This window comes from Camponotus floridanus, unplaced genomic scaffold (assembly GCF_003227725.1).
Source record: "Camponotus floridanus strain SB8 unplaced genomic scaffold, Cflo_v7.5 scaffold49, whole genome shotgun sequence".
Classification (NCBI taxonomy): domain Eukaryota; kingdom Metazoa; phylum Arthropoda; class Insecta; order Hymenoptera; family Formicidae; genus Camponotus; species Camponotus floridanus.
The window spans coordinates 1,261-1,111,421 of NW_020229647.1; the positions used below are offsets into that span (position 1 = coordinate 1,261).

At 35.5% G+C, this 1,110,161-nt stretch overlaps 27 protein-coding genes across 69 annotated transcripts; 13 read left to right on the forward strand and 14 right to left on the reverse strand.

Moving 5' to 3' along the window:
- Positions 1–11,573: 11,573 nt before the first annotated feature.
- Positions 11,574–14,556, forward strand: LOC105251432 (membrane-bound transcription factor site-2 protease). Of its 3 annotated transcripts, XM_020027598.1 has the most exons (7): positions 11,698–11,715; positions 11,862–12,272; positions 12,521–12,796; positions 13,055–13,405; positions 13,486–13,644; positions 13,829–14,086; positions 14,179–14,556. In XM_020027598.1, the coding sequence occupies exons 2-7, from the start codon at positions 12,198–12,200 to the stop codon at positions 14,545–14,547; spliced, it is 1,488 nt and encodes a 495-aa protein (XP_019883157.1). In that variant the 5' UTR covers positions 11,698–11,715; positions 11,862–12,197; the 3' UTR covers positions 14,548–14,556. The 3 variants fall into 3 exon arrangements, with proteins under 3 accessions (XP_025268008.1, XP_019883157.1, XP_011256557.1); XM_025412223.1 differs by lacking the exon at positions 11,862–12,272 and having other exon boundaries at positions 11,574–11,715; XM_011258255.3 differs by lacking the exon at positions 11,698–11,715 and having other exon boundaries at positions 11,816–12,272.
- Positions 14,557–14,856: 300 nt separating this feature from the next.
- On the reverse strand, positions 14,857–16,129 carry LOC105251436 (transcription initiation factor IIA subunit 2). 2 transcript variants are annotated; one of them, XM_011258269.3, is made up of 5 exons: positions 16,068–16,129; positions 15,885–15,962; positions 15,439–15,543; positions 15,232–15,361; positions 14,857–15,032 (listed from the first exon to the last, which is right to left on the reverse strand). In XM_011258269.3, exons 2-5 carry the CDS (start codon positions 15,954–15,956, stop codon positions 15,001–15,003), a joined length of 339 nt encoding a protein of 112 aa, XP_011256571.1. In that variant the 5' UTR covers positions 15,957–15,962; positions 16,068–16,129; the 3' UTR covers positions 14,857–15,000. The 2 variants fall into 2 exon arrangements, with proteins under 2 accessions (XP_011256571.1, XP_019883145.1); XM_020027586.2 differs by having other exon boundaries at positions 15,885–16,073.
- Positions 16,130–16,564: 435 nt separating this feature from the next.
- Positions 16,565–299,952, forward strand: LOC105251450 (mucin-5AC). 5 transcript variants are annotated; one of them, XM_025412181.1, is made up of 21 exons: positions 16,565–17,089; positions 17,284–17,324; positions 17,593–17,686; positions 34,148–34,322; positions 180,786–180,876; positions 233,694–233,740; positions 256,971–257,071; positions 270,211–272,168; positions 280,490–280,562; positions 280,890–280,930; positions 282,595–282,753; positions 283,496–284,566; positions 284,645–284,763; positions 284,849–285,009; positions 285,243–285,514; positions 287,224–287,464; positions 292,366–292,560; positions 293,257–293,406; positions 293,794–294,062; positions 296,072–296,289; positions 296,865–299,952. In XM_025412181.1, the coding sequence occupies exons 3-21, from the start codon at positions 17,658–17,660 to the stop codon at positions 297,138–297,140; spliced, it is 5,646 nt and encodes a 1,881-aa protein (XP_025267966.1). In that variant the 5' UTR covers positions 16,565–17,089; positions 17,284–17,324; positions 17,593–17,657; the 3' UTR covers positions 297,141–299,952. The 5 variants fall into 5 exon arrangements, with proteins under 5 accessions (XP_025267966.1, XP_025267967.1, XP_025267969.1 ...); XM_025412182.1 differs by lacking the exon at positions 293,257–293,406 and having other exon boundaries at positions 283,496–284,763; XM_025412184.1 differs by lacking the exons at positions 16,565–17,089; positions 17,284–17,324; positions 17,593–17,686; positions 34,148–34,322 and adding exons at positions 132,379–132,658; positions 142,921–143,002 and having other exon boundaries at positions 283,496–284,763.
- Positions 299,953–300,251: 299 nt separating this feature from the next.
- On the reverse strand, positions 300,252–315,112 carry LOC105251478. 3 transcript variants are annotated; one of them, XM_011258342.3, is made up of 4 exons: positions 314,909–315,112; positions 306,628–306,878; positions 302,029–302,270; positions 300,252–301,684 (listed from the first exon to the last, which is right to left on the reverse strand). In XM_011258342.3, the coding sequence occupies exons 2-4, from the start codon at positions 306,874–306,876 to the stop codon at positions 301,681–301,683; spliced, it is 495 nt and encodes a 164-aa protein (XP_011256644.1). In that variant the 5' UTR covers positions 306,877–306,878; positions 314,909–315,112; the 3' UTR covers positions 300,252–301,680. The 3 variants fall into 3 exon arrangements, with proteins under 3 accessions (XP_011256644.1, XP_011256635.1, XP_011256651.1); XM_011258333.3 differs by lacking the exon at positions 314,909–315,112 and adding an exon at positions 308,952–309,047; XM_011258349.3 differs by lacking the exon at positions 314,909–315,112 and adding an exon at positions 308,938–309,034.
- Positions 315,113–320,882: 5,770 nt separating this feature from the next.
- On the reverse strand, positions 320,883–322,213 carry LOC105249002 (charged multivesicular body protein 6). Its single transcript, XM_011254128.3, has 3 exons — positions 322,022–322,213; positions 321,685–321,794; positions 320,883–321,435 (listed from the first exon to the last, which is right to left on the reverse strand). Exons 1-3 carry the CDS (start codon positions 322,085–322,087, stop codon positions 320,973–320,975), a joined length of 639 nt encoding a protein of 212 aa, XP_011252430.1. The 5' UTR covers positions 322,088–322,213; the 3' UTR covers positions 320,883–320,972.
- Positions 322,214–336,980: 14,767 nt separating this feature from the next.
- LOC105251501 (RNA-binding protein Musashi homolog Rbp6) lies at positions 336,981–928,623 on the reverse strand. 6 transcript variants are annotated; one of them, XM_025412214.1, is made up of 16 exons: positions 927,618–928,623; positions 923,610–923,650; positions 696,746–696,827; positions 582,126–582,210; positions 561,277–561,318; positions 511,438–511,530; positions 445,111–445,159; positions 378,301–378,383; positions 377,506–377,590; positions 371,441–371,473; positions 370,459–370,542; positions 344,323–344,427; positions 343,227–343,292; positions 339,255–339,532; positions 338,006–338,070; positions 336,981–337,552 (listed from the first exon to the last, which is right to left on the reverse strand). In XM_025412214.1, exons 1-15 carry the CDS (start codon positions 927,680–927,682, stop codon positions 338,029–338,031), a joined length of 1,233 nt encoding a protein of 410 aa, XP_025267999.1. In that variant the 5' UTR covers positions 927,683–928,623; the 3' UTR covers positions 336,981–337,552; positions 338,006–338,028. The 6 variants fall into 6 exon arrangements, with proteins under 6 accessions (XP_025267999.1, XP_025268000.1, XP_025268002.1 ...); XM_025412215.1 differs by lacking the exon at positions 344,323–344,427 and adding an exon at positions 353,274–353,345; XM_025412217.1 differs by lacking the exon at positions 344,323–344,427.
- Positions 928,624–957,034: 28,411 nt separating this feature from the next.
- On the reverse strand, positions 957,035–966,090 carry LOC105252056 (mediator of RNA polymerase II transcription subunit 12). Its single transcript, XM_011259249.3, has 12 exons — positions 965,547–966,090; positions 964,586–965,310; positions 963,634–964,414; positions 962,975–963,300; positions 962,140–962,671; positions 961,436–962,029; positions 959,617–961,331; positions 959,087–959,515; positions 958,505–958,985; positions 957,989–958,260; positions 957,683–957,844; positions 957,035–957,593 (listed from the first exon to the last, which is right to left on the reverse strand). The coding sequence occupies exons 1-12, from the start codon at positions 966,088–966,090 to the stop codon at positions 957,378–957,380; spliced, it is 6,777 nt and encodes a 2,258-aa protein (XP_011257551.1). The 3' UTR covers positions 957,035–957,377.
- Positions 966,091–966,960: 870 nt separating this feature from the next.
- Positions 966,961–973,156, forward strand: LOC105252048 (transmembrane 9 superfamily member 2). 2 transcript variants are annotated; one of them, XM_025412186.1, is made up of 15 exons: positions 966,961–967,358; positions 967,695–967,762; positions 967,871–967,964; positions 968,045–968,180; positions 968,764–968,885; positions 968,965–969,088; positions 969,250–969,383; positions 969,517–969,693; positions 970,479–970,635; positions 970,803–970,980; positions 971,107–971,266; positions 971,341–971,492; positions 971,588–971,699; positions 971,815–971,986; positions 972,056–973,156. In XM_025412186.1, exons 1-15 carry the CDS (start codon positions 967,212–967,214, stop codon positions 972,121–972,123), a joined length of 2,001 nt encoding a protein of 666 aa, XP_025267971.1. In that variant the 5' UTR covers positions 966,961–967,211; the 3' UTR covers positions 972,124–973,156. The 2 variants fall into 2 exon arrangements, with proteins under 2 accessions (XP_025267971.1, XP_025267972.1); XM_025412187.1 differs by having other exon boundaries at positions 970,491–970,635.
- Positions 973,157–973,242: 86 nt separating this feature from the next.
- Positions 973,243–978,837, reverse strand: LOC105252039 (apoptotic chromatin condensation inducer in the nucleus). Of its 2 annotated transcripts, none has more exons than XM_011259222.3 (10): positions 978,645–978,837; positions 976,699–978,079; positions 976,365–976,452; positions 976,156–976,266; positions 975,836–976,037; positions 975,544–975,752; positions 975,232–975,456; positions 974,866–975,126; positions 974,326–974,456; positions 973,243–973,909 (listed from the first exon to the last, which is right to left on the reverse strand). In XM_011259222.3, exons 2-9 carry the CDS (start codon positions 978,075–978,077, stop codon positions 974,337–974,339), a joined length of 2,595 nt encoding a protein of 864 aa, XP_011257524.1. In that variant the 5' UTR covers positions 978,078–978,079; positions 978,645–978,837; the 3' UTR covers positions 973,243–973,909; positions 974,326–974,336. The 2 variants fall into 2 exon arrangements, with proteins under 2 accessions (XP_011257524.1, XP_011257514.1); XM_011259212.3 differs by having other exon boundaries at positions 974,305–974,456.
- A 2,773-nt stretch (positions 978,838–981,610) lies between these two features.
- LOC105252029 (NADH dehydrogenase [ubiquinone] 1 beta subcomplex subunit 11, mitochondrial) lies at positions 981,611–982,339 on the forward strand. Its single transcript, XM_011259202.3, has one exon. The coding sequence runs from the start codon at positions 981,781–981,783 to the stop codon at positions 982,210–982,212; it is 432 nt and encodes a 143-aa protein (XP_011257504.1). The 5' UTR covers positions 981,611–981,780; the 3' UTR covers positions 982,213–982,339.
- A 353-nt stretch (positions 982,340–982,692) lies between these two features.
- Positions 982,693–985,850, reverse strand: LOC105252019 (Golgi reassembly-stacking protein 2). Its single transcript, XM_011259191.3, has 7 exons — positions 985,676–985,850; positions 984,897–984,977; positions 984,580–984,783; positions 984,279–984,496; positions 984,105–984,189; positions 983,608–983,929; positions 982,693–983,276 (listed from the first exon to the last, which is right to left on the reverse strand). Exons 1-7 carry the CDS (start codon positions 985,736–985,738, stop codon positions 982,834–982,836), a joined length of 1,416 nt encoding a protein of 471 aa, XP_011257493.2. The 5' UTR covers positions 985,739–985,850; the 3' UTR covers positions 982,693–982,833.
- Positions 985,814–988,514, forward strand: LOC105252074 (probable kinetochore protein NUF2). Of its 2 annotated transcripts, none has more exons than XM_025412212.1 (10): positions 985,814–985,902; positions 985,963–986,163; positions 986,400–986,592; positions 986,690–986,831; positions 986,922–987,130; positions 987,221–987,367; positions 987,472–987,707; positions 987,787–987,969; positions 988,098–988,260; positions 988,440–988,514. In XM_025412212.1, the coding sequence occupies exons 3-10, from the start codon at positions 986,437–986,439 to the stop codon at positions 988,464–988,466; spliced, it is 1,263 nt and encodes a 420-aa protein (XP_025267997.1). In that variant the 5' UTR covers positions 985,814–985,902; positions 985,963–986,163; positions 986,400–986,436; the 3' UTR covers positions 988,467–988,514. The 2 variants fall into 2 exon arrangements, with proteins under 2 accessions (XP_025267997.1, XP_025267998.1); XM_025412213.1 differs by having other exon boundaries at positions 986,417–986,592.
- A 766-nt stretch (positions 988,515–989,280) lies between these two features.
- LOC105251987 lies at positions 989,281–1,001,049 on the forward strand. Of its 5 annotated transcripts, none has more exons than XR_889256.2 (10): positions 989,281–989,365; positions 990,545–990,679; positions 990,739–990,897; positions 991,300–991,516; positions 998,989–999,065; positions 999,154–999,354; positions 999,813–1,000,021; positions 1,000,291–1,000,519; positions 1,000,614–1,000,713; positions 1,000,888–1,000,994. XR_889256.2 is itself a non-coding variant. In XM_025412199.1 (10 exons), the coding sequence occupies exons 4-10, from the start codon at positions 991,494–991,496 to the stop codon at positions 1,000,977–1,000,979; spliced, it is 843 nt and encodes a 280-aa protein (XP_025267984.1). In that variant the 5' UTR covers positions 989,281–989,365; positions 990,545–990,679; positions 990,739–990,897; positions 991,300–991,493; the 3' UTR covers positions 1,000,980–1,001,049. The 5 variants fall into 5 exon arrangements, 3 of the variants coding, with proteins under 3 accessions (XP_025267984.1, XP_011257445.1, XP_025267985.1); XR_003123314.1 differs by having other exon boundaries at positions 1,000,291–1,000,554; positions 1,000,888–1,000,905; XM_025412199.1 differs by having other exon boundaries at positions 1,000,291–1,000,431; positions 1,000,888–1,001,049.
- On the reverse strand, positions 996,469–998,773 carry LOC105251980. The gene is made up of 2 exons (XM_011259131.3): positions 998,622–998,773; positions 996,469–998,366 (listed from the first exon to the last, which is right to left on the reverse strand). Exons 1-2 carry the CDS (start codon positions 998,771–998,773, stop codon positions 996,572–996,574), a joined length of 1,947 nt encoding a protein of 648 aa, XP_011257433.1. The 3' UTR covers positions 996,469–996,571.
- A 920-nt stretch (positions 1,001,050–1,001,969) lies between the features above and the next one.
- Positions 1,001,970–1,004,202, reverse strand: LOC105251947 (cytoplasmic phosphatidylinositol transfer protein 1). The gene is made up of 8 exons (XM_011259086.3): positions 1,003,992–1,004,202; positions 1,003,665–1,003,813; positions 1,003,444–1,003,532; positions 1,003,227–1,003,234; positions 1,003,085–1,003,156; positions 1,002,866–1,002,964; positions 1,002,626–1,002,781; positions 1,001,970–1,002,414 (listed from the first exon to the last, which is right to left on the reverse strand). Exons 1-8 carry the CDS (start codon positions 1,004,040–1,004,042, stop codon positions 1,002,169–1,002,171), a joined length of 870 nt encoding a protein of 289 aa, XP_011257388.1. The 5' UTR covers positions 1,004,043–1,004,202; the 3' UTR covers positions 1,001,970–1,002,168.
- A 194-nt stretch (positions 1,004,203–1,004,396) lies between these two features.
- LOC105251956 (derlin-2) lies at positions 1,004,397–1,006,927 on the forward strand. Its single transcript, XM_025412195.1, has 6 exons — positions 1,004,397–1,004,584; positions 1,005,172–1,005,237; positions 1,005,489–1,005,656; positions 1,005,777–1,005,899; positions 1,006,082–1,006,245; positions 1,006,480–1,006,927. Exons 1-6 carry the CDS (start codon positions 1,004,486–1,004,488, stop codon positions 1,006,580–1,006,582), a joined length of 723 nt encoding a protein of 240 aa, XP_025267980.1. The 5' UTR covers positions 1,004,397–1,004,485; the 3' UTR covers positions 1,006,583–1,006,927.
- Positions 1,006,928–1,009,336: 2,409 nt separating this feature from the next.
- On the reverse strand, positions 1,009,337–1,012,086 carry LOC105251941 (protein phosphatase PTC7 homolog). Its single transcript, XM_011259073.3, has 5 exons — positions 1,011,484–1,012,086; positions 1,010,387–1,010,566; positions 1,010,066–1,010,264; positions 1,009,688–1,009,944; positions 1,009,337–1,009,391 (listed from the first exon to the last, which is right to left on the reverse strand). The coding sequence occupies exons 1-5, from the start codon at positions 1,011,734–1,011,736 to the stop codon at positions 1,009,342–1,009,344; spliced, it is 939 nt and encodes a 312-aa protein (XP_011257375.1). The 5' UTR covers positions 1,011,737–1,012,086; the 3' UTR covers positions 1,009,337–1,009,341.
- Positions 1,012,087–1,012,669: 583 nt separating this feature from the next.
- Positions 1,012,670–1,014,954, forward strand: LOC105251935 (GTP-binding protein 128up). Its single transcript, XM_011259058.3, has 8 exons — positions 1,012,670–1,012,867; positions 1,012,951–1,013,116; positions 1,013,394–1,013,524; positions 1,013,714–1,013,953; positions 1,014,053–1,014,221; positions 1,014,318–1,014,447; positions 1,014,546–1,014,668; positions 1,014,748–1,014,954. Exons 1-8 carry the CDS (start codon positions 1,012,826–1,012,828, stop codon positions 1,014,848–1,014,850), a joined length of 1,104 nt encoding a protein of 367 aa, XP_011257360.1. The 5' UTR covers positions 1,012,670–1,012,825; the 3' UTR covers positions 1,014,851–1,014,954.
- A 448-nt stretch (positions 1,014,955–1,015,402) lies between these two features.
- Positions 1,015,403–1,018,395, reverse strand: LOC105251925 (centrosomal protein of 131 kDa). The gene is made up of 10 exons (XM_025412206.1): positions 1,018,174–1,018,395; positions 1,017,939–1,018,032; positions 1,017,736–1,017,802; positions 1,017,202–1,017,643; positions 1,016,746–1,016,963; positions 1,016,498–1,016,657; positions 1,016,169–1,016,425; positions 1,015,918–1,016,089; positions 1,015,655–1,015,818; positions 1,015,403–1,015,541 (listed from the first exon to the last, which is right to left on the reverse strand). Exons 1-10 carry the CDS (start codon positions 1,018,393–1,018,395, stop codon positions 1,015,403–1,015,405), a joined length of 1,935 nt encoding a protein of 644 aa, XP_025267991.1.
- A 570-nt stretch (positions 1,018,396–1,018,965) lies between these two features.
- Positions 1,018,966–1,029,469, forward strand: LOC105251915. Of its 2 annotated transcripts, XM_011259027.3 has the most exons (5): positions 1,018,966–1,020,102; positions 1,025,482–1,025,578; positions 1,026,400–1,026,573; positions 1,027,340–1,027,704; positions 1,028,259–1,029,469. In XM_011259027.3, the coding sequence occupies exons 1-5, from the start codon at positions 1,020,091–1,020,093 to the stop codon at positions 1,029,111–1,029,113; spliced, it is 1,503 nt and encodes a 500-aa protein (XP_011257329.1). In that variant the 5' UTR covers positions 1,018,966–1,020,090; the 3' UTR covers positions 1,029,114–1,029,469. The 2 variants fall into 2 exon arrangements, with proteins under 2 accessions (XP_011257329.1, XP_011257338.1); XM_011259036.3 differs by lacking the exons at positions 1,018,966–1,020,102; positions 1,025,482–1,025,578 and adding an exon at positions 1,026,905–1,027,089 and having other exon boundaries at positions 1,026,447–1,026,573.
- Positions 1,029,470–1,041,284: 11,815 nt separating this feature from the next.
- On the forward strand, positions 1,041,285–1,080,894 carry LOC105251842 (disintegrin and metalloproteinase domain-containing protein 11). Of its 19 annotated transcripts, none has more exons than XM_011259009.3 (26): positions 1,041,290–1,042,145; positions 1,055,747–1,055,800; positions 1,057,806–1,057,954; positions 1,058,247–1,058,303; positions 1,058,425–1,058,504; positions 1,058,666–1,058,732; positions 1,059,235–1,059,381; positions 1,059,897–1,060,100; positions 1,060,271–1,060,345; positions 1,060,414–1,060,586; positions 1,060,739–1,060,908; positions 1,061,028–1,061,191; positions 1,061,296–1,061,460; positions 1,061,788–1,062,092; positions 1,062,337–1,062,456; positions 1,062,608–1,062,689; positions 1,062,904–1,062,999; positions 1,063,472–1,063,634; positions 1,068,395–1,068,533; positions 1,070,871–1,071,023; positions 1,073,380–1,073,451; positions 1,075,092–1,075,237; positions 1,076,279–1,076,621; positions 1,076,894–1,077,010; positions 1,078,473–1,078,682; positions 1,080,362–1,080,492. In XM_011259009.3, the coding sequence occupies exons 1-26, from the start codon at positions 1,042,058–1,042,060 to the stop codon at positions 1,080,387–1,080,389; spliced, it is 3,567 nt and encodes a 1,188-aa protein (XP_011257311.2). In that variant the 5' UTR covers positions 1,041,290–1,042,057; the 3' UTR covers positions 1,080,390–1,080,492. The 19 variants fall into 19 exon arrangements, with proteins under 19 accessions (XP_011257316.2, XP_011257311.2, XP_011257303.2 ...); XM_011258926.3 differs by having other exon boundaries at positions 1,041,296–1,042,145; positions 1,078,479–1,078,682; positions 1,080,345–1,080,894; XM_011258950.3 differs by lacking the exon at positions 1,068,395–1,068,533 and adding an exon at positions 1,065,622–1,065,724 and having other exon boundaries at positions 1,041,296–1,042,145; positions 1,080,345–1,080,893.
- An 856-nt stretch (positions 1,080,895–1,081,750) lies between these two features.
- On the forward strand, positions 1,081,751–1,084,089 carry LOC105251820 (sin3 histone deacetylase corepressor complex component SDS3). Of its 2 annotated transcripts, none has more exons than XM_011258867.3 (8): positions 1,081,751–1,081,966; positions 1,082,091–1,082,160; positions 1,082,242–1,082,355; positions 1,082,453–1,082,654; positions 1,082,718–1,082,898; positions 1,083,248–1,083,362; positions 1,083,459–1,083,543; positions 1,083,604–1,084,089. In XM_011258867.3, exons 1-8 carry the CDS (start codon positions 1,081,834–1,081,836, stop codon positions 1,083,697–1,083,699), a joined length of 996 nt encoding a protein of 331 aa, XP_011257169.1. In that variant the 5' UTR covers positions 1,081,751–1,081,833; the 3' UTR covers positions 1,083,700–1,084,089. The 2 variants fall into 2 exon arrangements, with proteins under 2 accessions (XP_011257169.1, XP_011257159.1); XM_011258857.3 differs by having other exon boundaries at positions 1,081,754–1,081,966; positions 1,083,245–1,083,362.
- On the reverse strand, positions 1,083,730–1,084,698 carry LOC105251832 (E3 ubiquitin-protein ligase MARCH3). Its single transcript, XM_020027665.2, has 2 exons — positions 1,084,441–1,084,698; positions 1,083,730–1,084,233 (listed from the first exon to the last, which is right to left on the reverse strand). Exons 1-2 carry the CDS (start codon positions 1,084,675–1,084,677, stop codon positions 1,083,730–1,083,732), a joined length of 741 nt encoding a protein of 246 aa, XP_019883224.2. The 5' UTR covers positions 1,084,678–1,084,698.
- Positions 1,084,699–1,084,803: 105 nt separating this feature from the next.
- Positions 1,084,804–1,086,667, reverse strand: LOC105251807. Of its 2 annotated transcripts, none has more exons than XM_011258845.3 (6): positions 1,086,538–1,086,667; positions 1,086,019–1,086,178; positions 1,085,764–1,085,945; positions 1,085,378–1,085,504; positions 1,085,117–1,085,289; positions 1,084,804–1,085,039 (listed from the first exon to the last, which is right to left on the reverse strand). In XM_011258845.3, the coding sequence occupies exons 2-6, from the start codon at positions 1,086,163–1,086,165 to the stop codon at positions 1,084,955–1,084,957; spliced, it is 714 nt and encodes a 237-aa protein (XP_011257147.1). In that variant the 5' UTR covers positions 1,086,166–1,086,178; positions 1,086,538–1,086,667; the 3' UTR covers positions 1,084,804–1,084,954. The 2 variants fall into 2 exon arrangements, with proteins under 2 accessions (XP_011257147.1, XP_011257138.1); XM_011258836.3 differs by having other exon boundaries at positions 1,086,403–1,086,658.
- Positions 1,086,668–1,089,373: 2,706 nt separating this feature from the next.
- Positions 1,089,374–1,092,313, forward strand: LOC105251799 (popeye domain-containing protein 3). The gene is made up of 7 exons (XM_011258824.3): positions 1,089,374–1,089,543; positions 1,089,829–1,089,963; positions 1,090,166–1,090,347; positions 1,090,437–1,090,676; positions 1,090,739–1,090,891; positions 1,091,183–1,091,327; positions 1,091,471–1,092,313. The coding sequence occupies exons 1-7, from the start codon at positions 1,089,489–1,089,491 to the stop codon at positions 1,091,641–1,091,643; spliced, it is 1,083 nt and encodes a 360-aa protein (XP_011257126.1). The 5' UTR covers positions 1,089,374–1,089,488; the 3' UTR covers positions 1,091,644–1,092,313.
- A 461-nt stretch (positions 1,092,314–1,092,774) lies between these two features.
- On the forward strand, positions 1,092,775–1,106,690 carry LOC105251783 (blood vessel epicardial substance). The gene is made up of 7 exons (XM_011258812.3): positions 1,092,775–1,093,504; positions 1,095,045–1,095,348; positions 1,101,790–1,102,140; positions 1,102,356–1,102,753; positions 1,103,098–1,103,519; positions 1,103,822–1,104,087; positions 1,104,972–1,106,690. Exons 3-7 carry the CDS (start codon positions 1,101,796–1,101,798, stop codon positions 1,104,993–1,104,995), a joined length of 1,455 nt encoding a protein of 484 aa, XP_011257114.1. The 5' UTR covers positions 1,092,775–1,093,504; positions 1,095,045–1,095,348; positions 1,101,790–1,101,795; the 3' UTR covers positions 1,104,996–1,106,690.
- A 794-nt stretch (positions 1,106,691–1,107,484) lies between these two features.
- On the reverse strand, positions 1,107,485–1,108,251 carry LOC112639148. Its single transcript, XM_025412196.1, has 3 exons — positions 1,108,183–1,108,251; positions 1,107,886–1,108,094; positions 1,107,485–1,107,719 (listed from the first exon to the last, which is right to left on the reverse strand). The coding sequence occupies exons 1-3, from the start codon at positions 1,108,186–1,108,188 to the stop codon at positions 1,107,485–1,107,487; spliced, it is 450 nt and encodes a 149-aa protein (XP_025267981.1). The 5' UTR covers positions 1,108,189–1,108,251.
- Positions 1,108,252–1,110,161: the final 1,910 nt, after the last annotated feature.

The following is a 1,110,161-nucleotide window of genomic DNA, read 5'->3' on the forward strand; positions in this document are numbered from 1 at the left end:
TTAAAAAATTTTCTGTTTTGTCGCGCGATGTATATATTTAATATATATATACTTTAAACGGCACTCCCGGTTTCGGTACGAGCGAAAATCCCGTTTCACTTTTACAAGAGTCATCTTCGAGTCAACAGGTCGGGAATTCAACGCATCTTACCTCCGAACAAAAGTTAAGTCCGAAACGGAAGAAAACTATCGATTGATGGAATCAACGCGAATGGAGTTCACTCGACTCTTGTCCGCGCCTAATATCCTATCTCAGACGGAACAAGAGAAGGGATCCATTAACGATGATTCCAAGCAATCGATCGAATCCTAACCGATCCGTACCGAACTGGAGCCAGAAGCAGAGCGTGACCTCAATCAGCCGGACTTTTGAGCAAAAGCTCAAAATCGCGCGCCCACATACACAGTACTGGCATCCGCATGCGCGCCGGCATCACCTAAATGCCGCGTTGCACCAGGCGTGAGACAAAGATCGTTGCAGCAACGACTCAATGAACATCCCAGTTAATTGACGTCGGAAGATGACAACTCGATGACATATAAATGAAATTGGGATTGCGAGAAAGTCCAACGCGAAAACGCGATGACGCGATGACACGAAAAAGCTAAACGCGAAAACGCGGTAACGAGACGCCGCCATCCGCGACACGTTGACGGCACCGACGACGCGAAAGGGTACTTAGCTTCCTCTTCAGGCTCCTTGAGATTTATTCTAAATTAAAAAATTTAAAATAAACTTCAAGGCACCATCCAAGTACTAAGCCCTCCCACCGCGACAAGGTGTACCCCGTGGGAGGGTTATATTATATATAATTTTATATATAATATAATATATAATTAATAGATATATAATTATAAATCTTCTTGATAAAACTCAAAATAATTCATTTTGTAAAACTAATTATTACGCGTAATGAATTTGTTGTTTTCATTATTGATATGCATATATATGCAATACATGTATATTAATACGATTATAGTCGAAAGTTTAATATAATTGAAAGTCATGATACAATAATCGTTTAATTAATAATTAATTTAAGAATATACGACGTATTTCGCACTACGATCTTTATTGCTCGAGTGTCGCTTTATGAATGATACGAAGGCCGTACGTTGTACGACTAGCGCGCTATTGTTTACGTCAAGGCCGAATGCCGTGTTATTGTTCGTTCGTCATATCGAAATATATTGTATTACATTGTATTATATTTTATATTACAATATAAGGTAATATAAATATGTTAACGTACGTAAGATATTTCGATGACAAACAGATAATAATATCAATCTTGGCGTAAACAATACGTATTTTTATTATATTATATCATATTATATTATATTATATTATATTATATTTTACATATTTTAATACAACAAATAATTTTTCGATATTGATCGCGATCGCGTCTAGAAAAGAATTTAACGGAGCGTCTTGTACTACTACTTTACTCTTTGAGTGTCATCGCGCGAATGATAATAGAACCGAACAAATTAATCCAAAAGACCGTGTTATTATTATTTTTGTACCGAAACATTTTTCAAGACTATGGCATATAAACATATAAGAATATACGACATATTTCGCACTACGATCTTTACTGTTTGAATGTCGCTTTCTGAATGATACTAAGACCGTATGACTAACGCGCTATTGTTTACGTTAAGATCGAACGCCGTGTTATTGTTCGTTCGTCATATCGAAATATTGTATTATATTATATTATATTATATATTATAATATAATATAATAAATACAACAAATAATTTTTCGATATTGATCGCGATCGCGTCTAGAAAAGGATTTAACGGAGCGTCTTGTATACCACTACTTTACTCTTTGAGTGTCGACGCGCGAATAATAATAGAATCGAAAAAGTTAGTCCGAAAGACCGTGTTATTATTATTTTTGTACCGAAACATTTTTCAAGACTATGGCATATAAACATATAAGAATATACGACATATTTCGCACTACGATCTTTACTGCTTGAATGTCGCTTTCTGAATGATACTAAGACCGTATGACTAGCGCGCTATTGTTTACGTCAAGATCGAACGCCGTGTTATTGTTCGTTTGTCATATCGAAATATTGTATTATATTATATTATATTATATATTATAATATAATATAATAAATACAGCAAATAATTTTTCGATATTGATCGCGATCGCGTCTAGAAAAGGATTTAACGGAGCGTCTTGTATACCACTACTTTACTCTTTGAGTGTCGACGCGCGAATAATAATAGAATCGAAAAAGTTAGTCCGAAAGACCGTGTTATTATTATTTTTTTATCGAAACATTTTTCAAGACTATAGCATATAAACATTAGCGCACTATTGGGCACCATGGTCGGTTATTGTTTGTTCGTCATCGAAATATTTTACGTATTTTAATATATACATATATGTATATATGGAATATATTTAAGTATATAAAAGTATTTTAGATTACATAGATTTTTTAATTATAGGATTATTTATTAAAAGATTGATGTATGGAGTCTTTCATTATGTTTAGATTCATGATTCAATTATTTTATTGTGCGTTCTCACAATTCAAAATATTTCAATGATTGAAAAATAAAGCATCGCAGATATATTGTATTTGACTCTATAAATATCTATAAATACTAAAGAAATAATTTCTGCTCGTAAAAATCGATTTCATATCGAAATAATAATTTATTATTTTAGATTTCTGTTACTATAATTCTTAGTTGATTAAATGAATAAATTACGATTAAATGCGGTAGAGAATTTTTGTCGCGATTTGTATATAGATATTAATTATGTGTTATTTATAAAAGTTAATTAATCATATAGTTATAATAAATAATTTTCAGTGTTGATCGCGATCGCATCTAGAAAAGAAATTTAACGGCGTATCATTATATTATTCATTAAAAAATATTAGACAATAACATATAAAATTATATAAATATGAATAAATATGAAATTATATAAATCGTTTCATAATCGACATGCAGATATTACAAATGCTATCTGCATCTGATTTATATAATTTTTCATATGTCATTGTCTAATATTTTCGAATGTGTAATAATATTAATATCACGTTGAAGGTAGATTAAAAGATAATCCGAAACGTTCGTATTTATTGTATGTATTGTGACGAGTAATTTGAAATATACTAATAATTTGAAATATATTAATAATTAAAAGCGAAAGGATTTTTCTTGTGCTCCAGTTATCGCGCTTTTTATTGACTCTTAGTTATCAATTGTTTAGTTAATTTTTAATTATTATTATTTGAGCCAATTTTTTATTTTAATTTTAATACTTATATTATTTAATATTTAAAAATAATATTTAAAAATAAACTAGAATATTTTTTGTGTTATAATTTATTTTCAATGATGAACCGTTGTGATAAAGACTATATTAAATTACATATAATAATGGCGATTGTGGTGATAGATAATGTGTGATTAATATATAATATAATATAATATCGGGTAATATATTTTAATAATCAATTATACTTGATAGATAGATAGATAGATAGATAAATAGATAGAGAGAGAGAGAGAGATCACAAAACTTAATTACATTACAAATTTATTTAATATATACAAACGTTTTGCGTTACTTATGTTATCGACATTTCGTGTACGAGGCATGGAATACAATCCGAAATTATGTTACCCATTGAAAACATTCGTAGATTTGACTACGTAGTTCATGTTTATATTTTTTTGTTTATAGGATGCATCGCTTTCAGAGATCGCCTAAAAGCAGACTATGACAAAACAGAGTGAAAACTATGAACAATTTTGTTGTTTGTTTTATAGATTTTAAAAATGGCTTGTCGTATGCTACATATTTGTAGAGTTGTAAATAATTTGATAAAAATGTTCAATCTGTAAACAATGGTAACGCAAATGAAATATATCATTGTCTCTAAATCATTATATGTAATTAACATATAATATGTATTTAAAATTAATTTATCAATTTAATTCTAATAAAATTATGAAATTTTTTTCAGGTATATATTATTGTTTAATATTGTTTAATTTATTGCTTGTCAGTCATTCATATTTATTAAAAATAGTCACTTTATTAAATAATGTGAGAAACTCTATGTTCTTTGCGAATAGTAAGTAGAACTTTTATGGATATAGCATTTTGATAATAGTTTATATTTACAGTAGAAAATAGTTTGTATTTCACTGTGCTTTTGTTCTATAGGACCTGAAGATGAATTATGAAAGGGTGTGACAAGTATCAGTAATGCAGGAAGACGCAGAGGTAGAGCAAGAAGAGTAATGAAAAGAGAGACCTAAATAAGGAGCAAATTATTGGCATGGGAAAAATTCCGATACAATTTCCTGGTCTGAACACTTCTGTGTTTAGAGGAAAAGAATTAATTCAACAGCTAAAACTGCTTGTAAATCTTGAAAGAAAGCAAAAACTTATGGAATTACCACAAAGTAAGACCAGACCAATGCAAATAAAATTATCGCCATTGGAATGTGGTTGGAGGAGTGTTACAATGGATGGCAGAAGCATTGAATCAGATCTTATTGGAAAAGGTTAATATTTATGCTATTATTGGATTATAATGGTTAAATTACATACATACAAAAATCATGTGATACGATGTCTATTTTCAATTTTTTTTTTTTTTTGATGTTTCAGTTCTAAATATTAGAATCTTATATAATTAATATCTTTGTTTTCTGCAGATACATTTGAAAGTTTTGAAACCTGGATTTTGGAAAACAAAATGATAACTTGTATGACCAGTAATTTAGCACGTAAGACTAGAATCAATTCATTTATAGTAACTGGGAATGGAAATGGATTGGCTGGATTTGCATTATCAAAAGCCAAAGTATCCCTAAAGATGATTAAAAATAGAGCTGGTCAAAGATTAATGTATATTCCTACATATAAGGAACACACTGGTAAGAAAATACTTGTCAATACTATATAATATAAAATTTATTTCTTCTCTTTTAATATCACTTTGTATTTTTCAGTGTTACATGATTTCTTTACACAGTTTGAGAATATAAAAATATTTGTAAAGAAAATTCATGAAGGATAATGGGCTTGTTTGTCATCATGCGATAAAAGCGTGTTGCGAGATAATTGGCATAAAGGATATGTATGCCGAAGTACAAGGAGGAATGTAAAAACATTCTTTACTGGTTTATTGCAACAGGTATATATATAAAGTATTTAAAGGCATATTATACTTTTTATTTAATTTATATGAATTTAATTTATATTTAATTTAATTTAATTTATATGAATTTAATTTATATTTAATTTATTAGAAAGAAACATTTTTTATTTATAAAAATATATTAAAAATGATAGATCTATATTTAGTAGTTGGAAAGAAAGAGAGGAGAAATGAAAAGTGCATCTAGTTAATTTAAAAGAATAAAAATCTAAAAATAATACATAAAAATTAATATTATGTATTTTTTTCATGAGGAATGTGGGGCGCACATTTATGCATTTATTTATTTAGATGAGATTTACTTTAGAGCACATTCAGTATTCAACTTTAATTTTATTTTCTCTTTCTTATGATATATAAGTATAACATAATTACCTGCAAATGCTATCATTTTTGTGTGCTTACAGTGATACAGAAGCAACATTACAAGTACTATATTTACAGATAACATCTGTATAATAAAAAAAGCAAAAATCTAATGATGAAAAAAGGATAAATATTGTAGACCAGCATAAGTATCAACCAATTATTCCACCGCTCTGTTTCATTAGAGTTGCAATTTTCTTTTATATCATAAATATTATAAATAAGATAAAGATTTCTGTACGTTTCAAATAAATTTATATATTTTATGTATGTAATACTGCGCACACATATTAAAAGGTGATAATATCACAGTTATAATAAGATACAATCCTGGCAATGTAGTGATTTTTGGATCCTACTTAAAATAATTTAATTTGATTTATTTTTTAGAAATGCGCACAATACTTGAGAACAAATTATTTTTGTGCCATGTATTACCTGTGTAAAATTGCACACACAGTATCATATTGTCTGCGATATATGAAAAGCTTCATCGATAAAATATGATTGAGATATAAGAAAAGTAATATAGTACTTGTAATGAATAACGTTAATGTGGAATACATAAATATTTTATATTTTAATTTCATATAATCAAGATGAGATAAGACACTCATGATTACTTTAAAAATGTGTCCACAAATATCATGTAACTTCAATAGCTGCACATTCGTCAAATTAATCCTATTACGTTAAATGAATCACAGCAGCTTGTTTTAATTTAATCTAACCTAACCAATTATATTATATGCTCCTCATTAAAATGTGTAAAACTGTACGTCGCACATTTAATGCGATTAATATACTACGTAATAAAATGTAATACATTAGTGAAATAATTAAATATTATTTTTGAAAGTATGATACAATCCAGGCAGCATACGCTTGTATTTACATTCGATATCCAAAGCCACTGAGAGATTAGGTTAGGTTAGGTTAGGTTAGGTTAGATCAAACAAATTTATCGTTTAACAGTTGGCAGCCCTACGAGATAGGCTGTACAGTACTGCGCGCGCGTACAAAATAAATTTGAAATCGCTTCTAGCATAACCATCTTCACGCGATCGACTTTATTTGAATTGTACCGAATCGAATTATGATGCCGATTTGTCCGAATGTAATTCGGGACATCGCGATGCTGTATAAGCGTCGAATGAGCACAAATTATCACGCAAATATGATAAATCAAATCTACTCACCGGCTGTTCCACAGGCCGCTCCTCCTCGGGACAGTTCGCTCGCCTCGGGACGTCCCATTCCGATCTTGATGCACACAAATCCACACGATATCATCAACGCGAACGCGCGACACTTTATTCGGCACTCCCGATACTCGCTCGCATCCGATAATCATCATCAAGGGCCCGAATAACGCGACGCAATTTCGCTCCATCTTCGCAATGACGCCATCACTGAATATCGTCAAAAATCGCTGTCGCGCGTTTCCATCGACACACTATAAAAGTCGCGCGATCATCCTTGGACACTCTCGGCGCTCGTTCACTCGCGATATTCGTTTAAAAACGGTTAAAAGATGCGAAAAATGTAGATGTACGACGATCCGTGTAACTGCGTGTGACTCCGATTCACGTATGACGCGTATGACGTAGCAGTGACGTAGCAGTCACGCGCTAACATGGCGGCCGAACCACTGCGCATTCGTTTCTGCGCATGGCCATTCCTGTGCTCAACGTTCGCGCAACTTTGATTTCTGAAAGCACATAATGATAAATATATAAAGATAGAATCAATTAATCATATTGGTCATATATGTAGACTTGCCCGAAGAAACAGAGAAAAAATTGAGAGATATTTTTAATTTCTTTTTCTTTTAGTAAAGGATGGAAATGTCTATTCATAGGCTTGTTCTTTTTTTCCTCTTTCGCGTAATTTCGATTCAATATATAACGTAAAAAATTCATAGTATATTATGCTAATGATATGAATTACGAATGATTCGATTGTTTTATCGCGCTTTTCCGATGTCAAATCTTATAATATTTATTTTTGCATTTTAAAAGACTGAGAGCGATTCATATACAGAGTTTGAAGAGATATCCAATGCACGACAAATTATACTTGCGTTGATTAGTATTCATCAATACCGAACTGTTAATCGCGAATACGTGCAACACTTTCACACATTTTTTTCGCAAAGAACGATATACGAAATGCAATATTTCGCGCCTCGCGTTTCACTCATGCGGCCATCTTTCTTTGCTGTTTAGTATTGCCATCTGCATTCGCGTTAAACGCCAGAATTACGTAGTCAAAATACTTTTCGAGTGCCGGTAAAGTCATCATTTTGTGCATGTCGGTAAATTGTTAAAATCACGTCGCGCAAGCATAATTTTTTTATTTGTAGTATAACAAAATATGTAATTAAAAATTCATGTAAGAAACGTATTTTTAATCAAATTACATATACTTATTCCGTTACTCTAATACTTGTACGTTAACAGATTTAGGTTACACACATTGCATAAAGCTTCCAGAGAAAAATATCCAGAGGCACAAATATTTTATAAACGAAAATCATGCGAAGATGAAACAATAGATTAAAGAAGCCGTATAATCATTGTACTTTTATGTATAAACGTTTCACAAAATAAAATCTTTATAAATGAAGTGTTACATTAAAAATATTAATATAAAATTAAATATCGATGTGAGATTTAAAATTTTTTGTCCTTTTTTTTCTTTAGAATTTTTTTACTTTTTTTTCTAAAGATTCTTTAAGCGAGAACTGCTTCTTTCGCAAGACTATTGAACAATTTGAATGTTTGATATTTTCTTAGTAGTTTAAATTTCGTGAAAAAATTCGAGAGAAAATTAGATTTTATCGTATTACTGCACATATCGATTAAATGCTACATCAAATATGTAGTGTAAATATTTTAATTTTTTTGTATACGATCTACTTTTTATTCTATCTATGTTTTCATAGTGATGCACCTTGAACACTTTGCTTCATATATGTTTGCAATAAAAATATATTAAAGCAAATTATTTTGCAAATTTATTATTCTAATTTTTATTTAGAAAGATTAAGATTAAAAAAGACGTATGAATTTTTTCAGATATTTCTATTGAAAAAAACGCATCAGATAAAATTGACTTTCCTGTACATTTTAAATGTGCCAAAAGATTTGCTCTTTATTCCATTTACTGCAATAATGTACACTAAAAATAACAGATCTATATTAAAAATGATAGATCTATATTTAGTAGTTGGAAAGAAAGATAGCAGAAATGAAAAGTGCATCTAGAGAATTTAAAAGAATAAAAAACAAATCTAAAAATAATAATACATAAAGATTATGTATTTTAATATTATGTATTTTTTTCATGAGGAATATTGGGTGCACATTTATGCATTTATTTATTTAGATGAGGTTTACTTTAGAGCACATTCAGTATTCAACTTTAATTTTATTTTCTCTTTCTTATGATATAAGTATAACATAATTACCTGCAAATGCTATCATTTTTGTGTGCTTACAGTGATACAGAAACAACATTAGTACGAGTACTTACAGATAACATCTGTATAATAAAAAAAAGCACCAAAAGTCTAATAGTGAAAAAAGGGTAAATATTGTAGACCAGCATAAGTATCAACCAATTATTCCACTGCTTTGTTTCATTAGAGTTGCAATTTTCTTTTATAATATCATAAATATTATAAATAAGATCAAGATTTCAGTACGTATCAAATAAATTTATATATTTTATGTATGTAATACTGCGCACACATATTAAAAGGTGATTGCAGTTATAATAAGATACAATCCTGACAATGTAGTGATTTTTGGATCCTGTAAATAATTTAATTTGATTTATTTTTGAGAAATGCATACAATACTTGAGAGCAAATTATTTTTGTGCCACGTATTACCTGTGTAAAATTCCACACACAGTATCATATTGTCTGCGGTATATGAAAAGCTTCATCGATGAAATATGATTGAGATATAAGAAAAGTAATATAGTACTTGTAATGAATAACATTAATGTGGAATACATAAATATTTTATATTTTAATTTCATATAATCGAGATGAGATAAGACACTCATGATTACTTTAAAAATGTGTCCACAAATATCATGTAACTTCAATAGCTGCACATTCGTCAAATTAATCCTATTACGTTAAATGAATCACAGCAGCTTGTTTTAATTTAATCTAACCTAACCAATTATATTATATGTTCCTCATTAAAATGTGTAAAACTGTACGTCGCACATTTAATACGATTAATATAAAAATAATTAAATATTATTTAATATTAATATAAAAATTATTAAATATTATTTTTGAGAGCATGATAAAATCCAGGCAGCATACGCTTGTGTTTACATTCGACATCCAAAGACACTGAGAGATTAGGTTAGGTTAGGTTAGGTTAGATCGAAAAATTTATCGTTTGACTGTTGGCAGCCCTACGAGATAGGCTGATCAGCACTGCGCGCTCATATACAAAATAAATTTGAAATCGCTTCTAGCCTAACCATCTTCACGCGATCGACTTTATTTGAATTGCACGGCATCGCATCGAATTATGATGGGCGCCGATTTGTCCGAACGTAATTCGGGACATCGCGATGCTGTATAAGCGTCGAATGAGCACGAATTGTCACGCAAATATGATAAATCAAATCTACTCACCGTTCACTGGCTGTTCCACAGGCCGCTCCATTCGCTTGCCTCGGGACGTCCCATTCCGATCTTGATGCACACAAATTCACACGAAATCATCAACGCGAACGCGCGACACTTTATTCGGCACTCCCGATACTCGCTCGCATCCGATAATCATCATCAAGGGCCCGAATAACGCGACGCAATTTCGCTCCATCTTCGCAATGACGCCATCACTGAATATCGTCAAAAATCGCTGTCGCGCGTTTCCATCGACACACTATAACAGTCGCGCGATCATCCTTGGACACTCTCGGCGCTCTTTCACTCGCGATATTCGTTTAAAAACGGTTAAAAGACGCGAAAAATGCGGACGTACGACGATCCGTGTAACTGCGTATGACTCCATATCACGTATGACGCGTATGACGTAGCTATGACGCGTATGACGTAGCAGTCACGCGCTAACATGGCGGCCGAACCACTGCGCATGGCCATTCCTGCGCGCAACGTTCGCACAACTTTGATTTCTGAATATTGTCTACGGCTTTAATTAATAGCACATAATAATAAATATATAAAGATGGAATCAATTAATCATATTGGTCATATATGTAGACTTGCCCGAAGAAAGAGAGAAAAAATTGAGATATTTTTAATTTTTTTTTTTTTAATAAAGGATGGAAATGTCTATTCATAGGCTTGTTCTTCTTGTTCTCTTTTGTGCAATTTCGATTCAATATATAACGTAGAAAATTCATAGTATATTATGCTAATGATTTGAATTACGAATGATTTGATTGTTTTATCGCGTTTTTCCAAAGTCAAATCTTATAATATTTAGTTTTACATTTTAAAAGACTAAAAGCAAACTAAATAAATAAATAAATAAATAAATGATGTTGAGAAAAAGAAAAAGAAGACTCATAAATAAATAAATATATAATATAAGTATATAATATAAATATATAATATAAATAATAGCGTGAAAAGAGAGACATACTAATATTTTTATATAATAATTTATATAATAATTTTTTATATAATAATTTTTATATAATAAATTATTATTAATTAAACTATTTATATTTTTATTTATATTATTTATATTATCAGAGGGACATATATGTTACCCTCTGAGAACATTCGTGGACATTTGTTTTGTAGTTTATGGCCGGTATTCATAGTCCGATCTTATATTTAAGATCGTCTTAAGTCTGCTTGGAGGTTGACTTAAGACCTCATTCAACCAATCAAATAGCTGCATAGCATTTCAAGCTCGAACTTAAGACGATCTCAAATATAAGATCGGACTATGAATACCGGCCTATGTCCTCGTTTTTAATGTCCATAGAGGAAGTATCGCTTCTAGGGATCATCTAAAAGCTGGCCATGACATCTCTCAGCCTTCTCTCTGCAGTTATCCGAAAGGTTCTCTCTGTATTTCGTAAGAGAGCGTTAGTGCATAACAAATTTTTAAACTATGTGAGTACTTGTAACCTATAATCCTCGAGGCTGGCTGTTTTTAACACTACCTCGCAATTTTACATATTTACATCAAAAGTAAAATTTAAAGAAATACTTTCTGTTCAAGAGACATTAAAAAGATAATTTTTTTTAAATTTTTACAGAAGTTGAAGTGCAGTTACAAGCGCATCTATTAAATTAAAATATATTCAAACTAAATAAACATTGATATTGGCAACGTTTCTGTTTATAAAGTTTGTAAAAAGAAACAGAACTTGCAACGTTTTGTTTTTCCAAAAATATTGTACATAACGTAATGTTGAAGCTACATTGTTGACTGTTATGGAAATGACATCAGTTTACAATATGATCTAGGGATGGTCATCAAATATTTTTCTATAGCTAAGCATTGTGCATGATCCTCAATTAATTCAGCAAAATATAGTGATGTAGTTGTGAAAGAAATTACATTCAAAATCTAAATAAAAATAAATTGGAAGATGGATGCTTTAAACATATTGATTATTGTGACTTTGATACATTGTTCATTATTCTTTTTTGATATATTTTTTAAGGTACATTACATAATTTTCATATAATGTTTCTACTTTAATTTTATGTTAAAAAATGTTAATATAAAAAATTCATTACAGTAGAATCATTTAATTTGATATATAATATAAGTGAGCATTTTTTATGTTGATAAATTATTATTTGTTACTAAGTTTTCTATTATAGGATTTTATACACATATTCTTGTTCTTTTAAGATAAATTTATTATAGATGTAAGTAAATGAGATTAATTCTTATCTTATTTTTCAGTCTTGTTCACATTTCCCATATCTCTATTTTTTGGAGAACACTGGCTTAGAAATTCAGATTTTGAGAGTGAAATGGTTCACAACTGCTTTTAATCGTAAAATTATAAAATGGGGAATGGATCGTTCCAGATTCTGGACTGCTTGGTTCAATGCTGGTGTTATTATAAGCATTATACTCTTACCAATAGCTACTATCATTATATTAAAGATGACATTTAATCTATGGCTGTCTGGATCTTCAAGTGATAGTAGTACAGGAGTTATATTGGAACCAATGGTATATTATAAAGAGAAATAAAAATATGTTTAAGAATAGGACATTTATCAATAATTTTCAACATACGTAGAAAAAATTTTATAATATTATCAAACTTAATTTTGCCAATAATTTTTTTTATTTTGTATGTAATATATTAAAATTTTCACATGATATATAATAATTTATTTGAGCCAAAATAACAGATCAGAAGTTTTTCACATTTTTAATATATTTTTTTTTTATATGCACATTTTCATAATTTTATAAATATTTTAGTTACCAGGTGTGGATGTTCCATTCAATGAAATGGGCTATTATACAATAACACTAGCAATATGTAGTATAGTTCACGAATTAGGACATGCCCTTGCTGCTGCGAGAGAAGATGTACAGCTGTTTGGTTTAGGAATGTTAATTGTTTTTACAATTCCTATAGCTTATGTACAGATAAACAATGAACAATTATTTTCATTGCCATTGAGGAATCAATTGCGCATTACATGTGCAGGAATTTGGCACAATATTATTCTTGCTACAGTAGCAGCAGCAATTCTTGTATTTTCTACATGGCTATGGGCACCACTTTATAGTCTTGGCACTGGGATTTATGTGAAAACTATTTTACCAGTAAGTAATGAATATTATATCATATAATTATGTATTTTGTCTAAATATCATTACTTGTATCTATTTTATTATTTTTGTAGAATTCACCAGTATTAGGACCAAGTGGTCTTTTGGAACGTGATATAATATATAAATTAAACAATTGTCCTATAAAGAATAGTGAAGATTGGTATGATTGTATATTACATGCAGTGCAACATTCAACTCCTGGCTATTGCGTTAAACAATCATTTATCCAAGTAATATATATATATGTATAGTAATATATACATATTAGAAGATTATTTATCATTAGAAGATTTTTTTTATCAATAATCATTCATCATTTAACATTCTTATGCTGTATATATTAATTTTTACAGATTATATCAATATTTCACGCAATTTTTGACTCTATGTTTAAAATCTGATAATACATTCTAGGATTATGACGAGTCAGTGCCAGCTAAGCAGAAAGCAAATGGAGCTGTGAATTGTTGCACAACTGACAGTGAAATGGGTGGTAGTTTGTGTTTTGAATATATTGAAGGGCCGCAAGCTGCTCCTCTTCATTTACCACCACATTCTTGTCTTCCAGTGAGGACAATGATTAATCAGTCACAAAATTTCTGTCAAGCTAGTCACGAATGTTTATCTCAAGATACTCATTGTATGAAACCTTCTTTAGATAATGTAACAAAGGTGAATAACAGAAAATGTATTAAATAGGACTCCAAAATTATCTTTAAAAAAATTTGTATAACTACTATTTAAATAATTTTTTTATGCTGCAGATTGTACAAATAAAGAGGAAAATCGGTAAAGATGTTCTATATTTTGGACATCCAGCAGATATCTATAGGACTGTTGATATATCAGATTGGATACCAAAGTATTCTTTTCTATATCCCAAATTGCCTGAATCAATGGCACTACTTTGTAAATACATCACAGTATTCTCAGCAGGGCTGGCAATTATTAATGTTGTACCTTGCTTCTTTCTGGATGGTCAATATATTATAAATATAGTTGTACTTTATTTATTGAATTCAATGCCACACAATAAAAATATCAGAGAAGCCACAATACTTACAATTACAAGCATAGGTACATTACTTCTTATAATAAACTTAATGTATTTGCTTATTAATAAATTACTATGAATAATCATACATTTTTACTTTTGTCATTTACATCTTTTGATATTGTTAGTAAATAATTCCTATCATATAATAATAATGCCCTTAAGTATTCACAAAAAAAGAAAAAGATTTATAAAATTTTTTAATATATCTTTTGATGCAGTTCAATATTTTAATTCAAACATTTAAAAAAATATTAAAGTCTAATATACTTTTAAATTAGAAAAATATGTAAGCAATAATATATTTTGAATGTTTTAATATAAAATTATAAATATATATTTTCTAAAATTATACTAATACATTTTAACTGACAATACTTATATTTATGGAGAAGTAGTGGGAAATATATATATATATATATATATATATATATATATTTATTGTATTTTGTTTATACTATGTGTTATTTATATACCCCATGAAAATCGTTATATTTTTTACAGTAAAAATTTTTGCAAAATGCTAAATTTGTTATCGCTTTGCAGCTCCATCTGTATCTAATGCTAAAAAAAAAAATTTGTATTGTGAATAGTAATGAAAATAATTGATCATAAATAAAATATTAAAAAACTGTACATAATTATATATAAATCTTGGATAGCTGATTTGAATCAGTTGAAACATTTATAGTTAATTTCAAAATATCTAATATATCATGAGCTATATTTAGTATTTATCTATTAGTTGTTCACTTATACTCACTTTTTCCATCGCAGGCAACAATTTTTACTTTATCTACTATTGCAACCTCTTGAACTTCACGAAATTCAACATCATTTAGCATAAAAGTCCATACATTATCACAAAATCTATAAGTATTTAATTTGCCAGCCTGTAATAAAGCAGTTTTAAACTCTAAATGTAATAAAGATTTTGCAAAGAGAAGATTACACAACTAAAGAAAATCACCTTAAATGTAAGTCTCGATTTAACTCTTGTTGCAAGGGCTTGATTAATAGCTTTATCAAATTGTAACAATACTTTTATCGCAAGTTGTGGTGTTATTTGTCCATACTGTAACATATATACACACATATATATTTTTTTATCAGTAAAATATAATAAAATATTATACAATTTATATAAAAATATTTTAAATTTTAATATTGCATTGCTAGTAAAGATATATTAAATCTATATTATTTTAGATAAAATTTTATTTTATGTCTCTTTTTTTCAATTTTATAGAAAACATTTTACAAGAGAAATAGTTTAATTTTTTTTATTTAATATGGTAATAAACTACAGCGTATCATAAATTTTTAATTAACCATATTATTTGCTATAAATTGATGAGTGTTATATACAATCTAAATGCCAGCTAACCTAACCTATCTCTATTATTGTACACTTACCTGTATGAGTTCGTCGAGACTTTCTTGAAGCGTATTTCCCAATGTAGTATTCCTATATAATTGGTAAGACATTTTTTCCTAAAATATTATATAATAATTCCAAACTACACAAAGTATGTCTACCATCAACAAATAATAGCAATGTTTTTTCGCATAACTAGATGTATATACTAGTGTACGTACGTCAATGGAGCCTGTGCTTGTGTGCGTACATACGTAACGTCATACGTCGCGACATGGAAGGTCGCGCATGCGCGACAGTGTAAGCGTAGCAGACGTCGCGTATCTGCGCGAGTCGAGTTTCGTTAAGTTAGTCACATGACCTCGTTCACGTGATCGCATGCATACGAAATGTTCCCGTCTGAAGTGAATTGTCTTTTCATCACGCAACGTTCGACAAAATGTTACCTGCACATCGTATAACAATTCGTCAAGGTAACACTCAATCTAATATAAGATATAAAGAGGTAATGTAGCATTTTTTGTATGCGCCATTCTTTGATTCTGATGCTATCTTTACAAATCCATCTGTTTTTATATGCGTAGCAAAAGTGTAATAACCAATCTCTCTTAATCTGATGTTATCGCATCATATTCGTATTTCAATCGAGAAAGATGATCTAATATATATTTCTAGGCCGATACTCATAGTTTGTTTTTATATTTAAGATTATCTTAAATAACGTCTAAAAAATTATACAATCATTTCATTGGCTGAATGGAATCTTAACGGAAGGAAATTTTAAAACGATCTAAGGCCATAAACCTTAAGATGATACAAAAACAGACCATAAATAATAAACGACTCTACTATATAAATCAGTAGGTGTGTTCAAATATTTAACAACAATCGAACGTGATTGGTTTCCCTTTGGCAAATCAGATTCTCCGTCTAATATTTGCGTTTATGACGACAGGGGGCGCGCAATCTATATATTTGTTGCTTTAGTGCAACTATGTAATTTGAGCTGTGCCTTAGTTTGAATATTTCGAATCGCTGTTGCGCCGTTTCGGTCTTTCGACAATCTCAGTAAATCACGCGAAATTTTTGATAGAATTTACATCGTAGTGAGTTATCGTAATCATAGCAAGGTCATAGATTCGTATACATATTTCTTACGAGTGTTATTGTCAAGTGAATGCCGCGTACGGGAAATCGCGAGTGTCTCTCGTAAAGTATCGGACGAGCGCCATCATATACATATGTGTGTATAATCGTTATCATATACATATATACGATGGCGTTTGCTGGTTACGACGATATTGGAATAATATCAAAATAACCGCTTGAATTATGCGAGGATTTCGATCAATTTCGTACACGCAGGATCACTGGATCCTGCATGTGCGAAATTGATCGAAATCCTCGCATAATTCAAGCGGTTATTTTCTCGTATAGTGGAAAGTGCAATTAATGCACAATGTCGTCGTATATACGAGGTACGTATATGCATGACGTCATTTCAGAATTGGATGCGTCCATTGCATTGGCATAATAATTCAATATTTTAACGATTATTATTAATTACAAGCGATTATTATTACATCGCCAGTAATAGTTTCGTGAAATGATGTAACTCGAGTGCTTAAATACTTAAGATTGCGGTTGGAATTTTGCCGCGTGACTTTGCACCATCGAAAAGTACGATCCTTATCACTCACTATTGCTCGTTCTCTTCCTTGCATTTTAAATTTGAAATAATTTTAGGTTAACGCATGGGAGAAAATTGAATCGGCGGGGGAAGGAACGAGAGAGAAAGAGAGAGGGGAGAGATGACTACACAACGGGGTAATTCGACTCGGTGAGTCTTGTTTACACTCTCTCAATGTTTACACTTCTGCTGTTCGTTCGACTGCTTTCGTGGCGCGCTGTTTTATTAAAAAAATCAAGGTCGCTCTAATTCACGCGTCTATAGAGAATGGATTAACAGGTAAAATTTATCAAAATTGTTTCGATATTTTTTTCTTATTGCGAAATTATTTTCGTATTGCGAAATTATTTTCCTCGCAATCGTTAGATCTGTTTCCAGTTAAAAAGTTAATTATTTAAAAATAATCTTCTACACGCATCAACATTTTTTAATACAATCATATACAGAAAATTTTTATTTTAATAACTTTATTTTAATCACTCTATGTAATTATTATCGATGTTATTAGTGTCAAAAGATATCACAAGGATTTTTTCATTCAAATATTTTTGTAATAGTTTTGATAATGATTTTTTTATGGATTAATTGGAATAGAAGATTTTACATAAATTGGTTTTATATTGCATTTGTTTTAATATTAATGAGAATTGATTTTGTATTAAAGAATATTGTGCGTAAAATATGCAATACGTTTTACAATAATAATGTCAAGAATTAATTATTAGTTATATAGTATTATTTATATATTTATATTTAATATTAATGAAGAAAAAATGCTATATTATGTAAATATACGAATATAATAACTGAATATAATAACTAAACATGTTAACTAAAAAATAAAAAGTTATATACAATAATATATATTTGTATATTTATAATTAATATTACAAAAGACAAAAAAAGTAAAACGAAGAGAGAAAATATAAATATAAATGAAATAAATTATTGTTTCCGGAATATATTACTTTTTAATAAAAAATAATTTTTGCATTAAAAAGTTTTTTAACTAACATTATTTTTTTGTTGATACTATATACATATAAATTAAAAATAAATATTGTTAGTATTTTAAAAAGATTCAAATATCCTAGGAATAATCATAATTTAATTATAATCTAATTATAATTTAAAAAATATATGATAATAAATTGTAAATATTATGATAATTTTATATTATAAATTATATAAATATATTTTTAATAATATTACGTTATATTAGTACAAAATTTCGTAATATTAAAAGAGCACATATTGCATTATAATATACAGTATTATAATATAATATAAAAATGAACTAAAAAAAAGTTTTAATACATTTTACACTATGATAATATATATGCACAACCGATATTATCGCAAAATAAAAGTAGAAGTTTTTCGTATAAAAAAAATTTAATTAAAATTAATTACGCAATATTTTTTAAATAATTTTTACACTGTAATTCTGCGCCGGTATTCTGAACCTGATAGGACATAAATGCGGAAAGTCTTTTAACTATCCGTTCGGTTTAGATGTTCGTAATTGCCGGCGGGAAGTTCGGTTTACATGCAAAACTTTTCTCGGCAAACCAAAGGATGCACACATAGCCTCTCGAGCCGGAAATGAATAACCGTCTTCTATGAACTTGGTGCACGAAAGTGTTTCTATCTTTCTGTGTACCAGGTGTTTCGCGAGATTTATTACTATTGATCATTATATTTAACTGATTTATAAATCAAAGTTTGCACGATTATTTCATATAAATTGGTAGTCATTTTTAATCGTCACGAAAAACAGTTTGGAATTTTTTTTTTAATTAAAAATATCGATAAAGGGAAATAGTCAAATAATTTTATTAATTACATAATAACTCTAAAAATGTGATAACTTAAAAAAAAAACGCGGTATCATATCGAAATCTAGCAAATAAAAAATAACTTTTATTTGATTAATAATAAATTAATAGCCAATAATTAAAGATTTTCGTTAAAACGAATTTGAAAAAGATTTTCTTTAAAAGAAATTTGTTTGAAATAAAGACGGAAGCGATGTAATATTAGAATTATCTAAAAATAGATATGGCTATATCCAAATAGAAGAAAGATAGTTTGAGCTTTTATAAAGGAAAAATTATAGATAGTTTCGTGAGTTCCTTTTCGGTTGCGAAAAAAAGTGAGATAAAGTTTGAAACGACATTGCGCGTGTAGAATCCATAGGTGCTGGCGTGTTATCGTAGAATGAGAATAAGAAGTTAAAGAAGGAGTAGGATAAAAGAGATTTTCGTAAGGAAAGGTAGCGGGAAAACGAGTATTGTTCGTTCTGGAAGATCCTGTTTGTAGAGGAGAAAATGCGAAAAGGGATGGCTTTTCGGCGGGGATGTGAGCGAAACAGTCGCATCGATCGGATTCTGTGCGTACAAGTGCAATGAAAAACATCTTTAAGAGTAGTATAGCGGGTTCTATGACGGGGGTGGATATGGACGTCGGCAAAAGACGGAGAAAGGAGCGCACGCGGGGTAGAAACTGTCCGCGCGACTATTTATGTAGCTCGCCTTTCAGAAACTTTGCAAGAACAATTTATTACGAATATAGGTGCCATTTGGAGAGTCAGAACTTTATTATGACATCGAGAACTTTATCTACGACCAAGGAGAACTAGTTTCCTTTATCGATGATAGCGGAACGTAGTAGTTAAATCGGATATAACCCGCAAATCGAAATGGAAACATTTTTCGTGAAATTTATAAAGAATGTGACAAACGCTTATGCTCGCATTGCTAGATTTTTATCAACGACATGTCCAATATAATATAAAAATATAAAGATAGAAAATTTATATGTAAAATCAGAGATTTGTTTTGAATCAATATTGTTATCGATTAAAAATCGGTTTTAAAAATTAATAATTTTATTAAACAATTGATTATAAAAAATCAATGAATATATTGGTCCTAAAAACAAGCTCTTGATTTTATGTACAAATTAACTCTGTATTTATGTTCTTATATTATATTGGATATATCGATTATGATAATACTTTTAATAAATTATTGATTATTAATATTGACGGATGAAAGATACATAATACTTTTTTAGAAATAATTGTAATATTCATTGTTTAATGTAAAAAATATCGCTGTATTAAAATTTTAATTAATTATTTATACGAAAATACTATTAAAGTAAATAGACTTTGAAAATCAAAATCATACAGAGAAATAAATTAATTATTTCATTAAAATTCTTGATTTTAATTAAAATTAAAAATAATTTTAATTTAAAAATATTATATAATGTCCATTTTTAAATTTTTGCTGGAATTTTAAAAAGAGACTTTCGAGAGACAGAGAGTTCTCTCTCTTCTTTCATTTCTTGTAAAATTAATTTTATATTAGTGAAATGTGTTGTCACATTTCACTAATATAAACCGGGGCAACAGGTCAATGCTTTTAGGAGTTAGATCAGATCTATCTAAATCTAATCTTAGTGAGAAAATTGATGATAGCATAACATGTATGTATACATATGTAGGATAGGTTGTTGAATAAACTTCCAACAGTAATCATTAAATAGATTACAATCCATTGCATACTAAATAAAAATCTTTTAGAGCATAATTTTGTATGCTACATTAATAAAAAATATTTATTAATTTTGCTATATAATATCTATCTTAAATTGAAAGTAATATTGAGAAAATTATTTTATTGATATAGTGAATCGGATAATCATTTCTATTCTCATATAATAACTCGAAAAGGAATCGTTATCGTTAGTGATTGTTTTCTGTCGCTCGAATTAGAAGTGCCAATGATAGCGGAAATGACAAAATCCACTTGTTACATTGCCGACTTTCTTGAAGCTGTGCCCATTTCTATGATATAACGATATCAGAAACAAAGGAATAGAAAGAAAGGAAGGACGGAAAAAGAAATTCGTATAAGAAGGAAAAGAAGATTTCCGAGTGATATAAAAATAAAAGATTGAGAAAGAGCAAGTGGATGAATAAAGATATATATATATATATATATATATATATATATATATATATATGTAAAGTGTGTACATGTTTAAACTGATCATATCACATAGCAAAATTGTGCTTTCTGACAAATTTTTATTGCAATTTTTTAGAATAAAAATTAAATTAACTTACCTTTTCGTTACACTTAAACTTTCAAATGTAGTAACTCACTTAATATGTTGTTAAATAATGATTTGAGAAGTGAGATTCTATTATATTAATTTTCTTAAAATAGTAAAAAAATGATTATTTGTGTTTTCTAAAATTTGTCTCTTTCTCACTATGCGAGAGAAATATATACATAACAATTAATTATTTTTGATTAATTATGTTTAATTATTATAATAATTCGAAAATTATCGTCTCGAAATTTTGAAATCAAATCTTTTCAAATAAAAATCCCACTACAAACGATTACGCGTTAGAATTAGAACACCCTGTAGGGAGAACAGCGGTTGCCAGGGCAATGAATCGCAGATTGACGCAGGCGTCGCGACGTCCGGCCGCGCGCTCATCCCCGTTTTCCATCCTTCTCTCCCCCGCGTTGAAGCGTGCCGCTGCTTAAAGCGCGCACCTCGCCCGGTCCACCCACCCCTTTCCTCTTTTCCATGACACAGACGGTTAAACTCGCGAAGTTTGCCGCATTATGATTTATACGGGAAAATTCCGTCGGAGGTGTTGGCTTTGTGGCCTAGAGTTTAAATATCTCTCTCGATTGATTTTAGAATCGCTATCCAATTATATCTCCTATTTAGATTTTATTATGGATGAATATGTATGCTTTGTGTCGCGATATTTTTTGCAATATTTCACCTCGCATAATCGTCAATATTTACTGAAGAATGCTCGAGATCAACGCAATTATTTTACAATGGTGTCGTATCTCATAGCAAGATTGTCGCGTCTGTTTTAATTGGTAATAATTATATTTTCTCTTTGAAATCGTTTCAACGTACACTTGATTTGCCAATTTTAAAATTGAAAGTCGTATTATTAGAGATCGATTGGCGAATCGGTTTTATATGTTGCATATGACTGCAGGCCATATACTTTAGAAACCTCGGCGCATAAAGCTCTTACGTAACTATTGCGATCAATATTAGTTCGAATTAATTTATTTGGCAAAAGTTTCTTTTTACTTAAATAATTCTTATCAAATTTAATCGGATTTTAAAAAGTTTGGAAAGTCAGTTTCTAAAAGCTTAAGAACTAAGCAGAATCGAAGTTCACTTCAATCTCTGACTGTATAAATCTATAATTATATAGCATTTGCAAGGCAATCATGTTGTGATATTCGAATTTAAAATTTAAAGTAGAGAGTAATAAGATGTTACATAAATAGGAGTAATCATGCTATTTGCACTTATACTATAATTATCTTTGACTTTCTTTTTTCTCTCCCTTTTCTCTCGTACATATAATAATTATTAATGTTTGTTTGTAATGTGTATTATTTTTATAGGGATTTATATATATATATATATATATATATATATATATATATATATGAAGAGCTATATATAAATATAATATTTTTATAAAAAGTTTTATAAAAGTTTGATGAAATCAATCATTTTTCGTTGCTATTAAAATTGCATGTAATCAATGGATCAACGAAATAATACATTAAAAAAAAGTTGGTTCAAACTAATAATTCATTCCGTTTAAATCGTAACCATTCTTTTTCAATATTGTTAATCTTCAAATAACTATGTATGTGTGTATGTATGCGGAAAAACAAGTTTTAAAAGTTGAATATTTGAAGTGATTGTATCTTAATACGTATATTATTAGATATTTTATAGTGTACTACAGAGAACACATACGAGGTCCATTAAAGTCAAAGCGTGTCAGCGCTGAGCTGTATTCTTGTTAGCTATCGGATTGCGTCGCGAGCGTGTCGCGCTACCAAAGTTTGCCTCGCGGCTCACGAGTTGCGTATGTTAGTACATAGTGTGCATCCCCAGGGCAAGAAGCGAGCAAGAGAAAGAGAGAGAGAAAGAGAGAGAGAGAGAGAGAGAAGAATGGTTGATAGGAGGGTGGAAAGAGCCGCGCGCGCGGGATATATACAGCTTATGTCGCGGTAGCGTCGTCGTCGACTCGAGCGGCGGTGGGGTTGGGTGGAAAAAGTTGGACGAAACTTGAAGGAGAAGCGGAGAAGGAAGCGCGCACAGGATATACGCGGAGGAAAGGGTGGCACGCTCCGCGCGGGCGAGGGGAGGGAATTGGAATGAAAGGAGGAAAATGGGGGAGAAAGAGGGGCTCTCGGATCTGGAAAGAAGAGGGAAGTTCGGCGGAGACGCGCCGTAGGCAACACATCGTCGGGTCGCTACTGGTAAAACGTGGAAGCGCCGAAGGTGATCGCGGCGGATAGTGGTAGTGGTAGCGGGAAACGACGGCATCCATCGGCGACGGCGATGGTAGTGGTGGAGAGCGGCGTGTCCCGACGCGCCGGGAAAGTTTCGTCGAGAAACGCGCGGTGTGCGCGCGGAGTGTGAGAACGCGCGGCGAGCGAGAAAGAGGGCCAGGGAGAAAGTTGGGGGTGAATCGAGCGCGGAGGGTGAGAGCAGCGGGATAGAGAGAGAGTTTGGAGCGAGAGTCCGGAGGACGGCAACGCGATGCGGAGGCAAGGTTTTCGTCTCCAGTTCCCGCTAAGCGGCCGACAGGTTTGGAACGAGCGCGGGCCACCCGGGTGCACGCTCGCGTGACACGCGGGCTAACGTGTGTACCTCTATGCTCCGTCCTACGTAAGGGGTACGCGCGCAAGAGGGTACATAAGAGCGTGCGCGTAGTGGCGTAGTGTCCCGCTGAAGGAGGACGACACACGTGGGCGCGCGCTATCAACGGCAGAAGCCTGACCGCCGTGACTCGTCACTACTGACCGGTACGCGAGGGGGTGGTCGGGATCGCTGGCGCGGGTTCACGCGTGCTACCGCGGCGGTCGAGTTCACGCGTGGCACTACGGCCGCGGAGGGTCGCGAGCGAGCGAGCGAGGTCGACGAGCGCGCGACCACCCTCCACCGCGTCCTCGTCTCCTCTTCTCCTTCTTCGGTCGCGCGCGTCCTCCGCCTTCTCCTCATCTTCCTTCTCCACCTTTACCGGCTCCTACTCTCGTTGCTCCTACTCCTCATCTCTCTCTTCCTCGTGTTCTCTACCCCTAGTGAGATATTGATTTCCCTTAGCTGACTCCCACGAGGGCAGGCGGCAGGCAACCAGGTACGGCTACCGTACCACGAGTAGACAGTTTCCGACAATCGGAAAGAAACTATCGTATATGCGCTTGTCGCTCCATGTTCAGCGGACCGACCGTTTCGTTCTCCTTGGTTCGCCCATCGAATGCGACTCGCGCGCGTGCTTCCGCTCCATTACTACGATAGCACTTTTCTAAACATCCGCCACGTGCTTCATGCGCGAGCGCTATTGTCTCTCAAGATTCCCGATTAAATTCTTAATAGCGGAAAAATAGTCGAATGCGCTTATCGTTATGATTCTCCACATATATAATCGGTCTTCCTGTATAATTTCTGTATAATTTACTCATTATAATTACGCATCAATAATTTGACAATTATAAATTTTATTAATTATTGATAATCAAATATATGGCAAACTGTTTGCGCGATATTCGCGTAACATACATGTGCATTAAACTATATGTCAAAATAGTATTGCGCAATTGTATTATATAATTGGCAGGAGCAATTAACTATTATTTCAAAAATGTACTTTTCAAACGAACACTTTGACGATTAATAAGGGGAACGCGCTTAGTATTCTCTGCAATTCGCTCTTCATCCGAGAATATTAGTTTCTTCCCAACTATCCTCGCTGCTTCGTGAGTAAACGCTCTTTCGTAGCTGTTGTTTGATAATCTGTAGGTGTTTCGACAAAGTTTCGCGAAGTGCGCGACCATGTTGGTGCCTGCGCATTGCCGACGAATTCGCGAGAGAGTGACATGAAACTTTTTTATTTACCGCGTTCATGCTTACACACAGAGGCAGATAAAGGATGGACGGGGGGTATGAGGGGGTGGCTCGGCGGCACGGAGAGAACGGCGTTTCCCCTACCTACCCCGTATGTATTCGCCAACCCCCACCCGGCCGCTGCCGCCTGCCGCTTTCCAGCAAAGTTTTCCGGAGATCCTGGAAACTGCGAGAAACGACAAGAGGGTGAAGAGGGGTCGCGCGCGCCCAACGGAGGGGAGAAGCGACGATCGCTCATCACCCCTGTGCGCTTTCGCTAGCATCCCTTTTCAGTAGAACCTAGTAACGAGTTTGCTCTGTCGGTAACGCCAGAGAACGCGTGCCAGCGATAAACGTGTCGCGTGCTGGGTTGAAGGGATGAGTAAAGTGGAGCACGACGCGAGATACGATTGTCGTGAGATGACTTGTTGTAGTCGCGTGGATCCTCCGATAGTTCGGAGATGTGCGAGACGTGATAACGTGTAAATCGCGCGGATACTTTGGCGCATCGCGAAATTTAATCAAGGTATGAATGCTCGAGATATGAATTATTCGTTTTTATTATTAGAAGTAAAACGCTAGTCGGTGATGGGTAGAGGAGTTGCGAATTAACATTTTTTGCGTCGTGTATCGCATGCTGTGGATCTTATCGTCCAACTTGATGATTGTTCTCCTATGTCACGTGTCTTTCTATTGATAACTGTTTGAACAATTTGAAAACTGATTGTAGTTTTACCAGTGTCTTGCACGTTTTTTAGCATACATATTTTATTTCTTTTTTTAGAGAGAGATAATAGATTTTTGACAATATATTGTATCTGCGCACTTAAACATTTATGCTAATCACTATTGGTATGAAAGTTGACAACTTTGTATCTTGTCAATTTTTAAATTACTCTTGATCTCACTTTGCACAAATATTCTGTTTTTGTCAAATTGAAATATGTTTGCGTAGTAATTAATGCAATTGTATGGAAATCGGCAAAATGCTATATCTATGCCGGAGTAAAGCCAGGTCAGCTGATCGTCTGCTGGCCCGACTATATAATGCTTGTTGTGAGAGTATCAACGCTTTTGATTATCGGGATTCCGTGCGCGCAGACTCAATGCGAGATTAATCCTCTGCGAGGGAACCCCTTTCACTTACCAATACCAACCCGTCGCACGTTCGAAAGTTTTGCGAGCGTCGAAAACTTTTGCGCTTCTCTTTTAGCTGAGCGAATCTATCGGAAACCGAAACCCCCTCATCCTGATCTCTAATTCACACCACACACGTTGCATGCTTGACGTAAAAAGCAGACATAAATGGACCATTAATTTACGTAATAACCATCATAATCAAGATCCATATACGATTATATACTTTTATAATTTATAGAACTTTTATATACTTTTATAATTTATAGAATTTTTATGTGATCTTTTATATAATATTCTCTTATCACACACATGATTCTATATAAAATATTTGATGTTTTATTATATTTAATGCGTTTACTTATAAGTTCAACTGTCATATTTATTTTATATTTTTATATTTCATATGATATAATATATCGCATATACTTTCATAAATAAGCTTTTTAATCATTTTTAGTTTCTCTTTTTTTTCTATTTTTATTTCAATACATTTTTATTTCTATTTTATTTCAATATACTTTTAATGTTAATTTAATCTTTTTATCTCTGCATATACTCTACATTGAAAAAATAATTAACCGAATAAATATCTTTATTTTTAATATTTTATTTAATATTTTATTTTAAAATATTTTAATTTTTATATAAAGAAAAAGAATTATAGTTTTATGTCGAATTATATCATTTCAATTATATCACCGACATCTTTTCAATCTTATTTTGCTTGCTTTACATTTACGTGTTAGACATTTATCTTCGCGCGCAAAATACCATAAAAAGAGTCCGCGCTTTCTTTACTTTCGCGTATGAAATGTCACAAATGATAATTCCGGTTTAGTACACATGTGACAGCGGCCGATGCAGAGAGGTACTAATTAAGCCGCTATCGTTCCGACTCCCGCGGTGTAATTCCGCGTTGTTGGCATTGTGCTTCGAATTCCACCAAGTGGCTGTTGGCCGCTTTTGGAGATCCTCGGAGCGTGGTCCGAGGCCTTTCAACCCTGATTCCACGCGCGTGCGTCTCGTTGTCGTCATCATCGTCGTCGTCGTCGACATTGTCGTTGATAGTTACGTCGTAATCCTTGTCGTTTCCTGTTGTCTCTCTTCTTCGTCGTGTTTCAGGAAAGCACAAACCGTAAATTAATTTCATTTTGCTTTGTATCTTTTTACATAAACATTGGCGTACTGTCACGGGCAAACTTTGTACATCATAATTTTGTCGCTCTTTCCATGATGTAGTCATTAAAGAAATACAATAATGCGTCATAGAAACGAAAATCATTAATTGCATGTAAACATTTTGATACATATTTTTTTTATTTATGTTGAAAGCTTAAAAGTAATAAGTGCATAGGTTTTGTATAGGAATGCAAATGATTGTATCTTTCATTAAAAATGCAAAAAAGAGAAGCAGTCTTTTCATTATCTATTAATATTAATATTTTGCACACACAAATTAACTTAATTATTTTATTATTTATCAACAAATTAAACTTTAATTTATGTTATATTGATATCGATCCTCAAAAACTCTCTATCTTTAAATGTATTTAATATATTCTTGAAAATATATACATACATGGAACACGATTTTTATATATATATATATATATATATATATATGTATATATATATATATATATATATATATATATATTATTGATATTTGAGATTTTCATTAATATTTATACGAACTAATAGTTTATTTAAATTAATGCTATATATTAAACAAATAATGGAAACGAAAATTGTATGATTAAAAAATTTATATATATTTTGAAGTTTATTATATAACAGTTTATAAATTTATATACGTATAAATTTATTACAAAATAATATATATACATTTACTGAAAAAACGTGAAACAGAACGGTGAAAATAACAAGTAGCTTTTTTCTATTTCCATAAAAGCTATTTTGCATATAAGTCATATTTCTCTTCTTATTTCATTTTAGTTCACCGCACAATAACATGTTACGCATACATATGTAACAATAATATAAGATGGTAAGAGAAATGTGAAATTAATAAGATTTAAATATAATACATTTGATAATAGATAAGAAATTTAAATAATATATTTTCTCCCTTATTTTATAATTGAACATTTTTAAAAGATTTATATTAACTAAAAATTTTTTAAATATAAAATATGAAGTCTCTTATTTAAAAACATTAATATGCATTAATTAAAGATGATAACGTGTGATATATATTTCAATAACGATAATAATTAATGATACAGTTTGGAAAGTTTAACATCAAAATTGATTCGAAAATGAAAATTCGTATGAAAGTTTTTAATGAAGGATAAATTTGATCTTCGTAATTCTTTTGAAAATTTTTATATCACATATACTTTTATATCACAAGTTTATGAAGAAGTTGCGAAACGGATACTTGTAATAAAAGATGAAATCGTTGAATCAATACATTTTTTTCTTTTATGAGCCGTCAGTCACAACTATCTCGATTTTATAGTTCTCATTTTTTCTTCTAATCTTTTTTTTTTTGTATTCCATAAATATTGTTCAGAAGTTCGGAATGCCGAAACTTTATTACAATGTAACTTTCCGTGTCGTATATTTCTCCATCGCGATAGATGGTATGAATCTGTCATAGTTATCCGTATATTTTGCACAGTTTCTTGTTTTCAATAATGCGTTCATACATGCTTTTCATGAGCAGTATTTTTGTGGCGAATTTTACTAAAAATGCGAGTGGAAAATCTAGGTCGTTAAAGGTCTTTGTTTGCCGGAAGAACTGACATTTTAGAATGAACGATAGCGACGATATCTCAAGCTTCGGTATCCGCTCGGTGGTCGTCGTCGTGCTGACTCTCGGCGAAAAGATTCGAGAGATCGTCGAGAAGTTGCGGATGTCGGGGATGGGAAGTAACGGAGAGCCAATCGTGCGGCTATAATAGCCACGCAAAACTAGTTGAAGAAGTATTGGCATGAGACATCGAATGCCCGATCAACTAAGACTCTTAGTTTGCGTTAAAGAAAAAGAGAGAGAAAGAGTTGAACATCATCTCGATATATCCAGTTATTCGATTAATCGTGTTTCGGTAACATGATTTATAAATGCAATAAGGATTTGCATAAAGAGAAATCGTAAGAATAAATTATACATTCCAAAGTATTTTCTGGTAGAAAATAAAAGAGAAAACATTTGCTTTAAAGTTACAGCATAAAATAAAAACACATTTCGCGCATGAATAATTTTGCACTTTTATTATTACGTTTTGTTCTTATTAATTTGTTTGTAAGCCTTGATTTGTTACGTTTTGCATTATAGCTGCCAATAATCTCATCATATGAGCATGTATAGAATTATAATATACAATTTCTAACTTATATAATGTTGTAGCTCCTACATATAGTATAAAATGCTTGTTTCTTACTCTTATATTTTTATAAAATAACTTGTTCCAATCTCTCGTAGATTGCTATGTTATTATAAAATGTGCATGTGTAAATTGAATAGCGTTTAAACAAAAAATTTTATTTAATCATTATTCTGTTTAATGAGATGTATAAAAAAGGTGTTAATTTTGAAAACGCGCATGCAAGTTTTAATTGTCATGAATTTTAGACGGTTCGATACGAGCGTTCGGCTAAGACGATGATTTTGGTACCATTCTTAGTCTCGGCCTCTCACTCTCAAACTTTCAGCATCGGCATCAGCCCTCTCGCAGCAGCGAGAGTGGGGAAGTTTACGTCGTAAACTTCAGGTCTTAAGGGTGGAATTATAGTTCGGCGGAGCGAGCGCCGCGCAACGCAGTTGTTACCACGACGAGCGCTTTAAAAGTTGGTTCCGGGTCTTCGTGTTGGTTCGAGGGGGAGTAGGGAAGTGGATTCCGGGAGGATGGAAAGCGCGGGACGACGTGAAAGGAACGAGAAGGGGATGGAGACGCGGTTAAGTTGCCAGGAAACTTTGGTAAAACTGAAAAGTTAATTTCGTCGTGTTAAATTACTCGAGCGCCCGGGCATTAAACTTGCAAAAGTTGGTCGGATGACTGAAATACGTATCCTCCCGTCTCTCTCCTCCTCCCTTGTCTCTCTTCTTTTCCTCTTTACTTTTACCCCTGCTAATTGATCTAAGACGCGAGAATATAGCAAAATCTGATTACTTATTCCGAATTGAAACAGAAATGTGTAAACAGAAATGTTACAAAATAGGGGCTAATTAATAATTTAAACATTTGTTTGCTTATATTATATTATTCGTTAATTGAGAGATTTTTGTAATGGATATCCTGTGATAGATTTATTGATTTTTATATTATCTTCAAAAGTTTCATACAAAAAAACCTTTTGCTTTAATTAGTTAATATATAATATATAAATCATTGCTCAATTAGTTAATATTTTTTATTATTATCTATATTTTATTTAATATAATGTCTCTTTCTCTCTTTTTTAATAAATTTTACTCAAGATTAAATGCATTTATCTCATACATTTATGAGTCGAGTTATTCTATTATTATACTTCGCTGTATAATTCATCTGTATTCATGCTGTATGATATCTGGGATTATATAATAATATCACACAAATGTTTTAAGCTTTTCCTTTCTTTCTTGTCATTGAATCCTTTTTTATCTACAGATGATTTGACTAATAAAATTAATTTATATAATTAATTTTTTTTAATTACATTTCTTTAGAAAAATTAGATAATATTCAAATTATAATATCAGTTACAAAACATAAGGAGAATTAAACTTTTAGGAATTAAACTTTGAAAACTTTCAAAGGGACAATAAAATTTTACTTTTTGTTTATTTTTCTTTCAAAATTGAATAATAAAATCCACAAACAAAAAGTTCGCTCGCTTGCTTGCAGATATGTTTTATATAAAACATTTAAAGTTTAATATATCTATAAAATATTTCATGTTTAAATATTTGCTAAAATAGACCGTTAGTGAATTGTCTTGTGAAATCTGTTAAACGAATCTATCGGATGTAATCGATCACACTTTATTTAATTCTCGGGTCGTGTTTCAAATCGGTCGAAGTTCAGAAGAGCGTGCTCGTAACGGGCGGTGCACGTTTATGGCGAATCGATTGAGGAGAAATAGGAAGGAAGTAGGAAAAGGTTGAGAGATATTGTCTTGCAAAAATCTATTTATCCGCGTGATTTATCATAGAATCGATGATTTAACGTATATACGATTTTTCATCAAAAGATTATAGATAATTTATCGATATGTGAATCGAAACGTAGAGTCACATGCAATAATGTAATCAGATATGCAGGTCCTGTGAAGTACCTAAAGTATATTTGACTAATAGGAGAACAAATTATAAAAAAATATTAAATTACAATTATATAAAAATTTTTCTTTAAAATCAACATTAACTTAATTTAAAAAATTTATTATATTTAAAATATTTAATTAAAATATCATTAACATATTCTTAATATTAAATATTTTTTTAATATTAATTTTTTTCAATAATGAATATAATACTTTCAATATTAAATTTTTAATATTAAATATTGTAAAGAGAAAAGATCTTTATGTGTCAAAAGGCTATGTATGTGAATGATTTTCGGATATTAATGACTTTTAAAAGCATATATGTTGTAAAAGTTAATATTCAAAATTTTTTACAAGCATTGTCGGATATCAGCGACTAATTAGAGATGTATGTATATATATATGTATGCATTATGGCTGAATGCGTCCAATCGATCGGCACGAACAGTCGTTGCAACTGGGTGATCAAAGCTGGTTATATTTGCAGCATATCTACTGTGAATTGCATCAGAATTAATCTCAATGAATTGCATTAGTTTTTTACACAAAACTTGACATCTTATTATATAAATTCTTATTTATTATTTAATTAAAAGAAGACTGAAACATACAGATCATTTTTAAAGTATTGTTTTAAATACTTTAATATACTTTAAATACTTTAATATATTTGTAAACTAGATTCTATATCAATAGAAAATGAATCGATGATTATGTATTTATGAAACAAAATTGTTTTAAATAACTAATTTTTTAAATTTATATCACTGATGTATATATTATATACATATATATATATATATATATATATATATATATAATAGAAAAAAAGAAAGAGAGGGAAAAAGTAAAAAAGATGCACATATGTATAAAAAGATTTGTATAAAGAGTGAGAGATATTCTTAACTTTTGTAGATTTGTTATTGATAGTTAAAAAAAACATTCTTGTTTCTTTTTTCGTTGATGATTCGGTAAGGTCACGGTCGTAATCCTCGCCGATGTATGTACACATGCTTCCAATTTACAAGCCAGTTAAAGAATGTGTTTTTGCGCACACGCGCGATATGACGCGTACATAAACACGTGAGAGAGACAAACTTTCGACAGTATTAGGGGAGTTTTTGCACAGGTATGTGAGAGCGGAGATGTGTTTCATAAGTAGATTTTATGGAAGTCGTATTAATCTATGTTGAAAAGAGATTCTTTTACGGATCGTTACCAATTTTTGATACATGTACGTTTTCAAGAATTAAAACTGTAAACTTTAATAAAATTCGTTTAGCTCGTATTGTTTAGAAAAATCTGTAAATAACAAAAATTGTTTCAAAACAAATGAAAATATATACATATATAATTAATAGCTGTATGTGCTATTATGTGGCTATGCTATAATTATCAATGCACTCTTATTCTTTCTCATTAATTATAGGTGATTTCGATTGCATTAATATGGAGCTATCTTCTATATAGCGATAGATATTTTATTCTATTTATATAGATATTTTATACTATTTTTTTTATTTCTATTTTTTCCGATATATTTTTTCGTATACTATAGAATCATCAACACACAATTTCATAGTTTATCCAGTAAATATCAGAGTCTGGACGTTCGATATTTGGATAGTCTGTGAGTTCGGATGTTGGCGAAATCACGGTCGCGACTACGTTATGGTGAGAGCATGCGCGCCCGTTTCTATCTCCCTCTCACCTATCCTTGTCTCGGAAAACTTTCCGGTGATGAGCTTTGTTGGTCGTTTCCCCAGCAGGACGGAAAAGTTAAATGCGAAAGTTTTATCCGATATCCAGTACCTCTGCGCCCCTGGAAAAAGGTGTCTACGCACATGGTACATTCGGATTGTTCGCGTGATTATAGTAATATGTTTCACCATATTTTCGTTATAAATAAAATTTGCATATTAAAAGTAAAATAAGATTTAATTTATTTTTTGACATATTTAACATTACACATTATGAACTAAAATTTTATATTCCTTCTGGATATTTTTCTAATTTAATAAAGGATAACAACAGACTAAATTCAGGTTGGATTTTGAAATTAAAGAAAAGCAACAAATATATATATACTAAATTATGAATGACAAACGTTTCGCAGAGGTAACTGCAGAGAATAATACTAGATTCGTGTTTAATTATTTGAGACATGGGAGATATTTTACTTTAAAAGTTGTTGAATCATTATTAAAGTGCGGATTTATTTGTCGACAGAATGGCGTCCAGGAAAACAAGACAGAATCACTCGATACAACATCTGCTCGAGTTACCTTCAAACCGAGAGTCGAAATTACCACGATTTCCCGCGAAGGAGCACACCCAATCGCCACCGTCCATGCCAACCCTCCGCCAAGTCCCGGTGACCGTGTTGCATCCCTCCCCGAAAAAGGTAAGTGGAACACGAATAACTCTTGGATAATCCGCGACAGACATACGAGTAATACAATCTCAATCAAATTGCGTAAACCTTGCGTATAATTCGCATGCACCCAACGTTATTTTTGACAATGTATCGAAACGATTTATTGAAATTATTAAAATCCTAAAATTATATAATCGAATAATCGAGTTTAACACGAAATTGAAAAGAAAGATTGTTCTATTTTTTAAGGACAATATGACATATTTTATTTTTGCGCACAGAATAATCGCATTAGCTTGTCAGCCATATATGTCAAATTGAGAATTAGTAATTTTGCCAAAAATATTTCTTGTTGCAGTACTGAGGTGTTTTTCATCCATAATCTTAAAATTGATTCGTTTTATATTCTTTAATTGTTCACATTGCTTGGAATTAAAATAGAAAATTAAATGTTTTTTTAATTGATTACTAATTGTATTTGTATTGTGATCTAAAGAATTTTGACAAAGTTAAAATCATGATGAGAAAAACAAGATAATTTTAGCGGGTTTTAAAATTATTATTTATCAACAAGACATTAATATTACCTATATCCTTGGACTTTTATACCTGACAAATTTAAATAGAAATTTGCAAGGATACCTCAAATTTGCCGCAACATGAAAAGATCTATGAGGAACGTAAAACGAAATGATTGTAACGACATAAAGCGCTGACGTTTCACATTGTCACGCAGTAGCTGTTTTTATCGATCATTTCATACATGGGACATTGTTATTACTCGTATAAATGTCGACGCAAGCTTGAATCCGTGCTGCACAGCGGAAGAGATTATTTTCAGATTTGCTTTCATTATTGACGATCTTGTATTCTTATTAATAGCGTTTTGGTCTTATTATATGATTCGTGTTAAACAAGACTAAATTGATTATGGAAAGAGTATACGAGTGAAATTATGCATTATGTATAACATTACCAAATTATTTTTTAAAATATAATGTCTTTAATGAGATCTCAATTTATGATCTAAATTAAAATAACATTTTTCATTTAATATATTGACAACAAGTTTATATATTATTTTGCAAGAAAAAAGCGCATACATTTAAAAGAAATTTCAAAATTTATAGTAGATACAGTATACTAGATTATAGTATATATATAGTAGTTATATATACTTGATTCAATACTCAAAAAGATGTTTCTACAATTTCTGTTTCTAATTTTTGTAATCGATATTTAATTAAATATGATTATGATTCTAAAACACAAATAATTATATATGAGACGTATGGTTTTGACTCAACAGATCATTAGTATATTTATACTTAAAAATTTTCATTGATGCATAATGCAAATTTTGTGATATATTATTAATTACGTTTAATTGAAATTAGACTAAGATCGTTGTTCCATAAATGTCTCAGTTGAACATATTTAATATAATTATCGTTTTAGTATAATTTAATCGGATTACTATCGGATGATGATATATAAAATTTTTCAAATTTATCATTTATTTTAATGGCTCTTTATTAATAATAATTGTTTATGTTTAATAGCTGAGTAGTTTTTATATTTTATTGTTAAATTAATTAAGAGAAAAATGTATTATTATCTTGAGTGATTATCTTATCGACTTGCTATTGCATTATCGGCCGATAAACGAGATATCTTCGCTTATTCTATGAAGCTGAGGGAATTTCTCGACGTCGTTTCAATCGATACGACAAAGGCAGTTGCCGAGGAAGTAGAGCTCTTCTTTAGCGTCATAAGGAATGGGAATTCTTTTTTTAAAAATAGAAAATATATAATTGCAATAGAAGCTTTTCAAACCTTGCATAATTATTTATTATAATTATTTCAAATTAAATACATTAATATTTTATCAATACAAATAGAAAACAAATTATCGATTTTTGAGGTATTTTCTTTGAGTATTATTACAGAAATTATATTATCATAATTTAAACTTAACATTATAAACGATTTACTTGTCAATAAACGAAAACTCTTATTTTTTTTCTTCATAAAATGTATGTTTAAGTTATAATTAAAGAAAGGAATATGCAACGTATGAAAAGAACGGAGGACAGGATAAATGTAATTGCAAAAGATATCTTTCGTAAAAGTAGAGATGGGCACTTTACAGGGATATAATTTGCTATTGAAATCTTGTGAATGGAACTACAGCAGAAGCGTCTTGAACATACGCAAGATGGTAGGCAGGGGGAGGTGAATTTATGATAATTGCATAAATCAGAGCTTTCCTCCACAATAATCATAATCTATTGGGATAGTTGTGCGAAGTTAGCTATTTAGCCGTCGGCAAGGATCAGGGGAAGGAGTTCGAGGGGTTGTTCTGCACGGTCCTGAATAAGATAAAGTCCTTGCTGAGATTGAAGCTAGGAGGATGATCATGTTCATTCTTGAATTATCATAGATGCATTACTATAATTTGCTTAATGAAAATTAATATTTTTGACAGCTTGTATAGAATAATTTAAAAACTATAATTTGTGAAATAATTTTTTATCAAAATTTGAGACATAATCATCAAAATATATAAAATTAGCAAAAAATGTATACATAAGAAAGAAAAAATATATTTTTAGAAATATATTTTTAAAAATCAATAAGAGAAGCTTCAGTAGAGATGAAGTTAAAAGCTAGTAGAATAGAGGGTGCCACCAGAGCAATCCCCTGGAATTTAAATGTTATATCTTGCTTAAGATTGTTTCAATCTTTTACAATATTTCAGTAAACATTTAGATATAATAGTAAAATGTGTATGTGTCTATAATATATATTAAAATATTATTATGATGTTTTATTATCGCGAAGTAGCAAAATTAAATTTTTAAAGACATGGAATTTTTAAAACTGTTTTTTAATGTAAAGAATAATGTAAAGAATTTTAAATTAAATATTATTTTTTAGCAAAATTTATAGAAGTTACTAACAAATATGAGAGATTATATTTTTTTATATAACATGTATATTATATAAGTATTTACTTTATTAAAATTTCAATTTTATAAATCTTTAAAATCTTAAAAGCATTTAATTTAAAATATTTATTTATTCGCAAGAATAGAAAAATCATAATATTTTTTTATTATATTTTTTATTATATTATAAGCATTTGATTTGAAACAATTATCTTTATATTTGACATTACCTGCTTTCTCTCATCAAATGTAAATTTTATTTATTGCAAAAGTACATGATCATATTCAATATGACTTGCGTTATTGCCAAAAGTTTAATCACATGTTCAGTCTTATAATAGCGTGTCATGGAAAGCGCGATTAGGGATCATATATTGTTTAGTACTTTCATAAGAACGAGTGTCACCCTAAAGTTATCGAAATTGACCCTAATACTCCCAACTTTAGTAGCCAGTAACGTTAAAACGCCATCAACCCGGCTTCTTGGCTATGGGAAATCGACGGCTGACTGTCATTTCGGAATCGTTGGTGATTTCTTTATTAACGGCATGGGTCTTCGCCCAGGCATCGCTCGAATATTAATGTCGAAATCTGCGCCTCAACTTTCATGATCGTTATGGTTACGATTACGATTACGAGCAGCCGTTTCTCTTAAAGGGGAACCCTTATCCTGGCTCTATAATATTCTTTCGACGTACGAGATAATCTTTTATATTCTCGATACGATGATGGTGAACATTAGAATTAAGAAAGCAAGGAAAAGATGAACAGTACCCTTATTTTAATTAAAAATCAACGATATTTAGTAGATTTTTAAATAAATTAAATTAAAAGTAACAAATATTTTCTTGATTTGTTAAATTAATTGACAATATCGTAATAAAAACTATTGATTGATTAACTATATTTTTTTATGATGATGAAAATATATAGTTAAAAAATTGACTACTTACTAGAAGTTTATAGAAAGCTAAACAAATCTGTTTGGGCATGTGCTAATCTCACGGTAGGTTGGAAAACGCAGCGTTAAAATACCGGAAAGCCAGCCCCAAATCCGCTTAAGGACGCGTATTTATTACTTACGGCCGTCTGCCTCGCTTCGACCTCTGATTCGTATCTTTTATACCTGCCGTATTATAGTAAAAACAATATTCGGTTATATTTCCTACAACCGTAAATCGATTGATAACATATGGCATTTTTATTGACGAAAAATTAATTCTATTCCCTCTCTTTCTGTTTTTCTCTCTTTCTTTCCCTATTTTTCTCAAATTAGATGAAAAGATTAATTTATGAAATAATCAAATATATCTTCAGTTAAGTTATATCGAATTTTTGGACGTACATTTCCGAGTTCTTGTATTTTTCATTACGATTGTCATTCATCATGATTGCCATTCGACCTATTCCCTAGGAAACTTATTTTTTTATATTTTGCAAGACACTGTTAGCGATTCTCTCCAGGGAACCTGAAAAGATGAACAGTACCCTTTAACTTTGTCGAGCTGGCTGTCACGTTGATCGGGGTTGGAACGAACCCTCCAATTCACTCGGTGGGAGTAGCCACGCGGTTGAGTGAATTTTTATGAATGAATGCGCGAGGATACGCAGAGATCCAAGGCTTTGGAATGTGCACCCTGTTTTCACCCCTGTACCTATATTTACGACAGTGACTCTCAGTTAAAAATTTTATCAAGCGTTTATAACGGAGCGATCGAGCGAGACAATTTTTTAAATTAGTCGCGCTACTTTAAGGGACGAAATTCCATGTTAAAAATAGAAGCTTCCGGAATATTATTTCGATCACTGATACTATTTAGCAACGTACCCTTTTTTATTACCTTTCAGGGCAAACTTTTTCTGTAAAAAGATTATTTAACAGAATTTGACAGATTTTTTTATTGTTTATATATATATATATATATATATATATATATATATTTATTTATTTATTTATTTATTTGAGTTGATTTTTTTACGCGTCCATAGTATATTTTTTACGCACTTCTAATATTTTCCGCAGTATGAAAACAATAATTGTGCACCAACATCGTTGTACTCTTTAGCCACAGAGCGATTCTCATTCGCAAAAGGGTCTGAGGTTGAAGGTGTTAGCGGTAGTACAAAAGAAGACTTCACCCTTCATAGCTAGAGGGGAGTTTATAAAAATCGTGTCAATTAGTCCTCGAGAAAAGAAGACAAGCCGGGATACAGTGCTTGACGAGTAAGGGCTTTTAATTCCCATTATAAAAAGATCACTAGCGGACAATTTATTTTTCAAGTACTGTCACAGATGACATTTTATAAAAGATTAAATAGATAAAAAAACTTTTTTGTTTATTTTATTCTATTTTTAAAAATACGTTAATTTTTATTTAAAAAATTGATACTTTAACAACAAATAACAATTTATATTTTATATAATTGTTATTGCATAGAAAATTGTTTGTGAATATATCGAGCACAATATTTGGCAAACGTATTCTTCAGTTAAAATAAAACTAACATTTCAGCATAAATTTAATTGGACTACATCTTTTTTTACAATTCTCTAATTTTCAATATTTAATATTTTAGTACAATAAAATTTTATATTAAAATTGTGTGTATTTAAATAAAATTCATTCGAATTTTAAGTGGAAATGATTTATTAATTTTAAAGCTTAATATCGGTAAAAATTTTTTTGCTTATTAATCAAATATTTTTGCCGTTTTTATATTTTTAATAAGAAAATAGATTTTAAATTAATCTGAGAATATGTGTGACGAAAGTTCCACAGATTTAAATAACATTATATATTTTAAATCTTCATACATTATATATTTTAAATCTTCATAAAAGATGATGAAGATTATATTTCTTATATCTAACAAGTATAAATTAAGTCTGGTGTCTAATTTTAACAGATTTATTTAATTTTAGAAAATTAATTTATATCCGTTATGCATCGAATACGTGTATCTTAAATGTTAAAACGCAGAAACGACGTTAATATTACATTCAATGTTTGTAACGTTGTTAATACTGAGCGTACGCGATTATTACCTCCTTTTTGTGCTTTAATTCTCGCTTGATTGCGCAAGGAAGAGAAATGGTTTTACTTCGGGCGGATTTCTCTGTACTTGAATGAAGGTTGTGATTGCGTTCGGTGAAGAAGGGAGAAGCGTCGATCGGCCTAGGTACTACTTCGGGTGAGGATTAGCCCGTAGGGTATTGTAACGTCGTAAATACACCCCCTTTTTACCCCTCGAGCTTTAAACCCCCTTGCCTCCGTTTGCCTCTCTACAATCGCTAAGGTTGCCGGATATTTCCCTCGACATGGTTTTTCATTCAAAATATGAAATAATTGTTCTTGGGATGATTCTCCTTTTTTCAATCAATTAGTAATCCTTCATACTTCGATTTTTAAATAAAAATAAGAAAAATGAAAAGTTTATGTGAAAATTTATTTTATTCGATATTATTGATTAATAATTGAATAATAATAGAATAATAGAATAATAAATAATTTAGAATAAGAAGAGAAGAGATGGGGCAAATAGAACGGTTGTTAAAAAATTTAATATTAACATTATAAATAAAAATATCGCTAATTAAATATTTTCTACAATTACTTTAGATCCTACATTTTTCTATTTTAATATTTTATTTTTATATATTTTATTACATTTTAAAATAATAATTTAAATAGCATTGGTGCAAATTATTTTAATCAGCAATAAGAAAGCAAAATTATAATTATACTATATATATAACCATATCTATGTTTTTTTCTCAATTTCCTTGATGGAAGTGCTCCATTGTATTTTATACTCAATATATTTGAATGATTTCCGCATAGAAAATGATGGCTCGTTTATCGATCATAAAATTTCCCTTCGCATCTCATGCCATCACTATTATCCAACGCGATCACGGATTATAATTCCAACAGCGTGCTTACAGGGGAGTTCTGTAGTTTTTCAAAGAGACCGAGAAAAGATTAGAGAAGGTACGTTTTGAAGAGGCACTTTAGCCCATGTTGTCGTCTCGATACTTATTCCCCCCAGTTCTACGTCGCAAACGACATCTCGGAGCAAAATCCCGGTCGCTGCGCGCCGCTTATAGCCAGTAGAAATAGAAAGGGTTCACGAAGGGCCCCGGAAGAACTGCGGGGTTATAATGAAATATAGCCTCGTTCCGCCTCGTATAAGACTGCATTAAGATTATACGTTGGCGCGCTCCTTGGCGACCGAAGACGGTCGAAATAAACGGGACGGCGCGGCGGTAGGGCCGCGGTGGCTGGTGGCTAAGGGTAAAAGGGGTAAGGGATTCCTCCTACGGTGTTTTAATCAAGCCGGATTTGCTGCGGCAAGCCGTGGCTCCAACTTTCATTTTAGCGAACCCCGCCCTGACAAGCCGTGCACGAACGTTTTCGTCTACTTCCCTTCGTCCTTTCTCTCTCTCCCTCTCTCTCTGTCTCTCTCTCTCTTTCTAGCTGAAGTTCTCTCTCGTTCGGCAGCTCGAGATCTATATGTGTGTTTGCCCGGCATTAAAACACTATCCCCGTTTTACAGGGACGCGTGATCCTGATCCCGTTCGTCTCCTTAAGAAGCTGCGTGATCGGAAAGGGTTGTGTTATGTGGAATTACGTGCTTTCGTCGAGGACGCCCTATTGATAAAGAGAACTTTATTGCTTTTTTCTGATATGATAACATTTTATTGCATCTTATTTAATCTTTTTAAACAAACTTTACGATGCATTAGTTTAATAAAATAAAATAAGAGAAATTTGCAGTTATTTGACAATAATACATCAATTTGCATAATGAGAGATATAAAATCAGATTCACTAAATGAGTTAATGAATTTTTATACACAAACTAAATCGCATCTTAAATGCATCCCTATGTAGACTTCGCCGCACGTGTTATATGCGTACGTCATGCGCATCATCGCAGTAACGGATGGGTTAGCAAGTATGCCACGGGATTCGCAATAGTACATTATCGGAAAACGGTAGGGTATCCTCTATTTCTGTCCCTTTCTCGCATAACGCTTTTGCATCGCAACCGTTTCTAGTTCGCCTAGCGGAATTGTTTGCCGATCTCATCTCTCCCGCATCTCTCAACTAACTCTCTTTCCTTCTGACACGGAGAAGCTTCGTTTATCTAAGCAATCGATGCAATTACGTGTGCTTTCTCTGTTGTTTCTATCACCGACCTTTGTTTCAACGGCTGTAAAATCGTGATGAATTTATTCCATCTGCACACAAATCTTTAGATAGTGTTAGTTTTACGCGAATCTATTGGATGGAATAGAGATAAAAATCTGTAAAACTATAATTTTGTTTCAATGTTTTATATGAATCTGTGATCTCGTGCAAAAATTATATATATATTAAAATTACATATATACATTAAATTTTTTAATGAATTTTTATATAATATAATATATATAATTTAAATAAATTGAAAGAGAAAGGAATCTCTATTCTAACAAAATTTTCCGAATTTACATCATGTTTCTTTTAATGAATAATTTGTATATCATTATTTCAGTGCGATCAATGGAATTCAAATTATATTACATTTTATATTATATTCATACTTTTTCTTGCATAAGATATATATAATGCTTATAAAAACTTGCTTTACAACTGATATTCCGTAAGATCAAACTTTTCAGATTGTGAATAATATTCCGTGCGTTTATTACTTCTATTTATAACTCGTATCGGAAATATATAAGATTTTAGCTTACGTTTCTAGTACAGATTATTGCGCCCACCCTTTCTCGGAGATAAGAGTGTTCTCTTCTTTTAGCTCGAGGCTGATACTAAGCCTCGGGGATCTGCCGAGACTTTATATTTCGACGCTTATTCCAATCTGCCACCCCTGTATTTGTCTTTTGTGTAACCGATACTTTTAGTTGAATCTTGTGCTATCACCTATAAACTTTAATATTAGTCACGCTATCTTCTCTAGAGAATAATCCTTTTGATTATTATTTTGATTAGTATAGAACTCGTCCCATATTGATACTATAGAACTCCCGACTGATAATGTCTGATAAATGCTGATCACTTAAACGATTATATATAACAGTATGCTAATAAATATTGATTTTTGCTCTTAATAAATTGCCAAACAAATTTAAAGTCGAAAGATGTTGTTTTTTGTGCAATATCTGTTAGATCCTTAAACAAAGTATCATACTATGTGTGCTTAGGTCTCGCTTTTAAAAAAAAGATTAATCCGAGGCTCATTATTCTTTAACTTTTCCGATGAAGATATATTGTGCAGGTGGAATTTGTTTCATCTTGACATGCGAGGTGGGCGCTCGGAAAGGAAGGAAGGTAGGAAGGAACATACGGCAAACAATATGGCATCTGCCGCGAGAAAGCCTGGAGCGTTCCGGACCGGTCAGTATGCAATATGCTAAGGTTCTGCCAGGCTTCTACCCCCTTGTCTGACGCCGTCCCACGTCCCTTCCTCTCATTCCCTCTCAGCCTCTCTTTCGCTCCATCCTTCCTTCTGGTCCTCTATAACCTCCGAATCCTTGGGTTTGGGAATTTAATTACAGTATAGTGCCTACATTGTAGCCCCAGCCGGCCCGGAAATAAACTCCCCATTGTCGCGGCACAAAGCTTCTATTTGTCACGAGACCTGGGCGTTCGACACCCTTGCGAGAGGCGCACCTCTCCCGCCACCTGCCCTTCGATATCGACCTTTGTACCGGGGCTTTGACTTACGTCGTTTTGACCGAACAAGATCGACTTCGTCGGCCATTCGAATACTAATCTGATTATAAGCGCTTTTCCGCTGATATTCCGTTTGTCAATTTTCAAATAACTCCCTCGAATATCTTTATTATTTTTGTAATATATTAAATACTTGTTTGATTTATTTTTCACAAATAAATCCAATACTGCGATAATAAGAACAATCTTATAATAACCGCTAATTTCATAGCAATATTATCTTTTATTAATTATTATATTGTGACGTGAATATATTTTATCACGAGCTTTGGTATCTTTCTTGTTGTAATGCATAATCAATTAGGAACAATCATTTTGCTTTATTGTTAGAATTTCGAATTTATGCTTATAACAACGTTTCTTCAACATGTTTTCATGATACTTCTCCTATTTTTACTCGAAACCCCGTTAACTATAAGTATACGTTTCCTCGAACGCATAAGCTAGAACCCGTCCAAGCGCGCTCCATTCACCGTCTTATATTATAGAGGAGATTATCCGAGTAACCACAGCCTACCTTCTCTAACAATCTCCCTATTCTGCTTCTTCGCGAACTTCCATGTAATAAGTAACAACGCCATTTAATTATAAATGTTCCCTGGAACGAACTTACCTGGCTCCTACCTCAGTTTAATCTTGATCATGATGAGAGGCATTCGTATCCGAGGAACTTACATTTTATATGATCGAAAGAATTATCATATCATAATTCGAATACCTTCCCATGAACGCATAAACAGTTGGCATTATCATAATTTATATATATCTTTAATACATATAATATAAAAATTATTAAGCAAGAGGGAAAAAGAAAATTTCTGTTTAATAATATTTATCTGAAATATATAAAAAAAAGCAAGCTGAAAATGTATATACACACACACACATGGGAATTATATACATAATTCCTATATAGAAAAAAGAAATCAATTTAAGTGCTACATTTAAGTGCTTAAGATTCAACTAATTTATAAAATATAGGAGAAGTATGGAGCCTATAATTAAGCGGCAATAATTTAGGCAATTACCCATTTAAATTATCCGAGTTTTATTGTCAAGACTGTTTTTGACAACTGATATTGTGTCATGGCACGTATCTTCGTGCGCGATTAAACGATGGTATGATAAAGAAATAATTTTGTCACGGAACCGCTGTCGTTTAATATTGGATATGCAGCGTAAATGCGAGCTAATGAGATTTATCTCGTCGATGCATCGGATGTGCTCTCGTTGCTATTGTCACGGAGACAGCGGTTCACGATGCAACAAAACGACGCCAGATGCGTTCAGCAACAGTTTCACCGTCGATTCCTCGACCGAAATTGCCGTCATCGTCGGCCCATAAATATAACGAGCATGGTGGTGTTTCTCCATTCGCCGAAGGCTCTCCTGCATCGGACCGTAAAGCCCCCATAATTATTCACTCGTCGTTAAATCGGCCGCCTACGCGGCAGTTACGGCTTTCCGTTGGCCATAGTATACCGTGCATACTGACTACTGGCGTTTCCACAATGCATGCGTGTGTTATTGTGTATTAACGTTTGTTCCGATATCATAAGTTTCGAGAAGCGAAGTTCTTAAATTATGTCTCTGCGAGTAAAAAATATTTATCCATTATATAAAATATTTACCAATTTATTATGCTGCAATACATTTAATTGTTTGTTGTATATAATCACATATTTAAATAAAAAGGATTGTAAGTTCCATATTTATAAGTTTTATGGAAAATTATGTAAGACGTAATATGCACAAATGAGAGTATTTTTTTCTGAAAAATTAGAATATTTTTTTCTCTCGTTTTTTCTCTTTAAAGTTATTTCTAATAACTAAGAAATGTTGGAGAAATAAATTTCCCTAATTTTTATTCTTGATAATTATAGTTTTACTTATAAAACATCTTTACTGTTTGGTTTATTAATTATTTCATTGTTCTGTAAAAGTTTGAAATGATATATATGATAAATCTAATATTTCTAATTAAGATTTAAATTAAACCAGTTTACGGATGAAGTCGAAACTAATATCAGAGAATTTTATAGAAGAAATAGCTATTGGGATTATAAGTAATTAAAACGTTGCATTTATCCGATTCTTTTAATTAGCTAGCACATTATCTTCTCGATTTCCGGTACGTATGTGCTTGTATTTCAATCTTCTTTGGCAGATCGTTAGAAACGAAAAGATTGGGGATGATATGAAAGAGTAAAAAAAAAAAGAAGCGATCGAGGGGCGCAAAAGTTTTCGATGAAATCGCGAGTACCCTCGAAACTTGCCGCTCGAAACGGTCGAGCTGGCGGATGCACGAGATTCGACGGAAAGCGAAAACCGTTTCGTTATAGGTGGATGGTGTCGGCTCTTCTGGGATGCGGATGAGGTGGTGAGAGGGGGAGGATCGGGACGCGCGGCGGAACGGGCCTTAATTGCCCGCGAGTTAATTAAACTGTAATTCAATCGCGCGAATTCGCCGATGTTTTATCGCGGCGCGACGCGCCGTTAAGTTCGCGCGCTCGGCGATACGCTCGTTACGGAAAGTATATGAGACCGATGCGTTTTGCGTACACTGAGCGGAGAGACGATGGTAATTCGCATAGGGTGTGAATTAAGTCTGAGTGCCGTACATTAATGGAAACTCAAATTAACTGGAGTTTAACGTAACGTTTCAAAGTAAGAGTGATATTTTCTCAAGCTTAACTTTTCTTCTCGTGTCTCGTTCTCTTTCCATTACGACATTTAGATCACAAATATTAAATGCAATAAACAATATTAATTTTTTCACAACAATTTTAACCCATTTAGTTTATATTAATGATAGTTTTATAATCATTTCAAAACTTTACTGTAGTATTTATTTTAGTCTTAGACCTCTCTGAAAGATCAATGAAAATATTTTTTTAAAAGTAAATAGTTAAATAGAAAAAAGTACATATATATTTAGTTAATGTTTTTAAATTTATTTACGATTAATTCGAAATTAGCCCGTGACAGAAATCATCGGCGAATATAAATACAATGTCGCGCATGAATTTAGGCAGATTACGCCAGTGGATTTCTTAGACCAGTGGCGAAGTGAGGGCAGCGAGGGCTGCTTATTGTAATTATCCCTTCGAAGTACGTACAACCTACCCTTGGCCAAGGCCCCCTTTCGCACACGCTCCCGGGCTCGATTGTTCTTGCTCGTATGGCAACGTGCGCCACGTCTATGAAATTAAGCGTACCACCCTTCTTGCCGAAAACGCGCCTGTTCCGTCAAGATCTCTCTTCTCCTCTTCTCCCCTCGGTCCGCCACTTCTCCTCCCGCTCGCATATCCCAGCGCCCTTAATTTCTCGAAGATAATTGCCGCCTCGTCTCTCCGCTAAACCGTCGCGATAATCGAGGCGTCGCGCAGCATCGCACCACCGGCGATTGATGACTTCGCGCTCGCGCGCGAAACGCAAAACGAAATTACATTCTTTCGAAAGTCCTGTCTCATCCTTGGCAATTACCCAGTCAGGGAACCTTCTCTTTTCTCTCCCTCCAGAGTAGTCTCGTTACTCGATCCGTAATTTGTTACTTATCTCGAACGAAACTTTCGATCGCCACGTCTCCCACGGGATATGTAGACAAAGTTTCGTCGTCTTTAACAATAAATGAGAAATTTAAAATCAGCTATTCAGCCGCATAAGGAAATATTATACTTGATTGCGTTTCATTGATAATAAATAATAAAGTAGACAAATGAATTTAACTTTTTAATTGTGATATTTAAAATAATTTCGTGCCATTACACAATTTATTTAATGATTTATTTATGTTGCTGAAATAAAATAAACTTTTAAAATGAAATTTTGATATATATATTTAGGATAGAATCATTGTACATACTTTTTAAAAAGCTTCGTGATTACTTCGTAGCTATTTTCTTAAATATGTTTTGGTACGCACGTAGCGCACGTCGCGTTGGAATTTATCGGCAGACTTGCATATGCAACGGAGGATGGAACTTCGGTGAAGCGTACATGTCCCTTCTCTTTTTTTCACCGGATATGTAGATCACGTACATTTTTCGCGAAAATCATGCGGCGAATTCGCGCCACGTACCGGGTCATGCACTTTGTCGGAATGTTTGACTTCGCGTCGGATACATATTTCAATCATCGTGGCCGAAGAAGCAAGGGGACGAAGGGTGGTTGTTTGCCGGTGACCAGAATTTAATATTCATCCAATCAGGGGGGCAAACCCACCGCGCCTGAGGGTGTCGCTTCTACCTCTCCTTCTCTCCCATCTACCTTTCGTTTCCTTCCGAATCGCATATTTGTTCTTTTAAAAAAGACAGAATAGAAAAATTTATGATATCTGTGATGGATCTGTTTCAGCGCATATCAAGTGAATATTTAAAAAAAATTGAAAAACAGAAACAAATTCAAATTAAAATTTTTCTCCATCTTTTTCTCTCTTTCTCTCTCTCTCTCTCTCTCTCTCATTAAATGTATTTATAATACTTATAATAATAAAAATATAATTGTATGATAATATACAATTATTTTTACGTATTTCTCATATATATACTTTCTATTTTTGTGTGCTTATATAGCGATCGTATTCATATATTGTAATTATGCTTACAATTTTGATCTATTGAAATTTATTAATCTTGATACTTGGGAAAATTGGAAAGATCTTTCAAATTCGATTTATGCAACTATATAAATAAAAGACACATATGACGGTATACTAGCATTTTCTTGTTCTGACTATTAAATTATATCGGCGATACACTCGGATGAGACGGAGAAAGAGAGCACGCGAAGTGCACGTCAATAGAATGCTTGGCTAGCCGACATAAAGGGTAATATAATTTGCATTATGCTCGCGGTAGGGCGTACCCTTGTTTCGTAAGCATTGCGGAGCAAACTCAGTAACAAACCCGCGGATTCGTTCGATCAAACTTAATTAGCGCCGAATTCCAGACATAATTAAATCCGACCGCCGTGTAATTTTGCGTAGGTAGGTAGCTCATGAGAGATAGCGTAGAGGGGAACGAAATGTAAAAGAGAGGAAAAGGAATTATAAATATAGAAAAAATAGGAATTTTATTAAAAAATCCTAATATATCTTTACATAATATTTAAAAAATCTGAAAAATCCTAATCTTTATATAATATTTTTTCTATTTTTAGCTTGCAAATTTTAATAATTTTTAAATTTTAATTAATTTTAATTTCTTGAAACTTATTTTTCTTTTTTTTAATTGCGAATATAATTGCAGTTATCCGAAAGTAACGTCTTTTTATAAATTATCGCATTAAATTATTTACGCTAAGATTTCATGCATATCTTACAAGTAGGATAATAAATGTAGCTGACAATGCCACAACATTCCGGTAAAGCATGGAGAAGAGGTAGAGAGAAAGAGTGAGAGAAAGATAGAGAAATTCCTTGAATGCTTTCATAGTTTACAAGGTAACCCTAATGTTCTTCGTTACACCCTTTCTCTTTTGAGATGATATGCCGGTCCATTCACCACATTCTATTCATTAATTATAAAAAAATATTATCCTGCAGTTGTCCACGTAAAAAATAATATTTTAAAATAATAAAAGATTTTTATATAGAAAAGTGATAATTTTTCTTAAATAATTCTGATTTTAAATGTCTGTATTTTTTATTTTTTGACTTAAAAAATTTTCACATTTAATTATTTTTTATACATTTTTCTTTTCTGAATTAATTTCTAGAGAACAATATATACAATATATAATATATTATATAAAAATTTTATCATAACATTGATTTGTAAAATATTAATTATATATGTAAAGCATTTAATTTAATTATTTAAATTATTTTATTAATATTAAAATTAATTATTACTATTTTAAAATTAATTACTGTATATAATTAAAAGAAAATTTAATTTTTGTATAATTATGAAGTTTGAAAAATGATCGCTGTTACATATCGTATCAGCGCATTTTTTAGTATTATGTGTATCAATGCATTTAGTATATACATATTTAGTGTGTCTATATATATACATATATATATATATATATATATATATATATATATATGTGTGTATTATGGAAATTAATTACTGCAGAGAAAGAAAGTTAAGAAAATAATTATGATCAATGCTAACATTTTTATTAAAATAACAAATTAAATAAAAAATTAAATAATCTCTTGAAATAAAAAAATGTATGTTGTATATAAATATGTAATATCTAAAATTACTATTCATATATGATTAAATATTTTGATGGTTATATTTTTCTGTTTTTTAAATTGAAACTTTTGTTCTTCAACAAAGTCTTTATCCTAATAACAAGCAACATTAATCACTATAGCGCTACGTTGCAATTACCATGATGGTGCTGGTTTAGCATTAAAGGCAAAGTAGGGGACTTTGTGGGACATAAAGTCAGAATCAAGGGGAATCCGCTTTCCTATAGCAACTATAGTTATATTCTTGCAAATGGTTTTATTATTTTCATTATATCTAATGCGAATGCAAAGTCATATGTATTTAATATTTTATCTATTTTATTTAATCACTCTTTTCTTTATATTAATCATTGCTTTTTCTACACTTTATAGATTATTTTAGATACAAACGTGTGAAATTTATTGATTACTTTTCGTCGTTCTACTTTAACGAAAAAACTGTAACTAACTCTTTTCAGCTAATTTGCTACGAAAGAAATCACGCGACGAAACTTTGCTCCGTGACTCAGAGAAGTTGAAGGGTAGTTAGAGTACAAAAAAGCAACAAACATATCCATGCTGCATAAAACAATCTGGAGTATATAGAACGGATTTGAAAATTGGAAAGGACGTTTCGTTGTCGCTTTTCTATTTTCTTTTTCAGCGAAAGCGAATTTTACGCGTAACTGTCTTTCCCATTTCGTAATTTCATTATCGTCCTTTCCGCTTCATCCTCGAATGTGATCAATGAACGGCGCAGATGCCGTTCCGGATTGTTTCGAAGTATTGTGCACCTAATCGCCCACCCTGTCACTTTGACCGCATCCCGGGGACTAGTCCTGGAATCTCTCGGGACACGACGTCCCATAAATCGAAAGTTCGAGCTTTCCCTCGACGGGTACCGCGTGTCTCGACCGTCCTTATCGACGTATTCTTGCGTTAACGTAAGATCGAGCGGTGATTCGCCTCTGGCTAGTCTTCGCCAGATGCGAGATTACCGCTGGACCATCGAAGATCGAACTTCCTCGGGGCATTAAATCATTATAATATATTAGCATGTTTACATCTCTAGAGAATTATATACGCTATTGCGTGTTAAATCCTTGATCATTAATTATATGCCAATTACTTTGAAGATTAATATTTTCTTATGACTTGATGACAAAACGAAAAAGATGATGATAGGTATAGATGCAAAGTATTTTTTCTTCTTTTAAATCTCGAAATGAGAACAATAGTATTATTTTTGTTTCGAGGTATTAACAAATTGAGTAATTTGAAGTAGAAAAACTTGGATTCTTGATTGATAAGTCGTACAATATTTTTAAATGGAAATATCTACATCGGCGATCCAAGAATCTCGGAGAATCACGAGGGTGTTCGACCCCTCTTTTCGTCAGCCATAATAGTTGTAGGGGCCAGGTGATGGGAGGAAGCTGGGATGGAGGTGGCATGCGCTCGCCGTCGCAGAATCCACCTCCTGTCAAGTTTAAACCCGCTACGTGACTAAGTTGCAAGCGGCCTGCTAAGATGTCCTGCTAATTTATATGTTCGCGTTAACTCGCGCCATCCCCCTTGTACACCGCTACATCCCGCGTCCTCTTTCACATCCCAGCGAGGGGGAGGTGAGGAAGGGATTCGCGGAGGAAGCTTCTGTGAGAGAGGGCACGGGACGCATAAGTAATCGCCGCTATCGTGCCCGGCAGATGCGCCAAAGATTCGTTGTTCCTGGTCGTGCAACCGCACACATAATAGGGTCGATCTTGTTATGTTCTAAAAATTATTGAAGAATTTTGAATATTGCTTATACATACTTCTTTGACTTAATAATTATATTTTTCCAACATTATTCGAAGCGCAGAGAATATATTTAAATCATATTTACAACAAAACTAAGTTAATAAACATTCTATTAGAAACTTATTGTTAGTACTTTTTACAGTCAATTAAGTTATTGTGTAAATAATATTAATTCTTTAAAAAATAATTTATTACCTGAATAATGAAAATAAAATCTTTTTTTTTTTTGATTTTATTTATTTTCTTTTTACTACTTTTATATTTCTCTAAAATCTAATCTCTCTTGTGATTTAAGTGTATATAATTTTCAGGCTTAATCATTTACTTTTCAAAATATTACCAAGAATTATAAAAGTAAAATGGAGATGGAATAGATTAGGATCAACAAAAGAAGCAAAAATTGAAAAATTCATTAAATTTATTTAGTAATAATAAATCATTTTGATATCATAAAAAGAAAGAAAGAAATTTTTCATTCTATTCAATATTAAATGGAAAAATCACTTTGTTTATTCTTACATGTAAGAATAAACAAAGTGATTTTAATGCCGAGATAAGTTATATTATAATTTGAAAATGCATACATAAAGAATAAACGTTAAAAACAATATCTGTTAAAATCATTCGATATCTATAAATCTTATTTTTGATTAAAAGGATTCGTTTAAACTCTGTGAGATCCTTTCTCATGCGCAAAGGAATTAGAGATCGTCAAAGGAATCACGTTTACTTACCTGACAGGGTTAGGTTTATGGAGCAAGGATGGTGGTCCTTAGGGCGAACTTTACGGTCGAACCTCGAGGAGGTAGAACCGCAGAAGCTTCGAGGTTTGAGCCTTACGTATCCTGATGAATCGTTTGGTGCGCAGAACTCCTTTGAAACGTTCTCTAGACGACCATCCTTCATTAGGCTTAATCGGAGAGAAACTTTGCAACATCTTGTTTGAAAGCTTAAAAAAATAGTCTTCTCTTGGTACAATTAAACATTGTCCTGCTATTTATTTTCATATATATTCTAGCTCCATCATGATACATTTATCAAAGTTGTTTTGTTCAGAATTTTATATTTTATTTCCTTTTTACTTTTTCACAAAGAACGGCAGGTATTACGGACAGAATACAGTGATGGTTGCATTTCAGTTAGAAGCCCCTATGCTCCATACGTCTTCGTGGTTACTCATATCGAATGTAACAGCCCACATGCTGAACATGCATCCGCGCGTGAATATTTGCCTAAGTGATTGCTCGCCTTGAGACGACGGCAGTGACGGCGGCGACGACGAGTACGAAGACGTTCGTTCCGATCGGGTGTCCACACGTCTGTCTGACCATGCCTGTATCTCCTCTACTCGCGGATCCTCCCAGCACGTAGCACACGAACAACTTTGTACTCAAAGTTCTCGCTCGCGGACGGCTTGGGGAAACTTAGAACGGCCTTTTCGAGCAGTGAGAACGAAGGGTGAGGATGTTCTCTCTTTTTATCTATCCTTCCTGCGTTTCGTTTCTTCTCTTCTCTGGTTAGTTGCCAACGATGTCGGCATGTGACGTTTACAGACGTTCCCGACAGTTTTCTTTATTTTTCACTCTCGTGAGTGTGAATTACGTCGTAATTGAATGTGAAAATTTAGCAAAGTATTTTTTTTACGTTATAGGAAAATTGAAATATTATTTGCGTTAAATAAATGAGAATACTGCATTTATATTACTTACGTCTATAATATATTTAAAATTTAACACTTATATATTTATTTTTATTTATATTTTTTAGACGTGTCTGATTCTTACATTAATTTATGCCTCACATACTTATTAATAAAGTATTTATTAGAAGAATGCAGTATTTCTCCTGCTTATATTATTAGATTTAACGCACAAATGCAACCAATTTGCATTAATTTCTAGCTTAATTAAATACGCATTTTAACGTGGAAAAAAAACTGTACAGAACGAATCGTTCTTTTATTATCATAGCAAGTAGAAACTTTCGACTTTTTAAGTAATCTTCCATCTCAAGGACCGAATTTCATTCGATGCGTAAGCCGTATGTCCAGTTCTTCGTGTAGGATCGCGCGATTCGTAAACCCTTATCAAAATCGAGTCCCGTCGAAGCTTCGGTGGATCTCGAAGGCATCGATCCCCTTCGCCCGCGCTTTTCGCCTCCTTCTCCTTGTTATAAATCATGAAAGCTGCAGGGTAGTGGTGGTAGTTCACCCTTGTGTATACTAGCGCCGCCGGGTGGGCTCCGTATCCAGATCGTAGGGTGGCTTCTTTTGGTCCAGACGGGATTCAGGGACAGGAGCGACGTCGGCAGCAAGAAGGGGCGCCTCCGTCGATGGAGGGCAAGATCAGTACATTACAGATAAAGCGAACGACTTCGGTAGTCCGGGACTTTTTTAAGCCATAAATTTGGCGAGCGGGCAAGAACGAGGAAGGGAGGGGGTGGAAGGGAAGGACGGCATTGCGAGAGAAGTGTTTGCCGAACTGGTTCCTTCCTTCCTAACTCAATTGCTACGACGCGGTGATCTATGATGGTCGGGGAGCAGTGAAATCACGGACCCGCGTCCTCGTGCCCCGGATTTCTGCCACTCCAACAGGAGGGTTTCCTTACTTCTTTTCCCGATGCCGCGCCGATCTTGCGCTACCGCACATGTTGCGTTTTCCTTTTTGCATTATGCTTCGATTGATCAGAACGAAGGAAGTAGGTTGATTTAAGAAAACAAATGTTATTTCGTATCTTTTTCTTGAGCAGATTGTTGTGTGGATATCTCGAGACTTATTTGTAGTTTTGATTGAATTTGAAGAATTTATGTTCGAAAAAATCATGATCAAAAAAATTTAATATATAAAAAATTGCACAATAGGAATACGTAAAAAAAAGAGAAGTAGAATTTTTTGTCAAGTTTTTATTTGGTATAACATATCTAGCAATTTCGTTACGTACAACATATAATGCACATACATATACAATATAGTTTAATTATTTTTTTATATAAATGAAAATCACTCTTAATGGAGATTTGTATATGATATTTTTATATTAATATTTAAAAAATTAGCACATTAATTAGTATTATTTTTTTAACAGATCTTTTGCGGGATCAGATATCTGTATTGGAATTAATTTTTGATTCTATTTATTCTACTTCTATTAAGAAATATGTTGATATAATAATTATTCTGAATTTCTTATGAGATGATTGAAAGGATTATTTTCAGCACGATTTTGATATCAATTTCGCGATTTATAGTTTATGTTAAGTTATAAAAAGTACAATTTATTGCAATTATTTATTAATTGTTATTTAATTTTAATCATTGTATTTAACAAGAAATGTTATCGTTAATAATGCTATTTCTTTCGTTTTTATGTTTTTTACTTATTTATATAAAGTGTCATCTCAGCAGAAATGTTTCCAGTTGTAAATCTTCTTAAATCAAAGTCGAGAACCTCTCGAGAACGACGCGATTTCCGTCGCGTTATGAAACGGAAGAGAAATTTAAAGAATGAGTGGGATGTTTAGGATGGGGTGCAGAAAAAACGTGGGATCCTGTAACGAAACGGTTTAATGATTGGGAATCCTCTTTATGGTTTTACAAGAATTTTGACCCCTTGGACAAGAGACGACCTGGGGAGACGTCGTTTAGTTCGACCTCCGTATCTCCGTCTCCGTTTGTCAGAGGGTGACACCCTTCCTTTTTTAAGTCATAAATTGTTCACAGTAAGACTTCTATACCGAGGTGACTCGAGACAAGAGAAAAATCTTTCCAGAATTATATAACGTGCTTAATTCAAGTATCTTGTCTGGATTATCTCTCGTCAAAAATATTATTCTTAATGAGAACGAATATTTGATATTCTTGTTGTTCGCCATCCAAACATTTTTTATGATTATATGCGCGTGCACGCATGTTAAATTTTGCTATCAATTTTCTTAAAAATATAGATAATATATAAAAAAATAAAAATATATATACAAAAAAAGGAAAATATAGATTGCTGACATTTAGCTAATACCTATTGTATTATTTAAATAAATTCAGTAAAACTTGCAGTTTAAAGTTTTGTAATAATAAATAAAAAAAATAAACATTTATATTATATTAATTAAAATATGATACTTGAAAAATAATTAGACAGAACGCATATATATTGTCTACATTTTATTAAATTAATATTAGCGATCTACGTTTAATTAAAACAATATATAATTTTAATATTAGAAAAGCATATAAGAATACATAGAGCATATAAGAAAGCATAGAAACAAGAAATTGCATTTTATGTTTATGATGCTTGCGAACTTCTCGAAGGAATGGATATATTTTATCTCGTACGTTTTGAGAGACTCGACGAAAACATACAGGCAGCAATTGAAACGCACACGGGGCAATAATGCGGGAGACTCCCCCTTTCCGTCCTCGTATTTTATATGTGCACGTGCCTTCCATTTCCATCAGACATAATTGCATGTCTGAAAACGGATCCAAAGCAAGCAGGCAGGTAGGCATCAGGCAAACGAGCGGAAGGCGGAAGGTAATATGATAGCTAATTACTTTCCGGCGTTACCTAGGCGCACCAAAAGATTGGAAGACACACAAGTGTTTTTTCGCGTATTAGTTTAATATTTTCTTCAATACGTGTACGATTTTATGAGTAGAAACGTTATTACATACGTTATTTTTATTTCTACATTTATTATGTACCGCAAATAACATATAAATAAGCAAATGTATAAAAAGAACGATACTTGTCGTAAAAAATATGTTAAATTATATTAATATAATTCGCGGTATATCAAAATTACACTTTTATATTATGCAATAATGCACGATATTTCTTTGAAATCAAATATGAATAATGATATTTTTAAGAAGCAAAAGAAAGGCTAGGAATCAAAGACGCAGGCAATGATGCGTGATAGTAATAATATATTATAATAGAAATTTGGTAAAGTTATTTATCTTACATACAATAAGAAGCGCAAAAATATATGTTTAAAATGTACTATCGACGATGTTTCGACTTTGGTTTGGATCAAATAGGAAAATTATAATATTATTTAAATACGACTGAATAATAAAAGAAACGAGTCAATGTAATAAAATAAAAAGAATTGACAGTACATTTTGAACATATTTTTACACTTCTTATTGTATGTATATATAAGATAAATAACTTTACAAAGGTTCTCTATCATATTATTACTATCACCATTACCTGCGTCTTTGATTCCTAGCCTTTCTTTTGCTTCTTATTTGATTTGTATCATTTGAACCATTTTTATATTTTTACTTTTTTGATATTTTTAAAAGTCAATTTTGCCAATTTTTTAATAATATAAAATTTCGCTCTCTAATGATAGCGTTATGAGAGCATAAAAGTAACATTTTCGTAACATCTCATCGACTCGACGTAACTCGTTGCTTCTAAGAAAAACGAAACATATTGTCGCGATCCGGAGTATTCCGTGCTTTGCGGAATTTCTCTCTCATCCCGAAGGAATTTGCAAGGTTGGAGTTCGGAGATCGTTGACGAGCGAACTTTTTCTCACTCGCGAACTGCGTCGCGTCACCGCTTCTGTCGCACTCTATCGTGCTCTATCGTCCGATATTCCGTCGATGGAATCCAGACTCGACGAACGTGGCGGGTGTGAAAAGTTAAAATCACATCAGTGAGCCATTATTGTATCGTCGGTGTCGTCCGTCACCCCGCAAAAGTTAAACAATTTACAGGGCCTTACACCGACGATGTCACGTTCTCTCTCTCTCTCTCCCTCCCCCTTCCCCCCTCTCTCTCCCTCCCTTCCCTTTCCTCTCTCTCTCTCTCTCTCTTTCTTTACACCCTCGCCAATCCTGTTCCTTCTCCCCGTCATTGCGGCGGATTCTCGCGGGCACACGTGTCGCCAAAGGTGGCTCTGCTCTAAAACTTTCGACGAGGTAGAATAGCGATTTGTCGTCTTGCGCGACGTGTACTTCCGGCAAGATCGAGACTATCGTCGCGAGCACATAATAATTAAACATGAATTTAATTAATTGCATCTTAGCTGTATTAAAATTCTTAATTTATAATATCATATCTTGGTACAAAAGAGGATTATTCATTATATCTAAAAGGAATAAAAAATATCTGCTTAAAGTTTATATTAGCTTGAATATTTTTTTGACAAACACACATACGTACACACACACACACAAACATATATGATAATATTGTGGGAATTATTACTCGATGCGCTTATTATCGAGAGGCATCGAAGGAACCAAGAGAATTCGCTCAAAACAGAAGTTATGCGAGAAGGAAGCTTTCCTCTATCGGGAATTACTTAAACCGGCTTTACGACTACCGGAAACTACCGCCCCTGTTGAGGGGATTCCGATGCATTACCGTATTAGTCGCCGCGCTTAGAAAGGGTTGCTGCAAATGTAAAGTAGATTATAGACACCATTTTAATCCTTTCCACCCTTTTTGCATACATCTGCTTATCTATGTCTATACGTCGACAAACTCGCGAACAACTCGACAACACCTGGTGTAGAATCTACCAACAGAATCGATAAATTCGATAACATCGGTACATCAATATATGCGTTTGCAATTTATTTATTTATCCTTATATAGATATGAAATATAAATTATACGCTAATTTTGCAAAGTTTCTGTACAAAATAGCAATATTCTCCCCTTATCTTCCCCTAGTTTCATAATCGCACAACAATGTATAGTCAGCATAACAATATCGATCGCGCTTCTCTCTTTCTCTCTCTCTTTTTTTTAAACCCCGCCTGTGGTATATAAAACGCAGTAGCGGTATAAGCGTATACCGTTTTTCAGCGATAAAATGTCTTCGTATCTTGGCGGTATAGCGCGAGAAAGTTTTCTAAGTAGCAGTGTTTGCGTTCTTGCCCGGCGCGTTTCGACGCGCGTACACGCCGCACGCGAATTATCGCACACGTGTCGCATTCCCATATTAGGGAAACTTTCGTCGCGTACTTTGTTACGTTACGTGCATCAGACCAGAAGAAGACCCACGTTGAATTTAGCCAACGTAATGCTACCATTAGTATTACGTTACATTCGCCATTACGAATGTATTATTACGAAAAATTGCATTCGCGTTGCTATCGGAAAATGTCATTTTATTACGAGTTATAACGATATAAGAATCGCGATATTTATCATCGTTATATAAAAATGATCTGCATTATTTACGCGTCATCTGTGAAATCTCATCGAATCTCTCGTGTTTTCTTATTTTTATCAAAACGTATATTGTTCGTATCTTCAGATTTTGGTCGGACTTGTCGCACGTCGTTCGTGGAAATCGTAAAAGTTTCACGGGATACGATGAATTATTCCTACCATGGAGACGCAAAATTGCGGGAAACTTTCCTCTGGCGAGGCGAATCGCTCCTTGTATATGTGTATGTATGTGTGTGTGTATACGCGAGGCGTGTGGTGTACTCGTGTGTCGATGTCGCAAGAGTCGGAGGGGTAAGAAGGGCCAGATCGCGGAATGAATGCGGGAAAGCGTAGGATCATCGAGCAGGCCGGAGGCAACTTTGTAAGAAAAGTAGGAAGGGTTAAACTCGAGGCGAGGGGAGCATGCTTCTTAATGCAATGGGTGAATTTTATAGTCTCTCGAGCTGAGATATAGTTGAAAAAATACGCCGCAAATGTGCACTTTGCAATTCTTTTGCGAGCTGTATCTCAGTAACTATCTCACGTGCCGTGTATCCTTGAATAACGTTAAATTATAATATAATATGAATATATATGAATATATTATACAATAATAGTAATAATATTCTTATAACGCATTTGAAATTATTATACAGTTATATAATAATTTGACAAAGTTTAATATTTGCTGATTGAAAAAGAGAAATTTGATAAATATTTCGAGGTGAAAAATTTTTTCGTTGAAATTGCAATTGCCATTGCAAAAATATTCATGTCTACCCATCAAGTTCATTTTCACCCAACCGATGAAAATGTCGCGATTTCACCTGCCCCGTTGTTGGCGCATAACACTTCGGTTTTGCTCGCTTCGGCCGTTCGGTGCCGACATCAAGTTCAATATCACTTAGGTTTACGGCGGCAATTATCATTTTACGATCGGCCCTGTATTCTTAGGGCTTTATTATCGCGTCCCAACCCGGTTTGGCGCGAGGCGTTAACACCGGTAAGAGCCATAATGTAACGACCGAAAGAAACACCCTTTCTCTCTTCGAGACGCGAAACGATAAATGCAGTTTTGTAGTTTCCATAAAGCGTACTCTTGTCTCCTCCACGCTTTCACTCGCTTTCAGGAGTTCCTCAATTTTATATATAATGTACTATATATCTTTGGGCAATTAATGTGTCTTTGTGACGTCAACGACGTTTTAATGCATTGAAAAGAGGTCCCATGTAATTTTACTCCGACTTACGTTCTTAAAATAGTTTAGATTCCGACCGGATGCATTGTTCTGTTCAACAAATTTCCCTCTCTCTCTTTCTGTTTATTTCTTTTTCCATGAACCCTCCGTCGCGAGAGTAAATTTATTTAAATTCGCAATCGATTAGATTTGAAATTGTTAAGTAGAAGTGGGAGCGGCCATCAACGGCAGATCCCGAAGGGAGAGAGCGAATGGATTTCTCCGGGCACATTTTTTTCTCGACATGTTCGGGATTCGATGTGTAATGGAAAATTTAGGGCTGCTGCGAACGATAAATTTGCGGCTGTCCACTCGAATATTTTCCGTGTTTTAGGTGCCCAGGGGTCCAGGGACTATCTTGACCGTCGCGCTCCCGAAGGAGACGTCCCATTGCCCTTGCATATTCACAAATCATTCGTAGATAGGGCAACGAATCTCTACCCCACGGGACACCGTCTCCTTGTTTTTTTTTTCTTTCTTCTTTCGTGTTTATTCAAATCGTGCTCACAAATAATAGCTCACAGATATAGTTTGATGCGTATGACATTCAGCATATTTCTTTTCCTAATATCTTCTTTTATTAATATTTATTCAACTTTGAAATATTGCACTGGTTAAGCTTTCAATTTATAATTTTTAAATTTAAAAATAATGTTTTTAATTATTTAGAAAAGAAATAGGAATATTCTGTTTCTCTGTTTTCTTTAATCGTAAAATTTTAACTTTAGATAGTTAGATCATTAAATGCGAAAAGGGAGGGACGCATTCACGATCTCGTTTATCGGAACAGCTTGTTCTGTCGCGGCCGTAACATTAATAGTATCCAATTGTCGATGCAATCTTCGATGGCCAGTGTCTGAACTTCGATTGTGGCTGGCTGACGTAGGCTGTCGCGTGAACTAGAGCTAACTGTTAGCATGTAGATATGTCGAGAGCAGTCGATACGTTACATCGTGTGACATCGTGGACGTCGGTGTGAACCCGCCAGAAACGACGGCCCGCTCCCATGTGACAGGCCAGTAATAGGAGTTGGCGAAACCTGTCAAACTTTTCAAAGAGATACGAGTCAAATTTCTCCCAGTCGACATGATAAATATGAGATAAATTAAAAGCGCGCTTCCTCTCGTCACTTACCGCGGATGTGAATTTGCTTTATTTTGCAAGAGCTATTAATAATTTTTTTTAAATATACCTTATCCAACGCGAGATAAAGCTCGGTTATAAAATGCGGAATAAAGAATTAATATTAGTTAAAAAAAATTATGTCTGCGATACATTTATCGTGCGGTGTGTTTTTATATACCGGAATGAAAGATATTTGCATTAGCGAGAGGAAAGTCGAGGAACTACTTGGAAAGCGATTGAGCGCGATGCGGCGACTGTTTTCGATTCACTGTACGGCGTGAGAAGTTCTTCTTTGACGAGTCGGTTGGGAAGGGACAAAAAGAACGGTGGGCAGAACAACTTGTTACTTAAACCGCTACGAAGCCAGGGGAGCTCTCTCGTCATCGCGGCAAAACCCCTCCTTTGTTCCTCGTAGAAAAGTCGACGGGTATGCGCGTCTCCGGCTTTGTTTCGGCATTTCTTAATGTACCGTAACCCGGGCGAGTCAAAGGATGGCAAAGACTCGTCATATTTCTATCCTTCTTTCTTTTTCTTTTGCTTGCAGCTCTTTCATGTCTTTAGATACTGTTTTTCTAATTCCATTCTCTTCTTCGTTCCAAATTGTTTTCTTCCTTTTTTGTACAAAGAAAGGAAGAGCAAGTTTATATTTGTTCGTCTATTTTTCAAATAACGCAATACCTGGATAATTAAATTTCTCAGTTTGCAGATGAATTATCTGCAAAAGAGACCTATCACAAAATCATTTTTTAAAGATAACTTCGCCACTATTGAAAAGTTATAGTATTATATAGCGGATGTATGTGATAATTGCATCGATCAGTGGTTAAAAGAACAGGAAATTCCTTGTTTCAAGAAATTAATATAATCATTAATATTGTAATATATAGAAATTATTAGGAAAATTTATTTTATATAAATGCAATCTCTTCTCTAATATAAATGTAACTTTTCGCGAGTTTTTTTCACCGAAACTTTTCAAATTCAGTTCAAAATGTATGACAATAATATCCTCTGAGAGAGAATATTGTCTCCCATGGATTTTCTTCTCATCAAATGAGTTTTCCTTGCCCGGCTAATTCCTCTCTCTCTCTCTCTCTTTGTCTTTTGCCGGCTATCCTGCATCTCGCGGCAGGACGTAATTAAAATTGCAAATCCGAGTTAACCAGTATACTCAGGCGTCTCGCTCTAGTCAAAGGACCTTTCGCGGACCGCGCGCATTTGCGATACAAACAAATTTGTTTATTTTTATTTGGCTTTCACGAACCTCGGAAAAAGGAGATTGCCGGTCACCCAGGAGTGGAGAGGGACCAGACGGGCGAGCGAGAGGGAGCGGTCTAAGGACGGGGAGGAGACGAATGGAGACCGAGGAGAAGCTTGGAAAAAGTTACATTCGCCCGCGCCACGAGGCGGTTCATTAGGTATTGTAATCCGCGCCGGTTCCGCCGCTAATGAAGATAATGGCATTAAAGCATTTGGCAGGTACCAAACGGAGTGCACAAAGCCGATCGTTAATTCAATCACGGCAATATCGGTGGACGAAAGAAAAAGACTCGACGAGTTGCTCGTAAACTCTGCACCCAACGGTTAATGACACCGAGTGTTCCGCTGGCTCAAGATGGTGAGACGGGGTGCGTTGAGAGAGCCTTTGAAATATAAGATCTTGATTGACTTGTCCCCAGATGCATTAACAACAATTCGATTAATTCCTACCGAACCGCAATACTACATTTCTCTTAAGCTATTTTGTCTCAATTACTGAAGTTTGATAATGAACATTAATTCGCAATTAAAGACTCGACGATAAAAGTGGCTTAAAGCTAAAATTTTCAGGGATATACGTGTATATATTCGACATATAAATTTTTCTTTCTAGTAAGGAAATAATTTTGTAATTTTAGAGGGTAGGTTAAGTTATCACAAATTTCTCTTTATTGAAGAATCTTTGTAACAAATAACTTTTTGCTTTAATCCACGTTAAGGAAAGTGCACGAAATTAGTAAAAGTTTATCGAGAAATTTCGCGCGCGCGCACGACATTTCTCTTATTAATATTAATTTGTAGCTAATTGCAGAAAGTGGACTAAATTATTAGAAATTTGTTGAGAAATTTCCGTCTAACGATGATAGCTAATAATGAGCATCAGTTTGCAGTAGATTAATACGGAAATGGGCTAAATTATTGGATGTCCAGATCGAAATTATGATACGTTTCAGTCGAAATAATTGCCGTTTCGTAATGTGTAATTGTAATTCCTCATGATAGGTATCCTCGAGGGGGTCGATCCACTTAAATGACACACCGTTAATGGAAAACCGAGGCATTACGGGGAAAGGGTAGTTCGTGTGGGCAGCAGATGCGAGACTCGCGTCGGTGTGTGTCTTAGAAAGTAAACAAGTTGCTGGTCGCCCGGTAAATATAGCGTTAATAAAATATACGCACTCGGCGACCATCGCTAGCGCTCTTCTAACGTTTACTCCTCCGCTATCAAGCGGCCTTAATTCCCGTTGAACTCTTGGTAATTATGGTAGTTTAGTGCCGCACGGCGCTACGAAGAAAAAGAGAGACGGCGATAGAGAGAGAACCCAAGTACGAGACGTTAAATATTCAAATTGTATTTAAATTGTTACCGTTACTTCGGCGTTATTCGTTCGTCTCATTTGCTTCCATCTTTTATCGAGGTCCTCTTTCCATGTCTTTTTTTTTATTTATAACTTACTCAATTTCGCGAGCTTTAAATATTTTGTTGCACGAAAAAAATACTGATTTTTCATGTCAAATAATATTCTCGATGATATTACATATATGTATATTCGATATCATTAAGTATCGTATTTAATATCAAGAATATTTGATATGCATTTGATAAACGAATTGATTATACTATCATATATTCGATTCCATTAAATATCATATTTAATATCAAGAATATTTGATATGCATTTGATAAACGGGGGGGGAGGATAGATTATACTATCATAGAAATTTAGTGATATTTCTCGAGGCATTTGAATACATAGCTCTCTCAAAACTCATCCCTTTTATATCATACTTTGGTCTCTCATTCGTTTCGAGAGTTCACCAACTCGCGGCTCGCGATCTTTACATCCGCGAGATTGCCGGACGGAAGGTAAAAGGCGGCTTTCGGTAGGTTTTAACGTTCTCGGGACGAAGGGTGCCGTGAAGAGGAGAAGAGAGATGCGTGGCCGGCAGGCTTTCGAAGAGCGGAAGGGCCGAGAGATGGCCAAGGTGGTTTCCCGTAGGTGATGTTGTAACCCCGGGGTGGTCGAAAGACGGGTTGTTCGGCGTGCCCGCGTTGGGAAGGGGGGCCAGAGGGCGTGCGGGCGAAATGAAGCATTCCTTTACGAGGGCTCTTACTGCTCGTAAAGTCGACTTTATGATGATAATTACAGGAGAGGGTAGTAAATCTGGTTGGCGGTCTCTCGTCGCTCGGCCAGCCAGCCTGTATAACCCACGGTTCGGCCAACGCGCGTCTTTCCAACACACGCATAATCCCTCAGCGCGTAAACGCACGTTCCTGCGAACTTTCCCGTAACGCGCAGAGTTCTAGGTGCACTAGGTGGAAATAACACCGCCGCGGATTCACGTAGCATCGACGGGAATTCTTCAATGAAACGATCACTGACGGTCGTATTTAGCCTCAAGTAAAGCGATCAATCTGGCCTTACGGCAAAACGGATGTTTCTTTTACATATGGAAACGCAATTCCGCAATTATTACTCGTATAATTCGAGTTATTAATCAATCGTATTTTAATTTTGTGATGATATAACAAATTTGCAATGAACTTTGGAAAGACTTCATAACTGAAAGAAAATTTAATAATTTTATATATTTATAGTCTTGAATAGACATAATCATTCTATTATCATTAAATAATATATTTCGTGTCTTATTCGAGTGATTGCTGTCGCGATATAAAGCGAAGTAAAATTCTGAGGCAATGTGTGAAGAGTAAAGCCACGTCTGTAACAAATTTCTGCGAGCCAGCTATGAGACCTTCACAAAGTAGTTAATAATTACTACTAATTGCCATGTGAAACGGTGCAGCATCCCGCTTGGCATTGCACAATTATGAACTTTGTTGCGGCTAAATTTCCTTCTATCGTTTTATTCATGCTGGCAGAAACTTTGCAACTTGCACTATTGCATATCTCAGATACATGGCTAAGTAAAGAAAAGTATTTTGTATCGTATTTATTAATATAATCATTTCTACTTCGTTTTATATATACTACTCTTTTTCGATTCTTATACCTACAATTTATTAGAAACTGTGTACAGTTTTTTTGCATGAACTCGTGGAAGAATTTGTAGTCGATATTTTATTGGCAAAAAGTTTCGACCATCTTGTTTACTAATTATATAACTAGATAACTAAATCTTAAATTATTATGTTAAAGAGAGTTATATTTGAGAAAATATTTCTCTCTTCTTCCCCTTTCTAAAAGCAACTTTACAATAAAGTTTAGTTTGATTTGTTGCAGTAATTCTTTAAATTGCACATCATTTATATGTAATTCGAGAATTTGCCAATATCTTGACAATTGAAATTGTTATTTTCTTTAGTTTGACTTTCAACTTAATTTCCGAACAACATTTTTAAGATTGCTCATATATGAATAGATTATCTTTAACATTTGATCAACAAATAATAAATAAAATTTACGCGTATCTTTATGAAAAAAAAATTGTGTGAAACATTAGAAAACGTCTTCTATTAAGTCCCGCGTTTCCGATAATTTCGTGCATAAACAGACGATTTGGCGAAAGGATTACGATGAGTTGGCGAGATTTTCAGTTCTTCGTGAATCTCTCGCGTGTATCTAGAAGCAGTTATCGGCGGGTGCAATCAAGCAAATCATGAAGTTGTTTGGAGAATCCGGCCGGCGGGGTCGACAGGGTCGCACAAGGATGCCCTTAAGTGCCCTAAGGAGACTCCTTTTCGTTCCAACCCCACCGGTCTGACGCCCTTACGTTCACGAGCTGGTGTACGAGCAGCGAACGAGGGTGGCTCGGCGGAGTGGTCGTTCGGATACGAGCATCGGCATCCTAGGAACTATGTTGAGTTCGTTGACGCACTTTAGGTCTGTAGCATTCATGTTCTATTTATGTCAAGAAGATTTAGGCTTTGATCGATATAATACGATAAGAAACGACAATTTTTTTTAAGTCGACGGACTTGCAAATTATTTTGTTTTAATTACTTAATTGTGATAATTAATATTGATAGTTTTTACAATATATTCAATAATAGTAAATGTTCTTTCTTTTTTTAATTAATTTAAAAATTTATTTCCAAATGAATTTCTAAAAAAAAAGATTTTCTCTATTGATCTTTATGTTTATTTTTATTACAAATTTTATTTAATTGTATTTATTCTTAAATTTGTATATTTTTATATGTATTCTCTATTATATACATAGCAGTTATATAATTTTTGTGAATTATCTAATCATATACGGATAAATATACGTGAACATTTTCATGCAAAATCGATATTTTTATTCTTTGCGTAGTCAGGAAACTTTAAATGCGTCGCGAAGTGTTCGTTTCTCAGGGATTTTGAAATCGGGGCATGGGTTATGGATCTCAGTGTGAACGTTTTGCGTCCCCGTCGCTCTTCGTTGGCTGCAAGGTACCTTCCAGCTTCGTTTCCATATCGAATTACATACGAGAAAAAGTTTCAGGTCTGGTTTGGAAGGGGTGGGGTACAAGTTTGATATGGATATGGGGAGTCGAATATCTCCGCCTATCTCTCGTTTCCTCGTCTTTTTCATGGCATATGCCCTGGCAACCGACGCTCCGGCGTTTCCCAATACTTTTTCAGGTGATAGGACGGTCTCTGATTTGTCCCTCGCTTTAATCTCAAGATTGTCCGACGCTCAAAGCAATATACGAGCTAGCCCTCGCTACTGCACAAATCCTCTTTTCAAAAGGATAATATAAAATCTAGATGCGCTGAACGTTTTTTTTAACCAATATAATATAAAGGAAAAGCAGGGATTGTTTATTGTAAATTATTCATTATTAAATTATTATTTTATTAAAAAATATATTATTATTAACAAAACAAGATTGGTAATAGATTACATGATTACGTGTTCTCATCTTAATACAACTATACAGACGTGGTCGCAAAGGTTCAGCTAACAGTCAACGGTTTGCGTGCAGAGTGTCCGAGCAACTGGCCGAGAGTTAATTTGTCAATATTGCTAATCATGCGCACCGTAATCAAATAAATCGACCAAGTTCTGGCGACGGTCCGTGCAGAATCAATTTGCTTCCTCCTGGCCTTCCAGTCGTCTGGGTTTGCGCAAGGAATTGGCCACTCTGAATTCAGGCGGTGGTCCATTCATCTGGAAACACGATACAAACTGCGGGAATGTGCGCCAAGGAAGGACGATTTATTGTTCTCCGTCGCGCACTATTTTAGTTTTGGCGGACATTTTGTAACTTTAAATATTTGAAAATTGATAATGCTAAATCTTAAATATAAATAATTAATAACGAAATTTGAGAGAGAAGTAGACAAATATCGTATTTGATTAGAATATAAATTTAATCTGCGAATTATAATAATAAATTTTTTGAGATATATAATTTTTGTTAAACTTTATAAATAGTTTGACTAAAAAATACTTTTCGTAGCGATAGCAGTTAAGTTACGGGGCGTGTTTGTTAATGATAAAATTCAAATTCAAAGACAAATATATTTGATTAGAATAAAAATTTAATTCGCGAATTATGATAATATATCTTTCGAGATATATAATTTTTGTTAAACTTTATAAATAATTCGAATAAAAAATACTTTTCGTAGCGATAGCAGTTAAGTTACGGGGCGTGTTTGCTGATGATAAAATTCAATCAACATCTTGACAAATGTCAGAGACATCGCAAGTAGTCCAAATTTGAATTAGATGTCTGCGTGAGAAACGGAGAAGACGGCTGCCGCCAGAAAAGGGCATCGGTAAAGGGAGGGTGAAGGTGGTAGCATTTGTAATTCCGATTAGTCGAGACCTGGTGCAGTCGCCAAGGAGAAGACACGAAACTTACTTCCAGGGAACTTACATGCAGCGCGCGGCACTTTTAGCTCGCACGTTTCGACAGTAGGGGATAGGGGAAGAGGTTAGAGAGCCTTGCGGCACTCGCGAGACGGGAATATCCCAGACTAGTACTACTGCCACTCCTATACATGACGTCGTGATGTACGGTCCTCTCTTTCCTCCTCTGTCCTCTCATGTCTCTCCCTTTCATCCTTTTCTTCCTAGTCTCCTCTCCTCTCCTCTCTCCACCATTCTTCTCTCTATTTCTCCTTCTGTTCCCTTTTCTCTCTCTCTCTTTCAGTCTCTCCCTCTCACTCGCTCTCTATCTCTCATGAATAGCATTGCGATAAATTCGATTAAAACTTCCGTGGTCCTCGGTGGCTTCCATCCTACCCCCACGCGTCGCATGAGGGAAGGGGAAAAGGACAGGGGACACAAGAAGTCGCGGAAAATCCAGTAAACAGTCGTCATGGTTCGATCGATGAATGTAGTATACTACTGAAAGCCAGCCGACTGAATCCGTCTCTGATCGGTATTATCAGTAATTTAAAGTTGGCACGGAGTGGGGTAGGTAGCATTTCGAAGCCGAATGACATCGGTATCGCCCGCGATTCCGGCGTATGCAAGTAGTTAGAACGCACCGTTGCGATTTACGACATATGTCGGCTACTACACGTATTTAGCAACGTTTCTAGAAAACTGCAATGCGTTCAATTTGCACGGAAGAATTTTTTTCTTTATGATTAAATAATGACAAAAAAAACAATCAAGCGGATAAAGCTATTAGAAAGTTACAGAAAAATTATACAAATACATTTTAAGTTTAGATAATTTTTATGCTTAATAGTAAAAATAGTATTATGCAGATATATATCTGCATGTCATTAATGTACAAGTGTATTATCGAAATGACTGAAAAATAATATATATATATATAATATATAATATATAAATCTAAAAATATAAGGATATTAAAAAAAACGTAAGATTCTTATATTTAAAAATTTCAGATTTTTCCAAATATATTATATCTTTAATAACTAAACTTTTTAATTACGAGTATTTTCTGAAAATTATTCGAATAAGTAGGTTTGTTTATGTATCATTCTCTGAAGTATTTAATTGATGATGGATAAAAATGTATCTTTCTCATCTCTATTAACATTAAGTAGCCAATATACTTTCGCAAAGTCGTGCGCTTAATTCTTTTAACGCTTCTGTTTTTTCATTACCGTTCTTAATTACTGCTTGTTCTTCGTTGTGAGCACCGAGTTGGATGAGGAAGCAGGTTCCGAACCTGGTGGTTCATAACTCATCTTCAGGAGCAATGGAAAAAACCTCCGACCTTTCTAGGCGAAGCTGAGCGGATGGTGAAAGCAAAGCCCTTCGAGGAAGAGCACGTTGCTCGCTCCTACGGCACATACTTGAGAAAGTTTCGGACTCGCGGCAGGATAGCGGACGTAGCAGGGGGTGCGAAACAGTTTTGAAGTGCTTGCTAAATGTTGCGGAAAATAATGACTGATGGTAGTTGCGCCCCAAGCGAGACTGGTCTGCCTTCGGCCACCGACAGCATGATAACCATCGTTACCGATAACATCGACATTTCCTTTTATTGAATGTTATACGCTTATTATTAATTAGATCGCGCATTCATATGAACTTTTATTTATATGCGATTTTTACTTAAAGATTTTGAAATAAAAAATTTGAAATTAGCTTAAATTATCTATCTTTTGGAAATGAAACCTAAATGATTAAAATTGAAAATTTTTCAAAGATTTTTTTTTAAATCAAGCTTCGAAAATCTTTACGTTTAAGTTCACAGTTTGATTCGCAACTAATCAGACTTCACATCGTGAAAAGTTCTGTGAACGTAATCTCTACATTGCACGAATGAGAGGCAATTGAGGAGCAAGAAAGTAATAAGACCGTGTTTTCGAGTTTTACGATTTCTCTCTGACATAATGTCGCGATTGCTTCGCGAGTGTCTTAAAAATTTTAGAGTCGCGTAATCGTGAAAGACGTTCGTTACAAAGAGAATAAAAATTTATATATTACACAATTTGAGGAAAGTTTACATCACATATTCTAGTCGAAGACAGGAGATTTCCAAAATTTAAAATGTTAATCATTGTATGTGATAGATAGTATGTAAAATAAATTATCGCATCTGTATAATAATTTATTTTATTATTAACATTGGCGATTACGAATATTATGTAAAAAACTCTTATCTTTTGCTTACTCGATTTTCTTTAAATTTGCTGAAATATATATATATATATATATATATATATATATATATATATATATATTTGGCTGTCGGTGGCAAAGAGGTTGTTGTTGTGACTTTGAGTACGCGTACCCAGAACCGAGTTCGAAACGGAGGCGTATTGTCCAAGAGTTCGGAGTAGGTATTGTCGACCCTTCCAATATATCATCGTGCCAGGACACCAACTTTGGCCAATAATCCCCTAAACATACTTAGGCCAGCTGAATGCCACTGACGCCCTGTGGCATCTAAGCCGAATTGAAAATGAATCATGTCGATCGGACCTTTCCTGCCTAATGTTCCAACAACTACTTCCAATTTTGTCCGAATAGTTACATCTTACAATAATATCTCGAAATGCTTGTCAACATTAATTACGTTCGATCTACATGTTCTCTGAACTCTTTAAATATAAAACAAAAATTAGAAACGAAAAAGTAAAATTAACACATGTACATTCAGATGCAAGAATCGGATATAATCTTTATTATTTCCAGAAACATTTTATTTAGAAAAATACGCTGTAAATATTAAAAGAAAATTATTCCTATTATATTATATTTTGTTACGTGTAATGAAATAAGATATATAAAAATCACAAGTGATATATAAGTGATGATAATATTTCTCTTTAGAATTGTTCCAATAATTCGAATATTCGATATTTAAAGCTAAAAAAATAATCATTACGAAATAATTTCTCGAGATATCCGAACAAATAAAAAAGAAGTTATAGTTGTCAGACATGTATTTACATATCGTATGTTAGTGCAATGCATTCAAAGATGCGAATTTCTACTGTACCTCTTTCCCGCGTCTTAAGTTTTCGACTCTAGTAGTGTCAGTGGTTTACGAGTTCCAGTTTTCCCGGACATCTTGTATGCCCGGTACGTATACATGCACAGATAGCACGCGCACAGACGCGAACATAGTCTGCCAGAACGTTTCTAGAGTAGGTAACTACTTGTTGTTTACGGGGAAGTAACTTTCCTGCGAACGAATCGGCTCGCGCGAGAACTTTCCAGGATGTATGCTCTTCAAAGTTAATGCTCCGGTAACGGCACTGCCTGGTGTAGTGTCCTCAAGGGCTTTTCGTCCTCCTTCGACACTGGGTCTCGGTTAATAATTCTTCGCTGCCTGCGTTTGAAAAGACGAACATCGAAAGAGGAAACAAACGAGGCGGTGTTGTCTTTAAGTTTTAGTGTCCTAAATCGTGCTTTTTGCAGCTACAAGCTGGGAATTCTGTCTGTGAGAACTAGGAAATACGGTATCTTTCGATAACTAGATTATCTGCTATTTAGTGTTCCATAAATGGGAGATCATTGATTGATACGAGAAATATATAATATTTGGATTATGCATGAATAATATGATAAAGAAATGAAATAAATTTAATAAAATCAATTATAAGGAGAATATAAGGTGCACAAAGGATATTAATTTTATTATTATTTATTTTATCTCTTAGATTAAAAATCAAATAATCAAATAAATTTTATCAAATATTATTTACTAAATTTTATCAAAATATGTAATCAATCATTTTTTATAAATTTATTAGATATACTTGATCTCAACTAAATATAATTAATTAATATTTATTATTAATTTAATTTAAAAATATATTAATGACTCGACATTTTCTGTTAAGGAATAATTAAGTGAAAATATCTATAGATGAGAGAAATTCTTCCAAGAATATTTTTCCAAGAATCTCTTCTATAATTATAGAAAGTGGATATATGTAAGCGAAAAAAAAAATATATAAATCTTGATGTTAGAAAGAACTTATTTTCAAATCTGTCACATTTCAAGCATGTCGCATGCGATAACACGTGGCAGCGCATTTAGTTCGCATGTAACATTTCCCTCAGAAATACTAGTATACCAGCGATATCGAAGTGGAAGAATCGAGATGTTAAGGCTGGGCATTCGGTATGGGCCGAGACCATGCGTGTGTAGACGGCTGGCGAGAATTAGAACGAAAAGCGGGGGGGTGGTGGGTGAACAAACGGGTGGCCGGGAGGTGGCGGAGTTGGGGTGTGGGTTGAGGGGGGTGTAAATCGGACGAGATGGAGGTGGTATCGAGGTCAGTTGAGTTTTTCGCCTGCGCGTCGCGATGCGCGTTACAACCCCTGCACAAGGTGGGTCGAGAGGACGGTGGGCGTCTGCGTCCTCAGTGCGCCGGCCGGGTTTCGAACCTCAAACCCACGATTGGGCTTCCACCATGGTACCAGGAACGCCCAGGATCCGCCAAAACCCACGGGATGGTATGTACGTGGGCGGCAGATACGCCTCCGTACCTCTTCTTCTTCCTCTTCTTCTGCTTGCTACCTTATTCCACTTCCTTTTTCTTCCACCCCCGTTTTCTCCTCTTGCTTCTCGTCCTCCTCCATCTCTTTCTCACCCTGCTTTTCTTTCGTTCTCTCCCTTTTTTTCGTTGCCGACGCAGCTGAGCGGCTTGTTCCACTATGGTGCACCTATGTGCCCAGATGTTGCGGTGACGTTTTTTCTCTTCTTGTCTTATTGCTCAAGCTTTCACGATGGCATCGCGCGACATGCTTTACGACAATATTTTTATTGTATTTTATTTTTTTTTGTTAAATGAATATTGCTGTTTCATGTAGTGCTAGCTACGTGAATATTAGTATTTGAAAGTCTTGAAACTATGAAGTAGTAGTTTAAGAATCATAAAAATCAATATTAATTTTCTTAAGTCTTTATCGAATTTATTTGTTTTGTTCTTCTGCCTCTTTTAATCAGTAGCTATCGAGTTGAAAAAACTACGATGTTGCGGATAGCAGTCAGTCGTAAAGACTTGTCGGTCTGTTTGCCAATCACTTACGGTAGCTCGTATAGCTCATTCGATCCTGGTTCCCTTATATCGCGGTGCTGAAACGAAGAAGTAGATTTAGTCCTTACGTGTATTTAGCTTGGAATCCATAAAACTGAATGGCTCGAACTTTGTCCGATAAAATGCGTATTCCCTTCTTGCTGTACGCCTGTTCTGAAATATTTCCGATTCGGCCGCTGATGTCTCATATAATACCGAATTTCGGGCCGATTTTCTTTTGAATAAAAATTTATGGAGATATTAAATATTATAAATTAAAGAGATGTCTGAATTTAAATCTCTAAAATATATACAATTAAATTTTATTTTTAGTTAATATTAAATATATTGCATCTAATACAAAAGAATTTGAGGGAGTTTTAAAGATTAATATAATTTTTTAATATTGTAGCATATATTATATATTCTATCAAATTTTTATTACTAATTACTTGTGAGAGAGAAAAAGAAAAAAAGTCACATATAGTTTGATGTACATAACTATATTACATAATTAAGAAAAGAATTGCAGCGAATCGTTTCTATATTTTCTAAAAGTTCTTCTAAAAGATACAGAAATTCCATGATTTTTGAATTTTGGAAAGTGTCTGGTCGTGATGCATCAGCGGTATTCAACTTCTAGATGTATCCATGATCATGGTCGGTCGACGAGTGAAACGGACTAAGAAGGGGCGGTAAAAGGTCGTCTCTCAGCGGATGCGAAAGCCGTTAATACCAAGAGAGAACCGGGAGGTAGTAGGTTTCTCCCTTCGGTAAACCGAGTTACGCGACTCGGAGAACCCTTTGCTTCTTTCCGGATCTAATTAGGGGCCCTTTGGAGCGGTGTAATGCGCCTTTAATCCAGTGGAGGCATCGCCCATAGACGGTGTATCTCCGCTGCCTTCTCCGTCCTTCCCTTCGCGAATTACTTTCCTGCCTTCGACCAGCGATATCGGTTCCACTGACGATCCATAGAGCGGCATCAACTAATGATTCCCAACGGTACATGATATACTGGATTAATCGTCGTCAGCCTCGATAGTTTAGATAGCCTGATCATCAGGGCGAGGACTTTCGCATACCTAAATTATTTAGCAGAAGGGAAATAAACTTATGGTTTGCTAAGAGAAATTGTATCTTCGCTGCACTCAGCATCTCATTCGATTCGTATTAATAAACCGCTATTATACAATGATTCATTAATGTGAAAATATATTTTCAAGGTAGACATTAGAAAATAATGAAGTATTATCTTTTCAATATTATTTTAGTACCGAGATATATCATCAATTAATTTTTGCATTTAAATATTAGGAAATTAAAAGATTTAGCACATTAAGTTTCAAAAATAAATTTAAAATTACATTTTTCAAGTTCTCATTTTTGTTTTGTCGAAAAATGTAATTGTAATATGTATAAATGATTATAAAATAAATAAGTTCCATGATCTAAGACATTCAATAATCCTGCAATATTAAAATTGAAATATTTTAGATTGAAAATCGTGAATTACATAGATATACATTTTATCTCCAATAATATCTAAAGTTTTGTTTTGATAACCGCTTCGACGCGCACTGCATATTATGCAAAATCGATACGTTCCTTTTTGGCGAAGTGACTTCTTTGTCGGCGACTTTCAGGATGATTTCCAGAGACATCCGCTATTTAAGGACAATTTAATAGCGTGGACACGTCGTTTTATTGACTTATTTGTTTGCGTGAATTTCGAACGGGTTGTTTTCGCCGGCCACGGCACATTCGATGGTCGAACGCGCGAAGACACTCCATTACTTACGTTTCTTACGAGGGACGTTTGTACGATTTTGCCGTTCTCAATCGATTCATTGCCATTTGTCATCCAAATTCCGTTCTGAAATTAATTTTCTAAGAATATTTGTAATGTGAAAATATAATAACATTTGCAGAATTGAAAGCAATTTACAATTTTTGAGAGTAATATATCGAATCTCATTACAATTTTAAGCAAGATTAATTCTTCTCCAAGAAAATAATGTATTACACGTTATCCTTAATATCCAATATTACTATGAAAATAATTTTGATAGAATAAGAATTTTTATGTGAAATAAATATTTATCGGAAAAAATTTAAATTCTCTGATCAATAATTTCTTCAGAACAATTAATTTATTATATATCTATTAATAAAGGGATATAGTTATTATCAGTAGACATAAATATTTATTACAATTGTGTTTAGCGTAATAAAAAAATTAAATTTTCTCTTATACGTCTTTTATGTGCATTTGAAGATTCGCGCTTTGCATACGGTAGACAGTCTTCTGAAATCGTGTTTGTCGATTAAGAGACGCAAGGAAAGGTATGGAGGTCGTTTGGCTTCTGCATCGTCCGATGTAGGAAAGAGGGAAGAGATCGGGGACTACCCCCTCGAGACGTATAACAGGCTTAGAGGGGAACCGAGTAACTCCGTATTTAACCCTCTCGCACGGCGGAGAAACGTGCACCACACGAGTTAAAAGACGACCGAGCTTGAGTGCCTTGCCGTGTTGATGCCGCGAGGGATGCGGTCACCCTCTCGGACCTTTCGTTGGACGACAATTAGCCTTCCACTCTAGAAGTAACGTCTCCCTTCATCCCTGAAAACGTCTCTAGTGATAATTAGAGCGATACATTGACGAAAGGTGTCTATGGGAGTCTCTTCTGTCGAGATCATTAAAAATTTACAATTGTGGACGCAGGAGAAATGAAATATACATATAACGAACATAAACAGTGTGATTCCACGATAGAAGTTCTAAAGTATCAAGAAATACGAAAAGATATATGAAACTGAAAGAGAACTATATGTGATCATCGTGATGCACGTAAAACGTAACGCGTACAATATTTATAGTATAAAGGAACCGGTGCATTATAACAACGTAACCGTATGAAACATACGGTGCCCCTTTGCCTCGATATTTTATCTTAGATACTCAGGAACACACAATCTTTTTATCGCCGTCCAAGAAGCTCCCTATGCTTTTATCAAAGAATGCCGGACGACTTGCCGTTCTCCGGCAAATCTAACCGGACAGCGAAAGATAAACTTCCCAGTCGTGAGCAAAATGATAAGTTGGAAAGACTTATTTGGAATTCTCCGAGAATATTTTCATTTTACTGCAGGATTACTAAACATCTTAGATCATGTCTTATTTACTTTATGATCATTTAAGTATTATGTGGCAAAGGCATTTAAGTGAACGCATATGAAAATTTTTACGACAATAATCAAGTGTAATTATTGAGTAAATATTTGCATTGTCATTACAAATTTATATTATTATTGTTGGATAAATATTGCATTTATCATCGTTATTGCAATGGATCGTTTAAGCAAAATTAAATATAATATATATGCGAATCTTGATCAAATAACATATTTTTACAATGCTCTACTTTTGATTGGTATTTCACAGTTAGCATGGTCGATTTAGCAATTACATAAATTGTCAGGTGATTAACTTGGTATGAATTTTACAAGAGGTTGAAACGTCGACCCGTAAGAATGGATTCCACAACCGTTACCGGAAACTGCGGTCGATTCCGAGGTCCGTAGAATCAGTCCGGAGAACGAAAGTAGGGTCGGGTTTCCGGGCAAAAAGGGGGTGGAGCGGGGGTGAGAAGAAAATATTCAGAATTTAGCACGCTTATTTCACGGTCGCGGACGGCACGCGGACGAAAGTGTTTCGAACAAAGTTTTAACCGTGTCTAATGGCGAAACTTGGCGAACTCGGCCCCAGAGTTCGACTGCCGGTAACCGCGGACGTAGGATGGCGGGGAAGGGAAATGCGAGCTGGGAAAGTGTCGTAAAAAATATTTTAACGGGAGTCCACTTCCAGGAAACTTCCCTATAGCTGCCTGCTCCCCCCTCGACTATCTGTCTTTTGTATTTATTTGGTGCAATACCCCCGCCCCTCGTCACGCCTCGCCTCGTCTCGTTTCCGTTTCGTTCCCATCGCGAACCTTGACCTATCCGTGCAGCGAGGTAACATGACCTTAGTAGGAACTCGTGACCTTGAATATTACCGGGCGAAGACTCCCCCGCGACTCGATACCGAAGTTCCGAGACTTTTGCGGCGCGAAAGCGAAGAGTCTCGTTGTCCTGAGCGCAGACTCCGTAAAGTTCGGCTACCTGGTCGAGTTTTGTAACCTGTGTTACGGACGGATCTAATTCCAACTTTGTCGAGTACTTTTACAATTTCTCTAAATCTCTCTCTCTTTTTCTCTTGTCGAGACTCAGTAAATTTCTCACCCGCAAGTGAACTAACACGGAGAAGATAAAAATCTTATTATAATTGACTCTATGTTTTGTCGAAGATTTATATCGTCAATATGCCTTCTTTCTTTTATAGCATTTTGACGTTTATTAATTACAGTAAAACATACTTATTATCTCTCACATATTTCCACAAATATCGATTACATGTAATTTAATTCAAAATTAATAGCATCTAATTAAATTAATTCATTATCGAAATATCACACGATTTTTTGCTCGGCTTAATTTTCGGAATACCACGTAACGCAACGAGTGTTTCCAGAGGTTCTAGAAGGAGAATGAAGAGAATAGTTGCGGAAAGGGTTGGGCGAACCTTCGGTGGTTTCTCGTAGGGTGCAAGCATATCCCCAGGAGGTGGCGGTACAACGGTACCGTTGAACTTACTGTTTAGCCCGGTTCTGCGTCAGTGCCATTGGTAGAGAGGGTCGGTGGTAGCAATGGTTAGTGCACGGCCAAGTAAGTTTGGCGTTATAGTCAACGGAATAAAATGGTTCCGCCTGTAGGTGGGAGCCAAGCTGCGCTTTCGTGAAGGTCCGGGACCGCTGTTCTGGCCCCGGGCGCTTCGAGCCAGTCTGCAGAGCCCCTAGAAACAAGCGGGATACGAAGAGAAGCAGGGGAGGGTGTGGACTGCGTCCTAGAAATACAAGCTTCACCAGGGGAACCAGCATCCCAAGGCCTTTCTACCCGTTACGAACGGATAGGCAATTAATCTATCTTTCTCTTTTTCCTTATCTCTCTCTTCCTAATTTTTAAAGAGACAATTAAAATGTTAATGGAGAATAGTTGAAATAATATTAATATAAATATTACATAGACGTTGACGAAATTTTTTATCAAAAAATATTTATCTCTTTTAAACGAGTATTTACAATCAACATTGTATTTGTAACAATATTGAATTATCATATAAAATTAACATAGCATAAACTTTTGAACTAAAGCTCTTTTAAATATTTGTAACATATAGACAATTTCGTCACGAGTAAAGCAAGTGCTTTAATATCAGATTTCTTTATGCATTTATTTATTTTCTCTTCAAACTGAAGATAGATATTTCAAAGAGAAGTTGCGTGATACCATTTACATATTTTGTTCCCACGCGAATAATGCTGTAAGCACAATATGCGTTGTTATCGCATCTAAAAAGGACTCAAGGACGAGCCTTATGTATACGCTATCGTGCGTGCGCGCCCTTAAGAGACAACACGCGTGTCTATAGATATCTCGCGCATATCGGTCACGTACGTGTTGTATCTCAGACGGGGTGCAAGGTCCCCGTGTCGGCCATATATCAGTGACGAACAGACAGGATACCGCATGTGCTCTAGCCCGTTTGTCGTATATCCATCCTTCTCTCGTCCCATTCCCTGGATGTTCGTCCTCCTTTTACTCTCGAGGCTCTCCGGTCAGCCTGTCCGTACCATTGCTGTCTGCCCGGAGGTGGCACCACCCGGGGGAGAGGAAGGGAGCAGGTGGAGGAGACGGGCGGCGGGTCGCTGGAAGTGTCGCTAACTATTTTACGTAACTTTGCCGACAGTTTGGCCCGCGTTGACCACGTACGTCCGGTTCTGCGCTCCCACGGGAGCCGCCGCGAGGGGGGAAAACGGGTTTTCGCGTGGGAGCGAAGGGTCTAAAGGAGGATCGGATGAGAGAGGCGAACAGGGCCCGGTTGAGACGCGGCCACGGAGGGGCGAGCGCCAAGGGTAGTTTCATCACGGTGTCCCAAGATATGCATACGTGACGGATACGCGGACTGGAAACGTGACGGTCGTCGCGCATCCCGAAATATCCTTTTCCCCGCGGTAGATCCTTGCTCTACGATTCCCCTAGCGAGATCGTGTAGGATATAAGGGATGCTTCGATTTAAATTGTAAAATTTATCTCCTTGTTCGAAATTATTGCTGCGCAAACGAGGGACGAATTTTTTTATACTATTTTTTCTGGTATTTTTATCTTGTATCGCACATATATATATATATATTTTGTCGTGATATTTGTTTTAATATGTTTATCAAAACATATATTATATGGATTAACGCGTATTCTTAAAAAAACATAACGATTTAAATTTTTATATCATTCTTGAATGAAAGATTGTATGAAAGATTCAAATAATAGCAGTAAAGATTATTCGTAGGAATCTGAGAAATCCTTCTATAAAAATTTCTTATATCATTAATTCTTTTTTCAACGCAAGAAAACAAATGACAAATATTTTAATTATGTCTTAAGTAAAGAAATTATGAAATCAAAAAAGCTAGTTGGGAAATTGTTAGAAATTTGGAAATATTTTTAAATTTCTATGTATTTTTTTATCATTTAATTGTAAATATTCTCATGAAAATAATGTATTCGTTTTACATTTTACAAAACGTATTCTGTCGTCAATTACTTATTAAAGTTCTTGAAAATTCTAAAAAATTCCAAAACTTTTATCTTATTGTAAAATTATTTTTAATTTTACAATTTAACATCTTATGATATATATATATATATATATATATATATATATATATATATATATTCATATCTTTATATAAATTTTCAATTGCTTTTACGAATAAAGAACTCAGTAATCATTTTGTTTATTATTTTACGAAACAATATCTCTTGCTTATCTATGAAAGAAAGTATGCTCGTTCCGGAGATTCCAGCATTGAATCACGACTATGAAATGTATCGGCTAGCAATATAAGTAAATTATCGATGGTGCTGGCTAGAGAACAATCGAGGGCTGTCGTGAGAAGGCACGATTCCGACAATAAATGTCGGCGAAGTAATTCGACGCTAATAAAAATCGTTTTGTCGACGTGTAGGGCGGTCGTAGCCAAACGTTAATGACCATCGGATACAATCTCATAATTACCTCGATAAATCGCAATCGTGCTATAATCCATTCTTCACATCGCGTTATAACTTCCTATCTTTTTATCCTTCCTTATAATCCGCTTTTTAGCAGAGAATATTCTTTTATAAATACGTATCCTTATTTGAAAATATTTTCAACATGTTTAATTTTCAACATGTTTTTTTTATTCAACAATATTATATTCCGCAATTCGAATTCTGAAATCTTCGTCATTATTCTTAAAATCCGCAAAGTATATTTTAATGGTGTATTTCGGTTATTTATTGGAACTGATAATAATATTTTATTATTTCCCTTGTATTTATATATGTATGAACATGTATTTAATTATATATATTTAATCTCTCGTAAAATTTTAAAATTAAAATACATAAAGATTGCACCTTAAAAATTAATAATATCTATTATGACATTTTCTTGCGTATGTGCATTTAAACAATGTTCTTTTATATCGTGTTTAATAAAACGGAATATTCTATTAATTTTATTCCCAATTTTAATTACTTTTGAAACGTAAAAATATTATTCAATTTGTGAGATGAACGAAAAGCATCTCACAAATTCTCGTGTTCTCGCTATCTCCCTCAGAGCTGGCTGGTCAATGGGGGAGAGATGGGGATGAAATGCCTGGAAACGTTTGCTCTCAACAGAGACAAAGGTGTCAGTTCTCTCGAGGATATCTCGGAAGCGTCAATCCTTTCGATCGGACAGTTCAAAATGGAAGGGGCCATTGTTTTTGTCTTTGGTCTTCATTCCGCCCTCTTACATCCCCGTTTTCAACCTCCGATCAGCCTTTGCCGAGTTCGTCTCTCGCCTTCGATTCGAAGGGGAAAAGGTAGAAGCTACGAGGAATCAATTATGGAACTTTTCAAATTTGTCAGTAATATTGAGATTTCTTTTATGCCCGGGGAGCTCATAATTGAAGTCTATCGGAGGACGAGGAGAAGACTTCGTATGCCCGGAATAGTACGGGCGCGAAATGGAAGGAGAGGAAAGTGAACTTTTTGTTTTTCGCTCGACTATTGTTTCCTATTGCCCGAGCCCATCAGCATTCCTCCTTCCTCTCTTTCGCGCTTGTTCATTTCGCCGCGAGGGAACGAGGACGTCTTTTCCGCGTCGCGTAGACGGTTTCCGTTCAATTTCTCGCGTAGTCGCGAAGTCCCGACTCCGGTGGGAATGGCCCACGAATCGAAAGAAAACTGTCGCCTGAAAAAGGAACCTAGTTCGTAAAATCTTATCGTCTTATTTGAAGCGTTTGTCGCGTGCCAAAAGCAAATAAATGTTTATCAGGTTAATCGATATACGTGAATCGAACGAAAAGATGGATATATTAGATGCTTCTTTGAAACGGATTTCGTTTGGAAAATTTTTCTGCTTAAATTATTTTTGAATTTATTTTATATGATGAGATATTGGCTTTTAGATTGATCTTTAATAAATGTTCTAATTTATTGTCATTTTTCTCTGAAAATGAGTTATTATTTTTTTCTAAAGCTACGGTTATAAAGATTACTTTGTTTTCTCAGAATAAAACATATATTTTTTGAGATTTCTAAATATGTATTAAAATTATTAAAAACAATTTAAAAAATATAAAAAATAATACATCATATTTGAGATTATGATATTAATTGAAAAAAATTTATTTATACACATATTACAAGTTATGATAGCTGACTGGTGGATCCATTATCTCGTAAGAGAATATAAAAAGTTATATAATTTAAATATAATTTAAATATATATAGTTTAATATATTAATTTAAATATACATATATAATTAAATATATTTAAATATATATAATTTAAATATTCAATTTTTCTCTTTATAATTTCTTCAATGTTTTACAAGCGATAGGATCACGATGAGTTTGCTTCAAGTCTGCTTTCGTTGCATTTCTTTTAATGTAAATATTTGGATTGGAATTCACAGGTTACGCTTGTGCGCTTATGAACGATTGTTTTCAATCGTCAAAAAATTCGAATAAAAGTTCGTCGGATCCCTGGTAAGACGAGCAGGTTTAATTACCCGGTTGTTCGGACCAGTGGCTCGTTGTAACCGTGTTAAGGAAATTAATACGCCGTGTTAAGGAAATTAATACGCCGTCGTCGTATCGCGCTCATTTTCATTAAAATAAAATTAAAATAAAATTTCCATCGACTTGGGGAAGGTTGGTTCGCCGGTGAATTTCAATGTCGCACAATCGAGAGAAATTAGGCTGTTGAAGAGCCCGTAAGTTTTGGCACTGCGTTTACAACGTCTAATGGATACAACGTCTCTGTCGAGAAATCGTGTCGTCCTTAATTCTGTAACGCGAGTATAATAACGCGATACCCGAGCGAATTAATAAACATTACTAATTGGAATAATGAATCGCGACGCACACAGATACATTATTAATTCGTGATCTAAAATAATGTAACGTGCTTTCCATGCTCGCGCTCATGTATTTGTCTCGCTTTTATATCCCAACAACTTTTGTCCGCGGCGTACGATTCACGCTCCGGTGGACATGTCCTCCTCCGTTTTCTACCTGTTCGTTTCGAAAGTTACCTGAATGATGCTCCGCGCTTGCAGAACGCTCTCGGTGTGTTTCAAGGGAGAGGGTGCCGGCTCGGGGGTCGGCGAGGGTAGGACGTAAAAAGGATTGGGGCACATTGAGGGCAGCGTGTGCGGTCGGATTGTTACAAGGAAACAATAATAAAAGTTGCATTAATTAAGAGGGTAGTTGCGCAGCGGAGGTGCTCGTTAGACGGAAACCTTCCGTTCCGTCGGTTTATCGACACGCGCGGCTCTTGTATTTTTGTTGTTTTGCTTATTGATAACGACTACTGCCGGTAAGCTCATCGTCATAACAACATCAGGCTGTAATAAAGTCAAACATTGTGGTACGATCTGTACAAAGTGCTACTCTCTCAGTAAACGCAAATTTATAATATTAAAATAACAGATGTTAATTGCAGATTTTATAATTAACATATCTACCTTTCATGAGGATATAAATTATATAATCTTTATCAATGTGTACGTGAACATGTCAGAGGTTTTGAAGAGATTTTTAAATTGTAATAAATTTACCTTTATCTGTATATTATGAGAAAATTTTTGAAATCATAGTTATTTGAAAAGAATTGATTATATAATCGGAGTAATATTTAATTGTTTGTTTTTTGTAGAAATGGTTAAAATTTTGATGAATTAATAAATTGCACGATTTTGTGCAACTTATTTTTCATTTCTCAATTGCCTTTTTCATCTCACTACCATTGAAGTAGGTTTATGAACTTAATTAAGTCCAAGATTTGGAGATTTATTTTACTGAAAATTGGAGTTTTACGCAAATTTCTCATTCGAAGCGTTCACAGCTCGTTATCATTGTACCTTCGAAACGATATTATCCTATTTCTCTGCACCCTTATCGGCCTCACGACTCTCGCTCGATTATCTCATCAATTTTCATTATGTATTACGCCACATCGTGGCGGCACATCGACGCTGATTAAAGTCGCATCAGGTTTACTATGTTTTCTTGCCGATGTGTGTGTGTATGCACGAGTGGCTCGTTCGCGGTCGTGATGACTATACGCAGTAATTAAGAACCGCGTTTTGAAAGCCTCGGCTATTATTCGCACTCGTTGGGTAATTGATCGATCGCGCCTCGAAGTTACATCGGGCGTATTCGACGATGAATGAGCGACGGTTGATATTTGGGGCAAGATGGGGTAATTATGACATGGGGTGAGTTAGATGGGCGGAGAGAAAGAAAGTCGGAAACATTTCGAGGCCATCGTTACGTCATGATATCGACATAACGTCACGACGGAAAAATTGATAGAATTTTATAAATGTGTATATGAGGTGAACTAAAGATGGGAGGGGGTGATCGAGAATATAAGTCAAATTTTTAATATATCCAATCTAATAAAAAAATTAAGTCGCCGAGAGGCACATTTGATGATTCGTAAACACATTTCTAACTTTTCTCGAGCAATATTATTTCGTTGCATTGCGCAGGAAATTATCGAGAGGATATAGAACGGAGAAAGCCAGACGGTGGATGGTTAAATCCCCTTAATTGTCGGAGTTAAATAATTCACTGTCAATCTTTTCACCCTTCTCGTAACGATTTGTAGCGCACCGGCGAGCGAAAAGGAACGCGCTGGGCGTCATACCGTCTTTTAATTATTCTACCCCGAATGGCAAATAATATAATTCATTTCACTGTTTGGAGCACCGTCGAAGGGCGGTGGATTAGTGATTTCTTTCGCCCTCGTTTTCTATGATGGAAGGTTCTCCTAAACACTTTACCTCGAACTTTTAATACTCGCTTCGGATACAATAGTAAACGTCTCAAAAATTATTTTAGTCTTTTCCACAATTAAAATTAATTAAGCGGTGTAAATATATATAAATATGTGACAAAATTTGTGTAAATGGATAAAGAAATGATTTTTGAAATCTTGTCAAGATTAACTTATATTTATATCCCGCAGATTTTTAAACTTTGTATTAATCGATAGATTGTTAACTGCATATTATTGACAATCAAATAAGTATATAACTGTATATTTGAAAATAAAACTAAAAATATCAGTGTTTATATCATCAGCTTTTATTGAAGTGTTAATTGCTACTGTAATACAATCTTCGATCTTTCCCGCTGACAGTTACAGATACCAAGTCGAATATCATGAATCGACTAATAAGAGGCTCGCTAAGGGATAGTAGCAGTAGTAGAAGGAAGTAGAATACCTGAGTCGCGCCCTACGTAGAGTAACCCTATAGAAATTCGTACCGCAATTACGTGGTGTGGTCGCGTTCACGCGAATCCTGGCTAATCCTATGAATGTGACCACCGAACCGTGGCTGGACGACTCTGGATGTTCGTCGAAAACGACAATGGACGAATCGCGCTCAGGGACAAAGATCTCAGGCACCAATTAATGTCCAACGATGTCCTTTGAAAGGTGCCCTGGGTGATGATGCAACGCAAAACACTTGTTTCCAAGCACTTTTGATAAAAACGGATGCATACGCGATGATAATTAAAAAACAGCTAATTAAAATTGACGGTAGCAAATGGTGGAAAGATATCGGCCAATATTTGATAAAATATCAATAACCTTTTTTTTCGATGCATCATTATAATGATGTATTCAGACTTATCATTTTAATTTAGTAAAAAATATAAAAGATATAAAAATAATGTTGTTATATAATTATAATTAAATGTAATTTCTTTCATTTACTTATCAATTCTCTTATCTATTAGATATTGTCGTCTTTGGAATGAACAAACATTTATCGTGTCAACAAGTGAATTTGTACGTATTTTACGGAGGTGTAGGAAGACTGTTGTAAAAGCTCGTGTGGATTTATGTCATGTATCGCTATCCATTGCGATATTAGCAGGTGTCGCGCGAACGTTCGCACGACTATTCACAGTCTCGGTGGCAATCGGTCGCGGGGCGCACAGTAGACACCGACTTGCCGTAGAAGCGGACGACAATATGGGGGTGGTGGTGGTGGTGATTGTTGGCTGGCGGGCGCGAGCGCGAGCGCGCGGCGCATAAGGTGAATTTGAGAGCGGCAAGACTAGATATCTAATTAACAGCCAGCCGACAATGGGAGAGCCATTCGTCGTAGCGTCGTGTGAATCGTATCTGCCTTTAGGCCCCGTTCCGCTCGTTCGTTCGCGCGTGTATCACGCGCGGCGAAAAGGACGCGAGTCGAGAGGGTGGCTTCCCTGAGAGTGGCGTGCGCTATTCATCCGTGATGTGAGAGGCGACGTTTTCTCTATCCTCCTCCATCCGGAATGTTCGTTATTCGTTGCACCTCCCTTTCTACGCCGGTTTAGTAAAATCCCGTCAGCGAATATCATCTCGCCATGATTTTTGTGTTCCCTCTTACTTTATACTCGCCAGAAACGTGGAAAAATTGTTTCTCGAAATTTTGCAATCCCAGTTCGGTCTCCTTTAAGTTGCGATCAAGCATCGCTGGACTCTTCGATCTATTATAGTTGCATTTCCGGCTTTTGAAAAGTAGTAGCGTTCTTTTTTTTCGCTTTGTCGGAGCAAACTTTGGTCTGTACTACTTCTGCATTTTTAAATAATCTCTCTTATACACGATAGGAATGAATAAGATCTACAAAGAAGATAAAAGAATAATTTTGAGACAAAGAGCTCATAGACTATTAAAATTGAAACATAAAAAATGCAATAAACAACATAATAAATAATATTCTTTAATTTAATATTTAGTGCGTAAGTAAGAGTTATATTTTATCTAAATTATACCAAATTCTTCTTCTCTTCACATTTTCTTATTTCGAAAATTATTTTCCTATAAATCTATAACGTTCTCAGAGCTTTTTGTATTTTTATTTGGCTAAAAAATGTATAAATTTTATTACATTTTACAATCATTTGCGTTAATGCATCTTAACGATGAGTTCGTCGTGACGCTTAACGGTAACCCATTCTGCGTAGCAACTGTTTTTGACGAAATACAGGCAAAGTTGTAATCCGACACTTCGATGGTCCTGGCAGTACTGGTCGACCGCCTAATCGCCTACACGCGCTATTACATATCTAAAGTTGTAACTAGTTCGCCGGGTTGTGTGAGCGGCATTATGCTCGCACGTACACGCGTATGCGCGCGATCTGTGCACGCGTGCGAGAAGGATACGAACAATCCCTGTCGACGACGTGCCAGACGGTAAACAGCTAAGCAGCCGCCAACGAGCTTCGAGCGCGCGTATGTGCGCGTGGTATTAAAAGTTCTCCCCGAGAACATCGCGCGTTGCATGAAAAGCTGCGGCTCGTATGGACCGTCATTATTTGCGCAAGCTGTTATTATTCGGGAATTTCGAATTCGCCCACCATTCTGAAAGCACGCTTAGGGAACTTGCGAGCTCGCTGCGCTGCGTTTCATTTCAGCTAACTTGTATTATGTCCGATCGTGTGCTTGCATCCGCATGCAGATTCGCGATGGAAAATAATTTTGCGTAATGCGTATGTGTGGATAAAACTGGCGCTTTACGATAATCGCGACAAGAATGGACAATTTTCTTATAGATCGCGCCGATTTGATACAATATATTCATCTATACGTATACATATTGAGGCGATTCGCGAGATTTGTCATTCCCGAAATATTTCCCCTCGGAGAAAAAGAGAGAGATATCGCTCGGGGAAGTTTGCCGACAATTAGAATCACTAAGGATGGCCATGACGAGAGACAGAGACGAGGGAAGGTTAGAAGGGGGAAAAAAGTTTAATTATAAACACGGAAGGGCAGGAGAGACGAGGAGCACGGTGTTCAGGGAAAGGACGAGGACGAGGACGAGGACGAGAACGAGGACGATGACGAGGAGACGAGAGGACGACTACGACGTAGCCGGCCAAATGGTCACGGCTTAGCGCCGGGGAAAACTCTTTCAGCCAAACGAAGGGAATCCGTCCAGAGATTATCCCTTGGCTTCAAAAAGTTGTTAATTACTTGGATTTTCTCCTCCGTCCCGCCGCGTTAACTCCCTCGTGCGTTCTTGCAGGCGCGGCCGCGGCGCCGCTCCTGCTTTTATATCGGAACATTTTTTAATCTCTCCTCGTCTTCGGCGTAGTTCGGCGAGCCGACACAATCGCAATTAGCCGCGGATCGTTAATCGGTTGTTATGCCCGAGATTTTCACGGCGTAATTCGACGATCGGGATGAGCCTTCGCCTTTGTACTTTGCATCAAATTAAAACCAGGGAGACGCTCTCTATTTTTCAGCCTGCAATCAATTCGCTGTTTGCGCTGATCGCTTTATTGCATCTGACTCCGCTCATACGAGCAACAGAAATCAATGACGGGACAATAAAGGAGCAGTTTATCTTTGTCATTTGAGTTTTGTTATTTACAACACGTGTCTCTCGCTCGCTGCTATCCTCTATTGTCTCGTCCAGCCATTCACGTTGGAAATATCCTACGTGAAGTCGGGAAGTGAGGAAGGCGATCACTTTGTGGTCATGCAGGTCGCGGTGACTTGACCATTAGCCGTGGCGCGTCCTTTGCCGCCGTAGACGACGGTAGGGGTGAGGGTTACACCAAGAACTTCACGACCGGTCCAGCTGCAAATATCGTTAACGTTGGCCACGGTCAGCGCAGAGGCGGCCGGCTAGTAATTTTGCAGCAGTTTGTCGAACAACAACAACAACAAGAACAAACCACGCCAAGGCGGTCCCTCAACGCTAGGGCCAGAGTGCAGCCAATATCGCGACACCGAACATATCGCCTCGTAGCGAGAAACGCGACACCGCGTTACGTTCCTTTCTTTTTCGGATAAATAAATATAGTCGAGCGTTCATTGCACATTCGTTAACTTCCCGCGTGTATCGTTTATCTTAATTACGAAGAGAAACAGCGCAATTTCGTAAAGAGTAAATACGGTTGTATTTATAGCTTTATAGTAGTGATCCTGGTAATAGCAATTTATTACAAACCTAGGATAAACTTTTTTTTTCTGTTTCAATTCAACTAAGAAAATATAATAAATATATCTTTTTATTACTAAAATCTTCAAAATATTTAAGAATAATCATTAGAATAATCATTCTTTGACTTGCTGATTTTTCGACTAATCTTAAATCATTTCTTCTTTAAAAGTGTCAAAGTATTTATAGATTTTATTTAAAAATGATATAAATTAAAACTAATTAATAATCCAGTAAACTAGAAAATAATTCAGTAAAACAAACTAGGTAATCTACTAACTGTTTTATTAATATAATAATCTACGTTTCAAAATTAATTTAGAAATAACCGTAGTTATGAACTAGTAAATTATTAAAACTTGAATTTTTTTTCTTTAATAAAGACTTGATTAAACAAGATTAAATATATATTTTAGAAGGATTAAATATATTCTAAAGTATTTTTAAAATTTGTATGAAATACGCAAATAAATAACTAAGTAAATTAGTAAATGATAATAAATAAAATATAAGAAATTCTAATAAGTAAAGTACGAGAAACATATAATTAAATATAAATTTAGCAACAACCTGACATAACAAAGTGGGTTGTATGATAATGAAATGTATAATTCCATTTCATATACGATGTGTTTAATTATGCGTATGCACTCGTAAAGTTTGGAGATAATTATACCAACGTTTCTACTCTCTTAATCGAGGAAAATATTTATACATCTACGGAGCGATAACGTGAATAAATATGAAGATTATGTGTGTAAATACTGGAACACACGTACGTAGGAAAGAAAATAATGTACGAGAGAGAACTCTCGTGTCGATTTCGCAGCTCTAAGTTGTTACGGGATCGGAGATATTTCCGAAGAGGAAATATGAAATTTGTTGGAGGGTGTGACACAGCCCATGGTCAATATCATCCGCAAATATGATCGAGCTGTTCTCCTGCTGGTGCGATATATGACGTGATGTTTCATCTTTAAAACTTTTGCCGCAAGTATTTTCGCAATGTTTATGCGAGCATATAAGGAAAAATTGTTGTATTTCTTACACTTTTCAGATATATATATATATATATATATAATTTGCTATGTAACACACACATGTATGAATAAGTGTATTGCACATGTATATGTGATAGAATCAAACTTTGACTTATGATTGAGCCACGCAACGTGATTCGCGACGTACATTGTACGTGTAATTCATCCAAATATTTGCAAGATTGCTATATTCCCATAGGATATAAGATCGTGCCTGTTCCTCGTATTTGTATGTATACCCGATGTACCGCTCAGTCGGTCGGGGAAATCTAAACTTGCCAGTTTCAGCAATTTCTCTCCTTGTTGTAAGCACCATCGTGGTTAGACATTTGTTATTGGCATCGCGTGCGAGTTAATTAACATACGAATTTTCCCTGCGCGCCCCTTCATATATTTTTTCGCATATTGTTATTCGAATTTTATCTCATGTCAACACAATTTTAATACAATCGCATCGAATAACGCGCGAATACGTCTCAGCATCCGTTTTCCTTCGTCTTTCATTTGCATCGTTGTAAATCTCGCGTACGCGGGGTTAATAACCTGTATTTTCGACAGTCGAAAAAATCCACCATCGCACAGAATGTGTTTACCGCCCGACTTGTCCCGCGGCCACGTAGGATCGTAAAACCCGGCGTGGAAAACCGGTCGCACGTATTTTTCGCCGTAGGCGAAATCTCGCGCCCGCAGTTCCCTCCCTCGCGATAGGGGTTGTTCATAAATTTTCCCGCAGACGCTGTGGTATATTCGGCTTCGCGAAAATGAAATGCACTCGCCGAGAGATGGATGATAAGTGAACGATGCCCGGCTTCCGGGAAGGGCGAGGGAAGGAATCGTCGATTTCGGCAAGGATGGGAAAAGAGAGCCCGGCGGATCGTAAAACTGTTGACAGCTAAAGTTATACGCGCAACAATACCCGCCGATATTCGCTTATATGTCGCGATCCGACAGTTTGCGCGACTCGCGTCGCGAAAATGGAATTTTTCTGCGACGCGAAAACGTGCTCGTAAAACCATACATTTTATCGTGTTCGAATCACACGGCTGATTTCTAGTCTCTTATGTAGTAATGATGAACGGGGGTTGAGCATCATTTCTTTTTAAAGAAATATAAAATATCAAATATGGATTGTAGATACTGAATATTAAAATATATATATAAAATATATATATAAAATATATATTTAATATGAAAAAGATATGTATAGGAAAAAAATATTAGATATTAAATATTTTCTCCCTCTCCTATTTCTTTCTCTATCACTATAACTTTTTATTTTATGATATTTTCTAAATTATTGGGGTACACACACTGCGGCGATTAACCTCTAGCAATATCGGCCGGGGTAGCGCCAATACTGTACGCCTGTACTGTATATCGGAATTCTCTTCCGGACGAGATCTCTTGTTTCACCTGCAAAGTGCGGCGAGCGAAGCGAGAGCGAGGCAAACTTTTGCGCCCGATCCGCGGTCAGGCGCAGGGTTGGGCGGGTTGCGGGTGGCAGATCTGCAATCCGGAATGGGATCTGTCCGCTCCAGACGTTACTACCCCGCTTATTTCGTCCGAAAAGCACTATACGAGTCGCCTCTACCGCCCACGAAGAGGAGGAAACGGGGCGCCGTCGACGTCGTCGTCGTCGTCGCCGACGCCGACGAGTAATCTCGTCGTGAGCAGTCGAGCAGAGCCGGCTTCCAACACACGCGGAAAATTCACATTGAAACTGCATTTCCATCGTCAGAGCTTGCGGCCTCGCGTCCGAGATTGCTCCGTTTTCTCCTTCTGTCGCTTGCATGATTGCTATTTTAGAATGTGTGCTTCGATCGGATATATATTTTCCCGAAAGAGAGAGAGAAAGAGAGAGAGAGATGACTGTATTCAGATTCGTTGCAAGGAAAAAAATGTTAGGGAAAAAACATTAGGGAATAGGTCGATCAGTTTGATGTATATTTTATTGCATTTGCCTACATTTTATTAATATAATTTATTTTTTAAATTGTATTCTAAAGTATAAATTATTTAATCAAATTATATAAGATAGACAAATTATTATGTTTTATTTAATAATCTTTTTTCTCATTTATAATTAAAATTATCTATAATTAAATTTTTATGAAATATCCCCTATAGGCTTCTCTCTTAACAAATTTACATTCGTTCAAATCAAGTCGCAATAGTAATCAAGAGGCGTCGCTATTTACGCTATACATATGGAAATTTATTCAATATAAAGACTTTCATACGGTAATAAAAATGATACCTCAGCAAATCATCCCGAGGGTTGGCCGCCGATATTTTCTATCGTCAAATGGTTGTTTTATAACTCGCGTTATGGATTTATGAAAAAAAGATACGTCGCGTTTTCTCTCTCTCTCTCTTTCTCTCTCCATCTTCCCGTCTGGCTTCGATCGCGAAATACATGGGGAGACGATTTGAATACAGTCGTCCCTCCTATGATCAGCGAGGCAATGGTTTTATAGTGGCTGCTCGTCTCCTTCTCGCGCGAGATCCTTATGTCTCTTCGGCGTTGCCTGCCTCGACAATCGACATCGCGCACGCGGAACACGTAGCGGCACGATATTAGCCTTTCATACGGAGTAGACTCCGATGCCCGATCTACATATCCGGTCCTTTGTGTAGAAAGGACTAGCAAACAGAATTTAAGGTTATTTCGCGGGAATAAGAATGGGCGAGCGCGCGAAACGCAGAAACCAAGTTTCGCATCCGGTCCACGCAATTTCGAACAGCGACAGTCTAGCTGCTAAAAATATTTTTGTCACGCATCAGAGCAATCATGATTACGCATTCGTACATTTTCTCCTCTTTCTCTTATTCTTATTTATCTAATATTTTCGGGAAAAATGTGCGTACGACAAAAATTGTCTTTACCAGTCGATGATTTCCTTATTATTAGAAGGCCAGATTTGTTTACCAAGACTCAAAACTAAATCATTTATATGAAAATGAACTCAAATGACTCAAAACTAAATCATTTATATGAAAATGAAAGACAAAACAAAGTTTGCATTTTCAAATTTTGTTTTGAATGTTAAATTAAAGATTTTTTTATTATATATTTTTGTGTGCATTATTTTCCAAGTAAAAATATATATAATTAAAAGTGAATATTTTTAAGCAAATCTTTACAAATTAAAAGGAATTCAGCAATTTTTCTATTATTTTTTATAATGTGGATTTTATAATATAAGAAATTACAAGTTTTCTACATATATGATACAACAATAATTTATATAATATAATAAGAAGCAATATACATATATATAGCATAATATATACATAATATAATATAATAAGAAGCAATGTACATATATATAGAAAATATTTTATAGAGAGAGTCGGAATAATTTTTGAATGATATAATTTGCATTAGATTTGTAAAAAAGCGAGCTCTTTTTTCTTTCGGAAAATAAAACTAAATGTATCAGAATTTTTTTCAATCACAGTTCGACACAATTAGCGTTAAGTATTCTTTTTCCGCTATTACGGTGCGACGATAATTAAATTGACGTCCGGCACGATACCGCACATTCCCGTGTAGCAAATTAAGTCCGGCTAATCTACGAACATGCGAAATGTATCTCGGAAAAGGATTAAAATGCCGGTCGCTCTGATTTTCGTGAGAGCAGACACCTCGGCGATGTTATTAATTAAAAAGTTCGAGACAGACAAATGGTGCGGTCCGACTAGAATCGTCTCCGCGTTTATACTTGCGTTTTTTTATGATTTTTTTATTTTTTATTTTTTTTCCGTTCCTTCACTCTTGCGTCCCCTTCGTGGTGTGCAGTTAGGTAATTGATACGAGCGAGTGTGTCGGATCCCTCGCTCCAAACTATTTTCCACACTAACGAAATCCGAAATCACGTATATACATTAAATATTCGAGTAATTCGTTATGTTCAGAACTTTCGACCGCCTCGTACGTTTCCACTCTTTCCTGCAGACAGCTGGAATTTATCCTAACAAATGTTTCCACCGCGCTTAACCCCCATCACCCGTAATATACGATAAACATTTCCCTCTTGGTCGCGAGAGGGGTGAAAAACTGTGATGAAAAATATTATAACGGTGGAATTGCTACCACACTCGACGATGATATTCCTTTCAGTATCCTTGCTTTTGCGTAACGAGATGGTAAAGGAAAAGTGTTCGAGAGATTGCAATAAATCGTTATTTGCTTTTTCTTTTGATATTTGCAGTTTTTACACAAGTCTAGAAATTAGAAGCAAAAATGAAGACATCATTCATTATTTCATTCGAAAATTCTAAAATGACTGCTTTGATATTATAATTGACGCGAATCAATTTTAAGGGATATCTGGGCTACGTGTGAGGGATGCGTGTGGATGCGTGAGGCGCACGCAGATCATACGCATCGTCGATTTTAGTGCGTTATAAATCGGCGTGCCGGCCTTCCTGGCGCCTCTCTCTTCGTCGACGTCGTCGTCATCGTCGGACGCGATCGATGAGGATTTCATGGTGCTTACTCGGCGTTTAGACCCGCATGTCGGGACCCCGATATATATAAGGATACTCTTCTCATATATTTGCTTAATAAACATGTAAACATTTTAATCCTTAGTATCAGCAAGCTTTTTTTAAGCATTTTTCCATATCTTTTTGAATTCTTGAAAAGAGACCATAATCAATGTTTAATTAAATACTATATAGATTTTGTTTGCATCTGATTCGTGCCGTGATTATTATCCCATTTTTACAATTCCTCATAATTATAAAAAAATTCTTGCTAAAATATATTTGATTGCTCTTAAATAAATTATTTACAAAAATATCTAAAATTATTATGTTTTCAATATTTGCAAGAATTATTATTCTCTCTCTCTCTCTCGTTGATTGAATTTATTATGCTTATTTTAAATAATATAGTTTTTTAAAGTACCGATTTATTATTGGTTTTATTTCAATGTTGAACTATTTCAAAATAGTTGAAATGCATTGTGTCGCAAATATTACACGTATTGTAGAAATTTCCAAGGCTCATGACTCGACTGCGTAATCCTTATCTGAATATGTAGATGCTACTCTTACGATCGGCATTGATCATTACTAGCGCGTTCGCGTCAATTCTCATTCCTTGTACAACGGATCGGTTCGTTGTGCCTGGCTCTCACATATCCGGAATACCAAATCGATCCTCGAATAGCCAGTCGAGTTCTGGTCGGGTAGTTTAAGTCAAAGTTTTAATCACTATCGACTTCGGGACATCTCGCATCCCCCGAGACTTACGGATCCGTTGGAATGAGATCGAGAAAATGAACCGAAGCCAGAATTATCACTTGAGCTATTAGTATCGCATCTGCTTATTATTAAATCGTTCAATGTTCCTTCTTTAAAAGCATTATTTTATTATTAAATATTATAATATAATCGTTTTTTCAATAATTTCAGATATTTGTCTGAATTTTTTTGATTATTCTAAAAAATATACAAACAAAATATAAATTAAAATTAGACTTTTTAAATTTAAATAAATTTTTACATGTAGGAGAAAGAATAGCTGAAGAAGAGAAATGTTATATTAGTTAATAAATAGATATTTTATTTAGAACGTATATTTAAATATCGCGAACTTTGTTTTCGTGTCGTGTTAGATATACATATATATCGGCAATTCTTTTACTTCCTGTACGTGTAATTTCCGCTGTCTAGGCGAGAGAGAAATTATAATAATTGATACGCGTTAGAGGAGACCGGCCACAATGTAAGTCCATACAATCCCTTGGGCGCGAAACGAAAATGCGAAACGAGGGTGGGAACCTCGGCGCGTAGACTAGGAAACGAAGTTTCAGCCGGAAATACCGACATGCGCCGGGTGAACGCTCGGCGTGAGCAGGGTCGGTTGGCGGGCCAGATTAATTGATACCGCTAGAGAAACCGAGAAGGAAAGATAGAGAGAGAGGAAGAGACAGACAGAGTGAGAAAGAGAGAGAGAAAAAGAGAGTCACGCAGAGGGTTGCGGAGGAAGCGAAAGAGCGAGGTATCAACGGAGGTATCAAAAAGTAGACGCAGAGGGGTGATGGAATCAAAGTTGTTGGGCCACTGCTGGAGAGATGCAGTTGTAATGTCTGCGATGTGAGCGAGATTGCTGGGCCCGAAGCATGTCGGTTCGCAGCGGCAATAGAACATTTGGTTAATGCGCTTTTCCATTCAGAAAATTAGACATTTCAAGCGACCAGGATGTATGTTGCTAGCTCGGACTTTCGATACGCCGAATTAATTAAATTTGCTTGTCAAACTCGACATCCGCGATCTCTCCTGGCCGCAAATTTATTAATCGTTTTCCATACGGGGATTTGCCGAAGATGAATGTTTAACAACGTGAGTTAAAGTTAGTTACTAACGCGGATGAAATTGCGCTTACCAAGATAGACATTAGTAAGTGTAATATAATTACTAGAAGGAATTTTCAAATTACCGAAATATCTTTGAAATATATCTTTTCTTTACAACTATAATATATAATGTATGTGCGTATAAATATATAAAGGAATTTATGAAATTATAAAAATAAAAAAAAATCAAATAATAAAATTAACAGATAGATATAGATGAAGGTTTATTTGATAACCGCGTCAATTAAATTTGCTAATCTTAAAATGTTAGAAATATAATCTATCATATCTTTATTAATTGTCTTCTTTAGATAATATATTTCTAAAATGTTCAAAGATTATTTTGACAAATGTACGACAAATGTACGACAAATGTACATATTCCCTTAAATTCACGTAACACCTTTAGCGAAAATATGTTCACTATCAAACGAGCAATTCGTTACAACACGCTATATGGACCTTACAAGTCCACGTATCACGCCGTCGCGCTTCGTATCTTTCGCGCGAAGGGTATCCTTCGTAGGATTTCGCACGTTTTGGCCGCGTGCCATCGTTTCCGTTTCCAACCTCGGACATCTTTCCGGCTGCGGTCCTTGCCGGTCGTATGGAACGCCACTTCCCCGACGTTGGCGCGTGGAACGAGTTTAATTCGACCGCTCTAAGAAACTGGCTGCGGTCGCATTCCTCAGACAAGTTCCTGATTGTGTGTCCAGCACCATCGGGGGGAGTTCGCGCGTTTCCGCCATCCACGGGGATGGTCACTGCTCTCCTACGGCGGGCTGACCACCAGTATTTATGTCCAGGACACAACCGGGGTATCCCGAGTGTTCCGGGTAGTTTCTCGGACCCGCGTCCCGCTGGCCCGCTAATGGTTATGGTAATTACCGGCTCTAATTGCGAGCAATGGAATTACGAAATATCAAAGTTTGCCGCGACAGTGCTCGCATCTACTCACGCCAGTTCCTTTTGCGACGATTCGCTGTTCCAGCATTGCCTGCAATCGGCAAGAAGAAAGATTAAATTTTAATGTTCGAGACTTGCAATTTTAGAGTTTGCAAGATAATAATAAAATTTTAGACAAGAATAGAAGGATTATATTCATTTTCTTCATAGTGTTATATAATATTTTTTTTTAATTTGATCTTTAAATTATTTCTTTCGATACATCTCGTCTGCGAAGCTGTTTAGTAGAGAAAGCAACAATGCGCCAGACACGAATTATTCTGACTCGTTAATCGGCCACTCCGCTACTCATTGTAATCACGTTCGTTGATTTCGAGGCTGTTTCGAGGCGCGTGTATCCCGTATTTTCGTTACGGTTCTTTCTTCAGGCGATGCGCGCGGACTGACCGGCGTAAAGGTAAAAGTTGAACCGGAGGCGCCTTGATGTGGTTTATCGCGCCCGGGGAAATCCGGCTCTTTACCTCCCGGAGGCCAGCTAAATTGGCAAATATTAAAATTCTTTCGATGCGGAAGGAGCGTGTACAATGGTTCGTGAAACGTAGGAACTCTCGACGTTCCCTCGCCCTGTACCGGGGGTGGTTGCCCGCATTTAAAACCTCCGCCGAGTTTTTCCATGTTTTCCTCCACGCTTGATCTGAAAATCTCGTCTGATTACTTTATTGTTCTTCGAACGAATCTATTCTTGTTCGTTCTGTTTTATATTTAACAGAAAATCAATCTCTTAGGTTTTACAAATACGTTTTTATCTTTATTGTCATAATCGATGTGAAAAGAAAGATGTGTCATTAAATTTGAAATTTTTCAATTAAAAGTGTTGTGATATTATACGCGTAAAATGTTAAGGAATTTAGGCAATACCAAAAAAGGCACATGCCACAATTTTGATTTATTATTTAACAGTTTGTATTTTGATTTTATTGAAATTAAATCGCCTGTATTTAGGCCTATTCATGTTCACATTTATGTTTATATTACAAATATATATATATATATATATATATATATATATATTAAATATACATAACTTTTCTTGATGCAAAAGTAATTGAAAGTACAATTGATTAATAAAAATTAATATTGAAGAAGTAATACAGATCTTTTGAAAATATTGCTTTTGGAAGATGATACGTTCGCAAATAGATTAATTTTCATGAATTTTTAACGTTAACTCGAGCTGAAAATGAAAAAAGTTTCTTGCCAGTCGCTATAATTAAAACGCCTTATACGAGGCAAGGAGACCTTACAGACAGCTTTGTTAATCGAGCTGGAGGTGTTCCCGCGTCATTCGCTCGCCTAATAAAAATTAACGGCGAGCAGGTGCAGGGGTTGTGTGAGGGGTTGGGCAGCCTCGTTTCGAGGCGGTTAAAGGGTTGCTCTCACGGCGAGAGGGCGGGCGCCAAGAAAAATTATAAAAATAATCTGGCCGAGAGGAGAGGGGGAGGGGCAGTCAATTGGGGTGGAAAACTTGCGTAACAAGCAGTCCCGAGGAAATTGCGGGAAAAACCGTTTGCCACGAACGGACGACAGCGGCAGCGGAGAGGCCGAGTACTAGCTCGGTTGAACCCTCTTCCATTCCTGACGGGGAAAGCGAAGAAAAATAAACGAGTCGGCTCGACAGGAGTCAACCGTGGAAATAATAATATTAACGTTACATAAGAAAGGCAGAGCACCGTCTTTGAAGTTTCGCGATTTCGAAGACAAGAGTATCATTGTTTCTACTCGAGTTGTTCGTAAAATTGTATATAGAAAAAAAATATGCATATTATATAATTACGTGTACATTTTTGTATTTTCGATTTGATATTGTTTCAAAGTTTTTTAATTATCGTATAATATAATATTCAGTAATAATGTAATAATATGTAAATCATAACATTTTTTTAAAAGTTAATTAAGTTTATTTAAACCGAAATGGCACATAATTTGTTTTATTATAATATTATAATATATTAATTTTATTATAGTATATTATAATTTCTCTTATTATAATATATAATTTATTAAAAATTTTTGTTGACAGATACTTCTTATTTGATTCAACAATATGTTTAAAAAGTTTATACATTAATTCAGACTATCTAATTTGTTCTTTATATGTCTTGGAAAATAAGACAATTTCGAATCGATTAGTGCACAACTCGTCTTTCACATTATACCTCGGAAATCAACTGGGTCAGTAGAACGTATAAGCGCGCCGTGTGACACGTCGCGCTTCCGGATTCGTCATGCGTGCAAGCCTCGCGTGAAGTCGCTATCGATTTTATCTTCGGCCTCGCGCGCCGTAAGGCCACGCTATGAAATACCTAATTCGGTCGAGCCGGAAGCGCGAGTTCCCGGAACGATCCGACAAGTAGCTATTTACGTGCACCATCGTGCCTAGTGAGATTGGTGCCGAGAGGGGGAGAGAGAGAGGGCGCACAGGGGGTGACGGCGGGCAAAAGGAGGAACAGGAGAGACGTCAGCCACCCCAATTCGTACGCTGCCTGGCTTAAACGGTCCTCGTTTAATACGACACAAGAGGCTAATCTTAAAAAATTCTGGCCGAGATAAGTCCTTCTAGGGAGGAGGTTTCGAAACTCTCGCCCTTCGTCTCTAACCTTCCAGGCAGTTTCAAAGCTCCTGAGTGGAACAGATTGAGCCGACGCTCTTCTTTTCATTAGCTGATAACTGGATTCCGGGATACGCTTGGCCTACGAACGACACGTTAACCTTTCGCATAACTATCGCCGGAAATATTACCTATGCCGACGTTCGATTCATCTTGATAAGGCCGCCTGGATGTTAATATAAATTTGCCTAAACTTTGAACGAGATGGCGAGTGATAAATCGCGAGGTTGTTTCATTAATCTCGAGATATCGAGTTCAAATAAATGGGATCTTCTTCTCGAAAATGTGTCTGCCTTTTTTATCTTTTTTCTATTTTCAAGTGTATTTACTCGTGTGTAATAATTTTATAATTACGTAACATTTAGAATATGTTAAAGGGAAAATTAGAATATGCAATTGAAGATTAATCAAATTGATTAAGTAAATATATAAGCATGTGAATTAACGATAGTTTTAGGTCAACATTTTAGAATTAATTTTTTCTTTCAAGATAGAGTCTCCAATTTTTTCTCGCTTTTCTTCGTCTCTCATTTATTTTCGTAATGTTCCGTTTTGCTCGAACGAGGTGTCGGTGACCGACTGACGCAATATCAGCCGGTTGGTCCCCGTCATCTGCGAGAAGTGCTCAAAGAGATATCCGCGAAACAAGTTTTTTCGCAATTTCCTTCGTATACTCGCGAGGACCCCCTGGGAGAATCTCTTCTTCTCTCGCTCTCTTTTCTTATCTTGCTCTCTCTTTTTTCTCTCCCTCTCAGCTTCTCCCGTTCTTACGACCTGAGTAGGAAGTCAAGGCATCCAGAGAGAGATACAAGAGATGAAGGCACCCCTGAAAAGATGACCGTGCCGCGCCGCTGGCTATAATTTCATTAGCTACCACGAGACAAATGAGCGACTATTGTGAGATGCGCCGGTTGGTCGAAAGATTTTCTCCGTTTTCCTACTCGTGCAGTTACGGAAATAACAACTATGTCGGGTGAGAGCACAATAAACTATCCCAGAGAAAACATATGTCCCTTCGAAATTAATTAGAATCATTCGTGAAGGAGACGAGTACGAAGACAAAACATGCTACAATTCATGTCGTATCTAAATAATATATTAATCATAATTTTTATAATAATATTTATATTTTAATAATATTTATATTTTAATATTATTTATATTTTTATAATAATATTTATAATTAAATATTTACAATTGTATTATAATCGATTATATTATATATATATTATACGAGTAAATCGATCATTATATTAAGAAAAATTGAAAATGTTAAGAAAAATATGTAATTGCTCCGACATTATTAATCACACCTCAACGAGATGAACTAATTGATAGCACAATTTTTCTTCGTGCGCGTTAATGCAGGGCTTGCAAAACACGGACTCGTTACTTGTACTCCTTCATTCCGCTCTTTCGTTTCTTTCTTCTTTTTTTCTTTCTTCCTCGTGCCGGCTGTTTGCACTGGTAATTACTGGCGCACGAAATACGTCGCAAGAAAAACATTAATATCAAACGACGTGGCTGCCGACAGTGCAAATAGAAGATCTTAATGGTGAGCCAACTTTCGAGCAGACTCGAAGAGGAAGGTAGGCGTGGGGAAGTACAAGATAGAAGATGTGAAGGGACACCTTCTCACCACTCCTTTCAACCCCTTACTATCGTCGACTATATCGCATTCGCCTTCATCGAGGCTTTCTTCGTAACTAACGATACTTCCTTGCGGTTTAAGGAGACGTTTCATCGCGTTCCTGGTCCTCTGTCGAATTCCGCTTCTTTGCTAGAAGATTTTGAGATTAAAATTTATTATTAATAAAGATTTCCGGAAGAGGTTTACTCGACAGGAATGTATTAAATTGGCTGTAATTCTTACAAGTGAATTTTATACCGTCTCGTCTAGAGTTTCACTCTTTGACTACGTTGATAATTTCTTTTCCTTTTTGCCTCTCGCGCACTGTCCTCCACTCATACGCACCCCCCGTTTCTGTGAGAAGTGATTCATATTTTTTTTCGGCATATTGCGACCGAGGCTGAGTGCCTGGCCCTCGCTAAAGAAGGTTGGGGCTTTGTCCAATTAAGCGTCCGAGCTTTTCGACTGACGGCGCGCGAGCGGCTTCGCATATTTTCGTCTGGAGAGGAGAGAAAGAGAGAGAGAAAGAGGGAGACAATTTTACCCCGTCGCTGGAAAAGAGAAATAATTCTTCTTCTCGATGATTGCTGCCGCGATACACTTTAAGCCCTCTTTTAGTGTCCTTTTTTCTCTTCAGTCCCCTCTAACGTTATCCACCTTCAGTACGAATATTTTATTGGACGTTCCAAGTTATCAGCAATTAGCTCAATAATTTTCTTCTACGCCCCACGGTTGACAGCTCGTCACTTTGACGGCCCTTCAACGGCCCTCTGCAAAATTTCGATCTGGATTTCATATTCTTCATTTTTATCCATCGCTCTCTTGATAATTTTTTTAAGGATAATTTCAAACGCGCGCGAGAATATATTATATTTCGAGAATACTTTGAAATAATGATTTCTCATATTTTAATTACGCTTTATCTCTCGCAGAAAAGTGTATGCTCGAATTATTATACATTTCTATCATCGTATCGTCTCGTTTGATATTTTTATTATTCACAGATACTTTTATGCGATTTTTAATCTTCATTTATGATGGTTCGATGATAAAGTTTTAATCCTCTCGCATTTACGCATCGAGCGCGAGTGTGGAAAGGACAAAGGAATTGTCAGAATGAGCGAGGAGCTCTTTATTTCATCGAGTTTAGGAAAGGAGAGTCACGGAACTGCCGTCTGCCGAGGTATTAAAACTCCTCGAAAGTTTCGCGACGCGCGCCAGGTGATGTCATTATCGACTCCTGTGTCTTTCGCGTCATCGTCGTCGCGCCGTCTCTACCTATTTCGCTATCTTGGTCCCAGGTCGTGGGACTTTCGGCGGCGTTAGCGCTTGGATAGGTAATGTGACGCATGTCTTCCCAGCACTCAAGTTAGACTCACCGCGGCGGGCTCTGAACTTGGCCTGAGTGCCAAGTTGCCTCGGGTATTAAGCGTATTAGGTACAAGTGGTTTCTGACTGGAGAGGGCATCGGTCATTAGCATGGATAGATTCGAAGGTTATTAGCCATTACCGCCATTAGGCGGTTCTCCTCGGACGTCCTCCTCGTTGTCATCATCGTCGACATTATCTAGCATTGTCAGTTTCTATCAAAATCATTGGAAACTTCGCCATGATCATTTTCGCTGGTCTCGAGACATTAAGAATACGCTCGTGCCATTTCCTCGCAATTAATCTATGAAACATTGGTAACTATTTGTGTGCATTGCTCTTTATTTAACATATTTTAAGTATTCTGAGATGTACATCATTTCTATTTTAATGAAATAAGAGAAACATCAGCTATCGTTTCCAATATAATTCGACGTTATTAAATCAATGAGAGTAGAAGATAATTATTTTTTCTCTCTCTAACGCGTCTTTTATATTCTCTTGTCTTTTTTTCACGATTAAAGTCTCTCGCGTGAAACTCAATCCATTTCCGCGAACTGATGTTTGCCGGATGGAAAACTTTGTCATCAAAGACCGTGTGTCTGACATCGCGTCGTTCACCGCGTGCCGGCGTGGCTGCGGATGTCTTCTATAACAGCGACATAGGTCTTCGGCGTAGGAAACGGAGAAGATGAGGACCGACGGATGTTTGGTACGTTGCGGTGTTGCCTCATATTGGATTCTGCCGCTTTCTCCTCCTCTCCCCCGTTCCTCGTACCTTCTTCTCATCTCCCCGCCGTTCTCGAAGATGAAGGTGAGGTATCGTCCTCCGTAGCAGCGAGTCCGGAATTAACCGCAAGGGAGATACTCCTCCGGGACTAATCACGCGCAAGTTCTCTTGTCATTCGCCAAGATTGATTTTAGGATTCTGACGCGGAAAATAGTTCGTCGTCGCCCGGGATAGTACCGTGTAATTTAACCCTTTCGTGGTTTACGAAGATCCACTTTCTCAATGTCGGCATTAAAATATCTTACTTTGTACATACGATTCGATTTGAATTATTTTTTATTATTTTTGTCAGGTATTATCTCAGAAAACAATTACAATTTATTACAATTTATTATCGTACCTCATACAAATGCTTAGTTTCATCTTTCCAAAAATTATTTTGCTCCGATATACTATATTCAATTACAATAATCGCGTTGTAACATATATATGCATACATTTATAAATGAAATACATCAATAAATGATACACGATATAAATAAAAATACAAAAACTTATATAATCATAAATTAAATGTGAACATTCAGAATAATTATATATACATAAATTAATTATTTACTTTAACCCTCAATTTCGATAATAATTTAAGCACTGATATAAAATTTACATGCGACGTTTTAGTACGTTCACATTGAGACTGGCTTCCGATTTATGTGGTCCCAGAAATAGACAAGAATACGCGAGCTTCTCCGGTGAAATACCGAGGTTATACGTGCGGCCCATGTTCCCATAGGAATTCGTCATCCTCCATGGAGTTTGTCCATCGAGCGGATACCGTCGGAACGTTCCCGCCAAATGCTCGGTTATTTGTGTGACAAACGAGAGACGTCAGGGTCGCGCCACCCCCGGCCGGCCGTTCCCCGTCCAGCCCCTCGTCCCCCTCGTCCTCCATCCCGCCCCACGTGCTCTACGTAGTTCGCGTTTAATCCATTGATTAATTCACTTCGTTACCGCGTCCTTTATGATTAGTTGGCCCTTTACTGCCATTTTCTCTCCTGTACATACGAGCTGGAACTAATGCGGTCAGTCTCTCTTGCGCGCGCGAGCTTTCGCCCCCTTCTTGATACGATCCCGCGCTGCCCCGGACTAATCTTGGTACTTGCCGTTAAGAGTAGCTGGCATGAGAAACACGGATGATAAATGGGATACCGATTAGAGAGGAAGGAAGGTAGAGCGAATTAGCAACACGATATTTACTTCGACATTATTTTATTATTCACTTTGCAAAGTCTATGTGTGATAAAATTTATGGGATAGTAACTTTATATTAATAGCTTCGGCATTCTTCTAATAACGATGTAAAAATGAATACACATTTGTAGCGTGTACATTTCTCGAAATGTAGCATTGCAAGAGTTGCAAATAATACAAGAGAGAGAGAATTCATTTCGGAGATGGTCTCCAAAAAGAAGTTTGTGATGAAATCTGGGATTATTAAGTTCTCAATTTTTCATACAGAAACGATTCGTAAACTGCCACAACCTGACGTTCTCACAAGCCATTTTTCTAACGGCTGCGTTATAAAACCGTTCTGTCTTCCGTTTTACGAGCAGTTTTTCGCGACGTTAAAGAGATATTCGATTTATATAGCCATCCGTATTGTTCGCCCGTTATTTCTTATGATTCGCGTATAACACTTGCACGAGATTAACTTCGTTTCGCGATTACTCACGGAAGTCTGTCCAATACGTAAACGATTTTATTATCTGATATTGATGGAAATTCTAGTGAGACGAGAGTAATTACATTTGTTGTTCCTGTGCAACTATGACTTTGTTTTACCTCGATACTTGAAACTCTCGCGGTTCGGTGTTCATAGGAATAATCCACCGTTTTGAAAGCAGTTTGCTACGATTATATTCTTCAAAGTGCTGAACTATGAGAGAAGTTTGCAAACGGACGAGTTTCTCGACTATTATGCCATTGCTCGAGAATCTTTACTATTATTTTGCAATTAAAACATAGCGCGTTCCGCAAGTTTAGACAAAAATCTTTAAATTGTTCCCAACCACGTTACTCTAGAATTAGCGGCGAGCGAGTTTTGACCGTCGCACGAACTTGTTTAACGGGGCCAAAGAAACTGGGGGCGAACTTTCGTAGTTTTTACGCCACGGGGCTCAGTCCGACTTATCGAGCTTGAAGCAGAACAAAGTTCAAAGCTACGTTATCTCGGTGGGTATTGTTTTGAGCCCGTTCGCGACCGGTTCGTTCTCGATTCTAAATGCTCGTCGTCATCCTCGCGCACTTTGTCCGATAATTTTGAAAACTTTGGGATTCCTTTAATGTCGCTTCTCGTCGGTATCATTTTTTTGCGTCTTGCCATCGTGGAAACAACCATCCTTCCATTTTCAGGCTATGCTATTTTTGTGACTTAAAAATAGAGAGAGAGAGAGAGAGAGAAAAAGAGAGATCAGTATCAGAAATAATCATGAATTCATGAATGTATTTAATATCAAATATTATTGCACAAGTTGTCAATGATCTATCCAAAAGATATAAAACATGATTTAAACATTTTAAACATTTTAAAGGGAAAAAGATTTATTAAATGTGAATATATAATGATTAAAGACAGATTATAGAGTATAATTATAATACACATATATTAAGATATATTATAGAATAGGAGGGGGGATATATTTTTGAAAATTAATTAAATTTCTTGTTTTGATTCTAATGAAATTCTAAATGCATGTGTAAGATGTAAATTAACTTTAGAATTCTAGAGATTGATAAAACTCTGGAGTTTCTAATTATATATATTTTTTAAAATAAATTTCATAAATTTCTTTCATATCTACAAATTACATCTTGCACAAATCAGATTCATGTATTTAGGAACGCTTTTATTATATATCAGAGATTAATAAATTATTTTTTATATAGTAGAATTTTAGTATTATTGAATCTTAAGACTGACGTAACGCTTTTGCGCAATTCAAATCTAATATCACACTTGGCTTAATTTTATTACTATAACAATCCATTACACTAGATCCGGTTACGATGGCTACTTTGTAAAAACAAGATAAATCACAGTTCTCCTCGGATATCTTTATAAGCTACCAAGGGATCAGTATCGATAACTTCGCCGCCATCGATCATTTCGAGACCGTATTTCAGATTGCGCGATCATAATGCAACGGGAGAAACACTTTGCGGAGTAAAATTACCATTGTAGAGTGACGTCTCCCTCTATCTCTCTCTACCTCTTCCGACGCGGCATCGCTCTCCTGAATTGCTTCTCTCTTTTTTTTCTCGCGGCGTCTGTCGTCATATGAGACACGAGGATGCATCCAGAAGGCGGACATCCCGCGGGACATTTCGCGTGATGCGAATACATATCGGTTGTTTACGCGCCGCGTTATTTTCGAAGCGATACGTCAATCCGATATTTGGGAAACTTTTGTATCCCGTCGCGCGTACCGCACAAGCTTCGTGTTTGGGACGCGAAAAGGCGAAGAGAGATACCTCCCCGACTTTCCGTCCTTCCTGCAAGGCGAGCTTCTCTCCTCGAGCGAAATCGATTCTGATGCGAAGCAAGCACAGGAAGCACAAGCGATAAATCTCAATGGACCGTGGAAGCATTTATTTCTTCTTGCTCCCCGCACAATTTCGATGTCGAAGGATCAATCGAAGAGATGCAAATGCGAAATGCAAGTCTGAACGCAACAACTGCGGGCAATGTTATTGGTAAATTTAAGTAAACAAAATTCGATACCATGACCGATATTCATAATAAATGTTTTAACTGGAACTTTAGAAATACAAATTGCGAAAATTAACGGCATTAATACGTAAGTTTTATAAATTTATTTTAGATAATTTTGTTTTTATAGTTTTAAATATACACAAAGATTATAATTTACAATTTATAATTACATATATCAAATTACATATATCATATATGTAATCTGTATAATTAAAAAAACAATTAATTGGAAATTTTTATGATTGTTATTCTGTTCAATGTAACAAAAATATGAATAAAATAGCCAAGCTGTTATATCCAAAGCAATTACCTTTTTTCAGTGATGTTTTGATTTTATAAAATTCTCATTCCATTAATTGCTCAGAATAACAATATTTTTATTCTCTGCAACATGTTAACGTTACATTTTATACGCAATTTAATCTTCTGGATTGAGATACAATTATATTGGAAATTTCAATATTCGATATATTGAATCTCTATATACATATCTACCTTCTATAAATATTTAGTTATCTCTACCTTTATATAAATACATAATTATTTCTATTATTTTTTCTATCTTTATATAAAATATACTGATATTCGTAAGGAAATTGCAGAATACAAAAATCTAAACGTCTAGACATTTTGGACATCGACTGTGCGCGCAATCGACAAAAACGTCGACAATGAAATTGTCATGGAATGCCAACGGAACTATTAAGGAATCCCGAAAAATCCTGTGTCAGATCCCAGGAAGTAGATCGTTAAGCTGCGCTTTCGAGAGGATTCGCGCACATGAATAAGCCGTTATGCCAGTGCAAGCTTGATAAATCGTTTTGTATGTGATGGAGAGGGATGTAGAGGGTGGAAAGATACATGGTTGATGAGAAAGATGGAGGTAGAATTCGAGAACGTGCGTGCGGCGACTACCGTCGGCTTAGTCGCGATAGAAGTCTCTCTCTCTCTCTCTCTTTTCTCGTCCATTTTCTCCTCTCTCGTCACCGTTATCCATGACGATGTGGGCTGGCTTTAATCGTTTCTCGTAAATGCCTGACGAGTTTATAATTTCCAAGTTTCTCCAACGTCCTGAATATCCCGCGGAAATTTCGACGCGAAGAGCCACCATGAAGATGAAAATCCTTCGTAACGGGTTGATGCGAAAATTGTGATTGTAAATTTATTTCAAGAAAAATCGGCGTTTTAGAAAAAAGTGTAATAAATAATTATATCGCCGTAAAAATATATTTTCATTTAGACAAATTGAACAATCTTTAAAATAGGTATTTGATGTAATTAAAGAAAAAATATATTGTACAATTTTTTTCTATATGAATTTATATAAAACATATGTGACAGAAGAATATATATAAAGACGCGAATATATATCTATACTTTTTAGTTTCGCACTTTTGTCTTCTGAAAATGTCTCACATCTCGAAGAGATTTCGTACCGTCTGCACCGTAAAAATTAATTTTCCGTGATGAGAATGTGGATTGAATGTGGATTGAATAGTTAAGAAATTTTACGCGATAAATTATAGAGGAAGATCTGAAACTAAAGCAGTAAGTGAATTCGAGGGATTTTCACCCTGGCCATAAACTCACGTGTCTTTAGCGAGTCGGTATAGCCAGTAGGATTTCGTTGGATTCTGCGCCATTATTCGGACCCTTACAAATTGCTCAGCCAATAAATTATCTATAAAACGGCCAGACCATCCGCTGCGCGAGATAACGGCGTATCTTTGCAGTTGTTATCGATGGCGATCGCTCGATTTATTATTACACGAGCGTGGACGGGGTTTAGCGATGGTACGGCCAAAAAGCTTGCCGCTCGTGTATGTTCTTCTCGTTCCAAACTGTATCACGTACAGTATTGCCATTTTCCACGAGGATGCCTGCGATAGTCTCATGAGACATAACTTGAAAAATTACCAGACATATTTCTTGTCTTTAAGGTAGTACAAGCACGTTTCATTAAATAGTTCTATGAAAAAAAGAATTGAGAAAGCTCTCTTGGAATTCTTCTTTCAAATATTACTCGCGGGTTGTAATCATCGTACATAGGAAATATCCTTGTAAGGAATATTATGTTTGACCTATCATTTTTATTTAAGATTAAATAAGAAAAAGTATATTTTTATATTTCTCTATTTATCTATAATGGATAGAATTTTTAAATATTAACAATATAGACGCGAGAAATTCTAGCAGTCATTTTATAAAATTAGAGTTACTTACACGTAAAAATTTTAAAATAACACAATAATATGACACATTCTTCATATGTCCTCCGTAAATTTTTTATCTGCGCAAATTATGTGTGCGTTAATCAGAGAATAAACAATATTCTCGGAGCATGGTAAACGGATAACTGCGCGACGAAATGAGGACAGGAGGATTCCGATCGTGTTCGACGGGAATTTATTAGCCGCGCGCGGTCGCACGCAACGGATGATACATCGCGGTGCTTTATCGCTGTTCGGGAAATACTTTCGGGGGTGAACGAGCGCGGTAATGCCATCCCTTCGCGCTCGTAGGCCATCGAATGGGTTGAAACGGACGGCGAGAAGAGAAGAGACAGACGCATCCGGGGGAGACGAAGGTCCGCTAATGTCTCGATACGTATGTTCTTCGTGTTCTTCGTTTCGCGGCTGGTATGCAGTACGACAACTCGGCGGAAGGAAGGTGTTCCTGCCGGGCGAGCACGAAGGGCGGCGGCGGTCCCGATGGCGCGGGTGGAGGGCTCTGATTTACCGAGGCAATCGCTCTTTATTTCTCTCCAGGCGGCCCTCCCGTCCGCCCCACCTCGATAGATATCGCCTTGTAATAGCTTTCCGTTACCTGAATATATCCACCCAGTGAAATTTATCAGACGAAATCGGTGGAATCTACGGGAAGCAGAAGGCATCTTGTGCCAATGATGCTTAACGTGGCGTCGTATATATACGTTATTATGTGTTCTTTCGTGATGTAATACACAGATGCACCGTCACAGATGTAATATTTCAGAGAGAGAAAGAGAGAGAGAATGTAGATATCAATATATAATTATTTCCATATATTTATGTGTAAAAAAAATTGAGTTTCATATAAAATTTAGCACAGAGATATTTTGCAATATATTTATTCATGTCTATTTTTATATCCAGATATTTTCGTGAGATGAAGAATTTTTTCTCAAATATTTTCTTTAATGTTTTATCTAATTTATTAATCTCAATTTTACCCTTTCTTTTAAGTAAAATTTTTGCTTAAATTAATTATCAGAATTTTGAATAAACTTTGATCTTTACGATTCTTGAGATTTGCATAAAATACAATATTCTTTCTAAAGTTATGTTTTACACGTGCAGTAGGAACACTATTCATGAATGAAGTTTTAAAAATATAAGTTGAAAAATATTCTTAGTTTCAAAAGCAGAAAAGAAAAATAAATCATTGGACCTTATTAATTATATAGCAGATAGACTACTTGACTTCGATCCATCGTCGTCCGAGGGCAGCACGCTGCAGAATCCTGAATCCTTCGCTTTAAAGCTCCTTGTACCTGGATTTAAGTCATTCTGCTCCTATGTTAAGCATATATAGCTACAGCCTTTAATTTCTCTATTATTACATCAGTTTAGTACCTTGCCATTATTTTATCTCACAGTAGAATCGTCGTTGAAAATTACTTAAACATTGTATTTTTTACAAGGACATAGTATTTTGTGGAAGGAGAAACTATTTTATATTTTATACCAAAAATATTATCGCTCGGGTACAGCTACGATTAATGTCTCAATCGCTAAGATGATAGAAAAAGTAGAGTGGGACGAACGCAGTATAGAGAAGAGAGGATGAGATCTATTCGAGTTATCGCTCGTGAATGGATTTATGGACTCTCCGGCATCAAGAGCCAAAGTCCGTTTCCCTTCGTCTCCTTTCTTTTTCCGTTCACGGGGCAGCCCCATTTCTTTCTTCCTGCACCCTGGTCTGTTCGCCCGAGCATCTCTCGGGCTCTCGATGCAGCCCAGATGCGGCCGCAGCTGCCATTGTTCCGGCGATCGTTATCCGAGCTCGCGGCTCCGAGCAAAAGTTACCACACTCTATCTGGAATCTCAATTAATGCCACCGCCCTTATCGCGAGATCATCCCCTTATTATCGACGAGCCGCCCTCCGCCCCCGTTCTTACGCAGCTCTTGCGGAATTTATCGCTGCCCCCTCCCCCCCTCTTTCCTCCCCGCCGTTCGCCGTCCCTCTGAGAGTGCTTGAAGAAGAAGCACGCACTTATGGAAAACCGAAATCGGTGATCCCGATAACGAGAATGATTTATCGATCGTGCGACGTGCTCGTTAGTTATTTCGATTGGTCAGCGATATAATCATCTCTTTTTTCAAACTATACATCGTTTGAATTTTTTTTTTCATCCGCTGCATGATATCAACGGTCCAGAAATTTTTTCAGAGAAAAATTCGTAAGCAAATGTCGACTTGTGCTTGCTACGATCGACATAATTGTTTCCACTGATCAAATAACCGTGGTATAATAAAGCATAGCCTCGGCAAAAATTGGGATAATAATTATTCATCGGAACGCGAGTCTCGGTATGTCGTATTCCGCGCAGCGGAAAGGGATCATTAATTTTTTTCGCTATACGGATGAATAAAACAAAAATGTGAATGTGGAAAGGAGGCGGAATTTCTGCGGGAATTCGCTCCACGACAAAGCGACCGCGGCGTATTCGCGTCTGCAGGGCGTCGAACACGTAGCGTTTCCACCAGCGTTTCCCTGAATGAAACTAATAACTGAATAACTGACAAAAATCGCTGCCGGCTGTTCGGGCCGGGCTGCATTTTTCGGGGCGCGTTTTCGTACTCACAATGACCAACGATCCGGTCTCCGCTCGTTGTAACGATTTCCTGCTTTTAGCCGACTCCGACATATTGCATTCGTTAGCCCGCTAGTTAACCCCCTTCAGCATTGCCGAAACTCGTCGAACCAGTGTTGAGCTGGTCAGTGCCGAATATTTACTCGTTCTCGACATATCGCGCACATGGACCGGCAGAAAAACAGCCACTGTTTCAATACAAATAAGCTTTGAATCACGATATACAGAGTGCTTTGCAAATTGGCATCGAGCTTTGAAAAGTTACGGGATTAAATTTTTGAGACTAATCTTTTTCCAATGATATTAATGTTAATATTTATACTGTTTTTGATTAAAAGTTTTCGTGATTTAATTATAAAAATTGAAATTCTATTAATTATATCTTTTATTTCTTCAAAGCCTATTAATTTTAAGTGTATTTGTTAAAAATTTCTCTCCGCCATAGATTTTTGAAGCGATTTTTCCAGAACGTCTCATATATTCCGATGTGAAAGACACTTTTGTTAATCTGCTGAAAAAAATTGAGTGTCCAGCAAGCGTATGGTACGGATTATATGATAGGACAACCCTTTAGCGTTTATTTGCGCGTGTTAATTTTGCCCGTTGCTACTCATTGTGCTTCGCATCAAGTTTGCGCGAACTTTCATAAACCTTGAAAAATATAAATATCTCTCGCTATATCTCGTTATTACACAATTATATTTTCACGTTGCATATTCGTTGCACGCGGTACCTTTCGCGGACCGTGATGCAATCGTCAGCTGCACGTGGTCGGGAACGGTAAGTTTCTCACATTTTTCACTTCGCGCCTTCCAACGGCACGCTCTCCAGACTCGTCAGAGTTGGCATGAGTTAAGTCGGTGCAGCACGCTCGTAAAATTTGAAATAAACCCCACCCTCGCTCCTTTTTATACTTCCGCGTAGCATCAAATATTCAAGTCAATATGTAAGTTAATAATGAAATAAGAAAGTAGAGAGAAATCAGCTGATGACTGATCGCTATTATTTATCGAATATTAACATTTAAATTTCGGAAACCAATTCTATAAGTGACGTCGTATAAATTTCTCCTCATATCATAGAAACACGTCTTACAACGTGTGTGCGATATGGCCGATAAAACGAACGACCGATAGTCCGTGAGCGTTAATCTTGGGTCAAGCCCGCAGCAAACAATGGATAATGGGAGATGGCGAATTGCGTGCGCGTCTCTCCCCCGTAACGCATCGCCGACCTTTCGACAAAATTTATATTCTCGTCGGTAGATAAGGCACACTTGTGCGAAGCGATTCGCGGCAGCCGAACGGAATCAACCCCCGGACGTATCTTCTCCCCATCTTTCGCGAAATGTTTACTCTCCGGTATCGCGACATTTTGCTGAGTCTCTGGAAAAGGGATGATCTCCTACTAATCTGCGCTTCCGCGTCCGCGTTCATTATATCGATTGTTCGAACGCATCGTATAAACATTTTTTGTTAACATAATTTGACTATATTTTTAAAAGTTTTTATATAAATGTTTTTTTACAGTTGTGGAAAATATAATTCCTCTTGAAGAAATTTAGAAGAAACAATAAATAGTTATGTTTAATTAATTATATTTATAACTTTTATATTAATTATCTATTCTATATTAATTTCTCTTACTTTTAAAATTTATATTATTTTCTACTATTATAAACTCTATTTCTTAATATTATCATTGCATTTGTACATTTAGTATTTAACCATATGGAATGCAAAGACTGTGGTCTTCGAAGTTTATCTATATCGCGAAGGGGGTTAATTGATCAAGTCCCTTCGTCGCATCCATATCTCTGACGAAGGGCTGACGTCACCTCGTCCGCAGCCCTGGCGATCCTGATTAGCATTAACGATTCATAGACCCGGGACTAACTAGGGTCGTCCTACGACCTCTCGCCATCTTCACCGTCTCCTTCTCGTACTCCTAGATCTCTACCTATCTACCACTAGTTATCACGCCTGCCAACAAGGAGGTTATCTTTCAAGTTCGACGATTGACTCAATTTGCATAATGTTTGTCCTCTATAAACTATTAGTCTGAGTTGTCTTGACCGTAGCAACGCGATCGTTTATAACGTTTCCTACTGTCATTTTAGAGACGCCGTTTTTTCATTAAAAAGAGAGAGATTAATTTAATTCAAAATACACTAATTATATAAGTTTGATCATATTTAGATCAATTTTCAGAACATTGCAAATATAACTAAAAAATACAAGAAGTAATTAAAAACGACCACACTGGCAAATTTTAATATAAATAAAATATTAATATATATAAAATATTATAATTATATATTTTTTTTATTTTTAAAGACTTCTTTCTCTGTGTGTTGATGGAGACGGTTGACATGACAATCTTGACGAAGTGATTTCCTTATTTCTCACGATGGAATAGTTAACTAAATTATTTTCACTCGAAAAGGACCAAAACCCTGGTCGAAACGTCGTGATTCACTTTAATAAAATTTGCCAGTGTGGTCGTTTTTAATTACTTCTTGTATTTTATTTACTGGCGATCTTCAAGAGAGTTTAATGTTATAACTAAAAAATATTTCAGTTAGAGAGAGAAAGAGAAAGATGTTCTTTGTCTCCATAAGACAGCATATCAAGCAATAGCGCTTTTCGACGAAGGGCACGTTATTACAGGAGACTGGGGGCTCTCGAGGTCTTTCGATGTCCTGCAACGGTCAGCCGGATCTCTGGGGAGGTCCTTCGAATTTTCCAGTCGACGGAGGGAAGCTTGTCGGCCAAGTTGCATATTACCATTTCTCGATTCGACGTGCGAGAGGTCGATGCGTGCATGCGTGTGGACACGTCGCACGCTCGCGCACTCCCGTGTCACTGCGTACACTCGGTGTTGGTCCCTTTGGCATTAGACAAGGGTATCGGGGATGTTCGGGGGTGCTCGTTGTGATTGGTGTGGGTCGGACTGACCATTTGAATACACGGCACTGTAATCACGACCATGCTCCCTCTCTCTTTCTAACTCACTTTCTCGCAGCCGTCCTCCCCGCAGGCCTGACACTCCTTGCCCGTCGTATAGTCATCGCACTTCCTCCCCGTCCCCCCTACTCCTCCCGTCCTGACGCGCGTGGCTGTCCGGGGAATACCTCCAGATTACTACCACCGGTGAGTGTCCTCCCATTCGTTTCCATCGTCGCCTGACCAGACCTCCTGGATGAGAACGGTATTGTGCCGAGTATCCAGATTGAAGTTAGGGGGATATATCGGCGAATACGAGGATGTCCATTTCAGAAGCGACTCTCTCCATCTTTCGCAAAGTTTACTCGACTAACGGTTAAAGTTATACTAGTATATATTATTTCTATAGTAAAAGATAAATTTCAACGACCATCTTTATTTAGAAAAATAAAGTGAAGAGTGAAAGTGCTCTTTTTTTTTTCTGCAGTTTAATCATCAAGTACTTTTGAAATATCATGCCAATGAAAAATGAAGATTACACTTGAAAAAAGATTTTAAATTTTCTCTTATAGACAACGTTCATTTATAGACGACGAACGGCACGTGTTCGCCCTTTCGTTACGCCGATAATCGAGTATGCGTAGGACACTTTCGTGTGCCCTAGGAGGGAAATTATCCAGGAGACGTCTCGTCGGATTTCTCTCGTTACCGCCTCGTTCCGGACGTGAAAACGCTCGCGTAACCGGTTCCGCATTTGCATGTTCACCGCTCGGAGGCAGAGAGCGAGGTAGATGGGTTGGCTGGTGGCGCGGGTGCTGCGAGCCAGCACTATCACCGTCGTCAAAAAGCGTCTCACATCCATTTTAATGGATCCTTCTCGAGGATAAAGGAAAAGAGGGCGCGAGGGATACACGTGGAGAGATAGATACGGGACAATGCAGTTTTTATTGATATGAGATGAATTGAGATTCATTATTATTCCTTACAAACATATACAAATTATATAATACAATATTTTAATGCGAGATGGAATTAATTTTGGTGTACAAATTGCGAATTAAAAAACATAATATATATATATATATATATATATATATATATATGTGTGTGTGTGTGTGTGTGTGTGTGTGTGTGTGTGTGCAAATTAATAAAGATATATACACATCACAATTAATTCTTTTCAATTTTTAAAGTATTTTTGTGTTTTTATTCTCAATTATTAATGTATATATCAAAGTAATATTTTATGACAGTATTTTTTCATATTAGATAATAGTCTATTACACTACCATGTTATGCAAAGAAAGTAAATACGAGTTGCATAAACCAGGAAGTAAGCGCGAGAAGAGAAGCGCAAAATACATAAGGATATTCTCAAATCCATGAATACGTTGCACAACTACTACACCTGCGTATTCGTCATGTACCTGGGTTACTTTGCCTAAACATTTGCTCGGCGCTTCACCTGCTAGAAGCCTATCCCTTCGCTATTTCATTAAATTACGAGAAGCTTGTCTGGTCGGTTAGTTGGTTGGTTCGTTCGCCGCCGCGATCTCTGTCTCACTCTCCCGCCCTCCTCTCCTCGCATGCTGCTGGATTCGCGAAACCACTGGAAACTTTCGCTTTTACCGTCATTTTATAATTCATGATATCGTCCTGTCGCTTGGATGTAATGCGGGTCTCGTTTCGTACCGTCGGCGGCGAGTAAAGAGGGTCTCTTGGTTCGTCGTGCTCATCCTGTTGGCAGGTCCTTGCACTCACCTCGCGCGATCAGGCGCTTCTCATCTTGAAATGCTCATATGAATCACATATTTTATTATCGGTAGCGAAAAAATCGACGTAATAGAAGAAGGCTTATTTTACCGCATTTAAAAATTTAATGAAATAAAATATAAACGTTTGAATTTCGGAGGATTAGAGAAGAATTTTAGGGAAGGATACAAATTAATTAATTAATTAATGATTTCATATCTATATATATATATGGTTCTTTTATTGATATCATATCTATATTGACTGAATTATCGATTTTTTGTTGATTAACTTTGAATTTGATATAAAAAATTTAAAATAAAAAAGTATATTCTTACATATATTTATTAATAATTGATTGAAAAATAGTTTCTAAAATGTAACACGTTAGGTCGAGCATTTGCTGTTGCACGCTCAATATCTTAATTGGAATAAGTCCAAAGTATCCCATTACGTCTAAGTATGCTGTCCCTCTATCCCCATCTTTGCTTCACTATAATACATACTCTATCACGTTGCCTGCCTTATGTGCGGTGTACTTTCAGCTTCTGTCTCTCTTTCTCACTTTTCCGCCATAAAGCGTCCCTTGGACCACCCCTTGATTATTCTTCATTGGCGTAGAAACTAATTAAAATGACATTTTTATTCTTTATGTTAATTATATCATTGTTACTGGATAATTGTAATGAAGTCTACCTCTAAAGTTATCTTTAAAATTATCAATAATCGGCGATACGACAAATTCTTCTAAGGAAAGTCTATTTTTACTACAATTATTATACATTTATGTTTTATTAATTTTACTACGCAGAGCGTAATAATTTTTAACAGCTTCCTTATTTTAATAAATATCACCTTTGTTTTGAGAAAGCGAGAAAGAGATTTGTATAATTTAAATTCTAAGTATTGATATATAATTTTAATCTAACACTCATCGAGTTGATCGTCTTAAGACGACGGATGTTACGCCACTGGCGAAGGGTTGAGATCGACCGTCGGTGGGTGTCTCCTCTCTTTATCTCCTTGCACAGATTTTAATATAAATTATAATCTAATGTCGTTTCTTAATACCTTTCCACCCCCGACCATCGTCGTCGCCGCCGCTACCACCACGGTTTCTCCGGACCCCAAAACGTCGAGGTCATTATTAGGGATTTCTCATTATGCGATCAATCATTCTCAGGGATCGCGAAGCTAATTTCTTGCGTCAATTAATATTGCGATAGCGGCCATCGACGGAGAAAACGTCGACGGCATTCCTTTCCTGCTTTACGACCGGCATCGTTCCTCATTTTCGTATCATTTAACATTCAATAGGACATCTCGTTGAATGTTGCAATCATGCTTGCTTTTCGCAAGTCGTCAAGAAACTGCCAAATAATTGCGAAATAATATATCATGTATACTGCGCTTATTTTAAAATACAATTATTACTTAGATAATGATGATATTTATTATAAAGACTTTAATTTTTAAATATTTTATGCTCTTTAATATATAAAAAGTAAGCTTTAATTATATATAAATTAAAAAATTACATTCTGAATAGAATATGGTAATAAATCTTATATAAAGATTTTAAGAAAAATATTATAATTTACTTAAACTTTCTAATCGTGCGTAAAAATAAACTATCGTAATTACGTTTTAAAATAAATATTTTTAAATAAATTTTTGAATAAATGAACGGAAATATCAGTTGATTAAAAGTGCGACGAGGGCTAGATACATTGATCGAATTGGACTGACACATGCGACTGGCGGCGCCTCTGAGACAATAAAAATTGCAGACGAGATCGCAGAGGTTGATCTCAGAGAAAGCCTCCTCGATGCCTCGAGGTGGTACGTAGAGTGAGAGTTAAGATAGAGAGCAAACCGATGGATTTATGCCTCGGACCACGAGGCATCATCGTTCTCCTTCGGATGGATATATGGTATACGCGCTTCTCTGCGCGCATTTTTTTCCTCTTTTTCTTTTCTTCCTTTCTTTCTCCCCCTCTCTTTCTCTCTATTTCTTCCCCTGTCAATATTTACCCTCGTACGCAACGCCTTGGGTTCTCGTATTTACGAACAAATACGCATATATAGATATATAAACGTGTCGTCTGTATTTGCCTTCTTATATCTGCCTGTATCTTGTGCTGGTCGCCCCTAAAAGCTACCGTCGAACGCCCCCAAAATCAGATCAGTAACCCCTTTGGCAAACTTCAACCTCGATGAGCCCGTTGTAAGATATCTTGCTCCGATGACTTCATCATGCTTTACCAAAGTAATTATTTTTATTTTGTCGATAACAGCTTGGAAGATAATAATAAAAGCAAAGCATAGTCATATATTCCTGGCAACAAATAATATAAATAACTATTAGCAACTCAAACAACAATAATTCGGCGATCATTTAAAGAATATTTAAAGAAGAGAGGAAGCGTCATGTTTATTATTCATTTCTTTAACAGCAAATTCTCTAGTAGAATACCCCAATGATTCCACTTTTGCGGGGAGGTTCGGAAAGTCTGGGAGTTGCGTCTCCGAGGAAAGGGGTCTGAGGGGCGGCAACCGAACTTTGGACTTTGAACTTTGCCGCTCGAGTGACCTCGCGGCTGTTTTATTTCACTTTCGGCCATTAACATACTTTGCTTCAGGATTTTTCCTACTTCCGCGCAAAGTACTAGTGCCTGCATAATTACCGTTTCACCGTCGTCTTGCGGTTTTTCTTTTCCCAACAATCGGTTAGGGTGCAAAAACACGGTTCCAAATCTTCACTTTTAAGATTAAGTATTTTGTTTTTATTACATGTCTTCATCAAATTATTTGAAAAATCGGATATTACATAATATCCGTTAATGTAATAAGCATTATATACAATATTCCCATTTTGATCGTTATGTATTAAATAAATTTTATGTGATGTGCGCCAAAGGAAAATCGATTCATCTTTAAACTATCGTGATGTACTATTAAGGGCAGATTGCGAATCGTTCTCTCAAATGGTGGATTATCGGCAGCAATTACATGTCAGACAAATACTCTACTTTCGACTCGGAGTGGATCCCTTCTGGCTGTCGTTCCGGTGTCGGCTATAATTCCGGAGAGTACCGTCGTTTATTGTTCGCGATAGCTCGGAAACAGAAGCGGGGCGCAAAAAGACGAAACGGGAATCGGCGGTACCCTGAAGAAAGGACGGCGGTCGCGCGAAACGGAGAGAAAGAGCAAAAAGAGAAAGCAGCCAGCGCGGCTTGTAGGAAAGCTCTTTCCTGGACGACGACGACGGGGAAGAGAGCTTTTTCCTCCTGGGCGCGGGGCCATGTATGGATTCCACGACCACCTACGAGACGACGCCGGCGTCGTCCTCTTCGTCGGCAAAAAGTAACGCGAAAGTAAGCCTATCGTGGGAGGCGTGGAACGCGGAGCTTTTCCCGAGTGTGTCTCGCCGACGAGCTTTCAGCGAGAGTGGGGCCACGCTTGCGCGTGGATGTTTCCGGCGAGAGGAGGAACGATAAAGAGGCCGCGGGAAGAGGAAGAGAGACGAGAGAGCTCTCTAGAATTTCGAGGGTAGGACGCGAACGCGGAGAGGGATGAAAACGTCGTCGGGGCAGGACATTCCAACACTCCTCTTCGAGGCCTGCGAAAGCGAGGATGTCTCATACGTGATCGTCGCTGTCGCGCGTTCGAAATATATTTTAGGTATTATTCATACAGCGATGTAAAAATTGCGCGCATCCCTTCGTATTACATCGTGTCGGATATATCGAGGCTGCTCTGTTTTTTTAATATTATATAATTATGGAATTATAAAAATCAATGGATATTGATGCTTTATGGATATGTATATCATAATATATTATGAAGCATCATATATAATAACAATTATACATTATTCTAATAATTAATAATTAATTTATACAAGAATAACAAGAAAGAATTATAGCCTAGACAAATTATTCATTATTTATCGTTATTAATGGTTGGATATTAATTCTCAATTTTTAATTAAATTCTTATAATACTAATTCTTTAATTTATTCAGCTTCTTCATTTATATACACCTTTAAAGGATTAATCTCATCGAGAGAGAGTTAATGAGATAGCCGGTTGCAAGTTAAATCATTAGGAAGCTTCGATCACACACAGTCGATTATCTTATACCGCGTCAAAATAAATATCGCAATTGTTCAAGGTAAAAAGAGCATCGCATTGAATACAGATCGTCCGTCAACATTATCCGTTATTTAAAGCGAATGATTTATGAAATTGATTGGAATCAAACAAAAGTCGCGTGGGCGTCGCGTGGAATGATCAAAGTGAGTAAGAGATTAATTTCATCGAAAGAGAGTTGTACATTTACTTTTACTTTTGTTTCGCTAGCCAATATAGGTTCAAAAATATTGATAACTACTGTTGGACGACAATAGAACGACAGCAAATCTGCTTGTGAAGGGAAAAAGTTGACGTGAATTAAAGAATTTATCGAATAATGCATTCGTCTTTTATTCCGCGATTTTTTTCAAATACGTTGATGAACCGTGTTTAGATATTAATGCAAAATTTCGAGTTATCGTCATAATATGAAGTATGTGTTATACAGTACGTATACATTAATAAATGGTTAGGCACTACAATTCTCACGCTAATTACAAAATCCGGATTTATATTGTGATAAATGGAAGGGAAATATATAAAATATATATGACGACGGAAAATTACTTATTTATTTTGATAGTATTATAATATACAATATACAGCTATAATTGACTGAACTATCTTTTAGTATCGGTTGTTGATATTTTTCTTTAATTACACGACCATATCAATATATGATTTAAATATGTTTGGCAAACGATAGTTTTTAATATTAATGCTTATTCTGATACTGATTTTTCTATGTCTCTATTGAGACAAAAAATATAAATATGCATGTATATTTTGGGATTAGGATGACCTACATCTTCTTATGGCTTGAAAAGAAAGGAAGTATCGTATGTTTGTATACAGGACACTCATTCTGCTCTTTATCTTTACATTGTGAAGCGGCATTTAATTGTCTCAGTTGCAAGGTACCGATACATTATTTCCGGATTACAAGACAGTTTTAGATTTCGCTTAAACGTGCTCGATTTTACCGCCATGTTTTCCTTTAGTTACGCTCGCGTCTATTCTCGCATTATTCGGTGTGAATTTGAGAGTAAATTTTCGATTTTTGCCTCCCTCTCTCATCATTTCGCATCTGGCCGACGCTCTATTCTCGGACAACTTTGGAAGGAAGCTGGAAGGAGTAAAAGTTGCCGACGGTTGGCGGAAAGAAAGATAGAGAGGCGAAGCGAGAAGAACTACTTCATTGGTGGAACTTAATTCACTTAATAGATTCTAAATGGAGTAACTCCGATCTGGCAAGACTCGGCCGTTTCTTAAGCGTCGGAATAAAAAGTTCTTGTCCCGGTGAGAACGGAGACAGCCGACGTACTTTAAAGATAGGCTACGATCAGCAAAGTGAAAGTGACCAACGGAAACAACTTTGAAAACGCGTCAAAAATAATTGGCATGATTATGACGGTTAAACAACTTGATTTTAGAGAGAATTCAGTTTAATATATATTTGAAATATTTTCGCGTATACTATAACAATCATATTTTTTTATCGTGAATTTTATTTCCAATTAAGATTTCATTCACATGACATGTAATGAGAGATAAATGGACCAGTATAGAAAGAAAAAGATCGCTATTAAATAAATTTAAATTTTATACATTATACAACTTTCCATCAGAACCATGCGTATGATGAACTACGAAGTTATGTGACATTCATACAAAATCGTTATAATCGCCACGGTCAGACAAGCAACAAAAAATGTATTTCACTTTAGTGTAAAGGACGAGGTATGTTAAAAAAATTAGGTGACAAACTAGATCGAATATTTGTTATATTACATACTTCCATAATTCCTGGCATCGGCAAACCGGCGAGGTTTGTCCGACGTTTGCTTTTGATGCTTTTGAGCTCGTTGAAGTGCCGGCTCGTGGTATTGGTGCAGGTTCGAGGGAGCTGGCCAAAGAGAAACGCATCGGTCTCCGGTAGCTAATTTATGACTTCGGAGGTGAATTTTGTGCAGGAAACACATCAAAGTTCAGTAGCGGTCAATGCAACTCACGCACATATACACGCGCGTGTACGGGGTGAGAAGAGGGTGGTATGTCTGCGCGAGAGAGAAAGAGAGATAGGTTAAAAGATGAGGGGGAGGTAGAAGAGAGAGGGAGAGGGAGCGAGAGAGAGAGAGAGAGAGAGAGCGAGTATGGAGCTTCACGGACGGTAAAGCAACCACGGGCCGCGCTCTAACTACGTTAAAAGTTTTAATATTAGTTTAGTCGACGGCCACGGTAGATTGAGACGTAATTCCAGGTAATACCACGGTTCTACGAGCTACTTCCAGCTAATACCGAACGAAACGCGTTCTACAAAGGACCCTCTAGTCCCTCCCCGCGCTCCTTAATCTGCATTAAACTCGACGTTCGGTAGCCCGCCGTCTACTCGTCGGCTGCGAACGAGTCCGCCATTCACGATCGTATGGTATCTTCGGTTTTTACGCGAGAGATCCAAAGAGCCGTCGATTCTCTCTCCCTCTGCCTCTCGATCGGCGGAATTCCGCGTTTTGGTAGCAGCGATTTCAGTAACACCATTGGAGAACACATTCGCTTTTTCAGTTGAACATTTCGTCACGTCGTTTGAAGCAAAAGCTATAAGATTTAAGGATATATAGTCAGCGCAATGCGGAGTATTTTTCGCTATAAAGTGAAATGAAAAGATAATAGATTAATGTTGAGATGTCCTCCTTCTCTTCTCTTTATTCTCTTCTCTCTCTAAAATCTCGTATTTTTCCTGGTTGCAAATCTTTATTTGTGAGATATTACGAAATAACGTTAGTGTGTTAAATCAGTACAGACAGCGATAATCATGTATATATATGAATAATTTACAATTTGCAACGAAATAGTTGAGATCAGTTACATTATATTTTATATTTGACAAGATAACTTTGGAACAGCTGATTTGAAAGCTCGCACGCTAGCGTAGCTTATTTAATTTGTTGGAAAAAACGAGGTTACGCGAGCTTGCAGTTAACGGACGACCAAAGAATATATTTTTGTGACTAGCACTAAAATTCTAATCGTATATAATTTTATATTTTTTTGTGAATTGTGTGTTGTTCTATTTGCCTGAAGAGATCACGGTAGCTTTCGTGATAAGTTGCATGATATCTTTTTATTATTTTTCTTTTTTTATCGATTATATGTGTCTATTTAACATCGCTAAACATCGCTCATTTTGACTGCGTACGTCGTGATTCTTTCCAAGATCACGGCGCGCCTGGTGCTGCAGTTTACGTGCACCTCCAGCAGAGAGATTTACCCTCGTTGCCGGTAATTGAGCGAGGCAAAGGGTCGCGCTTCCGAGTTCTCGTAATTTCTTGTCACACGACGGACGTTTTGGAGTGAAACGCGGGAAGGCGCACAGGGCGAGCGAGCGAGGGAATAGGAAAAAATGCACCTGCGACGGGTAATAATTTGTGCCGTCCAAGCTGCGACGGTGGTCCCTGGGTGAGGGATGACAGGGGCGGCGGGGGGAATGGCGCAGGGGGAGGGAGATTTGTGGAGAAAGGGGAAGAGGATGGAAAAGGAAATAACTCGGAGGTGGACCACGCGTTTTGCTTGGAACCTCGTCTCCGTACTAGCAAAATCGTACTACGCCCTATCTTTCTCCCCCCTTGCCCCCTTTTCCCCTTCTTCTTCTCTCTCCTCTCTTCCATTCTCGGTTGCTCTCCCTCCCCCTCGTCTCTCCTCGTTCTCTCCTCATCTCTCTATCTCTCTCTTTCTCTCTCTTTCCCTCAGAGACGAGTCGATGCGTGCGTACAAACACAAGCGAGAAAAGTTTTACTCTCACCAATACTGATGCACGTCCAACGTCGCACACCCAACCTTGTCTCTCTTTCGCTCTCCTCTCTTCTCACACTCGCTTCTCTCCTCCTCTCTAATCTAACTCCTCGCAAACGCGCACACAACCGCGTATCGGTGCTGTTCAACGTCGGCGGTCTCCTCCTCACCAATACCAGTTTGAAATCCTCCTCCGGCTCCTTCCACCTACCCCTCTTTCTGCTTCCTCCTCCTCCTCTTTCTCTTCCACCGCTGTCCTCCTCTTGACGGTGGTGTTGTACGACCTCTCGGGGTTGCTCGTGGAAAATCGGCGCTCTTCGTCGACGTCGCGGCGCGGACGGTTCGGACGGGCCTCGTAGGGCTGCCTAACGTCGATCACGGGTCTACGTCTTCTCTTTTGAGCTTCCTCGACGTGTCTTCCGGCTTCAGGATCGCGGAAAACCGAGAAGAGATCAAACGGTGAATTGTACGAGAGAAGTAATCTTTTGCGGTAATCACCAGCCCCCAGGAGGCTCCCGAAATTTGTACGATCATCGATTGACGTGCGAGATCTCCCGCTCATCAACGCAGAGTGAGTACTAAGAATCACTGTAAGTCTCTCTTGAACTTGGCGCAATCTCGAATCTCTCGCGAATTTCGGTAAAATTTCGAATTTATGTTTATCTTTCCGAGGAAATGTCGGGAAAGTCTCTTTTGAAATTTGTCAAATATTTTCATACTTTTGTAAATATTTAACAAATTGATAATGATAGAAAGAAATCTTCGTTTTATGCATATATATTTATATACGACGGAGGGAGATATAACACACACAAATTATAATTTTCCTTAATAATAAATATTTTTTTTTATCGTCAGCATAAAGTTTAAATTTAACTAATAACTTTATTTTTCATTTTTGTCTACGCAATATTTATAATATCAGGATACCGATTGCCGATTTACCACGTTAATACTTCTTCAATTTAGTCGACTCGCGATACTGTTTCTTTTGTATGAATATCAATTATTTTCTTTCTACTCCCCCTATAAAATAACGCAATCTCTGTGCTTTATGCTTTCTTCAATCAATTACTCGATATGTACTCGCACTGATCCTAATTCGCGTTGCTTCACCGACGCGTCTGGAAAACGAGAACGGCGTGACTTCGCGGCCTCGGCGGCAAATTTACAGGTAGGCTCGGAGGGGTGTGCGGGCGTGCACTTGGAATTTGGTTTTAGTCAAAGTTTCCAAGGTGAACCGGTTGTGCGCGAAGTACGCGCATCTGCGAGGGTATACACCTTACAAGGGGGGTGAAAGAGGATCGAGAGAGCGGAGGGGGTCTCTGTCGGGAACTTTGTTCTTGTTCTTGCGAGGAACTTCGGCCCACCTTCCTATGTTTCCCCTTGTCCCCCTTCCGTGCCCTCTCGCGTCTTCGTGCCATTGAACAAACTAGTCCGCTTCAACGATAGTTACTTCTTTCTTGTTACGCGGCTACCGAGTTTCGCGCCGACACGCCGCTTACGGAAGGTTGTGGTGAACTTGGTACCCTCCACGCTCTCTCTCTCTCTCTCTCTCACTCTCCATTTCGGCCGCGGGGGATCATCGGGATTCGGGGTTAACGACAGTTGGCTTGTCCGCATCGTCTTTCCGACGATGCAATTGACAAAGGCCAAGATATCAACGAATGTAGAGTTTGCCGATACAGCGGAATCAATGCTGTTTTCGGGCAATCATGGCGGAAATTTCTGTTAGATATCCGTGAAGGGTACTATAATAGTTTGTACCCTTTGTAATGAAAGTGATTGATAACTGGATATATCTTGGTGGACGCTTTATTTCCGAATCGTTACAAGAATTTTAGTTGCATTTTTCCATCACTTGGTAAATTTATATAACTTATAGCTAAATATCATAAAGAAAGATTTGAATTTTTTTAGCTTTAAAAAGGAATAAGATATAATTTATATATATTTAAAATATTGATTCTCTATTAAATTATTTCATAATCATTATTAATTAAAGATTCTTTCTGTATGCTATAACATTTATTATTTGTATTATTTTTCCAAGATATATAATTGTGTATATCAACAAAAAAGTTAAGAGAGCAAAAAATGTCCTTTAAAATTAATTTGTAGCAAGTCATGCGAAAATAGTCAATTGTTGTTATTCCTGATCTTTATATATTGGTTTCAAATCTTTAAGATTTTACACAGAATTTCCTGATATTATATAGCTATGCTGACGAAGACAAACATCTTAGCATTTATAAGAGAATCAAGCAACATGCTGTTCCTCCAGTCAGCCAGTTATCGTTACGGTATCAAAGAGAAACATTTATTGGCGAGCAGTTACTTAGTTCATCTCGAGAAAGTCATCAGAGAGTTTTGACGATTAAATTAGTTTTTAAGAATTCTTCGAGAAAGAGTGTCACTTTCGCGGTGAATGAGAGAGAAAGAGACAAAGGGGGAGAGATCGAGCTAAACGGGAAGGGGGAGAGGACACGAGAGGAGAAGAGAGAGAGAGAGAGAGAGAGAGAGAGAGAGAGAGAGAGAATGAGTGAGTTGGTAGGGGAATTGTTACCCGAAGTTTAAACTTGGTTGTCGACTGCCGTTAACAAGGTTTGCCATGGGGCTGGTTCAGTAGTGTCTAGGTCTCGGGGTGTGCCACATCTCGCGCCCAGAGACGCTCGTCTTCGTCGTATTCGAAATCGGTAAACCGGTCGATCACGCGATTTCGTTATTTTTCCGCTCGAGTATCGCGATACCGTCCTCGAACAAACGATTTCGCCGATAGCAGCGGCAATCGTTTCTGTTGACCTGGTCAAGAGACTCTCAGAGTGTGGAAAGATTGAAATTATAGTGATCGCGAAAGACTTATAAAGGAAACAAGCGTGAGATTCTGTTCAGATGCTGTACCAGAATCCATCTACAAATCGTGTATCATGTAGGTATTTTATAAATATTTAACATTATTTATATTTAAAAATATCTTATAAAAGTATCTAAATATTTAATCTACAGATTTGATTTGGAAATTTTTGAACATTGTTACTTTTGAATATTGTTAAAAGCATTAAAAGCACAGAAACACATCGTGAGAATAGTGATTGACAGACGCAGACGCAAGTGAATAATCAAAGCAAAGAATCAATTCGAAATATTTTATCTGATTTACACATTTTTATATTTTCTAATTTTATATTATTTTTTAATTATCCAATTTCCGCTATTTAAAAATAATTTAGATTTGAAATATATATTCGCAATTTTTACATTTAAGTAAATCATTTCTCGTTTATACTTGATATTATTATCAAAATTTTCCTTTCGATTTCGATATTTTGAGTTTTGTACATAATAGGGGTATAAAAATAAAAATAAAATATTCCCCAATACACATCGTATCGTAAACCCTTTTCGATCAAAGGATGAACCGGATATCACGATATCGAAACAATGCACTCGTTTCGATAATAAAGGTCGGTTAGAAGAAGATTCTAAAGTTAGATGCAGGGGTAGAATTTGGGCGGAAGAGTCGTAGCCCAGCGCGGCCACCGTGGTTAAAGCAACCCCGCGTTCGCTGATTATATCGATTTGAAGCCCACACCTAACGGAATTACGTCGAAAATTGCCTTAACCTCGCACAACCTTAAAGCCACACGGGAAGAGATTCGGCTGTTGCCGATTGAAGACACTTTGCGGTTTGCAAAATGATTAATTTATATATTATGATATTCTAAAAGATCAGCACAGATTTCTCTTTATTCTCTAATGTATAATAATTTATATTAAGAGACGAGAGAATTAAACATGTCAGGTTGAATGATTTGGCAATTATAAAGTAAATTATCAGCAGTTCAATTCTTGGTCTTAATTAGCCGAGGGAAATAAGAAGACAATTTAAATGACAATCAACGCGTTATATATTCACTTCTTCACTTTTCTATTACATTTATGATCAAGTAACGCAAGTTGGCGTGTGCATTACAACGCTAGCGCATATGACATTTATCATAAGCAACGTGTCACGGACGTGATTAATTGCTTAACGTCAGCAAGTTGAACCACGTACAGACGATGGCTTAATTAATGAATAATTAATTATACGTATATTTAGGTAATTTTCCCGCGGTCAATTATTTTAACTTTCTATTCACTTTACTTTTCATGACGATCATGATTGCAACTAGTTAGTTTTCAATTAAACCGCATAGAATATAAATCTTTTGCAGAATCGATGTAAAATTGAAGACAGATAATTTTAAACGATTCGTGCTATGGCGATGCCATTCTAACAATAATAACTCGCAATAATCTTTTTATCGTTGAGGTAAATGCACGTCGAAAATAATAATCGGTGCCGTCGGACGCTTAAATATTTAACCGCGACAATAATAAATAATTGAGACATTATCGAGAAAAAAAAGAGCAAACTCTTTTTTTATATATTTGCTGTGTTATTATGTCAACAACAATGAATGGCTGGTCAATTTATCAGTTTATCATGTTATTAATGTGAATAAATAACATATAATAATTATCACATAATTAACACGCAATAATTATCACAATTGTATTATAAAAATTTTATATTAAAATTTCATGTTATAGTTTGTGAGGGAATCTCTTCTAATGTATACATGTATTAATAATTTGTATATGATATTATAAGAGATAAATTTATGATGTTCTAAATTAAGTTTTTAGAAATAATAATTGTCTATGCATTTCTTCTCTTTTGAATTAAAACTTCTACCATTATAGACACTTTTGCGGCTCGATTTTGGCATTTTGCCCTGAAAACTGGTAGTATGACATATTCAATAAGTTTCTCAAGGTTTTATACAAGAAGAGTAATACTGAAATTGCTTCTTGATTTCAAATTTTATTGTAACATTTTCTCATATGAATTCCGTGCATCTCGCAATTCTTAAATTATTATTCTGAGATGATGAAAATATTAGTTCAATGATTATGTTTTCGATTTGAAGCTCAATTTCTTTGACAATTTTCGGTTATCCTGGCGAGTCCTCGGCGATATAAACCGTAGCCGGTGCTCGCACGCTAGCGTGATCCAATTTGTCGAAGAATGCGCTATCGCGGGTAACTGCGAGACGGTGCAAGAAGACGATGGAAAGGGTTAGATGGGGCCCGGGAGGGAGGAGCAGGGGGTGACAGAAGGACGACGGTGGCGATGAGGGACGCGAGATGCGGAGGGGGCAGGCAATTAATACGACGCGGAGGCATGCACGTCGGCAGGCAACGCCGAAGGCTCGCTTCATTAGGGCCCGAACGAAGGGTAGAAGGGTTGATTTTTACCTCGAAAATCTTCCTACCGTCGGCTCATTGGTTTCCAATTATCGAAATGCCGTCGCCTTAGGGCATTCTTGTCTTGCTCCCTTGTCTTCCATTTTCCCTTCTCAACGTTCGTTAAACCTTTATGATAATCGTTTGCAAGAGTGCGGTTCCATTTATTGAACAAACACGCCACCGATACTTGCATGTGTATGCAACAGAGTCATTTTACCTCGAGTTTGTTTGACTGCATCGCTCAATTGCAATCGATTGTACAGAGGCAGAAGGTTGATAGGTACATTGATGAAATCTGTTGCGAAATGTTTAGATATTGAGACATAATTTAGAGCGATTGAAAATTTTGGCGCATTACAAAAGAATATACAATTTTCCTCAGATATTATTCTTCTTAATTTACTGATCCTTGATTATTAAAAATGCTGCATGGCTTTTTTCACCGCTTCCTTTTTCTTTCATGTATTATTATCGATGAAATATAGCTACAGTTTACTGGGAATATATGTTGGTCATAGATTGTGATTTATGAGCAGATTATTTTGATTTAAGTTTTTAATCAATTTCCGCAAGAATAATGAAAGGCGAATGCACTTTGAAATAGCAAATATTTGATGAAGCTCGTTTTGAGTTGCTCAGCTTTAGAAACTTTATGGAAATTAAATTTTATCGCGAAAATATCATAATATACACACACATTTCATTTCATCAAATTAAATTTCATTATATTTACAAATATAGCTTTTGAAGCTCTATTGAATTACTTCTGCATTTATGCAAGGAAAAGTAGATTCTTCCATTTGATGGCTATCGTTATCTATTCTCGTTTCTCTTTTCTGCCTTGTCAATTCCGCGAGTGTAGAAAATAGCGTCGGTTCAATGACATCTCGCGAGAATCGGGCATTCTGCAGGGTCTGCGTTATTAAAGCCGTTGTACGTTCGAAACGAGAGGGAACCGAAAGCAGCTAAATGCCACATCGAGCATGGATCCCGGCATAGAAGACTCTTGCAGAATTTTCAAAATTCAACGCAGCCGAGACGAGGGGGGGGAAGGAAGGGAGAGAGTCCTCTACGTATGGAAAAAGGGGTTGGGGGAACGGGTGGGACTAGCGAGCCTGGGAATAAAGTCTCGAGATCAGAGTCACTGACGGCTCCAGGAGCCAGTAGGAATCTCGGAATCCCCACGTCGAGCTTCCGCACCTGTTTTCCGGTGCATCGAAAAAGAGGCGGGCGTTCTTACACGCGGCGACGGACCAGAGGTGAGGTAGCGCGAACGAGAAGAAGAAGAAGCGGCGTGGCGGAGAAGGCGGAAGAGAAGGTAGCCGCGAGGGTGTCGGGCGGAGGAAGATGAGGGAGAAGGAGGATGATGGAACAGGAGAAGGAGCGTGAGAAGCAAGAGGTAGAGGAGGAGGAACGGGAGGAGGACGACGACAACGACGAGGAGGATGACGAAGAAGAAGGACGAGGAGGAAAAGGAGAAGGAGGAGGAGGTAGAAGAGGACGAGAGGGATGGCCGGGGGTGACTAAGCGGGGATAGTCCAATCAGAGCCGAGTACGGGTGGGGCGGAACACTTGCACCCTCTCCCGCGCGTTACCTCCTGCGACCCTCCGCGGCCCTCCTGGTCCTCGGAATGCGCCGGAACCAGCGCTACCTCCGAGCAGGACCACCACCATCCCTATTCAACCCCCCTGCGACTCCTACTCCACCTTCACCTCCTCCCACGTAACCCTAGCCTTCTCCGGAACCCCCGCGGCTCCTCCTGGCGGCTGCCCAAGACAAGTGCCCGCGAGAGATTCTCACGGCATGAGCGGGGATCGTTACGTACCACCGACGGCGAGGATATCCACGGCCGAGAGGATCTCCACGACGATTTCCGCGCGTACGCGACCCTAAACGCTCTTTACGCACGCCACGCACGCATTCACGCACTCACGCAATGCCCGCCGCGGCTGGGAACGGCTGCGCTCGTTCGCCCTGTCATCAGGCCGCGATCGCCGAAGCGCTGTGATTAAGCGTCTTCGTTTTGGAAGAGACGATAACTCGTACCCTCAGACTCGCCGCAGTAAGTACACTTATCGGATACTTCACTTTCGATGCATCGATCACTAAGCATTTGTGACTGTTACTGTCTTCCTTTGATAATTCTTGTATTGCAAATTTTTTTAACTCTCTCTTACCATGTTTCAGTCTTAGTTCGAATTAAGAGATTTTAATAAATTCTCGGGAATAATATTTTTTTATAAGAAATTATCTTGTATACGTGATGCTATAAAATAACTATAAAATAATGATAAAAATATATTTATATATTCAATTGATTAAGTTTTAACATTATATTTTTTGTTCCATCAAGCAGTTGAAGTATACTTATGATGATTGAAATTTAGAAGAAACAATATTTAAGAGTAATCTGCTTATTTATCAAGTCTTAACTTACCTGGTTTCTTCGCAATTACTAATAATCTGAAAGAAATATATTATAATTGTGTATTACAGAATAAAATTATGGTATTTATAATATTTAAATTAAATCTGAACCGCGCCGTTAGTGCATTATTTTTAATGTAAAGAAACATGAATGAAATGTGTGGAGGATGGGTTGGAATAGTAAAGACGATTGTTTTGATTGTTTTTTTTTTATTTGGAGCTTCGATTTGTGTGGATTATTTCTTTTCACTACGTGGAATCAATCTGGAGGTGCTCGGCTGCGAAGGGTGGAAATAGTGTTTGCGCGTACGGTCGGATAAACACCTGTCTGCTGGTAGAAAGAGAGTAATCGGGTAGGGCCATAGATCGAGAAGGGAAGCGGCAACTGCGTGTGCACGGATTGCTCGACCGAAACGCGAGTGATTCGATCCTTTCTGAACCATTGCGTTCGATTTGTTTCGCTGAAATATCGTCGTTCAATTCCCGTCTAAGCAATACCATGAGATCTTGGATCGCCGATTTATGTCTCGTCAATAGTTTCCCAAATTAAATAGATCGTTCTTGCATCGTTTGTTTATCCCTGAACATCAAGAAGTATTCTCAGTGATTCTTCGCGAAAAATCAATTTAATATTAATTAAATAACAATACGTGGAGTCTTATTTCATATTAAGTGCTTTATTATTATCATTTTTCCGAAATAGAGATTTTATTTTAAAAAATGATTATATGCATAATTACTAATAACAATGAAAAATAAACTATTTAAGTGATTTGAATTAAACACCGGGGTTTTTTAAAACAGTACAAGATGCTTACGTATTGATATTGTTTTCTAATTTACATAAATTCACAAAAGAGTTTAAATATTTTTATAAGAGTAAATTTACATGATATTTAGAATTTCACGTTATTTTTATTAATTATACATAATAAAGGCATACAATATATGAAATATATGGTATATGTACACTAATACGTGTACATGCATTCGTGATAACATTCTTCGCGCTTTCGCATGGACAGAATATTCTTGTCAAAGTTAGTTACGTATCACGTAGGAGGACAAAATGGATAGAACGTGGAAATAGGGCGATGAGATTATCTCGACTAATATAGCGAATGGTTCGGAATGACTGCAATTATTTCGCGGCGCGTGTTCTCGGTACCGATTGGTCGAAACCATCTCGCAATAAAGGGAGCCAAAGATCTCGTTAGATACACATACCGTTTGTCATATTTCTGTACGTTGAAATAAATGAGAAGAGAAGCTTTACTAATGTTAGATTGCACAAAAATGTCGTAAACTTTTTAACATTTTAGACATGATATTTCTGTTTAAAGTTGCATAATAATTTCTGTTTTAAAGTTGCATAATAAACAGTTGCGCGTCCACAAGAAATTAATAAAACTTTTGAATCTTAATAAAGCAAATACGGTATAATAAACAAGGAAGACGTGTCAAGAAAGATTTGCAAAATGTTAAATATTTAATTATAACAAAAGATGACCGAGGAATGTAATTATTATAAGAGATAATCGATGTATATGTGCACATTTCAAAAATAATTATCCGTGACAATTTAAATCACATGGATTATATCGGTGGAAACGTTTCGAGTTCGCACGTCCCTTTATGCAACATTGTAGTGTCGGTTCTTAATGGCTCTTTATGGATCACGACGGACAGGCGTGTGTGTACATTTTCACGAGACAATGTAGACTATAGCTACGCAGAACTTACCAGAGAAGACGCTTTATCGTGCCGGCTCGCACGTATACATTTATATTTAAGAGGGAGGACGAAACTTTGCTGACAACATGGCCGACACGACTCTGAGCTTTTCTACTCGCCACTCCGTCTCTGTCCCTCTTTCTCTCTCTTTCTTTTTCTTTCTCTCTCTCTCTCTCGCTCTCTATTTCTCCTTTCGTCGCTTCTCTCTCGCAAGGACAGCCTTTATTCTATTCTCACCGTTTCTACGTCAGCAAGAACCGCCCACTTGCAACATGCTCCGCGAAGTAATTTTCGAGAAGAAAAAAATCGAGATCCGTATAAAAAGTCTAACTACTGCGACAACGTGTTCGTGGATTTTTCTCGGCGAAGAAATGCGATTTTGTACTTAAAATATACCTCTATCTAAAATATCTTGCGATATTATTTTGGAGTCATCGGATCTACAAATTTCTCATATGAAAATTTTTTAAATCGAAGAGCTTAAATAATGGCAATACAAGTAACGAGGAGTGGAATTACACAAAAAATAAGTTTAATGATTAAAGTCTTATATTACAGAGAAAGTACAGCGATCGTACATGAATATAAATACTTTTTAATGAGTAAGTCATTACATAAGAGTCATTATAAGTAAGTTGAAAGTAGAAGAATAAATTAGCTAGCAAAACTTCATTTAATATTCTATTTTATCAATTTAATTATCGTTAGATAAACATATTAAAGAAATTATTAGAAAGCCATTCAATCTTTATCACTTTAATAATATTTCTACATTTTTTTTAGAAATGCAGTGCTATTTATATTTTTTGCAGTATCTTAAGCAGTAATAGGAAAGAAAGATAGCTTTATACGAGATGCCGATTTGTAAATTGTGTTCTTTAGGGACGAGTTGCGAATCAACGAGTCGGCGATCGGCAGACTCGTGTCAAGCACGTCAAGCCATTTAAGCGCAAAGTCACGCGAAGGTGCGACCACGAAGCACGCAAACACGTCAACGCGGCATTTCCACGAGCTTTCGCTCGTATACCAGGTATTTGGTTAATCGGGAACGCGAAGGGATTACGCTGTTTGGGCGGCCGGCAAGAATAACAGTCCGTAGCCTCGATCCGACCAAATAGAATCGTATACACACACATACATGCACATTTCGTATGATGAGTTAAATTGAATCACGATCATCGCTCTCTAGTTTCTCCAAACGAATTTGCTGAAAAAAAAATGATACACGCATGTGATTTTTAATTAATTCTTATTATCGAGCATAAAATATATTTTTTACGGTTACACAAAAGAAAATATTATATTAATGATAGGAAGAATTATGTATAAAGAAGAGAATGAAATATAGAGGGATTAAAACTATCCGCAAAATAATTTACACGCATTTCTTTAATATTTTCTTTAACGTAACAATATAATTGTACAGTAAAAATGTATGATGGAAAACAAGGAGACGGCAAAAAATCGCGGATGTCTAGAACGAGCTTCTTACTACTCATCATTTTAAACGATATTATGATCTAAGGCGTCTTCGCTCAATCTCCCGCGGGTCTAATGTACGCAAAGCGGATTGGAGAATCAGAAGAGACTAGATCGCGAGAACCAGCGTCGTCTTAACGTTACCTTACAATGATCCGCTGCACATACCGGGCTCTCCATCCTCTTTCTTCCCGAGCCATCTTTGGCCTTTCTCGAAAGTGCCGCGAGAAAGCTACGAGGGCGAGAAAGAGAGAAGAGAAGGAGCGAGCGGAAACTTTTCTTGTGCAAAGTACCACGCGGACTGGCTCGAGGTTATGAAATTCTGATGGCTCATAAAATGTAAGAAAATTTACAGACTTTGCCATCTCTCTCTTCCTCTCTCTCTCTCTCTCTCTCTCTCTCTCTCTCTCTCTCTCTCTCTCTCTCTGTCTCTTTTCCTTTCTTGCTCTCTCTCTCTCTCGTCTTCTGCTTCTCTGTCTTCTAGCCTGCCGTCCTTTCGCGTTTTCCGTCGCTTCTCTCCTCGACCTGCCGTCGTCGGCGGCTTCGCGAGATGAACGGAAGAGAGCGAACGGAGGGAACGAGACGGCGTAAAGTTTAAAACTCGCGGCAATCGATTAGGAGTCTGGCAAAGGAGACCTCGCCAGAGGTTCGCCTTCGCTACCTTTCTCTCTTTCTATTTAAATCAACGCTTGTTTTTCAACGTTTTTTAATAAAATTGAACAACAAATGCTTCTTGTTGTTTGAGTTAAAATGTCAAATCTTAAAAAATGATTGATAACAAAATATCTGCTTTATATTTAAAAATACCTGTGAATTTTACGTACAAAGATAGTATGCAATTTATCTCAAGATATTGTTATTTTTTAAGCAAACATAAATTTACAAACTATTACTGAAAATCCTAGATAAACGACTAAAAATCGTTTTAAAGGAAGAATTACCAGGTCAATCTATAGCGATATTTCTGCTAACGGAAAGTTTAGAGATAAAATCAATATTTATTCGTAGGGAATGAGAGTCGCAATATAAATATACGATACTCGAGAGAACTTTACGGCGTTCGTAGCAAAAATGGCTGTATCCCTTCCGGAAACTACTTTCTCATCTATTAGAATGTTCTCTCACTCGTAGTCTGGACTGTAGGCAAAGCTTAATTAACAGCAAGCAAATGAATACATCCTGATCACTCGAAATTACGCTTTCAATCGTCCACAGGACGACTTTGAAACTATTTTCGTCAATCTTTATTCGTCTTTCATTTAACTGTAGAGATTGAGATGAACATAATTTTGCCCTCTTTCGGATGTATTCGTTCCCTTTAGAAGAAAATTTGATCAACATTCATAGACTATATTTTTGGAAAAATGTGTAAACACAGAAATAATTTGACGTATATTGATAGAGAACTTGAATTATACTTTATGGATCGGATTTTTATCGTATTTTATGTGCAATAATTAATTCAGAAAGCGACTGGAAATTTTCCAGCGGGGAGTTTCAAGGCAACGAGGCTCGCTCAGCGCTCGCCAATCTCGCGCGAATAATTATGTATAAAGGCGGCGACGACGGCGGCTGGCGTTAGCAATGTGGTAGTGACTCGCCGCTCAAAATACGTCTAAATATTAATGAGCTGTCCCTGCCTACGGCATAGCACCTTCGTCTGGGCCACGTTCACGCTCTCTTCAGATAGTGTCTACGAGCGCCGAACATGTCGAGAAGTGTATAAGCGTGAGCACAATGTGACACAAGTTTATAATTTTGTATCGGGACTATGCAAGAATTAGCGATCGATGCTCTCTTGCTTATGCGTTGCGAACAAAAGATGAGAAATATATTTTTTAGGGGTAGAATAATTTACTCATATTTGTATTCAGAAATTTTATTTTTGTCGAATTGCAATAACTTTGATATTTATTTTCTAAATCTTATCTCTTAAATACTTTAATTGCGATTATCCAAATAATTGCTAGAATGGACATTTTACTGTGATACAAGTGCTACACCTAGTGTATTCCTGTGTTGCATTCGGAGGCATTTTACAGGATTAGCACTTACTCCGACAGTGCTAATTCGCTTCTATCTTTCTTCGTCTCCCTTCTTTCTTCGCCTCGTTATTCTCGTTGTACCCTCTCTCTCTTTCTCACTCTCTTTCCTTATTCGGTACAGAATGGTCGGGGAGTAAAGAGGCTCTCGGCATAGGAACAACGAGATGAGGGCGCAAAAGGGTTGACAGGAAGAAGTTACCTGATAGTTAATACAAAGACTGTCATGTAAGATGCGCCGTCAAGCGGTAGTCGCCTTCTCCCTCCGCTCCTGCTATCTTACCTTCTCCCGCTCTTTATTTTGTTCTCTTCTATTTTCCCAGGGCTCCTTCTCTTCCTAGCTGGCAGATCCTTCGGGACGGCTAATTGTGAGTGACAGTCGCAACGGGTAACGGGAGAGGGATCAACGTCACTCTTGAGAACTTCTCAAAAGCCCCGTTGACGCTTCTTCTCATTTTCAAAGATCGCTATAGCGGTTGCATCCAAAAATTCTGCAGTTCTTATAATTTATGTAATTACTTGTGACAAGTATGATATGAAAATCGACGATGAAATAATTGTACGCTAAAGCAACTAGCAAGAATACTTGACTGAATGATAGAGGATTTATTTTTAAACATTAATGAGAGAAAAAGGAAGATTTTTTTGAAATTTTTAAAATTATTCTTTATACATTTTTATGCGTTTATGAATAAATTAATAAGATTTTTTAGTAGGAAATTTAATTCTTTTATTTTTTTTTATTAATTCTATGACTTTATTCTTAACATATTATATCAACTTTCATTTGCAATTTGAATATGATTGCGATCATATAATTACTGAAATATTCTAATTCTCTATTACGTCTTCATTTCTATCACATCTCAACTTAACAAGAAAGGCATTTCGTGAAACACGCATCTGGTCCCCCCATCGAAGTGAGATGCGACCAATCTCGAGTTTATCTACCTCGAGAAATACGCCGGTGACTATATTTACCATCTCTCGTAGGTACTTAATTTTGCTTTTGGAATGAAGTCCGGGGGGAGACGCTGTTGGATGGTGCCGGAAGGTGGGAAATGGCGTAGGTGTTACCGAAAGGTAAGAGTTGGTGCGGCCGGGACGTTGGTGTTGGTAGCACATTGAAATACCGGCGATATGCTCGAGGAGCGAGGCTGCAAGAAACTTCCGCCGAGTATTTTCCCGGGACTGTCTCTCACAATTAGAATACTCGGGGGGGAAAGCCAGCCTCGTAGTCGTAGATGTGAAATAACGTGCAGATAGATGCCTATTACCTTCGTCGATTTTTCGACAGAGAGGAGACGAAACTAAATGCAACCAAAATTTATCGCGCATGTAAACTTTGTAACTTTGAAAATCAGAAACTTAATGGATGCATGTAGGATTCAAATTCGATTCCGAATATGCCTTTTGACGCTTTTAAAACGTGTACGGCCTTGAGGGAAGTTACATATTTCTACGAATTATTAGAAACTTGTCAGCCTAATTTAAAATATAAAGTTATGCAGAATTTAATACATAATTCGAGGAAGGTCTTACATAATTTTATCTCCTAAATTCTTTTTACCGCAACGGTTGCCAATCAAGTCGACAGAGGAAAGTGCATTGCGATCGCGAAGGAATCGCGTGACGTGCAATTCGATGGTTCCGACCGACAGCTCTCTCGGAATAGTTGCTTATCGGCCGAGTGGTGAGCCGGTTGGGTGTGTGTCTTTAGAAAAGCATTAGTGTCCGGAATTAATTGATCGCGGAGAAGGGAAGCGGATACCTACGAGCTTACATACTCCTATCTCTCTCCCTCTCCTTCTCTTTCTCTTCGTCTCTCTTTCTCTCTCTTTCTCACTTCCCTGCTTCCTTGCCGTGCAGGGTGCAGGGTAATATCGGTACTAGTCTGTACCAGTCGATGAGCCACTCGCCGCGCTTCCCCTCTTCAGGGCTCCTCTTGCATCGTTCGTACACACGAGCGCGGCGCAACGATATAATCTGCTACTTCGTTCCTCGTGACTTTCCTCGCGAATTTTTCGCTATCAAAGTACCTTACAGCACGTATGAATTTCCTTAACATATTATCTATGATCTACGAACTCAGATATTAGGCAGAGAAATCTTTGATATAGTGGATTTAATTAAAAATACGAAATCTACGATGATGTGAAAACTAAAGACCTCAGATGCTGTAGTTTAGAAGAGATGTAGAATCTGTGAAATCTCTAATCTCTGAAATTCAGAATATCCAGTTGTTGAAATGAGTAGGAAACATGGCATTTTTACACCTGAATTTTTATATATTAAACAAATTCGTCCTAGTTTTTCCCTGATGCAAATTTTCAAAATCCGTTCAGTAGGACTAATTGAACATTGCGCAACTCTATTTCGATTATTTTTACGTATAAGAGACTCGCAGTATATTCTCTCTTGACGTCATTCTCGCGTTATCGCTGAGAATTCTCAATGCCAGAGGCGAACAGGCCGGTTAGAAGCGCTTGTTTGACGAGGTCGAGGGTTATTAAGCCGAGACTGCAGACCACATCAGAGCCAGCCAGAAAGGCCCTTTGGCATGTTTACCTAACCTGCAACCTTTTCCTATCCGCACATCTTATTTGTCTATTAAAATTTATGATGATCTAGAGAGACAACGATTCCATTAATCACATTTTTACATATTTCTATTGTACAAACGCGCGCAGAAGTTTCCTAGTGTTTGAATAATATATGTAAATATTATATTTAAATAGCACAAGAAGTCTTATCTATTATCAAGTATACGATCTAACATGCATTTATTAAAAGTTATAATTACAGTAATAAAAATGTGTTTGCTACACATATTAATTATTACTTGTACACTTTTGCATCGTGCATTCTCCCAATTATATTACAAGATCGGTACTTAATTGCAACTCTTATGTGCAGATCAATTAAAAGTTTTGTAACATTGCCTCAATACTTTAGCGTTATGTTACGGGGGAATTATTTCATCCTTGCGTACGTTAATAGAATTCATAGCTCATCAGAGCGACGATTTCTCTCATCATCGTTTACCATCTCAATCAGCAGAATCATTATTCGCTTGTATCGTTCGGAATCTACGCATCTGAACTTATTTAAAATTGCGCATCTCTCCGTCCGTCTAATTCAGCAATGGCCACCAACTATCCGAACATTTAGGCGCAATCACGAAACCAATTGGAATCGGTAAATATCGTCGGCGGCTGCAAAGGCAAGATTGCCGGTCGGGTGAGGGGTGGCCGGATATCGAGGTTCGCGGGGTTCGGGTGTGCAAGCGCTTAGGACTCTCGTAGTCGAGTTGATATCCGGCAGATATGTCCTTGAAGCATGCGAGCGTAATCGCGATCAGCCGCGACGCGGGGGTGGCAGATGTAAGACGGATAACGACGGATACGTTATATGCTTATACACGCTCACGTAAACGTTTCCACGCGCTTAGCGTAATGGATATGCGCGTTAGTATCACCCTCTCTCACCCCTTTCCCACCGACCCTTCTCCTCTCGTTCCCCCGCTCCGTCTTCCTCTCCCGCTCTTGCTTTCTCGTCGTGGATCTGTACGCGATCCGTCCCTCTGTACTCCGCGAATCTGCCTTTGGGCGCGATGCAGAAGCCGCGGGTTCCAAGATCCGACGTGATAAGTGGTTAAACGGCAGTAAGTAAATGTTATAACCATGCCGCGCACTGGTACGCTCCTCTCTCAAAGCCGGGATCGCGGAGGTTGAGTTACGAGGCCCCGAAACGGTAATACGCGGTACACCCAAGTGGCAGGGCGCATTATGAGATTGAGATTAAGCGCGATACGACGCTTGTCTCACGGATTCCTCGTTAACAAAAAAGGATCTTCGTCGCGATATCCTCGCTTCAATTTTATCGCGTATAATCAACGAGTAATAATGACGAAGGAATAAATTTCTCTCGCTTCTCTCGTCGTCCCGGACGAATATGATAAACCGTACCATCCAGGTCGACGGTGGATGCAAAATGACGCCAACGAAACGGCACGTGACTCGAAGATGCAAATTAGCTCGGGACCGTAAATGAAGTCGTTAGGAGATGTTGCTGTAAAACGTTGTTTGCCCGTCGTCTCGTTTTAGTTTTGTTCCGGCCACGGGGCGCACGCTATCGCGAACTGCATACTTACGATAATACGTGAAATTAATGATTATCGCGAGTCAACTGCGAAAGTTTTCCCGCGTTAATTTATAAACGTAATATATCGTTGGACCGCCGTGCTCCGCGTTATGGCTATTGCTGATGTCGCCGCGCGGTTATGAATCACGTCCTTTGACAGAACTAAACGGTACAGAGTCGCGTCCCCTTCTGCCTACCGCCTTTAACCGACGAAGGGGGTCTTCACCACCTAGACGAACTCCGGAACGCGAACGATATTGTTAACAACTCTGCTCGCCTTAAATTATGCCCGTCGGGTAATTACAGGGAGGCGCATGACATTCGTGCATGGGAATAATTAATTCTCGCGATTACGTTCGCCTTCTCTTCCTCTGTATCTCAACGCGTTCCACCGTATCCTCTGCGTATCGCAACTCGAGAAATATGAGAGAAACAAAGATTCTCAACGATACTTTCTCACTATTATTATTCTCTGTATTATTTTTTTTTCTGATTACAGGTAAATAACACGTCGTTTCAACAGAGTCGCATTTGGCAGAATACTTACTTACAACTTTCGAGCATTTTTCTGTCGACGAGTGGTAAGTCAAAAAAACACAATATCTATCTCGAATATAGTTATGCTAGCGAGACATTAATCAAATGTACTAATGCAATTAAAGAGCTCCGAAAATGAAATTAATTCAGGAGTTTATATTACTTTGGTATTAATTTTTTTTCGGATTTTTTAATATCAAATTTCAATATCAAAGGAGAGAATTGTTCTCTTTTATCTTCTTTAAAATTAGATTTATTCATAGTTTATTATACATATTTTTTTTTTCGTGCTATTAGTTGCACAAATTTTTCGATTAGTCTCACTAGCACAATCATTCTATTCATAAACAGAAAAGCGAACCTATTATGTAGAGAATTTAAACAGCGTCAATCGGGAGACCGTGAAAACGTGCGTTTTATCGATCGAAGATCCGTCAAAGTCCGATCATAATCTCGGCCTCGCGCGAGACGACGTCGATGCCCGTTCGCTTTTAAGGAGCACGAAAGTGGTCTCCGCTGTAAAGCCGACGGAAGGGCCAGGAGCCCGGGTCGGGAGTAAATTAGTAATTAGAAATCTGATACAGGTAAGGTAAGTCGGTGTTGTTTCGGCATCGCGTGGCTCTCTCCGCGTCGCGTGGACTCCTGGCGACAGGCACGGCCTCGCGTGACCCGACGCCCCCCATCGGGGCAGCTTTGGCCGCGGGGGCGAGCACACGGGCAATCGTTGTCAGGTGGGGGGGAGAGGGAGGGAGGGGAATGAGCAAAGGGGACGCCGTCTTGGAAAACGTAAGGGATGACAATTATGCCCTACAGGTAATTGCCGGGTTGCAGCTAAACGGAACGCACGCCCCGGCTCGCCCTTCCGCGCCACCTGAAACGCGAGCTTTCGCTAGAAAATCATGGGCTTTAAAAAGCGTCACGCTCCTCTCCAATTTATCGCGGTTTTCGCCCCTTCGCGATCTTTCCCTGCGGCCGAGTGCAGCAAAAATGCGTCGCGTCCGACGCATTAATTATTTCACTTTCGTGCATCGTTTGTCATTGGATTTCTATTATGTCTGTTGTCGCGTATGTATTTTAAATACTTGTCAATCTTTTCTTTTTCTACTTAGTCTTACTTTCTTTTTATTTAGACATTTTTAAAACACATCGAGAAAAAAGTTAGTCTCATTACGCTAATAAAATGAGATGTTTTTTACATTATCGTGAATAGATTATGAATGTATAAATCATGTATATGTAGAATACGGAGTGCATATTATCGCTAGAATTTGAAAATAATTGAATATAACCGGTGCAAAGTAAACAGTAGTTTTCTTATGTGTGTAACTTTATTTTTTTCAGTAGTTAAGCATTTCTTTTCTGTATTTGTAAAATTTAGTTAAAGTTATTTCTTTGCATGCGTGTTATATTTACATTGGTCATATGGTATAAAAATATTATAAATATTAAAATTTCGCGGAGCGAATTGAAGCGTTAGAACTATTATATGTTTCTATAATATTTTCTTTTTATTGTCCCGTGGATGTGTTTGAAACTATAGAAGCATTCTGAGGCTAATATTATGACGTAGTGCGTTCACGTTATGCTTATATACATATGCATTAGCGCAACTCTTACATGTGTGCATAAACCTCGCAGAAATATTAATAAGGAAGCAGGTCAAGGAAATTGCAACTTATGGCCCAACATCGTTCATTCAACCTGAACTTTCTTGTCACTTACGTTGCGAAAGAATATCCATCAATGGTCTCGAAATTAAACTGCAAAGAAAAATAGCGCATTAAGTATAACCAACTTGCTCCATATCGTAATCATCTATCGAGAATTGTTTCAGTCGCTCTAGTTGTGTAACAAAAAGTTTCACTCTTTAGTTAGAATTGATGATTTAAAATTAGATGATGGATTAAAAAGAAATTGATTTAAAATTAGATGATGGATTAAAAAAAATTGATTTAAAATTAGACGATGGATAAAAAAAATTGTAACGAAACAACATATTTTATATTAAAATTCTACCGATAAATATTAAATTATCAGTACACACGCAGATTTTTCGTGCAATGTGCACTGTATCTGTCATTGTGTATTTTTTTTGGAAAACAGAATCTCTTACAGTCGCAAATTTCCGTCGAGTGCGCTTTCACCAACATAAGGAAACGTACGACTCTCGACATTCTATCGTCACTCAGGCGAAACGGCACAAGAGTCTGAGAAAAGACGAGGGGTCAGAGGTTGCGGAGCATCGGGGCGTGTCGCGACGACAATATCGCGAGTCTTTCTCGTATCTTTGTTCCCTTCAACGACGACGACGACGACGTCGATGACGATCGTTCGGAAAATTGGCTACAAATGTGTGTTATTTTGCCAGGTAGAGCGGCGTACTACAGGCGCATACGCCCGACATCCATTATGCACGCGGTCCCTGTAGAAGCCGCCGGCCGGTCGACGCTTGTTTCGCACGCGCTTTTTCCCACGTGCTTGTAAGCCACGTAGCCCGATCGGGCTATGCCTTTACCTAGGCTAGTGTACGTCTATGAATGTCTACGTGGTGTGGCGGATGCGGGTCTCTACACATCTATTCTGTCACCTTTATCAGCTTGACGCAGCCGATTCTACGTCTTGGCCACGTGGCTCGTAAAGACGGACGTAGGTCTGCGTCGTCGCATACCGAGCTCCCTCGTCGCCGTATGTCGCGATCAGTGTATTTTAAACCTTGGCACGCTTTGTTTTGGCTTACGTGTTCGACAATTTTCGCGCTTAATCTTCGCAACTGACTTACGCGTCTTTCGAGTATCAAAGAAGGAAATTAAAAGAGGTTTCTCTATTAATTTATGATGATTAGAACGGGAGCGTTTCTTGATTATAGTTGCAGTTGCAGTGATTCAATTGTATTTATAATGTGTTAATTTTCCGGACAATACTACTCGGACGGATGTGATTGCTACGATTTTAATTAAAACCACAGACAGTTGAATTTTACTGCATCTCATTATTCCTAGTGTATCGTCCAATTTAATTACGTACTATCGCGATGTAAGTATTAAATGAAAAACATATATATATATATTAATTTAAAGAATTCAAAAAATATGATAAAGTATCAATTAAAGAAAGAGGCACAGCAACATAATAAGTTTTGAAAACAAACAATCGAAAAATATAATGATTCATTACTAATACTATGATTAAATGCAATATATTACATATTTTTTCGAAAATATTAGAGCGTCTGATTTCGACTATAATTGTATTTATATATAAATATATATGAAGCGAAAAAGTCCTCGCACGGTTCTAGCGCCTTAGCGTGTTGCTGCTCCAAGACCTGCAATTAATTTTGTATTTTGTTGCTGCGCACCAAGTTCGTGGACATTTAAAAGGGCTTCATGTCTCGCTCTTTCCATTCGTGCACACGTCGGTCTCGCGAGGGGAGCCCTGAAAAAAATGGGAAAAAATGGCGCGACGCTCGACAGTGTGATATCGTGTCGTTCGAGTGGCGGTCGCATGCCAACCGGAGAATTACCGTCGAGTGGCTAGAGTTACCGTTAGGAGAACACGTATAGAGTCTGACGCGCTCGCATGACGAATGTCGATTCGATAGCTCGATTTCACCTGGCTCGCAATTCCGATGCCACTCCGACACCCCCGAGAAATTTTACACCGATCGATCGCGATTATCCTTTCCTGGCCGTCGGAAATTCAGTGCAAATCGACGACAGAATCCGGATATTTTAATTCGATTCAATCGTCTAGAATATCTTTAAAACAAGAGAATCGATAACAATTAAAGCTCTGAATGTTACATCTTGTTCAATTTATATTCACGATAATGTAAGATCCCTTCTTCAATTTTTTGCTATTAGTAAGATTTATGCAGAAATTTAATTATATTCACGTTTTCAGTAAAGTTGTGTTTCTAAAAGAAGAACAGATGCAAATATAACATAAATATCATATAATATGAAGCTCAATAATCGAGCAGGAGATAATGGGAGGTTTATGCGTTTTTAAACCGCGATTGTACAACACGGACGATGCAGTATTCATTAAAATGAAACCAGAAGCTCTATTATTATGACGATTATATGCGTTTTTGCGAGCGCCCTTCGGCAAGACGGCGAATAATTCTTTTGCGTGAACGTCGCTACTGGCAAGATAGGGTTACTCTGTCCTGCGCGTGGAATCGTAAGCTTGCATGGTCATTATAAAGCCATTAATCATATAAATAGGGCGAAGGAGGCAGGACCGTGGAGGGTGGTTCGAGTGAGAGGACGGTCAAGTCGAGTGAATTATCGATAACTCAGACCTTCGAGTTTCCTGCAGCGAGACCGACGATACGCTTGCGCCTATCAATTAATCGATCTGTGCACTCGTGCTCGTCCTTGGAAAACCTTCGTCATGTACTACTTATATTTCGGCTTTTGTCTCCGAAATCGTGCTATTCGGTAGATATATTGTTTAGATTGTAGAATTATAATTCGTCGATTTAATTGATCCTCACATGCGATTCGGTAAAATAATATTACACATTTGACATTACGAACAACTTGAACTTAAAATTCGGTCAAATGAGTAATCAGAGATTTGTTTTACATGAAAAGTGTGATATGATTAAAATTAGAATTAAGCTAAAAATATCATACCTATTCGTAAGATTGAATTTTTCACAAGTTCGAAGGTTTTTTCACATATTTCTAAGCGCATGTTTATTACGGAAATATTCGGGAATGCACGACTATATTACGGGATAAAGTGAATCATTAAGTCAGCGACGTGGACTCTCTTCTTCGGCGTTATACGAAGATGTTCTACTCTCAGACGACTCTTAGACGAGGGATGAGGAACGCTGCGGCGAAAATCGTGGGCTGGAGCGAGGATTACTCATCCGACCGAAAGGAGATTCCACTAAGCTTTCAGATTTTACCCTCTTAGTCGACCAAGGATTATAAAACGCAAATACGTCCCGTGATTAGTGAGGATAAAGTAAACATCGGCCCTTCATCGCGGCTGTTGCTCGTGCGAAATATTCTAGAGAAAGCGACGACTTTCCGAAGAAGTCAAGGAAAACAGCGCGACGTCCTTAGCAATTCTTGATTTACCTGAAATAGGAATATACGAATTTCGCACGTGCGTTTAATCATTATGATTAGCACAAGGAATTCAAATTAGACTCAAATAAAAGAGATTTTAGTAATAATTTTTAATAAATATTGAGAAATAAATATTGATAATTTTTAATATTTTTTAAATTAAAATATAATAGTAACGAAAATTTTGTTACTTACTTGTTCTTTGGCAAAATAAATTTGAAAAGTATTGCAATTATATATTTAGGTAGAGTGTTGGAGTTTACATTAGTAGCAGAAAATTAAAGAATAATTTAAGATACTTATCGCATCAATCTACGTCTCTGTACGATATGATCGATTATTTTTTCCATCATGTTGACGATCATTTTTGATGGATCGGAGATTCAGAGAGATCTCGAGAGATTATCGATATCTTAGATATTCGTATCGAAGACACGGTAGGCCGAGCGGGACCGAGTCCGAAATTCGATATAATTTCGAGGGTAATTTCGAGATAGCCACTTTACGCGGATAAACTGTGGGAAGATAGAACTTTAGAGCGCGGGGAAGCCTCAAGCATCCTACGGAAGTCTGGCTCTAATTAAGCGGCCCCTACTCCTGCCACGGCTCCTTCACTCATCATCTTTCATCTCGCTCTGCTTGCCCCGCCGTCATCCTCTTCGGCTCCTCGGCATCCTCGCCAAAGTCTGAGGTGAAAGTAAGCATCCGTCCCGCGTGTTATCATATTCCTGATTGTTATGTCTTCGCTGACGATATCCTACTGCTCTCGTGTTTTCTCTCTTCGCTTCTCCTATTTCATCTACTTCTCGCAAATCACGGTCTCTCTCTCTCTCTCTTTCTTCCACTCTGTCTCTCTCTTGAATTATTCGGCTCAATAATTTCTATTCTGCAACGGTTTTTCTCTCGATCTCTTTCTACGTATCCGCTTCGTTCGCGCTGTTTCGCTTCTTTATGGCTGCCTGGCAATACAAGAGAGTACAAGTTCCTAATTAAATTCCACTCTTTTCTAGCGAACCTTTTTTTAGGTTTTCTCAACCGCACCTTAATTGCGCGGGAATCGAGATGGCTGTTGTCCTCATCAGCCACTCGGCCACCGATCCTCCGGTCGCGTCTTCCTTTTCTCTCTTTCTCTCCTGCCTCCTGTAGTCTGCTCTCTTAATTGGCGCATAATTATGTAAACAATTTCGACGTCGCGCTTCCCGACTCTGACGCTTAGCCACGAAGTTAGAGCTACCCCTGTTCTCCAATGCTGCAAGTCTCAAAATTATCTCGAAATAAAGTTCCAAATATAATTCAAGTATATAATTCAGGAAGACAAGTTTATATGAACTTTAAAAATTGATCAATATCAGCGAGATATATCTATTTGGTTGTCGTATATTTGACAATATTGATTAATTAAAAGTAAAAGTGATTACATATGCGTAAATAAAATTGGAAATCTAGCCAAAAGGAAAATTTGTAACTCGTAGTAAATGCGTTATATTATATGGGAACTTATTATAGTGAGATAATTTGCAGCATATGACAATTAATGTATGTCTTTGTTCAATATATTGTGGATTATCAGTAATACCTGTTACATTCTTGACAGAAAATTGATAAATATTATAAAATGCTTAATAATTCATTAATAATATTTATTTTTTGTCCGTACTATTTAATGACAATATACGATAGAAAGAGTTGTCTCTTTAATCATGCTGATATTTTACGAGTTTACCGCTCGCGACGGAAAACTGCGGATTAACAAAAATCCAACGGAGCAACGATCTATTTACAGCGGATCGGGGGTTGGTTGAGCGAGAGGCGGATGGTTTGGCAGAGTAGGCAGGTGGAAAGGGGAGAGGGTGAGCCGTGCTTGCGGCAACATTATCTAAAATTCAAGCTGTAATTACTTTGCTGGGCGGCGCTCCGCTTGATTTATAGTCATCGCGCGATGCAGCTGCGTGGGTGTAAGTAATTAAAAATGTACCATCGCGTGGAACGGCACCCTCCCCCACCTCGTAGGAAGACGGTTTAGAGCGGGAACCCGAGGAGGTGTGGGAATTAGGGGTTGCTGCTTTTCTCAAACCCCGTGTATCGTACTGCGCGACGAATGAAGATAATCGATCGGGAATTTTGGTTATGATTTTCTAGTCGAAGTTAAGGCGGAAAGCGAAAAAGATACTATATATATTCAATATTTCAAGATAATCATCTTTTAAGTTTGCTCTTAATATTCACGTTAGTTTAATATACATAGGCATTAATTTTACAAGACACACTACTTGCATTACCAAATTTGTTATATATGATACGAGGAAAATAATAATCTATTTCCCAAAATTAATATTCGTAAAAAAATCTCATATTTCTTTGTCGTATAATTTCCTTTTCTATTTCTAAAATATATTTCATATTTTGGAAATAATTTATCGTTTTGTAAACAGAAAGAAGAAATTTCTTTTATATCTCGAGAAAACCTTATTCATCTGATTTTAAATTATTAAGTACGAATATAAAATAATGCTATAGCATCATTAGACGTTGTCTTTTGAAACATTGCTCTTGTTCAAAAAAGTATCGATAAAATAATTATTTAAAAATAATTAAAATTTTAAATAATTAAAAATAATTATTTATTTCATGTTTATGTAAGTAAAAATAGTTATTTCTTCTTCGTTTTTATGTAAGGTACAAAAAATCAGATAACACTTCACGACCACTTTATAGACTATTATAGACGGAATTGAATCTCGGATTTGATGGCCGCTTGCCAGAAATCGACCGCGACCAGCAGTTTGCGCTCACGTGATCATATTTTTCGAAATGCGATTATCATTTCTTATGCAATCGGTAACGATTAAATGTCCGGATATGGCGACGATCAATTTGGTCGGAGACCAAAGACAGTCATGGCGGTTTAGTTGGCACAGTCTCCAGGTTAATTGGCCATTCATGGTTAATTTAGTCCGGCGTAAGCCCGACTATAGGCGATGGAAACGACCCTTTCGACCCTCGGGAGACCGACTCGTCGATTTCGTATTCGTCTCGTGATGGACTGGGTGAGTCCCGTCAATCGTCGGTACCGATTCGATTTCAGGATCTTCCCCCTCCTTCCCTTCCTCCGCGAGTTTCTCGGTCGCGGAGTATGATGCGCTCGCAAAAACGCGGATGCGCTCGCGGCGCGTATTAATTAGCCGGAGTCTACTAACGAGTGTGCGAATAAACGGTTCGTGACCGGAAGGGGGAATGAAAGGGGGAGGGAGAGGGTGGGGCAGACTTGCGAATCGTAACAGTTGTTACGATGATAGCGGCTGCGAACGAGGTAAGAGGGTGGAATGCAGATTGGAGAAAAACGTTACCCGGGACTGACGAGGGGGACCGGGCGGGGTCGGGCGCGATTTCGATTCGAAAGTTCGGTACTTTCGTGCTCGTGTGCGTTCCGCCGCGCGATCTGTTTTCGCGGGTAATTAAGAGAGCTCTAATGAATGGCCGCGTTTTTAACGACCGCCGCGCTGCGCGCGCTTCCGCCTAACTCTATGTATTTTCGCGAGGAACTTTCTCTCAGGATAATTTGCACGGGAGATATTTGTGCGTCACGCTGAGTTATATCAATGTCTTAAATTGTAGCGACGTTATTCCGTGATTTAATTGACGTACAGCGAATGAGCACAGTATAGAACAAGGTGAATGCTTTGCATATGTTATATTAAATTATTCATGTCGATAATAATGACTATTCTCTCGTTGATTGTCAATTGTATTTGAAAAGTAGATGTAGGAATCAACGATTGAAAAATTATGACATAAATTATAAGTAATATTTGCTTTCAATCTCCCCAACTTTTCTCTATTAATGCATAAAAAGAAATAACGCAATTGATAATATGCGAAACACCGCGATAACTCCTCGAGATTCGAATTTGAATCCGCAATGGTTGGTCGGGGAGAGGAGGAAGAGGGAGGATTGTTCGCTTTGGCGACATAGAATTCAAGAATACCTCGGGGAGATTACTAATGCGGGCTAACTACGGCCAGGACCTCTAAGACGATGTCTGAGGATCTCCCAAGGAAACTTCCAGTCGTTATTGCATTCTCGTATGAGGGTGGCTGCGAGATAGGGCGAGAAAGAGGGAGGGGAAAGGGAGTTAGACAGTAGAATGTACGTGGTGTTCGCGTTACCTATAACCTATTCCGGACGCGTCAGCGCATGAATGAACTTCTCCCAGCGGTTGCTTATCCACTTTCGTACGTGTTCCTCTAAACGCGACCTGCGACGGACTCGCGCAGCCGTCTTCCAAGTTATTACTTCGTCGGCGAATCCGCGATTCCGTGGACTGCATGCTCGCCCGTTCCGCGTACTCTTCTATAGCTCGTCGCTTGGAAGACGAGCTTCCGGGACTTTGAATCGACAGAGGCAACTTCGTTGCTTCACCGAGGATATAGTTGAAATCTATGCATTCCTAAGTTAGGAGACACGAAATTTGGAAATATCGGACGCATTAAGCATATCATTATCATGATGAGAATAATCTCCCGAGAACAATTCGATTTTATTGGAAATTCAAAGATATAATATATATGTCTTTTACATGAATTTATAGACTTCTACATTTCATGTTTTAAACTTACAAGTCATGCTATAAATTTATTTGAGAAGATTTATATGTTATGTATGAGATTAAAAGTATTAAATTTATTATTAAATATCAGAATGTTGCATTTATATAATGTTTGCATGAATGCAATTGATTAAATGCTGCTAATAATTGATAATATATTAAATGCTGTTAATAATTGATAATATAAAGGTATAAATTTCAACGTAAACACACATTAACATTGATTAATGCATCACAATTCAACACACGCTAAAGTGTTTGTGCTTGCGTAACGCGAACTAACTTAATCATTTATATTGCTCGAGTCAGAGTGGTCAGAGTGTAATTCGGGTTAATGATTGAATGGTCAGGCAAACCGAGTCTATCCTTATGCGAGGTCTTGCGCGTGTCTGACCAGGTCTAAAATCGGAATGGGACAGGCGACCCTAGACGCCGCAATTCACACATTGAATGCCATCCGGATCCTCGACGTCTATACCCACTTCTAGACCCTCGTCCATGGTTTCCTCGTCGGCCACGTTATCTCGTATCGGGAGAGAGCGGGTAGTCGGTGGGGAAACCACTTTGGTAATCTTCGAGTTTACAAGACGCAAACAGCTTAGGTGGTAACGCACCGATAAGATCTGAGTTTCTCCTTTCCCGATATACCACTGATAGCCGTCGTTAGGCCGCGGTTAGGACTTCAGCAAACCTCTATAGAGACTACCCTTTGGCCCAGTCCGTTCGATGTTTTGCTATCTAGCATCTTGTGTACCTTTGTCAGTGATAAGAAATCTCCAGATTCAATACTAAGCTTGCTCTTCGGGCTTTCGTACTCTAGGAGAGGTTTAACAATAATCTAATAGTGACGATTTAATAGAGCATGTGTAGTTTTTCTCGATGGGCGAAACTTTGATTTTAAAATTTTGGATTAATTGCAGGCACGTATATAAATAAAAATTAAATTTTAAGTTTTTTTTTAAATTTAACAGAAAAAGCGAAGAAAAATATTTTCTCAAATTTTTACAATTAATTGCATTGTAAAATGGCTGATTTTTTTGACGCCGTGGAGCAAAGGGATGCCTTTGCGAGCGAGTCGCTTGGGAAAAACAGGCCATTTCACAGGTCTTTGCTTCTAAACCTATCTTCGATGGCTTCTTTGACGGAAATCCTTTTGTCATTCTTCAACGCCTTTAAAGTTTTTAAGAAAGCTTCTAAAAAATTTCAACCTAATATAATATTTGATATATTTTAATAAGATATTAAGTTTTTAATGTATTTTATACACAAGTTTTGAATTATTTTTTAGAATAATTTAATATTTTGTTTGTTACTTATAAATACTTTGTCATACAATGACAGTTTAATATTATTTATTCTAAACAGGATTTATAAAGGTTTACATTTTTAAAAGTAATCATATCGCGCATGTAATTCGCCCTAATCGCCGGGACAAGCTTACCAAACCACGTAACGTTGCCGGCTTTGAGTTTAATATATGCCGTAAGCCGTAAGCAAGAAACCTCCTCGGTATGTCTCGCGGCGTGTGCGAGAATTTATCCCACGGTGGTGTTCTTTTTCCCATTACCAAATGCAAATATGGGTCTAATTTTAATTTTACGTGTATTAAAATCCGGAATCTCTTGGTTACCCAGCTGACGGAGGAGGAAGAGAAGAAGAAGAAGAAGAAGAAGCTCGCCTTCAGGATAAGAAAGGCGGATCGTGCAGGGTGAGGAGTGGGACGGGGGTTTCCGTTGGGATTAGTTGGAAAGCGATTTCATCCTCGTGGGTGGTTGCAGCGAAGAAAATGTTCCCTCTCTCCACTCTCGCCTCGCTTTGGTGGAAAGCCGGGTGAAAACCAAAGCGCGAAATTAGAATACAAACCCATCAGTGGCGGTGTTGGTAATGTTAGGTGCTCTCGTGAGGAGAAGGATAGGAGAAACGAACGACGAAGGAGGGAGAGAAAGAGAGGAGTCAAACTGAGACAACAGACAGATTTCGAAGGAAGCCGCGCTTTCGACGAGATTCTAATTTACATACGCTCCATAAGATAGCGTAAGAGAATCTACGCCATTCTCCCGGAAAATACTGTAATTGGTTAAGTCGCTTGTGATGGAAAACACGACGCGAATTGTGGGATGTATGTGTTATTGAAATTGACTCTCATGTGTCTTTCTCTTTCATGATTTTAATTTTTAATTAAAATAAATATAGATTTATACTCTCCACATTTCAGAAAAGAAAACTCTACGTCGTGTAGTAGAAAGGGAAATAAAGTTAATTTACCGTACGATCATTGTAATTCACGTTGAACTAGCAAGTCTTCCTGATACTAATGGACGTTTATTGCAACGGCTGTGTTCGCTCGACCGGTGGTCCGGGAGCCAGGTGGGCGGACAAAGAAGCCCGATCCTCTGGCCATTGAGAGTAGGTTCGGACGGAAAGTTTCTACGAGCTTGGAAACCTAGACCGACCGACGGGAACTTTGGTTCCCGATGGTTGCTTGGTTAGCTAGAAACTCGGTGAAGCCCAGTCAGCGTCCTGGCGGACCGCGTCCTCTCGATGTAGCTCTACATCGTCGACGGCGTTCACGTGGACACGATTCTCCTCCTTGTTCTCGCCAGTGTCGACGATAATTACCGCGGTGACTGCTTTTATCCGGTTCGAATCATCAGGGTTTCCTTCTACACTCCTCGACGCCTTTGTTGAACTCGATAATCGGTATTCCCTGCGAATTACATTCACCAGATGAGAGGAAAATTTCTTGGCCAAACGCAAACTTGGAACAAAAATTTCTTCTAAAAGATTGAAATCGATAATGCATGAAAGTTACAAGCTGACGAAAAATTTTATTATAATAAATCTGTCTAAGACTTTAAACTAAATTTACTATTAAAATTTTAATATACTGTTTAATAGGAATAAGCAAAATTGAAGATGCATAATTAAATATGAAAAAATATATTTTTTTCATGTGTATTTACAAGACACATTTATATATTTTATAATATACTTTTGTGATATGTAGATTTTTTTCAAGATGATTAATAATCTCAGACTCTCTATATTATCATCAAATATATATTTTTGTATGATTTTGCTAAGAAATGATAATTATTTCGTAATAAAGTGATTGCTTCGCTTTTTCGTCGAATCTTACATGCAAAATTTTATCGGATCTGACATACTGACGCGAAATATGCGATACATCCCGCGAGTGCGGTGTACGCGCAGCATAAAGTATGCATCTAGAAATATATTTCGGGGGAAACGGCTTTCTTCCCTCCAGTTTATCGAATAGACCGGGGGTATGAGATAATAGTCGCTTACCCCGTAAATATTCTTCTACGCGTATATGGGTCTGTATCTTATAAATAAAATAGTGACTCTTAAAAAATAGGGGAGTATTATTAACTCGCATTAGAGGGTGGTCCTTCACTGACAGCACGAGGCGCTTGGTTGCTTTTCTTCGCCTTCTTCCTTTGCTATTCTATCGAGGGTCGGGGTCACGTCGAAGACGCAGCTGATGCTATGGCACCACAACTTCATAAAATAATCCTCCGCTGCGGCGCAACGGATTAAGAAAATGGAGAGACAGTGTGTGTGCGAGCGAAGAAAAAGAAAAACGCTTGCAGTGAGAAAAGACGGCAGAGAACCGGCAGCCTCATAAGTCGTAATGTAACGATATGGTTCAAAAGTTTCAACGCGTAAGCTCTATTATTTAGTTGAATCGTTTAGTTTCTCGAGAAATTTGAGAAATTTTATTACCCAAAATTTTATTGATCGGAAAAATGATATTTTCTGTGCATTTATTTCAAATTTTAAATATTTTTGAAGGAAAATTGTCATAAAACTCTTAAAATTCAATATTTCAGAATCATTCAAATTTTTATTATTACATATATTACATATTTAATTGAAATTGCATATTTTTATTTTCTCTTAGCATTTATTTTTTTAATAATCTATACGTGCAAGGATATACATGTAGTAATAAATATATAAATACGACGAAGACTAGGATTGTTTCGTTCAATAAGTGCCGATATCAGCAGGAAAGGACGTTCTTCCTTTTTAAGCTTTAGTGATTGCCGAGATATTTCGTCGTTGAATCTCTAAAGTCGCGACGCTGCGTGATATGATCTTTTAATGGTCGCTTTGTGGCTCGATCCATCGAGATCTAAGAAGGTTGGCGGTTGGCTGGCGCAAGCTTCTCTACCTCGTCGTCTTTGTCGTGCAAGCACCAGAAACGTGACTCCTTCCCTTTACATGATGTCCTCTCCCTCGCTCTTTGGTCCTAACCTCATGCCTCCCTCTCGTTAACGAAGCGAGAGGACCGTCCGACCGACCGGCGGCTGTGTTGGTGCTTAATTTTCCCCTCGTAATTACGCGGGTAGAGTGCGCAAGACGAAGACCAAGTATTGTACGAAGGAGGGTGCAGGCCGTGGGGACTAGCTCGTATATCCGACGTAGTTACATGCCTACCCGATGTGTAGAACTCCTGTCGAATCTCCTCCGGTGCAGAGTAAGACGCGACAAATTTTGAAGACACGATTACCGCCTTTTCGATGTTCTGGATTTTTTATACAAGGAACTCTCATCTTATTCGAGGAACATAAAATTTCAAACAAGTAAATGTAAATAATATTATTAATAATATTAGCTGAAAAATATTATATACTCCAGAGATATTTTTTATACTTATAGAAAATTTAATCGATTGTCAATGAGAGATCGATAATATGTATAAAGGTAAATTCAAAGGTATATTTATATGGTACGACAATCTTAACCCTGGCGACTACAGAGAAGGAAAGCAGACTGGCAGCCCGAGTTCGGGCTGGGCGGTCGCATGAATTGGCTATTAGTAGTTCGAAACAGTATGCTCTAATGGCGACCTGTTGGCCTTTGCTCGCGTCGTTGGATTCACCCATACCCATTCTCTCGCTCGTCCTTCATTAGTGCGAGGCCTTGTCTGACAGAGCGCGATGGCGAATAGCACTGAGGCTGAGTTTAAAAGCCATCTTCAGTTTGACGAAATGGACAAAGTGTTCGACTGGAACTATTACTGGAAAATTGTTATCTTTGATGGCTCTATTGTTGCCGATGACGATACCGAGTTTTGAATTTCGAGTCTGTATTCTATAAGTTATCAAGTGGTTCTTAACCAATCGCCTAATCGGAAGCAGAAGCAGGAAGAGACAAGGAGCTGTCTTTCATATTCTCGTTGCAAATTTCTTTATTCGACGCGAATGCAGTTTCCTCTGCGACGCTGCGAATTCCCCGAATTGTTCGTGCTACTTCAGCTATTTTTGCAGACTGGCGCGAGACGTTAACCAGAGCGGAAGAATCTTTTTAAAAGAATGCAGGCAGAGAGCAGCAATACAATCCCACCCACGAGCTAAGAAAAGATAGGACGGGGAGTTGAGGATTTTCTCAAAGGGTTCCGTTCACTCGTTCGCCCTTTGTTTCGTGATGCCAGCTTCGTAGCGGCGAAGCTATTGACTCGTTCTGCCCGGTATTTCCCTCTTTTCTTTGATTTTCCCTTTGTAGGAAGACACGCGGAGACTCGATAATGGCGTTGAAATATTACACTGCGAATCCGTTTTCTGCGCGATTCGAATTCCGTTTATGCAATTCTTCTAATATGCTTTAGGAAATAGAAATTATGATACCTCTGTGATAATTATATCACTAAATCGTTTAACAAGATGCGATTAAATCTCTTTACATTATTTTAAAATTTATAATATTTCTTTGTATAAAATGGCCTATAAAAGACGAATTAACAGAAGTGCTCGGTCCGTTTGTAACTCCATAAGATAATGGACTAAAGTATACGTATATAGTTATCATGTATTACATTGACATCTCTCTCGGCATACAGCTATTTCTCTATTCCTCTAGATCAATGTTTCGCAAATGATGTCGCTTGCGAATGACGTGGAGTTTCACTACCGACGTTCCACGGATGTACGTCGGTCATTTTCCGAAGCGCGATCGCGGATTTCCATTCGCGCGATATTTCCTCGAGCGAATCTCGTTTACACAAATATCCCAAGTCGTATGATTTCACGGAAGGGATGAAAGCATTTTGTTGCTCTTCCTTGCTCTCTCTTTTTCTCCCTTTCTCTCTTTACTCCCGGTCGTTACTCCGATAGAATCCAAAATCCTAGCGTTTCCACCGCCCTGCCGTGAGCCTGGCACTCCTTAAATCGAAGCGATGTCTAAGAGATCCCTGCAGCGCCGCCCTACAGAGCTCCCTACGCCACCTCGGGGACGCTCGGCACGGAGTCTTTACAATACGTCCTCGGCACAGCCAGCTACCCTTTCTCTTAACGTCCAAAGTTTTCAAAGTACGACGTTCAATGGGGGCCGTCGTATATATGGCTATCACCCCTTAACGTCCCGCACGCCCTTCGTCTCGTCCGCTCGTTCGTTTTCCCTGCCTTCCCGTACTTCCTCCTTCTTTTTCGTCGTCCTACGCCTCGACCGACCGAAGCTCATGCTTCGAAAAGTGCCGGAATCGTACCCCGAGAATTGGCTGCGCGCGGAGACCAAAACAATTTTATGGGAACGTAATGGTCTTGAAAAATTTCATTTGTCCGCGCGGTATGATACATGGCGATCATCATTCGTGACGTTCCTAGGACGGTGGAAATCGCAGCACTTTTCGGAATCCTAGGTTTCTTGTCGATATAAGATCATTGATCAAATTAATTTGTTTTTCCTCGCGAGATAATCCGTGATTTTTATCAAAATTTGCTGAATTCAAAGTTAGAATAACGTTACATACGTTCTCAAAATAGCCAGCTATTTAACGTTCAAAAGTTTTCGCAAAAAAATCACTTTATAACAAATTATTTGCGTCTTATATTTCTTTTTATCTGTTCATCTCATCAATGTTAATATGTAATTTATTTATTATTTATAATTTGTTTATATATTTTTCGTTGTAATTTTCGTACGATTTTTTAAGATGATTTTTGTCGATAAGACGATCTAGAAACTCTTATAGAAATTCACAGAGTTTGTTTTGGCCGTCCAAGAAGGACTTGCGTGATATGGTTACGCAGAGATACGACGAGACGGGTCTTCCTTTCCTCGTTGGGTGGCTGGCCGTCCTTTGTTGACGGCCTCCACCGTTCCACGGAAACAGTCGCCAGGAAGCGAGCTAGCGCAACGAAGAGGACGCCCACCACCGTGACGTCATACACCACTGACTTCATCTCGTTATGTTACGTTCCTCGACGAGATGTCGGATGCAGGAAGCCTACCATTTCTCTCTATTTCTCTCTCTTTCTCTATTGCCTTATCTCCTCCGTCTTCTCTTACCTCTCATACGTCTTTATCATTTCTGTTGGCTACTTGTACTATTATTCTGTATATTCCCGTTTGTACACCCAACTTAATTGAATTATTCAATAAATTCTACCTTAATTTTGCGTGAAATAAAAAAAATTAAAGAAGTTTCAAGCAAAACAAGATAATTAATTTCATTAATAAAATTGTATTTTCTTTCTTCTCTTACAATTAGTTACTTTATTTTTAACTTTTTAACTTTAACTGTATATATTTTCTCTCTTCATTTCATTTTTAGAAAGAAAATTGATCGTAAAAAAGTTTATTAATAAAAAAATAAGAAAAATTTATTAATAAAATTGAGTAATCTCATTTCTTTAAATTTTTCTATTATATCGCACAAAATTAAAGTTTAATTTATTATTGAATAATTGAATTAAATTGTATAAACGGAAAGAGAATAATAATAGAAATAGCCAACAAAAGTGACAAAGATATAAAAGATAAGAGAAGGTGGAGGAAGTAAGATAGAGAGAAATAGATAAATAAAGAGAAAAGAAGAGGGAATCATATATTGTACTTTTAATGTATTCAAGTTAGGAAAAGATAAACGTTAGATAAGACTTGTTAGAACAGCTATACAGAACACTTAATGTCAAGACACAGGTGAAGGGAGGAGCATGTTGATTTCGATTAAGAACTTCGTGATCTTACAAGTCCGGGGTTCCAACTAAGTAAGTAGGTGTCCGAACACGAGCAATCTAGACAAGGGGAGGAAGACGGAGGAGGGGAAGCGAGAGTGTGACTCAGGTCGTCGCTGTTGTCGGCGGCACCGTGAATTTATGGGGCTGTAACAGCGACAAGTGGTTCACAAGTCGCCGGTGGCATCACCGTTTGGCGCCCACCCCGAGAAGAAGGGCTTTCTCGTTTCGCTCTCACCTCCCTTGCCCGGAACGAAATAAATTGGGTTTACCGAGGAGGAGACATCTCGTTGCCTCCTCTAGTCTGCGCGCGGACGTCGCTGCACGGATTTGCCGGTAACGTCGCCGACTTTATACGGCTCTGCGTCGCACGCTGTGTCACCGGAGATAATTACGCACCCTTGAATAATTACACATTTCCACGTGAGCGCGCAGTACATCGAGATTGCACGGTAATTCCCTGTTGTTACGATCTGCAATCAATTTATATTTTTATTCGTCTATATTTTTAAATATTATATAACATTCTTTTAGAGTAGATGAATATCTTTGCTGAGCCTTTTTTAATTTATCGATTTCTAAAATTGTCGCTTTAGAGTTATAAGATGTAAGAGAGGGTTACTTAATCAATCACTATTAACGATGATTAATTAACGAATCTTAATGCTATCTCCAAGCTACTACTTGAAGGATGGAGGAGCGCGTTTTTACGTTCCTTTATTTTTTATTTTCTTGACTCTATCTCTCCTCGTCTTGCACCATCGCAAAAGGGGATTCACGCGATAACGCCTGGCGATTCGATTTGATCCGAGGCGGTGTGAAAGTGACGGCCGTCCGCCTCTTTCTCTCTCATCTGGCGCTTTGTAGGTCGCGCCGCACCCCGGCTACCCCTTTCGAGAGCGACGGTTTAAAGCGTATTAATTAACCCTTTATTAGACCCGAGCGCAAACCGCCGCGCGCTGGCGCGAGATGAGCCTGATTCAGGGGTGCTACCGGCGCGTCTGGATTCGCCCTGGGTATCGTTCAGTATTTATGAAAAGCTTCCAGAAGAGGATATTTCTAGGCACCTCTCTCGCGCTCGTGTTCTCGCTACTTAATTCGCGATAAACTTGTGATAAACTAAATTCTCCCGTTGTTGCAATATATGCAGGTACGACGTTATTACAGAATTTTCACTGGCTTCTCAGGGAAATGTCGCAGTAATTTAGTTGCAAAAATGTTCATACACCGAATGCTGACGGCGAGAATATTTCTTTTGTTTTCTTTTTCCAGAATTACTTTTTATTCTTTTTGGCTTTTTATATATTCGCAACATGGATTTTATTTCGAGAAAGAGATTTCTATTGAATTTTATATTTATTTTATTACTATTTAATCCGGACAAATTATCTGTCGCAAAATGTAGAGATTTACATGAAAAGAAACGAGTCTCTTATCGGAAATAATGCTCGTTTCCTATTAAGCTAACATTCATTTTCCGATTTCACGAGCTATCGAAATATTCGAACGGATACTTTTGTATCTTTAGCGAGCTAAACTTTTAACGATTATTTCATTCCAACAAATGCTTTTCCTTCACGACTGAAATTGAGATGTTCCTTGCGATCGTCATTATCTGTTTACCTCGCTGTTCCGGCAAATAGGAAATCGCAGAAAAGGAGGAAGGAGGAAAAAAAGCAGAGTACAGGAGTTTGAAAGAGAGAGAGAGGGTCGTTTGTCTGTCGAATAGTCCACATATATCGCTCGTAACGCAACTCCCTCTCTCTTCCTTCTTCGGAGTGAGGGGTGAGTGTGCTCAATTTGCCACGTCGAGGGTCGCAGGACCCGATGTACCTACGCGATGGTGGGTGGATGGGGGAGGCAGAGTCGTCGGAGGGTGTACGGGTCCCTTAGAGGGACGTAGGACGAGGTCGGAGATGTAGGGCCTCGGGTGGCACGATGTACGACGGGATCGAGATGAGATTGTCCCGCTAGGCTTCTCCGTCTCGCTTCTACTGTACTCACAAACCACCCTTTACCCTTAACGGCTTTCTTCTTCGATAAACTCTTTACACGGTACGAGTCATCGATGCCTTACTACTTTCGGGATCATCGTAAAATACGTGGCTTGCTTTAAAACATCTTCAAGGGGAGTCTGCTACAGCTCCTGTTATATATTTCATTGATTCACGGTATAAATTATATAACTTGTATATTTATAATTATTACTTTTTTTAATTATATTTAATAATCAGTATATTTCAGACTTTTCAAACTTTCTTATATAGAAAAGATATTAATCTTTATATTAATTGTAATTTATAATCAATGTTTATTAATTTTGTATACACTTATAATATGGGAATATATCATGAGAAATTATAGTATATTGATAAATTAGATATAAAATTATGTTATCCAATAACTATTAATTGCCTTTTAGCGACAACTTAACATGATATCTTTTCAAAACCCAAAAATGCAATATATATCATAAGCTTATCAGTTATAGTAGCCATTTTTATAAAACGCGCATACAGAAACTGCGTTTAAACGAGATTTATTGGCCCAGGATCATAAGCGATGTCTTGGCTCAGTCAGAAGACGCAACGTGCATTTGATAGCCCTATCCTGGGGCAAAGACCTGTCAGTAGGCAAGGGTGGAGACTGATTTTCGGGCGCAAACTCGAGTAAGGAGGCGACTGAGGAGTAACATAGAGAGGAAGACGGTAACAGGGAACGCAATGGAGTGGGATTTCACGAGATGAGTTTAGACACACATGGAGACTTAGACGAGACGGGACGAGACGAGACAATGCGGATATTGGACCGGGGAAATATGGAGGCAAAGTAAGTAAGACGAGTTGTCGATATCGAGAGAGGAGACGGCGAAGATGGCGACGGCGCAAGATAACACCGGTAGACAAACTTTCGGGGTGAGGTGGATTCCTTGGCAGTTATCAGAGCCCGCCGCAAAGGTAAACGTAAGCCTTTAGTTTGGAAGTCCGGAGAGAGTTTCTTGTCATAGGATAGGCGAGGTAACAAGCGGCAAAGTATCGTCGTTGATACCCGAGATTGCGGATTAGTAGTAAGACATAATATGTTCTACCAAGATATAACGTTGCATCGTCATATATTATAATAAATTCATCGTGCGGATCATAGAAAATTCTATTATTCGATCGATTAATTTCTAGATAATAGGATGCGTGCCATGAGGAGATAATAGAGTCGCTAAAAACGCGTTCGAATTTCGTATTTTGGCAATCGATGTTGTTGAGACGAACAGATGAAAAGGGAAAGGATCGAGTTCAATCGTGCGAGATCCGCAGATCGATTTTTCGCGAAAAGCTGAAGGAAAACTGGAGGGAATTGTCTGCCCCTGTAGACTCATTCACGAGGAGCATTCGTCGAACGTTTTGCGACGGGTTAGTCGAGCTTGCCCGCTGCAGGAGCGAAAGTAGGACCTGTTTAATGGAGCTCGAGCCATTCTGGAAATTTGATCGGCGAGAACAGCAAGCCAGCCAGCCAGCCAGCCGTTCTTTCATTCCCTCTCTACATCTCCTGGCCGTCGTCTTTTGCTCTTATTTCCTCTTTTTCTCCGCTCCGAGCGAGAGTCCTATCTTCTTTCCTCGCATTCCACTCCGGATTCGAGCTGCTTTCCCAACTTTGATTTGATTTCGTGTCCTGTTCTTTTTCTCAATTGCATACCCGGTGCAACGATTGAGAGCAGCGATTTTAGAAGATTTCTTAGCGCATAATATTGTCACTCTAGATACGAGATTTAAAAGAAATAATTAGTTTTGTTATATTTGTAATTTGTATAGACTATATACGCGCATATACATATGAATTATTGAAAATATTATTGATTAAAATAATACAGATTACAGTGAACAAAATTACATTGAAAATCAGTGAAAATACTCACAGTTTGTTCCTCCATCCTATGTTTCACTGAATGATAGCAAGATCTCATTGAAAAATTAATCAATCCTCATGAATTCTTTTCAATAAGATTTTTAATATTATATTTATAATTAAAATTACGTATTAATAATAATGTATTGACTCCATTTAAGAGAGCACATAAATAAAATTTGAATATTAATTTATATATTTACATAAAAAAAACTTCGTGAAAGACATATATTAATATTATTAATTCACACATTTTACAATCTATATTATAAATAGTATTATTCGTTAAGAAAATTAACTTACACAAATTATTTTACACAAATAGATAACTATAACACTTAAAAAATCGATTTTACTTGTTGTTGAAGTTCTTAGTTATTAATGTAGATTTTCTGCTCTTTGTTCGACTTTGACCGAATAGTGATGAATGTAAAGAAGGAGGACAAAGGCGAATCAAAGATAAGGTCTTGGTCTGGCGTCGGCAGTTTTGAAAATTTACTGTCTCCTCGACTGTGGCAGCCAGGCAGATGTAACGCTTTCTGTTTGCATGTAAAGTATCGCCAGTCGACTGACCATAGAGGCCATTGTACCGACATACTAATGTAGATGTATGCGGGGCATTGCCGTGCTCTCTTCGAGAGACGATACGATCTCCGACAGGAAGTGACGTGCTCGCGAAATGGAGTGAAAATTCTACGGCAGGAAAAAGCCACGAGCAGTATTATGTAGGGAACTCTTGCATATAGAACTATCATCATGCTCTTTATTTTCGAATGATTTAATCTATTTAGAATAATTTTTAAAAAATTTAATTATTGCTACATATTTGTGATATTTTTTTATCTTTATCAATATTATTCTTATTTTTTTATGTCTTATATTATAAAATTAAAAATATCTATTATCAAAATTCTTTGACCTGTGACATTATTTGTAATTTTATAAGTAATTGACTGGAGAAATAAGAAAATATGATTAGAATATTCCATAGAGAAGGCTTATATCTTTCAATGAAGAGTTGTTTGCTCGACCATTCTCTAGGCATCCATCTTTAGCTGACCCTGTCCACGGAGAACCAAGGACCCTCCATGGTCATTGCTTGACTAGCAAACACACTTCGACCGTTGGTCCTTCCATTCTGTCGTACCCCAACCTGTCTGTATCGGCGGGAGATTTCTATTTAAATGAGAATCCATTAGAATCTCGAGACAGACGCGCACGGCATCGATTCTGAAAGTTTGCTCCTACCGGATGCTAATCAGCATTTCCTGTTGGAGACAGTATTCAGTCTGGCCCCCATCTTTTTAACAAGCAAGCCTTTTTCCAGAGCATTCACGTCAAATTATTTTGAAGTACAATTGTATACTGTAATTTTTCTAATGAAATGCGAATTTATAATTTATTATAATATATTTAATTATAAAGGAAATTCTTTAAATAATAGTATATTTTTGCGAGCTAAGATTAATAGAATAAATTAATTTATATTCTAATTTGACATAATGATATAAGGAAAATTAAAATTATTTTTATAATCCTATGTTATAATTTTAATTCTTCCCGACAAGCGAGCGTGTGATTAAATCTATACATACTGAAGCTCCGCCAAATTGTCAAGGCTCTCGCCGCAAGCTTTGATGTTAATGCGGAGGTTCTACTCTTTCCTAAAATTAGCGCTAATACGCATTCAAAGTGTCCGCGGATAAACCGACACGTGTGAATGCGAATGAGGTCTTGAGGGCGTAACGATAGTAAACGAGCGTGTAGCCGTGCTTGTACCGCATGCACGCGAGCGGCCCATGCCTATTTACGTGTTCCAGTATTGGCAACCATCATTAAGAGAAAGCATCGAATGGAGAAGGCGCGAATAAGAGCAAGACGGGACATATAGAAATGACAAAGCCGCTCGTTAGGCCCTCCGAGGGTCCTCACGAACGATGCCAAGGGTGAGAACGTGCTTAGACCTCGATCTATCCCTTCGACCTCTGCCTTTCCATCCGTCCCGTCCCTCTACGGCTCGCTCCGTCGCGTATTCTTGAACACCCTTTTCGCAATGGTCACTTGTGGGTTTCGAAGAAGAAGCCCCGAAAACGGCTTCTGACCATTGATGGTCATTGGAGTGGAATAAGAATTTTGTTATCGCATTTCTCAAATATTTGCGAACTTGCCAAATGGCTCGCATCTTCTTGAGATTGCCAGGGAACGCAAGAATTTTTGAGATCGTGGCTTACGCGCAACATCTGAATATTAATAAAAATTTCGTATTTGTTTCATGATAAAATTTGACAAGTATGTAACTATATATTTATTTCATGTAATTATAGTAAGACATAATTAGCAGTGTTAGGATGACATTTATGCGATATATTTTAAACGAATCTTGGAAGCAAGGATCGCTGATTAGTGTAGCCATTCGTTGGAACAAATGTTAGCACCGGTAGCTCCGAGATGCAGGAAGTGAGTTGCCGCATCGGTAGCAATTACGCGTTGACTACATCCATCTAATGCCGCTTCGCTCGTAAACACTCCATCGTCTTCTCTGTTACTACCTTCCGCCTCTTTGCTTACGGGAGCGTCGTGTTCTACGAGGACGTTTTGACGCAGTTATGTTGAGATACACAGGGGATTGCGAATCATGATATTTCAGCATTAATTAATCAGTATTATTCATTAGAAAATTATCATTGAGAATAAAATACATGTTTTATTTGATGCATCACAAAAACACATTGCTACATCTCTTTCCACGATCTCTTTTTCATATCTGATTTTTTAGCTTTTTTTTAAAACGATATAATTATAAGTAATATATATAGTATTTTACATTTTATTTTATTCTTTATATTTAAAAGGGATTTAATACACTTATTTTATATCATAATACAATTGATGGTACATACATACATACATACATACAATAATATACTTGACTTAAATTATATATAATCACCTTGCGATTTATTTTCTTATTAATTATTCTATGTTTCATATAAATTATATTATATATATTACAGAATATTATTGCTATTTTTTGGACTTACACACTTTTATACAATTCATAACAGGGACATAAATATACGAGGCCAGTTCCGAGGGCCGTTCCGGTTGTCATTAATCTTCAACGTGATCTAGTCTCATGATTTACGGAGCACCTTCCGCGTTTCTGAAACCGCGACAATGTGACGGGGCGACGGCGGTTGAGAGAAGTCGACCTCTTCGTTGCCGTCATCGCCGTCGTCGCAGTCTACCGTGGGAGTTGGCAATCAGTCAGGTTGACGGTCTCACAGCGTAGGTGACCCAGGGTGCCGCGGGTGCGTTCCATCACTTTCTACCCGTGATGTATGCATGAGGTCGCGGTCGGTGGCAATCGCGACACACACTCACACACACACACACATACACACACGCATGGATCCACATGCTGCCCCCAAGTAGCAGACTCCTCCATCTCGCCTTGCTATTTCCCTATGAATATATGAATCGAACTGACGGAGTTATATGACGGTGCGCACTCATGGGGGCTCGTAGGCGCGTTTGCGAGAGGCGGGGAAGTCCTGGTTTCCATGCCCCTCTAGGTACTATACTAATACGGATATGTATCATGCCGGACATGATGGGTCATTGATTTGCGAGGATAGGGATGTTTCGCAATTTATTTGCAAAGTGCAATGTAACTGTTCAAAAAAATTTCGGTATTTTGTACATTCGTTTCTTGTGTATGATTTCGTGCAAAACGCTATACATTAATTTAGTTTAATTAACTTCATTTTTTTCGTAGAGTTGAGATTCATTTCGGTTGCTTTTTATTTTGGTTAGATTAGTGCTAATTAATTTTAGATTAATATCTTTACTTTGTAAATCTTCAAACCGAGTAGAATTTTTTATTATCGATATATTTTTCGTTAATAATTTTCTAGAGTCGATTTTAAAGTTATCTGCGGATTTAAATATTATATTTTTTATCAAATTCTTATATTTTTTATCAAGTACTTTCTTCCGTCGAGTATGAGAAAATGCAAAGCCAAAGTTATGATTGTATTGACATCTTGAAATAAATCTTGTTAGTGCAATATAACGCGAGCGTTGTTGCAGGATCTTATCCTGTGTCCCTTCGGACTCCAAAAGGCCTAAGACCAGAGCTTAACAAGTTGCGCGCACTTCGCGTGGCAAACAACCCAGCCTACAATGTTACAGAGTGGTAATGGAGTTAATTGCTGGCAGAGGACGAAACCGAGGGCTTACGAGTTAAGATAGCCCACGCACCTGATACCAACAAATTGCTTGGTTCTTACATTACCGCGTGATGTAGTGTCGCCTTCCACTGATCGCTGTATCACTAGGCGTCGAACGACTGTCGCAATCAAAGCCTTTAATCTTCAAAAGTCACATAAGAAATCATTAGCACCATCGTTAATTTTACAATTATTTTATAATAATACGAATGCTGAAGTGAGTCTGCTTTTTAAATTTTTTTTCTCTATTCTTATAAGATTTCTAAGAAAAATGCTAAAGAGCAACATAAAATTATCAATTTATAGGAACTTTAAATTTTAAAAATCTACCTTGCTTTTTACAAGATTTAATCTAACTGAGAGAAATTCTATATTATTTAACAATAAATCTTCTATCGTCATTTTTAAGTTTCTTAAAAGCTCTTGAAATAAATCAAATTGAATCAAACGTATAAGAGAGCGAGGAAAAAAATTCTTACAGTTAATTTTTACAATCAATTACTATACTCCTAATATACTATTATAATATGAAAAAATATATATATTAATAGATAGAAATTATATATATATAATTTCTATTATTCTTAAAGAATAGTATGCAATATGGCAGTTTTGTGTTTCCAAAAACCGCGAAATGAATGACGAAATAACAAGAACGGATATGATTATGCGCGCCATGCAATGCACCTCGTATAACAATTAACAGATTCTCGCTAGTTTCATACTAGAAGTTTCCGAATTCGAGCGCTGCCGTGAATGTTCATGAACGAAGGTCAAATTGTGCGGGTTTCGTTGTTAAGCGTGGATATGTTCTGATAGTATCTCGAAGCTCAAGGGCGAATTCCACGGTGGAGAGACTGCGATGGTAGCTTACTCGTTACTCGTTACTCGCGCGGACACGACGACATCGACGGCAGAGTATGGCTCGCGAAATAGGATAATGCCACGACAGGACGTTCCGCCGACATTGCCGAGGGACGACGACTAGCGCGACACAGAAAAGACATTAGCCGCGAGAAAGGCGAGCCAGAGGGGCTTAGGGTCTCGGAGGCAATAGGATGATGATGGTGGAACTGCGAGAAACTCATTGCCCGACTCGAAAGTCTCGGACCACAGAAAATTACGGAGATGTTTCGCTCGTGCTTTTTTTAGATCCTCAGTGGATGCTACTTGACGATATAATTTATTGTTTTTTGCAATAAATATTTTGATATATATTATATATATATATATATATATATATATATATATTTAGATTATATATATAATACATTGTGATCGTGCAGATGTAAAAATGAATAATTTGACAGTGAATGTAAGATAAATCATAAGAATATTTATATATCTTATTGAATGTTCTATATTTGATGCTTTAATAGTTTATTTTTAAGTATTACAGTTATATAGTTACTCTGAAATTTTAAGGAATAATGCAAAATATGTTATTTATAGACCAATTTATAGGTCAATTTTTAAAATTAACTTATAAGAGATTTTCAAATATCTATTCCTTTTTATAAGATCAGAGAAATCGGAATGATTTGATATAACGTGCAAAATGTTCAAAGCATTGTCACTAGACTGTAATTAATATGCCAGGTATAGACATGTTAATTAGGCGCATAACTTGCTGTTAGACGTATTATTTCCAGCAGTATGTGGTTAGAATTTGATTAACTATTCGTGCTATACCTTCAGTTATTAACGTCATCGGTTTTGCCGGTTCAATTAAAAATCAATTTCGTAGGGTCCACTTAATTGGTTCGTTTCGCAACGCGACGTTGAATATTACCTTACCACCTATATAACCTTTTGTCTCATGGCATCGTCTTATCGGGGCCGTGCAGGATTAATCGCTTATCAGGCTCAAGACTCACGTGCAGGCGGGGATTTAATCGAAGCAGGAATATTAATTAAATTATATAGTCTACGAAGCCATTTCTCGAGCTATCGGGACTTGTACAGGATTGATTAAATATTTTAATAATAAATATTGACATTTATAAAATGTTTGAGAGCTTTACAAAATAAATGATACAAACAAAATAAACAAAGATACGCTATTACAGTATTTCTTTTCTAAGAAACATTAATCATTTTAAAAAAATATTATATTTAAAAAAATAATAAATGGCAAAATGAGAAATTTTATTGTCATTCAATGCCTTTTCTGCATTTTTGTTTCTGTTTTTCTTCCATGAATTTAAAAAAGCTCGTTTACAATAGCAGTAATATTTGCAAGAAGTTGTCTTAATAACACATTGTTATAACATGTTAAGTAACATCTGTGATTAATATATTTTCCGTTCAATAATGTAACATTGTCAGGAATGCTGGACGAGACACAAAATGATGTCATGATAAAAGCGGAAGTGGAGATTATTCCCCAATTAAGCGGCTAACGAGCGCTTACTTTGCCTAAGTCCAGTCTTTCTGAGCCCTTTTGAACGAAATAATAGTTACTCGAAATCAGTCCCCTTGTGTGGCCGATAAGAGCACGAGCTTTATAAGGTACGAGTTTGGCGGAAATCGTAATCGGCACGAGTGGACGGCCTCTCCGACCGCTGGAAAATCAAAGTTTCGCCAGCATTAAATGCTAATGAGAACCGGCCACATAATGGTTCGTGTGTGCAGCCTGACGAACGCTCGAATTAGAGGCGAGAGTTGGCAGCGAGAAAGGGATATGCCAATCCTCAGCATCATGGAGATTGGGGTAGATTGTAGATGAGTGCAGAGAGAGAGAGAAAGGGAGGGGAGGGGAAAGACTAGAGAATTCTCTCGCCTGGAAATGCTCGTTGGTCCTTGAGCTGATTAAATTCTTTCCGCCGTGATTGCTGGTCCCTGACGTTTTCATAGGTCGAAGATTTGACAGGTTTACAGTGAATCATATTGCAAAAATTATGCATACGTATTAACATTATTTTTAGTTATTGTTTTTTATAAAATAAATTTATCATAAAATTGTTAACATCTCAAAATAAATCAAAATCTATTCAATTAATAAGTTTCTAAATATAATTAATTATAATACATATATACAAATATTTATTCGTAAAATTGCAAATATATACAATTATTCGATTCTTCCGTGACTTATTTAATGTAAATTAAAGAAAAATACAAAAATGCCTTATGTAAGAAATATTTGGATTTTTCTAAAGATGTTTTCGGAAGCTAACATTTTCTCTCGCAAGGATGTGTCCGTATACGAACTTTCGGAACTTAATATATTTTTGATCGCGATTCTTTTGCATGTACGGAGTATACGTGCCGGGGTTCGTCCGAGGCTCGGTCGACGGAACTTTAAATTCTCGTGCCGCCTCGCTTAATCCGCGGCTTAAAGAGCTTAACCCCACGAATACCTCGTCAGAGCCTCCCTCGACGGCGGTCGTCGCGGTGCCAGAGAGCAGGTTTATTAGCGCGCGGATTTTGAAATTCTTTTCATCCCTAGTCGGGACACGGGGCCACCCACGCCGTTTACATAAGCGAGTTCCCCGGATTGCCTTTTTGATATGTAGATAAGGGGGTGGTGCCGCTTTTACGCCGTTTACGCCCCGCCGCGGGTTAAAGAGAAGGTCGGAATCCCGTTCCCAATACGCTCGCAACAGCTTCAGTTAGCGCCGTCGTACGACCTGACAAGCGTCTTCGTCTTTGCGAAAGCGTTGCGACTTGGCGCAAATGTATTCTGACGCGACAATGCGCAATAACTCTGACGACTTCAAGTAAATATACGAAGTTTTTGGAGATGAAAGGAAAACACGTAAATATTTTTCAACGATAAATGAAGACAACGTTAAGATTCGATAATGTTTAAGTTTTATTTATCGATTTATATGAATGTAAAATATAAAAAATGTTATTTATTGTACATGAAGATGTTATATAGATTTTGAAATGATTTTTATGATAATTATGCTTGCGTGAATGTAAACCCGTGCAAAATGCTATAATTTTGATTTCCTCAAAGGAAATCTTAGGGCAGACGCGATAATCGACGAAATTCTGGCGCCGCACGTAAACGTTTCGCAGAGCAAAGGGCCGAATAGGGTCGAGGAATTATGGCTGAGTGAGTATATATGGTCGGGATATAAACAAATTACACGCGAACGGTTTCTTGACGGTGATTAGCGGTAAACCTTGTTAAGGAAGTCCACGCGAAGTTTATAATGCAAGAATATCGAAGAAAAGGAAAATTAACAGCAACATTACGATGCAGGAACGATAATCGAATATATAAAAAAAATTATATTTATATTTATTATTACATATTACTATACATTTATTAATATATCTGAAGAAATGTATATATAAAATTTATATATTTATATAATGTATATATACATGTCTTGTTGCTACTTTTTATATTAGTTGATTACTTAATTTTTGTGATAAGGCAAAATCATGCAAGAAAATCTTTGCGTTAATTTCTTCTCGTTTATCTGCCAACGAGACGTCGTCGCTCGTTAAAGTCTGTCGTCCGGCAGAAATAGGGAGCTCGATAAAAGGATAAATGACTGGTCCGTTCACGAGATAGTTCTTCGTTGGTGTTGAATCCTCATGGGACTTAATCGCGGAGAAGCGTGATCAGCTGGCGCGTTCAAGGAAAAGAGAAGAAAGAAGGAACGAGGGATTGATGCTCTTCTCTGTCCCCCGTTGCTTCTCAATTATTGGCCTGCTTCATTCTATACAGAGCCGTTCATTTACTTCTATTATTCAAGATAAACAGATTTGCTTCATACTTTGCTTCTTTTTAGTCAACAACCACATGTGAATTCACGCAATTTTGTGATTTCGCTCTGCCATTCTTCTCGATTCGTAATTATATTTTGGCAATATCGAAATTTTTTTTGGAAAAAATATATCCTGATATTAAAGTAACTTTATACGAGGTTAATTCGGTATTTGAAATAGCCATATAATGTATTTAGAAAAAAATAATTTTTACACACAACATTTCTGCTTCATGGAAATTGCAGAATCGCATATTCGGTTTCGCATGATTTTCACTTTGCGACTTTCGCAAGCCGATTGCGATGGGGTTTCCGCAATTAGAATGGCAGTGACGGGCATCAAAGGCGGCTCATGTGGAAGACGCCAAATTTCATCGGAAGCCACGCGACGACGGCGAGAGAAATACGCGGAGGCGGACAGAGAGAGGGCCGCTCGCAGTCCGAGTTTGTGAGTTTCAAGCCAAGGGGATTGCTGTATATTAAAGTACTTTTTGGCTACCCTTCTCTCATTACTCCCCGATCTGCACCTAGATCTCTGCCTCTTGCTTTTTCCTTCTCGTGTGGGATTTCTCGTGGTGTTCTCCTCGTTAACCATGCGGTCCACGAGCAATCGTAAGCTCCGGCTAAGCTCGCTGCCTATTTCGCACGATGTTTCGTGACCGCTCATAATACTTGAGTAAAGTCTAACTTTTTGCCGACGAGACTACTGATAATATCCGACGCGTGTGAAACTTGCAAGATGCCGAAAATATTGTATTTGATTTCAAGTAAAGTAAAAAGAAATTGAAATTAAAGTATAAATATGTAAAAAAGATGATTGAATTATAGAATGATTGAAGTACGATCCTCTCAAAATTTACATTTAATGTGATATTTCTGAGATATATGAAACTGATACTTTATTTTTAAGTTATTATTGAAGATATATCTGATTTGTGTTTGATATTTTTTAAATATTTTTAAAAGAATGTTATCATTTTACTATAAATGACGTATTTAATTCGAAATTATAGTAACTTTGTCTAATTATTATTTAAAAATATTTTATTTTAATGTTGAATGATACATCAAATATGAAATGAAATATTCTGCACGAAAGAGTATAGCGTCAGCAAGCCACGTTCTTAGACATGGCGAGATCAGAAATTTCGTGGTAAAATCACACGAAACGCTAATCCGTGAACCGAGGCAACATCCATCGGGGGGGCTCCTTTTGGTGCCATTAGTCATTAGCGATTCTAAAAGCTCCCAGGGTAGAATATTACGGCGGTAGCCACGGCGGCTTTTACCATACTTCAGCTTTATGTGAGGCTCATTCATCAAAACCCAACAAGCCCAACGGCTTCGTGGGTACGAAGGACGGCAATGGCTCGTACATTGCGGCGGGCTACTTATGATTTGCGATCTTGCGGCATCAGATATTTTGAAAATGGCTGAGCCCGAGTATATACTTTGCTACATCATAAAATTATTTGCACTTTTTCTTGTAAGCATACAAGAAAAAGTTCCGATTTTATTGTAAAAAGTTTATCATATTATTTTAAATAAAAGTGCTCTTAAGAATTTCTATATACTATATTGTTATATTAAAGTAAAAAGGGTTGTTAGGGATATATATGCGCGAACGAGATCATTTTTAAAAAAATATTAACACTTTCAATGAAGCTTAACTAATTTAATATCTTAATCTTAAATCTAATTTGTATAGTAATATCTTAAAGTATATAATTTGTATAATATCTTAAATCTATTTTGTAAGAATGGACATAAAAAGTATTAAAGATAAAAATAAAAATATTGTATAATCAAAGTTTTTTAGAGCTGATATAATATAAAAAGAAGTCATCTAGATGCCAGTGGCATGGCCTGTCCTCACGCCCGCGTCGCAGGAAATCGGCGTTTCCTGAAAGACGTAGAAAAGGTGAGAAGCTGTCAACTCTGTCACGTGTCCAATGGACCATATAGGCGCCCCATTACTCCGGGACTCCAGAGAGAAATAATAAAAATGCCATTAGTGTCTCGCCGTTCCATGATGCTCGACGATGTGAGCGTTCCACCCCAGATTTCGGAACGATATATCTCATCCCCTTCTCGACCACTTTAACGTCTTTGTCACGGACTCTCCCACTTGACGAGGTTAATCCTTCTTTCTGGTCTTCAGCCTTCTTTTTCCTCCTCGGTCCAGCGACCGGGGCCGGACGGCCTTAAAATCCGTTCACGAGCTGGAACGAAAATAATTGCATCGTGATTCTTCCTACTCCTTCGTCGTCTTCTCTTCCTCTCCCCTCTCTCTCTCTCTCTCTCTCTTTCTCTCTCGCCATCCCTTGTTTTCTTCTGTCGCTCGCACACCCTCCTTTTCAATCCAGAGCTAAAAGTATATAAATCCCCAGGCGGTATCGTCGTCGAAAAATAAGATAAAAATCTCATGGCATCCGGGTCGAGCGGGGGAAACGGTGGAAAAAGGCAAATTCCCGAATAAACACATCCGCGCCTCTTTATGATGGCACTTTGTGGATCCACCCCCGCTCGACGCGCCTTGTGTACCGCGCGTATTATTAACTCAACCACCGGAAAATGTCAACGTAGGCAGTTCTTTTCTTATCTGCTTGCTTTTCTTTTACCGACGCCTTTTCCCTCTTATCTTTCATCTCTATTGTTTTGTCTGACTTCGTGCAGCTTGGCGAATCCAATCTGGAAATGACACCTTCCGTTGATTATCTTTGTAAAATCTGTTACGTTTGCGCATCTTCATTGTTCTTTTCGGTGATATTTTTCTAGTTACGTTATATATGTGGAAAATATTAAGCATTTTTATATATCTATTACAATAATTTCGCAAAGAGAGAGCTTTCCTAAAAGTATTATTTATTAAAAAATAGATATATGCAGATTATATGTATATTGCTCGCTTAAATATATGAATAGCTATCTGCTTTAAAATCTTATATATCATATTATCGAGCTTTCTTCTTTAAGGGAACGGAAATCGCGAAATCAGTTTGTGTACGCACGATTCTGAATGGACGACTCGGCACACGAAGATACGATATCGGATTTTCAAACGTTTTAATCACCGTTTTTCTTTTCCCCTGCCGCGATTTCCTTTCTCTTCTCCAACGGGGAGAATCTTCTCGCGGAAAGGAGTTATCACCGAAGGAACCTACCAGCAACCAACGGTTGGCGTAGACCCGGAAAGGGGCTGGAGGCGCCCAGCGGGGGTTAAAACGACCCCCGCAGCCGAGGCTGAAGTCTGAAAGATAAGGTGCCCCTCTTCTCTTCTCTCGGCCTCCTAGATTATGGAATGGCACTTTAATTACACTAATGGGAGAACCAAATGTTAATTACAATTCGAAGTCTAAAAGAGAGACGATTCGCGAGACTAAAAGAGAGAAAGGAGCTTCGCACAAGATGGAGTGAAAGAAAGACAGAAGGAGGTTGCACGAGGAGGGATGGTCCAGGGAAAGAACGAGATGAGATTTGCCTGCGTAGGAGGGTTACCTTCTGTGATTAGTATTATTTAATTAAAAATGCCCAATCTCTCACTATCGTTCCTTTTTAATGTCACGCGACAAGATTTGGAAACTAGTTGAGAGGAAGGCGATTTTTTTCATATTATTATGTCGATTTTCACAATTTAAGGAATTGTGTCTATCTTTATGATTTACTTTACATCGTATGGAAAGTACAAGCCATAATTTTGTGATGTCTCGATATTATAGCTTCCGGATCTTTTTAATTTACATAAACAAATCATAATTATTTTACAGAAATTATTATTTTACTACTTTACTTAATATTACATCATCAATATGATATCTCTCTTGTTTTTCTACAACGTTTTTCCTTATTATTTTTTTCTTTAATCCCATCTTCCATGCATCATTAAGTCACAGTTTCTATTTTATTTCTTCTTCGTTATAATTTTATAATTGATTTTTTAAATTAACATTTTACTGTAAGATAAAAAGAAGATTCCGATAATGTAAAAATCAGATACATCTGTGTAAGTCGAAATATTACAAATTGCTTTGATATTCTGAATTTTTCTCATATATTTTGTTTTATTTTCTAATAGAAAAATAAGTAATAAAGTAAATTTTAATTTATAACATTTTAATTGTACAATTAATCCTAAATTTGATTAAATAATTTTTTGAAAGAATAGGATTTACTAGATTTTTTTCATACTTTTTAATATTTTTTCGATTTTTAACTATAATCTCCTTCATTGTTGATGTGACGACATTCTGCGAGACGATGGGGACGACTATCGACGGCGGGGAGACGACGCGCGTCGGGCGAGTTTCAATTTAAAGTTGGACGAACGTGTCGAGATTTCAATGTACAAAATGCGTATGCTAAACTCTTCGCACCCCTCGTGGCGCGCTCCCGCTTCTCTCCGTCTTTTCGAGGCTGAGAGCTTCGACAGCCGGGGCCCTTGACGGTCGTCGATGGACAAGGTCCACGCCGACGTTGCGACGGCAAAAATCAGCAAGTCTGATCAGTGGCGCCAAGTAGAAAGGGGCGCAAGTAGAATGATGCTTGTTGTAGCAAGCCCGCACGCGGGACATTCGTCCCGCGTGCACTTTGAAGTTCGCGCCCCCAAAGGACAAATTACTTTTTCGAGGCGGTCACCCGGCCTTGAAACCCTTACAGAGCGCCCTTAGACCCCTTTAATGATCGCGGCTGTCGATCGAAAGTAATGCATATCAATGGACGGGGGACGGCGAAACAAACGTCCGATAGTTCCTAATGACTTTCTGAATTTTACTTTTTAAAATGTCTTTCTCCACGTCGCGGCCTGCCTTTTGAGCATACACCCGCGACGATATTATTACCATGATTCAAAGGCTCAATATAAACTTTATATCGTTGACAAAATTACCAGTGCATCTCGATGCAGCTTCAAAGGTTGTTATTCTTTCGTTGATATATGTACATATTTTTTGCTGCTGTGATGTTCATAATATATGTATTATTATTAAAATTTATATATATTACTTCTAATCGATCATTATATATTATTATTTATTCTGAGATGTTTGTGACACTATTCTTAGATGTTAATTAGCCATCCATTCTATCGACAAATTTTTTTTTAGAAATTAAAAAAACAGGAAAATGTTCTTAGGAATTATAAAATAGTCTTGTGCGTTATGCGAAAAAAAAAACACAAGTTTGATTTTTCAAATGTTAGGTTTATTTATTTACATCGTCGATTGATATGATTGATATATAAATAAATATAACTAAATATTAATCTGCATTTATTCACACATGGCACATGTATTAGATATCGTCTGAAAGATGACATAGATCGAGAAAAGATGCTTCGATAGCAGAACTCTGTCTTAGATCGGCGAGAAGTTTTGCCTCAGGAGCTAGATTACCGCGTGGCTACGGGTAGATTTGAAAATTGTGGGGCCCTGAGGGCTGCCCGAGAGAGTGGTATGGCAGGGTAGAGCGTGATTGATTTTGCATACGACACAGATTGGACAGGTTTGAGAAATTGGACTGGCTTTCTGCTTGGTTTAGCCTCTTCGTCTCTCTCTCCCTCTTGAAAGGTTCTCGCCTTTCTACTTTCATTTCTTTTCTCTTTCTCTCTCTCTCCTTCTCCGTCATCTTCCTTTTTTTTAGCCTGATACGTTCGGACCGCGCGTTCGTGTACGTCACATGCGTGCGTGCATGTAATTCGCATATACTTGCCATATCGCCGTGCGTATTTCTACGCGAGTCGAAGAAGAAAGGTTCCCTCTCGTATCTCTTGCAGGGAACGTCGAAGGGGATTGGCCTTGAACGAGCGATTTGTGCGATCTTCGAGGATATATTTATGAGCATTCTAGCTACCCTTGCCTGAACTTTCATATTGCGCTCGCCATTTTAGATAGTCAGCTTTGCGCGTAGTAAGTTACCGTGCAGATTACATGCAACATTTCTGTGTTAAATTATTCCTTAATTATTATAAGTATTTCTCTCGTAATTTTATATCAAGTAAATATCGATAACACATTAATGAAAAAATTGAATTTTCCTTCTTAAGAGATTCAATTTTAAATTCAAGATGTGTAGAACTAAAAGATAGTGTATACAAATCTCTTTGTAGACTTTAAGGGGCTTTTCATTATTTATTCTCATTTCGATGAATATTTTACGCATATTTCGGCATAGAATGTATGATGACGTATTAATGAAACTTGGAGTTTCATGTGCGATGGGTGGAAAACGCATCTCAAAGCGGTACAACGTGTGATCATGCGGGAAGGCTGAGGAGGAATTGTTGAGCCATCCGGGGTCGCTCTCGTCTGCCGTTATCCGCCGACGTCGGAGTGGATAACAGGCCGAACGATTTATTCTAAACCTTTATCCGAGGGCGCCCTCCAAATTTATGAAAGAAGACGCCCGTTTAACCGACTCGCTCAGTCATCCCTCACCGCGGTGGTGAAGCCACCCTTCCATGCCTGTCTTCCACGCCTTTCTCCGTTACTCTCTCGCGCGCGCGAAACTCCCTTCCCGCTTCGGCTTCTCCCTCGGCTTGGCTTGCCTCGGCTCTCCCGCCGTGCTCGCATGTCAGCCCTTTATTTTATACCGGAGCGAGTCGGTCCGATTTGGTCCTAATATTAAAGGGGATGGCTTGCCCTTAGTGCGTGATCGGGATGCCAAATCTCTTCGATCCCAGTTGCGATTCCGGAGTCTTCCTTATACACGAATGAAACGAACAAGCGACTGGGAATTTCTCCTATTATGATTAACTCGTTAAATGGAGACAACTACTGTTACTTCATTAATTACAGATTGAATATAATAAGTATAAATGGAGATTTTTATGAATGTAACATTATTTGGAATATTTTTATTAAATAGATGAATAAAATTCGAATTAAATACCATGGAAAATGGAATTTTTATTCCATTTTCTTGTTTTTATTCTACGATTTGATTTATTGTATATTGAATTAAACATCAATAGGCTAAATTTATATATTTTCATCAGTTGTATTTCTCTCATAATACGTATAAGTAATATTATGCTTATAAAGTTCTTTTTCATGATAGCTATTAAAATAAATGATTAAAATAAACGTTATTGTTTGCTACTTACAAGTGAATTATTCGCTCGTCTTATAATTTAAAATAGTGCACGATTTGATTTAGTCACGACACATCTGTCTTCTCACATTACTTAAATTCATTCTTAATGTAGTACATGTAATTAAAAGTATGCTTCGCTTATAAATTAGAATTGACGTCGAAGGAATAATTTCACGTAATTCATTTCTTTTTTGCAGTTATACCTGAGCAAAACACGGCAGGCTGCCTTTTCGGCCGATTTGCAGCAGACTCTCTCACGAACAGTCAGTCCAACCGCACGCCAGCAAGGTAAGTTTTTATCTTACTATTTTTGCAGCACGCAACCCTTCTCTCTTTTTCTTTTCTCTCTCGTATTTTTTCAACTAAACGAAGAGTGATTTATCGCGCGCAACTTTCGGTTTACGTCACAATAGTCCCCGTCGTTTCCTCGTCGCTCTCGAGAAACTTTCGGTGCACATGCAATTTTATTGCTTAATATCCTAATGGCCTATTTTTCACTTTACAGAGAATATATCCTTGTATTGAGGAAACATTAATTATGCTCAAGCTTTGATAAGAACTTTGATTTATGCATATTATATAATAATAAAATTCTCTCTTTATTACGACTTTATAATTTCGAATTAAATTATCTCAACAACTTAATGTCTAATTAAATTTTTATTAAATCTGCTCGAAGGAAGGGTTCTTATATATTCTTTACTTATCAGTTTGCTAAAATTGTTTGATCTTTTCTTCAGTAGTTTACAAGTTAAAAATTTCTATATCAAATTTATTTCCTTGACATTTAATATTTTTCATTAAAATCAAAGTTCCGGAATGCCTAGAATTATCTATGCTTCATCAATAAATGATTATTCTTTGACAGTTTTTATGTTTTACGATTTTCATGAGTTCTATTACGACAGTAAGAACAATGATTGAAGGAAGCCGCGGCACAAAGCATTTTTACCGTGTATAGAGTCCCTCGATAGCAGATGGCATAAATAATCTAACGACTTGGGAAACTAACATGATTACGTTTCCTAAGAATAATGTCCTGCTTCTAGCAAACACGACATGCGTGGAATTTAGGAACATGACATCACGACAATGATCGGAGCTTTCATCCAGAGCAAAAATCGCGTCGAAAGTGATCTCTCGTGATAGCGGCACTTACTGCGATCAAACTTTCTTCTTTCCCCTTCATAGAAAATAGTTGTGGACGAGCACGAAGTCGGCTATATCCACGTCACGATTATAAGCGATCTCGATATCGCTTTTATTTATGAATCATGACTCGATTTGTCGCGTTTTATTTTTGTTTAGTCAAATAGTAAAAAATCTACGAATTAAAATTTCTTAACTTCAGTTACCTCGATAATCGATTTTATCTTTGTAAGTAATATTATATTATACCGAATACGTTTTCGAATTATAATAGATCTTAGCTTCCAGTCAAAATATTACCGATCTTTTTTCGCAAATTCATAGTTTACTAATAAATTCCGATCTGCGTTGGAGTCTCTAGAACCGGTCAAACTCCCGAGCGCTTTCGGAAAGGCGAACAGTTCTCAAGTGCTTGAAACAAAAGCCCGGCGTTTCAATTAAACCCTTTATTAGTTAGCGATAATGGGGCCAGCAAAGCGGGTCGGACATCGCCTGGCCGGCCGTCGCTTAATCGGAGGTTATAGGGTTGTTTGCGCGGATCTCTCCGGCTCTCACGGATATTGAGGGCTGACTAGGCAGTCTTTACCTCCTTGATGTTTAGAATCGCCCTGCCTCTCGTCTGTCCTTTCTCGAGTCCAAACTGCGAGAAAGGCCTCGAGAATCCTCGCGCCTTGCCGGACCACGCCGATTGATTTTCTTGCGCGTTGTGCAAGTTCAAGGAGGATAAGCGGAGAAATCGGGAAACGCGCAACTCTCTCGGATGGCAGCATCGGGCGGGATGAAACGAGGAGGCGCGCAAGAGCGAGGAGAGACGGGCCGAAGCGGTCGAGCCGGGAGGAGGAATTTGTCGCTGAGGAGAGCAGGTCGCAGCAGTCGCCTGCGGCGAGCCGCAACGATCCTCTCGTTCTCCCACCCATTGCACGCTACCGCACGATACGGAGAGAATGAAAGAGAGACAAGGAGAAAAGAGAGAGAGAGAGAAGGCTTGTCGCTGCTACTGCTATTGCTCCATGGGACCGTTCGAAACTAACTTAGGGCCGGCGAAACTACACTCGCTTCCCGCGCCGCAAAACGAACGGCACGGATAACAAGGCGGGCACACGAAATACATTGGATATTGATTCGCGAGGGAGAAACGACAGGGTGAAGCGCCGGTGAATATTTCTTGGACGTTCGGCGTGGATGCGCGATAAATGGCAAAGAGCAGGATTCGCGGCTCCACGAGATACGACACCTAATGTCATTTTGTGGTTTCGAGTTAGAACGACAATGCACGTTACCTATTGTACGTGAATCATGTCATCTCACGTGATGCTTTCGTTTTAGTTTTAATACAATGTTGATTGTAATCTATCTTTGCGAATATGATTCTTTAAAAGTCTCATTTTTTATTTATTGAGACGTCGTTAATTATTTTGTTAGTAACTATTTGCTCTTTACTTAATAATTTGAGATAAATCAATTGCGATGATATCTGTCGATGGGAATTTTGCAATAATAACTGGCGTTCTTCATATCGCCGTGCGATCGCCCACGTGGCCTAGTAAATTACATTTATGTCACGTCGTCTCGATCCATATAGTCCACGAAATCGGTTTTAGTATAAACGAGGAAAGCCGGGCTAAGGGTCTCAAGCTGGGTTCGGTGGCTTCGGCTGGGTGGGAAGGTGCGGCAGGAGAATGGCTGCGACATCTTGTATTGTCAGATCCCAACGCGACAAATTCATAATTGCGTTAATGCGGGTACGGCGAGGGTTCTTGCCGCAACCACCGCAAGGCGCGCCATGGCGTCTTGCGGCTATAAGAGAGGACGATATAGCGCATGAGAGGCGGCGAGAAGAGAGAATTCGGGGCGGCAGGAGACGGTGGAGAACGGTCCCTTCTGGTACGGGCTCGTTAATCTTCGGAGGATTACGCCAGAAGGAAGTATCGCCATTGTGCAGGACGCTACTCCTCGAGTCGATAATTATTAATTAAATTGGCCGAACAGGCCACTCTGCGATTTATCGACTTATCGAACGCTGTAAACGATATTGCGGCAATATTGCCCCAAAAATCTGCGACAAATTTTTTAACAATTTCTGAATGTGTGCCAATTTTTATATCAACTATATGCGTATGGAAAATTACGTGTTTTATTAATTATGCATATACGATGAAGTTGAAAGAGAGATCCTTATCGATGAATGTTTTAAATACTTTTTCTCCATGTATGTAATTTGCTTTACTACTATTATATTATTAAAATTAATTAATTTATCTAAACTTTTCGATTGTGTAGTAATATTTATCTCGATTAAATACGACATTGAATGAAACGCAGACATTTTACGATATTTTAATCAGACAGAAGTTCGCGTTTGCATTCCCCGTACCTGGCCGGGTTAAATCAATAGAACGGTCATTCTGAACCGTCGGCCGTCCAATACTAAATAAAAGGCCGGCGCGGTGAAAAAGCTCAACTTGCAGGTGCTTCATTTCAGTTGGTCGTAGACAATTGAATCATCGTCAGATCGTGGCGGGAGGGTCATCAAATCTGCACGAACGGGCGCGAGAGCGCGACGAGAGAAAGGGTTGCGCCCGCCTGTCGGCCTGGTCGGTTCGCTCGATAAACGAGAGTAAAAAGGACGGAATTGCAGAAACGGGAGAGAACGGGCGACGAACGGGCGGGCCGAAATAAAACAGTGATATCGAGGCATTTCACGCACGAGCGAGAGCGTTTAGCAGATTCAACGTGCGTGCCGGCACTCCGCCGTTTTCCTGCCGCGGTGAAACGTCCCTCTCTCCTTTTCCCGTTCTCTCCTTGATGGCTCTCTCTCTCTCATTCTCTCCGTTTCTCTCCCGCTCGCACCTCGGCATCTCGCGCTCTTTACCCTTTTTCTCTCTCTCTCGCTCTATCACCTACACCCTCGCCGGGTTTCGCTGAAAAATACTGCTCTCGCTGACACCTGTAGCTTCGACGTTCTACATATGTGCGCACGTAGCACGTCGAGTTGCCGCCATCGACGAGTGGAAGAAACGAGGGACGACGAAATTGATAGTTGACGATGTCGAAAATCGTCATAAAATTTATCGAGCGTAATGCAATCTACGGTCGGGCAATGTAACCTGTTTCCATCAATGCGTCAAGTTTTTTTAACGAGAATTGAGAATTAATCGCATTATATTAATAGACAAATTTATTTTTGCAAACATTGCAAATATAAAATAACTGTATTGATACGAGCTTTGTACAATTTTAATTCCTAAACTGCTCTAATCAAAAGTGAGAAAATTGTAGGTGCAAGCTTATTTAGAAACGCAATCATTTAATTGACATCAATTTTTGTAAAACTTCTTTAATCGTATACTCTACTGTAAAGATATAATTTTCGGCCTTAGTATAAAATTTCATAGTATTATCGCGGTACATTCGAGCACTGTGATAAAAGGGGAACAAGCTCCACAAGTGGCGGACTTTACGGGACTTAAGTCTAATCCTTGTAATTACTCGATTCCATTCTTTTTATTGCCACTGTCGACCTTGATTTTACATGTCATCTTATATAGCTGAATGGCCCTCTGAATCTATGTGGCGATTCGCGATCGTATGTACATGAAGATATTTATCAGGTGACAATCATAGTGATCTTTTAAATTAAGTCTTTCCTCCTTCAAATCTTTTCACTATCATATTTTCTATAATTTGATGACTTTTGAAAAAAGCACTTAATTATTGTATTTGCGACTATATTTTCCGAATTTGAAAATAAATATAATAGTATTAAATATAGATGTAAAAATAGATATAAAAGTATTGCTATTTTTGGAAATAACATTGAGATTATTTACTTATAAGAATTATTACATCATTTCTTCAAAATTGCAAAATTGATTGTTTTATTTTTATATATATTATATGCAAAATCTCTCTCTTCATTGTACAAAGATTTAATAATAAATTTATCCTTTATCACTCTCGTACGTAGAACATATAATATGTTCCATCGACGACAATTTGCTGACTGTTTTTAATAGTTAAGAATTAACGAGATGTGAAACATGGACACGCGATGCATTGTCATTTAACGCATAAGGAAACGAAGGCGAATCCGCTATGTTGGACAATTAATCGATACGACACGCTGCGAAATCGCGAATCTACCACGAGGTGACAAAAGCGCGCAAATAGAGGGGTTGCCTCGTCGCGGGTGACCGACAACGTGCGCACACGAGCAACCCCTAACGCGGGCGTGAAATCAGGCGCCGGCCAGGACGTCCGCTCGACTCGGCGGCCGACGGACAATAAGAATCGATATCTTAATTAACGAACGCCGGTGGGTCCGATGAGCGAACTTCTCGTCAGGCAGAAAGGGAGAGTCAGAGAGTGCGATGAAGGGGACCAGAGGGGGTGGGTGGGAGCGGGAAGGAGGGAGGACGAACGCAGGGAGGATCCGGTCTCGCGTTTTCGATGGGGTAGCAACGGCGGACGCCTGACCGGAAGCGAGAGTCTGCGGAGCCCTGCGGACCTCGTTCTACCGGAAGCGCCATTCACGCGGCCCTCTCGCTCTCGTCCGCCTCTTCGTCGACACGGTCGTTCGTCGTGGTCGTCGTCGTCGCCGCCGTAGTCGCCGACGCTGATACGTTTCTGAATAAACAATACACCTTCCCCACGGCCGCAACCCTCGAAAAAGTTTGGCCGATGGTGCCGCCAAAAAAAGATCCGCGTCGATGGTGAACTGAATTTTTTGTGCGATATTGTTCGTGCTTGCGATATTTTTCGAACATCTCGGTAGTTAGTAGAAAAAGAATATTAAAAGTTTTTTAACAGAGATAAAAAAATTAATAGAAATTTAGTACGAAATTAAAAATTTAATATTACAGGTAACGTAAGATTTAATTTTTTTTTCAAATAGCCAGAAGATTTTTAATGAAGTCTAGATATTTTTCCATGATCTGTACATTTCTTTAAAAAATATCTAGTTAATAATGATGAATTGTTTCATACATTTTTAATGTTTTTATGGATATTATAAATTTTTAACATAGATTATCACAAATTTATTATGATACTCTAATAAGTTAAATATTTGATTAATATATAAGAAATTTCCTTGTCTAGGACATAAATAATACTTTATCAAGTTATCAGTACGAAAGGAAATACAGATTTCCTTCCGATATGACAAGCGTTTCTCGTCTATGACGAACTGCTTTGGCGGCGCCATAACCTCGGAGATTGAGATATCCCCGAGAACGTCCGGCCCGATTAATATCGCCGCGAAGGAAACGAGCGAGTCTGGGCAAATTAACGAATTGGAGGGTGCTCTTTCCAGGACGCTTTTACCGCGACTGGCTAATCCGATAAAGTGGCAGCTTCGCACGAACCTCTTCCTTCTCACTGACATTCCTTTCGATGGAATATGACACTAAGTATTCTATATTGACTAATAAACTCCTATTCTGCGGCTTCCTCGTTAACGAAGCCTCGCTGCTTACTCTCGTTTGTTCGTGATCGCGCTTCCTCTCGGGTCTTCCTTCGTGTTTGACAGATGTGCAATGTATTTCGACCGAAAAGGGCCGAATACTTGAAGCCGTTCGTGCGTACTTCAAATACGAGACTCGCGTGAATTTTCCCCCTTTCTTCTCCTCGCGATCTTCGTTCACACTCTCGGCGTTTTCGCTTCGCTCGCTCAGGAATATCCCGACGTAGGACATAGCCGGAGAAACCTCGTCAAGGCCGCATTGGTGGGCACCTCAATCAGAACTCGCTTTGGAACCCAATTTCACGAGAGAGAGACTATTTGCGCGTGCTTTGGCCGGCAGTAGGTTTGACCTCTCGTTAATCACCAAAGGACCCGAAGCACGAAGGCGAGTCGGACAAGCTGTGTAGTTGACCGCAATGGCTGACCGTTGGGCCGATGGACAAACCTTTAAGGTTACCGAGACATAGGGTGGTATCGATACCTATTTTCTAAAAGTAGAAGCGTTCGTTTATTTTTCTCAAATCTTCATGAAATGAAAATTAATTATTGCGAAATTGGGTCTTAATAATCTACCTGTTTAGCGTCATGTTAAAAAATGATACTTTTTACGTTAAAATTCTATTTAAAAGCCGGAATATATTGTCCCGTTAATCGAATCTATTGAATGAGTCAATGTTTGGACCGTAAGCAATACATTTGTCGCTGTAAGCGATACGTAGTGCAATGATTTCACACAGGTTGAGGCATTGCCTCGAGCAGTCCTCGTTGGCTTGTACACGACGCCTAATCGCTGTATTAGCTGGCTTTGTGGTTAAGCTATGCTATTGCCGAATTAGGGGTGATTCGCTTCGAAACACACCCTCCTACGTATATGCCATCTAGGTAAGCATAACGCATGGCATATTTCTGTATTTTTTTCTTGCAACAACCTAGCTTAAGAATCGTTTGCAATATTTTACATATTTATGAAAAATTAAAGCTTTTTTGATATTTTGACGTATTACGCACACATTGAGAAAAACTTATAATCACTAGTCTTCTAAAAAGATTTACATTTGGTAATTAAGTGTATTTAATTGAAATGTTTATCGATAAAATATGTTAGAGTTCTACACAATACTTAAATATATTAGAAACATGGTGCAAAATTTCATCTTTATTTTACCAATTAATTGTGTGTCTTCTCTGTCGTTTTATTGTATATGTAATCTTGAACATGGAAAAATAATATATATGCATAATTATATGCATAATTATACGTTTAATTAAGAAAAATTTGATGAATAGTGAAAATATTTATTTTTTCTTATAGAAATTTTATTTTGCAGAAATTGTAGAATCTCTTGAGTTATTCTGAAACCTGACGATATACGGTTTAGACAGATTTGCATAGCTCGCTATATGTCAGACCGCCATAGTCTCTTGGCGCATATCGTTTGTTGGTTTTGCGGTGTACCATAACGCTGCCTTCCTCGTAACCTCTTTCCCTCCTCTTGGGAAAAGCGAGCTTTCGGCAACATCGTTCAGCAAAGAGCTCCTTCCACCTCGTATTAGACACGAATAAAATCTGATCACGAGATTTACAAGAATTACAGATCCTATAAATCGACATTCATGAGAAAATATAAAGATATTTATGTATTTAAAAATATTTTATAATATTATTTCATCTATAAATTCGCATGTTTTCTCTGATGATACAATTTTTATGAACATTTTATCTAATATGTCACATCAAAACCTGAAATTAAGTATAAAAAGAATTGAGGAATTTAAAGTCGCAAATCTGTGAAAATTGCTTCAAAGTATCATTATATTTCCTTATACATTAAATTGAGTTATTTTCCTTTGATTTCGCTGGTGTCTCCATGCATCAACACCTTGAAATTATTGCTTGATTACGTTGGAGATGGTTAAAAAGCCCGTCGTCCCCTTCAGTGCAGCTTTTGACCTCGGTGAGAGTATTCCTGGAGATGGTTCGACCGCAGGATCCACCGGAGAACGAGACGAATGAAGATGGTAGGAGGTGGAAGGGGTGCGAGAAAGGACAAGCGGAAGCACACCGCGGGGGATAAACAGAGGTGACGTAATTACCGAGATTAATGCGGCCTTGAGCTTTCGGTGGCAACCGAAGCTCCCGGTGCTTGCTTTTATCTCGTGAGCTATCATCCGGTCCCGCTTCTCTCGCTCCTTCCTCTCCCCCTTCGCCTCCGGAAAGTAATTTGAGGACGAGAGGGAACGGTTTTAAATTTTACTTATCCGTGAGACTTAGATTTACTTGCACCAGTGGTGCCGCGGGCGACCCCATTTTTGCAGATCTGTCACGCTACGAGAGAAAGAGAGTTTAGCCTTCGAAGATAATATTATTTTCATATTTGTTGCGTCAATATTTTGTACATAACAAATATCAATATCTTTAACTCGTATGATTGTAAAAATTAGTATGATTGTAAAAATAGAATAGAAATGAGAGAAACGCTTAAAATTCTTCATTTCCAAAATTGTATATTTTAGATTTCCATTTCATTTAGCAATATCTGATATTGATATATTTTCTTCTCCACATTACACAATTAATTAATTAATACACAATTAATTAATAGTGTGAACATTCTAACTACATATTTTGAATGATACAAATATAAATTAAGCATTAATGGTAGCTATATTTCTCTATATCGAATAAAAGAGATTTATTATATAACAATATAATGAATCAATAATTAGAATGATTGAAATTTGCGAATTTTCGCGGAAATTTTAGACGATAACTGAGAAGAATTTTCCAACACTCGCGGCGCGATTTTCTGCAGCAATTCTCTCTGGACGTTGTGAGATTTTCCACGAGACGACACCCATAGTGGTGGTCGGGTGTCGAGATTTCTTCATCTCTCTCTGTAGGTAATCTGAGAGAAAGAGAAAGAGAGAAGGAGAGAGAACGAGGGGTTCCTCTTTTCACCAAAAACACCGGGTGCGGCTGCTCTTCCTCCCGCACTTCATAGAAGAGAGCCACTATTCACGTCGCCTCACGACGACCCCTTTCTTTCCAACCCTCGCCACCCCTCGCCATCGTACTTCGCGTTGTCGTCGTCGTCGTCGTACACCGTTGCCTGCTTGAGACAATGATATCGCAGGAAAAGAGGAGAGCGTCTCGGCCCGCTTTACAACTCCCGGCGGGGCCGACGTTACCGGGGCGAAATTAATATCATAAATAATATCGTAAAAAAAAATACAACCCGCAGAGCCCGCCGCCGTCACGCCGGCGTTACCGCGAAACGTTTCTCTCGCGTCTTGATAAAGGAAGCGAGAAGCGGGAGGAACGGATGAAAAAGAGAGAAAGAGAGAAGAAGAAAGCAAGGAAGGGATCTGCGAGAAGGCGTCTCCTTCTTAGGGGAAGTCAAAGTGCCGGTAAGATCTCGGATTAAGCCGAGCAACGTACCAAGCGCTTTCCCAGAGCACATAATCTCGAAATGCGACAGCTTTATTTTGAGAGAATTTGAATTCATTTTTATGCCACTTTTAGTGAGATACAGTGACTTGAAATAATGCTTGAAAAGGAGCATATGATACCCTTTCGACATAATATCGTCGTCGCGCACAAAAATAATAATTAATCTAACAAATGACAATCTTTTTCAAAATTGCTCGAATAGTACAAAGAAGTGAATTGTTATTTTTGATTTTCCGAGAAAATTAATAACATATTAATAACTCATTATCTCATTTAAAAAACAAATCAAATGTGTATCAAATGTGTATCCAGATATATTGCATTTAATAATATTGCCATTGAATCGCATTGTTTTTTACAATTAATTAATTGCAACGTAATTACTATTAAGCTCTACTATTCGTTGTATTAATTTCACGCTTTATGGCTCTCGATGGCACATATTATGCATCGTTTGCTACGCATAGCATTAGAACTCGTCTTCCTCCGCCTCTCCCATCCATTTCCTCCTTCGTATCTTCTAACTAACAAAAGCTCCGTATCCCACTTCGCGCTCGGTACAACTGGCTGCGATACACGACGACGAATATATATCGTCGGCGCGTGTAACGGTCGGAGCCACCCTCCTCCTCGCTCATGTGGCTTGATGTTTCTCGCCGAGCAGCAATATAATCACCCTGATGGCACAAAGCGGCTACCCCTACGGCGGCAGCCTCGCCGCGCCTTCCACGCCATCAAACGCTGATGATACAGACGATACGACGTATGTATACGCGACGACGCTAATTCGCGTTCATTGTCGCCGTTTCTTGCGTGAAACTAGGCGAAGCCACAGGTAGCTGAGACTCATCCTTGCACAATTCGCGTATCGTTGCCTCTCGAAGGCAAGTAGCAAGCGCAAGATATTGTCCAGATGGACTAATAATTATGTTCGATAAACGATGATGGTCGAAACATTGTTTCGTTAAGGGAGGAAGAAGAAAACGGAAGATAGAAAACGAGATAATATATACATAGTATGAAAAATTCGGAATTATTTTGAATTCCGTCAAACTTTATATATAATTTTTGATTTAATAATTGCGATAATGTAGTGCTGTTTTCTTATAATGTCGAAATAATTTTTCATGACAACAGAGAGAGAAACATTGCGTTTCAGCTGCTTTGTAAATTGGATTAAAACAAGATTTTCAATTTTATGTAATATAACTTTCATGGATTGTATACAAAAATATTAATATTCTTTTACGACTGTTAACAGAATTTGCTTTTTTATTATATCATTATATATTTCATATTATGTTTGTATTAGACTCGTATTCTTTCCTAAATTAAATAAAAAAAATGTCACTGATTAAAACAGTAAAACTCTATTGTAGATTAATATTTCACGTTTTTAATTATTTTGCTATACTTATAACTGTGAAATCACTACTTATCATTGATTTTATAAGAGAGTACATCAAAGCGCGCAACGATTGCCGACAAATGATTTGAAAATCCATTTCAAACACTTTAATATCAAATACTTCAGTAGTGAAGCTTTAATAGTGAGGTTGCTCGAAAGAGTAGCCGCTCATTAAGATTCTGGTTATTTGCCAGGATGTTGGACTTCGAAGATCTCTTCCGCGAATAATTGCGCTCTCAAAGGGTTAATCATTGGACTGTAGCTCGCGGCAAACCTAAGAACCTTAAATCTCCAGGGAGCATCGCGCCTTTTCGTCTTTTTGAGAGGAGACGTCTTTTCCTCGAGAAGTAGGGTTGCCGTTTAATGGAATTAAAATTAAGTCTATACAGATAGCGAAAGAGCTCGTTTATCATGATAAATATCTCGTTAGATTCTCCCGTACCTGTTGATAAGTGCGTATCCCGTCATTAGAATTTTTTCTCATCTTGCGTTGCATTTTTAGTTGATTTTTATGCCAAAGTAATATTTTTATTTATTTATACTGGTTAAATGAGCAAAATGTTTTTTGCTTGCCATTAAATCTGTGCCGTTTTTACTTTCTGCGAAATTCGCTTTTTCTATTGAGACTCGTTCAAGCAATTCAGTTGAATATATGAACGATTATTGCATCTGGGTAAATGGGTCAGAAACTATCGCCGTGCACTTCCAAGCCATCTAACACGATGCCAGATTAAATTGGCCCTGGCCAGCAAATAATTCTCTATGTGATATACTTTATAACATCTTTTTTTCTTTTTCATACATGCCATGATTTATAGCATATTATTTTTTACGATTTAAATTATTTTTAAGTCTTTTCTAATCTATAAAAAAAAAAAGAAGTTTATATATAAAAAAAATTAGAAATGAAAGGATTAGTACGATAACTAAAATAGTTTCTTTAATTTCGCGAAAAATGTATTCGTTTGCAATTCAGTAAAAAACATTCATCGCGTTTCCCAGATAGCACATTGATTGCCATCTTGAAAATTATATGGAGATATTCAGCGGCTATCGGGAATACGCGACATTTTATTTTTAACCGTCCGGCTTCGGGTATCTTATCGTAACTTTAGTAGCATCGTAAACCGTGAGTACATAAACGAACTAAGTCAATAACCGGCGGAGAAGTTCCCGCGGGCAAGACTTTACTACAATTCGCATTTTCATAGCGGATAAAGTTACGGTTTATTAAAGGGAAAGAAGGCATTTGTGAACGGCTGCTTTTCGTAGGAGGTGTCGCGCATTGTAGTGATACTTATTGATGAAGAGACTAAAAATATATACATTTATTTATATAATATAAATTTCAAAGTATGCAGGCTGTTAATTAATTTTTTTTCAAGAAAATTAGTTGTGTTTTTATATTGACATTAAATAACTGTTAAATTTTAAGAAAAATTTTCTTTCGAAACATACGTAAGCGAGTGAAACTCTCATCTAATTTTCTTCGTCCAATAGAAAAGCTATTTGAAAGCAAATCTGCGTTAGAAACCGCTTGGACGCGATTAATTATGTTGGTGAAGTTGACCCTCATCTTCGCATATCCCACATTTTATTGCCTTCTACAGGCTGTCGCACGTGGTTGCGCCTAGGAGACCCGACAGTTTTCGGTAATACCGAAACGGTAATGCGAATGCGGGGAATGCAGGAAGGTACCCGGTCCCTCGGCTGGATCTTGGTGGTGAATTTGCGCCATAGAATTCGCGAGCTATTCGTGGAGCGCGAATTTTCCTCGATAGGTCGCTAGGTTGGCCGGTTAACATCCGGCTAGGATAGCGAGAGATAACTGGGCCGGCACACCGAGAACGGGATGAATAATGAAGTGAATCGCGCTTTGCCCGGAAGGCCAGAGATTCACCCGGGCCCGGTCTAGACCTCGAGATTAGCTCTGAGTTATGGCGTTAAGATCACATCTAATTGTATCAGTTCGGGCCACCCGAACCGAGGCCTCTATCTACCTATCCATCTGTAGCAGCTCACGCGCGCCGCTATAACCTGCTTACTTGGTCCTCCTTCCGCGTCTCTTCCGCGCCATTGACCGGGACCTTAAACGCCGGTCGACCATCGATTTGCTTAATCTTGCGCTTTGCGAGGAGGACTTTATCAACTCGTGGTTCTCTCACTCTGTTACGACTTTGCTCGACACGCTTTACCGCGAATCGCCTCGGTTACTTATCAGTAGGTTTCTCCTTCCTCTCCTCTCGTATTTGTGTTATTAATTGAATTTTAATGTTTGCGCCCTAGTGCGAGTTTCGAGTCGCGCATGAGAGATGAAGATCATCGGCTTGCATTAAGCGAACGAACATTGAGCTTTGTAAATTGCGGTCACGATATGGCGTAGCACATTCTCGTTAAGAGGACTTTTATTCGATCGTATTTCGGGACTTACCGGCAAAATAGAGAAGTCCTTAGGCATTTCTGATCTTCCTTTCTTCCTGCTAAATATCTAACGTCGCTCTGGGTTATCTCCCGGTAAGAGAGTGCTAGGAGCGAGAGCGGAGCAGAACGAGAGAGAACGCAAGTCTATAATGGTTTCCTCGAGGCTCATCCGCGTTCTAGGACGTTGCTACGAACACACCATCCTCTACCTCGCATATAGCTTCTCCATCGATTCAAACACGTACAGGGTATACCGATTATTTTATCCTTAAACTCCGTCAAATGTCTGCCAAAATCGCGTGAACATGCAAGATTTATGACTTTGAGAAATTATTAGTATTAGATTAACTGGGATACAACTTCAATTAATAAAAGCAGGTTCAATTTAAATTATGCATTATAAATTACATTATTTAGAGAAAAAGATTGAATTTTTTAAAAATATATATATCTTCCAAACTTCATATATTACAAATGTTTTTTATTATAATTCTTTAAATAATATTATACAATTTTTAATATTCTCGTTTCTTTAGAGAGATGTAAATTTGACGAATATGGTAAATTTAATCACTTCTGGGCGTCGACTTTATGTAGAACAGCACGATGCTTTCGAGTCACCTGATAAGAGCGGTTGGGTCAGAGATATTAGTAAGTTTGCGTCGAGAAGGAGGCAAGGACTAGAGAGGACTAGGCGCGAGAAGCAGAGAGGCATTAGAGGTCGGGGATGATCACTGAGTGCACGGCACTAATCAAGACGCATGATTATAGGCCCCGGAGAAACCCTCGAGTATCCGAGCTACCGTCATTCCTTGCCAAGAAGAGACTCCCGATGCGTTTCTCGTACGTTTATGGCCATTGTTGCCGAAATGTAGATTACAAGCCGCCCCTTTTTCACATCCTTCTCAATATTCTTGTCTCATTATATCTTTGAACAATATCTTTGAACAATACAAATAACGTTACGAAACACGTATTTGATATGTTTAAAATAGTTAATCAATAAAGAATATTTTCTGTATAATCGGATCTTTTATAAAGTCATAATTTATATGGAAATTATAATTATAGCTGGAGTAACGTATACGCTTATCAACATTTGGCAAATGTCATCAGACGATAAACGTCAATGATAATGAGCTAATAAACGGACAGTGGATACGCATTAAATCGTGTGTAATCCCGTTAATGGATCGTTACTCGCCGCTCGATCAATCGTTAAGCACTGTTCGTGTAATTATAGCCATCGGTATCAAACTGTCGCTGCTACGTTTCATGGTTATTGTATCGCTGTCGAATAGTTCTCTAATCGATCGCGCTGTTCTCCTTTTAGCGCCGTTTAACCATTTCCAAGAGTGACAATTTGTCGAGCACAGCACCTTACGTATAATCATTCTGTATCCGAATGCTTGGGTCTAAAGTACTTTTTTTATATTATATAACATGCATACTTGCAATTTTAAAATTCTATATAACTTTTATGTACATATATAAATATTAAAATTTACAATCATATTCAGAAAATTTTTTCAATAAATTTTCTGAACATAATCGTAATAAATTTTAATTATCTTTCTACAATGATACGGCTCAAAATTTTTTCTGGTTCTTAATTATTTATTCCTCAAAGATAATTAATATGAATGTACATATTTTAAATTCCAAACTACACGTAAATAATTTTCTAATAATAATTGCAGTTTATTGTAGTATTATCCGAGCGATCTGCGCCACTTTAGTTAGCAACAGCTCATTAGATCGGAGACGACTGTCGAAGCAATTAGGATCCTCCTCGCGATTCTCCTCGGGGAGGTGGTGCTCCTGTTGATCTGGTCGCAGCGCCAGAGGAAATTTCCCAACCTACGGTTCTATTTGAGGTTGCGCTAAGCAAGTTAGCACAACCCCAACGTATCGCGTTAAATTATGCTCAGAAGCGCCGTGGCTGCCGCGGATATATACGTGCGTACACGCGCGCGCGCGTAATCATGGTAAGCGGCGTGCATTTGCCGGGGAAACCGCGTTTCAGGAAGCCCACGGTGTTGTCACGCGACGCCCTGCGTTAGGTCTCGGGAAAAGGGAAATCATCCGTCTCCATTTTCTTCAGCTGTCGGATCACGCAGCGACGTCTCGAACGCCGCAGCGGGACGTGAAGAGGACGCGCGTGTGGCAATGAGGACGGAAAATACTCCACATGTATAAAGTAGATGTTATCCTACAAAGTTGCACGCCAGAATTACTAGCGGTATACTCGGGAGGTTGGCTGATAAAATAATTATTTTCTAACTAGCATCTCTCTCAAAAACTTTCTGTGCTACTTTTTTATTTACACGCTACGGAAAAGTAAATAAAATATTTTATTAAACAATTCAGAATTGCTTTAATTAGAAAGCAACACCGAAAATAAAAGCATATTGTCACAAAGTTTATATTTATTTCTGACTTGGATGAAAAGGTTGACGAAATGATTATTTTGGATAGTTTATCTACTTAGATTATGTCAAATATTATATTTTCTGCATACGATTTTACGCATTCAACATTGCTTTATATATTGAAATTAGATATCGAATGGACAGTCAATCTTGAGGCATGTGCTGGCCAATCTATGGTTTATTCGCAGAATTCCCGATTGCGTTGTACAAAGAGTTCTCGAATAGTTGTCGGGCTATATCAAACGTACAAAGGAGGAATCTGACGTTTGTAGACAGAGAAAGAAGGAGAAAGCTGTGGTAATGAAGGGACAAAGGACGGAAACGGAGAGATGGAGTCTGACAGGGATAGTTGGTTCGTTAATCTTAAGAGCGTCGGATTCGCGATTTGAGCAATCGCATGCCATAGTGATCCCTAGGCGCATACAGAAGCAAAGGGTCAAGCAAGATTGGTCCTTTTCATCTTATCAGGATAAAGGCATAGGATATTGAATCTACTTAAATGGATGATATGTTGCGTCATCAAAGAATCACTATTTTGTCAGAAATATTTATGATAAATCTCAAATACATTATCAAAAAATAAATTTTAATTTTAAATTTTTTCTATTACAGAGTTGAAAAAATTTAATTTTTAAAAATATTAGAAAATAATTAAAAAAACAAATTTTTTAAAGTGTTTTTTTACTAAAAAAGATGCAGCAAAATGTTGATTATCAAAATAAAAATTTAGTTTTATTTATAGAAATTATTCTAAATTTATATAACAATTGAAAGAAGAAAACATTAAAAAATTTGTTATATTCAATTGTATAAATAGATAATATTTCTCTTCATTTTTTCTTTGAGATATATAAGTCGGAGATTAATAATTCAAATTATAATAGGATATTGGTTCTGAATGCTCGATGCACTTTAAGACGTCAGAACCGTGATCCTGCGAGTAAGAAAGAGTTGGCAGAGTTCCGAGGTTAAGGGGTATTCATCACACCCTCCGATCTCTGTCGGAGACATCTTTCGTCCTGAAATCCATTGAAAGTTCTCTCGCATCGGGATATAGGTGCCCGAAGAGTGTACAAAGTAACGTCATACGATGGCAGCTGAAGGGTGACTTGGCGCGCGTACGTGTGTTTGCTTTTATTTAAATTGTAAGTTAGATGCCATTCGAGAGATGAGAGAGAAAGAGAGAAAGAGAAAGAAGCGACACGCGACGAGGCTTTTAGTGAATGGAAAGAAATGTTTGCGCTAAATGGTTCGATCCCATATGGAAATGAAATCTGCGGCAGCCATCGGTCCGCACGACCGATCTTCAAAGTATCTGTCTTAGTCTTCGCTGCGATTCCAAGTTTTTAGGACAAGAAGGCGATATTTACGTATGTATGAGGGAGAGAACGGAAATGGAGTGTACGCTTTGAGCTTTTAAAGTCGAGTCTAAAATACGTAACTATCAAAATTGAAACTTTCACGTATCGCAAAATCTCTCTGATACAAAAAATAACATTTAATCTGAGTGACGAGAAAGCAAAAAATATATTAGAAATATTTTAACAGGGGATTTATCACATTTAATGAATATTAATAACGGATGGTCATTAAAATTATACTATTTTATACAAATTTAATGGTTAGCACACACACAGTGCATAATAATCTTAAAATATATAAATTGATAAATATAAATTGATTTAAATTCTTTACGTGTATTAGATAAAATTGTATAAATTATTGTAACAAATAGATATTTAAAATAAACTTTTACATCAATCGATGACCATCGATCTCTATTGTATCTCTCGCGTTGAGAAAGTTGCTAATACGAAGCTACACATAGGGATTGTGCAATGTTCCGTCGGAAGCTGGGACGCAGGAACAGGAACCATCCGGATTTGCATACTCGTCAGCTGTGCTTCCTTCAACTTTTCCTGCGGCACACCCTCTCCGTGGAACTCTACGAGAACTCCGTGGTGCGGGTATGCACTCACGTCGGATAGCGCCACAGAGAGAAGGGGCGGGAAGGGAAGGTGCAGGTGTCGAGGACAGCCGTGTATTTCTAGTCCCGATTCATAATTGCAAATTTCCTTCGCCTTATTTATGCAGCCCGGTCTCATGCTGCCTCACGTTCGGCTTGCAGATTCGCTAATACGGGTCTGTCAGCCACGAACTCTGCTTCGAGCTCGGAAGACAAAGTCGGAAAATAATGTATTTTTCTGCGATAGAACTTTCCATTGCTCTATTTAAGAGAAGGAAGTTTTGAAAGATATTAGATAAAAATATCTAATAAAAGCATAAAAGAAACATATATTTTTCACAAGAGAAACTAATTTTTACTATAAAAAATTTTATTAAATATTTAAAAAAAATTTCCTTTTTCTAATAATCGAGTAGAAAATATTAACTGTTTTCATTTACAAAATCAATTTTATATTCGATTCATATATTATATATTTGACTTTTGAATATTAAATAAAAAATGAAATTTGGAATGAAATTAAATATGAAATTAAATGTGAAATTATATGAAATTTGATATAAAATTCATGAATGAAAAATAGTAATATCAATTGTCATTAATGAGCGATAATAAAAGATTGATTATTATTACAATGGAGAGAATATTACTAAATTAATCTCTCAGATTGAAAAATTTTCGCGACCCATGTACTTTTACACATAACACGCAATGCCTTAGTAATGATCCATTGTCACCTAAGGAAAGGCAGCGTGTCACTCGATGCTTTACAAAGTGGCATCGAGAAGAGATTAGCGGCCCTCCTGCGTCCCTCCACCGATCACATATCGAGTTATGAGAATCTCTTTCACGAGTGTGTTGCACGTGGGGGAGTCGACTCACGTGCTCGCGGAGCCATACATTTTCACTTTGGCACACGTGTCGTCACCTTCGTCGCCTTCTTGCAGCCGTTGTCGATGTCGATGTCGATTCGGGGCGAGGGAAAAGCGCCGAGGCTTGGCAAAAGAAAAAAAATAAGGCCTCTCTCGCCTGCTCGATACAAAAGCTCTTCTCTGCCGCATGCAGAAAGAAGAAATGGAGATACGATGATGCGCTCCGTTATGCATTATGCATACGCAAAGACGAGCTAAAAAGAGAAGGTCGCTAACTGAAAACCGATTTCTAGTATCGTAGATTCGAGAGTGATGGCTCTTCCCGCTTACGAAGGTACTTTGGATTGTAAAGCGATCAATTTGCTCAAAAGAATAGAAAACGCTAGAATAAAAAAACGCGAAATATTTTCTTCATTTCGATGGACAACACAGAAAAGAATAATTAATCTCCATGTGAAAAAATTAATAGAGAGAAAATTTTTGGCATATTTATTACACATTTATGACACATAATTCTACAATTCTCTCTATTTATAATTTCGTTGAATAAATGTGGATAAGGGATTAACAGATTTAATAACAAAATTACATATTTTTAAATATTCTCGGATTTAATAACAAAATTACATATTTTTAAATATTCTCGGATTTAATAATAAAATTACATATTTTTAAATATTCTCGATTCTTAAATATTAACCTGCAATTGACTAACTTTTTTTTACATGAATATGTTTTTAGGGATGTATTATATCGTTAAAAAATATATAAAAATTATTATTTCAGTTTTTTTAATTATTATTTTTACATATTCTACTATAATATCATAAAAAATTGTTATCGTTGAAAAATTCTTTATGCAAAAAGCGATATTTAATATTTCGATAAAACCTTACAGCTTTAGCAAAAAATTGCGATCGCAATCATCTTGATGTCATTAATTCGCGCGTTTGGATTAACTTCGATGTCATTTACGCGAAATCATAGACTTAGACAAGATCATTCGAGTTTGCTCGAATACAACGGTTTTCTTCGAAGCGGAAATGCGATTTTCTGTGGGTAATGCATAATACAGAAGAACGAAGGGTACATCCTCGCAGCATACGCCTAAAGAATGCTAAAATTCCGATGATGGCGTCGAATAACCTCGCTCAAATATCGCTTTAGCACTGTTGCGCCAGAGATTTGAACGAGCGATTCATCGTTTACGTTTTCTTGAAATATTTATCAAGTCGCTCTCTTTCTTTTCGTATCAAACACCATCAAGTAAACGATGTGGGAAAAATTATTGAATTGAATAAATTTATCATATCTTTCAGATTCTGACAATGAGATGATTTACAAACTAATTGTAATAGTTATTGAATCTGATTTCTCTTCGAGATAATTATAATTGTAATTTTTGTACCGATAATATATGATTATTTTGAGAATGATACTCGTATTATGGCAGCATTGATGATGCTGGCTGAATATTATTTATAGATAGGAAGGATGAGAACTGTGATTCTCTTTACATCCCGTTATCAATGGTAATTTGTTCACATAATCACGTTTGTTTTATGGGCCGTTACGTAGCCAGATACTTTAACTAATTGTATAATTGCCTCCAAGCTGGCCGGCGGTGGCGGCGTCGCGTCGCCATCATGTCGTTTCCTACACTCGTTCTCTTTCGCTGCAGAAAGGGACAGCAAAAAGATCGTATCCGTAAATACGAGCGTCGTCCACGTCCGTCCTCACTTAATTGCACGGTGTTTAATTAGCGAAATGTCGACAAAACGGGAACAAATAGTCGTATAGTCTGAAGTTCTCGCAATAACTGAATTTTTTTCAAATATTAGTTCTATCGTGTAAAATATCGACTTTTTCAGATCCTTCTTATATTTAGCACGTTGAAATAAAGTTGCTTTTAAAGTCGTTTGGACTCACGAATTTCTGCGTTCTCCAATACTCACCCGGCAGAATCTTAAGATCGTTCTATCCCTTGAGGCAGACCGAGAGGGCTCGTCGGCTTCGTCAAATATTTGCCCAATCACCGCGAAGACATTTCAGTAACTCGACTGCCATGGATCGCCCTTCTTCATGGTCTTATTTCTCATCTACTAAACTGCCGCTAACTTTTCGCATGAAAAGCTGACGTATCAACACGGATTGTTGATTTATATCCATACATCTATGCTTGCAAGTGTGTTGCATTAAATTTAGTAGCTTTGCGATATTTAATGAATTTTATTCCGATTAAAGAAAATATTTTTGTATTATTATTTGCTTTTACAATAGCGTAAAGTAATATTGTTTTAGTTAAGTTTAAAATATGTCAATTGACGTCAGGAAATATAATATATAAATTACTATACCATTGTTAGTTATTTTATGAAGTTCATGATTCTTGTCGAACGCAAAAAGAAAGACGAAGGTCTAAAGAGCAAGCGACATTCCGCCGGTCGCTTAATCAGAGCGAAGGTTTTTAGAGCCCCTTAAATCACGTAATGCGAGACGTCGCGCGGGGTGAGAAGGCGGTGGCGGCCGGATTGAAGGTTGGTCGTGGTCTCGGCGGGTGGGAATTAGCTCAGCTGAATTGATCAAAGCTGTTTAAACGCGGCCTCTTATTAAAGAAATCCATAATCGTCCTGCCGCCTGAAAAGCGGTGCTCCCTCTTCTCCCCTTCCTTCCTCTTCCCCTCTATGTGTGTGTGGGTATTGGCTGTGAAAAACCAAATCAGAATTTCCACTCCCTTACCCCTAATTCCTTCGTTCTGTCGCTATACTCCGTCTTTTTGCGGACATCCAATGCTGCCAAAAGGACGACAAGAAGGCAAATAAAGTTACTTGGAAGATAATTGCACAGTGTATATTTGTCGATATTACGAACTGTCTCAAAACTAATGAAAAATATTATGAATATAATAAGTTTTGACTTTGTTGAAGATATTTTCTACTGTAATTTTGCATTACGAAAATTTGATTTGTTCTAATACTTTTTTATAAGTGCAATTAATCATCTTATAATGCCACTAAAATTTAATAAAATTTTTTAGACGTTTCGTTTAATTTTTATCATAGTGAGATTTTATCCTTTACATTAAATATTAATAACTTTTTTGTATTAAATATTATTGGATGGGCTTCTAATTTATTTCGCATTTTTTATATGGAATTGTGTTTTTCATTAATTATATATTAAAATATTTCTGCTTTGAAATTATCCACACACTTTTCATTATTAAGAAATATCATTTTTTAGCATATGATCATAAAGTTTATCTCGTGTTTGTTCTCCAGAGAGAAGAGCAATCAGCTCGGGCACAATCAGCTTCACGCTTATAACGTTTTATGATTACGAGCCTCGGTCGTGCGAGGGCGCGTGGACAATATTTCGTACTTTCATTAGAAGAAAACGCAAAAGTACGCCAAGCGAGTCTCCTCCGTCATCAAGCGCGCCAAGAGCTGCCGCTCGAGATTAGCAATTCATAGCTGAGTGTGGTTATTATTGTCACGGTGGCGAGGGCTTACGCACACGCTTAGCGTGAATGGCAGCGCGATGGTAATAATGATAATTAAGAAACATTGTAACGGCGGCATATTTGGAGAAACTGGCCCAACGACTTTACGCTCTCTTTCTCTTCTGTCATCCCCTCATGTCTTATTTCCTCTCGCTCTATTTCTCCGCTCACCTAATCTCGAGACCGACGCTTGTTAAAAATGCCCGTGAATATAAAGAGTTGCATTATTAAAGAAGTTCGCACGACTATAACAAAAAGTTTCGGCCGGCCTGTGTCGGGGGGTAGAGGCGAAAAAAGCAACAAGCCAGGCGACGCGGGGATGGTCGAATCGAAGGGAGAAACAGAAGGGAGAAACAGAAGGGAGAAGCAGAGAGGATAACAGAGGGAAAACGCGAGAGTGCGTAGCTTCTGGACGCGATCGAATTGTTCGGGGCGAGAACTTTTCTCCACTAATCAAATCTGTCGATAACAATACACGCTGGACGTACAAATCTTATTTAATGATCTACGCCACTGACATACTGAGCGATACGAGCGCGGGAAGCCTTCGTTAAAAAATCTCTAAAAAATGAGTTAGGTGTTTCGTATATACTTCATCGGCTCATTTTTAATAAATAATTATATCAGATGAGATTATCACTTGATTCGACTGTCAAAATTAATTAATTTTAATAAACTTTTTTTTATATCGCGATTAATCGCAAAGATAATTGTGTAAGATATTTCGTTTTTATTGCCGGACACGCTGGCGTCTTTTTTCACGCAAAATTGGCAGTCGGAGAGGAACGGGAAAACAAAAACGTTGGGGGACAAGAAGCAACGGCGCATAATTAGCATAACGACACTAATTAAAATACAAATGAAGCATCTTAAGACGGTTCGCACCAAGTGACTCATTATCACCGAGCTGTCGGCCCGTTTTTGGTTCTACGGGAAAGCCCTCTTTCTTCCAATTCTCTTCTCTCGTTTCTCAATCTCTCCACATTTTACTGACACTCGCAAACCTAATTATATTTAATCGCAGCCTCGTATCGTTCGTGACCATTTTAGGATAGTGCTTCGATTTCATTCTTATTTAGCCTTCTAGCTGTATACTGATGTCAGGTAATCTTTGACAGTCTCTAAAATATTTTTATCATTAAAAATTATATCTCTTTAATTTTATTAAATTTTATAATTTAATTTTTTTTATACTTAAGTTAAAAATAATAAAAGTAGGAAACAATTCTTTGTTACTTCATTAAAAACATTTTCTTATCATTTTATATTATTTTCCAGAACCCAATTTGGATTAATCTTGAATATATTTTACTATTTTTAATTTGCATATTATAAATTAATTTTTTTAATTACTTTAACTTCTCTCAAGACATTTTTGTTCAAAATTTCTCCAATTAAGATAGTTTCAAGAAACAATTTAATAATATCAGTCTGTACAGTTTCGACATGAAGAAATAAGAGTTACAGCAATAGAGACTCAAGAAATAAATTAAAACTCTGCAACCCGAACGCGCGGGTATTTTTTTCCATTACACTCGAATAGCTATCTCGACAAATAAGCTTGGCGTGGGCGAATAGTCCTTCTCCTTCTTTATGACAATCGCGAGCGGAGAAGGCAGCCGTCTTATGATTTTCTATTTGGCCACGTAATCCACGGTTCACGGTGAGACACGCACGGATCCATGCTTAGGAGCCACGGCGACCATAAATATGATTGGAGCATCGACATCGCCCTCATGGAGCCTGACCCTTCGAGCCATTCACATAGGATTACAGTACGTTGTCTCGTCTGCTCCCTTTACGACGATCTTATTGGATTTCAATCGAAGACTATAGTCAACCCCTTCGATTATCATAGATCCCCCAGAAATCTTAGATCTTTTATACACAAGTTTCATCGTCGTTTCTTGTGGATTCTAAGATCGAGTAAATTTAGCTTACGATTTATTGTTGAAGGATACTTGTTTCGATATGTTGATGTGTACAAATATATGATTGGAAATGAAGATTCAATTGGAATAAAAAATTAGTAAGTAGAGTAAATTGTTAAAATCAATAATATTTTGCATTCACAATCAGATCAATTTAAAAAAATCGGACAATTAATTTTCTCTCATCGAGATTAACGTATAAACACAAATATATAAGTAACTTTTCTCACTAAAATCGATTTATACTTAATGATTGATTTATGATGGGATCTATATTCCATTTTTTTCCTGGCAGTTAAACAAATGTGTATATGTCAAGTTGATTGAGCACTCAAGGTGGAGGCACATGATGTATTAAGCCGTCGCGTTACATGGGTGAAAGCTGAAAAAGCAGGTACGGTCACTAACTCATTCTCATGTTAACTCCTCGACGATTCGGACGTCCCGAAACAACGTGGAGGATAATAATGACCTCCGTGCTGCAGTTCAGGGGTGACTTCGTGCCGGCGATTCGCGCTAACATAATGCGAGGTGTTGTTAAAATCCCATAAACGACCGAAGGAAACGACTGTTGGCGGAAGGGTAGTTCTGGCGGTTTTAGGCTTGTCGTGCACGTAGAGTTAGTCTTGCACGGATGCCTATATATCTCCCTTTTAGTTTCTTTCTCGGCCTCCCTTTTCTCTTTCTTTCTCTCTCTATCTCTCTTGTATTCTGATATTTTCTCACTCATGAGCTACTTGCTCTCTTTAAAAGGAGAACGAGACGAGAGGAGATTGGTACAGGAGAGAAGGGAAAGGGAGACTCGACTCTCCTCTCTTTCGGTTGACACTTAATTTCCGTTATTCGTACGCAATCCTCAGTACACCGGCTTTATGTCACCTATCCCCTTTTCCCGCTCGATCCCCTTTACCCCCTTCCCCCTCCTCTCTTCCTATACCACTCTTCCTTTGCGCAACCCTCAACACTGTCTCCTTCATTCTCTTAGTTAACCATCCGATCCCCCCAAATACAAATTCGCGCCACTCGTTCTTAGACGATGATGCTTGCTATCTCAAATTCACAACGTTATAATGGTATTGAAACTGATCCTATTGCGCTGATGTGGATTATAACATTATCTCGATGAAATTATCTTATGATTGCAATGTCCGCGATTAATTTATATATATGATAAAGTTAAATAAATGATAAAGTTGAAATTGCAATTCGAGGAAATAATTCTGTACTGAAACTGATCATATCATTTCTATTAGAACATGCTTTACTTGGAATGCTTTGTATAATTAAAGATTATCTTAATTACATTTATACGAAAGATAATCATTGGAAAGAAAAAAAAAAGAAGAAAATGACACGAGATGAAAATCTCTATTCGTCGTTCATCAGTCGAACATTCTTGCAAACTGCTTGTGTCTGAAGGCGTCGTCGTTGTCGCCCCACGATTGTGAGGATTACATTGTCGTAAAATCTACGGGAATTTACATGAGGAATGCTCGCAATAAAATATTGATGCGACGCATTTGAATGCGTCGATGTTCGAGAAGGGACTGCTCGTCTGGCTGACCTCCCATTCAGGATCTCTTCTCCTTCTTGCCGTCTTTTCGTCGGCAGATCATGCGACTTTCGCTTCGTCGAGTGAACCTCGTAACTCTTACATTTCCTTCTTTCTTCACGGTCATAGAATACATAATGAGTTATTTTATAACTTTTGCAAGAAACGGAATGGATAAATTTTGATTTAAAAATTGAAGAGATACACATTGCAATAGAAAGAATTTAACTCGCAAAATATTGCCATTTTTAAATCAATATTCTATGTTTTTTTTTGCATTTATCGCGTAGATATCTGGAGCGTGATGGCTGCTTGACAGCAATCTGGTCTCAAAAGACAATTAAGAGTAGGAGGTCGGTAAGCATCGACGGTTTCCTCGCACAACCCGGGTCGCTACGAACCGCTGCCTAAAACTATTGCCAGCTGGCATAATGCCGCGGCACGTTACGGCCACATCTTGTCGCCTGGTCCCTCTCAACCGCCAAACCTCTTGCGAAATATTAATTAATGTTATTAACGTCTCACCTTTCAAATTCACGGGTAAAGGAACGCACATGGGAGCTCTCTCTGTCTCTTCCATTGCTCTTTTCTACCACTTTCTTCGCTTGCTCTCGACGAGGGAGGAAAAGCTCCCTATTATCGTAAATCATCGTTTTCCAATAACGCTACCGAGGCTCTTCATGCACCTCCGCGCTTCCCTTCCATTCGCTCCCTTTCTTATAGCTTTTCTTCATCTTTTCTTTCGTTAGACGCGACAAGGAGAACTGAAGTTTGAAGTTGCGATAGCACGTATGCGAAGCTCAACTTTTGACATGCAAGTAGAATTTTTCATACGCCGCGATCTAACTAAAAATGATTCTACGATACGTCGTATGACGTCGTTTCATAAGAGATTATTTCTTCCAGGACTTAGTGTTTCGTGCACAACATATATTGTTTGACGAGGATTTTTGTGTTTAAAGTATGGCGCACACTTGATGGATTTTCGTTGAATAAATAATACTTGTCAATCTACGAATCGGAGAACGTTCTATCCACTAGATAGATTCAATTCGCACAGCGCCAGAGTGCTGCGAGTAATTTCAGGACGCCTCGAAGCGAGACGGTCGAGGTTCGTGGATCAGATAGTGTCTACGTGCCGAAGGTGTCGATCAGGATTTCCGAGCACGCGGGCCAATGCTAACAGCATCGTGGCCGGTAGCAAAAGCTACCTTTCGAGGATATACCCCTAGACTGAGCCGGACGATGTGCGGGGGAGAGGAAACGCAATCACCCCCGGGGCTAATGCCATCAGGAGCAAACAAAGTATAAAGTAGGCACCTGAGTAAAGTAGCCCTTGGGCGGCTATTGGTCGGGCAGACTCGACGCGTTTCAGGCATATTAAGGTACGGCCCGAGCCTCCTGAATGTCGTGGGCGCTAAGAAAATTATTTAACAGATGTCAATATTCCGCGAGATGAGAGAACGATAACTAGTGTAGTTTCTGCTAAGAAAAAAAATGTTTTACTTTGCTCTCCAATAAACTTTCACTGATATTAATTCTTTCTCGTGTCCGAACTTCCGGATACGCGCGCGCGAACTTGAACTTCACGAAAGTTTCCCACGATATAATGACGAACCAAACTTTCGAAAAGTTATGCAGTAACGGGAACTTCTTCAATGGGCCTTCCGTGATACACTTTTGCGAATCCTCCCACAGACTTTCACCAAACTAAAGCGATATTGTACTCCGTAATAACTTGTTGACAGCAGAGAGCGCGCTCATTTCCCTCTCGATAACGCACGCTACATTTGTTTGGCATTTCACACCTTGTAGTTTCCATAGATATATTTTTCATATGAATGTAAGAAATTTTTATTTTAAATATATAGCAAGCTTTTAAGTATTTTGCCACATAACTTTATGTATGCGTGTTATTGATTATTTATTTAATTAACAGCTCATTATTTTTTGGAAAGAGTTATTGCAAGAAGATTATTTTTGTTACACTCGAAGCCTCAATTCATAAGTTCTAAAGAACTTTGCTATATTACTGTTTCACGAAAGTCAGTATATCGAAGAATAGAAAGAGCGCCAAAAACGAAAGGCTAGACGAAGAGGTAAGAGAAATAGAACTAAAGATGGATAAAGAAAAGAGACGAGGGTTTAGAAGGAATCGAGCGAAAATAAACGTAAGAGAAGAAAATCTTATCCGGGCTTCCAGTCTCGTGGACTTGTTCCTTCCCTCTTTTTGTCCTTCCTCTCCTTTTCTCCCGGCGATCTCGACGGCTCAGCCGACGTCTCCTTCCATAATTTGATTGTTTTAATTAAATTTCGTCGGAGAATCGCTTTACGTTGGGCATACCGGCCTGGCGGGCACAATGCAAACCGTGACGTGTACCGAATGAATCGAGAATGGAACAGCAAATAGGTCCGCCCCGTGACGTTCTACGTCAGAAGAATATGTTCCATTATTCCTTCTTAGCTTATTGTTGTAGCACTAAGTCGTAAATTGAAATATTTATCGATTAAAATCAGTTGTCCTGTTTTAAATATGTATAATTATTTCAATTGCTTAAAAAAATTATTAGATTCTTAATTACATTACGTATATATTTATAATATTGTAAAATCTGTTTAATAGAGCTTTGCTTTAATCTCTTGAAAATTATCTGCCTGTAATGCCTGGAATGTTTTGTCTTTCCAATTTGTAATAAATTTCGTTAGCACGCGTTCTCGGTTCTATTCGCGTGTTTCGATACGAGAAAGAAAGAAAGAAGGTAAAAAAGTAAAACCGCCCGACCGCATGTTCCTCTCGTAATAAGACGAAGGTTAGACATGACCGCGAGGAACGCCATGGCGGCTGGTAGCGACGCGCAACCCCGCATATTTCTCTAGATATTGGAATTTGTCGCGGTTACTTCGAATTATCTTCCGCTCTAGCTATTCCGGCATGGTCTACCCTTTCTGCTATGCGCGTGTCAGTCAATAACCGACGCCTTCGCGAACGTTAGTATCAAAACTAAAAGATTACTCGATGTTGCTGCTCAATTCTGTGGTCGCTGCTGACCTTATATAATGCTCTCCGACCGATAGTTCCAAAATCAATTTCGTTATCAAAAGATATTTACAAGTTTCTACAAACTTGAATAAATGCATAGGATGTCTATATCTATAATTTGCTTGTGAAGAAAATACATAATATTTTATGTTTTTATATCTCAAAGTATACATTATAATGTACGCAATAGTTTACTCAAATAATTACACAAACAAAAATTATAAAATAAGTAATCCGACATTTTTTACATATATTAATGATAAGAATTATTTTTATTTTATTATTCATTTATATTTTATTGAACTATTAGAAATTTAAACAACACAACATATTTTTCTTAATTTTTCTCTTTAGAATTTAATTAATATATATAGTTTGAGATATGTTAGATTCCATTTAGCATAAAGAATAGAGAAAAAATATAGAAAAAATAATAAAATACAAAGTAAGATAAATCAATGTTAATTACATCTTTCGCGAATGGGTAATTCATATCTTGGTGTCCTTTCTCTCTGCGATGAAGGGCGAATCTATTCATATTTGAAGACTATCGTCAGATTGCTAGTCGCCCTTCCATAAACTGAAATACTCGTCTGCAGCTTGAATGTGCATTTTTAGTAAATTAAAAAGTATCGTGTGACTGCGCTGGAATGCTGGAACTGCTTCTGTAATGTTTCCAATCCCCGTCGAAGAGTCCCTTAACCCTCTCGGTTCTGGTCCCTCGCACTTTGCTTTTCCTCTTTCTTTTTATTCGATGGAGTCGGCTGATCTTCTCTTTGTCGCTTTCAAAACGTACTCTCTTTTCCTCTCCGTTACTTCAACTGTTTCGCGACTTCTCGACTCTTTGTGCCCCTCTCGAAATTGCTACCCTTGTTTGCGTTTAATGCTTTCGCCATTTTTTTCTTGCTCCTTTTCTCGGATTCTCCTCAATTACCACTTTAAAACGAGCAACGCGTGCGATCTTTAGAATACAAATCTTTAGTTAAACACTAAATTATTTTTAAAATATTTATTTGAGATTAAAAATAAAATATATCAGCTGTATTTGTTTTATCTATTAAAATATATATTAAATAAAATAATTTTAATCAGCTTTTTTAAGTTTAGAACAATAAAGATAATTACTAAAAAATTAGTGTGTTATTTTAAGTTACTCATCTTTAGTTTAAATAAACCGAATTTATTTTAACTCCTCTGGAGAGAGAAAAAAGACTCCGGCGTCTTCCGAAAATCCGGACGGTGGACGATGGCTCGAAAGGGCTTCCCGCCCTTTGTCAGGAATACTTTGTCGGGAGACTGCGGTCTGATGGAACTCAGCTTCGCTAAACCTCCCCCGTATGACTACGTGTATTTAATTTGTAAAAGTATTTCGTAATTCGCGTGGCTAAAGGCTCGTCCGTTACTTTCGGCGCAGCCCTTGCGAACCCTCGAAAACGAAAGCGGCCCGTACAAACTCTAAATCGTCTGTACAACGGGTGTCTTTGTAAAAATGTATTACATGTCCCTTTAAAAAATCACGGTCTCATAGGATGTAATATAACCGTTATCGGTATATATCACAAATATTTACATTACATGTCTTTGTTAATATATGTATTAATGATATTTGTTATTATCAAATTTTGTATTAAAATTTACTTTAAAATTTTAATTAAAAATCTAACTCTCTTTACTTGATTAATTATCTAAAATTATCTTTAAACTGTCTATATTGCATATTATACTATAACTTAACTTTCGAAATTTATGTATATTAAAAAATATGTAATGATCGATATTATTTTCGTAAATTCATAAATGCAAAATCTCGGAGAATTTTTATAAATGACAAAACTTTTGTTTAATAGATGGAAATTTGTGGTAGCGTAAAGATAAATTCAAACGATGCAAAATAGATGTGGCGGGAACACGTGGCAAAGTATCTTCGGAATCTTCAATAAATATAGGAAATCAATTTAGTGCGACTGCGGGATTGGGTTGACTCGGGAGAGCTGGATGCGTTCGGGGACTCTCTCTGCCTTTGCCCGTGTGAGGGTACCTTAACTCCTTCGCTCAGCAGCCTTTTTCCACGCTTAATGCCGAACAATGCGCGGTCGGGGGCTAAACGCGTGCTCCGTCGTAATAAAAAAATATCGGACTGTGTGTTGCTCGGTAAAAACCAATAAAGGTCGGCTGGTTCGCGCAGCCGGCGGTTGCGGTGAAGGTTTCGGTGCTTGCGAGAGCGGTTGTCGATGTGCAGGTGTGTGTACGCGCGTATCCAAAAACCGGGGGCGAGTTCTTGCTAAAACAAACCTCCGGCGGAGAAAGAGTGGTAGGAGCCTCCGGCGCGGCGACGCGGTGGCCGTGGTGGGCTATAGAGAAGTGGTAAAGAGGGAATTTGCAAGGGAAAACCCATCCCCCTTTAGGCCCTCGTCGGGTGTCAGAGGGTCTTCGTCCGTCAGTTTATATCGGCCCAGAAACAGACTGGGCGCAGAACAAAATGCTTTTGATATTCGTTCGCAACTGAAAAGACATGTCGTGTGATGCACATTATAATCCGTCATATAAAAACCGATATATTAATATCTGTGTTCGATATCGAAAAATAGAAAGAATAATATATGAGATAAAAAATAGAAATAGAATAAGAATTTCGTATGAAATGTTTATATTTTTACTGTAATAACATTATTGATTCATTTTTGCAAAGAGAGATACTCGAATTTATAATATAAAATATATTTATCTAATGCATGTTACACATCTTTGATTATACAAACATAGTATCATCAATAGTAATCATTTTATTGACGCAACACAGTTAATATTCACCAAATGACATTCCTAAACATACACTTTTAAAAACTCAGAGTTATAAAAATATAGAATACTTATTAATTTAATTACAATCTTCTGCGATTTTAATGCAAAGAGTATACTTGTTGATCATTTATTAAAAAGTACAATCTATAAAAAGGGGATGATATATTAATCATTTTTATTTCGACTTCGCGTTATTGATTTGTCCGCACTTTCTGCGAGATATTGTTAGTCGATTGTAGATTCAAGGCGATCACATGCTACCAAATTAGCGTGCTATCGAAAGCCGACAGAGATGAAATTGTTGTCGGAATTTCCTCGGTCAAGAACCGATAACGGCCGTAAAATATTTAGGAAAACATGCATCGCCACCACGCAACCCTCCTGCCGAACGCCCTCCGTTATTTCTCCACCTCCAACTTTCTCCCTGCTCCTTTTTCTTCTCCTCCTCCTTCTCTGGGCTTGTTGTAGCATAAAGGGGACGGGGAGAAAGAAAAAGAACGGAGATGGGCTGCTTTGCGATACGCGTCTGCCCGCGAATCCCCGAGCGCAGATTAAGTCCGCTCCCCTTAAATATTCATCCCCTCGGAAAACCTGATAAAAATAAGGAAAAGACTTGGCCGACCATTCCACCTCGTCCCCTGCCACCTTGCCAAGATATAGGTTCGAAGTACGGCCCGCAACATGTGGGCGATCTCATCTTCAACTTTAATATACTTTTGTTGTATCTTATTTAATAAGATTCGAGATACTTTGAAATTTTATTATTATTATAATTTCTTCGAAGGAGAAATTTTTAATAATATTAAAGTTACATCACAATTATAGAACATACGTGTTTTTAAATCTTATATGTGTGTCAATTTTTCATTTCTTTCAATTAATATACAATATTGAACATGAATTACAGTATTGAAATAATCAGATCATTCTTTCTCAATTTGATTTTTATTATTTGAAATAAATTAAAAATCAATGGTATTGATAATTGTCACGAGAATGATATTATTTTCATTCCATTATTGCTTTCGAGATCTGACATTTCAAAGAACTGGTATTATTTGACCAGTCAAAGAAGATACATTGATGCGCATTGACACGCAGGACAACATTGAGATTTAATGAGAATAAACAGCGACGAGACAGACCCTACGGTATTTAATGTCGACTTTTAACCGATCCTAAGCCTCTTAAACGCTTCTGAGATTCTTAAGTCGAACAAAGAGCCGGCACTTTTTTCCTTTCGTTGAGGATCCTCAACGGAAGTCCTCGAGGGAGTCGCGAGATGCCCCTGATAATTGAATCAAACGATTTATTCTCCCGATTAAAAATGATAGACCGTCTAAGGAGGTTTCCGGTTACAAAGCTGCTTTGCTCCCTTCTGCTACTCGTCCGCTCTTGACTCGCGAGTGGAAAAAAAAGTGCCGGCACGAGCGGACGATTCTCACCGAGAGTGATGTCGAGGGTGGCAGAGAATGAAACGCGATATCTGGAGGATACTCTACCTATAGAAGAGATCGCGAATGTTTGCATTGACCTGTGCGCTTAATTATCTGTGAATTTCTTAAATTTATTAATCATTATTTTGCAATATCCAATTTATTATAATCCAGTAGTTAAAAAAGTTTAATATATATGATTTATCATTACGACATATTTTACGAGGTTGTCCATATTTTGCGAAATAATTTCTTTCGTGGTTCATTGGTGCGTGCATTTCGCGTACTTTAATGTCGATAAGATTTGACTTTCAGAATAATTGAACGCAAATGGACAGAAACAATATTATTGCACGACTGCGGACTTATACATAGTTATATACCGTGTCGAATGAATATGCACGCTGATCGTGGAAATCTCCTTCCTTCGTCCTGCTCTCGAAGTGAACGTTTGACAACCTTCGAGATTGGTCTGAGACGTGGTAAACTCTTGGCATGTATCACGATGGGGAATTGAATTCGCATACACACATCGGACCGATCTTCGCGCCGAAGAAGAAAAAAATACGGAAAAGGAGACGCAACGTGCGAATGTCAGAAAGAGACAGGCGGAAAACGATCAACCGTACCGACAAACGGTTGGTAGATTGATTTTGCCGGGTGTGCACACTCCCACCCCTTCGATACGACGATTGAGAGGGATGCGTTCGATCCCATCTTGGGTTATTAATAATATCTGGAGGTTAGTATTTCCGAGAGGAGCGAGTCGGTATTGCGACGGGGGTGGCGCGAGGAAGGTAAGAGTCTGGGGCTAAGAGGAAATGGGAGATCTCTTCATTTCTGTATCACGCGAACGAACGAATCGACCCAGCGCTGCGCGGAGCGCCGAGGCCACAGATGGAAATACCCGATTTATATGCAAATTCCATATTTGTCGCCGCGAGAGGCGTCGGTCGCGTCGCATCAACCGCGTCCGTTCTCTTCCGAAAGAAATGGAGAAGGTGCAAGTCCTACGCAAATGGATACGTGTGGACGAAAAGTAATTAGTTGGAGTGAGATCTATCTTAAAACAGATTATTATCTCTCTTGATATATAGAAAGAAGATATTGTATATTGTAAAGATGCATTTTTAATATACGTTTTTTCATATTTATTTATATTTAATTAATTGTAAGGAGAATATAATCATTGTTTTCTTTTTCATTCATTAATTCATAATTATTATTCTCATTATTTTCGTTAGAGAAGAAGATGTATGTTTTAAAAATACACACAATTTTAAATTATTTTTGTATTTTAAAGGAGTTTGTTTTTAAATAAATGAGTTTATTTATCTCTATTTTATTATTTAAAAAAAATATTTTATTATAGTTAGGCAATCTATCTACGAATGTCTTTGATTAGTAATAGCGACTGTCATTTATGAAATCTTTATTTAAAAAAATATTTAATAATATTATTAAACATTATTAAAAAAATAATATTATTAAACATTATTAAAAAAAATATTTTATTATAGTTGGGCAATTTATTTATGAATATCTTTGATTAGTAATAGCGACTGTCATTTATGAAATCTCGTTAATGTCAGAATATGGATTTCCTTTCAAGGATGTAGGGGGCAACAAATTATCGAGCGGCTTTTCTTCCACCCTCATGGGCCCGCGATATCGTTAATAAACCCAACATCCCCAGGTCTTTTCCGTCTAATCACCTCGCGTCTTTTTTTCCTTCGACCTCTCCCTTCTTATTTTCTCCTCTTCTTTAACTTTTTTTTCCTCTTTCTCTCTCTACAATATCCAAGCGACACCTGCATATTTGATATGCCGTGTAAACGGCCGACGTTTACTGAATAAATGCGCGCTGCTCATGTATTATTAATGCACGCATGCTATATTAAAAATCAGCAGCTTGTTATTCGATCTACAAAGAACGACGAGAAGATTACAAAAAGATTTGCATGAATTGTAAAGGTACAATGTCTTATAAGTCATTTTCTTCGTCCATGAGAAAACTACAAGATACGTTTTCTTATCTCACGTGTATGCGTACTTTTCTTTTCACTTTTTCTTGCGCTCATTATTATTTCTTTTAAATTAAAATATATTTTTATTTTTGCGCGCGAAAACTGTGAATTCTCTCGAATAAAATAATCTTGCAGAAGACAAGTTCCAATAAAATTTGTTCGCAATCTTATTGCTCTCGCGATACAGTCCGTGGTTTCTTTGAAGTATGAGATTCGCGCGAGAGAGCGTGAGAACGCAAAGAAAAAGCACGCCGTCATTTGAGATTTTTCGGGAGCAGAATTAAAATTCTTCTGCGTCGATGAGCCTGGAAACGGATGAGGGAGGAAGCGCGCGCTCGGCTGTGTTCTCGAGAGGAAACCGCGAAAAGAATTTTCCCGAGATAAGCGACGCGCCGAGGAGGGAGTGGGAAAGCACCGTCGGGACATTCCGGGAAAAATGATTATACGAAGTTGGAAAAACTTTGGTACATTGGGAGGAAGGAAATGGAAAAGAGAGAGAGAAAGAGAGAAAGACGGAGAGTGAAGCAGCAGTTTCTTGCGATGTCACCGTTGCGTGCTCATTTATCGTAGAACCGTTTCCGCGGGAAACTGTTTCTACAACATCAAATTGTTGGATTTGCGTCAAAGTCTTGGGTGCCTTACATTTAAGTCATAGAATAATTCTGGTTGCACTCGTAACGAAACATTGATGTTGTATGTGTTTTTAAGAAATTCTAAAACAACTAATTCCTGCTTGTGCTTCATCAGCGCTTTGCTCATTTCTGAAGATTTTACAAAATGTTAAAACAAGCAAGATATAAAATCAAAAATTAACATGAATAAAGATAAAAATATACGAAATATATATTGTATAATTTTCTTTTAGAAATTAATGTTTTTTATTAATATATAAGCATATCATGATATACTATTGACAGAGAAATAAGAGATTTGCATATACATTTATATACGACAGTCTAATACTATTCAATGCTTCTGTTACGAGAAAGTTTTAACAGATATGACTACAAATGTTTCAAAGAGAGACGAATTTCTCACTTTCCTCTCTGCCATTTTCGGAGGAAAGACTAATCTTGCAGAATTTTTCACGCGGAGTTACCGCGATAACCCGTGTCTTCCAACGAATTGTCAGATGTACGCGTATATTCCCAGGGGATTATTTAACGAGATCCGTTAAGCCGCGATTACATCTGTTCACGAATCTCATCTGTGGAAAACTGGAGGGCGGAGGGTTCTCAATTGCCTTATTTATATTTGTCCCAATCACCGTCGTCTTTTTCGCTCAGCCCTCTCGCGAATGTCCCCGTCGCCGTAGACGTCGCGGAAGGGTAAGACAGAACGGCGTGATAAATTACCGCGTGTCAAAGCCTCGGCGTGCATTCATTTGCACGGCGTTAGCACTGTCATTGGCACCATTCCTCATTCACGCGCTCGTAACGAGCGAATACTTCCTCGAAACGTCGCAAAGTCGCAAGATAATTTTGGAATATTAGATAAATTTGCTCGAAGAGAAGTTTGTCACATTAATATAGTTTGTCTATATTTATTTTTTTTTAATAATATTCGATATACTATTAATTTTGAAACCGGTCGCAATCTCTACTTTTGCTTACAAAATTTACATTAACGAAGTCGCGTTGTCTATTTTTAAGGGAGCATAATAAATTTCTCTCATTATTTTATTTCTAATTGAAATCATTCTTTTAAAAAAACACTAGAGATTTTAAAGAATCTTGCATAATTGAAAGTAATATAACAGAAAGATGGCAGGGGGGGGGAGGAGGAAGTTAACGCATTTAATATGAAACGATAATTGTGCGCTTTGATTGTGTCATTTGCGACATTAAGACGAACGTCAGTTTCGTGCGCTTGCCATTCCTCTTTCAACTTTGCCGAACAATTCTCTGCCCAGACGATAGGACGCAAAAGGTGGGGTATTTAGAGATCGGGGTATACCGGACAACTCCCTTGATGCCGGACCGTGGTCTCGTCGGAGATAATAGGAGCTCGAAAGTTTTCGAGTTTGCAACTTTCTCCTCTCCCACGCAATCTCGCCGGTTTTTTTCTCTCTTCAGCTCCGCCGACGTCGAATAAAATTCGTGAGGGTTATTTCCCTCTATTCGCACGATTTTCCTTCTTCTCCTTCCTCTCTTTCGTATGGCTGATCCCTCTTTCTCTTTCTCTCTCCCTCCCTCCCTCTCTCTCTCTCTCTCTTTCTCTCTCTCTCTTCCTCTCTTTCTTTTCGCGCGAGTCCGTCAGCTTCTTTACATCTGTGGTCCTTTACATCTCTACATACTGTGTGCTCTCGCAAGTATAAGATATACGGTTGTAGATACTGCGAGATTTGTGGTCGCTGTGGCGCACGGCCGAAGGCAGGCCGCTTTCAGGTGGAGATTGCGTTTTGACGTCTGATAGATTCATGGTTATTGGAATCAGAGTGGTACTATTACGATGCGAGGTATGGGACGAGAGGCGATGCTAGTCGCCCCGAGCGAAGTCGCGTAAATCAACCTGCTACTAGGATTCTGTTTGGGGAGTCTTACGACACATGGGACTCCTTTTTTTCGTCTCGATACATACCTATCTAAATTTCTAAATTTCAAAGTTGGACTTTATCACTGTCGCTTTACGGATTTAACGAAGTTTTTTGAATCTGGAATATATCGTCTATATATGTGCGTTCTCAATATTTAACGATTTTCCTCGCAAGAAATACTAATTAAACATTATTTATTTTTATGTATATTAACTAGCAGTAAATTGTTTATTCAGGACATAAATGTTTGCTAGGTGAAATAATAACCGTAGGGATACAACTTATGTAGGAAAATATAATTGTGTTTCTGTATCGTTACGTAAACGTTAAAACTTTATTCCGCGGAAAAGTCGCTTGCGAACGAGGAAGGGTGGGGTGAGGTTGTGCTTTGACATTGACGAAGTAGATCCGTAGACGGTGTGGGAAACGTCGCTAATGTCGTAACCGAGTGTCATCGTGCACCCTCCTGGAGCATCGGAACTCTGCAAGGAGCGAATGGAGGAGGGTGACGGGGACGTCGAAAGGGGATGCTGGGAGATATATCGTCGCTCGGGACAACCGAGGAAGAACAGGAGGTTGATGGCTCGAGGACAGGCTGGTTATCTTTTGCCTGTAGGTGCAACGATGTAGCTAGTGCCATAGAGAAGACGAGCTTTAGCGTCTACAAGAAAGACTGGTGTCTATCCTTAACGACAACGCCTTAGACAAGAACTGTCACTTACCGATGTTCTTTTCAACAAACAAAACTTTATATAGTCAATCATGAGAAGAAAAATAATTGTCTTGTTTCATTCCGCAAGTTTTAGAGTTATATGATCAAATAAATATAAAAATATAAGAAAAATGACTCGCTCGTCCTTTCCATACAAATCTATCAAATTAATAATCGAATAGTTTGCTAAATTCCTTATAAAATGACTCGATTTTTTATAGATTAGATATTTAAGATACATTTTGTGTGTGTGATAAATAAATTTTGCGGTGAAATTTAAAAAGGAACAAATGTTTCTACGTTTCCCAAAGACTAAGACAATTTTCCAAGTATTATTCTTCGATTCCTAGTGTCCCAAAGGGTGGCCGAAGGGGGACGGTTAACAGGGTCGGGGAGTCCCCGGACTATATTCTCTGCAAACACGAAACCAATCGCGACACCTTCGATGACCGAACGAACGATTCGGTGGCAATAACGGGCGGTGGACGAGGGGGTTAAGGGCCGCGAGGCGAACGACGGTTCCAGGATGAAACGGTCCAGGAATCGAGGGGACAGTTGTTGCGGAGTACGACCATCGTCCCAGCCTCACCGGGACATCTTTCCTTTTATTGGCCATAAAAGCAATAATGCAACGCCATACGATACGCATGCCGACGCTGAAGTACGACAAAACGATACAAATGCCTGGATTCCTTAGTCCCTCTCTTCCTAACTTCAACCCTCTATCCCTTCTCGATATGATTTCGACAAGTAAAGGAAAATCGGTTATCGTTTCTCACAAATCTTTATATTAAATAAATATGATTTTTCTTATCATTTTTCAATTATCATAAGAATTTATCTATGATATTTATTATAAGAAAACGTAACAAACATTAGTATTTATAAACGCGTATTACGGAATGTGACTCTATCGCAGAAACCTTCTTTTTAATTTTATCAGGAAGAGCGAGGGAATTAAAGCAACGACGGATGAAACGATAATCGTTCGAGACTCGTTGTCCCGATTCTACGGTCTGCGAAGCTCATTTCGCGCTGTTTAAAAATCTCATGAAGACGAGACAAAGGATGAGGCGCGAGGCGTTTGGTATTAAACAGCTCTCGAAGGACGTTGCGACGGGGAACGAAGTGGAAGGCGCAAACCCAAACGAGGAAGAGCGTCGTGATGACGTCTCAATTCCCTCGGAGTCAGCCTTTAAAAAAGCCGAGGGAAAGATTCTTATCAGAACGTTTTTCGCCTCGACCGGCCTAATTTACTTATGCTCCTCCCTTCGGGACCTATTTACAAGTGCAAAATTGCCTACGTCCCTCTTTCCCTCGACTGGTCTCGGAAACTCGTTCCTTATTTGTCGCAAGTACGCATATTTTCAGTATGCATGTAATATGCTGGTCGTTAATAACTAGTTTGTCCCTATTAAGGAAAAATAAAAGATTTTGCTTACAAAAGAAAATATTACTCTCTTGCATATGTAGATTTCATTTGAAGTTTCCTCTATGATTAGTTTGAAGCTGATCTTTTCTTCTTGGAAACTAAAATCAAGATATGTATAATATTACATACGCAGAAAATTAAAATTTGATGTAAATGAGATGTATTTTAGGATAAACTTTAAATTAATTATTTAAATTATATTATATATCTTTTCAATATTTTTCCAGACTCTTAACAATTTCCTTATTTAACCTTTAAAATAAGAGAAAAATATATAATCTTCCTTTGTTTATGATACTAAAATAATTTTTTAATTTGCTAGAATATTTAATAAAATTAGACTATTTGATAAAATTCAAATAAAAACAATAATGGAAAAAAATTATTTATTTAATTAACATGTAAACATGTAAACACACAGCCGATAAGCGGCGTGCAAAGGGATCTTAAGCTTTCTCTTTGCTCGCATCTCGATGTCCAGTGGGACGCTGAGAAGCAAAACGACACCTTGAGCCGAGATTACAACCGTCCGAATCCTCTTTTCTGGCCCTTCTGAGCGGCATCCCCCGTGTCTTTACATCTGTTTTTGCACCTCTTTGTAAGACTAGTCGTCTTCTTACGTCACCTTCTTCCCCTGATTCTGCCCCCTTTCCACGCTATATGTTTCTCACACACACACGTAGAATACTTCGTATATATGCGTATGCAAAATCCAACATATACACATTATATCCACATTATATCTATATTTCTCGAGGGCGTAGCGAATACATTTCAAGCGGGAATACGATTATCTACATATTGGGGGAAGATTCTTGTTGCACTCGTAGATTTATTAGCGGAAATTAGACCCGTTATGGTAGATTCTTACGAAACTTAGAGAAACGGAAGAGGTTGAGCAACAAAGACGCCGTTCATAAAAACAAATCGCGTCTAGATGGTTGTGATGGTTGCGCGAGGGAGACTGTTTTTTTTTATTTCAGCCTACATATTTCAATATTCAATAACAATATTTAAGAAACTGAGAGTAAGGGAATGATTCTTTATGCATCTAGATTATTTTCCTATTTTTCACAGAAATATTATCATTGAAATTTTCGTTATTATTTATTATATTTATACTATTTTACTAAGTTTTTTTGAATTTAGATGCAACTTTAAATTTTTAAACTGAATTTTTTTGTTTATTTATTTGTGACAATTGTGCGAGAATTATTTTTCACTTTCTAATTTTTTCTTTATCTGAGAAGAATATATGTATGTCTAAAATCGTCGACAGCGAAAATGTTAGGGAAGATTTTTCATCAGTTATCGTCAAAAGTATGATATTCGACAATAAAATTATAGTAATAATCGAGTGAAAAATGCTCGATGATGCGTGAAACGACATAACTTTGTCTTCAAAACTGTGACAATGTATAATTTTGCTCGCACAAGAGCGATATGCGCCCTAAAAGCGTTTTTACGAGCGATTATCGTCGCAGAATCTTTGGAGAAGCATCTCCGAAATGAACGCTAAAAAAGTTGAGATTTGCCAATGACAGACACATTATAAAGAGAATCGCATTATCAAAATAAACTAACCATCTTCCTGACAGAAGAGAGAAAAACCGACTGTTAAGGATTTCCAATGACATTTTCAAAAACATTAAACTATCCGATCTATTCCGATTTGCAATCATTTTTTTTTATCATTTTCTTATCTCTTCTCGCGATGTTATAGAAAAGAATCTGTGTAACACATTCGATAACTCTTATTCTTTTAATATTATTAAGGATGAATAGTCGAGTATCATGAATTTTGTTTTAAAATAATGTTTCGTTGATACACGTATAATACATCTGTTATTTTATTTTAGAAATGCAGCAAACATCGATGATATAAAATGAAATTATTGAACGATATATCTATAATTTATTCTGCAATTATACTTTAAGTAGGCAGTTTACATAATGGATCAGACTATGGATGTTAAGATAAAATAATTATCTTTATGATAACGCAGTCTCGGTGTAATGTCTTTACATATTCCACTCGGACGAATATTTCACTCTAATGTTTTCACCCTTTTCGGGATCCCCCTTCGCGAGAAATCGCAACTTTCAACCTCTGGAGTACGGATTCTTTGCCACCTTTGTTCTCCCGAATTTTTCACACGCTCTCTTTTTCTCTCTTTGTCTCATACTTTCTACCCTTCCGTCCCTGTTTCCCTCGCGCCTTATCCTTTCCTCAGAAGCAAGACTAAGACTTTTTTTCACTTTCCACACATGTTTCATGGGTATCAGCCGACTCGGTAGGAAGATTTGCAAGTTAAATGGCATAAACGAGAAGGCTGAACTGCTATTTTTTAACTCTCTGTCTGCTTTCCCGGTCCGCTCGACAGAAAAGATATATCGTCATTTCTATCGAAATTTCTTTTAACATCCCATATATATATAAAAGTGAATATTAAAATCTTTAGGCTCCTGAGGATATATAATATTAATAATATGAATTCATTTCCTTCCATTACATTATTTCTAACTTATTAAAATGTGGATGAAAATGATTATACTAATTTATCTAATTATTCAAATAGTCGTTCGCGCAAATGTTAAAGACTCGCGCGATTTGTGTCATACGCAGCGAATAGAACCTGCTCGCGAATAACATCCACCGCAAGAAAATAGATATCAATAATAGTCCCCTCGTGACGCGCGTGCCTGCTAATTTATTTCTCTATGAATATCCGAAAAGGCACCCTTTCCTTCCATACACCCGAAGACTACCGGAGCCGTTGTCTTCTGACTCGGGTGGGCGTTGTATGACCGGGACATTAAGACATTGTTCGCATGATTTACACGCCGATTTGCATTCACGCGTCGGCCATATATCAGACGAATGCTATGCGTGAACTTGCGCGCTAGCCTGCTCGCACCTTTGCCACTCACTAAACTCTATTGTGAATTCATTACTTTGAGGAAACACCGCGTCTAGAGTAGATTCGGGATTCATATGCGTGAAATGAGATTTTGAAAATCTTACTACCGAATATATAATCAAAAGATGTTTCATAAAATAATTTTTATCAAAACAATTGACTTTTAAGAATTTATTTTTTTTATTCTTTCCTACATTCTAAAAATTCCTTTACTTTCTCTTTCTAATTTTATTTAAAAAATATTTAAGTTACTTTCTTAGATATTCCTGAATGTTAAAGATTCTGCAGAAAAATTTGATGATTAAATTAATTGATAATGATAATGAGAAATTATATTGATAATGAGAAACAATCATCTTCAAATTCTTCAGAAAAACTATTTCATTATTTGTATTGAGCAAATACTTATAACATTCTTCATATGGTATAATTCGACACTAAAATTAATTATAAGATGAGAAAAATATAATATTTCACTATTCTTTGCGGTATCGTTCGCACATTCTGGCGAGATCGTAAACTTATGGAAGAATGTAATTTAACAAGAGACAGAGTGGTGAGAGAGAAACGCAGTGATCCTGAAGAATATTAACCCAGACTTGTTTCAAGAGATGTAACGTTAAACCTGTTCTTCTCGCGTTTATATACACACGTACATACATCGCAAATTCGTACATACACGCTTACATCTTGCGAGGGTGACTGGGTGCTCACGTGCGAACGAAGCATCCTTCGCCAGGAGCTGAACAGCCACTGATGAACTTGAGTCATCGATCATCCAATTAGCCGGGCGATCAATCATCCCGCTGCCATTTGCCCCGAGCCTACGGCCCTCGAACGGGTTACCGCTTGCTTACAAGCATGGTCCAGCAGCATCCTTCCGGCGTGGCCCGGCGGCGCGTTTTACCCGCTGGACGCGCCGGGCTCGTGTAATCAACCCTTTTCAACGCGCTCACCTTCGACGTAACATTAACTGCTCCGCCTCCTCTGCTTCGTCGCGACGCGACTTTTTCGTCTCATCTCGAGCTTCCTGGCGATCAATATTTTCAGTGACATCACGACAAACAGTAATTATGTATCATAGGAGAAGTTCGTCTTTGTATAACTGTTAATTCGAATGCTTGAACTAACGAGAACTTATTATAGAAATAATTTTCAAACAATATAAATTGAACCGACAGAGTTTAACTTATGTAATAATTAACGATCTTTATAAATTACAGATTCTAAGTTAAAAATATAAAATTATAAAAAATATAAAATTATAAAAGTGCTTATAAGATAACAATCAAAATGAATAGAGGAAAACAGGCAAAAAACCACAGCGCTAGGTTAATGATAGCTACAATTAAAAGAAAATTTTAATATATAATAAGTCAACACATGTTCATATAAAAATAATCAGTTGACGCTTAATTAAAACGACGATTCTAAGTTAAACACACGAATGTATTATAAAGTCGCTCTAATAAACTTAAATCTAATTGCAATATCTCTGTGTGAGAAAAGAAAAGTTTAACGTGTTTTTAAGATTTTATCTTTACTTATTTTATTTTTTATTTTTTATTTTATCTCTAATTATTTTATTTTTAATTCATGAGAGGCAAACTAAATGAAATTCGATAGAAATGTGAATATTCTGAATGAATTTTAAATAATCTCATTTATAAATAATAGAATAATATATTATCTAGTTAATTCGCGCAATATTGTATCAAGAATGACATATATATCGAATATATAACACGTCGATATCTTGCGCTTCGAAGAAACGGCACCGTAGGCGATCGACGAAATACATTAACGACTCAAGATACACGAGAGTGAACACATCGGAATCGGTGTCTTCGCCTTCGTCTGGCGGCGATAGTCCTCTTCTCCTACCCCCTTCCCCCAACATCCTGCTCGTTACCGTGTTAGCACGGTAACGCACTCCGCGTAAACTAGGGACGCCTTTGCTTCTTCGTTCGCGATCGGAGGGGAATGAAGACGCGTCGATATATCGGATAATAATGCGCGCGATATGACGCGTGAGTTGTTAATTCGCGCGTCGCGTCCGATGCACATGACGCGAACTCGCGAATCTTCCGCCCTACACATCCCTCCATCCCTCGCGTTCCACGCTCTCGTTTCTCGTTCGTCTCTCCGATGTTTCCGCGCGACTTGCCACCAATAGCTCGATCCCTCCCTTACGTTTTTCCGCGGAACAAAAAAATTTCCCGCTAAATCGACCGCACTTGACCCGAGATATTGCCGAGCAGTTGCCTTGATGCGATTAAAATCGAGATGCGGTGCGTTATCCCTTTGGAAAGATCTCGAGACACAAAGTCAAATTTTTTAATGTAATTATTTAAAATTGAAATTTCTCTTGCAATGGAAAATTAAATTTTTTATGAATTAAATGTTTTCTATTAACAACATTTTCATAATTGGAAGATTACAACGAATTTGCAGAGCATTTAAGAGTTTGTATGTATTTAAGGATTTAATGAAAAAGTGATGATGTTATGTGCGCAATGATATACTGAAGATCGTAAGATGCAAATTGTTAGTCTTGAGGATGGATAACGGGATGAACTGGCCCCAAAAATTGGAGGACGAGCCTCACACTCTCCGTATAGCCGCGCCATGTTTAATTTATGCTGATAGATCTTTACATTCCAAATTGGCTTTTAAGCTCCATTTATTTAAAGGCACATCGAGCTCTACGTAGGTAGCGACTCGCTTATTGGCTGCCTAGCTGCGTCTACCTGCGAGCAGCCGCGCCGGCGCGGCTCTCTCTTCTTCTCGATTTATATCTATTTCCATAATTTCCTCTTAGCTGATAATTCACCACCGTCGACGCAACGTTTCCTCCCTCTCTTTCAGAATGCTCACCTCGGAGCGTTGTTACGATAGATGCAGGAACTAGTGCGACCCTCCCATCGCGATTGCCTGTTTCTTCGTCGTGCTCTGAATTGTAATATTGGCAGCGCAACATTACATAATAATAGTTGCATTTTTATGTTTGCTTTAATAAAAGAAATATTGGACAGAATTTACAGATTAGAAGATTTTAAAATTAGAAAGATATATTATCTTAAAATTAATGAGAAGGAATAAATTAATAATATAAGATTGGCTAATATTTTGATTATGAATTGAAATAAATATATTATTATTAAGGGAGAAGAATGAAAAAGTATACACGAATATTGTAATAAATTACGATGTCGATCTATTATAACAGAAACGTGAGATGCTAACTTTCGAAGACTCATTACGCACGTGTTATATATTTCTTTGGTAAGGAAAGATATCCCATAGACTTTGTTCATCAAGGTGTCTCGTCACGTGTATGCGTCTCGAGTACTTAAGTTCTTACGCTTACGAAAATATTTCCCGAGAAGAGCAGTGCGATAACCAGAGCCGCGTTTCTGGCTGACTGCTGCTACCTTGAGGTGCCGAGCGGAAGACGATGCTGGGCGGAAGCCAAGGGTGGCTCGAGACCACCCGCCGCGCGCTAAGCCGATAGGCCGTGAATCTATGGGGTGGGCGCGGGAACGAAAACCTAAGTGTTGGGCGGAAAACGTCTCTTTAATGCTCTTAGCGTCGTCACGCTACTTCTGCGAGCTCCCGCTTTCTTCGCGACTCCTCTTCCTGCGACGTCGAATAAATATACGTTCGGCGTTCAAATTACAGCAAACGTCCGAGTGAGAGATCCCGGTGGTTGCTCTCTATTCATCCTAATAAGATATTTCTAGAATTAGGAAAATAATAAATTTTTCTATAGTAGGTGAACTCTTCAAACTTTTTCCAGAAATATCGCATAATTTTTTTAATAAAAATAATTACATAAAAGACAACAAAATGTGGCAAATTTGTAAACAAATTTTTGGTCACTTTTTAAATAAAATATGTAGATTCTGCATATAAATTAAGGAGAAATATTCGCAATTTGTGTATTTTAATCACAAAAGCTATCTTTCGCCGACTCAATCTCTACCTTGCTTCACTTCTCTTTTCCTCTCTCTTTCTCTTCCGTTAGAGTTATCTCCCATGAGTGAGTCCATCGCGGTAGTGCATTCACACGTTTTGAAAGGAGAGTTTAGCGGCGCTTTCGCATCGACTTCGACGAGGCAATCCCTCGTCGACGATGGTCCCTGTCACTGCGTGCCCGTGACAGCCGGCAATTAACAGCTCGGGACTCTCTTTCTCTCTCTCTATCGACGTGCCCTCGCCAGGCGCTAACGTGGAGCGCTAGAGCGCCACGCTAGACGTTCGCTTAAATAATTGTCCCCCGTCGGACGGTTAAGACACCGATTTGCTGTCGACATGTTTTCTCTTTCCCATGCCCATCGTTTTCTCATCCTCCTTCGCTCTTTCGATCTACCGGGCGAGTTCTCGTCACCACCCGCGACGCCAGTCGATAACAGTCGTCAATTTGGCCGTCGTGTTTTCCGATTATTCCCGATTTATTCCAGACTCCCACGGGATGCTCTCTCGCCTCTACGATTTATCTTGCGCGCCTCAAGAGCACCATCAAGAGGATGGCGATAACTAATGCCCGGTCGTGCTCAATGTACAGTGGCAAACGTGCTCTCCATGATGATCAGCTGTTCCATTCGTATCAATTTTCTTTCGTATTGAAAATTTCTTATCGATTCATCTCAATTACGAGAGAATTAGGCGGCTCGAGGACGTCTTCTCGTCTCGGTGCCTGTGATGATGGCGTTTAAAATGATTACCACTCCATTTAACTTCCTCGCTACCTTACCAAGTATAGCACATTATTCCCAGGAGCGAAGAGAAGAATCATTGTTAGACAAATGGGATGTTTTATCTGCCATTATGACTTTTTATTTGAGCTCCGATTACAGCGGATATAGGGATACCTTTCGCAAAGAAACGATCTCGTGTGCCTTCAGATCAACGTCAGACAATCTACACTGTAATGTAACAAGTTACACGAGCAAACGTTATTCTCGAAAGTTTTTTGTCGAGAAATGACAGTTCAGAATAGAGAAAATTTTTCGATTAATGAAAACAAATAGAATTTATTTTATCATGAATGATGGAAAGGCTCATTTGCGAAGAGTTGTGCGTTAAAACGATATTAAATAAAATAAAATATGGCATATATGAAGTAGACATAAAACATTTTTATAAAATTTTCCTCTCTATATCTCTTTTTGTGTCTGCGTCGAAACTGTAAAATCTATATTTTATTATGCGATTATGAGAACTAGCTACAACTTCTGACGACGATATTAAAGTTGCATCCTCGTATTCGAATCGGGGGTAACTTTGAACGATGGTTCAGCGTCGTGATGGAGATATTACGTCGTGAGGCACGAAGCGAGACGTGGCGTTCTGATGACGGGGTGAAAAACGAATAAACGAACGAGCGTTGCTCCCCTTCTCCTCAACCTAACACGGTCATCCTAACTTCGTTAACCGGTAGTACACTGTTTGTACGGTAATCGTACGCGAAGCGAGAGGAACGGACAGAGGGAAAAAGAAGGGTGGGCTGCCGTTATATCACGTCTGGACCTCTTACGCGCTGTTTAACTTATCCATTTAAAACTCAAACACGCGAAACAATTAATTAGTAATTAACGCTGCTCGAAGCAAAGAGGATAGAGAGAGAGAGGGACAGGTCAAGAGAAAGACAGGTGGACGGTTCTGCAGGTGGATAGGGCGTTCTTAAAGGGTGGCTGTTCTACCACCCTCAAAAAGGAAGTATTGAATGGGTAACAAGAGGCTTCCGCGCGAGTGCAAGAAACTTTAAAGTTCGAAACTTTAGTTCTGCTGTTAGCTTCTAATTAGCGGACAAACAACCGGCCTCTGGCATCGTCTATTGGTAGCCTGTAGAAAAGAAATTGTAAACTAAATGCCTACTTACACGTTAATTTTTTATCTGATTTTATCTACTTAAACTGCAAAATTAAGGATAGATATATACATCAAGAGTTGTTAATTTAAACGTATTGTCCATAATTTTGTTATTAGAGGATCAATAAAAATTTCAATATAAATAAAGAATATTTTCTGCACGAAGAAACAATGCAAGAATGTATTTTATAATATATATAAGACGAATTATTGATTTTTTGTTTGAAACTCTTGTTGCACGAATAATATTTCATTTCACTGTCTTTATATTTTTTTCTTGCATCCAGTAACCGTGTCATACCAATCATATTATTACTTATTCTTGTTGTTCGTACGGTACTTTATAATGTTCCGCTTACCGTAATATGATCGACTTTGGAATCGCTGCTTTCGCAATCTTTGTTCCTTTTCCCTCTTCACGCAGTCCTCTTGCAGATTACCTGTCACTCTACAGGCAGATTAACCGCTACTTGCGACATTATGAAAACGTTGGTGCTACCGCTTGCGTTAGTAACGTTTACTCACGAAACGACAAACGCACTCATGCCGCAGGTTTTGCATGGACGGCAGCCTTGTATCGGTCTTGAACGACGGATCGCGGGTTGGCGAAGGGTGGGGATTGCCTGGGGTGGCGAGTCAGGTCACCGTTGGTGCGAGGGTTTCAATATGCTTCGACGGTAGTTACAGTACCCTCTCCGGACCACCGCAGATCGGTCTAGGCGGTGAACGGGTGGATGGCGGGGGTTGGGAAGGGTGGAGGAAGAGGAGGACTATCGTGCTGCGGTATCGGTCGCCTTGGTTATTTAGGAAACCATATCAAAGTTTGAGTTGGCTGCCTGCCGCTGCTGCGCACCCTCCTATCGGCGCCCCCGCCTCTGGACAATGAGGTCTCTTCCGGTCTCGTCGAGGTCGCCCTTGACGTTCGTTACAACGTTGAATAACGGTATCTGAAGCCACTGGAATGGCGACCGAGTGTATGAGAAAATGCTGTAGAAATTTGCCGCTTCGAGCGAATTGCTTTCGTGGATATCGAGAATATTGAGAATTTATGGAACAGTAATAATTTGTCTACCAAAACTTTCTCTTTGCATAAAGTAAATCACCTTTGCATAAATTAAATCACCATAGAAACGTTTACATTATCGCATGAATTAATTTACAATTTTTTTCTATTTAATTGATGAAGCTTTTTATTTTACACAGGATAATATTTTATTGTTTACTTTTAAATTGATGTAATTAAATGTAATTAAAAATCGCTTTGTATAATATATTACAAGTTTATTTTTTCGAAAAACCAGCAATGTTATCTTATTTCCAGTAATAATATTTTTAACATATAATGAAAAATACAATCTATCACATTTATATTTATTATTTATTATAAAAATAAAATAATTTATTAGAGAAATAAAAATAATGTGTAAAAAATAAGCGAAAATAATAGCGAAAACGAGCTGATAAAATAAGTAGATAGATGAAAAGTCAGTATATATCGTACGTAGTTTGCGCATTTCTCGCGGCAACGTAAGGAGGACCAATGGAAGACGACGTGTTACCGCAGTGAATTGTAGAGCGAGAGGAGAAGGCGGTTCTTCTAGTTTCCTGCCAGGTCCGCGGGTTCTTCAGGAAGGGTCTAGAGATTTAATTAAGGCAAGGCGACGGGTAGAAAGACGAGTCGCTACGTCGTGTAAACTCGAGCTCACCCGTTGGCCCCCTAGTCTCCCTTGGCCCTTCCCCCTACCTCGTTTTCTATCCTCGTTTCTGAAACGAGTCAAGTCGGTCTTCCCTTCTCTACACCATTCGAGAGGATCTCTCTCGAAAACTCGTGAGAACGCTGCACACGTCTAGAACGTAGATCTTGTTCGGCCGAGCGTGTGCGTCAAAGTTCGTCAGGCTACTCGGATTTCCAGCGCCAGAAATTCCCTTCAAGAGGGCCATGTCTTATTGCGACTTTCGTAAACCTTGTCACGACGTGGAGACATTTCCAAGTTAGCGAGACGTATGATTAAATGGCATAGAGATGAAAGACTCATCGTATACTATATGAATTTATTATAACACAAAATGTTGAGAAGAATTTATATAAGCAATATTTTTACACTTAAATATTATAACGAAAGCATTACATGCCGCGTTTGATCCAACGGAATAATTATCTGTAAAATTATAAGTTTCTTCTTAAAAGCTCTTTTACCTTATCAGCGTTGGACTTACTGACTCTCTTTATTCAAAGTCCACTTCGAAACAGTGTGCAGGCATCATATACCTCGCGGTTTCAGCGTCAATAATTTGCAAAGGCTGCGGGGCAAATTCTAACCGACTGATTTCACGCATCTGGCGTTTGGTGGTTTAGTCTGGCCCGGTCCGTGCCGTCTTCAAAACGAGAGGATCAGCGAAAGATGTCGGAAACAAGAGAGAAGGTGAGAGACATATAAGTTGGTGGAACAGAGAGAGAGAGAGAGAGAGAAAGAGAGAAAAGGGGAAAGAGGGAGAGAGAGAGAGATGAGAGAAAGCTGGAGCTGGATGGCGAGGGGATGGGCGGATGAAAGCAGAGGGCGAGTGCGGGCAGTCCCTGCCTCGCCGCCGTGGTGGTCCCGTGATCAATATTCCTTACCCCCTTTGCCTTGGCTTACCCCTCCGGCACGATACGGGTGCCCCTTACCTCGGGAAAACCCTCCTTCCATCCATACACCCGCTACCTACGCCCCCGCCCCCTCGGGGGAGAACCCAGCAGAACCTCTAAAACCCCTCTCGCACCCTCGTCTTAATTAGGAGTCTGAATCTGCGGCGGACACGCGTATAAGGGTAGGTCGGAGGAGGTCGAAAGGGGGAGTGTAGGGTGGATGGTTGGGCGATGGAGGCCAGAGCAAATCCACAGACGAGCCTGGTGTCCGAGACATTATTCCCGACTTCGTTGCGATCGCTCGGCGTCACGAATGTCGGAGCCACCCTTTTTATTATTCCCCGAGATAAACACATTTGCGCGTCTTTACTCCTCCGCGCGGGAATCAACGCCGGCTTGCGTCCGGTCCATTTTCTGGACGAAAGAATTTCGCCGTCGACTTCGTCCCTATTTAACGCGCAATTAGCAACATCGCGAGCCCTCGTTCATATTTCTTCGTTCATACGCCTTGGAAATTATTTCTTCCGCAAATAGTTTTTATTCGTTTCCGCGAAAATCCAGTTTGGCGTTTCTCAAAAATATTCTAGATTATTAATTTCCACGAATTTTCTCATGTTAATTTACACTTTTTCTCGTCGCATCTATTCAAGATTTTTAATAAACTTTTGTAGCTGCTTTTACATAAATTTGATATTATTTTATATTAATTTAATGCCGACTATGTAATTTATGATAATAAAATTATCAATTCGATTTCGTTGAGTTTTATTTATGATATTCACCGCGGAATTTTTTTCTATGCGATGTAAAAATCGTGCTAAGTATAATTTGAAGAATGCCGAAAATTATCCTGACAAAGTTTAAGAGAAAATTATGAGTGAAAATGGTAGTGTGATTGTTGTATAGTCGTGATTGCTTCGAAATCATTAATTATAGCGGACACAGAATTTTAAGCAACTTAAATTTGCACGCACGGGCAGCAAGAATATTTACATGCGTGATATATAATATATATAGAATAGTATATGGAGGGTAAGCGGCGGTGGGGCTGAACCGAGAGGATATTGGGGTTAGGCCATTCATTAGATTATGGGAATTCGGTGGTACTCGTCGAAGGGTAAGGAGAGGAAGGGCTGGAGCTCGGCTGCACGATCGAGGACCACCCTACGTGCATTAGTTTAGGTCACAAGGCGCGCCGATGAGATTCAAAACGCACACGCCCAGCGCAAAAAAAAATAAATATCTTCAGCATTATATTCGCGTTGAAATATTTTTTATTTTTATCTAACATTGTATACAACACAATTGAATAAAAAAATCACATTTGCCGAATATAATCTCTCTTATAATATTCGTGATATGTCAAAAAATATATGCAAATAGAATTTACGTTGAATTTACGTTGAAAAAAGCAAAAAGGAAATATATAGTACATGCAAAATAACACACACACATGCGATAAAGTGTATTAGTTTAACTATAAATTTTACAAATATTTAATACATTTTGTAATTTTAGAAAAGTAACTAGTATCTTTTTCTTTTGTTACAGAGCCGTCCCTTGCGAGGCGGGAATATCCCCGCCAAATCATGAACAAGGTAAGTTATATGATTTGAATACGTATTTAATATCCTTTTTTGTTTGAGCATAAAAGGATTATTATAATTATAGCAAAGCATACATGCAAGTGATATGTAATATCGAGAGAATCATTGATGATTTAATAATTATCTCAATTAATAATTATCTCAAATCGTTTTAATATGAAATATCTCGCTTTAATACGAAGTAATTGGATAAAGGAACATATAGCATCATAAGCGAGGATTTGCATCTTTCATCGAAGTGCCTAGCAAGTCAGTTACTAGGGAGGATCGATCTAACACCTTTAATTGGTTTTCGTGCGCCACGACTCTAACATTGCGTGTTCATATCTTTAGTTAACGTCTGTACTCACCGATCAAGGAAATCTTATACGAGCACTTTATGCTATTGCGTACCGAGAATCATGATATACTTGAGAATATGTATTACATTTTATTATGCGCACATCTTGCTTTTTTCGAATTAATTACTATTTAAACGCTAAATTTTAAATCTTCAATTTTAAAATGTATTTTTTCACATATGTATGCTTTCAAATTTTTATTTACTAAGATATTATTAAATAACTTTACTCATAAATAATAAAAACAAAATAATATTAAATCGAAGAAGTGTAAAATTATTATTAGATAACGTTGATTTTTCAATTTTGAGTCGATTATTCAATTTTGACAAAATATTAATATCGTTCCAATTATGCAACTTACAAATTAATAATTATATTGGCTTATTATTAAGATATTTTGTTCTTTTTTAAAGATAAATAATACAACGTAATTTTTAAAAAAACATTTGTCGAGATTGATTGATCTCGTCGAGAGAGTCATTTACATCGACGTGTAAGTTACATATATTTACTTATATATATATATATATATATATATATATATATATATATAACTTAAGCCTCATTTGTAGGCCTTTTATGCGCCGTCTGGCTTTCCTCATTATGCATTGCACATGAGAAAACTTGCTTGGAGAGAATCTCTCTTCATCCCTCCTTCTCTATCTTTCTCTTTCCCATTTACCTTCTCTTTTGCTCCGTGCTGGTTTCTCTCTACCATCTTCGTTCTGGGGGTGCTGAACCATCACCTACCACCTTCTTCGTCTCACCCGTACATCGTTGCCCGTTTCGTACCTCAGCTTCTTTATAAACTTTTAATGACGGCAAAGCCTAATCGAGAGAACGAACAAGCATGCCCGGCCTCGCGAAACTACTAGAGAAAATTGACGTTGGATCTCAATGTTCGATACTCAACCAGCCAACCGTCACTTCGAACGAAAAAAATGTTCAAACAGTCTGCGATAATTGCTGTGCACTTCTCTAATTATTAATTAATTTATTAATATATTATATAGACGAAAAACGCGAGTATGGTATTATAGTGATTTTTAGATAATTTCGAGTAACTTTCTTTATTACATATTCATTATTATATATTATATATTTTATAATGTTATCATAATGTGTTCAATAATAGAACAAGTCTATTCTCAATGAAAAATAAAACTTAGCAAGCACTAAGAATAGAGTAGATTACTCGGCTGTATAAAACTTTACTTCTAAGTATGAGAAAAGACTATATTTATATCTCGTGTATAACTCTTCGCAAATGTCAATTCAATTGAATCAGATTATAAAAAGATATTTTAATTAAAGAAAATATCACATCATACATAAAAGAGAGATTGCATTTATATACTTCTCGGCATTTCCTCCTTCTAAAATATTAATATATTGATACCCGCTCGATAATCGATACAGCCACGATACAATATTACATAAAATATACCGTGATAAGTGCAAGCAGGAAGTTGAAGTTCGAGCTCGAGTTCGAGCGCGCGGGGTGAGGTGCTTTCGATTTGCAACAAATCATTCAGCGTTTACACCCGGCTGCCCGTCCAGTTGAATTAAACTTCCACCGAGAACTTCGTTCTCTGCTTACCCCGGCTCGGAGGTATACATATACACTGGGTATAGCTAACGGTCTGTACCTGCGAACTGCTTCTCGAAGTTCGCTCCCGGTGCCTTCGTGCGAAAGCAGTTAGCTGTTTGACGTAGCGCTCTGCTCGTTACGGACATGTCGGAATTAACATGCCCACATACGATGTATGAGAATCGAAGAGATTAAAGCGATACACAATACTCAGAAATTTAATATTTTTCTATGCTTGTTTCTGAAATTTATTTTTATAGTACGCTAGAATTATTATAGTAATATTAATTATATAAAAATATTATGTTATGAATTTTGAGAAAGACTAACAATTAGAATTATCTATTTTTAAAGAATGAGATAATGAATAACTACTTAAAATTATAAATTATATCCACTTAAAATTTATTAGCGAGGGTGAATTTATATATAGGAAAAGTATATGCTTTGATATGTCAATTGAATTTCTTTACGCACTATCGCTGGTTCGTAAATTTGCTCGTATACGAGCTATAGCTTTTTCTTACCCTCGAAAAAGGGAACAGTGACATAAACTCGTAACGTTCGACTCCTAAAACACTATTAAACTAATCCTTACTTATTTGTTCCTTAGTGCGTACGTCCTACTGCTATTAGATATATCTCCTGATCGTTGCTTACGGCTTCTTTGGGGATGGTCCTGCGGAAATTTGGCGTCCAAAGTTTCTTTCGGATCGTTGCTTTCCGTATTTCACAATTACTGCAATGTTACAAAAATTATTAAATATCCCATGTATTCTATTCTTGTTAAAAATCTTTAAATACAGGAAAAAATTCACTTTACACTTTTAAAATCTGTTGAGAAAGATTGTAGTTGAATACAGTTTGTCAGTAATTCAATAGCTTAATATATTTATATGTATAATAATACGCACCGTTAAAAATTATACATTAATTGAGTGTTAAAATATAGTTTCATAAAAAATATCTGACAAACGTGATTTTTAAATTTCATTGTCACAAGCACTACTCATGAAATAAACGTATCAAGGGTTTTTTCCAGAGGCGTTTAAAGGAGTACCAGTGTCGGAGTGTATACCGTGCGCCATTTAGTGGCGGCACTCTTTCATAAAAGACCTTAATAAAAATCCCAATCTAAACAAGCTTAATTTACGTCCGCCACATAATTACCTACCCCAAGGCACGACTCCCCTTCGCTCACCTCCTCTGCCGCTCGTCGCGAACTACCTCCGGCTCACTCTCCACGGGAGAAAAGGAGAAGCAGGAGAAGGAGGATGGAAGCGAAGGAAGCGCGCACGTCGAGAGCGCACTGAAAAATCTAAGAGGCTTAAAGCATTAAAAGGGTTATATAACATTCATTACCAGCGGGTCAGCCTTTGTGAAATTTCCCTTGGAAGCGCCTTCACTCGGTGGACACAACCTTCTCGCCCCCTTGATTTCTCTCCCATCCAACCCTCTCCCTTACAGCCCTTACGGTCGCCATCTTCTTCTAGTCGATCCGCGTTCTCGCTCTTCCGCAGCATCCAGCATCCCTCGTCTCTGGGGGTGCAGAGTAGTCACGTGACCGCGCCATCGTCCGGCACAAGGGGAGACGGGATGGAAAGTGGCGGAGAAAGGAGAAGAGAGAGGAGGGTCCGCCTCCCTGATGAAGATGTCGCACACGCCGGGGACCCCGGCGAGATTACTCGGGTTAGAACCTGCGGACCCTGGTCAGGGCACATGCTAATTGCTTTATTTGACATCAAGAAATAATGTACTGCTGTTTCCTGGTATGCCGTACTGGGAACTACGCGAGGAAACCAATGGTCCTCCGTTTTCATCTGGCCTCGTCCATTTTCTCTCAATGTCGTTTCTTCGATTATTCCTATAAGTTTCGATGCCTTCCATGACATAGCACTTTCTCTCAAAATCATTACATCTCGCTCAGTATAAGTGTAGACATTAGAACATGCACTAAATTCTTTATTTAAAAATGTCATAATAATAATAGACTGAAAGAATGCACATAAATTAAATACAGGATTCTTAATTATTTATAAAAATATTTTTTTATTTCATGTCGAGTTATGTGTGTTTTATTAAAATCGAGTGTATTTTATTAAAGTAATAATTTTTGATCGTAACTTTTCAAAGAAAACATAATGCTTCCACGCTGCGCCATGTGGAATGCAAAGTACAGAATAGTCGGTTGTAAAAAAGACTTATGCTTTCACTTTCGACTATGCGACTCGATGGATCCAATTCATGGAGCTACGTGAGGCGACTGGTTACGTCAGGGAGGTCAACTAAAGGCCGGACCTAATAACCTTTAGTCAGGCCAATAAACATTTTTCCGGGTTACATATGACGGAATTTGTATGCCAAATCGCGTATATTCAGTAGACGGCGGTACGTTCCGACGCGGGGCACGCGCTTCTCTCGTAAATATGCCTTCGGTTGGCAAAGTGTTATGGAGCGCGGAGGTAAGGGGTGAAAAACGGGGGGGAGGCTTAGAGTGTTAGGGTCGATTCTGGGGTCGCCAAGGGTGCATTTCATCTTCGGAGGCGTCAGCTCGGAGACCGATCGACTATACGGCCGACGTTGGATCATCCATCTTTTATCGAATCGGACCTGATGGCCAGGTTCGCCGCCAACATCGCGGACTCGCAACTTTTGCCTCTCCGAAGACTCCGCGCATCGCCTAAGCGTATACGTCCACATGTAAATAATGGACAGCTGTTTCGATGCGGCAGCTTGTCAAACTTTCTTCTCGCTTCGCGACGCGAAGCTACTTTTCCATTTATTAATCGAGTATCGTATCAGCAATGAAAGCGTTTTCACGAAATACAGTTCGATGTTGATTAGCTAAGTCTGAAGATCGTACTTGCGATATGTTCGACCGCCGTAATACGTTTCCACCGGTATATGCGATTTAATAGTGATCAATGTTCCGTAGACTGGACCATCCATCTCTCGTCGAATGGAAATCCGACATTCGGTGCCAGAAGCCGTTACAGCCACCTCAACTTTCGTCTCCGGTAGCGTCCATCATGTCAGAATAGGATACGCTCTCCAAACCAAACATACATTAATATACATATATACCAGCATCTGTGAAAAAAGTTGAGTCAATGATTGATGTGTGTACCGTTCATAATAATTCTTTCTACTGCTAATCATCCAAATAAGCCGTACAGAAGAATAGTTTTTTCTCGTCTAACAAATATATGAATGGAATTTTTTACCACTTTATAGTTTATTCTTGCAAATTAAAACGTCAGAAAATCAATTTATTAAATTCGTAAGATTTATTTTAATCTTAAAAATTAATAAATATAATTTAATATTTCTAATATAATTTTTTTTTCTTTCTTAGCGTTGTGGATATACAAATAAAATTGTTCGGCGATCAATCAATCGGTTTATTTTTCTATTCAGTTTCTATTGCTCAATTTTTCAAACTAAAAATTTTTACAAGTTATAATATTGAAAAAAGAAAATTTCGCATTAACTTACTTTATTAATGACAATTCAGTATACTCGTGATGCGGTTGAAACAATGAGTCGCATGACGCGTTTAACCGAGGAAATGTAGCGATGCAGAAAACCGAGGGAGTCTTGCGGAGGGGAGGGAGGAGACGTGGGGCTATTTTTGCGGTTAGCGGGGAATAATTTAGGGACGGATAATACGCCGAGGTCGTGCAATTTGGTCGCGACGCCGACGACGGAGAGTGCGTGCTCGTTTTCATACACTTTCTCGCGGGAGGGGTCGAGATCAACGTGTAACGGAGAACGGGGCTCAGGTGTTCCATGGGATAATAGGCGACATCATCCTTGCTTCCCCGATCTCCCCCCGGTACTTGTACCACATCGTCAAACCCTGATCGATGTAATATTCACGCTCGATACACGTCCCAGCTTCTGTAACTTGCTACGCTCCGTACCTGCAAGTTTTCCCTCGAATCTCATCAGCGCCCTTTCGCGTCTTCTCGATGCCTTCGCCGTCGATAATGCCATGACAGTAACACGTCCGTTATACTTCTTATCATTCATCATATTAGATTGATAAGAAAGTATAACACTATCATCCTCCTCAAAATAATTTTAAAATAAAGCTATTATAATTGCAATACTTTTTTTCTACTTGTTTCTTGTACATGTAATATAATGTTAATGATATATTCTAGTGGAAAACGCGAGGAAAAAACGTAGAATTAATTTTTCAAAGAATTACATATCATGTACTCATTTAAAGAGATATATTTTCTCGGAAGAGACGAGTCGTTGTGCTCGTATTTTTCACGAAGAACGTTTTAACTCAGGTTTCCGGTCTCGTCCGTCGGTCAACTAATGTCAGGCTCTTTTCGCGTTTGTAACAAGCATAGGCGGCGGGGTGTCGGTTACTACCCCCGCGTGGCCGTATACTCATTGCGCGTGGTAAACACCCCTCTTTTGTTGGCGGTAGGTCGGAGTTAAGCCGAGGTCTCCCATTAGCGCCGCTTGGAATTACAAAAATAACACTTGTCCCTGCAGCCGAGCGCCCACGGGCAGTCCAGTGTAGTTAAGTAAAATTAAGCTAAAATTTCCGACGAGCCGCGATGTACATTCAACCCCTTTTCCGTCAGCTCGTGGCGGCCGCGCTTACAGAGCTGGCCAACCCTCCGCCGGCCAACCCCCTTCCAGCATCCTCCACTCCTCCACGAACTCACCGGTTTCTCTTTCCACGTATACGTTACACTTCACGCTGCCCCTTTATGCTCGGTGAGCATTAAATATTTACCTTTCGATGAATATGCAAATATAATTATTTACGCGCAATTTAGACGTTTTTACGCGTCCTGCTTGACACTCGACTCCGTCGCTTATCGATGCATTGGCTACTTAAAAAAGTATAATCTTGCGATCTATATCTTTTTCAATCTAATAAGATATATCGCGTTAAAGTCTTCTAAAATTAAATTTCCTTTTCGAGCCACAATTTTTAGGAGAAATAAAACTATGTCGAGATGATCTAAAGGAGGAGGAATTTTCAAATTAAAGATAGAAAATATTCTTTAAATATTTCTGAAAAATATGAATATTTTTAATACTTCAAATTATTTTTTTAGCTTCAATTTTTATTTTGTTATTTATATTATCATTATTTAACGTATATAGGATTGTTAAATTTTGATTGTTAAATTTTGATTTTCAAATCCAAAAGACTCAATTTGAGTATACCATTTTCAAGGTTTCAATCAAATTATATCTGCCAGAGGAACAGGAGCCTAGAAGTTGCTGTCAGCCCGTTCTTATCCCGCCGTCTTTCTCCGCAGGATTAACCTTTAACGTTAATTATCCGCCAACGTACCCGGGGATAGAGATCCCAGACTAGGGCGGCATCAAAGAACCGAGTGTTTAGCTGCAATATCTTTCCGCCGGGCTGCACATTGGGTGACCAGAAAAGAGGGCCAAGAGATTCAAAAGGTGATGTCGGCGGAGATGATTCGCGGTTAGCGAAGGAACTGAAGAAGTCACCTTCAAGTTCTCCATTTTGAGACCATATCTACTTCTCATACATTAATTCAGATTGAGACACACATAAGAAGATATAAAATTTGTTTAAATTATTAACATAATTTTAAAGAAATTTTATTACTGTCTGCGAACTTTTAAGCCCAATAGAGAATTAGAAAGTATACTTAACTTTGAAGACAAGAAACAGCTGATTTCAATTATCAGTCTTAAACCAGATTATCTCATTGTTACGAGATATATCAGTGATCTCTTCTCTTCATAAATTATTTCCATTCCTAAATATAAATTATTCAACAATACATTTGATAAAATTTGCTCGCGTAGAAATCATACTATCGTAATAATAATCAAATTTGTATTGATTGCCTTAAATCATACATTAGAAACTTCATTCAATCATGTTTCGAATTTCTGGTGAACGGGCCAATGTCTGAAAGCCTAAACGCATATTGTTTAAGTAGTGCCATAATTACTCCGACGACTAGTGTCAGACAGGATGCAGCTACGCAGACAAATTGTATCTAATGACCATACGTCGATCATCCTCGAGTTGAGCAAGCGTTCCATGACTGCGTATTCGCGCTGCTGTCGTTAGCATCCTTCCGACTCGACGGCCGACGTCCTAGGGCGAACAATTTCGAGCGCGGCGAGCGAGCGAGCGAGCGACGAAGGGAAAATGTATTCGAGAGTTTCCAATTTGCGGTTGCGGCCTGGTACAGAATAGGGAGCGCGGGTGGGATTGGTCGGCACTGGCACTGGAGTGTGCGGCGCGGAGCTCTATTATGGTAATTATATGATAAATACAACAAGGCCTTGGGCGCTGTCTTCTCCTCCTCGGTCCTCTTTTCAGTCACGCTCAGTCGGCTCAGTTCCTCTCCTCCATCAGCGGCAGGAATCTCGCTCCTCTCTCGCGACTACGTCTCCGCGTCTTTCTACTCGGGGTATTGTCGCTCTTCTCATCCACCTTCTTCTCATTCCCCGCCACTCGTTCGTTCAGCCCCGTCGACGTTTCCACGAGCGAGCATTGGCGGTTTGCCTTAAAATACGCCTTCTCTCTCCTTGCGCGGAATGCAATTAATCTTATTCCCTTTCGATCTCGCCTTCTCCCGCGGCGCCTGTCGCAAAGGGATGAGTAACGTCTCTGGAAGAAGTGTTACCGACTTAATGAAGTACGACTTCTAATGCGTGCCTCGGCGTCGATGTACTCGACTGAGGGAGATTAAGAAAGGCGCGAAGAAAGTCATCCGGAAATCCTAGCTAACACTCGTTTTCATTATCATGGTACGTTTACTAATCGTCTCTTTACAGCGATAAAAAGAGCGGATTAAATAAGCGAAATACTATTAGAAATCAAACACTTTCGAAGGCTCATGATTTCCTTTTTAAACGCGATCGAAATTGAGAGGTGACATGATTCATTCTTGTTGTATAATTTTAAAATTAAGATGATTTCGTGATTTAAAAAATAGAGAAGATCGTTGTATAATTTTTGTCTTCTCTTAAAAATCGCAGAATTAAGAGTTAATTGTTTGAATCTTAAAATATCGAATTAAATTAAATTTATTATAGGATATTAATTAATTTAGGATTTAATGTAATTTGTTCACTCTTTAATGTCCCCATCTAGTCTGTTTTTGGTAAACAAGAAACTATCGTTAACCTTCAACGATACCGCTGCTGCTGTTTCGGTTGCCGCGACGGCAATGGCTTATCTTTCCACTTTAGACGATTGTTCGAAACTCCATGTATCGCCGTGCTCGGTTGGCTCCCCGCTAACAAGCAACAGCGACGACGTCGAGCATTAAACGCGACGCGTTCGCGGCGTAAACTAATATTCCTCTCGGGCACAGAGGGGTGAATCGCGGCGCTCGCGCGCGCGCAGGCAGGATCATTATAAATAGTCATAATTACAACAGTCGCGCGTGCTTAATTCAATTAGGCTGATTAACGTTGTACGTTGCAACCCCGTCTCTCGCGCCTCCTCTCTCGGCAGCGCAACGGCAGTCGAAGTTCGGGTCTGGCTGGTCCTAAGGGCAGAGCACAGCAGTAAAATATACGCGGTATCCTGGCCAGGATCCCGGGACTGCGGCGCCACGATATTATGCTTATGCATAGACAAGTTATAGCCTGGCTAATATGATTATCTCTTCGACGGAAGGCAGAGCGAACGTGGAAGAGGGACCAGTTGCAGCAGCGTCTGCAACCTTCTTCTCGGAGTTCGATTATCGAGGAAATGAAAATGGAACAGTATTTTCGCGTATTTAGCTAACATTTTCTAAGTAAACAGTTTATCGTAACCAATTTTGAATTCCCCAGATGCAACACTTTATTGATATTTTAAAGTTTTGCAGACCAAAGTTGTTTCTATAAAAGAAAAAATATATGGCTAGATATAAAACATTTATACTTTTATTTATAATTTTTCTCTCTCTGATATTGATTGCTTCAATTCAAAGATATAATTGAGTACGATACTTGCTCATAATTAAAAATTAATCTTTGTAAAAGATATGAAATGGAATATATATTTTAAAATTCGCATTATTATTTTAGATTAAAAATAAGATTAATTGTGTATTTTCACAATGTGTTAAAATTTAAAACATTTAATTAAAATTTTGTCGGTTAATAATTAAAAGCTGAAAAAAATTCTGAACATTCTTTTCGACAATCATGTTATCTGTGTAACATGAATGTTCTTCGATATTATCTCAAAAGACACTTTTGTTTTCTCCCAATTGGAAATCTAATAAGAAAAAATTAGAACGAGAAAATGGCAAGATTATTAATGATCGTGGAGTTGGAGGGTTACGAAGTAAGAATGCGAAGGGTGCGTCGTTTGGATTTGTCGTGGGCGGGATCGAAGCCGAATAAATTAGCCCCTCCGCGAGAGCGCGGCCGAGATATAAAATTTTGAATATGAATGGACGGTTTTGCATCCGTGATGAGCTCTTATTCGAGAAACAAAGCGCAGCTGACGAGAACATATGTAGATGAAGGCGGGCGCGAGAAATCCATAATCCGCCGGATCCTTCGGCTTCTTAAACGCAGCCGCGTCCTTCGACGTCGTTATGACAACCTAACTCGATTAATCTAATCGTGCCTCAATACGAGAAGGAACACGCGAGATCTCTTTATGTAGATTTTATGTAACTTGTGCATTTTAAATCGTAACAAGCTATTCCAAGAGTCTATTGCAGCTTCTCGAGTCATGCGTCTTGCGCTATAAATGCGGGATATCATATTATAATTAAAATGATCGAATGAACATTGGCCGAACGAAGCCTACGTTGACGTGGCTCATCGTTTCCCATCGAAGCCTAGGATGCCTCAGCATCGCAAAGGGGATAAAGAGAGAAGAAGGTAGGGATGAAGAAGGAGAAACCTCTCTCATCTCGTCTATCCCTTTCGCTAAACTCATCACCCACCGGTAATTCCATCGATGCTTTAAGCATGAAGGGTCTCTTCAAGGGATGTAGTCGTGGTTGTAACCTACTAAAACGAGCTTAACGAAGAAATAGTTCGACTTTCGATTCGATCGTGATGCACAAATATATTGCCACGTACAATTTTCTATGCAAGAAACATTTTTTTTCAAAAAAATACATAATTAATAAATATATATTCTTTTTTAAATCAATCTAGAATAAATATATTATAATTTATACACACATAAGTGCATACGTCTATGCAGTATATAATATTTTATAGACATATTAGGCTTTATTTAAGATGATTCATAGCAAAAATTAAACTTTATGAGAATGCAATGAAAATCTATGTAACGATACTAGTAGAGGGACGAATATTGTGTTACAAGTGCGAGATGTACCTTAATGCCCATTACCTTCTCCTGATCTTCTTTGACTTCCAGTCATTCATACGAATGTTACGCGTAATGCGGGCGCCGATAACGCCGATCCGTCCTCATAGAAACGGGCCAGCATTTAATACCATCCCGTTGAATATTCCCTCGAATGGCCCTCGATATTGAATTGGCTTCTGCCTAATTGTAACCTCGCTCGTCGCGAGGGTCCCATTCACTTGTAAACGACATTTGCATAATTTTTACATTGCCTCTCGTGTAATCGATTTGAACACCGACGGTGATCTCTCTCTTCCGTTTCTTTTTTTCTCTTCTGTCATTTGAATTCGTGTAAGCCTTGTCCCTCTTCGTCGATCATCGAAGTTAGAATTGCTAAGTAATTATGCTAAATTTGTGCTGTTGCGTATCTCGCTAAAACATACTTAAAACGTATAAATTAATTTATTGTCTTTTATTATATATCCTTAATTTATATTTTCAAAAGTGATTTAAAAGCTGTTATTTTCCAAGGTTAATTTAGAAATTCTCGAAATACTTATACAAATATATATAATATTTAAAGTAAACCAATTTTTTATTTGATCAAGTCACAATTCTCTTTCCAAATCCAAGGAGGCATAAAAATTACTTCCCATGCGTTTAAGCGAGTTTCAAAGTTTCATCAAGCATAAATGCAGCGAAAGCAGTGAGCAGTGATTCGAGTAAAACGTTAAATATCACGATAAATGTATAAGTGGTATGAAGATTTCTATATGGATCCTTCATAAAGTTACATCGCCGGCCAGCGATTAATAAATTTTTTTTCTGCGCCGCGAAAAGAAGAGGAGGGAGATAGGCGAATGCGAAGGGAGACAGCGAAAAAGTTGTACACCAATTAACGGATTGAAGTGCCATCAGATGCAGGCCGACTTCGAGAGGGTTCGGGTCGCGAAGTCCTCGAAGGGTTGGACTATCATTAGCGAGCCGCCACTTTAAGCGGCGGTTCGCCCTCACTGCCAAAAGAAAGAAGTTGAAAAGACTCGACTGGCCGACGATCGTTTGACTCGTACCACTTCCGCCATAGATTGCCTTTTGCTGCGGCTATTCCTCCTTGGCAATGCATTTTTACTCACTGTGTCCGGCAGTAAATTTTAGTACAAACCTTGTACAAACTTGTGTCGGATAGAGAGATACATATTACGAGATGAAAAAATTTTCATATCCCCATGTTAATAGATTAAAATTAAATGTAACTTTAATGTAACTTTAATTTTAAAATTATGAAAAATCTTAGAGAATATACATATTATGTTTACATATCAGCTTAATGAAAGTAATCTTGTTGTTATTGAAATTTAGTTATTGAAATGCGCTATTTTATTATACTTCTTTAATTTTTAATTTTAAGCTTTATAAAATTATTAACTTTATTAAGCTTTCTAAAATTATTAACAATATCCAATATCAATCATAGGCGTTATTATAATATCATTGTTTGCGATATTTTTAGAACATCTTGAAATTATATATATTAAATTATATATATTATTATTATATATATTATATATATTATATATATTATATATATTATAATATGAAATTAAATATATTAAATTGCATTATTATTAAATCCATTTATTAAATTGAGAAATATATTTAAGTAAATATAAATATATAGAAAGAATATTTAAGAAAATTAGAAATGTTAATGTTTTTAATTGCCCGTATAATTTGTATTAAACGTTTGTAAAATCATCGCTGAATGCGAAATGTTCAAATTTCTGTGTTGATAAGATAGTTCAGATGATGACGGATTATTAAGGAATCTGTAAGGTGACGTGGTTAGAGGGCTTAGAGCAACTTCGAGGGAGTTAACGCGGAATCGGAATGCGTAATGGACGGTACGATATTGGATTACCAATGAGCATCTGTCAAGATAACTCGGCCATTTCGATCTTTCATAGAATTTTATTCCTTCTTTAAAATTTAAATATTTTTTAAAATATATTTTTAAATTAATTTTGTGCCTAATTAAAATACTTTTTGCAACTTGACAATACTAAATTTGTTGAAAAAAAAAACATTATCTCTGACGATAAATTTAATAAGCTGGTTTGTCATGCGTTGAATAAATAAAATTGTATTACATGACATTTTATGGATGAGATGTTTTTTATTTAATACAACTATCTTTTCCTTTTGGAATAAATATCTATGTCAAAAGTCACGCACACACATATTATTATTTATTGAATTTTATTTTCTATTTTTGTTAATTAAATTATGTATCGTTAATCAAAAATTGGCGTACTTGTTATGAGTCTCATATATAATAACACTTGAAAAATTGCCTTCTTACATTTATTAACATTGAAAAATGATGTAAAGTACCCTAAAATATTATCTAAATTATATCCATAATTTTTGCCTTCACGCTCTCAATTGATCTTTACCCATGTTAAATTTTCTCTTTAAAAAAGCGGAATTTGTTTCGCGAATTGCTGGCGAGAAATCATGCGAACAACACGGTATTCAGACTAGTAGCGTGCGATGTGGCGCGTCATTCGTCAAAATGGGGAAAGTACGCCGGTGAATAAATACGTCTGCGTCGCGCATTAAACGCGTACTCGCGGATACGTCGAGATAACGTCGAGTCGATTCGTCCACCGCTCGGATCTGCCATGAAGAGCAAGGGTGACAGAGAGGAAGGGAGAAAAAGAGAGGCAGTGGGTAGCAGATAAATAGAGAAGGTGGGAGGGAAAGCTCGTCGCCGCGAGGCATGCAATGCCGGCTGCGAAACAAATGGAACGATCGCAACGGGGGTGGAAATAAAGCATCCCCGTCGCGTTCTACGGCTGTAACTGAAGCGGGGTTGAATCCGAGAGGAGAGAGAGAGAGAGAGAGAGAGAGAGAGAGAGAAAATAAGAATAAAAAACACGCACATACATATACATGCGCTTGCTCTCGATCTCCGGATTGACGAGCGCTCGACCGTGCAAAAAAGCCGAAGCACTTTTCCGTGTTCGGAGCTGCGTCCGAGCTCTTCAATGTCGCGTCGACGTAGATTGTTTCGGCGAACCTGATTCACCACGACAGATAGAAATACAATTGGAAGATATTAATCGCACTGCTGCAGTCTGAGGAAAAATATAAAAAATAAAAAGTGCTTCGTTTATTGTATACTTAAATGTTAAGGGCTAAATTCTCATTTTTTAGCCATACATACGATTTAGTTGGAGAAATATTAAAACTGTTACTCACCTTTTATTTTTACTTTATGTTGAGCAAATTTATTTTTGCATATTTATAGATTTTATTTGCTCATCGTTTTAAATAGTCCATGCTCCAAAGTTGACGCGTATTATTTCGGGCCATTTCTTGGGTCGCCACAGAGATGGAAATGCCGTCTATGTGGTGTTCGCGGAGAGAATGAGTCGTGTGTGCGTACACAGGTGCGTACAGGACCCTCAACAGGTGGTCACTCGTAATCGTGGGGGTTACGCCGCAGCCCGGTGGCTACCCATCCGTCAAGGGCTTTGTGTGCCCTTGCGCGCACCACCACCGATGGTCGTGGCGCCCATCGTCCTCGGGAAAAACGCCGTTTTTCCTCTCCTCTCATTCCCATGGCCTGAAACGATCATCCCTCGACTGCCATGCCGAAAGCCCGATCCTCGTGGCTAGGTCTCCGATGACTTTTCGCGACTGGAACAATGCTCTCGTTAATTAAGATTTCTTTCTGCAGGTTCCCTCATCCCATTCTTGTAACCGTTGAGTACCCTTCTCGCAAGAGCTTCCTTCCTGGCAAAAGTACAGACCGCCTTTAGATGGCAAAAAGACAACTTATTTCAGGAATTTTTTACTCGCTCTTTCTCTCTCTCTGTCTTTGTTTTAGAAGGCATTCGTTCAGATTATTGATTAAACTGGTAGGACGAGCATATATATTTTAACATTTTATAATTCTCAAATGATTTTTATCCTTTAAGTGTTATTTGATCCATAGAGAGAAGCAACAAACTAGATGCTAAAATTACATAATTAAGAATAGCAAAATAGCAGTAATAAAAATTTTAATTCTGAGCTTTTTAAGCAAGAATGAAATTTTCGTGAAGGTGCTTTCTGCAGAGAAAATTTTCGCGGTGGCTTCAAGGTCTGAAGACGCGGGCTTCTAGGTTGACGAGAGGTGGTCCGGAGGGGGAGGGGGCAAAGGCGCACAGAGATCCGGATTTAAGGCGTCGTCCGTGAAAGCCCTCTGGAGGCACCGGAGACTTGAGTCGGGGGTAGTTTAAGAGAAAGAGAAAATGGCTGGGGATGGAAAAGCAGGCAGGAGAACGACAACGACGAGGACGGGCGTGTTGGAGTGTAAGTGCTAAGATCTCGGAGTGCATTAACATGCCCCGGAGGCAAGCTGAATACAACCCTTCTTACATCCAGATCTCAAACCGAGACCACCGTCAACCGTGGCGGGGGAGGGAGAGGAGGAGGAAGAAGAGGGAGTTGGTAACGATGACGTCGGAAAACGGGGCAGAACACCGCAGAGATTCCCACTTAATTACATTAAAAATGTTTTATCCTTCGGCCTTTTCTTCCCTGTCTCTTGAGACTCGAGACAGCGATATTTTTTCATGGACGGATTGGAGAATATTATTAATCTTTTTTATAATCCGTAAATCTGAAATTAATAAGATACGTTAGTTTAAAAATGCATGACATTATTAATCTTTTTTATAATCCATAAATCTAAAATTAATAAGATATGTTACTTTTAAAATATACCTGATATAAATTATACAGAAATTATATAGAAATTAATTATTATACAAAATAATTATTATTACTGAAAATAGAAAATGAAAATAGAAAAAATTTATATTTTAATATTGAATATTTATATATATATGTAACATATTTTTATTCAAAATATATATTTAGAGAAAAAGATTATCCGTGACTAAGGATCCATAATTTGGAAATAATATTCAAGACGATGCTTTAGAAAAGTCAGAGAACCATCACAAGATTGGTGGGCTAGCAGGTCCTTGCGGCGCGCCTTACATTATTTAGAAGGATCCGAGGACTCTAAGACGTCGGCCGCTGGCGCATGCTAATCACTCGACCCAGATTGAATAATGAATCAGTATTCTTTCCCTTCTTTCTAGCTACCCACCTCCTCTTCGCGGTCGTCCTCAGCGGAGTCGCCGCTACGTGACAGGCTTTTTATTACCTGGTAAAGAATGCCTCTTTATTCCTTTTCGTTACAGTCAGTCGATGGCCATTATTCATATATGTATATATATATATATATATATATATATATATATATATACAATCTATATTATGCAAACATTCGCCAGTAATGTCATTGTATTCGAATTACTGAAACAGAAGAAATTCCTTAATGAGAGATTGACAGAATAATAAAAAATAAAAAGACTTATTATTGGCATTTATTAATCGATGAAATATATTGTATTTTATATTCATGCTAATTTACAACTAAATATATGTTTATCGATTTACAAAATATATTTAAAATATTGATATGTTATATGTTATATGTGTATAATATAATGGAAAAAAATCTCACGAAATATTTTGTAAACATAAAAAATTAAGATTTTGCAGTTATTAATTATCTTAAAGAAATTATTAATTAACTTAACTTTTGCATTGATTATTCGCATTGATTATTAGAAACGAAAACCTAAGGCAGACGCATCAGGTAGAGGCCCATTGCGTGGAAGAGAGCGTTAGCATAATGTCTTTGGGTTCGGTACATACATAACGCCCACACATGGATACGTATAACGTGGTGCTGGAACCCCGCATAGTACTTTACTCCTTGGTACTTTGTGTGCAAATTATGCCCAAGACGAGACAGAATGGAGAAGAGCCTGGGTTTTGCCTGCGAGGATGAAGCGAGCCCTCGATGTAACCTCTTCGTACAAGATTCAAATGAAAATTTAAGAGAAAGAGTTTGCTCCGTGCGTGCTTCCTGCTTTACAATATTTGGAAATGTCATTATTAAAAGTGAAATTTTCAAAATTATTCAAAATAAAATAATTATATATATCGGTTTATATTAATTTATAATAAATGTAAAATCAAGATAATAATGAGGTAAATGCGAAAAATCTATGACAAATTTAATCGTAATTTTAAATTTATTAGATATGGTTACTATTATATATTATTTTTATTTATAATTTGTTTTATATTTTAAATTCTTTTATCTAATTTTTTTTATTCTGAATTCTTTTTTTCTATTTTGCCTGACATATTATTAATGCAACAGACATGAAAAGATAAAACTTTTGGTTATAAAAAGAATCATATAATAAACAAAAAATTACGAATGAAAGCAATTATAAATTTATTAAAATTAGACTTAGACGTTTTTTTAGATTATAAAATAGATTAATGAAACGCATAAATGAAAGTAACATTGCAAAATCTTAAAGAAGATCGAGAGAAAGATTATATCTATCTTAAAGCCCTACCATAAAAGGTTGAATTAACTTTTGAATTAACTTTTATGCGCGCCTTGACAATTTTAATGATAACTGCAAGATAGAAAGAGAGAGACAGAGAAAGAGAGAGAGAAGGAAAGAGATGAAGAAAGGATTCATATTATTGCTCTTTAGGGATTAGGGTCTCTAGTTCTGCGACAAGCTGTACTCTCCATCTTATAATAACAGAAGCCTACCCTGCCTTGAATGCCAACGTTGTGTTCTCCACGTTCTCGTCTAAAGACTCCGATTAACCAGGAATCCTAGTTGGTTCATACCACATTATATACCTAATTTCTTACGTTTTATTGCTATTAAATACTATGTCTTATTCCAAAAACATAATTTAAAAAATAATAGCTACAAAAATGCTTTTCTTTAGTTTATCAAATAAAGGAAAATAGAAAAAAGAATATGTTTCATAGAATTTCAATGCATATTTCAAAAAATTGATAAGCATATGAGCTACCAAAATCATCCTAAGTAATTGTTAAATAATTTTAACATCGTAATAGATGCTAAATAATTCTAATTATTGTTTATAATAAATTAATCTAATAGCATCTATATTTGTGCAAAGGTTGCTTCTCACGAACCTTTACGGGCAATAAAGGGATAGTAGATGTAATCTGTAGAGTCTCTCTCGTCTCTCTCCTCGTCAGTCCTTACAGTCGTTTTGGGGGAAAACAAGACATTTATAAACACCACCACCACACTCACGCGCGAGATTAGATTTGTTAAGATAATGAGGCGCCCGGTTTAGCGAAGCGCCTCCAGCGTGCCTGCAACCATCATCATGAAGAGCCTGCAACCGCCGTCTCCTTAATCCCGGATATGACTTTGCATGGCGAGACCATTGCAGGATGCAGACTTGCGGAAGGATATGTGTTTACGAGCCTTCCTAGCAAATTTGCCGAGACAAAAATTCTTTATACTATCACAAATATTTCAAATATTATTCACGTATACGGAAAATAAAGTCTAACGTACTCCCAATATATATTTGTTAAACGCAAAGTTCTTATATAAGTCTAGAAAACAATTTTTTGCAATACATAAAATATATCCTTATCAACTGTGTCTTGCATATATAAAAAATTAGAAAATTTTCATTATAAATAATACAAAATTTAAAATTAGTATTATAACATAAATTTTATTATGCTATAATCGTCTCACTTGATACCTTGGGTAAATTGAATTTTGTTCCCCAGCTCTACACAGAGAGAAACAAGGCAATTCGAGAGTGTGGGGATAAGGCAAGAGCTCGTGAGTCTATGGCTCTTGAGAAAAATGTCGATGTCGAGATCCGCAGTCGATCAGGATTTATCCTTACTGCAATGCAGACTATATCTGGCGACGCGTTATTTCGACATCGGTGAAAAAAACATAATAAAATTTAACGGTCCGTCAGGCTGCGGCATTTCTACTCCCGGGGAGCAGCCAATAAATACCGGGGACAAGGCGGCTACAAATCTCAAGATAAACAGGAGCCCGTATTTTTCTACCCCCTTGACTTCCGCCGCGTTTCTCCGCGCTTCTCCGCACTTTCTCCGAGCTCGTGGAAAAGGGCGCTCTGCCCTTTTTACATTCCACGTATGAATTATTAGGTGGCCGGACCTAAGGGGTGGACACCGCGGTATTTAATTTTCACTCCCCATTAAAACAGGACGAATTTTTCCCTAATCGCATCCCTGAAACGATGAAAGTGCGGTCGGCAGTTTGTCACCGACCCTTCGTTCTATTATCAATGTATTACCGCGCCTTACTCCTCTCTTGCTCTCTTTGTTCCTCTTTCCCTCTGTAAGTCGTATATTAATTTAAAGTTTGGCTTTTCGACGTGATTGCATATCGAGAACACATTCGGATGCGCGTATTAACGAGGTGAGAAATCTTCCATGTTGCCGACACAGGTAGACATCAGCGTGGGCGATGCCAATTAAGGAGGAGATGGCGAGCACTGAAACAGAACTAAAGTCTGGCGGCTGCCTATGATGTATGTGGTGGAAAATATTGGAGGCAATCTGTCACGCCATCGACGTTCCATAGGCGCCTGTTTCCCTCCTTCTCCGATCCCCTTCGCTTTTTTTCCTTGGTTCAGAATCGTACGAATATCGTACTAGAAATTTAAATAATCTTGTTCACTGATCATCACAAAGAAACGAGAAAAAAATAAGTGTATTTTGCAACTTTTATTAATTTGTTAATGTAACTATTTTGTTTAGTATTTTAATATTTATTATAAATACGAAAAAATATTTATCATTTATTTTTAATAAAATTGATCAATGTTTAATATCTGAAAAAGTATTTATATATTTACTAATTTATTCTGGTAATATATCTTATTCTCTTTTTCTGCTTTTATGTACCTGCTATACTCGTAAAAAATTTAAATATCTATCGTATGTATATACAAGTGATCAAAAAACAAGATCCTTTTAATTCTCTCTAAAGACGCAACTGGCATCTTCTCTCTTCTTTCAATACACGAACGCACGAGTGTCGTTCTCATCTCACACAGTCTTTTTCCTTCTTGAACGAGCTCCTTTCGGGTATACGGTTGATTAAACGCGCAACTATGTAATGCAACGCAAATATACTGGCCTCGAGCTCGTTTTCCTTTTCGGCGTTCCTCATCCCCGAAGACAGACCGGAGTCGTTCCGCACTCGATTCCACCTTTCGACTCTCTTTGAATTCCTACCCCGGTCACTTGACGGAAATATTTATCGAGGGTCTCCGGCGAGGCCCCCTCGTTGCCCTACTCCTTCGGGCTAGACAGAACGACGACAAGGCGAGACGCGGTTCCTCGTAGTTCACCCCGATATCTTTCGTCAATGCGTCCCCTTCGTCCCTTTCTCCTCGACTATCGTGTTCGCTCTCGTTCGCGAGTTCTTTGATCCATTTTACGGAGTCCGTTCGGTACGGATTATTTGCTCTCTTAATTACATTTCGATTTTACCTCGTCTCGTCTCTAACGCTCTCTCGTCGTTGAACTGATCAGTTCTGCTCGTCTTTCAAACATTGATACTGCTAAACTATATATTCTATAGAACATATTCCATATTAATATGTATTAGCATAACTTCATGCAAATCGCAGGCCTAATAAGAATGAAAAACTGTTGAAAAACTAACATATATAATGCCATTTAATGATGTCATTTACCGAATTAAATTTCAATTTCATTATAAATAAATGAAGATTATAAATAAATGTCTATATTCGAACTTTAATATTGATGTACTTTTTACAGTTATATACAGAGATACAGATATTAATTTCGATGTGCAGGGATTTCGATATTTCGACAAGATTGAGACACTTTTAAATTCTTTAGCTTTTTATCTTTTCCCGGTCTACAACGGCGGAGAGTGAGAACATCAGGAACCTGATTTACATTTCTTTCTCTCGTCGGCATAAAAATTCCGCGGCGATAACTTCCTTTGTTCCACCCTCTGTGGTCGCAGAAACGACCGACCCCTGTGGCTCAAAAGCCGTGGGGGTGCCGTCGTAACTTCGTCTAGTTTCTCGTGCATATTACATTTTTCCTTAATTAAAGGCAATACACCTTTCGGTGGTAAACGCGAGTCACTTTCTGTCGTCGGCTGTGACCAAAAAACTGTCGATTAAAATTGCAACATTGGCAATAGCATTTTGTTTAATATACAGGGACATCAATTATTGAATGTAGTATATAATCACTGCACAATATGTTACTTTATATTATATAGAAGATGAAAACTTATTATATTATGTACAAATCTACATTTTAAAATTATTTTGTTAATATTTTTAAAGAATCTAAACTAATTATAGAAAGAGTTTTATGTGAAAAAATTATCTCTTTGCTATAATATTTTATTATATAAATTTCTTGAAATTAGTTATATATAATGCAATAAAATAAAAATAAAAAAGCAAGTAAAGTAAAGCATACATTAGTAAATAACGGTTGATATTAACACCTGATTAAACAATAATTCATTCTCAAATATATTTAAAAAAATTAAAACATATTATATATAGATTCTATCTATACACTATATCCATGCCATGTAAAATTCAGACGCAAACAAATAATAAGGACAATGAATTCATTAGACTCTATTATTTTTCTATGCGATGAACATAAAAAGTTTAGAAGTTGGTATAAAATGCCAATAGTCTGAACAGCTTGATCGCTTTTTAAGTCGGACGATAATTAGCATTATATTTTCGTGAAAGTTTTCGCGCAATCATACTCGAGAATTGCTTCAAAAGCGTCCAGAAACGATCGAGCGAGCCGTAACCGTGCGACGTTTCGCAACTTTATACGTTCCTGATAATCTCTCACACAGCTCCCGGTTATTCGTCTGGATTTATGAAATGGCAATAAAATTTATATGACTCGGTGGATCGTTAGGGGTGCGGGCCTGCGCTCGTTCAGATTGATGTCGGTTGTGCCGCGAGTCTGGTCCACTTGCCGGAGGCTACGTTTATTTCTCTCTGCGATCGTCGTAGAGCGGTCCATGCTCGTTATTAATCTTTTGGAAATCGCGACAGTCAGGTTAATCATCGTGTAAAACAAAAAAAAAGCGAGTTCTATTTAATATATCGTTGCGAATCATTTTTGAAAACTTTGTAGATTAAATAATATAATAATTCTCTCTCATCAATTTATTATCTTTGAAATTCAATTCTCCAATTATCACATAAATATGTCATTCACAAAATTTACATTAAATGTATAAATTTAATATATATGTGCTAATTAATTACATGTATTAATTTAATTTCCTCGTATTAAATTGTGTATTTAATTATGAATCTCTTAACAATTTTATGTGTTAGCAATATGCAAAGATAAAATTATATTATCTGTAAATTGATAACTCCAAGAAAATTTGTGTTTAATTTAGAAATCAATGAAGCGAAATAAATCAATTATTTTTAGAATTATTTTCGCAAAAGTATATATGCATTTTTAAAATGTATAATTTTATTTAAATGTATAATATCTGATAAAAAAGCATGAAAACATTAATATTTTTAATGTTATATATTCAGCGCAAAGAGTTAATCAATCTTCAAGAAATATATTTAATATGTATCTCATTCACACACGCGATATGTCTGGATAATCTTACTTTCTTATCATTTGATCTCGAGTACCAGAAATAAGAAAAAAGGTGCTTTTGATAACTCACTTATGCAGTGAATCACGCGTGTGCTTTGCCGAGCATGATGCCTCGAGGACATGTCTGTTCTACCTGTTGCTCGATTCCCCATCGACGGTAGCAAGTATCGCGCGAAGAATTCGACGGGCTCTCTCTCCTTCTCCATATCTTCTTGTGCCGATTGCGAACAATTTGTAAATCGCTGCAGCAAAATTTCAGAAATTACAATATGCGACTCAAATCGACGTCAAAAGACCGGCAAGATAGATAGACCAACTTCAATTTTGTGTATAACCGTATCGCTTTCCTCTTGTTGCAGGTGGACGATCGAGTCAGGTCTCCGGGAACATCACGATGCCTGACCGCTACTACCATGTCGCTCTCCATCTCGCCTTCTAGCCCCGAAGAACCTGTTACGCTGTAAGTAATATGTACATTTAAATTTTTCTGAAGCTATTTTTGTGACATTTAAGCTTGCCGATGTTATTATCAAAATGAACGATATATATAAAATTTCCACAATTTTCATCATGTAGAATAAGTGTTTTTTTTTTCCTCAAGATGATAAATTAGAACTAAAAAAATGTATGCTGAAATGTAATTCATACATTTATGATATGATAAGTAAAATTATATAAAATAAAATATTCATTAAGCTTTACTAAAACATCTTGTAAAACAATAATATAATAATATTTTCAATAAAGATATTAATTTATAATCTCTATTAAACAGATGAAACAAATTAAATGTGAAATATTTAACTTAAATAAAATTACATAATAATCAATGCGATAATTAAAAAAAATTCGGAAAAAATACGATACATAATAATAACAGAAAACATAAGATATAATCATCTTTCACTTGAAACTAAACATTACATGTACATTATCGTATGGGTATATGTAACATGAAATATTCCATAAAAGCCTCTAGAAGAAATATTGAAATCAATGAATATATAACAGAATATATAACAGAAAGGAATTTTTTTAAATATGATTTAGACTATACACCTAATAGAGAAAACAATAGGGATAATTAACGCTATTCCATATTTATAATATATAAGAAAATTAAATCTCTTTCTCTCTTTCTTTCTCGCGGAAAACACAGACGAGACTGCGAGCTTTGTAGTTTCCTTTCTGCGGTCCAAAAAGCCACTCAGATAAATTAGTAGTCCCCATTGCCGCATTGCAAGTAATACAGTTTCTCGTGTGGTTATATACCGGGCGTTTCTCTGTTGTTGTCGGCTCGGTTTCGCAGAATATCGTGTAGCTCGCTACGCAGGAAAGCGAAGAGGGGGAAGGAAGGAGAGGCGATATTTATGCCAGTTTTTTATTGCGCTTTAGCCTGAGAGAGCAGAATGGAAACAATATGTCACCCAGTAGGGAAAGCAGCCTGGTAGCAAGACGGGAGGAAGAAGAAGGGAGCTACGCGAACTTCTTGTAGGTGGCCCGACCGGTGTGGTACCTAACGTTAATACTAACGCCTCCGCCGTGCCAGCGCCCTCCGGCCGACGTCATGATTTTAAATGAACAACCCCCGTTTCTCCCTTTCAGCCCGAAAACACGGGCGAGATTGCCGCCGTGCGTTTCGTGATACCGCCTACTAAACGATTTTTGAATTTGTTCCCTTTGTACCTTTATTTTCATCTCGAATTATTTAGTATGAGATCGATTGCCGTAGAATACACGAAAAACAGAGAATGAGAGAGAAAGAGTGGATATTTTTTCATGAATATTGCTCTTTATACTTGCGTACATATTTGTGAATTCTGTGCAGAATGGATTACCTCATTTGCACAACGCGAAAAGCTCTCAAGATGTAAAAAAAGTAAAAAAGTAAAGGCTAAAAAAAGTTACCGCGATATATAAAAATGTTGTGTATGTTAACAGTTTGTTGATTGCCTTTCTGGATACAAATAATTTAAAAACCTTTTTTGAAGAGATAATCAGATAGCTTCCTACTAATTTCATAATTTTTAAATCTTCTCATATTCTAAATAATTTCATCGCAGTTTACATAAAAATACTAAAATATAAATGTATTCTCACTGGGTGCGGATAATCGGTAATGGAAATAGGAGATGGACTTGCGCATGTATTCTTTAAATATAGATAAATATAGATAAATATATCCAAACTATATAAATATAAATCCGGCAATCTCGCGGTGAGTTTAAAATATTCGAGATCAGACGATTTCCTGCAGTTCTGCTTATCGTTCGGAAGTACGCAAAAAAAAAAGAAAAAAAGGGGAAAGACTCGTTATTCGGAGTCTCAAGAGTCATCGGATAAGTGCATATCGATTTCTCCCTATTGGCGAGGGTCGGGCCGTTGGTAAGATCGAGGCGAATGGGAAAAAAGAAGGCGGTAAAAAGGGCAAAGGCTATAAGTAACGGACCGTCTGGTGGAAAGCGCTCGAGGGCGAACAGTGATTTAGAGAAATTAAAACTTTAATTCATGTTCGGGTTCATGGGGGGGTTGTGTCCTCTACCCCCTCCCACCTTCTTCTCTCTGCCCAACCACTATTCCACCCTGTGGCATTCTGTACCCTCGATCAACCGAAATACCGCTCTGCGTAAATTGGCAAGCACAACTAGTGTTGGGTTTGCTATTCTCGAGACCTTCTCACATTTTCATGAAAATACTAATCCTCTATTACACAAGCTTAAATACTATAAAGTAATACACAAACTTAAAATAATACTATAAAATAATACATTTATTAGTAAATGCATATGTACGAAATCGTTAATTAAATAATTTTTTACAACATTATATAATTATTAGAAAACATTATTAACATGACATATTTATTATATAATACAATCTAGCAAATATAAAGAAATATTTTAACATTGCAGCTGCGTGTTTGTCATCGAAGAATCTCTTTAATAATGGATGATTTATAAGAAGAGGGCGAACGAACAAACGTTTCGGAGTCGACCATCCGTATCTACTAGACACAATTATTGTCATCTTGATTTAAGTCGCACATGCATTTTAAAGTACAATGCAGGCTAGCTCAATGTGGCCGGCAGTCACAGGAAACCAATAAAAATTCAATGTTGTCAGATAAAGAAGCAGTATGTATGTTTTATCATCGATTTAATAGATTTTCTTATATATAATGGTTTTTTTTTTAAAGAATATAAGTTGTATATAAATATTTCTTTTGTATAAATATTTTTTTCTAAAATGTGTTGTACCTTTGTTTATTGCTAATTTTATGACAATAATTGCAACTCAAAAAGATTATGATAATAATAATATGTATAAAATTCGTTCATATTTTTTTACACCTTATTTTTACGATAATTTTAGAAGGATCAATTTTAAATGTAATTGCAATCATATTAATATATACATATTAATATACACATATATATCAAAAATTAGGAATAATAAAAATTGATGATATTTAATTAAATTTCCGCTAAAAAATTAATTTAAACTTATTGAAAAAAATTGCGCGGTTTTTGCGATGTCTCTGCATGTTATTGCATCTCTGCATTTTATGTAGTAATAATGTTAATCAATTGTGAAGAATTCTAAAAAAACAATGACTCGCGAGACAGAAGCGTCGCGATAAATCTGCATTTCGGAAGACGTCCTTACAAACTTTTATGAGCCATACAGGATACATAATATGAGGAAAGGACGTACCCTTTATCTTCTCTTTCTCTGGTCTGCTGTCCTTCTTGTAGTTTCTTTCCTTGTTCTACCTTCGCTTTCCGCATTTTTCTTTCGTCTCTCCGTCTCTAGATATCGCGCTCCGGCTTTTAGGGGGCAACCTCTGCCTTCAATAAATTCCCATCACCAGCTTCCAGGTACGCCTTCAGTAAGTAAATCATATCGTAAGTGAAACTGAATTGAATACAATGAATAAATATGGCTTTCGTATAATAAAAGGTAATCACGAGGAATCACAAAACTAATTTTTAATCCAAAAGAAAAATTTCTTTTTCGATATCTTTTAAATTTAAATATATTCGGCAACATTTTAAATATATATTTTATGCAATTTGTTGATTATAGTTTTTATATTTTATTTGGTCTCTTTAAAATAATTACGTTTTTCGCGTCTATATTCATCATAGCATTTTTTTCTTTATTGTACAAAGCGAATATGGGCGATTTACGCTTGTTCGCGACGCAGTTTTGCCCGCATGTATGCGTGAATGCGAATCAAGAAGCCAGTCGGTGGAAATGCATAAATACATGAATCGCGAGGCAACGAGCGAAAGAGGGAGACAAGCTTGGCCCGCATATGTAGCGAGCGACTCGTAATAACGTGTGGATAGCCGTTTTCTCTCGTCATGAAAATACGGTCTTTCAAAAGCCTGTACTTTCCCCTCGAAAACGGACGAGGTTTCGCTCGTTACTAAAAAGGACATATGAGTAGTGACAATCTTATTCCACGATTTCCTGCCATTCATTATGTCTCGCCACAACCTTCTTTCTCGTTATTCGTTGTTAATAAAAATGCATTGTTATTATACATATTATTATATATATGTACACATAATATTTTATTACTAAATTTGTGCAAAAATTTTTGAAAAACTGCAGTTCAATTTGTATAGATATTTTATGAACTGAAAGATTATAACGTAAAAATGGTTTGTTTTTCACAATTATTGAGATGGAAAAAAAACTGTAAGTAAAGTAAAAATTATTGTCTAACTAAAAGTATTAATTGTTAATTGTTTCTGAATTATTTCAAATAATCAATCAGAAACATAATACAAATCAGAAATATAATAAAATTTGGTAGGCAATCGACTGATTAATAAGTTTCTTACCAAGTCTGCGAGCGAACTGTCTTTCTAATCTACGATCCTTTCATTAATTTATTACATAAGGCAAAATTTTCTCACTAATATCTTCAATCTGTTGTAACACAATTGGCGTCGGCTTCATGAAAGAATAACGATTCGATATGGTGATTCTCGTGACTCTCAAGATTCTCTTTTAATCTCTCAACAATCAACCGAATTAAAAGTCGAAGGAAACGCAACCAAGGGATGACTGTGCCACAACGAGCGCAGGAAGTAAATATAAAGGGGAGGGATGACTCTGCAGGCATTAGAGAGGCGAGATTCGCATTCCCGCATTACTGTCACGCGAGTAATTACGCACCGTCGAAAGCAACGGTGCGACGGTTAGAGATGGGGCGAAGGAGTGGGTGGTGGATGTAAGGGACGATGGGACGGAAGGAGTTAGAAGGGTTGCTGTCGCTGCGCTGCTGGCTCGGCGTCTCCCGCGTTGCGCGATTCGCAGCCAACGGGAGAAACCAGAGCTAATAAAAGCCCACAATTACCTCCGGTTCGAGCCATTTGTCTTGACGGGCGTCTCATGCCCGATATAATTCACCGTGGCAACAACACATTGTTGCCTAATGAGGTGTAAAACATTCCGAGATATCTGGCTGTCTCGAGCTGCGAGGGCGGTTTCCGTAGCGCCGATTCACGATATCGCGGTCCTTCTCCCCGACTGCTCTTACACAGACCAGATTCTTCTTTCGTCAAGAACGAGAGTCCTCGTCTTAATTTCGATGGATTGCTCGCCCATCAGTCTGTCCCTCGAAAAGTTACGGTGAGAAATAATTTACTTCTGTGATTTTTAGAGGCGGACACAAAAATTGATTGACAAATGGTTTATAAATTTTAAAGGAATCTATAGAAAAATTCGCCGAAATATAGGCGAAATTTATAGAGAGAGAGAAACTTTATTTTTTTATATAAAATATCCCTAGACTTGCGTCATGTGCTTTCAAGTAAAAAGTTTTTGATGAAATTGAAATTAATCTCATAAAAACCCATCGCATATATGTCGCAACTTTTTTAAGATCTCAGATAAATGAGCATTATAACATTATAATTAGATTAAATATTCTGTTTCAAAAATTATTTATTATTCTCAAATACATTAACATTTTATCATCAAAAATTAATTTGCTAAAACTCTTTAGTTTTACTGTAAAATATGTCGTTCAATTTGTAATAGCTAAATCAATAATTGAAATAATATTTTGTAAATTGAAAAATTTTATATAATAAAGAAAAAGTTCGATAAGTATACGTTTTTATCGTATACAAATAATTCGCAAACAATTGTCCCAAGATTTTCAGACTTAATTCTTGCCATTCGGTTTCACAAGTTATATTGAGATCTACCGATTTGGAGCGTGCTGGGCGTTTTTACTCCTTTTCATCCCGAAAAGTTTGTAGCTCCCTCTCCCCTCCCGTTAGCACAAATCATACAGTTTTCTGGACAATGTTTGTTCGTTGCGGCGCGTATCCTTTCAAGGTTCTTTTTTTCCGGCGCAGTATGGAAGAAACGTGCTTCGTCAATTCGATTTAGCCGGATGTACTACGTGCCTTTTCCACTAACTCGCACCCTATCTTTCTCAAAGAGCTCATTCGCTTCTCTTTGTCTTTATTTCACCGGTGCGGCAGTGATTTGCTGCGATAAAGCCGCATCGACAGGCGACGCACGTGTATCGCGTGTCGAAGGACACCCACCTCCTTTTCCAGCACGGATTCTTTACTCTCCCGAGCTTTTTGCCCTTCGCGCTCAAGGTTGGAGGAGCTTATGATATATTTCTAATCATATTACTCGCGATACGTGCCCTTCTATTACAACTGTCTCTCGTAACAAACGGTCGCGAACTTTTTTTTCACTTTATGGCCGTGCACGTCTTCGCGTATTCTCCGACATTTTGGGGCTTAGCACTTTTGTATACATTTTATATGTTCGATTGAAAAGAGATCGCAAATTATTACGTATGCACAACAGTTTATAAATTTCTATGTAAATAATCGAAATCGAATCTTTATTTTATTATAAGAATCTCATAATATATTTTTCAAATTTTCTTAAAATAAATCAAGCTTAAAAAAATTTTCATTTCCACATTTATCTTTAAATATTTTTTATTTACTTTAATATTTATTATTTACTTTACTTGTAATTATCAGAACCGATGTGTCGTGGCGTTACAATATTCTTGCCTCATTCCTTTATTCGCTATATAATTTTAGCGATATGTTGAATACGTTCGTAAGGATATTCATTGGCATGCATTGCTATACATTATGTACACATAATGTGTCGCGAGGCGATCCACAGTGAGAGGGCTCTCGAGTTTTAAGGGCCGTCATCAGAGCGAGGCTCGAGAAATTGCATCGTAATCCAAGAACAGCGCGAGGAGAACCGCTTTTCGGAGAGGTAATTCCAGCTACCCATAACAATCTGGTGGCGGCGGGAAGCATATTATTATAGCCATAGCCCCGCGGACAGTTTATTCCAGGTTCGTTTCCAGATTTACTGCTCTCCTCATTTCGTAAAAAAGATTCGCGATTCGTCAGCTCTAAAATCGGACTGCTTGGGTTCGCGCAAACTTTCTATTAACATTTTGTAGAGAAATTTTAAAATATACTCTGTAATACACACTTATGTCAGAAATGTAATATTGTTTAAACTTTATAATTTTATATATTTAAATATGTGCATAAAGATAAAATCGCAAATGGCACAAAATAAAAATTGTATTATAATTTTCTTATTATAAACATGCATTTATTTATTTCCATAGCAGAAATAGTAGCTGTATAATGTAGTAGTATAATTTTTCCCTACTATCATTTATTAAAATAAAGATTTATTATAAAATAAGATAATATTGTTGTTATAAAAAAAATAATTAGTTGTATAAAAAGAATTACTAAGAGATAATAATTTTTATAGTAAGATTTTAGATATATTGAATATACTTTAACATCCCCCTAAACTAATATAAATAATGTTGAAGAGTAAGAAGTGTATATACATACATACTAGTACTTGTCACTATGACGTTATCGATCCGATGACATGGTCGGACGTCGGTTGGTCCGAGCACAGTCGCTTCTTACTCCCCCTCACTCCTTTATCCCTTTCTGTATATATCCCATCTTTGCCGCTTCCTCGATGCAACCCTTTAAGGTCGCTTTTCCAGCGGATATCAGCATTAAACCCCTGGGAGACGTGACGTCCTTTTCAATTTATCCGCCGTTCGAGATGAGGATATTCGAGAATGTAAAGTACGATTTTAAAGTTCGCAAACTCTATTATACTTCCGCGTTTTCGCATATGATGGGAGATTGCGCATTTTTGCTATCAAATACGCGATATAAGAATCGTCCAACCGAGTACTCGATCTGAAAATAAATTTGTCGGACGTTAGACGCATTAGTGTATGTGTAATCTTCTCTACAATCTTTTTCTAGAAACACATTAAACTCGTAAAGGCGCAATTTATAAATACAGGAAGATGTAAGGACCCGTTTCGCAACAGCGCATTCGCCGGCTTTCGTAACTGCGAAAATTTGCGGCCTCCCACCGCCAACGGTCTCACTATAAATCAGTTGAAATTTGTTATGCGCGGCACGCAGATGGTTTTGTTATATGAAAATATGTGCCGCGCGGGGATGGCGTGTAAGTATCCCTCGGTAAAACACATCCCTTATATCCCGCGCGTACCCTCGGCCCCGGTCGCCTCGCCCCGCTTCTTACACCACCCCCCCCAGACAGGCCCGAGGCGTCATGCTGTTCTGCGCTCTCTTTAATTACACCCCGAAAACGGGACGCGTGACGTATTGCCATGTGGCGAAAGGGACAAAAAAACGACCTCCACTCCGGATTGAAATCGCCTCGCGATCTGTAGCTTGGTCGTTAATCAACGCCGCAGCGATACTTCACATTTGAAGAAACATTTCGCGCATACGAATAAAAATTATCGAGAAATCTTAATTTTCTTTCTTCCTCTCTCTCTCTCTGTATTGTAATAATATAGCAATTCTTATAAAACTGTTTTGTATGTTTGCATGTTTACAGATTAAATATTTTTTAAACAGTCTATGTTTTTGACGACAAATTTATTTATCGATATTTATGAATCTAGAAATTTTCTCAAAACGAATATACCACCTTAAAATTTGTCGATTTGCTGAAATTTTAGAAGAAGTAATATGAGGGATTTATTGGAAAGAAGTAAAGTTCGACGATGGAGGAGTCACTTAAAGCGTTGGCCCGGTTAGTGCTAAATATTTGATCAGAATCCGATTGGTTTAAGACGTCAGCCGGTAAGCGAGGGTATACTCATGGGACGGACGAAAAAACAGGAAGAAGGAGAAAGCTCAACGAATGGACGGACAGTTAGTAGCTAGACGACGGAGTATTCCCTCGAGTCGAACGGCAAAATGATGTCAAACGGACAGCTCAGCTGTCCTGGTCACAGCATTCTCTTTTTAGTATATCTACAATTCGCTTTAAAATTTTTCTTTCACTATCTCTCTTTCTCTTTATCTTTCTTTGTTTCTCTTTTGCTCCCTCTTTTTTTGCACGCCCAATGACAGCTATAGAAAGCAAATAACGATGGCATCTTGAAGCAGTACAGAAATAAAGATCAATTCTGCTATTGTTAGTTTTAAACGAGATTCGTAGAGATGATATAACTTGAAAGGAACATCGTTATAATGTCATTTGTGAACTTTTTTCCAATAAAATATACACGCCAAGACATTATCGCTATTTCATTTAATTATATAAATATAATTAATTAAATTATATATTTAATATTAAATTATAAATTAATTATATAAATTAGTAGATAAAATAATAAAGTGATCCTCTTTAGAATTTTAAAAAAGTGGTTAAATAATCGCTATTACTCGTAATATAACATTTTAATATATCACATTTAATATATATATATAATTAAAGAAAATTTCATGACTTATTAATTGTATCAATATATATTGATAAGTAATATTAATAAGTCATGAAATTTTCTTTAATTGTGACGAGTTTCTTTAATTGTTAAGCCTACACTTGTTCTTGTTTTCTTAACGTGAATCAGCAGCGGCAAAGAACATGGAAAGCACAAAGGTCGAATCGCGCAAAATTCATGCGAATCTACGTAGTGCCAAGTGGGGTGCATTAGCCAAGTTCCCCATTATCCACGCGTGAGAGACCCCTAAATTATCCGGTGCTCGCCTAGCGCCGATCTTGCCCACCCTTGCACGTCGGCGAGAAAAAGACGTATGACCGTCTTTTTTCGAGAACCCTCGACAGGCTCCGGAATGAAGTTACCAAAGCGTGATTTTTGCAATTGCAAGAAATTCATTAGATATCAAAACGTTTACAAGGAAATTATTTAAATTATCATTTGTGTCAGATCTCATTTATTTTTGTTGAGATTTATCTTTGTATATTATTCCTTCAATTAATAATTTAGAGTTAGTCTCTCACATGCGTGGATGAGGAAATTGGTTATTTATGTTATTAATCTAATATTATTAGCAGACTTAGTGTTTTCTGACCAAAGTTAATACTAATATTTTGAAAGCCAATTTAACACAAATTCGCAACCGATGAAATTTATCTTCAATATAACCGGAATTCTAATTTGTTATCTAATTGTTGAAAATTGTAAAGAGAATATTAATACTCGTAAAAAATAGTAAAGAAGGAGAGAAAGAAGGAGGGGAAAAAAGAAGGATAGAGAAATTGAAAGTAAAAAAGAAAGAGAAAGAAAGAGAAAGCATTTGCACGTACGTACATATGAATAGAGGAAGTAAGATAAAAGAGCGAGAGGATAAAACGAAGGCAGAAAGGCAGAGAAATAGAAGAGGAGGGAAAGAGTCACAATGAGAAAGAGAGAGCGAGAGGCATAAGAACCGTCAGGAAGATAGAGAACGCAAGTTTGGGCTATCTCTCCGAGCACAGTTCCAAGGAGCTTCCTTTAGACTTTAGTGACGTGACGTCGCCTTAATACTCTAATCCCTGCAATGGAAGCACCATCGTCCGCCTTGCGTCGTCGTGTTCTGTCTAACCGTCCTCTTACCCCATGCCACGCCATGCTCGGCACATGTTAATTAATTGAATACAGATTTTCAGATATTCAAATCTCTCGCGTCCATTTCTAAAACATAATAAATGTTTGTTAAATATTGTGATATTTATCAAGTATCCAAATGTACAAAAATGCCTTAAAGATTTAGTGTAAAAAAATTATAATAATTGAAATAAAATAATTATATATTGCTTAATTTTTTTTAGTTTTAAATAAAAAGTAAAATTTATTTAATGTATCAAACGATATTAAAAATGTTTATAGATGTTTCTAATGGAGACTTCGACGATATCAACAATGTCTCTTTTTTTTGCGAGAATTTAAAGTCAACCTTTACGTAATACATCTGCATAGCTATTCACCCATACTAGGACTATACGCTTGCTTTCTAATTATTCCCCACAGACCGTAAGGGATGACACGTAATTGGAGGGTGGACCAGGACGCATCGATCCCCGACTCGAAGGGATTCTAGCTCTTTCTTGTGTCGTATCTCCCCTTCCCCTCCCTTTTTCTCTCTGCCCATTTCATCCTTACGCAGTTTCTCCGTCGAAGGCCAGTTTCAAGAGCATTGATTCGCAAAGAAAAGTGATAATGTCTTAAGCCGTTGGTGCGATTTAACTTCCGATTTTGGACGAGGGTACTCCCGTCCTTCCATCCCTAGCAAGAGTTCGTCGCTCTAAACTCCCGACTACGTGGTCTGAGGAGGGTTTAAGGTTTAAGGGAAGCTCTCTCATTCCTTGGGATCCTAGGGAGCTCCGCTAAGCGCTGACGCTGATCCCGTTCTTCTTCTGACTCCGCTACCTCCAGGAGCTCGGGTTTATCTAATTCCAGTTGTAGGTTCCTCCTATCGCTGTAAACCTTACGAGCATACCAAAGGGCAAGCGTCGTGCAGTTAGGTCTAAAGTCTTACAAGTCATCTGAAAGACAGATAACTTATTAATTTGAAATAATGTATAATTGTTAAAGATTATGTATTTTAAAATTCTGAAATATATCTGAATATTTTAAATATCAAATTTCACGTATAAAATCTAGTTATGACAAGGGGTGAGGCAAATAATATTAATAAATCTTTATTTTTAATTATGGAATCAACTGAGCTCTCTCTCTCTCTCTCTCTCTCTCTCTTACGACAGTTTCAATTATAATAACTTTTTAGCCTCTTTTTTGCTGTAAAATAAAAATAATTATAAATTAATTTTATGAGTACCGTGAATATCATGTAATGGACATATATATATATATATATATATATATATATATATATATATATATTAATACAAATTATCGTTTATGTTCGCGGGATTATGTATACTGTAAATTAATCATAAATCCTAATATGTAATAATTTTTGGTTTGTTCAAATAGTCATTTTATATTTATCATTAGTCAGAAATTTACGAAGAGAAAATTACAAATTTGCTAGGAAGAAAGTTATTTCTGTTCAGACTAGCAAAGATTTGACTTTTCCTTTGAAAATCCAGCTACGCAAAGAACTCGCGAGTTGCAAAAGGGAGTAGATCCGCGAGGTCGCTGGCCGGGACCAATGTTGCTCGGATTCCTAAAGCAGCAAAGAGAGAACCAAGTAGTACGTACATACATATAGTAACGCGAGGCAGCTCGAAGGATGGCGGAGGGATGGTAGTATAGACGCGGGTGGATATAAGCGAGAGAGGTGTACGGAGAGCACGTACCTCAACACACTGAGAGAGAAAGAGAGATCTAGAAGGAGAGAATCCTAGGTGTGCACCCAGGAATCGTGTCCCCTTCTACAATATCCGTGGCGGGGGGGTCGAGGTGAGCAAAAGGGATGTGCAGAGGGGCTGGGAATCGTGCTCCAGCCAAGCTCAAGGGGGTGGACAGTGCGCAGAACCCGCCCCCACCTTTCGCGACGAAGCAGAAGCCGCCGGCTGCCCGCGCAAGTCTTCATCCCCTCCGTGCGCGACGGAAGATCGCCACCCCCGAACGAACTTAAACATAGCACAGTAGCTCGCGAGCACGCCGTCTGAAAGGGCCATCGCGCACACCGACCCGGACTTGTTACCTACATATATATATGTGTGTATACATATATATATACATATATGTATATATAGATATCGGCGGTTTGTGTCGAGCACGCGTGTCCTCGCTGTATGCATGCGCGCGTGCGTGTCACGCAGTGCCTCTCGGAACATCTCGAATCCGCCGCAAGGACGAAACAAGATAGAGTGTGTGGCTTGCTAGAAAAAATAATACGAGAATCCAAGCGATCCTTCATCAGGACAAAGAAAGAAAGACAGAGAGAAAAAAGGGAGATATACGGACACTTCTCGGCACAGAATGACACTTCGGATTCGTGGCGCACTCGACGATCCTCTGCGGATGTCAGGTGAATTCTCTTGAGAGACGCACAGTCTCTTAAACTTTGAATGTGCTGTTAAGTAGATGATGGAGGGAGAGAGAGAAGAGGCCTATGGGGCAGGCGCTGAGGATCTACCGCAACGAAAGAGCGGCAAGGATCCTAAGCGAAGTGGCCTCTTTCGTTAGATCGCGCCGCCCTCGAAATCGACGAAATCAATCTTGCACTCGTGTACCGAACGCACCGCGTCCCTTGCGCCCGCATGGCAGAGCAGATTTGCTGATCCTCTGGAATTTTTGTGTTCCAGGGTGGAACTGACCAGCGTGCCAGGCGGACAGAATGCGATGGCTCATCTCAAAAAGCGGAAGCTGGAAGCAGAATCGGTTACGCAGAATCCTAAACAGACGCAGCAGCCGTTGCAGCAGCAATTGTTAATCAACAAGAAGGGCCTGCAGACGAACACGCCGCAAGAGATGGAGCCGACTGATGCCGCCGTGAAGCGAAGGAGGAAAAGTGTTCGCGACGACGACGCACGAAAGACGATCGACATCGTTGATCCTAACAAAAACATACCGCTGCCCCAAAAGAAACGCGCCTTTGCATCGGGTAATTCAGGTAGTCCTGCTAGAAAATCCAGCAAACACTGCGAAGAACCCGAAGATGACGAGACTTTAATAAGAGAAACCGAAGCCGCCCTGAAGAGTTTGTCAGGTAGCTGGCCCGGACCTAGAGGATCTCTATATCAAAGAGGCAATTCGGACGAAGATAGATACGAGTCTAACTTTGAGAATCTTTTCGAAGAGAAGAAAGAAAATCCTAAATTATCGCCCTCATCAACATCTTCGAATACAAGCAACGATACTGGTTGTTCATTGAAGGACGTGATAACTTTCCGCGGACAACAGGATCGATCTGGTAAAATGCAACAGCAAAATAGACAAGATTCGAAACAACAACAACATCCGATTAAAACTAAGAAAGACTTGGATAATCTTCTGAAGATAGAGAACGAATGTGCGAATATTCAGTCTCAAGTCAATAATGTCAATCAGAACGAATTGCCGAAAATTAGACCGATTTCCGTTCGATCATTATCGAACAAGGATAGAAACGATAGGAACATGGTGAGTACACATATTGACTCTCAAGGAAGACAATCAGACAAGTATTCCCGATACGATCCGCCAGATTTCAACGAGTTGGTCGATGATTCGTCCAACGAACTTGAAATCGACATGTCCGATCCAACAACTGACAAAGATGAAAACGATCGAGATAAATCGAACGATAGAGAGCGAGATCGAACATGCAAAAATGGTCAATCACCACAGAGTATTGGCAGACAACAGCAACAGCATCATCAACAGCATCAGGCGCTTTATTCAAATTATCAGAGACAGTACGAGAGCAACATAAAAGTTTCACCTACGGGAACTCCGTCATCCTCGTCACCGCCAACGAGTTCGCCATTCTCAGCAACATCCGCATTCAGGCCACCTAACACGGACCATTCGAAAGTTCCATGTCGCAGCGCTCCATCAGTTCCGGTAGCCTCTTCGGCGATTCCGCCAATCGGTCCATATCCAGCTGCCGCTACATTTGTGGGATATCCAACGCCTGGACCGACGATGCCATCACCGCAGCCCGTGGCCGGCATATCGCCCGTGTCGGAGGACAAGCATTCGTCTACGGTGTCTCTGTTGCAGCTTAAATCCTCGAAAGAAGAGAGTCATCACGTGACGGCTCACAATGTAGCCTCCAATTCTGTGTCTCCCAGCAAGAGCCCTCCTGGCAATTTACCTGCCGTTACCAGTCCCGATTCTTCGAAACAGTACACAATCTTACAACCTGCGGGAGTGGGCTCCAGAGCGGCCAGTGCGATCCAAGATATCACGAGGGATGGAGTGGTCAGTGTCGCTGCCGTGAGCAGCTGCACCACGGCAAGCAACGGCGGTACGAACAATGTCAATGCCGCGAATGTAAACGGCAACGGAGTCGGCAATAAAGCAACGACCAACGGCAGTAACAGTGCCAATGATAATGGCAATACCGCGAATCCTGCCGGAAATCCTAATGCGAACAGCATCGCCAGCATAACCATTACGACGGCATCAACGACCACTACTACATCCAGTCCGGCAATTGCTGCCGATGTGCCCGCAGCGAGCGGCCAGCAGGACAATGTCATGAAAATGCCAGAGAGACCCGGCACCTTCGATAGTAGCAGACCGGGAATGTCCATGTCTCCGTCCAGTCTCGGCAGAGGTGAGGATTTCGATGTCTTGTCTGTCGAATTATAAATATATTGCATAGAAACGACAATCAAATTGATATTAATATTGAAACTGTATATTATCGGGCGATTTATTCAATTATTTGCAGACAGAATCTTTCGATTTATCAAGATCAAGATATACACATAAAAAAAAGTTAAATTTATGTAGAAACTAATATTGTTACTGATAAATTTTCAGTCAAATAAAATATAATATCGTGTTCTAAAAATATTGTTATCTGATACCGATATATCAGTAATAGAATCATTAAAAAAAAAAGTACATTATGTATAATTTTTAATTTATAGAAATTATTAATTTATAGTTGTGAATAACGTAGTACTATTAAATCTTATAATAGATGTGAATAACATAATATTATTACGTTATAATATTATTAAATTGTAATATTATTAAATCTTATAATATACTATACTTTGCAACTTCTGAAAATTAAAGATATTTTTTTAATTTTTATAAAACGCGCCCAAATGCAAACATGTGTTCGAAATTCTTTAAATTATTGACAAAGATAGTAATCGTAAGTAGTAGTGGAGTTATACCGGTCGTATGTTATGCGTTACGAGAGGGGACAAAAGGCATTTTCGACTCTCTCGCTTACGCCGTTCCTCGCCTTCTCTCAATCTCTCTCTCTTTCTCTTTCTCTCTCACTTTCTCTGTCTTGCTCTCTATAAAGTTAGGGGAGTTAGGGCAGCACGGAAAATCAATAATTACGAAGCGAGGGGTGATGACTCAAATGCTGAAATCAAGGTCTCTTCGAGCAAAATTATTCTCCCGTATCCTATGATATAGGCATTCTATCTTTATCCCTGTCGTTGCTTCTCTCTTCTTCTTCTTTCTTATCCAGCTGTTGTTGTATCTCTTTTCGATTTTACGAAACACATCGCGTATTTAAGAAAGTAAGCTTCCAATTAGCAGGAATAGTACTTTGTAAAGTAACAGCATCTTAATCGCGTTCAAATATTGTCGATCATTTTTCATGGGGCAAGCGTTAATGAAATTATTTTTCCTTCCATGGTTTGACGCATTAATATACACGATAAAAGAGATGAACGCAATCTTTTTTTCGAGAAGAATCAAAAAGCTATCTTCACGCACTGTAGATGCGCCATGGTGTGACAGGTGGAGGCTCGAGTGCATTCCAGGGTCTTAGGGCAGCGAAGACACGACGTGTCTAGTCGGGGAAATTTGGGGTTGATACCACGTCATACGTATAAGCCGCAGCTGTCAGCGGCTGGAAACGTGACTAGCATCCCAGCCGCTCCAAGCCACCTTATTACCACCCTGCGCCTGGCTGCCTGTCCTCATTATCCCCTTAACGTTTTCTCCGACCGATGGCTGCGAAGATGATCGCTTTCAAGAATTCAATCTTCCGCGTTTGATTTCTCGTCTGCCGCAAATTAAGCGAATTAATATTAACGATTAAAAAAAACATTATAAATTATTATTATTTCCAAAGAAATTTTTCAAGTTAAATAGGCCGATAGGCATTAAAGTAACAACAATTTGCTTGTTGCGAAATCTCAGATAAGACTACGACATGATAAATGGGTCCGATTAAACGCGTACTTATCAGCGTGACAGCAATACAACCGTACTATAGTCGGTCAAGCGAGGGGCGGTTTTAATCGAAAATCCGTCTCTTTTTCTCTTCCTATCTATCTTTCATTCTATCCCTTTCTCTCTCGCCGCCGAGAGTTGCTCTTGATCTCTTCGATTTAGCGTGACGATCGCGTGCGCCCTTTTTTTTATTCGCCAGGCGCGCACATGCAGGCGCGTAAGAGCGTGTTGACACGCCATAAAACCGCTATCGGGAAATCCGTCGGCCGCAAAAACCACCCTTTCCGCGTCGAGAAAGACCGGCCGCGCGCGCGACCGGGGTCGAGCCGGCTAATAAAAAAATAAACTGCCCTGTAACTCAATTTTACGCTGCCTTTGCGACCGCACGCATAAAAAGGACCTTTACTCGCGCGCGAGGGCTCTACCCTCCCTTTAAGGGCGCCGCGCGCCTCCGTGTGTAAATACCTACTTTGTGATTGTTCCTCGCGCTGTTCTCTCTTTTTTTAGAACCTCCGACTTTTCCTTATCCAGCATGCGATTCAATACAGGGAAGCCACTGGGAGGCTATTACATGCATCGACTATTCTATATGGTTGAGAATGTGTAGCTTCATACATATTGGTTTTACCCGAGATTCTTATATCGCAATCTTGTACGGTTGAATTTGTTACACATATTATGTTGTACCGAGTTATACTCATCGCATGCTACAAAATAAGTATTTACTTTTGCTACTAATTAAAATTCATTTTAAAATATAGCGCTGTTTTGTCGAAAATTTAACGTCCAAATAATGCTCTCAAGAGAAAATGCGGTATCATGTTAATGGCATTTAGTATATCCGCATTTTCAAGTTCGCCTCATGACACGCGATTTACCGATTTTTTTTTCATTCTTTAAAAATAAACTTGAAGAAATTGAATCATGCAATTAATGCAAACGAAAAGATACGATTCTAAGTATTGCAGAGAAATTAATTGTTTAAATTCAGACGAGTTTCATTTAAACCTGTATAATATATTGCGCATTGAATTTTAATTATATTTATTACGTTCTAGTATCTTTACTTTTTTCTGTCAAAATAATGATCATTGACTGATCATCAACAAAGATAAAGTGTGGAAAATACGAAAATTTCGATTTCAATTAAATAACGTGCAAATAAATTCAATTTATAATCTAAAGCAATCAAATTTAGACATTATTATCAATGTACACTTCTACTGTGGAATTAATTTGGCTTGCTCGAATATTCATCCGTTGCACGCGCATACTCAATTGCGTTGATTAACGACTTTTGACAGCGAATTAATAATTAGCAAGCAGCGGGCGCTCAATTCTCTCCGATTATCTTGACGACGACGATGATTTTTCGCAGTCGAACGAAAGTCTCGGCGCGTGTCGCGTAGGCTGACCGAATGAAACAATCCCGGTGTTTATATACACGTCTACCCCTTCCGCGGACCCTCACGTGAAATGGCTACAAAATAACACAATTACAACGCGACCACGGGCTCACCCTCGGTGACCGACGCTCGTCCTCGTTCTCACCCCTTGATTCCGCTCTTTTCCCTTTTCCCTCTGACTCTCGCTGCTCCATTACAACATGCTGTAGGGAAAAAGAAACCAAAAGAGAGGGACTGAGGTAGAGAGAACAGGAGGATAAGATTTAAGGGAAAAAGATAGAAATAGATAAATATAAAGAGAGAGGAAGAAAATGGCGAAAGAGAGTGAGAAAAGATAAGAGAAAAATAAGGGTGAAGGCAGGTCTGACCGACTCGTTACAAGTCTATTCAGACATCCGGAAAGAACAGCGCGTGCCGGTATTCATTTTGTTGACCGGAACCATTATCTGCCCCTTCGTTCGTTTTTTCTCTCTCATTCTCTCTATTTCTCTCTTTCTCTCTCTCTCTCTTTTTCTATCTCTTTTTTTCTCTCGTTCTTTCTTTTCATCCCCGAGTTTAGCCACCGACGTGGCCGTTTTAAAACCTTACGGCTAATTTATTAATCCTACAAGGGCAACCGCTCGCCCTCAGTTATCCGGTGAACCTTTTTTACCCGGCGCTAATTAAAAACCAGGAAGCTTCAGCGATCCTTCCTCAAAATAAAAATAACACCGATTTTCTCTATCACGAATTTTCTAATATTCGTAACGTATTATTCTGACATTTATTACGTATTTTCCATATATCATAACGATATTTCTTTTTATTCGAATAAAAATTGAGCACATTTCAACTTTAATCTTTGGCAAACTTTTTAATTTTGAAACAAAATTAAGCCGTCTAGTTTCTTTTCGTAGAATTACGCTGTTTCAAACAGTGTGTCCTGACAGTGTGTCCCATCGTTCAACTTCGAAACTTGGAGAGCATCGTGGTCCGCAAATAAAGCATGCCGCTAATGACGTCACGTATCGTAATCCAATTTATAGGGAGGGCGATGCCATCCGCGCCTTAAGAAAAAGGCGAACATCTAAGTAGGGATCGACTTTCTTTCCTTCCGTCGGTTCTCGCTCTCCTGAAACGCGAAATGACGACCTGATGAAGTTTCTCGGCGTCACGGCGCTCGATTGGAGAGCCCCAACGTAGTTGCTAGGGGATCAGGCCCGGGCGAAGGATTAGTACACGACAAAGTTTATAAAAGTGCGCTCACTTCAAGAGAACTCCCGTCAACTAACCTAAAGCTGGCCACCCCTTAAGGGGCTCCTCCGGAATCTCTTTCCGAACCCTCCAACACACGTGACAAACTTACCTATGTTCCGTCGCGACCATGATGTACTTGCGATGATTGCGACACTGAAGTAGCGAGATCTGTGCTCTTTAACAGACGAATCGGTAGAAAATTTTAGTTACGCAATCTAGAAATAAAAAATTATTACGATAAATTATTATGCAAAGATATATTATATATTCCTTTCTGCTATATATATGTATTTAAAAATATTTATTATTACTACCTCTCTCTCTCTCTTTCTTTTGCTCTGATATTGCATAATTATAAAAAATTAGATATTTGGTAAAATAATTTACAAAATTTTGTAAAAATTATATATAAATCTAGTAATTATAAACAAATAGTACTTTTTTAAATAGATATTTTTTATGGATGTTTAAAGTTACAGCTATATGTGAATGGAATTTACAATAGTATTAGTTAATATAGCTTTCAGAGCCGATCATACAGTCTGATTTTAAGGATTGGGTAGGAACCTTTAGTCGCATTTATCCTTCACGATTGAAATAAAGAGAACCTTGCCGAAGGGGCTCATATTAACCGATTGGTACTTCTCGGCTACCTGCAGTGTACTAGAAACCTGTAATTGTCTGGTCACGCGAGGTCGCCCCGGGAATACGAACGCGATCATACGTGACGTGCGCTATACCTACCATTATAATACAGCTAGTGCACGACAGATGTTACAATTGGTCGTTTGGGCATACTCGTCTAGCACCAATAGTTTGCAGTTTCGTATCTCTGTTGTAAGCATACAAAGTGGACTAGCTCTAAAAAAAATTTAGAAATTATCGACACAAATTATCGGTTGATGCAGACGTCTGCAATATAGCACACAAGGATCATACATCTTTAAATAAATCATAATGAAACCATGACGAAGTATCGTGCTGTCTGCAAAGACTCATTTACGTCTATAAATATTTGCAATTCGTAACAAATAGAAATCTACTTGTTATAAAGAATATAGATATATTCTTCTAGATATCCTTCTTTTATTCGATCGTGTGTAATATTGATAAACGATGTATAATATAAAAAAAGTGTATTAATAAATAGATATAGGAGAAACGAAATATCATGTAGCGAAACTTTTTCCCGATCGCTAAAACTTTCGTTCTGTTACACGAGAATGAGGTATCTATCTCTTCTTTGTTTCGCGGACAGTTGTAGGCCGGCCACATACCCCGTGCTAATCCCGAAGGCTTAGTCACGGGACAGAGAAATCCCAGAGGCTATTCACAAATGCGTAACTCGTGCGACGAGATCCGAGCTGACCACACGCGAGGCCATTTCTCCCCTTCTGGACCGTCCTTTCAACTTTCACTTGGGGCCTCTCGCCAGGATTGGGGAAACTCATTCTGAAAAATGCTATTAAATAACATGCACGCTCGAGGAAACTGTACAAATTTTTTGAAACTTCTTTCCGAAATATCTGAAAGATTGTTATAGACAAATAAATTGAGAGAGAGAAAGAGAGAGAAAGTACAATTTATCATAAATTATTTTTACATTAGAAAAAAATATAATCTTGCACGAGTAATATTATATTTTATTTTATATATGTACACTGTATACGTAATATTTTCATACAACCTATATTTATTTCTCTTTACTTTACACTCATTTAATTGATAATTCATCATCAAAAAAGAACATAATCTAAATAGAAAAATTTAAAAGTCTTTAAAATCGATTGGGTTAATGAGTTTCCTCATCTTACGCGTAAATTTTATGTGAGGCATCTCTTTTAAATATATATTTTACGAAAAACATATCTACAGTAATGAAAAAAAAATTATTATTATTTGCTTCTGCAGGCTTCAGTAAAATCATGAAATAATTAATTTATCATGAAATTTATCATGAAATAATTAATCTATTTTTTTAACATAAATAAATTTGTACGTGAATTAATAAAGAGATAAAGTTATTATAAAATAAATTTCAATATGAAATAAAATAGAGATGTGATATTTTTCGTTACACTGGCTCGCAGAGTCCTTCGCCCTGACTGTTCAACGTTCCCTGTGAAGGATAAGAGGTATACGTGATATATTGGCAAACGGGGAGTAAGCTGTATGCTGGTTCGATGTGCAGAATGAAACTACGCGACGATATCGAACACGTCGGCTGTCAGCCATTCAATAGTTAATTTCCATTCAACAGCACGCGTTGCTAACAGTATACAACATGCAAGCATACCCAAGAGAGAGAAGAAAAATACACATTATTTTTCATATATTTTCCAATTCATATTTTTTCTCCTATATTCTTTCGAAATTATATAATAATATTAAGATTTATTATTAGTGCGCGCACGCCCATGTTTTCTATATATTATTTAGTTCCATGTAACATTAGTGAACATAATTATTATTACAAAAAGACATTTGCGGACCCGAGTGAAAGAACACTGTAACAATATAAAATTACATGAGTCTAATCACTCCGCTATCAGCAAACATAGATTAGAATCCGGACACGATTTCGATTGGTCGAAACCGAATATCTTGCACAATGAAAAGTACGTTCGCAAAAGAGAGATAGCTGAAATGTTCTTTATCAAGAGATCTAAAAATCTAATCAACTTACAGACTGACACAGATAACTTGAATAATATTTACGACAAAATTATTAAGATCACTTAGTACCGTTTTTCTTCCTGTTATGTTTAGTTTATTGACGAAGTCTCACATGGACGCATCAGCTTCTCTCAAATTTGAATTTAATTAAATAACGTTTTTTGTATTATGTGATTACGTGTTTTACATGTTCACCAGTTATGGTGCCTTTTGATTATTATTACATCGGTAAAAATCTTTTACACTTTAATTCTCTGTGCGTTGCTATGTAATCAAACCGTTAATTTATGTATTTATAAATCTTTTTTAGTGTATACTTGATAAGGACCACAACCACATGGTCGAAACGTCGTAATAAACTAATAATTTTTTGGCTAGTTTGGTCGACTACAGTTTTTCTATTGATCCTTTGATTACTCGACTAGCGACATTAAATTATTTACAATTATAATTATTATTCTTTCAAAAATCGATTTAAAAAGATATAATATTTTGACATGAATTTTTATACGATAATTAATTAATATTGACAATGGAATCTGTTAATTATACACTAATCTTTTTATAAATTAATATTACTGAGAGAAAAAGATTTTTTTACAACATAATATGCTTATTGTTTATGAGAAAGCGTTTTAGGAACATAGTGGATAAAGATTATTATGAAATGAACATGAAGATTTCATAAAATTGTCATTTAGCGGTAATATCTCCGCTTAAAGTATCATACGTGTATTCAGGAAAAGTGGATTGCGCGCATATTCTCGTGTCAATTGGTTGCGAGTGCAAGATTATGAAACCAAATGCAATAATAACACATTAAGCGCATTAAGCCGCATTCCGACCGACACGTTTTTGCCGCGAATAACACTCGTCGACAGTGTAACTATCCAATTTATTCAGAATTACAGTCCGCTTGTGTGAGGTTCATAAATTTCGATACAGAAATAACGCGATGCAGGGATAGTGTGATGTCGTGCGCTTGGTATTATTATAGTATATAATTAATATTGGAATGCAATGAGTTCAAAGCGGAAAAATAGCCTTCCTATTCTATTTTCGGAACATATATTTGACTTAAGATTTGCAAGAATTGTTTGTGACAGCTAATAATACTCAAATAAATTTGTATTCTCTATTTTTTGCGTACAAAATATGTATATATCTCTTTTGGATTTATAAATCTGAAATTGTTCTGAAATTATAATTCGCAGTTTTTTGTAAAGTGACAATCTCTATAATGATGCCCATATATTTTTGGATAAAATTTAATCAGCTTAAGTCGGAGCAGAGCTATCTCACAAGCTTATAATCGCCAAGCTCGACTAAAAACTAGCGTATCTCATGAATATCCGAAGTAGCACTTAATAGACTAACATCTGGCTCTACGTGGCGGTTTGATTTGTTACAGAGGGCAACAAGTGCCCGACCCCAGGCTGTACGGGGCAGGGTCACGTGACCGGACTCTACTCTCACCACCGCAGGTAAGCAATTATCGGTAATTAACCTGCGCTCCGCGCTCAGCCACGGCCGATTACTCACCTACGCGGTTTTACGGGAGAATCGAGCGGGGCGTCACATAGAGGCTGATATCAATAAGCCAATTTGTGATGCATATGTCAAGTTCTGTGCAACGTTAAAATATTAAATTATTTGCATGCGTGTATGTCAAATGTTCCATATTTAATAAAAAAAATAAAGCAATTTTATGCCCACGATTTAAACGTGTGTGTTGCACATAATCTTTAGGAAAAGAATCGAATAGCTAAAATATTAAATCTTATTAATTAATTTTTTCTATGTACTTACAGCCTTTCTGGATGTCCACAAAAGGATAAGTTAACTCCGGAAAGTAAGTGCATCTCTCTTCTTAAATTACTTCTTATTGTAGCTGTATAGTGCATCTTCTTTTTGCGAGAGTGTCTTTTTCTCACAACGAGGCGAGGAAGTGAAGAGTGAATCATCGGTGAAAATCATTTTAAATTATTCGATTAAATAATCTCTAGTCATCGCATAACTGAAAAAAAATAATTTCGAAATTAGTTCAAAAATTTTCAAATATAACTCTGGTAAACATCTTTGCATTTTCCAAGCATTTTTTAAATAATGTTAGTAAAAGTCTAATACTTTTATACTTCACAAATTAATTATTTATAAATTTTTATCATAACTGCGTGGACTATAAGAAAAAATTTTAAAATTACGCTTTTCGTGAGGCAATTATTTAGTTTTGCTTTTTCTTCAAACCATTTCCAATTAGCCTCATCCATAAAAGATCATTGTTCTCCGCGGCTTCCTCGCCTCATTAAACGCAACAAAAAAAGTATCTTCGATACACGAGATCAAATTAGAAGGAGAAAATGGATATTTTCCAGCGATGAGCGCGGTGCACGCGTCGCGTATGCGTGTGTGCGTGTGCGTATGTGTATTCTGTCTGTTGTATTCTTTGCGCTTTTCATTTTGCGGGGTAGAGAGCTTTATTTATTGCGTTCCTTTCTGTTTCAATTTATCATTCTGTTTCGTAGTTCATTATAGTAGAGTATTATCACCACACTCGAGAACTTGATTATATTGGTCGTGGCCTATATGAACTCTCTGGAGAACTCGAGACACGGGCGGCGCGCGACGAGCCGGTGTGCGCGCACACGCCGGACATTTCACACGGAGGACGCTTGTGCGATTGAGTATAATTACGCAACGATCGGTGGGATGATCGATGTAGCAGTTTCCGCACCGGCGGATCCCGACAATTAACGACAAATCAAGTCGTTGCGCAGAGGATACGACGTGGCCCATCTGCATAACATTGTGTACATACGTGTAACAATTGTACAATTTTTATTTCCACCTGTGGTAAGCTTGTCCCGATTCCTTCATCGAGAACGTTGAATCTTCTCCGAGGCATCGACAGAATCAAGTGCGTTCGCTTGCGTCACGGATGGATAAACGCTCTCATCGACGTTGCACACTCCCTCACACAGATTGCAAGTTGTTGTGTTATAATTTTCTATCGATTAATTCATTGTCTTTACTTGTGTTTTTCTCTCTACCCGCTCGGTATACTTGATTGTAACTGTTACACGTTAACTTGCGTTTCACACGTGGTGTGCGACGCCGTGTACTTTGCCTCTTATCGTTTTCTGACCTCTTTTCGTTTCTCGTCTTGTTTCTCTTTCACAACGTGTACTACATACGTGTACCACATACTTCCTCTCTACTCTCTCTCTATTGAAACTCTTCCATTCCGCTCACTCGTGAATCGAGGGATGTAAAGTACGTCACGTTCAGAGATTCCATCTTTCTCTCGTGAAATTTTCTCGTCTCTCTTGGGAAACGTATGGTGCGCAACAGAGATAATTATACTCAATGCATAAAGAGACAGCTCGTCTTATGAACACATACACCACCTGCCGCGTGCGTGTGCGCCGCGTCTCTCTCTCTAATTGTGTATACGTAACGCGTGAACGTGCCAAGACGTCATCTGTAATTACGCCACGTGTCTCTGGGTTCTCGCAGTTCTGGCGATGCATGAGACTATATTGAAATGCCCGACGCCTGGTTGCAACGGCCGCGGTCATGTCAGCTCTAATCGGAACACGCACAGAAGTCTGTCCGGATGTCCCATCGCCGCGGCCAATAAACAGGCCGCACGCGAGGCCCGACAAAAGGCTCAAGGTAAGAATGGTATAGGAACTCGTCGTGCGTGTCCAGGATGCGACGTACATGAGAATCCACGCCGTTCCATCCGACGAGATTAACGCTTAAATGCCGGAGACAGGATAGAGACTGTAATCTTGCGCGTAAGGCACGCATCTCGTGCTTCGCAGTTCGTTGCGCTTGTGTCTTGATTGCTCCGGCTGATGTAATTGCGAGAATAATCGCTACCATGTGTTTTCCACGCGAATTTATTCGACATAATTGCATTTATTAGGAAAACATTATTAATATATATGCAACTTATTTACATTTATTTTTTTAATAAGCATCTTAGCTTTATGTAGATTTTGATTTGATTCGTTTGGATATAGATTAAAGAGATATAACGCCTTATAATACAATTTTTAAATCTCTCTTACTATTTTGTATAAACATATAATATAAATTTAATTATTAAATATCAATAATCAAATATACAAAAAAAATTTTATAAATATTACACGTAGATAAAATAATTGATAATATAAAAAGAGTTACTAACAATAAGACTATTATTGGGTTATTATTTGCTTGGATTGAGCGATTAAAATATTTCACACAATCACATAGCTGCATGCTTATTAGTGAGCATTATACAATGCTTCTGTAGGAAAAAAATATAATGCTTATTATTATTTTATATCCTTTATACACTAATTCATGAAATCTGTCATTTTGTGCAACTAACTATGGAACTAAGTACATTAATTTCTCGCGATAGTGCCAGGGATACCTCCAGAGTACATCAGCACGAATCTATTACCGCCATCAATGGACACAAAGAGTTATTCGCAGTACGGCTCCGCAACGCAAGACACGAAGCCCGTACTTAGTAGTTTGACCTACGATTATTATTCAACGACGAAGAACACCGGTATCAATGTGAAGCCTCCGAAAACGCCGGAGGACAATAATACACCGCGTCCCGCGAAAGTACCCAAGACGGAGAATATGACTCTGAGCAGCAGTTGTTGCAATACATTATCCATGAGGAACCAAAACACGGGTGAGCTGCTAGTCCCGAAGACGGAGGACGCCACGTCATGTAGAGTAAACTCACCCCCGCCACCACCACCCCCCGCAGTACGACAGACGTACGATTCTTACATGAGTCAAGACTCGAATTCCTCGTCCATGTCGTCCATGGACGCGATGGGCACGAGACCATCCATAGGAGCGACGATTCATCATCCCAGCCAGCATCCGACGCATCATGTCCTACCCATGCAGCCGGTCGCCTATCCAATGTCGATGGTAGAGGACACTAGAATGAGTCACCAAATGTCTCAAAGATCTCCTTACGAACCCACCGCCATGATGGCCGCGGCGGCGGCCGCGGCGGCTGCTGCAACCACCACGGAAGAGCTCTATCATCATAGATCTGCCGAACACGCGAGGGCGTATATGCATCCCGGGGCGAGCAATATAGCGCGGCCAGTTGTAACGTATTCCAATGATATAGCAGCTGGTAGAGGCTACGAGAACGCAGTGGTCACCGCAGCTAATCATCGACCCTATGATCCCGGTACCACCGCGACTTACGAGAGATACGATACGCAATCGTGCGCGCCTATCCCGTCTCAACAGCAGCAGCAGCAACAGCAGCAGCAGCAGCAACAACAACAACAGCAGCAGCTTCACTCGAGAGCGAATATGTATTACCTGGGTCAAACCGGTATGACACCCGAGGAGCAGGAGCGGGTTTACCATCAAGAAGCCGCGGCGGCCGCGCAACAGCATCAGATGGCGATGGCGGCCGCCACGGCGGCCGGGATGATCAAGACTGAAGATGGTAATTTGTTCGAAATCGTCTCTGCAAACATTGAAGATTCATCTGTAACTAAACGTTGCGTCTCCGTGGATGTTGCAGTGAAATGCGTTACGGTTGCGCAGATACAGCAGATGCAGAAACCTGGCGGGCCGCCAACTTCACCTGGAGGATCGGTGATGGATCTCTCTACCTCCAGCGTCACCTCTACTAGTCCGCAGGTCAGTCGATAGTGGATGTGCGCTAGAAATAAAGAAATCTATCGCGACAGATTTTTGCATTCATTAATGACGATTTAATTTACAGGCGCCTCCTTACGGTTCAAACAGTCTCAGTCCGCAATACGGAGGAGGACAAACGGTGGGCAGTAGTCCTCAAGCTGCAGCGAGTCCCCACTTGACGGCTAGTCCACAAGTTCCTAGTCCTCAGGGTCAGACTCTCGATCTTAGCGTCAATAGACTTCATAGGTATCGTCATCAATCTTTAATATTAATATCATAAATAATAATAAAACTTTGAAGTCTCCGAAAATATTTTAAAATATTCCTGTTTTCTTTTACCAGATACTTTTCTAAATCAAATATTTCTGTTTTTTTAATATTTCTAAATTATATAAAATGTTTAAGAAAATTTTAAAAATCATGTTTCTTACATATATAATACTAGCAAAATAAGGGAAATATATTTACTTCTACTGCAGCGGTGCCCCGAGTCCGCAGTATTCCACCGGCCACGGAGAAGCCGTCGCGGTTCCAGTAGGGCCGGGTTTCCCCGCGCCACGACCGATCGAAGAGCAGACCGAGCCCGTTGATTTCTCAACTGCGAACGAGCCGGTCAATTTCAGCGGGGGTCCGGGGATCAGGCCTGTACCCGGGTTTCCGCCGCCTGGAGTGCACGTCACGGCGTATAGTCGCGAAAGCACGCCCGACAGCGGGGGTTCCCACTACATAGATGCCTACCGAGATCCCACTGGTGAGTTATCATCGTTTATCCGCGGATAATCCGCTTTCCGAAGACACTTTATGACCCGCGACTGCTCTCTCTTTGCGGTCACATTCAATAATATGCGATTTATTTTGAGAAATGATAAAAATCCGTAACTTTTGCGATATTTTTCTAAGATATATTTTTCGCTCGTTGAAATGGCTAAACTATCGTAGCAATTTCTGTTTCAAAGTAACGTGAAATTTGAAAAAGCTTCTTTTTGCAATATTTCCTCAAGAGAAGCATTACGTGTTCGTAGGAAATGCATAATCTTTGATTACATTTTTACGTATAATTATGCATAATGTTAAACTATAATTCGCTTCGAGAATTCAGCGACGAATACGAACAGCCGTACAATGTCCAGCGAAAATGAAATAGGGCAAAAAAAAACAAACATACGCAGGAAGGGCGCGACAGCGTGTCCTTAACACTATAAATTTTAGTCAGCGCATACGGCAGGAGATACACGCGAAGCGTTAATGTGTCCTTACACGGGCGTCGTGTAACGTCAGGCGATAGCAGCGGCGACGAGGAGGAGGTTACCGTGGATGAGGGATTCGGAAGAGAACAAAGAGCCCGACGCCCCCGGGGGTCGGCAAGGGTGGCGAGGGACGAAGATGGGGGTGAGGGACGATACGCGGTTACAACCGTCGAATAAAAATTCACCAGAACAGTACATGACTGCCATAATAGGCACCTATGGCCGAACTCTCATTTTCCTCGGTCTCTCTGTGCCTTGGCATTCCAAACCCGCGGTCCATTCTGCCCCTCTCATCTCTTCCTCCTTCTCTCTCCCTCTGATCATCCCCCCGTTTTCTCCATTTCTCTCTCTCTCTCTTTCTCCCCGTCCTACGGCCTGAATGTGCACCGTGCGCACCCCTTCCCGTCGAACCACCCCCTGTGACGGTACACGGCCATTGTTAATTATCAATATTTCGCGTACACGTAGCGGCGGCAAAAGTCCGGCGCGGCCGATATTGTGCGGACTCTGACGCTGGGGAGTAGTTATTGAAATTGAAACATTCGAGCACACACAGCTCCGTGTTCCCCGGCCTCGACGCATACACGTGCGTGTCCGCGCGACGTTGCGCGCGCGCACAGTCGGCCTTCCGTCCGTCGGCTATTTGCACTGTGTGCTCTCTCAACAAAATGAATTCTTGCCAGTAAATAAACGTGTAGATTTTACAACAGTTAATCAAGCAGCGGGCTGCTCCTGTAGCGCGCTTGTGTTAGCGCTATTTCCGTGGCTCCCGTTCGAGCGCGATTACATGGCACGCATGAACGTATTTAAACCAAGTGTCCCAAAAATCGTACGCTTTCTCTATATCATAAGAATCAAACTTATATTTTTAGTTTGTAATAATACCCTTGATCATTATTGTTATATTAATTTTTGAGTTACGTTATAATAATTGATAGAAGAATTAATAATACTTTATAGATTGATTTTAATATTTAAAATAAGCATTGAACATAGAAGAAATAAAGAGTATTAATTAAAATTGTTTTAATCAAAATAATTGACTCGAAAATTATTGAAAAATGTGTTAAGTTTTGAAATTCTATAAAACAATGTAATGTAAGAACTTGATAGACAATTCATTTTACAGCAAGATATTTAGTACTTGTCATCTAATTACTTTTAAGAAATTATTACTTTTATTACTTTACTTATATAATTTCTTGTATACTAGGTTACGGACCAATGAGTCCTCATCCAGGCTACGGGATGACCGGCGTTCAACCCGAATATCCCGGAAACACGTACACTCCCTATCCTACTGCAGGTTACAATTGCGGTGGAACTTACCCGGGTGGTCCAGTGACTTCCGGTTATCAGATTCCAGCGGGTTATACTCCGGCACCCTGCTACAGCATGCCACCCCCACAGCACACGGTTGGACCCCTTGATAAACCATCCGGCAAGGATGACAGGTAGGATATTTTTTTCTCTCCTTTGGGTGGAATAATTATGAGCAATATTTGTCCGATTTATAACTGTTATTTTCGTCCTGTAAATATAATTTTGTATTCGTTAAATCGAAAAAAACATCGGAAATAATTTTAAATTAACTGAGGTCACAGAATATAGAGTTTTATTTAAAAATATTTTTACTCGGTAGATCTCGATTAAAAATACTATAAATTGATTGACATTCTCACCGCATATTTAACATTTCACGCAACTCTTTGATTATAAGCTTATGCTTAGATTGAATTTATATATATATTTGACATTTATTTTAATATAAATCTTAAGAATAATATAAGAAAGTTGACCTATCATTAGGTAATCATTTTTTAAATGATAAATATGAGATGAGAATACAAACATTTATAGCATAAAGTAGCATTTAGAGAATACGTCCACTCGTCGTACAGGCGAGCATCGCGAGTTCTCGCCTTGATATTTACTTGCCTTGCGGAAAGGATCGCACGAATCCTTCGCGATAGATTCGTGGCCGAAACTCGAAAAGGCGTGGAGGCGGTGGCGGCGGCGGCTAACATCAGCGGCGGAGGGCGAGAGGAAAAGGGGGCAAAACTCTCGCGCATACCCACCTCCATTTTGTTAATTAAAGTAATTACTCTTCGTACCAAAAGTGCCAACCTTATTCTAATTGACGTGAAGCTCGGCGCGGTATGGAGAAGGCGCGGTTGGGCGTATAAGAAGAGAATGAGGATGAGGCTTGAGTGGAAAACGTGCGCGCGCGCGCGCGGACTCGGGGGCCGAAAGGGGTTGAGAGAGCGTGGAGGCGAGGCAGGATAAGGTTAAAATGAGAGGTGGGGTATAATCAGTTGCCACCGCACTGGATTATGGACCGAGACCCTGCATCGTCTCCCGCCGTGGGTTAGAACCCCTGGAACACTTCCTCGGCTACCTCGAGGCAAAGTTGCTCTCGTCCCTTTTGTAACTTTACCGCGGTCCAAAATTCGATACGTCGCGTTTCGTAGATCTCACGAATGTCTCCTCGATGGACAAAAGTGCGAAAATTACGAATCTTTATTCTGTCAATAGTTAAAAAATATTTATTATTAGTAACTTACTTTTATTTGCATCAGAGTATCGTAAATCATTATATATAATAGTCAAAAGAAAAATTACTTTTTCCTCAGATTTATTTCATTATAACAAATTTTTTAAATCGTTTGACAAGAGAGGAAGAAATCTATCTATCCCTCTTTTGATTATAATATATCTCATATTTTTTAATTGTCTTAAAAATTAAATGATTTAGTAATTTTACTTTTGTGTAATACTACTTATACAATTTTATTCCATTTTATGATATAGAAGTTTTCATAATATCCGTTTCTTAATAATAATGACAAACACACATCTAATGAAATATGCTCATATTTGTCCTGTTACGCGCAATTTGGAATTTTATGAAATAAAAAGTACATTCAATCATTTCACGATATTAATCTTTCCACGTCTGTCCTCCAATCGTTGGCTGCATCTTTATTGAAACTATATAACGTAGAACACGTTACCGCCAGCTGTAACCTCGGTAAAACCAATCTATATCCGAACTTCAACTTTATTAATGGTGGCGGGCAATATAACTACGGCCCTTCATGTCCTAACTATATTATCGGTATTCTCTCTCAAACATTTATTAGTATACCTTGATTCAGATCGATGGCCTAAATATATGAAAACATTAAATACGTAAGCTAGATGTCATGAAAAGATCAAAAAATCTTTATCTTTCTCGAAATAAAATCTTTTTAAACTTACATTTAATTTAAAAAATATTCAAAACTCTATTCGTCAAAATAGAAGCGATTAAATTTTTGAAGATTGATTTTAGCGTGATCATTCGTATATATTTTTATATTAACGTACCAAATATTACGTTCCGTTTAAAGCCACAAAATTCTATAAAAAAACTAGTTATATAAATTACCTTTTTTGTGGCAAAAAATATTAAAATGTAGAAAAATATTTGCGAAAAAGATTAAATGTAGAAAAATATTTCAAAAAGCAATTTATAAAATATTTCCCTCACACACATGTATTATATTTCGATTGTAAAGTATTTGAAATATAAATTTAATCGCAATCACACAATTAGATTCAACGTTCAAGACGAAGATTGCAAAAACGCGAAAATAGATAAATAGTCCGACAACGTACCAGTGAATTGCACTTAAGTCCGCATCCGTCGGCTTTCGGTTGCCCGGCAATATCGCGGCCACTCGAGGGCCATCGAGATTTCCGAGGCTTTCTCATAGCCGATGGGGATGATTTGCCCATCTACGAGACTGCGATGAGACCGGAAACAAGAACGAGACGCCCACCCTTCGTTTCAGACCTGCTGATATTCCTTCGGCTTGCTCCTCCGCTTCCTCTTTCGCCTTCTCTCTTGCCCCTTTTCATTCGCTTCTCGACATTTTTTCATATCATATCATACACCGATCTTCCACTCGCGCTTGAAAAGTTACGAAACGCGATATTAGTTTGCGCTAATTTTTTACTATAGACAATTCGTATTTGCGTTTATATAAGAAAGCGATTTATGGAATCGCTCAGAATGCTCGGATATTGAATTATGTTAGATCTGCTCGAGCGCTTGCAAGTTATATTTAATCGCTGTATAAATTAGTAGCATTAATAAAAGAAAGAAATAGACCGGCAGAAAGAAATTTATACTCACCGTGTTAGCTCTCGCGCTCGAGCAGCAACAATTAGAGAATTATCGATGATTCGGCACTTAGTTAGGGGATCTCGATTTGACGATTAATGTTATTCGATGCAGTATGAATGTGAGGAGGTACTCGTTGAATTTCGCACCTCGTCCCACCCCTCGTGGTCGCGATGGCAAGGAGCTGATACAGTGTCCCACGTCGTCCTGTGATGGCATGGGTCATGTTTCAGGGAACTACGCTACCCACAGAAGGCAAGGCATCGACATTTACACCAAGACTTTGACGTGAACGCTCGATTATGTATATATCGATATGGCGATGCAGCACGCACGCACGCACGCTACAGACACGCACACGCATCTATACATCTATACGTACAGATAATTAAAAAATTTAATTAAATTTATATCTGAGTTTACTGGTTTTCTTTGATTCAGCAAGGGACCCTTAATCAACGTTTTTATTTTAAAACAGTAGATGTCCTGAAACAAACACACACACACACACACACACACACACACACACATATATATATATATATATATACATACATATACGCAACTATATATATAAATACAAATGACATCAAGTAAATTTGCGAATTACATTTACATGGATGGTTCTTGCATCGATGCATATTGATGGTCCGTGGCGTAGTTGCTTCTTAAGTGTATTGCGATACGAAATATACATCTAGAAATTCTATCTTCTTCTAGTTGAACGGTTGAGTTGTACACTTGTTCGATATTATGTTGCTACATATATCTATATTTAACATACGTGTGAATATCTCCAGTGGTATCATAGCTCTATCTTGCATATAAGTATATACGATATATAGTCTTTATTTTTCTCTATTACACAATTCACCTCTCTTTCTCTTTCCTCCTCATTTTATTCTCCTACGTATCTACGTTACATTATGCGATACCAAAAGTGTGTAGATGAGCCTCGTAATTGAATGAACTCTCTTTCTTTTTCTCCTCGCTGTTTTTACCCGACCCCTACGAAAAGGGATGGCAAAATCAAAGTCCGGCATTGCGAAGAAATCGGCATTGTGAAAGATCGACCTGCTTTCGATCGCGAGACTCATTCGCTTTCGTGCGCATACGTAGTGATTAATCAAACCGACTAAGCCGTCCGTTGAAAGCCGCTTTCGCCAGCCTCGTGTGGGCAGCTTCGTAGCGAACTGTTGCCGATGACCATGTCATAGCAGAACCGTAACGATCAAAGGTACCACGAAGCGATGTGACGCATTTCGTGCAAAGTCAATTGGCAATTGGCGAGTTTCATTGGGGTCAGGTGTGAGTGTGCTCCCCGCTCTCCCTTTCGATGTTCTTAGAGTAAGACCGATCTTGGATCAGTGCGAGTCCGAAGCGCGATTGATCTTACGAGCGACACCTCATGAGTGATCCAACTGGAACACGGCGTTGCCATTTGCATGCTATCAACACGATCCGCCCCCATCATCGATCATAATCCGCGCGACATTCGAGGGCGTCCTCGGAGAGCGTAAGACTCGGAGCTTCGATCGAGATCGATAATCGAACAATGCGAGTCTTAAGTCTCCCTTTCCCTGAATGTCTTCGTTCGAACTGGACGCAAGGCAAGTCGTCCGAAACTGAATCGTATTGAAACCAGTGCTGATTCGCTGCACTGATCTCGGTGAGCCAACGTCTCTCTTGACGCTTCACAATGATATATATAAACATATATACACGTATTTTTTATAGATCATAGCGATGATTAATTATTAATAGCAATATATTAAACCGGTATGTTGTATCACTCGTATGATACGTAACCGATTCCGATCGCTTCAGCGAACGAGATGTTCGTTACTCATCGAGATCTAATTGCCGAGACGTGTTTGATCGTCTTCAAGTTCAACAGCTTAGATCATCATCAAGTGAGTACTCACGACATCGTGGCAACGTCGCGTAAATTGCATGCGATGTGTTGCTGAAACGATGGTTGGACGTTTCTGAGGTGTGCGTTCGTGAACCGAAGCCATGAGGATTAGCGCGTTGCAAAACTTTATAATAACTGTAACATTATGTAATTATAGTAGTAATCGAATTTTCGAAATGGTAATTTTTTGTGAATCCTCAAAACATGCAGCGCGCGATCTTCATGGGGTTTTTGCAACGCGTTAAAATAGAAGACTCTTCTTTCCTTTACAGCCTCTCTGGATGTCCACGAGCCGATCGCTCGCAAATCCAGGCGCATTCCCAGGAGCTCAAGTGTCCTACACCAGGATGCGATGGTTCTGGACATGTCACGGGAAATTACTCGTCGCACAGAAGTTTATCCGGCTGTCCACGAGCCAACAAGCCGAAGAGTAAGCCTCGAGATGGTCAAGATTCTGAACCCTTGAGGTCAGTTGGTGCGAATTTTAATTATACATTCTCCATTGTACTTTTTTTTTTCTGGGCAACTAACACGAATCAACTATGTTTTCCATTTTTCCTATTAAGAGATATCCTGAATCATACAAGATCCTTCTTAATTGTGTTGGTTTTTAATGAGCGATACTAATTGAATAACCAAAAAAATATGTCGTCGATATCTTCTTAATTATATTATACAAAATCAATATCTCAAAATATATTTGGCGAATCAAAATTAAATTTTTTATCAGTTTATTTTTAATTCTTGAGAAATTATTCCGAGATTTTTTATTATCACGAGATTTTTTTTCTTTATTATTCTTGTAATATTAAAAAAAGCGTGATAAATTAAATGACAAACATAAATTAATATGATAAAGGCGTGAGTTTCGAAAAGAGCGAGGGCTATCGCGAGCTCGATATAGGATTTGGTTCACGATGCGATTACATCTCGCAAGTTCTGCAATTTGAGGGTGCGGTAGTAATCGCGATCTCAATTTGCGTTTTCGTCGCGTTCGCACGTTGCACGTAGCAACTAACGCAGGTATCTTCTCGACCGCATTGCACGTACCGGGAGGCTGTCGCTTTAGACCGGGAAAAGGGGAAATCCCGTTCCCTTCTAACCGCATCCTAACTCCTTCTCCCCACACTTCGCGCAAAGGCGAAGACGCTGACTAATAACAGGCGGTTTCCGCTCGTTTCACGCTCGCTCTGTGCGGATGGATTATGTGGTGTTGGTGACGTTGGTGGTGTTGGCATTTTGGACTACAGATGTCCAATCCCGGGTTGCGACGGGTCCGGCCATGCCACCGGCAAATTCTTGTCGCACCGCAGGTAAGGCTCGCAGGAACGTTTCACGTTAGCGTGAATCTTGTCGTAGGATAATCGCACGCAATCCTTCTGACAATTAAACTTGTCTAGTTACGATAGTTATGATTGAATACTTTTGTTAACGTTATTTTTTACGTATATTGTCAATTTATATATTCAAGTTTCAATCGTAGCTTATTAAAGGCATCGATCTATATTCGATAAATATCAATTAAATCAATATAAATTAAATTATATGCATATATCTTATGAAATAAAACGATCGTGGTTATCATTCGCATTTGTTACATTATTCAATCTTGGTAACACATAATTGAATTTAACAATCTGTCTAATGTTTATCTATACATATTACGTGTAATCATTATACATTTTATATCTTTATTGCAGTGCATCTGGATGCCCAATCGCAAATAGGAATAAGATGCGAGTACTGGAATCCGGTGGTACGGTTGAGCAACACAAGGCGGCCGTAGCTGCCGCAACGGCCATGAAATTTGAAGGTGTCAATTGCCCCACACCCGGATGCGATGGACTCGGTCACATAAACGGATCTTTCCATAGCCATAGGTCCTTGTCGGGCTGCCCGATAGCCAGCCACGCCGTGAAGAAACCAAAACCAGAGGATAATATGAGCATGTACAGCAGAGGAATCACCGGTGAGGATCGAGTTGCCTCTGATGATGACGCCACCGGTTGTCGATACTTAACGATCGAAGAATAAAATTGTCAGAATACGCTGTGCGTGAGACCAATCGTATTACGAGAAATTTAATCGAACTTTAATCAAAGAGCGTTCGTAAGCTCTCTCTTCTCATGCGCAGCTGCCAAAATTTGAAACCGCGAAGATGCGCATTTTCTTATCAACGCGCGATAGAAAGAGAAAATGTTATAGAGTAGATAAGGCAGTTTAAATTCGCTCTGTTCTTTTCTATATGCTTGCGCTCGTTCAGGGTTAATCGTCTCGTTAACATTCACTTTTATTTCAAAGTTGTAGAAGAAAATGACACCGCTATCGCTGTGTAAAGAAAGTAACATCGCTACCGCTTTCCGTAGATTGATTGACGTCTGGACGAGCGCGATGCTAAAACATACGGAATTATGTATCTTTCTTTGTAAACTTGTGCATATCTAACCTTGTACTTGATCCCGTGCTATGCCATACTCTGCTCTTCACGCAATGATGTGCTGTCATACCAATGAGGGTCCTTTTTCCTCATCCTTCCGTTTTTCTTGACCATCAAAAGAAAAAAAAATTCGTTCCCTTTTATTTTTTTTTTTTCTCTTTAAATATTACTTTCCCGTTTCGACCTCTTTTTTATTCTCAATAATAAATGTTTCTGGTTTTCGAATAAAATATCGCGACTGATTAGATATAACAAATAAATAAAGAAGAAATAATTTATGAAAAAATGAAGAAAATAGAAAGATAGGGAGCACTAGAATCGCGAATATAACGGCGTTAATTTACGTCTCATTTTTTTTCCTTCCTTTCTCGATTCGGTCCCGCGCAGGAACCTCTTCCTTCGTTATGTACAAGACATGTAAAATCAAAAACAACCTATGTCTTAATGATGAAAAATAATATATTCTGATTTATTCTGGGATCAGCTCCTTTCATGTTGAGCTTGGAGCACGGTTACTTTTGAAGGTAAGGGACTGACGTATTCGCCACTTGTTTCCTATGTGTTTTCGGTGTTACATACAGAATCCACACACCAGTATGTTTACTTTTACGAGATGACGTCCGAGTGTTGGCAATATTTGTAAAAATGTATATACCTCTCTGGCACAATAAATAATTATAAGCTTCTATCTCTCGTCCATCCGCAATAAAATAAATATCAACGCCAGCACTCGGTGTCTTCTATATTTTTTTTTTCTTCTATCTGGTATGATGGCACCTCACGCTAATTCCCAAAACACCCCGACATTGTCCCGATCATCCCACGGCACTCCTGTCAGGTTCGTGCGTCTCTTACCGAGTCGGAGCACACGCTTGATCGAACGAGTCTCAAAATGTCTCTCGCTTTTCTGCCGAGATGCGTATATCACTTTGGCACGAACCGTAAGCAGAAGAAACCGTACCGTCCCATTATCTCAAGACAAGCTACATTGCAGTGACTTGGGCCGAGCGAAGTGAAAGGGTGGAAAATATGTATAGCGGATTTTTCGGCCACTTTATTCCGATCTAAGATCGCAATTTTCACAAATCGCATCGCCTAAGTCGCTGCCTGAATTGATCCTTGACATAATGTAAATGCTCGCTACATCTCCACATGTATCGCGTAAAAATCCCGCAGATCTATTCGAAATTTTTCAATCTGATGCTTCTTAATCGTCATTGTTTAAAACAAAAAAAAAATAAGGAACGCCAAAATGCTTCTATCTAAATACGTAGAGTTATACGAGCTTTCGTCGAATTAGGGGATTCGAATCGTGCCGGTTTCCAGTAGTTTTCCCAACTGTTGAGCCCGACAGGGCTGTTACGTGTGTTATCGCATTGTGATGATGTTTCCGCGAGACTAAAGAGATCAAATAGAGATGTAATAAGTCGTCTGCTTAACCGTGGGAAAATAACTTTTTGGAAACCGGGAAATACGATTCGTTTTCGATCGTAACGTGACGGGCACCTTATCAAACTGGACCCTGTCTGTCCTGTCCTCAGGGTTGGAAGCCGGTGGTCCGGCTCACGGGGGTGCGGTAGGCACGGGTCAGGGTAACTCGAGCGGTAGCGGGACCGCCGGTGCCGGGGGCGAGGATCTCTACACACTGGAGGCTGAGATCACGGAGCTCCAGAGAGAGAACGCCCGGGTCGAATCGCAAGTCTTGCGCTTGCGCTCGGATATTACCGCCATGGAGAATCAGCTCAAACACGGTGATAAGGTCAGTCTTTGCTCAGTCGGCAGCGTACCGTGTGTCGAATAGATACCTGACAAATTATTAAATGTAAAAAATAGATATTGTTTAAATATTTGTATATTGATTGATTGATCGTCAATTAATTCGCAATCATCGCGCTCATGCCATCATATCTTTCCTAAAGTTTAATTATACTACATATTATGCAATTATTACTTATTATAATATTATTATAACAATATAATTATGCATTAATGAAATGTTTCTTTTCAGAAATCATCTCTGTTTTGTTTATAAAATGATATGTTGTGATATGTTCTATTAACCATATGTTGATATCACATATCTGAAATAATTTGCGGTCAATCAATCAATTTCACGTGACGTATGTTACAGAAAAAATTTTTGCATTTTTAACTAACGAGTTTACTGTAAATTTTTCAAATGCAAATACTTTTACTGCATCTATATCAAAGAAATAATCTACTATAAATTACTTGTCAGTCTCGTTAGTAAGTACGGTTTCTTCGAAACCGCGCGTTTTCGCAGACGCTATCATGCGTGCGCTCTGGCATATGATAAATACATTTTGTTTGCAGGAAACGTCATCGATAAGCCAACGCAACAATAATCTGACCGAATACTATCAGTCGCTGCGCGACAACATGATCACCCTGCTGGAGCAAGTGCGAATACCGAACGCCCCGGGCGGGCCGCAAGAGAAGATAGGCCACGAGAACTTCGACAGTTACCTGACGAAGCTACAGACTCTGTGCACCGCCGACGGCTACTGCGCCGACGAGAGCAACCGGCCGATTTACGAGACGGTGAAGACCGCATTGCAGGACTTCACGGTTCTGCCGACACCCATCTGAGACCATCCTTAAAGACCGACGATCAGATACTGAACGTCGCTCGGAACTCGCGCGAAGAAACCGATTCGACGACGGTACCCTTCGTGACGATACTCTTCGTGGGGATCGCAGTCATTCCTTCCTCCCGTTCACACCGGATGCGAATGAACGATGCCCAGCAGCCCTTTCCCTTCCCACCCGAAGGAAAAACTGCGTCGATGACTGAGCTCCGCGGATCGGCCTACGGACTTGGGAGAAACCCGACTTCGTGATGCGCGATTCTTATCCGGACGCTGAGAAATCTGCCAGCGTGCGTCATACATCGTCTGCGTGAATTCCGGACTATGACGTCATGCGACGTCAACCGCGATCACGTGTGACGTAGGTGAAAGTCGTCGTGGCCGGTCGAACATGATCGACCGGCGTATCGTATGGGGCTGTTAACGCTAGTAAAAAAAAAAAAAAAAAACGCTACAATAACGGCATCTAAATCGGATAAGAGCTCCACGAGCGTTCATCCGAGCTAAGCTTAACGGACTATTATTACGGGGGCGACGTTGCTCATATAGCGCGATATCTTTTGTACATAATGAATCTGCGTCAAGAATCACACGGCGGCCGCTACCGCCACGCATATGTACATACACACAACGGGAGAAATGCATTTATATATTATTCGACAGGTTGGTGGTTATATTGCTCTAAGTCGTGTAAAAAAAAATGATTAATTTAGCTGTATATCGGACTCTTGCTACACACTTATCGCTGTGTAACTGTGTTATTACCGTTTAAGCGATCAGCGCGCGATTTACGAGGACCGGTTCACGGTCCACCAATGACGCTTTTGCTGAACCCTGAAGATTACTTATAAATCAATTTATCGGCTAACTATTTACCAGCTAGTCACACTATTATTATTATTATTATTATCATTATTATTATTATCATTATTATTATTATTCTCATTAATACTACTACTATTATTACTACTACTGTAACTGTTACAACCAGCTGGATCGTTTTTAGCGACTAATCCAATCGTCATTATCGCTACCACTACTCTTACTACTGTTAATAAAGTATAGTCACGAGTGTATACCAACGTATTTATATAATATTAACGAGTCTACGAGAGAAATGTGCGACGCGTTGTCCATATAGGCTGTACATAGTCACAGAGATATACAATTACTATAAGAACAAGAATCGCTGGCGATAATGAGCTGCGATTTCAGAGGGACGACGAGAAAAACAGAGGGAAAGAGATGTTCGCGAGGTCGTGCGTGGCTTCTTCATCAACAGATGTCAATCCTAAATATTGTCGAATTTATGGCTGTCCGAGGTGGATGATCGAGCCTCGATCGTTTTGCCAAAGAGGCAAAGAAGGATCGAGCTTCGCGTTCCTTCAGTATACAATGCGACCAATTCGGTCGGAGAATATTCGTTCGTACGTGCAATAATTTCCGAATGCGTCGCATTCTCTCCTGTATATTCGCGGTTACTTACATACGTCGTGTACATTTGCATCGGCGCATTAATTGTTATTGTTTCGTTAATCTATTTCTGTTCCTGTTTATTATATATGTTTGTTTTGCTATTGAAACGAGAAATGCGGGGAAATTACAAGAATTTGTAAATATATCGAAAATTCTTCGCTTTGAGTCATACGAGTCACCGCTTCTCGTTCAAACTGCATTAAAATAATTTTATTATTATTATTGTTATTATTATGGTATAAGTCAGAAACATCTCCGTTTTGTCGCTGGTTGACTTTTTACACCTAGGTGTAAATCGATCGACATAAATGCAGAAAAATTTTAATACCATTAACAGTACAATGCATAAAAAATGAAGAACATGATTATAGATTCCTTGAAAGAAATATAAATATAAAAAAGTATCTGTTAATGGTGTGCTTGCGAATTATTAAAAGATCTACCACATGTATTTATTAATAATCAACATCAGTTGTCCTGCGGAGGACAAGTGCTCCCTATCAATATATCATAACATATCTCAGATATATTTTTAATATTTATTTCTTACACATTCTTATTTCCTTTCACTAAACTCATCATCATAAAATAGCAGACATGTCGATCGAATAATCAATGATTGCTGACATAAAACTATATTATGTTAAAATTATATTACGTTCGCTATACAATTATAGATGATGTATATAAAAAAGAGAAGCAGTTACGAAAGATTAATTAATTGTTTGTCTGAGAGGCTAATGAGATGGGGAAAGCAAGAAGGAGTAAATATACTTTAACCAAACCACCGTGTAGTGAGAGTAATAACAAATTAAAGATAGTCGATCGACAAGTACGAATAATCTTGACGTTATAATTATTCTTGTCATTATCATTGTCGTTATAATTACCATTGTCATTATTATCATCAAGCAATTTTTTTATTTCGCGTTAGCATAATTGGCAAGTAGGAAGGAGGGAGCGAGAATGAGAAAAAAAACAGATAATCAACAATCAACACTTATTACATTTTAACTATCTTACCTCTTGTTCCGTTCTAATACGAGTAATATATTGTGCAATATTTATTATTGAATCGTCATTATCATCTACTAGTCCCGATCATTAATGCTATTATTATTATTTCTGTTATTATATAATATTATTGTTTTATTACTATTATTATGATTGCTATTATTATGATTACAACTTATTGTCACTACTCTCATTATGTTTCTGTTACTATTTCAATTATAATTGTTGCCGTTAATGAAAATCTACAAGTATATAAGTTCAATAACATGCTTTAAGTAAGTATAAATGTTACTCCGATTGAATAAAGGGTATTTATCGATGAATATTGATCATTTCTCCCTCATATATTCCTTGCATATACATAAAAAATATACGTTTTCTGTGCATTTGATAATAAAATGCTTGAAAATAAAATATTACGCGAAAAAATAATATGCAAAGAAAATGAAAGTTTAATAAAAACACAATAACTTTATCAATATACTTTACAAAACGCATACTTTATATTTGCATTATTAAAGTATGTAAAATAGTAAATAATAAGTTTTCCTTGTACGATTTGAGATCAGTAGAAAACAATCGTAAAAGGAGGATGTGTGAAATAAAAAAGATTCACATAGAAAAATCTCATATTCTCTATTTGCATTTTTGTTATAAAAAAGTCTTATTTATAATACAAGCATCGTCATTATATTCGACAGTGTTCCTTCATATTATCTATACGTATATACGTATAATATAGTATAATATATCACAATAAAATGGACGTGCGAATGGTTTTCGCAAGAGTGTACTGTGCACGTGTGTGCGTATTTATAAAGAAACAAGATACTGAGATGATATGACAGAAGATCGTTTTATCAGTAAATTATACGCAGCTGAATTTGCAACGCGCTAAATGCTCTATTATTATGATCTCTTTTCGGACCATAAGATGCGTTGAATACTCATCGTATTTATAATAGATTTCGACAATGCAACAATTCATTAGAGCTTTTTCATTCATCGTATATATAAAAGTGGATTTAATAATTAAGCTATTTATTCGGAAAATAACATAAATTTATAAACAACAATCTTTAATGTTGACATAAATTGATGCAATTTATGTATTTTAGCGACACATTTCCTCAATTTTATTTATATTATTTTTCAAGAACAATCATACATCAAATATATATATATATATATTGTAGAAATTGCATGATTGTTCCGTCAATTAATTTTAAGAGTACGTCATCAATCAGGTCGTGAGTCGAATCATTAAATTAAATGAACAATGGACCGTCAGCCGAATGTAACGAGTATTAAAAGTTGTTACTTTATTACCTGTTATAAAACGGCCAAACGTATCGACAGAAGTCGCGCGGACATTATGATATAATACATCGAGGAATATTCTCGTTGAGATTATCGAATTATATCAAAAATGAAAAAATATAATATATATATACCTCTAGCTTTGCAGTTGTGCATCGTGTGCTAGTACGTCAAGTATCATTTTCACCTTCTTACACACACATTATGAGAGATCAACAAATGAAAAAATGATGGGATTTGATGATGTTCACAATTCTTTAGGCCGTCGAGTAAATTCAGATATCGTCGTGATTGGTGAAGTTTGTTTAATAATTATCAGTTTCTTCCTAAATCATAGAAGTTATAACGTAGTTGTAAAGGAAGAATTAATCGTTCGAATAACGTTGGTACCAGCAACGTTCCACAATTGTTCACAATTAATAATCTAAATAATCGAGATGTCAAAAAAGAGATCCTTATTCAAATGTTGCTTGTGGAAATGTCGAACGATTTTCGGACGGCTCGAATCCCCCTTCTTCTCTTCGGCAAGATCATATTGTGCTATACAGTATTACGTATATGCTTTTTACAGCTATGTATCACGCATTTCGCAACGACGAAAGCAAGCAACGAAATCGTCATACGATAGTATTGTTTGCAATCTGCAACTTGATCGTTCTTTGTAATTGACGTCGGTTCTCACGTCGTAAACCTTCGTATTTATTGGTCTCTCTATTCCTAGCATCATAATCTCACCTGGAACAAAGAAAGATCGATTTGAAAAGTCTGACTTTTTAAAAAATTTACAGAAATATGTCATAAGTATTTGATAGATAATATTATTTTATTAACATAATAATTAATAAAACCTAGTATAATCTCATAATAAATATTCATAAATAGTTATAAAATAAAAATTAGTGCATCAACATTTTAGGACAAGGACAATTAATTTCATTGTATGTGATTTGAAGAACAAAAATATGTTTTACGTATAGACTTCGGATTCGATTAGAGACGTTTTTTCGTTATAAGACAACATTGATTATTCATGTTCCAAGATGTTAATACAGCATTCAGGAATTTACAAGTGGTCTTACCTCGCGTATGGCGGTGGCGGTGTTAGCGTAGGAGAAACGATACTGATGGTCGTTGGAATAATTTGTCCCGAGGATAACGGCGGCGTACTACCATTGCTCAACCTGATTAATTGACTAGGATTTAGCTTGATCGCATCGTCGTAGCTCGGCGGTGCGTCCGTCACTGCTTCGTAATCAGGCGGCTTCTGTCTCGACATACCCGAAGGCTCTTCGATGGAAATCACGTGAATTGGATCGTCGATCTTTAAGAGAGAAAAATAATCGATTGAATTAATTTCGAAATATTAATGGTATATAACTTTGCGTTAAAAACTTTGCTGCTTCAAGAATTTTTGAACATTAATTAATTTTGATCACTTGCCATTTAATTTAAGAGATAGTCTCACTAATTGGTTCCAAAAATTTTTGAGAGATTGCTAGTTTTTTAAAGATTAATGAATCATTGCGTCCTTCAATTAAGAATCTTCTGCTGTCTTATGACTTATATTTTGCAACTTAACTTCAAAAATTGTTTATAAAGTTTTAATTGAATAATTGAAATGTGAACGTGCAAGTTTGCCATTGTATTTTTAAAATTTGATGCGTCGTTTCTCAGCTTCGCTGATTGAAGGAGGAGAGCATTTAACTTCACGACTTCTCACGCAAAATTATATAAGTTAACAATCTTGGGAATTCCAAAGCCTTATATATAACTTCAATTTAAATCCGTTACGATTCAAAATACGCATCCACGGAAAAAGAACATATCGCATAGTTAATCGTTGTGGAAATATATCATCACCGGAGTCTATTTAAAGTATCCGGATCGACGTGCCGACCCCGCACAGTTCCCGCGATATTCTACGTGCCACGTTATAAGGATATTCACCCGGAAGTGCACATCGCGCTATATTCGTCGTAGGTCGTCTATAGATATCTATCTATATATTCCCAGCTTTCTCGCTACTCTTCGGAACATTGTGGCTGGCTTGAATGTAAGTCGCGAAAGGGCGCGCGCAAGATACATATAGGGTGACGCACGAACGCGCACGGTCGACGAAAATAAACGTGGCTATTTGTGGCGATAAAGAAAGCTTTGCTGGAAAATTGCATAATGAGTCTAAGTGGGAACGCGAGGTGAACGACTGTGACTCCGAAAGGCTCTGGTTGCACCAAATTCCTTCCTGGTAAAGCGTGCTCTGTTCAATTATCGCTGATTAATAAACGCAAGCATGACTTCGAAGATTCGGAGAATTGACACCAATCACATCCTATGCTTGTGTTTAATCAAACATATTAAATAACATGAAAATAATTTTCTTTGATGACACATATCATTTCATGTATCATTTACGTCATGATTGGAGCCTGAGAATAATGTGATGTCAAGTATGAGATCATCGCATCGTATGTCATCATATTTAATAATATTTCTATAATAATTAATTGATGTAACTAAATATGAAAGTAAATATTCAACAATAATGAATCTTGATTTGAGAGAGACTTTTGAATTCATGCGGAGAACTCTTCAGATATACGTTATTTAAAAATATGCTAAAAACTACATCTGTCATAGATAACATTTCAAATCTTTATTGCTCGAGTTCCAAAAATTTCTCAAATAATATGTCCATCGACTTCCTTCTCTAGAAATAACCTCACGATAAATTGATATGTTAAAGGTTATCTTGCTTCAAAGGGAAGATAAATTAATTATTAAACTAATTGATTTAATTGGATGTCCGAGAATAACACTATGTTTGTTGACTTGAGAAAGTCTACTTTGTAAAAATAGAACAGTTTTGTATGATAACAGAGTATAGTGGATATAATAGACACAATACGATGTCTGCTTAACAAACATACGTATTAAGATGTTTCTTTCAAGCAAGAAATAAACGTGTGTATAGTGAATTTAACTATAATTAATAGTTACAAACCGACACTTCAAAGTTCAAAACATTGTTATTTTGCGTCGAAACAAACTTCTTTCACGTCAATGTAAGAACTGCTATTAAAATTATAAGAGAGTAGAACAAATCCAAGGATAAGTAATAATAAAAATAGCTCAGTATATGCTTCCAGATAAATATTCTTACAATAGCAATCAACATTAGAGACTGTCATTATCTTTTTTACACGAAAGAACATATTCTTTTTTTGCATAAATAAATTATTTCGAAATTAGGTAGTTTTTTCAATAAAAGATCTTTGATTAATTTAGAATCAAAGTTTTCTTAATAAAAATGTCAATAATTTTCAAATTGTTAAATAAAGATTTCGACTTAAGACTTAAACTTCGAGCGTACAATCAAATGGATCATCAAAACTGCATTTTTTACTTTCTCAAAAATTCATTCTAAGGAAATTTTAACTCAAGATTCTTTTACAATATATAGTGTAAAATATTAAGAAACTACAATGACTTTCTGTAATTTCTTTTTTAAGAAGAAATATACTTCAAATTATAATCAAAGATTCTTATTAAAACCATATCTGGTAATTTAAGGTCGTTTTATATAGGTCATTCAACATGACAAAACATGAAGACCAAACAGATAGACATTTAAAAATGGATAGTTCGTTTATTTTACATGAAGAACATTTGTCGAGACAATTTTTTTTCTACGAAGAAAAATACCTTATATGGATTTAAAATAGTACGAACTAGAAAGGTAAGGAAGTAGAAAAAGAGAAATCGAGACGTTGCATACATAGAGCAAAAAAAAAAGATTAAAAACATTTACGATAAAGTTTTCCTTATACATGTTATACGACCATTAATTACTGTCAATATTGTGCACATTAAATATTAACGAGTATGTAAAATTCGCGCGCCAATAAACAAAAGAAAATAGCATGTAGTAGTCATAGCATGTCATGAAATTACTTTTAATGATAGTAATACCAATGCCAAGATATTATAGGTTGATTACGTAACAGTATGAATCATTCATTTCGATAGTATTTATTGTTGTAGCGATATGATACTAACTTACGAAAAGAATATGTTTTCGCTTCGAAGAAAGGAGAAGTTTTCTGTGAAGACATTCCGCAATATTTCCGTCACTCAAAACCGAAAGGAGGAAATTATAGTACTATGATGCAATCATGACTTCGCACCATTTTATAGATGACGTGACAGTAGTTCCGCGATGAGGATTTCTGCCTGCTTGAAATTTTTATGATATTCGCAAACATTAGGCGCATTTTGCCAGCGAAGAAATGCACGACGAATGCAGAAAGAGAGAGGGCGTATTTATCATACGTTGATGATTTATGAACATGCCACGATATATTATCTGATATGTATGAAAATATACTCTCTTTATCTTTCTTCTCCTATCTTGAGTTTTATTCCAGGAGAAAAAGTATAAGCTATACATATACACACATCGCGGACGGGGTATATTATTAAGCTTCTTCTTATTCTGCCCACCGCCGCTAGTAATTGTGGCTTATACTGCTAGGGTATATCTATAGATAATACGCGTTCTTTTGTAGTCTATAATAGGGGGTTGACCCGGATCGATCTAAAAACGTTTTAGACCAATCTCCGGGGGCCTTCAACCATACCGACGACCTGCATCTTTTCAAATCGCTAAAGAGACTTTGTAGAATCAATATTAATCGCCAATAAATCGTCCTAATATTAGCAATATTTAATAGAACAATATTTCACTCTTTCCAAGAATATTAAAATATAATTGTGCGAAATGTGTTGGTAAATTGACATCTTATTAAGACGATTAAATTCGCAGGAAATATGTGTTAATAATAAATAAATAAAGGAGAGATAAATATCTTATTGGCAAGTAAGAAATCAGAAGAAATAAATATTGCTTCTACGCGCGAAGGAAAATTATACATTTCTTTGAATCTTCTTTAAAGATTCTCTAAAAAAATAAACTTTTATTTTTACACGTAATTATCTTTAATCTTCTTTTAAGCTCCTTTTCTATTAATCAAATATGTTTATAACGATAAAAATAAGAATATTAATATAATTAGTTTAAAGATTATCTATATTTTATTTGTAAATATGTTATAACAATAAAAATAAGAAATAAATATCAATATAATTAGTTTACAGATTATCTATATTTTATTTGATCTATATTTTATTATCTTATATACATTCGAAAATGTAGTTTAGCTTGAAAGAGATTTGAATATCTAAAATAAAATTTATACTATTATATCTTGTAATTTTTACACACAAGTTGAACAACTAAAACAATGAATTATAAATAATTCGAGAACACTTTTTATTCCACTAAATTCAATGATTCTTCTCAGAATTACTTTAATAATCAGAAAATATGAAACACAAATATTAATCACTTTAAACATATGAAGTTTCATGTAATAAGGATAATTAAGGATAATTAATGAAGTCTTTCTACAGATTTGTAGAAAACAAGATTAATAGTCTAGGAAACCGACAAAACAAAAAAAAAAGAGTGAATTTGTGGTGAGTCTATATGTGTATGAGTCATAGTTACAATTCTTTGTGCTGACATAATTTTCCTTCGAATTCGTTTCAAGTCAAGCGCGAATTTTGTTCGCACGAATAAATTCGTTATCTCTCCACAGGTAGACAAATACGATAGTTACCTGTGCCGTGATCGGATGATTCGTGTGTTGCGTATGCGTGCTCGTCCTAGTTGGCGGTGCGTGTAGCCAACAGCACATCGCAGCGCAAATGAGGAGAGCCCCGGCAACTATGCAGGCGACACCGACGTAACGCACCGGTTCAACATAGTTCTCCGCCAAACCCAACCAGTTTATGAGAGCTCCGACGCATAGGAGAACCATACCGTATCGGTACGGGCGCTGCGATCTCCGAGATTCCTCCAAAGACATAGCTAAAAAAACATAAAATTGCTTATATACAAAAAATTCCTTCATACGCGTCATTTCGCAAAGATTTCTCGAAAAAAAAAAGAATAAATATTAATAAAACAGGTTAAGATAAGAGATGAAAAAAAATGTTTATACAGTATCGGAAAAAAACTCGATTGATTAGACATTATGATAAATAGCCTACGATAGGCAAAGTAACAGCGCTATCCATCACTTTATTCAAAGATAATGATATTTATGAATATGAATTGAATGTGGTTTCATTGAATATTGAATGATGTTAGCATAACAGCTGTCGAATGCTGGTGACGGCCTGGAAATTCAATAGCGCCTAAGTAATATTTAATCGAACGTGCGTTCCAATGCTGTGTAGAATTACAATTAAAACTATAAATTAACATAATTATCACACGACAATTAAAATATAATTGAATAGTGTAAATTTCCGAATAGTGTAAATTTTTACTATAAAATTTTAAGTTCTAAAGATAAAACAAAATAGAAACAGTTATTTAGCCTGATTCCACGATATTTAATATATAAATTGTTCTCTTCTATTACTTCTGATTCAACGATTTATAAAGTTCAAGATCAGTTATTATTTCTAGTTGAGTATTAAGCTTTCGAACCCATATATCTTTAAAGCCTGAAATGTCCGTTAGAAATTAGAGAAAGAAGATTATCGAAGATTTGTATGATTAATAACTCAATCGATAGGCGATCGATATATTTCATGGAATAACAGTAAATCATTTCTGTACGAAAGACTTACGCGTGTTTCTCGTTCGAAAGATGAGTCAACCATGTCACGTTAAGTTTTATTGACGCAAATTGCAATTTTATTAAGCAATGTTTGTGCTCATAATATCGACGAAAACAAAAAATTTTGTTGCAAGCATCTCGATAAAAGACATGCCACTTTCCAAAGTAGGCTTATATAAAATTTCATTACTTCACTTGACTTTGTGAATATCAGAAAGAGTGATAAATATAATGTCAAAAGAGTTAAGCGAGTGATAAATAAAGTCTTTGAGTTAAAATTAGCGAGTCGGCGCATTCCGATACATTTTTAACTTGTGAATATTTACTATTTTATTACTAGTATGACGTATTATGTACTTAGCAAAGGCACTGGCAATTGAAACTGTTAAATATAGAAAACGATAGAAACACACATTACACCTTTAAAATTTAGTAAGCTCACGTTGCTTGGTATAATAAATTTAAATTTTTTTTCTAAAAATAAAATATAAATTCATATATGTATGAGAATTTTATTTAAAAAACGAAGACACTCGCACTTCAACAATTCCAGAATTATAGTAAGATTTTATTACTTTAGCGTTGAAAATTGCTTTTTCACGAATCGATATTCGTACATAATGTCATGAAAAATACATAAATGACAATTGTTGACATATAATCCAAATTCTCATCATCGAATTAATAAGTTATTCAGGAACTCAATTCATCAGCTGTGCTTATTATTCTTAAATAATTTATCGGCTAGGCAGCTATAAATATTCTTCGATTATCTACAAAGTAGGCTACATGCAAATGATTATAACGCGCAGATAAGCTGTGTCAGCATTATGGAATGATCGATATTTGTCATATATATATTATTTTAGCAACAAACATAGTTAAATTATTAAAAGCATCATTTCGTTTTATACATTGTAAAAATAAAACGCGGAAATTTATTTTTGAAGCAAAGTGTTTTAAAAAATAACGTAATTACTTTAGATATCGCAGCCATAATTATTGCGGGTTAATTTTACTTTAATATCAATAATATTTAATATTTAATTTCACACATGATCATCAGTAACATTAATATTAATGTTATTAAAATTGTACTTAATTAATATGGATAATGCACTTTTAAAGTTGCCCGATTATGTGAATTAATTCAATGTTATCTCTGCCAATCGAATAGTTTATTTAATAACGCGATTTAAAATATCACTTCTTTTAGAAATATTTCTCTGCCATGCCACATTCTTCTGTCAAGAAGCTTTTAGTCTTCAAAACCGCGCAAGTTTGATTAATATAACATACTGTAATTAGTTTACCGAGGGACTCGTCCATGTTGTCGGTTACGAGAAATAATATGCCAATAACACAGCCGTTGTCTTTCGACTAGCAAATTTTCTTGACGACTAACATATCGCGCTACAGACCGCAGTATATAAAGCGACACGAATATAATAGAGAGAGATCGCTCAATTCCGAGCTGAGACGTATGATTGTACGATCTGTTTTTGAGTACGTCATTGAAATCGTAAAGATAAAGTCTTATTTTCGAATCGTTATCATCTCTGATCAGCTCGTCTTTAAACACATACATAAGAAGATACCGTAAAATTGTCTCATCGCCATGATACGAGTCTAAATGCGTTATGTGTGCAAAGAAGATACATGGCATTAGCTAGACTCCGTATGCGTGTACAAACCAACGCAATGACGCGGTCGTGAAATTAATTCCAATTTACATATATATTCGAAGCGACATTCAAGGACGTGACTTGTACTACGAACCTCCTCAAATAGCTAGACTACATTCAATAAAGTGCAGGATATTACTTAAACACAGTTTGTCCTGACGTAGATATGCTATATCTTGTTTCTTCTAAGAACAGAAGATTGTAGCACAGGTAATGTTGCACACTCTAAGATTTCAGAATCATCAAGAAAATTAATCAAAAATATGAATAAAAAGTGTGAATTATAGGCAGAGAAAAAGAGGAAATGCAATTAAATCTCATTTAATTTAGTCAAAGAAAAATGGATTTTTTTATGTTAATCGAAGAATTTTATAAATAAAAAGACTGTATAATTAACTTCGATCCTTGCAGTTTTAATTTTATTACAAAAGCAAAACAATGTTGCATATCACGGGTGTTGTCAGCAATTTTTTGCCTCTTACAAGTATATCGATTTTTAACCGCATAATATATGTAGTTATAGTGAGAATATGCAGAGTATTCCAAGGCTATTGGAATATGCTTTAACACACACTAGATAATAAAACTAAGAATATCGTGCATTATATAATAAACGTAACAAAAAAAACTTAAAAAATAAAAGCGTTAAAAAAATTATCACAAATACAGATAATAAAATATTTTTTTATTTAAAGCTTACAATTACTGTAAAAAGCTGTAGAAAGCTTATGTTAATAGAAAATGTACTGTAAAAAGCTGTAGAAAACTTATGTTAATAGAAAATTGATTACAAAAATTGTTTAGAAAGCTTCATTATTAATATATATTCGTAATTTGAAAATTCTTTGTTCAATGTACATATTTCATGTATTATAATTGTAATATTACATTATAACACAACAAATTCATACAACTCATTGTCATTTTACAGTAGACATGAAAATTGCATTTAAAAATGATAATATGTCACTAGAACAGCTGAATGTCTGTTTTCTATCAATGCTTAGATAGCATATGTTTTAAAAGACATTGAAAAAAGACAATTTAACGATAGTTTATCGTTCTTTAGGCATTTTTAAAATATTCTTTATTGCCTGGATATTTCATTTTATTAAAACATATTTCTTAACATATTTTTTGTCACACATACTGTCTTAAAATTTTTTGTCACACATACTGTCTTAAAATTTATTATAATATGCTAAGATAGTATTAATTATAAATAAGTTATATCAAGTGTAATACTTCTACACACAGATTTTAATCATTCTTTTTACTTAAAATGTATATCTGTGTTTATACGTGTCATAAGACTAAGTATGTAAGAATACATGATAGCAGAAATGGGGGAGCATGCAACGGTCAGACAGGTTTTTTGCTATATATGATATCTCTATCTCACTTGTATACGTGATACAGTTGCCTTGCTATTTTTGGAATAAACCGGTTGGTAATTTACAGCAGGAAGAACGGCTAGTCGTGAATATTATATATTTCAATCAGAATTATCAATGTAATAATGTATAGATTAGAAAATATTAATCTAATAACTAATAGCTTATAGATTTAGAAAATATTCATACATTATAATATGGCTTAATTTTGCTTAATTCGATTTATACTTGTTTTGATTATTACTTGTTTATCGTCTTGGTTATGAAACTGTAATTTTTTTTAATTGCAGTCTAATATTTATATTGTACTTTGAGAGAAAAGTTCGATTTAAATATAAATTCTATTAATTTTTATCCAAATCTAAATTCTATTGATATTTATTTTATTATATTTTTCACCAATGTGATATCTAAATTCTTATAATGAATAAATCATTGTAAAGATTTGAGAGTACATTAATATTAATCAAGATAAATTTTTATCGCGTTCAGTTTTTTAAGGTATTACAATTATTACAATTTTATTATTCAACCGAAGAATAGATTCGCTGATGCGGTCGAAGTTCTCTGACAATGCGCGGTTTTGACACTTTATTTTCTTAGTTTTTTTCTTGACAGTCGTAGATAATGATAACCAAAAGAGAAGATAACAAACAATGTTATTGCAATTATCAGCAAGTGGCTGTAGATTTGCATCGACGTAATGCTTCGCGTAAAATTATTATCTCGAATACGATGATCAAATATATTATCACACGATTTACATACAATGCATCGAATAAAATGTACAGAGCCGAGTGCATCTTACGTATAAAAATGCATGCTAATCAAATCTCAAAAAGATCAAAATATCATGCATTAAATATCATATAAACGTTAAAAAATTTAATAGCATTATTTGTACGTTTGTATTATTTATATTTGATTTTTGTTTAGACTTATATTTTATTTGTGTGAATAATAATATTGGATTTTATGTAAAATCTGAAAAATATTTATACATGAAATAGAAAAAAAAGAAATAGCATTTATATTAAAATATCAGAAAATATTATACATTGAGGAACAAGATATCCAAATTGCTGTACGATTCTAAAATTGAATTTAAATATACCTTTAAAAATGTACTTTATAACATATATTAAATATGAAAGAGTTAAACAAACAGCTTTTTCTTTTTTTGCTGGTTTATTGCTATCTATTCTTAAACTTATCACATGAAAGAAGAAAAGTACTTTATCATAAAGATTACATCTCACGTTCGTTCACATCACGAGGCATACAACGCCATATTTAGAGTAACATTAATAGAAATGACGAATATCAAAGACACATGATAACGCGCTTATCTAATTATTTATAGTGTGCAATCATAGCACATGAAAACATTTAACTGATAACAAGTTAGCATTTTTATTCTACAATAATTAAAAATGTATTATTTGATAATCATAATATAATTAAACCGAAATAAATATAGCAAAACAAACACAAATCAAAAAACGATAATATTAGTAACATAGCATTTATATATTATTAAAATTATATTATTGGTCATTATTAAAATTATATTATTATAAATAGTAAATAATATTTATATTATTATTCGATCGATTTAAATTAATAACAATAACTTAAACAATCGCTTTTCGCCAACGCAAAGCATCGTATTTCAAAATAAAGATATTTTTATCTATCTAGATAAAAAAATTCACTGATATATTTTTCATTTTTGCCATATGCAAGAAGTCAATGTACAGTCATAGTCGGTAGGTAACGTACTTCCCGGTGGTAAATCGATCCGCCTATACTTTCGTGCATTTTACATTTTATCGAAATGGCTTCCTAGACCGTGTGTGTGACGCCCGGATCTCTTCTATATTTACACGTGCGTATGTCACGTTTCGCATGTCGGTCCCCCATAAGCCACAAGAAAATCAATATAGGCGCGACTCTTGCATCAACGACTAGCCGACAGCATATGGCAATGCAATTGTTAGATGATTACCTGTCGCTTACATGGTTTGACCTTAACCCGGTTTCGCACCTTGCACACTTCGAATACGGTAGCAGTAGATAAGTAAATGATAAATTGACTTCACGCTTACGAAGCTGTCGCATAAAGGCAGCTAAAATATCCGTAAGACTAACTTTATTTTTACTACTGTCGTCGCCTACATTTGCATTCTGGCATGATTGATTCGAGACGCGATTTACGTAATTTCTTTTCTCATTTTTCTTTCTTTTAATATCATATGTATAAAAAGAAAACAATTATATCTGTCATTCTTGCTAAGATAGTACTAAACGCGTACGCGTTATATATAAGGTTTGAAAAATTTAAAAATAAAAAGATACAAAAAATATAAATAACATATTTCTGATTTTTAATTTTTCTGAAATTATTTATAAACAAATGTGTGATAAATGTTTGATAAATCTTTTTTATTATTTTTTGCACATTTTATGTATATCTAACTCCTGTAATTTTTACAAGAGAATTATTAAAATAATTCAAATATAATTAAATAAATATTTCTGAGTTCTATAAATACATTTCTTTTTGCACAAATAACAGTAGAAAAGCATATATCATTTAAGGGACTGAAAGTCACTATAAATATGATTTCTCGATAGCATTCAAATTATCATATGATAAAAAGTTTTTATCATATTCCGTATTTAATTACATTACGCGAAGCTGATCAATTACAAAAAAATTCAATAAAAAAGAGATATAGACATTCATCATGGACTGCGTCATTGATATAATGTAAGTTATCGCGTCTGCATAGACTTAACATACTCGTGTCATAATTGCAAATCTTTTCAGTTATTTTACTGTTAAATTATTCATATTTCAAACGAAATCATAAACTGAACCGTGGAGTTAAGAAGATAAAAATAATAGGAGACGACATTTGAAGATATTCACTTCTAAGAATCTATTTAGTTAAAACAAATTTTTGCACTTCTATTCTATTCTAGTGACATAATCTTTATTTAATCATGCGCGCGAATTATATTTAATTTACAAATAAAATTATCAAGAGTATCGAACAAGCATTATTCAAATGAGCAATTACAAAAGAAATTTATAAATATATAAAAATTATATTAAAATATTGTATTAAATGTATTAGTAATATTACTTAAAGATAAATTTAGTATGTAATCTTCCCAATGGAAAATAGATACATCTGCGATGTGCAGATGTCATGCGCTACATATGTTTACAATTCGCGTGTTATTACATTTGTAAAGCATAAACGTTATGATAAGAAGATTGCAAACATTTTTTTCTTCATGAACACATCCATATTTTTTACACTTTAGGATTCTTACGTGCGTTCATGTCATATTATATATCAATATTTTATAATTAATATGAGATTTTATATATATATATATATATATATATATATATATATATCGATAATACACCTCCACGTGATTATTCAATTAGCAAGAATTTTGAAGAACTCATTTATAAGTCGATCAATATCGATATATTGTACTATATATTCATGCAAGTTATAAACATATCTAAATTTTTATCATAAAATATTTAATATGATAATATTAATTTATATCTAAATAAATTAATATAATTAAAATAAATAATTTTGCATAATATAAATTTACAAAGTTTTCCGAAAAATATTATATTCTTTAAAAAATATGATACACTTTAATTTCATCATTAATGCTCATTTATCATACAAAGATTATAAAACTTGTACAATCTATTCTGTTCTGATAAGACTTCTGATAAGATATGTAATTTTTATGTGCGGACGAAGAAAGCATTTAAAAAAAGATAAACAAAGAGAATGAATGACATAACGATAAAAGTGGAAGTGGATTAGTTCTCTGTGTGTATGTTTTATTAAAAAATATTTTCTCAACTTTTTATTACAATTACATTTTCGCTTTTCTTGCTTTCTTTCTCGTATAATTTTTTTAAGATCGTGTTATTAAATTTTCAATAAACAATCCATATTCAAGATTATAATCTTCTAATAGAAGATATAAGAGTATAATTATTTATTTTGATAATTTTAATTATCATCAATAGAAATATACGTTTTTCAAAATGACGAAAAATACAAATAACGTATATTGACATAACAAGATTCCAGTATTTATCGTCATCAAGATCGCTAAAATCGAGAAAGTATTTTCTCTTACTTGATCTAATCTCCGTAGTGCTGTGAAACTGTTCGTTGCCGAAACTATTGGCACGCACTAATCAAACTCACTGAGTCCTTGATTGTTCGTAGATCGGTTGTCGTTACTCTTCTGTGCATTGAAAGAGCTCTATAGCTGCTCTATTGACGCACCAAGAGAACGCAACTTCCACGTAGAGGACTCGACGCAGACTGACGCAGCGACCGTCCTCGCGGTCTGCCTAACCCACGTTGCCTGTTTACGCAGTCAGGCGCAGGCGCAGACTCAGGTATACGGCAGGTATACGTATCATTGTGATGTCAACATAGCTTACAGCAGTTTTTCAAACATATAAAATAAGTTGTTTTGTACAAGCAGTGTTTACTTTTTTTTAGGCAACTCAATAACTTTCTATATAACGTTTAAATATTTAAAATTGATTATTTCTTTTCAGGCACGTACATAATAAGGAAAGTGATATGAATTTAATTAAATATATAGCTAATTTTAATAAATAATAGTATTATTTTATATGTTATGTCAAATAAAAGTGTTAAAAAATGTAATACAAAATAATAATATAATGCAAAATAAAACAAATAATTTTATCGATCCCTAGATTTAAAAGGATAAAGTAAAATTATTAAATACATATATAATCCAAACATTTTCTCTTATATATCTTCTATCAAATATGAGAAACTATGAGCTGAATGGATTTCCATATCAATACATACAATTATTGCACATATATCAATATATACACAATAATATATATTTCTTATGTAATTGAATTATTTTACAAGCAATTTATGGCCATTCGTTGAAATTAATCAAGAATTATTTAATCAAAATGAATTTCCTTATTGGTCTTTCGTCAGAACATATTTTCCGAGGATAAAAGTCTTATTACATACAATCTTGACTTATTGCTTAAGATACACCAAAGTTATGGAAAATTTCTATAACGATGCGCAACAAACTGGAAAATGAATAATTAATTCAATACCGAGAATTGACAGCATCTTGCGTTGCAATCGAAAATATTGCAAATTTCTCTTTTATATCTAAACAATGTACAATTAGCGCATTTGCGCTGAGACAGATCTCGAAACTGGATTTATTTATATATCAAATAATACACTTATACCTAGCTCAATTCATAGGCTTTGAATCATTTATATGATTAATACCAATATTAATACCAATATTAACAAATTAATGTGAAAGGTAAAAATTAATGTGAAAGGTAAAAATAAGAGTATTTTAATTAGTAATAAAATTAAGGTGGAAAACAAGTTATTAATAAAATCTTAGTGAAAACACATACGGTGTTATATCGTGTGTTTTTATATGACGAAAGTGAAAAGATACGTAACGAGAAAAATATAACAGGTAAGTCTTTAAAAAACCAATTCTAATCTATTTGTAATCTATTCATAATTGATCGATAAACTGATTTTGTGAACCGATAGATAAAATGTTTCTTTATCTAATATCTGTATCATTAATCGCTTGTGACGGAAATCAAAATAAGAATAGATTCATAAAAATTGGACTCTTACCTAAATGTAATTCCCTATTATTCAGAGAAGAGATAACGATTTATGTCTCACCTGTGATAATTAAAATTGAATAGCTAAATTAATGTATTCATTTCTTCAAAACATTTCTGGTATATTAAAATCGTAATATAAAATATTGTATATGTTGAAAAAAGTTTTAAAGATCCATACATAATGTAATTTCATAAAAGATCTTGCTATGGAAAATGCAAAGATGTCAATAATTTTGCAATATACAATTAATATTATTATTGATCAAGAATAACATTTATGTGGAATATAAAATTATAATATAAAATTTGTAATGTACTAAATTATAAAAAGAAATAAATATTAAATTATATAAAAAATAATAATAATAAATAATCTCTATGCTTACAGTATCTCTAATATATACTTACAAGTTTTCAGCGTTATTCTTATATAATATTATGTACTTATATTTTGTTTGTACGATATTATGTATAAATTTATGAAAAAAAAAACAGAAATAATGAATTTCAGAGATCAAAGAATAAATTTAAAAAATGTTTTTAAAAAATTTGGCTTAAAAATAATATAAAAATAAATCATTATTTCGGCAATTAAGAAATAAAATATTTCAAATAATTTTAAGATTATATTTTAAGATTATATTGACGATAATATTTTGGCAATAAAAATTATGAAGTGGTTTGATAATATTTCAATCTGTATATAAATACTTCAATTATTTATATAAAATGGGTCACAATTTTAAATTGTTTACCTGTAGATAAAGAATAGATTATGAAAAAGAGGGATTATGTATATACATATAATGTTAATGCTATTATCTCTATTTTTTCCAAGTGGCTTTCTGATACAAGAGATATCATCAATATATCTTCGGCCAATGATATCATAACTGATTCTGGAAACTACGGTGACTAATACAGAAAAATTAAGAAACTACACAATTCTTATACGATATTTATAGAAAATGTGCGTTTTTAGATCAGACGCTTGATTGCATAAATAACTTTTATAACTAGAAAGAAAAAAATACTTTTTCAATAAATTAATTAAAATTGTGAAACATTTGATGATACTCTTTCATACTTTTCTTGTTTTATAAATTTTTACAATTTGCAAAATTTTTATTATTCGCACGTTTTATACAATTTATTACAAATTAGACAAAACATACATAACGTCATAGAAAAAAATTAATATGTTTTTTATATAAATACTCTGTATAAATCACTGAGAGAAGTATCTTTAGTGTTTTCAAACATTTCTCTTGTTTAATAAATTAATTGGTTTAATATTATCATTTAATATTATCGTTCAATTATATCTTCTGTTTACAGAATTTATTTTCTACATTCGCGCCACATAATATATTGTTATTCATATGTAAAATATTAGATTAACAAGTAGCAGAAAAGAAGTAAGAACAGTGAACACCGATTGCCAAACAAATTGTGCGTAAAATTGTCATTCTTCACACATTCCCCCTTTCTCTTAATCTCATTCATCTACCAAGGCCATCCAGTTTTAAATGCAGAATCATTCATCTTCTTATAGACGTCATTTAAATACTTATAGATCTTCGTACTTCCTGCTGGTTCGTAATATGTTCTAAATAATCATTTCTTTCATTATTCATTCTTACATCGCTTTCCAAATATAATCACGTATGCATTAGTTTGACGCAATCAGTATCGCTAGTGTAATTTTTTATAATTACAATTTAGCTCGTCGACTTTGATGTATAAAAAATATTTCGTATGAATATTAACTAGATATAAAATTGTTAGACCGAAAAGTACATAAAGAATACATTTTTCAATATTTGGAACATAGAGTCTTTGATTTATATACATAAAAATAAGATTTTTTTAGAAAATAATTAAATTTTATTTAACATACTCTCTTCTAAACAATGTAATAACTTGATTAACATTGAAAAGTATTATTACTTTATGTTAATGATAGAAGTCGGTTTTGCGACACCTAGGCGCCACAACGTTTATGAAAAAAATTAGAATGTGTTATCCATGTCTTGTAATTGTCTCGACTTTAAAAGACGTTTCCTAGCATGCAATTGGTAATCATTGTGGATACAAAGATATATTAAGTGTCTTCTATCTTGACAAAACCCTCACGTCTCTATATACGTATAACATTGTACGCATTTTAATAAAACTGTTAGCGCAACAAATGCGCAATACAATAGCAAAATTTTTTGTTCGGTATAAAATCATGCATGTACAAAATAAATAATAATAAATAACAATAAAATAAAAGATACTTGACTTTACTTCATAGAATCAATAATATAAATAAATCCAGCCATATATAATCCATTATGATGTTAATATTATTAAAAAATTATTATTTTATAATTAAAAAGCTTTATGATGAGAAATTTGACTGAATTATTAAAATAATATAAAATATAGATGGGAAAATATCATACTAATTATTAACATATAAAAAAAGAAACAAAAGGAATTTTGAAATAAAAAAACACGTTAAACTCTTTAAAATATTATTAAGTAATTCCGCAATTTTCCCGCATAATTTACCAAATCTTCATACATTTAAAACTTAAGCTTATAATATTTATAAATATTTATAAAAATGGTTAAGATATCTTATACTCATATTGTTATTAGGAAGGAGGCCGATACAACAGCCTTGTAATGGCGATACCTTATCACCTGTCTAAAATGTCTCAGCTGGAAATCACGTATACATATTATAAAAAAATATAATTATATCTAAATAGATCAATCTCTCACTTCACAAAACAATATTATGTTTGTAGATCTTTATCACGAATCCGAATTTAGCATAAGATAAAAATGGCATATATATATAATTTAGCCTTAATCATGCAGATATAATAATAAAAATAGTACTGTATTGTAATAATGTTAAATTAATGCAACTTGTTGAGTTCACATATACAATTTGTAAATTATGTTAGCAATATGTTATAATGACCCGAAAAGAAAATTGCATAGATGTCAGATATTAAATAAATTTTTAAATTGATCATAATTAGATCATAATAGCTTATATTATGTAAAATTAAGATCATTATAATGCATTAAATATTTTTATATATTTTGAAAAAAAATTACATCCATATAATAAAACTCATATTTAAAAAAAAAACAAATTTTTAAGTGTGTAATATATTAACAAAAACATAAAAATTAATAGCAAATAAAAAATATAATTAATATAAACATATAATATAAATAAATGATGTAATTTTTGCGATTTTATATAATTAGATATCTTAAAATATATATCTTTAATAAAGTCGATTTTGTACATGAGATAAATTATGAAATGATATAATCACATAAGATAAAAAAATAAAACAAATTGACACATAAAACCAATATATTTTTAGATAAATCATGACATTATTATAATATAATTTAATTTGTTAAATCGAACCAATAATACATATAATTTGTATGTATTATGCTAGCCCATTGTTTCATAAATGCTCATAAATAATTAAAGTACTAGTTTCATAAATAATATTAGAATTTTTAATAATCTAATTTAATTGCTAATAGTTTTAAAGTTTTTAATAATTTAAATAATTTTTTCTAATTGTAACTAAAGAAAATGCCTCATAAAATAACTTTATCTACTACTACTTTATGAACTTTATAAATATGATCAAAACTATTTTATATCAACTGTCTTAAAATATATAACTCTCTTGAAAATTTTAACAATATCTTTCGAGAAAAACATGTTAATAAAAAATTGTTTAACACTATTATTAATTATACTCTATAGAAAATAAAAATATATGATTAATATTATACAGGAACTGTTTTAAAATATACATAATAATTCGTTAAAATCGACCATTTGATTCAGGACCCCTATTCTGTAACTTTCAACGCTTGCATTAAGTATGTTGCACAGTTATTTTATGGTATAAAAATCCTGCGCAATGATATATAACGCAAGCGTTAAAAGTTATAGAATAAGATTATCGGTACGTAACAATATGCCTCTCTGTAAAATTAATTGATTAATAAACTATTTAATATTACTAACAATTAACTGTTTAAAAAATGTATGTATATGCTCAAAACATATATATATACATATATATATATATATATATATATATATATATATATATGCGACAATTATTTCAGAATAAATAGAAATCGACCAGTGTCTCACTTTCATTTATAAAAATATATCCTTTTGTAATATATATATATATTACTCATTTATACAAGAAAGAATAATATAATTAATGTATTCTTAATCAAAGCATGTGGAAAAATTACATTTATTTACATGATTTATCTCATTTATGTAGTTAAAATATATATTGGAAAATGAACATTATTTAATGCTTTAAGTTATCAGAATTGACATTTTGATTTTAATTAAAAATATGTGATGACTCTGATAGATAAATTATAAATTATTATACATTTTATTTATTGTACATATATACATAGTCTTAAATTTTCAGTAAAAACCTGTCAAAATTCCTCAAATCTTCATGCTGTTATCGCAATGGGTTCCTGAATTTTTTCTTTTGTACGATCTTTATTCTTTTCTGGCAAATCTGTTGGCACATCTGGTAGTATAACATTCTGTGGTATTTCAGGAGCCTTCTCATTGATCTCGGTTTCCAACAATGCATCCAATTCTGTTTCGATTTCACTTTCATCGATATTATCTTCTGCAGCAAGTGTCGATGACAATATTTCATCTATTTCTCTCTGCTTTTCAATACCTTCTCTTGTTTCATCCATAATTTTTTCAATTTCATCAATAGATAGCAAATCGTGTAGCTGTTTTAATGTAGTATTACCGATTCTTAGGCCATCGACAACTTTCATTTCAATTTGAGCAAATTCTAAATCATGGACCATACGCTCAAGATTCTCTAACTGACCGTCTGCACGTGATAAAACTTGTTCCTGATACTTCTTTTTGCGCAACAAAAGCAATGCACGACTGCAAGAATAATAAATTACAAAATAATTTTGATAAAGTATACAAAGCTTGATTCTGTCATTAATTCATGTAATAATAATCGAGCAAAGTGTGCAAATAAGATTAATTCTCACAAGAAACAATTATATAGGTATATGTTATAATCAAACATAAAACTTATAATAAACAATTACAAAATATATTAAGCTTGTATACAATGTATTATAAATAAATAAATCCAAGAAAAGTATAATATTCAAAAATACTTACTCTTTCTTTCCATTTTTCAACAGTTCTTTTGCCAGTGATCGTTCTTTCTCTAAACATTGTTCAATTTTTCTCTGGTACTGTTTAATTTTATCTCTCGCTTGTTTTACTTGCTACATAAACATTAAGAGAGAAATTAAATGACAGTGCGCGTCTTTGATGATTTCAAGGTTATAATATATACTATGTAAATATTACATTTATATTTCATTTGTATTGCTTCACAAATCAAACAACCGTTAATAAATCGCAAGCTAAGACAAATTCGATCATTAATAAAAAATAATTTGGCAAATTTATATGTAACGTTATGAGATAAAGGAATTAAGATGATTCATACCAGGATCGCTTTGTCCTGTTCAGTAACACGACTCGGTTGCTTCTTCTTTGCGAAGAAGATTCCCATTTTGATTTAGGCGATAGCACGGAATCGCGAGTTGAATATTCAGTTTACTCGCCAGTCACGTTGCGTTACGTTTCGTTTGACAGATACTGAAAAGATACCGAGATAACCTCGCTCCGAGCCAGTCGACGGCCATGTTGGACTAATCGAGATAGACGCTTCGATTCTCGATGAGTTGCTACGTCACTTCTGATTCAAGTTCAGAAGGAACTGTAGAGGTGAAGCGGCAGTGTCTTTTCGTTCTTAAATTACATTAAATTTCGCGTATTTCGCGAGTATTTATTATATAAAGTGCGCGAAAAGTGTTCATGGATAATAGATGTACAGTTTTTGAGTATCATAGTGACAGAAAGTAGTTTTTAAGTGATAAGAAACTAGAAATAATTCTGTGAACCGATAGCTTCAGCAAATGCGTCCATGATGACGTCATTTGAACGCGAGGTAAGTTGAGAAACAATTAGAAAAAAATTATCTCAATATATAATCTTCTCTTAGTTCCAATCTAATTATGATTACATTTCGGGATTGCAATTTGCATTCTTTAATTTAACTTAAAGATTGATATTAAATAATTTTTCTGAATTAATATCGAATACGCGCGATAATAATCCTCATCTTTATTTTTTTTTCCGAATAAAAGAGACTGGTATCAAATTCGTTTGCTGTAAGATCCTTTATCGCATATATAAAGTCGAGAATTGAATTAATTAATTTTAATCAATCTAATTATAGTAATAAATAATTACTCCAATTTTTAAATAAATTTTTATAGATTTATATCTCAGTAGATTTTTCATTAAATTTTTAAATATATATATCATATTTACAGATATATATTGATACTTGTATTTTCGGATTGAATGTACATAAATATATATACGCTATATTAGTTATAAATCGAAACAAAATTTTATACAAAATAAAATCTTACAAGAAATATATGTGTAATTTATAATAATTAATTAAGAGGGAAGTAGGAATTAATAAACCACAAAGACATTAGATTGAATTGAACAATGTCCATTATATTATATATTTTATTCCCACATACACACGGCACGTTGTGAACCTTTTCTTAAATATTAATAATATTATCATAATAATAATAATAATAATAATCGTCATCATCATCATCTTCATCATCATTATCCTCGTCATCGTCGCAATGATAATAATTTCAATAATCATAAGTAAACAATAATAAACATAATAATGTGAATTCATGAGTTATATTTATATTTATGTATATATATATTTATAATAAATCATATCGCAATATAATCATCGCATATCATATAATATATATTTATATGTACAGAGGGGTATAATATTGTTATTCTTTATTAGTTTAATATTTATAATCGCAATATTATATTTATTTTTGTTTGTATACATACACAATTAATTAGATTATCGGCCCTCGCTCGCGCCTCATGGCGGATAATTTCTCACTTTCTATCTTTTGTTCCTATCTCGCTTTTCCCACTTAAATATCTCGGGACCGAGTATTCTCTCATAATCGCTCGAGTATCGCGCAATCGACCGATCTCAGTATCTCTTTTCCCATTTGAGAAAAGTATCGTCGACGCAAGCGATGAAATTTTTTTAATCGATCAGGCTAATCGATCGATTCGCTTCCTCGAACGCAATCTCGGCGCTCCGCGATCGTTTTGTGTTTATCTTACAAAACATCCATTATAGTCTGGCCGCTTTTGGACAGAGAATCGATCTTTTCTTCACTTCTGACTTTCGTTCCCAAATCTTGCTCGAATGATTGAACAGGTGTACCGATTTCTCATAACAATCGCGATCGCGATTTAACATCCGTGAAAAAGAGAATCGCTCGATTCTCCCCCCAGTAGCGCGCCTTTCATAAATATTCTGTACAATGTTATAATTATTATAAATCATCAATATATCTTATATAGTCTTATCATTATGTCATTATTATCGGTAGTGTAAAATTGAAACTTTTACGTACTCTTACGTAGATTAGATTAGCGTCTGCTCGCCCACTCGCTAGCAGGCGGCCTATTGTTATGTGTATATATATCATTTTTTGTTCTTTTTCTTTTAAGTCGATACATAATCGTATAATTTAGTATGTCACTATATGTACTGTAATCGTTTACGATTAGTAAGAATATGTAAAATTGGTATTTCATCTTATCCCTTGGCTTGCTCGTATAATTCAATAAATCTCGTTTAAGCATCCACATAATCATTTAATATACATGGAATTAAAAGGGGCTTAGTTATTGCTTGTTATATTGCAAGTTTCTCCTCATTGCAAGCTATATGCCATGCCATCGAGCTTTTTCGCCGTTGCTCTTCTTTACCGCTATTGCGATCCTTTCGCTGCGAATCACAGAAAGTATGCCCGAAAGTTTGGTTTTCCTCTCGTTCGCTACATGTCCGATATGAATAATAAGATGATTAAACCTAACGTACAATATTTGTCGAATTATTATAATTTGTAGCCGTAGAAACAAATCGGAACTTGTTTAAAATGTCTAAACGACGATGGTATTCTTAATTCATCAATTGGCGTCGTCGGTGTGTATGTGTGTATGTATTATGTGATAAAATGATAATCTTTAAAAATTTATATATCATTCAGCTCTCAATAACAATATAATGCGAACAAATTGCTAGTATGATTATGAATCATTCATTATATAAGTTTCTGAAAAATATACAGCATTATAACATTGCACATGAATATATCGAATAATACGCGTTTGTAATTTCTGAAATAATATATTTACACGTAATTTTAAAAATATTAAAAATCTAAAAAAGATATTAGAAAGCTAAAAAAGATTATTTTAGCACCGTAATTATTGTAATTCCTCATAAATAATAATTTTATAGATTGCTATTTATTGCACAAGAAAATAAAATAATTTTTTTTGAATAATAAATTATTTATAATAATAAATTACTGTCTGAGCCATGTTATATATGTTACAAATCCATTTAACGTATAAATTCTAATATATGCCAAAAATTAACTTTCCTTGTTTTGTGATTTTATAATTAATATAATGTCATTGCATATAAATCTTATTTTCATTTATTTTCATTATTATATATTAATTTTATGTGTATTATTAAATGACGACAATAAATTATTAATAAACGAGAAAAATAAATATCGAAATGTAATCGTAAATCATATTCATATTTTTTGAAATTTAAGCTAGTTGCACATGAGTATGAGCACTGCATTAATTTGACGCATTTTTAAACAAGACATAATATCAAAACGATAACAATACAATGTGTTACATGTACATGTACACCCACATTGCTTCATTATCTTCCATATATTGTTTAAAATTTTTATTTATTGCGCAGTAAATTGACGCAATATTCATACATCTTCTATTGCTTGTGTGCAGCTTGTGTGCAACGTAAATGGATACTGATATAACACGGCTATTAAGATATTGCAAAATGAAAGATTGTTCTAATGACATAAAAACTTGTGTTATATTAATTCATATAATGCAATATAACCAGGGTCTGTATGAGAGAGTGTATATTCCAAATTATTAAACGATCCTTCCGAGTAGCATCAATTGAATTACAGTCTTGCAGACGATTCGATATATATCTTATGTGATAAATGAAGAGATTATATATAAAACAGAAACTATATATATATATATATATATATATATATATATATATATCTAAAGATATAAATTCAAATATTTAGTTGATTCAAAGACCAACTAATTGAAGAACTGATAATACTTCGCAATAATAATACCGCATTTATCAAATAATGAATCTTTTGAAAAAAATGATTAGCAGATTCGAAAATTATAATGCTACGAGATATTATAGGCTAACTGACTCGGAAGTAACATCTCAAAAGATTCATTTTTTGTCAAATCGTTCCGTTTCTGTAATTACTACCGCTGCGCACGTGTGTGTATCGATAAAAATTGATAAGAATTACATAACGTACGAATAACTAGTAATGACAATTTTGTTAAAATCTTATAACATTGATTAGTTCAACGGTTAGCAAATTCTTACTGAAGTTCGTACTTTGCACGCAGGAAGAATATTAATAGTTGTCAGTTTACGTGTAACGGCACATATGAACGTACGCCAAGAGTGTAATTACATCATATACTTAGAATATAGCATGATGCCTTGTGAGTGTATATATAACTTATATACATATTTTGTATATGGGGTTATATTTATATCATGTTCGTGCGTATCCCCCAAAATGGATCGTCGTCGTCCACTACTTCAATAATATATCGAACGTATTTATTATTTAGCAAGCCTCTATTAACATAAGTAACTTAGGAACGACCACTGTCCCTCAGAACACGTGTCGGATATCTGATAAGGAAGTTGAACTCATTCACTGCCGGTTCTTATTTGTACGAGCAATTCACTGATAGCCTGATTATTCAGAACTTGCATAGACAACAGTGCACTATGATCGGCAGTGAACAAGTTAATGTAAACGCAATTAAATTGTAACGAAAAAGAGCGTAGACACACAACACAGAACTCAAAAAATAACAGAAAAAATAATCAATTTCTTATGATAAAAATGATTAAACTTCAAATAAGACTCTCGTCCTACTTGGCTCCACGATTCAAACTTAAGACTAGATTCACGCAATGCCAAACAGTCAATTACCTAACTTGAAATTCTTTCTACTTGAGGTTCAACCGATTGTGCTTCTTTTTTTCTGTCCGAAGTGTTTTTAAGATAACTGCCGACAGAGAGTCGGCAAAGTTATTAATTTGCATGTATGTTCTGTAAATGAGAAGTGAATTTACGCTTACGGTGATTTATTCATTAGAAATTATATTAAATTTGACTTAAAAAAAACATAGAAGTCTTTCGTTCCATCTATCATACTTATAGCATGATTTTTAATAAAACTTTTTATCGCGCTTGCGCGTGAATTAGAAGTGACTTTACACGACTGACACTTTATATCAATCTTTGATGATATTCAATTTGTAATAATTAACTTGTAACTTTTCTAAAGTGGCAATATATATTTTAATTGTCTATATATAATAAATACATAATATTAAAAATTATTCTCAATCCATCTAAATCACCAATTAATGTATTCTTATTTAATATTTTGAAAATGATTTTTTTTGTTTTTATAAAGAGATTTATAGTTCATACTTTGAGTTATTCATACATAAACGTAGGAAATTCTTAAATAAATAATTCACAATCTTTCTTGGATCGAATATACATGTCTCTCTGAAAGCGAAGCACGTCATTTCGGGAACCACTGTTAGTGCTACTGCATGAAATATTTATTTCATAATTGCTATCTATCTACGAGTTCTATTGTATTTTTTTGATATTTTCGGAGCTATTCACATTGTCGGAAAAACTATAGGAATTCACGTGATCGCACTTTTTTTTATAAACTATCTTGACAAGCGAAACTTTCGAGGAAACCAAAATCAAGCGCGTAATTTCGTGTCGCGCAGCAAAGACACGCTAAACCATCTGTTTTAAAAAAACCTATCTTAGAGGAGGAATTAGAGAGTGCGTGAAAAGTGATCGAAGAATCGATATCGACAATTCTGTGAGAAAAAGTGCAATCTGATTTCTCAATGTGTGCTACGTTTGTGTGAATGTGTTCCTGGTGAACGCACGCGCATGTCAGCGAATGTATCGTATTTATTTATCGTGTAGCAAATGCGTGTATAATTATTACAATATATCCTGATCGCAGTTTTTTATGAAATTGTGTTGTGTAAAGATCTCCAACGAGAAAGAGTTCTATTAGATCGGAATGATCTTAAATGTTGACGATGGCGTGAAATTGCGATTGTGTGTGCGAAGAAGATCATGTTTAAATATTATATCTGCTATTATGAAAAGCTGCGTGTGACTTTGAATGTTTGAGCTTGAACGAGTGTAGCATTTTGCATAGTTCAACGGTGAACCCGTTGCGTGGGCAATTATTGCCGCGCAATTAGGCAGAAACGCGAAAAAGTTTCGCGTAAACTTCATAATGGATTGTATACGCGCTCGCGTATAGTGCGCTGTAATACTTCATCTGCCATGTAGGCAATAACAACAATTAATCACGAAGGATTCGCGCGTGCGACCTCCTACTGCGCTTCGTTTAAATTATTACTCGATATTGCTTTTTTCCATATGAAGTAATGTGTGCTTCAACGATACTCGCTTGTTTCTTCATTCTTTTCACTTGGCAGCGCCTTAAATTAACGTGATTCTCAATGCGAGAAACGAGGGGGGAAAAAGAAATCGCTTAACTCGATCAAAGGACCATTGTAAAGTCAAAATTTAGTATTAATCTTTTTTTTTTAATTTCATTCATTCATTTGCTGATACCCGAATACCACGAAGGAAACGATAATTGATCATAATTGTTAAGTTAATAGTGCTTTGATTTCATCTATAGAATATTTTCTTATGTTATACATGCGGCTTACAATATTTCATGATTAAATTTATTCAAGTTCCTTGATAATACTCTGATATCATCATATGTATATTTGTTTATATATAATACATTTCCTTCTTTTTCCTCTTCTCGTTTGTACCCGGACGTTAAATAATTCTTACTGATTCGCAATGAGAATTTATGTTGCGACGCAAACTCGGGATCATTGCGATTATGTACATACGTGTTTGTGCATTTGTGTCTGTATGTGTCTGCGAATGAATGTGTATGTGTGTGTGAGATGTTAGCGTCTCTCGTTCAATCTTCGGTCATGTGCTCCAAAATTTCTCGATTTACCGCTCATTTACGTAGTAATGAATTACTTAACAAATTAATCAATATCTGCTTCGCATAATTTTGCCCCTCCTTTTCTCTCCACTTTTTCTCCTCATTATGTATATATATATGTCGGTCATTGTAATTATTATCTTATTATTTATACGTATATATGTATATATATATATATATATATATATATATATATATATATCATGTGCAGTCGCACGAGGGGCGGCTGAATACGACGAGCGATCGATGTCGTCTTATTTCATCTCATCTACTTCTCATCATAATTAACTCCTTTTTCATCTAAATAGGTCTTGTAAAAAAAGCTCTTGAAGATCGCGAATAGGCTCACAGGGTTTAGCCTACTCTAGCCGCGCCTCGCGCATAACCCTCCTCTTTAGTCACCCCGTTGCCCCCCAATTAATTATATCGCAATCGGTGGTGATCCAAAAGTCTCAGTACAATAGTATATTAGTTTTAAAACATCAATAACTATATATACAAATGCATAAAACACAATGTTTCAATATATCTGTCCATCTCCATAATCCTCATATCTTTTTTCGCCTTATATATATATATATATATATATATGTGTGTGTGTGTATCTATATATCTATATATATATATATATATATATATATATATATATATATACACACACACACACACACACAATATATATATATAATTATTATATATATATATATTTTGCTTTCCTTATTCATTCAATATGTATATTTATATATATATATGTATATATATATATTTATATTCATATTTATATATTTATATTTTTGTATATGTTTTAGATATAGATATATATATGTAATATATTTTAATATTATTATATTTTTCATATTTATATATAAATATAAACGCATGGACTATATATATATACTCACATATATTTTGCTTGTTCTTGTTTCTTACAGACTCATTTCTCTTTCTCTGTCTTTTCTTCTCCCTTTCTCTATCTTTCTTTACTTTTTTTTCTTCTTCTATTATCTGCTTTTATTTCTCTTATATACCTTTCCCGTATTCTTCTTCATTCGTTCACTTTCTCTCTCTCTCTTTCTCTCGTTTTCTTTCACTCTTACTCATTTACCAACTTATTTGTATATTATTACGATCGCGTCTTTTGCTAATTAATAATTGATCGTAGATTTTTCGAATATGTATATATTCATATACATATATATATATATATGTGTATGTGCATGTTTATATGTATATATGTGTGTATATATATCCATATATATGTACATATACATATACATATACATACATATATATATATTTTATTCTTCTCTTCTTTTCAGGAAAGGTTGCCGGAAGAACTCCGATTATTTCAGAGCTTTTATTTTTTTGGTGAGTGCTCCTTTTTGAATTTTGATATATTAATCTTATAAAATATTATTTGAATTATGATTCAAAGAAATAAACGAGATGTAAAGCGAGATAGATGTGAAATAAAGAGAAATTAAAATTAACTATTGCTCAAAGAAACTAGAATACTATGAAGAATTTGATAAATCGATAGATTTTAATAGTGATATTATATTGAGAGATCTAAACGTAGATATACACTGCCATACTTCGTAATAAATGATTGCCTTTTCACAAATGGAGATATACATCGTGTGGAAGAAGAGATTTCATATATACAAAATATAATATTTAATAAGTATTTAATTTTCTTCGTAGTACTCTATTTTCATTAAACAGTTATTAGATAAAATATTCAATCAGAAAATGCATGTTTCTTCTCTGAAACTGCTAACGTTACATTTTTTGTGAGAATATATCATCTTAAGTTTGATTGGCAGTAGTAAATAATTCGATAATCTTGTTCACAAAATTAACATTTCAAGAAATAATTTCATAAACTTTTAATTTAAGAGAATATAAATTATACATACATATATATATTTTTTTTTAAATTTATATTAATAAAATAAATAAATATATATATTTATAGTAATTATATATATAGATTATATATTAATAATTATGCATAATTTATATATACTTGAATTTATATAATTTATATATGTATGATTTACATATACTATATATATTTGAATAAAATATGTAAACTATAAAAAATTTTTCTAGTCATTATATCACTAGAACATTAAAATAAAGTAATATAACATAAATAAAGTTACCAACTTTTTAATATATAGATGCGAATAAAATCTATTTATATTTATCTTTCTGAGTTTTTATCAGAAATAAATATCTCTCATAATTTATGATAATATTACATAATAATAAATTAAACAAGAATAATTTATATATTAACTCTATTTCTTTTCTTTAAATTTTATAAAATAATACACAATAAGTGTATATATACACACACGCTTTGGAAAGTATGTATGTATATATCTAGTAATTAGGAGAATGTGCGATAATAGATTAAATATAAAATTAGATTTCGCTAAAATATTCAGTTTGACATTCTCTTTTATCAAAGATTACAATCTTATAATTGGGTTTTTGTAAATGGCTTGAAAGAATTCAAGTAAAATATTGAAAAATTTAAGTTGTATTGTTAACTTTTTGAACTAGATCATCGAATTGATAATTTATTGTTTGATCTCTATTCATTGTAGTTTACATCACATTTCTGAATTATTCGATATTTTTGCAGAGAAAAGCGTTATTATGTAAAACTGAAAAAAATAGAATTTTTACAATTTTTTCCATAAGTATTATGAGCAATCAGGAATAAAACTCACAATCAGTAATTTATCTTTAAAGAGAATAAGATGCAGTAAACTCTTTTGTTCAAAATCCATTTTGAACATTAAGTCTGCTGTCCATTGAGAATAGATGGATAAAAACAATTCCGGAATTCTCTCGGCTTTCTCTTCCTAATTACGGAAAATTACTTGTATGTTTAATTGCGATCTTTTTCTATATTTTTGTTTTTGTTACTTTTTCTTTTTCCTATTTAAAATTTTTTTTATCTTCTCTCTTCACTGCTATCTCGCGCGTCTTTTCTTAAGCCTATATATGACGAATTTCGCGTTTACGCTCTACATTCTGTTGAGCTGGTGTTATGTCCTTGTTTATATGTATGTGTATGTGAATGTACTTGTATTTTAATCTTTACGTTTTTTTACAAAGCTCACCCGTGTAATTATATATTTTTATTTGTTACTGTCAAATAAGTATGTCATTTCGGCCAATGGTTGCATCATATTCTTACGATTCATTTCCGCTAATCAAATTTTTTAAAAACAAAACAAAAATAAAATAAAATATAAATTGAAATGCATGAATACAAAATACACTGCGAAAACTTCAGCTTTGGATTTTATGCAGTGATATATATTTAACATTATTGCGCAGCGAAACAGAATTACTAAATAAAACGTAGAGAACGAGAGAACAAGAACGCGCGAACACGCATCTATATAATTTTAAAGCGGGGATATTTTGTGACTGCGAGCTTGCAAAAAACTTCAATGAAATATATATATATATATATATATATATATATATATATATATAGTAAAAAAAATATTTGATATAAATGTATAAATCAATTACATAAAATTTATATATATATATATATATATATATATATATATATATATATGTATATATATATGTGTGTATGTAATTTTTAATATTAATTATACAAATATGATTTAAAAATATGTAGTAATTGATTAATAAATATTAATAAGTATTGATAATAAAATAGATACAAGAGAAATCAAAATATATATTAATAAACAAAATTGTTTAACAATTGTTAATAAATTTAACATAATATATTTTGATGATTTATTTATATATTAATTTAATTTCAATTTATTAAGCTATTAAAAAGCCGATTTAATTTTATTGATGAAGAGGATATTGTGAACACATTATTCTTTCGTTTATTATGTATAACAAGCGTATTATATTCAAGTTTCATTAACGCATGCTTTCATTTTAATCGATTTTCAAGTCAGAGCATATTGTAGTCACAAATTATCTCTACTTTATATTTAATCACATTTATATTTAGCTAAATAATTTTTTCCAGCAATCAACATTTTAATCTCCTATTTGTAAATGAAAAAAAGTTCGAATCTATTTTGATATTTGATTCATCTTTCAATGCGTTTAAAATATATGTTAACTTTTCGTCATATACGTAATATTGATTTTTATTAACTAATAATTCCAAAACAAAAAAATTTACTTATACTTTTGATTAAAAAAGGCAATCGTCTGGATCACTTTTTTATATCTTACAATATGTTTATTTTGAATATTTGTTTGAAGATATCACGCTTCTCTCTTTCACGCTTTATCAATCTCTAGGTCATAATGAGACAATTTATTTTTGTTTTGTTCACAAGAGAATGGGCGGTATACAAAACGTGGGTGACACATGCGATACTTCGTCCACTCCGTTCCTCTTTTCGTACTCTCGATGCATTATTCCTCCGAGTTTATACATCGCGCACATAATTTAGGAACTTAGGAATACTGTGACTTCTCTTGTCAATATGCCCTAATCTCCGCTATTCTGTCACTGTACGTCTCTTTGTGGTCATGAAAAAGTATTGCTAACGTTCGTTAAGAATTGACTCGTTTCGCACGCATATTATATTTGTTTTCTTTTTTTTCCTCTCTTTCTTCTGCGTGCACATTCATCGAAAAAAAAACAAAGTGGCTGCCATTCCACGTGACGCACGTATCTAATTTAAAGTTATTTCTCTTTTTTCTTTTTTTTGTTTACCCTGTTGTGTTTAATGCAATAATAATAATAACAGCACGCACATAATAATCGCGCGTTTATTCATCATTTATATAATTATAATTAATTGATTTTGATGACTCAATTTTTTTGCGCGAATTCAATTATAGTAATGATAATGTGCAATAAGGAACTATTTATTTAGCGATATTCAACAAAACGCGAATGTCCCAGTCATATATATTATACGCGCATAACTTATTAAGGACAATGTAGCCCTTTTCGTCAGAAAGAAGAGAGGAATCTTTCACAAATTCTTCAATTCTCTGTCAATGTTCTTGTTCTGGCAAGATTTTTCACACACCTTTATATATTACAATTTTAAATGCACTATTATTTTACCACACCAACAATTGTCTTCGTGTAGTTTTCTAAAAATCGAGAGACTTTATGCGACTTTATGAATGATGATTTACTATCATCCATTTTTCAGAAGCAATGCTGTGATACATGGCAACAAATGCATGTGTAATAAAAATCCAAGTAGTTGTTCTAAATCGATTGGTACAAATTAAGATTATGAACTTATTCCAATATTTATATATTTGCATTTCTTTTATGTTATAGTTAAGATTTTAATCTAAGAAAATATCAAACAATAATGTGAGAGTTAATTGAATACGATTGTTGATCCAACTTAATTTACAAATGATAATTATAGTTATACATTAAATTTTTACAAAATTAAACTGCTTGATTATTCAAAGAAATAATATTACATATCGATTATACTTTGGTAATGAGAAATTCATTCCTTGAAAAATCAATTTTATTCTTACGTTAATTGAAAAATTCCTCTCATCTTTCCGCGCAATATCATAAGATCACGAGAAATTTAAATCTAAACCAATCACGAATAATTCATTGGAATCTCTCCAATCTTTGCTCATTCACTCGTCAATTGGACCGCATTATACAACTTGAGTAGTGATAGCCTCTGAAAAAAAGGAGTGATCAAATAACGTTCATTGAGAACGCGAGAAAAAGACCTCAGAACTCGACATTTAAAAATGTCCTTGTTTCTGCATTGTATAGCATAGTCCAATTGAGATTCGGATTTCAAAAGAGGCCCACTCCTTATTTTCGTTAAGGATTTTGGCCTCTTTTAACAACTGCATTACTGGAAGCGCGAATGAACGCAACATCCGATGTCCAGCCATATTTTGCGATATATAGATTATAATATAATATTCACTCTCACGTTTATGTCTTTCCTCGCTAGCCCGTTTAGTCCCTAGATCTAATCGCGACGCTAATTAGCGATCGCACGTTTTAATTCTAAAGTGTAACTTTTTTCGCACTCTCACGCACGCTCTTATCATCTTTCTCCCTATTCCTTTCGCTCTCGGTCTTTCTCTCGCATAATTTTAGGTTTTCTGTTTCTTTTTTTCTTTCTTAATACCTCCTCGTTCTCCTGTTAAGTTAGTATTTAAGATGCATCGTCGATCGATGCTCTGTACATCGACGAAGATTACGCGATATTTCTATGTATACATTTGCTAGCCTTTTTTTTTCAGCTCGATCTTTTTCCGATCGTTTGATCTCCCTCTGTATGAATTTTAAGTTTGCACCTACATTGGTTGACACCGACGCTGGTTAACTAAACTTTCTCTGCCTGTCTTGTGTTATATGTAAGAAGGATTATAATCTAATAAAAGACAAATTGCTAGACTCATACTCTAACCAATTAGTTAATCCAGTCTGTCGGTGTAACTCAGCCTTAGACGATTAGACGCCGGGGATGTGTTTCGTAATTCTCGTGTGTGCGCGTGTACGTGTGTGTTTGTGTAAAGTGTGTTGCGGTTGTTTGCCGCTGAAAAAACTCTCGTATTTTCTTCTTATTTTATCGCGTTGGCTCGTCTATAGGGTCATGCATATACAGCATTATTTTAAATTAATTATACGATAATTCGCGTACGCGTAATATATGTGTATATATAACGGGGGTTACTGCACGTAATCGGTTTTAAAGCTATACAGTGGCCGATTAGATTCATAACAGTCATCGTCCGGCGCCTCCGGAAGCGGAAACTCCGAGCGGAACTTTGAAGCGAACATTCGATGTCAATTAGAATTACAGAGTAGCATAAAACCGTATTTTAGTCGTCCTTATTTTCATCCTTGTATTTTGCTATGTTTTTCTTTTTCTTTTCTTTTTTTTTTCTTTTTGAAAGCAAGGACATCGCTATCGCATCAAACGATATCGCATTATATGACATAAATTAGTTACAACCAATATAATAATAAAGGAATTATGAATGACGGCTCTTGCAGGCTCTTTCGATTACCGCAAAATATCTTTTATTGCCGTAATCCATCGTATTTGTTCTATAAAGTTTATAATCATAAATCTACAGTAAATCATATTCGTACGTTAAACACGTTTATTCTTTTTGCGATATAAACGACGCAATATGACTAAAATGCTACTCTGTAATTCTAACGATATCATCTAGTTTCTTCCTTCTGGAAGTATTCCGATATTGCGTTTCTCATTGTTTCGGACTTACCTCGACGGCCCGATAAATTTAACGCAGTTTTCTCGCATATCTCTCCTTCTATCCGCAAATAATGCTAACAGCGTGACGTCAAATATATAACACGCCTACGTATGTAACTCCCTCATTCACCTGCCGCTATATCCTTCTGTTATTTCGTTGCGCACCCGGGAAAGTAAAACTGCGACAGGATAGGAGAGAAGCACCGTTCCGCCATTTAACCAGCGAAAAGGCACGTTGGGAGAGAAGAAGGAGCTTGAATGTCTGCACGTGCAGACGTAGAGAATGGGCAGCAAAAAAGATCTCTTGATTTATCCACTTTACTTTTTCGTCAGCCTTTATCCCTCTTCTCCTTTTCTCTCTTTCCCGCGTCATCGTTCTTTCTCGGCCGCTATTAAATTCCTCAACCTTTCCCGCGCATACGATTAAAACTTGAAAGCCCAGAAACAAAGTCTTTCCCAGGTGTGAACGCGCATGTGTCTATTTATTATAATGTATTTACGCGGACACGCGCAGTGCGCAGGGCGCTCGTTAATAATTGCAATCGCCATAATAATATCATGTAATATATAATTAATAGTTATAATATATATTCGTGAGAGTTGGTATATATATATATCTCTTCCGTCTCTTTATTTGCCTTAAATATTAAAGGTTATCGTCTAATAATTATCAATTATTTATATATTTATATATATATGTATATATATATATATATTTATATCTTTATATATATATACTATTTATATATTCTAGACTTAAATGTTTAAATATTTAGCAATTAATAATATTAATTTAATTTATTCTATATAACATATATATATTATATTATATATTATAATATATATACATTATATTATTATTTCTTTTATTAACGTGTCGGAGAACGGGCTGGCGTCATACGCAGTTTCGGCCATAGTTACCTTATATTGCAGCGCGCGTTGTTTCTTCCTTCTGTTTCCGTCCGACGGTCGATCTTCCTGTCGCTTTTCTTATCTTTTTTCTATAATCTTCTCTGGACGTTTTCCCCGTTGCTTCAGTTTTTTTCTTCTCTTCCTTCAGTAATACTTTAGTCATTTTGTCCCCTCTCTCTACAATTGCATCCAACTCAACTAAATTATATAACTGAACTAGTGCTCTAAATTCTTTTTTAATACGTTGTTATATATATTCGCGTAATATTTTGTCCGATGATTGTTTATACAATCTGGACTTTGAAGTTGCATTGATTAAATTCTATTCTTTAAACATCCCCTTCTGTTCAATATTATGCATATATGAATGTATTGCAACCATCGATCATCATTTGCAGTAGATGTGTGTGTTTTCTTTTTCGTCCAGAGATCATCTACTATGTTTAGCTGCCTCAAGTCGTCCATGTTGCTTATTACATCAGGCGACCGTGCTGCGTTCTGCCATCTCGTCCATTCTGGTGGAAAAGATATTATGAGTTCAACATGTTAGATGTTTATCTGACAAACATGGTCATTTTAATTGATTTGGAATTTATTCATACAGTTGATAAAAAAAATAAAGATGTGTGTATGTAAATGCAAAATTCTTTTTACAAAATATATTGGGTTAAATTGTATAGTTAATTTGAATATGTAAAAGTGAAAGATTATTCGTATCTTTTTTTAATTATTAAAAAAAATAAAATGTTTTATTATTGTTGTTATTAATATTTTATTACCGTCACGTAGAAAGTCATTTCTCATAAATCTTCGTAGAAATGCTACATCAAAAATTATGAAATTGACTATTTCATATATTGAACTTGGTCAATCTAATTTCATATATTGAACTTGGCTAATCTAATAATTTTACTTCGACGTAAACTCTTTATTTTATTCGGTCGAAATATTGTTGCCGACACACATACCTGTTATTAGGTCTTAACAAGGCTCAATGGTAGCCATTAGTGAACGCCGCTGGTATTAGAGGACCCTGAAACAGTACAAGATATCGGTCTCATCAACCTTTCCATAAAAATAATAATTATTACAAGGGCGAGCGCAAGATAACCCCTTACATTTGCCTGCATATCTAAAATTGCAGCGTGCAATTGCGGTACTTGGCCTTTGAGGTTGTAGTCTCTTTTTGTGCTTCCAAACATTTTTTTTACTCGAAAATATTGCACATAATATAAAGATAATAAGTGACGAAATATATGCGAAGGATGTTTCACGGAAAGTTTCAGATAATATTAAAATTTCAGAGAGAATAATAGATTAGAAAAACTTATAAATGTGAGATATTAGGTATATTTTCGAATCAAGATAGTAATTATATTAAATCATACTATACCTGATTAGAGACCTATACAGACCAGAGACCATTTATAAAATGTAGAATTAAAATATATAGGATATATAAAGCGTAATAATATATGTACATAAAAGCAATATTTTTTTGCAATATTTTTTTATAAAATTGAGAGAGATGAACCGAACGCATCAAACATAATTTACTTTTCGCAAGAGGGTATTATATATTCATATTTGCTTATCAAATCCATGAAATGCATAAAACTGGTGAAAATGCAGTATGGAACGAAACGATAAAGAGCTTAGTCGATAGTTAAACAATTCTTTCATTTCGCAATACTTTGTCAGCATTTTGTAAAATGCATTACTCAAATTCTTGTATGCGATATGGATTTTTAAACATAAAAATGCGAATATTTTTGAATATCACCGATTTTAATTGGATAATTTGTTTTATCAGTCATAAAAAAAATTTATTAAAGCAAAATTGGAGATTCAGCGAAAATACTTTAGCAGACTCTTCCGTATTCATCATAAAACACCGTGTAAATCTTTCCTTAGATTAGATTTTCGTTTATAATTGTTTTTTTAGTCTAAACCGACTATGTTATCCTGCTTTTCTTGGATATCTCCATATCAACTGATCTTATTCAGTAGTACAAAATTACATTCGCGAGACGGAAGACAATCGGTTTGTGTGTTTTTTTTTTAATGGAATAAAAAATTTTCGCGCGGTACCGGTCAGATATGAAAGATCGACGAAGCGTCAAATACGTTGACGACCGCGCTCTTCAGCCTTTCGTTCCATTATTCTCGGGAAGGGCCCGATTCGGTGAACAAAGGGGGAGCATTAAGTGGACTTACGGGACTGTAGTTGAGCGGGGCACGGGATACGGCGATCGCGGGGAACGCGGTCGTGGGGGGCTGCGGGCTAGCTGCGGCCTGGACGTAGCTTGCGACTGCGGAATCCGCGGCTGCGGCTGCTGCTGCGGCGGCGGCGCTCGAGCTGTACATGTCAATCGGGCCCGGCGAATTGGCCGCCGGGAAAGACCGTCCCTGCGGCCCACCGTGTCCGCCGGCCGCGTGCGGCGACGCCGGCGGGAATCCGGCCTGCGCTGCGGCCGCCTGGTAGTTGTTCATCACTGCAACGAACCCGCGTCAATGTTCACCCTCTCAACCCGATCGGAACGGACGTTGTCGTCGTGACGAGGACGAGCCTCGCCGAGGCTCGACCTTGTCTTTCGCGGAGCGTGCAGATACTCGTACATTTGCTTTCGAAAATGAAGCTTCCAAAAAACAATTTGGTAAAATCCTCAATTACTGTGACAACATTTTGACAATACAGCTATTACAATCGATCCAACTAATGATAATGATGTTATTTTACAATCAATGTGAGTGAATGTCTGATGATAAATGAAGAAGCTGATCGAGTAATAATAATTGCATATATTTTTTTTATTATAATTCGATTAGTATAGAGGATGATTGAAAATTGAGAATTCAAAAAGATTTAAGAAACTTTTTTATATAAGTGTCATTGAGTCGCGTTTAATTTTCAGTTGTAACTTTTGTAATTGTAGCGTAATGGTATTTTATGACAATTAAACATCTAAATGACAATTACTGAAGGGAAATATTTTGATTAATTCATTCTCTTCTACCCGTGAGAGCGATATGAGCGTTTTGCATGCCTTATCCCTTTTAGGAATCTTTCATGCAAGTACCTTGAGGCACGTTGTTCCGTTGGCGTTCTCCTAGTTTTTAACTTTTTTGCTTCTTTCCGCTTACTCATATCAAACTCATTGCAGTTGTATAATAGTATGCTTTAGCTAAATCTCATTAGAGATAAGATTCTTTAACTCATATACTATATACAGTGTGACTGTGTAACGAGCTCACGCACATTCGTGCATAAGCGAACGACGAATATCTCTGGTCTACACTTTGCTACGAAAACTGTATATGTTTCTCGCGTTATGTTTAACGATCGCGGAAATTGCGATTACATCACGATACACACACATCGAATACAAGGAAAAGGATAGAGTCCATTTAACGAATTTTCTCGCAATGCATTTCATTGAAGTAAAAAAAAAGGAACGAACAAAAAAAAAGGACACTCATGAAGCGCATTGCAAGACAGCCTTTACATACGATCATAGAGATAATAAAAAAAAGCGTCTTGCACATATTATATATATATATATGTATATGTATGTATGTATGACATTGTACAACACGTCGCTGGGACAAGCAACGCAATCGCACGAGGCAGTGATGGCGATCGATTTGAGAAATTTACGAGATACACAACAGACTTTCGACTACGGTTACTGTTCTAGCGTTTGGTCCATACACATAGATCTCACGAAATCCGCTAATTTTTCTTCGTGCTATTAAGAGATTAAAGCGGAACAAGGATTGACACGATTAAGAAAGCCAAGCGACAAAAAGTAAACTTACCCAATTTCGCATTCGGCTTTCGAAGTAAAAAATCCCGCGTGAGAATATAAACGAGGAAAGCAGGGGAAATTATGGGTGATGCGGACAATCAATGGAATCTGATGCAAGAGAAGATAAATCCAAAATCAAGAGTTTTGTGCCAATATTTCCAGAAAGAATATTGTTTTTTTCTCTTTCTTTTTCTATCTTTCTTATGATATTGATGTTGAATAAATTTACTGAGAAAATTAAGATTAAACATTTAATTAATAAGTTATTTTGCTCTTCGAGGTGGTTATAGGACAAGGAAATTTGATAATCAGTTTTCTATTTGTTGTGAAGGATTGCGTAAAACAATCCTACCAATCTTTTCTCTTGCATCAAATTCATTTATAAACAGGAGAACAACAATTGCCAAAAATAATTTTTATCATCAAATAATGCTTCCTAACAAATTTAAATTCTTTAATACTTTGAATCTTTTATCATGCTTCCCTTCCGTTCTGGCAAACGCTTACATATTACGTTGCTTCAGTAAATAATGTTAAAGGAAATACATGTGTTAGTCTGACGAACATTTACTGCAATACTACTGTTAACACGTGACGTTTAATATACACGTAATACACAATAATATGAATTAAAGACTAATGCATGGTATAAAAGCTACTGTCAAACATCTCTCTTTAAATCCTGCCAATGAAACCGTGTCCCGTATCATAGAAGTAACAAAGAGTAAAATCACAGCGAAACTACTTTGTGTTACGCTCAAAGCTGCATTGCAACACACGGGACATTATCTCTGCGCGTCGTTCGCATTCCGGAACTTTAACACTCGTAAAAACTCTGACAGATAGCCAATAAGAAGCGGCGGAGATTAATGCATCTGACTTGAACGATTCCGTATATCGCGTTCGCACGAAAGCCCGTGTAAATGTCATACGGTACGTACTTTTGGATTAACGGCGGCCACAAAAGCAGAGAGGAGATAAAAGACGACCAGAACAAGGAGGAGGAGGAGGAAGAAGAAGAAAAGAGGAAGAAGTAGAGCGTGGGGATGGGGTCGTAAGCGGGCGGTACGCGAAGAATTTGAAACTCTCTCGACGTCGGGGAAGGAAGAGAGGGTCCGATGGCGACGGGGCTACGGGAAACCGAAAGCGCCCCGGCGTACAATCTAAAAACCCATTCAGCTTTTAAACTCTTGACAATGGCGGCCGGTTACAAAGTTTTGTGCCGGTGCCATGGCACAGGGAGGGCGGCGCGCGTGGGTGGGACGAGCGCGATTCAAAAGTTTGATTTATTTGAGAGGAGATTGCGGACGGCACGACGACGCGACGGCGGGCAGATCGGGGACAGATTCTAGAGATGGGGAAAATGAGGGGGAAAAAAAGGAAAGTACGAAGGCGTATTTCGCTGCCGGCATCTCGGCGCCCTCGCATGTGCGACACTTCTTTCGGGGAGACGCCCGGCGTCCTTTGCCTCTCTCACCGCGTCCTTTCCTTCCGTTTTCTCGTGTCTGTCGACATCTTCGACAGGAAGCGTCCGCGCGAAAATGAAGAGATGCAAAGTAACTTGGTAGGAGAGTATCTTAGTTAGGATCGGACGGTTTCTTCGCGAGGGAATGTTACTCGCGAAATAAAGGTGTTTTTTTGAAACGAAAAATTTCCTAAATTGGAAAATTATGTACGGCTCTATCGCAGAATTAAGCAAAATATTGTCTCATTTACTTTGTTCGTAGATAATATTGCGAGTACGAGTATCATTGATTACCCGCCACGGAATTTTTATGGACTAATTAAGATTTGCTTTTTTTTTAATTAAGTACAATTGCCAAAAATAATTTCAGGTAAAACAATCATGCAGAGTAATCATGCTCATAAGTAAATCAGTCATGCTTTCTGTTGCTCGCATACGAATTGGAATTGTCTCCTGAAATGATGGATATTAACTGACTAAAATCTTATTGTTGGACTGTCATCATGTTTCAGTAAATGGAGATTGATTCATGAAACTAACTACTAAGCGATCCATTAAATAATAAAATTGGAAACATTAAAAGAACAATCTTTCGCAAAATTGTCCAGCCTACACAAGCAGAACCCAATTTGCAAAAATACCAATCCCAAATGCTAAACGACATTAAAATGAGAAATGGCAGAATTTAATTCGAACGTAATACTACTTTCAACATTTCATCGTAGTATTTCGTTCAAGCAAATACTAATTCCAAATGAATAGCGCATGATCTTTATTACTCGCGATCTCGCGTGACCAGTTAACGAAAAAGCTGTCATAGCCGAAATTGTTTGCATTTCTGGGTGAATCGATCGCAGCGCGACTAAGCGAGTAGAAAAAGTGCAGCCAAGGAGAAGAAAGATTTTTAAGACGTACCAGAAAGTGCTTGTGTAAGTAAGGGCGTGTTGTTGTTTGGGGTGAGCTGTCCATTGGTTAGATCCACTGAAACATAAAACTTCAGTCACAACTGCGCCACTCTTGCAATACGCGTATGTGCTTTCGCTCATTTTCGTCGATTATCATACTCGACAATATAATCTGGAAATTAATATATTTAAAAAAAATGAAAAATAAAAAAATGGAACGAGAGAACAAAGAAGTTTGATGGCGCGCCAGATGGATGACTGAAAGGAAAATAGACGCAGAACAGTAAGATTTTCCCGAATGTGTTGCTTTGTCAATCGTCTCTCTTGTTTTCTCGAGTTTCGTCCGAGGATGTTCGACGGTCCTCGAGTATGCGTGCCTTCTGCCTCTCGTCTTTGACACACTAAAGTGTGAAAAATAGCTCTTAAACGCTCGTATATACGATAGTTGTTCTATCGCGGAAAATTACGTTCGATGGATGAGTTCGCGCGTGGTGAAACACGTTGAAAGGAAACACATCGAAAATAACGGAAGCGCCATACGTCGCCGAAAAGTGTGACAGGTGTTTCCTCTAGGCACTTAGAAAGCTTTCGCTCGTATCGACGGTATCAGCTTTCTCCATCGAGCGAGGATGCTCGAAACCGCGTTGGCGTTTACTGCCACGACTACGGTTTCGATTCGGATGCATCAACTGGCTGTGGCAATAATGGAACCTACGGGTATCGATCGCCGTCGAAACTACGAAACGGGATTCCCTGGAGTAGCACTCGATGCCTCGAAGTATACTTTGGTATTAATATGCATTTTCCGTATGCAACAGACGAAGGCAGAAACGTACGAAACGCGATAAACGAGGCGGGACGATTTGAGAAGAATTCTCGAAGAATGATTATATTTTGAAAGCTCGCAAAGATAGGATCTCTGTTTTAGATAGAGAAAGAAAAAGAAGAAAAGGGAGGGAGAGAGAGAGAGAGAGAGAAAGAGAAAGATTAATGATGACGACAAAAAGTACGCGAGCATGTGTGTGCGTGTGCGTGTGAGAGATAGGCAGACGAAGAAAAAGGTATTTCGGTGTGTGTTTCGAGCAAAGTGAATGTCGACTTCATACATTTCTTCCGGAGTGCATTGCGTTGGACGTGTTGCATCGGCGCCTCCGTATACGCGCGGGTTGCATTCTCACTTCCTGTTCCGTGGTAGTACACCGCCGGCACTCCTGACATTAATAAAGAACAACAAGAAGGCTGAGAATGATGAGAAACAAAAACGGGGACTGGGAGTATGATCTGTAATGCGAATTGTTACCGGGCAAAAAAGAAAACGTGGATTTATGTTAACGTACTGCGTGAATTAATATACTCCAAGATATGTGCAGATACTTCGTAGTTTTACCCAACGCGTTCTTGTGTAAGTAAATATCGTGACGTATGTAATATTTAACATTTCAAATTTAATGCCATACAGAAATTGTTTTTTTTACGTTTTATATATTATTTTCTATTTTCTAACGTCATGTCATTTTTATTCTAAACTATTACAATTTACTTCCATCTTTTATTTTATTAACAATTTTATTTATTAGTTTATTCTGCATATTCATATGTATTTTAAATAATATTTACTAGAAAAATTAATTTTATTTACTTTCTAGTGCGATTATCTTACTTGTGACAAATTGTTGCTTGCGGATTAAATGCTGCTCTTTTTTATTGTTAGTAGCTTAACTAGATTATAATCTTTAAAATGAATATAATCGTCACGCATTACATAAACATTTTGAGATAAAATTAAAAAAGAAAATTATACTGAAGGATTAAACAAAGTGTCTAATATTAACATATGAATGAAAATAATCTCTCAATTTGATAGATATTATATACCTCATGGTATGTTATACATGGGAAGAGAGATTGGAGAAACTGGAATGCAAATAAGGTACAATGGAAATGACTAGCAATATATATAAAAGCGGGGAATAAAAGCTTACATATTTTCATATCTATGAGCGATCATGGCGTGAAATGTTAAAGATTAATTTCTCAGCGCAATAAAGCGTTTTTTTTCTTTACTAGTAGCGAGATATAAGATAATATTTCAGAATTCGCGCGCGAATTTTACATGAGTCACAAATATTAAATCCAAAATAAGAACAATCACAATTGTAGACAATATTTGTAAGAAGCATAAAATGTATAATCACAATATTCCCACATTAAGAAATAAATATTTAATATAGTGGTAATTTTTGTAAAATTTTACGAATATATTTCCAGACACTATTTACCGTAAACATTTTTTATTTAAATTAAATTTTTCTTTTAAATATTCAAAAATTTTGTCATATATACTTTTTGGGTAGGTATTCTAGTCTCATTAAATTATGTAAATTATATACAATTTTAATTGTATACATATTGTTATTTCGAAGCAATTTAAAATATCCAAGTATCTAAAAACATATCGAATAAAAAAAATAGAGAAAAAAAAACGCTAATCTCTCCTCTCTAACTTTTATTTTGGAAAAAATATATATATATACTTTATAAATTTCAAAATAATTTTTATATTATAAACACTCTTGATATCTATAATATAATCATAAGATGCAAATAAATAGAAATTTGTAAAAAGTAAAGGGCAAAGAATGCAATTTTCCTCTCTTAATATTACAATCATTAAAAGTTTGATATTTCTAATTAAGTTTCTAATTATATAGAAACAAAAGAAAAAAACATTTACTTTTATTCGAAGCAACTCAAAAAATTGAGAACAAGGGAATAATCTTAATATATGAATTATATTATATTATGCATTAAGCGACTATGTGAATTGTATTTACAATATATGTGAATAATGAGAATGGAAATGTATATATATATATATATATATATATATTATTGAAGATCAAAACGCGTTTTTGATGTACTGTTAATATGAGGGAACGTTATGTCTATACTGTCGCTTCTATACTATTGCAACAACGTGTTTTCATGGAGAAGCCTCGTTTTGGCCGAGCAACCGGCACTGATAACGCGATTGCGAGAGAGGGTGAATGGACCATAAATCGTGGATCGACGTGATTTGTATGGGGTATCACGGCGCTTAATGGTGTGGCTTGTCTATATCGACGTGTTCTGACCGGAAGTTCCGAACTGCTATAGTTAAAGGGGAAGCACTCTATAGATCTGTCCGCCCTAACTTAACGATTTACATTGTATTATATGAATGAATCATGTGTCTAGTGGAAATTGCACAAATAGAAAAGTTGGATATGAACGCTTTTATCAGATAGTAATAGAAGAACAGATGAGATGATGATGGCAGAATTCCGTAGATGCATTGGATTTCAACTTGATATCGAATTGGAATAACAAAAATTATTACGTAATTTAAATCTATTTTCAAAGATACACAATTCTAACTTAATAACTATTTTCTGAGTATATTAAAATAAAACTTTCTTTCATAATTACACACATACGCACATACCATGATTCGTATTTTTTGATTAAAAACGGATAATATATGAGGGAAAAGAAAAAATATAATAATAGTACTTTTTCATATAAGAGGAAGAAAAAAGAGTGTGTCGCACACGGCCTTGGATTAGACAGGTTGACGAATGAAACGGAAATCCTTGCCAGCGGGCGTTTATCGGAAGTTTCATAAAAAGAAAGGGGACGTCCACGTCCAGCCGTCGAAACGGGTGCGGCTTCCGGATTTCGCGACAACCGACGGCTGTACCGATAGCTCTTGGGGTCGTATCTCGATCCGGCCAAAAATAGCGATACACATACATACAAGCACACAGATATTCCCATATGTACAACTGGGCTAGGTATGTATACAGGGTGTTTCCGAAATTGCGTTTTCTGAATTATAGACATAATGCATTAACTAAAAAAACGATATAAGAATACTATGTGTAATATTACAACATAAATTAGAAAAGTATTAAAGGGGATTCACTTTAATGCCAAAATATTATATGTATTAATAAATAATTGAATATATTAGAAATGATAATTTTTAAATTGTAAACATATGAAATTTTATTTTGCAAATAGACTTTAAGCAAAGTGCAAGTCTTGTAACAAGAAACTCTGTTTTATATATATGTATGAATGTATACACATACTAAGTCTGTCCGTGAAAATTCTTATTGCTCGGGTTTGGCCGTTCATCGAAACGACCGACGCGTAGGGATCTAGGCCAAGAGTTCATCTATTTCGAGTGTATCTCCAGCTGACGTAAACGAGATCGAGACTTTAGATAAGGGTTTCGAACCGCGAAATCTACCCAGGGGACTCCGAATGTGAGTTTTGAGTCCCCAATTCTCGCATAGGATTATTCGCGCAACTTAGAATTGGTTAAACGGAGAGCCAAGGATGAATCAAAGGTTACCAAGAAGAACTATCCGACACATAAAGGACATGCCAATACGTCTATCACGCGATAATTCTATCCTAAAATTGGTTCTAGGTCGAAGTCAAAATCTGGATCTCTCTCTCTTTTTCTTTATAATGTGGATAACTTTAACAAGAAACTCCACGTGAAATTCTGCAAAGACAGAAATTGTTAGCAAATTCTTGCTATCTTTAGAAGATATTTTCTTTACATTCCATATATTTGACGTATTCTTGAGGAAATGATATTGATCGTTTCGTAAATAGCTCTAATGTTATAAGAACTTTATTATTAGAAGTTTTCTTTTTCTTTCGATTATTTTTATCGAATCTACTGATTGTAAAATGTGAAAAATACCTACTTTTTATGCCATCACTTTAAAGATTTTAATTTAAGAAAATTTAATTTCAAGAAAAGAGAGGCTTGAAAAATATCATAATTAATTAATGCTATTCAATTCATTTCTATAAATATGTATTCTATTCTAGAATTCTTTATTACAAGTAAATGGTGTGTACGTGTGTGTATGTATATAAAGTAGTTATAAATAAATGTATTTAAGTATTTATTATTTTATAATACAGATTTGTGATATGATAGGATAAGCGGAATGCAAAGATATATATTGCAAAATGTCTTTTAGTAAATTACGAGAATTTTGAGAATGTCAAAATCCCTAAAAACATTTTATTTATGTTCTGGTTCTTATCCCGATTCAATATCAAAAACGAAACTATAGAAGAGAATGTTATGTAAGAAGAATCTCATAAATGATTTTCGTATGCGTAATAATGTCGATTTGCATCATAAGCATATGTTGAAGCGAATAGATCACTTTTATGACGAGAAATTGTTATTTTCCCATAATTAAAGAGCGTAGGGCATAGATACTTTTGACGAAGCAACACATTAAACGAATCATGTTATTAATAAGCATCGTACAGTTAAAGATGATTGTCATAGTGAGTCGTTAATTCGCGCATCCATGCTCGGCAACGATGGAGTTGTTAAATAATGAAGTCGTAAATAAAATAAATTATAATAAATATTTTCGGAGCGCGGCAGAATCATTAGCATGTCCTAAACTACACACACTTTAATGGCTATATGCCGGCAATAATCATAATTTATATTGTAACCAGATGTATAAACATATATAAATATCATTGTGACAGATCAAAATTTCTAAACTACGTATTCATTAGTGTATCACTCTGCTAACTCTAATTAGCGTTTTAATAGCTAGCGGTCAAATAAACGACAAGAAATAACGATGTTGGAGCGGTAAATTTTATGACCGCTTCTAATTCGAATACTAGCCGCAAATACGTAGCGGGAACTTGTACAATTGTACAAGGAAATACCGGAAGAGATAATAAAATTGACAGACGAACACACGACACACAAAGAAGATAATCACTCTCATTCTATCTACATATCTAATTTTCTATCTACTGTTCTATGAATTCTAAATAGAAACTGTAGGCGAAACATCGCCTTACCGTTTCTAATAATTTCTTCGAAAAAAAACTACTTTATCTATAAATATAATTTCTTCAATAAACTCAAACAACACTCAAAAAATTTTTATCATACACGAAGATACTCGATACGGTGTCGCTCGAAATACACTATTTTATAACTCGGGTCTGTAACTATAGCCTAAACATCAGCCAAGGTTGCCAACTACATTTTTCTACGATAAGTGAATAAATATAGAGTAATAAAAATAATGCTTTTTCGCGCTTAATAATACTCCATCATATTAAAATATTTGCATATAACGTGTGACATAGAAATTCATTTTCGATAAAATCTGCGAAAATTTGCATCAGAATTATGTGGGCAATCTTAGCGTTATCTAAGTTATTTACTATCAATGTTAATTACAAAGATTAGTCCACAACGACTTATTTTTTACTACTAGGCTGTTTCTAATCAGAGACTATATATAATCATTTAATTCGATTTATCTAAATTATCTACATCCTTGTACCACCGCGGGAAGATTTAGATATACTAATTTCAATCGCGAACACTATTCTTCTCATTCAACAACATTTCGTTCACCGTTTTGGTAAATAAATATTTCATTTTAATAATGTTTTATGATTCATGAAATGAATAATCGACCCGTTGTGGTTAAACTAGACGGTTCTTTTACTATGAACAATATATAATATAATTAAAAACACTTTATATGACGATATTTTCTATAAGATAATAGGTGTAGGTATAGATGGTAGATTACTCGCCCCTAGATAACTGCATCTTCAACGAAGTCTTCGTCATCGATCTCGGCAATGATTCTGTCCCGAAATCGCCTTCCCTCCATTTTTTTGCGATACTCAACTCGAATTCGTTTATCTCACGAAAAAATTGACCCATAGCCGCGCAACGTAATGCAATTTCACGCGTATCGCAATATTAGAAAAAATAATGGTAGAAGATGTAAAAATAATAAAGATATATATATATATATATATATATATATATATATATATAATAAAAAATTTGAAAAAAAAATATATTTTTTTATTTTAAATAATTTCCTTCGGTGTGCTTTTTAACACTTTCGATGGGCTATGGATCCGCGCAGAAATACTTTGACGAAACTTATTTCAGTTTTCACTAGAACTACATACAATCAAGTCTGAATACATGCAAGCGTCGCTCTGACTGACGCACAAAATAATAATCAAAGATATTTAAAGAGTGATAAATATTCATAAGTAGAAAAATATTCAAAAAAGGATCAATATCCATGTACTTTCTTAATTAGCATAGAAGTTCACATTCTCTCTTTTGCATTAACTATAGCGAGAGATCTAATCTTATTCGTTTAATATAATCACCTTTAATGTCTCAGCGAGAGATGAAAATCTGATGACCTCATTTAGCGCTAAACACGATGAGAATACGAGCCAAGTATCGGGTATCGATAGCTCTAAAACAAGCTCTGTAAATTGAGGTTTTCTGGCGTTTTGTGACTGGTCGTGACTTCGCCTCGATTTTAACGAGAATCCTTTCCGTGGAACAGATCGGGAAAGGATCTAACAATTCTCTTGTCATGCGACGTAATGTACACATAAATTTCTCGTTTAACACGGGTTTCTTTTTTTAAAACAAACCTATAGACATCAGACTAAGTTCTAGTGAAAACTAATGTTAGACTCGAATACTCATACGGATAGTATAAAACGATAGAAATTTTGGATATAACTATGTACTATGAGCTAGGCAGTCATCCAACACCAGTACGAGATACGGGATTTAAATGTGTGTATATATTATACACACACACATTAGGAACCAAATATGGTTCTCATTACGATTACTTGTAGACTATTCTAAATACTATGAAGTAAAATACGAGATTTATTTATATATATATATATATATATGTATAGATATAGATTCCTAACTGATCAAAGAGAAATTATCTATATATCCATATTTTCATGCAGTAAATACGAGAATTTCATAATGTGCTGTAAAACATATCGAACTTTTCGTATTTACCGTATGAACATCCAGGCGTCCATCTCTAGCCTCTAATGGATTGAGCAATGTGCACCGATTCCATTTTTAGAACACAGAATTGCAATTCGCTGCTTGTTTATACGATAGATTATATATGCAGGATGCCCCGGGAAATGTGTATGGCAAACAGTATGGTATTATTCTATCGAATAACTCTATCAATATTCCGTTGAATAACTTGACACATATTTCAGAAAATAGCTTCGATACATATTTATGATATGCGTATGGATGACTCACGCGCATGAATACTATCAAATTTTATCAAAAATCCGTATATAAGTGTATTGTTAGCGAATTATGTTTCATATTTACGGTAATAATCTTGCGGTTTGTAACCGAAAAGCGATCTCAGAAAAAGAAATTTGAAAATCATAATTAAACATCTCCCCATGTTCAATTACCAGAATTATTTTGGGCAGTAGAATTATCGAAGAAGCGAATTAGGTTATAAAGATCAACTTCGTAGCGTGTTAAATAGCAATTAGAAAGGGCTTTAAAGCAGATTCGAAAACGTAGATACGGTGTAACAAATGTGCAGGGAACAAATCAACTCGAGATAGAGCTAAGAAAGTAATACAAACTTTTACTGCTGCAGCGAAATCGTACAAGGCTGCAACTTATATCGCTTCTTCGATATCTACTCTTCGTCAATCGAATTATCCGATTGAAGAGCTAATTATTCCCGTAATTAAATTGCAATGTAATAAAATAGCCCAGGCTGTTACAGTGAAATAACGCGGTTATTTTTTATAACGATTAGTCGGACAATCATATTAATTTATTTTAATCGCCTGTTCGTTGAAAGCATCGATTATCTGATTTCCAATTCAGTGAAAGTATAATGCTGATTTAAAAAAAAACAATATATATCATTTTACACAATTTATGCTCAATCTATACGCAAATTTATTTTAATATGATAGAATAAGTCTAGAATAATGAAATTAGGAAATTGTTAAGTGCCGTAAATTTTATATTAATTATAGGATCAACAAAGTTCTTTAACGTTAATATAAATATTTAAATAAAAAAAAAGAGAAAACTTATTAAAATTGCTGATTTTTACATTCAAGTTACACTAATATAAAAAGTGGAACAACGCGGGTATTTTAATGCAATAATTCTATTTCCGTTGCAAATACGAGCGAGTGCATTTTTCTTACGTGAATTGAGTGATTTTTAAAATTGCACGTCATAGAAAAGGCGGACGAGACGAATACAGATCGCGTAGGCGATACAATGAACAACGGATGCACAGCTAACATACGGTTCTCTGTTTCCTAAGCATTCCATAAGAATATATATACGTATAAAATATACATGTGTATATATCTGTATACAAAAAAATTCAATCCAATAATAAATACTATCGATGACAATACTTGAACTAATGGATACCTAAAGTAACTAGATAGTAACAGAGTGACAGATGTCTTATATGTCAATTAAAATCAAGTAATGTAAAATGTGTAAGAAAATGAGAGAATGTAGTGTATAAGAAGATATCAATTCGTATTTAATGTAAATAATTGATCTTAATTATTATGCATATATAAAGAAAAAATTATAATAGTTTCCATTTCACAAATTATTATTTTATGTCATCGATAAATAATAAACTCATAGTAATTTTAATATGAAAAGAATTTAAATTTTTTCGTTTTAATATTATAATGAAAAAAAATTTAAATATAACAATTATATAAATTGAAAAAACAACTAAAGTATTAAATATATATTCAGAAATACTTTTTATAATATTTTTATAATATTTTAATTTAAAATGTCAAGCTTTTCAATTAAAAGACATCAAATTTTTTCTCACAAATAAATATTTTTAAAATATAGAAAACCAAAACTAGCAAAACATAAAATATAGCTTTAAATTCGTCACCGATTTCATATAATTTAGAAAAAAAAATTTTGATTTACATATGATAATCTTAATTGGTGTTTGTTGTAAATTGAGTATGTAATATTTGTATAATGTGTGAATGTGGACATGGTATCTGGGTATGTACTACGTACTACGGATTACGGTTACCGTCAACACGAGCGAGAACACGAGAACTTGGTGGAACAACCTGGCACTTTGGGGTTGAAGCTTACCGGTGCAACCCCCGCTGGGGCTCACGGACACTCGGCCTACCCTTGGCCCCACTGCGCGGTACACAACCGCTCCTACCCAACAAGAGACATCACCGATCTTACATGATATAGAAATTTCTGTCAAACGCGCTAATTAAACATACGCGATAATTTTATCGTCTACCGATTGGATGACTTGGTGCTGAATTAATTTTCGTTTTGCGATTGTGAAGCTGTAAATATAAATAAATTCATAAATAAATTATGTATTGTTTCTATATAGATTTATTCACACTTTTTAGGACAAATATATAAAATGCACAACAATTACTTATGTATTTCTATATTTATATTTTTTTTGCTCTTTTATGAAAAATTCATATTTTGAAATTTCGGAGCTAATTATAAATAATATATAGAAATTTTACGAGGAAAATTATGTTAACAAATATATATTATCAAATATATACTGAAAAAGATTTATGTATATATTTAAAGAGAGAAGAGGTAAAAATTTACATTGCATCAATATATTGAGATTATTACTACTACATAAAGATATAATTGCTGTTGCAGTAATGCGTAGAATAAATAACATGAAAGAACAGCCTTTGCAAAATTAATATGATTGGTCAACGACATTAATTCAGCACCGTGCATTCTATACATATGACATTTCTAGATTAGCAGTGATTTACTATTTATACTTGTTTCATCCACGCGTTAATAAAGTTGTAATTTCTGTAATTCTCTATCGGCTAAGGCACGCGGTTCCTATAGATAAATTAAGTTTCTTTATAATTAAAAGCTCTCTTTATAAGCATCATTATATATGTATATATATATATACACATACATACATATACATATACGTATACATATACATATATATATATATTTATATATAAAATTTGAACTTTTAATTTCAAATTATGTTCAAGAGTATGGTGTATTCATGTCGGAACATCATTTCAAACATGAAATATATAGTATAGTATATACATAAATATAATTTCAATGCATAGTATACAAATAATAATTAATTTTCATGTTTTAAATCTTAAAAAAAGGATACATGCTTTCTTTATCAATCGTTTTTTTATAAAATGACGGATCAAATTGTACTGATCGTGTGAGGTGACACCTAGCTCATAGCAGAAATATGTTACATCACTATATCGTGCTGCAAGAAAGATAAATAAAATATTTTCTCAAGCCTCGATGAAAGGAGAGTTTGTTTAACTTCGTCTCTCTTCTATCGCTTCTTTCAGCACACAGTATCGAGAAAGTCTACTTTTTCGTTCATTGCGTGGTATTTTTTATTTGTTACAGACATTTATTATTTATAATCCTTAATCATTATAATAATAGAGCTTTAGAGAATCGTTATATGGCGGCGTTAATACGTATACGCGCGTGCGTGAGTGACTCACTCCGTCATTCAGTTCCAGAGCGATCTTTGACGGGCATTAAGTGTTACGTTATTGAGTACCCATTTACAAAACTTTCGTGATTGCAAGTTCTCTCTTCATCACCTTTTTTTACGCATCTTATCGTTGGTAGCTTAATAAATCGTCCGAGCCCTCATCGATCGCCTGATAAATTAATTACTTTCACGAGTGTGTTATTCTTAAGGCGCGTATAATAGCGCAAGCCGAGGAAAGGAGCAACGTCGGAAGCATGATTCTATACTGTACGAAATCTTACGCATTAAGAAAGAGTGGCGATTGTCGAATAAGACGATTTCGCGTGCAAGAAAACTTGAAGAGATTCTCTCAGCAAGTCGTAAAAATCTCATTTATACAATTTAACTTAAAAACATGTCTGCTTGAATTTAAAAAACATAAATATCTTAAGTATGCGATATTTTTTAGAATACGAAGAGATGATCATTAAATGCCAGGCATCATCAATCTATAAGTACCATGATAGAACTATATGCGACTTTAAATAATTTATTTGTTTTGCCCCTTTCATTATTTCCTCTTTATATTATATTAATGCATCTAAAATTGTTATGTTTATTTGATATAATTCTCTTTTCAAATTAAAAAATAATATAAAAATTATTTATAAATTAATTTGATAATTTAATAAAAAAGTATATTACACAAATTTATTACATATTAAATATTGATCATACAAATGTTACAATTTTTGATCATACAAAAATTACAATTTTTCACCATGGTACTTAGAGATTAATAAACACATTAGAGAAGTTCCTATTTACTCCGAAATCAAAATTAAATTTCTCCCATTTTTTTTGTTGCTAATCCCTAATTGACGTTTTAATTCAATCCCAAGCATAACCCGCGAGTCAATCGGCTTCAAAAATTACGCCATATATTGCTCTCACAAACGTTGTATTATCTTGGACGGTATGTTTCCTTATATTTTTTAAATGTAGTCCAATTGCTTTTTAATTTCATAATATTTTATTCCTAGTCATGTTCTTCAAGTAATCTTGCGTGGCATGCGGTTCGGCATCATCAGATCATCTCTGTGAGTGCAAATGGCATTGTGAGAGTCATTCTCGGGATCGGGTCAAAGTATTACTTTTATCCACGCGCGATCATAGTGATTTAACAACAATCTTACGAATAGCAACAATCGGACCATAGCTCGATAACGTTAACCGCGTCGTTCTGGGAATGTTCAAAAAAAATTTTGACACTTTTTTTATCTTTATGCGAGAGAATATATCACAATATTAGCGGCTGAAATGAAATTTGTCAAGTAAACAGAAGAATGCACTTACGAAATTGCGAAATTTTATTTCCAGAGGACGATGATGTTAACGCGAACGAACTATAGCCACGCATAAAAGTATCAATAATATTATTTAAGCATCCTGTCGTTAACAAATGTATAAGCTCAGGACATAAGTGTCTCCTCTTGGATTTGACTTACTCCTGCCACTCAATTGTCCCGCTCACAAACTCTCAAGCTTGCATTCGTATCGCGTTTAACGCTAAATGTAACTGCCTGACATTCAGAAGATAACTGTAGGTAACGTACATTATCTGTATATTAAGCAAACAAATCTCAAAGGCAACCACATCAAGGATTATCTAATTTTCAATTCCCAGAATAACATTAAATGCAAACTTAATAAGGAGTTTCAAGATACCGATATGTTCAACATTAAATAGCTATTAAATTTCCAATTCGTAATAATATTAGATGAATTTTTATATAAGTCAGAAATATCTCACAGTTAGGCAACTACATTTACGCTTAAACGCAGCATTAAACTAAAACGAGAATGCAAGCCTTTAACAATTTATGTTATCGGCGATTCGCTATAGTTTCAGCGAGACAATTTGCGGGAATGAGCGTAAATCTGGCTGCTCTCTTCGTGAATCTCCATAACGTCTTAGAGGGACGAGGACGGACAATTCGCTCGTCGCCTTTCTGTCTCTTTTCTATGCGCGCGAGACTTATCGTTAACATATATTTCGTACATATGTCTTTTTTTTTCTTCATTTTCTCGCCCTGCGATCCACACGGATGGTTCGTAGGATCTTCATTAATGACAAACTCGAGAACACACAACGGAATCCAAACTCGATCACAGCTCTCGAACGTATAATACGTTGCGGTACGGGTGGAATAATGCCAGAGGGATGCGGGCCAGCAAGGGGTGGGAAGGATGAAACTGAGAAAGCAAGGCGAAGGAATTAGCGCGACATTACCGCACTTGCGTCTCCTCTATTTACCGTTAATAAATCCGCGCTATAATTAATTAATCTTAATCTTCATTACGTTCGAAGGTAAATGTATGCGTGCAATGTGCAGGAACATGAAAGCACCGCGTCACTGCAATTTTCGCGTGCATTATAATCTATTCTTCTTCTTTTTAAAGATATCTTTAATATCTTTAAAAATTAATCTCCCTTATCTTTCGTATGCAAGCGTGCGCAATTTCGAATGTTATTTTAATTAAATAAAAAAATGTTTAAAAAACGCGAGAGAGCATAATTAATATGCAAGGGATTTTACTGTAAATCCTCGATTACATGACTGTTACTGTCGTATTAAATGTATTAAATCTATTTAATCGCGTTTCGTGTGTCGCTTCGTCCTTGCTTCCGGGGTTTCTTGATGCTTTATTGAGGGACGGAAATGCGGAACTTCGGAAAGGCCTGGAATGAGTTTAACGTGTAATAATAACAAGAAGCACAAAATGGCCAACGGTCCTTGTGCGGCTTATTTCGATGCTAATCTCTCCTACGAGGGTCGGTACTCTTTTTCTTACGTTTCACTTTCGCCTAACTCGACTTATGCCTTATTCTACATTTAGCAATATGTAACTTTTTTCTGGTTAAGAAATAGTCATGCGCCGCGACAACAGCACCTTGTTCGCGACGCACTTGAGCGATGCATTTTAATCCTCCCGTAATAATTTTACAATCGACAAATATATCGACAAATATGCTGACTATGGGGAGTGTTAAAGCGCGCAAATCATTTATTTTACATTCACTTTTTTTTCGATTTATTTCAGTTGATTCTTCTCCTTTATCATTACCTTAATAGAAATTTATATCACGATAAGCTATCTCTTAGTAAAAGTTTAATTTCCTGCTGCCAAGATATTTCTTGGAATATGAGAAAATTAATGATAAATATTCTTGTCCTTTCTCCCATTCGTACATTATTATATTTTAACTGAAAAAAAAAACATCTGCAAAGTTTGTTTAACATTTTTTTGATAAAGAATATATTCGTTAATACAGCAGAACATTCCGCATAATTGAACGCTCTGGAAATATTATTTGGAAAGAGAGGACTGCTTTAGAATAAAGTGTGTTATTGTTGTTCCATTTTGTTTGATATTAACAATCTAATTTGTATGCAATTCAACTTTACACGTTTATTGCAATTTTGCTAATTTTGCATCGTTACGAATCACGCGTACAATCCTTCGATCAATAATATCGATTATAATTATTAGTAGCGAATTTGGGAGTTATTATCAAATATTGATGTATAACTTTGGCGCACGTCGCTTCAACAAGGAGCCGTAATCGAAGCACTCGGAAACCTCTATATCGTTATATCTACGTATATATGTCCTACACTAAGTGTTTTTCGATTAAAGTGTTTAGCTTAGAGATTACATAGAACGTGGCTACATCTTGAATCGCTACGTGAGATCAACATCTACGTGAGAGAAACGCGTTAAGTTTAGAGTGAATGGAAAAGAATGATGTGGACCGGCGAAAGATAGGAGTACGGAAAGGGGATTGGAAGAGGGGCACTCTAAGGAAGCACGGGGTAAAACAGGTCGTGATATTTAATCGTTAATTTTCTACGTATAGCCATAATCTGACTTGCATTCTTATTATGGCTCATTAAAACTTCGCATTAAGACATCTACCTCGGATTATATCATCAATTTATTATTATCGCGTATTTTGTGCAAGTTTAATATATTTGCTATATCCCCTCCCCCTACACACGCACTGTGACGAAGGGGTAAGAATTATCTCGGCATGATTTCTGCGCTATCTACGTTTTCACCATAGGTGATAATTGTTGATGACAAGGCTACTTCACGACATTCTGACAATCTGTTATTGACAATCACTAATTCTATTTTTAAAACAGTTTAATGAAAACTTTGATTTATTATAATAATCACGTAAAAAGTATTAATTAAACTATCGTTATTTCAACATTCGTATTACATTTAATATTCGTAATTATTGAAATATTGTTTAATTTGACAATGTATCCGTTTGCATAGCTTTACGTTGATACATTTCATAGAAAGTGATTTTTTTAATATTCATTTAAATTTCATAATTTTATAATATTCATTTATATTTCATTTCAATTTCGCGATAGAAGTAGTCTTGTCATTGAGCATCACATAGATTCGGATGAACGCTCATCTTCATTCTCAGGCGCTTTTCAAATTAACGACGAAGGAATCTGTCTACTTCTACGCGAACGAGAAGAAGAAGACAAAGTGGAGGAATAGAAAGAGAGAGAATGTGGATAGCACTCGATTTCTATCGAAGAACCATTAAATCTTGCCGCTTGACTTCCATGTCTTTTTTTATTTTTTTCGCATGCCCTATTTTTTTCTCTCTCTTTCCTCTGCCTCGGCATTTACGCGTTTACCCGTTTCTTTCCTTGCCATTCCTTCATTCCTGTTTGCTTGAGAGTGAATGCTTTTGCAGGAGGGCGAGCACTTTTTCGCGCGAGATATTTCTGTCGAAGGTATTCGTGTATATCGATATGCGATGCGTATGTGCGTGCGTGTGTATGTGTATGTATGTGTGTATGTGTTCTTTTTTCATTTTAAAGTCTTGTGTTTGGCAGTACCTAATGGAATGGGGGTAGAGGCAGGCGACGCTTTGCTTGACGAAGGACCACAGAGTTTGCCAGCCATGCGTCTGTGAACATTTTTTAATTTCCGGTCAAGCGATTCACGTGAGAACAGATCTATTTCAAAATTCAGAATCGGCTTTCGATGGTTACCGGTAATAAAAATATTTGTTCGTTGCACACAATATCACACAGATACAGTCTCGGATTAACCTTTCGATGATAACTGCGATGACGTCTCATTCTAACATGACGTATAAGGTGACAAAATTTGGTTTATGTTAACAGCGAAGGGTTATTCCAAGCGACAAAATTATCATAGGCGATTTTAAGAGGAATTATTCATTATGAGATAGTTCCAACTTTTAACATATAGCGGTAAATAATAACATAAAAAAATTAAATTAAATATTAATCTCATGGGTTTTAAAATACATAAAAATGTGTGTTAGTTCACGCAAATGTTATTTTTATATAGTGATTTTCTCATTTCAAAAATGAGTATGGTAACAGACAAATTTTCTATTTTATTTCACACAAATATTCTGAGCATTACAGCTATGAAAATAATGTTCAATTTTATCAAGTGGTTGCAAAAATCGGAATATATGTACGCGCCAAAATGTCGGTTCGATATATATGTTGAATTATAAATTTGTCACATTCGCGCGTTGAATCGATTAGAATGATATCGGAGAAAAATTTGCATCGAAATTGAGATGTTACATTTGAAAGTTTCAAGATGCAAACTTTTTGTTTATCATATAATGAACGCAATATTTATCGAGCCAGATGTAGCGTTGTGTCTATTGCATTTGCAAATGTTGCGAAATCCAATGGTTCTAGTGACGAACAATAAAGATTGGCCCGACGAATAGCGCCGCGTATTATATTAATCGTAGCAATTCCATATTTATCACCGATAAATGATCGCTATACATCGTACAAATAAATGAGATTCCATTAATAATTCACAAAACAATTCGTATTTCAACAAATATGAGCAACATTAATTTACATCACCCGCTCCGTATATATTATCTCCGCGCTTTGTATACATATATATTTATATTTATTTATATCGTTTTTTATATATATATCTCATGTATACATAATAATATTTGCGATGTGAATAAATGACTGTACAATTGCGCGTATTTACAAGATGTTGCCGAAAGCATGGAGAATGAAATATAATAAATTTAACAAAAAATGCGATTTGCTTGAGAAGAAAAAGAAGAGAAGAATTAAAAGATGTTGCCGCATATACTGTTTGACGGAAAAATATATTATTTCCAAAAATATACAAAATTAACGTGAAAGAGAAAAAATAATAAAATCCAGTTTCCTCGATTATTTTAAATGTATATTTATATTTACTCAATTATATGCGCGGTCTATAAAAAATAAAATCACAAAACCTTTACAAAATATTCATAATTACATTTGCGAAAGAAAAAAATATATATTTATATAAAATGTAAAATAATTACGTTATCGATTAATTTATCGATAAAATATTAGCGGGAGAGCATTTAACGATATTATGCTACTTTAATATCATATATTTCTGAAATGTATCTTCCTCTAAAAGGTTCGATTTGTTCCTAGTGAAACATGGATACTTTTCAAAAATGCAGGACCTTACATCAGTTCCGACACTTTCTTGAAGTTTCCTCGGATGTACGTAGACTTTCGTGACCCAGTGCATTTCCGGAGCGAAATTTCTCGAGCGCTTTTGTGTGCGCGCTCTCGTGCACGCGCGCACATGTTTGTACGCAACTCGTTGCGAGGGCGAGTTTGCATTTGTGTTCCCGGACGCGAGCAGGTGCCGCCGTATATACTGCATGTGTCTCTCGCATGACGGCGATATCGTAAATCTCCCGAAACGGCACGCGTTATATATAAGCTTCGGATATTTGGGATTCTTAGCGCGGAGTTGAGGTTTTCCTTAAACTATAACGTATTACCTTAGCCTTGCCTCGTGGAACGATATGTACAACACGGGGAGTTTATATGTATATATTTATATATATGTATGTATATATATGATACAGCGAGAGATACACGATCCATAGAAAATATATCTCTCGTCGGTGCGAATGTAAGAGGAGAGAGCAATTCGCGCCCGATATTGCGCGGTCGAAAAGGCTCGGCATTAATCTTACATTCCATAAAATCATTTCGACCACTCTAGCAATATATTTTTTTTTTCGTGTAAAGTTCTTGTGTTTGCGATATTCAAAATTTATGCAGCAAATTTATTCAGTAAATTGGATTAAAGTTAAATAACAGTAAGATTAAAATATAATATTATTTATACCTATTATTACTGTATTCGCAATCGGTATTTTCTCTTGTCGTTTTATTCTGTTAAATGCCCTTATAATTAGCATTGCTGGACATGCTCGCGGATGCTGATACAAAATATTAGGAAGGAAAGATGACAAGATGATTGTATATTAAAGAATTTTTCTTGATGTGAAGATATTTCCAGAAAATAAATGCACACACTACGTAAATTTATATTTAAATATAACGCATATCTATTTTCTTCTCGCTATTTCCTGTCAGCTACACCTCTATACGTTGTAAACTGTAATCATTGCATCGGATCTGTAACTTTTTTCGTACTCGTTAAGATTTTAGACAAACCAAATCAATTCGCGCGCATCCGCAAAGAAACTGCAGTATCGCTCGCAAGAATAATTGAAATTCAAATCATTCCCTCCCTCTTACTCTCTTCCAGGTTCGCTAGGTTTTATTTCCGGCGATATCTACTCGCGGCTTGAATTCGCCAATGGAAGCGAGTCGGGTGTTCGCGTTAGACAAAGACCGAAACGACGGAAGGGAGAGAGCGGAAAGTGTACGAGAGTTATGTGCATTGCCCGTCGATGGAACGAAACAAAGGCTAGAAGCGCAAAAACGGAAATAAAAGCGGAGGAAAAAAAAAAAGAAAAATCTGTCATACGATGAAACGTAATGACGCTCTCTCCAAAGTAACGCAAGAGTCGAGGTTGTCGTGGAATTAATATTACGTGAGTATTGAAGCAATCATGCAATATTACCCATACGTCGCGTTGCGATGTTCTTAGAGTAGTTTATATAGTATCGATTGGAGCAAAAATAAGAAAGATTGGCAGATAAACGCAGATTATAAAGAGAGATTTGGTGCATTGGAGATATAGATGCATATATATATAAACATCTTTATTTTTAAAATTGTGTATAATCTAAAGAATTTTAAAAGAGTAGATAAAATTATAAAATGCAATTTTAAAATGATCTATGATGCATGAGAAAATATTTTAATGAAAACGCAGCGTGTCCGCGAGTATATTTCATCATTAACCTTTAAATTCTAAAGAAACAGATAATTATCTTAGATCTTTTGTTATATTAAAACAATTGCAGATAAAAGGAAATTTATTAATTTATATGTTAATTTATACAATATAATTTTCAAATTAAATGGTAACAATTATTGAAAAGATAATGATTAAGTATAAAAAAGGACACAATTAACCATTTGTAATAAAGAAGATATTCTATTGCTTAATGCATATTATTCGAAATTTAAGAACGAAACCAAGTTGCATTTTAAAAAGAACGGGAAAAGAAGGAAGGAGATACACAAGCGCAAAGAATCGGAAGGAGGTCGCGATTGTTGCAAGTTAGTAGAAACGCACGACGGCAGGTTGAGGCACCACAATAACCCCCCGTGTTCATCTCCCTTACCCTTTCCCCCTTCTCCATCCACTGGTATGGTAACGGTAACCGACGATTTATTGCGTGGCGCAACGAGCGCGCACGGTAACACGTTACGGTAATGACTGTGAAATACGACGGTGCGCCTCTGCTACCACCCCCTTCTACCCGCGCAACCCTTCCGCTTCGCCGCAGCTGCCCGGCCACCCCCTGGCTCTGAAAGGACTGAGTTTCGATTCGCGTGTATGTACGCGAATCGCGAGCGTGTAAAACTCTCGTTTCTCTTTTCTCTCCTTCTCGTTCTTTCTCTCTCGTTCTCTAATCGAATCAAGTACGAATAGAAATATTCCGCGTTTAGAGGAATGTTTTCGGAGGAGTGTAATCGATTGTCCTGGCACCCGATATCGCTATCTCAAGTACCCGTTGCTATACTAGGGGTAATAAATAATAAATAACGCGACGCGCGATGTGAATTGAAGCGCACTTGAAAATGATATAAACTACAGTTGCAATGAAACTGAGTTAAATGTAGTAGCTCTGTAAATTATTGTCGGATACGTTAGTGTTCATTGAAATCGAAATCTCGCGAAATAATTCAATATAATTATAATTAATATAAAACATCGAAGGATAAATAGGAACAAATTTTGATACATTTTCTTAGAAAAGTCTTTCAACTGTCAAATATCTATTCTCTGTTATATAGTACTTACAGTAAACGTCTCGTAATATTTATGCTCCTCTCTGCTGTCCTTTGTAGTAGTTTAAATTTTCATTCACAGATCTTCTTCGGTTAAAGATTGATAACTGACTGAATAAAGCTGTAGGCCGTAGCCTTAACCTAAAGTGACCTCCCCCCAGTTATACTATTTGTTTACAATGACTCACCGACCCGAACACTGGAGCGAGAGTTATATTGTAAATATACTACGTGTTACACGCCTATAAGGAGGCCTGAAATTTTATTCACTTCACTTTCAATCTTTAGAGAACAAGGATATGTGTAAAGATTAAAACTCTACTACGGAGCATATACTTTGATACGGAAAACGACAAATAATATGAGAGATATACTGTAAGTACTTTACAACATGAGCTGTTTGACGGTGTTAATTTTGATATTATTCTGCTTTTTTAGAAATCTAGGAATTAGATTTATTTTATAAAAACAATATTTTGATTCTTATAATGAAAGGATAACGTTTTAACGATGGACGGCAATGTATGATTGCTTAACATATAACATTTGAAGCGATTATTATCATTAAACGTTATCAAAAAACGTCATTAACATGTAAAGTTATGTATTATCTAAACCAGATAAGTCCAATAGATAATCTTCCATTGTCCGTCTACAAAAACGCGTATTGAAGCAAAAATTGGGATGGTTTTAATTGACAATAATGAGTTTTAAATCCCTATTCATTCTCGTTTATCGACCGTAACCTACTCTACAAATGGCGCGCTGTTCATACAATCGGACATGTTGAAAGGAAGAGCAATAAAAACAAGAATCTGAAAGAACAATCGCATTGATAACACATTGACGTCAATCGAACAATAAATGGATAACAAATATTCTCGTTAACAGCGCACGCGCCAGTTTTATCCTTTATGAGATTGTCCTCTTTCCTCCCTCCGATATTCTACTATTCGTATAATCCAACCCGGACAGAATCGTATGAACTCAAATCGGCTCTTGTACAAGAAAATTGATCCTCGTATGATAGATTCGTTACGCGTCGAGAAAGAGCGATGAGGAGGAGAGAAGAGCTCGATATTCTCGCAAAGTCCGCGCACGCAGACGAAGGGTAAACCGACAAAAAGAAAAGGAGATGTCCTTTCGAGCTCCTCTGAAAAACCGACTGATGTTCAATGAGGCGTCTAGGACTACCGTCCTTCTTCGAGCAGGGAAGAGAAGAGAAGCTCGTTATATCGCGTTTGCATTCTAAGAGGAAATCGTCGTTGCCGTCGTCGTTACGTTGTCTACTCAAGCGGCGTTATCCCGGGAAAAATATGGAGACGTTGCAGCTCGTTATTTTCTCGTAAAAAACGGGTCACACGGTTTAAAAAAGATTCGGCCTTTTACCATCCGTCTCGCGACCGAACCGAGAGAATCTAACAAATCAAGTTATTTTAGCGCGTATCAGAGAACGACAGGTTGATACGTTTGCGAGAAATTGCTCCTCATAGTCTCCTTCTCTCCTCCCTGTCTCTCTTTTTCGATGTTCCTCAATTCGTACGAAGATTGAGCGTCTTGCTCTTTTCTAATTTTCATCTTTTTACGCGATCTCCGTCATTTCCTATGATCATTCCTCGAGAATGATTCCGCGGAGTAGCCCTGCAGCGATCTAATAGAAGGGAGAGAGAGGATTAATTTCAGATTCTGAAATTATCAACCTCTTGTGTCTCTGATCATTCTCTCTTTTTTCGAAATTTTATTAATTTAAAATTTCATTAAATTATTTCGTGATACAGCTGTTATCCCTTTCGTCTCGTTTTTATTAGTTTGATGATCAAATACATCGAAAATGTTGATGATTCGTAATAATCACCGCAAGAAAATAAGAAATTGAATCGAAATTTATTAAACATCGAGAGATGTTTAATGTATCGGACAAACTGCGAAAACGATGCTTCTCGTTTATCGCGTTTATTCAATTTTTTTCATTGCGCCGAGATATCAATGTTTATCGGAATTATTTATCAATAGAGAAATAGTAATAATAGTTTGCAACAACGTGAAATTTGTGTATGAGAAACTGATTGTTTTCTATGTTACATATTATATAGAAATAAATTCATAATCGACTAATTTTATGCTCATTGATAATGTTTCACGTAAACATTATCTTCTTTAGTCAATTAACTTGTGAACGGCAGTATAGTTTCGGATACGTAATTGAGACACGCCGATCTCACGTCAATATTTAACAAATAAACTACTGACGGAAACTACTTTGCTTTCAGGAAACTTGCAGCGTAACTAGAGCGAATTTGCTACATAATGTCGCGCTGACGTATTAAATATCTCATCCATCTTAGAATATGATTCAAAACAGCAAACGACAGAATCAAATTTGTTTGTAATTTTCGCTTTATTTAAAGTTTAATTAATAATCACAATACTGTGATTCTATAATGAAAATGTCATACTATCCACTTATAAATCTTAAAATGATATGCATATTTTTCCTAAAGCACATAGAAGATGATAAAATGGCTAAGGATATAAATTTAATCTTAAAAATTGAAATACAAGATTCTGTAAAGAGAATATAATATATATCGTATATAAATCATACATGATATAAATCAATTATTTATCGGTGAAAACGCGCAACTTGACTTTCGTGAAAACAACTTTAACGCGCGCCTCTTCATGTCTAAGTTTCCTGAAGAATATTTATCAATATATGATACGCGAACCCCGGTTCGCGAATTCAGTTCGCGTTCTTCGGCGCTTTCGTTTCGTGACGCGAAGGTGAATGTCTAGCAATGATCGTTAAATCACGACTGCCATTTGCCTGCTCTCGGAATATTTGCAGTTCAGGAACATTCGAGCAGAAGACTTTCCCCAAAGAAGTTCTCCCGCGAAGCGAATATATTCTCGAATATACATCGCTGCCCCCTACTCAGAAATATCTTTCCAACCCCATGTCGGATTCGTTCCTGCGTAGAAGATCGCCCCGTTTCCGTGTTTGCGTAGAGGGTGGCTTAACAGACGAATGTTTTTCGGACATTGGAAATACATTGTGGGAGACGGACAGGCGGGGGGAGGGGGGGAGGGAAGGGGTGGCGAGGAATACTCCTCTATAGCGATCAATCATCGCGGATGATATCCACTTTTCCTTCTACCACCATGCCTCGTGAACTGTACGCAATAAGACAAGTCGGGACGGGAGGATCAAAGATATGGACGAAGAGGTTGGAAAGGTGGTCGCGCGGGGAGGGAAAGGAGTTTCCGAAAAGTTATTCAAATACTTTAAGTAGCGGTTGCCGAAGGAAATTGGAAACGATTCTGAAAGCATTGAGCACATCCCTGGAGAAGAGCGAGGATCGGTTTCGAGAAAGGACGTGACGAAGGGCGGAGGAAAACAGGCTTCTTGAGGGATGGGTCAATGTCCGAAAAACATTATACATAATTTATGAGATCCCTTCCCATCCGCGTATATTGTTCTAAGAGTCAATGTACTTCGCTGCATAGATTCTGATTCTTCGGCAGGAGGAATCGCGTTTCGTGCGTTTCCTCAAAGCATTCCTCGCGAATATGACGCGATACTATCTCCCGCGATAATTAATCCCGATCGTGACGAGGCACCGGTCGCAGTTTGTCCGACGCTAACGACGTGACGCGTTATTACCGCTTTACATGCTTGACACAGAGGAGCGGTAAACCGTGCGAGGGTTAAAATTATAGGGGAGTGCGTAACTTTGATCGCAATCGCTTTTCGCGGAACACGCGGAACAAAACGTGCGTACATTTACCAGATAAGATTGATAGAGACAAGCAAGCACATAGCACATGAGAGCGATAGCGTGTATAATGTCCTGCAAGGCGTCAAGAAGGATAAAAAAAAGCCCTTAAGAGAGCGTTATAGTTATATGAAATTTGCGAAACGATTCGCAATTGTAGAGCTAAAATAAACCACGAAAACTTTTGTAAATATTTATTGCAAATGTTTAAAAAATAATTAAAAATTGACTTGTTTTCTCATTTCAATTTTTCAAAATGAAATTCACAGATGCAATATACTTACAATTAGATAGATTTAAACAAGATGTATTTTTTTCGACTGCTTTTATTACTTTTTCTTCTGCTCCTTTCTACTGTTTTTTTCTCTAACATTTTAATTTAATATTACTTCAGAAATCTTCATTATAAAATAAAAATTTATACGAAATAATAATAAAAATTTAAATAATAATTAAATATCGTTAAAAAAAAATAATTTCAAAAATGGAGAATGAAATAAGTGAATAAATAACAAAGTTCGCGAAAACATAAACTAATATAATTTATTAATAATTTATTATTTTCATCAAACATAAAATCTCGTGATGTTGATAATGTATAGTAGAAGAGAGACGCATTCTCCTTGAACTTATTCAAGTGCAATGCATCTGTGATTTTCATTTTGCGAATATGAAGAAGGCTCGAAAGGTTCGCCAGCGAGCCATCATCCATTTCAATAGATCGATAGTGAAAGATGGACGTGCTCATTTTCCTTGGGTACCCTATTAATCGCTGTAGCCATACGTACACGTATGCCAATAGCTGCATGCATGTGTCAGGGTGGACCGCGATGCGGTTCTCTCGCGTATCATTGTCAATCGATATGTACTCGTTACGAGATATCAACAATGACATTTTACTCTGCTTTTGCCGCACATTTTATATTACGATCGATTTCACAATCCGTTAACCGAGCCAAACAGCTCTGAACAGCTCAAACTCAATTTCACTGACATCGTATTTTCGAAATACCAATGCGTATTCGCAAAATATATAATATTGGTTTTACCGCGTCCTATATAGTTTTGGCTAATAAATGCTTTAAAAGCAAAAGTATTTTCTAATAACTTTTATCGGCTATTTCAATATTTAGTGGCATTTGCTGATGTATTCAAAACATTGATTGGATATTTGCTTTTATTGGGATTACTACTGCGACGCATTTCGTTATTGAAAGGAATGATTGATTTCACATAGAGTGGCTTACCGAAATATTTTCAAACGATAATACATCTATAAATTGAATAAAATTGTTTGAATTGCGAGCCATTTTACACGCAATGTAATATATTCACGTGCATTATTGTTCTACCTACATTCTCTATATTTTCGTTCAAGTGTACAATACACGCGATTTTTTGAGATTTTAAATTCTTTAAAAATTATAGCCTCAACGCAAGAGGGAGGGCCAATAGTATACCGCGGCTATAACAGCTCAATAAATTCCAAATCCACGGGTAACGCTACTTTTTCGCAAACACCCGGTGATTTATTGTCTATCGCAGAACGAGAAAGAGAATAGATTACTTATATCCTATAGAATGCATTGTTCTCTTTAAAAAAAAAGTTATTTAAAAATATAGTAGAAAAATAAAGTATAACAGGGCGATAGTCGAAATTCATCTAAAACATTTTTCTAATTAATGCGCGCAAATAAATGTAGATTAAAATTCGTTTATCGGTAGCAAAGTAACAAATCTTTCTTTAGTGTTCTTAGATTAACGCGGCAGGGGAACTTCAATATAGTAAGTTTTATCGATTTGTACGATTTTCACTGGCGGCTGCTGCCCGACGGTATCCTCGTTTTGTAAGAAAATACGCGAAACCAACATCGCGACAAGTATCGAATAAGCACTCCAATAATGTACAAACTTTTTCATAGAGAAGCGAGGCCGATATCGCAGCCGGAGCGAGCGGTCGTGTCGGCAAGCCGACATCGCTCGACATTAATAATTTATCCCCGAATATCTTGTAACACCGGGCAAAGTTTTCTCACGACGCAGCATTTTTCGCGTCCCCATTCCCGTTCCCGTTTCCTTCTCGCCTGTCCTATCCCGACTTTTGCGCTGTCGAGAGTGGCGCGAAACTTTGTGAAATCGGAGGGGTCCCTGCTTTAAAGAGGAATCCTCTCGCCGCATTTTAAGAAATTTTATCGTCCTTTTTTGTGCGAAGAGGAATAGCGACAGCACATTCAGCGGAACCTGCTCCAACGTTCCGGGCCGTCGTTCTGTTCGCAGCCTCCGACAGAGGACCATCGCATGGTTCTGCCGCGCTCTCCGCGAATTGCACGAGTCTCCTCGATAACACGGAGCCTATCTCCGGCCCGGCATATTAATCGCGTCGCGACACGCTCTCTCATCGCGATGGGATCGGATGGACGAAGCAACAGCATAGTCAATTAGCGTGTAGCGATGGGTTAGAGTGCGCGCACACAGCTCGGGTCGGTACCGTTAGTCGGCGAGTTAGTTCACAGAGGCATGGCGTTGTAGAGGTCCAGATTAGGATGGTAAAAGAGCGGTGTCGGGGTGGGCGGATTATGGTGGGGCGCGGGCTGCGCCTGTATGAGGTTTAAGTTCAAGTTCAGGGGCGCGATGTGGGCCGCATTGTGGTGGTTAAGATGGTTAAGACTAAGATGGTTACCTGTCGGGTAGGGTAATCCGAAACTAGGGTACCCAGAATAGCCGCGACCCGCCGCGTATGCCGCGTACGCTGCCGCTGGGAAACCTGCAAATAAAACGAAAATCCCTCGTTATATTCTCCTTCTCTTATATTCGAAATCGTGCGATGGTTTCTGCGCTTTTGAATGGCAATGCTGTTAGATACAAAGAGTCATTTAATTCTTTTCAGTGTTTTCAGTAGCACTATTTATTATAATTACATATGTTTCAATTTGTATAATATGTGAAAATGTATAATAATTTTATTTCCAGGTTCTTCTTTCTATAGATATATAATTTGAATTTATTTCTGACCTTTTTCATATATATGTTCTCAATGATAATTTTATAAATTATTTAATATGTTATTGTTGCTGAATTTACATCTTGAGAAGTTTAAAGAGAATATTAAAAAGATTTTGAAAAAATTGAAAACATTTTTATCTCATTTCATAAATAGCATGTCTAATATCATATTCAACTATTATAACATAATTTTTATTTAAAAAATCGGTAGAAAATTAAAAAGATTTTTATCATAATTTTATAAATTATCATAAGTTGGATTAATAATGGAAAAATTGATAAAAATATATAAAAACCCGATAAACTTATTTAGTCTGCTAATGACTAAATCAAACCTATTAACCTATTAAGTTATTTCTATTATAATCGTATATTCTAATTAATAAGTTAAATTTTCATTAATATAGAAGCTAACAAAGTTAATAGTTAATTCTATACATATTTTGCGCATTCATATTAGTCAATTAAAAAAATATGTTATATATAAAAATAAGTTATATATGTCATGTAGATTATATATCAAGATTGTTAAATCATACGGTATCATTATTATTTTAGCTATATGTCTTTTAATTATAATAGGAACCGTCAGTATTGAGTTTATATTAGAGATATATAAAAAGTTGATATATGTATATATTAATATATTCCATACTCACCATCAGGTAATGCTCCCAGAGACCACATAAAATCTATAAGGAAAAATAAATTCGATTAAAATGTAGATTCGAGGCAGATCAATGTGTTGTGAGCACAACGCATTTTTCTCTCTTTTTTTCTTTTCTCGTTTTTCATTTTTTTTTTTTCAATTCTTTTCCCTTCATTCATATTGCGTGTTCGTTAGTGCAACGATTTCAAGTCTCCATCAAAATTTCTGCAACTACGTACGAAGAAAGATATTGATCGCTTGAAAACTTTACAAGTGACTTTAACGTCGGAAATCAAGTTTTCACGTGTCAATTCCTTGAAAATTATATAACGTAGGACCAATATTTTTCTTCGAGCAGGCGAAAGATATAGGCATAGACATTTAAGAATATGTACATGGAGATAAGTTAAATATATGAAGCAAAGCGTTGCAGAAATTCGTCGGGATCAACGATTCAAGTGTAACGGATGACTAGGTCCAAACGATAAAGAGAATGTAAAAAAGAAAAGAAGAGAAGAAAAAACAGGATTAGAAGCTCTCTAGGTTAATCAGAGAATAAGAAAATGTATGTGAGAGTGAGAAACAGAAAGAGAGAGAAAGAAAGGGAAAGAAAGATATAGAGAAAGAGTAAGAAAGAGAATGACAGAGAGATCAAGGCATTCATGAAATTTCATAATTCGATACTAATCCAAAAGACCACACAACTAAGATTTTCACTATGTATATATGTATATCGCATCGACTATATAGCGCATCGACTAAACTGTGTGACAAGGTACTAGTAACTACGCGCGGCCGAGGTGTCTCCAATCTACGACAAAATAAACCCTCCTATAAACTATGGTTATTGTAGCCTCCAAAGGTATATATTAGTTAATTATTTACCGTTAAGTAATATTTGCTAGGCTGTCTATATAGCTTATTAGATATCGACTAAGGGTCGGTAGTATGCCACCACTCGATTGTTGTTCCGCAAACTCTGACAAACTGTTTGCGGAATAATTTGAGCGAAACACATGTGGGATGGAACATTCTAATATTGGCTGGTTGCTACGTCGCGTGCATGGCATATTACCGGCACCACTACCACATTTATATTGACGATACAATATTGAAAAAAACACCGACCACAATACTACACTACTGACTCACTATGCTAGTGTCCATATCGACGTTGCTCTCACAATATACGCAGATGGAAAAAGTATAAGAGCGTTTATTCTAGCCATTAAAATATACACTGATACATATTAATAGTATTAGTAATTCCGTACCTAAAGTCTCTCTACCGGGCTGGTTTTGATTACGTCAAGCGCGCTCAATGGCGTTTTACTATCGTTTTGCTCTCTTTTTTTTTTTTCTCTGTCTTAATGGCTTTCTAAATTCTTCCGAGCTACAATAAAATTTGCATGTATACGTCGAGCACTATCTCGCATTTATTTCAATGGAATCGTTTGCAGCATAATATAGATGTATCTTTATCATCGAAACACACGTGAATAGATCTCGACGATACCACGTAAATAATTGTTGCGCGAATTACGCGCATGCTTTCTATACGGGGCATCTACGTAATACACCCTGTGTACTTTCTCAGATGCAACATATCGATCTCACGTAGAGCAGACGTTTACGTACGACATTAACATTAACAGTCTCTCGCAGTTCCGAGGAGCGCATAAAGCCTGTCTCAGCTCGAGTTTACGATCGAGTTGCCGGTCGATTAACATTTACGTCACATCGATGGGGCTTCGGCAACGTGGAATTCATTGAGCTACTCTTACTAGAATTTTATGCTTCCCCCTTTTCGATGCGTTCCACTTGGGGGGAGGGGGGATGAGAACATTCGCGAGGCCGTGTATCGGGGGTGCATTCCGTCTTGAGTCGTTCTGCGCCCCCGTTACAAATCGTCGTGATATTCTATAAGATATTCGGTAATCCCGTAAAACCAAAATCCGGCCCCAGCCAAGCGTCACAAAGGCCAACGGAACGAAAGTGCGTTTCGTTCAAACGAATCTCTTCAAGGTCTACTTACGAAACTGACAGTGTTGCGCCTCTCGGGCTAAGTACGTATTGTCTAAGACACACACGACTCACGCATTATTATCAAGATAAACGATGCTATGTGGTTTAAGAAGAGTTAAATACTATGTAACAAGTAGTATATATAAGTAGGAATACTGGGAGACTGAGGCATAGGTATAGATAGGTGTACGCACGATATATATTTAGTATGTATCCTATATAGAGAGGTATAATATTACGTGTAACGTAATATAAATGTACTATGTAACGTAGCTCGTTAAGTAAGTAGGTACAATGTAATAGGTCTCTTTTGAAGCCGCTGTTAAAATGCATTTTCTTTGCGGAAGACGCTGAGGTTCTCGCTGTATATTTTTGTTTCTCGAAAAAAAAAACTGATTGTGAATAAGCTTTTCTAAAGCGAAAGCGAAGGAATGTTACGACAGAGGCGAGATTCTAATCTTTTTTCGGATTTAATTCTCTGTCGATAATAGCAAGCGAGCCTACACACGATCTTCCGCGAAGAAGTGCCTAAAGTATAATCTAAGCTAACGATATTATAGTGACTTCCCAAAAGCTATAGTCCACTAGTAGTCTCAACGGTAGGAACGTGTACATAGTATATTAATTCGCCCAAAACTGATTCGCTCTAACTAATCGAACCTAGAGCGCCTAGAGTATCAATAACGTCTAAGGTCTGGTAACAACACAAATGTTTACCTAATTACCTAAATATGTATAGATAGATAGATAGATATATATATGTAGATATAGTTTCGAGATATGTATATCTGTTTAATCTATTACAAAAAACTATAAGGTGTAATATGCGGCTCTCACAAAATATATCGATATCATATCAAATGCTATAGTATTACCAAATAGGTAGATATACAAAACAATATAACTTATATATCGTCTGGCGTAATCTATAATGGGTCGTTAGGTACATATCTATACGGGATGTCCGAAAATCACTGGCGCATATTATCCGGAATCTATTTTTTTTGCTTTCTAAATAAGCTTTATATCTGTCGCATTGCTATTAATTCGAGCAATAACTAAGCTTTGAAATGACATTTTTCTGTTCACGTCCATTTAGAGATTCATTTCATTTATATTTATTTATGTATTCTAGAACGCGTCTTGTCACGAAATTATTTCTCTTTCTATTCTCCGAGTTCTATTTTTTATGCTTCAATAAAACACGTACTCGCTCATTTTGGGACATCCCATACAAAGTATATAGAATATAAATATATTATACGCGTATATGTATATAGATTCACGTATGCATGTATATACATATAGATAGTGTCGAGAGTTTGTGTTTCTTTTCTTCTGAGTATCTTAATATCGTTTAGAGAACACTGAAGTTCCTTTTTGCTTCGAAATTATGAAATTTCATGAAGTCACTTGCGAAAAATATTCCGGAAGGCGCGACAAATGAGAAATACACCGACCATTTGCTGCGAGCTCTCGTCGCGCTAACCGCCCCCTCGTCGCGTCGCCGCTAATTGATTTCCTTCAATTATCGCTCGTATCGCGGCACACACGCGGCGCACCGTTACCTGGGAATGTGTTTTTCTTTTTTATTTTATATTTCTGTTTTCTGATAAAATATTCGTAACCAACGGCCTCGACGAGGAGCGCGCTCGCCGATCGAGCGAACGATTGTTTCGCCCCGATAAATATCCCGCCGTTTTTTGACAACCCTCGAAAATACGCCATGAAAAACGCGAAACTGTTTTTTTCCCCCGCATCTTTCCATTTCGCGGCTTTTAATTATCATCCGGTCTCGTCGCGCGTAACCTCGCAGACGGCCATTTCTACGTTTACAGTTTTGCTCGCTAAAATTTCAACTAAGTTTCTACCAACGAATTGACAGCCACCAGGCGAACATACGATCTCTCCATCGGGGAATTGTCGTTTCGTTTTCCCATCGGGGTGACCTGAAAATTGTCGCGCGACAGGAGCTCACCTGTCCTTCGATTTCCTGTTCTATCGTTTCTCCTTCGTTGAAGGCTCGATGTCGGCGTTAAGTTCTACAGCGTTTTAATTGAAATGCTTTTAACGGCAAGTGTGATAGACGCCGAGAACTTAATTATCGATGTTGGTAGATGATCGAAACTTGATTAGACATGACTTATACCAGTTACCTTCGTACATTTTGCCTATCCTTATTAATTAAGATATTTCTATCATTATATTTAACCTTTCAAAGTATATATGATATATACTTTTTGATTAAACATCAATACATCAAGTATCTTAAATCATTAATATCCCCTCTCTTTCTCTCTCTTAATCCTTTATAAGTTTCTATCACGTATTGATGCACCAGTTTCGAATTAAAAATATTACGATCGTACAGAAATGTTTTACATTCAGAAACATCAGAATAAATGATTATCTTCTAAAGGTCAAAAGATCAAGAGTTCCATAAATTTTATTCTTATATTTAGTATCGTTTATTTGGAGAGTAATAAATTTTTAGAGATTTTTGCTATATATCATAGATGACTAAATTGTTTCATTGAATATTGCAAATATATCAATTGAAAGACAATCCCCGAAGGAGATACGTTCATCGCGACGGCAATCTTCTATTGAGCAACGTTGGATCATTTCGGTCCGTTTTTTTCTCTCTACATTTGAACACTTCGTTTATTGTCCTACTACCTGCGTTACTAATTATCTACGAAGTAACTACCAGTCTTTTGTGATACGTCGTCTCGTTGTTCTAAATTTTTCGCTAAGAAAATGAGGCCACATAGGTAACTACTACGCGTCGAGTAAATCTGCAATTTGCTACGCGTTCTGTTTCTACGATCACAGTTTTGCCGAACGTTGTAAACCGCGAATAGTATCGCGTCCTCGATATGTATCTCAAACCGGCAAATATAAGAACGAGCTTTCTAATCTACGATATTGCACTTTTTCGATATCGACATCTATCACATCCGCGTGTTCGATCATTCCTCTAATCGACATATATTAATTAATACTTTCGATTTTCTTCGTTGACTACTTACTTCAAAACGAAGTCTAAAACAGTCTCAATTGAGGAATGTACAAAATATCGTTTAAAATCTAATGTAATATTTCGTTGAGAAAAATAACTCACATGCTACGAGAGAGACTAGTTTTTCATCTGGAATCTACGATTAACAAGTAAAGATCTCGAACAATGTTGGCTAATTGAATCTTACATTAGATAGACTCGATAAAATGCTAATTTCCCTTATAAAAATATAGTCAACTTATTGAGCTCCGAACTGCGTAATTTTTATGCGATTTATCTGACGAATCTAATTATTTTGGCACATATCAAAATACAATCTCCGAACAAAATTAGAGAGAGTATCGCGTTTGCATTTTGAGATTACATGACTACATCATTTTTTGACACGCGCGGATCATTAAACTTATCTTTACGACTTATCCATGCTACAACGAGACCGAGAGAAACTTCGCTGTCGAGAATAAGAGACGTGGAAAGGAAAAGCGACTAAAACCGACTAAAACCGACCGACTGAAACAAGGGTCGAACGCGCAAGCACGAGCCCCCGGGAAATCGCGCGGCGATTTATTGCGGTCGCGAGAGGGGCGTGAGTATCGTAGGTCATAGGCCGATGGTCGGTATCGGGTGGTAAACGGCGCCCATGTCGAGGCCCTGCACGCCGAGCAGATCGCTCATGGAGTAGGTGAGCGCGGCGGCGCGGGACGCGGCCGCGACCGGATGCGGACGGTAAGAGGCCGCCGCCGCGGCCGCGGCCGCGGCCGCGATCGCGCGCTTCACGTCGTAGACCGCCGCCGCGGTGGTGGCTGCCGCGGCGGCCGAAGGTGCGGCGGCCGCGTTGGCCGCATATTGGTAGGTAGCGGCCGCGCTCGGTGCAGCGGTAGCGACTATCGGAGCCAGCAAGTGGTGGTGAGGGGGCCCGGCGGTGGCCGCCGCGGCCGCGTGGGCAGCGGCGGCGGCCGCCGTCGGCAGGGGGTACGGCGCGTAGCGATAGGTGGCGGGGGTGGGTGTCGCGACCATCACCAACTCACCGTATGCGCCTCTGCTGGCCGCTCGCGTCTTGGCCAGATTCGCTGGGAGCATCACTTCCTTCGGTTGTGCCTTCTTGCACTCGACCTTGAAATGTCAGATAGAGACAGGTGAGGTGAGGAGACGGAGATGAGATGGGTGAAGCGTCCGAGCGCCTTCGAACGAGGTTCGACGAGGAGGATGGTTGAGATAGATCTCGGAAGGTGTTTCGTTATTGTTTGTCGGAATCGTTACATTTTTAAGCTTGTGTGCGTGTGTCGTTCTTTATGGTAAATTATCCTTGGTGGTAAGTTGAAAGAGAAATTACAATAGACGTTTTATTCGTATTTCGAAAGGTTTCTTCCGTTAATTTACCGGGTAATTGTTGGCTTTTGCTAGTAGTCTTGCTATAAATTTCGTAGAAAAATAAGTAACTGTTGAGAATAAGAAAAATTGGAAGAGGCTTTGAATTGGACGCGAGTTTACTTTGGGGTTGTTACAAGGCGGCATCAAGAAAATATTTAACCGACGCGTGAGAGAGCTTTTCGTTGTAATAGAATGTAAACAGAGATTTCTCTTACTAGAGAATCCAGCTCTTCCACATCTTTTACGTAACTACTTTTGTATGTACTTTTGCATATTCGACGTGTGTATCAAATACGTATAACGGAAAGATGATTATATAGAAAATTAATTCTGCTTAATGTTGCATCTGCAAGTAAGGAGCAAATATCTTTTGATGCGACCTCTGCGGATACTTATAAATAAAAGGAACATTCTTAAAATCTTTTTACCAATTTTTTTGACTGGCGACTTACCATTTTGTTGTTGATTTCATGGAAATGGATCTCACAGACTTTGTCGACAACATCCTCGCTTTGAAATGTGACGAATCCAAAGCCTGGAAAAACATATGATCTTGTTAAATATTAACGAGGTTTTTATTAGTTTTAGAATATAAAAGACTTATAGAAATGTTTGCTAATTTAATTTTCTATCACGTGTGTCTTTCAATATTATGATAATTTGTGCCGATATCGATACATGGCGGATTAAATTATAAAAAAGTCAAATTACATTTATCATATATTATGAGTAAAAAGGCACTCGACATTCAACCGGATCTCAATCCGCATTAATAAATATATCTACATAATTTTGAATTGGAGTAAGCGGTATTGGCGAGAATGCAAGCTCTCCGCAAGTTTCTCCTGCATATTCGCGGAAATAAGAAACCATCCAGATTTCCATTAATTTAGCTGACGGAGCAAACGAGCCTCGCTTCTTCCCTCGTACCGCTCGAACGCGGTCTAAGCGAAATCTCCGCGAAATTTATCTCCGTAGCTCAAGACGAACAGCGGGAAGGAGAGACAGCGAGCCGGCGAAGAGAGAGCCGTAACTTAATCAAGCATCAAGGGTTATTAAAAACTTTGCATTGCTCTCCGGGCGATTTTAATCTCGCTCTTTCCTCGCGCCGGCGCTCCTCTCTTGGCTAGTAATTCAGACTCGAGATATCCGGCGAGCGCGAGTTAGACGAATTCAACGCACGATGTTGCTTAAGATAAGAAGTTAGCGAGTTTAGTATTTTCGTATTGAAGCAATTGCTAAAGATAGATGTTTCATAATTAAAAATCACCCAATAGTCATTCGGGAAAAATAAAAGTCAGCAATGCATGATTTTAATTCATTTTCATAAAGATACGTCAAAGAGTATCGAGATAATTAATTTCCGTATAATTAATAATATTTTTTCCTAACGTTTTTAAAAGTTACTTCCTATCGTGAGTTTAGAGAGAAAAAATTATAGTGTTTGATAAAATTTTCAAATATGTATACCTTTAAATATTTAGCAAATAATAAACATAAGAAATAATAAGATAAGAAAGTAAGAAAAAAATATTTTTAAAATATATTTTTAAAATATATTTTTATACAAAAATAAAAAAATGAATATTTTTATGCAGTTCACGTAATACTTAAAAAACGTTGATATTTATTAGAAATTTAATTATGATAATTGATCGAAATTAATAAAATTAATAAATAAATGATTGAGAAAGTAATTATTGATTTAAGAGAGAGATAATGTATCTTTATTTATACATCTTGCTTTAAAACAAGCAGGTCGCGAAGAAAAAAAGCTTGCTGAAAACGTGTTGAAACAATATGTGCGCGACACATTCAATTATTCAACGCTGACACCATTAATCGTTCGGCTTGTTCTTCGCCGGATTCTTTCTCTCTTACATCCTTCACGCTATCTGTCTCCGACATTCCCGCTCTCGTCTCGAGCCGTTCCGTTGCGTCTCTCGCATCCTCTCATCCACCTAAGCTTCTCCTCTTGCTACGAGGTAGCACGAGTGATTAAGTTATAAACTTGGCAAGACGTCCGTTTGAGCGCGGAAGGGGCTTACTTCATTTATGTAATTTATAGTACTCTGCCAGTCTAGCTAACTCCACGGAGCCCAAGCACTCCCCTAACACAAAGGCCATGTCCTGACACCGGTAACATTTAACTACTCTGCTTCGCGGCCCACTGCTTCCATCACTTTGACTGTTCTCTCCCTTACGAGCGTAGTGCGGCATTGTGGACTACCATTGACATTCCTTGATAGCGTTTGTCTTTTCAAGCGGTATTACACGATGTATCGAGAGGTCGCATTCCTTTAGAACAGAATCGAGAATTACAATTTCTACGAGGGAAAAATTACTTCTCGAGAGAGATATTTTAGTGAATAATATTTTAAAGTATTTCCAATAAAATTAAATCTTCAATCGTTGCAAAGATAAAATATTTGTCATCTTTAAGGCGCGTTTCTTTTACGGCGCTGAAAACGACAAAGAATGACCGAGAGGCATGTAAGAGCACGGTCAGCGATTCACAAAAGCCCCAATAAATTGCGAATAGCGGGGCATCGCTTCCCCGATCGAATTCGAATTTTCATAAGGAAATTTATCTCCGTAACCGGACCTCATGGCCTTCCCGCAAAGCTCCATTTTCGCGCCGTGGTCGACATACAGAGGGATGTAACCGCTCTCAGCGACCGACCAGACGCTGTGGAGTTGAACGAGGCGAGGAAAAAAATGCGTGCTCAGCTGGCCGAGCCATTGCTGGTCGCCGCAGATGCGCTCATTTCAATAAAAAAAAACCTTGAATCCCTCGTCCATTCCCGTCCTCTTGACCTTCGAGAGCCCCTTAAATGATCCATAAGCTCTTCCAATGGCATGGAATTATCGTCGCGACCTGTCAGGTCGCGAGGTTACAGCGTATCCTTTTCTCGTTCAACGAGGATGCAAATTAAACGAGAATATCTTACGGTTTCATAAAAGCCGTACAAATAGTCGAACGGAGCGACTATGGCAAAAACGATTATTTATGATTTCGCGAACATTCACTTAAATACACATCGGATCGATGAAGCGAAAGCTGACATATATCTCTCATTATCATGGATTGGTGTTATTACCATGTCAAATTAAATCGTCCAACTTAAATTAGATAATTAATAATTCTCACAGCATTTATTGATAATTGATTTTGATGAAATATACATCGGAAGACATTTCGTGAAGAAAAAAGTATCTCCTCTCCGTGTTATATAAAGACATCTGTTAAGATATTTATTAGATAGAGCAATATCTGAAACAGTGGTATAAAAATTATACCATCAATATACGAATAAATATGCATTATACGAAATAAAAAAAATGTTTATCCCTGTTGATGCAGCTCTATTCTGTTTTATACAAAGAAATCGAAGTAGCAAACAGCGATGACGACGACGACGACGGCGAGGAGGGAACAGCAGTTTTCTGTTCTCTCCGCCGTCTTCTTTCCACTTAGTAGCACGGCACTCTTCTTCACCCCTTCGTCACCACTCGTCGACCCTTGTTTCTTCCTATATCACTTGTTCTCCCTCCGATTCTCGAGTATAATGCGACCCCGTCGCCATTGTACCAAGCAAGCGCGTGTTAACGTTTAAAAGCCACGCGGCCGGCGAACGCGCGTTTCAGAATTTTATCGTGCATTGAGAATAAAGGTAAAAGGTTTCTTTCAAAAGGCACGCCGGCGGAACGATTTAAAACTTGTAAATGGATACGAGGAGTTAGACCTCCGCGCTCTTTCCGTCTTCTCCCCCTGGTCTCACCCTCTTCGCCCCCGTCGGCACATAAAACTTGTGCGAACTTTTGTTTGTTTCCCGCGACGTATTTACGATGTGGAATCTCGGTGATCGATACCGAAAGAGCTGCTAGGAAACGAAGCGACTATTTTATTTTTAATGTCGTTGAATTTTGATGGTTCGTTTTACGAGGAACACCGATGATAACGATAACGTTATTTCTACATCGATTTAACACTTTGTAAAGCTCATTTCCATTGGACCTTCTTTTTGGTTGAAATTCTGCACGCTATTATAACGCTAAAAAATCTTGTAATTAGTTCTTTTTGGCAGCAGCTACATTTTTCTTAACTATGCTTCGTAATATTATTTATTACGATTATTTTGATTTATAATATCGTTGAACTATAATCAATTCATAAATCAAGCCGATTAATAATACATAGTTGCATCTAATGTGTTATGAAACGGATTATTTCCAATCTGGCGTATATCATTATACCGCAAATCATATAAGTAATTCATTGATTGTATACGTATTACGTTGTAACTATATTCAAACTAATAATATCATTTGATTTTTAATCAAATTTTGATGATCCATTTTACGAATAATATCAATTTATAAAGGCAATGATTCTTTTAAATGACTCTAATATTGTTATCTATTATTTAAGATTTATGTAATTACTTTTCTTTATCGTCTTACAACATAATTTATTACTTGTAATTATTCATAGGATTGGTATTCAATTTTCTGCCTAAAATTATCTTATTTATTATGACATAATTATTATAATTAAATTCTGATGACAGATATCTTTCTTCTCATTTATTATCAGATAATCAATTATATTCTTCCTGTAGAGAAGGCAATAAATTGTCGATAATTGAGCAAAAATGACATGATATTCATGAACTGACATATATATGTAACGTCATTTTAGCAATCATTAATAATAATTGCCCTCAATATGCATTACTAAATATGTATCAAATCCTTCATTTCCTTAAATGTTCCATTCTGAATCGCTAGTTAGTCAGCCGTGATCTCAATTCACATCGAAGGCTATCATTATTATAGATACATCATTATTCTCGATTATCGATTATACAGATATATTGCAGTACGCACAGTATAATCATTAGTTTTAAATGGCAAAAGGACGGAATACAAGAATGTTGGAATTAATTTCAATCTTCTCATTTTGCCATGACCTCAATCATTTCTCTTTGAGGTAATAATATTCTAAGTCTCGAAGTAATAAAGACGATTATAGGTGTTCCTTTGTGTCGCTTATTAATTCTACCATGAAAGTTTCGCGAGTACAAAATTTATGTACGTAATCAATCGTCAAGCACCCTCATAACAGCAATAGTGGATATCGTGTGCGTTATCTCCTCGATATCGATACCGATACCAAGCTCGAAGCAACAAAGGTAGTTATCAGCTAGCACCTTACTGTGTAATTAGCTGTATATTACGTAGCGATACGGTTGTCGATTGAAACAGCAATAAATCAAGCAAACCACCCAAGAACCAATTTGCGCCCCAGCGTACCATGAACCTAATCGCTTTCTCCGAGACGACCATAATCTAAGTTTCCGAAACAGCGATCAACGCACCTAGATAACCATTTCAGCTCTCGAAGAGCGATTTCTCGTGCGATTCGTCGCCCAAGTCGTGATTTCACATCGCGATTGCCACGAATCGCCTTATCAATCGATTCACCTCCTTTAACGTATAAGTATTCTTATCAGTACTTGTATCAGTACTCTTCGCATTTCCATGATAAATCGATCGCGTACTCGCTCATTCCGTCACTCTCGAAATCGAGAATTGAATTGAAGTTTTAAGAATGATAAAATATAGAACATATCATATATCTTTAAAGAACTGTACTATTATGATTCAAATATTATATATTATGATTCAAATGTATATGTTGTTAAGATTCTAATTCCAAAAAAAATCCCAAATATAATAAACATAGAATAAAACAATATTGTTAAATTTTATTTTCAAATACGTATTGCTTTTCAAAAACAATTTCATGTGCATTGCGATTAACTCGTTCATTGCGTCCCTTTTATTCTACGCAATAGTATAATAATTCCAGTATAATTTTTTTAAATTTTTAATTCAGTAAATTTAATTCAGAATTAATAAAATAATAAATAATAATTAATAAAATAATAATTAATAAAATTTAATTCAGAATTGATAAAATAATAAAAGTAATAAAAGATAAAGTTTTTGACTGTCGTCGAATATGAGACTTTTAAGTCTTTCCTAAAGAGAAGAGACTTAGCAATTATGGTTATTACTGATCAATTCAAACCTGTTTTAGACGGAAAGTTGACTAGTAAATGTCTGCACCACGCATTATACTAGTCATAGACTCAAATTACCACTTTCATTACGGCTTTCTCGGACGTACTCCTCTATAACCGATTAATATGTTATCACATACAGGCTGTATACGGTCTATAGACTCTCCCCTTATTGATTGTTACACTGATAACTGTTCCTAAAGTTCCTCCACGACAAACTTTAAATATCTGCCACTCCTCAGTTTCTCACGCGACCTTTTCATTTGTAATGATTGTTGAATGAGGAATATAAAGCTAGCTAACTGTAAATGCTTGATTGCTACTATTTTAAAAGTACGTTTGTTAATGATTTACTAGAATGCAAATTGCTAGACAAAATTGTCTTTTATTTTTTTTCAAAGTACCAGATTAAAAATAATAAATATGTAAATAAATCTCGAAAAAGTCTGGGAAAATTATTTTCTCAATCATCTCATAATTATAATTTTTTAAATTTTGTAATTCTTTAAAAAAACTTTAAAATTTTTAAGTGTAAATATATATATACACATAACACATCTACATATGTACATATATATATATATATATATATATATATAATGATTTAAAATATTATATTACTATATATGTAAATAATGTATGATTCAAAAAATAAAAAAGTTGACATAATTTTCGTTGTAAATATTACATTAAATATATATTAAAACTTGCAATTAGTAAAATTTATAAAAATATTCTTCCAAAAAAATGTTTTAATATAATCACATAACTTCGAATTCAGCAAAGAAATTATTAAGTATCGGTTTTCCAAGCGTGTATGTATAGGCGTGCGCGCGGCCTATATAATTTAAAATATCTTATCGCGTCATGAGAGAATCCCCCGAGACATCAACGTCTCCAAGTTTATTAACAATTCCGAGCTGCTTGTGAAATTTGCTAGAGTAAGTTTGCTCCCAATGGATAACGCTTTTTCGACGTTGCGATTCTAAGTTATATAATATTTATATTTCGCAGACACTCTCTGTAGGAAATCGCGCCACCGGATGCGTCTTGAGAGTTAACGTGTTTGCAATATTGAACGGGTTTATGTACTAGATTATGCACTTTGAAGACAGTTTTATCGTTTGGTATAATCATTGTATCTAACGTTTCAAATTCTCTACCCCTCTCTTTTTCTCTTTCTCTCTCTCTCTTTCCCTTTTCTCTCTCCTTCCTCCTTCTATCTCTTTGTCTTCATCTCTATGTCTCTCTGCTTTTCTCATTCTCTGATGTGGTCTCAGTTGGGCCGAGTAACGGATATCAACTTGTTGATTTACCGTGCCAACCGCGAAGCTGCGGTTTCGAGGCGTCCGAACTCTCTTGGCAAGCCATCACTTTCTAATAGCCGCCCTAAAACTCGAATATAGCTACACCGATCCGTTACTCCTTGGCATCGATCAGCGCTACAGTCCTGCCGCATTTGAGCCACCTGGGTATTCGTCGTTATTAATCCCTGAATTATTCACGGACGGGTATTATCACACACATTTCATATGACATCCCTACATTGTGGGAATACGAGCATGCATTAGAAATACATATTCCGAGATATTCTATGTACAAAGTGTCCCGAAAGACATTTGTTCTGTATATATATGTTGCTGTTTCTACATATAAAGTATATTGACGTACTTTCTCTTAATTAAAAACTAGCAAATTTGGAGAGTTTATTTGCTCTTTTAACAAGAAAAATAAAAATGAAATTTCTTAATCTTTACCATTATATTCGTAATTAAATATCTACATTATTTATTTCTTTTTTTAAACAAAATTTACTTCAACTTAATTGAAAAATAACATTTTGTTATTTCTATTTACACATTATATCTACAGCACGCTCGATATTTTTCTTAAAATTTTTTATCTTTCATAACTATATTATAATTACATATATACATAACTTTAATATTATGGCTTGGTTGAAATATTTTTTAAAGGAAAAGTCAGCTCTTCCCAAATTCAATGAAATATATACTTTGAAGTTATGAAATCTTTTACTTATATACTAACAAAGTTGAGTCTTCTTTCTATAAATAAAATCTCACAATATATAATAGTTTACAAAGTACGTTTATTATTTATATCGTCATAAAACGCAGTGATGCTGCTAAGAATCTGCCAAAGTCAATGCATTAATGCACGCGCGTGCGTGAATGATGACAGGCATAGATTACAAGGTCTGTACGTCAAACAAAACATTCGAAATACGTTTTTGTTTCGCGTTTGTGTGGCCGTCTCTCGTGGAGTTATGTCGTCATAAATTTTCGGAGATGTCACGAGTAAGTGCCTATATAACTGTAGGTTGTCGGAGTAAAAAGACATAGGAGAGAGATGCTTCGTCTGCATTTACTACATGTTGACATAGTTAATAATTTCTACTATGTTTAAATATGCTCTCCTTTATCACTTATTATGAAAAATTATTTCCACATTCTTTTATGAAAATGATTATATAATGATTTACTATACGTGTGATTAAGCATCATAGAATATAAATGCTTCCTGAAATCTCGTGGATTGAAATTAAAATATTAATTAATTAGAAATCACATTTTGAAAAAAAAAAGAATAAATTATTCAGGATGTCTTTAATTTTTGTGTTTAATTTTTTTAATTTTTTAAATAAAAAAATTTGTTTTTGATTTTCTCGTTTTATTTCTTATTATAAAGATTTGAAAAAATATTTTGTGACTTTTAAATCATCTTCTCTGATCTGTCAAAATCAGGTCAAGATAAAAAAGAATTTCTACATCGTCACAGATTATAAGAAAGTCGCAAAGTACGGTAATGTCTGACATACGAGAAGCATAATGATATCTTACTGAACAGAACGATGGCAGAAACGCGGAGCGTAGCACATTAATTAATCACTGTTAATTAGATGTAAGTTTCTTAGATGTGAGTCAGCCGCTTTTTGCGCGTCGTTGGCTGACAGGCTTCATCGGGGACGAACGGAACTGCAAACTGCACTTTACCGCATCTCGCATTTTGCTTAGCACGCAGCTGTGCTGGCGTCAGACGTCGGCCTCGTTCTATCTTCCCGCCATCTTCCCTTACTTTGTTACCCCTCTTCGAGTCCTCTGGGAAGGGGATTAAGCGAATGTACCAAATTGAGGTGCTTAAGTCGTCAAGAAGCAGAGGCAAAGAGGGTGAGAGGTTGAAAGCGCACGCGCGAGGAAGAGAGAGAGAGAGCGGGATAAATGGAAAGAGACCAAGAAAGAGAAGCGAGATACAGGAAGATTAGACGAAACTGTGCTTCTCTCTCCGAGCTGGGCTGCTTTATGCATACGTTCACTAAACCACGAAACTCTGATATCTCTTTACCGATGATCAAACCAGGCGGTAGAAAGGACTTGTGAATTTCCATCACACACTGTAGAAGTTGAAAATTCGTCTTCTATGCGTGTCATTTTTGAGCTTGGAGAACTGTCGGAAAATTAAGTCGAAGACTCCGCTGGAATGTAGTAAATAATCTCAAGAGACTATGGCAGATTCAAAGTCGAAATTACAAGAAATAACAAAATGATTTTAATTTCTCTAGCGAGGATTTTTATCAGAGAAAGACGAAAACTGAAATATATTAACGATATATATTAACGTAGTGTTATATTTTCGCATGCTAATATCGCAAAAAATAATTGAAATCATTTTCAAACTAAATGTGATTCGTACTGTATTAATTAATATTATCAATGCTATATCATTTCTCAGTTGATATCATTGTAGTCGCATAATTTGTATCTACGACTGAAACTGCATAATGTACTGTCTATGATTTCTCTGTTTGAAATTTAGCACGCGAGTCGGATTAAATTGCTCATACAAATTTCATTCCATTCTACGTATTTTCCACCTTTCATCCCTATTTTAAAGCTATCTTTTATTCTCTCTTGGACGAATCTTATTGGCCATTGAAAATCGCGGCGAATTGCTGATGGAATGGCGCCATAAGACATAATTGAACGGAATCCCTCTCTATTAGGAGCACCCATCATCCGACGGGTATTTCGGCCTTCATTTGTCGGACGAAGGGAAGAGAGAGACGGAGTCTCTTCGCTCTTTCGCCGTTCTGCTTCCCGCATCTCTCGTACTTTCTCTCGGTATCCGGGTCGTACTCGAAAAGCTCGACCTACGTATCGTATTTGTCAGGTGCCTAGAAAGGGAAGTAGAGCACCATTTCGTATGTAAGTCGCACCGCGGGTTCCTTCCCGCGAAATTGTGGCGATTTATTATCGCCTGCCCTCGCTAAGAAATGCCAACGACGTGAAACGCACCCTCATATAGCTTTGAAAACTTGATGCGTAACGACATCTCTTCTATATCGTCTTCGGCAATCTTTTCTGAAGATACTAAAGATACACATTTGCCGCTTATAGCGAATACTATTGTTGTGCAATCTTTATAGAATACAATCATTGCATCATTATATCACATATACGAAAATTAAAAGTTAGTAAAAATTCATTATAATGTGTTATAATGATTAAAAAATAGCAAATAATTAAATTATTATTTATTTTATATGTGAAAAAAATTAGAAAATTGATTTCCAACTAATATGGAAAACATATTGCATATAGAATAATATAGAATACATACACAATGTTTCTGTTATACGTGTTAGTTATTAATTAAAAATTGAAAAAAATATGAAATTTATGCTTACAAAAATATATATTTAAAACAAATAATGGTTTCATTTCAGCGTTGTTATTCTCGTCTATAAATCATCCAAATCTTGCTATCATCTTTTCACAGAGAATCAGATGCAGTCGGATAACAGCATTAAAGATGTAAATAAGATGTAAATTTCAGAAAATATCGCGGAATCATTCCCGATATGGTTGAAGGAAAAATATAACAGATATTTGCTGACTTTCGATATAATGCTTTCGTTTTCCTAAAAATTTGATACGGCGATACCTAGTTAAATGCTAAAAGTGGAATATAAATTTCATTACAACAGTACGGATAAATGAATCAGTTCGCATGCAGAATGAATACGGATATTTTGAATACGAAATAAATGCGAAATTTCGGTGCGCAATTCTGATGGCGCTTCGTATTCTTCGAATATGTTGCATTTTCGACGTTCAATACAGTCGAAGGGAGATGAAGGAGCTAGTTTTACGAATGAACCGCCAACTCCTTAATCATAGAATGTCCCGTTTATTTTCGTATTCATTTCTTAGACGGGAAAATCCGCGTCGAGGCAGCTATAGTTGTCATAAAAGGATCGAGTCTTTACGTCTGGCAGATGAGAAATAGGGGCGCGGATGCTGTCGTGGCGGAACATCTTCCCGCTCGGTGGCCTCTCCTTATTGTAGCGTCTTGATTATGAGCAATAATGAGAGCATCCCCTCGCCTTAATCAAGGCCGGTGGAACAGCTCGTCGGCGGTGTCTTAGAGTCGTCGAATGTCGAGCGCGATTCTCGATTCGTACCCTCGCCGAAATAATGAGTCTCGCAATCAGCGTCTGGGAAAATGTTTACGCTGCAATTACCACCGCCCGCGCTGATCCGCCTGCGAATTTACAGACGCGTCGACAGGTATATATGTATATATACGCATTATATATTATACTTGGTCGTATGGAGTTTAAAAGAATCAGGCGCAGTAAATAAGATTATGTTACATTTGAGAAGAGCTTGACAATTTTGAGACATAGAAAATTAACATAAATTAATTTTCTTCATTAATAATAAAACGTTTCATTGCGTAATAATTATTTTTAAATTCTCTTAAAACACATATTGTTAGAAAAGTTTTTATCTTTTATTTTTATAAATTCTTAAAGAATTTCTATATGAATGGTTATAATTTTAAAATATTCTATTTTTATTATAAAATAATTCATTCCTTTTGTACATCATTTTTTCTTGTATTCTATATTCTATTAATAATTCTATTTGCAAGGTGAAAGAATGATTTTAAAGCAGGTTATTTTGAAGTTACAATAGTAGGTGCCTCGAGAACAGCATGATCTCAATTCAGTCTGCCATATGAAAATCCAAGGAGGAACGCTTCATCGAACTTTTCCGTTTTTCCGTCACGAGAGATGGTGTCCATAAAGGAGCTGAATAGGGACAAAAATCGGCAGAGTATCTCCCCGTCAGATTTGTAAGATCGTAAAGCCTCCGCGCCACGTTGTTATAGCCTACCCTTCTCGTTTTCCTTCGTATCGAAACTGCGCAAAGTTTTATTATGAAATAATAAAATATGTGAGAATCAGACTCTGTATGGGAGCTTTGATTTACAGTCCAAGTTTTATCGTATCGAGTCGGAGAAAGTGCGCGAAAAGGCAAGGAAGAAGGAGATGAGAGAAAGAGATGCGAATGACTGTGGTCTTATCCGGTAATATTGCGCCTTGCATTTTACATTAGAAAGTTCAAGCCATTTCCTGACTCGTCGACATGAACGGAAGAGGATAAAGGAGGAAGAAGAGAGATGATAGTCCAGAAGGGAAACAATGGCATAAGGCGATATCGAAGGTGTACAGAAGTCATATTCCCTCGTTCTACTATCTTCTCGAAATCCCTCCGGGCTGACACAGGGTCAGGTTTACACGTGCCAAATTCAAGATTCGAACGCTCATGCTATATGGATAAAAGCGAATTATGCCAGACGCGATTCTTCCTCTCAAGAATCTTGATGTTATGATATAAACGTGTATACATTATGATACAATGAAATATGAAATATTACAGTTTTTATTCTTTTTATCTTTGAAAGATAAACAAATCATCTTTTTCAATTCTTAACGTGGAGCAATTAATATAAAATGATGGCAAAATTATAATTATATATATTTTTAAAATGATATCTAATGCAAGCTTCAATATATTTATGTTAATTAAAGTAGTTTAGATATTGCATTTTCCAAATAGCTTCAATATAATATTAAAAATATTTACTTTCTTTATTTTGAGGTTTGGTACAACGCACACACAATTTAAATAATTCTTTAAAAATTTTCAATACATTAGTGTGTTTTTTCTAATATTAATATTTATTTTATTTAACATTTTGCTTGATAAAAACGAATCAAACTTGATATGTATTCTATACCTAAAAGTATAAGTCAAACGTAGAAATTCTGTCCTACGATTTAAAAATAGTTTTTCCCTTTACAAGATTGATTCTCTTATTCTTCTTGATCGAATTTTCCCTCGATTTGCGGAAGGTCTCACAATATGCGCGAGTTCCAGCAGTATCGCGAAGTTACACTATCTCTTTCTTTCTCTTTCTTTCTCTTTCTTTGTGTCGAATCTTGTTTCCTCTTCGTTTCTTTCGAACAAGACTTTATCGTCAGGACATTACGGCTTAGCAGTGTCTTGAAAAACTTTCCAGTTTTCACCAAGCGAATGGCGAGTCGAACGCAAGCCCATATAACTCGATTAGAAGAGAGAGAAAGAAATGTAAGGAGAAAGATGGAGTGGTAGTGGTATAAAGCATCAGAGTGAAGAAGAGCAAGAAGAAGAATATACCTAAGTTCAATTATCGGTACGCAGTGGTAGTCGCTTTATTCTTCTTATTTATGTGTCTCTCTTAAGTCTTCCTTGTAATTTCGTAAAAAGGATACATATATAAACACGCGCTCTTTTCCAATCTACTTTAAATATTGTACTTAACGATGCCGCAACATGATTAACATTTCTTCGTGATACATTTTGCGGCTAGGATTATTACAATCTAAAATGAATAGCTAAAGTGAATGCTAAAGAAATTAATTACTCTGTAACGACCTTACCAATCTTTATACAAAAAGATTCCCATGGCCTGAATGGTTAACCTGGCTGGTTAACCAAGCCACTGGGTAGAAATTAATTGTTTCATAATACTAATTGTCCTTATTTTATCACAAGAAAGAATCTTCATGTTGGACAGTTAAATGAAATAACCGACAAAGATTAAAGACTGACGCAAAGTTACTAATTTTCGTGAAAAACATTCTTCTCTGCTATTTTACGCTTCGATAATAATTGCTTGTAAACACTGCTGCAGAAAATTGGATGAATATAGTAATTGATTGCAATTAAAATAATTAAAAGATTCAGAAATGTGTAGCATAAATTTAATAGACATTCTTGGATTGCGAACAAGTGGTAACATAGAAAATTAAAAACTACTGAATGACAGATCCTCATTAAATTTCGGCTAAAGAGAAATTCGTTCCAGATTGCTGGAAAAATCTGTGTGACTAATGAGATAACCCCCATTATACACATGTCGTCTAAATGAAACACGCGCGAAAGGATAGGCAAAAAGAAAAAGAAAAAAAATGTAACGCACGTGGACACGACAGCACGAAGGGATGAGGGCGAGTCCATGGGGGATTTCAAACGTAATAGAGGCGGATACTCTAGCGGCACGCATTATTCTCGTTATAGGGCTGAGGCTGAGGTTTATGGCGCGGATGGTTATAGTCCGTGATAGCGGTTTATGCTCGTCGTTGTTGGCTCCTTCCAGAGTTGACGGGTGCCGCGAGCTATTGCCTCTTTTCCCATCCCCACCCCTCTTTCCCATTTCTTTCCGTTTCTCTCTCATCTAACTGTCTATTGTCATTTTTCCGTAATTCCGTATTATCGCGGAACAGCTGCAGGCGATTCTTAATTCCTGGATGCATTGACTGACTCGATTAATTAATACTGCTTGACGATTGTCTAAAACTTTCTAAATTGCATTTCGCTCTACTCGTTATAATAGTTAATACTCTCTTTATAAGGTTTAAGCTTTGTCATAATATTATGTAATTTTAATTTTTAATTTTATATAACATCTTATTTGGAGAACTTGTTAAAAATTCACCTGATTTAATAAAAAACTTAATAAATATCCTCAATTTTCTCTATCTCTCTAGTTAATATTACATGCAAGGAAAATTCGTTTAGTATTTGCCTTTAAACAATTCTGTATATTTAATTACAAGCGTATTTAGTAGGCAAAGCTAATACCCTTTAACAGAAATTTCAATTAACATCAGTGCAACCGAAACTGTTTTATGATACTCCTTCGAACTGAAGCGTTCGCAAACTGCACTATCGTGTAATAAAAGTTAATTCGCTTTATTTATTAACGCGCGCGGATCGCGGTACGTCCGCCTGTGCTTGATCACCGACAATAATAATCACTATCGACCGCAGTATTACAATAGTTAATTGCTCCCCCGTTCGATGAGGCAAGCGCAGATAATAACGAATTACTATAGGAATATCGAATGAAGTGTATTCCCAAGCGCCGCTTAAGCACCGCAAATTATTAATTACCTTCGTTATAATCGGGCCGCGGGTGGATCGCGGTGCATCTATAAATCAGAGTGTTTCGCTCCACGGTCGGTGTTTTTCCTCCCTTCGAAAACGATTAAAATGGCCAGCGATGGGTGAGAGCGAGGAAGGGATTGGGTGCCTGAAATAAACTGCGCCCGTATAATTTCCGTACTTAACGGAGAATATCTCGTTTTCGAAAATATTATATCCCAAGCCGGGGGGGGGGGGGACAGAGAGGAAGAGCAAGCGGGGGATGGGGATACCGGAATGCCATTGCGGGGACCGATAGAACGGGTTGTTTCGCGATTGTCTACCCCGTCTCTCACACTTCGGCGACCGTTCGAACATCACCCCGCTCAACCCACCGTCCTCGCTTTCTCTCTTGATCTCACTTGTAAGCATCTTCCTGACTACGTCGTTGTAACGGCTCGTACGACGGCATTACATTAGGCCATAGTAGCCGCAGTAATCTCAGCTATGTGTATCCATTTAGCCCCAGGGCACACAGTACGGCCTATCCAGTGTAATCCGAGCTTAATTGCCGGCCGAATCAATGCCATCCGCCGTACATTCGATCCTCCCGACAACAACCCTCTTCTCCCGTCTTCGGAGTCGATACTTATTACGCAAGATAGCGCGTATCGATTAAGAGTCATTGCGATTAAAATAAAATCAAGAATCGGCATAGCCGTATGATTTCACGGAATATTTATCCGTTTTAAAGAGGCACTCGCTATCAAATTACGTATGAATCAGGCTACAATACAATATACAATTGCCACGGTACAATAGAATGTAATTTATCAAAGTTTATTATAAATATAGAGCAACACACATTTTTATTATAAAAAATTGACATCGTAGAAATTCGTATTAAAAGGAACTTGCAAATCAGAAATCATATTTAATATGTAAATCAAAGTCATCACAGTATATAATCCATAATTTCACAAAACTTTCCTTCTCTCACTTTTTTAGTGTAAGGTAATTAATTTTCTTGATTTAATCTTAGAAATAGGAGCAGGATACTTAACATGACGTGAACAAGTATAGCGCGACGGTATTAAGGGCGAAAACGATCGTTGATTAAAAAGACGGTTTAAGACGACGTTAGAGGTGGTCGTTAACGTCTCCCCGCAGTGCCCAAGAGGGAGATGGTTCGATGGCTTGAAGATGGTAACAACCCCTTTGGGTGATACGATCCTTTAAGCACGATAATACTCGACGATGAGCTTTCGACGTACCTGAGGGAAATTATCGAGTAGCTAGCATAAAACCAGATAATAAGGTTCGCGCGATCGCGCAAAGTGCATTTTTTCGAATCGTCAAAACGTTCAAGAAAATGCAGTTCCACTGCAATTGCGAATGCCATTAACAGCCTTGCCGTTCGCCTAAACCAGATTACAATGGCGTCATTTCATCAAACGGGAATGGTAAAGAGCGTGCACGATAAGGAGAGGGAAAGAGGTGACTACTCTCTGCAGTTTAAATTTAGACGCGGTTAGGATTTTTTGCGGCATTTCGCAGCGTTATGGGTTCCGCGGTTTTATCGCTCGTAAAGCGGAGGAAATGAATGAAAGTGTCAATAAAGACGCGACCTCTATCCAGCGTTGCTGTGCTCTTTATCGTTTCTGGTTTGTCACCTCGATCCTGCGAGCACTTATTGAGGAAACCCGTGACAGTTCGGTAAAAATGCGGACGGATATAAGTAGTTGCGTAAAAAGAATTCATCGTATACTGCAATTCATTAGATACATTGCACGTGTCACAATAAATGCTAACGGTACACGTCAGCACATACAACGACCAAAACAGGGAAAATAAAGCTTTTGTAGAAATAATTTTTATTTTTTTAGTCATAAAAATTTTATATAAATACGAAAAAATAATAGTGTGTGGAATATTATTATCATATTAACTGTTGTGTATACACGCTTAAAAGGTGAAAAAAACTTGTAAATGTTTAAAGCCATTTACCGCATTCACGAAAAGAGTTGTTATAAATATTAATTTTTTAATTATCAGCAATTATTTTTTCATTTGCAATGTATAAACGCGTAATCACTTCTTTTATGACATAAAAAAAATAAATTACATATACCAGGATCAAAGCGCGTTAGAAGCTTTCATAATAAAATCTCACTCTCGCAATCAGTCATATAAAGTTTTATAACAACGCAAATGACGTAATATTTTTCTCCTTTTCTATCGTTCGTGAATTGGAAAGAATTTAAAGGTAGAGAAATGCGCGATAAAAATTTTTATCTTCATGTACAACATGCTCTTTGTTACACAATGTTAACCGGTGTACAATAATCTCAACACATAATTAATATCACTCAGATATCACGGAATTAAATATATATATCATTTAATATATTCTGCCATAAATCGTATTTTTTAATCTTTTTCTTTCGCTTTTCACCGATCATAAATTTCAAAGTTACATTCCTCGATAAGACGAGATAAAAATAAATGCGAGTTTGTATCTCGGTTACGGTGCTTTTTATCATGCGACCGGTATACGATAATCTAAGCGCACAATTAATACACCTCGGGCATAATGCATTGTAATTTATCGTCCGCCACCGCTACATTTCACAACATTAAATATCAGCCATTTTCAGTTGATATCATGTACGCCAGCTTCTCTGCCATTTAATCCTCTTTGGTACGGGTAATGTGTCGAGATCGATCGGCGGAGCTTGCGAAGGCTGGCGCACCGCGAACGCATTCAATTAATGGTACGGCCGGCCGGTGACGAACGGACCGAAATTCCACCCGTTTCTTGCCGCATCTTGACAAATGAGCTTTTCGTCGATCCGCTTTCGGGATACATTCGGCGCGTATACAACATACGATTAATTCCTATATAGCGGAGATCCAGGGATTTCGGGCGTTCCTCGTTTAGATTCGAATGGTTCGTCCGCAGACGCGATCGCTTTCCATAATCGCGCCACGATAAACCGAACAGCTAGTCTCATTTTTTACATAAATAAAATGATATTTTATGTTTTACGGATATAGGGAATAGAGATTGTCGTAGATAAAATTCAGGTGAATAAGTTAACTTCGAATAAAAATCACATATATGCTTGCAAAGTACACGATATTCTGAAGATAAATGTTATCTGGAGATAGCTCGCAAAATTAATAATCTGGCTACACAAATAAAAGAAATAAATAATTAACTTTACGATGAATCGTAAATATTTATTTCTTTTATTTGCCGGATTCATGAATTCGCAAGCTTGTTTGCATCATTGATAACTCTATTTATATCTCATAAGATTTGACAAGCTTGTTTAAAAGCTGCGATGTAATTAAAACATCAATCACATCCTGCTTTTTAAATTAGGTTTCTGTAAAACGACCGGATTAATTGCACCAGATTCTGCACAAGAGAATAATTTGACTCGAGAATTGTCGATTGATTTTCGTTTATAATTAACGAGACGTACGAGCAATTATGTCGCGCTTCATAACAGGAATTGTGCCGCGTTTGAATTCTGTCTTATCCCAAGATGCAAGAATTATTCATGCTTTCCTTATGAGGAAACAGTCTCAGAGTAGGCGGAGATGCACGTGACTGAAATGCTCAGCTAAATTGAAATTCGGTGCGCTAGTTTCGAATCTGGAGCATATGTCGGCATATTATACAGAATATCCCGGAGTACTCTTCTTAGAATTCTTTTATCAATTTAAAGTCAATTATTTCTTAATAGAAATGTCGGAGCAATCAATAAAACATGAAATAAATTTCTGGAGGAAAAATATATACCAAAACTTTACTCTTTAATAAAATGTTTTTGAGTGGATCCGATTTTTTATTTGAAAAGTTTAATTATTAGAATACTTAATCTTAAAGATAAAAGAGTTGTGAAATAATAAACACCACAATTAATCGTATCTTCATTAAAAAAAATTCGACGATAAATGAGTCAAGAAATTTGTAGGAAGAACTGTTATTTGAGAGAAATGTCAATAATTTTAGTATGCGCCTCTCGTATAATTGAAATATGAATCTTTTGCATATTTACATGCATTTTAGCGTTCATTCAGTATAGTAGAAATGTCAAATGGCTAAATGTCGGACACCTGAATCCTTCATCTGTAGAATACATTCGGTTGCCTAGGTGAAATTCGAGATACCAACATATCCCGCGTTTTCAAAGGTGACCTCTCGTTGTACGAAGAATGTCTGACCTGGATCTGACAAGAAAAGTATCTCGGCCGGAAGAAGGCGCTTTTAAATCTTGAAAAGGTATTGCTTCGTCGCGTGGAACTCGTTAGGTTTGTACGGCTTTACAGAGAACTCGAACTCGGTTTCCAACGTGCTTTATATGTGCTTGAACCATCCTACACAGTAAACCTGTTATATTCAAGATCAAACAATATACGAGAAACTTTCCACCAGAGAATACTGATCCATTTAGATAGATAAATTGATATATGGATAGAAATAGGGGATCTGAATTTATCATAATAAATTATTATCTCACGCTGAAAGAATTTGAAGCATTTTATGTGATAATAGAACGACCATGTATAAATATTTAACACCTTGAACCTTGAATGTACGTCGGAGAATTTGGCGTTCGTTTTTTGCGACCTCTAGCGCTCTGTTTATATACGATACAACGGTGTTTGTACGGCTTTGTTGTCATTTGCGCGGCGAGACTCGAGAAGTAACGAGGCGAGGTGTTCCGTGTCTCGTCTTATTATTTGTCGAAGTACGATCGCAATAAGTATTAAAAGATTTCTAGAAAATACGATCAATGGCTCTTCGAATAATTAGATATTATTAATCTGCACAGTTAATAAACTCTCGTGATTGATGATGACGTGAGTGATTGACGACTCGTAAAAGTAGGTGATAGCTACTTGTCAAAACAGGTACATAATTCTCGTAATATATTTACTTTAAATAGAAATTAAAGATGATCAAAATTGTACATTATTGTGTTTCAATATTATGTAATTATTATATATTACATAAAGTACTATGATATTTCGCGACAATTTCATTAGATAAGTTTGTGTCAAATATATTTGACCCTGCGTTTTGAATTTTTCATTAATTGCGCATAATAATTATTTATGAGGTATTAATTATTTTAAACACTGCTTTATAATTTAAATATATTTGTATTTTACAGATCAACATTGTGCCACAATTCTGCTGCTGCACATCGTCGGTGAGTTAACAAATAATTTACAAAAATGCACATCTTATATGTGTGTTTAAATTACTTAGATAATTAAAAAATTTTTAAATTACTTAAAGAATTAAAAAATATATTTGAGGTAGCATGAAAAGTTATTAACATATTCACATACTATTATATTTAGTGTCGAGAGAAAAACTCTGAAAAAGTTTATAAAAATATTAAACGGTATATGTGTAATTCATACATGTTTCTATCCAGAATTAAAAATTTAATTATTTATGCATGTTATGAGTTTTAACAGTTGAAACGATTGCTGAGATATTTTAGTATTTCTTAAATATTATAATTACACATCAATAATCAATAAACATTTTTGCGAACGCGAATGCTGCATCACGAAATTATATCTTACATAATAATTGTTTCATTCGCGATTCGCTTTTCTATTTTCATTATTACGTTAAAATTATTTAGTCGTGTTTCGTATCTCTTATACCGGGATTTCTTTTTTATCCCCTATAGGCAACGTCCGAAAAAATTATGCAAGCGGATAAATTTAAGTAATGCGTATAACATCATTTTTGTGTTTGGAAAGAAAGAGAGGAGAAAAGAGAAAATAAAAGGAGAAAACAAAAGAAATAAATGTTGACTCTTGAACAATGTTTTGTCGTCCGTTTTCCAGCGGCGATGGGAATTAATATAATTCGGTTTTACATTGACGCTTATTATTTATCGCTTTGTTTCGCCGGACGATTGTGAAATTCGTGTTTCGACTGGTGAAATATTCACTCCATTACGTGCCAAATGTAATTACGGAATTTGCGCAAGGAATTGTTTGCGTCGAAGATGACCAACGTTTATTTGGAAAACGCGAAGCGCGTTTTCATGTATAATTTATTTCATTTCATATCGAAACCAAAGCTACCCGCGTCTCCGATAATAATGTCTACCCATTAAATAGCGCGAAAGTTAAATTGTTTTAATTGCATTAAAAAGTTAGAAAAGCATACCGCATGTTAAATTTGCCGGTTATCGCGGATGTGTTTCAATTAAATGTTTGGAGCGATTATATTATTAGAATATGCTCAACGAGTTGAGTTATATCGCCGAAAACGTAACATAGTTTTCCTAGGCTACTCTCAATAAATTAAAGTTCAACTTAAGCATTGTATAATATTTTACATTATAAGTAGAAATATTTAAAATATATCACACGGAAGATTTTAATTAAAAAGAGAAATATATAATTAAAACTTTTGATAATATTTTATTCTATAGAGATTTTAAGTCTTTTATTTATTCTTCAAGCTTATTCTATACGTTAATTTATATATTTTTTAATTATTTACTTTATAAACACAGACTTCTTGCAAAATATAATACATTTATGTGATTAATCTATAACCTTGTTATAAAGGATTTAAAATCTCTTGATAAATATAAATAAAAGTTGTTTTTCTCTCTATTACACATTTATTTGCGTAGATTCGATTATTTATATAATTTGAATAAAACTGTGTATGTAGATTACAATACTTATAAATGTAACATAATGTGATTGATAAGTTTAGAAATTATAAAAAAAAAAATACTAAATTTTGATAATAATTCATGATAATTTTCGTTTATCTATCTAAAACTTTTTACACATGCTTATTATTTAATTACTCCAGTTTATTCAAATTATTTATATAATATCTAATATTTTCCAATAATATCATTTCGTTTTTCTCATGATAATTTCAATATTCCATCATACGCACATGCTGCGTAAACCAAAGACTCGAAACATACATTTACTTTCAATCTGGAGTCAGTGATGGTCCTAAATCAACTAACTTTATGTCGTACGACAAAGACAATATTTCAAATATCTAAAAACAAGCAAACTTTAAACGGATCTTGTAAAATCTGACAAGATCTGCCGGGATCTACGTCTAAATTGTAGAAAAGTATGTAGAGATTTCGAGCAAAGAACATTTCTCTGTTTTCTCTGTCCTTGATGGAACCGCGTTCCCTCTCTACGAAGAAATTGGTCGATTCGATCGTGTTTCCTGACCATGGCGCCTTCCAGATCCCGGGATTATGCCGAGCTGACATGAGACGTTACTATACGTCCGACGGCATACGTAGAATGGACACGAAGAACACTTCGGCGGACAGTGCACGGCACTAAATCCCGGGATCACGACACTGTTCCCGAAAACCTCCGGATCTCCATTCAAGACCGCGGAAAGGACTCCCGTCGACTGTACGGATCCGACATTGTCTCACTGGCTTACACTAAGTACTGCCAAAAATCCTGTTCGTCTTTGCTTAGTGCTTTGTCGATCACTCCCGGATGAGAGTAAAAACGCACGAGGCTGACAATTGAAAGGTGTAGAATGTTTCAAAATCTCATAACAATCGGATAATTAAAATGAAGTTTTATGAGAAATCTTTTTTTTCTTCCCACCAGAAAATTTTAATCAAAATAAATTTAAATAATCATATTTCACATCCAACTTTCGCTAAAACATCGTTCTACGGAAATTACAATAAGGTACCTTGTATTTCAAGTTTTTTGTACAAAGATAACTTTCGTTTTAATTATGTAAATCATGAGATATATGTTGAAAACGATTTTTGATGAAAATTAGAGAATATTATACTTTGCGAATAATTATAATAATTCAAGATACAAGATCCGTCTCTTTTTACTATGTATAAAGATGCAAATTTTCAATTCATAACCATGAGCTCTACATTTTTGTGGAAATCGCGCATAATTTTTCTCGACAACGAGACACCTTAGAATTTTTGAGGGATCTCTGTCTCGAAGACAGAATGGAAACCGGGTTAAGGATGCTCGACTTTGACATGGTGTGAAGAGACATCTTGTTACGCCTTCACGATATCCCGGCGAACAAAGACGGCGAAACGCGCGGCGAAATAAGTGAATTCTACGTGGGAGGCATTTGGAAATGCGTGTAGACCTACGAGATGCCGTCTCGATATCCTCGAGAGAGGAGGGTTTGACACTGACGTATCCGCCGGAGCGTGATTGAAAGATCTGTAGCTCTATATATCCGTAAAATTTCTAGGGTAGAGATTGCAACCTCTTATCAATTCTCCTTGCATGAAAACGTCTTATGTTGAAGGTATAACAAAATATTCTGATCATGGAAAATAAAACAAGAAAGAATTAATAGAGAAAAAGTAATTTATATCATATATATCCAGACAATATTTTACTTGTATAAAAATATATCTATAAAAAAAGACGTTTTGAATTAAGGAATTATTATTTATATAAACGGAAATTATTTAATAGAGTTTGAAATATCTTTCTCAAAAATAATCTTGTCGTTCCTTTAAATGCAATGGCAAATCGTTTGTCCATTCGAAATAAAAAATAAATAATCCCTCTTTTTGCTTTCTAGTAACGTTTTTAGGCGTCTTCTCACGCTGGTGTTCGTTACCCGAATTCCAGCACCAAGGTTTGTTTCAACCGCTTTGTGTGTGAGTCAGTCACGTTGCACGACGGTACCGTTTCGCTTCATGCAAATTGCTGAACTCGACGAGATGCATACGAGCGTCAGAGTCGGGGATTTGCGCTCGTTCGTCTCTGTCAAGTCTGTGCGCGCTCTTCAGCCATGAGGTTCCGGAGAACTCCCGAAGATTGAATGTCGCGCGAATTTAACGTCAGTTTGACACTCGTCATTGCAGCGGGAATCACTTTTGATGACGATATTAATAATCTACCCGCTCAACGGCTTTCTGCCGTTTAAACATTTAAAGTGTTCCAATAATTAAATAAACTTAATATTCTTCACGCTCGTACGATGAAAAATTTATATCGACTCGCAATTCAATATTTAAACATTCTCTTGCATATAAATGAACTTTTTACGTAAAAGTAGAACCTGAAAATATCAACGCGAATAATTATAATGGTCGAAAATCTAAACAGAAATAATTAAAAAAGTAGAATTTCCATCAATACAATTAAAATTGCAAATACGAATTTTATTTTTGAATGCATAGTAACATTTAGAAAGATACATAAAGTGTTTCGGTAAAGATGGGCAAGGCTCTCGTGTAAAAAAAAATTTTATAGGAACTTACGAATTTATTTTTATTTGCTTTACGCCTACGAGAGACTGTCCACCTTTACCGAGATTCTCCGTAATAAGGAGAAAAGGATCTTACTTTTTCCATAATATATATTATTCTGATTTGTATTATACAGTAGAGTATATACTATTGAAACGCCAACGTTTTACGGAGCATTAAACGAATCATTTTAGATCTGCCTCTGACATCAGATAATTTATATTCCGACCGACTAAAAGCGAACGAGAAAGAGGGTCAGAGCGAGGAAATTAATCAATTCTAATTAACGCAGCCAATCCAAACGGCTAACTTCGTGCAGAGCCTTTTTTTAAATTCATTATTCCGATACTTTTTAGTGTTCGCGCAAATTATATTTTTAACTTGCTCTCACATTTTGTTTTTTGCATGGAAATCATAAAAGAATAACTAAAAGTTTGAATCATATTATTTTTAATAAAATTTATACTTAGAACAACATTAGGGAAACATACACCGATGTATGTAATAATCATAAAGTTTTCGTACGGCTACTTCTAATATAAAAGTTGGGTTTACGATACAGTCGAGAAGAATATGGCACGTAAAGCGCAGTGATCTATTCGAAAGGTTTGTCGATTCTGGAATTACCTAGGATCCATCAAGCAAGACGACGTTTGTATTATTCAAAGAAAAGAGAGAGAGGAGAGAAAACAAGGGTAGTAATCGATCTCTACGTCGCAGGGCAATCCGACGTCACTTAATATTGTTTGTGTCATATAGGGTAGGCGAATACAGTAGCAACAGTCAGTTATGGTTTGTATGCGAATTACAGTTGGGGGATAATGCGAGCAGTCAGCTGTTATGTCATCCCTCGTATTATTGTGCAAAGGATAGGGAATGCACGCTTCGTGATAAGACAAACGGCACCCACGAGCACGATCAAAGCATCTCCCTTGATAAGCGACCTCGCGATAAAGATTGATTGCGATTTTTTTGTCGGAAAACGCGCGCCGGATTTTCGCCACCTTTATACGCGATTATGGAGAAAAATAGTCATCAGAACGCCCATTTCTCTTTTTATACGCTCTGAAAATATTTCCACTAATATCCGGCAAGCGGAATATATGTCGAATTGACACGTAATCGCACGTTATAAAAATTGTTCGAATTATTATAACGCATTTTATATGGAAGTTTTATAAAAAAAAATAATATTGATGAAAATATTGAAAAAAAGCATTGTAAAAAAAGGAATTCACACGTAATTCAGAACGTAATTTTTCTATACTATATATTACAACGATTTTAACCTGTCACAGAAATTTTGAAATCCTTATATATATGGAAGTTTTAAAGTTTTATTAAAGTCGGTTTTCTAATAAATCGTAGAAGTAAGAAAAATAAAAGAAAGATATGTCGTGCCAGAAATAAGGAGTTTCGCGATGAACATTTCCAGGATCGCAGAAGTGGCGATAGACAGAAGGGAAGAGAGAGACTGAAACTGCTGAAGTGAGAATTGAAAGTGTCGACGCAACTGGCGATTTTTTTCTTCTCCGTCGACTGAAAGTGACGAGGGTAACGAGGTTGCGTTCGAAGAATGTGTGTTTTTCCCATGAGCTCCTTTTTCAAGATCACTACCGCTCGAATGTTTTCGAAAATTGGACGAATCTTAAAAACGTCTCTCGTGACTTGTTATCATTACGCATGAACTCATTCGTTTTTGTGAAATCTGAAAAATTTGTGTGTCGACAAATTTTTGAAGGAAACCAAAAACTCATAGCTCGCATAAATTCAGCCAGTTTGAATAAGAACTGTTTAATCATATATATGCGACTATTTCTACTTGGTTCCGCACGACGGAATTATCTTTGTACTAGTAACTACCGACGCGAATGACAAAATTTGTCAGTAAACAATTTGTGCGAATAAATAATACAGAGAAGAAATTATTAAATACCACATTACTATTTATTCATCGAATAAATATGACATAAATATCTACATATATACATAGTCATAATTTATAAATATGACAAATTAACCGTATTTTTTGTCGGAAGAACATGTTAAATGTATGTCCTTTAATATCATACAAAAAAGTACAATTTATTTTGCTTATCTGGAGACATGGCATTAATTTACGCTTCTTCAACATGTCTCACATATCTCTCTCCTATGCGTTTGTTATTCATATATTTGAAAAACATGTCTGTTACTTTTGGATAAATTGTGATTAGTTATATTATATATTATTTAAAAAAATGATTTTTCAAACTTGAATTATAATCTTTAATTTTTAATTGTAATTAAAATTTTTCAAAATAACAAAAATCTCTTTTTAAAAATTTATGGAAAGCAAATATGAAGAGGTATAATACGTTTCAGCAAAATTAATCATAATGAAATTGAATATATGTATCACATAATCAATACACACACATTTAATTGCTTAAAAGTTTTTCTAGTTATTTATATTTTTCTATTTCATATATTCCATAGGAAAAAAATTTTCCGAACAATATTCAATATTTTTGATATTCCGTATTTTAAATAATTATAAATAATTATAAATTAGATTAAACATTACATTTTAATTATATGACAAATATCAAATTAATAATTATAGATATATTGTTTATTTTGTGAACGTTATCGCGTTTTCCATTGTTTTTTGGAAAAAGAAAAGAAGCCTGTAACATGGTCGAGTGGCCATGATCCAAAATTCCACGATTCTCCTTAGCTTGAAGGTGAAGCTAGACGAGCGGCCGCTTTTAAGCACGGAAAAAAATTCTCCTGAGCCGCTTAGAAAACGACGGCGATCTCGTCCTTTCTCGTTTCCTTTTAAGACGCGCGGATGGCTTTATCTAGGCTCTTCGGTAGAAGCCGCTCCTATCAGCAAGGCGCGTTATACCACTTTTTACCGGCGCGGATTTATCCGACCCAGCCCCTGTTGAGTTCGTCTTTCTGAGGGAGAAAGAGAAAGAGAGAGAAGGGGGATTCGTGACGCCGGGGAGAATAAGCTTCACGAATACAGATTATAGCGGAAACTTTGATTAAGATTGCACGGCGTTATTGTTTTTCGCGACGAGTTCGCGGCATCCTTAATTAAGTCGTTAAAGCGGGCGAGGGGAGGAATAATGTCGTCTTTTTTTCTCCCATTTTACCGACGCGGTTCGATTTGCTTTAATTGGACACCACTGTCACTTCGGAACAATTACGATGGAAAGTGCGATGAATGTACTAGATTTTTTCCAGTAATCATATTCCGCAAATATCGTTGCTAATGAATCTACTTTATGTCTCGAGAGAATATCCTTGATTACTTTAGTCATAAATATTAAAGGAGATGTATCAAAAAAAAAGGATTATCTACAATCAAATACAAAAATCATGTTGTATTAATACAGTTTAATTGCAACAATATCGTTTTAATCTTTAATATAAATAATATATATGTATTGTTAAACACAATTCTATTGAAATAAATCGGCTGAAATTTTAAATAACCTGTTGTAATATTGATATTAAAGGTGCAATATCAGATTTAATCCGATTCGCGAGCGATTATGTTATTATCTCGAATAATTTGTCAACGAGAAGTTCAATTTTTGTATGATATCGCAATTACAACAAATTAACAACAAATACTCGCGGAAATTTTTTATTTCGCAGCTAAAGAATAAAATGTTTCAAAGTGTTTCACGTGGGATATGACATCTTGGAATTCGACGATGAGCAATGTATTAACCGTATCGCGAACAGACTTGTCCAAGATGCTTCGGAAAAAGCGTGTAATAACTCAGTGGACCCGGTATACTGCTGCAATTTTTCTCTGTCGCGCCTTCGCTTATTCTTTTTTTTTAAGTTTCGTGATACAATATCGTCTAGATAGCACGTCGTATCTACAATAACGGAAGATATTAGATCGATAAAAGGACGCCATATCCAGATATAATAAAAACATATAAACGCCTACGTAACGCATAGCAATAAAAATACAAACCCTCCCTTCTTATCGTATTTGTTCCACATATGTACTGGGAGAATTCTGATTTATCTTTATGGAAAACCGATTTTTACAACATTTGTAAGCAATGTGAGGTCATCTGAAGTGATTGTGAAATAAATCGCTCTATTTATCAAACGATAAAATTTATGACCATTGAAACATTAAAAATATATCTTGACTATCGAGTTAATAATCTTTATAAAGAAAACATGATTGATTAAATATTGATTTACTTTCGTTAAAGCTTTTTTTATTTCTCACGAAGAAAATGTAAGAAAAAAATATATACTGATACATTAGATACAGTGATGCAGAGATGAAGTATAATAATAAAAAAGTATATTGTTGTTAGAAAATGTCTAACAATGAATTTTCCATAATTTATTTTTCGAATATTTAATGACGCGATTTCCCGTATTAAATATGATGTTAATCTTTACGTTTCTTTTTATAAAAAAGTCAGATAGAGTAAAACATAGATGAAGCAATAAACAGGAAATTTCAAAGCATCAGCAGACACGGGAGTCAGGTCGGCCCGGATTATCGCCATTTCCGAATCGATTTTGATAATTGAATAATCAATCGAACCTCGGGATAGGACCCAGTGCCCTCGAGTAATCTCTGCCAATCAAGATTCAATTAAAAATTGATGGCCTTCGCCCTTTCCCCGTAACTGTTACAATTTACATGGCGGCTATGTCGTGCGTACGGAGCCGGTTGCGTACACGCGACTTTCTATCACGTGAGTAATGGCATTCGGCAGGAAATGAAGACGGATGGTTTCTACCGATTGCTGGCATTGCCATTAAAGCGCGCAACCAAACCCCTCGTTCGATTTGCGTCTGTGATATCATCACGAGTTCTTCACAACCTTTATATAGAATCCCGACATGGATCTAAATCCATTCGAGATACGCAGACAATAATCTTACAAAAATCTGTTCGATTTTAATCGAATCAATCTCCCATTGCGCTCGCACATCGCCATAATGTTGCCTTCATTTTTATCTGGGATGTTCTCCTTTCTATCTGTTCTGTAATTTCGTAATATCCTTTCGTCCCACGCACTCTTCGTGATTTATTTCTATACATCACTGGAGAGATTGAGTTTTATGCTTGAATACATTTTTTTTTGCGCCAGAAAAGAAAGAAAAGATTTCAGAGCGATTCGCTGTTTTGAATACTTTTTCTTCTTTTTTAGAAGGATTCTTAGCTTCGTTACTAAGAAACTTGTTATAACTTACTATTATCGTCTTCTAATTATATCAATATTTTACTGTAGTATCCTGTGGAAATTGTATACTTATATAGTATAACATTGACGTCCGCTTCGTAAACTAATTTTCATTGCGTAACTTTTGCTCTAGAATACTCTTCGATATCCTAACAAAAAATATATAGTTAGCTAAATAAACTCTCTCGTTCTTTCTTTCTCGTTTGACTTTTTTTTAGAAGCTAATGCTATTGTTAATAATAAAAAGTGTATATATAATTATTAATTTTAAATTAACAAGAGTCATTTATTATTCACAGAATTAAATTATGTTTTTCAACAATCTTAACAACATAATTAAATTATGTTAATAATCTTGTTTGCATACAGACACATAGTTTAATATTTTAATAAAAATTATTGAAAAAATGTCGGTTATTTAAATTTTTGATTGCAAGAAGCAATTGTCTGTAATAATTTTGCAGTATATTAATTCAATTTATTTAATCATCTAATCTCTTCTTTCTCTCTCTAATCTCTCTCTAGAAATTATTTTTAATTTCTTTTTTCATTCGACAATTAACAATTTTCTGCATTAACAAAATGTTCCTTCTTTTAATTATTTTATAAAAAAGTACACCAATAAACATCGTGGAAAAAAATAATAAAGATTTTGTCATAAAAAAATTAATGTATGAATAAATATAGATATAGTGGAATAATTCTCTCTTTGAAGAAACAAAAGTCTTTTCAATTCTTTTCATCAAATTAAATTTACAATACAAATCGGATAAATACATCAAAGCTTGTTTCAATCAATTAGAATTCAGAAAGAAAATCCGTTAAGACGACTTTAGAAATACACGACCTTAACCCTGTCAGCTTCCGAGTTGTTAACGAAGTTACGTTGTAAAACAGAGGCGAAGCGGGAGCGGAAGTTGACCTACTCGTTTGTGCTTTGAGGGTTGCGACGCGGAAAACGTTATCAACGCGCGTCGATTAACGTCGGATGGTACTCTAATTGAGTTAAAGCGAAGATAATAGATAAAACCTTTGTTGTCTTGATTATCGATACGTTTAGCAAACATACGAACGGACAGGACGATTGTAAAATCGATAAAATGGAATAATGAGTTAAGTGAATACAAAGTAACTTCAAGTTTTTCAATGTTCGCATTTTATGCGTTTTGCACGCACATTATCAATTAGTTCACTTTATTGCCAATAGAATTAATTAATTAATGTAATGTTGTATTCTATTTTTTATCAAGTTAGCAAAAGTTTAATGAAATCATATCTTAATGTACTCAGTCCATATATTAATATAGCTACTTATCAAATTAAAAGATTAATTAATTGATTATGTCAATTACACAGCAATTTCTTTTTAAATAGAATTTTTTAAATGGAAGTCTTAGCATTAAGATTTTTTTGGATTGAAATGCAAACGTAATTAACACAGTTAATTGCGCCGTGATATAAATTTTATTCATAATCTTTCAAAGACGCTTGTTGAGTCGTATTTTTTAAATGAAATACCGTGGCTATAAATTCATTTTATATGGCCGAGGTAATATTCGCAATAATGATTTTTATAGGATTCCCTCTTCATTATCGTTACTCCCGTTAATTAGCGTCGTCTATGCACGAAGGACGTCATCGAGGTAATTGTGTTCGGATCAACTGCTATTCTGGCGATCTCTCCCCTCGAATAACAGCTATAGGAGATAATCGAAGGCCACAGAATTTCGTAATTAGCCTTCGGTCTCCATAAAGGAAGGTGTTGAATGATCGCGTCCACTTATCTTGTCGTAACATTGTTTGATTTTATCAAGTCTTTCATACATTCGTCCTAACGAGCGAGATTTCTCATTTGAGCATATTGTAACACCAGCCTATTAAAATTTCTTCATTATACGAATCACTGAATATGTAAAATCGTACAAGGAAAAATTGCTATAAAATGCGATTGGTCGACTGGATCTGGTGCAGTAAAAGGATTGATCTGTTTCTTTGAAAGTATACATATAATTATCGCATTATTATAAAGATGCGACGCATAAATCATCGAAGCGTAATACTAACACAGTGAAAAAGAGAGGAAATTAATTAAGCTTACGTTTCTAAACGAGCTAGCGTAATTAACTTCACTTGAAAGTGATTTATTGAATTTAATGCAAGAACAGAAATTATATATATTTTATATGTAATTAAAATGTTACAATTCCGCATAAAACTAAGAGGACAATCATTGTTATTTATAATTATAGATTCCAGCTCACAAAAAAATTTTTTAATTTGCTAATATAAATTAGACTTTGATCTTTTTTTAAAAAAATAGAAAGATAAATTAATGTAAAAATATATAATATATACAATTTTCTATAAAGATATAACACTTTGTTTATTATAATGCAATGCATAAATTCTCAACTAGACTATCATTATCATATTTTTATAATTTTATTTTAAAAGTAACTTTATTGTGAACAGGATTTAAAATTTTAGGATCAATTTTAGGATAATTTTAATTTGATTAATTTAATTTTAGAAGAGTGAAGAATTCTTAGAATTAGATTGAATAATCCAAACTGTTTTGACGGTACAACTTATTATTACAAACTGATACTAAGTTTATGTATAAAAAAATATTGATATTACTTATCCATCGCATTCTCTAATTCATAATCTTCCGACGGCAGAATTTCGAAGCATTCGTCAGAATCCAGACGTTCCAGGGAAATAGCAACATTGCTAATTCTCCGATCCGACTCATCCCTGTACGCAGCAGAGAATTCGCTCCTCAAACTCGTAATTCGATTTTTCAATCGTACGAAATTTGGCTAATCCGAGATATCTCGGAATGCAAACAAATCTAGTCAGCCATGTAAACCAGGATGCGCGCCGTGTTGCTCGAAAGGATTTCGCCGTCGACTACTAATCGGGAATGAAATCCAGAAATATACTCAGTGCTCTGCGAATCACGTTTGGCCGGTATTCAGATTTAATCGTGGTTTAATAAGGATTAAGCGACGCACCATCAATCGCAATGCTCTTTTCGTGCGCCAGTTAAATTTAATTAAAATCGCCGAGTTTAGTTTTAATCGAACGATCGCGCTATCGTAAATTCGCGCGATTAGAATCGTTCGCGCGAAATTATTTGTCACGCCGGTGAAATTACTTAACAATTTCCATCGCACGGTCAAATTCGTGTTCGCAGCGTATATTATCGATGCCGGCGAAGCGACGAGGGTATGATATCGTATTATCGAGGAAAATATCAGAACGACATATTTATACACATGCACACGTATACGTGTAGCTTTCATGGGAAGATGACCTATATATGCTTAGCGTCGCACACCGTCGAAATGTCTCACTATCACGACACAACGTACGTAACACGTGCTCTTAATCTCTCAGTATATCAGCAATAATGGGCCCAGAAACTAAACGGGGTACAGTGGCTCGGTAAATCTCTCCCGAAACCCGGTATAAACGACCAAGGTGTGCTCTATCCCCGGTTTGCTCGCACTGAATCGGTTACCCGACTCGTTGCTTGATGGTTTAATGACTTAGAAGCGCTTCCACCGCGGGTTGCTGAGATTTTCTTCACTCGCGCTCTCGAGCTTGAATACGTACGTTTAAACCACTAACGCTTGTCCTGGTCTCTATTCATGAAATTATGTCGGTCCTTCCAGACACTTATTTAAATGGAACGAAAATAGCAACAATATACATACGTATTTCTTTCCGCTTAGATTAATTATAAAGGAGGAAGACTTGAAAATACCTATTAAAGTTTCCTAAGCAGAGTGAAATAATATAATATAAGAAAAAAGAGAAATCAGCAATGTTATAGATGAGACTTATGACTAACAATGCCGTTGATGGATGATGTAATGTAAAAATTAATGGAACTTCAGGTAGAAAAAAAGTACAAATATATATTTTTCCTGTAAATAGTTCCTGCCAGCAGTTATATTTCAGCAAACATTTTTATTGATAGAATTGATAACATTCGCTCGGAAAATATTCGTTAACATATTACTTGTATTAATATCTCGAAAGATACTGTAAAATTATCGAATATAGCAGCAAACAAATAACGCAGACATATAATGTTTGATCTTATAGAATTAAAATATTTAAGAAGGAATTAAAATTTTCGTCGCAAATAAGAGTGCTGTTTAAAAGAAACTGAAGCAAAGAAGCTCGAAGCGAATAGCGTTTATTTAATTATCCGACGACGTTCATTGAAGTCGCGATACCTGCGATTAATTGTGACACGCTATCGCGCGGGAATTATGACACTGTATTCGTCCTTAGGCGCGATTAAACTTGACAGAGACAAAGACGCGGGGGCGAGAGGGAAAGAGAGAGCGAGATAGAGAAAGGGAGACTTCGGCGGAGAGACGCACGCGATACCTCGAATGAAGTGATATATTATCGATGGCGAAGATAACCCAGATAAGCGTCCAAACGTCCCTGTATTAATCGCCAGGTGGCACGTGATGGATGCGATAGCGCTCCGGAAGGTTTGCGCGGGCCGCAGACGCGCCGTAGCTCGGCCTTAATTACAATACCCGATGGCCCCCACGTCTTACGTTATACCGATATTCGGCGAGGCGTGTTATTAATCGCCAATTACTCATCCCTCGCATCCAATCTAGATCGGAACTACGAAAGTCATTGGCTAATACTCGAAGTCGCGGCGACGAGATATAATAAGATGCTCCTCCGACTTTTTTCTCTTAAAAATATCACCTGGAAAGAGGGGGCTAATATTATAGCTTCTTTAAAGTTGGAATATTTTATCTGGTATTCGCGCGCAACCATACTTCTCGATCAAGACAAATTGACAGAGGAGGACTCTAGCAACGATCAACGTGCTCTGCTATCGGGTGTATGATTACGCTTCGACAATCACACAATTCGTCCACGTGACCGAATAAAGCCACCCGGATTAATCGATTCGCGTTCAGGAAGACGGGTCGAATTCGTCAATGCGGCCGGAAGAGACGAGAGAACACGGGGGAGAGGAGGGAGATGGTTAGCGGGTCTGGTTGGCAGCGAACTGCCCTTAGCACCCCGACTAACAGGCGAGCCGGTGCACCGTCGCTGATTGGTGGCAGTAATTAACGTCCGGTCCTGATCTAGCGGCTCTGTGCAGCGCACCAAACACGTCGGCCGCCTCGTCCTGCTACATAGATCATTGTTGCGCGAGCTGCCGTGGTTAGAGGAACTCTGGCCAGAAACAGCACGAGGAGGCTGCGGTTTCAATAGATGCCCGAACGTTGTAGCGGATTAGCATACTGGCCCCGACCGCAGTGGAAACTGGGTTAGGTTTTAGCAAGTGCTTCCTCTGTCTCTCTCTCTCTCTCTCTTCCTGTCCAATATAGGAAGGGACCGCCCTACCACATCATTGGTTAACGAAAAGCCCTTCGTCGAAACTTCCCTTCGCTTGCGTCCTACGAAATCTGCCTCCGCATTTCAACGGGATAAATTGGCGTTCGCAAACGTGAAAATTCTCCAACAAACGCGCTCGTTCGGTTGCTAACAAAAGTCGATTCTACGCCCTTGGCCTTTTCGATACCGCGTGTAAGAGCGAAGTTACCTCACAGGCTGTTCGTGGTTATCGCTAGCAAACAATCGCTTTAATTTACGTTTCACTTGCGATATTATTTGAGAAAGTATCATTCTTATAATACTATTTTTCATATGGAATTATTCAATTTTGTTTAACCTTTTATTCCCCTTACAAGTTCTCAGATAAAAACCGATAACTTACGTCTCCCGCGCTTAAATATAGGCGACCGGAAATTCAAATTTCATTAATTCCAATTAAATATGAAATATATTTTTATTTTATCGCTTTCCGTCGCCGTTAAATAATGCATGTTAAAAAATTCGGTCAACGTAGAAAGCAATTAAAATTTAATTGTGTCAACAATTAAACACTGCGCTTGCATTCGTGAGAGACGTATCCGTTCGAAAGAATGGAAAACTATGCGACCAACGAGTTAACAGAATGCGCCCGACGACCGAGAACGATTTAACGCCGTCGTTTACAACGCGGATGGTGATTCGCGTCGTTCGAGATTCAACCTCGCCGTCGGAAAAACAGCCGTTTTCGAGTCGCGATCACGGGGATTCAAGCAGTCTCGCACTAACGAGCAAACACAGCTTCTCTCGTTGGTATGCAATTGCCCGATTCACCGACGAGCGACGGAGGGGGATGCCGTGGACGTGTTGGTGCAGCGGGTTGCACGGCAGATTGCTGGCAAGTGGTGGCCGAGAGGGGAAAGGGGAGAGATTGGAAGGGTGCCGCGCTTCGTAATGACGGCAGTACTTAGGGAAGCGCGGGCTTAAACCAGTACCCCCCTGATATCGAACGAGTTAGCGATACGTTAACGATTCCCGACCCCGGTTGTCACACATCCGCGCCACGGTAGCACCGGAACGAGAAACGGAGATGGCGTGTGCGCTGCGACTGATAACGACGTACGTGAGGATTAGCGCCCTTTCGATGTAATCAACTAGAACAGATGACACTGTGTCATGTTTCACAGTACTTAAATTCTCTAATGACACTCAAACACGTTCATGGATTTCAAAATAAAGAGAGCGATGTATTTTTAGCGATTTATGAAATCTGATAATACTAAAACATTCGATTTTTTTTTTCAAGCGAGATAAATGTAATTACCCTTTGCTTTTGATCAAAGCTTAATAATTATTTAAGTAATTTAATAATAAACGTGATAAATATTTATAGGCAATTTAAAATATATTAAATATTTAATTACATTAATTTTTAAAAGTTATTTGAGATTTTTAATCTAGAAATCAAGTTATAAATCAAGTAGCTTAAAGTTTAAAGAAAACTTTTAAGATATGCAAATAATTAAGGAATATTTGACATGTTTATTTGAATTGTTTTGTTATATATATAAAATAATATAATTTATGTTATGTTTAATGTAATTTATCTTTTTAGCTTTCTCCCTCTGTCTCTCTCTCTCTTTCTCTCTAGAAAATAGGTTTTAATAGATGTTAGTAACATGAATATTTAACTCGCATCAAGGTTTGATGAATAGTTTTGCAGAGTTTCATTTCAGTAAGTAAAACTTTGAATCTCTCTCACTATTTTTCTGTTTAAAAATTCGTTTACTGTTTGAAGGATTAAATTTCTCTACGTGAGAAATGCATCATTCCACTCCCTTTTCGGATACTCATTAATTATTTAACACATTACTCGATGTCATTACGCCAGAGTATATTTTTTTAAAATAATAAATAAGAGGGATTGAGAGAGAAAGAGAGAGGATCGTGGGAAACTGATTATCAAGCAATTGTTCATTTCATTGAAATAATTCCAATATATTATAGAATGACAATACTTTAAATATCGTGTCTCATTAGCTGGGCTCGCGTGGTCGTGGAGGAGCTCACGTAGGAAGAAGATGCGTATAAGTATAATCCTTTCACAGGCGAGGTCAAACACAGACACAGAATAGGCTCTTGTAAATAGAAACAACAATATAGATGCAACATGGGTGCTGCCAATTTCACCCATCAATATTAACGGTTGATGCTTGACACCGCAAAGCAATTCCCATAACTTTCGTTTCTTTCCATCCTTGTCTGATCATTCTCGGGATATACCACTGATGTATATTGATCTATGCTGCGCGTTAAATCGTCCGTGAAAACAAGATTTTTCCAAATTGATAAGCTCGATTTATAGTTCCATGTGCCAAGCTAGACTGATTCTATCGTTGCTATCATATAATCATTATTATTTATATAATTAAGATTGATTTCTTAATTTTCGAAAAATATAATATATTTGATAATATTGTAATAAATTCGTAAGCAAAAAAATATTTATATTTAATATTTCATCTTTGTTGATAGATATTTATATTTTCTCCCAAGTTAAATCTGTTTCATTCACCTACAAATGACAAAATATAAGTTGACGTGAGTAATATTTCTTGAGACTATACACAGAGAAAAAGAAAAGCTCAAAAATATTCTTATTTAACTTAATAATCCTACAATTTATACTTCCATTTTAACAATACCCTATTAAATTGCGCTCGAAAAATATTTCGATTCGAGCTCGTTCTCAAAAATCGGAATGATAAATGTCGTAATATTTTTGCTGCGCTTGTGTCGTAGAAAAATTTGAATATCTCTCTTTCGGGATTAGAACCGTCACACAAACGGCTTTAAATTGTTGAATCGCGCAAAGTGCGGAAAACAAAGTCAACCAACAAGAGATTGATACGATCGGTTGAATCAATGGTCGAGGAATTGTCTGCCGATCGGATCGCGCCGTGTACGATTAAGCACGATATTCTGCGAGGCGGAGCGGGACGCCAGGTGCGTACATAGGCTTAATACCACGTTTCCAAGCAATAGGAACCGATCAATAGCGTTTAACCGCCCTTCGGACTGGTTAAACCGATTCCGTTTTCGACGGATTCGACGTTTGCGCTCGGCAACGCCGAAATTCGATTATGGTCGCACCCTTTTACGTTACAATCGTATTACATGTGAATGTATAAAGCGAGCGTTTTTTTGTCACAATTCCGTCGATTTTTGTCGTCGCTTCTGTATCCTCCATGTGTGCGATAGTTAGTGTTACGCGGAATACGACAAATTGCAGGCAGGATAAATGGTAATTAAATCAGCGATATCTGCTGCGGAGTAGAGAGGTGGGCAGCGGTTTCAGATGAACTTTCGCCGAATGCGACAGAGGGATGAGAAACAGCCGGAAGTCACGACCCCATTGTTAGGTTCGCATTAACATATAAATAAACTCGGTCGTCGAGCTCCACTCAGTGTTAGACAGCTTCGCAACTTTTTTAATAAAAGGGAAGCTCCTCGGTGTCCGGTTGTTCGAACTGTCTGAATGGCGATTAATTATTCGCTATGCGCAAGACGCATATCTTATTATGAATTGAAATTGCTGAGCATAAGCGCGTTAATTTTTTCTTCCTCAAGTGCCATGCCCTTTCGAACGCCTTCGAAAAATTTAAATTGCGCCTGCGAAGTTATTAAAAATGATGATATATACAGGGTGTTTGTTAATAAATGCAAAAAATTTAAGAAAATAAATCTAGCAATTTCTATTCAATTTTTTATTGGAATTTTTTAAAGTTTATATGAAAAGCCTCGCCTTAATTTTCGACCAAGAATCATCTTCTAAAATTTGTCCCACTTATTAAAAAACATCCTGTGCAAGATACTTGCAAACGCGCTTGTAATAATGTAATGATTTACTGTTTTGTCTTAAAAATATCAAATTTAATGAAAATTTATAAAATTTTATTTCGATTTATATTTATAAAATTTTATTTCGATTGATTTCAATTATAATTTACACATTGACTTTTTATTTTAAAATAAAAATGGAATGTGCGATATGTAAATAATTAAAACATTAATTCAATCATTTTCAATAGACGTTCGTATACCGTGTGTACATCAGCTTCTCTAGTCAGCCTATCTAATCCTCTTTGAGCCATATCTACCTCGCTACATGAGACGGCAGCATCCCTTATCGCGATAGATGCGCGTGAACATGCACATTTAGCTTAATACTGCTCGCGAACGTAATGCGCGCAACACGTGCGAGAGTGACACGTACGCGGTTGTGATCGGATACACGCACACATGACATGCACTAGCAACTGCTAATTATTTTATCAGCGTTTCTCTTTAACGAATCCTTCTTTACATTTACACAAGAAATAAAATTGCTTTGAGAGATACCGCAAAAGTCGATTTTTAATCTCATGCTGTTTAAAATTTCCCCTTAGGATATAGAGGTGGAGAATAAATGGCGAATTTAACATCCGTAAATATAATTCTACAAAAAGATTGTTACATGATAATTAATTTGGTCATTAATTTTGATTATATTTATTTTTATTTCGAGTATAAGAATACCGATTTAACTTATCAATATTATTATTGGTAAATTATTAATCTATATTAGCAACAAAAATTGACACAATTTAAAATATTCAAAATTTGAAGTAAATTTTTTTTCTGTGTGGTATGATTATTTATTAAAAATTCCTTTCTATCTGGCATGATTATCTATAAAAAATTGACTGATAAAGTGCGCTATAATATAATAATGTAAACGATTATTTAATAATATATACTGCAATATTGTAGCGGATATATTAAGTACATTTATCCGCTTAACAATAGCACTTTGAATATAATTGTTAATATAATATTTTCCGCGTGGGAAAACTACCGACGTATATTTTCAAAGTTTTCCGCTGTCGGGAAAATTGGATAGTGTATGGAGCGAAGATAAATTAGTTTCGCTGTCATTTAGTGCTTTTGGCCTTTGATTAAAAGCTCCTCTCTTTGTCTCTCTTTCCTTCTCTGTTCCTCTTTTCGTGAATTTCGCCAGCCACGCAATTTTTAATCGTCCTAGCTCCGGCAACGGCGAAAGAACGGAAAGAGTACAGAGGGGAGGATACGTCGAGGACAATTTGTGTTACAAATAGACGGAGGACAGCGTAATAGGTAACAAGAAGAAAACTAAGCGATCGCATTAATTGTGTCCGAGGGAAGAAGTTTTCCCGCATGTCCCCTTCGTCTCTGACGATCCTTGGAAGGGCGGGAGAGAAAGGGCGGCAATAGAAAAAGAGTTATTTCGGTCGGCTGCTGATTCCGCTAAAATCCGCCGTAACACAAAACGAGCTAAATGCGAAGAAAATAACTGGGAGATTTCCGTGTTCTAATCATAAAGAAGCTTAAAATACCGACTGTTTTCCTAACTGTCTTTTTTAAGATCTGTTAATCATTTCTCGCGAGATGTGTCACATCTTTTTATTAAATTTAAAAATGTTATTTTAATTTATCTTAATATATTGATACACGCTAAAAGTCATATTATAAAATTAATTTGCGTGTGTTGAAGCAAATATATGTAATAAAGTTGTAAGGGAAATGCAGAAGATTATGAGCATAGTCTATTAATTAGCGAAAACTATTCAAGTTACTATCGATTTAGTACAAACATGATATCAATAGTAAAGTACAGTTACTGGTCTTTATTTATTAAATATCCATTTTGTTTTATGTGCAACAATAAAATCATCGTGTAGGTGTATTAAAATCTGGTATAATTAAGCTTCCTATAGCGGATTGTTACAGAATCTATAATAGGTTCTTTGCCAGTTGTGCTAATTAGCGTTGATGCTTGGCGTACTTCACCATTATAACATGGCCAGTCTCATATCTGAAAAGCAGAATAATATCAAGTTTCGATTCGCATCTGGGCGAATCGATACGCATTTCATATTCAATCAGGCAATTAATGTACACGCAGCCTCGCGTTGGTGGCTTCGAGGAAAGGACGAGTGCCTCCATTCGCTATGTTTAGGCATTGCTCGGCTATTTCCTACTAAAATATTAATTGCAACGCGATAGGATAGCCAACGTCCATCGCGATATCCATCGCGTGATTGCTACGACGAATTACGAATGAGTTCTTGCGTAACAATCGATTCGCATTAAAATATTATCCGTATCCGATTTTGCCGTCACAGACGATAGAGACATCGATTTGCCGTAGATTATACAAATAGGGCGACAAATAATTGATTAACAAGGCGAATGCGAGCTGATAAGATAATATTTATTTTCATGAATTATTTGTTAAAAGAGATCGATTCTGTATAATGTATAATATACGTGTATTAAATATGTTCAACGAAATTATCATAATAAATATGTGACATATTAATATCAATGAATATAATGCCATTACTTTGATATTATATTATTAACAAGCAAAATTAAATTTAGCAAAAAAAAATATATCACTCATATAAATGTACGTGAAAAATATGTGAGGAATACTCTTATAAAATAATATTAAAAAATAACTTTAAAATTTTGTCAAAGCTAGGATTTATAAATTGCCTTTCAATCATCAATAAAAAGAATAAAATTTTATCTCACACTAAAATATTAATTTAGCTATAAATGGACAACTCAATATGTATAATTAACTATAAAAAATATAGCATATACCGAGTTTTAAGTCGACAAGAATGATGCTATGACGTTGACAGAAATTTCTGCCTACGAGTCATTTACTCCAAGACCATAACCCCTTTATGACGGCCATTGTTACGAGCAACAGTTTCGTTCTCCTCGAGTCTCGAGTTCCATCGCGATAATAATCCAAGGCGCCGCGAGGAAGTCGATGATGGAGGCAAAGGGGGCGACAAGGGAAGGCGGAAGAGACGAAGTCGCAGCAGCCCATGCTCTCGCGCGATGCTGCCGCTGGGGGGAGGGGGAAGACTGGCGAGGGGGTGGCGTGGGAGGATGAGATCGGGCGAATTGTTTTAATAAAGCGGCCGCGGAACGTAGGACGGTGGTTGAATCCGGTAATTGACTTGGAAGCTCGTGCGCCGGGGGAGTGGCGCGCGAGGGAAATATTCAAATTCCTTCATTACTCGCTCAAAGAATCACTAATGCTAGACGGAATGGCGTGGAATATTATTATTCTACTATTTTAGCAACTCTTTTACCGACCGTTATGACGTTTGTCGAGATCGAAGGGATAACCGGGAATATATAGTTAGCAAGAGATAAATACATCTCCTTGCTATTTTTTTCTCGTCAATTGCATGCTGTGATAATATAATCAATTAATTTTTAATCTTCCATTATGAAATATGTCTAAAAAATTAATATATATATTGCCTAAAATTTTTCTTGCACATCTGTAAACATACATATTTTTATAACGTTACATTGTTTCAATTTATATTTTATTTATTTCTACAATTATTTTTATTTATAGATATTGTGTAACTTTGGTTCTCTAAGAAACCTTTTTTAATATATAGTAAATTTTAATTCTCTGCTCTCTTTTCTCTTTTCTTTTCTCTCTCTCTAATTTTATTTCTTTTTCTTTTTATTTCTTTCTATTTCTATCACTATTGCTTTTCTTTCTTCTTATGACAAGTTTCAGTAGAACGATGACGCTTGTAAAATGCTCGACAAAACCAGGTTATTATAAGCACCAGCACTCGAGCATCTTACACTCGTCTTCGAGCAAAGGCAAATTGTTGGCGTTAATTGAATGCGAAACAAATCTGTCCTCTTTATCTCTCTTTCTTTTTCTCTCTCCTTATTCTCCTTGGCGCTATTATATCACTGACGATTCTCGAAGGGCAAGAGGCTTTCGAAAGGTCGCTTCGAACGTATACTCTTTAAGGAGAGATCGGACTTTTCCGGCCGCAGATCCACGCGACAATCTTATTATCCCTGCAAATATCCGTGTGAGTGCCACTCGTGAAAACTCGAAGAAACCCCAGGCCAAAAGAGCCAACACTTCGGAAGAGAATTCGACATTACCTGGGCTTTCCCTGGAAAGAACCTTTTGACCTATAGACTCATTCAGGTATTACGACAAAATCTTTAATGTATTTTTCTCGTGTATTAATTCGCAGATGAAAAAAAGTATGCAACAAAAGTAATTCGATAAATTGTGTCGCCCTTATAATCGTCGCAATATTACTCGACAATGTTGATTTAATGAATTAACTAAATCAATCTTTGTGTTGTGTAACTAAATCAATCTTTTATATATTTTCAATAAATATGAATAAATGAATATACATATGAATTTTGCAAACTGTCGCTAAAGTTTAGAAATTATTGGTTATTTCTCAGCATTAAATATCATGAATCAATAATTATTCAATGTTCGTTCATTATGTTGTTTGTAATATTCCACGACAATATCGTTGTTATTAATTTGGCGTAAAATTTGTGCCTACTCATGCCTTAACATGCGTGATGCGTAAAGCAATAAAAATTAAATTTTTGCTTGCAATCTGCAGAATAGATTGGATTTTATGAAAATAACCGTGATATTGCGGTAAAAAAATATTATGTTTCAAGATTCATATCAAAATTTTCATTTTTTAGCGTAGAGAAAGATTATATTTGAGTAAAAAAATTATATTCGCGTGTAAAATAATACTTTATGCGTAACTGCGTACGTGATAAAATGGACTATTAAACTAAACACGCTAGCATTCTCAAATTCCCAATTTTATTTTTTAATCAACAGAAATCTGTTGGATATTAATTGAAGAGACAGGTGAATGAATGTTTTACATTTAATAATGTTTGTAATGTATTATCAACAATGAATTAATTATCATATAATGTGATATGTGAATTAATTGTTACATAATATTGAACTCATTATATTTCGCGTGTATACTCTTTCCCTTTATTATTTATTTACAAAACAAAAATATTTCCTGTATAAAATTGATGAAAAATAAATAACAAAATAAATAAGAAAGGGATACAATAAAATTAACACTATAACAAATAGAACAGTATAATATACGATATATAATACATATACACACACACACATACACTTGGGGTATGACATATATATATATATAATAAAAAATTTAGTAAGTCATACAATATAAATAGAAAAAATTCATATTCATACATGCATTAATCTTGCTATAAATATTAATTGTATATCTATAAATTATAAGAAAATTATATTTATAAGCGTGTATATTACGTGTGTAAACCGTAATAAAGGACAGAAACAATAAAAATTCTTATACATAATAAATTATCGCGCGTTCGTCTTTTAATCAAACTCACGAAATCATAACAAGAACGAAGTTTTTGTTACGGTACGCGATTAATCGAGAGTTACATCGCCGTGGTTAGGTCTATTTGGCAGCACAGAGAATTAATTTTTATGACGCACGAAAATTGAGCAAAACGTTCGCAGCCATGGTGGGGATAAAAGAGGGGGAGAGAGAGATAGTAGTGAAGCTCGGGCAGGAACGGGTTGTAACGATCGATGAAAATCTATTACGGACGAAATCCGACGTGAGCGCGACAAATTAGAGAATTAATTGTATAAATCCCTCGGCCTGCAAAGCACAGTAGGGAGAGAGGCTTTGAAAATAGGAGAGAGGGGGGAAGGGAGAAAACGGAAGGCGAGAGGCGAATCGGGATAGAACGGTGGGGACAGGGGCTGGTGTTGGTTAATCCCTTTTCGAATTTCCACGGACGCTCTCTCGGCCGCAAATTGCCGTACAAACCGTCGGAAATCGTTCGCGAAGCGTTAATAATGCAATTTAATTTTAATAACGAGCGATATCGGAACGTCGGCTAGCCGGAAAGACGAGCCGCGCACCGCCTCATACAAGAAAGCGGTGAATCGTCCCTTTGTGACATTACGTTGCGCGCGTCAATCAACACACATACCAGCATAAAATTAATGTTATTTTAGTAAGCCAAATAGCAACGTTCTTTTATAACGATCTCTAAAATAAATACAACAAAATTCTCGTTTTTCTCCGTTTTGATTAATCATTTATTGACAGACAGACTGGTTTATACTATTACGTATACATTAGTATTTTTCCTGCCATTCTTTGTCTTATTTATCATTTTCTCTACTTATCACTCTCTACTATATTTTTCCTAATTATCATTAATTATCTGTTCTTATTATTGCATTAATATTTACGCTATGTTATCTTTATTATTTCGTTTATTCTATTTATATTCCTTTATGATTTATACTAAATCTCATGAGAAAATTCTTTCTTGTACATAAACGAATAAGATATGGAAGCAGAATTATAGTACAATATTGTAAAATTAAAGCAATGTTGAGCCGTTTCAATGTGATTATAAGTTCTCATCTACGGGATTCGTCATGTAAATTAATCATCCCTATAGACCTTACAGTGGTAAACAGGAGCGAAAATTAACGTGATACACTTTCAAAGGCTAGCGTTTCGATTTTCAGTTTGCGGTAAGTGCAGGGAGATCTCACCAATCTTCGGTAATCAGTGTGCGCCACATCCGAATTATCAAGGGGTTTCAGACCGGAATGGAGCCCAGGTCAAACGGACCACGGGGTTAATTCGCGTTAATTCATATAATTAGTTCACATAATTAAAGTCGATGTTTTCATATGGAGGGAAAAAATATATGTATATACATATAAAATTTTACAATAAAAAAATTCGAGAATTAAAGAACAGACTTTCCTTTTTGCGATTTTTAAATATAATTCGAAGACTATTGAATGCAAAAAATTATTAAAAATATCCTTGTAAAATTAATATATATGTATTCTGAGAGTATAACATTAAAAATTTTTTTTTTAAATTAACTTATCTACGTGCAGATAAAAATAAAAGTAATAATCATCAATAATATTTTTTCTACACTTCTTAATGGGAACAAAAATTTTATTATCAACTTAATTTTTCATTTTGTTTAACAGTATGTATTTCTATTGTTATAATAAAGGAAAAACACACACACAGTATCTATCCTTTGTTAAAATAAAGGTGTAAAAATCAGCATCGTCGATGGAATAAACCCCGAAATTTGCTGGCTCCTTTCTTCTCGACATGCATAGAAAGAAATGTTATTGAGATGCTAAGAATTGCTCCTTACACTTAATGCACTTTCTAGCACGAATTTCGTTCTTAATACAAGCACACCAGATCGTGCAGACTCGTAAAGCGGTATTATGAGTTACGAGCCGGTAAGATTAAGGCCGATCAAGCTCTCGTAATTCTATCGGCGACGCGTACCATGCTTTATAACCTCCCGTCGTACGCCATCAGAATTTTTCATTGTCACTTGAAACGTATTTGGCAGATATTTGCGATGTGAAAGTATAAAGTTGAGTGACGTAAAAGAAAATTTATTATTTTAGATAAAGTCTCAAGAATATAATGTGTCTGTAATAAATATGATTTTTTTCTATAAATTAAGTTGCAATTATAGAGTATGCAGATATGCGGATGCCTTATTTTCCTATGTTGTCTTTTCAAATCTAACAGAATTATTTACAATTATTTTACAGATATTAACTTATTTCATACGGAGATTAGATTTGCTACTATATAATAGATTTGAAAGAATAATATGCATTTTATATTTAGTTTTGTACTAGCTACAAAAAAAAATATTTGCTTGTATAATTGATTTATCATTAAATCAGAAATTATTAACAAAATCTTATAATGAAACATGAAGACAAATTTTTTTATCTCCGCAATTTCTGAATCACAGAATTGTTCATCAAGAAATCTGACATTTCAGAATATCGCGAGAGATATTTTAATCTTTTTGGATCAATACAAAACTCATAATTGTTAGAAATGTGATTTTTTCCCCCAGAGTTTCCTTTTTTTCTAAGAAATATCTTCTTTGCTCAAGCACATGGCGCAGGTGAGCAGCAGGCGAGATCAAAAGATTTCGGCGGCAGTGGGGATAGAATCAGAAAGGTGGAAGGAAAACGTTGGACGGATAAGGGTTGAACAGTGAAGCGGAATGAATTGCTTCCGTGCAGACGGCGTTCTGTAACTGATAGCTCTGTCTTCATTTCTTTCTGACACGACAGTCTCGTTTCCTCCTCTCTTATTGTCTCCTTTGATTCTTCCCAGCACTCTATATCTTCTACTCGCGTTTCGCGTTCTGGAAGCAGTCGAGCAAGGAGCGGAAAGAGAACGCGAAAGAGACGACACAGGGTCGTACACGCGCGAAGGATCAAAACCTATTCAATCACATGCGAGTGATTTTATTCAAGGATCGATTATTGATGAATATTTTACGATACGTTTTTTCTCGTAAAATCTTTCGATGCGCCATCAAATATCAGAAGATTTTACAAAAAAATGAGTCGTAAATAGAACATTATATTTTATATAATTGCTATATTATATAATATTACATTTTATATAATTACTATATGTGTGTATATGTGTGTGTATTATAATTATTACCAGCATTTGACATTTATCCAATTGTACTTACAGAGAAAATTACTTATATTATTAATTTTATTTAAGAGAAATAATTGCAACAAGAGGTTGTAATTATGTTTTTTTATATTGCTATTTAATAAGATCAAAACATTCATATAGGTATTTCTAATAATTTGTTAAAAATTGATTGTGCAAATTTAATCAAGTAATAGATTTAAATAAAGCATATTAAAATATGCTTTGTCATGCAAGCTTCGTTTTTTTGTCGTATAACATGATTATCCCCCGTGTGAGAAGAATAAGCCGATAAAACTCTAAAATATTCACACAAATATATTTTTAAGTAAATATTTAAAAAATCATAATATTTTCATCATTATATCTTTACTGAAAGCGTGGAATAAAGATATGTGAAATAAATTTCATAATTTAAGTTTTCTCGTGACATTTTAGTTTCCATTTAGAGCCGCAAGGAGAGCATCTAAATGTAAATTATTTCAAATCTATGTCATACTTATTTTATGTTAAAGACCAAATTAAAAGCCCAGCGTTTTACTATGCGGTTATTAAGTAAAGCAACGCACATATAATTACAACGTAATCACACCAAGCGCGCCGCATGAACGCAAAGCCGAGGATCATCCGACGTAATGAACAATTTCTTGTTTAACGAATTCTCTGGCGAGCTGAATTTTTTGTCTTTTCCGCTCTTGTATATTCGCTTGAATACTGTATGTGAAAGCGAGCTCATAGAATTCGGGATGTATCCACGGATACATATACAACAAATATGTGTCGAGGGGTTTAAAGGGATGACGAGAAGAGAAATAGAGAAAGAGAGAGAAAGAGAGTAGGGGCTCGAATATGTATTTAATATGCAAATTAAAGAAATGGGATTATGTCATGCGGAATGTGGCATGTGATATTTCGAAGCTGGCCGCCCTGAGGATTATACCCTGGCGGTCCACCTGTATCGGTATTATGTAAATCTATGCGTGCGCATGATAGCTTCAGATGCATTTGATATCCAATTTCTTTTACAGTTGTATAGCGTATAAATTTTTGGCTGTAAAATTCACGAAAAATCCTAGTTATGTGGAAGCTTCATTCAACAATGTGATAACATGTGATAAATTAAGAAATTTTTAAGACGTTCTATAGTATTTTTGCCAAAATCAGTCGACTAATATTATATATTATATATTCCCCCTCAAAAATGGCCGCACTTTTATTAGAATATTAAGTATTTATTCAGTAGCAAGCAATATATTGTCTCCAATAAAGTTCGTTCGTTATAATTTGAATAAGAAATGACGATAAGCGATAAAATTTAACTGAAAATGGCAGCATAATAAGCAGGATTGATAAGTTCGCGCTGCGTGACTCGCAAGTTAGCGATTTTGTTTATAGTAATGGATTTTAATAGCACGCGAAAGCGTACAAGATTCGTTAGGGATCGTAAACGAAATGCGTGACGCTCGTTGAGCCGTGCTGAATTATGCACTTTGGGTTTACGTCCTCTAAGTAATACGGGCGAAAGCGTACTTTTAGCAGTAGTAAAGTCTGACTCTAAGTTGCCGCAAATGCAACATTTTATCTTCGTTCGCGGAGGATCGAGAGGTGTTCGGAGGTCGATGCTTGCGAAATTCGTTCTGGAATCAATTTGCGTTTTTCTGTAATCGTTTATGTCGAGCACGGTGGTCGAAAAAAGTTTCAACACACGTGGAATAAAGCTGTCTGTTTTGCGAAATGTTATGAATTTAGAGTGCGAAAAATGAATAAAACATATCATCGCTCGTCGAACGCGACGGTATTCCGCGAACATCCGGTAGCGGTGGAAATGCGGCGAGCGTCGAAATCGCATATCGATTTCGCGGGAGATATACACGTGTCGAGAGCGTGGAAGCCGGGCGATAAATTCTTTCTACTCGAAACACTTATTTGCGATATACGTTCTCTCATGCGAACATCGCGAAAATCTATTCGCCGTTCGACGATGGAAATTTAGGAACTTTATTCAATGAATCCTTTCCAATACATTTTCCCTCTATCGAACTCGGATCGAACGCGATCGGCGCGTGACAGAATCGCATGATTTATGCTCGTGATTTCCATCGGCCATGACAAATGGAGGGCGTACGGCAATAACGATCAAGAACCATTTAGAAATGTTTCGAGAAAAATTTATTTTGATGTTCAAACGCGTAAAACATATATAATAACAATTTATCCATTGAAATATCAGTTAAAATGTAAAGTATTATTTTTACCGTAAATTAAAGAAGAAATATTTCAAATATACAATGAGACAATGATTGTAGGAGATTATTTTTTATCCTTCGTAAAAACAAAAATAATTTCTTTCATGATCCAACAAATATAATTTTAAATGCAAAAATTAAAATATTGAGATATTAAGAGAAAGCACGAGTAAACATTTAAATTTAAATTTAATTAATAATTTCCTTTTTTAACAAATGGTTTTGATCGTTTTTATTTATTGAATTTTATAAATTATTATGTAGATTATTTTTATTATTTGTTTCATATTTTGCTTTATAAGATTTAATCAATATTTTAAATTATTTTTTATTTCTAGTGAATCTTGATCGTAATTGCTGTACATTGTTTAAATATTGTTGGACATGTAAAAACACCAAAACTGACTGTCTTATTAAGAGAAATCTAATCCGTGAAAATCCGTCTTTGTCACGAGACGATTTATTTCGGCGCACGCACAAGCGATGAGCCGAATCATGCACGCGAGCGAGAACATAGTGCTGACTTATGCCGAAATTACGCACGGCATCATTTATATTCGACGATTCGAGGCGAGGCAATTCTAGCATCAGAGGTAAATGGAATTATTTCATGTCTCTGGAAATTATGGCAAACTTTACCTACGTTTTATGGAACGTTGATTATTTATACAGCATTATTTCATATCCCATTAAAGTAAAATAGAATGTTAATTTTAAATAACATGTAAATATATAAGAGAGATAAAATATCTTGTATAACACATTTTACTCGCTAAATTATTTAAATTACTTAAAAAAATATAAATTATCATATGAAAAATTATATAATATTCCAGGCTTTACGCTCATAAATATTTACTGTACAAAACAATTAATTAATTATATAATAATATAAATATAATTATAGAAATTTTACATATTAAATAAAACAATAATAGAAGAGGTGGGAAGTTACAAAGTTTTATGCTATAGTTTAGAGTAAACAAAATATCTCATAAATCTTGTGTCTTTAAATGCTCTAATTGCTATCGCAATTTCCGTTGTACGGTTCATTATATTCTTACGAGAATTATTCTCCCAAATGTGTGTCTCGCTACACGTTTGTGTAGCGAGACACACATTGGGGAGAATAATTAGACGCGTGCGTGACAAAAAGAGAGATCCTCTTCTACCCGTTAAGTGATCTTGATAAATACGAGCCGCGTGTGCGCCGGTTAAAAGTTGACGCTTGCCACCACTTGTCCCAGACGCGATTTGCTGGCGACTATATGTGTAGTGAGAAACCACGACGGGACGAGTTAATGAGACGGTAACGCAAACTTTCGAGAGAGAGACCGCTTACGTAAAATATTAATTCGCCAAAAAACAATTATCTCGATCTTTCTTAGTAGATGCTACGAAAGCAAAATTGCATTTCTCACTGTTATTATTATTATTATTATTATTATTATTATTATTATTATTATTATTATTATTATTATTATTGTTAATGAGACGATAACGCAAATTTCTAATGTTTGCGCAAATGTTGCCAGAAAATTATGTGCCGCAATTACTATGATAATAAAATTATATCTCCCATTGAAGCTGTCACTATTATCATTGTTAATGAGACAACAGTGCGAATTTCAGCCATATGGCAGATATCATTATCATTGTTAACAGAATATAATGCACTTTGCAATTACATTAAACCGCTATGTGGAGGAAAAAAAAGAAGAAGCGGTAACTACATTAATCGTAATCGCGATCATTGTGGAAATGAGGTTTGTATTTCATCGCGTTATTATTGTCGCTTTATTATAATTATATCCTCGTCGCGAGGACAGTACGTCAAGAAAACGCTTCTCCATCTAAAATTACTCGTTATTGGTCGTTGCATCGCGGAAAGCGCCGTTCACTTAACCCGAACACGAAGAAGAAGGTCCGCCACTTGTGCTACGACGAAGACAGGCTGCACTTGTAAACTTAATTACTCGCGAGAGCCAGGCAGCACTTGAGGGAGGCCATCAACCAGGATGCGCAACGCGAGCCGACTGCTCGTAAAACTCGTAATCAAGCCTTATTAAAACCGTAGGGGCGTGAAGACTAGAAGGGGAACGAAAAGGGCTGTTGCAACTAGATTTAACCCTTTTAAGACTCTAGGAACATATTATGCTTCAAAGAATGTTTAATGCGAAAAATAATGCTTTCTTACATATTTCCAGGTGCAATGAAAATGATTAGGCGTCATTTAAAAATTAAAATTTCGTAAAGGAAGCATATTTCGCAATCTATAAAATGCAGATATTTCATCAAAGATTTCAATAAATAATTTTATTAGAATGAAAGAGAACGAGAGAAAGTATTTAAACTGAAATTATCTATTATTATTACTCATATTGTTATTTTAAGTTATTATTTTTGTTCTTATTTTTTATTATTTATTATTAGTATAAATATATTGCACTTGGCATCACGTTTCGTAGCATTGTGTGTACTTATATTTGGCTATTATATTTGCATATTATATTTGCATATTATATATTTGCTAAATTGTTATGTAGGTATATTAAATATCGGTATGCATTATGAAAATACTGAATGACAATGTAAAACATAATTTAATTAATAATTAATCAACGAAGAGATTTTTCAGAAAAGTTGCACATTTTAATATCCTGCCCATTATTGTCATCCAATAATGAGAATCTCATCTCATCACTGGGCAAAAAACAATGTTCAAAATCACGTATAACACATTTAACGGGATACGTATAATTATTTTCTTCATAAATAAATGCAATAATAAAAAAATTTGCGGTATTTTATTGTAGATATATAATATTATGCAGTGTTGATATAATTTCTTTACAACTTTATTTTATCTAAAGAAGGCTGATGCACGCATATCCATCCTTCGTAGGACAATTTTCCAAGTTTGTCGTATAGGTCCTTTTTATGTTCACGCCGAGTGTAAAGAACGTAATACAGCGATGAGAGATGTGTTTTCGCGGATGTTACGATCATCCACAGAGACTCATAATCCCGGTTCGTCAGAAGATCATAAAGCGGAATCAAGCGTAATTAAAACGTAACGCTCTGTCCGCGTTTGGCTTCCGATAGTCAACTCCCGCGAGTATTAAGTGTTCAGTCGTGGTAAAATGCAATGTTTTTTTATGGACTCTCGTAAAATTCTATCGATAAACATTATCCGATCCGTTCGAACAGGTTGCGAAGACCAATAGTCGAAAGAACCGACCGAAGAGGTCAGAAAATCGAATTAAGACGCGTTGGTAGTTTTTAATGGTTGTAAAGCGAAGTGCTCAATTTATAGCTTGTATAAAAACAAATGTTACAGCATCATGTGCTTTTTGTTTTGCACATATACTTCCAGTCATACTTAATGTTATAAGATTTTTGATTGATTTTCATCATATTATTATCGTCTTATTGACTCTACATAAAACTTTCATCTTTACTACTACTACTATTATTATTATCAACTATTATTAAATTCTTTTTTTCTTACAAGAATTTTTTTCTAGCATTTTCAATTTGATTTTCAATTTAAATTTATATAAATTTTCTCTTTTCCCTAGAATCTCAATTTTATTCAAGTGTAATTTTTTGCCTCTCTAGACTAGCAACAATTGCGTTTTAATTCCCTTGTTATCCATACATATAGCATACATATAATTAATTTCATTTGCATATTGCTATCTATCTATCTACATAATTTTTATTTAATACATTCGATACTAATTATATACTTTAAATTGTATGCACGTTATTTATAATAAAATAATAAGTGCGTATGTACGCTTGTAAAACTGGAACAACAATTTTTCATGTCATGGTGTATTGATATTTGTAAACGCGAAAAAACGCTCGTAACCGAAAAAATCTCACAATCCACGAAGTGCGGAAATGAAATGTCGGGTTTGCAGTTGGTAGTTGTTGAACAAACATTGAAAATAACGAGCGGTGCTGAACGATACATGTATACGATATATGTATAAAAAACGACGAATCCAGAAAGCCGGACGTAACGATTGATCGACTAGTATCGTTACGGAGTATCTTATTGTTAGTTGCTTACGTAGAAACAAACTTAGTAATCGTAAATCTTTTTAACGAATCTGTACTTTATATACGAAAATATTAAAAAAAAAAACTTCGTGGCACAGTATAAATCTTTTGTCAGCAATAACAATACGCGCTTTATTGAAGATTTCTGAAACTTTGATCACATTTTCAACAACTTTTATTTATGCTCGGAAACTGGTTAGAGAAAGGGAGAGGTAAAAAAAAATATATATAGGAGAATGTTCGAAACTACAACTACCTAACGATATACGGAACATCGAGTAGACTAGCTGAGAATTTCAATGTTTCGAGCTGAAGGTTCCTCGTCTTTCTTCTTCTCACTCGTCCCATTCAACAACGTCCGTTTTCTTTCCCTCTCCATTCTTCTTGCATTCTCTTCAACCCTCACCTTTCTCTCCATCCGTCTCGCTTCCACTCTCGTGCACCAGTCCGGTAATCCAGGAATAATGAACAGCCAGCTGTCACTCGCAATACCCGCCCTTCCAGCAAATACGACCCTCTAGGAGTTTGCGCAACTTCTGGCCTGGCTGTTTTCTGATGGAAAGTGTGTGCGTGAGAGAGAGAGAGAGAGAAAGCGAGAAAAAATGAGAGAAAGGAGTGAGTTAGAAGAGCTATATCAGGAAAAAATGCTGACTCGGCGCATTACATATGCAGAAATATGATTTGCCTTGCATAGACTCGTCAAGCATCTGCGATCGCGTAGTTATTTCATCGCGATGATGATTTACATTCTACTCGCAACGACGAGAGTTGTCCGACATGATCGCGCGCGAGGTTTGTAAAAGCCTTGTCGTTAATTATGCCCGGGAATCGATACGGCAGCAGAATAAACGCGAATAATAAATCACCTGCAAATCCGGCTTAATCGTACGCGACGTATGGCAATTCGATAATAAATGGAAATAGCATGCGTATTTGTGGGCCACAACGCCCCGACGTTCTATTGCAAAATATCAAGTATCGGGAAAATCCAATCTCGCGGGGATGTAGTCCTATAAGCTGAAAATGATTGAACAGTGGTCGTATATTGCTTTCATTCGGAGCGAGGACGCGTCACAGACAGTTAGGTATTGCTCCGAACTACTCGCGAATTTCATCGTAATGAAACGATGATAAGCGATAGAATGATGAGACGAAAGATGTGATATCCTGCGAAATGGAAAGAAAATTAGAATGCACTATAAGTCGCGCATTTTTGTCAACGACGCAAATTCTTAGATAAATCTGAAATCAATCTTTCCTCATTTGAATATTTGATTTAAAAATATCTTGATAACGCGTAAATTACATATTTCTATTCCTTTTTTCATTCTTCTGGCATTGTATTTTTGATATAAAAAATGTCCTACAAAATCTGTCATTTTTTATGAAAGTTGAAACGACTAAAAATCGATTTTGGCAAAAAATTCGGTGTTTTCACGCCCGATCCAGTGGACCAATAATAGATCTACTTTGAACAATAGATAAATCCCGTCAGTTGATCGGTATACACAGCGTGCCGGAAATTGTTCCGCTGGATTCGCGAGTTAAACGAATTACGTCGGAATAACTACACGTCGAAAAGAGCCGGTAATTATTTCAGCGGAAGAACCAATCGGACGAAAAGCGAGATAAATCACGCGGCGTCGCGAGCTAAAGGGCTCGATGAGCAACGACAAAAAGAACGCGCGCGCGTGCATAGACGACGAGGGTGGAGGGTATTTCCGCTTGTTTACCCCGCATCCCTCTCCGTCTCTCGTTCCTTTTCATTCGCGCTGCCGTGGTCGCTTCGATATCCCGACGACGGATGACTCTGCCCTTTCTGCGCTTGACACAGATGCGCGACCGACATACTTTTAATTCTCTTTTAATCCCCCGGTTATTGCTACTCCCCTTTCCCGGCGCGCCTTGCCGGCGGCGGCCTCCGCCATTCATCTTCCCTGTATTTCGAACACTCGACTCGTGTATGACTCCGCGAGGGATGAATAATGGCCGGCGTGCTAGACGAGCACCGGCGCATAATAGAGTCATCGGTTGCCATCGATTGCTACAGGTGCTCGCTCCTCGCTCTCTTATTCATAATACGCCGTAACGAGTATTGTCCCGGCTCATGTCACGTATTACGCAAAAGCATTCAAGTTTTCAACCAAATATTGAAACGCAGATGCTGGAAGCTAAATTGAGAATAATCACGGTTGTTGTCATAGAAGGATATAATGGCATTTTAGTTATATACCAGTCATTGAAAATTAAACAATTGAATGAAGAGATTCAAGAGAAACAAACAAGCGTGGCATTTTAATGAATTTCAACGGAGATTAAGTTTGATTTTTTTATACATAAGATGAGGCGAAAAGAATCTTACATGCGTAGAAGAATTAATAATAATTGCATTCTCTCAATATTAAAATATTTTCTTAATATATTGTTAGCTTGGAAAATTATATATTACAAGTTTTATTGAAAAATTATAAAACTTGAAAATTTACACAAGATATATATGTATTTCGACAGAGATGATAAAAATATTAAATTCAATAACAATGTATGAAATTTATTGCAATGATAAAAATTTATTTTCAAAAAAGTATTTCCACGAGGAGATTTTTAGATTTTTTTCGAAATTTACACATGTGATGAATTTATGGCTTTGCATATAAATCATCTAACAAAATTATAAAAGAGTTTGTTACTTCGCTCCGTAAAATAAATCGATTTCAAACTTGCTGAGAAATTTATAATGAAAGAATTTCCGAGTCATTCTACGTAATCATTATCAATTGCATTTCGACTTGTCCATTCAACGGAATTAAATGCGTTGCGTGGTTTCGCATGCAATCTATCCTCAGAACAGCTAGGAAGAATTAAAGCAAGATTAACAGGTTTGACAGAATGAGGCGTTTAAAATGTGAAATACAATCGGTTAAGTACGCCAATCATCAGGACACTAGATAGAATATAGAAAAGAATTCGCCTCTCGCTTTATCGAAATGTTATCAACAACGATAACAAGAGAAAGGAAAAGAAGGAGATATCAGACAAGACGGAGCCTTGTTTGACTTTTACACATAAAATTTTCAATTTTTATCGCTGCACCAGCTTTGGCGAACCGGTCGTTATATTTGTTATTTTGCTCTTCTCTAGCAAATCGCATTTTGTCGAGTGCATCGGTGATGTTATTTAAATTTATGGAACGCGTTTTAGTACACGGCGGATAAACCATTCGTGTCACTGTGAGAGAGTCTTGTACATAAAAGACTATTACAGAATAATGCGACGATGTTCTTCAACTTAAGACAGACAGATATTTCAAATATCGCATCTTTCATTTTCCTTAAAATTCATGTTTTTCCATTTTTTTAATCTTTCTAAGTCTAGTGACTTCATCGCAAACATTTTTCTGAAGTTTTTCGGTATGAATTATTACACTCGAAATAATGCATGAAAAAGCTTAAATCAAAGAAAAAGCAACTAAATAACAAAAGCTTTTATCAACTACAATACAACATTTTCAAAAGATACAATAATATATATATATATATATATATATATATATATATATATATACTATATATAATATCAATCTGTATTTATTATAAATATTATACAATTATACTATATATTTAATAAATAATATATTTAATATATACAGTTAATAATATAGTTAATTAATTAAACAATTATATGAGACTTATAACTTTCCGTTAAATGCTAGAAAATATTCTTTCCCTTTATCGATCACTCACGGATATTGCGAATCATTAGAGATTTATTCCGGAGCCGCGAGTATTACTTACGGCTCTTAAATTAACTATTGGAGAAACGTTAGGATGGAGAAGAGGGAAGAGGATGCAAACGCGAACGACATTCCCGATAACGACGCCTCTGTCGACGCGCGGAAATCCCGATGTAGCTGCGCCGGAAGCGCACTCGCGCTCTCGCAACCGCGGTGTCCCGGAGATTAATGAATATTCATTGTTTCGTAACTCAAACTTGACGAGGGAGACGCATCCAACGGCAACTTGGATCTGGAATGCAACGTTTGTACGACATTTCTCTCACTCCCTTCTTCTTCTCTTCTCTTCTGCTTTATTTCTTTCCCATAAATTACTAAAAACTATTCCAAAGAAAAAGATTACTAATAGAATATTTATTATAATATATATAATCTATCGGTTTAAAAATCTTTTTTTTTTTTTATTTTCGTTCGTTCGAGATATTTCTCAAATGTTAGAATCAGAAAGAGTTACTTTTTGCAATTACATAAATATTATATTTAACACACATCGTATATTCGTGTATCAAAGTCGAAGAATAGATATCAATACATCATTTTGCTTTGTTAATCTTCAAAGGTGAATTACAACAATCTATAACGATACATGTTTGAAATTAATATACAAAAGAGCACGTGTAGATTGTGTTACTTTAAAGTTATAAAGGGTAACCTGACTCCTATTATAATCGCATTTCTATCCACTTTGATAATGTACAACCGCGTTTCGCCCGTCGATCATTCTCCTTCCGTTCGAGCGCTCGCTTCGTGCAAGCCACACCAGGGAGTTACAGCTCGAAATTCATGCATCTGGAACGACCGCGCCTCGAGGGTGTACAAGGTTGCGAGAGAAGAGAAAGCGAGATAGACAGAGAGAGAGAGAGAGCAGAAAAGAAAGACGCGCGGGATGCGAAACGATGGCGTCGACGTCGACGACGACGACGATGACTCGAAAGAGAGCCACTTACGTTTGAATTTTAAATTCTCCCCTACGAATGAAAGATTCTCCGATGACGGAGAATGAGAGACGGAAGTGCACGGGATTGAGAAGATAGGAACACCTAAGCGAAAGAGATTAAACTCGTCCAAGCACGAACGAGTCGAAGGGGTCAAGTTGTCTCTGATGAGATCAGCATTTTACAGAGCAACGTACACAAATAAGAAGGGAAAATGTAAAAAAAAAAAAAGCAAAGAGCAAAGAAAAAGCGATGAGGAATGCACGAGACACTTTGCGTATTTCATACTTGGATGATGAACCGGTCCACTCGTCCTTCTCCTTCTTTTATAGCTGAGGGATATCGCGATCTTCCGTCTTGAAAGACGAATTTACCTTCTTCTTAACGCGCAATTACCATTCGCATTCTTATCTTTACGAAGTCTTGTACGATAAGGAGTCTTGCCTTGACAAATGGTTTGTATATGAAGGACCTTTCGTTGGAATTGCCTCAAACTTCGTGATGTTGTTCTTTGACAAATGTCGGAGAGGCGGAGAATTCGGCCAAATTAAACTTTAGAGATGCAGACAGACAACAGCCTGTCTTGTTTATTTCCAAGCGAACTTTATTTCAACAACAGAATCTTAATTAAAAATGTAGTTATCAAGTATTATTCTCTCAACGTTGAAAATTAAAATTGATTTTTTAGAGGTTTCTTAAGATACCTTTTCGTTCTTTCTTTCTCTATTATCGGGATCCTTTTTCCTCTTTTCAACTTCAGCAGCGCATCAGCGAAGGTCGATTCTCGATTCAAAATGGATCCATAAAATCGCAAGGCCCAGTTCAATCGCTCGCAGAAGCTGGATCTGCACGAACCATAGGAAAGAAAGTAGAAGGAAAACGCCGACAGAATGGCGGCAAACGAGCGCGGGACGAAAAGCGCTTCCTTGCCCTGGAATCCGGGATTATCCGCGAGACGAAGCAGATTCGATAATAAGTATGTGCGCCTATATGAGACCATTGTGCACCGCGTTCAAAATCGACTCTATACGTTGCATAGAAGAAAACCTAAAGGAGAAAATAAAAAAACGAAAACCACTGAATGTCATATCGATACGTCCAATCGAGCGCGATATCGATTTCTCTAAACGAGAGAAATTATATAATAGAAGTAAATATAAGAGAAATATAAAAAAATTAAATTATGAAAGATTTCAGATAGTTTTTGAAAACTAGATAAATATTTGATAGAAAAAAACGGTCAATATATTTAATTAAAAATCTAAAAATGTGCTGGGGAAAGTAATATCAACTCTTCGTAATTATTAAATAATCTGATCTTTCTGTAATCTGATTAATTTATAAAGGATCCTCTAATGTCAAAGTGAAATATATTTCTTCCCCACTATATTTCAATTTTATTTTGATAAGTACAAACTATATATTAGTTGCAAATCATATATTAATCACATATTTGAGTAACAAGTCATATAGTTCAAAAAATTATTAAAAAAAAAGAAGATATTTAAAAAAATTGTATCTATAAAAACAATAAAGCTCGAGGTCAAAATATATATTTTTGCTTTGATGGTATATAAAATATATGTATGTATATTCTGCCTCTGATATATTTTGTAAAATACATTACGAGTATCATTTTATTCGAGACGCAGGGAAAAATTCCGTTCACAAACGTGAAGGGAAGATCGAAGATGCATTCAAGAATAAAAACTAGCAAACACGTGACGAAATAAGTGAAAATTTCTTCGCGACTGCCGAGACTTCAGTCGCGAGATGCGGTTGTTTAAGTTGGCGAAGTCTGAATGAAGGAGGAACGAAAGACATGGCGAAAGAGCACGGCCGAAGATGAAGCACAGTTAAGAACGAAAGCAAAGTACCGGGAACAACGTGCGCGTTTCAATATTTTAGAGTTTTCGCCACCGTTCCCGCCGCGAAGGATTCTCCACTTGGAGTGTAGCGTCGTAATGCAGGTGACAATTGGAGCGTGTCGATACCGCTGCGCCCCGAGATTCCTATAATGGAATGGATAGAACGTCTCTCCCTATCCTCCGGATTCCGGTTTCCTTTTATACCGAGATTTGCCTGGAGAACTTTACGCGCCGCGACGGAACCGTACCGGAAAATCGCTCGCCATCTCCTCGATAAAGATCAGCAACCGTGATCTTAACCCTTCCGCTACGTATAGCGATGTTGTAGTCACCAACCATGGAGAGAACCGTGTTCCTGACTGTAATGCGACTGGTTGAATAGTCCTCGATAGTAAAATGTTATGGAAACAATATTATATATGAAGAATAAAAAAGAAAGATATATCAAAAAATCCACATTTATTAAATATGGCACTTTATATATTTTTTATAATAATATAACATTATACATTTGCAATATTGCATTAATATAAAACATTTGCAATAATGTCTCTCGATAGTGAAGATGATTTCAATGAGAAAGAAAAGATGTTAACAATAATTTTAAATAGATAATATATAGGTAAATATCCAAAAAAGTAGAAATATATTGATGATAAAAATCAAACTATCTCACTTTCCCTTTAGACATAATGGAAATCAAAATATATATTTATTAATTATATAAAAAATATTTAATAAACTATTTTTATTTTATAATTGTTTAAAATTTTATATATTAAAATATTTTTATTTTAAGCATAAGTATAATGCGATAGATAATATAAGCAGTTAATATATTTCTGTATGATGCATACTAAGAAATAATGATAGCTATAAGCTTGCAGGCCAATAGAAGTGAAACACGCAACGAAGTAAACAGAAAATACAGTTTTATAGGTGGCTGTAAAATTTTATAAGATGAAATATTTCTAAGCGTAATGTAATAGTAGATTATATATAGTAATATTTTAGATACAAGTGTAGAGCGATTATATATCACGATATACTCTCGGCAGTAGAAGTAGAACGGAACGAGTCAGACGCGTGATACATCTTATACTTGATGAGATCTAGCAATCAATGGCGAGGAAGAATGCTGAATCCGTGACAAATCGATCGTTTTCGGTAATCCCAGGATGAGGAAGACCTGATAAGACCAGATCGGCCAAAACCGATGGCACATTCAAGCGTACTCGACGCTCTATCGCGCGCGCGTTTGTGATCCTTTACGTAACTTCCCCGAACCATCCATCGTTCAGAAGTTTCCAGGCCGCGGCTGGATGAGTTTTCCTCCAGAGAACTTTTCGAAACTCGCAACGACGCGCGAAACCTTCCGATATGCCGTCGGCAAGCGAAAAAGATACCCGGACGCCATTGCTAGCCGTTCCCAAAAGACGCCACAGTCGGAGTTTCTTCACTCGACTGAGATCCGTTCGAGAGGAAAAAAATTCTTGTCGAGATATTTTCCAAAAGAGTCGCGATACATCTCTTTCCAAAATTAAATATTAATATCGCGCGCATCTTACTACGATTAAGGAGAAATTCATGAAGACAAAAGTTCTTATTAAAAATTCATTGAAAGATAAATTCTTTAACATGCAATTGATATTAATATTAATATTATAATTAATTTATATTCTTATTAATATTATTAATTTTAATATTAATATTAAAATTATATATTTATTCGATATATTTCATACGTCATCTTTAATTGAATAACATTTTTAATTGTAGAAAATTACATTCATTGCAACTTAAGAGAGCAGTGGTCAAGAAAATATGAAAGAAACTTATAAAATTCGTAGGATTTGATGTTATTATATTAGAATAGCATTATGTAAAAATATATTAATGATTTTTTAATCAATAATGAATATGCAAAATACAGTTAAACGCTGAATCGTAATAATACAAAGTTCGATTCGCTTTGTGACGAATATTAATTACGGAAATTCTGAAATTGTTCGATACATCAAAGATTAGGCACGCGCGTTATTACGTGCGCCCCTCTAATCAGAAAGCGACGGAACTTGCATCGGAATCAATCTAGCTTTTCCGCACGAGCAGACGCTTCTGAAGACTCGTGAATGACCCGCCGTGATCTTGCAAGTTCCCGTATGTATTCTGTACTCTCCACAAGAGAGAGAGAGAGAGCAAGGACGGAGCGAACGATGGAAGGGAAACTATCTCGGAGCAGTGAGGAACTTTCCGCGGCAACTATTCGAAGCGGAGTCGGAACGGATTCATACGCACCTGGAAGTTGGTCAGACTCGACGCGCGTGTCATGCGAATCGCTTCGTGCTCTCGAGAAACGCTAGATTCGCGCGCGCGAGGACATGAGAAAGAGAGATAGGGAAAGAGAAGGAGGGAACCTTACTGCCTGAGTTCCGTCTGATGCCGGATTACATCAAACTGGCATAACACACATCCGCCTCGGCTAGCTGACTGGCGAACTTGCCGCTCTTGAGACTTCACCCGGAAATTCTCCCCGTTCGCTCGAGAGGAAACGCGGCTAAGGTAATTGCATCTATCCCAGCATGCCGTCAGAGACGGCAGATTGCGGACTTGCGAACTTCAGACCACGATGACGCGAGACTCGTTCGTTGTTTCTCTCTCTCCCTCTCCCTCCGTCTCTTTCTTTTCCTCAAAGATGATGCTAGTATGTAATCAGGGTTAGTCGCATTTCTTATGTTAATTCGACAGGAAATTGACGAGTGCGAGAAAAATATCGAAAAAGTTGACTTTTAACATTCAATAGTGAACTTCATGAAAACAAATCTTTGAGTCAATTTAATTTATAAATATTGAATCTACACCCTTTTCCGGTTAAGTAATGAAAATATCGCATCTATACATTGCGTTATATATTTGTAGAAAATTGTCATGTTGAAATTATTTGGAGAATAATCGAAGAAGAGAATAATTCAAATGTTCTGTAAGTCAGTTAAAGTCAGTTATGGGATTAACCGGATAAGTCGACGGGAATTGTACGATCAATCGGCCGTTTCCCGACGGGAGGACAGTCTTTCTCAACATGTCCCGAGTCTTCCCTCTACTTCTACCTCGTGGAAGACATTCCGATTTCCATAAGCGACGTCCGGCGGAGACGTTTAAACGACGCCAGACCAAACGCGGGTAATCCACCGTCAAAGCGCACGCGAGCATACGATCCAATAAACGATCGACAGTGGAGCTGTCCCTTTGACGTGTGTTCATACATGGCTAGGCGGAGTCCTTTTGGAGCACGGTCGCCAGGAGGACCGACTTGTCGTCGGACAAGTAAGAACACACAGGTCAGTGTATAACACATACGCGTCATAAAACACACGCACACACACACACACACAGTCATATCGAACCTAAGAACGCACAAGAGCAATGTGATCGCAACTTATGAGCATTCCCGCCATACATTCACTACCGTGCAAGGAAGACGAGCTCACATGTGCAGGCCATGTGTACGGACACACGCGCTATGAGCTCTCTCTCATTCCTCCTTATCCTCCTCATCCCATACAAACGTAGACTCTGCGCGGGGAGGAAAGCTCGCGGAGGGAAAATCCTTTGGCCAGCGAAGCTTGGATAATCGCGCTTCGAGCTATAGACGCGCTTCTCTCCGTCGCGGTAAGGACGTCGACAAGGAGGGAAAAGAAGAAGGTGGGAAGGAGAAAATGGAGGGAGGAGAGAGGAGGAAAAAGCTCGCTTTGCTGCAATCGCAGCTTGCCCATCCACGTGGAAATCATAGCTCGCTGCGGGAGCCATCGGGACTCGAAATTGTCCGGAAACGTTTGCCGGGCTGTGTTCTCGGCGGAGTCTTCTTTCCTCCCTCCATAGCGTAGAGAGAGGAAGGGATGCGACAGCCAGCCGACTACCTCTTCGGGGATTTGGGCATAAAGAGACCTCCCGGAAGATTGTCTGAGGATCTCTTTATAATTCGATGGCAACGTTCGAGAAGACGTGTAATGTCAATCGAATGCATATCGAAAGCGGACGCGTTTTCTTTAAAAGAAATGTTACGATCACGGAGGAAGATGTTTGAGATTATATTACTTAAAATAGTATCAATATTGTTAAAAATTTTCAATTGCATTTAATAGATTCTGGAGAAATACAAGCTCAGAAAAATATAAGCTGTATATAAATTTTTTAAAAGGTACAATAAAATGGAAAGCTTTTTAGTAGAAGATTCTTGAAAAATATTATATTAATTATTCAAATTAATCAAGTTTGTTTAAATATCTAGAATTACGAATTCAATATTTTAAATAAAATGTGAAAAAAATATCGAAGAAAATCTTGGAAAAAACATAAAAATAATCAAAGAATAATGAAATAATAGCTGATTCTTTAACAAAATCTGAAAAGATAAAATTGCATGCAGAAATAATAAATTATATTTATTTATTTAAAAGGTTAATACTTGAAAAATTTATTATGCATTAATTTCAATATATTAAGGACATATAAAACAAGTAATATACAATTATGATTTTATGTAATTTTTTAAAAATAAGATTATATAAACGTAACGTTAATGACAACATAACGTTAATAACAAAATTTATTATTTGAAATCGAAAATAGCAGACATATCTAGAAGAAGGGCATTTTCAAAATGTATTTATATATATATATATATATATATATATATATATATTTCAAAGAACATAAAGATTTATACATATGTAAGATCCCGCGATCGACGAACGCGTAGCTGGCCCGAACGAGAAATATCAAATGCGGCGTAATAAATATCCTCGTCGCTTCCGCGCGTATTTCGCCTGAAATTTCTCACGGTATGTCTACAGGAGAATTCGAGAATGATCCCCTCAGGGGTCAGGGACCTGGCGCGGAAGTGCCATATCGCGGAATCTGTTGGCGAGCAACAGCAGCAGCAACAGCCGAGCGCGAGGTTCGAGGTTCGCAAACTCTCATCGTACGAGGACGGTATTGGATGTCATCACGAGAGAGATTACGGGGCTTTGAAAGAGCCCCCTATCTCACTTCCACTTCCATTCATCCTTCTTTCTCCATCCACCATCGTCATCCCGCGCGCGTCGCTATTTCAGTTACTCCTACTACCCTACGTTATTCGTTCGTTGTACGATGTGCGACGCACATTCGAAGCGTCTCTGTCGCTCCCGATCCCTTCCAGCAACTCTCACGGGATGGAAAGAACCTCCCGTGACACTGAAGGGAGAGAGCCAGCTCTCATATCCCATTTGCCCCTATTTTTCATAAGCGATATTAGAATCTATCATCGAAGAGGCCCGGGCACAGGCGCCCTCGCCCTCGCTCTCGGATCGAGAGCTATAGAAAAGGTGGTCGGTACCGATAAAAAAGATAGAGGGAATCTCCCGATTATCGGGGGGGTGGGATGCCGCGATCGCTGACGATTATCGACCCTATTGAAGCGACAATGTGAATGGATCTAAACTCGCGAGATCGCAAGGCATCGCTACGAGCGAAGCGGAAGAGAGCTGAGGGAATCGAGAGACCTGCCCTATATATTATCGCGGCCGCGCAATATTTCATTCATCGCGACCTCTCGATCTCCTCGGCCCTTCCCTCTGCTCATTCGATTTTCAATTGGGCATGCGCTCCTCGCGCGATCTCAATAACGTTTTCATCTCGTTCCTCCTTCTCGTCGGTATGACTAGTAAAGTGTCTCTACTAAAAATTTCTTGGTCGCGTACGCCTTGTCGGAGATCGATGACTTTTAATCCCGATGACTTTCTAATTTTATATATCAAGTTTCAGCAAGAACATAAAGAATATAAAATAAAAAGAATGAGAAGTGATGACGTATTTTCTGCTACAAGCATTTAAAATTTGATACTTATAAATTTACATTATCATGACAAAATGATTTTAATCGATTGAATGAATATTAACATATTGTTAATAACTATTTTATTATTTATTTTATGAATGATTAAAAATTGATCTGCTTGTGAAACATTTTTTTATACTTTTATTATATTTTTATTGGTTCATAAATTTACAAAAATATTTTACTATATATTATTAAGGAGTATTATGTTATTATTAGTTTTAAATATATATTAGTAAGTTGCCAAATTACTAATTAATTAGACTCTGCATTTTCTATGTATCAGAAAGAGTATAATTTTAATAAAAAAGCCTCACAATAAGGAAGAAAAATTTATAAATATTGTATAAAATTCCTAAATCACATGATGTTTAATCTCTTAAAGTTTCAAGCACAAGCAGGATAATCTTTGTAATAGCGTTTTCTTTTTACTTTGTGTCAATCCCTTTGTACTTTATGATAATTTCTCCTTCGTAACTATCAATCCGTGAAATGTAAATTCGCAAAATACCGTCATGATTTGCACAAGCAGCATATTCCGAATTTTGTATTATTTATCTTTCCTCGTATTTATCGCGGCTTTAGCGTGATTACTAATTACAGCTTTCAACTCGCATCGTTAATTACCACACCGACGAACATTATTGACTCGTTAAATAGGATAGTTTCATACAAATTTTCAGCACGTTTGTACGCAACAAAGTTATAACAGAGTCTTCCGCAATATTTTCAAAAAATAAAATAAATGTACTCACCTCTATGCCTATTAGTTTGCTTGTCGAACATCAGCATAGCATCTTCGATCTGAAATATAAAAAGAAATAACTCCATTATAAAATGACTCCATTAGAAATTTTAATTATTATTTCAATTAAAAATATATACATATAATTTATAAAACTTAATCTAAATAAGTAAATTAAATTTACTAAAATAGTTTTTTATTTATCTCATATATATTAAATTATTTTATTAATTTCATTTAATTTAAATTATTTACTATAGTGCGCACGTACACGCACACACATAAGTGTATGTGTGTGTAATATTTTAATCCCGACTATTTAACTCTTATTATTAAGCCTATTAAGTTATTTAAAATATTTAAGCAGATATGTCGCGCATGGTTTATTTATTTAAAGTAAATTCAAAAGGATTAAAAAAAGAAAATTTTAATATTTATTATATTATGACATTTATGTGGTCGGTAATTATTTCTTTAACGATGCTTGTTGACTAGAATATATTTCGCATCGTGCTTTAAATTTTTAATATATAATAGCTGATATATAGTTTGTTATCATTATTATTTTGAAATTGAAAAAGAGGACATATGAATCGCTGAATAAAATAATTTGGATGTAATGTGGAAAGGCCGTTGTATATAAATACATATATCAATCCGTTTATCAGAAATTTAGAGAATGAGGAATAAAATATTCAGTGAACAATTATTGTATTAAAACATTAAAATATACGACACAAATCGGTTATGTTTATTTACGCTGTGTACGCTAGCATGTCGCTGCGTTCAAGGCGGATTTTTAGAAATATCTGGTATTATTATTGTCTCGATTTTATTATTATCGTTATAACTCGTATTTATTTTCGATCGTGGAAATCGGGAGTATCGTCCAGTGTCGCGCGTTTAAGTGCAAGAGTATCATTCAAAGTGTCGCGTGTGTGAATTGACAGACTTTGACGAACAGATTCTGACAATCTGTGAAAAGGAAGAAAAGACCTGGGAAATGTATCGACGCTAACAGAGCAATCTTGAGGTATTTATTATTTATCGTATGTTACTTGTACTATAAATCGCTTTTAATTTGGCTCGTTGGAGCAATTTTAATAGAATAGAATCACATACACATGCATACACACACACAGAGAAAAATTTTTATCATATAAATATCCCATATTAAATCGATAAATTTAAATCCTATAAAAGTTTTTATTTATTGTAAAAAAAACGTGTTTTTAGAAATTATAAAATTTTCAATTTATTTAGTTACTTATTGTATGTATTGGATATAAAATTTGGCGCGTACTATAATAATTTTTTAAAATATTTATTTTGAGCGCTATTGTAATTTGAATATCAACTTCACTATTGCGCATCGGTTGGTGAGTGATAAACTTATATTTTCAGGTAACGGATTTGATTATAGATTGTAGATAAATCCGTTATCTTAAAATGGATGAATTAGAATAGGTTAGTAATAATTTTTAATAAATTTTTTCAATATGCATTTATTGCAAGAATAAATTAAAATATAAATTAAACAAGGAGGATTATAAGTACTTTTTTCAGTTAGAAAATTTCATTCACTTTATTTATTAAAAAGTACGCTAATAATTTTATTAATTATATGATAATAACTAATTATTATAATACACACCGATCTTACTCCAATTTTTCATAGTCCATCTATTTCTATAGTTCTATAGTTGTTTATTAAAAACTTCATTATTCTTAAACTTTGCTTTAACTATTGTAAAGCCAAGTGATCAATCAATTGAATTATCCGTAATAATAATAAATAACATAAATGTCTAATTAATTTTATTCTATTATAAATTACATTTTATAAATTATTTATTATTATAAAAATTTTAATCAATTTTGATTGATAGGTTTACTTGAATTAAAGTAAAGTTATATATATAAAATAAATGAACGATTTAATGAACGATAAAGTCGATAGTTAATGCATAAAATATACACGTTCATCTGCTTACAATGATAATTAACTAATAATAGAACAATAAACTTTCGTATTAATACAGACGTCTAATATCTCCGTAAATAGAATCCGAATAGCTACATAGCATAAATAATATTTGTTTTCATTATAAAATCTCTTACAGTTAACATCTTTTTTCATGAATTAAAAAAATAAAAATTAAATTTTTCTCAAAAAAAAAATAATAATAATTATATTCATCTGATAAACTCATAATGTTAAACGATCAATTCGCATAATATATAACGCATCGTTTATGCGATGTAGTCATATTACAAACAAATAAATTAGTAATTGTATATGCAATTAAAATTAATTACGGAGTTATAGTATATAATTATTGCATGGCATAATCGCGCGCGCACATCATCATAAATTGTTAATAATACTTCAATTAACAGCCTAATCTAAAAAATTGTCAAAATGGATTAAAAGATAGAATATCTGTAGATTTAGCAATACAATATCAAGTAATCTGCATCAATTAAATAAAACCAATCAGCCTCGGAATAAATAAGTTTTAATATTGTTAATAAGTTTTAACAATGTTTAATTGCAATGTTACAATTTGAGGGATCTTACGTAAAAATAAAATTTGCTTATCGAAAGAGATGATTGATTTTTAAGCGATTTCCGAAAACGCCAGTCGAATGATGAATAAAATGTTTTGTAGCCTTATGAGAACTAGTACGTGTCGTAAAGCACAGCTGGCCAGAGATTTACGGAGCATGTTCCTGAGAAAGGCGAAGAAGGGGTGGCCGAAAGTAGCAGGGGTAGATAGCTCTGTATATGGCCAAAGCGCGAGCGGAGCCCCGAAGAGGTGTAGGAAGAGCTAGTAGGATTTATGGGACAAGAGAAACAATAGAGGATTACTCTTACCTCCTTTGCCCGCTTATTTCTTCTCGCTCTTTCACATAGTAACTATCGATAGTTTGTAACGTTAGCATCGCGAGCAATATTTTTCTTATGACGTTTGAGTAATCATGTAACTGTCATAAACTGTCATGTATTGAATAGACGTTTAATTTTTTATGATTTTACGCGTAAAGATTATATTTTAAATGTTTCAAAAATTAAATTTAACAACATCAAACGGAAACACAAATATAAACAATAACACACACACGTATAAAATAAAATAGAATGAACTGTATTAAAATAATAGGAGAATGTATATCTAAATTTACATTGAGATAAAAATTAATTGCATCATCACATATAATTTTGGAATATTCTTTTGTTTTCTACATGAAAATAAATACAAAATATTTAAAGTATAAAAATTGAATAAAAAAGTACAAGCAAAGCTTTAAGCTATTTAACCATAATACATAATTTAATTCTGATTAATGATAGCAGCCAAACTGGCCAATTCTATTCTCTCCTTTTTTGTAAATTTATTATTTTATATCGTGCTAATCATGCATTCTGATTCTAAAACAAGAGATCCACAAAAAATTAAAAGTTAATCAGTTTGGCCTCTAAAAAGATTTCAAATACTAATTAAATATGCCAAATGCTTTAAAATAATACATAGCAATACCAGTCGTCACGTTTTCATTTTATTTTCTCGTCGGACAGTGTAATAAAATTTTAATGAATTTCGCGTAACGATCGTGTCACTGCGGCAAGGAAGTCGCGGAAAAATGCCAAGGGAATCGGGTGTCTTAGCTGACATTTGTTGCGACTTTTATTTTTCGAGAGGTGATATGCCTTTTACGAGGGGGTTGCCGGCAACGCACAAAACGAGGGGACAGGCGGGCTTTTAATGAAAACGCAAGAAGCGTCACGGCATAAGACAAGACCGCCACCGGAGGAGTCATCATTGCTTATGCTTTTCCTCCCTCTCTTCTCATAAAGTACATGTAAAATACATCCTTTCATTATTCCTTAATGTTGCAGCCTTTGTTGCAACTGTTATATTGATGTACTCTCGGTCTCGGTTGAATCAGTCTGACGATGTTGGAATGATTCTCGATTCAGTAATAATAACTTCAATCAAGAAGTGATTTTTTTTATTCCAATAACTGCATGAGATTCCGATTTTTTTCAACTTTATTAGCATTCCTCTGAATTGTCACTTCTACTTTAATTAAAATTATTTTTCTTTCAACAACAATAATTAATTCAAAACAATAATTATTTCAGTTATCGAAATGTGTGCAATTTTGATAATAGTATTATTTTTTTAGCGCGAGCATCTTTGCAAACACGCAATCGTGTACTTTCTTCATTATTTCGAACAATTATCGCCGAGTTGCAATGCAGTTTTGCAGGTTTCGTGTGTATCGTTGCATTGCGAGTATCTATTTCCTGCGATATGTAATATTCAGCGCTCGACGCATTATGCATCCACGTATTTACTTCATTAAAAATACATTGCCCGGTGTTTAATATTGATTCGATATAAATTAATATAATTATCGTACGCAGTGCATTACCACAGTAACGCGTGCGCGCGTCGTGCACGAGAGATAATAGAATATTATAGGAAACGTTTGTTATTCTACTGTCGTTTACGTGCGAGCTAATTTTACGCACGATAAATACTTACATCTCTTTTCCAATAATATTTTACATTACACTTTTTTTTAAAAGATCTGTGATACATATATTAATCAGATTTCTCAGACTCGCAGTAAACATATGCCAAAATAAATAACGATCTGTAATGTAAATTTAAGTAGTAAAAGACTAATAATAAATTTAACAGCATTATACTGAAAATTATTTAGCTATTTTCACTCAATTACAATTATTATAATCTTATTTTAGAAACACACTTAAAAAATATTGTAGAAAAATTCTAATTTGTATAATTTTATTTTGTTGAATTACTTTTTAATTGTAAATAATAAACGCTAAAAGAAGAAAATTATGCAAATAAATTTTTTTAAAATTAGATCTATGCAGTTATGATACTTTCGAATTGGTATTACTGATTTATTTACTGGTATTAGAACTTTTGAAAATATCTAATTCAAGCAAGTACATTTCCTGGATATCAATTTACTTTTGACAACTGAAATCAGCTGTTTGTTCCAAACAGAGAATAATTTCGCCGAGAACGAGAGAGTTTTAGTTCGTACGCAGATTGAAATTCTGAAGACACGTCGGTGTAACCTTAAGGCGATAACGCAAGAATGTAACGTGAATTGGCCTTGTAACTTGCCCAAACTTCTTCCTTTTACGTGAGCTCGGAAAATACGTAGTACGAAAAGGTTATCGAAGAGGAGAAGGAAGCGAAGGGAAGACAGGAGTCGACGACGTCATCCCCGGAGAGCAATCGAGTTCTGGTGAGTGGGCGAGACGTACCTTATTACAAGTTCGATTCCACCGGTGTTACAGCTCTCGGTGGACCGAGCTGTAGATTGCTGTCTTACTGCCCTCGCCCTTTATATCGCGAGTCCCTTCTCTCCGAGGCAAAGCCGTGTCATTTTCCCGGCACCCTTCTACTAGATTCGTACTGTGTGTTCGTATGCACGTATGAGACTTCAGTCTCCCCGTTTAACCAATTACTTTAAAGAGGACGCGTGTCGGGCAAAAGAGCATCTTTGCGAATCATTTTTTTATACCCGATTTTTCTGCGTTTTGCCGACAAAGTCTTCCGACTTGCTTGAAATATCATTTCATTTGAAAAATATTAAGTAAGAAAAACAGACATATTTATCAATTATCGCGCGTTTAAATTATTATTTAAATTATAATCCGCTTCATTAGTATTGCATTGTAAAATAATAGCCGCGGATGTGCAGCCGGCTCGAATTTCCGATGCGTGCAATAAAGAGAAAGCCAAAATAACGTACTGAAAATGCTCATTTTTCCGCGCTAATAATTATTATTAATAAGCATTGTCGAGAAGGAAATGTAGCTGACTCTTTGCAACAAACGCAATACGAATAAAACTGCGTTGCGTAAACATAAGAATAAATCGTTAAAATGAAATGGTAAATTGATATATCACATTTGCTCATGCATAAATATTTTCGTTTCTGTTCTCTCAGAATATTTTTAGGCTTTTATTTCTCTCCGAAATATTGTAAGAAGCGCTCAAAAAAAAAAAGAAAATACTCGCTGCTGTTGCCAATAATGCCGCTCGGCAAACTTTACAGTCTCTATTTGCAATTCATCTGTTGATTTTATCCTGCGTTTTCCATTGGATTTCGCTTCGCAACATTTTCCGGTTTGCCTTTACATTTTACGGTAATCCCCGGGAACGCAGAGTAAAAAACTGTCATCGTTAAATATTTGCATTAAGAAGAGAACCATCAGAGAGAACTAGCTAAGACAACTATTGCGATTTATAGTTATAACTCTAATTCGTCTTGTTAAGATTTAAATAAGTATTTTACTGCGCATAATTTGAGACAATCGCTAAATATTTATAAAGGGGGAACGTAAATCATTTGTTTTTTTTCTTATTATAGTGATATTATATTTATGTAATATTTGTTATATAAAATTCTAAGGAATTTTGACTTTAAAAATTTTAAAAGGAAGAAGAGAGAGAAAGAGAAAAGAAAAAGTTTAGGAATTTACATTTAAAAATTTCTGGTTTATTCTTCTCTCTCCCTCTCTTCTGGTAGTCTATGAATCGAGATATTTGAAAATAGGAGGGAGAGGTATTCGTGACAAATATGATTTATAAAGAAGCTTAAGTTTCGAATCAGAAAAAGTGAACGATTCGTTCTCGAAGTGAGTACGCTCTCTTTTCGGTCAATTTATCATATTACAAAACTCCACAATCCATATATTTTCTCAACTCGTATACTATGCAACTAAACTGCGAATCTGCGCGTGAAAGCTAGAAGTTATCTCAATCGATCGCGACATCGAATCGAATGCAACGAGCCGAAACGGTGATTCCCACTTGAATTTGTTTCCGATTCGCATTGCAATACAATACGCGTTTCGAGTGCGCAAACATGCATCCACGTACGCCATCCGAAGTGCACTTCATGAAACTTATCACCAAAGTTCACAGAACCGGATACTTCGGTAACACGGGCTTCGGTGTGCTTAAATTCATTTTCGAACGCGGGGCATCGAGTTTCCATAACCCCCGTCCTGCGCGCGGCTCGCATTGTGTGCGTTCGTACGTGTGTACGGGGGTGTGTATGCACGCGCACCCTTTTTATTTTGTTCGCTTCTCCGTTCTTCACTTGTCCCGGGCTCCCTTTTCGAAGATAAACGAGAACGAAGCGCGCCCCGCTTCGAGAACGCTCTCTATCGAGATTTTATTTTTTTTTCCCCGAGTTGATTAAAGGCTGCGCCGCGCGCGCGTCCCCTGCGCGAGAGTTACAAAGTCGGATTCTATTACTTGTATATGCGGTAAAACAATTTACAGTCGCGGCTCATTTGCGACGAAATTGCGGTTCGTGACATCGTTGACGCGCATTTTAAATTAATGCGTTCTCATTGCGAAAATATACGTAAAGTGTGGAAAATGTAGTTCAGGTTATTTTTTAAAAATATGCCTTTGCCGCATATAAAAATATATTCATATGATATAAAGTTTCTGTTATAAAATGGAATATCTTGTATCTCTCTCATTAATAGCTGAAAAGATTAATGATGTCATCTGAATGTCACATTAAAGTTTCTAAAGTCGGCGCCGCAAAGTCCATTACATTTTACCACGTTACTCATTCAGAGTTAATATCCTAATCCTAGTGTAGGGAGGGAGCAGGGAAGCTATTTTGTTGCAATGTCACCAACTTAATCAAGGTGTTTTCGAGCGCTTCAATTTCACCGTCGTGTTCCTCCGTGACTCATGCGATTTCGTTCGTCGGTCGCCCCGGGACTGAATAATGATCCGAGAAGGGCGAGATAGAGGGCGAGGAACTTAAGTAGCTCGCGAACGGACACGCGGCGAGGGTCGATCCGGTTATTCGACAACACGTAAGTCGACTCCGCCTATGTCGGTGTTCCCGGGACGAAGGAGGGAAAAGTTCCCGGGAAAACTCGGAGCGCTTCCGACAAACAAATCGGCTGTCCGGAGTTGCCGTCGTTCGCTGCTCGATACTCGATCGATATCGAGCCGACCTGTAACCGGAGGGATGCACGGAGTAGGTCGAGACTCCGCGAGTGGAAAGGGCGGTTTTTCCCGCGGGGATAACTTTCGCGGGAAAAAAAAGGAGAACTCTTCTCTTTTTGGATCTCCGAACGGAGCCTCCCTCTCCCTTCCTCTTCCTTCAACGCGGATGGATATATAGCACTTCTCCCGCCAACTCTCGAGGATAATGATGGTACTCAGACCGACATCTGCTTGTTATTTTCAGATAAAACCGAGCCGCTTTACACACACCATATCGTTGGAAAAATATCAATAATACGCTGCAGGCATATTAATATAGCCGAGAGAATCTCTCTCGCAAGAGCATCAAATAAGTATCAACGTATCGGATAAATGTTTGGTATCGGAATCGCGGCGTGTTCTCGCACGATCAAACCACTTCGATACGACCATAAGTAATTGCGCGTTCGATATTCCTTTTTACATATGTGGCATGAATATAGCGTACGACCTATGAATAACGGACGAGCGTTCATGTTACTCGTCGCTAAATATGACCGTGCTCATATTCAGCTCTAGATAAAACCCACGAGCAAACGACCGTATGTAGCGTTAAATGTCAAATGTGAATGCGATCCCATTTAGCACATTAATTGTGAGATACGAATATGGGCCATAGACATTTTTTTTCACGATACAATTCTTATATATTCGATGCATCTTATCGATATTCAATGTCTTACAAACAAATTTTAATTTATAGTTTTAATATTTTTTTACAAAATTTTTTTATATAATTTTTTCATTTGATTATCTGATTGATTAATTGATATTTTATTTCGAACAATCGATGTCTCGATCGCTAAGGGATGTGTTTTTTATCCTTTATGATATAATAAAGTGCGTTTCTCGTGTAATTATTTCGCGATCGAGAATACCATGCAAAAAATCTCGCGATTGTTACATGTATGATTAATCATTATTAATCGTGTTTTTGAAAGTGAGTGTGAGTGCCACGAAGAAAAAGCAAAAGATGAACAAGAGAGGAAAAGGAGATTGGAAAAGCATCGAGCAACAGTCGGAACAACAAAATATGCGGCAAGTGATTTATAAATTATAATTTATAATTTTATTTATCATTCATATTATTTTCAATTCTTGTTCTTTTTTCATTTTCTTGAAAGTAATTTATTTTAAATTATCATTTAATATAACGCATGTATATTTTAATTTCTAGTTTTTCTTTCAAAATATTTCGATAAATAACACGATAAAAATTTTTTGTATTAATTAATATTTTTATGTAGATAGTTTAATATTTTATAAAATATTTTATATTATAAGTATTTTTTCGAAATGTTGCGTAAAAAATTTTTCTAACCATAGAATCTATTATAGTATAATTTTCCTATAGTCCAAACAATATTCTTTCAAGAAGTTTTAATCATTAACAGCGTTAAATAATTTTTTTATGATTTTATGATCGCTCGGGAGGGAGATGTTAAAAATATATCACTTTTTTAATATGTGATTAATGATTAATTATCTTTCATATCTTTAATAATATGTAACTACATTTAACGAAACGACAGATTTCGAAATATTTATTTTGTGTATGTATATGTATGCCATAGTACGTAAAATATTTCAATAAAAGAATAATAATAACACGGTTTTCAGCCTTGCCGACATATAACGTCAGGCTAATATTATGTGAATAGTGGTAGAAGACGTTAAATTTATTTTCGCGATCGCGATTAATATTGGAATATTATTTTATTTATAATATGATTAATTAACTTTTATAATATCGCATAATTAATATTTATTGCCATGGAAATGATCGAATCGTATATTTCCCGTATATAATTTATTTAATCTCAAGTAAGAATCGTAATAATAGAAATCTAAAATAATAAATTATCGTTTCGATATAAAATTGATTTTCACGTGCAAAAATTATTTTATTAATGATATTTAAATTTCAAATATAAATCATTCGCGACTCTTTATCTATTTTTTGATTATTTAAATAATTCAGATTGAGAACGCATAATAAAATGATCGAATCGTAAATATAAATATTTAACACAATGAAAGACTCTATGATACATTAATCCTTCAATAAATAATCATATAATTAATCTATATCATTTAAAATTTAAACTTCTATACTTTAAAATATTTCACGTATATATTTGTCAAAGTACGCAAAATATTTCGAACGGATAATAACACAGTGTTCAGCCTTGACGGAATAGCGCGCTAATGTTTACATGCCGCCGCCGCCTTGGGGTATCATTCACACGGCGACATTCGAGCAAGATAGTGGTGCGAAACGATACTTCGTATATTGTCGGATTTATTATTAATTGAACGATTTTCATGATTTTCAATTAGATTAATCTTTAAATTTTATAATTCGTGTTAATAAAACAGAGCATTTATAATGAGTAGCTTGAATTTGAAACTTTAAATATTATAAATGTCGTACTTTTCTCGTGTCTTCCTACGATATGTTAAAAAATGTGTTTCTCGTATAATTCCGTGTTCGGGAGTGTCGTACAAAGTGTCTCGCGATCGTTCCATATATAACTAATCATTATTAATCGGGATATTTTCGGGAGTGAGTGTGAGTGCTACGAAGAAATAGCAAAGGACAAACAAGAGAGAAAAGGAAGAAAGCATTGGACAACACACACGGAGCAACGAAATATACGGTGTAAGTCATTTATAAGTTATTTATCATTCATATTATAATACTTTCAGACATTATTGCTTGTTTCTTTTTCGTCTTTTCGAAAGTAATTTATTCTAAATTATCATCTAATATATTACGCATATATAAAAAATATTTCAGTTTTTAAAGTATTCCAAATAATAAAATATTTTTCGTATTAATTAATATTTTAAGATAGTTCAATATTTTATAAAATATTTCACAATAATGTAATTATTATATACTTTATATATATGAATTAGATATTTTTTAATAGATTGAATTTATTAAAATTTATATTCAAGATATTTTTGATAATTTTTGATAATTACAATTTACAATGTTAAATATCTGTTTAGAAGGCAAAAAAATTGGTTGCGCGTAATTTTACAATCAATAAATTTAGATACTCAGTTTCATACAAAATAGATTTATAAAAATATTAAAATTGAATGTATACTTAATTTGAATTTGGTCTTTGCGTAATGATTAATATTCGTGTCAGATGTTCAATTGATCGGTATCATCCTGAATTTTTCCTGACTCTAAATAATCCGGGCAGACTCGATCGATAGCCAATAATTATAGTTTCTTGAAATATAGACTCTCCTTAAATCGAATAAGAAAACTCAGATTTCGTCATTCGTGAAGTATCTCGCGTCTTACTTCTTCTCACATCCTTGTCGCATGCTCGCATCCTTTTCTCTAATTGCTTTTAAAGGGCAAGCTCGAGTGAGCATCGGCTCGGCTTTATCTTGTAAGTCGATACGCAGATAAAAACTATACCAAAATAATGTACCGATTTACGAGTCCACTTGTCATCACTTTCTTATCGCGTACAAGATTTATGTTTCAATTTAGTTACTCACACAAATTTATTTCATATATTTCAGTTACTTACACATTCGTCTATAACGATATAGTTTTGAGCATTTTCTCTTTAAACTCGACTTTAAACTCGACTTATTAAAGGCGCACTTTATATATTATTCATATATTACGATTAAGGCAATCAATGTCATCTGTATAAATGTTTACATATACATATATTCTTTTAATTTTCAACTGTAAAGTATTGTTGTAATTAATAACGTACATTAATATTAATTCATTGATGATTTCGATTCGCATTTAAAAAAATTATTTAAAATATTTTAATTATATCTTCTAAAAAATTATTTGCAGATTTTAAAAACACATTTATTGTTCTATATAAATAATTCGCAAAGAATGTTATAAAAAGACACAATGCTTACTTAAATGATACGTTGTGTTACATTTTTAATCAATAAAATTTTCATTGATTCAATTTAAAATCTTATGTTTTATATGTATAATCATAGACATCTTTTTTATCCAAATTGCTTTTATCTTTCGATTTTACAACTCGACATTTTACATATAGAAACGGAAATAAAAAAGTAAGAAAAAAAGTTAAACAGTTGTGCAAATATAAATTTGTTACAATTAATATGACCGCTGTTGTGCGTCATGTGCAAATCTAAGAATAGCAGCAATTGTGGCAATAATTATTATATGCAATACACAATATATTATATACAATATAATTATTATATATTTTTTTCATTGTTATAACATCTCTGTGAATTAAATTCCAATTTTCCTTTATCAAAGAAAATAATTGTCGTGTAATCTTTTATTCAATAATATATAAGAGAGAGTGGACGTTACAATGAGAAAAAAAATTATTTTAATTAAATGCACTTATTGTGTACGTGATATAAAAATTAGAAGCGCTATAATGATTCAAATTACATTATTAAATGATATAATAAATCTCACATACAAATTATATATAATCATATATAATATAAATTTCTCTCTCTTCCTCTTTCATAAATTATATTATATTATAAATTTATCTAATATCTAATATAACCCCCCATGGGTACACCTTGACGCGGTGGGGTGGCTCAGTACTTGGATAGTGCCTTGAGGTTTATCTTAAATTTTTTTATTTAGGATAAATCATAAGGAGCTTGAAGGGGAAGCTAAGTACCCGTTTGCACAGTATTGCCACGAGTCGCATGACTCATATATGGCACACGCATTTGATGCGTGGACGCAGATTGCGTCATCGACTTTCCGTCGTCGGTGCCGTCAACGTGCCGCGGATGGCGGTTTTCGTTATCGCGTTTAGCTTTTTCATGTCATCGCGTTTTCGCGTTGGACTTTCTCGCAATCCCAATTTTATTTATTTATCATCGAGTTATCATCTTCCGATGCCAACTGGGATGTCTCATTGAGCATTGCCAATGCAACGTTTTCACGCCTCGTGCATCATAGCACTTGGTGATGTTGGCCGTGTAAGACGTATGTTCAGTATCTATGTACATGGGCGTGCGATTTTGAGCTCCTGCTCAAATCCAGCTGATTGAGGTCACGGGCTACTTTGGGCTCCAGTTCGGTACGGATTAGAATTCGATTGATTGCTTGAAATCGTCGTTAATGGTCCCTTCTCTTTTGCTGTCTACAGCAAATATCATACGCACAGCGTGTGTATCCTATCAAGACTCTGTCGAGTGGATTCCCTTAGGCGCGATTTTCGCTCGATGAAAGAGGTTGCCTCCCCATTTTCTAAATTGCTGATTGTTAGCATTTAAAAAATGTGGGTATCCTCATTTTTTCCCTACCTTGTGTATTGCGCTAGTGATATAACATTCGTGCGGGTCACCTGAAATCATGTTTAACGGATCCACGTTCGATATGAAATAGGATATTATGCGCAGACAAGAAAGTCGAGTGAACTCTATTCGCGTCGATTCCATCAATCGATAATTTTCTTCCGTTTCGGACTTAACTTTTGTTCGGAGATATCGTTGAATTCCCGATCTGTTGATTCTCATAAGTGAAATGGGATTTTCGTACCGAAACCGGGAGTGCCGTTGTCAAAGTATATATATATATTAAGTATATACATCGCGCGACTAAATAGAAAATTTTGAATCGTAACGAAATAGTGCGGGAAAGCCGTTCAGTATCGCGCGTAAAAGTGCGGAAATAGCGATAAAAATATCGCACGTGAGTGCGGGAGTGCCGAAAAGTATCGCGCGTCTAAGACTGAGAGGAGGAGGAGGTCTAGGAGAGGCATCGGGCTCCGGCAGAGCAATCTTCTGGTAAGTAATTTATTTAATTCTAATATGATATATATTAATAATATTTATATATATTAAATATTTATTATAATTAGATAATATATATTAAATATTTAATAAGATAATATATATTATATATTAAATATTTATTATAATTGCATGCGCGCAATTCAAATTGAGCAATTAATCGCGTAATTTAATTTTTTACTTATGCATAATTTAAATCAGAGAGAAAAAGATTTTTGCAAAAAATATGATTCTATAAAACAGTATAATAAGCTTTTATAAAGTTATTAGAGAATTATTAATAATGTTCATTTTTCAAAATTTATTTTATTAATCTGTTTATTATTATATGTATCGAATATAAAATTCAATGCGTACAATAATAATTTTTTGAAATATTAATTATTTTGAATATTATTTTTATTTTGAATACTATTATTTATTATTTGAATACTTACAATTTGAATCTTTTATTTTAATTATACATAAATCGCGTAAACATATCAATTTGATTTATTTATTTGAAATTTAAACACAAATAATTAGAAGACTTTTTCTAAAAGTTCTTTCTATAGAAGTTTCTACTTAAAAATTAACTACTTATAAAATTATTTCATATTTATACATTATTTCATATTTATTTATAATTGTACGCAAAATTCACAATGCGTACAATAATATTTTTCTAAAATAATAATTTTTTTAAGCACTGTTATAATTTAGATTTTATATGTTACAGACAACGTAACTTCAACGTTCAACAACGCTGTTGCGCATCACCGGTGAGTGACAAACTTTTGTTTTGAAGCAATGGATTTGTAAAAGCATGTAGATAAATCCATTGCTTCTAACTCTCGAACGGCGGGAAAATCGCATGTACGAATTTTGATCAGTTTTATATAAAAAAAATTTCTTTTAAATGTATTTATATCTCAAAATAAAATTTTATATTAAACTTTTTATATTTCTAAAATTTTAGTTAAAAGAGATGTGAGTTTTAATGCTATATGTATTTTTAATAACTTGCTGACCGAGAGTTAAAATGCATGCTAATTATATTTTATATATGCATGATAGTTTATATTATATTTTACTATTTGTGACAACTAAATGACGATAATTGTGTGCATCTTACAAACGATGATAATTTCTAAAATAAAAAATTATTTTACAAATATTTTCGAGATTGACAGCGTCATTATCGTCTCTAAAAATCGAACTTTACGTAATTACTCAAATGTAAACCGGGAAAATTTATACAAATATTTAAAACTGCATTGTGCTACGAAAATTCGTGCTCGAAAAGACTGATTATATACTATTCTAAGTTCCTTAAGTTAGTCAAACGTATTTTCGACGTTCATGATGCCATTCGGACAAGCACCGATTGCCTGTCAATGATCGCTCTCAAAGAAAGTACCATCTACCTAATCTCTGAACGAAGTAAGTTCGCCTTTCACCCTCCGGTTACATCCTACCGATCTCTTTCTTATGCGAACTATCGAGCGCCATTTGTAACATCTAACCTTTTCCTTTCGAATGGCATAATATTCTGAGGGTCGTTTTGCTCCTCAATTACATTCAAATACACGAAAAGAACGATAAAATATATCTTCTGGTGCACACACTAAAAAATGCACAAATATTTCAAAAAGTAAAAATATTTTTATAAAAAATAATAATTTCTGCATACACATATATATCCCTTTCATTAATCATTGGATAATATTGCGATATCTCTCTCTTTTTTTAATTTTAATGTCGCAAATTCAAAAATTTTCTTAGGCACACAAGGCACTTCCTATAAAATTCGTCCAAAAAATGGTCTTACTTATTAATTAAAAGAAGTTTGTGTTCCTAAAATTAAAAATGTCTTCTAATACTACGAAAGACGCAAAATGGATGCTCGATGCGATAAGATTTTAATTGTATCTCTTTAAAATTCACTATTAAGAAGAGAAATGAAATAAAAGCAAAATGCCTTCGTATTTCAAAGTATATAAGTAGCAAGCCATTTTTGCCAAGCCCGATCAGCTGACAGCATAAAATCTATTATCATATTTTGATATATAATATAATCATCATTCAACGACTGTCATTTGGCTCGAGCTCTTTTATGAAGAAACAAAAAATATAATAAGAATAAAAATTTAAGTCTCCATTTATCATAACTAAAACGAAAAGAAATTTCTAATTAGACTAAAGCAATTTTTATTCGCAAATATGTAAATGTTGGGATTAGAGTAAAATTTCATTAAAAAATGAAACAATTAACACATTTTTCCACACTGCACGTATCTATGTGATTCAGAAGCTCGTTAGTTTTTAAATCCTTTGAGATACTTGTACTCTAATTGATGCACGCTATCAATTTTTCCTTTCAAATACGATGAAAAACATTTTTTATATGTATACGTAAAAATTGTTTGGTGTCAATTTTCCGATTGCAAATTGAAATACAAACGCCAATTTTTGTGGTTCGGCTAAATCCTGGTTTGAAGCGCGTCGAAACGTGCAATACGAGTGCGCGATCATCCATGGTCGCATTGTAAACATGAAAGATCAATGTTACTCTGACAATGACTGGCGATGAATAGTTCTGGCTTAATCCGTTTAGCTTCGCACAAAACTCATATCTCGCCGGTCAACTTTTGCGCAGCGCGTGCACATCTATAACGCTCCGATCAGATATTTATACGTCACGCTGATGAAGCCGGATGGCCGATCGCGAGAATTCTCGCGTTGATAATGAAAAACATCATAAATGCGAAACTTCCGTATGAGTTCGACGATAGAGCTCACAAATCGCGATCGATCGCGGTCGAGCAAACATAACATGGTACTTTCAATCGCTGGACGAAATAACGGCCGACCGGAAGCTGCTCGTGCAAACAAATCGTTTACAATCGGTACACTGAGATGCGCGTGTGTCGATGGATGATGTGAAAAAACAACTCTCCCGTTCCTATTATTCTTCGACTCTCTCGTGCTTGTCGCGTGCGTCGCTTTGCGTAATTTTCAACGCGGACGTTTCGCGCACGCGATTCGATCAATCGCTACGCGCTACATTTCCTGTATATCCACATGTATATCGTGGCGAGCGGAAATAAAAATCAAACTGGGGCGAGGATACGGAAAATAGTTTATTCGCCGGGAAAATGATCGGAGGTCCATTTACGAAACGCGAAACCTCCTTCCGCGCCCGCCATCAAATCTTTTGTCCCCACATCGGTTTCTCAACCAGGTAGGTAGGTAGATAGGTACCGGTTCGTGACCCGCGATGTACCAGGTACGATTGGAGCCATCGCGGCCCGGTGGTATCAACGTTGGTATCTTATATATTTCTCCGCGCCTTTCGCCTCCGCACGATAATTCATCGCGTTGCACGTTCCGACCGTGACGTTGGAAGTGATACAGGGTGGTTATAGAATGCTATCAAGCTTTACAGGATTTAAAACATTTATAAAACTTGCAATATTAAAATAGGGTAACTGTCTAAACTAAATCATTGCAAAGAGGACGTTTATTTATATTGTACTAAAATTCTTTAGAATTACAAGAATTTTTGTATATATTAAATACTAAATATAATTATAATTATAATTAAAAATAATTATTATTAAATCTAGCTTTCTTAATAATAAATAATAATTTATAAATAAAATAGAATCCAAAAAATATTCATCTCTATCATGTAATTTAATTTTGATACAATATTTCTTTATATATAGATAGGAGATAATAAGTTCTTTTAAATTTGTTTGTGTGTAAAAGAAATATTATTTTAGATATATTTTATTATTTTACTTTTTTACGAGATTATATTTCGGTTCCGTTCTCAATCAAATTTTTTCAAAAAAAACCACATTTTAATAAATTTGTTTTTATTCTGCTCTTTCTCTTTTTTAATAGAGAGATATATAGCGACTTTAAGTTGGAAGCAAATAAACATGTAAATCTTTCAATCATTATCACTCACACGTAACATTTAACCAAGAGTTTATGTTATCGGATATCGTTTTCCAATTAACTATTTTGGTTTAAATTTACAAAATAACAGAAGAGTCCAATTAATACCTTCCAGCCATTCTACGTTCGAATTTCTATTTAATCGACTCGTCATTAATATATACATGCATGCTTATTTAATTGCATTGAATACTTCTATCATAATCAAGTGGAGCATTGCAAATTTACATTTCTTTTTTTAATTGAGATTATTTTATAGAATGTCTCATAACATACAATACAAAAGAAATCATTTTTAACAATAAATACATTTTTGAAAATTATTTTATTTTTTTTTTTAATTTTATTATTTTTTTGACATAAATGCGAATTAAGACTAAATAATTAATTTTTATCAATAATTTTTAGTTAACACAATGATTGATTTTTACAATAGCACGAAAAAAAGAGAAAATTAATATGGATCTGCAATTTGACCTAATCCATTGTATATTTTTTTTATTATTTCTGTCGAAAAATATTGCAGGAAAGAGAGAAGTAACGGCATGTACCGAATTTAAAAAAAAAATACATGTGGGTATCCGCCTAACCAAACAAAATAATGCAGACGTTATAACGTTTCTATTCGTTCGTAAAATGCATGTCCGACTATACTATTGTTTAAAAAATATGTGGCTGCACTGTATTCATTGTGATCTGTGATGATATAAAAATTGGTGCCGGATCATCACTCATTGTATTCAGAATAACTTTGACAGTATTTCGTTATTAGTTTTCTATCTTTATGACTAGAATTAAACTATAAATAAAGTCTATAACTTTTTTTATCTTAAAAATTTGTTTCGTATATTAACTAAAATATTTAAAAATATGAAAAAATACATATTGCTATTTATAATATCTTATTAAAGTTAGTAGTAAAATATGATTTGAATAGAATAAAGTATTATAGATATTCTATTATGCAAATACACTAAATGAATAATGATGCTTTTATAGATCTTGATTTGATTTGTGTAAAAATGATTCAATTACCTGTCAGATAAAAAGCTCATTTTTCATAATCTTTTTTCAAATATAATTACAAGATGTAATTTAAACAATCGCTGGACTTTGTCTGCCGATTAATTAGTTATGCGAAGAGTTTCGTTACGGTTTTGCAGGATTAGTTATGGACTTTGGAATAGGTGCGCATAGTGGACCGATGAAGCAGCGCGAGCACCGCTCACAAACTTCGGTAAACAGTTTAGCCAATGTATATTAAGACGCTAACTTTACCACCAATTTGCACAAAGTGCTCGTAAACTGAACTGGCGTACCACGTGCTGCGCGGCCTCTGAAACTACCGCAGCTGATTTCGTCGTGAGAGCTTCGACAAGATGCTGAGATGAGAATCATATGAGAACTCTTGGTTTAAACCGTGATTAAAATTTTCACGTCTCGGGGCATTTTCTCGCGAGATTGTTGTAAAATATGTATGTTTTATCATAAATTATAATATTGTTTTTTCTTCATCTAGAAGAAATTTGTTTAGAAAGAAAGAGAAATAAAGATTGATTTGATTAAAATTATTTATATAATAGTATAAGTTTGTTTTTACTATTTGTGTATCTTTTACTTTCTTTCTTATTGAGGTTTCTTTTTTATTAAATTTGATTTTTTGTTCTTATGATTTTTTTAGCAATTTTTTTTGTAAAAAAATGTTTAAATATAATATTTGAAAAATATTTAAATATAATATTTAAAAATATTTGAAATATAATATTTGAAAAAAATGAGATTACTGAGATTTTCTTTTTCTCTCTATTTCTAGTGGATAATCTCTTCAAAAAATTGTAATAAATATAAATTTTAACAAATTAATATTAAATTATCACCTAGACAAAACAAACAATATAATAAGAGAACATTTATTTTCTCTTCGCATATATTTTTATGATAAAATTTTATATTAATAAAAATTCATGAAAAAATTTATCACATATGAATGAATAAAGTTTATATTTGAATTAATATATGTAATATATAATTTTCATTTTTTAATGTTCGCTATTATTTAGTTAGTACAAACATACTAGACAGATTTACATATCTATAATAATTATATTGGTAGTATCTATATATCACAGTAAAAATGTCACTTTCAATGCTTATAAAAAATAGCTGTAGAAAAAAATTCTCTAAATAAGGAGATACTGAAAGGTTCTAGTTAAGGTAGAGTCAGCACTATCAGTTATAGGATGTCTGATTGTCACCGTAGACGTGATGGAATCAGATATGAAAGCGACAGTTAGGGGGTTGCATTTTGTAACCTTCAAAGGCTTCTTAATGCTATTACTTCTGTCTAATTTTGTTTCAGTAGAAATAGTGATCTCCAGTTAGCTGACTCTCTCATGTTTCTATTAAATACACGACGATAAAATAAACGTAATATATTTATCTCGTGCTTAATCTTTAGGAAAAATCAAGCGTTTAATTTTTTTAATCGCCTGCAATTTCTCTAAGAGATTATCCATTAGAAGGTTTAAGTCTCTATAATATTCCAATTCTTCTAAAAATTATGATACAGTGATGCGTTAGCAATTAATGAACAAAATAATGAGTATACGACATCACGATGACCGCATCGTTGATCGAATTTACTATGTAACAGCTTTAAATAACCATTGTTATACTGAGTGTTTCGTAAAATTTGCTTCAAACTTGGAGAGTATTATTCTCTGATGAATATGTAGGCGATTTCCGCTTAACGAAGAATCGATCGATTGCTATTTCTCTCTCTTTCTCTCTTTCTTTCTCTATGCAACTTTTTAATTATAAAGTTTAAATATCTTGCTAATTAAGTCTCGTATTAAACTTCTTAAAGTAAAATCCTCTTAAAGCTGACTAAAGAATAAGATTTTATCATACATTTGCAGGATTGAAGCTTAATTTCTATAGAAGGCTTTTTAATTTTCAAGGCTAATCAACGCTCGAATTATGTTATAATTTCAATTATTAAAAGGAAGGAATACGATTCCGACATGTGTCTCTCGTGAGTCTCACGAATCCCACGAAATGCCCCCATGTACTCGTTACATTGTAATCGATCGACGCCGAAGCCAAGACAATCCGGACAGGCCGTTTCTTCCGCGTTTTCATTTCCGCGCCGGAATGGTTTATTCAGTATACGTCAACCTCGTTTCGCGTTGGCCGTAAAAGGATAAGCGCGTCCTTCCAGACCGATCCGCGCAGACACGGTGCGGGCTCGAGCGCATTCTTCGGGGTATGTAACATGAAGTATTCAACGTGCGACGGAGTCGTATGTCGACCGGAGCATGGTCGCTTAAGTAAAGAGTATTACAGACACAAAGGCGTCTCGTGAGACAAAATGCAAAAAAATGCACCTGCATCTTTTTAAATCTTCAAGAGAAGAGAGAAACGTTTAATCGAAAATTATTGTTTTATCAACTTGAGCCGTAACAACATCATTTGTTTACAAATTTTCTAAAATTCTTTACGTTAAAAATTCTAATCATGGGGTAAGAAGCTATAAATCTTAAAATGATTTAAACTATTTTCCTTCTTTTAATATTATAATACTCGTATACCGAATTACTTTCATAGATTTTCAAACCCCCATTCAAATTTTTCTCTTTCTCCTCTGCTTTTTTCTTTCCATTTTTTAAACTTATCATTTCAATACCTTATTCTCCTTTATATTACGCTTTATAAACGTGACTAGTAAGTTTTATCACGCTAATATCGATTCTGAATTAGATTTGAAGGGAATCACTCAGCAAAGTCAGTAGCCTAAAGTCGCGAGGTCAATAATTTGTAGCGCACGCGTTTCCCGACTTGTACGTATGTATGTATGTGTATGTATCTGCTAGGTTCACCGTGACTTTGCATTAAGCACCTAGCTCAATCGAGCCCGGCCGAGCGGAAACCAAGCAGCGCTAATAATGACAGCAATAACAACGTATTCTATATGAGATAGATTTATATTTGAATGCGTGTACATACGTGCACAAGCATATTTGTGCTCCACCTTGTCTAATTGTAAGACTGGTGTATTACCTCCCCCTAGGCAATCTCTATGAATCTTTTCAATCGAATTTTCCTATGATAAACGTTATCATAACAGTAAAAATTTTTGATTTATCAAAAGAAAATTAATTAATTGCCTACGATGTATCGAAGTGCATAATAAAGATAAAGAGGAAACTTTATAAAAAATATCTGGATATTGTAAAAGATATCACGCCAAATATAATAATGTTTTTGTATCAAGTTATTAATAAAAGTTTTAAAAAATTCAAAAGACTTTTGGTTTTTCTTTATTATAGTTTTTTTCATAAAAATAAATACAAAAAATAAAATAAATACAAAGCAACTGATATACAGAAAGTATTAAAAATCATATATTATTTTTCAATTATAAGATTCTCTGAGGCGTATTTGAAATTAATTTCGTCCTATTAGGAAATAAATGAAAAACCTAATAATGAAAATATGGAACATTGATATTTAAAGAATTTTGATGAATTAATTTTTTAAAAAAAATAGAGAAAGAGCAATAAATAGAGAAAGAGCAGAAAATAGATAATAAAATTTGTCAGATTTAATTGCATCTTACTGTTTATTTTAATTTGCGAGATATTTTATACAAAAATAGGAAAATTGCAAATTTTATGAAGATTTTTATGAAGAATCAATCAAAAGGAAACACGCCAATTAAGCGTTATTATAAATCAAAGAATAAGAGAAATGAAGACAATTATTTGACCACGATCACAAACCATTCGGAACGCTTTACGAAAATAATTTCTCCGATATTCCAGCGTGTGCGATATATATCGACTTTCACGAAGAATCGTAAGAACGCGATATTCGAATTCCGGCGAGGCAACGGAAATGAGGGCAGCGAAATTTGGAAAGGATAGATTATGGCGCAGGGTAAACGATCGACATATATAAGAGAGCAGTATAAGTGGACTCCAGAGGGATGGTACAAACGGGAATTTGGTCTGGCTCTACACCTCATAAATTTGAGTTATTCTCGCAGCCTCGTTTTCTTCCTCTTCCCCCTTTCTCCTTCTCCAAGCTTTGTTCCACCTTTGCCCCCTTCCAATCCGACTTTACCATCGCGTTCTTAAGGATTCTCCAGGAAGTGAATTATTGTCGCTCTCAGCTCCAGCCTCGCAAAGGGCTCGCTTTTCCTAGGGAAAAATATTAGCAATGATACGTCCGATATATTTCACTCGCGGCTTCCGAGTAAAGAGACACTCTGCGCATTTTCGGCGTATGAACGTCATTCTCTTGTAAACAACGAGAAACGTGACTGGAATATTTCCAAAAAGAAAAGAGAGAGAGAGAGAGAAAGAAAGAATAATTCTACGTGTGTATGTGTTGTGAAAATCTCTCAGGACATAAGCATTACATAAAAATCAAAGCAATGTGCGCGATACGATAGACATCAAGATATGAAATTAACTAAAGATTCAAAACTGTACAAAACTTCAATATAGATAATATCAGTATTGCTCACTGCTTAATAGATGAGAGTACAATGACACTGAACATCTTTGGATATTAAAGGCAAAATAATAATACAACTAGTGACTTTTTAAAATAATAAAAAATATATATTATTATTAATGATATATATTTAAATTATATATATCTTTTATTATATATTTAAATTATATATATCATTTATTAAGGTAAAATTAATCACATTATGATAATTATAATATTCAAATTTACTACAATATATATATAATTTTGAAAACTTTAGCTGTAAACAAACACGTTGAAAATAATAGATTTGGCAATAATGTTGTGAATGCTGCATAATATGAATATTTACATGAAATAATATAGACTAAGATTAACAGTATAGGAATAATGAATCCATAATTAATCGATTTATGCAAAAATAATATTATAATTATAACAATAAATTAAATATAGTTATTATGTTTATATTATAATTATTATTTTTCTTCAAGAGTTTTTTCTTTATCTTAATAATAATATTAGCTAATAATTAATAATAAAAACTTTGTACAACAGCTAGTTAGATAGACTAAAACAAATTTAGACATGTTAACTACTAGTGTAGCCAATAGTAGTTTAGTGTAGAGTAGTTATCTACTTGATCTAAGTAAGTAGCATCTTCCACTAATCGCCTTGATCAAGTTGCAAACTGATCGAGGGGAAATTGATTGATTTATAATCAATAATTTGAGTTATTCGCCAAAACTCAAGCCCAGATTAAGAATATCTAAAAGTAATATAATAATTCTTTACACCTAAAATATTTAAATTCACGATTCGTCTGTCAAGATTCTCGAGTATATAAAAAAAAGAGACAAAAAACGAAGAGCGAAAGAGAAAATTGTCTTCGATCCGCGGGACAAACAAACCACAAAAAGAATTGCAATATTGAAAGCATAAGAAGGCGTTTGCTAGAAAAGTCCCAATGGTATAAGATTCCACTCGAGTGTTCTGTTCACCGATTGGTGGACAAACAGTTGCCGTTGACGAGGTAAGCGTAAGACGACAACGACGAGGACACGACGTCGACGACGATGACGACTAAGAAGTACCTCCTCTTTCTCTTCTTCCTCTTTTTCCCAATAAAAATCGGCGGAGAAGGCTAACTTCGTGCGAGTAGCAGTTCTCGCGAGTGCTACGGACTTTCTTAGACAATCTTTTTAATTGTATTGTCGCGAAAGTCGGTGATAGAAAAGTTCGTTCGGCTGCTCGCTCGTGAAGAATCCGCTCTCGCCGATTCTTTCTTTCTCTCCATGTCTTCTACCTCTTCCTCTTTGAGTACACCTTCATCGCGGCTTTTTCCGCTTTTCTCTTTACTTAGTTTTTAGTTCTTATCTGGACCCGAACTAACTAGAGTAAACAAAGATATGTCCCGCTAATTTCCTGAGTGCATCCCGTGAGATCCGATTTGTTGGTAGTTGTCATTATGAACTGTAGATTAGACACATTCCTACATTGGCTTTGTAAATGATGAAATACATGTGTCGATAAATTCTATTGTAATCAATTCATCACAGAATAACGCTTCATCAAAAAATTATTACATAAATCATAATTGATAAAATAGTATAGGTTTGTTTACATGTATTTAGATACATTGAAGTGAAAATAAATAATATATGTATTCTTTAGAAATCTCATTTTTTATAAAAAATTATCTTGAAAAATGTAGTTCTTATTAATATTTTTTATATCAAAATTCATTTATCTTAATTTGTAAATTAAATGAGAAAGGAAAAATATTATTGATCATGGCGTTCATAGAAATGAAAAAGATCAGTAATTTTGATTTTAACCTTACTAATATCTTATGCAATTTGTTAATAGTTTCTAGTCGCCGTATATAAACCGGCTTTATAGCACTACTTAAATAAGAGTGGTTCACCTTATGTGCATTCCGAGGTTAATTCAGTTTATGTTTCCCTCGAAGTCTTTTCGAAGCTTCGCAATCTCCAAAAGTTTTGGTCGTGAAGTCGCGCGGGTTGTCGGAAATGATGGCAACACAGTACAAGAGTGCCGAAGAAGATGCAGAAGCGAAACTGAGAAGAAATGAGAGAGTAGAAGGAAAAGAGGGAGGCGAGAGTTAGGCGAGGATGCTTTTATCCTTCCCACGGGCAACTATCCCCCTAACAACACCTGTATCTCGTCGACACCTGTAGCGCATCGACTCTCTTCGAAAGGAACGAGAGAAGGGGGTTGTGTCGAGCAAGCGAGCGAAGCCAGAGGGATGAAGAGGAAGAGAGCGAAGGAGGGAGAGAGTATAATAAATTACGCGGCTACGAGCGCAGGAAAAAAAAACAACGGGATAATAGTGGAATCGATGGATTATGTGATACACCGGAGAGGCAAAGCGAAAAGCCATTCTTATACTTTTTTCGATATCGCGCTCTTCTTGCGGTATCGCGATACACGTCCTCGATTTCCTTTCCTCCTCTCCTCTCGCGTGTGTATTTTCGACCTGAACGATAAGCGCGTCGCATGACGCAGTCGTAACGTTGTCGCGTGTGCTACGTTATGAAATTACATTTATAGAAGAGCTCACTAGATTAAAGCGATTACATCGTTATTGGATTTCGCTAAAATGCGATAAACGCAAATTCGCGAATTGCTTCGGGACCTCATTTATGTGAAACTCACTTTGGCAATTTTCTATACAGGTATACGATTGTGCGAGATCGGATAGTGAATCGAATTTTTGTAATCATTTTTGCAAGATATCGCTCTCTGAATTGCTCCTATTCACTTTGTAATTTATTCTTGTCGTTTCGTTGGGAACAACTATTCTTATACTTTGTCTAACCCCTGTATTTCTTGCATGAATTTCTAATTTTGACCTAATTTCTTCAATCTTTAATTTCATTCAATCCAGTTTATTAATAGTTACTTGAGAACATATGTTTTTGTCTGTTTTTTTTTTTAATATATTTAAATTTTTCATTATTTTTTCAAAGACACAAATTACATAATTATATTACTATTATACCGCAATATCTTTTTAAGAAGAGTCTGATGAGCAATATTAAAATATGCATCGCATATATGATGATGTTTGAATCATTACTCGTTCCATTTGAAAATCGCAAATTTTAATAGATCGATTCCCTGCAAAATATCAATAGAGAGATAATACTCGGTGCGGGTGCGAACGATAGAACGTGCAGGAGCGATGCACGAGGGGGATTGAAAGAAACTGAAGAGAGAAAGAGAGGGGGAGAAAATGAGAGAAAGAAAGAGGGACGAGGAGGAGAGGATACATCGGACTCGGACGGTCGCCGCAACATACGTCGAAAACAGAGTAACAAATCATAAGCGGGTATACGGCGGTGCCAGTGACCATTGGCCGCAACGAATAATAGACGGGTATAGCCGATGTCGAGTATCGATACGTCGGACAATCGAAATGAAGGGCTGCACACGGACCGTGAAAGCGGAGCTGGTAACCATCCCCCGATGGACGGACGAGCGGAGCGGCAGGGCCGGGATTGCTGTCCCCCTCGATATCAACCAATCCTCCCCTCCCTCTCCCTCCGGTCCCTTTACCTCGCTATCGACCCCCCTGCCCCCCATGTCCCACCCACATGGGACGCGATTCGATTGCGAAGCGCTATCCGTACCGACCGACCTTCTCTATCAGTTAGTAACCATCTCTTGCCAACTCCCCCTCTCGCTCGTATTTCGTTTTTTTTACCCTCTTCTTCACGAATGTGCTCTCTATAGGGTGTTCCGGACTTATCGGGTAACCTTCATCGCAGATAGTAAGAACCGAGCTGAGTAGAAGTACATTCTACAACCGAGATGTCGATATTCCTTGAATTATTTCACTCTCGGATAAAGTAATCGTGTCTCTCAATTATATCTTAATGTCTGTAAATCTTGGTATTACCCTCGTGACTCATATATTAAACTTGTATTCACACATACAATTCAATTTATTGATCTCTCATTTCCTGGAGTTTCCTTATAATCCTCATCCACGTAAAATAATAACGGTGTAATATTATGATAAATGATATTAAGATAAACGATCTGCCCGACATGAGTGGACTATAAAGTGAACGGCCGCGGATATTCGCATATTTTACTCCGGTATGAAATAGCGTATTCCGCTAGCGTGATAAAAATCATTTCGAGTGCAAGGAGTTAATATCGCATCACACGCTCATACGTGCACCGGAATATGCAGATGTTGCACATCGGGCGGGAATTGCGAGCATAACCTTGGTCGGCTACGTCGACGGCGGAGAGTCTAGCGGGAGCGATTTCCCGCGGAACCGGTTATATACATGTCATTCGTTGCATGATTAATCGTTTAATTAGCGGCAGTGTTATGGCAGCACGGTTCCAGTCAGCTCCCCCTCCCCTTCCGTCGGTCTACCGGGTTGCAGAGCGCAGCCACCGTGTCACCAACGAAGCATCCCCCTCGCCGTTGCCATCGCCGGTACCGGAGGGCGGCCGGGTTGGCTCGGTTCGGGTTCTCGAACTGACTATTAATTGTACCGCGACGGCTATAGTCGCTTCCGGGCCGGAAGTTTCGCCCGCGTGAACGTAGGCAACGAACTTTCCAGGGAGAGGAAACGCCTCGCGCCGAGGAAGCCGATGAGCGGAGAACGGGATTTATAGTCACCCCATGTAGAGTGTAGTATTGGGCGCTTTCTTTCCACGCTACAATGTGGAGACCGTTATCGGTAATATACTTCGTCTCGCGTACTTTTGTTCCCTATAGTCACTACGAGAACCATAATTCCCAACAATAGATTCCAGTTGTACTTTGGAACGTTAAACATAAATATCACTTATCGCGTAATATCTATAAATACAAATAAAAATTGCATTAAATCTAGTTGCATTAAATCTTTCTGTGGATATCTTAAAAAAACAGCAAGAATTATACAAAGGGAAAACTGTGAAAAGCGATCCGACTACAAGATCCTCACGTTGAATTAGAGCTTTCTTCGATAGCGCTTCACCGTCAAAATAATCCATGACACTTTAGTAATTTCCAAGAACAACATGATTATTTACGCAAGCTTAGCAGCTCGCTGCGATGGAAATGATCGCGCGGGACGATGAAACGAAAGATTTCGAAATTACAAGCGTGTATAAAACGAGATGCGAGAGAGAGAGAGAGCGCGAGAGATGCCGGGATATTTAGCGGCTGTAAAAATGCGTGGAAACGCTCGGTCCGCGCTGCCGCATAAAAGTTTAATCTACTTAACGTTTTACCTTAACCGTCGAATCACGCGAGCGTCGAACGGCGTAATTTTCGCGCGGGGTCGCGATAATAACCGCGGGCGCGATTACGCCCCCGGCTATGGCACACACCAATCGACCGACCGCCCGTAAAAATGTCGAGGGTGCGGTCATTCGCAGTTAGGCGATCCGTCGAAAGCGATATTAATGAAAAAGTGTCTGCTGCGCGCTCCCCGAATGAATAATTTCTCACTCGCTATTTTGTTGATACGCAAGCTTATGCGCCTTTTCCTGTCGCCGCATATCGATTTCTGAAGCGATATCCTTCTCTCTCTCTCTTTTCCACAGTTTCTTTAAAATCTCAATCTTCCCATAGCGAAAATGTGATTAAATGTTTTTCCTCCTCTGTATTTAATTTTTTTTAATATTATTTTGCGATGCATAAATAATTTTGAAAGATCGGAGTCTAAATGATTTGAACAGATAGAGAAATATAAAATTGTATTGAATTCTCTTTGTAAAGCATCCGAATTTAGTCTCTTTTATCCACCGTAACTGAAAACCTTTACCGCAATTCTACCGTTAAATAGCACTTTGCATTTCGCGGAGTCATGCGAATTGATGTTACGGCAGAATGGCCGTAATTCATGCATGCATCCCCTGTCGTATGGCAAACCAAATCGCCATTTTTGTTCCCATCCCTCACGGACTAATTGCCGACGTTTTAATTAATATGCTACAAGTGCATCCCGCACGCGAGCATTTCTATTTGACGTATCGATTTTTGATTGGCAAAGGGTGGTGCGAATCAACGAGCTCATGGGAAGTGAGCTCGGTGACGCCAAATTTTTTGTCGCGAGATACGATCGCGTTCAAAGGATATCACACGCCGCAACTGCCGCGGAATTTTGTAATTAATATCGTTTTTCTACGGTGTAAAATGACGATGTGAGAAACGATGCGAAAGCGCGCAACGGTATGTCGTTTTTCGTTCATTTTGATATTCAGAATGTCTGAATTCTATCATATCGATTTGTGTCAATGGTACATTCAAATAAGCGGAGCGGATGAATTTTTCTACAGCATAGGCGCAAACGTTCATTTATTTAATGTGAAAATATATTTTGTGAAAGAGAAAGAATATATATTTTAATAAGAATAATCAATAACTATTTTTTAATTCTTTTTTACGCTTTACTTTACATGCTTAGAAAGATTCTTAGAAATTATAGACGAATATATTTGTATAATTGTGAAAACTTATATAAAATTCGGGAATATTTGTAGATAAAATTTAATAAATTAATAAATTTCAATATAAAATATATTCAATATAAATTTATTTTCATTATTCGTGCAACGATGAATTGAGAGATAATATTCTCTTGCAACAGAAGAATAATTTCATTCATAAAAGATTGGATCTAATAAAATAAAATGAAAAAAATATTGCAGTAAGTTTAAGAAAAAATCTATAAAAAAATATATATATTATATTATATCATATCAAAATATATAAATATATATCAGAATATATATCAGAAATAGATCAGCTTCGTTGCTAAAATTTATCGTTAATATAAATATATATCCAACCTTAAAAGAATTTTAAATAATTGATGGAAACATTAAGTTATCTGAAATTGATAAAACATTTTTAGATCTCTTTTAAATTTAATTTGCACTTCCATGAGATCATTTTTCCCGTCTCAATAAATACATTATAAATATCTTAAATATAAAAAAGCGTTTATTATAACCATATTTGACTTTGTCACGAATAAAACAGAAAATTATACGAGAGTATGTATTTCACGTCGACGTTGCAGAGTGTTGAAAAACCAACTACGTGGTTGTTTGGCGGTAGCTTCGTGGTTTGGCCAACCGGAAATTCAATCGACTTTAAAATTTGTCTACGAGAGAAAGCGAGCGGGCAAAAAGGAGGAGAGTCGGACGAGGGTGGCGGGAAAGGAGCGGAAACTTTCCGAGGGGCGACGATCGATGCACCATAGAGAAGGGTAGAAGATGGCGGGCGAGAACGGCTTCGAAAATGTGCGGGCCATTTTTCCGGCACAAGTCCATCGTGTCCGACGACAATAATGAGAACGCGGTACAATCGCGATCGCCGTAGCCATTGTGCGCGTCGTTTCACATCCGCGAAATCGTCCCATTTTTGTGCTTCGCTCAATTTCCTAGCATTCTCTCTATTTAGGAAAAGTAAATTCGCCGACACTTTATCCGTCGATGTTCGCACCGACGTAATGCCGCGTCGATGAAATTGGACTCAAGGTAGATGGAAGACCAATGCGAATATAATGATTATTACGGAAAAAGTGAAAAATACGAAGATTGAAAGTATTTTTACAAAAGCTCATTCTCTCAATTCTTTTAAATTACTATCTGCATTCAATGCATTATATTTTCTAATAGAATCTATGCATGCGTGTTCAGATATTTTTAAAAAATTACATTAATTATTTTCTGTATCAAATCTATCTTTCCAATTACGAAAAAGCCGTTTGGGGTTCACAAAATGGGATTAAAATAACCTTGACTGATATCGTGGCTTCTCGCCATTACTCAAATTAACAGTTACTCATTACGCGTGACATGTCACGTTATCAACCACGATCTAATCTCGCAAGCGCATATTGATACGGAAATTCCCGCGAGTGAGATATTCACGAGGTGAATTTTTATCGTTCGGCCGACGGAATTCCCCTCGAGGAAGCAAAGGTAACCGTGACAAAAACAAAATGTGGATCCTGGAGGAAAATGATCACGACCAGTTGATGAAAGAAAAAATAAAGAAGTAGAATGAAGTAGACTTCATTTCCTGTTTACTATGCTTGTTCGGATATACATAGAATATATGATAATAAATCAGTGAAATAAATAGAAAGCATATAATAAAAGAAATTTTCCAGCATTATAAATCCAAGAAGAATAAAAACTTGAATAAAAAGATGAAAAAGTAAAGTGCGATTATTAATATGGCATATAAATGAATTATTGAAAATGCATTATGTAACAATATTATATATTGCATTTATTATCATATAATGCTTCAAACAGTAAAGTAGGAAAACATTATTTGATTATGAGCAATTTTATAGAGAGATCAGAATATCGACGCATTCAATTTCAAGCACAAAGAATTTTAATTTCGTATGTCGAAAAAAAGATGCATAGTTCACTTCCGGTTAATAACAAAAAATATCGTTTTCAAATTTCAAAGAGTCTGCAATCCGGAATATGTCTGGGACACTGCGCACTCGATCTTGTCATCCGCGATTAAACTTTCAAATTCCAAACAAACAATGGAAATGGAAGGAAGTTGGCATTTTTTAGCAAGGTAAAAAAAGCATGCACGTATTGCTATGCGCTTCTCTCGCGAACCAATAAGCGCATCCATGCGAGTTGCCCGCAATTTATGTCGAGAGCCGTACGAGCCGAACTAATTTCAGTAACAACCGCGGCGGGTCAGATCGGATGTAACGCCGGTCTCCCGCGGGAGTCCCCGTCGCTGTCCCGGCACGCATAAACGGAAACGGTACGTTTCCAATGCACTACGGTCATCCCCCTTTTATCCCTTTCCTCCCTCGACGTCCATCGCTTTTTTAAACTCTTGTGCGTCCGCAGTCAGTCGAACACGGACATGGCGGCAGACACAGTCCAATTTTCCGCCCTTTATTGTATTTTATCGGCAGCAGCGGATATCTTTAATCCGGTTACTGCGCAAATTTTTATTGTTCCGCAAAAAATATTTGGTTTTAGAAACATAAAACTGCTAAAATCGTAAAACCTGGTTATATATGTGTTTTATTTACGAGTATACATACATATATATGTATATATATATATATATATATATATATATATGTATATATATATATATATATATATATGTATAAGTAATGTGAGTCTACGTCAATAAAGATCTAATATTAATTGAATTATTTCCATCAGGGAATTAAAAAAACAAACCTTTAAAGTTTCAATCGAAAATTTACGGGATATGATCGTCAAATGTTAAACGGAGATCGACTTCAAGTGACATAAATCAAGCTGCAAAATTATGCAATAAGGTTTTTTTGTGATCCATGATACGCACTGGTACATTTCCAACTGAAATCGACTCGATCGAGCGAGAAGTATTTTCGGGAAACGAAACGATGTCAAAGCGACGATATTGCAGCGTGCTGTTTTCGATGGAAGTCGACTGCTGAATCCGTCGGGGGATTTTCATCCGGGTAAAAAATATTTTTTTATTACCATGATACAGCCGCGATGAACTTTTGGCGTTTAATCTCGAAGGACCGAACTCGAACGAACGAACGAATGAGCGAGCGAATGTATATACGTCCGCACTTTTATTACGAGTGCGCCAATCGTAATCGCGCTCGCACAATCATCGTCCGATTGGTTCGTTAGTTGTGTATTTATGTAAAATCGCTTATCATAATTTACACCACCGGGCGTTAATATTCAGCCGGCGCTATATCCGTAATTCGCAGTTTTCAACCGGGATTTATACTTAATTATGCGCATCTCTCTTTCCCTAAAAGCGCTCGATCGAAATAACAATTAGACCGAATGTCAATCTATTATATGTATAACTTAGGGGGAAAAAACTGCACTAGTACGTATAAATTTTTTAAAAATGTTAATAGTCTATTTTATAAGATTTAAAAAAAAAATAATAATAATAGTCTATTTTGTAAGATTAAAAAAATAAAAAGAACCGAGTTCTAACTAACTAAATAATAAAACGAGTATTGTTTTATATATGTTGGTTCATTTACTATTGTCGTAACATAAAAACGCACGAGTTACTCCTCTTGGCGTGCTTAGTAAAACAAAACTACGATGCAGCCGAGCGGCATTATCTTTAAGCCGCGCATGCATTTATGAGGGAATAAATAAAGAGCAATGCTATCGGGACGCCCCTCGGAAGGTGCATACTGCTTGAGATTTAATTACAACGCTCCGAAGGCTGCGCCGAGCAAAAAGAGTTTGTAAGAACTCATGAATATACGAGGGCTTTTACGACGACGTTAACAGAAAGGTTCCTGCCGACCTGCAAAAACGCAGCTAAGCTGCGCCCTATTCGCTTGCAGTTTACTAAGCCCCCCCCGGGCCTTTCGAAGTATCGAACGACCAAATTCAATCGGGAGCGCGATATTAATATGCGCAAAGCGCCCTTTGGCGAAGCCTTCTCATACTTGACCTCGAAACGAATAATTCCATTTGCCAAGCACGGAAACTACCGTACCAGAGGCAGTTAGACTTTGGTAGAATATTACCGCGCGTTTCATGTGCCTGTGTATGTGTGTGCGCGAGTATTATGATAATACAACGGCGAAGTAATTCTATTAATTGGAGAGCACATAAAGCGTTACTAAATTTGCTTTACATTTATTAGTTTATCTTTAATATTTGCAATAACCTCGGAATAGATTGGTATCGGAATTATATATATTCAAAGGAGAATAAAAAATGTTCTTCATTATAAAAATTAATAATGTTGCGCGCAAAAAATTTTTATATAATTACATGCATCATGCATGAGTTAGCGACAGTTAATCAAACTTTTTCATTGAATTTTTTCTCTCAATGGGAATGGTCAGAATTTTTTATAGATACTTAATAAAATCAAAGCTTTTTTCGCGATGCTATGACCATTTTTACAGACTGCGTTTCAAAATTACTTTCAAATTTACATTCAATAACGAAAACCTATAAAATTCTAATAAATGCCCATTCTCTTCTCTCGGAAAAAAAAATCCACTAGATCCTTACGCACCTCTCACACGGTTAATATTCGAAATGTCGCGAACGGGACACTCGCGAAGGGGTAAAGGCCGAGAATTAATAGCCGGCGGCACAAATTGGACGAGGAAAGGAGAAGAGGGGGGATCCAACGCCGCGGAACGACTACGTGATTACGGGTTAATCAGAATTAATTAAGTACCGTGGCATGCGCGTCACTACTTCGTTACTGTGACGTGTCAAGTGCCACCCTCCGTTCCCCCTGTTGTACACGGGTTCGGTCCCCACCGACACTACCGGCGGACGTAGTGTGCAGGTGTGCGCGTCTGTGTGATCCTAATGAATGATATGCGCCCGCATACGCTCGCATATTGTAAACCTTCCGGGATTTAAGCGCGACAAACCTCCGACAGAACAAGGGGTTAAATCAGACGCGAGATGCAACCGAGAATGTTAAGCGAACGATACTCGCGTCTCACATTTTAACCCTCTAAAACCTGCGTACATGTCTAACAAGATATGAAAGACCTGGTTTATCTACAATAGCTATCATTTTTTAATAGTAAGTAGCATCATATTGAAAAGAATTCATTCTCGAATTAGAGTTAAAAATAAAAAAAATATGTATATTATCAATAATATTGAAAATTTTATACTTAAGATTTTTGTTAATTAATATAAAATATCACTTATATTAAATGCGATATCAATCAATTTAGTATTAAAAAAATGATATATGAATATAACATAAGGAATTCAATTGCAATGGAGAGGAAAGATTGACTTAAATAAGGTACATAAAATTTTTAGAAGGCGCAAAAAATTAAGAAATAATTACAATCAACTGACATGAACAAACTCGTTCCTCTGGACAAGGCGCTCCGTTTAATTATTCGCAGCGTGATGTTTGCCATGAGAACAGGTTGTTCTCAAGTGTTGCATAAGGAGCCACGAATTTGCGGCGGAACTTTGTTGCGTGTATCGGCGCGAATAAATGTTACCGCAACGAGATAAACTCGGTGGTTTATACGCGAGCGGGCGCACGCGGCTTTTCCGCCGCAGGATGCGGTCGTCGCCGCAGAAGTTCGTCTGATATTCGCCAACTCGGAAAGTATGCCGGGACGAGTGCACGCGGAAACGTAGCGAATGCAGGCAAGAATATCCTCGTGCAACGGAAATTCCTGAGCAGCGAAGTTCGGTCTAAGGAGATGGCGCTAAATGCATTCGCGGTGCACTCTTGGAGGATGATGATCGGCCGCAGCACCTCGGAAGCCAACTTTCGGAAAACAAGTTCCTTACATCTCTGTGCTACGTGTTATTAGCCTACGTGTTAATAACACGTAACATAGAAACCTGTAATCACGAGCTAAATCCATTCGCCTCGAAACTAACACGTGATCGTTTAATTACAATCGATTATTTTACCGATACTATAAATATCGATAAAAAATCTGTAAGCAAAACAGGAAATAAAAGAGGTAAATATCCTGTTTAAAAAAAAATAATCTGATATATTGTGAAAACTTTCATGTTGCAACTTTAATTAATATTATATTTTAATATTTATTTAATTAAGAGAGCATATTATACGTCGCTTAGTTTTCTTATTATTTTTTGTCTTTTATTGAGAGAGCAATGTAGTAGCAGAATTTTGCAAAACTAATAAACTGTCGTTGGTATTCAACGCAATTAAATCTTTACAACTTAAACTTCTTTAAGTACAGTTTTATGGATGCAATAAATGCAGTTGGCTTATATAATTCCATATAGAAAACCTAGTACGTAAATAAGTCTAAATTATAATGAAGTAGGTTATAATACGGTTTCTTGCTCAAAGATATTAAAGATGATTGAAAATTAAAATAGTAAAAATATTTTGGATCATAATATAAGTTCATTTATAAGTTCATTTATAAAAAAAACCTCCTCCAATATTTCTTTGTTACATTCTTTCATTATTTCATGCGTCTTCGTTCTCGCAATATTCTCTTCAACAATTCCACGACTAAAACATCCTTCCTGAGCGATCGATAATTCGGATCGGATGTGGAAGAGAGGGGCTGGGATTTGAGACCGAAGCCTTTTTAGAAGCTTTGATTCCTCCGACACTCGTAACAACGTTGCGCGAGAGTCCTTCGTCCATTTTCCCTTCGCGTGGGCGGAGATTTCCTTCGAATCCCGAGTACGAGCGCAATAAAAGCGCGAGCGAGCGGAAAGTACCTGATCGACGCTGAATAGACGGAAGAAAAGAAAAGGACGCGGAGGAAAAAGAACTGAGGGAGACGGGGACGCGGGAGATCTTGAAGAGAACCGTAATTTCGAGCGGTTCGCTGGCCGTAGGCCAACTTGAACACGTACAGACAGCGACACGATAATACCCTGCGCCTAACAATGTCGTCGAAAGGCGTCTAATTAAATAAGACGTCGCGAGACACACGCGCGGGATACATCGTGGCGCTAACAAGCCCCGGGAAAATACGCGTCGACGGTATCGTCATCGTCGTTGCTAGCGAAAGAGGAAGGTCGAGTACCATCCACGAGGAGGGAAACCAACAACCATGTATAATTGTAGTGCTTTCTACATACGTACATATATATATATATATATATTTGTACATGTATATATACATATCGCTTCACTTCACATCTGCGCAAAATATCCGCAAAAAACCTGAATACGTGAATCTGACAGTAAGATCTTACATTCTAGGATTCCGAATTTATCAATTCAGTTCCAAACAATTTTTTCTCTTTAATCAATTTTCTCACTTTTAAAATCAAAGATAATTTTTACTGTCAAAATTAAAAATAATTCTGTAATAATATTTTTTTATATTTGTTTTAAAAAAAACGTATAATATAATATAATATAATATAAAAACATAATATAACATAAAAAAATTGAAAAAAATGGAAAAAATTATTAAAAGAAAATATAATATAACATATAACATAATACATATAATATAACATAACATAATATAAAAAAATGGAAAAAATTATTAAAAGAAAACTCGTTGAATTATATAACAAAATGCAAAAAGGAGAAAGGGGGAGCGGGAAAGAGACAGAGAGAAAGAATCAGCGCGGTGTGACGTTGGCATGCGCGCGTGTATCGCGTCTTTAATAACACCATCATCACGAAGGACGTTGATGTTGAGAGTGTCGAGGGGGCAATACAATTCTCCAGGGGGGTAGTTCGTCTTGCACGACGCGATATTCTTACCCTCCGCTTCCTATAAGCACCGCGCCATTTACTTCGCATCACGTACCGCGACACTAGCCGTGCACGCGATCACACACACGCGATTGGCGTGTTCGTCGGAAGTAAAATCACGGTCATGTGGAAAATTTAGTTGCGCGCGAATACGACAATTTTCCATTGTTCGTCGTCACATGCCTTCCCATTTCTCCTCGGCGCGATATTATCCCGGTACAACTATACATTTTCCAAGCAAATGGGAACGACTACTTCGCGATTTATAATTCGCATGTAAAAATGTACCTGTCAAATAGATTTAGACATTTCCGCTTCCAGAAAATGTTTATTTGCATTTTTATACTTTTAAAGATTTACCTAAAATAAAAGGCGTTAAAAAAAAATCACCGTTCCAAGACAATCGTGTCATGCGAAAATTATGCGAATATTATTGCTATTAGTGACACACTTAATGCGATTAACGAGTCAAGATCTTCCTTTAAAAAGACATTTTAAAAATTCATAATACCACGAGATACGGGAAACTGCTATCCAATCTCTTAATAGATATGTCAGAATTTTTAGAGAGAGTTGAATAAGAATCTTAAAGAGACGCTCGCTACTTTTGAAAGGCGGTGCTGCGGAGCTCACTTCGGATGCTGAAAAAGCAGGAATATTACGAGGGCATTTCGCGGCATCTAATTCCGCAGAGTGACGACTAAGCCTGCTATATGCAGTGGCAAAGCCGAAACTCGATACCGTCCAAGCGAAAAGAGGAAGAAAATGGTTGCGGAAAAATGCTTTGTCTCTTCGATAATTTAAACGATACTACGTCAACATTAAAAATATCTTTTACAGAAAATGCCTCGCAATAAGAAGCTGAATAAACTTCAATCGCAATATCAAAATCTTATCGAATATTTTGCAACTGCATATATAAACTGCATTATAGATTAATATTCATTTTTATTTAATTTGCAAAACATAAGTACTGTAGCAATTTATATCTTGTTTTCTGTCATACATTTAACGCTAAATATAATGCTGTAAAACTTTTAAGAATTCCATTTAAAACTATAAATCAAATATGGAATGAGAATAGTCATTTAGCTTACAAAAGTATAATCCGAATCAAATGGAGAAAAGAGCAATTGAAAATAATTAAAATGGGCGAACTAGTGAATAAAATAAGCACAAAATATAATAATAAAATAATAAAATAAAATAAATAATAAAATAAATAAATAAATGTAAATAATTAAGAACAACAGATTAATGATAACAAAAATTACTGTACAAAAGAGGAGGTCTTTTTAATATCTTTCAACGTCGAATAGAGAATCCATCAGCGAGCAACATCGATTTACAGTCTGCGTTAACAGCGTTTCCTTTGAACGCCGGCGATAATAAAGCGGCGATAAAGTAATCCGAATAAATTCCTCGCGGCGCGCCGGGGATGAAAGACGGCGTCGGGAAAGAGCGGAGGGAATCAAAGCTCCCCAAGAGGCCGTGAAAACGAAACTGTCCCTCGCGGCGAGGAATTCCTTCGCGCCCCCGTCAAAATTCCGTGCATCCGGTAAATACGCGGAAGGCGCCACGTTGGAATTCAATCATTATGCGAGTCGGCCTGCCGCCCCACGGTCCGCGCACGCCGCTTTACCCTTCCATCTCCGTCGTCGCATTGTTGGTCAGCTTGTGACACACAAGTTCCCAACTGCAGAATATTCCTACGAGCCCTCCGCGAGCCGCTGACAACTGTCTTGTGCTTCTCTCTCGAGGCATTCGCCTCGCATTGTCGTATAAAATGCGTTCGATGGGGAGAAACGTTATAACCGGCTACGATTTGGAACTAACACGCTGAGAATACTATCATCAAATGTGAGATTAATGTGCGCATAAGAAAAAAATAATTTATGTGCGCATAAAGAAAAAAATTGTGTAGGAGAAATATATATACATTTTTTAAAGATGCTTTAGCACCGATGCGCTTCTCGAACATTTCAATGTGTGTCACGCAATGCATCATTCTACGCTAAGAACGTCAAGATTATGGATTGGTCTATAAATCAAGTCGGAATAAGGCGCGCGCGACTCTATTTCACATTCGAAATGAAATTTCCGCAAGATGATATCCGCCCATTTCATATGAAAGTGATTAAACCAGAAATTACGATTAAATCTGGAATACGTAATTTAATTTCAATAATAGTAAAATATGATAAGTAATAATATATAATATTTTATATTTATAAACTTATCATAACGTGAGACTCTCAAATTTTATTTTCTTGGTTTTAGAATAAGTATATATACAGGGTGTCCCAGTTATCTTCCGTCATCTTTCAAAGACAGATTCCTGGGATCATCTGAAGATGATTTTTCCTCAACGAAAATGTCGAGGCACTAATAATTTTCGAATTATAAATGATTGGAAATAAGAGGTTTTTCGTAAACTAAGCTTTGTAGAAATAAAATATTAACAAAACCACATTCTTTGATTAATTTTAAATAGAGTTTACTTTAGTTGAGTTTTAATTTAAGACTTAATTGCAAAGATATATGATGACAAAACTCGGGAATATGCAAAAAATGATGGCCTTCATTGACATTTTCGCTGAGAAAAAATCGTCTTCAAATGATCTGAATTTGTCTTCGAAAGATGACGGAAGATAACTGGGACACCCTGTATGTGTAGAAAGATTTTATATACATAAAAAAATAACATAAATAAATTACAAAATTACTTGGTATTCCTCGAAATATCAAATATTCATATTGCGATTTTTTTATTCTGATATTAATAATCGACCCTCAATATATAGCAGCGCTGTTTTATTTCAAATATAAACATGAATTCTTTTTGCATCTGATTAATATGCTAACAAGAATACAACGATTGCACGTTTATACAAAGGGCTTTTTAAACTGCCGATTATCGGAGTTCTGCCAGATGTTTCAGTTTCCCTTTTTCTGACCTGCCGCGAAATGGGATATTTTCAAACGCCGACGAAATTCAGCAGGGCGCGAAAATTATAGTAACGTACACTGATATCTAGAGTGCTATAGAACGGCAACATGGAAAATTTACTTTTACGAGGCGATAAATAAGTTGCCAAGTTCGCGGCACCAACAGGAACGTTTTCGGCGTTTGCCGCTGTAGATCTCGCATTATCCCCCGGCGCGTGACATTTATGTATGTTCTTGAAGAACGGTGGACCGCCGACTTCCGAACTTGAATCTCTAACTGAACTAAACTTTGTTAATTTCGACTTGTATGATTTTACGATCATATAAGAGCAAACGGGGACAACCTTTTATACTGTCCAGAAGAAAACTACTCCGAAATCATTGTACGTACAAAGTTATAACGTATTTTGAAGTTAGTATCTCGTGAAACTCATAAAAATATCATCTTTGTCTTCTTTTATATGTCATAACAATTTTTCTCGATACACGCAACGATTTTTTGCCTATTTTAGCGTCGACTGATGCAATATCGCAACGTCGTATAATGAAAAAAAGTGTGTCTATTTAATATGCATGCCATCGAACCGAATCGAATCAAATCGCGAGAATACGCAAGATTGACGAGTACGTGGAACAGTAGCGACGATATCGGCCTCGAGGGATGTTAGGCCATTCCCCTAGGAGGCAGTCGATATCTCGTTCCGACTATCGAAGCTCCGACGTGTACAAGGGTAAATCATAGCACCGTCCGCCTCTATTGGTGCTGATGGGGTGACGAGCGAGCATGATGGCAAGCGCTAGCGAGCAACCTGTCTCCGTCATCGTCGTAGACGACGTCGTAGGTAGTATTAGTAGTGGTTAACGGGGATAAGGGAGGAAATGGAGGGTGTTGCCGAGTCCCGACATGCCTCGCTTCGATTAATCAATGGGAATGGCATTTCGGAGAGGTGCTAGGCGTAGGTGACGGCGGAGGTGGTGCGGTGTGTGTGCCCTTCGAGGATGCCAACAGAAGTGACTACCGTCACGCGGATTGAAGGCCGGGGAGCGGGAACGGGAAAGAGAAGAGATGATGGCAGGGTGGACACTTTTGATGAATGGTGCCCACGAACGGAGCCAGTAGGTTTCCGGCTTTGCTGACTCTCGCTCTCTCTGTTTCTCTCCCTCCCTCTCTCTCCATCCCTCCTTCCCTCCCTCCCTCTCCCTCTCTCTCTCTCTCTCCCTGTCCTTCCTTTGCTCTACACCTCTGTCTCTTCCTTCTCGCTATTCACAGTCAAGTGGCGAAACCACCGAGACGTCGAGAGGCTAAGAAGGCATGACGTGAATTATGGTTCCGTTCCTCGCACGCGTCGACAAACAGCGGGATCGGCTTGGCAAGAGGCTCCGACAGAAAATTATAATACCGCGGGAGAGAGAAAGAGAAAGAGAGAGAAGGAGAGTAGAGGTATCGCTTATGCCGATATGTATGACATCAAGTGTCGACGAGCGCAAAATTTGCGAAAATTTTCAAAGCGAACGACTAAAAGGCAAAGTATTAAAGATTACGCTTCATTTAAATTTTTAATTTTCTATTTAATACTTTCAAATAATAGATAACGTTAACTTTAATATTTTAACAGAATGAGATTTTTGAATTGTCATCGCTACGATTAACAAAAGACACTTATTCGTAGCATCGATTAGAATTTCGAAAACGTCGATCTTGATTCCGTTAGATGAAAGAACAGTTATATTTTTATAATCATCATTATGATTATGCTCTATCTCATATTCTCCATTTACATGGAATATATATTCGTCGATATATTTCACGTTCTCGTAAAATTACTGATTGGTTTTTTGTCTCGCTCCACTCTTACGGAGCGAGAACGATTCTAATTCCCGTTAATTAATGGAACGACGGACGTCGGACGTCGTCCGAAAGTACGTAAGAAAGGAGAAGGGTACTTTGCTGCGAGAGAGTTCGCTGAAAGCCGTCCTCCATCCGTCACTGTCCAGGACAGAAGTAGACGGCAAGAGAATCGATCCCCCTGCGTGTCATCCTCCTTTCCTTTTGTCGCTCCTGTCTTAGCGAGACCGAAGACGAGAAATTGTCACGTATGATCGACACGCATCATGTCTCACGATATCACACATACGTGTATTATGCGTGTTTTAGTAATAATCTTATTGATTTCCGAATCATTTTTCTAAGAATCATATTTATACATTTTTGTTTCCAATCTATTTCTTATAAGATTATCGAGGGATTTTCAGAATCTCCCCCAAAATTTTCTTGGAGATTTGAAGGCTTAAATCTAAAGCTTTTAAACAAATAACTATAAATTTATATCAATTTATATTTAAATTTATATTTAAATTTATGACAAAAAATAAATGTATATAATATAAATTATATTATATACATATATATGTAATATAAATTATATTATGTATAAATTATATTACATATATATAGTATATGTGTCATGCACACGCACAAATATGAATTGGATTTTTTGTTTGATTTATTTGAATTAATTACTTTTCCAAATTAGTAATATATTATTAATTAATTAATTGCTCAGGTGTTGATCAAAATTAATTTATGAAATTTTTTTATATATTATATATAAATTAAATATATATAAATACTTATAAATTATATATAAATCTGAAAAATTATATATATAAAAATTATATATAAATTAAAAGAATTTAATGATAATTATATAAAAAATTATATAAAAATCTTTTCATCTCCAAAATCTCATATAACATTTAAAAATTAAAAATTCCTCTCTATTAAGTTTAATTTTTCTCACTTTCAACGTGTGTGCAAGTTGCAATATATCATACTCAACGGAAATTGATGTACGACATGCAGGTATTATAGAGGAAACGTTAAAATTGATATTCGAACAGCAATGCTCCAAGTAACAATAAACTCAACTTCCGACGTTCAAAAAGGAAGTTTTGCCTATATATTGTATAGATAACTATTCGGACTCATTTCTCGATTCTCCTCCCTTTCTTCATAAATACGTGCTCTCGTGAGAGCAAAACGTGAGAAGGAGGTAGCTCGATCCTAAGTCCATTTTCTGCTGAATACAACTCGCGGTTACGAATTATGTCGGCTAACCGAGCGGCGGCGGGTTGATAGAACAAGCGGATAGAGGGAAGAAGAGATCGTAGACGAAAAGAGAAGATATAGAGAAAGAGAAAGAGAAAGAGAGAGAGAGAGAACGAGAAGAGGGGGTGAGAGCGAACGCACGTGGGAGAGCAGACGGAGAACGCTATCGCGAGTTTTCCTACTAGTTTTCCAGGAGTTACCCGAGCGGACAGAGGGAGAGGGGAAGGGTGGAGTGTTAATTACCAGCCGGTTCTGAGCATGGGGTAACAGCACCCCGCAAGCCGCCACCGCCGCCACCACCGTCGTGCGGCGCGGCAGGGTGCACGACCAACAGATAGGAGAGGGAACGGGGGCAGCCGGGTGCGAGATAACGTTTTCAATTACCTGCAGGATGTGACGTAGTTATGAGTTAGCTACCCGGTGAGAAAGAGAGAGAGAGAGAGAGAAGAGAGAGAGAGAAAGACCGAAGCTACACCTATAGCGCTCGCCGACCTATCCAACTGCTTCCAGAAGATGATGAGCCAAGATGGCCGGGGCGGCGGGCGGTCTGCGGTAGAAACACGGAAGAGAGGCAGGGGGAAGGGACGGGAGCGATGGGAACGGATGCAGGTATCTAATACTTGTACAGCGCGTGTCTCCGCGAGATAAACTAAACCCGATTAGAGTCCCCCGGTTGCATCATGGCGGTGCGCGCTCGTGTCGCGGACGATTATGGATCGCGTTTTTCGTCCTTCGTCTCGCGAAAGCGCACCCTCCCTCTGCCATGGGAAAACTCCCTCCATCCTTCATCCACGCCGGGAAGAAAAGGACCAAATGGTTCGAGAACGGCGTGCGGATTGGAAGCGGGAATTGAGGAGAAGTCGGAAGAAAAATGAGAGGGAAGGAAGCGGGAACCGATCCAATTAGCGGACGACTTTAATGCACGGGAGGGCAGATGGGTGGGCCAGCTTCTAATAATCCCCCGGGACTCTTATCCCTCGGCGCTCGCGCTTCATCCGTTCCACATGAATCTCATTGAAGTTTCCTCGCTATGAAAATCTAAGGATATCGAGAAACTCATTCTTCAACGGAGATTTTTCGCGTCAATTAGTTTTCAAATCCTTTCTACAACACGTATTACTACATGTTTTTCCCATAAGAAATGACTGATGCGGACAAGAACGCTGACGAAATTCGACAACTTAAATATTCCTGTAATTAACGTAAAATTAACGTATGCGCATATTTAATCCTTTTAATACGCTTCCTTAAATTGCTTTTTACTCGAGCATCCTTTTAATATTTTTCGTCTTCCTACCTCTTGCAAGTCGTTATTTGTACCTTCTAGAGCGGCTAAACTCGCAGCCGCTGGGCAAACAGCGGCTTAGTGGGCGCGAAAGATATACTTTTTCCTAATGTGCGCACCACATTGCTGGCTTCTGCCACTGACGTCATATTTATCTCCTTAACTGCGTGATTATGGCGTAAAAACTGGCGGGAGAAGAACCGCGCGGCTTCACTCTGCTCCGCCCGCATAATATATTATAATGCATGCGATAGGAAGTTGCGGTTATTTATAAAACCGCGAGTCAAAATGACGTACAACGACAACGCCGTAAATCTTATTAATATATTCGTCTAATGCGAATGTATTAAGGAGTCGTTTAGCATTCTTTTATCCGGGTAACGACCACAGAGTTAAGCTCAACTGAATACATACTGAATGTTGTGCCACTTTTTGCATTATTTTCGCTCAAAGTGAAAAATCATTACGAATGCGCTGTAATGTTTTTGAGAATTATTTGCGATCTTTCGAGATTTAATTCGAGATGACATTATGCATTTTATAATGTTGACAACATTTACGACATCTAACAATGATGTATCAAATTTAAGGTATTAAATATTCACCATTAAAAAAAAATAACGCGCTCCCTAAGAGGATAAATTGTTCCGACAAGTATTATTTATTTTCAAGAAAATTAACCAAAGGGATCCGTCGTTAACAAACGAGAACTAAATAAACGGCACTAGCAAAACTATTTTTTAAAGCAGCCCAAAGGCCCTTACGAAAATTCAGACGCAAAGAACCGCAAGCAAACTCCGCGAAATGCGCGCTGCTGCTATTCGCGTTCGTGAACTCCTCGCATCACCTTAATCAGAGAAAAAGCGACTCCGGGACGGGGGAAAGAGGGGGCAAGGGAAGCTGATGTACGAGGGTGCTCTTTTCCGTTTTCCGGAGCCGCGCGAGTTTCGAGTTACTAGCGGAGCGCCAACGGAAAACTTTCCTCCGCCCTTTCCTCCGACTTTGGTGCTCGCAGGCACTCGCAATTTATAACCTGTCTAACTGAATCCAACGTCGCGCACTGCGTTCTCAATTTTGCCGTTCGCGTCCGGTGCTTCTGACCTCCCGACACACAGAGTTCGGAGATCAAAATAATCATACACACGCTGCAGATTTTCTCATCGGATACTTATAAATACTACTCTGGAAAAACGACTCGGAAAAACGGCTTTAGATGGTCAGAATTTTAAATTGAGCGGTATTCATGCTGATGCAATTAATATTAAATATTAAAAAGAAATTTCAATGATATAATAACAAGTATTGTTGGATATTTTTGATAACAATAGAGGTCATTGATTAACAATTGAAATCAAAGGAATATTTTAATAAACTTGACGAGATCTTTATTCTACATTAGATTTATCGATTGATATATTATGAAGTGGCATACAAAAATGAATGTTCCAAATTACATTTGTCTCGATTTCAAAATAATAATTCTACAATTGTTTAAAAATTGATCGTCTTCGGACAACGTCTGAAATGTAATCTACGCAAACTTTTGAATTTACAGTAATCACTTTTGTTGAACGTTACAAATTACTCTGCTAACACATCGTAGAACCTCGACTTTGTTCACCTTTCGTCGCCAACACATTTCGCCGACCGCATCCTGTTACGGTGATGCGCGTAAATGCGCTTCCGCTGGTCCGTCGGACGTGCATTAAAGTCGGGACGGACTCTGCGAAGGAGTTGGCGCACGTAGGGGTGTGCCTCGCCGCGTTAAAGGGCTCCGGGAGGGATGAATCACGAAAGGGAGAAAGAGAGAGAGAGAGAGGCGATGAACGCGAAGGAGAACTCGCGAGCTCTTCGCATCTGCATAGCCAAGGCAATTGGAATTGCAAAATCGCAAATTGGACTTGTTCGCGGCTAACCGCCATCGCTCTTCCATGCACTCGCGACAGCGCTGTACTCGCGTCAAACTTTTCGAATTAAGTCGCGATAGTATAATCGACGCCGCGATCGTATAACCTTTATGTAGGCAGGTCGATTCGAGAGAGACTGCTTAAAGCAAGTTAATCAGTTTTTAATCTTTCAAGTCTTTACATTGCAAAATCCAATATACTGCGAGAAAAAGAATGGACAGCGCAATTTCACATCGAATTATTGTAAAAAGTATAGAAAGGGTCTCGTACGTTTCTTTCGCTAATATTCTTTGTGAGAATCATACATAGCCGCGAGGTGCATCGCGAGGGGATCGTCAACACTTTTGCCAGGATTTATTGAAAACTTTCTAGCGGAAGACGGGCCTCACCCCCCAGAGAAACGGAAGTGCGCGCTCCGCGAGGCGAACGAAGTTACGTATCGACTCCGAACAAAAACTCGTTTGATATACAAATAGCATCAGCCTTCTTCCGCCGACTCGTCTTTGTTCAAGAGGATTGCGCTGATTTTGCATCGTGTGGATTGTCTCAAAGAGAGGAGAACCTATAAACGAATCAAGCCGCACTACCTTGAAGAAGAAATGCGAGGTAATACGATTCTGTGTATTGTTATAGAAAACCACGATAATTAATTCTATTTTAATAAGAACTTCTAGCAATTTAAATTTCCTAAATTCAATAGAGATTAAGTAAGAGATTAAAAAGGAAATTATTTAAAAATATGCGAATATAGAAATATGCTTGAAAGTTAACGTTTTAAAATTATTAATTGTAAAAATTGCTAACTTGTGTTATAATCTAAAAATAAATATGTGAAAGAAACTTGAAATTATTGGTAAAATAGCGCTTGAAAAAGAATTATAAAATTTGAATAATGTTGAAAAGTGCTATTGGTAACATTTTACCTATATTTATTTTTGTATAATATTTATCATCTCTTTGTGTGTGGAGCAGTATTTCAAATATTTAAAATCTCAAAAATTGACTCAGATGAAACATTGAAAATACCTCCACTTTAGATGATCCTTATATTTCCATTTCAACGGCGCGAATTTGTAAAAATAAATTATAATAAAAAGCAACCAAATAAGCGAAAGAAAAATTTTAGCCAATATATCGATCACTATTCTACACACGCTGTAATGTGTCAGTTATTGAACTTAAATAATGCTGCATATCTAATCAATCGTATCTGAAGTTACGTTGCTATCGAGCGAGCGGTGTGCACTCGCCGGCACAAGCCCGGGCACGTCATTCGTCTTTATTTTCACACAAAAATCGAATCCAATTCCCGATGAAGGTGAACGGTGATCGAGTGGGCACGTACACGCGAACGAGCGTAGCACGGTAAGCTTCTCGCTTTTCCTCTTTGGAGGAAAACCTAGCAGGCAAGAGGCTTTAGCTCTCTCGGCGGAGCTCTCGATTTAATATACCACAATATCACCGAGAGCCCCCGGCGCGGAGTATCAAAATATCTCGATATTATGCAACACATGTCGACATTTACCCGATCCGCGATCTGGACGCCGGTAGGACATCTCGCTCGTCGAAAAGGCGGTTAAAGGCGAAAAAAAAGGAGGAAGGAATCGAAGGAGCGGGAGAGCGAGGGAGAGAAGGTGGTTACGAAAGAGCGCGAAAGGTCGATCGGGAATTGGGCAGGGCGTATGCAAATTGAAAGTTATGTCGCGCAGGAACGAATATTGAATCAGCAGCTGGTTCGATAGAGACCCGAAGTCGATGCGCGGCGTTTGCTTTTCGTCGCCGCTGCGAAAACGATTCCTGCATGTCGAGATACGCCTTCGCGGCTCCACCTCGACGCCGCGAACCATCCATCCTCCCTCGAGGGAAGTCGTGAGTGAGTGCAACCTCGAACCACGAAGACGCCGAAGTTGGCGACGTTCCCTCCGACGAGCGACGACGGACGGTCGTTCGTGGAAGAGATTGGAAAACGTGGCCGCCGGCGAATTGTAGTCTTTCTTACTCGGAATGAAAATCGAACTAAGCTCCCTCGAGAACCGAGCCGACTTTCCGCCGACTAGGTGCGTCAAAGAAACGCGTTCGTAGCCTCACAACCTTAATTTTTAGGATCGAATTCTGGGAAGAAAACAGTGACTGGCATATTTCGTTAGAACTGTTCAAGCCCCTTGTACAATTTTTTTTCCCCGAAACTGATTCCGACATTCTCTAAGTTTAATTAATAGTTTTTGTTTTTTTACATTGATCACTTCTTTACGTATAATTATTAGAATATAAAGAGTCAGAATGCAATTCTACTTGGCAAGTTCTCTTCTTTTCTTCTTCTCTCTCTCTCTTTTTTATCCAATTATTAAAGCTCAATTATTCTACTGTTGTTATTGATTAGTTTACATTTTTTATATTATTATTTTGGTCTGTATTATGATATTGATTTGTAAATTTTGATCTGAATTATGTATTAGAATGTTCCATATGGATTTATCTCCCTGAGACATGAAATAAATTCTATTCTATTCTATCCTATTCACTCTCAAGCGAGGTTGAGGATAAGAAAAGCGAAGCATGAAAAATGAGAAAGAAATGTACGAGAGCAATGATCGAGCGCATACGTGCAAGGGATGAAGGGAAAGGGGAAAGATGGTCATTCTGTGAAAAACAATGGTCGTAACTGCTCTCGTCCGTTCGATCGATCGAAAGATCGAACAAACGTGTACGAGCCGACCACACGAGCGGATGAGTATTGTAAAACCAGGCCGAGTTTCGCAAACGCGTGAATAATGGACACCCGTTTGATAAAGGAAGAAGCGCTCGCGTGAGTCCGCTCGATTCATCCATTGGGCTGCGGGTATGATAGAGGAAGAAGGCAAAAGTGGAGGAGAGAAAGAGAGAGAACAGAGAGAAGGGGGAGAATTCACGGAGCGTCGAATTATTTATCGGCGAGAAGGTCGAAGCTAAATAAACGTCGGATTTTCCACGGAGCTTATCCGCCGCATTGGCGATGCGCGGTCGCAATTCCTCGACCCATGAATCACCATTATCGCAGCCTTCAAAGCGTTATAGTCGCAGCGCGTTGCTTCCTCGAGATGAAGAAGCTAATCCGTTTTGCCAATATTAATGGACTCATCACGACACATTGTAATGATTTTTTTACTAACTTCTTTCGAAATAATCACGCGCGTTCTTGTTATTAAAGATTTAAACCTTTATATTATTTCAGCACATATGTATCTTTCTGAATTATTTTTTTATATAATTGAGAAATTTCTCTATTATCTCTTTTATATCAAATAAAAATGATAATCAAGATTACGAGTATGGCAAAATGTGTCAATCAAATTCAGATTCTTTTTCCTTTAAGCCAATGGTTATGCAATTTGCTTATTTGCCACGATTACATTTATTGATAAGAAAAGAAAAGAAAGAATTGCAGGTAGATTACTTTTATGTATTTTACATTCCCCAACTTAATTGTACATTTTGTATTGTACCCATCCCCCCTTTGTACAACAACATAAGTTTTACTTTCTATGGAATATTTATCTAGACACGTCGTGGGTCGAGCAAGGTGGTGTTTGTTGCATGGCGAACATTAACGAGGCACGCTACCGTGTCCGTGAAATGTACCGGCGTAGTCTAACCAAAATATATGACGTTTTAAAAATGCATTGCATGTGTTTGCAACGGCGATGCAACTCCGACCTTTTCGCCGCATTCTGTCTGCGAATGAACTCTCACGAGGTCCACTAACGTAATTTGAAATGCCTCTCTCGCTCCCATATATTTAAACTTCAATATATAAAAGTCTTTAATACAAGAGATTTCATCAAAATTAATAGCTACATGGTTGCTAAGAGGCACAAATGTTACCATAATTGTTATTTTCTGTTATCTTCTACACGTACAATAATACATCCCTATAATACATAGATACGCAATTATTATTTTGAATTTTATATTCTTGCTACAAATATCAATATTTTTATCGCAATGAGATATTGTTTGCACCCTAAATCCAGATTTAGAAAAAAATAAAATAGCATAATAGATCAAATCAAGTCTCAACAATGCATCTTTTAAAAAATTAGAGAGCTTAATACATTTTCTTTTCATATTTTCAATCTTCTTTAAGTGGTCTGATTTCTTCTCCCATAAGGAATACTACTCGTCTGTCCCTGCTTCTCGTATCGCTCTTCATAAAGTTTTCACAAGTTAGCGATGTTGTATGCATTCCGCGCGATGAAGCACGAGGTGCCAAGATGAATGTAGAGCCTACGACCGTGAGGACGCTCACTTCCGGCGGAACAGAAGTACATGCTGGCAAGGCGTCCAGCCGCGACTGATATTGGTGCCATCAGAGAATTGGAGAGGAGCGGGACGAAAGATTTTCCGAAATTTCCCGGGAGCCCAGTATCCGCGTCCCTCTAACCCCCCGGCTTCCCCTCAGTACCAGCTTTTCCGCTAATATTTCATCACGGCTGCGTCGGCGCCGGCCATCTTGCTTCCGGACCCGGGCGCACCGGAAGCGGCCGGATGTGCCGCGACAAAGCGCCGTTGCGGAAAAATCACGGGACTATGAAGCGTGGATAAATAGGGAAGAAACAGGCTGCCGTTCGTTCGTTTCAAAACTATAGGCACTGAAAGATTAACGTTTGCCCGATTGTGTCCAAAATTAAAAAAAAAAAAAGATAAATAAGAGTTTTTCTAATTTCAATATAAATTTTCTAATTTAATAACTAGCAAAATACCTTCTAGATTAAATTATCTACTATAATTTTTATTTTTCAATAAATTATATTTTAACTATTATAATTATGAATACCGTTATTAGATAAAAACATCTATTATATTTAATTTATAAAATGCAAATTTTGATCGAAAGATAATTTTGAAAACACAATCAGCAAGTAAAATAATTGATGTAGTATTCTGCTATGTTAAATAAATAAAATCGTACGTCGAGCGAGTAGTAATGGAGTGGTTAAATAATTTAATTGTTTATTGTTTCTCCGTTTGTTTGCTTTAGCTTTTATACATGTAATGCGCGGAAGCAAACGACGATTATAAAGGCACTTTAGTTGATAATAGTATGCTGAATCTAAAAGCACAGCAAGTAACAATTCTCGATTTTGGTCAAATATACGCATATATCTTTCTTTATAATAACATTTTATTGATATAAATATTATTAATAAAGAAAGATATATGGGTTTCTCAAATTATTCATACGTAGCAAGTAATAATATTTTACACATTTCACCATTATTATGTAATTATTAGATAATGTAAATAATTTATATCTTTTCAAGGAATATGATTAAATATAAAGTAAAGATGTAAATGCAATTTGATTAGTTTTTGACATGACTATTTCAATTACGTAAGAGGTATTTGTCATATAAATTAATATATTTTGCGCTATATTATAATATTTACTATGTAAAGTAATTTGAACATGCAATATAATTTGCGCATTTATAATACGCATCTGCCAAGATATAAGTCGTATAAATACTCTCTGCCGACAGTTATTTACAAGTAAAACAAGTAAAACACTTTAATCAACAACAAGTACGGAAGACCGCTTTGTTTGTAGGCTGAAACTTAACTCGCCCAACAACTAATCTTAAGAAGATCCTGCTGCGGGCTCGTACTCAAAGGATTTCGGCATTAGAAGCTCCCACAGATCTCAAGAGACAAAATTGCAAACTGCAAGCCGCCCATATATCTTAATACAGCTAACCTAACGTCAGCTAGATTAAATGACATTTCTATCAGCATCACTTGTGCAATAGAAAAAATAATTATTAATATCACGTTATCGTAATAGTATATTATTTTCGAAAAGTTCTTCGAAAAAGTCACATTATTTCTTAATTTAATACTTCTTTATCAATTCAAAATCAATTTATTTTTAATAAAATCAAAATATTAATGTATATTTATTCAATCATATTGCGAAAGAAAATAGGAGAGAATTTTAATTTTCAAAATAAATTAACTTTTAGAAAATTGCATAGATAATCACAAATCTGATTCTTTCTTTATCTGAGCTTTGTTTTAGGAAAAACTTTCATACAAGATTCATATGAGATTGATTATAATATTTGGGAGACTTTAAAGCTTCGAGTTAAATGTATGATAATTATATGTGATATTATTTTTATCATATGTGCTATTAATACATTCTTTAGTTTATGTATTTGCTTTACATATATATGTATAATTTGTTGCATAGATATTTATATTAGCGTAAAACCATTATTACCGAAATCGTTAAATCTTTGAAAATGATAAAATCTATTACAGCCGCGCTAAAAGACCGGAAAGAAAGATCGTAGAAGGCGATGAAAGAAATAAGAGATTTCGTAGAGAAACGTTTTCTCGTACATCCCCTGCGCGAAATTGAGGAAAGGAGTTGCGACGAGATAGCGAAGGGTCGCAAGGGTCGCTTCGTCGTGGTTTAAAATCAAATAAACGGATGAAGTGTGGCAAAGCGAGGGCAACATCGGCCAAGAAAATCAAAATTTCGTCATCCGCTCATAATTCGGAGGGTGCCTTGGTGCAAACTCCCGAACCCCTGTCACCTTCATCGCCCCCGGAGGGCTATGCCGGACTATTGGATTTTAACCTCATCTTCCGACGGTGGCTTCGATTTCGATCAACGAATGTCGCTACATTTCGAATGAAAACACTTATTTGCCGAGGGATGTCTCGTCTCTCGAACGCAAACTCCTGTGCACTCTCGTCAGGAAATATCACGGAATATCATGTATTTTTTTATAGCTTTCTTGGCGAGTTTGTATCATTGGTTCTTATTGGCTCTATTGAAAATGTCGGTATTTCTTATATTTCTTTAAAACCTCTTAACTTTTAACATATAATATTTTTAAATATTACAGATTTTAATATAATACAACTAATTTCATCGAGAGAAAATATTATTTCAATTATTTACTTTATTACATTTTTTCTTAAAATTAAAATTCTTTCATTTTAATTTTGGAATTATTTTTATTATTTATTATATTATATACTTATTATATATTTATTATATAATTATTATATAATAAATTTATTATATATTTATTACTTATTATATACATTCGATTTATAATAATAAGTTATTCATATATAAAATATATAAAATTATTACTTATATATAAAATAACAAGAAATGTGAGAATTTTTTTTAGAAATTATCCTGTTTGAAAACAGTCTGTCTGAAAGTTTATCTGAAAAACACAATGTTCCTTGTCACGAAACCATAAACATGACACGACTAAGACTGCTCGCCCTATAATCTGAACGTCACTCTAACATGATTACCGTGTTTTAAGGAAATCATTTAGATAAACTTGTAATCTAGACACCGTTTTTCTTGCTGAGATATTTTCCCGTGGATGCTACGAAGGTCTCAGTCAGTTGAATCTGGATTGCGAAGGGTGCGAAAACACTTTCACGCCATGTTGGTCTGTATCAAATTTAAAATCGATCTTAAATCAGAACAACAAGAGCGGAAAATATTAATTTTCGAAGTCGTTGAAAAACAAACATTTAAGAAAATTAAATATCACGAAAATCAAATAAAGTTGAAGAAAAACTAATTTTTAACAACAATTACTAAATATCTTTTATGCAGTTAATATAAATTAATATAAATATTCTTAGCGTGGCAAATATCGGAGTTAAAAATGAAAATGTATTATACCAACAACTATTATATCTCAAGATGTATCTCTCAACATCAATTATCTCAATTTTAATCTTTTTTGGCTTGGCATCGTGCCTCGCATAACAATAATTCATTCTGTATAATTTTGTGGTTGGAAAATAAGTTACATGTGCTCTCATGTATAAAATATTTGTCTTTCCACTTTCATATAGCAAAATAATATTGATTGTTTCAAGATATTGATACAAAATATTTTAAACATTGTAATTTTTAAATAAAACTACACAGAATGCGTAGTTTGATTTATTTTCTGAATTATTATTCTAAGATAACGCTGTCAATGTCAAATAACCGAGGCACTTCGACTTCAGCAGTGTAAAAGATGAAGGAAGAAAGTCAGATTATAGAGCAGCTGTACCACTTGAAATACAGATGAACGACGAGTCGGGAGGAAAAGGAGAGCAGTACTACAGCTTTGACGATTCTCCATAACTGTAGCGAATTATTTGCATAAACAAATTTCACCAGAAGTGAATCCAACATGCCGGTAACGCTATGTCGCTCTATCTGTCTCTGTATATGCAGAGTAGCCTCGCTTATATTCCTCTCTCGCAACTATATTTCTCTCTCGTCCTCGCTTCTACGCCATCGCGATTTTCGACTAATTAAATTAATTCGAGTGGATTATTTTCGACGAATATGCAAATCTGCGACGAGCGCGTGTAGAATTTGACGCAGAGTAGATGCAAGAAAGGCGACTGATTGCGAGCGAAACAATTCAATTCAATTTTTATTTCATCTGTTCCATTTACATTCGCAATTATCGTTAATCCAACAATTATTGATGCGATTAAATCAATATAATTTTGATAAGTTTTTACATTTCAACTTCGCTTTCTCTCTCCCTCTCTCTCTCTCTCTCTCTCTTTTTCTTGGTAAAAGCGGCAATTCAGGTAAATACCGAAGTCCAAAAGAAACGGGAATCGTTGGACAGATCTAGAATCGATTTTTTTAGCGGAAGCGGTGTGTGGGCTATTGAAATCAGATTAGGAAACGTTACGATGTATCGATGTAGCGTATATCGTACAGCGAGATTTTGGTATAGAAGCTCATAGTTGTATCCCTTTTCGGAGGACTGAGGGAGGGAAAACGATGTCGGGGCGGTCAAACGCAGCGAGTGTCCGGGCCAGACGGCCGAATGGGCAATCAACGATCGAATGCCTCATGCGGACGAACCATTATTCTCGTCCAATCGGCATTGCAACATGAAACACCGGCAATTGCCCGATAAAATCATTATACGCCTCATTACTTGTCAGCTGCAAATGCTCGTTGTCTGCCTTTTAATTTACAGCTCACCGCGATGATTGCAATTTCAGCGACATTATAGGTGTCCTTCTTTGCTCAGCCGCGAAACGCATCCTTGCGCGAAGCAAAATTAGTCTGTATACGATGAAAATGCGATGAAAGTGCTATTCGACGACGCTATTATCCAATAGTTGTCGAACCATTGACATTGAAAATAAAAAACGTAACGAAAATTGGCAGCCGAAATTTTTTATCGCTATTTTATTTTTCACGATATAAAAGTTACTTAACAGTGATAACTCGTTTCGCGCAAAAGCGTAATCGAGGCATTAGCACCATTACCGATTCGGCATGCAGAACAATGCGGATACTATGCCGCGGACAATAAAATAGTAGCTGGCCATCCGAGACGATGGCTCGAGGTGTTTCGAGCACCGATAAAGCGCGGGTTAATTGCCGAATGAAATTAAACAGCAGTTAAAGCTTCGAGTCTTGAGTAATTATAAGAAGTTATAAGATGCCTCCTGTATTCCAACCTTTCCTCTTCTTCCCCTCCCTCCTTTCCTCTACCGTCCTCCCATACCACCTTCTTGCGCGCTCTCCTTCATCAACCCATTCTACTCCCCCACGCGCAACCCTCGTCCTATCCTGACTCTCTCTTAAACGTAGTATCCCCGGGGGCCGTTAGCTGCAATCAAAGTTAACCTGAAGTTATAGGGGAAAACTGCAGAACGGCAGTTAATGTTTAACGGGACTGTTAACTGCAGCCCTTCTCGCTGTTTTCAGCGCTTTCTCCCTCACGCGTCCGATCTTTAATATAGGTCTGTTATCATCACGCGGATTTAGTAAATAACGATGAGATAAATACATTGTCCATCAAAAATTTGATGACAAATAACTCCGATAAATATAAGAGAAATATCTAATTTTATACAATCTTTCCCTTCATTACATCGATTTTAATCTTGCAAAAATATAATGTTAAACGCTTATTATATCTTATAAAACGTGATGTGTAAATGAGAAAGATATAAATATAAATATAAATTGAATGATAAATTAAATCTTTATAATTAACTTTTGATGTAGATGTACGTTTTCATAAATTTATGACATATTAAACGTTGATAGAGAAAAAATATATATAACTGAATTAAAATTTTATCTCAATTAAAAATAGAATCTCAAAATGAATACATCTTTAATTTGTGTAAAAAATTTAAATTGACACTTGTTTCATGTAAATTTGATTTAACAGGTCTTCCCAAAATATATACATATGACATGAATATTTTTAAGGTCGAATAATTGCAACAAATTAAGCAAACGAAATGTTACTGTATTCGCTGTAGTAGGGCAATGAAAATCTTTCTCCACGCGTTACTTCGACAACTTTCGCTCACGATAATAATTGCGATAATTACAAGAACGTACACGAACAAACGAGCCTCGCATCTCGCTCGTAGTTAACGCCGAAATAAGGGAACAAAACATGCGGGTTTAAAATAGTATGAGTTCGACACTAAAGCAGCACTTCGCATGGAATTGTTCGTGTCTGTTTCACGCTACGAAACGGCCAAGCAAATACTTGTGCAACACGAACCGCGTTGTCTGAGAATGTAAATGGCCGCCGGCTTACGCTCCATTCAAATCTGCTGCGAGAGAGAATTAGACTCGGATTTAAATAAATTCTAAACAGATTTTGCGAAATCGCCGAGTAAAATAAAGTTTAGCAACTCGTTTCAAATCTATGGTAAATAGAACATGCGCGTATGTGTAGTGTGTATATGATTCCGCAATCAATAATCTTCTTACATTAGAGATTTCTATCTGATGAGCAAAATGTGCACAGAAGCAACCTTAATTTTCCAAATGCGATATATAACTTCTAATATTGCTTTTCGTTCAATTTCAACTCATTTAGTCCGTGCAAATTACTGATAGAATTCAATTTGGAATTGACTAACAGGAAACGATGAAAAACGAATTGAATCGTTCTAGTAGCAGAATAGGTACCTGAAAGTGTGCTAAATTATTTTTTTTCTCATTTTTGATGTATCTATATTTGCGACAATTATCAATCTGAAATAACACGAAACAATGAAAATTGACAATGAGAGTTACAGTTATCTAATATATTATAAAATGAGAATTCAAGATTAATGATACTAGATAAGGATTGTGAGTACAAATTAATTATGATAATAAGCGCGGATAAATGAATAGTGGCGTATTTACATTTACGTAATTACCGAAATAATTAATGCCTTATTTAACGTGACTAATGAATTAAAGCTCTCTCCCTTTCTCTTTCTCTCTCGAAAGAGATGCAATCGTAAATCGGAAACGCGATAATTAGGCAGCACTCAATCTCCTTCCGAACAAAGAGAATAATCGATAAATCAGTAAAACAGTATTCGTTATGCAATGATTCAATGCGTTTCTGAGCAATACATACCTATATGTAGATGTTGTTGATACTATTAGTACTCACTTACATTTCTTCATATATAACAGCGTACATGCATACGTACATAATGTTGAATTGTAAAACATACAGCTTTGTATCCCAATGCTGCATGTTAATTGCATATAATAACGGAATGTAAAATAACTCATTCACTCTCTAATAATTATGTTTATTTTTAGGAGTAATTTTCTCTTTTTTCATTTTATTCTCTCGATTAATTTTTTTTCTTTGATTTTATTCTCTGATTTCTTTTTTTATTGTTAGAGTTAAAATATGATATAAATAACAAAAGTATGTAAACCAATAACAACTACCGCAGATTTTATCATCTTGTCAAAATTTTAACGGTTGAAAGGATTTATAAAAAACAATTCTTTATTTTTCTCTCCTACGCACAAATACACATATATTTCTGACACTGAAACATAAAACACGCGTATATATTTCTGATACTTGTTCTTTCTAGCTTTTATAGCGGTTCTACAGTTGTTTTACACGTGTCCTAGCTTGTGTAGTTTTTTTTTTCTGTCTGTCTAGGACGCTCCAGTGCACAGCGCGCGGTCTACTGATGATTAGCATGCTCGTTATGCTCAACGCTAATGATGCTTGTATCGTTAGACAAAAGCTACATGTAGCAATCATGCAACGAGCTTATTGGAGAAGAAGAAAAGCGTCTCCTGAACCGACAGATATACGAAATGAAACTGACAATTAATTTCGCACAAATTGTCATCAAATAAGTGACAAGACAACATGGCTCATTGCAATATAAAAGTCAGAGATTGCACAGAAACCGCAGTAGTTTAATAAACTTAAAATTGGTAAAAAAATATTAAAATGCGCATGCATGTGTGTTATCAAAATAATGTCAAATTTTGCGCTAATTTGTTACTATCTAAATGCAAATTACATTATTCTAAATATGATAAATGCGCATGCGCGTATGCTAATAAATTCAGAATATAATTAATATTAATTACAAACGTGAATTTATTACGAAGGTAACACTATGCGATACGATATCATAAAAGAGAGAATGACGTACGCAACAAAATAATAAATAATGATCTGCTCGACGGGGACTTAAGAATTTCTCGACTAGCAGGAGCATAAAAATGCGCGCGGCGATTTGTGGGCGACGTTAAACTTCTTCTCGTGACACGCGCGTGATGTACGATTTGCCCATGGAACGGTCTTGAGGAGGAAGGGAAGGAAGGGGGCGCATTCGAGAGCGTGATCTCTTTTTCAAGGGGCGGAACGAGACGCGTCGTCCACCATCGTGCCGAAATACGGGGAAATTAATAAATTGCTCAAACTTAAGTCGAGGCTTCCCTCCCCCCCTCCTCCTCCACCGTCCCTTTAAGTGCCGGAATAAAGGACCCTCATAAATTTCATTCCGCACGCCCGAGCACCCTCGCCCGAGCGAGAACGGGAACGGCGATGGTTCCCTTCATCCCCGAAGAAGGAATGCTCTCTCGCGCGCGAGCGGCATCGCGTCGAGCTGGCTCCCGCCATTCGAGCCTGAGAAATTTCGAAAGAAGAAGCGGGGAATTACGCTCTCTCTCTCTCTCTCTCCCTCCCCGTTCTCTCGTCGCCATGAAACGCTCGAGATATACGCCCGTCTGATAAGCGCCATAACGTGATATACGGCGGTTACGTCGCGACGACGGGAAAAAAGCGCCCGCGAGATGCTGTTACGCGACTATTTTGCCCAGTTTCCCTCCCTCGAAACGGGCACGCAACTAATCCTCCAGCATTTCCGCGAGAACGGGGAATTTGTTTCGTGAAAATCGAGTCAAGCTTTACGCGACTTTTCTTTATTTGCGTCTATGAAAAAAAATAACTACTCTTAGAATCTGATAATGGTGAATATTGGATTAGACAGCCAGTTCTTCCCGATGCGATACTTTACTTCTTGATGGTCTCAATAAAATGTGTAAATGTAAGAAATAATGTTACATAAGAGATATGTATTTACCTGCTCAAATAAATTTATAAATAATTTAAAATAATTTATAAATAATAGATTACTCTCTTAAAATGTTACTTAATTTTTGAATACATTTATTCGACAAGTACATTCCTGCTAAAAAATAATTAATAATATATAATTAAATGAAACTGTTCCACAAGTGTGAAAATAAAACGATAATAAAATATATTCTCCCCATCTCACGTTTTTTATTATTTTTTTGAAAAGAAAATTTTAAAGCTGGAAAGTATATAATAAAATTTAGAAATAATTAAAAGTGAAAATTATTATATATGATTCGTTAATGATATGGCTTAGTACATGATCATCGGAGTGAATTTGCATCCGAAGAAGTCGTTGACATTTTACGGTAAGCGTCTTTTCGTGCAAATAATGAGCGCTGCATTTCCAACCGGTCGGGATGAATGGGATCGGGATATAAGGTTGAGAAAGGGGTACAATGGGCACGACTCGAGCCTTATCAAAGAGCCTTAATTGCATTTTTATCGGGGATAAAAAATGAAGCATGAATCCGACAGCGCAGTCCGCGCGCTATCAACGTGCCGGCGCGGCATTCCCGGTTCGCGGATTGGTCGAACGATGGTGACGTCGGCGGATATAGAATAGGTGACGGTGGTGGTGGCGCGAGGGGTACGGGGCTCGCAGGGGAATGAATAGCAACGTGAAACAAAAGCACCGGGTTACAAATGGCGTGTATTCGCGACGGCATTGTTTTAAATGGCTGTCAGACGCCCGGAATTTATCCCGTTTTGCTACGTGACAAGCGCCATTAAATTTATTTATTCAGCCACGCAGCCGCGCAGGGTCGCAGACGCAGGAGAACTCCCAGAAGTCCCCGGAACCCACCATCTCCCTCCCCCCCCCGGCCTCCCCCTCTTCCTGTATCCGCGTGTTCTACAGGTGAAAACGAAACGGCGAACGAATATTGGAAGCGTGTGCGCGATGGCAAGTGATGTATTGTAGACCGCGGTAATATTCTACGCGAAAAGAAACAAAACGGAAATGTGCTCGAACATTGGAAATATTATTTACCGACGAATATGGGAAGGCGGGAGAAATGTGCGAGCAGGCGCAACGCGAAACTATTTACTTTCGCCTCGATCATAGCGCGCTCGAATCATATGGTAATTTCATTTGATTACAGCACAAGCGACTATAAAATATTGTTCTTAGAGCGCACTTTAGAAAAACATTAATCAACTTTTGGACAAAATTCTCGTGCTTGATCATTGAAAATAAAATTTGTAACGCATTTAAAATAATAAATTTTAAATAATGTATTTAAAATATACATTGATACATATACATTGATGAGGATTGCAAATACCTCTTTTATTGTACATATAATGCTTATATCTTTATTGTTCTGTCTTTAAACAATTATTGCCTAGACAATTATTATTAATTTTTATTATAAAAGCATACGAGAAAAAAGAACAGTCTTTGATTCGCATGAGTCTTAGGTCTGTATACGACTACGTAAAATTTTGCTCAAGGTTTAACGAAATTAGTAACAAATGACTATGTAAAAACTCGTTATTTTGCACCTTCAAAATAGAGCAATCATCAAGGTCCTCAAAGCTGTCACTCGCGATCACAAGAGCGCAGTGATTACCGAGCACTCTTCGATATCTGAACGAGCAAACTTGATCCCGGCGGATCAATGAACGACCTTTTCTGTGGAAAATTCGTTCCCCGACGTGAGAATCAAATGCAACGGCCGGCGGAAAAAGACGAGCCAACCGGTTCTCCAAGATTCGTATTAATTCTTAATTTCTTAATTTCAAGTCGACCGTTAAGTACAGCGTCAAAGAGGCCCGCCCTTCCATCGACAACCAACGTTCTTCCCTCTTATCTTCCTGCCGCTTCATCCATCCTCGTTTCCGGCTCTTCGACTGTCGAAGGAGGTGGGCCGGAAGGGAGAGGAGAAGGTTTGAGAGCGAGCGCAATTAAGCTCTCGCTCTCTTCGCAGATCCATTCATTTTTCAGGTAACGTCGCCGGACGGCCTCATCTAAGTTTTAAATCGCGTGCTGGCGGCGGTCTGCGATATACGACCGTCCTTAGACGAGGGGGAACGGAGGGAAGGTACAGCAGAGCCCGCTATGTATATCGAATCGAGATTTGCATTCACGCTAACTATTACACTCAATTCTTTGTAAATTTTAATGACAGCAGGAAATCTCTGCTAGATATTTTCTAGCGTATCTTGGTATGCGTAATCGCGTCCATAATGATGTAGAAACTTTTATTTTTTACTTAAACGAATCTCATAATTATGCGCGCTGGTACTCTGAAGATGTTAGATTGAAAGCCAAGATTGAAACGGTGAAAGCAAACTGTCAAACAATCTTCCTCGCGGAAAGTCTGAATTATCCTAAAAGCATCAGACTATGTTTTGAAATCATTATTCTACCACGTTTGAGTCTACATTTAATGCTCCAAAAATTTCTTATGATGATTTTTAAAATGCGCTTGTCCCATTATGAAAAGCTCATAATATATTTATCAAAAAATTCATTCAAAAGAATCATTTTTTCCTTTTCAGAGTAAATAATAGCTCGAATAATAGCTTTAAATGGTGTATTTATCTTTGGGTAAAACGCTTTTGAATATAATCTAATTTAATTTAAATCGCTTCATTGGAATCACGAAAATTCACGCATACTCGGCTCATGAAATATGTAAAACAAAATTAAAATATTCGAGTAGCGCGTTATTTAAACAGAAATTAAATGTATGCAGAAAATATGTCCGAATCCTTCGGCCATGAATACGTACAAATGTTTGTGAGAACGAAATGGTCGTTCCTGAAAAGTTTCATAAGCCGGAACGCAATGAGTATAACACATTTCCCGGCAATGCCATTAGCTTTATCAGCTACCTCTAGCTATTTCGTCGACAGAGATCTCCCGCTTGCGCGCTCCCTTTTTCCCTCGTGTTTCCGCGGAGCAAAAGTGGGATCAGATACGTATCAGCGAGATGGAACATCGGACTAAGCCGCAAAGACCAGCGAACGATAGAAATTTACGGCAGGACTCGCCTCGCACTTGTGTACCTTTACATTCCAAACATGAGCTATCTTGCAGCAAACATTTACGATTGCACAAATCACATCAGAATGTTAATATCTTATCTTATAATATCGTTGCTAGTCGTACCAAAAACAGAATCTGTTTTATGCGATCACGGAATTTAAAAATATGTAAATATGTTTCGCGTAATGGAGCGTCATACGTCACGCGAATATGTGCGACGAATATATATTATCGCGAAGGTGTAGGTATCAAATAAAAAGCCTGTAGTAAAATAGCCGTAAAATAGCCAGCTGTACGTACATAAGAAAACAGATTCTGATTACTTTACAAATGGCACAGCTCCAAATTTCCGCCCTTCACTTTTATTCCGTTAGTCGTCCGGTGTGAATACAGCGCGATCGTGTATGCTCCCCGTTAGCAGTACGTGGGCGTAGACACGAGCCTGTGTATACTCACGTGTGTGTGTGCAAGTGTACGTGTGTTTATGCGCGTGTGTGTCATCGTACGTAGGAGTCGAATTCCGAAATGGCGTCGTGTACGTTCGCCAGCGCGCGCGTCCACGTCCGATCGTATCTCCGATGTGGGTCACACATATAGACGAAGTCGAGCCGGAAACTCTGCATTCAAAAGCCGGACTTTCGGTGGAGAACGAGAGTACGTAAGGGAGGAAGAGAGAGAGGGAGAGAGGGGGGACGAGATGGGATAAGGGAGAGGGTTAGGCCGGAGATAAGCGACAGACTCCCTGATATCTCGAGTCCATTTCTGGCTCGTGCCACGACAAACGTCGTACGCGCCCCAACTTGCCTCGCTTCTTCCTTTTCTTCCCTCTTTCCCTCTTTCCTCCGCGTCCCCCGGTCATATTCCGTACTATCCTCGACCCTTCGAAACTACATCGTGTCACCTGAGAGCCGAGCATATATCCTCCGTCGCGGCTGGAATCGACCAAGTTTTCCAATAAATTTCTATATCCGCCGGCTGTGCATCTGCAACGGACGACCCGGGGACTGCCTTATTATGCGGCCGTTCGGCACTGCCGAATTCTCTCCGTATCTCGATTCCCGCCGTCAATGATAAGCGGAGTCGGTTCTTCCGAACGTTCCGCTGCAGCGGGACCGCTTTAGCCGTTCCGTGCACGGTATGCATGTCTGACCATGACAAGGAATCAGATTCCCCATAACGGAAGGACGCTATCGCGATTTTCATGCATGGTATACGTGACTTTTTTTATTGTGACCTAAGAATTAGGTTACAGATCGATGTGTCGATTCTAAGATATGTTCGTTACATGCGACTCTAACATATTTAAATGATGGAATAAGTAGCATGGAGTCGCATTTATTAGCTTCTTATTTTTTATTTGATTTACTACCAAATTACTACCAGATACGTCAAAATTTATTTACGTCGAAAAAAAGCAATTTTAAAGATTGTCATGAATATATTTTTATAAAATATGAATGTATATGTATATTTATTAAAAACCACACGATGATAACGTTGCAGAAATATAAATAAAAATTGACACACATATACACATCTCGTTTAGCCCGAAAATAATGCTCTCGTAAATGTTAAATAATAATAATAATAATAATAATAATACTCAACTAGGACGCTTTAACTTTAACAATTCTACTAATTTTATGATATCGTTTCAAAACGAAAACGAGATAGCCGAAAACTTTCCGCATAATAATTATTCCACTCTGCCCATTAGAATCGTTTATTATTACTACCTCGTGGAAAGCCATTTAGAGCAACCGTACTGGAATCGGAATTGGATTGAAGATCGCACATACGTTCAATTCGATCGCGATCGAACTCGATGAATAGTCGAAGAAGCCCGCTCAATAACGCATTCTAAGGATTTTTCGAGGAGCGATAGACACTAATTAGCTAAACTTTTTCCCTCAACCAATAATGCCTAATCATTCGATCTGCTGTTTGAAACATTAATACGAACTTTGCAGATTCCTTTAATAGCATTCCTTCTTAAGTAGATTTTATGTATAATAAAATTGCCGCAATACGATTAAATTATTGCTCAATATATTGTAATTTTACGAAAACAAATTGTTTATATCATGCTCGCTCATTATTGTTTCGACGTTTCAGAATATTTGGCAGCTTATGTAAAGTATATCAAAACTTGCGAATTTTAATTATTTCATAAATCTCGCGCGAGTTGATTCTATTCCGGCAAAAATCATTTTTTTAAATTTTATTTTCTCTAACCATTCCGGTACATATTTAATTCATAATAGTTTTTTATTCATAAAGAACAATACAAGTATGATAAAATAAAATATGCAATTTTCTGATGACGTTAAAGTGCATTTTCTGTAATCCATGAACAAGTTAGGCCGCTAGACCAAATGAGATCATTCGCACGTGAATAATATTATATTGCGCATTTTGAAACAATCCAAATAGAGCGATACCTCGATATCACCGTTATGAGCCATAACGATCAAAATTCATGGGAGCTACAGCGAGGCAGAATTGTCGTCGCGCGCCGTTGACGTTGTGTAAATGGAAATGAGTGCACTTGTTCGTCCAAAAATCAATAGCGTTCCGCGCGAAATGGCCAATAAAATATGCAAAAGTACTAAACAATGTAAATCCCATGAATCACAGTCGTCGACAGTGCCGCTCGATTTTGCGACGCGAGAGGAAATGGTGAGGATGTGCGATACATCGATAATGTAACCAACTGAAATGATAGTCAATGATACCGCGTTCATGATTCCAGCGAAATGTTACATTACGTTGCATAATGTTTATAAATTTTATAAATTCGAAACGATGTAAAATTTTATAAAGTGATATTTGTGAACAATTTTTTATAATAGGATCTTAATCCTGTATTATTAATTATAAATATAATATCCATTTAAAAAATGGAAATCAATAAATATATTAATAATAGAGAAAATTTCTCCTAAATTTATGCCGAGCATTTTGTTAAAATAAATCGTTAAAATAATCCGCCGAATGTGACACACACAGTTTTAGTTTTGCAATGCAATGTAATAATGTTGTAAATTTGATACTGATATTTATACTCACCGGACCGAATTGTTCGAAGTAGTTTTTGACGTCCTCCAGCGTCGTCGGCGCCGATAATCCCCCGACGAATATCTTCTTTGTCCTTGTCACCATCTATAAAAAAAGAATAAAAAATTAAGTTTAAGACTTTCAACTAGAACGAAATATAAATTATTTTCGAAGCATATTATTTAATATAAATTTTTTTATTAATTAAAATAAATTTTCTTCAACACAAATTATATATAATATTAAATTATATTCACAAGTTATATATAATATTAAATTATATTCCTTGTCTTTTTTTATAAAAACGAAACAATTAATATTCGAAAAAAAGAAATAACATTTTCAGTATATGACTGTGTGAAATTGATAAAGAATTTATTAAATATGAATGGTTTGTGTCTGTAGGTGTGCTACGACATTTCCAGGTTGATTCTATTGGTGTTTTTTATCGTTGCTTTCAGCTTTTATATTGCCCTAACTATCTGGTTATCGATGAAAAAGTTATAAATAATCGATACGCAGGTGCATTATTAATAGCCGAACTTACTTCAATATAACGTATCAATACATAAACACGGTGAAAACACTCGTGCGATATTCAATTTTATGAAAAATTTAGGAAACCAGCGAAAATAAAATGTACACAATTTCCTCTCCCAAGAGACGGAAATCTCGGTAAAGAAAGAAGCAGAAGAGTGAGAAGAAACAGCTGTTGCCAGAAAATGTTACCAGATAATGCTTTAAACAATGGAATCTGAGAACGGCGAGGTCACGGTCGAAATCGAAAGAAATGCTATTGGATGCACATTTGTTGTAGATACAATGTCGCGAATGTGCGCATCGCGAACTGAAAGAAACGCGAAGAAGCAGTGACATCGGAACAAGCAGCACGGCATCGTTCCTTAAGATTGTTCATGGCGAATCCGAAGCGCAACATCGGATCTTACATCGGATACAGCTACATGCGAATACTAGATAAACTCGACGTCTTCGATCCCCGATATTCCTCGTGTCTTCCATGAGATATCGAACATTACTCAGATATTACCCATCGGAAACTATATTAAGTCTTGTAGGTATCAGTATGGTCTAATAATCAATGAATTATAGAAATGGAAATCGCGAAAAAATTTTCGTATTTAACAATCATTTAATTGACATGGCACAATGATGAAAATTTTAAAACATACTAAAATATCTAATTTAATTTCAGCAAATATATGACAAAAATTCATCTCTTATTTTTGAATAAATTAACGTAGTTTTAAATAAATTTACCAAATTATATTTTACATTTGTTTATAATATGTAAAATGAAAGAGACATAGATTTATATAGCATTTTAATTCGAACGAGTAAAATGCAAATAATAATGACAGTGATAAGTCGGATAATGCGATCGTTAGTAGTCGGATAAACACTGCGAAGTAATTCGATAAAGAGGACTCATCGATTTCTCCATAAAATCATCCACTTCGACAAGGTAGATTAATATGAAGAACTTAAAGGAGCTGAAAGGAAGAGGAAGGAGGGAAAAACCGATACTTCTAGTCTTGAAATCTTGATAATACAATCGCATTGTAATAAAGCCGCGGGCGGGCAAGCTGGGGAGAATGAAAGGTAGAAGTCGAATATTTTACGGGCAGAAACTCCATGCTGAGAAAACGAAAGCTCGATCGGGATAGAAGAAGAGACAGAAGAGAGAGGGTATGCGGCGAAAAGGGCGGAAGAGGTAAACTCTGGCAATTTCAGTGATGGCTGGGCTTAGACATCTCTATATCCGGTGAGTAACGCAAACCCCGCGAGTCCTTCCATCCCCCTACGTTCCTGAATTCGACTCCCTCTCCTTCTCCGCATCCCTAACTCTTCCTCAACCCCATGCAAACTCGCAGCGTTCTTCGTTTCAACGTTCTCCACTGAAGGGGAATGAGAGAGGTAAGGTTTCTCGCGAGGTGGGTTAATCAGCGAAGTGTATAAAGTCTCGGGGATAAAAATAAAATGGCAGGGGATCTCGAAAATTAAATAAACGAATCGCCCCGGTTTCGTCGGCGAGAAGTTCATCGTAGGAAAATAACAAAGAGAAAGAGACATACTCGGGGATAAAGAAGGATGATATCATGGATGGATAAGGTGAAGAGGAAGGAAACAATGGAAGAAGGCGAATCTAAACTAAGGAGGCCACTTATTCGAATGAAGCCGCTGCAGCTTCCATTCCTTTCCTCGAGTGCCGAAAGCGAGAATTCGACTTCTTTCATGCTCTCGATAAATAGATACATATAACGAGAATTTCAGAATGCAATCTTTTTACATTTTGCTGTTGCCGATTGCGTAATGAGCACATTGTAAAGGCAAACTAGAGAGACTTTTACCCGCGTTTCCCCATTGCTTTGAACAACGATGCCCGTGACAAAGAAACTTTCGTTTAGGAATGAAAATGGAACATGAAAAAAAAATGTAAGATAAAATATAACACGTATGAAAAAATAACTTCCTTGTAAAACGTTTTTATCGCTTAGTAAAATGTTACATTGAATCAATTCGCAAAATAAATCTTAAAAGTTTCATTTGAAAAACGAGTGTCATCAATTGCGAATTTTTCGTGCAAGATATGAAAGAAGACATAATAAGACTCGTAATTTTTCACGCAATATAGGCTGAACAGCTATTGTTTTCATATTATGCCCTGGTTTGTTAATTATCATTTCTAATGAAATCCGCGCGCTTAAAGAGCTTGGAAGGAAACCAACAAAATAAGTAGTCGAATTTTCGTCGTGAAGACGCGACACGAACAAAAGATGAGGTTTGGGGTTTGGATCGCTTCTCGCCGCGGTTAACTCGGCGAAGAATAAGGTGGAAAAATATAAGTCACGAGAGAAACAAGGAGAAGAGCAGGGCCCCTCGGGTCGTTAGCGGAGATAAGAGCGGATAGCGGTAGAATGGTAATGGAAACTCGGCGAGTTCCACTTATTACGCCGTAGCATTATGTAAATACCGGAAAGCTATTACAATTTTACAACTTACTAGGAGTGGCTTTATAATTTCATCGGTTGAGGGAGAGGAGCCGGGAGAGAGGGCCACCTCATCCCTCTTTACCAAACTCCTGCTTTTCTCACCCGATATGACCGCGTACATGTTTCTGGCTCGCTTTTAGCGCTTCCGTATCTACGAAAATGAAATCGTCCCGGAGAAAGGAGAGAGGAAGATGTAAAAGCTACCTCTCTATTTGCGCAAATTTAATATATTCATCTATAATATATATTAAACCGCTCTGTATAATTTAATATGATTTCATAATGATGTAAATTATTTTATATTAATATTAAATATTGCGCTCTCTACTAACGGTAGTACAATTTGTTTTAAAAAACGTGAAAATTGCACAAATAAAATAAAAAATAAAAACATATTAGCTACTATTATCGCGCAAAGTGCGGGACTTTTATACTTTATTACAACGATTGAAACTTGCGGGATAAAAATGTTATTCCCAAAACAAATCACAAAATTATTGTGTAACAAAAATGACGAGCGGAAACGCAAAGTTCGTAATAAAAGGCGCGCGTTTAATAACGACGCGCACAATTCCATAAAGAATAAAAAAGGAACAAAGAAAACAAGGACAATAGTCAGCGTGTCTTTTATGACCATCGGGCATTATCGTTCCACATTATTGCGATGTATTCGTAAATGTCATAATCAGTCCCGCGTTTTCACGGCGTTTCTATCCCTTCAATGAATGTACGAAGGATGGGAATGGCAAGAAAAATATTGGAATAAACGTTAATCAGCGGTCTCGCGTTCACGTTTTAACGGCGAACGCTTTTACCTCCGTTCGCGATCATTTTGCAAGTTTAATCGTGCGTTTACCGATACCATGCGAATTTACGCAATGGAGGAACACGATCCGAGATCACGCAATTCGCTAAAAGTGCGGACGATCTTTTAACGAGCGCGTCGTTAAATCCGTGTCATTAAATAAACGACACGAGATGTATACGGCGATTACTTTGCTTTATACATATGTAAAGTAATATGTTCAAAACATAAATATTAAGAAAATTTCACACTTTTATCAAACGTTAATGCTAAATGAGACAAAACTGAGAAAGCTCGAAAGAAATAGAATGATGTACAAGTGCGTTATCTGTCGTTACGAATAAATTATCGTTTTCCATTATATCATGTGTACTATCAATTTAGCGACGCAATAGCTTTTGGTAACGTGTGTCCATGGTTGAATGGCCCATCTGTATTATTACATCGCAATACTGTGGCAATCAACTCAACTTTAAAATCGATAACCTTAACGCATTGCGAATATTACTCTGCCCACCATGTCCCTTTAACGATCGTACAGAATAGTATCAACAATGTTACATTGATAGGAATGCGTAAGCATATAGTCAAGTGAAATATAAATTGATTTTTACCTTACTTAATAAAAATATCAATTTCTTTTTTTTAAACTTGAATTATTGAATACGTTTGCTCACAATAATTTCAACTGAAACATTGCAAGTATGCTTGCTATAGCAAGTCTTAATAATTATAATCTCTTCGTTTGCTACAATTTAATATATGTCAAGTAGTGGCATCTTCAAATCAGGGCAGGAGCGATCAAAATTGCGTAGAATAATTCCGCATTGTCGCGAATCCAGGTCATAGGGACAAATATATAAAAAAGGGAAGGATAAGGTCGGGAGAGAAGGATAGACGGAGATAGGAGAAAAAATGGGAGAGAGGAAAGAAAGAAAAAGCGACGGTGGGATCCCGGGACGAAGCTCGCAACCCTCGGGATGATAACCGATTCGCCCGGCCTGTCCCTCGCCCTTTCGCCCTACTTTTTCTCCAGCTAGCCCAGTACCTAGTACCGCAGAATCCATAGTCTTTCTTCCAACCCTTCTGTCTTTCCGAGCGATCCATCCTGGCGTCCTGAACCTCGCTCGGAAAGAATTAATCCTGGCCTGGCTCCGACGACTGTAGCCCCCATCCGTCGCGGATAATGTCACTCGCTTTTGTTCTTTGACGTCTCTCTGAGTCTTTCTTCTTTTACCGAACCACCTCGATTTTACCTCGTCTTAATGCAATCATTTAGACGCAAAGCACAAGGCAAAGAGAAACATTTATTTGCTAAGTTAGACTGTATACAATCCACCTGATGTATAAACCGCAATGTGAGTCGCATAATTTTTCAGTGTCCAACATTTTTCAAACCTTTCCTTACCTCGGAATAGAGAAGCTACCTAGGGCTTTTTATCTACGCGGATTTCGGCGTGGCAGCCATGCTGCAACAATCTCTCACGATCGCGACGTTCAACGATTTAAGTTACCGGTCATAAATAGCAAAAGAGGTTACGGGGTAGTGGTGGTACAGGAAGGAAGAGAGGTTATCAGTAACCGAGCGGTAGGTAAGGCGCTCAACGTCGCTCGGAATATCGCTATCGCGCTGTCCAGCTCTGACCCTACCTTGCTCTAACTCCGTTCTCGCTCTAGCTCTACGCGCTATAGCACGATTCGAGATGCTCACCGCAGAACGTGCTCTCACGTAAATTATACGCGCATGCCTCATCCTACGTTTTCCGGTCGGGGAATATTCCGAAAATTCCACCTCGCCTGTATCAACCTTGGTACGCGTCGATTTTGCGAATTTAAAGGAAGCGAATGCAAGGCTTTCGTGACTGGAATTTATAATTTTTTAAAACGTGTAGAAAAGAGAGCCTGTGACATATAGCGGCACGATAGTAGTAGCTATAATTTATTTCGCTTCTTTAATTAGTCAATATAGAATACATTTTTGTTATTTCAAAAAATTCACAAAGAGGACAATTCTCGAGGACAAAACTCGAGATTGGACTTTATTTTTTGCTCAAAATAAAATTTATGATAAATTACGAATATGCAAGTTTCTAGATGGATCGAGTTATGATTCCAGAGAAAATGGCCGGTAAAATAAGTAATTTTTATAGAGGTAAAATTCAAATTTTTATAAGAATGAAAATATATATATATATTAAATATATATATTTCCTTCTGAAAATTACGCATATTTATAATCTACGCATCATAAGATTTTATTTAAGTCAAAATGAAGTCCAATCTCGAATTGAGAAAATTTCGGGCAACAGATCTATAGACACATGTCCGCACTCTTTTTAGAGTTAAGGTTTCTTATGAAAGTAGAAAAATATATTAATGTTTAAAAAATTATATTTATGTATGCAACTATCATTAGAAAATATATCGATTGACAATCGTTAAAAATAGGAGGTCAAACCGATAAATTGCTAGACTGAACGTTACATACACTTGCACTCGTAATCCTAAATCCCACCCATTACACCCTCTGAACGACCGCAACCTACCACCCTTCGGCCACTATTCTGACTTAAACTGTTTGAGTTGCGACTTTACCGGATTACCACGGAATCTGCCAAACCCCTTCGTCGTTCGAGAAGTTCCAACCCTAGGTGATTATTTCGAGATCTCCGTGTCTTGGTGCTACGATATTCAAGATAATGCCTGCAATATCGGAACACTTGTGATATTATCAAAAAATTATATCGTAAATATTAGCATATATAAGAAATTAATAAAAAATAAAATCGAAAAATGTTACAAACGAGTCAAAATTTCTTTCTATGCAAGAAATGAATAAATCAATTTTAGTCTTTCTTGTTGAAATGCGAATAGTAGCTAGCTGATAATAGAGAGACTTATATAGTTAATTATTCAGATAAATTAAAATTATTCAATTTACTAAATTAATCGTCTCATTATAAACGTAATTATAATTTGCTGAATATCAGATAAGACTAAAGTAATAAAGGTGACGTAACATTATTTTTGATAAATGTTAATTAGAAATTAGTCCAGATAAAAATCGCACATAAGACTTTAACAAGAAGTTAAAAGCTTTTTCCACAGTCATTTGCGCCGTCAGCAAATTCAAGCGGAATCTCGAAGAAAGCAACTGCCGTAAAAAAATTCGAACGAGAGGAAACTCCCATAAAAGAGTTTCCATAGTAGCCACTCGAATTTCTTTACAACGTTTCCAAGCTTCACAGTAAATCCGGTGCTTTCGTTGTGCATTTTGTTTGGACCACATAGTATTTTACACATTATTTTAACTAACAATAAGTATATGCCTAGCATATCTATAAAAATAGTTGGTTTACTAAAAAAGTTACTGTTGTCTGTAAAAAAGCACAAAAAAATTCTCTTAAATTCAAAGATTTTATCACCTCAAGTAAGTAAAATGTTCGGTTGAAATACATACTACATAAGATGATTGAGGCTAAAAACCTAGTGAAATTGTATATATTTTCAGGATGTCTATAACGCACATATTCAAATCTTATCCAAAATTTTGTAAATATTTTGGTGTAACATTTTAAAATAAATTTTCTTATCGTATGCATGTTCTAATGCTTTTTATTTATACGAAGAAAAAGTAGAATCACTTAAATTTCAAGTGCTAAATTTGCAAATATACTAAAAAAATATTGAATAGCTTTTATCAGATAAATATTTTTCACTCGCATATTTTCATTTTTTTATCATTAAAAATTACAATAGAGAATATTTTAAAGATATTGAAAAAAATATATAAACAAAGATACATAAAAACATATATTATATATTCTAAACACATATGCAATTCACAACTTATAATTAGCCTACCAACGGATTGCTTGTAATATAAGAGCAAAAAAAATGATCAAAGATAAAATTTTATAAAAAATTCCTGAGTCCCAATAAAATTTCCAATGAGAATTCCCTGATTTTTCCAAACACAAAAGAGAAATTTCCAAGAATTCCAGAGGTTTTTCATATTTTTCCACAGAGTAGACACACTGTATTTCTCTTTTCCATGATATCGCGACTGCGTTTCATCATTCTCGCGGTTTTCCGCGGAAATCAGAGACGCGAAAAACAGGCGGAGATTTCATTCTTCCGATGAAACCCGATGCCGATGTGTATTGGTCCGCGCATGATACATTTATTGATCCTGTGGCATCAAACGTTTACGAGTTGCTCTTTGAGAGCGAAGATGAAAGCGCTGACGCTCGACAAGTGCATGCCGGCTTAAGCGCTTCTCTATTTCTGCCCGCGCCTTTGATGCGCATTATCAGGCCTTCTTGTTTTATTCGGCGCCCGATATATCCACAATCCTTTTAAATCCAACGGCACGCCGATGCCACGGCTGGAGCCGCCCGCATTTTTAATCTGTTTGGGACACATTGTTGTGTTACGCCTCGCGAAATCTCGATGGCAAGATTCGAAAAAAAAAAAAAATTAATTAACTATCCGAATGCATGCACTGTTTACAGAAAATTTTAAACAAAATCATTCTGCCTGTTCTATTCTTCCTAACTGAGTCTAATTATAGCTTGTGACAAGATAATATATATTTATTTATTTTAATTTTTGTTAAATAAACATGTTAAAATTAATTCTAATATTTTCTATATTTCACAAAAATTTTAATGCAAAATATATTCGAATAAATACATACATGTACATTTATACATAAATCAAATTTTCAATATCTGTCTTAATTTCGAAATCCAATAACCTTCAGTTTGCTTCAAGGATTTACAAATTTATTAAATTGATAGATACGGATATATAACGTTATCACATTTCCGGTATATATCGAAGAATCTTCGTAAAGCTTGCCAGAGTCAAAATCCAAATCGAGGAAAGTGGAATGGATCCTGCGATATTCCCGTGACCGACTCTGTCACACGAGCGTAGAAACGATAAAAGGGAGATCGGCCTTTCTAGGTCCCGCAGGGTGCTTTTTATCGAGTCATGCCCGAGATTTCGGGGATGCTCGTAAACCTTACCCTCCGGGACATCATTCCCTTCCGGAGAGCTTTGCGAAATAACCGGCATTCAACGGCACGACGTTGAACTCGTCCGCGTAATGCAGTTTCGTCGACACGCTGACTATGAACATTGGCTGCGAACGCGCGGGAGCGAGCCGGTGACCATAAATTGAGCACCGAAACGGCCCGACCCTCGCGGGATCGTATTTAGAGTTAAGCGGCTTACGGGCTTTCTTCCGTTTTGATTTAACGATGGAAAAATGGTTTAAACTCTATTCGTACCTCCGTGCTGTGAAAAATTCAGGCAAGACGCGATAACCAACTTAGTTTGCAGCCCAATAAAATTTCAAACTTATCTCTCTCGTCGCAACATATTGTGAGATAGATATTTTTCGTATCCAACATTGTACTCGTATATGTGTGTGTGTGTGTATTAAAGAGAATACAAAGAAAAGAATATGTTTGAACGCTCCAAAAAATAGCAACCACAAAACGATTATCAAAGCGGAAAACTCAATAAATTATTAATTATATAATGACATAACATTAAATAAATAAATAAATAAATATATGTATATATATATAATATTATATAATATATATATATATATATATATATATTTTATAAAAATGTTTTATTATCATTTATAATACGGTAACTCATTAAAATGCAAATCATGAAAATTTTAATTTCGCAAATTCTTATCAAAGAAGAATCAACGATGAGTAAGCAATAAAATCCTTTAAGTATAATGCTATATAAATCTATTCATTAAAATTTGTTTCTTTTATATATATATATATATATATATATATATATATATATATACTTGTAGTTTTTTTTTAATTTTTAAATAATCGCGCGATTGAAAAAGTTCTCTTTTGAAGGAGCGGGGATGTAAAAGGACATAATCGTGCATCTAAGCCGTCCAGACACGTAGAAATTCAATAGCGATCTAAACTCAATCGCTACGGCCACGAGTTAGCACATTCATAGTAGTTTACCCTCCGACTCCGCCCGTCCATGCTATCCTCGCGGAAGGGCTGAATAGGACGTAAAGGCGGCTATTGTGAGGCGCTATTCAATCGCCGACAACAGAAACACCATTAGGGGCAATGTACGGTGCTGCCAATTAAAATGTAGAGCGACAGCCGGAACGACCTTGTCTCTCGATTCACGTCATTCGGCTGTTGAATGTCGATGGATCGAAGCGCTAAATCAGCTGATAACGCGCATTATGACAAAAATATATGCTAATAAATTATTACGCGAAAGTCATTAATATAATTTTTTTTTTAAATATTGTCTTTAATTTGAAAAATTTCGATTCTTTAAAAATTATTAATAGGCGTTCATAATAATAGTAAATATACGATATTATAAAATTTCCAAATAATAAATCATTAAGGGTCATATAATTCATACGCGTGTGTATGATTAATAAATTTTTAATAAACGATTAATAATAATGAAATAAAATAGAAATTCACAAAGAAAAAGAAATAGCCTTTATAATTTAATATTCTTTGTGATTTCAAATATATATTTTGTATTAATTCCAACTCCGGTTACATTAAATTCCAAAGTTCTATTTTTAGAAGAGATTGCTCGAATCGAATTTTCTCGTTTTATGCGTGAAATCATCATTATGTCTTTCAAATCGTCCGAGTTTCAACAAATTCCGGCATGGGCATGTTCGCGAAAATTGCAATATGAACAAATGCGGTGCGCGATGAGACGCAGCGGCGCATAGCGAATCCGGTTGGCCGCGGACGGTTAAATCACCATCGTAAACCGCAATTCGCGTATTATGCCAACGCGATTCAACGGTCGAATGGGGTTAGAGGTCTCTTAGTGCGGATCTTGGGTGTACCGCACGTGCGCCGACGAGGGATTAATTAACGAATCGCGTACCGTGCGCGCGGTCGTGATGCATGTTGAACGATGTCTACGTTCGTCGAAGCGGAAGCCTCAATTCTCGTCAGATTCATATTCTGATATAATATAAATGTACATGTACACGCATGTACATACAGTAATATTACTTTCCCGTTCGATTCTGCAATAAATTCCCCTCGGCATAATTTTCCGCGTAAAAGACATCGATATTTTGATAGCCGACTCATAACAATAACTCAGTTCTGTAATCTTTTCGCATAATTTATCTCGGCATAAGACAGTCCAATTATTCTATAGTCCCTTCAATTTATCTTGCTTGGTTAATTTTCTACAATTTCAAAAGAAATTTCAACAACATTAGTCGCAGTTACTTGTTATCAGATATCAAATATCGTTGCATAAACGTGTCTGTCAGTATTATTAGTGAAATTCTTGGAAAACATTTTTGTTATTTAAAAAAACGTAGTTTGGAGAGGACAGCTTTAAAGGATAAACAAATGAAAATACGTAGATATAGTAAAAGATAAATAAATATACATCGTAAAAGATAAATAAATATACATATAATAATAGCAGTGACAATTTCTATGCACGGATAAATTTAAGGTAAATTTACAATATTGACGTGAATATTATTGCTATATCTTGAGAGATAAAAAAATTTATAACATTTAAATTTCTTAAAAATGTAAGGAATGTGTATATCTAACACGTTTATACACTTGTTTCTCTTATCAATATTTATTCTTGATTTAAGTAATTCTGAAATTATATCGAATTATTTCCAATATTATTTCCAATTTCTCAAATCAAATTTCATCATTAATTTGAATCGCTTCATCTCTCTTTTACGTTTTGTTAAAATCTCATGAGAAACTTGAGAATTTCCGATCGGTACAATTTCCCAGATTGCAATCAAGATTGCAATTAGCATATGAAAGTGCATACTTTAGAACAGCATGTCCGCAAGAGGATGGGTATTAATTAATATAACGCCAATATATTTACGCGCGCGTTAAATATCGAATACGTGCGTAAGTAGAGTCATCCCGAAGCGAGCGCAGGTGCAAATTGGCAAAACGCTCGCAAAGAAATTAAAAAAACGAGAATCGATTGAAAGGGCGGGAGATGAAGCGAAATAGATAAAAAGAGAGAAAATAGTTGAGGCAAAAACATGTGATGCAGTTTGCACGAACGCAAAACGTACATGTTGCGCGCAAACAATTCGCACATACAAATATGCGTGTACGGTGTGACGATAAAGTAATCTGCTATCGTTATTGTTCGACTTCTATCTCTCCAGCAGACCGCTCCACTCTCTCCGGTCCATACCACTTCCGGATTATATTGTTAATAATTACCGCGAGATTCGCGTAACCGCGGAATGCGCGCCGCAACCATTCCCTTCTAACGCGCGTTGTTGATTCTATTATTTATCACATAACTCGCGATGAGGTCTTTTAAATTCTCAGTAAAACATCATATATGTCAGCAAGTGCAATTAAAGTTTCAACATTCGATCGATGATCCAATTGCTTTATAGCTTAAATTGAACTGGAGAAATAAACATTTATTTAAAGAAAAATGAAAAAAATAAAATACTTAAAATAAGTTAACATGTGACAGATATGCGCAAAAATATTATTATAATTTATATTTTTTCTACATATTTAAGATATTATTTAGATATGAAAAATGTAAACAATAAAATTAATTTAAATTCAAAGTTTGACATTTAAATTTTTTTTTATTTATTTAAATATGTTGCACTAATATCTCTGATTCTTAAGTCTTTGTCTTTTTTTTCTTCTTTACACGTAGGATTATAAAGTGTTTGAAAACAAATACGTGGACATTAGCAGCTCTTGCGTTTATATCGAAATGAAAGTGGCCAGTTTGAGTGGTTCGCGAACGAGTCATCTGTTTTTACATCTCGGCCGTTTGTTGGCGGCAGATGAGAGGGATTGTGGCCATGCATTTGTATGGAAAATCCTGAGAATCGCGAGGACTGTCTCTGCTTGTGCTGCCATCCCAGATTTAAAAGCATTTCGATGTAAACAACCGCGCCTTTCGCGGCATCAACTACCTAATTTTTTCTTCATCGATGCACTTATCTCCCATTCTCTCTTCACACTGTACACTTTTATTCCAAGCCAGTTCGTGGAAGATACATTTTTACAATAAGTTATGCATTCTGCTGCATTATTTGCGATGCAATACCACAAAAAATTGCAATTTCTCTAAGAATGACTGCTAAAATAATAAAAATATAAACAATTTTTTCAGTTTTCATATAATTATCACTTTTGGCGACTTTTAGAATAAATATCTCCCATCTAAGAGCTCCAATGTTTTTAATTGCCTTCTTTTTCTTCGTGTATTTCATGTTTTCAAGAATGAAATCGGGGAGCGACATCAAATCCGCTTACTTCCTTTGCCATTCGCGAAACGAGTAACTCGGACTTTCCTCGGAAAGCGATGTTGCCGGACGATATAAAGAGCGCATCGTCATAGTCGTCAAGCCGGAAACTTTGGCATTTTGCTTTATATCTCGAAGGAGAAGAAGACTCTATATCGTCCTCGAGAAAAGGCGAAGAGCAATCAAGCCCTGTCCCCGAAGGGCGCATCGCTGTGGGGTGCTCAGCGGAAAACGACCCTCTGCCATCCTAACGCGTCAAACTTTAAAGGGGCGCAGTTTAGGCTTTCGTTCGCGTAATAACGCGTTTCGTTACCGCCGCTTTAAATCCAAAATATCTTCCATATGAAACGCTCGCGTTTGTCAACTACGCAACATTTATGCGGGAAAATGAAAACATTGCTCTACATCTCAAAGATACGTTAGGTCATTTTTCTCTCGTTAAAACTGCAATACAATTAAAACCACGATACAATACATGCTACGTGATAATTTTCCTCTCGTCAAATTATTTAGTGGAAGTATCGTTAAGAGAAATATTCATTCAAGAATACGATAATCGGAATATCGATGTTCTGAAAATGTGTCAATAGTTGATACGAAAAAGTTCCATTGATGACTATTTTTATTTTTGCGAAACATTATCGATTTTTATAATTCTATCCATCTTGATATAAAATAATCATATTTTTATTAGAAAATATCAATTCTTCATTAAAGATGAAATAGTAAGTATGTTCTGAAAATAATAATAATTTACTGCTGAAATATATTTATCTTTCTTGTTTTGCGAATCTCACGTTGCAGATCCATGCCCGCGATATTAAAAAGATATTAGACGTCTCGAGCGAGGCTGTAAAATCGCGCCACACACATTTTGAGCGGAGATTGTATTTCAGATAACGATGAATTTTACAACGCGATGCGATATATGGGTCAACGAAAGGGGAGAGTGCGAAGGCGGTGGAGATAAGGGTAGAACTAGGTAGATGGATCGTCCGTATGACGATTATCTCGCGTGACAATGTGTTACCGCAATTTCCGTCTACGTGGCAGGAAGTTTTAAGAACTCTATTTAAATGCCTTGCTATAATCGAATGGGAAAAGATAATCCTGAATGGCATTTATTGTGCATTCTATAATATAATTTCCTATGGAATATAACGATATAAATTCAAAGAACCTGACAATACGAAAAGTATATAATTACAGGATGTACAACTAATTGCTTTCTAGATAATTGAAAAAACTCAGTATTAGTCTAATAAATGTAAGCAAAGTAAAATAAACAGTACGAACTTTAATTTAAAATCTAATACTCCTTCCGATTTCATTTGTCGACAATTACGATACTTGTTAAAAATCTTCTCTCTATACAACTAAATTAGATACAAAGACATATTTACGACAAATCATTGATTTGTAAAAAACGATAACTATGAAGGAAAAAAATATAAAGAACAAAAAAAATAATCCGGAAGTAATAAAGATACTTGATGATGTATGCGATTGATATCAAATAACCATAAAAAGATGGAGATGACTAGGAATGACAGAAGGATCAATGCGGCTAGCAATCAAGATGAAGAGACAACAAAAGAGAGAGAGAGAGAGAGAGAGAGAGAGAGAGAGAGAGAGAGAGAGAGAGAAAGGGGAAAAGAAAAAAGAGATGAAGGCAAAATCCTGCTGGACGGTTGCCACAAGGCGCTTCGAAAGTAACGATCTCGTTATCGTTCTGCCTCGAGAAGCGAAGGACTTAAGATAATAAGTTTGTATGAGAGGGTGGAGAGTCCTTAATAAGAAACCGGAGCGCTCTCGCGCGCGCAAGAGGGAAATAGCGCTCGCTTACCTTTCCCTTTCTCTCTCTCTCTCTCTCTTTCTATCTATTTATCTATCTCTTTCTCTCTCTCTCTCGCTCTCTTTTACACTCTTTACCATCATCCGCGTCGGACTACTCAACTTATTAATTCCATTAATATTTCTTTCATGCGATTTGACGCACCGACGCGGCGAGATTATTAAAAGCGCGCGAAGGAGCCGTAATACCCTCGGAAACTTCGTCTTTATTACTACGCGGTACTTATTTAAAGAATTAACCGACCCTTTCGGATATTGCTCGAAATGCCATGGGCAGTCAAGCATGAGAGAGCTTGTTCATTTATTTCGCAACATTATTCTTAGATATCGCCTTCGAATGCGGAAGTATCGGATAAATATTCTCTCTTCATTGGAAAAGTTTCATTTCAATCATCTTACTATGAAATTATTCGTGGATTATTTTTTACAACGCAATTTCTTTGATTTTTTTACGGAACATCTCTCTTAACCAAAAAGACTAATTCCTATAATAAAATCATTTAATATTATGAAATATTAAACAATTATTTCTAATATTTTTAATAAAATATAATAAAATAAAAAAAAATGCACACAACAGCGTCGATTCTAATTTAAAAAAAAAGTATAATTGTTTTGAAATTTAACATATTTGTGGTCCATTTGCAAGAAATCCAAGTCAATAATTAAATCTGACGAATTCGAGTAATATGAAATTAAAATTTAATTTCGCTAAAATAGAATATTGTAGATTAAATAAAAATCAATATAAACGAAAATTTGTGTGGGTCACTTTCAGTGAGAACATTGAGTAGATTATATTTAGTGACAGAAAAATGTGTAATATATATATATATATATATATATATATATATATATATATATGTATGAATATGATATTTTTCCAAAAAAGATTTTTCATATCAAATATTCAAAAGAAATAAAATCATTTTATTTATTTTTTATTTTCACTGAACATTTAAAGTCAACTAGTCGAAATGAAACATGTACACTGAAAAATTATTTTTTCCCGCAATAAAAATCTTAAAATATAAAATTGACTTGTTAACTCTTTCTAGTAACGAGAGTTTCGTATCTCATTAATCTCGTGATATTTTAAAAAGTTTGCATAAACCGCTTTGAAATGCATTTAGTAACCGACAAATAATGATGTATCTAAATGGAAACCAGTTCGTTTATATCGCCGTCTTTAAGAATAAACCATGTAAATTTATTTCAAGCATCGTAGGAGCATTCGCGAGGAAAAATAAATGTCATCTACGTATCGCCGTATTGGCTAGAACGGAAGTCGACAAAGATTTCGAGAACAACGCGGCCGAATCGCAAGAGGCGAAGTTGTTCGCTGTCATCTCCGTGGAACATTTCAGTCACTGCACATTGTTGCGAGAAATGCACACAGGAACCAAGAGAGATGAAGCGTGAGAAGGGAGCGAAAAGGAAGAAGGGGTGGAAAGGGAGATGGAGAGAAGAGAGAAAGAGAGAGAGAGAGAGAGAGAGAGGGAGAAAATATCCGACACCCCGGTTGGTTGGTCCGCTTCTGTCCGACGGATGACGTTCACGATCAAGCTCCACCCACACACATGCCCCCAGCCAACGCACACACGTAATCACACACACACACACACACGCACACACACATACATGCCATACACGCATCCGTACTTGCGCCTACGCATACACGTACACGTACAATGAGACACTGTGTGCCACACACACGCACGTAAACACTAAAAGCCGACACACATACACCCGCGCTCGCGCGCGCGATACATCCGCGACACTTGTGTGAGCTCCGCGAGCCCCTCGACGGGATTCGACGAGAAGAAGATAGGCTGCTTTTGCGCTCGGAATTGACGAGAAGGATTTGCGAAATATAGTTGCGCATCGTACCTTCTCGGGGGTGATGAGCGGCGTGATGTACGTGGTGACCGCCGTCGTGTACACCTTGCGATGATCACCGGGTGAAGAGAAGCTTGCAGGTCACTCAGTACCACCGTGTGGAGTACCGAGTGCCGTGCGATCGGCGCGATGCTCTTTCTCCGCGAGAGAGGAACGGGAACGAGACGTTTCGATCAAGTCGTTTGATCGACCGGCTGAGAGCGACGATTTCGCGCCTCTGTCGAGCACAACACGCGCGTGTACCTGTTGTCCGTGTTGCGGGAGATCGATCGTGCAACACGTACAGTGGATTGACACTTCCGTGGATCTTGCTGTATTCTCACTAACGATTGGGATGTATCCTGAAGAACGAGTCTCACGCTGGTGCTCCTTACAACGGATCAAATCGGGCTCGGTAGACCATTGATCCGAAAGACTCGTAGGCGACTGTCACCAATTTTGTTCACACTAAAAGTTGGGCTAGACAGTAATCCGGACGTACGATCGGTACTCGCGCCAAACGTACACTTTTTCGCGATGCGGAAGACACTAGATACGATCCTCGAATCTTCAGCGGACGACGTTACGCGCGAACGTGACGGGACCACCGTGTTTTCCCTCTTCCGACAGATCTTTCCTGAGTCGGCAATCGGCTTCTGTCTGTCCGATAATGGAACCGGTAACCTTGCGTCGGACGAATCGTCGCTTATTCCTCGCTGATTATCGCGTCGCGAGGAGGGTGCGAGGGAGGCGAATGGACAAACACCCAGGACAGACAGAGAGAAAGAGAGAAAAAGAGGGAGAGAGATCGACTTGCGAGCACACAGGCAGGTGGTCGTCGTCGCGCTCTTGGTCGTCGTACGTCGGGTTTAATGCTGCACGCTATGACGCCGAGAACAGAATGGGGCGATCGTGGAAGCCCGGGCGAGTGAAGCCGTAGCGAGGGGAGGTGGAGAGAAGCCGCGCGGGTGGCAGCATAGTGGGGCGCCGGATAGAGGGGGCGAGTGAGTATTCCGGGAAGGGGCCCCTTCATCCCGCTCTTTCGCGTCCTCCGCCCTCGAGCAAGCGCTACCCCTCCGAGGCGCGCAGGCGCCCCCGGGGCGCTGTCGTCGCTCGAGGGGAGTACGTTTTCGGAGCAAGACGAAGGGAGAGCTATCCGAAGAGAGAGGGAGAGAGAGAGAGAGATAGAGAGAGAGAGAGAGAGGGATGGAGGAGCGCACGAGGGAGAGAAAGAGGAAGACGGAGCTTCCCCTCCTCTCCTTCTCGCGCTCGCTTCCTTCCTTCCTTCACCAGCAGCACACCCCAGCATCGACCGACGCGCCACGCTGCTCCGAGCCGCTTTCGTCCCCTCTCCCCTCCCGCAATCCTCCCCTTCTGCCCACAAAACCTTCTCGCCACGCCGACCCAACGGGAATACTTAATGCCAGGAGAGAGGCTGACTGTCTGACTGCTTGCGCCAAGCCACGCTCGCTTGACGGCGGGATGGTAGCGAGGGAGATCGGCAACACGGAGGTTGAAGAGGCTCGCGCGAACCGCCGGATGTTGCTCGAGAAACCTTGCGACTACTTGTTACGCGTCTACGAGTTGATTCCCGGTTAATGACGAGACTTTGTAGAATCGATATCATTGACGACGTTTGATCGCGATGATCGAGTTTCCATTTTCTTGCGTCTTAAACTCGGTGCCGCTGTTAAATTTTATTTACTTCCTCTTCGTCTTAAATATATCATACGTATATTAAATTTTTGTCAATTATACGCATTGGTCAGTAGATTTCGTTGATATTATTACGTAACGTATATTATATCTAATTTGAAGCGTCAAATTTCAATTACGGCACGAAACTTGAATTCAGAGAGAGAAATTGTGATGAAGAATTATTTAAAAATTCGACAATGAGCTGACACGGCCGCACGAAGGTGCAAGGGACATCCGGTCCGCTCGATATTCTATCGACAGCTGCCAAGATAACGCAACAGCGATGACCCGTCGTCCAAGTAGTTCGAGACCTCGCTCGAGAACGGGAACCCGGTCCGGCCAATATTGACCACTACTACTCCCCGTCGGATACCGAAGTCAACTGTTTCCTCGGCTCCGCTGCCTGGCTGGCTGGCCGGAAGCCAGGACCGCCTCTCTCGCACGTCTAACGTCTCGGTGTGAACGTATCCTACGCTTAACGCGGAAGGAAGGAACTAACCTAACCCAGAAAGATTTCATTGAGCCGCAACGTGACTTGGCCGGCTGCCAGTAGTATGGCCTCTCTACGCGGACTCTCGCAATGATCGCTCGCGAAAGAGAAGCTGCCATAAGAATCGCCATTTTTTCCGAGAAATATCGCCGCTATGGAATGTGCCGTCGAGACTCCTCGGATATGGTCGAATGGTTCCCGTTATCGGACGGAATAGAGAACCGTTTGATCGTAAGAACCCGGGTCAAGCTTCTACGGGAGTACGTGTACCGATATCGATATTACGGTTCTTTCGTTATCACCGAGAAAGATAAGAATGTCGGTTTGTTTGTCTGTCGTACGGTCTACGGAAGAGAGACGATAACGTTAGCGGAATATCCTAATACTTGGATAGTGGTGCTTCCGAGGGACGAAGGGTGAAGGGGAAAGGCGGGCGTTGCTTGCTCGCGTGCATTTGGCTTGCATCCAAAGCGAGACGCTGAATGAACTTGGCGGGAAAACCGCATTGGCGCGTGTTTCCTTCTGTCGTACGACAGACGCGACTACAATGGCTGGCAATATCCTTGCACCGGCTGCGTAGAGACGTCTCCATGTTGGAAGATAACACTGAAGATAACCTCGGAATTTATCGACTTTCTCACGTTAGTATATAAATTTATATTGTCTCTCAGTCTTATTTTTCGTAATACATATATATAGCTTTTGTTGGAAAAGCTATTCAACACTATTACGTCACGTACATGTAAAAAGAGCCGGTTGCATCGACATCAAATATTGTTAATTATAATTTTATTCAGATTCTTATCTTCTTTTCATATCTATAAATGTAAAAAGAGAAATGCGTTATTTATTTTTGAAGGTAATTTTGACTTAAATAACTTAAGTATTTAAACTTAAGTATTTGAGTACTTTGAGTATTAAAACACTTTATCTATTTTTAATTTAATGCGCGCGCGCGCGCGTGTCGATACAGATATAGATATCGATTTCAGCCACACTAGACTCGTCACCTCTGAATATGATATGTTCACTATAAAGAATTGCAAAAATTATAATTTCGAAACTTGAAACTACGATAAATAACCAATTAATAAATATTCCCATTAACCGTTTTCAATTTAAAATTTGAAATTACTTCAATCTCCATTATTATATCATTGCGGTTGCGTATTTATGATGTAATAACAGCGCGTTACCGCGGAAACGGTTAGTAGTGGGCGAATGACGGATTATTCACTGGCCTCGAGATTTCGGCCAGTCAATGCGATCCCGTAACCGCTTCGACGATCCCACAATAATCATTACTCTAGAGGCTGTCGACTGCCAAGGATGACATGTAATCATGATATTGGCACGTAACTGAGTTATCGCGCCACACGGGAGGGGCCGCCCTTTCCTGGGGTGCTCTACGGTCAATGTATATTCCGCTCGGTGCCCAGATCGACGAGATGTTAACGCAATCGAAACGTACGCGGTGCGTAAATCTCTCTAAGTGAAATGCTTCTCACGATTCCTTATCACGTTGAGAAATGAAAAGTCTGATCGAGATGGCTAATTCGAGAGAGTGACAAATTTTCAAATAACGCGTTTCAATATTGACATATTTATCAAATACTGACATTTTCATAAATATCTTAGCAAATGCATATATCTCAGTATATATATTTCTTTTAGCAATTTTAGCTGAATTTAGATTATATGTGCAGAATGTGAAGTATTCATTTAATAATTTTTTGTATATTTAAATTCTACAATATTTATAGCAATTATTTTATATTAATTTCTTTTAAAATATTTATAATAGAAACAATATAAATGTCACACGAAATTTTAAGATATATCTAGATGATACACAAGAAAGACTTTTTATACAAGATCTTTTTATAAAAATTTCTCTAATCATTTGTACTATGTAAAAAGAATTCTATTTCCATTTCTATTTTGTAAATATACTCTGAAATCTAATTAATTGAATTAAGAAAAATTAAATCAAGAAAATCAAATTGAATCAAGAAAAATTAAATCATCAGAAAAAGATTTCGTTTCATTGATTACACTTGCAACGTTAAAAATTTTCAGATACTCAGGATCGCAACATTGAAATTGGCTAAATGAAAAAGTACCATTAACTCGGTCGCGAGATCGATGAGCGGATTCGTACTCTTGAAAACCTCGATATCGAAGAACGCCAATGCAGCCTTCAATCCCTTTTAACCCGCCTCTCACAATCGGTATTTGTTTCGCTAACAGTACAAGGGCAGCGTGTTTTCGAACAGCAGCCGAGTTTCAGAGGCTCGCATGCAAGATGCACATTGCCGAGGGAAAGGGAATCGGAAGAGGGAGGAAGGGATCGCTCGATTGCGCCGTTCGACCGCAGTAGAAACTCTTCCACGACCCAGTTCGCCCTTTCCCGCATGACGTCGCCGGGATTTTTGGTCGCGATTCTCGAGCTCGATACTTATCCCCCGCAATATGGCTCATCCCGGACGACCCACCTCTCGTCTGTCTACCTCGAAACCGCTTCTCGATATTCTCTCGACTTGTCCTTCGTCTCCTTCCTCATCTCCGCAAAAACTGAGAATGAGAAGCTTGAAACTTTTCTAAAATATTAGACGTTCGACATGTTCAAAGGGCGTGGGAACTTCTCTCCCCCTCCACTCGGCCAGGTCTCTTCCTCGTTTCAATTTTTCTCCCCGTTCCCTCCTATTCAATCATTCACTCTGAACTCAGTTGCTCACAATTCGTTCAAAGAGTTTTCCGAAGTCAGATATAGAGAATAAGAGAAAAAAATGAGAAAAAGAAAAAGAAGAGCGATCGAAGAGAGAAGAAACGCGAATGGATCAAGAAAGCCAGGGATGGATGGGCAAATAGCTCGAATCACGCGAGCCGTTGCCTCGTAATTAATAGGGCGCACGAAAACGAGCTACTGCGCCATCAGCGACCCTCAAGATCCTCCCAGCGGCTACACATCACCGAGAAGAGCTTGTCCGCCGTAGAGTCTTAGAGTCTCCAGAGATAAGTCTTAATCGATATTGACAGTGTTTTATGCGTCCTCCTTTTTCGTAAAACGATGATAAGATCTGCGGATAGGATCTTAACTATTCACGAAATAATGAATAGTGACGATTACATTACAATGAAAATAGATTAGAAGTAAATAATTTAGGCAGTCTAATTGATAAAAAGGAAAGATGAAATATATAGAATTGTAAAAGTTATAAGAAATAAGAAAGCAAGGAAGAAAAAAGAAAAAAAGAGAAAGAAAATATTCCATTAAAACATATATGCACGTAAAATATCATATATAAGTAAAATAAAAAATCTATATTTTATTTATCAGTCGTAAATTGTATATATGTTAAACAATTTATTTTTAATTTATTAATTTCAAGAATTTTAAATATTAAAGTCACTTTTCCTTCAATAATTTTCATTCATAACTTTTAGAAATAATTACAATGTACAAAATAACCTAATTTTATTTAAAAAAAAATACTAACAATGAATTATATAACAATTAAAAATATAGTATTCTTCCAATTGCATTATCTTTATTGTTTCCGAAAATTTATTATTTTCTTAATAGTTACAATGATTTTCGACTAACAATAAGCTTACTGCTTACTGTTTGTCAAGTCTTATTTTTGGCGACTAGCATTTCATCAAGATTTCACGCCTTAGGAAATTCAGCTTGTAAGAATCGCCTTTCGCTAGAATCTTACTCGCAAATCTCTACGCGCAAAAATTTATATCCTAGGTTGTAAGAACGCCTCGCGTTTCCCAAGCATTTATCTCATTCACTTCACGAGAACGGCGAGAAGAAAGTAAAGACAAGGACGAGAGGGAAAGGGACGCCGCGTGCAGAATTGGCTGAGGTGCTTGGAGTAAATCAAAGGAAGGAAATGAATTTTTATCGAAGACAGAAGGCCCCGGATTCGCTTCGGTAGTAACGCTAGTTCCTTACTCGATGAGAACCGAGTAAAATCTGCAAAAAAATCGCCGAGAAACTGCGGCGAAACGATACGATGCTCAGTACCGTTTTACTCTCGCCTTCGCGAAAAAGTACTCGGAAAAATTCACCAGCGCGATAAATTTACGAGATTCTTCTCCCTTTTTCCAGAACGCCCTTATTTTTCTCTTCCCGATGGCCGGTTTTTCATCCGGTGATTAATGACATTAATAAGACAGAGTTACCATCTTCATACCAATTACCAAGATGTAAGACTTTTTATCGATAAAAATTATATTTAGCGGTTTCATTACGAATGAAGGTATTTAGCGTCTATGTGAAGGACTATTTTAATGTAGAATTCATAATTTAAATGAAGCCTTCTTTTCATTTATAAAAAAATAATAAATATTAGAATTTATAAAGCGCAGCATGACTTATATAGTAAATATATAATAATTTCCATGTGCTATTTGATAATATTATATATTCATTTATATATTTTGATTACTTTGCGATTATATTTCGGAGAAAGATTATCAGAAAAACTTTATAACTTTATACACTTTTTATATCAAGTTAACATCAATTTCATTATATGCTAGCTGTATACTAATCAATTTTAATAGAGAAACATAAATGTTTGTAATTCATTTGATGTAATTATCTATGCCATAATAATCTATATTGATAATAATCTTAATCACTAAGCTATTACATAAATTCATATTTACGCATAATACTCATATAATGTGATTCTATTCATGTTTATTGAAATTATATAATTCTATCGCTTTGATATATGTATATGAATTTAAATAATGAATTTAAATAATGTGTGCACGCATATTTAATAGTGAAATATATTTACAAATTTATTCGAAAATCGTGTGCTTATCCCTTTGTTTTCTCGAACTTGTTTACAATTTCTTTAAACCTTATCTTCTCACCTTTAAGAATGCAAACAAGATCCTCTTACGCGAAGGAAGGAATAACGACCGATTCATCGCATCCGAGTGCTGGAGAAATAGCGAATGATTGTAGTTGGCAAACATGTGATTAGTAGAAGCGTCGAAAGCATTTATGTAGGACAGAGTTTAGCGACGTCGTTCGCGTTTGCTTAAAGACGGGAGAGAAGGAGAAGGTATAGATGGGAAAAGGAAAGGAGAAGGTAACTCTGCGGAAATGTACACGCATGTGTGTGCCCATAGTAACTCGGTTCCGTGAAGCTCGGTAATGACTCTCGGTCGTTAGATTGGTTTGAGCGTAATATGCCCACCGACGTGACACTATATGCTCGATTAATCCGACGGCGTCGCTTACTCGCGTTATATTAAGATCCGCGTATACGGAAGAAAATTATCCAGAATATATAAACAGTTGTCACACATTCGTCTGCGTAAACTTGTCTGCATTCTGCAGCATGTATTAAGTTGTAATTGTGTATTTAATAATATTTAAAAGAGAGCGTAACTTTTGTATTTTCACAAAACAATGGCTATTCTAATCAATAAGAAATATTTCCTTAAATATATGCGAATCCAGATTTTATCTCATTACGATAGAATGCGATATGACGTTGATCTTACTTATCAAGATTTGCAAAGTTTGGATTATACCGCTGGGTGGTGAGAATATAAGAAAAAAATCTATTACGAAAATGTTACACTCGCACAGATACTTTTGCAAGAAAGCGGAATTTCTTCTATTCGTGTAAACCTTTAAGAAGTGGATATTGCTCGTTTCGCACTTCTTATGACGTTGATCGTAAGAGGATCAGACTCGGATTTACGGTTCTTTCGACAAAACGACAGAGGTATAAAATAGCGCACTCTCGGAATAGTCGTGAAACGTAGGTACAAAATGCAATCTTTGTCATCAGATTCCATCCTAAATACACGTATTCGCATTTGACCAACCGACCAATTTGTTTTTTCTTTCAAAATTACCTTTGCAGATTAATGTACGATTATTTATGTAACGCGTACAATATTTGACTTACATCTTGATAATAAATTATCTAAAATTGTGTGACAGTACATAAATCTTCAAAATTGCATCGTTCGCTATACTCTACCTTGCAAGCAATATTATACATTTACTCTGTCCTGTAGAAGATATAAATATAAAAGATTTCAATAACAGAATGTGAATAATTAAAAGAACTGATTAATAAAGATGAATTCAAAGCATCCATCATGATAAAATAATATAAATTCAATAATTAAAATACACAAGTAGAGGTTGTCTCTCATATATTGGTAGAGCGAACCATATCTCCCGTTCGAAAGCAATCAAACTCAAAACACGATTACACGTACAATTTTCAACTATCCTCGTGAATCGAGAAATTCGATCGTAGATGGAAATACGATTGGTCAGATGTATTTTAATGCGTTAGAGCAATCTCAAAAAGAGGAAAGCAACGCGCGTGCGACAAAATCCCGCATTCGTTACGCAGTATCGACTCTATTTCACACTCATCAGCCGCACGAGCGTCTAGAAAACTTCAGAGGGCGAAGAGAGGAAATCTCGTCTCGGTTCTTCCCGGGTGCTCTCATCTCCGGTCTTGACGTCGACTATAGTCCCGAGCTTTCGAGAGCCTCTCCGCGCGACACAAAGCGAAAGAAACCATGAACGTGGAGGTACGCGGGGTCGACGCCAGGTTGAGAAGGCGGGAGAAGAAAGGGGATGACACGATACACGGAGGAAGCGATACAGTGACTTTTCGTAAGCATAATGAAACTGCCTGGTAATCTTAGAAGTACCGCTCGTCGGCCTTGTCGGTCGACTTAAATGCTCGAAATGGATCTTGCCTTCTTTCTCGTAGCAAAGGCGGGATTCGGCGACCAACAACATGCGGTTTCAGATATTACACCGCAGCGGTGCGAGTCTGAGGCCTCAACATGAATTTCGTGGAGGAGCCTCACACTCGCTACGTATGATGGTTTCTTCATTCATTTTTTCAGGATTTTACGCGATTTCTCTCGATCTCCGAGTAACGAGAAGTAGAGGAAAATTTAATATTCTCACCTCAATTGTGTAAAAATAGAGAATCAGAATTTTTTGTAAAATGTGCACAGTGGAATAGATTTTACGAAATGCACGGGATATTGTTAGTGCTTTCAAAAATATTGACTTTTACCTAAGATATGAATATATATATATATATATATATATATACACACACACACATTGTGTAACATTATACTGCACTGTTGTAACAATTTCAATTTCATATTTGGACGTATAACTCGATATTACAATAATACGCGCTTACGGTATAATATTGACAAAATATTGGTTGCTATATTGGCACCAATTTATTTATGTATTTCGATGCAAATAGGTTAAAAGAGAAACACGGAAAACGCACCGTCTGATTGCGTTACTTACGACAATACGTAGATTAGCGCTTTTATACTTTTGTGAGATTAAGGAAATTTAACTGACGTTATATTTTCTTTTCAGAATATTGCTGATCGTCAACGAGGAGAAAACGTGGAGGAAAATAAAATCGTCACGAAAAATCTCGCAAAACATTAGTCCGTATTGTCAGTTTCATTTAGCATCACTTTATGCAGTCGTCGAAATTCGTTATTAAAGATCGCATCCAATTTCTCACTATTAAATTTATGCCAAAGAAAATATATATAAATAATAAATATGAAATATATGTATATTGAATTATAAAATGCCGTCGTATAATACTAAAATATAATTTCCAGAAAATTAATTTTCAATGCATTAAAATGATCGTTACTATGTACATTTCTTAAACTTGCGTCGCTGACTTAAAAAGCGAAAAAAACATCGATTTCTCCGAGTTTCTCTTCGCGAAGGCTCTGTCATGCAAAGTTAAAATTTAAATGTAATAATGTCCAGCCTGGTGACATTTTTCAGATGATATCGACTCTCGTCGCGATATCAGAACCGCTGATTTCCCTCTCGCGTATTTCCGGACGATAATTTTTAGGTCGGACGCGTTTCTCGATCGACACGCCGAAACGTAATCAACCACTCTGTAATTAAGAGCGTCTCCCTCGAAGCGCGACTTCGCGATCGGCAATGAACGAGATAAATACGAGCGAGACGGTCGCGTTTAATTTGGAATCTCTCCTTGCTGCTTTCTCACGGGAAAGACTCACCGATTAAATGCGCGATACGAGCCGCCGACAGAAAATGCCTCTTCGATTCTTACCTGCAACAAAAAGGCAACGAGCATTTTAATCAAACTGTCGTCGGGCGAGATAAGAATAAGGGCGCGTCTTGCGTTGGCATTTAGAAAGCGATTTCTTTCATTCTGTCTCGTCCTTCGAGCCTCTCCCTCTTTCATGTTTCCAGTGATATAAATCTTGTAAATAAAATGTGTAAAATAATTCCGCTCGAGAAATATATTAATATATATATTAATCATTCCTTCGCATAAATCCTACTTAAACGACTAAAAATATTGCGCGGTATCGTGAGATATATCACGGAATAAAGAGTTAATTCCGAGCGTAGAACGGTCGACGATCATGATAGACTTAATTAAGTTTATATTCGGTGCAACGAAAGCGCACTGGATCGTAGCCAGTCTCGCCAAAGCGTCCTGTACACAATCAATCTGTTAAACGCACTTATTTATTCTTGCCCGTCAGGACGACGGGGCAACGTCGGGACGTCGATGTAGCTATTAACCACGGAGATATATTTGGCCATGGTCGGACGAGCGTCTGTAAAACTTATTTTACCGGAATTAATTAGCCCCAAGGTACATCCACTAAATATTCGAATAATCTATTTCGTTGGTGAGTAAAAAATTCTGAATTATCGAGCGCAATTAATTCTCTCTTGTTTACATGTTTTATGCGCAAAAGTATAATAAAAATTTGTACAATTTTCCGGACAAATGACTTGCCGACAAATTGGCAGAGCGAACCTGCCGGCTCAACGAATCAGTTAGTTCTGACGCTGCCTATTCGGCGAGTGGACACAAAGCGTGTCAGGGGTGGCTATAAATCTCAACGGGCTCTTGATCAAACGATCAACTAATACCGGATCGTGAGAGGTTCGCTCTTTCCCCCGGAGTCGTGTCAGTGCTCCTTGCCCCTTCGTCGGGAACCTACTCGGTTACGGGATAATCCCAGCTGCATTACCTTGATGAGCTCCGGAACTCCGCCTCCTTCGTGCCTCCTCTCCTCTCTATCCTCCTCTCGCCAAGAGATTCCGGCTTATCCCCGGCGTTAGACAGACGCGCGACTAAAGATCGCGATGCATTACCACGACTTCTATTCGCACATGTGTAAATACGAATGTATACAGGCACGCGCTGTAATTTCTGGATCGAGTAAAGGGCGCGATATTGAGCGAATTGTTGCCGCTTAAAGACACGCCGTGATGGTAAAGCAAGAGGACGTTGCGATACATCGCGTGAGGTAGAAGGAGATCCCCGGGAGAGACACCTTCCATTCACAGACCGAGGAGAAAGATGGCCTGAGTCGGATCTCGCGGAGAATTCTGACGTAGCTAATATATCCTACATCACTCTACTCAGCTTGGGCTATCCAGATCTCGGTATCGCGAGAGTTGATTTCCGGTCGGACAACCTCCCCCGAGAATTCACCACGAGATTGCTCATGGTCAGATAACACGACTAATTTACTCGTACTATCTTTATCGTGGAGATAAGAATGTAACGCGCGCCGGAGGAATTCCCGCGGGATATCGAGAATAAAACATTCATTGTATAGCGACCAAAATTAGTTTCTAAAAAATACTAAGCAGAAAATATAATAATTAGCTATTAAAACGTGAATCTTGTTAAAATTAAAACTTGTGCTTCAGAATATATAATGTTAAAGATTAAATTAAAATTAAAAAACCCAGAAAAATTAATAGGATAAGCCCTTCTAAAGAAGATAAGAATAAGAATGAACGAATCAACGGGTTTTTTAATTTTAATTTAATCTTTAATCCCTCATCCAATTGCCCTCTTGTATTTAAACACTTAGGATAAGATGAAACGCGATAGCAATAAACCGACGTAAGGTCAACCGCGGCTTGCAAATTTGATGACGAGAACGCAGCCGAAGTTCTGAGCGCGAGACTTCTAATCTCAACGAAGGAGAATAAGATGGCGGTGAAGAGGGAGAGAGAAAGAGAGAGAAAGGAGAGGGTTGCGAGATTAAAGCGGGGGAGATTGTTAGGCACCGAGCTCATCTTAGTTGCTCGTCTAAATCTCTCCCTGAGCGGACTAAACAGACTCCAGTGGCAATACGTAACAACTATTAGCGAACCGACATTCATCTCGTTTAACTCGAGTTAGCGGCCGCGCCGTAAACCAGGTCCAGAAGCCGTGTTAGCAAACCTTGTTGCTTAATACGAATGCTGAGAGTGAAAATCGTTTCGCTAATTCATACAAAGTGATACGGCCTATCTAAACGCATGAATCAATATTAATTTATTTGTCACGCATTATTTTCTTTTGCAAGGAATACAAACATTTTAGTCGGCAGTATTTTGATTGAAATGCCACGTGTAAGAGATAAAATAACTCTTTCTTTCTATCTCTTCGAAGATAAATCCGAGAGTTATTTATTGCATTAATTTGATTGTAGTAAATTTTAGAGAATTCTAAGAATCCACAACTGAATTTCTGTTGCGAAAAAGAAAATAAGCAAACATCCAAATACTTTTTCGCACACAGAGACAGGGAGAAACGACGGAAAGGCTAATTTAACCTGAAATGCTTCGCTTTAGCAGACGAGATGTCAAAGGCAGCCAACAATATCGCGGTTTGTACATTCCAAGAGTATTCGGCATTCATTCCGAACACGTCCGCGACGTATTATGTTATTAGCCAAGTCAACGAGCGTAAAGCGGTCAGAAGCGGTCAGGAAGCACACCTGGAGAAACTGTCCCGAGGACCGAGCACAGAGAAGCCGGAGGGCATAGGGGACGTAAGCTTGTTAACGAATGTACGGGACGCGGGGCGACTCGCGGGACAAACCGCGTAAAATGAACGGGTAAACGTCAAACGACTTTTCACACATTAAGCATCCGAAAGCACGCCTCTTGATAAGCGAACTTCCCGGATCCCGGTAATTAACGCTAACGGCATTAATTCCTTTCGACAAAGCGATCGCTTAACCGGTTAACCAAATACGGAAAATGCGGTTTTTGTACCGAGTCTCTATTAAATTTTTCCTCGTTAAAATGACCGTTACCGCTAGGCGTAACTGAATTAGCAGAGATAATGAAAATTAAGTTTTTATGCCCGCTCCCTTTATTATCGTCTTTTTCTTCGGTCTTTATCGGCTCTTTTACGCGAAAACATAACGCGAGGAATTCTTCGATGAGAAAAAAATTCCCATCTAGACTTTTGTTTCTCTTTATTTCGCTGTATATATTTCTGTCTCTCATCCCCGCCCACGGGCCTCTTTCAGTCCTTCAATCCTTTCCACTTCGCTCTTTTGGCAGAAACTCCGTCGATCCCCAAAGGAGACGCAAATAATGCTGGGATTATGTAAACGTCGTTCCAACACGCATCTGTTCGGACGCATTCAAATTATCCGGCTGACAAACAATTGTAAACGTCTCTGTAGCTCGTAAACAACTCTGATTAATGCAAGCACATCTCTCTAAATGATATTATTATGAAAAAAATTGTTTCATCAGCTTTGATGTGACTGCTAGAGTTGTAGTTAATTAAATAACATTTTTTTAATTCTGCTTGATTTTGCAAGCTTCACTCCCTTATTTTATTCCAAATAAAATTTACAGATTACTTATACAAATTTACGGATTTTATTTCTGGGCAGATATATTTGCATTTATATCGAGTTTTATATCGAGTTTTCTGTCATGTCAGTCACAAATATTTGAGACTTTCTCAACTTTCAGCACGCTGTTACACATATTTAATCAGCGTAATAATGCTACGTGAACAGGCGCTAACTTGAAGGCGTTAACTACTTAGCGATTCCGTTTCGCACAAGTGTGTTGCGAATCTTTTACAAGCCTGCACTAATAAACTGCTATTAACTAACCGCTCATCAGCGCAAAATAATGTAACATGAAATATGACATCGCTGCGTCATATCTTTATACTTTCCCGAATCTCTTCTAATTCCCTTCTTGTTCACGTTCACGGTCGAAGTCTATCCAAGTCCTGTAATTGGTATCCACTATCCTTGCCGTCTTCGCTGATACACCATACACTTGGTGTCCCAATTTAATATGACTTATGCATATTCAACGACTTTGCGTCTATACAGGAGAACGGTGCGCGCACTACCCATCGTGAAATGAAGAACAAAAACTAGACAAATTTTGTGATTTTCCAGTTTCCACCTACACGTGCTAATTTAAATGATTAAAAAAACTCTGAGATAAAAATATACAACGTAAAAGATTCTCAAAAGCTTGTTACATATAAATACGAAATTTAAAAGATTCTTTTCAGTTGAACTATCTTATCCATATCTTCGATAAATTTCAATTTGTATAATTGTAATTTGTAATGACAGATGACAAAATAACGAGCAAAAATTTAATTACAGTTATAATAAAATTATAAACGAAAAAAGAACAATATTAAAGCATCTTATCTCTACGAAAAACGTTAATTATGTATATCTCGTCGAATAAAAATTGTACAACAGATAATTGCGTCATCAAAGAAGCTCGAGCTGTCATAAAAGATTGCGACGCTATCGACTTCCGCGAGGTTACACGCGGCGAAATAATATTCCGCGAATTCGAATGACGGAGGAAGAAGAGCGGGACGGTGAGACAGACAGATATAGCGCGCTCCGTAACTTTTCCCTTTATCCGCTCATCCCGACGTCGTCTGCCGGGACCCGACAATGAATGGATGTCAAAAACGCAGCAATTAATTCAGCCCTGCGGGGAACAAAGGCGTAAGAATACCGTCGACCGTCGTCTCGTACTCCAGAGAACTTCTTCCTCGACCGGGGACTCGTCTCGCCGAAGAGAGACGAGACGGAGGACGGGAAGAGAAAGAGAGAGAAAGAGAGAGAGAGAGAGTAAGAAGGACGGGTGTAAGAGCAAAGGGGGGGAGGGAATATAACTGGCAGTGAGGTAGCAACGAGCGGCGGTGCACAATAGTCGGATCATCCAACTTTACTTTGCTTATTGTAATTCAATTTCACGGGGCGTCCGCCTGTTCCTCCCGGTACTCGCTTACTCGCGTCCTCTTCCTTATTTCTCTCTTTCCGCCCTGACGTCTTCCTCACCGCGTGATCCCCGTCGGATTATAGCGAGAGGGAGAGGGGGGCTGAAGCGAGCGTCAGCCAACTGACGCGGGAGATGGACTTGACAACTGTTTAACATCCTTGCTTACAATGCCGATCTCGCAAGACGGTCGTGATCGCGCCGCGTAGCGCTTTAGCCGCGCTACTCGGTAGTGTTCGCGGTTTATGTAACTCGACTCGCGTTCTGTAATTTACGACGGCGTGTAAGGCGCGCGAGGCGTTTCTTCCGTCTCTCTTCCATTGTCGCGAGCGTTTTACCTGTCCGACGTGATTTTCAGCGAGACTATTCAGAACGTAACTGTTAAATATATGGTTTAATTTAGTTTATTGTCTTTGTAAATTACGCTAACATAACTCAACGTAAACTGCAGTCTCTTCCACCGTTGTTCTCTCCAAAGTAATGCGCGTTTCTCTGGAATGCGTCCAACCATCAATCGATTACGCGATATAAATTTATTCGCCAGACTCTCCACAAGCCTATCTCTCTTAGGATTAATGAAGGTACCGATGATTCCTGCTCGATTAAGATATCTAGAATCGAAAACAGACGCATGAATCCCTCGCGGTGGTGCTGTCAAGCATGCAAGGTAAACATCGGTAACTGCTTGGGCGGCGAAGAGTAAGAGGGTTGCATTCCCGAGCAATATCTTGCACCAAATTGTGCACGGTACGAGACACTCCTCCTTCCCTCTTCCGAGCTCTTCCACTCACGTCCGCCGTTCCTCGCGTTCTCCGTCCGTCTCTTTCTCTCGTGGCTTCTCATCTTCATATCCCTCTCTCTCTCGCTCTCTCTTTCTCCTTTACCTGATTCACCGGCTGGGCTTCAACCGGATGGCTTCGTAGCAATGCCACGGCAAATACGTGAATGTTGACTCAGCCAGCTATCAGACCTGGTACCGGCGCGCTTTATTCGAGCTGACTAAACATGCCAACTTAGATTGCCATAACACTGCACGAGCTACCCGTCACCAAGATCTCCCATTTCCACCCCGGTAACGCACGCGACTCCGATCTCTCGATCCGCGAACACTTTCGAACACGATACCCTTCTTGGTAATATCTCGATATAATATCCCGATCGTAATACAGAATTACGCATGGAACGTCATGTCGCGAAACGTCATTCGCCGAGATGACTTTTATTTGTACAATAACAATATGAGTTTATGAGAATGCAAATTATTTTACATCCTCAAACAACATTGATATTTTAAAATCATTCTTAATCTATCACACACACACACACACAATGTCGAATAAATATAAAAATCCCAAATCTTTTATTTCTAAATTTTCATCAATTTAATAATTCAATTCAATTTTAATCAATTAAATAATTCAATTTTAATCAATTAAATTCGATTATTACGATAACAATTCAACTTGCACATGCAACAGCCATCGAGAAATGCCACTTGTATACAAGATTAGAATAATTGAACAAGAATCGAGACAAATACTTCTGGAGTAAAATGCAGAGGGTTATTCTAAAATTTTAATTAACTCTGCTTTTAATCCAGGCAATCCATACCACGCGGAGACACCAAAAGAGATTAACATTAAATTAACCGATATAAATGCTGCGCTCGTTCCTGATTTATTCTCTCGCACTTATCAGGCGCGACTTTGATCGAGCGCGACGCAAATGGTTATCGCCATCGGACACGGTTGGCTGGACTCCAACGCGAGCGGCGGCTATTACGTAAACAAAGGCAAGACGAGGAGCCCGATATAAATCACGTGGCGCGCATTATATCAGGAATTAGCCGGGCGCGGCACGTGGCCACGCCGGAAGATCGAACCGGTCCAGCGACGACGGACCGTTCCAACGGAGCGTGATCCTTTTTGAGTTACCGCCTAACTCCATTACACGCCCTTTCGCTAATCTCTGCCCGTCTGCACTCGCGCGAGCAGGTGCATCCGCGCTCCGTTACCCACAACTCGAGTTATCTCCGTTACACTTCAATCAACATCGAGAGCGATCTGTGCATTCGGGACTTCGTGCAGGTTCCATTCTGATACGGTGTACGCGACGTATCTCTCGATTGCGCTCTCCTTATCCGTTGCTCTTACCGCCGAAAGCCACTTCGTGGTCCAACACGTACAACGTAAATAAACGTTCGGAATACAGTCGATTCCCGGTCGATCACATCTTATTCTAATGGAAGGTGGGATGGAGTTTAGTAATATTCCGACATGCAAAATTGTGAAAGCTGGGATTTCGGAGACGCTGACAACTATTGCGAAATGTTTTTTATTACAAAGTTGTGAAATGAACAAAACTGGGGAGCAAAGTTGGTATGTCAAAAGCGATTGCAACAAAAAATGCGTGACGAGAGAAAAGAAACTAAATTTTATACGCAAAAATTGTATTGCGCGTAGCTTCATTTATATATTCCTACAATATTTCAAAAATTATTTCAAAAATTATCATATTTCTATGTTACTGCATTTTTACTCGCAATAAGAGATGTTATTTATTTAAAAAATCTCACTTTTTAAATTTATTTAAAAATTATATATATAAATTTTTAAATTTATTAATAATTATATATATAAAAATTTTCAAATTTATTAAAAATTATATATATAAATTCTTAAATTTATTTAAAAATTATATTATCATTAATAGAATAGAGAAATATATATAAAATATCCTACTCTGTCTGAAAATATATTTTTGTCAAATTCTCTCTATAATTATTAAATATAATTTTGCAGTACATATGATTTGTCTTCTTAAAATTGTTTGCGACGCAGAGCGAGGCATCGCACATTTTTTCACTGACTGACTGCCAGTGTCTCCTGAGATACGCGTTAAATATACGTTGCTCCTGCATTTCTTTCTACGGGCTTTATTCGCGCTGTGAGGGCCATTGCGTGGTTTATAACGGGAAAATTGTGGCCATTCATCGTTATGATACCAGTCATGATACGTGCCTCGTGCTCGAAAGACATGGGACGGAAGGTGACATACACGAGAACATACGTGCGAGCGATGCGGACCGGTTATGATCGAACGTAAGTACGCGATATAAGATGTCGTATGGGCAGTCGTAAACCTGACGGACACGAGAGCGGACATTTTCCTTGCTTTATTATCTGCTTTACTACTTTAATATAATAAAAGTCGAACCGCGTGCGCGATGACGGACTCGTCACCTTCGGAAATCTCGACTTTATCGGTCAAGATCTAAATTTCGACATTCGCTCCGTTAAACATTTCCTTTGTTTCGTTTGATATCTCTCTCAATTCTTATCTTTTATATCATGAATATATTATACAAAGTGGTCCATCATACCACCGGAAATTACTTTAATGATAGAAGCTGGCGGCCAAGATAAGAAGAATGACGGTTGTTTCAAAACTCCGAGATATAAATTGTTGTCGAAATATATAAGTAGAGAGATCAGAATCTTTTAGTGAATTAAATTAAATCTAGAAGCATAAAAATAGATAAGAAAGTCTTATTTAGTCAGTTAATAAAATAGTAGCCTTTTACATTAATATATTTTGTTTCAAAGAGAGGAATGTTAGTTAAATTATTCCAGATTACGTCCTTTGCAAATTTCGATTCCTATGTCGCAGATATTTCGCAGAAATATCTACGTACAAGCTGACGTTTCACGTCGGATGTCTTTGTAGAACGCGCTGACACGATCTCGTAGACAGTTAATTGCGGTATCCCATGAACGAAACGTGCTCTGGATCCTGCAAGGATTAGACAATATGGAACAAGCTCTATGTACATTCCTAGAATTCTATTTTTACAAATCATATATGTTATTCGTGGTCTTCTATCTCAATTTTATGAATACAATCCTGTTTGCGAAATCCTAAAGTATAAAATAAAAAATTCAAATTTTGACAAATTTAGAAAGCATAATGATATCTGATAAAAACATATATCATTTTTATTAGTGTAACTTTATAACAATTAAGATCACTGCACATTATTTTATTACATCACAAATTTCCTTTTATTTTACATATTAATATTGTTATATAAATTTTATAAAACGTATATCATTCATTAATCAAAATATCAATAGCTTGTTCCATTTCAATGCTTGATACAAATATAACTATGTCGCTGATAATTTTATGTTTGTATATTTACATATCGTCATTTTGCACAACATGGAGAGTTTATTTCACGTCTCCGGCGACACATTTAGCACTTGCCGATTACACGACAAAATTATATTATGTACGACTTATATCTTTCAACATGCGAGGCTGATTCAATGCGAATTTCATATACGCGACCAAGTCGAGAAGAGAAGTAGGGTGTAAGAACGTAGGAGGGACGCCTCTTTCGCGAAAGGGCTCTCCAACTTTCTCCCTCTCTCTTTCTCTCTCTTGCTTCTCTTTATTCTTTCCTTCCTTCCTTCCTTCCTTTCGCGATATGAAAACCATGCGGTGTATATTTCCTCTGGTTATTACATGCACATTCTATTATCTTGTATTCGTTTCTTCACTTTACCGCGGATCTCTTCTACTTCCCCAACCTCCTCTCCCCCAATATCCCGTGCCTATGCCATATTACACGGCGCGCATGCAAGTTTAACTCCCCCGCATTCCTCCCCTCGTTCACCATCACTTTCTTCGTCCTCCTCCTTCCATTTCTGCCGGTTTGAAATCCAAACTCCTGGAGATTGGTAGTGGAAGGCACCGTTCCCTGCCTATCCCATAGGGAAATACATAGCCGGGCTCAATTAATGCCCTCGGAATCGAAATCTTATTTCGTGCACTCGCATTCCAACTTCCGACGAGTCTTTCACTATCTCTCGCTCTTTCTCCTCGTCTTCTCTTCTGTATATTTCTTTTTCTTCCTCCACCTCATTCTCTTCTTCTCTCTCTCCATGCTTGTTGCTAAAGGAAATCACAAATGAATACGTAATATGTCTTTGTACGGCCGCGACAGAAATCAGCCCAACTGTTTTTCGCATGCTGCATTTTATTCGCGCACACATACAAATATTTTATTTTTTTTTATTTAGCGGAGATATCTGCGCAAATAGAAAGTTACAAAATGAAATCTCGATTATTATACATTATGCATTCGAGGAACGAAGATTACCAAAATCAATCTAAGCACTTATGCGTGCCAAGATTATACAATGATATATAGATTATAATAATATATTGATTAAAAAAATATAATAGTTATTTTAAAATTATTTATCATTAAATTAAAATTAGTCATATAATGATAAAAATCCCTCCTTTTTTCCTGTCTAGAGCCTGTAGCTTGATGATACGTCTTTTCATATTCTCATCATCGCATCATGATCTATATTTGTAACTTGTATTAACAGTCAAGATTCATTTTCGTCATATGATTTCTTAGTTGATTGACGTTATTATTATTATGATATTTCATGAGTGTAAAAATTTAAAGTAATACGAACAATAATTTGTGTAAATAAAAAAGAGTGAGATCTTATCAAAAATGTTACATTACGATCCTGTAGGCTAGTTTATCGGTATGTGTCCTCGCAGAGAATTCCGATTCCCTGACCCAGTTACAGCTCCACGTTCGAAAGTGGAAAAATATTGTGACACTTTGATCAATAAAGTTCAAGATATGATATACTGTAGGTGGGTAGATTTGATTGTTCTTTTTTCGCTGTTATTCGAAAAAATTTATAGATATAACGAATGAAAATGGAATATTGGACTTCGACATTACAAATATCGTCATAAGAATTATAATATCATTTGATTAAAGTCATTAGCGGATAAAAATCGTAGCAACGTCATCAATATTGAGAACAGTCAGGCGTTGGCTGAAAAATAAAATAAAACTCACGCGCGCTCGAAGTGTGTTGGTCAAAAGCGTCTAAAGAAACTATGGTAATTCTGGAACATAGCGCACGACGGGAGTTAGCTTTGCAAAAGGACTTAGTAAAGTTACTCGCAAAGTACGAAACGCGGCGACGTTACAACGTCGAAACGGTTGAAAGTCCGCGTCACTGATACCGTGTACGCGAGCGATTCGCATAATGTCCGAGGTACTTGCCGGCCAAAGAGAACGCGAGAAGGTAGCGCCCTTTACCGCCGCTTACTTTGGAAGTCTTCGTAACCGTTCGTGCATAAATAAAGAATATCCTCAGTCGCCCACGACCGTTCCTATCGCGATCCCTTTCCATCTTCAACTTTGCACCGGCTTCCTCTCTCCTCTTTATTCCTCTTTATTCCTCTTCTCACCCACTGTTCCTCCTCGACGCCTTAAACTCTCTCGTCGGGACTCAAGTTTCTACTCTCCGGACGCCTTCCTCTCCTCCCCCCCTCCCTCCGCGCTCTTAGAAACAATGAGGCTCCCAATCGCATTTGCTATTCTCCGGTTCCATCGTACGAGCCGAGCCCACATCCTGCTCCTTACTTCACCTCTTCCAAGTTCGCGAAAACGGTTCGCGCTCGCGAATTCTTTTACATTTTTATAAAGCAGCTTAATTCGCTGCCAGACGAAACGGCGTATTCGGTGCTCGCGCGTAGAATCGTGTCGAGTGAAACGAGACAAGAAAATTGGGGAGAAATGAAGAAAGGGTCCTTTCTACTAAATCTGTGACCTCGATAAGAGATTTGGCGGAATTGATCATTTGTATCGCATCGTCAACGATGCTGAGATTATAATAAAATACATGATTACAAGATTATGTGACTATATCGAATAATGATATTTAAAATCTAAAACAATAATATTAAAATAATAATATTAATTGATATTAAAATTAATTTTAGCAAACAATTTTGTGTCAAGATGTGGTTAAAAAATAAAGATAAATAAAATTATTTTATTTTTCTCCATACTCTTTTTTATCGAAATTTTATCGAAATTTTAAATTCCTAAATTTCTATGAAATTCTGAATAATCAAGCGTAAACTCCATTCCTGCCAAAAGGAGAAAGGCGCAATGGAATCGCGTTCGCTAAGAGAAGTGTGAACGCGGGTATGATAAATTGTGCCCGATTAGGTACGTTAGTTACATATGGCGGTGCAAATTATCATTGGAAAATTTATTTCTCGGCAAAGAAATTATTACCGCTATTAAGTCAGCGAACGAACAGGTATTTTAACTGACCTATCGTTAGGCATTCATTCGTGGCGCAGTAAGAATTATAGATACAATTATAACTGTAAAATATTTTAAAAGATCCAGCATACGTGATTTTTCTTTCAGGGAATCTAAAATTGATCGTAAGTCACATTTGCAATGTACAAAAAATTTTATCAATATTAAAAATCTTTAAACATTTATGATATATTTTGAGTTTTACATAATTTTAGTAATAAATTCATTTGAAGTCGCCGAAAATACGAAAGACATCTCTTATTTATTCGCATGTTTGAAATTTAATCTGCCATTATTACATTTAATTTTCAATATCGACATAATTATATCTTTGATGTGCTATCAGCATTAGATAATTATATCCTTCAATATATTAAACATCATCTTTCGTCTCCTCGTGTTCGCCACGCCTGCACTAAAATGCTGATTAATATTAACCACGTTACTCTCGCTGTTGTGATTAATACAACGTATCGATCGGCATTATCTCAGCACGTAATTAATTCGAGAACGTACATGGGCTTACCGCTAAGAGTTATCATAGTTGGAGAGATGTCTCATCATTTCTCATCGATGCACCGTACATTTCACGATCACGATAGTTATCACGATCGTCAAACAAATATATTCTAAAAAAATACTGTTAAAATTTCAAACCCAATAAATATCGAAGAATTATTCCAATCCTCCATAAATCACTTATTATAAGGAATAATTACTTAACACAATTATAAAGAATAATTTCTCTCGTAGGAGATTAATTGATTAATAAATCTTACAAGCTACTCCAATCTTAGAAGAGGGGAGAGGGAAAGGACGTGTGTCACTTTCAAATCGGATTTTTTCAAACGTTGTGTGCAATCCTGATTACGGCAACCGTGAAAGTGCACCCGGCAGGTTCTTCGGCCGACGGTCGCTGGCTTACGTCATCATGTCGGCTCGCAAGGGCGGCGGTAACGCGCCGCGCCGGTTCGGTTCGGCAGTCGCGGTTTTTGAAAGCCCTCTCGACGCAAAACAGACGGCGAGGTTGCACACGAGGTCCGGGCTATCCGCAACCGACAGAGCAGTAGAGACTGCGGTTACCAGACCGCAAGCTACTACCGCTCCGACGGTGGCAAGGGGTCGCCGGGGAGGACAGTGGCCGACAGGGGCCGGGACGCGCACCGGCGATGCTGTAAACCCTCTAACGAGCTTACTTCCCCGTAATATCTGAGCGTTTTAGTTCAACCCCGGAGCGCGCCAAAGATAAATTCGTTTACGATTAATTCCTGGCCCCGACGCGCCGCGGCTACGAATTTTCGGGATGTCGAAAGCGCGCATTTTCGCTACGAAATTGCAAATCTCTGCTCCTTTCTCAGCTTCTCTCTTTCTTGCTCTTGAATTATGCAATCGTTTTGTTTATCTCCTTCTATGTGCGATGGATATTGTGATCCAATTGTGATAAGTTATGAGCACGAATATAAATATGTATTCAATCTTCACTTATCTAACATTCTTAGAAAGTTGAAAAATGTATGTCATGTACAAATATTGGATTTTGGAATATTTAATAATGACATGATGTATATTTTGATTTGTAACAAAATAATAAATATCCGTCTCTAACACATAAATCGATAAATGCGAAAACCGCGATGCTCGTATCGATTCATTTAAACACTTTGACTATATTCTCTTACATCAAGAAATTGACCGTGAAATATTTACGAGGTGGTTTCACCTCGTCTCCATTTTTTCTCGTGGAATATTCATCCAAGACTCCGCCAATTCGTCGAACCTATCGAGCTCCCTACACATGCGTGTGTTCGTGCGTACGTAGGACATACAGACGAGCTCGCGACTTTTCGAAGGAAAAAAAGAACCCCTTTAGCCCCTCCGCACACTTACGTGTCTGTCGTCCTCGTCGGTTGTAATATAGGGGAAAAGGTGGCCGCGGGGTAGTGAAGGGTGCGAAACTGAAAGGGCGAAAGGAGAGCGAGGGGAGCTGGCCGAGGTTGCCGGGCAAGGAACGCAATCGAGCGGGATTAAACCTTCTCGATTGCTTCCAACTTCGCGCGAGTTTTCTCCCTTTTCCGCTTCCAACCCCCGGCCTTTCCCTCCTCGCGCTCGGTTGCGGTGAAAAGACGGCCGACGATAGTGTGCGGGGTCGAGCCGATTCTAGTCGATTCCATCTATCCTCGATGCTCCTTGGGGTTAATTGGACATTTTTTATTGTCAATTTGTGATTGAGATCGCCGGAGTCTTTGTCGCTTCAAGATGGGAATAACGGCGAGGAAGGCGGAGAAGAGAGTAGAAGTGATCCTGAAATGGCGCTTTGTCGGCAAGCTCGCATTAGGCCATCCTTTGTACCTTATCGAAGTACCACGAGTATAGTCGGTCCTCTTGGAAAAGCCGTTCTCTGCCGATTGTTCGGACACACTTGCGAAACGAATTTTTTTACGATAATGTTGTTGATTAGGATAATTAATTCATTGATCGATCCATTATGTATAATATCCTAATAAATTTAAATAACCAATAAGAAAAAATTGAAATATATTTTTTAACAGTAGAAAAATACACGATGTCAATCGACGTGAAAATTAATAAAATAGATATCAAACCAAAAAAAAGAGTAAATTATACTTTCTTGCTTTTCGATTTTAAAACTCGACAGAAGGATGCAAGCTCGTAAAAAAGAAATCGCGAAGCGAAACACATTTGTTCGGGTAAAAAGATAAGGGTGGTGAGATGGAAGGGTCGGAGCGAGAGACATACGAGTGCGCGCGCTTTGCCACTTTCGACTGGTGTGCATCGCAAACAGGCGGCAAGCACAAGACGAAAGATGAACGATGAAAGGCGGCGGACCGGACCTCCTCCCTTTCGCTAAATCGCGCACTGTATGTGCGCTCGTGCCGCGAAAAAAGCTCTGAAATATTAAGCGTGCAATTACCAGGCCTATTCAGAAAGATGTGCATCACGCGATGCGACACGACGCATATACGGAAGAGGGAAGGACGGACGGACGGACGGACGGACAAAGGCAGGAGAAGAGATGCTAGGACGCGTGCAGGCTTACATTCCTTCTCTTTTGCCGCGTGTCGATTCAACGCGTTGATAAAAAGCGCGCCGAGTAGAGAGCTTTCGAGTCAGACATAGAACTTGCGAAAAAGCAACGCGCGGCGTGGAGTTGTCAATCTCTTTCTGTCTCTCTCTCTCTCTCTCTTTTTCTCTCGCAGTCTACATCAAGTCGCATCATTGTTTCCGCTTCTCGATTCACCGGAGTCCATTGCGAATCGTCATTAAAATCAGTGCTGTTGAGTATATTAGACTGCGCTACGTCAATATACCACGTGACGTGAAGAATTCTTGAAAATTGCAACGTTTCGCTCACTCTTCGAGTTGCTCTTTTGTCAAAAGATTTTAATTGCAATGTGCTACATAATATAAATGCAGTCTACGCTAACTTGGTCTTAATATCGATCGAACCTTCATGTTTTCATGTGGAATTGTTCATTATGTTTATGAATGTACAATAATGTATAATGATAATCAACTATCTCTCTTTCTCTCTTAGCAAAGAATTTATGTTCATAATCTTAAATTTAAATTTGCATTTTCTATCTAAATGTAATTTCTTACATATTTAAAAAATAATCAAAATAATAATTCTAAAATATTAAATTAAATTAACAAAGAATTAAGAAAATATATAACTGGAGCGTTCAGTATCTTTTATGAGATATATTTTATAATATAAAGACTTAAAATTAAAAATTGCATGGAATATAAGAAAAATTTTCCATCTTTTCTTGAAAGAAAAAAAAAGCTAAAAACGAAGGTTACAAGGAATTCCTTCACGAGATAAGAATAAAATTATATGTAAAGGCATATTCTTTGTTTCGCAACCAAGTCGGGAAAAATCCAACTCTTCCATTTCAGGAATCAAATATCTATGGATTTCACGATACATCGTCCTTCCCATAGATTACATAGTTTCCAGGACACCCGTTATGTACATACGCGTATGCATACGCGCCATAAGACAGAGGAGCGTGAGGTCGACGCGCATCACGTATAGCTATACATTATCTAGCAGCCATTTCGGTGGCATCATGGTGTGGCCGTCGGAGTTTACGGGCTGCTCCATCACGCGGGGCTTAGCTTATCTCAATGCGACACAACATATCTGAGGCTTCCGTCTCCCGTCGGCGGGAAAACTACTGTCAGCTGCGACAGGTGGTGGCTCCGGAGCGATTCGCGGTCAAAGTATACGCCGGCATAGCTGGCCGCTCGTTTTAGGAAGTTCCTTCGAAGATTAACTTGGCGATTTATCACGAAAGGAAGATAGGTATGTAGGAAGGTAGGTAGATTCGGAAGCGGCTGATCATTACCATGGCTATCGCTGCCATTCTGCTTGATGGTTGTGGTAAAACCAATGACTTACTTGTCTAGCGAAGATAGAAATTAAAACAAAGCTAATGTCAATTTTTTCTAACTTTCTCATAATAGCATTCGAAAAAAACGTTGCATGCTTTATTAAATCGCGATGCTAAACGAGTACTAACAATAAATACATACACGATATATATAACTATGCTATCAAAATTGTATTGTTAATAGTAAATGTATAATAATGATTATATTATGGATAAATATATTAATTAAATGATACAAACATCAAAAATAGCATACTGTCAAAAAAACAATACTCCGAACGTAAAACATCGTACTTTTTCTCAGCAACGTCTCTCCAGCACTCAAACAGCGCGAAACAATCCATGCACGAGGAATGCCTCGGATCTTCGGGGACGAGGAACGACATTGCACGGGGAGTAAAGAGACGCCACTTACGTCGCGCAAACATACCACCTCCGGTCGTCCCCTTTTTCTGTGTTTCTCATCCGTATAGCCGGAAGACTCGCGCGCGAGGGAGGAAAGTAAGCGCGTCAAATCGACGGAAGGAGAGAGAGGCCGGACGGGAGGTTGCGGGGGGAGGAGGGAGAGACTCCTCGGGGTCGAGTTGTGTCCACAAGTGTGACGCGGCGAACGGGGTCGTCGTAGAGTACACAGCCGCCATAACCGGCGAGTCGTCGCGCTGAATGACCCGGCCGCGTATAAAATGCATAGGATTTCGCTCTAATGCGGACCGTAGAGTTTGCCTGGCAGCGTATTTAACCCCTCCCCCCCCCCCGCCTCCGTCAACCCTTGGCAGATGTATGTAACAGGTCCCTTTTGAGCCGACCGGCGCGGGACGAGAGACGGAGCCGGGGTCGGCCAAAGGATGTGCACACATTCGTAATCCTTGCTCCGGTCGGAATTACGAATAGGCCTCATGGGAGAGCCACGATAACGTAGGTCGATCCTTAACGCTCAACCCTAACGGTTTTTACGTCACTTTTATGTATGATGCGTCATGACACGAATCACTAAACCCTAATGTAAGTGGAAAGAAGCTCGCGATCATTGCCTCTCGTTTTTTCAAAGTATTATCTAAGGTTTTTGATGCGTCAATTATTTGAACTTGAATCATTGTCAATTTCTCATCTTCTTTTTCATTGTGTATTCCAAAAATTCTGTTCCTCTTTCTTAACAATATTTTGTTTTCATTCATCCAGTTATCATCCCTGATTAAGTTATTCTCGAATGATTCTTTGTAAAATAGTTATTATACTATCTACATGGAAATTATAATGATTGCAGAAGTAATAAAGAATTTTCTTTGCAATTAACGTTAAATTGAAATGATATTACTCTAGTAAAATTAGCTTCGTAAAATAAAAAATGTATTAGAATTATCCTGAGAAAGTAACATAAGCTTTAATTTAAATATTCATGAAATTCCCATGGTTTGCTGATTACTATATTATGTGCTAAATGTATTTTTTACATCCTGCTTCATATTGTACAGTTAAATTTTAGCTAAGTTAATTTCAACAAATCTTCAGTTTTCAGTTTAAAATTAAGTAAAATTATAATTTAATCATATTACAAAAACTTCGTCTCAATTAAAGCATTCTCAACTTGATATATTATTTCAAACTATTTCATTATTACCCTTATGTTGTAACACAATTGAATAGTTGTCGATAGTTTAGGAAGAAGGATATAGTTTTGCAGCGCACCCCGAAAAGTTAGTTCCGCAATATACAAGTTTTACGATCCGAATTCGCATGCCCGCCGAAGAAAAAGGACGAAAAAAAGGCGCGAAGGACGAGGCTTCCGCGAGAGGCAAAGTCAAAAGAATCATATAGGATAACATTAAGACGCGGCGATGGTAAAGAATGTCGCGCGATCGGAGGCTGCTGGATATCGACGATACTTGGCGCCCCGCTCGCGTCGAGTAGGTGGATATCTCTCGAAGAGGAAACAAAACGAGTTCGTGAAAGGCGGAATACGGGACGGCACTGCGAGGGCACATAGGTAGAGACGTTGCTGGTGGACGAAGAGGGCCGGAGAACAAGAGAGAAAGAGGAAAAGAGAGAGAGAGAGGGAGAGAGAGAAGCGGGCGAAGGGAAGCTTGAACACCCTGGGGAGCCGACAGCTCGTTACGCGAGACATGGTGCAACTATCCCGGCTCTCCCACCCTCTCTTCCTGGGCTTTTCCTTCCCTCCGCCAACCACCCTTTTTCTCGCTCTCTTTTTTTTCACTCTGACCCGTCCCCATCGGCTTCTCCCTTGCCGCATCCTCTCTCTTTCTCACGCGCGTCGTTCGAAGGTACATCTTCTCTCGCTTTCTCCGTCTCCTTCTCCGTCCCTCTTCGCATCTTTATTTTCTCTATCTCGCCTCTCTCGAGCTTGCGGCGCGGTTGGAGTAATATCTTCCCGCGTGTATAACGTCTGTGTATCTTGCGTGTACGTATTACTACTCAGTAACAAGTGGGTATTATACCGGGGTTGGCGATGCCATTATCGTCCGTTCCGACTAAGGGGAGGCCACGCCATCGATGGCCAGCAAGGTTTATGCGTCGCGCTAGTTACCTTCCGTCTCTTATCCCTCGTTTCGCCATAGTTTTCTAGATCGTGGTTACGACGCGAGTTATCGCGTCGTACTATCGCCAAACGGGGCTTTCCTACCCTAACTGAATTACGTAAAAGTACCCCTTCGCGGTCGGACGCACTCATGACGCTCGTATCTCTAGCAATGAAATGGAATACACGATTAAACAGATTTCAAAACACGATATTTTAAAAATGCACTTTCTTTTTAAATTACACGCACAGACTGTTACGCAATTTGTATTTCGCGATTATATTATTGCTTCTCGTATTGAATTGCACGCATTACATTATTTAATTTGACCGACATTTTCTCAGAGATGAGAGAACGAGAGATATATCTACGTCATTTAATAAATATTCATTTAATCTTTTTTGCACACACCATATTGTAGGTAAGTATATTCTTCATTAAAAATGGATCTCTATCCGCGGGTATTCATTTCTTTGGCTACGAAACTTCCAGACAATTATCTGAAGTACGCCTTTTGCCATTTTCCCGAAAAGCGGTAAAAATCCTTGCCGGAGCCTTTTTTCGTGCATTCGCCGCAAAGGAACGGTATAAAGCAAAAAAGAAAGGGCTCGGTAATGACTGTCGCTACTTTTCCGCCGTGTCGGAAGCGCATTGCGCCATTTCCGTCAGACCGGAAGTGCGGTAACAAAGCGTTTCCGGCGTGCGGTCTCAAGAAGGTTGTTACGACGAGCGCGGGAGCACCCAGTGACATTTCAATGAACTTTGCAGCGGGTACCGTTTCTCCTCCTAAAGTTCAGCGGATCTAACATGCGTTTTAGGTGTTGACGAACCGGCGGTATTAAATGTTCCTTTGTATAACTGTGCGAGCGAACGATATTAATTTGACTCTCCTAATTGTCGAAAGGCATCGTGTGTAGTCGTGCAAAATAACGGATCATATTCTTATGACGTAAGAAAAGACATTTGAAGTTAATCGAACAGGCCGTAATCAAGTGCAATATGAATAAATTCGTTACACATTGACTTTAGTTTGTTACAGAAATTGTTACAAAAATTGTCAGGATTCACATCTCTCTTTATTCTAAAGAATAATAAACGTATGTTGTATCCCTTTTATACAATTATAAAAAGATATGCGTACAGAATATTAATACAATCTCCGAAAATGTGAAGTAAATATTTTACTTTCCATTTACGCAAATATTACAAATCAAACCAAGCATGAAGAATTTACTATTGTTTCTAATCTCAAAGCGGGTATTGCAACTTATTCAAATCTTTACGAAGTACGAAGGCGCGGAATAAAGGTGAAGCTTGGAGAAGTCGGTGCGTTATTTTATGAAAATTACACTTCCCTCGTCTCATATCCGTTTCCCAAAACGGTAAACTCATATATGTTACATCCGTTACATATATTACATGCATCGCAACGGTTGTGTTTCGAACACCATGTATTCGCACATTAGTTTGCGAGACGGCTCGCGGCATAAATTTCATATTCCTGAAAGTTTCAGAAACTGAAATTCTGATTATAAAGTCATCAATTGGATTATATTATACAATATGAGATTGAATTATTTTGATTAATACTAAAAAGATACTTTATTGTTAGTGAAATATATTATTGTTAGAATCCAAGTTTTAAATCTAAGTATTTTTACCTTGACATATTTAATTAATTACTTCATTTTATTTATATTCACGATCATAGATTCTACTGTAATATTGCTTATTAACACACATTGTATGCAATATAATATTGTGTAACATCTAATTAGATTTTAAATATAAAATAAGATAAATATCGTTCAATCAGATTAATTTTGATTGAACGATATTTATCTTATTTTATATTTAAAATCTAATTAGATGTAAGGAATAAAAGAAAGAAAATGCATTTCAAACGATATTATTAAAACATTAAGAAAACAATCATAAAAAAATATAAAATATACATGTACGTAGATTGTTATTTTTCTAATATTAAAAACATTCTGAAACCTTGTCTGCGTCGAAAAGTTATCTCCATCTCTTATGTTTATTCCAAGAATATTTTATTTCTCGCAGCTAAAGTTCTAAAGTCGAGATTCGAAATTTTGGCACTGAAATATTCTGCGTTTGTGATAGATGAGATTTAGTCGGAACTTCCAAACAAGATTGTCATATGCAACATAAAAGTGACATTTGTTCCGATTTCAAGTCTACGCCAAAAAGATTGTCCTATTTCTCTCATGATTTAAAAATTTATTTTCCTCGACTTGCGGCAAATGTTTCATTCACTTTCAAGTCGCCTGACACTTTTCGATTGGTGAGACGCGTGATTATATATATATATATATATATATATATATATATATATATATATATATATGGCGACACTCGCTGCGTCGTGATTTCGGCCACACGCGCGTCGTAAATTATGTCCCTTCGGATTCTGCCATCGGAATAAAACGCTGGAAGGGTGGCGGTCGAGCGAGGGGTCGAGCGATGGGGCTGGAAAGAGAGATTGCCGCGCGCACGCGTCGTAAAAACGTAAAAACGCGACGATGGACAAAGGTAGGAGGAATAGCCGCGGCGGAAAAAAAGAGCGTGTCGCACCGGGAGAAGGGAAAGAGTACAATTAAAATTAGCGCAATTCAGTCACTCGCCGGTAATTCGCGTCCGTGGCATTTATATTATTAAGTCGCGCAAATTTCTCTCGCCACTTTACCGTTGTCGCTTCTGTATGCGTGCACTCGTACAATTCCCTCTATCCAGCTCGCTCTATCGGCGCTCTATTCCTCCCGTCCCACTTTACAGTTTTTCGTCCTTTGCGCGCGTTTCCTCGACGCGGCCGAACATCCCTTCTCGTTGCCGCGATTACCTAGCTAGCAAGGAAGTAATTCCGGGTTTCGAAATAAATTACGTTTAATTGCTCTTATTGCATAGAGACGAGTCGGCTTTATTATTCCCTCTTCAATCACGCCCTCCGAATGCGTCATCATTCGACTTTTTAAGCTCGTCCCTTTCCCGGTTGCCCCTCTCGCCCCTTTGCCACTGTTATACCGCCGCCGCATTTCCACATCCGTGCTTTTTCTACGCACGGCAAAAATAGCGAGTTTCAAATGAACGTAGTGGCGAATCCTGGTACGAGTAATTCTCGTTAACCCACTATTTTTTATTTCCGCCACGCCGTTGGGACTATGATAAACGTCAGCGTTCGCAAATGGACGAACCATTTCGATTTCTCGCGTTAGAATTACTTCCGATAAAGTTTGCATCCGTAATGGCAATCTTTAATACTTCGATGCTCACAAGATTAAACTATTGATAGTATCAGAGATGATACCGTTATTTCAGCATTTAGCTTTAATAGTTTTTATGTTATTATATATCGCTTTGGTCATATTTTTAACAATTTTCAAAAATGTTCGTGCAATTGAATATTAAGTAATAAACGATGAAAAGAGAAAAAGAGAGAGAGAGAGAGACTCGAATTATAATAACAGCGAATTACTAATATAATAAGTTTCAGAGATACTAATATAATAAGTTTTCTTACCTTTGGATGTGTTCTCCTAGGAAATGCTACCTTTGGGTCGATCTAAAACAGAGAAATTACAAAGAAATTAAATAAAATATCTCAAATTTAATTAATACATAAAAATGTTTTATATATATATAATATAAAATAATAAATATCTGTGTTTGGCAACTTATTTAAATTTCTCAATAATAAATCTCAAACAAAGTGCCTCACAATCCCAGAATTTCGCTACAGCGACGATATAACCTCGGAAAGAACATTACGCGCCACATGCGAATTCAAACTCGGGGACAAATCTTATTCGCCTGCGAGTTTGCGAGGGTAAAGAGAAGAAACAAATATGAAAATACGTATTATACGCGAGCGCAGTGGGAAAACGCGGAGAAAAGGGAGGAAACAAGAATGAACGAACGTACAAAAGGGGAAGTTCTCTCGCCGGACTGTTTTCCCAGTTGAAATCCCCATTACAATTAATTACATAGTAATAAAGAGTAGGTGCTCTCGAGAACTCCGAGTCGACTAACCGAACTCTCGGTTACCTCCGCCTCTTTTCACTTCGCGGACCATCCCGAGGGAGATGAAACACATCGACTAAGTCGAACGTATAAGCGCACCTTATGTTCCGCGCTCCACTAAAAAGCGAAGGCTTGGGAACTCTATACGCCACAAAAACCAAGGAACTTCCGGCGCAATACCCACGTAAATTTCGGACGCGGTGAACCGATTCAAATGCTCCTTTATCGATTTTTTCACGACAATCGCTTCTCATCATTTAAAATTTACAGGATACATTTATTAATCAATGGAATGTAACACGTTTACTAGTGAATTAAGGAATACTTGGAAATTTAACAGGAAATTGAATTTCGATATATATATATATATATATATATATATATATATATATATATAAAATAGCAAATTTTATTTTGCAAGAATAAAAGAAATCTTAAAAAATTACATTCAAGAATATTTTCAATGTATTATAAGTATTATGTAGAATATTTTCAATGGCAATCTGTGTATTATAAATATTGACATTTTATACAAAAAATAAAGACAATAGATTATTTATATACTTATAATAACATAAATATATATATATTTTTTTTTTATAATACATAATTTGATGGCATATATGGCTTATAATATAACCAGTTATTTTTTAAATAGCGTAAATTTTTGTGAAATTTGATTAGAATTTTTTTTATACGAAATGTGTGATATTTTTGCGAATGTATGACGATCTACACTCCACTCTCGACCGTAAAGCGATATGAGTAGATTCTATATATCACAGATTCAAATTTAAAGCCATTATTCCTCGCCAATATCCATACAGTGTATTTCTGAACGCTTTGATCAAATTCCGAAGATCTAATCTCAAATTCCCCAACTGCTGCCGATTTCGATCAATGAATAGAACTATGTTGATTAGGTCTGCTTTGGATCACACTATATTTCGATTACTTTTTATATACGTTACCACATTTTCCATTTGACCATGCGAATCTATCATTCTGGTTATTAACGGTTATTATCTAGATCTTTTCAATTTGCTACATACTATGTAATATCGGATCAATATCCAAACAGTTATTTCTACCATCAATAATTTCTATTATGAATCAAATAAATTTAAGAATAAATCTCATAAAACGAAATTATCAAAGAGAATGTTCCAAGATTAAAAGAAAATCATAATTTATTTGATTCATTTATCTTTTCTTTTCATAATCTCAATTAATAAGTTATATGAAAAAATTTTATTAAAAATTAATAAATGTATAACGAAAAGTCTGTAATTTAAATTTAATTATGCGCGCAATTATTATTAGATAAAAGTTATATATATTTAGATAAAGTTTAAAAATCTCTTATGTATGTGAAACAGACGGAAACGGCATTGTATAAAATTAGTTTGTTTAAATTACAACAATTGACGTAAGAGAAATTATTGTACATATATTAATGAAAGTTCTAATGAACATGTTACATTATTATGAGCTACTCTATATTTATATATAATACTTGTATTATTTACAGTACCGTGAGATAAATAACATCATGAACATTAAGCTCACGGAAATCCACAAGAATATTTATTGTTAAGCATTTGCTGAAAATACCATCCTATTACTTAAACACGAAGGGATCAGCCGATTTCACCAGTTGTTCTAATACTAAATGAAACAACATCTGTATTCTCGGCGCGCATTCAGTGCTAAATGTGACTACCTAGTTTTGAGTTTCGTCATGCCATATTACCATTGTTTCGCTAACTATTACAAGTTATAAATGTGATAATTCTTTAACTTATACTTGCAACATATATTTACGAGTACGACAGAACAAAAATATTACCTGTATATTATTAACAAAAATAGATTTCTATTTTTACCTATTTTATCGCTTAAGATTTTATTTTCTAAACAAAAACAAGTCGAAGCGATATGAATATCCTCAAAACGTGAGTTTGAGTGAGTTGTCGCTTCCATTGTTATCGTTCACAAATTATAGAATCCTGATTTTCTCATTTGCTTCACCTGGCGCTCTTTCGCGATCTCGAATTATTTTATCAGGTCGATGCGAGGCTTCCAGCGAACGCTTGTAATTAGCTTTGAGAGCGTCATCGGAGCGCCACTTAAAAAAAAGGAGGAGAGGGAAAAACAAAAGAAAATGTATTCTCGTGCGCAAACTGAGAGAGGGGACGAGTTTTACTATTCCCAAGCTTCCTCGTAACAGAGAGCGGCCGACACCCCGGGCGGTGGAAGCCACGAACGTGGTAATGACAAGCAAGAGAACCCGCCCGCCGTCACCGTCATCATCCACCCCGACGCGGTTCTCTCTATCTCTCTCCTCCCCCGATCTCGGGAACCACTCCCGTTTGCATAATCCCCTACGGCGAAGTTCACACCGGTCGCTCGCACGCTCCCGGACGAGAGGCGTCTCAACATCGTCGTCAACGATGACGAGGACGACGATGACGACGACGACGAGAGAGTCTTTCCATCGTCTTCTTTCGCTTCGGTAATATCTCTTCTTCTGATCTCGCCTGCCGATACGACGAAAAGGTAGGCGGGGATGAAGGAAGAGTACGTTTCAAACTTCGGTACTGCACCCGCAGGAGCTATTTGCAACGGATTTCGCTGTGCATGTCGTACGTCGGATACGAAGTTGCACGCTATAACTATGGTTCGAATATATACATGCAAACATATGTATATATATATATATATATATATATATATATATATATATGTATATGATATTGACAAAGTGGAACAACCAGCGATTCTCGTTTATAGAGGCAAGGATAAACGAGACGGAAAAAATTTGAGTGCATTAATCATCCGAGACTTACTTTTTGCAAAAAAATATACTTTAATAAATTTATATTTCACAGTTATTTCTTTCTTATTAAATATCTAAAGCTCTATATTTGATAATATATAGATTGCTTTATAATTTGATAGCTATTCCACAAGTCGTAGTTTAATATATATTTGTAATTAATATGCTTCTACAACCCAAACTTTTAATTTAGGATTCTTGAGATTCATATTGCAGCGTACGGTGATAAATATCAAGGAGAATGATGCTATCTGTCGTAATCATTTTTCTCTATCTGATGTAATAAACGTTTGTCAACGAGACACAATTCGCAGCCGTTCGATCGATCAACGTAAGAGCCTTCGATGTCGCATTCATTTGATTCGTCTCACCGAACGATAGTTTTGCGGGGACGGAACAGTGAGTTGGTAACGAGGAGATAGGAAGAATGAAACCTAGAGAGAAAAGATAGAGACTGGAGAGAAAGTAGGCGCGTGGAGACTGGCAAGAGAGAAAGAGAACATTATCGGGAACGGAGAGGGTAGCATTACCGAGAAAAATCGAGAGGCTCGAAGCCATTTTCGCAAACATAACCCAGTTACCCGATATCTCGCGAAATGATCGGCCGCCAACCGTCGTCGTCGTCGTCGTCGTCGTCGTCTTCGTCGTCTTCGTCGTCGTCGTCGACGATAGAAATTCAATCTGGTTGGCACGCCTGGAAATTGGAAGAGCCACCTACCCCTGGATGCTTCTACCCTGAAGGGGCGCGGTAGAAAGGAGAGAGCCTCGAGTCGGATCGGGAGCATTTGGAAAAGTAATTCACGATGCCATTCTTCGCGAACCCCCGCACCTTTCCCTCTTCCGTCGCGTGTCCCGTCGCTGCCACCATCGCGACCGTAAGCGGTCTCCCTCCGAAACCTCAATTCTCTCCTCTCCTTCGACTCTTCTCTCTCTCTCTCTCTCTCTCTCTCTCTCTCTCTCTTTCTCGTTGCTTCTCCCACGGCCAACTGCATCCGCGGATAACGCGAACGAGAAATTTCACAGGCGAACTCGCGCTAATTCCGTAGGAATTCGAATGCTGGTTAAACTGTTATACGAGGTATGTGGCCGCGCGCTCGTACCAAAGACAGAAGAGACATGGAAATAGCCGGGGAGGCCGTATAACGTTAAAGTTTCTATTATAACGTCGAGGGAACAAACGATTTGCGGCTCGAATTACGACGGCAGAATTCCAAAGCTGCGTACACGTGAACCATTCGTCATTTAGAGACGAAATTTATTTTTAAAAACCACGAATCCGGAGCAATTGGCATTGAAGCATTTGCATTGTCAAGAAACGATATTCTACGTTTTACTTTTCTAATGTCTTCAGAATTCTCTGGAGTAATTCTGTTGTTTCAATTATTTTAATGAAATGAAAAATAGCGCAACTTTCCTAAAAATAAGTAATGATCTCAAGAAATATGTGTGAATCCATCTCTTTCATTAAATTTGTCAAATGCTTTTCTGGAGACGAAATATTATATGTAACAGACCTGCTCAACTTTTATTAAAGTGTGACTGACTTTCATTACATCAATCGATCATTATATTTTCTTTTTTTTTTGGTTCAAACGAAGAGCTTACATTACAAGGAAAATAAGTAAGTATTAACTTACACTATACATTTTTTTTTTATTTATGAGAATATCTTCATAATCTTTTTAAATTAATATAATGGCTGCGCCTGCACTTCAACTATTAAAAATTGAAAACTGAATAATGCGTAAGAATTGGTTTCATTGAATCTTCCATATGTTTATCTGTCAGAGTGTAATATTGCAGAGTTTTAATCATGTAAGTGAAAAGAGACCGCTTTACAAATATGCAGACTTAAAGTAGGAGTGAAATTTCTTATTTCGTATATTTTTGAGCTAAAAATCATACCACGATTAACTAAGAATCACGCTGCGATCGATCGGTTCGGCAAGCTATATAGCTTATTTATCTATATTTCTATTTCCACGAAGCGGTTTTCCGTCAGCTCGTTAGCTATTTAAACAAAGAGAGTGCTTATAATTTATTTCTATCCCGAGTAGTCTCCGTTCGGACAACATCGAACTCGCGTAGCGAGATGGCGATAGAAACAGCGGGAATTCATCGGGGATGTCATATTTGGCGATGTAGGGATTCGGAGACGAGAGAATTATTATTAAATTTCAGACACTGCCGATTCGTTTTCATCCCCAACCACAATGGGATGGGTATAGCGTTTACCTGCCTCAAATATTCGGTTAATTCGCTCGGCAAATTAAAGGCAAATACGCGGCTGCGATTTTGCAACTGATCATTTCCGCCATGCCGGACCCGTGTCGGTCTTTTTTCCCCCGTTTTCTTCCCATTATTTCATCGACGTCATCGCCTCCGTGTGAAAACGGAGGCGCTATCTAAGAGAGCCATGGAAAGAAATATTTAATTTCTTTTAGATTCAATCTTCAGAAATGCTTATTAAGAGGGAATTATTTTTGCAATTCTATTATGCTTTCTAATTTACTTTTAGTTTATGAAAATTAATGTCAACTTTTTTTTATAGAACAATTTCAAAACGATTATTTTTATTTATACTTATGCATGTATTTTTACAAAAATCGATTAGAATATATAAAAGTTATATGAAAGATGTATATAACTCCGCTTTACATATGTATACTTAGCTTATTTTAACTTTACCAGATCTATAGATGCTCAGGGATGTCGTGTGTATTCGTCTCATGTAACTCAAGTCTTTGAGCGAAATGTTACCTTTGTCACTCGCGAGCTTTTTTCTAGTTTTACGATGAAGAAACATCAGTGTTTCATTTCTCGTACATTTCATCCTCGCTTAGCACACTCGCTATTGTATCAATGAGAAAGAAATATTTTCTGCACGTATAATTATGTAGAATGCGTCATCATTAATATCGGATTCTTGTACTTTGAATTTGTGTTAAATAATAAATTTTAATAATTCTATCTTTTGACTTGAATGGTTTAATTTTTTTCTTAAAATATAATAAAATATTATCATGTATAGCAATTTTTCTTTTGTCAAGTATTCCAAGCCGTAAAGTAAAAGAAAACTTTTCATTATTTTTTGAAACCTAATTTAATTTTTCTTTTTAAGCATTATTCACTTGTTAAAAAATTTTCAATATCTAGAATTTGAAGCCAGTATTTTAAATAATTTTAATTTTTTGCTGTTATTAGGAACTTTATATATATGTAACTTTTCACGTTGTATGAAACGTGTCAAACTAAATAAAAAAGAAACTCCTAGCGATGACTATTATTCTGTTCGCACAAGTGCGAATTGCAAAGCGCGGGTGAGTACAACTGCAAGTACAACTATATACTATCGGGCGGTCAGTTATTACGCCGGACTGAGAGCGATTGCTTTTAATATTCGCGCCAGCTGCGTACCAAGACCCTTCTGCGTCTTGTTCACAGTTCCACCGCGATTACCGTCAAGATGTATAGGCCGATAAAAATGGACTCCCGTTTCGATTCGGCGCACATTATTTTTCCCGCGCAACGAATATGTCGTTATTGCGATGTCGGTCGAGGCGAAAACCCTAGAAAATTTCGCTAATGAAAAGCATAAAAGAGCTCGTTAAAAGCATAAAAGAGCTTAATGCGATTTTATCGTATCAATTGAAATATTTAACGAAACATCACATCAAAAAAGATCGATTGCATAAACAAAAATTAATTCAAATAGGTTGCTGCTCTCAACAAAACAAGTTGCAAAATAGAACAAGTAAATTTATGCTACTACTAATTTTAACTCTACTTTGTATTGATCAGGTAGTTGGACTAATTTAGTTTAAGCTTTTTTATCACTTTACAAAACTGAAAAAATTCACCAAGATTGTCCGAAAGATGCATGAACTAATGTTTCACTTTTTGAATTTAAAAGATTCTATTTTAAATATCAAATATATATAGATAACTTATTTCACAAACTCTCTCAGGCAGATACTTGTTTCGTTTCTCGAACTCACGGATCTTCGGATTTTTAATAACAACGCTTGTCAGAAATCTTTTCGACAGCGTCACCGACATTCGGCGCCAGCCAATATCACGGCACGATGTATCCCTTTAACGGTTGCCATCTGGCTTTTTACACCGACAGCAGTGGAGCAGGAAGAAATATAAAAACGACTAGATAATAATTAAATGTTGCAAGAAGAGAGAGTTATAATATATATATAATTGCAACGAGGATTATAACAAACATAATCATAAAAAATTGTACAAGTATCAAACTATATAAAATATACACAAATTACACAATTATTATAAATTATTGCACAAAGCATATAAATTAGAATTATTTATAACTCAATAAATTATTTATTTCATAATGAAAGAAATTTAAACGATGAAAAATATAATATATTATAATAAAATACTCCGATAAAAGCTGATTATGGAATCAAAAAAACTGTGAAATTGCTTTTTTTATGCAATTTGCAAATTTAAAAAGTTTGTTAAAAATAATAATAATCGTTTAAAAATAAAAATATAGCGTATCATGAAGCATAATGCACGTGTCACACTATGTTTATCAAAGGTCATGAAAACTAAATTATTTTAGACAAGTTGCACTGTCAATTCGCTGCTGGTCTGCTATGATTACCGTAAACTTTATCTTTAACGAACAATGCAATCCTCCCTGTTGATTTTGCGCGATATCAGAATCTCGCGTGTCGTCCAAGTTATTGAAGGGTCAAGTCGTGGCTATTCCGGAAACGATTTCGAGAAACTCCCCGCGACGTAGACAAACGACAGCGACGACAACGAGAACGTTGCTGCCGCGACGAGGTCGGGACGAACAGTGACAAAACAATTAAGCAACTCATAACTGCCTGGCACAGGCAGTCTCCGGACACCGTTCTCTGCTCCGAGCTTGCGTCAAAGTGTCACAGGCAACGAGGTCTACCAGACCGAACCGAAATTGCAACTCGCGAGAGCGTGTGTAGCGGGCATAATAATATCCCTTCGCAAACTCACGCCGTCGTCGCGGAAGAAGGTATCGTGCAAACTTCAGGAGAGTTTACGGAATGGTTTCGAAGCATCGACACGTTGCGCCGATATTTCACACGGATATAGCAAACGTGATCTAAGAAATTTAAATAGAAAAATTGGGACTATGCAGCATTCTATTCTTCCGTGTAGTAAAATTTTTCGCTACGTTCTTGAGTATTCTCATTTTTATGTTAAGTAAATCATAAAAATATCTAAAACGTGAATAAATTTTTAATAATCATTTAATTTGAAATTCGATTGATACAGGGATTATAATCGTATCCAACAATACGTCTAGTCGAAGTAGATATCGTTTCGCGGGTGAAATGGCGCCAACAAGTACCTCGCAAAGAGCAACGAATGTTGAAGAAAGAAGAAGGAGCACATAGGAAAATAAAAAAAAAGAGAAACAGAGAGAAAGCAAGAGTGAGCGCGGGATATTTCCCATTTCTATTGGAATATCGCGGGAGGAGCTTTTGTGCGGGACGAAAGAATTCGACGGGGTTAAATCGGGAGTGTGGTTGACGACGAAGAAACGGGAGAAAACGGCGAGCCTTAGAGGAATTACCGAAAGCGTTTCATGCTCTTTCCTGGCGGCAACGCCGCTCGCCCAGGCGCGTCAATGCTCTCGGGCGATAAAGTGCTTTTCTTTACGAAACCACCATCCGTCGCACAAGCGCGGCCAATCAGGCGACAATGGCTCGTAAATTCGAGCCAATCAGTAGGGAAGCCGAGACGTGACCGCGACCCACGGCGCGATATTGCTTATGAATTATTTAAGCGACTGGAACAACAACGCATCCCCGTCTCGTCTACTTGTGTTTTGATTCCGCGACGGAATATCTCGCTGAAGAATTCTGATCCAGTAAACGCATCAAGATCTCACAAAATTAATGATCGTTTGTCAGATAACGTATGATTAGTATAATAATAGTTTCTGACATAAATATTTTTGCATTTATCGATTTTCCTCAATTATATGTGCAATTATTTACATACATTATTATTATTATTTATTTCATAATCAATTGCATATAATTCCACGCGGATAAATCCTGAAATATGTTGTAATTTTTATTTATATATTTTAATTATCATTCCAAAAGTATTATTTTATAATGAAATTAATTATTATTGTTTCTAATATCGCTTTTAATATTGTTTTTTTTAACTAATATAACTTTTTATATTAAATAACATATTATATGAAGCATAATCGTGCAAATCGAAAATACGCGTACTAAAGATTGAAAGAGGAAAGCTCAAGTTCGATCAAGTATTCGTAACGATTTGGATGTTTGTAGGCAAGAAGGCGAACTATGCAATTAGCTGACAAGTTGCAACTTCGATGATGGAGGACACACTTCCGCGTTTCGAACACGTTCCCCAATTCCCGACTGCCTAACCGCTTATTTCGTGGGAAAGCCTGCAGCCTCCTCGGCTCTCGACGTGGATTATTGCACATTGTCCGTGAGACACTGCCTGAGAACTCGCCATTGATTTTCTAACGATTACTTAAGACTTTCCGTCGCTCTTCGTTCTCCAACTTGTACAATGGATTATAATGTTTCTCTTTGGAAACTGCCGCTCCTCCATATTGTATTTTCTGTGCTCTATTAAATCCAACATTTAGGGACCAAAGTCACTCGGCATCATTGTATTAATTGTCAAAGAGAAAATTTTATTTTCTCGACAATGAAATTGTTACACAACATTTATTTCAGAAACTACTAATGTTTAATAATAATTCTACATTGTTTGTGTTCACAATTTATTTTTTAAAATTTTTATTCAACCAAAAATTAAATTTTTTAATATACTATTTAAAAATATCGTTACATTTGTTAATATTTACATTCGTATCAGTCAACATTGTTCGCTTTTAATGAGTCTCAGTCTCATTATACAAATTGGCGAGATAGCGTGAAAACTCTGGCAGAACCTTCCCTTCACTTCCGCCATGCTCCGAACTTTTATTCTACCCTCGCGGGGAAAGATCTTTCATCTACGTCGCGCGAGTCCGCTCTTCCTCGGAGGAGCAAGAGGCGGCCAACCGTGGTGAAAGCAAAACGCGCGATTCAGGAAACTCTCGCGCGCGTCGCTGATTACATTCGTAATTATTATGACGTGTTAATATGCGCGTAGCAGAGCCGCACGACGAGCTCAATAGATCCCACCCTGTATCTCTCGTTTCGTCTACCTTCCGCGAGCCGAGTCGTGCCGTTGTTTCACCCTCCTCGGCAAAACATTCCCATCATCCCGACGAGCTTTGTGCTCCGAATGCCTTGCACGCGTCTCGTCCTCCCCCTCGTCGCGCGATTCCCCCCTCGTACTTTCCATTTCGACGTCACGTCCCATCTTAAACGATAACGCTTGCCTCGTACCTTCGTCCGTGCCTGCATCCAACGCCTCGTTAACGTCGTTCTCATCGATCTCGGCCGACCCTGACCTCGCCTCGAACATGCCCGATAACCGGAAATTGGTCCGTTAAGGAAACAGACGTTGCCGATAACTTTGATAAGATCGCGTGACGGAAATATCATTAAAACATTTATTATACTTATCCTTTATCTCGCGTTCATTAATATTAATACCTATAGAATATCAATATTAATGAATTTGAAATTTAACGTAATTTTGCAGCAAATTTAATTGTTAGAAATGTATATCACGTTAATGCTTGAAAATATTAATATTATAATTGGTAAATTTGAAAAATGTGTTATGCTTTTTGATGGGCTTCCCCAAGATGACGTACGATTAAGCAAATATATCCCGTTTGTCAGAAATCAAGGAATTCGTTTCTACAAAGATTTTAAATGATAGCACGCGAGCCTTTTCCCCTGTCATCTACTTTCCGAGGTGTGGAGCGAAGGGAATATTCGAGATCTCTATATGTTCAAAGGGAAGAGAAGACCTGAAACGCAAAGAGAGGAATGGGAAGGCGGAAGAAAGCAAAGGAGAGGAGCGTAGTTCTTGTGTGTACTGCATGGGAGTAGAGTTTTACGCGTGTTTAATCTGGAAATGGATCGCCTGAGAATGCGGCTCTATGAGACGAGTTGAAGAGGCTGGGAGGGGAAGTAGACGAAGAACGAGAGCGAAAGAAAGAGAGCAAGAGAAACAGGTGAAATGGACTGTTTCGTCGTCCTCTTCCTTTCTCTGCTGCCCTTATCCTCGTTTTTCCTCATCTTCGTGCTCTCCCTTTTGCCAAGTCGCGTGACGCAAACTGGCCAGCAAACTCCTAGAAGCCGCGAGGATTACTTCTTGCGATCGCGGTTCATTACGCAAATTACACATTTGTGCAGAATGTTGAAGAGAAGATACAAAAATTCGAGGATGTACGCTGTAGTTCTCGAGATGAAAAAGAAAAATAAGATCTCAATTAGTATATATTGTATATATTTTTAAGTTTTGATATTAAAAATTGTCGCAACTATAAATTAAGATTATCTTAAATTTAAGTCCATTTAAAAATCGAGAAATACTGTCTTGCTAATTATTTACACTTTTAAAATTTCATATAAAATCAAATCTGATCAATTTGCAACATCTCTGCAATATTTTGTATAATTTTCGCTAAAAATATATTTTAGATTTTGCCAAGAATTTTCATTACAAGAAATATCAGATATATTTGCATATTTCTTTTTATATAATCAATCTTTATATACATAATAAGCGGCGACAATACTGAGCAATATATATTCTTGGATAAATATATTGTTGGAATATATTACACATAATTTATAATTAATGCGCAATCAAGAATATAGTGCCTGAAATGAGCAAGATTTATGAGATTCATATAAATAGTGTATACTTATGAAAGATAAATGATGAAATATATTTGACATATATATTATAAAAAAATATTTTATATTTTTTCCTTGCTTTTTCTATTTTTCTTTTAATCGCTTGTTATCGCAAATAAAACTTTCGCACGCCGTCACTAGCTCAAGTTGCGTTAAGGAATCGGCCAGAGAAACGCTTTTAGGGCATCATCTTCGGCACCAAGAAACATGACACCGTCCTCTCTTAGGGTTGCGGAGAATGGACCATCATACGCATATCACTTTTCTCTCACGCAGCATTCGCCACGTCCATTATTTTCGCAGATAGCCTTAAATTTTGTAGCTTTAAATCAGTTTGCTTTCAATAAATCGATAACGCGTTTATTTCGTTCGTTTAGCACATATGCCCCGCTCTTTTAATGTTGATTTAATAAGATGAAACACCTGCAGTGTCGATCTCCGGTGGTGTGTTTTGTTTTAAATATCGAATCCTGCATCTGTTTCCGTTTGTCGCTTAATATCGCATCAAAATGATCTATCTCGGCAATGGTTTCCTCAAAACGAGTGACATAAATCCCGGACAACGCGTGCTAATTTAACGGATAAAATGTAGCCGTCCTCGAAATAAAGCCGTGGGTCATGTCGATAAACCGCGCACGGCGCACCCGCGTACGGCCGTACAGGACGCTTATATATTATACTAATTATTTATACTTCATACACACCAGGGGCAGAGGTACCTACAGCCTACAACGCGCACGCGGTATTTTACATTTACGATACATCGTCATATACAGCGTACAGGCCGTACGGATTCCGCCCATACGATCCAAGAGAGAAGGAAATATTGTGCTAGTTTAAAACCTCTGAGTAATTTTACAATTTATTAATAATAAATAATAAAATAAAAATTTAAGAAAAAATAAGTAATACAATAAAATGTAAATAAAAGATTCATTTGCATCTATAAATGATAATATTAACCAATTTTTTTATTCCAAGGTTTTTCTGATACTATACGTGTATTTATGATTAAAATTGATTTTTATTAAAATAATATTTCTTAATATTGTTTCGTAATACCCTTATTATTCAAGAAAAAATTATCTCAAATTTGATGAAACAAGCACTTAACTTTCAGCTCATCAATTCCCTCAAATTCTCGTTAAAGACATTGACGATCCATCAATCTTCACCAACGAGACAGATAACATCCGTTGAATCTTTAACGGTTTCTCAAATGCAATTTTTCTTGCCTCATTGACGTTTGTTGGCGTTGATGCTTGTAAATTATAACAAGCCGTTAAAAATTGATGGATTATGTCAGCTTCAATGTCATTAAAGCGAATTGTAGGTAAGGTCAATGAGAAAGCTTTAGCAAATATAAATATAATAATTAAATCACACAGAGAATATATACGAATGTGTTCTTGTTGATTAAAAATTAGAAACGAGGAAATAACGGGCACATCTATTGAAACACTAAATTGTAAAGTTTCCAATCGCCCCTATTTTTTCGTAGAAAATTGACATACCGAATCAAAATCTTTTTGGTATACAGGAAGCGTAGTGAACATTCTGTTTGTGTCACATACAAATTTGATAACCAGCTTCTAGTTAAACGCTGTGCTCAATATACATGACACATACAGCTGTAGTATAAAATGTTTGCTGTTAACGAAAGATATAGTGTATCCCTTTTTTTACATTTGTAATTTCCAAGCTCGTTAAGGCTGCAAACGTGTATGTAATATAAATTTAGCAGTTTTACATGAATAAAGATAAATTTAATATGTCTATAGCAATTATAAAGAATCAGTACAAATATATATATATATATATATTTGTATATATGTATCATTTTTCTAAAATATCTTTTCCTTTTTTTGTCATATGCCATAAATTCATTTGCATAACAGCTGTTTGACTCCCTGTTTCTTTATGATTTATAACTACACTCCACTTTTCCCACAGATCTCTAGTGCTGATTGTTCGACTGGCAGCGATAGTTTATTTCGTGACAGGAAGAAGAAATTGAACGGAAAAGTTTCTGTTGATGTTATGCGTCATTAATGAGATCGCATTTCTCTGAAGCCGGAAATCAAAGGGCGAGGTATCGAAAGCCGCAAGGGTGGGCTTTTCTGTTATATTTGTGAAGAGGAATACCTTCAAAAACCTTCCTAAGCTCCCCTAAAGACGCTGAATACATAAACCGTGACGAATAATCGATCAATTAAAATCCACTGCCATGCTAACTGTGATACTTACAAACTAATTGCCCGTTTCATCTATTTCATTAATTAAAATGTATTCTGTTTACGTATTAATTATATTATTATACACGTTAAAAAATATATAAGATTATATATAATTTCATATTTTTAAGTTTGAATAATATTGTAATATATCAGTAATCCTTTTAAAACTATCAATGAAAATTTACTCGAAATCCTATACATTGATTGTAGTTCAACAGTAAATCTTGAAATAAAAATGAGATGTAATTATTCATTTTTATTGTATTACAATTTTTATATTTATGAAAGTGTATCATGAAAATTCCAAAGAAATACATATATGTGATTACATTTATGTATACATCTATTATATAAATTTCGCAATAAAAAAAGATAAGAATCGTTACAATAAATTACGTGAGAAAACATCTTTTATTTCTGCAGTCTCCCAGCTCTTTTCGTAGATAGTTCAGCTACATGAATTCACTATCCCGCTCCTTGATTTCTCTGCCCGTGATATATGGGATTTTTTTATTTCCCGTTCCTTCCGCAACTGTCTGATGTAGGTGCCCCAGTTTCGACTTATATTCATGCCGGCTGTATTCCGTATATCCAACGCAAAGGGCGAGTGAGTTAAGCCGTTAGTAACAGATGCCGCAACCCGGCTGTATCGGTTTAATTCGTTAGCGCGATAACCAGAACTTTCCCGGCGACTCGACGGGATGCGTCTTCATAAACCGCGGGCCATAAACTTTCCCGAATTACGATTACAAAGTGACTAATCCCCCTTCCGCTTCCGTGCCTTCTAATTACATTTGTGTTTCCCAAGGAATCCCGAGTCTTCTTGGAAGATGCGAATCAACACTCTCGAGTGAAATCTTAATAAGCCACATAATACTAACATTGCAAATCCTTTAGATTATAATTCTTTTTTGCAGATTTGAATTGATATAAAGAATTGGCTTAAGTGAACAATGCTGAGCGAACAATCTGAAAAAGTATTCAAAGTAATACTATTTGAATCATAAATTTAATGATTTCTGTCAAAATTCAGGATTTATCGTTTTAAAAGTTATAATAAAGAAACAACGTTAAAATATTCCAAGCAAGCAAATACTTGTTGAAAACTGAAGTTAACATTACAAAAATACCAAATAAAAAATAATATAAAATAAATAATAAAAAATGTATATATTCTTGAGTATATCAACAATTGCCTTCAGATTTGATTTTTTTCGAAAAGTCTCTCAAATAAAAAAATTTGAATACAAAAAATGATATATGGAAAAAATGCAAATGAAGGATTTTTTTCAAACATTATACATACGATAACTCAAGTGAATGAGTGGGATAGACGAGATAAGAAGTGGCAAGATGGACGATTTGTATTTCAAATTTAAAAGCATTCGACAATGGAGGCTTCTCGTATTGTTGATTCACCCGAGGAAGAGAAAACGAAAGAGAGAGATGTAAGAAAGAAAGTGTATAGAAGTGAAAAGAGTTGGCCGAAAAGAACAGTGACTGAGAACGAGGAGAGAGGTAGCACAGGAGTTTTGCGAGGGACTGCAGACAATTTCCGCAGGGCTTAGTGGCTTCGGGCTGTCCAAATAAATTATTCCGTGGATGAGCGACGCTGCTTATATTTCAGCGTTTTTCGAACCACTGTTTGAAACGCACACGAGGCATTTAAGCATCGATCGAAAAAGAAAAAAATGCAAAGAAACATAAAAAGAGAGATAATAAAAAAAGAAAAGAATTGGAAGGCAAATTTTACTATATTTTAGATAAGACTCTTTTAGAAATACAGTATCAAAAAGAGATTCAGTTTACTTTAAAAGTCGCACAAATCCAGTTGTGACCATCTTTTCTAATATTAACTATATATTGTTATTATTTACAACGTTTTCAAATTGTAAATTTAATCACTTTTTCGAAACAAATGATTAATACATGAAAAGGCGCACGTTTATAATAATGTTTTACATAAAGTAAATTAAAAATCTATAAAATAGCAGCAAGAAAAAATTGCAAAGACTTGAACATATCACAAGCGTATGTAATATTCGATATTTAATCTTCCATATCTTCAAAATAAAAAGAAAAAGAAGCAAAAAGAGATTCTACTCTCTAATTCTCCACTATGCTCCACTCCAATCTATGTCATTATAAAAATTGATATTATTGTGAGCATGTAATTGCGATATTAAAAAATATCGATTTCTAATGCCATCTTATGAAAAAGCTCATTTAATTACATTACGACATTGCAATCAGGATTTGCGAGAATTTCAATTTGTATAAGTATAATAAACTACATTCACAGAAGTATCGGAAAACCGCATTTCAGCATTATATAGATTTTGCCCCATTTCAGTTAATTCTCAACAAAATGTATATATTTTAATACATACAGACCCGCAAGAATATTTCTCCGATAACTTCAATAAAAATATATGCTTTTACTTTCTTGTTACTTTATTTAATGTAATATTTCTTCAAAATTGATAACAAGTCAGCGCGTTACAAATCTCTTTGAGCTGTATATTTAACGTTTGAAACTATGAATAAAATTCTATAAATAAAATATTTGAATAACAAAAATTGAAAAATATTAAATATGATGCATTTCCAAAGGAAAGAAAAATTGACTTCACATTTGCTGGAGTAATTATAGGTCAAAAGGAAGTAAACAATCGTTTGTGCATTTTATATTAACAATGTTCTTGGTATAATAAAACTGATATTTTCTCAAAAGAATTAAAAACGTTCTTCTTTAAAGAGGAAAGAAAGTAGAAGGATGAGGGAAAGGACAGACTCTCTCGTCTACCACGTGCTCTCATACGATACGTCTCTAAAGCCGTCGAGACGTCTGAAGGTATCCAGGAATGCGGGCCATGCAGAGCTCTAAAGAGCTTCCACAATTTCGCGTGCATCCTTGAAAGTTCCTTCCTTCTCACGATTTCCTTCTTAGACCTCATCACCCGCATCCGTCGTATTCTTCGTATTATTTCAAGTCATCTTTATATCATGTACATCTCTGTAGTTATACCATAAAATGGAATCATGAAATTAAAACTTATTTTCGAAAATGCATTTCTACAAGAAGTTTAAAATGTAAATTTTTCAACTTTCATAAAAAATTTTTCCTGCAACATATATTCCTTTTATAATTAAAACCTACAATTTTATGTATGGATTGTTTGATGAATTACCGTGAGATTTTCTCAAGAATATTAAAGCTATAATTATATATTATATTGTTATATTATTATTTATCTCATTAAATCTTTTCATTTTTTATTATTTTTAATTTAAATGAAATATTGGCAAAAATAATGTCAATTCTTTTGACCGCATTTAAAAATTACAGATTTATTACATAAAAAAAACTTGTTCGTAAAATATGATCGAAGAATAAAATATCGTTATTCATATATATTTTTAAAACGTGAACTCTTTTGTTTCTAATTTTTAATTCATATTATTAGTAATTATACTGTAATAACTATTCTTTTTTAAGCTTTAATCCGTGTAAAGTTCCGTATAGCAAAGAAAATCTGTGCTGTTCATCTTCAATGAGAGAATGGAGAATAGCTCCGGATCCCGTATTACGTGCGCCTGCATTATGGACGAAACATGCGCGAATACAGCCGATTTGGCTACTTCCGCTACGCCTGTCGAGATCAAACGGTACGCAAACGAGGACGCGCACGTTCGACCCGCGCATTCTTTTAATCAGCACCCGGCCCGATTAAGCAGAATCTGCTGGCTATTCTGATCGTCGATCAGCATTGTGCCGCAGCGGGTGCTTACGCGGCACGTTGCAAAATCATTGTCCATGTCAGGTAGAGAGAAACGTCTGGCATATCGACCCGTAAAATTGCTCTCGTGTGAGCTAACCTGCGCTGATTTTCGATAATGTTATATATAATCGGATTGACGTCCAGTTCGCATTCGTGGAAACATTTCTCCTCGCTCATTTTGGTCGAAATATTTTCAATTTTTCTCAATCACGCACGTATTTAATAAATTGTATCGTTCTCTAAGATTTATATTCTCTTCTGTATAAATATATTTATATATAATTTATGAAAAAAATTATGAAAAAATTAAAATAATTTAATTAAAATTATATGTCTTTTTTAATCTACGATTAACAGGACGTATCATTACTACTTACAAATGTCACAACAAATTACAACTCCGATTATATCTCAGGTAATACTTGTATTCTATTCTCTATAGGAAACTTCATACACATAAAATGAGAAGCACAAAGCAAGAGAAACTATATTCTCGTGACAACTACACTTACCGGTAGAATATACCGCGTGTTTCGCTCTTGTCCTACTTTATTTATATTCGCGTGTTAGCGCAAGTTAAGAGTCCCCGGTTCGTTAACGAGAGCGGGGGCGAAGGCCGCGCTAATTAATGCGGCGAAACTTGTCAGCGAATCAAAGCAACGGGCGCTTCCGCGCGTTTGCATTCCTTGTACGTCCTCGCTTCTCCCTTTTTGTTCAGAGGGAAAGGGAGACAGAGAGAAGGAGAAAAAGAGAGAGAGAGAGGGAGGAAGGAAGAAAGGCAGATAGAGTACTAGAGGATGAGGACATCTCATCCCTTAAGAGGGAGCCTTAATAGGATGCGCCGGTGGTTGCCCTATACGCGCGATATTCTCTTCCCGCTATCGGGAAGGTGTTAGCTTCCGGATCCGTGCATTCGCAATTTGCATTAGCCGGAGCGAATTACGCGAAATTTATGCGAGCCGGGGATACGAACGGGGTTGCCCCTCGCTTAAGCGTATTCGGGGCCACTTAGGCGGCTGCCCTGGCGTTGGAGTCGTTCTACTTATGGCACAGTGGACAGCTAATGTCCGCAACTATTTCTCTCGCCATACAGCCCGCTTGCCGTCTTACGATATTATTCCACGAATATTGCTCTGCCGAGAAAGGGAGAGACAGAGACAGAGAGCGAATAAGAGACGCGTTTGCCAAACGACTACGTCGACCCACGATTAATTGCCGCACCGTCGGCATTGTTCTGTGCTCGCTACTGCTGTGTGTAAGGTATCCCTTAGGAAAAGGTGATAATCGATAGAGAGATATATTTTCGGTGAATAACGAAAAAAATTTTTTATACGTAGGAACTCAATCAATAGCGTGGCTTTATTTTAACCAATACTAGAAAAAGTTTTTTACGGTACTATATTTTTACGGTAATAATTATCACTTTTAAACATGGGACATGACAGATATAAAACAAAGTTGGAATAAGTCGTTACTTTACTGTTTCGATTTACATCTCTTGAATTACAATAGATTTAATGCTCTTATCAAATTTAATAATAAAAGCGCCTCGCCGTTCTGAATATATAACTGCAATTTATTAGAGTAGAAAAAGATTTTATTGCATGTCAGATTTTTCAATATTGATAAACTTAAAAATGTAAATGTCTTTATTATCATATTTGATTTGTCTTGTTACGATTAAATAGTTTTAAATATTAAATATCAAACTATCATTAAAGTCAGAATTTAATTTTCAATTTAATTCGCGTAATTCAATTTTCCAAAATGTAATTTTTTAATTTTAAATAAAAATTAAACGATTTATTTGAACTTTACTTTAAATCTCATGTGTCTCAAAAAAGTGATATTGCAATAGAAAAAATTTCAATATTAAGAATATTAAAATAAAGAAATTGTGACAAATAATATAATGTTAAATAGATTTATTATTTAAGAAAATATTAAATTAATTTCTACGATTGATTTTTTTTTCGGACCACTCGCGAAGACAACATTTTGTTAATAACCGAACTATTTATGCAATTATAAAATGTAGGTAATGAATGATATATTCAGGCTGTAGCGAACGAAACGGAACAACGCTAACGAAACGTTCGAACGCTAAATTAATGAAGTTTCAAACGCGAATAAAATTTTGCTGCCGGAATCGATGTTGGGAACACATCCTGGACCGAAATATACCTATGAACTGCAGTTACCAATCGGTTTGATCGACTCGTGGCATGCTCTTTCAATTACTTCGGGACGGCAGCTCCGACTGAATGCGAAAATTAATTGCTCGCGTGACGCACGTTCGATCAAGCCACGCACAATTTGTATATTTTTTTCCAATCATACTTTTCTACAGTATAAGACAGTTCTTACACTTTTCGCGGTAAATATTGCACTTGTAATCAAAAGAATCTCGCGGAAAAAAAATTGCTTTCTTTAATCAATATAATCAATATTCTCGATATATCTTATATATAAAATGATTTCATATGTTTCAAAAAACAAAATTAAATTAATAAAAAAGTATTATAAACTATAGAAAAGTTGATTGACAATAAATATACGGTTGTTCGCATTTAACAATAGAAAAGTCAGAAATATTAATTTAAGGTTCGATTATATCATTAAAATTAATTTAGTAAAATATAACGATTACTCACTTTCTTGCCGTCTAGCTCGTGGTTGCCCTGTGCTAGCACTTTATCTACGCTGGCAGGGTCTGCGAATGTGATGAACCCAAAGCCCCTATAAACAAACAAAAAGGAAATGTTTAGTTTAAATGTGTGCATGTTGCTCGCGACATTAATGAAGCAAGCAGTTACTGATAGTAATGGTATTTCCATCGTGAACGCGTACAAAGGTAGTAACTGCATGCTGCAATTGAATAAATTGCGAGATACATATCTCGATGTAGCACATACATCAAAGCGCACGATCATATAAAAAAGAACCAACTGAAAGCGTAACACATTTCTGCATTAATTAATTCTCGTAAATCGCGGAATACGATAGTATTAATCCTCTAAGGTAATTTTCTCTTTTTTAAAACCGCGATTAAGAGTAGTCATTAACGTAACTCATCAATGTCGGTTTTTAATCCGCAAATTGAAAATTATCCAAAACGGTTACTTTGGCAGGAAATATTTCATCACTTTGAAATATTTCACGAGATATATCGACATTATTTATTACAAGTTTATCTATAATAGAAAAATTAACACTGAGTTAATCTTTCGTTTTATAGTTGACAATAAAATAAATATATTTTATATGTTAAAAAAATATAGCTCTCTCTTAAGCTCTATAGCTACAAAAACAATACTGAAAAAATTATCGATATATTGACTATAGATTAAAAATGTGTAAAATTTAACCAAATGATACTTTATAGTAATATTTCTTATACAAATGAAAATACTAGACACGAGAGTAGCTAATAATTTTTCAGAAACCTATGCAAATTTGAAAGAGCCGCCGGCGACATTGGAAACTGAAAGATTAAAGTGAAACGAATATCGGGCCCGGCGCGGCCCGTTATATCATAAATTTCACGCGAGACATGGTGTACACACGGATATATTAAAAGACAGTTCGACGCCGTGAGCTAAGGGGGTGGCTGCCGCCGGCCGATCCACGAACAGGGGATGAGTGATACGACGATACGAGGGAATGCAACGCGTCGAGGGCCGGACGCAAAGCGGTTTGCATTTTTCATGCCGGGGCCGCCCCGGCAGTTATTGAAAATATTTACATGTTATTTATGGGGCACACATGCTTCAAGAACCAAACGCGCCACCGTGCTACCCGCTTTTGCCTTCTCCCCCCTTCGCCTGCTCATACTCTCTTCCACCTTTCGCGCAAACCCCTTTTCCGCTTCTTTTCCTCTTCGGCTGCCTCCCTTTTTCTGTTTTGCGGAATGGCAGGTTCCGCCGTTGCTCCTTTTCCTCTCTTTCTCTTCCTCTCACTCATCTCCTTCATCCGCTCACGAATCCCTCCGAAACCTGCCGGCAACGTCTCGAGAATTCTACAAAACGTTTCACGCCTCTCTTACTGCTTCCGCTTCCTTTTCGCAGACGAAACAACGAATACTCGTATGGATTGAATTTTTGATGGAGCCGACCCCTCCGGGCCCTCAACCCATACCCTTCAATCCACCCATCACCTCTTTCCTTCGCGTCTACGGTGCTCGTGCATCTAATACGAACTGCGTGAAAGCGTCGCGACGACTTCCTCTTTCTATATCGATTTCTTCAAGCACGCGATACGATTTCGAACAAAGTTGAAAAGGGTGCATCTAAGAAGAATGGAGAAGTAGCGATGCACGCATTACGTACATACACGAAATTGAAAGATAAAAATCCCAGCGATCGTTATTCCGCATCAGTAAAGTTCAACAAAATGTACAATAGAAAGCTTCTATGTTTCTAGCGTGTTGTATTAGTATGTGATGTTGTATACAATTAATTTTACTTCTGGTTATAACAAAGAATCGCAGTAGCTATCACAACGTTGCTATATAATTAATATACAGAAAGCGTGCATAAGAATGTGTACAATTTTTATATTAACAAAAAGATTATTAAATGATACATTAACAGCTTCTTAATTTTCAGTTTTGATTTCACCTAAATATTCTCTATCAAATCTAATAAAATCCTTAAAAATTTACAATGACCCTGCAAATCAGAAATTGCAAACAATTTTTCACTTTAGAATTTGACAATTTAAAATCAATTTTTCTTTGATATTCATCAAGGAAAATAAACATCAAGGGAGATTGTCTAATTTGTCAATTTTCTAATTTCTATCAAGAAATATATCTTTTCAACAACTGATTAAAATTGTTTAAAGAATTGAACATAAGTGAAAAGCACTGTATACGAATCAGGGCATGAAGGTACTTGACGTCACTGAGCTCGCGATTCGTTCATGCGGCTACGACAATATACCGAATTTTGGGAGATTTTCGCGGAACGCACAATCGCGGCAAACGAACAGCCGCTGAATCGGCAGTCGTCCAATCAGCATTAAAACGCCAAACAACACGAGCGAGAACACCACGGGCGGTTCGCATTTGCATACAACGAAACGACGAGGCTGTCCGGACGTTCTCTCACTCCCACTCTCTTTTTGTCTCTCCCACGTTCTCTTTTACGACATCGCGTTTATGACGATGTACGCCCAATGTACACCAAAATCATGGACACTGCCCTCGGAAAATCACGCGAATAATTCATCCATTTTCCACCGAACATCGCACCGGAATTTAATTAGAACTCGCAGGTCACCAATTATCATTGGGATAGTATAGATTGACCAATTGTACGATGACAACATAATCTATTATGCAGCAAAAACGAGATGTTCGAGCTATTTTATCACTCACATATGCGATCGAATTCATCGTCGTCGTAAATAATATTTTTGATTTTTATTTATTTTTATACAAAATGAAAATATAAAAAGAAACAGATATAACATATTTATCGCTATATTTCACACATTTAGCTTCAAATATATTTTATTATTAGATAATTTCAAAAATAATGATTTTTACGTCAAGATATTTAAATTGTCACATTTTCCCAAAAAATCCATCAAGCCGAAATATTATTATAATTTAATTAAAAGAGAAAAAATAGATGTATAGATTTTTCTCGTAATATAATACTACAATATAATCTTCATTTTTTCAAACTCTGAGAGATTCGTCCTTTATTTATGACAATTATTCGCACGAATGACGAAAGGAATCGTATCACGGCGAGTCACGAATCTTATGACGATATATCAGAAAAGTCGAGGACCACTCTACAGTCATCTTCAGGATAAAGGAAGGGATCCATCTGGCGGACCCATCGTACCATCGAGGCCCCGTGCACCGCGCCACTTGTCACCCCCGGCCATTGTACGTGAATAATCTATAAAAGGCTGAGTAGAGAAGGATGGCGGCTGACGTGTCCCTTGTCTACTTGAGCACGGCTTCCACGATCCTCTACTTTTCATCCTGCTCCTCATCCTTCTACTCGTTCTCCACCGCTCGACCACCGCCTCCTCTCTCTTCTCGTCCTTACTCTACCCATCCTCGTCCATCCACGCTCTCGTCGCCCTTTTCGCTTACCTTCCCATCCCGTCGTTTCAGCTACGGAAGGGTGTCACACTGGGCTGACGTGGTGCATTTGTTTGTCGCGGCCTCTCTTGCTCTACCGCAGGAGAGGAAAGCAAGGGAGGCTTTCTAACATACGCAAGAGCATCCCGGACACGTGCTGCGAGAAAAAATCCCGACCGAAATCAGTTCAAAATTCGTAAAGCTCCTTGCTTGTAATTTGAGAAATAAAAATCCAAGAGTAAATGCAGAGATATCTGCGGTATAAGTTCATCGATTATTGGAAGTTTCTCCGCGGGATTTCAAGACTTTGATATAACTTGAAGGGATAACTTCAAGATAATTTCAAAAGTGAAGTCTAAAATTTGTGAAGATATTTATCTTCCGTATTTGCAAATATGTGACTCAAATTATAAATATCAAATGTATACTGTGCGTATTTTTAATAAATTATTAAAATAAATTATTAAAATTAAAATTTCTTTAACAGTTTAAAGTTATTATTTTATTATTTTTAAACAATTCTTTAGCGATTACTTTTTAAACAATTGTCTTTTTTCAAACATTCTAATGAAATAATAAATTGCTTTAAATCTCAAGATAGATTTATAATAAATTTTTGAAAAAGAAATTTGTATGATTAACTGTATTTCGTTTCGAAATATGTACATATAATAAATAAATAGACCGAGAAAACAAAGTTGTTAAGTTGATTATATGCGTTTCGTTGATTATCTTTTTAGTTGAAATATTTAAGTATTTAAGTTAAATATATATTTAACTTAAATATTTATATATTTCACTTATATATTTTATTACTTAATTATTTCAACTAAGAAATTATAATCAAGTAAACGCTTTTAATCAAGTTAACAACTTTTTTCTCAGCGTAGCTACAAAATTATGATATATTAAACATTAATGGCACGAATAATAATAACTTCTCATAAAACTTAAAGAGAATATAAACTTGTCAAGAAACCTCTCTACGTATATCTACCACGTTTATATATAATTAATTCTTTATTAACTAAATATCTTTTTTATATCGAGAAAAGTTGTAGCATTAATTTTAATAACATCTCAGCGTACTGCGCATACACATCCCGTCGCTATTGTAATATAACCGAGCACGATTTTACCATGCACCGCGAATAAGATGTGTCAGGCACAAGAGGAGGAAATAATAAAATGCAAGATAAATCAGCTCGACACAGCTCGCGCGCATACCTTTACCCTCGTATCGCGTCGAAAGGCTACACTCGCAGTTGGAGAATTTACCGTGAGGTAGGATAAGGGTACGACCTGGGAAGAGGGCCGGGGGAAGAGGACGCCAGTGTATTAGGTGTATTTATGTAGGCGGTCTCATTGCGCGCGAACTTACTGTAAGTACCGGCAGTTACTTAGCCCGACAGTTTCTGCTATTGCAGTCGGCTACGATATACCCGGCTCGGGCCGGTGTAGCTTCGTAGCTGAAGCCAGTTACGGACCCGGTTTCGGGGATAAGAGCGCGCTACCCCACGCGCATTCCACCACCATCACCGGGTTGAGAGTCTAGAAAACGGCTCCTTTTCTTCCGCCGGGGCGTCTCCCCCTCGTTCCCGGACGTCCCTCGCCCCGCTCGCTACGTCTCTCGCCACCTCGAAACTTTCATCCACCTCGCTGCTTTGTCGTACCGACTGTATGGTAACTGCTCTTTAACTAACCGCTTTAATCCGCTTGCCTCCCGCCGAGGTGTAGACAATCAAGCTCCACCGTCGAGGCGAGAAACATGCGAAACTCGCTGCGAAGCTCGCCGATCTTCCGACTCGCTTCCGGGTAGCTTTCCCCGCTATCCCTCTTTTCGCGTTTACATGAGATATTGTGTTGCTAAACAATCTCTTCTTCCTCGTCTTGTTTTGTATAAACTATTGCAGAAACTGCTGTACAGAGACAGAGAAAAAAGGAAAGAGAATTTCATTTATTTGTATTTTAAATATTAAATAAAAGCAATTGCTGAGATGCTTCTCAACATATTACTTTGAATAACAATTTATACTTAATAAAATACTATTTAAAGAGATTATATAAAATTAATTCTTTATGAACTAAATGTCTTTTTTATGGAGAAAAAAGTTGTAATTTTAATAACAGGAAAAAAACGATCGATTGTGATGAAATAATTAGATAAAAAATTGAAATGCATGTCGTACGTACGTTATTTCTACTTCGTCAATCACAATATGTGTAAAAAAAGAGATGATAAATTTAATTAAACAATATTATAAAGTCATTCCAGAATCTCAAATCTCAAACTTTTTATATCCGTAATGTTCCCCTTCAATTCTCCGGCAAGACAATAGCTTTTCATTTTGCGCTCATAAAACTGCTCTCGCAGGACTTCCGCCGCGACGTGAATTGAAATGTTTCCGCGGGATCAACTTAACCGCGTAATAATTCCGGATACAAGCTGTGCGGCTGCATTAAAAGCTAGCCACACACATACACCCATACACACACTCGTCGCCATTATAGCGGTAGTACATCGAATCGCATTACACGAACGAGCACAAGAACGCGTCAAGCTGCGGACGACTCTTTTACATTTTCTTTTTTTAAATCTCCTTTTATCTTTAGTCTTCTCTCTCTATCTTCCCATCTCTTCCTTCTACCTCCGCTTCTCCTTCTCTCCCGTCTCACCCCTTCGCTTCTCTCTATCCTCGCCGCCTTAATGACCGGCTGAATATTTATAAAGCTGACATCGTCTAGGTGGCCAGTAGCAAGGCCGTGAAAGCCGCCGCGTCCCATGGAGTCTCATTGTAATTGCCCTGTTCTTCTTGACTTTTCCTTGAAACGGGATCCCGTTGAATTGCATTATGCAAATCGCAATCTCCCTAAGTCAGCCCGCCCCGGCCGCCGCGGGCTGCGACCAGAGGAGACGTTTAAGTCTCGAGCAGGAAAAACGCGAGGAAAAATCTGCTCAATAGCTCGCTCGGTGTGGTCGACGCGATAACGATATCCGTAGCTGCAGTCGTTCGCCGCTAATGATAAGGTGGCAAGTTCTTGTACGAGAGTATGGGATTGCGGTCTACCTAGGAACGAATTTGTATTTCTATTTTATCACATTATTGCATTATATACCGAAACTTTTCCTTCATGTATAAGTATCTATCATCCTGAAAGTTGATTAAGCGAGTGCAAATTTTTTGAAATACGACTTACAAAACTGCAAGAATATTACTTTTCTATCCGTAATATATTCCAGAAGATTCATGCTTGTTAATAGTAATTTTCAATCTTTTTTGCGATATGAAATTGATAAAATATTGCAATTTAAAAGCAAAACATTTTTAATTAATTATAGTCGCTAGCTTATCTAGGTAATTGATGATTATCGCAAATGGCAAAGTATACGTTACATAATAAAGTATTATGTTAATTTTCACGATTATATATTTTCACAATTATATATTTTCATATGTTTCATAAACATAATTATATCAGTTTATTATTCTTAAAGATAAGGATCTTCTCTAATCTTGAAAGAGTTAAGAGTTATACAGGATAAACGTAATATATAAACGTAATATATAACGTAATATATAAAAAAATGGAAATAGTAAAAATTCGCAACATTCCTACCAAATTATGGGCAAACGCAATTTTCTAACTGAGTTTTTAATTCACGACAACTTTTTTCTTCCCATGGCGGCGCAACGAGAAACGCAAGGTACTACACAGGGAAAGATATGAATATTCATCGGGCATTTAGGCCGCGACGTAACTCAATTAGTGACGGAATTATTGTTCTCCGCACGACGGAAGTACGGTAACAAGCTAGGACGAGGAGAAACCTAATCCGTTTCTGTCTGATTTGTCGGTAAACTTCTTGGGTCATTCTCGCTCGAGTGTGATTTTTAATCCTTTTGAAAACGAACATTCAGTTTCTGTTTTTTATTTAGAAGAAATGATCTTTTACAATATAATGGAGAACGAGAGAAAAATTTCGCAGCATTTCATACGATGCAGGATCAATAATGTTAGAAATGTTGTCATAATTAATATATCTTTGCTTCGGAATATTTGTTCACCTATAAAATCGAATGTTGATTTTTAAAATATTTTATGCTTATTTGTGTTGTCGAAGAAATGCTTGATATTCCTTTTATCCTCGTCTCTCGATGGATAATTTATGTTGGATGAGGCATCATATAGAGAGAATGGCTTGTCGCGGAGCTGGAAAATTAATTTCATTCGCGGATTGTCACGCATACACCGCAGTCCAGTTCGTCCCTTTCAAGTCTTGTCCATCCTACTGCGCCGGAATTCGTTAATATTCATGACCGTGGGGGATAAAGCTTATCTCACAACGCTGAAATAACTTGATAGCGCGCGCGATCCTGACTTGGCGTTTTCTAGCATCGCTTTTTCGGCTCTTCCTCTCATAAAAGCCTTCAACTTTAGTTTATTCTCTATTAATATAAACTGTCGACTATCATAATTTAATTCCATGCTGGTGGGATCAGCTTTAACAATGCCATTATATTTTAAGCGCGGAAAACAATTTTAAACATTGTATATCGAGAATTAATTCCAAACTTTTCAACTTTCAGTTTCAAATATTTAAAAAAAAAATAGGTTAATTAATTTGCTATTAGATACTAAAATATTTAATATCTTTTCCATCTATATTATTACATCTAATAATCAAGGATTAAAAGAATACAAAGGATGAAAAATTCACAGCTCAATTAATTAGCAGAAAACACGAAAATTTATCAGATTCTGCGACGATTCGTAGACAGCACGCAATCTATCTCATGAAAACATGCTTGAAAATATTAACTGGTCAGTCGTCGGTAAAAAGTTATTTACGAATTAAACGATTCGCGTGTGCTAACCCAACACCGGATACACCAAGACCGAGGAAGAAGCAGGGAGAAAAAAAAGTAGCAGATGGCCACCTGTTGATATCGTCCTAAATATTCGTCACGCGTCTTGTTGACTGATTATTACAAATATTTGATTACAGCCCATCATAAAATTCTAAACAGCTAAATCATTTCTCTAAACATTTTTGTTTTAGATTGATGCCATTACAAAGTTTGCATAAAGATTTGGAATGTATGATATAAACATTTTATTTATTTTTTTTATTTCTCTCTATATGTCTTATTATAATATATAATTTTTCGTGTCTGTTTCTTTGCTGTGTGTTACTATTGCTATATAATATATATATTATTCAATTCTTCAATTATAAATATAATTGAATATAATCGAATAAATTAAAGAGAAAAATTATTTTATTTATTAAGTTTCGCATATTATTTGTTTCACGTATTAACAATACTATAAGTATTATAAGTAATAACCAAATTTTAATGTTAAAGTACGTACAGTGCATTTATTATTAATCCAATACATTAAATTCTGATATTAATTTAATAAAAAATAATTAATTTAATAAAAAATATATATTGAATGTGATCATAAATCTTGCTTTATAGCAGCTAAAAATTTGTTCATTGAATTAAAGTTAATCCTACATATGCATCTAAAAATACGATTATTATTTGATTTATGCACTATTATGAACCATAAATTCGATTTACAATTTTTTTCTATCCCAGGATGATTGTATTCACAGACAATATAAAGCATAATCAAAATGTAAAAAAATACGCTCTTTTCAATGAGCATACATGTTAAGATTGATAACATGCGTGCAAAAGTCGTATCATCTTTTCAGTCATCGAAAATTCCGTCAACGGAAAGAAAGAACCGCAACAAACAGAATCATCGAGCGCAGTAAGTTCGCAACAAAGTTTGAAAATCCGACTGCAAGCGAGGAGACGACGCGGAACGAGACGGCGAAGAAACACAGAGGAAAAATACGAGAGAGAAAAAAAAAGAGTATCGCAGAGGCCGCAGGATGCGATGCAACAGAATCACTTGACGCAAAGAGGGCGAGAGACGGCGGGCCGACGGCTTGCATCCGGGGAAATAGAAGGGTAGGTGCTAGCTTCCGTCTGTCTGTTGCCATAGCGACCTCGGCCGACCTTTGGCGCGGCGAAAGGGCCACGGACGGTAAATCTCTTGTACGTACAATAATCTCGCGGATTGCCATTTTACAATCCGGGCCGTCGAGAAGCGACGCTTTGCACACGCATCGAGACGTCGCGACACATCCACATGCGGATTTCGTTTTCGTTTGTCCCTACGTCACGTTACTGTTCGTATCGTTGTGTCACGTGACGTCCCCGCCTCGCATGCTGAAGAATTTCTTATTGTATCGTCGGCCTTTGTTTGACATAACGACATGTAAGAAGAAAGAGCTAACATTTCAATTTTGGAAAGGACGTCTTGAATCATTACGAAATTTTTGAAAAGTTTATCATTTCATTAAATGGTGAAAAATAGATTCGTTTCGAGAATATCTCGATCGCAAGAGTGAAAATATTTATCAGTTTCCGTTTATCTTATTTAACTATTTTTAGATAAGCTTTAGCTAAATTTTTGTTTATTTAATAATAAATGTTCTTTATAGATTTTATTTATTTGACTTTTCTTCTAAAACTAGCTAAATATCCAGAGATAAATATATCTCACTTCCGTCGTTCTGAGAAAGCTTATTTACGTATTTTCTTGCGCTCTCAATCGCACGATATGAGAAATCGGGATTTTCGCAAGCGGCGACTTGCCGTTCGTCTTTGTAATCCGCTTTCCAGCAATCGCGACATTTCCGATAGAAAATTTTCATTCGTTCGTTTTTCATTCCTTTGCATTATTATCTATTCGTTCATATTTCACTTGCGCAGCGGCATCGACATGTCTGTCCAGCTGGTCCAGCTTTCCTTCAGTTTTCAAGAAACACAGTTTCTTCAACAAAATTGAGAATAAACCATTCTCCTATAATCTTAACAATATTGCGAGGATATTTTGTCTCAATTTGTCTCAATTTGTCTCATTGTCAAATATTTCCATTTCATAAAGAACGTGAAGATTTTACAGTTGAACGATTTATGTATATGAGATAATCAAAATCCTCGTTAATTTCATTATTGATATAATATTATGTCAATAATTTATTTACATAGTTAAATAAAAAGTTTGTTTACGGAAATTAAATTACCTAATACCCTTTTTAATTTGGCATAATTAATATCTGTTAATTGCCTTAGATTTTTCTAGTTTATCTTCATATCGCCTAATGCCTATCATTAAGTCAGGCTTTATTTCTAAATTGCGCTTTATCATGTTGTTTGCCAAGTCGTAAAAATTACATTTACATTTAACATGTTGAATCTCCGCATAATTTTGCGATTCTCGTCAGGTTTTCTCATGTATGTGTAATAACACATACAAAAGTAAGTGACAAGATGCATGGCATTGTTCCGAGTAGATAAAGGAAAGAGAGAGAAAGAGAAGGGAAGGGAGAAGGAAGGAGAGTATTCGCCTGTAGAGCTTTGCTTCATTCCACAGCCTAAATTCGTTTCACGGATGGGATGAATTTCTAAGCCGCAGCAGGGATTCGAAAACGAAGCGCCTGTGCGGCCCGTAGCTTCGACGATGCAACCTAATTCCGAAAGTTGGTTTCGTCGCATATCCTCCATTGCGGCACTCGTGGAAAACGGAGAGAGAAGAGATATAGAGATAGAGGAGAGAGAGGGAGAAATGGAAAAGCATTATTTTATTTGTGCTTTGCGAAATGATTATATAAAATGATCTAACACATGAGTAAACGTTCTCTTTATCTTCTAAGCTAGAGAATTCTTCATCATAATAAAGAGAATATATTTTGTATGCAATTATATATACTGTTGCCTCGTGTCTGAGCAGCAATTTTTGGTTAATTTTTATATCATCTTATCAAATATCTAATAATCAATTTGTTTTTAATTTGTTTTAAATGTTTAGATAAAGTAATAAAATTCACTCACGATACAAATCGAACTAGATCTCATCATTTGTTTAATTTGATGACAAATTGTTTAATTCCTTGCTTATTAAAATTGAAACACTACATAGAAAAAAAAGCCATTCTTGTTTTGAAAATATATTTAGTTTTGACATGGAAATCTTGAAATGAGATTATATCGCGTTAATTGAAGAAAAATATAATTGCTTGAATAATTGCTTACTTGAATGAAGCCATTTTATATAGTTCAATCGAGAAAAATATACTCTTATGATTTAAAATTTAATTTTCTTGAATGGAAAAGAAACAATGTTAGATAGAAAATAACATTTTTAAATCAAAGATTATAATTTTCATAAAGTAGAATCAAATAATTATATATTCTTGAGGTGACAATTACAATATTAAAATAAGACTATAATATTGTTGAAATTTAAAATTATTAAATTCTTCCAAGAAGATTATAAATTGTTGCGTATATACGAAACAATGAACGCGTTAGTTTAATTATATAAGTTTTGATTTGACACTTACTTTTTTTCTGTGTATTACTTACTAGGCACTTTAACATGCCTTAATTTATTCTCCGTATAATGTGATTAAGAAAAATGTGATAATATGATTATGCTGAGATATGCTATACATTAACAATACGCAAATATTGTTTGTGACAAAAGGGGGAAAGTAGAGAATGGAGGTGCAGAGTAACGGTAAGGGGCGCCGTTTACCAGGCAAGTGCCAGGAATGCAATTTTCGGATTCTCGAATGTACGCGACGAGTCGCCCACTGCATAAGCGTTCGCATAGATTCGGATAAGGACCGCGCATTCTAACTGTCACTGGAGGCCATAGCAAACTCCTATCCCGCGAGAGCTACGAGCTACATTAGCGAATACTTGCGACGTCCCGCGCCTTCCGCCCCTGTCAGCATTCTAAGACGCCACCCGCGTCTCAGACGACGAACAATTTCGGCCGTATTATCTGACCACCCTTCTTCCTCTCTCAAGAAGAAATACCAACGAAAATATCAAATAATTTTCCTCGATATTTTGCTGTTTTCAGAATTTCTTTTTACGTTTGATCAAAAATTTTAATGAAGAAACGTGAGACATATATCAATTAAAAAGAGAAATTAAATCAATTTCAATCTGTCTGAAAACTTGAAGTTATAATCATAACTTTTAAATAAAATTATAATATAAAAGTTAAAATAAAAAATAAAAATTATATAAGAAAATTCCGTTTGAAAGTAAGCTCTTTTTAGAAATACCTTAATTATATATATAATATCTTTGAGAGAAAAAGAAGGCCAATTATAAAAGAATCGTAAGAATGCATAATGTAACAAATGTAAATGTAATCTGATGAAAAGTCATTATATCAATTTATCAAACAGATTAAAGAACTTCTATTTTCTGAATAAAATTCCTGTCCTATCCGCGGTATCACTTTGTTCGTACGAGACGGAAAGATGCTAGTGAATCCTGTCGCATAACAAGCTACGAAGTGCGGCGGTCTAAACCATAAATAGGCCAGAGCCATCGTTCGACTTCATATTCCGCGAGTATCCTTGAAAATATGGATCGCATAAAGGATCGGACGGGCCGCCGGATCTTCGCGTATCCACGCAAGGTTCTCACAGAGATCCGTGGTATAAAACGCATTCGGAAAAGGAGGTGCCTTTCCAGGGGGTAAAACATTCGATTCATGCGACATGTGACGATAACGTGACAGGACTGTCGGCGACATGTGCGCGTTTCCGTTACCGTAGCTTCTTCCTGCCTTTCGTATGGAAACATTATTCGGTGGATCTTATTTCTCTTACACAGTAAGGATACACATTTCTTTTATAACCTGCTTTTACTTATTGGTTATAGTTAAAATTTATATGTATTTAATTTCTCTTCGACAGAAGTATGATTTATGCAAGTTATAAATGTACAAGATCAATATGAAAACAAAGCGCGGAAAAGTTACGCAGATATAAATTTATATATGTGATGTAATTAACTATTAACTACCAATACAACACTTATATTTAATAAATTATGAAATTTGGATAAAATGTAAAAAGTATATTTCCTGTCATTAGCAAAGTTCTTACTTATTTATCTTTATAACAACAAAGCAGAAAAAATTATTGTAAATTAAAAGACAATTATAAAAAAACGAGCAAGATGAGAAATAAGCTGAGAGAGAACGTAGTTTCTATAACACCTCTTACAAAATATTTGCACAGTAGTCAGATCTGATTTCAATACAATAGTCGAGCATTAATGTGAGAAAAATGTTTCGGAAAATCCATACCGAATGAAGAAGGAACACGAATTAAAGTTGGCTGAAATAAACGAACAATTCGTCTCGCGTGCACCGAGTGCATTTATAACGACGTACTTTACCGAACTCCCTTCAACCCACCCTCGCATCCCCCGGTCCCCCTCGATCGTCCTTCTTCCTCTCGACTTCCGCCCTCTCGGCCGGCGCGCCGCTGGAATTTATTCGCCGCTGAAATCATTTACATTTTATTTATCGTCCGGAGAAGCTCGCGTTGTCCGCGGGAACTTCCGAGGTAATTGCGCAGTACCAGCGTTTTTAACGCCGGGGGAGGAGCGATGTTCCAGATGGTGGCAATGCAAAAAGACGCGCTTTAAAATACTGCTGACTGGCCACGCGAAAGAAGAACACGGAGAACGGGAACAGTAAATAGAGCAAGCCCTGAATCTCTGCGAGACCAGTTACAGAAATATTTCACTGGAAAAATGAAGTTGAGCATCATAATAATGGTAGTTATCAGCCACCCTCGACGCAGATTTCAACTCTGATCAAATTTAAATGTTTCGTGATATCTCATTTTATACATCGCATAAATTTTATATTATATTAAAATGTTTTGTTCTTTTACAGTAATTTTCAAACATGTATTTCAATTGTGTACGCAGAAAAAAACAAATCAAAGATAAAATTATTGTGAAAAATCTCTCTAGATATTAAATAGATAGATATAGAGTAGTATAGATTAGTATAGATTATCAAGAGTTTATTTATAATACATATATTGTATATAATGCTCGTGCAATTTTTAGTCCTCAAATTTCTTTATTTGCTATTATTCTATTGCTATTTGTTATATTTATTAAACTATTTATTTAACTATTTGTATATTTAAAAAAATTATAATCATAATTTTATTTCCGCGTGATTATGCTTTATGTAAATTTATGAAATTTATGAACATTAATTATGAATATACATTGTAAAATGTCACGCAAACGCGAAATTGTTTTTTTTAATGCAAATTTATACATCCTGCGCATCTTGCACTGCGTAGAATTCAAAGTTACAATTTGCGCACGGCCACAATGTAATATTTACGTAATACTGCGGCTTTTCAAAAGCAGCGTAATAAAAGTGCGCCGTTAATCAAGACAGGAACAAATAATAGCCGCTGAACAATAGTCTATAGAACGGCGAGTTTCCTTGAACGGGCCGCAATAGGATTTGCCATGTGAAGGAGATAAGCCGCCCAGTCGCCACCTTTATTGGTCACTTCGAGTGATTTTTTAATTACGTCCTCTCGGGCTCGGCTTGGACCAAGCTCTTGTTGCTCTCGGTGAGCTCTCTAACCAACCACGTCTCCACGGCAAACTCAATTGTACGACGGTTCTCTGTATACGTTGCTACACACACGGTGACTCAAAACTATCACCGTTTCTTTAGCTCGCCAATTCTTTGAACTATTTAGAGCCGATTTCTCTTTAACGGAAATTCTATTGAACATTACATCTTCCTCTCTTAGTTCCTGATAATAAATATCTTTTTAACGAAATCTAACGAAAATTGCGTTAAAGAACCTGATAAAAGATATTTTGACGAATTCTTTGGTTAATTTAATGTCAATTGCCTCTTAATAAAAATATCGATGTCATTATATTCATTAAATATAATTTATATATCGAAATAAATTAAAACTGAGAGATAAATTTTTATCATTCGTGTTTAAAATTTAATTCGCGGGACATATTTTCCGGTGTAAAAAGTCTTTACATAAACAGATCTTTCTCAACATTTCACATTTGTTGCAGAATTTGTTCCCAAGGAAAATTTTACATTTGTTGCAGAATTTGTCCCTAGAATTTTTTCGAGAAAGCTGTGAAAACACCCTGTATATATGGCATGCGAAATGCAGCGAAAGTCGGACTGCATGCAACCCGAGTTGCAGCGAGGCCGCCTCACGCGGTATAAAGCATTCTATTTGCATTTTATTGTTTAATATAAGTTTATGTCACCCTCAGCTGAGTACGAACGTCACGTTACACATCGCCGCCATGGAAAACTGACGCGCGGGGGTAGCAATGTGTCTCTTATCCGACAGCTCTAGAGCCGCCGCTATCCTCTTGCAAATGACAAAACGAAATTATAATCCGACAAATAAGAACGAATCACACATATGATATGGCGAACTGTTAAAAGGATAGTATAAAAAAAGAAAGAGATTTAAAGTGACAAAGACTGCGAACGAGATGCTTTTATTATTGCATCGATATAGATGGCTTTTATCTAAGCAAATTAAATAAATGCCAATTTTACAATTATTCTAAATGTAAGATATTGTTTTGAAAACTTTCACATGTTATTATAATGAATTAAATGGCAATTATATTTTATAATCGGTTAGAAAATAACAAACAAAATATCAATTGGCGTTAAGCATTCTCTTCCTCTCTCTCTCTATTTTTTAATATATAAATTAAATGTGATGTGTGTATATATATATTTAACGCAATTTTATTAATGTGTTATATAATTATTTAGGCTTAGTGAAATAAATATTCTTGAAATATTGTGATACATTACAACAGTTGGAAATAGTTTGAAAAAATGACAGGAGCCTCGTCGAAAAATGTCAAAAGAGAGAAAATCGCTGCCATTCTCACGAGCTTTACTCCTTTTTCGCAGGAAGAATCGTACGCATTATGCGTATGAAGGAATCTTCGACGGGTGATTCCCAATGCGCGCAAACAGCGACCCAGATTATTGCCGCGACTGAAGATTGGTAGGTTTAGCGCGCCCCTCGCCATCTAAATCTGCCAATTTCCAATTGATACGACCGCGTCATTGGTAGCCTCGGCTGTTTACACGGCGCTACCGGGTGAAAAGGGAATACGGACGAGGACGAGACCGGCGAAGGTGCTTGGCGGACGCACGGTGAACGCGGAGAAGAAGAAAAAGAGGAGAAAGCGGATTCGAATCTTTACCAACCACTCGGCGAGACACCTGCGGGAGGGAAAATCTCCTCCGCCTTTGAAAAGCGAGGAAGTGGAGAGGTTTATTGAGTCCTGGGACACGTAGTCTCTCGAGGACATGCCGGAAAGTGCGAGCGAAACCTCTTCTCGCATCTTCTTCCTCCGTTCCTTTTCGCGAACCGCCACGCATTCCCTCTCATCGATAAGGGATGATAGGGTAGAGTGTATTTACTGCTCGTTGTCAAGACAGGGTGACGTGAGGAGAAAATACGCTTTTTCGTGAGAGCGCGATTTAAACTGTAACAAGCGTGTATAAACGCGATCGAACGTCAAAATTTCTCGAGAGTCATTGAAATTCCCTAAAATACGCAATTTCGCAATTCATTTATCAGACATTCCTTTCTATGAGAAAACATGATAATAAAATTTAGAAAATTAAATATAATATAATAAAAACTAATTAGATATTAATTATGTGGAATAAAGAATATTAATGTATAAATACGATCAAACTAATTTTTATTAGTAAAAGAGGAAAAAATGCAAATAAGATTAAAAGATATAAGATTATAAAATAAATCAAATTTAAATAAATACGAATATGTGATTTAATAAAATTTAAATGAATACGAATATTTGATTTAATGAAATTTAAATGAATACGAATATTTTCGTTAGTGAGATATAATAGTTACTTATTATTTTCTTTTTTAAAGATATATATGAGAAGATTAAAAAAAGAATTAAATTAAGATTCTTTTCTCAGAATTCTCTTCTTACAAATCTCTTCGGGACGTAACTAAAGAACACTTCTTACTGATTGAAAAGTTGAACGATGAGAACTATCGATTAGCCGAACCTCGTTACGGAAAATGTGAACAGTTTGCAACAGTTAGTCCTGGCTCCTCGTGGACCGCTTGTTATTGCAAACGAGAATCGTCCTTACTAAGAATGCAAATGCGTGTCTTATCGCGTTTCAACCCCATTTCTGTTTCTCACGCTAAAATCGTTTCAACGCGATGCCATCGTTGTCGAATCGAAAGTACCGCAAGGACCAACAGCGTGGAAGACAATGACCGGTCCTTTATGTTAAAAGAAATTATGTAAAAAGACAAAGAGATTTCGAATAGCCCGAGTAAATGAGATTTTGCGATTGTTTCACGTTTCCTTGCAATTCTCATTTTCGCTCCTCGTGTTTTCATGTAGACGGTTCGATTTGCTGTCAACATTTACCGAACTTTGACATTTCTTAGCTAAATATTATACTTTGAAATTAACTACGGGATTTGAAAAGAATCTTTCACTTTATTAGGTTTAACGTAAATAATAAATATTTTTGGTGCAAACGGCAGGCCAGACTCGCTATCAATGATCGAGAAGCTCGTGAACGAAAAGCTTCGCGAGACGAAAGGTAAAAAGTCCCATAGAGACGGGGCGGTAAACACGACAGTTGAGGGATGGAAGTTGCAACGCTTCTCTGGTAGGGCCACGGGAGCGTAATTGGATATAATTTTTGCGGGCCGGCTAACCGAATTAGACGGCGGTGTGTTTGCGTTACTAGCGCGGCGCGGGTGGCGTGAGAGCGGAAGAGCGGCAAGGGGAATGGAAAGCCCGCAGGGTAACAACCGCTGCGAATTATTAACAGGCGCCGCTGTACGCGCCCTACGAGTCACGCCGACTGGTGAAATAAATCGGCCCGCGGCGATCGCTAGTGAAAAAGGACAGATGAGTACGCTTGAACCTCTTGCAAATCGACATTAATAGAGATATTTATGGATTTTAAATTAATGTAAATAGATAGAGATCCCCTTGCGTAGAACCACCCTTGTGACTTTTATCTTCATATCGTTAACAAATTATTTTTTATTTTTTTAATTCGAATAATAATCCATAAATTCTCATTTTTAATGAATAAATAATATTTAAAGAAGACCGGTCACACATCGTATTTTTTTTTCGCCTCAAAATTCCAAAATTGCTCTCTCACCAATCGAGTATTTTCCACATGCAATTTCAGCTTTTGCTTTCGGTCTTCCAACTTCATAAAATTGGCAACTGATCTCGCGAGAATAAATTTATCGACCAACGATGTCGGATTATTCTCGCTACGCGCCGCCATACATCAGCGCGGAATTTATACCAGCAACTCGCTACAATTTTTAAGTTGCTTTATTCGCGAGGTATCCGTGGTTTTACAGTTCCTGAGGGAAAGTTCCCTCGTGCCGTTAATTCCCGGCGTAAATTGCACCACGGCCGGAATAATGCCAGCGACCGCGTTGTGAAACAGCACGTGCCGTGTAAAAGAGTGCAGGTGAACGAAGGAGGAGCGGAAGTAAGTTAACGCGCGCTGTGCCGCGGGATGTCTCCAATCGGGAGGAAAAACGCGCGTATATCTACAGTAATATAAAATCGCACGAGTTTATGTTTGAAATGAAGTACGCACCGGTAAAACTAAGTCGCTTGCGAGAAATTATTGAGCGCTCGAAATATGAATTATCGATAAAGAGAAATTTTGTGCTTTCTCTTTCTTTAATAACGTTCATGTACGAAGGAACTCGGTATTTTATGTATAACACAGTAGATATATCCGGGATTTTTACGCCTATATGTATAAAATGAATTAATAGTGAATAATTTTCTAATAATATTCTTTTATACGATATAAAAACAAATATTTATATCTAGAGCTAAAAATTAAATCTAAATATACATATTCAAGTTCAAATTTATTTCTAATAACCTCAAGAAGATTAGTTTGACTAGTTTTTAATTCAATAAAACATCAAAAATTAGATTACAAAATGAGAGAGGTAGAGAAAGAGAGAAGTTGTATACATAAGGATAAATTATTTTGGACGTAAGAAAGACTTTACCATTGTTTATAGAATGAAATACAATTCTTTGTGAAGGTTTATATGAACATAAAAGACAAGAATTTTTACGCAAGCATTTCTCGAGAAGCACTGCACTGTGAAGAGACACTCTCGGAATATCGGCGAGACTGACTACGTAACGCGAGTGCATTCTCCATAATCTAAGCACATCGTAGCCGGCAGTTACGACCTCAGTAGTGTAGAATTATACAAAGGAACGGTGTTACGTTACCTTGGCTCGCGATCCTCGTAACTTTAGGACATTTCATTTGTTATGTACCGTCCCTCTGCTACTTAATATAATAGGCTCCTTACGAAACATAATACGCATGAGGGCAGTCAATCCTAAGCATAGGGCAAGTCAATATTGCAATGTGTTTATTTAATGTCTCGACTACCAGACGCACAAATCTTTTTGTCCAATTTTCATTAAAATAATTGTACAAATTATAATACAATAAATGATACAGCAATAACTTGCTTCCCAAAGCTCAATCTTGTATATTTCGATTTCACAAGTTTTACGTCCAAATTTGTCTTTATATAGTTCGCGAAAATGGAACAATTAAGATAAAAATACTAGCGTAACAAACATGCGGTATATTTTTTTTGCTTCAAATTATTTGTCTCAAAATATCGATATAGATTCAACGAAGATTGCACGACTGTTTATAACTTGCCTGTCACCGATCGTTACATGATCTAACTACATTAACATGACAACGCATCTGCAATATAGTTAATATTGTTGTTGTTGTTGTTGCATCAATTTTAGATCGCTGTAAATGATCTTCTAAGCCTGCAGTATGTCGACTAAATAAACTTTATAACGTCATATTGCGCATGGTTGGTTCGCTGATTGACGAACAATAGAGCATAGCTTTAAAATATTTCAGCATTTTTCAGTTATATGTACTCGTTCCCACATAAAAATAGATTTACTTCAAAATAGATGAATTATTAAACAAATTATAAATATTTTTGCAGCTTATATTGTTCATAAAGTTGTGTATTCAAATAATTTATGCATTATGCGAATCGGAAAAAAACATCAAGTCACAAACAATCAAATTACATATAACGAAATTTTATAAATTTTAAGAAACAATATTGTTGAAACTATGATCTAAAAGTGCAAAAATGTAATCTGTGTACGAAAATAACAAGTTTATATAATATGCCATTCCAGTATAATACTATTATCTAGACATCCTGTTCGAAAATAAAAGTTAGTTTTCAAAACTAGTGCAGCTTTTATCGTTTTCCAAGTTCTCATTGTTAAATTTATTTTACTATTTTCGCCAACGAACCAATTTTTATATGATTGTTTATTTTCTTCACTGTACTGTATATAGTCAAACGAGCAAGCTAAAATATTTTCTCATTTTGTTATTAATCGGTCTTCCACAATAATGCATGTTTAATTTCAGATTCTAGTAAAAGAATTTTCTATTTTTTGTAATAAAATAAATGTAATAAAAGTTAGGCTTATTTATATATTAACAAATAAAATATTCCTGACGGTAAATAACAATAACGGAAAAAGACAATTAGATAACAATAGTGTCACAATTATGTCTAGAAAAATGTGACACTAAATGCAACAATACCTAATGTGAATAATGTTAGAAAAAATATTTCCGAATATAGAATTATGAAACACTGTTACACAAAATAGTAATGACACTTTTGTACTTGATATCAGAAAAAACTGATACATTTATATATATATTTTTTATAAATATATATCAAAAATTTTTTACACTGCATTTATCAAATCTTTTGCCTCTGTTTTATTCTACGTATATTTAAATTATCTTCCAGCTTTAATACATTAAAACACCTTATTTAAAAAGGACAAGGATTTACTTAGAAATAATTTATAATTTAATAATGTTGGAACATAAATCATAAGAGTGAACGAAAGCGATTTTTTTAAGTATTGTTAATGCGCTTGTATTCGCTCTTTTCAATCTCTCTCTTCCCACTCATTGCTTCTCTCGAAGAGAGCATTCTCGGTCAGCAGAAATTTAATTAAGAAACGCGCACACGTGAATCCATCCCTTCTCGCAGTCGCCGCCTTTCATTCTCTTTTCATTTATCAGAACTCTGGCTCCTGGGGGTGCGATCCGTTGATTAGGAACGCTACCACCATCGGAGTAGTGTCACTATCGGGCCCGGTGCGCCCCAGAGGTTGCTGCACGACTGCTGAGGCGATCCTGGCTTAGGTTTGGCGAGGACGCTGCAGGACATCCGTCACCATTAATCATGCAAGAATAATTAACAGAGGACATGCCTCTAATTAGAGAGCTATCGTTGCCGATGCGCGACATCGTTTAGAGCCGTGCTACGATTCCTCGTGGGACAGTGAACATTACAACGTCAGCAAATGGATTTCCAGATTTCCACGTGAGTTAGAATTTCAATCACACACACACACACACACACACATAGAATAAAATAGAATAAAATGTACTGAAATATGGTACTGAATAAGCTTGAAGTTTCAAAACACATTTATGCAGCATTTGTCTACGTATTTTAAGAGGTTTTTAAATTGTGAAACTGCAATTCAAAATTCTTCTGATCTCAATAAATTTTATACAGTCCCGCAAGAATTTTAATAAATTCACTAAACAAATTGTATCTTCTAAGTACGTTTAAATTTTAATTCTATTCTTTCTTTTTGATAATGCTCCATATTGATTATATTTTAATTATATTGTAAATCAATCAAGAATTTAATATATTATTTTTTTTAAGTAAATCGAGAAAAATTTAGAAAAATCACAGCATTTCATATTTTTCGTAAAAGATTTTTATACATATTTCTAAATAATGAAAATCTTTAATTTATATTCATGATATTTTATTCATATCAAGAAATATTTAATACAAAAAAATAAATAAATTATTACCCTAAACAAATGAATAAATAATCGAAAGTTTCGTTTGGCGAACGAATAATCGGAGGAAGAACAACATGATAAGAAACTTAATTGGTAACCACTATTAAAGCATCAATCACGACGATAGAGACAGAAATACCAAGATCCTGGCTAAGTGAATCTAGAATGGTCTTTCGAGATAATTAGCGAGGCGCCTAAATCACCGGAGTAGCATCAGTGGCTGGCAGCTAGGCTATGGTACCTGCGGGTATCATGATGCTGCCGATACAGCAGCGAGAAGATGCGGGCGTGGAGACGATAGGAGATAGGAAGAAGAGACGAGGAAGACGAGGAAGCTTCGCTTTCTCTTCGTCTCAATGTGCATTGATTGGGCAATGTTCAGCACATTTGGCGTCGCGCTACCTCTCTATTTCTACTGTTATGCCATGTATTATCCACACTCTGCTTCATCTCTGCTTCTCCGAATCTCGTCTAACTCTCCATCACATCAATATCGATAGTTGAAATTACTTCAATCGCGATAGCTACGTCTTTTCAGTCACTTTTGCTGAACGAGATCAGAGAATGATTTCAAAACTGCTGTTCGAAAGAATCATGAGATTCTTGTTATAATTATGAAGAATTATCGATTTAAAATGATATTTTTATTAAGCTTTTTAATTAATGAAAGCTAATAAAAATAAAACAATTTTGTAAAATAATTATGTATCTAATACAATTATTTATTTCAAGAATAGAAATTCTTTCCTTTTAGACTTTTAATTACTTGTAATAAATATTTATAAAGAACAATAATGCTCAAAATATGACGGATAAAATTTAAATTAGTTCGAAGGAGAATTATTTGTTGCTGCTTTAAAGCGATTAGGGGTGCAGGTTACTGACTTGGAATCGCGCTACTCCGAATGAATTCGCAATGAAATGGCGTCTAATGGCATGCACGTGAAAGAGGCTTTGGTCTCTATATACACTTTGTTTCCCCGGGTCGAAACGCTCTATAAATTCGCGAAGTGCCGGGGGCCGACCGGCTGTGAGAGGATGCATCTATCGCGAACAACAATATATAGATTCGTATCGGCGGCGGTATATCAGGTTTTATGGGCGCGGTAGTTATTTACGCGAGAGGTAAAAATGCGCGCGGAAACGGCGGTAAACGCGCGCCGAAAACAAAGAAGGGGTTGGGAACGCGCGCAGAGAGAGGTTTCCCCGGGGTATCCCGGGGTATGAATCGGAGGGAGAGAGAAAAGACGCACCCCGCGCGCCGAGTATCCGTACGATTTCGCGGGTAACAAATTTATACGGGATCGTCTGATTTATCGGCCGCAAGTTTAACAACGGCCGGCCGAACAACCCCCCGGAAAGAGGGTGAGAGGAACCACTGTCAGGAGGAAGAGGGAAAGATGGAGAAGGGGAGGAGGGGACCGAGAGAATGGTAAAATTTATGACGCGTACGTATGAGTTTCCGCATCTCGAGCGAAGTCACTCTCGACGATCTTGCAGCGAGATATTCGATGCACCCCCCCACCCAATCGTCGATTCATGACGCGCATACTGGTGCGCTCGAAAATTCCCGTCGGATGGGAAAATAAAATTAGCGGGAAAAAGAAAATTTTTTTGAAAAACGAGACCGAAACGGAGAAAAAGAAAATCTTTTGAAAAACGAGATTCAAACAGAGAAATTTGAACATTGCATTGTGTAGCGAGATGTTCGTGATTAAATTTGCCAAGTTAATTATTACTTCTTTCCAAACACTTTATCGTTATAAAATCCAAAAAATAAAAATAACAGTCAAAACTTCGAGAAGATAAAATTGCAATGTGAAATTAAATCAATATTTATTTATGTTGGAATAATAATAAAAAAATAATTTTTAAAACGAAAATTTATATTCTCTATATATCAGATAAAATCACGAAGCATCATTGCCCTATTTTGTATAAGAACATCGTTTATTTTTTAATTTTCCTGAATCGGATAACATATGAAAAGAACGATTCAATTCAGCCCGTGTCAGTATCGTCATTAAATTAACGTTAATGCGACGATAATGGTATTCAGTTTAGAATTGGGGCAGCACGAGGCGGAATCGATCCGCTGTCAGATTATGCTTACGGCGACAGTGATCGATAACTGTATAATTTCAATGAGCCCAATATCAGCCGGCGCAAATACCGTCGAATCTAACTTTCAGCGCATCAGATCCGCAACTTCTTCATGCTTCATTTAGCGTCATAAATCTCGCCGACTCTACGCTCCTCCTCTCTTTTCCATCCGCGTAATTTATACCGACCATGAATAACATTATTTAAAAATAGTCGCTTACGGAGAATATTGACTATAATTTACTGAAATATTTCGTAATGTGCAATATGTATGTTATTGGCATACGTAAAATTACGAAAAACATATCACTCTATTTCGTTCAAAAATAGTTGTTCGCAAACCACAGATTTTTGTTGAACAAAAAGTAAAAATATTCGTTAAATTTATTTTTTAAGTTCTTTAAAATTGATTTTTTTCATTATACATACAATATATATAGTCCAAAACCTGCGATAGATTTAAAAAAATAAATTAGGATGATAATATTAGAAATGCATAATATTTTTTACACGTAACAATTTGTATAAAACTTTACTTTTAGTATTTGAAAAATTCCATAACTTCTAAATAAAAAAACTGCGCGGTCGATTGTGAAAAATATATTAGCAATAGTTTTAATATTCCAAGAATAATATGTTTGAAATAATTCAATTTAAAATTGTACATATTTTATAATCTCTATATATTAAATTATGCATATGTTACTTCCATAATTAAAATTTAGAAAAAAATATGTAAAAGTCATGGATATATATATATAAGTTACAAATATGTATATTGCATTCTATAAATTTTAAATTATAAAAAAAGAATGTTTCATTAAAAATAATTAAAGGGAAAAAATTGATTTCTAACCAAGTTAAATGGCTAGTTCAATAGCCGAATAAACGAAATAAGCGAGAAGAAGGCTGAAAAAAAATAATCTTCTCGATTTAGAGATTTGCGAGGGAGATACGGAGTGAAGAGAATTGAGATCGGGGATGAGAGTTGTTATTTCAGACTTCGAGACGACGCCGAGATTCCCAGTTAAGAATTAGCGAAATAATTAAGAGTCCGGAAATGGAGCAAAATAAGGGCGAGGAGCTTATATCCAGAAACTTATACCGAACTTGCTGAGAAAATAGTCTAACTTGTTTCAGACCGAGAAATGCGCTACGGCTCTTTTCCGTTTAGAGAGTCCGATAATATTCTTCTCTTCGTCCTCTCGTCTTACCGATGTTACTAAAACTATCGTTTACACTACATTTATACAAGTATATTAACGCTCTTTGCAACTCAAAGTCAATCTCTTTTTAAGAGAAGAATATTTCGAAATATTTAATCATAATCTTTTAATGTAATTTGTTTAATATTAAATATTATGTATTATTTAATATTAAATATATATAATATATTAAATATTATAAAAGAACCATTTCAAATTGAAATTTAAATAAATCTTTTTGTTTACGTACACTTTACTAAAAACTAATTTAACAAAAGTTTTCTTTTTTATATTTCAATTATTATTTTTGTTACGCATAACCAGAAAGTTTTCAATACCTTGACAGTTTTGTTAAATATCGAATTCACTGTCTAAAGGATATATAATAAAAAGAACATAATAAAGGATATATAATAAAAAGAATATAATAAAATATTAAAATATTAGAACATTAAAATGTTATTCGATAATATTAAAAATGCAATTACTTTTTCGTTTCAAGTAAATTTTTTAATGAAACAGACAAAAACTTCCTTTTAAATTCTCAAAAGATTGACAGCAAATATGTGTATATTATATAAAGAGATTACATAGAGAGATTATATAAAGAGATTATAACAGATTATACATATATTAAGAGAAGCGAATAAATGATTAACAATATTATAACTGCCACATCTTCCACTCTCTCTCTATCTTTTACATTCTATTAATTAATCTCACATGTTCGAAAGGCTCATGCATGTTTACATAAAGAGTCGAAATTCTTTTGAAGCATTCAATTTGCAAAAATAACATCTCATTGATAAACTAAAGGCAAGTAAGCTAACGAAGCCTAAATGAAGATATCGTAAAAGTTATGTTCTCTTTGTGCAATAATCTTTTCTTCTTTCGTAGGATAAGCGGTAAAAAATATTTTAAAAATTACATAAATACTTTTTGTATTGTACATATATAATTTCAATCATTATGATTTCTATTTTATTGCAGTTTCGTTAATTTAAAAATTAATAAGTTATTTATATAATATTTGCTTTAATTTTATATAATAAAGAATTCATATCACACATTTCATCTATCCCATTACATCATTTCGTATAACATATACTTGAAATGAGCAAATTTCAAGCAGGTCAGCTCTGATTCAACGCTCTTACGACGACGACAGAAAAGTCTGCGTAATCTTAACGATCCGAACGTTCGAGGCGAGGACGAGAGGCGCGGATAAAAAGTAAAAAATATAAGCGACAGGGACGAGACGAGGGTAAAGGATAATCGGAAGGACACGATGGCGGGACCGTCAGGGACATCTGGCTGCTTTGTCTCCGGGCCAGGACACGCCTCCTCTACGAGTCAGCTTAGCCCCATAAACGCTTTTCTTAGGGGCAATCGAGTCCCTTCTGCGATTTACCGGCCATCGAAAGCGATCTTTGCGCCAGACAACTATCCGGAGAACCACCCACCTAAACCGAGACGTCCACATAACTTGGCGAATGTGCGACGTTCGCCTAAGTTGGCGAAACGCCGTAGAATTTCATGTGTCGGTAGAGTAGTAACGATGTAATATTCAATTAACTTTAAAAAATCTGACTGGGACATGTGGAAATATTGTCCCTATTAAATTTACATAAATAATTGTCCAGATTATTTTAACCATTTTGTGTCATTTTTTTATCATGAGTATTTTGCGTATCAGTTGGTTAAAATATTTCAGTTTAATTTCCTTATTTAATATATCTTAGCACAAATTTCTCCTAAACTCAATTATATAAAAATAAAATTTCGATTTCCATCGAAATATATCACCTTTTTATTTTATAATTTTATTATATAATTATAGGAATATAATCAGACTCTAACGTTAAGTGAACGCAACGCGCAAGAAAAGAAAGAACGAATGGCATGTAGAGAAAAAGGAACATGAGCGTGCCGAGCGAAATCTGATTTTCTTATGACTGTTACGGCCGTTATGACTGTTTGCTCGCCGTGACGCTAGGCAGGTGGTGTATACTTTGAGCGGCAACGGGCAAACTCGCTGACGAGATGTACGCAAACGGCAAAACTCGGCGATGAGGCTGGCAGCAAATTCACGAGCGAAGGCGTATGCTTATGCTTTTTTTATTTTTGCTAGATATAATTGTATCAAAACCCAGAAACTAGTAAAACGCGCGATAATAAGAGCAAAATATATATAAAAATATAATATATATATATATATATATATATCTTTATATGTAATAAATCATGCGCGTTTGACAAAAGCATTTCCAACTTATTAAAAAATTATTTCTCGGCAAATTTTATTTTCGAAAATATACACTTTTCAATTAAATTTATTAATTATTGTACGCACGTTTAAATTTCTCTATAAAATGTCCTGTGTATGTATGTGTGAAAAATGAATATCGAAATAACAAAGAATCATATTTTTTCAAATGCTTGAAAATCTAAATATCAAAAAAATTAAATGCCGCACACTCTCTTATCAAATGGTTTTATTTACTCGTTCGATGGTATTTATAATGATACAAGCAAAAGAAAACATTTTACATAAAATGTTTCTTTAAGAAAAAAATCTGAGATTTTGTAATTTAAATTTTAGGAATGTAAATAATAAAACGAATTATGTACTTTTTTGTATACATGATATAAAGAAATTGCATAGGTCATAATATACTAATATTGTTTTTGAGAATATATTTTGAGAGAAGTGGGAAAAAATTGCTCGTAACCAACTGCGATATTGAAGGAAAGATAGACTGTAACCAGTCATAACGCCAAAGAAAGAAGTGGAGAGAGCCCGTTCATATCTGGCCACAAGATAGACGGTTAGGAGAGACAAATCGCTTAAAAGCGGCCGCAATATCGGAAGGAGAGAGCGAAAAAGAAAAGGGTCGCCCGAATCAGCGAGATGATGTGTCGTATCGCCATTCGTACCGGAAGTCCTGAAATTCGGCCAAATTTGATTGAAATTTGGCACCGGCACCAGCGGTTTATGAGCGGGTGAAGAAGAGAAGGGAACGGGCGAGGGTGAAAAATCGCTGTCGTAAAAAAGATCGTTATTACGAGCAAACGCGAGAAAAGAGCGCGTCGGCGAGAAGATTCTCCGATATCGTTCCGCTCCAACGCACAGGTAGTCGTTTCGCGCAATAAGGGAGAGAGGGATGCCACGAAACAGGACGGGGGGAGGAAAATCGAGATGCTCTTGAGTGTAACCGGAAAGGAAGGAGAGTAAACTTACGAGTGTCGCACAAAGAGACGACAGCGGAAATGCAGCGACGACGGTGGCCACGACGACGACGACGACGACGACGACGACGACGACGACGACGACGACGACAACGACGACGACAACGACGACGACGACGACGACGACGACGACGACGGCGGCGACGTCGACGTCGACGTCGACGGCGCGGCGAATGGCTCTCGGGATTTGAAAACGAGCTGCTCAAAAATTCGATTACCGTTACGAGGTAGGGGGGAGGTCGGAGGGAAGTACGAAGAGAGAGAGAGATGGTCCCAGCTCCGGAAATGGGGGCGCGTCTTCTGATTGGTCGGGTCGGGAGGAAATCGCCTCGAGATTGGTTATTATTACCCCGTTAACGCAGTTACCGTCGCCACCAATCGCGCTCCCAATCATCTTCGTTATTGAACCCTTCGGTGCTCGCGCGACGAAATCGCCTTCCTCCGGGTCTCCCTGGCTCCTTCGACCCTCGGCATATTGGTCCCTCTCGTCCTTCCACTTGCCGCGTATCCGTACAACGTACGTTCCGTACGCGCGATCGACTTTCGCATATGTTCGCGATCGGCTCGGACATAAATTGCGAATTTATGCGTTCTACTTGTCGATAACTTTAGTTTACTTTAACCATTCTTATCGCGTACTTATAAATCGGATAGAATTGAAACTATTGAAATCAGAGCTGATTTTATTGAGATAATAAAATTATGTTGCATACCAATTTCTTTATCGACGTTCTATTTTTATAGCATAAAATCTGATCATGATTTTCTCCTGTTAGCACTATAAATACCATCGTAAATAAATATGGTATATGCTGTTTAACTGTTCCAAGTACTCGATCAAATTCTTTCCAAGAAATCGTCTCAAATTATAGAAATATGATTCTGTTACACTGGTATTTATTTCTCACAACATCTTATAAAGTACAATAAATTGAAACATGTATATCTCCGAAGACAAATATTCTCGTTCTCGTGGCATGCCAACATGCAGCTGGAGAACGCAGATAAGCAACGACGCGGTAATCCGGGGACACAATGTATAACTTAGCGTGGGTAGACATCGCATATTACATTAATGTTCAACTAGAAGAAGAGTAAAAGAACAAGAAAAAATAGAGAATAAATTTAAAATAAATTTGAACAGTTCTTTAAAGAACCCTCACAATGTTAAAACATTCAAATTTGTATAAAATATGGCAAGAAAGTACTTAAACATGCAATTAAAGAAAATAGTTTGAAATATAAATTCTTATTAGTTCACAGTTTATGAATATAAACTCAGTTCTCTTAGCTCTCTTTGAAAATATTCATTTTCATTACCATAATTTATTAAAAACGATAACAAATATTCGAAAAATAAAGCTGAACGTCAAATGACGACTGAACTATTTTGGACATATATCAATAAGACTTTCAGTCGAGCATAATAATAAAATTAATTCAACGTGATCATTGTATTATATTTCTCTTGTAGTTGGAGAAACTCTCACGAGAAACTTTCTTACATGTTGAATAAATTTTCAGCTATATCCCTTTGCATTATGCGCTGTTATTAACGCTACATTTTGGCATTACGATCGAATATCGAGGAGAATTTCATAATATATCCGAGTTAAAAAAAAATTCTGCGAGGAGAAAGGAATTTTTCAGAGCGTTTCACCTCTCAACGCGTTCCGCGGAACGCACAATGTCTATTATATCCCAGCAGAAAATGTCGATACTAATAATATCCGGCAGAAATTGGATATGCTGCCGCAGAAAAAGGAAAATGAGAGGAAGGATACTCGTTATAACGAAACAAAACGCCACCACGATTGGAAGAGCGTGGCGAGTGGAGGACCACTGTGACTGATGGTAACGAAATCCGTACGGGCAAATTGAATTATAATTAGCACATTCGTGCACGGTGGTTGGAGGGCGGACGGTCGGGCATGCCTTTTGTCTCCAGTAACGAACCAACCGTCTCGGATCATGGATGAAACAAGATTTTAACGCCAATATTAACGCAACTGCAACTAAAATTTTATTACTCGTAGCAAATGCGAGAAATCAAATACGATTTGTTCCAGAGGGAACATATTTTATAATTTAAAAAGATTTTGCAGAATTTTTTCAGATTTTTGTGTTTGTTTATCGAATGATTATCGTCATATAATTATCGAATCTCATTATAATCTTGAATAAACATTTTAATTTCCCTAAACTTACATATTTTTGTTTAATTAACAAAATTCATTTTGGAATATATGCTGACTTAGAGATTTACGCGCGATATATATCGTACTGTTAAAAAGAATTAATTTATATATTCATGAATTCTGCAATAGTTTCTTCATTTCATTTTTATCATCAGTTATAAACAATTTCAATCGATATGTGACAACGACAATGTCGCGTTTTTCACGCATTCTAAAAAATTGTTTTAAGATAACGTCTACTACGAGATAATTCATAATCTTTTGATAGGCGCTGGTATAAAAAAAACATGCAAAAGACATAAGATTCAAAATATGCAATGTAGAAAGAAAGATCACAATATTGCAATGATCTAATCCCGGATAGACTGATAATTAAAATGATATCATATTCATTGTGATCTCTAATGATTAATTTTTCCTTATCATTTATTTAACTGCTTATAATTATTAGAAAATCGAATTAGCAACATCGAAAAAAACAAGTTATCAATCAATAAAAATCGTTGATAACAATTTTTATATAAAGTTATATTTTTCAAATAAATAATTAGATGAATCTAGCAAAATTTTGAACTTTTCTAAGGCCATTTTTCTCATAAATATTTAAACAGAGTATGTCTTTTTAAAGTGGAGAATATTTATTCTTCTGTATTATATATATGTAGATATTTAAGATATGAAAAAAAGAAAAGTAGAACGAGCAAAGTCTTTTTAGCATCACATGTCTCATTTCCAGTCTTCCATCGCATAGGAACGAACGATCAATTATGTTGGCGAGATAGCCACGTTACGATCGCAGATAAGGGGGATTATACTTTGTACTTAACAAATGCCACAATGACTTACGACATACATATATAACAGGTTATTCATAAAAAATTCATAGCACAACGGAGACATAATTCAAGGTATTAAGGATATTGAGATATTGACACGCGATAGTAGGCAAATTTATGACGTTAATTGCCACACGATAAAAATGTTCTCACACGATTGAGAGATCATCTCGAAAATAAAACTTTTTAGTAGTATTAAGCGCGAAGGGATTGCAATTTCATTTAATCAATGTAGCTGAATCAAGTTTGAAGCAGCATTCTAGTGGTATTCTCGCGTAGTTTTTTTTATAGCAATATCGAATGTATAAATAAAATACTAATCAAATTATTTAAGCAAAACAAAAAGATTGCAACATCTTAAAATGACAATCATAATATAATATATAGCAGGAATGTCAAATTTCACATGTCTCTGTTTTATTAATAATAATGTAAAAATATGACAGAGCAGATTTTAGAATGTAAATGTAAACTTAATTTTTGATTCGAAATGCGATGAAACAATAAAGTCGCATAATTGATATTTCAAGTTTGATTAAAATTATAGCAATACCTGGCTCCTCGTAATATATCCCCATACAATCAGATTATAAATATAAATAAAAGTATTAATGGCTTTACCCAGGAAATACAATAATCGAAAATAACCCCTGCAGGAGTTTGAATTAGTTCTATGCAGATGATTCTCTATTGCTTAGCTTACAAAGCGATACTTCGATCGAACAGCGAAACCAGATCGCGCAATTAGAAAGCTCGAGCTATACTGAAAGCACGATAAATACGCAATGAGAGCTCGATTTCATGCATACAATTCGGTCCTCTCGGCAGACCAATGTAATGTACTTAATAATATACGATACATAATTATATATTATACACGCATATCTATTTGCGAATGTTATATTTTTAAATATAGAAATACAATGCAAATCTTAAATTTTTGGAAACATGAATTTTTTTTGTAAGTATAAAAACGTTCATGTAAAAGTAAATTTTGATTTCAGCATATTGATATATGTTTTTGTCTTCTGCGTTGAATTTCGAATCTATGGAAAGAAAATTGAGCTTCATAAAACTTCCAATATTGTAGCAGATAAAAGAATAATTTTTCGAACACGGTTTTTCATTTCAAGATAATATAATGAATAAAGATTTTCAATTCTCCTACATTTTCTCATTATTACCGAACTTATAAAATGATACCTTATGTATGATTCGTAGGTAAAAGTAGACGGCATAATCAACTAATTTAATATTTAATATATAAATATTTAATAGATATAATTTTATATTTATTTTATCGATCTTTCAACTCAAAATTCATCAGATAAACAGTGTTGCGATTTTCCAGATCTATGCTCAAACTAATATATCTATTAAAATAAAACTTCAAAAGGTTCTGCCGAGATTTCTCTTGAAGCGCACAAGATGGAAATCGACCTCGACTCGATAATCGCGCGGTCGAGTACGAGAATTTGACGGGCCCCTGAGATAAATCTCAGAATTTAATATCCTTCGAGAAGGTATGTAATATTCTCTAAAAGCCTGCCTCTTCCCCGATCCCTGCGTACCTAAGAGGTATACGTTTTTGTCTAGAACCACGAAAAGAGCATTGGAGCCTCGTAACGGTTGCATATCGGAAAAAGGCGCTTACGTGCCGGCAGAATGAGAAGACGGACAGCACGAGGTGGGAAGGACGAAAAGGAGGGATTATTGATGGGTTCCGATAGATAAGACGCGAGGGCGAACGAATCGCTGCTGGTGTAATTACGAAATGGCTGTTAGGAACGCCGGCGGTTACTCCGGCGTGAACCGATCCATCATCCTTCGTCGCTCTTCGCGGGCTGGTGCACAACTCCCCTTTCCCCGAAGCACTTTTTCCCGGGCTGTCGGCTGATTTCATTTGCGCTTTAACGCCTTCCAGATGATCAGGGGATCGCCCGCCGTAATTACCATGAAGTGGCTTTCACCGCGCTGTGCCCGTCGTTTTATGCCCTCCATGCCAAAGTCATTGTTCGTAGATCGTCTCCTTCCCTCCCTTCCTCGGCAGAGATTGATCGTAGATCATCGGTGACGTTATCGTGTCGCAGCGTGGCAATGACTGACGGAAGTTATAGGAAATATCAAAGGGCATCGCGATTTCGAAAATGAAAGATAGGATAGTAGATAATGCCAGAGAGAACGATTGATATCGCGTCCTTCGACATTTCTACCATATAATTTCCTCGCCAAAAATTTCAATTATAATTCCCCTGAATAGCAGAGTGTATAAACGGAATGATTGACACCGTTATAATTATGAACTGATACGTTAATAAACATGATTTTCCGCAATTCAGATTTTACTTATGGCACCACGTGATACCCGTGACACACATGTAAATTTTGTTATTTTCCTTGTTGCAGACTTAAATTTTAAAAATCGATAGCTATGCATCTTATTCTCACTTGATCAAATTTATTTTCTATTTTATATCAACATTGATCTTCTTATAATATTTATGAATTTTATCATTATTTCTCAAATATATCAATTTTACACAAGAAATCTAACATCATATCCAAGTTTCGAAACGCGTGTCCTACCGGTTTAATTATTGAAATCTTTAATTAAGTCTCGATCGCCTTTTCTGTCGATACGATTTACACCGTCGGCCTCTTTTCCTCCTCACAGCTGACGTTCGTCGACGAGCTACGTCTCGTTCCTTTCTCCGCAAGCGCCGCCGACGGCGGCGCAAAGTAAACGGAGTGGCGAGTGACGTGTTATTTACCGCCTTGCTGCAATCTCAGCTCGTCGCCTATCCGGCAACCTCTTGCCGCGCCCCATCCCCAGTTCCACCATCCTCTTCCGCTATTCCGCGATCCCGGCTTCCATCGAGATTCATCCACTTCTGTCCGTCGTACGGTCAAAAGTCAGCCGTTCGCTACTTCGGCGGAAGTTCCTCTCTCGCGCGTCCTTCCATCCTCTCGACGTCCCGTCGTCCCGTTTTTCCTCCGCTTCCTCTTCCGTCTTGTCCTCGTTTCTCGCGCGCTTTTTTTCCTCGGGTGTAAATTCGCACTTGCGAAAAATCACGAACGAGGATAGCAGAGTTCAGATTGAAAACGCAGAAGCGACGCCGACAGGAAGAAACTTCGCCAACTCTTAGCTGCTCGCAGAACAAACAATCCGCGGACGTCATCCTTGCCATGGTCCAGATCTCTTTCTCTTATTTGTCTTCGTGTCCAAAGACACCGTTATCTTTTTTCGGGAATGAAATGGCCGCTCGATGTCGGACGAGACGCTCTCGGTCTGACGCGGTATTATTTTCGCTAATGCAATCTACAAAATTAACGTCGTCGCGCTGAGATAACTTCCGACTTATTCTCGAATAAGCGTCTCAAAGATCGTCGCTATTTAAACAATGAACAAAAGCGGACCTTATTGCGCAAATAAAATGAAGGTAGAAGCAAGCTATAGATGAAGATAGACAATGCATTAATATATGTTTCTACCTATCATTAAATGCAAGCGAAGACTGAATACTAGAGTGTCAATCAATTTTTATGAAAACTATCACTAAGTGACCTTGTGTATAATTAATAGGTATTTTAATATGTATCATGTCATATGGAAATAATAATATGTATAATTATTATATGTATAATTATAATTGCTTAATTATGTCATAGTAACTAATATATATGATAACAATAATTTTCACGTTCAAGCCAATATTACTCTCACATCAAACACAGTCTTTCCATGTCCCATTATATGTTCCAACCATAGTAAGATTTACAATCCCTAAATCAAGGTAGCTAAGAAAGGAAGGGAAACAAATAGTGCAACTAAAGAGAACACCACAGAACTAAAATGTGTACGTGCATCAACTTGCTCGTAACGATCTTCCAACTACCAGCTACCGATGCGACTTCGTTTTTAGGCCGATGTGTACACAGTCACAAATATTAATTTCGAGCATCGCGCAAGCCCTCTTCCAGCTTTCCTCTTCCTCCGAATGTTCTCTCGCTCTCTCTTTCTCTCTCTCTCTCTCTCTCTCTCTCTCTCTCTTTGTCGGAGCATCGGGCGTTTATCACGTTGCTTGTTCCAGGCGATGCCGGCACATAAGTCAGAATGATTAACACGCGAAACGTGCGTGACTGGTTCCTCGAGCGACTCGAATTTTATTCACTTCTCGCTCCCTCGCTCTCTCCCGCGATCTTTTTACCTTGCTGCCCATCTCTCTCGATCCGTTTATTCGCCATTGGCTGACCGCGCTAGCAGTTAAGGTCGTGAAGTTTAAATTGCCACGTGCTCGCCGCTTCGACGGATAATTAAGGCCTCCTCCCGGAACTTGTCAAACGTTCATAGCGCGCATTTTTCCCGAGATCGTCGCTGAAAACCCCTAAGTGGACACGAACGATCGATATTTATTTGACATGCGGTCAACGTGGAAGACATATCGACGCGATGAATCGCGTAGATAATCATGGAATGGAACGAACAGCGGAATACTAAACAATCTTCCAGAATGACAAGCACTGTACATTTCATCGACTTGTCTCTTAATTATTTAACTATATCACTTAATTTTTTAATCAGCTTGTCACAAAAAATTTTGCGAGATATTACATAAAAAATTTTTTTTTTAATCGAAATAATGTACGCATGCCATTCTATTACGTATAATGATGAAGTTGCAATATATATGTAATATCATGATTTAAAATAACATAAAGTATTGTAATAAAATATAACAAAAATAATGACAGAAACCGTATAATATAATTATATATTATTATAATTATCATATATTATTATAAACGTAGAAACGTATAAAAACGAGAAAATAAAAAAAAATAAAAAAAATTGTGAAATTGCAATATATACGTAATATTATGATTTAAAATAACATAAAGTATTGTAATGAAATATAACAAAAATAATGAGAGAAACCATATAATATAATTGTAATAATATATGATATATAAAATATATACGTATAAAAACGAGAAAATAAAAAAAAATAAAAAAAAATTGTGAAATTGTTCCGTTTTCAAATAATAGAGTGAATTGCCCTACGTGCAATTACTCCACTTGTTAGAGTACCATCCATAAGTTGAATGAAAACATATCTCAGCAAAGTAATAAAGATTCTTGCCTTAGCAATTCCTTAGGCTTGAGAGCTCCTTAACCGAGAACTCTGGAAATCGAGTGGTTTCAAACTCCCTTTAACAACACTTGGCTAATGTATACTAACGTGTAGACATAACGTCAAATATTGCGGTATACCGAACATAACAACACGATCTCACTATTATATGTCAAGTATTACTGTAGCAATAAGCTATAAGAAAATAGGTTTTGTCAAGCTATGCGAAGAAGCGCATCCGCAACTATAGAATATATAATACAAATGTACAATATTGTATATTCCTATTGTATTACATATTGCAATTGTAGTATCTTATATTATAATTATACAACAACATTCACGAAATGCACCATTCTATATACATTAAATATTAACATATATCCCAAAAAAATGAATTTTATCCCACACGAGTGTATGTGAAAAATATGAATCATCAAAAAAAGACGACAAATAAATGAAATGTCTATTAACAATACATCTTAAAAATCAATATGATTGATTCCATAGATATCTGAAATGTGATAATCCGCTTTTCGCATCGTCTTTCTTTCTCCCTTCCCTCCTTTCTCTTTTCGTATCTGCTAAATGCATAAGCAATTTCCGTCGGAGGCACCAGACAGTTTCCTATAATAACCTACTTACGATAGTCCGACGACGAACTATTGTCGTGATTCGGTCAATTCTACTCGGAATTGCAACTGCCGCACAATTGCGAGACACCTCGAGGCATCTTGACCTAGAAACCGAGGCGCGTCTCTCGCACATGACGAAGACAAGCGAAACGAAGGAGGGAGATGCAAACGGAAACGAGAGACTACTTTCATGGACGTTTGAGGACGCGATATCTTCGGACACCGGTAGCCTCGGAGGACAACATATATATATATATATATATATATATATATATATATATATATATATATCCTATTCGAGAGATAAATCACACGATGAAAATGGAAGATATTAGATGACGTGGCGGTGGCTAGAACATAATAATCCTAAATCGATGCTAAATAGTTTATATATTTGATCTAAAGTAACAATAAACGATGAAAGTACAACTGAAAATTGTTGCAAATATTACAATCGTTAATTTTGTCATTCTTTTTCCTCTTTTTCCCACTCTCTTAAGATTAGAATCATTTATTTCAGATATTAAGTTATATACCGATATTTCCATCGTTCATTGTCATTTTGATCTCAATCTTTCGCAAATAGACAATGGTAGTATAAAAAGAGCAAAAAAGAGAGACTCGATGATAGATAGTTTCACACACACATATTTTGTTAACGCAACAAATAGAAACTTTATATATTTAGAAGCGTTAGATGCGCGAGCAAAAGAGAACGTCAGGCGAGGAAAAGAGAACGAGATAGAATCGAGAAGAACCTTCCGACCGAACGACAGCAGTTTCGTTATATCCTATCAAAAATCGCTTTTACGGGTCGTTGCGTTTCACAAATCGGCCGTCGGTTTCATTGGCTCCGCATCCGTGACGACACGTGGTCACGCGTCGCTGCGTTTTACCTCGCGAAAACGGTGGTTTTTATGCATTTCACAATAAAAGAGAAGAGAAGAGGGCGGTAAGGGAATAAAAAAAAAAAAGAGAGACCGAAAGAGCGAACGTGAATTTACGAAGCGAGAGTCATGGAATATCGCGATGAGCGTAATCAACGGCGTATTAAACTCTTTGCACGTCAAACTTGGTTGGAACCTCCCCACCTCCTCCGCTCCTCTTCTTCTCTCTTCCCCTCCCCTCTCCCTTTCTCCTGGATTCATAACGCAACTCATCAGGCAAATGCACGATCGATATCGCGTACCAAAAGCGGGGAACTGCTGCTACCGTCGTCTAATAACCCTGCAAATATCGTATCTTAACCTAGCCTCCTCTCACTCCGTCGACCCCCTTGTGCGGCAGTCTCCACCCCGTTCCGATCGAACGAACGCGGCTATCATGTTTGTTCGGTCAATGTGACGGGCGTATAGAGCCACTTCGGGGATGGACGACCGGTATCCCCAATCAATAATCGACATGCACGCGGAGAATATCCCAGTATTGGTGGAAAATATTTTAATGGCAGGTTCTTTGCTAAATCCGAAATTGATTTTGCCTTTATAAAAACCTTCTGTCGAGAATAAACCGGTGTAACTTTAGCAAACATTCGAGATTTCGATGCCACGTATACATATAAAGAGAGTCTCTATGTCTATTACGTAGACATTGAAACAATCGATGTGGGATTCGACGCGATTTCTCGTATTTGTAGCATTCAAGAAAATCACCAAAATTTTACGGTCTTGATTTTGATCCTACCGTCGCGATAATGAGATTACCGGGCTACGCGGGCAAAAAACGCAATCAGCGAATTCATAAGACACTAATGCCGTGCATCGCACGTGGCGAACGATGGACGATGTGAATAGCGCTAATCGCTCGTCATAATAACAGCCGTGTCACCCTGTTACTCGCGCCAGGTATTATCCGACGATAATCAACGGCCCATAATTGCGGGGTACTCCCATTTGCGAGGTTAATTGTTCTGCTACGATGATTATCGCGATGCTGTTACCCGTGTATTTTATACCCTTAACGCTCAGCCCGCACGGGAACGTCACGCGGCTGTTTTCTTACGATGATCGCGATACATTAATTGCCATTATGAACGATACCATCGCAATGCGCATCGCGAAATCCAATCACTTCAATCGATCGCAGCTGACGGTGCTTAATAAATCCTCTTATCAAACTGCACATCTTACATGTACATCAACAGATTATTAATAAAAATGTGCATAAAATGTAATTATGATAAATACAGTAAATATCCAAATTTATGAAAATAAATCTTCAATCAAGAATAAAGAATTCCGGAAAAAATTCAAAGTGTTTAATTAATTCAAACCTTATAATACGTATTTTGTAAAAAGTTAAAAAAAAGATTACCAAACAATAACATTTTGTGAAAAAATGTCTTTAGAAAATGACATGCTGTCAGGAGAACAGTCTTTTGAATGATATTCTTATAATATGTTGTAACATAAAGGGATGCAAATCGAAAGCTCGCAGTAGCAGGCCCAGCTACTGAGCGATATGCTGAGCGATATGCGGCGAGTCCGATTTGTTATTTATCAGGAATCTTGTCGTCTAGAAGCGGACGTAACTGTCCGAGCTTGTTCCGTTTCAGGGTTGACGACGTCCGAGTTCATTACGGTGGTCGGTGTAACCGCTTCGCATATGCTCCAGCATCACCGAGACTCGGGTCCCCAGGGGGTCTACACGCTGGTACTCGCTTCTCCTGCCCACCCTCCGGCCATCCCCCTTTTCCCTATCCTATCCCGCCAACGATCGCCGAGGCCAACACATTTCCCGGTACGCGCGTTATGATATTGCTATATTATGCTAATTACGCAGTGGCCGCTCACGGTCAATGGTGCATACTAATGGCCATAGTCGCGCAACGAGGTGCCATTGCGATTGATCAAAGCTGCTCTGGTTATGCTAATTCGAGCTCAACCTGGCGAACGCGCAAAGCGCGGAGAGTGAAGCGCGAAGAGGGAGAGGGAAGTTGATAGAAGATAGAAACGTAGAAATAGATAATGACGAGGACAAAACAATTCTGCAATATTAACAGAATCAATATATTATCAATATATTATCATTTGTTGTAACTTGTTAATATAGATATCAATTGATATCGAGTTTACTATTCGCGCTTAGGTTAATTGCAGTCATATTAATTGCAAAATTCTTTTATAAATTTAGTATGAATCTTTTTTTCGAAAATTTGATTGTGTAAATGACCAAGATAGAGATAGCATATTTAATGCATTCAAAAATTAGAAATAGTTTTTGATATTATAAAATAATGTCTTGATCTAAAAATTCCAATTGAATGGTATTGTAAAATCCAAAGAATCTATTTTCGATTTTAAAGGAACAAGATTACTGATTTTTGCGGATAGCGAATCATATAATTGCATACGAGTTTTCCGTCTTTCAATCTAACTGACGGCTAAATCACGTTACAGAAAAAATATTACTTCAATTAAAGCTGTAAAAGCGTTTTAGAAGATGAACGTAATTAACCTTTTTCATCTGTCAAGAAAAAGATAATATATATATAAATATATATATAAGTGCACAAGAAAAGTGCGAAAAATAGAAAGTGAAAGTCTTCTGACAGCAAAAAAGGCAAAATGTAAAAGGCAAAGGGTAACTAGAGAAACATGTTAAAACGGATAGAAGAAGCTGATGCTTTGGGCGGCGTTATTTAAGAATGTTTAATTAATACGTGAAGTAACTTATAACTAATAAGTCTTTCTTGACGGGGACTATCCTCCTGCTTTCGCGTTCGTTTAACGAGCACAGTGTCATCAGTGATTACAGACTAATTGAAAATGATGATGGCAGTACAGGAGTAGCATTCTGTTCAAAACGAACGCAAAGTTTCACATTTTGCATGCACACAATGAGTGAAATAGCCAATTTAAATATAAGAGAACATCAGATAAATATAAGAGAACATCAGAAAAATAAATAAACCGAATTAAAAAATTTACAGAGAATAAGAATTTGATTCCTTATTTAAGACAAAATTTATAAAATTCTTTTTTCAATATTTCATTTTTAAACTATTATACACTAGATATATTAGTAATTATGTTATATGCAATCCCTTATATCTCTTTGTCTCCAGATTTAATTCTATTAATCGTCTAATTTTTCTCTTTTAAATATATATGCGTATATTTTTTCTACTTTTAACATAACAACTACTTTAAACATAACAAATGTGTATGTTTATTAATTGATGCATAATATGTTAAAAAAAACCTTCTCCCTATCATGAGAGAAAATAAGTTGCGCACAACATGAAAGAGCCGGTCGATGTACAACAAATTGAATTTTATGCAACTACATCGCATGTTAAATAGGTAGGTTCTTTATAATAATTTCCATCGCTTTAGAGAGATTTTTGACGAACGATTCTACGAGCATGTTTTACAAGTGTTACGTGAGTGAGAAAAAAAATGAAAGAAAAATTTGAATATGTATAAAATGTTTTTCAATAAATATATAAGGGTGTTTGAGATATTATCATATGTTTTACAAATTAATCTCACATAACTTTAAAACTGACTTAAGTTCTTATACACACAAGCATATGTACATTGTAGAAATATAAAAGAAGAAGAAAGATAATAATAAACATAAAATACTTTTACAATAATATATTAATGAAAAGAAGTATTAATTTTTACGAAACTAATTTATACGAAATAAAGGATTAATCATACGAGGAAGAAAATAGAGTTTGAAATTGAAACTATGAACCGAGCCTGTGAATGAGCACAGCTGCACTCTGCACGAACTATCCAATCGCCCCCGTACGACTTTTATAATGAGTCCTCAGGCTGATGCATGAATAAGGCATTAGGAATAAATTCGCCGTAAAGACCGGCGGATTATATCGCTCTGGATATTGCGTTCGGGGACATTCTAACTGATCCGCCGACCGCGTAATTTGAGCAGATTCATGAGAGACGAACCCGATCGATCGCGTTGCCTTCCATAAGAGTTGCCTTTCCCTCCGCGGAATAGATGTTCGTGCATACCGTGCGACCGGCTATAATCGCGTTTACGACGGCACCGGTCGGATTTCGCACGCCGAATCGGGCGGTAAATATTTGAAACGACCCGTCATTAGGCATTAGTCGAACTCCGCCGGCAAGCCGCTCTTAAGCTTCCGGTCTCGAGGAGGAAATCCCGGGTCTCGGGACTCCCAATCGGCGCTGGTGCAGCCCGAACAAGAGCGGATACACGTGCGATGCTAACGTCTCACGGTCATTTCAGAGGTCAGGGAGAGAGAGAGGAAAGTCGACGAGTTACAACAGAACTAACCCGTTACGGGAATCGCCGCTAAAACCGAGGATCTCGAAATGGCATTAAGCGACCAACGTCATCGTGATCAATGTCGATGCGACCTTCTTTAGCTAAAATTCTGTGTATAGGATCCTTTTTGTATGTATTTGTGTATGTATTTGTACATAGTGCTTTTAGATGCAATGATGTTCCAGAATCTAAAGAACAAAAGCCGTTCAGAATTGATAATTATATAATTATTTATAAAAGAAGATTTAAATCGTTGTCTGTATACTATTATACATAAATGCTTCTTAAAGACAAAATTGACATTATATTTGATCAACATTATTTGTGCTTTTAAGATTATAACTGTTATTTTATTGCAAGTATTTTTGAGTAAAAATAATTTAATTTTGTATTATTTAAATACACTTTCTGCAATTTTAATTACGTCTCATTTCTTATAATTATTTTATAAATTTAAGCTATATTGATATTTACTCTCGATAGATAAATCGAGAGAACCGGTATTTAAATAATAATTTACTCTTATCATTAGTTTAATAAATTTCTGGACTCTTTACAAAATATCGTGTCGATAATAGATGCATTAGATTTCGCTACGACCGGAAGTGACAACCACCAATCGTGCCGCGGCAAGAAAACAGCAGGTTCCACGGGTCGGCGAATCCCACGATGTTTCGTGCGAGAAAAGTTTGATTCGTTTTTCCTGGGCCAGATGCTGGCGCGAGAGGAGATACCTACGTCACCGATGTATTTTACGCAAAGTTTCCGGGGTAGCGGCAACAACTTCTATTATCTCGGAATTCTTCGTATCGAAAGTCGTGAAAAGAAGAATGAGGATCGCGCACGGCAAGGAAGAGGCTCGAGCACGGAATATACCGTAGAAGACAGCAGTCGAGAGCAGCGAGGTCGAGGGTTAGACAGTTCTTGTACTGTCAATAACAGTCCCCCGGGGCGTGATAGATTGGCCCACCCTCGCCATCCGGCTACCATTTATCTACTTTTTGTCCCGCACACTTTCGTCTCGTGGCCACCGTTACCATCGATGGTGCCGGGGGTGTTTACCGCCGCGGAAACTAGAGGAGAAACCCGCCGCGCGCTTCTTTTTCGTCGTTCATTCACGTTCGTGAAGTAGTATCTCCGTCAAACGCTCGCTGGAGAATCAAGAGTTTCGGCCAGAGACAAGAAAGAAAGATCTAATTAATGAATTCGAATTAATTGCCGTTGGTAGTCAATTGTTACGTAATTATAAAAAAGGAAGACGGAGAGAGAGAAGAAGAACTTTACATAATTTCATGATGTTTTATACAAATTTTATAGGTATAAAAAGCATTTATTTTTTCATTTAATGACATAGAAATATGACGATTAATATAACTCTTAGTTTTCAATCATCAAAATTATTTGCGTCACTTTTTTTATTTGCTTTCTTGCATCATATAATAATATCTTAATTTTTAATCTTGGAATTTTATTTCTGAGCGCACGAGAAATTATATTCTTGATAAAAGAAATTTCCTTCAAAATCTCCTGTAGAAGTTTGCGAGAGAAATAAAGACTTTGGCTAAGTTGGGTGAAAATCTAATTATCGGATTCGCAAATTAATTAACGTGATTGTTCTACTATTTCAGTTGAGTCAATGATTAAAGATGCGATTGAATATTATCACCTTTATATTACACTTGAAGGCATCTATAAGAAAAATCAATCGAGATTCTAATTGTAATTAATGCGACGAATGTGACACTTGATAAAATGTCAATGTATTCGATCATCAAATTACAAGATGAGGAGCCGATCAAATTACAATCAGAGAATAACTATTATACAACAAAGAACATTCACCGAAATTAAGATTCGATATGTCGAGTGATATTATTGAGACCAATTCCGCGATATAGCCGCAGCAATCCGATCCCATTCGCGTGGACATTGTAAGGGGATATCCGCGAGATAACTTCGCCGACTTCGATCCTTCCCGATAAGAAAAACGAAAGAGATCTCTGAAAAGCCTGAAATTCATTGGCGAATAGTTACAGGATACCCGACATTCCCGACGTCGGCGCGGTCGAATCGGGAGAGGGACGCCGATTGAAAAAGTTTCCAGATCCTGTCCCTTTCTCACCCTTCCTCTCCCTTTCTCTGTGCCTCTCTCCTCTCACCGACAACGGGGAACTCGCGCGAGATAGATATCTCTCGAAATATCGAGAGCTATCGACTGTAAACTACAGAGTTCCGGTAACTCGAAAATTAGACGCTCATCTCGAAAGAAGTCGAACTATATCGCTGCCAATCCGATCTCCGTAATTATATTTAATTATGGAAGACTAACGATAGAATCTCTGTCTTGGCATGGATTTCTTCATTCGCGTTCCTACTTATTTTACTGTGCTTTATCATTTTTAGAGATTCTTATCATGTTCAAAGTCTCAGCCACATTATATTGCATCAAATTAATGAAACATAACGAACTGGGCATAAAATATCTCATCCTATTATGTTATTTTCCTAGAATGTATCTTCATCTCTCATTTTCTTGCTTTTCTTTTACGCAAAAATTTCTTTAATGAAAAATAATGCTCATATTGTAAACACATATCAAACGCTTTTTTATTATTATTACTATTATTATCATATTATTTTATCCCCGGGAGAATTGTAATTGGGAATATATAATTTTCACTTTTTAAAACATTTATAACATTGTAAACACTTAATTTATAATTTATATAAAATTATTTATAATTTATGTAAAGTTATTTCAAAAATTATATCATCAATTTTATATTATACCGTTAATTTTCTCAATAATTAATAATTATATTACTATTTATAATTTATAATTTATTTTATTATTAAAAATTGTAACATTAATTTTCTTAATTGATCTTTTGAATAGTAATTAAATATTTTATTTACGCATCTAAATCTCTTAATCTTCCATACCATCAAAATGTGCTTTCATATACGTTAATTTTGATAATCGAGATTTAATAACTGCGGCAAATTAACGTTTAAACGCGAGAAAATAGTACATATTCACGGATCATCGGAATGATTACTTTCCCGACGTAACAGTGCGAATCGACGAGAGGAGAGGCGGCAAAATTCATGGCGTAGACAGAGGAAATGGTAGGTCGTCGTCGTGGAACACCAAGTTGATAATTGGAAATTCATGAGATTCCCAAACTAAATTGTTCTAATCTGTTTCATTCCCCCGCGATCATCTAACCTTACTGCATAGCCGCAAACTGCGAAAGATTAGAAAATATTGTATTTTCTAATACCCTCTATTTCTATATATTTTAATACCTTATATTTCTGATATCTTCCATTTTATATATTACTTTCATCAACCTAAAAAGCAAATTTCTGATCAATAGAAAGAACTGTCGGTTAAATTATTATATTTCATATCGTGTGTGTGTGTGTAGCATATTTCTTGCAATATTATTTCATTAAAAACATGAAAGAATACTAAATTATATAATTTATTTAAATTATTTAATTTATCTATAATTAAGTTATATGAGTTCTATACATGATTCATCTCTCATAAAATAGAATATGAAAAACTGACACACACTCACATTAGACATTATACTATATTATATATTTTGAGATAATAAAATCTTATATTTTTATAAATTTATATTTACTAAGAAAATTTATGTTTTTATTTAATCATTTGAAATGTGTTACCGACAGTATAACAATTTTCTATACAATATTTATAATCTTTCAGAATACTAATAATTGTCGAAGAACTGTGATTATAATGATTTAAACGCCCGTATCGAGCTATTCATTTTCGAGATTAAAACGAACGACGCAGCTCAAAGTTCGGCTCTTTCGATTTCATCGAAGTTAAGAACTCGAAGTAGTAGTAGTCAACGGTAATTTCGGAAGGATAATGGATGATCTCAGAGTGTATTGTACGCGTCTTAGCCAATTCGCAAACGAGAACAATGGTTCAAGCGCAGGTTAATGACCAATCTCGAGAAGGCGGGTAAAATTTCGACACTAGGTGCGAATCACAAGCTAGCGACCTCAAAAAGAACTTCCACTGGCTAACAAAGGTTCTTCGAAAGCTCTCGAAAGCACTCAGAACTTTCAAGACAAAGTTTTTATTCATGTTGCATCATAAAGTAATTTTTTCAAAATACTTTGACGAATTATTATTATATATTTTGAATCATATATCGTGTTATTAATTATTGTTATATATTTTGAATTATATATCGTGTCCATCAACACATTCGCTATTCTTTTTAATTATAAATTCTTCAATTAATTCAATATCGATAAGAGAAAATGCTCTTGAATTATTAACAATTGCGAATAAGAGAGAATGTATCAATAAAGCTTATAAAAAGTAGAATATAGAAAATATAATTTTCTTTAATTAATTTCATGTAAACACATATATTTTATTTTTGCAAAAGTTTAGTTTGAAAGAGAATTAGTTATCAAAATACATGTCGTTTCATTAACTTATAATAATTATTATATAACTTTCTTGTGAGACACTTCTAATTTAATTAATTCTTATAAATTACTTTCTAAAAAATCGAAAGTAATTTTCACTAAAATATTTTTTTATTCGTACATCACGAATGAAGAGATTTACAAAAACTAATTAAAAAATATTAAAAGAAAAATTAAAAATGTCTTTAAAAACTCTCGGATTCTTTCATCAAGTTACACAACCTCCACAAGCAAATCTAGCCCCTAATTATCCAGCAGATGTGTGCCGAATTAACTTTTGACCTAAGTTAAATGATTAGACTTTCCTCGGGAGGGCTCCGCGGGTCAGCTGATTCGAAGAAGACTTAATTAAGATCTTTAAAGGACTCGAACGAAAGACCATCTCTCGATCAAATGTGGTCGAATTACGCGCGGTAATCGCAGCATCTAGAACGGTGGAATAGTGTGATCGGCTACCGTAAAGGAGGAATCTTGGTCGAAAGAGATAGCGACGGTGCAATTAAGCGTTTAATCTGAGAAGTTCCTGGACAGAGATCGGGATCAAGAGTTCGGGGACGCGCGACGTTCGGACGCAATTACGGCGAGGTTATCGTCGCGCGGAGCTTCGACAGCGGGATCTCCGTGAAGTGGGAACTCCTGTGTCCAGGCGGAGTCCTTCATTCGACCGGTCGCGGATCCTAGGGACAGGAACGTTCCATTGTGCGCGGAAACTTTGGGAATGAAACTGGACAGTGGCTGAGACTAAGGATTTAATCGAAGTACACCGAACACGGGACGACCTAATTTTCTGACGGTCGCCAGATCCGTAACGTACTCAAGGAGCGGTCAGCATTTCACGGACCGTACCACTATCTCGCATCTGATGTTCCGCTAGCGGACGCCCAAGAAACTTTCGAAAGCACAGTTGCAATCGCCGGCTTTTAGTAAGTTGCGGATCAGAAAGGAGCATTTTGGATTTGGTGCGAGGAGCTCGTTAAAGAGTCGCTAAAACTCGTTTAAGCTGCCTGCGGAGAAACTTTTAATCTGCGCGGGTGTTTCAGCTATGAAGAATCCCGTGAAGACGTTTGCGACTTGATTACGAGATTAATTAAGATTGAATTAAAGTAATACTAATAATGGAGAATTAGTATTTTAATTATTTTTATTAAATTCTGAATTACTTGGTATTATATAAATTATATTTTATTCTTACATATATCATTATTTTTGTGCATAAGTATTTATTTTATTTTTTTCAAATTTATATCATTTATTTTTTTTTTAGCTATCTCTCTCTCTTACGAGTAGTTACAATAATTAAACTCATTATATGAGATGATAGATTTTGATGATGCGCAATTGTATTGTTCGCCACGACGCATTCACCAGTGAATCCCATGTGCATTATATTGAACTTATTGAACTTAAGAAGACAGCCAATAAGAAAGCCATTTTCTGCTTTCGCGCACCGCGAACGATCATCAGGAGTGAATCGTAGGTGCGCTCTTAGCTCCCGATTCTCCTCTATTTCGAAACGATCGACGAACGAGGAAGTGAAAAGGGACGAAACGAAAACGTCACCCTCGACGACGCCCGCAATCGTCGTCTTATTGGTTCATCGGAATCACAGAGCGCCCGGTCCGACCCGGCCCGGCCCGGGATCGCGTGTTGCAACGTCGATTCCGAAGGGATGGAAGCGGGCCTCGGTGCCAGTCGGTGTTCCTGGGACGGGGTCCCTCCCAGGCCATTGGTTATTCATGAAGCCCCGCTCGAAATTGAGAGACACAACGAAACGTTACCAGAGACAGTCGTCGAGCTATCGATTGTCTGGCAGTTACTTCAACGAATACGCGCGTTTATCCGTTTTCCTCTTCTCACGATTTCATCCGTTACCGAAGTGAAATAGAGAAACGTCTGTGCGAATCGTTTATAAGCTTCTCAAATGTGGAAAACGGACGATTTAGCGATAATTGAAATGTTATAAAATCGATTCCGAAAATGTCAATTCACAGCTAATTGTAAGAGTTATTTTTGAGTTAATGGAGTAAGAGAAAAAAATAAGAGAGTAAAGTACAGAGAACTGTGATGTATTATTTTTAACTCAAATAGTTTTATAATTCAATTTATTGAATGGGAATTATATGCTAAAAATATTATAATAATAAATAATATAATAATATAATATACTCTTTAAAATCTAACATATCAAAATTATATGAACAGAGGTATTCTTATATATATATATATATATATATATATATATATATATATATATACATATATAATATTTATATAAAAAATGTCAAAATTTTTAAAGAATAAAAATAAAAATATAAATGGATGTGTTTCCTCTCTTACATAACTCGTATAATTCTTCTATAAGAAGATTGCAGAACTAACGAATATTCCGGCCGTATATCGTCCTAAATGTATTGCGAGACATTCTAATGCGGGGGAAGTAATTTCCTGAATAATGCAAGTCTTCCGTGAAATACATTCTTAGCTTTGCCGTTCCAGGTGCACGGAATGGTAAAAAATCCATGGATCGCGTGGACTTCACGACAATAAAGAAATCAGGTTGAGGACACGAAAAGGAAAATTTCGTAAAAATACTATATCATTTTTGAAGGATAGCAATTTGATGCTTTGCCGAGATCTCAAACTTAGATTATCTAATATCCGTCGCAATGAGAATAACCAACGAATGGTTGTGCCATTAGAAATAATCTCGTGACGCTCTCATTGCCACCTGAACTTTGCTCTATATTAGCGGTTTATAAATAAGTTAACCGATTTCGCCAGTGTAAGAGCACTTACGTCATGCAAGAGAAAAGGTCAAAAGTATTGGCACACGCTGATTAAAATTTTAATGTTTATAAGTGCTGATAAATCTCAGCAGATAATAGATTTGTTGAATCAGACATTTAAAATTAGATGCGCGTCGATAAATTTATTTGATCAAGTCATCCATCTCGTATTGATCAGCTGACGAAAGAAAATATGAGATCATATCGTATTGCACTTCAACATTTCTTATTTTTACTTTGCGATATCATTCATTGCTTCGATTATAATCTGAGCACGAACGCAATTTAGAAGTATATCAAACAGATGGTAGATTCGCTTCATGTTATAGTAAATTATGTTTATAATACTAAATTATTGGTACGTATAAATAGCTCGCTATTAAACTATCAATAATTTATTAGATTAATCATAACATAAATCAATAAAATTTATTGAAGTATAAATAAAAATTCACATCAATTTTTTTTTGTTTAGATTAAGAAGCGAAAAGAGGTACGTTTAAATGAAGAGAAATTCTGTTTTTCAAATTGCTAATGATAAGAAAAATAATAATAACGCGCTCACATCCAATCTGAAATTATTTTTGACGAGATACAAATTTGGCGAGATACATTTTGAGATGCGTTATGCCGAATTATTTTCCGGCAGATTCTGACTTCTACAGGAATATCAATGTCATGGAATTACGACCGTCAGCGAGACCAATGTAAGGCGCATTCGTGTCCCACCAAGTGAGCGACTAAGTGATTGCCGCCAGTGGGGAATTTCCCACAGGAGCGCGTTCTTATTCTGCAATCCGGATGTGACATTTACTATCAATTTACGACGTCGCGGGCTGTTAACCACGACCCGCGGTATACATACATATACACATGGCTTTACGTACTAAGAAGACATATATATTTATCGTAAAGGTTACGCCGCTAACTCATCTTTTCGCGATACTTTGATTTCTTTTCGAGATATCGTCTTCTATTTCTTATTGTTTCTGTAGTAAAATAAATGCGAATATCAAAGAATATAGAGGCTAAAGAATGAGATACATATGTTCAAGAATTATTTCTTTCTAAAAATCTCTTATCAATATTTCAATATTTATCACACATACTGACTTCTTTTTTTTATAATATAAAGCAACGCATAAATAACGTGTTTATATCTTCCTTCAACACTAGATATTGTATATTTTTTTTAAAAAAAGAACTTTTATACAAATTGTTTTAAGAAGGAATTAATATATTTTGTAATACATTCAGTATTTTCCAAAAAGAAAATGAGAAAAAAATGAAATCGATGCTGTGTTAACAGGCATTATAATTAAATTATAATAATATAATTAAATATATTATTTTATTACTAAAAAAATCATTATTTATAAAACTTGAAATAAATATGTCTCAAGAAATATATTTGATCAAATGCAACACGTATTAAAACATCTGATTTTGCATTCTAATGCTTATGATAAATGTTAAAAGCTTTACTCAATAAGTGAAAAGATTTTATATTTGAAAAGATTATACATATTTCGATTATCTAAATGTTTCAGGAATGTTCCGATGTTTCGATATTGCAAAAATATTTAAACAAAGTTTTGTTTGTATATTTTTGCACACATTTTTTGTCCATAACGCACAATTTTTGCATTCACTGAAAATTTATATATGCTAAATTTAGGCGACTTTTATTATTCATCAACTTCACTTCAATTTATTATGCCCATACATATGTAATTCATATTTAAAAATATTTTTAATTATAAAATAAACTTTTCCTCGTAATAAAAATATATGCGTGTATGTATATAATATTAAAAAATTTTGAAAATTAATTCTATATTAATAAAAACATATATGCAATATTATAATTTATTAATAATTCACACTATTGATTGAAATTAAATTTTAATACGACAATATTAACATTGTATATTTTCGTAAATATGTGACTGAGAATCATATATATTGCATTAAAAAAAATTCATATAACATACAAAATTATTTTAATACATTTATATATACAATTACAAATATTCTGATAATCGGAAAATTATGAAATATAGGACATGCATCCCACAATATTCAGATCTATGTAAATTTGATTACGTTTCTTACGTTTGTGAATAAGCAAGTTTAACTCTCGCGAGTATCCTGCACGTGACCCATCTACACGAAAACGATATATCGCGTGATGTACGTATAACACAATTACAAATCCTATAATACTATCACCGATCCTCGATTAGGCAAATCGTATATAATTAAGTGCTCAGCGAAGCACGCGTCAACGGAGTTTCGACGAATCGCTCGGCGAATGTCGCGCGATGCAACAGCCGGCTATGGTAAATGAGGACATTATTGCGATTAATAATTTTTTGGAATTAATTATCGCCGCAGAGTTCGAGCGGCGCGCGCGTAACCGGCGGCGATGATTGATGGGGGCTCCATTATGAATCACGCTGTGAAATTAATCGCTTCCTCCAATCCTCTCCCCCGCACACGCTACCACCCGCTTATCCACCCCCTTCTCCCTTCCTTAACCGTGCGACGGATTACGAATGGACCGATGATGAATACGCGATTTCCAGGTTCACCCATGGGGCCTACCCATATCGTTGGCACGCACCTGCCTTCCGGTGCAGACGCGGTTTTTTCTTCGCTCATTAAATATTCATTATACCCGCGCCGCGCGGTTCGCCGCAGTTTTTACCCCAACGCCCTAATTCCCGAGGTATTATTCTCGAATTTCAATATGCACGCACATATTCGTATTTCGATGTATCTCTTATCAAAATTTCTCTTGAAAAATCACACAGTATTCTTCAGTTAAATTTCATTTACTTGACAGAATCAAAACTGACAGAATAATGTCGATAATTCTAGTTAGCACTTTATCTATTTGCTATTATATAATTTATATTATATTAGAGAAATAAATTGCCAATTTTTATCATGAAGAGATAGGAATAGAATTAACGAAATTATGGTTCAAAAATTGCGTGAAAGTTTGAAATAACTTATATAGATAGGAGTGAAAGAATTGCAATGCGAAAAGATTGGTCGAGTTGATTCAAAAGCGTCAAGAGATGCACGGGGCGGTTAGGCAATTTTACGCTCTTCCAGTTACAAAAACCATTTACGCTTAAATGCTCTCGCGTTCCCCAAAGTCCCACATTGCCTCCCTTGTCGGCTGCCGCGACCGCTCCGTTCCCTTCATCCCCTCGCCGAAAATTCTGCCTCGCCCGGCTAGACGTGACACGATGGACTGGCACCCTCCGGGGGTTTCAGTGTCCTGCAAACGTCCAGCCGGGGGGTTGCACGAATCCACGAGCGTGTATCACGATCGAAAGCTATCTATATCGAAACGAGATGTCAGTACTCCGTCGCGTTCTTTGCGCACGTCGAGTTCGCGAAATTGGAAACGTCGACTGTACAATTTACAATCCGCTATGTGTTGCAACGATTAAGCCTCCAATAGGCACGTAATTTTTGTTCGCGTGTTGAATGAATAGGACGGAGAAGGTGACATATATGTATGCGTCCACGCGTCAGCTGGAAGAATTAATCAAATGTCATGCGAATTTACCAATGAAATTTAGCAATTTAAACGAGATAACTTTAACAACGGCATATGTATATAATTGCTCCCATGTATTTTGTTTCTATTATTAAAAACAATAAATAAAAACAACAAATAAAAAAATAAATCGACTTTAAAAATTTGGATAATTTTATATAACAAGAAATTTAATATGTTCTCTGGGATATTTAAATAGGTGACCGATATACAGAATGAAATAATCGCATATTAACATTTAAATTCAACTCTCGTAGCAAAGAAAAATACCGAAAAATATCTTCGCAATGCAATGGCCATTTTCAAAGCACGCGCATTCAGATCGGGATGAAGAACAATAGGCCCTTTTCAATATGCATCGCGCAATTCAAACGGCCGTAAAGTTTCCATTGTCATTCTCTATCTTCGAGCTTCTCTATCTCGCGAATCTCCATCGCGTTAAACGTTTTCCTACGAGGATGGGAAACGCATCGGCGGACAAATTTCGATCTCGATCGTCGTACATAGCGTATGTACGAGATTGCGAAAGACGCCATTTCGCGAAACAACTGCTGCACGCTCAAGAGCATTACGGATTGCGTCCTCGTTCTGGTTCACTCTATTTCTCTTTCTATCTTTCTCCCTCTCTCTCTCACACGTGCATTTCCACCGTATCACTGTCTTGCTCGCTCGGGATAATCCAACCGATTACGTTATGCTTAAATATTTATCGGGCTGCATTAGGGAAACATGAGCCCTCTCTATGCATGGGAGCGCAGCACGTGGGATAGCCATCCCTTTCGCGCCTTTCCCCTTCTCACCCCCTCCCCCCATGCATCCCTCGTCGCTAGCTCTTCGGCTCTCTCTGCGCTCTTCCTGTGTCGCCTCTTTTAACCCTCTTCTCTTTTGCCTGTATCCCTGCCCCCTTCGGTCATCATCTCGATGGCACCCGTTCTCTTTCTTTCCCTCTTTCTTCCACCATTGCTATCCCACGTGTCGACACGCGTATACGTAAACCGGGCATACCGCGAACCGGAAACTAAATTCTCGGCAACGAGCCCGCCGAGCATGCTTCCAATTACGCAGTGCTCGCGAGACGAAATTGAACGACCGCGACGTTTTTCGGCTCCTCCCGGCGACGATCCTACAGTGGATGCGAAAGGATAAAATAGAACAGGTCAGAAGAAAGAGAGAGAGAGAGGCATAGAGAGATACTATTTATGTATATGCTATTCCTCGGAGGATAAACATGATAAAGTTCAAGTAATGAATAAGTAATGATATTACTTGCATCTAGTCAAACATATGTAGAAACAAAGTCTGAAGCTTTTGAAAGTTCATATATAATGAGCAGAATACCAATTCTAGTGACAATTATGTGTACCTCCGAAATTTTATATTTATAATAGTAAATAATTTAGCGTCGTAATTCACGTGTTATATATTCGGTTTAATGTACTAATGATTTGATGTAAAAAAAAAATACGAATTGATATTTATACTGCAATTTCAATTTATAAGATTCTCTAAATATACACAAAATATTATATTCATATGCAAATTTAATTTCAAATTCGAATTTTGATAATGAGATAAATACATTTTGAATAAATTGCTCATATATATAAGGATAACGTACAATATCAGCAAAAAAATTAAAAAATATGTCGCGTTTTTCCCTGATCTTTTTTTCTCTCTCCATCCTTTCTTTCTCTCTCCATCCTTTCTTTCTCTCTCCATCCTTTCTTTCTCTCTCCATCCTTTTTTTTGGTGTTAAAATATTCCTAAAACGATTCCTAAGAATTTTTTATAATAATTACGCACGCAATTTTCAGTATTAACTTCATGCTTACACACAAATTTTAAGTAAATTAAACTCACAAACGCGCGTGCACGCAATTATTAGATATAACCGTAAACATCTTTACTATAGCGGAGTATAACGTGAGGGTTATTCTACGCGCTTGGAACAGCTTAAGGACGGGTAATATTTAACAGGTACGCTAAAGTCGAACCGGACGCAGATACGATCGCGTTATTCTAAGTGCGGTCGCGATAATTTTGCGTGTAGGCGAGAACGGAAGCGGTGGGTCGGTAGGGAAAGGACTCTGAAGGGTGAGAAGGGGGGTTTAAGGGCAAGAGCCACTCCTGACTTATCGTTGCTCGTAAAGGAGCACAGAGAACGGTGTGGCACAAATTCGAGACACAAAGCGCCACCATTTCTCCCGAGGCCTTTCTTGCCGCGTTCTCTATCTCACAGAGAGAAAAGGGAAAGGAAACGAGTCGACTATAGAGAGAAATTCTCTTGTGAACGCGAAAAAGGTAGCTGTAAACGATAAGCGGGGGGGAAATATATGAAAAACAGAGAAAAAGCGAAGAACACTAGAAAAAATAAATTAAAGGTACCTCCCTCCATCCTGGATATTGAGGATTTTATTGATTATGGAAATTAGGTAAATATAATATAAACTTATCGCGAAGATATTTAATCAAAAATGATGTTTTATCATTGCTTTTTACATCACTTTAAATCTTTCTATACATGTATATTTATTAATTTCGAAAAAATTCTCTGTTCCATAAAATATATCTTATGTATAAATGTAATAAAAAATATTAGTTATAATCTATATTATTTCCTATTAAAATAAAAATAATTTAATGGACATGATAATAAAGTTGTAGTATATTCATGCTATTTACATGAAAAACAAATATATTCAAATTATAAAGCAATATTTAAAATGCATATATTAATTGATACTTAAAAAATTATGTGCGCACAATTAAATTCTTTATTCTTTTAAATAAATACTAGAAATATGTAAGATTTTTTTACCTTTTTTACAAAAATAATTTTTCTGAGATAATGTAAATGATTTAAATACATATTAAAATTTTCATATAGATATCTATATTAAAATTAATTATTACAAAAATTTTTATTAGCAACGGAACGGCTCGTTAGAAATACGCGTCCGCTCAACTTGACAGCTGGCTCCAGACTCCGCTGACTATCGTTGTTGTTAAACATTCTTTTTATCAACGGGATCCGGACAACGGTAGGGCCGTAGCGCTTCGGGCGCGCACGTAACACTATATATTTGTAATATATGTATTTTAATATAAAATTTAGAATATTTTACATGCACTAAATGATCATATAAAAAGAATTAGATCGCAATCGCAAAAATAAATAAGCAAGTAATCACAGGTAAAAAATAATAATTTAAAAAATTGCAAATTGCTTACTTCATCTTATGGTTAATCTACCATCGCTCGAGGCGTCTTTCTTTTTTATTCATCTTTTGTTATTCTTTTATAGTACTTGCACCCACACGATTAATCACGATGAGCGCACTAATTAATAAGATAATATAATCACGAGATACTCTGCACGGTACTTCTGATATTAGTTGTGATATGCACTTTATTATAGTGCGAGAAGAAACGAATAACACATAGAAACAACAATTGTAGAAAGCTTACACGATCTGTTTAATATCCGAAAATTGTGCGAACAAATTTACATGCCATTTATCTTAACGACGTTATATTCGTGTTAACAAATAATACTTTTGCTTTAGTAGTTTCCATGTTGTTTGTCAGTTGCTCTTGCAATACAATAAAGTGCATGTCGTGATTAACAGTGGGAGTGCAGTACGTACGCAATTCGTCGTATTTTGTTGATTAGTGCGCGCGCTATCGTAATTAATCATGTTCACGAATGGATATTGCAAATACCGAAACAGCAAAGAATGAACAACAGAGAAGGAAGAAGGGAAGACATATCGGATGACAACGGAGGAACCAAGAGATAAACGAGCTAAATGATTTATAATTTAATTTATTATTTGTTACTTGAGAAATTAATTGCTCCTCAATGTCCGCGATCACGATCCAGTTTTTTGCATAATTGTTTAATATGGACGCGTGTGAAATGTTTCAGATTCTACATTTAAAAATATATTTAAAATATTTATAATAAAATATTTTTATAACTGATATTTTTATTACAGATATATATATATATATATATATATATATATATTTTTTTTTTTTTATATATATATATATATATTCTTATTACATAGATACGTATATAAAAAAATTCAAAATAAGTAATCCAATAATTATATATAAAACAATTTAAATTATATTATTATAATTATTAAAATTACATAAAATTTTTAATTTATTTAATAAAAAATGTATTAATGTCTACTTTATAATGCACCTGTTTTCTAATTTCCCTTAATAAGTCCATTTATTTTTATCAATAACTCTATATTTATATCACTTGAAAGAAAATAAAATATGATATTTAAAGAATTTAAAATACTAAAACGTAATCACCATTTTGTGTACAATTTATCTTTTTATCATCCGCGGTTAAGAGGAAGAGCGAAAGTTTTGAAACAGCGTGTATACACAATGAGAGAGCGAGAGAATTGGCAAAAATAGTGGCAGAGAACGAGAGACGAAAGGAGGAAAAAGACAGAAAGGCGTGCTTTGACCATAGGTATTCATGAGCGCAGCCTGCCTGGTAGATTAGCATGTGAAAGAACGCTTTGCCCATCGCTTTCCACCCCGTGCATTCCCTCTCTATAGCTCCCCTGGTTCTCTTTGCCTGGGCAGCTCTTTCGTCTCATATTTTTCGAGGGGGGCATCGTGACCGGAACCCCCCCCCCGATATATATACATATATATATATATATATATATATATATATATATGTATATATGTATTCGGTTGTCGGGAAATGCTCGAGAGTCAGTATGTTAATCGAATACCCGTCGAATCAACGTAGAAAGAAAATTCGGCGCATATAATAAGAAAAAGCTTGCGAAACTCCTTTGAAGCCTCCAAAGTTTTCAGTTATCCGTTAAACGTATTATCGAGACTTTTTCGATATCGACCACGTTGTTTACTCTAACAGAAATGTAAAACATTTCTAAAAGAGTCACACAAATTGATATATATAAATACACAATAAATATGTATAAACAAATAATAATAAATAAATACGTGTATCCTTTCATTCAGAAATATGCGAAAGAACGTTCGCGAATTAGGAAGGACGTCGTCGATTATGTGTTCGGCAATGGCTCTCGCGGAAATATGACTTCGTCCATGGAAAGGCACTCGACATTGATGGCTACAAGCTCTATCGGAGTTTTAATCACATTACTCGGCTACAACGAGCGAGCGTGTCACCAAGCTTTTGCTTCGCTTTAATCGAATAAGAGGTCTTACGCCAGCGCGCTAGTCCCGTAGTCGCGCCCCGGCCCTTTCCCCTCTCGCGCTTCCATTACCGGCCGGATGTATAAATGCGAGCAGTGATACGTCTACGTCTTCCGCCTTACAAGCTCTCGACGGTGTGCGAACGCATGCATGTGCGTATGTGAGGGGGTCCTTTGAGGATATTCATGAGAGGATTACCATGTGAAACGCCTAGCCGAAGCTCCTTCTCTCTTTTCGTCGCCTTGCGCCCTACCCTCTCCCCCGCTTCACTCTCTGATCCTTCCCTTATACTATCGTCTTTTCTCTCGATTCTTTCTGGCCCTAAGCGACCTCGAAGAGTAACTCGTTCAGTTACCGGAATAACTCACGGTTCCTCGACTCGCGAGTCTTGCGAACGAACGAAAATGGCTGACTTTAGTGCTACGAAGGAATATGTCCATTTCACGTTTTTCAGAAGAGATATGAAAAGGGGTCTTTTTATTACGTTTACGTCACAGAGAAGCAATTTAAATCGCTTATATAACCCACATTTTTCAGAATTCAGAAGAAAATTATGAATGCGTAAAAAGATCGAGTTTATAGGAAGAAGTTGGGAATTTTCCCTCGGCGGAAATGGCGACATGCTAATAAAGACGAAAAATATGATGAAATGAGAAAAGAACACAGAAATGAGCGAAGGTGAATGTATGATAAGGATCTTTTGAAAATTTGAAACGGATTTCCGAAGAGAGGAGGGAAAGTGATGGAGTATACTTCAAGTTAAAATGAATAACACTGAAGATTGACGGCGAATGAATTCAGATGTGGCGAGATCTAATTCATGATGGATTTGCCAGGTGGGAATAAACAACAACGCATTTGGTACCATGAGAATAAATCCGTTTTGCAAAATTTGCGACTTATAAATATGCAACACGCCAGTTCTATTAAAATAATACACATATATATATATATATATATATATATATATATGTATATATATATATATATATATATATATGTATATGTCAATTAGAGATATAAATCTCAATTAGAACATATGTGCATATTAAATCTCTTAAAAGCTAAACTATAATCAATTTCATTTCTATTAAATTTCTTAATTACAGTACGTCAGAATACATAATTAGTACTCTAGTATTAAAATTAATAAATTTAATAAAAAGAAAATTATAATAACTCTCCCTCTCTCTCTCTCTCTTTCGCTTTTGACACTATAATATTTTGTAATGATAACGATATTGTAAAGACATTGAAAAAAGAAATTACTAATCACCATAGTGATATATTTTTTTCATTACATTTTCTCAGCTGATATTAATATAATCATCTATATATGTGGTTCATCTCTGGTTGATCTTAGCATCCAAAATTTCTATTGACAAAAAAAAATTACTTTTTAAATGCAATTAAAAATAAATATGTGATAATTTGATCGGTAATTCATGCCTAAAAAGCTATTATGTAAAAGGATGTAAAGACAAATTACGCGAGCATTCCGAAAGAAGACTGGAATAAGAGGAGGAGGAGGATTTAAAGGAGTATACACCATATTTATGAAAGATTTATGTAAGATTATAGATAAAGGAGGGAAAGGATATGATACTTCCCAGTAAGAACGTGCTTTTAAAAGAACACCTACGGAACTTGACTGGAAAATGAGAGGTTGCCAGGAAAGATGATGTTGATCTAAAAGAAGAGGCGATCAACGAGAAAATAAAAGCGAGTATAAGATGATCGGAGAAAGGGAAGGAGTGAGAGATCGGTTTTGTAGCGCGAGCAATAATCCGAAGGAAGAACATCCGTCGAGGGAACGAATGTAATTTCCGAATAAACCCAGCATCGCCGCCTGCGCGTTCGACATTGGAATAAAATCAAAGAAGTATATCCAATATCGAGAGAAAAAAGTATACCCAATTCAAGAGATAAAAATGATAGCCGATTGTATGTATCGAGTACATCGTCGCGAAAATCAGTCATCCAGCTCATTCATATTATAACGTAATAAGATACACGATTATTCGCGCATCTATCTGCCTTTCTTTCTCTCTGTGATGTTTTTTATAATTCTTTTTTAAATATGACGTACAATTTTATATTAATAATAATGTAAATCCGCATACATACATAATTATTTTTTGACACTCTTTCTGAATTAACTGAAATTAACTGACACCACATAATGAGATGTATATGTTAAAGCAATATGCAATTCTATAAAATATTTATCAGAATCGATATACAATAGGAAAAGTACTTTGAAACAATTTACAAATTACATTCTTTGATAATAAAAGATTTCAAACAATTTATACATCACAGATTGTCAAGATGATTATGATTTATAAGTGATAATATATATATCTACTATCCAAAAAATAAATCTTTTATTTTTACGTATGATCGATACTGGTAAAAAGCATCTAAAAAGCTATTTTGAGCAGTCGGTCGATTTGAGTGCCGCGTGTGACGAACGAGAGCCACGCTCTACCTTATTAGCATGCATTAGGCAGTCCTACCCGACTTACCCGACTTACCCAGTGTTCGTCGGGTTCTCCTACAGACTCCCTCAAATCACGCCTCGCCCTAGCTCGTACGAAATGTCACGGCACGACACCCTTACGGCGTTCCCTCGAAAAGCACGACAGATTCTTAAACGCGTCCCAATTTGTCGGCAACGAGATTCGCTCGCTAACGCTGCAAAAGCTACGCCGACACTTTGCATATTTAATACAGAATACACAAGATGCTCCATGACTTTATATCGCAGCTTCGAGATTCTAAAGCAATTTGAAGATGAAATTGTTACAGAACATTATTAATTTTCGAGACTAAACTAATAGAGTGCCCGTATCGTTAACAGAAACAAAGTCAAAGACTAACCTACTCTATCTATCGAATTTCTGAAGAGACGCAATAATAAACGCGTATTAAAAGAAATAATTTTTTTGAAGATATATTCATCAACGATTTTTCTACGACAGAGCTGATACTGATTAAAATCAGCACGTCTGGCCATTTTAGGCAAGACATTCGCGCAGAATCACCGACATCGAAACGTAAACTGAGTTTTGCGGACACTCTAGCTCTCATTAATATGTATTAGACAACTCGGGCCGACTTACTCTTTCATTGTCCGCACGCTTTGCCGACCAATCGACCGCCTCGGAGATTTCGATTTGCCCCTTATCACTCGAGCACCCTATATCCATCTGCCGTTACATTAACGTTCTCGTTTTCTCTCTCTTTTTCTCTCTCTCTCTTTCGCTCTCTATCGTCGCTTTTGCACGAGGCAGCCGACTACTTCGTGCAATTTGCGTGGAGAAAAAGTTTGATTACTTTCCTAAGCGCGTACGAAGAAAGTGGGCTAGTGTTACGAGGGGAAAAATTCGATAAAGGAGAAAAAATGAAGAGAAAGTGCGAAATTTTAGCCCGCTTGAACCGTCGTTCTTATCAAGAACAAGACATTTCATTTTCAGCTATGTTAATAAATCCTACGAAAAAAACGGAAGACCAAGAAATATCGCTCGTCTTTCAAATTTAAAAATACGAATTTAGGTGCGTTTTATATTCGTATTACATATATGCATCACTATATTAATATGATATAAATATATCATATTAATATAGTGATGCATATATGTAATACATATATTAATAGTTGCATATATTAATAGTGATATAAAAATAAATTAATAATAGTATTGTGCATTATTTAATCATGCTATTAAAAAAATAACTTCACAGAACATTATCTTGAACTCTGAAATAAATATTGTACAATTACATTTTACTGCTCTATCTTGACGATGCTTAAAGTAAAAAGATCTCGCTTCTCCGACCTTTCCCTTTAACGAATTCCGCTTTTCCAATCTCTTTCCCACCCTCACTCTTGTCATTGTCGCGTCGCGTTTTATAAAAGAACCGCGCTCGATCGCATCCTCTTCATCTTCCTCTAACTTTATCCCTCTTGTACCTCGTCCCGCTAATCTCGTGCGTTTATCTAGCACTTCTGAAAAACCGGACGGATTAAACTATCGAAGATTCTCCCCCCCGTAACTACTTTGTCATTCGCTTCGCATATCAAATCTTTCTTCAAGGTATCTCCCTTGCTCTTCCTACGAATTTCTGTTTCATTTCCGCAGTATAATAACTGTTTTTTTTCTTATATTTAAATTAGCTTCTACGCGCATTGTTTTCAGATTTATTTATAAGATAGTAGTTTATAGAATCGCTTAAATCTTTTATTTTATTTTTGTTTTAGAATATTATTTTATTTTCTCTGTTCTTTTCCGTGATATCTCTCTCAACTTGTCTAACTCATCCCGTCTCCTTCCACGATATTAGTAAACTTATTTGTAGCTCTATTGAAAATTTCGAAGAGACGACAATTGTAACGGGAAGCAGAAGCGGTGCGACGATGTGAGTCGGATATTTACGTGCGCGGGAAAATGGCGTATTCTGCGCACGCTCGTGCACGGAAGCGCGGACGTATGTACACGTGTATACACGAGTCCTGGGCGAATGACGATGGGGATGTAGGGTGGCACGTAAGGTCAATCCTGGCGAATAGCTTGAGCAATTTTCACTTCGCTCGGGTTATGTTGGTGCGCTCTACTCGTACTCCTCTCTCATATGATACGTACCGATAAATGTAACAAAGAGCGCAATCGAGAAAGAGAGAAACGGTGATGAAAAAGGAGACGGCAAATGCGTAAGAAAGAGAAATATGAAAGAGGCAGGACGAACGATGGGAGAGTTTAGAGTTTACTGACTCGAGGAATCCTGATTTTTCTCCCTTGCAAGATTATTCCGCATCTATTCAACAATTGACAAGGCCACCTTTGCTCTCATTCTGTCCTCGCTTCCTTCTCTTTTCGTCCTATCCTCTCTTCTTGGGCGCTCTCGATGCCCTCGTCTCTTCCTCATCGCTTCAAAATTGGACGATACGAGAAAATTTGCCATCCCCGTGCGTTTCCTCTCTCGTTTGCCGCTCTATCCTCCAGTTTCGTTCTCGGAAGCGGGCCGAGGAAGACTCGCCGTTCGAAATTTTGGGGCACAGCCGGTGATATTGTTTCACATTGTGCGACCTCGCGCTCCTCCTAGGGGTGTAACTTATGAAAAGCGTCGCAATCCTCCCGCGCGTAAAACGTTTATTAACTCCCTGCGAAATGAACTCGAGAGACGCTGGTCTTACGACGTACGTGCGTGTATACGGGGTGTCCCGAAAGAATTCCACGATCGAGCTTCTGGGATGCGTCCCGAGAGCAAGGGTAAAAATGTGTTATATAAAACAGTAATATCTCGCGGAGTTGGAACAGCTAATTTAATTCCGCTGCTCGGAAATGAACTAAAGAAATGTCACGGGTTCAGAGCACCCCTCAATGTGCATACCGCGCAGTGACATTGAGTGATCTAGTTTTGAGATATTAATATGTCCTTAAAGAAGTCTGCTTTTCCATAGTAACATTCTCCTTCTTTAGACTGACATTATAGGAAAGATTCAGTGTAATGAAATTTTTCTCATATCGTATTCGCAATTAAATATATTAAATATCTCGAAAATCTTTTAAAAAAAAAAATATATATATATATATATATTATTTTATATATACGATAATTTTAAATCTACAATAAAAAACATTGCAAAAATCCAGAGAATATTTGAATTATTCGGTTTCTAACGATATAATATCACTAGACTTTAATTGCGCTTTAAAATAAACATCCCGTGCATTCAACAGTGGTAACAGTGGCAGATGCTACGATTCCGAAATGGTATCTGCGATTTTACTGCTTCGCCAAAGTTTCGGAGCACCGGTGATGCACGATCGGAGCAAAAGTTATCGAGCAATTTGCCTTCCGTGGCACAACGTCCTCGTGAGCGAAGCCGAAAAGAATCGCGAAGGGAGGACAGACTGAATTGCCATCGTCGTCATTCGAACGCGAAATGTCGACGGTACCGGATCCTAATGTACATGTACAGTCCCGAGTTCCGAGAATTTCTATCGAAATGTCGTAAATGCGACTTTTGGTATCCTTTGAATTTTAAGCGGCGAACGATTCGCGGCCTCTGCGCGCGGTTGGTCTGCCGTGTTTTATTGGTCCCATAATGTTGAAACCTGATTCCGATTGCATGGCAAGTAGTCTTTCCGATACTTCTTTGTCCCTATATATGTATACCTCGATCGACGAGGGCGATGTTTCTATGTATTTGTATGTTTTCCTATTTTAATCTCTCTTTTAATTTAAAGTTACTTAACACTCGAATAATTAAATGCAGACGATTGATTCGACATGAAAAATATAGTGTTTATATATTATTATAAAGTTTATATTATATTTATAAAGTTTCAGAAATTAAACAATCAAATATCTGCGGTCTTTATCTCAAAATGATATTCTTTCTTTCCAAATTCTTAGTATTATTCTATTTTAAGCTTTTTAACTGCAATCGTGTAATCATTATTTTTTGCAGAAATTAACTTAAAATATATATAATATTAAATTACAAGGTGAGACACCGGAATTGAAATAAACAAAAAAATTAATATCGTTTACAAATTATCCAAGATAATGTTGCGTTTGTTGACGTATGCAATACCTGTAACTTTATTTCATATCGGAACAGTAATCCTTCAAACAACTACACATCTAAAAATTGTACACATGCAAAAGCGTCTTACATTAATCTCGCATTCGTTCAGCTTATTGTCTGATCGAGATATATTACTTTTAACAAAGAAACAAGAGCTTCTGATCGTGAACATAATCAAACCCGTAAATAAACACAAGTCAGGAGCCTGGGGCAGCCTTCTGTCGTACGACTTAGCATGTTATTGCACCGAGCCGTTCATTTCCGTCCATCACAAAGGAGCCGCGTTAGAGGAACAGCAAACGCGAACAGACGGTACAACCAGTAGTAGGAGAATGTCCGACCTGCTTTGCATCGGAAAAGGACTTGTCGCGGAACGCGTGCAGTTTCAGTTCATTGCCATGAATAATCGACGTGTTTTCTATTCGACGCGCGCCACGATTTCAAGAGAGAGAAAGAGAAAGAGAGAGGAGCAGAGGGACGAATTTTCCCAGCAATGACAACACGAACGAGACGTGCGGGACGGTTCGGTCGGTCGGCTTCGAGAAACGGTGGAGAATGTCGTAACGATGCCAGTCTGCGAGAGTCTCTGACTACAATCGGCCTGCAAGAGGGTGAAGGGGGGGAGGGGGCAAGCGGTAGGGAAAGGAACTGTATTACCAAGTGGACGTCGTCGCGTCCCAGGCGTCCCCCGGGAGACACCCGGGAGTCCGCTCGGGATACAGGACGGTAATGGTGTCGTGGCTGTGCGAACGCGCCAAGAGCCTGGCACTGTGCCCAGACATACAAGGGGCCCTTCCTTCCTTCGTGACGAGCTTGTTAAATTTATCGAAAGCGCCAAATTATAGGAGGGAAACGAACGTTCTCTCCTTTCGAGCCTCTCTAGAGCCGTTATCGTTTCTGTCTCTTTCTGTCTCTTTCCTTCCCTTCTGGCGATTCTACGCGAACTTTAGATCCGCGGTTTTGCAAACGATAATCGCGCATATACATGTTACTTGATAAGCCAAAAGTAAGAAATTATTCTGACACCAGGAAGATATCTCGAATAATGTTTATCTTTAGTTATACTATTGCATATAATTTGCTCACATTTTTGAAAATTCCGATATTTGTGATTGAAAGAATATTCCTTGCGTTTTTATCGTGATAATTTAAATGCGAAATATGAAAGGAGAACACGATCTCGTTTTACGAATTCTAACTGCTTCGAATGTGACAAAACCAAACTCGCGAGACTCATATCGGAGCAATATTCTCAGCTTCTTCGCGAATTATGATTATCGCCGTGCCAGCTGACGGCGGAAGTGTATGAAGTAGCCTCTTCGTCCGAGAACCATGAATGATCTGAAACTTCAGGGAAACTGTGCTCTCGTGGACGGCTTTCGAACGGAACGCTCGTCGAATCCGAATCGCAACGATTATTGCGGTACCAGCTGACGACGACGAGATTCCTAAACTACTCGCGAACTTAACCCCCTCATCGTTCCCGCGGGAGATATAATAGCGCGATCTTAGGTTAAATCGTGCGCAAATCATTCCGCGCAAATTCTTGGCAATAATAACAAATATTCCTTTTACGTTGAAAAGGATTGCAAAGCAAGGAGAAAATCCGAGTTTCATGTCGCAGCGCAGTTTACTTGAAATAAAGTGTCGCTGCGTCTCGCCGTAATTCTCTAAAAATTTCCCACGCTATCTTGAGAAAACAGGACAATATTATTGTTGTAATTGTTTCAAGTAGAATTAACAATGTAATTCACTTAATGTACAATAGAGAAACTAAGATAATTGTAATAATATTAAGTAATTACGAGAAACTTTAAATAAAATTAAATGCACCAACCATATATTATATTTTTAAATTAATATATATAACACAAATTATATATTTTATATATTGTTAACGCGCACGATATTATATTTAAAATTTTTTTTAATATATAAATACTCTTTTTTTCATTATTAATGTATTCATAAATTATAAAACAAAATGATAAAAATTTCATAAATATTCAAACAAAATTAAATAAATTGTTCCATTAGCTCTTTTAAGCGACGCCTCGTGTAAATCAAAAACATATTTCCACCAAGTTGCCATCATTATACATGTAGTTCATAACCGCTAATAATTCTCTCCGTCGCAAGAAAAAGAAACGTGAGAAAGAAACACGAGTTTCCACCGAAAACGCCGCGTCTCGTTCCTCCCTCCTCTCCCTCTCCCTCTCCCTTTCTCTTCCTGCACATACAACGATGCATAAAAACGACGCGCTGCATATTCAAATTCCTAATTGCTCTTCGGCGAATAAATTTCGGTGCCGCGAGATCGCGAGCGTAAGCCACCACCACCCGTGCGGCCGTCTCGTTTTCCTAGTGATTTATAATTATAATTACAGGTAGTGTGCGCGGCTCGTCCATCAATTTCGGCGGGTGGCGCGCGGTCGCGTATTTTTAATGCGGATGACCTCGTTCCAGGTAACCGCCCGCGCATGGACTCGTATATCACCGACGGTTTTGTGCAAGCTGTTACGCGAGACAGCGCTGCGCGGAATAAAATTTTTCCCCTCTCCTCCCCCGCTGCGAGAATCGCAGCGTTTCCCTACTTGTGTAATCCTTGTAGAGTGCGCGGTTGAAATTGCGCGGTACTTTTAACGGGCGCATTTACATGGCGCCCAATCGGATTCTCTCCGATAGCCTCCGCATATACTAACAGCGAAAATATAATTTCGCGTCACGACCATAAGTTAAGACGGTTGAGAATATGTGTGACAACAGATTGAAGGTTAAGAAATTGAATACGTACTTGATAAATCTGGCCGGATTACTTGAAGCTTTGTCGTTGTACCTCGAGACCAAAAAATCCATCCTGTCGTTGGCAAATATATCGAGTGTTTGTCCTGCGCTCAGCCTGCTCCGCCGTTTGAATCACAACACAAGCACACACATATATAACACTCGATACGTACACGCGATATACAAATGACGGGGTTGTTTAATAAACAGTAATAAACAGTAGCGCGAAAAAACGTCGTATAATACTCATATTTCGGTACTGATAAAATGAACACTAATCTCAGAATTTTTAACTGCGCATAAGTGGCAATCGCCCCACACAAGTGGAAACTTGTCAACGCATTCACGAGCAAATTAATCGCGACGCACTATTTTATGCACGATAATCGTTTTCGCAGTATTATTGTGCGCAAATATTACCGGTACTTTACGTTTTTTACATCCTTCGAAATAGGAAAAGAGCCAAAAACGCGGCCACTGCGAAGAGCGTCCGTCTTCGTGGGAAGCCATGATGAGTCACGTGACAACTTCGTGGTGGGGGGGAGACGTCTGGTGTCGCGCGTGAGAAGCGTCTGATCTCGCGCGCGAAGTCAGGTGCTTTTCTTAAATGACGCGAAATTACCATGTGTTCATCTTTGCGCCCGATATTTTTATGAAAACGATTGTGCACATATATAGAATAATGTACGTCGCTCTTGTTAATACTTGCTCATGGAGGCATCTATAAATTTCCGTGATTGTTATTTTCGTGCTTCTCGTCGTACGTTCAATCGAATTGTGAAGCTAATAATTAACAAGATATCGAAGTCTGAGCATTATACAACGGTTTTATTGAGCTATTGTTTATTATCATTAAATGTTCTTACTGTGTGTATATCGCGGACGTATCAAGTATCCTATACATGTGTGTATTATGATTTAACCGCCGAGTGCTTCTCGTCGTACGTTCAATCGAATTGTGAGGCTAGTATTTAGCAAAATATCGATGTGTGAGTTTTATACGACGGTTTATTTTTAGCTATTGTTTCTTATTATTAAATGTTCTTGCTGTGTGTATATCGCGGATGTATCGAGTATCCTATACATGTGTGTATATGTTGATTTAATCGCCGAGGCAAACTAAACTATCGTGCAATCGAGTTACAAACTTGGTTTATATATTTAGTTTATCGAAAAGATTATCGTATAATACTTACATTTCTGTGAAATGTAAATGAATTAAAGTAACATCAACTTTAGAATTCGACTACGTGTACGACGAGAAGCGCGCAAGTGGCGATCGCGGAAATTTTCAACGTATTCAGAAGCAAATTAATCGCGACGCACTATTTTACGCACGATAATCGTTTTCGCAGTATTATCGCGCACGAATATTATCAGTACTTTACGTTTCTTTCGCATCCTTTAAAGTAGGAAAATCACTGAAAAACGCGGTCACTACAAAAAGCGTCTTCGTGGAAGCCATGATGAGTCACGTGACAGCTCCGAAGGGAGGAGACGTCTGATCTCGCGCGCGAAGTCAGGTGCTTTTCTTAAATAGTGCGAAATTACCAAGTGTTCGTATTTGCGCCCGATATTTTTATGAAAACGATTGTGCACATATATAGAATAAAATATGTCGCTCTTGTAAATATTTGCTCATGGATGCATAAATTTTCGTGATTGCTGTTTTTGCGCTTCTCGTCGTACGTTCAATCGAATTGTGAGGCTAATATTTAGCAAAATATCAATGTGTGAGTATTATACGACGGTTTTATTGAGCTATTATTTGTTATTATTAAATGTCTTTACTATGTGTACATCGCGTATGTATCGAGTATCCTCCTATACATGTTAATCGCCGAGGCAAACTAAACTATCGTGCAATCGAGTTACAAACTTGGTTTATATATTTAGTTTATCGAAAAGATTACCGAATAATACTTACATTTCTGTTAAAGTAAACATCAACTTCAGAATTCGACTACGCGTACAACGAGAAGCGCGCAAGTGGCGATCACGGAAATTTGTCAACACATTCACGAACAGATTCAGTGCCGAGACTCGCGACAGTCCCGGTGGGGGCGCGAGAAGTGTCTGGTCTCACGCGCGAAGCCATAATCGTCATCATACGAGTATACACAAACATCGGTACGCCTTCGCGCGCGACTTCTTTCTTTCGCAAATGACGCGGAATTGCCAAGTGTTTATAATATGTGTGTCCGATATTGTGTGAGAACGTGTGCGTAGAATAATGTACGTCGCTATTATTAATGTTCGCTCTCGTATAATGTTTACATTTTTTTAAAAGTAAACGCCAGCTTCGCAGTTCGAGTACGTGTACGACAAAAGACATCAAAATGGCGATCGTGGGAGTTTATCGGCGCGTTCACGAGTAAATTTAATCGCAATAACATTATTTTATACGCAATTATTTCCATAGTATTATCGCGCACGAATACTTAACAATTTCTTCCTTTGATTGAAATAACGAAATCGCGAAAAGTGTCTCTTCTCACGCGCGGGAAGCTCTCTGGTTTCGCTCGCGAGAAGGCGTCATTTTCGCGCGGGAAACAGTTATAGTCGCCATTACGGAGAACCATACAAATCTCGACAAGGTTTCGCGTGCGAGACGCCCTTCAAACAATGCGAAATCGTCACGTATCAGGTGTCTGTAATATTCGCGCGTGATACTATTGTGCAAAAACGAATATGCGTGAAAAAAAATAGTGTATACCGTTAGTTAATATTCGCTCTCGTGTATCCTTAAATTTCCGCGATCGGGACTTCATATTTCTTATCGTATACGCAGTTGATTTACAAACGGTTTTTAAATTTAACGCGAAATCCTGCAACATTATGTGTCTTTCGTGCTATTTTTCATCTTCATTAAATAAATCTTGTACACATCGAGTGTTATATAAGTGTGTGAAGTGCTGTTTGACTGATGAAGCAAATTTCTCGGAGAAGAAGCACTTGGTGATCTGATGGACGATGGAATGGATTTTTGGGCTCGAGATTCAACGAGAAAGTTTGAAGTAATCCCACCAGATTTGTCAAGTATGTATCTTTTTTCTTATCGTAACCTGAAATATAAATATTTAGTATGTCTGTAAGTATTACAGACGTAATAATATATACGCAGAGACATGTAACAGAGATAAAAGGTGTTAAAAATTCATTAAAAATACCGCGCAATTCTAACGAAACATTCTACAGGGATATATGTAGAATACAATGGTATTACATATGTATTTTAACGTTGCAACTTTATTGTGAAATTAAAAAACGCGCTGTCAAAATTCACGCGTAAAAATCACGCAACATTTCTGTCGAGATTTAACGGTACTGCGTCGGTTATAAACTTGTCAATAAAATCTTTTAACTCTATTACCTTTTTCAAACTGAATTATAAAAATTCTATATTTAGTTGCAATTAATGTAGAAAACAAATTAGCGTATCAGTGAATAATGGTAGGCAAAGCTGCGTCAGGTTAATTAAATCTCGACGATCTCTCCACCTGAGTTTCTCATCCTCTCTATTATCTCAAATTCTTTGCTTCTTTTATCAAAACCTCCTACAGAATTCGTTATAATAACTGAACGATCTAGCTTGGCTCCCCTTTGAGAACAACTATTGAACGAACAGAGTCCTTGTCGTGCTTGAAAGAAGAAACGGAGATTAACGCTTTAGCTGGCACCTCCCAGCCGCCATTGTCTGCTCGTTAAGAAGGCGACACATGGCGCAGATTAATTATGAGCGATTGCTTCGGGATTAAACGATCTCCTGGCCGGGGAATTCGCCGTGGAGATTCGCCGCATACCGACCGGAAATGCTGATGTAACGAGACGAACGGCGCTTAATACCAATCTCAGTTGCTCGATCCTAATGAAATTCACGGCATCGTAAACGCGTCGATGCTGTGGAGAGAGAATTGCCTAATAAGCGCTATTCGTGACAAATTGCCGGGTCGTGATGCAATGGTATTTTGAGACGGCGCAACTCGACCATGATAGAGGTAGACGCAGAAAGAGAAAGACAAAGTGAGAAGCTTCAAGGCAGATAGGTCGTAACCTGGCGCGAATAACAGATTGTTGTGTTACATTCATCACAGCGTCAACATATATCAGTGCCTGGAATGACAATAATTGATTTCGCCGGCACTCTCTCTTTCTTTTATTTTCTCTATTCTCTCCCTGTTGTGTTTTCCTTTTTTTCCCTCGCTCTCTACCAATCTACTGTAGCTTAATCTGATTAGTAGATTTTTATTCGTTTATTTATCGCAGCTTTTTGTTAACAAAAATGTCAATAAATAACACGTACAATAAATGATAAACAATTTTTGCTCGAAATCTCGACTTTTAAATCTCGTATGACATAGAATCAATATCATTAATGCTTCTCAATTTTTATGTATTAATAAATGAAAATATCTTAAAAATTATTTCAATAATATTATATAAATTGATGTATAAAAGAAAATCCGTTTAGTATTATTCCATTTATAACTAACAGTAATTCATTTAGAGGAATATATTTAATATTTACAAAAACTGCTCTTTTTAATTCAAAATTATATGAATGACTCTGTAGAATGATACGGAGATTATACATATCCTTTTGCGCTGTTATTCATATATCGCGATATAAGTTAATAAATTACATCTCTCTTTCTCTTTCTACATCTTCTCTCGTCTTGTTTCTTCCTTTTTTCTTTCTTTCTTTCGTATTTATATGGTTCTATCCGACGTTTCCTCCTTCTTTCACGTATTCCCCTCTCCCGCTCTCGACACCCATCACGCCCAACGCAGACTCCAACCCTCTATCTCGTTTACCCATCCCGCGGCATCTCCGCGCAAGCAACCACTCGCGCCTCAGTCGGCCCGGTAATTTCATGCTCGAACTGACGGGGTCGATGGAAGGTACCAGTCAGAGAGATCCTCACCCGGGGCGACGGCCCGTCATCTTTCATCATCTTCATTTCCGAGCAACACCTGCCGCCTCGCAGCCGCTAGCGCCGATTTTGTCGAGAAATTGTTGGCATCGCGAGAAGTTCGTAGAAAGACAAGCCAACGCACGGCGGTAAACACATAGATGCCACAATAATCCGATCTAATTCTTATCAATCTGAGACTCGAGGAGACGCGACAGATACAGTGCTCACTCGTGAAGATTTTGATGGGTCAGGATTGTTCAATCGCTGAGATACCGCCGCTATTGACCCGGGAATACCCGGGAGAATTTCTAGACATACCTCGTTAAACGGATAACAGAATTGTCTATTTTTTAGCCGGCATTAATGCGCCCTGGGAGATATACCTCGAGACCTGCAAACTGCTCTTAAACTCGAAGTCACGTGAACGATTCTGTGGGACGGTTCGGAGATCAAAGAGCAAGGAAGCAGCTAGAGAGGAACGATTCTCCCGTGGGAGAACCTGCCGTGTAAGCAGCGCAGTATATTCGCGAAATATATTCTTGTACATGAATACAGGGATGTTATACGTTTAACTGGATTTGTTAATTACAATGCAAAAATATGACTATTTTCTATGTATATAATTTTTTTATAATATTTCAGAAAAAATTTTATATTAAAAAATTAGCATGAAAAAAATCATAATTACTTGATGATGTGAAAATTTATAAAAAAAGATATAAGAATTTTTATTGTTCCCTCATTGTTCTGTTTTGCTCGATTTGAAAACAATAAGTTATTAAAATGATACATCAACAGCACATTATTTTCTTTTGTTCTATATATAGAAAATATAACTTAAAAGTTTTCATTATTTAAAATTACATCGCCAAGAAAAATGTTTTAAAAATTTGAAACTGATATTAATAATTTAAATTATTAATTCTCGCGCAATAAAATCTCACAAAGCAGATTTCTGGATAATAAATAATTCTGACATAGCTTTATGACAATATATACATATTACAATACAATATAATATTTATATTACAATAACTACTATAATAATTCTAATAATTCTCAAATCAAAATTTTCTAATATTTAGACAATAATATGAAATTTACATATATATATTAATTATATATTATATATTAATTTGTGCTATTAAAAGATAGACTATAAAATGTTTTAATAATAATTAAATAACAATAGCAATTATCATCATTAAAGAATGAATATAAATTTGAATCAAAACAAATTAAAAATTATATATCGATAAAAATAACAGATTTAACAGACGCACATTAAAATTTTTCATATTTTATAATTATTTATCTACAATACAATTTACTTATTGCAATAACTTTTCATTTATCTAGCAATTTTCCAAAATATAAGATATTCTAATAAAAACCTGGATAAAATGCTTGATTTTAGAATGTGATTGTACTATAAATATGTCTTAATCTGGTAATGCATTATTGTTTGCTTGCAAAGTTGTCGGAAACATTTAAATCGGTCGAGGCATCCGAAAGTCAAACTCGGTCAGTTCTATGAGAAAGTTTTCCAAAGTTATGATGCGAGATGTGCGTTTTTAATCCGAATCAGATCGGACAAACGGAAGACATTCGTAATAAAAGATGACCGATAACTTGCGAATCTCACAAAGACTATAAAGATCGGCGATAAGCGGCGAACAAAAATAGACGCCTTATCGGCGATTTGCGGGGCTAATCTCGTGTCATCTCGAAGCCGCGATATTGGCGGAAAGTTACAGTTGTACGGGCGCAATTTATATTGACGCGATCGATAAGGATACGCGGAACATCGTCCCTCCCCCGAGTAAGTGGCATCATCATTACAGGATAACCATCATGCCGTGAGAGTTCCATTTTACGCGCGTAATACGTCATGGCACGTTCGTGAACAGTAGCTCGGCATCGTTCTTTTTATTCTCATTCTGCTTCCGGACCAATACCTTAAAAGCACCACCCCCTTCTATCGCGTAACCGTAGCTTTTGAGAGGAGTTCGCCCGGTTCTTCCGGAACCTCGTCGCCACCCCCGAGCACTCGCTATCAGATTCGAAACCCGACGCGAGATAATCCTTCTCTTACATCTGGCTCGGAAATCTTTCCCCCTCGCCCTTTTTCTCGTCTTTTCTGACCTCATCGTCGAGTGTGAATCGAGACGTTCCGCGCCATCATCCCCAGCTTACGATGTGAGAAAAGGAAAAGGCTCAGTCCCTTTCTCCCCTCCTTCCATCCGTAAGAGTATGTATCACGCAATTTTTCTACTCGCTATTCAATGAACGCTCACTCTTCAAGGTACGCTTGTGCTTTCAAACCTCTTTTCCTTTCATCCTTTTAAAAAATTCCCGCAAAAACATTTAAAAATATATTGATACGCACGTGGCTCGAACTCATGCCTTGTTATGTATATTATCACATTATATCACGTCATATCGCGAAATGCAATGAGTCGATCTGATTATATAATAATAAAGTAATAAGATATTTGTTAACATTACAAATTCTTATGAATCAAAAATAATTTTAAAAAATAACTAAAAAATGCATTAACTTTCTCGCTTATCAAAAAATAAAAAATTATAAATAAATATTGTTCTTATTAAAACAAAAAACTATTATCGAGTTATTTATATCGAGTTAAGAGTCTACGTAAAAAAAATATATGTATATATAATTTCTAGACTAAAAGTATCTTCTCTCTTTTTCTTTCATCTCTTTTAAAAAATTATTTTGTGTAAAAATCTTTTACCATTTTAAATATGATATATATTATCAAATTAATTTTCAAATATATGTAGAGTTAATAAAGAGAGTAATAACGATATTTTTTATATTTTAGATATTTTTTTATAAATTATATGAATTTGTAGACTTTATTTTATTGCCCTTTAATTTTGTCGCGCTTCATAAAACACTTTTGTAAGGAACATGAGATGCCACGTGCGAATCCGAAGATACGTTACTCCCTCTCTCAGAGAGTAATTGTGTAATTAACTATCGTTCGCTCAACTCCGTAATTAGGTACGACGTAGCGAAATGGCGTTCCTCTCAATAGAAGCGGGGGCCCGTTAAAAAATAAAAAAAGAAAAAAAAGAGATCCAGACGAGAGGCGGTATGTGACGGCGGAATGGATTCAATTAATTCTCGCAAAGTGTCGCGATGTCGTATTAAAATGAAATTCCGCTTTATATCGTATCAACGCGCGCATTTCTCCTGCCTCGTTGAGATTATCGCGTCGCCCGGTTAAAGCTTTAAAGCCTTCGCAACGTCGACCGAGTCAGGAGCGAATAAATTTATCATGACCCAATGATCGATGTAGAAATAAATAATCTTTCGTGGTCATGCTTTAGTATCAGAATTACGTACTCTTGTCGAATGAAGTTTCGCATTTTTTTTTTAATCAATTTTAGATTGAAAAAGGCAATATAGTTTATTTCGAAGTTAATGGACGAGAATTTGCTTATTTCTTGCATGCTATGTGTGATTGAATTATATATTTTTCATTCATTACTTTCAGTTTTGTTTTCACATCATCGCAAACTTCTTTCGACAATTTGACATCTATCAATTTCTTTTTATAGTTTTATAGTTGCGTGACTTACAATGAAAATACTCCATTCATGATTGATGATTGAGTTACTCACCTGCAACAAAGAAAATTAAAAGATAACGATGAGTTGTCAAATAATCATATACACAATAATCATTTATATATATATATATAATCGCATCAAAAACTAGAGAAATTAACTGAATTTTCCAAAGAATTCAATTACGTGAATACGTCTCAATTCATTGAAGAAACGTTGCTGTGCTCAATAAATTGATCGTAAAAGGTACAATACGATACCGAGAATAACGTAAGAAATTGCACTTTGTCGCTCGTGAATACACACTTACGCATAACAATAGTGGAAGCTCGGGCTTTCCTTCGCTCTGAGATACTTGCAGTTGCTCTCGTCGAGGGAACGACGCGAGCAAGAGAGAATGTTGCGAACGATAAATCATACGAAAGTTCCACCCTTGTGAGGCGGTATCGTTTGCCGACGCGAAATAACGAGTGCCTTTCATTGGCCACGAGCGCTGCGAAAAACGTAACGACAATTTTTCACCGTTAGCAACACCTGTGCGCTAAATGAATACGAATTGATTCGAGGCCGTCTTCCGATTCGGCCAGCTTTATTTTCATCTGTTACGAACGATTCCATTCCTCTTTATGCCGTCGCTGTCTTTAACACTCAAGTGGTCGCATCGGTTTTCACGAATTTAGTATCTGTAATGTCTATTTGGGGAATCTTTTTATATAAATGGGCGTGCCATTATTGGTCTTTATATAAAAATTGAGAAATATTCTATATTGAGAAAATTATCTAAAGTTATTTCTAATGAGAAGAATGTTATATTTTGTTTTATAAAAATAATTTAAAACAATATAGTAAGAGAGAGAACGAGAAAAAAAGGAATAAATTTTTTAATTGATTTAAGGAGAGATTAATAATTAATAATTATTATAATAGCTTAATAAATTATTAATATATATAAATATATTTATATATGAAATAAAATAAATATGCTATTTACAATAAAGAATGTAGAGGTTGAATAATTCTCCATTCTAAAATTTTATATAGACAGCGCGATATCAATATAAAATTATATACACCATTTTTAGACTATATATCTAATTTTACAAATCTCTCCATCTGGAAATATAATTTCTCATCAATTTTGAAATTTCCCTTTTAAAATTTCCGCTCCGAAATTTGATTATGATTATTTAAAATTTTACATCTTATCAATAATCATGAGATGTTTTTTCTTTTATTATTAATTTTAGTAGGGATTTTTCAGTGAAGTTTTTGTTTCTTCGAAGCAGTCAGTTTTCATTAGAAATAATCCAAAAATCAGTTTTTTCTCAATATTTGCAGGAAGCTCTTATTATTTCTGCACAGTATGTTCTTTTCAGTATCTGCATAACGTTAAATTATTCGCGTTGAGTCTGAATATCGCATGAATAACATAAATGTATGAAAATTGCTTGAGAATTGCGAAACGTCCTCTCGTGCTTCTCGAGAAATACTCATCGCGTAAACTTTTATCGCCGAAGTAAAACACAACACGCGGAGAACTATATCGCGATTTTCTTTCCTCGGGCAATTTTCAAATTACACGAAAAAGAGTGCGTCTTCCATCTCGTAATTCGCTGCGGAATATGTTAGCGGGGGGGGAAGGACGCAGGGCATCCGACTCATCCTTTCGGGGATAAAATTTCGAGAATGCTTTTTAGGTTTCAGAACGGTGACCGTCTTCTCACGCTTTATATGGAACGGACTTTTTTTTATCAGAAACATCAGCCGACGGAAGGTATCGAGTCAGCGAGTTTGCCGTCCATTCCCGATCCCGCTGGACCGCGACGCACCGTCCTGCGAGAGATCGCAAACGAAAGAAGGGTTGCAGGGTTCGGAACGTGGCGGACAATTGTCTCCCTTCATCCGGAGGTCGTCCCTTTATATCCGTCGTAAACGTTAAAGTCGAGCGCGCTACTTCCTTCCTTCCCTCGTTCTAATAGAAAGAAAGGTCCAAAGAGAGAAAGTTCCGGGGAGAAGAAATCCGTGTTCTCCGATCATTACAACGCACCGTGACTTTTATAATTTAAAGGAATCATTGAACCACGGATTTATGCCATGTATTCTACGCCATCGAGTTTATGATGATAAAATCGAGCTCGCGAGATGAATCTATGATACCATAAAAGCGCTGTTCGCATACATTCGCCGGAAAACATAAAACGTGTAGCCGTTCGCAACATCGGTTTCATTGTAATGCGCGCTGTGTTTGGAAACCATTAAAATTGTTCGCCTTGCTTTAGAATAGTGTTTGGTAAAGCCAAAATGGTTTATCTTTTAAAACGTTTTTCTTTTCATAGAAAAAGTTAGTTACTATTGTACATATTTTTTTATAATATTTTCCCCCATTGCAATACCATTCACAATTTGTATGAAAACATGCTTTATGTATTATTTCCATTACAAGAAAAATCATATACATACATCTCTCTTTATTTAAAGTTTTGTGAATTTAAATTTATATGAAAAATGATACTAACATTTTTTATAATACTATGCAATTAAAGTATATAATAATTAAATATATTAATTAAATATTATATTAATAATTAAATTTAAAATAAAACTTAATAACTAAATGACTGAATAATTATCTTTATTCGTGACAACCGAATTTGCCAATATGCCGTTTCAAATTGATCTCCGTTTCTTTCTTGATATTTTTATGCATTTTTCAATGCAATCTACATGTAAGATGAATCATAAGACCAAGCAATCACTTGTGTATTTGTATAATTATAAATAATTAAAATTATATATAAGAATTCTTAACTTTTGCGAACGATATGTTGCTGTCACCTTGAGATTTTTATTATTTATATGGAAAAGAAAGCAAAGCAAAATTTCAAAGACAGAGATATCATCAGATTTAGCTATAACTATCTTTTTTCCTTCTTCGCTGATTATTACGTTCGAGTCACACATAAGGAACCCCACATATATGTTTGTGAGCAAGCGGCCCATAAATCATCGTGACACGCGCATAAACGTTTCTTACCGTCCTCGCTCGGGAAACGTAATAATTTGGAAACTAATGGCCAGTGGATTGCTCGGACCATCGGGCGAATGTATGCGCGTGGGATCACTTCGGTGGATTTTCATCCCCAATGCGCAAAGGATATACCGAGAAAGGGACTGGGGATCCATCAATCTGGGACGGCGCACTGCGAATTTGGTTGTCATCCACGAGTAAAGATGACTGATGGGGATCAGTCAGAGACGCGCTAATGACACGGACTTGCCGCTCGCTGACTGCAAAACATCCGCGATAATGGATATCGCGTTACCAGCACTCGGACATTCAATTGATTATGAAAGTGAGTATTCTTGGAGAAGCTGTAAATTCTTATCGAGTCTCCAAGACTGTGTTATTAATACAACCAATATTATTATCATAACAAAACATATTGTTAACATCTGTTACATAATTGTGTTTTTTTTGAAGAAGGATAATAGAAATTCACGCGTAATAAAATTCAAATTATGAAGAAAAAAGTTGAGATTAAAACAAAATTATCATTTTTCTAATTTGTACAAAGTCATATTTGCTTCAATATTAGCTTATATTTAATTTTTCAAAATAAAATTAATAACTTATAATCGCGCAATAGATTGCAAAGATTTCCATAAAAATTCATCCTTTACTTTTACCCATAAACAAAAATAATTTTATTCTTTATTTTCTATAATAATCCAATTTCTCTCTCTCTTTCATGCTTTCATATTTCAATTTTATTTCTACAAATTTTTTATATGATAAAAAAACATACTTTTTTAAGAATATATATGATAATAACGTATGAAATATATAATTAATGAAAAAGGCAATATATTGTAAATGATACATATATGGTATTATCGAGGCTAAAAGACGAATAATGTATTTTACAATATTGGCATTATTATTAATAGATGGGAGATATATTCATTGTATGCATATATTAATATATTCACAGCAGATTTTGTTATATCATTTAATACTGAAATAATAGAGAAAAGTATATATATTATAACTCGTACACACAAAAATATATAAAATATAATTAATACGATATCGATTATTATTATTAATTTACATAATAGTAATTATGAAACGCATTTCATGTATCCACTATACAAACAATAGCACCCGGTTGGATTATTGTTCAATCTTTTGGTCAATCAATCGCAGTTAAAATATCAAAATTAAGGTTGTTTTTCGATAAGGATTACGAATAAAAAATCAATCTCGGCAGAAATTATCGGACCATCGAGAATACATCCGCGAGACCGTAACGTCGGTCGAGTTTCGGAGACACAGAGGGAGGGCGAGCAAAAGCAAAGACTTCCCGTAAGAGTCCATTAGAACGGAATTCCGATAAAGGTGCGCGCGCTCAAAGGCCCACCCTGGGTTAGGCAAACTTCCCGAGATGGCGGGCGATCAAAGTCGAGCGAAGCCAGGCAAAACAGCTATTGTTTCCTGATAACGCGATCAAAGAGCGGCCCGCAGCGCGACTTGTTCCTTCTTGGCAAGGTATAGAGCGTCTTTCGTGAACCGTTCCTTCCAAGCCGCACGCTGGAAAACCCGCAAAAACGAACTCTATAGCGATGGCTTTGATACCGTCACCTGTGTAATGATAACTCTGATACCTCCAAACTATCGAATATATGTAGCAGTCTTTTACAGGCTACGAGGTCATCCGAGATGGCATTTCAGCCGAAATGCCAATTTTTTCTGGCAACGTATATCGATTTATGTTTATCTAAAGCAATGAATAAATTATTAATTAAACGAAGCGACAAAAAAAGTGTTAACATATACATATATAGCACTCCATTCGCGCGATGTACTTAATAACATATTTTTTTAAGCAGTAGTATGACTTTCTCTATATATTTCTTTTTGAGGAAGCCGAAAATCTCTAGCATCAAACATTCTCCAATAACCGGAATATCCTATGCAGAATAAAAATGTAAATTTCGTAATTCCAAAAAATAATAGTATATCTTCTGCATATAATAGAATATTCAAAGAAAATGGCGATAATAATCTTGATTTTTACGGGCCGTACCAATACTTTCTCATCCGGGTATCGATTTGTAGAGCCACCGCCAGCGCTCTGTCTACTTTGCACATTCATGAAGCGCTGTGCTATCAAAGACCGTCAAGATCGCTTTCCCAAGAGGAATCGAAGCGGAGCGGTATCTATGTGTTTGCGGTAACCCCGAAGCGCGATCGATCGATCACCGCCAAGGGCTCGCGACGACACGGTGACCCGGGGATCGACGTCGCCAGTGAGGATCCGCGCTGACGTGATCGTACACGTGTATCGCCACCGATGCCTGTCCCTAAGTCGCGTTGCCGTTTTGATTAATTGCACTTCAATAAGCGCCTGTCTTCGCAACCCGCATCCTTCCGATCCGTCGAGGTTAGGCGATCAGGCTTGCACGTCCAGCTGTCGTCTCATGGTGATTACGCGATATACGCGAGTACGAAGACACGATCCCGTGACATAATTGGCATATACAAGTATCTAAATTTTGAAACTAGCACACACTCAACATGTTTGAGAAAGTTTAATATCGAAATATAGATGATGTGCTCGTAAAAACAAAATCTATAGTCCTCTCAATATTTCAAGAAATATGTGTGTATGTATTTATGTAACTAGTTTATTTTTTTTTTTATTTATAAAACTAAATTAAATCTTTAAGAGATAAATTCCTTGTATAATATCAAAGAAAGCATAATTATTAAATAAGAAATAAATTATGTTGATATAAGATTAATATTAATATAAGACAGTAAAAAATTTAATCATAATATATTTTAGTTAAAAAATATCGTATGCTCTTTCAATATTTGCGAGCATTTTCTCTATTTCTATATTTAGTATGAACTTATAAGCTCGCGCGTTGGGAATTAGAATCAGATAAGCAAAAGTTTGACATAGAACGTTCGTGTTAGCGAACAATTCGACGGATATACTAATAGCGTTACGTCAAATCGCTATTCGGGTCGATCACGAATCTTTCGAAAGCCACACCTCGACATGACCGCTCCTAGATTTCATTTATCTTCCTGCTCTGTTTATTCCGTACATGTACGCACGCGAACAGATTTATTCTAAAAAAAAATCAGTACGAATCTGAACCTGAAGTTATCACGTATACGTCTGCAATAAAAAAAAAAATAAAATTTATTGACGAATCTCTCAACTTGTTTAGTTTATAAACTTTATATCCTTGATTATTTTTATTTACTTTATTATTTTAAAAACTCTTACACTTGACTCGCTCCTTTTTTTCTCCAGAATTTAGAATTTTTATTTAAAGAATTTCCGATATTACATAATATTTATTGACAAGCCAATTGCAGTTTTCTTCATATTTTAAAAATTTTACGCCGATAAACCTTTACGAGTTGAAAAGTTCATATTTCGCTAGTAAAGCAATCGGGCAATGCTATCTTTCACGTCAGTTCTATTAACCGCTAACGGAAACCATGACGAAGAAACGGAAAATGCGTCGCAAGACGTTTCCTCGACTTCTCGAGAAAGTAATAGAAGTCAATAAAAGAGGGGAAGTAAGAGAGAAAGTTATTTCGAAAAAGTCGCTGAAGAATGGTAAGCAAAGTGCCAGGTGAAGGTTCATAATGAAAAAGTCACTTTTCCGCTGGTTTGAGCGGCATTAAAAATGCAAACTTTTTCCGACATTTTCTGAATGCACACCATTTAATACATCAACCTACTTAAATAAAAATCTAAAAGTGAATAAGAAAAATATGTCATATATTTTGACGAAATATGAGAGAGAGAGTAATAATATAAATTATTTCTCGAATCCTTTTTTACTCAATTAAATCTTGAAATATAGAAACATAATGCTCTACAATGATAATTCGAATCATTTGTAATCTTTGATTGTACTAGTCAAGAATTTTCATCATGCCTCTTTTTATATTAAAAGAAGAAAAAATCCAGAGGCATACGATGATAGGTCTCTTACTGTCCGTCGATGGCATCAACTTGCTACAGAAACGAGACGAGCTCGTCGAAATTGCAATCGGGCTTAGAACACTACGAGGCAGTCAGCAAAAACAAAGGCATTTCGGTACTGAAGGGAAGCAAAAAACGAAAGAAAGATAAACAGAAACAGAGATAGCGATGGAAGGAGAGAGAAAACGTCACAAAGAGAGACAGAGAATATAGAGAAGGGCTTGTCAGAAGGGCTTGCTAGCTTTAGAAATGAAAGCCGGTGACAAGGGATGCCGGTACTAGTAATGGTGGTAGTCCTGGCCGGAGGATACCAGAATTGGCGAACGAATGTGCAGATAAATGGACACAAAAATTCGGACAAAGCAAACCAGATACCGCATACCGCAAATGCCGTGAGCTCTTCCCATCGGGCCTTTTCCGACGCACTGAACCATCTCCAATTTTTTATCAGAAAAACCGAAGGCAGGAAGAATCCCTCGGAACGCACATCTCGCTTATCATTGTTAATACGTGACTGTGAAATGTATTAAGAAGATGAGAAAAAGAAGAAAAAGCCAGAGAGAACCATACAAATATTTCTCTTTGTATAATTAATTCATAATTATTCTCAAATAATAATGGCAAGACTACACGTGTGTATAAATCTGCTGACCAATACGAGAAGCAATCAGCAATGGTGGACATAGAGCCATTCGCGAAACTAGCTGATACGGTTACGGAAAACGCATAAAACAATTTCGCGGAGCAGATCGCATAAAGTTTTGCCGAACTGCTATAAATTTCTTTCTTGGTATGCGCCACGCGCGCAATGCTCTTCCAACTTTCAACCGTTTCTACTAAAACCTTCGAGTTCCCTCGAGTATCGTGAGCTTCTTCGCGATGCTCTCTCCGAAAATCGATTCTTGGAAATATTCAAACAAAAATTATTTTCCGCTGTATTGCTGTAATTATTGCCGGAGAAGCGACTTTAAGTATCTATGAAATTCTCTAATCGCATAATCTATGTAATCGATCTTTCAGCTGATATTCTCGAAGGAATCCTTTCATAATAAGATTCGCCGCAGTATAATAATTGCTTTCCTTAGCAAAATTAATGCAGACGTTTTTTTAAGGAATATTTCGTTACAAAAATTTTTTTCTCTCGCAATGTTACGTTCATTTTAAACTTTAAATAATCGTTACTTAAAGATTCTTTTAAGATTCATTTAAAATTAATTAATTAATTAAAAGATTAAACCATCCTATGTTTTGAAAGCTTAATTTATCAAAATATCAATCATTTTTTATCTATTTTATGTATTTTATTGTCTTTTAACATGAAATAGATAAACACTATTAAAAAGAAATACTTTTCACATGTTTTTTGCGTTTCCTAAGTTATAATTTGAAAAAGTAACATTAAAATATTCAAAAAATGGGTTAATCTTCTCATTTTCTGGAAAACATAGTTGACATAGCAAAGGAAAGAAATATCTAACATCCAAACTTTCACGAAAGCAATTTCGCTTATTTACACTATAGCGTAGCACTGCAAATATGAAGTTTTGCGCGTGAAATTATTGGTGCTGGTGAAAGAAATTCTAGTGCGAGAATTTTGACCCTATAAATTTCGAGAAAAGCTCAGATCGCACGCGCGTGCGATAAATCTCGAATTTCCCTTCTGCATCCAAGGGAAACGTAAACTGGGTCTTCGCACCGAAGTTTCGCGGTAAACACATTTGTATGGGATCGTTTAGTAGTCGCGTTATCGTTCGTAAGCCAAATAAGAATTGCTAAAGCGAAGCCAATTTTTTCCAACTCAACGGATACTTATGATCTCGATTTATTGCATAAAAACAACGTACTACATCTTGATGCGAATATGTTAAATAATATGCGCTTGTGTTGAAAAATGTTGCAGCATTATTTTACAAATTTTACTTTTTATTCCAATAACATTGAAAACGAGAAGGAATAACTCTATACAAGCGATGCCATATAATTACAATTTTATATTCTTTTATTTCTAATTTAAGTTCTTTATATTATTATAAAACAACACGTTTAAATTGCTCAAAAAAGCAAATATTTTTACAGGTTAAAAATTATAATAAAACGATAAAAAATGAGAAGATTTTTCACATAGAATGCAATTTCGGAGATTATATATTTGTCAAAAAAGTGAAAGAATAAATCCTGCTGGAAAGTTCACGTTTTTTGATAAAATAGAGTCACAATATATATGAGCTACTTTATAATCTGTGCAGTACTTTATTTCGGATAATCTTTAATCTGTAGAAATGGAATTTTATCCCGGTTCAGATAAAGAGAAAGCTACCAAGTTGCAAGAGATACAAAAATCGCACGTATAGAAGCGCGCATGCCATTTACATAATTAAAAGTATCAAAAGAAATATCAAATGGAAAATCCAAAGCGAAAACCGTTAACGTAAACCTATGTAAATCTCGTTACGTTCGTTAAAACGTCTTCGCATTCGATGATGCAGTTATTTATGTACCAAATCGATACAAATGTTGTCTGAATCTTGCCTCGTCATCCTTTATAGGCATTTCCGACAGCAACGTATTACGAAAAATTCACATTTACCCAATCAGTAAACAAATATTTCTTCAGCAAGCTTACTTCCACCTTTCGCATTCACGAGAGCTTTCGCTTGTTCTCCCATAAGACGAACATATATTTATCGTGCGCGGCAGTTGTGTACATCTCCTAAGTATTGAGATCCACTTTAACCATCTAACAATGCGTTTTCATTCTCCCTCTCTTCTTAGCGTATAAAATAATAAATCCTGTCTTATCTTACATTATACGCATCATTTAAGCATGTTGCAACATTCCATTTCGTTCTTTTTTTAAACTATAAAAGACAATATATCATGAAATATATCATATAATTATGTACTGACATATGAAACGTCACTAGTCTGTATCTCTCGATTTTATATAAAGTGTATTTATTCTCTCTCTCTCTCTCTAATGAGAATCCATGTGAATAAATTTTTCTCCTTCTCTCTCTCTTTCTCTCACTCAATCTAGCAAGATAGAATTTTTCGTCCGCTATTTACCACAGCAGTCATCCGGGATAACCGCAGTGAGGAGCAGGACGTCGTCAACGGGGAGATAGTGCTATCGTCGTTCAACGTTATCGGTGCACTTGCGATCTCTCTGTCTCTCCCTCTGTCTCTTTCTCTCTCTCTCTCTTTCTCGCAAGAATGAAGCCAACGTCGTCGTTGTGGCATCACCGGCTGTTGCCATTCACCACGACGTCGTTGACAACGATGGCGGAATGATGGAAGGCGGGAGAGAGAGAGAAGAGAGAGACGAACATGGTAAACCGAGTGAGAGGGTGGTACTCTTGCGCAGCGGGATTGAATATTCATTCGTGTTACATATGGATCAGTCCTGAGCAGCGACGCCGCGGTTGCAGCTCTCTTCAAGAGAAGGAGAGTGCGCGCTGCCCCGTGGATTTCAGGGTAAGGATTCGAATATTGCGTCGATCCTGAGAACGACGAGAATCTCTGGAGAGAACCGGTGACCGTCATGACCGTCGTTACCGTACCCAGGAGGTATCCGCTCCGATAAGAGCGCAGCCCTCGATTTTTTTCCCGTCCTAATGCTCGCGCCTTTCACACTGATTATCTCGGATTTTTTGCGGACAATCATCGAAAATTAATGCAACCCGCTCGTCGTTTGCGCCTTTAATTTCACGCGGATCTTCCATCGTTTCTGCATTTAAATTAACCATCAAGATTACTGGTGTTCACTCTGAGGGAACCATTAAAACAGAAAGTATTTTTTTAAATAAATTATTTTTTTCATCGGCTTTGAAATACGAAGAATGCATTATGTTCTTCCTTAATTATCTATTGCTAGACAGCTGGAAAAGTTAGCTTTTTATATGATACATTAATCTATAACAGCATTACGTATCTTTAAACGAATAAAATATTCAACATAATAACATAAAATATTCAAGTCACGTATATATCACAATAAATGTCGGACATAAAAATGCATCCATTTATCAAAAATGTTAATATTAAAACAGCAATATTCGCCCGTTTGATGGTTGCTATAATTTAAGCAAGGTCCGATATGCATATATTCGAATGTTGATGCGCTCGTGCGCGATTAACTGCCGCGATTTTCCACCTTTTTGCATTTACCTGCACTTTTACGTCCGCAGCATAATCAGGAGAAAGTGGCGATAAGAGATGTTACTATTACAGCCGGATGTGGTCTATTCGCCGCGATACGAGGATGATGTCAGGCGATGATACGACTCGATGTAAGCTCGACCCGGGTAAATGCAACATCGTAAACGTGATTTTTTTTTCCAGGACGAACATGCGGATGTGTTTGACTCGTGGGGGGGACAAATCTCCATTTCATTCTCGCGTCGTCGGCATATATAGCGATGACCGTGACTCTCGCCGATAACGATCGGGAAAGTTAACCGGAGTATCAGGACGCGCGGCTAAGTCTCGCGCGCTCGTAAAAGCGCCTCTCGGCTTGGCATCCCGATTGGCCGCGTGGCGATAAAGTTACTACGTTTAACGCCTTATAGACGCGCGGAATGTTTAGGACCCGCCGCGGTTTGATGCTCATCGTGGGCGCCACGAGGCGTAAGGTTTATCGCCCACGAGCCCCCTCCCCCGCTTCGTCGTCTTCATCATCAGCCTTCGTCCGTTATCCTCGTCGTTCGACGATGCGCATCGCTCGGCGAATGCCGCTCCCTTTTACGCGAGATGCAGTCGACTAATAATATTGTAGATGTAACGTTGTACGTGTACGTATCAACCCTTTCGGTGCTAACTTTCTTGCCACGGGTACGATACAGTTGGCGCACACAGAAATAACTTATGCTCCGCACTGGCAGCTTTCTCCCGCATCTCTTTTATGCGATACTCGCACAATGCACGTATTTTCAGAGATCGTCTTATACTGACCATTGTAAAATACATGCCCGTGCTTGTGTAGCGTAGAATATATATTATTATGTTCGCCAAGCGTATGTATAAATTTTATAACAGAAACTTCATAATTCGACGTATGAATTATTCATAATGTAATTCTCCTGAATTGCTAAATTTGAGTTAAAGCGTCGTACTAATGGAAAATCTATATAAATTTGGAATTTTATCGATCGGGAGATATTGAATATTATACATATATGGATGTCATAGCGAATAATGCATTTTCTCCTATGGAATTCATATTGCATTTGCAATATTGCTCATAGATAGTACGATGGGTTATTTACGTATGTTAATGGTACGGAAAGTTGAATAGAACACGGGGATGAACGGTGGATAGGGTAACGGCGGCTACGAGCCGAGGGGTGGGTCGCTGTCATTAACAGCAACCCATTGACAAATATGCTCGCTAACGTACTCGACACTAATGCCGCATCATCTCCCAAACTTATTGTAATGATCACTCTCTCGCCGTTCAAAACGAAGCAGGGGTGCTCCCGGCAATGATAAAAGTGAAATATTGGCCCTTCTGAATGTCAAGTTCACTGACAGGACATAAAAGTAGATAAGGAAGACTCTACAAAAACGTAAAATAAAAAGTTATGCGGATCTTCAATCATAATCACATGCATTAATTTTTTTATTACATAGATAATATATCAATCGTATGCGCATTTTATTATTTATATGTCATATTTTATGACAACTCTTGATAATTTTTTACAGATAAAAAATTGGCGAGATAATATGAAAAAAAATAAAGAAATCGACCCTCTCTTCTACCGACCAGTTATGAACGAATCATCGTCCATTTCTAGATGGTTTCGATGGCTTAAAGAAGGGAAGCTTTTTCGCTTAGCGGCCATTTCGTTCATTTCCGTTTTCGAAGCATAGCGAAGGGGATCCATTTGCTATCCCCCAATTCCTTCCACCATCTTTCTTCGAGACATCGAAGGCTTTGTATGTCTCGACTCCTTTTCTATCTCCCTCTCTTCCACCGTTTTTCCCCATCCTTCTTTCTCATCCGTCAGTCAGTTTATATTAGTTGCGCCATCCGACGTTAGGGAGACAGGCGGGGGCACGAAAAAGGAGAACGCTCGTCCGTATTTAAGGCAGCCATTACGACGGTGTAATTATCGCTTTTCGATTCCAATTTGATTCATAAGAGCCGACGACGAGCAGCGGGACTCTCGCGAGCGAAATCCGGAAAGTTGAGAAAGTCGAGATGATGAGATGACGTCGAAGGCATCCCGAGATGCCGGAAAATTGCGAAACGAATTCATTAAATGCGACCCCGCACCGATTAAATCTGGCACTCGAAGAGCGTCGATTATCGCACGAAGTCGCGAAAACTTCGGTCCGTCATAATTATTTGTGCCGTTTTCTTCGAAAGAGTGATGTACAGATTTCGAGAACATAGAGATGAGAGAGCGAAGATTTCTCAAAAGTTGCTAAAGTACGAGACGGATTCATTAAATTCAACCCGTCCGAATAAATCTATCATCCAAGGTACAACGATTTCGAAAATTATATTTACACGTAGATAAGATAAAGATAGGAAAAGAGAAAGAGAAATAAGATAAATAATTAAAATCAAATATATAACAATAAAGAATAATTCTAAATTACATAATAGTCCATAAATAAATACAGAAAAGAAAGTAAACCCTTTACAATATAGCGTCACACGAGAAATAGAAAAATTCTCGCGTGCAAAATATCTCTACTAAAAGTAAGAATAAGTAGATGACAGATCCTCAAGATATTAGGTGCTTGTCGTTACGAATTTATCGAAGTTTATGCTCGCGGTCGTGAGTATATACAAGGCATGCAAATATACGCGGTCTGTGAAAAATAGATACGCGTCTCCCGACCTTCTCAACTGTCTGTGCTTTCCGCAGGATGGCGGCACCTGCATCAGGTAGCCTCGTTTTATTTTATCCACTATTGTCTAAGCGAAACGGTATATCCAATTTTTATCCTTTTCATTTATTCCGTCGTTGCACCCCCTCTATCCCTTATGTATACGCATCTTTCTTTTCTTCCACGCCTTGCTCTTATAGCCGCACCGGAAATCATCAAATCGGGTCATTTTCCGTTCCTCCCTTTTTCTCATTCATCTTCTTGTTCTTTCTCGTGCGGCCCTTTTCGTCGCTTCGGCAATTCCGAGCCCAGCTTTCCGTAAAATCGTGCATGGCTGCGCGTTTTTTCTCAACCCGGTTCGCCCGCGTCGAAAGGTTGAGGTGAGAGAGAGCGGCCTTTTAAAGGGCCGACGCGCAATTTAAATGTCCTCGCGCGAGAAGGCAAAACAGCCTCAGACCGGCTCTCGTCGAGAGGATGAAGCGAGAGAGCTCGGTACGAGAGCTCGCTTTTTGCGACCCGAACGTCGAAGGAAACGCGCGGACGCGCGAGGCAAGGGATGAAAATCGACCTGTGGGTTGAGAGAGCCTAGAACGGCAGTGGTGTCGCAATTTTCTCGAGGTTCGTCGAGACGTGCGAAAAACATGGCGAAACGACTCGTTTCAGTCGCACGTGTATAATTTTGTAACATGCGAAACAACTCGCGAAAAAAATGTATGACGGGAGCACATTTTATGTGCAATTCGCGTACAATTAATGAATGCAGCGTGTTATCTAACACGGTTAAGTAGAAACATGAATGTACAAAAAGGTTTGCGTACATCGAATTATTTTAAATGCATTTCCTTTAATTAAGAATTTCTTTTGAAATGCAAATGCACTTCGAATAACTGCAACCAATATGCAAAAATCGTATTACCATGATATTAATTAAATTAGTATTGTTAATTAATTTAATGTCGATACAACTCATTCTAAAATGTAAATACGATGTTCATAAGCGAACGATATTTTATGATCCGTGGGCGAATGAAAATTATATTTGGAATTATCTCCAGCCGCGCGCAACGTCGCGAGAATAAAATGTTACAACAATAGCTGTATACACATTTTGAAATTGTGCAAATTATTTTGAGTACCGCGCGATAATCATTATGGCAGCTTTTATAATCCACAACATTGCAACTAGTACAAGTCCGACGACAAAATTTTACGTGAGAGCGAATAAAAACCGTAGATGTGCTCGTGAAAATTAAACTTCCTTACACTTTCGCAAGGAAATATTTTTATCTAAAAACGAGATTTCCAATACAAATGAAATTGGAGCTTTGAAAATACTCTTTTCAATGTTTAAAAGTAATTTGACAAGGGGTGAGATTAACGCGTATTTTTGCGTTTTGAGAAAATGAATAAAACAAATTGAATCGTTGCGGCACGCCGGGAATGTTTCCGGGCCTTTGTCCGATGTGATTCCCTTCCTCCTGAGTCGCCTAAACAAAGTCGCCAGTCGGTCCGTGGTGGCGCAGGCGACTCCGTTTCGGCCGTTAAACGCATTCCGAATGCATTATCCGCGACCATAAATCGCCGCTACAGCTATAGATCAATAATTCCATATCCACCAGCGAGCAAGGGCATGCACGCTCGTTTATTTACCACACCGCACCGCACCGCACCGCACTGTACCGGTCGTCATCGCGACCATAGTCGATTTTCTCGAAATTCCGGACTGCGTCGTCCTTCCCCATCATCGCGCGGGAAGGACGATTTATTGCAGTTTGTCGGTTAACAGAGATATGCGAATGAGAACGTAGATGTTACGAGATATCCCTTCGGATTTACTCGACGCTAAGCCCAATTATATTGTATAAATAGTGTTTGCGGGAGTTAATTAGAAAAAGAAATGAAAAGTAAAATTAAGAGAAAATTATACAGAAAAATTTGAAAAGCACAGCAATAAATGTTGATATTTTTGCAAGTCAAATTATTGTTCAATATTATGATAATGGTTTTCATTTTCATTAGTGTTACAATTATTTATATATTTACAAAAGAAAAATGATCCTAATTGCTGAAAAAAGAACAGATATATATATATATATATATATATATATATATATATATATGTATGTATGTATGCATGTATATACATTATAAATTGTCAATCCAATTAAAATAATTTATTATAAATAATATACTCAATAATATACTTATTTGTTAATTCAACACTTCGTTTAAAAACATGTATAAATATAGAGATAAATTATTTATATGAATGAATATAATATTTCTTTCTGATATATTTTTCAATATTTATACGTATATATATACATAATACATGAGAGAATAAAAATTGAATTTAACATTATTGCTTTCAATATTATTCAAACAATATGAGAGGAAAGATATTAATAAAAAGGTAATCTGTGTGTGTGTGTGTGTGTGTGTGTGTGTGTGGTGTGTGTGTGTGGTGTGTGAAGCAATATGTGTGCAATTCGAAATTTAAATGCAACGCAGAATGTCATTTTAACACTTAAAGTGCATCAGCAAGCTGACTGCGCGAAAAGTTGGGAAAAAGTCGAATTGCAGAACATATAAAATTAAATTATTCTTTATGTAGTCGCGCATGGCCGCTCTCAATGAAAGCGAATCTCCTTTAATTTTCCAGCAAAAGTCAGATCCGACGTAATGCTCGCATTCGTCGAGGGTGACGCGCGTGCCCTTCGTTATTATTCAAAAGTACTTAAGCCGATTTCGTCCGGACGTTATACCGCACTGGGTATTGTAATATCAAAGGAACAGTCGCTGGTCAGTTTCATGGACTTTGGTTGTCGCGCATTTATTCAACTTCCAACTTTTGCGTTTCGGATTTTGTATTTCATGCCTTCAACCTCCCTTGCGTCTCATAAATGCGACTATAAAAATTAAATATTTCCTGTTAATATTATATTACATATTTTTTACTTTTATCTAAAATAAAAAAAATACGTGCGTCGAAAAATTATGAAATTTATAAGTATATTAAATTTAATTAATATTTTTATAAACATTCCACGAAAAGATATATGATTAAATTTATCATAACTATATATTTTACAAATATATATTAAATTAACATTTCATTAACATTTTATTTATTGTTTAAGTATGAATCAAAGACGAAAAATACTTTGTGTGTGGCGATCACCCTACTTTTAACAACTTTAACGAGGCTTTAGGGGAGCAAAGCGCTCACAAGGGAAGCGTGTAAGAATCCGCAACAATCAATTTTTCCGCGGAAGCCACCCCTCGTGATCCGTACTTTGGACCTTTTACGTAAAATATTAAGCTTCCAGTACACGCACGCCCTGCTTTCATCCATTGCGGGTGTGTGTCTTACTAGCGTGAGCTAAAATCGCCCGGCGTAAACTTGTCTCTTTTTCTGCATGACCTAGATTACGTTTACACGTGTACGGGTATTCGCGGGGTCGTATAAAATCGAGGGTGGATGTATCGGATAAACCGATAGCGATACCAGCGGCAACGTGAATGGTCACTCACATTGGCCGAATAAAGGATTATCAAACGATTTTCTTTACTTTAAAAAACGAGATATTTTTTTGACATTTTTCTAAACTAATCTAAATTTTCCTTGCGATTGTAGAGTAGTTCTTATAGAACTTATATGCATATATCGCGAATATATACTAAATTATATATTAATTGATAATATTTTCTATCGAATTATGCGTACTATATCATAAAATATTGAATGCATTAAATCATAAATTAACAATTTTTAAATATATAATTAAACGTGACTTTAATTATTAAACGATAATGTTAATCGCAGACACTTTCAGGGAAAACAATTAACCAGCAATATTCTTTTTCTTTTTTACAAAACTTAATTCAATTTTAAATTGTAGTCTGCTTCTTGTTTTTCTCTTACTTGGTCAGACAAAAAACTCGATTATCTGAAAAAGCTCCTAGCTTCTCGAGTAGAAGCGCTGTTTTTTGTAATCTTATTTCAATATAAATCTGCACTCTTATTACTCTATTTTCTATATTTTTCCCCTGTCATTTGGCATGCTCATTCAAATAGAATGGCATCTCCAGATCGTTCCGGAAGAGTGATTCCGCAGCTGCGTTATTGGTAACCGCGCGTAATTATTCGTTGCACATAATTTTCGGTTAACGAACACGAATGCAGACAATTCATTCAAACGAATATGATCATGGTTAACAATTTAGCGTAGGCGGTCGCGTAACAAAAGATATATACATGCCGCTATGTGGATAACGTGCGTAGGATAACCAAGAGAATTTGGAAATGAAATTCTTAAACACTTAATTAATTCAAATACATCTCATTATCGATCATGCATTCAATGCTGCAAACAAAATTGACAAAAAAAAGATATATCTATATTTGGATAAAAGTTAGAAATTACTTGAATAAAACTAAAAGAATAAGTGAATAAATTGTTATTTTCTTTTAATTAGATCACACTTGTAAATAACTTAAATGAGAGATAAGAAAAGAAGTCACCGCTTTTTCTTAGTATGTGTGATCACTTTATCTTTAATATCCACTTTACTTGAATTACCGCAAACAGAAACATCTACTTGGATAAAGTAATAATGTAGGATACTCTACACGTGGCTTTCATATTGTTTGCATTGTTGATGCAACGTTGGACCCAGGACGACAGAAAAACTTGGCTATTCCGGCGCAGCCACTCGAGGGCAGCTAGCCGGCCGAGGCGCGCGGGAGGTATAAATCACTGGAAATTGTGCTGCGGCGGTAAACAAACAGATCCAAGGAATACAGTGAAACACTGGGCGGAGTGAAAAGCACGGGACCAGGATGCTGTCGCGCGCATCGTTGGGGGTGGATGCTGCGATACACGCAAGGCGCCGCGCAAGAAGTCTATGTATGTAGATGCATCGCACGAAAATGGAAAGAGCCGCTGGAGAGCACACGAAAGGCATGCAGCGGAGAAAGATAGAAAGCGATGAGCAAATAGCAAGAGAATAGAAGAAAAAGAAAGGAATAGAGAGCGAAAGAGAGAAACGATCGTGAGTGGAAAGGGAGAATGCGAGAGGAAGAAGAGAGGGTTAGAACACGAAGCAGCGTATCCAACGCCGTGGCAATAAATAATGTCAGGCCGAAACGACGTGACGCGTAGCGGAACATGTGGGACAACCTGTATATTAGATGACGTCCACTATTCAATTCGCTCTCTGCGCACCCAGCCGGTCCGGGCTTGCATGGCGTTGGGAACGACTCCGTCGTTGCGCTATAGTGCGCTATATAGGGCGCCTATATATACATATAGCGGCGCGGACCACCATGCACTATTCATGACCGGTTCGCCCAAGATTCACCGGCAGCGCGGAACCACGCGAACAGGAGGGAGTACGAGATGGTTGAGTGTGTTGCGAGCTTCATGGTTTCCGAGAGCCGGTATGTATGCAACGCTGGATTGCCGTATCGTTGTAACGTACAGTAAACAGATTATCTTGGCTAATGAAAATGCTAGCTTGCCTGCCGTTGCGAACGTTTAGAATCATGAGGACTCGTAGGCAAAAGGCGGTTGCTGTCATTTGTCCTGATCGGAAGCTTGACGATATCGTTGAAATTATGTACAACCTCAAGTGAAATCAGAGCTGAAATAACTCTAGATTTAAAATATCTTTCGTAATAAAAAATTCTATAAAGATATTTTACATTGCGGATGAGTCTAATTCAAAACTCTAGAAAGAGTCTTGCGATTTTTGTTGGTGACCTAGTAGCTTAAAATAAGGTTGAAGATGTATTTATGTATAAGAAAAAAAAAATATATATATATATATATATATATATATATATTTTCAACGGTTACTTTAAGTTACTAGAAGTCATCAAAATAAAAATATATATATACACCTTTTTATTTTATATAACCCAACGTTATTATAAATCATATTCAAATGACCAACTGCCGAAAGTATTGTTATTACATCCACTGCAAATATTCGATACTTGGCTCAAGAATATCAAAACCACCGTTAGTATTATAATAAATCGTGCGCCGATGGCGCCATTCGTTTTATTGAGAAAACGCAATAAAACAATTTAATCGTACCTAAAAGTACATAATTAACGAGAGGCTTCATTCAACTATTTGATAAATAATTATAATCTGTAATTTTAAACATTTCTTTAATTTAATATATGATATTAAATTAAACACACATACACACACACACACACACACACACACACACACACACACGTGCGCACGCACGCACACATTATAATAAAGTATTTCGGCAGCGAAACATCAATAATATGGTTGGCCTTGGGAGCATACCTTGGAAGCTATTGTTTACAGAGTCTTTTCCCTCGACTCTGTTATCATTCGTGTGACGACTCTCGAGCAGAGAAGTAGTGTTACTATTGAATATTTAAATCCGATCGCGACAAGTAAAATAATTCGGCATTATTAATATGAATTAACTTTCCAATAAATAATACGTAACTGATATATATATATATATATATATATATATATATATATATATATATACAATAAATCTCGAAACATTCCGCGCATTTCACATGATTTATTCATTTAATCAAATATAAGAATCGGAGTAACAGGGAGTTTCATTGCGATCTTATACAATTAATAATTATTTCTTTAATGATATTTTTGTTAAAATCAAATATTATAATATCGTGCGCCGATGGCGAAAGCGATGCGGCAAAACTCTCTAAAGAAATTCAAATCGTATCTGATATGAAAGTTGCTGGAATAAAATCAGTGGATGGGCAAACGGCAACGACGACGCTTGTCGTCATCATCGTCTAACGTGAAGCACAGAAAAGAATCAAGCCAGGAAGAAGCAAACGAAGAAGCTGACGCGGCTGATTCGCGAAGCCAATCGGATAAGTGCATTCCTATAAAGCCGGGACTTGCCGCCCAATCAGATATACCGCAGCCTTTGACGTTTTTCATGCCCTATCGCGCGATCTCATCCCTCGTCTTCTTCTCGTCGTGCTAGCTTCTTTCCCCTTTTATAGCGAACAAATCGTCTCGCATCCATCCGTAGATTTTCCGATGTAAAATGAGAGACTGCGGAAAATGAATCAAACATCCTCGACATTTCAATTATTTCTTACAAGTGTCTTCTACGCTTTTCCGTCCCCTCCCCCCCTCCTCCCCCGCGTTGTCGCCCGGCGACAAGAGGTAACGACCGGCATCCAACCTCGGCATTTAAATAGAGACGTGACTTTTATTCGTGGCTGATTTATCGCGCACGTATAAACATTTCAGAAAAATATATCAGTAATTAAAATGCTGGCAATGGATGCCAACGAGATTTTTCTCAGAGTAGGATGCTAGTAAAAAATTCCTCAGTTATTTATTGAAAGGAATACGGAAATTACATAATTACATAATTAAATCTTTTTTTAAATAATGGCAATAATAAATAAATTTTTAAATGATGGCCATTTATATATATTATATTTATCGAGGAATTAATTTATAACATAGATATAAATTATTTTCTATCTTTTCAAAAGAATGTTAGAAATAAATTTTTAAATATTAAAAATTATAATATGAATCCTATCTGATGAAATCTTCGATTAAAAGTAAGATTCAACAAATTCCATATTAACAAGTCGCCCCGTTAAATTATATGCAAGAAAACAGGATTTTTTATCCAAATTTATTTCATTTCTCCAAAAAATCAAGAAGGGTAAATGCATCCCTTTGTGCTCTTTTTGCAGCGTCAATGCGACAAGAAAGAAAGATATTGAAAAAGAAGGCGAACGTGAGCAGAAAGTCAATGCTTCGATATAGCGAGGATGTTTTCGATATTTCGCTCCAAATTGGGCGGCGCCAAGTTCGAAGCTGTAAGGTGTCCATGGCTAGAAATGCTTAACTGATTTTATTCCTGTAAAATATCAAATAGAAAAGTGCCGTACACTGCAAATATTAAAAAATTTATTTCTGATTCTAGAAAAGCAAGAAAAGCAAGAGATATTCATTCAATTAGAGTTAGCAAATCACATTTGAATGAAACGAAAATATAGGGAAAAAATGCATACTAAATTACGAAAATTAGTAGATTTCGTATCACATTATTATCTCTTAGATCTTTGAAAAAGCGTGATTCGTAGAAATTTAATTATATAAGATAAAAAAGAAGAGTAAAATAAATGTTTGATAATTCCAAATCGCTCCCGTCCAAGATTAATAAATATATCGGTGTACGCGAAAATTCGAGGAAGAGCGGATGGAAAAGTCAAGAGTTAATCTCTCGGGAGAGGGCCCGAACGACGCGGCGCAGTTCGATTAATCGGATAATCAGGCTCTGCGAAATGGGAGGCCATCGACGGCAAGCGCGTATCGCGAAAGCTCTCGGCCGGGCCACGCATCATTTTGCCATTGTCTAATTAAGGTCGGTAATCAGAATCGGGAAGGTAACGCGATTATCCCTGGTCGGGTTAGTACGATTCTCTGATGTACCGGATTCGAATTGTGGATTGACTGAGTCAGGACGGCCCGAGACTGCAACCGGCCCGCAATCATGCGACGTGCCGCATGCGTGAGCGCGGCGGATCGTTAATGCAAATAGCTATTATCACGCATCCCGCCGCGATACGTGGCGTAATCGTATCTCCGAGTTCCGCGCGAGAATCTCGCTTTGTTTCTCGAACGAGCGCTTAATATGATCGTACGCAGAATGTTGCGCGTACGGAGCCACCGCTTCCGGAGTCATCGCTTTTCCGCTCGTTCGACGATGCGGTATCGTTGCTTTCCTTATGACGAGCGTTTTAATTCCCAATACCTGAATATCTTGGCAATTAATCGTAAACTAAATTTCCGTTCAACGTATCACTGATGTGCTGATTTGGTTCAAGTCAGATTAATATGGTAGAATTAGATACATGATCGCGGAACGGAATTAAGTAAATTAATTTTCCAAATTAGGAGATAATCAAATAAGACTATATAAAACATAGCATCAAATTTTATGCCATTTTATGTTTCTTTTCATATTTTGTAAAATATTAGCATTCAGATCATTTGATGTCTACTCTCAAGTTATAAAAAATAAGTAAAATATATTGCTACATGTAACAAATTGATGCAATGTTCTTTCTCTCTCTCTCTCTCATAAATAATACTTTCTACTTAATAAATTCCAAATTTCGTTTTTTGTTGATTTATGTAAATTATGATTTATTTACTATAAAAAAATTGCTCGGTATCTCCGCAATAATGATCCACACATTTTACATCATTATGTAATACAATGCATATAAAATAATTTATATTGTATTAGGATTGCCAAAGTCAATCAAGTTCTTTAATTAACTCACAAATTCCAGGAAGCTAATACTACACTTACTCATTTATTATCAAATGGCAACTATACATTAATTTTAATTACAAGCTACGAATACATTAATTACTAAGGTTTCGAATACTTCGAAATGTTCCTTTCAGAATCATGATCCGTTGCAACCGCGCAACGGTTTGTAACGCTAACGTGTTTCCTTTTCCCTTGCCTCTACCCACGACTTTACTCGCATTCCTATCCAACGGAAGTGGAAGATATAAATTCGACGATCATAGGAAAACCGGGGAAACCGGGCGATGGTATGTGCTACGAATTTTTCAAACGTCGTTTAACAATTTCGCCGTAAATTCGAAGTGGTATGGTAAGGGGTAGCAGGCGAATCAGTAAAAAAAAAAATGTTAAGGAAAAAGGCGAAATACAGAAACACTGGTGCTTGCACGCTCGAAATCGTTTGTTCGTATAGCTTTCTCAATTTCCCTAGAACATCTGGCTAACGAGTTTTTTATTGAAAATTAATCTAGAATTTGCATTATTTTTATTAACATTAAAACGCGAATTTTAAATTATACGATTCATTCACTGTATCGGGGAATCTCTATACAAATGAAATTTACATTGTGCGTAATATTTGTGTTTAAGTTTTAATATAATATATTCCTACATTTGTTATATATCTTAATGCAATTTAAATGATATTGTGTGCTACATCTCAACACAAATATATACGTATTATGGTCTAATACGTATAGTTCCACATGTATGATTACATAGGTAACAGTTAGTTCTAGGGATTCTAACGATTATCTAAATTTACGAATTAATTTTATCTACTTGTAGAATTTGGCAATTCTTGTTTCGCGGTTCAGCAAATATGATAATATATGCAACGTACATGTTTAACTCTCGCGAATTTCTACAAACAAACATGGTGCACATAAACGTGCGTAAATCTGCACTTTCCTGGATATGTATATCACGTTGGTCGACAATTTCCAGGCGCATACGTGGAAGAGAGAGTCAACGCCTGAGGGGACGAGCCAAGGATCAAGGGTTGGTCAGGGGTTGGATCGAATGTTATGACGTATTACGCCATGTCGTAGCTACGAAAACAATGCGATTAGTTACTGTAATTGTGCGCAGCGTGCGTTTACGCGGTAACCAACCGCGTCGTACCCACTCTCCGTTTTAACCCCCTCGTCGTTTCCCAACCCTCCTCTTCCGTCCGCTGCTCCTTCCGCCTCGTGTAATGAAACGCTCGTTCGTTCTCGTGTTACTTTTTACCCCCGCTACAAACTACGCAAACACTGTTTTTCCTTTTTCGAACCAGTATCCGCGAAAACAATGTTGCACCCCCGAATGTTGCAAATTTATGATATACATTCGGTCGACTTCGTGCACGCGAGATTTATGCCGGGAATAAATGCAAACAAAAATTTATCGAAACCAAAGTGCTCGGCGAATTGTATAAAGCGGTGCTACTACAATTTCATTAAACAATGCTCTCAAATTCATTTATTGTTTGAAATCGAAACGGTTTATACAAAATAATCTACAATAATGTTCGAATAAATCCGAAAATAAATGACTCATCAAGAAATTTTCTCGTTAGTTTTGAATGGATACTTCGCAAATAGTCATTTAAATCTTTTTCTAGTTGCTAACACAATACGATTTTTAGATATTTTACAATTAAATAATAAAATCCACTTGAGAGAGAGAAAGAGAGAGAGAGAAAGAGAGAGAGATTAAATAATCAAATATTTATTTTTTTGAAAATATTCATAAAATTTATTTATTCCCTCTCTTTCTCTCTTTTGATTTGTAACTTGAGAGAAATTATTAACAACTTGATATTTATCTCCAGAGAAAATTTAAATTGAGACTGATTAAAAAAATCCATAAAGATGAGAAAAACAACGATATTTTTATATGTGTAATTCTGAAATATACATTTAATTTATTCCAAAATTATATAAATCCGCACAATTTTGATTTAAAAATAATACGAGAATCCGTATTTTTTAAACAACTAATAATAAAAAAGCAAAACATAAATGCAAAATGAATTTAATAATCAATTGATCTCAAAAAACGCGTATTTGAAAATAATTATTAAAATACGTGAAGAATAAAATCGATTATAAATATACAATCGAAAAAAGAGCAATCAAGAACAATGAAAATCTTCAAATGTTTCTTCTTCTAAGAACTTCGTAACGAAAAGTCAAGCACACTTCTACGTCCCGTTATCGAATTAGTGACGAACTTAAGTTAATCAAGCGAACGCAGTGCCAAAGTTTTTACTCGATTTTTAGAAAAATGAAGTAGATCGAAAACGCGCGATCAAAATAATGAAGAAAAGTAGGAGCTGCACACGTCGACATTTCTCTTTTTCCTCAATTCGAGACGGAAAATCAAACGCGCCAGATCCACTTATCGAATTAAAGACGGACTCAAATTGAATAAGCATGCTCCAAGTTTTCACTCGAAGTCGAGAAGTGAGCCCAATACAAAACGAATGCGCGATACGACAAAAATATCGCGGTCGGCAAACATCTTTTTCTTTCGAATCCCTTGGGATCTCAGAGGGAAAAGTCAAGCTTTTTCTGGATCCGGTTGTCAAGTTAAGGACGAGCTTATATTGAACAAGCATACTCCGAGTTTCCATCGAATCTTTGCGAAATGAATGAGTTGACGATAAAAAGAACGCGCAAAACAAACAAGAATAAAAAAATCAATTTCCAAACAAGAAAATTCGCACATTTTGCATGATTGTATATTTAATCGTGTAGATAATTGAATTAATTTTTACATTTTTATAGCATTCAATTTATAATATATGCTTTTTTTCATAACTTTATAAATTTGCATTTTAAACATGATAGTTTAAAAAATTCTTGAACTAATTATTTTGCATGCAATTAAAGCATAAGAATCTTTCTTTGAAAATTTCTTTAGCATAAAATTCTTTATCATAAAATTCTAAATGTCATCCAAAAAATTGATTAAAACTCTGAAAAAGTTTTTAACAAATTTAATGTAGATAAAGGTCTCAGTTTATACATATTAATAGTTGTAACATGGAAACTGCATTCGCTGCAGTCGTCTAAAATCAAAATTCAACTATGAATACTAATGGATAACGTTACTCTTAATAACGTTCACTCATCTCGTGAAATCTAAGGGTAATGTTTAAACGGGTATAAATTCGAAAGTTTGCCGATTGCTGTCCATCAGTAGTTTTCCCGGTGACCTAGTGCCATGACAACGTCACCTCATGGAACGTACCACTATTTTTCGCTGCCCTCACATGCCAATCGCGCGGCGCCAATTTAATTAGCAGAACTACTCCCCCGACAGCGCGACACGAAGCACGGCGAACTAACTTAACAACGGGTCAGCGGCAATCCGTCCCGCATGTGAGTTTGCCATGCACGTGCACGCACACGGATATGCTGCGAATGCATCGCGCTGGTAAGTTAGTTTGCAAACGTCGGAGTGAAGGATGGAGCACTACATAGCCATCTCGAGCCGACTGACTCTCCATACCGTATTTCATACCGAAGTCTGAAGATATCTGCGTATTTGAAGTGACAGCTCACACAATTTACAAATGCACGAAAATAACATCTACGTGAAAGCCATTTGATTATGTTGTTTCAACACAGTTTTTCTCAATCGTGGAATAAAACGACTGGAATAAAATCATAATCTACTTAATGTAAAACAATTTTTCAAGTAATATAATAGATTAAAAAAAATATCACCATATATAGAGAGAGAAAATTTTACGATCAATCGCGTGTGAATCTATGTAAAGTAATTAAACTATGTTATCTAATAACAGATTTACATCCATTACGTGGTTTAATTTACGTTTAGCAAATGACAGTAGGATACAATACGGTTTGTTCCACTCGGTTAGCATATAATGCAGTAGAGAATATAGTTCTCCCTCTTTCCCCTTCTCTCGGACAATAATGGTTTGGCCGCGTATGCACTATCGTGTGCAACGAGCATTAGACCAGCCAATGCCTAGCGTGTCCTGCTTTTAAATCGATCGCAATTAAAATTGTTGAGTCGCATAATTTTTCAATGTTTCACCAAGAGAATCGCTATTGGTCAACACAGATAGGTCAAGACACTATAAAATTAATTTATTGGTAAATATTTTACTAAATAATTAATTATAAAAAGATTTTTACATCACTTTTGCACAGAAAAAATTAAAATATAAAGATGATTATATTATGTGCTAGATTATATCATTGACAAAATCTTTATTTGAGAATAATCACTTTAGTATTTACAAATTAATACATAGCATTAAAAAAAATAATTTTTATAATTAAATCAATATAATTAAAGTGCAACTTAGCAAATTTTAAATTAATATAAAAATATTTTTAAATCTTTCTCAATTTTAATATTAGTTTCCTCACGTCATAAATATATGTCTATAATGAATAAATATATTCACTATATTATATTTGTTTTAGTAATTATTATACATGTCTGTGTGAAATTATAATCTGATTTCATTAATCTAAGGGATGACAGAAACATAATAAAAAAATTCCTAAGAGCTATTTTAAAAGATTTTACGTTTTATTAACTTATCTGCCGGAACAAATACAGGAATTGAGGAAAAGTATGTAAATAAAACGTCGGTATTAAGCCGTATAACGAAATGATAAGAAGGAATTAGGATAAAACAAGAGGAAAGTTCCTGAACAGAGGGAGGTAATCGAAAGATCGCTACGCGAGATACGTCGGTTGTGTCTTAAGTGTAATCTCGACATCGTGCATCGTCTTCATCGCGCGTGCAACATACGCGGGAAATGCTATTCGAGATACGCTATCAAGAATACGGCCGTAAACAGCGGACTGTCAGTCGTTTTCCTCAATTTTGCATAACACTAGTCCCATGGACACTCTATGAAAATATATTTTAAAACGAATAAAAATAGTTTTACGATCGAGAATCTATATTGCCCCTTCAATCATTCGCAGAAAGCATATCGTTCGAATGTTGTCCAAATAGATCGAATCTTTCGGAATAGCTGTTCATGAAATTTTATTACTGTTATCTCATTTTATATCTCGTCACTTCGGTAACATTTTTATCTTTCGGTAAGTTTATTTTGTAAAATATTTATTTCTGAACAAAAACCCAATGTAAAATAGTAATATTTTACATTGGGTTTTTGTTCAGAAATAAATATTTTACAAAAATGTTCAAAATGTAAAATATTTATATTTAAATCTATAATTTTAAATATTTGCGCATTTTAATTATAATAAAATCTCGTATTTCATGTAAAATTTATTAAAAAATCCAAGATATAAAAGAGAGAGGTAGAAAGAGATTCTGTAAAAATAAAAAATAAATGCATATTTTACTTTAAGTATATACGATATTAAAATAAAGTTTTTTTCTATCATCATCTTATGTCACATCAAGCTTATGGTTTTTATAAAAAATTGTGACTTGTTAATATTAATTTCATATTAATTTGATTTACACACTTTTTTTATTATATGAAAAGTGATTGTCAATAGAAAATACAATTAAATGATTAAATATCTAATCTATCTATGAAAAACAAAGTTCATATTATAAAGAATTAACATATAAACTTATAGAACTCCCTATCACAAAATTAATACAGATATAAAATATACAGTGGAGAAGACGCGGTTTCGATAAAAGCAAACAACCGTTAAATCCGAGACGGATCAGTCCACATAATTTGCTTAATGACGTCGCTGGCTACATTCACACATCTCGACGCCAAGTAGCATAACAACTACGCGGCGCGACGCGATGCGTCGCGACACGTGCCATGGCTTTTCGCGAACGCGGAATTCGCGGTCGCTTGGGAGATACTAATAAATCGCGACACGTCAGTACCAGATTTTTACAGACAAATTCCTCGTTTTCTCGCTCAAAACCCGGGCAACGGTGGCTTTTAGTCTACCGCGAAGACGCTCTCTCTTTCTTCCCCCAGAGTCGCTTATTAATATCTCGTATCTAAATAGAAATCCGCAATGCAACTGTGCACTAACGAAATGCGGTCATAGATGTCGGATATACACATACACAATCAAACACATACATATTCACACGCGGATGTTTATGACGATTGCTTGCGAATCATTTTGGAGCTTCGTTCGCAAATTATATCGAATTTTCGTACATAAAATATTATTTATATATTGATATCTTTTCTGATCATATCAAAAAATTAAGATATCCAATATGATACAATTTTAGTTGCTTTAAATCTACCAATCAAAATTTATCATTTTTTTATTTCATTAAAATTCAAAAATGAAGATTACGTCTATGATGCAGTAATTTAATTAATTATTAATTAGCTTTTACCGTATCTACGAGATACATCATTGCCAATGAATAGTCTTTACAGATACTTTGCTATTATCGCGACAACGTGCGATTTTATATTTATGCACGTTTCTTTCCGCGAGTTCACGATCCGCGCTTATGGTGTTACAATGGCCATGACCATCCGTATACGGAAACGGAAACTGCAATAGTTACTAGGTGCTCAAAAGTTGTCAAGCGAAAAACAAATCATCGTTACTCTAGCGACCGCTCCCTAGTATAAGAGTTTAGTTTACGGTGTTGTAAGACATCTCCGCACACACTGTATGATGCTGACGTTACAGAACGCGCGCTATAAAAGCACATATGAAAGGGCCAAAACGATGCAACGGATGTCCATAAAAGCACCCTTCGCATGTTTCACAACAGCGCGTCTTAAAGCGCGGATATTCGCGATTATTAACGTATCGTAACGCGGATTTATAGAAACGCGTACGAGAATACAGTATCTACATAAATATTGTATACATAAAGCGTACATTATAAACATTCGAAAATTATCATAAAAATAGATGCTAAAGTCTTGATGATGCTTTAATAAAGTTAAATGTTTTAAAAAATTATTTTCTATGTGACAATAGTTGTAGTTATATATATTTTTTGTTTCATTAATATATTAAATATTTTTTTATTAATTATTATATAAGTATTCAAAAACAATGATATTATTGCAGATATTTTAAAGAATTACTCCTAAATAAACCTTTAAAATTATGGAAGTCTCAATGAAAAATTAATATAATATCAAATAACGTTAACTACAATATAATTATGAGGTTTTGTTATTTCTATGTTAATAACATTTCTTTTTATTAATTCGAAATTACTGCGAATAAAATCTCAAACATCATAACACGCTCGCGACGTGTCATCACATAATCGACATACTTTTTTCCCTTCGTACAAGCACAAGCGGAAAAATAATCGCAGAAAATCCTTACTCTCTCTCCCTTTTTCCCTCTATTTATCCCGCTCTATTCCAGCCGTCTTTCTCCCTTACGTTCTTCGGCGTTTCGTGTTTCATAGGGAGAACACGCGATTCCCGCGTTAACTCCCGCAGAGCGCAGCGGGTGTCCTTACGCGGACTCACATTAACCCACCTCTGCATCCTCCACATTTCGCGTCTTCCCCACCCGTAACTTCCACCCAAATGATCTACCGACGTACGTACATACTTTGCAGCTATCTCGATCGCCTTTAACACTTCGCTCTTTATTACATTTTGTATCTCCTCGAGCAATTATTTTTATCCTAAGATAGATGATTGTTTTAAAATTACAAAAATAGTTTCCATTGTTAATAAAACAAGAAATCAGTTTATATAATACATTAATATTCATCGTAATTTCAAGACATGATTAAAGGTAGATCTATAACGCACGTTACATATACATGTCTAATTAAATTTTATAAAAATGTTATAAATAAAAATTTGTAGACATCATTAATAATAATGAAAATAAGTTCAATAATAATAATCATTTTATTTTACAGTAAAGAGAATAAAAAATTATTAATATGAAAATAATGAATGAATAATAATCATTTTAGAAAAAAATAGCGTATATGTACAATATGAACAACCTTTCATAAGTCGTGATAAATTAATTAAAACTAAAAAAAAAAATAAAGCTTCGAAAATATATCTCTCAATAAAAACTCGCATTTTATATTTATATATAAATTTAATAAGATAAAAAAAAGAATTAAAATATTTTACTGTTTCATTTCAAATTTATAAACATTAATTTCTGCGAAGGGTTACTACCAGTATATTGTTTTATTTCGCGAGCATGTCCTAAGACTGGGAAAATTAGATTCGAGCCGACCGAGTTACGTACGTATACGTCGCGACTGTGACGTTTCTGTGCCACGGTGAGACCCGAGATCGCTAACATCACTAACTAACGGCGAGTAGATGAGCACCCTCGTGTGCTCGCCCGCTGAGCAGATAAGACTTCGCGCCACGGCGCCGGTCACGGATCCTCGCGCTTCGCGCATCACCTGCGCCCATCGCCACCCACGCCCTTCAGCCACCCTGATAAATTACTCAAGACCTCTATCGTCCATCCTGAGCGCGCGGTCATGTGCACGGCTATCAGCCGGAGTGCGCCTTATAACCTCCGGCAAACGATCGGTACGCGTGACTCGATAACCGTCGAGGCCTCAACTGTACGCCTAGAAAACATTCGAGGATTCTATCTAAAGAAATAATCGCCGTTACTGCGCAATGCGTAAATTTCCAAGTCGTACAAGAAAAATATTTAAATATTGTCAAGAACAAGATATCTTTTTTCCTCTCTATTCCTTTTAAAATTTATATATCTCTTGATATCGCGTGAATCTTTGTTGGATATTTTTTACACTATCGTAAGCTTGTCTCTGACATGAAATTAAAAAGATAAGTTAACAAAATAAATTGGATAAACGCTTGCAACAAAAATAGATCTGTTCAATTATCAAAATCCGATGAATCATTATTAAAATACGAAATTGAGAATTAAACGTGAAATTTATCTCATTAAACAGAATCGAGTTTGGAAACGATAATTACGTTCGAAAAGTTGCTTACGGTGAATAAGGATGGTTTTATGCCAGTAGCGCGATTGCTATCTCAACGAGATACACGAAGACGAAGGACCGGGACTCCTCTACGGCGACGTTTCCATTTGGTGATGCAGAGAAAGGAGGGGAAAAAAGATCTATGATCTAAGAAAGACCTTAATAATCCCGATTCATAAAGCCTAGTCTATCCTGGTGCGCCGATACGCCATGCTGTCGGCCACGAGTGGGCTGATAAAGAATGACGATCGTAAGGGAAGAAAGTTGCACGGCGCTTATCGCCCAATAAATTCTACTTCAGCCAGCATCTGCCTGTCTCTCTTCCTTTCTTCTTCTTCGAATTTTCTCGCCTTTTGTGGCATCGCGTCTCTCCCCGTTCCACTACGTGCCGCAAAACCCGTGTAATTATCGCCGGCAAGTACCAACTAAATTCTCTCTTAACGACGAGTTACGATCGAATTAACAGATTGCCCCGCCAGAAAGATTTCGGATTCCTCGATCTCCTTCGCATTCTATGTACGCTATCATATCTTATACCGCTGGACTGATTGATCCTAATTTTTTTACACTATAGTATATTTAAGAATTGAAAAAAGGATACATAAGATAAAAAATTAAATTAATTAATATTCGAACTTGGATCCAAAATTAGATTTAATCGAGATTATATTTGTTGCTGTAATTCAAATTTATCTGAATGATTGTCCGTTCTCTTTACTTAGTAAAATTTAATATTTTATTAACAGAATAAAATATAAAAATAAAGTTGCTTTCCATTTTTATGAAGCCATTATTCTCTTTTATTATCATAACATAAATAATAGAGTAAGAAACCATGTTTAATATCAACATTATTTCCTGTCAACTCTCGACAAGATCTGGCGATGTCGCCGTGCAATTTAATAAGTGTGAATGCTATATCATGATTGTTCGGGAAAAAGAGGGAAAAGCGAAAGGGAAGACTCTCAATAAAATCTCGGGGCTGCGTAACAGATATATCGTGGCAAAATTGAGATTGGTTATCGAAGACGCTGCAACCTCCTCGCGAGGATCGACGCCTGAGAAGAAGGCGTGTCGAGATGGTGTAACACGGGCTCAAATCGGATAGTTTGTTCATTAGAGATATTTTCCGACGGATGGACGGCGAGAGGTAAGTCGAGGGAGCGTGCTCGGCGTATATTTGTCTTGATAAGTTCGAGGCAGGAAATGAGACTGTCGATAGAAGAGCCCGCGTGCTTACTTCCCTCGAAAGAAGCAGAATCGCCAGAAATGAGGATTTCGATTCGTTTAACGAGAAATAACGGTCGTACAGAAGTACTCCACAGTCTAAAGGAGATCGTGTACAAACGTAAATTCCTCAAGAAAGTGCTTTGTTGATTTGCCACGTTGTTTATTTTAATAGACTTTAATTATTATGCACCGTCAATATTTTAATTGTAAGTCAGATTCAGTCTCACATGATGAAAGATGATCGAAATAAAAAATGATCACGGAAGAGATTAGAGTACAAATATGAATTTTTAAAGAATAAATTGATGACATACAGGATCCACAAAATATAATCAAGCAGAGCGATGCGTTAATTTGTAGCTCAAATATTTTATATGATCGATAGAAGAAGGAAAGATAGGAAAAAGAAGATTATCGATTTTTCAACACACATTATTGGTCCCTTTCAAAGCACTCCAGAGAATATTAAAGTTAACTACGTTCAAATATCCACCATTATGTTGATCGCAACTGGGATCTCTTTGTTATTATGACTAGAGAAACCCGTAAAAGAGGTGATTGGTTTGGCTGTCATATTATTTTTATATTCTAAAGACGTATACATATAATGTTAATGTAAACATAACGGCCACAACGGCGCACCACGTTTAATTTAACACAAGCATCGATTAACAATTTAAACAAAAAGAAACATATTTCAGAATTGGAATAATTAACTTTATTGTAAGACTTGTGGAAGTAGGACGTACCATTATCATATGTTCAAATATTCTTTAAGATCATGAAATAATATTGAATATTCTAATGTAAGAGTAAATGATTACTTTGTAATCGAAACAATGTTATTCTGAACTTGAAGATAAAAAGAAAAATGAATTTTTCCGGAAACAAAATTATAATCAAACATCTTGAAAATAAATTAATTATGAGTTAATAGATTTAATGATATATAAGTATGATATATATATATATATATATATATATATATATATACATATATGTAACATCAATTTCAAAGGTAGATGTAAAATAATCGAATTATATTTTAAGTATTCGCTCTTACCGATAAATTTGTCCCTATCTATAGCGAGTAGTCTTATCAAAACAGTTATCGATTTTACATTCTACCGTAACCAGAAGAAAGAGGATGACAAAGTAAGAGCAAGTAGAGAACGCGAAGGAGAAAGAGGAAGAGAGAGAGAGAGAGAGAGAGAGAGAGAGAGAGAGAGAGAGAGAGAGAGAGAGAGATTCTCTTGCTCCCGTATCAGTGGGCAAGGCCCGTTTGACCTGGCACACATGCCGCCCATAGATCAACCCAGAACCCTTAGGCCGAACCCCACCATGCCACGGGCTAACCATTAATTTACAACCCGCAGAGTAACCCCATGCCTCAACCCCTGCATACAGGATCCGCGCGTCCCCTTGCGGCAGATATGAGCTACGACGTGGCGCTGAGGGATTCAACCGCCCCAACTCTCTCCCGGACGATCCCCCTCTTCTATCTCTCCATTCTGTCTCCTTCGTTCGCCGTTTCCGTTGCCTCCCAACTCTTAAGCGACCTCCATCTACCCGAGAAACTTCTCGTTATACCACGGCGAAAGAAATTTAAATCTATCGACAGCACATCTCGGTTAATCCGCAACGATAACCCGCGGATGAATCTCGCAGCGTAGATTGGTTTTGCTCGTAAATTGTTATCTGCATTCTTACATTTGTATTTACAGTACTTTTTAGATAGATAAATAAATATATAATTATATATATATATATATATATATATATATATATATTTTTTTTTTTTTTTTTTTTCTCTCACAAAAGAATTTTTATATTTAATGATTCAAAATGCTTTACTATATTAGAATACACAATAGAAAAATAACATGTAAAATAATCTTTATTAATCGTTCTGCATCGTTTAATTTTATATTTCTAACTAAAGGACTACTTCTGTTCATCTTCAGACGCTGCAATCTCGATTTTAAATTTTTTTAATGACGAAACAGTTCGGCATATTCATAACGGGCTCATCAGTGGTAAGAAAAGTGAAGAACAAAACTCTTAATTGTCAGTGGACTTCAAACTATTCAGAAGACGAAAGAGAGAAAAGACGAGAAAGGGGCAAATTTAAGAAAATTGAGAGAAAATAAGAAAGAGAAGGAAAATCGCGAATAAATGTCAGGAGCTAAAAGAGGATGGGAAATGCTCTTCGATTTTGCGGGCTTTATCTTCGCTTAATAAGCGGGTGCGAATAGGCCCGCTGTTGCTTGTGCTTTGTAACTCGACGGAAGTAAGTTGTCTTCTGTTTCGTTTTGTTGTCCAGCAATTCCTTCTCTCCTCTGCGTCCCGACCTCCATCCCTTGCCGCTCCTCCCGCGAGAATGAAAGGAACGAATAATTAGAGAAGGTTCGCGGGCACGGCCCGAAAGTTTCTGGCCAATTAATTAGACGGAGAAATGCACGGTACCAGAGGTAACCGGCGCATAAACGCCAGAGATGGCAATTTAAACAGCGACAATTCGACTGCGATTATCGTTGCCTAAACGGCGCTTGGCGGCACGCTTTTATAATATAAAAGCTTCAATTGATAATAGCGAATATTAGAGACTTGAATATTATAAAGGAAAAAATGTGCACGCTATGAATTTAAAATTGAAAGAAATGAATAGATAAAATATAACATTAAAATAAAGAAGAAACACATTGAATATTAATACAGTAAAACAAATATAATAAATATTAGTAAAAAGTTCAAGACTAAAAAGATTGCAAATATAAAGATGTTAGAGAACAAAGTTTAAATAGATATGTGTAAGATATTTAAAGAAGAAACAAATTGTTTACACCATATCTTTTCAATTTATATTTTGGCAATCGTGATTATATGATGAAAAAATTATCTATTTAAAAATATAATTAAAGCAAAAAATAATAAATTTTTATTTAATTAACAGCTATGACTCTGTTTATAATCATGATGCACACAGTGGTCTTTTCCGTTATTTTTCTCAAGCATTAAGTATATACAAATTTTGTGTGTCTCTACATGTAATCTTGTAATAATTCACTCGTATCTAAATCGAAATCAAGAATGAAATATTAAATAAAACGCTTGTCCAACCGCAAAATATGATACATACATTAATATTTATACATGTTTCTCTTTTTTCCTTTCTCTTCAGAAGAATCTTATACTGTATTTCGATAATAATATCGCTATGCATTAATGGGAATCACATCATTCTCTTTGTTTGTCTTCGTTGAGCTTACAATAATAAAACATTGTCGGCTTTACATGGGCTTTCGATGGGCAATAAGACGCCCTCCCCTTTCACACTAGAATGACACTGTATATAGCTGTTGGATGCACCCCTCGGACTCTACCTTCGGTCCCTTTTCTTTCGACCCTCGTCGTCGGACTCGCCCCTCGTTTCCTCCACTTAAAAACCGGTAATTACTCCGATGCTGGTGCGCTCTGGCATTTACCATCCGCTTTAGCGTTACTCTGTTTTCTGCTTAACAGCGACTCGACGCGAAACTCGATTCTCGCAACACGCTGTATATCATTATACTGCGCATATTATACTGCGCATTAGTTCTCATGACGCGGACAGCGCAGTGAATTAATTCTGCAGCGAGTATAAAAAACACCGCCGCAAGCATCTTGCAGCGCATTTTTTAACTTGTACTGCGTTTTATAGTTTGCATAATTTTTCTTTAATCTCACACATTCCTTTTAAGAATTTTATTATAACTTCGACTATAACTGTTATTATATCATTATTTTGACAATCACATAATAATGGTTATTATAATCTTGATTGTTATCTCATCATAACTTCAAGTATTGCAATGTTGCAACCATGTTATTAACTTTCAGCGTTATAAGTTTTGCCATAATTTTCTTGGGAAGAAGATTGAAAACATAAAGTAAGGAAAAAATATAAGGTTCGCATTTTTTACGGGCTATCTACTTTTAACGAAGTTAACCTTGATGAGTCAATCATATGTATGTTCAACGATAAAATAAAAAATCTAATGAACATTTTTGGAATATTAATGCGTTAATTTCTACAAAGATATATTTTGAATTTATATTAAAAATTTTTTAAGAATAAATATGTACTTATATATTTTTTCTTTTAGGAAAGTAAGTGAAGAATTTGGAACAGTAAAAAATATATATTCACATACAAATATTAATAAAACAATATAATATAATATAAAATATAAAAAAAATATATTTATATGCAAAATATATGTACTCACCTTGATCGTCGTGTGGTGGGATCTTTCATAACCATGACCTCTGTGATGTCTCCATACTTGGTGAAATACTCCCTGAGACTCTCTGAAACAAAATGACAATTTGATTACTTTTTATATATAACGAGAGAGTATCGTACAAAAATATTTTCAGCGACTATTTAAGATTTATTAGACGTTGTTGTAACATCTCATATGTTGCATTTTTCTTATTGTAAAATATCGCATTTGTTCTCATTCACACGAAACGTCGCCTTTATTATGATATATTTTCGCCATTTTTCACGAAGATGCTCTTTTACACAAAAAATGGATATCTTTGGTTTACGACGACGAAAATCCAAATTATATCCCTTTGCACAGGCATCTGTCAACCAAAGTTAGAGTTGGCAACACGGAAGATCACTGACGCTAATTGGAATTAATAGATAACAACGCGTCGACACTTCGGAACGTAATCCTCATAGCCTGATAAACACACGGTGCGTGCGTTCAAAGTAAAGCTTTAGCTTAGCACGACCTATCTTTGATGACAGCTAATTCGACATATTGCATCTGCTATGATGAATCTGTCCAACCATCATTTTATATTTGTATTTATGTAAAACCAGATGATAACAAAATTAGTTTCGTAAATTAAAAAATAAAAATAATAACAAGTAAACATTAAATTCGGAATATAATTAATAATGGCATAATAATATATTTAAAATACATATAGTGGATAATGCGCAAAAGCAAATATCTTCAACCAGCTTTTATAATTTTTCGATTGGAAAAATAATTCGGAATGTTCAAATAAAAGCGTCAGAAAAGATCTGTATGTCACACATACAATGAAATCTGCAAATTAAATACAGTTTTCAGAGTCGAAAATATTAATATCTGTTGCATAACAATGAAAGAGTATAATAATGAAAGAACATATAAAAATCACACCAATGTCCGTTTCCTTTTAACTTTTTAGTTGGTCGAGAAATTGTCCAATTACATATGTGCCACACGATCAATGCGACCGATGTAACCAATGTAGAGCTTTCTCGCTCTTTTCCGCCAGGGACACCCCCTTGACCCTTTTCGTAGGCTTACAGCAAAAGGCTGAATACTGGCGATAGGCCAGCATGGCTGCGCTCCAAATATATCTTACACCTTATCTAATTATACGCTGTTTTATCTAGTCTGTTCTAAGACTTCGTAATGTTCGACAGTTACTTGCCTCTTCGATCACGAATAAGTTTCAATAAATTTTCAACATGGCTTTACAATATACAACGCACAAAGTTAAATATGTATATCTTTGCTGTTTTAAATTAATATTCATTCAATGGATTATATAAAATATATTCGTAAAAGGAATAGGAGAGAGAAAGAAAAAGAATAATATATGTATATATTCTAAAGAATACGTTCTTTCCAAAAAGCGATAATATATATATGAGCTATTTAAAAAAATACATTGAATAATATATTTTATATACAACTACTGTCTTTTGAAAAATAACAAAAATATAATTTATTTTAGGTAAAGAATATTTTTTCTTACTTTTTCATTTTTTAACACAACTGCATAAATACACGATAATATTATTTAAATAATAAAAAATAAATCTTGAAATATGTTTTTAATTAAAGAGAGTCAAATGAAAAAAATAGTTGTTATTCCAATATTAAAATATTAATAACTATTAAATAATATGTTTGTAAAAATTAAAGATTTTTGTACTACCAGTAAATAAATAAATGTATTTCTTAGTTAGTTTCTCAAAGATATTTCTCTAATGAAATTGTAATCAAAGATTCATTTTAAAAAGTATTTAATATTATAGTATATAACAAAAAATATATGACATTATATTTTTAATTAAAATTCAATAAAAATGTTTCATTTAAAGAATACATAAATGAAAAGAAAAATATAATAGAAAGTAAATTGGATAGCTATTATAAATATATATATATATATATATATATATAAAATGACTGTGTATAATATTGTTTTTCGTATAAAATACACGAATGGATGACTATTATCGTGAAAACTTGAAGTGTTTGATAATTGTTATTTCCGAGGCGCGGAAAATACGAGATAACTGGACTTGCTAATTCAACGCGCGGCATTAATCAATGAATTATTGGTATCCCCAGGTCATTAGCCGTCGGGCACCACCTGTTTGGTAACGAGCCTGGCGCATAAATTACGCCCAGCTCCACTGTTAATTAGTAACACCAAGTCGGAATTCTTAAGAAGGCAATACAGCGAGAACCTGTTATCAACCACATCGGCTAATGTTCGTTTCATGACGAAACATTTAAAAGACAATTAAGCTAGACCAGAGATATCGACGTTGCCGTTTATTACGCCATCATCCTCCTCATCGAAAATAAGATTTTGTTAATAAAAAAGAGCATTATCGGAGAGTGCCGTTGAATTACTTCTTAATGGATTTGTAATTTGCATTTAATTCGCGAAACTTTTTCGGGGAACCAAAAGATAGGAAGTCTTTAGAGATGTATTGCGAAAGAACCCTCAAATTTTGAAAATTCATACGCAAAGAGCGATAAAACGACAGTAACTTATCGCACACTCTATTTGAAATCTAAATTTGTTTAATTTTGTTTACAAATATTTAAATACTTTAGAAAATATTTTTTGTACGTACATAATTTTTCGAAAAATTACCATTTTTTGAATTTTTTTTAATTCACACAATATAATTTCCTAAATTTTTTCTTATAAATTACTAATATTAAAAATATAATTACAGTATAGAAAAATGTTTCTAATTTCTTTAGTACATTTCGTGCTCGAAAATATCTCTTTACAAATTTTTCATAACGTAATTCTCTTAATTTCGTGACAACCCCTTGATAATTTTCTAGATTCACTTCTGTAACGTCAGCCTACTATAAAAATGTCGTTAAAATAAGAGAAATGTACCCCATTCCACAGGCCTGGCTTGCCAATGCTTCCTTAATTTGTCCTGGCGGATTGATGGAAGCAATTTCGTCGTTCTTGCGAGAAGACGCTCTTAAAATGTGTCCGCGATCCGCCGAAATTTACGGCTGTCATTTCCTTAATTGTTCTCCGGCACAACTTATTTTTCACGCGCGGCCCTTGCCCGTCCCGCATTCTCATTTCAGCCGTTGCAGTCGCTCGAAAGGTACGCTCGTGCCTTGGCCCTTTGCCGGTGACGCGACTAGCTTACTCAGCCCAGAACTCTTCCTTCTTCGAATGGCAACAAACGGAAGCGAGAGCGATACGTTGCCGACTCCGAATGAAGTAGTGTTAGGAAGAAATGGAATGTTTACTTGTAACTTTCTTTAACTTTTCTCTCAAGAATGTAGTAATTTATAACGTTGCGAACAAAGAGAATTGCAGTTGTTATAGCAGTAACTAATTGATTACATACACATATATGCAAAATTTTGTTGGAAATAAGCAATATTTAACGAATTTCAAGTGCTCTAATGAATAAGCTAAACTATTAATTATAAATTAATAAAAATGCTTCATTCTAATATGTTTGTTATATAAGAGTAATTACATTGGGCAAATTTAAATTAAAAATTATGCTAGGAGATATAAATCAACGAAAAAAACTTTTTAATTAATAATCTTATGCGCGAATCTGAACGAAGCACATGTCTAGTAAATGTTTGTATGATTGTCTGATAATCGTAAACAAGCATATAATAAAAATTTTATGCTTCTTTCTGCTAATGATGATAATTAGTCATCAATAAAAGAAGTTTATCTTCTTTCTCGTTTCTGGCTAAAGATCAAGAATCCGATCAAAAATAATGAAAGATAGATCCAGAAGGATTCGAGAAGATTAAAAACTGATTTTGCAATAAACATTATTTTGATATAAATATTGTAATACATATATGATGTGTTTAATTATATGTATCCCCAACTATATTCTTAATAACATGTATTCTTGAGAAAAATATTAAGCAAAAATATAATGTATCATAAATACGTTGTCTGAAAATGGACGAAACATGCTTGATTATATTCTAATATTTTTATAGTATAATTTTAGATTTATTATCATATGTATTTTATAGTATAATTTTAGATTTTTTATCATATGTTTACGAGATTGAGAAACTTGAAGTCTATAGCGAAGGAAGTTGGAGCTAAAAAGTTTATAAGTGGTAAATTTTCCGAAATGACATGTATTGTACTGCTCTTTGCATTGGTAATGTGCCATGCTTTTCACAAACGAATGCTGCATTTCAGTCGAGTTTGCAAACATACATCTTATATGTTTTATACATCTTAATGCAAAACATAATGGTTAGTAAATAACATATTTACTCCATATTCTTATAAATACATAAATAATATATTTAAGTATATATTACGTCATATTTGAATTGTGAAAAAATCATCGCTACAAAGGTTCTCCCAAAAAATTATACTTTTTGTGTATGAAATTATACGTCAAATTCATGAAAACATAACTCAACAGAAATTGCTGCAATTTCGCGTATATTTATAAATTTAAGAAACAATTGATAGACGTTTCTAAATATATAAAAATAACTAAATTGTTGATTGTAAATCGACTTATTTAATGACATTTTAAAGTTTAGCAGTTGACTGAATTTTTTATTATAGCAATATATGTAGAGTCCTGAAGAGTTCGGGAAGCTAGATATTGCAATAGCTTCTGAAAAATTGCTAAGAGAACGAAATCCTAATTCAGAATTTTTTTGGTATGTTTTCTTTCAAATTCACGGATGTAATTCTTAAAAACAAATTGTCGCAGATCTTTTTATCCTCTCTTAAGAGAGCTCGCGCGTCGCATTGCGCCGTACTTGGAGCATATTGGTCGCCGTGGCATGAGAAAGCTCTAGAACCGACTATCCACGCGGTAGTCAATGGCGGAAGTGGAGACGGCGAGGTGGCGAGCCCCATTCAAATGAGATTCAGCGCTAGGGAAGAATCGGAAGAGATGCCAAGAAGCTGAAGAGGGGGCTGAAGAAGGGAGGCGGAAGCGAGCACGGTGCACGCTGGCCTCTGCTCGAGTGTTTTTCTATTCAGAGAAGGCTCGCATAAAGTCCTATATACCGAGTTCTATCCTATCCTATCTCCCGGATTCCCCAGGAGCCAGGGAGGATACGGGATAAGAGAGGCGAAGGGGCGGTTCCCCCATTCCAGAGGGTCGTTCATTGAAACGAATGGCCTTGTCCGCCTCTTTCTCCTCGTCCCTTCGTCTTCTCTGTCTTGCTTCACTCTTCTCGCTCTTCGCGGTCTTCCAATTTCTGTCACTCTCTCTCTCTCTCTCGTTCTTTTTTCCTTTCTCTCTTTCTCCTTGCCCTTCTATCCCTGACCCTCGAATGTGCCTTTCCTCCCCTCCCTTTCCGATTTCCAGCCGCGCTTCTTTCTTCGCTTCTTCCTCGAGTTACGCCTCCCGCGAATCCGCCAGGATTACTTATCTTCCGCCAAAGGACGCTCAAGGCTCAACCTAAAGCATCATTTGAATAAACGCGAAGTTACTGCGCGCCTGTTCCCGGCAGGCAAGAGCGGAAGAGAGACAGAGACTCTCTAGCGCGCGTCCTACAACTATATTAATGGCGTCGTGATACCTTCGGGCAAAAAGAGAACCTCCTCGCTCTCTATTACCTGCGGGATGAGATTCCTGTCAGCAAGAACGTCGCGTCTTCAACAACGGGTCACGATACTCGTGCATTATAGTGACACGTCGAGGCGAAGAGAAGTCTAATTTAGTTTACGATGATCGCGAAATTCTTGTTATTTCTTGGAATATGACCAGTAAATGATAATAATAGCAGTTAATAATAATAGCACGCGATCTTGATAATTTATTGCACGACATTATTTTTAGTGAAGGTAAAAAATAAAATTTACAGAGATAAATAGAATAAAGAAGCTTCGAGAGGGACGTTGGTAATTTTTTAGAAATATTGGAAATTGGAGAAGTTATTAATTTACAATTGTTAAAACAATTAAGAAATTAATTTAAAAAATGTGCTAACAAGGTATTATTAATAACTACTTGTAAAATATCAAAAACACGATGTAGCCTTTCTCTGAAGATAGATAGAAGTAAAAAAAGCGCTTAATATTATTTGGGCTATGCAAAATAATATTCCATTTCAAAATCGATATGTAAACTTTGTTATGCAGATTTCAGATGCGATCCTTCATTTTACATAAATTGAAGAATACAAAAAAAACTAAGAAAGATTAATTGTATCGATATCATACAAAAACTTTTCAGATAAATTAGTTATAATACAATCCATTACATTTAACATTATTCACCTAAATTTTTTTAAAAATTCGTTGGACGATTTGACGAGCATAAGATTAATTCAGATACATTTATCCTATTTTTAATCGCATATGAAGAGGGAAAATGATAAATAGTACATCTCCGTTATTATTTTCATCCCTCATGTCAAGTCATAAGTTAACTGAAAAAAACATCCTGAAATCCGTGCTATACGTTAATAATAAGCCTCTATTTCTGTACCTGAGCATACCAGAATTAGCAACGAATACTCAGCGACCCATCCGCAAATACGATGCTCACGCGCTCCATCGATAAATGTAAAACAGCGGTGCTGTCAAAGATGTTACGCAGATGCATAAATACGTTCTCGCATGAATTATCGGATAAATATTGCGAATGATTAAAATTCTAAACTTGTGACATGACGCGCGCGCCCATCCTTCATTATTGAATATTATTACTGGCATTAATATGTGATTAACACATGGTTGTTTATAGGATCAGTTTATTACTGTGGTTCCCTGCAATTAATATTATTAGCGATATCTATAATTTAGATTAGGTAATTAAAGTATTGTTTATTCTTCTCTCATAGAATCAATTTAATAATGATCTAAAATCAAATTTTATCACAAAATATAATATTCGAAAGTGACAAAATCGAGTTCCTGATTTTAAAAATTCTTATTGATGATATTTATCATATAATCAATATTATTATTAACATATCGTCAATGTAATTTTTGATATTATTTGTTCAGTTAATATGATAAACACATTCAGTGACTGACTGTTCTATTACTGTTACATTAATAAGTAAAGATTAAATAAATTATGAAATTATTTCATAATTTATTTGATCTTTACTTACCGATTATCTCTTTCATCGAATAAATAAAATATTCATATAATCGATTAAAATCCCGTTAGCGAGCCAACAGAATGAATTCTTCATTGTCGTTCATCAAATAATCCTTAAACTATCATTAATATTGTTAAACCCCAAAATACCGCAATTACCGATCAATACCGTCATCAGTGTATCCCGTGTATCAGGATGACGAATTTCTCATTCGGCCATTAATAGGACTATTAATATTCAACATACTATTAATTATCGCGTGTGAGAGAAGTCCAATAGACGGCCATACATACGATAGCCCAATTACTGCCGCGCGACCTTCTGGGATCAGGTTCGACAAACTTCTCGGCCGTCCGAGTAATAGAGCAGCAATCATCCAACGACATCGTTGCGTTATGTACATCGGGTAAATAAATAAACATTGCCGCGTTGACCACCGAATGGAAATTCGTGTCCCCGCGTTCTCGCGCGTCCCATGGGAAGAGGCGCCGCGGACGAAATACTGCTACGTCTCTCTCACTTCGAGCCGTTCTTCGCGTGCCGACATCTATTTTGGCGAACGTGCAGCATCCCAAAAAGATCGTACCGTCTATCCGTGGCTGTTTTCTTGCGCAGCGACGAGTCATTAACGGCAATGTAACACTTGAGTCCGGCTGGAATCGTGGCGTACCGATCGAACAAGTCGCGAGGGAATCGAACGGCAGAGAAACCAATTCCAAACTGCCATAGTTTTTTTTTTAGGCTCTGGGCATGTATTCTTTTTTCTTTTTCTTTTTTTTACCGAGCTCTGAGCCAATCGATCTCGAATATCATTGAAATAGACCATTTAAAATATCATACACACAAATATTAAATAGATATCAAAATATTAGAGTGTATGCAAGAATATTATACGAGAATCAATATATGTATTTCTGTAAAAATTCGTACGATAATAATTGCTCAACCGAAAATTAAAGTAGCAAAGAATCAACATCTCTTAGAACAAAAATTTATTAATCTCGATTACTTTAAAATTCTAAAAAAAAAAACGATTCACAACTTGTATATTTATCGTATATTATATATTTCAAAAGTTTAACCGCATGTAACTCTCTCTTAATTTTTAGTGTTGCGATAATAAAATGTTTAATTGCAGCAGATCTAAAAATAACGATATTTAGCGAACGATATTATATTTATAATGAATTAACTCAAATCTGCGCCGTAAAGCAGCGAACGCCATGAGAAGGGTCGTAATAGACGGGAGGGTGGCGGGAGAGATAGGTTGATTCTCTACGCGCGCAGGCCATCACGGGGCGAGATGTAAGGGGTACGACAGAATCTGGAGCCTACCTGGCCGCGAGCCAACCCCACTTTCGGGATTCGCGATAGTGCCACGGTTGATGCATAGTGAGGAAGAGAGAGATAGAGAGAGTGCATAGTAGGCATCCGGTCGGCGCACACCACTCTGTCCCTTCCCCTTTCTTCTCCATCACTCGATCGCATGGGCGCCCGCATTGCAGCTATGGCCCACCATTCTAATGATGGCAACCACGCAGGTACTACCCTTACCGTCCCTCTTTAAGCCACCCTTTCTCGCAGTTCTTTCGCTCCTTTCCCCTTCTCACCCTTCTCCCCCTTCCTCGACGAAACCCACGAGTTTCTTTGTCGTCGGTCCCCGCTTTTCTGCTGACACTTTGCCGCGAAGCATCGTTGCTTTCGCTGACCGCGACTGATTTTCTTGATGGCACTCCCTCCGTTCTCGAGAGCTCCGCTCTCTTTTGCCTCTCTTGATCTTTATTTCGCGTCGCTCGGGGTTGATTGGACCCAGTGACAAGCTTATACGTGATCGACGGTGGTTAACTTAACAAATAACACTCGAAGCATTCACAACGAATACAGCATTTTCAAAGGAAAATCATATCACATTTGCAAAAGATAATTTCGTGATATCGTAGCAATTCGAATATAATAGTCGCAAAAATATGCAAAAAATAAATAAATAAAATTACTATATTATTTTTTAATAAATTAAATTTTAAGATTAAAAGATTTAATTAATAGATAAAAATAGATATTTGTCTTAACGAATAGATTTTTCATTATTTTTTCATTATTTCATCTACTTTTTACTCTTGTGTTTTTCTTCTTTTAAAACTTACTAATCTAATTATGTGTTATATAATATAAAAAAATTAAATCTATTAATCTAATTATGTGTTATAAAATATAAAAAATTAAATAATTATAACAGATTATATCTTTATGACTTATGATTAGAAAGGCTATAGAATACGACAGCTATATAAGATATAATATATAGAATACAACATATAAGAGATAATAAACATAATAATAAGATATTGCGTATTTTCTCGTTAAATGCCTTCTTTTTCTAAAAAGAAAAAAAAAACTTCCATCATGTTCAAGACTTCAGGTTCAATAATATCTTATCGCGGCCAAGATAGCGGAGATTAATCCCATTCGTAATAAAACGGATAAGCGCTCGGACGACTCGAAGGAGTCGCTGGGAGTGAAGAAAAGGGAGAAGTAGCGGAGAACGAAACGGAGCTCCATTCTTGTTACTCCCGGCGACATCTTTAATTCATCGAATGCGGATTGCGGGCTGAATCCCTGATGAGCTTTATTCCACATCCGCGCGCTCGAACTATCGGACTCGATGAGAGATTCTCATACGATAATACTCACCGCTAAGCCACTGTTCCACGTCTTCCTTATATCTACCGTACCTCTATTTTACCCCGCTGTCCAACTTCTCCCTTTCCCGTTTCTTCCCCCCAAGCTTCTCTTCATGTATCTGCACCTTTGCAACTAGTGCTACCCATTTAAGAAGCTCTCGCGCCAGGCTTTTTCGTTTTCGGCTCTGTCTCGTCCCGAATCTCCGATCCACTTCGGCTTCTACTTCCGCGTCACTCCTTCCAATCTCGGACCCTTAATCCTTTCTCGGGTTTCTGGCGGTAAATCGCGCAGAAAACTAGCCAGTAAAGATTCTCCCTTCTCTCCCCGATCCCCGTCTTCAATCTCTTCCTTCTCTCCGATCGTCTCACAGTGTGTCTCACAGTTGGACGCTATCAAGAATCGCGTCCACTCTCTGATGGAAACTTCAACTCACATCGATTTTATTATTTTTTTCTTTTTATATCAAGATCGTCACGCTTGGATACCTTTCGGTAATTTTCAATTCTTTATAAACTATTCTTTATAATGTTTTATTTGTAAATAAAATAGAAAGTTGTTTTATTTATGAATGTTTTATTTGTAAATAAAATAGAAAGATAAAGATAAAAACAAAGACTTTAAATATTTATCGATTATAAATTAAACAAAACATGAAACGCAAACGAGTAGACGATTAAAAAATTACACAGTGCAACTTTTTAATTGCAAACAGCCAAAAATGTGATGTTTTTTGCGAATTAAATTTTATACATAGGTGTTAATAAATATCCAAAACTTTTTTTTTCATTTAAATCGATGCAGATTTTATTTTAACAAAATTTTATCTCAAGACATAGTTACACGAATATTTAAAGTTAAATGTCAAAAAGTTATCTGATCTATTAAATGCTGTCTCATTTAGTAGTTTCGCTATTTTCGTGATTAAATATCTCGATAACTAAAGCTTAAATTTCTCTAGGATAAAGTCATTTGAGTCTAGCTAAAGAATAAACTCTCCTTGTTTGCATTTTGAATCTCTCGGTTACGATGGGTAACTGAGAATACAAGCGAAGAAATTGGAATTTCCAATCTGCTTCTAACGGAAGCGTTATCCAAAGAGACGAAATTTTCATGGAAAGCATCGCGTTTATTCGTGAAACCTCGTCGTATATATATATATATATATATATATATATATATATATATATATATAAAGCATTCCCCTTCTTTTATACGATTCCTGGTTGAATTAACTGCCAACGGTGAAACGACCGAATGCGTTCCGATAATCGCGTCAGACCTTCTAAATTTTTGAGTTGTCGGTCGCCGGCTCGTGAGCTGTCATATTTCGTATCAAATTACGATTTCATCCTCGACAGTACAATACATCGAATGAAACCATTTCAAGAATCGCCAAGTAAGAAATGAAGAAGAAAATGGCGATTGAGCGAGCGAGTTTCAAAGAAAAAATATATAATAAACGAAGAAAAAATAAAAAGAAAGAAGGAGAAACAAAAGTAACATTTTTATATAATATATAACTTGTCCAAAATTATTAAAGTTAAGTAAATAAAAGATAATGCTAATAAATATTATTTATTTGAAATTAAATTTCTAGATATTTAATATAAACCCAACAATATTACAATAAGGAAGAGAAGTTTACGCGATTACAAAGTGTTATATTCTGTTTCCTCTGGAGTTGTAAGAAACGAAAAAAAAAAGAAAAGAAGAAAGAGAGGAAGATAGACGGTCGCGATTGCAAAGAGAGTCTTCGTGCCAAGGCCGCCTTAATAATTCAAATCTCTCAGTACTCGAAAAATTGAATTTAATAATTCAGCTCAATAGGAAACCCCGGTCGGTTACGAACCGGCGGAACCCGATCAAAAATGCAATATCCAGCTCGATTTCTTAATCCGATTTCAGTGGCGTGTGCCTCGCTCTCAATCGACGGCGCGTACAACCCTTTCTTTCCTTCCACCATGAGATATCTGTTTCATTCACCAAAGAAACGCACGAAAATACGATGGAGCGATCACACGACGAAGATATAGAAGATATCTATCGAACATGCCCTTACAGTCACGCGTTATGTCTAGAAAATCGCGTTTAGATCTTACAGAATCGATTTTAGTCGGTTTGCTTTGGCCTCCCGTTAGTTTGCGCGGAATGTAGGACGATCTAATAAATATCGTGGGTACTTAATGGAGAAGCGCACGCAGTGATCACGTTCATTTATCTAGTTGAGAGATAATGCTTCTCTCTCCATCTCTCTCTTCTCTAATTCTCTCTTATTTACCCATTTACATATTTGTTTTATTTTTCTAACTTCTCTTCATATATTTCTATTTACTTATAATTAACGATGAGAGCCACTTAATATTTCTTTAAATTTAAGCTCTATTTAACATTTTCGTTTAATTCTGATCATTATAGGAAGAGAAAAGTGTTTTTCTGTCAGCTACAAATTTCTGGACGCATTGAAATAGAATTGGCTGATTGAGCTGTTTGCTTTGAAAATGACGTAAATAAAACTTTGAAATGCGATAAATTCAAGTAGCATACAAGCACAAATCGATGTAAGCATTTTCCAAACTTGACTCGCGCTACTTTAAAACTAAACGGCTCAATACGATCCTGCCTTTCGCTTCCATTTCTATAGCGATACACATCGAAAAAGTTCGGCGCCGAACGACTTTCTGCGCGTTTACACTTCCATCCAGTTTAAAATAAGAAAATTCGAATAAAGGAAACTGAACTATCTCGCATTAAAAACTTTCCACAAAGGCAATCGATAGTTTGCAGGTGAAAATTATACATGCGTGTTGCAGTTTATTCCGTTCTCTCGAAGAAAGCCCACTTGATACTCCATCATGTAGAAACAGAGGACTTTATAGACATCGCGTATACATTCGTGTGTATATAATTCATCCGTCTGCTGACAAATAATGGAAACTGCGCTTTTGAATTACGACGCAGACGAGCTAGACGCGCGATGCAATAGATCGCGATTTATTATCGAAGTCTGAGAGCGCAATTGCGATGTTGTTGTTGTAACGAGGAAGAGTAGAAAGCAGAAGGATGGGAACCCATGCGTAAATGTGCGAGTTAACCTCCGTTAACCCTAGCCTGTTGAATTCAATATATTGATGACGTCAAACAGTTTCATATCATACAGTTACGATTCTAAGCAAACAGTGCGAAAGTGTCAGAACGACTCGAATTTTAACTCGTTATATTCCATTGTTATATTCCATGTTATTTTCCATGACTTTTTCTCTCTCCTTTCAAGACATAATGAGAATATTATTATTCATTATCCCTTCTCGTTTCGTGTAGAATTCTGCAATTTTCTCTAATTGTCAAATTAAATAAAATTTATGATAATTGTCTCAATTTTTCGAACAAGGACATTATATCGATTAATTAATAGTTTGAGAGAATCTCGATGAGATATAAAACAATCGTATCTACGTTCAATGCCAGAAAGTATCGGTAAGACGCGTCCAAACATAGATCGCGCTTATAATTAGTAACTTAGGGGCGGTCTTAACTTAGTACGTCAGAAGTGCGAAGGACTCGTTTTGCACACTAGTCAAAAACAAGCTCAGCAAAATAGCAAATACAGACGAGATCATGCCAAACCTACTTGGATAACGAATTTCGAGGTCTTTTACAATTTATTAAAATATAACGTATATATTGCTCTTCGACCTCAGCTTAGTTAATTCTTAAGATAATAAATTATTTATTATTAAAACACTTTTTCTAAAAAAAGATAAGATAATTATATTTTCAAATAATAATTATGTTATTAAATATTCTTAGCAAGATAATTGTTGTTATATTCTTACTTATCTAAATATAAAAGCTAAATGTGAGATATAAATTTGTGAATATAAATATATAGAATAATGAATATATAATATTAAAATACGTTTTGCATCTCTAATAAATTGAATATATATCTCTCAACTTGTTTCGCTATCTTATATTTTAAAAATGTAATAGATACTTTAAGGGATCTTTTTCAATCCTTTTGAAAATATAATGATAAATAGATAATAAAAATGATATTTCGAATAATTTTTCAGTGACTGTCTGGCAATCGAATAATAATTTTTAAACGAAATAATGACGTATTCCTTTATATTCTGTAACTTGTATTACCATATATTCGATACTGATAATAGGATTCGCCAATTAAGATTCATGATTAGTATTTATTTCGGTCATGTTTGAGCCGGATTTCACGAGCAAACCTTAGTTAAACTTGGCGTGGCTTGGCGTCCTGATGCAATTTGCTCCATTAGCCTCGATATCCCTTTTCCAATGTGACGACGAAAGCTTAAGGGTATTGCACGGATTTATTGTCAAAACTAACAAATACCTCTCTATTTTACCTCTCTATAAATGTCCAAATTTGTTACCAATTAAGCTCGATAGTCGTGAAAAATAGTATTTTAATAATATCGGGAAAAGCTGCTAGGTTTTTTTAAAATTTTAATATTGTTAATAAAATTTCAATTCTTCTATACAACTACATATCTATTAAAATTTTTTTAATGAAATTATCAAAAACTCAAATTTTTCTAAGATATTTTTCTAAGATATTTTTCGAGATATTTGACAAAAATACATACATAGTTCACATATATGTATATATTTTCGCAATTAATATTTTAAATCTATAATTTTGAAATCAATTTATTATTAACAATATAATAGACGAAAAGAACACAAAGACTTCTAGATGTAAAATTCAAAAATCTAATAATTACCAAGAAAACAAAGTTTTCAGACTGTTCACATCAGGATTCTTATAAAGTGGATTCGCAAAAATAAGGATGTAAATCCGCCTCTGTGAGAGCGCGTCGTACGCAAAAAACGATTAAATGCGACGAATGAACTAACTCCGTTCCTCCTTGAAACATTATGTACTTCCCGGACAGCTCGTTGCGACTCGACAGAAAAATTGTCAGTAGAAAAAGGCGAAAAGGGAATAACTCCGCCGGCTATTACGTTTGCGTACGTAAGAGGCCTTAATTCCTAACGTATATTTAAACTCTTTGAGCTGCTAGCTATTCTTTTTTATCGCGCACCATCGTCATCGTTGTTCGTTTCCCACCGTCTCCTACTCCTTTTTTGCTTTCTCCTTCCTGTTTGTTCGCTTCACGAGACAAACCCTGCCTCGCATAGAGAGAGAAACTTCCGTCCAATCGACGGAAATGAAACGTCGAGGCCGTGGAAGTTGCGGCATAAACCCGAGTGTCCGTTCCTGCCTCGTTCCCCAAGAAAAGCCGGCGCGCCCCGAAGCGCTTCCACTTCCGTCATTTCGATTTACCGGAGGCGAAATATTGTACTCGTTCGAGTGTGTTAAGAAAGAGACCATAACGCGCGAGAATGTATGCTTGTTAGTAACACTATAACGAGTGTGTAATTTTCACACCGATAAAACGCGCGTATTTCTTCCCAATGTTAAATATATGTATTAATAAATATATATGTATTAAAAAATGTTAAATATATGAATCGATTCGAAAAGTAAAAATGCATAAACTTTAGAAAAAAGTCGTTAATTTTATAAGAATAAATTTTATTTTTTAAATCGCGCAAATTATCTTGTATGGATCATGTAATATAATAAATATTTTATCGTTGGAATCATATATGTACATGCAAGATAAAAGAAAACAATAATCTAAATATTTTAAACAGTTTTTGTTTAATGTTTTGAAGATTAATATCATTTTTATAATTTTTAATTTTATAAATATATTAACCGATAAAGAAACATTAATTAATTTTATCATATTAAGTTTATTTTCCATAATTCTTTACTCTAAAACTTCTCTACTCTAAAAATAATCGCAATATAAAAACATATACAAACTTCTCGAGCAGAAAAGAGCATTGTTAAATATCTTCAACATAAAGTATGATAATTAAAATTGACGCTACGTTTCTAAGACAAAATCTTATTCAACCAGACGCAATATTAACTTCTGCGAAAGATTATTTCGTCTTTTGAACTGCTGAAGATAGAATTGTAAAAAAGAAAATATCGTAGGGAGACTATCAAGCGGAAAAAAAGAAGAAGCGCAATACCAGAAAGCCAGGATCGGCCGCGGTGCATTCAAGAGATTAATTCTTTCGTCGCGGCCACGTTGCGAAGGTAAGGTCGCAAGCTCCGCCACAAGTTCGAAAGCCGCGGCCTCCGAATAATGCAACAATCGTGTTCCAGCGGCCTGTATCTCGCGTCGGTGACCTAACCGCTATCCGTCTCTCGCTATATACCATCCGGAAACAAGCAAATGCAGTCAGAGGCGTGCATCCCAATGTAACCGCCTTTATGTAGCTTTGAGCCAGCTCTGATCCAACCTTGTGATTTCGGTCTTATGTATCATTCGTTCCTTCTTGATCCACGTGTGTACCCAAAATACAAATTCAACGCTTAAATTAACTTCTCTCCGTTTTAACTTCTCTCTGTTTTCCTCTTCTTTAATCACTCATAAACCGTTTATAACGTTAAGCGATACATTAATCTTGAAGACTATTCGAAATCCTTTTTCAAAATCTGATTTAAAATCAATTTTTTCCATAAGCACTTCTTTTATAATCTAAAATTTTCTTGTTTGAATTGAATGTTTTAATATGCATATTTCAATAATTCTTTGACAACAAATTTTTTGACGTTAAAAAAAGATTTTATGTACTAATCTTTAACTGATTCTCTTTCTCTCTCTCTCTCTCTCTCCTCCCTTTCTTCTCTCTCATCTCTCTAATCGTTTTTCTTAGAAAATCGACACATCGCTTTCGTCAGTATGACGTGCAATCAAATGGTACCGACATCCGCTTTCCGATTGGCATGAAAATGCCTTCGGAAGTACATTACGTTTGTCCTTCCTACTTTTCCTCTCGCCGTTTCCCTCCCATAGCCACAAAGTCACGGTCCACCGCGGATCTAAGCTGGTCAGTGTTGACCTCGTCCGGTTGGTTCGGCACAGGAAACATACGAAACGTTTTCTCGCGACCTAGCCCTCAAACTGCCTCTTTTCCCCTTACCTACGTCTGCATTACTCCGTACTTTTTACCGACCATGAAACCTCAAACGTACAAAGGCCGCAGTCGAGCGAGAAGAAGCGGGGGCGGCTTTGACCTCGCTATGCAAACCGCAATCCTATGACTATCCCGTTCGGCCAACCTTTGAAAACGGAAATGTGGCGCAGTAGAAATAAAATTATATTGAAATTTCATTATAATATGTCGAAAAATAAATAATAATAAATAATTTTCTGAAAAGATAAAAAACATATCCCCTCCTAAAACTCTAAATTATCCTATGTTTCATCTAGATATTCTAAGCCAATTTTAACGAAAATTTGATTAGATGTTGTACTCTTGTTTTCCTTCTTCTTCCACTACATCTGAAAAACTCCTGCACCGATAATTCCAGTGAGACTGCATTTCGAGCATCGTGCCGGCAGAAAGTTTTTCCTGAAACTTTCACGCGCGCCATCGATGCGGAAAAAGCCCACGGGCTTGTCAATGAGCTCTCAAAAGTCCGAACCGCCATTGCTGTGCTCTGGCAGAGTATATATTGAGCGGCAGAATTTTTTAAAACGCCATGGATTATTCGCTTTTGTAGAGAAATTCAAGTTAATCATTCATTTTAATTTCGGAATGCAATAATTCTCGATAATGCAAAATAAACATGCGATAAAATGATGTACGCACTATAAAATATATTTAAAAATCAATTAACAAATATACTATATAATATAAAATATGATACATTATATGACATTGCGAGGCTATCTTCCGACTCTTTTTCGAATCTAGAAAAATCAGAATTGTTTAATGTCAAATTTGATAAAATAATTATAAAATCAGTTATATTTTTTTAATATATATGAAAATATATAAATGTAAAAGTATAGACTTTATAAATTATATTCAAAAATAAATTTAAATTTTATTAAAAAATGGCTTTTTTTATCAAGTTTCTTATTAATTCATAATTATCGCTTGTACGCAATTTCAGCATTACATATTTAAAATTTAGATTCTAAATTAATTAGATTAAATTAAATTTGTAAAAATATAAATCTATTATTCGCTTTAAACGCGCGCGTGGTTCGTTTGACTCGGAATAAATCTTCTGCCATGAAAAAAAATATACGCCTTATATTTAATAAAAGAGTTTTAAATTATCAACATAAAGTATCTTTGTAATTAAGCTTTCAATTAAAATTCTGCTAAAGTTCACTTAAAATTAATTAAAAAAGTGTGTAGATCGTGTTAGTAGAATACGGAAAAGGGCAAGAAAAATTATGTCTCCGAACTCGTTCGTAACGTTTTAATTATCCGGGGCTTGGCCGGCGTAACACTCGCGCGAATTTATCAAACGCCATTTTTAATCGGATCAAGCGCTATCCCCCTTTCGAACGTTTTTATCTCCCTACTCTCTCGTCGTTCTCGACCTCGAATGAAGAACAAAAGTCGAGCGACCAGTTTGGTTTTCTCCCTTTACTATCCCTCCCTATGCATCCCTCTTTTTCCGTCTCGTCTCTATCTCGATTCACCCTTTCTTTCGCGCGGCATTCGTTGTCGCTTAAACGTCATTCCATGCGCCTCGCATTCGAATATTGTATCGACCATTGCCGCGATATCAAACTCGACGATCCGTACGATGTAAACAGTACCATCGAAAAGAGATGGACAGAGTAGAGAGGAGAATAAAATCGCAGCGAGATGAACCGCGCAGAACGTTCGCAAACGCAAAATCGAACACATACGTATCTTTATAATTGTTATCCTTTATACAATATCGTATCCCTCCATAAACGTAATGCATATCATTTTTTATGGGTTACTATTATTGTTATATCAATCCATGTATGTGTATTTTCCTGAAAATTTTCGGCGACTACTAAAATCGAAAATACTGTAATAATTATCGTTTGAACGTATTTACAAGCAACAAGAGTGATGTAATTAAATATCAGTGAGTTTCAACGAGAATTAGTTATTTCAAAAAATTTCACAGCGAATTTGGATTCCATTTTCTGTTAATATCAAAATGCATCAATAATACAATATTTTGATTATATACGATTTAAAGTAAAAAGCTTTACAAATATAAAAAGTTTGAGAATTACAAGAGCAAATTTGTAACAAATTTTTTTCTATATAATATTAAAAAGTAATTTTTTTAATTAAATAAACAATACTAATTTGTTTCTGTTAATTCTCAGAAAAAACTTTTTTAAATATAATAATATAAATAAAAGTATTTCGCTATCACACGTACAAGAGGATGTTTCTTTAAAAATAAATTCTTTTCGGGATTCTCTTTTTTAATATCGATACTTATATGACGGTAATGCCGCATATTCTAAAGGAATGGCGTGAAATCGGAAGGAGAAAGATCTGGGAATTTCTTCAACGCGGTGAAAAACGAAGTCATCTTCACGTCGCATAGCGCGCGAACTTCCGCAACTTTCCAGGTCTTCGCGACTGTCCGACAGCACGCGCGCCAGAGAACAAGCCGCGGTAGCAGTGCAGGGAATAGCGGCGCGTGCCGAGAATACTACGGGAAGAAGAAGCATATCTTAGCTCCGTCGTAAGGGCCGGCGCACAGGATGAGTTCGAGAGAAATTTATAAAGGCCTACGTGCTCGCCCCCCCTCCCCTCTCTCCACCCTTATATTCGCCCTCCGGACAGTTCCGTCTGTGATACTTTACGGCGGTGTTTTGTTTCCGAGAGGTAGAGATCGCTTCCGGGAGGATGAGGGGTTCTAAACCGTCGCTCGCAGTCGGTTTACAGGGTTCATAAGACGCGACGTGAATTCGTTGGTGCACCCTTCGCGTGGGATAGAGAAAAAGAGAGAAAGAGAGAGAGAGAGGAAACATTTATTGCACGTGTAAGATTCTCGCTCGTATTCGCAAGAGAAACTCGCTTACCTCTCTTGTGAAGAACAGCGTGTTGCATTTCTCGGAGAAACTAAAGCAAATTGCTTCCTCGATTTTAAACTGCATGGATTATAAGCTACATCAGAGTTGTCTGAATAATAAAACTTAACGTTAATGTGTAATATAATCATAGCTAAACTTGATATTTCGCTATCCTTTATCCTTAATTATTAACTTTTTTATTAACTTTTTATATAATGATTTTTATATAAAAAGAAGCTCCCCCTCTCGTCATTTACTATTCATATATACACATATACCTTATAAATGTGTAATATAATTACTGCTGTTGCATAGACAGCGTTAATGAATGCGTTAATAAAAATAGCTTCAACAAATTAATTAAAAGACAGTTAATTTATTTAATCAATTAACCACGATTAATGCTTCGATTCATTGATGCAACGAGAAATCTAGGATGTTAAATTTAGTCATCAACACTCGTGGATGCAATGTTAGTTATGCACCTTGGCGTTCCAATTAACAAACGCGTCCCATAAATCGTCCGCTTCGTAACGAAACGAAATTATGGCGGCCGGTGAACAAAAGTAGGAGAGACGCATTAATCGTCGCGGCGCATCGGAGCAAAGCGGATCAGCGAGATGTCGGATGAAAAAGAGAGAGAGAGAGAGAGAGAGAAGGAGAGAGATCTTTTTCTTTTTCTCTAGCTGTCTCTCTTGAAGTCGATGGCATTCACAGCTCGTCCGAGGCGAACTTAATACGGGCTATAAATCTCCCGCTCTTTCTCATGTAAATACGAATCTAACCAAGAGCCAGTCCGAAACTCTTCCTCCTGCTCGGCACAAACCACTCTTCGAATATCTTTCTTCCTAGTTCTCACTGTCTTGCTTTATGCTTCCCTTCCCACCATCTTTCCTTTTTTTCCCCCTTTTTCTTTCTCTCCCTACCCTGGTTCGCCACTCGCAATCACGCAATTTAACCAAGCATTAAAATGATCCGCAATTCCCCGATCTACTTAACCACTCTCGCTCACGGCCATTACGTGAAATACACTTGCGCACTTTTGTTCGTTCGCTTGTAGTAACGCGTTCGCGTATATTCCTTTTTATTTCAGCGGACTCGGAATCGTTATACGACAAGTCAGATACAAAAAAAGAACCAACCATGAGCGAGAACCAACCCATAAAAGCGAGACGCGGTAATCAACGTGGAAAAAAAGAAGAATCAAAACTGCACCAATTGTGCAACGTAAAATTTGAATTGTCTACATAAATAATTTCACATATGAAAAGATGTAGCATCAATATATAAATTATAAAGAATATTATCAGTACAATATTATAAAGAATATTATTAATACTTAAATAACATAACATAAAAAAATATATTGTGATGTATCGTTGCAAACTAAATTGAGAGAAAGCTCAAGTAGTTTTTAATTTACATCTATATATTATTTATTCAAAATTTTATTCGTAATACGATAATTATATATATAGAAATAAAAAATCAGATGTGTGTGTGTGTGTATGATTTCTCTATATTTATATTCTAAATCAGTAACACTAAGACGAAAGATATACATATTTATGCAGAGTCAGATATATGATTTACCTTACTAATTTACCTTACTATAATTTACCTTACTACTCAAAATGAGAAGCTATGCGGATAATACTGACACGAGGAACATTGAATGCGGATGTACATATAACGTATATATGGAAACCGTAACCGTAATTAATACACTAATCTGAGAGTGGATCGTGCGATTTTCCCGTTATCGCGACCAGAGTGGAAGTTCCAACGACGATACATCGAGTTTTCGCCGCAAAATATAATACCAGCGTCCATTAACATTCACGCGTTATTAAGAGCATCACGTCACATTGACAACGCCGCATGATATTATGCAGATTTATTACATGTTGCCTAAAATGTAATCAAAGAGAGAATTCAATGATACTGATGCCCAGAAAATATTCATATTGTGAATCATTTTATATCTTTGTTTATTTTTCAAAATAAAAAGAAAATAGACGCTATTGACTAGTATTACATTTTATCTTTTAATCTTATAAATCTTATTTTCTCAAAAACACAAAAATATTTAACAAAAATACCTCTTTTCTCTTTAATTTTCTTCTCTAATATCCTAATAAGCGAAAAGAAGCTTGGACGAATACGAACAATATGCTTGCCAGACTTTTATTTTTAAAATATCCATTTATTCATATTGTTTTCATACTGTTTACAAAATCGCGATAGATTCATTTATGAGGCAAACTAAAATGTATATTGATGAAAATGGAGATTTTTCCGACATAATACATCGCGTGAGAAGTCTCTCGTTTATTTTTTACTAGTATGTCGACGAAGATGGATCTTGACAAGATGGATTTTTACTTTTTATCTTTTTAGACAGGACGCGTCAAGTTTATGCCGGAGCGATTTCTTACTCTCATGTGCCAAGTAATCCCATAAATACGCATCATTCGAAGTCTTCTCCTTCCCCATCGCAGCGCGAACATTTCTCCGCGATTTCGCCGGCAATCCGGTACGCGAAAATTCGCAGCTATCTGTCATCCTCATCACCGCCCACGTGCTAAGGACGCCGATGCCCGCAAAAAGTCGCCTTTCGTCTGGCGTCGACTCGCGCCCGATACTAACATTGGAGTCCAGTTGTTGCCATAAACAACTTTCAAAATATCAGATCTCAAAAATGGAAGGAACAAAAAACCACTTTTATGCATTTTCCTCGTAAAACGCATCAGTTCTTTTCGGCAGACAAAGGTGTCTTGATAGCTTCCAAGAAAAATGAGAACAGTATGTTTCGAAAAATGAGAACAATAACTCGAAAAAGAAGTCTTGGATATATCTGCTCATTTTTACTCAGTTTTATATTTGTCATATAGAGAATAACAATATCGCGTCCGTATTTTCATTCGCATTTATTCGAATCAATGCTTCAATTATTTGTTTCGAATTCTAAAAATATCCATTTTCTTATCATTATATAAAATTGTGTATTCGTGGAAAAGATATTTTGCTATTATATTATATTATGTATATGCATAATTGCAGAATAATTGTGTATAAAATTAACACCTAATACATATGAAAAAAGTTCAAGTTTTATTATAAAATATATAGGCACTGAGCAATGCATTGCATAAATTTTTTAATTAATCCATTTTCTTCACGAGGTTATCTCACACTTTAATAAAAAGCGCGATAATTATCGATCGCGTAGATAATTCATTAAAATAAAATGAGCAATCCATGCGTACAAATATTAGAATGACTTTTCTTTAATTATTTTGTGTACGTGCTCCTCCTTTTAATGTTGTATAAAAAATGAAGAGAAAATTTTGGCATCTCCGACGGAGAATCTGGAATTGGCGAGGACGATGCACTCGTGTAATGAGCTACAGGATCTCTAACATGTTGGATGTCATAATTAGAAATCGCGGCGTCGCGCGAATATTAACGACGCAGCCTACATTTTAGCGGCGGACCCTCTTTGAAAAATGAGTAGTAATATCTTACACCGGCTGGAATGCACAACGAGTGTGAGCGGCGATTCGCGTGATCTCGTGCGGACAAAAAGAAGTATCTCTTGAAGAACATCTCCATAAAGAGCGGAAGTTAAAAAAGTATAATATCCGGAAAATTGACACGTTATATAAATGAATGAGGAGGAAATGTACAATATAATTGATTTCATTTAAAAATAACTTGCAAAATATTTTTCGCCATTATGTGACATAAGAATCGTATAAATCAGAGTACATACATATGTCTCGGCTTAAAAACTTAAATCCCTTAACGATTGCACGTAAGCTGGAATATTTATTAACATGTTGTTAAATTAATACTGAGTTTCGTAAACATCTTGTACTGTAAAAAATATCTCATAAAGTATCTAGTAGAATATGTACAGTGTTAAAAGTTTACATGTTTATCACTTATTCGAGAGACTTATGTCTCAAGATATCTTTTCCTATATTTTCACGAAATTCTTGAAATAGATCAGTATTAAAAGTATAGCATGCTTGGCATAAACTTTACGTAAATGCGATGGAAATAGTAGCTGGACGGTTTAATCATAGACATGACCCAGTCGAGACGAGACGCTTTATTTCCGGCCGATCGACGGACCCGGGTCATTAAGATCCAGGGCGAGGCTTACACATTGTGGATGTTGAAGTTTCTAATTATGACGACCAGCTGGTTAGACACTCGCATCCGAATTTCCCGGCATCGCTGCCATTCGGTCACGCCCCATGTGAGGAACTTCGCGTTTCCTCATCCTGTTAAATGCGTCTCATGAGCGCGGCAGATGAGGGAAACTCGCTTTTCGAGAACACGCTCGAGGACGTGAGCGGTTAGATAAATTATCGTCGACTCGTTGGTACTCGACTCTGCGAATGTTTTCTTACCGTTAGTAAGATTCATTATTTCAAAAAAGAAATTTATTATGGCAAAATCATCAAAGACTATCTTTTAGAAACTCTCCGCTTTTTGTTTCGAGAAACGCTCTTATATACTAATGTCTTTATGTTCTCAACAAGTCTGCACTAAATCTTCAGACTCTATAAAACTCTCTGTAAAAGACTGCGCTCCTCGCAACGTTTTTCCAGCGCAAGAAGTACACAATGTAAAATATCTTAGATTTAGACTTTCTTCCTTTTTAAGGTTTAGAGAAAAGAGCACAGTTCTATGATAATCTTTATAAAATACTCAGACCTATATATATATCTATATTTTATAAAAAAATTTTCATAGAGTTTAAGTGAACTCCATACATATATATTGTCTCATCGATCATTTTAAATGATGAAAATTTTCGCTCAAAAATCCGACAATTCGAATAAAATTCTAATGATTACAATTTCGAATAATTATATGAAAAATACGTAATTAAATAAACATATCGACAACTAATATCGATCTAAAATTACATCTATAAATTATTATTCCTAACGAAGCGACCGCTTAATGTAGAACTTTTTACAGTCGCCATGTTTGCGCTTAGCGGAGCGTAGCTCCACGTCCACGGCTACTTGTTGACCGTGTTCGTGGACAGGGTACCGCCACTGCCACGAACGTCGTTCGGTCCCGGCCAGGCAGTGAATTATCGTCTGGAGATCCCCCGTTATCTCGCGTGCGAATCTGCGAAATTTATTGCCCGTAGCCGCGAATGATACGTAATTATGCCTCTTTACCGTACGTATAACTACCTACGTCCAGCTCCCGCAATCGCGACAAAATTACCGGTGAGTCGCCCTTTGTGCTGTCCATGTTTTCCTGCCGCTCAACACTTCGCACAGTCTCCCATCGCCTCGCATCTTTTTGCCGGCGAGAGATATTTATCTTTTTATTCCCTCTTGGGCAGCACTTACTACAGATGCGCGGAAGTACTTGGTCTTTAAAAAAGATAAGATTACGTACAAAATTATAATATATTCGCGAGGGAAAAATTTATCAGCTGATGCGATTACAGTTAATAATAGTTTGTAAATCATAAACGGTTGAAAGAAATATAGGAAAGAAACGGATAAGCGCTTTCGATTAATTCGAGAAATATTTCAATAGAAATTTGACTCAGCCATCGATTTAATGCCGAAAGCTAAAAATAATAATCCTCACACGACGAATCAGAAACATCTTAATATGCATATTACAAGTAAACACCAGAACGTTCATAATCGCTCGGAAGAAAGCCCAGAAGGGACAGCGCGGTAACCGATATCGTTTATAGTATAGCACCTCCACAAATTGCACTCTTGAGATCTTCAAGAGCGCGTCCGTTCTCTTATAAATTTATGCGAGCGGATCGTATCCGGCGTAATTCTGGCGGCGATTTTAAGAACGGTTCGAGCTTCCAGAGTTTAGCCGGGATTAAATCGACGCGGGGACTCATTGTACGTTCCTTATCGCGCCAGGAGCAGGCATGGCGGAACTCGCTCGACTAAAGTGCAATAAAACCAATTAGGCGCGGCGCGAGAAACGGGAGCCATCTCCCTCCGAGTGTGTGAAAGAAGTCCAGGAAGACATGAGCGCGGTATAAGAAAGTCGTTTGCCACTGGCAAGACGCCAAATCAATTTAAAAGTTCATGCTCGTATTCTGACGCGCTTGGTTGAAGAAGCACGCACACATATAGAGTGTCCTGAAAAAGCGCAGAACTTCATTTACTGCAATCTGTTTGCAGTAAAAGTTTAAACAGAGGTTGATTAACGAGCTATCTAGGTGAGGGGTCCTTAAATTTCTAGGAATTCAAATATGCGTTCTATATATACCTAGAATTTTATATATTTCTGAATTTTTATGAGAGAGAAATAATACATACCATATATTTAAATATATTTTGCTCTTATTAAAACTCTTAAATTATACCCAAGATGCTGAAAATCATATAATTGTCTAATTTATATAATTTTTTATATGAAATGAGGGAACTTAAATTAAAATAATTAATTTCCAACATTATAAAAAAATAGCAAACATATCTCGTTTATCAAAATATCGCTGGAAAAAAAACTCGATATTTTTTCACAATACGTCGCTTTCGAGACGAATCATGTATATTTGCACCACCGGTAAGATTCATCGGCGAATCGTTATCGCCGATTGAGCGGCATAATGACAAGCGGAAGGGCTAGAGCCAGAAACGATAGGCGTAAGTACCGACCAAGCCGAGAAGGTACGGGCCGGAACAATTAAACTCACTTCATAATTTCTCAGTGGCGGGTGCTCGAGCTTAATGAGAAATGCGCGTTCACCGTGAAACGGATCGATTCGCGAAACTCCGTTCGCGTGCAAAACGAAAGCGAAAGAGATAGATCGCTCAAGCACGGATAGTCTTTCTCTCCCCGGTCTTTCTCTTTCAGGTAACGGAGACAAGCCTGTACGGGCGATCGCCGACTGTCAAAAGTTGCCGGATGTGGCTTTTGCAACAGCATCGAGCGTTCCCGATCGGAAAACTTTCGTTCCGTGCCGAGCGAAACAATTTCGCCGTCCGACATCGTCGGGCTAAATAGCCAGCTTGTTTTCGTCTTTTAATGAGAGTACGCGTCGGGAGTTGGAAACGCGACGTCACGCTCGCGATTCTCTCTCATTAATTCCGCCGAACGAGTTGCCGAGATCGAACAGATCGGATTTGACGTTATACAATGTGGAAGGATAATTAGCGTAAATTAAAAACAACATTGTGAAAGTTTCTATGAAGATGAAAAGCAAAAACGTATCTCTTCTCGCGGTAGAAATAACCAATAATTTTTTACCTCTAAAGGTTTTCTTTTTGAAAGGAACAAAGATTTTGCATTTGCTGAATAAAATTTGTTAACGATAAATATATAAGTTCGCCTTAATTACAATACCATTTTGCCGATCGATGCAGAGTAAGAACTCGTTGAACAAAGTTCGAAATTAGCATCAATAGCAACATCTCAATCGAACGTTGCTCGGCTTACGGTCGCTAGACGCTAATGACGAATAATTCTCTCGGTTCTTCTTTCGAACGAGATGCGGAGCGAGATAAAAGCTTCGTTAACCGGTGTTCCAAGCTCAATCGTACTCCCGAACTTTCCGGGAAATAGGACTTCGCCAGCATGCCGACAAGAGTTCCGCGTCATCGATCGTCACGAAAACAAAGTTTCGAGCATCAAGTTTTAAGTAGCCGCACCGGCTAGTAGACGGCGATCGTGCGACTCCTGGCTGCATCTTCGAGGAAAGGAGGAATCGTAAGGAGTTGCGGAGTGGCCATTGTTCTTGAAGGTAATTTACATGACCATTTTTTTGGCTCAGCTACCGCGACGGTTTTCAGCCAAGCGGAAAGAAGGCATGCAAAGGAGAACAGAACGAAATTGGGAGAAACTGAAGAAGAAATAAAGGAAAACGAACGCGGATGAAGACAGAAAGAGAAAGAAAGAAAAAGAGAGAGAGAGAAAGAGATATGAGAAGAGAGATTGCCGAAGGGAACGAAGTTGGAACAACAAGTCCACCGTGCCAGCCAACAAGCCAGCCGTGCAGCCAACCAGACAGCCTCCCTGCCACCTAGTTGATTCGCTAACCGTGCTGCTTGCACAGGGCTAAGTTTACCTTACAAAACTTTCACGTGTCACGAGGAACTTGCTCGCTGCGAAATTCGAATTCGATGTTCCATCATGGCAACTATGGCCCTTGGCATGGATGCTGGACATGATACAACGTGCTACTTGTCGCTTACGTCGTGACTTATCGATAAGCAGCAAAAACGTCAACAACTTCTGATATTATGAAACTTACTGATATTACTGAAATCCAGAAATAAACTTTTTCTACAAGTACAAATTTTTAGCCAACTATTTTAATATAATTTTTACATTCTTTAAAAGTAAAATAACAAAAGCTAAATTTATTATTATTAATTATCGTAATTAAATTTAATACCAATTGACTCTCTAAGCAAAATTTATTCAGAATTATGCTATTATTACTTGATACGAGATAGAAGTTAAACATCTTGTGCAAATAATTAATCGCGATTAACATCGACCAACGCGAACACCATCGAACTCCGAAGCGAATCTCAGGTAACGCACCCACAATAGCAACGATAAGGGAAGACTATCACGAAGGGTTGTTTCCATTGGCGCGCAACATCCGCGATAACATCGGCTTACAAGTTCCGGTAAAGACTAAGACAGCACCCACCTATTCCGCGAGTAGACGCATGCATCGGTGTTGCTGAAGTTCGCGATGCATAAGGAGCAGCACAGCCACGCAAGCAACACGGTAATAAAGTTTATTGCGAGAATGCATTAGATCGGAATACGTTACACATCTAGCGCGCGCCAGCCAGGGAGAGGGTGCGAGGAAAAGGAGGAGTACTCGGGGCCCAATAAACTCAACTGCGGCTATATACTCGGAAGTTAAACCGGCTTCAGCTCTAAGCACACGCCAAGCCGCGTGTCTCGCAGCAATCCCACTTTCTTCATCTACCGTCTCCGCCTTCTTTGCTCGGTAGCCTCTTTGAGAATTTTCGCGCTCTTAGGCTCTTATTTCGACGTGCATTTATAAAGACCGCACCGTCTCTTTTTTATGAATAATTATAAGTAAATTATAAAAACGAAAAGACTCAATTCAAAGTCAAAGAATTATATATCAGTGGGAATTCTTCCCTCCTGTATAATAGACCGTAAATTTGCATTTTATTTTTCATAAGCGTATAGATTATTAAAAAATTCTATAACTTTTAACGCATTGAGAGATAATGCGAGTGCGTAAGATTTATAAAAACAAAAAATTACTCAATCTGACGAATTATTGTACGTAAAAAAATCATATCTCCTTTTGCAACTGTATTTAAAAAAAATTTACAGTGATATATCAAAAATACAATAATCACAGTGACGGTAAACATTACAATAGTAACCTGCTGCATTGTCGACATAACGCCAGCTACTCTCGAGAATTTCGAGAAACATTCACGAATTTCGTTGACAAATCGTCGCGAGTCGGAGTTGCGGTCGCGAATAAGAGAGAGAGAGAGAGAGAAATAGAGAGAGAGAGAGAGAGAGCGGCGTCTATTTCCAAATATAGCGATAACCTTCTGGAAGGAGGTGCAACCTTCTGTGCGACGGTGGATCGGGCGCGACAGCGAATATATCGAGCAGGATTCCCGCGACACGTGAATTTTCGAAAGATGGAATCCGCGGAGGCAGAGTTCGCGGTGGAAAAAGGAATGGGAATGGCGGACATGTGTACGTGTGTGTGCGCGCGCGCGCACGTGCGTTTATGTGTGAGAAACACGAATCGCTCGGCGGCGTCGGGGTAGATGTAGTTAGGTACTATGTCGAGGCATAATAGAATAGATAGCGGATAGGCGGAAAGCCGGGGCCCGCTGGTGCTTCGGGAATACTTTACCGAGCGTATAAACGCTATTTATGGCTGCATAAACCAACGATAGGGGATATATAATACAGTCACACACCTACGTTTCAACCCTCTCCATCTTGGCTCTCTCTCTCTCTCTCTTTCTCTCTTCTCCGTTCCTGTTTTCCGCATCGCGTAGCGTATCTACGTGTATCTACGAAGAACGATCGACAACATCTCCCTCCCCCATTTCCCCGCCGTCCCACATCCCCCCGTCGGCCTGCATTGATTTGCATGAGATTTCGACCTGAGTTCCTTCTTATAAATCTACCTCTCCCACCTTCGCCGACCGCGCCGAAAGGAAAGGTATTGACTCCCTCTTCGTGGCCCTTCCCTCCTACCCTCCCTCTCCGTCGCGAAGACGATGCATGCAGAAAATTCGCGTGCCAAGAGGAAATTCGCGAGTTCTTCGGGGCTGAATCGAGAAACGATCGAGCGATTTTTCGCGCCGCAAAAGAAAGCAATTAGTTGGGAATATAAACGGCTCGGATACTTCATTTTTCGCAGATAAAAAAGAATAATACGGTATCAGGAACTCGCGGTATATCAGAGGGAAGAAGTTGAATATAAAATCGATAGAATTTAAAATTTGTGGAACACGTGGATTCTATGAGAGCTTGAATTTGTGAAACGTAAACGTCTGAACGTAGAGTTTGTGAGACATAGAACTTGTGAGATATAGGCTCCATAGGAATATAAAATTTGTAAAAGGTAGAATCTCTCCATGGATTCGAGAATTTGTAAGACGTAAGATATGGAACACATGTGTAAAATAAGAAAAATAAAATATAATGTGAAAAATGTTCTACAAAATATGCAGCGTTTGTAATATATAAAGTCGGAAATTTGTGAAATGCAAATCGTGAGAAAAGTTATCAAGATTGAAATATATTAAGGCTTTTGCAGCGATAAGAAAAATTCTAATTCTTTAATTATTTATCGCAGTTAAGAATTACTCTATTATTTATTCTATCTCTAACAGCTCCAATAATTCAATTGCCTTTAATTGCACTTAATGACAAGTTAAATACAGTTAAATCATCATTAATGTGATACGTTAATTATAATGGTACTTTTTGCCGATCACGAAGCAAAGTTGATTAATTTAGCATTAATTTGACCCACGTTTGTGTGAACGTTCGGTTTAGATTATTTCTTAAGCGAAATTATTCAAAACCACGACTCAGTGCCGATTCAGCGCCATTATAATACCTAATTAGCCACTCGCGAGACTTGGTGCGCTGATCGACGATTCGGAGACCAAGCTCTCCGGCTTGGCAAACTTGCCCGGCACTGCCGGCTCGCTCGCTTTGGCGAATTAATTATTTCGCGTCACGCCTCGCTACGGTGTTTATAAAGCGTTAGACGCCATCTTGCCGAGACAACCCTCCGCTCTTAAATATGCGATTACGTGATGTATGGAGAATCGCTTGTCCTCCCTCTGCGATTCTATCGTTATCGTTAAATTTATCTTAAAAGATCTAATTATTATTAATTAAGAGTTTTACAACTAAAAGAAAGCAAAGATTCTTTTAAACTTACATACACGGACGATTATATATATCTCCAAATCTTGTTTTTCTTACCTGAAACAGAAATTGTCACATCAATAAAACATCAATAAAAAAAGAGACTTTTGTTAAATTTACAATATAATATGTAATTAGTTGTAAATCGTACAATACAATGATAATAAGAATGCTTTTCAGAGTTAATACGTAATCAATAATTATATAAAATTTCAATATATTTTATAATAAATTAATCTCTAAAAGAGAGATACCTCTAAAAATGCAAAATTATTTTATTTTAGTGCCACACGTTGTGGAAAAAAATAGCAATATCCCGCTCTCTGCGTTGTCTATGAAACGCTACACCATTTTACAGTAAACAGATGGATCTATTTTCTCAAGAAGATTCTCGCGGAAACTGCGGTATGACAAAGTCACGACCGTTGTTCGTTCACACTGCAGCAGCGAGATAAAGGGACGGCAAAGTATAGTCGCCGGAATACCTTTTAATTACGTCGCCGCCATCGCGAGATCTTGCGGAAATATGCGGCGGTGGACGTTTTAATCTCGCGGTCACTTAAAAACTCTTCGCATAGATCCCGCCGCTATCTTGGCCGGCAGATCGGAGAACCGCGTTCGAGAAGCGGAATAAAACCGCCCTGTGAAATTTAATAAGTTCCTTCGACGAGGGTCGTAAGTTCCTTGCGAGGGCGGTGGAAACGAGTCCTTCGAGAATCGAGGGGTCGCTAAATTTAAGGGCGACTCTTTATGTTTGCGTTAGACTGCAATTCACCGCTAGATTGCAGCTTGCCGCACTAACTGATAAATCTCGAGAATTGATATTTCTCGCAAATGTCAAGCCGCTATTCAATCAACAAAAGTCGAGAGTTTCATTGAAAAAAAAATTCTTCTCTTTAAATGTAATAAATAGTATAATATATACTATTATATATGTTGTATCAATAAAATAATTATATAAGATATATCAATAAATTATGGAATAATCTATTGCATTAAATTATCGAGAATAAAATAATAACGAGCCAAAAAAGCCTTTAATTTAATCGCATATTAGGATAAGAATATGCGCTATTTTTCCTTGTGAAAAATTATTACGCTTACAATGCTAAACAATAATTGAGATAGTTTTCAAAAGTTTACCCGTTTTTAATCATGCAAAGATCAAAAGCGACAGAAAAACTATATTGTTTTTACCAGCATCCTACTTTCGTACAATATAAGGTGAATAGTTTAGTAGATTTATTTGTCTCCCTTCGTAAGAAATTCCTCCCGAAAAACTTTCGCGAACGTGCACTTCTTCCAAATTCTTTAAAACTCCTAAAACTTGATGGATTTTGACCATCACGTAAAAAGGTTTTTCCCAAAGAGACTAAGAGAGAGCTGAATAAAATTATGAATATAATGCAATATATACAAGATCTTGATAATGCACCATGAGATAAAATCACTATTTGGCTCTTCTACAATGGCTGCGCATTGTGTTTAATTGCTTTTTTTTAACTTTGAATTCCTTCCCTAAGCCACGGCAATCGTTCCATTACGGGAATCCGCTTTTAAAACAATTGCCGAAGCAATGAATGTCAAGAAAAGGAGCGGGAAGTAACTTTGGATTTCGGTATCGTCGCGCGAAAGAATCGCACGGTGTAAATTCTGAAGCGGGACAAAACGCGGTTGGCCATTTCGCGAGAGCGAAACCTAATCCTACGAAGATACGTGACCAGAATTGCTCTTTGACCTTCCCGTAGTGATCCAAACGGGACCAACAGCTTAGCATTTTCTCTTTCTCCAACCGTTTTGTCTCCTTTATTTGCACTGCGGAGAGCTCGGAATATTTTTCCAACGATGGACGGCCAATAAGAGCATTATTATCACGTGTCTTTGTATTTTCTACAATAATACAAAAATTCTAGAAGAGTTTACTGTTATACTCTCTACATTTTATACAATTTACTTAAAACGAGAATTTTATTATTTTGTTAAGATTTATGATCTTTCATTGACACATCATATTGAATTATGATGACAGAAGTAAAAAATCGTGTTAACTTGTTCCTTACGAAATACATCAAAATCATTTTTTTTAATAAAAAATACTATCATTTGCATTTAATCCAAATTTTAGATTGATAAAATATATTAAAGATTCTTTTCAATTCATAGATTAATAAATGATAGTTGCAAATCTTAATTACAAAAATGATCATAATATCTATTTTTGATTTAAAATGTAAGGCATATAAATAAATTATATATACATTTATAGGTAAATAAAGTATATGTACATTTAACGCAAGATAACAAAGGAAAATTTTTTCGATATGGTTTACTAATTTTAATTATTGTCGAACACAAATAATAGCGTACGAAAAAATCATTTATTTTAATGTATTTCAGAAGGAAAAAATTTATATAATTTTTTACTTTTGACGTAATTTAATACGGCTGCAATGAGAATATAATAAGCTTCAATAGTCATAATGATGATATAATAAAATACTTTTTACCTTTCTGTTACTGACTGTTTCTAAAAAGTTTTATCTATCATAATAAAAGAAATCTCTACATAATAAAAGAAATCTCGAGCTTTACAAATTTATTTCTCCACTTAATATATGAATCTCTTTTGTGAAAGTTTAACAAAATTTACATTGGATTCTCCGCTATGGTATTTTATAACTTAATTTCACATTAATAGTTTTTTTCTTTCATCAATTAAATATTTGAAAATCGAATTTCTCTCGAAATTTTGTCTTATTTACTCAGGAAATGCTCCAGTTACCCAGTTGGAAAATAATATCATATTTTGAACAAAAATGTCTCTTCATATCCTGGCTTCCGTTTAATCCATTTCCGCCTTTCAAAGCGAGGTTCAAAGCACAAAGACACTGTGATTCCCGTCATCCAAAATAATTCGAAAGCAGAACTTGACGCGCTAAAATTTGGATGACTTCCAGCGATGTTATCGAAACTGACAGCAATGTTGAGTTAAATTTATTCTCCACATAACGTGGTCATCTCAAAAGGGAAGTCACTAATGAGAATATCGTAAATGGCTTCATTACAGCGAAAATATTATAATTAATCTAAACTTAGAATTGTGCGTTATCATTTATAACTCGTTATAAATGACACTCTTATTCTGTTGCAATTATATATCTTGTCGCATAAATGTCGCATATTTTTCGTGATTTATTCTTGTTTAAGTGAAATAAGCATGCGGACAATAATTAGTAAAATACAAAAATTGTAAGAAGCTGTATAATATTCGCGAATATTTGCAAACTCAACGAAGCTCCGTACGTCGCGTACTCTGACATCCTCCACCCGCTGATAAATGTATTTTAAATGAACGTTCGGGTTTCATTAATGTTAAACGCCAGCTATATATACGCTGCGCGCCAAAGTCAAGCAGACTAGAGATACTTTCGAGAAATCTTACGATAGCAGCGTAAATCCAGCATAATTCGCCGCTCGGGTGTTAATGGCGTTAGACCTGTCGGGACGTAAGAGCAGACGCTCTCTGCTTCCTTCACTTAACTTTGCTCAACAGCTATTCCCATTCATGCCAGTTCCATTAACTCACTATCGAGGAACGCGACACTGGTTTTTTAAAAACACATAAAAATTATACATTTTTTTCCTGATAAAAATTTAATTCTTTTCTCTTTCTCTATTAAATTTATTTTTAAATCTTGATTTAGAAATATAAATTGTCATTATTGAATTTCTAAAGACATTCAATATTTTTTTACTTAACAGAAAAATACAAAATTATTAATATAGTAAAATTTTCTCTTTTATTATGGTTATATTTTTAAACAATATAAAATTTTTATTTTAATGTTTTAATATTTAAATTTAAAAAAATGCAAGTTCTTGAGCTTTTTACATCACATTTATTTTATTTTCTATTATTATGTTATTCATATATTTTTTTATTTGTTTTACTTTTCTTTTATTTTCTTATTTCTATTCTTTAAATCATTCGTTATATTCTGTTGTAGTATTTTGTAAAATATATTATATTGTAATTTTACAAAATCTTAATTCATTTTGCTTTTTAAAGATAATTATTCACTGGAAACGACAAGACTCTCAGCGAAATTATTTTGATTAAACATATTCTGCAAATCATCCGTAGCTACTACAATCTTAACATTCCACAGGCACAACCTAATATTATAGAATCTATTGCAATATAACTTACATTAATCTTATATTCATCAGTAGACATGAATCAACGTGAGAAATAAAAGTGGATAATCTATGGAGAATCTGGTGAAACATTTAGAGTATTAATTTTCGGTATGTTCCAACATTAAGTTTCCCTCGTTCCCCATCTGGATACCTCGGCAAGAGGTCGTCGTTCTTGGCTCTAGACCAATCGTCATGTCGTTGCTGCCCGAATCGCGATAAGATTTCTGGCGATGAATGTGCACTGAAACGTTGCCTGGAGTTATTCTGGACCGTCATTTCTCACTTCCGGGTGATGTCGGTAGACGAATTACACCTGTCAGTCCACAATCGTCTCTTTTGTAATGAACTTCAAATAAAAGGATGCACGAAAAGACATTTATTCTTATGCATCTTTGAAGCTATTGTTATATTGCACTTACAAGAAAAAGAAATGTAAAAAAGCAATTTGAAAAGGATATCTTAAATAAAAGAGAAATTGCTCTTTCTCCCCGTATGTTCAGAAGTCCTTTTTTTTCTCATTTTTTCGACCAAATTTAGAATCACTTTTACAATAAAAATTTGATTGAGTGTCATATATTTTTCATTTCCAATATTAAATCTCTCGACAATTGAAAGAAAAATTCGCGAGATTTAAAATTCTATAAAATAAAAATTATTTAAAACTTAAACGTAGAGAAAAATGGATCTATTGTTAATTACATCAACAACATTGAATTTTAATAAATAGCTGAAATATTTCTCTCTCTTCCAAGTTTAATTTACGGAACATATTGAATTAACGTTAGAAAATTTTGATGGCGCATTTGGCAAAATTCCATGTCGCAAATACATCAGTAAAAATAATTCCTTACTCCTCGACATCTTTGTACTTGTTCTTCCTATTCGCTCATTCCATTCCCTTCCGCAGCGGTCTCCTAGCTAGACGAGCACTCTAACTTAGCACTCTGATAAGTGCGCGACTTAATTGCAGTGAACCTGCTGCAACGCTTGAACTCGGTTTCACTTAATACGCGAATTCCAGCTTGATTTATTGATGGCCTCCGCCATGAGTATTCTAGAAGCGCCAAGAGAAGGAGATGGAACTCCGTTTATCACATTGCACTCTCCCTATCTCGCTTAAAATAAGCTTTTCGTAGTAGCTCAATACAAATACGATATGCGCAAATTTTATTTCATCAACTATCGACAAATGTATTGTAATTGATCCAATTAAAACTAGCCACAAGAATGTTTTAATTAAAATGCGACATATGTTAAAAGTATTAAAAAATGTTTTTAAACTTTTATTTCTAAAAACCTAACCCGTTTGATAGATCCTTAAAAATTTTCGTAATTAATATATCAAAATAATAAAACTCCTGTGACACGCATACATATTATATTTTTCGCAAATTAAGATTTTGAGATGCAATTGAATGGAAAATAATATTGTTTAATATTATAACAAAGTATCTTACATATATTGTTAAAATTAAAATAAGAAGAAACTTCGAAGACTATTTAATCCTCTGAATAAAATATAATAGCATTTCACAACTTTCCCAATTTTGCAACTTACTGTTTCTTTCTGTCTTTTAACAATAGAAATCTTAAGGGAACAAAATTTTCTCTCTCTCTCTCTCTCTCTCCTTTTCTTGAGAATATTTTCTTAGTCTTGAAAAATACCATTATCCAGCCAGTTGGGAGAATAACAATGAATTTCAATTAATAGCGGAGGAGCTCGCGCTAATCCTCGAACAATCGCTCCTCGGGCGCCGATCGCTCCGCGAGCGATATCGCAGACTCACCGAGTTCGGGCTAATTAAATTCCCGTAATATCATATCTGCTTTCCGCACACATGGCTCTCGCGGAAACTTCGATCTACGAAAATATCGGAGAGTAGCAGCTTTCCGGATCGAGAGCGCGACGAGCATTCGCGGAAGTGCCCGCCGAAAGTACTCAATCGTATGGGCGAAACATATTGCCAATTTCGGACGAGCTTGTAGACAGTGTCGACCGCGGCAGATCTACGACAATGTAACTCGTCGGAAATTCGGCGGTACCATCTGCGTGCGCCGAATGGAAATCGCGACGGTCGCAACTATACGATCGATGTCTGAGCTATTTCGCGCCACGGCCGCCGCATCATTAAAGAATGTCACTGAACGGCGATAAATATAGCGCCGCTGATCGGAGGCTGCTTCTGACCCCGTGTTTTCATTTTCACCTACACATCCGTTTCTACAAATATATTAAAATAATTCAATTTTTAAGAAATGAAAATGAAAACAAAATTACTAGTAGCACGAACGAATCATTCTGATTATAATTCCATTTGGTTCGCTATCTTTTGCATTTAATATTCCTCTCTAATAATCTACGTGTAATTTCGTCTCTTAAAACAATTAACTTTATTTCGATTTTACGAAAATCGAAATAAAGTTTAAGTGAGTGGTTGAAACGAACGAAAGTTTCGACCCTCTCAAAATTTACAGAGGTATCCGGTATCGCGACCGATTCCTCTGGTCGGTCGTTCATCCATCCACGAGGTCGTCGTTGACCTCGGTGGCTCTTCGGGACAGTCGTCGATTCTCCGTACATTATTCTCCGAGTTATAAATACGACGCTTTCGAACGACGGTAACGAGCTCGCCGCGGATCAACGGCGGAAATAGACAAGGCGCAGAGAGAGCAAAGAACGGAGATGGAGAAAGGAGCGCGAAAGGAGAATGAAAAGGTCACACCTGCCGCTGTCGCTCGTCTCATTGAGATCCTCATAACAGCTGCAGCGGTCAATGGGTAGAGATCGTGTCGTGGATCGAGCAATTGTGCGGAATGCTTAAAATTAGCGACGGACTATGTGTTGCGATCGTGCTAGCGAGCGAGAGTTCTCGTGTTTGGCGAACGTGAAGGAGGAAAGGGAGAATTCGCGAGAGTTCTCGCTTCTCTCCTCGGCAAAATTGATCGGCCGGAATTGCAGCGGCGGCCAACTGCAGTCCGCGAATTCGCCTAACGACAGCCCGGGCTCGTAACTCCTCGCCGGAACGGCGAGGATTACGCCGAGCAGCGGTGCCGAATCACGCGAGTCGACCCCCGGAATAACGCCGGTGATACATATTAAGCACCCAAATAAATCAATAACCAGGCGAGTTTATCGAGATGCTTCTCCGCCGCGACGATCGACGAGTACTTACGCGAGCGAGACGGGAATTTTAAGCGGGCTTATCGCGCCGGAGGATCGCCAGCGATAATCGCGTGCAGGGTTCTAGAATCTAGGGTTGTACTAGGTGAAAAGGATTATAAATCATGGCGCATGAAAGTGGTAATATCATGGTCACATTTATAAAGTTCTGAGACTCTAAATTTATCTCAGTATGTAATTAATAGATGGATTCGATAAAATATATAACGATACCAAAAGTGAGACGACTACACACACACATGATTGTAGAAAAATCTGTGTACCTCCCTACAAATGAATGAAATTATTAATCGAGAAATTAAAAATGTTTTGATAATCTTTCGCGACCGTTATTCGTGCTGAACTTTCCAACGGCGTTTCTCGATAATGATAATGTACACCGTGCCTGGCGAATTCAGTCGCGTATTCGCGGTAGCGTTAATGTAACAGATATTTCAGATAGTCTAGAGAGGATACATGAGTCCGCAGCGAAGCGGGATGCGAAGCGAGACGCGAGCGGAGCGTGACGAACGGCGCTGTATAAATGCAGCGTTGCTAATGTTAAATCGCCGACGCGGTAATTACATGCAAATAGCGCCGGCCACTGTTTAAACAGCGCCCCGTGCACGAGGCGCGCCGTCGAAGCGCGCCTCGTCCATATTTTTCGAAATACTCGCCCTCACGTGCCTCGCCCGCGCATGTAAAGCCGGCGCGTTATTAAGCGCCGTTGAATGCACTCCGGCTATATCTCCTCGCATAAGCGAGGAAACGGGATCCATTAAAAAAATTTGCAAAGGTACTTCGCAAAGAAAACGCGATAGAAAAAGCTCGAATTACAGCAGCGTTCAAGAGCTTTAACTTGGCTTCTGGGAAAATTAACATGTAAACGTGTGTAATTCTTTTTTACCTTTTAAACCAGGGAAGTGTAAATATAGACAATAAGATCTGATTTCCCGGGAAATTAATTTTAAGCGAATTTTAACAGAATTTTATGCAAATTGTAATAATCACGTGACTAAATGATAAAAATTAAAGCTGTAATAACCACTCGTTAATGAATTATTACTGAAAAAAGATTGATTTGATGATAAATTCGCGAATATTTTTCATTGAGAAGAAGAAAACGAATGTAATGCGTGTGTACGTGTGTGTGCATATGTATATATAAGCATATATAATAATATATCATTTATTACAAAACAAAAATAATCAAAATAAAATTATTTTATTCTAATAAACTTGTATATATAACGAAGAATATTTATACTTCGTGTACGTATAAATATGCACTTACGTAGTGTATTGCGTAGGCGCATTAAAGCATTTCGCATAGCAAATTTACGATTCTGATGAATGTGTCGGTCGTCTATCTCATGGCTTCGTCGATGAGAGCCAGAGGCTACAGCAAAACAGCCGTGAGTAATTAACACGCTGTACGCCAGATCTAAATTTCGACATCGCCTGGCCAGTGCCAAGAGTATTTCGAGAGATCCTAATTGCCTTTATTTTAATTAAAAGTCCATAGGGGACTTAAGATAAGAGCAACAAAATTGAAAATTTAGTTGCAACACAAAAAAATGTTTGATGACTAAGTCTCTATTCTTTTAGAGTAATTTTTTTTATTATAAAAATAATATATCCTAATTTATATAATAATATTTTCATTAATTATTATATTTTATCAAAATATCAATTTATTTTGCCAAATACATATATTTCGAATATTAATTTGGCAGAGTTTTAAAAAATTTTTTTAAATTTTCTAAATTCAATATTATTATTATATAGTTATTTATGTAGTTTTAAAACTTACTTATCTTATGTCAACAAATCAATTATTATCAATTAAATAACACATAATAAGTATATGCATGTTTTAATTAAGTTATATCAACGATAATCGAATTAAAAACAACCGACTTATGAATGTGTTTTGGACGAAAATCTTATCAAGTTTCGTCAAGCGTCGTTTCTGTGGCTTGCGCGATTCTCCTCGCGGTTAATAAGCGTTTCCTTGTAATTTCCTAATCCACGCCCACACTTCCACCGTAATTATCTCTGTCGGCTTCTTACATGTCTTTTGCGCTATGCCGACTTCCATTTAGATAAGCGATCTTGATTATTGTGAGACCATAAATCTATGGATTTATCATTAATTCTTGCATAATCTTTTCTAACTTTATGCACAACTTTGTCACCTGATATTAATTTTGCTAACATTTATTTCAAAAAACAAATAAACGTAATTATCTAAATTCATCATTTAAAAGAAGAGCAACGTTTTATATTTTTAGAGATTTTTTTCTCAGAAAATTTAGAAAATTACAGTTAATTTTCAAAATTTACAATAACATTAATTTTATTTTCGTACTATAAAATATTCTTCGTACTTCGTAAAGATTTTAAAAGCTGTGACGCAAAAGCTTGTATTTTTCCTCGGACGCTGATTATTGCTATCCTGCTACTCTAAAAATAGACTCCTCTGAATAATATTATCTCTTTCCTTCACGATTTAATATTTCTGGTAACTACAATTTTTCTTCTTCCAATGAGATTTAATGATTATTATTTTGTTTATTGCCCTCTTATTAATCATACGGAAGATTATGGGTCGACGAAAGCGATCCGCACGTACGAGAAACACGCGGGGAAATGATCGCAATAGAGTCGTCGCGGTACTGCAGGAAATAGCGGGAAATTTATACGACTGTTACCGTCGCGGGTTAACACGGACGGTCGTATCGATAGCAAAGTGCCGCGACACGACGCGCCGCGCCAAGCTCCGCTAAATAAATGGACAATATCATCCTCGTCGTAAAAATAATTGCCCGCCGCTCGTAGCGGTGCACGGCCGATTATTGCCAACCGCGGCAATTAGCTGCCGCGGCTTGATGCGCTTTATTGCCGTTTGCTGCGAATTTTTATCGCGAGCTTCCCTCTGTAGAGATTGCAGTCTGATTGCGGCAGGATTTTTGGACCAAGAAAAATAGGAAGAATGAGATATTACAACAAAAATGAATAATAAGCTTGCTATGAAAGAATTGAGATATGTATAATAAATTTATTCGTTTTCATTATATACTGCATATTGTGTATATTATACATATTTTATACTGAAATTAATATAATGAAATAATAATAATGTATATAATATAATTTATATAAATTCGAGGCTTTGTTATTAAAATATGTAATATTAAATATTAAAGGACTCTCAAAGGAGATAGTAAATTCTTTCTCGCAATAAAATTTTTGCTCAGATAAATGTGACATAAAAATTAGTAAAATATCTGGAAAATGTTATTATAATGAGACATTAAAAAATACTTCATCTAGAAAAATACTTCATGAGGATAACTTTGTCATAATATAACGCACTTTACTGATTTACCTAGCGTTCTCGAAGTAAAATTATACCAATGGCCGATTGAAGAAGGTCGACCGAAATCTCGGGGTGTGTCGCACGAGATTATATAACGCGGAGGAAATAATGACGCAGATATTGCGGAGAGGATATGGTGGAGGAGGATGTGGAGGTCGGTGGGCGGGGTACGGAGAAATATAATGGGTTAAGTTTCGCCGTCGTGCTCCGGCGAATTTCCGGGTCGAGCTCGCGAGCGCGTGGCACTTTCAAGGGACTACCGGGAGCTCTTCTTAGGTAACCAAGTTAAGCTGTTAATTTCCACGTACATGGTTCACGGTCGGCTTAAATTTCTTGCCTGGCCCCGAGGTAACCCGGAAAAAGTCCTTCGCGCTCTTTTGTCCGAGCCTTGAATCGCCTGCACGGATTAAACTAGCAATACAATATTATTACGTCGCATGATTTTACGTTTTGCCACATCACATTGTATTAAAGAACGGAGCGTTTACTTTAGCAAACTTAAATAAAAAAAAGGGAATTAACTTGAGATATAGACTGCGATTTAATCATTATTATTAAATTATTTATCATACCATTAAATTCGTATAATATCACATGTATACAAAATCATAAAAATTTACTCTTGATAATGTTAAATATAGTTTTATGAATACTTATTGCATTATGTACTTATTATAATAATACACAGAATGTATATTAAATGCACGCTCTTTTTATTCAAATCGCAGATCTCGGGAACGAAGCAGAAAAATTATAGGAAGAAAAAAAATTGCTGTGACAGTCGACGACACCTGAACAAATTCGAAACAGGTTTTTCTGGACTCATTCCCCTTTGTAGGACCGCGTGATGACGTTTTGCATGCTCTTTTTTCCAACCGTGTTTGGTTCCTCCTCATCGGTGCCACGAGCCGCTCGTGTCAGCACAGCAGGCGGCTATTAGAGGTATAGTTATGGCCAATATTTGTCACATCTTATCGCCGACGCGCATCTTAAGCGCGGAGAATTAAACGCGTAATCGCACGGTTATTATCTCGTTAAAGGCGAAGGTGAGTCAGAGCCGAGGGAAGATGCCCTTTCGCGCGTCGGCGGCTTCCTGCTTAATAAATGATCCATGTTTCGGATTAATGTTTAATATGATTCCTATCAAAATTAGTAGCTATTAAAATTATTGTATTATTGTATTAAAATTTTATTTCTTTTATCTTGTAATAGAAAGAATTCTCATGAGACTAGCTTTAAGCAAAAGATATTTTAACTTAATTCAATGACTGAAAAAGAATCAGTCCATATTCCCTATTAATGAAGAAGAGGAATCATTTACAAAAATTCAATCTTTTCACACTTTGTCCCTTTACACAGGACGAAAATTCCGCGTCGCGAACAGGTATCACGGCGTCCTTTTCCATTCTTCCGAAAGTTCGATGAGTGGATCCGCTCCCAAATACTCCACTCTCTTCTTCAGGGTAGACAACGTGATCTAGTCGCGGCGGTAACGGTAATTGGAAGGCAGAAAAACGGAGAGAATTAATTTGTCGTGCGCGATGCCCGACGGAGAGTGCGGGAAACGAGGTACAGAAGGGTGGCGAGAGTCCGGGGTGGAGCCTGGGGAGATGCCCGAGAGATGCCCGAGAGAACTGCCGCCGGGGCTCTCCCATTGATTATGAGGCAAGGCGAGCGTCGTTAATGGCCGACGGCGACATTTATCGCGTCAATGGACGCCGCGCGTTCCCACGTGACGGTCTCCGTCACTCGCTATAAATACGCGTCCTGATCCGCTCTTCTCCCCGCTTGCTTCTCGCTCGCGAAACGTTTTCAGGAATCGTCTCTTCCGACTCTCCTCGACCGTGCGTTCATTAAATACTCGACATCTTTGCGTTTCTCGAGGCAAATCAAAATTTCAACGATTATTGCGGCTCGCTTGTAATTTCTTTAATATAACATTAAATGAAGAATTGAAAAGAAATTTTTTTATTTTAAACATTTCAGTTTTCCTTGACCCATCTTCGGTAAGATTATTGACATAAATATTAAAAATAACAGATTATGTTAGAGATATTTTAACGTAACGTATTTTATTTGAGATTTTATTGATTATATTAGAGATATTTTAACGTAACGTATTTTATTTGCAGCGTCATTGAATTATTTTAAGATTCCGACATATAATTTCATACTTATGTATGTGATATAAATACACAAAAAATTTTAATTTTTCTCTTACGCAGTTAATATATTGTGTAAAGAGAAAAAATTATTTGTATTCTTTTTACTAATAAATTTTATTTCAACATGATCTCGCGACAAAAACGAGCTCGCGGTTAATAAGAATATCCAATTAAAATCTATTAAAATTTGCCAGGGAAAGAGAACTATTTCATGTGTATTCGTTCGCGGATCTTTAATCTAATTAAAAACTATGCTGCGCATAAAAAAAGTACAACAGCGAGCAACACGCGCTTCCCACCTAATTTCTGCAGATTCTTTCCTTGCGTTACTCCGGGCTCGCCGAGAGATTCGCTCGCAGCTGCCACCGGAATTTTTCTAGCCGGATCTTATACCGAAACGGCCCATGCGTTACGACGCCGCAGTAATTAAAAGTACCTTTCTCCCCTCCAGCCCTTGCCCACCGCCCACGCTGCTCGGTGGACAGTACGCGCCGACGGTTTTTAATTGAAAAAATTTCACGGTGAACTTTTTCTCGTCAACTGCAACTCGCGCTTACTCTGCTGATGCTTTCGCAGCGGTCTCGATTAAAAGATATTCTATCTGTGAGCAACTGCATAATCTTTTCAATAGCTATATGTATATAAACGATCGATACAACTGCGCGCGATCAAATATGTGATGAATATAATTGTTTGTCAATAGAAAAAAATAACGTTAAACAACGCGACTCATAGCTTGCATTATTCGACTGTACACATTTCATTCTTGATTTATTCTCCAGTTTCATTTACATAATTATTCACTATAATTTTATAATTTAGTATTTTATTATTATGATTGTACATTTCATCTATTTAATATTTTCTATCATTTTTCCGAATTTTTTAATTATTTTTCGAATTGCACCGATACTATTTTAAGATTCTGAGACGTTATTCGAAAAGTGATCTGTGCGGAAATTATGTTCATTCCGAATTCAAATATTGTACTCCATAAAGTTTAGCAATCAAAAAGATCTTTCATTGGAACAGTTAAAAATAGATAAAATCCGAGTCGAAGTACAAATCGGTCTGAATAATCTCGCTCAAAAAGACAGTAATTGACATAACGAGGAACACATTAAACTTAACCGCAGCGCGGAAAGTATCGATTGCGCAGTGTCGCGTTCGCGTATTCCGATTTCTCTGCCGTACAACTCGGCACACCCGGTGACTCGTATTTCAAGGTAGAAACGAAGCACGGCGTTCCGCGCGACGAGTGCGATAAAATCGGCTATAACGACGAGACTCATTTCCCTCCATATCAATCCCGCGAACGAACAACGAGAACGCGGCGACGCGAGAACTCGCAAAATACCCGCCCGACAATCGACATCGACGTGGTTTTAATGTCCGTCGCTCGCAATGGTTCGCCGCAAAGCGCACGATAGCACAGCAAGGTTTTCACCCCGAAGCAATAGGACTTTCGATTTTTTAATAAATGCCCATAATACGTCTGACGTCAAATTTAGAGATCAAATTTCCCTTCCTCTTACTTCAAGTTTCCATATTTCTAAAACTTCTACACATTTAAAAGCCTTCGAATTTTCCAAAAACAAATATCTTTGACGAAAAACAGAATAATCGAGAGAAGATAGCATATATTATCGTTATAAGACATAGATAAATATTATAAAATATTAATAATTAATAATATTAAGTGTTTTATTCCACTTTTTATCTGTTATTAAAGCTTACCAAGAGATCGCTTAATTTTAATTAGGCACCATATAATGATTGCATATAACTATTTATTAAATTACAATAATGTCAAAATCCAGCGTGAATTTCATTCATGCGATGGATAAGACGAGTACCATTTTTCACAGACAGCTCGATCTTCGAGGCCATCGTGGAAATGGCGCGTCGTGTTTTACGAAGATAAGGCTTTAAGGTCTTAATCCTCGGCGAGATGAAAGCGAAGAAGAGACGAGCGGCGTTCCGATAATCTAGCGCGTTACTTCCGACGATTACGGCGCGCGGATTAGCGACCAAAAGAGACCGGTATAACGGCCGAATCGAGAGAAAAACCAGGCAGATCCGCGAAATTAAACGATCAAGCTTGCCATGACGCAACCGTAACATTTTATCGACGTTCTGCGATTACGCGTTTTGGCAAATGTACCATACGAAACTTTATTCGCATATTAAAGTCGCATATTAAAGTCGCATATGTATAGTAAAACATGATTTTTAAACAAATTTTTTAAATAATAATTTTATAATAATAATAATAATAATAATTATTATTATTATTATTATTATTATTATTTAAATAATAATAATTTTCTGCGTTTTATCGTATCTTATCTCTTTGAAATTTTTATCTTAAAGTCAAAAATAATATGCAAATTTTCAAATCATTGAATTTACGAATAGCACATTCGCCAATTTCCAACACATATTATTATTTTGCGATTAAATATAAATTTCGTATTTACGATATCGCGTGTCTCGTTTCCCAAAAACTCTGCGTAAATAATTCAATCGTTTTTGTGATGACCCAATTCGCTCGTTAAATAAATTATCATCAAAATGCCAAACAAACGTCATTTATCATAACGCGATTACGTCACCGCACGATTCATAATGATCATCGTGATCGCAAAAAGCATGGAAAATTGATGTTGCTGTGTCAATGTAGGATCATCTTGCCGAATACCATTCTTCGAATTCCCTGATGATTCGGCTTTCGGAAATCGGTGATTACAGAATGATATGATCTCCCGTCAACTCAATATTACCATATATTAAATACTTGAAAGAATGCAACTCATAAATTTGTCGAAAAAGAAAATTTGATAAAAAAAAGTTGTATAAGATGTATTTTAAAAATCAAATTTTTTTCCTTGAAAATACGATTTTGCTTTTATGTATTCAATTAAATTATTATAAAAGAACTATGTGAGCAGAGTTGTCAGATAAAATGCAATTTCGCATTTCACATTTTACTCTATAACATACCGTAAATAACAAAACTAAAAAAAAATGATAAAAAATTAAACTACAAAAATTAAATTTTAGAGAGAAACGAGAAAATATGAGAAAACTATGATTTCCGAGTGAATAGCTAGCATTAATAAGTTTTATTATTTGAAAATTATTTTTAATATTTTATAAAGCAGGAAACTCAATGTTAATTCAATTGTATGCGTAATTTTAACAAAAAATAAACAACTGTACTTTAAACTCGCCGCAAAAAACAACCATTAAATCGCGTATTGCACTTTGAAAATTACGCATTTTCAACAATATTTGTTGTTGATTTTACACTATGTTTACACTTTTGAATATATTTCATCCAAATAAGGGAATTAAAAACTGATACAATATATGGCGATCGATCCGGAAACACTAATAAATATAGATCTTTTATACCAAAAAAATATTAAACAAGGGAAAGGAGTGATGTTGTTACACATTCATTTCCTGAATCGCTCTCTTCAACCGTGCTCATGACCAGAATGGAACAGTGCCAGGGAAAAAAAATCTGCCCTAAAGCCTACCCTATCCCGCTTTCACACCTAAGCCTTGGAAACTGTAATTTGTGAATTTCGCTCATGTCAGCTAACGCGCGACAAATGTCGGCCTTGCCCTGCCGCGGATTGAAATATTTATGCCGCGTACCCGGTTAAATGTGCGTTCGCGAATATCGTTTGATTTATGACGACTATGTCGGTCAGGTTTTGTTTTAGTTTCGGTCTTTATATATGCGATTTTTTTTAAAAGCTTCTCTGCAATAGCGAGTAATTTTGTATAATTTAAACGCAATTTTGCGGGAATTAAACGTAATTTCGCTGTTCGATACCTGCGTGCAAATATACCTATAATAAAAATAAATTTTTTTGTTATTCAATTATTGATTATAATTTATTATTTGATCGATATTTAACATCTCGCGATTTTTTTCAAAGTAATCTGCGCTTTAAGTGCATAAAAAACTACGAGTAAATAACATTGAAAATAAAAATTTATAATTTTACGGAAAATAAAAGTTCGACTGCGATATAAAGATAGATACTTATCATTGTAAAAGATTTTCTTAACGAATGTATATTACATAGTTTACGCACCTGAATTACTTTATTTATACCTTCTGATTTACCATTCTCGATTAGAGGCTATTTTCGGAGGTTGAGATTGCCATGCACGTCAACGCGAGACATTTCATTGCACTTTTCGTTCCAGCTATTTCCGGTTGTGTGCGCGAGCTCGCGTTTCACATTCAGCAAAGCGCCGTACCCAAATTCGCTGTATAAATATTTAATTCCCGCGGGATTTTCACGGGCAAAATCGATACGCCCGAACCGCCGGAAGAGCCCCAATATACAATTCTCACACCGTTGAAAAATCTACGTGGCTCTCGTTACGCAAATACTTGAACTGAGTTGAAAACCAAAATGATACGTACCGTTTGAACAGAATAATTCAAAACAACAAAAAAGCAAAAAATTAATTACATTATTATCATGTAAATTATACACAGACTTATATTATATTAAAATTATAATACGTAAAAAATGATATCCCCGCGATCGGAATTAAACAGAATGTGTGCAATCACTTTTTATAAAATGTAATTACGTTATACGTCAAATGAATTTTCTCTCCCACAGATATGTATGTGACTTGACAATAAGAGTGATATATAAATGTAGCTTAATATATATACGTTATTGTCAATGTCATTTTTGTCAGTCTCTGTACAAATATTTTTCCGAGACAGAATTTTTTGTTAAATTTTTAATTATAATAAATTTAATATATGTATAATTTTAATACATATATACAATTATATACAATTTTATATATATATATATATATATATATATATGTATAATTCTAATTTTTTTCGATACAGTTAAGAATCTTCCTACCTTAAAAAGTGTATTAACTAAATTTTATACATTATCCTTAGTAATATAAATGATATAAATATAGCAAATTGATTTGTTAAGATTAACATTTTTTTAACAAATCAACATTTCTCTTGAATGTTTGAGTTTGTTATAAAAAGATTACGCAACGATTTACGATTTTCACCGTCAAATTGCATTTTTAATTGACACGAACTTAATCCAAGCGACTCACTTTGTTCTGATTTCCGAGCGACGCGGTTCGATTGTTACGAGCCCGCGTACGAAATTCACTCGACGAGACGAACTCTCGAGAATCGAATCGAAGAGAGTCTGCACAACTCGCGGCGGTAACGACCGCCACCGTCGAAATAGAACGGAACGAGAGAGTAGAAAAGGGGGCGAGGGCGAAAAAAAGCCGAAGAGGGATAGCGTCGAGCGAGACGAGGGCATGAAAGCCAGCGGTTTCGTAGAGGGGTTGAAGGAGGAGGGTGAGCGACGAGGGCGGGTTCGAGTGGATGCGGATATTGCAGTCGGCCAGGTTCGATTTTGCCTTAACGGCGAGAGTGGATATCGAATGATCCACATAGTCCGGGCACCTTTCGAACCCCTTCTCATCCCCCCCCGCCGCCGTATGCCCTCTCGCGAGCATAGGACTAATCTGGAGGGGAGGGGGGAGAGGGGAGTTAAGCCCGAGCTGTCAGAGGGAGCGAAGAAGAGACTCCGTGAAAGCAGAGGGCGGAGGGTCGAATTAAGCCCGGACGCGCCGGACTCTTCGTCGGTAACCTAACTCACGGGGGTAGTATGCGTGCCAAGGGTCGGGCTGCTAGCCTAACTCCACTTAAATTAAAGCAATCTATCCTGCGGAACTCTCGCGCTAAGCCGACAGGTTAAGCGAGAGAAGCAACCGAGCGCGTTCTCTCTCTCTCTCCCTCTTTCTCTCTCGCCGATACACGCTTTCCTTTACTTTCCAGGTGAACACGTTGTCGGGTGAAAACCCTGGATTTGGTTATGCGAACCATCCTTTTGCTCGTCCTCGTGTGTTTATTTCATCATAAACATCTTGCATAAATACCTTTGATATACTAGACAATTACCAAATTATGATTCTTAGATGAATCACAATTTTAGCAAGTCAAAATATTATTGCTAATATTATATTAGTTATTCTCGATTTCTCATGAATCTATCTGCATAATATCAATTTTTCATACAGAATTTATGAATATAATAATAATACGAGAATATCGTCTCCGTTTAAGCTATGTTTATATCATTACACGTTACGTTTCCTCACTACGATAGCTTTTATAGAACTCTGGCTCCGAAATGATGAACGTTATTTCACTGGTCCTCCCATTCTATCCCGTTTCTTCTCCTTATCGTCCTGATTCCCCTTCTCTGTCACGGGAACGTGTTGCACGCTCGTCCCCTGGCCGGCTAGTTTGGCGATCAAAGCGTGAGTGGAGCACGTACCGTCGTTTAATCCGCTTCCCTCATGGATGCTCCGGTTACTACCCGCTTCGGCATCCATCGTGTAAGTCACGGAATTGCGCGCGCGTGGAAATGCCCAAGATTTATCTGGCTAATCCGTCGGAGAAAGAGCGACGACGATGTCCGCGATTTATTTTTTACGAGAACCACGACATTCGCATTCCTTCCTTACTTTGTTACGGACGATAGTCACATGTGTGGACACGTATCATTTTCGTGAAAAGACTCATAATTTATCAGTAGTTTTAGCTTTATTTTCAACTGTGTAATTCTTCGACAAAAGCACGATGATTACGAAGCAACATACAAAATTAAGTATACTTGTATTATATTTACTTATTTATATTTTATTTGCGCTGTGACGTTAAAAAATTCTCAAGTAAAAATTTAATTCTTTCATTTACACGAATATATTACCACGTGACATTAATTAGAGAAATTATATTATCAGAGCATCGCAAAATGCAACAGCGTGCATAAGGATTTTGTAACGGCGGTCTGCGTGCGCCGTTGTAAAGCATAACAGTTTTTCATAATTATACAGCATAAAAAAATAATCTGCGACGTAACGAGCCACGTAACCATCGCGCGCGCAGAAACGAGGTAGCCCCCGTGGACGTGTTTCACATGCTTACACGTACCGCCTCGTAATTGGACGCACGCTGTAATAAAGTGTCACGAGACAAAACATCGATTATATTCGGGTCCTACAAGCGGCAAATTTTTCTCGCGCCATATCGTGAAAGAATCCTGAGTAATCAAATACATAACGTTCGTAATAATATGTAATGGAAACGTTAGAAAAAAATTACGCAGCTCCTTTTCTCTCTTCTCTACAAATGTTACTTTTTATTTTCATTGTATCATTATATAATACAATATTTTTTTTTAATATTTTAAAATATTTCTCTTCCAATATATTTTCGATCCGACGCTGTCAAAATGAAGGAATCTTTTCGTTACATCAGTATCGCACTTTTGCAAAAAGGAGGCGTATTGCAAGGTCTTTTTTTTCCTTCTCCTTCCACGAGTATTTCCGAAGCGCTATTTCGATCGACGGCGGTAATCCGATTGCACGGATTTCGTTACCATCGGGAGGAGCACATCGCGGGAGGAATTCGCAAATCGGGTCTAATAGCAATGCGCGTCTAATCGCTACGCGGTTACATCGTACGGGCTAATTCGCGACGCGCGAGCGGGGGCGCGATTAAATCGCGAGCGAATACCGATCTGAAATTACAGCCGGCGCGCCGGCATTACCGGATCGTGTCGCTTCGGATTACAGTTGCGTTTCCGTCTTACTTGTCTTACCCGCGACAAGAATGTAATACAGCAGGGAATAGGACACCGCAGGAGGGGTGGCACGCGGACACGGACGAGGCACTGTCGCGAACGCGCGTTCCTTACCCTCGAGTCCCACGACGATGCCTCGACGCGCAACGTGAGAGCGATAACGCTCGAGGAGGAAGTTGCTTTTGATTTACCGCACTCCGTCTATCTTGCGCCTCGCGATCATTGCGTAACAGAGATTTGACGTATCACAGAATTATGCGTTTTAGATTGTGCGGGAGACTCGAAATATAGACCTCGTGGTTAGTTTTTAAATTTTTAAATCCACAATGTATTTTACACGCAAAATTGTGTACTTGAAATAAAATTTACAGAAAGAAAGGAGAAAGAAAAGAGAGAAAGAGAGAAGAAAGATGTTTCTTAATAAATGCGAAAAATTTAGGAGATGATTCTTTGCCGAGAATTAAGGGGGGTTTTTCATATACACATATACTCCTACATTCCTCCCTGTGGAGTTATTGCACTCCTCCAAAAATGGGGTTAAAAATTAGGTTTTTATTTTTTTTTCTCAAATTTAAAAGTTAAAGAAATGAAATTAGGATATTTTCTACTAGTAAAAAGGTTATTTATTAATATTTCTTTCAGCCTCCCGTATTGTTATAAGTATGATGAAACCCCTATGCAATTTTTTATTAAAACTTTTTAATGTTTATATGAAAAACTCCTCTTAATTTTCGACAAGGAATCATCTCCTAAAATTTTTCGCACTTATTAAGAAACACCCTGTATATATACACATACCTTTTACAATATTTTTAGAACCAAGTCTTTACAATATTATTAAAAAAATGTTTGCATGTGCGTCCATTTGAAAACTACTTTCTATATATGTTGCACGATTATATTAAAACAGCGTTTTGCGCAATGTGCTTTTGCCGGATATGTAACGATATAGGTATAACACAGTCACTTTTTCCATTCGAAATACAAATGCGAGCCAGAAACGTTACAATCGTGAAATTAAACGCATATGCATTTTGCATTCTATGAAGCGGCTAATTCCTAATGGAAACAAGAGTATCACCTAGGAGCTAAAAGCCGGAGGAGCTTTAGGGCAATCAATCATGCAAATTGCGATCGCGGCAAAATCTCTGGGACTCTGTTCACGATTCCATATGGTAATGCTGCTAATGCACCGATCGCGTATCAACGGACATATAGGGTGTCCCTAAAATCATGCGTTTCCTATTTACAGAACGTTATGAACAAAGCTTCAAATTATAGTAATAATTACTTGTACTACATTTGTACATTTGATATACATTTGAAATTATAAATAATTAAAGTAAAAAAATTTTTTTCAAATTTTTATTAAGAGATAAATATAATGGGATCTTGTTTATTGAATAAATTTGCGAGAGTAAATATTATTTTAAAGCTTCGTTAACAGAAAATTTATTGTCAAAATAAAAATGTATATATATATATATATGAAAAGAAATAATTTTGGATTCACGTGTGGAAAGCTTCGTAAAACGACACTGTCGCGTATATCGTATTATATATCTAGCGCAATCGTTATTTATTAACTATTAATTGTTCCACATCGATTTCAAATCATTTACAGATCGTTTACAGATTATTTTTTCTATCTAGTTAATAACACGGAAGTTATAAAATCTTTCGAGAAAACTTTAAATGTAGTCAAATTTTAATTAAAGAAATATTGATTCGCCAAAAAATCTAGTTTATTTAATAAATTAGTAAATGAATAAAATAACGCGACAGTTTTTGACAACTTTACATTTAAATATATATGTAAAAAGTGAGCGATTATATATTTTGCGAATAAAAGTACTATATTGAAAGTATTGCTATAGATAATCTTTCAATTTTGTAGACATAATCATTATTATTTTGCAGAAATGCAACAATATATATATGTGGAAATATTTATTTGTAACATTAACTCGCGCATTTTATGGAAGGAAGTTGTACATAAAATATACTTCGCAAAAAGTGAAGTTATACATATTGAATTCTGTGTAGATACTTTATCGACTCATCGACCACAGTTATAATTGATAAGGTTCATTATCGAGATGGTATCGATTTGCTACAATGCAATACACGGCCGTTAATTAAATATTACACGAAATAACCAAACGAATAATTTTCTGATTCACTCTCTGCCTCGCATTCTTTTCTCTGTGATTTCTATTATTTACGACTATAGTCATATATGGATATAATAGTGTTTGAAATTACATATTGCTTGTAAAATTTCCTTGTACTTTCTCTCTCTCTCTTTCTACTTTTGATATCTGATTATCAGAAGTTTCTTATGCGTTTATAATTTCTCTTTATATTTGGATATTTTTCGTGTATTTTTATGTATTTAAATGCAGATTTTTCGAAAACTATTGTCTTACTTATTTACTATTAAATAAACTGGATTTTGCGAATCAAATTTTCTTCAATTAAGATTTAATTAAATTTGAAGCTTCCTCGAAAGAGATTTGATAACTTTTATACATTTTAATATTTACATTACCACGCACATATAAATAAGATGAATTTTTTATTATAATTTTCTTTTTATTTAGCAACTGTTGTAATCTCAAACATTTTTCAATGAAGGAACAGGCGATAATTCTGAGTCAAATGTCTATTTAAAAAAAACTCATTTTAAAATCTATTTCCTTCTCGTTTACATCCGCTCGCTTGTCTCTTCCTCCTTCCATTTTCTCCGTTATCAGGACGAAGATGATGACTCGCGGTTTTAATTGAGAGAGCCGTCCAAAGTTTAACGCAATTTTACGCAGCGTGATCAAACGGCCGAGCCGTTTATTATTTCATCGGGGACCTCAACGTACCGCGCGATTATCGCGCGTTTTAATATCACGATATTAAGCCCTTTTTGAAAGGCTACTCAAAGGGCCGCGGAGCGAGGCGAGTGGCGTTATAAGCCGGGATTGTCGACACGGTGCGTATATCCACTCGCGCCCCTCGTCGCCGTTGGCGAAATGCTGTTGAATCGGTAGCGCGGGGCGAGATCCAATCGAATTAATTATCGTTCGTTGTTAATTACCGCGGCCCGACCGATAAAACGCAGCCGCCCGTAATCCGGCGACCCACGGAAAAACGGGGAGACGAACGCGGCGCGAAAAAACCGACCGGTTTTTCGAGAGAAGGGAGAAACGCACGCGCGTGTTTCAGCCCCGTAAATGTTGCGAGACAATGAATTTCAATTATCGCCGTCGCGAAACATACGAAACTGTTTCAATCGTTAATCGTGAACCGTACCAACGTCATATAATGCGAAAACGGAAGCGACGTCTCTAAATTTCAATTATTATGCAATTATACGATTGATGATAGTTTGTCAAATTTAGGTAAGTATTCTTTCTTTCCAAAAAAATCCTGATGATAGAGAAATATGCGCATCTATGCAAATATTTACTCTCTATAATTTTGCTCATGGAGGAAACAGTCATGACAATGCCTGTTTTGCATTTCTTATAATAACAGAAAATGTTGGATAAGAGTAAGATAAAGATAAATAAAAAAAGAATAAAATAATTCATACAGCTCCGATAAGTAAGAATCAAACAGGATTTGAGTATATTAAAAATTGAAATATTTTATAAATTACATTTTTTGTAACACTTTCTATAAACTGTATATTTCTTTTTGATTCTCAGTCGATCGAAAGAAGTTTCCCTGTATTTTATTTCACCCTTTTTGTTTCATAAAACTACTCTGCAACCGACTTTGTTCTCACAAACATAGCAGCCGATGGAGGATTAAGGAACTTCCGGATACTTCTTATCCGGATTTGGTATCCTCAGGATTAAGCGACGAAATCGACGAATCGATGTCAGGCCCGCTGAAATTCCGTACAGAGATTTTAAATCCGAAAGCGCATTCTACCGCCATCTACGCGTTGACGTAGAGAACTGTAATCCGTCCAAGCGACAAACACTTTGACGCGCAAACACTTTGTGAGGGAGTGTTTCTTCACTTACGTATCCGAAAAAGCATTTCAAACGCATTGCAAAACCGTGAGATCGAATTTACGTCAATGTGTCCGATGAAGAAGAGTCGAGACGACGTGCCAAAAATTTTCGTTTGCGATGATTTGCTCTAGCGATCATTCGTGTTGACACACAATGATCCTATAGACTGATATTAATATGAGATCATATGTTACGCTCGGCTTCAACTTCTATCTTCAGATATAGATATAACTAATAGATATAACTAAAAATTATTAATATCAAGATGTTGAAGAAACAGCAGTATTAAAATAACTAACAATCCTTAACGATAGATCAGTTCTCATATGTATGTGAGGTGTATTTTTTACTTGCCATATCTCTAATCTCTGGTAAATTGTATCCAATCATAAAAATGCAACGTAATCTTACCTGAAACAGAAAAGAAAAAGGCTCATGTTATTACTTATAATTTGAAGGATGTAATAAAGATGAATGAATCGCGAAATAAATGAAATAATTGGTATCAATTAAAGGTATAACGACATATTACTAAGAAAGCCAACTGCAATCAAAATGTTCTAATCGATTAATAATCATTGAAATTTATGAAGGCGATTTCAATACAATTCTGTTCGTTAGCCATTATTAAAATCGATACATGATTCCGTAACAGAGAAATAATTTATATACTTTATAAAAAATTATCGATTGACGAATATCGTTTACATTAAAAGTACGAAAGATCAAAAGAAAATGATTGTTTACTCATAAATCTATTACTCTATCATCAATCAACATAGAGTAATAGACTTCTGGGAAAAGAAGTGAATTGCGTTTGCAGCTGAAATAATAGAAAATGACAGGAGATTATTGTTTACTCGTCAACAGACAAGTTGATCTATCATCAATCAAGATGAAACGATAGACTTCTAAGCAAAGAAAACTATCGTTGAAAATATTCTTTAAGCAATTTTCAAAGAGAGGATATTTTAAAAAAGTTATCAGCATAGAAAAACCTTAATGTCAATTTATTTCACTCGGGGGCCAAATTTTCTCGATCGTTGCGGAAAATATCGCTCAAACATCAATAACGAACTAGTCTAGAGGAAAAATTACGTCGGAGAGAAAGAAACGAAGAGGCGATGAGAGACGCGCTACGAATAATCTTCGGACAGAATGAAAATTAATTGACACCGGAGGAGTTAATTATCTCTATGCGCAGCGTAGTTCCGATCCAAAGCGCGGAAACCAAGAAGCCGGAGCTCGGCGGCCGGAGCGCGTTTTCCTCATCGTCCCGTTCTCGCCTCCGTAATTTGCGCGCATCGAAATAATCTCGAGACACACAAGAACGATCGGCGTGACGGCGCCCATCGTAAATCACCGGTCGATCCGATCGCGGCGAGCGCCGCGGCGTCATCCGTCTCTGACAAAGTGCGAGCTCGCCGAGGGATCTTCCGCCGCGCCCCGGCAACTTCCGGCGGTCGTTATTTACGGGGCTAGATTGGCGGGACTTGGGGAGCTCGAGTTCCAGCGCGAGAGGCGTGAGGTCGGGATCGCAAATTGATCTCGGGGCTCGAGAAGCGAAGGCGGCGGCGGCGGCGGCGGCGTCGACGGCGTCGGCGGCGACGGAGGCGTCGCCTTTTATCGCCCACCGATGCACTTCCTCGCGCCGCGTCTCTCGGCGACGAAAGTAATTTTCTTAGACCGCTATCGGCTCGCTCGACGTCTCTCGGCGACACGACGGGTCGCTTAAAAAATGCATCCCCGAGAAATCGATGTGTTATCGGGAGAAATGTTACGTGCATGCAATTTGTGAAATAGCACTCGGAGTGATGTATGGTATTCGCGTAACTCCTCAAGTCCGGGGGACCGAATACCGAGTCTGCTCGGCTTGGTATTGAAATTGGAGTAATAATGAACGTAAGATGCCGTTGAGGCGTATCACGCTTCTCCCGAGCTATCCAAAATCTTGAAAAATATAATTCCATTTTGTTGCGAAAGTTAAATTGACCGTGCGCATCGCGGTGGTTACGTTATAATAGCTTCTAGCGCGGTTAAAAGTTTATCTTATCCGTGAAAGACGATTTAAAAGAGCTGCTACTGATACAAACATTCCAAATAAATTCTACAAAAATAATCTCTTTCGACAAGATTTTTAGAAGCATGAAAGTAAGCATCTCGATGAAAAAGAATTTCTTAGCGTATATCATTGACAAGTAGTACGTAAAATTAAAACAATTATTAATTACGAAAAGAATGAGATACATGATAGCGTGATTTATGTTCATAACTCGAGGATGAGCTCGGCGCTGTAGATCAGATATGAATTCTTGATATTCGGAACCTCGAGGCTCGACCGCAGACACCGGAAACCCACTGCGCTGGCAACCACTGCTGCCTTCCTCTGACAATCCCGCGGTATGTTAACGTCACTGCGTACGGGAGTTAAAATGAATTTCTGCGGTTCGCTCTCGATGATTATTCCAAATGAATCGTCCAATGTGACCTCGTTAAATAAACGTGATTTTTACGAAAGTCAACTACGACCGAAATGCTGCTCACACGCGAGAATTGAGTATCTCATATATAGATAATTTCTCATAAATAATTTCTTAGCTGCAAACTATGACCTCTATTTTTTATCTTAAAATCACATTAGAATAAAATAGTGTCCTTTAAGACTATTATTTTAATTTTAATATTCTTTTTAATGCATAATGAAAAATATATATTGCAAATACATAAAATGGACTAAATTTTTCTATTAAATATACGTAAATTAATTCTGTCTCGTTCCGAATATTCTATCTCAGATAATCGTCTTTTAAATTTAAATTTAAAGATAATCGTGTTAATTCATCTTTAGAGACTCACGTCGCAAAATTAGTCCAGGCGGCTGTCTGAAATACGCACAAATCTCTACCGCCGCCTGCACCGGACTGAATCTTTGATAAAGAAAACCAACGACGATGTTCAACCATGTTCTCGTGGCACGGGTCGAATGTTCGCAGAAACCGCGAACGTTTACCGCTTTAGTCACATACACGTCGATCGTGTAATTTCTGACGTTACAAGGCTGGATAATTAACGGATACACCACTAATTAAGCTGAGATATAAAAGCGAGCAATGTTTTTTGAAATTTTGTGTACGAATTTAGATTAAAAATATACATTATTTTAATCCGTATTCTGAATGTTTTACTGGGAAACAATCCAGTCATGTACAGAAATAATTATTATAATTGCGATGAAGTGACGATAGCATAATGATAAAATTATAAAAAATGAGCAATCGATTTTATTGCAAAAACCGAGGGCTTCCCCGCTTCAGATTTACGTCATAATAATTTTTTCCTATATCGCTGTCGCAATTCGTGGATCGGTCTTACGTAATCGCTATTAAGTGATAATTACTTCTCATTGCAACGAATGTAAAGGCATATGCATAGACAAGCATCAGCAAGTGGACGCGATTTGGCGTATCGCCGAAACTCGGGATATCGGCAGCGGCGATCACGTCGCCAGAATTATCCCCGGAACCGGAAGATCAGTTCCCAATAATCCGCGGCACGCGCATTTACATCCGGGAACGAGGCAATAAATATGGCGTTTACACGGGGTCCACCTGCACCGCACGGCACGGCACCGACGCGGCCTGGGTCGTTCTCCACGGAACGACGGGAAGGGAACGGGATAAATTCCTGGCCAGCGGCCAGTATCTCGGGTTCTCGAAGCCGTTTCGCCCGATACAAATGGACGCCACCGACAATCCGGGGAACTGCGAAACTACGAAACTACGGTACTAAATGGATCTACGGCCGCCGCCGTCGCCGCCAATGGCGGGAAAGAACGCGAACACGTGGACGAAGGGGTGACGATTAATGAACTCGTCGTACCGTTGCACGCGGTCGTGCCAGGCTCATCGTTTGTGTTGTTATTGGCAGATACTAAGAGATTGGCGGCTGTATTAACGTCGTGACGTTCCTGAAGGATTTTGGCGAGTTTCGAAGTTGCTGACAAAAGCGCGTTCTACAGCCAAATTCAAGTGAACTTTGCGCTTTCACCTCAATCCTAATTTTAGATTCGATTACTGAAGTAAAGAACGTTTACACATGTTTCCGGCATATTTTTTGATTGGAAATTTTGGTTAAGAAAAAATACCATCTCTAAAAAAGGAATCTTTGATATAATCCGTACAAACCGTAATAATAATAAAGTAAGAGAGTTTATAATCCATCAGCGTAAAATATCATCAAAAAAATATAAAATTTATTTATTTAATTAACGCTATCAAAGGCAAAATAATTGCGGAAAATAAATCATATTTATTCGCTCTATAAAAACATGTTTAAAAGAAAAGAAACGAAACTGATAAAACTAAATAATAGAAAGAAAAAGAGCGGGAGAAAAGATGGAAATGGGAATCTCAAACAAACATCTTGATCGAACGAGGGCGAAAAATAATACGATGAACAATTTGAGAGATTACAGAGGCTCGCGTTCTAGTTTTCAATCGGTCGAGTTTACTGCAATACCGTAGATCTCCAATCCCGATTCCATTCTCTCTTCGTCCCCGAGGGCCTCGCCTTCTCTGGCCGAGTCCACCGGCATTCGGCATTTTGCATTCTGTAGTTTGCCATGCGCGCTCGTCTCGCGCACGTCGTCGCACAAATTTAGCGTAAATAATTCGAGCATTCGCATTTCGCTGTTTCTGCTACCACTGCGCAAAACCACCCCCTCCTACCTCGTCATATTCGCAGACACGTGGATGGATACATGTGGCAATGTGTGTGTGTGTTTGTATGTATGTGCAGCAATTTGTAGATGTGTATATATATATAACTTCGATACCAATAAATGTACGTGGATTTCCCAGATGTGGAAATGTCAAAAATTTCTCTTCTCTTATCTAAAAAATAAAGGTTAAAAAGAAATTTACATGATTTTTATATATTTAAGTGCGATTAACTGACAGACGATTCACGCTGAATAATTGATCGCTTGATATCGTACATTTGTATGAAAAATCCATTTTGTTTCATCCTGATACGTAAAAAATTCGCAATAGGTTTTAACGGTAAAAATCCCGCCGTCGAAGCAACGAAGATATAGTATTATACTGTTACGTCATCATAAGCTATTGTATTTACGTCATTGCTCGAGAGATAAACGAGAAATCGATCGCCACGTGACATTCGCGTTATTCCAGCAGCTACCACGAGGATATCGGTGCTGTTAGTTTAGCGCTTGACAAACCGGCACGAAGCCAACTTTGACATTTGAAAAGTTCACTACATCCCCATGTGTAAATATCCAAACAAACTATAGACTGAGTTGGATGTCTATTATTGTCCATTTTTATATTCGAAGAAGGACTAATCGATTAAATTTCTTTTTAGAATTTAAAAAATTGCGAAGATTATTTTACTAAAAAAAATTAATAATGTATATGCACATTCGAGGAAATAGGATTAGAAAAAATAGACAATTTTTCGCAAAATATCTTATCTCTAAAGATATCACGACAAGATAAAACCCTCTATTTTTAGAAACTCTCGCTGAAACAATTTCACGCAGAACAGACTTCTTCATTTACTTTTAATTCTCCAAATCCGAGAATGCCACTTTAATTTTATATTCGAAAAATTGAGTGATTACTAATTTCTTCTCAAATTAAAGGATCTCCCGTTCTCTGATTTCTCGCATTTGCAGAGTTAAATCCCAACTTTGAAAATGGGGAATTTTTCGCGGAGAATAAGATCGTTATCCCCGAGGAATTCCTGTGCGACAAGTAAATCACTGTCCCGAGAACAACTCTAGCTGGCGGAACAACTCCGTAGATATTCCCGTTAAGTAAATATGCACATCGAAGCAGACAATCCGGCTATCGCCGGGAGAATACGGGAATATTTCGTCAACATGGCTGCCGGCAAGTCTCTCGCGTGATTTCCATCCGGCACCGTGAGAGACGCGGAAAAGGGTGGCAGAGGCACAAGCAAAACGAGTAAGCAGGGGGAAGGCAAAGAGGAACGGTAAGAAGGGGGATGAGGACACGTTTTCCAGCATCCGGTGTAGCGCGCGTCTCGGCAAAGTGAGACGTCTTAGCCGTTGACGGCGTTGGTCGTCAGCGTGGAAGACGCGAGCGAGTCCTGTGGGAAGAAAAGGGGTTGAGAGCACAAGGGAAGAGAGGAGGGGCAAGGTAGAGAAGGTGACGAAGAATTTCGAAGCGAGGGAGACCTAAAGCAGCGAAGACAAGGGTAGAGAAGCGCAAGCCCTGCGAGAAGGCGTCGTCTTATTTGGACGCTGATTTGAAGCGAGCGCTCGAGAATTTGACATTTCCGCCAACTTTCCGAGACTTACATAACCCTCGCACCCCTCCCTCTTTCCTTTCTACTGTCCTAGAGGGTGTCTTCCTCCGTCGGGCTTCGTATTCTTGAGAAAGAAACACAGAATCTCGAAATATCCAGATTTGATATTGGAATAGCTCTCGTTTAAAAGGTATATTGCGGATTTGTTTTCATGTCCCACATTTAGCGCTAAATATGGCCATCTAATTTCGCTCATCTAATATGATAAGATGTGTCGTAGTCTGAGAATAAGACATAACACAATTTTGACGTTATAAAATTGTAAAAATATCATACAATTTTCCCTACTTCTTTTAAATTTTAAATAGAAAATGCGAATCAATTTTCTATTTACCTTTACAATTGTACTTTTACAATCAATCAAATGTAATGTAATAAACATGTAATAATAATTAAAAAGCATTTATAAAAATTTGTTTTAATTATATACATTTCTAAAAATATTAACAATTGAAATGTGATCAATATTAGAAAATTAAAACAGATTAAACATTCTAAAAATCTGTATGATACTATGATATTATATGCTATGACGTTACATGTGATGTTAAAAGCTATGTTAAGTATTTTTGTAAACAGGATCAATTCAATTGTTATCAAAGTGAAACAAACACTCTTGTACCAATGATTTGACTTTGCCACTGGGTCAACTCATTAATGAATTGACACTCATGGTTGCGCTCAAATAAAGGTATTATCAACACTCGCCCATTTTATTCGACAAAAACAATCGAGTGCAGTTTTAATTTTTGGATATAGGGACAGAGAGATACAGATATTTTAATACAAATATATAATATATCATGTTCTCTAAAAGCTTGACAAAAAATAATGATATTGGAAATATTTTCAATACTTTTAAATTATTTTTAGTTTACCACATCACTAAAACGTATCTTTTAAAAGTGTCTCTTAAAACTTTAAGCGTTATTTTCCAATGTAAGTAGATGATTTTTAAAATATAGCTGATTTATTGCGTGTGCATTATACTAGAATATACTGTACATTTTATATTAATGAAAATCTGTAAAAATAAAATATACAACTAAAAAATTCCTCGTGTAAAATTTACTTGTAATAAAATAATCGTTAATTTAGTTTATACGTGAGTGGTTTTTTTTAAGCACTGGATCGGAATTTAAATCATTTATGCAGAAATGACGCAGAACATCGAAGCGTTCTTCCGGAAAGACAACACAGAGAGACGAAGTCAAGATACATCCCTTTCACGCAGTAAGAAGAGGGCGACAGCCGGGCATCGACAAGGGGATGGAAAGCGTGCTCTGGCAAAACAATCAATTATCCGAGAAACTTTTGAAAGAGAGAGAGCGATGGGATCGGCGCGGCTTTTTCTTTAGCCGAAAGCCGATTCCTACGATCAGTTTCGAAAGGGGGACGGCTAAAAAGGCTGGCAGGAGAGTGCGATGGGGACAAGAAAAAGGAAAAAGAAAGTAAAGGAGCAAGAGAGGAGAACGCAAGAGATCGGCTACTTTAACCCGAGTCTTGAAAAGTTCTTCGTACGGACAACCAGCCCCTTCGCTTCTTCGTCCCCTCGACCAGCTTGCCACCTCCTGCGCCCCTCCCCCTCCTCCCACATTCTCCACGTTCTTAGGGATGAGGGAATTGATTCGTGTTCCGTACTTTTCACGATTACAACGATTGCCGAATATAAATCGACAGAAGCGACAAGGAGAGAAAAGGGATAGGAAGAGAACAAGTTTCTTCCCAGCGTAACCTCCCAGTAAGATTTAATTGCGGAGTACGAGAATTCGTCGACGCAATTTTTCTTTGTTTTTATCGAGATTTGCAGGAAATTCTGTATCTAAACAGACGAAATAAGGTCAAATTTAAATTTTCTATTTGTAGAGTTTATATCTTTAATTTGGACTAACATTTTTTAAATATTTTTTTCGAATAAGATATTTTCTTTTCTTTTTATATTATTTCAAGTAATAATTAATGAAATACGGTATATGCGCAAAATTTTTTATACTTTATAAAAAACATTTTAAACGGAGAAATACTTTGTTCTATATATATTTGTATTAATATTTTTTTAATAGTTATGAAGAGAAAGTGAAAAAAATATCTTAAATTAAAAATATTGTAAAAGCAAAAAATACAAATATCGTAACGCGATCTTAAGAGTAACTCTTGAAAAAGCATCTTCCAAAAAAGACCGCTCAGCGATATCAAAAAGATAGTTAAGCGCATTCAAGCTTTTCGTAACATCGAACGTCATACAAAATGCATGTCGTCATATGAAAAGCTAAAATTTGCTTATAAATCCGACAAAAGGAACGAAACTTATAAAAGGGCGGTCACTAAAAATCTATAAACCGGCTAAAAAGAATAAGGAAATAAAATAAATAAACTTTCTAATTCACATTTTCAATTATACTTCAATTATGAATATTTTTTTTTATCTAATATTTATTTACATACTTGATATTTAGTTTGCACTTTGAAAGGCAATTTTATATGTATTCAAATCTCACAGCGAGTGCTCATTGATACAAATTTACCCTAATTGATGTCATTCGAAAGGACAGAGTTCGCTAAATCACTGTAGAGATACAAGATGAGGCGCGTTTAATATGCACGCCACGAAGCCGGAATGCCTCAGTCTAATTTATGCGGTTGTGGGCCCGGTCTCGCGTTTCTCGCTATTGTTTTCCGTACAATAAATCCCGCGGTTAAGCGTCATCCCCCTTTCGATTTACTCTTCGGCGAACACAAACTCCAAGATTCTCCACCGATTCAGAGAATTTCCGCGCTATTATGAAAAGATCATAACTGCGTGCATATATATGTGTGTTTTGATAGGAATTATATTAGATCTATGATATATTATATTAGATATATAATATATATTCGATGGAAAGAATTTTGAAAAATTAATGTCTGAATGAAGATATTTTTGCTGAGGAGAATTATTCATCGTTGAGGTCAATGAGAAGAGAGCGGATGCTGAACCGACAAAGTAATCTCGGCTTGCTCGGGAATCTGAGGAGAATCTTGAACCAAGTCGGGGAAGATGACCAGAAGTGTGATCTTCCCGAAGTCCAGACTCGCATCAATTAACGCCAAAACTCTGAAGGGATCTTCAAAGGAAAGACGATCGGTTCATTTCGCGCAGCACTTTCGCCGCTTTCAAGAATTTATTTAATCGGGTAGTATCCATTCTAACGAGAGAATCTTAGCAGATAATAATTCAAATATCCAACCAATATTCAATTCTAATTGGAGAAGTCAAATCGAAAATTCATAATAATCGGTATCACATCAAAAATAAGCTCGTTTAATTTTCTACTTGAAGAATATGAATATGACCCGATTTAAAATTACATTAGGTATAAAAGACAGAACTTACAGAAAAGTAAAAAATCTAAAAAAAATTAATCGAATTTTTTTAAACTATTGGTATATATGGTTTCGGAAATAAATGAGACAAACTATAGAGAGATAGACCATAAACAAGAAAAAAAAAAGACTAAACACAGTTGGACATGAAACTCACTCTAGTTAATCTACTTTACATAAATAATAACTACTTTAAATAAATAATAAGAGTTTAATTAAATATTATTAAAATCGTTAAAACAAGATTCAATGATTTTGTTGTTAATTTTTGACATTAAAACGTTTGAATCTAAAATTTCTAGTCAAACGCTTCAACAGCTTCAACAGTGCATGCATATATAATAAATGTTTTATGTTTTCATTAGAAGCATTTACTAAAAATAAGCGACGGAAAAATAGATCTAATCTATTTACAAGGATACCTTTGCAAGGTAATCTATTTATAAGGATAGCTGATTAGTCTTAGTTGCAGGGAAAAAGGACGCCAGGGTGAGATTCTGTCTCATTTTGTCTAAAAGATCGAGTAACTGTAGAATATGTAGGATATCGGCCTAGCGAAAATAAGCTTAATCTTGCTGAGTGAATTTGCTGCCAAATGTAATGCATCTTCTGTCGGCGGCAAACGAGAGAATTTTTCTCCTATCGATGGATTCACGAACGCAAAGTGTTATCGAACACGGGAAGAAAAAAGGAAGAGCGGACGAGATGTAAAGATTAGAGAGGACGAGAGGAGAGGAAGCGGGCAAAAGGAGGCTGATAGCGAAAAGGAAAAGTACAACGAATATACGCGAGAGCCAGAATCCGCGCGCGTGTTTCAAATATTTTATTTCTACTTGCGTTGGCAAAGCTCATAGAACGAGACGACGCCATCCGCACTGCCCTCCCATCGTTTTTTTTCCTTTTTCTCTTCGGCGTCGTCAATAAAACTCGGGACGGATGAAAGAGGAGGCCTGGCCGCTGCCGTCGAGCTCCGATCGAGAGAAATCTCGCCAAAGAGGGGCGAACCGCATCGCGGAGTCCATTTATGTCCATTCTGTTTCATTCTGGGCACGGATACTTCGACGAAGAAGATATCGGACTGCCATACGTGCCACGGATGATTGTACCATGCTGTCCCATAACTAAACTCTAATCGAATTTAATGCGCCTATGTTTATTACAATTTTCGAGCGAATTAAAATTCAAGAATGAGTCTATATTTTTTAGAGACAGGATATTTATTTTTGGACTTTCCTCAATAGTATTAGTATTTTCTGTACAACGTTATTGTGACAGCTCTGCTATCGTTAAAAAATTTAATATACTGAATGCATGAAGTGTACTTTAATGCGAGAAATTTAAAATATCAATACACAAAGTTGAAAAAACAGTAGCAAAAAATATAAATTTTGTCCGAATAATTTATATACATATATGTACGATCTCTTTTAAATTAAACTTTAATTTGGCGTTGTAATATAATGCAAGAGAAAAGGCAAAACACGTTAATCATCATAATTTAATTACTTTATTATACGTGTTATTAATCTTATATACACTTAACGTCTACTATAATATACTGGTTGAATAAACAAGTACATGAAGCAACTATGTTCCATTTATAGTTGCTTTACGCTTATCGACTAAGTTAAATTGATGGTCATAACATAGGTATGGTCTAATATTGCATATGAACCTTTAACCGATAGTGCAACTTTACCGAACATTGTGCTGAGCATTACCTATATTAATTAAAATGATAATACATATAAGTATTATGAAAAAGAGTAATTTAATTATAATTCTATAGAGATAATTCAAATTCTAATATTTACAATATTAATAATTTATTTGTGCAAAATTGAGATTTAAATACGCAAGCTTAAAATAAAGGTGTTCGCAATTAAATTCCAACAAAGAAGGCGCAGAGTCATATTCCCACAAAATTTAAAAAAAAATGTGTAAGAAATTTACAATATATTCCAAGAAAACTTATTAAAATTCAGTTTTCATAATCTCAAATATATAATTCGCACGAACCTATCGATGCAAATAAAATAGTCCAACTATATAGGATACTTGTATATCGAGTATCACTCAAACAGTGCAATTTGCAGCTCGTCTCGTGTCTACATGATGTCCCTTCTCGCGTTCCGCTACGAATCGGCAACATCTGACCGCTCGACCGACATTCGTGAGCGGCATAGATACCTACCAGGAAACGGCGGACTTGCAACATTTATGCGTTTACGTCGATCGCTGATATAAATACTGCACGACCTCGCTATAGAGCCGCTATTTACGGCCGTATGCTGTCGCGAACGTCGCGAGACAGGGGTATCATTTCCTACGAACTTTTCTCGCGACCTCCATGCACACTTATGCATTGGCGATTCCTAGTTATGTAATAGAATATGTGACAACCTATAGATGACGCGATTCGTTGGCCCTTTACTCTATTGCATCGTCGTTCTTTATATTATTACTCCAACCTTTTTCCCATATATGCGATCAATATATAAGCATTTAAATGATAATAATTAGTCCGTTTATCGTGCAAGAAATTTAATTTCAAAATTAATTGGCAAAATGTTTAATATCGTGTATTAAATGGCTGTACAAACGCTAATGGGTAATGGGAAAAAAGAATCTTATTATTTACACATACAATAATTTACTCTTCTCATAAAGTATGCGGTAATATTAAACTACGCAAATTCAGACATACAAATTTTATAGCTAATGAATGCCAATTGTTAGTCCATTTTCATCATACGCGAAATTTAATATCAGAATTAATTGGCGAAATATTTAATATGAAGAGTATCGAAAACGATTATTGGTACGATTACATGCGAACGATGTAATTTTTAAATGAAGAATTTTATTAAAATATTTACATAGTATTAGATTAATAAAAAAAAAATGCGTTTATATTTTTTATTAGTTTGGAGATCACGGTAGCAAAAAAACTGAACAATTTTCGATTGCTCTGTATAACTCAATTTTTGTGCAATATGTAATAATATTGTACTGTGCGCACACAAGTTATTTAAATATATAAGTTAGTTCGATATAAATTTTATATCTGTAATAAATGCAAATATGTGTATCGTTATCCTTAATTGCTCGTTATTAGAGAAATGAATAGTTTAATTCAGTATATCTAAAGTGTGTCACTCATTTTCTTCCATAATTTACATATAAACCACATTTTTACATATCGAGAAATTGTTGATTAAAAACTTTTTTAACTCAAATTTAATCTATAAATAAAAAAGATTTCCATGTGTACGATATGCTTAAATTATCAGATGTAAACTATCCAATTCAAAAACTAATAAAGTTTTCCGCGTAACAATAATGTGTCAACTTGCTAAATATATGATAATATTTAATTTATCTCGACCAAGTTACGTGTGCAAAAATTAAATATTAAATTACAAAATATTATTAAATATTTATAATATAAGTATAATCAATTTAATATAACTTTAATTACAATTAATTACAATTTTAATTGTGCTCATTTATTTATTAGTGAGTAATTATTTAGTTTATAAGTTATTCTGCTAAATATTTTACTATCACTCTGCTAAACTGATAATATAAAATAACTGATAATATAATATAAAAAAGAACAGTTAAACAATAATAAGTATCTCTCTTTGTATCGATACTTTTATTAATCAAAATATAGAAACGATTAATATGGAATTCCCTGGAAGAGAAATTTTAATCTTTTGATATATTTAAAACGATGTTCTTTCTTTTTTAAATGCCTAACATAATGATTTGACGAGTTATAGTCTAAAAATAAGTGGATAACCGCTGACAAAGTGATAGCAAGCAATCACTCATAGAGGGAATAATTGGGCCACTGTGAAGTCACTTAATTATTTAGTAGCGAAATCGAAGCGCATTTAACATGCAAATGACTATCGAACCGAGCGGATCCGGGTTTTACGCCATCATTGAATCCCGACATTTCCCAGCTTACGTGTCGACACATACACTCACTATTTTCCACTCTTGCTATAACTATTTTCCCACCTTTTATCTTAGTAATAATAATAATAATAATAACATGAATTTCCATAATATAAAACACGCGAGAAGAATCAAAATTCTGGAATGTTTCGAATATTATTATTAATGAAAAAAAAAAGAAATAAAAGAGAATTATACGTATCAAGTATTATTTATTAAACTTCACAATCAACAACAATCGCATCCGAAGACAATGTATATCAGGCGGCAATATGTGTCAGGACATAACTGTATTCATATCTCGTTTTACATCGATATAGCAATTAACGCTACGTATAATTGTCATCCTGTTTGCCTTGCGTGTCGAGATTGCATTACCCGGCTTCTTCGAACGACGCGCATTCTTTTTCGCTTTACGCTATGTCTTTCTTTCCGTCTCTCTCTTTCTTTCCCGGCTCTTTCCCATTCACTGCGCTACTAATACCATCGCTTTCAGCCTCTTACATCTACCAGCCGCGTACTCGCATCCGAGAAAATCCGATAATTCCTGCCGCACGACGACGCGACGGAGAGAGGGGGGGGGGATAAGAGAGAGAAACGAGAAGGAAGTAACGGAGGAAAAGGAGAAACGGAACAAAACAGAACGGCTAAAGCCAGGTCGTTTCCGCAACGAGGTTGGTGCTTTTGCTCGCGGTTCTATGCATATAAACCCAGACACCGTCCCGTTGTAACACGCCAGTTCGCAGTAACCTCGCGAATAACGTATATCCTCCTCCTCGCAATAAACAATTTTCCCAGTGTAAGCTGATAGAGTACATCGAGAGCATGCGTTAACGAGTCCGTGTAATGTATCTTCATCGTTAACGGTTAGGAGGAAGGAAACATTGTGGGAAATGTTCTTCTTTATGAAACCCGTTGAAACATCTTTTATGTCATCTATGTATAAACAACGATAGATTGGCATAGAGTTGGGAAAACGTCTTGGATCAATTAAACATAATTGTATATTATTAATATGTAATAATATATATAATAATATATTATATATATAATAATTATATATTATTATATATTATTAAGAATATAAATATCTTTAATTTTGAGTTATATTACTCAACATTGACATAAGCTAAAAATAAGACGATTTAACATTTTGAATATGAATCTTACATGTCAAATAATTTTTTCTCTAGAAGAGCTGCTTCTTTATTTCTATTTCTAAAAGTTACCGATATGATCTTCAGGAATGTTATAAAACATTAATATTTCCTAGAGGATGACACTCTACAATGTCGGGATATTCCTACATTACACGAGATAATCTCACAATCTCCGAAAATGACCGAAATATCCTGCATCGCCCTCCTTTATTTTTCTCTAATCCGCGTAGAGGATGCAGACGCTTAATAATCGCTGGCGTCGATCCCCAAGTCTGTGCATAATTATGGATTCACCGGCACTCGACGGCGCTGGTGTAACAACCACGGGTAGAAACCTGCGCACACCTCGTCACGCTCATATGCCGGGGACACACAGACACACATACTCATGGTAATACCTGCATACGTGCACGTACACACGCGTCCTCGCAAACCGCAGGCACTTCACCCTTCGGCGTCGTGAAACACACACTGCGGAAGGGATGAAAACAGCCATCGTATACACAGGACGGGACACTATCTCCAGTAGCAGACGTCGCTGAAGATGCAGCGAGGGTTGCTCGAGAGTTACCGTCGGTTCATTTACCGGTATTGTTGCCCATCGCGATCCCTCGCCCCTGTGGGCCCCGCGAGCCTCCTATACTCTGATTCGCCGAACCTCGTGCTCCTCTTTTATCCACGTATTTCGACTCCTTCGCGACACACCTCCAATCCCTTCGCATTTCTAAATACTCGGTATAAGCGATTCCGCTTTCAATCGATACATGCGTGATTCGGACATTTGGAAATTCTTGTAGAAAGAATTATTTGAATTTTAATTAACAAAAATGTTTCAAAGATGGAATCATTATAGGATTTTTATAATGCGTCTCTATCTCGTTATTAATCTTAAATTTTCGATTCGTCAAGTAATTCGAAACCTATATGTCACACATATATTTTGTTCTTTAAATTATAAAAATTAGATTAGGAACGGCAAATTAAACTCGAGAAATTGCATTAATTCATTTACTATTCCAATTATATAAACATGTATGTATGTAAAGCTCTATCAGAATCATAAGGTTTCTTTCTAACACACATGCCGTACAAATGCACATTATCTACGCATTATCTGACATGGTACGCGAGGATGTACAGGTGGTTCGTGTTTTATTAGCTTACGGCCGTCAATTACAATTTGCGCTACGAAGTTTATTCCACCGGTGACATTATGAGAGCGATGAAATGATCGATTTCCTCGTATAACTCAAAATGAAAATGATTACCGTCACGATAAAATTTTGCGTGGCTCACGTTCATGAAATAATATGCAGTCGCAAAAATCAAATTTTATTCATCTACATTTCCCGTGGCGAGAGATCGAAAAGAGTCTCCGTTAGAGAGATATCGCATAACTCGATCGAAGGGATGACGTCGATGTTATTAGCATATGGGAAATTAAGCGCGTCATTAATACGGCTATTTTACGCGATTGCCCGTAGTACCGTAAACTACCCTTCAACACGTCCGCGCGCCCTTTACATATCCGTCAACCAAAATCAATACTACATTAACGAATACCGATATGTCCGTCGCAGCGTGGGGTCATCCTATGACGTGTATTATAGACATTACGCGCGTATGCCGTTATACAACGCGACAATGTCGATGGATTATCCGCGCAGCGGCAAATACGTCCTGGCAATTAACGTAAAACAATCCCTGATTAAATTGTAACGACGACGAAATTATATCGCATGGAGAGAAAATTATGGCGCCGATGTCGTTAACACGTTTGAATTTCCCTTCTCTCTTCCCGTCCTCGCTAAAATAAAATTTTAATATAGCCAAATTACGCATGTATTCTTATCTGTTAGACGGCCAATTTATTTAGCTCGCTTAAAAAAGCGTGACACTATAAAAATTCAATGAAATGTAAACGTATAGGAAAGAAATATTAAAAGGGATGAGATTATTAAATTGTACGTCCGGAGAGCTGTACAATTTTGTAAGTATAAAACACAAATTATAAAATGAAAACAAAACGTAAATGAAAGAGATTTCTTTTGCTTTTTGAAAGTGCCTTTTTGTTCTCTTTCGTTATAGTTGATGATTCTTTTCAGCATTTCATAAAATTCTTTTATAAATTTAATTCTGATTCACTTATGTTTTCAATATAAACATTTAACAAGTATATTCTTAAAAAAATTATACAAATTTAAATTTAATTATAAATTTTATAAAAATGTCAAATTTTTTAGCCATTTTAATATTTTCAACGAAATATGATTTCTTGATTCCTTTATAATTTTATTTATTTATTTTATTATACTATCATAATTTTATTTATTTAATTAATTTATTTATTTTATTATAATATATTTTTCCATACTTGATATATACACATACATATATGTTGTATTTCATATTTCTTTTAAATGTAAATATCAGTAAAAGCAGTCTGAAAGATAAAAAGAGATAAAGAGAAAGACTTTTCTTCGAAATTATCGTCAGTTGTTGATGTGCTTAGAATGAAATTCGCTTTCAAGATCGTTTCAAGAAAGCTTTAAAGTCGAATGTCGCCATTCTCATTATGAACTTCCGTCGTTACTTGCTCCAGTTATCATCAAAACCATTTCAATAAAAAGATACATCTCTTCGTCTTATTCGCGATATCGTTCTTATAGTTTCCAATTATAAAAAAGAAACAAAATTATTTATCTATAAGAGTTATAACTGAGATTACGTTTGTGCAGAGATTATATATGACTTTTATAAATAAAAACTTTTTTGCAGGCTTTTAATTATAGAATATACATATTATATATTATCTTGTACAACTCATTATTCGCATCAAACATTTTAAGAGTATATTTTCTCTCTTTTCATTAAATAAAAATTTAAATGAACGCCATCATTTCTATAATTATATTTTAATTCTACGTAGATGTAAATAATTCATTGTATTAAAAAACAAAATAAAAATCTATTAAAATTTCTAATATCAGAAATATTTGTTATACACATTTATATTCCGAATATTTAAATTTTATTATCTCATTGTCATTTCTCCAATTTTCATTATTATTTAATTTTAATTAAAATAAATTTAAATTCATAAAAATATTCTTGTGAAAGGCAATACTAATTTTGAATGTCCTATGCAATCTTGTGAGAGTAGAAATTCATATACCCATATTCCAAATAATTTCTCTAAGAGAATTTCTCGAGCGTCGGTATCATAAAAGAAACGACCGTATCAAGATACGCCACGCATAAAATAACACCGATTACCGGTATTAATTAAGTTATTCGACACGCGCGACTGCCAAACGGCATTTGGATGCGAGCGATACGCTCGGATACTATTCTTCACGGGCTTCGCGTTTATAAAGGAGCGTTACCATGAAACTCGCCGATCGTTTAACATCGCATAAAACCACATAAGTATCTCTCGAATTTGTTATTGCTCTCAATAGCAGTCATTAAGTGAGAACGATCTTATAACGATGCTGTAAAATATACAGGTGGTTCAAATAAAGCATTTGAAAGAGAAAAAGGCAAGGGTCATTTTTCTCGGAAACTATTTAAAATCAAAAGAAAATATTTTACAGAGCTCAAAAGTGCACTTTTTAGAGATGTATTTGTGCTTTTCTATAATTTTAAAAGAACGTTACATCTTGCAGCAATCTATTTATCTTGAATATTTATTACATTCGTCACAAATACTCAATATTATTCTCACTTTATTTTGACATTCCTTCGATACGAAATGAATCACGCATTCAATCTCCTCGACGAGGATGTTGCGCTGATCGCAAACAATTTTCCTTCGTGATAAATTCGCGAGAGATACCTGGCAAACTTCGAAAAGTTCCAAGTCCGGGGGTTACGCGGACGCACCCTCTGTAACGCTCCGTAATCCGGTATCGAGGAGAAATGTAAGGAAGGGGAGAGAAGCCGGGAGCGACGAAGGATGATCTCGAAACAAGTCGGAGTTAGAGCCCACGGCGGATAACATGGGCTAACTAATATTACATTAGTTACAAGTCCTTATGAAATTAACCCTACTCCGCCCTGTGTTTCGCGTAGACTATCAACCCGATTCGTTATTGTGTTCATAGACGCACACAAAGTAATACTAGAACCTATCGCAGAACTTAGCTTAATCATAAATTTTTAATAAATTTTCTTAATAAACTCTCTTTATCTTTTCTTAAGGAAAATTTAACTTTCAATATTAAACATCTGTTTTCTAGGTTCAAAAAAATTTCACTTAAAATAAACTACTATTGATATATATTACAATATATATAAATTTCTAAACTTCTTAAATTTTCAATTTTATTATTTAGAAAATACACAATAATAATACAGACCTTAAGATATCAAAATTATCCAATACAATGAAATTTTTTTATCGAGTCATCAAAATCTGCTAGAAATTTAAATAAAGAAATATCAAAATCCATGCCCATATTGAAAAAATATTAATTCAATTTTAATACTTAATATTTAAAGTATATCAAAGGCTCTTGTTTCGTATTTCTATACTCATAAATAATATGCACAGAAATGATATAGAAATTATTATTTTCCTCTTTCCCCGGTTTCCCCCGAAAAACCTTAAATCACTCAAATTTTAAATCATATAATTCAAAGCTTATTGATGCAACATTGTTGATTGTAAAGTAAAAAAAAGTGATAATAATTGGAAAATAATGCACATAATAGGTAGTAAGTACAGATAATGAAAAGGAAAGATAGAGAAAGGGAAACGACAAGAACAAGCTTAGACAAAGTTGGAGGGGTTTCCGCAAGTAAAACCAGAATCAGGGATCAAAGTTGTTGAATCTCCTACGAAGGCAGCTCGAGAAAGATGGCGGCGAGAGCAGCGTACGATAGTGCGAACCGAAGAAGGGAACGGGAAAAAGAGAGAGATAGAGAGAGATAGAGGGAGGAATGGATGGAGAGAGCAACTTCTCACCCTCTAACTGTAACTCGACGCGAAGGAACTTGACGGGTCTTGCCGCTGATTAGAAGCACTCCAGCGAGTTTCTCAGTACCAGCATCGGGGATTAGACGGAATGGAGTAGAGGAGAGTTGACGGAAGGGAAGCGGCGCTAGAGAATCTGGGAGAGAGACGTTGGCTGGCAAAGACGGCCTCGCTGTCGGCCGAGTGCTCGCGCGTGAATGCGCGCTCGATCGCGCGCATCCTCGATTCTTGAAATACCATTGCTGATCTGTTTCCGCCGAAATTAATATGTAGGAAGAAAACTCCTTTCCCCTACATTATCCTAAGATGTCCTGCCCTAGCTTTCGCATGGCTAAGTTGAATGTTGCAGAAGCGAAATTTAATTTGTAGAGTACGCATTTGGTTGAAAAAAATATTATGTATAAATTATAAAGATTGATATGAATTAGGTTCTTTAAAGTATAAATTCAAGATTTTAGATTTACATAAGGTGGGATTCTTCTTGATATACAGGGTGTATCTTAAAAAGCTCTCACTAGCAAATAGCGTTATTCCTGATTAAAAACCGAGTCGAAAATTCCTGAACCATTTTTTTCCAATATAATGCTTAATAAAGCAGTAATTAATGAGTAAAGTCGCGTCAATAAAAAGACAAACTTTCTCGTTATCAACATATAAAGATTTGGATAAGCAAAAAAATAAATTGTTTTGTGTTAATTTTTAAACAATTCATCTTTTCAGAAATCTTTTTAATACTTATCTGATTAATTATTTAATGAATCTTGTAAAAAAAAGGTTCAGGACTTTTCGACTCGGTTTTTAATCAGGAATAATGTTATTTGCTTAGTGGGAGCTTTTCAAGATACACCCTGTATATAAATTGCATATAGATAACTCTAGGAGAAAATTTAATTTATTGAATATCTCTCTCGAGAGAGAGAAGTAGAATATAATATAATGTCCTGTTAATAATAAAATCTGTAAAAAAAATGAGTATAAAAATTAAAAATTGATTGAAAAATTTAAAATATTAGTTAAACATAAAAAAACAATATACTTATTAAAATCTATTTTAAACTTGAATGTTAGACCTTCTGTTTTATATTATATATTCCAGTTCGTCATTGAAATATCGTGTGGTTTTCCAAACAGATTATTTTATAATTATTACCTATTTTCACTCATTGATAGATTAAAATTTCAATCACAAATCTCTCTTTCGTGTAAATGCGTATAAAACTCGTCAGATGATATCACGACTTTCTCGAACGAACGATCGACTTTGCGGATAATTTAACGTCTTCACCGTTATCATGAACGTACACTATCGCATATCTCGAGCGACGTGGCGCATTCTTTCACGTCATGGAGCGCAGTCCGCGCAGCAGCTAGAGCGTCAAGAATCCATTAAGAAATGCCGATTCTGAAAGAAAGGAGAGAAACCAACGCTGGTCTAATTTGTCGCCGCGAAAGACCCCGGGTAAGCACAGCTCGGTACCGCGTGTAGTTATCGTGAAATTTCCTGACGCGAAGAATTCTCGTCTCGATAGGTCACGAGATTTTATCCTGGACATTCCAGGCAGCCAATGCTCCGTTTTTCTGCATGTTGTTTCGAGTCTATTTTATACCGATCAACGAAATTTTATCGGTACAGATTTCTAAATACGAATTAATAAACCAATATTATTATATATAATCGTGCATATTTTATAAAGATAACTTTTCTAGGCGCGTAAACTGTATAATTTACTTTTAATTCATGATTTAATATATTAATCATCTATTTAATATATTATGAAGACAAAAAGGAAAATAGAGAAAGACGAAAGAAGACTTAAAAAAAGAATTCTACGATATGAATAAATAATATGTATTAAATTTTCTTATAAAATGATGTACATATTAGTTATGTCATTCTTTTATTGCTCATGTATGTGTATCGAAATAGAAATAAATATAATTTCTTAAAATGAGTGCAACTTTCAATGCTGAAAATATATAAAAATGTTTCATGATATTTCATGACAATAATAATATAATAATTGAGATATAATATATCTATTTACATATGCATATATATATGTAAAATTGAAAATTTAATTCATCGAAATAATATTGACTGCAACTATGGAATATTTTTGAGTAATGGAAGTCAAAAGTTCATCGAAATATTGTTAGCGGTGAGAATTCACGAGAGCGTACTTGACTTCGTCTCTTCGACTTCGAATTTATTTCTACCTTCAGTAGAAGTTCATTCGGTTGGTGAACCAGAGCAGGAAAGGTTTTATCCCGCCCGATGGTAGGAGGAATGGACGGAGGACGGAGATGAGACGGAAAGAGTGTGTCCAAGATCGGATTGAGAAGCGTATCGAGGTCTCAATTTCGTTTCAATTTCAAATAAAAGCAAGACTAAACGCCGACACGCTCCATGATCGAGAGTGGATATCTTGGCGTGGAAAATTACGGCAGGGCGAGAGGGCACGTACAAGATTCAGAAGAAGACGAAGAAGAAGAGAAAGAGCACGAGAGGCGAATGCAAGAAAAGAGGAACGGGGAGAAAAAAGGGGGCGTTCGATAAGAATTCGTCTGTGACAGAAAGGAACCGCAAGCAGCACACACGATTCTCACTTATATCATTCCCTTCCGAGCCTGTGTCTGCCACCTTACTTCCCTTTTTTTATCCTTCTTTTGTGCACGGATGCCGTGTAATGTATCGCGTAATATATGCCATACATAAATATATATATTAAATATAAATAAATATATACATACATGTACATATATATGTGTATATGCATGTATACTATACACAATTGAGTGATAGATGTCAAAGTCTATCGATATATCGTGGGAGAGGCTCGATATTCCGTCAAAGATTCCCAGATGACTTATCCAGCATCCTGTGATATCCTGCTATTCATCTTCCTATTTATACTTTCTACTATTATATTTTTTACAATTTCTCTTTATTTTAATTTTAATTTCAAGGGCAATATAAATTAAAATATTATCATAACAGACATACGAGATATTTTTTTAAATTCTTTAGGATATTTATTTATTTTTGGCAAATTTATTATTTTACTCTTCGGTAAATTTATTATTTTATTTTTCAAAAATTAAAGGTTTTTCAATCGCATATCATTGGAACTTTTCGTCGGACAAATTTCTGCATTCGGAACATTAATCATCTTCAAACTCGCACGAAAATATCGATATCGAAATTACTCGGATGATCATTTACTCATTAATCATCGTCGTGATACTGTTTCATTGCCCGCTCGTGTTAATTGGAATCGCTATCGCTCTGAATTTTTCGTGGAAATCAACAGGTTCGCGATAAAAGAGCTGCGTCATCTTTCGCCCTTATTCTCCCCGAATCTAATTCTAGAGAGTCGTGAAAAGGAAGAGAATGGCGAGAATGGACGACGAGGTGAAGGAAAATAGGAGAATAGGAAGGAAGGATAGACAGAAAGGAAGGTGCAACCGAGTTCACATACGATAGTAAGCAAGGGCTGTGGCTAACTATAACTCGTGGCTTTCGGTAGTCGTGACCATTAGAATTTGCATAAAGGATGCTACGGAAGCTTCAACAATAAAGAAAAAGAGCCGGGAGAAAAATACAGGAAAGAAAGAGAAAGTGAACAAATGTGTAAATGAATAAGCAAGTAAGAAAAAAAGAAAAAGAGAATGAGATGTTCTGGAAAATTGAATTATAAAAGAATTATAAGATAACATTTATTTTACAGACTAGAGAAAAAATAATATACGATAAAAATAAAATCCCCGTAAAGTAAAGCATAAATAAAAATGTTAAAAAAAAATCATATGAACAATAATATACATATATAAAATTAAATATAATAAAGTGAGAAAAATTAATTATACGTGACAAACAAGAAATAAAAAGTAAGCACTAAATGAAAGAAAAAAATATTCAGCACTCACTCAAATGTTCTCTTTATATTTCTGAATATGGTATAGGTATATTAGAGGGAAAAATAAACATATATAAGTGTGTATTAATATTATAAAATATATATATATATATATATATAATTTATATAGTTACATTTATATAATTATTTATACATATATAAGTATTTAAACATTAAAAATATTATAAGCATGCAATAACTTCGAAAATTATAATGACACATATAGGAACAATGAAAGAAGAATAAGATTGAGTAAGTGAATGCGAAAGAAAGAGAAAGAGATATGTAACACAATCGGGAAGAAGAGGATGGATTTGTTCGCACGTGCATGCTCTCTCATTACGGCAAAATCACAATGCCAGAGACGCGTTACATAAAAACGTGATCTACACGCAAATCGCCGCCTTCACGTGCGGTCTATCCTCCTCTTTCGTTTAGTCTCGTCAAATCGGGGAGATTACTTTTCTAAGTTCCGCAATCAACTCGTCATTAAAACGTCCGCAAATATCGATTATTCATATAAATTTTTTATTCATATAAAATTTTTATTTATATAAATTGCATTCGTTATTTTATGTTTGTGAAAAAATATATAATCAACTAAAAATGATCTTGCAAATTTTCCAAAAAAATTCAACTTTATCTATATAACGATTATGCAAAATATATTATTTTATAAATAACTTCCTTTATCTCACTAAAATATCACATTTTCTTTAGATTCTATATTGAATTTGAAGATTATCAATCTATTCTTGTCGAAAATTATTCTACCTGAGATTAAGATTAATATTTTGTTATTTATTCAAATCTCTCTAAAATTTACATTAAAACTATTGAATTTTCAATGGAATTAGAAATATCAACAGAATTTCACTCATACAAAATGTAGAATAAATCTACTATCATCGTCACAATTGTGAGTAAATCGGATTCGATTCCATTAAATAAGTATGAGGCTGCAGTGTAATCTTGATGGAGTATCTACGAAATAAATAAGAACAGCCGACTTTCCAAACTTTTAAGAGCGACTCTTCTCCTATTTATCCTGGTTTATCTATCGTCGTGCTCGTCAAGCCGCCGCGACCCGAAGAGAAGTCTTCCGACTTTCAGAAAGGCGCAGAGCCAAGTGGCTGGCGACTGCTCGAACCCTGAAGAAGAAATCATCAAGCAGATTGCTCCGTAAGAAACGTGGAAGAGTCGACCCTCGGGAACGCTGGATTACCAAGGTCGATTTCCCACTCCGCCGAAAGAATAAGTTCGTCGCCCATATCCCCTCCGAACCCTCTGCTGAGGAGAATATTCTCCTCCTTGTACCATCTTCGTCGTCCTTCTTTCTTTCCCACTCGTTTTCTTCGACGCTTCGCCTCGAGGATCTCGAGCGGGATGATTATCGTCGCGAAAATCTCGAAAGAGAGCCAAGGTACCGATCCTCATCGACAGAATCTATCTAAGCTCTTCTTTTCCTTAACATTTCCACCCGCAAGTCTCACCATTCTTTCGAAGAACCAGTTTACCTTCTTTCCTCTTTTGCTTGCTATGTGTCTCGTTCTCTCTTCCTAATTCCCTTTACTTTCTTGCGGTTCGATTTCACGCGGAAACCGATAGAGGACTTGTTAAAACACTCGTTAAATGCGATTAAAAGGAGGAAAAAAATTGTCGATGATCAAGTGAGCACAAAAATTTAACAAGAAGATTTCGCGCATGAAATCAAGTGACGTAATGAATAAGAAATAATGCTTGATGCAAACATGAACAAAAGTGACACGAAGTGACACGAAGATAAGAGAAATTATGTTTCAAGAGATAAAAACATGACTTAAGGAGCTCCATTTGGTTTTCAATTCCGTTAAAATTCATTTCTATATTTCTTCCTGTTCGTCGCGAAGGAATATTGGGAATCCATACGATTTGACCTCTTCTCGAAAGAATTGCGGTTCCATGGAAGAAATTTCGACACGCCATTGTACGAAGGGCTGAAGAGCAATTGAAAGAGGAATAGGTCGGCCCGGAGAATAGCATCGGACGGGCTTATTAGTTCCCGGGACGTGAGCAAGGCTCGCTATAAATTACGGTACACGTTGATAGAGCAATATCGCGACTGACATTAATACTTACAACGGGGGATGAGAGATCTGAGATTGTGCCAGAGGTCGAATCATTAACGATGATTTATTGGCCGCGAGGGCTTCTTCCGGCGACGCGAGCGCGTCTTCTCTGGGAAAAGAATCGGGTTTTGCACCATAACTTCTCGCGAGACCGCAATTGAAAACTTACCGTCGCGATAAATAACGTTGTTGATCGTCGCGAGGATGCGTCGCCGGTCTGACTAGCTCCTTGTTGAAGAATCGCAAGGACGATAATTTCTCACGCGCCAATATTAACATAAAATCGGAGCACAAGCTCTCCGCTGCAGCTTTTTATTGCTCTGTCAAATTGATTTCGTGCGATGTATCTAATTAACATCTTATCTTCATAATCTCATGTAAAATGTGAGAAAAATAATTTATATTTAAAGGGATCTAGACGACATTCTGAAAAAGTCTTATAGTTGCCAAGTCACATTGAAAAGATTTATAAATTGATTATAAATATATACATTATATTAATGTTTTTTTTTTAAATTTCATTTTCAAGTGTATTTTAATTGTTCACAGCACATTTTACTTTTTGACAGCATATATCGTCTATCATAATAATATAAATTTAATCTTGATGAAAATCTTGATTCAGAGCGTAAAAAAATGTTCTACATTTCTGTATTGCTTGATTTATATAGAAGCTTTTCGTTTTACGGAGAGAAACTTTTATTCGAAATTAGTCTTACATTACGTTCAATTATTTCTTCGGAAGAATTTAGTGAATAGCGCGAACAAGCAAGAACTCGCTTATAATTCAATAAGAGCAACGAGCCCAGTTCTGTTTCTTATGGGACGGTTTTGTACACGCAGGTGGTACGACGGTGGAGAAGAACGAAAGTAAAAGGACGAGGTAGCAACGGGTAAACGGGGGAAGAATCGCAACAAGGGGCGGAGGGGGAGGGGGGAGGAGAGGAAGGGAAGGGGAGAAAACGCGAGGCGACGGGGCTCGCTTCGGGAGAAGCGAAGCTTATATTATGCAAAGCATGTGTTCGCCCCGGGATTTATGGCGGCCGTTTCGCTACCGACTACTACTATACGACCGCCCAGCGTACACACTCGAGTCGCTTTTTGCGCGGATTCGCTTGCCTCGCGAGCGACAGGATAATCCAGAATCCTCACGTCGAAGTGCATTTCCTGGGACCGGAAGTAATCGGGATCCTAATATAAGAACGTGTGTAAGAACGTATGCATGCGTGTTGATCCATGATGCGCAATTGCAAAACTAGAGATCTTGCGAATTATGTAAATCATGCCACTGATATCCTAGATCTCTGATCAGCTGTTCAATATAAAATCTATATATTTTTGAATCTTGGTATCTTGAAGCTCCAAAAGTTTCAAAACATTTTTAGCAATTTATACATACTTGCACTGAGAAAAATCGTTTGATTGTACCAACAAGACGTATATGATTGAAGGCATTTTAGTTAAATCAAACAAGAATTTCTAGTTATCATGATAAGACTTGATTTTTTATAACTAGAACGTTTAATAGATTTTACTATAAGGATTTGGTTAGTATTTTCTGGTTGGATCTATAAAATTTCTTGTTACATTAATTTCTTTGCTTACCGCTAAGCGACGAGCCACTCTTAACTTAACTCATATTCAATATTTGCCATGAAATGTATTATATAAAGAACTAGTATTAACATTAAATCCAAAGTATATTTTTTTTCTCTTACGAGCAGTAGTGCTAGAAAGAGGACGCTAGCTCTCTGATTGTGTGTGTTTGAGCTGCATCTTCTTCTTGCATCACTGTTTATCAGTTTAATTTCTAACAAACTGAATTTAAAATAATTTATTCAATAATCTGGATTGAATTTATTCAATAATCTTGTTGGAATTCAGAATATTAAACAGACTTTTGAGATTAGATGGAAAAAATTTTAAATAACATGGTGCTGGTGAGTTTAGTATTATTAATCAGAAAATTTGGTAAATTTAACAGGAAGAAATTAAGTAGATTTATCTGGTAATTCCTACAAGAATTCTCGTCCATTTTCCAACAGACATAATGATTAAATCTACCAGAATTTTAATTAATGCAACCAGATTTTTTCTCAGTGTAATGTATCGATTTTAAGATTCTATAAGAAAAATTGATTGAAGTATAAAATTATTTAATATCTATAACCTAAATATTAAATTTAAAATCTTGAAATTTTTAATTCTCTAATATAAAATTCCCCTATTTTATCGGCGACATTAATAATGCATGTGTTCGTCGTGCATCGTTATATCTTTTCTCGCTAGCTAAATTGGTAATATAATTTACCTGTGTTTACTATACCGTGTTGCGCGCTCTCCCTCCCTTATCCGAACAGAATTCGATTTTGGCGCATAATAACTCATCATAATATCACGTTATTATTTGCCTCATAATGCTGTTTCTCTGATTGCTGTCACTGCAGCGAGCGGCGACCACGTTTCGTTATTCAATTGCAGATTTCTGCATTCGTACGCGAGGAATATTGTATTTTCGCGCATAAAAAAGGGCACGCGAACGATGTGACGGGAAATTAATCAATCCACATCGATTTTTGCTCTCGCGATCAATGGGGGGGTTGCGAATCGCGAACGCGCCCGTCATAGATTTATAATAAATTCGCGCGTTTATGCGGTCGAACGACTGGCGGCGTTCCAAACGGGCAGTTTGATTGTTTCGAATGGCGGTCGGCCCGCGTAATCTATTTCGCCCAGTTAAAATATCTCATTAATCGCCGTCGCGCGAACCGTTAAACATTTTGTCGACGTGACTCGCGAATATTATTCGCCTGATAAACGCTTCGTACCGAATTGCGAGCGGCGTGGATATTTTAACGCGACGCCGTACAACAAAATGACTAGCTGTCGCGCACACTGCGACGAGTACAGGCGTATTTTCAGAGTCACTTGCACCGACAGCCTCGCTCAATTAACTCTAGTTAGCAATTCGCTGTCCTTTTGCAATTTGCAGCCCCATGGTCTACGCTACGTAACGAAGCGTAGATGAACATTTAGGAAATCCTCCCGATAACAAATTTCAAGAAAAAGTTTCGCTTTAATCTGCGGATGCTATGTTTCGATTATCTTGCCAATCACTCCCCTGTGTTTCGTAGTAATCTTAATATACGTTGTTTCATTGAATTATATAAATATATTTTTAATTCTGGACTTATATAAAACAGAATGGCTTTAATGTAAATTCCAATAAATACAACCGCTTTTTTAGAATCCAAATAAAATAATTCGCCACGAGCTATTATGAACCAGAGTCACAAAAAATTTAATTGTAATGAAATTTAATTAAAAAGAATATAGTTAACGGAGATGGAAATAAAAAGTAAAAAATTTAATTATTAAAATTCGTGACGTAAACATACCAAGTATGATAGAGAAAGCATTTTTCCAGACCGTGATAAAAGAGTGGGCGAAGTAAATATACGTAAGTATATTATTATGATACCTCGACCGATATTTATCTACAAACGAATGCCATCGCATGCGACAAATTTTTCAAATATTTTATTCAGCGCGGTATTATTTTGCGAGAAAAACGCGCTGTGAAATACGCGTACGATATTATTTTTCAGCTCGTTCCTGAAAATAACGCGAAGAGCGATGTCGGACCATGCGCTACAACTCTCGACGAATTCGTTAATCGCGCGGTTAAATTCTCCCTCTACACACTGCGTCCAAACCGGACGCGATAACGCGTTAATTATCGCCCGGTGATATTTCGTCGTGGCGTCAGGTCGCATTTGTTTCAAAAAGGGCTGTTCTATGAAAAGCGCCATTCAGGCTAATTGCGGACCGCGCCGAGAATGTTCGCCTTTCTTTTCCACCTGTTCTGTTGTCTTTTAGACTCATTCTCTCTCTCTTTCAGTATCTCGTGTTTCTCTATTTATTTGATTCGCCAACATTCCTTGCGCCTCTATTTTTGTAGTTTCACGATATCCGACGAGATATAATAAATTTTGAGTGAAATAAAATATTTTGACGACTACGTTTAATCGTTTGCTTTAACTTATACAAATCTCTTCTGAAATCTTTTTTTATTTGCAAATTCTAAATTAGTTTATATTTAGTATATAGTTTTTGCATGCATTGAAAATATTTAGTAGGAAAATAACTTTGTGTAACTATTAGTTAAATTAAAAAAAAAACATTTTAAAGCTTATTTGAAATTAAATATATAAATAAAAATGTTAATACTTTAAAATCATAAATATCAGATCATATACATAAAAAGTAACCGCAAATCGATAATAATTTTAGTAATATTATTATTTATAACGAAATATGGCAAGGCAGATAAATTTATATGACAATTAATAATAGCTGTGATAATTAATAATAGCTTCTTTGTCACGATCATATGATTGCAAATGCGTGCATGCTACTTTCATTATGACAGAGCTTTTTTCGAAGCGCACAATGTCAAATCATCTACAAATTCGCGGAAATACCGTCTGAAGGAAGTCGTTGGCAATCCCGGCCGCATTGTCGGCCGCGATATTGAGGAGGATCGTTAAAAGAAATTTTCGCAGAGAGAAAGAGAGAAGGAAAGAACGAGAATGCACGTTATTGCCTCGTTCGGGGCGCAGGATATAACGACGCTCGCGTGAATGCGCTTGTTAGACCGCGTCTTCGATGGCAATCGAGCGGAGCATTCCTTTATCCACGAATAAAGCTACGAAAAAAACTCGAATCTCTGAATCCATCCGAAGGACATTGTTACGTAGCACTGGTATTTGGTTAAAATTGTTATTTAATCTCAATTCCTTCGACTATCATTAGCATACACGGACCTAGCGGATCCCATAATGCCCGATTGCCTCTAATTTCTTCCATTATCCTTTCTATTAAACGTAGAAAAAACGTAAAAAGAGAGAATGCTGGCTCGCATATTCCTGGATTAACTCGTATATAGGTGCGTTTAATTCTTTTAATTAATTATCAATATAATAAATATAATCATGACAGAATAATATAAGACACATTCTATACTATTTTCTCATTAGAAATAAGAGAGCCAGCAATATCGACACGTTAATATGGTAATCAATGCCACGTTGCAATTTGAGAATAAGCAAGATTAAAAAAAGAGCAAGATTACAGATTCATCAGAACAGTAATTTCACAAAAATGAAAAGAGACTCATTAACGATACGTTGAATACGTTATCGAATACGATCCTTCGGATTGGAAAAAAGCTATAACGAAACATCGAACCGATACGATAGTCTCGAAGTAATTTACGAGCCGACATATCCCCGCCGCAAAAATGGCAGCGCTCCAGACAGCGATGTTTCCTATCCTGGTCATCCGCTTGCCAAAGCGGGAGGGTGACGGGGAGGAAGAAGCGGAAGCGGGCCGTCATTTAAAGCGTAAAACGCGGATACGCGGCGTGTTTGGTGAAGGGGGCAAAGAGGGGGATGAAGAGACGCGAACGGGAAGAAAAGGGAAGGGGAAAGTCCGACCGATGCGGAATTTCTCGTGAAATTTTCCGCGGCGCCTCCTTCCTCCTCCTCCTCCTTCGGGAGGACCCCACAAACATTTTCTTTCTCACGGCAACGGTACCCTCTACCTTTTCCCCTTCAGACCGTCTCTCTCTCTCTCGCATGTTCTCCGAGGGCAGCCATTTATATCGTCGGCGGACAGCGAGGCGGTGAGGCGGAATAAATCGCGGCTCCTTTACAAGTGCTGCCAACGGGAATAGAGACATCGCCTTCGCCTATCAATTATTTGCCGTGCAATTTACGAGGCTACATTGGCGGGAAGGACCGAAAGGGAGAGACGAGGGGGAGGGGAGGGGACGAGGAAGGAGTGAAGGGAACGCGCGACTCTGAGTCGCAGGCAATGCACCCATTGCAAATAAACCCGCGAGCGGCGGGGAGATGACATCTTTACTACGGACCTTTGCGACTTCCTGCTACCATGCACTCCACACCCTAGTTCCGCCATCCCTCCTCCTCGCCTCTTTGGTTCTACCCCGTGGTTCTTGCTCGCTTCGACGTGCCCAAATCCAAATATCTCCGCGTCCCCATATTTTAAAGATGAGCGCGCCGATTTATGGCTCGGACGAAACCGAGCGCTTCCGACTGCCGCGGATACAAATTGTTCTGTTTTTCGATGGTTTTTCCAGTCCGGAAAACCGAGTTGCCCGCGCATATTCCTTCCTGGGAGAACAAACATCGCGGCCTGGCGCAGCGAGAATGTCGCATCGAGGGAAGGTTTTATTCAGAAAAAAGTAGACACAGAAGGGAATCTGAATAAAGATTGATTTGTTACATGCTAGTCTATGACGATTTAATATCATTGAAGCAAACACTATAAATTAATCAGTGCAAGTAAAGAAAAATCATTTTGAAAATGGACATCAAGAAACATTACTTATGTAGTGAATGAAAAATATTATATAATACTATACTGATGTTAAAAGAGTATTAGTGAATAAAAGATACCCAGAACAATGAAAGGTAATGCATATTAATATATGAGTATCGAAATAAAAAATTTGAACTTAACTTTTACTTACAATTTTTTTAAACTAATTGCATTGTATCTAATATTATTTTTTTATAAAATTAAATTAATCATTAATATCTATATAAATATTTGAAATTAATATCTATATAAATATTTGAAAAAATATATATATCTAAGTTCTTACTTTTTAAATCCGCTTAAGAAATAAATTTTTTAATCAATAGATTAAATCATGATAAAAAGATAAGACAAGTAAAGAGAAAAAGATGCAAAATCATGAAACAAAGAAAGATAGGAAGTTGCGAGATGTAATGTAAAGAAGGAGAGATAGAAAAAAGAGCTCAAAAGGGACAATATCCTCCTGCTCAAACAGACGAATGTTACGAGCAGAGCACGTGTGCGACGCGCTCGCGCGGTTTATTTGCCTTACATCTGCAAATATGTGCGGTAACGCGTGTCCACTGAATGCTAATACGTGTTGAAAGAAGCTACAAGGAAAAAAAGAGATGACACTGGATGGAGAAGGTAAAAGACAAAATAAAAGAAAAAACCCAGATCTAAAAAGGAAAGAACCAGAGAAAGAAAGAGAAAGAAAAGGAAAAGAGACAAATATTAATTTTCTCGAGAGGACAAGAGAAAACAGTAAAGGGAAAAGAAATGGAAGATTAAAACGAGAGAAAGGACACGATACACAAAAAATTGAATAGAAGTAGAGAATTTATATAGCTTATAAATTGGATTTTTACATGTTCTAGATTTTAATGTTTATATGTATGAATAAAAATGCGATGATTAAATAATATAAATCGCGAAAGTAAAAACAAAATAATAAATTTTCTTAATGCGTCTAAAAATAGAGAAAGAAATAAAAAAGAAATAAAGTGCTAAGAATCAAGAGGAGAGTGGAAAGATTTGCAAGTATGTGCGAACATTCGTTGAATGTTGTCGGGCATGTCGAGAATGCACCTGCAGCCGCATGTCATAATTGCACGCACACGCGTATTCTGTACGTGCCGAGCGAATGTTTCCCTGTAGCTTATCCTCTTCCATGTGCGCTTCCTCTGCGCCATCTTACAATTAGCGGCGACCTCGTTCCCGGTGCATTACCCACGATAACTTATGTAACGTCACATTTCGTACGTAAAATTGCATTCCGCGAGTGCACTGCGCTCACCAAGTTCGCTAACCGGTCGTCGCAACAGCGCGAATTCATCCGCGAATAACCGTCCTGTTAAAACCTCGTTCTAACGTAAATGGAATATTACATCATGAATGTTCCATGCAGTTGAAAGATAGATAAAAAAGAAAGATAAAGAGAGATAACGATGTTGTAGATAGAGAAAAAGAGAGATAAAGAGGAAGAGATAATGATATCATAAATATTATCTTGGAATAATATGATTATATGCGCGTAGATTGTATCTAAATGGGATATTATATCACGAGCACTATATATATCACAACAGAAAAAATAATTAAATTTTAAATTACTGCAATATATTATAATAATAAAATAATAGAATTATGCACACGAAATTACATTTAGAGAATCATATATTATGTTTATCTATATTATGCATATATTTTTGTCAAATAAAATTAACAATCGAGTCAAACAATATTTATTGTTCTGTTTTATATACTCTCTTTTTCTTTATTTGAATTTATATACTATTTTTTGAAAAGAAATTTTTCAATTCCTTTTTCAAAAAAGATAAAATGTTGATATTTTTTATATTGGAAAAAAATGATAAAGTTTCCACATCAACTATTAATCCTTAATAAAACAAACATGTAGCCCGTAATAACTTTTACCCTACACATTTCCAATACAAGCAGATACTATGAACATAAATAATAAAACTGAAACTAGACATCGCACATTAGAAAATTACTCTAAATAACCGCCCATTCACGATTGCTTTAACAAATTCAATCGCCATGTGGTCTTCTTGTAAAAACCGAGCTAAATAACGTGACAACCTCAGTGAGAAGTCGGAAGCGCTTGCTGAGAAAGTCGCAACGAACGGAAGGAGTAGAACGGAGGAGTGATAGCGGGACAGGAGAAGAAGAACGAGCGCAAAGGGCTAACTGGATTTATGTACACGATCGTGTGGCCAACTCGAGAACGCGGTATCAGTAAATAAACGCGGCTGGATAACACCGCGAGTAGAAACAACGTGGGTGGTGGAAAACGAGTGAGAGGCGATGAAAAGAGGAAAAATAGAGAAATAAAGAGAAAGAGAGAGAGAGAGAGAAAGAGACAGATAGCAATGCTGGCCCTTCTTCAGGAAAGACTTGTCCAGCTCCTAATCGACCGGAAGAGAGACCCACGCCGACGGTTTTAAATTAAACGCGCGGCAGGTCGGTTCGTTAGCCAGCTCGACGCGCTGTCGCTGTGAAACCATAAATTCGCATGAGAACGAATGGCCTTAGTTGCGCGAAATTGGTATATCGCTAACTTTAATAAATATCCGAAAAATTGCATTTTCTAGAAATGAAACATTTTAGTGAAATAATGTTCCTAAGTATTTTTCTCATTTTTCTTTCCTCCTCCTTCTTCTCCTCTCTCTTTCTTTCTCTCTTTATATTATAAAATAGAAATTGATATTGTAAAAGTTATATCTAATATTATAAAGCATCTTCTTGTAGAGAAAGAGAGAGCGAGAGAGAGAGAGAGGGAGAGAGAGGTATTTTATTATATATAAATAAATTGAAAGGAATTAGGCTCTATATGTATTTAAACACACGACAAGAAACTAACGAATAAGAGCCACCGCGGATGGTAAATTTTAATATATATAAATGTGTCAGTAGAATCTCTCTACTAATAAATCAACAGTTGGAAAAGTTTATATGTCAAAAATAAATTCTGTAAAAATTTATACAGATAAATTTGCAAAGAGTAAATATTAAAAAATAATAAAACAAAGGTGTGAATTGTTTTTTCAAACAGAACAGAAGTATAATTGAACGATTGTATACACGTATAGAAACGTTGTGCTAGAAACAATTTTTGTCGCAGAGCAATACGCGTCTATTAATTCAACAGCGATAAAAAATTAAATCTTCGGAGAAGCGGAGAGAGATGGTATCGTCGAAATATCTGATTCGAACGCGTCCATTCATAGCATCGGGAAATTTTAATGCTGCATCAAGCGTTGCGAAACTTTGCACATAACAATTTGCAACACCGGGAACAGGCCGCGATCCGGATCCAAACAAGCGTAATTTCTCATCGCGCAACCTCCACAATTGTACTTGCGCGAGCGCAATAATGCTGCGAGAAAGAGAAATCCGTAAGACGCACGTGGACCGCACGAATCAGCATGAAAAATTGGAGCGGATCCAATTATTAGGATTAAAACGTTCGTCCTGGGACATTCTGCGAGCGGGCGCGCGCGATTATCCGCTCCGTCGCGCTCGCGCGCGGTAATAGGATTGCTACAGCTTGATGTATAAAGTCGTATCAAAAGTACGGGATAAAGGGTAATAACGTCATGAACCGGGAGCGAAATGAAAAATGCAGTCGGAGGTGGGTCAGAAGAGACGAGGCAAGGGACGCAGGTAGAGAATGTGATGCGCCAATCTGGATAACGCGCGAGAAAACGTACGTTGCAACATATGAAGGCTGCGCGCACTTTGGCGGGTGCAGGGTTGGAGCTGGGAAGAGAAGGACGCAAAATGAAATATCGTAAGAGAAATGAGAAAGGGTGAGAAGTCGATTTAGTGGCGAAGAAAGAGAGAGAGAGAGGATGAGAGAGACAGAGAAGTAAATTTTATGATACCTTGGGGTGAAGCTCTTCAAACATGTAGTATTGTTGATATGCATGTAAGCTTTAGAATATACATGGAAAGCGCAAATGCGTGCACACAGCTATGGCGTTTCATGTTAGAAATGGCGAGTTAAACAGTGCACAATTACGTTTGTATCACGTAAAATTATGAACGAAAGAGAGATTAGATTAGGTTAAATTTATTGTACATTTCCAGAAATGTACAATAAATCCCATGCGAAACACTTAAATATATAAGTATACGTACCAAAAGTTAATGCGAAATAAATAATGCAATACTTTACAATAGATTTAAACGTATAAATATTTATAATATATTGTGATGTGTATGTCATTTTAAACTAATACTGTAATATTATTCAATGATTTTAATAGTCCACTCTAAGCATTCTAAAAATTTATTTTTTTCTCTGTTAGTGATGACTCTTTAATGGTTTAATTTTTCACAATATATCAAAAAATCACTAATAATGCTTTTAAACTAAAGCTGTAATGACAAAGTTACAGTGCAATCAATATGTAATAAATCTTACTCAATATATATATTAGTAAAATAAATTAAAAGGTATGTAACCAAATCACATATACAAAAGAAAATAGAAAACAATTTTAATAAAAGAAAAAAGAAAATCTTCTTTCGAAATAAATTGATCTTAGCCTAAAAACAAAAATTTATTAAGAAAAGATTAGATATTGATGCATCTAAAAATTAGTGATGCATTTAAAAATTAGAATCTTTCAAAATATAATAATTTAAAACACAAAACAATCCAAATTTATAATAAAAGGAAAAAAGAAAAACAATAAAGAGAGCTGTGAGATCAAGGCAGAAAGGCATCTAGAACGCCATTTTCGGCACATGTTATCACTGCGTCAGACAATTTTAAGCGAGCTTATTATTCGGTATCAATGTGATCATCTGGCGAGTTCACATGCGTTTCACCCTCGGCCTCATCCCACTTAGTCGTCAGCGGGGTGCAAAATAATGAAACGTAAAATCTAATTTCTCAGTCCTAATTAACCGCTAATTTCTGAGCTTCTGAACTTCGTATTTGTTGATTTATGAAAATGATGAATATTTTTAAAAATTGTAAGTACTTTCTATCCATAACATACAAAACTGTCGCAAAAAGAAGCAAGACAGTTATAATAATTTTTAATAATTCTATCAACAAATATGAGAATAAAAATCAACATAAATACCGTGAACACATATGTAACACGTTTAATATGAATCAGATTTATTTTTTATGCATATATAAAAGTGAATAAAAAATAATAAAAGCATTTTTTATTTACAATCGAGCAAACACGTTGATGTCGCGTGTCAAGAATCGAATAGCTGTCTCCATATGCCACCTAACCGTGGGATATTAATTATTTACAACACGCAGACACATCGTGTTCATTATTTTCAATGCTATACAACGTTATATAGAGATTCACGAGAAAATTTTCACTCGCTGGAAAATGTTTTTCCCGGTCGATTGCGCAGCACGAGTCGACAGCACCGGCCAGATCGTTCGTCTTTATTAAAGTGTTATTTCCTGATTAGCGGGGAATGCTTTATTAGATTTATTACCGTTCCCGAACCCCCACATGTTACATACGTATATTACTAATACCGTTTATTATATCGAATAAAACAAGCATTCTTAACGAGAACAAAAGTAAGAGAGAAAGAAAGAGAACATTTATCGTGTTTCACTTTCTAAAAGAACTTTTTGGAGTAGATAAGAATGAACAATAAAAAAACAAAGTTATCTAACTTTCTTTAAAACGCACAATCATGTTTATTTAAATAATATATTTGAATGCATAAAATGATGACGAATTATGAGAGAGAAAGAATGCCTTTCATTTCATACATTACTAAATAGAATAAATTTGAAGATTAAATTTTTATTGTATAAATGTTTATCACATTATTTTTCTTTATATGATCGGACTTTCTCACTACTATCAACACACACCTTTCACACCTTCGATTTTTCTAACTCCTTCCAAACATTCTAGAGATAATAATGATTTCTTAATTTCGGCAAGACAGTAAAAGTCGAATTCACGGGACATTTTAAAAATCATGCAAGAACGTCTCTCAAAGCGAAGAGGACGAATTTACACGTCGGTAACGCTGCATTCGAGGAAGGATGCTCCAGTCTCAACTGGATTGGATCCAACCACGCCTCCATTTTGGTCGTAAAGCACGCCGGAAGATCCCGCGCGGCTGACGGTGCGAATGCATCTCGAAGAAGTGCACAACGCAATTTAATAAAGATAATAATGTTAAGAGTACTTGTGCGTTTTTCGCTCGCTCGAGTGTATATCTCGGTCCGGAGACATATTTATGCTACACGTAATGGCACGGGATGTGTAAAAAATGAATACAATTTCCAAAATAGTATCTCAATGTTTCTATAATTTTTTTATTCTCTCATATCCTTTCCATCATTAAATCTATAACTCTTTACGATTAATCCAACATGTGCTACAAGAATGACGCAATGAGAATGCGAGTCATGAAGAATTGTACGAAAAAGAGTGTTGTATTCTTTTACATAAATCATTTTCAATTAAAAAGTTAATTATTATTCAAATGGATTATAAATTTTATCATGTGTATATTTGGCAAAAAATAAAATAAAATGATTATAATAAGAGTTGTAGATTTCCAAAGCATCGCATTATTCCTACAAGATTTTCCGCGATTTTTTGACGAAAGGTTCTACTGGTGCTCATAGAGAGTTAAAGGGGATTAGAAGAATTGCATAGTAAAGCAACCCGAATAGTGACAAGTGGATGAGGGCACGACGGAGAAGTGATAGGAAGTGGAGGCCGATAGGAATATGTGGCAGCGATTGGGCGGCTATCCAAAAGCCATCGTCGAGCGGATCCATCCGGGGTAAGGCGAGACGGGGGAGGGATCCATCTTTAAAACGAGGAAAAAGAGTGGAAGCGGAGGGAGAAAAGAATCCCCACGCCACCAACATCCTCTTGCTCCTCTACCCCTCTAATGTCCCCTCTTTCCCCTCGAGGAGGCTTCAGGGCTGGCAGCCCAATCGGTGGGTGAACTTTTTTGCAGCGCAGTTTAACGAAGCGTCCCTAAATTCTCTCCCTGGTGCAGCAGATCGATCCAGGGGCACGAACGGCGGAAGGGCGGCAGGATGCGGGGGTTGGAAGGGATGAGAACGAAGGCAGGGTGGGAGGGAGGAGGGGGACTTCGCATCGACGACGATTCGTAAATCGTCCCTTGGCTACGCTGCAATGCGGGCGGAAGGTAAGAGAGAGAGGCGAATTTCATTGGCCGGCGCGTTCGCGCCCTTGCGCTTAAACGCGCCGGCGAACGAGCTTTTAGCGAAAACTTTAGTCGAGGGAGGGAGGACCGAATAGTAGATCATGATCGAAAAAATCTTTGTATTTTGTAAACTTATAAATCTCTCTTTATGTTTAATTATATACGTATGAAATTGAAAAATAAATTTTTATTTATCTCCCCCAACTTTTGTTCCGGGATATAATAATGGGTAATAACGGATCTTTCAGGAAAAGTTTAAGCAAGAAGAAAGAAGAAGCAAAAGATGCAGATTAAAGATTAAAAATATAGAAGATTGAAAATATAATTATATTAGTCAAATTAATGATTTAGAAATTTTTTTTTTATAACAAATTTTATGTTCGTGCATATATTTGTTGAACTTTTTTATCATTTAATCGATAAAATATTTATATATTAACGTACATACGATATAACTTCATTTAAAATATTAAAATTCAGCAAATTTACAAAAATTTCTCCTGCGCAATTTTTCCACACTGTAAGCAATTTTTATTTATATTATATTCTAAAAAAGTAAAAAAGGTAAACGGAAATATAAAGAGATATTCTTCTTTAGTTTTAAATTAAGATTAAAATTGAGAGAGAGATTGCCTAATTTTCTGACATCAATCATCTATTCAATGAACACCGAAATTTGTCTCTGAGAAATTCCTGAATTTTTCATTCGTTTATTTTTCGCAAAAGTCAAGGCGCTATTCCTCGAGAGGAAGGCTGGAGTCGCTTTTAGTTGTCTTAAGGATTACGATGGATTATAGGGTCGGGGTTATGAGGCCGCGGCTTTAGAACCGTGAAAGGCATCGCCAAGAGGGACGAGACGAGGCAAGGCGAGGCAAAAGAGAGAGCTAATATAAATCCAGGATTAAAAGTGGCCGAAAACATCGCGGAGAACCGCGGCGCAATATCTTGAAAGCATTGACGAGCGAGTCGAGGGGAGGAATTATACGCTCGACAGATCCTTCTTGAAAGACGCTCGGTTTCCTCCCCCTCAACCTTCTTTCTGTGATTATCCGTAAATTAAATACCACCATGCCTACTGATGACGCCGTAATATATATGTATTCTGTGATAGATTCCACTAACTTAAAAAATTATTCTCTCTTCTATTTTTATTATATTTAACTATTTATTATTTTTTTATTTTGAGATTATATATCAGTTAGTTATTGCTTTTTTCAATATACATGTCTCTATTTGAAATATTTAGAGATGTTTTTATTTATTATTATCAAAACTGTAAGTTATAATAGATTTATTTTACTAATAATTTTCAAAATTCTCAAAATGCTACCACATAATATGTCCAAAAAATTATATCATTGACGTAGCCCGATGCAACATGAGCTCATCGTGGTGAGATGAATATCTACCTCTGGCGGATATTCCGGAATTAATATCGGAACACACACGTTGAACATCGAAACGTACAGGCTGCAATTGCCAAGCTATCTCCTTCCGCCATGATGCACTCCCTACGAAGATACGAAGCATCCGACGCGACTCCGAGAAACAACACGCCCGGTAAGTCGGAAGGATTGGCGTACGAGTGCTTTTTACCTCCTTCGCGGTGGAAACGCAGACGTTTGTTGGGAGTCGAGGGCAAGACAGAAGCGAGGAGGGCGAAAAAGAGAGAGGGAGGGTGAAAGAGAGAGAGGAGAATAAGGTGAAAACAACAGGATAGATAATCTCCGTGTTTCAGCGCAGGAAGGGATTTCCGTTCGCCTCCGTAGAAAGACCGGAACAGGAAGCATCTGGAGTGTCGGGGACGTGGAAAAGTGCGAGGCGAGCGTGGAAATAACGGTGTTGGTGGAAACCGCTTTAAAGCGGCTGTCAGCGCGGAAAATGACTAATGCCCGTTTCCCAGGGAGCGCAAAGCGTTGCTTAGAATAACACCGTACGTTGTAAGCCGATGCTGAGCGTGTATGTTAACGTTGTTACGGACAGGGGAAGCCGGGTCACGAAGAATATGAAGAATACTCGTGTCTATACTGGGTGTCCCGAGAAAGATACGTGCGAATGTGTGACGAAAGTCAGTTGGAATCAATACGATTGCTGAATTCTCAGATTTTTAGTTTTTTCTTAATTATAAATAGTTATACAATGTTATTGTCTTTAAATTAAAAATTATTCTTAAATTCTATTTATAATATATTAAATCGAATTTTTCGATCTTTAAACATACAATGAGATTCTTTAATTCTTATTTTTTTTATATTAGATCTTTAAATTTACTAAATCATTGCGTTATAACTAAATTTCCTTAATAATTAATTAAGATTGAGATTAAAGTATAATTATATATTTTAACAACGATTTAGCTTTAAACTTTATGGGATTTAATTATTAAAATGGTCAACAATGTGTGCATTAAATGTTGCATTGTGCGAGACCAAATTAAAATTTTAATTAGCGAGAAGATCGGCTAGAATTTGTCTCTTACACCCTTTATGAAATACCCCATTCACGCGCGCTAGTAAATTAATACGCTAACACGCCTACATATTCTATTAATAGATACGACCGGCGCTTTTGCTCCTCTGTTTAATTATATGAAAATAGCGTTAATGAACAACCGTTATTATGACGCCTCAATTTTAAGCAATTCGGTTGATCCAACAAAAATATCAATCTCTTTGCTTACTTTATCAGTAGATAATTAAATTTTAAAAAATATAACGAAAGATATTAATTTGTAAATTTACATTAAAGAGAATAATTTAACAGAACTTAATAAACATTTTTTATCTTCGTTATATGATTATATTTATACTCTGAATTTGACATTTGTATTTATCGCATACGTATCAATTTTATCTTAAGGATGTTTGTATGTACAATTCCAGCAAAAAGTAGCTGAAAATCAATACGATGACGAATGTCTACTTTTGGTGTATTTTGAGTATGAGAAATTGTATAGAATATTGTGTAGAATATAATTTGATCTTAGCTACAGTGCAGAGATGTATTTTTTAATATTTATTGCGTTTTTACTGAAATATTACGAATTTTGTTAATCGAAATGATTAACTTTTGGCAGAGAATTTCGCCTTGTGACAGATACATCGCTAACTTCATTAAATTATATTTAATTTCTTTTTAACCAGTTAGTACTTGTATAATATTATTTGACCAAATATTTCCTCTGTATCTAAACTTTTGCAAATTTTAAACAAATTCCGAATATTATTTCTATGTGTTTTTGTCATTTGAATCGACGTGGTTATACGTTTCCCATAAGAACACGTTAATTCGGTGCAAATTAAAATTCTTATAACTTGTGAACGCTTTAGTGAATCGATTTAAAAATTGTACTTAAGATTCTAAACATATGTAAGAACATTCTGTACAATTTTCATTAAATTCTCAATATTTTGAAAATAGGTACAAAACATCCTTAATACCAGCTTGTACATTTACTCCTTAAATTGCAATAATAGATGTGCAAATTCGAATTTTTCGATGAGAAATACTGAAATCTTCAATATCGATGTACATATATTTATATTGATACAGTTGCAAGATGAAGGCAACTCGAATGATGTCCGCATCGCCGACATTAAATTTCTGATTACGCAGCTTTTATAACGGTTGCAACGAGAACGATATTTACTGCGGCGCGAAAACGAAACTCGTATAAATCATTTTTTTATTAAGTACAGCAGGAAGCGTGGCTGCGAACGAAAGCTCGGTAGACGAGCTTTTCGCACGCCGTGGGCCTTAATAAAAATATCAACTGTATCACACGCGCGCGCACAGGGTATCCCGCGTAGCTTTATTGCATTAAGTTTTAAGCGCCGCCACGTACATCTCCGACACGACCGTCGCGAAAACTGCATTGACGTTACTACGAGAAAAGTTGTAAAACCGTAAACCGTTTCGACTGTTTGTACCGTGGAAACTATGCAGTTTAGACGGTTTCGAAAGAAGCAACAAAAATACTTTCGACCGCTGGCATCTCACGCGGCTTTATTGCATTAATTTTTAAGTACCGTCGTGTGTAGCTGCAAAACGACCGCAAATATACGAGCCGAATTGACGTTTGCGCGAAAAAGTTGTAAAACCGTAATTTCGACGAAACACACATAGTCATTGTAAATGTGCGCGAGGATTCTTGAAAAATTTACAAAGAGAGAAGAGTTGGTGTTATTTACTCTCACGTATTTGTAGGATAAAAAAATGTAGGACACGTGTTTAAACATCTGACGAGTTATATGGCAAGACCGTCAACTGAATTGAAAACTGTAATGCATTGAATCAGACAAAGTTTTTGTGTCATTAACGGTGGAGAAATCAGATTTCATCATTTTAGCTTACGTCTAATTATACCTCATTTTTCTCTGTGAAAATAATTATTTCATAAAGAAAACGACGAAAATGCAATATTTATTAATACAAAATATAAATCCATATTAATTTCGAAATGCATTTTGCAGAATCACGATAAACTAATTTCTCCCAAATATTCATTGATAAATTAATGTCCATGTCAAGAGCGCAATGGTTGGCTATTATTTATCGTACATTTTCATTTTCAATAGAATGACCATTATAATAATTAAAATATAAATTACTTAGTTAGTTAAGATGAAGATAAAATTAATTAAAATTATTGCACAGCCACACTATTTGATTCCTATAATCTCTCTCGATCATAAAGAAAGAAAGAGAAAGAAAACTTGATTAATTATAGGTGTCCGAATATTAAAACAACCAGTATGTTTCTCTTACAAGTCAAACCTGTAATATCTATGATTAAACGAATATTGATTAAATCCGGAGCACCCGGAACATGTGTAGAGCGTCTATCTATTCAGTCTCAAAATCATAAATTATTCTTTTTGAGAAAGCAGCGGGGGAAGGGGACGCAGGCGGAAGTCGAACGTGTCCGTACAAAAGCCAAACTTTATCGGTCGCCATTGAATCGCGGCGACGCGAGCCGCGAGACCGCTTTTAAGTCACGATAAAAGCGGTCGGTGCATAGAAACGCGTGTAAATCACTCTTTATTAAATAGGGCGGGAAACGCGCGGCTGCGGACGACGCAGACGACCAGGAGGGTGGCGGGGGCGGACGGCGAGAGTCCAGCGGGAGACAGGCGCAAGCTTTTCGCGCGGATACGCAAAGCTCGTTCTGAGCCTGACACGAGCTACAGTGCGCTCGTCATAAAAGCACGCGGCACGCGGACGAGTTTATGCGCCATAAATTTCGGACAGTCTTCGCCGTCATTCCGCGAAGGGATGCGGCGAGAAACGCGGACGTGGGGGAAACAATGCGTGACCGAACGGAGGCGTGGTCGATCTCTCGCCCAGAAGACCTCAGCTGCTGGGTCACAGAATGCAGGAAGCACGGTTGCGCCGCGCACTACTCGAAATTACGTTCACGTGGTTTTCTTCACGTCCGTATACATGGCATATACGCGAAGCTTCCCTCTCACGTAAACTGTAAGCGCGTAGAGGAACCGGATAAATCGATATGTACGAAGAAAATTTACGACGCAACTTTATTCGAGTAATCTTAATCGTATCGCTCGACTTTAAATTATTAGCGTTTAAATCGCGAATTTTATGAGCCTTCAGTTACGTTAGAATGCAGTAATTATTCTGTAAACGAAGAAGTCGATTTTTTAAGCAGCCGATAATTATACAACACTCGATGATTATACTATCGTAATTTATTTTACGGTTTAATTTATGATTCGAGCGACTTTAGAGAATTCTCATGTTTCTTTCAAGTAATTAAATCAACCAGTTTTCTGACTGATTGCGAAATTAATATTAGAGATGTCGCATAAAGCTAAATAAAGCAAGTCTAAAACTACATTAAATTGCGCGCTAAATTGCGATACAGTGTAACTTAATTATGTTCACCTTATGACTTTTCTACGTCCTTTTCCGCGTTAAGAATTTTAATTATGCTAAAACTCTACTAAGAAATATTGACAATTAAAATATAAGACAAAAAAAATTCACCTTTTCCGATAAATGAGATATTTGCCACTTAGTCTGAAATTGAATAACCCATCGATTTAAGAAAGGTATTCATTTCAAAGTTGTCTGTCTAAAAAATTAAATTTATAGACACAATAAAATGGTTCGACATCACGACACTACATTACAGCTATTTATTACCGATCCATTTTTATCATCAAATTAATAATGTATGCAGTAGAAGATAATAATTCATCTACGATTAAAATTCCAGTTTTACAAAATATTTTTACATATGAATATATTTAAAATCGTGATACTTTTATAATCCGTTCTTTTGAATGAAATAAAGCATAATGTTTACAACCTTTTCACAAATCTCGCGTAATTTAAAACACACACCGATATTTTTTAAATATATATTCCAATTTCTCAGCCATCGATGTGAGAATCATCGCCAAGCTTTCCAATATGGACGAGGCGCATAAATATCAAAAGAAGAGAAGCTGAAAGAAGGAAGGAAAGTCCTGCGTTCCGGACAAACAAATGAATAACATCGACGACCGGAAAGGGTGAGGCAAAACGACAAGCCTTCGTTTCCGAGTTCCGGCGCATTACGGATAATTAGATTGGATCCCGTTTGTTCGCTTTCCCCTTTTCTCTTTCCGACGTCCTTACTGCTCCCTTTCGCTTCCTTGCATTGCCCGAACCATTCTAAAGCGATTGTCCCTTTACTTTAAAAGAACGAGCTGTGAGAAATCGGATATTTCCTAAGAAGTTCATAATAATGCATTTGAGAAGCTATCACTGTAGCTTGATACATTTCTCTGAAATCATACGTAATGGCGAATCGAGATACTTATTGTTAGAAGCTTTAGATGTTATCGCTCTTGGAATATTATGGAAAATAAATTCATATTTAAATAAACACATAACTTTGCTTAAACTCTCTTTAGAATTGTTGTGACGAATCGTGATGACTTGCCTTAAAAGAACACTTTGAAAGGGGTCAAGCAGAGACGTAAGAACAATTTTCATAATTCCGCTATGAATACACTTTCATTGCTTGAGAGAATTTTGCGATTCAAATGCGCAAACCGTCGATCAATCTTTACTCTACCCATTCGCGTGTTTCCCCCTTTTTCTCGTTTTTGTTAATGCGGCAGTTACACGCGAGCGATAAATACCCCCCTGTTACAATGCGAGTTACACGGTCGCATAAATCGTAAACGAAGCTGCAGTAGCTTTTCCGAGTTTCAATTTGCGCGAGCCCAATAGCAGAGCGTTCGCCCATATGTATTACGCGTTTACACGAGTCGCAGGCGCGGCCGCTGCGCCAGGTGATTCCGAATTCCAATTTGCGAGAGGTCAATAACGTACCAGCGTCCTATGTAAACCGCGAAAATGCATCGCCAATGGCGCGCCGTTCGATACAAATCTTGATGATTCTTCGCAGATATTGACTTCGCTGGCGCATCTGCAAACATGTCGCGCTGGCCAGAATTGTTCGCGCTCCGCGCGCATTTACCTGTAAATTACTTGTAAATATAGCCTAATGCCGAACGAAATTGTTCTACATAAATAATATTAAATATTCATCTACACGACACGATAAAAAAAATAATATCAATTGGTCTGGAAAGATATTAGCGATCAACAATCATATCAATCTTGTAATTCAGTTCATCGGAATATAATAAAATGTACACGTATGTGATAAAATAATCTCTGTGAAAAAAGAAATGACAGTCATATATGTGTAAAATACATTTTCTTTATGCTCTGTATAGCGTACAGCTTAGATTAATATATTCCCAACATTATTTCTCTGTCATGGAAAAATGGATAGTGTAGTAGAATTCATATTCAGATTATTGCACGCATATATTCATGAATTCTTTATGACTTGCTTGTATTAAACTTTTTCAAAAGATAATGTCTAGTGATAACATCTGTTTTTCTAGAACGACATTTATCTATTCAATCACGAGAGCGCACGTACGACTTTCGTAACGACACTTTGAAAAAGCTTTCACTTTACGTAAAACCGGTTTCCGGATAAAGCGACTTGATTTGCGCAAGTGTTCCTCTATAAGATTTCAATCCGGAAGCTCGAATTATGAAAATATCGCCGATTGGTAAGCCGCATTTGTCATAAAGGCAAGGATAAACAGCTTTGTGGTCGATCGTTTACGCGAATCATGCACTTATTCGCGAGTCTATCCGCAGTGAATTGAGTCGATTGATCTCAACGCACGCAGTCGCGTGTGCAATCGTGCTGCAATATTGCATACGCAGCACATGTAGAGCTGGATTAACGTTTTACGAAGCCCTCCACGATCTGTTTATTACGATTTCAAATAGACTTCGGACGCATCATATGCACTTCGGATTAAGATGCTATGAATCTTAAAAGAAGATGATTACGTACGATCATGATTTCTATAATATTCCTCGTTGAATATTAATAAGAGATAGCGTAAATAAGTACTACACAATATTTCTAAAAAATGATCCATTAGATTTTATTCTCTATCTCCTGAAAAAATGGAACACAATCTATTTTACTGGAACAATGAAATTATTAATTATTCAAATTATTAACTTAATACAAATAATATGAAACATTCCTACTTAAATGAATTAAAAATATATATCATATCAATGTTATAACTTAAAGTGGTAAACGATACAAAAATCTATTAATAATAAATGTATTAATAACTTATCAAACATCGATATAATGCTTTTAATTGTCGATTGATGATACTTTTCTATTTAAGATGCAAATTACAAGATGACATTATGAAGAGTGCTTATGCCGTGAACGCAAATGTAAATCTCGTTACTTCACTTTTCAGAGTGATCAGTGATATAATAGCTCGTGCACTCGAAATGTTGCAGCAGCAGCGTAAGCATGATTCGCCTCCGAGCCATCGAGAACGCAGCAACGCGATATCCGATGTGATTATCCGTTTATCGCATCGCTAGCATATCTCCTGCTTTGCGTAGAATCAATCTGCCCATGTATGATGATACAAATTCTGTAAGATTGTGCACGATAGGATTATTTTAATCTCCAGTTATGCAATAGTTATTATATGGTTATTGCTAGGTTTATTAAAAAAACTAAACTATGATATTAATCAAATCAATTGGAGAAGAACTGCGATAGTAGAAAAATATAGGATATCGAAATATTATTCAAGAATAAAATTAATATTCTCGAAGCAATTAAATTATCGTAGAATCATAAGTTAAAATTGTTATATCAAAAATATTAATTATTAATGTTATCAATCAAAATACCATGACACTATATAATACATTATATAATACATACAATTATTTTACTTGCTCCAATAAAATTCTGTGATGTTCTATATTAAAAAATACTACGTTCATAATTTATACGTCCATAAATCCACAGTATTCATATATAATATGTAGATCAATACATATAACTTTACATCGATTGAAATACAGAATGTAACTTAATATATATTTACGTATATTTCTCTAAATATAGTCCCATGATTCTCTATAAGGCCATAGATATTTTCAATCTATATATTTATAAACTATAAACTATTGAATCATGGCTACGTTCATAAATTTACGATCTACGCACTTACAGCTCTCCACTAAATTTCTCGATCTATAGATATCTAAATCTATAGATAGCTCGCTGAATCATATTACATTTATAAATTGCTATAACTTCATTAATCTCTATATCCACAGTTTCTAAAGTCTGCTCCGCTTTTAAGTTACTTTAAGTTACTTCTAAGTGCAATAATTTGGAATTAGATCAATGACATATGCGCCCTCTCTTTATCTCTCTTCATATTCTTCGTGCCTGGCAAACAAACAGACAGATCTGTCCGAATTATATATAGCGAGATTAATTCGAGGAACGTGGAGTTACAGATGTTTCCTGTTCATTGCGTAATCATGACTCGATTGAATTTCAATATATAAATTGCTCGAGTCATTATATTTTCCCGAAGGATTTTTATCTAATATATTTTTTTCTGCATTGATTATTCCAAGATCTCTATTTAAGACATGAATTTAAATAAGCACGCACGCTTGTTTATATACTACTAATTTGTATGTAAATTTCTTTTTTCACAGGTAATCACAGATAACGAACAATGAGTGCACTAAAAATAGCCATGAATTTTCTCGCACGTATAATATAAAATTCAAATTTGAAAGACTACTAAGTTTCGCTTACATTTCATACTTTCTATGCGAAACTAGTAATAAAGTAGAATTACAATTGTGTGCTCATACATTATCTTTAACGAGAAAGTTATCGATCTTTTCGCAACAAAGAGCAAATATTCCTTAAGTGGTCAATAACTGTGTCGTTTACCCTATCTACTTGTTCAGGCCGTATAATAGTATTGCTGGTACGCTTGCGTTTACATGAATTACGAGCGGCAGTAGATGGCTCCTAGTAGCGATCGACGTGGACCAATCGCGTTCGTAGGAACATGTAAATCACGTAATTGCGTAGCGAACGCGACGGTTTCAGATGTAAATCTCGATGATTTGTCCATCGGCTGTTTATCATCACAATGCGGCCACGCATCGAGCAGTCCTGACGTGACAACGAGAGTCGACGGGGTGTTATCGATACTAATATAACCGATACTGCAGTAGAACAACGATATTCACGTGAACATAGGGAATAGGAGAAGCAGTCGAGGCTGTCTGCGAAATTACATAGATACGTAATATGTAAAATTTATTTTGTTTCGGTTAAATATCGTATTTTATGCATATTACTCTTCATACTCTGCGACAAATTGCTTTTTTAATAAATTATGAAAAATATAGTACAATAAAATAAATATATATTTTCCACGTCGTTTCTGTATCAGTCGACATGGAAAGTTTCAGATACAAATTGAATGTGTGAATAAACTGCTCATTTATCTATTATCTCAAATATATTTAAATTTAATTTATACTGAACCGAGAGATTTTAATATATCTTTTAATAATTATTCTAGCACAAAATCACACGGAGATGTGATTAATTAATTTGTTTGTTAATTCAAATTAATCAACATGATATCAGTAATTTATCAGTATTTCAGAGCAAGCTACTTTTTCTTTGAATTAGAGAAAATTCTATTCTCTCGTGAAGAAAAATATAGGTCGATAAAAGACGGATCGAAGATATAATTCACCTGGACGACATTAATTCGATACGACTTTGCGATTAAACGTCACGAGAAAATATGCGAAAAATTCGGAGTTTCGCGGGGAGTTCAGGAACAGGAATTGCAATTTTGTTATTAGAAGCGCCGAGACGGCGGAGTTTTATCAAACGATACGAACGTCGCGGAAATTTACGCGACGCATTCTTGCAGATGGTATCGCGCGTATATCACCCGCCGGTGGCGGATTTAATGGCTCGATGTAGTGCCCATAGGGACGCTCGATTTCACGGTTTACAGGAACTCCGCCGTAATTGAGACGATTATCGACGTAAGAGGATTGTCCGTCGCGTCCTCTCATCGAGACACCGAATTATGCCAATACCGTCGACCACTTCGGCTCGGTGTGCTAATAGCGATGCCGACCGAAGATATCTGATGTCTCAAGATATCCCCAATCCAGATCTGGTTTCCGTATCCTACCATGATTAAACAATTAAGTGGGTAACTAGCTTCATTTGCCGTAACACAATCAATTTCTTTCTTGCATAATCATCCGATGGGGAAATTCGCGCAAACGAGAGACAAAGAAATAACGTCGAGAGATTTCAAATTTTGTAGAATTGATTAAAAGTGCCAACCACATCACGTATAATATATTCAAAGTGATGCGAAATTTGAAGGAAAATTTAATTATGACAAACGTAGACACCCTGATGCCATTTTCAAGACGTGACAATGTGTGAAATAATTTGCGAGAAAGATGTCATTGCAAAAATACCAACATGTATGAGCGAAAATGACATATTATTCGAGAAACCGAATTGCCAACGAGTAGGTTACTAGCGAAATAGTATCTTCTATAAGAACACATTCGCACAACCCCTCGTTTGTAAGCGGGGCGAGACTCGCGAACCTGAAATTCCTATGTCGGTTAGAGGCTCGTTATCATTATCGTTCTAGCAAGACGTCTTAATTGCATTCCTGGCTGATCTCGCGTCGTCTCAAGGAGAGGCTGGACGTTATATTCCTCTCTCCATGGGCGAAAAGACGAACGCGCGACGCGGAATTAAAATTGGAAGAGCGAATGGACTCGAAACGATTTCCGCGATACGGCAGTTTCAATTTAAAACTCTACGCAACAGTAATATAATTGTTTTAAATTAAAGCAGTCGCGTGAACATCGTGGAAATAATGTCGTCAAGGCTCTGATATTCCTGACTTTCTGACTAATTACGTATTAAATTAAAAACTTTTGATACTGGGTCTAAGGGATTAATTAGCATGATTTCGATCTTAGTAATAAATCCATGTAAACGCGCAAAGTCACCGCGCGCTGCACGCAAACAGGTCGAATTTATGCCGAGAAACAAACCTATCCAGATTGGTCAGATTAACGATCTCATTTCCCGAAAATCACATTTTGCGAAATTTAATCGACAATCGAAATTGAATCGCCGCCGTACCGGATGCATTTTCGTAGAAAAGGAAAAAGAAGCGCGAAGGGAGGAGACTAGAAAAAAAAAAGTAAATACTCCCTTCCAGCCGGTCGTACGACACGTAGCTCGTAGATCAGAACTAAGTATCCTTCGGGAATGCTCCCGGCGAGATTAATCACTAGAAGCGGCGCACGTGGCGTGGAGTGGAGGAACAGGGGAAGGAGGGTAAAAAGAAAAGAGATCAAAAGAAAAAGAGGAGAGAAAAAGAGAGGTGAAAAGAGACTCGGCGCATAACTCAGAGCGATAGAACGCGGCTTTCGAAAACACGAAGATCACCATCCCTCCCTCCTCTCCCACCCCCCCGGCGACCGGAGCTTCCGCTTAAAAGTTAGGAAGTAGCTAACCGGCAAAAGTGACTAACTAGAGGTAGACACGCGTGCGCGAAGAAGCGGTTAGACGGCGGCAGGGAAAACGAACAAGGAAGGGTGGGTCGGGGAGAGAGGGGCTTCATTTGGAGCACGAAGAGCCCGAGGGAGGAAGGGGAATGGGAACGCGGTGCATGCTCCCGTACGTGCATTCCGCAATCCGGAATACCGCTGCTGCTCTGTCGCATACATATTTATGCCGCGTTTCTCGGCGATAATTCAGCGATCATGCGACGTGCTCGTGCACGTCTAAGTCGGCGCACTGCCTTTGTCCCTCTCTACTTCCTATTTTGATTCTTTCTCCTTCTTCTTCCTCGCGTTTATATTTGTTTAATTACGTTAAATATGTATAATAAATATCTAATTGTAAGGGATGCATAAATTATATATATCGAAACATATAAGTTTGTAAATGTTGCAACTATCAAGAAATACACTGATGTAAAAAGCCCTTCTGTGTGTATAAGATGATGATACAGTAAATAAACGAATAAGCACGTTTTATGTTAAATGTTAAAAATATAATGTAATAAATAAAAATATAATATAATTTTATGAAATAAAAATATAGATATAAATTAAGATATAATTATATCTCTTTCTCTCTTATATGTATAAACAAAGCTGCTGTGGAACGATAAAATTTTAATGAGTTTTTTTTATTATTGCACGTTTACTCAACGCGAACTGACCATCAGCAGATACCTACATGGCTCACTTTCCTAACCATTACGTGAGAAAGCAGCCGATGCCCTCATTCTCGGGTCAAAGGCCACTCGATGCTTGCTTACCTCCCGTAGCGGAGAACTTGAGACTGGTTCTGGATTCTCTGGTTCTACTCGTGCAATGATACTTCGGATCAAGAACCGAATCTCGATAGTTTTCTCGTATTGTTTCTTGTAAACATAATGTTGAATAATAATCTTGTAAACAAATGGTTTCTGGAGTTATTTCCAAAAATGGAAGAATTAGCCAAATACCAATATTTCATTAATATCTCATCAAGATTTCATTTTGATAATTTATTTTATCTGACATTAAAATTTAAATTATAAAAATTATATTAAAAGCTATAAATTTCAAGTATATTTTACTCTCGAGCATCAACACAATTATCTTTCTACTCCTGTAAATTTATCTCGGAAAATCGCACAGTATACAAGATTGAAAAAACAAACCGCAATGCAGTAGCTATTTCATTAGCTTCAGGCGTGAGACGTCGTGCAAACGGCGATGCCTCGATATTTCACGTCGAGTAAAATCTCTCTTTCTCTCAACTGGTCCGTAATCCTCGAGTGAAGAGAAAGAGAAGAAGACAGAAAGGAAAAAAATGACGTTTACGGTTGAGAAGCTACCGTTAGCCGATCGACACTGCTAACCGGACGGAGGAAATTGGTTGGTCGAGTTCAGCCAGGAAATTAAGCTAGTCACGTGTTCATAATTATGAGCACAGAAGAGTCTCTTGCTTCAGATTGCTTATTTTTTTGTAAAACATATATATAATAGTAATGCAGAAAATAAATCATAATTATTTAAGTAATACCATATATGTCAGATTTTATATCAAGTTCGTATTCACAAGTGTTTCTTTAATTATATCGAGATGAATAAAACCATAATATAAAAATTTTAAGATCAATATTTTTGCAACCTTAGGATCAATATTTTTTATATGCTTTTATAATTTAAAAAAATTGAATAGAATGCAAATATACACAGATCTAAAGTATAAAGAATCTGAAGAATAAAATCCACACATCGATAATGTATTTTTAAAATAAAGCTATAACATATTTAATAATATATAAAATGCAAAAAATTTGTATATTATAGTTTTTATGAATCATATTTGCAAATCAAGTAATTTCATCCAAGATAAGAGTCTCAACTTTCATCGATACTGATGCTATTTATAATCACATGTATAATTTTATACTTATTATTATTAAACAACTTTGACCAATAAATCAAATTATGTGGTAAAATTTGCAAACATATATAGTTCTAGATCTCATAAAAATTAATTTCTCATAAATTGTTCCATTACAAAAAGCATTTTTCTAGTAACTATCCAATTTGTAGTAAGAATCTACATGTCAGCGAATTATTTGGTTGAACGAATGTGGAAGAAATACATCATGTTAAAGATGATTAAAAAGGAAAGGAGAAAGGGAAAGAGATACAGAACAGGTATGAAAAAAATAAAATTGAAAAAGTCGTACACTGACGAATGGTAATAATTGTTACCTCACCTGACTAGAGGACGTGAGACGAATGTTGGAATGCAGACCCGCGAAACCGCAAAGGCTAATTCAGAGCGAAAGGGCGAGCCCTTCTCTTAACAGCCGTCCCTTCGGTTTCGCCGCTTCACCGCGCTGAATGCCCTCTCATTAGCGCCTCTATTAAGATTTGATTAGTTTTAGGCACCGTGAAACGCGCGCATCCCTCCATTCACGAAATAACATCCTTCGCTCAGACATTCACGCACAGATGTACATAATCTATTCGTGTGATTCACCTTTTCTCCATCTCTTTCTCTTTCTCTCTTTGAGTTTATATTAAGACTATGCTACCGCAAGATATTTTATAATCACATATCTATAACAAATATATTTTTCTCCGTTATTTTTTTTATTAAAACTTATATTTTCAAAATATATTTTTTTTTAATTTACAGTTAATCATCTTAAAAGATAGTTTATTGAAAAAAATAATTTATTCGTCAATATTTAAGACAGAAACATATTAACGTTTAAGAAATAAAGTTTAAAAAACCTGATTTTAGAAATAAACTATTTTTTCTGAGAAATTTAATTATGATTTATAAATTTAATTATGATAATCCGAACAGCAGGTTGTTTAAAAAAATATTTCAATATAAAATAATTCAATATATATACTTTTATACATTAATAAAAATCTTATCCTAACATCAATATAACATATTTTATACATTTTACAGAGTACTTTCACAAAAGTACATATGCAAATAATTTTTTTTTTGAAAATATAAATATAATTCTGTTCGAGAATTTATACTCTAAAAACATATGAAAAATATATATTCAATTGTCTCTAAATAATAAGTGTGTTACATCAGTCGAAGCTTGAAGGGAAAAGATCGATTTGTAGAAAATAAATTTTCCGAATTTTTTTGCTATTCGCGAAACTAAAGCATTCATAAAATGGAAGATTAAATATCTAGGATACTTGGGGCTGGCAGCACTCGTGATATATCCTATCCGGTCTTTGCGAAGAGACGTTAAGTAAATATATGTGGAGCGAGACGGTAGCGTAGCGGATCAACCGGAGCGATGTTTTACCGCTTAGGGAAATTTCCACGCCGTTTCCGCCCGACCGTGAACCTTTCGAAGTCCTTTATATGCGACTCAAACGCGCGATCGGGAATAGAAAGAGCGAATTCCTCTTCTTTTTACGATACGATGTCGAGTGCAACGAATCACCGGTGACTGCAGGACGCACGTATACTTAAATATCGTTCTTTACGATTTCGAATAATAAAATAGCAAATCTAGTACTGCGTTTCGTTTGATCTCTCAACTTGGGAAGTATATATCCTCCAGATCTGGCTGCTCGTTGAATTTTTTAAAGCTAACGATGTTACTTCTTAATCGCAAATGTAAAATTAATGTTAAAATCGCAATATCATGTTCACACTCGTGCATTTAAATCATCTGTATACCTTTTTTTAAATAATTAAATATTTGTGCAAAAAATAAATTTACTTTAAATTCTACTTTAGCAATTGTCGATTTAATTATTCGAAAAGAATTAATCTTTGGCGGTCCATAAATGTCGAAATCATCGTCGAGTTTCGAGCTTATCGGAGACATAACGCGACTGGACGACTGGACAATGGCGTTTATTGTACCGAAACAACAATCGAACGCGTGGATAGTGGATAGCGATTCGAATGGGAGATAGGATCGGCCATCTCTTTCGCGATTTGTCGTTGGGATCGCAACGATTGTGCTATACGGCATTTATAGCAACCCTTTTTTGTCGATGATGTCCGGCTCGAAGCGTAGCTATTGCCTAGTGGAACTGTAAAGAACTTTTAAACGAACGAAAACAAAAAAATTGACTAAACTATAGTTTGTTATTCGCACCATAATCATTGTCTTCTCAGCAGGATTGGCAAAATTCCACACTTTTTGGTTAAAATACATGCCAGTTATAAAAATCGATATTTTCTGAAAAAAACCTGGCAAAACTAGTCTTTTTTATTAAAAAATGTTAAAATAAATAGAAAACTTTTTTATCAATAGTCATAAATTGAGAATTTTCTAATTTAAACTTTATCCAAAAAAAATCATAATAGAATAAAAATCGACGTAGTAAATTAATTAAGATTGATTAAAAAATGTTGAAAGGTAAATGCAAATCGGATCTAGATTGGTAAAAATTTTTAATTGCTACATATTTCTCTTATTAGATTAAAAATTAATATAAAGTTTAGTGACATTTATATCTCCAAAGTTTCTACTTTAAAAATTTAACATATTAATTTGAATTAAAGAGGATTTTATTATTATATTGTCTTCGTTTTTTAAATTATTAGTATGATTTATTAATTAAAGCAAAAATGTTTTTTACATAAAATTATATAAATATATTTTAGTGTTATTAGTTATTTATATAGTTTTTGCATACTAGTTTTATAGTTTATATCAGTTAATTTGATTGGGTAAAATCCGAGTAGAAACTAGTTTTACCATGATTTTTTTCACTCACTAATCAACCCTGCTGCTCGGAGATTATTTTTGATAGCTAAACGTAAAACATATTTCATCAATGTAAGCAGCCTTTTTCAAAATTTTCGAATAAATGCTCGTTGATTGAAGTATATGTACATAAATGAGTGGTTCTTTGAATATTTATCATTAGATGTTTTGATAAGATTTGAATAAAATATAATTTTTGATTATGAAATTCAAGTTTGCTATTATAATAAAAATTAAAACAAGTAAAATTAGTTGAATGTCTACATGTATAAACATAAATCCTCTTTGAAAATTTTTCAAAAATTGTTATTATGTACTTTAATAAATTTTTGGAGAAGTAATCAAATAAAAATATCAAGAATTAGCTCAATATAAAGATGTCTTATAAAATTGATTAGTATTCTCACAAATTATTAATATATAACATTGAATTAAATCGCATAATATATAAAAGAAAACACTAAATTTTATCAAAAATATTTGTTCATTTCCAATTTTCTATTCGAGTGAAACAATAAAGTAAACAAGTCGATAATACAAATCGATTTTCTCTAATCAATTCTATTATAATCTTAATAATGATTTCTATGAAAAGTAGGTGTCAAAGGTTAATGTATCTATTTATCGCAAACAAGTCAAACGTAGACAGTAGCAAGAAAAACAGGAGGAAAGCGGCATCGGGGGGAAGCGCAAGAGAGATCAAGAAACGAAAAAAGCGGAGGAAAAAAGACTCGTGAAGCCGTAACGCGCGTCCGAGATTCCAGTCACGGAATATCCCACAATGCATCGAGGTCGCTTCGTTGCACCGGATGCAGCAGCGGGACCGATCGTGCCCCTCTGTCCCCTCGCTCGTGCTCGCTCTCCTGGAGCGCCTTTCCTCCCTTTCCCCTTCATGTCGTTCTCGCTCATCGGTTCTATACATCGTCGTTGGTGGGTATAGTCGTCTTCCTGATTTATATACTGCCTTTAGCCACAACCGACTGGACGGAAAAAAAGAGAGGGGGGCATACATGCAACGCGCACACGTATAAAGAAGAAGAGACGAGCAAATATACAAATTCTTAAAAAAAAACGATTATGTTTATAATTATATATAATTATATATAATTATATATAATTATATATAATTATATATTATTATATATTATTATATATTTAATAACTTTTACATGTATGATTATATTTAATTATTTATATATATATGTAATTTATATTTTTACCTAAATTTAATGTAAATTTAAAGCTTATGCAAAAAAATTGCACTTTTTAAATAAATGTTCTCTTTACACGGATACACAGCAAGACTCAAGTGTACCCCACGATATCTCCCTAGCTACCATATAACATATCAGTATTATTGCCAAGTTGACAGAGAGATTTCGAGCCAAGACGAAGAACGAGAAACGCGTTTCCACTTTGCTCCATCACTCCGTCCCTCCCTATCGTTCCTCCCTCGTTTTGCCGTCTCTTCTCTCCCTTTAGCATAGTGGCCAAGGGGGGAAACCACGACGGACCTGTTGCGGGGAGCACATCGTAACTCTTGCGGCGAATGCCCATACACACGTATATATACACGCACACACGTGTATCTAGATGTAAAATCACCTAATACGCGAGTATAGTGATAGAAGGACAAGAGAAGGAAAGAAATAAAGAAGGCAATGGTGCAGAGAAAGAAAAATTATTGTTCTATACATTTTTTTCTAAGAACAAACACATAATCATGGAGGCGAATGAGAAATAAATAGAAGTCTCGTGATATTAATTACGTCCTGTTAATAACAGAATAATTTATGCCTTTTAATGATTTATCGACGAACTATTAATGCGGAATCGCTTGGTATATTAACGAATATGGCAAACATCCAAGAACAGGGAGATTACAATAAACGACTTTTCGTGTATTACTGAATTATTACTTCAAAATTCCTAAATATCTCCAAGAAATCATTGGAAATTCATCGAGACAATACTATAAAGAAAACGTGTAAATGCAAATATAAAACATATTTATATACATGGTAGTATGATAATTAGAAGCTGCTCTGATCCATTTGCATTATCTCGAACTAGAAGGAACTAGTGGTTGTTTAATAAAGGAAAAGAGAAAGGAAGATAGAGATGGCAGGAAGATAAAGATGAGGGGAACAATTCAACTGTAGGAAGGAACGCGCGCATACACATATGCATAGGTTTGTATTCGTGCTTTAGATACAAGCAGTTGGAGGACCCTGAAGACAAAGGGATGTGCGAGTGGAGTAACAGTACCGGCAGTTAGCATTGATAATTATGCCGGTGCGTTCTCCAACAGAGAGTGGAGAACGGCGACGGAATAGTCATGGTATAGTGAATTTGCAGGAAGGGAGTGGCCGAGGAAGGTCCAAACAACCAGGCGGGATTAGCGTAGAGCACGTTTGATCGGCCGAAATAAATTTCACGAGTGCAGATGGCAAGCTTTTGTGTGCACGAAATAAATATAAAGCACAAGAAGTGATTCGGAACGAAATTAATTTACAGGAAAATAGTTTTGTAATTATTACAGGAATTACAACGTGGAGGTCTTTTATATTTATGGAATTCGTGCAATGCGGAAAATTGTTCCAAGAGACAAACTAAATGAAATGGAAAACAGCAAAAATTAAAATAATGATCGCGCGCATTAATTGAAACATGTATCATCGTTTTCAGATCAAAAACATATCGAATATTTTTGAAGAATATTCAAAGTTTCAGAATCGAGAATTATGCTAGAGATAACGAATTTTAAAGAAAGAAAGAGAGAGAGAGAGAGAGAGGAAGGGACTGAAAAAAAGCAATGTCAGTTCGGTAATCGTGTTCAAGCGAAAAACCGGATTTCCGGTGACGTTAAACGGTGTCTCGACATGGCGGTTAGCGGCACCTTGATCCAGGTAACTTCTTACCCAGGTGCGAGACCGCCAGACGCATTTACCGGCGTTTCGTTTCGCTTCGCTCCCCTCCCACGCCATTCTTTTTTGCGTCTTCGAGAGCGTATCGCGAGTTCTCATCATCACTGGAGGCCTTCTTTTTTTGCTCGCCTCTTCGTGATGATCGGTTACCAACGAAATCACGTGTTCACAATAACATCCGGATCGAAGAACGAAATTTCGACGAGTCACCTAATGATAATGTACGCATCACTTCGCGCAATGTGAATTGCCATCTGATTGTGAGATCTTTATTCGATGAAGAAACATTACATGCAATTCAAACTGAGTTTTATCCTGACATTAGATTATTACATTGAAATAGTTATGGAAAGATTAGTCATTGAAATTAAATGTAGACAAATAAAATGAAATGAAGAATAAATTTTTGAGAATATTCATTCAAAATAGTAAAATATTTAAATATTTAAAAATAACATAAAAAAAACACATAAGATATTTAAAAGCTAATTATCTCTAATTTTTTATCATGCGGGAAATTTTATTAATAAAATATTCCAGACGTATTCTAAGAAAAGAGTTTCTCTATTTAATTATTTGTAGCTAAAATTTAGTGCACGATATTTATTTTTCAACTGTAAACAGATGAATTATAGATGCGATTATATACTAAATATAATCGACACTTTATAATTTGTTATATAATACAACACACAATTAAAAAGTAAAACGAAAAACCTCCCTTCTCCAAACATTTGCAAATATTTCGCAAATTTTCGTGTATTCTTGCGCTCTTGAATTCATTTGAAGTAAAGCACTTATTAATCATCTACATTAATCGCCCCACGCAATACGTAACTACGAGTCTCATTTTCGAGGGAAATCTCTTCATATCCCTGAATATCCGCATAACGATCGAGGCGAGCTGGTTCCAAGCCCCACTAGAAGCTTACCGAGCCACGCACAGGATGTCGCCCCATTAAACAGTTCCGGGGATGGGATCAAGAAGTCATTAGCGATTAACAGTGAGTCGTATAATGACATCGTAATTGCGTACAGCGGTCGATGATTACGCTCGTCGCGTTCAACGCCTGCGTTTAAAACCCACGCGGTAATTTATTTATTTATGCTGGAAGACATTACCGTCGCGGGAGACAAACTGCTAATTATCTTCACTCGTACGCAGACTGTCTAGAAGTAATTTAAGAAGAGAGGAGAAGAAGAAGAAAAATGTGTCACGCATTTGTAACATCAAGAAGAAAGTCACTCTTGCCCGATGGTCGCGTTTGCGCCGTCCGATGACGCACGCGATATTTATTCAAGCGACATAATATTTCGTCACATGATTCAATTTAAAGATAAATCGAGCTTAATCATCGCGAATCAATATATCCCGAGAGATCGACTTTGGTCTGTTATCAATTTGGCGATCGCGTTAACAAGAGCCCCGTATCTCTAACATATACGTGCACTTTACTTCCCTCTTATTCTGCCGAGACCGCTTATAAGAGCGTCGTCGTAAGCGATTCAATGCGAGATCAATGCTGCTGAAGTCGATTCGCGACGATAACTCACTTTTACAAAGTTTGCGCATAGCTCGCCGCGGCATAAAGCCACCCAATTGGCATTTACTGTCCCACTTACGTTCGTACGCGACAATCGAGCGGCCGCGCGATATTCTTGAACGCACTCTGCAACAAGCCGTACAATCGTTACGTATCGACGATACCACGACCGGCGATCATGTGCACTGCAATTGCCTGTCCTGGGAAACGCGAATTACAGCGCCGTAAAAAGCGCACGACGTTGCGTTTCAACCGCAGCAGCGGGCAAAAGTTAAGGCCGCGTCATGACTAAAGTCGCGAGGACACGCGGCATCTACAAATCTACATACGAAGAATTCCCCGTCTCTTCCTTTTGCTATTGGCTTCTATTTATATATGTGTAAAGTGACCGATAAGCGCAATAGAGTATAAACAAAATGCATTTTCTTTTCGATCCTATCATCAAAAATATTTTGCGTAGAATTATCTCATTAATCATTTGTTGAACGTATTTTTATATTATACATTTTGTTTGAGTTTTTTATTGCGTTAAATGTTTGTGTAAATATTAACAAATTTAAGTATTATTAACGAATTTAAATATTATTAAAATAAATATGTACATATAAAATCTGTTAAATATATTAATTCATTAATAAAATATATTAATTCATATATAAAAATTAATTCATAATAAAATTAATTCATTAATAGAATAAAAATTGCATTATTTAAATAAAGCAATATACAGACATAGGTATTCAAGGTTTTCTTCAGAGGAATTTTTATAATTATGAGCGTATTTATAAAATATTGATAGAAATTTAAATATCTTAAGGAATTTACATCTAAAAATAAGTAAATGAGAATGATCGATGATATGAGAACCAAAGTTCAAAATCACAAATAATGAGATAAGCTCTCTTTAGCTAATTTCAACGCGCTAAATCTGTCGAGGAAAATCGCATGTAACATTACTCATCTGTATGTGCGAATGATCTTTCTCCGACTACCTGATCTATATTCAGATGGAAAATCACCATTCTTTCACCGCGCTCGCGTCGACATGCGCGCGTTTAAGAGGAAGAAAAATCGGCCGGGATCTGCGCGACTCCGCCGAGTTTTATTATGTAATCGACGAGGATGTAGGGTAAATGTGCATTTGAGTCAATTGGCGGGGCCGCGAGCGCGCCTAGTTACTTACGCTTCGTGTATGCGTGTGCAGCGTTCGCGCACACGTACGTGCGCTTGTGTTCGTGTGCATGTATATACGTATGCGTCCAAGCTCTGCGTCACAGCCTGGCGCACCACGTGCTGCTGCGCCCATCCGTTGCGCAACCTTGGCCACAAGGCTGCTCCGCCGCTGGCTAGAACGAAGAAACGAACGAACGAACGAGCGAGCGAATGACGTACGTCGACGATGACGCGTGTGCGTGCGCGAGCTTGTTGCAGCAGCACGGAGCGTTTCGTAAGATTTGCGTCAAATAATGCACAAGCGTATTCCCTGGATATCCTCTTCCCTCCTCGACGGATTTCGCTCTCGAGAAACTTTTTTCACGTCACGAGTTTTATAATTGGCCCTGCTTAATTGTCATCCCGAACGAGAGAATACGATAAGATTAATTCGTTTTCCGTTTCGCACTTGAAATTATTAAAAAATCTTCCATTCGCATCTTTGAATAATATTCGAGATTTTGTTCAAGATTGATGAGCATGATGATCGCATTAAATAAAGCGTAAGTTATGACAAGACGTGTCTCGCTCTTTCAAAACACATGTCAATCTAAGAGCACACAAGTGAGGAAATATTAAGAAAATATCTTAACAATTTCTTGGCTCAAACGGACTCGATTCTACGTGCTTGATCGCGGCAAGTGACGAACAATCACTTCACGACGCGCGTACTATGCAACGTGAAATACGCGCGCGTATCGCAAATCCGCTGCATCACACGAGATGACTCGTGAGAGTATGTACTTCATCTCCGAGAGGGCACATCAGCAGCGTCATCGTGTCGTTTAATAAACATAAATATCCATCATTTTGTCACCTCGTTTAATCTGATACCTCGATGACGTTCCGACAAGTAATGCAGAGACTTTCGCGAAAGCAAATGTAATATCCATGTGCAACATTAAATGTATCACGAACGGAGATGACTTTCGAACATTTGAATTCATCTCGCGTACAATGTCAAGCTGAAACGTGATGCGTGATGAGAATAGTGGCGTAACGGAGATACAATAGTTCAATTAACACATTAAATAAGTACACACCGATCAAATTGTTAGTATCGTGGAAACGTATCAATAGTATAAATTTCAATACTACAGTATTAATCTTATAACATTCGTCATGAAAAATCGATTTATAATGTGCTAATTAACAATAAATAAATTAAACGAGATCAACGAAAAAAAATATATTACAAATGAATATGTAAAAAAATGTCGTTGATTCCATTTTTAAAATAAATTTATATTTTCTGGTGATATTCGATTGTGATTGCTATTGACTACGCAATTTATTATATTATATATTTATCACACTGGTCATATCTTTCTGGTTGAAAGTTACGCCACTGGGACGTGTGCAGATGATATACTATGAAATACGTGCGATGATAAACAATGAAAGCATGGCACCTTGTTTTATCCCATGCTAGTCTGACGTTCGTCATCACAAATTGTACGGTTGATAAAACAATGTGATATGAAACGGCAGTCATCACAACGGGTCAAGAGCAATCTTGTCACCGTCGTGTTCGCGCCCACGCAATGTTGTACACTCACGTGTGTCCCAAAATGACAGTCGAAATGTACACAAATTGGGCAGTGCTCGTGGGAAAGCATAGCAAGGTGCAATGATGTCCCAAGGGATAACTCTGAGTTTACAATAGTGATAGTTTGCAACATTGGACGATATTGCATCGATCAGCTAGCGTGAGATGCTCATGAATAATTATGTACAATTTTACGATATATTCGTATCATTAAAATAGTTGAGTACATTATAGTCTAATCTAATATTCACTGGATATATTCACGAGCCTTTAATAATAAAATCTAAAACGAACTTATAATAGCTAATTATATGAGATAAAAGCTAATTAAAATGATAATGATTGTTGTGATAATTTAAATAACAGCTTTAATCCTGATGAAATGAAATTTAAAAAAATTAAGATTTGTCTAAAAAATTATAAAAAAATATATTTAGTTATTATCATGAAATAAAGTGCAAATTATGAAAATAATGCAAAAATCAATATTGTATGTTTCTCATTCGCTTAATGTTTTTTCAAGATCCTTCGCAAAATTAAGCGATAAGTAAGATTATAAAATTTGCCTTCATTTCGAATTATGCTTTAACTTCCCGCGAAACGCAAGCATCCGAATCGTTTTGCGACCTAATAAGTCATTTCGTCTTGATGGCGGGACAACTTGTAATGGCCGTTGACCGATTGCCTCTCCATTTTCCCCCCGTCCCTTTCCTCCGTCTCGCCGAAAGTTACCTAATCACTTTATCGAGTGACTTCTGCGGAAAGTTTTGGAGAGCCCCCTCTGGAATATCGACCCTGCTCTCGCCGCCCATACTCGCGCATTATTTCATCCGCGCTGTCACAACCGGCTGCTTTTCTTCGGGGACGGAATACAAAGGGGAGCCGGCTCTCCTTCCCGAAAGAAGAAGAAACGGCGCTCGCCGCACTGGAAATTTAGCGCTTTAACGTCGCTCGTGCGTCATTTAACGTTCGCTGATTCAACAATGGTGGAGTCAATTGAGAAAAAAAAACTGACACGAGAATTAATTCCGCGAATGCCGCTGGCACTCCTATAGGGATAATAATCGCGTGGAATGTCTCTAATGCGTCATTTAATAATTTCTGGTACTTAAAAATTCTACTTCAGACACACTTGAAAAATGCAAAATGTGATTTATAGCACAATGCGACCGGTGATATAAAAGAAAATTGAATTTTAATTAAATAGTTTCGTGTGATACATTTAAAATGAAATTTAATATCTCTTGTAATGCAACATGGTGTTGAAACTGGATAATAAGCTTTTAAAGTCTCTAGTTATTATATAATTTCTGTTATCATTATTTCATAAAACAAGTTTATTTTTTGTACATTAGAAAACGTTTTATGAAAGGTATCATGGAATAAAATTTACGAAAGAGAAAATTTTAAATGGCTTAAAATGACTTTTTGCATTTAAATGTACTGTGTAATTACAGCTTTTTCATTTTCATATAAATATAACATATATTATAGTGATTTATCATCCTCGTGATTTATTTCATTCGCAACAATTAACTCGATAATAATTTGTTTACTCAGATGCAATCTACGTCCAGGTTAAACGTATCCATCGGATACGATTTAACCTTCTTTACGATTTATTCCGTACGATGGAGAAAAGGAAACTTTGGACAAGTTACGAATTACTTCCCGAAAACTGTGATAACGAACGCGCCCGCGTTTGCGGGCGGACAAGAGGTCGGCGGCGGAGAAAACTCGGTCAAGGAACATAGCGATGGTAACGGTTAATGCCAATGAAAGGAAACGAAAACAGAAGGGTTGCTATTCGACTTGGCAAGACGGATATAGCCGAGCACGCACAGGCGGCATTAAAGCATGCCTCATTTGAATCTGGCATGGTCGAGCACCTCGTAAAAAGCGAGCTCCGCAGAGATCGTCCCCTCCCTTCTTCCCTCCCTCGCCGCCCTTGTCAAACACGTGGAATAGTTAATTCGAACACTCTGGCAAGGAGTACGAGACGCACTCTACCGTCTTATTGCATTACACTGCAATATAAAATCATATATGTATAACGTTGATACCAATAACAAATTCTCATTAAGTCGGAATTATTTCTAGTACTTGCGTGGATTAGTAGTCCTTCTAATTTCGCTAACAAGTTGAACCCCGCATTGATAATCTCTAAGTTCATGGTTCGTAAGTTTAGTAATAAGTTGAGACTACACTAGCAGTCCTTGAATAAGTAGTCTACAAGTTTAGTTTCCAGTTTCACTAAGTCAGAATTGCACTAATAATACAAGGAGATTTACTTCGTATTAATCTACGCTTGATGTTATTATCATTAGGGGATAGTTTTGGTGCTCGTATACCGCATTACCGTTGTATGTATTATTTATACTTGATCCAAATTTATTTGATAATATCGAGATACTGCGACTTTCAATCGTAATGATTCGATAGCGCATCGTCTGTTACGCGGAATTCGCATTCAATCATGATGAGCTATTTCCGGAAGCTAGAGATCGGCCGCTCGTTAGCGACGATCGACCGCGACACGCTCGCGTTTCGATACAGCGTGTGCCGTTTCGACAAACCGAAATTCCGCCATAACCGAAATTCCCCATCGGCCCGGCCGGTAGCGGCTGGTAGCGACGTACTTTATTGGCCGTCATATCTGTCGCTGGCAGGGACAGGCTTTCGAACGATTAATTATAAACAACCAGCCGCAACAATGGCTCTACGTAATTAAAGCGACCGGTCTCGCTTCCTTTCCCCCTCTGACCTCGCCCCAAACGCGTTCATCCGCCCCTGTGACCCTGGCAATATCAAAGCAGAGCTCTCTCTCTCTCTCTCCATCGTTTCGTGAATATATGTCAGGATCAACCCCTCCTCTTAATTAATTATGCTCCTTCTTCACGAATGGAATCGGTATTGACTTTTCAAGAATTTTGACGATAATTATTTACCTATATGTGCGTTGATACGAGTAATCATTTCTCGTGTCATAAACTACTTCATAAATGAATTTAAATAAATTAGAAAATTATAGTCAGACTTTTAAGAATATTAGATAAGTGAAAGTGATGTGTATATCATTATAAATAAAGATATATAAAACGAACAAATATCAATATAGATATCATATATTTTTGATGCGGAAAAGTGTTTACTTATTCTTGTTGCAAAATTTGAAGTACTGAAAAAATATATAATTGACTTGAATTTAACTTGTTATACTTCTATAATCACATTCACTCATCTATTAAAAATATATTGGTACTTGTCAAAATGTAGTATGTCAAATTATTATTTCAGTCACTAAATTCGTTTGAATTATATAAAATCGAGAGCGAAATTGCTTTCCCTATTATTATCCAACTGTAAAATAATTAAAGCGGAATCAAATAATTAATTCTACGAAAACCAAGGAAAACGCGAGAAACGAGGGATAACGGGCGTGTATAAGACATCGCGATAACGATTAGCGCGATTTTCAGAACAGATAGCTCGGCTTCCCCTCATTTCGTTGAGAATTTACGATCGCCGTAAGAGACGGCCGCCTTGTATATGTGACGCGCTGATTATCGAACAAGACGGCGGGGGTGTACTCACTTTGTGGACCACGTGGGTGACGACTAACATATGCGAGCGTAACACACTTTCCGCTCGTTCGACTCGGACGTCTGCTTACCTAAAACAGAAATAAAAAATGCTCGTTACTATCCCATCGATCATTAGCGACGTCAACGTTAATAAAGAACATGAGAGACGTGGCACGGAGTGACGAGGGCTTACTTACTAAATCTGGAGGCTTAGATTTTAACAATTTTAAAGAGAGACTTCCTGCGAGAGTCTCTAAAATTAGAACGGTGTGATTTGAAGTAAACGATGTATTGACAGGTATTTTGAACATTCTACTTCATAAATAATAGTCAATATAGAAGCAATAATTCAAGAATGACAAAATGAAGAAACGAGGAAAATTATTTTACTCTAGTAAAAGTTGATATAACATATGTAATTGATTGCCTCCTCTCTTTAAAAATAATTTTGGTTTCATGAATATTGAAATATTTTGTCACCCATGTGTTAAGATAAAATGAAAGCTGTAACTGTTTCCACATGTATAATATGTCATTTCAATGTGAAATTTTATTTCTAACTACGCCGACAGGTATATCTACAAAGGTATAAATATTAACATGAAAATATATATTACATATTAGCATACGTAATGTTAATGCATTAATATTAAAGTACATTTTACCATATATTTTGATTTCATATATTAAACATTTCGCAAGTGCGTGTATACATGTATGTGTGTGTGTATGTGTGTGTGTGTGTATGCTAACTGCGACGATTATGTAACATATTTTTCTTGAAATTGCTATGTATGACTAAATTGGCGGTTTGCTCAGAAAATACCAAGTCGCGTCGTAACTCGTTAAGTAAGTTTCTTTATTAGCCTAACATCCGACTAATTTTTATATATGCGCGTAGTCATTTTAATTGCATTACACGACGCAACACGGTAAACGCGCGCACCGACTTTTAACTTAAGTTTGTTTTCTCGTCAAATTGTCTCTTTCCTCGATTACGAAACATAAATTAATAACACACACACACACAAATTGCATGTTTAAAATAACATTTCTTTCTTGTGCTCGGGCAAAACGGGCGAAATAAAAAATTTCAACTTATCCATAATTTCAGCATATTCATACTTATTATAGTGAACGCATAATATTTAATAGATAAAAAGTAAATCTTGAAATGCAATGTCGATATTATCATGTTTGATACGTTTGTTTCAAAAGTTAAAAATTATCACACGATTTTTTTCAAATTCTGCGCAATTATTACGATTGCATCAGCCTTTTTTAGCATAAAACATCCGCTCTAAATGTGCATATATGCAAATAAGACAGAGCATGTATCTAGTGCACGATCTCAGGCACATCAGGTAGCAATCTTGGCTTCAGATATCACGTATGTAACACACGCACATGCACACAAAGCGAGATGCGCACGCGTTCGTATGGTACGGGCGATCTGACAAATTGCAACGTCATTACTGCCAATTTGTTTACACGCCGCCGGATAGCCGGTAACACGAGGTTGGAACTCTGAAACGAGCCTCCTCGAGGATTCCATGTACTTATCAGGTGGATAAGTCAAGCAGGCAAAGCGCGCCTAGCATACATACTGAATTATTGGAACGTACGACTCTCTACTAATATCCTAATGCTAATATGTGCTACAATCTCACACATCCGCAATATTAAAATTTACATCGTTTTGATCTTAAGTCCAAGTGCACATATTAATGCTATTTTTTCTAATAAATGAGGATGAACATCTGTCAAACAATTAATGTATTGAAAATCCTTGTGATTATATTTGCGTAAAGCAGTATATCATTAACATAATAAAATTTTTCATAACACAGTTTTATTCCTGATAAAATGTTACATGTCTAAGCGCTTCTCCCAAAGATAAAGATATACAATTTATTTTCCATTAAAAAAAAAATATTAAGTTTGCAGATGCATAATCAAGATTATTCTAAATGGATAATAGAAGTATTTTATCTTACATTTTTATTATTCTTTTTGGCTCGATATCCATTTCGCGAGAAACGAAGAGTCTACTTCTATCTGTGAATATCGGGTCTTAGTGGTAGCTATTCTAGAAGACTTATCGTTAAACGTAGAAGCAGGAATGAGATAGCTATAGATGTATTCGCCTTCACGCGCGCAGATATGTGAGATTGTATGAGTACGTTTTACACACTAACGAGCGGATTTCGCCGAGTGTAAAGGGGAATTACGTAAAGCTGAAGTTTTCCATCTGGAATCGTTAATCGTGCCACCGAGCGAGGGTGGACGTTGATCACTTTATAATTGAATTGAGGAGGAAAAAGGGGCGACTCTGGCAGACAAACCGTCTTCCGCCTTCGTCTTCAAAATTTCAAGTGCTTTTCGTATCCGTTACTTGTCTCAAAATTTAGGGAATCTCACAACAATATTAAAAATATTTCAAATATATATAAAATATAAAAATAATGTAAAAATAAAAGTTTATTATTATATGTATAAAAATAAAAATTTATTATAAATTTAATATCAAATGCTAGAAAAGAAAAAATATTAATGTATAAAACGTAATATATATGTATGTGTGTGTGTGTGTGTTGCAATTTCCTTATATTTAACTATTAAATTTTTTGATGATTAAGTTACTAACTGCTATAAATCAAACTTTAAATATAGATATTCGACTTAGATAACACACAGTATTAACGATTATAAATAATGGAGACGATTAATATTTTAATCGTTATTTGTCAAGATTGCCCTTTGACACAATATTTCTCTCTCTCATTTTCGTGATTCCCAATTGTCGCAAAAGAGAGAAAGTATGTCACGTCCTTTAATAATGCAGTATAAAAGATATAGCAATGCGCTGCTAAGCAGTAAAGAAAGATACGATGAAGGAAGGGACGAAGAGAGAGTAGAAGAAGGAAGAGCGTCGCGATTTAGCATCCTTCCGGCTAACAAACTGCAAATAACTGAACTGCGGCTGCAGGATGACGTTAATTAATATTGCCAACGGAGTGTCGACGGAGAGATGAAGAAGTCCCGAGTGCGGGGGGTGTCGGGCAGGATTGAAAGAAGACAGTGGTACGCAGGAATAGCGAGAGAGGAGAGGAAGAGGAGAAGGAGGGTGCTCTGAGTTTTTATCATCTCTTCCTCCCGACTCGATTCAGTTAAACTTTGAAATAACCCCTTAATGAGTCCGCCGTGCCGAGTAGACCGGATGTCGGCGAAGCTCTCGGATTTTTCTCTCATTTGCTCTCTCGCTCTCTTCCTCTATGTCTATCGTTTTCTCGTTGCTCTAGTCGCTTCCTTTCATTTTCCCATCGCGATTCTACGCCTTCTTTCATCTTTCTGGTATGAGCCTCTTCGTGCCCAAGCCCTTTTTCTCTCTTTTTCCCTCCAGAAGGCTTGACCGACGTTACGATCCTGATTATTGCAAAACTGGTGTTGCTCTGTGACTTTGCTTTAAGCGTATCGCATGGTTGATTCCCTCGGCATAGAAATTAATGGACAAGTCTTGAAAGTTCATTCCGTTACTTTCAATGTTTATCTAGCCTTGAAACAATTAAAAACTTTCAGGTTGAGAAAATTCAATTTGCGATCCACAACGACCAACAGGAATTGATACACGAGAGATAAGACTTATTGTGAAAATATAATCTCTTTGTAGATATTTATATCGACTTTCGAATTCATAAATTTCAATCGATTAAGTAATATTCAAACAGCGATATTTCCCGTACGTCAATCGACTGTTATTCGCGGTGCGTTGTGTGAGTTTGTGTTATTATTACTTCTCGTGTCAACTTTGAAATCCTCAAACTTTGCTATGTATTCAACGACAAATGGCAACGAATTTTGTGGAGTGTACCGTTTTGTCGTTGTAAACTTCCAGGAAGAGGAAAGGCTCCTAACGGAGGGAAGGGTTTCGCGGGAGCGTGTGTTTGTCCAGCAAAAGTGCCGCATTGTTGCGAAGCTGGGCATTGAGCATACGAGTTCGTTCTTAATGGGCTTTCTGTGTCCGACATGCGGTGGACGTTACGATCCTCGCGTTTGCCACCATAATTCCGTTCGCTTCGCATTTCGGAATTCATGCGAAAAGAATTTTATGCATTTTATGCGAGCGTCTTGCAACGCAAGTGTGTACCATGCTAATTGTAAATTTGAATAAAATATAAAGAAGTCAGAAGAAAAATAAGAGAGAAAAAGTAAAATGTGTTATTATTAGTTTTATGAAAAATAATTTTTTAAAAATGCAAAATATATTGCAATATAAAGCAGTATATTATACTTTAATTTTATTTCTACCTTCAATTTGTGAACTTGTTGAACTTTTTTAGAATATGTGCCTCTCTCCTTTTATTTTTTAATCTATATATTTGCAAAAGAAACATTGTAAAATTTCAACAAGTTTATGACAGATATTTTTTTAAAACACTCATTATATGAGCAATTTGATGTAATAAAATTTAACAATTTAATCCACTTATGTCTGAAAAATGGTAATTTTATACATCAAATATTTCGAGTAAAAATCGATTCCAATACATAATTTTAAAAAATGATATAGAAAATATTAATTCTGCGATATACATATATTATATGCTTTTCAATAATATATATTTACAAGAACTTTTCTTATGTATGTCTACTCGAGGATGTTTTTAGTATGATTCTTAATATAATCGTCGGAATCATTTGTAATTTCGTTTAAAACACTCACTGATCGGAGTAGCCACGTTTAATTAAATGGGATTCGTGAGATGACACGATGACCCAAACGTAAATCCACGCTAATGAATCGCTGATTTCGTTACACGAAAAGAGAAAGAACAAATAGAACAAGGAACCTGCAAGAGAGATCTGATGTCGATTGTCCTCGCGAATAATGAGCCACTCGTAAAATAGAAATCTGCAAGAAAAACTGTGCAAGGGGATAAATTAAAACGAGCATTAAAGATTTATTTCACACGACGTTGAATGTTGCACGATCGTGACGTACAATAATGATGTTAATTTTCAAATTTATGATATTATTATATTTTATATATCAAGTTTTTTATACATCAAGTATAGAACAATCGAGAAGAGAGAACAGCTATCAACGTATATTTATCATCTTATATTTATATTTTAATTAACATCTCTTTTTAACTCGTTTTTTTTATATCTCGCAAACTTAAATGCGCTTATTTCGCAAATTTAAAGTGGACCATATATTATAATTGTGCATGAATTTACATAGAATATAAAATTTTATTTTTATAAAATTAATCATAAAAGTTTAATCAAAGAATAATAGTTGAAAGTAGACATGTAAATCTCTTATTATACATGAATTATATTTCATTATATGAGACAAAGATAAAAAATAAAATATAAGTGTGCATAATATTAGCATAACAATCCATTTTCTGTGTGATATCAATCCGTCATAGCAATGCGTTACAGTATAATAATTGCATGTTAACGTATGCATTCAGCGTGCAGATTAAGAAATTTACAAAGAATTACAGTAAGAAATATTACAAAGAAAGAAAAGTTGCGAGACAAGGCTCTATTTTACGTAATGTTTAACGTTTAAACGTCATAACGTTTACGAACACGATATGATATGTGATACTGTTGTATCTATGTCATAATCATTTTCGCATAGCAATTATGATTTTTTATCATTATTAACATTAAAATGCTAATTATATTTTACTCGAAACCTGAACCATTTTTTTCCACGCACGAACCTTTCATTTGCAAGTTCTTAATCCATTTGTTTCCAGACTACAGCTCATTAGTAACTTTGCTTACTACAGTTTTTTCTTTTTTATCGCGTGCAGACAACTGCATTTTAATTGTTATATTCAACATTTAAAAAAGCTCATTGAGACAGAATTATGTCAAATGATTCACAACAAAATAAATCAAAGTATTTTTTATGATAAAGGACAATACTAATAGTGTGTTACTCGAAAACGATAATGGAAAAATACAATGAATCGAAATTCGAAATTCTCACTATGTACAATTTTTCTATCCTGCGAGACGACACGATAGTAAATGTGACAGGACGTCATGCAAATTACGTGCAACTTTCGCGGAAGTTCCATTGACACCCGACACTCGGTTTATGTCTCGCGATTCGAATCGATTTGCATACCAAACTACCGACTTCTGGTCGTTAACGAAGGTAATGAAGCTGACGGCATAAAAGGCTCGTTAAAACGCCGCTGCCGCAACTGTTGAGGTGTCTTCAAATCTCCAGGTGGCCTTCAGCCGATTTTTCTCCCTTGTCTCCTTCTCTCGCATCTCTTTCTCTTTGAGATCCTTTTCGATGGTAGCGAAAGTGGAACGACTTTACTGCACGTTAAAATTAACGTTAGCAACATTAACCGGAAGTTTCTCCATCCCCGAACTGGGACGGCGCATCGAATTTGGAGTGCGGCAAGCGAAAATTCCATTTTCGCTAATCTCCCGGATGATGATCGCGACCGCCAACTTTAATCGCTAACGTCGTCGTAGTTAACGACGAAGGAATGACATTGGAACGGAAACTGCTAAAACGTGCAATTGTTACTTTTCGACGATGTTAAAATGATATACCAAAAATTCGGAAACTTCGAGTTCATTTTTTCAAACGTTACATTTCTGTCGAAGACATTTTAAAAATTCGCCAAGTCTTTTTTGCTTCATTAACAAATTCATAATCGCAATTTTGTATTTGTCAAATGTCAAATTTTAATTGAATTGCACGTTTTGTTTCTTTTGTATGTTAAAGTGAAATTTGAAGTATTGAAATACATTTGATGTTTATGTAATGATAAATTTAATAGGTCACTATTTATCGAATATTACATTGAGTATTGTATTGGTTTGATAAGTGACATATTTATAATAGAGAGAAGTAAACTTAAAATAAAATTCTGCGAGTAAGGTGCTTGTTTAAATAATTTAAATTCGAATAAAAACGCGAAGAAAAAACAAAGACATTTTTTTAACTGGAGCATGCCAAGAATTAGGAGGTTCTAATCTGTACATCACGTCATTTAAACTTCTCCTCATAAAATTTCGTAAAATATCTCTCCGTTTCTTTAAATTTCAGAAAGCCAGCGATGGTATCAGATCTGAAGTTTTCAAGCTCAAGGACATAAAATTAAGAAAGAGTTAGATATCTGTCGCGAAGACCCTTCGCAAGCACTATGTGCGTGAAATCATAAGGGACTTCGTCTAAGACACCGCGATTGTCGAAACGACGTCCGAAATGGCGTCGAGACGAGTGCCAAGAGGCGACTTTTACGACTACTTGGATTTTCTCTCACCCGATGGTAGGCATCGCAAAGGGTCGGCTAAGACCAGCGCAGACCCAACCAGAAATTTAAGTTCCCTAATTCAGCGACGCTTTTCTCTCCTCGAGAGGAGGCACCGACTTGCTGGCTGGTACCGCGAAGCCGATACCACGATTATGTTTATCTTGTTTTTCTCTCCAACTCCATTCCACACTCCTCCTCTTCCACAATTACAACTTTTCTCTCTTCTTAATTTTTACTTCGCCCTTTTAGGTTTTAGTTTCCTCTCCACATCCTTGTTCATTCCTTACCGTGCGGTTCATTACATGGTCGGGATAAAGAAGGAAAAAGTCTTTCTATTCTGCTTATTTCCGCTTCTCCCTTTCTCCACCTTCTTCCTCTCATCCGGTGCTTATTGTATTGGTTCATGAGATTATGTTCTACTTATTGCGAAATGATTCTTTATTGACTATAAAATATTACGACTACCTTTTTATTACTATTGTTATTGTCACCGCAATCTTTGATATTATTATACTACTATTGTTAACATGTAGTTAAAACTCTTGCGTCTCTCTTTTCTAACTTAACATTTATATTTATTATCATTTCGTTAATAAAAACTTTTAATTTATTAATATTTCTTATATCTTTTGTACTAATGACAGTAATTGTTAATAGAAATTTTATTCTATATAAATTGTTTTTCCTTCTATTTTCTAGTGTTAAACAAAATATCAATTTTACAGACACTTAATTTAGTTGATAAAATCTATCTACTATATAATTTTGTTTTCATGTAAAACTAAAGTACCTGTATATCACTATGCTTCTACTCATTTATTAATATTTAGGTTATTCCTTACATCATATAATCCTATATATTGCAAGAATTAAAAAACATTCTGCAATTATCCTATATAACTCTTCATATCATATTTTAAATTTTTCGAATTCATCCCATTGCTTTTTTCCTATCTTTCTCCTTTTCTCTATCGCTTTCACTCTTAAATAAATCTAGACCTCTCATCCCATCACCTTTCAATCCCTTTCCTCTTCTCATTCTGCTTGCTGCGACTGCCTTTATTTACGTGGTTTTTGTTTTACCTTTACGATTACACTGGAAAATGAGTACAACAACCACAACGACGATAGCTCTGGCAGACATCGTCGTCGACGGCGCTTGCTTTTCCCCTGGGGCGCGCTTCATTTCGGTTTTTGGCAACGCGCGAGGCCGTCTTTTCAGGTCTCTTTTTTTCCTTTTGCGCTCGCACTCGAGGGACGGAAGAAACGGGCATCGGAAAAGCCCGCGAGATTTTGGGTATGCGTGCCAACGCGATACCCGTCGATTCGTTCTAACGAGATACTCCGGAAGCGGATGCGCTAAGTAGAGTCGTGATGCTGCGCCGCAGAGCGTTACAGCTGACAATGACACTATAACGGCAGAATATGTTTGCGATACTTCTTAACACAGTGAGGAGAAGAATTATGCTCGAATATCTAAACGGTCATTCTAAACATTAAGAAAAAAGTAAATAAATTTATATCATTCTTTAATCTAATTTGTCTAAAGACAAATCTCGGACTTGCAAAGTGAAAAGAATCATTCATTAATTATATGATAGATCAGATAGAATCAGTAGTTTAGATATACACACATACCTTATATAAAAATATAAATATGGAATATAAATTAAATATATATTGAAGTTGCATGTATGTGTGTGAAATAACATCTATAAATTTTTAGTTGCCTTAAACTTTCTTGCACTTTCTTGCTGTCTATCTGGAAAGCAACTAAAAGATGTTGCGTGTTACCGGCAAGCTGCTAAGCCAGAGCCGTTCTATATCGCTTAAGGTATGATATGAAAACGTGTTCAAAACGTGCAATCATTTTCACGCTACATGTCTCATCTGGCCTTGAAGAGTGACGCGAAGAGTGATCTCTTTAACGGGTGTCCGTCGATGCCCTCGTGTTATCACCGCCGATCACCGCCCTCGTGGCGAGCGTCAAAATCGAAAAACCCGCGACAATGGACGCGATCGATTCCACGTGCGATTAATCTTCGTTTCGCATGACATTTCACGAACGAGATCGATCCATTTGCCGTACGCGCGAATTCAATGCGCGTATCGTGCGCGCACGCACCTGCGACGCTAAAGGATTGTCGGATAGATGAAGAGAACCGAAGGTATAGAAAGCAAGAGAGAGAAGAAACGGAAGGCCATGACGTATAATCAAACTCAAGAGCAGTCTGGGGCAGAAACGAGAGAGGAAAGTGCATCAAGAATCGTATTCGTGACATCGTACGGCTTCGATGGTGCTCAACTTTTACCTTGCAAATAAATGTGAGAGGAACATGGACACGAGGATAACCACCAGGAGCAGAATAAGTGGTCTTATAAAACATAGAGAATTATGTATGTCGCATCTAGAGATAAATTTATTTCGAAATAAATTTATTTAGAGATGAATGTGTATCTATAATGTTATTTTAAATATAATATCTCTCGAAGTATCTTGCGTTATGCCTCATAAAAAATCATCTAAACAATACATATTCATCTATTGTAAATGATAAATGATTCTAAAATATTAATCCTTATGACTACGATATATAATCGCTTAATGATAATAATTATCTGAATACTTTGCAGGCATCTTCTTCTCTTATATTAAGATTATTCTTCGCTCTTAGGAAATTTACTTTGCAAAAAAAGCGTTATGCTATAAAAAGTCAATGCAGAATAAAATATTTACATTTCAATTAGGTAAGAAAGTTTGCAATTTGTAAAAGTAAAGTAATTATCCAGAGCGAGCCGTAAGTTGGGATCGCTTAAATATTGCAGCGACGTTCACGAGCGGCAGGAGCGAAAGGGTTAAACGCAAAAGTAAACCATCTCGAACGCGGAAGGGTTAAGCCGGCTCTCGTCGACCTCAGCGTGTTTCCTCGAAGCCTGGAATGGCTTTTCCCGTCTCGTTCGCCGTGTAATTAATATTCTCGGAAAGACAGTAATAGTGCACCGACTGCTGGCTCACCACGAAGAGAGCGCCCATTGCCGTTGACCGAGGTCGACCGTGATATCCTCGAGAATCGCGTACACGAGAAAGCGCATACTACTTATCCGTCCTCGATCATGGAGAGATCAATTACGCAGAAGACAAAACGATCCTCTTTGTCGCCATTTTTTTACAACGCAACGGGATTGTAGTTTCTTCCTACCACTTAAGAGTTTAACTATGAACTCGATACTTTTTCGAGGGTCAATTGGTGACGTAACGTTTGCAAAGTCAATCGAGACAGATTTTAAATATATTAAACGATATTATATTCAATGCTATTTCATATTTTATTTTTCTTTAATATTTATTATTTTTAATATTTATTATTTTTATATAGGAGCTAAAAAATAATATGAAACTGACATGCTGATACGAATGACCAAAGTGCAAAAGTACCGACTGCCACTTCGTCAAAAAAGTGCAAGTTTAGTAGACAGAATTGTTGAAAACTTGCAGCGCATGACTCAAAAAAGCGGAAAAAGAAGAACAGAAGAGAAACAGGAAAAAGGCATAAAAAGAAGAAGCCGAGATGGAAGAGCCGGTTCGGATCGTCCATGGCCGTTATGGATGCAAATCCGCGTACGAAACGTATAAAAGATTTGCAAGAACAAATACACGCCCGAGAGTTCGGTCTCGGAGATGAGGAGGGCGCGAAGAACAACGGATGGGAGGAAAAGAGGCAGAGAAGAGAGAGGCCGAAGCTCGGTCCCCGATAGATTCAAATGAGGATAAATATTTATAAAAGAGTGCGCCCCGATGAAGAGAGAGAAAGTCCCCTTCTCGATTCCTCCCGAGTACGGGATGCGAATGTTGCGAGGAAATATTAGTTCTCGCACCGCTTCGCGAAATGAGAAATATAAGGAGGAAAAGGTGGAATCGAAAGACGCGAGTGAAATAACCGCGATAAAGTCGTCTCGAACAAATTCAACCGGTTCGAAATTTAATTAATGATGAATATCTTGCAATTTTTTTATATAACCTTTTTTTATATAGCCTATATAATTCTAAAAGAAACTCGACCACATCATTTCCGCATTACTTTGTTGCTCTATTCACGCATTCATCCGTGTTCTTATTGAGATGCCGTGAAAAATCTAAGAAAACTTTCCAACTCTTACATAAAAAAATATTATATTTAATTTAATAATCTTTTTACAAATATTTTCAATGCCATATAACATGCATGTATTCCAAAAATTGTCAACTCGGGTTATTAATTCAATGTCGTTAAGGTTGTACAATCCCAGCAAAAAGTAGCTGAAAATCAATATTGACGAATATCCACTTTTGGTGTATTTTGAGTATGAGATTTGTGTGGAATATTATAATTTGATCTTAGCTACAGTACAGAGATGTATTTTTTAATATTTATTGCGTTTTTACTGAAATATTCCGAATTTTGTTAATCGAAATGATTAACTTTTGGCAGAGAATTTCGTCTTGTGACAGATACATGGCTAACTTTATTAAATTATATTTAATATCTTTTTAACCAGTTAATAATTGTATAATATTATTTGATCAAATATTTCCTCTGTATCTAAACTTTTGCCAATTGTAAACAAATTTTGAATATTATTTCCATGTGTTTTGTCATTTGAATCGACGTGGTTATACGTTTCCCATAAGAACACATGTTAATTCGGTGCAAATTAAAATCCTTATAACTTGTGAGAGAACGTTTTAGTGAATCGCTTTAGTGAATCGATTTAAAAATTGTACTGAAAATTCTAAAATTGTAAAATAAGGACATGTAAGGACATTCTGTACAATTTTCTGTACAATTAAATTCTCAATATTTTGAAAATAGGTAAAAACATCTTTAAACGCTGGCGTTCAGATTTTTCTTTAATTGTCGAATAAGTGACAAATGCCTAACGGAATTGTACACCGGAACGTTAACAGCTTTCGGCAAAGCAAATTGCCGGGGGCGTATTTTTTTCCCCATTTAGCCGGCGAATTCTCGACGCTTCTGGGAAACTAATGTACGGCCTGAGCACGCGGGCTTATATCTGCAGCGTATATAAGGCACTTTGAGTTAACTAGCGTAAGCGTTTAGGTCGTTAGTGCAAGTAGCCGCGTTATTATTAGAGTTACGAGAATAACATAATATTATCCTTCTCCCGCGAAACGAATGAAATCAAATCCGCCGTTCCCCCGTCGTCGAGTGAGGAGGTTAAATAACGAGCTACGGTGGGTTTCCGACGTCGAAAGAGGAGAGGAAACCGAAGTCGCGGAGGAAAAAGGGAGAAAGTGGAGATGAGAAAGAGAGGGAACGAGAGAAACTTTAAGTGAAAATGAGAAAACGGCAGAAAAACGAAAGGAATACATCCTGACGAATAAATGCGACTGACATTAATGGGGGCTAAATAATTTCCTTCCTTTCCCTCTTTCCTTGCCCCCTCTTAGTATCCCTTGGTCGGTTTGAAATACGCACGCGTCCTCGGGAAATTTTTTACTCGAAAGGCGGGGGAGGGGAAGGTTATCTACGCGATTTTCCGGATAATAAGAAACGTTTTCTTCCGAGCGAAGACGCAGCGAATATTAAAAAAGTTACGCCCAAGTCTCGGCGCACACACTCGCGGAATAACTTTAATAAAATAAAAAAAAAAAAAGGAAAGTACCGAGGCAGAGAGAAGGTTCGATATCGGAAAGCACACATACATCTCGCGCGAGAGTTGGAATTCTTTCGAGATTGTCTTGCGATTTATATGACAGCCACGGCGCAAGGAAAATGAGTATTCGATCGCGAGAGAAATTATAATCGTTTTTTATATCATTTTCCTAGTTCATGCGAGAACTGTCAGATGAAATGCACTCCGTTTCTATCATCAATTTTACGGTTATTTTTTTTTTCTTCACGTATAAATAGCTCAAGAACGTATGTAGATATGCGAGTCGTTGTAATATGTGACGGTGTTCACGTATTTCGTCTGACGATTTTTGGCGAACCGTTTCGAAAAATAGCGCGGTCCGTTTCTCTTCTAGCAAGGTACGAAAACTCGTTTTCGCCCCCGGCTCTCTGTGAAAAATTCCGACAGCGTTCACGGTCACGTCCCGGAAGATTACACACGTCGCGCGCGCAAAAAAAAGGAAGCAGATGACAGGGGAACGAGAGAATCGTAAACGGCGGGATCTCTCTCTCTCTCTCTTTCGGTGTCGCGAATCCTCCGGCGTTCCCCTGTAATTTCTCTCGACGCCGTACATACTTTTCGATCCAAAGTTTAGGTCGATTACGACGTCGATTGCAGACACTTTGGCCCACTTTAATGCTCTCCCGCTTGATTAAACGGACATTGTACATAATCCAAATCATTTTTCTTTCATTAATCAAACATTTGAAATTCATCTCGTCTCACATGATAGCACGCTCGACAAATTGCGGCAAAAATATTCTATTGTTTACGTTGTAAGATAAAAATGACGTATTTCACGCGCACGTACACACATATACATATAATCGTTTGTCACGAACGATTGTGAAATACGATGGTTACATTGAATAAAATATGTCGTAATATTATAAAAAATATATCGAAACGACATAATTTCATCACGCCTTCTGTTCCTTACAATTGATCGATCAGATTCTGAATTTTCGTTCATCTTCGACCTATTCGCTCTCGTGAACGTCGACGCGCGAGCGCGAACGCATCGAGCGACGACGTGCAGGGGAAATGCCAGAGCGCCCGGGTTCAAAGGGACGCACGACATCGTATAATGCCTGAACGGACACGGCGGCCGGGAGCGAGAGGAGCGACGGGAATAACAAGATCATTTGTCACCAGCCATTTGCATACGTCGCGCGGTGTTTCATGCGCTAGCGTGTAAGGATGAATTGAATGAACCTTTGTTGAATATTGGATGAAAAGTGAAGAGAGAGCCTGCCGCGTCCCCCGTCTCTCCTCTCCCACGCCTACCCCCGCTCCGTCCGCGCCTCTTTATTCGCGGTCATCCTCTTCTTTCTCCTCCACCTCCTCCTCCCCTCGCGTCTCTTTATTCGCGATTCTACCTTGCCGCTCTTTATCCACCTACTCTCCACGGTCATACCAAGCGCGCGTTCTTTTTTTCCGGCTTTCATCTTCCTGCGTCGCACTTTCTGGCGCCGCGCTACAAAAGACCAACCAACGACCGACCGACCGGTTCCACCGAGCTATGGAAAATATTTCGTCGACCGGACCGATTTTCAATTATTATCCGCCGCGTCGGAGAACTCCGGCCTCCGAACAGGAAGCGGAGGTAACCTCGGCCGAGTATTAACTTATACCAGCTCATGTCAAAATGAACGTGGTGGTGTGTGCGTGTGTGTCATACGAACATGCATGCACGCGCCAGGACTTCATCCGTAAATTTCAAAACACTGACGTATCCGTTAGTTTGCGTTAAACTTAATTATTGAGAGACTTTATTGTAATTTAGATTGAATTTTAATTAAAATAAAGAAGCGCAAAATTCTCAACTTTTTTATTATGCGTATTTAATATTTAAAGCTTTGTCGGTCGCGATGGCAATATTTTGTACAGAAATTTATGTACCTATTGTAATATGAAATTATTTTCTCAGATCTTTTACGTGTCACATCAAATAATTTAGTTAATAATTGCTGCGTTAAATTTTCAAATACAGATAAAAAGATAAAGTGTTTCTGAAATATTAAGTGATATTTAAATATATCGAAGTTATACGTGTGTATGGCTCATATCTCAAGTATGTTGGGAGCGTCACATGTAAGTTAAATCTTCAAACACATTAGTCATGGCGCATGCGGCATATAGCTAATTTCGATTAATCATCGGCGAAGTGTATCAATTGTTCTAAAGGTCAATCGAATCGACTAAATCAGAACATTCTCTGGGCAGCAATAGGGTTCGTTTCACGTATGATGATGTATTGTCATTTCCATTTTTGAATAATTAATCAATCTCTTCTTCTTGTTTTTACCGAACAATATGCACCATAAAGGGAGACTATTTGATAATCAATTATCTTCAGTTAAGCACATTTCCTTCAATTAAACGCATATTGAGAATGCAATTCTTACGCCTACTTTTTATAATATATTTATATCACGTACATTCGTTCAAAAATTCATAAAGTTCGCAAAATCAAATTCATTTAATCGAACTTTCGTCATTCAAACTGCGCAGAGTTTTAATCATTTAAATCACTTAAAATTTGAAGTCTATATTCCGCCGTTAAAAATATGTCATGTCCCAAAATTTTTTTTAATATAGTATAAATATTCAAGTATAAATATTTATTGTTAGTATAAATATAGTATAAATATTCAAGTATAAATATTTATTGTTAAATTTAAATAAATTGCGAGTATTTTTATTTGCGCCCAAATTATGAATATTTCATTGCGATATTTTATTTGCAATCAATCATGTGTTTAATACATCAGGACATTTCTCAATATGATATCTTCAACGACGTTGGTCGCCAGGCACTTTGGGGGAGCTAATAAGCGCAACAATTCCCGCGGTGGCCACCGCCAGGTATCCAACTAGTCCGGCGAACAATGGCCGACTGTGGTTACTGACACGCTGCTTCGGTCTGACGGCGCATTGACAGAGATATAATTAATGCGACATATATCCGTCGGTTGAATAGAACTGCGCGCCGGAGATTGGCTTTACGTGCATAGTGTACAATACTATCGTCCATTCCTTCTCCTACGCATTTTTCGACGAATTTTTGTAGTCAATTATCGTCGAAAAAAAATACTAATTATGTATAAAGTTTTATATCGTAAAAATAAAAATATATTTATTTTACTACGCGCTAGTAATTATTTTTTTCACTATGGTATAATTTTTATTACAATTGCAATATCTAAAATTGTTTCTTTCCAGGCAACATAGCCTTTGGATTGGATCCCTAAATCCATCAAAAAATTTAGTTATATCATCGATGTTCGTATAAATTGTCTTTATGTGTTATTTTCAATGTCCGTGATTGTACGAGCTTTTCATTCCAAAGGATGGGAAAGAGAGAACGTTGACAGTTAAATTGCTCGTTGCTCTACCATGAATATCTCCCTCCCGTTGCCTCCCCCGCCGCGCGATCCACAATTACAATATTTTTCCGTAACAGAGAGACGCGGTATATCCCCGTAAAAGGTTAATCAACGTTCCAGCGGCACGTTATCGGAATGCGACGACGTGCAACTGCAGATGCTCATTCATAAAGCGCTTCTTTGTATGCGACGACAGCAGAAGCTCGTTTCTGCCAGGCCAGCCATTGTGGAGAGGCCGATCCTTATCTACGGGACGTATCCGTGTCGAGGCTGTCCATAGGTTCAGCCCCGGTATCTTAATAAGAAATCAAGCCGGGCGCAAAATCACACGGGAACGCGACGCTACCATATCACGATGCGTCGATACGCGTCGATTTTTATCGCTACGCAACGCGTCACACGCCGTCCGTAAATAAAGGCATAACTGTCGGCGTAAATGATACGTATTATGCATATATGCCAGGGAAATACACGGTCAAGGAACGATAGTCACGGCCAGTCGTAAACGTCGGCTAGTTTTTATTATCGAATCCGCCGGCCGCATGAAACTCCGCTAAACTCAAGTTTCGAGCTTAACGAGCAGAAATAAAGTCGATATCGTTAGCGGTTCGACCGTTAATTTTTTTATATCGCACGTGCGTCTAATGTAGCACTTGTCGTACGACTTTTCCGTACGAGAAGTAGCAAATTGTACACAATCACATTATTTCACTGGCAAACAGTGAAATAATGTCATTATTTCAGTTTTACGTGCATTCGCACGTTGTCTTAACGCGATCTATTAGTGTACGTCAGAACAGCGTCCCTTCGTCGCTTTTAGCTCGCAACACGAACCTGACCTTAGAAGTTCGTACGGAAAAGTCGTATGACAAGTGCTACATTGGACGCACTTGTAATATAAAATATCGTGTGATACATGTGAGGAATGGCAATAGCACACTCGCATTACGTGAACGCACTCGCCTTCGGCTCGTGCGTTATTCCGCGCTCGTGTGCAATTGCCAACTTTCCTCACTTGTATCACGATATACTATTTTCTTAGATCGCGTCAATCTTTACGCGCGCCTCGATTTTTCAAAGCACCATCGGATTTTCGAAACCCTATCTGCGTTCGTGTCGCAAAAAGTTGTCGCCACGGGTGTCTTGTCCAAGAGGAATGTAATAAAAATTTAATTAAATAATTTAACTATATATATTATTTTTGCCTAAGAGAGATGCAGAATTGTAAATTTATTGTTAAATCATTATATATTATCGCACGTTTGTATGTATTTCTCTCTTCCATTTTATCTCACTCTCAGCAAATATTTAATATAAATATTTAAAATCGAAAACAAATATTTATTATAAATTTAATTACTTAATATTTTATTTACTCTATTCGAGTTTTTATGAAAAAAGCAACACCAAATTGACCAGGAAATACATTCTGAAAGCCTCTTAATTTTATACAATGTTTAATAGTCGCCTCTTAAATATTGTTAATCATACATCAACATTTTTTGTAAACATATCTGCTGTTCAAAAAACTGAAAACGCAAACTTATCGAAATATATATTCTAATGCAGTGAGAAATACATTTTTATCTGTAACACGATCGGTTTTATTTTTATGTTTCTCAATTAAAAAAAGAAAAAAAAATGCCGTACACACCTGCGGATACGAGGTCGTCAACCGGTAGGTTTCATTAACGTGCACGTGCTAGTGCAGCGCAAGGTTCTCTCGCCTGTTCTCGGCCAGGCAATAAACTAGCGACACGTTATACGAGGCACCTTAACACCGCCGCCGTCGTCGTCGTCGTCGTCGTCGTCGTTGTCGTCGCGATATATCCCGTAAGCGGATATGTCGTGTGCAAACCCGAGAGATCCTGGACGATGGATGGTCCCGCCGATATGTGCGCCGACCGGCAATAAAGAGCGCGAAATCGTGTCCCAGCCGCGTTATTAATGCGGCGAACTATCGCGCCCGAGCCTCGTTCTATCTCCCCTTCTCTGCCCTCCTTCGGAGCCCTTTTCCTGGCCGCGCAATTTATTGACTCTTTAAATCGGACCACGAGAGCCTCTAGGGGCATTCGTAACCCTTGCCTTCCCAAGTAACTAATAGGAGCGTAGTTATTATGTAGCCGGAATTAAGGGAAGCCCGGAAATTCACAGAAAGATGCAAAATATATTCCATAAGCTTTGTTTATGTATTTTATCGTCTCACTGCGCAATTAAACTTTGACATCAATAATTCATCAATCAATAAAATATTGAACATTTAACGCGGAAGGTGAAAAAAAAAACTTTCTCGTGAATAATGAATTTTAATAATGAATTTTTAAATGTATATTTTTTAATTTTTAATTAGATTATAAAAACGATATAACGATTGTGTCGAATTAAAAATATAAGATCATTCTCAGATTAATTCCGTGAGACGTAATCAAATAATATGTAAAGTCTTACTATTTATTTAAATACAAATATATTCCTCTGAATTTTCTTTTGTGAAAAATTTCTGCGAAAAAGATTCAAAAGTTTCGAGACTTCTTGTATTTATATTCTTATAGAAATATATACGTATCTACATAAGAAGAGTTTCAACAAATTGCTGCATCTGAATATCATAAAAAGTACAGGGATGTCAGTTTCCGTTGAAGAGCCGTTTCTACAAAGTGAACACTTTGCGGAGATGCGACTATGACCCACCATTGCTAACGAAAGGGTTAAACGACAACCATCGTGAAACTCTCATAGACTCTCTCTCTAGACTCGCTCATTACACGGTGTCCCAGTTTAACGATTTCCCAGCGTGATTACGGAACAGCGGTTGAGTTAATTAATGAAAATAAAGTTTCAACTTTTCAGCGTGACATTGTTGCCATTTAAAACTCATTCTTACAATAATGATGCATTATAAATTCATGTTCTTATTTCCTCTGCCTAGTTTCTGTTTCCTAAGATTCTATTCGTAATAACTTTTACCGTAATATTTTGAAATTTGCAAAGAACTTTAAAAATTTAATCTTTTCTCTTTTTGCAGAGAAATTTATCACATTATTAATTCTCGAAAATATAAATATTTAATATACTTTTTAAAGCATTCTTAATTTCATATTTATATTATCTTTTAAGAGATTACATAATTTCCGTTGGAGTCTGTAAACCGCCATAAGCCGCTATTAGAACAAACATCAACTCTTAAAATTATGACTGACACTTATTGTGAGAATCTCTGCTGTGACAACTAACATCGAGATATCATGTCGTATGATAATAGACCTTAAAGAACGTGTAGCGCGTCCTCATTTTCACCGGTCTTATTAAAATCCGATTTACACTTCGCCGCGAAAGTACGAAGGCGCTTTTGTTTCCGGCGACAGAAAGCGACAGAAAAAGAGAGAAAGAGCGACGGAGAACGCGTTCTTTTGTTCATTCGCTTTGTTTCGTTTTTTCGTTTTCCGGTCGGTGGCAGGGGCTCGTTCCATTCGCGCTACGACAAAACTTGTGCGAGAAGAATACGGAGATTTCGACGGCTTATGCGAAGTTTATGGCATGGTCGCACGTGCTATCGTCGCTTCTCATGTATATTCAAAAATCGCACCATCAATGAAAAAGCCGAGAAACCGCAAAGATTTACGAAATATGCCCCACCTTATCCTGTTCGCGTGGATAAACCACGATCGATTGGGAGGGTGGTGTCAGAATCTCTCTCTTACAACGATAAAAATATCTACCTATTTATCTTATCAATTCAAGAATTTTAAGAATTTAAACAACTTAAAAAATTGAAATGTATGCATATCATTTTGAATTTAAAATTAAACACATCTCGTTAATTAAATAATACTATCTCTTAAATTTCTTGTACTTAATGACAGTGATAAAAATTATTAATTTGTTTTTTCACGAAAGATTGAACACGCTAGACTTTCTTTAAGTTGCAATTAAAATCATTACTAACTTTAGTAATATAATCATTCTAATAAAATCAAATCAAATCTCTAAATTTCTAAAGCTAATCATTACATTCTTTAAATCCATAATAATACAATTATTAATATAATGTTTATTCAATAGTTTTCTGACTTTATCAAAATATAAAAAAAAAATATTTTCAAGTTTTATTTTCAAAAAATAAAATTTAATTATATAATTAGAATCTTATCATATAATAATATCATATAACAATAATAATGTAGAGTAGATAAATGGAAATGTAAAATATAAAAAAAAACCTACACGAATACAAGAATACATAACGGTACATAACGGTATCTTTATCTTGAGTTGGGGGAAATGTTGCAATCAGTGTCAAACGCTGAACATCATTATCGGTAAATAACAGGATCACAATCTAGATCGCAGGATCTCTCACGCTCAACAGGATGTCCATTGCTAGTTAGCGGTCTGCCCTAACTTTCGATTGCAACGCGGTTGCTATGGAATCTTCCCCCGATTCAATCAGACAGCCCCCCGCCCTGGTCGAATCAAACAGCACCATTACGCGTCGTTGGAGACACAATGAAAAAAAATACTGGCTAATTAGTGGTCTCGAGCATGACGATACAATCTAATGTATAATTTATCATTAATATACTGCATATTAATTGTATAAAATAAATTTTAGTAATGTGTTGGCATTTTGTAAAATAAGATTAACTTTTCGCGTTTCCTTTTATTGATATGATAAATATGATAATTAAATCATATATACATATATACGTACTTTTAACAAAAAAAAATTATTTCTAAATTAAACATCAATTCAACATTTTCTTAAAAATTTGATTTATTGAATTTATTGTATACGTTAAAAAAATAAAAAAAATATCAATAAAAGAGAGAGAGAGAGAGAGAGAGAGAGAGAGAGAGAGAGAGAGAGAGAGAAAGAAACGCGAAACTATGAAACTAGGATGAACTGTCAATGAAGCTCCAAATTATATAACAATATGATAATTATATATTCAATTTCATGTTTTATTATTTAATTATTTTGGTAATCCGACACACTTCATGTTATTAATTAAAACAAATTTATATTCGTTGCCGTAATTGCAATTTCCTAAATAATTAGATTTAATATTCAGCATTCGCTATTATATTGATCGCGTTAGAAAAACGAATATCGGCTTAATTGCGGTGCGCTAAAATACGAAATTACAAAACAATGTTACTTGTGTTACACGTTAAAATAAATAACGTGTTGCTGGTGCACGAAACAACTAATTCCCAGTAAGGTAAAGTTTGCCTATATAACGCGAAATGCGCGAGACGAGTGTAGCTGCTAAACGTTTGTAAAGTTTGAGAAACGGCAGTGACGAGACGCTACTAATTTGTTGGTTAATTAGTTGACGCGTCTGTAAACCACGACTGTCCAATTCCACATCGTTGCATGGTAGAATGCAATGCGATGCGACAGTGATACGAATGGGAGTCCCATGAAATACGAACTGTAAATGTGCAATACGTTCCATTGCTCGCATTATTTCTTCAATAAACAAATATGTATGGCATAAGCAATACACTCGTATAATGAAATTTTAAAAAGCAAATAATAATCTATTTTTAGGATATATATTAAAACATTTTATTAATTTAAAATCGTATTATTTAATATTAGCCTCAAGTTTTGCAATTTTATCTAATTTTACATCTGATTTAACGTGCTTCGTTTCGATTAAACATGCTTTTATTTATTTAAAATTTACATTGTTACATCTCTACACATGTGAATACATTTATACGGTTATTTATCATGCGAAATATTTTTTCATGCAAATTCGAAAAGAAAATATATACTTCGATACAGTGTTCTAGATGCGCTTTTCCATCGTCGCGTGTGCATTGCATAAAGTTAAAAGAAAAAAAATTTCACGTAATGCATTAGATGCATCATTTTGTGCACATTACCAGTTGAAATATATACTTTAACTCGCATGCTACCCTAAGCAAAACTGGGCAATCGGATTGTGCACGCGGGAGTACGGGCGTGAGAAATATTCGTTTCGCACAGCATTTGTGGCGAGCAAAGTCATAAATTTTTACGGCACAGCAACGTCAGTGGCCAGAAGGAATCGCTGTTTCGGTGGCGGAGGCTAAAATATATATTCCAGCATGCTTGCGTTTTGCATTCCATAAAACTCGCGTGTCGAAAATTTGCATGGTTCGATGCGATATCGCGCCGGCCGCCGGATTTACACCGAGTGTATCTCCGAGCGAGCGTTTCTCGGAGCGTTCATTATTAAAAATCAGTCGTTATACGCGAAAATTTCGCTGAAAAATGTCAATGCGGGATTCGCAAATTTTAAAGCAACCCACGATGAAAATTATTAGATAAGACCGTAGCAATTTCAAATTGTGCCGTGCGTTAAAATTTCAATTATTCTTGTGTGCGTGAGCTTTGAATTAGCATCGTTACCGATGTTAAAACGATTAACCAATCTCAATCTTATTACTTTCAAATCCGATATCATATTTGAAAAAACACCGCGGATAAATTAATTAATAAATTATCATTCGAAAAAGGATACAGAATAACATATAAATTTGAATCAATATTAATTAAGTTTATTATACGATATTTTATATCCCCAACACTTTAAATATCTCATCATTTAAATCTCAGTTGAAAAATCCGTTTAAAACTATATCCGTATAAATTTAATTTAAAAGAAAATTGTTAATATTTACTAAATATTATCGAACATTCATAACTTAAAAACTGCCAGTATCATGAAATATTTCCCATTCATCCTAGCTAAATCTCTATAATCTACAATTGAGATAAAACACCAAGTCGAGAGATACACTCATCACTGAATTCGCTCTCTTCCGTAGGCTCCTTCGATATATCGAAAAACGGATTTGCGAACGTCGGTCGCAATGTGCGATTAAAAGATTCAGTTATCCGCTTCGCTTCGGCTAACGAACGTGATATCCTCCTGTCCCCCTCCCATCACTTTTCTGTGAAAGCTGCATTATAAGATCGAGTACGGATGAATCCCTGTAGTAATCTAAAATCCGAGGAAAAATTAGATTCGTTAACCGCCTGGGAAGGAAAGTCGCGGCTGGGAGAAGAAGAGAGCCTTTAATTAAATCGTAGCGCCCTAGTTCCCTTTCCCCTCCCGAAATCCCCCGAACCGCAAATTTTCGCCGCGAAAGAACCGCAGATTTTCCTCTCTCCTTCCTCGCCCATCGTCTTCCTTTCCCCCGTCTTCTCTCTACCCTTCCTCTTTCCGCACATTCGTTCTTTCCCACTGTCGTGGTATCGGTGCGTTCTTAACGACTTCCAGTGATCTTGTCGTCTTATTTCACCTTATTATTGTCGTTATTAATTTGTTTTAATTATACAGCGCACCAAAGTTCGCCGCTAATCATCAATTATCGCGAACAACTCCTCGCTATTGCATTCATCGCGTTAAGTGTTGTTACTATCTCTCTCTGTGAGTGTACCACATATATTACACATACATACTATACAAAATCGATACTTCTAGCTATTAACAGTTTTTTGCGCTCATTAGCATCGTTATTTTTCTTCTATTAATGTATTCTATCAATATACTTCAATATATTTCTAAATATATGTATAAGAACATATATGTATAAGAAAGAAAAGACTTAAATACACAACACTCGAGACAGTATTACATAACATTGTGATTTTTTCTCTCATGAAAAAAAATAAGTTGCTATAAATAGTATTCTTTTATTTCTTTAATATTTATGAAAAAGTCATTAAGAATCGAATTTACCATTTGTTTCGTTGAAGACGATCATTCTCGCGATGATAAGAAAAGAAAATCGGAAAAGAATGTTTCAATGCGCCCGACACCTCATAGGGAAACAAATCGTTAAGCGCACTAGCTGCCGAAGGGAACTCTTCCTCTACGGAAAGGGAGGAAACCAGCGTGTCTCCGTCTGTCGCCATCGTTTCCACAATGAATTTGTGTTTTTCCGGAATCGCCGAAATCATCAGTGAAACATGAGCTTGGGGAACCGCGTGAAGTCTACCGTTCCATGAGCTCACATGTGGAACTCGAAACTGTCAATCACGTGACATTAACGAGACGCTGTCAAGCAATTTTGCTGTAAGCAATTTTCATAATTTTTTCATACTAACGTTTGACTTTTTTTAAACATCTAATCAACTTGGAGAGAAAGAGAGAGAGAGAGAAAGATGCAATTATCCGAAACAATTATTTAATAAATATAAAAAGTTCAATTATAGTCAATTTATGAATTTATACACTAAAAAAATCTATTATAAATATTAAAATCTTTTAAACAAAAGATATGATATAAAAGTTTTATTTATTTTATTTATTATTTATTTATTTAGTAAAAATATTTATTTTTTACTTATTAATCTAGTTAACATTAATAATTACCTATTAAAAATGGCGTCAAATCCAATTCATGTAGAAAAAAATTAACTTTAAGAGCTCAAATAAATTATTAATTAAATTTGGATATTTGCACTAAGAAAAAATATATTCAATATATATTTTGTAAAACTCTGTATCTTGTAACTAATTCATAAATACTTTGATTGTTGCTATATATGCAACTATGAATTATAACGATATTTTTTACGAACACTTTTGTTTTTTTCTGGTTATTTACCGTGCATTGCACGTCGCTACGTGTGTTACGTGCGAAATAAAATAGTAATTAATACACCACAAGTGTTCCATCCGCTTCACGTAACGACGTAACTGGTGATGTGGCCGAGAGCTTTTAAAAGGACGCGGAATTAAATTTAAATTCTGCGTGAAATTGCATTTTAATTTTGAAATGCAATTTGAATTTTTAGTGGGGAACAAAAATTTCAGACTTGAAATTAAATTCTAATTAAAATTGCAAACAATACGCTCTGACGGCAAAACTTTATAAAAAATAAACAAAATAGTGTGTGTTTATATAAGTACTTAATGATTTAACAAGGAACACATTTTTTGTATCTATTAAGAATTAATTATTTCAAGACAGTATATATCCTAGAAAGATAATAATAAAATTGAATATTTAAAATTTAATCTAGAATTGTATTACGAAATCAAAAAGTGTTATATAAATACTGCTATAAGTTTCAAGAAAGAAGGAGAATTGATTTGAAAGGAAATAAATGGATCGGTTCCAGTTTCTGACAATGAAAATCTCATGAGTCCAATTCTAATCTTATCCGTTTCACGTAATTATGTCCGTGTCTATGGCGCATAATCTGCTCTGCATAATCTGGCAATTAATTTCAGCCGATCACCCGTTCCTGAGGGCATTAGATCACGACATATGGACAGTGCGATCAACGGGATGGCAGAATGCACATTCAACATATTACAGCTTCGAATCAGGATATAGGATATTAAGAGCAAATGTGCTTCCTTGAGTACTAATATACGAAGTATAATTAAAACGCAAATATTTTTTAAATTGCTTATAATTAATCTTTAATGATGCAATACACTGATTAAGTAATAAGTCAATTACTTTTGAAAAATCCTATTAAGAAAGAGAGATTTCCAATTATTATTATTACGGCGAGAATTTAGATACATATAAATTCTGCAAGATATTCCAAAGATTTAATAGTTATCTTTCTGGAAAATTCAATAATAAAAATTAAAATGTAAATATTTTGTAATTATTTTAAAATATAAAAATAAATATTTTTAATGATACATCGGATTTTTTATTTTTTAATTTTGCAAGTTAAAAGTCATGAATGAAAAATTTTATATACCGCTCACAATATTTACATATTTATATTTTAATTCATATTAAATAACTTTAGCAACTTATAGAATTTCTATCGTTAGAAATCATAATCGAATATTTAACTACCTAATTTCAACTTCCTCTGTATAAATCTAGCAACAGCTCGTTTTTGATAATGCTAAAATTATATATAGTAAAATCGAAAAGCTTTTTATAGCGTACGAGGTCTCCTTTCGGTAAGATCAAGCTGAAAAAGACATTCGTAATCTTGTTACACGAATTAAGCGATTGAACCGCGGTAGTCGAGGGTTAAAGCCTGAAGCACACTAAATCAGTAATAAACCTAACTTAAGCTTGCAGCATCGCTCGGTTGCATCGACGTTGGGTCCCCGGTCGACAAGCGGACACCAAGTGTACGGCCATTAATCGCACGATTTTACGAGAACGAACCGAGGCAATAGGGAAAGAGAAAGAGAGAGAGAGAGAGAAAGAGAGATGCAACGCACAAAAGGCGAATTAATTCGGGAAAATTTATCGCTCCGCATCGAGAGTACACGCTACGTTACCGATAGTGATGGCGACGATGCCTGCATGCGAGATATTGGATGTCCTGTTGCACATGCGTCCTTTTTTCGAGAGGTGTCGGACAGTCTTACACGAGATATCGATTCCTCTTGACCGGGTATCGATGTGTCACAAGCGTGAGAGAATTGATAAAGTATATTGAACGAGATAGCAAATAAGAAAAAGTGCACACATAGCACTTTACGTTCGTGTGTCACATGTATACCTTGCGCTTTCCTACTTACATTCTTCCTTCTCCGTCTCTATCTCTTTCAATGACTATGCTCGTTTCATTAAAGTGCAAAGGGTGAAAAATATACTCTAGCTAAACTGTACGAATTTAATATTTTTCTTATTTCATTAAATTATGCGCTTTATATTTATATGATATAATATGCATAAAATATTAATGGGACTTCTCTCAAATATTCTTTTGCACTGATTTTCATAGAACTTTTATTTTGATTCATATCAAATTTAAATCTATTTTATCTTCTACAAATGCATGCATAAACTTATTGACTTATTGCAATAACGTGTGTTGAATAACACATAAAAGTGTAGTTTAAAATTGTGATATTTGGTTTGTCACACTGGAATGTTGATAACCAAAGCAATGCAATATCGATATCTTGCGGACGAACATCTGCGTTGTTCGGTTGCGACGCAGCCAAAATAGATATTGGTTTCGAAACTATTGATAGAGAGAGAGAGAGAGAGAGAGAGGGAAGGAGAGAGAGAGAGAGAGAGGAAATAAGCTCTGTGGCGGATTTGACATAACAAGACTTGCATAGTGGCCGACATAAAATGAAGGATGGTGATTTATGATAATTATGCGCGCACAAATGCCGCTTGTTTGAAGAATGTTCACAATCATTTGCAATCAACCAACCATAAGAACGAACTCGATCTCGTAGCTTAATGATTCGAGGAAGCACGCTAGGCGCATCGACATTTGCCATTTTGCCGCATACATACACGCGCTATCCTATCAACGAATATGACCGGAAAGAACAATTTCCTTTGATTGCGTTAAAACACCTGATCAATATCCATTTTATAAAGCGAAGTGTATTAGATTATACAACAAAAGTGAAATAATATAATTTATTTTCTGCCTCTAATAAAATATAGAAATTTTTTCACGTGTGTGATAAAGCCATTTTATAAAATTAATACATTTATAATTTTACACACCAAGAAATTAATACAAAATTGAATTATTAATTTAATGAAAAGGAGATTAGCGCTTCATGTAATAACATTCTTGTAAATTGTCTATTATTAAAAATTACTTCGTTTAATCTATTTTACTTAGCATGTGGAAATATTAGATTTAAAATGATTCTGTATTCTTTCTAAAATGATAAAAATATTTCATTATAAACAGAAATGATGTGATTATTGAAATTAAATCATATTTATTATAAAGATAATAAATACATACATGTATTAGATGATGACGTATCAAAATAAAAGTAAAAAAAATTAACGCCAAAAAAAGCATTATTGCCTCGACGTTCTTAACAGGTCAAATATAACGACCATAAGTTGAATCGATGATTGTTTCCTCACGCAACTAATATCGAGTCGTTAACAATTCCCAGAAGTTCGTCTCGAATTCTCCGGTTGATCCGTCCACCCTTCGACCGTTGCAAAACGAGCAACGAAATCGACTGATTTACACCCGACATCCACCTCGTTATCGAGCCAGTCTCACGAGACAAACAGTTGTCATTAATTGGCAGTTTTACAGTCACAATTGGTATGCAAACTGTACATTCGCTATGTACAATAATCACACTTTTACGATAGTTTAGAGATAGCTATACTTTAATAAAAATAATTAATAAGCATTGAATATGAAATATGATAGATGTATGCAAACAAACGGCATGAAAATATGTAAAATTTGTTTTCGTATATAAAGACACACGAAATCGACATCAAAAACGCATGAGGAATACAATACAATTATTTCTATTCATACAAGTAATTAAAGACAAGCAAATGCTTAAAATTAAAAAAAGAATGTCAAAAATAAATTCCAAAAAAAATTATCTTCTTAAGCGATATCTTGATACAATTTTCATTCATAATAAATCTTTTCATATCGCTTAAGAAGATTGTATATACTAATTTAAAAGATTTCAAAGCTAATTATATACATATTTTTCTATTATTTCTTTAAATTTTGATTGCCAAAATAAACGACAAATTAAAACAGAAATGTTATGAAAAGAAAAGAGTTCTAAGAGTTTATGTAAGTCGGAAACTAGTGGAGACTGATCTCTTAACAAGCGTAGAGGCCACGTCCTCGGCCTCGTGCGAGCAGAAAGACCAGTTTTTGTGACAATCGCTCACGGGGGCCTTCATTGCAAGAAGCAGGCCATACGCCCATCAACGACAGATTACGTACAAGCCGTCCTAAATAAACCTGAGAGTCGTCAACGTAAAGTGAATTTTGTCTATGAAGCAAAAAAAGAAAAGTATTCTATGTCGTTAAAGAGAGAATATTGATATATTTTTGGAAAAATTTCTAAATGTTATATATTGTAATAAATCAACACAGATCTTATATTTTTAGCGTATTTATATAAAGACCCTAATGGTTATTTTTTCACGTGCAAGTTTTCTTATTTCAAGGACTGATCCTCTCAAAATGTTAAATTTGTTGTTTTTATCTTTTTATATATAGATATATTATTTTATTTTAAAATTAGATTTACAGAAACAAGAAATTTGTAAAAGCAATTGTGTAAAATGATGCCTATAAATGTTATATCGCTTCTACGAATATCGGTCGATAAAGTATGTTATCGAATTGTCAATGCTTCACATGTGCTCAAATACATTTCTGCGATTTAACGAAACGATTTTAGCGATCGTAAATTCAATTTACGACGAACGTTCAAAAGGTATCAAATTCTAGACAATTATTACCACTAAAGACGACGAACAAATGGTAATATTTCTCAGCTGCGGTTAAATCCGGATTTTAAGATTTCGCTCTTTTTATATATTATTTTCTCCCAAATTATTTCATCAATTTTTACAAACAATTTACAATTTAAAAACAAAAAAGAAAAAATATCTATACTTAGAAAAAACTTAAAATAATACATTACATTTTTCAATTTGTAATCCTATTTGAAAGTTACATATATTTCACGTGTTCACAGATGACAGGTCTACTTAGTAAGAGATTGTCAAAGCTCTAACAGGTATTAACCGTAGCGAGGAAAGTCTGCAAAATGATCTATGATGGTCCATGATGCTCTGCAAAGATTTACTGGCAGCCCTGAGGTACGTATATACCTACAATGGCTTATCTCGACGCTGAAGCGGCGTCATAGAGAGGCTCGCCACCGTCCGGAGATCGTACGTGACGATATCTCGACGAGTACACGGCGATACCAGTTACACAATAAGGCCCGAACACCAATTACCGTCGAGGAAGAGCTCTGCACACCGCGAGGGGTCCATGGGCCCTCATCCCCTTTGTAACCCTGCTCATGGGCGTCGTAAGAATTTCACAATCAACTAGCAACGAGTTGCAATTGCACTTGCGCTCTTAACTCGTCAAAATAGAAAAAAAAAAAAACAATTGTTTGAAGCACTCTATTTAATGAAATTTCTTCGTATAACGTGTGATATATTTCGTTTCATGAGATAGAATAGATTTTTATGAAACGTTTCAATGGACTATGGAAAATTTCGATATAGGATATGGATACTGCGATATATTTTTCGAGATAAATAAAATGAATGTGATAAAAAGATTTCTTCAATATCCTGTGCAAAAAATTCTGGCGGCGCCAATGCGTAGTTTCTCGTGTTTCTTTTTCGCACGGGTGGTGAATAACCCGATGAAAGCAAAGAGCGCGACCGTGCGCGTAGGCGCACAACTTTCGATATCTTAGATCTCAAACGGAAGCTGGATGCTGCGAGCAAAATCCGCGTCGCAAAACGAAACTCATTTCTTGTAATGAGCATGTTTTATAAATCCTTTTTTATTTTTTTTTTTATGCTTATTTAAGCTGTACGATCCTTTGTTCGTAAAACTTTACATTCTTAAGCTTCAAAAATCATTGGTTTCTGGATCAAAAACTAAGAAATTCTTACATTGTAAATGTAAAATTTAAGAATTATTTTGCATTCCTAAAGTTTTTATAAGTTTTATAAGTTTTTTAAAAATTTAATTTGTATATTAACCTTTCGAATATTTAAGATTTTATTAGATTGCCAGTATTAATGGGAGAAATTTAAATAATTTAGAGATAAATAAAAAAAGATTTATATTTTCCCAACATTTTACTTTATCTCAATAAAATGAATAGGCAAAATTAAGTACATCGCTTTCTAAATTAATGAAACGTATATAAGAAGAATATATTTACTTTCTCCGAGAAAATTAAATTTATTAAATTCTATTATTTAAATTGCTCCTAAGATAAGCAATGGTATGCTGGCTGTTAAATCAAAATTGAGTATTTTCATTCATTTTTCATAACGTACAGATAGTACGTCGCTATAACAAGCATCCTAAATCAAACGCAATCATCGTACCGAATAAACGTTATTTTAACGTTCATTTTCATTTTTGAAAATAATTTCATACGAGATAAGTAACGAATGTTATGTGAATATTGCGTAACTCAAAACTCGCGTTTTGTAACGTTATTAAATTCCATTTTAATTTAACGAAATACAGGAACATGTGCCGCCCTTAACCCGATGACAAAATATTGCTCGCGATATCGCACAGATATGGAAAAAAAAAACATGATTACCATCAAGAATATCGAGTTCATCCGGAATATGACGAATCGAATATAACGTGAATGAATAAAAAAAAAGGATTAATCGAGCTGTGTAAAAGCAAAAAATTACAAACGAGTTGGAATTAAAGCTATCCGGACGTGTTTTCGCGCGTGTATCGAACTTGCTAGTGTCGAGAGATCATCCCAACGACAAGTGCAAACAGCACAAATTCAAACGCACAAAACCGAGGGCGAGCTACGGCGAACAATAGCGTCGGCCTTGGTCCGATAATTAAATTGACGCGGGCTTTTGCACACGCGGCAAGTGACAAAATCGCTCGTTAATTCGCGCATGCCGGCGCAACCGTCCGAATCACTCGTGGTTCTAAGCGCGATCGAAAGTATGCCAATTACATTACAATCCCAGTTACTCCCGGAGCCAAAACATCCAATATCAATTTTCTTCAATTAAAATTCCGACAGTTACACCATCCCGTGGAATTATCCGCGACATTTTTAAATGTAAAGCGACACAACACCGTCGCGTAATTACATTTCGCCTCGTTCATATCGAAGATCCGTAGGATCGATTGATCATCGATTGATGGGGGAGATTTTCAGGGAACGAAAAATCCAAGAGATCAAAGACGCGGATCTCTTCGTACGTATCGAATCGAATCGCGAAGGAGACGATGAGACTACAATGCGAATCGACGCGTGAAGCAAAATCCGGCCGACAGCGGTTGCTTCGTTCACGCGTTAATAGAATCGTAATCTTTCGCTCCCGCGGCGAGAGCGACGGACTCGCGTTAATTCACCGCCGCGCTACACGTTACGTGCACACCCGGAAGACTCGAATTAATCTCAATTTCAAGCATCGCCCGAGGGAGACGGGTCGCGCAGACGGAACGGAGAGAGAACGCGAGAGAACGTCGCGTCATTCCGGAGCGAAATCGCGATATTCGCCGACTCGTTTCTCCCGCGCAAACATTACGATCGTGACAGACTGGGAATCACTCGTGATCCCGCGCCAAGATACGACGAGCCGATTTAACGCCCAGGATAATGGAAACATTGCGCACGTGCGCAACGAACGCGGCAGTGACGTGTTACATTTGCCGCGGATGATTAAGGTCAGGAATAAAGCTAGAAAATTGCAAATCGACGATAATAATGGCCGCGTCATGGTGACAACGTAGGTAATGATATATCGCGTTGTCGGCTAGGCCGCGATTTCTCCTCCAGCTCGGCCAATGCTAGATGAAGTTCGGTAAATTAACTTTCCAGATGGCCTAAGATTAGGCCACTTTAGATTCTAATCTAATCGTTAACTTATAATGCAAAAGTCATCGTCTCTTTTCTTGCAGTATTTATGGCTCGAGCGAAATGCAATGTTATATGCATATATTTCATGTATAATCATCTCAGCTTCCAATATCAAGTCAGCCGTCGACTGAAACTGCACGCGATCGACAAAAAGTGAATCATCTGATCGATCGCGTGAACCAAAGTGATTTAATATTCAATATATACAGTATAACATTCATCATGAATTGCCATGATAATTCACGATAATCAGACGCATCAATATGCAAGGAGACAGAATAACGAGAGATATATGAACCTAATAGGAAATTTATAAGTGAATAAAAATTAATATTTCGAACGATTAAAATTTCAGGGTGTAAATATAGAAAACAATATAAGCTCTCGTTCGATTTCGCGTGAAACTTTAATTAAATTTTAAATTGAAATTATTATTAAACGGTTAGCTAAATACCCGATGTTATATATTATAAAAAAAGACCGCAATTGATAAAATATTAGAATTAATAACACATTTCCGCATTTAGACAAAATCAAGAGAAAGAAGAGACAGTGTCTCCACAATATTTCGTATATTCAAATTATATCACACGAGACAAATCGAACCGATCTGCACGCGGAATAATCGCGTATAGTTTCACGCACGCATTAAAGTACCGAGTTCTGCATTTCGATACGTGTAAATCGCGTTGCTGATTGAATAACCGATGGACGTCGTATTTGTGGCATTTTAATTGCTAATTTAATTAAATGCGACGTGGCCCAGCGTCGGTGTGGAGAGCAATTAAGACGCTATCGGCAAAGTGTTATTAATTAATGTATCGCAACCACACCCCGATACACGTACCGATCGCACGAACTCGATAATCGATTTTTTACTCTTTCTTCGAAAACTGTATGCAAATACGATCGCAAATGTATATGTAAAGAGCGAAGAAAGAAAGAACATTTCTCGATGTACAAATTCTCGCATTTGTAAAATTTTTTATTTTTTATTATTATTAAATAGAGTGAACATTTGCATTCCCTATCGTGTTCTTTAAATTCTCAATTTTTCATAAAACTTTTCACTATTAATTCTTGAATCTTTCTTTCTTTCTTATTCTTAGTTCTTTTTAAATTCCCCTGTATATATACTTTTAAATGCTGCATTTTAGTTTAAACAAATACAATATTTATATGTGAAAAAAACTGTATAACTTCTACTTTCTTATTAAACTCGTCATGGTTCAATTCCAAAGAAGCTTGCTAAATTTTCCAAAGTCAACTTTCGTAAAAAGAGACAACTCGAAGAGAGCTCAACAAGATAATTCGCGTAAGTCGCTCATCTACGATGATCGCGTACGAAGAAGAAGAAAAAGAAGCGGCAGATAGGAAGTACTCAAGGTTAATCGTATCGTGGCGACGGAAGGCCATCGCCATGGTGGAAAGTCGAGGAGGGATGGACGCTTAGGAAGGCCCAAGCCATTTATTCGATTCACGGTAGAACGAATACGGACTCGTGTCTAGACGCACAAACGGTCCCTGTCTCCCCGATGCCAACCGCCCTTATGGCTCTCCTCTCTTATTCTCTCACTCTCTCCCTCTCTCTCTTTCCTCGCCGCTTCTTTTTACATCGTCTTGTCGTGGATGCGCTGCGAAGCCGTCGTTTGCCGCTGACTGAACGTCCAAGATACGTCCGGATGTAGAAGCGTGTTCCGGATCACCGGCCCCGCTTCGTCTTCAAGTCTGACTTTGGGTCTGGTCGGGAATTATTGTCCGACCTTCTGGAGGGTTGCTATCGTCACGCTCGACCTGAGACCCTATGCCTGGGATCACCTAGCTACGATCCTCCCTTTTGCCTTTCATACTACGCGGTAGACTAAAGCTTCTATGAGTCTGCATGGACTCGAGATTCTTTCTCCGAGACAATTTCTTTTCCTCTCTTGGAAGATAATTAATGCGTCGGAAAGAAAGAATTTTCTCAAGGTTGAGAGAAATATAATAGATCGAAAATATGATTATTAAATTCGCGGAACAAAATCTTAGAGAGAAAAAAGAAGTCATGGCGATTATTCCATCACAATTGTCATCGTATCAATCACATATTCAATTCATATATTACAACAAAAAAAATAAAAAAAAAATCAACACAAAAGTAAACATTTTATTATAAAATCTGACATAAAAATGCACAATTCGTGATATAAATGATGATAAAGTACTCGAGTTTTTCCCCACAAAATTGACATTCCATTAGAAAGAGGACCTATTTTCCCGATCGATCGATAATTCTTTAAGCAGTTCTATGCACTGCATTTCCTTTGTCTTCGCAGAAGGATGGATGAGGAGCGCCGTGTTTGCGCAACTCGCCGTGCGCGCAAAAGCCGACCGCGACGTAAACGTCACGACGCCTAATTTACAGCTATTTTTGCTCGGCCGTCAGCAAGCAAGCGGACCGAGCAACCAAACCCGCCGGAGAAGAAGAGCCGATGCGGTGGTACCCCACTTTCAAGAGGCTCGTAAATAAGACGGACCGCGATTCGTAACCGCCGCGCGCGGTTTCCGCGCGCCGATATACGACCGAGATAGGCCGAGAGCCGAGCTCTGCCTCTTCGCTCGAGAAAATCTTTCCCACAGAAGGATCTTCCTCTAGCAAATAATGATAAAGATGAATTTGCACGACTAACGATTATCTTGGACTTCAAGTAATTACAAAAATTTAAGCGTAAAACAAAATTAATTTAAACGTAAATAAAATAAATTTCCAATAATCAAATTAATAATTATAATTTTGAAGAAACCTTGATAATTATTAAATAAACACATCTCTATCATTTTGTATTAATTTTAAATAATTAATCGTTAGATTAATTTTATCTTGGAAACATTTTTCATTTAGCTCTACAGAAAGGAGGGGGAAAATTCCTCGTATGTTTTATCTTATATTAATCTGCAACGGAAGTGACTTAAGATAAGGATGTTGCTATCTTTGTTTCGAATCAATTTAACAATAATCGCGTAAAATATGTAATAGATACATGTGTAAGAATATATAAGAGTTAAGACGGATGAGTACATCGTGCTCTCATCGCGTTCCTGGAGTAGTTCTGATAGGTAACGCTGCCGCTAAAGGATTCGCCGTTAATGGCACGGGGCCCGAGGCACGAGCCGACGTCCATCGAGCGGACTTCTTCAACAGAGATGAGGCTGATGGGCGAGGAGGCACGAGGAGGGAACACACAGAGGCAACACTAGATGGACGGGGGAGGGGGTGAAGGGAGGAGGGTGGCCATCGTTGACTGGAAAAAGCTGGCGCAGCTCTACTTTGACGAAAGGCATTTTGTTGTCGGAGTCACTCCTCCCGCCTGACGGACAGAAAAGCGAGCGAGCACGATGCAATTACCGGGCACGACGCGAGTCGTCACTCGCGCTGGATAGTCACGGCGAGGCTTCGCGGCTCGAAAAGGATCAGCAGAAAGCTCCGATCAGCGCTCGTTGACATGCCTCTCTCAAAGACTTAGACACGATGCGGCGATACACGTGCGCACGCATACACGTACACGCGAAAAAAAGTTCTTTCACACCGTTTTTATTATCCTGCCTTCGCCCGCATTGAAATCGATCTATTACCCATCTCGATCGATCCCTTTTTTCCCAATCAACCGACATAGAAATCTACGCTGAATAAATATACTATATCGAAAGTCTGCGGGAAAGTGAATTTTAAATGATCAGTAGCCACGATAAATCGTTTTCAGATATAATTCAAAAGGAAAAAAGTTCTCCCGGATGTAATCAACTCTGCCACTCTCATCACTGACAAATTATTTATCAAGAAGCGTGATATTAGAATTATTATTCTTCAAATTAACTTTGGAATATCATTATATTAGATTGTCTTCTCTTTTTTTCTATATATATGCAATTCCTTTTTCAAATCCATCAAGCGGTTTTCATATACAATAAATAATTCTAATTATCGTTAATGATATTTAGAAAATATAAAAAAAATATATAATATTTTATTTCCATAGTCTTTCACAGTCAATCACACACCGAGAAAAATCTAGTTGCATTATTTAGATTTCTGGTAGATTCAACCAGTATGTCTGTGGAAAATGGACGAACCAGAATTCTTGTAGGAATTACCAGATGAATCTGATTAATTTCTTCCTGTTAAATTTACCAAATTTTCTGGTTAATAATACTAAACTCGCCAGCACCAAGTCGTCTAAAATTTTTTCCATTTAATCTCAAAAGTCTGTTTAATATTCCGAATTCCAATACGGTTATTGCATAAATTCAATCCAGATTATTGAATAAATTATTTCAAGTTCAGTTTATTAGAAATTAAACTGATAAACAGTGATGCAAGAAGAGGATGCAGCTCAAACACACACATTCAGAGAGCTAGCGTTCTCTTTCTGACACTACTGCTTGTAAGAGAAAAAAAATATATTTTGGATTTAATGTTAATATTAGTTAGTTCTTTATATACATTTCATGGCAAATATTGAATACGAGTAAAGTTAAGAGTGGCTTGCCTAGCGGCAAGCAAAGAAGTTAATGCAACAAGAAATTTTATAGATTCAATCAGAAAATACTAACCAAATCCTTATAGTAAAATCTATTAAACATTCTAGTTATAAAAAATCGAGTCTTATTATGATAACTAGAAATTCTTGTTTGATTTAACGAAAATGTCTTCAATCATGTACGTCTTGTTGGTACAATCAAACGATTTTTCTCAGTGCACATGTGATAGATACATATATGGATGATTTCCATGGTGGGTTCATCAAATATAAATGTGATCGTAACATCGGCACTTGAGAAAATGTGCTCCGAGTGATGCATCCTGCAATTTAACTTCCATGCAGCTAAAATAGCATGGCGCTCGTATCTGGATTCCTTGCCTCTCCGTCCCGTTTGCGAGCCATTTCGACCGCTGGCTCGAGTTTAATCTCTTCGTGCAATTACTGGAATAACGCGGTGGGAATAATAGATTCGACTTGGATTTCGCGGAGTGCGCGAGGCTCGCGTCGAGAAACCGGATAGCTTGGCTTTTAACGTAATATTGTGTTTCAGAAGTCTGGCACGCCGAAGATATTGTACCGAGAGTATAGTGCGAATAATTATAACGACTGGTTACGCGCGTACAGCGGGCGGGGCACGTGATAAAATATACGACGGGCTTTACAGCTTGTGACTGAAGTGATTGGTCTAACACCGACACCGTTGAAAGTTGAGCCAGGTTAGATTTACAATCTCACTAATACGATCACTCGTAGAAATATACGTTCATACGAGAGGCGGTAATAAAGTATTACAAATGCTCCAACTGACACGCTAAAGGATGGCGAGCTGACATTGTTGAAAATTATATTCAACGTAATAATCATGGGCAAACCTGTTCGAAAGAACAGGTAACCAACTTTTCGTTACGCGACATGTTATGTTTATGTATTGCATACTTTAATAATCGATACATCATACTGATATCGTTGAAACTTATGGTCAATGTTTTATAGACAGATGAGATAATGATAAGAATGGCACGTTATCTGAAGTTTATTTATTAAATTAAAGCTGAGATAAAATATAGCATAAGAATAAATACAGAGTGACAAGCTATAAATTTGTATACATGATAAATACGCACTATTAATTTAAATAAAATCTACATACAAATTTCGAAGTCTTTTTAGAATCTTGCTTTGTTGCAACAGCAAAATTATTTAATGATTTAACTCAGTCAATTTTCCAAATTTCGAATATGAATACGTAATGTAACAAATAAAGCATGCCGTAGAGCGATAAAATAATAATTACGATGAAATAATATAATAAGAAGTGTCAACCCGAAATTACCGATTAATATGATAAAATAGAAATGAGCGTAATGTCATATTTTGCATAATTCTACCAAGTGTACATGTCCATCCAACAATTCTATTAATTGATAGCAACTAAAAAGCAAATGTTATAAATAAATTAATAATATAATTAAATATAATTGTTCACATTCGCATTCTACATCATCGTTTTCTGTAATTCGAAAGCACTATATTCATCTCTTATTCGTGCGTCATAAATATTTTAATAAAATAAAAACGCAGTTATCCTCTGTATCTTATTAAATTGACCTAGTTAGTTTGGAAGCCTTATGAATGCATACATACATACATGTGTTTATATATATATTACATATATATATAATATACATGCATTAATAAAGAAAAAGTCTCTCTCATCCCTTAATCCCTATCCTTTACGGAGTTTACCACGCTTCGATCCCTGGTGATGGGGCGCACGCGCCGCGTACATCGTACGCTCCTCGAGATTTATCGACTGTCATCGTCGCGTAAGCATAATCAATCATTTACATTGTAATCGGCCGGCATCGCGATCGGACACCGAGGCGCCCGGCCGATTCTCGGCGTCGGCGTATAACTCACGGAACCGCCAAGTCGTTTCAATCTACAACGCCATGGCGACAATGGAAATGTGTCGTACTCCAAAGTGCTGCCATTTATCCTATCCGGCGATATTCGCACGACGGAATCCGTCGGCGCGAGACACGCGAGATTACGGAGGCGGATTGACGCTCGATGCGTTGCATCATACGCTCCAACGAATGGGGAAACGTGTTTGTCAAACGGGAATGATCTTAATAATATGTATATAGATCTCCCGCGACTTGACTAAGAAAGGAGAAACGAAAAGTCACGGTTAAAGGAAGCGGAAAGAAAATAATCGTGCAAGAAAACAAACAGAGAAGCTAAAAATTTAGATGTTTAAACTAAAAAAGGCAGAAATAAGTAATACACTAAATTTGTTCCTTATAAATCTGTGCAAATATGTGTAAGAATTTTTAGAAATAAATATGTCTAATTATTATTTATCTAATATATATCTAATATTTATCTAATTATTTATCAAATATATCTAATTATTACTTCCTTTTCCAAGCATTATCTATCTTGAACTCACATTACATGTGTGTTTTTGATACTATTCGCTTACTAGTAGTACATATTAATATATGTGTATATATATATATATATCAATATACATATAAGCAGAGAAATTTAAAAAAAGGCTGCATACTTGGAATTAAGCAATCTCGGCCTATTTACAGAGAGAGCAATGTACGATATTTTTGTGCAAGCTATAGAATCGGGCGACTCATTCGGTTGAGACGATCACGATGATCTTAATATGATAACCCATCAGCATGCTTCTCTTGACAAACGGAACTATTCCCAGAAACTATTGTCGACCATTGCATTCTTGTACGTGACGAAATCTATTCATTTCGACGTTGAGATGTTAATCTATGAGACTCAACATGCTTACACATAGTCATGCGATATAATGCGCTTATCACACTCGATAACAGCGTTTATTCTTGTCATTCTTTCGATTTTATTTCATCATTTTTTATTTAGAATTAGAGAGAAAATAATATAATACTAATACATTGTATTATATCATAATTCGCAAGAATTGTCACATCTATTTAACTTTGGATAAATTTTCATTGACGAAAAATCAATATTAAATTAGTGAAACAAATCTCGTAAGTTTAATTATAATTTTTTATGCCAAGTCTATAACATGACGATCCAATAATATCTTGATATTTAAAGGGAATGAAGAGATTAAAAAGATAATTCTCCCATTATTAGGACAATATACATTGATCGTACAATCGATACAATTAATATATTTCAATGTAGGCATTGCTTCAAGATAATACAGCGAAAGAAAAAATATCAGACGAAAAAGAATATTGTAAAAAACATCAGTATATATTAAAAAAAAAATGCAGGGAGATTTATATCTGTATACATTTCGCGTTAATTTGGAATAGGATAACGATCTATCACGTGAAAATCGTGGCATCGAAAAAGAATACGAGAGATACTCGACTTCCGCGTCTTTGATTCGGTGGGAAAACTACTCGCGTACGCTCTCCTCGTCCAGGGTTCATCACACTCTCTCGGTTACCCACGGCCAGTTTTCTCGCATGTACTCGAACATCGTGTATTATCTGCGTCCTCGTATATATATATATATATATACAACTGAGAACGAGAGAACGCCTAGACGGGGCGAGCAAGGTCTCACGGCCGGTGGATTAGGTACACGGTTTGCTCGCGCTCAGCTTCGGCTCGGCAAACATCCTCAGCATTCTTTGAACGCGAGAATCGTCTGTATATACTGCGGTCGAGGTCGGGGCAAGTGCATCGGTAGAGGTACATACACACCGTACTGCAATTCTCCGCGGATCAATGCTGAAATCGCGTCGCGACGTCGAAAAATAAGAAACGGATCGTGCTACTTCTTCGACAATTTTTCTTACTCGTATCGCAAGTTGCCCATACTCCGCTCCCGCGTTGCCTTGTAAAAGGTCTTTCTAACTACTTCGATCGTACGCTATTTATTAAAGGAGCAAATTTTATACGGATTGGATTCTTTAAAAAATCGCTACCGTAAATGATAGAGATACGCGGGATCAGAAAGATAGCAGAAAAATCTCATCGAAGAAGATTTCAAGCATGCTGCAGAAAAGCTTTTTATGTCGTTGAAGATTAAAAGCTCCATTTTTGCAAAAATGGCGTTGTATAAAACTGCAAGTATGGAAATTGCGAGTACAAAAAACAGAAATACGTACACAACAAATTTAAGATTAAACGAAAAAATATATAAAAATAAAAAGAAGTGAAAAAAAACATCCTTTATTTTCATTGATCCCTTCAAAAATAATTTTGAATGTGAAAATTAAGGACAAATATCAAAGTATAAATAATATATGAGATAAATGTCGATAAGAAAATGCGAAAATGGGACTTGTACACAGATTATTCATAATTATAAATGCCTTATATAATTTCACGTACTGTTCCTCTTGTTTTCATTGGATGACTATTACGAAGCAGCCAAGTTAAAGTTTTCGAATAAATTTCCATACTAATAAAAAGTCAAGGAGCATACTTTAATAAAAATGCGAGTCAAGATCACTTATTTATCAAACTTGCTCAAAACTATTTTATATCCCCGATAACTACTGATCTCTTCCAGCACTTATCCATTTATTTATTTGAAGAATAACGTGCAAAGCGTCATATTTAAATCCCGACATGCCTTCTCAGAAATCATAGTGGCAGATGTAAAATAAACATTTATTCCAGAAACATTTCAGGCCAACTGGCAGCTGGACCTAAACGCGGAAAAGTGGATTCTAACGCGCGAGATGCACGGTAGGAGCATTTTATGCGGAAATCCCCGAAAATACTAGTTCCATCCGTTGAATCCCTCGCGTAAACGCGAGGAGAAACGGTTATCCCGCGTGTTTTCCGCGCGGAAACATTTTACAGCGCGTGGACGTGCACCGGTTAAATAAATCGACGTTGGGGTGCTGCGTGCCCCGAGGTCAGGACCGGTCTCGTCGGCGAGATAGGAAATCGATAGGGGGTTAACGGCTATACTTTCGTCACTTCCGAGCACGAAGCCTCTCGCCTTTTCGTCCGTAGTTAATAAACTGGCGAACGAGGAAACGCGCCAATGCCGCAGTCAAAGGATGCTTTTGATCCGCTTATTGGTCAAGCAGAGTAGTGGAGAGACTAGTGCAGAGAGGCAATCTCGAGGGGCAAAGAGAGAAGAATAAAATTATTTCAACATCATTATTCATTTCCACGAATAATTTTAAAGTGTATCATTGAGATACAACTTTGTAAAATATGTCTCTCTCTTTCTCTTTTGAGAGATTAAAATTATCCTACAACTTGCGGAATATTTATTAGGCAGGTATTGGATTTTTTAAATACAACCTACGAATCTTAATTTTGTTTTATAGTCTTGAGAGTGACAGAGAGAGAAATTGAACTATGCGTATATAGTATGAAAGTTTACTTATAAAAATAGTTTTAAATGTCTAACTTTCGAATAAAATGAAAAGTTGGATAGTGTGTCAAAATATTAAGAAAATATGCAAATCAATAAAATTAATATGTTATAAGTCATGAATATGCAAGGTTTAAATTGCGCGTAAGTATTTGGAACTAGCTGCACAAAAGTAAGTGGATTAATAATAAATATTAAGTATATATTGTAATCCACTGTAATATTTTTTTAATCTTTTATGAAAACACATATAAATTCACAAATTTCGAAAACATATTCATGAATGAGAAAAAACACACACAGAGAAAGGAGAGAGAGAGAGAGAGATGGCGTAGAAAAAGAGTTAAACGTGTTAACATTCAGTCAGAACTCGAGTTCTGACGTGTTAAACTTTCATAACTTCTCGAAGAACGGTATCTTTCAGTACGCGGCATTCATTATGGAACCTCTTGATGAAACTATGCCCTGGTAATAGTCCAACGGTCCTTGTGTATCTGACGTCTGCAACCGTTGATTATTTTATGTACTTTCTGGGATATAAATTATGAGTCTCGATTTTTTAAATTCGATATACATAGAATGGGCTTTGTATCGTAATAAATATCAAATAATATATTTAAAAAATACTTCAGTTTCATGTTTTATTCAAATTTTCCGGGCGCGATTTTATGTATTAAATATCACGTAAAATAATTTAAATATTATCTCAATTCGTTAATCTCATTTCATCTTTAGATACTATAATGCGAGATATAAATTCGCAACATTAAATATCTTTATAATTAAGACTCGCATTAAATTCCTATTAAAAACAAATCAAATCCACACATGCATGCATATATTTAATAAGATTTTACATTCAAGAGTCTCTTAGTTTTATACATTTCCTTCAATTTTTGAAGAAAGATTTATATTAAAATATAACTTGACAGTATATATATTTACTAAGAAAATATTTCTACATAAATATCTCAAGATTGAGACTAAATAGCTCACAGGTAACTTCTAAGTAAATCTGCCATCAAATACTTAATATTAATAGGCACAGTGGAAACCGCTTACATATTACATGATTTAGAAAGGGAAAGGAGGACCGCTAATAGGACGACCAAACAACAAAACCCGTCGTTGCAGCTGACTAGCCGAAACAAACTCGCCGCAAATGCAAGACACGGATAATTGGGGCAATGACAACTGGATCGGCTATATAGAGACGCCGTTCGCATCGATTTAATCGTCAGGCACCGCCCGCAGGGCGTGTCGGTAAGCACCGTCGGACATCGTTATTAAGCGCATATAAATTAGCATATAAATTGTCCCTCGCGTCCGAAGCTCCTCTACGGCGAATCTGTTATATACCGGATCTCTTCTGCAATGCGCGAATAGCGCTATGATATGTCTGACTGCGATTATGCGGATAAACTCGTCGTCGTTGCTTTTCATTGTACTCGAGAGAGAAATGACAGAATATCATGTCGCTTTATAATCATATATGCATTTAAAGAAACTGTTAGTTAAGTGAAAAACAGAGTCGAATAAATAAATAATAAAACTTTATGACATGTATTGTACACTGCATTAAGAAATAAAGTTTCATATCTACCAGAGTAATTTCATTTCCTAGATTTAAAACAATATTTAACGGTTATAAACATATATATTATATAAATATAAATATAAATTATATATTACATATAATATATAAATTATTTTCAATATTTGAAGGAAAATGTACTAAACTTTCGCTTTTATATTGAATTTTTTAACGTTTCTAAAGTTGTTTAATGTGGCAAATATTTTTATAAAAAAATTTTTTACGATGAAATTATTAACAATGCCTTTTATAAAACATGCCATAATATTTTCTTATCGCGTACAAGAGATAAGATAAATTAATTTTTTGATCGTATATAACATTCGAGGATTATCGTAAATGTGATACGAAAACGATTACTTCTCATCACGCGGACAAATTTATAAATCTTTGAGGCCTCTTTCAAGGATCTCTTTTGAAATCGAGCCTTTAGTCTCTGCTTGATCGCTCTGTCTCTCCATTCGTCGCGCGACTGCATATACATGTACACAAGTGCATACGGGATCCGTTCTCTCTCCTCTTCTCCCATCCCTTCAGAGCTCTGCATAATCCGGGAGTTACCTACTACTATACGCCGATAGCGGACCCCGAAATACGCGCCGAATGGCAAACGATAGGACGAACACGAGGACGACGATTCGCATCCACTCACAATGGCCGCCATTACCAATGCAACGATTTATCCTCTCCCAGCCAGTTTCCCGACAAATTCGATGTGTCCTGGCTGGAAGATCATTGCCTTAAGATGCCTGCATATTGTTCCCGCCAACGTCCTGTTATTTAAATAGCGGAAAAATTTATTCTGAACTGCATGTTTTTACGGACCACAATAATATAATGACTATAATTATTATATATTAATTAAATATTTCTATAATTGATAATTTATCAGAAAGCTTTTAAAAATTCTTCTTAATTTCTCTATTTATTTTTTCTATATTTAAACGATGTTAGAAAAATGTTTGAAAAACATCAATGCATATATAATTAACAAAAAAGTTATTTCCCCTTCGAGATTAAAATTATTCAAAGCATTAGACATTGTTGCGATTTTCAGAGCGATTTTCAGAGCGAAATGATCAACGTACAGATCAATAGGGAATTACATTTTTTATTATTTTTAATTATACCAGAGCATGATAATTAATCTTTCATATAAACTTCAGTAAAATTAATTACAAAATTTATTTGATGCGTATATGCATCAGCTGTCACACAGGAATGTTGCATATCGTAAAATATATGTATGCCATTAAATTAAAGTTATTAATATAAGAAAGATTAATAGCACGATCGTGATATTTTGAAGAACGTTTACGCTCCCTTGCCTCCAGAAAAGGGCTGTTTTGACACCGTTTAAATTCCGAGCATTCCCAAAAAATTCAAAACGTATGGTCACCATACATAAGGCGCACCGGACGATGGCAGCCCGAGGCCAAGCAAACCCAGGTCGTTCCCCTCTGTCGGGAACCGAAAATCCACACGCGGCTCGGCTCGGATTCCCGGTCACGAAGCTCGATAGCGGCCCGTAAAGCTCGAGGGGAGACCAGCGGTGCGGTATGGATACGACAGCGAATATCGCCGACGTCGACATGGGACGTACGGTGCAACGAGTTCTACCGTCCTCCTGTGCCCTCCATCAACTCCATACGGATCAGCCGTGAGGGGTTCGAAAGTTTGATGGTGAGGTTGAAGAAAAAGAAGCAGATAAAGTAGCGGAGGGGAGAAGAGGAGAGGGCGAATGGAGGATCGGCGGAAAGGAAGAGAAAAGGCGAGATAAAAGAGAGAGAGCGAGCGAGAGAGAGAGAGAGAGAGAGAGAGAGAGAGAGAGGGAGGGAGGGGAGAGAGGAGAGAGAGAGAGAGAGAGAGAGAGAGAGAGAGAGAGAGAGAGAGAGAGAGAGAGAGAGAGAAAAGTTGAATAGGGTACGGAAGGATGTGATAGTAGAAGAGAAGAGGGGGAGGGAGGGTGGAGGAAGTAGGATGGGGAGGCGGCACGAAACTGTTGGACTAACTCAAAAGTTACGTCGGAGCTCGCGATGGGCTCGTGGATAATTATTTATCGCCTTATCAAACTTTCATAATCCCGATGCGGGACGGGGTCGGGGCAGAGAAGGAGTGTAGCTGCTTTAAACGCCGACGGATCTCTATGCTCGCATCGGCCAAGTTTTTAACGAGTTTTTAAACGTCGTAAATGACGCTGCCGCAGTGGAGGGGACTAACGGCGAGAACAGTGTGTTCTCTTTCTCTCTCTTTCTCACTACTGCTAATCTCTTCTATGTAACATGGGGTGAATTTTTATCGCTTTAGCGCTTTATGTCATTCTGAGCCGCGAGTCCTCGCTTGCTGATAAGAATTAACTGTGAAGATAAGAGAGAATGTTCTCAGATAAATATTTCTATAGTCATAGAAAACAAAAAAAAGAGAATAAAGAGAGAAAGAGAAGGAATAACATGATTTAATTGTAAATGTAGATGCGTCTATTCTGTAAAAAATTTAATTTATGACAAAAAAATATTTTATATTTTAAATTAATTAAGACAGATTCAGGCTTAAAAATCTAATTCAAAGCTAATCTTTATAATCTTTTCCAACACTAAAAATAAAAATAAAAATTATGATTTTAAAAAAGATACAATTTCAGATAAAAATGTGTAGATTTTATATTATCTCGAAAACAAATTTGCATATCTTTTGAACGATATTCTATGTATGTATGTTTGGAAATATTTTCTTGATTACTATTATAATTATCACTTATATGTATTGATTTTAATCAATTGAAATTTCTTGAAAACCTTGTTTTACAGTACAATTATGTATGTCAAGCTATATCTATCTTCTCTTATTGGAATTTGTTGAGTAGAGCAACGTATAGTTCCAAGAAACGAGTTGGTACCTGGCCGGATCGATACCACCTCAAGCGAGAAGCGATCAGCATTACGATATCGGAACGGATTGGAACTCGCGTGGTTATCGAATATGGATTATCCGCTCAAAAATGGAAATTATTACAAGAACCGTGTACCGTGTAATTGCCATGCATCGATCGCAATACGTCGCTTCCTTTGCAACGTTCAGCTTCGTCGTCGATAAAAAGCAATGCGATTATACATATTCCCCAAGAAATGCCATGTATAAAAAAAAACAACGTTACCAAATAGATATTATCGTTAATAATTCACTGAGATGTAACGTATCATTAAATCATGTTACAAAATTATAATTATGATTAATGATTATTAATAATAATTATTTTCCAAAGTATTCAAAATCAATTGCTTCTTTCAATCATCGATGTAGTTTTTTTTCGCTGGGACTGTGTTGTCAGAGATAATATCACGATTATATATGTTTAACAAGGGATGAATATTAATCGCGGAATATTAATCATACAGAGCATACTATCGATTATCATATGTAACGCGCGGTCGTCAGTATGTTAAACAATAGCGAATAGCGGCGACGAAAAGAGCGATTTAATCTCGTCGCTCGCCCAGAAAGATAAAATTCGACGGATTACGCCGATTCATTTTCCAGCGGTGAATAAATAATCGAGGATGTTATTGTCGCTGAAAACAATTCCAACACGCGCATCGCGATACGTTTGCACGCGCGGTCGATCAGCCACGCAAACGCTGATTTACGGAGAATTTGCTTTGCGAAGCTCTGATTCGTAAATGCCGCCGCGCGAATCCCATCGAACAAATGCAGCAAATTCGCGGAAACGTAAACGACAAAACGGCAGCTGAATTGAACAGGTATCAGATCGATAATGTCAATTACAATGCTAAATAACGCTAGATACTACCTGGATTACGTAAGGGTGTTAAATCAACTGACGCAGACTGATGGGGGGGAGAATCTCTCTACATATTGTAATAACACGCATTGTAATATTCATTTAGATTATATTACGCATTACTTTATGCATATAAATTATTAATTTTATAAAAGAGCAGATATATATATATATATATGTAGCTTTAAATTAATCATAAAATAACATTTTGAACGATTGTGCGGCGAACTTTAAACTTATATATAGGGGCTATATTTATCGTTATCATAACTCGGTCTAATTATTTAAACTCACGGATTTCTACAACGGTGGGAACAGTTATTCGAATGAGAATTATGACCCAAGTATGCAACATCTGCGGCGACTATAATTTAATAGACGTTTCGCGGCAAGTTACGATGCTTCCTGAATAAGATATGTACTTGAGTATGCTCGCTGTTCTTTAGGTCGACGTTGAACTCGCATTCGAGTGACTACGCTTTCATAACTCGAGCTATTAAGTTAATTTATCGATCCCGCTGACGCAGCATTGTCGATGCTTGTTGATGCTTTGCTTTTAAGTCATACTCAAATCGTTATTGAAGATTTAAGAAAAATGCTGTACTTCATCCGATAAAAGAAGAGAGAGAGAGAGAGAGAGAGAGAGAGAGAGGAGAGAGAGAGAGAGAGAGAGAGAGAGAGAGAGAGAGAGAGAGAGAGTATCGAATTTATTCTATAATTTTAGAAGATACCTAATATTTAGCAAAATGTGCCCTTAAATTTAAAGATTTCTTTAAAGCAAATGTTTCTAGTAATCTTTTATAATGTTTTAATTCTCTATTATTTCCATATTTTCTCTATATTTTCTTTTAAAAAAAAGTAAATATAGAGAAATGCAAATATATGTATAAAGCATAAACTCTTATATTTATAAAATAATTTGAAATATGCAATTCGCGCGAGAACAACATAGGTTTCTCGGTAAAATAAAAAAAAATTAATTCACTTTAGCTCGGAAATTTCGCCGGATTTTATCGAAATAGGATTATACAATTAATTTCTGATTGCAAAGAGAATATAACACGTATTATTTCAATAAAATACGTTAATTTTCTCGAAATTAAATATCGATTTTACATCAACGGCTCTCGAGAGAAATTCGAAGATTATTGATACAATATTGACACATTTCATATACAGCAACTTAATAATCTATACGTATGTTCGACTAAAATTTTTATCCTTTTCTTGTCGTTATATAATAATTCTGGTCTAGATTTCAATTCAAAGAAAGGAGAAAAAAGTCGGCAATATAAATAAGGATCTGAAAGTGAATTGCGTGGGAAAAGATTCATGAACGAAGGGCAATTCTCGTATTTGCTTCGCTGTATTCCGACGAAGAATAATTCGCCGAAGGAAACACAGTGACTGTGCAAGATCGGGCAGATGATCATTGCGAAAACACCCGCGCACTCCTTTGATTCGCCGCTGTAACGAGTTATTTAGTGGTATTCCCCGTAGCAGCTCCGCGGTTCATCGCGCTATAATGGCTACCGAGTGCATCACGTTTCCCCCGAGGTCAACGTGATGCATCCGAGCCGCGTTCCCGATGTGCGCCTCGCGTTTGTTTTCCAGCCAAGAAGCAACGCGCAGTACGCGTGGGCGGCTTTGTTGATTACTGATAACTCTTTGTTTCGCGATCTCGTGTATAGTATTATACGATTTTATTTCTACATCTGCGGTATCTCTTGGTAAATCTCTTTAATTTGGTCCAGATACCGTTACGATAAAACTCGGCTCTAAAAGTTGGAGCAATTAAATATGTTGCGTGTAATGTAATATTATAATGTTGTCATGATTATCGCAATGATAATTGAAAAAATTTTTATTTATGCTATAGATTGTTTGATTATTATAATATAGATTTGTCTTCACTCGGTTTTATTTTTTCCCTTATATCATTAATTAATTAGTTTAGTTTAATTGTATTAATATGTTTGAAGAATCGCATAATATTATATTTATATATCAAAAAATATTTGTCGAAATTTATTCATTTTTCCCCAATTTTAATCCATTAAATTCTGATGGAAAACTTGATTGGCATGGCTTTCTCTACTTGATACTGCACATAACGATTGTTAACAAACTCCTGTTTACAAAAAAATAACAATTTCGCGAAAAAAAATCAACGAATTATGAATTTTAATAATTTAAATATGAATTATTTCATAACCAATGAAAAAATTGTACATCGTAATTTACAATACGGTACAATTTTAATATGATAAATTTGACATTTGAATTTTTGATAAGAGCTTAAAATAAAATGCGAACACGGGCCGATGCGCTGAAAATGTTTCACGCGCAGTAAAAAAACGAATATACACGATCATTTCGAAATTCAAAGCGCATCGGAGGGTCAATTCAGACAGGCCGGCGACAAGGAAGACCGACGGAATGCATTTGGATGCACGCTGCCGTTCCGTGTGATCAGATATGCACGCAACTGCCGTGCCGCCCGTAGGCGTGCACCGTGCACGCGCGTGCACGTGGGCGCGTCGTGTGCACTATCCGTGATGCGCCTCGCGCGTGACCATCATCGGTACACGAAACCGTATCTATCTATACACGATGGCCGCACATATACCAAGCACAGACTGAAAACTGCACGATTTCAGAATACGTTCGATTTTCGATTTTATACGAAAAAGTGAAGAAAAAAATATATAAAAAATATATGTAAAAAATAAAAAAAAAAAAATATATATATATATATATCCCTCTCCCTCGCTTGCTCCTGTCCATCGTCCTTTCCAATTGTCGCGCGTTTTCATTGTTCCGAATAATTAGGAGATCATTTTCGTGTGGCTACACCGGAATCTGATATCTGATAAATTGTACCGTTTTTAATCTTTGGAATAAAATATGTAACGCGCATTGCACTCTATGGATGTTGAAATTCAAAAGCATTCAGACGAATATTAAATATTTAGACATAATTTTCACTTGTTATTTATAGTCAATCGAATTGTATTGTATAATCATTAATTTCTGTTTCATTCAATACGTTAATCTAAAATTGGACGAGAGAGGGGGAGAGAGAGAGATTTATGAATTTCATCGTAAATTATTGTCGAGAAATATAAATAATATTTTGCATAGTGTGACGCAACTATTTTTACACAATGCAAGATAACATTTTGATAACACATAGTAACACGCGCGTACGCACTTTAAAAACTGCCGTCGGTGTCGTGAATTGTTTTGAGGTTTCTCGCTTCGAGCGAAAACCGTGTATCCCGTAAACCAGAAACCCGACCTCTCATAAAACAGTTTCATGATATGGCGATTGTTGAAACATGATTTCAAGCGAGATTTTAAGTTGCAACGCGAGCATCGTGTTTCTCGCCCGGAACGAGACATTGAAATATAACTCACGATACAGATGCAAGTTCCAACATGTGAACTTGGGTTTTGCATCACAAAGATAGGCGGCACAGAGAGACACAAACGCGTTAAAATGATGAATTTCATATCGCGAAAGTTTTACCACTAAACGTGCTACTTTATACATTCTTTTGATGTTGACTTGAAACAAAATTTAATTTGTCGAGATTTAATTTTGAATACAGTTGCGAGGGATTTCATAAATATTATGATTTAATTTTTAAACATTAATTGGCACAATAATCTTCACCTATAAATCCCTTATCAATTCAAAATTATTTACGCGCCAACGATTCTTTCTGTCAAAATTGTAAAAGAATTAGATATCAGATTTTTCGGATGTTTCGTCTAAAGATTAAATGCTTAAAGAGAGAAAGAGAAAGGGAGATCAAACTTTCGGACACTATAACATTTCCCAAAGAGAGAAACGACCGTGAAAAGGGCTCGATCCCGGAGGATTCTCGTTCGCGAATGGTCGTGTAAATAATGATACACGCAACGTGCTGCCGATCGCGTGGCTTCCGATACGATAAATTGGGGGACTCCATTATCGTCCTCGAACGAGTCGAGGGTGATTCGAAAGAACAACGGAGTTCCTCCGATCAAGGGTCTCCAGAGGAATCTCTGTCCTTTCGAGAAGAGAATTTCCTCCCCATCTCTTCCGCTTTTCTTATTTTCTCTTTCTCTTTATATCTTTATCCTTCGCTTCAGCGTTTAGTGAACATCTCTCTTTGTCGTGACCGTCGTCGTCGAAATCACACCTCTTACACGGCAAATAAGCAGGTGTATATCGGACTGCGAATTATATGAAGACGGCTTTATCATGTTTCCCGCGGAACGATTTTTGCCCCATTTAACTTTGATTATGAGTCGTCTCGCGTTACACGAGTTTCAGCCCGCGACGGTGGTTTAAGGGTAGCGGCAATCGTCGGCGGAAATCTACGGCATTCGCCGCCGGTATCTTTGCGCACGTGCAAAGGTTAAAGACCTGTGGACGTGTGATATTCTCAATACGCTTCTTTACGCTATTTTATCTCATTTTTATATTTTTATCATTCCGATATTTTTATTATTTTCACAAAAAAAAGATGGCTTAATCACGCTGATATGTATACCTAATTCCTTAGATATTTTTAATTTATACCTACAAATCGTTCAGAAAAATATGTATTTCTCTTGATCTACTCCGAAAATACTATACTATATTTTATTGTGACATTTATACTAACGTTTTCTAAAAGTCATATCAGGAATCATACGTGACTAAATTTGTCAAACTCAAAAATATAAATGAGAGAATTTCAAGTTTTGTTACATCTACCTATCTCGATGATATATTATTACTGCAAAGACTAAATATATCGTTATTGGATGAATCTAAATTCCCATTTTGGCAATGTTATTCGCGTGATATTCGTGTCTTCGAGAGCAATGTCATACGACACTGTCTTAGAAGTACAACTTCGTCAGTAGATTTAAATTGTGATCCGTTAATAGTGAACATTTGAGACTTGACACTCTCCTGTCGGTTGAAAATACATTTCCATCAATTATTTCTTTTCTTTTCCATTTTTTTAGTACACTGTGTAAAATGGTATCAAGATCTCTAGCCCTAGTCTACTTTTTCATGTTTCGCGAAATTTTTTCCGTCTTTTTCCCTGCTATGTAATTTTAGCTTTGACTCTGATTTCTATACTTTGTCGATTAAATTATAATGTTATATTTCAAGTAAAAAGATCGAAAAAAAAGACTCACCAAAGTTACATTGCTTTCCTGACTTCACAGTCACTTACAGAAATGATCACTCACCTGCAACAAAAAGAAAAGAGGGTTAGTATGATAAAGCACAAACTAGAATTCATTTAATCTGTCTTAATTTCTTGATTGTTAGGAATGTTGAATCATCTTGAATCATTCCGCGCTTTCATGCTACGCAGCAATTTAATCTTTACTCAGTCATTGTTTATACTCAATGAGCCGACTCATCTGATTCATCAGCGTTATGCATTCTACAAAGAGCGATCGGAATATCTCGTTATTTCTTGAAAATAGTTACTTTGCTTCATCGTGTTTAACTAAGAATTTCGATAAACTCTGTCAATTATTCTCACAATTGCGATACTATTGTAATAGTATTATTATATATTTTTACATTTTAGTTTATTCTGTAAATTTTCATGATCTTCAACTTTTTCATACTGCAGAGAAACAAAATTCATCAATTTTCATCATAGAAAAAAAAAATAAGAATTGTTGAATTGTTACAAAAAGAAAAGAAAATAAAGAAGGAAAAACAAAGAAAAATATCAAATTCGTTATTTTACGGAATTGAATCATACAATCCATAATTTTATATTACACTCTTCTTCTATTAACACGTGTAATTCTTCTATTACACTCAACATTATCTCATTACCTCGATCGATATGAAAAAAAACTAGTAAAATACCGCGAGATCAATGTTAAAATAAAAAAATGATTGCCTAAACTTCTAAAAGTTTCAAATATTAAGACGAGGTCATCAGTGCGATTTAGCAACACAATTACATAAGGCATAGATGTTTGCAGACGGTAACGAGATAATGTGGTCGCTTTGACAGATGTCGGCTGAGAGCCGCTGCTGCATCGCATACGAGAGAAAGAGAGAAAGAGATAGAGAACGAGCGCGTGTGTTCACAATACAAGATCACGACCCACATACAAGACTTGCATCCGACGCGTACGAAGTGGGTGGTCGCCGGGATCCGCGCTACAGGTTGAGCGCCTCTGCGACCGCACAAATGAATGAGTGTGGGCGAACACGTGACTGGAGAGGCAAGAGCGCGCCGCTCTGAACCTCCGTATCCCACTCCACCCCCTACTCTTCTCTACCTCCTACTCTTCTCTCTTTTCCTCCCGCGCTTTTCCCTTCCCCGCAACACAAATGACTCTTGGCTCCGCGAAGTATGTACAAGCTGTGGTTCGTCAAAATTGATCTTAGACGATGAACAAGACAATTTTCAGAAGTGCTTTTATAAAAAAAAAGAGAAATAGAAGCGCAAGCTTATGAAACAGCGTATTCGCGCTTTTTATTTAGAGATTTTAAAGAGCACAATTAATTTTCATAAATTTTCGTTGCGCTCGAAATACCCTTGTAACAGAATAAATATTTCGTATTAAAATTAAAAATAATATTAAATAGAAAATCGGAAAGAAATATTCAGCTTCCTGTTGTTTGTATAAATTGGATATGTTCTTATCTAAAGAGTTCTCTTTCTTAAATGAAAATATTAATCAGTCACACACACACATTTCAATCAAGTGTGAATTCGAAATGAATAACAACGATAAATGCATTACTTTTTTAGCAATCATAAAAAACTAAAATTTTAATCAATAAAACAAGATAGTCTTTAATTAGCTTGTTGTAAAGTGTCATAAAAATGATTTTTTTCTAGTTATTGAATAGAATATCTACTATCTCTAAAGAGAGATTTTTCAATAATATGTATTCCAATTACAAGCAACTAGATATTAAAGAGCTTAAGTAAATTTAGTAATAAGAGTGTAAACAAGAGTTATGAACGTATATGGCGTCTAATCAATTTTACTTTGGTATAATTACCACGGTAAAATCACCTAAGGTAAAACATGTAAATTGCGTCCTCTGTACGACTCGTGAGATGATTTCATCTCATTCGTGAGAGAATGTATAGTATGTATATGAGATGTATAAATTCTCAATTCAATCCTTTTCACTTATAGAATCTCACTTATAAAATCTCATTAGAATTTATAATAGTGCATGTCAAGATGTTAAAGTATCAAGGTGTCTTTGTATTATAAGTGATCAAAAATTTTAGATAGATTTGTGTATTAAGCTTTTTATAGTAAAAATAAGATGAAAGATGTTTTTTTAGTTTAATTTCAACTGGCATTTATTTTAATAGATTATTCAACAATTTGCGGACTATTAAATAATTTAAATTGCGACATTTAAACATATATGTAATAACTAAAACAATATTTTATATATTCAATATTTAAACGTATTTCAAATTGTATATTAAAAAATAATGGCAAAAAAACATATATCAAACGACAATTTTGTTGAAGAGAAATCTTTTCCAGATTGATGGAATAGAATCCATTAGCTGTTATACTGAAACGATATTGTGAGTGCATACAACTGTATATAGCCTCTACACGGTTAAGCTCTCATATGTCTTTCATTTTATCCCATTTGACGAATGTGCGGGATGCGTTGCACGCGTTTATTTCTAAAGAGATAAACAAATGTTTTCGAACGTTACGTGCGTTTTGAATTATTCAAGGCGATTATTAAGAATGAGTCGCGTAAATCCGCGACTTCGAGTTGTGGCGGCGTGGCTCGTTTAACTCCGGAAGATGTTAACTTTCACGACCGAACAGTTTTTCTTCTCTGCCTCCATCCCTCCTGAGTACCGCAACCGTAATCTTGTAAACGCACTGCGTTCTCTTCCGCTCTCCTTCCTTTTTGCAGAGACTTTTTGCGCTCGTCGGCAGAGCGCCGTTTTGCTCCAAGCCGCCTTTTACGCCGCGATGCGGCCGGAAAATTGCAGCGAGATAAAAGTTTAAAGTCGCTCAGCCGGCGTTTACAAAACGCTAGCTGGTGCGATAGCGCGTAGAAGCGAAGTTTGTCTCTCTTTTTGAAGAATAGAGGAGGTTCTTTAGGGAAAGCGCGTACCGTCGTGAGATATGAACGTCGGAAATTAAGAATTATAATAAACGGTCGTATCCGATAATATTATCGTGCAAGAGGACGTTAAATTCTTCGGAGTATATCGAAGTAATGATATCGCCATATATATGTCTAATGTATTTTAATATATTAAAACAAGTCAATTAATCTCTTCTTTAAGTCCTTAATAGGTACTTCTCTTTATTTCGAATATTAAATTAAAAAATTGACCCGAATTGATGGCCACAAAATTATTTATAATTATTTATAAATTCAAAGTTTTTAAATTTAACGACTCCGATTTTTTCTAATTAATTCCAAGCTCTTTAAAAACAACTGAAAAAGATAGCTTTAGTCTACTCGAAACTTTCGTTATTTTCTACCTTTACTTATCCGACAGCGCCAGTCGAGTGTACTGGTAGTGTACGGGAAATCGGGAATTGTTTCTCGGCGAAAAGGAATCGGCTTTGCAAAGACTAACGAAGTCTAAACGAGTTTGATTTTACGCCACTTCCGAAAGAAACCGTTTGTATGGTAAATATCTCGCGAGTTAAAGAACCGCGCCAGACGCCGAGAATGCGTCGTGACTCAAGTTTACGTAATCGCACATACTTACGTCGTGTATGCATATCGCGTGCACGCGTATTTCCCGGTCGTCGTGTGTCGTGCTTGCGTGCGCACGTCCGACGTAGACGGCACGGTCCCTGTTTGCAATGACTAATACACCTAATATTGCCTCGGCACACACATTACACAGCGTCTTCCGTCCGCGTTTTGACGCACGACCATGCGAGGATATGCGCATTAGAGCGTCGCTTATACTGGGTGTTCGCCAAGTTCGCCGCGTTTCATCTTTGCTTCAATGTTTCTCGGATTTTCCTTTCAAAAATCCGATGGAAAATCTTACACTAATACCACTAAATGTTATGTAATATATGTAATTTTTCTCTATCAAGTTTTACTCGAATTAAATAAAAAATAACATTTTATCTATTTATTAATATTTTATCGTTTTATCTAGTTATCTATTTTTCAAAGCTCGATTTACTATAGATACATGTAATATCTGTCCTGTAAAAAATTTTAATAATCGCTACGAGATGATAACGTCGATAAACTATCGATGCGTTGTTTATAACTCAGGCATTGGAAAATAAGAGATTTTAATATGTATATGTGCAGCGCGCAGGGCTATGCATATGCGCCTATATATATGCCTCTGTGCATGAGAGTGTCTGCAATCTCCGCGAATACTGCCGAGGATGGAGAATAATGAATATGAGAAACCGGAAGATCCAATATTCAGCGGCTATATTCCATTTTCAGGCAATTATCGGTTTATTTAATTGAACTATTAATTGGATCGTCCGACGTAACGCACACGTCGCGCCACCGTACTTGCGATCAAATTGAATAAACGTCGTGCAGGATTACTTGGGTAAACGCCGATCGATTCTAGCTTTCGTTGGAAGAATGAGGGTATCAGGGACATGCGAGTACTCGATATTTTGAAGTATTAGATATTCGATTTAAAAGTGACTGCAATGTAGCTGCCAAGTCCAATACGATAATTTTGAACTACTCTTGATATAAAAAATAAGTTTTCATTCTTCACACAGTGAAAATTCGCCTTTTATGTATACTTAAAAATCTTTAAAAAAAATTTATATTTATATTTATAAAAAAATAATATTTATATTTTTTAAAAATTATTTATTATTTATTATAATTGTTATATTTATTATACTATATCTTTGCCGCATTAATTGAAAAAAATATATAATAAAACAGCAATAAAAATTGTTATCATGCTTCTTTGAGTTATAGATTCGTTTAGTAAATAAGTGGCATTTGCAAATAATAATTATATACGTTGAAATTATAAATTTAGATATAATCTGCAAGTATCTGATTGCGAGATAAAATAATAAATAGAAAAAAAAGACTAGTCTCTTTATTTTTTTCCTTTGTTTTTTTTTACGGGTATTTGTTTTATCACCCGATAAAAATTTCGTAACAATTTTTATTATCTCATAATAACTATATAATAACAAATAAATATATAAAATAAATGTATAAAAACATTTATATAATCAGAAATAATAAAGACTAATCTCTCTTTCATATGCAATACGACATAATTAAAACATTTTTCGTTCGCCAATTAAATTCAGTGTTTCCGCTTTAAAACTTCAATACTGGGCCCCCACGTCGGGCATACGTTTTTTTCAACACCACTTCGCGAACAAATTGCGCGCAGACCAGCAACGTGCGCAATGTTCGTTGATCTCGCCGAAGGTAGTTAAAACATTTTATAACAGCACGAAAGGGAGTACGCGCGCTCTCTCGCCGACTCAATTATTTTTACACAACCGACGACACCCCCGAAAATCATTTCTCAGTTGAATTTTGTCGCGCGAGAGGTCAAAAGATTCCCCAGGCGGAAATTCCAGCGTGAATTTCTTTACATTTTCCGGGACATCGGCTCCGGAATAGAACGAACGATGAGCTCGCTTTGCGCTTTCGCTTCGTGAAGACTCAGGTCTGATTTATTTCGTAGAAATGGTCATGTCTCAGTGACGCTGTAGTCGCTTCAACGGAATATTATTTATAAAATATAAGAGTATTCAAAAGTCTTGGAATGCATAAATATCTGGAAATATATGCAGCTTGTTTAAAACAAAAAGACAATTTACGATGTGCGTAAATAATAAAAAAAAAATATATAATATTATATAAAAATATTTTGTATATTGTAATATATGTTGATATATAATGTCGATGTGTGCAATTTTGCAAGGAGCTCTTTTCCTCAATATATCCACACAATTGTCTTTTTTAACGTCTATAACGCTTTTACATTTCCAATGTACAAATAATACGCTTCGGGATCCATATGTTCCAGAATGCGAATCGAAAGTGAGTAGCACACGTTCGGATTCCCGCGCGAAGTGCCGTTCCTCCTCTCTTTTACTCTTTTTACCTTTTTTATATCGCCCCAGCAATTGGAATTGAGTCGTGACGAGTCCCGTCGGTGGTTTCAGTCGGCAGATCCCTGAAAATCCCCATCGGGATCGTTGACCCCCTCCCTCTCGAGCGTCCCGCGAGTTCCGAAGTGGTAAAAGGAAGAGCGGCGAATTGCAATGGTGAAAAAGGAGAAAAAAGAGCGAGAGGACGAGAAACGTGCCACAGAGAGAAAGAGAGGATGGAGGTGTATTCCATATCGATACTCTCCTATACTCGAGCTATCCTCTCGCAATATCGTTCGGTATATATCACCATCACGTCTGATCGAACTGCTAGTTTATACCTATACGACTCATAACGATTCTCGAGCGTGGGAAAGAAAGGAACCTCTGCGCCTCTGTTTCTCTCTTTCATTTTCTCTCCCTTTCTCTCCGTCCTTATCTCATCCTTTGCCCTCTATTGCCGTTTAAATATCATAGAGATCGAACTTGAGAATATTAGGTGAGATGAGGTTAAACAAGGTGATCCGGTGATCAGTAATCTTCCAAGTCGAATAAAACTTCTCTCTTCGAAATAGGAAATCTAAATTGCTGATATCCAAAAGATCCTAGGAAACGATAACCGTTTGCAAATATCGTTGATTTAACGTGTGTTATCAATCTTTTATTATATCCTAAGAATATTTTTTTATTAAGATTTATTTAAAATAATTAAAAAGAAAAACATCTTTATCATCTACTTATATTTTTATATCGTAAAGTATCATATGAACATATAAATAGAATATTTCATATTTATAAAATTTATATTAATTATTAAAATATAATAGTAGCCTTCAAAAATTTTCCCACTTTATATATTTTTAGGATCTCTAATAAAATGCTTTGAAAATAGATTTATCTTAAAATCTCAAAATATCTTATAATCATTTATAAATTCCAAAACTAAATTACATTGCATTAATTTTGATTGTTCAATCCCCTCACATTCTCTATATCATAAAATCACCGTCATACTTTTTTTGACTTTTTTTCTGCCTTCCCAGACAGTATCCGATAATATTTTATTTCTTTTACCTTTTCGATGGAACGACATTGGTCGCGCGTTCTACGTTCGAAATATCGATTTATCATAATGACTTAAAAAAATCTTCTCCAACAGATTGCATGACCTCCTCGAGCGACGATGAGGAATCTGTTACGCGGGTCGGCTTCGTAGGGGTTTTAATCCCTTAATGGATCTGACAAGAGTGATTATCCGCGCGCGTCCTTCGGCCAGTATAATCACGCCTGCCATTCCAGCGCCGGAAATCAATCATGTGAGTTAATAACGTTACGAATCGGCGGGCTGTTATAAATCATTCGGTGCAATGCGCGAAAATGAGCCCCGGTCATCTCAGATAGGTATAAACATTGCAGTAGCGTACCGATAAAACGATACAACGAAATACACGTGACGGAAATTTTATCGTAATCATTATTTGTTAAACGGATCGATTTTAAAACATCATAAATTTTAATAAAATACAAATGTAAAGTGAGTGCGCTATATCAAATTAATATTTTCGAGAAATATTGTTCGAGTAATAAATGTTAGCATATTATGATTTCATTTAAATACATGTGATATTTATCATATTACATATTATATCATCTTATATATTATATCATCTTTATAAATATGACATATAATATACATATTTATAGTCATTATATCTATAACTCACAAAATATACTATGATCGATTTATAGAATCAAATCGACAAATGAACGCGATTACAGAGAAGAGCACGTGCTTCGTAGAGCTTTGTGAAAGCGTCATTGACGCGGTAACAGGTTTCCAGTCGGGATCGATGGCGCGTTCTTGTATGTGGACAAAAAAATTACTAGCTGCGGATACGTCACAATCGAAACGGACAAAAATGGAAACGTCGGCGAATGCTGAATGAAGCCCGAAATAAAAACGATGATACAATCGGCGCGTAATTAATGAAAACATTTCTCTCTTCTCGCTCCCAGCTATCTTTCCTAATAAACCAACTGATTATATGAAATTCAATATCGATCTTTCTGTCAATTCGCGAAAGCAATGATTATTAAATTAATTTTATTTCGTACGATTACTGATAGAATGTAGACAGTGTCAAGAAAAAATATGCAGTACTATATAAAGACGATCTTCCTCTATCAAATATTTAATGAGATTATAACATCAACTTGCTCTTTAAGAAGTTTTCAATAAAATAAGTTGGCTAGATGTCTTCATTTTCAAGAACATATCCTTTCTTTCTTTCTTTCCTTCTTTCTTAAGGTATCCTCGAATGTACTCGTGCACTTTGAAATTTGTCTTAGTTTGTCCCAGTTTTTCATTTAAAAAACATGAAAAAGTTACATGTATTTTATTCTATTTCTCCTACGCTGTGTTTTAAAATTTAAAAACACCAAACAGAATATCATTGTTCCATTTCTCACTGCAATTTATTTAAGCAATATTTAAACATAAATGTGACGTGTATGCATATGCTATGCGGTATGCACATCGAATAACTATAAATAATTAATAAAGCGCAATAATTTTGATTATAAGATTATATGAAAATTAACGTCTTATAATTTTATTCTTTTTTTAAAAAATTACAGTCCTAATTTCTTTTATTATCTTACAAAATCAATTACAATGAAATACTGATCTTTCATAATTGAATTATTTGAGAAAATTAAGAAATTAAAATAATTCAAAAGCCTCAAAAGCAAAAAAACATGTTTAATTATAAATAAATTTATCTTTTAACTGTTTTTTAAAATTCAATTTTTACTTATTAGAACATTATTTATTAATTATCAATATACAGAAATAGCAATATACGAGATATTAATTCAAATTTTTAAAAAAGAGCGAAAATTTATTTCAAATTCAAAATATGCATACTTAGATAAAATTTAATAGTCTGAAAAGTCGCAAAAAATGGGAAATAAATTTGATATATCAACTATTTAATATATACATTGGAAGACACCCTGTAGATGCCTGCGGGTAGAATGATATCAAAAAGAAATCGCATCCCGCGGAATCCGAACGCGCCGCGGAAAAACGACGCAACGGAATTCTCGACGAAGTGCACCGGTTTTACGAGGGCTCTCTGTGAATCAGCCGCAGCCCTTCCTATCTCTATCCCACTTTGTTTACCTTATTCAGCTGAATCTCGCATTTTATATAGAGTGTACGAAAAATAATGCTGATTCTAGCAAAAAACAAAGTTTATCAAAATAAGCAATATATTTTAGTATTATCCAGATAAATATCTATCTAAGTTCGATTATTTAAAGACTGATTCTATCATGCAATTTTTTATCTTCTTATAGATTTAGTAAATGATAAAACCAGCAGGAAGCCTACTTTTCTTATGCCCATTTTCAAAAAACATCGAACGTAATAATTGAAGTAAATTAAATGATACAACGATTCTTAGTACGTATGTATATGATAAAATTAATAAGTACTATAAAAATATTACCGAAATTGATAATCATAAATAAAATTCCGAAAAAAGATTTGCCTAGATGTAAGAATCGTTTTCTGCACACCATATATATTGGCACTCTCCCCGTATCTCTGCCCTTCGCAGAGCATCGTCAATCTTCGGTTGCAGCTCCTTCGAATTCCGCTTACTGTCATCGTTCGCATTTCTCACGACCCACGCACGACGCGAACTAGATTTGGCAAACGTCGCAAAAGGAAACTTTATTCTCAGACTGTTAACGTTGCCGCGATTCGAACAAAGCGATTCGTCTTTCTTGTATATGTACGTGTGTATATATTCATGTACGTACTGTTTCACGTTTCGCATTCTTTATTTATCATCAAACCCAAAACATACCCCACAAAATCAGAGTATCAATATATGATTAAAAAAATCATCTTTACTTCATAATGCAACATTTTATACAACAATTTAAATAAATTTATTACCTTATTTATATTAATTTTTCTTATATACAAATAAATTATTTTTAGTACATTTTAGATTGTTTAACTTTATTTAAATAAAAAAGTTATAAATCTTATTTTTCCAAATTTGCAGATAAAATAAATAGTTTAAAATGAATGTTATAATATTTTTAAATTTATGAATTAGATAAGAAAAAAGAAGAGGAAAGAAAGAGAAAAAAAGAGAATAAATGTGTGTGCATGACGAAATAAAAACGAAATAAATAAAATTAATTTATATTTTGAAATATTTTATATGCGGTTTTATGATATTCCGCAAAATATGAATTTTTGCAGGCAGCAAACGTTGCGATTAAACGATCCGTTCAACACTTATGTTGGGAATGAAATATGCCAAGTTTACGCGTTTCCCATCTCGAAATCGTTTCGTCAGATGGAAAAGATCGATCGCAACGTGCAGCATGGCGATTACTTGACGCTGCTTTCGTATTCTCCTCGGAAACAAGCGGCCGCAAGTGTACGTTATATCGTCTACCAATTTGCTATTCAATCAAGCAGATCACTGGAATGCAGTTTAAAGTTGTTTCATCCCAATCTCGTCTTCGCGAGTTTCGCGCAATTTCGCATGGAAGTATACACATACATATCTATATACATGTCTACATGTACGTGTATATGTGTGTGTGTATGTGTATATACATATACATCCGTTTCCAATTTCTCTTTTCCGGAAGAGTCCGCTTATTCACCTCACAAGGAAACGTGGTTGCTGCGCAACCGAGATTCGTCGTCTCCGTGGTTTCGCGGTGAGATGCAGAAAATAAGCGTACGAACGAAACCGAGATGGAAGAAAAAGGTATATATCCCATGCTATTGTCCTTTATTACCGAGATATTCATGCGAAGAAATCGGAGATCATTTCCAAATCACGCTTGTAATTTGCTCATTGCATAGATGGAAGAGATGTAAGAATAACTTGTCTTGTGGAAAACTGAATGATATTTTAAAAAGTAAAACGAGCAAAAAATAAAAAAAACTGACACGTACAAAAATCGCATGCGTATAATAATAAAGAAATCCATCAATGTATTATTCACAAAAAGTGTGGAAATAACATGTTCCACTATTCTCCATCCAGATTCTCGCATGAACGATATGCATGAATAAGGCATGTGTGTCAAAATTGAAAGATGTGATAAAAATAATACACCACGACCGTAAAATTAACAGAAGTAAAATGTTTACCCTCAAAATATTTTGAGAGCATTCTGATCGCGAAACTAACATGAGGAAAAATCTTTAATCTGCTAATATTTTATTAGAAAATTCTGTACAACGCGATAGAATCTGTTTACATTTATCGATACCCAGTTGTTAGATGCAATTGACGGATCGCCATAGTATGAAAATATTTGGCGCGCATTATTCGCCTCGTAAAGGGCGCCTACATAATTAATCACGTCGTATCTTTATGCATCTCTGGCCGAGCAACAAGATTATGTTCCCTATTCGCATGCATACCGTCCCAGATCCATAATCATCGCCGTCGAAAGACTCGCTTTTACGATAGATCTTTTTTTCGCTTTTTCGAGCGGGAAACGCAAATTGTTTATGTATGAGAACGCTCTCGTACGCGAGCTCATGGAAATTACTCCCGAAGCATAGTCATGAACAGTATAGGCAACATGGTACTCCTCCGAATCTAGGAGGAAAATGTCGCAACGGTGGACACATTCGGCGGTTAGTAATTTATATTCATAGAAGCGTTCTTATTTTAAGTTTTATATTTCCAAAATATTTATTTTTTATTTAAGTCAAGAGAGAAAAAAAAGATTAAACAGTTAGTATTAATTTTCTATGTAAATTTCTTTTTCGGAAATTTCTTGGATTTTTACATTTTGGGTTACATTTGATAACAAAATCAATTTTCAATTTTTTATATGTCACTTCGTCTATTGATAGATAAATTTAAAAAATATCTTAGATAATATTTTCACAATAAAATTGATATCTATGCTATAAAATTAATACATCTATAAATCATTTCATATAGAAAGATATAAAAACAAAAAATTTTTAAAATTTTTACTTTATCAGTATTATAATATTTTATCGCGTATATTATATAAATTTATCATTTTTAATATATCAGCAACTATATAAAAGTTAAAATAACAAATATAAAATTTATTTAATGATAAAATGTATAATCTTTTTCTGAATAAAAGAGAATTTTTAAAACAAGAAAACTCTGTTTTTTTCTGGAAAAAAGTAAATGATTTTTTAAGGAAAGATTTTTAGAAAGGATTATCGGAAGTATTCGGATTATAAGATTGATTGAATTTACGTGAAACACAAGCATGACACAGGTCAAACTTGTCACTCTACTTTACGAGGTAACGAAGGCAGACGGAGAGTGAATTTGCAGGCTCTCCTCTGCATCTTTTTTTCATCTTTGTCTCTTCCTATTTTTCTCTTTCTTTCTCTCCTATCAAGAAAGGCCAAGGAAGCCGATAAACGGTCTAGACCCGATACGATTAGCTTGCAGATAGGTCGAAAGTGATAAACTCTGGTGATGATGCCCTGACCCAGCGTGAACTTATAAACGAAATGTAAATGTCATTCAAAAATTACCCTTTATATATAAGCACTGTACTATCTATTATTAAAATTTACCAATATTTTTAAAATTCATCGAATGTATGCGCTACGTTTTGAAAAGCGTGTTACTTTTTTTCACGTTTTGATGCGAATAAAATAATTTATATTTATAAAGTATACGTTATATAATAGAAATATATGATACTTGATTAAATTAACATTGCTTTCGTGTTGATGCTCATATAAATAATTTTCGATTAATAGTATTTTATAGTGTAAAATTATCTACTAAAAATTATGAAAGCGGGAAAATTATGTTACATGAATTCCGCGCGTTGAAATTTTATTCATCGTATTTTAATCGTACATGGTTTTACGCTGCATGAGAATTCCTCAAAATATTTTCACGTGTCAAATAAATTACGCATGTGTTTTATATCAGTTTTAAAAAATAAAGATATGCAAATAAAGACATGCTTTTATCGGAGTATTTTTCTATTATCCATTCGAAATTACACACACATACATATATAATGCTTTACTTTTTGTAGTAAGCATTTAAAGAAGAAAGTTTACCATTTTATGAGCGATCAGCATATTTTAAACATAACAGATGTAAGTCCATTTGAAATTACTAGGACGGAAAGAGTTAAGGATTATCAATCTCACTGACTGCACGAACGCAATTTCCGCCTTCGATCGAAGAGGAAGTAACAGATACAAAATTGATATAGTTTAATCGGTTCTGAAACTAGATCGCAGATAGCGCTGGAGATACTGATAGCGCCGTTTTACGGAGATCGTGAAAACTTTTACGAGAGTACTCTCGATCGAGATATGGAAATACACACGATTGGTATAACTACCGTATAAGAAAACATTGTTGTACGACAGCGGAATGCCCGGACAATCTCAAGGAGCACGTTCGTAAAATGTGTAGCAGATAAAAGTTATCAAATACGAACAAGGGAGGAATAGCTTCAATTGCGATTAATGACATTAATCTCATTTTAAGGTCTTCTAGACTGCTCCTTAAAAGAGACTTCTTGCTATAACGTATTCCAGATAGTTAACGTTATACCGTTTGTACATTAAATGATGAGTCTAAATAAGAATTGCCATGACAATTGATTATAGTATAATATTAAATCTTCTGGACCCTCGACATGTCGTGTATAAACTGTATACGCTATTGCAAAAAATATTTTAATAACTTTCTCTTCTAATAAAGTTAATAAAGAGACAATTTGCTAAGAGGACTTTTTTCATTGTATCAAAGAAAATAATTATCTGCTGTAAAGTAAATTAATATAATAAAAGCGTCATTCATTAACCTAACTATTTATCTTTCAATCTACTCAAGAACTTCAAATCCTGTTAATTAATCAAAAACGTAATTCTATGACAACGCGGTGAGAGCTGATGATCGGCATCAGTCAAAGTTTTTGCGACGTTTAAAAAATGACGGATGGAAAGCGGAACGATCGGAAGCGGTCTATTTCATAGATGCAAGAATCTAGATCAATTGATTATTAAGCAGATCTTTCGTGCGCACGTATAATCCATATTTAATCGCTCGTATTGGGATAGATTCATATATATATACGCATACATTCGCAACAGCTCTCCAATAATGAGAGGTAAGAAGAAGAAAAGTCAAATGAATGGACTCATTAAAAGAAAGAGAACAGAAGAGAAAAGTAAGAATAAAAGGAACAAGACTAGATTACAGAGAATAGAACAGAATAGAGATAATTACACATCCTGGGACTTATGCAAGTCGCTTCAAGACAAAAAGAATTATTTGCTAAAAGTGTGAAAACTATAAAAGTAATGAGCAAGTCAAAAATAAAGATAAGGTATAAAGATAAGAAATGTAACAAAGTGTTGCAAAAAGGAATAGAGGGACAGAAATTAAATCCCTTAAGAACTATGAGTGAAGGAGAAAAAATAAAAAAAAGGTAAAAGTGGAAAAGAGTAGAATATGGAAAGAAAGAGAGGAGAAGAGCGAAAGAACAATAAAGAAAGATCTTCGGATGCAAATGTATGGAAAAAGGAGAGGCAAAAAGGAAAAGAGAGAGAGCGCAAATCGAGAGTCGAAGGGCGGCAAGGTATTAACGAGCCAGAGAACAAAGAGGGAGCGAGTGAGCGAGAATGGAAGGAACGGCGGGGGAGGGGGATGCCGGATGCGCGGGACGGGGACGCCGGGGAAGAGGGAAAGAGGGAACGAGAGAGGAACGTAGGGGGGAGTAGGAGAACGAGGACCAAGAGCGGAACGAAGAGGCCGCGAGTCTGACGGGAAAAATCAATAGCGGCGAGCCGGCGAATCCAACCCGTCCAACCCTCTCTCGCCTCTCACCTCTCCGCTCCTCCTCTCCTCTCCTCTCCTCCCTCTGCCCGTAGCCGCCTTCCTGCGCAACCCCCTGCTTCGCCGCGTGCCCTCTATCTCCGTCTCGCTTTCGGGGTCGAACTCGAGCCCACGCATCCACACGACCGCCCTGGCGTACCAAGCCTCTTCCTCTCTCCCTCCCTCCTTCTCCCCTTATCCTCTCTGTGCCCTCCCGCGACGTCGATAGACCCCTCGAGCCTCCGCGGAAATCGCATACCGCGGAGGCTGTACGAGCGGCAAAACAAGAGTACTCGCCTTATTCCGGGACCCTTTGCCCCAATCTTTCCTCCGCCCTTCACCTCCAATTTCTCCCTTCTGCTCGCGGATAACGAGACCGAAGGTCAGGGCTAACACGATCCTCCGGGACATCCGTCACGAAGCTAAGAGCTTCGAAGAAGGATACGAGCATTGTTTAAACGAGGCGCACATATCGTAGACAAATGACCGTGTTACTCTTAAGACCAACAATAAGCGAGTTCTTTAAAAGGCACGTGTATGTGCGAAATATCCTCTATAAATATTATTTGACAAATATTGTGATAGCACACAAATCTATTATTACGCTAAATTCTACGTTAAAAATTTCCTTACACTTAAGCAAATAAAAATCGTGATAAAAATAATATCGTACGTGTGTGTTTTTATCTTACACTCATGTACATGCATATTAGATTCAGCATTTTAAAATTTAAAATGCATATTAAGCTTCAGTACTATAAAATTTGGCGTTAACGACAATTATGTAAGAATGTCAATGGAAGTGACACGTGTACCTCGAGGACGACAAAGAGATTCTAATGGCTGACAATGACAATGACAATGATAACAATGCAGACACAGCACCGTCGACTAATTATTCGACACCTCGAGCTAGTAGTTTTGCTATTGAAAATGGATCAAACTGAAGTTTCAAAAGGCGAGAATGCGAAGGGTAAAAAACTGAACTTATTGTTAGATTCAAAACGGTTAAGCCTGTACGCGAAATCACGGCCGTGATGTCGTCGCGCTCCTTTTTACACGCTCGTTTTACAAGTGTACCAGGACGAGAATACCAGCCGGCGAGGTTGCCACGCAGGAATTTGAATACAATGGGCCGGTCTGAATTTTTATCGGCGCGCCAATGTAAGCTCGCGAATGGAACAACGAACGAATGCAAATCCCGACGTCAATTAAACTTTAGTCACACCATCGGCTATCTCCATTGTAGGGATCGACCCGGCCATATTATTGGCGACTGTAAATACTCTATAGAAATCAAATATATAATTTTAATTTCGTGAATTTCTAATGCACGGGACCGTATCAGATCGCAACAGATGCGGTAACAAAAATTTTGGAGTGGATTTAAAATATAACGAATCGTTAAAGTATATACGCGTTAAAAATAAATGTAATTAATTTAATACTCGATTTTGTATTGACAAGTATAAAAGTTAACAACAGGTCTTTCTATATTTGTCCAAAGTTCGTTTCGCGTTTAATAAATTCTGATCAATTGACAGGTGACATTTACGAATAAAGGCACAATAAAATATAAAAATTCAAATATAAAAATAACGCTGCGTCTTAAACCATTAAAATTTAACACGTTTAATTCGCGTGTATGTTGTTTAATTTAGTTTTAGAGTGGACTTTTCGTAATTGTGTTCACAGGAGACTCAAAGTGTCTCTTGAGTTAAGCACTTACTATTCTTACGATACATCAATTCTCCAATAGGATTTTTGAAATATGAGATGCGTCGTTTTTAAAATAGACATTTTATTTATGGAGGAACGTCGACAGGCAGGCAACCGCTAACTGTCGCGATCAACGGTTCTTTTCTTTCAAAACGCCAACGTCAACGTGACTAGAGCCGACGATTTGTCTCCGGTTGCGGAAACGTCTCGAAGATTTCGCGAAGTAAAGGCCCGCGTTCTAAATATACGAGCCTCTCGTGTCGCGCGCGGGGAAACGAGCGAAACGGCCGGTCATTCCGCATCAGTTTTCGTTAACCTGGTCGCGCGGCGACACGCCGTGACGTCCCCGTCGTCACGCTTTCGGATTTTCGCGCTCACGCTGGATATCGGCGACGGATGTTAGCAGCAATGCTGCTCAACGTTCGCGCGAAAATAAAAAAGCACATAAATCAATTCCCGCAAATAGTAACAGTCGTGTGGTATATGATTATTACTGAAAATTTACATATACAGGGTTGTTCCTAAAATCGCGATAAATATGTTAATGACAAATTCTTTGTGGCATTTTAAGACGAAAAGTCTAATACGAAAATGTCGAGGCTATAATGGTTTTCAAATGGGAAAGTTTATGATGACAGAGCTGGAGTTTCGCGCGCTCAGGGGTGAATGGCTAATGATTGGATGGCTAAGGTGTTTCCATGAATCGAATACTTTCGACACTGGTGAAATTATTGTGAAAATATTCAAGAATTTCATAGCCTCTCATTTTTTAAAGCCTCGACATCTTTGTATTAGACTTTTCGTCTTAAAATGTTACGAAGAATGTCATTAAATTTTTATCGCGAATTTAGGAACATCCTGTATATATTAGTATGTACGTATGTATAATATGCATATAAAAAATAGACGTAAACGAAATATAAAGAGTATGAATAACAAACGTATAAAAATGTATGCAGATATGTATATGTCAATCTGTATATTTTGAATCTTCTGACACGTTTCGGAACAATATACAACTTTCCCGTGCAAAAATCCTTTTTTTAAAGTCATTCATCGTTACGATATGAATTTTCGTATGTCGAGCAACTTTCATGAATACAGATAAATATAGCGCACTACGCAATGTAAACAATGCAATGTAGTACAGTAGGGCAGAAAATATCCTATGAACATCTGTGCGGTTTTGTTTGTGGATTACCGTATATTTCAATGAAAGCGGATATTCTCTATATGCCTTCGGGCATATTACATTCTCTATAGTAAAGAGCGCAGTCCGATGAGACTGACATATCATTCAAAATGAGAATTATAAAGCAACAAAAAATTACAGAATTATTATCTTTATTTACGTCTATTTTAGGCTTATATTAAGTGTATTAAATATGGATACAACTTTTTAACTATTTATTTTAATTATATATATATATATATATATATATATATATATATACATTTAAAATTAAAATAAATGTCAGCTTCAATATTTGCATGATTAAAAATGAACGTACAATTATATTCACATTTATATAGCGTTAGATATAATTGTTCAAAATGAATCATTATGTAACATGCGCTGCACAATATTGCACTAATACTAACGGTCTCAAAAGGGTTAATCAAAACCTTAGTCTACAGCATTCTGAATATGATATTGCACGCAGCATTCTGACTTTGCAGGATCTTTATACGCAACCCTCACGTGATTTATCTTGCGTCGTTATTATACGTACAACCTTGTCCTAAGCCAGGGAAACACGTGTAAGCCCAAGGATATTACGCAACTGCTTCCGCGGTCTTTCGGAAGCTGATTTTGCAGCCGCGGTAATTTCGCATGTCTCCCTTTATTGCACATATCAAGTATGTGAGTGCACCTCTGGCTGCGTTGGTGATCGCGATTAATTTGCGAGTTTACGCTATGAGCTCAGATGTGAAATTGCTTTCTTCTTACGCGACATATGCTCCTTCTGAATATCTCCGTTTTGCATGCAAAACATTTTTCACAAAAATAAGATCAACGAGGACGAATTTTCAAAAGAAAAAAGAAAAACATAGAAGAAAAAAATAAAAAATAAATATGAAGAAAAAGTATTGCTTATGAAATATTTATCTTATTAATTTATATATCGTCTATATATTGTCTATTTCTTTAGAGAAAGCACTAGTTTATAACGATGTAGTACTACGTCCATTTATTTGCTCGTAGCAAATATGTGTTTCATAATGCGTGTAATTCGATAACTGCGAATCGAGTGTAATATCGACAGAAGTATAGAGAGAAATCGAGAGAGAAGAGAGAGAGCGAACGACTTGTTCACTTTCAACTTCAATTATGCACAGCGGCGTTTTTAAAATGCAAATGCTACATGCTCTACCAGTATCTAGCCATGCATTAACGTCATTAAAGTAATACCGTCGTCTCTGCATTCCCGACGTAACGATTGCGACGTCACTTACTGCATTCGTTCCGATTTCTTTGATTTCAATTAACATATTAACGTCTGAAATCTTAATTTATATTAATATTATTTCAATGTAAATGTATTGTATGTACGTGCAAACACTTCGATCAACATTTGTCGAATTTTTCCCATAAAATTAACTTTTACATAATTTTTTAAAATAAATAAATCTTGCATATAATATCAAATTATTAGATCTTTTTATGTTCTACAAGTAATTTTGTTTCTCAAATTTTATCCAAAATTCGTTTCTTCTCTCGCGTCTCTCTCGGAGATTTTATATTTCCACCTATAACAAGAAATAATCTTCTCTACAATGCTTTCCATGTCCCGAAAAAGTTACATACATAGAAAACTCTGGCGTGTCCGAGCGTCATCCTTCTTTCGACGTTACGCGAAAGGATCAAAGGTCGATGCGAGTTTCATTTTCCGATTTCATGTCGCGCGCTTACGTAAAGGCTTCTACCCTCTCGAGAGTCCGTCCATTCTCCGTTAAAATATCGATCGAAAGAGAGCGAAGCAGAATGGTTTCCTCTTCACTCTTCCTCAGTCGGAAACGGATCCTACCGCGAAGGAGGCGAGAGAGCAAAAAAAGAGCAAAAATAAAATCGTCTTACTATTGGACCAATGGAGTATAGGACGCGAAGAGCGTAAACACTTGCAAAAACCTGTGATAAAACCGCCGCCGGAAATTTCATCAAATCTGATAAGTTACAATCCGTTCCACGGAAATGGGTTTGCACAAAGATGTTCGCGTTTCAGTCGTTGTTCCGGAATGAAACAATAAATGAAGCGGAATAAAACGCGAATAGTATATAGGAGCAATTATTTTCATATATGGATAGATATTATATCATATGTCAATATCGCGATATCAAAATTCCCAACTACCGAAATATCAAGTCGCACGAATCGCATGATGTCCATTCAATTCAATTATAAAATATCAATATTTTGCATGAAATTTCATAGTCTGAGAATGTCTTCAATATATCAAAATCTATCATTTCAAAGTTTCGAGACTGAGAAGAATAATTTTTTAATTATAAATTAACTATCGAAATATAAGAAGTTTGGAACTTTTGAATAATCGAACATTAAAATCGGGAAACAGGCAGTGCATTTGTATTAAAATTAATATCTTAAGTCCTCAGCATTTTGGAATGTTATTATTCTAAAAATATCGAAACCTTAATATCTCTTGGAACTTCAAAGTTTTAAAATACTTGCATAGTTAACTTTACCGAAACTAAGAATTAATTAGGAGAGAGACTAACTAATGGCGAATTTACATTGCAAACCGGGCGTTGTTGCTGCCATTTAATCGCGAGATTTTGCTTGCGAGGGGAATTAATAACTTTAACGCGGCGAGCCCCATTTCGAACCCTCTCCGAACGTCTAATCGATATTCAATTTTACGCCATGCGCTGTCTAGCGTGACTGGCGTCGCCGTTCCGATGGCATCAATTATCCTAGGCATCGGTATTTTGATGGATGGCATAATTCCGCGTCGAATATAATATTCTGGCTGTCGCGACTTTGCGCAGAAATAATGCCGCAACCGATTCGGTGCTAACTAAATGCCCTACATTACGGATTGTAAAGCAGCTGTTTAGATGGATAGCTAGTCTTTCCTTGGCTTATTACAGCGCTCATAGCTGCACTGCGACAGAAAGTACGATGTACCTAGTGAACACGTACGGTACAATTTGCCTATATTATTTAACTAGTATAACCAAGTTACAACATTTTCGATATTTATATGAAATGTAATCTTTAGATATTTTCTTTTTCTTTCTGTCTCTATCGGTCTGTCTTCTTCTATTGGAAAATGATTTCGATGATCGAAATTTGGAAATTTATAAATTTTGAGTGTGGAATTTACAATTTTAAAATTTAAATCATATTTGAATTTCTTAAAGTATTAAAGTTTTAGGAAATACATATTTCAAAATTTTAATTTTAAATATTCTATCACCATAATATTCCAAATATCAAAATTCTAAAAAATCCGAAAATCCGAAACAAGATGTACGGGTTTTAAATTTCAATCTCTACGAAAAGTTAAAATGCATTACTCCAAATTCTGCAATTTTAAAAATTTCCACATCACAAATTTTTTATTGCATATTCACTTTTCGCACTCAAAAAAAAGTTTATCTCGTTTCGCTATTACAGAACCTCATTGTTGATTATTTATATATTGTAATAGCTGTCAATAAATAATAATAAACTCTAATCACTTAAAAGTAAAAATACGCTGAAAGATAAATAATATAATTATATGATACGTTGGATGATAAATAATGTTATCGTTTCCAATGAAAAAAGGAAGAAAAATATTTAGTTCTATCATTCTAAGATTTCTCGATACGGCAAAGATTCAGTTCGTCAAGTACTAAGTCTCGACGTCGATACTCGAAGATGACGGCAAGCGTCGAGTGCTCTATTCAATGTCATGGCATCGCACAGAAAGCAGCTTCTTCACGCTCCGCCAATAATCGCAGTGACAAGATTTTAGCGCGTAATAGGTTGCGGATAATTATCCATAATCGGTCTTCGAAGACAGAATTGTGGTCGACGAGGGACGAAGAGCAAAGGGTCCTTAGCTTTAGAGAGTAGCCTTTCATCTAGATTCCTTCTGGAAAGGATAGAGACGGAGAGAGAAGAGGAGGGGAGAGAGAAATAGGGAGAAGAAAGGGGAAAGGGAACAACCACCATTTCCAGCGACCCTCGTAGATAGAAATTACTCCGACTGTGTCTGCTTGCAATCCGTACCCACTCTCGACCCCTGAAGGGAACCGGTCGAGGTAACTACCAACCAGCCCTCAAACGATGTTCAACGGTGCAACCTGTTACGTTGACGTTTGACTACAGTGATTGACCGATCGGCCGAACGCCAGCGATATGATAGACGAGAAACTAATGTATGTATCGATATTACGATCCGTTCTCTACAAGCTTCAATGCTTGCCTTTGTAGATATGTTTTGAGTATTTGCCTGTCGATGTCAAGGAAACGGGTGCACCCAAACAACACTAGAGTCTCGTAGATTTCTAGATATATAGGACGCTAAATATCTTTACTATCACTTTCTATCGAAAAAGAAACGGAAGCAAAAAAAAAAGTGATTTCGAAATCAATATAATAATTTTTAACAATTAATAAAACTTTCTTAGGATTTCAATCTAGAAAATTTAAAAATTAGAATCAATTCATGTTTACTTGTTGCCTCTAAATATATAAACTGCTTAATCCTTATCAATAAAATTTTAGCTTCTCAGCTCGTAATTCGCAACCTAAATCGCTTATGAATAGCGGTTATGACGATACTTTCTCTCCGTTCTCTTTCCTCCCGGTATAAAGCGACGCGCGCGGCACTAAGGACGTCTAATTAGTGGCGGCGGTACATTCATTAAGGCCGGTGGAGAGTCCTTTAATTCCACGGTACAGTTTCGTCTGATTTACGTCCTCGGTGTCGCTGCCGCACCCTCGACATTTCTTAAAGCGAATTCGCACGAATTTCACTCTTGATCATGGTCCCGCATAAATCATTCAGAATGAAAAAAAAAGCGAATTATATAAACAATATTTTTATGATAATAATCATTCGTATCGTCGAACAACAGAGAAAATGCAACTTAAATAATTAATCAATTAAGAGTTCAAAAATAAATCAATTAATAGTTAAAAAATAAATCAATTAAGAGTTTAAAAATAATATATAATGTATATGAAGAATTTAAATATATATATAAAAATACCGATACTCAAATATATGCAACTCTATGTATAATTACATAATAATTTATAGCGCGACCAAATTTGAATACTTTTATATCAATCGCATTTTTTTTTCAACACGTGAAATGATTCTATTATAATTCATAAATAATACTAATAATTAAAATTTGCGAATAAAATTTCTAGATTTTAATTTTACAAAAAAGAAAAACGTATGTATAGATTACTTGTCTTTTTCGTAAATTTTTAATCTAATTCTGAGATACAAAACTTTCTTTTAAAACTCATCGCTTACTTCCTTTCTCAATTAATCGAACGAGTAAGTTCCAGTATTTTGATAAAATGACTATCGATCGATGCGTCCGCATCTACGCAAAAACATTTTCGAGCTCTTTGTACAACCAAGGTTCGGTCATATATCGATCTTAAAGCTTGTGATATTAATGTACATGAATATGGAAGCAAGCAGTCAAGATATAATCGAATGGGGATGATCGACAAAAACTATCCAAGACTGATGTTTTTTTTTATACTAAACTATACTCGTCTAGTACGAGTATAAGTTTGGTATAAAGAAAAAATAGTAAAACAAATGTACAATAAATTAAAATGAAAAATTCTCATAATAGGATATATATATATATATATATATATATATATATATATATACATCTCTGACAAATAAAAAATTTTTTTATTAATAAAAAGCTAAACTTATCTAATGAAGCTAAAGGAAATTACAGAGATAAGCTGAAAAGTAACTTAATATTATTTTAAATGTCGAATTATTAACTGAGTAATAGTAATAATGTACAACTATCATAGTAATTATATATTAATATTTAGCTCAATAAATATAATATTCGCGATATAAGTTACTTTTTTCGCTTTTACTTCATCTTACTCCGATTTTTTATGATACAAGGACTTCTTGTTTCATAACATATCGAAAAAAGAATCTCTCGGAAGATATAATAATCGAATTTCCAATCTCTTGAACAATGCAATTTGCAAGAAATAGAATGATAGACATTTTCCCTTTTCGGAGTAGAATAAACTCGTTGCAATTGGTCAAAAGCAAAGGAGGTCAAACTCAACGGGAAAGTGCGGCGATGATTTCGAGCTGCGAATATCGTGTAAGATGTGATTTAACATAGTTCGCCAAATGTGTTCGCGCGAATGTAAGCTATTTGAGCGAATGCAAACGTAATCACGAAATAACCGAGTAAAACGAGCTTTACGAACTTATGTATCGAGCAAGCGTTTTCGTGAAACAGCGATCAGACAACTTTTTTACGATCTACGAAAAGGTACTGTATGATAAAAATATGATAAGAGAAATTATACGATAAAAGATAAGTTCAAAGAAATAATAAAGACCAATTTTTCTTGCAAATAATTTGCATGAAACAAACTATACACCAACTGTTTTATAAGATATGATTTTACAAGATGTGATTTTTTATAAGATTATATATTCAAAGATGTATATCTAAGAAAAGTAAATGTATTTCACATTAATTAATATAGATTAAACTATATCAACTACTATGCAACGCCTTTAATTTAATGTTAAAAAATCAGAAAGTTATATATAAATGTTAAATATATTATTTCTTCAAGCGATCAAGTTTGTATGCTTGTGATAACGTATGATATTTGTCTTCACTAGCTATTATCAAAGTTTACGCGAGAAGCTAGCAACGTAGCACGTGTGGTCCCGTACACACATGTTAAATACATATCTACATATGATTCTTGAAAGTTCTCTCATGATGTCGTCATTTTCTCCTCGTGACACGGCACGTGACCGCGCACGCGGCGCGACGCAACAACACGCGACACCGATCGATCACGCATGCATGCACGCGTAACGCACTTACTCGAGGGGTGAGGCGGAAGATGTAAGGAAAGATGTTTCTTTTCCACCTGCGAACACGCTCGTAGGCAGGTATGTAGCGTAGGTCTACCTGACACATTACTTTCTACCGTGCAACACGTTCACGCGCACGAGCTCTTGTTGCGATGCCACGACTTCGACAAATTGATGACGTGAATGGAAGAAAGGCACAGACTGAGTAAACTCGTAGTTGCATGATATTCATAAGAACGACATTACTGGACACATGGTTTCCTGTTTCCTTCAACGGACAATGAATTAATCTAGAAGTGTAGTTACATGAAACTGCATATATCAAAGATCTCATTTTTATAACACACGGAAGAAGGACGTAACTTGATTTATAGAACACTTTTTATATCCACGTCGCCAATCATTTTACGTTCGCGCGCAATTAAACTTCTCGCGTGTAATAAGTCATATCTTATCTACCTATTAAAAGAAACATCAAGTTGAAATTGACATTCATGCGTTTCTGATGTTTATCAGTTAGAAAAAAATACGTGTATATACTTTTATCGAACAAAGCGTCGTAAGAAAAGTTCTCAATAGAATTATAATTATCATTCAAAAAAATAAAATAATTGAAAATAAATGTTAATAGAGATATGCTGCGAGATAACTAAATTTATCAATTTCACAGAACGTTTATTAAAGATTTTGTTAGCAGAAAATGACAGATTTGATATAGGCTCTGTCATATTTTTTCAGTGACGTCAATAGAATTTCAGCAAAAATCGAACAATCTGTCAACAAAAAAATATGATTGGTAGCAAAAATCGAACCAATTTTCGTTTCGTAATCGAACAAGATATATAAAATCTGTGGGATTTTGATTTTATTTTACTAGAAAATATTGTTGCCTGTAACTAAAAAAATGAAATAAAGAAAAGAATTTTAATACATATTTAATCTTTATTTGACTGCATCATAATAAATGTTATATGATATGCTCTCTGTAGTAAAAAAATTCTAGAAATGCCTACGCACATACTATCGTATAGGGATTAGTGTGTATATACGCCATATGCATATGTGTTAATCGTGGATTTAAAAATCTGACAGGAATCAGCTGACTGTCTCCGTGGGCGTTTGAAACCAGGGAAACTTGTTCCCCGCTATGTCGCATGACAAACGTGTGCGTAAGCCGCAGCACGTGATCGAGCACGCAATTCTGCGCAACGCAACACGAAGAGACTCACTTTGCGGTAATGATAATCAGCGACTGGCCCACAGACTTCTATACACAGAGTGTCTCGGAATTATTGTGTTACGTTCAATCCCTCGCGTATTCCTCGATTAATTTTAAATTTTCTTATACATTTATTTCAGAGAACAATAATATAATATTTAAATAATAATATTTAAGTCGAAAAAAATGTTCAAATTTTTCACAAACTATAAAAGCAACTCAATTAATTTACAGAAAACTTTGCAGATTCGTATTAATAGAATTTTAATTTCTAGGGCAGTTACAAGAGAGCATTATAATATTGAATATGTTTATTAAATATTATAAATATGCTCTTCTAAATAATGTTCTTATTGAAAATTGTTAAATGTGCTTGTAAATTTATTATAAAAAATTTCCAATTAATTATTTCGTGTTCTAATTAATTCAGTTTTTATATAGGCATCGCGCGAATTTATTCTCACTTTAGTTATGGCTCGACTTTAGTTATGGCTCTGGACATGACAGCGAAATGTCGTGACACCTCGTCACGTAGAAACGGGCCCTAACACGCAATGATCGATTGCGCAACCATGCGATCGTTCCCCCTCGACCTGTCCAATGCGCATGGTCGTGCAGCGGTGCATACCGTTGCATCCTGCCGCGACTGTCACTTCGTTGTACCGGACATGCCTCGTTTGCAATTATTTCTGCATTTCCTCGAAGGCTTTCCTTGCAATCGTTGTATACCGAATTACGACTTTCGACTCTAGCCACAAATCATTTTTCGTCTTTTTATTTTCATACGCAATTATTGCAAATTCAAATCACCATAAATTTCCTGATAACAAAACAGTAATTTATTTTCATTCCAATACTCGATGCAATCTCAACGATATATACGAAACGATAGATTTTCGATTTAATATTAATTAAATAGCATGTAAGAATTGAATAATATGACAAAACAATGATCTAATATTTCCTATTTAAAGGATTTACAAAATAAAAATATTGCAAGAATATTATTCTCAGGAAGAAAAAAAATTTTTTTTCACATGTTCGGACACATTGCTTTATTTAGTGATAACAAGGACAATGCATTTCCGTAAGAAATCGTTCGGTTCAATGTTTCGATCTCGGAATTTCCCGTCAGAGAGGAATATTTTACATATCAAATCTTACAAATCTCGACTGGTGAACTATGCGTCGAGAACCGACGAGCCCCATGTCGCACGTGGACACTCGAATGCGACACTGACGTTGCCCGATGCAATAACGCGCGGAGAGACATGACGTACATCGGAGTGCACACAGTGTCTGCCATATTGATTGGCTTGCTCGGTATTACGTAATGTCATTAACACGTCGCTTACACACGCGCCTAATCCCGCCGTCCCCCGCAATGTGCAACCCTTCAATTTCTATAGCGCAGCAACAGCGCTTCCCTCCTCCCTGCTCATTTTCCTCCTCCCACCGAGGGAATTCGCACGCATACGCGTGCTGTCGCAGCGAGAAACACGCGGACGTACTATTAGACAAATAGGAAGGAAAGAGCGACAGGGGAAGCGGGTATGCGCATGTATGCATGTGTGTCGGGGTCAGAGTGGGGATGGATGCACAAACGAATACGACGTGACGCATAAACCACCGCGGAATAATGCGTATGACGAGTGCAGGATGCACGCGTAATGATGTACGTGCGCGCGTGCGCCGCGTTACATTTCTACCTGCGACGATAATTGGCGATCACCGCTCAAGTGCTATTAAAAAATAAATATAATTATAATATCGGCTAATACGTTTGAAATTTAATTTAAATTAGCCATTTTTCTGCATCAAAAGTAATCTGTAAGAGAATCTGAAATGTTTTATATGTCGAATATATTTAAAGATTTTTAATAAAAAAGATTTTTAATAAATCGTTTAATAAATCTCGATACGTTAATTTTTAATATATACATTCTTGCAGTATTTTCTTCATCCAGCAGATTTATTCAACGTTTTGTGCCTAAGTGAGTTCTGACATTTTTATGAACATATTAATAAATTTTATAAACGTCGTATAAACGTATCTATAAATAAAAATTAATTAAAAATTTCATTCATCAATGTTTATTTGTGACATTCTAGAATACTATTTATAGTAACATTTTAATATCGTGGTCTCTATCACATGATGCAAGCTAACTGGATCAATAGCAATTCTCTGAACTATTACAATTCTCATCTATAAAAAAAGTGTTTGACCTAAAATATTTTGTACGCATATCGAAGTTTCCAATCAGGGTCTATATCGTTGATATTTTTCATGCATATCCCACGATATATTCGCTTTCGACAATTCCATCTTTTTTAATCGATCCGCGTGGGCATAATTACACGCGCGTATTTGCATTCAAGCGCATGGACAATAGTGTCTCAAAATAAGTTTGCATATTTTATTTTTAGCAACGGCTAAATAAGAATGCATTCGCACAGTACATTCCGATATTGGTTCTACATTAATTTATCGAGCTAATTCAACTCGAACATCTTTACATCATTTTTGGAAGATTGCACGTATCTAACTAATCTAAATAAAATTTTAGTTTAATTTCTTTTATTCTTTTCAACGAAATATATATTGCGTAATTAATATGCATAATTAAATCTCAAGACTCTTTCAAGAAGCAAAAATTAGATCATATTTAATGATTATAATGAATAAAAAATAGTGTCTTTAAATTTTAATACTAATAAATTAAGTATAAGTTGATTAAAATAATAAAAATAAAAAATATATCATATAAATAAATAAAAAAAATAGTAAGTATAAAAATTTTCAACAAGAAAGATTGCAAATTTTATGTAATAATATTTACTAAATTTTCAAAGTATTTAATAATTAATGAAGGAAACAATGATATCTAATTGTTTTTTGAATATATTGATTTAGATATCCATTTTCATATACAAAAAAAAGATTTCAAAATATTGCGTTTAGAGTTAATATCCGGCTTTTGCTTGTTAATAAACTATCATCTTCTCATAATAACAATTTATAATCCGATTCCGATTATTTCAAAATGATATAACGCGGAGATATTGCAATGTTGACGGCGACTGTACCGGAAGAAGTCTTACGGCAAAAAGGTGCGCAAGGCCATCAGTACCTTCAACTTTAGTACCTTCGGCTACGGCAAAGGTTCGTAGGATGTTTAGTCGATAAAAGAGAATAAGAGATGAAAGGAGATGGAAAGAGAGGTAAAGACAAAGGGAAATAAGACGAAACTGTGGGAGGAACGAGAAGAAAAGAGCAGGCAGGAGAAAAAGAAGCAGTAAGTAGTCTGGCGAGTCCGTCGCGGTTGAAAGAAACCGAGAAACCGAGGAAAGGTGAAGAAAGAAAGGCTGGAGTTTTAGAAAGTAGTAGGAGTATACCATGATATAAGAATAACAAGTGCAGTAATGTGTATAATGGCGGGATGATAAATTGGAAATCCGACTGAAATACAAGCTGGAAATTCAATGCTTGAAAAATGTAGCGTGTATGAAAGCGCGGACTGAAATCTTGCGCGCGAATTTACTCTTCTCTTTCCCGACATCTCCCATAGGAATTTTATTTAACTATCTCCAATGTCACGCAATGTTTGCAATTGCTTAAACGGTTATATCTTTATTTTCATAAACATACAATATTACTATACTTTTTACAAAGAAAATTAATTTCTAAAAAAAATATATGGTATTCATCATTTGTAAATTATTCGCTTCAACAGAAATTAAATTAAATTTCATATAAAAAAATATTACTTTTACACTAATGTCAATTTTCTAACAAATTTTCGAATTTTTTATCCTAAATTGAAACGAATGTATTTCGTCCAACTGCGATATTTAATATTCTGACATCAAGATATCATTCCCTGATGACATTTCGCGTCTGTCTCTCCGTCTATAAGACCGATAATGCAGTCTACCTAGTTTGCGGCAACCCCTCGACTGAAAGAAATCGTTACCGTTTGCAGCCGGTATGTAATATTCACGACGAAACTTCCGCCGCGCGTTTGCGACTGTTAGACCACTACGATGTATAGAATGATTTCTACTAACCTACTTGATCGAATCTATATATACAGGACGCATTTCTCGTTTCCCGCGCGTTTAGCTTTTTCCCGCTGACCGAATTACAGAAATGATAAACTTGCGAAATCCAGCAATTGTGTTTGTTATCTTGAATAAATGAATTAATCATCAAATAGTATTCAGAGAATAATGATCGATTAAACGATAATTGAGCGATAATTAAGCAATACTAAAACATGCTATTGATGCAAATAAAATAAAAAAAAATTAATTATATTTTAAATTGCTTTTAATTGTCGAATTTTTCAAAATATATTCGTCCTTATACATATAATTGAATCTTAAAGTTATATATGTATATACATAAAATTATTAATTTACGTCGCTTTCGTGTTGATTTAATATCACTACTAGAGTGAACTAATTAAATACACGGACACTCAAAGTTCGACGACAGTTCGATTTACATCATGGAGTGACGGAAAACGTTCGGCGTTAAAACTGTGGCGGTCGGTGACCGTGCAAGGTTTGGCAGCCACTTGTTGAGTAATCTACTTAGTTCGACGGACGAGCACCGCAGGAAGGGATCGAGAATGACGCGACGGAAAAGAGAGAGACGAAGAGAAGCTGCACGAAAGTGTTATTTAGCGTAAGCATCTTCATTTGGTTGACTCTTTGCAAACTAGCGCATCATGTATCTAGCAATCTTATACCCATTATTTTCCCAAAAGTTTCTTTTGCAAATATGTACAAAATATTCTAAGATTAAATCTAATGATTTTTTTTACTGTCAATTCAATAATTTGATTTTTCTCAAGAAAAAAAATTGTCCAGCTTCTTTTTTTTTGCAATTTTTTATCTTATAATATTAAACATTTTGTATTTTTAATAATTATTAACTATTAAAATTATTAATCATTAATTATTAAAATTAATTAATGAGAATATTTGATTATTATACTTTCAAATTACAATTAATTGCAATTAATTAAAAAATACAAAAAAAAGATTCTATTTATATTTAAAAAAAATATATAATTCGTAAAATATTTTACGTTCTCTCTAACTCGACAATAATTTCTCTTGAAAATCCTCATTCTATACTAAAGAGAATAATAATAATGCTAGAATACTTTGTCACGTGAAACAGAATTGTTTTCCGATAAGAGCATTATATCATTATATCACGTAAAACAAAATTGTTTTATGATAAGTGTTATATTTTGTATTATGTATATAAAGAATTAGTATATATATGTATGTAAAAAAATAACTATAAATTAATAAAAAAATAAATAAATCATTAGATTAAATCTTGGCGAATTTTCAATGCGTGTGTAATCAAAATTTTGGCATAAGCCAAATTTAATGCTAAACACAATAGATTCATTTGCTTTTCGAAACAATATCTTCGCAGAAAGATATCCTCAGTCGTCCCACTTACAAAGCAATCTAACTTTTCGAGATATAAAAACTAACTTCGAGATATATAAAAACTAATTGCCTCAAGAATAACGTTTTATTTCCTAATGTGGCGTGTAAAATGCTCTACGTGAGCGGCTGTGTCGTGCAAGCCGCGCTAACAACCGAGGATTAAAGTTGTCGTATTCCTTCCGCTTTCTCTCACGCTTCCGCGAACGCATTCCCAGGGGTCCGCATAAATTTCTGCTCCGTGGTTCATGAAAGCGCCCGAAAATATCAGCCGCCCACGTGGTTAGCCGCAAATTTGCGAGAACCGCGTGACGGATTCCGCACGCACGCTGAGCTTCGTGCCGGATTATGTAAACGCCGCACGGTGGCATTTTTTCAGAAAGACTTGGCCAAGAGTACAGTGAGCGTAGTGAAATAGTAAGAGAAGTGTGATATAACACTTGAGAGTGCGATAAATTAATTTATAAACTTGAGATACATGTAACTATTATTGAATTTACTCCAATATTATTAATAGTTGTAGTATCTCAAATTAAATTCTAATTATAATAATTCTAAAACCCAAGAGCGATAATGAATTTTAAAGAGAATAAACAGAATCTACCGACATAATTAATATAATCGATATAAATTCACATAAGAGACTCTAAAATCTAAGCATTCAATATTTGACGTTCAATAATTTATTTAGAATTATTTTCAAACTAAATTTTGTGACTATAATAGTAAAATGTTAAAAGCCGCGCGATATTAAACTTTAGAGAGAATGCAAACAATAGAATTTATCATTACGAATTCATATTGACATTGTGTTGTCGAAATAAATTCGCAAAGAAAATTCTAAAATCTAAGCAACAGATATTTTTGACAGTTCAAGAATTTACAGAGAAAGCATATTAATAGTTACGCGTTCGTATCAAGAATTAAATATAGCTCCAAAAATCCGCTGTAATATATGGTCTTCAGGTGTGTATTAGACAAATATAACTCGCAAAATCGTAACATCACATTTCATGGTGAACATGAAACGCGAATATAGACCCAGGCTTTAAATTAGCTCTACAGAGCTAAGCGTCCCGTTATGTTTTCACCGATTTTCTCGCGTTAGAGCCGCACGTCGGAATAAAAGGTCGCGTTTGTCAACGAGAGCTCGTGCTCGAGTTAGTTACAACCACGTGACAATGGTGTCACGTATGCCTTATTGCGTGCGTGTGCATGTCGAGGGGGATACAAGCGTGTCAGCCTAGGGTAATGGACGAGCATGGTGAGTCCATTAAGAAGTAACCGTTGTTCGTCTAACTCGTTCGATACGGCAAACGGGATGATCTATTCATTCGTATGTACGTGCTTGCATGCGTGCAAGTGCATTTGTACCGTACTTATAGCGTCCCTATCTAGAGACCTGACCTAGCCTATAACGCGTAAACATAGTAAGGGAGCTGACACGATTCCGATGAGAGAAATATTCCTACTTACGCCTACGATAAAAACGGAGAACACGCAAAAAAAAAGAACGAGTTGTCTGCGCACTTATCTCTTTACTTTCCTCTTCATTTAACATAGCATCCATTTCTCACATATTTATTTTCTCTAATCAATGATTCTTCGATTTACTTATATTCATAAAATTTTATGAATTACAGACGCAAAAATCCACGTATATTAAGTGATAACATTTTTTATTTTAATGTGAGAAACGTATACTAAGATGGTTTATTTTTTGTAACAATATATTTATTTAAAAATTTTAAGAGTGATTAATTTGTTATATTATGCTCTATATTTTATCATAATAAAAATTTTCTTCGCACACTTTAACAAAACGCTATCGAAAAATACGATGTATTGAACAACAAAAGTATAAATTGCTCACCTCGTAGATGCTTTACCATTGCTCGCTGTTTCCTCGCATTTCCTCCTCATTTGTTGCTTTTTGGCACTCACATAACACTCACTCGTGAAAACACGGTTAATTACAATCGCCCGGCATCTTACATATATTCTCGATATAACGCGTACTTTATTTTACGTCGAAAGAACGCGAACATAACGGTTAAATGTTACAGAGAGGCATTGATCCGATCGGCAGTGGAAAATCACATGGCCGAATTCACGCAATGTTATCTTTCACTAAGTTTACTAATGAATAGTACAAGCACGCACTTTAAAACGAATTTTAACCATCAAATAATAAGGTAACACACGGAGCGTCCTGCGACACGTCTCGCTCGCTCGAGTGAACTACGGAAATAACCTTTAGTACACGTCACATATAAACAACGTCGTTACAGACACAAGGTTGTTGTACTATCAGTACAAAACTGATGCCCGAACTGTTTATAATGCGTGCTTATAATGTTCGGTAGTAACAGAAATAGCATTGTATAAATTTGGCCGTGTGATTTCCCGATCGTAGCTTCATCTAACTGTTCTTCTCGCGGGTGTGTGTGCTTTGTAGAAAAATTTATAATAAAATAAAGCGTGTGTTATGTTAAATTAACATCGAAAATATTATGTAATGTGTCGGGCGATCATAATTAACTGTGCTTTTATGAGTAAGTGTCATAAAGGAGTGGCAAACGATAAACAAGAGAAGAGGGAAATACGAGGAAGACGGCGGAGCAACATGAGGTGAGCAAATTTTTATTTTAACATAGATATATTTATTATTTGTTATTTCTGTAAAATTAATTACTTCCTTAACTTAGTTTCACGACAGTCATTATTTTAACAATGAATTCGAAAAATCTTTTACCAAAAGAATCAATTTTTTTAATATATTGCGTTTTTTTAACACAAATTATACTATAAGAAATAAATTCGGTATATCTGAAAAATAAATAATTCGGGAAAAATGTGTAATATTAAACATTTCAAAGAAAAGCAATTAATTGTTCGACATAATTTATTTTAGTAACGATATAAGTTAAAGCGATTTTCTATTATTTCTCACACTTATTTTTTTCGCAAATAAATCGAAAATTTCGATGATAATGAATTCAGGAGATAATTTGTTATCGAGTTATAATTCTCGACTTTTGACTTTTTAATCATTTTGTTCTCCTATGACGTAATAGTAGAGTTCGAGTTGGTACACACATCCATAAAAATTTTATGTTTTTAAAATCTATTTGCAATATCTTGAGAACAACTAATTAATACAATCAATTAATAATAGTTATTTCTTATTTACGATTCGTTATATGCATTTTTGATAAGTGATGATAAAAATCAATATTTTATTTTTAATATAAATTTCTTATTACTTGATAGAAGCGATAAATTAAAAGAACAAATTAACAATAAATTAGTATAAATTTAATTATATCTTCCTGCATCAAATTAATAAAGCTAAATTATTAGATTTTATGTATACACAATAAAAAAATAAAAATTATTCTCACAATTAGTGAATCAAACGTTTATCTCTATAATAAATGAATTTAAAACAGAAATATGAATATCTCTTCGTTCTTCAATGATAACACTTGCGATGAGAAAAGCAACATATCGGTTAAAGAGTTAAACAAACTTCCGGAACGTGCTATACGCGCCACTTTCAGAACGATACACTACCGGCGACTTACTACTAAACATTAATCGATCGTTAGAAATTCCTGAATGTATCGGGGACATAAGATATTACTGTTCGCAGTTACCTGCACGGGATGGCGCATTCACATGTTGAAATGTTAAACTGGGTAAAATGATACTATATGCCTAGTAGGAAAGAACTTTCCTCCTCGCTTTTTTGCAATTTCACTATCTGTTACTTCTCTATCTTTTTCTAGTGCATATTATTAACTTTTTTTCCATTTATTTCAATTATACATAGTATATATAAATGATTAAGTAAGAAATAGTTATTTATTTCATCGCATTATTACTTAATTTATATTATAGAGAAATACTATTTAAAGACTATTTAAACTAAGTGTTAAAGAAAGACACAAACAAATTAATTCATTTTTAATAAAATTCAGAAAAAAACATGTTTCATATATTCTGCAAAATTAAAACAATTAAAGTATAAGAAAATATAATCAATTATAATCAAGAATTTTATTTGTATTTTATAACTCTATTAATTCCCTTGTAAAACGTGATAAAATGAAATTGTATGTTTGAAATTAATTTTTATCATTTACAGAAATTTTTCTCTTTTTTGACGCGATAAAATAAAATCTTTAATATATACATCGGATATGTAAAAATAAGATTACAATCTGTTTACAATGATGCAAAGTAAAATTTTCTCATTGGATATATCTCAATCATAATATATGCAATTTTATAATGAGCATTCAAAAAGTTTTTACTAAAAATTGTACAATTGATACACGTGTGTGCACCAGGCGAACATTTGACGTTTATTTAGCTCTGTAAGCTAAAGATGACTTATATTCGAGATGCATCACGTTTACTACATGACATTTTCCGACCGTCGAAGCATGCTGTTCCCTTTCGACGATCATCTCACCACCGCGACGTAACCCAAACCACTTCGTGTCAGCGACGAGTCAGCGCAAAAACCTATCACCTTACTCGCTTCTATCTACATCCGACCGCCTTTTATCATGTCACAGAAAGTTCTCGCAAGTTTCACGAAAATGATCTAAGATGAGTTCTTATTTTGAATTAAAGTACAAGTCACCAAAATAATAATCAAAAGATAAATAATGAAAAAAAATTAAATTATTCTCTAATCTCGTTTCACCTTTTTTCTTGAATGCTAAAATATTCAAAACTAAAATTTTAATATTAAAACAAAATATAAATATACATACATGAATATTAATATATATTTTTTACGATGTTACCGAATGAATTCCAATTCATACTACAAATTTATATTAAGAAATTATGAATAATTACGTTTTATTAGGACATGCTCATACAAAAATTTGCTTATTTGACACTCTCGCTTTATGCGTTTCCTTCGGGATAATCGTCGAGGATAAGCCGCGTATATTCGCTTTTGCTTTTCTCGCATATGAACCGCTTCGCGAAAGTTTTTCACTCGGTGTAAAAACCACGGACGTAAAAGGCGACGTAAAAGTTGGCCGCAAACGTCGACGCGCCAAGTACGAGGGAGGCCGAGGCGTCGTCAACACCGATTCTAATTTAGATAGTCACGGTTAACCACGTGCTGACAATGGCTCGTTTCGGATGATCTCGATAAGCTTATGCGCACCGTGTCGCTCCTATTGCGGAAGAGGCCCTCGACTTCAATATTTTTCGCGATCGCTATACATGTTAACGAACGAAATTCGCGATTTTTATATCATCTTGATTACATGTAGAAAGATTTGCTCCAGTTTTTTTTAACTTTCATCGTAAAAAAACAAAATTGCCAATATTTAAAATTAAATACCGACTGAGTCCTTCCGTAAATTTAATGTAATATCTGAAATAATAATATTGCTTATATAAATAACGATATTAAATTTAAAGTTTCAAAAAGTCAAGAATGACATACTTGTAATGCTTTATATTGAGCGTTATTTCATATGAAATGCAAATATCTTTCCATACATTTTTCTTTTAAAATCTCTATATAACAGCACATTTATACATATATAAATGTATAAATATATATAGCAATAAAGTAAATATCTATAATACACATCAGAAATATATTTTATAAATGTGTTTATATACACATCAGAAATATATTTTATAAATGTGTTTACAAACTCAAGTTGTATACATACGTACTTGCATATTCATAAAATAAAACTTTAATATAAAACATTATAAAATAGGCTATAACGAGTTGCTTGCTACTTTTCATATCTATCTGATGTCTATCGAAATAAATGTAATAAACGTTACATTTGAGTGAACATGTTAGATACACGATAATCGATTTACTCACTATATATGTTTTGGACTACTGCAGATAAAACATCCCTTTGAAAACTGATCCGCAGCGTATAATTTTGACACACGACAACCGTATATATATTAATTAATATCAGTTTGAAAGAGATAAATACTGATTAAAGTTAACGATACATGAAATGATGAACGGTCACGGTAGTAATCGCTAGCTGATTGGCTGCAACTGTCTCTAATCCATATATGAACAAGCATTTATTTCAATGAATCCAACTGTTATCAAACAGAAAACGAATAAAATTTACAAGATATATATTGATTACATCAATATATATGGAATATATTATAATGTATGTTATATCTCAAATATCTTAATGCGAAGAGTGATGTGTGTAATAGTATTATGTAAGCAATGTTTGTATGAATTTCTAGGATTTAAAAAGCCAAAGGTATTTCACAGAAAAAAATTATAATTATTTTAAAATAAAAGAATTTTAAATACAGAAGTTTTGAAATTTTAAAATCACAGAGATTAAAAACATGGTGAAACAAAGATGGAGCTTATGAAAACAAATGAATGAATTTAGATGTTAAAGGTTTTACAATTATTTACAGAGGCTTTCAAGGTAAAATTTTAAAATCTAGAAATTAGAAGACATAATCTGTTTATACATTGTTAGTCCTCATTGTATACCTTCTCGAATGCTAGAATGCAAGAGTTGATATGTTGATATGTAGAACTTATTAACCGGATAAGAAAATTTTGAAATTTTTAAGGAGATTTGTGAAGTTTCTAATTGCTTTTTAAATTAAAAAATTTTTTCCTATTTTTTCGAATCTATGCAGTAAACTTTTGATCGAGACGCGTATAATCGTGCGGCTTTAATGATGAGCGTTTCAGTCGAATAAAGTTCTAGAACATGCGAGAACAGCGCGCATTCGCGGTGCAAAGTCACACCTCACTGCCGACGCAAAGTGGACTAACCCCTTAATTGGAAACGTTGAATGAATTTGAGTGCGGTGGGAAAGGATCGAGCGCGAGAGGGGGAGGAAACGCGGGGCAGGGCAATATGACTGCCATTGTTGGAAACTAAAGCGCTCCGATGCCGCACAGGAAATCCTCGCGATGCGCAGCCACCCGCGCCCCTGCATCGACCTCGTTCACGTGTTCGACAATGATTTTTTTTTTGTTCCTGCGTAGCTTTGCCAATTACAACTATCATACTCTCGTCCCAGCATCCCGAAACTCCCAAAACTCTCTCCTGTCAAATCCCAAAGAATTTGTTTCAACAACACGCGCTATAAAATGTAAAATTGAAAGACGCGTTTTAATGCATTAAAATTTGAATTTGTTCTGATATTTGGAATTACATTACAATCTGTGAAGAATAAAATAATTTGTATTTAGCCGTGATTATAGTCTTTTTTTAAATGATAAAGCAAAACTTACTAGAACAAGACATGATTAGCAATGATTATTTTAAGTTTCGGAATAAATAATTTGCGTACTCTGTTTTTAGAATAATATTTCAACGCATTTAAATACGCATAAAAATTAATCATGTAATATATTCGTAATCAAAAGAAAACGGATAAGCGATCGGAGAAAATCGTTTATTTGCTTAACTGTACACCATCATGTTCTTGAGCGGTACGCTAATTAGCACCGATTAATTCCATTTCTTATCCACATCGTCGAGTCGTTTAATTGAATCTTTTAGTCGCCGCAAATACAATACGCGATGCGAATCTTAATTCGGCTTACCGTGGCTTTCACTGTGGTGTACTTAATGATGTTATTTAAAGTAGTTTAAACATAGATTATCAAATCAATGGATTAAAAAAAATGAATATGAACGCATAGTAATATTAAAAATATTTCAATTCTTTTTGAATACAATTATATCGTATTTATATATGTGCATTGGTTTTTTATGATGTTGAAAATTCTCCCTCTGAATTCTAAAAGTACCAAAATATATATCAGATTTTTAAGATTCGGACAATTTTCAAAATTCTAATATTATTTAACTTCCATCCATTTATATATATTTATTATCTTTATATATATTTATTATCTCTCAAAAATTAATTTTCCAGATTTCTTCGGAATCATTAAAGAATTATAAAGCCCATGCATGCTATCGAAACCTAATGAAAACGATTACATTTAAGACAATCGATTTCTATGCGATTTCCCTATTTTCTTTATCTCTCTCTCTCTCTAAAAAAAAGATTTATAGCGCTTTGTTCGCGGTTCAAGTCAAAATGCATCCGGACTCGATGAGCTGCACGACACGACACGGAACTCCAAAGAGTGCCGATAACGAACGTTATCGAGCGACACGAAGCATAAACATTTATGCTCGCATCGACGCGATCCTCTCGCGCCATCCGTCCTCTCCTCCTCCATCTCGTACATACAATCTCCGAACGGCCGGTGCCCGAACGAACGAACGATACGAGCAGCACGTGCGCCCGACAGGAGAAAACGACGAAGCATCTGGCGCGAACGACCGCTGACGGGATAGGTAGCGGGAGGAGGGAGGAAGGGAGGGAGGGAAGCAGTGGGAACGATGCGCTGGGATGCACTCCGCGATGCACTTACTCCGCGTCCATCGTCGTCGTGGACGGATTCCACTGCAATTCGTAACATGTGAGGCATTGGATGCAGCTGTTATATGTAAACGCTACAGTATCGTAAAACGGAAATGTCAAAGGTAATAATCCTGGTGGTTCTATTAGGAGATGTAGCGTATATATGGCCGGTTATTATTATTAATCATTACGGAACTGTGGTCTCTCTCTCTCTCTCTCTCTCTCTCTCTCTCTCTCTCTCTCTTTAATGCAAGAATTTATGCTTAATCCACTCCTATTTACGTGAAGCAGTGCGTTTCTGCTTCTTATTATTATTTACACTGACGGTGATTTCAAATAATAATAAATTCTATGACGTACAGAGCTAGAGAGAAAAAAGTTACAAAGGAACAGAATATCGAATCTTTCACCAATGTAAAAATTAATTTATTATACTTTACTTTCTTTTATATAAGATTTTATATAAGAGATTATCTTATTAATAATTACTTACTGTTGGCTAGTCTTAGAAATGTTAACATAGATCCTTTAAATACGCGAGCGTTCCTTTAATAAAATGAAAACATTGTAATCCAATCTGGGAAAAATTCGCAGTTGCATTAAATAAAGTCGCAACTTAAGCGCTATATGTACTCGGCAAATATATCCTAGTAGCAAATGGGAGCATGTGAGGCAATAACAATGTATCTTAAATGCAAGTGTTTTCATTTCTTTTCCGCGAAACAAAATTATAAATAAAGATTATCGCATTATTTGAGAGAAATTAAAATATTATTGCGCAGCATCAATAGCAATGAATCAATAGCAATGTAAACGATGATTTAAACTGTGCACTCGATGCGCTCCACATTGCATTACATTAATATTATAATCTGGAAAATGTCAAATATACGTATAAATGAAAAAGAAAAAGTGAATTAATGTATATAACAGATAAAATTGCAATAATAATAAAGTAAAAAAGCCTATATCACGATTGAAAATTAAAACGCAATTAAAGTAGAACATAATTAAATAGAAGTATTTTTTATGATATTTTAGTGAAGTAAATTTTCTTTCAAATTTTATAATGCAGCGCTTTTTTACTTTTCTCCTGAATTTTAATGTTCGATTGAAATGACCAACAATAAATCAAGAATCGCTGTAATAAATCGTAATCTAGGTCAAGTCCGCGATTTGTCCTACTTTTTCTATCGCCATTCGTTAGTTTTAAACGAGAACTTATTGATATTCAAAGATAAAGAATTGTTATGCAATATTATCGAAAAAAATAAATTTAGAATACATAAAAAAATTCATAATGTGATATCTTTCGTTTGATTAGGTGTTAACGAGATCGTTTATAGCTTATTTGGATTTATTTAAAAAGCCAAGAATATCAGATCAGTGTAAGCAATATATGTATGTAAATAAAGAAGATCTCGAGAGCTAATCATATTTGTTCTATTAATTTATCAATACATTTATCATTAACATATTTTTTCTATTAATCCTCAATACGTTAATTATATTAATGTAACACTTAGCATATTTTAATAATAATTAATATAATATTATATATATTAATATTTATTAATTATATATGGTATGGATTATATATGTATTATATGGTATCAACTAACTTTATATAATTAGCACAATAGCATCGCAAATTTCTTTCAAACTCTTGATTGCAATCTTAAGAAGCATGATGATGTAAATATACTTGCACCGTACTTTGATCACACATATACGTCAGATTATACATTATAATGACAACATTAATTATCTCTATCCAAAAATAGACACAAGAGTAATATTGAAAACTCGAGATTCCGGGTTTGTGCCGATTTGCGATAGATATTTAGCATTTTTTAAGCACGTTATAAAAAAATGTATTATTATGATAATTATGACGTATATCTCATTTCTTTAACTATCCTTTCGCAACTTCCAATTGCATGCAATATTTCCCTTTATCTCTAAGCTTTGGCTTATCTTTTGCGGCGCATATGAGACTGAAGAAGGAGGAAGGAGGAAAAAAGGAGCACGTCGTGACAACATTTTTGTCCGATAAGGAAAAAGGCAACGACTGTTATGAGATTCTTTCTAACATACGCATATCGGCACAAGGCGTTTCTTGTTCGAGATCTGCGAGCCGGCAAAACGAGATGCTCACGGATAAGAGTGTTCGTCGACCGTGCGAAAGACTGCCGATGCATACATAAATCCGATGTATACATACATCCATATATACATATATTCAAAACCACGCTCACTGTTGTCAATCCATTCGTTTCTTCCGAAAAGAGATCTATGTGCAAAAGTGTTGCAGGATATACCGCCATTTCTCTCGAGCGTTGTTTTAAAAAAGTTGAGCTAAACAAAAATGCTTGTTTCCACGTCGAGGGATATCGATAATTTTAAAGTTTTGAGAGATATAAAATAAGAATTATAACCCATTCTAAAAACTATAAAGCTTTAAAAATTTTAAAATAGTACTTATATTCTATATATATATTCTATTTAAATCCTTTTTTAAACCTTTTAATTCTTAAATTCGCAGTATAAATTTCGCATGTAAATTTCCACGTAAACAATTTTAATAAAAAGTGCAGACTGTTATCCAAAATTTTCTCAACTCGAGATTAAATTTTATTTTTAAAATTTCTTAAAATAAAGTTTATAACGCGTAAATTACAAATATGCAAGTTTCCAGATGGACCGAATTATCGTTTTAGAGAAAATGGCCGGTATAAAATAAGTATCTTTTATAACAATAAAAATTAAAATTTTTATAAGAGTGAAAATATTAAATGGTAACTCGGCCCATCTGGAAATTTGCATATTTATAATCTATGCGTTATATAAACTTCATTTTAAGCTAAAAATAAAGTACAATCTCATGTTTGGAAAATTTTTGACAACAAACCTATGGGCACTTGTCCGCACTCTTTGCAATTTTTTTATGAAATTGAATTTTTTTCTTGTAAAACAACAGTGTAACAGATTTAGGACAATAATAAAAAATGAGTTAAAAAATAAAATAAATAAAAATTTATATATGCATTATTAAAAGAATAAAATATAAATCCTTTAAAATATGTTTTTCTCACCTTATTGTAAAATATTATATTTACAACCATATGAGAGGAGAAATGAATTTATAAAATTTTGAAGAAAACTAGCATTATCTAAATGTCACCTAAATCTTAAAATAAAAAAGATATCTCTTAGAAGAAGATAATTCTATTTATTTTATCTTATTATTATGTATTATATCTCTAATTCATGTTATATTTTCAAGATAATTTTTCAATATATGATTTTCTTTTATTTTATTATTATTTTATCTAACATTTCGATTCACTTTTTTCTTACTTCAATATCATATATATATAATTATAAAATATATAAAGTTTTAAACTAATATATAATTAACGCTCTAAAAAAAGAAATATATATTCTTTTCAAGTAATACTTTTATATATAATACTATCAATATATATTTTTTTTCATAAGAAAGGTATTCAATGGTTAAGTCAACAGTGAACACGTGATGATAAAACGTTACGAGGCGAAAAATATTTATTGAAACACTCGTTAAATTATAAACGGCATCCATCTGCGAATAATATTTCTGATGCCACGACAGGTCGCGCATTCGACGGATATATACATTCTACTGGTCGAAATTTGCCATACCGCACTGTGTGTGTATGTGCTGCATGTTTCAGTGAAATATAGCGGAAATAACGTTTGCCCGCTCCTGATCAAAACAAGCCCCGATTTGCGTTAATATTTCTGGAAAATAAAAGAGAGTATTTATTTTGTTCATCGATATTTTGAATACCCAGTTATAGTACGATGCAAAAATCTTCACACATGTTGTTGACATCAATCGTACGAAATAAATATATTTTGTTGATACGGTATAAAATTGTTCAATATTTATAAATCATAAAACTAAATGTAAGATAAATAACTGAGAAATATGAAATATATTAATTATATCGAATATAAAATTATAAATCGCAAACTTTTGCAAAAGAAATATCCTCCTAATAGAAATCTTTCTTATAGAGCTATCAATTTATTAAATCAATCAAATAAATATAAATATATAATATATGTTTCCTTGCTCTCTCTATGTTAATTAATTAAATACTCCCTCTACTCTCTCTTTCTATATGTGTATTAAAATTAATTATTACCAAACCTTAAATCGAAATTAGATAAACGATTTAATTAAATTTTGATCTGTGCATATATTATAAAATTAAATTATATGATCCAGAAACGATCAAATATCGATAACTATAATTAACTAATGTATTGTCGGTGCAATTGAATTACTACGCACTTGTTGAAATTAACCTAAAAATGTGTCGAACAACACACATTCATACGAAATACGTCATTCACATTAATACACGGCTTAAAGCTCGTCTAATTCAACCCAGACCTATCTAACGTGCTATTTATAATCCGCTTTAGAGTGGTACTAATTGGCGTTGTTTAGGGATGACGACGGCGGTGTTCTGTGACTAATCGACTGACGTCTCTCGTTTCGCTCCACATTAAGCTGGAGCAGGCGGAGCGGCGCGTGACAAACTTCGTCATTGTGATCTTATCGCAAAGTGCATAATTCATGATAATTAAAAATCGATCCAGTCACCTTCGAACATGGACAAAATGCGATCGACATTTGCTAATCAAACGAAAGTATCGTTATCGAATATCGAGTACGATTGTAATATCAAGTACGAGTATCTTCTTCAAGTAATAACTTATACTTTTTTTTGCGAAAATTCCACATGAATCACAAATATATATGTTTATTATCTGTACAAGTTAATAATCACACTTACACAAAGCATAAAAATTTCTCCCATCTGAAATTATCCCCCTAGGCAACGATTAAATATCAATATCTTCTCATCCGAGTTAATGCACTCGGTGAAATTTGTCGGCGAATTTTTGCCGTTATTTCTCCATGTCGTGGCTCTATCTCCGTCTATGCCTGGTCGCCCATTAAAATGGCCGGGTGCAATTACGTTTAAAAATAGCGAGAGTCGAGAGTAGAGTCTGTTGCGCTCGATTGCATCAGACACTACCACGACAACGACGACAACGATGACGATGTCGACGACGACGACGACGACGACGAAGCGGATGGCGGCAGAGGAAGCAACCACAACGACGACGACAACGAAGACGACGACGACAAGGACAAAGAGGCCAACAACGACAACGACGACAGGGAAACGTCAAAGGTTTCGCTCGTCTGCACTTTGCGATCGACTTGCTTTAGCTGTGAGATTCGATAGTATGCTCGTTCATGTTTTGCATGCCATACATTATCGTGCAAAAAGAATAATACTAATCTCTAACTTTGTAATCGTTATCTTTATTTTTCGTTTAAAAAATTCTCTGACAAGAATGTATTATATTATTATAAATAAATCTCGGAGTAAAAACATATATATCATAATAACATAAATAAATTATAAGAAAAATATAAAGAAAAAGAAAAATTAAAGCGTTCTAGATTTCACAGATTTACATATATCTGTACAAATCTCTCGATTACAAGATTTTGATCAATTAAATAATTTTTTTAATAATAATTCAAGTAGACTATTCTTTTACATTTTAATATAATACATTCTTAAAATATCTTTTATTTCGATTCTGAAATTCCAAACTAAAAAAATATTACGAGGTCTGATTATTATTAAGTCAAAAATAAAATTTTGTTATTGGTAATAATAATTCATTACACTAATTCATTACAATTGTGTGTTGTCATGTTTTCTATGTTTGGAAAATTTATATTCGATTTTATTTTTAAAGCGAATATAATAAATAAATGCTGATATATTTTCTGTATTGTATTCGTACTGCTTCAAATCAAATAGCAAAATAGTTTCGAAAATGAACAAGATATATATATCATGAAATTGCTCTATTCAGAACAATCACGCGAGGCACGTTTGTATTTGTGCCACAATTTCTCAGCTGTAAACCTCGTACATTAACTCTCGGTGAGAGTGACGAAAATCAGGCGTAAACTGACGCATGCTTGTAAGCTCCAAGTAGTGTACATTGTTTCCACAACCTCTGGACTGGTCCCAAAGCGTTAGTCTAATGTTTGAATCGCCAAAGATGTCGTGGCGCTTGTTAGGAAACACGCTTATATGAGCAGTCATGAATTGCAGAGTATATGTTTTCGATCAAATGTTATATAATAACTTAACATTTAATTTCAATAAATGCTCGAATAAGACAAATGTATATCGCATTAATAGTTAAATAATTTTAGTAACAATCACATTAACGCTATATAATTAATTAATCGCGGTATTATTTCCGATTTATCTATGAATGAATATCTCTGGTAATTTGATATAAAATCAATCACACATTGAGGAAGAGTGTATTGTATTATAAATCAGGAGATTACATAATAAATGTAGATAGGATAATCTGAATTATTTAGAATCATTCGTGAATTAATCTATCATAAAATAGTAAACTTTATATCATATTCCTATATATCCGAGCAAATTCAGTATATTTCAATATATTTTAAAAAATGTATATTGTGTTAAATAAGAAAATTTTCCATTAATAAAAATAAGCTAATTAGAATCATATAAATAAAATAATACAATTAAATTATACATAATTATCATTACTGATACACTTTACAAGAATATTCAATGTTGTTGAAATCAACGTTGTAAATAATTTAATCGACAACTATTCATCTCGAATAATATCAGCAGTACGCAGTCGAGTTATAGCAGCAAACACGCAAAGAAAAATATTATTTCATCAGTTATTGCTTTTCTAGATCGAGTATCGTATCATGTAAAAAAATGTGTAAAAAAGCATGTACATTTTATCTATACACTTTCGCTCTTATTATGTATTAAATTTCTCTTATTATATATATCAAGAGAAAAGAATGATTTATTAAGGTTTCACTTGTATGAAAATCGCAATTATTTAATATCTTTGAAAAATGTTTATACTTCTTGTGGCTTAAAAAATTTGCTTTAGGAAAATTTTAATTTTAAACTTTTAAATAAATATCATAAAATTTATAATGACTTTTAAACGTGTGTACTTTTTAAATGGAGTATATTAATCATATACTTGCACGCTTAAATTGAGTTCATTATAAATCCTAGAAAAATACGAAAATAAAAACTTCACATATACATTCTCCAATTATGTAAAATGCAAATAGATATTTTACAAACTTCATGAATGTGTAGACAATATAATGCACAAGCAACTTAATCCTTTCTCAATACAAATAACTTTGAAAATATAACAGAGGTACTGTGTAAACTCTATTTTGCGCTAGAAAATCTAATGAGAGAATATTGATTACCTCATTTTCATGCAATTTAATATTAATAAACCCATTTAAAACATAAGGAGTAAACAGCAGGAGTATAAGTTTAACGAAAGTTAATTTACGAATTCATGTTACATGAGTAACTTTTATCGTCCTAGAACGTCAACATGGGATTTCACGGACCTTATATTTTGCTCGAAAGCTTACATGTACCGGCGTTTCTACGAAGTTTATAAAAGTTATTTGTCTACATTCTGTAAATGGTTTGCGAAGAAAGCGAATTGTGGCGCGAAAAGCGAAGCGAGAAGCGAGTGGGATGGCAAGAAACATGCGAGATAGAAGAACGACTTATGCAACAATGGCAAATAACGCTAATGAGTTCGCTCCTCGTACTCTTCCATTCTTTTAGCTATACTTGAAAGAACTCGTTACTGAAGAATATTGGAACAAAAACTAGCGACACATAATTGCAAGACAAAATCGTATACTATGTATTACATAATCCTACACAAATAATAATTATATCTCACAGCACATACACACATAAAAATATATTATATATTATTAATTATTATATAATAATAATATAATTGTATAACAATAATAATAATAATAATAATAATAATATTTATTGTCCTTTACCTTTAATAATATTAGCAATGATAATAAGTATTTTTCCTCCTCTATTTAAACAATATTAATAATGATAATATGCTTTATACAATATATTTTACGAATATATTATAAATATATTTTTTGTTATACAACAATCATCTTATGTTTATATATTTTAATTTAATTCAATAAACTTTCACGTATAAAACGTTATAAAACGTTATTATCATGACAAAATATAATCAATCTTACTGAGAGATCGTCGGCAACACCTTTAATGAATGCGAATGTACAGGTAACGAAAGTGAATAAGATTAGCACGCGGGCATCATTAAGTCGATCTGATTAGATATCGCGAAAAAACCGACGCTAATGTATGACTGTAATAAGTATTCCGCAAAATACAGCCGTGAGCATCTCTGTTCGTTTATTTTGTAATGAGTTTTCTCGACGGTATTATAAAGTGACGTATTGTATATGTATCATTATTGTGCCAATGTAATAAAATTTAATCGCATATTATAGAACAGAGATAGAGAAAGGAAGATTGGAATATATTCCATTTTCCTCATCACACATTTTTACATAGCTCTCTCAAAATGTACTTTTTACCATATATTTCTGTATATTTTAAGAGACCCATATAAAAAGCATATAAATAGTATGTAAGAAGATAGTATTTATATAAAACTATTTAAATTTTGGAAGATCACGATTGTGTCAAAAAGTCGCATCATCTTTAGTTTTTAAATTTAAAAAATTTGCAAAAATATATGTAAGTGATGTTATATAATAAAGATTGACATTAATTTTTCATATATGTTTTTCATTTCTTTAAAGATACATCTTATGCAAGACAGATCTAGTTCTATCACTCGAGTTTTCTCATTATTCTTTCTTCTTAAGCGTTAAAGAAACATTTCTTTCCAAATGTTTTGTATCGCAGAAAGATATAATGCAGATATAATGAAAAGGAGTCTATCTTTGTTTAAGATCCCAAATGTGTAAACGTAGATAATAATCTTTATAAATTAATTAAATTTTGTAAATTTATAAAAATATAGCCGTCGTTACGTAACGCGTAAAATTTGACATTAAATTCATTTTTTCATATATATTTCTCTTTTTAAAAAGGTATTTTATAGAGGCAAATATATAACTCTCAACGCACTTTATGACACAAAATAAAGAAATACGTCATGTTGTAAAATAGTAAAAAATATAAAAATTTGATATTTCCTAAAGTTTTAGAAAGCATACTCTTTCCAACTTTTTGATGACATTTTTCAACAATATTATTCGCCATGGAATAAAAGAGGACGTATCAAATTATAAAATAGTGTTAGTGTAAAATAATTTTTAAATCACTGCCAAAATTTTTACCGCAACTGAAACATTCGCTACTATTTTTTAAAAATATTTTTTTTTATAAATAATGCTAATTTTTTACGTTACTTTTTCTAAAAAATAATGGACTATTTCAAAACAGTATTTCGCAATGTGATGATAAAATTGTTATATACTGTTATAAATATATTTTTTATAAAAAATTATTTTTAAGAGATGATATATGAGGCATTATTCTCTGTTATAAAATAAAGAAGAGTTTTCAAATCTTTAGTATTTTCTTGGTAAAAATTTAATGAAAAATTTAATTATAAATTATTTTAACGAAACTATTTTAAAATGTTTCAGGAAATTATTTCCATTTAATATAAACAAATATTTTGTTGTTTAACTGATGTAAAATTGCTTTTACTTCTTTTAACGTAATTTTAATTGTTATTTTAAATTTAATCATTTTAATTATTGAATATAATAATTAAAGTTTGAAAAGCGCAACATATAATAGACTCAAACTTTCAAAGAAGAATTCAGTCATCAAAGTCCGTTAGTTAAGTTCCCGTTAATGGTGTCCTTATAAAAAAGCCGCTTTTCAACTTGTCAATAATGATATTCTTCAATGATACTCAGCACATCGCGAGAAAAACGGGTGTCTATGTATAAGTTGGTAAATAATAATCGAAGAAGTATAGAAGGAAATAATATCTGCAACACGGATAGCGCTCTTGCAAAACGGGATTCGTTCTTGACCGAACGGTGGATGCCATCGCCGCCATTGGCATCCATCGCACAGAATTGTCAAATCGACATGATTTGATCTCTATTACGTGTCTGTCACATACCTGGACTGGTCTGCCAAGACAGGCCGCCGATGAACATTTTCCTAGAAAAGAAAGACGATTCCATCAGGCTCGCCATCCGGTCGCGGGTCATCGGCGGAAGAGGAAGCGGATGCGGGGAGACTGCCAGCAGAGGGTAACTTCCGGTACTACTTTGCGACCCCCTGCGCAGTCTCCCGCCCTCGGCAGCAGGTGTCACCACACATCAACCAACAATCGAACAACACCCTCGTTTCGTCTTTCCTCGCGAACACGTTTCGATCACGGCGCGCCCGAAGACCGGATCTTCCGATCGCGCCAAAACGCATTTCTCTTCCTCGGACCGGCATCTCCGTTCCATATCCTTCTTTTCCTCGTATACGTTTTCCCTCACACATCCACCAATGAATCAATCCACTAATCCATCAACCAAATCTCTGCTATTTTCTTTTCCGAAACAATGAAAATGTTTCTGTCCATCTCGATTTTGTCTCTGCTAGCTAACGTGCAATTCTATCTATCAATATCTTATACTTTTTCGAAGTAGGTTATTAAAATAAACGAATATATAAATAAAAAATATTAGAATATTACAATTAGATCTAAGCAATGTAATATTCATAATGTTCTAGATGCAAACTTTACTAATTTACTTATCTTTTATCACAGTTGCAAAGTTTGAAAAATTATCAGAGTAAAGAATCCATATTTTACAGTGTCGAATTTTCGCATCTTTTTTTAAATTTTTAGAGTGAAACAAATTTTATGATTATTTAAAAAAAATTTTAATTCTTAAATCTTGGAATATAACAAAAAAATTGAACAATAACAGGAAATTAACAATAATATTAATTCGTTTAAAATTTCTCTATCGAAAAAGAGCCTAACATGAACAATCGCTCATCAATCTAACATGGAAAAACTAATGAATGCTAATTATTATAGGGCGTCGTTATGAAGATCGATAAGTAAATAATATACATGATGATCGAGACTAATAATTTCTACGACTGAGCACAACGTGCGTTTGTCAAGTTTTATGATAATTTTAGCGCCATGAAAAGAATTTTAGATAGAAACCTTTTGCTATCAAGGTCATCAACGATAAAAAAACGACGGCACTTGGACTTTTTAGATAAGCCGCATGAACGCGGCACATTTGGGTTTGTAAATAAACTGGCCGATCGGAAAAGATCGCCACCCGCTGGTGTAATCGCCGATCTTGGAGGAAACGAATCGCACTTCCCGTAAGTGGGGAAGTTCTCGGCAATGACCATAATCGATCCACGTACGCGTCATTAATTAGCTGGCTTAAGTATCCGTCAGCGCGCGTCGATAAGGAAACGACCTCCCATCCTTTTCATTCATGATCCCCTCCCTCTTCCCATCTCACGAACGAGAAACCCCCTCCTCCCCTTCCCATTCCTGCTCGCTCTTCATCATCGTCGTCGTAAATAATCGCGCCTCGCATTATTACACGCCGAGATAACGCTCCCGCTTTGTGGACGTAATCACGTGGTGGTGCATTTGAACATCGATTTTCCGAGGCCGCGATATAGCCATCTTCCTCCCACGCGTATTCTCCTCTCCCTTTCCTCCTGCTACCTCTTCTTCCCCCGCGTTCTCCCTAGTTCTATCGCCATCCAGCTATCCATATAGATCTTCCGAATTGGAGGAATCAAAGTAGGCTACTGTTTTCTAGCTCCTAATCAGCGAAAGTTAAATCTGGAACTGGTTATCATATTGGAGATTGTTTCAATGTGAAAATCATAAAGTTTTATATTAATATCATTCAATATTATTTTCTCTTTGAATAAAAATAATTAATATCTCGATTGTTATGTAATTATTTTATGTTGACTGTATGTTTGGCATTATATATATATATATCTATCGACAAGATAAATGAATCAAGATAAACTACATTTAATTTCGATATCATTGAATTTAAAGCATGATTAAATTTAAAGCAGACTATCATTAGATTATTAAAAAAGTTTAATCAGATATAGTCAGACATTATATAAATCGTAAATATGTTTATGCATTCATTTAGAAAGTATCAAAACTCCAATACTTTAATTCTCTTTGTAAAATTTAAACACGTGATTAAAGACTTTTTAATACCATACAGTTTTCATTCGAATCACTTTATGGAGATGTATTCATGTTTCAAAATACACTTAATATCGATTCGAAAAATAAACGTCAAATTTTATTCAAAATTTTTATACTGTAATATCAATTTTGCTTATTTTCTTATCAATATAATCAGTTCCACAATTAATTTTAATATAACAACGATACATACTACAGTTGGATATTCCTGCTGACTTTAAAATCGTGCCAAACGTGGTTTAAATATTTAAGAAATATAATTTTAAAAAATTTGAATGTATGTACTCAATAAATTATACATTTATAATTTTCTTCTCGCAAATATATTTGTGTATATTAAATGTGTGATTCGAATTGAACATAAATAGAAGTTATTGCATTTTTCAGCAGTATTAAAAATAAAATAAATGGCCAAATTCATCACAAAATTGAAGATTCATGATTTCTCGTTATATGAAAAGCAATTGAATGGATAATAATACATTAAGGCAATTTCCGGAGAAGAAAAGTCGAATTGTTTATTATTTCACGATCGTCAGTACGTAGAATAAAAATATGATTCAATCAAATTGTCAATCAAAAATATAACGCTACCGAATAGACATCAAATCAAGTATAAAATGAACACTGATCGATATCTCGCGTTAATAATAGTAATACAGTTTGATTAATTCAATAATCATGAACGAAACTAAATGAAATTCACATCTTTTAAACTTTCAAGATATTATAGGATGAACCACAGGGCAATCTAAACAATCAACTTGTTCCACAATCAAAAGTAAAATTATAATCAAAAGTGTGATTTTATCACACGCCAAGCGCAATCAAAATTGAATGAAACTATCACATTGTCTTAAACATTAAAGAGATATCAGAAAATATGTTAAACCAGAAGAATCTAACGAATAGAATCTATTCGACATGGACATAATTGATTAATCAACCACAACTAAATCCAAACGAAACCACGCATCGTTTCAAATATATAAGAATAATTAAGACGGCAACTTTTAAATCTCGTTCAATTTAAGATCACTGCACATTGCTCAGAAGGGGAGTGGAGCAATCACGTGACAGATACACGCGTGATTTCGTTGAAAGAGATTTCGATTCACCACGTGGCCATTACAAGACGTGGTGTATTCCATGTGTCTTCACATGTGTACGTATTCCAGAATTTCGCGTTCTTTCGCGCCTGTGAAGTGTGACGGCTGGCGGCAGATTCGAAGGTGGCGGCATCTCCTCAACCTCTCTCCTCCTTCTTTTCCATTCATCTGACCCTCTTTCCCACTCCCACCCCCGCAACCGCCCTCAAGCAGTATGCGGGGGAGGGGGAGTACCAAACATTGAAAGAAGGCGCCACCGGTCCGAGGAGAGGTACGCATATTCATGCGCCCGGCAAACATAAACACCATGCGTGATCCACGGCGGCATCCGCGTCGTCGACGGTGACCGGCCTCAGGTCGAGGCCACGAGGCAAGAGTACCGATCCGTTTTAGGAAGCGACCGACGTCAACCGGCACTAACACGAAACAGGATAACAGAAAACACAAGATTTCCCCGAGAACGAACGAACGTCGCGCGGCATCATATCAACGCACTGAGAACGAACGTGCTCCATTTTCCCCCCTCTCGTCCATCCTCTTTCTCCTTTCACACTCACCCACGCATTCATGCATGCACACATCTTCTCTTGCACCCGCTCTTTCTCTCATTCTCCCTCTCTTTCTCTCCCTCCCTCCCTCCCTCCCTCCCTATCCGTTCTCTCTCTCGTGTGGTCGATCGTTGATGGTCGATGTAGTGAAACATTTCGGGGTTGTCTGGGAGTTTTAAACGGAGGCCGCGCCGTTCACGTGGTGGACGGTGACAACCTCCCGCATTCTCTCTCGTGTTTTCCCTCTTTCTCCGTACCCTGGATCGTTCGGCACCTCGGCGGGCGAGCCACTTGCTACGATCTCCTGATTCTGGGACTCCATAGCGACGCGCGGCGCACGATTACTCGTTGTCGTCGTCGTCGTCGCGAGATTCTCGCGTGCCCGGTGTGGAAGCGACGGTGCTCGTCGAGGTTTGCTCGCGTATCCGTCCGGAGCGATGCTGTCCACTACAGTTGTCGCGCTAGTCGTTGTTGTTGTTGACGTTGGCGTTGTTACCGCAGTCGCGGACGGTTGTGTCCTCGTCGCCGACGGCAGCGGCGAGCCTCGTCGTGCCGCGGTGATGCTCGTGACGTGCGTGAAGGGGTGCTGTCACACAACGACGCGCACACAAGATTTTCTTGGGAACTTGCTCGTCACCGGTGATCCTCCCGCTGCGTTTCGAAAAACTCTTCCAAACGCTTCCTCTACGTCTTCCCTTCCGTCTTCCCCTTCTCTCGCTCCACTTATCTTTCGTTCACTCCGCGGATCACGGAGATGTTGATAATCGCGCGCGGCACTACAATGAGAGCGCGATTATTATTGACGGCGAGAAGGAGATGCGCGAACGGATTTTGCGGGCCGGAGGATACCCGCGCTCGTCGCGCCGAATAACGACGATGACAACGACGATGACAGCGACAGCGGTGAAGGTGACGACGACAACGACGAGGATGACGAGTACGAGGATGATGACGACGACGACTAAATAGAGTGTACACGAGGGAAAAAGGCTGTCGACCTCTCGCTCGCTCTCTTGACTCCGATATTACTCTTCCCTTGTCTCTTCGCCGATTGCTTTCTCCTTCCCTTTCGCTCTCTCTCTCTCTCTTTCTCTCTCTCTTTCTTTCTCCGCACTCTCCTCACACTACCGACTACTAAAAACTAAGGAGAAGGTGAGAGGTTACGTGGCTGCGCGGTACGGCGACTACTGATGACGGGCGGCGGCCGGTACTTGGACGTGCGACGCGCTCTGCGAGAGGTTCGACGCGACACTGCGCTCTCGGCGCGGGGCGGGGGGAAGGGGCATCGCGGGGAGAGGGGCATACGACGGCGGCGGTGGCGGCGGCAGCGGCGGCGGCGGCGGTGGTGGCGGCGGCGGCGGCGGCGGCGGCGGTGGCGGCGGCGGCAGCGGCTGCGGCGGTGGCGGCGGCGGCGGCGGCGGCGGCGGCGGCGGCGGCGGCAACGGCAGCAGCAGCAGCAGCAGCGACGAAGGCGGTGGTGGTGATGGTGGCGGTCGTGGCGATGGTAACGACGACAGGGGAACGGAGAGGATATTGCGCTTGCGCCATCCCCACGGAGCGTGCTAGCCGCGAAGCGGAGAAGGGAACGCCACGACCGCGTACCCGCCTCCGATCGCGGCCTGCTCGCCTGCTCGCTCGCTCGCTCGCGGTAGCGCTAACATTAACATTCGCGCTAGCGCGAACACGGGCGAGCGAGAAAAACTAGCGTGATCCTCACGCGAGGAAGGCCGACCACCCGCGCTCCTTCACTACTTGCTCCACTTCCTCGCCTCCGCGTGACCCGCGACCGAAAGCACAACCCTCGTGCGAGTAACGAATGGCTATTGTGAAAAATTTACTTATTTTTTTTCATTTCATCTTTCATACGCTCCTCTTTTTTAATCATACCTTTTTTCGTATTGTCTGTAAAAAGATATTAAATGCAGCTATGCGATTGAAGGAAGAAATAATAATAAAAAAATATCGTCATTATGCAACATGTAATAAACAGAGATTATAATAATTATTTGTCTTTAGAAAGTAGTTGTAATCACCGTGTTTTATCATCGTTAAAGGATAGTCGAAGAATTGTGTCGTATGAAGCACGTGCAGAATCCTCTCATTTCAAAAACAATCATATTATTCACATATTATTTTATGCACTAAACGACTAATGATTAAAATTTAACATTTTATCGGATACATTTCTCCATTTGTATCCAATTATCCTTAAAATCCATGCAAATATCGCTCATTTTAATTCTGTCATCCTCCAAGTATTTCTCACCAAATATAACAAATGTTTCATATTGCATTTTTTTCGACTATACTGATTTATGCAGACTTTCATGCATGCATCATGTTTTATCGTTCAACCCAATTACACGAAAAAAAAAAAAACAAGCGGAAGTGACTGTCGACCTACTGCCAGTATGGAAAGCAAGGGGTTAATAGTTGCCCGTTTTCCTCGTTCGTGCACATCTCACTCCCTGTCGACTATTAATTTGCCTTTCAATGCAGTGCCGGTGATTATCGATTTGATCGGTCGAAACCTCCGGCAGAATTTTTGCTTGCTTCTAAAGTTTATCGGACCGCGCGTTTCCACTAGTTTTAATAGAACCGTCGAATGAGCGGTTCGTTTGTGCAACAAATCATTCCCAGTCGTTTGCCTTTCGATTTGACGTCGACCTAATCGAATTTTCTACGCGATCGTATGATTTACCCAACGCTTGTGATAACGCGATTTCTCGTGATAATTTGCAATCGGCAGTCCTTTGGAGCAAAATACTGAACAGTAGCTTAATTAAGTCGATACAGCGTACTGAACGTAAATACGTTTAGCGGATTAAATATTGAGAATATTATGGAACCTTATTCACTTAATTTTAAACCATTTAATTTTAGCTGCTTTGACAAAGACTTAAAGCTCAAAATATAAAGCTTAATTGTAAAATATTTTTAGCAACGCGCTGAATTTTAACACACATATAATTGTTTTATAGACATATTTAAGATCTTTATATATATATATATATATATATATATATATATATATTTATATTTATATAGTATATTTGAAATCTTTAGATAATTTTACTTGTTACATTTATAACATTAAGAAAAACTCAATTTAAAAAAGAGTACATAAATTATAGATTAAACGATAAATTTAATATTCTGTACGCGAAAATTCATATATAAATACTTTAAACGTGTTAATAAATGTCACGTCAAATACCACATAGCAATTGTCATGTTTGCAGAACTAATTAAATTAACACAACTGCTATAAACGATTTTTGCGACTTGTATATATCTATTATTATATTCAATAGCTTGTGAGAGGATGATACATATGCATCGCGATATGTAGAAGTGATAATTTAACACACGATATTGATACGTGCTACAATATGTACTTTGCGTGCTTTTTATTGCATTTTTCCCATGCTTTTATTACACTTATTACGCTTCTTAAAATGTCACATTTAATGACAATGACCAATTAATTATATAATTATTCTTGATATTAATTCGATATAACAATATGTGTATCGAATTAATAATTAATTTATCGATTAAAACTTTATATATATATATATATATATATATATATATATATAACTTTATATATATATATTTGAAAAATTGATCAATCATGCATATTAAGAGATGAATGGTTTAGAAAACGTATCATTAATATTAAAGTAATTATACAATTATCAAATATACTGATTCGATTATCTTATTCGTAATCTCTCATTGCGTTCTCGAGGATTATAACTGTTGGAACAATCTGGCGTGGAAAATAGACTATACGTGCACACGTGTTCTTTTAAGATAGCAAGTTGTCAGTTGCGTTACACTATTCTAGCGCAATATTTCTTCCCACAATCTCATCCGGAACAATAACTGATGATCGCATGAGATCTTCACACGCTCGAAGAAATGTTTTTTCCCCTTACTCTTTTCTATCAAAATGTTGGATAAGAATAGGAATGAAAATGAGCAAAATATAATCGGGCAGCATTACGTCGATAATAATATGTTCCTAATTGGAAATGAAATTCTTATTGTCTATTACAAAAGGGCTTATTTTAACATTTCGCATTATTAAATATATTAAAAAATTAAAAGGTTTAATATATAACAAAATAAACTCTAAACTCATTTTTCTAAAAATTGGAAAAAGATAAAAAAGAATCTATGTTTAAAGAATATATGTTTTAGCCGATATATTTCAAAATTCTATCGATATAGCAAAATAGATGCATATATTGTTTTGTATTAAAAAATTGTTAGAAAAATATATTTTCTGTTATCTATTTATTCTTCTTTATTTTTCTTTTATATAGGAATGTTAAAATATTTTTAAGCGATAAAGAGATTAGATTTATAAAAAAATATAGATTAATAAATATAGATTAAATTTCTAAAATCTTTACAGTTTCTTGCGCTATTCCAATATTTTAAATTAATAAGAGTTTTATCGAATATACATGTAAAATTTGCAATTTTTTGTGAAGCAGAGCAGACGATTCACAAGAAATCGGTATTCACAATAAGTAGTCGCGAAGAAAAGACTTCCTAGACTGAAACTGTCGCAGTCGTGACCGTCTGCACCTGATGATATATCCCATGAGATCGCCGGGAACTTGCCAATCACTATTCGGGGATTTACGTCCCAGAAGTGACCCCTCGTGGTAGCTCATACAAAATCGTCCTAAGCTATGACATCGCCCAACTGTACTGCATTCTTCAGCCAAAGGTTCGTGATCGCACTTACTCCGCGGATTTGCATAATACAAAAATGAGAGAATAAGAGAAAAAGAGAGAAGAGAATTTAAATTTAGTAGTATATATATAGAATACAATTTTATGCAGTTTTATCTTTTAAAATTTTACAGATAGAAGAACATTTCAAAATTTACAAATTCTGTAGAGTAATTTTGTATAAAATTACTTTTAGTCTTATTCTTATTTGTGTAACTATATTTTATTCACACATGATACGCTTACACATACACACAGAATCAAATATAGTTACACAAATAAGAATAAGATTAAATAATTTTAAGCAAAATTAATCCAGAATCTTTAAATTTAAAAATTGTTTTCTATCTGTAAAATTTTAAGATAAAACAGCATAAAAATATAAATATTGTATATACAATTATTATTAGTTATATATCACAATTTAATAATTTTAATAATTTTTATCATCTCTTTATTACATAACTTTTATTTCATAAAAAAACTGTGCGATAAATTTCAAAATAAACTTAAACTTTTTTACACTTTGATTTGCCTTTCGGCAAAAATTTAAAATGAGTTATAATTATAAAGTTATTTTTAACGTTGAAAATTGAAGAACTTTAGGAAATTAAATTTCAGGGATGTCCTCATCATCGTCTTAGACGCGCGTTATTTGTTCAAGATAAAATCATATTTCTCCAGTGCTGACAAGAGCTTTATGTCGCCCCGAGCCAAAAACGATTTTGAGATATTCACGTGTTCGTGAGTACGAAATAAAGGATGCTATGAAGATGATAGTGCCGTAAGCGGACCGTAAGAACGTCGATCAAATTTTTATCGACTTTCTGCGCCTCGTCATACTTTATTTTTCACGTAGTTCCTCCTGTTATGCGTATAGTTACGTTAACACCATCGGTAAATCTATTTTAAATTGATTTCAAAATACGATGGAACAGATAATATCCTCCTAGTTATTACTTTGAAAAAGATAATAATTGAAAAAAAAATGAAATAACTATGTTTACAGTCGCTAAATACAAAATAAATTAAATATTTAAGATTGAAATATGTAGAGTACAGAGATATTGACTCATTAAGTCTGTCAAAAAAATTATTATGTTTAATACTTCTATAAAAATAAAAGTTTTCTTTAAAAAAAAGTAAAATCCCGTGATTTCGTGAACAAATCTATTATATAATTTAATTAATAAAATTAATGTTTTGTCTCCTGAAAATTCTTTGGCGCAAATTATGAATTCTAAAGAGGACTCATGATTCTCTTTATCGATTTTTCTTATTCTACAATTGCTCCGCAATATTTTTGTAACACATTGCATATCAATACCGTAACGCGTTCGAAAGAATCGAGCAGTGAAACATGTAACGAATGTTGCATGGGCAAATAAAACGAGCTTCAATCCGTCGCTTTCCATATCCGCCTCGGAATAACATAGTAGAAAAGGTTCGTCGATGCGAATCACTGTTGACCAATAAACTCCGCTGTCAATTGGCAACCATGGCATTTTTTGAGCTCGGCAAGACGCGATCGAAGCAGAAAACGCGGCGTAAGAGAGCGCGTGGCAAAATTCGACGGAATTCACCTGGCTTCCTCTGAAGTGGCTGCGAATAAGAGAGACTGAGAATGATGAGGACGGAGTAACACGGGAGGTAAGCGGGAGACCTGCGGGGCAATTAGTTAATTGAGTTGATCGATGTGGATTTCGTTCACGCGACACGCGCCCCAATTCAATGTCTGATTGAGAGACTCCCTCCTCACTCGTTTTCATCCTCCCCCTCTCTCTGTTTCTCTCTCCCTTCCTCCCTCCCTCTCTCTCTCTCTCTTTCTCTCTCTCTCTCTCTCTCTCTCTCTATTGTGTATATACACGTGGTTCAACAGGCCTCAGGCGTTTCTATGTCGACAAAGGACCGCGCGCGGTAACGGCGCGTGTTTCGGAACGCGAAATACCAAGAAGACACGGGAAACGTGGTTTTCGCGGGTAATTAATCCCCTCGTGTTCATAGGTGAGTTATCTCGCGATCTAATTAGTATTTTGTGAGAGACAACTTGCAACTCAATATCGCATCAGATTCATCACATCAAACGTGATATTTCGACATTGCGCTAACGATTTTCCTCCTTGCAAACGATATCCCATATTGCAATTTACGATTTATACGTTAACATTTAACGCTTTTGCGTGTGATCGAGAATGTAATTATTAAAAATCACTTTGCACAAAAACAAAGATGCTGAGTTTTTCAAAAAAACATAACTATCAAACTTAAAAAATCTAATGAGTATCAAATAATCAAATCTGGCATTCGATTAATTGAAAGGAGAGACGTTAAACTTGGACACGTTCTCCTATCTTTTAATTATAACCAAGCCTACTTTCTTTCGCGATTTTCATCCAAATGAAGGCAAAATTTGCCGATTTCATTACAAAGGACTTACCTGATGAATAGTGTTCCAGAAGAAAGACCACATCGAGCAAGGCGGGTGAAGGCACAGAGCACAGTTAATCCAGTTTTAAAATGCGCCGCAGACACTCTAATAAGTCGAAACCGGTCAATTAGCGAACTCGCGCCGCCGTTCGTCCTGAACAAATACCCGCAGGTGTTTAAACGACGTGGCTGACGATGCAGAGGGTCACATCGATGAACGGGGCTAAAACAGAAGTGAGAATTCATTTCGTGAATAATCATAGAAATAAGAGAACAAAGCGACATTTCGTAATTTTCTAAAATCTTATTCATTTTCGGACATATTTGATTTATGTGCACAAAATTTGTGAATAAAGTAATATTATTATATTCTAATGAAATAGTCTGTTTCTCAATAAAAGAGAATAATTACATGAACATCTATATTTTAATTAAAAAAGAGTAAAAAAGAGTAAATTATCATACTATAGATAATTTTAATAACTTCACAATAACTGTTAAACGAGAATAATATCTTTTTATAATTTTTTTGTTTGTAATCATTTTATTTTTTAAATATTAAAAGAAATTGCATTTTATATTTATGTTCGATACACACATTGCCTAGATTTTTTAATGTATGAAGATTATTTTATTTTTAATTTGTGCATCATCTAATATAATAGCAAGATAATAATAAAATAAACGTGATAGTAAGCGAAAAGAGATGTATCACTTAAGTTTGTTTACAAATATTTCGCCTACATTTCTTGCATCGAATGAAAACTTCTTAACGAAAAGGGAATAACAGGAATCCTGACAATTTATCGACAGGAAGAAAACGCATTCCAACCTTACATACGTTCGCTATTTTCCATGTAAGAGTAACATCGAAACCTTAAAGAATAGTCACGCCCTTTCAATCTCTTCACAATATAATCTTATTGTAAAGCTTTAAACTATTACAACTATTTACGTATTACATCAAAATATGATGATACAATTTATTAACATTTTTTTTATTAATAGGAGCTCTATTCTGTGATGTATTTTTTTATAACAAATTATTACTATTAATTAATAAAAATTATTATTATTAATTAACAGAAAAGAAATGAAATAATTATGTTGTTTTACTTTAATTATAAAATTACATTTTTTCATTTAAATATTTTGTTTAACTTTATCCAATCTTGTGTAAAAATAATTATAAAAAATATTTATTATCTATAGAGAAAAAATGTAATACATATAAAAGTGTTATTAATGTTAGTGTCATACATCTATAACATCTAAACAATTAAAAGTGTTTGAATTTCACATTAATCAAAATTTAATTACGAATTAAATTTCGCACTGCAACAAAATTTCGTATTGAGAAATTTCCGTAGATTGTTGGGCTGCTTGTATATAATAATCGATTCCACTCACTCCCAAGCTTCCCAGCAGTTTCTTACGGGCGTCACTCGGCCTGCTGACTTTCGGTAAAACTTTCAGGCAAACTTCGCAACTCTCACGCGGTAGCGAGTGAATAGCTGAGAGTGACAGCGAACGTTGTTTCAAGCACAAAGACCGCGCTTCTTCTTATGATAGAGAAGCGGAGGAGAAGACATAATGTATCTCTTCATTCTGCAAGTGCTCGTGATGACTGGTGTAAAGTCGCTTGTAACAATATCAGTTAATAACCACTTAACCCTTACTCTCTATATAAATTCATATTTCTTGTTCTTTTAATTTAAATAAAAAAATCATAAAAGCAAAAATAATAGCAAAAATATCATAATTTGTGCATTTTCTTTGACTAAATTTATCGAGATTACATTTTTTACGCAGAAAAATCGCGTTAAATCACTATCATCAATTTAAATTTTGTTTTTTATGTTATAATTGGAACTATATAGCTTCAAAAAAACAATCAATCAAATTTAGATGATTAAAAATAAGATACTGAATGGATGAAAAAGAACCTTGGAATTGTTTGGAAAAGATTTTCCTTTACCTTTTCAGAAGACTTGAAAGATCGTCAGTTAAACGAATCGACTTTGCGAGCAACGCTTCATTCGGCAGAGCGTATCAATTAGTCTTATCGTGGTCTATGTGGAAAACCGCATTCCGAAAACTGAACTTTAATTCCATTAACCCTCGCAAAGAGATGTCTCCGAGCACCACGAAGGCGCGAAAAGTAGATTAGAAACGGTTATCGCGCAGAACACAGCCACTTCGTGGACCTTAGATCATAAAGGATCTTACGAAGTTCCCGAGGTTCTACCTCCGCTAGCATTCTTTGTCACAGGTGGCACACATTCTTTGTTAATAAAGTTAAAATAAATCTTACAATGATAAAGTTTAATGCATAATAACTGTAATTTTTTCGATTGGAAAGGAATAAATTTTAAAATAGAGAGATAAAGCTAGATGTGAGATATATAAAAGATATATAATAGATAATAATAATATAAACTAAATTTCTATTTTTCGTAATAAAATTATGACTTAAAAATATTTTTACATGTCAAAAATCATAAAAAAAAACTTTGTAATGTCTGGAAAGGATCATCATTGAGAATAATTTATGAGCCAGCCATAAAAATAATAGTAAATAAAAATATAAATCTTATACAATATTTAATAGATAAATATATAAGATAAAATGTTTATTTAGTCAAAAGATGAATTGTATGAATATTCTCTTTCACTAATTTATTCACTAATTTATTCACTTATTTACCTTTTTCACTATTTTATTTAATATTTCCGCTAAGAAAAAATATACACAAATTATACATTTCTTATGTATATACATATACACATTTCTTTTATGAAAAAAAATTTTATGTAGTTAAATATAAACTCGCGCGAAAAAACATGTGCTACCATCTCTGGATACGAGAAAGAACTACACATCTTAAAAGTGTTATACATCATATATATTTATGTTTCTATCAATAAATATCATGTGTGATATTTCTCGAAAGAGAAATTAAAGAATAATATTAATATAAAATTCTCCATTTTTAAGCAAAAAACCTAAATTCTAATTAATTAAGCATAAATGTTATTTCTAAATTTCTTTTTTCTAAATTTTGAAATTCGAAAAGTAAAGTTACATATTTTGGAGCACATAAATATAATAAGATTTATTTCAATAATTTAGTGAGTTTTCATTTCGAATAGTTCTAAATATTAAAGGAAAAGAAAAAGAAAAGAAAAAGTAGATTTATTATTAATTTCTTTAATTGCTAAATTTTTTATTGAAATAAGTTTCTGCTAGTTTCTGCTGAGTTTTAAATTGCTTTTAAATTATTACGTTAAAGATTTATACTCATTTACTTGTAATTTTTTTCATTAAAATTTTTGCTAATGATTTATTTGTTAAAGCAAAAGTTGGAGAAATAATCACAAGTAAAATAATAAGAAAATATTACGAAATTTGCTAATCCCTAATGCGCTATACTCTATTACATATTATTCCATTATACATTATATGTAGAAAAAGATGTGTTAAGATATAAGATAATAAAATTCTTATATAAAACAATTTTCCCTCTACATTAATAGTGCGTTCCGTAAAGGAATAAAATTCAATCTCGATAAGATGAAGCCGCTTCTCGTCGCTTCGCGCCGCAATTTCTCTCGACGTCGAGACGACGAAGGAGCGTAAGACGCGAAGCTCGTGGAAGAAGTTTCGCGCAAATTCATCCTTAAAATGAGGCGCGGCGTAAAGAATCGGGAGCCTCAAAGCTGCAAAAAGGGAGCCGGGCTGCTCCGAAAGGAGAGAGCGCCGGGCGAACTCGTCGGAACGGCTGGCTTATAAATCGTTCTCGAGGGGCGACGACGATCCCACGGACGTTCCGGAGCTCTTCTCCGCGATCTTCGCGGCAACATCCAGGCGATATATTTTTTGGTACTTCAACGAATTTCGACCCACTTCTCTAGAGAACGACTCCGGGGGATTCGGTTTCCTGACGCACCGCCGTGCGAATTTTCCGTAAAGACGATGTTCCATTTTTCCCGAAAAATAAAGTGTAGACATAACGGCAGTATTTTAAATTAACGTGAGTTAATAACTTGTCGAATCGGTAGAAGTGCTTTTAGAGGAATTTTTGTGATTCTATAAAAGTTTTCTTAAAATCTTCTTATTTCTTAATATTATTACGAAAGATTCATTTTTTTATTTATTAATATTAATTTATTAATTTTATTAATACGGATATTGTTACGCTAAAAAAAATATTCGTAAAATTTTCGTACTATTTCTCTCGTTTTTCAATAATTCAATTTTTGCAAAAAATAATGTTTAAATCCATTTGATCGGAAAAGCATTCTTTTCTCGGTATACATTTGTTTTAAACATTTTCTTTTATCAGAAAGATACTTATTTCAGATTTTGAAGAAACTTATTTATTGCTTATGCAGATTACATAATTTATATTGACTCATATTACTGTGCTTGGCATGCTAATTATTTTTCCGTATTAATTTGTGTGTTACTCACATCTTCGTTAATTCTAGTTAAACAATTAAGTTAAGTAAATGCTATCTATACTTATGGTTGAGTTAAATGAAACTCAACTAAAGCAAGCAACACAAGTTAATTAGCCGTGTCAACCAACAATAGAATCTCTGCAAGCTGCGACAGATAATTAACTCATATAGCTCCCGTAACTCAAATTAAATGGTTGAATTAAGTAAAGTAAACAAAAGAAGAGGACTAAACCGCAGAAGACATCAAAGCACTGTTATAAAAATTTTATTCGACTATAAGGAAGATAACTCTGTTATTTTAGTTTTTCTCTCGTCGTATAACTACTGCAAAAATTATGCTTCACTTAAAACCTATATTAGATACCTCAAGATATCTTTTTATTAAATTTTTAAATGTAGGAAAAGTTCAAATTATTAAATCTTCTTTATCTTTCGATAAAACTATCTTTATATAATGTATTATTAAATTTTAACAAATTTACATTTTAATGAAACATCTTTTTTTCATTTCCTTAGAATTGTTGACATTGATTGAAACGAATCTAAATTTATGTGTGTGTCTGAATTTATTTCTAAATCTGTGTATAAACTTCATCACATGTAGTCGCCACCGCAAGAAATGGAGAACTTCACCAGATCTCAACCCTTTCAACGTCCTCCCCCATTCTTTGGCAGCCGCGCATTCTTTCCCCGGAAGTGGTGGAATCCCAATCGAAGTGAACGAGCGATTGAGCCACCCCCCGCGGCGTATTCGGAATTGTGCCGAGGCATCAGTCGATTCTCTCTCAACGCCTACTGTCGTTGAAATATGTTCGACGAGGGTGAAAAAGAGCTGACGATATTCATACCCGTTGCCAGCGGGACGGTGGGTGCGAGGCGAAGTGGCGTTTTCCAAAGTCGTCAACAGCGATGAGATAAAAAGGGAGAGGCGAAAAGGGGAGGGAGGGGAACTAAAGGAACGGGGGCGAAAGGCGAAAGCGTATCCTGCTGTACTTCACGCTACGGCGAACTCGCGAAGCGACTGCAACGTCAGGCGTTTCGTCGACTTCGATGGTACTCGAATTCGCCGATGTGAAGCGATCGCCGCGGCCCTCTCTTTTATGTGTATGTGTATATATAATATTGAACACGTATCATAATATACTATAATTTTTTTATTTTCTTCTGGCTGCGATAAATTGATCACAATATCCTTTTCACTTGTTCTTTCTAATCTATTTGAATTAAATTGTTTTTTAATAAAAATTTTGGTGTCGCGATAACTTTTACATCTCTTTATCTCTCTCTCAAGAATTAAATTTTAAGAAATTTTTAGTAAGAAAAAATATAGACATATTAATAAAGCTTTATCCGAATTTTGAAGTATATTATTCTTTAACAGGAACATGATTAAATTGTTTAATCAATCTACAATCTATAAAAAGATTTGATTGTTCAAGGAATACAAATATAAAAAAAGATATCAAAAAATTTGAATAGTATTTGTTGCAGCCAGAAAACTGTTCTTACAAAATATCTCCCAACTTTATTATTTTATTTCAATCATTTTGGATATATTTTACTTTCAAATTCGAAAAACTATATAATTTCAAATTCAAAATCAATATTCTCAGGATATTCAAATTTCCTAATAATTAAAAAAAATAAAAAGTTCTGAGTATAAATACAAATTGAATCCCTTTTAGTTTTGTCTGCACAATTAATTTTAATTTGATAGGACGAATAGGCATATAAATTTTCAGTTTTGTTCGCTACCTAAATAGTCGTCGCAATTGCTACTTCATACCGAGTTTATTTCAAAGTCCTATTCAGATTAATTGGACCGCGGATTTCCTATGATCCGGATAATTCCCGTAATCCGACGAGTGTGAAGGCTTCAGGATTAATTTATACGAAGCAGGGGCTTAAGGAGATCCTACGCTGTCTTCCTGCATCTTTAATTTCCAGGATCACGCTACCAGGCGGTCAAACTATTTTCTTCGCGCAGAAATTTGACTCCGCCATCTTCAATTACTGATCCTTACTTGTCAACGATAAAAGTCCTCCTCTTCTCACGAAGAACAAGGTGTTTCAGTTAAATAATATTCAAATTTCAAACGAAGATATTGAGGGGATCGCAAATTTAATTTAATGCTGGCATATAACCGACTTAAAGGATCATTGATTCAACATTATTATACAGGCTGTTCCAAAAACGGTAAAATAAATCGTAATAGAGTTTTATCACCACGTAATAATTTCAATACACTTTAATACATTTTTATAAATATGTCTATAAAATTAATGAAATAATTTCATTAATAAAGATTTAATTTTATATTCTTTTAGATTAAAATATTGTATAAATATCACTTATACAACATACAATAGATTTCTTATGTTGTAATAAACATTATCACCTATTGTATGAAATTTTATTCTGAAATAAATACACACGTTTTGTTTCTCGAATTAATATACATTTCCAGAATTTTCTCACTTAACAACGCATGACAAAACATATAAAGTTGCAAAAGACTGTATAATAATGTCGTTGAAACAGACTAGCCTGGTTTATAATTTTTGAAGGGGACTTTGGGATTTTGTTCGGGATTAGTTTGCGGAAGCTAGAAGAGAGAAAAAGAAGGAAAAAGATCGCAAGAGAACGCGGGCACTCGTTATACCAGAAGCGATATTCGCGCGTGTTTTCCCTCTCCATTTTCCGCACGTGCTCGCGTTCTTTCTCTCGTTTCGCCCTGCTGGTCCCTCGCGTCTACTCGTCTACTCCCTCTATTACGCATTTCCGGCTCGCTGGACCGGAAACGCTAAGATAAGACGGGTCTGCGGAGCGCGCACACGCACATACAAACAACGACCAAGAAAGTGACGGAGGGTTAGAACGGTCTTATCCGAAAAATGTTACGGCCTCGTAGATGCCATCGATCTTTCGTATAATGAACTGATAAAACGTACGGGAACATATCTCTAAGTAGAACTCACGAATCTAACATTTATATGAATCAATTAATCCATTGGCCTTCTTTAATCTTTGCAAAAGTAATATATAATTGAAAAAAAATTTACAGTCTTAAATTAATCTCTCTCAGCAAAACTTGTTATTTATAAACATGGAAGAAAACAAGTAATCGCAACGTACTCTTATTTTTCATAATATTTTATATAAGATGCGAGCTAAATCAATAATTTTAAATATCATTCAACACAACAATCCTTTCAACTAAAATTTATTTTTTTCTTATTTTTAAATTTATTATTTAATCGATCAACAAATGATAAATTTATCATGAAATTGTAAGAGAGAAGGAGCATAATATTCTTTTATTATAAAAAAAGAAAAGTCTACTCGTCTACTAATCCACATAAGATACATAATAAATCGAAATTTTTCTTCAACTTTCAACTTTATTATTCAATCTACTTTATGATACTTTAAACAATCAGATCATTTTAAAATTTTGAAATTATTTAGTCTAGTTTTTTGCCGAAAACTCCTCTTTTAAACCCCTAACAAATGAGAAAGCGTTAAAAATAAAAATAGAGATTGAAAATAGAAGCAAAGTTTCGATTTAAATTTCTACTAGTCGATTTGACAGAGCCTACACTAGATATTTTGCTATTCCGCAGCATCTTTCCAGAGATGAAGATATCGACTGGAGGTGGCGGCCGATGCAGTTGGAGAGTGCTGCATAAGCTTGTTAAGGCAAGACAAGGCGAGACAAGCTAAGTAAGACAAGACAAGCCTGTCTCTTCGTGTCTCAGCCTTCGCTCACAACTCTCCTCAGGTTCGTGCGACGTAAAAACGGAATCTACCGTACCGACGTCGTGTCCCGAGAGGGTTGCTCGTCGGATCGAGCGGACAATTTCAAAGAAAAGGGGACGGCGAGTGTGCATGAGGATGCAGAGAGGCAAGGGAATTGCAAAGGCGCAAGCAGAACAAGTCGCGAGGACGAGAAGGGACTAGGAGATGACTAGGGATGGTGTGGGGAAAGGATGAAGCTGAAGGAGACCCTCGAGAGACAATGAGGCCGCTCACGAGTGTCGCAGCGAGTGGGTGCTCTTCACTATTGCTAACTCAGGCCCTTCAGGCCTCTCAGGCCTGCATCTCGCGCGCCGGCTAATACACGTTGCGTCGCAACCACCGCGAACAATCACGGTAGGACACAGCCATAGAGGTCGGAGGCCTTGGAAGAGAAAGAGACATCACTGTCACATCAACCAATGTATCCTGATTTTTAATTTTCTCGTCGAAACGTGACAAACTTACGTTTCTACCTGACGTGAATTCGCGGATCAACTAGTACCAAAGAAAATATTTGATTGATATATTCATTAATAGTGGCTGATTAATCAATTAATTAAAAGAGCGAAAAGGACATGAACATAATTTTAATAAAATCAGTAAAGTTTCTTGCAAAAAAAATTAAAAAGAATTAATTGAGTATTTGATAAGATTTCATGATTTAAAAAAAAAACTTAATTGACAAAACAAATTTAATTTTTAAATACAGAAAATAAAACGACTTTAGTTTATTGTTCTCCCTCTTTCGCTATAATAAAATTTCTAAATTTCCTAATATATATTAGCAATTCATCAGAAATTAATAAGCTTTTATTTGTTTCATTAGATTCTAAATGTTTCAATAAATCGGCATTTAAGTTAAATATAGGTTCAATTAAAATAATATAATAATTACATTAATTATAATAATCAAACATTTCATGACATATAAACATATATTGATGTAAAATGAATAAAATAAATTAGGTTAAGAAACATATGCGAGTTTCGATACAATATCTAGTCAACTAATTTGAGAATGGGAATAATAAAACGTGACGTTTATCCTTTTCCGGAAACAAAAGCGCAATCTCGTTGCTTGACAGTTATAATTCTGGTGTAAGTTACGTCAGCGTTTTCATGAATTACATCCGAAAATGGAATACGGCTTTTCGTTTAACTCGTTAAAAGCTATTGTTCTATTTTTAAAACTGAATGAAATGGCTGGATTAAAAGAGAGATTACCTCATTCTGATACTTATATATATATGTTAATACTAAATATGCATTTACAATAGAAGTGAAAACCACATTTGCAATTTAAACATTCTTTGAGTTGAAATGACTATTTGTCAGAGTTGTTCGTGTATAAAATTTCTGTTCGAGAATTAAAAAGAGCGGGAGTTAAGTTTTTATATAAAAAAAATACGTGCGTTTATAAATCACAATGATTATAATTGTCCAAAAGATAAGCTTATTTATATTTCAATATCATATTTTTATATCGTAATAAAATTGTATATTTTAATAGTTTTATTAATATCTAAAAGAGAAGAGGAAGATATTATATAAACAAACGCTAAAGGAAAAGAATATTCAATTCAGCCATAATGAATAAAGGCGAAAACAGCAGAGGCAATCAGCCGGAAATTCAAGAGAAAGCGCGATGACAACGAGACGAAAGGAAATCTCTCCGAATCGTCGCTGCACAAAGAAATCGCAAAACTCGTTTCGCTTCCTCTCAGTTTTCCGGACAGCACCGAATCTCCCTTCAATTTAGTGGCGTCCACCGCCGACGAAGGACGCACCCGGGTAATGCATCTTCATCCCGCTCGTATTTAACTTGTACGAAAGTTTATCGTCAACTCGGCAAGAAGCAGCCGGAGCCTTTCCTCCCCGCGATCCACCCGATATATATCCACCCTACACGCGCATCCTCTCCATCTTTCAGTCCTCCCCGACGTAGACGAGGAAGACGAGCGTCTTCGCGAGTAAACCGAGAACGCGAGAGACGCGCCATAAAACAACCCCGACGCCGGGCGTCGTCGATACATAATCGCGCGGTCGGGAAAAGTTGCGTTCTCGTGCCAGAAATGTCGCGGCAACGCGATATTCCTAGGTCCTTTTAAGTAAAGGTCCTATCGCGTTAATGTCAAACCGGCGATTCTACATTCCGAACAGGAAATACCGGAAGATATCGCGAAGTAGTTCCATATTCCAAACGGAACGGCAATATCGACGGATACCGTAGTCGATCAAAAATTCTTGACTTTATTTTCTACACGGTATCTTAGGTGTATTATAATTTATTAAATCTCTATATTTTTTTGAATTCCGAATAAGTATACGTGTATATTACGTATTGTTTTATCACACACACACATATATAATTTTAAAGATAACGTGCTATAATAATTAAGAATTTTTATTTTTCATATTTTATTCCGTACTTAAGAGAAGGTAACTAAATTTTTTAGGCAATTTATAAATAAGAAATTTAGCAATTATTTAAATCATAAGTATATATAAATAATTTTATGAATAACTTTACATGATACTTGACTCATTAAAAAATTAGAAGAATATACTTTCGTGTAGTTAGTATAATATTACTTGGTTCTAATTAAAATCCATTCTCTTTAAGAGAGAAAGAGCGAAAATATTATCTATAGTATGTCTAATTTAATAACAAGAATACCTTAAAAGAAATAAAATTTTAATTTTTTTTAAAACAGGTTTTTTGTCTTTATATATAAATTTTTTCAATATCACCGCTTCAATTCTAATATTATTGAACACGTTACTTAAAAGTCAAAGATTATATTTATATCTTCAATAATAAAAAAGCAATCGACACGGAAAGGCTGAGTCCACCGATACGGATAGAAAAGAAAGAAAAGAGAGGGGAAAAAACGAAAATTGCTGCAGCTTGTGGCGTATGAGTAATTTCGTGCACGGAAGAGCCTGTTTTGCGGGGATACGCGGGATAAAGGAGAAATATGACGACATGGGAACGCGCACGGTTATACGATAGTGCGTTCAAACGGTCGACGTAACGGGAGCGTGGAGACGATAAACGATTTGGATGGCGAAAATGTCCGGTGGCGGGGAGAGATTACGCGCGGCCGCCGAGAGATACCCTAATCCGTCGACTGACTGGCGGATCCTGGCTAAGCCACTATCAGAAGCTTTCGGGTTCGGCCGGAACTATGGAACGGGGACTGCGCTCGCCAAAAATGTAGCTTTATTAGGTATCGCGGATTTGTTTCGGGATCTCGAATCAAAGCGATGCCCCCGGGAAATGAGAAATGACGCATAATTTTTTTACATTACATTATTCCACTTCGTTCAATATGTATAGTATCTATTAGAATTAACAGCTGTTCTTTGTCAACGACAGGATTTTCAATAAAATTGGCTTATTTTAATATGGTTTTATATTTTACTATTGGCTTATTTTAATATGGGTCAACAGTGTTAAGCATCAGAAAGATTAACAATTTTGTAAGTACATAATTAAATATGCTTACAGAGAACACCTCCCATTATTAATTTTTATTTTATTTTATTTTCTGAAAATGACACTTAAAATCTTTGAAAGTCTGTTCAATTTTTTAGTCTTTTTTATTTTCAAAAAAGAAATATATATTTAATAATTAATTATAATTGAAGTATAATTAATTATAGTTTCTCTAATTATAATTTTTCATTAATTATATCAAATACTATTAGAATAAGTTTTTTGTTTTTTTTCTACGCGCGACCAACAAATATATTAATGAAATATATAGTAATATCATATTTACACATTATTTGATATTATATAAAAAACGTAATAAGATACATATACACATATAGGAAATAGTGTAAAGTGTGTCATCACACTATCTGTCACGCGATCGCGAAAAGGTGCTGCAATTATTCTTTACGATTATTAAAAGCGATTATTTAGCTCGTGTGATAAAGAAATAAAGATACAGAAATAAACATTAATAAGTTAAGTTACAATAAAAAAAGACTAATCCGCCATCAGATAATAGTATTTGGCTCGTTTTTTATCTAATTTCAAGGATTAATCCATTTTTGCAAGCATTGAAAGGGTTGAGTGCGGCGAAATATTGCTCTCATTCAAACCTCCTCGGCGATAATGTCGAATTGGAACGATTATGCCGCAATGTGAACGCGGTAAAAAAGCAGTTTGAAAGAAAGTTTCTTCGACGAGCGTGGAGCGGAAACGGGCAACTGCCACTGTCGTTTGTTTAACTTTTGCGACGATTCCCGGCGTTTTTGCATCGGTTAGAAGGGCTTTCCTCCCTCTCTCTTTCCTTTCCCTCTTTCCGTCCTCCCTTCGTGCCGATTCCTCGCTGTTCCTCTTTCTAACTTCGGTCTTTTCCCTACTGTCGCAAACAAACAAGCTACAGGCCGAACTTCAGCCTCGAATGCGCTTGGCGAGACTTGACGGAACCTTCGACAACTTTCAAATGCAATTTTCGAATTCGTTTCACCGCAGTTTTCGGGGTTCGCGACTTTCGGGTTAACCGGTATATAACTTCAGCCGCGTAAAATATTCGCGAATCTAAATCACGCCTTGAATAGTTAACCCTTTCGATGCTTTTGACGGTGCAAGAATCTCACTGCGATACTTAAAGATTTTTAATATTTAATGAACTCTTATTTCAGATTCTCAATTAATTTCCTAAATAATTTTAATAACGACGACAACTTGGTACTTTTTATAGCATTTAAAAAATTTTAACGACCTTTTATATCATTTACAATGTTTCATTTTGCATTGTCAATCTGCTTTTGATCTACTGTTTTGATGTATATTTCGATTATCCTTTCAACGCTAATTTTATTTTATATATCCTATATTTTCGTGAGATTATCCTCCTAGCTATGAATCTACATCTATGATCTATTTCAACGAGCTCTTTATATCAGTTTTATTCGCTATGTGTTTCCTTACTTCCCAAACCCGAATATTCCATATTGCCATCATACTTAGTAACGATTTCGACCATCATCACAATCTTCCGATAATCTTTTCAATTTCGTTGTGCCGCTCGTCCGTATTAAATTTCATAAATGCAATCTATGGCGCGTCAGGGAAACGCCGGTAAGAATGAGAATGCCGTGATCTAATCGAGAGAGCACTATCGTTCCAAACTCCGAGAAATCGCGCACGTTATTTATGGAGGCGGTCGATAGCGATAAGGACAGCAAATCGAGCGAACTCACAATCGGACCAAGCTGTATTCAATTCCGGCTCATAATTGTTAAAGTGGAAAAGTTTCAAAGCGCCGTATCGGGCCACCCTCGCGTTATATCCCCCCTTCCCACGCCTCATCCCGCCTCGCCGACCGATACCCCCGAGAAAGCGCGAGTGCTCCCTTTTCTTCTTCCGCGTCCTGTTTCCGCATTCGTTTCTACGAGTTCCGGACTGTCGCACGATCCTTTCGCGAGTTTACGATTTCCGTCTACACTGTCTATACCGCAAAAGGAGGTTTTCTCGTTCTACAATCGGCAAACGATCCAAGAAGGCACGTTCTTTATTGTTTCTTTCAGAACGGAAAAAATACTTTTATTCCTTTCGCCTTACAAAGAAATAAACAAGATCGTTTCTAATGTCATCGTCATGACGTTAATAATAGTTTTTATCAATTCTTGATATCGTATAATATAATTAAATCCATAATTCATAAAATAAATTGTACTTTTTTCATTAAATTTATATTTAATTTTAATTTTTCCTAGTTTGCAGCGTACGCGCGAATTAGTTAACATCATACATCATTACATAACATGTTTATACTATTCTCGAGGAATTCGGTCGCTAAATATTCAAGTGCTCCAAAAGTTAAACTTGTTTTACTAAAATTCTGCCAGGTTTACTAATAATACTTTTAATAAGGTTTATTATTAGAATTTCTGAAAAAACCTGTTGTCTCAATTTTATTATTAAATTTCCTCTATGCTTTCCAAAACGAGATTTTATAATAATTTTAAAATCAAGTGATCTCATGCAACCACACACATATATATTATATCATAATTCTAGCTTTATTTCGGATAAAAAATTAATTACAGTTAGTGTTGTAGAAATGTTATTCTCAAGAGCCGAGAGTATTGTGTGCTATTTAACAAAAAAGAATATATTATAGGAATATAAAATATTTTGTATATTCCTCCATAAATTGAGATTAATTATAATGATGATTCATAAGTGATTACAAATAGATTTACTGCTAAAGTTATAAAATTATTAATTATAGCACAAGAATCATCTCTCCCGAGGAAAATCTAAACATTTAATGATCAAATTTTTAAATTAAAGACATTATTCGAAGGGGGAAGAAAAATGTAGAGAGACATAAAATTATAGAAATATTAAATATTTCAAAGTTTCAAGCATTTAACAACGCGTTTGAATGAAAATACTTCCCTCGCAACAGCGGCGCGGCGACGGCGGTCGTGTAAAAAAAAAATATCAATATCAATTTCAATTGCGGCGAAACTCGATCATCTCCGTCGAAGAAATACTTGCGCGTTTTCGGCTGCCGGCCGCAACGGGCCTCCACATCCATTTCGCGGCTATGGAAAAAGCGATGGGTACATCGGGGTTATTGACCCCCTCGCTTTCTATCGGAGACTCTATCGGCATCCTCCGTCGCGCTACCGGGCGTTTCAAATCGACGCGGCCGGATTTACGAGTCGCGGACTACACATGACGCGTTAAAAGCGAGCGCTTTCACGCCCGGGGACATTTTCCGTTAAATCCGCGCGCGACCGCGAAAACAATTCTGGCATGGCGTGAAAATATTTTTTCGCGTGGCGCGAACAAAACGCGAGCATTGGCCCCTGCAAAATGCATTTGCTTTCCGGAAAACAGGATCTTTCATGGAATCGTCGGTGTCCGGCAAGTGTGACACTTGACTTGTTTCGTTGCTGCAATTAATTTCGTCGCATCTAAATAAATTCTAAAAAAAAATCGCCTTTTCTCTTTGCTACGGAGATATAAGAGTTGCAGTTTATCCTTGCCCTTTATTTATTGCCACGTTGAGATAATATCGAAATGCTGTATTCAAGAATCGGTATCGTGATTGGAACACGCTTTAAATCCAAAACGATCCGTACACCAGTCTATCTTGCCACGCAAAAGATAAATTTTTATTATTATTTCTATATATTTGTACGTTTGAAAATAAAAAAAAAAAAACACGCGAATTGCGACACAAGGAAGCGAAACTTGGCGCGTTACCAATGATTCGCTCTCCTCTTTTGCCCGTCAACTGTTTCCACCTCTCGATTCCCTTATTTTTCCGCATAAATGCAGTCGGGACGATTCCCTTCCAATTATCCTTAAGGATTAGTCCGCTTTTCGACGTTAGCCGGTTGTTGGCGATTAAATGCGCCAATGGGACACGATGGAGGGTGGCGCCGTGCGATGGGTGCGAGTGTGACGGCCGAGGGTGGTTGCACAAACAACAAGATGGCCGCCGGCGGGGCTCCTTCGGCGCCCTCCCGCCCCCTCCCCTCGGTTCTGCCAGGGGGTGCGCCGCGACGCCAGCCTGGCCCGCGGACGAAAGGGTTGTTTTGCGAAAGGAGAGAACGCGCGCGTACCTTGTCAATTCTTTCCGAATGTCTGGCCGTTTGAAATATTGGCCGAGCTGGGCCGCGCTACAAAGCCAACCACCCTTCGTATCTCCCGACCTCGATCCCCCTCTCCCCCCGCTCTCTCCCTCAACGTACCCTTGATCCTGCGGATTCCGCGATTGTTAAAAACAAGGAATATCCAACCGGTGGAAATCTTCAGAACTACCATGTGTATCGCGAAGTGGAACATACAGAACACCGTATCGTCCGCGTCACATTGAATTCTCGTTTTCGTCGCTCAACGATTTCCGGTGAAACGAATTTATTTTCCTTACGGTAGAATCTTTTCGATATAAACTTAGATACGCGCTAAATAAAAAAAAAAAGATTAATATTATATGTGTGATTATATGCATTAATAGCTAGAGAAAAAGAATTATTCTCTTTCCTTGATATTATATGATTTTAATATCTGCTACGTTGTTTTTTTTATCGAAAGTACCTGAATCTCGATAGCTTTTTACTTTCTTTACGAAGTGCTAAGGTAATTGGGAACTTAATGCTCGGTCATGCAGCCGACGAAAAGATTTGTCCAATTAGTGAAGCCATCTCCAATGACGAAGATAAGACATGTCTCGTCTACATCGCCGATAAGCATCGCAAAAAATTAATATATTCGACTATACTAAATATGAGAAAGACACGCATGCTTTCCATAATTTCTACAATTTTTCGATTGACAATTTTGTCAATAAAGATAGTAAAAAGCTAAAAAGTAACTTTTGTCATTTATTTTGCGATTGAAAGAAACAGAAATCATAAGTATAAAGTCGAATACCTATATGTAATTCTCTATCTTACTTCATTCACTCATAAATAAATGAAAAACACTCTTCTCTAGCTAAAATGAATATTAAATCTTTCAATTATATTTATTATATTTATGTCTAATAATTATATTTATGTCTAATGAACAAAAAATATCAAGACGAGTATTAAATAATATAATGTATTTCTTAGTAACACATTTCGTAAATATTTTTTTAAAATATTTACGAAATAGTTTAATTAAATATTTAATTAAAAATTATAATTGAACTATAAATATTCTCTATATATTGTTTATTTTATAATATTAATAATATCTATAAATATTGTACACTAATATTACATGCCCGGTGATAATTATAATCGCATGTAATCGTCTTTCGCTAGACCTGTTTTGACCTCATTGTTTGACAGATGATCAATAATTTTGTTATATCATCGATTTAGCAGAAACACTTCACATATATGATTCAAGGATGAGGAAAAAATTTTATGTCACACATGAAATAGACTCGCGGAAAAATTCGCTTGTTTCAGTTCGCGTTCCTCTCTTTCATGTCGAACTCTTTTTCTTTTTAACTCGTGAAGCAAATCGCTGAGCGATGCTGGCAAGCGATCGCAGGAGGTAGTAAGACGAGGATAGGGCCCGGGAAGACGTCGAATAACTCGATTACTCGTCGGAGGAGTGTCACTTTGCCAGGCCGTGCATCCAAGTGCGAGCGGAATTTCGTTAAGACGCTTCTCGTAACCACCTCCACCGTCGCTTATCCGCCGCTTTTCTTGTGACGTCTTTTTTTCCGAAATATTCGACGGAACGTTTTTGCGATAATGCCGCGACAGAAGCGAGCACTCGAGAGAAATGTCGGAAAATGTCGCACGTAACCGCGAAGAACAGTAGTTTAGTCGAGTTGTTTCAAGATTCACAACATATATATCTCAATTTCAATTATTCAACAATTTCAGTATATTAGCAAATGCTATAATAAATTAACGTGCTATAATAAATTAATTTGTTCGTTATCACAGCTAGATATCAATTAAAGAGTCACCTTATATATAAAAAATAAAGTTTTGTAAATTTATGTTTAATATTATACGTATTGATTACATATAATTATTATAACTTTGATAAAAAAATAAAAGAAAAAAAAGAATATCAGAAATAAACGAGTAACTTTGATATTGATTAATTTTAGATATAACTTGATAAAATCAAGATACAATATTAATTGAAATAAATAAATCTAATTTTTTACACGTGCGCACCAAATTTTTCATTTTATTATCTTGTTAATGTTAATTACAACAAATAATGTATCCTGTGATATTCTACCGTTATATTCAAAAAATATCGATAAAAAGAAAAAAAAGAGAGAAAGAAGGAGAGAAATATAATTTTAATTTATATTTATCCCCAGTTTTGGAGCAATCTTATTAATATTCGGATTTAGTTATTATTTTGCATTTGTTTCATAGTTTATTTTATTATTAATTTTCTATTAATATCAACTATATTAAATACTATATTAAATACTTTTTTAAAGAAATAGACTTGACATTACTAGAATGAATAATAAAATAAAGTACGAAATGTAGAATTGAAGACAGCAGACCTATTAAATAGCATATCAAATATATTTTGCCGAGTCATATTCCATCGTACGAAATATAAAAATCGGAGCGCCGAGGCAGAAATAGGATTCCAAGTCATACGCATTCTAGATGCATCTAGGAAAAATATTGCGCTGGCTTATCAAGTTTCGCAAGCAGGCTCCAAATTCGCCCGCGATGTTTCGTGCTCTGCGATTTAGTCTGCGATTTCCGAAGCGTCCGCAGAAACTTGGGATGAGAGCTACGAGCTCAACTCTAATCAGATACTAGGTCGGGTTGGCATCAACGGCCAATCGCATTTACGAGATTGCCGCTTGCGATTTTTGGCATAAAGGCTCGCGCTTATTTCGCGTAGTGAGTTTCATAAGTAGTGAGCACGATAAAACAAAGACATTCTGATTTACAATTAAATTCATCTTTCTTAAAGGTCTGATTTTCGTTCGATACGTAAAATATTGAGAATATTGGAAATTGCGAAAAATATCTTTTATAATTTAATAGATTCCAAACCGCATCCTTTTATATGATTGTGATATATTTACATAAAGTTGTACAATGCTTATCAAGCAGTTATTGGAAAGTTATTGGAAAGATTATGGCACATGGATAAACTTTAAATATGATATTTTTATGTGTTGTTTTCTCTTCGTATGCCAAAAGCACAATAACATGTTAAATATATTCAATAAGTTAAAGATATTCAGATTATAAGAATAAGAGTCTTTCAAAACTAGATTTTTTATTTGTATGACTATTTTAATTTTATTAATTTTTTACAAAAAAAAAGAAATCATTGCTTAAATATTAAATCAATTAATATAAAAAAAAATTTACAATAAATTTTACACAATGCAATTATAATAATTTATATTTAAAATAAGTTAAATTTTAATATATTAATTTCGATGTCGATCTAAGTAAATTTGAAAAATACTTTCATCATTAAACTTATTATTAGTAAAGCTTGTTGGATAAATTATAAAAAAATGTTTTAGTAATTTTTGTCTTTCATTTACTATGTTTCATAATAAACTATTAAAGCAACTTATATTTTAATTTTTAATATTACACAATTTTCTGCACTATAAAATATTATTTTTTAAAATTTTATTAATAAATAATTAAAAACAGATTCTGTTTTTAATGGATATTTTTATAATTAATTCAATATAAAATAAGAATAATATATATGATGCATTTAAATTTATAGACATTATAAATTGTATAAATAATAATGTCCTGCAATTATTATTATTTACAACTTTTAAATACATACGTATATGCAATAATTTTATTTTAATAAAATGAAATAATATACATATGCATAAAATAATAATCAATAATACATGATTTTTGCAGTAATTAAAATCTCGGTTCATTTATAATGACAAAATTAAATTAATTATCCAACAAAAAAAGACTTAAATAATTTCGTGTAAAAAGTTAATGTTATCTCCATCTCTCATGATGAGGTAAAGAACAATTTGATAGTTATCGATAAAACATGCACAATCGATAATTTCTATTTCAAAATTAGTATTACCATCAATTCTCTCAGTTATCAACTATAATGTAGGAAATAATTGAAAAATCTTTATGACCGATTGTCAATAACATCACGATGATGATCATGTATCATGATAAATTTAGCCTGCTCGAGATATTACCTTCTCTTACGATTAGTTCCTTCATCGTAAAGCCAAATATTAAGAATAGCAATGGCGCAAATACTAGATAGATAGACTATATTAACTGATCCGAAATTGGGGAACCGAATGTTAATACATGAATACACAACATATATCGAAGAGGAATCGAGAAATAAATTTATGCCAATATTTATAACATTGCTATTCTCAAGTATAAGCGCATAAGATGAAAAAGCGAACTGCAAGAGACAATAAATTCCGAGCAATGATTATATTTATGTGTAATAATAAACGTAAAAACGATGATATAAGTACCTGACAATTGCCCGCCAATTACATCTTTATCTCGAGGAATTACTCCGATGAGAAACTGATATGAAATGGATGGGGGAGGTCCTTCCTCGAGCACACGAAGCACCATTGCCGAATTTTTAAACTCGATATCGGCACATATTATAAGGATTATACACAACGTATTCGCATATACGAGGAACTTTGACACACTCTCAACAATAAATCGCGTGTGAATCACGACTATTCACTTTTCGACACTAATAATCCCGAAAAATATCCGTACGACACGAATACGATACGATACGAATTTTCGCGACGCGCCCCGACTGTACTTCGAGAATCGCAAGATCTGTTCTTTATAACTGAACTAATTGCACTGGGTTGCACTAGTTCAGAAGTTATCTCTTTCCTGCCAATGTAGAAAGAGGATAATCTAGTCACTAGTGCAGTCCAGTGCAGACAGTTCAGCTCTAAAGAACAGATATGCATTTCTCGATCGAAGCAGCGGACCAATCGCAGTTGAGAGTTGCACAATCGATGTAATCTCCAGCCTGTAAATAACATAGATACGCTTATTAGAAGTGAATATTAGAAAGATGGCATAATGATTCTAGTGACTTTTTTCTAGTGATCTCCGTATTGCCCATTATTTGCACTTCTATTATTTGTTACATATACCATGACACATTGGACGCGTTTGAACCAGTTTGAATTGATATTATAAATATTTCAAAGTGTCTAATTGATCGATCAGAAAGGAACAAAATTTTTTTGTTCCAATCGATCAATCAAACACTTTGAGACACTTATGCCGAACACACTTATAATTATATTGAACGCTAATTTTCTTAATTTTCATATAGAAATATATATTTAAAATCATGAATTTCGTAGACGAATCTTTTTTCAGAAAATTATAACCGATATATATATATATATATATATATATATATATATATATATATATATAACCGATATATATTAATATATTAATCGAGCATAAAAAGACAAATCGGCGATATTCGAATCGCGATGTTAGCGTACGATAATGATTGCATACCTAGCTGACGGTGATGCGTCCAGCTTCGGCGAGAAAATAACGCGAAATACACAAGGTATCTTTCCTCGAATACGGGTGCACAAAAGGTGATTGCCAATGCTTCCAAAATTGGCGATATCGGCGTGTATTATGAATTGTACTTATATTCACTTAACTTCAAAGTACTGCCGACAAAGAACCGCGCGCGAAATTCACCTTTCGACAGGAATAATCGCGAGAAATATTCGGAGCGATACGAGTACGATTTTACTGGCACGGCGGAATTTTACTGACTGTTCTTCAACTTTCGAGAATCGGAGGATTTCTCTCGATAGGATCGATCGAAGCAGCGGACCAATCACAGTCGAGTGTCGTCATAATCGATTCTCGAGCACGAGTATAATAATTGTAGGTTATGTTCCACTTATTTCAATAAGTTATTGGAATATTAGAAATTTCAATTAGATGCAAATATTAAAAAATAGCGCAACTTTTCTTGCGTGTTTTTTTATCTCTCTGTATTAAATGTTTTAAATATCGTTGTGTATGTGCGTACTTATTTTAATTACCATAATAACATTTGGATTATTTAGATCTAATTGTACTTTTTTCCAAACATTATCGAGTAACAAAGATATTTCCGAAAGGATTTTATTATAATGGAAAAATTCTTTGCTATTAAATAATAATAATGAATGAAATTTGCTTTTAAATAATAATAATAGGAATACTAATTTATATGCGATTATAATTATGTCTATGAATTCTAATAATTATTAAGCAACTCTATTACTGAGACTTTGTGTTAAATGCACTCTTGTTAAATACATTTGTTTTTATTATTAGTATATATATAATTAATGTTATAATATACAATTCTATGTAAAAAATATGATATACAAGTAGCACTTAAATAATCAGATAACAATAACAATAAATCTACTTTGTGAGATACACAAGTTATAATACACATGATCTTATACAATACTTGTTACCTTATCATTCACGCTTCATAATACGCTTTGATTTTACATAGTAATAATAATATTTTACAAGAATTTGCATAAAGAAAAAAATCTGTTTTCTTTTCTAAAATTTTTGTTTATAATTTTTTTGATTACAGAAGTATATCAAGTCAATATATAATATATCGAATAATCATTTAAACATAATTTTTTATATGTGCTAAAAAAATTTCTATATAGAATGTATTTTTATCTTTAATTTCTCAATTAATTATTTTATGTGATAAAACCTACCACAATAATTGTCAAATATCCAATAATAAAAATAATTGTGACATTTACCTTGATACAAATTTTGTAATTTAATGATTTCTTTATATCAAGAAACATAATAGCATCTCAACACCAAATATGTAAAAAATATTGACCAGTAAAAAAGACTGCAGCCAATCTGATAAGAATTTCTTTAGACCTTACCTTTTGTTATAGGCATCGCTTATTCATTTAGTTTGCAACGTGAAATCCGGAATAAAATAATCTATTTCAATTATTTATAAGTTCCATTGATATCTTATTAGCACATTTTCAATCAGTAGAATTTTTCTTTTATATTTTCAATAAGGTGGCGGTTGATGCTGATAGGAATGTTGTGGTGGTTGACTCAAGTGCCTTTGCAAATGCGTTACAAGTTGAGGAGTTGGTTGTTGGCCACCAGCACCACCTTGTTGTTGCTGCTGCTGTTGAGCGGCCTGCTGCTGTTGCTGCTGTGCTTGCTGTTGCTGCATGGCCAACATCTGTTGCCTTATGCGTTGTTGATTAATCGCTTGTTGCTATATATATAAAAACAATTAACAACAATAATTCGTGAAATTTTTTACAAATATTATGCTGCTATCGCACGATGTCTTAATTTGCGTACCTGCTGAAATTGTTGATTTTGCTGTAAGCTAACATTTGTCGTTCCTACCCCCGTCACCCCAACTGCACCTGGTTTCCCAGCAGATTGTCGGTAAGGAGGAGCAGGTTGATTCTGAACACCTCCACCCATTGGTCCCATTGTATTCATTGTTACGTTTGGCGCCTAAATGAGTAATAACATATCTCTCATTCTTTACATTATCAATTAAAAAAATTCTAAATAAATAGCGAGTGGATCATATATGAATTAGTTATTTTTTATCACATTAATCATCGAATAATATCATAAATGTATTTTTGAATATACCTGTAAATAGGGCGGTCTTGCAGTACCAGGTTGCATTCTCTGTTGTGGCATATATTCTTGTCCTCTCTGTGGAGCCATCATTTGTTGTTGTTGATTAAACATCATATTTTGTTGTTGATTCAAAATGCCTTGTTGCTGTTGTTGCTGCTGCTGTTGGAGCAACTGTTGCTGCTGCTGCTGCTGTGTTTGCTGTGGCGTTTGCTGCTGTTGTTGCTGCTGCTGTTGCTGTATCATTTGCTGTCCACCATATCCTGCATAATTCTGATTCATACCTGTAAAGGAAAATTGTCGTAAACTATGTTAAAGAATATTTTTAAACTATTAAGAAAAATAGTCGTAAACTATGTTGATGAATTTTTTATACCATTAACTAAAATTGCAACTATATAATGTTTCATAATATATGTCGTATTTATTTAATTTGTTAAACGCATTTTAATAACTGTATTTTCTTTAAAGTAAATGCTATTTATTGAGGCAACATATAAGCCTGTAAATTATATTTTTTATACATACCTTGTTGAATTCCAGCATATATTCCTTGTTGTTGTTGTTGTTGCTGTTGTTGCTGCTGTGCCGCAAACATGCCCTGTTGCGGATTTATGCCAGGTGCTCCATGCTGCGCTCTCAATTGTTGTCTGATAAACTGTTGCCTCTGCATTCCTTGGAATGCGCCCGGTCCGGCAACTGGCGTAGCATTCGGTGGCTGCTGCTGCGAGCCCATGAATTGAGTGGACGGTAATCGCAAGCGCAGCATATTGGATAGAGCTTGCTTGGATTGATTATTCATCCCCGGTCTCTCATAACGCGGGCCACCGACCGGCGCAGGCGGCAACTGTTGTCCATAGCCATACTGTTGCGCAGGTGTATGAGTCTGTTGATTGCCATACCATTGCTGTTGAGGTTGCGGTGGTTGTCCAGTAAACATTCCGGGTTGTTGTGTAACAGGGGCTTGTTGATTGGCGAATGCCATTTGTTGCAATTGAGATGGTGGTTGCTATTAGTTATAAAAGAAAAAAAGTATTAAATTTAATAATGTTTTATATAGTACTATATCATTATCATTATCATTTAATTATCATATATAATTAAATTCACCTGCATCTGCTGTGATATGGGTGTTGTGGGTGTAGCAGCACCTTTCACACGTCTACTATTACGTTTAGTTTTCATAGCTTTCCCTTTACCATTAGTGCTAGCATTGCCCACTCCGACGTTACCCACGCTACCACCAACTCGTCCTGGTGAATCAATACTCATTGGAGTATCAGCTTTACCAGGTTCCGATTCTTTCTTATCAGGTTCTAGATCTTCCGGTGGTAATGGTGGCGGATCCAGATAATGACTAGCCTGACGAATTTGACTGTGTGTATGATATCGCAATAATTTGTGCGCGTTTTGATATGTAAGAGGTTTACGTTCCAACCGAACAGCTCTGAACCAAGCCCAAGAAAGCGGTGCAGGATTTTTATGACCTTCTAAGAGCTCCCACGCTGATACTCTTTGAGAATCGCATACTTGCAATCCCTAATTTTAAATATAATACATTAATATATTTAAAAAAAAATATTTTTATGTAATATGAAAAGAAATATTTTTCTTTAAAGATATTAATGAAATAAATGTACCTGCTTTTTATCGATGCTATCAAAACCAGCAATTTTATTGCCTTTAGTATCAGTCAAACAACCAACCGGTTCGCACGTGATGACTTCCATAGCCAACTTAGGTAATGGTAGAAGTTGTCTAACAAAACGAATGCTCGGAGAATTTCTATCACCCAATTCTTTCTTCAATTTTTTCATTAAATTTTGATAATGCTTTTTATTTTCATCTTTTTCAGACTGCGAATCTGACACTAGAGTAGAGTGGATTAACGTTGCTAGCATATCTATAACGGTTGTGAAAAGTTCCGCATTATTATTTAAATCTATAACACCATAGCTGACCAATTGAACTAATAAAATTGCCCAGTCCGTTGTAGCAGTCGTATTTCTCTGTATTGTGTCAAATACACCTCCAACGAGACTGAATCTTAATTGCAGTGCATCTTGCAATACTTCTCTGGTCTTAGGATCTTCAGAGCCAATATGTTTTTCCTCTTTACTGGTATTCAGAAACTGTGAAAGCTGTGAATGTAGTGATGTCAATAAGCCTTCTCTCTGATCATCTTGACCTTTCAGACATGTTAATACCAATGATAAAAATGGCTGATGATTAAATAAGGAAGGCGATTTGGATCTACCTCTCTCGCGACCAGCTGTTTTCGACCAATTACCAGATTCTAATACTTGTCCTGCTACTTTGAGAACTCTGCCTTGTACCGCACTCGGCAACTTTGAAACTAGCGGAGCAACTAGCCATATAGAACCGGATCTTTTATCAGGTTTGCTACTCAAAGTATTATTTAATTGAAAAACATCAATTGCAGCTTTTGCAACTGTATCCAACCATTGCGAAAGATCGTTACAGCCTGGCGCGAATTGTTTATACATAAGTTGTAAATCCAGCCACGACATTCTCAGACTCCACTGTTCCAAATTCTCCAAAATATTCGTAATATGAGTTTTCTGATCGATAAAAGCTTCGATAGGAGTTTCAGGATAACAAATCATATGTAATAATTTTTGCGCTTGCCGTGGTATCAACATATTGTCTAGCAACATATCTTGATGACAAAGTTCTTCCGGATTTTGTAAACATCTCTCTAACACCCATTCCTGACTGCAGATCTGACGTAAAACATGATGAGCAAAATCAGAAAATCCCTTAACGTTTTCTGTTGTCATACCGGCGCTACTGCTGGACGAAGACATAGCTAAATCGAGACCGAGATCATCACCACCGCCTAAGATATCACTAGTTCCTAAAATGTGGCTGATTGATAATTCGCTGGGTCCACTACTGCTTACACCGACTCCAACTCCGACGCTTGCTGGACCACCTCCTTTACTGGAATGGCTTAGGGGTATATCCACCTTTTTCGGGGGTTGCTTAGTAGCTGTGGCATCCCCTACAACTAATATAGCCTTGAGCACTGCTAATACAGGCCCTACTCTTATATTATTGTGTGCAGCTGCTAGTAAGTGCCTATCGCAACTTAATTTTATGCTGTAACCTCTTGTATTTCCACTTGGAAGTGGATGAGGACTTGTGCTAACTGAGTATAAAGCCGGTTGCGGACATTCGACAGTTTTAAAGAGTCTCAATAATAAATGACAGGTTAAACGTGCACCTGCTTCTGCTTCAATATCGATGTCGCCACGACCATCATTACAAGTTTTCACCAATGATGGTAATGCTATATGCACAACAAAATCTTCCAAAGAGAAACAGTGCCTTGCTGTAAATATAAATCACTGAATTATAAAATGCTTTGTATTCTGTAAGTGCTATTACAACACTTTATATTTAATAATCACGAAATGTAATATCCTTGTAATTTACCGATTAAAATTGATGTAAATATAGCCAGAGAATTATGTATACTCAAATCTTGCACATCAACTTGATTTAACACATCGATATAAAAAGCAGAACTATTGGAGGAACAACAAAGTGCCATAAGTACTCCTAACCATTCAGCATTGAGAGCATTGCAACATGCAGTTAGTTCTGCACAAGTTATAGCGATGTCATTGAGTTTATCGTTATCTGTTTCGCTACAGACCGCAACAATCGCATTACAAACGAAACTATAACGATTCGCTGGCGTTTCATTTAATTGTCTCGCCCATTGCGCCTCAATTTTTCCACCTCTTCGTGGACTAGTAAAGACATCCACCATAAATTGCGAATTATAAACATGGCTCGAAGGTGTTGGTTGCAATGTACTATAAAGAGCAGCGCGAATTTTCGGATAAGCGTTACTAAATGCTTCCACTCCGTGTGACTTCGTTTTCAGAAGAGAACATGTCGAATATAAATCATATAAATGCGCTAATACGCATCGTTCGGCCGAGCTACAATCGCTTGGATTTGAAACATGCTTCACTACTTTACACAATAAATCAAACACTGCTGTCGTCTGCTCAGGTGATACTGTAACAATTATTTAAATATAAAATTAATATATATCATAATACATGATATTCTATATATGAATATATAATTTAAATATATATGTAAGATAGTAATATCAATACACTTACATAATAAACAACAGTGATATCTTCTTAATACACCAACCACATACAAACTCAAATTTGTGGTATAACTTCGAACTAATTGACTACTTCTAGTTGTCAATTGGACTTCTACTTCTGGTAGCTCTTTCAGGATTTGTATACATACATCAATTAGGCCATATATATTCAATGCCAGCTCCATTAGATCAAAAAGAAAAGCTACATGCTCATGAACTGGCAAATAATAGAATGGAGAAGTTGAAAATAAGTTGAGCATTTCTATAACTTGTGTTGCACACTGCCATGTCACAACATGTTGATCAAAGTAACTTAGATTTTGAAATTTCATAGTGACAGCTTCAAAATTAAATTCACTTCGAGAATGTTTTTTTACTTTACCACCTTCTGCGACATCAATACTAAATTTTTTGCCAAATAATTTACATACTTCTTTCGTCATTTTTTTCACGACGTGTCTGGCCTCGTCTCTGACACGTCCAACACCATAAAGTAATACATGTCGCTGATTACAATCATGCTGACTACATGTTTCATCCTAAATCAGTAAATATTTATAAATTATATAAATTATAAAAAAAAATTTTAATATTCAGTAAATATTTATCAGTAAATATTTATAAATTATATAAATTATAAAAAATCAGTAAATATTTATAAATTATATAAATTATAAAAAAAAAATTTAATATTGAGAACGTTGTATTAAAAATATTTATGTATATAATCTGTATTTAAACGATTTTAACAAGCATATAAAAAATACTGAAGATATGAGATCACAATTTGATCTAACAATTTGCTGAAATTGTTTGATAAAGGAAATATTAAAAAAAATTACTTGTGGCAGAGGGAAATGAGTAGTATATAATAAATGCCTGCTATGACTTGAAGGCATCTTTGAATCAAGACTTTCATGACCACCATGTCCAGTTAATGCATCCTCTTTGGGACTGTCTGGTGCATCCATGCTATTTTGTTGGTCTTCTTTAATATGTTGTAATATTTTGTCTAAATCATCATCAATTTTACTGTCATCATAGTCCATAGTACGTCCATGATCTGACACTTCCAATTTAGTCGGTTTTAAATCTATACCCGGAAAAAGACTATCTTCATCGATTGGTTCCCTGTTACTGGGTGTTCCAGGTTTGCTAGCTACTGGACCTAGTTAAGATAGATAATTTTATGATCGATTAAATAATTTATCAATTTCCAGAAAAATATTTTATAAAAAATAAGATAGAAAAAACATGCACTTAATATTTATGTCTAAGAAATATCTTTGAAACATTTTGAATATGTTAAGATGCTTTAGCACTTTTTTTGTACTTTATTGTTATGTTAAAAAATTGCAAATTAGTGCAAAATATTATTAGATATATTTCTTGATTTTGAAAAATTATAAATTTATATATAATTTAATTTTTCTTTACTAAACACAAACTGAAACATATAAACAAGTAGTTTTTAAAGTAAGTAAATATATATTGACATTACCTTGTATAAGATCACCTCTTGAAATAAGAGTGCACATGTATGCATCATGTGAGAAAACGTCATGCCTTATTAATTCTGAGAACAGATGAACTAAATTTGTAAACTGAGTCTTGGATTGAGATGAAGTATTATCCAATACGGGAGCGTCCATATCCAAGAATTTCATGAGCAGAGATTGAAAGATTGGAAGTACAGGCGGACTTCCATTACTGCATGTACTATCTTTATCATCATTATCATTAGTCTCACCAGTAGCCTCACTTTGTCTTTTTTCTAGAAGCTTAGCGACCGCCATTGCTCTGTGTTCTCCCCAACGTTCAGCGCTTACAGCCCATTCGCATAAAATTTCAACCACTGCTGAATCTTGTTGTGGATTATATTCTGTTTTTGTGTCACGTTCGTTACAGCTGTCTTTCAGGGATGATGTAAAGATTTTTGCATACAACGTATCGAGTGAATTAGAAGCATCCATTCTATCAAAACTATGCCGATCAAGAGCATCTAATGCAGCCAACACTTTAGTAGTCGTTGTTCCAGCACTACTCTGTTGCCATTTGTCGCATGACCATCTACCTTCTGCTGCTTGAGATCGTGCTCTTATATTTTCCTGTGCAATTCTGAGCTGTTTCATTGTAGGATTACTGGAACTCGCTGGTGGACATGGCAAAGCTGCAGGAGGACATGGTAAATAGTCTAAAGGTGATCCATTTAAAACTGATGGAGCCTTTCCTTCACCAACGCTATTCCAGACCAATGCTGTGGAGCACTCCAATGTTATGACCTAAAATTAAATAAATTTCTTATTATTTCTTATATAATTATTTCTTATAATATTTTATATTATTATTTCTTATAATATTGTGATAGAATTAATTTATGTAAATTAATAATATATCTAAATTAGTATATATATATATATAATGTATCCTATAGAGAATAACATTTTGTTTACCTGTATTATAGTAGATAAACTGTAAATTATATCTCTGTGATGTGCACAAGTCAAATAATCATTAAAAGCAATTGTCAAAGGATTTAATGGTGCTTGGACAGCAACATTAGCATCTTTATTAACTTCATTTTTAATAATAGAAGGACTCTGAGGATTGTTGTTACTTTCAATATTATTGCACATATGTGCTAATTTACGACAACACAAGTATGCCAATCGTCTAGCTAATAATTCAGACTGTATAAACTCCTCTAAATATTGCAGAGCCAATGGTAATAAAAGCTTCAATATACCATCTTCCGAAGGTGAAGATCTAATCTTATCTAATAATTCTAGGATCCATTGTAACAATTCTTGTCTATCCAGCAAACCTTCCTCAAACATGTATTTAGCCAACTGTACACAATAGTGCCATTGTTTAAGCGCTAATTTATGTTCTTCATTCATTGTATTGCCTGTTACAGGCTGACTGCTCGAAGTAGGTGTGGGTGGTTGATTATTAACAGAATTGTTATTATTGCTTGCATTATTATTATTAATATTGTTATTGTTACTATTATTGTTGGTACTGCTATTATTTGTTACAGCAGTTCCATTACTGTTGCAGGAATTGTTTGTTGTACTACTATTGTTGCTGGTATTGGCTACATGATTACCCATATGATAGTATTCTTGCAGTTTAGATAATTGATCTTTTAAAAATTTGATCAAGGTACCTGTCCATTCTACAAGAAAAACAATCACATTTAGTAATATTCCTTATAATCACGAAATTTTATAAATTCTTATTAAGTTATGATGTTTTAAACAATAAATTATAAAGTAAATAAAATAATAACTAGAAGATAATCCTATAAAATTTACAAAGTATTTTCCTATTTAATGATTCTATATTTTATCAATTTAAAAGACAACAATAGCTGTATTTCCTGACAGTATATGAAATAAAGTTGTGTTTTACCTGTAGTTGGATCAGGTAGCTGACGCTTTTTTATCTTGGCTTCTGAAACTGCAACCGTATAAGCTGAACTAAGCTTGATAAACCAAGCTGCTCTCAACATTGGCACTTGGTATTCGCAGAGCATCATAAATATCTCCTCCTTTTTATTGAAGTTTGGAGCTTTCTTCGCGAGGGCGACCAACGGCTTGCTACCCGAAAGATCTTTAAACCATGCTTCGATACCATTTTTAGTTCTAGCTGTCACTGGCCAAAAGTTATCTTTGGGATTAATCTGCTGTCTCTTCCTACCAGTGTCAGGCATCGTCGCGAGTTCTTCCTTTTTGGCGAGGATTGCGTTAAAATACGCGCCAACTTTGGCGGCAGTGACATTGGAACTTCTGGCTGTTCCAAATTCATCAGCGAGTTGAGGTATAGTAGTAAAGCCATGCTTGACATTTGTAAGCGAAAGTTCATCCTCTTTTTGCTTCGGCTCCTGGGGATAAACGTCTGGAGGACCCAGTCTCGGCCTCTTCAGCGGCCTTTTCTCGTACAATATGCCCATCATAGTACAATTGGATGCAAGGAATTGTTAGAGTACATACACGATCGTGAACATTATAGCTGCTATAACTATTCTAACTACATAAACAGAACTTTTATGCATGTAAATTGTGAATACGCGTAATATTTATTAATCGACGTTGCGAAATTTACATTTGTGCGCATCATCGCAATTTTAATAAGACTTGCTTGGACGACGTTTCTGACGCCGTTAAGATCACTGTATCACCGCCGCATCACTGTCATTGATCAGAGTACACTAATGTATAATTGAGGGATCAAAGCTCGTCGCGAACAAAGTCTTAATTTATTCTAATTGAGGCTTACATTGCATTTATCTTACTGTTTCTTTAGACTTTTATACAATTGTCACAGATATATACATATAGTTTATACATGTAGATTAGAAAATTTCAGCTGTTATCAGCTGCTGGTTCGATTCGTCCATGTACTATCGAGTATCATGATAGGTATGCTGAGAATTGAATCTAAAAAATACATGTAAATAGGCTTTAGGTTTAAATCAGAACGACACTCGTTTGCCCGCGAAACTTTCTGATTGGTCCATCCAGTAAAAATCCCTAAGCACGAATCGTTGCGAATGGTGTGCGTCATCGCTTTTCGCGTTAATTAAATGGCACGAAATTCAAAACTGACAACGATGCCGATTTATGGAAGGTACACATGATACAAGACCGTAATAAAATTCATTTAATATAAATATTTATCCGTTTAATATAATGCAGCTCGTGCTATTTTCGTTCTCGCCTTGGAAGGAGACAGGGAACACATCCGTCTCCTTCTGTTATCTTCAATTAGCCGAATCGCCAAGTGACATGTATGACATACGCAGTTCCGCTTGTTGCGTTACCTCCCCTTCACTGTAGTTGCGTGTGCTCGCGTCTCACGTCTCGATTCTGGCATTACTGCATGACGTGTCATGGCAGCGTTCGAGATGTGATATGCGTTTGCGTGCGCTCGCGACGACGTTTCGCGCAATCCCTCGTAAACGAGAGAAACCCGTGGGGTGTATGATGCGATCGGACGCTTTCATGTAGGAGAGTATATTTTAGAACGCGAACGAGACGACAGAAGGCTTTAAGAAGAACAGCTATTGCGTCGACGATGACGGCGATAAGAACGACGACGACGACGACGACGACGGTGATCTTTTACACGCTATGCGTATTTCACGGTGCCTCGGCCTTCTATTTGCCCGGCCTGGCACCTGTGAATTACTGCAAGGCCGGTGAGACTACTGCAACCTGCAAGGTACGCATGTATAAGAATTGCGACCGGTTGGTTATGACAGATCACGAATCATGAATGTTCCGTGTCACCATGTATTTTTGATGGATCTGCGCGCATACATTATGTCCTTTATCTTTTTTATTACGTATTAAATTTTATCTTTTATCTCCTTAATTATATCTCTTATCTCGTTAATTTTTAATATAAATTTCAATACAAGCAAATTGTATGTCTTATTTCTTTATAATTATTTTTGTCTCTTTTTCTAATATGTCAAAGTAAATTTTGCAATTTTTATCTAAATTTTATATGCATTTAATTGCTAAAATTATATATGTCTACTTAAATTTGTTTCAGTCTGAGATTAAACTGTATGTAAACCGTCTAAACACGGAGAAGTATGTCATACCATATGAATATAGTCAGTAAGTAATATAATTAATCTATTTTTTAATTTTTTAATATAAATATGTAACTTTTATAACATGTATAATTTTTGTATGTTTTTAATATTTTACAAAATTTTAATCTAGTTTTGACTTCTGTACGGTGGAAGATGAACCATCCCCAGTTGAAAATTTGGGACAAGTTGTATTTGGAGAACGTATACGGCCATCTCCATACAAGGTAGAAGCAATAAGATTCAAGATTAATTTTTTTAAAGCTTAATTTGTAAAACAATTAATTAAAATATATTGTATTTTTAGTTGGAATTTTTAAAAGACATCAAGTGTGCCTCCACTTGTACAAAAGTATATACGGCAGGTGATGAAAACTCTGAAAAGAAGTTGCAGTTATTGAGGAAAGGAATAGCAGTCAATTATCAACATCACTGGATTGTTGGTAAAGTATCAAAAAAACTTTAAAAACAATGGAAATATATTAAATGATTAAAATTGTTTCTTTGGATAAATTTTCAACTACAATTACTTCTTAGAAAATATTATTTTGTTAATATTAGAAAGGTATATTATATGTTATTACAAAATATATATTATTATTTATTTATTTTTAAAGAAATGAAAAAAAAAGAAATGATAAATGTGAAATGTGTGTGGTGTGTGTGTGTGTGTGGTGTGTGTGTGTGTGTGTGTGTGTGAGAGAGAGAGAGAGAGAGAGAATGTGTATGTGTGTGCTTTAATATATAGAAATATATTCAAAATATACAAAAATTATATAAATGTATTTAAAAAAATAGCACATTTAACTTATATTTACTCAATAATTTTTTATTTATTTTCTATTAAATCATTTATTAATTTATTTTGTTTTTTTATTCTATTTAATTAACAAATTTATATGAGAAAGATTATTGTAACATAATTCTCTTGAAAAGTTACAATTTTGTAATTACAATACTTTTATTGTTATCTATATAGTTATAAAATTTTGGTAATACTTCATTAATGTGTTCTATTTCTGTCAGATAATATGCCAGTAACATGGTGTTATCAGTTAGAAGATGAACGACAGTATTGTAGTACTGGTTTCCCTATGGGTTGCTATTCCAAAGAGTCTAGATCTCAGCAAGATACTTGTACTATACATGTGAGTAAAGGAAGAGTTATTGAACAATTTATATATTATAGAAATATTAAATTATATTTTTCTTTATGTATGTTATTAGGGTCCATACAACAAACCGAAAACTTACTATTTGTTCAATCATGTAAATCTTACTATAACGTATCATAGTGGTGCTACAGAAGAATGGGGATCAAACTTTAAGGAAAACGGTGGTCGTATCATATGTGAGTATTCGTAAATTAAATTAAAACTTTTTAATTTAATTTAATTATTTTTGATTATTTAAACTATTTATTATTTAAACTATTTTTGATTATTTAATCTAATTCAATTTTAACAGTGTTTATGTATTAAAAATATTGTATTAATTATATATTTTTAATAGCTGCAAAAGTAGTGCCTCACAGTATTAAGCATGGCAGTACAATTGATTGTGAAAGTCAAACACCATTAGAGATACCAGCCAATGAGATGCCAGATAGATTTGAAGTGAAATACACATATTCCGTTAAATTTGTGGTAAGTTAATATGAAATATGAAATAGTAAATATGAAATAGTATGATAATACAAGAATATTTTAATAACAATTTGCAAAATTTATTTTTTATTTTATATATCAATTTATTATTGTATATTTGTTATTATTTCAGAGAAATAACACGATCAAATGGTCATCCAGATGGGATTACATTTTGGAATCAATGCCACATACAAATATTCAGTGGTTTAGTATTCTTAACTCATTGATAATTGTTCTGTTTCTCTCTGGTATGGTGGCTATGATAATGCTTCGCACACTGCACAAAGATATCGCTCGATATAATCAGGTACTTATATATCACAATCAATCATTTTGTAGAACTTTTTATTATTTAAATAGCTTAAATATTTTTTTTAACTTTATAAATATTTTTAAATAGCTTTAACTTAACATAACTGCACATAATTTTCCCTATATTCTATACACATCCTTTTATTTTATTACAAAATGAATAAATAAAATACATTTCTAAGTCTTTTTGATAATAACATTAACAATTGAATTATATATTAAAAGGATATATTAAAGGGAGACATTTTTTAAAATCAATTTTTTTCTCTTTTTTTTTTTATTGAAGATCTTATTTCACACAGTATATGTGTTTGTGTTGAATGTCTTAAAATTTAATGAAATTTCACAGAATTATTCAAAAATACAGACATATAGAATGCACCACATTTAATATTATAAATATTTTGAAATATTTGATTGATCAATCAAGATAAAGAAATATTTGTTCTGTCCATTTACTCCGATTGATCAAAAGATCATATGGAACATCCATAAACTTAATGTGCTCTGATGTTTTTCGCAAAAAACTTTCCACTTTTAAAAATTTACAATTTTCTCAAAATTTACTTTTATTGAATTATGCCCTTTTAATTCAATAATTCAGATATCCCATACTTATAATAAGAAATGCTTTGAATAATTTAACCAATTGCGCAAAATTGAACAATATAATATATTTATAGAACAATATAACATATTTTATAAAAAGGTGAAGGTAACCAAATGTTTTCTTCACTTTTACAAAATTGTGATCTATTTGTCTGTGTTGTGATAACGCAGGCCTACTTCCAGATAGAATCAGGAGAGGATGCACAAGAGGAGTTTGGGTGGAAATTGGTACACGGTGATGTATTCCGCCCTCCGCGTAAAGGAATGTTGCTTTCGGTTCTGCTTGGATCTGGTGTTCAAATGTTTTTCATGACGTTAGTTACACTAGGTAGATCGTATTTATGAAATTAATTAAGAATTTAATTTTAATTTAAATTTAAAACTTAAATTTAAAGATTATTTTAGAATTATGAAAAATTTTTAAGTTTTTAACATATATTAATTCTATTTCATTTTTCTTTTATTTTTCTCAAATGATAAATATTATAATTCTAGCATTTGCTTGCTTGGGTTTCCTTTCACCTGCTAATAGAGGCGCGCTGATGACTTGTGCGATGGTTTTATATGTTTGTTTGGGAACCACTGCGGGATACGCAGCCGCACGAATATATAAGAGTTTCGGCGGAGAAAAATGGAAATCCAATGTCTTACTTACATCCATGCTTAGTCCAGGGTAAAATATATTATAAATTTGTTAATTTTGTTATATTTAAAATAAGAGATATTTGTCTCTCTTTTATCACTTATATTTGAGACATAGAAAGAGATATATATTATAAGATTATATTTTCTTTTTCAGAATCGTATTTAGCTTATTTTTTATAATGAATTTGATATTCTGGGTTAACGGCAGTTCTGCCGCAGTACCTTTCAGTACTTTAATCGCGCTACTGGCATTATGGTTTGGAGTATCAGTACCATTAACATTCATCGGCGCCTATTTTGGTTTTAAAAAAAGAGTAATTATCGATTAATGTTATTTCATCATAATATATACAAATAACTATAAATAATATTATAAATAATGCCATAGGCTTTGGAACATCCAGTGCGGACTAATCAGATTCCTCGACAGATACCAGAACAAAATTTCTATACGCAACCAGTACCTGGTGTAATAATGGGTGGCGTCTTACCGTTCGGTTGCATATTTATACAGTTATTCTTCATACTTAATTCTCTTTGGCAAGTATATTTTTACATTACATATATATATATATATATATATATATATATATATATATATATATCTTTATTAATAAATAATAAATCTTTCATAGGTCAAGCCAAGTGTATTATATGTTTGGATTTCTCTTTTTGGTTTTCCTTATACTCGTTATCACGTGTTCCGAGACGACAATTCTACTCTGTTATTTCCATCTTTGCGCGGAGGTAAATATACATATATATATGTATATATATATATATATATATATATATATAAAATGAGGGCTTGAATCTCTTATGTTAAATATGTCATGTAATAAATAATGAAAATTATTTGTAGGACTATCACTGGTGGTGGCGCAGTTTTCTCACATCCGGTTTTACTGCTGTATACTTGTTAATTTATTGTATACACTTTTTCGTCACTAAATTAGATATTGAAGGCGCCATTTCCACGTTCCTGTATTTTGGATATACGTTTATCATGGTTTACTTATTCTTCCTCTTGACTGGTAAATATTATTCATTATATGTATAGTTCTCCAATATTTAAAAAACAAGCAAATATATCTTTTTTCCAGGTTCCATTGGTTTCTTCGCCTGTTTTTGGTTTGTGCGCAAGATTTATAGTGTTGTGAAGGTTGATTAAATAAAACTGGTGAGAGGCGAGAACAATGCCTGTTTCATGAATGTGGTAAAATTAGTGCAAAACTGATTGAAATGAGAATGAGCGATAGTCGATATTACATAAACTGGTATTAGAACAGAAAAGAAAAATTTGTTACGATAATAATGAGCGAATATTAATATACTTTTCGCGTCGTTATTGTTGAATTACCTCGTATTTCATCATCATAAATAATAAATGTGATTTATTTTATTAATATAAAAGAGGTACATTTTTAGATACACATCAATATCGCGTTATCGACTATCTGACATTCTTCAGAAATATTTTTCCGAGTAAACATCTAACATACATTATGCATATTGATGTGTGTTTTAGATATTCGAAAAAATTATCTATTACATAAGTATTTTACTTCATTTTTTGTTTTTGGAACATTTGAAGAAATCTTATACAATGTGCAGTTACATTTTGAGTTCAATATCTCTCGTAATATTAATCATTGATGTTATATAAAATATCTGACAGATTATTTATAGTTTATTTATCTATTTACTAAAGAAAGATGCAAAGATGATTTCTTTATTAAAAATTGATAAAAGTATTAATGGTGAGGTACATGAGAGAAAAGTACAATTTCATTAAATAAAACGAAACCGTATCATGTTTTTCAAATTATATAAATTTACCCAAGTAAATGTGTATAAATTGAGAACCAATCTCAATCAGTCTCTCTTTCTTTTTTTCATTGTTATTACTAATATTTGTAATCGTGATATATATTTAATAGTCGATATGTATACTTTCTGTAGCTTGATTTTGTAAATTAAAATAATTACCATGTTAGCGTTGGCACCGACGAGGTATTATCTCGTCGGTGGTAATGTTATTAAGAAAATACAAATAAAATTATCGAATAAGTTTATATATTTTGTAGAGATATTTATCTTGCCGCGTTTCTACTTCGCGAGATATCTTTTGTTAGAAATTTATTAAATACAATTTTAAGAACATAACAGACAATAGACAGTGCTTTGTTTTAAGCATGAATGTATTTGCTTATCCACGTTCTTAATCTTTTGTCTACAGATGAATAACAAAGTTTCCGATAGATGTATTGTAAAAAGTAAGCGGTAAATGTATTTCTATATATCCTAGTAGTATATTCTCTTTTTTTTGTTTAAGATTTATTAATAATTTTACATGTGTCACACTATGGAATATCGGTTATATTTACATATATGTCTTCGTTCTGCGCTAGTCTATCGCACAATTAAAACACTGACGCGATGTTTTCAAGTGTAGCCACTATCAAAATTGAATGGTTGGTAGTCGTTGAGCTCGCTGAGATCGAAATAGACTATGAAGAAGAATATTTTTTTTAATGCAGAAACAGTTTCTTTTTCATTCGTCAAACGATATTCGAGACGTCTTCACAACAATGTTCTTCTATAGTTCGAGCGGCAATATTTTCCAACCAGATTGCGTCATATCGATCCAAATAAACTTGTCAATGTTTAATTTGTAAAAAAAAGAAAATAACAATAGAACGAAGAAACAAAAATTAGTCAATCATGTCAAGTCCATTTCACATTCGACATGTGTCTCGTCTATTTTCTTCAAAGAGCTTCCCACGTTGTAAAATGTTTCATGTGGATACTTGCGAGTAGATGTCTCTCACATATGATCTTAATATGACGTAGAGATCATAAATCAGTATCACCTGTTGTGGTCGATGCAATACACAGTATCACTACACCATGTCTGATCTAATTATTGGCTCTCTGTAGGATAGATAAATGTTGACCTGTAAGAAGTATGGTTTAATTCTGATATATAAGGAAAGGAATTGGAAGGATTCTTTATAGTCATGCATCAAATCGTATCATTTGTAAGTGATTTGGAAACAAACTGAGAAAAGAAATATAAAAAAATAGAATGAAGAGAGAAAACAATACAAAGGAAACTACTACGAAACAATTAAATTGTCTCATCCTTATGAAAGAAAACAAAATCAGAACGTAAATGTATTAACAAATGAATTATCAATTATCATCTTGGATGTTTTTGATAAAAAATATTTATATATATATATATGTGATAAGCATATAATAAAAAACAATGGGATCTAGAACTACAAGAATGATTGAGAGGAGTTATTAAAGTTGAATCAAGTTTAGGTTTGGATCAAAGGAAAGGTACGTTTATCGTTGCCGATGATACATTTATCTTCTCTATTTTCTCGGACTACGTCGACGCCGGCCATCTCTATTTCTGTCAGCACGTCTCATCTCTTCTAATCTGCGCGCGTGTTCGGCCATGTGTTGCCGTCGCATTTCTTCCTTGACGACTATCTGTACATATCGTAAAAAATTTTATAATATTTCATTGTCAATGTTCATTTATTTGCTTCATAATCCAAATTTCCGGAATGGAAAATTTTTTAATCGACAAGATATAAAGGCTTAAGTAATAAAATTGTAAAAATTTTTTAAAAGCATCTTATTTTCTTTATATTTACAATTCTATTCCGACAAATATATTTCATAAGCTGGTAGTCATAATTCGTCCTTATATTTAAGATCGTTTTAAGTTGAAAATGTTATATAGCCATTCACTGGCTAAACAAAATCTTAAGAAAATTTAAAACCAGACTTAAGATGATCTTAAGTATAAAAACGGATTATGAATATCGGCTATAATAAAATTAGATAACATATCGTTATTTCTTATAATTCTTAAATGTTTACTGAATTAACTTACTTGCTCATTCGTAAGTGGCAGCCAATATATGCAAGGTGTCGCCTTCGTCTTTCTGAAGAGATCATCCAGGAGCTTGGCTGGCGGCGGATCATCCTCCTTCTTCTTGAATTTACGAGCTGGTGCCGATAAATGCGCATCCAATGCAGGGCTCCGACTTCTCGCTCGTCGCTTTTTGTCGTGTTCCTTTTTCTCACGTTCCTTCTCCCTGATGTGCTGTTGGCCATCCTCTTTACCTAAATCCCATTCTCTCACTACAGTCACCTAATATATGAACATATCTTGTTGAATTGATTCAAAATGCTCTGATGTTTAAATTATTATGAGTGAGATTATGTTTTTATCTTATTTGTGAAAGTTCTCTCTTACTTTAGTTGTATTGATCTTTTCGTCGCGACTCCAATCCTGTTGCCATGGATCCGACGAAAGCGGCTCGGCTTTGCGAGCGACTGGTTGTTCCTTGGATGATTCCCGTGCAGCCTCCATGTCCTCCTTTGTGGCATATTCCACATGGAGCTTCTTTGGATTCGACATAGGCCAAGAAATTCCGTGAAGTGCCTGTCTTGTCTCAAAAGCCTGATCCTCATTGGAATACTGTAATATTAGAATAACATGAAATATTCGATTCTATAGTTCAATAGTAATTGTAGTGTTTTATATTTTATGTAATTCATTTTGTACCTCAACAATGCATTTGGACTTAATCCGATCCATCCAAAATCCGTTCTCCACAATAGTGCCAGTACGCGAAAGAAGTTCCTTAATCTGATTTAATGTAAAAGGGCGAACTAGATTCTTAATCAGAAGAATATTAGTAGGTTTAGACGTAGGTGGACTCGGTGATTTTATATGTGGCATTTCTTTCACGATCGATATCTTCCGCCTTGTCGCTGTATAGGAAAAATTGAAACATTATATATTTCAAATAATATATAATTTATCGATTAATAAGTTACAAATATAAATTACGTACCAATGTGATTATCTGTTTTTCCATTGCCTTTTTTAGCAGTGCCATTCTTCTGTAAATTTTCGTCTGTTATTTTATTATCATTTGTACTGTCATTAGAATTGTGCCGTTTGTCATTACTTCTATGACGATCTTTATCCTCGTCGTCATCTTTCGAGAGACGAACTTCATTGATAGATAATGGTTTTGCACCCGGTACCAATGCCTATCAACATTATAGTTATTGAATTTCGATATTCATAAAAATAAAGATGATATATATATATATATATATATATATATATATATATATATATATACACATAATAAAATGAATTAGTTACTTTGAGTGAATCTGTCGAGATAGAGAATGAAGGTGCAGTATCTGTAGAAAGCGCGGTTCCCCATCGCCGTTTCCTTGGCACACATTTAGGTTCTTGTTCGTTGCCGTTTTCCTAAAATACATATCACTTATATATAACATATATATACAAATTTAGAAAGGGAAAATCTTTTTTCACAAGATTAATAGTGTTATAGAAACATTATATACCTTATTTTGACTATTGGATTCATTGTCGACGTTTGTATCAGTGTCGTCTCTTTTCATTTCGTTCTTTTCAGATAATATCCTTGTTGAACTGAAAAATGAGACAGAAATTGTTAGATTTATTTGATATATACATATAATTAAAAAATCTAAAGAATAAGTTAAATTATTTCTTTAATTGTCATTAAAAGTATTGAAATATCATTTAAATCAAATCTGCAGATAATGATATATATTCAAAAATTTTTAATAATATCTATTATAAACTGTGTATTTTTTTAGATAAAATTTCCTTATTAAAAAAAAATACTCATTGCAGAAGGATAATTATTCTTACAATGATCTCTTCAAGTTGACTTTCACTGGCTTATGAGCGATCGTCTGAGTACCGACTGGTGCAGTTTGTTCCGATTTTTCAGTTGTATTTTCCTCTGATTTATCCTGCACAGTTTCACACTGCTCAACCTCCATTTTCTCTACATTGTTTGAGTGAGAGTTTGTTCTTTCCGGCGAGACCGATCGTTCCTTATCATTTTCTTGTGAATACTCTGTAGTTGGTTTCTCATCCTCTTCCTCTTCCTCCTCCTCGACATAAGGTTTGGAGACTTTACTATCAACAGTTTCATCTTCGGAATCAGGTGTATCAGAATTAGATGAATCTCCATATTTGTTTCGATGTTTTCTGCGAATCGCACGTGGCGATGTTCGGTCGCTACTTGTTCTTCTTTTAGGACGCGACTCATCGTTAGAATCAGACGATGAGTCTACTGGACGATGAGTTTTCGCTTTATCATCTTCCTCATCCTCACTACTAGTATCTTTATGGACATTTTCCACATTAGTCTCATGACTGAATATTTCTGTTGATTTTTCGTTGATATCTTCCACAGACTTCTCTTCCTGAACGGTGACAGCAGCAGCTGGCTTCTCGCAAAGATAATCGCTGTCTGCACTAGGAGTCAGCGCGGTTGTCGTGCTACCCGGTTTCGTGCTACCAGATTCGCTATCAATGATTTGGGCAGCGCAATTTGCCTCATTTGATTCACCATGCTGATCTATGTTTGGTTTATCGTCAGACAACAAGTTGACTGAAGTGGTTTCAGGCAGGATCTCCTTGCTATCACTTACCTCTTCGTTGGAGTCCTGACCTGGGTATGAAGAGGAGGGATCGTTCGGCTGTTCAGTGCTACTAAGCATTCTTGTACAAGAAACCAGTTGCTCATCCGCCGAGTCAGCCTCCTCTGCAACGCCCTCACCACTTTCTTGCCACTTGCTACTTGACTTAACACTTTTCCTACTAGAAGATGCTGTATCTGATGATGCTTCTGATGTGTTGCGCTGCCTACATAGTTTCAATTTCTGTATCTCGCCAGGTGATGCATCCGCCCTCGCTACTTTCCACACAGAGCCGCCATTATCCTCCTCATTTTCTGGTGAGTCTGCCTTCACGTCTTTCTCAGTAGACGACACTTTTTCTTCGTGCCCATGTGGCGTCTGTTCCAATTCTTTACTTTGTAAGCGCGTTTGTACGCTTGTTTCCTTCTCAATTTCTTTGAGTGGAGCGGTGCTTTCAGGCGCATCTTCGACAAAATTATCTTGTTTAGAAGGCGAAGTGGAAGGCGATTTCTTACGTCTACGCATTGACTTCCTCGTTGGTTTCTCAATTTTCTTCTCTGGAGATCCCTTTGCTTTATTTCTTTCACTCTTGCGCCTCATACCTAAAGAATAACAAAATTGTTATAATCATGTATATTTAATTTATCTAGTTATCTCTGAGATTACAACATAAAATATAATCATAAAATGTTTACAAATTATATCAATGTTTTCCCACGTAATCTATCATGATATAGATTTGATAAAATTTTTAATACAGCTTAAAAATAAAACATTCATCTGTAGTAGAAAGTTTTACATATTTTTCAACAACTGAGGCATCAAACGCACATATATACAACACGTATATACATTACATATATTGCCTCCATATTCATTTCGCGCGTCGCGATCTAATGGTGATTGGCGGAAATATGTATTCGCGATTTATTAGATCACCATCCATATCACTTGGACTGTCATTTAGACTATCTCACCACCTCTTTTCACAGATCAGTACTCAGGAATTCGTACGCATTGTAGTCAATCGCTCGCCGCAGCCAAGGTCGAGGTCTCCTTCCAATTCGTCGATCGATCTAACTCATTTCGGTTTGTGGTTATCAGTGTAAATTCGCGCGCGAGCCTCCCTCAGCGGCGGCGATGACTGCGACAATGACGGTTACTCACTCGATTTTCTTGTGCTGCGTCCGTTTGTACTTAATTAAAGGCTTCGTGTCCGCCGGCAGCCTCGGTGACACATAAATATGCCGCGTCCTCGACGAGAAATCGTAATCCCGACGACGCTATTCAACAATTCCTTCGTTCGTTCGTGCAAGAGCCACCATACAACGATCGACCACAAATCCGCATCTCACTTGATAGCAGACTCGATAGATATTCACGATTCTGCATTTATAGTCCGTTCTTATTTCAAGACCTTAAGATGCTAATAAAGCTCAGTGATTGGTGATTCATAACATAAATATAAGAACGGACTATGGCTGGTATTATAGTCCGGTCTTAAGCTGGATTTACACTGCGCGACAACGATTCGTTCCCATTCCCCTCTCTCGAGGGGCAAGGGGAGCGTAGAAGTGACCAATCAGCTGGCAGCGTGGCAGTGGCTGATTGATTAAGATGCGGCCTCATTGACGCTAAAAAGTAGCGTCAACCATTGGTTGAACAATGAAGCAACTATACTTACCTCTTTGTTCAACCAATGGTTGAACAATGAAGCAACTATACTTACCTCTTTGTTCAACCAATGGTTGACGCTACTTTTTAGCGTCAATGAGGCCGCACCTTTAAAGCGGCCTTTTCATTGACGCTACTTTTTAGCGTCAATGAAATTGCACCTTAACAGTTGGCAGCCCTACGAGATAGGCTGTGCAGCACTGCGCGTATATAAAATAAATTTGAAATCGCTTCTAGCCTAATCATCTTCACGCGATCGACTTTATTTGAATTGCACGGCATCGCATCGAATTATGATGCGGCGCCGATTTGTTCGAACGTAATTCGGGACATCGCGATGCTGTATAAGCGTCGAATGAGCACGAATTGTCACACAAATATGATAAATCACATCTACTCACCGTTCACCGGCTGTTCCACAGGCCACTCCACTCGCTCGCCTCGGGACGTCCCATTCCGATCTTGATGCACACGATATCATCAACGCGAACGCGCGACACTTTATTCGGCACTCCCGATATTCGCTCGCACCCGATAATCATCATCAAGGGCGCAAATAACGCGACGCGACTTCGCTCCATCTTCGCGATCGCGCTATCACTGAACTGTGAAAAATAGCTGTCGCGCACTTTCACCGACATATTATGAAAGTCGCGCGATCATCCTTGGACACTTTCGACGCTCTTTCACTCGCGATATTCGTTTAAAAACGGTTAAAAGACGTGAAAAATGTGGACGTACGACGATCCGTGTAACTGCGTATGACTCCGATTCACGTATGACGCGTATGACGTAGCAGTGACGCGTATGACGTAGCGACACGCGCTAACATGGCGGCCGAACCAGTGCGCAGAAACGAATGCGCTTCGGCCGCCATGTTAGCGCGTCACTGCTACGTCATACGCGTCATACGTGAATCGGAGTCATACGCAGTTACACGGATCGTCGTACGTCCGCATTTTTCGCGTCTTTTAACCGTTTTTAAACGAATATCGCGAGTGAAAGAGCGTCGAAAGTGTCCAAGGATGATCGCGCGACTTTCATAATATGTCGGTGAAAGTGCACGACAGCTATTTTTCACAGTTCAGTGATAGTGCGATCGCGAAGATGGAGTGAAGTTGCGTCGCGTTATTTGCGCCCTTGATGATGATTATCGGATGCGAGCGAACATCGGGAGTGCCGAATAAAGTGTCGCGCGTTCGCGTTGATGATATCGTGTGCATCAAGATCGGAATGGGACGTCCCGAGACGAGCGAGTGGAGCGGCCTGTGGAACAGCCGGTGAACGGTGAGTAGATGTGATTTATCATATTTGCGTGACAATTCGTGCTCATTCGACGCTTATACAGCATCGCGATGTCCCGAATTACGTTCGAACAAATCGACGCCGCATCATAATTCGATGCGATGCCGTGCAATTCAAATAAAGTCGATTGCGTGAAGATGGTTAGGCTAGAAGCGATTTCAAATTTATTTTATATACGCGCAGTGCTGCACAGCCTATCTCGTAGGGCTGCCAACTGTTAAGGTGCAATTTCATTGACGCTAAAAAGTAGCGTCAATGAAAAGGCCGCTTAAGGTGCGGCCTCATTGACGCTAAAAAGTAGCGTCAACCATTGGTTGAACAAAGAGGTAAGTATAGTTGCTTCATTGTTCAACCAATGGTTGACGCTACTTTTTAGCGTCAATGAGGCCGCATCTTTAGAGGCTACGCTCCCCTTACCCCGCGAGAGCGACCAAGGAACGAATCGTTGTCGCGGGAGTGTACATTGGTCGTATCGTAACGTCGTAAGTCGTAAGCAAATTGATCAATCATAGTTGATTATATTTGAAATAATCGACTATGGTTGGCCAATTTGCCTACGACTTACGATTTACGACGTTAGGATACGACCAATGTAGATCCGGCTTAAGATTATCTTAAGAACTCATTCACCAATCAAATAGCTACAATGCAGTCATTGATTGGTGGAATGAGTTTTTAAGATAATTTAAATGTAAGACCGGACTATAAATACCGGCCTTAAATGTAAGACCGGACTATGAATACCGGCCTATGAGTATTGGCCTTAGAGAAAATACTAGAAGCCGGTTTTACAACTAGAGTTAACCCGAGTTTAATACGTTAAACTGGGTCCTGATTGGTCCATTCGCTACTTAAACTCTGGTTAATTGGATTGTGGAACTGGACCTAGCTGTAACGTTTTCGAATGGTCGGATTTAGGCCCAGTTCCACAATCCAGTTAATCCTGTTTAAGTAGTGAATGGACCAATCAGGACTCAGTTTAACGTATTAAACTCGGATTAACTCGAGTTGTGGAATCGGGCCTTAATCGTTTCCGGGGTAGTTTTCTAGATGCTGTTGACCAATCACAGCCATTCTTCTGAAGAATGTAACCATACATGTGTGATATTCTTGTAATATTCGACGCTGATTTGCGGCCATTGATTATCATGGCTATATGTATACTCGCATGTATATGAATTACGCGAGTATTGAACAGTATTGAAGAAACATTATCTAATTTCAAGTCTCGCTCTTTTAATGCAGTTCTCATAAAAAAATCAGCATTGATAATCTCTCGTATTTTTCGTGACAATTGTCACACAGCGAGTGAAGACAATTAACAATGACAACGTTATTTCGCATGAGTTGCGTGCAAGGTTTGCGCAGAGGGTTAGCTTTAATGATACCCAAGGAGACGATGATATATCGAAGGATAGCGACGACACCGAAATATTACGATGATGTCAAAGAGAAATCGCTTGTCAAGAAAAAATGGGTGAGTTATGGCTTCAGCGAGGAAAGCGAAGTGGAAGATCGTCATACTCTGCATGTGACTATGTTCGTCCTTGTAACTATAGTCTTTGTACTTGGATTCACTGTTATGGCTTATCTGCCCGATGTAAGAGGCAGAGACTGGGCGCAACGAGAAGCATATCTGCAACTTCGTTATAGAGAGGAACATGGACTTCCTCTCATCGATCCTAATCTAATCGATCCATCTAAAATAATACTGCCAAGCGATGAAGAATTAGGTGATACCGAGATTATTATTTAAAAATGTGTTGACAATGAAGAGAAGAATTTTGTTTGATGAAATTCAAGTATCTCATTGCTGCTTATCTGTATAAACTTAGTACTTGTTATAATAATGTTAATTGAGGATTATGTATATATAATAAATATTGCTTTTATGAATTAATCTCTTTCAAATTGAAAAATATACCTACAATTGTACAATCTCTTATCTCTCAAATTCTCAATTGAAATAAAATGTTTTCAATATAAAAACATATGCATACATATGTGTATACTGTCCAATTTTATATATCTACTGTTATTGTACAATTAAAGCTTTGTAGATAACACAGAAAGTAAAATATTACTTGTAGAATAAATTTTGGGAATTTTGTACTACAATTTATAATTAAGATCTTATAATTGTTTTATTTATGTACAATATTACAATATTATATTAATTATATATTTTCTTTAATACACATTAAAAAATTTATTATAAGTTGTGTATACTTCATATTTATGAAAAAAAAAATTAACTTAATTTTATCGAGCTATAACCATATTTATAACAAGCAAATTAATCCGGTTTTACTTTACTAACATGATTAAAAATACGTTTTATTAAAGTGAAAAATCACATCTTTTTTAAATTTAATTTTTAAGAATGCACATTTTGCTGTATAGATGATGACGATGTTGGAGTCAATGTTGGAGCAACAGTAGTAGTGCTGATATTAGGTGAAAATTGATTTTGTTGTTGAAGAACAGAAGGATAGAGGGGAGTGTTTTGTGGGAGAGAGGCGCTAACTGTGATAGGCGGCATTCCTGGCAGTGAAATGGGTGTCGTCACAATATGAGACTGAGGCACATTAAATCTAGTAGTCATAGTTGCACTATGGATAGGATTTTGTTCTCTTTGCAATTCTGAAACATTGACTATACTAGCACCTTGAACAAAGTTTTGTTCTCTCTGCTGTCTTGGGATATTGATTGGTCCAGCTGTTGCTGCTTCATAAGAATTGGTGACGCTCGTAGGTAATGTTGTTGGTAATACCGGAATAGTTGGCATGCCAGGAATGCTTGGAGTTGCTTGATAAGTGCCTAAATAATTAAATAAATAAATAATGGTAAATAGCTAAAAATTACAAAAATATAAGTTTAAAAATCTATCACTTTTTTTTTTTTTTGAAAATTTGATATTTAGACATAAAAATATCGAAAAATTTAATAAAATTTTTAACAGAAACGTAGCAATATATTAGAGTAAACTAATGTTTTACATCCCATGAAAAAAAGAAAATTATAAATAAAATTTTATTCATTTTCTATTGATTTCTTACTATTTTCTTTTAAATTCTTAAATATAGTTATGCAATTTGAAAAATAAAAGTATATATTAAGAGAATATATATATAATTTTTTTCATGCTTACCAGGTGTGAAACTAACAGAAGGCTGACTCGAAAACGTGTGAGGAACTGAACTGACTGGTGTGTAGCTACTAGCAGCACCAGTGAAATTAAGATGACTTGTTGTCTGTGGTTGTATATTTAAGTTAGATATATTTTCAATTAATTTAACTTCTTGTTCGTTTTTCAAATTTTTCATAGTATGTTCAGAGTTATTCAATGAGGCAGTATAATTTGGTGGAACTGATAACTCAAGTGGTGTATTGATAGCTGGATTGATTTCTGCTGCAGTAGTTGTAGTAATTGTTGTCATTGCTGGTTGAGTTTGTGTAGCAATCTTGACATTCTGAAACAGAAATACTCATAAAATATACATAAATATATAATAATAATAATAATTTTATATATATATATATATATATATATATATATATATATATAGCAAAGAAGCAAAATATTTAGGGATAATTTATAAAAGTTTATATTGCCACTTTTGAAAAATTTATAATGCTACTTCTTACCACGTATGAATTGACAGGCTTAGACTCCGGCACACTTCTAACAGGTATTCTATGCAAATATCCATATCCAATTCCACATCCTAAGCTGTTAAATAAGAATACAATAATAATATCTATACATTGCATTATGATTTTAATAATTATTATCTTGGATACTTTGTAAAAAATTGTTACCTTCCTTCTCCACCCCAAGTATTATTAGGTGTAATAGTCACTTCTCTGCAGGAATCATCCTTGGTATTGTATACATACAATTTAAGAGATCGCGATTCATGTGCCTCTATTAGAGTAAATAAATCTTCGCTTTCATGAAGAATGGAATCTGCACCAATAATGTAATCAGTAAATGGTTGCAAACCAGCTAACTCTGCAGGAGATGATGGATGTACTTCCTATAAATTTATATATTAACCTTATTTTCACTATAAAATAACATATCATTATATAAAATTACTATGAAATTTAAAGCACTTACAAGTACATGCCAAACGTTTTCGTTTGCACCTTCAAATGAACAAAACCGTATACTAACACCCAATAAACCCTGTCCACCCCATGTCATGCTTGGTACAATTTTTGTTCGTCTTACAGATTGTGTTTTACTACTATACACTGTAATTGTTAATTCTTTATTTACACCAGCCTTTAGAAGTTCCTTCAAAGTATCATTATCTTGGTCCTATGAGGAACAAATATGTAGCACTTTAAAATGCAGATACAGTATATTGTACTACAATAATTACTGGAACTGCACAAGGAATCTTTATCAATAAAAATTATTAGTAAACATACTAGTCGAGTATTTCCAATTGCCACAATAAAATCAAAAAATGCTTCAAGTCCTGCTTGCTGCCCAGGAGAACCTTCCTGAACCTGTCAAAAAAAGATACATCATCTTATGCATATATATTTGTATTTTTATCTACTGTGAATTAAAAATTTTATTTTTCTAATTTCTAATGTATATCACATTGACAATCAGTAAACCGTAATATATATACACATACATATGTAATATATAAAATATCCCGTATTTAATATTTCTTATTTCTATATTTTTTTCATAGCAAAAACTAAAACAAGATGTAATTTGAATTTCCATATCATTTAATTTTAAATCGATTTTATATTCTAATTACAATTTTAGATTCAATGAAAAAAAATATTTAATAAAAAAGATTGATAGAGTTTATGAAAAATATTGAGATTTTTCTTAATATTTTTATCGAAGGAGAAATAGATCTAGAATTGTTCAAAGAACTTGTAATACAAAACAATTTAGTAAAAATTTAATAGAATTTAGTGAAATTTTCTACAATATGTATATCAAGGAAAATAAAAAGAAAAACAACAAATGTATTACACATGAATGACATTTCTAATAGTCAATATATCAATATGTCAAATTGGACTATGACAGATATATGAATACAAATAGCTATACAAGTAACTTAATACTTTGTTAAGTTTTGTTTATTATTGTTCTTTCTTTACAACATTTATATACAAACAAATTTGAAAAATAAATAATATATTTACAATAATTAAATATTCTTGACAGATCACCTTACCCTTAATACATGATAACCTTCTGTACCACCTCCTGGTATTTCCACGCTTTGAGACGATCCCATTTCTGCCAAAAACTTTTTAAGTCACTTGAGACAAGCAAGTAAAAGACATTAAATCAATTGTTGATCTCGCAGGATACTTGGAGACACTCAAGCAGCAAAAATACGTGGCAAGGATATTAGAACGCAACTACAATGACGTCACGACCGCCATGCGGCATAATCTGGTGATGTTGGCGTTGTCCAACTTTATCTTTCAAATAGTTCTAATAATAATTTTTTTATAGGAATATTCTGGGGAAAATTATATGATCAATGACAAAAAGATAGAAAAGTACTAGATTCAAACAGATTCAAATATTTTTCGGAGCGTTACGGAACAAGTCATCGCAATCATCATCCACACATCCACAGCACAGAAGAAGCTGCGTGTTTCTAAGATAGTACAGGAATAACGCGAAAAATTAAAACTGCTTTTAAAATATATAGTAAGTTTTCATTAAAAAAGTCTTTAGCAAAAGATTTATCTGTATCTTCGATAAATAAATGTTATGTGTATATGCAACTCTAAAGTAATAATGAAAAGGAAATATATATTGATATTATTTATATTATTTATTAATATTAGTATAATTAATATTATTGAATATTATTATACATGTTATATTTTATGAAAAGTTTTCTTATTGTATTTATTTCATTATTCATTTTCTCATTTTTTTAGAATCAATTGATTTGCAGATAACTCTTAATCGATCATCATGGATCTGTCTATCAATAAAATCCATCACATTTTGTTGGATGCTGCATTACCATCAACTATTGAAGATCTCAAAAATCCAAAAGAAGATTATATTGTGAATTTGTTGACAGTATTCTTATCACGATTTTGTATCGAGGTAAACTTAATTAATCAGGTAAGACTTTACAAATCACTTACATGTTATATGTGGATTATATTTCTTGGATATATATGTACATACATATATTTATTATCCGAACAAAATTTTACAGCCACTTCCGGAACAACACATTGTTATGACACATTATGAGGATTCTGATTTAATCAATCTGATAAATTTACATACAATTGTGACACAAATATTTGATAAGATATTTCTACATGATTTTTGTTTTACTGATATCACTAATCCTGGTACAAATTTTAATTTAAAAATTTTTAAAAGATTATTATATCTACATATAGATACAAAAATTAATATTTGTGATATTACAAATTTTGTAGGACAAAAACGACTTAAAAAACATGCAAAATTTCTTTCTAATTTTGTATTGTACACAATGCACAAAAAGCCAGAATATAATGATAAAAATGATCAAATTGAAGCTACATCAAGGCTATTAGAAGAACTAAAAGAAAGAAATTTTCAAATTGTGGAGTCAATTAATGATAAAGCTAAGCACAAATCAAATCAGTCATCTATGATAAAGAAAGTAATAAAAAATAATTTTTATTAAAATATATTTTTGCTTTTAACTAATATTTTACTACATATGCAATGATTACATATTTTTGTATATTAGCTGGAGAGTGATATACATCATATATCAACACAAATAGAAAAAATTAATAAAAGTGAATTACAACTTGAAGCAACGAAAAATGAAGTACAAAAGAAAAACCAGATTGCCAAAGAACAATGTGGATCTGTTAAAACAGCAATGGGAAAAGTAAATATCTTTATTTAAATCTTGATCTTTCATAATTATGTGATATTTTTATTTGCCAAAAAATAAATGATAAATTTGTAATGCGTGTACAATATAATTTTTAGTTGTCCAAGGAGATAGCTGAATTACAGTCAGAAATTGTATATTCACCAGAAGAATATCAATCCCGTTTAGATGCACTCAAAGAACAAAAGAAATTAAAATTAGAAGAACGTGATATAATACAGGAAGCTATTCAGGAAAAGAAACAATCCATAAAGCAAATAGGAGAAAAATTAAATTTTGTCCCAAAAATGAATGATATATTCTCTACTTTAATAGATACAGATAAAGAATTGATGTATGTTTTTATTCATGTTCAGATTGTTTATGCTATCAATAATTTTATGCATATATATATTACTCTATTTTTCCTATAGAAGTAAGAAAACAAAGGTAAATAATATTCAAAAGCAGATTGACTCATTAAATAATATATTGAATGAATGGCAGAATAAATTAATAATGCATAAAGATCAAATGGATACAGAAATGAACAAACTACAGTTACATCGTGAAGAAGATATTGTCCCTTTACGCAACTTGTGTAACCAACTATTGAGGTAATATCGCTTAAGTTTGACTTAAAAGTTAAATTTTTTGAGAGATTTTTTATATAATAATATATATATATATATATATAATAAATACTTCGATTTTAAAGATAATTAAAATTGGATAATATTTTTAGTGAAAAAAAAGAACAGAAAACTAAATTTGATACAAATCAAGACTACATCAATAAGAAATATTTGAAAAAGAATAACTTAGAAGCAGACATTAAGAAAAAAGAGGAAGAAACTGCAGTTCTTATTTACAATTGGGAAAAAATGTATAATAATGAAATTGCTAATGTGAGTAATATTGATCATATTTTACTGTATATAATTAAATCATAAGTTATTAAAATCTTCACGCTATATATAGTTGTGTATACATTTTTTTAAGTATATTGTGTGTGTTAAATATATGAATTATTATCTATTATATTTTTCAAAATAATATATGAATTAAAATATATTTTTTATTTTAGGAACTCGAAATTTGCAAGCAAGAGTAAAAAAGACTCTTAAAAAGATTTGCATGACATTACAATACTCTTATAAAGATTTGCATTATATTTATATTTAATAAATTATATTTTTATTATTAATCTAAATTTACCTAGAATTTATCTAGATTAAATAGATATTTTAGATAATATTTTATATAATATTACATATATATATATATATATATATATATCAACAATGATTTATATTAATATCATTTAATTTTTTTCTATAAATATGACAGTGCAATGTGAAGTTAGACATTCATATTTTAGTTAATTTAGCAGTTAATGTAATAATAAAAATAACTAGAATGAATAGTATATTATTCATGTGACATTGAATGATAAAAACTTCTCCAAGGGTTTGAAAGAAAGTTTATATGTTGTCAAATAAAATTAAATCAAGAAATGTGGAATGCAAATCATTAAATGCGTAATCGAACGTGAAAGTCTTCAGCAGCAGAATTGTGAACGATCTGCAATTGACAGTACTGCAAATGTAATTCTTCATTAACACAAGGAAACATTAACCATGTGGATTTTTTGTGTAAGAATTACTTTTGGTAATTTGTAATTGAGATATACAAGGATCTTATATGTATATGGATATACACATACATATTCACACAGTAATATATTGTTTTAATATTATAAAAATGAAAAAATTTATATAAGTATATTTATAGTTTTACAGTCACAGAATTTTAAAGAATTATTTTTTTTAATTTCATGATTTTGGATATTTTTTATAGGCATTGATTGGACTTTTCCAACTTGTAATCCTATTGATGTTGTCTGGTATTCTATTTTCCGTTGCTGCCGTTTCACGTTTGATGGAAATAATGATTATTCTGATATATCCTACTACTGTATTTTTATTGAGACAGTCTGCAAATTTAATCATTGTGAGTATATAGTTGTATTTCAATTTCAATCTTCTACTACTAATTAATTTTTGTTTCTATATCTATTCCATATTTCTATATCTGTTTGTAAATATCTTTGTCTTTCTCTGCAAGAATTTTATATTATGAATATTAATAAATGTCTTATTAAGCAATATGCATAATCAAGACCAACAGGGCAAAATAGCCCCGTGGTCAGTTAATTTTGAACACCTGGTCTTGCACAGTTTCTAACAATCCTGACGGCAAGAATGACGTCCTCAGCGTTTCAGAAACTGTGCGCACTTGTTAAATGTGATCAATATCTGGTTGATCAATCAGAAAGAATTCCTCAACAAGAAAGAATTCCTTCTTCGCCAGAATTACCTCAATTTCTCGATGTGCAAACTCCGTTCGTACCATACAAAAGAAGCATTCTTGAAGAAATACCAGAAGACATTTTGCTTTCGAAAAACGAATTTTCCACATCATCGGCAGAGAAGGGTATCATCGAATCTCCGCAAAATCAATCACAGAATAATAGTTCGATGGAATCAATAACATGCAAGAATATGATTGATTGCTAATGTATACTGTATATTACGGATACATAAAAATGGATTATTTATAGAAAAGATATTTGTATAAAGAAATAATTTTATACAAAAACTTTTTATATAAAATTATATATATATATATATATATATATATATATATATATACATATATGTACATATGTATATGTATATATACATATACATATATATTTTTTTATTGCATAATAAATTTGTGTATATGCATTACATACATTCTAAGAGAATTAAATTTTGTGAAATTTATGAAAAGGTAACGAATGCTAAAAATTATTTCAATAAATACACAGTGTATTATGAGTACATAAAAATAAACGCGATGAAGTAGTCAGTTTTATTGTCATATTAATACGATAGATCGAAGTTGCAATTGATTAAATCGGTTGACAAAATTTTGCTTCTCTTGCAAAGCATTAAGAAAATTATTTTTTATATCAAAATGTAGTATCTTGTATGTTACATTATAATCGTTTTTTACTTGCACTAAATTGAAAGAAATTGTTTCTGTTTCATAAATTTATTGAAGAAGAAATGGATGTGAGTTAATGTTTTCAGTTGAATTTATTATAATAATTATGATCTATTATAAATATTTTTAATAATACAGCTGGAAATTATGTTAATGGATTTGAGCGATAAAATTCCCTATTTAAAATATATTCTTCGTTCGGAATACATTCCGTATTTAATCACAGTTGCGATAATGTTGATGGGATGGCTGCTTGTATCTTGGATATTTCACGTACGTATTTAAAATGCATTTGATTAATTTATAATTAATCATAATTAATTTTTTTATAGTTGATTTGGAAGTTGCTCACTCCTTTAACAATAAGCGCCATTGTCATAGCGTTGATATATCCAGCAACAAGTAAATGGTGTTTCCAACAATTCGGAGCAAATTTAGAAGAAATAATAAATGATTTTGTTCATAGATTTCAGACACCTCAATAATATGACGTCAGTATATATGTAAAAGAGTTAATAATTTAAACTGTTGTTTTTAAACTGTAAAAATATTATGCTACATAATAATATTTTCATAATAATTTTTTATATTGTTACATTCATATTTATATTATGAGTCATGTAATTTATACTGCATTTAATTTACACTGCAAATCTTCTCAATAAATGAAAAGAATATATTTTTTAACTATAGAAAAAATTTTTGTACTCTATAAGACATAATATTTTTAGAATATAGGGTATATTCTATATTTCATATGTGTATGTAAAATATATAAAAATATTATATATATATATTAATACGATAAAAAAATCGTGAAAAATAAATTTTTAAACCATATTAAAATTATATGTATATGCTGATTTTTCAATGTTACATTTAATATTTTGCAGGATTTAGATTCTTCAATTAACAACATGAATTTGTTCATGAAAATTAATTGAAGCGTATCGAAAAATTTCAACCTCAAATCTGACAACTTTAAAATTTGTAAACGTACGATCAGAAAACAAATCACGTGTGTAAATATGTCTCGTGTTGGAAAATTCTATATCGACCGAAAGATACATAGAGGAACATTATAAAAATGGGAATGCAGAGCTCGAGACGGTGAGTGTTTGAACTTATAAATTACAATTGAAAAAAAAGTTTAATATTTTATTATATTTATTAAAAGGAAAAAATTTTCCATTTCTTAACATTTACAATATATGTAAAAATTTATAAAAAATTTAAAAAATTAGATAAAAATTAATAACGTTATATATAAATAATAAAATATATAATTATTAAATACATATTTACGTTAAGTCAATTCACAAATTATTTAGGCATGTCTTGAAAGATTCGAAAGCTCGTTCTATTCTTCTTTATTCTTCTTTTTGTTTTAAAATCTGATCAGTTTTTGGATCGATTTGTTTAATGTTTTCTTTCTCCACTGATAATTCTTCCGTGGTTTCTTTCTGTTTGTCATTCGTAAATTGAGTGGAGATAGCCCCTCGCTTTTGATTATTGAAAGAGACATCCTCCACATTTGAAAGGGTTTTTTGTATACTTTTGTTATCTGTCGAAACCTCCTGTGAGTTTTCGTTTTCTAAATTCCTATAAAATGGTCCTCCTGTATTTACAGTTATCAGCGGTACGGTACTGTAGGGATAAGAGTATTCGTTGGAATAAGAATTTGTCGCAGGGTAAGAGCTATAGGTTCCGGAAGATGAATATGTATAATAAGGATAACTATTATATGTCGACGGAAGATATGAGTTAGATTCATATGTAGGAGTATTGAAGGAACTATATGCAGGATATTGTACCGAGAGATGCAAAGGGAGCTTTTTTTTATGATGATGTCTTTCTTCCTGAAAAAAGATAATGTGATATTTATTATCTATGTAAAAATTATATTTTCTAATATATTTGGTATATATAATTATTTTTTTCTTTTCTTAATTCTTTTCAAGATCAGGACTTGCATTTTTTTATAGTTTGAATGCATCTGTATTTAGAATCGATTTTTAATTTTCAGTATTCAATTTCTAGCCTTAGTTAAGCACTTGACTAGTGTTCCGCTTCATACGCATCAAAAGATTCCACGTAACGCAATAACTGATATATTACGCTATATTATATATATGATAGAAGTGGATGTGTATTTCGGGAGTCGGAGGAGAACAATCGAAAAGGTTTTATATATAATTCTTTTTATTTTCTAAACAAATATAATACATAAGAAAATTTCAAGGAAGTCAAAAATACACGTTCGATACAAACGTTATAGACGTTGAATCAAAATTTGTAGTACAATCTTTAAGTCGCTTGGTCCAATTTCCTTAACGAGGTCACCGAGAATATAAAGGATTAAACCTGTGTGCGTAAAACCAAATATTATATTTTCAGGTTTTTCAATCAAACTGTCGAATCTTTAAAGAAGAGAGAATCTCTCTTTATTATATAAATTTTTCATGGAAAAAATAGAATAGCGTAGATAGGAATCTTTTGATGTCGTTTTCTTCAAGGTTTTTTGCTTTTTAAAAATCGCACAATCGAAATCACAAGATATTGCTCGTTTAATATAAACAAGCTGTTGCATATCAGTGTCAGATTATGTGTTTAATTCTAATCGGTGTGATACTCACCGCTTCTCTGATCTGTGTGGCAAAAACGGGCGATGTGTCTTCACTTCCCATGATGCTAGGATTGTATTGTACGGCCAAGGGACTCATCGGAGACCTAAGGGACATACGTCCGCTGCTAGGATATAACGTTACATGATGCTTGGGTGGCTTAGCTTGCTTAGACTGGTGTTCGGATCGACAACTGCACTCATATGATTCTTGCGATACTGGTACATACTGCATGATAATGAAACACATATTAGAACAAGAAATAACATTTTATATATTGATATTTTATATGAGATATAGTAGTTATTAAAAAAAAGTTTGCAGATTCAGAAAATTAAAACTACAAGAACTTTTGAAAAAGAAAATTCAAAAATTTGCCAAATTGACAAATCTTATACATATGACATTGTACCTCGACGAGCTTTGCCGGCTGTTCCTCACGGTAAATAAGTTCCACAGGAGAAGGTGGTGCAAATATCACGTCGGATTTACAGGGATGGTCTGCGACAGGTACACTTATTTCGTGTTGTGGAACCGGCAGCAACTAAATCGTGCGCGAAAAATATTTATTAATATATTAATAATTTTTTAATTACTTCTTTGTTAATTTCAAACGGACTTTATATAATCGAATAGTATAATAACTAATCTAATTCAATTAAAAAGATAATTATTAATAGCAAAGAAGATAAGTAATCAATTTTTAAATAATTTTAAAATTTTTTCCAATTTTTTATCTATAATTAAATTTTTAAATATTGATAGTTTTCAAAAGAAATTAAATTTATATCATGTATTGACTTATAACTTTTGTAACATATCCTGTGTGTACTCTATATATATATTTATATCTGAACTTATTCTCTTCCTACCTGTGGTGGCTTTTCTTGCTCCAATTTTATCGGTTTGATCAATGGTTTGATCTCGTGGATCGCGGGCGGTTGTGGTGCCGGTTGGGGTCGAATAACGGGATGGTTCACAAACGATTGAGGTGCCAGTTGGGATGATTGAATGGCGTGTTGGATCACAAGCGATTGTGGTGCCGGTTGGGGTGGTTGAAAAGCGTGGACTGTATGAATTTGTTGTGGTGGCTGGGGTTCTAATTTTTCGCAGGGTGCGGCGGGAGCCGGTATGATGTTAATGATCGGCGTTGGAGCCGGAGCTGGTACTACAGGTTGTTGCAGATGAACTTGAGGGACTGGCTCTGGCACGGAGAAGTGTTGCTGTGGAGTTTGAACATGGAGGTGTTGTTGAGATATCGGCTGAAGAACTGACTGAGGAGCTGTAAAGCTGGTGCTGAAGGAGCTGGTGCTCTGTTGAATCGGAACATGTACGCCGGTCGGATGAATTACTTGAGGAACTTCATGCACAGGGACGCTCGAAGAGGGTAGTAGCGGTTGTTGGACCACGATATTCGAAACTGGATACTGTATTAGCGGTGTGGGAGCGGATGCGATTTGCGGTTTGTACTCGGGAGATTTGATATTTATAACCGGCGTTTCTTTTAGCTCCTGCTTACAAGGAACTATTTCTTCCTTTCCCGAATGGACCTGCACGCAGAAAGTTGTCGACTTCTTTGCTCTATCTTTATCCGCACCAGTGTTTTCTAACTTGAGATCTTCTTTGGCAAGCTTGGCTTCTGTTTCGTTGTTTGACTTCTCGATTATCTTGTGTGAAGGTGCAGCCTGACAGGCGACTAGCGCCAGCAGGAATAACGCGTAGCAACTCTTTGAATGCATGTTGGCAAGTCGAAATCAGAGTTGAAACCGAACTGATGAAGCACGACGAGTGCGTCGGTTTTTTAAGGGAATCCGCGACTAGCTACGAAATCGGAGTTGACGACGAAATCACCCACGTTGCGAAATTATGCGAACGATTCGATGCATCGGCAAATTTCAACACATGATTAATCAATATATGCTCCTTGATTATTGCGTTACCGCGGAATTGCGCGTGGTTATTTATTTGTCTCTTTATTAAATTTAATTGTAGATACCTGGGTAATCAAAAATTTGAAAAAATATTAATTTAAAAATTATTTAAATTAAAATTACTTATTATCTCTGTGACTATTAATAATTATTTTTCTAGTTGAATTAAACTATGCTATTCTATAAATTATATTTTATTATATTATTCAATTATAGTCCGTTTAAAATTACAGAAAGTAATTAATTATTGATATAATAAGAAATATTCTTTTTGCGATTTCTAGCATTTATATAAGAGAACATTTAAGATAGAATTTATGAAATTAAAACATAAAAATATTGAAGGGAAGTAATAAAATTGTGTGTACCTAATTTACATGATCAATAACATTTTTATACATTTATTAATTATACATACATCTCCTGCATTTTTCTTTGCAAAGCAAAGTTGTTTATAAATACGGGTAAATACGTATATTACAATACCTCGACAATTTGCTGCGTATTATTATTAACTTGCTTCATCGATTTAATTGCATTTCCATTCATGTCGCAACGAAATTACATATATCGTTCTGATTTCTTTGTACGCACTTCTTTTCGCTTATATATCAAATTCCATAGGTTTGACGAATCTAACAGACAATAAGAAGCATATTCGCTTTTTGCATGTAGAAAAATTTATGTGGATCAGCAGATAACTCATTCATTCATGCGAATGTTCAAAAGCATATATATTTTATTTTTTATTATATTTTTATTAATTACAATAAAAGCAAAACAAATTCATGTCACAAAAGTAAATAATAAATAATATCTGAATAATATCTTTGTTTACAAAGAATTTTTTTGCCATAGGATTTACATGTAATACATTATTTTTAACTTTTTTTGACATTTTCTGCATCTCCAAGGAATCGACAGGATATTTCGCATCATTTAAAATATTTAAATATTGAGGAAAAATTAAGTATTAACATGTAAGCATTATAAATATTAATTACGAGTGTGGGATTAATTTGAGCATCACTAGTTTGTGTTTTACTTTCAAAAATTATATTTTGATATTTTTTTCTTATTCTGAAAGATTTATCATTCTTCTCTTTAGAATATATTTTCAATCGATCCATCTATTGTAAATTTTTGTGCGTAATTATTATATAGAGGATACAAGTTGCAATATTCGTTCAAAGCTAATTTTGAACAAAAGCTTTTTATAAAATAATAGAATAAAATATTTAAATAATTGCCTGAGAAAAAGAAATCATCTATTGCAAATTATTTTTTATTGCGTATTAATTTTTTTATATTTATATTAATTTTTACACATATATTCTATATTTTTGAAGAATGATAATAATTTACGAGATAATGCAATAAGATCACACAAATCTTTGGTTCTTTATTTATTTTGATGAATGATAATGAAGTTTGAAACAATCTGTTTCATTACAAATAATATACATATGAAATATACATATAAAATTTTTTTTCAAGCATAACATATACAACAAGTCCTCGATTAAGTATCAATTATATTAATGACAATTTTAAATAAATCGATAACTCGTAAAGTGTGGCACACTACATATAATGCTAATTTTATATTATTATTGCTCGGATGTAGAAAATTCTGCAAGAGATTCTATTGATGTCGATTCGGTTGGTTCTAATGGAAGATCTTCAATATCATCTAACAGATCAGGATCAAGTCTCGTCGAAACTTGAGTGTTATCTTTATTTTCTTTATTTATAATACGGCTGCCATATTTATTCATATCAAAAATGTGCTTAGATAGAAGCAAATCTTGAATAGGCGCATTATTCTGAATATCTTCGTTTACAAAGAAGTTCTCATCGCTTTCTTCCATAGAATTCACATGTAATATATTATTTTTAACTTCTGGTATTTTCTGCATTTCTAAGGAATCGACAGGATATTTCGCATTATTTAAATATTGAGGAAGAATGTAAGCATTATAGGTACTAAGCATGAGTGCAGGATTAATTTGATCATCATCAGTTTGTGTTTCAAGAATTATATTTTCGTTTCCTTTATTATGAAAGAACTTATCATTATTCTCTTCAGAATATATTTTTAATTGATCCGTCTGTTGTAAATTTTTGTGCGTATAATCTAAGTTATCGAAAAGTTCTTTATCTTGTGTTGTCTCCCAATTCATATTTTGTGAAAAAGCATAAGGATTATATCTTCTTTGTTCACTTTCTTTAAGGGCATTTTGTATAATCTCATCTTCAAAATATTCCTCATTCATATTTTCTTGCTCCGCGAATTCCTTATCTTTGTCTTTCTCATTTACAAAGTGTTTAATATTCTTTTCCATCGCGGGGAACATTTGTAGCCAATTATTTTCAGCTTCTTGCAATCGATTAATTTTTGCAGATTCCTGCGAATCTTTGTATGCGATGTAATCCCAATTATCGAAGGATTCCTCATTATCCGTCAATTTCCAGGTATCTAAATTTTGAGGGAACACATAAGACTTATTGATTTGCTTCCTATTATCCTCGGTAGTAATTTCTTGTTCTTTCGCAGGATACATTTCTAAGAAATTATTCTCAGCTTGTTTTAACTGTTCTAGATTTGAAGACTGTGATAAATATTCTATTTTGTTGTCCCAATTATCGGAGAACTCATCGTTTTTCATCGGCTTCCAAATATCTTTAAGAGGATGAACGTAAGAATCACGTTTAAGTTCCGGCAGAACGAAATCTACGGAATTATATCTTTTTCGAGGATATGTTAGATTATACTGCTGATTAACAGGACTCAGAGATTTTCTAATTGCATTTCTTTTTCCATCGAAGATACGAAAAGCTGGATCCGGGCGGAATCGAAAAGTATTTTCAGTCTTTGGGCTGAATTTCTGTGGCCAGATGACGTTTGAAGAAGAAGCGTTGTTTGAATTTAAAGACTCTGTGTCTCTATCGGCACGATAAATGAACATTTTATTTGTAGGCTCTTTTTTGTCTTTTATATTATTCTCGAAGCTTCTATCTTCTAATGAAGAGCTAGAATATTTATTACGAGGATTTCTGAAAATGTTTTCCGGTTTGAAAATTTGCCTTAATGGAAGAACGCGAGCAAGAGGATATCTAGTCGCCGATTTGTTCTGAGAAAAGATTTCCCGTCTGTCTATAAATTTTGGATACTTATTAAGAGAGTTTTTGAATAATAAATTTTCACTCGCAGGTTCTTGTGGAGAGAAACTCTTGTAGTTTCCGAGAGACGCTGAATTTTGATTTGATAAAATATTATTGTCGTATGTTATATCCTGGGAAATTCCTCCTTTTATCAAACTGGAGTGAAAAGAATTTTGAAGCGAATTAACAGGAGAATTTTGTAAGACTCGTGGCTGCAGATTTGATTCTTGTTCTGGATACCTGGAACATTTGCAAATTTTTTAATTTTCTTTAAACTTAAAAAATAAGTTCTTAAACCATTTTTTTAAATTTTCTAGTCTTTTAATATCTGATATTAAATGAAATTTTAAGAGTTTTAAGAGTTATGTTTTATATGAATCTTTCGATTCTGATATAATTGAATTTTTAAATTAATATATATTATAAATTTAAATTCTGAAATTCTTTAAAAGGATGCCTATTTATATAAAACTCTTATATTTAAATTATTCTTACCATGGTAACTGAACAGTCAAAGCTTCTGGACAATCTTGACTACATGAGGGACAGGACGCACCTCTAGGAATTCTTCGCGACAATCCACAAACTAGGATCGCGCTCACAGATAAATAAAATAACAAATAGCGATGAAAAATTTGTCTCGACATACTTAAAAGATTCGAACAAGGGGATTGTTACTGTAGCTCTTTATAAACTCGTATATGAAGGATGAAACAAGGACACATGATGCTGAGAACAAAAATGTTTTTTGATTTGCATCAAATCATTTACCAACTTTTTACATACATCCGTTAACATTAAAAAAATTGCTTATTTGTTTAATGTTTCTCATTATTCACTTCCGTATTCTTTTAATTTTCAGACAAGACGCAGGTGATGACATAATATCGCAAAAGTCTTTAGATGCAGTGAGAGAACTTATACATTTTTTGAAGAAAAGTAAGACTTTACTTTATGCGTTGTACAAAAAATTTATTATATATATATATTTTGTATAACTTAATATTTTTTTAATTGTTCATTAAAGATGCTAGAGTGGAAGGGCTATTTCGTCGGGCAGGACGTCGTGAACTTCGACGATATATCCTTAATTCTTTAAAGAAGGGCTATAAACCGTACTTTGAAGAGTCAAACAATGCGGCTTTGGAATGCGCAGCGGCTTTACAGATTTTTCTCAGCCATCTAAAAAAACCGATTATGCCGCAGCATGTACAAGAATTGATCCTCGGTAAGTAAATAATGATAAATAAAAAATAAAAATTAAGAATGCATTTAAATTATGCAAGAGAGAGAAAGAGAGAGAATAGTGGTGAAATTATTTCTTATATCGCAATTTATTTGTTATTAAAATCACAATGTGAAAAACGCAATATTCTTCGACAAACATTTATAAATATATCGTCAGCAAAATTCAAGTTTTGCCAATTATGATATCATGATAACTTTATTAAATACTTAATTAAAATTTTAATCAAGATTAAATATCTAAAAAATATCTTTAATGTTAAAACAAGAATTTGTAGATAATCTTTTTTGTCCACTTAATTTTTATAGATTCTTTATATAGACTTTTTATAGATTCTTATTAACATATTAATTTTCAATGTTAAATATTTTAATAATTTTTTTGTGATACATGTTTTATAAATGTAATACACAAGTTTTAAATAAATATTTTATGAACAGCTGATAATCCAGGTGTGGAAGCACAAGTTATCGCGCAGGATGCTTTAGGGCTCATTAGACAGGATGTCGGTGGTCGTCATGGCGAGCTTTTGATTGATATTTTGGATCTTTTGAGATATTTGACTTTATCAGGACCGCCGTCTGAATGTTCTGAATTGCGTGGATCTCCCTTGCCCATCGCTCTTTTGCCAGTGTTTTTTAATTTATCGGTGATCATATTTATTTGCTTAATATCAAACAAAAAGAGAGACGTTATTTCATTAAATTAAATTTAATTAAGAATTAAAAGGAAAAAAAAATATATATACATATATATATATATATATATATATATATATATATATATATACTTTCACATATATTAATTTTTAATTATATATTAATTTGCTCTTCTTCAACTTTATATGATAAAAATATATTTAAATACAACTCATTCTTAAATATTTTGCTTATATTTCATTCCAATTTTATTTTATAGCCTAGTGATTTGATAAGATGGAAGGAAGTAGCAGCTAGATTCAGCGAATTAATTACGGAAGCCGCCACGCAACTCCATCGGAATGAGCAACGTGGCATTCATTCGGAAACTATGTTAAATTCCGCGACAAGTTATGCCAATGTAAGAAATTTCTATTGGAGAAGAGCAGTTAAAAGCCGATTAAAATTTTTTCGTTTTGTATCAACTTTACTACAAATTGCACTACATGGTTATTTTAGTTTTAAATTTTGATGAACTAACAAGGTAACAAGATTGTAAGGAGAAAAAGAACACATCCAATGTCATTTATCATGTATTTTTAGATAGCTTCGACTTCGTTAGAAGAACCTGAGGAATTAATGAGATTGCAAGAACTTTCTTTGTTATATCCTCTTGTTCGACTTACAGATCATTGTAATGCTTGTAAGATATTAATTTTTATGAACAATTTTGTAAAATAATAATTTTGATATTTTAATCTTATTAATATAATAAGTTTGTAGAATACTTCATTATTTTAATCTATTTTTTTATTAACTTAATAGTATGTTAGCGATTTAGTAGCAGCTGATGATTCAATCGAAATTTTGCTGATAGGTCATGTTGGCGAAATGGCACGTGTTCTCATTACACCGTTACAACATCCGGTCGTCAGCAGATTACATACGATATTTGTTAATCCTAATTAAGCAGTAATGGAACAAATATGCAAATTATTTTTGAGTATAAATTATTGTGTCTATATTGTTGCAATTTTATTTGTATTAATACTGAATGATTCAATTGTATTTCAATTAAAACATTATGTACTTATTGATAAATATATGCTGACCAATGAAGAATAAAAATAATTATTGATCTAAAAATAATGTAAATATATAACTATATGCATAATATAGTGGAGATATATGGAGAAATAGATATATGAAGAAATAGACATATTTGAACAAATTTGAATTATTTGCAAATACATATATTTTTAAGTGCTTCTACACATAAATTGCAGATAAAAATTTAATTTATTCTCAATAAATTACGCTATATAACTTAAAAAATATAATTTAAATGATAAAATTAATTTATTACTAATTCACGAGTAAAACACAAATGAGACAAAAGTAATTTATATGTATAAGTTGTGTGGAAAGTCTAAATATGTGGAACCTCGAAATCTAAATTATAATATCTTAATTATATCTAAAAAACAAGTATTTCAAAATTTGACTGTACGCTATTTTTGAAATGATCAACTTAGATCAGTTCCTTTATTTCTGAACTTGAATCGTGCAATTTAACTAGTATGCGACATTTCGGATTGCACTTGACATTGAAACAGAAATAAAAATCGTTTTACGACAAGCCTACATACACAGAATTGTTCATATGTATATGAGACATCCCTAGAAATGCTGTAATCAATTACAAAGATATATTCTTTTAATATATTTTTATTGACTACTTTTTATATATGTAACTATATAAAGAGATGAATTATATCTTTATATATATTTATTAAAATCACTATTAATAAATTAATTATCTTCTAATCTCCTATATGAAAAATCTCTTTTTTATAAAAAAAAAATATTGATATTCTATTTGTGGAAAAACCACAGATCAATGTGATAAAAACATAAACTTTATTAAAGAAATATATATATTTTTAAAAAATGCTTTAAAGTTGCAAGTAATCAAACTGTTGATTAAATTATCAATATAGAATTCATTGAAAGAATATATCATTGTTATCGATTTGCACATTCTCCAGAATAGTCGATATACTTGAATGTGAAAAATAGAGAAAATCACTTGAATATTAACTAAATCGACAAAGAATTGCTTTAGCACCCGAGATCAACTGTCGCGCTAATCTTGTGGCTACGACCAAGAAAACCACGATCGATTCGATTGCGTGGGCGACTTTGCCGTCGGTGTGGTTGGCGCGGACGAAGTTGGTGTACCGGGCTGCTTCTCGTTGAGCTGATTCCTTAATCTGACTTTTTCATTCGTCTCGGCCTGCATTTTCTGCTCATACTGCCGCACATCCTCCAAGTTCATGTCGTACCACTCGTCGATCCAGGCAAAAGCTTGTCTGTGACCCAGCAGCAGGATGTCCCTTATACACTAAAATTATGAAAAATGAATGAATAGTAAATATCAAATTTTTAAAAATGTTTCAGCCTAATTTTGTGTGCAAGTTGAATCAAACATACAATGATATGTAGCATTTAAATATCTTCTCGATAATCACTATCTTCATATTAGATATTATTAAGAAAATAACATTATTAAAATGTGAGGCAAGCATATTTGCTTGCTAACTGGATAAACTTACTCTATGTATGAAATCCTCAACTCGTGTCTGCATGCCCCAGACTTCAAATGACGCGTGAACTAATTTATACGAACACATTATGGGTTGTGTCGTATCTCTCCACCCTTCAACCAAAGGACCGCGTCCTGTTCGTTTTGATTGGAAAAACTTCGGATCCTGTTACAAGTATTAAAATAATATTTTATTTAGAATAAATTGTAAAAAATTAAATGTGTGTCATTTTATATTGTGTAAGCTTACTTCTTCTTCTTTGTAATGTTTTGCAGAAATCTCATCATATGCAATGTCCACAAAATCAACCTCGCGATGGATCAATTCAATAGGTGACAAACCTAAGCACTACAATTTAAAAATAATAATAAAATTATTATTATTACTAATAACATTATATAATAATTATAAAATATTAATTAGTACAACAAAATATTTAATATAAGAAAAATACAATATGTTACTTACATTCTCTGTGGAACCATTGTTGTCTTCATACCGAGTGTTTATTGCTATATGAAACTTTGGTATAAAAGAACACTGAAAAAGAAAAATTTAAAAATGAAATTTAGGAAATTTTATAAGAATTCTTATACTGAATATTACTCACAGTATATTCTGCGGTCATCAAGAAAATATGCAAGAAAAAGAACAATGTTAATAAGAAAATCCAATTTTTTTTATTGAGAAAAGTATAAAATTTGAATGTATTTGAATATATTATCTTCATCAAGGAAATTTTATATAAAATTAGTAATATTTATTAGAAAAGCATCTAATATAAAACTTTATAAAAGATAGTGTACTATATAAATGAAATAGCATACCTGTGATAGTGAAAGGATAATAATTCCATGCTTTTTCCGTTACGTAAAATATTCGTGGTAGGATAGACTGTATCCAATAAGGGAGTTTACTACAAAAAACAATAAAACATTATAGTAATTATCTTAAAAAACAAAGATGAAACCATGATGTATAAGTCTATGCTGCCTATATATACATATATAGATGTATATTTTACAATATATTATAAAAAAAAATTTACCTGGAGAGATGAATCCTTTTTTCAGTGTATTGACCTTTCCCATGAACAGGATCTTCACAGGCAGTATTTTCTACTACTTCTACTCCCTCATCATTATCAGATTGTTCATGGCTATGTCTGGCTATCATATATAATTGACCAATACGATACTGAAATAAAATTGATTAATATAAACAGAAGTTTTTAAAAATATTATGTTGCAAGAAAAGAATTAATATAGATAAATATCTGAAAATATATAATAGTAATAATATTTTTTCAGATAAGTAGATAACTTTATTACTCGGAGGCATAATTAAATAATTAAATAACGCATGAAAAGACTACCTCTTCTGTAGTGAGCGGCATACAAATGCGATATTCCTTGGTGAGAACCATTCTTGATTATTTATTAACGGTTAATCACAGCGATATTAACCGACTTTATATCGCTCTCGTGGAGCGATCGCGCAAAGAATCAACTTTACAAATTTTCAGCGTCTAATTCAGTCTGGTCAGCGTCCGATCGTAAACAATCCAAGGGTGACGGATGAAGTTCGCTGCTTCGCGAACAGATGATCAATGAACAGATCGGCAACTTGCGAGAGAAAAAATCACTTCTCGGCAATTGGCGACAACGTGTCAAAGATTTGGCAAATCGGCGACAATTTCACGTGTTACGTGTACAAAAATCGTGCGGACAACAAATTCGTGATACGATGTGCAGATAACACCGCCACGCTGGTGCAACATGCGATGGTGAAGCGGAAAGAGGATAAGGAGCGGCGAGAGTGCAGCGAGGTCTCAAGGAAGGAATACGGGCGTAAGATCGCCGATAATCAATGCCAATGGCCTACGAAGCATTATGGCATGAATACATGCAGATGCCCGTGGTGACGCGGGCTTACACCACAGCCTGTGTCATCACGACCCTTGCCGTGGTATTTACGCCTTTTTTTCTCTTTTTTCTCTCTGTCTCTCTCTTTTTAATTGCGTACGTTCTACATATCTTTCGTTGTCATCGCGATTTCTTAGACGATTTCTATCTCGGGACGACTTCTATTCTGTGCATATATTTTCACAACTCAGAATTCTTTGAATTTCTAAATTTCTAAATTCTTGAGGCACTTCTTAACCCCTATTCAGACCTTTCATTTCTTCCAGTTTTAGGTGTCTGCACTTGTAAGATTTATAAATCTCTGTCTTTGAGATCATTAAATCTTACATGTGATACACCTTATATATTTAATAACAATTTATATCAGTGTAATCCCTCCTTTGCTATCTTTTTAATTATGTAAAAAAAGATAATGACTAATGAAAATTCTGTAAAAATAAATACATTTTTTACAATATTACAAATTTATTAGTTTACAAATAATTTTTGTTAAATTAATAAATTTTATAGTAAACAATTGTATGAATATTAATATTGAATATTGAATATTAAACTTAATTGTAAATAAAGCGCTTTGAAATATATTTGTGAATTAAGTATACTTGAACTTAATTACTTCAAATATTTCAGCAATTGGACTTGGTATCCCCATTTCAACTGTATTTCAATCCTATTCTTATTGTGGAACAGTACCAGGTATGAAAATACAAATATGCAAATAACTATGCAAACTTGATTTCATTATATAAGACAGTCCAAAAGTCATTACTGCTAGAAAAAATGCATAGTGATTTTTCTTGTATCTTGTATCTTGTTCTTGTTGATTGTTCTTTCTTTCTTTTAAAAATTATTGGTAGTTTAGAATTATATAATCATATATAATTATATAATTATATAATACTCATTTTAAAGTGCTTTTTAAGAAATGTCACTTTGAATTATTACAGATATGGCGGTTAATAACAACATTCTTGTTTTTTGGAAATATTGGATTCAATCTGTTGTTCAATATGATATTCACATATCGATATTGCCGTATGTTGGAAGAAGGATCTTTTCGAAGGAGAACAGCTGATTTTGTAATGATGTTCATTTTTGGCGGAATATGCATGATTGTATCCTTGAGAAAATATATTATCTGTTATAATTAGTAATATTGCTACTCAAAGATTAAGATTATATTGTTGACAATATTTTTGTCTTTTATTATTATTATATTCCTTAAATATCTACAGACTTTTGCATTCTTCGTGAATTTGCTATTTCTGGGGCATGCATTTACTATAATGTTGGTATATGTATGGTCGCGACGAAATCCTTTCGTCAGGATGAACTTCTTCGGACTTTTAAATTTTCAAGTAGGTCCTACTTTTTAAAAGTTAACTGAGATTGTATTATCATTTATTCTTTCATTATTATATTCATTATTTCATGTTATTTATGTTAGATATAAACTAATTATAATACATTATTGTATTAGATAAATGATTTGTCTAATGATTATTTATATTGATATAGATATTATTTTTATATTTCATAGGCTCCATATCTACCATGGGTACTGTTAGGTTTCTCTGTATTGCTTGGTAATACAATATGGGTCGATCTTGTTGGAATGGCAGTAGGACATACTTATTATTTTGCGGAGGATGTATTCCCACGATTAAGAGGCGGTTTCCGGATTTTGAAAACTCCACAAATACTGTAAGTATACTGCTACACAGTCATGCAAAATTAAAATTAAAATTATAAAAATTCTTGTGATTAAATAAATTAAAATTCTCTCTCTCTCTCTCTTTCTCTTTGCAAAATTAATAAAAACATTAATCTTTTAAACTTTTCTTATTGAGAAATGTCATAGAATTGATTAATAATAAGTAAAAAATAAGAAATTATTGGTGAAAAGATAATATATAATCTTTCTTTCCTTCTCCATAGTAAGACTTTGTTCGACGCACATCCTGAAGATCCGGATTACATGCCGCCGCCGGAAGACAGGCCAGGTGGCTTCAATTGGGGGCAGGAAGCCAATGTGCAGTGATCAAAACATTCAATAGTTTTCTTCCTAATGTTGTTTCTTATGTCAAATTATTCGAGAACATTGCGGAAGCGCGTGTCCCCATCGTTGTTCCTTCATCTTTAGAATTATTAATAACTTGATATTTGGATTTGTGTATGCAAAGACACACACACACACACACATATGACAAGAATATGACAAGAATAATATACAAGAGCCTATATTCTGAATTCTTTTATCAATAAAAGTGCCTTTTAAAATGGCTTATATAAGTCTTCTGATTGGCTACACAAGCCACTTTTATTAATATAAGAAAAACTCAGAATATGCGCCAAGATGTATATAGAATGTAAAGAATAATATATAAGATATATATATTAGAGAAATTTTTTTAAATTTAGAAATTGTTTGATGAAAATTGATAATCTTGTCTATAATTAAATTATGAAAATTAATAGCTTTTCAAGGAATTTAATAAGAAAAGGCATACAAATTCTTGTATACATTCTATATATGAACAAGAGCTGAAGATATGTAAGACGTTTATCGTCAGGGAGTTATTATTTTCTTAATTTTGTACATACATATTTACAGACATGTTCTGCATTGTTCTTCGACATATTCGTTTTTGCATACAAAATCCGGCCTCTATCGATTAACTCTTTGGAAGCCAGACTTTGCGCTTCTAGCGTTATTGCAAAAAATAAATTAACTTGATTTATTTAAAATATATAAATAAAATTATATTATTTTTTAATCTCAGAAGATTATTCTATAACTAATTTGAAATGTGTGAATCCAACTGTAAAAATTAGTAATTTTAATTGTTATTATGTAGATATATACAATGTGTACAGACTGTTTATATATGATTCTAATGTCGTGTACGGTAGCTTATTTCATCCTAACATATTGTAATAGTAATGAGTATTAAAATTTTTGCAGATTTATATCTGAATTCTGCAATTCAATAGAAATAGTGTTTCATATGCACGCAAGTGCAATTAAATTGGCATTCCGAGGGTTAAATCTATCTATCGCGAATATATATACTTCCGGTTTTATGCACGGAAGTTGTAATTTTTCGCGAATTAATTAGATTTACTATATCGAGAGCGTCATTTTTGTAAGAACGATATGTGCGATTGATGGTAATTTTGTGATACATTCATCGTATTCATAGTTTTGCAAGTAACAATGGAAAAAAAAGAGAGAAAGAAAAAATGCCATTGTGCAAGGGAGACTATTTTAAAGTGTATTGAAGCATTTATTTATATTTATTAATAGTGAAGTGTAATCTAGGCAACATCTACAAAGTACAAATCGTTAAATATAATCTAAAGAAATAATATATACACACTTCCCACACTTTGTTTATACATGTATATTATGTACCATGTGAATACATTGAAGACTTGCATTGATTATAGTTAATAACTATTGCTTCTTTATTTCACTGTGGGAATAATGGAAAAGTAATGTATTTTCTTTTTTTTGTTTATAATTATTGTTTAATATTAATAAATGTTATAACAAATTTTGCATATTATTTTTCTCTTGAATTCTTTAATAAAAGAGAAAGAAAAAGATAAGCAAAAGAGGCTATCTTAAGGCTTTAAAAGAGTGAATTCTTAAATTACAATACAATTTTGTGTAAGTTAAAATTCTTTTTTATTTTGAAAATAGACATTACTTTACCATGTGTGATTAATAACTAACTTTGATATAACTTTTTCTGTGATCCTTGTAAATGTTATGCGCAATGGTATTCTAAGCTAAACAAACGTGAATTTTTAATGCAAATTGTCTCTATCTAAATATTAATGTGAATTTATTTTGCAATATACTAATTTAAACAAAGAAAGAGGGAATTCAAATTATGAGAAATAGACATTTTTAACGCGATTTCTCAAGTGTGCTTTAAATTCTTTAAATATTTTAATCTCTTTTAAATTCTAGATTTAAATCATTATAAAATTTTAATTTCTTTTAGATTTGCCTATATTTATCTTTTCTTATATTTTTGGCTTCCAGAATCCTAGGATGTTTACCCTTTGCACGATTTATTTCCTTAATTCTTAATTTTATGTAATTTCATATCTATATTAAATTCTTGCTAAATATTTAATACTTATAATTAATATATACTTCTAATTTTGATATTATGATTAAAAATTTTTTAATCATTAATCCTGGGATTCCTGGCTTATTAGACATTAATATATTGTCATTCCGACAATCGATGTGATTAATGACAATTACATCTTTAATCATTTCTTGTTAAAATGCATTTGTATTAACTCTTTCAGTATCTCATTAAATATACAAAGTTCATAAGATGTTTTCTCACCAATCTTGATTTGTTTAATTCTTAAACATTTTTTTTGCAATAGTTTATGAAAAAAAAGTGACAAATTTATTGTAAATAAATATACACATAAGAGTACTGAAAGGGTGAATCGACAAATGCATCCATAATCGCCAAAGAGTACGTTATTCATTATTAAAGAGTTGTAAAGAAATGAATAATAATGAATAGAGAATAAGAAATGATTTTATAAAATCATTTATTTCGATTTAAATAATAAATGATTAGGATTATATATACAAATATATACATACATACATACACATACATACATATATATATGTATGTATGTACATATATATGTGTGTAGGATTAATATAATGATGTATAACTAAATACATATACGCAATGACATGGACTATAATACAATGATCATCAGGGCTCTATTGTACACTTGTTGCTTATTGTTTTATCATATCGCCACCGTTGCTAAAAGCACCGTAATATCGTCCGGTTTACCACCTAAAAATTGTGAAATCTATTTTTGCACACTTTTTCTATCATCAAGCATTCTTAATTTAAACGTTGCATTTATTAATTTATTCACATTAGTAGATCGAAATTCTAATATAATCAATAAAATAAAAAAGAAACTGCAATTAAGATTCAAAATTCTTACAAGAAAAAGGGAATAAAATATTGCAACATATTAAAAATTTAATTTTTTAGGATGTTCTTATAAAGCAATTTCTTTGTTTATATCAAAGCTGCTTGAAACGAGATATATAAAATAATTAATAAAATTTTCTCTTACATACCTATTGCATCAATCCCATTTTCTCGAGCACTTTGAGCAAACGGAGACATGAAGGCGTCGTCAAAAGCCAAACGACGCGCCATCCATGCTATCGTGTTAGCGACGCATTGTATTTTTGTCGGATCCCTCTCGCCTTCGATTTTCTGCATCTCGGTGACTAACAACTGATCAGGCACATTGTCGAATACCCCGTCGGTTGCTAAGAGAATCACGTCGCCATCCTCGACACCGAAACTCGAAGTGTCAGCAGATTCTGGACTAAAAAAAAGAAGAAAAGATTATTATTTATAACTTCTTTATGGTAATCATGATATCATATAAATCTTATTGCATGCGGTTAAATATGTAGCTAATATATAACAGATAAAAAATGATGTACCTATCGCGAAGTACCATATTAGAGTGTCCTGGAGGTGGAAGTGACAATTGGAAGGGAGTGTTGAAATAATGTTGTTGCTCCGAAGAGCGATGCACCACTTCTCCCCTTCGCACGACTACAAAGCCGCTATCTCCTATATTAGCTGCATAAATGCTGCTTGTCTCTTTATTGAGAACTATAACACATGCTGTGCTGCTACCTAAAAAAGATATTATCAATCTGAAATTAATCTCGAAGAAATATTATATATTGTAAATCAATACTAGTTATATATTGTCATAAATCAATTTTGACATTTTTTAAATTTATTTGTTTGCTTACCTAATATTGGTTGTTTATTTTCTAATAATTCGTAATAACTACGTGCTAATAAGCCGGCTGGTTCTGTAGGTCTGAATTTACCCATAGAGACTAGCCTCTCACAAGTTCTCATCAAGAAATTCGAAAACTCTCCTGGATCAATTCCATAGTGTCGCCATCCTCCAACACCATCAGCTACACCTGGAAAATTATAATTTAAACTAATTAGCACCATACTAATTAGCAAATGTATGTAATATTATCTTTAACACTTTATGTAATATTATCTATATAATGCTAGTCAAAAAATTTTATATTTTCATAATAAAACAATTGAAAGAAGAGAGAATATAACCATCTATAATTACATGAATAATATAAGTAACATTAATATAAATAATTACATGAAACAAAAAAAAGAGAATATGACTTTAATTTAAAATTTATTTTAAAAAATATAATTTAAATTTTGTTTTACATTGAACTCTAAATTTTACTTTTTTTAACTGCTTTTTGTACTTTTTTGTATTTTTTCTCTTTGTTTCCAAAATTGTCTCTTCTTTCTCTTTTTCCAAAGAAAGCTATATGTTATACTTATTTTTTTTTTACTATAGTAAACAGATCTGTTTGATTTTTCTGATGAATATATTTAGAATTTAAATTTAAAAGCCTGTGAATAATTTAGCAATTTAAAAATTGTGCATTGTCTCCAATAGTGACTCATTTCTTGTTGCATCAATACCAAAGTAAAAGTCTATTTTTTTAGATAAATTATATTTAATTTTTTGCAATCAAAATGAAGCAATATAATCAAGATGAGGGAAAGTAGGAAGAAGAAGAGAACATTTATACAAAAGTATAGAAGCTAGCTGAGAAAAATAGACTAGGAAGATCCTTTCAGCAGCGTTGCATTTTTTGTATTTGAAATAAGTACACCAGATTCAAAGGAGAAAAGAGAGAAAACGTCAAGATAATTAAGCATCAGGATAAATGTCAAAAGAAAATATAATGATAAACGTCAAAGGAAAATATAATAAGACATGAAAAGAAAAGACAAACTTTTACTGCGAGTCAGAGAGGATGTAATCGCCAGAAAAGTCACGTTTCTCTTGCCTCACCTATAACTTCGGCCGTCCTGAATTTGGCGGTGAACCAGGCGTCGTCGCCGAATTGACCCTTGCGTATTCGACTTCGGACAAGTTCCTTCGGGAAGCCGCACACGGCGGAGATGAGCGAGGCTTCGCGGCGCCTGCTGCTGCTCGCGACGACCGCGTTCGGTTGCTGATCGGAGCTGCACGAGGTGCTGTAGCTCGCGATGCCGTTCCAGAGTGCACGCGACAGCAGCCGTCCGGTCCAATAGATGGATTGCATCGCGTGAAATGATACTGATCGAGTGTCGCGCTTACCAGCATGCGACCGGGGAGATTGATATTACAACGCGCATTCTTCTTTCTTTTTTCCTCGTCTCCTTTTCCTCAATCGCTTCGCAATTGATGATTCTCACAGCCGTCTCAGCGCCATCCTCTCTCTTTATTTCGCGTTTTATATGCTCTATTCAGTCTCGTAGGAATCGTAAAATAGGAAACTAGCGTGATCCTCACGCTTATCGTAACTTATCGTTCATACACCACACTAAAATCATTCGCTTACATGGGGTGCACGAAAGGGTTGGCGTTGACGATCGACTTGGTGCGCGGTCACGTGGCGCGCTGGCGTCGAGACCGATTAGACTTTGACTTCAGGTTCGTTTTATACGGGTGGAATTTATGAATGAAATCATATGAAAATTTATTCAAACGATTTTGTACATGCTTATTCAGATTTGTATAAAAATTAGTAAAAATGCATTTAATAAATAAATTTCTCTATAAGTATGTGTTCCTTATACATTTATGTAATTTGAAATCTTAAAATTTTTTAATAAAACAATTTTAAATATAATATTATATAAATTCAATAAAAAAAATTTTTTTAAGTTTTCTAAAACTCTGAGAAATAACTTCAGATACTGTCATTCAGCATCTGATTCCATTGATTTATCGTATATCAATGGAAGCTTCCAAGAATCATACATAGAAACAATGTCACATGATTAGTTGTTAAATGGAAAAAGGAATAGAGATAAAAGGAATAAAGATTTCTTTAATCTGATTGGTCAAATGCTTCAAAGCATTTTTAGTGTTTTCCTGATCGCAGCCAATTACGTGATATTGTGTCTAGTGTCTTCTTAGTGTTCCAATTTTACCTACTCGGTTTCTCATCTAGAGATTTCAGAAATTTCATATGATCTATGGCTGTGTTGGCAGAATTAACATATGCATGTGTGCACGTGTAACGTGCCCGGTCGCTTTATTATTTCGATGATTTTGTGATTCTACTAATAATGTGACAGGTTCCCTTAGCTGGATGATTTGTTTTTAAGCTTGAAGCTATTTTCCACGATTCTTTGCAGATTCAAAAATGAGCACGATTCTGGAAAAAATTGCCTCCATCGAGGCCGAGGTAACCTTCTATTTTGAAAATCACAACGAATTTTTCGCAATCTATCTATATGTTATCTCATTCACAATAATTTTCTCTTTCAGATGGCCCGTACCCAGAAGAACAAGGCGACTTCTGGGCACTTGGGTCTGCTGAAAGCGAAGCTAGCCAAGCTCAGACGCGAACTAATTACTCCAAAGGGTGGCGGTGGAGGTGGCGAACAGGGTTTCGAGGTTGCCAAGACCGGTGATGCTCGTATTGGTTTTGTCGGTGAGTTTCTCGTAATTGCGTCGATATTTTATAATCCGTATAATAATTGCATTATAAAACGTAATGTCAGTCTGGCAGTCTGTACTATAATATATCAATTTTTGACAGTCTTTTTATTCATATTCCATATAATTTACATCTTGGAGAAGTATAAACATTTATAAATTACATATGACAATATTTTACATTTCATCTTATATGATTTCCTTATATGATTTCATCCTATATGATTTTATAAAGATTTATAAAGATTCATATAAGGATTAAATTTTTATAGGCTTTCCATCTGTTGGAAAATCCACACTATTGAGTACACTAGCTGGTGTCTATTCTGAGGTAGCTGAATATGAATTTACAACACTTACAACTGTTCCTGGTTGTATAAAATATAAAGGAGCAAAAATACAGGTAATTCAAAATCTAGCCTGAATTATTGTCAAGGAATATTTGGTTTTATGTTCTGTATGAATTTTTATAAATATTTTTGGGATTAACATATTTGTTATTTTGTATATTTCTTACTTAGAATTAAGAGTTAGAATCATTTGTATACAGAAATAAAATCAAGTTAAGATTGTAACAGAATGCATCTTGCAGCTGTTAGATCTTCCAGGTATTATAGAAGGTGCAAAGGATGGTAAAGGACGTGGACGACAAGTCATTGCTGTAGCACGAACATGCAGCTTAATCTTCATTGTTTTGGATGTCCTCAAACCACTTGGGCATAAACGATTAATTGAGCATGAATTGGAAGGTTTTGGTTTGCGATTGAACAAACAACCACCAAATATAACTTTTAAGAAGAAGGACAAAGGTGGTATCAATCTACAAACCATGGTAAGAAAATAAAAGTTGAGAGAATAATCGATTAATATAAATAAAATATATAGGGCAAAAAATACTATAAGATATATAATACTATTGTGTTTGGTTCAGTGTCCACAATCCGAACTCGATTATGATACAGTGAGAATGATTTTGTCAGAATACAAAATCAGCAACGCAGATATTACATTAAGGTACGATGCTACCTCTGACGATCTGATCGACGTTATAGAAGGGAATCGTGTTTATGTTCCTTGCATTTATCTCTTAAATAAAATAGGTAATTTCAATAACTATGATAACTATGTGATAACTATGTGATCTATATCGTTCATATAAAAAAAAATGATATTTATGAATGGGAATTTTTGAACAGATCAAATAAGTATAGAAGAATTGGATGTTATTTATAAAATTCCACATTGTGTACCAATCTCAGCCCATCACAAATGGAACTTTGATGATTTGCTAGAGAAGATGTGGGATTATTTGCAACTCGTTAGAATGTAAGTTTATTTAATTTTATAACTTAATTTATATATAACTATTATATAATTTATGTAAGTTTATTAACGTTTAAGATTAATTTGAATTTTTATAACAGTTATACCAAACCTAAAGGACAACTCCCTGACTATAATGCACCTGTAGTATTAAATACTGAAAGGCGAACAGTTGAAGACTTTTGTAATAAACTACACAGATCGATTGCAAAAGAATTTAAATAGTATGTATATAATTTTTTGTATTTTTAGCTTTTGTATAAATTTTTTCATAGATATTGTAACTAATTCGTCATATTGCAGTGCTTTGGTATGGGGCTCATCAGTGAAACACCAACCACAAAAAGTGGGGAAGGATCATCTTCTTTGTGACGAAGATGTTGTGCAAATTGTAAAAAAAGTGTGATTTTTTCTTATATGATCATTTTTTAGCGCAAATAAAAACATTACCGATGAGATTAATGATCAGATTTGTAAAAAGATTACATTTTAATAAATTATATATATATGATTGTATGTTATATATATGTGCACATATAATATGTTTAAATTACTGTCACATTTGATAAATAGAATATGCACAAATGCATTGATGAAAGTATGTTTAATTTTTACATTATAAATTTTATATGTGAAATTATGTATAAATAATTTTGATTTTATATATTTGTCTGTTACTTAATCTTTTCTTCTATAATCTATATATAATGTAAAGTATAAATCTATTTTTATATAATTACATTTACACATATATTATTAATTCGTTTGATGATTTTTTTTTATACTTATCTAATATTGTATTTTATATAGCATATAATTTTTTTCATGTTTACGGAAAAACATACACAATTTGCATTTTACAGTGAAAGCTATTTTTGTTGTGTATAGATATATAGTAAAAATATTAATTCATCTTACAAATAACGTATATATGCACACATTTTTACATAAATAAAATTTATAAAGTTTTTAAAATATATTCTTTTCTCTGCTGATCTAACAATTTTTCCAAGTGTTCACACCTTGAGTTAGTATCATGGAGTTTTTTGTTGAGATTTTTTATAGTTAAAGCTTTTTGAGTAATTATCAATTTTATCCTGAAACAAAAAAATATTTTAATGAATGTGCTATATATTAGAGTGTACTAATTTTTAAACGACGCATATGTTTAATTTTTTTAATATTTTACTGTTGAATATTAAATTTTAACCTGCTCTGCAATTGTGCCATAAATTGATCTCTATTAGCATTATTCTGAATTATTTCTTGATAGAGCGATGCAATCTTGTCTTCCAATTCTCTTTTTTCTGTTTCAATTTCTTGCTTTGCTAACTCTTTTGCATTATCTTTTTCTGTGGTCAATTTCACGATTGTCTATAAATTACAAATAAAGAAATTAAAGAAATTATAGTTATATGATCACAATTTATATGTTTATGTTTTAAAATGTGTTTACATTTATAAAAAATTTACCTCATTCATATCATTTAAATTGGACATGCATTCCTTCAATCTATTTTCTGTTTTCTCAAATTGGATTTCTGTACACTTAAATCTTTCTTCTAATAATAATAATTTATTTTTATGAATGCTTTCGCTTTTAGTTGCAGATTGCAATTTCGTATCGTAATCTTCTTTCATTAATCTAAAAATTATTTTGGCACAAAATTCTTATAATTATGTATGTGTATTTTCATATACAAAAGTTATATCATTAAACTTACTCCAATTTATTATCGAAACTTTGCTGCAACTTAGCTCGCATCTCACGAGATTCTTTTTCCAATCTAGCTATAGCGATTTCTATCTGCTTGTCTCTTTCCTTTTGACAATCACTACGAATTGCAGTCTCTGCCTTGATCAAATTTGCGCTTTGTTGTTTTTTATAATTATCTGCCCATGCGAGCCATTTATTCCTCAGGGATTCCTCCAAATTTCTCTTAGCAATTTCTTGTTGCTCTTTCAATCTTTCTGTTTCTTTCTGCAAAGAAAAGTCTACCATACAATTTGCGTCTTGTCAATAATAAGAGAATAATTTTATTCTAAAACAAACCTGAAAATGCAACTGCGTTTGTTGTATCATCACGCTTGTTTCCTGGTCGCGTTTCTTTTGCTCTGCAATAAGTATAGACTTTTCTCTTTCGAAATGCTCCGTAAATGTTTTTTGTTGGGCCTGATAGTGTGCTTCTTGCTCTTCCAGTTTTTCCTTATATCTAATTAAATGCAAAATTTTGTTATAATTTATATAATACTTAATTAAAAATATATTAAAATAAATTCATGCATGAATTAATGTCTCGCCTTGTCGTTAGTATATCTTTTTCCTTGGCCAACATTTTCTCATGATTGTCTGTTAATTCGATTCGCAATTGCTCTAATTGTTGATTTGATCTACGCATCGCACGCAATTCTGTGTCTTGTAATTCTTTTATATGCGCGCGTCTCAATTCCTGTATTTCTCGTTGATGTTGTTCCATCATGTTATGCAGCTCTGGTTCTAATCCTTTCACTGTCATTTCCTGTGATATTAATAATTTCTGTTATTTATCACAAACTGTGTAATTATTATGTTATGCACAACATTTTTATCATTATTATAATTCAAAGATATAAGCTATTTAATATCGTTCCTCTTTCACAAAGGAATTGAGATTCTTCTACAATAAATTATTATTTTCAATTATCATTTTATAGAAAAGCTAAAACAAGTTCTTGAATTAGATTTGTTAATAATAATCAATGTAAATTAATGACAACCTTAATTTTTGAAGTTTTCATCTCCAACCATCGCTCGCGCCGGATTTTTTCGGACGCAACTATATTTTCTTTCGCACGTTGCAGCTCAACGGCGTGTCTTTCGCTAATTACTTTCAAATCTCGCTGAATTTTCTGTTCTGTATTTTTTATCTGTTGTGCCAGAGAGTCACATTTTTGCGCGAGATCCGTCTTTTCGGCGATCAGCTGTTCGATAAACTTCTGATGACGTTTCACGATGATCCTGTACTTATTCTCCAGCTCTTTTATCTTGGTAGCGTTGCACCGTTTTTGTGTCATCATTTTGTCGCATGCTGCTTTCCGTTCGGATTTTAATTGATTTTTCAAACATTCTATTGTCGCGTTCTTTTCCTCGATTTGCAATCTCGCGGTTTCTAAATCATCCTGCTGACAGTCGAAAATCCGGCTGTTTTGTATGTCATTTCTGCCGAAAGAAACAACATTTTTTATATATGCAAAATTCTTTTCCCGTATATAATATATCTATGCCAGTCAATTAATTATTAATATTGTCACCTAGGATTTTGACACGACGAGATTATAGTTGTTGCATTTTCCTTAATGACGTTATTCGCTTGCACATCTATAATATTGTTGAAAAATTGTTTATTATAACGAGATAAATAAAATTTTAAAATGCGAATTTAAATACAATTAGAAAGGAAGAAAAAGAAAGAAAAACATTTAATCTTCTAATACCAACTTCTAACTTTTAATACCATTTTCAATATTTTCTAGGAAAGACATTATGTCTTCGTAAGTCGTTGCAACTGAATCACATTTATTTGCGGTGACATCTTTTTCCGGTTCAATCTGGGCTTGATCATATTTGATTTACAACATTAATAAAATTGTTACATTTAGTATAATAATAATGTAATGCAATTATATGAAATATAAGTCAATCTTTATTTTAAAAATTAACGAATTGTGACAAATAAAACTTTTGCTTACATGTTCCAGATACTTGTGTAATGCTGGCTCTAGATTGACATCGTGTTTTATGTCAGCAGCCAATAAATCAATTCGATTGTATTCCGTAATTTCAATACTGCTATCTTTTTCCAGTTGGTTTATCATGTTGCACAATTGTTCGAACGAGTTAGGCGGCTCGATCAAATTCTGATTGAAATCATGTTTCTTTTCGCAAAAATTCTTCTCTTCTACGTTTGACATATCTACTTTTATAGAAAAAAAAAACACGTGTGTTGTTGAAGCTAAGCTAGTCGACAAACTTTCGTACATGCATTGAGGGGCGCAAGGCGCAGACGCTTCTATTTATTGGCGATCGCTATGGCAATGCACGTGTTACAAAGAGGGGTGGTGATACAGTCGGAAAAGCACTTTACAGTGCATGTGCATAAGTTAATTAAATTGTAACGAAGGAAACACCTTTTTTATAATTATCCTTTTCTATTTGGTCAAAATATATTATTTATATTATTTATGATATTCACATAGCAAGAGAATCTTTTTGCATTATTCTCTTCAAAGGGCGCAATTTTAAATGAAGAATTTGTCTTTTTGTTTTTTAATGTACATTCTGAAATATATATAATTGTAGTTTGCACATTTTCAGGAATCTTCTCATATAGGACTCAGCTTTTTGAACATACACGATGGGATTGTCTATTTTCCATCTGCTACCTTTTATTTCAGCTCTCGGTCAAAAGAAAAATCTTGTTCTTCGGGTAATCCTGAGAAAAAATTCTAATAACAGCATTGTCCACAAAACTGCATTGATTTTACCCTCCGAGACATCTTCTCTCAAGATCACCCTCGTTGCACCCTCCCGGCGGATGGACGCGAGGATGGCATTTCCCACATAGTAGTCGTGGATGCTGGCTGTCGGTGGCGCTCGCGGGGCGAGGTTTCCTAGGGGTTTCGGGCGGCGGCGGGGTTGGCGAAGCGGGTGACTGGGACGCACGGGGAGAAGATACGTGCAGAGCGGCCCTTCCGACCCCTCGCGGCGGTACGTACTGTAGGAGAATCGATCCTAAAACTAGGAGTCGCCGCAGTAACCGCTGGGAGGAAGCTAGTGTTACAATTCGCGACGAGGGCCCCCGTCGTATGCGCCAGTGAAATCTTAAACGTACGGTCGGTTAATCGCACGGTCGTCGGGGCCAGGTACGTCCACGTCGACGAACGGACGTACGAACGTACGTACGTCGCCGCAACCCCTGCTCGTCACGCGCTCCTCCGTTCCGCTCGCCCTCTCTCTCACTCTCTCTCTCTCTCCCTCTTTCTCCTCCGTTTCTCCTGGCGGCACGGCAGCACAGGGGTGGCCGGCCGGGGGTGGCTGTGCTTTAATCGCGGGGGATATAACGGCGAGTGTTGTGCGCTCCTCGCTCTCGTCTACCTCGCATACGTGCGTGCGAGCGAGCGGGACGGAGCGAGGCGCGGCGCCGCGGGTTCAACAAAGACAGCGACAGCGTCTCGGTGAGAAGCAGCTGCGTGAGGAAGGAAAGACAGCACGATCATCGACAGCCAGTGAAGCCAGCCAGCCGTCAGTAGATACAGTCCGTTGCTGTTCGATCAGTGGGTCCAGCCAGAGTGCAGCCAGCCAGACACGGTGTCGCAGCGCGTTTTGTCCTCGCGCTCGAGAGACAGAGGAGGAAGAGAAAGACGGAAAGAGAAAGAGAGGCAGAGACGGTGCAAGGGAGAGAGAGAGAGAAAGAGAGAGAGAGAGACACCTTGCGAGGGTGTACGCGCGAGCAGGTTGGGCGGACAGCAGCGCGACCAGAGAGCAGCATCCACCGATATATAATGCGACGTACAGCCTTCTTCTTCCTCGCCTTGGTGGTCGTTCCTTCGGAATAAAACCGCGCGCTTGCTGCTGGGACGGTTCCTTACCTGCAGGGCTATGACGTAATGGCAAGAGAGGTATGTATGTTCTTCCGGTAGCTCCTTCTCTCCTTTCTCGCGCGCATGCAGCATCCACCCCGCGGATCCATTCCCGCAGCCGGGAGGAAATTCTCGTGGAAATTCCTGCCTATTTAAATTGCGAACAAAGGAACCTGTCGTCGTGGAAATCTTCTTTTAGCGGAGAGGACGCCTCTCGGTGACCTATTTTCACGTGACCTCGTGACACCCGACGGTCGGTCCTCGGCTTGCACCCCCCTAGAGTGCATCACCCTCTTGGCAAGGCCGAACAGCCGAAGGGACGAGCCCTTTGGCCCCTTCTTTCTTTCTCGATAAGTTCGCGTTTCTTCACGAAAAGATTGATATTCGCGCGAATGCTCTAGTTTCTCGCTCGCTAAATTTTTCAGCCTTGTTTCATTCTCTTGAGTTATTTTACGATTGCTTTTTCAGACATCTCGTTCTATTTCTTTATCTGTTTAGAATCTCAGAAATAATGCTTTTAAGAATGAGTTCGCATTTTTTTATTGTTTCGCATATGTATTTCAAATCCAATCAGAAATCTCTTCTCGCTAGATTTTATCAGTTGAAAATTCTTCTGTAACATTTTCCGATAATTCCTGAGATTCCTAATCCCTTCGCATCTAGCACCCATTGTGATGGACACACTTTTTCTTCATTTGTAATATGGAAGCACATAGTTGTAGAGATACTCGCTGCTGTTGTCCTAGTTTATGAACATGTTCTGAGTTATGATTCGAGTCGTTTATCACCATCCGCGACTTCCAAGGGGAATAATAAATAGGGAAAAAATATATTCGAATGTACTTCTTGATAAATACAGAATTATCTTTTATATTTTCCTTATTTATATGATCATCCTCTTTCATTCAAAAAAAATACTTTATTAGGATTCATTCCGTCTCTTTATTAATTAAACACAATTTTTTTCATAGGATATTCAAATTCTCCTTGTAAGATATTTTTTTTATTAATTTAATTAATAATTATTTAATGGTGATTCTCAATTATCTATCTAGTATTAATGAATACTTATTTTTGCATATTTTTCAAAAATTTTTGTAATTTTTATATATATTCTTATTTCTTCTAGTTTATAATATTGCTTGTAATTTTTCATGTCTCTCTCAAATGACTAGAATGCGTCTTGCATTTCGTCCTTATCATTTGTTGCCAATATTTCTCTTCCATTAGTGAAACTTTCAACGATGTTTTTAGCATTAGTGGTATTCTTCTCGTTGTTCCTCTCATTCTTTTTTGTTTTATTCGTGTGTAAATCATGTTTTTGATATTTTTTGCACTCGCAAAATTTCATTTCATCGTTTTATTCCTAGAAACTCCTTTATCGCTCTACGCGTTCACAGAATCCTTGCGTCCGTTTTGTCCACTGGTAAGGAACTTTTTTTGTTCACGCTTTTCCCGCTCATATAGACTCGTCCTCATTGCTTTTCGTCTTCTTACAATCCATCTCACTATTCACTCGTAAATTTTGCTTCACTGATTTGCAGGATCGTAGAATCCTATCGTATCATCTTGTATCAGTTGGATTGCTCGAATCTTCTTTTAAAGAAAATCAGGACACAAATTTTTAATTCGATACGCTTTTTCAAATATTCTCTCTCAGTCTATTTATTATGTTAAAAATTATACAGAGCAGAGCAGAGTCGCGAGAATGTTACTCTTTCATTGCTGGAATGCTTTTCTCGTTCGTAGAACGTTCTTTACCTCATTGTATGTTCGTTCGTCGCTACTTTGCATGCTCACAAAATTCTTCTCGTCGTTTTGCACGTTCACAGACTCTTTCATGCAAAATCCTTATCATCGTTTGTCACGTTTTACGGAATTCCTATATACCTTTTTGTTTCATTGTAGAAGCTTCTTCGCACATTTGCGGTCTCGTGTTAGATCCTTTGGAATATTTAAAAAAGACTTTCGGATTTGCAGTGTTTGGCTATATTATAATTTTTAAAATAAACAAATTCGGATAGAACAAAAAACTAAGTAAACTACATATAAGAGCAAATCTTTAAACCCTTAATTAAATTAATTTAATAAAAATTAAGAAAAAACAGTTTTTTGAGATGGTAAAGCCCAACAGATTTCTTAAAGAATATACCTGAGTTCATGAATTTTAGTAAAAAAAATTATTTTTGTAGATTATCTGTGTATTTAATTTTTCATGCATAAATAAATCAAAGGACAAATATGTAAAAAAGGAAAGAAAAAATTCAAAAAATTTAAAAAATTTTTAAAAGATATTTAACATATATTGAATATATATTTAAAAACGTTTCAGTATATAGGCACATTGAAGAAACATTGTCATAAAATGAAGAATTTCGTTAAATATTTGTGTAGCGTTATTTTCTTATTGATTACTTGGAATTCCATGACTTTAGAACCCTTCGAGTGTGATGAGTTTCAGTAAATCAAAAATTCGCAGAGGAATCGTCAGCAACGGCAGCGGTTCTCGACGATACTTCGTTAAGGGATACACCTGGGTACATCCACGTTGCACAGCCCGCTGCAGCTGCAGGCGGTTCCCTATTTGCTCGTTAGCACGTTGCGATGTTGTTTACTAAGTTCCATCCATGGCGACTTTGCGAATGCGAAGAGAGGGACTTATATTGCTCAAATAAACATTCCAATTTTAGATCTTTGAATTTTTCAATCTCTGAATTTCTGAATTCTTAAAGATGTTGACCGCTCTCTTTGAGATACCTGATTCGAAATTCCAGATTGATTGTATCTTCTTGTGTGTTATAATTTTTTTGTATTTTTATATGTAATATTATTTAGATTATTATATATACATTTATATATCCTGTAACTCTCTCTCTCTCTCTCTCTCTCTCTCTCTCGGTTAAGTTTTGAAATTTTAAATTAATTATATCGTAATTTAATTATATCGTTGTATACGTAAAAGAATGAGTTTTTGAAACGTCGTCTCAGTTTAAAACTTTGAATATGTCAATTTTGAAAATTAATTTGGAGAACAATATGATAACAAAATTTAGAGAATAATAACGTAATAAACTTATCATAAAATAAAAACAAATAATTGAATAGAATTCCTCTTTTCGGTTAATTTGAATATACGTATCTTGTGACATATATACTTAGTAATAATAAATGCTTAACAAATGTAATAATCATACATTGATATAGATGATGAATGACCGGCATATTATTCGACCACTGTACAGAATAAATAAGCGATATTACGAGTTAAGACCGGTTGAACCAGGTCAGTGCTTTCGAGCATAAACTGCGCACGCGTCCTGTACACTCTTAGCGCCACCCCGATGAAGACTAGGGACAACCCCAAACATAATGCACCCCTTCGGCTCGCATTATTCCGAGATCGCTAGCGACGTCGTCGGGATGCAATTTCGCCGATCGAACAGTGCAAAGTGTATCTACAGTGCAAAGTATGATAAAGTGTATGAAACGAGTCCAGCAAATATTCGCGAATGAATCATGTAAAATAAACATAATCCTAAAATAAATTAATAAAATAATTTTCTTTCGATAAACATCGTAAAGCTCTTGAGTGGAAAGTTTATAGAAAAATTCGTGTAAATTATTATAGTAAGTGTCTTACTTTTATTTATTTTTGTATGCTTTTAATACAGATATATTTATAATAATACAGATATATTTATATAATACAGATAAACACTATCTCATTTATGATTTGATATATATAATAAATTGATGATATAATAAATTTTATACTATTTTATGTATTATATAGATAAATGTAACATAAATAGAAGAGAATTTTGAATACTCATGGAGGGAAAAAGAAAAGAAAGGAAAGAAAAAATTTGTGGATATTTAGAATCTAAATAGTCTCAGAATTTACAAGAAAAGATATATCTTCAGATTTTTAAATGTAAATAATTTAGGATAAAATTAAAATTTTTAAGTCTTCCGTACTATGTTACCTTAAAGTGCAATAGTTTTGGGATACTTTGCATACATCTAAATGTTAATTTTCATTTTTTTCTATATAGTTTTTATTTCATATTATATTTTTATCTCTTCTTCATATCAATTATCAATATGTTAGTCGCATGTTAATAGACCTAGGGTAATTTTTTCTTTCTCCCCTTTTTTTTGTTTATTATTAATATGTTAATCGCATGTTAATGGATTTAGGATAATTTTATTTGATCCTGTACATTTTGTATAATTAATAACATGTATTAATTTTTATCTAAATTTATTATATAAAATTATAAAATTTGTATAAATAATAAATATAAGCTGAGCAATATTTTCTTTAATGCTTATTGTGATATTATGTTAAAAATTAAAAAATTTAGCAATCATCAAATAAAATATTTTAAATTTGATTTATAACTTCTTTCTTAAAAAAACGATAAATATAAGCAAGTTAAACTACTAAAAATATTGCCGTTTTCAATTTTGTGACATTTTTGATAGACCAAAATGTCGTGTTAATTTCATTCACGACAGAGTGAAAGTTTTATATGAAAGATTTTATTTATCAGCCGTTCTACATGGTTACTATGTGTACAAAGCTTGCTGGAAAATTATTTACCCCACTTAACATCTGGGCGACAAGCGTTTCCCGGGGTCACCTCTTCAGGCCTTCACATGGCTTTTCTTGCTGCAAATTATTTTTAATTTATGTGTGAGTTATTGCTTATTTGTAAAGTCTGTTAATTTGCTACGAGATGCATGATAAATCTATTATAATCTATAATATAGTTATCTAAATTTCGGGAACTTTTGTATAGGTTTTAAATACTCTTCCAAAATATAAGATTCGCACAGGGTTGTATTCTATGAAAACATACGTGCGAATAAGTAGTAAATTGTAACTTAAAAAATGCCGATATAAATCTGCTATTTTACCCTTTTTCTAATGTTCAATATCTTTATTTTTACAAAGCGTTTTAACTCGCATGAACTTCCGGAGAACATTTAAGGTCAATAATAAATCGCAAATGTCAACCATTTTTAACTTTACCGTGCGTTAAAGTCCAGTACACACTGTATTTTTTCACTATATTAAAATTAATCGATGCCAGATATCACATGCCCTTTCCACCAGAATAAAATCATAGAACCTTTTTCACCATAAAACTTTTGTCTTCCTTTTTTTTTGACATTTAATTTTTACTTAGCAATCTTTGATATTTAATTTACAATTCTATTTACATCTAATATTCTATAAATTTCTAATCTATATTTTTTTTAAAGAATTATATTTAGAATTATAATTTAGTATTTATAGTATAATTTATTTTTTTTTATTATATTTAATACATATATTTTAATAGCTGTCAATAATATTTAAAAGAATAATATTTAAAAGAAAGTTAATTGTATCTTATTTAATTTTTGCAGGAGTTACGGACCAAGAGACCTTTTAAGATATGGGACAGCTGGCGTAACGTAAGAAAAGGACTGGTCGTTAGCAATTTCGAAGAATTGATTGTCCGGGGTAAAGAGAATATGTTAAGATCTAAAAGATTAGCCATTAAATTTAATATTAAACAATTAAATACGCACTTTAGTAATATAACTTTGATATTATAGTTGGTTTTTCGTGTTATCATTGAAGCATTTTTCTTTAACAAATTTTGTTTCCAAAATATCGTATTTATCAGAACAAACACTTTTTAAATAGTAATTTCTTATCCATCTATTATTTCGTAATATTACAAATTAGCAGCATAAGGCACTGTATATAAATCTTTTCTTTTTTACAATACTTACAAGAGGTTATAAGAGGTATCATTTTTCTTTTATACAGAACATTTTCTCAGAAGAAAATAAATTTAAAAAAGATTTCAAGATCACATATGAAGGAATCAGATATCAGATTCATTTTTTATGAAAAATCAATACGCGTCTCGTCGAGGATAATTTCTGCCGAGCATCATCTTTTCGAGATACATTTTTTACGTGTCCGGTGGCGAAGAAATATTTCCGGTCGGAAATATTTCCGCGCGGCGTATCGCAGCGCGGAATTGCATTATCTGCAAAGTTCCTTTGAAAATGTCGCTCCCGCAACACACATTTCTCGCAACATTTCTCAGAGACAAAGCGCCGTTCGTTCGTTCGAGGACACACCACTATTATTTGCAACTACGCCATTCACATGATTACACAAGCGACACGTGGCATACGCACACTAATGTAGGCACAAATACGTGATACACATGTATATGCATATACCAATACACGCTGATGTTAAAGCGTTATCGCTTGTAATGTTAAACGTCATTTGACATTCAATCCTCGGCCAATCCTTGATTTCAGGTAAGGAAAAACTGGGCGTGCCACAAAACGAGAATGTCTCGCTAGTTTTGGAATCGGACGGCACGCAAGTCGAGGACGGCGAGTACTTCAAGACATTAGGCAACAACACGATCTTGCTCCTGCTGCGGCATGGTGAACGCTGGTGCCCCACTGGCGTCGACATCATTCGCGCTGGTAGGTGAAAAGGCCCGTTGCATCCATCGATCTTAGGGGAAATCAGCAGCTTGGTTGAGAGATTTAAGGTTGAAGCAACACGGACGACAGAAAATTCGAAACAATCTCTGAAGAAAACGATTAATGTAAAGGATCTAAAAGATTACGAGAGATATCAGGAAGTCACGGTGTCTTTTTAAACGTATATTATTTGAAAAATTAAATTTTCATTGAATTATTTTCCAAATAAAAATTGGTTTCTTACATAGACCTTTAAATGATCAACCAAGTAGCTCTTCTTCTACTATCAAATGTCTCGATTTTCTGGATTTTTGAACCCTCGAATATATAGCTGCTTTAGAATCATACGCGCTGCTATGTAAAGGGGATATTACAACGATCAACTTTGGTTGATGGAAATCGGCAACTTGGTTGAGGAAACTAACTTCGAGGCAACTGATAAAATTGATCAAACTGAATTACACGTGGATCAAACTGAATCTTTACACACACACAAGCCTTTAAACGATCAACCAAGTAGGTTTTTTTCTATTCTTAAGCTCTCTTTAGATGTTTTGAATTCTTTTACAATCTTCTTTATACCCAAAGCCTTTATTTAGACTTTTAAATCTGTAAATTCTTTAGCTCCCTTAAGATCTGTGGATCTCGCACTTTTGCGATGGATCATCAGCACTGATTGTCACGTCTTGCAGCACCAAACACCACCCGTATCTTTGTCTTCGCATCCGGCAATAATTTACAATTCGTTCTCTTTTTGTATTCTCAGCAATTTCGGCGATCCCGAAAATAGTCTGCGAGACGATCCACGCGCTGGAGTTGCACGATGAGACGCCATCGTGGAAAATCATGGACAATAAAGGCCGAGTCACAGTGGTGCTACACTGGGACCAGCGTTCGTCGTCGTCGTCGCAGGTACAGCAGCAGCAATCCAAGGCAGGCCAGGATGCCCAAACCTCCAAGTACTCGCCGACTAAGAAAGTCGACCTGAGCGGTGCTCAACGACCATCCTTGGTGATCCAGACCAGCTTGGACAAACTCGGCTATGATGGCAAGGCGACGCATTTGCCCGGCGAGATCGGTCCGACGCGGTATACCAGCCCGCGAATCACTGTGATAAATCATGACGATATGGTATTAAAACTATGCTTTTATTACTAACTATGCTTTTATTAGTTCAAGCGTTCTCCCTTTTCAGATTTTAGCTCAACAATTTTTACTAGTTTGTAATTTCCTGAAACTGTTGTGTCATCTGTAATTTAAGGGATTAATGGTGCGACAGTGATTTAATTCATTTTCTTAAGATTCCGAGAAAACTATTTGCCGGATATTATTAAGAAAATAAAACTATTGCACACACACATTGAATTTTTCAATGCCAACTAGATTGAATGCTTCATCTGATAATGAATGATTCATTTTTTAAATTATAATCTTACGACAATTTCAATTTTTTAAATTTTATCGATAAACCGTCGTATATCATCTCTAATTAAAGAAGTCGATACAATATTCACTAATTTTCTAAGTTAATTTCGTTCAAGTTTTTAAAACAATGGGCTAGATATATCACATCGTTGCGTCATTGCATCGTTTTAAATTTTTCGATTTTAATTACATTACTTCTCTCTTTTTATTTGACACGAATTAAACAATCATTATTGAATTAATTTTCATTTCGATAACAGCAACCAACACAGCCGCACATGCCGGGCCGCCTAGTGAAACAGGGCACGAATTCGTTTGACAGCACGACCATCCACATTCACACGCCAGAGTGCTCCAATCACATTCATCAGCCGGTCGCGCGAAACGGTAGTCCGGTGAACGGCGCTGACGGCGGCGCCGTTGGCGAGTGCGACTTCCACTGCTGCGCCCTGCACGAGGAAGGTCGCAGAATCGCTGTGCATAAATCGGTGGCGACGTCGCCGATCCAGGACGCGCAGCATGCACAGTATCAACATCCGCATCATCCGCATCAACAGCAACAACAGCAGACGCAGACGCAGACACCATCGCCGCAGCCGCCATCCTCCCTGTCGGATGGCACTAAGCGACCCGGCCTCAGCAAAGGTCACGTTCGCTTTCGTGACACCGCCGACGAGGAGTCGACCTCGCGTCTAATCGGCGCCACCAGTTTCCATCTGCATCATAATCATCATCATCATCAAGAGCATGATAGCTCCGAGTCTGAGACGGAGAACACGATAATGGAAGACGAGATCGTGACCTCGGAGAAATTTCTTCTTTTGATCGATCAATTAACGGTTGATCAGAAACATCATCTTAGTATCAAGGACATCGGCATTATACTAGAACGACTTAGCTCCAAGATCCTCGACGTTGAGCGATTGGATCGCGAAAGCGAAAGCGAAGAGTGCTACAATTGGACGATCAAGGCGATCATCCGAGGCGATGTTCTGCGGGAGCTCGGAGTGATTTATAACGGGAACTACTACGCGATTTCGGAGCATCCCGGCTACAAGGAGGAGTCCGAGGAGAATAACGAGGATAATGAGGAGGAAGAGGAGGATAGACTTTAATATGATGCTGTTTTACTAGATAGATAGATAGATAGATTATACACCTATTCCTGGTTATTATTAACTTAGGACATGTTGTAAACGGAAATAAGGATGGGGAACATTATGTGGTCTCATTCTTAGATTCGAGGATTTTCCAACTTTTTTGTGATTTTTTTTTCGAAAGTCATAATATTTTTTGGAATCTTCTTAAAATTTTCACAATCTGTCAAGAATTTCCCAAGAGCTTCCTACCCTTGAGTCTTCCTATGATTGCCAAATATGCTTTTAAGATCAAGAAACGAGATAGCGTTGTCTTGTGCCAAATACATTTATAAATGTTCTACAGAATTAGCATAGAATTTCGCAATTCTTGAATAATATATAACTATGTAGAAATCATCTAAGATTTGGTGAATTAAGAATTCTTCAAATCTAGCTTTCTAAGATTTTTTAAGATGATCTTAAACGTTTTTTTAAGATTTTAAGATTTTCTTTTTTCAAAATTCTCAAAAAATTTCATTTAGAAATTTCCTATATCTTGTAGAATTTTAGGATTATTTCCTTAAGATTCTGTACGTTTAGAATTTATAATATTAATCTCATTAATTTTTTAGAAGTCTTTCAAAATTTTTTAGTTTTAAAATTATCTAAAAAATATTGTTATGATTTTTAAAGTATAAGAGATACTAATTCTTTTAAATTTCAATAGCTTATTTGTGTGGATAAATTTGAAGTTTAATTTTGAATGCGCCGTAAATCTCACGATATTAGAAATGTTACAAAGCATCTTTGTAGACTCTTAAACATCATAATCTTAAATGCCTTAGATTTCAGATATCTAAAATCGCACAGATTTCAGAGTCAAACATTTTAGATGTCTTAGATCGCAGATATAAATTCTAGATTTTGTAGATCTTAGATTTTTCGAGTCGCAATCTTGATATGAATTTAAAATTTTTTAAATCTTGACATATTTTTGATTTTTTAAGCCTGTATGCTGTAAATTATTCCTTAAATTATTACACAATTTCTTACAAATTTTCTTATTTCCTTATAAGTCTGGTTATAAAGAGAAATTATAGGAGAAGAATAGAAAAGATGAATGATAAATTTCAATTTAATGTTACATTTTGCTGAATAGATAGATAATAATTAAATTCTGTGCAATTATTATATAGTTTCTTTTTTCACTTACTTGTACGGATGTATGAATATAAGTATTAGCGAATTTAAAAAATTAAATATAGATCAATTTTCTAAAGTTTTTACAAATATGAGTAAAGTTGTACTAAACTGTATTGTTGTGTCAAATCGTATCAATTATCCATTATTTACAATGAATTTGTGAGCAGCCTAAGAATTTTCAGTTTTTTTGGTATTTATGAAATCCTCGAATCGAAGATAAGGTTCACGAAAAAGCGAAAAGTGCGCGAATCGCATTTGCGTTGCGGGGAAAATCTAATTCTAAGATCGAAAGATGACAGAGGGTAGATCGACGAAAAGCGCCGCTTTTCCCTTCCGGAGATGTTTCGTAATAAAAAAGAGCAGAAGAGAAAACAAAACGGAAGGGAAAGAAAAGAGCGCATCATATTGGAATCATGTAATATGATACAACTTTATTAAAAACCTAGTTCTAAAGACGGTTGTTGAGAAATATGTACTTATTAAAACTAGCATGTATACTTGTAGGAAACATTTTTGGGATTACGGACGCCGATTCCGTAACCGTCCACAACACTGCCCTATCTAAAGTGGAGAGACAAAGTAGGAGAGAGTGAGAAATAGAGAAAGAAGGAGAGAGGAAAGAGAATGAACTAAAAGATGTGAATATATATACAATGTAACTATTCGAGACTTAACTAAACTCAATGACATAATTCTTTTTCTTCGCTCGTGATGCGCCGTTAATTAATCTCTTATTGCAAGATTCAAATGTAATCTTTGTAAACCTTTTCACAATCTTGATTAATTTAATTTTATCTCGATATTCTAAAATATATATATAATATATATAAAATATATATAATTTAGATTTATGAAAAGTTTTAAAGCAAATAGTTTTTTGAATTTCAGTGTAGCTAAATATTAAATTCTTGAAGTTTTTTAATTGTTGATTACACAATTTCTAGATTATAATTATAATTATTTCTAGATTATAATTATTTTCGAATTTTTTTAACTTTCTTAAGCGATATATTTAAAAATTTAGCTTGCCAAAAATATGAGTGCATTTAAGAATTTATAACTCGTAAATAATTAACATAGTAAATGGATTTTTGAATATTATATCTTTTTTTCAAATAAAATTTTGAGACATATCTTGCAATAAAAGATTAATCTACACTTTTAATAGGCGATGATGATCAAGAATGTGAAAATCTCGCGAAGATGCAAGATTGATCATTGACGTCAGGAACGATCGATGATCTCGAACAGCGGATAGATAACACGTGGCGAACACATATATCGATCCATCAGATCGCCACATGTCAGAATGCTCACTATCGATATTAAATATGGATAAATGTAATCGCGTGGCTGCCTTTTATTCATCGAACATCGCGAACGATTCACTGCGCAAAGATCGACATCAAAGTTAATGAGAAAGTGACGCGACAATGAATCTGTTGATTTCTCGCCGACGTAAATTCTCGCCGACGTAGACTTGTGAAACATGTTCTCGTAGCCTAAGATCCTTGGATCCTTCGGATTCTCCGATCTTCGATCATCTGAGTACTAGGTTCTTTCTAAATTCCATTTTTTTATAATCTAAATAATTTAATAATAAATAATTTAAATAATTTTTTGTAGAAGGATTAATTTCAATTTTTAGATTTAAAAATTTTAATCTTTTTATAAGTTTTTTTCGTGAATTTTATAATAAATAAGAAAGCTAAGTTACGAAATTTTTCAATATTTAATCTTTCGGTTTTCTTAATTCTTAAAATTCGTTTATTTTTCTTTAAATCCGAAATTCTTATTCTATTAATTCTCATAGAATCTAGTACTCACTTCACTCATTTTGGCTCGTTGCAGCTGCGATATTTCAGATTGGATCCGCGAATGAAAATTGCATTTCATTCGAGGCGGAGCACATACATAAAGACAGCATCGTTCAAAGCTTGCTTCTCTTCCTTTAAGATATCAAATTGTTCTGTGCGTAATTACATTTTATTTCTTCTAATAATTGTCTAATAATTGCTATTGTCAAGTTATTAACCCAATAGTAGAGAATCTTATTTTTTCTTTAATTCTATATATTTTTAGCTCTCAAATGGCAATAAAGCAAAAATATTTGAGAAATTAAGGAACCTGTTATATATGGTCTCCTTCTTATGAGCTATTCTATATACAATAAGATAATATTCTTGAATTTTTTTATTAATTTATTGACGTTTTTTACATACTTATTACTATCAAAGTTATTAAGTTCTAATTTAGCTCTCTTTTTAACAAGAAATTAACATTGAATTGATTTTACGAGAAGAAAGGAAAAATTGAAAGTTTCGAACGGTGCTTCAAAAACACATATGCATACATATACGCGCGTATAGATTACGTGTAATGATATAAATATAGTCGGAATTATTCGGAATTTACGTTAGCGGATGTATTACATGATTATATAAGTGATATATCGATACGTGTCGGGGATACGCTCTATGTGAAACTTTGCAATTTTAATATATTTCTATTGTAAGTATACTCGAGAAACTGTATGTGTGTGTCTGTGTGTATGTGTGTGAGATAAATAGAAAGAGAAAGAAAGAGGAAGAAAGAGGCGATGGCACACGACGCGCGGGAGGTATTCGATAGCGTATATAAATATATACATATATACATATATATATATATAGATATACATATATTATATAATAATACAGCGAACTGTCGTGAGGAAACTACTTTACATATACGGGTCGTTTCGTTAAGGCCGATTCGAGGAACACTCGAGGGCGAATTTGGGGCGACTCAAAAAAAATGAAAAAAAGATAAAAAAAGAAAAAAGATGCACCCGCGAATAGAGAAAGGAGTTAAATTCGTTGTTACGTTGACATTAAGATTTTTCCATGTGTCTTATCGCATCTCATACTTCATTCGTGATCATCTTATCTTTAATGCGCTTTATTAAATCTTGAAAATCTAGGAATAATCTGGGTTCCATGATCCTGCGGATCTTTCGAATCTTCCCCATTCGCCGATTTACTTGAATCCTTAGAATCTAGGATTTTAATTTCTTCGAGATTTTAGATCCCTCAGATTTGAAATTCCAAATTTCATGGAGAATCTTCTCGAAAATAGATCTTTTTCCAATTTAAACTTATATATGCGATTCTCCCAAGTTATTATAAGACTCTAGATTTTGTGGATCTTGTATTTCTTGATATACAGATAATTTAAACTCTATTATTTTTCTAGATCATCATATTAAACTTTCTTCATGGATTTTTGAACCTTGATATTTTCACCTAAGATCACATAAAGAAGGAACTTAAGACAAAAAGTAAAATATGAGAAAGAAGTCGCAAGAGCAAAAGGAGAAGAGGGAAACTATGAATAGAATGATTTGTCGAATTAATCATGCATTTTTTTCGTTGTAAAAGAATACATGCTTTTGCAATAAAAAAAATGTGAAAAGATTTCTGCTCCCGAGAACTATTTCATGATAAGAAAAAAAACCTTTTACAGGTTTCTGGTCTCGTAGTGCCACTTTAAATAATAATGAATAATAATATAATAAAATAAAACAACAACAAATAATATATTAATAATAACAATAAAATAATAATGATAAAAAGAATAAAAAAATTGTTATAAGTTGTAACTGTTGTTTCTGGTACATGCAGATACTATACACACCCTAAACTATAAGGATATGGCCTCTGTTGTTTATTTAAACAAAACTTCATCCTATGATCCTTTTATGCAAAGATTATAATGTCCTGGAATTATATATAAGACAGAGAAATGAACCCGTATTTCATATATTTCACTTGTATCGCACAAACATAGAGCAATTTACTTATAATTAATATAGATTTCTTGTATCTTTCTAGAACAAGAGCCATAAATTTATAGATTATTGAATTTTTCTTAAATTCTTCTGAAACCCTAATTTTCATATCAGATCTTTTAATCCTGATCTTATAATCCTGATAATATTTATACATATATTTACACTATACATAATTTTTATATTATCGAGTAATTTATATTATATGTATTATCCACGATACATATTCTCTTAAATATTTCTGATCGTATAAAATATTATTAATATTATCAGAGAAGAGCTTTATTTTTTACAAGAATATTTTTGTGACATTCTAGTTTACGCTATTCTTATTTATGCGATTTGTTGCCTAAAATATTGTTGCGATTCTTCTGTCATTTTACGTATAACGCATAATAACGCGATTTTTCCACGACCTATCGATTGATCGTTCTACAGCAAGTAATTGACGATCGACGTAAGGGAGAGATCTAGCGTAAGCAACCTCGCATTATGATTACCTCTATGTATCTGCATGACCACATTACAATAACCTTTAACTACTTTTAAAAGAAGAAAAAACATAGCCACTACTCGATGTAGCAGAAAAAAACTCTATACAGAGCGTTCCAAAAGTATGTGCCAAATGCGTGTCAAGAGTACTCGGTGTTAGTATTTTACCTTCGCGACGACAATCTTTCCCACTGTAAATGTCCTTTTATATAATTCTTATTGTGAGAATTATTAAGTAAGAATACTTCTCTTGAATATGTTTGAGCATTTCTTTTGAGTGCTTTTCGAATACAGGATTTTTTAAAAATATCTAAAAAATAATTCATAAATTCACGGATTCCATAAATCTTCGTATATGATTCTGAATTCGAATAAGATAAAATTCTTTTTTTCAAGTGAGATATACGTTGCAAGACATTCATTTTTGTCGCGAAAAATTAATTATTATCGCGCAAGACTTTCGGAGCATTCTGTATAAATATTCGTATCGATCGCGAAATATGTACATTTAGCATCTCTTGTCGCATAGCGATTAGCTCGTATTAATGGATAAATAAAATAATTAATTAATTGCGTTAACTTATGAAGGTAAGATTCGAAACAATGAAGCAGGGGAGTAAATCAAAAGACGGGGATTCCTGCGAGATTTATTCAAGACGAGGTACTTAGGAGGAGTCTTCCCTCGCGAGAGGCACATTGCCCTATATACACGTATACAATATGCCAACAAAGCGCTCGCACATCATCATGGTTTTAATACGCGACTATTATATTATACTTTTTTCATCGTGGATTATATGTATTTATGGCAAACAAAATTATTCATTAGCATAAGTATAGAGATTTATTATAAATTTAATATATATATATATATATATATATATATATATATAAGTTTTTATTAAATTATAAAATCTCAAGTTTTTTTAAAATTCTATAAAACTCTTGTAATTCTAAATCTTCTAAAAATTATTCATCATCAAAATACATATATATTTACATATACAAATAATTTTACATATTTAAATCATAGAGAGAGAAACTTTGGAATTATTTAAATATTCATTAATTGGATTTTAAGTTACTACATTTACGCAATTTTTCATACAAATATATTATTACATAGAATAGATTTAGCGCTTAATTAAGACTATCTTTTTAGATGAAGTATGGCGCGAGTGCTTTCTTTGCATACCATACATATTTATACATAATATAAACTATATAATATAAACTAATCATGATTTGCAATCCTACAGTGCACTGTCGAAAACGAAACATAAAACAAGTAGTGCAAATTAAGGTTTTTTAAGCATTAACAATGAAAGAAAAAGAGAGAACTAATGTACTGACGATGACGACTTTTTTAACGTTTTATCGCGTTACGGAGTATAATATGTGTATATATACATAAATGCATAACATGTACCCACAGTAAGAACACACGTAGACCACATGTGTCTATGTATATACATATATATACAATTCATATAATCGCGCGTGCGTGAAAGTGTGCGTGTGCATGTCTGATCAAGTGTGCAGCAAGCATGTAAATAATAAAGACCGTATAATACCATGATTATCCACGAGGATCTATAATTACCAAGTGTATAAGCCACACATAATACATACGTCATACATATATATATATATATATATATATATATATATATATATAATATATGAGTTCGATGCACACACAATAGTGACAATCGCATTATCCTGTGCGATTTTCTGGCAAGCAAATTTTTGCACCACTTTGTTCGTGAATTTTCTTGCAAAATAATGTTTAAAGAAATTTGCGACTAATAAAAATATCGTCACAATATTTTACTCTTTCTGGATTTTTTGAATTCTCACAAACAATTGGATTATTAGACCTATAAATCCACTATTTCTCTCCTTGAATCCTTTCTTGAATTTATCACTCCTTAAATCCTTTGAAAATTCTCTGAGAATTCCTCTGAAAATTTGATTTTGTTTTATTTTTTTTGAAAGTTATATCTGAACTGTCGCCAATAATCGTTGTTAGAAAAATTCACCAACAAAAAGGCGGTGCAAAATGATTTCTGATATATGAATATCATCAATAATTAGACATTCCTCGTTAACCCTTTCTGGGCATATGTATAATGGCGTTCTTTCCTGAATATTTGAAACTATGATTATATTTCACGCCATTTATAGCTTAAGATGTGTAGTCCTATTTTTTTCACTCAAAAATAGGTAAATCAAGAAGAAGATGAAAGTGAAATTTTTCATCCTGTTTATCGTATATAAATTTCGTGGGGTTCGATAGACCCTATTTCGTGCCACGCGCAGGAAGGGTTAATCCTTCCATCATAACCGATGTAATTGATACGTTTATTAAAAAAAATCATTAGAGAGAAGTCGCAGGATAATGCCGGGAGAGATTGCTCGATTGTTGAAGAGGAATGTTCCGCGCTGACGTCGAGCTTATAAAGTTACTTAATGTTAGAAAAATGTTTTTACACGACTGCCACTTTACAATGACATAAGATTACAATTGTTTGTTTCGGTGGCTGACGCGCATGTCTATCGCCGCCGCACAGTATGAAATTTTTACCTAAACTATCAAAAAGAGAACAAAGATGTTTTATCTATCTGTATTTTCTTTTATTTTAAGATTATATGATTTAAATATATATTAAAATATAAAATTTATATATATATATATATATATATATATATATATATATTTGAAAAATATAAATTGCACAATATATTTCGAGTAAAAAAATAAAAAATAATTTACATATAATTTATGTATAATTTTTTTCAAGAAATAGGAAAAGAAGTAAGTTATAAATAAATTCTATTTTTTTCAATCTTTTCAGTGCGAGAAAATATATAAACATATTTTAATTATACATATGCATATTCTGTATTGAAAATAACTGATTTTTATTATTGAATTAATTGCTTTCGTGTATAAATTTTATAATATATTAACTTTTCAATAGAAATGCTCCAACAAATTCGTGTTAAAATTGATATTGATGAGTGAAATATAGAAAAAGATAAATTCCAATCATTTCCGCATTCTAAACCTTAGGATCTTTTTATGTAGATTTATTAAAATAGATATAATAACATTTTAAATTTTTACATCTGCTTTTAAAAGAATGCAAACTATATATACGCACCATAACTATGAAATTAATATATAGAATTAAACATTTTTCGTAAAATCAATATTTAAACGCAATTAGATAAAATATTTTTGTTCTCCCGAATTGGTAAAATTTCACACTGTACGTTGATTCCGTTTTCCGCTGGCGCAAAAGTGTTTTTCTCCATTATTTTCTCCCCTCGCCGCAGAAAACGCGTCGGCGAATTCTGTGCGCGGCAAGTGAGTTCCGCTGCGAATTTGTTTCTCTCGACGGATTAATATACAGCCGAAATGTACCTACCATACGTAAATAAATAAATAAACAAATAAACAAATAAACGAATAAATGGAACAAAGTGAAAAGGCGGAGATTAGGCCGTTTGATATCTTTTCTATTATTTAAAAATAGTTATTATTTTTCATTCAATATAAAAATAGTTAGTATTTTACGTTCAATATAAAAATAGTTAGTATTTTACGTATTTTTCAATATTCGCGTAAAAATGCATGTTCTTGTTAGAAATTAATTTATCAGATAATCACTTTTGTTGCATAATTATTGTTTTTTAATATACATACATACATACATATATATATATATATATATATATATATATAATATTAATCTGTCATATATATTTATTTAAATAAATTAACTTAAAAAAATTATTATTATAATATAATCGACTATTTTCTCTTATCGAATTTTTAGTTGTTTTTGCTATGTATATACCTATCTCTACAAAGTCTAAAGAAAACAATTCATTTTTTATAATTAAAATCTAACATATGTTAGATAATTATTTACAGTGTGTATATCCAAATTAATACGTTAAATAAAGAAATTAAATAATTTATGAATAATTTAGATAATATATAATGAATAATTTAGATAATATTATTTTCTCGTTTCTATATTTTCTAATAAATTTTTTTATTTTAATAAAATTTTTAGTAGAGTCTATGTCAAATTTGAAAAATATAGTATTATTGCACTCACGCTGTCTGTAATAAATAAATAACTGTCAGCCGAATCGTCTGCAGTGCAGCCAACGCGGCGACCTATATTTAGACCAACACGTGAATGAATCTCTCACGTGCCTCTCGTTGTGTTGACTCCCCATTTCTCGTATAAACTAAAATCGATTATTACGCTTGTTACAAAATAGTTTCGGCACGTGTTATGCTATCGCTTTTCTTAATGGTGCGATTTATATTTGTTTTGTTGATAGAAATTCGAAGGAAATTTTATTTTTCCTTCTCTAAGAGAGAAAAAAATTCAAAAATTGTAATAATAATTCATAAATATTTAGATTTCTAAAAATTTTCAGTTAACTTTTTTTTACGATTCTTTTTAAATTCTGAAATGTTTTATGATAAATTCTTTAGTGAACTATTCTTTTATTATGCATATTATGTACATATTTTTAGATTTCTAAAAACTTTTCGATTTTCTTTAGATTTTGCACTTCTTAAACTTTACTTAATAATTTACACATCAGCAAATCTTGAAATTTTTATTGAGTTACCCCATCGGAGATAAGGGTAAACTACAGAACGCGAACATGGAACAGCTGGGTCAGCTATAAATGACAGATTGTTTTTGCAAGCTATGCAAGCTGTTGTGCGTTTAAATTTAGAAATGAGACGAGAAAGGCACGCGACAGACTGCTGTAAGATTAACCAACAGGTAAGAGGATTCTGTTACTGATAAATCTCCCAGGAATCCGAGTCACGCAAACAACAATAATTGAATCAAATTATGTAGGAAGTAGTAAATTTGTCCTTGCGTGCTAAAAGAATAATAAACGATAGAAAACAGCAAACTAATTATTGCAATTAAATTCAGTAAGTTTCTAGACCTTAAGCAAATTTCAAGTAAATCAGAGATTTTCTAGATCCTAAATTTAGCACGTTCTCTATAGATTACGTTATATATATAAATTTTCCTTGACTTATGGAGAACCTCTTCAACTATAAATTAAATTTTCGATCTTCCTGAAATGTTGAGTATATTATAACTCATAAATTTTTCCGGCTTTCTAGAAATTCGTGCTTTTATATATTCCTCGCACTCCAGTTACTCTAACTCCTCTCATATTTGTTGCAAAGCAACTATCTCGGGATCGGGATTCCTTAAATTCTAGGTTCTACAGATCTTAAATTATTTAGCGTTCGTCTATCTAGCGCCTCACGTTCCAGGAATTTTTTAAATCTTACTCTGGTTCACACAAGTCCCTAATTCTTTTCATTCCAGCTACTTCGTACCTAGAGCATCCACAGATCTCCTCTTACTCAGAGCAATCTCAAACGCTCTTCGCATACCATTACTACTACACTTCAATAATTCCTCTACTCTTCGTTCTACAATCTCCATTTGATCCATCATCTCCAATATCTCATGCTCCATTCCAACTATCGTCACCTAATCCAGCTTCATCCCCCCCCCGCTCTCTCTTTCTCTCTCTCTCTCTCTTTCTCTCTCTTCCCCTCTTTCCTTTCCAATTCACTTGTTTGATTGACGCTAATGATCGTACTATTAATTAGTGGCTTACGTGTGCATTTTCTTCATTTCTGCCAAACAAAACTGAAGATAAAGTTTCTATGATTGATATTTCAATTATTAATTTGCCTTTGTTTTAATGTACTGTGCATCTATAATATTTTTATATTGGGTTTAATTTTCTTCTACTTTATTAATTATAATTTTAATTACAATTTTAATCGTCTATATACTATCTTAAGATGACTAAATTTAAAAGCAATATATTTTTACTCTTATATCTCATTTTCTTTCTTTTTATTTCTCTGTTTATGTCCCTCCTTATTTTCTCCGTTGCTAAGAATGACAAAAGTCTGGAAAAACCAGACTTTTTATGCAAAATTTAGAATCCGCGGAATCAAGACACGGAGTAAGCTTCTTAGTCCTCCGTTTCCAACTTTGCGTTCCACTGAGTACTTGATTCTGAGATACATCCCAGCTTCGTCCCTTCTCTTTCTTCGTCCCCCTTCTCCTATTCCCTATATATTCACCATTCATCTGTAACCCTCTCTCTTCGCATCCACGTCAGCACTTTCCGCGACTCTTCGTACCGTAGGATCCAGTCACCGGTAGGATCACCATCTCCAGGCGGTTGATGCTCCGTGGCAACTCCCGCCACCTGGTCCAGGATTCGTTCTCTCTCTCCTGCCCTGTGCGCTACCCCAGCCAGAGGGGGTTTTCGTATCTCGATGCCGCTTCTGCCCCTGCGGCGGTAGCGAGGAAGCCGCCGGCGCGGCCGGCGCGAGTTATTGATTTGACAGGAACGACAGCAGGCGGAATGGCGCAGGAATCGATAAGAGGAAGTGGTGGTCCAAAGCTGCCGGTGGTGCGCTGCGCGGGGGTGCGCGCGCGCAAGAAGAAGGAAGACCGCTGATGTAGCGAGCGCTCTAGAGCGAGCGAACGAGCCGCGGAGGGCTTTGTGGGGGTTGTGGAAGCGAGCAGGTAGAGGGAGAGACATGGAAGAGGATCGGAGGGAGAGGTAGAGTGCGAGGAGGAGGACCGGGAGAGAGGGAGCGGAGAATATTTTCATACTCCAGACTCCCGGCGTAGGTAGAAGATGGCAGCCGAGGCGTGATTCGGTCCGGGCAGTTTCCTCTCTTCTGGCCGCGCGCGCGCGAGAGTAGCAGGGCCGCAATCCGCTCCGGGTTTGAGAGGAAGAAGTCGCCGGAAAATAGTGTGCTCTCCCTTCGTGGCTCGGTCTCCTCGTTGTCGGTCGACGGTGCCCGTGGCTCGAAAAATCCCGGAAGGAAGCTCCCGGAAAATGATTTGAGGAGAAATAGAACGAGGGAGAGAGAAAGAGAGAGAAAGAGAGACTGATTGACTAACGCTAAAAGAAAGACGGTCAGAGAGAGGGAGAGAAAGAGAGAAAGAGAGGCAGAATAAGAGGGATCCGCACCGCTCCGCTCCGCTTCGCTCGGCTACGCTCCGCTCGCGCGACGTGTCCGTCTCGCTGTTTTTCTGTCGTTTTTTTCGTCGCCGTACATATACAATCGCCCACGCGAACGCGCGTATCCCAAAGATCGGTACACGAGATCGCTAGTATACTATCGTCGTATCGAGGATCGTCTCCGTCATCCGCTTCGTACAGCTTCATTGCGCCTCCGATCCGCTCGGCTCCGCGTATCGCGTCTGATGAGCAAAAAGGTGGTAGATGTCGGTGATTATGCGCGTAGTAATGAGTAATCCTATAAAGCCCGTCGGGATCGCAGCAGCCGCCATCGTCGCAGTGTTTCACGAGCGTTATGTAATATGGAATTAAACAATGTTGTTAAGACGTAAACATGTTCTGGCTACACTGTGGACTCTTTGTTCTCGTGATTGCCGTACGTGGATTTATTAGCAGCTTAGCCGACACTACATCCAAGCGAGGTAATGCCTGCCTGCTTACCTGCCTGTTTTAGTTTATCTTTTGTTCGTTTGTTTGTCTGATGTATCAGATAATCAATCCGTGATATCGGTCCAGAGAAATCATAATTCGATAAATAAAATTCGGGTTTTTAATCGGTTCGAATTTTTAACTATGTTTGTCGACAAACTGGATGCGCCTATTTCGGAAAAGATAGCGTGATCCAAGTCGCGTAATTTGACATAAAATAGTAAAAATTATTTATCGGGCTAACTAGGAGTTACGATTCTCTGTACAGATGGCTGCTTGAATGAATGGATGTAAAGCGCTGATCGTTATGGAGGTATTGCACCTACCTGCGCACCTTGCTTAGCCACCCTATCCGCTTAATAGTCTTAAGGAGATAGCACTCACGAAAGGAGAACTGAATTTAAGACATCTACGGGTTCAAGAAAGATCTAAAATTTCTCGACTGTCATTCTATGCAAATAATTGAAATTATCTACATAAAAAACAGCCTTCTAATTTAAATTAATTTTACGTGAGAACTGGTCCATATTATTTATTAACTAACCATGTCTGCCTCATAAATTAGAATAATTTTACTGTAATAATTTCTAGTGTGAACGGATAACAATCTGATTTATAATTAAACGCGAGCGCGAATTATTCATCGAGTTACCACATTTATCTAGATAACTGAGTGCAATCATATCAAGCAGTATATTGTTTATTTAGTTTTGAGAGAACTCATTTTTTAGATTATATAATTAGATAATTAGATAATTTTAATATTTTTATATCACACACATTTCTTTTTTAAATTTTTAAATTAATAAAATATATAGATTCTAAACTTTTCTAGTTAGTTAGTTTAAGTTTTTTGATCGGCAGATTTTTAAACTTTAAGTATCTAAGAGGGTCTTTTAGTGTCGGATACATCAAGTTTTATGTTTTTTGAATCAAAGTTGTTTTGATCCATTGAAATACAGATTCCTCCCGGAATCGAAGAATGTCGTTGCTTTTAACGTCAAAGAACTTATAATGTCGTGTTGGTTGGAACTCTCAGAATTCGAGAAATTCAGAGAATGTAGGATTCAAATAATTTAATCTAGAGATTAGATTAATCTCCAGTGAAGGAAATCCGTGTGGAGTTTACAAATACCAGGATTTAAAGATTAAAAAGCAATTTAAAATTTAATTTAATATTAAAGCATACCAAAGTATTTCACAAAATCAAAGATCCAGGATCTATGCAACTAGATAAAGTTATAGAATGTAAAAAATTTTGATCTCGCGAGAAGTAGAAATTTAAAAAATTGCAAAATCTAATAATTTAAAAATTTAGAAACTTGAAACTTTCAAGAATATTCGAGAATTTCACATTAAAATCTAAGGAACTGAGAGGACCGCTCGATCGAGTCTTCGCCGTTCCCAGGATACTGCAGAGAGCTCGCTAGCTCTCTGCATCCTTGAACAAGGATGAGCACCCCATCGGGTTGCAATCCTCGACCTCTTAAATTATCGAGTTAAATTCTTACACCTTCAACTTATCGAGTTCTTGAACCTTTATGTACTAGATTTTTTAGATCTTCGAATTGTTGAAGAAATTTTCAATTTTCTGCATTTAAGGATATACATTGTTTATTCCTTAGATCCTTTTCAATTTTAACATCCTTAATTTCTTGGATCCATGAATCTTAATATTCTCGAGTCTTTGGATCCTCGAGTCTTTGCGTTAAATCTTAATCTTACAGATCTTTTGAAAAGCATCAGCATCTTAACATGTCAAAAATTATATCTCTTTTTACGTTTCCTTTTATCTTTTAGTTTTTTTATCAATTATCAATATATATCTTTGTAATGCATGTTTTTTCCTTATGTCAACAATTTGTTGTCATGCATGATTTGTTACACATGTACTTTCTTATTACATATATCTTATTACATAATTATTTTCTTATGGTAAAAAAACGTAAATAATGTTAACATAAAATATAATATAAGTGAACTGTAAACGGCGAATAACGAAACGAATATTTTACGATGCAAATAAAGCGTGCGCATTTATATTAAATTATTTAGTTTAAATAGTATATATTTTAATTTGTTTAAAATATATTTAATTTTATGAAAAATTATCCGAATATATAATTCATGCAAATCAACATGTTGATTCGTAAAATCTAAAACCTACGAAAACCCGATATAATATCCGCTGCCACGCGTTGTCGCAAGAAGCATCTTGTTAATTTCGCTAACTCGCACGTAATAAAAACCGCTGACCGCGCGCGAGGCGCTCCTCATAAATTCCGCAGATTCGCGCATTCTGGTATTTGCCGGCGGCGGAAAATGCGAATATAGATCAGCGGAACGACGGTGCTTATGACCCTGCATACGGCACGCCGCGGATTTTCCCGGAACGGCCGCGGGAAAACGCGACGCCGGGCGTCGGAATGCGCGTAATCGTTACGTACATTTCCGTCGAGCTTCAAATCCAGCCGCTGCATTATTCATAATGTTATAGCGTGGAATTACACTCGCTCGCTCGCTCACTTTGCATGTCGCCGTCGCCGCTCATCGCCGCGTAAAACCGCGGAGCATGCGAATATGCGCTTTGCACATGCATCATCGCTCCGCAGCGGCTTATCGCATCGTCGATTTTCCCAACGACAACGACGACGATGATGAGGCGTTCCTTAATAGTCGGATATTTGTGTCGCAATGTTAAAAGGCCGCGCAATTCCCCGCGAAATGTCCCCAAAATTATCGGGTAATTTTATTACTTCCACGAACGGGAGTAGTACAATTTCGATAAATGATAGATTCTTGGAGTTACATATTAACATTGGGCGATTTGATTTTATTTGTATCGTGTGTTTGTGTGAAATGTATTTTTAATTTTTTTTCAATTTTATTTGTTCCTATAAAATATTTTTAAGAAACGTGGCATTTCAATATAACAGCCATAAAATGTTTATAACACCGGTTCTTAAAGACCGGTTTCAAAAATATATAGCTTGTTGTGAGTCATTAATATATTTTGATGACACAGTTTTAACGCTCTTCTTACATGATTGAAAGAAAAATATCGACTGAAAAAACAACATCTTTTACAACTTCCTTGGGCCATGTTTAAATCTACTTAAAATTAAAAAATGATAATGAGGAAATATAATCCTACTTTTAAGTTAATTTCAGCAAACTTACTTTGATAAAAATTTTCATTTGAAGCTTAGTTATAAAGTCAGCTAACGCGAAAACTGCACAAGCTGCGTAGCAAGATGGCGCCTAATCATATTTTCGTTAAGGAAAGATCGATATCAAATTGTTCGGAGGAGCTGTAAACGCGACATACTTCCGGGGAGATACCCGTATATGTTTACTAGATATTTCCATAATCGTAAAATGTGCTCAAGCTATAGCTATAAGCTCCAATATAAGCATTTATGAAACATTCACAAGTAGTTGCATATTAAATGATATTTATCTCTAGTCGTTGCAAAATACATTTGTAAATGATATCATCCTGTAATGCATTCTCTTGCCGCCAGTTTGCAGACACAAAGCGCAATATATATAAATAAATGAAATTACAAAAATAATCGCAATTAAAGAAATATTGAAAATTCCCAATTAAATTATCTTAAATATATCAAGCATTTTAAATAAAAGCTATTTTTACAATAATTAATTATAGTTAATTATAGTTAAATGTATCCATACTTTTAAGAATCGATCAAACTCTTTTGAAAGAGAGAAAATGACATTGGCTATAACGAAGGGGTTATAGCCGACGAATATTTTGTTTACCCGTTATACGCGAAATCAATCAACTTGTATCCTGCAATTAATCAAGGACGTAAAACGGGAAGACGGCTTGTCGACGAGTTTCCTCGAGCAAGACCCACGAGATTGAAATGGCAGCGTGCCAGTTCTAACTTATTGGCTTTTAATACGTGAATCCGCGGCCGATTTTGCAGCTCAACGAAATAGAACGACAGCTCTTCGAAAAATCGAAATAATACGCACGGATTTAATGCGAAATTTATCGCCATTCGAGATGACAAGATTTCAGAAGTTGAAGATTAAATGCTTTAGATTCAAGAACTTTATCGCACAGAATAATTCAAACAAATGATTGCTCCCTTTTATGATAGATAGAAGATATATATAATATTTTGTGTAATAACAGAAATAATGATATTCATAATTGATGATGATTAGTGCAATATTAGTAAATACTAAAGAATAATAGAAATTCTAAGCAAGCCGATAAATGATAGTAAAAATATAGTCTTTACAACGATTAAATGCTCATTCATTCGAGCCTACTTGCTTACGTATCTACTCGTGTAACTCATTTTCTTAGTGTGAATATATTTTCCTGTATTATTATCTACGATTTACGTTCGCCTTTGGTTTGCTCTTGTAAACTTCACTCGTAATATTTTAATATTTCTTGTTTAATAATGTAATATATAATTTAGTATATCATCTTTTAATATATTTAATGTATGTTTTTCTTAATATTTTTTCTTAATATTTTTTCAAATATGTAAGATTTATGAAATGAAGTAAAAAAGAGAACAAAAGAAGAGAAACTTAATTATCAATAATGTGACATTTTGTCGATTTGTAAAGAATGCCCCAGATCTATCGAGTCATCTTTCACCTATGTGTTCTTTGACCAATCTGGAATCGATCTTTTCTTAAAGATTGAACATCTTAAAGAACGCGCGTGTGTATATGTGTGTGTGTGTGTGTGTGTTATATATAGCTTTCCCATTTATTAAGGAAAAATCAGTTCCACAAATTGATGAAAGAACTTTCAGATAAAAGACGACTTGGTTTGGTCTGGGACATTCTGTATTTTTGTGAAATGGTTTTCACCGAAATGGGGATAAGTAGGTTCTATAGAAAATGTAGGACAATTTATTTTTCAAATTTCATTCTCTATTGCTATTCTTTCTGGTAGACAGAACGCGATTAATGGAATCGCACACAAATAGTGTTAATATTCCGACTAAGTTACAAATCGATCCGAAATATCGATCGACGTTGCATTTTAACGATAGCGATTGTATGATAAAAATTCTATTCGCATATCAACATATACACAAGTATATAAAAGGACAATCGATTTAAACACATGTACACGCGTGTCCTTTCATTCGTATATATTTATTCGATCGATCTCTCGCGATATCGTAGGGCGGCGATCAACAGGAAATCGCGAAATAACGAGGTAGTCAACTGCAGAGCGCCTGCAGTCTACATTGACGTATGCGTTGGTAGTGATGACGTAATGAGGGTGGAAACGCGAGGAGAAGGGGTAGGAGGTGACGGGGGAGGGTCGGACGGGAAAGGGGATCTTACGCGGTTATCGAGTGACGGAAGAACGATGGATTCACTAAACCCTGGAATGCATGATGTGGGTCAATCTGATCTCAGTTTTCTCTACCTTCAAATGTAAATTGTATATCGGCTATTTTACTCGAGCGACTCCGTGGACAATCGACTTTTAGAATATTTTCGTGTGATAATACGAAGAAGAAACGTCGTAGACTTTGAATAAAATAGATCGGATGTATCCAACGTATCATGTCATGTCGATTATCAATGAACAAAAGATGACCTATCCTTATGTTCGGAACAAATTTGATCGCATTTCATGAATTATGCCGTCTTTTCCCGCAAATTTGTTGTTGCTCCCCCCGTTCAAATTTTGTCTTCCGCGTAAATTTTGACGTTTTTCGCAGAATTGAAAACTTGGTCACGTAGCGATGAAAATTCAGGGAGGGTAGTAGAGCTCTGGCAGCGCGGGATGGCGCGCAAGGGGTTGAACGGACGCGGGTCGAAATTAAATTTCTCGCGGAAAGAGGCCGAGACACCTCACCTCACCGGAGAAGTGAAAAGAAGATCTCCAATTTTTGCATGATCTCTAAAAGCGGCAACGAAACTGGGCTGTATACGCGAACGATGCTCTTTTATGCGCCTCCACACATCCTTTATTTCGCCTCGAAATCGCATTATTAGATTTGTGCGGGCACCTGTCTACTCGGTTAATTTATGCGAATTGAGAAAAAAGAATTTCGACGACTTGGACGAGCGAGAATCTAAAGAATTTCAAAGAGCTACTCAAACAGATTATCGCTAAAAGAACGAGATATCAATTCGTTCCGCAGCTGTTACATTCACCCCTTTCTGATAGTGAGACGTGTCACGTCGTATTGCTTACTTGTGTACAAACAATACCATGGTGGAGTGGGGTTAGCAAATTTCCGGATCGTTTTCTCCACATGTTGCCTGAGACGCATTGATGTGTGAAAAATTCTTCGAATTTATATCCAATAATCTTTTTGATGGCTGCATTTTATATAATAAATATTGTAGTCATTTTTTATATCGTTAAATATTTGAAATTATAGATTATTTTTAATTTAGGCATTATTTTTATTTTAATATTTAGATTGAATATATAGTACAAATACGCAATTTTACACACACATATACATAGAATATATCTCAATATATCTTATAATAATTTATAAAAATTTTCAAAAAATAAAAATTGAAATATTTTATTTTATATTTCATGTTTTAAATTTATAAAAATTTTCAAAAAACAAAAATTGAAACATTTTATTTTAATTGCATGAAAATAATAATATTAGTAATAATGTTAACAGTATAAATAATAAATGTCTATATCACAAATATAGTAATCAAGTTTTTAAATATTTGTCATTACTCAGTAATGTTATTATTTAGAATTATTATATATATATATATATATATATATATATATATAATAATAATTACGTAATATAAATATATATATATATATATATATATATTTATATTACGTAATAATATATATGTATATTGTTATTTTTCAGAATAATAATTCTGAATTTTTGAATTAGCCGCAAATCTCGTAGCTCGGAATCAAAATCTGCTGGACTCGTGGCGAATCATTTTTCCCGGATGTTCTCTTAAATCGTTCTTGACGCCTGAGAAATTCCGCTCGAACCTGGCTGCCGCTTTTCCGGCCGATTCCCCTACAACCTCTCGTCCATTTTCCTTTTTCGGGAATGACTGTCATCATTCTCTATCTCGATACGCGGCGAATATTGTGGGAACCGGCAAATGGCAGTGACAGGATGTTACGACAAGAGATAAATATGACAACGCAAGTTTGCTGTGGCGGAAATGTCTAAATGTCTAAATGTCTTTGTTAAATTGCCACAATATATAAATTTTGAAATCGCGAATACCCGGCGACATAATACACAAAGAATTCGCAAGTTTGCTGTGGCGGAAATGTCTACTTTGTTAAATTGCCATAATATATAAATTTTTAAATCGCGAACATCCGGCGACATAATACACAAAAAATTCGCTAGATTATTGATTCTTTAGCTGGATATATTGGATTTATAATTCTCTAGAATTGAACCTTATGAATCTTAAAATTTGAAATAATGTAGAAATTAGGTATTTAAAAAACGAAAGATAAAAGTGCGAAGATTCAAGGATCTAACATCGTCAAGTTTGGCAATCTCAAAGGATTTGGATCTGTTGAATCATATCCTGATACGACGCGAAAAAAGATCGAGATATCGAAGAGAGGAGCGCAGGTCAGGACGAGCGCAAAGCGTGGTATTTGTTTTAGAATTCCTACGCTTTACCGATGTTCGAAGTGGCAAAGCGTTTGAAATCTGAAACGAATGCGCGCAAATCTTCATCTCAGCCAGGTGAGTTATAATCCGTGGAGGAGATACGAGATCCTACATGCATGAGGTCACTGCGTGAAGGGAAAAGTGAGCCACTTGAGCGTTATTAATCATTGTTTCCACCCCCTTTGGAATTACGCACCGTTGGTATATTATTTTTGTCTTGTGCTATAATGTCCTGCTGGGAGAATGTGATGTTATGTTGGAACATCATATGTGTGGGAAAAGTGGAGAATTTCGACCTATGTCGTTCGTTAGAAGCCTTTTATTATACGTGGATTTTACAGATTTTTACTTTGATTGCGACCTCGCACGCAAATATAATAATGCTCATTTATTTTTGAAAAAGATTCTTTCTCTTTATATATTTCCATGTTTCCCTTTGTAAAGAGTATTATAAAATATGAGAAACACATTAGTGAAATCGCATTCCTTTGTTGAGTTGAAAGTCAATTTTTTCCTTAGAGATAAAAGCATAAATTTAGATTTAGTTATTCTGAAACTTTAACAGACTATTTATTGAGATGTTTAACATTGTAAACTAGGAAATATAATATCTGGAGAAAGTTTCGTTACGAACGATTTTAAATTGGTCAAAGAATTCGTAGACGAAAGCATTTCCGTCAGTATTTCCGAGATGTCGTATATACAAGTATTTATTCAACCTACAGCCTGAGATTCGCCAATCTTCCATAAATGCAGGAAATAAACAGTTGCGACAAACACGAAAAAGAGAGACAAATTCTGAGAGGGAAAACGGTTCAAAGCAAATCTCCGTTGGTGTTTGATTGCATATTTATTCGATTTTAGATCTTTCTCGCATACGACGAAATGTTGACGGGACAAATCAGAAATCAAAAGCCGAAGCGAAAGAAACTGGCGCAACTAGGAAAAGTTTAGCTGCAAATACGAATTTATGCACTTTCATTTTAATTCACTTTTCAAGTTAATGCACGATAATTATGCGATGCACTTTATCGCTTTAAAAAATAAATTAAAAACGCATTTCTAAAATGACTTTAATGTCGGTTCTCCTCGTTAATCTTGAATCTGCAGGTTTCTTCTTGTAATATTACATAAAGATTCGCTTTCATTCCTCTTTTTCAATTTCGGACTTCTGCTTCTTAATTTTGTACATAGGCATAATTATACAATTATATAAAAATTAACATAACAATTTTTAAGCATTTAAAAATTCGACAATATATGTATATATATTTTAAGAATCAAATCCTCTACCTCTTAGATTTCTATCTTAATCCATAAATCTCGAAGTCCTTGAATTTCCGAGGAGTCTCGAGGAATTAAGAAAAAAGCAAGTAAATAGAAGTGGCGAAGGGGTTGAAGTTGTGTTTCAACCAATCCGCCATTCACACAGTACTTTGCTCACTCTTCTCTTTCTTCTCGCTTATTTCTCGCTCTTCTCGCCGCTTCTCATTCCATGGGAAAACGTTTCTATGCCGGTCTTCGGGATAAATAGTTTGCACAGGAAAAGGATTTCTCCACGCTGGCAATTTATCTCGAACGTACGCGGCTCCATTAAGCGGAGACGCAACTCTTTGAGTCTGGAGAGTGTAGGATGTTGCGGATTTGGGATTGCGCATGGATTTAGGGCTGTAATCGTAGGATTTCGGGACGCTTGGAACACGACGACAAGGCCGACGATAATTTCGGAGGAAATTACTTTGCGTAGAATCGTGCCGAGATTTTTGATAATTTTTATTTTTACCAGTGTAGATTATTGCTTTTTCTTTGAAAAAGGAGAAAAAAAGTAACAATTTAATAAATATTAATTGAATATAATTTTTTAAAAACTCTTTATCACATTATTAAAATACTTTTATTAACTTATTAATTAGTTATAATAATAAATCAATAAAATGAAGTTCTATTAGTACATGTTAATTATATATTTTATATTTATATTTAATTATATATTTATATTTTCCGAAATATAGAGATTTATGTATGATTTAATTAACTTTTTTTTTAAATTTCTTTTATATATTTTTCAATATCTTTTAAAATTATAGATCATTAAATATCTTTTAAATATCTTTAAAGTTTTCTCCATTCAAGAGATTATAATTTATAATTTTCTTTATCGACTTTTTCGATATGTGTATGGTCAAATTATTTAATTTTCAGAATATATACATGTATACATATATATATATATATAATTTTATATATATACATATATACATATTTACACACACATACACACACACACACACACACACACACACACACATATATATATATATATATATATATATATATATATGTACATATGTAATACATAAAAAATTATGTAGTTACTGATTCTAAACTCGCGGACTTGTCTTTGTTGAGCACAATGAGTCTTTTGCGGAAATAGTTTACGCGACTGTGAAAAGAAATCAATATGGGCTGGCAGGAAGAGTCTTGGCCACGAAAGAATCGACAGCTGCCGCTTTCTGCGGCAATAAAGTTAAGAGGCCTTAAAGTAAAGAGGCAGTTTAAGCTTAAGGCGTTTGCCAAGTAATGTGGTCTTTGTACAAAATGAATTCAACGGAACGGACGAAGTGAGACGCCATCCTAGAAAGTTTATTTTCCGGTAACGAGTCGCGAAGAAATTTTAGGAACTCGGAAGCATATACTTCATGAATGTGTGTGACCTCCACTACCTCAGTGAACCACTACCTGCAGTTCCAACATTCTAAAAACCTTCAGCCTTTTTATGAAAATAGATACAACCACAAATATTTGGAATTATTTTCTACCTTGGAAATATTCATTGTTATAAAATTTAATTAATTTTATAAATGATTTCAAATTTAAAAAAAAATTTAAAAGTCGAAAAAGGATACAATGTATCTGGAAAAAACATATTTTTTGGCTAGATTTTTAGTTAAATAGACTCTTCAATCTTTTTATTTATAACTCATGATATTAAGTAGCTTTTATCCTTAAACTCTTTCTTATGAATTTCTGCATCCTTGGGCTTTCGTGCGCTTGAACCTTAGATCCTCAATCTGCGGCTCTAGGGCCGTAACTTCCGGTACAACACCATTACAGCGAGGGGAAAGAAGAAAAGAGAGAGATAGAGACAAAGGAACATAGAGAATGAAAAGGAAGGGCGGAAGGTAAGAGACGGAGGGAAAGCAATCAATCTTTGAGAGGCAGATGAGTGCGGGAACCTAAAATATAGGGCAACACAAATTTAGTCTGGCTGCCGGTCCACGTCCACGTGTCGACGTGAATGCGCAACCGCCCGGGTTTGTAATCGATATTGCCGACAAGGCACCACGCCCTGCACCTGCGAGATGTGCCGGGATATGCAATGCCACCGAACTGAACCTAGTCGAACCTTGTTCAGGAGTATCTCTCTCTCTTCCTCTCCCCCCCTCTCTCTCTCTTTCTCTCTCTCTCTCTCGCTCCCTCTCTCTCATTCTCACTCGTTTTATTCTTCTCTTTTACGTGTGCCCTTTTGCCCTATCTTCTCGAGCGTGCTTCGAAACTTGGACTCCTTTTGAAGCTCGACTCTTCGAGTCCTAGATAAACCGACTGTTCAGTCCCATACGCGACAACCCGATGTCTCCAACCTTCCCCGGGGATCTTCTCTATCTTTCTTACTCGGTTATCTTTTTTCTTTCATATATTATTCGGAACTTTAGTCTTTTTCAGAAATGTTCCAAACTTCAATAATAAATAACCGGATGATCTATTTTAATTAAAATTAGATTATTCGAGTTTATGTCCTAGTTCGAACCTAATCTTAAACATCTTACGTATTCGTTTGTACATTCGTACACTCTTCTCGAGTATGTTTCGAAACTTAAAAGATTTTAGGATTTCTCCTTTGAAGCCTGATTCTTCTTTGAGTTTTAGATAAACCGATTGTTCAATTCTATACGCGGCAACGTGATGCTTATCTCGAATCTAGTAAAGTTTCCTTGGGGACGCTTTATCCCTCTCGCGTGCTTATTTCTCTTCTCAAATATTGTTCGAATCACTTGAATCGTTTATTTAGAGATTTTCAAGTTTCCGATAATTTATTTTAAGATAATTAGATTAAAAATTCTTCGTGAATATGTACTAGATATGAATTTTCTGCAGATTTATATTAGCTTTTAAGATACAGTTGTGTTCGTCGCAAATGATACCATGAACTTAAGCGATGTCAGAGTCCTTCAAGCTCTTCAAGTTCTAGGTAACTCAATTATTAAATTTGACAAGTGATCGATCTTTCACACGCTTTTGCTTTCATTCATGCAAAAAATTTTAAAGACTCTAATATTATGTATTTTACACAAAAATGAGTACAATTATAAATTATAATAATTTCGGACATCTATTGTTAATATTTAAAAACTATCTACTCGATGAATACTACATTGATGAAAAGATTTTACCGAGTACTCCGGTTTCGCACAAAAAAGCTCCAAAAGGTTTAGAAATACTGTTATAAAGCCGTCGCGTCATTGACTCTGATCCATTCGAGGCCAACTTCGCCTACGGCTGATTTTTTTGTGTTACAGTGTCGGAAGTAGGCCAGTGCAAACCGCCATCCCCTTATCCGGCATTATGTCCGTCTTATGAATTTTTAGGCGAAAAATTTCGTGTGAAAATGAAAAAGTTTCGCCATCCATTCTTGTCTTTACGCAGGATAAAAGTGCAAATATTGTCGTATATTCATTTTCCCGCTGACCACATGGACGTTCTCTACAATCCAGATTCAGGATGTGATAAATAGCGCGGTCATTTCCACGATTTTTATATGAAAGGAACACATAGCATGGTCTTACGATAATCATATAAAAGAATAAAAAAGCTTGAATCAACATATACAAATAGGAGATAATATATCTAATTTATTTGAGCAATATAAATAAATTATTCTGTTTGTATACACACAAATAGAAAAAGATTGTAATTTTCTGAATTAATCTTATGTAACAGATGAACAGAGGAAGTTAAGTAAATATGTACGACAATATGACGAACAACTGATGCATAATTAATAGATTTATTACGGATGTTTCAATATTGAAATATTTAACGTTTGTTGTTTGTCCTCTTTATTGTTATAATATTTGAACATTTGAACATTTTAAACAAAATGCTTTTAAAGTCAATAAGTAGATTGATTAGATAAATAATATATATTTTATACTGTTTAAAGTTATAAAATTTCAGAGTCGATAATAAAAGCTAATTGTAAGCAAAAATTTAATGAAATCCTGTTTTAAATAATTCAATAATCAATACATTAAACATTTTTGCAATTAATGATGCTTAAATTAAAACTCGATTTTTAATTAGAGTTTATCGTAAAGTATAAAGTAACTGTCTCCTAAGATTTTTTTAATATTCTGATATTTTGAAATAAGATATTAAAAATTATAAGCTTCTTAAATTCTTTTATTTTTTCTGATCTTCGATTTTTTCAACATAATCAACAAAGAGTTTGCTTTGCTCGAGAAAGTTTGTTAAAGTTCGTTTCGTTTAAAACTCTCAAGTGAACCACTAAAACGTCTAAATACATATTACGTTAATGCATTGATCTTTGAGATATTAATCTTGTAATCTTCCTATTGTAAAAAATAGTTTTCATGTATCTATGCATGTTTGTTTTACATATTAATTACTTTTTATTAAAAACTGTTTTTATTTTTGAACGTCATTATTATCGTATATTATATTTAAGTATATTATTTGTATATTTATATGTATATGTTTATTTGTATATATATATTTATATGTATTGTTTATTTGTATATGTATATTTACATGTATGTTTATTTGTATATGTATATATATATATATATATATATATATATATATATATAATTATCTATTATTATTATTTATTAAATCGCACATTTTCTGTTATGTTTTAGAAGCCGACTATACTTTAGATGATTCCTTTTGGAAAGAAGAAGAAACTCCCGTTGGTAAGTAAATATGCACACACATTACACATATATAGTATTACATAATGTATAATCAGTCCAAATTAACGTTAAGCTTAATTATCAATAATTTTATTATCATAAATAATAATTACATAGTTTAAAATATATAATCGACTAATTTGTAAAATTATCGAAATTCAATGTGCAAAGCTTTATGAACAAATTAATTGATTTATTCTTTTCCCTCTATATGATTGATTTCGATTTAACTAAACAGTTGAACTTTAGTCCCATCATCATTTTACATAACAAATCTATAACGTAATTAATATACTATTGTAAAAATTTACAAAGATCTGCTACCGCAATTTTTGCGTAATTGCGATGGCTGCGAGATAAGACTCTGCGTAAACAAACCACCGTAAAGTGGAAGGACCGCAATGCAGCACTTTCGTTAGAAACTTGATCCTTGAGGATACGACAAATCCTCGAGAGCGGTTTATTGTTAAGTCAACACCACTGATTGGTCGGAAACGCGAAACTTAAATTGGATTACATTTTAGACGGGGACAATGCACGGGGACAGAACTCGACGGCGCGAATTCCGGCCTAGATATTACGATGATTGTGTAATGGGAAATCTGCCTTAAGAGAAGAAAAATTTCGAGTTATTTTAGCTCTATTTTAATCTAGCTTTAAAAGCTGAGAAAATTCTACATAATATGTAACATTGAATGCAAGATTTGTTGGAATTAAGAAATTTAATTAGAGATTAGGGTGTAAAGCGATGTTGAGCGTACACGAGCAAATAGCAATAACGCATAATATAAAATTTAATTTAATTTGATGTACCACTTGAATATTTACTCAGAAATTTAATTTATGACTTAATTAATCCTAGATTGAAAGTGGAAAACACATTACGGGCATGCTGGTAACAGAGAACCTAGAAATACAAAAAATTAAGAAATTTAATTAAAAACTAAAGTTTAAAGTAATGTCAGATATTGTGTTGTACGGGAATATAAAATTCGACAATTATAAAGTGTCCGATTATCCTACGAAAAATTCCAAGAATGAAGTCTAAAAATAAACGTTACAGCCTTCTAATGAAAAATTAAAACTGTTGGAAAAGAATTTCTGCCGCAATAAATATTATTGCAGAGCAAAATATAATAATGATAATCATCGAATAAATCAATTGCAAAATACTTGTGATATTTCTGCGGTAACAACAATAATCAGCGAGAGAAAAAAGACGGGAAATTACGAATAATATGAATAAATTAATTGGCGAGTAATCTTAACGAATTTAGGCGACGTTTAAGAATTAAAGATAAAAATTAATTTCGTAAATCTCATTCGACAAACTTCTCAAAAGAAGAATACGAAATAATTCTTGAATCACGTTGAATAAGCATCATTGGCCCAAAGGAGCTCTCAAACAATCAATGTCTATCTAGGTAATGGCAATTCTCCACATGCAAGGTATTTTACAATCTCTCAGATGGGATAAACGCAAGTGGCAATGAAAAATATAAATTGTTTGTGAAGGATCAAAAATATGAATTAAAACAATGTGACAATAATTTTAAATTTAAATCATTAAATTACTAATTTAAAAGTGTAAAATTTCAATAGTTTACATTAATAAATATTACATTATTAAATATATATAACATTATAATGTTTTAAGAAAAATATGTGCATATCGTCAATTGACTCGCGTATGAGAAGATTTGAGGGGAAAAGCCGATTTCCTTTTATACATAAAGAAATCGGATCAATCGAGATTAAGGGGATTAATACATGGATACAGACGAAATGGGACAATAAAATCTACTTTATTACTACCATTATTATTGAGTCATACGAACTAAAATTTCCACGGTGATGGTTGAGAGGGCAGGTTAATGGCAACAGTGCGATGAATCTCTCCAAAGTCCATTCGAGATAAAATTAGAGATCGTAGGGGTAAAGAGGGACGGCCAAAGAGTGGGGGGTAAAATTAGGGCGTTCGATTGAACGTGGAAATTGATTTCAGGTGAGGTCGAACGACTACTACGCGAATATCGACAAAACCAGGAGCTAGTACGAAATATCGGTGGCCATTTCTATCAGATCATCTATCCGGTACAGCTACGGCATCACGAGAAAATGGGGATATCCACGAGAGAAGTTGGTGTGTCGAAGGTAAAGTCACGTTGCTTTCTATACTGTTTTTTACACATGGAGATACTTTCGAAATGCAATAAAAATTATTAAACACATTAAAAATTATAGAAAATTATATAATAAAAGAAATTATATTATGAAAGAGTCTTGCAATTTTTATACATTATATATTTTATACATTTTAATTAATATATATTATATCTAATGTATTTATATTATCTCTCTATAATGTCATAATTATTAATATATAATCATAATTATTAATATTCCCATTAATATAATGGTTAATTGTACTATGAATTCAATTTAGTTTCCTCAAAGAGGTTACGGAGATGGAGGATATCAAAATGCTAGAGGCAGAATGAGAGTAAGTTTTATAATATAGATATTTTGATAATTATTTAATTATTAATGTAATTTTCGAGGTAAATAATTGTCCTTAAAATATTTTTACCGATGAAAATTAATTGCAATGTTGGTATTTTCAGACAGGGAGACATTTTCACCGGACGTCCCTTCTAATCAAGGCCTTTAATCACAAATTTCGCCTAGATTTAGAATTAAATACGTAAGTGTGTTTCCGATATATAGTAATTAAAATATATTTTTAATGTATTGATAATATTTCACAAATGATTCGAATTGTAAGAGGTTTAATTAAAACAATTTTATATTTATTAAAAGATTAGTATACATTTTTGATGAAAAAAATCTTTTTTCTTGTTGTAGGCAACTTCTAGCTCCAAATCTTATGCAGAAAGACTTTTTATCCGGTGCGGAACAAATAAGTAAACAGGTAAAATGATTCCAGTAAAAATATATACAACAATCTAATGACACTTCAATATTCACGTGACACGAACCGACACATTCACAGTTATTAATAAAAGCATATTCTTGCATAATTGATTATTTCGCTCTGTAAGCTGTTACAAAACGAATTTAGTTTAATCAATTACTTTCGATATAAATGATCTCATTACCGTGTCAGAGATCTTTCCAGACATGAGCGCTAAAAAGGATAGGATAAAAAAAAGCTCTTTCTAGATCGACAGAGTTAACGAGTTATTTTAATATCACGAAGAGAAAAAAATGTCACATATATAAGTATATATACACTGTTATATTATTCATTTTGTTAAATTGCATTTATTTGCAAAAGCGGAGTCCACTCTATATAAATGAGAGATTTATATAAAATTTAAAATTCACGTGAAACTTGAGTATTAAGAGAAAGATACTCTCGAGTATAGCGTATAGTATAATAATATTCAGGATGGTGTTATTAATCCTTGCAGGAGATAGAACATTGTTATTATCATGGCACTGTGAGAGATTATCCAGGAGCAAGCGCTGCTTTTCATACGTGTAATGGTGTCAGTGGTGTCATTCATTTAGGCAACGAGACTTTCGTCATTCATCCATTTTACGGCGGCGATTTGTCGGTCAGTGAAATTACTTCTCATTAATTATCATAAGAAAATGTTAAAATAATTGTGTATATGATACTTTTATAGGAACTATCACAAAATTCTTTAACGAATGCTTTTTAATCAAATGCTTCCAAAATAATATTTGTATACTACAGATTATTAATAACAAAAAAGATTAATAATTACTTTTATTATTGTCAAAAAATATTAGAATAATTTTAAACTAATAACTTATAATAATAATTATCTCACACACATATATATATGCAATAAAATGGACGAAAACCTAATTTGTGCCAACTCACATACACAAAGCGTGCACTATGTCGAAATAATTCGCCGAGGCGACTAAATCCGAATCAAAAGCTTTGAATTCGAGCTGGCTAATTTGGCTCGATTTTATTACTAGATTAGACATAACTTCGCGGAAGTTTAGGTCGTGCTATAATTAAATGGAATGTCGAGTGTCGGGAACGGATGCAAGATGGCCGGCAAGAACATAAACTATATGCAGGCCTCTCTTTTAGCAGAAACATCCTCACATTATATTTGAAGCCCGAACAAAAGTTAACAAAGGCTGCGCTAATTCGGGAAGTCTTGACTGGCGTACAAAAAACCGCCGGCAGAAGCACATTTACGGACTATCAAAGATCACTTCCGATCGATATAAAAGAGACGTCCGTGAAGCAACCAAATACATCGAAACTGCCATCATTATCGATAAGGCTATGGTACGCGTTATTATTACATATATTTTTATTATTATTTTATTATTTATATATTTTTTATATATATTTATTTTATAAAATATTTATATATTATTTATATATATTTTTTATTTATCTTTTATTTATATTTTTATTTATATTAATAATACTTTTTTATATTTATACGCATACAGTTTGACAAAAGAAACGGTAGTACCAGAGCTGAGGTTGTTCACGATGCCATCCAAGTCGCTAATATCGCAGATTTGGTAAGCTCGATACGCGCATAATTTATCACGATAAAATATGCGCTAATTCTTGTGAATTTCTTTTACAGTATTTCCGTACGTTAAATACTAGAGTCTCCGTCGTATACATCGAAACTTGGAAAGGTAGCAACCAGGCACAAATCGATAACGGTATCGACATCGGTCAAGCCTTGTTAAATTTTAATGATTATACGATGCGGAGAATGTTTCAAGTTTCTCAGGATACCACCCAATTGCTCACGTGAGTTCATCATTTGTCTTTCGATTTTTCCCCAAATCCAAGTTAATTTTTTTAATGCTAAATATTAAACATCCTATACATAGGTACTTTTATTTTGTCTAACATTATTAATTTTCTGAATAATAATTGAAGATATATTCTCATGATGACAGGGGTGAGACATTCTCAGGTGGAGAATCAGGGGTGGCTGTATCCTCGACCGTGTGCACCCAAAGATCCGTAGGAATCAGCGTCGATTTAAACACTTATGAGCCTCATCTTTTAGCTGGTACCATGGCTCACATGATCGGTCACAATATCGGCATGAGCCACGACGATGGAAGTTAGTATATCATGCATTTATCTATTTTAATTTTCTGACATAGTAATCGGATCTCTTGTGCAAGCAGAAAAATAATTTTCCTCTCCGAAAGCGATAAAATTTTCTGTCAAAAATTCTAGGAAACGATTGCAATTGCCGCGACTGGCATGGATGCATCATGGCTCAATCCATCGTCGGCTTAGAAAACGTTCAGCCGTATAAGTTTTCCGAGTGTAGTAAAACTGATTATATAGAAGCCTTGAAGAACGGCCAGGGATTCTGCCTTTTTAACAAACCAAACGAGGTAAATCGGAAATCTACTTACGATTAATTAACGTTTCCATCGAATTAGAGGGGATCGAACGGGATTTCAATTAACATTAATCGATCGGATCTGCTTTGGGTTAGGTTGAGATGAGGAAATGCGGAAACAGGGTAATCGATGACGGGGAACAATGTGATTGTGGATCGATCGATGAATGCAAGGAGTACGATCCTTGCTGCGATCCTATCACCTGCAAACTGACAACGGAGGCTGAATGCGCGACCGGTCCTTGTTGCAGCAATTGCAAGGCAAGAGAGATAAGATCCGTTTACCCTTTAGCGAGCAACCTGTGGAAGTAATATGGCATAAGTGATAAACGCACATGATGTGCTTAATATTGAGATATATTGTTTCAACTTGTCCCCAAAGAAATATTTCAAACATCCAATACAATCTAAAAAACATTAAATTGTGTGAAATTCTTCTAAAAAATTGTGTAAAATCTTAAAAAATATATAATAATATAGCGAATACAGATTCGTGAAGAGACAGATAATTTCATTAATCTTTACGTCATATATATCTGTTATTTTTTGCATTCGTTGTCATTTTGATTCTAATTTTTCAAATTATAGCTCCATGCCCGCGGTGTCATCTGCCGCGATTCAATGAACGAATGCGATTTGCCGGAAATGTGCTCCGGCGATACCGGCCAGTGTCCGCCGGATGTTTACAAGAAAAATGGTAGCCCGTGTTCGAACAATGCCGGAAGTTGCTTCAACGGCGTGTGTCCGGCTCTAGATTTGCAATGCGAGCAAGTCTGGGGTTACGGCGGGATCGTCGCCGATCAGCAATGTTTTGAGCAATTCAATTCTAAGGGATCCATCAACGGTCACTGTGGCACCGACGCCAGCGGCCATCTTATCAAGTGTGAGGCGGAGTGAGTAATCGTTTTTATTGCATATATTGATAAGAGAGATATAAGATAAAATATATAAAAATATCACACATAAATTAAATGGAAAAAAATTAGAGAGAAATTTATATTAACATAAATTCCTATTTTTCTAAATTTATATAGTAATTAAATATTATAAAAATCTGATTTATTTCAATCTCATTTATTTCAGTTTAGATATAATATTGATTTATAATATTGATGTATCGAAAATGTTTTCCTATAGAAATGTTCGTTGCGGATCTCTTCAATGTCAGCAAGGAAGCAAGCAACCAGTAATCGAAGAAATGAAGGATTATTATTCTAGAACTATAATTTCCATCAAAAGCCAGGAATATGAATGCAAGTAAGTATTTGACAATCAAGTCAAATTATTACTAATATGTAATCAAGTGTCAATATTAATATTTCATCAAATCAAGTATTAATATAAAATATTTAATCAATCGTTTGATATAATTTGCGACTTTATTAAATCAATTATTCCGATTTTTAAGAGCTACGACTGGAAGAGTGGAAGGATCTGATATACCAGGAATGGGATTGGTCCGAGACGGTACATCTTGCGGTGATAATTTGGTAATTATTAGTTAAATAATATTATCCAAATTGCGCATTTAAGTGAAAATTAAATATATATGTATATATATATATATATATATATATATATATATATATATACACGGAGCTTTACATTATAATGTTTCTTTAAATAATTTTTGAAATTGATTTTAATATTATATATCATGTTACATGAATTAATTATATATTATTTGTTAATTATATATTCTAGATTTGCGTGAATCAAACTTGCACGAGCTTATTTCCGCATATCGATCAAGAGAAATGTCCTAGTAATCACGATAACAACGAATGTTCGGGAAATGGCGTAAGTATATTTCATAATGAATAATTTAGAGCAATTTATTCGTATAAACGATAGTGGCAAATAGTAATTCTAATATAAAAAGATTAAAACCAGAGAATACATATGTTGATTTGAATTATATATTTGAAAGAGTCGATTTTTTTGAAAGAATCGATTTTTAAACAATGTCCTTATATCCGATTAAAACTATACAATAATGTCTAAAATCTTTTTATTTCAATTCTCCCTTTTTTTATTTTATGATTATATATGAGATTAAAGTTTTAAAATGGCATATTAGTTATCCAATTATATTAGTTTATATTAAATATATATAATATAATAATATAAATATATAATAAATATATAATAAATATATAATAATATATAATAATAATAAAAATATATAATAAATATATAATAATATAATATTATATTAGTTTATATTAAATATTAAATATATATGTTGTTAAAAATTGCTCTTTTGTTACAGGTATGTACAAACGTCAACAAGTGTTATTGCTATCCCGGTTGGAGCGGACCGGACTGTTCCTTACCGCAATCTATTCCAACAGTATTGCCGACGGCAACAGCCGAGCCCGAAGTAGTTCAAACAAAATCTGATTCTAAACTGGAGAAGAAAGAGACCCCCTACGGTAAGCTATTTGGTTTTTTATTTTTTCATAATTGTCAATTGTATATATATTTTTATACATGTATATATAGAGGATAAAAGCGGGAAATTGATGCGCTATCATCCATTTTTTATATGTTATATAATATGTTGCAGAATTTTTTTATATGTTATATATATATATAATTAACTCTCTAGAGAACAGGCATATAAATTAACACACAGGACTTTTATGTAACTTTCTATTATGCAAGTTAAGCGTGAATCTGTTTTTACTATATGCGTGCTTTCTGGAGACTTAATTGCCTGCAAGGGGCAAATAATCGAATAACAGTCTTAACACATTTGTTACTGTTATATGATTATTTATCATTCTTATATTATCGATGACTCACTTTAAAAAGACAGCAAATTAAGGAATATGTAATTTTAAATAATTCATAGAAATTTAAAGTAATTCATAGATTATATTAAAAAAATTTTTTAGATATTATAATAATTTTTTAGATATTATCATAATTTTTTAAATATTATTAAAAAAATATGCAATTAATCCTTTAAGTATAAAGATGCGAATGAAAGTTAAATTTGGGATGTGCTGTTGATGTTTGAATTGAGTTCTCGATATATTACATAAAGTATGTTATTTAAAAATTATTATATATAATATTATGATACGAGAAAAAATGAATAAGAGTGAATAACAGCTCCAATATTTCGCATTAATTTTATATCGTAGAATTTAAGCGTAAAAATATATAATACTTATAATTATATTACAATCATAATACTTGTTTTCATATTTTGCCATTATTAATTATCGAGTTATTTAATCATTATTAATTATCATGTGAAAGTACAGAAGACTTCCATTGAACCGTTATCACTCACAATTATGCGAAATGTGATGCATCCGTTCAGAAAATTGCAATTATTACAAAATTTTAATTACTTTTTGGTTTCTCCGGAATTTTTTAATCTATCGTAATTCTTATAAGAGTTATATTTAAGTTTTTGTTTAAAAAGATTACATTTATTATAATAATCGTTACATAAATAAAATTTATATAGAAATTGTGAGTTCCAAATAAGTATTATACATATTTAATTTCAAGATTAATCTCAAGAGGAGTAAACTAAATAAAATCTATTTGAAAATAGAATCTCAGGAAAGAGAGTAGATCGATAGATAGGTAGCTACTTTTCTAAATCGATTCCACATTCGATTAGCGATAAGCCTTGTCTCATCGTCGAAAAACGATTTGAATCGGAAATAATGTCCGATGTTTCAATAAAAAGGAAGTCTACTGTACCTTCAATTCTAGCAATATGGATCCAGTCGATCGTCCTAATCGACTTTTAACCTCGCGATAAGACAGAGTTAGGATTTTTTAGGGTCATACTATCAGCTGTGCACATAAAATTAGATGCGTATTCATGATGTGAACTCATATATCGTGCGAAAGTGGAATAGAAGGATCCTTTGTGTCCTATTATATATCCTTTTAGTATTTTCTCCTTCCGGATGCGACATCCCCGCTTTTATCCCTCAAGCAATACTTTTAGGCCGTTTTATTGTTTATAGAAAAAAGATCGCAAATTATATTTAAAACTTTGGACTTTTAGATCCTTGAGTTTGCTAAATTCCTAAAATCATATATTTTCCATTTTATATTTCTTAAATTCACTGTACCTTCCGACTCACTGTACCTTCCTTTTCATATTAAGTAGCATATCTTACAATTACTATAGCGATATATTAAAATGATGCGTATTGTAAAAATCGCTCGCTATTGTAGAACTTTCTAACGGCGTGTCTTTAAAATTATTGACGAAAGGAAGATTCAGAATCTTTGAAGTTACAAAGTTTTACGATGAAAGAGACGATATCTTTATATTATATTAGGATGCAATCACACTACGGAATACACACACACTCACGTACACACCGAATAAGACACACACGTGTACACCGCATGCGCGGGATACAAAATGCTTGATCATTTCAGGAGCCACCAACAACAATCTCTCTACAGGATTGATGGTAGTGATCCTAGTGGGTGTCGTGACTGGCGTCTTCCTTTGTTTTGCACTAATGGCTGTTTGCTACAGGTACAGTAACAGTGGGAACAGATCGCCCGCGATCAAGGCCTGTCGTCTTCGTCGTCGTAATTCGTGGCTAGCTGGATGATGATGATAATGATGATAATGATGATGATGATGATACGGAGGCATCGCACGCGGCCATAAATGCTCTATCATGATATCGATCACTCTTAGCCTATTCTACTCGGTGTTTACTCTTACTCACATATTCATACAAACGCGAGAGTTGCAGAAACAAAAATTGCTGTGTTCAGCTCATACAACGATAAAATTATTTATATGTTGATGTCTCTTATTTATCTTTCGTTTTTCTTTGGCTCCGTTTGATATTGATTAAGGTGCAAGAACCGTCAATACAAATAATCTTTTGAAACTTTCTTCGATCCTATTATAGTGTTTTGCAATTTAGATTGCTTGCGTCCTTAGCTTTCTCGATACTTCAGCTTTCAATTTATTTAGATTAGTTATCTCGCATCCTAGATTCCTCGCTAAAAAGTTCCTCAGAAAAGTATAATTGTCCTAGAATGCTATGAATTCGAGATTGTTTAATTCGTATATATAACTCTATGCTTCATGAATCTTAAGTTACTTGTATGTTATTTTAGACAACATATAGTTAATTTTCCTAAAATCCTTAAATCCCTATATTAAATTATTTATTGTCAGTATTTGAGTGTTTATTAAAAAATAATTATAAATTAATAAGAGTTAAAAGCAGTTATTAATTATTAACAATTCAAATATTTATACTTAATGTTTTTTATCTTTCTCTCTTTTTCTCAGCTGTATTTAATAATATTTTTCATGAAAATAGAATGCAGCTAATTTTGTGTCTGTACCGCTCGTATACATGACAAAATATATGTACATCTTTTTTTATATATTATATATTATATATTAATAATATATTGTCACTATGTGGTGTGCTATGGATGTGCTCATGGCATAGTGATTTATGATCGTGACTATGTTGTTTCGAACGAAGACTTCGATATTAGTTGATTATCGCGTTTCGAGGGATAACAGTGAAAAAAAACGCTGTGAATTAAAAAAATAAGAGTAGAATCGGTTAAATGAGTAGAAAGAATATAATATAAATATAAATTTGGAAATGTCATATCTCTTTAAATTCGTTATATTTCGTGTGACATTTCTTTTAAATAATTATATATCAAGAGAAGAGATGTCAGATAATTATAAATATAATTTGTCAAATATTAAAAAAGTTTACATTATACATAATTTTTGACAGTCCCTCAAAAGGCGACGTCAAAAAAACTATACAATGTGCCAGCTGCTTGTATGCCCTATGAAAGCATGAAAGAAGCTGATTAGCGAACAACCTATTGGACATCGTCATTTACTAATAATTGTGTGCAATTTGGAGGACGCTTGCAAGTTAGAACGATCGATTTTTTTCGAGTCAACGAAATAGGTTCTTTGCGAAAAATCGATATTTCGATGAATTAAGTAATTAGATTAACCCTTTCTACAATTGTTCGCTCAAGATATATTTTATCCTCTATATCATTTAATCTATTTATAGTTAAGCATTATTATATAACTGGTAAAAGAATATTTAAAACTGAAAGGGTTCAAGAAAAAGGAGCTGTCTTTTCCTAGAAAGAATACAAGGGCAGGATTATGATACGTGATCTTTGGGTTCTCTCAAATCTACGAATCTACATGTCATTGAATCTTTGGATACCGAGATCTATAGATTTTAATGTTTTTCCTTAATATTGAATTCCTTGATTTCTAGAGTTCTAAGAGTTTGGAAATCTTATCAATCTTTGAATTATTCATAATATTCTTAAGATTAAGATTTTAAGTCTTTGAATACTAAAATAGATTCTCAGATCTGAGAATCAAGAAATTCTAAAAATTTGTCAAGCATAACCATGTCTTAATTATGAAACTTGATAACTACAAATTTGCAGATTTTTATTTTTATTGCTGACAATCAAATTTCAATGCTAAAAATGTAACGCTGAATCTGCATTTTTTGAGTTATGAAGTTTGGTTATTAGAATCATATATAGAGTGTTCATTTTAAAACTGAAAAAAAAAAAAAAAAAAAAAATATATATATATATATATATATATATATATATATTCTGCTTTTATATTAATTATAAAAATTTGACAAAATATAATACAATATATTACTAGAGTAGACTGCAATAAGTTTGTATTCGTATATCGCGTTTTTAAACATTTTAATAATAATGATAACATAAATAAAACTTTGATGGCATTATTTTAAAAATGAATACTCTGTGTTAGATTTCAAACATTTACGTATATACAATAATATACATATATATGTATGTCTTTTTTCACGTGCTGATATTGGCTTCTCTGTTTCTTATCTGTTTCTGTCTGCCATCTCTGTCTGTCTGCATGCTGTGGGACGCTCGGATACGAAAATACCGAATCGAACCACCCTCCTGCACTGCGTAAACTGCAATGGTGTAAATCCTCGTTTCGCAAAACAAAAAATAAATGAACGAACAATAATCCACTCATATATGACGGTGTAATCGATGGCTCGTCACATCCGCTAATAACAATGATGATGTTGACGATGATGATAATGATGGTGATGCTGGTGATGTATGCTATAATAATGATGACGATATGACGACGAATTACATACATACAATACGCATACAGAGAACTACCACGGCTCTAACACTGTATTTTTAGTTGGTATGCTCATGTCGGTGGTAGGGGGTGTTTTCGTAGTATTTGCTCTGATGGCTCTCTGCTACAGGTCAGTCGTAGTACATAAAAACTTCTCCCTCTGTCTCAGGTTAGTGTGCAGAAACATACACAAGTAGAATTTTTCTCTCTGTGTTCTTTCTTTCTATGTTTCTGTCATTTTTGTCGTTTTTCCTTCTTTCTGTCTCTCTTTTCTTCTCTCCCTTTCTGTACGTATAATGCGGGGTGGAAAGAGTGTGTTAAGAGTGGCATGCTGCTCTTCGGGAAATTTGCATATCGCTTCTTTTCTTCAGCCAGCATTCTGTCGCATTTTGTTGCTTCATAGGCTAGTGTCCATAATAATGCGCAGTGACATATGTTTTGGTATATGTAGGTTTAATTTTATTATTACATCTTTATCTAATTTGATTATATAATTCGTTCTCATGATAAACACCTATTTATAACAATATACTTCTGATAAAATTGAATATAGTTTCTAATTAATAACATTTATTACAATTGTTTAATATAGATATTAATATAATTAGATCTATTAAATTCTTTTTAGAACCTCTTGAACTATAGGTTTTAGTAGCGCTCATATATTTTATGAATTTTGCAGAAAGAAGTTGATTTTGTTTTAAAAAATATTTATTTTTTAATTATTAATTAAAAGATTATTGCAAATAGAAGTTTCAAATATAGAAGAATGTAAGAAATATGATTTTAAATTCCTCGAAGAGAATGATGCTTCGCTCCTAGCATAAGCTTTTCTTTTTATGCATGTAGATATGTACTTATATGCATATATACATGCATATATTCATGCATATATCCATTAAATTTTTAATATTTATGTCTCTTTTCTACATTTCTTCACTTTGAGTTTCTCTTGTCTATCATGATTCTTTACCATAATTTTTATTTCTTTTGCTAATGGTGAAAGGAGTTTCATATTAAAATATTATAACGTTTGCCCTTAAGAATACAATAATTGATGAGTGATTTGTCTCAAATTATCCATGTTATCAGGAATATTTACATAGTGTATTTCTCGATTAATATTACGCACATTTCAAAATTTATTATTTTACGAAAAAATTTGAAATTGAAAATTTTAATTGTTTATTACTCGGAAATGAATATTACCCACTTATGAGTCATTATTCCTTTTAAGCTTGACTTATCTCTTATCTATTTAACCTTAAACAGTATATGTATAATATATTTCTATATATATATATATATATATATATATATATATATATATATTAAAAATGTTATATATATTTTGAAATGTAATAATCTTAATTTTTTTAATAATAATTTCAAAATTTATATCTTTTTTATATTTGTACATTTTTTTGTTTATATCTTCTATATCAAAACGATAAAATAAATTAATCACTTGGTAAATATTTTTTTAATGTTAATTTTTTAAATGTTTTTTCTCACATTGTTAAATTTAATGCTGTTTAGGGTTAAACTGCTTTGTTTTTTGCTGATTGGTTAATGGGTACTGCAGTGGAAGGTGACCCCTGTAAGGGCAGCTGCGGATGTACCAATTGACTGGTTATCTATTTTGCTTCAGCTATTAACTTTTGCATGCCAAAAGAATTCGTTGACTTTGTAGCAAGAATGTAAATTGACAACGTTGATTGAAACGCGAATTTTTGTGATGTAACTTTGTATTATCCGTAATATTTTTGATCACAGAATTATGTACATAGACTCGGATGAGCCTCCTCCACCAGCTTAAGAGGGATTATCAATTTCAAGTTTGCATCGATGGATTCGTTTGTCAGAATAAATCAATACAAGGATAATCATTGCAAAGTATTGAACTTTGTTGAATATTGATAATTATGAATAATAATTATATGTGTTATGTAATATTATATGTATAATTATATTTGCAATAATTATATTTAAAAAAATGTTGCATATTAATCAATGTCAATTAAGATTTGATCAATACATTGATTAACATTAGAAATATTTATTTCTATATTGGATCTGTGTAAAGAATTATATATAATTAAAAAGGCTCAGAATTTTTAGATTTGTATTACATAGACGTTTATAGTATCTAAATTTTCTTTACATTCATCGGCGCTTTAAATTATATCTATAAATTCTTTGATTGGTATGTTATATAGTAACGTTTATATCTTTCACAAATCCAGTTAATTCAGGTAATTTTTTGATCCATTAATACAACTAACAAAAAACTCAAGTTTTTTTTAACTAATTAATTGTACATTGGCAAATATGTTCGTAATCAATAACAAGATTAATCACAATTCTCACAATTGATAATCTCTCTTAACATCATTAAAACCATTGAATAATTTTCTGATATTCAAACGAACCTGCCGCTAGTCTGCATGTGCTTTGCCATTTTTCCCGTAATATAAGCTATGCGTAATGGGCGAATTTCTCGCAGAAGGAAGAGCACCGTCCAGAAATATGACCCGCCATACTCGAAAAAGCCGCAGCAGAAGAGCTATAGCGGAGTTTCCGGTAATCATCATGCGGAAGCTGCGGCGTTGGACACGGTCAATAAAATCCTCACTTTCGGCAGAATGCCTCATTACAGGTACGACTGTATGTACTGATTCATTTCGTTGTTTATTTTGCTAGTCACTGATTATTTTGGATTACAGAATATTCTAATATATTCGAAGAACTTGTCAAAAAATTATCCAATTTTATAAGAAATAGGTGAAGTATATATAGAACATCAAAATTGTATTTGTTAAATGGAATTAATATGTATTTATATGTATTTAAAGTAAAGAATAGATTTTAAAAATTATGTCATTTATAGTCAAATACATATACATTAGTTAATGTTCATAAATTATAAAAAATTCCCTAAATTTTTAATGTATTTACGAATATATTGGCTAGTTTGATTTTCTGATTCCAGTAAATTCAATTGATTAAATTGATTTCACTAAATGTAATTTATACTTTAGCAAAAAATGTACATATTAAATCTTGTGTACTTGAAAAAATTTAAAAATCTTATCAATAACAATAAATATTTTTAATTTTATTATTTTACTTAAAACTTTCTTTCTTTCTCATTTCACATGATTGAAATATTTTGATGCTAATTAAATGCATTGCGTTGATTTAGGTAACATATATTGATATAGTCGGGCATACCTCGGGAGACTAGAAATCTTAAACAAATTGTGAATGGAATAATTTAATAATGATTGTAATATAATCCTATTTAACTTGCAACTTGATGTTGGTTTTCTTACTAAAGGTTTCAAAGTAAAAATTTTCACAATAATGAAATTACAAATTACATTAACAGAATATACACATTAATATATAAATATGACGTACACATTGTAATAAGAGCATCTCATTACATCTTACATCCCATTTTATTTTTCATCATATTTCTCATCATTTCTCTCAATCGGCAAATCTTAACATGCATGTTAAACATATTTTTTTATTAAACCATCGCGATGTCCCAGAATATATCCTACAGATATTAATAAGTAATATGCATTTATTGATGTATAATGTAGGATTGATTGCAGCTCGAAATGCTTCTGTCGTTCGATCGTTTTCGAGAAATATCGTCATTATGTAACGATGAACGCAGTTCGCATCTTCCTAATATAGATAGCTACAGAAAGAGCCAAAGGTGATCAATTATTACTACATTTAAGAAAACTTTTATAATATTTTATTCCTTTTTTTTCTTCTCTTTTTTAATCATTCTTTTTATAAATTGATTTTTGATTGTACTTTTGGCTCATTCTGTATAATAATGAGCTTATTAATAAAAATGCATAAGCAGCTTTATATAAAAAATGAGTTGAAGTTTGCTTGAATCAATGTGACTTTGTGAGGAGTTCAATACCTTTTTATTTCAGGTAAATCTTGACTCCTCAACTTTACATAAGCTTTTAGTATGCGCTTCGTAATGATCTTCCTATTATGATACTGATAATTGCGTTAAATTTTTTAATATAAAATACTGAATTTTTGAAGGATTACAAAATAATATGCACATATAATGAATTATTATATAGTAATGCAAAATTATTATATTTTAATAAGATATGTATCTTTTTTCCATAAAACTTTATTCTGATTCATAAATATCTTGATAATAATCTTCATTATAATACTAAATTATAACATTTTATATAAATTGTTCACTTTAAAGTTTTTAAACTAAAATAATAAAGATTTTGTTCTGTAAAATAGTTTAAATATTATTAAAAAAAATAATTTATTTATTAATCCTATCTATCGGTAATAAAATCGAAGCGCGCGAACGACAGAAAATTACGAGACTAGCTCGGTCAATTTTTTTATTCCGCAAGTAAGGAAGTGGAAGATGGCATTACACACAAAATTTTATTAACCCTCAATTATAAAGAGTGCAGCGCTAATCTCAGTGTAAATAATTTAAACATAAAAAATATTAATCGTATATAAAAAAATATTAATTGCAATCTCTAATAATTTTACTTATTTCGGCTAGATATCTGTTACAATTGTCTCCAAATATCTTTCTAAATAATTAAAGTTTTCAAATAAGATATTTTGATTATTAAATAATAATCTATGATAATTTTTCAATGTAAGTTTATAGATTAATGTTACAGACAGAAATAATTCAAGTAAAATAGTTCACGTATAATGTATTAAAGTTTTCATTATATTATAATTTCACACGCGTGGAGACTAACAATCTAATAAATATCACAACAGATATCACTATCCAACAAATAATGAAGTAATTAAATTGATTATAATATAAATAAAGAATATTGTTATTATTGAGATTATGAAAATAGATGTATGATATATTTCTTATCGGAATTAGAATGACAAGCAGATTAAATGAACGGTGCACATGGTAGTTGAGGGTTAATAAGAATAGCCGCGGCATGCCTATATTAGTATATTTCTAGCCGCGGCGAGACCCAGCGCGTGCTGTTTCGACCCCCGAATAACGTCGCCACCGCCGACGGGCCAAGAGTCAAGTAAGTCTCATGTGTCTCGTCGTCATGTCTCACTATCAATCAGTTGGTCCAATCAAGGAGTCATTTTTTAAATCAATTTTGATTTTCTTTCAAAAGATTTTTCTACAAAATTTTTTCGAAGACTTGAAACTTTAATTTGGTAAATATTTCTCGATTGACGTATAATTGTCATTATAATAATCATCGACAATCATTTCTATTTTATTAGCTATTAAAAATCAATAAATCATCGTTAATTAAAATTTGAAAAAAGCTAAATGAAATAATATCCATTTAAAATTGCACATCTGTATATAACTTTAACTTTTATTCCTTATTTGGGCCATAGCATTGCTCCGATTCGATAGATTATCGATCAGTAGTCTATCTGCGTTTAATGATATCGAAAATAGTGTTTGTCACGTTGCTGTTACTATAATTACAGTTTCGCAATTTCTACCGATGTACAGAGTCAAGTCTTCTCTGCATCCAATTAATCTGCATTAAAATAAATAATCCGACCTGGAGTCCTCTTTAATTTCTCTTCTCGTATTTCGCACGAAATCATTTTCTGCACAATCGCAATTTCAATAATTCAGTTAACTTTGCAACACACGCTGCGGTCGAACCAAATATAAATAATTTGATCCTCGCACGCTTATTGCTATCTATTGCATCGATATTATTTTATCCCGCTAGAATTTTTTCTTTATTGCATGAAAATAAATGCACTTATATACGGGATATCCCGTATATAAGTGCAAGTATTTTGTCATCAAGATATCCTTTTCCTTTGCAAGATAACATCAGTGTATCTCGTGTACAGAGGCTAATTAGCATATGATTTTTAATTATGCTATTAAACGTGAACGATACTGTACACGAAATTCACCAAAAATTAATTTCTCACTTGGCATTTCATCGCAAGAGCATTAAATATCATTAAATATTATCACCGTTCATTTTTACAATCAGACTGATGCAAGTAGGCAATGAGAAAAAAATTGCAATAATAATTGCGATTTATTGACAATTTATTTTAAAAATAAATTTCAGCACACATTGCAAGTGCTCTCCATCATTCTATAATTTATTATAGTTTTTTAATTCTTTATTTTAAAACAATATACTTGAATAAAAACATTATAATTATCGATAACTAAGTCAAAATTCTGTTTCTTTTTGTTCAAAGAGAAGATTGTTATCTACAATTAAACGATTTATTTTTTATAAATTATTGTCAGATTTGGATGGTCTAATAAAAAAGGTGTCTAATGAAAAAGTAAAGAAAAATCAAACAGACATAATTGTATTTAAAAAACCTATATTAGAATAATCCTAATAATAATATTAGTTTCAAAAATTTACAGACGTATTGTCTTGACTTATATTTTTGTGTTGGATTTATATTTATGAGATAAATATGAGATAAATATAGAAAAAATTATGTAATATGATACATAAGGTTATAAATATAAGAATTATAATATTATGAGATGGAAACATAAGAAAATAAAATTTAAAAATTTTGTTTTTATGATACACTTTTAAAAAATTGATTTGTTACTGCACATTTCTTTTCGAAAATACAGAAAATAAAGTATAAAATATTAAGAAAATAATGTTAAAATATCTCGATATACGTCTGATCGATCTTTCAGGGAGCATAAACCGCAGCCGAAGAGACACGTGGAGGAGGAAGATGGAGGTACGGGAGCAGAGGAGGTTGTCTCTTTCATTGATCTTCCACCGAACAATCTCACAAAGTTGCCTGAGAAGGGAATTTTAAAGAAACACGGTGGTTACGGTATTGTAATACCTGATAGTTGTAACACAACAAGCGGGCGTAATGACTCATGATATCTCGTGAAGAGTAGCTAAAAGAAGTTCGAACTTTGACGAATTGAAAGATCAAATAGTTAACTTATAGTTTAAGTTATATTATACGAATAATTATCAACTTTGCATAATCGATGTAAAAAGACTTTAATAGAATATTCTTCTTCAGTGCTTATTGAGCATTTTAAATAATTATCAATATTAAATATTTTGATTCCATTTTTGAAAATATTAGTGATAATTTTAACAAATTATTTGTTTAAAAAATTATTCTATCAATTATCGAATTATAATTATTTATTTTTTGACACATATAGATTAAATCAAATGAAAATATTTAGTTCTTAGCTATCTTTCCTGATCGAAAAAATATTTTTAGATTATAAAACTAAGTAAATATATTTCCTACTTTGTACTATTACATGTAGATATGATAAATTTGCATTTTTATTTTAGAATCAAAGGAATTAAATATATCTAAAAAAATTATCAGTTGCGTACGCTACATGTATTGTATCTTTCGATTCCTTGCAAAATTGAACTTCTTGCATCGATCCTTCACGAACGTTAACCTTTTATAAATCAATAATATTCATATATTTCATTTTCATCATCTAACTCATCATAAGAAATAAATTCAACATATACAACTTTAAATACTATAATATTATTAAAAATTTACTGTAGGATTTAATATTATCCCAAGATATAAAGGGTTAATACAGGACTATTTTTAAAAAATCTTCTAAAGAATTTTATAATCCCTTAACTCTCTCATGCGCTGATTAATCCTAGATCGTAAATTTACATTTTATTACATGTAAATAAAATATATCAGATTATACAGATAATTTTTACATATCCCGAAAATTAACAAGATATTAATCTGCAAATATACATAAAAGAAATCTCTAAAGAAAAAATGGATTGCGCACGAAAGAGTTAAAACAAATTGCATCATGAGAATCCTCTTTTATGGAGCGGTAACTCTACGTCATGTGTTTGCCAGGACTAGGTGGAGGCGCAATTGAGCATGTAGAGAGGACCTTGAATCAGCTGAATGGCTATCATGAGGACATACTCGAGGTGTTGAAAAACGCGGCGAGTCGTCGCGATCTCGCGGGTACCCCGTCGGGCAGCAGTAATCTTTTGGATGAGGACGCGCTACGCAAATCGTTGGCCGAATGCGGTTATCCCGATGTTTACCGCAAGGACACCGATGGTCAGGACAACGGCATCGATAATGGACAAGAGGAGGACGATGACGACGTGGAGTTGCAACCGCCATGCGGCACTATTCGTATACGCACTCTCGAGGATCTCATTCGTCAGCTCGAGCATCGTGCAACGAGGTAAGATTTTTACGTGCAGCAGTAATTCCTTGATGTTGCTTTAGATTGTCAAATGCTTTGACTCATAGCTCTTTAAATACGTGCTATTCGAATATCGATTTCGATGCCTCAGATCATACAATTTTTAAGAATTTGAAATTTTCAGTTCTTTAATCTTAACATATTGCATTTTTTCAACATATTTCGCTAATTACTCGATTTTTATAAAATATAATAATTATTTAAAATTGTTTTAAAATTCAAATGATATTAATGACTAAATTTGTCATCAGACCTTATTTGACTGGTCAAATGAGTCCGAGTGGATCCGAAGAGATTCGAATATCCGAGGGCGAACCGGATCGACACTACAGAATCGATTCTTCTGTCTGTAGCGAGTCATCTCAAGGGTAAGAACTTGCGAGATAAAATACGCGCTTATATCAGACAAGCTTTTAAACTTAAAGAGCCTGAATTTAAAAAAAATGCAGATTCTAATTTCCAATTATTCGGAAATGTTTATTACAATACACAAGAAATTTTCTTAGATGTTTTAGTAATGATTTGTAAAATAGATATTCGTTTCAATTCAATTTTCAACAATATGTACTTATCGAAACAACTGACTAAATACAACTGAGCTTTTTCATACTTTGTTAATCACGATTATTGTCAGCAGACATTTCACACGCTGCTATAACTCTCACTGTGAATTGCTTACTATCTTCTCTTTCGCTAATTTATATTATCTTAACCCTCTCATACATTGATTAATTGCAAATTGTCGCAAAAGATATTTTATAAATATATTTTTGTAAATATTTTATAAATATTTCTAAATTACATTTTTATAAATTTATTCGATTTAATTTCTCTCTTTAAATTAATATATATATATATATATATATATATATATATATATATAATTTGAGATATAATTTTTTATATTTAATAATATATTCTATATGTATAAATTACATGTATAAATCTTTGCTCATTTCTTTTATTATTGTATATTTTTATCATTTTGCAGAAATCAAGTTAAACTTTTCTTAGAAAATTTGGCGTTACATAATTCTAACATATTTCAAATGTGCGTAAAAGTAAAAAATAAAAATAAAGAAGTATACAAATTAATGCACTTTTTGTTAAAATAATGAAAATATTTCAATAATTATAATAAAATGAGAGGGTTAATTTATTATCTTATTCTGCTTTCTATCTTACGCATCAAAAGGCTGTCAAACTCGACGCATTTATTTATGTATATCAGACACTATATTCAATGTTTTGCGAAACTATAGATTACAAAACACGCGCAAGGATAACGGAAAAGAATACACATTTAATATAGCATATACAATAAATATTTACATAGAGAAAATTTATTCAAGATAAAATGCGGAGTCTGTTTATACTAAATAATCGCAACGAGCTTGATTATAATAAATTAATTGTAATACAATTAAAATATTAAGCGCCGAGTAGCAGTGAAATTATATAAATTCTTCAACGTCAAAATTGACTTACCGATACTACAGGTGTGAATGTCAAGTAAAATTGATTTACCGATACCATAGGTGTGAATGTCGCTGTTGCTGCCTAGAGAACATAAAGAGAATAATTGTTATATCATAAATTATACAAGCATATAGACGAATTAATTATACAAGAAATGGAGCAAACAAATAAATAGATAAGCGCCCTAAGTATTTTTTATATAATTATCGAATATTAATATCTTTCTCTATTTCTAAATTAATTTATCGAATATCAAGAACAAAAACTATAAATAGCAGATAAAAGTCTTAGATAGAACGCGAATACAAGTCGCGTAGATCTATGTAGGAATTGATTAGATTTCCTACGTAGAAGCAGAAGATGTAGCCGCGGCCGCGACGAGGACGCTAGTAGATTCGTCTACGGTAGATATCGTCAGCCGACGTCCCGAAGTCCTTACGGAAATCATCAACACACCCATCAACACTCCCATCAAATGCACCCTGAGGACGAGGGTATCTATGAAACTGCCGATCCTGACAGAGGCTCAAATACTAGGGGTGAAACACCCGATTGTGAAAGGTATCGCAAGATTCTTGCATCACGAAAAATCCTACGGCTTCACTAGTAGCGATTATTCACTGATATTATTTCTCGATTTACGTCTACACTCCCACTATTACGAATCCTACGATAATCGCGCATACCTCAGATAAGGATGGTGCATGTATTGTTGTTTGTAAAAAAAAAAGAATGAAAAATATTGACAAATTGACAACGAAATAATTGTAAACAATATAAAAATTATGGCGCAATTTGAAAAAAGCAAGATTTTACATACTTTAGACAAAACTATATTTTTAATCTCATTACATGTATAATTGTTAATTGTATACGTCGTTAATATTCAATTAAAAAATTATTATAAGAAATTATTATTATTAGCTAGAAAGGATTTGAAGTTTACGTAAAGTATAAATGGACTCAGCATACAATTTAATTTGTAATTCCGCAATTGCATATATTATCAAATGAAAATTCACAATGAGATGTAAAAATGTTCATCAACAATAATGTTTAAAAAATATTGAAAAAGAAATATATTGAGAAGCAAAATATACATGGAAGTCTGCACGCTTTTTCGTTCGCTTTTGCATTGTATGAATGTTACTCTAAACAATCAAACAATAACAACACACATATCCGGCCAGTGAGCTCGATCAAGTATGTCCCAAATCTACTTCACAAATATTCTTTCAAATAGCGTTGATCAAAACATTGTTAATTTATATTTTCCAAATGACTAAATTTTGTGTTTCTTTCCAGTTTCACTTAATGAAAGTTAGCATCTAAACAGATCTGGGACACTTGATAAACTCCACAATTATGGTCAAATCTCGCGCATGCTGCTTCTAGTTTTTTTTTATTGTAAAATTAAAATGCGGAACGAATTTTTTAATTTTTCAAGCGATTGTAAGAGACATCTACTTCTAATTCATCTTTTAATCAAATAATTTACATTGTAACCAATATGCGCACTTATCCTTATCTGAAGTTTTTCTTCGTGTTTGTTCGAAGATAATGTTTATAAGGAATGTTAAATTTTAAATAGAATAATAATCGTAGTGGTAAATCATAAGGCTTCGCACGCGCGCTTTGAATGTCTTAATTAACTTTTTACTTCTTGTGCATACATGATGTTTTCTCAGGATTTGAGATTAATTTTTTAATTTAATTTAGAGCTCATTAAAATAAGATAATATGGATTATATGGAAAACTTTATGAAATAAATATAAAAACGTCTTTTTTTAGATAAAAATAATAATAAGTCTAATTGTTAAATTATGAATATAATTTATTCAACTAACTATTATTAACTTAACTATTATTTTTTAAAAAGCTGTTAATTAATTGAAATTAAAAATATTATTAAAAATTGACCAATGCTCGTGTCAGTTTAATATATATATATATATATATATATATATATATATATATATATATATATATATAAGACATACTTTTTATTTTTTCTTTATAAATTTTTTATTCTTTTTATATATCATTTATCCCATCAAATAACAGCTTGGAAAATCACGTATGCACCGAAGCTTTCGCTTCTTAGGTCAACTTGGTCCCGATTGGCTCCGTTTTACTGAATGTTGTTATGTCTCGCGTTCGAATGCAGCATTAGTGGCGGTGGACTAGATCCAATGGGCTCGTGTAATCTTATTATTTTCTAGTGATGCATTTATTCAAGCTCAACAACAAGTAGCCCGGTGGACTAGTGAGGATGGTGGAGGAGGAGTGCAGCACCGGCCGCCGCAGCAACCACCCCCGCCACCTGCGATGCCGTTGCCGGTGCAGCAACAACAGCAGCAGCAACAGCAACACCAACTGCCGGTGGAACAACTGCCAATAAAGCAGCGCGGCTATTATCCATCCCCCCCACAAACCGAAAACAGCCCCGACGCTGGCAACAACGCCGAGGCCGAATCTGCTCAATCCCAACAGCAAACGCTAAGCGACGTTCGTGGAATCGATGTTAATCATTTGCCTAATATTAACAAACGCCCACTAGACGATAACTTTAGTCTAGATTGTAACATAATGAATAATGGTTCCCCCAAAGAATTAATTACCAACAACTCTAGTGATAACGAAAATACTGCCCTACTGCCCCCCACGCATTTTCCTGAGTACAAGCATTGATAATTAATTAATCGATGACAGATAGTGTCTGAGGAAAAAGGAGAGAAAAGGGAAAAAAGTCGTAATAATAATAATAATAATAATAATAATAATAATAATAATAATGATACTAATAATAATAATAATAATAATAAAACAGTATAGTGGTGTGACAATGATGACGATGATGACGATGATTTAATCTCGAACTCGCATTTTATACTGAATAGTGTAAATAACGATAAACTGTAATTGCGACGATTATAACAACAACAACACACGTATTAAATTATATTAAATTCAAATAATCTATATGAAATGTTTATTAATAAACATTAGTAAAACGATTTACTCAAATTTCATTGTGTCTGTTATTTTATCTTCTTGCAACTTTATCTTCTTCAACATCTCACAGTAATCGTAATTAATAAATCAATTAATTCGTGAATTTATTTAGTCGAATAAAGAAGCTCGAGAAATTAGCGTTATTAAAACATCTAGCGTTGTCAAATTTTATATGAATATATCTTGTTATATATATATACATAATCATATAAATGCGAAAATTTGAGAAGCTTTCAAAAGCTGTTTTACATACCTGTTTGATCCCTCGATACGACAGTATAATCTCAAAGTAAGGATTTTTTCTCGGTCACATTTAACACTTCTCGAATAGCGGCGCAAAATTGAAATTGACAGATACTTTGCAAGCTAACACTCGACATACGCAATATCGCGGCGCGGTTTCTCGATATTTAAGAGTACAAACATCAGACGGATCACTACGATAGACTTTTTTCAATTAATTAGCACTTTTAATTAACACTTTTCCGATATTTACAAAGAAACGCAGAGGCACGTTGACGCAGTTACCGCGCGCGGCAGCCATTTTAAGTCAGCCGATCACGTGATCACTATGTGTTCAGTTTTGCAGCGCTTCGTCGCGTGCGATCGTAAAATAGATTGAACCTAACCCAGATTTAACCTAACATGACCATAAACGACTTGTCAATGATTGAAGAATGCATTGTACGAGTATAAATGATAATGTCTTATCAAAATTCACAATTTTGCACGATGTACGATCGTCAAGACGATTATGATCTCGACGAAGACAACGAGGAATATTTGGAAGAAGACAGGGACGCCGAGGAACAAGATGATAGCGATGAAGGTATCTGTAATAATAAATAATAATATATGAGATCAAAATAAATTCTGTTATTTTATGACATAAACATTTTAAATAATAATGAAATATTTGTGTAAAACTAATAAAGCAAGTGGAAATTTTTTAGATACCGAAGAAGCAAGTGAAACTGATATGGGAGAAAGAAAATCTGAAGAATATACAGAAATTAAAGAACAGTAAGTTTACGAAACGTTTATTTATATTTGCATATCAACAATAAATTTAGTGCTCGAACTATTCAATATTCAATTTTTCAGGATGTATCAAGATAAGTTAGCAAGCTTGAAAAAACAGTTACAGCAATTGAAAGATGGGACACATCCTGAATATAATCGAAAAATAAAACGATTAGAAACACAATACAAAGAACGGTAATTAACTTATCATTGTAATTAAATATTTACAAATATAATAATTATTTGTGGAAAACTTTAATACTCATATTAATTAATTTTTTATTTTTATTAGATTGAGATTGAATATAATCTATCGAGACTATTTGACAGAATGGGTTGAACGAGATTATATATTAGAGAAAAAAGCAGCGGTGAAAGAATTTGAAGAGAAAAAAATTGATCTGAAGGAAAATCTGCTTACCGATATGGAAGAAAAGAGGAAAATAATTGAATCAGACCGTCATACAATGGAACTTACTGGTGATTCAATGGAGGTATTGAAGATTATGCTTACTAAAATAATATATATTTTTCAACATTATCATTTTATTAATTAGGTGAAACCAGTAATGACAAGAAAATTACGCAGACGTCCCAATGATCCAGTACCTGAAAAAGTAGAAAAACGACGAAAACCACCTCCGGCAACATTAAATTATATATTGGAGGATAAAGAGATCGAGCTCGATTTGAAAGCGATTAATCGAGCGAAAACGTCTGCAGCTGTTCGTAAACCAGGTGCACATCTACAGGCTGTTTCAAAATTCATAAATATTCTTTAGTATAAAAGTTCTTGAAAAACTAAGTAATACAAATTTACAGTTTTTAATTTTAAGCATTTTTCAATTGGTGCTTAATCATAACTTGGTTACTACTTTTAAATTCTTATAAAAAATTAATGCTTGGGATAAATCATTCAAAAATTTATTTTACTTAGTTATTTCTACTATAGTTATTTTGTTTCACAAATTTTGAAATACTCTATGTATAAATATAAAAAAACAAATACATATATATGTATGTAAAAACTAAAAATAAGAAATAAATTTTTTTAATAAATAATTATAACTGTTTATATTTACAGTAGTTTTACCACATTACAACGCAGTAAATATATCATCTCAACATATACCACAACCGCCTGAGACTCCATTGGTGGAAACTCGGATAGAGGATGGCAAATTGTCATATGAACGAAGATGGTACTTTTATTTTTAAGCTTAACTATTTTATATTTAAAGCTTAATTTTTTTCAAAAATATAAAAAAATACTTTGTTACAAATTTTTTTATTATCAGGTTTCATCGTGGTCAACCTGTTTATGTTGAAGGCAAGGATCTTAACAGATTCGCAGCACATATTTCGGCAATTGGTACTGAAGCAGTAAGTATTCGAGATAGATTATATAAATCGCATATCATTGCAAGATGTTACTTTTTTCAGATCTGGGTGAAAAAGGTTTCAGACAGCAGCAAAGTACGCATTTACATATCGCAATTGAGTCGTGGGAAGATCTCTATCAAACGACGAGCCTCTTAATCAATGTCTCGATTAACTTGATATCCATTGTTAGATCTCTATATTTCGTTTTTCATTTCTAATTTCTAAAACAGCATTTTTCCGCGTCAAATTAATTATCTTCACAATGCTGGACTTCTGCCACCAATGAAACCATGCTTTTTGATGATATTGTAATGTCATGTAAATCCAGACGAAGAAAGATAAAATCAGTAATGCCATCATTGACAACAGGGAGCAGGTGGTCCATCGCGCGGGTGGGAAATTGTCGTAATTGTTCATAGCATAAAAATCCGCAGCGACTACACAAATGTAGGAACACGCGATGGTTACAGGAATGACTATAAGACATCTGAGTAAATCGGCTTTCACATTGCGAACGTACATTTGATGCTCATCCTGATTCAGGCACAACCAAACTATGATAGAGCGGAGAACTTTGTAACGAGGTGTTCGTTCTATTTGGAATTCATAGCCGCATAATTCGCAACTATTTCTATTGCTCTCTTCTAGCCATCGCTCCAAACATTTCAGATGGATTGCACCCATTGTTCCCTAATTTCAGTTGTCAAATTTGTAATTATGTAATTAAAACTACTTTTTTTTTCAAATATATGTTTTCAATCAATAACGTCAAATAAGTCATTCCATAGATTAATGTGATTTATTATAAAATTAAATAATTTTTGATATTCTAGGTTTTAATTTTTAAATCTCAAAATTTTTGATATTTGAATTATTATTTATAAAATTTTATCAAACCTTGCACTTGCATGGATATATAATAGACAATTCTTGATTAGGATCATAACAAATGCGACAGTTTATATCTTCCATTGAATTGCATGATAATTTGCTCCTTTTATTTGAGGTTACAGAATTTTCCAGCTCTGATTGATTTGTATATAATGATGCTGTCTCTTGTTCTAATTCGATTTCTATTTCTATTTTTGAAATTATGCTATCTAAAATGCTAGTCACCGAACTTTTTGCAGTCATAGTGTGAGAATTCAATCATAGTGAGAATTTCTGCAAATATATTCATAAACAATTGAATAAAACAGAACATAAGATAGATGTATCTTCTTCTTCTTCCTAACTTGTAGATGTTTTTAGAAAAGGGACTTAAAGCGAGGAGCGTCCTTTATTATTGTGTATAAAAATTTGTATTATGTTATAGTGGATACAATTGAGTTAGTCGCGTGAATATCTTAAAGAGCCATGTAACTATGTGCACTTTGTAATAATTAATGAGTAAACTATAAACGAATGTTTGTCACTCTGCCATCATGTCCACACTGAGGCAATCTTCCCCCATATTACTAGGGGATGTCTCAAGTTCTCCAATTTCATTTGATTCGCTATAAATTCTTCATTTTAATAATTTTGTTTTTAATAAAAGATTTAGAAAAAGAAATATTAGTAAGAGAAGGCTCACCTGTCCAAGGAAGGATCGTTACTAAACATTTCCGTTGGAACTGTGGGTGGTGCTTTTTCTGGTACAAGTTCCAGATATGTTTGACGAGATTCCAAATGTCTCTCCACTTCCTCTGGCGTCATGTGTCCATCAGACATTAAAGACATTGGAACTACATTATTTGAAGATTGTACCTGAAGATGAAAGTATATCAGTTATTCTTACAATTTATACATATTTGTTCTTCTAAGTACATTATGCAGAATATGTAAATGCACTTACTATAGGTGTATTGTTTGTTTTTGCAACTTTTGGTGTACTCTTTTTTTTCTTACTGGTACTGAGTGGTTTTGTAATTGTTGATGAATGATGAGAAGTATGATTGTTGATATTCACCTCAACTTTTTTCCTAAAAATTGCATATTATTGTGATTAATAAAGATTTTTTCTATATTATTTTCCCTATTATATCATAAAATTTTATTATTTTATGATACAAGTTTCTATTATGATATAATAATTACAATTAAATAAATTATTAATTGAATAAATTTTTATAATTCCTTATCAATTTAAAATAAAATTTTACAAAATTAAATTGTTATACATATATGTGTATAATTGTTACAATATATACATATATGTATATGTGTATGCGTAGAATTTACCTTTTAGAATTATCAAGACGAACAACTTCCTCATCTGATGACTCTGTTTCATCGCTTTCACTGAATGATGCATCTACTTTTTCATATTGCAGCAAGCGATCCAATAGGAAACTCTTGTCTCTATTCACCTTGAGCAATTTTCTTTGTGTAGAACGCAGAGCTTCTTGGAAACATTCATTTTCCTGTAATGGAATATATATTTGATTAAAATGAAAGAAAAAGAAAGCACTAAACACAGAAATGTTTCTCGCATACATAAATCAGGAATTTCAGCTTCCTTTTGAGATTGCGGTACTGGTCCTTATAGTTAGGCACTTCTTCCTCAGGACTATCTTCATCGTCTTCCTCTTCTGCGTCTGCATTGTTGTTGGCAATGGATCTGCAATACCATCCTTCCAACATTGATCATCTGCAACTGTAAAAGAAAATTCTTTTTAAAGATAACAGTATTTATCAAAAATTCTCTTTCTACTTTCTTTTTGATCAAAATTATTTTACTCAACATTGCAATAGAAAAGTTGTATCGCGAATCATTGATAAAGTTAAACTAAAAAGTAAAGTTATCCAATAATAAAAAAACATCTCGAAAATAACCGAATAAATATAATAAAATGAGTGAAAAGATCTTGAGAGACGCACTTTGAGTTTCTTCTGGGAGGTTAAGTCGTGCAAGAAACGCGTAAACTTATACGTCAGCTGTTTAATCGTGCGAAGAAACAAATGTCAGTCTTTAATCAGCTCTGATATTAACGGCGCATTTTCCTTTGCACTCACTTGAAACCCCAAAATGATTTGTCGCACGTCGCAAGCGCTCGCGGCGGCCGATTATTGCGAAGATAAATAAGCTGTTTATGACTGGCTTCCATTCTGAACTCTTTATCGATTCCGTAGTAACTTCAGCGCCTTGCCGGTCGAACGGAAGTGCGCGTTGTATCGTGTCAGTGTTGCAAACGATGAGAAATAAAAATATTATTCTACGATAAAATATCACTAATCATTCAAAAATTTGAACAACACATGATGTGTATTCTGAGATATATTATAATTATTATATATAGAGAAATATTAAAATATCTTGTTATTAGCAATTAAATTTTATACAAAGAAGAAATAAATTTAATTATTTTTAAATAATTATTGTTTCATTTTCTTAGCTATATGTCTTTATATACAGGGTGTCCGTCAATTTTCGACCTTAACGAAATAAAGAAGTAGATTGGCTCAAATTAAGAAGGAATGACCGGTATTGTTTTGGGATTGTCGCAATAATTAACGAAATATTAAATAAAGAAGATCGGCCAATCTGTGTGAGTAGAAGCGCGCGGCGACGAGAGTCGTCCCACTGTAATCCGATACTACGAGCGCGGCGAAGCGGTGGGTGGGTCGCTCTCCGAGACATGATAGTGGTTTGCGATATATCGCAATATCGCGCCGAAAAATGACTTGTCCTTTTAGTGGCGAGAAAATGATGCGCTAGCATTTCCACACCACCATGCGGTAGATAGCATGGTGCGCTTTTTTTATAGTGGTTTCCCCCATAGGCCTATTCCACTCTCAATTTGAAAATTATTCAAAATGCCATTACTATACGCTGAATACAGGTATATCGTAAATGTAAAAAATTAATGGTGACAGTACCTTTACAAAAATTGATCCGTGGTTGAAAATCCCTCGATAAAATGTATTGCACACGTTGATAATGATACGATGATAAAATGCTTCAAGAATCCTTTCTTCATCTCGTACACGAAGGCGCACTTCTGGACCGGTTATTCCGATATTATGCACGACACCCAGTTTCACATAATTATTGCACAACATGTAAAATTGTACGGCCACTTGGTTTTCGTGCACGCCCGAGAAATGATTCCATGTAAATTGCGGCCGCACGTAAGTAATCATAGTGCGCAGGTGTCGAACTCACACGTACGCTTAAGGCCGCAGCACACACTTTTGCATAAGCGCATAATCAGAAGCATAAGGAAATTGATTGGTCCCCAAGTATATGCATAAGAAAATGAACCAATCAATTTTTTTATGCTTATGATTATGCGCTTATGCAAAAGTGTGTGCTGCGGCCTTTACACTCACATGTCCGCTCAGCTGTCAGCTGTAGTTGCATGCTGCTGGCGTACGCAGTCTGGTAACAGCATGCGAGAGCTAAGACGTTTTAATAAAAATCTTGTGTTTGCGTAGTAAATTAACAGAGAAAATGAAGTGTACTCTGCAGGAATATACGAATATGATTGTGACATACGGATTAACGGGAGAAAATACTTATCGTGCGATTGCATTCCGACTCGCTTTTTTATTCGATATATATAAATATTTAATTAATTAATCGAACGATTGCATTCCGATTCATCTTTTCATTCGATATATATAAGTATTTAATCAATTAATCGAACGATTACATTCTGGTTCGCTTTTTCGTTCGGTATGTATAAATATTTAACGAATTAATCGAACGATTGCATTCGGCTTGCCATTTTACTCGCCGCGTTACAGTGAATATCGCGCGAGAGAGGCAGGCAACATGCGCGGCGTCGTGCACGATTTCGACCGTCCGCGCGCAGACGAAAAATGGCCAATTTATATCTCGACTTCCGGACGCGATAGCGATTTCGTTCTTTTTGCATAAAATTCTACACCATTTCGCGGCACTACCATTTAAATCTCGTCCCGATCGCCTGAGGAGCAGCTGACTTACAGTGAATATCCGAAATCTGCTTCTTGGACAGGGTGTCCGTCAATTTTCGACCTTAACGAAATAAAGAAGTAGAGTATACTCACGCAGATTGGCCGATTTTCTTTATTTAATATTTCGTTAATTATTGCGACAATCCCAAAACAATACAGGTCATTCCTTCTTAATTTGAGCCAATCTACTTCTTTATTTCGTTAAAGTGGAAAATTGCCGGACACCCTGTATATGTTGCGCGTGTATCACATATTCTACATATTTTACAATTTCATAAATTTATTTTTAAAAAATGTAATTGATTAAAAAGAATGTAATATGAAAAAAAAATATGATTAAAAAAGAAAAAGATAATTATACTTGTATAATAAAGAAAAGAATATATAATTATATATAAATATATATATATATATATATATATATATATGAGTATATAATTATATATAAAAAGAATACATAATTATATATAATTATATATAAATATATTAATTATATTATAAACTTTATGTAAAAAATTTCCATAAATTGAATTAGAAATTCACTCAAAGAATTGATATGAGAAATACAATATGATTTTGAAATATTAGAATTAAACTTTTATGTGTGTATATATGTTTGTGTAAAGAAAATTCAAAAATCTGATAATAAAATTACAAAATAATCTCTTTTAATTTCACTTTAACAATTCACTTCCTGAAAAGTGTATTACAGTCTTTATTATTGTTTCCAGTTATAACAATTCAGTGTTGTTATAATAATTCATTCTTTTTACACATTACCTCGTCCTATTCCTTTATCGCATATCGGTATTGCAAAATTGTCATCTTTAATCCCTTCGGACCGACAGGAAATAATATCGATCTTGCAAAGTTAGCACATGCGCCCTGAAGAATATCCTTCAGCGTCCGCGTGTGCGAGGGGTGAAAACACACTGAGTTCTTATCCGAGAAATATCAGTGAACATGTACAGCCGATTCCGATATTCTTGTTAATACGTAATAGTGTATTTTCGTTCTGAGAAAAAATGAGTCCTGGCTTGGGGCATGATCCTTTGCCATCGTACAACATCACTGCTCTCGGTGAGTTTGAGAGAATGACCCTTATATTTTTTTTGGAGCAAGATTTATTATCTCTCGTATTCGCACGAAATATCACAATTATTTATTCGTGAAATTACGAGAAAAAAAACAAATTACTTTTTCTCATCTTTTTTCCTTGTTAAAGACGAAAGCGCAATAATAAGAGACGTCCACCGTATGAATGAAAAGTTGTCGCCCGCAGGAATATTGCCGCGTTTACGTGAATAGAAAGTTTATATGAAAAGCAATAAATCAATCTATCAGTTCTTTTTCATTCTTTTCAAGGAAACACTGCTCTTTGCTTGTGGCAACAGCCGCAACACGTTTTGTTCCAATTGGCGAACTTCTGCTTCGCGTTATCATATTCGGCGCCGTCCTCTAAAAAGGGGATTTTGTTCATGCATTCAGTGTTAATCTTAGGTAAGTAATTAATAATGTAAAAAAGGTATGTAAAGTAATTTCGAAAAAATGTATTCTAAAATAATATATTGCATTAAAAAGATCGCGAAATAATTTGAACATTTTTTTATTGCTATTTTTATTTATTCTACTAGGCGCATGTAATTCTAATTTTAACTTGTAATTATGAAATTTTTTTGTAATTTTACAATATTTCTTTCAGGTTTTATGCTGCTATCAGGGTGGGCTTGGCATGTGATATGTGCACCAGATATTTTCTCCTGGAACTTTAGCTTTTTATTGCTCAATATCGGTCAATTAGTCTACATCGTTTATCAAATGAGACCAATCAAATTTGATCCCGAATTGGAAGAAGTTTATCATACGCTTTTTTACCCTTTCAAGGTAAATTTTTTACAATAATGTTGTAAATTCGTAAATATGATACATTTTTTTAAAGCGTTTTGGAATCAATTCCTTTTTTCTTAATACAGGTTTCACGACTGCAATTCAAACGATTAGTATCGCCAGAATTTGCAACGATAATGTCTCTTCATGCCGGCGAGGCGTACGCGATGCAAAATCTAACGAGAACAGATAGATTAGGTTTGCTTCTCACGGGTAAAGTTAATGTTTTGAGCGATACCAATTTTCTGCATCCCATATTGCCTTGCGAATTCCTAGATTCACCGGAATTTGAAAGTTCTCGAGCCTCTGTCGATGATAAATTTAAGGTACGACTTTATTTATTTCCTATCTAATTAGTAAAAATCCGAAATAAAATTAAATTCTTTAGGTATCTATCATAGCGGCGAGTTCCTGCAGGTATCTGTATTGGCAAAGATCAGCCTTGGAATACCTCCTCGTAAAGGAAACTTATCTTGCAACCGTCTTAACCACGTTGGTAGCAAGAGATATAGCAACGAAATTATATGCAATGAATAATAAGGTATTTGATAATAGAATAAAATCATAAACTTTTAGACTTACAAAAAATAAATTGTAATGATATATTTTATGTTTGAATTTTTACTGTAGAATATGGTTTTTCTTTCTTTAGCTTTTTTATTTTTTTGAAATTATATTTTTATAAATATTTATGAAATTATATATTCTCTTAATTAATATAAATAAAAAAAAAAAAATATATATATATATATATATATATATATATATATATGAACTATTTCTTATTAAATTTTTTATTGAAGTTTTGATTGATATTTTATCGATATCTTAGATAGTTACAGACAAAGGATCACACCTGGACATTCGTCTTCCTACGATTAGCGCTGGTTTAGGCATCAGTACCGAGTATAGGAGTCCTCGAGCTTACAGACAGGCATTGATCCGCAAGAAAGAAACTAAACCGATGCCTAACAATGGTATATTTGTTATCTAAGACAATAGATCAAATTAAATAATCCAAATTATTCTTTTAAAAATTCTGTGTGTGCGCACTAATTATAACAAAAATTATGTTTTAAAAATATTATTTGTATTAATATTAATTGATTGCATTTTATAGTTAGCATAAAATCTAAAGAACGCACGGTGAATAATCTAACGAAGAAGGGTGCGTCGAACATGGAACCTCTTCCGGAGTTGCCGTCCTGCGATGACCTGGCCTCCAGTGGTGTGGAGAGCTGGTTGGACTCCTCCAGCAAGTATCACAGTTGTGAAATTGTCGACGAGGAATAGCATTACGCTTCCTACTCGAATTACGAGAGTTTGCTCGGCGATGCTGAGGACGCCGAGCACGATATACAGCTTTTTGATTACAAAAGTGCTGATTGTTGGGGATCATACGACGACTGACGATAAACAAAATGGCGGTAAATAAAAGCATCAGTTTTTATTTCCGTCCAAAGCGTTGACACTGTTGGACTTTAATAAAACCGTTGAGACGGTTTAATTTTAGAGTTTTTTAATATTTTAATATTAATTTCATAATTAGACATTTCTTGAATTTTTAATAATAAATTCATCAACAGCAACAAAATTCATCAAAGAATATATCCTCACTAGACACAACACTGTACGATATATTCTGTAGATTTGTTGTTCAGCAACGACATTTGCAACGAAAGCACCTTTCGAAAAGTAATATAAATATAATGTAATATAAATTTAGCTTTGTACATATTTATAAATATCAAACTTAATAACGAATTCGGAGAATAGAAACTCTAGTCCGAGAAAAAAAACGATGCTTACGAAAATATTTTAATCAATTTTCGGAAAAAGCTAAAACGAGTTAAGTAAATCTAATATTTATATAAATAAATGCACACAAATACGCCTATAAAATTTTTGTAAATATTAAGATCAATCGAAGGATCACATAAGAGAGAATCTAGAATTTCTTACTAAAAAGATTTTTACGAAAAATATAAGAAAAATACATATAACATATTTACTCAAATTTTAAAGCAACATATTTATAATTAAATAAATAAAAATATAATATGCAACAAAAAGCGGTTCGTTAATCTCAACATTCTATCAATAATTTTTATTTTATCCTTTTATCCTTTATGAGCTCCTGGATACATTCAAAAAAAATTTGGAGAAGAGTATAAAAATTAAATATCTTTTTATAAATGTTTATAAACATTGTATATGTTTGTTATTATTAATTGTATGTCTGTTTTTCCATTGTTCTAATTATAACTGTAGTCTAATTATCAAATTTTTTAGGAAATATTTTCTTTTATTTTTTTTTAATAAATTTATATTTTTTATGCATATTGATAAAAAGAGCCAAGTTCAAATAGAAAAGGAAGTGTATATAGAAAAATCGAAGAAATCTATAAGAAGGGAAAAGAAAGAGAAAAAGGAATAGAAAGAAAGAAATCCCTTAACAGATAGTAAGCAGAAGAAAACCAATTGAAGGACTCTTGAATGAAATCCACAGCAATTGCTTTGAGGAAAGAGGGTTAACAAGCGGTGGTGCCACCTACGCGGAGGGCGTGGCGCTAGTTCCAAGGGTGATTTAGTGTCGCGAGGGCCTCCAGAGGCGCATCATCGCATGGAACGCAACCCCCCGGAGTGCACAGTTTCGCGCCCTTGGATCAGGGTGGCTAAGAGCGAGAGGGACGCGCGCTTGAGCGATCGAGCGAGCGCGAGGGGATCGAAAGCGGGCAGGTGGGCAAATTGAAGAAGGGGCAGCGAAGAAGGGGTGAGAAAAGCTCTGCTTAGGGGGTGACCAACGAGAGAGCAAGGCTGGCGTACTCCGCGCATACATCAACGAGCGAAGATTTCGCGCGGAGATGAGCGTACGAGTGGTCGCCGTCCTGTATGCCTCGTTCTCCCTCCGATGACGTCGTGTCCTTGCCGGACAAGGATTCCATACGAAGAGCAGGAGAATGTCATCGCCACCATCACCATCGGCAGGACGAAGGACACATCGCCATCGAGGATCGTTTTCCATCGCTCCTGGCGGCAGTGACCATGGCGCCAGTCCTGTCGTGTAAACAGTGTTCTAGCGGAGGATACGATCCGTTTTCCAGATTAATGATGCTGTCGTTGTGCCCTTGCTGACGAGCGGACGGAACATCTGGTGCGTTGAGAACAAGGGATGCTGGAGAAAGAAAGAGAAAGAGAAAGAGAAAGAAAGAGAAAGAGGAAGGAGAGAAAAAGAGAGAATGTCGAGCAGCTTCCAACGAAGCTACCAGAGGAGAGAGTGTTGATGATGATCTCATTTCTGGTGGCGTATGATCGCGTTGGAGGTTGATGGAGAATCGCGAACGAAAGAATTGATAAGCATGATGTATGAATGTTATTGATTAATAATATGATGAGAACACGCATCTCGGACGCACGGTTGTTGACTCGTGAGAGACTGTAGCGTGAATCGGCGTTTGTACTTCTTATTTGTGCAAGTTGCTCCGATCTCGATATAGTGGTAAGAATATCTTCTCAAAAAGCTTCAAAAAAGTTCTAGAAAGAATGAGAAATGAATAATATCTGATTACTATATATATATATTGATCCAAAGTGATGCTTTTAAGTGTGTATATGTGTGCATGTATATGTATGTGCGTGTATGTGTGCGCGCGTGTGCGTGTGCGTATATATGTGTATATGGTTGTTGGCTCTTAAATATTGTGACAGAAAAGAAATATCTTTTAATTTGACTATTTTAATTTTTGTATAGACAAGTTTATGAAAATTGATTCCAATCGATCTACAGCTAATGCAAGAATACATGATGTTTTAATTTACGAAACGCTGAAAGAAATGATCCGCGTTTATTTCACGAAAATTACGAAAAATGATAGTTGTTTGAATTGATACCATATCGCAATCAGTAAAGGTTAATCAGTAATTGAATTATGAATAAAACAATGATATTTGAATTATGAATAAAACGATGATATTTGATAAGCAGTTGTTAATGATGGATGAAATATCTATTCGTCTTGCTGTCTATATGTAGTAAATTGCTTTGTAATAACGATGAGAATAATGTGACGATTATATAAAAGTAATGGTTTTATGATAAAATAACGGTTTGATGATTATATAAAAGTGATGGTTTCATGCTAAAACATTTTTCCTCCCATTTGACAAAGTTATAATTCGAAATTATTTTAAATTAATAGCTGTTTAAATTGTATCAATTTTAAATGAAATTAATTGTAAAACTGGTATTCCGTCAAACTCGTTTTAATTAATATTCAGCAGAACTTTTAGTCTTCTCAAAAAGTTTAGTTTAAATTAACCGAGAATAAAACTCTAATGACGATTTATTTTAGACGAGTGTTTAAGAAATTTAAATTTAAATTAATTTAAAAAAGGATTTCTTATGTCTATTCATTTATGGATGTTGTGAAAGATTAAAAAATTAAAAAATTAATTGGAAAAAGGTACTTCTCTTCACAGTTTATCAATTAAATTCTAATTCAGATTAATGACAAAGTAGTTGGCGCTTATAATCACTTCGCACGAGTTAATCATGAAAACTCTATTAACTGACGTTAACTCATCTGAACTTTGTAATATCAGAGAGACAAGATTATGAGACGCTTGCTTATCTTTTTAATGAATAGTTCAATGAAGGATTCTCGTTGATTCCAACAAATCGTGTAATGTTTCAGGCATCTACAATAAGGCCGCGAAGAAAGCAAAGAAACGTTTCGTTAAAACAAATTACAGCAAACTCACGATTATTATTGTGACTCTATTTGTGGTGAGACCTTTCCTTGCGTGGCAAGCTTACCGAGGTCAAAAAGTAATTGGTTGCGATGGTGTCGTGCGCAATGATGCTCGTTCGCGTCGCGGATTTCGACGAGGACAGAGGAAGCCCAGCGTCTTCGTGCTCGCTGCTGTCGTCACATACTCACAGTAGACTGAGGTGTATCATCCTACACTTCAAAAGACATATCGCTTATCCACCATAAGGTAAGAATATAAAAGATATTAGTATATAAGTTAAATGAATCACACATAGCATAGTAACAATTGAGTCGTTCGATTAAGAGATAGTACGACATGCAATAAGAATACTAGATGTAAGCTGCAAATAATGGAAGATTACGTCTTTTCGCGAAAAAAAGTCACATTACGAGAGAAATTAAACACTTTTTAGCCATTAAGATCTCTATCTCTTACGTGATAATCTCTCTAATCGTGGTCGTGTTCGCGTTGTCTCGACGCAAAAAAAAAGAATTAATTGTGACATGCGACGTTAGAGCATTTACCTGTTGCTTTACGTTCGTGCAAAGAGGTGACGAGACTTGCAAGTAACGGGCCGCTAACTTCGTAATTTGTAACAATTCGGTGAAATTGAAACATAATCTTTCAAATATTCAAGGAAAGCCAAGACGTAATATTTTATCCAAAGTAATATTTTATCAAAAGAGAATGCTTTTAATTTTGAATCTGCAAACTGACTTAATTGTGAATATATCAAATGTATAATTTGATTTTCATAATAATAATATAAGTATACATAAATTTATAATCTAATATTGAACGAAATAGTTGTAATTTATAATTCAACTCGTTTTCCACGTATTCAGATTTAATTATAAATTATTATTAGTATAATGATGCCTTTTGAATAATTCAGCATTTTATAAAATTGTTCATTTTATGTATACGTATGCGATGTGCCTTTGAATATCACGATATGACGCAACATTCATACGCTGAAGCCCGCGACTGCACGTAAGCCGTGCATTAATTTTTTTTTATTCTGGACAAACAAGAAAAAACCTACAAGATACGCGCCTTGCGCTGGAATTTGAATTCGGATCACGTCTCGATAAAACTGGGGATTATACAGTCGATTTGCCGACACGTGTGTTCGCAGTGTGTAGCGGCCTTTAAGAAGGAGAGTTGCACGTAGTAGACCGCGTGGTTCCTCCGTCACCGTCGAAAGGGTCGATAGCCCTCTCTCTCTTCGCACAGCGCTCGCGCCAACCCCACGCGCCTCGTTATAGTTGCTTTCAGCTGTTGGCTGTTTACTACGGCAAAAGACTGTCTCGTCGGAGTATTTTACACAAAATTGTCAGTCTTCGTAATTTGAGAAATTAATTCTCTTTTCTTTGATGTCGTATTATTGATTCATTATTTGAAATCTCTTCGATATCACATTTCGTAAATTCACGAAGGTTTCTTTGCATCACCCTGTATACATTCTTTCTCCTCCGTCTTCGGGTTAAAATTGCCACTTTATATGATAAGTAGTATCGTGCTTCGTAAGAATCGAGCAGAATTTTACTGTGCTTAACTGTGGCAATTGGGTTTTACTGGGTTATCCGTCCGAGTAGTTAAGTCCTTCACTACTCGCTTAAGTAGAAGAGGACTTGCGATAAAAGGCGAGTTGTTCAACATCAAGCAGTTAATGCAATTAATTTGTAATACGGATAAAACATCGATAATCTTGCATTTGAAAAAAATAGTTTAGAGTGTAAAAATAGTTTAGTTGACAATTAATAGCGGTATGCAAAAGACGAGAAAAGAATAATGCTGCTACACATGACTTCGATTTACTTATGAAGTAATCGCGAATTCCAGACGCGGAGCTCGAGAAAATCGCACGAAACAATTTATGTGCGATGGACTCGCACACGATAAGCTTGACGGGGCAACAAGTGTTTCCGGCCCAAGTCCAAACGCAAATCCAATATATTCTGGCGAAGATCTTCATGACTTGGCAAAAGGCATTTTTGCAAAAATTGACATGCATTTTTTGCAAACATTGTTATTTTTAAATTTTTATATCACTATTTTTCATTGTAAAATCTCAAATCTACTAGATGGATCAATTTACTTCGATCATTAATTTGCAATAAACTTTGTCGAAGGAATAATAATTTAATACTTTATATGTCTATTTAATTTCAATTAAAAAATTAAGATGATAGAATATAATAATTAATGACCATTTCTATATAATTTTAATTAATCTTTAATTGTTCGTCCAATTTAATTATTCTTAAGCATAATTATTAGCGCGGTTTCTTGAAATTTAAAATGATAAAGTCACAGATAAAATAAATATAATATTCATGTAAAGAGAAAGAAATTGCGAATTCAATAACTCACGAAGGATCCTGGTGATGATCTGGAACGGGTGAACCATTTTCATGGAGAGCATAAGAAATAAGTAATTCCATCAGCATAAATTGGATTGACCGATCAAGTGCCGCAGTTTCTGTCTTCTATGACTTGTCGGTTACCATTTTAGTGAAATTCGTGGGATAGAAGAGTAAAGGGTTGGCATCAGACCCTCAATATGCGGCTTTAATCTAATTCGAAAGCTGTCCGACAAGCCACCGCAGCCCATCGTAAAACGAATCGGGGAGTGACAGAATGTGTTCGCTTGGCAATTCCAGGGTGATTTCAGAATAGTCACGTAACGTTATCGCTGCTGAATTTCAGTCATTTTTCTCATTTACATTTTTATTACCTACTTTAATCCTTTTGATTAACTTTATATCAGATAATAGAATAATAAAATTAGTTCCTAAGCGACCGTTTGTGCATTAAGATTTTCTTTTATAATGCATGTATATATTATAAAGAGAAATGTATTTTTTTATGCACGCATGTGTTTATATTTACAGTATGTGCAATTTAAATATCTATGATTTTTCCGGATTTAAATATTCTCGATTTTCTAAAAATATCCTGCAATTAGTGGAAACGAAATCAATGTTTTCTATACCACAAGCCGACATCTTCGAGGTCGGAACAAAGTGGCAAACGGAAGTAAAATCTCAAGGAAGCTTGTCGTCACGCAAGCCGTATCTTGCCCGTCGACAAGATTATTTTCATATTTTCAGGAGACCTAATTTACATACGGACTCACGGCACAAGCAATAAAAGAGAGCATATCGGTTTCTTCATTTTCTCCCGATATATCATCGATGTTAATTTGTTCGCTCGAATCAACTCAATTAACGTAATTTGCATAGAAATGCACTCAAAAAGAAAATAAGCGTTTAAATCAATATATAATGTATATATTATTCGATCTTTTGAAATGCTATTGTTCTTCTACTTCATTGACCTTTCGTCAAAATTTTGTATAGGTGATTTATTTTTTTCAAATAAAATCATTAATTTTTAATTTAATAATTTAATTTAATTTAATTTAATAATTAATTTTTAAACACAAATTAAATTTAAAGCAAAAAAATGTAACATGCAATAATTCAAAGTAGTCGAGATAAATAAGATACTTAGCGCATATCGTGCGCTAAGTACAATATACGTATAAACATGTTTGAATCGCGTGACTCTATAATTACGTATTCTGTATTTCTCTTTACCATCGATCCTTTACAAAACTTTTTTTCAAAATTTCTTGCAAGAAAAATCAATTTTTTTAAATCCGTGACATCGGTCGAGCAAAAATTCGATACTTCGTAAATATGCAAACTGTACACATTGCAGGGCGGCATTTAGAGCCTAGTGTAAATCACCACACCCTGTTATAATGTCATGTGATTTACCCTGACCCAGCCGAGCCCACATAGAACCCGCGAATAAGTCTTCTGGGGCGATAGTGAGCACGGCCAGTCACGAAAGCCTCTCCTCCACCTTCGTCCTTAATTAGCATACGAGCTAAGTCGATACAGCGGCACGATGACCTTGAAACTTTTCGTCTGTCTGTAAGAGGCATCTTCGGCTAATTCATTCGTTTCGTGCGAATTGCTTCTGTAATGTCATCAGTAAATCAATCGATCAACGCAAACTGGAATACAATAGAAGTAACGCCACACAGATAGTAGATAAATTTTAGATTATCTTATGAAAAATAGATGAATAAAGAATAAAAATTCAATTTTTTAAACTTATAATTGTAAGATTTATATATAGAAATCAATTTTTATACTCTCTACATAATATTCTAAAATAAATATAATTTTTGCCTTCACAATTATTCATATTAAAATTTTAAATAGAAAAAGATTATATAAAATGATTAGAATATTCTATTTAATGTTTATGGAATGTATTAGGATAATTGGAATTCACACGGCAAAGCAACCTAATCTTCAGATACAGCAATTTTGATGAAATCTATAGTTGAAATCTCGCCTGTAAAGCCGACTATCTCTGGCTACTTCCCGTTTCCGTTTGCGAAGAACGATTCACGTCACAACGAGATTTAAGCGAAAAGATATCAAGATATGTTCAAACTTGTATCGCGGTGCGGTCTAAGCCGCAAATTAGGATTTGCATAACGAAACGGATGAGCTACCCTTGTAGCAAACAGACGTTAACTCTTCAGAGATCGCACGAACACGAAATTAAGTTAATACGTTTAGGGAAAACTAGACTGTATCACAAAGATAAATCAAGCTTTAACAGTAATAATGGTTTGCCCTAGATGTAATTATCTCCAGAATTCGCAATATAATATGACCTATATAATAGCTATTTTAAATATAGGTTCTACACTGACTATTTGAAGAATCTCGGTCGTCAATTTATAACTCTTTTGAGAAAAATATTTCACAAAAAAAGGATATTTATATTTGTATGCATTATTTTATAATATGACACAAAAATGTTGCACAAGAAATAGATGAAATTCTTATTTATAGTCCAGAATATTTGAGTAAATATAGTGATCTCTTTTGGATATAGATTCTAGATATATACGCAATTGCTCTCTGTTTTTTTGCAGTTAAATGTGTAAAAAATATTCAACTGTAAAAAAATACGATCGAAACCCTGTGATTTTAGTTATCCATGAATATTCATGCCTCCTACGATCTTGGGTGCCAGTTTACACCTATTGTACGGTAGTTGAATCAGGCCGGAAAGAATGTCCTAACGAATTTCCGTTCAATGGAACGTAGTTCCGTTAGATGAAAGCGTGGCATCGGCCTACCTCGGACGGAAATATCGAAAATCGAATAATAATATTGAATCATTCCGAGAGCGGATTCACGCTTATTGGCGCATACTGTGTCAGCGGAAAGGACTCTAATGGCATTTTTGGCCATTTCTAGCTGGTTGCGTAGCTCGCATCAATAACAGTGTCTCGCAAAAAGATAACTGACATTTCTTTTGTGTAATTTTATTTTTTTTTAGATAATCAAAATAACCGACGATATTTTCGTTGAATCGCAATCGATTCTGAATCAATGATATGAATTGCTTTTCTTTACGGAATAAATGAAGGGCATTTATTTAAAATTATTTTAATCTATGTAATTTTAACATATATTTTATATATATAAAATATATAAATATATATATGTATATATATTTTTTTCTTTTTCTCTTTACTTTCATATAAAGATAGGTATTTTTGTTATCGTTAGATATGCATATTTTTATATTTTTAATTTTGAATAAGAATTGCATGCATTTATTATCTTCAATCTGAGAAACAGAATTTGCTAGTTTTAGCTTATATGGTAAGAAATCACGTGAAATTCTTGGATCAAAACGATAGCAAAAAGTAGATTTTATATAAAAAGGAATTTGCGTATAAAATCTAAAATCTTGTTTTATAGTATAAAAGTTATGCAGATATATCTTGGAAAATGGAGTGATCTAAAAGCCAGTACGTGCCAAGAGGTTTTGTTCGGTTTCGCGGTTTGGAAGTCATTCGCGCAATTTCGGGGCACAATTCAGCTTAAAAACAGATAAGATCGACTTCTCTGGGCAATGACGTAATCGATCCTTAACTGCATGCTATTTTGAGATTTTCGCCGTTTGGTCAGAAAATATCCCGCGAAATCTTTGAGCCGGCGGCGAAACGAAAGGCTAAAGTCACGCAGCCCTTCGGCGCGACCTCGAAGATAATAAAGCTCAGATATTGCATCCCGAATCACGAAGAGCCGAATCAATATTCCACGTTAATCGCACAGTTGTTTGTGGCTTCCACTGTAAATCTGACAGTCAGTGCTTAACTATATTTTCGATAAATTAAGGGCAAGAATATATACAGATATGAAAGCGCTCAGATATGAAAGGTCAGCTTAAGCGACTAACGGATATCGAAAAATTGTTCATATAAAAAAACTTCTCTGACTCAAAATATGATAGCTTAATTAGTCGCTAATATTCATTTGGCAATCAAGATTTTAGTTATCTCGAAGAGATATATAAAGGTCATGATATTAAAGTTATCTTCTTGAAAAAATCTACAGTATTTCACTTTCTTATTATCAAGAATCGTTTTCTTTTTTATAATAATGATTTTATAACTATATTCTCTATAAAATTTTTGCACAATAACATTGAATATCTTTTTAAAATTATGAAAATAATTAAATATATAATTAAATATACATATATATAATGAGAATTTACAGGTATAGATTTTCAAAAATCGATATCTAAAAGGGATTAATGCTCCTGGTATTGCAGAGGTCGATGGTGATGGCACGTGTCACGCGCCCTCGACAAAAAATGGCGAATACGACTGATTCACCCGCGACGACCGGCGGCAGCCTCCTCTCGTCCTCGACGACGACGCCGTTTACCAACTCATCGACGTCGGCGGCGACCTATTCGAGTGAGGGTTATACCCTCAACTATAGCGGTCTGCCCAGTCTAGGCGGCTATTCGCTGGATGATCTTAACTACACGTGGCTTCAAGACGTCTTGAATAATACGTCCACCGAGGTCAACAATGTCACTGAGAGGCTGAATGCGACAGTATTAATACCGGGTGGTTACTGTGACGAATGGGAGGCTGCTCAGCACAAGCTCTTCCAGGTGACAATTCGCTTTCGAAGACATTAAAATTAAATTTAATATTAATAATTCATTAAATAATAAAGTTTAATTAAAGTCGAACAGTCAAATTTAATTTCTTTTAAAGATTTTATGTAATATTGGACTATCAATATCTTTTATTTTTCTTTTTAAAAACTTTTTCTTGTTTTTTTGAAAAATTTAAAAATTTGTTATTGATTATACATTAATTTCAGGCAGCGAATTTATTTTTTGCGGCTGCGTTTCTGGTGCCGCGCTCGTTTAAAGCTTCCGTCTTAGCTCTTCGCACGTTTCTCACGGCGGGCTTTATGTTGGCGGCTCTCTGGGCCGGAATCACTATATGCGCCTTGGACGCTATGTTGTGGTGCTTGGCCCTCGGTCTGCTGAATGGTATTCACTCATTGATACTCGCCTGTCGATTCCTGCCCCCGGCTCTCAGTCCCGAATTAGCCGAGCTCTATCTTAAGCTCTTCAAGCCCTACAAAGTCAGCAAGAAACACTTCCAGGAGTTGGCGAAAGAGGCGAGAATACTTAAGCTGGATTCCGATCAGACGTACGCAACGGAAGGAATTACGCCGGCAGATAAAAGGCTGTCCATTCTTTTACGTGGAAAGTGAGTGATTCTTCTTTTTAATTAAAAGCTAATTCCTTCCGAATAAAGATGTTATTTTCCGCGAAAGAAAATTGTTCCTAATAAAAGACTAATTGAAGCTAGATTAATAAAAACGCTAATACCTTTTTATATTATTTCTATGATTTTTATGAAGTAAAATTAATATCGAAAAAAGAAAGGAACTTGTAAAATCCTTTTATATCCTTTAGTTAATCTTTTTATTAGTTGCATTCATCCATTATTATCAATTGGAAAAAAAGATCTTATTCAACATTTTTTTGTCGAGCGTAGAAAAGTCACGTACAGTTTCGATATTATATTAAATCTCGCGCTTTCGATTCCAGACTGAAGGTAACTTGCGATGGAACACACTTGCATTATATCAGAGCTTATCAATTCGTCGACTCACCCGAATGGGAGGCCATGCACGAAAACGACGCCGATGTCTTCCAGGTGACAATACGAGCCGAGGAGCCTAGCACTTACATCTGTTGGACGAGAATGAAGTTGCTCAGGGTGCTCCGGCACAGGCCGCTGCTCAAGGTCGTTCTCAACACCCTCATCGGTAAGGACATTACGTCCAAGTTGTACGCCCTTAACGAGCAGCTCGCTGGTGTCGCGACCGCCAGTGAGAACGCCACGACGAATCCTTACAGGGGAGTCTCGAGAAGCGTCAGCGTCGACGCCGTTAACACGGAAACCGCCGGAAAGATTCGATCGACGACCTGGAAGGCGCAGAGGCGGTACAGCAACCCGCGTAATGATAGTGAGTCTCTCGTAACCTTTTCCTTGCTACTAAATGACATTTTCCTTATTCTATTTCATCTATATCATCTGTCTGTAGATCTTGAATTTTAGTCTTTCACAAAGATTCCGATATATGTTCACGTCATTTCACATTTGTCTCATACAATTTTGCATATTATTTCCCTATAATCTATAATCTTTACTAATTCGATTTACATAATCAGTCATTTCGATTGGCATATCCCGACGTTGGATTTTTAAAGGCTAAGACAAAGAATTGTATCAAGAGATGGTCGCAATCTTTATGCCCTCCCTCTTCAGGATATTCCCCAGCTCGGAATTCGCATCAATATTGGACGCCGGTGGTTGCCAACCACTTTCCGCCGACTTCGCCGTTTATTCAGAGCCAAAATCTCGGCTACTCGTTACTGCCGCAGGGTATCCAATTTTCGCCACCTCCGCGAGCACCCGCCCTGTCTCACCCCCCTGTGGCGCGGCAACGAAGCGGGGGTGCTAGCGGCGATTACACCCTGCTACCTCAGACACCGAAGCTCGAGAGGAAACGATCGAAAAAAGGGACTAGAGAGGTGGGTCGATGTCATTCTTGGACTTTATTACGTTAACCCTATTATGAAGATAGTGGCTTAAGTGCCTTTTCCATGGCACAAAAGATGTAGCAACTATTTTTAGATGTAGATAAAGGCACACGCAAATTCGAAATAAATTAACACATTTAATATTTTATCATATTCATCATTTAATCGATATCTTATTAGAGATATTTAATTAAACGCCTTTTTATGTTTTCTAAAATTAACAAAAAGTGTAAAATATCTCAAAAAATATTTTATTTAATTTTTATTTAAATCTAATCATCCTTCTTTTGATATGTACAAACGGAATGTCACGTATAATAATATATGATATTGTTGAAAGAGAACCTTATTGCGCGCACCATCATTAACGCTTTCCTTCTAAACAATCAAACTATATGTATACTACGCTATTACGAGAGAGTTATAGTAGTCCTGATTGTCATTCTAAGTGTACTTTATATGCTATGTACACCTGGATATATCAAGAGAGATATTTGTAGACTCATCCTTCAAGCAAATATACCCAGCAAATGTGCATGAATTCTCTAGTGTACTTAAATGCAACGTAGTTATTGTTTATATAATTCTAACACTGTAATTATATTGTCTTATGCGTTTAGTTGTGGGCATTTCATATATTTGTGTTTATTAAGACTTTGACCGATTTAGAGATAACAATCATATCGATCCATTTCGATAGCTTCATAAGCAGGCATCTAGATATGCATGCATTAAGATATGATTGATGATATCGTTTCCAATAATATATTGCGTATAACAAAATAAAAAATATCTTTTATTATTATTTGTCTCCACTTCGAACAAATAATTTTATGCGTTTCATGAATTTGTAAAATAATGATGCTCTCCTCCAGGTGACCTTCGAGACACCGGTATGACGCTCACTTGACGGGGAAGGTCCTGCCAGCGTGCCTCTGCTTTCACTGTCGCCGCAGCGCTCTACCTAGCCCCGTCGTGGTCTCATTGTCACCCTAAAACACATCGCAAAACTCACTCTTTGAACTTCCGGTCAACGAATGGCCTATCTCCTCGAATGGGAAGGGAGAATGCGACGATCACGATACGAGTATGCTTTAAGATATCATGGAAGCCTTCTTGGTACCGCGTAATTGCAAGAGAGAAAAAAAACGTGGAAGAAAACGAAGTTGTTGCGGGTGCAGTTTTGAGGTGTGCCATTGATTTTCATATCCTGCAAGTGCCACGCCTTACATAGACACGCATGCACGTGTGAAATCGAAACCGCGATGATGGTCGTGAAGACAATTCCGATGTCCCTACGAGATCGGGACGTTCGTCGGAATTTTGAGATGGACCGAAAGGTGACGTGAATCGTTCGTGAATTAACGTGGAGAGAGATAGAATAAACGATGAAAATCGTAAAACGAAAGACTAAATATAGAATATAATGTATCGATGAGCATCGTCTCTATGTACACACACCTTTACATCGACTGTGATTACAACGGATATAATTATTAAGTCTTTCAGAGAAACGCTGATTATATACACATACAAAAAGAGACACGTGCGTTAATTAGCTGCCGCGGTAATCACACACGCATGATCAATCTTAACGCTTGCGTGAATTCAGGTGTCCTCCGTTAAAAACCGGTGCGACGATTTTCGGTTTAGGGTAATCCTGCATTTACAAGATTTTTAATTTTACATAAATTTTTATTTGTTTTATACGTTTTCGGCGGATTTCTGTTTTCGATGCTTCCGTGAAGCCTTTAATTTTTTTATACAAACGTTTCCTGTCCGTAAATTGTCGAATTTTTATATATCTTTACATTATTACATATGTGCTCTTTAAAAAAAAATTATATTATATTAACGAAAGACATCTGAATAGCACAAATTGGAATCGTTGTATAAAATTAGTGCATAAAATGCGCATTCACGATAAATGTGATATACTGAGAAAACACGCAGCAGATTTTATTCGGCGAACGGAAAGAAATTCCATTTGCACTTCCTTAATCAAATATAAAACGCGTTAAATAAATAAACAGAAAAAAAAACTGGAAAAGTGAAATGGAAAAACATGTCGAATAACCCAAGAGTAAAACAATAAGTGCTTCGTTAAAAAAAAGCCTGCAATAAAGTGCTTCGAAAAAAGTAGTTGATGGCGAGATACAAATTATAAAACAAAGTTTAATTATTCACGCAGATTAAACGGGAAAAAATATACGTCGTGCATAACGTAGAAGAAAAAAAACATGTGTGTTTGTATGTTTCTATGTTTATATAATCGCCGCGTGTGAGAGCGAGGCTGTAGAAGATCAATAAAGACGCACAAACGATTAAACAAAACACGTAAAGGAAATAAAATTAATTAAAACGGCTGTGTAGAGTCGAGTGTAAATGTTAAAAAATGCAAAAATGGCTGTAGAGTATTGTAACGTTACGAAGGAATGTGTGCAGAGTATGCTCTAAGAGGCGCACGTCGGAAAGGATCGCCGTTGTTCAAGTAGAAATTATTTTCGTCAAATCAGACGAGATATCATTGTAATATTCCATCGTTATGTAGTTGCTTTTGTAACAACTGGACGTATAAATATATATATAATAAATCGAAATATAATAACTTTATATATTTATAATAATCGAAATTTTGAAAAGACTGAGTTGCTGACTGGTATTGTAAGTTTGTTAGTTTGAATAATATTTGCAATATTTCCTCTCTGAATTAATTAATATTGTCGCGATATATTTGTCGGGTTGATTTTAGGATTAATTTGAATTTTGAGAAAATTTAGTTGTACAAGACTGATCTATTTTCCGACGTAGACACGAGCCTAAAGTACGAATGGATTTGTTTGAGTGATCTTTGTCGACGTTCAAGAAAGAATAAACGAAAGCAAAACAAATTGCGTGAGATAGAGACTGCAGCAGCGACACATCAACATCACGATATTGTACATTATTATTATTTATGATTACAATATGTTCGTTGACTATTATGTTAGAAATAAAAATACATTGAAAAATGTGAGGTGTAATATTAAAAATGAGCCAACTTATCCTCGTTTTAACTTATGATTTTTCTCGCTATTATTATAATTCACAATATAATATAATTCAGAAATTACAAATAAAAATGAAATATGATTTCAAGAATTAATATTCTACATACATATTCTATAATACATATTTAGAAATAAAAAGAATATTTTCAGAGTAACATAAATTATATATTTAAATAAGCATATATCTTAAATTAGCAGTATCCTTTAAATATGCAAAAAGATTAACATATAAAATATAGCAAACAAATAAAAAGACATAAAACTGAAAACTTAATTCATTATTTCGTTAGAATTAGCTTATAAAATCTCATTATTTGTTACGAAGCAAGCAACGACAATCAGTGATTTATTTTTACTTGTACTCCTTTATCATCAATCTCATATAGTTTCAATTCATCATCGTCATCATCATCGTCCTCAATATAATCAGTATCTCGTGGAGAATCTATAATATGTTGACGCTGATGAGACTGATGTTCCTTCTTTTCCTTTTTTTGCGGAAATTGTATGATTATGACATAAGGTTTGTCATTGTTAAATGTATCTACTGAATCCTCAGAATGCGGTACATATCTATATAATAATAAAAATAAGCACAATTAACAAAAAATATTATCAAATTAATAAAGATAAAATTAAATTAAATTAAATTAATAAAGGTAAAATTAATAAAATTAAAATTAAATTAATAAAGATAAAATAAAGATACAATTTTCTTAAATAAATATAATGATTTTACTTATGGTAATCTGGTTCATGAGAATGATATTTAGGCGGTCGTATTGTTTTGGAATGGTAGTGTCTTCGGGGTTTTGGAAATGGACGCCAAACGGATGGTGGATGCCATGAATGGCGATTATAAAATTTATATGGTCTTATAATTTTATAAGTTTCATTAAATTCTACGAATTCCAATATTAAGGCAAAAAACAGAACAATCACAGATAGCTGGAAATTATTATTAGCGTATCAAATTTAATTAATATCGATTCTCGCAACTAAAAATATTCTTTTTAGTATTAATTAATTAACTTACCTGCATTTGCGATATAATGTGGAATATTCCTTTAATTAATACGAATGTGTTTCTCTCCAATGCACTTAACCCACCTTAATTAAATTAGTAATTAAATGAATACATAGTTGATTTATGTATGTACTGGAACGGAATGACATTTCCTAGAAATTCTTTTTATCATCTCTTTTTTTACCAACTGGTATTTGTTAATTTATCACTTTCTCTAAAATAACTATTCCTTAATTTCTATTTTAATAATTTTAATAATTTTAATAATTTTAAAAGCAAAATTTTCATACCACACATTCGAAAAATGAGAAATTTAACTTGTTAGATATCACTAGCAATAAAATTCGTCGATTTTAAATTGTTATTAATATCGTGCGTCAATCCATGTTCTTTCTCGAAACAAAATTCAGGCCACATTAATCTTTGTCATCACTGAAGTTTTGGATAAAGAGAAATGTTTATGTGGTCGGATGGAACTTGAATGGACCGAAATGAAACCAATAACTCGAAAGTCTTCGAACGGGCGACTTTCTTTTATATATTCCCTTCCCCATTTCTTCTAAATCACAATCTCAAGGCACAATGTACGTGTACAATGGTTTACACATGTCGTCGTAAAACTGAGATCAAATTTATTACAATTTTTTTTAATAAAGAAAATTTTTTTAATAAAGAAAATTTACTACAGAAAATAAATATTTAAAATATGCTTGGAAATAAGCAAGTGGATAAAACAAGAAATTATTTGATGAATCAAGTTAAATGTATCAAATGGCATATAATTAACATAAAAAATTGAAGGAAATTTCAATATATAATTTGTGGATATAGGATTGTAAAGGATCATATATTCAAACAAATGAGTCATTTGCAAATTAAATATATGATTTATGTATTGCATTATTAGTTATTTTCATTACTTGTAGAATATTAATATTGTTTGTAATCTTGTAGATACATGCATCTGTGTAAATGATTAAATCATATAAAAATACTAGATAAAAACAGTTTCTTTTTCAACAAAACAGCTATTAACTAAAAATTTTTTACAGTTTTTTTAAATTTAACATATATTATAAAATTTTCAAAATTACTAAATTACGTAAATTTTTCGTCAATATGTATATAAATAAAAAACTAAAATACATTTTTATACATTTATAAATAATTTAGAATTATTTTTAATCATTAAAACATCACACTCTTAGAAAAGTGAAAAAATAATGTAACAGAATAAAAAAGATGTTTACGTTGAGAAATAGTCGTAGTTGATGAGCCGTGAAGCCAGCAGAAAGAAAAGTGAATGAGGACGTCTATAAAAAAAGTACTATACTTTCGAGATACTTTCAAACACGTGCGATACATGTACTTACTTTCGAGAAGATTTCTTTAGAAAGAGTGCTCATCGTTGTGAATGAAGTGTGTTATTGCTTTGCTGTTCATTTCGTCAATCTAGTTATCAAGGATTTTTTGTTCAAGTTCTTGAGTACTTTCTTTTTTTAATTATAAAAGAGAATATTTCACGCGGTATATAATCATTATGAATCAAAGGCACGTTTGCACGTATCTTGTACAGATTTTTATTCAACTTTTGGAAGATTTCGGAATATAATTATAACATTACAAAATGTATTGTTATAATTACATTCGTAATTAGTACAGATTCGTGAATTCAGTTCATATCATAAAAGTATAACTCTTCATACATTTTATTATACTGCACATTATTGTTCTCGCTATTTTGCACTGAATAATAATTACGATTGCAATTAAAGTTTATAATAAATTATAACAGGATTGCTTACTTAAATAACAGTCATCTATAATTAAGCGTTTAAACAAAGTACGTCATTTTTAAACCCATAAAAAACATTGGAGAAATATGTAAATAAGTATATAATTAAGTACATTAAAGTTAGAGGCATTTTAATTAAAAGTTCGCTTTCTTCTTATCGTAGTATACATCTACTTTCAGTATAACTTCACGA

Excerpts from the sequence above, each read along its gene's own strand:
- LOC105251432 (XM_025412223.1), top strand. The coding sequence starts at position 11,623 with ATGACATCTCTCAGCCTTCTCTCTGCAGTTATCCGAAAGGTTCTCTCT. Across the intron at positions 11,716-12,520 it reads ATAACAAATTTTTAAACTAT|TCTTGTTCACATTTCCCATA; the intron begins GTGAGTACTTGT and ends CTTATTTTTCAG. Across the intron at positions 12,797-13,054 it reads GAGTTATATTGGAACCAATG|TTACCAGGTGTGGATGTTCC; the intron begins GTATATTATAAA and ends TAAATATTTTAG.
- LOC105252019 (XM_011259191.3), bottom strand. The coding sequence starts at position 985,738 with ATGGGATCGTCTCAAAGCGTGGAAATACCAGGAGGTGGTACAGAAGGT. Across the intron at positions 984,190-984,278 it reads ACTTGGGGTGGAGAAGGAAG|CTTAGGATGTGGAATTGGAT; the intron begins GTAACAATTTTT and ends CTTATTTAACAG. Across the intron at positions 983,277-983,607 it reads TTCTGTTAGTTTCACACCTG|GCACTTATCAAGCAACTCCA; the intron begins GTAAGCATGAAA and ends TTAATTATTTAG.
- LOC105251832 (XM_020027665.2), bottom strand. The coding sequence starts at position 1,084,677 with ATGACTGCAAAAAGTTCGGTGACTAGCATTTTAGATAGCATAATTTCA. Across the intron at positions 1,084,234-1,084,440 it reads TATATCCATGCAAGTGCAAG|GGAACAATGGGTGCAATCCA; the intron begins GTTTGATAAAAT and ends AACTGAAATTAG.
- LOC105251783 (XM_011258812.3), top strand. The coding sequence starts at position 1,101,796 with ATGGTGATGGCACGTGTCACGCGCCCTCGACAAAAAATGGCGAATACG. Across the intron at positions 1,102,754-1,103,097 it reads TCCATTCTTTTACGTGGAAA|ACTGAAGGTAACTTGCGATG; the intron begins GTGAGTGATTCT and ends TTTCGATTCCAG. Across the intron at positions 1,104,088-1,104,971 it reads CGAAAAAAGGGACTAGAGAG|GTGACCTTCGAGACACCGGT; the intron begins GTGGGTCGATGT and ends GCTCTCCTCCAG.
- LOC105251987 (XM_025412199.1), top strand. The coding sequence starts at position 991,494 with ATGGGAATGCAGAGCTCGAGACG. Across the intron at positions 991,517-998,988 it reads GGAATGCAGAGCTCGAGACG|ACAAGACGCAGGTGATGACA; the intron begins GTGAGTGTTTGA and ends TTTAATTTTCAG. Across the intron at positions 999,066-999,153 it reads TATACATTTTTTGAAGAAAA|ATGCTAGAGTGGAAGGGCTA; the intron begins GTAAGACTTTAC and ends TGTTCATTAAAG.
- LOC105251820 (XM_011258857.3), top strand. The coding sequence starts at position 1,081,834 with ATGATAATGTCTTATCAAAATTCACAATTTTGCACGATGTACGATCGT. Across the intron at positions 1,082,161-1,082,241 it reads TATACAGAAATTAAAGAACA|GATGTATCAAGATAAGTTAG; the intron begins GTAAGTTTACGA and ends TCAATTTTTCAG. Across the intron at positions 1,083,363-1,083,458 it reads TTGTCATATGAACGAAGATG|GTTTCATCGTGGTCAACCTG; the intron begins GTACTTTTATTT and ends TTTTATTATCAG.
- LOC105252039 (XM_011259222.3), bottom strand. The coding sequence starts at position 978,077 with ATGAGGCGCAAGAGTGAAAGAAATAAAGCAAAGGGATCTCCAGAGAAG. Across the intron at positions 975,457-975,543 it reads AGTCCAAATGCATTGTTGAG|TATTCCAATGAGGATCAGGC; the intron begins GTACAAAATGAA and ends CTAATATTACAG. Across the intron at positions 974,457-974,865 it reads TGCCACTTACGAATGAGCAA|ATAGTCGTCAAGGAAGAAAT; the intron begins GTAAGTTAATTC and ends CGATATGTACAG.
- LOC105251956 (XM_025412195.1), top strand. The coding sequence starts at position 1,004,486 with ATGCCAATGGCCTACGAAGCATTATGGCATGAATACATGCAGATGCCC. Across the intron at positions 1,005,900-1,006,081 it reads TCGGACTTTTAAATTTTCAA|GCTCCATATCTACCATGGGT; the intron begins GTAGGTCCTACT and ends TATATTTCATAG. Across the intron at positions 1,006,246-1,006,479 it reads TTGAAAACTCCACAAATACT|TAAGACTTTGTTCGACGCAC; the intron begins GTAAGTATACTG and ends CCTTCTCCATAG.
- LOC105251807 (XM_011258845.3), bottom strand. The coding sequence starts at position 1,086,165 with ATGTTGGAAGGATGGTATTGCAGATCCATTGCCAACAACAATGCAGAC. Across the intron at positions 1,085,290-1,085,377 it reads AAACAAACAATACACCTATA|GTACAATCTTCAAATAATGT; the intron begins GTAAGTGCATTT and ends TTTCATCTTCAG. Across the intron at positions 1,085,040-1,085,116 it reads AACGATCCTTCCTTGGACAG|CGAATCAAATGAAATTGGAG; the intron begins GTGAGCCTTCTC and ends AAGAATTTATAG.
- LOC105252029 (XM_011259202.3), top strand. The coding sequence starts at position 981,781 with ATGACAACGTTATTTCGCATGAGTTGCGTGCAAGGTTTGCGCAGAGGG.
- LOC105251842 (XM_011258890.3), top strand. The coding sequence starts at position 1,042,058 with ATGTTCTGGCTACACTGTGGACTCTTTGTTCTCGTGATTGCCGTACGT. Across the intron at positions 1,060,587-1,060,738 it reads GATACCACCCAATTGCTCAC|GGGTGAGACATTCTCAGGTG; the intron begins GTGAGTTCATCA and ends TCATGATGACAG. Across the intron at positions 1,062,093-1,062,336 it reads CTTATCAAGTGTGAGGCGGA|AAATGTTCGTTGCGGATCTC; the intron begins GTGAGTAATCGT and ends GTTTTCCTATAG.
- LOC105251947 (XM_011259086.3), bottom strand. The coding sequence starts at position 1,004,042 with ATGGTTCTCACCAAGGAATATCGCATTTGTATGCCGCTCACTACAGAA. Across the intron at positions 1,003,814-1,003,991 it reads TGCCGCTCACTACAGAAGAG|TATCGTATTGGTCAATTATA; the intron begins GTAGTCTTTTCA and ends ATTTTATTTCAG. Across the intron at positions 1,003,533-1,003,664 it reads AAAAGGATTCATCTCTCCAG|TAAACTCCCTTATTGGATAC; the intron begins GTAAATTTTTTT and ends TGTTTTTTGTAG.
- LOC105249002 (XM_011254128.3), bottom strand. The coding sequence starts at position 322,087 with ATGGGAATCTTCTTCGCAAAGAAGAAGCAACCGAGTCGTGTTACTGAA. Across the intron at positions 321,795-322,021 it reads AACAGGACAAAGCGATCCTG|CAAGTAAAACAAGCGAGAGA; the intron begins GTATGAATCATC and ends ATGTTTATGTAG. Across the intron at positions 321,436-321,684 it reads TTGAAAAATGGAAAGAAAGA|TCGTGCATTGCTTTTGTTGC; the intron begins GTAAGTATTTTT and ends TTATTCTTGCAG.
- LOC105252048 (XM_025412186.1), top strand. The coding sequence starts at position 967,212 with ATGACGGCGATAAGAACGACGACGACGACGACGACGACGGTGATCTTT. Across the intron at positions 967,763-967,870 it reads ATACCATATGAATATAGTCA|TTTTGACTTCTGTACGGTGG; the intron begins GTAAGTAATATA and ends ATTTTAATCTAG. Across the intron at positions 969,384-969,516 it reads CATATTCCGTTAAATTTGTG|AGAAATAACACGATCAAATG; the intron begins GTAAGTTAATAT and ends TTATTATTTCAG.
- LOC105251478 (XM_011258333.3), bottom strand. Across the intron at positions 302,271-306,627 it reads ATCATCCGATCACGGCACAG|ATCGACGATCCAATTCACGT; the intron begins GTAACTATCGTA and ends TCTCTCTTAAAG.
- LOC105251450 (XM_025412181.1), top strand. The coding sequence starts at position 17,658 with ATGACTACACAACGGGGTAATTCGACTCG. Across the intron at positions 287,465-292,365 it reads CCATCCGGCAAGGATGACAG|CCTCTCTGGATGTCCACGAG; the intron begins GTAGGATATTTT and ends TTTCCTTTACAG. Across the intron at positions 294,063-296,071 it reads GTACAGCAGAGGAATCACCG|GGTTGGAAGCCGGTGGTCCG; the intron begins GTGAGGATCGAG and ends TCCTGTCCTCAG.
- LOC105251915 (XM_011259027.3), top strand. Across the intron at positions 1,025,579-1,026,399 it reads CGAAGAATTGATTGTCCGGG|GTAAGGAAAAACTGGGCGTG; the intron begins GTAAAGAGAATA and ends CCTTGATTTCAG. Across the intron at positions 1,027,705-1,028,258 it reads TGATAAATCATGACGATATG|CAACCAACACAGCCGCACAT; the intron begins GTATTAAAACTA and ends TTTCGATAACAG.
- LOC105251980 (XM_011259131.3), bottom strand. The coding sequence starts at position 998,773 with ATGTCGAGACAAATTTTTCATCGCTATTTGTTATTTTATTTATCTGTG. Across the intron at positions 998,367-998,621 it reads TTGACTGTTCAGTTACCATG|GTATCCAGAACAAGAATCAA; the intron begins GTAAGAATAATT and ends CAAATGTTCCAG.
- LOC105252056 (XM_011259249.3), bottom strand. The coding sequence starts at position 966,090 with ATGATGGGCATATTGTACGAGAAAAGGCCGCTGAAGAGGCCGAGACTG. Across the intron at positions 963,301-963,633 it reads AAGAGGTGATCTTATACAAG|GTCCAGTAGCTAGCAAACCT; the intron begins GTAATGTCAATA and ends TATCTTAACTAG. Across the intron at positions 957,845-957,988 it reads CAAGACCGCCCTATTTACAG|GCGCCAAACGTAACAATGAA; the intron begins GTATATTCAAAA and ends TTACTCATTTAG.
- LOC105251935 (XM_011259058.3), top strand. The coding sequence starts at position 1,012,826 with ATGAGCACGATTCTGGAAAAAATTGCCTCCATCGAGGCCGAG. Across the intron at positions 1,013,954-1,014,052 it reads GTATCAATCTACAAACCATG|TGTCCACAATCCGAACTCGA; the intron begins GTAAGAAAATAA and ends TGTTTGGTTCAG. Across the intron at positions 1,014,669-1,014,747 it reads ATTGCAAAAGAATTTAAATA|TGCTTTGGTATGGGGCTCAT; the intron begins GTATGTATATAA and ends GTCATATTGCAG.
- LOC105251501 (XM_025412214.1), bottom strand. The coding sequence starts at position 927,682 with ATGGAGTCCCAGAATCAGGAGATCGTAGCAAGTGGCTCGCCCGCCGAG. Across the intron at positions 582,211-696,745 it reads CCCACCACACGACGATCAAG|GGGCTTTGGGTTCATCACAT; the intron begins GTGAGTACATAT and ends GTTTGTTTATAG. Across the intron at positions 343,293-344,322 it reads CAATGCACTCCGGAAGAAAT|TGGATCTAACCAATGGACAG; the intron begins GTATGAAGTCGA and ends TTTATGTTTCAG.
- LOC105251941 (XM_011259073.3), bottom strand. The coding sequence starts at position 1,011,736 with ATGCAATCCATCTATTGGACCGGACGGCTGCTGTCGCGTGCACTCTGG. Across the intron at positions 1,010,567-1,011,483 it reads CAGGACGGCCGAAGTTATAG|GTGTAGCTGATGGTGTTGGA; the intron begins GTGAGGCAAGAG and ends ATAATTTTCCAG. Across the intron at positions 1,009,945-1,010,065 it reads AATATGGTACTTCGCGATAG|TCCAGAATCTGCTGACACTT; the intron begins GTACATCATTTT and ends TCTTTTTTTTAG.
- LOC105252074 (XM_025412212.1), top strand. The coding sequence starts at position 986,437 with ATGGATCTGTCTATCAATAAAATCCATCACATTTTGTTGGATGCTGCA. Across the intron at positions 987,708-987,786 it reads GATACAGATAAAGAATTGAT|AAGTAAGAAAACAAAGGTAA; the intron begins GTATGTTTTTAT and ends TTTTTCCTATAG. Across the intron at positions 988,261-988,439 it reads ATAATAATGAAATTGCTAAT|GAACTCGAAATTTGCAAGCA; the intron begins GTGAGTAATATT and ends TTTTTATTTTAG.
- LOC105251436 (XM_011258269.3), bottom strand. The coding sequence starts at position 15,956 with ATGTCTTACCAATTATATAGGAATACTACATTGGGAAATACGCTTCAA. Across the intron at positions 15,544-15,884 it reads GTCTCGACGAACTCATACAG|TATGGACAAATAACACCACA; the intron begins GTAAGTGTACAA and ends TATATGTTACAG. Across the intron at positions 15,033-15,231 it reads TGTTGCCTGCGATGGAAAAA|CATTAGATACAGATGGAGCT; the intron begins GTGAGTATAAGT and ends TTTTTTTTTTAG.
- LOC105251799 (XM_011258824.3), top strand. The coding sequence starts at position 1,089,489 with ATGAGTCCTGGCTTGGGGCATGATCCTTTGCCATCGTACAACATCACT. Across the intron at positions 1,090,348-1,090,436 it reads CGCTTTTTTACCCTTTCAAG|GTTTCACGACTGCAATTCAA; the intron begins GTAAATTTTTTA and ends TTCTTAATACAG. Across the intron at positions 1,091,328-1,091,470 it reads TAAACCGATGCCTAACAATG|TTAGCATAAAATCTAAAGAA; the intron begins GTATATTTGTTA and ends TGCATTTTATAG.
- LOC112639148 (XM_025412196.1), bottom strand. Across the intron at positions 1,107,720-1,107,885 it reads CATGAACCAGATTACCATAA|ATATGTACCGCATTCTGAGG; the intron begins GTAAAATCATTA and ends ATTATTATATAG.
- LOC105251925 (XM_025412206.1), bottom strand. The coding sequence starts at position 1,018,395 with ATGTCAAACGTAGAAGAGAAGAATTTTTGCGAAAAGAAACATGATTTC. Across the intron at positions 1,018,033-1,018,173 it reads TACACAAGTATCTGGAACAT|ATTGAACCGGAAAAAGATGT; the intron begins GTAAGCAAAAGT and ends GATCAAGCCCAG. Across the intron at positions 1,017,803-1,017,938 it reads CCTAGAAAATATTGAAAATG|ATGTGCAAGCGAATAACGTC; the intron begins GTATTAAAAGTT and ends ACAATATTATAG.